The sequence below is a fragment of the Alligator mississippiensis genome, chromosome 9 (assembly GCF_030867095.1).
Source record: "Alligator mississippiensis isolate rAllMis1 chromosome 9, rAllMis1, whole genome shotgun sequence".
Taxonomy (NCBI): domain Eukaryota; kingdom Metazoa; phylum Chordata; order Crocodylia; family Alligatoridae; genus Alligator; species Alligator mississippiensis.
In genome coordinates, this window is record NC_081832.1 from 49,759,657 (window position 1) to 50,675,568 (window position 915,912).

Genomic DNA, 915,912 nt, shown 5'->3' on the forward strand with positions numbered 1-915,912 from the left:
TAATCCAGCAATATTGTCATGTTTAAGGATAGGATACTAATTTACAAGTACTGTGAATCATGCTGTTTGAATTTATATTTCCTCCATTAGGTCAATTCCTCTATACGGGATTTTATAGTTTGGTAGCAATTTTGATGTTGCTGTTTTTAGGCTCAATGTCTAGTTGGTAGCTGAGATCAAGTGGAATGCCCCAGGGGTGAGTCCTGAGGCCAGTTCTGTTCAACACCTTTATTAACAATCTGGAGGATTGGGTCTTTAGTTAGAAGTTGATTGTTAGCTCCATCCTCTTTTGAACCCCTCTTCAGGTAGTTGAAAGCTCCTATTAAATCCCCTCAGTAGATTCTTCTCCAGACTAAATAAGTCCAGTTCCCTCAGTTTTTCCTCACAAGTCATGTGACCCAGACCCCTCACCATTTTTATTACCCTCTGCTGGACTCTCTCCAACTTGTCCATGTCCTTTCTGTAGTGAGGGGCCCAAAACTGAACACAGTACTCCAGATATGGCCTCACCAGTGTGAATAGAGGGGAATAATCACTTTCCTTGACCTACTGGCAACTGACCTACATGCAGCCCAGTTTGCCAGTACCCTTCTTTGCAACAAGAGCACACTGCTGGTTTATTGCCCACTGTAACCCTTTATCAGGGGCCCTTCTTAGGGCCTGTCTACCAATGGCCCTGCCCACCTGTTCTGGGCCAACCGCCCACCTTCTCTCCTGCCATGCCTTGTTGGTATCTAATTAAGTTGTTAATTAGGCAGGAGGCTGCCCATTTTTTGCACCAATGCTAGGAGGCACTATCTGTGGATCTGTTCCTCCCCTACACTGCATCCCAAGCCTCACAGATGGCATCCACTGTTCTCATCATCACTGGCCCCACACTGGGTCTCAGAATCCCCCATTCAGACCCCTACTGGATCCCCCCACTCAGGCAGCCTACTCCACCTTCATTCAGGGCTGCCTAGCTCCTTGATCTTTTCCCCCTTACAGGTGTGGTTCCCCCAGGACCTTTGGCTACACAGGCCCTGGCCTCACCTCCAGGCCAGCTGGAACCCCAGGCTCTGGATGTCCCTTGCAGTGGGCTCCTGGCCCTTTGACTCTTCCAGTCCTGGCCCCAGCATTGACCAGTCAAGAGATTTCAAATCAAGCTTCTGAGTCTATAGCCCTCTCTCTCTCTCAGGTCCACCTTCCTGACCCTTCTATGAGGTGACCACCCGGTTGTGGGAGCTAGGGTTATTAAGGCACCTTGACCTGCCTTTCACCAGCGTGGTAACTGGCCTGGTATTTCCTGGGGGCTCCCACACTACTGAGAGCCCCACCAGGCCACCCACGCCCAGCAGGGTGCAGTTTTAGGTCATGCCCAGGACCAGGAGCCTCCTAGCCATCCCCTACAGCTCCTCCCTTACCTTCAGAATGTTCCAAGCAGCCTTGCAGCCAGGCAATGTTACTGCCTGCCTACCAGCAGTGAGCTGTTCTGTTTATATAGGTAGCCAGAGATCTAAAATGGCTGCCGCAATCAAGTACCTGCTGGCTGCTTGGCTGAGTCCTTAAAGTGGCAGGCACCAACAGTGTCCTGCCACAAACCCTTAGGTCCTTTTCTGCAGAGCTGCTGCCCAGCCATTCAGCCCCCAGCCTGCACTGGTGTATGGGATTGTTCCATCTTAAGTGCAGGACGTTGCACTTGTCCTTGTTGAACCTCATGAGATTCCTTTTGCCTGATCCTTCAATTTGTCTAGGTCACTCTGAATCCTAGCACTATCTTCCAGCATATCTACTACTCCCCCCAGCTTGGTGTCATCTGAAAACTTGCTCAGGGTGCAAGCCTCCCAGCTTTCAACTATCTGAAGAGGGGTTCAAAAGAGGATGGAGCTAGACTATTCTCGGGCATGACAGATAACAGAATAAGGAGCAAGGGAAGTTTAGGTTAGATATTAGGAAAAATGTAATCACTAGGAAGGTAGTAAAACACTGGAACAGGTTACCCAGAGATGGTGAAATCTCCATCCTTGGAGGTTTTTAAGACCTGGCTAGACAAAGCTTTCACTGAGATGATCTAGTTGGAGATGGTCCTGCTTTGAGCAGAGGATTGGACTAGATGACATTCTGAGGTCTCTTCCAACCCCAATTTTCTATGATTCTATATTAATATCAAATGAGTCCCCCATTGGGCATGACTTTTGAAGGACAAGCGTGGGTTAAGCAGAACTGAACACGGATCTTAAGATCTGAATATGGATGCTTAAAAACAACACTTCACAAGATTAACATCTTCGACAGCCCCCTGTGTGAATGCAGTATCCAACAGTCCTTGTCTTCTTGCTCCTATTCTGTGTGCTAGAAAAAAGAAAGGGTCATGTTGTTAACATTAGTGGTACCAAACACATCCACTGCCACTCTCATGAGCATACCAAAAAATAACTATGTGGTTTGAGAGCCAGCAGGTGGTCTTGTGTCACAGTGACAGTCTCAGAATTATGTCCACAGAGAGACATACCATAGTGGTAGGGTTAGGAGTAAAGTACCACCCAGATGAACTGCAGACCTGTTCAGTCCACTGGAGCACAACTACTTTAGGAATACCTCTAGGCATTTAGTATATTACAGCACTCACTTGCGTAAGCCCCAAATTCACTGCTTTTTCATTCTCCTTTTCTTACTTTTCCAGGAAAAAATTGCAAGCTGCATTTATTAATCTTAGAATTATTACTTGCCTTTGTATGGTATCTGGGAAAGTTACTCAATAGAATTTTTATATGTGCACTTGACTTACACATCAATTGAATAAGCGGCATGGCAGATTTTACAAAGTCACTTGTCAAGTGCACATATTTTGAACACTGACAAAAAGAATGCCATTGGCTATCCACTTCTGTGAACCTTTCTGCCCTTAAACACCACTGGCAGCTTTAGCCATTAGGGATCAAAAACATGTTGTTCTGACATGTTGAAATGTCCTAGATTTCACTATGTTTCATGTGTATTTACATCAGGGACCCAGCACATGTATATTATTTTTACTTAGATAACAGAAAGGTGCTTAGGAAACTTTTCTCTCAAGAGTTCTGAAGACAGAGCGTTCACATGAGCAGGGAATATTTATCTGCTCAGTAACAAAACATAACTTCCTACAGTCCAAATTCAAAATTGTCATTCCTTGTGCAAGCCCATGTTATTGGGCTTTGAGCATGGAATCTGCATGAAGAGAAAGGTTTCCTACAATCACAGGTTATGGGGTTGTTGCCTCAAGGGCCCATTGCTATTACGTTCCTCCCATTATCACTGTTATATTGCTCATATATTTAAAAACAAAAGGAAAAAAAACAGTTTGCCAGTATTATTCATGATAAATTGAATGTTTAGTTATCATGACTAGATATTATGAGCTCTTATGAGGTTAAATGAGCTCCTCTGAGGTCTGCAGTCCATCTACTATGTGTACATTGGATGAAGATGGACATTTATAGATTTCATAGACATTAGGGCTGGAAGGGACCTCGTAAGATCATCAAGTCCAGCTCCCCGCCCAAAGGGCAGGAAGTCAGCTGGGGTCATAGGATCCCAGCAAGATAAGAATCCAATTTTCTCTTGAAGGTGTTCAATGTAGATGCTTGAACCACCTCCGATGGCAGGCTATTCCAGACCTTGGGGGCTCGGACAGTAAAGAAATTCTTCCTTATGTTCAGCCTGAAATGGTCTTGCAGTAGCTTATAACCGTTCGACCTCATCATCCCTTGGGGCACTTTGGTGAACAAAGATTCCCCCAGATACTGGTGGTCACCCCGATAAACTTAGAGGTGGCCATCAGATCACCCCTGAGCCTGGGATTTGCTTGAGAAGTATGTATGGATGCAAGACAGGGTTTTGATCGCTTTATAAGCTGCAGCATTGCATTGAAGGCTCATGTTCATCTTGTGGTCAATCATGACCCTCAAGTCTCTTTCTTCTGTAGTGCTAGCCAGCATAGCACTGCCGAGCCTATAAGGATGCTACAGGTTTTTCCTCCCAAGGTGGAGAACCTTGCATTTTTCAGTGTTAAACACCATCAGGTTCTTGTCCGCCCATTTGCTGAGCCTGTCCAGGTCAGCCTGGATCGCCCTCCTGTCTTCAGGTGTGGATGCTTTGCCCCAAAGCTTGGTGTCATCAGTGAACTTGGCCAGTCCGCTTCTGATTCCAATGTCCACATCATTAATGAAGATGTTGAACAATATGGGTCCAAGGACAGAGCCTTGGGTGACCCCACTGGTCACAGGGCACCATGACGATAGACTTCCATCAATTACCATCCTCTGGGTCCAACCACGGAGCTGATTTCCGAGCCAGTGGACCATGGTGGACCGAAGGCCACAATTGGCCAGTTTTGCCAAGAGATGATCATGGGATACCAGATCAAAGGCTTTTTTGAAGTCAAGATATATGACATCAATCTCTTCTCCCTTGTCCAGGTGATAGGACACCTGGTCGTAAAAGGAAATGAGATTGGTCAAGCAAGACCTATCCGTGTGTAGACAGAATGAGGGGCATGTGTGCATGACACTTTAAAGTGGGCTAAAGGCTTTTGCACCACTTTAATGGTGTTAGTGTTTGCATGCCTCAGTGGTATATTGCACATTAATTACAGCCACTGTAGAAAGTTCAGTGGCATAATGAGCCTTAAATGACTTGGGACACAGCAAACTAAAACATCTCTGAGGACTTTTAGTTTGCTGCCTTACCAGTATGGAGCAAAGCACCAGGCTCCATGCAGCTCAGGGGCTCTGCAGGAAGCCCTGCAGGCAGCCTAGCAGCAGCCTGGGAAGGTAGGCTCTGCCTAAGAGAGAGAAAAAAAAAGCAGCGACCCTGATCTTCTACCCACCCCCAGAGCCTGCCTTCCTGCCTGAGCTGTGCAGGGGCCTGGTGCTTCACTCCACAGGTGCGGTGCCCCCCACCCGGACTGCCTGAGCCAGGTGTCTGTGGGTGGGTGCCACCTGGGGAGGGCCACCACTACTATGGAGGGAAGCACCAGCCTCCCCTCACTCCCACAGCCCAAGGACTGCTCCTCCCACCAGCAGCTGACCCTTCCCTCCTTGCTGCCAGAGAGGTAGGTAAGCTGGATGTGTGCATGACATGGGGGTTTAATTGGCCCTAAATTGAAGCGGTGATTTTAAAAACCCACTACTTCAATTTAGGGCCACAGTTTAGTCTATACATGCCCTAAGGTGACATCTAGAAGGTGGCATTTTCAAAGGTGACAGTAGAAGCCAACACTAGAAGCCATGACATAGTTTCTGTTCTAAGGAGGGTAGATGTTTTGGGGCTGTATGTGCAGACTTAATATATAATATATTATCATATTCTTAATTAAGAAGATTGAATCTTGTGTTGTGTTATTTCTCAACCCCAGAGGCATAACTGTAAATTTTAGCATCCTGGGCAAAAATTTGGTGGGGAGGAGGGGGTTGAAACCAAGTGCTCCTTTGTACCATCTGGAGCAGCTTTGTGCTCCAGCCATAGGAGTGAAGCTAGAGAAGCTCAGCATCACTCAGATGTAGGTGCTGGGTACTGGAACACAGCAGCAACAGCCTTGAGCAACCCAGCTTTAGAAACTGAGCTGGAGCAGCCCTATGCCACTTGGCCACAGGAGTGTCTCAGCTGCCCCATGGACTTAAAGGGTAAGTATAGACCGTCAAAAAGCCTGCGGTTGAATCAATTCAGTCTTTGCAGGTTAGTCCCTGCAGGGATTAAATTGAGAAACAACTGGAGAGAGATTCCATTTTGATTCAGGAAATGCAGCCACATGCTGCAGTGGCTCAAGCCAGAAGCCAGGGTGCACTACAGCATGGCTCTCTGGCACATAGTTAGCATGGACTGTGTATTCAGTCCCTCTTCCTGCTGCCCCAGGTCTCTGGGATTTGCAGTCCACAATCACAACAGTAGGACTCTGCAGGATTGCTCATCACTTCTTCCTGCTTCCAGCTGACTTTGGAATTAGTAGTCCAGCTGCAGCCAGCTATAACTTTCAGTAAATTTAGCAGGGCATGGCAGCTCTGTACATGGGGGAAGTAGTCTGATTAACTACATTCAACCAAATTTATCTTAAACCAGTTTAGCCATTTTGAAACTGGCTTGTATGCACTGAATTTCTGTTCTGTTACAAGTTTAAACCAGTTTCTGATGTCTTAAACCAGTTTAGATGTAACTTCTGTCTGTAGTCAAAGACCCCAGCTGTTCCTGCTGCGTACTTGCATCCAGTTCCTGTGGCTGGGAAGTGCAAGGCTGTTCCCATTCTGCTTCTACAACTAAGCAGCTCAAGGCTGCTCCAGCTCAGTTCCTATGGCTATAAAGGGCTGCTCCAGATGCGGCAAAGACTCTGTATGTTTGTGGGGGTAGGGGGCAGCATCATCCAGCACTGCCTCTAAGTTAGCACCCAGGACTGCTGTCCTTCACTCCCCCACCAGTTACGCTACTGCTAAACCCAGAAGAGGTGCATTAGATTGAGTACTCTATGACAGTGTATGCAGGTTTAATTGAAAGTAGGTATTTGCATGTGCTATAAGGAAGAGAGAGGAGTGTCCCCTAGGACTAGATCCCATACCAGCTATTGGGCCTCTGTGATGCTTCTTATTTGAATGGCTAGGTACAATTCTATTCAACCCTGCTTGATTCCTTCATATCCATTTATGCAAAAAGAAAATGGGCCATCCTCCTCCACCCTACGTTTTTTGTGACTTACCGTCACCTGAGCCTTGAGACTAAGTTGCAAAATGGATGCATTAATGATGGCTCAGGGTCTTGAGCGGGGTGAAATAAATGCTTAAATACCATTTATGGTACATCTATGCTGCCCTCCAGGCTCCTAAAATATAAATAACCCCATTTGGTAAACCCAAAAGAGCTGTCTCTAGGGTGCTCGAGCATGGTGCAGGAGGTTTTCTTTGGAACATCCTCACTGCTGCATTCCCAAGTGTAGTGAGTAGGCAGGTCTGCCTTACATACCCTTAGACACCTAACTGATGGAATGGAAGGAATCTGGCCTCTAGTCTATAGGTTGGATGATGGTATGGAACAGAACTGAAGTTTTATTTTTACATTGTTAAAATGATTTAAGAGAAAACATAACTGTGAGTTTACAGATATCTAAGCATTTACTGGCCTTCCTTTAACTAAAAGTATTTTTACTTACTGTTAAATAAAACAGAAAAAAACACATAACATATCTTGATATACAATCAATGGTAAATAGCAAAAAACCTTTTTTGATTTGCTTGCTGTGGTCCTATCCAATAGCTACATGCACAATTTAGAGAATTAAGGACTAAAAAACCCCCCATACAAAACTATTATAACTACTAGGGAATATTAAAGCCTTGGCTTTCAGTGAATTTTGCTCATTACTCACTTAAATTATTAATACTTACTCCATCACATCTAAGATTTGCTTCAATATAAGCTTTTCAATCAATCTGCAAGTGTATGTCCATCTGCATGTAAAAATAATTCACCTAAGGTTCAGTCCTCAATGGCTTTCCTCACCATTGATTCAGTCAGTACAGGGAAGGTTTGCAAGGTTCAAGTTCTCTTTTCTTTTGTTTTTAAATAATTATAATATTCTGCAGGAGAAACTGAGAAACAGTCCTTGGCTTCTTATATTGTAGTGGCTATAACTATCTTACAAATGCAATACTGATCTAGAATGATAGACTTTTTCAATGCCTCACTTGGCTTGACAGCATGTAGTCTTTCATCCCCAGGCATCTGAGAAAAAAAGCAATCTGATTTATAATACATGTATATGAATATCTATTTTTTAAACTATGCATTATAGCTCACCCTCATACTGTGTCAGCTAAAACTGCTTAAGATTCTACAGAAGCCTAGGTTTGGGGTCTCCATAATAATGAACATTTTATATCGTGACTAGTCTATGTAAGGCTTAAAGAAGAATTTTGCCACCCTTTGTAAAATCAATCTATCAACTTCATCATTTGGACTCTATGGCTAGGGAAAGAAGTTACACATAACCTGGTATAAGTGATTGGAAGCCAGCTCAAATCTGTAACACAACAGAAGTTCAGTGCACATAAACTGCTTTCAAAATGGCTGAAACCAGTTTAAGATAAGCTTGGATGGATGTAATATCAGACTTAATGGGTTTAGGTTAAATTGGTTTATTGAACTTCTGTCCCAGATCCCCTCCAGATTCAAGTTAACTCACAGTACCACAGCGTTCCAGAATGCTATGCACTTCTCCTGAAAACCCCCCAGCAGAGGGTGGGTGGGTTAGCCTTGGCCCAAGCTGTTTGCTCCAGCCAAGCAGGGAGGAGTGACTCCCAGGCATCTGGCATGGGCCATTGCAGCATGTGGCTGCATTTCTGGAATCAAAAGTGAATATCTCTTCACTTTCTTATCAGTTCAATCTACATAGCTTAGACAACCTGTGAAGACGGAATCAATTCAGCCTCAGGCTTTTTGACTGTTTGTATTTAGCCTACAAGTTGCAGTTGAGTATTTTGTCTATCAAGCCACCAGTGAATACAATACTTCATTCATAGTGTATGTGGCAGCAGGAATTGAAAACATATTTATTGTCTCAGAATTTGGCAAAAATAAAACCAAAACTTGGTAGCATTTTCCAAATGGTAATAGGACCTCTGAATACATTTGTGGACATGATCATGGATCATTCTAATATGGCATAGAGGGACATAGAGTAATAATGATCTTCATAGGATCTATGGTTTTTAATTAAGTTTTTATGGAAATGTACTTTCTTTTGATAACTGTTGCTAGCTGAGTAAGGGCCCCCCCTCCCCATTATCCTAAAGCCTACAGTATATCAGAAAAAAATCTTATTTAAGACCACCACATATTGATAAAATGGATGAGAATAGAGGCAGATACAAACTTAGATTATCTTTTGCAGTCTCTGGGGGAGTTAGGGAAAACGGTAGTTAAAAAGATAAATTACAAAACACTTGGATTTGAGTGCAGAAATTTTGAGAATCAGAGGATTTGTATACCATCTCGTGCCACACTGAGTCAGAAATGTGTTGCAGAAACCTTACCTTCTGCAGTTTAAGCTTTAAATAGTTAGGCATAGTCTAAATATGTTTTCCTAATGCTGAAAATAATAAAGCCTCACCCTCAAGAAACTTTAACAGGAGTGGGAAGGGCCTCCTGGGCCACTGAATCCAGTTTTGTGAGTTTGCAGGCAATTGGTAAACCAAGAATTGCCAGAATCACCACTCTGACCTTCAGACACAGCTACAACGCACAACACTGGAAACACCAAGAACACCCTACAACGTGCCACAGAGAAGACTAGAGACATCAAGGGCGCTGCCGGTGCTCTGGTACTGCAGTGATATGGACATAGTTAAAACAATATAAGTTAAAAAAAATTCTAGGAAGAGACCCATGCCCAACTCAAGAGAGGAAAGCAAAACCCCGCACTGTCCTTGCAAGAGCGGAAGGGGAAAAGTTATTTCCTGGGCCCAGGTTTGGGAATCCGTGGGTGCATCTACACAAGACATTTACTGCACAGTTTACTAACTGACTGCACAGTAAATGTCTTGGTATCTATATGTGCATGCCTATTAGGGTACACAAAGCTAATAAACTCTGCAGCAAGGTAGTACTTGTAAAATACAAGAACTACCTTGCTATCAAGTTTTTTTGTGTGCAGCAGTGCACATGTAGATGCTGTCTCAACTGGCAGGGACACAGGGTTTTTCAGTGTGGGCCTAGCCAGGAAGCAGCCTTCACACTGAATCACCCTCATGCCTCAGTGAGCTGCACTGCAGCATGTAAAGCTCAGTTGGAGCAGCCCTGGACTGGCAGGCTGACCTCCCAGATCCCCTGCCAGCCCAGGCTGTTCAGACCAGGATCCATGTGCTGCACACAAGTGAACTCCAGAGAAATATGCTCTGGAGATTTTGGTTCCCAGGCATACATTCAAATGGCATGCCCAGGAGCAAAAAACTCCACAGTAATAAGCTCTGAATGTATTCATGCACATTAATCATGCTTGTAAATGTGTCTAGTATGACCCTGACTGGCATAGCAAGACTCCAGGCAGGAAGCTCTGAGGTTTTGGGGTTTTTTTTAAGTACCATCAAAAGCAGCAATATGCTCCAGTCAAAACTCCCAAACCTCAGCTCTGGCCAATTTTCCAGTGCTTGAGAGAAAAGTAAAGAAATAAAAAAGCCCAGGAGCCCTCTTTTGCAGAGGGAGGGGGCAGGAGAGGTTGAATTACTTGCTTGCACATACAGACCACCACCAAAAGCCTGGAAGTTTGGAGATATGTAAAATTTGACAACAAAGCCTGGAAGTCTAGAGATATGTAAAATTTAACAACAACATGGATTTTATGAAGAGAATACTTGCTTTCAATACAGAAACTTTTGACAAATATATTCTCTTCAATTGCAAAAAAATCCATCAATATTAAAATTAACTCAGTTCTTTCCGTGATGTGATGTCATATCACCTCAACCATTAGAAACAACGGTGGGTGCTCATTGTCTATCTTGCTAATACTCTTTGCCAAATCTTGTTTGAGGAGGGCCAGCTTCCAGTACCTGCCAGGTGTTCACTTCAGTTAATCGAATGCTTCTACATCAAGAACTTGGGAGTATTCTACCTGTCCAGACATTGCAAGAGCCTAGTAGTTTTTAGGCTATTAAGTAAGACTTTTTTATTGAATTAAATTGATTATATGTTGCTTGTTTGCAGTAGCTTACAAATGGGTCAAATTTTCTAAATCACTCTGGTCAAGGGCAGGAATAGCAAGCCCTCCCAGGCTCTGAACTCAAAGGTCTGAGAATGGCATCTCCATAGCAGAGGTATTTTCTGGGTCACTGAAGAGTATGGAAGCAACTTGTTCTCTTCTTTCTATGTCCTAAGCCAGATTCTCAAAACTCATTTGACTACTGGGTGGCATCATGGGGAAGTGACTGGTCCTTCCTGTGTTCTGGGGTGGATATATTTCTTTTGTGTCAAGACAGGATGATAAAATGCTTCACAACTATAACGCACAAGTTTGCCCAAGCTGAACTCTCAGGTGGCTGGTTTGGACAAGTTCAGATTCTGTTTTAATTCTTCACTCAGCCTTAGTCCATGCCAAGTCAGACAGTCTCTTCAGGTGCATGAACTCTAGCTCAGACTGGAACTTTATCGTTCACTGCCTGCAGATGGCTTACACAAATTAACTTTTTCCTTTGCTGGCTGGCTTCCTCAGAACCCAAGCTACTTTTCTTGAGCTTTGTGTGCTGCAACCTCACCCTGCCTTAAGGCAGGCTTAGGCCAGTTGTTTATACGTAAACAGATGGCACACTCCACCTGTACAAGTGTTTGTTTTTGCATAGCTAGCAGATAACAGGGTTGTAAATTTTATTGCTAAATATTATAAACATAGGTACAGCATGTTTTTCCTGAGTGTTTATTCTAATCTTGCTTCCACCAGTTTTATATTATGTTACAGTGTTACCTGTGACTTAAAGATAGTTTTAGTTTGATTTGTCTGAATATATATTTAACAAAGAAAGCTTAACTGTATTTTGCTCTCCTAAGAGTAATAATGCAGGATAGGATACACAAAGGACTTAATTAGTCCTTAGTTGTATTCTACTGTCTCAATTAGTGTTGCACCAGAAATTAGTTTGGCCACATTAATTACAAATGTATACTGCTGCAAACATGCCTACTTAGTCCGTGACTATGCATGAGGTAGGGTCACACAGGTCACAGCTTGAATCTCTCTGTTTCTTTCTCATGAATTTGTCTATCTAGACTTCAGTTAGTAATGAACCATCATTCCCCCTGTCCCTTTCCACTTTGCAGAAACTTCAGTCACCACCACGAGGACCTCTCTTTACCGTTCTGGTTGCATGGTCTGTGCTCTGCACAGATTAACCACAGCAAAAAAGCCCAGGACCTGTGTTCTGCTGGATCTGTCTGGTATGTTAAACAGAATGTTTAGAGGTCAATCTGAAATGGCGTATTTGGTTTGAAAGGAGAAAGAATAGTTACAAAATGTTGTTCAGCAATTACTGTCAACACTCTTAACATTACTAAAAATATATTTCAGTACTTTTACTTAACTTGGAGTTCCCGTGAACTGAAGTGTTGCTCACATTAGGCTTCCTAAAATCTGAACATCTTACTTTCAAATAGTATCTGAAAATATAGGTTGATAGTTCTGGGAAGAAACAAAAACCAAGAACTCTTACTTCCAGAGAAAAGCATATCCAGGCTTTCATATATGTATTTTTTTTAGCCTAAAACAGTTAAATATTAATAAATTTTCAGGGTAATTCAGGAAAAATAACACTTGTAGGACAATAAATGGGAAAGTCAAGATGAAGAAATACCTCTGCAATTCAATTGAAACTAGAACCAACACAGGAATTGTGATAGTTATACTACTGCTTTGATTATTATACAACAACCTTCCTAGGTACTTCTCAAATATTATTCTCAATTTAAAAATTCAAGGGTTAAACATTCAAACAGGGCCTCCAAGCTCGTGCCTTTAATTTTCCATGAAAAAGTAATTGAATTCCCATTTATATTTCTCCACCCAAAAAAACATCAACTACACAGAGGTTTATGCAAAAATGTAGATATAGGAGAAAAGTTTGCAAATAGATGATGGTAACTACAAGTTCAAAGGTTTACCTTAAGTCCCCTTAATATTAGGATTTAAATATGCCTTCAAAAGGTAACCACCAAGAAGAAAATATGTATTAGAGAATGATAAATGTTATTTTATTCCTAACAGCAATAGCAATGACTCCATCTTCACTTTTGCTCAATCAGAATTAACCAGATGAACAAAAGTAACCTCTTCCAGAAAACAGGATTACAGATTTATAAAGATCTCTTTATTGTTAAATTATTGCATAACTACAAAGGAAATGTGGATTCTTACATGTATTACTGTAATTTTCCACATTTTAAGATAATTAATATATTCTAATTGACATTTACTGCCCGTGTGTCTTGCTCATTCTCACTAATTTTCTACACCATATGTTTTTAAGTAAATATGTTCATTGCAGTTATGCTTATGATAGTATAAAATATATTTCTATATTGCATTCTATATTCTATATGGAATATAATATATGTATTCTTTACTTTCTTTTTATATTGTCTTTAGTGCTGAGCACAATGAAAAGTGCAATAGAATATTACATTACTTGCCATTCACTCACTACTCATCTACTAACAATGAGAAGTGATTTGTAAAAGAAAGAAAGACTGAAACTGAAGGTATACTAGGTGTTAATGTTACCATCTGTAATAGGTGACTGTCTCTAAAGATTCTTATTGCAGACATTTAAGATCATAGAAAAGTAAGGTTAGAAGCTTCCTCATGAGATGATCTACTTTAGCCCCCTGCTTAAGGCAGGATCACCTGTGATTAAACCATCCCAGCCAGGTGTCTGTCTAACCTACTCTTAAATATTTCCAGGGCTCTCCTAACAGTGTTTAGATATTTACATACTTGTTGGTTTCTAGTGCTACAGTGTCTTTATCCTTTCCAAACTTTTATAGATGTTGAAAATCAAGCGCAGCAGTACTTAAAATAAGGTGATAGGAAATAGCTTAGGCGTAGGAGTCCTATAAAGCCTTCACCCCCAAAGTCAAAACAGTTACAGTATCCTCTACAATTTGTATACGGTCCATTCTACTAGCTGGGCACATACCCACTGAATTTCAAAATCCTCATTCTGAAGCTGGAAAGTCTTTATAGTGAATGAGGGTTCGGTTCTCCAAAATCCTTGAAGGAAAAACCCCATTCACAGGAATGAGCAGTGTTTAAGTATGCTTGTAAACAAGGACTATTCATGCAAACAAGTGCTTGCAGTTTTGGATCCCAGCCCTGGGGTTACTACGAAGCGGAGAGGGACACACAACTTGAAGGACTGTACTAGGGAAATGATTCAATGTTGTACAATAACATTTAAAGTATGCTCAGTTGAAAAAAAGAGCAAAGTAGCTCATCCAATAGTTGCATTATTCCTGATTCTAAAACCAAGATTTCAGTTTAAGTTAGCTGTGTAAAGCTGAACTTCTAAAACCTAACACACAGTACTGCACATTAGTATCTTAGGTTCTCCCTCTTTCTTGTGTCCTCTCCATCAGCTGTTTCTTCTTAGGAAACTGCCATGCAGACTGCTGAATACACTTAACTCCCAGGAGTATGTCAATCATAAATTTATATATTGCAAGGCCAGAAAGAATTAACTTGATCATCTAATAGGATCTCCTGTATAGCATAGATTGTAGAATGCGGTTTAATTCCTGTTTGAAATTAGCATATCTGTGCTGAAAATTTCCATGTCCTTATCAAGTGGTCAAAAAAGTAACTTGCTACATGTTTTCAAAATTTTTGTTGGTTTTTTTAAAGTAGGAGTGCACAGACAGGTCTGTGGAAGGAGGCAGTCTAATGGGATATCTCAGCAGGTGTGGTCCCATGAAAAGAAGCAGGTGTAGGAACTCTGATTTCTATTTATGGCTCTTCCAAGAAGTTGCTTTTGGGTAAATCACTTAATAACTCTGTATTAGTGTGTAAAACATTTAAAAAACAATATCAATAGCTTTTTGTAAATCCTGAGTGGTCAATGTCTTTATATTGCTTGAGGGGCAAGGATTTCTTAGAGTGATATCTTTTACTGGACCAGCTGTATAGTTGGGATAGAGTTAGACAAGCTTTCGAATGCAAGACATTCTTCTTCAGCCACTCTAATAAAATATATCACCATAAGAAATCTTTGCCTTGCGTAATTTCTGGACCATGGCACAAACACCACTCTTTACACTACTTACAAATTATAATGGCAGTATCACATTCACAGATGCATTAAATCTATACAGCTAGAGATCAAAATCTTGCTTTTTGTCGTAACAGGCACATCAATATAGATTTTGAGATACTTTCACTTCCTACATTGATGCCAGCACACCTATATTAACTCCCTAGAAACATTTTGATTGGATTTTAATACTTAGCAGGGATGTCTACAGGTGTAATTATGTCAGCTGAAATTTACTGTGCAGTAAGAATCTACACGTGCAAGTGTTAAAGCACATTGACACTGTGTGGACTGACTTGGGACTAAAGCTAGTCCTAAGTCAGTCCACACATGCAATGTTACTGTGCAGCAATGCATCTACATGTGCGTTACTGTGCAATAATGAACTGGGCAGAAATTGTATCAAATTTACACTGAAGTTGGTATAAGGTGCCATGTTTACTGCCCAGTATGGACATGCACATGTAGATGTGTGTCCATACTGCGCAGTAATTTTGGTTACTGAGCAGTAAATGCACACATGTAGATGTACAGAGTGAGGAATAATTGAAAGTTAGTATTACTTACATTGCATCCCATAGAACTAGATACCTGAATCTAGTTTTATACAATACAATGTTCACAAGACTCAAAACTCTTAATTGATCATCTCATATAGTTGTTTTTGATGTGAACTTAGAGGTTTTACCAAAAAAGGAAGCAAAGCTTAAAGCACAAATACATTCCTTTCAGGATTGATGTCCTTTAGAAAGAGCCTAAACCTATATATTGATTTGTTTTTGTTTTTTTAATGATTTATTGCCAGAGCATATTAGAGAAGTCTGCTGTTTGCAGGTACTAATCAAGCTATGGGCCAGTGTTTCTATGTGGATGTTGGGACATTTGGACAGGAAAATAAATGTAAAATGCAGCTGACTTCATTCATTTTTAATGAACTGAGCATACAATCCCATACTGTCAAACTCTTGTACAAATCCATAGCTTCAACAGCCTCTGCCATAAGAAGTATCACCAACTTTGTAACCTTGGACAAGTCAATTAATCATTATTCAGTGATTTTCAAATCCCCAGCTGAAAGTAACTACATAATTACAACAGGCAGTACCTTTGCAGGACTAGCATCTATGAAATAACTTTTATAAAACATTTTTGCATCACTGATATGTAAATAAATAAATAAGAACTAAAAATATGCAAATAAAATACATGGAGGAAAATAAAACATCCTAGCTTTTGCCAACTTAGATCCAAGTAGTTGTAAGGGTACTTAGTCAAGTTTTGCCAGGAATCCTGCAGATTAATTGATTTTAACTGGGCTGAACTGTCAAGTTTGATTTCTCAGGCTTGCCCAGCTTTTTCAGTCTGCCTCTAGGTTTTTGACTCCAATTGGTAAAACTGGCAGGGGAAGCAGTAAACACTCTTGGTGGGGAGCTCAAGAAAAACATGTTTTTACTTGAGTGGGTACAAAATGCTTATCAGAATTTACTGAGCTAAGAAAAAAAATGGTAAGGGCAAGCAAAAGAAAAAGCTGGCTTATACTTCTGTCACAACCCAAAGTTGTGATTTTTTGTTTGTGTGTGCGCTTCGGCACTGCTAAATTATTTCCCGCCAAATTTGTCGCTTTCTTTGCACAGTAGAGCTCTCTGCTGCTAGAGACAGCTCTGGTGCAACGGGGGATTTCCTGCCAAATTACAGCTTCTTTGCAGTGTGCATCTCTTTTGCATCGTAGTGATACACGCTGTAAAGAAGTTCCCGCCATTTGTATTAGGGTCCACGCCATGTTATTGGCTGACTCCTAATTTAGGCACATGTAGCGGTTAGCGATTGGCTTGCTAGCTGTACATAAGGCTTGTGTGGTTTCCGCCCAAGTTGGAGGACTCCACGAACACTGGAGGAGGGAGGAGAGAGAGAGATTCTGTGTGAAGATCTCCAAGCGCTGTGGACCCTCACTGACCCAGCGCGCCTCCCCTAAGCAGGCAGAGAGAGGCAATAGAACCGAGCCTACGGAGCTTTCGCTTCTTGCCTCCCCCCGTCGCTGAGCGCAATCCTAGACGTATCCCTTTCCTATAATTTCGGACCCCGCGGAGCCTAGCAAACTCCGGGGAAAACATATCGGACCCGCGGAGCCTGAATAACTCCAGGGAAACTTTTCAAACACAACTTAACCGGACCCGCGGAGCCTAGCAAACTGCGTGGGAGCAATCGTTTTGTCAGAGTCATCCAACGAGGGTTCAAGCGGGAGCTGTGCCTGGAAACTTATCCAGCCTACACCGATACCATCTTTGGGTGTAAGTAAATAATCTTTTCAATCAACCGTTACGCCTCCGTGGCTAATTCTAACTCGCGTGCACAAAACCATCCTGTGGTTTCTCCCACCCCGCGTGTCCGGGCTGACGGCCACAGCCCACGTGCACTGGAGACGGGTCCGGTACGACCCTGGTTCGCCCCCGGCTTGCCCATGGCGGCCAGAATGGGATCGGAATCACCGCCGCGCATGGCGACGAGGGCGGGCTCGGGGCCCGGCCCGCACAACTTCATTTAAGATTGACATCTATTGAGGAATTATTTGAATTTATGCATTTAAAGTTTTCTGCTTATTACAGTTTGGGGGATATAAAATTGAGATGGTGCTGTCTTTTCTTCTTGTCAGGATGGAGTATAAAACTGCTTAATTATTCTGAATACATATTAAAAAGACAATTTAGAAAGGTATGTTTAGAAGGATTGTGTCTAGGAACTACCTGAGAAAGAGAGGAGTTGTAGGAAAGAAATAATATTTATGTCTACATACAAGCAGGTATAACTTAATTCCTTTGTTTATAATAATAGAAATCCCTGGCTATCCTGTAACAGTCTCCCAACAAGAAAACCACATTCCATAACAGAAAGAAGTACATTGGGAAGGAAGTAATGTAAGATTTCTTAGCTGTAAGGAGAAGCTTGAAAAGAAGGAGTTTGTTGCCTGAAGAAAAAGAAGTAGTCATGGGGTCAAGTACATACAAATAGCAGTGGTTACCTTGCTTCATTGCTTGTTGTATTAAGCTGTTTTGTAATTAAACAAATGCTGAGGGCTGATATTTGTTCTGGGCACAGGCTACATACACAGTTAGCTGACATTCTACATAATGGAGATTAAGCAGAACCTGGGGCCTTTTGTACCTAAGAATGTGATGTGACCTTTGCCCCTCAGCATATGGCTTTCTGGGGAAAGTAGTCCAAATAGCTGGTGACCATTTAGAAAGTAGATTTCCTTGGCATAGAGTAAATTAAATATGGGTGTTTTGTGGTGGTAGTGATTTGCCTCATTAATTGTACCTTGTGTTAAGGAACCATTATGTGGTAGCAGCTGTTACTGAATAAGAAGGATGTGTCTAGTAATTAGTTTGTGTTGGGTTAAAAACTAGTGGTCATTTGTTCAGGTTCTCTCAGGTAGATGTTCTACAGCTGAGAGAAAGTGTGAAAGCCCTCCAGGAACCATGGGTACTTAGTTGGGTGACTAAAGACCATGCCACTGCATTCTTACTGCACTGTTACCAAGCTAGCTAGTCTACAGCTACCACAGGCATGTCTACCTGAGCTATAATTTCACCTCCCATCACCAATATTGACATTACTTCAGCAGGGTGATACATTGGAATCAGATGGAAGTCTGGTTCCGACAGTAACTTTTGGCCCTTTGTATGAAACCAGCTTGTCCCAGGGGTGCTGGGGTTGCAGGAGAACTCCAACCCAAAATAGAAGGCAGCCCCAACTTACCCTCTGCAGGGGCCGAAGGGAGTAAGAAACCACCTACCTGGCTCGTCAGCTGCGTTCATATTCAGCTGGGGCCAGGTGACGTCAGCTAGAGATGACACTTGGCGGAAACAAAAGGCAGCCCCGGAGGCACAGGAGGGCACCTGGTGAGCGGAGGCTCGGTGGGGAAGCCCACACCCTGGGAGGTGCAGCTGCCGCATCATGCAGCCTGGGACAGCAGGGGTGGAGCCTGTGGAGGCACCGACAGAGAAGCCGGCAGCGGAGCCAGCGGAGGCACCGGCAGCAGAGATGACAGAGATTGGCAGAGGAGCTGACAGCAGAGCCGGTGGAGGCGCTGGCCACGGAGCCGGTAGCAGCACAAGCAGAGGAGCCAGCAGAGCTGGCAGCAGCACCGGCAGCGAGGCCAACAAAGACAGAGGCAGTGAAGCCGGTTGCAGAACTGGCAGAGGCACCAACTGGCAAGCCGGCAGGGAAGCCCTGGAGAGGAGGTAGCAAGGGCCAGGAGATGGGAACCCCAATGGGGATAGCCGCGGGGTGCAGCAGAAGATCCCCAAGCAGGGACGGTTGAGCGGCAGACAGGCCCACAACATACCAAGAACAATCGGTCGGGATGTCATACCCAAGAAGGGCAAGCAACTGGGGCTGGGGCACCTAGGCACAGGGAAAACACCGGGCCCATAGGATTAGGGCACTCCTTGTCCCTTTGTGGCCTCCGGGTCCACTGGCCGCATTGCTTCGGCCGTCACGGTGGTGGGGATCGCACACAACATCACAGGGTGATTGGAGTAGGGCACTAGGGATATGGGCTAGTCGGATCTAGGTCCAAGGCCCTCAAAGCCTTCATGCTCGATCCATGACCCGGGGACACTGGAACTCATGGCTGGAGGACCACGGGAGTCTGGGGAAGAAGCCAAGTTGGACCAGGGACACCAAAGGGCCAGAAGACCTGTAACCCAAGGTGGCGAGTGGCCGGGGTGTAGGGGAGGTCGGAGCCCCATGAGTGCCTGCCGAGAGGCGTGACAACCCTGGAGGCTGCCACGAAGGGGAACCCCTCTGTCATGACAGGGTCCTCCAGGAGGGCCATGATCTCCTTATGGCCCCCTCACCATGCCAAGTCGGCCCAAGGGCACCCTCAAATTCTCACCCGCCACGTCTTTGATGTTGAGGTAAAGTTGGGAGGCTGCCTTACGGCTCCCTGGACACGGTTAGCTGGGACCTCTGTCCCCCTGTGCTTCCAGACCCCCTGGGGTCTCCCGGTATGATGGGTGCTCCCCATGCAACCTAGCCTTATGGGCTATGCATGGCTCCTACCAACCCCTAATACCACGCCCCAAGCCTCTCAGATGTACTGGACGTTGGTTTGTCAAAATACATGCCCGCTCCCCCGGGCCTCCTCTGTAGTCTAGCCCACTTTCGGGCCTTCTCTAATATACGGCCCCTCACGGGGACCCTCGTCGAGCCCACTCTGGGCCTTCTTTAAAATAATCTAGCCCGCTACGGGACTTCCTATCAAGTCTCCGGTCCTTTAGGCCCACCGCACGGCTACCCTCTCTTATCCAGGCTCACCGCGCCACTATCCGCTTTTGCCAGGGACCACCATAGCACCTTGCCTTTCTCCTGGGGTGTTTGTACTGCTAACCCCTTCCATCAGGGTCCCCTGCAGCACCCTGCCCCTATCTGAAGGCTATTGCCATACTAGCCTACAGCTGGGCTCGCTACGCTCGTCTCGGGCTTCTCAATAGTCCCCCTTCTCTGGGACCTTACATGCCTGCGCTGGGCTTCCTGATACTATCACCCCCCTCTCTGGGGCTTGCTGTGTCCCCGCTGGGCTCCTTAATGCCCAGAGCCACCATCCTTCAGTCTGCTCGAGCGGTACTCGCATCCTAGCTACATGAGCTCCTGCCCCTCTGGCTGCTGGCAGGGAACTGCCAGCCTGGCCTCAGCCCTGGGCTTTATGAGGGCCAAGCCCTGCCCCTCCGGTCAGCTGACTTCCTGGTTGCCCCAGGCAACCCGCAGCTGTGCTCGTTATGTCCTGCCAGGGCTCTCTCCCTGGCAGTTTCCACTCTCTAGGAGCAGAGCACCAAGGTGCCCTGTGACACCCTCCACTGAGGTTCCATTTGAAGTTGTGGCAGGTGAGTTAAGGGGATCCCCGGATGTCAGCCAGGATAGCCTTTGGGGTTCACTCGCAAGCCCGGGACAAACAAGATTTATAGTCTGGGCTAAGGCCGCACGAGAACGCCTGGTAGAGCAGAGGCGGGCACACAGCTCCTTACACTGAACGTTTCTATTTTCTATTTGCATTTACATTTACATTGGATATTATATTTATGTTCTGCTATTGTGACCAAATTTTTAATTAGGTTGTAGTTCACTTATTTTTCTCTTATCTGTCCCGTCCCTTCGGTAATATCTCAGTCTCCCACATGTCTCCCCTTTTCAGCGTAGGTTGAATTTTATGGTTACTTTATGTCATCAGAGCAGGCCAAAAGTAGTTAGAGCAGTTTATCTAGTGTTTGTTATTTTATAAAATATCTTTCATATGGAAGTAAAATAAACTATAATTTCTCAAAGCCTTGGCACATCAACTTTGGGAATCATATTTGGATAATTCAAGGCATATTTTAAAAGTATATTTTAACTGCTTCTCTTTTTTATTAAAGCATTTAATTATTTGAAATTATTTAAAATACTTAGATCTTTTTCTTCAAATTTGCGTATTTCAGATATAGGAACTTAATTTTGAATGAATTTATAATATTTTGTATGCAGTCATCTAAACAAATAATAAAATATTTTTTAATCAGTGCTGATTCAGTTTTAGGACTACTTACACAATGTGCCTTATTCAGAAGGAAAAGAATAAAAGGTGAGAATTGTAGTTTTGCATAAGCAGGATTTACTGAAACTTGACATATTAAGAGCTGTCTTCTTGGAAAACCTATTTTGGCCAGCTGTATTTTAGACACAACAAAGAAAGCTGGATTCTGTGCTGTGTTCTTTTAGGCTCATTTAAAGATTTTTGAAAAATGCTCTATAGTTAGACCATGTTTCTGCAGGGTTTCTCTATGGGATTTACATCACAAATGTATATAGAAAGGACTGAGCTAATAACCGTCAAATCTCCATGTAAACTTAATAAATCAGAGTCATAAAGGAGAAAGAAGCAATTGTTATAGCTTTATTTACAAAACACAAATAGGCAGCAGTACAGTACGTGATTAGTAGGCACAATATTAATTGTTAATACATCCTGCAATACAACCTTTCCATGATGTAGGCTTTCCCAAACAGGGAGTAATATTCTCCTTCTCTTGAAAGAGAGGTCAAAGGAGTGCAGTCTTAAATCTAAATATAAAGGCAGCATTGTCAGTGGCAAAAAGCAACGATCACCTGACTACCATTTACTGTTGCTCAAGTTGTCCCAAGCACTGTCATTGAAGCCCAATGGCTCGTTTCCTGGTTAAATCCTCTGCCAAGAAGTCTAACCTTCACTCAACCACCAACTCAGTGAATCAAAGGATTGTGTTCTAATGGGTTTAACAACAGACCTACAAAAATGTTAGATGCACCTATTTCATGCTATCAGTTAGAATAGTAACATTAGGTGTTGTTGTAGTTGCAATTATCCATAAAATATTCAAGAAACAAGGTCTTTTGATGATATACAGTTAGTCCAATAAAAGATATCACCAAAAAAACCTGGCTTATCAGTTAGAATATCAGGCAGACTTGCTAAACAGGGAATGATCCTGCATGGTACTGAACACTTTGAGCTTGATCCAGATAAATATGTGCTGAAGTTCAAGTATAAAATAGTCCCATTATAGTCAATGGATCATAAGGTGTACTTCAATTTAAGTGGCTTACTTGATATGGTTTAAAAGTGGAGCTCAAACCCCAACCATGGACCAACCAAATCCAACCCATGGAGCCATGGTATCTGGCTTGTAGGGATCCTTGTGTGTCAGAAAATTTGGCAGCGAGGAAGTGCTGGAGGTTCTGGATGGCCAGATCTGCCCCATCTAGGCTATTGCCGCAGGGATGGATCTGAGCCAGACTCACCCCATGGATAGCTGGCTTGAGCCAAGCTCCTCCCTGCACCTGCTCCTTCCCCTGCCCCCGCTTCCCTGTGTGTCCGGATTGGAGTTGAGCCTCCCCCGGTCTCCTAAACATCTGCATCAGGGCTGTGCGAAGCTTTGGTCACTGATACCTTTTGGCAGAGATTTGGCCTGATTCGGTGGCTGAATCTCCAAATCCAAATCGAATCAGGAGACGCTTTAATCCTTTAGAATCGGAACCCTCTGAATCGATTCAATGATTCAGACATACATACAGCTTTAAATGTTTTTTTTACATACCTCAAGGTACCAGGTGGCTTGTGAATCCTGAGATGCTGGGGTGGATGAAGCATCCCATGGGAGCATGGGGGAGAGGGGGAGGAGGAACAGCACATTCAGCAGTAGACCCAGAAGTGGACCAGAAGCATTTCTGGACCCTTCCCATGCCCCCCAGCTCAGCAACTGGTGCCTCCTGGGTCTGGGGAGGGGCACCTGAGGTCCTCCCATGGCCAATCACTGAGCTGGGGGGATGTGGGGCGGGGGCACCACCAAGTGTTCAAGGCCTCACCCCCCACTCCTGTGGGACACTCCATCTGCCCCACCATTGCAGTGTTCACGACCCACGCCTGGTACCTCGAGGTATGTAGAAAAAACATTTAAAGCTGTGTCTATGGCTGAATCAAATCACTGTCCCCAATTGAATACAGCCTGTTTCACACACCCCTACACACACACATACATATGTGTGTGTGTGTGTGTGTGTGTGTGTGTGTGTGTGTGTGTGTGTGTGTGTGTGCATCTCACCGACAGGGTGAGAAGGTTGGTCACCACTGGTTTAGAATGCTTGAAAAACTTACCCCATAAATAATGCATATATGCAAGGTTTTGTGTACACAATAAAGATGAACTGGTATGTTTTGCAGGTACAAATACAAAGGCCCACTGAAAACTGACCCTAAATTATTTTATGAATTCTCATAGAAAATGCCCAACAGTTTGCAGGCCCAACTCTACCTAGCTGGTTAATAATAAAGTTACTCAGCTATGCATGTTGATGATTTTGGTAGAAACAACAACAGACAGATTGTATGACATCACTACAGTTCTTGTCCTTACTGGTAATCATGGCAGAGTCAAAAATGTGGATGTGACTATGTAAACCCACTTCTCCTCTCCACTTTCAATGTATGATCTCTCAGTCAGTAAAAAGCACAACAATTCACAAAACCGTACAACAAACTTGGGAAAATACAAAAATTAGATTTTTGTTTGTTTGTTTTCAAAATACAGACAAGATATAGCCCTGACTCTGAATCCCCCCTTTTGGTTCAGGACTATCTCCAGCATGATTGTTTTCCTCTGGATAGTTAAAAGTCTACCCTTAGCTGCTTCACCTGTCCCACGTGGCAACAAGGAAATAATAGCAGGTATTAAAGGATTATTGTAAGCACAACTGAGAGCTCCTCTTTCAAGCACACTTGAGAATTTCCATATAATTACAAGCTGGATTCCTTGCTCTGCCTTTGTTTGGGTGGGCCTGGCCTGTGCTTTCTACAGCCTGAAAAACTGCCTCATTTTCATGCTATCACTTATCATAAACAAGTTTTGCCACAGCCGTGACCTCCTTATTTTTCCCCTGTGGAGGGTAAAGAATGTGAAATAGACTCTGATGCAAAAAGTATGTCCAGATCTCCTGAAGATTGAGGGCTTCAAACATTTAAGGGCTGCCTTAGGAACTTGCCTGGAGCTAAAGGCTATGTCTCATTTGCATATATATTTGCATAAAGACTATCAACCAGAAATACAGGCAGTTATTTTATTTGCTTTCACTTATATATTACATGATAGATAATAGCAATGCCTAAGTACAGTAAAGCTCCGTACTTGATCTGCTTTGTACTTAATTTAATTTGTACAGGGGGGGAAAAAAAACAGTGTCATGCTCTCTGATAGCAAGGGATACTCAATGTACCCCTCTGCTGTAACAACTCTATCACATCTAGTATGTATTGAAATTACTTAAAACACTAAAGACTAATACATGAAATACAATAGAAATGTAAATCAAATCCTTACTGTGCCTCTGTTTAAGGTGAAAGGCTTGATATAATGTAGCTGATTTAGTTGTGTCACATAGGCCAGACAGAAGGAAGGTCTGGCCTGAAGATGTGGGTCCATGATAATAATTAGGGCAGTGCGAAATTTCGCCAAATGTTTCGTTTTGAGCTCGAAACCATGAAATTGAAATGAAACAAAAAGCTTTGAAATTAAATGAGGGCACTCAACATTTTAAAAGTTTCAAAGTGGATCGAGTTTCCAAGCAGCCCAGGGGCGGAAGGTGGGGGAGAGCCAGGGCTGCGCTCCAAGTGATTCCGCAACCCCATGTAGCTTAGCCTGGTGGGGAGCACAGCCCTGGTTCTGCCTGCCTCCCACTGCTGGGCTGCACTCCGTGGCACTGGCAGAGCTGATTGGAGCTCAGTGCCAGCTTGCTGCACTACAATCAGCTCTGCCAGCCCCATGGAGTGCAGCACCGGCTCTGTCCACCTCCCACCACTGTGTTGCACTCCAATCAGCTCCACCAACCCCATGGAACTCAGTCTGGTGGCGACAGGTGGAGTGCAGTGCCAGCTCCGTCCTCCTCTTGCTGCTGGGCTGCACTTCGTGGGGCTGGTAGAGCTGATTGAAGTGCAGCCCTGGTTCTCCTCACCTCCCACCACCGGGCTGCTCTACCAGGCCCATAGAACTCAGCCCAGTTGTGGGAGATGGAGCACAGCACTGGCTCTGTCTGCCTCCCACCACCAGGCTGAGCTCTGTGAGGCTGGCGGAGCTGATTGGAGCGCAGCCCGGCAGCAAGAGGCAGGCAGAGCTGACCTCCCACTGCTGGGCTGAGCTCCATGGAGCCCGGTGCTGGGCATGGGCTGTGCCCACCACCTGTCCTAAGCAGCAGTGGCAACCTCCTGTCATCCAGCAGAGATCTGGGGGCCCACACCCCTGGGAGAAGTCTGGCCCAGCCTCACAGCCCTCCCAGGGGTACAGGTCCCTGGATCTGCGCCTGGATGACAGGAAGTTGCCGCTGCTGCCTGGGGCCAGTGACAGCATCTGTCTTCCCCAGCGTTGAGAGCGGGCTGCGCCCAGTGCCGGTCACAGGTGGCAACGGCACCTTCAAGTCATCCAGAGCAGATCTGGGGGTCCACATCCCTGGGTGGAGTCTGGCACAGCCCTGCAGCCCTCCTGTAGGTGCAACCCCCAGATCTGCATGCTGTAGGCTGCCGCTGCCAACAAATTTTGCTTTCAAGACTTTGAGGTGCAGTTTCTGAGAAACCCCTGCATCTATCTCCTTGAAATTTGGCAGACTTCATGCCCTCAGAAGGGGCTGCCAACCTTGAAATTTGCATCTGAATCAGGCAACAAATGACAATATTTTAGGCATTTTCATGATTCCCCATGATAGCCTATGGGCAAAATGTTGAAACGAGTTGAAACAGCAAAACCGTTTCAACAAAACGAAATGAGACAATGCTTTGAAATGAAATGAAATGAAACACAACACTATCCCTTCAAAATAGTGAAACAGATGTTGAAATGAAATGATGGTGTTTCACATAGTCCTAATAATAATCATATTGACTGTACATATCCCAAATCCTTGCTTAAGGAATTCAGAGATGTCAGCCATAAGAGTCAATTTTTAAATTTGCCATTTTCCCTTCCAAGTGGAGGTGGGCAGGAAGCAGTTTTCTGGCCCCATGAAATTTTCAGGATTTTAGAAATTTTGCAAAGCTGGAACCTTTTGAAGTTTTTTCTGAAAAGCGTGTGGAAACATGAGAGAGAAAAGCACCTCAGAGTAGTATGTAACTCAGCTACAGGGGCTCTCACCTAAGAGTTAGAAGACCAAGATTGAAGTGCCTGTGCCTTGATTCAGATAACTGTTGGTTCATTGTCTATTGTGAAGGTCATGCACTCTTGTTCTTAACCAGATATTCCACCCTGGAACTGTCAACTGAAAGGTTAACTGAAACTGGTACCTTCCCATGAAAAGTTTTGGTTTTCAGAATGTGAAGTTTTCAATAGGAAAAAACAATTCACTGGAAAATTCCTAACCTAGTTCAAACTCTTTCTTCCCTTGGTCGCATCACTCATCTTTCTCAGCATCTCTCAATAGGTTCTCTAAGTCATTCACTAGGTCATAATAGCAGAGAACTCTGAGAAATTAGGAATGCATTCATTTCTTCTACCATGCAATACAGACCAGATAATGTTACCCAGCCTTTAAAGTAAATAGGGTACTATTTTTTATTATTGAACAGAAGCATAATGGGATTCAATTTGCTCAAAAAATAGTACACACACACACACACATACATACACGTGTTCTTGTTGTATATTTTATGTGCCTCAGTCTATCAACATGATAAGGTGTGTGTATGTAAAAATAAACAGGAAATATTTGCAGAACAAGACTAGGAGGCCAGGTGTGTGTCTTCTCTAATGGGAACTGGTCATCTTGAGTTCAGAATTGTGTTCTTTTAATGCATCATGAGCAGATCAAAGGAGGTGATTCTCTCCTTCTATGCGACATTGGTCAGGTTTCAGTTGGAGTACTGTGTCCAGTTCTGGGTGTCGCACTTCAGGAGGGATGTGGCCAGCATGGAGAAGGTCCAGAGGAGGGCCACTTGCATGATTAAGGGGCAGCAAGGCAGGCCCTACGAGGGGAGGCTATGGGACCTAAACCTGTTCAGCCTCCACAAGAGAAGGTTGAGAGGGGATCTGGTGGCTGTCTATAAACTGGCCAAGGGGGACCAGCAGGCAATGGGAGAGTCCCTGTTCCCCCAGCACTACTGGGAGTAAAAATGAATCAAGGCCATAAGTTGACGGAGAGTAGATTCAGGCTACATATCACGAGGCACTACTTCACAGTCAGGGTGGTTAGGATCTGGAACCAACTTCCAAGGGAAGTGGTACTCGCTCCTACCCTGGGGGTCTTCAGAATGAGTCTAGATAGACACCTTGCTGGGGTCGTTTGACCCCAGCATTCTTTCCTGCCATGGCACAGGTTCGGGCTTGATGATCTGCTCACGTCCCTTCTGACCCTACCAACTATGAAACTAGGTAAAGCTTACAAAGACCATGTGATAGTATGGTTTAATAGTAACACTGCCCTTTGATTTTGCCAGCTACCCTCCACCTAACACACTATTCCTTTGTAGTTCATGGCATGGAATTAGACATGTAAATATGCCTATATTTGTGGGGTGAAGGAGGTGAAGATGGAAACTGGGGTAAGAGAAAGGGGAGAAAATAGGAAAAATATTGATAATTTTGATGAGAGGCAACATTTTGAAACAAGTATGACTACAGTTTATGAATGCATATGGTATCTTTAGATAAAAGTGACCTGATATTTAGCAACACTGAAATGGATATGAGCCACTTACAATAACATATAGCTCTTATGAGTATTTAGGTCCCAGTCAAGCTCCTATTAAAATCATGTTGGGTTTATTGTGATGTCCTCAAACCAAATCTTCAGTCTGAAAGCATGAGTAACATACCTCAGCTACAGACACATATAAGAGTATAATACCCGCAGGGGGTCGGACACGATGATCCATTGTAGTCCCCTCTGACTCTACAATTGATGAATCTATGAACCTATGAACCTCCTTAGCCCTGAGAAAATATGTCCAGTTCCAAAATCACTCTCTCTTCATCCATGAGATAACATGCAAAGTAAAGCATGCCGGCCAAGCATAAAGCACAGTTTTATGCCTTGGAAGTTGCCTGAGGGTGTTCTATTCCCTATTCTTTACAGCCTGTAGCATTTATTGTAGAATCAAACTTCAAAGACTTTTTTTAGGTAAAAAAGTCATATTAGGCCATCTGTTAAATGTCTTTCAGGCTCAAGCTCTGGTCTAGTTCAGCCAAGTTTCTCCCTATGAGAAATGTGCATCTTTATACAACAAAATTTCCCTGAGAATGTATGGCATGTGTTTAAGTTTTCTTTAAGTGGCTAGTGCCAAGTTCTTAGGAATATGACAAAGAAGAATGATGTCAGAGTCAGTGTTAGGGCTAGTAAGGAGTTGGTGTATCAGTAGAAATTAATTTGACCTTGAATTCTTTTAACTGGCTGGTATTGATCAGAGGAAAGCTCTTATGTGCGATTATTCATGTGCTGATAAACAACAATGTGGGAAACAGAGGTTTGTGTTTGTAATACAGGGGGCTGTTTCCTGAAAGGGACCAATGGGCTGTATTTTTTTTCAGCCTTGTTTACACAAGTCGCACTGGTTTCACTATAGGTGTGATACAGTATTTGGCATTCTTTACATTACTGATGCCCAATTCATCTGACCCTAAAGGCTGGATGAGTGGCATAGGTTCAATCAGTAGGCCAGACCTGTTGCATAAGGCCAGTCCATGGGCTGAACCCAGCACGGGACTGTACCATGTAGCGTGTGGGATCCCCCAATGGGTTCAAATTTTGTGGCAGGACAAGCAATGACAGTGTTAACTGCTATGGCTCTGGAAGCTGTAACGGTTTAATGCTGCTACCACTCCCCAACTGCCAAAGGACCAATATGGAGTCCCACAGGCCAGACGACATAGCTTTGTGGGCCCAATCTGGATTGTAGATGATACTTTGGTAACTCTTACTTTACATCATGGTAGCACATATTGATCCTGGTCAACCACTAGAACCTGCTGCATTAGGCAGTGTGCATGTAGAAGTGAGACGGCTCCCAACTCTTTTATTGTAAAAGAAGCCAAGAAATTGGTGAACATATGAAAAAAGATGAGGAGCATCAGATAAAAATTTTATAGTAGATTGCCTAAACATTGGTTAAGCCAGTAGCAGTGTATGTAAATCAGGCCTAAATTACTGAGGAACAGGAAACTGTGGGATGATATACCTTGATTACAGTGGTATATTGTCAAAGAGAAGAGTAGTTCATGCTGGCTTTTGGGTGGAGAACTACTTAGCATTTTGTCTGGACTGGAGCTGCTAATTCTATTGCTAACCTGGGGGGAAGAATCAGTAAAACTAGTAAGTGTTATATTAATACCCCTAGCTAGAAAAGCGTACTGGGCATTAGTGACTACACGAGCTTGTAGTCCAGGGTACATAGTTACACCTGAGGCTACAGCTGGTTATTCAGGGGATTGTTTGACAAAAATACACTCTGCATATGTGGTGCACTGACAAGCTTCTACTACATTTAGTCATGATGTGGCCAATTGAAGATTGGCCAAAGCACTATGCAAAGCGGAGCCAAACCATTGGTGTCCAACTCATCCAGCACCATGGAGCCACACACTAGATCTGGTTTGAAGAGCTCCCCACAGGTCTGGAAATTTGGTGGCAGGATGAGTGGTGGCAGTTTGTTGAGCGACAGCAGTTCATTCCAGACTCATGGGAAGTCTCCACAGGCTAGATGACACAGCTCCACAGGTCAGAGCTGGCCCGTGGGCTGTATCTTGGTCACCCCAGTGCTGTATCAGCTTGGAAACTAAAGCTGGGCCTCTATTCAACAACGCAGTTAGGCACATGTTTTAGTCCAGTTAGGTCAGTGGATTTTAGGATACAAACATTTTCCTGAACAAGTGCCCTGCCATTAAATGCGTATCTGCCACAACCCTAGCACTCCAAAAACAGCACTGGATTTCCGAGTAAGCCTAAAAGGCTCCCCCCCCCCCCCCCACCCCATTTGACTCCCTAAATAGTTTGGAAGCTGGTTATTTGAGATCTTTCTCATGCCGTAGTAGACATAGGTGAGACCAGTGCATAAGGTAGAGCCAAATAGAGATGCTGTCCAGTCATCAACAAAAAAAACCCTCTTTGCATCTGGAACTTATTCTCCTCTTTCCCATTCTGAAATCCATATCTGTTAAGATAAGACTACAGTCTGTCCAGAAGTTTTTCTTTAGGGAAAAATGGAGGAACTGAAGGAGAAAGTTCTCTGAGGTAGGAGCACTTCTTATGAGATTTTCTGGGTAGGGGGCATATAAATCTAAATCTAAATAATAAGAATAACAGGAATACCAAATGATAATAGTAGCTAATAATAATAATATGTAATGTATAAAGCATTCTGAATTTCTGTTACTGGGAGAGTTGGGTTTTGGGTGAAAGAAGTTATTTATTATTTATTCTGTTGCACCACAGAAATGAACTCTAAATATTTGTAGCAGCACTTACAAAGCTAATAAATAAATAAATAAATAAATAATCTAAGAGATATCTTAGTGGATCTACGAAACTTCTTTTCAAATATATATTAGTTCAGACAAGGTGACTTTTAGCAAATGCATTCTGAATCCACTTGTAAATCTGATAGGACTAAATGGGGATTAAACTAATTAAGTTATTAAAAATGAAAAACTTCCTATTAATTTTTGAGCACCTCTATATAACTTAACATAAAATGAGATGTATGCTATGGGTTTTGATATGTAAACCATCCTGCAAAATGTTATCCTTGTCTCAATGTAACTGAAATACAACTGAAACCATATCCAGTTGCATTGAGTATTCAGCTCTAGTTTTTATAGTATGTATGTTTGCATTTACCCCCATATTGTAGGAGGGAGATTATGATGCAAGCACATAGGAAATGGAAGGATGGAAATGGGGGCTGGAACAGCATAAAAGGGCCCTTAAGCCTCTGATCTGAGCCAGTTTTCCCAGCACAAGAACCAGAACCTGCCTCATGTAGGCAAAGTACAGGGGCTAGAAATGAGAAAGGATGCCAAATTCTGAGATATGGCAATTCTCAGGGATTACAGGCTTGCAGTTTAGATGAGTGAACTGGGGATGGAGATGATATACATAGAAATAGCTCCCAAAGCAATTTGGTCTATAGCAGAATTCAGAACCAAGCAGGTATAGAAATGACTTAACGCCATTTTGCCCTCCCCATGCCTTCTGTATGGCACCTTTTGGAAGTTGAAAACACAGAGACTTCAGCTTTGAATTTTTTAATTACCCCGAGAATCTGAGCACTGCCACATATCATGCAAGTGAGTCAAATTAAGTTCACAGAAAAATGACAAGAATCCAATAGATGACAAACACTAATCTTACTATGTAATCAATCAAGCCCCAACTTGATGGGGAAAGTGGATTATTGCTCCACCCTTTTGAACTTTTTTCCATGTTTGCATTCATAGGATTCCTTTTACAAATTTAATAGTTGCCCTTTTCAAAGAAAAATGTACTGCTAAAACTCAGATAAATGCTTCCCCACCAACTCATTGGAGGGAAATAGGGTAAATTAAACCTGATTTGCATGTTAGTTTGCATATACAACATTCTTGGCATGAACTAGGGAACAATAAGCTGTTCGTGTCAGAACACACAGTTCAAAGAACAGCGTAAAAGCAGCTGCTAATTTGTTTGGTACTGAAGGAAAATTATCCCAACTTTTTTGCAGAAATGATTAATCCAATTGCTCCCTCATGTGCTACCATGGAGTGTATGACAACTTGTGATAGCAAAACTACATCTTTCTAAAGGCTTGGGGAAGAAATAAGCTTAATACTTTTCCTCACTTTTTGTTCTGTGTTCAAAATTTCTTGGTTTGGGAGTTTGCCTCTATGGCCCATGGATTGCTGAGAGGTAAGGCTGTAGTCATATATGAATCAGTGTACTAAATTAAAACAAGTAAATGTCACAAAGACATTGAGTCGAAAAAAAGTTTTACTGATGGTACACACTGCCTCCTTTACTGTGCTTCCTGAAAGCATGTATCATTTAGTTTATTGGACAGCATATAATTAGCTACCATCAGGGTAAAGTTGCCAGAAAACTGTTGGCATTCCAGTATTGAGCAGATTGCTTTTGCAGCTGGTGGGTTAACTACTGTTTTGACATCCCGTGAACAGGAACAAAATAACTGACTATGTGGGTACTGTGGGTCACCATCCAGATCCTCAAATACAAGGAAAACCTCACAGTCTGGAATGCTGTTGTAGCAGCTGCAGTAACAGCTACACATGAAAAGTACCAGCAATTCCAAATTCTTGCTCTATTTATCTCTTGGAAGAATATACTGAGAGTTTGAACATACATGCTTAGTGCCTTCTCACTCTATAGATCTTTTGGAAGCTGCCAAAGCTTTATTGAACAAATGCAGATTCTTGTCTGTAGGTGATAGCTGCAAGAATACATGGGAGATTTTTGTCTGAGGGAAACTGAGTGAGAATATAAGATTATGATTTGGGGTTGTAACCTTGAGGAGAGTTAGTCAAGTCTCTGCGTTGTTCACTAACCTGCCTGAAAGGATGTCTGATATGACAGTTTTGGAGAGCTGACATGGTTGTACATTTCTGGCCCCATGAGTTCTGCACTCAGTGTAGAATAAAGGAATTAAGTACACCATGAAATTCAGGAGAACTAACTGTTAGAGGAAGCTCTGTCATCCTGGAGCAGAACAGTGCCCTAGAGAGTATCTTTACAACTATTCAAATGTGACTTACAGTTACAGCAGTAGGATTGGCGGAACTACTTCCCAGCTTTTCCTAACTGCTGCAGCACATTGGGAATGAACACTCAAATTGTTCTTATTAGAAATGTTTCTATTTACATTGCATACAAGGTTATTATAAGGTTTATACAAAATGCTTGATTATGAACAGAAAGTACTTGGAGAAATCTTTCATTTACAATGACTCCAAAATACTCCTAAAGGAACTGACACCAAGAATTCTAAAACGAATTGCCTCCTGTATCTTCCTCTAAAGCAATGGTATTCAACCTACATCCCCTGGGCTGAATCGAGCCCACAGGATCATTTCATCCGGCCTGTGGGGCTTCTCCTGGGTCTGGAAATCTGGCAGTGGGGGGCAAGTGTGGTAGCATTAATTGTCATGGCTCCAGAAGTTGCCACCACTCCTCTGCTGCCAAATTTCTGGATTTGAAGGGAGCTTCAAGGGCTGGATGACTTGGTCCCATGTGCTGGGATGTGCCAGCATTCATTGGGTTGGATCCAGTGCACAGTGTGGGGTCACTCCATGGCCAGATCTGGCCTGCAGACCAGCTCTGCATCACTCATCTGTCCACAGGTCTAGAATGTTGAACACCGTCACTCTGTAGCATTTGGCACTGCACAGTATTAGAGAGAGGGTGCCAGGCTAGCTAGAACATTGGTCTATGTTCTAATATTAGGATAGCTAATCCATTCATTTTCATCTCCATCCATCACTGCAATCACATCTAGGGTGAAACACAGCTCTTAAACAGAAAAAAGCAGCTGCATTGTATTTTAGTACAGGAAGTTAAGACTACTGTATCCATTAGAATTGGCAGTTAAAAAAGCGAAAACTTTGTTTACCTAAAATTGTGATTAATAAGTCCACCCTCTGGTTCACAGGATTTATAGCAGACCAGAAGTGGTCAGGAGCTTAGTTTTACAGTCATCTGAGTAATGACACCTTCAGCAGCCAGTATCATTCCCAACATACTGGCACATTGAGCATCACTGTGACTCAGAGGAGGTTTACTGCAGAGCACTATCTTCACTTCCTATAACATCTTTATTTAAGTTTCTCTTATAAGCATGAATCCATAGGTGGCCAGTGAAATTGCCTGTGATCACAGCACATGATGTCATGCCCTCAGGACTCTGAAGCAGGTTGTCAGATGTAAATGCTGCACACTTGCATATTGTTAAAACATTTTGTCAGTATTACTCACTCATAATCACCAATGTTGGCATCTATAGTCACACCTGAGAATCTTGATAGTGAAACTCCCTTTTCAAGATACAGTATGATCAGACTCCTCTGCCATGTGAAGAACAGGAGAACAAACAGCTTAAACTGAAGGTAGGGGTGTTTAGAAACATTAGAAGTAAGTTATGTAGAAATTTCCAAAAGAAATAGGATTCCTATTAGTTTGGATAGGAAGAGGTGAGTAATACTATTAAACACTTACCTTCAAGTAAATTGAGTGTGCTATTTCCAGTCATAAAGATACATTTTTGGGTCTGTATAGCTCCAAGCTGCTTCCATGTGTCCCTGGCAGACATTACATTTATTGTGCAACTACCAACCTGATCCTGCAGAGGCAGCCCTGGGTCACAGATCAGCAAATGAGAGAATATTTTTCTGCAACAGCCGCACATGAAATAGCTTAAGTGTTGCTTTCAGTGAAATAGGTGATGAGCAACATTACAAGGTTCATGTTACAAACCAGGATTAGTTTAATCTAAAGTGGATTAGGGTAAAGGGACTGTGTTCCTGGTTAAAGCAGCAGACAGCATTAAGTATCAAATCGGAAATCTGTATTAGCTGAAAGGTCCAAGAGTTAGAATTGTGCTTTACTGCAAATAGGTTAGACAAGTGTTGCTTTTTTTAAGATTAGTATAAGGAATAAGGTGTCAAGCCACTAATGCAGACATTCTTACATAGTATATAGGACTATAACAAGAATAGGAACCTCCTTTGTTGTTGTTTTGCGGCAGTAATAGGTAGTACCATGTTATTAAATTACCCATGTTATTAAATTAGCTGGGCCATAGACACAGAAGTATTAATGCAAGAGCTCAAAAACACTGTGGAATACTTTAATCAGACAGAATGGGCCAGATTCTGCAACACATGGAGCATTTCCTAAGGGGTTTCACAAGTAGCTCCAGGCCTTCAATATCTTGCATGATTGGACCTGTGGCATGTACAGGAAAAAAAAGGTCTGTCCATGTAGGGGGTGAAGCTCACAGCATTCCAGGTTACTGATGTGTGACGTGCTGGTTGTGATACATTCAGTAGTAGTGCTTCCAGTAATACAGATTCTTTCAGTTATCCAGACTTTAAAAGTGTCTGAGGTCACTAGGAGCATGCCTTTATTTGAATGTGCAGATCCGGATCTTGTGAGATGCCTGTGAAGATGTGTGAAGGCCAGTTCACCCACCTTGAAGTTCCATTTGAAAGCAAGAAGAGCTGTAAACTGCAGACTACAAGCAATACTGCTGACTGACAATGGGAAGAAGTAGAAAGAAGTAAATTGTTTTTGTAACATGGAAATGTTTGTCACATGAAACCACAAAGAAACCATTGAATGAATTTCTAAACAATGGCCAATTCCATAACGTATCCCATCATGAAAAAAAGGCTAAATGCACCACACATTTGGCAGAGCCCCTTGTTGTTTACTGGTGACCTGGGTGTCTGGAGAGCTTTAAAAAACCGATTGTGATCCTTTTCAGATACTTACATAGCACCTCTCCATATATCCTCTTTAAACAAAGAACTCTTAAGCTCCTACCCATTTTATCTAAACTGAAAAACAATGCATTCTGCAGCATATCCCACAGGTAAATGCAAATCTTAAATACACACTTGAGCACTTCACTGAACAGAAATTGGCCTCATTCACTTACATTGGCCTCATTATTTTTTCTTCAGCTGTGTTAGGATGTGATGTTCTTTAACACCTTAGCCTTTCTTTGAAGTACAGATATGGCTAGAACTCAGGTCGTCCCCAGGTGATTTTTCTACCATTTTGAATGTTGTCTCTTATTTGAATAACCATAGCATATCTACCAAATTATTTATTAGCCTTGCAAGACACAGACTGAAGTCGGACAGAAATTTTATGACATCACAAGGATTTGTCAGCAAACTGACTGGCTGAGCCACAAACGTTTTGTTTGAAACATCTTAGATTCAACAACATTTTTCCAATCTATCTTCCCCAGACTGGGGACATTGGAAGCCCTAGGTTTCTGCCCTAGGAAAACTGGCTGAGGCCTGGAGGACAATGAGAGTCCAAGCTCTGGAAGATGTCTGCCATACGCAACATTTAGGCTGTCTGCTATGGAGCTGGGAGCCTGAAAGTCTTGAGAGTCCCTCTTTATGGCTAGGTACAGATGTTCAAAAAGCCTGAAGCTAAATCAATTTAAGTTATGCAGTTTTCTGTAAGAAGCGTAGTTGAGATAGGTGGTGAGTCTGAGTTCCCAGCTCCAAGCCAAGAAAGCGCAAAGAACCATACTTGGAGCCAGAATTCTCAGAGCTTCCAGCCTGCTTGCTGTCAAGCCAGGAAGGTCTCCTAGGGTCTTTGGCACAATGACAGCGTGCTTGGGACCTCACAGAAGCGACACATCTGGGAGCCCCCTGCAGCTGCCCCTTAATATTCTTGTCACTTTCAGCAGTGTCAGTTAGCAGTAAAAGTCTGGACAAGAAACCCTCTTTTCTGCCAGCTCTAACATTGATGCTCTCTTGGGGGAGAAAGGGAGCTTTACTTAAAATGCAAAGAAATTCTTGAATTTCCAAATATGATAATATACTTGGGCAGTCCCAAGGATTTTGCTGTATGCTTCAAAGATGCAGCATGGACTTGCTGTAGTATTGTACTAACTGCAGAGGCACTGCAGACTGAAGGGGTTTTTGGGGGGGGGGTTGGGTTTTTTTGCAAATCTTGATTGAGTAGAAACTGTCAGGCATAAAATTAAAAGGATTTACACTGTTTATGATGGTAGCAGTGCAGGGTGAAGAGATCCACCAAGACCTCTAAATTTTAGGATCTCTGAGATCCCCAACAACTTAAAACTGTTTCTCCATTATTATTGTCAGCTTAATCTGCTTTGTGTTTCAAATCAGTACATTTTTCTTTCATCAAATTGCTTCCTTCTAATTTACTGAAAAATCCAATAGACTCTTTCCCCTTTTCCTCCCAGCCCTATTCTGGGGCGGGGGAGGTGGAATCCTTGATTCCATGTGATAGACTCTCTCTTGCAACCCCTCAAACTGTGAATATTGTGGAGGTGGTTAGTCTTCATTTTGGGGCACCCAAACCAAAAAGGATAAGCTTAGTATGCACTTACGTTGGAAATGCATCAGGGAGAGCTGAAAGTGGAGGAAGAGATATTGATGCTAGAAGACTGAGATTAATACAAATATTAGAGTTGCTGTAAAAAAGCCTAACAGCAGTTACACTCTAAACAAGAAAAACTGCTCAGAGCTTATTCAGCAGATATCCTGCTACAACCGGTGGAAAAGTACATTTTTGCTATGTTTAACTCTTGTTAGCATTGCACAGACAGCACAATTCTCTTCCTTTTCCTGACTCAAATAGATCTGTTTACGTTCCAATTAGTTATGGAAGTCAAATAGTTTGTTCAGGTTTCCAAAGGCTTAATTTAAAGCTCATGGGGTTGCTGAAGTGTAATTGATTGTCCTTTTCAGCTTGCGAAAGATATATTACTGTTGCTGTGGTGGGAGCAGAAAGGTAGCTAACATGTCTGCCAGTGGTATTTGTACCAAAATCCTACTTTTACATGTAAATTTGGAAGAAAATATTGAGAGGCAATAACATAGAATGCCTGAAATATCATGTGTGTAGAGTCACTTTAAAAGTGAAAAACATCCTGGAAGGAGGATCAAATATAGCAAATAAACAAGAACAAAACCAGAGAAACTAAAACTACTGAAAACCTACTCCTAAGGTTTTTGCTAATTACTAGGTCTGTTAGGCCATATGTAGACGAAACAAGGGGCACATGTGCATGATACTTTAAAGCAAATTAAATGCTTTTGCACCACTTTAATGGTGTCAGTGTTTGCACGCATAGGTAGTGTATTGTGCAGTAATTCCAGCCACTGTAGTAAATTCGGCGGCGTAATATGCCTTAAATGACTTGGGGCACAGCAAACTAAAACTCTTCTAAAGTGTTTTAGTTTGCTGCCCTACAGCTGTGGAGTGAAGCACCGGGCTCCATGCAGCTCAGGGGCTCTGCAGAAAGCCCTGCAGCCAGCCTAGCAGCAGCCCGGAAAGGCAGGCTGCACTCCGGAGACTGCCTACCTGCCTGCCTGAGCTGCATTAGGGTCCAGTGCTTCCCTCCATGGTTGTGGTGCCCCCAGGACCACCCAAACTGGGTGCCTGTGGGTAGGTGCCACCTGGTGGGGGGGGGAACCTGCCGCTGCCATGAAGGGACGCACCAGTTCCCCCCCCCCTCCCCCACTCCCAACAGCCCAGGGACCACTCCACCTGCCGGAAGCTCGCCCTCCCCTCCAGCTGCCAAGGAGGCAAGTAAGTTCGGGTGTGTGCATGACACTGAGGTTTAAAGGGCCCTAAACTGAAGCGGTGTTTTTAAAAACTGTCTGCTTTGATTTAGGGCCCCTGTTTTGTCTACACATGCCCTTAGAGTAACAAATAGGGGCGACATCTTAATAGATGGCAATAGTGAGTGAGAGGGACCAGAAGTAGCTATGTGTGTGGAATGATTTGTACAGTTTTTATAGCACCACTTAAAAAAAGCAGCTTTTATTTTGGCAGGTAATAGATTTTTAGGAGCACGCTGAAATACATTAATTGTAAACTTACCAATGGAAGATGTGATGTGTTAACAAACTCTACTATATTTCAGAGCAAATGTTGGGGTAGGATGCAATAAGTAAGCATTTCCCCAGATGTCAAGTCAAGAATGTCATTTCAATGATCCTCTTAATTGAAAAGAACAAATAGCAATTGAGACTGAAGTGTGCTTTTTTTTTTTTATTCAGAGGACAGATACATTTTGAGCAGAAGTGATAGACGCTTCCCCTGTATTCTCTTGTTTCTGTCCTCCCATCTGTTCAGCATACCACAACATCTGAATTGATATTTCTTCAAGCAGGAGGAGTATTAGATAGACTTTAACCTACCAACTTCAGTTACTACCAACAGTGAGGATGTTGCTTGTGATGCATGCCTGTTCATGAAGAACAGGAATACAGAGATAGCTAGCCTTTCATAGGCCAAACAGCTAGGAATAAATAACATCTTAATGCCAGCCTTGGACAGAATTGAATGGGTAGAAGCTAATGGCTCAATATGCCCTTGCTGGATTTTGTTTTTTTTTGGACAAAGTGTTGACTAAAAAAAATGAATTAGTGATGGTTTTTTTAAACTTCCTTGTTGTTTCTGCTTAGAACCATCACTCACCTCTACATGATTTGTAACATCTTTACATATTCACTGTTTAAGACTTAGTATTAACACATCTGCATTTCCCTTTGGGTACTCTACAGGAGTTGATTTCTTCTTATGTCAGTTAAAACCTGAATATGGGCTACAATATAGGTGACTCTATTAAGCACTATCTTTTCTGAACTCATGAATGTGCAAGGTTGACATAAATACATTTTTCAGGCATTGAAAGACTTTCCAGAAAACTACAGGAGGGAGAATATCTGTACCCCTGGGAAATGCTGCCTGCAGTTGTGTTTCAGGGCACATCATTTGCATTGGGTTTAAATGTGCTAATGCTGTATTTAGCTGTGGCTCATTCCATATGATTGTTCACCTGGTGAGCTAAAGCCAGCTAAAACTATTACAAAAATGTGATGAAGTCCTACAGGGCAAAACAGATTATTACAAAGCATGTAATTAAAAAAGTAATTTGGGCCACACTCTGGACAATTTACGGCCTGGCAAAAGTGAGTGTGATTTCCAGAGTTTCAAATCACTAGCACTGTTTAGCTCCAGTACAGAAGCTAAAAGAGTAACTCTCATTTGGTAATAATTCTTGGCATAATATTTGTCTATTCTCTTAGGCATGCAAATTTCAGTTGTTTAGACATAAAACTACTTAAACATCTGATGTTCTTTGGATAAGGTTTACCTTCCTCCAGGTAAACCAAGCAAATTAAAACATCATAAAGCACAATTTTAAGCGTCACAACCAACAGTCAAATGTATTTTTTTTAGTAGTCCATCGCTTGAAATTATAACATGCACACACATGCACTTAAACACAAATGCTTTATTATTAAAAAACACTGCCTTGAATGGCCTGTAACAAAACTGTAACCAAAATACTTTTTAAAAAATTCAAGACACAGCGGTATTTGTCACAATACAATAATCTGCCCCCAGCCACCTTGAAGCGCTTGCCAGAGCACAGTTGTAAATAGACTGTGTCACAGACTGTTCAGTTTTGGATGTTACACTATGTAAATATGGAACTTCATTGAGTCTTTTCGGTGCAAAATCTTTATTTAAACTCTTGTGACTACAGTAGACAAATATTTACAAGATTAGGAGAAATAATGTGCATCTTTCAATGGTATTTACATTTAAACATAACAGTTGTTTAATTGACTTAAAAAAACCCAAGAAAGTACTCCCCATCCCTCCCAGTGACTGCAATTGATGCATGGGGAGATACAGCCTTTGAGGTGAAGTTCAGTGATATTTCAGATAAAGGTATAGATGGTTCTACTGTTTTGTTTAGTGCAAACAATTGTGCTACTCTGAAACAAACATTTTACTGTCAGAAAAGCATGTATGTAAAATACACAGACTATGATCCTATTTTCCTTATGTGGGTTGGCTCAGTGACATTAGTTTGTATATGTGCAGGCAGCAGGACTAGACCCTGTATTTTGAATTGAAAACATTACATTTGATTTTCCTACAAAAGAAACATCCTTAATTTCAGTTATTTTCCAATTCAATTTTTGCATGAAGACTTTTATATTCAGCACCATAAATGTCACTTTCTGCCTCACACCCCTTTGGGCACTATACAAGGTCAGAATTTGGCTGGCACCTTTAGTACGTTTAGAATGAATCCAGGAATGGTGCTTGCCATTAAACTGCTAATGTCACCACAGTAACTAAGTACAGTATTGGCAAATACTGAGGTAACACTTTGATTAAATAGGTCTTATCAACCTTTCTTACTGTAGACACAGCTAACTTAGCTGCAGTCATGTTAGGGTTTTTCTTCTATAAAAATACCATAGCGATATTACCGTACCAACAAAAAATTCTGGTTTAGACCAGAGCTATGTTATGGGCATTTTCTTAAGGACAACCTCTGAGTAGTGCAGGCAGCAGCTGTGTGAGTCATGTCCCACAACTCCCTTGCAATACTTTTGTTTTATAGGCCCTGGCCTTTCACAAATATACTGTCAAACACATGGCTGTTTTTTTAATTTGAGTGAGTCTTCTGTGTAGCAAGTTTGGAGCTTCAAGACACTTCAGGAACTTAAGGTCTGCCCCTGAAGCAGGTTATACTGCAGGTCCCAGAGACAACACACTAACATTAGCCATCTACCTCAGAAGCTTTCCTCTCAAATATCCATCCTTCCCTTCTGTTTCTTGCAGTTCTTTTTTATTTAAACTTCAGTTCCCTCCCTAGGATACAAAGTAGTATTTGTACCAATACCGTTGTAGAAATGTGTGTTAAATTGATTGAGCACTGAATTGCTGTAGCCAAGGTGGCTGGAAGGCACTGAATTGGACCACTCTCCCAGACTATGGCTTGGGATATTAGAAAGTGGAGAGTATGAATTAAAGCCTACCATGTTCTGTCCCATTTTGTCAGAGGGCTCGGTGCTTAGTCCCAGGGGCACAGATCGGCTCACTGAGCTAGAGCCATTAACATACGCTGTCATACTGGAGAGGAAGCTGTTGAGACAGGGGCTGCTAGATGACGGAGGAGGAGATCGTTTCTCAGGTGAACTGTCAGTTCCAGGTGAGGAGCTTTCCAAGACATCTTGGTGCTCTGTAGCCTTTGGGCTGCTACTCAAGGCACTGTCTTCAGATTTCTCAAGTGTGAGAGATGCTGTGCTGGATCCAATGTCAGACTTTCTTTTCCTCTTCCTACGAAAATTTCCATTGTCAAACATCTTCTCACAGTTTGGGTCCAGAGTCCAGTAATTCCCTTTTCCTATTAAGAGAAACAATTGCTTTTAAATATTAAGACCTGTATTTGTATAGTACAGAGCAAATTCCTATGGCTTTATGTCAAGTTCAGTCCGTTTCACAGAAATCTAACATTTGTTCAGCACGCTTTTCAAAAAAGAAAAAAAGAGAAAAGAAAAAGATCCTTCTCACTTAAGCCCAGCAAAGATTAAAAGTTTGGGATGATTTTTGTCTTCCTTGCTCACTGTAGTGAAATCAGTGAAAGTTTGGCTTGAGTAACAGCTTCAAAACACTGTTGATCATTTGAATTTATGGCACAAAGGAATCAAATTCTGCCCTGAGGCCCATTCCCTTTTGGCTTCACTGTGATCATGTGGATTACTAACATGATAGAACAGAATCTGGCTCACAGTTTGGCCAGTTTTAAATGTCTCCCAAGTGATTACTGCTACAGCTGTAACTAAAAAAAAAATAGCAAAGGGACTGGTAACAATGCAGTTCAGATTCTCTTTCTAAACTAAAAGTTGACTATTTAGAACAAGCAAGCAACCCACCTGCTCTGCTCTTGACAATTATTGGTGACTCCATAAAGCCAAAAAATTTCCCCTGATGTATATATCTGTCTCATCCCATTTCTATTAATTATGGATTAAGTTAGCTGTAGTAGCATGCATTGTGCCAAATGGCTTTTGAATATCTCTTTCTCAGCTAGACTGCTCTGTATTTGTTAAACTGTGTATGCACAGCATACTGATTAACACTCAGGAAAACCTAGAGCAGCCAAGAGTTGCCTTCCCTTCAGGGCATGCTTCATTAGAAACATAATGGGCCAGATTCAGATGTCAACCACAAAGGGAGAAACTCCATGAAAATAGGTGGGAGTTAGTTCAGATCTACTCTGAGGTCAGTGAAACAGAATCTGGCTCATTGTCTCTCTCTCTAAAATATGGGGGCAAATTGGGGAAAGAGAAGAAAGTATTAAAAAAAAAAAAAGTACCTGGATCATCTTCATCTCTGGGCACCTTCTTGAAGCAATCATTGAGAGATAAGTTGTGCCGTATGGAGTTCTGCCAGCCTGCTTTGCTTTTATTATAGAAGGGAAAGTTGTCGGCCACATACTGGTAGATCTGGCTGAGTGTCAGTCTTTTTTCAGGTGCTCCATGAATGGCCATGGCAATAAGAGCAGAGTAGGAGTAGGGTGGTCTGACCAACTTCATCAGCTCCTCTTGGGAAGGGAGAGGAAGCCAGCCCAAGTCAGTCCCCCCCAAACCATGCATGTTTGGCAAGAGCTGCCTTTGCATCCCATAGGACTGAGGGATGAAGGGATTGCCATTGGATCCTGGGAGGTATGGTGGCGGAGTAATGGAGGGTCCATTTAGCCAGAGGTATGGGTTGGGAGTGGTATTGTAGTCCACAGCCTCAAAGTTTGTAGGTCGTTGTGGGCTAGGAATATTCTGTGGATGGAAGAAGTTCTCATAGTAGAAGTTCATCTCGGGAGGTTCCTGGCCAATATTTGGAAATTGCGGGCTGCAGCGTGGAGGAGAGTGTGTCTGCGGATCAAATGAGCTCATAATCTATCCCTAACAGTCTACCAAGTTACAACACACCTGTGGTAGTCCTTCCCTGAGACAGGTGCATCACCTGTGCCCTTCCCCAAGTACTTATGCACCTGTAAATGTTTAGGTTTGTGCTCCACGCTCCGCCCAGTCGGCTCTGACTGGTTGGAGATCAGCATGATATCCTTTTTGGAATGTTGGCAGCTCAGGCCAGGGATTGAAGTCACATCAACCCAATTTGTGAGTTACAACTGTTTATCTTTTTAAATGAATGGAGGAATTTTCCACTAATACGATGCACACAAAGAAAGCTTAAGGTGCCTTGAAGTTAAAACTCATAACCAAGGATCCATCTCTTCATACCCTTTTAGAATACAAGGCCAGCCTTCAGTAATTTCTATTTTGAAGTAAAGCAATTATGTACTGCTGTTAGCAGCATTTTGAGATAGAAAAGGCATTCACACTATTCAATCAAACTGTAGGTGTAGCAAAAAAGGCCATACCTTTTTTTTCCCTGGTGCAATTTTAACAGCAGGGTAATATGCACATTCCTCTGAGCACTCAGAAAACTATAACTCAATTCTGCAAATACTTGCTTTCATGAGTTGGTTCATTGATTTAGATGGAATTGCTCACTTAAGTATGGACAACCACTGTGAGAAAAACTTAGTGATCAGTCCTCATCCTTTCCTTATAACTATCCAGTCAATAGTGGTTGGAAATATCCGCTGAATCTTCTTTCCTAATTTTTCTATACCTGATTCTACAGCTGATCAGCTGGAAATAGGGACCTACACAGTTAGGGTCCTCTTTCAGGGTTGGGGCATAAGTTTGCAGAACTTTCCCAACAAAATTTCCAAGGAGGATATTTTCAACAAAACTCCCACTTTAGCTACAGTGTAAGAGTTCTGTTTATACTGCTATAAATATCAGGTAATACTATTAAAAAAAAACCCCAAACCAACCCTAAGTGGCAGCTTATATGTATTTACACATAGAAGGAAGAATAGTATTGCAATCACTTAAATGCCTTTGCCTGTTGTGGATAACCCTTAGACTGTGTGACTTCTTGCATTAGAGACTAAGCTATACTTTCACTTTGGCACTTACACAGAAGCTTTTGATTTTATTCTCTTTCAATATTTTCGTTACCCTAGTACCTGATAGAAATCTACCCCCACGCTTTTAGAATCATATGCCTCATCAGTAATATATTTACTTATTGATTTATTCCAAGATGATGTGTAGATAAATGCTTCCTGATGAAAGAAAGTTTTGAAAGCTCACTCTGTTAAGAAGCCAGTAAGGTCGCAGTAAGGTTATTTGATTTTGCAGAAGTTTTGGCTTTGGCATCTGAATTCAAACCTACTTTCACTTTATGGCTCTGCCACAAACCTACTTTCTAAGTTTGGCCAAATCACTTAATCTTCTGGGCCTCACTTTTTCAGTTCTTCATGAGGTTACTGGGAAGCCCTGCACTACCTGCAGTTTGAAATGCTTGACAGCAGTCAGTAGAAAAGCTCTGCTGAAAAATGCAGAGTAATGCAGGACAAGGCAACTTTCCAGTCCAACAGCACTTCTGCAAGGAATCTTGAATGAGTATATTACTGTAGTTGACTTAAAGCCAGTTTCAGTTAGTGAGAGTGCAGGCAAACAAGTCCACGTTTTAATTTGAACAACTATTCACACTCTTTCAAATAGCTCTTAGTGACAAGAAGGAGGAAGAAGTGCAGGATAAAGAAGTGGTCACATCCTCATGAATGGCATGTAATGAAAAGATAACTTTAAAAGCAGTCCTGTTTCTGTAAGAATCTAACGTGCTTGGAAGTGTGAGCAAAATGGCTTGCAATTTCCTGCTTAACATGATATTGTATGGGTATATTTTAAAGGTCCATATACAACTCTGCTAATCTAATTAAGACTAAGCTGATCTTTAATTACACTAGTCCTACTGAAGTCAGTGAACCTAAGTGCTTGGGTTAGGGACTTTTAGAATTAATCAGTCTTCAATAGGATGAAAAGCAGATCAATGGAAAATTCTAGAACCTACAAGCGAATTGTACTACAACTGAATTTGCTAATTCATTATTACTATGCAGGAATAAAGGGCTTTAAAGAGTTCTGGCATGCTCCTTTTCAGTAAGTAAGGCTAGGGACAGACATTGCATTACACATGAACTGGTTTAAGTAATCAGAAACTGGTTTAAACCTGTAACAGAACAGATGTTCAGTGCACATAAACCAGTTTGAAAATGGCTGAAACTGGTTTGAGATAAACCTGGTTGAATGTAGTATTAGACTTAACTGACTTGGGTCCAACCGGTTTATGCAATGTCTGTCCCAGACCTCTTGCTGGTTTAAGTCAGATTCCCCCAGCATCCCAACATGCTCTCTGGGCTGCGCAAGGCTCTCTGCTCCACAGCAGGGCTGACCCCTCCCCTCTGCTCCCTGGCTACAGCTCCATCAGAGACTTGCAGGCACAACAGGGTCTGTTGGCTTCCCCATGCCCCATGTCCTGCACCTCTCATCACTCGCTGCTTAAGCACAGATCCCTTCCTCCTCTCTCCCAGAGCACGGACCATAGCCAGCATGTGGTATGCTAGTTAATGCTGTGTAAGGCAGGTAGGACAGTGTCCGCTTAGGGCTTTTTAGAGCTAATCAGCAGCTCAGCTGATAATGTCCCTGCATTCCTTTCTTTGGAAAAAAGCTGTGTAAGAAGAGCTTGGACTAATGAGTGAGGCTTTGTTTTCTGATGGGGGGCTAAATGCTGATAACAGAGCTGAAAAATGCCATGCCTCCCTCAGCTCAGCCCTGAGGAAGGGAAAGGAGGGCTGCTCTAGTGCCCCTGGCTTCTAGCATGAGCCATTGCAGGCATGTGCCAGCATTTTTTCAGTCCAGAGGGGATGTCTGTGCAGTTACAAATTGATTTAGCCTAGCCAGGTTAGACTAACCTGCAAAGACTGAATCAATTCAGGCTTAGGCTTTTTGAATGTCTGTCCCTAGCCTAAAAGTCTAGCCTGCTGGAATGTGGGCTTTGGTGAGTAGTCTCTAAGGGCACTTTTACACTTGCTCTGGGGGGTTGGGGGGGAGATGGACGACACAGCGCTTTAATTAGACATACTCCAAGAGCTGCTCTAATTAAAGTGCTGCCACATCTCCTGTATCAGCAAGCATCCTCATGCTTCAAAATGGCAGTGAGGGTGCTTGGACTAAAGCTCATTTGATGAGCTTTAGTTCAAGTTCCCCCACCACCATTTTTAAACATGGGGATGCTGATACATAAGACACAGGAAGCTGCTGGAGTGTGGCAATTGCCACACTCCAGCAGACTTGATTAATTGAGTTTGCTCCAACACACTGGAATTCCAATGCACCAAAACAGCCTCCACGCTAGTGTATTGGTGCCTCAACTGTTTATTCCCTGGGGTGCTATATGCGCTTATCTATAGCTAAAATACACTAAAATGGGTGTTTGGAATAATACACCTTAAAAGAAAGCCAGGCTTTACAATGGAAAAAATAATTTGTGCAGAGACTCAAGGTAGTTGTAAACTTTCTCAAGTGAAGCAAACTTTATAAAGATTCAAATGTAGCATACATCAGCAAGGTCCAATTCTACAGTGTTCTGCAACTGGCCAAGAATGTATATAACTAGGAAGCTTATTTGGCATGATGTTTGAATGAAGAAATTATCACAATCAACCAAAAAAACAAAGAAACCTCAAGAGGCAAGAAGCTGTTCTTTTAGTTATGGTACACTGTGTATGTCTACATGGCACACTGCAGTGCTGTATGCAGCTACCCAAAGTAGCCATGAATGAGCCTAACCCCCTGTTATAGGTCCATTTGTATTAGCCAAACTGAACTTTTACCATAACGTGGTAAGCTGAGAGAAGAGGTAGAATACTTTAACTCATCTTTGCCTGTAAAAGCTGTATTCATGATAGAAGTAGTATACTGGCGAAGCTACACCAGAATAGCTCACCTAGGTATGAGAAAGGCTGATATTTATTTTACAAAAGACAGTACCCAAAGCTTAGCTACAGCTTCACATGTCAAGGATCTCATATTTTCTTACTTTATGACCATGATTGTCCAAACCCTCAATTGATTAGTCATGTTCCTGGAGGGTTGTGCTGTCCGAAGGTTCACTTCAGTAGACATCCCAAGGGCATGTAATAACTTCTGTAGAGTTAATGTTAAACTCCTATAGAGTTGCTAATCTCCATGGGACGGCTGTGCTCCAACCAAACCTGAGTGCTCTAGGGGATAGACTGTATCAGTTCATAGCTTCTTAACAGCCTGTTTTGCTGACTAGCCCTGTAGCTTAACTCCTGGTGAGATATGTAATATTCCCACAGACTTCCTTTAAACTAATGTACAGTTAGTTCCTTTTACCTTCAGGGCAGAAGTGCTGAGTATGTGGGCTCCCCTCTAGAAGAGGGCTGTCACCTGAAATGTGTAAAACTCTTCACATGTCCATTATCTTAATCCCCCTCCCATGACCAAAAATAAAAGTCAGAGCCTATGCTTCAGGGTACTGATAAGTTGCACTTACACAGCTGAAATGCAGGCACTCTTGGGGTGCAGCATCTACATGTAATATGAGCCTCAAACATCAGGAAAAGGCACACAAAAGTTTAGAGCAGGACTCTGAAAACTAACTCAGAAAGGGTCAGGATCTTTATCGTTCATATTCTTGCAGAACAGAGATCTCTGTTTTTAATGTCTGGTCTAAAAGACATCTTCAAACACCATCACTTTGTATTGCATCATGCTACTAGAATATGAGTATTAGAGAATGAGTTAACCCACTTGGATTAGATAGGTGGTTGCAGCAAGTTGAGATGTTTAAACCAAGTGACTGCCTGGTCTAGCACACAAAATGCTCATTTTAAAATTATATAATTTGAAGAACGTCAAGGAAAGGCCCAGTCAGACTCTACCAGGGACCATAATGCAGCTAACTCCATGCATGGTTTATGATCACCACTTAACATTCTACTAAAGAATAAATAAGTCAAGGCTATAAATACCATCATAGAAGAAAGAAGGGGGGAAAGGTATGAAAAGAATGAAAGGGACAGTGACCATCTGTAGTTCAGTGTTCCAGGCAACCCAGCATTTTCCAAATGCATTTAGGAACTCTTTACAGTGTAAAGGCAACTTTTGTAATATGTAATCTCTCTCTATACAATGTCACCACTTGAAGCCAACTCCCTGATTTACAGCTGCACACTAAACCATTTTAAAGGTTTTCTTCCTTGTATTGGAATATTGCTCCAATAATCTTTCATCAAGTGTATACACAAGGGAAATGCACCAAACCATCAGAAGGAAAACCAGCGAGATACAGGTATAGAAAACAATAACCTCAATGTCATTGTGAACCTCAGAGACTGCAGGAATGTAAAATAAAGCATCACAAACAAGAGATCCAAAATGATTATTTCTTCAAAAGTGTGCAGCTGAAAAATCTTTCAACTGGAAATGCAATGTTTGTGACATTAGCACAGCAAAGCTAGAGTGATCTTAGACTCTCTTTTTTTTAAAATCAAAATTCACTCTTTAAAGCCCTTGTATATTAATGGTTTAACTCAAAAAGTTGTCTAACCTTACAACTGATAATGAATGGTCAGTAACTATGAGAGCTGTGGCAGAGATTTTATATCATTGCTTGATGGCATATAATGATCAGCAAGCACCCTAACTCTTCTGTTAATTGATAGTGGCAGTCCTATCACTTCTACAGTGAAAGGGCTTGGATACTCGCAACCCCCATCTGGTCATCTCTGACGCTCATGGAATCTGCTGTTTGGAGAAAGAGCTGTGCTCAGGGCCATGGGAAAAGAGAGCACAAGAGATTCTAAAGCAAGTTACCTTGGGGAGTTTTCCCTCTTCCCTGCGTATAAACTAGTCTCTCTCAACTGGAAGGAATTAATCCACATATTGAATTTCAGTACATCTCACTTGTACAACCTTAGTGCAGCTGTCCTTCACAAACAGAATGCTTGCCTGTTTCAGAATATTGAATCATTCTTGTATGTTTGCCACTCTCAATATTTGTGGATAACACAGACAAACAATGCTAAAATCAAATAAAGCATTTGTCCATTAATTTTATTTATTGAGTAAATTAAATTGTAAGCATGAATGCCACATGCCCTCAGAGGCTGTGGGGGGCATGGCGAGCTCCTGCAGGCAGCCGCAGTGGTGCTGGTGGCAGGGGGTCTTGTGGGGCCGGGGTGAGCACTGACCCGCAGTCGGTGACCACCCACAGACACTGCCAGTGGTGATGGTTGCGGGGGGGTGGCAGCTGCAACCGCCTGCAGGTGCTGCCGGCAGCGGTTTTTGCAGGGGGTGCACCACGAAACTCAGGTGGTGCACATACACCCATGTGCACCCCTATGCATCGCCTATGTTCATACATATCGTCATGCTAGGCCAAAAAAATGATTCAAGTGGCTTAAAATTACTCCCCCTCTTTTTTGTGGCAAGAGCTACAGAAGAAAAAAAATGTATGAGTGCTGTTGCTACAACAGGGTTAGCCTTTCTGTGCTAATCTATTATGTTTACAGATTTTTATCATAAACATATCTGTCCATACAGGTAAATTAAAAAAAATATACAAAAAACTGCAGTGGAGGCCTCTTTCAAAGATACAGTAAAACATTAGTATTATGCATTTAAAAGTAGCAATACAAAAATCAAAACATTTATTTTCCTTTCCTTTTCTTTTCCTTTGTTTTGTCTGCTACTGCACAATATTCAACAAATAATTTTTGACCAGCTTCCTTGAGGATATTCAAAGAAGTTAAAGACACAGCAGGTAGAAGTGTCAAGTTGTTGCACAGAAATTAAAGCGTTAAACCTCCTTGTAGACATGCTCATTTATAAGTAAAATAATCTTGGTTTGCTCTAATTAGAGAATGATTAAGCTACAGCAATCTAATGCCATTTTCTTTCTGAATGAGAGTGTCTGCACAAGGGTTTAATATACTTATGTGCATTAACTTCTCACCTTCAGTTGCTTCATCTTAAAAACCTGCATGTGTCTGCGTGCACAACCTCTTTGTGCTGTGTTTGTTCAACTGTGTGTGCAATACACCAGCCACTTACCTCCCTCTAGTGGTAGCTTTTGAAAATGTACTTAAAAACATTCCTTGGGCCAAATCTTGAACACAACTACAGCATCTCTTCTTTACCTTTTTTCTGATGTTTCTTTCTGTTGGTCTTAGAAACCTCTAATACTAATGTTATATACTTACTGCATGAGGTACTCTAAATAACAGGTGTTACAAAAGCTTTCAAATGAACTCAAGGCTTCAGTCCAGCCAGTACTACTGAATTTGCTAAGACTAATAAAAAAAGTCATATGCAGAAAGCTACTCACATATCTAAACATTTGTAGAATCATGGCACAAAACTGTTTCTTATCTTATTGCATGATAATACAAGTTCATTGGCTGAAAAAAGTGCTTTCTTACTATACATAATATGTAAATAAATTCTGAGATCTTATACAAGACATTTTGAGCAGACCCTTTCTCAAAAGTCTTTCTGTGGCTATACTATGCCTATAGGTGATAGAAATAAGAGGTAGCATTGTCTAGCATGGTTGTGCATCTTATCTAGTATGACGCTAGGATCCCTGGCAGCCTTGGCCAAATCACTTTTCCCTTTGATTGTAAATACAACTTATTTCAGAAGAATAGGCACATTGTTTTCAAATGACAGTTGTCTACCTTGCCCTCTGAACACTGTCAGGCCAGAAAGTAGAATTCCCTGTTTTGGAGTAGATGTTCAATGTCCCCTATTAAAACTATTTATATCTTCACAGATGTTTCTTTGTGTGACAATATGCCACAGCATCTGACGAAGTGAGTGTCTGCTCACAAAAGGTTGTGTTATTTTAACAAAGAGTCTGGTGCCCTCCATTCCTTTAAAAGAGAAGCAGCCCAGAGAGGGAGCACTGCAGGGCAGGCAGGGTGCAGCAGCTGCAGGGCATAGCATAGCAACTAGACAATGGGGTTAATTAGCAGGCACCTGCAGGCAGCCCAGGGTAGTTTCCAGACTGGAAGGGGCAGGGCCCTGGGAGGCCCAGGGCCTGAGCTAGCAAGTTAGTCTAGCCCTGCAAGCTGCAGAGGTAGTATCTCCTGGCCAGCAGAGCTACCATAAAATGCCAGAGGAACTGCTGTGCCACTTTGGATCCCCAGTGCAGTGTGGGGAGCCCACGAGGATCTGGCCCAGGGCTGGGAGGTTATCTTGGCAAGAGGTGAGGGGGAATTTCCCTCTCACAGGGGCAGAGGGATGCTCTCCCTTTGTGCTGATGTTGATGGGTCCATACGAGACTGTTTCTGTTGTAGCCTGGGGGCTTATTGTTTGAGTTGCAGTTTAACACCAGTGGCTTGGGTTGGGAGTGTAAGGGGTGGTATACAGAGGTCCCATTAGTGCCTGAGGGGCACACAATTGCCTTTATCACTGCAATCACCAGGTGCAAGCTCATGGCCTGAACAATGCTGAGCCTGGAGTAGGACAGTGTGTGAAGCCACAGAGTTAGAAGGGGCCAGGGGCCTGGTGCCCAAGAGGGTGCAGCCAGGCAGGGGCTGGGGGCCTGGCACCCAAAAGGGTTAGACCAGTACTGGTGCCTCAAAGCCAAATCCAATACAGTGGGCGTGCCCTAGAAGGCCTAGCTAAGACAAAAGGGGTGGCAGCTAAGGAGGCCGAAGCCCCAACAGAAAAGTAACAATACAGTAAGAACTGTGAGGCTTGGGGTGTGGTGTAGGGGAGGAATGGAGCCATGCAATTAGCCCTTAGGGGTATAGGTGCCCTGTACTGAGAGACTCAGCAAAGGGCCTGGGAATACCAAGGCCCACCAAGTGGCCTGGGAGTAGTGCAATTGAAACCAGTAGGGTGCTGGGGAACCCCAGTCAGGATTCAGCTGAGCTGAGGTCCATGCTAAGGTCTGTGGGCAGCCTCCCTTTCAGTCCTATTATTACATGAAGGCGTGATAGGCAAAACAGAAGGGAAGGCACCCTAGAAGTAGAGCAGGGGACAGCTGCACAGCCATCAGGGGACATCCCGGGCACCTTGATGTGCTACAGCTATATATACGTATCTAGTTTGATTAGTCTTTAAGGTGCAAATCTACCCTGCCTGTGATATGCTAACTAGCTAGGTAAGAGAGTATAAACAGGTGGAGAAGGAACAGGAGCAGTGGTTTCTGGTTGGGAAGTTTTGGAGACTTCTATTCTTCCCACAAGCAAGTAGAACAGCCCTGGGAACAGAACGGTTCTTCAAGGTGGAATTTGCCCATGCACCTTCTTTATATAACCTATGCTGGTCTCCCCCACCCCTTCCTGATCTTCCTTCAAAGAGGTTAAGACAAAGAACCGGCATTTTGTCATCTCTGTTTCCTCCACAATAGAAATTAAACTTCTCCATTGGTCAGAACCTTGATAAAACTGTTTGTACTTCCTGCTTTGACCATAGTGATGTATGAAGGGCTTAGTCAGGAGCAGGGATTAGGGTTTTCAATCCCATGGAAAAATGGAGAAGAACGCAGATTTCCCCCTTTACCAGAGGAAAACATGCATTTCTCATTTTAAGGGAGAAACCCAGGGATTTTGAAAAGAGAGGGAGCAGAAGGAGGGCGGTCAGGCAGGGGATGCCATGTGTATATGCAAATGACCAACAGGCAACTTGGACAGCAGTTTCCACAGGTAAGTGGGGTGGGGGGTGGGATTGAGACCCATAAGGAGGGATGGAGGGATTTGGGCAGGGCTGGGGCTGCTGCCCAGCCAGGAGGTGTGTGGGGCTTGGGCCTGCAGTGCGCGGCTGCAGGGTCCCAGCAGGGAGTAGGATGGGGCCACGAGTAGCTTGTCTGGGGGGTGGGCAGGGTGGGGCCAGCACCCTGCTGTTGTGCACACTCCTGCAGCACAGGTGGGGACCTGGTCACTGCCAGATCTGTGCTTGGGGTGGGCACGGGCTGTCTGCTGTGGGCTCAGACTCTTGCCCAGCTGCCCTTCCCTATGGCCTCCATCCCATGCTTGGCAGCAGAGGGAACAGTGGTGATGGGTTATGCTCCTCATTGCTGCCACATGGGCAGGGGACATCTCACCATGGCAGCATGGAGCTCGCAGTGGCAATGAGCTGCCCTTGCAGCCCTGCTGTTCCCTGCAGCACCGGGTCATACTTGCTGGACTGCAGAAGCCCCATAGGAGGGGGCAACCACAACATACTGCCATGAAGCCTGAGTCACTGCCTGACAGCCTGCACCCACCGTCTGCACAGATCTGCGGGGTACAGCTTTCCCTGCCCCCCAGGAGTGCACACGGTGGTGGGGAGCTGCCCCACCCCAACCTGAGCCTGCAGCAGGGGAAGAGCTGGGCTTCACTCCACTGCAGTAGCCACCACCTTCTGCTGGGGGCAGGGGCCTGTGGACCCAAGTCCCTGGCCCCATAGCCCTGGCATCTGGGAGTCCTTTCTGGCAGGGCTAGAGGAGCAGAGGGCTGTGGATGGGGGCAAGGAGCACCAGCAGTGCTGGGAGGGTTTTGAAGGGGGGAGTGAGGGGAGAATGAGGGACACTGGGAGGGCTGGGGGGCGGGGGGAACGAGGGACCTTTTATTTTAATCATGGATTTTGAGGGGTTTACCAGAGAATCTGTGATTTCTTTAATCAGGTAAAACTAGGATCTCTGGTTCGGAGAGAGCACAAATAATCCTTCCTCTAACACAGCTTCATACTTTAAATGCAAACATTTATTCTGCTGGATATTGGCTTACTGCTTAGGGTCATGAACTTCTTAAAGGAACATAGGCTTCTTACATCTGTCCTTTTGTCCCCATTCTCTTCCTTCTGCTCTCTGAGTCGTACAATGTCACTGCAAGGCATCAGTACCAATGAAAACCTACCATTTGACAAAACTGATATGTTCTCCCTTCCTGTATTTTTCAGGTTTATTTGAAAGCAAATGAGTTATTTATGAATTTGCAGGGCCAGTTAATATCCCACAAGGGAAAACCTTTTTATTGTGTGAATGTTGGATATTGGTGTGCATAAATGTTTGCAGGTACCTGATTTAAAAGCCTAAAGCCTAGGAAACAAAGAAACTGCATTTGTGTAAGCACAGTGAGTTCAGCCTTATATTAACTGTCCAATTCTGTTACAACCCTATACAAAACAACCACTATCATTATGTTCATGGCACAGTGTGGGCTCAGTGCTGTCTACCTCCTCCTTTTCACTTCAGGAATTACAGCATTTATCCAACATTCCTAAGTTTATAAGGACTATGACTTATCTCAGACTTGTTTGCTGAACAGTGATTCATTTAAAATGTTCATCTTTAACACACTCAATATCGTAATGGTAAATCAGAGTTCAATATTATGATACATTGAGTCAACAGAAAAAAGAACAGTCTCTCTTTTATAATATTTTAATATTTTCTTATAAAAAGAGTTACTTTTAGATCTCTGGTTGGTGGTGGGCAGGTTAATAGACTCTCAACTCCAGTAACTTTGCTTAGTGTTCATACTTGTTAAAATATTCAACGTCCTTTCAAGAGAGAACTCAATATTGAAAGGGATACAATAAATATAAATATCTTTGGCCATTTCAAAATTATGATGGTACTGATAAGCTTTCAGTTCACTTCATGGAGGTTGCCATGTTTCTAGGAAGAAAACTTTATATAATGAAATGGAGATACTCACTTTACAACTTTACATTGTGAGTTTTTTCCCTTCCTTCTTCCTCCTTCCTTCTCCCAAAAAAATATTTGAATGTAGGGAGGAGCAAATTGATCTTTGATTTCTGTTATCTGGATTGCATTATTTTCTTTAAGCATAAAAGTGTATTTGTATAAGAAGCTAAATAATCTGGTCTGACTCCAATGGAAGTTTTTCATTCAGTTTAGCAGACATTGGATTAGACAGAGAGAAACTTCCTATGCTTCTTATAGTGTTAAAATATATGCACAGAGAGATGTAGCAAACATAAAGATGCCTCACTGCTTAAATCCCAGAGTGTCTCCAAGTAAATGGGAGAATAGCTGATGACTTTTCTTAAGGGGAGTATGTATGGCATAACTTTGAATTCTAATCATGGATGTCAGGTAACTTAAACCAAAGCTAGTTCAGTTTCAGTCAGTACTTCAGTCCTGTCTCAAACAGCCAAAGTTAAACACCAGCATAGATATTCCTACAGTGCTCAGTGCAACAATGCCTAAATACCCTTAAGAATGAAGGTTTATGTTCTTGACATCTACAATGTTATAATCAATTGTAAGGTGGTGGTACATGCCATTAAGTGATATTGCAGTATCGATTTCAGAAATAATCAGGGATTAATAATTCCATTAACGGTGCATTCACCTAGGGACCTAAATCATAACTAGCATTTGCATAGATGTGTATACAAAATGTTTTCCGTCCAACTATAACACCCTTGCAACGTGTTCTCCTAAAGGATAGCTAAATTTTAGGTTTCAATTTGACTATATCATGGGTCAAAATTTGTATAGGAGCATTAACTCATTCTCTAAAAAGGCTGAACCGAAAGTGGAATGGATTTATGCCCTGCTCTACAACTCTCCCTGCTTCATATCTGTAAAGGTAAAAAACCAAATGATAGCAAGCCAACATAAAAGATGTGGAATCAGATATCACAACAAGAGCCACCTCACAGCTAGTATACCAACAACAGGAGAGGAGAATCAAGACAGCAGCACTCAAAACAACCAGAACAGCATCCCCTATCCCACTCTGAAGTATCTATACCCTCCACAGGCCTGCATTTCTCCCTAGAGAAACAACCTGACAAGACACTAATATATGGAGAATTAAAAGAATTTGCAGACTTTGCCTGAAGGAATGCGTTTGTAACCAAGACAGAAACACCTCTGACAACCTTCATTCCACAGTAGATTTTTTAAAAATGACTGGACACCTGCCAGTGGAAAGAACTTCTCACTGGACTAGTACAAGAACTGTTTCAGGAAGCAAACTGACAGTAAAATCCTCAACAAAGGCCAGGACCACCTTGGAGAGAAAAGATGTACAGTTCCTAAATCTAACAACAAAACAGTAATCAAACCAGCAGACAAAGAAGGAGTTATTGTTGCTCTAACAGTCAAGACTACATCAAGGAGGCCAGAAGACAACTCTCAGACACCAGCTATTGTAAAGGACTTGTAGAAAACTCTACACCAGTATTTACTCATGAACTGGAAAATATTATCAAATCTTTTCCATCCAGACCATTAGTTATTTTTTTTAACAATACTGCACCAAGGACAGACCCCTGGGGAACCCCACTTGATACTTCCTCTCAACTAGATATTGAGCTATTGATGATTACTTGTTGAACATAATGTTCCAACTAGTTATGCACCCACTTTTAGAGTACTTTAATCCATATTTCCTTAGCTTGTTAATAAGAACATTATGGAAAACAATATCAGCAGCCTTGCTAAAATATATTCCATCCACTGCTCTGTCCCCCATTCACAAAGCCTGACATCTTATCACAGAAGGAAGTCAGGTTGGTCAGGCATGACTTGCTCTTGGTGAATCCATACTGACTGGATCATCTTGTCTTCTTTCAGGTGCTTCACAATAGATTTCTTGAAGACCTCTTCATAATCTTTCTGTGTATTGAGATCATGATGACTGGTCTGTAATTCCTTATGTCTTCCTTCTTCCCTTTCCTAAAGATGGGCACTGTATTTACCCTTTCCCAACCATCCAGCACCTCACCTAACTTCCATGGGTGTGTTTAGATGAGCCTGCACGTGCCTCTTGTGTTGCCCTGTGGGGTCAGGCCAACTCTCAGGATCTCAATATTGCACTGTTAGACAGGAGGGTGTGACACAATTGCACATATACAAACACACAAATCAATTAGGTTCGTACATACACACACTACCAGCTCAGGCACATGCACATCCAAACCAGCCTAGGCACATGCATGCTTATCACCAATTCAAGCACATACACTATAGACCCCAAAAGTTAGACACAGACCACTAATTTTTATATAATGCACACAATGCCATATTATATACACACACACCCCCCCACCAGTTCACGTACATACAACACACCTACACATACACACAGATAAGTTCCTAACTTGGATGGTACAGTGTGTATGTGTGTGCTTGGGGTACCTGGGATACTTGGAGGAAGGTTCAGGTGAGAGAGAAAGAGTTAAAGTGTAGGGAGTAAAAGTTGCCAGAACCAGGATTAGAACCGGTGGACTACAGAGAAGCTAGCTGAAGAACTGAGGCTTTGGTTTACTTAAGGTAGACTGGGGCTGGAAACGGAGGCAGACAGCTAAGATATTGTGGGGGGGGCTGGGGCAGATAAGTGGTGGCAAGGAGGAGACAGCCAGGAAAGGAGCTGAGGCAGAAACCTGGTTGCTCAGGGGAAAAGGAAAAGGCAGTGGGGATAATACAGTGGCAAAGAAACAGGGGGTTTGGAGTCAGAGAGGAGCTCAGGACAGGTGTTGGAGGTGGCAGTGAGCCAGAAGCAGGAGAGGGAGAAATGAGACAGAAGTTAGAGGGGTGAGGAGCAGAGATTGGAGCAGGGCCAAACCATAGTAAAGCAAAACCCAACTTAGGGGTCCAAATAACAGTTTTATTAAACAGACAACACTCTACGCAGCCCCATGAAGTTATTGGTTCATACACACACAAGCACTCACAATGGCAGCAGGAGAAGGAGACTCAGTGGAAGGGCTGGAGTCCAGGTAGGGAAGAGAAGCAGAGTCCAAGTCCTTGGTTGAAAAGGGGGTGGGGGGTGATAGCTACCTATCCAGGCTGGAAAGTGGTCCTTGTCCAGTAGGTGTTGTCCAGGGGCGGGGGGGGGGGGGGTTGCCGGCAGGGCCTCTGGGTGGATAGGTGGTGTGGCATGGTGCTGGTCCAGATGGAGAGGGCATCCCACTGGGTCTGTCTTCACTGCCCCTTTTTATAGGGGCAGACCTTGTGTGACCCTAGTGACAGGAGGCATGCCCAGGCAAGGGTCAGCCCCTGGCGTAGTGAGCAAGTATGCTCCATGAAGGGATGTGCAGTTTCAGGTGTCTGTAATGGTGGGGTACAATGGTCGAGTTGCTGGTTCTGCAGGGTCTTTTGTCTTTCAAATGCTGAGTTCTTGTCTCTGTTCCTGGGTGAGGTCCATGGTTCCTGGATGAATCAATGCGAGGTGATGGCCTGGTCGTTATAGGCCATTCAGTAGAGGCCTGCTACCATTGTATTTCAATCATTCCCAATCACTCTTATTCATCTGGGAACCAATTTACATGGGAGGGATATGTGACTCATACAGTTGCAACACAGGGAATGCCGGGATAGAGGACACAAGATGGAGACTTGACATACAAAATGGAAACTTGACATTACTTTGGTTCACTTACAAACACAGGCCTAAACCATACAATCTCCATATGAAACAATAAAAATCAATATGAAAATGATAATAATACAATATACAACAGTAAGAATCAATACAAACCTAATAATAACACAATATAAAATAGTGGATATCCAAAACCAAAAACTTGCTACCAAAATAAAAATGTTAAAGCTTATCCTAAGTCTGAGCTTGCTTATGCTTGTCTATAGGGAATAGAGAGGGAGAGAAAGAAAAGCCAGAAATAATTGGAGAAAGGAAGGGAATGCATATAAAGAAAAACTGGGGGTTTTGCTACACTTGCAGCATCTCAACCCCCTTTGAGATGCTGCATGAGGCATGTGGGGGAACTGGAAAAGGTTCCCCGCGCTGAAAAATCCCCGATAAAAAAAAGTCAAAGTCACTCTGTAAAATACCCTGAAATTCACGTTCCTACACAATTAAAAGACCACTGTATATAAAGCAAGACAGAGTAAGAGACAGAGAGACAGCGATCCATTGGGCAATGTTTGATTGATATATCTACAGTGTTAAAGCAGTTTGGAAGCCAACCAGAATCTCTATGATTATAATAAAGTGAATTTTAAATACCTATATGTTTTTCTGCCCCCACAGGGGCCACAGCCCCCACCCACATAGGCCAAATGGCCCCCGCAGGGGTTACAGTCCCCACACAGGGGTTAAAGCCCCACCAACAGAGGCCAAATGGTCCCCACAGGGGCTACCAACCCCAACCTGCAGGTCCCATTTGCCCCACCCCCGCTTGCTCCCCCAGCCCCCCAGATTGCTGCCTTGCCTGGCTTCATCCCCTGCTGGCTCTTGCAGCCCCCTAAAGGCTGCCCCACCCAGCCCCACCCCCCCAACTCCCCAATGGCTGTCCCAACTGGCCCCACCCCCTGCTTACACCCCTAGCCCCCTGATCGCTGCCCCCCCTCCAGCCTCTGACAGTTAAAAATGAAAACTAAAAAAAGCCTCAAGTTACCGCAGGAGCAGGGGTGTGGGAGCTCTGGGGCCTCCTGGCAGAGCCCCTCCCCCATTTAGCAGGGGGCAGCAGGGCTCAGGCTGGGGCCTCTGGGGCTGTCACCTGGCCCTATGCTGTGTGGGGAGGGGCAGTGACTCCGATGGCAGCTGCTCCTGCCAGTGAGTTGCCGGTAGGGGGGAGGGGTTGTTTGTTTTAATTCCAGGAATGCTGGCCCGGGTGGGGCAGGGATCAGAAGGGCTCGGGGGGTGGGGCCAGGTGGAGCAGGTATCGGGGTGGGGCTGGGTGGGGCAGGGATGGTGGGGGTCCCTCCCATGGTCCTTTCCCCCCTCCTCCAGCCCCTCCCACTTACTTACCTGCACTGGAGCCCGGGTCCAGCTCCCTGAGGCTGGCACCTGGCTGGGCCCAAGTGGAGCATGTATCGGGGTGGGGCTGGGTGGGGCAGGGACGGTGGGGGTCCCTCCCATGGTCCTCTCCCCGCTTCTCCAGCCCCCCCCCACTTACTTACCTGCACTGGAGCCCGGGTCCAGCTCCCTGAGGCTGGCACGCTGCCTGCCCTGCATGGGCAGGCAGTGTGCTTCAGTACCAGGGTGAGGGCCAACCATAGAGATGCTCTGGCTACTACCAGAACATTTCTGTGGAGGACCCAGCCTCTGGTTCCCTCAGGGCACGGTCCAGGACCCTGCCCTACCCTGCTTTTTTTCCTCTGTGGGTTTTTTTGACCCCTGTATATCCAGGGGCCTAATTTTGCCCCAGCGCTGCAAATCTGCAGCATGAAGAACATTTTCTCATTCCTGCACATGCCTCTTGCAGCATCTCAAAGGATTTTGCGACGCTGCAAGAGACGCGTACGGGCTCATCTGGACGTGCCCCATGAGTTCTCAATGAGGGTAGCCAATGGCTCTGCAATTATCTCAGTGGAACTAAGGGAAGCCCCAGTGGCATACACTTACCTAAGCGACAGCTGACTGTCAGCTGGCACAGAGATGGCTGCCCCATAAGTTAACCTCTTTATAAGCCACCTGGTAGAGGTGTTGCCAGAATATTGTATCACCAAATCTGTTCTGTACCTGTACTACATAGATGACATTTGGATCACCTGGACTGAACACCTGGACTTGTTTACTGACTTCCACAACAACTATCACCTTTCAATCAAAGTATCTCTGGAAAACTCCTGCATTACCATCAGCTTTCTAGATACCATGGTCCACAATCCAGGAGGGCACCCCGTAAACCCACAGACCACCATACTTGTGTCCAAACAACCAGCAATCACCTCAAATACACCAAAAGAGTGCTGATCTGCAGTCAGGTCCTCAGCTACTATTGCATCAGCTCTGAGGAGGATATTCTTGGAGACCCATCTTGCCAAACTGAAATCAGCCTTTACTCAGCAATGACACTCCAGCAGAGAAACAGACCATATCTTTGACAGAACCATTAAAATACCCCTCAGCAACTTACTATGATAAATGAGAAAAACCCCGACTGACTGCCTGCCCTTGGTTGTCACCTACCATCCCACACTTAAACCAATAAGAAGTATCCTCAAAAAACTCCAGCGTATACTTGAAAAGGACAAGACCTTGAGAGAAATATGCCCAGCCCCTCTGCCTCATCATCAGACGCAAGCTCCCTGCTGATCAACAGACATCTAATAGGAGTCAGCCCTGCCTGAACAATAAATGCAAGACTTGTCAACTCATCTCTACTACCACAGCAATCAATTCCCCACAACAAAACCATCAGCATCCATGGATCAGGCAGAATCCACAGATCATACATTGAAACTACGTGGGTGAAACCAGACAAAAAATATGCACCAGAATGAATGTTTAATGAAAAGAAAGATATAGGACACTAGAACATTTTTCACAGGAAAATCACATCCTGCTTGGCCTCCCAGTTCTCATACTTAAAGAAAATCTTTGAAAAAAGTCTTTGAAAGATGAGCCTGAAAACAAAAATGCAGTAGCCTGTTGGACACAGTTACCAGGGACGTAACATAGACAATCATTTCATGACCCATTGTTACTTACCTGATTCTAATCTCTGCACTTAACAGGTAATAATGCTCCTTCTGAACAATCTTGTTCTTCCATTATTGAGTTTTTACTGCATTTCTCTTGTTTGTTGGCTACCTTAATTTTCTTAGATCCTGTTTTTATTTACATATGGAATTTTACACAAGCTTTCACCCCATCTGCTGCTAGCTCTCCTGAATCTGTTTCTCTCCCCCAGACTGATACTGTGATACCTGAAAACTTGTCTATTTCTACCCCAACAATGGAGTTCACTTGGTCCAAAAAAAGAAAAGATATCACCCACAAGAATTCTTGTCTCTTGCAAGTCAAGTAAATTATCCTCAAACAAAATGTACTTGAGACTTATTTTGTCTGTGACAAAACAGCACTAATCAGTGCTAATTCATATTTTCAAACAGCTGCTGCCAAACAGCCTCACATACAATTTATGAATTCATGGTGTTGTCTGTTCTTCCTGCCACGTCATTTACTCACATACTAACTGTCACGTATATTCACTGTGTCTGGAAACTTATAGGTGGTTGAAGCATGGTGCTCAGTTACACCATGACTTTACCTTCTGATTTACTTGACCTAATTAATGCCAATCAGTGTTACTTCATTTAACCTGGACTAATTTTGAAACCCTGGGAAAATCCAACAACCAAGAGAAGCTTGGCAGAGGTAGTGGCAATCTACAGTACTGGAAAATCTGGTAAGACTTATTTTTTGTGCCAGCTGGCTAAGTTCTAGTGTAAATCCTAGACCAACCAAGAATCTGAATCTCATACCACTGGCTAAACCTCCATTGGATTCATGTTATTTCTCCCTGGTCATTTGTTTCCAGTGTCCTCCTTTCACCTCCACTGTTCTGCACATTTCTGATATTTCCCTTTTAAGTCACATTGCTTTTATTATAGCCTACCAACTTACTGATTTACTTAGAGCTCTTATAATCAGCTCTTATTTGATGAAAGAGCTTGTCCTTCCAGGATACTGCAACACAGGAGGTCCTTAAAAAACAAATACAGACATACTACAGTACAATAAGGAAAATTGTCCCATTAAGTGCTATTTTTACAGAGAAAAAAAATAGTTTCTCCTTAATATTCTCTGAATAAAGACCAGAACTTTTCTTTTAAAAATGTATTCAACTTTGTGGAAATGACAATAAAATAATACTGCATTTATCTCATCAGGAATCATTTAATGTCTTTGGAAACAGTATCAAACATGAAACCCAGTAATGACCCTGAACCCAGGATGATGTAAAATTATGCATTCTTCTTTTTAACTCCTTTCTATTCATTATCATCAGGCTCTCTCTCTCTCTCTCTCTCTCTCGCTCTCACACTCACTCTTTCTTTGTCATGGACACATGCGCATGCACACACACACACACACCCCTCTTCCCTGCTCATGTCATTGAAATTGTTCTTTCTGGGAAGGTCCTGTTCTGGTTTTTCCTCCTCACTCACAAGCACTGTTGAGTGGTTTAGAAAAGCAAATACAACAAAAACCTACTGCTAATACTCATGCAGAGAATCAATGAATTAGCCACAACTGGGAACCCATTTGACTTTGCAGCTGCAGTAATTTTAGTGAACAAGCTTCTTGCAGGAATATTAATGCAAACAGTAGGTACTAGAGAAATCTCACAGAAAGCAAATGTTACTTATTTTAGTAATGAATTACAGTTGAAAAAAGTGCTGCTCAATGACAACCTGCAAACAGAAATATGCTATACTCAATAAGTAAATTATTCATGATGAATATAATTGGATTTATAAAATAAACAAGTATAAACCAAACTAAAGAAATATTTCCATTGATATGTCCACCTTTTTTACTTTACCTATCCAAACAAAATCAGGTATAATAATTGTACCAGCTGTTTAAACCTTATAATTAGGAACATATTATTTAATAAGCATAGACCTTCCCATATAGTTATAGAGTACAAACAAGGGCCTTGAATGGTCTATCTAACCAGAGTCAGATGGGACCTCCAGGGATCATCTAGCCCAATGCCCTGCATGAGAATACAAGATCTGATATTTCTAAATCATCCCAGCAAAGATGTCCATATCCAGTCTTTTTGGCTAGGGACAGACATTCAAAAAGCCTGAGCCTGAATTGATTCAATCTTTGCAGGTTAGTCAGAGCTGGTTTACAACTGGACAGACATTCTTTCTGGACTGAGGGAATTAAGTCACATGCCGCCAGTGGCTCAAGCTAGATCCTGGGGGGCGCTAGAGCAGACCTCCCTTCCCTTCCACAGGCTGCTGAGCTGAGGGAAGATGTGGCCAGGCCCCAGTTGGACCTCTGATTAGGGAGGTCTGCCTGCACCATCGCAGGCTTTTCACCACTCACTGCTCAAGGGGTGCGAGTGTTGCTAGACCCCAGCCCTCTGCTAGCACTCTGAGGCAAGGGGGTTGTGCAGTGCATGCATCTGTTGATGGAATGGAGCTTCTCAATCTCCCTCTCCCTGCTTCTTTATACTGTCTGCAGTAAACTGAAGGGGAGCAAGCCAGCGGGGACCTGATAACAGTGTTTATCACCTCATCAACAAAACAATAGCCTTTTTCCATTAATTCAAACTCTTCTTAAACAGCTTACCTGCTGACCTGTTGATTAGCTCCAAAAAGTCCTAAGCAGCCACTGTTCTGTCTGCCTGTCCCAGTGAAATTGGAGACACTCACACACAGAGACACCTCTCAGCATTAGCTAGCATACCACATGCCTAGGCTCCGTGGAGCTAGGGTCCATGCTATGGGAGATAAGAAGTGGGGGAGGTAGGGGGAAGCCAGGCAGACCCTGCTATACCTGTGGTCTCTGCCAGAGCTCTGGCCAGGGAGCAGAGGGATGGGGCTAGCCCTGCTGTGGAACAGAGAGCCCCACCCAGCCCAAAGAGTATGCTGGGATGCTGGGGGAGTCTGTTTTATCTTAAACCAGCAAGAGGTCTGGGACAGACATTGCATAAACTGGTTTAAGCCAAATCAGTTAAGTCAGATACTACATTCAACCAGGTTTATCTCAAACTGGTTTCAGCCATTTTCAAACTGGTTTATGTGCACTGAACTTCTGTTGTTACAGGTTTAAACCAGTTTCTGATCACTTAAACCAGTGTATGTGTAATGTCTGTCCCTAGCCTCTGAAAATCTCCAGTGAAGAAGGTTCTCTGACTCCCCTCAGAAGCTTGTTTCATTGCCCTAGGCCTAGTGTTCTTACCATTAAAATGTTGTTTATGATAATCCATTACATGTACTTTGCTGTGGTAACCTAAGGAAGAGCAGTTGTCCTTTCTCTTTTTGGGAAACCTTTGAGCCTAATTTATTTTGTGCTTGAGATGTCATTTCTCTTTAAAAAACAAAACAAAACCAGACAGCTCTAAGAAAAAAGGTAAGATACTGACCTGCACTGCTGTTTAGTTTCACGCCAACAAGGAACTATGTTCAAACTCTATCACGTATCACATAAGCAGAAAATCAATTAAATTTGGAAAGCAAGGGATATGGAGGTGTCAAGTTCCTTTTGTTGTCAGTAAAAAACAATTAACACATATTTCACCATGACATTCCAGTTAAAAAGATTCAAGGCAAATAAAAGAAACATTTAAAATTTTATTGCTGAACTGCAGAGAAAACAGCTTTACTTATACCATACAATCAGATGTGGTATCAACTCTTGTATATACATGTTGGCAAAGGTTTTCAATACAAAGCAGCTACTGCTGTTTTGAGAAGAAAATCAGGCATATGGTGTTACAGTAAAGGGCTGATTCTGCTTCCATGTTAGCTTGGGTATATAAAACTGTAGTAGCAAAATGAGGATCAGTAAAGGCTTCAAAACCTTCTTGGAAGTACATAAGTGACAAACCCACGCGGAGTTCCACAGTGCTATAGCTCCACTGTTGTCAGTAGTTTAAAGTAAGCTCATGTTGGTCTGCAGTCATACTTCTGGAGTGCAGTGGTATAAGTAATAGTGATACCATTTCCATGTGCTTTAATGGGAACAGGAGTAGGACGAATTTTTGAAACCTTCCATTAAACTGTCAAAAGAATAGTCACCAGTGCAGATGACCTAGTGACATCCTTTTTCATTGGAATGAATTACATAAAAAATAAGCATACCATGACTTTTACTTCTCCTGCATTAACAGGATCACTGTATTTTTGCCCCACATCCCTGTTAGCACACCATTTATAATCACTATATACTTTTAGTTTCTCCTAATACATCCATATTATTTTGAAATGCTTATAACAGAATCACAGACATGAATGCTACTTGTATGCATTATCTATCATCCATAAGTTATGTCAATAATGTCTCTACAATTGACCTGCACTAGAATAGTCGCACACTGTTGGTGTGTGGTGGTGGGGTTTGGAGGAGGGCAGCTGGGAAATGATTTATCTTGTAAGCAATGGAATTCACAGATCTTTGGATGAGGGTTCAAAGTTACGCTCTCCAGAGTGTTTCCCATCCTCAGGCAGTTTGGAAATGCGCTGTATAAAGGAAAAACAGAGGATCATATAGTCACAAGTGGGTGTGCCTGGACTCCATTTGTACATATATACAGAAATTAGCTTATGTTTTTAATCTCATTTTTATTACTTCGAAAGGAATATCCCATACTAAACCCAGAATACCTTTAATTCCCATATTCTACAAAACCATAAATACAAACATAACTTCACTTACGTAATCGCAGTGATGTGAAGTTAGATACACACCTACTTAAGTTATCACTTGATGAGGCTCTAAGCTTTTATTCAGTACTTGCTGAACTTGTGGAAATGGAAAGTATGCCTCTCTCATTTCATATGTTAATTATTTTAATCAGTAGAAGAGGCTACATTGTACATACTGATTATACAGCACACAGTCATTCTGAGGCACATTTGAAATAAATAAAACCAAAGTCATGCTGTATTTAGCCAAATTCAAGACAACTCTGAATTTAAAATGACCCCTCCCCCCATAATTCAATTCTATACAAGAAAAATGTAATGATTTGCTATAATTTTCTATGTAGAGAATCTAATTATTGAAGAGTTATCACCTCCCCTTTCCCTCCCCCCACTACTACAGCAGGAAAAGCAGTGGTCAAAGGACAAGTGGGGAGAAAGGGAGCAGTCAGATGGGAGACAGTATGGGGAAGGTGGTGGGTAAGTAGGCAATGGAGAGGTAGATAGGGAGTGGGGGGAGCAGGCAGTGTGGGAGTCAAGCAACCTGATCCCTGCTGTCAGTCCCCCACATCACTTGTCCACCCTGCTGCCTGCCATTCCCTCAGCACCTTCTCCCCTGCTACCTGTCCCCCAATGCCTGCACCCCCCCATCACCTGCCCTTCTCTGGTGTCTGTACCCATTCTCACCCTACCATGTGCTCCCCCTGCTATCTCCCACATACTGCAACCACTGCCTGCCTGCTCCCTGATGCTTACCCTACAGGTCTAGCCCCACTCCAGTCTGGGGCATGAGGCATGTGCTTGTTGCAGCCCCAACATGGCTCGGTAGCAGTGGTAGAGGTGGCAACTCTAGCCCAGGCTCTGGGGCCAGACAGAGCCACTGCCACTACAACAGCAGGGAGCTGGAGACACAATGTGGGGAACGACAGAGGTGGTGGGGGCGGAAGAGAGCAGGCAGGAGCTGTGATTCTGATCCTGACCCTGGGTCAGGTCCAGAGCCAGAGCCACAGCATCCACTTACCCTCCAGGCACTGCATTGTACTCAAATCCTAGATGAGGCGCTTTCCCCTCCTCCTTATTAAATGTGGAAAATCACTTTGTTTTGTATTTGAGTAAGCATGGTAGTTATTTTATTCTCAGTCCTATTAGAAAGATTAAAGCTAGAAAAGCTAGGGAGGAAAAATGTCCAGCACACCTACTGCCTAGGAAATGACCTGCTGGGTGGCACGGAAGTGGAAAGGGATCTTGGAGTCCTAGTAGACTCCAAGATGAACATGAGTCGGCAGTGTGACGAAGCCATCAGAAAAGCCAATGGCACTTTATCATGCATCAGCAGATGCATGACGAATAGATCCAAAGAGGTGATACTTCCCCTCTATCGGGTGCTGGTCAGACCGCAGTTGGAGTACTGCGTGCAATTCTGGACACCGCACTTCAAGAGAGATGCGGATAACCTGGAGAGGGTCCAGAGAAGGGCCACTCGTATGGTTAAGGGCCTGCAGACCAAGCCCTACAACGAGAGACTAGAGAAACTGGACCTTTTCAGCCTCCGCAAGAGAAGGTTGAGAGGCAACCTTGTGGCTGCCTACAAGTTCATCATGAGGGCACAGAAGGGAATTGGTGAGGTTTTATTCACCAAGACGCCCCCGGGGGTTACAAGAAATAATGGCCACAAGCTAGCAGAGAGCAGATTTAGACTAGACATTAGGAAGAACTTCTTCACAGTTCAAGTGGCCAAGGTCTGGAACGGGCTCCCAAGGGAGGTGGTGCTCTCCCCTACCCTGGGGGTCTTCAAGAGGAGGTTGGATTTGCATCTAGCTGGGGTCATCTAGACCCAGCACTCTTTCCTGCCTATGCAGGGGGTCGGACTCGATGATCTATTGAGGTCCCTTCCGACCCTAACATCTATGAATCTATGAACCCTTAGATTTAGGCTTTTTAGAATAGAATGCTGTTTAACTCTTTTAGAGGACAGCAAGTTATGCCTTTTTAAAGTACAAAAGGGCTGAAATGAAATTTATGAAAAAACTGTAATGTCAGCAATACTGGTGATGCATGTAAAATATTATAGATATCATGGTAAGTTCCACCACTGTGAATATCAGCAACTTCTGGCATGTGTATCAAATATAACCTTCCATGACCTGAAGGGAATCCTCTACAATGTATATACCATTTTTAGAGCAATTTTTGGAACTTCTGATCTTAGCATCTGACCTGAAAAACTTTTTTTTGGATCAAGTTCTATGCACTTCAACTGTATAAAACTTTCATTTACAACAACAGGAATTTTGTTTTGTAAATTAGAGGAACACCATCTGGTTTCAGTGAGCTATACTGACTCCAGGCTGAATCAAATACTGACTTCAGTTGGAAATGTATCTGACATCAGAACTGACCCATGCATCTGTATAAGCATATTTTGCACTATACACTATTAGCAACTACTGTGATGCTAGATGCCAGATGCTAGATTAAAAATACAAAAAAATAATTATTTCCTATATTTGCTATTAAAAAGTTGTACAGATCAGGCAAAAGAAAATCAGTTGGTCAAATGAGACCTCTTGTGGCATGGATACAGCACTACATCTCTGAACCTAGTGTATGTGGAGGTATGCAAGATGCAGTACATTATACATCCCTTTGTTCCTAGGAGAGAATATTCATTGCTTCTTAGCTAAAAAAAAAATGTATTGGCACCAGAAATTTAAGTAGAAGATAAGCTTTGCATAGTTTTCTCTGGAAGTCGGGTCCATGACTTCTTAAACGCTTTGCTTCTTTGCACTTCGAAATGTGGACAAATTTAATTACTGGATTTACAAGTCGTTTTTCCTCCTTTCCATAGAGATAGAAACACAACACTTACAATTGTTTTAAAGAACTGGTTCTTTTTCTTCTTTTTCAAGGTTTTCTTGTCTCCCTCCAAGGTAGCAGGAAGAATTTGCTGGCTCAATCTATGTGATCCAATTGTTTCATCAGCTGGTGGGGTACACACAACTGAGAGAGTCAACCCTTCAAATAGATGCAAATGATGGGTTGTAAAAAGAGAGGCATAAAAGTGTAAGGCAAAACAGCACAAAATAAATAATTTTTGCAATTCACAGGGAAAGATGAGATATCCTAATACAATTCTACCTTTTTTAAATGCAGTCTATGGAAAAACTTGCATCCCCTTGGATGGGTTAAGAGTACACTTGGCAGAAATTTTTTTTTTTTTTTTTTTAATTTCAGAGGATAATATCAATGTTTATTTTTAAGAATTTATTTCAATTTTTTATCCATTTAAATTTGCAGGATTGTGCAGTTCAATCACCTGCCACAACAAATATAACTACTGTAGGACTGCCTCCAGCTGAACAGCAAAGCTGCCATCAGTTCCAGCTCTGCTCACCCAGAGATTCCTTGTCCGCTTTTTCACTCCCTCTTTCTTTGTTTCCAGTCTCCTTGGGCTTCTGGGAATTGCCATCAAAACTACAGTCAGCATGCTTCTGTAGGACTGCCCCCCGCCCTCCATACTTACACACTCCATCAGGCATCATTTTTCTTATGCACATTTTTTATACATTTTGATTATTAACAATGGAAATATTTTTTCATTGGCCTGTGAGTGTGAGGTGAAATCAAGGTTTATCATTTACTGATCAAAATTTAATCCTACCAAGCCTAGTTAAGAGTTAGTTACATTTCAACTGTGTAGCGAACAGGAAGGAGGCCTGAGTCTCCTCTCACTGACTCTGGCCTTATATTACTGTAATTCCATTGTGTACGCCAGCGTGACTCCTGATTTGTCCTCATACAAATGAAAGGAGAAAGAGAGCTATAATTTTAGGATACTGGTCTATAAAGAGGGCAAGCTCCACTTAATGGTAAAAGTTTTTGGAAAAAACAAAGCTTTATTTGGGGAACGTATTAAATCTATCAATATCCCAAGGCCAGTCTTTCCAGCAGCTATATTGTTACTTGATCTGTTCCTCTCCCTGTTCTCAAGGGAGAGTTGTTATGTCAATCACAGAGGTTTCCCTAAATCTACATACAAATCTCATCTTGCCTCTACTTGTTAAACTTCCCTGCACTGGTGCTGTAACCCAATGTTGTGGTGCATTTTCCTTCCTAAAGTAAGGGATGAGCAAAGTTTTCTCCTTCTTTTCTTCCCTTTCTGCACTCTGCCTTTGGATCAGAGACCATTGAAGATCTTGCTTCCATAAATAAAGTTCTACAGGGCAGAAAAGACCAATGGACCTTTTCTCTCTGGAAACATATGCAAATTGGATTTTTTGGATTTTTGGTTTTTAATTGTGATGTGGAGCACAGATAAAAACTTGTGCTGGCTGTTCTACAGGCCTTTTTGGATTTTTGCACACAAAGTTTTAGCTGGGTGACATACAGCAGACTCAGCTTTAGGGTAATTCCTAAGAAAGCAATAGCTTACAATGACTTTTTCTACCATAACATGATTTAAGTAAAACAAAGATAACCTGGGAGAATTGCATTAGCAGGGGTTTAATGTTTTGGGGACACTTTCTTTATTTAGATGAAGGTTGGGGCAATGACAATTTTTCAAAGCAATGTTCTATTATAACTTTTTAAGTTCATTTGAAATTTCAACAGTGTAATAAGTGGGTATTGTTCTATAGATTTTTCCAACATGCATTTCAAGGTACGTCACACATTATGTGCTATCCCAGCCAACTCTATTTCAGCCCTAAAGATGGAACTTTAGATTCAGCCTCCATGGAACAAAGGACAAAAAGCTTATTTTTACTTTTGGGTCTATCTTAAACAATTGGTGCAGCATGCAGTCTTACCATAGTTAATTTACCTGGTATAGTTGGCATAGATCGACTGGCAAAGCTCATTTGCTTGAGAACAGATGTTTTCTGAGGTGCTACTGCATGTTCTGAGAGGTTGGTGTCACTCATGAACTCGTATTTCCTTGACAGCTAGTTATATAAAACAAAGTTACCATTAATGGTGAACTAAAATATAACCAATAGCAATACACTAGGCAAAATGAGCAACTTATTTGTTATATGGAAGAAAATAATTCTGCTTTTAGCCCCACTGGGGGCATCAACATGAGATGTTTACTGTGAAGTTGCCTAATTATGTCCACAGTAAGCATCTCAGCATCTACACATGCAGTGCTATTAGGATGGAGTAAACTAATTAACTCTGCCATAGGTTAGTACTTGTAAACACAAGTACTATCCTACAGCAGTTTTTTACTTCTCAGCAACACATGTGTAGATGCTGATGGGGCTGGGTGGTACATGAGGGTGGTTCAGTATGAGGGTTGCCTATTGGTTAGCTCCACACTGGAACATCCTCATGCCCCAGCCAGTCCCTTTGCAGCATGTTGAGCTGGGTCAGAGCAGCCCTAGGCTGGCAGGCTGACCCCCTGGGTCCTCTGCTCTGGCCTGGCTCAACGTGCTGCAGTCTTGGGTGCACATTAAAATGCACATTACGTGCCAGAGTTTATTGCTGTACATTAATTGCATGTGTAGACATGCCCACTGTGCAGTGCTTTATATGAGAATTTGGCCCAAAGAGAACATGAAAGGGTATAATTTTCTATGTAAACTCAAGTAAAAAAAAATATACTTAATCACATTCTGAATATTCTACGAACTAAAGGAAGAAAAATGGACATTAAAGAGTATATAGTCTACCTGATGTGGAATAATCCTGTCAGTAAATTGAGATGGACTATTGGAAAATAAATTGAAGCCCTAAGAAGAAGTTTTTTTTTCACCCCTGGAGCATTAGCATTGCCAGCTTAGATGCTGGAAAAATGCCAACTTCTACAATGAATTGGCAGTGAGTTGTGTGAGTTTCTTTCAGCTTAGATCCAATTTTAGGTGCATATGTGCCTCTTGCAAATGAATGCATCTACTTTTAAAAAAAAACAAAAACAAAAACAAAATAGCGTCTGACAGAGCTGCTCCTACACCTGGTGTCTCCTCATGTTCTTATGCAAGGGCATGAAGCATGGGGCAGACAATTCTCTGTCTCTTCCACATTGCAAAATCTCATAAGAAATGTGTGTGCTACAAAATGAACACAAAGCTGTGAACAAGGACAAAGCCAGGTTAAGCCACCTATGTACAAAAATAAACCAATGTTTTTTTCAGGAATCTCAATAGGTTCTCAGTTTCGTCACAATTTGAATGTCAAAGTCTCTCACTGGGATTATGGAGAGGCAGCAGCAAGGCGCCAGACTTCCATGCGTAGACCCTGAGATGGTGCAGGGTCACTTGGAAGAACTGGATGCCTTTAGTCGGCAGGCCCGGATGAGCTCCATCCGAGGGTGCTGAAGGCACTGGCCAACATCATTGCAGAGCCACTGGTGGGAATATTCGAATGCTCGTGGCGCACGGGCCAAGTCCCGGAGGACTGGAAAAGGGCCAGTGTGGTCCCCATTTTCAAGAAGGGGAGGAAGGAGGACCTGGGCAACTATAGGCCAGTCAGTCTCACCTCCATCCTTGGCAAAGTCTTTGAAAAAATTATCAAGGCTCACATATGCGAGAGCCCGGCAGGACAAATTATGCTGAGGGGAAACCAGCACGGGTTCGTGGCAGGCAGATCGTGCCTGACCAATCTAGTCTCTTTTTATGACCAGGTTACAAAACGCCTGGACACAGGAGAAGGGGTGGATGTCGTATACTTAGACTTCAGGAAGGCCTTCGATATGGTATTCCACCCCATACTGGTGAACAAGTTAAGAGGCTGTGACTTGGATGACTACACAGTCCAGTGGGTGGCAAATTGGCTGGAGGGTTGCACCCAGAGAGTCGTGGTGGATGGGTCGGCTTCGACCTGGAAGGGTGTGGGCAGTGGGGTCTCGCAGGGCTCGGTCCTTGGACCGATACTCTTTAATGTCTTCATCAGCGACTTGGACGAGGGAGTGAGGTGTACTCTGTCCAAGTTTGCAGATGACACAAAGCTATGGGGAGAAGTGGACATGCCGGAGGGCAGGGAACAGCTGCAAGCAGACCTGGACAGGTTGGACAAGTGGGCAGAAAACAACAGAATGCAGTTCAACAAGGAGAAATGCAAAGTGCTGCACCTAGGGAGGAAAAATGTCCAGCACACCTACAGCCTAGGGAATGACCTGCTGGGTGGCACAGAAGTGGAAAGGGATCTTGGAGTCCTAGTGGACTCTAAGATGAACATGAGTCGGCAGTATGACGAAGCCATCAGAAAAGCCAATGGCACTTTATTGTGCATCAGCAGATGCATGACAAATAGGTCCAAGGAGGTGATACTTCCCCTGTATTGGGCACTGGTCAGACCGCAGTTGGAGTACTGCGTGCAATTCTGGGCGCCGCAATTCAAGAGGGATGCGGATAACCTGGAGAGGGTCCAGAGAAGGGCCACTCGTATGGTTAAGGGCCTGCAGACCAAGCCCTACGACGAGAGACTAGAGAAACTGGACCTTTTCAGCTTCCGCAAGAGAAGGTTGAGAAGCGACCTTCTGGCTGCCTATAAGTTCATCACGGGGGCACAGAAGGGAATTGGTGAGTATTTATTCACCAAGGCGCCCCCGGGGGCTACAAGAAATAATGGCCACAAGCTAGCAGAGAGCAGATTTAGATTGGACATTAGGAGGAACTTCTTCACAGTTCGAGTGGCCAAGGTCTGGAACGGGCTCCCAAGGGAGGTGGTGCTCTCCCCTACCCTGGGGGTCTTCAAGAGGAGGTTAGGTAACCATCTAGCTGGGGTCATCTAGACCCAGCACTCTTTCCTGCCTATGCAGGGGGTCGGACTTGATGATCTATTGAGGTCCCTTCCGACCCTAACATCTATGAATCTATGAATCTATGGTAGCTTAGGATACTGGAAAGTGGATATGAAGTGGATTATGAGATTCATATGGACAATAACCTCCCAAGGAGCCAAAATTCATGTAGAGTAAATAATAATGTCGTTCTTCTTCGTGCATGTATCATCTACCTGATGGAGGGATTGGAAAGTTTCAGTTGCACTCACTGAACACTGATTGTAGTACTGCTTTCCTGAGTTTGGCATCTGGCCTATCAGTCAAGTTCAGGGCAAGCATGTGAGAGTGGTCACCAAGTACTTTAAGACAGATTTCTGATGCAGGCACATACTTGAAGAAGAGGATGTTGCTTGCATTCTAAGGGAGTGAGCCTTGAGGTTCAGTGGGAGAAGTACATCAATCATCTGATAATGCAGCTGATAACACCAGCCAGCTATGTTTCCTATGTCAGTAATCATTTTGACCTTTAGAATACTTGACAATGGCTAGAAACAGACAGGGTGACAATCTGGCTTGCTTGAACCTCTTAACGTAACGGGATATAGTCCAACATACATTAAAAACATGCAGTTTCTGTTTTTCCAGGGCTAAGCATGTCTTGAAAAAGAAGACAGGTGGGTGCACTGACCTTTACATGAAGGTCTGAGACAACCTGAGGAATGAGTGTCATGGGATGGGGTCCTGTAGAATGGCCGTGATCTTCCCCAGGCCCCCTTACCATGCCAAGTTGGCCCAATGGTCACCCTTGATTCTCGCCCGCCACATCTTTGATTGAATGATTGATAGGGAGGCTGTCTCTAAGTCCTCTTGGACATGGTCAAGATTGGACCCCAGGACTCCGTGGGTCCCTGGACCCCCGGTGGGTCCCGCTCCAGGATAGATGTCACAATGGATGTTTCAGAGCACCCTCGCCTTATGGGCTACGCATGGCTCCAACCAGCCCTTTATCATGCCCCAAGCCTTGCAGATGGAACTGATGTTCAATCTGGGTCCTGTTATAAATTTGACTCCCGTCTCGCCCTACGCCTCCCTGGTGGTCGGGCTCTGCACGGCCCTGTCTCGCACTGCACCTCCCTGGCGATTGAGCTCCCTGTGGCCCTGCAAAGTGCTGTGCCCTCTCTGGTGCCTGGGCTTTCCACAGGTCTGCAAAGTGTTGTGCCCTCTCTGGCACTGGGGTCAGTGCACCCCCAAATGCTATGCCCTCTCTGGCGCTGGGGTCAGCATGCTGCCATGGGTCCCCTACGAGGCCTCCTCCATCCCCTAATAGCCTCACCCAAACCACCGGTCTTAAACAGCAAACTAAACACAAGCCCCTGGGCTATAACATAAATTCAAGCTGCCCGGCTATAACATCATTCAAGCCACACCAGGGGTGCTCCGTCCCTCAGCAGTATTAGAAGCTGTACCTGCAGTCAAACATCTCTCCTTCAGTTGCCCTGGGAGAGCTACTTCCCCCTTGGCTGCTGGTAGGGAACTGCCATCCTGGCCCCAGCTCTGGGGTTTATATATGAGCCAGGCCTTGCCCCTTCCAGTCAGCTGACCACTGGCAGGTATGGGCCACTAGCTCATTCTAGCTGCCCTGGTAACCAGCAGCTGGGGCTCCCCACTCACTGCTAGAGCTCTCTCCCTAGCAGTTTCCACTCTTGAAAGGAGCAGGGCACTTAAGTGCTCTGTGACAATGAGCTTTGAGGGAGGTCCTGGTAACCTCATGTTGAGGTTCAGCCATAAGTGCCTGAGATGCATTTACTCTTCTGAGGAGAAAACCACTAGAAAGACAGTCTTCAGAAGTAGTGCAAGAAAAGTCTAAGAGAGGTTCAAAGGGAGGCTCTGTGAGCTGCAGAAATAATAGGTTGAAGTCCCAGGAATCAATACTTTCTCTGAGTGGTATGTTAGGGCATCTATATATGTGCTCTGGGATGAGGGCGAGGGGGGGGGTGGTGCTTTTATTAGAGTGGCTCCAAGAGCTGCTCTAATTAAAGCACCTGGGGCATCCTATGTATCTGCATCCCCATGCTTCAAAATGGTGGCAGAACTTTATCTAAAGCTCGTCAAACAAGTTTTAGATAAAGCACCCCTGTCACCATTTTGAAGCATGGGGATACTGATACACCAGACATGGAGGCTGGCTGGAGCATGGTAATTACCACACTCCAGCAGACTTGATTAATCGAGTCTGCTCCACTGCGCTGTAATTACAGTTCATCAGAGCAGCCTCCACACTAGGGTGTATAAGCACCTTAAGTGTATAATGGTCCCCTGTACTGGAGAGCGGAGAGGGAATGACAATGTATCGTACTGCACAGAGTCCAACTGTGCAGGTAAAAGGTCAAATGAGACTGCTATTACTCAAGCACCAAAACCAGAATATTCTATAATGTTATTTCCAAGTACTACAACAAGGCTTGGGGGAGATTTTTAGCTTAGGTACAAGATTTTTTTTCTTCTCCCTGTAAAAAGCTGTAATCATATCTTTGTGCACAGGTGACTTAGCCTGATTTTGTTCAAGTTGAAGGCAGGGTAGATTTTCACTTTATAGACTAACTAAAGTAGATAATATATATAGCACAAGCTTTTGTGAGCTAAAGCTCACTTCATCAGATGCTTCAGCTCATGAAGGCTTATGATGTGTATGTGTATATATATATATATATATTTATATATATATACACACACACACACACACACACACACACACACACATACATACAGTGGATTCCTCTTATTGGAATCACTTTTGGAAACAGTTATTTGATTCTATTAACCAGCTAATTCCATTAAAAGGAGACCCGTTTTTTTTAAGAACACAGGTACTCCTCCCCCACAGCCCCCTGGCCCTGCTCGTGCCTCTCACTTCCCCTCACAGCCCCCTCAGCCCTGCTGATGCCCCTCACCTCCCCCCCCCCCACCACAGCCCCATGCCCCCCAGTACTGCTGGAAGGATCCCTGAGCTGCCAGGGCTATGGCCAGGGACTTGGGTCCGCAGCCCCCTTCCCCCAGCAGGAGGCAGCAGCTGCTGCAGTAGAGCAGAGCCCAGGTTCCCACCTGCTGCTGCCCACTGTGGGCTTGGGTGCAGGGGGAGGCCAGTTCCTTGGTGCAGTGTGCACTCCTGGAGGGGCAGAGGGGGACCTGTGCCCCACAGATCTGTGCATGGTGTGGGGTGGGGGCAGGCATGGGCAGTGAGGTTGTGCCTCTCAAAGCAACCACACAGTCAGGCCAGGGACCCCAGCCCCCACCCCCTGGATGAGCCACCCACAGCTCTGTCCCACTCCCTACTGTGGCTCCAGCCCTGATCAACTTCCTCCCTCCCTTTTGGGGCTCAATTCCCATCCCCGCCCTACCCTTTTAGCTGTGGGAGCTGTTCTCCAGGGTGCTTGGAGCCATGTGCATGTACATGCACATGGTACCCCCTGCCTGACCACCCTCTTCCCACTGCCTCCCAGCCCCCTGCAGACTGGAACTCTGCCAGCCTGCAGAGGGCTTGCTGCAAAATCCCTGGCCTTCTCCAGTAAAATGATTCCAAAAGCCAAAAATTGTGATTCTAATATGAGTGATTTTTGTGTGTAATAATATTCAAATGGTTTTGGTTTTCCCATATTGATTCAAATAAGTATCTGATTCTATTAACCAATGATTCTATAAAGCAGAATCCACTGTATTTTCTTTGTTTATCTATAAGGTGTAAATCTACCCTGCTTTCTACTTGACTTCAGACTAGCATGGCTAACTAAGTCTCTTGGTCCATGTTCACAGCTTTTTATTCTTTGCGAGAAGGATTTGTATTCGAATGAGTGGCCACATAGAGATACTTCATAGTAGGGGGAATTTGGATTATTTTTAGTCAAAGCAAATGAGCAATACCAACCATGTTGGGCTTTGTGCTGCCTGCAAAGCATAGTGTACAATAGGAAACCAAACCATTGCTGAAAAAAGGTTTTTAGTAAACTGTGATACCTGAAATGGTGTTGAAAAAGATTTAAGCAGTGTTGTAAACTAACGCTTTTCCCTCCTTCCTTTTAAGGATGGAGCCAAATGCTGATTTACATATCTTCACCCACCAGCCATATATTATCTCAGGGCTGTCCAACTTCAAAGTAGCCATGGGCCAGATTACTTGCAGGTTGCATGAGTGGATGACGTAGGACCAGAGCCATACTCTGCATGGCCTGCCTGCCCATGCCCTGCTTTTCCCAATGCTGCACCATGTGCCTCACCCTCACCTCCCTAGCTGTGGGCTCCCCTATTGTACCATACTGCTCAGGTGCTCTGGGCAGCAGGCTACACTGGCCTGGGGTGGGGGCAGGAAGGGGAAGTCAAAGTGGGTGCCACCTGCTGGTACAATCAGAGTGACAGGGGGAGCCAGGAGGGAGCCCAGGGGCCACAATTTAAGGCCCCTGGGCTGCACGTGACCTGTGGGCTACCACAGGTATATAATATAGTATAATATGGTTCAAGGGGCGGCTTGTGGTCAGGGGACCTTTTTCTGCACTTGTATCAACTGTATTTCTGTCTAATGAAGATGAGGCCAACGGTCCCATTTTATATCTTATATCCATGGGTAATTCTCCTTTTCATATGCACAGAGAGTGCAAATTATGTCAGTGATGTGCTAAAACAGAACCCTGAATGCAGGTTCCAGCAATGAAAAAAGAAAAAAAAAACAGTTCCAAAAAGCCATTTAATTTGGAACTTCGCTGTTTTATGTTATGGTAGTATTAGAGTGATGTTGTAGTGTTGATGGTCAAGAAATTATGCAAGAAGCAAAGATTTTTTTTTTCTTGGGGTTGGGGGCGAAGTCAGACAAGCTTTCAAATGCAAGGTTTTCTTCTTGAGATCACTCGAAGAGACCTGAAGAAGAATGCCTTTCAGCCTTGCATGTCAATGTGTAATGAACTTTATCCCAACCATACAGTTGGTCTTATAAAAGACATAATTCCAGAAGAAAATCCTGTTTTACGTTCACATGTAAAAGATCACTTCCATCTTTGGTTTAACTTTTTCTTAGTCAAATCAGTTAGAGTACTGATGAATTAGGCCCAGGGTCTTTTAAATAAATGCTGGCTTTATGCCTACATGGAAATAATTCAGCTTGCCTTTAACAATGCATCTGAAAGATTTTGATCAAATGACATATTTCACCTTTCTAATTCAGCTGTGTTACAGGCTTGATATTTAGAAAGCCTTCTCTATCAATAGTAAACCTCTCATAGATTTTGTTTTAATGACTCTTCCTTTTTCACTCACAAGCATTTGTCTACTGAGGGTAAAATTGCAAAAATTGCACAGTGGAAGTTATTCCAATGATCTATTAGTGTTATAAAGACATTTAGATGATATATGGCACTAAAGAGATACCACGACTTAAACACTCTGGCTTGGCACCATTTAAAGAACACAGTTTGCAAACTTGCAATTTCCTAACAGCTGCATGTCCTGTAACAAGGTACAGAATGTACAGGACTCATCACTTTTGAAATAACCCTGACTGGAAGGGGATACCATAAAATGGCAGCAGAGCCAATTGCTTCTCCCCAGGAAACCTAGTTTATCCCTCCCAACCAAGTAGTTCATTTATAGCTGACTAGGCACCAGGAGTCTGGAGCTTATGGGCCAGATTTCCCAGCTGGGGAAGCCAACAGAGATGCATTGATTTATACCAGCTAAGGATCTAGCCCTCAGTCTCTGCAGGTTGCTTTTTGTGATAGAGCAAAGAGTATTTCAGAACAGATTTTAAATGAAAGAAAATCCTCGATTTGGAGAGTGTATAAAAGTGTTCTAGGTTGGTAACATACACATTTCATATCAGAAAGGCAAAGATCAGGTGCTGGTTTTTCATCTGCAAATACCACACTGCTTCTTTTTGTTCTCTTCTTGGACCTTCTCATCTTCACCTCAGGCTGAGTGGTTGTCTGCAGTACATTCTCTTCTGATTTGGTTGGCTTTTGTGGTGCTACTTCCAGTTCAAAACTGTAGCAAATATAAAACAGAAAAAACATGCTAAATTATATTATAAAAAACAGTGGTATTATGACATGATTTCTTATGAAACAGAAATATAGTTGTGATCATTCATAGCGCTGATTTTTCTGTACAGCCTTGCAGGCCAATACAAAATGATAGATATGTGCACAGTACTATGTGCTCTGGTTGACAACTATCTAATAGGAGCCTCATAGGAGACATTAAGCTAGTTTACAGTGTTACAGAGTTTGTTAAATATTAATCTGAAATGCAAGTTTCATCTGTTTTGTAGCCACCACTGCAGATTAGCTCCAAGCTACCTAATTTATATATAGCCAGAGTTATTATGAAGTCACAGTTTTGATATGGATGCTGAAAGCAAACTAGGCTATTTTGCTGGTTGAGCACATTAGGACAGGAGTAATACAATTCCTTTTCATGCCTTGTGATATAATAGGATGAAATTACACATTACACTTAGACCATACTTAGGGCACTTAAAGCATGCACATCTGCACATTAAATTTCATTAACTCGTGCTAAGCACTCTCTGAGAATCTCACAGTTACACCACTTCAGATGAAAGTTAATGCTGGGCCTTGCCACCTAGCTCATTTTAGGGTAACTTCAGTGTGCTCCACAGAGATGAAATGAGCAATCTGTAGGCCCCCAACACCTCAGCCCTAATGGGGGAGCTCCCAACAGTAGGAGCCCTAGTGGCTCCAACCTGTACTTCTCCCACACTTACCCAGACTGGGGATAGAGCCCGGGTTTCTAGCTCCTAGCCATGTCTCTACACACCAACCCTCTAGTTCCAGGTCAGAACAAGCAAGAAACTGTATTAACCCTTGATGTGTGACTGCTCACAGTTCATTCCAACTTTAACACCAATTTATTATGCTCTAAGCATAATGTTAAATTTCACCCTAAGTGAATCCCTTTATAAATTTAGGATTTTTTTTTCAATACTTTGCAAATCATGCACCAACTTGGCAATTAGCTGAATAGATTAGCCAATAATCTTTGGGAAGGAAAACAGTTGCACAAATTGCAACCATTTCCAAAACAAGTTTACAGCTGAAACATGGTTCACTTCTTATCAACAGAAATAGCACATGAAATGAGTATCCTTAACTTGTCTCCTCAGATATAATTAACCCGTTGAACTTTGGTACAAGATGAACCTTGTTCAGACTTAGTATGGGACACTAGAATCAGCACATGCAAGAAAGCAAATAACAGTACTGCTGATCTGGCCACCTCACACATGGTAGTGACTTGCTAGCATTAAAAAACATTATAAGTATATTAAATTATCAATGCTGAAGATGCAAGAACTAAACTTATATTTTAAGCAAATTAATTTCCAAATTGGGACCATATTTCCTAATTGTAGTCTGGTTCTTTGTTTTTAAAAGCTAACATAATCTTCGTTAAAATATGTTTTATAATTGCCTTATGTGTTTAGAAATAACACACCTATCTTATATCTGTGCATCCTAGGGTTGGTGGTTAGACACAGGGTTCCAAAACTGGCAGATAGTTTGTATATGGAAAAAACTCTGATTTTAAATGTGCCAGCATACGCAATCTCCCCAAAGCTTGAGAGAGAAAATATAAAGCAAAGATCTACATTTCACGGAGTATAATGGGTAGAAGCTGTTCTAATCATTTCTTGCTCCTTTCTATATACAAAAAACAATTGGGATGCATAACAGGTAAGCTAAAAATATACAACAAAAATATATCACATTTTCTTGATCTTACAAATGTTATTTTTTAAAAGTATTTGTAATATTTGTTAAATAATATCTGAAAGCCAAATAAGTTATTTTAAAACAGAACAGTCATTCTCCTCTCCCACCTAAAATGAATGTTGAGTGCATTTTGTCTTTCCATAATTAGAGATTGAATATTACATAAAATATTATATCTCAGTGTCTGAAACAGCTCTGGCTTTAATGAAAAGATGATGTTGGCATTGTCCAAAGCGCTCACTATTGTTTTAGCTCTCTTACTGTTTTGCTGTGGTCTTATGTTTGGTTATACAAAACTGGATGAACATAGGATGTGGCAGTGAAAGAACTTATTGAGATATTAATGACCAACCTTTCTGAGACAATTTTGTTTGGAGTGCTGCAGTCTGAATTCATAGAAGCTAGTGAAATAACAGACATCTGACGATAGGATCTCAGCATGGATCTTGGCCGTCCTACTCTCTTGTCATCAAAATCTGGCTACAAGACAGAAAAGAGAAAACTATACTATTAACAAAGTTTGCATGTACTACACTGAATGACTCTTAGCTAGTTTCTGAGGATGATAGAACTATATGTTCTAAGAATGGATTTGCTGGAAATTGTTCATTAACTAAGATGCAGAATTCTAGTACTCTGATTTTGTTTCTGGATATGAACCTAGCCACTGGATTTTCAAACTAAGTGGGAGAATAACATTGCATTTTGGGAAAATATGTAGTTAACATCCTTGCACAGTTTGTTCTATGCTGAGAAAGGCAAGGATACACAACACATGCAAGGAACAAAAAGATACTGGAAGGAAACAGGCATGGCAGGGGGGAAAAGCATACCTGCTTTATAAAATAGCTCTGGCCAATATATGCTACAAACTAGCATCCTTGCTACCTGTCTAATCCTAAATCTTGATGCCGCCTCCTTTCTATAGTCAACCTCCTCTTCCTCTCCCTGGATGTCACTGTGCTGACTGCTTCAAAAAGCTGGCAAAAAAGGTGGCAAAAGATAGGTTGATCAGGTCAGATTGCTCACTCTGGTCATACTGGCTATTCTATCTATTTCTATTCCTTCTAATCATATACTGGCAGGTCTTCAGTATACGCAGGGAAGAAGGGAGATTGACTGCAACCCTCATTCATTAGCCAACAGTGGTCATTGTAGCAGGAAACTGAGCTGGTTATTCATGTGTCTTATTTCTTCTTTCCACCAGTAATAGATGGAAACAGGAGACCATGGCTAGGGACAGACATTACACAGAAACTGGTTTAAGTGATCAGAAACTGGTTTAAACCTGTAACAGAACAGATGTTCAGTGCACATAAACCAGTCTGAAAATGGCTGAAACTGGTTTCCAATATTACTGGTTTGAGACTTAAATGATTTGGGTCAAACTGGTTTATGCACTGTCTGTCTCAGACTCCTTCCTGGTTTAACTTAAACCAGAGTCCCCCATCATCCCAAATGCTTTGCAGCCCTGGGCTGAGCTGTCTGCTCCAGAGCAGGGATGACCCCATCTCTCTACTCCCTGGCTGGAGCTCCGGCAAAGATTGCAGGCACAGCAGTGTCTGACTGGCTTCTCCCTGCCCCTTCCCTGCCCCCCTCCCCCCACACAGTATGGACCATAGCCAGCATGTGGCCTGCTAGTTAATGCTGAGGTGTGTCTGTGTAAGGCAGACAGGACAAAGGCAGACAGAACAGTGTCTGCTTAGGACTTTTTGGAGCTAATCACCAGATCATCTGATAATGTCCTTCCATTCCTTCCTTGGAAAAAGTTGTTTAAGAAGACCTTGAACTAATGAGAGAGGCTTTTGTTTTCTTGATGAGGTGCTAAACATTGTGTTATCAACTCCCTATTGGCTCCCTTGCTGGTCAGGAGCAGTGAGGGTGGAGGGGAACCCCTCCCTAATCAGAGCATCCTGAGGGGGCCTTGCAATGTGTAAGGGAGGGGAGGGCTACTCTAGCACCCCCGGCTTCTAGCCTGAGCCACTGTAGGCATATACCTGCATTTTCTCAGTCCAGAGGGAATGTCTATGCACTTGCAAAGTGATTCAGCCTAGCCAGGTTAGACTAACCTGCAAAGATTGATTCAAATTTAGGTTTAGGCTTTTTGCCCGCAGTCTTTCCTGCCCAGAGCAAGGGGGCTGGACCTGATGATATCACGAGGTCCCTTCCAGCCCTAAACTTCTGTGAATCTGTGAATGTCTGTCCCTAGCCCATGTCTATATCAGTGACTGTAACCCCTGCCTTTCTTATTCTTATGCTGTGTTTTCTCATGCTGGCATGCAGCAGTGAGGTTCAAACTTCTTGGCCAGTTTCCAGCACATATCTCAACATCTGCACTCATATCCATTTTGGGGAAGTGAATTTGGCGATTGCAATTGAACTGTGCATTTAGACTTGTCCTCCTTTTTCTCAATTGATATATTCCCTGAAGAGAATTTTTAAGTGTGAACTTTCCACATTTAGTTCATCATAATTGTATGAAATATTACAGGTCTCAAAGCATTTTTGAACACAGACTTTGTGAACTACTTTCCGTCTTGTTTTAATTTTTCCTTAATAAATGCAAGAATAGTTTTTAAAAAATCCAAGACTCACAATGTTTAATAGTTACACAATAAAGTTCTTATTTTGATGGTTCAGATCATTTGGAATCTGTATGGAAACTGGTATAGAATCTCATATGCTGAACTCCCATGCTGCTAGTTTCTGATGCTGTCACTTTTCACTAAGGCTGTCAAGGCTCAGAAAAACCATGTATAGTTCCAAAGTTTATTTTGAAAATACTTTTTACAGTTTATGTTCACTGATAATTACTTCTCATTCTATGAGCTCCTAGAATATAGTGATAAGACACAATAGGTGCAACTACCCTTTAAATGAAAGAGCTCACACCAGCAGCCAGAAACAGAATGAAGGATGATAAAAAGGAAATGGTGCTGTATTTCAAACTAACTGGCTTCTCTTGAGTATGATAAAATGTCTTAAATACTACTATCTAGCAAGCATATTCATTTATGAGGAATTTCTTGAATAGCGATAAAATAATTCACCCTGTTGCATCATGTATCTTTGAATGTAATTACATTTCTAACAGCATACCCCACTGCTATGTTGAATACTGAACCTCAGAGTGAGTATGAGAGAGATTTGCATCTAAAGAGTTACATTAGACCAGCTTGGACACTGACCATAAATCTCAAGAGATTAAATTAGATAGATAAACCGTCAGGGTTTGTGTTTCAGGCAATACTGTGGACCCTGTTGAAAATGGGAGGCTTAGAAAAAGAGAGCATGTAGTAAAGGAGAGAAATAATATACTCTCTTGTGCCATATATAAAATCATACATAGATCGCTGTTTAGTTTTACAAAAGTTAATACAAACAGGTGTTGAGGGGGGCAGCATACGATAACATTGCAGAGAGCAGGATATATAAAAATACTCAGATAAATGCCTGGAACTTGCATAGTTTGGGGTCCCAGCACAGAATAGCACCAAAAGCATAGGTAAGAAGTTGTCCACTTTAATTTTTTCTCTAATCAAACTTGAATGCAGTACTACATAATTTCCCAAACGAGTATCTAATTCCTGAAACCAACAAACTGTTAAAACAATATTCAGACATTTAAGTGGTTTTATTTGAGAGGTGACTGGAAGACATTGTGATTAGATTTATCCTTTAACTTCCCGCTTCTTACTAGTTTAGGTCACAGCTATTATTTATGATAATATCACACACAATCAGTGTTTGCTTTAAAACAGGTTTAGAATTAGCTAAGTGCAGGGAGCTATGGGCACTAAGTGTAGATCAAAGCTCTAAACCACTAAAAATTACAGAGAGGGGGGAAAAGTATGTCATAACATTTTTTCAGAGTATTTGTTTCTATTTCTTTCTAGTGTCAAAAAGGAATGCAGTTTTAATAGGGAAGGGGAGAGATTACAAATCTCAGAATGAGGGATGTTTGATGCATCAGGGAATTAATTAACTCCTCTGACTAAAATTCAGAGAGGTACTTGGCTGTTTAAAATTCAGGTCACAGTAACTTCAGATCATAGGACAGTCCTTAAGTAACACAAGTGCAGGAGGTGCTTTGCTTATATGAAAAGTACAGGCAATGTTCTAAATAAAGGGAAAGTGTAGGAATGAGGAGGGACATAAAAGAAGAACCTTACCAATTCTCTGACTCCATATTGTTTTTCTACTTTAACCTTTAAGTGCTTGAAACACTCCTCCATACGCTCATGGAAAGGACGAAGGTTTTCAGAAACCCTTCTTTCATGAATCTTAATTCCAGCCCCAAGGAAAGGTAGCTTGAAAAAATAAGAAGTGAGAATGTTACACTGGTGTGACAACCCCTCTCCTTCTATGCACAGAATCTGCCAAGTCAACTACAAAATCTTTACTGCTACTTGTAATATATTTGTCAGCTGGTTTCATTACTCCCCAGAAACTGGTAGAGCTCTGAAAAGCAGGCTTCCTGGGTAAAGTGTTGGAGTTGGCTGGATTAGAGTACTACCTCAGGGTCACTGTTTCACACCCCTATTTATATATTTTAATGTTTGTTCCATTATGTTATGCAATTGAAAAGCCTATGTGGAAGTCTCCAGTAAAACTTGTAGCTCTTCTCAAAGAACAGTGGTGCAAGATGAATCACAAAACCAAACCCCCTTTTGACAAGCCATGCAAGGTCATCCAAGATACTAACTGGGTGCATTTACATGTGTAATTACTCCAACACAATAAATGCCAGCACAGTTTGCACTAGAGTCAGCTGCTCCTGGGTGCAGTGTTTACTTGTGCACCTGGGATCACAGCAATTTGAGTCATGGCAGAGTAGCCCCAGGTTCTGGGTGGCAGCATTGGGTAGCGTTGGGGTTGACTGGGGCACAATGATGTTACAGTGCAGGGCTAGCCAGCAGGCAGCACCCATACTGTAGCTTCTTTGTGTCCTATCCAGCCCCAGGCACCATCTACACGTGTGTTGCAGGAGCCTAAATTCTTCCGCCATAGGATAGTTTCATTGTTTCATAGATGTTAGGGTCGAGAAGGGACCTATTAGATCATCAAGTCCAACCCCCTGCCCTGGGCAGGAATGAGTGCTGGGGTCAGATGACCCCAGCCAGGTGTCTGTCCAATCTCCTTTTAAATCCCTCCAAGTAAGGGGACAGCACCACCTCCCTTGGAAGCTTATTCCATATTTTGGCAACCCTCACTGTAAAGAATTTTTTCCTGGTGTCCAATCTGAATTTGCTCTCTTCCAGTTTGTAGCCATTATTTCTAGTTACCCTGACAGGCACCCTGGTAAACATTGTATCCCCTATTTCTTGCTGGGCCCCCCAAATGAGTTTGTAGGTGGCCACGAGATCACCTCTCAGCCTTCTCTTGCAGAGGCTGAAGAGGTTCAGGTCTCCCAATAGGTCCACATAGGGTTTTTTCTGTAGGCCTCTAACCAGATGAATAGCCCTCCTCTGAACCCTCTCCAGGCCATCCACATCCCTCCTGAAGTGCGGTACCCAAAACTGGACGCAGGACTCCAGCTGCAGCCTGACCAATGCCACATAGAGGGGAAGTATCACCTCCCTAGACCTGTTTGTGATGCACCTGCTTATGCAAGAAAGGGTGTGGTTAGCTTTACTTATTGCCTCATCACACTGGTGACTCATGTTCATTTTGGAGTCGACTGCGACTCCGAGATCCCTTTTTGTAGTTTCCTGGACAGCACTATCCTATGATGGAGTTCATTAATTTACTGCACCCTAATATGGGTGCACACATAGACAGAGATGCTTTGCTGCAGAGCTAATTAGTCAACTTTGCAGTAAAGCGCATGTGTAGATGCACCCATCATCTGCTAATAAAGGTACTTGCCATTTTTTTAATCGCTGAATGAAAAATGCCATTTTTTAATCACTGAATATGGGTGTTTGTGGGGGGTGGGAATCCAAAGGACTGCCCAACTTCAGCTTCAGAGTCCTCATTTCTCTTCAAAATCCAGCAGTACGTGTTTCAAAGCCTGGACAGACAAGGCATTTACATTGGTATAACTTGTACCGGTTCTGTAGTCCAATGTAAACTGTGCTGGAATCTTCAGTGACCAGCGATGCAGATATCCCAGGGTAGCTGGATGGAATAAGCAGCTATTACAGCACTTAGATAACTGCCTCTCTCTCAAGTAGCAGTGTTAGGGTCCCAATGCATGTTATATTTAAGATGTGGTTAACAGATTAATCGTAATTTAAGTAGTAACTGGTCACACATGCACACACTTTTTAAGGTGCAATAATGCAGTAAATTCAGTATCACACTTTAAATTTAACATGTGACTGGGAACTTAGTCTAAAGTCAGTTAGAAAGCAAAGCAGGGTGGTATCTTAAAGACCAACTCGTTCAGACGGGCAAAAGTTTTTAACTGCGGCAGCCTGCTTTGTCAGATGATGTCAACTACGACACCTTATGCCTGTCTGAATGAGTTAGTCTTTACAGTGCCATCCTGCCCTGCCACTTCAGGTGAGGTAAAAACCAGTGACACTTATACTGGTGTATTTTATACTAGTGTAGTTGTAGTGAGGGATCAGTTACACCTCCATAAATGTGTTATCTCTCCAGGTCATTAGCCACCTATCCCAGCATCCATTCCCTCTGTGAAGGAGATTAAAAACTAGGTTAGCAATGGTCCTCTCTGTCCTGGCAAGTGATAATCCTTTCTTCATTGAAGTCTCTCTACTGCTGGGTTACAAGAAATGATGAATTTATTTACAAACACAAATGAGAGTCTCACAGTGAAACAAACCCTTCTTTTTCAGTTCTTCTTGTTTCTATTTTCTCCTGGCTTTGTTACACTCCTGCATGAGCTTCATCTCCAGGATAGAGCTCATGTCTCTATTCTACCTAACATAGGTTCAGGTGTTGTATAAATAATAATAAACAGACATGGCTATGCAGTGAACCTTGAGCCCTTTTCTCTTCACCCTTGAGGGCACCTTGCTCCTGAGTCCTTAAAATTTGAGATTTATTCAATATACTCCTAACTTTATTTCTGCAAGTAACCTTTCTGCTGCATTTCCAAAACCTTTTAATCAGTTCCAAGTAATGTAGGTTTTGTATAGTCCACTTATATTTCCATTTTCCTTTATTGTGTGTTGACTCTGTGAACACTATGAATAGTGTAACTCTCTTTGCCCTCACCACATTTTAGGGAAGTTCATTCATAGTGTGATTCTTAAAAGCATATTACTAAAACACTTCTATTATGGATCTGGTACTGCTCTGTAGTATTAGTAGTAGTAGTAACTGAATGTGTTTGAATTATAGTACTTGTGCTTCAGGGCACATTGTATTCAATCTGAGGTGAAGAACAAAGTTTGCAATTTTTTGGAATCTGGACATCCATGAAGTGTTTTAGGATATGAGCACATGAACAAGCACCACAAAGTAAATTAAATTCATTGTAAAGTAAGCTGCCACAAGTTAGCCTTCATTTACTATGGGGTAAGAATATATACTTGTGCACTTATTACAGTCCAGCTCCTTGCAAATGATTCAGATATTGCAATATTCCTGACTTTTGGTCCTTTGATGTTGTATTTTACAGTAACTTGTGCATGTGTCTGTGCCCTTAGACTGTATCAAGAGGAGAGAATACTGAACAAATGTGGTAAAAATATGAAACTTGGTAACCATTAACCAGCGAGCTCCACAATGGAAACAATGAACATGGAAGGTGCTAGGAGGAAACTTAAAAAAATGTATTTGGAAACTTTATTTCTGGATTGGAGCCTGGAACTGGTACAAAAGTCTTGCTGCTACCCACCTACAAAATAGATATAAACCTTCACTGCCTCACAGGGTGGTGGTGAGTCATAATCAGCGAGACGAAGTATATAATATACAGAGAGAGATGAAAGGTATCACAACAATATTTGTAATAGAATTTCTACTTAATGGATAAGATTTCATAGTATGCACATTAGGGAAAGGAGAAATCTATTAGAAGCCAGACAGTTAAGGGTCACTGGTATATTTTAACACTGGATATGAACTCAGTATAATGACTTTCCTTTCCATAGCAAAGTCAGGATCTCTCATTCATGTTATTTAATTTTTAGATAAAGTGATTTGTTCATAATTAGCAGAGGCTGTATGAACCATATTGGTTGGCAACACAATAAAGACTTCCTATCGTACCGCCAGTCTTTGTCTTAGAAGTAGTTTTGCAGCAGCATTAACTGTTTTGACAGGATTATAAAAATAGAATTGATATTTCCTGAAATAATATTTTTTCTGTTATAACAACAAATGGTTAGGACAATTAAGAGAGTTATTTTTCCTTTGAATCTCATAAAAAATGTTGTGATGCTACCAAGAGTAAATGCATTTTATTCTTTGAGAACAAAGGGACGCTGGAGATTGGTTAACTTATGCATATTTTAAAAATAAGAAAAAAAATAGCATTAGTGTAGCTGATTCAGGTAGAATATTTTGGTCTCCTATTGAGAAATCAGCTTAATAAAAGTATTTACTATTACTCTTTTGTACTGATTGTGGAACAGAGTGCTTCACAAAGAACATGTGGCAGCAACCCTGCAAATAATACTGGGCATGCACTGCAGAGCCCCTAAGCAACATAAAATTGTATTCTTTAGTCTGATACCAAATGAAAATGAATAAAAATGAATTTTCAACAGTGTTAGGAATGAAGGAATATTAGCAAAATTCAAGATACAAAATGTTGCTAAAATTCAAGATCAAAACGTGTAAGAGTTTGTGTGTGAATTTTAGCAAAGCACACCAGTGATGTGTTGTAGGAAATAAAGAATTAAAGCTGTGCTCCAACAGTGCGGGGTTAATATCCCTGATTCTGGTGATATTCTCCCCAACTCTCTCAGAAGGCTACTGAAGAAAAATAAACTTTGTCAGATATTTGTATCATCTGTTGGACCCTTAAGAATGAAACTTACTCCATAAAGGAAACATTTCCTTTATAATGTACCCATCTATGGAAAAATAGCAGTCATTTAACTAGTAGATGAGTGAAATTTCTAGTGCCCTTACAAAGATTAGCCATTCCACTTCATTTCAGAAGAAAGAAACTCAGTGGTGTGATATTTTATGAATAATCTCAGTAAATTCATAAATACAGTGTTTATTTGGCCATCTAAACTCTTGATTTATCCAACCAGCAACTTTGTTTTATTAACTCATAACTGTTGATGTTGCTTAAGAACTTGTTCTCTTTTAAGTTTTGTATATTTAATATCTGTAATGTTAAGTTGGTATGGTTTTACATTATGCATCATGTGTTAGCACGCAGAATTCCTCACAAGATGCTGTAATGTCACATATTCAAATGGATTTTGGCAGGTGGTGTCCAAAGGAGTTTGAATAATTAAGGGTGTACTATACTAGAGCATATACAGGTTTTAAGTAAAATATATTAACAGCTGCCATGTGTTTCTGGCCTCCTCTCATTTTTGCCAAAACAGTATAACAAAATAATATCCCTCATTCCTCTCTATACTCACTCCCATTATAATGAGAAGGTTTATCCACTGGCTAATACCATACATTTTGCAAAAACTTGTTAAAACCACCTGCTATACAGCACATATATGGTCAGATTCTAGTCATAGCTTTGAATTTATTTCTTTTAAAAAGTAAGAGGAGAACATGCAAGAAAATATTTAACACAAGCTTCATAGCAATCTTCCTTGAGTCTGAAAAAGAAGATGCAGCCCGAGCTAAGTTGGTCCAAAAAAAGATATGACCCTCCGAAAATAACCTAGTCTGTCACAGATTTCCTGGACCCTCATGGCTACAACATCACTTCAGCCATAACAGAAATATTTAGGTCATATATGCTCTCCCAGTAAAAACAAGACCAGTAAACAAACAGAAAAAGAATAACTGAGGAAGCCTCAGAAAATTGCTGCCAGTATGGTATTACCTGCCAAGCAATCAGGTCTTTCAGTTTGTTCAGCTTTTCTTGATCCTCTGGGTGGTTTTTGGTGTACTCATCTGTGAAGAAAGCCTGAAAGGGCATACAAATCAATCAGTCCATCTGCTTGACATGAAAAATTAGTCCTTTCTTCAGTGACTGTATCCACAATCATTACAGAACATTAGAATGTTAAGACATCTGACTTCCTGTAGAGATGCAGCTTGTAGAGATACTTCACTATTAACATAACTGAGGATCAATGGATGTATCTTGTTCACAGATCTCCATCTTTATTCAATATACCTGTGGTTCTTAGCCCCCCACCCCTCCAAAGTTAGCTTTTTTTCTGTATTTTGACATATAGGTTATGGCTGCATTTGTATTTTGTGTGCTGTAATTTTATTTTATTTAGCTGTGACTCCCTTTTCTTTGCTTACACAAGACTGCACTTCACACATGACCAGTGAGGTGAGAATTAAGCTTTCTATCTGCCAATACCAAAACAATTCATAACCTGCTACATTATCTATACGTCATACTCCATCCGAAACAGAAAAAGGACAGATAAATAAACCAGGAGCTCTCTTATTACACCATGAGTCACTGCAGGTCTAGGGAAATGTCCTATAGCCAAGTACCTTTTTGAAGTAAGATGAAGACCTTTTAGGAGGATATTTAAAAATCTTACAGAGTCAGAGGGCTTTTTTACATATGCAAGCACCACAGCACCGGGTACTTTGAAAAGCGCACAGTGCTGCAGCGCGTAGTTGTATAAGCAGCAAAATGCACGGCAGTGCAAGTAAAATGGCAATGAAGTGCTTTAGTTCAAAAGCACATTGCCTCCATTTTTTTGGATGCTGACACATTTCACTGCTCATACAACTGCATGAGGCACAGAGCAGTGTACATCAGCTTGCATGCAGAGCAGACTCGATTAATTAAGTCTGCTTTGAAGCAGTGGATCTCCGTTGCATCATGGGACAAAAAGGTACATGTATAAATGCCCAGAGGCTCCAAGGCAGCTGTTTCCAACATGGTGCCCACAGGTACCATGGATAAAACTTGAAAAGAATAGGAAGTAAAGGAAAGCTGCATTTTGAAGTTGCAGATCTAATGCAATTTTAAGTAATGGATTAGATGATTGGATTGATCTAAATTCTGAACTTTAATATTCATATTGGTGCCCTCTTCTTTTTCTTTTAAATTTGAAAGTCCCCTTGGGGACATAAACATTGGGAACCCCTGCTCTAAGGTCTGCATTTATATGTGATTCCTATGTTATGTAGAAGTGGAGGTACTTGGGGATGTATGAATTCAGGAATATCCTCATTGGATCAGACATGAGGTATCTCTAGTACAGTATCCTGTTTCATGAGCTACTTGATAAGTGGAATAAGATAAGTGGATATGCGATAATGCCACTTTAATTCTTATTATAATTTCTAATAATAAAGGATTTACTTATATAGCAAGACTTGAGGTATCAAATCCCTTCCAACATTTTTGTCTTAAAGATATCTTAGAGTCAAGTTTTCCATAGTTCAGTTCCTCCAATCACTAAGATTCTCTAAACTCTGCTCTCCTGCAGAATTCATTTTTTAAAAAAACAACAAAAACTTATTTGCAGAAAGGGTGCAGCTATTGGAAAAAGTCCTTAACTAGCTAAAAGATGACCTGCCTCTAAATCCTCTAGTGTGTGAGAATCATGGAAAATTAGGGTTGGAAGAAATCTCAGGAGGTCATCTAGTCCAACCCCCTGCTCAAAGCAGGACCATCACCCACTATATCATCCCAGCCAAGGCTTTGTCTACCTGGGTCTCAAAAACCCCTAAAAAATGGAGATTCCACAATCTCTTTCTGGGTAACCTCTTTCCAGTGCTTTACTATCCTCTTAGTGAGAAAGTTTTATCTCATATCTAACTTAAACTTCCCCTGCTGTAACTTGAGACCATTGCTCCATGTTCTGTTATCTGCTGCCACTGAAAACAGTCTAGAGCTCCATCCTCTTTGTAACATCTCTTTAAGTAGTTGAAGGCTGCTGTTAAAACTCCCCTTAGTCTTCCATTCTCCAGGCCAAAATAAAACTCAGTTCCCATATGTCCCAGCCCCCTAACCACTTTTGCTGCCCTCCACTGGACTCTCGCTAATTCTTTTGTGTAGTGGGGGGCCCAAAACTGGGAACAGTACTCCATATGCAGCCTCACCAGTGCCAAAGAGGGGAACAATAATTTCTCTTGATCTGCTGGCAACATTCCTACTAATGCAACCCAGTATGCTGTTAGCCTTTTCCACAACAAGGGCATGCTGCTGGCTCATATTCTGCTTACTGCCTACTAACTCCCAGGCTCCTATTCTGCAGGTTATATTCAATCAATTTCAGGGTGGATAAAAATCAACAATTAAAAAAATCTGATTTTATAACATTTAAATCAGATTTTAATTTAATCATATTATTATTTCTTGTTAAGATGCTTTTTAGAAAAATTAACTGATATAAAGATAGTTTTAATATAAGATATGTTAAACATCAAAGACATCATCATGGAATAGGGATTATAACTTCTCATTATATACCATTTGAGACAATATGTTCATGTAACCTTTTTAGAAATTTTTTATAAACAAGTCACAATAGGCCATGGACTATATTAGGGGCCCAATCTTATGGGGTTCCCAGAGGCTCCTCTATAGATTAGTAAAGATTAAAGACAACTATTCTACCCAATGGGTCTCAGTGCTCTGTCTAGAAGATCCCATTAAGCATCTCTGTGATGCTTAGTTTCAGTTCTCAAACTGTGGAGTTGTCTCTCTAGAGATAACATCCTTGTTACCGGCAGTTTATGGAGATGAGAGATATCAGACCTGATTACCTATCCATTAGTCCTCTTGTCTCACTGCAAGTTTGTGTACACAGAGTCAAGCCTTACCTTTCTCTAAAAGCGCAGTTTCAAAAAGTTAAATGAATATAGGATATCAACCAACAAGAATGCACTTTTTCTGGAAAACACTGATTAAAGCGAGGCTTCCTGACCAGTGATTAAAATCATGATTTAAATAGGTCTAATTTAAATCAAATCCACCCTGATCAGTTTACCACAGACCAAGCCTTGCAACAAGAGTAATTGTGCTCTCCCATTTCACGTTTATACGGAAACCTCTACATCTGCAGAAAAAGTAGCGTTCGGTTATACTTCCCATATCTGTTCTGTGTCCATATTTAGTTTACGCTTTTAATTACTCTATGATGGATATAACCAGAATGTGAAGATGGTTAAATTATTGGGGTTCTTTATTTACTTTCCCAACCTACTGCCTGCCATTCTAAATAGTAAGGAAGCAATATAAGTTCACTTTAGAGAAAACAGGAATATGTTTAAAGTTTAAATCCTTTAAAGTTAACTTAAAATCCTTACCTTCTCATATTTTGCAAAGCCACCCATGACTGCTGGGTCAACAATTCCATTCAGAAGCATGGAGAGAGGGTTAATGGGAAGGTTTTCATCACTCTGGTACTGGTTAATCAACATCAGAATCTTCTCATTTGTCATGGACATTGTCTCAATAGCATTCTCTAGAGGACTAATGGTAGTCTACAAAATAAGGGGAAGAACATTTAATGTGTCTACTTTCCTCCCCACCCCACTTTCATTTATTTTAGTGCACTGGCAAAGCTAGAGGAAATTATATGTTCTGCAGAAGCTTTTGTTTTAAAGCTAGTAAATATTCATATTTGCTGCTAAAAAACTATTAATTGGCAACAATTGATTACAAATACTTACCTCAGTTTCAGTATGCTAATTGTTCACAGGTAGATTTTGCTTATTATGATTTGCTGATAACAGAAACAGATATGAGTTTGAGTTGCTCACTAAAAGTGTTTGTTATTTGATATTATTACTGTGTGATTTTTCATCTTAGTTGCATGTTATTGTTTCTACTCCCCGTGTTATAAGAGCTAGTGTATTAAAAAAGGGGAAGCGCAAGGGACTTTGATTCTCTCAGGATTGGGGACCCCCGTCGGTGCGACTGGTCAAAGTGGGGGCACATCCCCCCCCCCGCCCCCAACTAAGGCGGCACCAGTCGCCCATGAACATGGCTCTCAGCCAGTACCATGTTGGGAATTGGTGTATAAATGCCCTGAGTTTTAAGATGAGCCTGGTTGGAAGCAGTATTAGACTTAACTGATTTAAGGTAAATTAGTCATTCAAATCTGTACCCCAGATCCCCTCCCAAGTTACCTCACAGTCTGTTAGCATCCCAGGATGCTTTGCAGCCCTGGGCTGTGCTATCTGCTCCAGTGGAGCAGGGCCAGCCCCACCCCACCCCCAGCTTTCAGATACCTGAGGCAGTAAGAGGCTCTGCTCCCTAGCGTGTGTCCTGTCTGCACCTGTCAGTTGGGCCAGATTGGTGGGCAGGGGAACAGACCACTAGGCCCCCCCAGTCTGGGTCTGCACAGCATGGGAGGGGCTTTTCTCACCGAGCCCAGCAAGCCCCCTAAGCTGCAAAAGACCCAGCCCCACCTCTTCACCAGTTGCCAGCCTCTCTGAGAGGTGGGGTTGGAAATGCCCCCTCTGACCTAGCACCAGCCCCCCCTGCTCTTGGCCCAGCAAACTAGGCTGGGAAAGCCACAGCCCCACTCCCTCACCAATTACTGGTCTCTCTTTGGGGGGTGGGGGGGCAGCTGGTGAGGGAGTGGGGCTGGGGATTTCCAAGTCCAGTTCACTGGGCTGTAGGTGGGGGGAAAAGCCCCCCCCCCCCCCGCCGCCATGGGAGCTTCCACCCCCTTCACCATGCAGACCCTTGCTGGGGGGGCTAGTGCCAGGCCAGGGGACATGTCCCTCCCTCCAGCTCTCAGCGAAGCTGGTGAGGGAGTAGGGCTGGGAAGAGTTTGTCTGATGGCTCTCCCTCTCCCTATGGCTGAGAGCAGGGGTGGAGGCTTTTGTCCAGTAGCCAATCTCGCATGGTCTGCTGATTGGCTGGGTTTGGTGCAGCATCCGGCATGATGGGAGGTGGGCATGAGTGCTCTCAGGCTTCTAGGGTCAGTGCCATAAAACATATTTCTCAACAGTACTGAAGTCAATATCACAGAGGATACTAAAGATAGAAATACCAAAAATTGATCACCAGTAATTGATTTTGATTGGTGTAGATATAGTACTGAAAAACAAAACAAAACAAAGTACTAATTTCTTTGATGAAAGCTGAGTCCACACAATGGCAACTCAAAGGTCCTCTCCTAAAGGGAGATGAGAAACAGTGCTAACAGCTAGCACTGGAGCTGTGCTGCTTTGTTCTATAGATAACAAGGAACGATCCAATGGTATCTGCAATTGAATTTTTAAGATCTGAAAAGTGGTATGAGTTCCTTTCCTTCTGTTAAGTTACTGGGCAAGAAAAACACTTACACAATTTCAGTAGATCATGGACAGAAAACACCCATTAACTGTGAAACTACCCAGAACACCTTGTAAACTCTAAGGTCCAGACACCTCTGAAGGCAATCCACATGGAAGTCCCTTAGCCCTAACCACAATGAGGAAAGCTCAGTTCTTACAGCAAGAGTGAGAAAGCCTGACCACACATTGATGGTTTATTTTCACACTTACAGCAAGGAGTTTCAGTGTGAGTACACTTAGATAAGCTAAGTAAGCAATCACCTAACCACAAGAAATAGCACAGCAATGAAAATATTACCTGGAGCAAAAAAATGTCAGACATGTATCTTAAATCTCAGTAGGAAGAGTCTGTCAAAAACCACTGCATACTGAGGCTCTCATTCCAGGTGGACAGAAATAAATGCTTCCAACTCTGGGATTTGACCATCTGCTTTTTCTGAAGTCAAATGCAAAAAAGCCACTTCTGCTAACCTCTAAAACTTTCCCCAGCTCCTGCTAAACCTATGTCCAGCTGCAATAAACAAAACAAGATGTCTTCAACAGTGTATTCGCCCTTTTTGAGAGGACTTTAAAAATATTAATATGATTAAAATGAACATTGTATATACATGTTCATGTTTGTATAGAGGAGGGATAGAATAGAGCGAAACAAAATGATCCATTCTTGGTGGATCTTTAAGAAAAAAATAATTTAAAAATAACATACTTCAGTATCACTCTCCTGGATTTTTATTAAACCAGTTATCTTCAGGACATCTGAACAGAAGAAGGGCTAGATGGTCTAAAGAACATTTTTACTACTATTGCAGATTCCATCTCTGAATGTATAATCCCTTTATATATGTCTAAATGTCATCACCATCATTAGTGACAAAGTAACCAAGAAATCACAAATGGAAGTGAAGAATAACAGGGAGAGAAGATGAGCTTTAAAGAAACTGAAATGCTGCTTTCAAGTGGTTGTCCTCAGTAACAGATAACAAGGAAAAGACCAGAAATACCTGGGGTGAGGAAATGGGTAACTCTTTAATAATTTCTTGTTCTAGCAGGACATACTTTTGAAATGCAGCCTCCCAACACTCAGTGCCAAATTATGACATGCGGAGGCCCTAAACTGTGTCCAGCTTAAGATATAAGATAAGATAAAAATAATACTTTATTATTTTCACAGAAAGGACACCGAAAATATAAATATGAAAGATTTATATGTGCATAAATACAAAAGCTGAGGCACAAATAAAAAATTATAATCTAACATAAAAGAAATTTATGAACTCAATATGAATAATAATGGGAGCCAGGTATATGTATATTTTTGTCATATTAGAATGAAAATGTCCATATTTAGAGAGTAATTTTCCTATATCTCCTTTATTTACCAACCGATTATTATAAAATTTGATAACAAGTCAGGTTTTTTTCTTATTTAGAGGCCCCTCATATTGTGAGGCCCTAAACTGTAGCTTAAGTAGCTTAAACCTAAATCTGGCACTGCCAACACTGAGAAATGGAAAAGTCAGTGTAGCAATACAGTTTATTATATCAGAAATAAGAACTCTTGTTACATTTGTCAGCCTTCTCTCTTGTTAACTTTCCTTTTTAGATAAAAACACAGTGAGTTTGATGTCTGTTCTGAAGCTAAGGTAACTCCACCAGTTCTCTCAGAACATGCCTGTTTCTATTTGTATTCAAGCAGCAGCAAATTGGATTTTGTTAAAAAAGGAAATAGTAAGAGAACATCCCATATTTGTCTAACTGTTATTTATAGCTAGCAGTGTATTCTGTTCTCTCTTTCTGTTGGAGGCAGGAGGAGAGTGAGAGCTGGCAAGCACAGAAAAGGCAGATACTATGTCAGTGCTCAAGCTGGGAAAGGAGGCAGTGAAACAGTGACAAAAGTCATGCTGCCATTGAAGAAAGAAAGGTCATGTTCTTCTCTGTAAATCTTGTAGAAGACTCTGCTCCACTGTGTGAGAAGGAAGCAGGAAAGGGTTTTGTTACATCAGTAAAAAGGACATTCATCAAACCATCAGCAAGCTGTTAAGGATGCAGAGATTGTATAGACAGTAATAGATATTAAACAGTTATCTAATTTTACAGGTATGAGAGAATAAAGGTATGTCTATACAGGACAAGCCAGAGACCTGCCATGAAAACTCCGAACCAGAAGCAGTGCAGCTGCAATAGAGCAGCATTCTGGTTGGGCCAGTAAACGGAGAGGCACAGCTTAGTAGCCAACATGAAGCACCTCATTAATGAGGCTCCTGCTTCTAGTTCAACTGCAGCATGCACCCTGCCACAAAGACAAAACCCTAGTCTGGATAATGCTCAGGACAAAAAACAGTTTATATGAAGTTAGGGCATGAAGGAACCTCACAGACCCCAGAGTGTTCCCAGATTCTTTCCTGATCCCAACAGTGTTCTCCCAGTGGTAAATCAGAATTTGTGTAACACTTATGAAAGAAATGATGGCTTTCTATTTAATTTAATGAATAATTTTAGCTTATAAAATTAGAGAGACCCGTGCTGCATATAGAATGGTATAGGGCATGCATGACACTTTCCTGGCACTTCTCTCTTGCCTTCTTCCCAAAGAAGCTTGCCATCTTCTGTTAGTGGGAGATGGTAAGAAGGCAGCAAGGAGAAGAGACAGCAGAAAACAAGAGGAAAAGAAATCAGCTTTTGAAAAGCAGCATCACTCCCAGAACTCAGATCAGTTTCTGACTTTCTGCAGTGCTCTTTCTGTTGTTATGATAAGGTTCAAGTCCAGATGACACCTGAGCAGAGACTACTAAGAAAAAGCTAACAAGAAAGTTTTGATAAAGTATATAAAGAGGAAATAAAATCTTGTGCCAAGCACAGGGAGTATTGTTCAAAAAGCACTGATTCTTATAGTTGTAGAAAAGCAGGGTGTTATAGAGAGGAGGAGGGAGAGCATAGAGCCAGAGTAAAGTGTAGCTGGAATGTGAGGAAAATATGAGGACAGGCCAGTTATTGTGGGCCAGCAACACCAGCTGTTTCAAAGTGACATGGGTTTTCAGAGAGACATGGGCCTGTTCAGTCTGAAGAAGAAAAGACTCAGAGGTGACTTGGTGACAGCCTATCAATATATAAAGGCCAGGATAATGATATATCAGGGACTGGGATAACGCCTGTTCACCAGGGCTCTCCAGGGGAAGACAAGGACTAAGGGTCATAAATTGCTAGAAGACCACTTTAGATTAGACATAAGGAAAAATTTCTTTACACCTCGTGTCCAGGGTCTGGAATAGACTCCCCACAGAAGTGGTACAATCACCTACTCCAGATATCTTCAAAAAACGCCTGGATGCTCACCTTGCTGGGGTCATCTGACCCCAGAACCCTTTCCTGCCCAAGCACAGGGAACTGGACCTGATGATCTTGAGAGGTCACTTCCAGCCCCTAACATCTATGAATCTATGAAAATGGGTTTAGTAGAAGGTCTGAACAGAAATAATTTCAGAGCAAAATTAATAAAATAAAGATGTGTACCTGTAACACTACAGCTAAAGCAGACAACCCCCCCCCCCCAAAACAAACAAACAAACCAATCAGCTTATTTTCATTCTCAAAGCTGGGTAACAAGTTAAAAAAACACCCTTAACAGCAACAACTGAAATATATTAAAATGTATTTTTTTTAATAGTGTGTCATTAGTTACATAGATAAAATTCGTTCTTACCACCTTCCTAACTGGACAGTTTCATACTTGCCTCTTCAAATTGGTGTATTTGGTTGTAACTCAGCAAGGATTTTTTTTTTTAAATCAGATTTTACTGCAGGCAAAGCCATTTTTAGGACAGTATATTATAATACTAAAATGATAATAAGTAGATTGTAAATGATTAAACATAACAGGTAGGCAGGAAAATAGATAATGTTTATATCTGGGCTTTAAGACTATACCATTTGCATGTGTAGGTATGTGTACACATGTGCACTTGTGTTTCTGTAAAAGTATATGTACTGAATACAGTCTGTTTAAAATGTAACACTTGGAAACATCTTTCCAAAGTTCCATGAAAATCAGAAGTTTCAATTCAAATGGCTGGTGCCAAACATGTTTGCAGTTTATAAGTATCTGGTACTAAAAATTGCTACGTTTTCTACATTTTTTTCATTTCTGAAGAAAATCCCTTCCATTTGTAGTTATGAGAAAGGAAAAGTTTTGTCTAAAATTGAGTCCCAGTTAGCAAACTTTTTAATGAAACTGTGAAATTTTAGCATGCAGTACTATCACACCACTGAATAAACCTACTTAAAGCTTCTGTTTTAGGCTATAAAAACTATGCTTGGTTAAGCTATGAAATTCCAATTTTTGATTTTCAGAACTACCTGAGCTTTACTTTCCAAGGTTTACAGAACATAAAAGGCAGAGGGATTTTACTTTAATATAGAATAGAGGCCTGAAACAGCAATAAAACCTTACATTCCACTTCTGTAATGCCCAGGGCAGTGTTATGGGGCTTCCATTTGGCATTCAGTAGGAGGAACTACTTTTCTTTCCTGCTAAATCAGGCTCTTAAAGCTTTATCTTTCATACTCTAGGCCTCTTTTACCTGATGCTTGAAATGTTGTCTAGTTTTATAGTCAATGCAATTTCATCAGCTCAAATGAAAAAAAAGCTGATACCAAGCAGATTAGGAAGACAGACTATCTTTTTTTCACTCAATGTTCTTTTTCAGGCTTTGCATCAGATATTGTTTAAAAAAAAGTTTCTTTTGGCACAGTTACATGTGAGTGCATCTTGTGAATATTCGTGAGTTCCTCTAGCTATAGTAAAATAATTCAAAACTTCCATATTAGTTTAGTTTTTTTATTACAAAGCAAAAAATAAGACAGGGACTCAATGGATTGAAATTAGAAAAAACAAACAAACCACAAAAACACTTGGAGGTTTTCATAGTTTAAGGCATAGAAAATAAACATATTTACTCACATAACACATTAATTTCACCAAAGAATTATCCCCTTCAAACTGGGGTGTGCATTTCAAGTGATAATTTCCACACAAGAATGGAGGCATGAGGATTCAGGAATGGCTGTTGAGGGCTGGCTCCCTTGCTATTTGCAGGAAAGGGAGGGCAAGCAATGTTAGCAAGCAGACTCTGTGCCACTCCATGCAGCCAGAATTCAGGCAGGACTCTAGAAAAATCTTTTGTTTTCTTTATTTTGCTTTCCCAAAACAAAGTACATATCTTATTTGGTGATGTGTTGGAAGTGAGAAAATAGGTTTTTTTGAATAAGAAGGGCCCATTTTTTTTTCTTCCTTCTTTACTCCCCCCAGCCTTCTCCCATTTTTTAAAATTAAAAGTGGATAGTGAAGAACTGACTATGTGTGCAGTAAAATAGCAAAAATACTTAAGGTAACTTTTGTATAATTAGAAATATCTAAAAGATTGAGTAAAGACCATTAATTTTTTGTCTTAATTACCCTAGACAAGTTATCATCTTAGCTATAAAATATAAACCTTTGCCCAAATTTTGTGATAAAATAAGAGGGGTAGCTCTCTTTCCCTCTCTGCTCTCACAGACCTTGAGGGTCTATAACTGCCCTAACTAGAGCCTTCCATTTCCTTTTCTTACACAATCTCTTTTCACATTGTTGCCTTTTGGCCTGTCCCTTCCAGATCCATTTTTATGTTCTCTTCCCATCATTGCCTTGGTTCACTTTGAGGTCTGATACCTTCTACCTCAGCTTCCAACATCTGCTTCACGTGCTTCTCTCACTGGTTCTCACAGTATACCACGCCCATTTCATTCTCTGTGCTCTTATCTTGCTCAAGAGATGAGGTCTTTTGTAAAGATCTACAAGCTCTTGATTATATCCTCTCCTTCATATTCCATTTTCTTGTACCACACCAAATATTTCCCTTAGCACTTTGAGTGCCTATACGTGAGCAGGGAGGCTGCTCCGACACACTGCAATTACAGCATGTCGGAGCAGACTCGATTAATCAAGTCTGCTGGAGCATGGTAAATTACCAACTTACAGCAACCTCCCGGGTCTCATGCATCAGCAAAGCTTGTTTGATGAGCTTTAGATAAAGCATCCCTAATGCCATTTTGAAGCATGGAGATGTGGATACACAAGATGCTCTAGGCACTTTAATTAGAATGCCTCTTGGAGCCGCTCTAATTGAAGTGTCCCCTCACACACACTCCTGGATCACATGTATCAATGACCTTTGTTTTCAAACATTTGCAGCACTTTTTCCATTCACCTTTGTCAGCATCCAGGATTGTCATCCATATAAAAGAATAAGCTAAACAATTGTACTATAAAGAAGGAAGATGGTTTCTTGAGTTTTTTCTTTGTGCCACTATTTTATCCAAGCTCAACAGGCATATATTAGCACTGTAAATTCTTACCTTGCTTTCTCCAGTTATTTGATTGTCCTTAGTGATTATTGTTTCTAAATATTGACATTTTTCTACCTTTTGCACACTATCATTCCCTAAACCTATCTTTCTGTGATCTTGATTTATTTCTGGGTGTGATCATATATTTAGTTTTGCTGACACTAATAGCAAGCCCAATGTCTTTGGCATTTGACTCTCTGATCGCTGCGTTCTTTTGTACTGTTTCCATTTCCTCTCCTATGAGGCAGACATTGTTTACATAAGCAAATACCTGATTCAGCCTGTTCAGCTGCAGCTGTTTTCCTTCTTCAGTGGCTTTTACGACCTTCTCAAGTATCAAGCTGAATAATATTGGTGACAGTGCATCCCCTTCTTTGAGCCCACTATTGATTTCCATCAGGTCTGATAACATTCACTCAATTCTCAAGCAACTCCTTGATCCTTCAATGCACATCTTAGGCATACCAGTTGTTGGGAGTTACAAACCCCACAATGACTGACCATAGTGCTATCATAAGATTTGACAAAGTCTATGTAGATATGATGTAGAGCTTTCCTATCTCCAGAACTTTTTAATCATCTTGTGAAGATGGTGCTTTAATGCTCTGAATCCAAATTTTAGGCATTTGGCTAGAAAATTCTATCCCCGGTGCCTTATTATTTCTGATTTTTTTTTTTTTAACCAGGGATCTGTAATTCCTCTAACAAAGGCTCTACTATTTAAGATTCAGCACTTTGATAGTTAACGAATCTGTCTTCATTTTCATACTATGCATTTAGAAATTCTTCAAAATATTCTCTCCAAAACTTCAGGATTCCTTGTTGTGCTATCATCAGATTCCTGTTTTTATCATATACTGCTATCATCCTCTGCTGTTAGCCACTCTTCCATTCATTAACTCCTTTAAACACGTCTCTTATGTTCTTGATTCATCTTTTCCCTCATTTTTTTCTTGATAAATTTCTTCTTCTCTTTGCAGTACTCTCAGAACTAATTTTTTTTACATTAGCATTATTTTATTGGTGAACCCTCATTACAGGTATTTCTTGAAGATTATTTCAAATCATCAGTCTCAATACTTCAAGATGACTGAAAAATATGACTATGAGATCTACTTTTCTGAGATTAAAATGGATGCTGGAACTGGAACAAAGTAAACAGAAGCTTTTATTTATTCTTAGTCATAGAATCATAGAAAATTAAGGTTGGAAAAAACCTCAGAAAGTCATCTAGTCCAACCCCTGCTCAAAGCAGGACCATCCCCAACAAGATCGTTCCAGTGAGAGCTTTGTCGAGCTGGGCCATAAAGTGTCCAAGGATGGAGATTCCACCACTTATCTAGGTAACCCATTTCAGCGTTTTACAACCCTCCTAGTAAGAAAGTTTTTTCCTAATATTCAACCCAAACTTCCTTTGCTGCAACCTGAGACCATTGCTCTCTGTTCTGTCATTTGAAAAGTTTAGCTCTGTCCTCTTTGTAACCACTCTTCAGGCAATTAAAGGCTGCTGTCAACCCCCACCCCCACAATCAGTTTTTTCTTCTCCAGACTAAATAAGCTGAGGAGATGTTGAGGGAATTCGGAAGTCAGGTGCTCCAGCACCCTAACCATTTTTGGTGCCTTCCACTGGACTCCCTCCAACTTATCCACATGCTTTCTGATGTGGCATTACCAATGCTGAATAGAGGGGAATAAATACTTCCCTTGATCTGCTGGCAACATTCCTACTAAGGCAGTCCAGTTTGCTGCTAGCCTTCTTGGCAACAAGGGCACACTGCTGACTCATATTCAACATATTGTCCACTTATAAGCTGTCCAAGTAACCACCAAGTCCTTTTCTGCAGAGCTGCTGCTTGGTCCTAAGCCTATAGCAGTGCATGGGATTCTTCCATCCTAAGTGCAGGACTTTGCACTTGTCATTGTTGAACCTCATGAAGTTTCTTTTGGCCCAATTTGTCTAGGTCACTCTGAATCCTAGTCCTATCACCCAGCGTATCTACTACTCCCCACAGCTTTGTGTCACCCGCAAATTTCCTGAGAGTGCACTCCATTGTATCTTCCAGATTGTTAATGAAGATATTGAACAAAACTGGCCCCAGGACCAACCTCTGGGGCACTCCACTTGATACCAGCTGCCAGCTAAACATTGATCCCTACTCATTGAGCTTGATGATCCAGCCAGCTCTTTATCCAGTTATAGTCCATTAATCCAACCCATACTTCCTTAGCTTGCTTGCAAGAATGTTGTGGCAGACTATATCAAAATCCTTGCTAAAGTCAAGGTACATCATATCCATTGCTCTCTCTGTATTCACAGAGCCAGTCATCTCATGATAGAGGGCAATTAGGTTGATCAGGCATGACTTGCCATTGGTGAATCCATGCTGAGTGTTTCTGATCCCTTTTTTATCCTCCAAATGCTTAGAAATGGACTCCTTGAGGAACTGCTCCATTAACACATGGTAGCAAACTCAAAGTATGGTTGCGTTTTGCCTTAAACACAGTTTTACTGTTTTGAAATGATATATTTCTCATAGTTTCCTTGTAACAGCTAAAATGTAGGTTAGTTTAATCATGAACCGTGGGCTTATGGGATGCACCCAGAGAGTGGTGGTGGATGGATTGGTTTCTACCTGGAGAAATGTGGGCAGCAGAGTCCCCCCCAAGGCTTTGTCCTGGGACTGGTAGTATTCAATATCTTCATTAGTGACTTGGACGAGGGAGTAGAAAGCACCCTGTTCAAGTTTGCTGATGACACCAAACTATGCGGGGAGGTACACAAACTACATAGCAAAGGAGCAAATCCAGGCTGATTTGGACAGGCTGGGGAAATGGGCTGAACAGAATAGGATGCAGTTTAACAAGGATAAGTGTCATGTGTTGCACCTGGGGAGGAAGAATCATCAACACTCCTACAGCCTGGGAGGTACCACTCTAAGTAGCACAACTGCAGAAAGGGATCTCAGAGTCATAGTTGACTCCAAAATGAACATGAGTCACCAGTGTGATGAGGTAATAAGTAAAGGTAACTGAGTCCTTTCTTGCATAAGTAGGTGCATCACAAAGGTCTAGAAAGGTGATACTTCCTCTCTATTCGGCGTTGGTTAGGCCACAGCTGGAGTACTGTGTCCAGGTTTGGGTACCGCACTTCAGGAGGGATGTGGATGGCCTGGAGAGGGTTCAGAGGAGGGCTATTCATCTGGTTAGAGGCCTACAGAAAAAACCCTATGTGGTCCTATTGGGAGACCTGAACCTCTTCAGTCTCTGCAAGAGAAGGCTGAGAGGTGATCTCGTGGCCACCTACAAACACATCGGGGGGCCCAGCAAGAAATAGGGGATACAGTGTTTACCAGGGTGCCTGTCGGGGTAACTAGAAATAATGGCCACAAACTGGAAGAGAGCAAATTCAGATTGGACACCAGGAAAAAATTATTTACAGTGAGGGTTGCCAAAACATGGACTAAGCTTCCAAGGAAGGTGGTGCTGTCCCCTTCCTTGGAGATATTTAAAAGGAGATTGGACAGACACCTGGCTCATTCCTGCCCAGGGCAAGGGGTCAGACTCGATGATCTAATAGGTCCCTTCTGACCCTAACATCTATGAAACTATGAAATGCAAATACACCACTCCCCTCTCCACACCCAAAAGAAAATCCTGAACAGTTCAAACAGTCTGTATTTTGTAATTGACCCAAAGTCTTGGGAAAAGACATACACCCTGACCTGATGGCTAGAAAATGGTATTTTGATATTTGTTTTGGGGAATTGGCTGTAGGTAAAAAATATTTACATTAGAGAAACGGTCCAGGGCAATGCCAAGGGTTAATTGATTTCTAAAGTCCTGGTTGTCAAACAGTTTCACAGCCTTCAAGGTAGAACAGGTATCTAACATAGGCAAACAACAAGGCCAATGGATAGATGCATACAGTGAGAAATTATGGGCATATATCACACTATTCCATAACATGAGATAAGGTGGCACCAGCTCACAAGGCCCAAGAGTGGAGCCCTTGGGATTTCCGGTTTTGGGGGAACAGACCAAATTAGGAGAAGACCGGGAAAACCCAAATTAGAATGTGTGCATGTAATGGGCTTGCACAAAGGAATATGCTGACAGGACAGTGTGTGGACAGTATGACGGCCACAGAAAGACCAATCAGTGATGCCCACGGATCAAGAGTCATCAGGAGGGAGAAAGACTAAAAAAGCAGGGACTTTAGAGCAGAAAAGGGTCCCCGAGGGAGTAACCTGAGGCACAGTGGACAGAAGGCATACCACCAGCCCTTCTCATCCACCCCACTGGGACAAAAGGGTGGGCCTTGGCCTCCAACCTCCAGGCTGCTGACATCTGACATTCAAGAGAGAACCACAGAGTGAAGCCTGTGTCCTGGCCAGTCGTACCTTGACTCTGATGACACTCCTAGGGCTGGTAGGTATACAGAATTATTTGTAGTATTCTTATCTGCTATCTGCTAGAGAATTACTTGTATTATTCTTATCTGCTTATCTACTATGGTCGGTCTGAGGGTTTGGGTCCATCCAGAACAAGGTCATAACTACATTGCCAACATGACCTGACTTTGAAAATATTTTGATAAACAAATAACTTTTTGTACTTGAGTAAAGGTGCACATCTGTCCATGTCTATGTGAAGTCCAAAATTAAAATAATATATACTGGTGAAATTCAAAGGGTTCAGAGTGGTAGTCTTGTATGTATCATTAAAAATAAAACAAGGTGAATACACTGGTAAAAGCAATGTCTTGAATGATTTATCTCAAAATCAATCTGTATAGAAGCTCAATACTGTATTCATATGAACTAATTCATATACCGGAATACTTAGCGTGTTTATACACACCTGTGACATTGAGACAACCTCAAACCAACGCAGAATTCCAGGAAGTTTGTAGGCTGTAACAAATGATGTTCTTTCAATCCACATAGACTATTAGGAAAAAAAGAGAGGGAGGGAGAACATTCAGAATTGAGAATGTAGTCTTCCAGACTAATTAAAATTTGGTTAATATTATCCTATTAAAATAGGCAAAAATATGCACATTTTTTTCCATAAACAGGTGCTGTAAAATGAATCTAGCATGGTAATTTGCATAAATTGTTTATTGATTTCGAAATAAAAGCTCAGTATATGCAAACTAAGGAACAAAATAAATATTGAATCTTCTAACACCCATTCCTAACTATGCCCCAACTGTGTATCTTTGTGGCTAAATCACTTACTCTGGCCTTCTCAGCACTGGACTGCATTTTCTTAAAATTTGTCACCAAAACTAACACTAGCAATAGTGTCATAGAAGGCAGCTAGCATTTTAGCCACATTTTGCTGTTAATGGAATTGGACAACAGAGTGGATTAAAATGTTAACAGACCATGTACCCTATGCTCCTCTTGTTATTGCTAACAGTTGAGCTGAACTAGTTGTAGACAGAGTGGGAATTTTACTAGGTAGAACTGCAAACACAGTTTAACTATCTCAATTCACACATGTCTACAGTACATACTAATATTTACCTTCCTGAAATGTCTGTTTTACAGGGATTAATCAGATATGGTTTGTCAAGTGGTTTCTAGGCAGTATCTGTTACAAACCTCTCCTTTCCACAAAAAGACCCTGTCTGCATTACTGACTTAGCACATTAAAGTTCAAAGCAGAACAAATATTTGAGTTTGTGCCACCTGAGGCCCCTAGCAGACATTACAGTTATGGCTTCATTATTGCATTAACTGCACCATAAATTACAATATGCTACATGTTTAGCCAATTTATGATTCCATTAAATTGGCAAACCAACCACAAAGATATTTCCCATATAACGTAGCACTCCTTTGCTACTGGTACATATAGCATGTGTTGTGTTCCAAAGTGGGACTGCCCAACGCTGTCAAGAATCAACTATCAATTGATTTTTGGCATCAGCCCTGTAAAGCTTCAGGTCTTAAACTGCACCCAAGACTGTTTGGGACTGATGTAATCACCTTCTTGTCAGCACTGGCCTCAGATAGCCCCAGGTTAGAACCAGACCCTGAACTGAGCATAGACAGCGCCAAAAATCAGCCATGTCAGGACCAGCCTGGCACGGTCCCTGGGGACTGGGCTAGGGGTATCTCCGGTTCCTGGTTCCCAATGCCCAATCCTGATATTTCAGTCTCTAGATCTGGGGCAGTGTCATTCCCTGTCCGATCTGCAATAGTGTGACTGGGTTTTGAGGAATTTTATGCCTCATCCCCAACACCGCTCATTTTGCCATGCACATCTGGTATGGTAGAAAGTGTGATTTTTTGGGATGGGGCATAAAATTCCTCGGATCCCAACTGCACCATTATTTTAACATCTGCCAGGGGTCTGGCATTATTTCTAGATTTGGGAAAGTTATACAGATCCCAATCATAACTGGGCTCTCTCAAGCATATTTTAACAACCCTTGCAGCAGCAGGACACTATCTGCCATTTTCCCCCTGTTTTATCTGTGGCAGGTTAGGGTGCTATTCCTTGTGCTTTTATGTCATGGTTGCCTGTGTAAGTTTCATAGTAGTTTAGACAAGGATTTATATGGTTTGGATAGGCATAAGCTGCCCACAGGCAGGGGGTTTGACTAGATGGCCTCTGGAAGTCCCTACTAGCCCTACTTCTCTGTGGCCTTCAGATGTCCCTTCCAGCCTTACTTTTATATGATGCTAGGGTTCATCTTACTGATCATATCACAGGTAAAATTTAAGTGCGTCATAAAAATTTGAAATAAGCTGTTTGGATAAGTCTGGAAAAAATGCTACTCCTACCAGTTTCCTAACTGTATTGGTTTAACATAAAGATTTGACTAGAAAATACAGACTAGAAAGCATAATTTTATGGCATAACCAATAAAACATTATTTATATGGCAAAAGTATGAAAACTTACCTCACTGCTTACATGACACTATAAAATAATAATTTATAGTCACAGAGACCTCACAGTATATTAAAACTATGAAGATTATTTGTAGCTGTAGAATTAAACAGATGATATAAGTAATAATAGTATATGCAGAACTCTAGCTCTGTTAACACTTTAAGTGACTGATGAAAACAGACAATCTACATTCCTTATAATACTGGTACCTTATAAACAGAACCATTACCAAGCACTGGTGGCAACACATTTTATTGCTATTCATTTACATTTTGTCTTGTTTAACATTGAAAAATTGTTGTAGGAGGACTTCATTGTTTGATGTGATCGTATTTAATGTATTTATTTGAAAGTTTTACCTAAACATTCAAATAGTAATGTAAAATGTACAAATGAGAATACAGGGAAAAGTGTATGGTTATATTATAGAAATGGGGAGCCCTTCCCCCCACCATTTTCATTACATTTTTCTTTTAAATTTTATGTAACAAAAATAGGTCTTGTTTCAGATCTGGAAACAAGGGCTTTCATAGCAAGAAGCTGGAAGTGGCTATTGGAGTAGCTAGCTCCTAATTCATTACCACAGCACCTCTAACACATTTTTAAAAGGCACTCCCATTCCAAAGAGTTACTTACAGCAAATTCATTTTCTGGGTCAACAGATCCTTTTCTGACTGGTCTTGAATAGTGAAATCGTTGCACATAGTTGGACTTATAGAAGCTGAAAGATTTATACAAGATTAATGTAAAACAAATTTAGGCATAGCCAGATCCTACCATTGAAGTAGACTTTTTGTTTTATTTCATTTTAATTTTTTAGTTAAAATTGAATTTATTATGCATGAAAAAGGTCTTCATTGACAGCTCAAGAGACAAATTCTTCACCCATACTATGTTCCATCACAGACCTGATCCAGCTGAAGCCTGGAGGGGTCACCTTGTATGTGCAAGCTTTCCAGAATATGCCTATCACATGTACTATTAACAGGGCATCAAGTGGTATTGGAACGGAATAGAAATCATCTTTTCAACTGAAATGTGCAATTTTTCAGCTGCTACCAATGCCAAATCAGTTTATCAATTTTCCATAAAAACTGCTTGCAATGCATAAAAATAACTAGTCATAAACATCAAACCATAAACAGCCATCTCTTATAATGAAAACATGAATTTTGAAATCAACTTTGTAGCATTAGACTTTTAAGACAGAGTGCATAATTGCATCTATTGTATATCTACTGAGCTAAGGAATAATTTTCAATCACTGTTATCTTGCAAGAAGAACATAAATATTCCCTCTAACCACCTTATTATTATTCTAGAGCACTGATTTTTAACTTGATAGAAGAGAAAATGTGTATTCTTGGCCCTTAAGTATTTTTCTCCTCATAGGAAGAGGGAATAATTTTTATTTATAGGAATTTTATTTAAAGCAAAGCCAAATAAAGATTCACTGTACAGAGTAAAATATTATTTCATAACTCCAGGTCCACAACTTACACTTGTACTCTCAGACTGTAGTTCAAAAATAACCAAATAATATTTTGGCAGCCAAGTGATGTAACAAGCCAAGATGGCACCTGAGATGCACTCTGTGGGGCAGCAAGTGGGAGGAGGGAGTGAAGGAGACACATGTTCCCAAGAGTAGGGGCAGAAGGCACTTAGGGTCGGAGAGCAGGAGGGGGACAGTAGCTCTATCTACTCTGGGAACTTCAAAGAAGTCCCAGTGGAGCTGCTGCTGCCTTGCATGCTCTTTTGCTCCTAAAGCAACAGGAACCAAGCAGTTCCCAGCATAGCAGTGCTGCCAGAGTGGGGGTTGGGGGTAATTCCAGAGCCCTTCCTACCTTGGTGCCCAACCCAGGTGTCCTTGTGCCCGCCCCTAATTACACTACTGTGGCAGATTATGGAAACATATTAGTCTGACCACACTTGTTCATGGGAGCTTCTGATTCCTGAACCTGATAAAACCAGTAAAATTAACTTCTTTGGTAAGTGACACTGATTAAAGAGAGAGACTTCTATACCAAGGCAAATCACTTTATATGGCCCCTTGGAGGACATATATTTTGATGTAGTTTAGAAGAACTAATACATTAAAATCAAATAATATAACTAAGAAATATAGTCATAATCAAGTACTCTTCTAAAAAATAAATCTTTCCTAGTGTGTACAGAGAAAATGCAACACAGTCTGACTAGTTCTACAGTTGAGATGCATAATTACAAAGGAAAAAAATGTGTTCTCTGCACAGGGATTTCAATAATCTTTGTCAACCAAGTCATTTTGCACTCTAGTCAAAACAGGACCAGATTCACAGGATGTTTATCAGTCACCAATTTTAAAAACAGGGTGAAATTGGGAAGGCACAGCTTAGATTTCAAAATCTATGCTTATTTTTCTATCGTATTTATTGCACGGGACTCCTACTTCTCCTGGAATGGGTTGCAATTTCTATACTGATACTATAGGGAGAGCTGGTGAGCAGGACCCAGCTATGGAGAGGACAAGCTACTTTCTAGGACTGAAGGCATTCTTCAGGAACAAAAGCCAGAAGTTTTGTAAGCTAGAGAAGGGCTAGTAAGGAGATGGAGAGAGGGTGGGGGGGCAAAGTCAAGTCAGACTTGGAGTGAGAAAGCTGATCTGGAGTAATAGGCACCTTGGGATCTGTACAGCAAAACCAGATGACAGCAGAGTTAAGAAAAGGATGAGTTTTAGGAAAGATTCAGAAAACGGATATTGATAAATACATTAGGAAAATAAGGCAAAATAGGAGAGCATCTTATGGCTACTGAAGGCTAATGAGTACCATGCATAGGCTAGTGAACTATAATTGTTAAGTAATGACAAAAGCTGGCTCAGTAACTGGGGGGGGGGGGGGGGGAGGAGGTGAGTGTTGCAACACTTTCTGGAGGCGAAGAGAACTCCAAAACAGGTACTATAATAATAGACTGGGAGTCTGAAAGAGAATTTGGTGCACAATTACCATGGATGTTCAGTAGAAGTTGGACACTAAACTTTTGCTTCATTATGAAACCACAAAGCACAGGGCAGTGGTTCTAAGCCTCCTTAGACTCTGTGCTCTCTTCATAACTTTTGTGAACTGAGCCAGACCCCATTTAAAAAAAAAGAATTAAATGATTACAGTACTCATGTCCCCACACGGAGGGCTGGGTAGTGGGGGTGGGGGGGAGGAGGGAGAGGCCAGACAGGGACTTCATCATACTCCATAACACACTTCAAAATATCTCATGTCACCCCTGGGTGTCATAACATCCTGTCTGAGAATCACTGCATTGTGCATATGTAAACAAGTCATTATATTACAAATATAATGGAGGTTAGATAGGCATCTGGCTGGGGTCATCTGAACCCAGCACTCTTTCCTGCCTATGCAGGGGGTTGGACTCGATGATCTATTGAGGTCCCTTCTGACCCTAACATCTATGAATCTATGAAAATCATCCTTAAGATCACTATCTACTGTTTGTATTAGAGGCTAAGCTGAAACCCATATTTGCAGCAGGATAAAAAAAGCAAAGTATGCCACAATTCTGCTTTGCCATACAAACTGCAGTCCAACTTGACTTGAAGCAAAAGAATGTTTATACAGATTTTGGCCCTGATACCTTGAGTAAATTGATTTTTTCTTGTAAGTATACAGTCATATGTAAAATAGCTAACATTCTTCTGAGAAATGCCAGGAAAAGAGATCCTTAGTGAGGAAGAAATCTGAATCTCAGTTTACCAAAAAGAGGGCTGTGTTCATAAATTAATAACTTGGCTCCTTGGACTTAGGCTCACACACATTTCACAGCAACATTTATCACACAGACCTAAACATACTTTATAATTTGATCAGGTACTGGTTTATTTTTGAATCTGGGATGCTCCTCCAGAACAGGTTGCACTGTAAAACACTGAATATCTAAAATCACATGGGTTAAGGGTATATCAAGCATGAATCTGAAATGTTCTCAATAGTCTAGGAATCCAATGATATGTTCTAATGAATAACCTTTTTAGGGGGAGGGGCCAGGAAAGGAAATATTTGCCAATTGGTATGAGTATAAATCACTTAATCATAATTCTGACGTGTACACAATATGGCGTGTCACCCGAGTACCATTTAAGCTGGAATTCCTGTGGCTTAATATATTGCATCGAATCAATGTTTTTATTACAGAACAAAGCCACTTTGTAATGAATCAGTTGATGAAAATATTTTTACTACTTATGTTTGACACAAGCATAATTCATGGCATTGATTGGACAAAATGTCACATTGTAAATCTTTAGCCATATTATGTTAGCTCAATTATTTTATGTTTCCTTCCCCTGTGACATTGATTCTTTTAATTATAACATAACATATGCATACCATACTTTTACACAATTCTTAATCAGTTAAAGTCATATTATAACTCCTTTCCCTATGTGTAGAAATAGCCCAGGCTCTGCAGTATTCCTACTGCTTAAGGAATAAATATGACAGCATCTAATCCTTTCAGAAAAAAAAATCAGTCCAGTGGCCCATATCTCCCATTATTGAATGTATTTCCCCTGGGAAGGGGAATACTTCGTGTATTTCCCCTGGGAAGTCTCATCCTTCAGTTCTCATGTACTTCCTCACTTCATTGGACTGTTGTGAGGATAAACTCAAGAATGTGCAGAGGAAAGTCTATTAATACGTACAGTTAAAAAAAAAAATCTAAAAGTAGTCAAGGACACAAACCGAATACCTTATCCTTTGCTTATTACATCTCATTCCACCCTGAATTTGAGGAGTATTGAATCCCAATCCAAAACAATGTTTCAAAGATTCAAATAAGAACATCATGAAACAGAAAATACTTCTATCAATAATGGACATCTCAAACAAGATACATTAAAATCCTTTTTAAACTTGGATAAAGGTGTTTTGAGAAGTATTTTATGTTTGAGACTACCACAACAAAAAACCATGAAGGAAGGTAGATTTATAAGTGAAGTCACCATAAGAAGAATGTTCAAGGTTAATCTTGAATGTGGCTTTTAATGAAGGCCAATGACAATCTAGAATGAAATGCCTTTAAGACCCAGAAATACCAGGTGCCAGGCAATCTGCCAATTTACAGGTCTCCAACACAGAAGCTCACCAATCTTATTACAATTTAAGGTGATAGATAAACTGTGTGCACACCTAAAAACAAGATTAAAATAGATGGCCTGCCCTAGAACTGTTTGAGAGGAGGGCATACACAGTAGGAAGAAGGCTTCAAAGTTTTGCTAACAGGTCATATTAGCAAAACTGGAAATTGAAGTGCCACTTAAATATGCTTTCATCCCTCTTATTAAATGATTGCCCTACACAGCTAAATTCCTTTAGATATTATTGGCAGTGAAGCTAGCTGTCAGCGCAAGAGATTTGACCTCTAGTGAATAGCCTCCTCCAAAGCTTTTAATCTCACTGATGTTTGATCATTAGTTTTGCTTTTCATCAAGAGCTTTTAAAAAAAAGTTCTTTTGCCTATTTGAGTAGCAGCGAAGAGCAAATTTAAAATATTCCTCAATTCATGAATAAAAACCACAACACAAAGATAATTGAAACATTAATGTAAGTAATATAAGTGCATGTGGGGGTTAAGAGGGAGAAGTGGGGAGGTATTGTTCTGCATAGTATCACTGTGCACCAATTTGTTTTTGATAAAACAAATATTTTTAGAAGAGGAGGAAAGTTAGTTAGATAAGGTACAATGTACAAATAAAAATGAAGTGTGTTTGTTTGGTAATTACAGTAGCTTTCCAAAAAATGATGCCCTGCAGATAAGAAGAGCCTGCATGGATTTCAAAAGCTCTCACATATCTATATATTTTTTGAAGCTGTAGAGAACAGGCAGGGCAAAGGGTGAATTAAAAACAATAAGAGCCTCTTGTTTGAAGTGTTTTTCTTTCCCTTGAGTGTCAGGGACTGAGAATCGAACAGATGATATCTTGACAAGCTGTTATATAACATTTCTTTAAAGATATGCATAATGGTTATAAGACTTTATGTCCATGTCAGAATGAGAGTGGGCAATTAAAAATCAAAGTACAAGATGCCATTTAACCAAATAAATAGTGAAACGTTAACACATGACATTTTTACAAAATATTGCCTTTCTTGCAATTCAGAAATATTATAAGAACGAAGGGAACCAAGAAATACTGGAAGAATATAAACAATATCTATAGTGTTCTGGGAAAACTATGAATTAATTGAATGTAACAGTTTAAAAGGTTTGATGTCACAAGCAGAATACACATATTAATTGCATTTAAAAACTTTCAGCGAAAACCATTAAACTGACTCTCTCACAGCACTTAGCAGTAGTTATGGATATGAATATTTGTAGTCCCCTTTTAAGGTAAGAATCCCTACCCACCTCTTACAGGTGAAGAAATGGAGGCACAGAGAAAGGAAACATTTTGCTCAAGATAACATAGTACATCCAATCTAGCCAGGAAAACATCATGTCCCTTGATCTCAGGTCTATGTCCTAATCCCAAGATCACTTACAAATTGATCATTTAGAATTTTAGGAATAATATTATCGATGAGTTGGGGGAATAACAGTTGTGCCCTTTTCTATACTTTCTTAGCTGAGAACATACTATATTTTTATTCCATTTCATCCTCTAACAGCGTTTCTCAACCCGTGGTTTACACCCCAAAAGTGAGTCGCAAGAAAATTGTAAAGGGTCATAGGGAGGTCCCAGGGAATTGAGTGGTTTCCCCATGCAGGCTGCAATGCTGGCAGCCTGCATGGAGCCCACATGCAGTCAGGGGCATGGTGGGCATGCAGCATGTAAGAGCAGCCCCGGGAGCCAGAGGGGGAGTGAGGGGGCTGGATGCAGCACCCAGAGGAGGAGGAGGGGAGAGAGAGAGAGAGAGAGACTGTGTGGGTCGGGGCCAGGGGGTTGTGGGTCACGGCAATCTGATAATTATGCTAATGAGTCCCAGTGTGAAAAAGGTTGAGAACCACTTAATCTCTCACTTCTATGCTTGCATGATCCGCAACTAGAATATTGGTTTGTAGTGTGGTAACTCTCACTTAAACTAGGAGATCATGAGTGGCAGAACTCAAATGTCCTAAATCATGGTAGTTATAGCTTAGAGAGATGGTCTAAAAGCAACAAAATGAAATTAAACACAATGAAAGATACTAAAGAAGAATAATCAAACGCACAGATACAACATGGGAGATAAATGGAACATTAGTTTTGCTGAGAGGGATTTGGGGATTTCAGCAGATCACAGATTCAACATGAGTCAGCAATGTGATGCAGTTGTACAAAAAGCAAATGTAATTTTGGCTGCATCAATATGAGTATTGCGTGTAAAACACAAGAAGTGAATGTACTACTCTATTTAGCACCAGTTAGGCCTCAGCTAGAGTACTGTCTGAGGTTTTGGGCTCCACATTTTCAGGATGTGGAGAAGCTGGAAAGGGTCCAGAAGCACGGAAGAAAAATGAAAAAGGGCAGCAGTGTTGCAATGTTGCTGGGCAACCAGGACACAGGAACAATGGTGACTTCTGGTTGCCATCACACTGCCAAGACAATCATGCACCTCCTGGCAGCTGCTGTTCTTTTCTCCAAAGAAGCACCTGGGGTAGTTGCTCCAGTTACCCCACCTTAATGATGCCACTGATAAAGGGGTTGGAAGGCAAACTGTAGTATGAGGAAAGGCTGAGAGCTGGGTATGTTTAGCTTTGAAGAAAGGAGATTAACAAGGGAATATAAGAGGGCTCCCTCACCCCTGCTACCTCAGAGGTAGGATACCAGTGGCAGGGCAGCAATTAAGTAGGAAGCTAGACAGGAGCCAGCTGCAGAAAGACAAGCAGTTGAGGAAAACCTCTGAGAGTAAAGGGCAGCAGGGAAGGGAGCAGTAGCTGCAGCTCAGTTGCTTAAGCCGTAACACCTGAAGGCAGCAGGGTACTGGGCTATTTAGGAACCCATGGCCAAAGAGAAAATAAAGCAGGTGGAGTCCAGAATCCTAAAAGCCTGGCCACTCAACCAGACCCTCACTCCTGCGAAGAGGGCAGCTCCTGCTGGGCTGGGTGGCAACAAAATGGAACCCAGGCACCACTGGGACCAGAAGAAGCTTTGACAGCCAGCAGCTACTAGATAGGAGTAGATAGGACCATGGCAGACTCTGGAGAGGATTTAAGAGGGCATTGCAGCTAACAGATGTACCGGAGGACCAGATGTGGGTAACAGGGATGAATAGGAAGCCACAGGGGTGCTGCAGGGACACCCAGCATGGGGTCTGGGACCCAGTCATTTATGTGGAGCAGAAGCCTAAACAATTTAGAGGCAGGAAAGAGCAGCCTTGCAGAATCAGGTGTCTTAGGAGGCTGAGCCCAGTTAAAGGTCAGGGTGAAACAGAGCAGCCTTGCCCTGGGTCAGGGATGCTAGAAGCTAGGATGAGGTGCAAGACAAGGCTAAGGGGCCCAAAGATCTGAGATACAGAAAGGGTTGAGGCTGAGTGAGCCAGGCCTGAACCAGTGGGCCAAGGCTGGAAACCTGCAACCAGAATAAAAGGGGGTTAAGGCAGAAGGGCTGAGGCCTCTACAGGAGGACCAAACTGTGGACAGACATGAGCATAGATGTAGGGAAGGGTGGAGTTCAGGAATTTAGCTCTTAAGGTGATTAGGGACAGTGGGGTTGAAGCCCCAAGGCCAAGAGACTGTGGGTGGTGGGGCTAGAACCCAATTAGGTGGGCCAGGTTGAACCCAAGAGACAGCATAGAGAGAGAGCAAGCAACCAGAGATCACCAGCCTCTGAGGACAGCTTCCTGTCATCACAACAAAGGCACGGCACGCAGTGAAGCAGGGTGAGATCCTGGAAGGCTAGAGTGGAAGCCAGGCAGTACGGCTCTGCGAAGCTTTTGTCGCTGATTTAATTTGGCAGAGATCCGGCCCGATTCGATGGCTGAATCGCCAAATCTGAATCAAATCAGGAGACCCTTTAATCTCTCTGAATCAAATTGGAAGCCTCTGAATTGATTCGGAGAGATTTGAGGATTCGGACATAGACACAGCTTTATATGTTGTTTCTACATACCTCAAGGTAACAGGCAGCTCATGAACGCTAAGATGCTGGGGCAGATGTAATGTCCCACGGGAGCGCGGGGGGTTCCACAGCATGCTCGGCGATGGACGAAGCTTCACAGGTTCAGTGCCCTTTTGCCCCAGCTGGTCTCTCTACTACCCAAAGTCATGACCCAAAGCCCAGGGCTGACCCCATGCCCCCTGCCAGCCTGGACCTGCTCTGCCCTGGCTCAAATTGCTGCTGTCCTGGGTGCGCATGTAGATGCTGTGCCTGGAAGCTGTTTACTCCAGCTCCAACTGCTCCAGAGTTCATTGCTTCACATTAATTGCTCATGTAGATATACCCAGTAACTAATAACTTAATTGGCAATGCTGTCAGGCAAGCTTGCTAAAACAAGCCTTTATTTTTCTTCTTTATTCTATAAATTCCCATCTTTAAGGATACATTGACCAGGAGAGTTTTTTACATCATCTCCGGGGGCCGAGGTGGTGTTCATTTTCTCTGCATTTGGGAACTGGCTCATCAGCTGTGCTTGGAAATCCTCTCTCCGCTCATACTCCTTACCCCGATAAATGAAGACTTTGTTCTGCAAAAGATAAATTTTATAATTTTTAGACTCTAAGTTCTTTGGGATAGAGGCCATGTGTGCATGTTGGTTTGTGCAGTGCCTAACACAACATAATTTATGAACCTGGCTGTAGCTTTTGAGTGGTGCTGTAATACAAATATTTAAAAATGTATTATCAATGACAGAAAACACTCTCAGCAGCCAAAGGGAAGTGTCACTGATTCCCCAAAGATAGTACTGCATTCTATGACCCAGAAAGAGAGAAAACACAAGCCTTTAGGGTATGTCATTAAAGCAATAATTAAAAGGAAGAAAATCTGTTTCCTCTTTTAAAAAAATATACATTCCTTTGAAAAAAAACAAACTGGTTCATGTTTCAGTGCTTTATTATATTTGTATAAGACCTCCTCTGCCTCCCTCCCCCACAGTACTGTAAACTGCTCGTATGTACAATATGGTTCATTCCAGAGAAAGCTCTTTTATGGTTTGGATTTACTTGGTGTTAATGACAAACTCACTTTATAGTACCAGAAACAAAAGACACAGATGCCTTCATAATTACACAAAACACACCTACTTATTATTTTTAGCGTGATGGTGGAATTGAATTACAATTAAGTTAAAGGAGGATTAGTAGACAAATACCTTAAACCTTTACTTTGGAGAAAATCTGCTCCTGTTTAGATATCGACTGATAATCAGACAAGATACAATGTCCCCCATGCAACATCCATAGGGTTGAATAGGTGAACATTTTTTGATAGAAATGTTAGATTGCAACCCTTTATGTTGATTACTAGGGCTGTGCGAAGCTTTACTTGCCAATTCAATTCAGAGGAGATTTGGCCTGATTCAGCGGCCGAATCTCCAAATCTGAATCGAATATGGAAACCTATTAAAGGGTCTGAATCAGATCTGAAGCCTCCAAATTGATGTGGAAAAGATTTGGAGATTCGGGTTGGCTGGGGAGAGGCAGGCACAGCTGGGCAGCTGCAGGTTCTCCCATGGCTCCTTCAGCTGTGCCTACCTCTCCCTGGGTGGGGGGAGCTGTGGGAGAAGCCCCCAGGGCTGCCCTGCCTGGCTGCATCCCACGCCTGGCCTCAGCATCCCTGCACTTAAAAAAGCCCCGCACTCACCGGCTGTGGCAGCAGCAATCAGGGCCTCTGAGGGCTCATGGCAGAGCCCTCCCATGCAGCACAGGAGAGTGGGGATCACCACCCCCCCTGCCTGACACCCACATGACAACTGCCCCACAGCGCAGGTGCAGCATGGCTCAGCAGGACACTGTGCACTGTCATGGGGCAGCTGCTGTGTGGGTGCAAGGTAGTGGGCAATTTCCGCTGCCCCCCACTGTCCTGTGCTGCACAGGGGGGCTCTGCCACAAGCACCCAGAGGCCCCAGTCACCACTGCTGCAGCCAGTAAGTATGGGGCTTTTTTTTTTTTTTTTTTTTTTTTTTTTTTTTTTAAGTGCCAGGACTAGGCTGGGGCTGGGTGGGGGATGGGGCCGGGCAGGGCAGCCATAGGGGCTTCTCCTGTGGCTTCCCCCACCCGGGGAGAGGCAGGCACAGCCAGACAAGCCACAGGAGAACCTGCAGCCACGCAGCTGTTCCTGCCTCTCCCTGGCCAATCTGAATCTCCAAATTGGTGCTGAGTCTCCGATTCTGATTTAGCCGATTCAAATGGGTATAGTGATTCGATTTGGTGATTCAATTCAGTGATCACCGAATCGAATCACTGTCCTCTGAATTGGCCGAATCTGAATCCAAATCAAATACTTCCCTATTCACACAGGCCTATCGATTACCTCTGTAAACCAGAATAAATTTATAAGACTAGTGATGGAGTGAAGCAGCATGTTAGAATATTACAAAATATTATACTTAGGCATAGCCAAAACATTATATTGAGGCATAGACAGGAAACATGGTACATATTTCACAGAAAGAACATGGGTAACTAATGGAATGAGTTTAGGAGTTCAGAATAAATCTTAAAACCTGTCTCATTTACACATGCTCTTGAAATTCTTGGTAGGTTTTATTATAAATTGGGAAAAGGTTACATATCTGCTATATCTTAACTACATCAGAAATATACCTATGAGTCTATTACTTTTTTTTAAAACCACACCCACTTATTGATCTACCCTCACTCTTCACATAATCTGTTTACTACCTTAGAAATCAATAACCCCATTAAGGATAAGAACAGATTTCCAGAAGTACCTACAGGATTTAAGCACCAAAGCTCATAGGCTATTCTTAATAGCCCAAGCCATAATTTGCGATCCTCAGTATCAACAGATTTGCCTGGAACCCATGACACTACCACAACAGGTCTTTCTGTACATTTTCAGCATCGCTATTTGGCCAAACAGTGCATTACACTATTTGCCAGAGACAGGGTCTAAGCAAGGATAACCATCACTAGACAATAGATACAGTTGGTTTATGTATAAAGAATAATTTGAGGTAGTTATTAGATTCTTCCTCATGTTTGAGGAACCTTGTAAGACCCTTGTTCACCTATTCAGCCTTATGGATTTTTGCATGGGGGACAATATTATTGTGAAAACTTGTGTCAATGTAGGATTTTTCCAAATACTAACTACATTTTCGCTAATCCACTATACTGCTGTATTTAAGAAGTAGACAGAAAAACAAGGGAAAATATACAGTGTAAACAGACTTACCCTGAGAAATGTAGGGAATCCTTGACCATAGTATCCAACAGCAAAATAGTCTGGTTTAGGCCTCAGTATTTTCATAATGCTTTCATAAAATTTAGCTTGCTGAACCTGAAAGCATATATGGTAATTTCTCATCCCTTTTCTTTCAACATCAGTACTTGAAGGGAAATGTTTTTAATCCTTTTTTTTGTAGAAATGCAGCACAAAGTTTAGTATATAGTCATTCTTTACATTATCTTCTTTAATCATATTATATTAGTTTTATTTTATATGCATATTATACACAAATGAATGTATTTATTTTTTAAATCATTAGACTCTAAAAGTCAGGAATATCCCTAATAGAAGGGTGACCATAATTATATTAGGGAAACCTGGGGGAGTGGGGCACTAGGTGCATGCCCGCAGACACACATATGTGCCATAGCAGTGTGTGGCATGGGGTGGGGTCAGAGCAGGTCTTGGGAGCATGGTGTCTTTGTCACTGGAGCTGGGGCCATGGTTGGGAATGGGGCACTGTTAGGGTGAGCACTTTTTCAAAGTGGAAAGGCAGGACACATGCTTGCCTCTCCCCCTACCCCCTCCACCAGCAGTGTGGCTAGAGCAGAGCCAAGCAGAGCAGGGGCAGATGTAGTCTGCCCAGTGCAAGCTTGGGGCTCCCTGCCTGCTGCCTTTCCCCCAGGAGACCCATGCCAGTCTCATACCCCCTGCCTGCCCAACAGCAGCAGGAGCATGACTCCATACCACTGCCATCCCTGCTGCTGCCAGGCAGGGAGGGGGTGCCTTACCATGGTGACGTGGCTAGCAAGGGGCTCCCAGAGCAAGGGCAGCAGCATGGGGAGCCCTGAGCCCGCTGTGGGTAGTCTGCACCTCCCCCCGTCCCGCACAGAAATCTGGGGGGGGCATGTGGCTCCCATGCCCCATCTGGGGGGGTGCACGCAGCAGCAGGGAGACACACCTTCTCCTAGAAAATCTGCCTGTGGCTCCATCCCACTCCCAGCTGCAGGCCCTATGTAACATCCTGTCTGGGCAGCACCCCAGCCCTCACCCACTCCCTCCCTCACTATGGGTGAGTCAGTCTCCCCCCTATTCTCCTTCCCCACCATAGATTTACCTGCTGGGAGTTTCTCTTTACACTGCCTGGGTGTATTTCCAGCCATGTGTATAGATACACACATGCATGTAGTACCCCCTGTGTCCTGCTCCCAGAAGCCCCAAACAGCTCCTTAAAGGTTGGAACACTGCAAGGGGAACCCCACCATTTCCCATGGTTTTCCACAGTGAACAGAAAACCCAGATCCCTGCATGACACTGAATCCAGGACAAATGCTGTCCCAGAGTCATGCAGCCTGGGCAGGACCAGGACTTGATGTTCCCATCCAGGACTGTCCCACCCAATTAGGGACAGGTGGTCACCCTAGGCACTGGCTAGGTTAAGGGTGCTGCACAGGCTCTGTCTGACTCATGGCTCTAGTCCTGTCCTGGCACCTGCAGCCGCATTCTTGCTGTGTGTCCCCAGGCTGGGAGGGCACAGCCAGGTCAGCCTGGGCTCTCTGCATGGGGACTGTGATGCTGTTAGCCTGGCCTGGCCCAGCCTGGGGGTGCATGGCCAGAATGCAGCTGCAGGTGCTGCGATAGGGCTGGAGTTGTGAGTCAGCTAAGGGCAGTCCATGCAGTGCCCCCAGCACAGCCTGTGTCCTGCTCCTGGCCCCAGGTCAGCCCCAGCTATGGTGAAAAAGGCACTGAGCTCCCCAGCACATCCCAACAGCTGCTCTGGCCCTGCCTGCTGTCACACACACACTCTAGTCTGTGGCTTCCAGAAGCAGAGCCAGGCAGATAGCACAGTGTGCACACACACACTCACACACACACCCTGACTCTGTGGTTCTCAGGCTCCTGACAATCCAGGACTTTTGCTTAACTTTTCTCCATTGCCCAAGACACTGAGATAGCCTATAAAATATGTGACTGTCCCAGCCAACCCAGGAAATATGGTCACATTACCTAATCAGCAAATACACAGACAGATGTCTTGGAATTAAAAGTAGCCACTTCAGCTTCATTGGAAAATGAAAACGTCTCATGCCCTTCATGCTTGACAAGGAGTGGGCCAGCTCATTAGCACAATGATAACTCTAGGGCTTTGGAGGCAGCCTAATCCCATGGTACAATGGGGGAGGGGGGCAACCTTTTGGGCAGGAGTGCCACAAATTAAACACCACACCATCCCCAAGTGCCTCTCAGATTCCTTTTCCCTTTCTCTTCCCCATCTCCTGCTCTGCTTTCTAATCCCTGCCTTGTATTCTTTGCCCTGTCTGCTGCTCCTCTTTCTGCTCCCTGCCCTAACTGCAGCTGTGCCACCTGCACCCTAATCTTCTGTATGTCACTTGTGGCAACACAGACTGGCCACCCCTGAAATAGTGAGGTGAGCGGGAAATTAGAAGACTTAACACCTTCCATCTGAAAGTAAATCAAGTTAAATGTAGATGCTTTATTTATTGGATTTTCTGACTTTTGCTTACCAATTTCAACAGCTGAAACAGTTCTTTGTGTTTTATATTTAAATAGCATCAGCAAAATAATATGAATTGGGTCTACACCTTTTAGTTCATATGCTTACATGTCTTGAGATAGCTTGAAAAAAAAGGTGAGTGAGCAAGTAAGCAAATGAGAGCAACTGGTTTCTCTTTCAGGTTTTTTATTCTTAGACATTTCAAGAATATCAAGTTTTGTCTCTCCTGGAATGGCCTTTCAGAAGTTTCAGGGATGTTTTCTGTGAATTCTAACAGCTTAATTGAAAGAGAGAAAGTGTCAAATCATAAAAAAACAAAACTTTCTTTATTCAATATATAAGTTACTTATTGAAATTAAAAGACTTTAATTAAAGAATTTGATTTAATTGGCCTTGTAAAATTATACCTCACTCATTTCCCAGTTTTTGTAAAAGTATTGATGTCAAAAAACATACACCAGGGAAAAATAATTTCAGGTCTTGGGGTTATTTCTATACCTTGTTTCAAGATCAGAAAGGACCAGATAAAGCCTATTTTAGCCTGTTTGCAGATCACTTTTTAAACCACACATGTCAATTAATACAAGGTAATAACTACAAGAATTTGCTTTGCTTTGTACTAGGACTGCGTGAAGCTTCAGGCCCTGATTTGATTCAGCAGAGATTTGGCCCAATTCAATGGCTGAATCTCTAAATCTGAATTGAATCAGAGGACCCTTTAATCTCGCTGAATTGAATCGGAACTTTCCAAATTGATTCAGAGAAATTCAGAAAGTTTCGAAAATTCAGACATAGAGACAGCTTTAAATGTTTTTTCTATGTACCTCTAGGTAGCAGGGGCTTGTGAATGCTGTGATGCTGGGGCGCATGGAGCATCGCTCCCCAGTGTGCTGAGCAGAAGACCCGGAAGTGGACCAGAAGCACTTCCAGTCCACTTCCAGGTCCACTGGGGAGCACGTTGGGGGCCCCCCACACAGCCCCAACTCGGTGACTGCTGCCTCCTGGGTCTGGGGGGGGAACACCCAGTGTCCCCCTGCAGCTGACTGCCAAGCCGGGGGGGGGGGGGGGGGGGGCAGCATGCTCCCTGGCAGACCCAGAAGTGGACCAGAAGCACTCCTGTAGGATGTTCCATTCTCCCCAGCATTGCAGCGATCACGAGCCGTGCCTACTACCTCAAGGTATGTAGAAAAAACATTTGAAGCTATGTCTATGTCTGAATTGCTGATTCTCCAAATCATCATTGAATCTTCAATCTTGAATCTGAATTGAATAGGACCCGCTTCACACACCCCTACTCTGTACTATTTTATCTCTAGAACACTGCTCTAGAGATAAAATGGCATGAAACAAAGCAAACAAAAATGGTATGAAACCAAGCAAATCGCTCCCGCCCCCCCTTTCTCCCCACACTTCCTTTTCAGGCTATCTCAAGACATATAATCATATACTCAACTAAAAGGTGAAGACACAATTACCATTATTTTTTAATACTCTAGAGGTACTCCTATATACCATGCAAAATCTTTCATACTCTTCTATCTTTTGAGATTTCAAACATAGTCACGCATATTCCAAAAATGCTTTGAAGACCCATATATGTTCTTACCAGATTCTGGCTTAAAAGTTCATAGTCAAAAACTTCCATCTCGTATTGCTCTGCAAGTTCTTTGCATAAAGATATTGCTTCTTCCCACATCTGCAATATAAGCGTATATTTTTAAAGTAATTCCAGCACCAACAAATAAGGTTTTAAGGCATCACTGTTTAACTATAGAGCTATATTGATTATTTAATCTCTAAGTTTCAGTCATTTATTAACTTCCGATATGGAATGAAAGACCCAAGGAAATCATAAACTGGAACACAGCAGATTAATGTGCAGAATAAAACGTTTTACAGTTCATTATAGAAAGACTGAAATAGGCCTGCTTTAGACTTACAAGAACAACACCCAAAATCACTTGATCTTTCAGAAATGCTGAATAACAAAAAATAATTCAGACCAATACATAAAGGTTTGTGTGTCCCTCAAGCAGAAGTGCAGCATCTTCATAGGCTTACTAATGCATGTCCTTGATAGTTTGTTTCCTGATTCTGCAACCTACGCTCCCACAAGTCATCTTTTCTCATGTGAACTGTCAACTCAGAAGTTACAAGCTTGAAACCCAAATTACCACTGTGGTCTGTGAAGCAGCAGCAGCTTATTTCATTCCTCATAAAATAGTATTTTCTTCTGAAGGAACTTTCAGAAGAATGTTAGAGCTGCACTATTAATACTAGGCTAGATTTTTGGTCTGCCAGGCTAGGGGTAGAAGTTGCACATAAACTGGTTTGAATGATCATAAACTGGTTTAAACCTGTAACAGAAAAGAAGTTCAGTGCACATAAACCAGTTTCAAAATGGCTGAAACTGGTTTAAGATAAACCTGGTTGAATGTAGTATCAGACTTAACTGATTTAGGTCAAGCCAGTTTATGGAACTTCTGTCCCAGACCCCTTCCTGGTTCAAGTTAAATCACAGTCCCCCAGCATCCCAGCATGCTTTACTGCCCTGTGCTGTCTGCTTGAGCAGAACATGGTTGGCTCTACCCCTCTGCTCTCTAGCCAGAGCAGTGAGGGCTGGCTGACAAGGGGGTGGGAAACCAGGCTGGGTATGTAGCCCAATCTGCCTGGCAGGTGCAGAGCAGCTCATGCTAGACGTTTCCCTTGCTGCAGTGGAAGTGGTGCAGGTGTGGGCTGGCACACTCAGGCAGACAGAAGGGAGGGGGTTTTAAACCCCCTCCATGGTTCATGGGACCCCAGCCTGGGTCAGGGTGGGAGTGGAGCTGCCACACTTCTGCCCCACCCCCACCACCCTGCTTGAGCAGGGGAGAGGGCAACACAAGCTAGGGTTTTCTCTCTCTCTCTGGACAGCAGGGGACATGGCCATGCCCTGGCCTGAGCTGGCAGGGTGAGGAGGAAAGAGGGAAGGGTTTAAACCCTGCTGGCCCCTGACCCCAGCTGAGGTTTGCCTGTGGGGGAAGCAGTCCCTCCCAGACTTCCCCCACTGCTCCCTGCTTGAGCCGAGAGCAGGGGGCATGGCCACACCCTGGTCAGGGCCAGCAGGGTGAGGCAGGTAGGGTGGTTTAATCCCCCCTCTATCCCCTCTCCCACTGGCACAGGACCCCAGCTGGGGTCTGCCCAACAGGGGTACCTCTGGCAGGCAGACCTTGGCTGTGGTCCTGTGTCGATGGGTGAGGGGAGGGGGGGAGGGAACCCCCCCCGCTTTCCTTCCCCACCTTTCACCTCAGGCTGCCACTGGTGTTGGTATCTAGCTACACCACCCACCGCTAGAGCAGCAAGCAGGGGGAAAATGCCTGGAAGGTGCTGCTTTCCCTTTCCCCCTCCAGGCACTCCCCAACTCAGGATTATGCAGGCCAAGGTGGGGTTTTAAACCCCTCCCCAGCCACACTTAGCAAACTGTTGGGGCCTGGCCCCATCCCCCCAGCCTTCTGGCCACTGCAGAAGGGAAGGGAGGGATCACTCTAGTGCCCCCCAGCTTCTAGCCTGAGCCACTGCAGGCATGTGGCTGCATTTCCAGAATCAAAAGTGAATGTCTATTCTACACAGTTCAATCTACACAGTTTAGACTAACCTACAAAGACTGAATTGATTCAGGCTCGGCCTTTTTGAATGTCTGTACTTAGCCCTAAAGGTACTTTGCAATAAGCAGCACAAAATGGTCAAAAAGTAGCTGCAGACAACAAGTAGAGAAGTCCCCATCCTGAAGAGAATACTTATTGTCAAAGTCAGATGAACTGCATTCTGTACCAGCCAGTCTCTTGTAAGAAAGGAAAGAACGTGCTCATGATACGGGTGACAGGCAGAGAAGGGGAGTATTTTGTTATAATGAAAGACTTTTGAGTCATATGAGTTATGGCTGCTCCTGAGCAACTCTAATGCAGTTAGGCAAGGCAACTCTAAAGCAGAAAACTGTATCAGCTGCTTAGTATAATCTGTCTAGCCCATGCTCAGTTGGTACTAAGAAATTAAGACCATCTTGTGTCTAATATGATGTGCATGCAGCTATTACTAAACCACAAACATTTCAAATGTCAATAGGCAAACTGACAGTGTTAAACAGCAATGTACAGTCATAGGATTGTGCAAAACCATTGGAAGCTTCCTGTCTCAAAGGGTAGGAAGTATAAGTCAGGTATGGTATTTCTCCTATAGTTAAGTATGAGCCACACATAAAGATAAGAAAGGCTTATTATTGTCATAATGTTCACTGTTTGGCACTACAAAATTGTTCCCTACTTTATGTGCTCCAACAACTTGTGCATTCAAGTGTTAAAAGGTTCACTTCTGCTTTTATTACAGTCAAAATAAGCTCTATTTTTAGGTTCTAAAATGTGCAGGAGTATAACTGAAGGCAGTTGATAGTAATCAAGTCTTGACTTGTGAAAAAGAAAATCTTAAGACATTCTGGAAAAAAGAATATCTGTATTTTTGGGGGAGACTTGATAGTGTAATGTTAAAATAGGATCTATGCATTATATCACATTACCTTGGAAAGTTCATTCCATACGTATGATTTAATTTATTTACATGTTATTACTTCCTGACCTAAGCAAATAACTTGACTAGATGACAAACAAAAATACTGAGCTTATTTTTTTCCACATTTTTTCAAAATCTTTAACAATTTTAACTTGATATATCCAGAATGATTTCCACACTTGAAAATCAAACATGTTTTGTTATAACAGAATGATAGTCCAGAACTCTCAAACAAGGCAGTACAGTAGGAATTTTAAAGGCAATTACCTTTCCCTTGTCAAAGTATTCTATAATTTTTTCATACAGATTCTCTTTCAACTGTCGATGGGTCTGTGAACACTGGAATTCTGTTGACATGACTTGAGGTGCGCATTGTTCATCAGACCACTGTGAGAATAAAGCATCAGAAAAGGTATACAGTTGAAGACAGAGGGAAAAAAAAGTGTTGTTACTCTAAATAGCTTCTTCTGTGTGTTCCCTGACTTCTACAGAATGGAAAATGCTTCTGTGAGGGTTAATGGTCATTAACATGCTGCTGAATAACTATTTTATGGTTGTAACTGGAGCTCATCAAAATTATTTGAATAGTTTTCTGTTAAAAAATGAAGTCTTAGTAAAACACATTATTTTTTACAATGTTGCGTGAAAGAATCAGAATATTTTATTTTGGTGGTGTTAATCTTTTGTTTTATTCCTTTTGTTTTATTTTTAAATTTAGTTTTTAATTACTATTTTACAAGTCATAATTAGGATATTTAGTATTTTAATATCGTAAGCATAAAACTGTACAACATCAAAGCAAAAATTTTTGATGACCCTGAATAATTTCTTTTAGAAGTTCAGTTGCACAGAAAGTTAAATTTTTCATCCCAATTTGGAACAAAATATTTTGAAATGTCAGAACTTCCCATGGAATGGAAATACTGGTTCCTGACTAGCTGTACTGATATTCTTATTTGTTAATATTGTAATAAGCTTCCAATTCAGCCGTAATTTTGGAACTGAGAACATAGTACAGATAAAAACAAGTGCAGTCACTACAGAGAGTTAAGCTGCTTCAAAAGCCAGATGACCTGTAAAAGTATTTTGTCATATTTTTAATGACTCGTATATAATTTGAAATAACCTGCTGAGAACATCTTGTGTTTCTTTTGAATCCTGAATTTCCATTAAATGTCACAGTGTTTTTTAAGTAGCAGCAAAGCAGAACGCCACTAAAATAAATAAAATATATTAAGTCAGGGGGCTAAGATACTTGCCATTTTTTTAAATTTCAAAACTGCAACATAGCATTATTTATATTCTACTGAGAGTGGTAATCTAACCTTCAAGAGCCAGGTATGGAGCAGAAGGGTATATGCAGCTTCTGTGTAATTCTCACAATCTAAATGAAGATCTCGCAGTTTATACAAATATCTGTTAAAAGGAAAGAAAATGTCAGAAGTTTCAAATTATGAATGTCCATCTGGCAAAAGGTGTTAGTAGCTGACAGTGACAGATCAGGTGTTACTGATGGATAAACACCCAAAGTGAAAGTTTTCATAGAAACAGTTAAAGATGTCAGGCAGTAACCACTCACAAACTTGTTAAAGTTATTGTGTAGGACAGGTGGTTAAATGCCTTGACCTTTCTGTGCTTCCTTTGCACAGTGAAGTATCTGCATGAAAAAAGGGTTAGTAACCAAGGCACCTTTACTAATACTGTGCCTGTAGATATGTAAGAAAAAGAGGAGCAAAAGTGTTTTCTGCATATTTCTAGCTCTTTAGGCATTCTACAGCTTTGTTCATCCTAAATTATCGTCAGAATATGTACCTTGTGCCCTTTCATTGCAGCTCCTTTCAATGGCTTAAAATTAGCTTTAATATACTATCATTATAAGAAAGGCTATTTTCTTTGCGTTTTTTTTTTTTTTCTCTTCTCTTTTTATGCAAATGCTTACTTTCATCCATGTAAATGCAACTTATCGGACTATTTAAAGCTAGGGAAAAAATACTGGCCCAGATCGTCAGCAATGGTTGAGAAGTGCATAACATACTTAAGTAAGGAGGATATTTGTGGGTGGCTTCCTTCACTGCTAACCTGCAAAAGGTTCAGGCTATGTACAAATATTATTATGTTTCCACCAGGAGAAACTGCTGTTCTCCCAGTAGAAACTAGGAGCGCATAAGCATTCATTCTGTTTCTCCTAGGGAAGAGCATGCTTTGTCTGGGAGAAGATCTTCCAGGCCAGCACCTTAAAAGATCTCCTTTGTGTGTGAATCTGTCTTGTACGAATTAATGCCTGTACATTCCCCTAACCCATCTGCTCTGGGAGGGGAGGAGAGAAGAGCAGTGGGGAAATGTTCCCTTGCTGTTCCCCACAATGTGAACTGCCTGGTTTGGGGAATGGGCTAAGGGATTTGCCCCACTCATCCTTCTGCTTTGCTCCTGGAGACAAGAGGAGGAATGGAGGATGCTGCTTCCTGCTTGTTCCCCAACCAGGTGACTCTGGTCTGGAAAAGGTATTAACTAAGTAAAAGAAGGTCTTATCTAAGTCAGGAAACAGCAAAAAAGCTAGGCTTACATTACAGAATATTTGCTGCTATGGATATAGGGCTCTGTTTGACTTGTAATTTAATGCAGTGCTGCATACTCTGTAGTCTGAGCACATTCTACAAAACCATAAAGGATTCCTCTGTCACTTTCAGTGTCCGATATGCTTTGCTTCAAACTTCAAATCCAACTGTGTTTTCTTTATTAAAAATTGCGAACAATGAATGTGAGCGATTTGGTCAACTAAATTTTATTCTGGGGGAAAAGAGCAGCTGATGAATATGTATGATGGATTTCAGTTTGCTGAAGGCAAAGTCAACAATAGATTAAAAATATAAATGAGTCTAGGGATATCATGAATGATGAGCTATAACTAACCCATATGGTATGCTGAAGATAGTGTGTATGAAATGAATGTTATTGCCCTCTTCACACAAAAATCAATAGAGCAATTACCATACCTTATGTACATTCCTTCACGATTAATGTCTTTGTAGAAATTCTAGAGAGGGAAAAATTATTAAAATGTTATTTTCTAATCCCTTATCTTAAAAACATCTCAGGATCAAATTACTCAGGGTAAGTGGGTTTTTAATGTATTAAACCAGATTTTTCACAAAACAGAATATAATGTTATATTTTGATCCATTTTACCATTAAATTGTAACACTTAAATAATAACTATCAGAATATGTGAAAAGCACAATTTACAAAATATCCTCAGTTAAAATCTGATAATAGATCTGCATCTATATTATTAGAGTCAAGGAACAAGAGAAAATGTAGCTTTCTACTTGCCTTTGGACATCTGAAATTCTGAGATTAAGAGTCCACTTTGGACTCCTGTATAAGTGAAAACAGCCCTTAGGCCTTTTCTAACTTAAGCGCACTCTGTAGTGATCCCAAAGGACTAAACAAGATTCCAGGAACTGTTGTCCATGCCAGCCTCACTCTGTTCACTTCCAACGGAAATGGCATAGGCTCCTTGGCCTTGGGAAATCCAGATGCTAACCATCCTCTGTATGTCAAAAGAACAGCTTAAACCGATTAAGTTGTAGACCATAATGATATTCAAAGAATTAAGTGTGACCACTCCCATAAACAAAGATGATTAGAATCAAACTCTTAGTTTCCTGCTACTGGAACATCATAAAGGCTTTTCTCCCCTCTTTCCTCTAAAAGAGATCATTCAAAAGCAACATTAGTGAGTTGCTAATTGCATCCAATGACAATTCAGGCACAGTATATTATATTCTTCAGCAATTTTGCCTTGTAGAAGTAGTTAAAGAATGGAAAACGTTCTTGTAAATATTTAATTACTTCCCCATGACAGAAAATGAAGTCTGTAAAAAGGTAAAAACTGTTGAGTACTGGAGTTTCTTTTAAAAAGTCAAATAGATAAAACATGGCTCAGCCAAATTAAAGGGTTGAGCTGATGATTACAGATGTGTGTTCTAAATTTGCTGCATGTGTTCTCTTCACTGCTTGACAACTAATGTAGTATATACTATTGTTCTATGCATATTTGAAGGATGAAACACCAGGAAGAGAAATTTATTTCTTTATATATGCAGAAGAACCTTCCTACTAGAATGTTTTCAGGTTTGCATGGGAGAAAAAAGAATGAGAAAAAGGAAATGGTTAAATGTTTGCATAAAAGGTTTCCATTTTCTCACCACTTCTGCCTAACAGTGAGGTTTGGGAAACTACAGTATGTTCCAGAATCCAGTGCAGGCCACCAAAAATGGGTCTTATTGTGTGGAACAGTTTTTGGAGGATTAATTTACTCTGTTGCCAGCCTGAAAAATATCTACATAGAACTTGATGCTAATGCTTTTAGTTTCCAAGCTAGGTCTTTTGAAATGTGGCTTGAATATCTCTACTCTATACTGTTCTCCTCAATGTAGACATATTGTGCTTTAAGCAAAGTGATAGATGGATAAAAATAAATTGGATATCAAATACCATGTAAACCCATCTCTAACTACTGAATATTTTAAATCTTAAATTCTGCATGAACTAACTACTTCAGTCACTCATTTCCCTGAGGAAACTTCTCTCTTATTCTTATAAGGCCCATACCAACAAGTTCACAGTGCAGCTCATGCGGTTATCCTTGCTTTCATCATTCATGACTGCTCGGTAATCCAGAAGCTTTTCCAAAAGGCCTTTCACTAGGCTTACAAAGTTTTCAACTGACTTAGAAATATCAGGATACTGTGAAGTGTATTCCATGAGTCTGTAAATACAGAAGAGAAAATTGCTTTATATCTCTATGAGAACAAGTGCGCTATGAATTGAAACTCCCTTTGGACCTGGAGCAAATACTGCATTATATCATTAAAAGAAGTATAGGATATGTTTGAGATTTCTTTAAAGATGTGTTAATCTAGAAATCTAAAAGTCATCTGGGAAGCAAACATAAACATAGAATTAAAGATTTACTCTTCTTTTCTAAAATACAACTATGGTTTAAAGGATGAGTGTACTCTTCTGTGATTTCCACCATTTCCCCTTCTTTTTTAATTCTCAAAACTTGCAAAATGGTGTTCTCTCTACAGCATTCCAGACATGAGACAGAAGGGGTTGCTGGAGAATGCCATGGCAATCAAACAAAATTAGCAAACTGGAAAGTATAAAAGCAAAATCACAATTCAAGCTCTTTTAACTGTTCTATTAGATTTTCAATCCAACACTCCACTTCAGTCTTTGAAAGAAATTAGGATTGAAACAAAGAATTAGAATTATTCAATCCTGAGATTAAGAAACATGGTACTGAGGTGCCTGAATAGAAATGTATTTTGATCATTTGACTATCTAGTAATTAAGTACATCAATGAGATTCATATAATTTGAAAAATATATTTTGGAGATGTATAACAATATATATTCTCAGTTCTCACTCAGTTCCCCTCTATTAAAGCCATTCTTCTTTTTTCTTTCTTTTTGGCACTAAAGCATAACTTCTGCTTTGGCTAAAGCTCATCTTTCAGAAAAGCATCCCAATGAGATGGAAAATCCACCACTTCCCTTTGTAGTTTGTTCCAGGAGTAAAAAAAAAATAAAAATAAATTGTGCCTTATTTTCAATTTGCATTTGTCTGGCTTCAGTCCTATATATTGGTTTGTGAAATCATATCTCTTATGAGCAGCTCCTTCCTTGAATGTATTTCATATTTATTGCATCCTTCTGCAATTTCACGAACATTTTCTAAAGCTTAATGTATAATTTGTATATGGCTTCTTCAGAAGCATATGCTTCTTCTTCAGATGCACCTTCTATACTTTATTATAGTGTTCTTTAGTATTTAGTATTTTCTTCCCAAGAAGGTACTTATGTACTGTAATCAAATCACCTCTTGATCATTTTTTTTATAAGGTAAAGAGGCTGAATTCTAAGTCTCTAGCCTTCACATTAATTTTTGTGGGTTTTTTTCTGCCCTGTCTTTGTTAACACTTTTGAAAACGTTGATACCAGAACTATATACTGTATTCTACTTTAGATCTTACTAGTATCAAATAGACAAATACAAATCTCACTTATCCTATTTGTAATCTCCCTGCTCCTTAGCTTTTTTTGGTCACAGCATGACACTGGGAGCCCATTTTGAATTGCTTGTCCACTATGAACCCCTAAATCCACTCCAGAGTCACTGCTTTCCAGGGTACCATTACTCATTTCATATATGGTCTACAAAGAGGCAGGCCAAATATGACCCATGGGCCAGATCAGACCTGCAATGTGATTCTATCCAGCCTGAGGCAGGTTCCTCGGCCCTGCCTAGTCCAGATGCAGGGTGCAGCTTGGGCTGTGGTGCCTGTGGCCAGTCCTGCTGCCCCAGCATAGAAGTGTCCCTGGCACAGAGTGCAGCCTACCCTATCCCCACACATGGCTCTTGGGCATGCTGGAAGATGTAGTCTGTGGGGCCAGATGGTGCAGTGGTGGGACAGGGGCAAGGTCAGCTTCCTGGCAGCCCCCATAGTGGTGGCTCACTCTCACCCTCAGACTCTGCCATGACTGCTGGACCTGGATCCATTGCCTGGGCACCTCAGCCTGTCCATCCTGCACCCACTGTTGGGGGTGCCAGATGGAGTGGGTGGGTAGGTTCTCCATGGAAACTAGCTCAGGACCCCCACAGGCAGGGTGCACTCAGCCAGGCAGATGGGATGGGGCCACAGGCAGGCAGGGAGTGGCATCTAGGATGTGCAGGGCTGGGGCCAGAGCCAGGATCATGGGGCAGTGCAGCACGGGGCCAGGGCCCAGGGCAGAGCCTTAATCTGCTCTCCACATGTCCCTGCAATAACCACTGGTTCTGCCCAGCCAAGCACACCCTGCCCATGGGGTTCCAGAGACAGTCTCCATGGAGGCTCCATCTGCCTGTCTGCCTGCCCAGTGCCCCTGGTGGGGGGAGGGATGGTAGGATCAGAGAAGTTAGCAGGTCTGGTGGTGGGGGTTGATGGGATCAGGGGGGCTGGCAGATCCATGGAGGTGGGGGTTAGAGGGCTAAAACTAAAGAAAGCCCAGTCAAGGTAGGATGAGAAGGTAGAAAAGTGCAGCTGCAGTGAGTGCCTGGGCTTTCTCAGCCCTAGGGTTGTACTGTGAGCATGCACAAACATTCCCAGGACCCAGACTACAATCACGCAGCTCACTTTAAGCCATGTGAACATAGATCAAGTCCCACACGTACATATGTTTGCTGATGCTGGGAGTTGCATGAGGAACATGATCTAAGTAAGTTGTCCTGGGGACAGGGGGGTTTAGCAGGTCCACTGTGGGGGCTTGTTAGAGTGATCAGGGTGTAGCTAGCGAGTCCCCAGGGGGGACTAACAGGTCTGCAAGATTGATGGAGGGAGGCTGTACATCCAGGACTGCACTGGTACACATTTTTGGGTTAAATCAGGTACAGGTTAGCCTGATCTATGTAATTCACCTCCTGGGTGAACTAAAGTTAGATTGGGTTGGCCTGATCTAACTTTCCCAAACATCTATACAGATCAGCACTGAGATCAACCTTAGCCTTTTTAGGTCAATCTATGTGTAAGGTCTGTACGTGTGTAAACTAAGATTGGGTGGCCATTTTTTGCCTGATTGTAAAAATATGCTCAAGAGATCCAAGAGGGCACCCTGCTACAGAGGGAGGCAAAAACAGGGGCAATGCGTAGCGGGTGCACCCCCTTAGAGTGCTGGTGCACCCCCTGTCAGGCCGCACTTCCCACTTAGGCAACAGGCGGGGGGGGGGAGGAAGGAGCTCCGGTGCCCCCCCCCCGGTGTCCCTCCTGCATGCACCAGCCGGGGAGTGGGAGTGCTGAATGAAGCGGTGCTCCCAGAAGTGAAGTGTGATCCAGGTGAGTGCAATCATCCGGGGGGGGGGGGGAATCCTCCCCTGGTCAGTGCGATTGGCCATGGGGGGACACCCCTCCCCCGATTGCTGACTGGTCTCTGGGGGGCACCAGTAACCCATGGCAAAAACCCCTGAAGTCAATGGGGTACAATTCCTTCCTAACCCCAAATATGGTGATCAGTCTGACCCTGAGCATATCCTTCCTGAGGTAGGAAGCTAAAGCTTTCCAAGAGCATTGGCACCCCTGTCAAAATCATAGCTTTGGTTGTAACCAACACCCAGAACTTCTGAAGAAAGTGAAATCTGCCTCTCCCCACCACCTCTGCCCCAATGTATATAGCAGCAGGAAGGGAAAGTAATTATTTCCCAGCCCTATGTGGCAAACAGCAAAGCCTAGAAGCGTGGGAAATACCCACAGTAGACCATAGGGGTTATTTTTAGATGCTACTGTGCAGTAGCATTGCTGTCACATTTCATGCCTGGGGACACCATAGTTTCGTAGTTGCTAGGGTCAGAAGGGACCTGAGCAGATCATCAAGTCCGACCCCCTGCCACGGCACTATAGTGCAATAGCAATGAGTTACAGCACAGTAGCTTATTGCCACTGTCACAGCATCTCATGTAAATGTGCCCAGACACAGCTAACTCCTAGATCAGGGGTAGGCAACGTTTTTTGGCTGGAGTGCTGAAAAACACCACAATGCCTACCTCGGAAGGTGCCGGAGTGCCTGCATGGCAGAAAAACAAAATGAGGGCAAGGGGTATATAGCAGGATGCCCTGCTTGTGTCCCTTGCCCCCCACCCAAAGCCCCTGGCCCCCAGCCCTGCCACCCCATGTCCCCCACCCAAAGCCCCTGCCTCCCAGCCCTACTGCCCCTTGCCCCCTACCCAAAGCCTCTGCCCCACAGCCCTACTTCCCCTTGCCCCCAACCCAAAGCCCCTGCCCCACAGCCTGCGCTCTGTGGCTGCCAGCAGCTACCCCAGCTCTGGGTAGCTGCTGGAGCCCAAGCTGCTCCCAGCAGGGCTTGCAGCATCCCAGCTGCCTGCTGGGAGCAGCCTGGGCTCCTGACTGGCAGCAGCTCCCCAGAGCCAGGGCCGGCTGCAGCTGGGAGGCTCCAAACAGCTGTGCCGGGCTCCAGTATGAGCTCCACACCGGCTCATGCAGGCATGCCTCAGAACTAGCAGTGGGGGAGGGGCCTGAGGCAGCACAGCCCTGGTCTCTTCCCCACTCCCAGCACAGAGGTGATGAGCCTGGCACAGCTGTTTGTAGCCAGCCCAGGCTCTGGGCAGCTGCAGCAAGCTGGGCAGGCTACAAACAGCTGTGCCAGGCTCCACAGCTCTGGCATCAGCTCCGTACTGGCAGCGACTGCATAGGCACCTCAGGGCACACAGCGGGGCAGCACAGCCCACCCTGAGGTGCCTGTGCAGTCACCACCAGCCTGGAGCTGATGCTGGAGCTGTAGAGCCCGGTGCAGCTGTTTGGAGCCTGCCTGCTGCTTGCTGCAGCTGCTCACAGCCCAGACTGGCTACAAACAGCTGCGCTGAGCTCATCACCTCCATGCCGGGAGTGGGGGAGAGACCAGGGCTGCACTGCCTCAGGTTCCTCCACCACCGCCCGCTCCAAGGTACACCTGCACACGCTGGTACAGAGCTGATGCTGGAGCCTGGAGCCCGGCATAGCTGTTTGGAGCCTCCTGGCTGCAGCTGGCCCTGGCTCTGGGTAGCTGCTGCCAGCTGGGATCCTGGGCTGCTCCTGGCAGGCAGCTGGGATGCTGCAAGCCCTGCTGGGAGCAGCTCAGGCTCTGTCGCTGGCAGCAGCTACCCAGAGCCGGGGCTGGCCACAGTGTGCCAAGCAAAATGGCCTCGCGTGCCACATTCGGTATGTGTGCCAGGGGTTGCCGACCCCTGTCCTAGATCATCCATGACCAGGGAGGCTCTCCCCAGTCCCAGTTCCTCATCACCTGTGGGAAGTCATCTGTGATTTAAAAGAGATTTAAAATCAGGAGGGGGAAGGAAGTAGGGGCCCTGCCTCTTGACAGACTTCCCCCTTTCCAGGTACAGGAGAAGACTGGCTATCAAGTAATGGGATCCCCTAAAGATGGGTCTGGGAGTAGCCCTCTAGTACCCCCTGGTTGGAGAGCTCTCCTTTGTAGCTCTACAGTCAGGGGCTGGAGTGCATGTTCACTACAACTCCTGGTCTATTTTTCTACTGAATTTCTCTAAAATTCTTACTGGTAGAAATGAACATCTATCCATGTCCTAAATCTCACATGCAAAGTGTAAATAGATTTTGCCCATAACTCATAGTCTAATACTGTGTCAATGTTTAATAACTATTTGTTACAGATGTTATTCATGGATCTTGAATATTTGAAAAATCACATGGTAAATTACTAAGTTACTACTGTTTCTCACCAGAGAATTAAAACACATTGAAATTTGGGCCCAGTGGGCTTAGTTAGTGAAGATACATATCAGAATTCACTGAATTAAAGAAAAGTAGAGGCAACTGTTCTAATGGAAGACCTGAAAACAGGGATACCTATCCAAAACTATGCAAGATCTAGTAGTTTGTTACAATTATGTGCTTCTTAGCATGCTATATAAGGACAATATAGGAGGCAAAGGTCTTAGACAACATATGATCACATGGATAGGGAACTGTTCTACAGGTTGAACGGCTGCTGGCATATGATTCTAAGGAAAGCATTCCATAAAGTATACATTAGGGTACTGAAAATGTTCATGAAGTTGCAGGAGGATACATTAAATATGAAATGCAGAGAAAAAGCTTCTTTTAACAGCTGGGCCTCTAACATGACTTGTAAATAGCAAAGAGCATGGCAATGCAGTAAGAGGGTGTTTAAGTAATTGTCACAAATCCTACCTAGGTTTCAAACAGTATATGAGAAGCTGCAAAGATAAGTTCATACCTATCCCAAACCTGGATGAAGATATTTTTATACTGCTTTAGCGACATTCCCAAGAGGGGCAGTGAAAAGCATACCCTACCCATTTCTATTTTTATTCCCAGTCCATTGCACCAAACCTAGAAAAAAGACAGCAATGCCAGCTTCTCCTCTCAAGATCTGTGTTTCCAGTGTACTTGAGAGTAGTAGTAGGAAACACCTGCAAAGCAGTTTCTAGGTTTGGCATGGTAGTAAAAGGGCAGGGTATTTTTCTTAGCAGTGCTCTCACAAGGGTTGCAGAAGCAACGCTGACATATACACCTGTCCCACTTTAAGTCTGGATGAAAGGCCAACAGTAAAAGAAACAGGACTTTTCAAGCATGGGGAGTTGTTTAACTTTATTTATTAAATTGACAAGACATTGTCATTATATAGATAAGGTCAGAAATACTTAATCTACTTTTTCAGTGCCAGCCTGAATACTAGGAACCATAAGACAGCCTGAGACGCCTTATCTTGCCATGCATGAATAGTGCCCATTCAATATATAGTATCCAATGTAAAATCTGAAATAAGTACAGGCAAGATAATTCAAAGAACACTGAAAATATCCTACTAGGTTTCTGAATATCCTTAGTGGGAAAAGTTATCAAAACCAATGTGGATTAACTAGGAAACATTACCTTGCTTAGTGAAGTGTTTCATGTTTTCTTAAAAATTAAACTGTTGCAAAACATACTGAAAATCAATTAAAAAGCAAAAGCATGTAGGTTATACTAAAACAATTGGACTTTGTTGCAACCTCAACAGAGGGTGATTAAATTCTGTATAATAAGTTTATTTTTAAATGAAGTTGTCTGTTTTTAGGGGACAGAAAGAGAGCTTAAAAAGTGTGTCATTTCCTAGTTTCATCATGATTTCACTACTTACATTGATTCAAACAACTGCATGTACTGCTCATCTCCACGGCCTCCTTCCACCTCATGGTCCAATTTTAAAATGATTTCATTTTCAAACTGTTAAGAGACAAAAAAAAAAAAAAAAAAAAAAAAAAAAAAAAAAAAATCAGAAGACTTAATAATGCAGAATAAATATATAACAAGAAAATGCAATATCACCTCAACACTACCAAGAAAATTCAGGAAATAGAAACTGAAAAGCCTTCAGGGTTAAGTGGATGAATGCGTTCAAGGTAAAGAACACACACTTCAGACTATCTTCAAATAACTTTTCCCTTATACTTACTGATAGGATGCCCCAAAGGATACCTTTGCAATAGCTGCATTATAGGTTTTCATAAAACAGTTCTAGTTGGAGAGAGAGAGGATTTTGAAGTAAAATGGAGCCATTTTATCCCAGATGAATTGTGAATGAATACAATATCTTAATACAATTGGTACATATACATACAGTGAAACATAAAACATTAAACAAATCTACAATGTATATAGGAATAGAAGGAACAGTTGTTGTAGTCAAACATGGTTTGTCCTCTGATCTTAAAAAAAGAATTAAGTTGTAATTGTAGGAATATCTATCCCATTAGTTTATCAGGCCAGGCAGTACTGTACTGAGTTGTGACACTGTTTTGCACACATTCCCTCCTAAACTACAAGTAGTGGAGCACTATGAGTGGGTTCATTAGCTTTGCTTGTAGGTATCCATCTACCCCAAGCTGCCATAGCTTGTGGGTAACTGCACCACTGCTGTTTCTCGGACTCTCACTGAAGCCCTTCCTCCCACTACACTCAGCATATCAGGCTTTTGTCTCTCTTGGTGGGGATTTCCACAGATCACCTTCTTTCATACTATGTACCAGCTGGGGTTTGACTGTTATAGATCTTTATTTCAGCGCTGTGTGTGTGGTAGCATGTTTACAGTTATACAGAAACACCTCTCTACAAAACAAATTTCATATCATAAATATACCAACAGGCTTATTCCCTTTGCCAAGCTTTGCCTGTTTGTTAGAAAGGTCTAGTTTATTTCCTATTTCCAAGTTGGGAACAACATGTACTGCTTATAGCCCACATCCTGTATGTTTGCGCAATTCTGCCCAGTCCCTCAGCCCCTCTGCATGCGCACACCCTGGGTAGGTTCCTGCATCTCATTTAAATCACTTTTATTTTCCATGATTTGGAGGTTTTGGGTTGCCTTTGATCCCAGGTTCAGCCCTTGTGAAAAAGCCCCCAGTCCATCTTGGACAGAGGCAGATATGGAACTTCTCCCTTGCTGATGCCCCTGCTATTGTTTCCTTAAGCACATTGAAACTCAGTAAGTGTGTTTTTTTTATTAACGTCTCACCTTTCCTGCTGACTTCTGTAATAACTGCTTTTACAACCTCCCCTGACTTAACTATGCATTCAAATAGGCATCAGTACATAATTAAGAGGGGGGAAAAAGCAACACAGAATATTGCCAAGATAATACAGGCATGTTTTTAGTTGACCAAATAAGTGAAGTGAGCAGCTAGCTGTGAAATATTATCTTCATGTAAAACTGTAGGGTTAGGAACATTCAACCAGTCTAGCAATTCCAAGAGCAGAACCCTTAAATGCTATAGACTCTTTTCAAAATCACTGGAGCATTTCAAGGTCAAGAATATCTTACTGGAAAAGCAAGCAGCCTTTGGAACGTACTGATTCAGGGAAAGGAAGGGGGGTTTATGATATTTGAGCTTAGTGTTTTGAAGGATCTGTCCTCAATTAAAGTTCAGATGTCTCTTGAAATGACAGCATGGTATTGCAATATGAATACTGGGTTAATTTGTTATTTAAACATTCTTAACATGCTTTGTGTAAAGGAAATTGCTTTGTCATTTTGGAACAGTTAAGTCAAGTTGCCATATTTAAAGTCTTAAGATTTTATAATTAATAATCAGTTTGGTAAGAGCTGTGCAGTACATTATGCAAATTACATTACATTCTGGGAGTAGAAAATTTTGAAATACATTTGGTTTCTTTTATCTCTAAGTGCCCAAAAATGCATTACTATGTATGTATGTATATATATATATACACACATATATATACATAGTAATGTATATATATATATATATATATATATATAGTAATGCATTTTTGGGCACTTAGAGATAAAAGAAACCAAATGAATTTCAATATACAGTATATAGTATATACTATACTATACAGTATATATACTGTATACTATATATAGTATAGTATATATATTCAGCAGCTGATTTTTGATTCTCAACACAAGATGTCTCTAAATAAATACTTACTACAGAAGAATAAAATGATAAATAGCTTTAGTTTAAAGGTACAGAGATCAGCTGACACAAATAGACAAGTAAAAACTTCTAGGATATAAAACAGCAGTCTTTCTGTTGATAGAATCAGAAGTATACCAGTCCCTGCTACCTCACCTAAAGCAGACAAGGCAATATCCAATTGAAACTACAGAGGAAAAATGAACACACTATAATTTTTAATAAAAATGCTGCATTTGAGCAGAAAATGAAGGCTCCTAAGATACATAGTTGTAGTCTTGTTTCAGCCGAAATACCATGGTGCTTTTTTTTAGACCTCCAGACCTTTTTTCCTATGCACTATGAAGGGAAGTATACTATAGTGAATCTCTAATTCTTCTAACTTCATCCAATCATCGTGTCATCTAACTAGTTAAAATAAAAAAATGTTGATACGGCTATGTATATAGTCTTTATTTGCCCAGAAGGTGCAAGATATATATTCTGTATAACATTTTTAATCCTATCTAATATAACTGGAATGTTTTTGTTATTTCAAATCTGCTCATCTTTTTAATTATTCTAAGAAATTATACCTCAATAAAATCTCCTGGCAAGAAGTTTCACAAGTTAGTTATTTCTTTATATAAAAATGTGTATAACCTGGAAAGCCTAAAAGCTCATTGAGTATGTAATAGTAGGTTACTCAGGTGTAAAACAATTATTAAGAAAACTGGGACAAATACAGTTGAAAATCTGTGTTGTTTTACATATGTATGCATATGCTATGCTCAAAGCATATTATAGACAAATTGTACTTACTTTGGCCCCAATCCAGAAAAACATTTAATACCACACACAATTTTTAGCAAATGAATAATCCAATTCCCTTCACAGTTAAGTATGTGCTTTAGGGTCCTGCTTGATCTGGGTCTAGGCATTTCACTGCAGTGACAGAATAATGAAAGCTTCTTTCATTAGAGGCAGTTGATTCCACTAGTTTATGAGGTGATCAATACATAGGGAATCTGCAAAATTTAGTGTCCTGGGGTAAGGTGCCAAACTCAGATCTTCCACATGACACAAAACTAGGCTTTTGTCATTGGACAATAGGGAATGTATACCTATATTGCTGCTTTGGATCATTTTGTAGTGGGATGGAGGGTTGAAAAGCTGGCAATTTTCCAGATAAATCAAGATTCTGTAAGGAGATATTACTCTGTATATTTTCTTTTCCATTATATCATGTTTTCCATTGTATCGTTATCAGAGACAACACATCAGACCTTTTCAGAGACTCAGAAACAATAAATAAATAAATAAATAGTGGACTGATGTCTGATTTTCAAGTAAGCATTAAGGCTTACACATTTAACATGCTTCTCCAGGAAAATCGACCTTGGTTGTTGGGACTCAGGTAAGCAGAGCCAACTGACATTGGAAATGGATAGAAGTCTTTCAGAGCATGAACTCGTGATGAAACCAATCAAGTGGTTTGTCATCTTGGGTCAAAACAAATGAGGAATCCATGCCTATTTCTAAGCTATGTAAAATTTGTAGGAAATCCCCATTTAATAGCCCAAAGATATATCCTTGACAGGAACAAAAGAAAAATCCATGTAGTACTGATTTTCATGGCTGGAACTGAAATAGACAAGCGTCTGATTTTAGGGCTGAGCTGTTCATTGTAAAAGTTCTCAGATTTCCTTTCCTGAAGAGCTCCCTCAGTACCAGTGGACAGACCCCTATAAAGTGTTAGAAGAATACCTGGGATCCAGAACATTAAATAAGGCCGGTACGCCACATTCTGAGGCACGCTTCTCTCATTAAAGTTTCCAAATTTATAGTCTTAATTTAAGGAATGGATCTATAGTGATAATGATACATTCAGTTGGTACATACAGACATTTGGTGAGGTTAGGGAGAGGTTAGATTAAGTTTGGTCCTGGGTAGGACCGTAAACTGCATCCAACTGGAAGGATTGTGGCAATGCGGTAGGGCTACTCATGGCAGGGTAGCTCCTATAAATATCACAATATTACAACCTCCAGAGTAAGGTGAATTTATGGTGCCTCAAAGCCCTAGCCTCCACTAACTTGTGGGTATTCCTTGGTTGGAAAAAGGCTGAGGGACATCACCCTGATAGAAACATGGCCTCACTGAGGCATCAGGCAGTCAAAAATAGCTTTTATCTGTTGCTCTTTGGCAGAAGCTACAACCATCAAGTCACTGAACATTTCAACTTGGCCTGGCCTTTGGATTCTGTCTCAATGGTCTAAAGTGGGGGTGATAGGTCTAAGGCAGCCTCCACTCCTCCATACCCTTGCCTAGGCATATGCACAGAAGGTCTTGGTGTGATTTATACTAGCCAAAATGATGAAGTGACTCACGTGCTGGAATGTTAGGACCCTGACCCCAGGTTCAATTCAGTCTCTGATTTTCAGGAAATGGCACTACTAAACTATGAATTGGTTAGACTCAGAATTGACACTGCTATATTATCAGAAACTCAGCTCTCAGATACAGGTTCTATCCAAGAGAATGATTATAACATATTCTGGCATGGGAAACCCACAGGAGAAAAGAGAGATCAGGGAGTAGGCTTTGCTATTAGAAACAGCTTATTTTCTTTCTCTGAAAGCCCAACTGCTGTATCTATTTGACTCACGACATCAATGTTGGATTTAGGCACAAGCTAATAGGGGTGTGTGAAGTAGGCCCTATTCAATTCAGATTTGGATTCAGCCAAAATCAAGGACAGTGATTCGATCCGTTGATTCGGATCACTGTCCCTGATTCGATTCAGCCAAATCTGAATGTGAAGATTCAATGCTGATTCGGAGAATTAGCGATTCGGACAAAGACACAGCTTTAAATGTTTTTTCTACATACCTCGAGGTACCAGCATGGCTTGTAAACACTGCAATGCTGAGGTGCATGGAGCATCCCACAGAAGCATGTTGGGGGGCCCTCCATGTGCTCAGCAGCAAACCTGGAATTGGATCAGAAATACTTCTGGTTCACTTCTGGGTCCTCTGGGAAGCATGCTGGGGGGGGGGGGGCTTCCAGCCAGGGTCCTTCCTGGCCCAGCCATCAGCTGCAGGGGGACCCTGGGTGTCCCCCTGGACCCAGGAGGCACCAGTCTCTGAGCTGGGGGGGCACAGGGGGCCCCTCAGCATGCTCTCTGGGGGACCCGGAAGTGCTTCTGGTCCACTTCTAGGTCTGCTACCAAGAGCACTGGGGAGCCTCCTGCACTCCTGTGGGATGCTCCATGTGCCTGAGCATCGCGGTGTTCACGAGTCACCTGCTACCTAGAGATATGTAGAAAAACCATTTAAAGCTGTGTCTATGTCTGAATCTTTGAATCTTTCCAAATCTCTCTGAATCAATTTGGAGAGTTATGATTTGATTCAGAGAGATTAAAGGGTCCTCTGATTCAATTTGGATTCAGCGATTCGGCCGCCTAATTGGGCTGAATCTCCGCCCAATCGAATCAGCGACCGAAGCTTCACACAGCCCTACAAGCTAAGTAAATTACAGCTTAGAACCTCACATTATGAGGGGCCTCTAAATACAAAAAAAGCAATACAGTAAACCTCACAAATCTGGCATGCTTGGGACCAAGCATGTGCCAGAAATTTTAAAATTATCTTTTTTTGAAACCGGCGCTGCAGCCAAGTTGTGAAGCTGAAGAGGGGTCGGCGGGTGTAGCAGTGGCCAGTCCTGGAGCACCAGCCACATGCAGAGCAGCAGCACAGGGTGTTTAATGGAGGCAGCAGCAGCAGCCATGTGCAGGCTTCCCTCACCCCCCCACAGCTCCTTCCCAAGCCCCTCCCCCTGAACTGGAAGTCTCTTCTTGCTGCAGCTTTTGGTCTACTCCAGCACCACGTGGCTGCATTGCTAGGCCATGGGAGCATGGGGCATGCTGATACCCTAGGGCCAGGAGTGTGTAAGAGAGAGAGAGAGAGAATGCGTGCGTGCGTGCGTGCGTGTGTGTGTGTGTGTGTGTGTGAGAGAGAGAGAGACAGAAAGTGTGTGCTGATCTGTGTAATTGCTACAAATCATAAAGTATTTTAAACTTGAAAGTATTTCATAATGCAAATAGATTTATTGCAAGATATATGTTTTAGTTAAATTATTAGTTTTTCATTGCATCTTCACCTATTTATATATGCAAATATAAAGCTTTAGTATTTCTATTTTTATTGTCCTTTCTGTTAGAATAATACACTTTTTTTGGTAATGCTATGGGGCCTCTTAAGCTTGACATAGCTTAGGGCCCCAGTATGTCATAATCCAGCCCTGCATGATAATCAAAGTGCATACACAGAATGGCTTCATCATGTTGTTTAGTGTCTAGGTGCCTACCCTTCAAGCTAGTGGCAAAGACAAGAATATTTTCTACCAACAACTTGAAGAAGAGATTGAGAAAGCTCACAAAAATGAGACCATAATAATACTTGGTGACTTCAATGGAAGACCTGGATATAGTTTTAAGAATTGGCCTGGTATTCTGGGCAAACATGGAATTGGTAATATGAATGAAAATGGCCAATGTTAGAACTCAGTGCAAGTCAAAATCTATGTGTTACCAATATCTACTTCACTGGGAAAATCACAAGAAAGACATCATAGAAATATCCAAGATCAGGGCACCAATCTACTGACCAGGCACAACCACTTGAAAGAAATCCTGTATACAAGGTCTTATCTCAAAGCTGCCTGTGACACTGACCATGCCTTAGTCTGATGCAAAGTCAGAATCAACATAAAAAAGATCCACTGTACCAAAACTACCAGTCACTCTCAGAAAGACATCAGCAAAACTAAAAACATTAAAAAAAAAAAATTCAGACTATTCAATGAAGGAGTTGTGAAAGCAGGTTTACCTAACAACACAGCCACCACGGCTTGGGAAAGCTTAAAAACTAAGAGATGAAATGCTGCTATAAGAACATTTGGCAAATAATGCAAGAAAAGTGCAGACTGGTTTGAAGAGAACTCTGAAACTCTTCTATGACTGGTTGAGAACAAAAGGACAGTACATAACATCTATGAGAAATGTCCCAACACCATAACCCTAGAAAATCTGAGAAAGGATCAAAGAGAAATGCAAAAAGAGGTGGACCCAAGATGTTTGGCTGAACCTCTATGATGATATTCAAAACATAGCTGATGTAGGTAATAATTGTGGAATGCACTAAGGGATTAAATGAGCAATTGGTCCAGTCAAGAAGAAAACAGATCTTCTGAAATACTTAAAATGGAAATGTCATTACTGATAAAAACGATTTAAGTGATGGATTGAACGCTATGGAATTATATGTTCCAATGAGACTGAAATCAAACACAAAGAGCTGGAAGGATCACCACAGTTTGAAGTTATGATGCATTAAGACAATGAGCCTACATTAGAAGATTTGCAGAAAGCCATTAAATCGATTCCTGGGAACAAGGCATCTGGCAACAACTGTTTGCCTGTCGAAATCTATAAATATGCTAACAAATTACTTTGAAATCTTCATGAAGTGATACAGTTCTGTTGGAAAAAGGAAGCAGTACCACAAGATTTTAAAGATGCTTGGTTTCTATAATTATATAAAACCAAAGAGGATGGAAGTGACTGTGACAAGTATAGAGATATCTCTCTGTTGAACAACGTCAGAAAAATTGTCACTCCTATCATTCTGCAAACTCTAGGTGAAAGAAACTTCACCGACTTTCAGGAGAGATTTCACACAGGACACTACACCATTGATATATTTTAAGACACGCAAATGCAAGAGAAGTGTAGAGAAAAATGAATACCATTGTACACAACCTTCATTGATACAGTCAACAGAAAGGGCATTTTTACTGTTCTGAAGAACCTGGTCATCTCCCCCAAACTATTGAACATAGTTTGCTCATTGCATGAAGGTATGAAGGCAACTGTAGTATATGAAAAGGAAGAATCAAATGCCTTTGACATTGACTAGATGGAGGCTTGTTCAACATCTCAAGGTTAAAGCAAAAACCAAAGCGAAAGAACTCATTCTGGGAGATTTTCTATTTTTGGATGATGTGGCCTTGATTGCCCACAGTGAATGTTCCCTGCAAAATTTCTTGGACAGATTTTCTGAGTCATGCAAGAGCTTTGGGATGTCAATTAGTCTCAAGAAGACTGTGATCAGGTACTGAGGGGTGGAAGAACAAATACCTGACATGATTCTGGAGGATAAATCTCTTGGTGTTGTTGACAGTTTTTTCTACTTGAGTTCTACTATAGCTGGAATCTTGACCTTCAGACTGAATTGATTAACAGAATCAGAAAAGTGGATAAGAATTCTGGGCTATTACAGAGATGTGGATGGAATAACAGCCAACTATCAGCTAAGGCAGGGGTAGATAATTATTTAGGGTTGCAAGCCACATAGGAATTTTTGGGGAGCTGTTAAAGGCTGGGTCAGCACCCCCTCCCTGTCAGGAACAGCTTACCAAACCTCCTTATGTAGGATGGGGCTCCAGGTGGGCAGAGGGGTGGGGGGCAAGGGAGCTGATGTGGGCACAGGCAGAACCTTAAGCATCTCCAGCCTTGCTTGGGAAGATGCCCTGATCCCCAGTGGGAACCTGACAACTGTGTCCAAAGTTGTTGCTGGTTCCCACCTTGAGCTGCTTCTGGCATGTGGGACAGAAGCTGGTGTGGGGATATACTGTAGGTGTGGGATGGTTCAGGGGGGCAGGGAGAGAGGAAGGAGGAGACACAGAGAAAGAGAGAAGCAGCCCTTCCCACAATGAGCAGCAGTGGCTGTGCTGGGAACTGGAAAAAATCAGGACCTGGTGGTAGGTGTGTTCACCACTGCTGGGGCCCTTCTGGCTGAGGCCATCCAGAGTCTATGCCAGGGCTGTCCTTCAGCTCCTCCCCAATGCCGCCTCTGGGTTGCCCTGCACCACCTCTGAGCTGCCCTGGGTTCCCCATCTGGGAAAGGGGCAAGGGGCTGGAGAGAAGGGCAAGAGGGGGCTAAAAATAATGCAGTGCCTGTGGAGCAGGAGGGAAAAGCACAGCCCTGGGGCTGTACTGGGAACTATACAGAAGTTCAGTTAGATTGGTTTTGTCAGACCCGATCTAAGTTAGACTACCCAGGAGGTGACGTTAGCTTAGTTTGTGTCACCCATTTTTAGACCAATCTAACCTTTATGAACTTCTATACAATTTGCACTTAGATCCCTAGTTAGGTCAACCTAAACATAAGGTCCTTGCCTGAGTGGACTTAGATTGGGTGGCGATTTTTAATGAGATCTGACCTCTCCAAACATTTGTACCTAGGCATTAAGATTAGCAAGTAACATTTTCATGCTCTCAATATAGAATTATTTATTTATGAGCACTTCAAAATCCTCTGAATATGCCACATGGCAGTTGTTTGTGTAACTGTAGTGATGTAGAAGTGTTAAATCTGAACTCTCCATACTATATATGAAAAAGAAGAGAAAGAAGGTTCTGCTGCATAACAGGAAATATTTGAGTGTACTTGGGAGGTCGAACATACTATCCAATATATTTCATAACTACTGAGTAAGAAATAAGAGATTTGGTTAGTTGAAACCCCTGGTGTTGCTAATTCTTCTAGTGAGAGATGACCATGGACAGCATTCAGGAAAATACAAAAAACACTGTTTTGACTATCTGGTAGATTTGTAAGGAATAGCTAATCATTCTGCTGCCCTGCATGAAGTGAGGAAAGGGGAAAGTATTTTCTTATTAATGACAAGATGTTCAGTGAGGCCCCTGACAGACAGAATCACTTAAGATGCAATTTACTGGTTAATTATATGTAAGTACTGACCTGGTCACACATTCAATCAATTAATGGCGTGATAAAATGAGGAATAAACCACAAAGGTATTACACAAAATGGGTGTAATAGTTTTATGGCTGGTTTCTATCATGACTTTAATTGAACATGTGGCCAGTGTCCAACCTCTGGAGCACACAGGAATGGTTCAAGACTCAGCTGATCAGTAGGACTGTGCGAGGCAGCTAGTATTCACTTTGGATTCAAATTCAGGGGGACAGTGATTTGATTTGGTGATTCCAATCACTGTCCTGAATCAATTCAGCTGAATCTGATTCAGAGATTTGGCTGCTGCCAAATCAGCCGAATCACTGAATCACACAGGCCCCATCCCCTGCCTGCTCTCAATGACTGCCCCACCTGACCCCAGCTCCTGGCTCTTTGAAAAAAAAAAAAAGCCCCCTCTCACCAGCTCCTGCCCGGTGGGGGGAGAATCCCACTTCTCCCCACTGCCCCATGCCATATGGGGGGGCTCTGCCATGACCCCCCCAACCCCCAGCCATTGTCCCAGCCTCACCATGGCTGCCCCACCCAGCCAAGCAACCCTTTAAAAAAGAACTCCCCTGCTTGGAATCACTGCCTCCTGACGGTGGGGGGCAGTGATCCCTGCTGCCCACCACTACCCTGCACTGCATGGGGGGCATTCCACAAGCCCCAAGATGCCCAGAGGCTGCTGCAGCAGCTGGTGAGACCAGGGGTTTTTTTTGGTTCTTTTTAAAGGGACAGAACCTGGGGTGGGTCGGTCAGCCACAGCAGGGGCTGGGAGAGCGGGTGGGTGGCTCATGGAAGAGCCCCCCACATAGCATGGTGCAGTGATGGGCAGTGGGGATCACCCCGGACACCTGGCAGAACCCAGTGAGTAGGGGCTTTTTTTAAACAACCGGAAGCTGGGGCCAGACAGGTCAGCCATGGGGGATGGGCTGTAGAAGCAGGCGGAGGACCTTACAGGGGTCCTCCCATGGTCCCCTCCCCTTCCTCCTGTCCCCCCCCCCCTACTTATCAGCATGAAGTCCAGGTCAAGCTCCCTGCTGTACTCAGTGGGGACTGCCTGAACCATCGAAGCTCTCCAAATGTTTTCTGAATGGATTCAGAGAGCTTCGAATCGGTTCAGACCTTTTAATTTGTTCCCTAATTCAATCCGGATTTGGAGATTCAGCCACTGAATCAGGCTGAATCTCCTCCAAATTGAATCAGCACCTGAAGCTTCGCACAGCCCTACTGATCAGGGCTCCCAGATGGGGGACCACAGGGAGAGAAATTTGCTACTTGCTGGTGCAGGGGGAGCCTGGGATCAGGCTTCCCATGCTTGGCAATATGGTGCGATGGGATCCAATGAAGGATCACACAATTGTGCCTCCTTCCATGCATGTGTGGCTTGGCAGGAAGTATGATTGTTGGGATCCCACATTAGATTCCCATTATACCTTTATTTTAAAGTGCCTCAGATATTTAATTCAAAGGGCTATTTTGCAGCTGGTTCAGCGTCTAAACTTAGAGAATGCAGCAGTATCAGCATGTGAGGCACTGTAGCAAAATGGAACATAAGACTTAATTGTAACAATCAATCATTCCAATTCAACTTTGCAGTATTTATTTATTTAGAGCACTAGCACACTTGGAGGATTCTGAAGTACTTCCCAAATAATGAAACTACTACATATGACACACCAACTGGTACACAATTTCAGCTTTAGGGAATCATAAGGGATATCATAAGGGACACAAAAAGGTCATCATAATGCTTTATAAGGAATGTATACATTTGAGGATGAGGCTAATATTGGACTAAAAGTATTGAAAATGAATGTCCTGTTTGGGAAGGCTGGAAGAAAAGATGTTTCTTATTTCTCTTTTAATTTCTTGTACATTATTCCCAATTTAGAGGGGCACATTTCTCTCCAAAACAACTATATACAGTTTGGCTACAAAGGGGTGCCACACAAAGTACTGTAATACAGGGACGGATTTTGTCTTCTATTCCTATATCCGCTGTTGGTTTTTGGTAGTCTTTTTTCCCAGCACAACTCACAGTAATTTGAATACTGATAACTCTAGAGTATTGGCAATGGAACAATAACCTCTATGCGAATATCAGAGAATAAAGCAATTTTGAATCATGAATTAGGACCAAACCAGCTGTCTACTGCAACATGTACAATAGAGATATTGAGTGGAGTGGAGTAGAAAATAATTTTCCGATCAGATACAGGCTATAGCAAATCTTGAGAGTCATAGATGTACACAATTACAGTGTTAGAAAGGCAGAGAACAGTTTCAATATTAAAAAGTATACAAGTATTAAAACAGAGCAGTCCTTTTGACTCATCTTGTAAACCTGTTTCCTGTAGACTGTAATAGTTTCTTAGTTTGATACTGCTGCAATAATATGCAGAACAGTGAGTGTAGCATAAGGTCACCTACTACCTAAAGCAAACGTGTCAGTCAATTAAATCTTCCCTAATAAGTATCTAGCAACTGGTAGGAAATGGATTACTTCTTTAAAGTATCCAATAATTTTGTTTCTGCTTGACCAGACAAGAACCAACTTGAACAAACTGTTTCCTTCAGTTATCAGCAGCTGCTAAAACAGCACGTTGCTGAACTGAAATAAAAGATGCTGGCAAATAAATTATAACAGACATATTTAATATTGAACTTCAGTTGCCATATTTAGCCTTGGTCTCTCCTTCTTCAATGGAACCACGCCTACATGTGATAGACTTCAGTTTAGTGAACTTATGTGAGAACAGCCACACAAAGTCCTTTTCCTCCACTCTGTTTTGAAGTGCTATGCTACATTTTCCATAGGTGAAATGTTCCTTGTTTTTGCTAATGAGGCAGTTCCACACATCTACACAAATCCTTGGGCGTATTGGGATTTCAAGAACTGAGAGTACTACTACTACTATTATATGTGTTTTAATTCGGGCTGTCAAATGATTAAAAAAATTGATTGTGATTAGTTGCACAATTAAAAAAAATTAGTCACAGTTAATCACGATTTTAATTGCACAGCTAAAACCTCAGAATTATGCAGGTACTTTGTATGGTTGGGAGTGGATGTGGGGTGTCTGTGGGGGGGGGAATTTGTGAAGGTGTAGGGGGTTGTTGGGGTGTGTGGGGGGGGGTTTGGAACCTGGAGTGGGGGCCCTGCACACCCTGACAGAATGTGGGGTACTGTGGGTCAGGAATGAGGGGCAGCAGCAGGGCTGAGGGGTCTGTGTCTTGGGATTGAGGGGCAGCCAGAGAGAGGGAGACACACACACAGAAACACACAGACAGATGCATACCCCAGCAGGTAAGTTTGTGGAAAGAAGGTGTGGGAAGGAAGGGGTGGGGGGAAGATCGAGACTCCCACAGTGAGGGTGGAGTAGGGTGGAGGCTTGGGTGAATGGGGCTCTGGGACCAGGGCAGGTGCTGGGACAGAATTGCAGGTGGCTCGTCCAGGGATGCTGGGGGGGGTGGGGGAGGGAGGGGGGTTGGCTCCTTGCTGCTGCGTGCATCCCTGGGGGAGGCATGTGCCCCCTGATTTGTGCACAGGGTGGAGGCAGGCTGCTTGCTATGGGCTGGGCCTCTATGCCCTGCTGCCTTTGGCCTGGGAGCCACACTCTGGCCATGCCATGTGTCTCTCGTACTGCGGTCACGCAGCTCCTGGGGCAAAGGCAGCAGGATGCAAAGCCCCAGCCTGCAGCCCACCTCCATACTGTGCACAAAGTGGGGAGCGGGAGTACATGCCTGCCCTACCTCCCTTGGGGGCATGTACAGTGATGGGAAGCCGCATCCTTGAACAAGCCTCCCACAGCTCTGTCCCATAATCTGTCCTGGCTCCAAGGCTGTATTCACCCCAGCACCTTTCCCTGCCCCTGGCCCACTCCCTCTCTTACTGTGGGGGCCTTGATCTGCCCCCCGCCCCTTACCTCCCCAGATTTACCTGTGCAGTGCTCCTCTGCATGCAGGCTAAGGCTGCTCATGTGTGTCTGTATCTGTGTCTGTGCATGCCCCCCCAATCCTGGTGCAGTCGCTTGGAGCCCACTCCCAGGCTGCCCTGTGGTCCTCTGCACTGAGAACTCTGCCCTGCTGGATGGCCTGGAGGCAGCAGAGCAAAGCCCGGGCATGGGCTCCAAAACCACATGCATTAAAAAATGAATGGAAGAACCAATTAACAAATTAATCCCATGCATTAACTGCAATTAATTGACAGCCCAAATTTTAATGTTTCCTAAACCAAAGTGAAATCTTTAAAATGGGCTTAAATCTATGTACATTTCAATTATGTTTCTATTTACTCAACAAGGTACACTGTTTCCTTTCATTTATTCACTTTTACTAAAAGCTATTTTTGTATCTCTTAATCTAAGGCTTTAGCAATCAGTTATGGCAAATACTAGTGGGTCTCTCTAATAATATTCTTTTCAGTAAAAGTTTCTGCCAGAATATAGAGTTTGATCTTTCAAACAAAGAGAGACTGTAGATACTCCAAACAATAGCACAGATAAAATCACCTCCATGCATGTGCATAATTTCCATTCTGATTACAAAAGATTGCAAGACAATAATTCTACAAATACCTATAGCATACTACCATTTAAAGCCTTGCTAGTCTTTATATCCTTAACTAAATTGAGGGGTTTTTGAAGTACTTAGGTGAGGCAGCCAAAGTTCCATTTTCAAATGTGATTTGTGTACTTACAAATGAAGCCTCTGAATGAAAACCAATGAGCTTTAGCAAGCGCCAGTAAGATTGACCAGTTCTTACAAGCTGCAGTTCTCACAAGAACTTCCGAGCAGCATGGCTCAGCCTACCTGTTCCCATTCTGTATGTGCCCAACCTGGAAGCAGGGTGGTGAAGTTACCCTTGCTCACAAACATATGAAGCAGAGAGTTTGACCGTGGTAGTAGGGACACCCTGAGGCTTCACTTCCTCATTTCTTGGTTTGGCCCCTACAGAGTAGGAGAGAATAGGAAGGGCACTGCTTCCCAGCCATGCTCTCAAACACTATAGAACAAAGCACACATGTCCTAACATACTTCTGAAAATGGACCTAATGGAACTTAAGAGATTTTGAAAATTTCATAGTTGACCTTTGAAAGAAAATAATTAGCTTTACACAAAGTACTGTCTAATTTTAAATGATCCATTAACAACGTGAAAGCTTAATTGCCTGAATATAGTGATAGATTTATTTTATTTTCCATTAATGTTGATTCTTTCACTTTTCTAAGTGAGGAGTTAAAATACTGATTATTCTAGCACGTATATTTTTTCGGAGTTTCTAAAAAATCAAATATGATTCCTTAAATGCTATTCTTAAAATATGCCACTTAAATTATACAGGCTAAGAGAAGAAACATTTTTTCAAAGAAGTGGTTTTAATATTTAAAATCCAAAGGAGCACAACAAAGTGTTAAATTATAATTCTAATAGTGACTGTCTAATAAAAACTATTAAGCAACTATTCTTAAGCTTTACTAAAGTGAATGTCCTTTTCCTTGGCATTTTATACATACATTCATATAAAATCACCTGAAATGTATTCATATCTGCATAAGAATTAGTTTAGGGGTCATCCAAGTACCTGGTATCTCTGAGGCTCGTAAACTACTGCCCTCATTAATCAGTTAGATTGACTGATATATTTTCAGGGGTTTTGTAGGTTTAAGTATCTATCCCAAGGGATACAGTTAAACCAAGAATAGGAAAACATACCTAAGAAAACAGATATAGGACTATTAGGATATAGACAGAACAGGTATACTGATGCAACTGTAGTTTTTAATCTTGGATTTAGGCCAAAAGCTTTGTGTTAACTACTGGCCAAAATGGAAATCTCATCTGCCAGTTTTTTCTAGGTTTTGTTGATATTTTTTTTAAATGTCCTATATGAATTGAAACATAAATATAGACTTAAATGTGTAATATATATACAAACCAAAACCTATTGAGCAAGGCACTATTCTGGCTATTACAGTCTAATAGACAAGGAAGACAGGAGGAAGGAAAAACAAGGGACATAGATTAAGTGACTAGCCTATGGATCTACAGAAGGTCTATAGCAACACCAGGGAATGATGAATCTATATTTGAGTTATCCCTCTCTTCATTCTATAGTACTAACCAGGGAACCTGATAATCCAGCTTGCTGGCTATATATTCACTGAACTCTGCTCATATGGCCACTGTTATCCTTGCAAGAATCCCATAATGTGATTTTAATCCTATTGGTCCAGCACTTCCAATTCCACCTTGGAATGGTTTATTGACAGCCAAGCATAGCAATGCAGTGGTGTTAGGAGATCTGGATTCTAATCCTGAAACCCAGTGCAGCTTCCTATCCCCTGGAATTATAAGAAAGAAGAACTGGAAGGGATCTCAGGAGGTACCATAGTCCAATCCCCTGCACAAGGCAGGATCAGCTCTGACTAAACCATCCCAGACAAGTGTTTGCCCAAATTGCTCTTAAGAAATTCCAACAATGGAGATTCTACAACATCTTTAAGTAGCCTTTTCCACTAGTTGGTGCTTACCCCCATAGAAAAGAAGTTTGTCCTAATGTCCTACCTGAATGTCCACTGCTGAAATGTAATACCCTTGTTCCTTGTCCTGTTGCCTACAACCAAAGGAACAGTCCGTCTCCCCTGCCTCTTTATGACCACACTTAATACATTTGAAGACAGTTACCAAATGACTATTGGCAAGTGACACTGCTGTTAATACAACCCAGTAGAGTATTAGGTTTTGGTTTTTTGGGTTTTTTCCCCTCTTTTTTGGCCACAAGAGCACACTATTGGCTCATATTCAGTTTATGGTCCACTATAGCCCCTAGGTCCTTTTCTGCAGTACTGTAGCTTTTTCATTCATTCCTCAGTCTGTATTTAGGCATGTCATTTTTCCATCCCAAGTGCAGGACTTGACATTAATACTTATTGAATTTAATTTGATTAATTTTGAATCATTTTTTCAGTTTACCAAGGTAATTCTGAATGCTAACTCTACCCTCAAGGGTCTGCAATTCCACTCAACTTGGAGAGAAGCATGCTTGTTTGCTATCTGACAAAAATAAATTACAACAGGTATATATTCTTTTTACTGGAATTTTTGTGTTGGAAACTGGTTTTGGCAAAGTCAATGTTGACAACTGTTTTTATTTTTTCAACTGAAAAAATTGAAAAGAAAACTTCATTCCAAAGAAATATTTTCCATGGATAAAACTTAAACTTCTTACATTTTGTTCTCAATTTTATAGGTTGGAAAACAATTGAAGAACTGAGAAGTCAGTTCTTCATGTTTCTTTCACATACACTTTGACCATTATCTTATTTCATTTACAGCAAATCATTGGTTAATTTTTTAAGGGATTTCTCCCCTCCATTTTTTCCACTAGGCAAAACAATTTGGGATTGCTGACCAACTTGAATAATATTTCATCCTATGCAAACCTTTCACTGTGAAATGATACCTCAGGCATTGTATATTCTACCTTTGCTATTTCTGCTGCATGATTTATGGAATTTTAAATAACTTGGTATTGTTTCTGTCTATTCCTTGAATGATTTAACTTTTTTTATTAATATGAAAAGAGATAAACTAAGTCACTTTGGGTGAACCCCCACAAAATCACACAAGATTTCCTGGGGTTCTCCTACTTTCTGAAAACTCACTGTGCAAATAATTACAAAAAAGAAGATATCTTGCAGTTAAATAAATATTAATGAATGTTCACAGATAACTTTTTGAAACATACACTTAGATTCAATTATAGTCATAAGAATAACATAGCTACTAAAAAGATGCATAATATTTGTTCTGTTACCTTTCTGAATTCTCCTGTCTTTTCATGTTCACACAGCATCATATCAAAGAATATTGGGATTGTGGCTTTTCGTAGCTCAACTTCTGGAATAAGAGTCATCTCCAAGATTGGTCCAACCATCCCCGGAATAAAACAGATTTTATTTTGACCTAGAACAGAGTGGAAAATACAATATTTGAAAAGGAAAGAACCATTACCATTTTGATATTAAATGAACTAGGATTGGCATCCATTAGAATAGTGTGGAAACTATCAGTTTCAGTAATGTTCTTACAATTGGTTATTCATCCTTTTCCAGCCTTTAAAAAAAAAAAAAAAAGAGGCATCTTAAAGGATACAGTCACATTTCAAGGGACTAGGTCTTATGCTACCAGAAAGAAGCATCTAGGACAGCTGAATGAATTTATACTTTAGCATACTTTCAAATATTTTAACTAATCACATCTCAGTGTAAATGCCTGGACTGGAAAGTAATCAAAAAACTCTAAGAATTCCCCCAAAACCAATCAATAGAAGAGATGATTACCACAGCCACATGATATGTTCACTTGTCTAAGTTATAAGAGGGAAAAAAATCATCTAACTTCATTCATGAATGAATAATGCTATCCATTAAAAATCCACACTAAAAATAGTATCTGCACAACTACTTCAAAGCCATGTGAAGTAACCCTGTGGTACAGCAGTCACATTTACTGTCAAAGAACCCCCAGATTGTGCTATAGGAGACATTCGCAATTATAACAGATGATAAAAATGAAGAACTGTTATAGCAAATGTAGTATCTTAAAAATCAGGTACCAAGTATTCCCCAAATGCTGCCTGTTTCATAGGAAAAATAAAAGGATTTCCTGTATGGCTCACACAAGTGGTCTATCAGATCCAATGTCTCTGGCAGTAAATGTCTGGTGCTTCCAAGGAAGATGAAAAATTCTCACCAGCGAATGTGAACCAATACTGCAAACCCTTCTTGCCTTATTTTATTTTGGCTGTAATTTTCCTCTTACGTCAGTTTTAACACTGCTACAACTTGAGTGACTTCAATAGCATTACTACCAGTTTGCACCACTAGAAGCTGGAGAGACAGTGGGTGCATCTACATATGTGCTTTCCTGTGGAGTAGACCAATTAGCTCCACAGGAAGCTCCCTCTACATATGCACCAGTATTAGGGCATGATAAATCAATGAACTCCACTCTAAGAGAATATTGTCGGGGGCAGTATCCGACATTTACTGCACTAAAACATAAGTGTAAATGGTGACTGGGCAAGGAGCCAGACTCCTATCTACTGCCTAGTTACATATTTCTGCATTTTAGCATCTGCATGTCCCAGCCAACTCCCTTACCACCCAATGCTGCCACCTGGAGCCCAGGGCTGACTCCCTGTACCCCCTGCCAACCCTGCTCTGCTCCATCCCAACTCAAATTGCTGCTGTTCCAGGTGCATGTGTAGACATTGCGCCTAAGAGAAGTTTACTGCTCCAGAGTTTATTGCTTCACCTTAATTTCATGTGTAGATGCACCCAATAATACTTCAAATTCTATTGAACTAATTCATATTAGTACTGACAGATTTTAAGATTTTGAAGAGATTATTATGATGGCTGAGTTAGAATTCCTCCATAATAGGTCATGGAACTTCACCATTATATAACAACTCAACCTCCAAGCATCCTTCTCATCTCTGAAAGAACCTCTTATACCCAAACAAGGCAAGGTATAACAACACCACTGGGTAAAGGACCCAACCAAACAAATGAATCTTGCACCTGGTTCTACTTGTACTCTACAATTTCTGTGTTAGAGGAAGAACTGAAACTACCCTTCCCCAGTCATTTATTTGTTTCTGTTTTTGGCATCAAAAGTAGAATTAGTCAACCATAAATGATGAAATGGGCAAAAATGTGCAGAAGCCACAATCTTTTAGCCTGCAGTGTTGGCTGGTGCTTCTTGGGCTATTTACTTCCTATTGCATACAAGATGGGAGGCAAAAACTGCGGCATATTTGAAACTGTGGTTTTTGCCTCCCAGCCATCAGGAGGAAGCGGCAGGGTCGATGGGGCCCCTATGCCAATCAGTGGTGGAGGGCATGTAGGGGCAACTCCAAGATTAAAGGAGCCACTGCACCATGAGCTGGGCCCAAAATTTAAACCAGGCCCTAGGTATAAGTGATCAGAAACTGGTCTATACCCATAACAGAACCAAAGTTCAGCACACATAGACTGGTTTAAAAATGGTGGAACCTGGTCTAAGATTTGCACCCCCCACCAGATGGTGAAAGAGTGGGTTTTTTTGCTACCAATATAAATTACACCACTTACAGAAAACCTAGACTGACCATATGGAAATCCCAGAATTCTGGGACATCATCTGAGAGATCTGGGACACTGCCCCCTACCTCCCCACTGAATGCTTTTACAAGTTGGCGGGGGTGGGGATGCATGCTAGGTAGGTGGCCAGCCTGTCTACCTGCAAGACACTTTGCGCTGCTTCGACTCCCACCCAGACTGCACCCTGTACCCCTGTGTTTTTGGGATGCCTCAGCTGACTGAGACCAGCCTTTGAAATTCAGGACCGTCCTGCCTAAAACTGAGCATATGGTCAACCTAAGAAAACTGCATACCTTAGATTGATTCTGCCTCAGGCTTTTTGAATGTCTGTATCTAGCCAGCATTTCTCTCTTTCTCCCTCTCCAGATATAGACATTGTAGCAGGAACTCAAACACTTACTGGGCAATGCAGCATGTGAGACAAGTCCTCCCAGGCTGCCTGCCCTGGGTTGCAGACTGGGAAGACAGCTGGGTCAGGCTGGAAACAGGAAACAGCTGAAGGAAACACAGCATGCAACAACCCAAGGGAGTCACAGGGAACAGGTGAAACACCCAGATTGGCTGGTGGAGCTGCACGCAGGACACTTGAAGCTTCAGGAGAGGTGTGGGTTGGGTGTAGGGGAGGAGCCCAATGAAGACATCCGGTGAGACTCTACCTAACCCTTGTCACAAGTTACCATGGAGGCAAGGTACATTTCCATTCACCCCATTCTACCACTTAAGACCAAGACCTGGAGGGAAAATCCAGGGGTAACAGGAATGGAGAGTAGGGCCAGTAATTAATAACTCTAGCCCTCCCTTCCAATACAGATATATAGAGATATAGATATAGCACCTTTAACTGAAGGATTTCGAAATATTTAAACTATTGATTAATTAGAGATGATGACACAGTGAAGTGCCTGATGCAGTACTTATTTTATGAATAGGGAAACTGCCACAAGAGTTAAGACCTACCTTTTGAAGTGGTTTTATTTTTGATGGTCCCTAAAAGGCTGTCAGAATTAATGAGTTCAAGTCAGAATTTCCAGGAAAAGGAAATAGGTTGGTAGGTGCTCAAACTTCTAAAAGTCAAATTTTAGACAGGGACAAAGACAGACTCCCATAAGTGATCAAAACTAGCACTTATTCTGAAAATGTGTTTCTGTTCATAAAACTTATGCAATGCCAGTTAATAAATCAAGATTTTCTGACATTTATTTTACCCTAACCAGTACACAACCTAGTGTGTCAAAGAACAGTTTTGTTTTACCGACTATGATCCTTCATTATTTTAAGAAATCATTAACTGGAATAAGCAGTTTCTCATGTGGATTTTCAGGCCTGGAGTCTAATTCTTCTCCAACTAGATATTACCTTATTTAACTGAACAGGATTACAACAATTAAAGACTTTTTGTACAGTGATATATTCATTCAGTACAAAATGAAAGGCTTATAATATTAGGTATAGACATTAGTTTGTTAGATTTTGAATTTTGATTATATGCCTAATACCTCTTGCAATTTGAAGATTATTATTTACTTTATAGGAGGACTATTTAAATTTGTAATGATTTCCTTCTAGTTGTTCAGGTATGTTTTTATTATAACTTTAAACACGTTTTCTCTACAGTCAAATGCAAAGGGAAAGCAAAAAGATACTAAGTGAGGAATACTTCATATTTATTTATTTAATTCCACCCTTCCCAACAAAGAGTAATTTACAATAAGAGGACAGAATAACTTATAAAACAGGCCAATGACAAGAGAACAGAATAACTTAACAGGGAGCTAGAATATCAAAAAAAAATATCTCAGCCTAGCTTTGTTTGCTAAATACCTGCTCAAATAGGAAAGTCTTACATTGCTTCTCAAAGGTGATTAGGCTTGGGCTCCATTGGGCTTCAAGAGAGATGGAGTTCTGAAGCTGAGGTGTATGACCTCCAGAGAATGGCCATCAATGACACTCTGTGTGTTTTCACCAAGCAGACTTGGTATATTGATGTCGCTTTGCAGGAGGTTGCTCTTGGCTGATGTCTGGGATTGAGATGGGGTGTAAGGGAGAAGGTAGTCCCTTAGGTACATAGGACAAGAGATGGATTAGGGCCTTATAGGTCAAGCCAGAACCCTGAATTGCACTCAGAAAGCTGTGGGTGCCAATGCAGATTATGAACCACTGGAGTTGTGGGTTCCTGGCAACCCATCCTCATCAGAAGGTCAGCTACCACATTTTGCACCAGCTTTTTGTTTTTTTTTTTAGCCTATACAATGGTCATAAAACAAGGAAAAACATATTCACAATGTTATGTCCAAATCTGTAGTCATCTGATTGCCTCAGGTGTAGTGTTGCACAAATCCAAGAGTGTTGCATTAAATGCATGGAGAGGGCATTCAGAGGTGACGTGGTTTAAAGTTTGAAAAGGGGTATCACAGCTGTAGTTCGGTGAGTTAGTTCATCCCTATCAATGTAACATAAATCCACATCTTCTGTGTCCTGTCCTGATTCAGTTTAGAGAAGACCAAAGATGTCTAGGGAAATGAAAACCAGCTAGTCCAATGATGGGATTTGTAATAATTCTGTAGTAAGGGGTGAATCAAGCCACTCGTGTCCAGGCATCTTGGATGTTAATTGAGTCTTGCTCAAGTTGAATTGCTGTTCTCCAAATAGGATGTCTAGTTTTTAATCTTGGATGTGCTGGGTTAAAGAGATCTTTGTGTATAGGCAGCTGTGGGTTATTTTTTTAGTCCATAATTTAGTTAAGGCATTTTTTCTTCTTTATGAGGGAGGATGTGTGTTACTAAGAATAGGGAGTCATTGGAGAGGGGTGGATCAGATTGTTTCTGTAATGATTCCCATTGCTTGGTTGAGTTGTACATCAAACTTATCAGTATAAGCACTGTTTAACCAGATTGGGACACAGTATTCTGCTGAAGAGTAGAACAGTGCTAAGCTGTTGTTCTCACTGCATTGGTATCAGCTCCCTGAGAAGTTCCAATGAGTTTCTAAAGCAAATTATTACAGGTTTTTAACTTGGTTACTGTCACAGCTAAGTGATTTTTATAGGACAGTGTTATATTTAGAAGGTTTCCTAAATATTTAGAAGTACCATTATAATATAGGTATATATATATATATACCTATTTATATATATTTATTTATTTATATATATAGTTCTAAAAACTATAATGGGTTGATTAGCTTGTTTATTGTTCAAGCAGATGCTTCCATTTTCCCAGGGTTTGGGTGCAAACAACATTTTTTGAACTAGGTATTGAAAGTATTCAGATCAGATGCAAGTATTATTTCTGCTCTGGAGAAACAAGATCGTTGTATAACCAGGGCTATTTCATCAGCGTATATGCATTTTCTAGAGGAGGTGCCTTGGAGGTCATGGATGTAAAGATGAAACATCAGGGGTGCAATGACTGATCTTTGTGGGAGTCCATTGTTCAATTTATGTGGTCTACTCAATGTTACCAAAAAAATCTGGAACCATATATTGCTAAGTATGTTGTCTAATAAATTAGTAATTTTAAGACAAGGTATAGTGTCCAAAAACTTCAAGATGAGTTCTTATCTCCAGACTGTATCATATGCAGCCGAGAGATCAAGACAGCCACACTTTTTAGTGATATTTCAAAGCCATTTTCTGTAGCCAGACTATTACAGTTCCTGAGTGACTTTAATAGTCTGCACCAGCTGAAGCTTCCAGACAGTCTTTATGGGCACCCCTACATACAGCACATTGCAGTTATCTACCCTTGAAACTAGCAAAGGCATGGATGATGGGGGCCAGATACCAATCTGAAACAAAGGGTCTCAGTTTTCTTACCAAACAAAGCTGGTGAAAGGCACTCCTAGCCATGGCTTCCACCTGAAGATCCAGGTGCAACAAAGGATCCAGGAGCACCTCAAGGCTGTGAATGTGATGACAAGGGGAGGCTGAACCCCATGATACATGTCCCTGTTCCCCACCCACCCACAAGTCAAGTGGTCTGCCTACCACTATCACCTCTGCCTCATCTGGATCCAGTTCCCAAGAGCAACCAGGCACTGGGTAAGGATGCAGGGGTGGGAGCAGTAGTACACAGGGGGAGCATAAGCTGCCAGAGGGTAAGTTGTGGGGAGTATAGCATCTGTGAATCTGACCCTGGGTTTGGGGTTGCAGTCAGTGCTGCAGCCACTACTCCCCCTACCATGACGTGTGCTCAAATTAAGATAAGAAGCCATTTTTCCTATGTTGAATGGGAGAAGTGTGTGGGGAGGGGGGGACCTTACTTTGGATTTGAGCTAAAAAAAATGTAATTATTTAGATTTTGCTAAAAAAGTAATTATTCAAATCATTCAGAAATGCTCTACACTTCCTAGTTGTAATTTTTTGTTCAGAATGAATTATTTCTGCACTCCGACCCCCAACCTAGCTGGGTGTTTGGATTCCCTTTACCTGCACAAATGTGACCCCCAGGGCTGAAACAGAAAGTATGAATTCTTGATACATACATTTTAAAGCAGTCATTACATGTGCAGTAAGCAAAAAGGACACTTGTCATACTTTAGCTCTACCTCTGAGATGCACATGCTAAATGTGAGCTGGCATGTTTCATGTTCTCTTTTCAGAGGCAAGCATAATCTCAAGTAACTAAATATATTTCTTGTTTACATATTTCCTATTCTTGGCTCTATATTGAATATTTACTGAAAGCAAAAAAAAAAAGTTAACATTTGTGATTCAAAGGATGATTTCAAAATAGTGCATCCTACATCACAGTGTTTATCTGTTTCACCTATTGATTCACAGAAACCTGAAAAAGGTAGCTGTATATACAGCACAAAGTACTTTGGTGCTAATCCTGCTGAAGGGAATAGTATCACACATCCCACAATGTGTTCAAGTTTTCATAGGATATCATCCATGTTTTCTTGATTTTGTTTTACTGATATTATGTGGGGGTCTCAACAAATGGGTAGCAGTTAACTGCATTTAGCCATATCATCCTTGTTTTTACGCATTGGGGTATTTGATATAAAATGTATAATAGGAGCAGGATTGTATAATGATAATAGTTTTCCAGTGTCAGTCCCTAAACAGTGAGTTTCTTTTGTGCCTTGGAGAAATGGTTGCAGAGAAGTAATCTCTGAGAATTAGAAACTGACAGTGACATAAACAGACACTTGCAGACATATGGTTTGAAACACATGAGCCAAGCCCTTCCAGAAAATGATGAATTTGCATTTAAAAAAAGAGAGATCCTAGCATGAATATCACCTTGAAACAGGTTATTCAAAGAAGGACATTTCTTTTCACAAGGAAATCAAGTGAAAGACAGTGTCTTAAGGATCTGTTTGAAAGAGTGTAAACATTTCCAGGATTATAACTAGAGAAGGAAAGACTTCTAGTCTGGTGCACAACTATACATTGCGGGGCAGGGATTTACATGCATTGTATGACCTGTAAGAATCCAATTGATAATGTATATAAATAGCCAGATAAGAAACCATCCTTAAGCCTTGCCAAGAGAGCAAGTTGTTGTTTTATCTTTTCTGGGCATAGGGAAATACCTTACTTTGTTACTGATTTCTTGCATTTTCTCTTGTTTTTATAATAAATCTTTTTAACTTTTATAAAGTAACTGTGATTTCAAAGCATTTGACCACACAGGCAGGTCTCTTCTGCAAAAGCAGGGATCCATCTTTTCTGACCAGACAAGGGTTTGATTCTTTTAGCTGGCAAAATCTCCTCTGCTAAGAGCTGGCAAGATCTAGATGAGACAGGTATAGCTGGGCTGCCGTTAAGTCAGGGAGATATCTTTGGAGTATCTCTGTCTGTTCTCAGTGATCAAGCAGCAAATGGCAGAGAGGATCTTGTGGATGAAGGGCACCTACATAGGTGTGATAACACCCCAGGAGTATCTCTCAAAGGCTCACCTGACTGCCTCTGGGATCAGGGTGGATCACACATAGGACAACAGGGTAACCTTGGAGTGAGCAAGGCTGAGCCCTTAGACTGAGATTTTTAAAACTACCTAATTCATTTAGACATCCACGGTGCCACTGTAATTAAAGAGCCTCCCTCCACCACCCCCAAGCACATGTATATATGCCCCCATATCCCCCCCCCCCTTTTTTTATTATAGGAAATCAATATCCAAGGACATGTCTATACCATGGCAGCAGAAAGTGGTGGAGATCCCAAACCCCCTCCCACTTGCTTCAAATCCAGAAATATGATAGTGAAGACACTTTGAGGACATCCCCAGCAGCCTCTTTCAAGCATGTCAAACACCAAGGTTTCAAAACTGCTCAAAGGCGGACATTCTGAAGCATCTTCCTGGTGTATTTCCTGGTTTGAGGCAGGTGAGTGGAAGTAAGTAGATAAGTGGGGCATGCTCAAGGCCAAGATACGCTACTGCTATGCTATAGATAATTTGTATATGACTTTTTACACCTCAGTCTTAGTTTCTATCAATGTATTTGTGCTCGTATGAATTCAGTGCAAGAATATGTTGTTATGATAGGATTTAGAATATGACAAACACAAAAAACAGCCTCATTTAGACTTGGAGTGTTTGGGAAGAAAGGAAGTTCATTTTTTGCTCACATCTACTGACACACCAGTCACTCCACAACTGCACACAGGAGAAAGTCCAGAACAGGTGCATCAATGAGGGAACAAAGAGAGGACAGAATAATAAGATGAATAAAAAGAAAAAATAAAAAAGTTTATCGAATGCTAGGTTACAGCCTCATAATTAACATACTCTGCTAGTTAAATTTTGGTTACAGATACTTAGAAATGCTTGTTTTTACTTTGAAGTTGACAAAACCCAAAGAACTTGCCTATTCAGCTAGTGTTTTCTATGATTAACTATGATACATGACATTGAATTAAGCCTATTACTGCCAAAGGAAAAAATACATTCCACTTCAGTACAACATACATCTATTTGAAATAAGCAGCCCATGATTAAGATAGTAGCATCATTAAAAAGGGCAACTGATGCCATTGACACATATCTCTATTTAAACAAGTTGACTATTAAGGATTAAACTTACACTTATTAAACTAACTCACCAAATGGGCAGGTAGAAGTTAAATATAATATTTATTTTATATACATTTGTCTCCCATAACATTTCATTTTAAATGTTTTGTACCACAATAAAAACATTTCCAATGTTAGTGCATAAAATATTGTACTACAAGAATATCGGTGAACATTTCAAAATATGTCTTAAAAGTACAGTTCTAACTAACGGGTTTCAAGCTGAGGTTCAACATACACAGCAGGATATCCCTAATGGATTCCTGTTTTCTTAAGCATAGCTCCACATGCTCAAGAGGATCAGCAGAAGATATTTTCATTTGTTTTCCTAGATGAAGTGGCTACATTGTAGCTACTTTGAGCCTGTTAGTTTCTGAGCTGAAGTTGAGCCTTTGGCAAATACCATCTCTACTCTAGTTCACTTCAGAAGTAACAGAGAATGTCATATGTGCAGATGAAAAGGGCTGCTTAAACCTTCCTTGAAGACCATCCTGGATTTCAAAATAAGGAAATGGTAACAAAGATGCTAGAAATCAAATAGCCTGTTCAGCTATTCATTAAAAAGATAGCAAGGTGCTATTATGGCTTTTATTGTATGGGTAGTTAAATTCTCTGTTACCTACAGGAAAAGGACATAACCAAGAAGTAATGTTGCAGTCTGAAGCTGGGAGAACTGAAACTAGAAATGAGGCTACAAATTTAACAGTGAGGGTGATTAATCACTTGCAAAAACTACCAGAATAGTGGTAGTTCCTTCATTTCTAGATGTCTTCAAATCCTTTTTGGAAAGCACATTTTAGAAGAATAACTTGTTCAAAGGTGTAATATGGAAAGACAGACACAATAATTTTAAGCTTTCTGAGTTTAAAATCTGTGACACTGATAGAAGAGAGAGGACTTGGTCTTTACCAGTTCTGATAAGATGATAGTTGTGAGAGGGATGATGAAAGGCTTTTTGATGATACAATGTCCTGAATTCCTGACTCCCGTGAATGACTGAACACAGAGATCTCAATTGTTTTTCTACTTACATTCCAAAAAACCAAGAGGATAATTACACAGGACAACATTATAATTTTAGTTTTGATAAATGAATACTGGGAAAGCATGACAGCATATAGGAAATAAAAATAATGGTAGGCCACAAATTAAAATGTGAACTCTAACAGTCCCTAAATTTGGAATCTGAAGTCCTAGATCCAATCTGAGTACAAACCCACAGTGGGAAAAATTAATCTAATTTTCATGTGTGTGGCAGAGAACAGGTTGTGTCTGCCACTTTAAGGGGTTTGAGCAGGTGGCAAGCAGCCTACAGGTGGGAGCAGACCCAGTCAGGTGGTCACACGGTAGTTAGGAGGCCATCTGATTGATGGAGAGCCTGGGAGCCTGGGTATAAAGCTAGGCCTGAGAGTAGAGCTGGCAGTTGCTGCATGGAGCTGAAGGAACAACACTGCCCATCCAGAGACCTGCTGCTCCAGAATAATCTGAAGGTCAAGGGTAGGCACTATGGGGATGGAGGAGGTTTCTCGTCCTGGGGAATGACCTAAAATTACATGCTGCTGGGGTTGGACGGTTTGGTGGGGCTGGTTGTGGCAAGGAATCTCCAGGAAATGCCACCCCTGTGCCTCCCCAGTGAAAGGCAAGGGTGGGGCATCAGAAAGCTTCAGCCCCACTGCCTTGTGGGTGACCCTGTGGAAGAGAGAGGCTAGGGGAGCACACCCTGAGAGAAAAGCACAGAGCCAAGGCCCACTGAGTAGGCCCTTTGGCAGGGTCCAGGCTGAGAGAAGGGGGCCGGAGACTGGGCCCAGGCCCACTAAGTAAGGCCTGAGGCCCAAAGGGCATTAGGCTGAGCACCCCAGTGAAGGGGCCGGGTATTGAGGCTCCAGGGCAGGGGGCATCCCCAGTGAGGAGGCAGGATAGGAGCCCCAGTGAGGGGGTAGCCCCAGGAAGGGAGATGGGTAGAGGCCCCAGTGAAGGGTGTATGTGGCCCAGGTAGGGATGCCTGAGGCCAAGTTTGGGCCAGAGGTCCAGTGCAGTCCAGCTAAGGGTCCGGGGAGTAATAGTGAATGTAGATGCCATCTGCAAGGCGTGGGACATGGTATAAGGGTACGTTCAGAGCCATGTATTTTGTCCTTGGCATCAGGAAAATTAAATGGGCAGCCTCCCACCTAGGCAGCACTGGAATATGACTTCCTAGAGGAAAGAATCTATGGAACAATTTTAGTTATAACCAGGGATCCTGGTTTTCGCTGATATAAAATCACAAATTCTCTGATAAAATAAATCGCAAGTTCTCTCATAAAAATATATATATATATATATATATTAAAACTAAAGGCTCCCCACAGCCCCACCTGGCCCTGCTTGTGCCTCTCATCCCCCCAACCCCGACAGCCTTCCTGGCACCCCTCACCCCCCACCCACAGCCCCTGCTTCCCCAGCCCTGCAGGAGAAGACCCCCAGGTGCCAGGGCTACAGACCTGGGTCTGCAGCCCTCTGCCTCCGTTCCCCCGCTGCCTGCTACAGGGGAGGAGGATGCTGGCTCCCTGCTGCTGAGCATACTTCCAAGAAGGGTAGAGGGAACCCCTGCCCCCAGATCTCTGCATGGGTCAGGCATGGGCAGTCGGCTTGGGCTCCCACCCTGCTGCCCTCCCTTGGGGGCCTCCACAGCCCAGCAGGTGCGAACCAGCATAGCAGGGAGCAGCAGAGCCATGTGGAGAAGCTGCTTGCCACTGAGAGCTCCCCTGAACGTGCTGCTGCTTTGAGAGGCACAACCCTGCACTGCTGTTCTCACTGCAGCCTCGCATCAGCAATCAGCTTCTCTATGTGGCCCTGCTCTTTGCTGCTGCCCTGCTTCCCTCCCAATATGGAGTGCCCCACATGGAGACACTCCATGTCTTTCCCCAACACTTCCCCACTCCCTCAGCCCCCCACCTACACATCTACACCCTGCTCCTCACCTGCTCTGCTGGCTCTTTCCCCAGCCCTGGCAGTCACCCACACCTGCATCTGCCACCCAGGCTTCCCCTGCAGCCCTGCCAGTACCCCTATCCAAGACCCGCAACCCCTCAGTCCTGCCAGAGGGGGCCCCCAGCCCCCTGCAAGCCCCATTTACCTTAGGCTCCAGGAACAAACAGTGAGCCTGAGCCAAGCCTTGGGTGATAGATCCTTAGGCTTCGCCCTTTCCCCCTCTGCCTCCCCCTCCAGACAGGGTTGGGGGTTCCCTGCCCTTTTTGCATTTAGCTCTTGCAGGCTGGAACTCTGCCCATCTGCAGAGCTCTTTACAAAAGTGGGAAGTCTGCAGGTATCTCTGCTAAAAGGGAAAAATCCATTTTTTCTCTAATAAAGTCAAGAAATCCATGGTTTTCTCTGTTTTTCCATGGGAAATGGAAAACCCAGATCCCTGGTTATAACAAAGGTGTGGTAGGTGAGACAGGTGGGCGTACTGCCCCAGACAGGTGGGCAGGCTGATGTAGTGACTGGCCCAGAGATGACCACCTGTTACAATGTGGAATAGGAAAAAAGTTCTGAAATCTTCAGGATATTCAGCCATCTTTGCTTAAATCTCAAAGCAACAACTTGTAAAATAAAAATAAGAGGCTTCAGACAGATAATGTCATTTTGTTGGTGACAGTATCAACCTGAGCTGCAGGAACAGGAATATTTGACAGTGTCAAAATCAGATATACTTCCAAATTTTAAATCATGTCACACATTCTCTTCAAAGAGAAATAGGTATATTATACATTCAGAGGTGTTTGAGATGGTGTATTTACTCACCTAGCTGGTACCATGTGTCACGGATAGCAAAACCAATTAAACGTCTCATATCCCCATATCTAGAGAGAACAGAAAAACACTGGCTTTAACAATACGTTATAAAATTTAAGAAAAATTATATAAGATACTGATATTTTACTTACTTATTCAGGATCTTATTGTACTTTGCATGAGAAAAGTTTTCTAATTGTAGAGAGTCCTGGGTAATAAAAGCCACTGCCAGATGAAAATAGTTGTTCCATAGCTGTAAATTGAATATTCAAAGGTTATAATGGTGTTGAACTAGAATGGGAAGTAGTATTAAACCATGCATAACTCTGAGTAATTTACTAAGGCAAATGATGCAAGCAATACAAGGTTTTAATATTACTATTGTGCAATTATAAAAAATCTCTCATCTTTATGCTAACTACTCGTCTCCATTTGTTCTTAACAACATAGCAGTTGCATAAATAGTACTCAAGAAGATTCATATGAAGTTCATTAGCTAATAACAATAAATCACAAACTCCAGCAGAGCTGGTAAAATACAGAACATCCCAATGAATCATAACTGCCCAGATCCAAAGGCACCTAATGTATTTACACTATACTTGAGAACTTCATCAAAAAGACACACATTCTTCTCCCTGGACCCTATTCTAACCAGATCTGGGGGCAAAAATACAGTTAATTTCAAATGCACATCCTATGTGTGAAACCAGGACATGTAGATAGTATTATTACTGAGTCATATACCTGCATTGAGAGAACAACTCTTGTATTTTAGTGTACAGTCTTTCCTTATTTCTGACATCAGATTACTTTATTCTCTTGCTAATCAAAATAAAACACTGGGAACCTTTCCCATATGCTTAAGCAGTGAATGGAAAACTTTACTACAATGCAGGCAGATATGAACTTTCCCACTGAGTGAATGACTGATCACCCCAGGAATAAAAGTAATCAGTACTTTCAAAGGCTTATAGATAGGAAATATACTTTCAAAAGCATATTTTTACACTGTTTACACCTAAAAAAAAATATGATAATGAATGTTGTAAGAAAGGAAAATGTAAAGGCTTTCATCAATTATTTTAAAGGATTAAACAAACCAGCAAGTGACTGTAACAAAAGTATTACCAACAGAAACAGATAAGGTTAAACATGTGCTAGACTGAGACTTACACAAACTCTTACATACAGCTAATGCACTGCATTAAAAAGTGAGTTTTAACACTGTGACCTGAAGAATTCTCTATACATAAACTAATACTATAGGGAGCAGATATCAACATCTGGTATAGCATATGAACAAAAAGGAAATGTTTTGTATAGTAAATATGTCTTCAAATCCCTTCTACAATATCAAAAAAATGTTGCATTAAGGTTAACATACTTCTCCTTCAGTGGCCCATGGCTTCTCTAATGTTTCCTTTACAGATTTTGCTTACTCAAAAGCCCTGAGGAAGGACTCTACAGCAAAGCTTTTGTTCTTGCTTTAAGTGTTTTAAGTCCATAGATCATATTTATCCCTGGTGTGATTCTATGGACTTCAGTGGAATTAAGGCAGGGATTTATTTAGCCCAGCCTTTTTCATAGAATTCAAAGATAATCTGAATTCACCCAAATTAATAGAATCTTAATAAAAGAAACATTTAGATATTAATTCAACATAGGACTGCAGCTTTTATCTGATATCAGCATTTGAACTACATCAAAATCTAATTTTTTGACAATATACAATGCTACAGAATAACTTAAACCTTTCTCCCCTAAGACAAATGTTTTTCAAGGTCAAAAACTCCAATTTATGTACGATTAATTCAACTCGCTTCAGGGTGTCTAAAAGTTTTCAGGTACATCAGTGTTTCCCAACCAGTATGCTGTGGTGTGCCATGGAATCCTAGGGGGGCGTGGCTCCTGGCAGTCTCCATGCTGATACCCCCCCCCCCGCCCGCCACCCCTCACTCAGCGTTTGGCTGCTCACCACCCTCTCTCCTCCTTGCTCAGCATTTGGCCAGTGTGCCGTGGGGTGGAGAAAGCCAGGTAAGTATGCCATGGTGTGGAAAAGGTTGTGAAATGCTGAGGCATATAGAAAAGATGCATAAAGATGTAGAAAAGTAAGCAAGTATTTCCTGTACCCTTTCCTTCTGTGGAAGGAAAAGGTCCCATTTTACAAATAAAGAAATTGGCAGGGAGAGATTAAGGATTTGTCTAAAACCAGAGCGTCAGAACTGAAATAATTGCTTATAAACTTCCAAAATTCAGGTTGGGCAAATACATTGTGCATTTCAGGCATTACAGTCTCTTCTCTGTATTGATGAACAATTTTTGACATGACATATTTCCATTTGCACCAATGGAACAAATGTGTAGGGTCTATTCCACATGCATCAACAGATACTGACCCAAAGTGTTAAAAGTTTTGAAATGGTTTTAATTAATTGTACTTATTTTTAACCTAGTTTTTATACATGTTGGGTAAAAATTATCGCTTTTTTCTTTATCAGTGTGCAGTAATGGAACACAGAAATCATGACTGACTTAAGGTGCCACAGCAAATTGATGCTGGAATTTGAAAGAGAGCCCAGGTCTTCTAACTTTGTTTTTACACCAAAGCCTTTAAACTACAGCTCTATATTAGGGTCAGGTGGAGTACTATTTATGTACTAAGCATACTTGTCCAAAGGAAAAGGACTAGAACTCACCTATGTTATCTGACATAAACCATAATAACTTCGCCTAATCACATCACTTCTGTTATCCTCTGTAACATGTCTATTTATCACAATCCTGCCATGTCTCTGTCTATCCAAACCCACAGTCCAGCGTGCCTTTCTCCTCCATGAACTACCATCTTCAACTCAAATTTAACATTGTCAACACTGACCCCCTTCCACATCCTTCCAAACATTGCCTGTCTCTTTCTGTTTCCTGTCATTTGTTGACACTTTTTTACCACTCAGAGAAAAAAACTGTGCGCGCCAGGTCTGACCCTGGGTCGCTTTCGTCGCTCTGCACGCGGGCTGTGGCCAGCAGCCCGGGCAGGCCGGATCGGAGAGGGCGGGCGCCGAGCTAGAATTAGGCACAGACACATAACGGTTGATTTTAAGATTATTTTACTTACACCGAGATGGTCGCGGTGCAGGCTGAGAACTTGCTTGAGTTGCGGTTACAACAGAAAACACGAACACACGTGGAGGTTGCAAGGCTCCACGCAGACAGAACACGAACAATCACATGGAGCTTGCTAGGCTCCACGCAGACAAACTCCGGATGTCCAGGACAAGCGCGCATAAAACTGGTCGTTACGTCTTATAGTAGGCTCCGTTCGAAGACGGGAAGAGGTGGAAGGTGGATCAGGCCGCCAAACCCCTCTGAGCGACACACAGGGTTTCTATTACCCTGCCGCGCACACCCAGAGTCCCCACAAGATGGATGCGGAGTCCTCTTCGGCTTGGGCGGAAACTGCTCAAGCCTCTTATATGGCTAGCAGGCCAATCGCTAGCCGCCACGTGTGAATAATTTAGAACTAGCCAATTGCAGGGCACAAATTTGCATACGACGAGCGGGAACTCTTTGCACCGTGCATTTCTGTGTTGCAAAGGAAATGCACCCTGCAAAGATTGCTGCAAAGTGGCGGGAACACTCCCCTGCACGCGGGTTCTCTGCACAGCAGAACTCCTCCGTGCAACGAAGTGGTAAACCCACGGGGATAATTCGAGTGCCGAAGCACACACAAAAAAAATCAGACCTTTGGGTCATGACAAAAACAGTGGCTTATGTTCAGCTGCTTCTCTTCCCTTGCCCTACCCATCCAACCTATGTCCAAATTCTGCTGTTTATTCCTCAATAACACATTCAAAACTTTTGTTTTCTTCATGTTGGGTTGTCATGATCTCAGTTCTTGAATATTTCAATGTCTTTTTCTCTGACTTCCTCAACCCTTCCTGTCAATCCCTGCCTCTGTTCAAATCTGCTGCTATAATCACCTTTTCTGGCTGTCACACTTACTCAGTTTTAAATTCCTCTCCTGGTCCTTTGTTTTGCATTACATCAAATATCAGATTGTTATCCTCTTTTTCAAGGCTCTTAACAGTTCTACTCTACTTATGTTCTTGTCCCTTATATTACCTGGCTGCCCCTTCATTCCACCAAGGATGCCAGCCTTGAGTTTATTAAAATCTGGTTAGTTTCATGGCACAAACAGGCCATATCCTCAAATAAAAGATGCCAACCCCTACAACATATCAGATAAATATCATTCAGTTAATTATTGTACATATACTTTAGCCTTTAAATAAACAAAAAGAACACCAAACATCGCTGCTGCCTGTATTGTTTAATGTTTAAATCCTCTGCGGCAATCCTTCTAATGTCTAGTAGACTTTCATACTCAATAGCTCTATGAAAGAGCTATAAACTAAAGCTATTCTGATGCCTTTGTTTTGATCACGTCTCTCCTGACTCCATAAGCCAGTGGGGGTCCACTTTTAAGAGCATGTGCCATAGATTAGTTCACCCTTCACCCTCCCTAAATGCCACTCTGATCCTCTTCCTGTGCCTAAGCACCTGCTCTGCTTTCTGTTTCTTGCTCTATCTGCTACTGTGCTACCTCTGCCTTCCCTGATATGCCATGTGCCACACACACAGATTGCCTATGTCACATGTGCTGCAGGTTGGCCACGCTAGCATAAGCCATATAGACACCATACCTCCTTATGTAGAAACTTAAGATAAAATCTTGATTAGTTACTAAGTAGTATAACTTATTTTTTACATCCACAAGCAAATAACAGTGCCACTCATTTAATGATATATGATTTGTTTCACAAAGAAACATGCTGAAAGAATGAAGTTCCATTAAATTAGACCACCTATAAATCCCTTACATTAATTTCAACTTAACGTGTGAGCTACAATAAGTAATTACTGGAAACTAGGTTAGATGTCTATGATATATCAAGTACAGGTGTCACAGGGCATTAAGGTGCCTGTTCCTATAAAAGCAGAAACTGCCTAGGGAGAGGGCCCTAAGAGCCAGACAGCAGCCCACAGGTGCAGGTTACAATGGCAACAGGTTAATGAGTAAATTAGCCTGCACCTGCATCTGGCCAGCTGACCAGAAGAGGCAGGGCCCTGGGCAAATCTAAACCCCAAGGCTAGGACCAGAGAGTTATTTCTCTGTCAGCAGCCAAGGGGGAGGGAGTTTTCAGAAAAAACGCTCACCAGAGAGGCTTGGCTGCCTGTTCTACTCTGGGTAAGATTAAGGGGCTCCAGGAGCTCACCAGAGACCCTGATTTATAAGGCACTTAGTGCTGGGGGAAATTTGATGTTTTAAAGGGGCAGAGCATACCCTGAACCATTTATATTACATTAGAGCCCAGGGGCTCAGATTTTAGTTGCTGTTTGACTGGTGGATTGGGCTGAGACTATTGGGGAAGGAGACCTCATTGGGGGCCCACAATGGTGTGGGGACCCCAGCACCAGAGAAGGGCACGGCGATCAGGGGGTGAGCAGACCCCAGTGCAGAGATCCCCCAGTGCAGGGCTGCAGAGATCCCCCCAATTTTGGGGTGCAACAATGGGCAGCCTCCTGCCTTAACTAACAGCATAATTACCAACAAGGAGTGGTGAGAGACTCAGGCGGGTGGCGTGCCCAGAGGCAGGTGGAAAGCTAGCCTTGTGGCTAGCCAGGGACTCCCACTTAGCCACAACAGGGTAATATTTTTCATACAATCCTATCATATGAATATTAATACTGTTGTAAAGTAACCCAAAGAAGGGAAATAATGGTGTATTTAAGGATACAGTTTTAGTTGCGTCTCAGATATTTCTAGATATTTTTTAGCACATCCCTTATCTCTAGAGTAATTTCACCAGCCTGCAATAGACTAACATTATTACCAGTCCCAATACAGCAACAAAGATATAGAAGGAGTTTTAATGAAGGCAAGATTCTCTGCATTATTAAATTGCTGACTATGCATACAGTTACTTTCATATATGCAAAGAGTATGGCATGAAAAGGAACTAAAGTTGAACAAACTGCAGTATGTATCAGTCACAGAAAGTGTATACATTACTTCCTATATAAAATGCTTTTTTTTTTTTGTAGTTAAACAGAGTTTACATGGGTCAAGATAAAGAAATTCAGCCTCTTAAAATCATAACTCACACTCAGAAGCTCTTGAGATCACAGGTTTAATCTTTTGTGGCTGAGTCCTGTAACATGTTATATATACCAGGGCAAGTGCTAAGTGCTTCTAACTTTTATTGAAGCCAATGATGGTAGATAGTACCCAGAATCTTAAAGAAAACTGCAAAACCTTCCATGACTGTTATCAAGCTATTTTCTTTGCTCAAGCTATTGCTGTCTGTAGAGGCAGAACTGAAGTACAAATGGTCATGGCTAATAAAATGTATATAGTAACTTATATTGTGTTTAAAAATAATTAGTCAAATCCAGTTTGTTTAATTAATTTTGAATAGTCAGAGACTTAACCAAGTAGCTCTGTTCTATTCTTTCTTTTCAGTCCTTTGACTTGCTGCCTGCTTCTTGCTCAAGGAACATACATGCTGAAAAAAATAACTTAAAAATACTTCAAGCACAGAGCATAAGGCAAACAAATAGAAGCAAATATAGAACTGATGAAGCCATGATGTCCTAAAATACTAACTTTTGTATAGCTTTTAAATATTTCTACCAAGGTTTAACAGAATGCTAAAGAATAATCTAAAACCTATTAAAAATTATTTCCACTAAAAATATACTGTAATTTTTAAGAGCACAACTACATTTTGACATTAGTTTCTTCCCTGTGAAATGTTATATGAATGTTCTACAATGCACAAAGAAGAAATACATAAATGTATCCCCTTCCATACATGCAAAAGACCTTTTATAGTAAAAGACACAATCCAGTAAAAATAAGAAATGTATAAATATCACTATCCAGAATAATACAGAGTAAACAGAAAACGTTCAGAGAAGTCACAAGGAAGACCTGACAATGCATATCAAATGAACAGTAACATACAAAGACATCTGAATATAAGATCTAAGGAAGAATTAAAATGATGTAGCCTGAAAATATTAAGAATGTATGATATGGTATACACATATATGTTTTCTGGGGTCTCCTCTACACATGCAGGTAAGGCACTGTGGGATACAATGTACAATCCACACAATCGCACCTCGTGCCATGGCACACGTGGAACAGAATCGTGCATTAGATCCCATCTCGCCTTATTGCCAGTGCAACGGGAGCCTGATCCTGGGCTCCCCTTGCACTGGTAAAAAGTAAGCATCCACAGATGGAAGCCCCACCAGTTGAGGGGTTTCCAGCCACAGGGGCACCCACATGTCCGTAGGGCTGGGAGATGATGGCAGTAGTCATCTTCCAGCTTGGGGACATGTGAAACCCCCAGTTCTGGGGGACTGTGGCTCCTGTGACAGCTAATTGTGCAATGCCTCTAATGTGTAGAGGGCCGAATGTATGCTTTTGGCTAGTTTTTCTACCTTTTGTGAGAAGAAAGTGATAATTAACTTCTGTATCATCTATCTTGTAGAGTTTTCTTGTAATGTTTGTCACCATAGCAGATAAGCACCCTATTTCCTATGTATAGCTATAATTTGCTGAAATTGTTTTAGTGGAGGTTTCCAGATATGCAATTTTAGTAAGCTGTGTTGTTATAATATGCTGATGCTGAAGCACAAGGTTTATCAAGTTAGTTCCAATAACTGAGCATGGCAGAGTTAGAAAGATGGAAAAAAGAGAGAGACTGAACATAACACGAGTAATAGTTATATTTTTTTTCCAAGTCAGAACTTGACATTTAGGGGAAGAGGTTTTAAAATAACATCCATTGCATACAAGTAAAATGAAACAATGTGCCAGTAGGGCATGCATTTGTTTTTAAGATCAGATATTTGTCAGAAGTAATTATGTCTGTATTTGGTTTTCTGTTCATATAACATACAGTTTTATTTAAGAGCTTTATCCACCCAAAACCAAATATTATTTTATATTTTCAGATCAAGGAGTAAAACATGCCCAAATGACTTGTAAGTAAAAATGGAATAGTATTAAAAGAAAAATATCCACTTCAAATTCTGCGACATGCATGGGGGGAAAAAAGAGAACAGAAGTGAGAATAGTTATTAAGACATGTTTTACTAATTACATATATTACGCATTTGTTTTATATTACTGAAATGGCAATTTATATTTAAACTCATTAAACATTTTTATGTTCTACCAATGCGTTAAAATATATTTCTACATATACAATTGTGGGGGGCGTTTTTTCCCCCCCCAAAATTCTAGTGGCATCACACATTTCCTTATATTAAAAATCTCTGCCCACAGCAGTTAGACTGAACAGTTGCAAATTAGCTCTAACATTCTATAATGTAAAATAGGAGGCAGTTGTGAACATATGCGCTTTGTTAAATCTATTTATACTGCCTGTTTGGAGATATAGTCCTCCTTTCTTGTGCTTCAACATTAACTCTCATTATCATTAATGGAGGCTATTTTGAGGGATGATTATATCTTTGAAACATAAAAGTCACTATGCACTATGAGAAAACACAAAAATATAGAATTTAATTAAATAAAATCATTATAAAGATAAAAACTGCCATTGAAATTTTTGGAAGTTCAATCTGAAGTGCATAAAACATTCTAAAACTGTTTAATCTACTGGAAATATAGTAAAAAAAGAATTAGATATTATTACAAGTAACTGCACTATGAAATTAGAAAAGAGGATCAAATCCTGTTCTCAGTGTGTTGCCTGAATGGAATAACTGACTATATATAACAGGATTCCAGACAGACCCTGAGTTGACAGAGCCATGAACTGACAACATTATCAGATACAGCCAGTGACAGATTGACATTGTGCGTCCTGCAGCTCCTATCTTAAGACTGGTGAAATTTCTGTGGAAGGGAAGGTTCTGAAAGCTACCCATCTTACCTATTACCATTTCTTCTAGTAAAGGTATGTAACATGGAAATACGCATCGAACCTCTGCAGACCTTAGCTGTGAAACACAAAAGATGCAGAATATCTGCCCTCACTGAAAAATTCCACCACTGTTCAAGGGGACAGTGTACATTTTGCCATGTTTGGGACTATATGTACCTACTAATAGGATTCTCCATTACTAAATAAGACCATGACAATGAATTAGATAGGCAGTCTAACCATCCATGTCTCAAATAGACAAGACCTTCCAAATTAACCCTTGATTCCAAACAGCAAAATTTGCAGGCATTATAATTCCCTCATTCAAAATAAAATGTTTAACAGGTCTGAAATCACTTGCCACAGTGATTTCAGAAGAAATTTCTTTCCTTGACAATTGAGGCTTCAGGACTCATGCTCTAACAGAGAAAAATGAAAATAACAACAAAAATCCTCCTACAACTAAATGACATTTTGCAGCTTCATGGGCACTTGCATACCAAGCTCATGACATTAAGAAATACCTTCTTGATCTCAACTATTTTTCCGGCAGTTCTGAATCTATTTTCTATAGCCCCATATATCTGAAGGAACCCTTGAGTCTTCTTGTGCAAGCACTAACTGCTGAGGCAGCTGTGACATCCCCAAGTGGCTGAACTACATGTCCCACTCAGCTCCTCAAAGCAACCTCCTCAGTCTCGCCTGCCACACCAATACAGAAATTATATTTTACCCTAGGAGACAGTTTTCCAGAGTCCCTAAGTGTGTCCACTGGACCCCCACTTGGCCTAGCTTCACCTGCTTACCAGGACCCCAGTCAAACTTGAGGCAGTAGACCCCAAAGCCGCTCCCATCCTCTGCCCCATGGGCACCTGCATCTTACTAACAGATTGAGCTCTTCTGGCTCTAGGCATGCCCTCAGACACAATGCCCTTTTGGGGCATTAATAGTGGCTCCCTGCATCCTCTACAGTCATGCCCATACCACACAAGACTTGCCCTCAATTCATTCACCAACTTGTCAGACCCCTAGTCCAAGTAAGACTCTATTGACTTCTCGGGGCACTGGCCCAGTCTTGCCTGCAACCCAACTGAAGCTTCAGCCCCACCATTGGGCTAGGGCCATGAGGACGAATGCCTATATCAGGCCCCCTGCCCTTTTCAGAGCTTGAAATTCAGTGCCCCAGGCACCCTGCTGCATGGCCTCCAAGGCACCCCCTGTAGCAAAACCCCCAGTTTTGGTTTTTTTATTAAAAAAAATACACTCCCTCCCCTTCCCCTAACCATTTCTGACTTTCTCTCTGCCCTCTCTAACCTTTATAAGTAACTACAAGTAATATTAGGTAAGCTAATATAAGTTCTAATACTCCCACACAGTAATAAGCCCCTTGTAATATTGTAAATAGTGTTCTATTATGTTTGTGTTGATTTTTACTGTTTTATATTGTATTATATAATGTTCCTATTTTTTTAAAATTAAAAATAGCTCCCTCTGAATAACTGAACCATCAACTCAACGACCCAACCATCACCCTGCATTGATCCTCCCTGGCTCAAGATTTGGAAGACAAAGACTGCTGCAGAAATCAGCCAACTCACCATTACACACACCTGAAACTGCATGTCCTAGCCTGGAATGCACATGCTCAGTACACCAGGGGCTGACCCTTGCCTGGGCATTCCCTTGCCGTTAAGGTCATAGAAGGTCTCCCCCTATAAAAGGGGGCAGTGAAGACAGACCCAGTGGGATGCCCTCTCCATCTGGACCAGCACCATGCCACATCACCTATCCACCCAGAGGCCCTACCGGCGACCCCCCACCCCCACCCCCCAGACAACACCTTTCTGGTGAAGACCCTGACTCTCCATCAAGGATCAACTCACAGCCCAGGATAGGTAGCTATCACCCCCACCCTCTCTTCAACCAATGATTTGGACTCTGTTTCTCTTCCCTACCTGGACTCCAACCCTTCCGCTGAGTCCTTCACCTGCTAACATTGTATGAGTGTGTGTGAGAGTGCTTGTGTGAGTGTGTGTAGGAACCAAGCTGTATAGTACAGTGTTTATTTAAGAAAACTGTTGTTTGGAACCCTTGAGTTGGGTTTTGCTTTACTAGGGTTCCAGCCCTGCTCCAATCTCTGCGCCTCACCCCTCTAACTTCTGTCTCATTTCTCCCTCTCCTGCTTCTGGCTCATCGGCACCTGCAACACCTGTCCCATGCTCCTGTGGCTCCAGCCATCCTGAGCTCCTCTCTGCCAGCAAACCCCTGTTTCTTTGCTATTGCCTTACCCACACAGCCTTTTCTCCTGATCTCTGCCACTGCTGTTGCCTTATCCCCACAGCCTTTTCCCCTGATCTCTGCCACTTGCTCTTTAGTTACCAAGCACCCCAAGCATAGGTACCACAGGCACCAACACACACACACACACACACACACACACACACACACACACACACACACACAGAGTCACCTGAGTCAGTATTTAACCTGTGTGTATATGTGTATGTATATGTGTATTGTATATGATTTCATGTCATTATCATTAGAGCATGTATGTACTTGAATTGGTGATAGGTGTGCATGTGCCTAGGCTGGTAATCTTGGATGTGCATGTGCCTGAGTTGGTTTGTGTGTGTGTGTGTGTGTGTGTGTGTGTGTACGTGCAACTATGTCACACCCTCCTGTCTAACAGCACAATTTTGAGATCCTGAGAGTTGGCCTGACCCCACAGGATAACACCCCCATAACCAGTATATATATATTTTTTACTGATATTTTTAAGATGGAATTATCTGATGATACCAAAATCTGGGGTGAGGTGGGCACGCTAGCAGGGAGGGAAAGACTGTAGAAAGACCTGGATAGGTTGCAAGGGTGGGCTGACAAAAACAGGATGCGTTTCAATACAGACAAGTGCAGGGTGCTGCACTTGGGCAGTAGTAACCGGCAACACACTTATAAGATGGGAAACTCCCTTCTTGAGAGCACGGAGGCAGAAAGGGATCTTGGAGTCATCACTGACTCCAAGATGAACATGGGCCGACAATGCGAGGTCACGGGCGGCAGGGCTAACTGGACCCTATCATGCATCCACAGGTGCATCTCAAGTAGGGCCAAGGAGGTGATCCTCCCCCTCTTCATGACACTGGTCAGGCCACAGCTGGAATACTGTGTCCAGTTCTGGGTGCCCCACTTCAAGAGGGATGTGGACAACATTGAGAGGGTCCAGAGGAGGGCCACCTGCATGATCCGGGGACAGCAGGGCAGACCCTACAATGAGAGGCTACGGGACCTGAACCTGTTCAGCCTTCACAAGAGAAGGCTGAGGGGGGACCTTGTGACTGTCTATAAACTCACTAGGGGGGACCAGAAGGGTTTGGGGGAGACCTTGTTTCCCCCAGCGCCCCCCAGGATAACAAGAGATAACGGCCACAAGTTGTTGGAGAGTAGGTTCAGATTAGACATCCGTAGGAACTACTTCACAGTCAGGGCAGCTAGGATCTGGAACCAACTTCCAAGGGAAGTGGTGCTGGCTCCTACCCTGGGGGTCTTTAAGAAGCGGCTCGATGCCTACATGGGTGGGGTCACTTGAGCCCAGTTTCTCTCCTGCCCAGGCAGGGGGTCGGACTTGAAGATCTACAAAGTCCCTTCCGACCCTACTTCTATGATTCTATGATCTTTCGTCTCTTCCAAGCAAAATATAATGCAAAATACAGGCTGTAGAAGGGAGCAAGGACACACAGTCTATTGATACACTGTGGGTATATCTACACATGAAATTAACACAATGCAATATACTCTGGAGCAGTTTGAATCAGAGTAATCTGCTCCTGGGCACAGTCTACACATGCACATGTGACAGCAGCAGGTTAAGCTGGGTGGAGCAGCCCCAGGCTGGCAATACGCTTGGGCATCTGCCCTAGGGTCCAGGTGGAAGTAGGGCTGGCTAGGGCACAAGAGTGCACAGTGCAGAGCCATGTGGCAGGCAGCCCCCACACTTTTTCACCCTCATGCCCTCGCCAGTCCCTGTCACTGTCTACACGTGCATTTTGTCACACTTAATTACTCCATTGTAAAATAGCGCTGTGAGAGTTAATTTACTGAGCCCTAATACTGGCACATGTGTAGACAGTGACACTTTACTGTGGAGTTGATTAGGCAACTCCACAGTAAAGTGCCTGTGAGATGCAGTCAGTGTATTAAAAAAGATTATTCCTATTTGTTCTATAACCTAAACTGGATATCTGCATGGTGCAATTTCAAACCGTGTTTAAAAGCCCCTGTTACGAAGGGGATGACTTTAGCCCAATGCATCTTACCTAAGAGCTATCATATAAATTAAAGCAAGACTGGAAACACATTACAAGTGGTTACCTTAGGGTTTTTCCTGGCTCTGAGATCCCATAACACAGATTGTCCTTAACAGCTCAGGCCATAATACTATGATTTTGCCTCTTCTGTTCAGAATTTTGGTAATTTGCACTGACAACTGGAGCACAGATTGGATGCAGGGTGATCAAGGATCTATTCCTTGGAAGCAGCTATTTCACTGAAAATCATCTTAGCAAACAACAAATTGTGTGTTATGATTCTTACACTGTACCCTGGGTGACTGCTGCAAGAAACATTAGGGGAAAAAAAGAAAAAGTTTAATGCAGCAAAGTCATTTTAGACTGATTAGAATGTGTTCCTTAGCACTGCAGATCCCACAAGTGTATTTATTTGATTATAGGCTTTCCTCTGGTGTTTTTATGGCCAAAATATTTAAGCACTTCACCAACATTAAAGATTTAGTTCAAATAGAACTATTACTATTCTAATTTTACAGACGGGAACTGAGGAAAAAAATAACCTAATAACATTCCACTTATCTAGTTCAGTGCCATTTATTGAGTCACTAAATGTGACACTAAATTGGCTTAAGCTAAACTACATATTATATGTGCGTACGTGTGTGCGTGCGTGCGTAAGGCATTTCACAAACATGTAAAGGGGTGACACTTAACATATTTAAAACAACTTCCACAAGGTCACAGATACAGTTTGTGGCAGAATTGTGAATTGAATCTACACCCATAAAAGTATAGTTCTAAGTTTCATCTATTCCCTGTGAAAAAAATGGGCGCAAGATAATTAGTCTCTCAGTTGTTGCGCATCTCTGATTTCTTTGCTTATTTGTAATTCTGCTTAAAAAGTCCGCACACTTACAGTTATCTGACCTCCTTCCAGTTCATGGCTGCTGCTTTTTTAGCTTTGTTGCACAGCAACAAAATCTTGCTTTTATTGACCTTTTTTTAAAGGATCTTAAACTATCTTTTTAGGCATTTCTAGCAATGCTCTTGTTGTTTACTCAAAGAAAGCACAGGTCACAAAAAGTAGTATTGAAATTAAAGGCAATACCTTCCCCCACCCCCAAAAAAGGGAAAAACACAGAAAACAAAGACACTGAAAACAGGACCAACTCACAGTTATGCAGTAAGGGATTTTCATTAATACATTCAGAATATGGGAATCCTAAGCAGTTTAAGACACTGAAGAGTAAACATAGTTGCGAGATGTGCTGTTTTATGATTTCAGCCATAACAATTAACTTTAAAATTCCTTTCATATTTTAACGTTCTCCAGGATCCTTCTTTGGTCTTCTTTTTATATGCCTATGATAATCTCTCTAAATCCTGAGTCACTTCGTTTTCCATGGAGCTCTCCCCCCACCCCCTCCAAGTCTCATATTTACTTCTAATACATGAGCCAGAAATGCATATAATTTCCTAAACTGACAGCAGTAATGTCTTACATAGCCCCCATTTCCTACTGGAAATTCATGTTTCAGATTCATTCAAATATTAAATGAAGAGCATTTGTGAATCATCTACAGTCTCCTTCTAGGGCTGTGTGAAACTTTGGTCCCTAATTCTATTCACTGGAGATTCGGACCAATTTGGTGGATAAATCTCTAAATCCAAATCAAATCAGAAGACCCTTTAATCTCTCAGAATTGAATCGGAACCCTCCAAATTGTTTCGGAGAGATTCGGAAAGATTCAGAGATTCGGACATAGATGCAGCTTTAAATGTTTTTTCTACATACCGCTAGGTAGCTGGGACTCGTGAGTGCTGTGATGCTGGGGCACATGGAGCATCCCACAGGAGCATGGGGGTGTTCCTAGCTCTCTCAATCATTGATTCTCTGAATCAGCATTGAATCTTCAGATTTGGATTTGGCTGAATCGAATTGGGGACAGTGATCTGAATCAACAAATCAAATCACTTTCCCTGATTCGGGCTGAAATCTGAATCAAATAGGGTCTGCTTTACACACCCCTATTTCCTCCCTGTTTCCTGTACTGTATTTATTTGTAGGCTGAAAGCCTGGTGCATGTTGCTGATATTACTCATTCATCTCTCTTCACATTTTAAGATCCACTTTATTGGCTTATTTATCTAATCACATTGCATTTGTTTTTCTATATACTGTGTTTGTGATGGGTCTGACAATTTTGGGCTGTCAAAGAATCAGACCTCTGAAGATATAGTCGTCCCCTAATTATTATTTGTAGTTATAGCTATACTTCCTCTTCTCTTATCTTTTGTTGCATTACTTTTACTGCTGCAAGTGGATTGCACACAACTCATCCGGAGCCTATCCTATATTTCAGTGGTAACCCAAATACTTAGTAGTACAAATTACATTTCAGGCTCAGCTCTCCAATTCTCATGAATGTATAACGTTCCAACTCCAGCTGCCATTACATAAAAGACCAGGTTCATTTTTTTTTCCTAAAATTCTCATTTTGCCCCTCAACCCAAATACAGCCCTCAGCAACTTCTCACTGATCTTCATTTGCCAAGAGACTTACATATCATAAATAAGTTACATAGTATAGACTACACAATTCTTCAACATCAAATTGCTATCGGCTCAGATTTAAAGCAGAAAAGTCCTCTGGTCCTTTCCAGAAATGGCTCTGTTATCACAGATTTGGACTACATTTGCACTACATTACCAGAAAAATAACTTGAAAATTCTGACTATAAACAAGTTGAGCTACCAAACAGAATACTTACTACCCTATAGAGTAGTACCCTAAACAGTACTTGAGCGGAACTGCTTTTTTAACTCATCATGATCCACGACCAACAAGATAGGTACCTCTTCCACAGACGGAATGTATGAATTTAAAAGTCTTTCATAGTAGTTAAATTCAAAATAACACACTAGCCATTTTCACTTCTACTTCATCAGTTACAGGTCACCTGAATACTAAGGTGATCTAAAAGAAGGACGCTGCAGGAAAAGGTTTTTCAGGGCCACTGCACTCATAATCATGGGTAATAACCAACAATATTTCAAAGTAATTTGTCCACAAGACAGTGTTCCTCTAAGCCAACTGAAGCTCAGCTGGTTGTAAAACGCTTTTGAAAAGAGACAATCTAAGCAGTCCTTGATATTCCAAGAAAAATGAGACCCAACCAAAAAGGTGCATAATCATCTGCACTCCCTGCTCATGTTGCTTACCTCTAATTGCAGACACAAAACAAGATTCACTCAGGTGTACAATGTTCAAGGTAAGCAAGAGGGGTTCTAATATAAACTCTTATAGTTACTAATTTACTGTGTTACCATGAATAGTTAGTTCCCTTTTACTAACACTCTGTTACCTGTTCAAAAAACAGTTTTAAATATATTTCACTAGTTACATGCTTTTTGAAAGCATAACCACAACAGCTTGATTTGTAGTGTTGACTGCAATCCTGATCATCAAAGAAGTTATGTCTAATACTGCCACATATTGATCTTCCACTGTGATTAATGTCCTTGATTTCTCAAAGTACATAATCAGGTTCTAACTGAAAAAAACTGAAGGTTATCTCACTTGCAGTCAGGGACCTGATAATGCTCTGATAAATGCATAATTTTGCCTCGGGCAGCATTTGAACTAAACAAAAGCCTTGAACTTTTCATACACTGAGTTTTCCTAGGATAAGGAAGAATTACTTTTTCCTCTGATGCTGCATGTTTTTAGTATTTGTTGCACCTCTTTCAAATCACTCTAGGCCCCAGTTGCAACTTTGTGGGCACATCTACACATAATATTAATGTACCTGAATAAACCCTGGCCCGGCTTTTTCTGGAGCCAGCTGCTCCTGGATGTACCATCTTCACATGTATCCAGGACTGCAGAAATTTGAGCCAGGGCAGTTCTAGGTGCACATGAAGAAACTGCACCCAGGAGCAGCTGACCTGAAGCAAGAATTCCCTGGGTTTCAGGTCATGGTGTTGGGTGGCAGAGGGTATGGCTGGACATGAGGATACTGCAGTGCAGGGCTAGGCAGTAGGCAGACCTCGCACTGTAGCACCCTTGTGCCCCAACCAGCCCCAGTCACAGTCTAGACATGAGTTTGAGTGCATGTAAGCACTCTGCTGTACAAAAGTACTTTTGCCAGGCAGTACTATCTTATGGCAGAGTTAATCAGTTTATTGTGCCCTAATACTGGTACAGGTATAGACTGTGACACTTTACTGCAGAGCTAGTTAGTCAACTCCTCAGTGTAACAGGCAGTTTAAGGGGCAGTACCTTCGGAGTGTCCTACATTGGGCTCTGCCTTAATGATTGAGGAAGACCTGTCCCAACAGGGGCACCATATTTGTAGTCCATTATTATTCCCAGCAAGGGGATGCAAAATTTAAAAAGCAGTTAGGGAGCCTGGGAAAATTCCAGCCCAGGGACTGGCTGGGTGGCTCCTCTTCAAACCAGAGTGTCTCCTCACCCCCTGGGGTGCAGAGAGAGTTGTGTTCTGTGTGAAAAGGGCTGGGAAGAGCCTGCAACATGGTCCCACCCCGCAGGTGCCTGCTGGACCCTTCATGGGTGGGCCAGAGGCCAGTGGAGCACCTAAAGGGTCAAGTAAGAGAGAGCAGACCTCTAGGACAAGCATGAGGGGTTTGTGAGTGAGCTGAACAAGTTCCTTAGGGTGGGGACACAGCCCTAGGAAGCCCCCAGGGAGTGGGAAGGTGATTCGCTGCTGGGTTTGGAGACATAGAGGGTCAGTAAGAGTGTGATAACCCCCGCCCCCATGTGACTGATTGGGGAGTGAACTGTGGGACTGAATCAGCTGGGTGGAAAGAGACACCAGCTAGAGAAAGGTCCCAGGATGATAGCGTGGGCTAAGACCCAGGGAAGCATGACCTGAGGGAAAGCCTCAGTGTGCCTGAGTGCCTAGAGGGGGAAGTGAGCCCAGAGGTGCTGCCTGGTTTGCAGCAGCAGTTTGCTCTCCCTCTGTGGCTCAACTGTGTAATAGCTCTGTGGGCTTGGAGAGGCCATGCACAGGCAGAGAGGTGTGTGGCGAAGAATGTGTGTTTTACAGGGGTCTGGAGTGGAAACAGCCTCTGCAGACTGTGAGACACCTAGATCTGCATGGGATAGCCTGAGGCAGCTGGAGCCCACAAGTGTGTGATGAGAAGAGTGGGTGACTGCCTCACCCTCCATCCATTGGGCAATAGTTGGAGTGCCTGGCTATTAGTTGTATATAATCAATTACAGGATTAATACAATGAGTATTTAATATAGTGCATAGGTTATTGGTTTTGTATTTCTTATCATGACCACCCCTTAAGTGTAAATAGTTATCACCTGTTATTTTTTGTATAAACCCATCCTTGTGTATTGTAACTAGAGTACTGTAAAGTGTTGATAGTATTTAATATTTGCTTGCATATAGCAATTATTTTCTGTGTATAATTAAATTCTGTAAATAGTTACTCCTGAGTCTGAAAGGTCTCACCATTGTGAAAGGGAGCCCCTCTTCTCAGGGAGCCTCTGGCTACTCCTACATGAGCTGATCAGGGGTAAAGCTACCTGGAACCCTAGGTCCTGAACACCTGGGCACAGCCAAGGGTAGCATCATGAGCCAAGGGCTACATCAGTAAAGCATGTAGATGTCCCCCATGTCACTCTTAAAGTTCTGCTACATATCAGAATGTAAACAGGTCAGCTTTCTGTACATCATGGTGGCATTCACCTTCAACATAACATTAAACCAACCGCCCTGGGATGATTTCTCTCCAGGACCAGACATAACATGATTTTAGAATCACCAATTTTTCATTTCAGATGTACAATGTTGTACTAAATTGTGGATATGTTCAGAAAATTGCCAGGGGAGGAAACTTTCATCTCAGATCCCACCAGCCAAATCATCAACGCTGATCCCATTCAACTGACATAAATTCAGTGCTGGGACTAATAGCCAATATTTTTCAAGAACAAAAATAGTCTGTATATGAGTTTGTTTTTGAGGTGTTGCTATTCCTCCATTGGTTACAATTATTCCTTTAAATGGGAAAGCAATAGTTAAATAATTCCTTACCCCTCCATTCTATAAGCATATACGCCTGGTACATCAGGTTTTTTACAGATTACAAGGGGAAATTTATGTCAGCAGTATATCATTGCTGCATTATGCATAGTATTCAAGTTTCTCTTTGAAGAGTGTCCTATTTTTAACTTTGTCCTTGTGCCTTTTCATTTTAATCTTAAACTTAAAAGACTGAAATCACTGTTTCTCAGTTAACTAATATATATAACAAGCTAAAAAACAAACAAACGTGGCTCAGAATCAAATAAAAGGCCAGGAGCCTTATTTCCTCCACTTAATGGACTACATCTGTGGAGTAGAATTTCCCCCACTGCAATCATTCAAAACTGAGCATGCCTTTTTTGTTTGCTCAATAATTTCACAGTCCAGTTGTTTTGTTAGATGGTGTACTATAAAATTGTGTCACCACTTTGTTTGAGTGAAAATCTTCAATTTCACTTCATAGTGTTTTAAACTAAGAGGACTGTCCCCAAATTAGCCCTTTTCAAGACTTAACATATCATGTTTTGTACATAGAGACTTCTCCCTGCAAATAGTCTACTGAGTTCAATCTGGTAATTATGTTATTTACAAATACCTAATAGATGCTTCTATAACCAAAACAATAAATTATTGTCATGCATATAAGTAGGGACCTACTGAAATCAGGGCGGCAGATAGCCAATTTCGTGGGTAGATCAAGGAACTAGACACCACTTTCACAGGCTTATTGTGGCAGTCGCCCCCCCCACCCCATGCCTCTGAATGTCCCAGGGGCCAGGGGCCGCACTGTTCACTGAAGATTGGTCAAGAGGGCTGTCCATCATGCGGCCCCACCCCTAAAATTATTGGCCAAGAGGACCACATGATAGGCAGCCCTCTCAGCCAATCAGTGGCAAAGAGTGGGGGTGGCTTTCATCTTGGCTGCTCCCCTTTGTGCCAGCAGCATCCCCCACCCCATGGGTTGTGCAGCTGGACCACAGCTGCCATGAGGACCACTGGCTCCCATTGGAGAGCCAGCATTTTATTATTAGTAAGTTTTTTTCTTGCAGATTTTAAACACGTGGCCTGATTTTACAATTTCCATGAAATTGTGAGTTGAGTTGGTCCCTACATATAAGCATCACCATTTTCTCTTCCAAATATATTCCATTTAGATATTTTTAGTAATCTTTTGTTATGGATATAACAAGATATTGGCTCCCAAAATTCTGTGATCTAACTTAGAGCTCATTCCTATTGCTCAGGGTCACTCCTAAATATACCTTCAATTTGAACTTCTCTCTTTCTTTGAAAACCAACACACACATGCACAAATGTGTGCACAAATATAATAGCATGCTTTGCTGAGAGGTCTTTAGAATGCTAAATCACTGATTCGTGAACAAACAGCATTACGTTTTTTCAAAACAGGAATCCATTTTATTTCCCCAAATCTGAAAGCACCATAGCTTACTTAACTATAGAAAAAGGTTTTTTTGTAGATGTTGCTATTATGTAACATAGTAGCAGTGCTACTTTCTAAGAGGCAGATTAAAGTTAGATGCACAAATGCTATTCCTTATTCAGAACAAGGAAAGCAGCTGAGCATCATTTATAAATGTAGTCCAGGTAACTCGGGTATATACTCCCCTTCTGCAATTGAAGGGGATCATTAGCCGGCAGGTGTTCTGTGGGTGAACTGCAGACTGCTCAGTTTCCCTCCGTCCCTATAGAACCAGGCCAGGATAGTCAGAGGACTTATCTATATACACATTTATTTACATTAATTTATCACAAGGAAAAGAAACATGGAGATAAACATAAGTACTATATATATATATATATAGAGAGAGAGAGAGAGAGAGAGAGATATGCTATCTAAACAAATAACATAAACAATACCCTCTGGGTAAATGCCATAAAACTTTATACCAGTGATCCAGATACAGGTAGGTCACAGGTAAGTATCTGATCTGAAACAGTTAAACCCCAAAATAAACATAGATAGCCAACAGATGAACTATATATAAGTATGGGTGAACAATAAATAGGCCACAAAGAAATGCAAACAAACAACAGGTGAAATAACAGCAACAGGGGGTCCCAGCAGATCCCTAGGACTCTACTCATCTACTAATTTACAACATGAGAGTTCACAAAACATAAGGCATGACGTCACACCACTTATGGTGCAAGAAACCCAAAGATAAACTCAATCCTGAGGGAAAACCCCAATCCCCTTGGGCTTTTCCTAAGCCCTATGAAGAAGCTGGTAACTTCATAGGGGCCCTCCCAGTGGGACCTCCCCTTTCAAGAGCCCTTAACTAACCAGGGCAGGGGACTCCTCCCTCCCCTGCAGGAATCCTCTTTTCCCTGCAACTCACGGCTCCCAGGCCTGGAGGGTGGCCCTCGTCCTCTGCACCAGGCTGCTCTCTCACCTGCAGTGGGCTTCGCGGAGGGTCGCTGTCCCCTGGAACAGGGCTCTGCTATGTAGGGCTTCTGGGGCCCCTGGCCTGGCCCTGTCTGCTGGCTCAGTAACCCGATCACTGTCTGGCTCTCCAGATTCAACCTTTTGCTATGGGTCAGAGGCCTTGGCTGCGTCATGCAGCACCAGGCTCGGTCTGCTCTTGGACCCTCCATGCAGCGCCTCCTGAACCAAGCTCCCAGTCTCATTCTGGGGTTTGAGGACCTGAGCCACCCAAGCACTCCAAAGATCCTACTCTGTGCACCATCCTATGCACTGTGTCTCTGGTCGCATGCCAGAGGTTGCAGACCTGAGCTGCCTCATGCAGCTCCCAGAGTCTGGATGCCACGTGCTGTGCTGCACATCAAGAGCCTAGTTGCTGGAGCTGTCCGCTGTTCCCCACTGATGGAAGTCTTTAGGGGCACTTCTAGGTTACTGCTTCACCTTGCTGAGCACCTCTCCTCAGCTCTTCTAAGCCCTACTTTTCTCTCTTCTCTGTCCCGGATTTGTTCCCCTCATGCTGGGCATGCAGCTCCTTTTATATGCTCCAGGGCTTCACCCCTGAAGTCTTCCAAACCTGAGTGTTGCAGTCTTCAATCAAGTCCGGAGCAGAGGATCTCCACCAATCAAAACAGCAAGATTTCAAGTCTGGGACTGAACCTAAGTGCTAAAAGGCAAACCTGCTACATAAAGTACTTCTCAAAGCAGTCCACTGCAAATATATCTAATATATCCTGAAAGCACTACCTCACCACTAAAGATTAGAATAGTTTTGCACCTCTAAAGTTCACACCATAATCTGAACCCTTGGGGGAGCAGGCTCCTGTGGCAGCGGATCCCCCCAGCGGCGGAGCGTAGGGGCGGAGCTGCTGGCAGGCACTTCCGGGTAGACCGGGGCGCCTGATTGGCCGTTGGAGCGGGGTGGGTAATTCAAACAGCGGGCTTTAAAGCCGCGGGATGACGTAGTTCCCAGCACTCGGGAACCAGCAGCGGGAAGGAGAGGAGGCAGCACACGTGTGTCCTGCACGCACGTGTGCCCTTTTACCAACCGACTGACTGGAGGCGGCAGCGGCAGTAGCAACAGAGGAATCGGCAGCGGGGGCAGCAGCAGCTGATCCCCCGAAGGTAAGTGGGGCGGAGGGACCCGGCACAGCTGAGCCGGATCCGGAGGGGAAGCCCGCCGGGTCCCATATAGCTGAGCCCGTAGGGAGCCGCGCTCCCGAGCCGCGCGGCGCGAACAGAGCACGCAAGCAGGCGCGCTTTGTAAGAGCACGCCGGCGTTTGCGCAGGCGTTCGCGCCAGCGGGCGGGCAGGAAGGGCCAGGAGTGGGACTCCTGTAGGGGTAGGGCGTAGACACCGCGCAGGTCTACAAACAGCAGCTTATAAAATGGTGTCTACGAGGAGTGCTGCTAGGGCCTCTGCCCAGGGGGGCAAGGCTACCCGGGGCAGGTCTGAGGCCTCCACCCAGACCGAGCCCATGGGGGAGCTGATGTCCCCCTACCTCCTGGCCTGTGGGGGATCCCCAGCAGGGCCGGGGGGGGCAGAGATTGGGGGCTCCCACACCTGTCCGGCAGGTGCCCGTCTTAGGGCTCTGGAGGCGCAGGTGAGGGAGCTCCGGGAGGTTAGCAGGCTGAGGGGGATCAGGGAGGCGGAGGAGGAAATTGACAGATATTTCTTTTCCCTGCAGGCCCAGGCACCAAAAGAAGAAGCACCCCGGGGAACACCCTCCACAGCAGAGTGGCAGACAGTCACAGCCAGGACCGGAGCAGCTCGCAGCGAACCGGTACCAGCTTCTCCAGTCCGACTGGTGAACAGGTACGAGGCCCTGGCGACCCTGCAGGAGATGGAAGGGGAGGAGGAAACCCTTGGGCAAGAAGAAACACCATGTTCTTCACATTCCAAACAGAACAAGAGATCCACGAGGACCCAGAGGAGGAGGCGACGAGTGCTCATCATAGACGACTCCATCCTGAGAGGTACGGAAGGACCCATCTGTCGCCAGGACCCCTCGGCACGAGAGGTATGCTGCCTCCCTGGAGCAAAGATTCGGGATGTGACGGAGGTAATACAGGCCAGGATCAAGCCCACCGATTATTACCCCATGGTCCTAGTCCATATGGGTACTAATGATGCGGCCAGGAGAACCCCCGATCACCTGATGGCGGACTACAGTGTTCTGGGTGGCGTGCTGAAGGAGTTCGGTGCACAGGTGGTTTTCTCTTCCATCCTACCAGTGACCGGACGAGGAAGACAGCAGGAGAACTGCATCAGAGAGACCAACTGGTGGCTTTGGCAGTGGTGTCTTGAGGCAGGCTTCGGCTTCCTGGACAATGACCCGCACATCACGACAAGGGACATGCTCAGCTGGGATGGGCTTCACCTGTCCCCCAAAGGTAAGCGTGTGTTTTCTGCTAGGTTGGCGGATCTCTTTCGGCGGGCTTTAAACTAGGCTCGTCGGGGGGAGGGGAGTACGAGGGCAGGGGAAGCTGTGGACCACCAAACCATGTGGCACCCACAAGGACAGCCCAGCCTGAAGAAGGAGAACATTGGGAACCTGAAAGCCATGGGGAGACCAGCACTACAGAACAGGTAAGAAACAATGGGCCCCTTGGGACTCGGAGCGGGAGGGCAGCAAAGGCACCAGTCGCAGGGCTCAAGTGCCTATATACTAATGCTAGGAGCATGGGGAACAAGCAGGATGAATTAGCGCTCCTGCTTGCACAAAACACCTATGACTTAGTGGGGCTAACAGAGACCTGGTGGGATTCATCCCATGACTGGGCGGTACATATTGAGGGTTATAGATTGTATAGAAAGGACAGGTCGGGGAAGAAAGGGGGGGGGGGGTTGCACTTTATGTCAGTGAGCAATATACATCAACCCTCATCAAGACAGAATCCGAGGTTGAGGAAGTAGAAGGATTGTGGGTTAGGCTACATGGGGGGCGAGGAGAAAGGGATTTGGTAGTAGGGGTCTGCTACAGACCCCTACACCAAGGGGAAGAAATAGATGCGGGGCTCCTGAGGCAACTCTCGGAGACCATAAAAGCTAAAGAGGCAGTAGTCATGGGGGACCTAAACTACCCGGACATCTGCTGGGAGACGCAGACAGCAAGGTCCCATCGCTCACGCAGGTTTCTAACCTGTGTACAGGACCTCCACCTGACTCAGGAGGTGTATGGTCCCACTAGGGGGAATGCCATACTGGATCTGGTATTGGCAACAGGAGATGACATGATAGGGGACCTCCTGATCGGTAGCCATTTGGGAGACAGTGATCGCCTTATAATAGAATTCAACATAAGACAGAGAGTGGGTAAGGTAACTAGTAGGGTGAAAGTGCTAGACTTTAGGAAAGCTGATCTCAATGCACTCAGGCGATTAGTCAAGGACGCACTGCAGAGTAGGAGTTTTGAAGGGATGGGAGCCCAAGAAGGGCGGCTGTGCCTAAAGGAAACGATCCTTTGGGCACAAAGCAAGACGATCCCCGAGCGAGGCAAAAAAGGGAAAGGGGCCAGGAGGCTTCCATGGCTGACCAGAGAAATCCAGGGCAGCCTAAGGGCCAAAAGGGGAGCACATAAAAAGTGGAAACGGTGAGATCACTAAAGATGAATATACCTCCTCTGCTCGTGCTTGTAGGGAGGCAGTTAGGCGGGCCAAAGCTACCATGGAGCTGAGGATGGCAACCCAAGTAAAAGACAACAAGAAATTGTTTTTTAGATATATTGGGAGTAAAAGGAAGGCCCAGGGAGGAATAGGACCCCTGCTGAATGGGCAGAAACAATTGGTGACAGACAGGGGGGACAAGGCTGAACTCCTCAACAAGTTCTTTGCCTCAGCGTTCCTAAGTGAGGGGCATGACAAGTCTCTCACTGGGGTTGTAGAGAGGCAGCAGCAAGGCGCCAGACTTCCATACGTAGATCCTGAGGTGGTGCAGAGTCATTTGGAAGAACTGGATGCCTTTAAATCGGCAGGCCTGGATGGGCTCCATCCGAGGGTGCTGAAGGCACTGGCCGACATCATTGCAGAGCCACTGGCGGGAATATTCGAACACTTGTGGCGCACGGGCAAGTCCTGGAGGACTGGAAAAGGGCTAACGTGGTCCCCATTTTCAAGAAGGGGAGGAAGGAGGACCTGGGCAACTATAGGCCAGTCAGTCTCACCTCCATCCTTGGTAAAGTCTTTGAAAAAATTATCAAGGCTCACATTTGTGAGAGCCCGGCAGGGCAAATTATGCTGAGGGGAAACCAGCACGGGTTTGTGGCGGGCAGATCGTGCCTGACCAACCTAGTCTCTTTCTATGACCAGGTTACGAAACGCCTGGACACAGGAGGAGGGGTGGATGTCGTATACTTGGACTTCAGGAAGGCCTTCGATATGGTATCCCACCCCATACTGGTGAACAAGTTAAGAGGCTGTGATGTGGATGACTGCACAGTCCGGTGGGTGGCGAATTGGCTAGACGGTCTCACCCAAAGAGTCGTGGTAGATGGGTCGGTCTCGACCTGGAAGGGTGTGGCCAGTGGGGTCCCGCAGGGCTCGGTCCTTGGACCGATACTCTTTAATGTCTTCATCAGCGACTTGGACGAGGGAGTGAGGTGTACTCTGTCCAAGTTTGCAGATGACACAAAGCTATGGGGAGAAGTGGACACACCGGAGGGCAGGGAACAGCTGCAGGCAGACCTGGATAGGTTGGACAAGTGGGCAGAAAACAACAGGATGCAGATCAACAAGGAGAAATGCAAAGTGCTGCACCTAGGGAGGAAAAATGTCCAGCACACCTACAGCCTAGGGAATGACCTGCTGGGTGGCACAGAGGTGGAAAGGGATCTTGGAGTCCTAGTGGACTCCAAGATAAACATGAGCCGGCAGTGTGACGAAGCCATCAGAAAAGCCAATGGCACTTTATCATGCATCAGCAGATGCATGACGAATAGGTCCAAGGAGGTGATACTTCCCCTCTATAGGGCACTGGTTAGACCGCAGTTGGAGTACTGCGTGCAATTCTGGGCACCACACTTCAAGAGGGATGCGGATAACCTGGAGAGGGTCCAGAGAAGGGCAACTCGTATGGTCAAGGGCCTGCAGACCAAGCCCTACGAGGAGAGACTAGAGAAACTGGACCTTTTCAGCCTCCGCAAGAGAAGGTAGAGAGGCGACCTTGTGGCTGCCTATAAGTTCATCACGGGGGCACAGAAGGGAATTGGTGAGTATTTATTCACCAAGGCGCCCCCGGGGGTTACAAGAAATAATGGCCACAAGCTAGCAGAGAGCAGATTTAGACTGGACATTAGGAAGAACTTCTTCACAGTTCGAGTGGCCAAGGTCTGGAACAGCCGGGCTCCCAAGGGAGGTGGTGCTCTCCCCTACCCTGGGGGTCTTCAAGAGGAGGTTAGATGAGTATCTAGCTGGGGTCATCTAGACCCAGCACTCTTTCCTGCTTATGCAGGGGGTCAGATTCGATGATCTATTGAGGTCCCTTCCGACCCTAACATCTATGAATCTATGAACTGCTAACAAAAACATAGCATCTAAAGTAATATATTTCTGATTATTACCACCAGTACATTTTCTTTCCTTTATAAATACCACCAAAATAACACAAGGGATATTATATGGCCATAACTTTCTTTTATTTCACAACTTATATATACACACTGCATTCACATTTTTTTTTCAGAAATGCATTCCTAGTGCATAATATCTCACACTCATAACACCAAACTTTTCATGACAAATTACTTCTGGATAATGAAACCATGTGAATGTGGTTTTGCTGCTTCTGCTTCGAGAGCTAGTGCATGGAGTACTGGTTCAGGTATAGCTGCAGTATACCTGGCATGAGATGAAGGCTGTGGAGCCATCCATGGGATCAGGGAGGGGAGAGGTTCGCTTTGAAAGGGAGCTGGAGGTAAGAGGGCTGTAGGACAGCACATGGAGGTGGGGCAGAATTAATAATTCACAGCATGAGCTTAAGCAAATTAAGCAGGAGCAGTGGCATCAATGCTACAGTGGAGGATGCATGTTATCCCCAATCCTGAATAGGGTCATCCAAACAAAATAGGAAGGGAACAATCTCTCTCTGCCATCACCATGGCTACACCTCTGGACAGTTTCTCAGGGGGGCAGAGGAGAATATTTGCCATCTGGTCCTTGAGTAAATTGCTATAGTATAATCCAGCTGCCCATTGGCATAAGGTGGACATCCATGGCCTAGACTAAAGCAAATCCTAAAAAAGGTATCAACTTTATTTCAGGGATCCCAACTATAACAAGCCTAATAGCTCCAAGGCAAAAGCAACCCCAATTAGAGTTGTATATTTGACTGGTCAAATAAAGTTCAGTCAACTGACTGGTCAAATATCAGTCAAAAATTATAAAAAGAACTGCCAATAGGTGCAAATAATACACAGAAAAAGCACAAATTTCTCATTAAGAAATGTGTCAAAAACAATTAAAACCATGTCTATGAAGAAAACTACAAAGAAAAGTTTTTTCTTTTGTAAAATTGCTATAAACTCTGACTGGTCAAAAATATGCAGTCAATTGACTGATCAATTGACAATATTTGACCAGTTAGTTGACTGACTTGCTAACCTTCGCCCCATCGCTCACCTTTCCAGTACCATGAGGAAAGTACATCTCACCTTCAGACTAATTTTTCTAGATCCAAACACCAGACCCTTCCACTGACTATCAGCAAAGTCACAAAACCATCGTGTGGTCTTACATTCCTCTTCTACGCAAGCATCCACATAGAGTGATCAAGTGTACTTTCAATGCCTCTTTTGACGATAACAACAAATGAAAACCCTGAAGACTTATATCACAAACTTTAATGTCTAATGCCAGGATCAAATTAGGTTCCCTGCTCCTACTACCACTTTTGGAATGTCATTCTAGAACTGTAGTCCCCTGAAGGCTAAAACTGCCTTTTGATTTCCTGTCTAAATGCAAGAGGCAAGAATTTTTGTGGGTTTATTGGACCAACTGTGTGGTTGAAACAGACTTAGACAAACAATGAATGAAATGAAATGAATGAAAAAAGTTAATATATGCATGATTCATTAACATTCATTTGATTTTGTATTGATATTATCTTTTAAATTTAGAAGTATTTATCTCAAATATCTTTATAAACAAGAATCCTGTTTATTCCAACCTATATTTTGCTAGGCTAAAGAAGCCAAGCTTTTAATTTTCTTCTCGTACAAGTTAGGTTCTCCTTTTCCCTAATTATCACAGTAGTCCCTTCTGCACCTATTGATTTTAAAAGTTAACAGTTAATGTTGTTTGAATATAGGTGACCAAAACTGTACACTAGGCCTGTGTGAAGTGGCTAGTATTTGCTTCGGATTCAGATTTGGCCGATTTGAGGAAAAGTGATTCGATTCGGTGATTCGAATCACTGTCCTGATTTGATTCAGCCAAATCTGATTCGACTGCTGCCGAATCTCTGAAACAGCCAGACCCATCCCCCACACACTCTCCCAGTGCAGCAGTGGCTGCCCTGCCCACCCAAGCTCCCAGCACTTGTTAAAAAAAAAAGCCTAGATACTTGCCAGGTGCGGCCAGGTGGGGAGCGATCCTCGCTGCCCCCCACGTGCACTCTGCATGAGCCCCCCAGCCCCACCTTGCTCCCCCAACCCACCCATGGGTGCTCCACCTGGGACAGCTCTAGCCCTTTAAGAAAAAAAAAAAAACAACTGAAAAAACTGTGGGATTCACCACTGCTCCCGATTGCCCCACACCATGTGGGGGGCTCTGTAGAAGCCCCCTGAAGTGCTGAGGCTGATGCAGGACTGGTGAGTCCTGGGGCTTTTCTTGGCTTTTATTTTTTTAAAGGGCCAGAGCTGGCCCAGGCAGGGCACCCATGGGGATGTCGGGGGGGGTTGGGGCACTTGTGCAGATCCCCCCATGAAGTGGGGGGCAGTGGGGATTGCCCCCCCCACCCAGCAGCATCCAGTGAGTACTGGGCCTTTTTTTTTTAAAGTGTCAAGCTGGGGAAAGCCAGGCAGCCATGGGGGGGGGGGAGGCTGGGGGAGCAGGCAGGGGTCAGGGGGGCTGGCAGGGGGAGCAGGGTGGTTGCAGAGGCTGGCAGGGGTCTGCCCATGGTCTCCTCCCCCAGTCTCCCCTCCCCTGCCCCTAGTACTTAGCAGTTTGGAGTCAGCTGCAGCTCCCTGCTGCAGCCACCAGAGACTATCCAAATCATCAAAGCTCTACAAAACTTTTCCAAAGATTCAGAGAACTTTGAATTGATTCAGACCTTTAAATTGGTCCCCTGATTTGATTTGGAGATTCCGCCACCTAATTAGGCAGAATGTCCTCTGAATCAAACCACCACCCAAAGCTTCGCACAGCCCTACTATCCTAAATAAGATTTTCCCAAGGCCTTAGAAAACAGCATCAATACTTCTTTGTCTACTGAAAACACCTCTCTTAATATATCTCAGAACTGCATTTGCCTCTTTCATGGACATATCATAATTGGGACACCATCACCTTTTCATTGATCAACACATCCATATCCTTCAATTCTTGTCACCTCTAGTTGATGAGCACCCCCACTTATAACAAAAGTTCCTGTTATTCATCCTTAATTGCACAGCTTTGCACCATTTCAGTTACTTGAATACATCTGATTTTCATTCTTCCCATGACATGTTTCATCTAATTTTCCTGCATGGTAATATGGGAAACCCTTCAATATTTGTAGTATTTCCCAACTTTGTCATTCCTAAATATCATTAGCATACATCTAGTTCTTACACTAGGGTCACTAATGAAAATGTTAAGGGAGATTCCTAAAAAGCACCATTAACCCTTCTCTAGCAAATAACTCCTCCTTCAATTTAACCCCTTACAGTCACCCTTTTGAACAGTTCCTTATCCACTATAGAACTCTTATATTAATCCATGTCTTTTCCACCTTAATAATGAATATTTTGATTAAAACTACATATTTAATAAAGTTATCCATTTACTTCCATTTTCTTAATTTTTTAAATCAAAATCTGTTACAAGAATTTGCACAATATTAGGTAAAACTAACAGGCCTGTAACTGCCTGTATCTCTCTCCCTTTTTATTGTTTTTTTAATATAGACACTATGGACACTTATGGAAGTTATAATTTTCTCATGATAAGACCCCTGAAAACACCTTACAACCATAACGTAACAAAAGTTTATAGCTACAGAGTGCTTTTAAAATGGCTTGTAGCATGAAAAATTAACTCTCTTTTAATCAGCTAACAGGTCTACAGCAGAGTGCCTGAGGGAACTTATCTACAGGTTCCCTGTGAGGGTTAATTTTAGGTGATTCCACCCACATTCAATATGCCTCTGTGCGGCTGGGATGGTGTTCATGTGGGTTAGTACCAGCTCAGCCCCACCCCTGGGGCTGCTAGAGAGTCTCCTCCCATTGCAGTGGGGGAAGGGAAGGGAAGAGGGAGAGGGTTGGGGGAAAGTATCCCTGGCAACACACTCTTGTTGGGAGCTGGTGCAGGGGTGGAATCTAAGCCTGCACACCACATTGGCCTGGGCTGGCTACTCCTGGTGGGGGCTTGAGGGGGGTGGAGCTGGCCCAGGCCTGCAAAGTAGACGGGCCCACCCCTCCCACCCTGCACCAGCTCCTGGTGTGAGCATGTAAACCGAAGCTCTGCCCAACTGTAGCACCAGAAACTGGGTGTGTGTGCAGTGCTTGGGGGAATCCAAGGAGTTGGCTCCCCCCTAACACCCCAGTAGGTGGCATGGTGTGGTGGTTTGGTTTCCTCCCCCCAGCTCCAGCATGTGACTGCAGCCCTGCCTGGCTGTGGTGCTGGGAATTGGAGAAGGTGTGGGGGAATCTAAACCCCTACACCACATGGGCCTATCCTGGTGACCCCAGGTGGGATCTTGGGAGGGGAGGGGGGAACCAGCCCAGGCCCACAAGACAGAGGTGCTCCAATTCCCTCTCACCCAAGCTCCTGGTGCTGCAGTGAGGCAGGGCTGACAAAAAAAAGAGGGAAGAGCATCTTTGCAGACAGGTTTGCTAACCCAGTGAGGAGGGCTATAAACAAGGTTCTCAGGGGGATGGCAAACAAATCCCTGAGTTAAGTATGGGACCTGGAGGAAGAGGGGCAACATTGGAGGCCTCCTCATTCTTCCTGATAAAGTAAGGCATTCGGCTAGTTACCTCAGGTGTCTGTACATGAACGCTTAGAACCTGAGAAACAAGCAGGAAGAATTGGAACTCCTAGCAGAGTCAAGGAGCTGCAATGTGACTGGTATAACAGAGACTTGGTGGGATAGCTTACATGACTGGAGCACTGGGTACAAACTGGTCAGAAAGTAAAGGCAGGGGAAAGAGGAGAAGAAGTTGCATTATACGTAAAACAGCTATATGATTGCTCAAGCTCTACTACAAAACTGGAGATAGGCCTGTTGAAAGTCTCTGGGTAAAGATTAAAGAGGGGAGCAACAAGGGTGATGTCATGGTAGGTATCTGTTATAGACCACCAGACCAGGAGGCTGAGGTAGATGGAACTTTCTTCAGACAACTAGCGCAAGTTTCCAGATCACAGGCCCTGGTTCTCATGGGGGACTTTAATCATCCTGATCAGAGGACAATACAGCAGTGCACAGGCAATCTAGGAAAAGTTTGGAGAACATTGGAGAAAACTTCCTGGTGCATGTGCTAGAGCGGCCAGCTAGGGGCCATGCTCTTGACCTGCTGCTCACAAACAGGGAAGAATAGGTGGGAGATGTAGAAATGGACAGCAACTTGTGCGGCAATGACCACAATATGATCAAGTTCAGGATCCTGACAAAAGGAAGAAGGGGGAGCAGCAGGGTATGGACCCTGGACTTCAGAAAAGCAGACTTTGACTCCTGAAGGGAACTAAGCTGCGGGTACCACACTGAATGGGGGAGGCAACCTAGTGACATATGATGAGGAAAAGCTGAAGTACTCAATACCTTTTTTACCTTGGTCTTCATAGGCAAGGGCAGCTCCTAGACTACTGCACCATGCATCACAGTTTTGGGAGAAGGTAAGCAGCCCTCAGCAGTGAAAGAACAGGTTTGGGACTATTTAGGAAATCTGGATGTGTACAAGTCCATGGGGCCAGATGCAATGCATCCAAAGGTGCTGAGACAGTTGGCTGATGTAATTGCAGAGCCTCTGGCCATTATCTTCAAAAACTAATGGTACTCAGCAGAGAAGAAAGTGATCAGGAACAGCCAACATGGATTCACTAAGGGCAAGTCATGCCTGACCAACCTGATTGCCTTCTATGATTGGATAACTGGATATATGGATGCAGGGAAAGCAGTGGACATGATATACCTTGAATTTAGCAACTCTTCTGATACAGTCTCCCACAGCATTCTTGCAAGCAAGCTGGGGAAGTATGGATTGAATGAATGGACTGTAAGGTGGACAGAAGGCTGGCTGGATCATCAGGCTCAACAGATAATAATTAATGGCTCAATGTCTAGCTGGCAGCAGGTATCGAGTGGAGTGCCTCAGGGGTCAGTCCTGGGGCCGGTTTTGTTCAATATCTTCATTAACAGTCTGCAAGAGGGGATGGATTGCACCCTAAGCAAGCTCACAGATGACACCAAGCTGTGGGTAGTAAATATGCTGAAGGTTAGGGCTAGGACTCAGAGTGACCTATACAAATTGGATTATTGGACCAAAAGAAATCTCATGAGGTTCAATAAGGATTGAACAATCCCATGCATCACTACAGGCTTGGGACCACACAGAAAAAACCCACACAGAAAAAAAGTGGGGCACAACCTGAGGCTAGGTCCTCCATAGGGATGCTCTGGCTGCCAGAGTGTATCTATGGTTAGCCCTCACCCTGGTGCTGAAGCACACTCCCTGCCTGTGAGGGCAGGCAGCGTGTCAGCAGCAGGGAGCTGGACTCAGGCTCCACTGCCAGTAAGTAAGGGGTCAGGGGCCTGGAGGAGGGGACCATGGGAAGGACCCCTGCCAGCCCCACCCACTCCCCCAGCCTCACCCCCCTGCCTGCCCCCTGAGACCCCTTGTTCCCTTCCCTGCCTGGCCCAATCTGCTCCATCCTCCTGAGCCCCCCTGATCCCTTCCGTGCCCAGCCCCACCCCATCTGCCCCGATTCCCCTCAATCCCCCCAATCCCTTCCCCACTTAGCCCCACCCCCCAGCCCCCCAGCCCCCAATTCCTTTCCTGCCCAGCCCCACCCCTCTGTTTGCCCCCTGAGCCCCCTGATTCCTGCCCCCCCCAGCATCAGGGGAAAAAACCCCAACCTCCCCAGCACTAACTGGCAGTTTGAGCTGCTGTCCAGGTCACTGCAGCCCTGCCTGCACAGTGCAGGGCAGGGTGACAGCCCCAGTGGCCCTAGCCCAGGCTCTGCTGCCCCTGCTGCCCGGGGGGGGGGCGCTCTGCCAGATGGCCCCAGAGTCCCCACAGCCCCTGCTCAGTAAGTAGATGGTGGAGGAGCAAGAAGGGGTGGGGCAGGGCATGTGGGCTCTGCAGGAGAGGTAGCCCCTATAGGGGGGGTTGTAGTCCCTGTGGGGGAGCTGTAACCCCTCTTGGTGGAGTATAATCCCTTTTGGTTAGGTCATAGCCCCTGTGGGGGGTGGGGCAGCAAAATATATATTAATGAATTCATGAAACATGTTTTTAGAGTTCACTTTATTATTATGATAGAGACACTGGTAGTCTTCCAAACTGCTTTAACACTGTAGATATATCAGTAAAACATAGCCCAACTGATCACTCTGTCTCACTCTCTCTCTCTTTATAGTGGTCTTTTGTTTTGTGGAGGAACATGGATTTTGGGGCATTTTACAGAGTGACTTTGGGACTTTTTTATCAGGGATTTTTCAGTTTTCCAATAGGGAACAACAGAATTTCTGCTAGGGAGGCCAGTGGCAGGACCCTGCCTGCTCAGAGCTGGCACCTTGGACCCAGCTGGCTGTGGCTGACCTCCTGGCTAACTGGGGCTAGGAGGACATGCTATGACATGCTCTGGTTGTATTACAGGACCTTCACCTTATCCAGGAAGTGCACAGCCCCACTAGGGGTAACGCCTTGCTGGACCTGGTCCTGGACACGGGGGATGACCTGGTGAAGGGACTGCAGGTCCTTGACCACCTGGGCAATAGCAATCATCACCTGCTGGATTTCACTATCCAACGCAGGGCATCTAGGGCTCACACCAAGGCTAAAGCCCTTGACTTCAGAAGGGCCAGCTTCAATGACCTTAGGAGACTAGTGGGGGAGGCACTAAGGGCCCAGAAGGTAGAGGAGATGGGAGCCCACGAGGGATGGTCATACCTTAAGGGGGTGATCCTCCAGGCCCAAAGGATAACAGTCCCTGAGAGAAGCAAGGGGTGTAAGAGTGCTCAGAAACCCCCTTGGCTCAGCAAGGGCATTCAGCAATGCCTGAGGACTAAAAGGGGAGTGTACAAGCAGTGGAAGGGAGGAACTATCACCGAGGAGGAGTACTCCTCCTCAGCCCGGGAGTGTAGGAGGGCTATTAGGAAGGCCAAGGCAGAGATGGAACTCAGGCTAGCATCCAGGATTAAGGAAAACAAAAAGTCCTTCAAATACACTGGGAGCAAGAAGAGGACACCAGGCACTGTAGGGCCCCTGCAAGACACAAACGGTAATCTGGTGGCCATGACAGACAAGAAAGCTGGTATTTTTAACAGTTTCTTTGCCTCTGTTTTCCTCAACAGGGACCGGGATATCCCACCTACCAGAGGTAGGGACAATCTTGGGGACAGCTCTATCAAGCCTTTAGTCAGTGCAGATGTAGTTCAGGATCTTCTGGAAGGGCTAGACATTTTTAAATCTGCAGGTGCAGATGCCCTCCACCCAAGGGTGTTGAGGGAGCTGGCAGGGGTCATCGTGGAGCCTTTGGCCCAGCTGTATGAGCATTTGTGGTCATCTGGCCAGGTGCCAGGGGATTGGAAACTGGCTAATGTGGTCCCTATTTTCAAGAAGGGGAGGAAGGAGGACCCAAGTAATTATAGGCCTGTAAGCCTCACCTCGGTGCTCGGGAAGATCTTGGAGAGGATCATCAAGGAGCACATCTGTGGGGGGCCTGCAGGGGAGATCATGCTCAGGGGCAATCAGCATGGCTTCACCAAAGGCAGGTCCTGCCAGACCAACCTGATTGCCTTTTACGACCAAGTAACTAAATCCTTGGATGATGCTGTTGCTGTGGACAAAGTGTTTCTAAACTTTAAGAAGGCCTTTGACACTGTTTCTCACCCCATCCTCATCAATAAATTAAGCGACTGCAGCATTGATGCCTGCACAGTTCAATGGGTCAAAAATTGGCTGATGGGGCGCACCCAGAGAGTAGTGGTGGACGGGCTGTACTCAACCTGGCGAGATGTGAGCAATGGGGTACCCCAGGGCTTGGTCCTCGGGCCCGCACTGTTTAATATCTTCATCAGTGACTTGGATGAGGGGGTGAAAAGCACGCTGTCCAAGTTTGCTGATGACACTAAGATGTGGGGCGAGGTGGACACACTTGATGGGAGAGAGAGGCTGCAACTAGATTTAGACAGACTACAAAAGTGGGCAGACGAGAATAGGATGGGGTTCAACGTAGACAAATGCAAGGTGCTACACCTTGGGAGAAGGAATCCACAGCATACATACAGGCTGGGGAGTTCCCTTCTTGAGAGCACAGAGGCAGAAAGGGATCTCAGAGTTTTTATTGACTCCAAGATGAACATGAGCCGACAATGCCAGACCGCAGCCAGCAAGGCCAACCATGCCTTGTCATGCATCCAAAGGTGCATCTCAAGCCAGTCCAGAGAGGTGATATTCCTCCTCTATGCGACTTTGGTCAGGCCACAGTTGGAGTACTGCATCCAGTACTGGGCACCGCACTTCAAAAGGGATGTGGCCAGCCTGGAGAGGGTTCAGAGGAGGGCCACCCGCTTGGTGAGAGGGCAGCAGGACAGGCCCTACGAGGAGAGACTGAAGGACCTGAACCTGTTCAGCCTTAGCAAGAGGAGGCTGAGGGGGGACCTGGTGGCTTCCTACAAGCTCATTAAGGGGGATCAACAGCAAATAGGCAGAGCCCTTTTCTCCCCAGCACCACCTGGGGTGACGAGGAACAATGGTCATAAGCTGATGGAGAATAGGATTAGGTTGGAGATCAGAGGGCAATATTTTACAGTTAGGGTGGCCAAGATCTGGAACCAACTTCATAGGGAAGTGGTCCTTGCCCCTACCTTGGGAATATTCAAGAGGAGGTTGGATGATCACCTGTCTGGGGTCTTGTGAACCCAGCATTCATTGCTGCCTGTGGCAGGGGTCAGGCTAGATGATCTGTTCAGGTCCCTCCTGACCCTAGCTACTATGAAATTATGACAGTTCAAAGCAGGCCACCACACCCAGAGCATCTTCTGGGCAATAGCTGTCCAGATGGTCAGGCACAGGGCACAAATGGCACCAGTGCCACACAAAGGCCAACTCTGCAGCCACAGCCCACTGACAGCTGGCCCAGAGGGGCAGATCTCATCCTAGTCTGGCAGGTGCGCAGCAGGGCACAGCCAGGCAGCAGCCCCCGCTGCCAGACTGATGCAGTGGGTAAAAGGTGCAGGGAACTCTCAGGGCTACTGCAGCAGTCCAGCTGGCACAAGGGGCAGTGTCCCCAGGTGCCAATTGGCTGGGCCGCAGAAGCTCCTGAGAGCGAGAAACACTGATCTACTTGCCAGGGCAGCTTTTTGTACTGAAAGTGCCAGGACAGGGCACCTTTTTATACTACTGGGGACAGGGCAGGTGCTGGCCTTGGGTTTTAGCTTCCCCTGGCTACAGATCTGGGAGGAGCCAGGCAGGGTTATTTTGCTCCAAGTGGCACAATTTGCTCCACAACAAAGTACATGTCTGAGCACATGCGCTGAGGCAAAAAGCCCCAGCTCAAATTTGCACTGCTTCTATTTGAGCTCCTGAAAGCAATGGAATGGAAAACAGCAGAGCAGAGCAGGGCAAAGCCTCCTGCTTGTTCCTCAAATGGGGCAGGGAACAGCAGCTACATAATTCCATCTTTCAGCTACTAAGCATCTGAGGACCTTGCTTTAAATATTCTATTAAAATTATTTTTTGGTACATTTTATAATATAAAAAATAAGACAAGTTTCTTGCATTTTCATATTCTATTTACTTGTTTGCTTTGAGTTACCCTAATAATGACTTTGGCCATAGTATCCAAACATAAAGTTTTGATTTAGCTCCATGTCAAGAGTCTGGACAAGGTTCATTCAATCCCTTATTACCATGCATTTTCATATATTGTATGCCTTTACAATCCCTTCCTTTTAAACAAATATGATTAAGGGAATTAGTTCTTAGAGACCTACATTCACACACTTCCTAAAAATGACAAGCAGGGTCTCAAGTACATAATACTTACCTATATAAATCACCAACAAGCACAACCTTGTAATAGCCCGTGTCTAACATATACAAAGGAGGCAGCATGAAATTTTGAAAACCAATGAGGAGGCTGGATTCTTTTAACTCTATACATTTTCTATGTATAGACATATTTTTACTTACAACTACAGTTGATATAAAAAGAGAGGAAAGGCAACATATATATAAACCCATTTTCATATTACATATTCTGTTACAGAACTGCTTCTGTCTATAAATCCCAATTGTATTATGCAGTAGTTATCTGTAGATTGGGATTTTTTCATTCTAGTTTAATAATAAGTTAGATTTAAATGTATCCAGAGAAAGCAAGATGAATAATACTATATTATGCATGAAGTAACAAATAAATATTTATTCAGCCTTGTTAATAACACTAGTGTCAAGAGTGACTGCATACTTACGTTGGTTTCTTGACTAACAAAGTGACATTAAGTAAAGGGTACTTTAAAGTAAATTTTGAAAGAAGGGGGAAAAGTTCTAGAACAATGACAAAATGAGACTAGTTTAGGAATCGAGATTTAAAACAATCTTCTTAAATAGTCAAGAGGTCAAAACAAATTTGAACTGATGCCCCAAGTTTATAAAAGCTATAATAATTCTGTTCATTATGCCTCAATGATAGCAGCATTGCATGTGTTCCCTTGTTAAGGAAAAAATACTTTTTCTAACTGCCATCCCTGAAAAGACAACTTGAGAATCATGCTGCAAATTATACTTACTTTCCATGTATCATCATCAATAATGATAAGTTTTCAGGTCAAATTGTGTCTTAGCTAAAGGCTTGATCATGAACCACTGTACTTAATGGGAGTTCTGCCACTATTTTAAATGCTCACAGGAGCCAGCACTTATACCCATGCAACACCAGTACTTTATATTATACACTCAGTTACATTTGTGTAGTGTCCTCCACTGCAAAAATATGTCCCTGTTACACATATATGAACCTTTTTTATACGTTTGCACAATTGTAGCACATGGTTAGTAATTCTATTGACAATGCACAAGAAAGAAAAGAATGACACTAATTCTATCCTGGCTGTGTCAAATCTGTTCTGGTAAAAGCAATACACAAAAACCTTAATACAAGCAATGTATCAGCTGAATAAAACTGAATGCAGGATAGACATGTACCTTACAGAATAAGCTATTAGAGATGCATAAGCTTTCATGAGTAACAGCTGATTTTTATCAGATGCAATGAAAGGACATGTAAAGAGTAAGATGCTTCTACTTCTACATAAACACTTCTTGGACTAGAATCACTTTAAAGAGATCTTGCTGGACAAAAAATAAGCACACAGTAAAAAAAACACAAAAAAACAACAGCTAAGTCTTACCTGTTCTTCAAAATTCATGTTCTCCAGAAATTTCTGATTCATAGTTTCAGCAAATTTATTGATTGCTCTCAAAAACACTCTAAAAGAGAAAACAACAGTATAACTTTATTCTTTGTAAACAACCTATGGAATTCTAACCTAATCATGCCCACTATCAGTGAAAAACTTATTTATTTAAGGTTGACAAAAACCAGAATGAGTAAAAGTATCACATCCAGAAATAGAACAAACATTATTCCATGCCACAGAACACAATTTAAATTATGTTATGCTTTGTGACAGTATTCCGTTCATTATTTGACTGTCAAAAAGTTCCTCAATTATTTTTAATATAAAATGTGGGCAACCTTTTTATTACAACATTACAATGAATTCTTGATAATACATAGATAATACATTTTTCAAATATAATTTACCTTCTATTTGACAAGCATGTTTTGTTTACAGCAGTGTTCTTGCTTTTCTTTCACTGATCTCAGAATCAGAAATACTCAAGCCTTTTACAATTATATTAACTCAGTAGATATAGCAGTTACATTCTGCAATTAAGTGTAAACCATACAGCTTGTCAATTTTCCTACAGTGTTCCAAGTTTGGTTACAATTCCCTTCCTCCTCCAGTTAACTGTAAAACTCACTCAACTGACTTGCATTTTATTTTATTTTATTTTTTTCAAGATATACAAAGGTTGCAATCTATTAGTGGGCACATCATGGGCCAGATGCTAACCTGCCTTCCATGCATTTATGGACTAGGGGAAGCACATAGGAAATTTAGGTGGCAAGTTTATGGGCATGATCCCAATCCCTCCTGGACATCTGTGTACTTGAATTCTAACAATAATCCCTCTTGTACCCCAGAGGCCAATTTCCCCACAGGCAATGTCATACTGATGCAACTGGTGAAAATGTAGGGCATGTGGAAGCCTTTATTTACACACACACACCAACTGTTCTTGGTTTGGTTTGAAACAACTTGCTTACAGGAGCAGTTGTGAATGTCCTACTGAAACCAGTGCTTCATGATTTGTTAGGATAGTGAAGTTTTAATTATTACAGTTGTCACGACCTTGGAATTTAATTCATTTATTAGGATATCATGTTTCTTTTCGACATCTTCCCTAGGAGAATTAACAGAGCTTATTTATACAGAAAAAAACTCAAGGGCACAATTTGATTTGACAGTGTCCCTTAAACACCAACTCGGCTAATCTTGGTATTGCAAGTTAAGGCCTGATTTGGAAAATGCTGTCACCTGTCACCTTTCTTCTCTGATGAACGTTCTGTGGGCTGCGGGGATTGGACCCGCATGCTAAGCCAATGCACTTTTAAATGTTCCTGATTTGGATGGCTTCCAGCACCATCTCTTTGGCTCCTCTGGCAGATGTTTTGGGCTTGGACTCTCTGGTTTCCCTTTTGAAAGTAAGTCACTACAGCCTAGCAACTCTAAGTCACAGAATTTCCCAGTAGCTGAAGCAGAAATACCTGTTCCCAGAGCCCTTTCAAGCACTTTGGGTGAAAGGAGATTCTGTCTGTAACCTATCTGGCCACATAAAGAAGTTTATAGCTGTGATCAAAAATTTCATGGCTACCTACAGCTTCAAAAATGGCTGATTGGGTAAAAGCCTGATCCCTTGTTGAATGAGGTATCAGACAAAAATGTTTCAAAATGTAGCATCTTTTGTAACTTGTGTCTGTGGAGCTCCCAGCCTGTTTTCAGAATGGGAAAGGGAGGAGAGGGAGTTCAGACTGAGGTTCTTTTCAGTCCCTCCTGGAGTGGGGGTGGGGGTGTATTGCCTGCCCTCCCCCGCAGAGGTGGGAGGGCTCCAATTCACCCACCCCATCCTTCAGCAGCAGCTGGGGAGCCCCCAAAATGAGCTCTCTGCTGCTTCTCCCTCCCATTCTGAAAACAGCCCAGCACAGGCAGAGAACCTGGCAGTTGCTGTGAGGACCAGGCTGCAGGCTCCCAGCCAGCAGCCAGGTTCCCCTCCCCCCTGGAACCAACAGTGAACTTCTGTTTGGTCTGAGGTAACCTTGTAACAAGGAACACTTTGCAAGAATAACTTTGCAGAAGTCATTCTGAGTTACACTGGGAGCTGCACTTCTTTCTGCACCCTTAGATTTCTACCTTATCCCTTCAGGGGCATATGATAGGTGAAACAGATACAGACTGTGCAAATAGATTCCTAAAACAATCACAATGCAGAAGATCCAGAGTAAAGCAAACACAAATATGTTCTTCCTTGTTTCCCTTTTCTCAGCACTCTTGAACACCCTTTGGGAGCACTCCTTTAACAATTCCATCCCTGCGCCTCTGTTGGACTGCAGTCCTCTATCTCGGGACTTTTCTTTTCTCTTTCTGTGACCCTTAGAGTCAATGTCCTTGAGCTCCAGCTAGTCAGATAATCCAAAGAAAAGAAAAAAGAAACCCTACTGTTTTAAGTTCCTTCTCAACTTCTCATCCTTTTTGTTTTTAATTCCCTGGTCAATTACCTCTGTATTTGTTCTTTTCAGATAACATCTGTTCAGGTGATAATATCTATAACAAACATCCTATTCAAAAACAGATATATAGGTACTTGCCTTTATCTTTTTAGCACAAGGAGCATGCCAAAGAATACAGTTAAGTGCTGATAGAGGTATAAATATGCAAAATTCATAACCTCTTAGCAAATTAATAAAACATACATAAATAGATCCTTGAGAACATTACACTTACTAACTCAGAGGGAACTACCAGAAAAAAATGGATGAAAACCAATTCAGTCAAATAGTTATTCACCAATTAAAATTACTTAATCATATTAACACTGTTACATGGCCTTCCACTGTATACTCCCACCATTCTTCATCAGCCTACTTCTGTAGGTGCCCCTTCCATGCTCAGGGCTATTTTTGTCAGGCATATTGGAGTGACACATTTGCAGAAAGTATGCAATATCTTTGTGTTGTCAAGTTTCAAGTACTCCTCATGCATTTGTATTTTGCCTAGAGGGTATCTCTATTTCTATTATTGGCAGCCAGTCAGGAGACTTGAATTCTATTCCTAGCTCTGTCAGAAATTTGCTCTATGAACTATGAGAACTCAACTTGTCTGTGCCGCAATTACCCTTTAATAAAAAGGGGTTAAATATTACTTCCCCTGGTGGGATTCAACTGACACGAAACTGAAGCTTGTAGAGTGCTTTGATATTCCTGCACAATAGCAGAAGTATAATTTCTGTTGCTTTTGATAGTGTATGGGTTTTAAGATGTAGTGATACTGCAGTCTAAATAGACCTACCATTAGTCTGAGAGTCAGGGAAAAGAAATTCAGATTCAATTAAAAACTGATCAAACAAAAATATAATTATTTTAAAATGACAGCAATGAGGAAATTTTAGGAGATGCACATTTGTTTCCTCCTACAAAATGTGACCTATGAGATTAACAAAAAATGTATTGGAAAGAATAATGTATAGATAGTTAAGCAGCTGATTGAGTAAAAACCAGATACTGAGATGTCTATTCTGAACGAGTTGAACTGGATCTGCAAGTAACTGCATGCAACACTGCAGGCTTAAGTAAGACCAGACAGAACATTTAGAATTCTCTCATGGAGTAAACTTGATTTCAGACTGTTTCTCTCTTTGACAAAAGTGGAACAGAGGGGCTGAGAGACGATAACGGAATATTTCCCTACATGTAGGCACCACATTGTTAATCAAGGCATGAAAACAAAGCTATTACTAAAAATGATGAACCTCAATTTATCTCAAAATAACTCTATACATTGCTCCACGTTTGAAGTGTAAATAGATTACTATGAACTCAAAGAATACATCTGCAACTTTGAACTATTACTAGCATCAAATTAGTCTCTTATGCTCTGCAGCTTAAAATGGGAAGATGATTGCCACCAGATCAGTGGATTAGAGAGTCAAAGACCAAAAAAAAACCCCAAAAACCTGACTAGTTTTAAGGTCTTGCACTAAAAATATCACACACTGGAAAATCCAATGATTTAAATGGGAAGCTTTTGTAGCAGTAGAGCCATAACCTGCTTTCGTTTGCCTATCTAGAACTTGCTTCTAGTGCACAGAGCTATGGACAAGATCTTTAAAACTGAAGGCTTTATATGCTTTTCAGTCTTTTAAGTCCATATATAGATACCTAGTATGAGGTTTTCTAAAGCAGTGGTTGCCAACTTTTTTTTTTTTTTTACTGAAGCCCAGCAGGAGTGGGACAGAGTGCACAGAGCTGGCTGCCTCCCTCCTGGGGTTCCCCCACCACTCAGCTTTAACCCCAGAAGCTCAGATGTGACCCTGGAACCCGCTCAGCTGGGCAGATGGATGGGGCTCTGGGTGGGGGGCTCGTGCCATGACCCTGCAGCTAACCTGCTGCAGCCTGGTATCAGGCCGTGGCCCAGTGGCTGGGAACCTCGGTTCTAAAGCACTGAGCACCCAGTAACTCTCATATTCACTGGGTGCATCTATATATGCAATTAACACAAAACAATAAACTCCAGTGTAGTTTGTATCGGAGTTTACTGATCCTGGGCATAGTGTTTACATGTGTGCATGGGACCGCAGCAAAGAGAGGATCTGGGAGGTCAATCTCCCAGCCCAGGGCTGCTCTGCCCTGGCTCAATGTGCTGCAGAGGTGCTGGCTGGGGCACAAAGGTGCTACAGTGTGGAGGCAGCCAGCAGGCAGCCCCCACACTGTAGCACCCTCATGCCCCAGTCAGGCCCAGTCACCATCCACATATGTATTTCAGAGCACATTAACTACTCCACTGCAGCTTAATACTTATCTTGGACAGTAGTATCTTCCAGAGGAGTTAATTAATTGAATGTGCCCTAATAATGTTGGCTACAAATGTCCAACTCGGGATCCTTAAAATTCTGGTTTATTAGGCAGAATGAAACACTGTAATGAGTTAAATCATAAACCTTGGGGCTGGTCCTTCCACACACACACACACACACATGCACACACACAGTAGCAAGCTACAAGAGTCAGGTATACCTATCCCACAGGTGCTGGAGTCTGTCATTGAGGCTTCTTTCAGCGTGGTGTTATCTTCCAGAAGGGGGTCGCCGGCTGGTCCTTCTGGCTAGACAGGTCGGGTGCTGGTCAAGTTGGAGATCAAGACGGTGCCACTGAGGGTCACTTTTCACTGCTTTTTATCTGTCCTTGGCAGACTTGGATGACTCCCCAGTTTTCAGGTTTGCCCAATCCAGGGGTTGTTGACCCTCGTGGGACTTTCCCCCTCGGTGGCTACTGGATGGCATCTGTCAGCCCCAGGGGTCATCCGCGTGTATGTGCAGGTTTGGGAGTCCATTGATGAATTTTGAATAGGGCTCTGGGAACGGTCGATTTGGAGATATTCAGCCCAAAAGTTGGTCCCCGGCGTTGATTAACTCAGGCCAGGGCTTCTAGCCCTTGATCAGTGACGTTTAGAGATTTCCCAGTTGTTACATTGTCTTCTATTGAGTTCTTCCATTGGTTGATCTGCAGTTTCCTTAGGTGTTAATTGCTGCCTACTACTGTGTTACACATTCAATCACTGATTCACTCGCTCTTTCAGGGGCCAGCCTGATACAGGGAAGAGGCAGTTTAACTCCTGCCCTTGTTAACATTGCTACTAAACACATTTATAGTTGAAAGTTGAAAGGTGAGGAGTATAAAATATAAGCTACAAATGCCATGGCACACAAATAGATAAAAATACCAAAATACACAGGGAGATACAAAATGCACACGTACAAATTTTAAAACACAATTCCTTATCTTAAAGTGAAAGAAAGAGGAAGGAAGAAAAGGAAAAATATGTTTAAAGAGGGGAGAGCAAATGCAGGCAAGAGGAAAAGGGGGCTTTCTAAGGGGGGGCTTTCTGCTACAATACAGGTATATGTGTAGATGGTGATGCTTTACTGCAGATCTAATTAGTAAGCTCCACAGTAAAACACACATGTAGATTTACCCACTGTGGCTGACAGACAAGAGACTGGAGAGGAGGCAGGGCTAGGATGTTCTTAGCCTGGCGGAGCTACACTGCAGGGGGTGAAGCCCCCACCATGGGAGGTGTTCCCCCCACACACACCAAGCAGACCACAGCTTTTGGGGTTGGGACAGGCAGCTTTATTCCTCCCCGCCCCCCCAGATCACCCTCCCCACAGCTTAGGGGGTGGGGCAGGGGCTGGTGACGGGGGCAGCTGGAGTGCTTGCAGTCCAGCAGAGTTGGGGTGCATGCGTGAGCACCCTCTGCCTTCAGGCCTTGGCCTACCATGGCCAACTGATGAGTGAACACATATTCTGTTCATTATTGCTCCAATCTATGCAGCTTAAAGAAAGCTGCACATGTTGAAATCAATTCTGCCTTAGGCTTTTTGACTCTCTGTACTTATCCTATATAATTATTCTTCTAAATAACATACTCAAATTTAAAACATTAACTTATACTTGTAATAAAAATTGGAAAGTGATTTTTGTCTTTGGCTCTCACTCATCAGGCCTCTGTAAACAAGGCTCCAAGGTCTTCTCCCACTCTACAGCGGATATTTAAAGCGTCTCAAGATTAGAAAAATTATATTAGAAATGGAGACTTGATGATTTAAATTCTGATGTGCAGTCCAGATGCCAAGTCAAAAGCTGAATTAATTCAGTTCATTGTATATTTGAATCAAGGCAGAGGGTTTTTTTGGTTCATCTTACTAAACTTTGTAACTAATGATTCAAAGATCTTTGTAGATATAGCAACAGCTGCAAAGGACTAATCAAATGCAACATCTTCTGGAAATCAAGGATATGGGAAACAATATTCTTTTGTACTATTTGCTTCAAAGACCTATAAAGAAGCTGGAATATATTTATCCATTCATTTGCATTTGAAAATCCACTGAAGACTTGGAAAGCTTTGAAAACACAGGACCCTTTTCTGAAATCCTTACGCACTTCCCCTGGCAATGTCTGACATATATTAATCAGTAAACACATTGGTTTAAATCAGGGGTGGGCAAAATGTTGGATCCGGCTGGCAGCTGAACTCCACCTCCCAGCCTCCCCAGCCAAATCACTGCAGCAGTTTTCCATGCATCAACATGAGCCCTACTGTGCAGTATCTACTGTGCACTTAGTCTAACACCTGTATTTACAGGTACAAGCTAACTGTGTAGTAGACTAATTTACTGCACAGTACTTTATCAGCACAGTTATATGGTGATGCTTTACTGAGCAGTACATTAGTCTATTGTGCAGTACAGCATCTCACATAGACACACCCACAGGGAATCAGTTCCATGAAACCATGATTTTGAATGACCTTCGCTGTCCTGCTTTATGCAGATAATGCATTAATTCTGTCACAATCTCAAATAAGTTTTCAATGATTATTAGATGCCTTTCAGCAATATTGCAACTCAGATAGCACAGAAATCAATACAGCTAAAACCAAAGTAATGGTCTTTGGCAATGAAAGAAGGAAACAGGATTTTTTTTTTTTTTTTTTTTAACAAGGAAAGATATTAGAAGTGATGTCTTCCTTTAAATACCTTGAAATATATCTTAGCAAAAATCAGAGCTGGAATAAGCACACTGAAAATGTAAATGTTAGATCAAAACAAGCTTTGGGTGGAGTTTTTTCTTTCTACATTAAGACAGAAGAGTAGTTCTGGAGCATTAAGTGTCTATAGGTCCAAGGTAGATTCTATTTCATTGTACAGAGCAGAACTCTGGGGTGTTGACCCCTGTGGTCCACCTGAAAATTGAGGAGATTTTTTAAGGATACTTTTATCCTTACCTAATTCTATGTTGGGGGGGGGGGGGGTCATGTGCTCTGAAACTGGACTGATAAATGTAACAATTTGGCCAAATTAAAAACCCTAAATTATTAGATGAAAGTTAGATCTTTTACACTTATCAGTAGGGACACACCAAATTTATGATTTCACAGATTCCATGAATTCCAGCATTGTCCATGAGATCTACAAAAATCCATGAAATCCACAGGAAAAAAAATAGTAGGAAAGAAAATGCTGACTACTCAGAATAAGCCAACAGTCCTCAGTGTGCTGTAGCAGACCAGTGGGGAAGAGAAGCAGGGAAGGGGAACCAGAGGAAATGGGGGGCTGCCCACTCAAAGGGCTTGATGCAAGATGGCTGTCACCCCTGCCCCTCACTGCTGATTGGCTGCAAAGGATACCTGTCATGTAGTAAGGAGCAGGGCTACATGACAGATAGCACTTGCAGCCAATCAGTGGCAAGGGGTGGAGCCACATGACAGTTAGCCCTCCACAACCCATCAGTGAAGGGCAGGGCAAATGAGGCCCCTCAGCCAATTAGAGGCATGTGAAACTTGCTGTGTTCCACCTGCAAAATGACTGCCTAGGTCCATGTTCTCCCCACAAAATTGCGGGGAGGGAGGGCAGCTCCTGCAAGTTAGGTAGGTCCCTACCTATCAGATACCCCAAGAAGTGCATTTTAGAAACCTCTCTTCTCCCAAATAAACCCTGGTGTGGATGGTTAAGAACACTTATACTCTCTTCCAGATAAATGGCCTGGGAAATGTATTGAGAGTAACTGACACAATATATCCCTTGTATTTAAAATGGACATTCATTTAAGAATTAAGGATGCCAGCATGAAGATGGATATGCTCACAGTGAGACTGTCTTGAACTTCTTCTTTTTGAAAGATTAATAAAAACACTCCATTGGCCCAGAAACATATCTATGTGGTACAAAAATGCAAACAATGAGAAGCCATCACTAGATTGAGAGTCACACTAATGATATCTGCAGTTGTCATGGGCAGGTAGTGTTGGAATCCACATTTGGATTAATATGCTCTTGTGGGAAGAATGAGATTGAATACTTAAATCATCATTGGTGGTCTTCTATGTGTTTTGAAGAAATAAGAGGGAAATGCATCTCTCTATTAATGGGAAAAGCTAAATAGTGGGCTAATACAGAAAAAATAACATGGTTGCTTTCTAACACTTTGGAGCCTGCCTTACACACACAAAGAATAAGGACCAAAAAATCAAATAGACTTTTCCTGTCCTGTTTTATTGTTCATTGTTCCATTTTACCTCTTCTTTTACATCCTGATACATTTTATTTTGTTTTAATTTTGTGTAAATTGGCAGAATAGATAAGCTTATTGTATGCTTTTAGTAAAAAAAATATGTTTTATATATGATATTTTAAAATTTTATACATCATTTTTATTGTTCATTTTATTATACTACTTTGGCAGCATTGAATCTTCAGATTTGGATTCAGGCCAATCAAATTGGGACAGTAATGTGAATCAATGAATTGAATCACTGTCCCCCGAAATATGCCAAAAGAAAGATGGGAATGGGTGATTTCTTTGACACAACACAGCAAAAGGCAAAACACTGTGGTTTCTATGAAGGATTTTTTTGATTTACATGTAGTCTGCCACAGTGTAGACTCTAGTATTTACTAAAAGCAAGATTTTCAGCACAGCCTCTACTGTTTTCAAAGTAAATTCTCAAAACTATTTCTTGCATTGGGTGCATACTAGGTGCTGATTTCTTTTGCATATCTATCCCCTATAATGCTAAAAGCTAGGGCTGTGAGAAGCTTTGGTCTCTCATTCAATTCAGCAGCGATTTGACCCGATTCAGCACCTGAATCTCCAAATCCGAATTGAATCAGCAGACCCTTTAATCTCTCTGAATTAAATCAAAACCCTCTGAATCGATTCAGAGAGTCGATGATTCAGACACAGACACAGCTTTAAATGTTTTTTCTGCATGCTGCAAGGTACCAGATGGCTAGTGAATGCTGAGATGGTGGGACAGATGAAACATCCCATGGGTGTGGTGGTGGGGGGGGGTCTACAGCATGCTTGATGGTGGACCTAGAAGTGGACCAGAAGCACTTCTAGTCCACTTTTGGGTCCGCCACGAAGTGCATGGTGGACCCCCCCCCCCGTCACCCTCTGGCTTGATGACTCGTGCCTCCTGGGTCCGAGGAGGTGCACCCGGGGTCCCTCTGTGGCTGATCACTAAGCCAGGCTTGGCACGGTGGGGGGGGTCCACTGACAAGCACATGGCCCCCTGCCCCATACTCCTATGGGACGCTCCCACGCACCCCACCATCTCAGCGTTCACGAGCTGCGTCTGGTATATCGAGGTACATAGAAAAAACATTTAAAATTGTGTCTGATTGAATTGCTGATTCTTCAAATCAGCATTGAATCTTCAGATTTGGATTCAGCCAAATCAAATTGGGACAGTGATGTGAATCAACAAATCGAATTATTGTCCTCCGAAATGGGCTGAAACTGAATCCAAATCAAATACAGCCCATTTTGCACACCCCTACTAGAAACCTGATTAACTGAAAACATAAAAGTTCAAGGAGGCTGTCATAATGAGGTGGTGTGTCTAATTTGATTTGATAGGCATTTTCAATATTTTACCTTTATATTCTGTACCTCCCCATTCTACTCATTCCTCTTTTGTATGTTTCTACTAATTGTTTGAGTGCTAGGAATATCTGAGTGAACTACTTCCTAGAAACCACACAGTGACTCACTGATTATCAAAAGAAATTAGAGAATAACACACAGAAAGCCAGTATGCTAGATGGTCTAAATCAGGATAGATCATTTAATTCAAAAGTATTAGTTAAATATACACCAGTCAAAAAACTGGCCCACACTTTTCAGCTCTGACAAAAATGTAAACTGCTCCTTCTAACAGAAATACTTACAAAGAGACAAACTCAACACGGCTCCCCATTACTTTCTCTGCATTCTCACATGAAAAAGAGAAGATTTTGTCTCACAAAAAAGACAGGATGCTATTCTCTGATGGCTTTTGGATCAATCTATGGCTGATGATGCTGACGTTCATGTTTCAACACCCTCCGCAGTTTATCCCTGCTTCCATATTCACTGGAGGCAACATATTCCAGTGCGACAGGCATCAGCTTATGAGCCAAAAGATCCATATTCTAGTTCTAACCTAATCTGACCTGGCAATGTTACTTATCATAAGGCCTCTGTCTTTCTAATAATAATATTGGAATAGAGATTCTGATTTAATTTATAAAAAAATAATTATATATAGCATTTTGGGCTATTTGAAATTCCCTAAAAATAATTTTATAATGCATCTGGCAACCATTGATCCTTCTGGATCATGGTGTATGCACGAGAGGTCACCCAGACCTTTGATGCATATGCCTAAGCAGGATTTTTCTTTTGGAGCAATGGAGGTTGCCCAGACCTTCCATCCCTACTTTAGGCTACTGAGAAGGAATCCAAAAGCCAGACTGTGTAAAGATCTTTGGAACCTCCATGGCTGTATTTGTATGAGCATCTGGGAATTGAATCGAGGTCTCCTATGTGTGGCAGACAAGGAGTCTACCACTGAACCTAAGGAATCTACAACTGAACCACAAGGGACTTCAATTTCATAATATAATTTCACTTGAAATGTCACCAGAATTAAAATGAGTTGAACAAAAGTAAAACTAATGAGACAAAAATTCACTTAAATCCAGGGGCACAGAAAAATGGAAACATTTTATTCTACCCTGGAAAGCTCACTGCAAGACACTGGGTTTTGTAGTTTCTATTTATGCAGGTATTATTGCTAAAGAGTATAATGGTCCTGCTTTGAGCAGGGGGTTGGACTAGATGACCTCCTGAGATCCCTACCAATCCTAATTTTCTATCATTCTATATAATAAGAAATTAAATGTTCTTTAGTATTAGTTCCACATATTTTGACTAGAAGATTATATAAATACTTTCGTCATATGAAATAAAAAATAAATCCCGAATAGTACTCTAAAGCTAGCTATATGTACTTTGATTTTCAGAGAAAGGTATATAAAGGGTATGTATACAAAAAACCCCCCACAAGAAATGAATTCTATTTAGTATCCTGTTACTTAATTTTTACCCTGAAATATGTTTGAAAGCTACATATTTCTTTCCATTCAGGGAAAGCATTCTCTGTAATGCTACGAGTATAAAAGGTTACAGATGCATACAAATGTTTCTTTCTGTTTCATCTTTCCTCATTTTTGTTCACCTATGGTGCATACTACGAGATCCTTGATATACCTGACTTTGCTAGTTAACAAGAGAAGAAGAAATAAAAAGAATGTGCTGACTTGGCGCATTGGTAGCTTTCATTTTTCACCTTGAAGTACAGAGAGAACTGTGCTTAGGGACTCTATAAGCTTACTACCTCGCAGCATACATTGTAGTAGTACGGAAGAGGTGAGAGTGAATCAGCAAGTTATGCCTCAGTAGAAAGACAAGTATGCATAATAGGTCAAACAATTATACACATGATACCATTTTCTTTGTAAATAAAGATATTGTATGGAAACATAATTGGCATAATTTAGTATCCAAAAGACTGTGAGCACTATTGATATAAATCTGTTTACACAGTTTCTTGGAGACCTCCAAAATACAGTGTATGCATCACTGATCCAAGATACAGCATCAAAAAAGAGGAGCAGTGAAGCAGTTAGCAACTGATTAGATAAAAGTAAGAAAATTGCTTAATGGCATATAAAGCATTTATATGAAAAATAATGATACTGAATTTCTTTATGACAGTTTTGAGTCCTCTATGTAGTGAGGCATTTAGGTACACGTTTCTGTCAGTATAAATTGTTCACTACTATGCATTTATTTTTTAAACTTAAAAAACTGAAAAATAGTGTTTATTTCACTGGTCCTTGGGTACCTTATACCAATTAAAATAGCCAGTACAAAAAAAAAAATGTAATCTTCTAAAAACACCATACTACACTCCAAAGACTGTGTTCCTACTGTTAGAATTACCCAAATGTAAGTCAAAGACCTAGCCAAAATGTCTGCATTCTGTTTTCCAGCTTTCTGAACACAGCAAACTGATAAGCCATTTCCAGCAGTGTTCTCTCTGCAAAGGGAATATTTTTTGTCAGTCCATAATAAGTTGAATCCCAGCAACATATCAAAGTCAAAGAGCAGGATGTTTGTTAGCAGGATCCTGAGGGTTTTAAATTAAAAAACCCAAAATGATAACCATAGAACAGAATAGGCAACCAATGTGAAGACATGGGCATAATATATAACAACTCCTACCATTCTAGAGATGGTCTGCTGCATGCTACTTGGGTTTCTAGTAAATAGATGTTCAAATAACAAAGGGGATTATGGGTGCTGTATAAGATCTGAAAGAAGCTAAGATGGATAGGTGGCAATATTTTATGCTGCTAGGAGGCAAAGACTATTTCTTTGCCTCCTGGCAGCATAGATTGAGTCTGTGTGAAAAAAGAGCCCCAAAACAAATAATGTTGGGAGAAGCATCATGTGCCATAGCTCTGTCCAAGGCCCTGGAGACCCTTCACAGACATTATACTTAAAACATAATTAACTGGTTAATCGTGTCTTAAATAGTGAACTGGCCCCATGTTCAAGCAATTAATTGTGTGATAAAATGAGGAGTAAGCTAGGACTGGCTGGAACCCCAGTCAGCTAATTGGGGCTTCCAGTCAGGGGAGTGCACCAATCAGTTTAGGGGGCCTTGTAAGGCTCACATATGCTCCAGAGATTAGGTACTCGTCACATGTTTGATTAAAGGGATGATAAGAACCAGCCACAATGTTATTATATAAAATGTGTGAAATAACTTTGAAGCTTATTCCTCATTTTATCATGCCATTAATTTATTGAACATGTGGACAGATCACTTGTATCGGTAAAATTGTAATGTTTGTATCTGGCCTTAATGTCTTAAATGTACAGTAACATTCATCAGGAGACCAGGAGCAACAGAACAACAGTCTTAATGGCTAGGGACACAAGTTGCACATCAACTGGTATAAGTGATCAGAAACCAGATCAAATCTCTAACACAACAGAAGTTCAGTGCACATAAGCTGCTTTCAAAATGGCCAAAACCAGTTTATGATAAAGTTGGATGAATGTAGTATCAGACTTAACTGATTTCGTTTAAATTGATTATTGAACTTCCCAGATCTACTCCAGATTCAAGTTAACTCACAGTCCCCAAACATCCCAGGATGCTTTGCACCTGCCCCACAAACCCCTCTTGTAAGGGTGGGCAGGCTAGCCTTGAACTAAATTGTCTGCCCCAGCCAAGCAGGGAGGCATGCTCTCGAGCCCCTCGCCTTCTGGCCTAAGCCACTGCAGGCACGTGGCTACATTTTTAAAAATCAAAAGTGAATGTCTGTTCACTTGCTGATCAGTTCAATCTATGCATTTTAAACTAATCTGTGAAGATTGAATAGATTCAGCCTTGGGCTTTTTGACTGTCTGTACTTAGCCAATGTGACTCACAAGCAATTATACTTGCAAAACCTGGACATAAACCTCCTATAGAATACAGAGGGGGAAAAACCATTCTCAACAATTGATCTCAGTCCCTTTGTCCTCTTCTAAATATTCAGATTTAGAAATTTCTCAATTCAGGGAACCTGGAAGATCAGAGAATAAGCAGTGTCCAGATTCAATGCAAAGGAAACACAGATCTGAATGTCATCTACATATTGATAACACCACGGACCAAAATGTCTCCAGGTGAGTTACAAACATACTTTGAATGGAAGGAGTAATAAGAGAGACTTCTGAAAAATTAGTGACTGTACACAGGTATAGAATGATGTAATATATTTCCAAATTTAGCACTTATCTTCATGTATGTGAAACCATAGAGGCCAAATAACTCCTCAGTTCCACCTCCCAAGTGATGAGCAGTGCTTCCATGAACAGTGTTACCTGCATACTCACAATGAAGACACTGCATATAATACTGATTGTTAGAATGTGTGATGCCATAACTCTCAAAACCGTTCACCAGAGATTGCGTTTCTTGAGACACAACTGGCAAACTTGCAACTTTAGGGCATGAGAGTATGCTCATTAATTTAAAAATATCTGAGGAAATCCTACTCTATTTCTAATTGCATCCAACTTTACAAGATAATTCAACATGACAGTTGAAGCACATTTTCTTAATTAACTAAATTGAGTAATACAAAATCTATGCGAGAATATCTTTCCTTTTTTTCAACATTGTAGAATTAAAGCTTATACACAAAGATGGTTAGAAAAAAAACCTGTTCATAGACAAACTATTATAGAGTTCCCTGTGGACTTCATCACTTGGTTGCCTAGTGCCTTCTCCCAATGCTTAGTGGTAACAAGCATCATCAGAGTGAAATTTACAGAATTCCAATCAGTTTCCTGTCAGTTATTTCCCTCTCATGCTATCAAACATCTTGTTGGTCTGTCTGCTAGCAGTGCTATCTGGAAAAGCTGTGAGTTGCAGATACTGGCACTACATAGGAGAAAGGAAATTAAAAAAAAAAAGACCCATGCAGAAGCAGGGGTAGGGAAATGGCAATACAAACCACTGCCTCTCACATTAGCTAGAAGTCTTTGGAAAAAAAGATTGAAGAATCAGATACTTCCAGAAAACTGGAGGAGGTAGGGAGGAAGAGAACAGGTAGACAACTGCATTGTATGTGGAGCCATTAAGCAGGAGCCAGGGACAGTACTGTGGTAGGAACCCACAAAAATTTAACTTCTCAAGTGCTCCTTAAATGGTGGGTTCTGAGACTTTTCACTACAGTCCTCAGATTTCTTCTGAACTAGACAATTGAGTTCTGTAAGATACCTGCCAAATTTTTCAAGTCCTGAATTCATGCAATCCACCATTTTCACAAGAGGGATGTTCTAGTAGAATAAATGGAATGCAAATTTTGCCCACTTTCTGGAAGGTGTTTAAGAACTACATCATCACCATCACTACTCGGCTCCTGAAAACATTCCCTTCACAATGCTTATAAGCTGTTATCTGTAAGGCCTGCATGAGAAAAAATGACAAAGTGATATGAAATGCATATTCTTTAGTTTTTAAGGCCACTTGCAATAATAGGGCAAAATGGCATTTCAGAAAAAAATTAATTTGTGACACATCTGACGCTGAAATTGTATAAACCCACCTTCAAATAGAAAGGGTTAAGATTATGACTGTACGCAGTGGGAAGTAAGAGTACTTAATAAAATACCTCTGTTTCCTCAATTCTGGGAATGTTTCTTTCACTAGTCATCTGTACCTATTGTTTACGCTGCTTTTTGCAAAATCATTTTGCAAAGTGCTGCAATATGTCATAAGCCATTATATGAAAATGCCTTTTGGACCCCTTGGAAAATTGAAGCACTCCAGAAAAACAATTGGAATTTCTGTCCATTCTGTCTATTTAGAACAGTTAAAGGCTTTTTGTGGAAAATCAGATCATTGGGAAGAAAAAACTATTGAACATTAGCTTAATAATAGAGTATGTGATATGCTGGACTTTACAACTCTGTTTTTGACTACTTTATGTTCAATTTAAAAACTCCTTCAATCACACATTAATCACCTAACTTTAGTTCTATGTTTTTAAATAAATATAAAGTATATCTTCTGCTATTACTATTTATTGCAAAAGCATCAATAAAAGGACAAGGAATAGTGGCAATTTAAAAAAATCCCACTATTTTCACAAGTAAAATCTAAGATTATAGTACCTGAAGGATTAGAAGGCCAAGCAGATTCTTTTCAAGTATGCTTCCATCATGTCTAGCCAGATTCACTATTTCCCCCACATAAGAAGGGTGACCATAATTATTTCAGGAAAATCCTGGATGGAGAGTGGAGGGGAACTGGTGGGGGGGAGGTGGCATACACGCATGTGCCCATGCGTGCACACAGAGATACACACATGTGCTAGGGCAGTAAGTAGCAAAAGGCAGGGCCAGAGCAGGTGCTGGCTTAGTGCACAAGGAGCCTTTGTCATCAGAGCTGGGGCTGCGGGCTTGGACCAAGATGCACTAGCGAGTGCGATGCCTTTTTCACCATGGCTACAGGCTGAGACTGGGACCAGGCCAGCTGCATCACAGCTCTGAAGTAGAGAGCCCTGCCCAGCCTGGCCACACCCCAGCTTTAACCAGGGAGTGGGGTGTAAGGCCAAGGTGGGCTGTGCCCATCTGTCTGAGGGGCACATGGCCAGGATGCAACTCCAGGTGCCAGGATGGGGCCAGAGCCGCAAGTCAGACTCAGCCTGTGCAGCATCCCTCACTTGGCTGGTGCTCTGTCCCTAGCCCCAGCCCACAACCCTGGTGAGAAAGGTATCGTGCTCCCCAGCATGTTCCAGCCCCAGCTCCAGTGACAAAGGCACAATGCTCCTCAGTGTTCCTGATACCTGCACCAGCCCTGCTTGCTGCTGCGGGCACACGCACACACACAGGAACAGCTCCCAGGAACAGGGCTGGAAGAAACACATACATATCCTGACCCTATGGCTCCCAAGTCCTCACCAGTCTGGGACTTCTGCTTAAATTTTCTCCAATGTCCAGGACACTGAGACAGTCCTAGATTTTGTAGGCTATTCTGGCCAATCCAGGACATATAGTTACCCTACACATAAGTCACTTTAATTTGTACATGTCTATATCTTTATTGCACAGAAACTATAACCATCACCCTCTCACATCAGCCTGCCCCACAAAGAAAACTTACTAACGTTATTTCCAGTCTGGATGACAAGCTTTAAGATGCATGCTTAACAGGTGTTTGTGTAGAAAGGTCCACTGATCTGGCTTATGAATGTTGAATACTGAAGAAAAAAAATAAGATGACGACCCAGGAATCAACGTGCATGGGTAAAAGGACCTAAGGACCCAGGAATCAACCTGGAGTGTTGCAAAAAGATTAGGCAACACCATTCTTAGCCACAAATCTTGTAATCTTGTAATAATTGTAGCGATTCATTTTTGTGTAAAATTACATATACTTTGCCTACCTCTAAAACAATGTATATTTCCAAAAATTATAAAGTGCTAGAAATGATGTGTATTTAATAGGATAAAAAGTCTTAGCAAAAATTAAAAATATAAATATCATTTTTCTCATTACATTATAATTATGAAAATCAAGGGCTCTACCCTCCACTGTCTTAGACTTTTTTCACTCTATTACCACTATACAATGTGTTTAAATGACTGCACAGGTTATAAAGAAGTAGAGAATCAAATCCAAGCAGTTTTATAGGGCTATTTTGCTTTGTACATGAAGAATAGGCTATTTGTTAAATGGTTGCTCATAGTTACCAACCCATTTTCTCAGCAGGCTTAATCTGTACAAAAGCATTTAAAAATATATATTTTTCGTACTTTGTGCGAGCTAGAATATTTAAACATTTTATACATGTGCTGCTCACCCTTCAATGCAATGCAAATATGTTGTACAAAAAAGGCTTGGGAAAAATACAATGAAATATAACATTTTCGTGGTTTATTCATTATTTTTTAAACTAAAACTATAACTAAGCACACCTTACAATAAATAAATAAAATTAAGAGCTTCTAATAGGTGTGCAAATTCTTCATTAGTATAATCTTTAAAGCAGCAAACCAGCTTTAACTCTTGGGACCAGATTAACATTCAGTAAAAAACTTCTATAAATATTCTACTACTTTTGTCAATATTATCAAGTAATCTTGTTGATTAACCATCTCAATTTTACCAGGCCTTCTTTTGCCTCCAACCTACAATATTTGGTATAACTACCTGCCATGATAAATAATTTGTGTAGTCAATAACGTTTTATCATTTGTGACTACTAAGACTATTATAAATGAACTAGAACAACAACAGCAACAACCAAATATCTTGTAGATGATACAACTTTCATTTCAGATAAATAAAATAAAAACTATCTATAGGAGTTTATTAAAACTCTTCCACAGATCATGGGAAACATCCCTGAATGCACTGAATCACTGTATGGAAATTATTACCATAAAGCAAATTGAAATATAGTTGTAGACGATAAAAAAAATCACATTAAAGAATTATACATATGCACTTACATGTGCTTACATGAGCATATTTCTATGAATGTACATCATATGTATAGATGGTTCTTGCTTACACACCCTATATACATTACACATAAAGCATGATTAACCAGTCACTTCACTCCTTAAGTTGCGACATAGCTACACGTTCAACCAATTAATGATGTGATAAAACAAGCAATAAAGCTACAAATTTATTCCGCAAAAAATGTGGAATAACTTTGTAGTGTATTCGAATCATGCCCTTAATTAAGCATGTAGCCAAGTGTTCCCCTGTGGCTAGAAGCCCCATCAACACCCTGCTGCCAGCCCCACAGCTGACAATCCTTGCAGTGATGGCAGCATTACAGGAGTTGCAACGCTGCAAGCCTTATCTGGTACAGGACTTGCAGTGCAGAGAACACTGCCCCCCTTTGCAAACTTTGTGGGATGCAAGGTTCACATCATCAGCTGTGGGGCTCACAGCAATTGTAGCTGTACCAGTCTGGTCGCATGTAAGTGCTCTCTAGATGCTTTAGAGCACACACCCGGTGCTGGCTGTAGGGTGTGTTCCTGAGGCCTGGGCATTTGGCCGCATTCACCCCAAGGGAGGCCTCGATACTCACCTGCCATGACTTGATCTTTTTCTTCAGTGGTGGGGCGCCTTCTTGCAGTTCCTCGTGGACCAGGTGCTGCCCTTAGTGGGCATTCTTGGAGCTCCACCTCCCCTATACCCCAGCCATGCACCAGGCCTCAGGATGGCCAGATGATGGATCGCCGGCCTTCCTGTCCCTTGATGTCATCACCTGCCCTTCCATCTCCCTGCCCATCTCTTGGCATCCCTCCACACTGGATGACTACGGGATGTGGGACCGTCCTCATCACTGCATCTAGCCTTCTCTTGAAGCGTAGTGGTCTGCTGCACTGCCTCACCTCTGCTTTGACCCAAGAGGTTTCTTGAAGCCCCTCTCCCTGGTTTGGGGCTCTGTGCAACTTCCAAAACACATATTAAGAAAAAAAGAAGAAAGGAATACTTGGGGCATGAGGCCTCAGCCCACCCCACTCACAGGTCCAGCATCTGCAGCTCTCAGGGTCCCTCGATGCCATCCTCCTTTGGCCGGCTGTCCTGCTGAGATGGAGTGATGCTTCTTTTAATGGAGGCAGGACCCCTCCTGTGGGTCTCTGTCCGGCTCCCTGCCGAGCTGCTGACACGGCCTTATGCAGCCCAGGAAGCAGCCTTGTCTTCTGGCTGCTGTGTTGCTGTTCTCCCCTCCATTTCCTCACTGCCAGCTTTTAAATCAGCCAGGCAGAGATTTTTGATGACGTCATCCACTGATGCTGCTCCCAGCCGGCAATAAAAACGGCTGACAAACCACGCGGGTGGTTCATCTCAGCGCAGCTCGACTGGCTCTGCTTTTCCTGAAAATAGTAAGTATGCCCTGTTTTCAGGGCTTTTCATTTTCTTCTTCAGATGGGTCAGTCCTGCCTCTGGTCCTGCCATAGGAGGGTGCTCCAGGGCCTCTGCTTCAATTCCCCTGGGACAGTAGTGTTCTCCCTATTGTGAGCCTCGTGCTGCATGAGCCTCGCAGAAGTGACAGGATTATCTCCACAACCCCTACTGTCAGCCCTATATCCAAGGAAGATCACACTGGGGGCAGCATTCTTGGCGCTACTCCTGCTGTGAGCCCCCCAACCCATATCAGCTGTGCGGTTCACAATAGGGGCAGCATGGAGAACACTACCCCTGCTATGAGCCCTGTCAGCCTCCTCAATCCTGCCCATCTTCTGCCATGAACATACAAGAAAGCAAAGCACTGGACTGGTGGAAATCACTGACTAACCCCTGAGAACTGGGGTTTGTCCACGTGCTGAGAATAGCTTTTGATAACAACTGTCTTTACTGGTGCTGAGAGAACATGTCCTTCATTTCAGTTTGTTTCAGTAGCTCAGTTCAATTTCAGTTCATTCCCAGTACACAAAAAGATTGAAAAAGCAAGAAAACTTGTTGTCTTCCTCAATCTATGAATAAAACTGAAGTATGAGAGGATGAGATCTAATAATTCCATAATCTTGATAACCAAAAATGATTAGTCTAATTCCCTTACTACAGAGTATGCCCAAACTTTAAATTCCAATCGTTACATACTTTTTCCCTTGTTCAACCAGCACATTTAAAGTAGTTTTACCTAAATAATAAAAAACAATTTTAAATGCTATTTTGGTACATTTTCAGTTGGATTCCAAATCCCACCCAAATCCACAAAAATATTAATAAAAATGCATCATTCACAATTTTAACAGAATAAAAATGTAAAAAATTATATAATTTAAATAAACATGCATAGATATAGTACATTGTTATAATTAGCTAAATATGTGTCAAATTAAGGTCAATACTTTTAAGGATTATCCATCAATATTTCTTTCTGTATGAAAAAAATAAGACGTAAAAATATAAAAAAACAAGATTAAAATTGTTTACATTTTTATTAAAATTTGGGTTTTGGGGTTTTTTTCTTTCCAATTCCCAGACCCATCTACATGACTAAATGTGTAATGTACACTTCCATTCTTCAAACTATTCTTCTGGCTTTCCCATGTTTAATTACTTAAATTAAAACACTTTCCTATTGTTAAAACACTCTTCTTGCAGCTCCTCTTCCATTCTCTCCTCTTTGTCTAATTAATTCAAAGCTTTCATGTATGAAAATATATATTTGCTACTACCTCATGAAAATATACTGCATTCTCTTGATCTTTGTATCTCTATCTAGGATGACAGTGGGAAACCAGTCAAAGGGGCCCACACAACAGGAACAGCTTTTAGCCAGAGGCAGGATCTACTTTGTATAACTGCTTCTATCTTTCCCCCAACTATACACACTCTGATTTTAGGTTCATATGGTGAAATACAAGTTAGAGCACCACAAATATTAGTTCACAGGCAGCTAACACTTTCCCTGTTGGATGAAAAAGAGCAGAGAGAACAAAAAAGCATTCTGCTATTGGCTAGACCAGCATTTCTCAACCAGGGGGTCGCAACTCAAAAGTGGGTCGCAAGAATATTTGAAAGGGTCCCAAGCAGGTCACCAGGAAAAATCATGAAAGCATGGGTTTCCCCTTGCAGGATGAAAGCATTCCAGCCTGCAAGTGGCTACTTGGGATGACTGGAGACAGCAGGTACACATGTTCAAATGCACATGGCCAGCATAGAGTGAGATTGGGTCATGGGAGCATCCCAAGCCACTGGATGCAGATAAGTATGGGGAGCAGGGGATGGGGGTCCAGGGGACTTTCTGAAGGACTAGGGGAGGGGTGGTGCACACACGTGTGTGTGGTGTGTAGTATGTTTGCTCACATACGTATGCTGCCAGTGCTGGACATGTTGGCAGAGCACGGGGCTGCGGCAGGGCAGGGGAAGCAGGTGCCTGGCCCTTCAGTGGGGGAAGGAGACAGGGGTGGTCCTTCACATTGGGGAGCTGTGTGCCTGGACTGTCAGTATGGGGCCAGAGCCCATACATGCAGGGGCCCACATTCACTGCTCATGCTCTGGCCCAAGCAGTACGAAGGCAGATGGGAGCCCCTTCCAGCAGAGCTGGTGTGGGGGAAAGGGGGAGGTGGGGAACTGTGGATTGGGAGTGAGGGGCACCAGCATCGCCCTGGGAGCAGGGGAATGTAGCTTGGAGCTTAGGGGCACCAGCAGGGCTAAGGGGTTGTGGCTGGGGGATAAGGGGAACCAGCAAGGCCAGGAGGGGGGCACAGGGGACTGTGGGCTAGGCACCAGCAGAGCCAGGGGGGTGTGAGTCAGGACAAGCCATTAGTCTTGGCAAATGGGTTCTAATATAAAAAAGGTTGAGAACTACTGGGCTAGACTATTCAATACATTTTTCCTACAGATATACTTGTCTTTTTTGTAAATTCAGAAAAGGGACATGGGTAAAACATCCCCTTGCAGGTTAAAAAAGAGGTATGTAAATAATGTACTGCACGATGTAGTGAGGTTCTGCATCTAAGCCGTCACTGAGCTAAGAGATTTATTTTATTAAAAATTAAAAAGAAAGAGAAAGAAAGCTCTCTCAAAGATTTTCCTTTGCTCTCTCTTTAACTTGGGATAATTTGTATTTTTAAAAGATAGACCAAGAAATGAAATTGACCAATGTTTTCTTAAACTGTAAGAACAGATTAAATAGTTCTAAAATTTAACATAAATTAACAGTTTTAGTTGTGGATACCCCAAACCTTGTAGCACTAAGCATCTGCAAGTGAAACTGACTTTAACTAATTTTCATTAGCCAAGCACAGGGAGTGATAACATACACAAGGAGTCTAAATAGCACCAAGTGAATTTAAATAATTTAAAACATTATTAGTAGCATTAGTAAATGAAAACTGATTTTTAACCTGACCCTTTAAAAAAAAAAAAATTTCATGCTACCAGTTCATGGAAGTGTAACAATGTGTACTAAGCCTTTCTAGATCAAATTGGTCAGCAGAATTATGAGTCATTAGGGGGCATTAGGGAGAAAATGTGTAATATCACAAGTGAATTTCTAATGTCAACAATTGATGCAAAGTAAATATTGGGTGATCTCTAAAGGACTGTGCTCTGAGCAAGGATCGACATAATTGTCATTTCTCTATAGATTTTTTTAAAATGCTGTTTTTATTAAGAATGCAAGCTGACATGGCTTTCTAGCTGTGTGGAGCAGTTTAGATGTGAAAAATTTGACATGCCTGAAAACAAGCAAGGGATCGTTAAACTAGCAACATATTAAAACTACATTATTTCGATTAATCTCCTGTACATAAAAAGCAATTGCTGTAGGAGGAGCATGAGGATACCAACAAACTTTAAACGAAATTAGATATTTTTTTTCTTATGGAATAAAACCTGCCTCAGAAAGCAAAATACCTAGGTAGAAGGAGTTGTACCTGGCATATTACTTGAAATCAACCCTGAAATGATCAGTTAGAACAGGGGTGGGCAAAATGCAGCCCGGGGGCCAGATGCAGCCCGCCAGGCCATTCTATCTGGACCATGGGGCCCCTAAAAAATTTAGAAAATTAATATTTATCTGTCCTGGGCTGCCTGTCATGTGGCCCTCGATGCCTTGCCAAAACTTAGTAAGCGGCCCTCCAACCAAAATAACTGCCCGCCCCTGAGTTAGAACCTTCCTAACCAAGAAATTTGTTCTACCAGTCATGTCAGAAGAGCAGGTTTAGGTGGTTTAGCAGATTTAATGTTTATGTAAACATTAAACCATGTGTGTATGTCCATGTTCTAGGGCTGTATGAAATTTTCATGAGTATTTCGTTTCAAACTGTTTTGAGACATTTCAAGCTCAAAATAACGAAATCGAAACAAAACAAAGGGCTTTGAAACAGCTTCGAAATGAAATGAGGGCACTCAAAATGTTTCGAGAGTTTCAAAGCAACCTGCTGGTGGGAGGCAGGGGAGAACCAGGGATACACTACAAGCAGCTCCGCCAGCCCCACGGAGATCAGCCTGGTGGCAGGAGGCAGGGGAAAGCCAGTGGTGAAACCATTCTGAATGCAGCCTTGGCTCTGACGCAGCCCTGGCCAGTGGCTCTCCCACACCTCCTGCTGCCAGGCAGCTCTGTGGAGCTGCAAAGCCTCCCACCACCAGGCTGTGCTCACCAGGGCTGTGCTCTGACAGGCTCTGCCACTGGTTCTCCTGCCATCTCCCACCACTGGGCTGAGCTCCATGACACTGGCCAAGCTGCTTAGAGTGCAGCCCTGGCTCTGAGCACAGCCCTGGTGAGTACAGCCTGATGGCCGTAGGCTCCGCAGCACCACAGAGCTGAGCCTTGTGGTGGAAGACAGGGGAGAGCCACTGGCCAGGGCTGTGCTCAGAGCTGGGGCTGCACTCTGAGAGGCTCCACCACTGGCTCTCCACTGCCAGGCTCAGTTCTGTGGGGTTGCGGAGCCTCCAGCCACTGGGCTGTGCTTACCAGGGCTGCGCTCTGAGCGGCTCTGCCAGCCCCATGGAGTTCAGCCCAGTGGTGGGAGGTAGAGGGAGAGCCAGTGATGGAGCTGCTCAGAGTGCAGCCCTGGCTAGTGGCTCTCCCCTGCCTCCTGTTGCCAGGCTCAGCTCCATGGGGCTGGCAGAGCTGCTCAGAGTGCAGCCCAGTGGCGGGAGGCAGAGGAGAGCTAGGGCTGTGCTCCAACCAGCTCTGCCAGCCCCATGGAGCTCAACCTGCCCTCCCAGCACTGCCAGACTCCTCCTGGAGTTGCGGGCCCCCAGATCTGCATGTGAGATGACAGGAGTCTGCCACTGCTGTCTGGGGCCAGTGGTAGCACCAGTCTTCCCAGCGCCAGGTGCAGGGTGCACCCAGCACCGGGCCCAGGTGACAGCAGCAGCCTCCTGTCATCCTGAGTGCAGATCCAGGGGCCCACACCTCTGAGAGGAGTCCATCACAACCCCACAGCTCTCTTGGGGGTGCAGGCCCCCAGATCTGCGTGCAGGATGACAGGAAGCTGCCACTGCTGGCAAGTGACATGGGTTTTGCTTGTCAGCACCTTAAGGTTCAGTCTTCCAGAAACTCCTGCACCTAACTCCTTGAAACTTGGCAGGCTTCATGCTCTTAAAAGGGGCTATCATTCCTGCAATTTTCACCCAAGTCAGGCAAGAAATGACAAAGTTATAGACATTTTCATGATTCCCTATTATAGCCTATGGGCAAAACAGTTTTGATGAAATGAAACAGAACAGTGCTTTGAAATGAAACACTGTCCCTTTGAAATGGTGAAACAGAAGTTGAAATGAAATGCTGCTGTTTCGCACGTTCCTTCCATGTTCACACATGAAAGAGAAAGAGAAGCAAGGTCAAGATCTCTCTCGCATCTCACTACCATCACCAGAAACTATCATTGATTACAAAAATGACATAAACAAACCTTTTGCTTGTTTTTGGTCTCACTCCATGACTTATGCTTTTAGCAATCCAGTGGTTCAGCTTCAACAGAAGGGATAGTTTCCCTTACTCAGCCTATTCTGCAGCCTGGTGTTTAAAGCTCTCCCCTGGGAAATGGAGATGTTGGCATTTTTAGACATGCTCTGGGAGGCGTCAGGGGCAGGTGCTTTAATTAGAGAGCACTTTTAATTAACAGCGCTTGAGTGCCATGTGTGTTAGAATCCCTGCACTGAAAAATGGTGGTTGGGTGCTTTGAACTAAAGCTCATAGAACAAGCTTTAGTTCAATGCACCCCAGCCCCATTTTTTGCCACGGGGATGCTAATACATGTGATGCCAGAGTCTGCTGGAGCACATTTATTTCCATGCTGAAGCAGACTTGATTAATCGAATCTGCTCCAATACATTGGATTTCCAGAGCGTCAGAGCTGGCTCCCTGCATGTGTATAGGAGCCTGTTGATTCACATTCCCTCAGGAAAAGCCTAGGAAGTGTCCTGTGCAAGTGCTCCAGCAGTAACCTATTGGAAAATATGATTTTGCAGTATTTAAGCAGTGCCTAGTTACCTCCCAATATCAGTTTGATTTGCAATAGAGCTTAGATTCAATTAAGGTGTGCCTAAGTGTTCTACCTGAATCACTCAAAGAGAAGATCTCTACATTTTGCTAGACTTCAGTCCAGTTATATAATGGAAACATCAAAGACTGCACCAAATATGGAAGATAATAACAGTTTTTCTCTCAACTGTAAGGTAGTGAATGATTATGTTAAAAGATCTTCTAATATATGTTGGAACAAGCTGTCATATGGTTGATGGTGCCTTCAGTGTTTCATCATCATCATTTTCTGTTCTTTGTTCCAGGACTACCCAAAAGCTGATTGAATCCCATCCTAGTTTAGGACACATGCTATAGTAACCCTTATTATAATCAAACATACCACTGCCAGGCAACAGAAGGAGAACATCCATTCACCCATTACTAGATGGAGAAGTTGGTGGATAACATGAGACAAGACAATCTACTGTCTATCCTGAGAAAACCAAGATGAGATTAGGTAGACTACTCCTCCACTGTAAGACAAACACCATCTGTCTTTCATACATCATTCCCCTTCTCACCTAATTTGAGCTCCTGTAAATGCCTTTTTCTAACACTATTACATTTGTAAGCATGCTCTTCTTCACTATATAGGACTGGCAACATGTCTGTGTATGACATCTAGAATAACCGAGAAAAAATTCAGATTTTTTTGTACTTCATAGTCAAGTTTTCTACTTAGGTAGGCTTTCCTGAGCTGCCTGTTACACTTTAAACAGTTGTATTAACTTTGGTGCATGGTGTTTCTTGATGCACTGTTATACCTCTAGTTTCAGCAACAGTCATAATATAGGCCATTTGCAGATGCATAACTGTGAAATCAATACTACTGTAACAATTATAATTTGGGTATGTAAATTATAATAATTTTGAAGGTCTGAGGGCCCAGGCTGCATGTTTAAATAAATGTTATTCACACAAACATTTATTAGAGTGCTATTTCCTAATCCAAGTATATGAAATATTCCAGTAAAAAACCAAGGTAAGTTATGATTTGTTCCAAAAAAAGATTTTTTTTTCCATGAGGTAAATTAATCTGAAAGTAATGAGGCATGTCATGCATTTAATGTTACAAATGTGCACTTTCCTAACACAACTGATTTATTTTTTTACAGCAATTCTATTCACAGTAAGTGCCTATTTGAATGAGAAATAGATGCATGATCAGTCCATTATTCTATATCTAATGCAAGGAGCACAAGAATGAAGGCATCCTATGGAAATATTGCATTTTCCTTCTCCCTTTCCCTCACCCCCCAAAAAACCAAATTAAAATTATCATAAAGTCAGCTTATAGACTGCCTATATGCTCATCCCAGAAAATATGTCAAAGGCCTTACACACCATGAAGCATAAAGGAACACTATTACAGTTGTTCCAAGCCACCAATAAATTGATTGTACATTTAAGGAACCAATATCCTCCAGGTCTTGAGCAAGGAAATTTTAAAGAAACATATCTATTAGCAATGGCATTTATAAAAATTCAGGTATCACCACCAGCTGTCATCCTAATGGTTATTCAACTGAGACATGACAATTATTCCAGCAATTGGCAGGAGGAACTTATCTCTTTTAATGGCATTTTAAATAAAACACTTTTCCAAAGATAAAACAGATACTAGGCTTGTATTTTGTAAGATTAATTTATACCACATGTGATGTACCATTCTTGTGGTGTATATATCCTGTAGCTACTATGCTATGCAGCCTTTTGAAACTCACATTATAAAGTTTGCAATTTAAAATATTAATTATGGAATCCCATAAATAGATAGCTACAATATCATAATGCCAACAAATAATTATTTAGTTAGTTTCCACTGCTCTGTGAAGACATTAAGTCAAGGCTTCTAGGTACAAGCTAGCTCTAGAAAGTAGAACTGCATAGATATTTCAAATATTGCACCTCTATAGACTTTATATTCGCCTCCATTGATTGGTAGAATGGTGGGGGCAGGACAAATCCTTGCAAATATCCTAAAGGGAAAAGTGGGTCATGTAAAGTGGAAAGTTGGTCATATCTATGTTTGTTTTTTTCTTTTTACAGGTGTTACCAACTCCTCCAAAAAAACCTTCCCAAGGGACCAAACAATAAGTGTGTCTGTAGATGTGTGGGAAGGCTGCTCTGACATGCCATAATTACAGCATGTCTGAGCTGACTTGATTAATCGAATCTGCGGGAGTGTGCTAACTAGTGCACCTCCAGCAGCTTCTGCACCTCATGTATCATCTTTCCCACACTTCAAAATGTCAGCAGGGGTGCTTAAACTACAGCTTGCTCAATGACCTTTAGTTAAAGTACTCCTGCCACCATTTTGAAATGTGGGGACACTGATACTTGAGACACTGTGGATGCTTTAATTAGAGTGGCTCTTGGAGCTGCTCTAATTAAAGCACTGCCCCCACCTTTGGACCACGTGTAAACACACCCTAAGTTCCTACTTACACGGACAAGTGACCAGGGGGTTAATTAATGTTGCATTAGAGCAACACTGCATTTCACTTACATGACTAGTTAAGCCTCTTGGCATAACTGCTATTCTCTCAATTTTCAACAAAAGATCCAGTCCTAATCATTAGCCCATCATAGTTACTGAAGGACAGTGGCTGCCTATACAAGTGCTTGGAGATGGGGGGGAGGGGGGAAGGGGAGTTGGAGCATTTTAATTAGAGCAGTTCCTGGGCAGCCGCTCTAATTAAAATGCTTCACTGTCACATGTATTAAGCTCCATGCATTTTAAAATGGCTGTAGTATGCTTTATCTACACCTCATTAAATGAGGTTTAGTTAAAGTGCTCCACAGCCATTTTAAAATGCATGGGGGCTTAACAGACATGATGCTGCAGCAACGCTACAAAGCTGTAATTAGAATGCCAATGAGCAAATATATGGGCAGCCAGTAGTGTGACCAGCTAGTGCCAGCTTCTAAAGGCAATGGGTTGTGTTTTATTAAGGAAAGAAGCACTCCCTTCCTCCTTCAAATAAGTAATATTTCAACCACTGCTGAAGAACTCTACTCTTGATACATTAGATCTAACCAACTACAGTACTCAGTATCAATATCAAGTCTCTCTCACTTGCATTGGTGCACAAGGATCTGTTCTCTTTCTAATCCTATTCAACAGTTGCACATAGCTATTTAGGTTAAGTTGTATGATGACATGAACATAAGTTCCATTATTATATACATGACACAGATCTCTACCAATCTGTTACCACATATGACCCTTCTATGCCAACAGGATGAACTTGTGAGATCAGCTTATAGCTAGAAACCATTGGAGGTTTGGAACTCAACATGAACAAAATGTGATTTGTGCTTATAGGAGCAGAAACCGTTTCAGGAGTTTGCAGCCACAACAGTTTTCCTTTGTTTAAAGCTACTCACACAATATCACTGATTGAATCTGTAGTTTAGAAGTGCTCCTAGATAATGCTAACCCCTTGCACACATCAAACACTATTTTATACTCCAGCTAAGTAGCTTTATCTTTTCTTTAGTTATATAAACCTTCATTTGTTACCAACCTATATTGCAGCTGCAGCATACCTGGACATAAAGCCATCTAATTTTAGGAAACACTTTCTGAGCAACTATGAACATATCAGATCTGTCCTCTGTTCTACACTATCTTCTCACAGAATATCAAATGAAGTTCGGAGTTTCGGTGCTCGGTAGCCTGGGTCTAGCAAATCATAAATACAACCAAGAGCTCTAGGACAGAGACTGTGATTAACAATTCCACACTTCTGGCACAACAAAACTTTCTACCATAAGGTAAATCTTGCTTGCATTTCTCAGAGACAACTTTCTCAAGGACTGGTATACACTATTCTCCTCCAAAGCAGAGGATAGATAAAATAAACCACATAGGATGGGGACACTAATGGAAGGGATATAAAGAAAGAGTGTCACAGAGTGCCCCACAGTGGGGACTTGCTTGGGACAAAGCCATTCAAGATCAGTGATGCTAAAGGTCTATCTTGTCTTTCCTGCACATACCCAGCCCTAGCACTTAACTCTTCAGTCTCTATGCAAAGGCAACATAACATGACACGACATGACATGACAACAACCTAAGCATAGTTCACATTGAAATATCACAATAAAACCCATAATCCATCACAAGGGGTGTATAAGAAACTACACAGATCATACATAGACAATTTCTTTTCATGCACTTGGGTGAGATGGTCTTAGGGGGCCCCGGGGGGGGGGGGGGGGGGGACGGGCATGGAAATCCTAGAGTTCTTTACTATGTTGATCCCTATCTACTAGAAACTCATTTCTTATTGCACTGTTGTTCTCAAAGTGGATTACTAATGCAGACACTATAGCTAGTTTCTATAAATTTTCTATGCATGCCAGTTTTTTTCAGGTGATATCAAGCCTCTTGCTATAGACTAAAATGAAATGATACATTTATCTTATAGAGAAACAGAAAACATTTTTGTGTTAAGACATGAAATAAAGTGCTCAGTTCACTATCACAAAAGAGCTTTTGAAGAGATTGGAATTATTTAAATTGTTTCTATAAAGGTAACTGTTGACTTTTGGACCACATTTACCTGTTCTGCACCATGCTCATTGCCATCCAGTCTGAAGGGTAAACATTCTTTCCTATGAGATCTTTAAACATTATAAATGTTTCCATCAAAAAGTCCTAGAACAACAAAATACAAGACATCTGTGATTTTATATCCTGTAGACTTCATATGCCAAAACTGACACTCTGCTGTGTGTAAAGCACTATGTGAGGGCACCATCCTACTCACAATTACATCAATGGCAAAGTTCCCAATGACATTGAGCGCAGCAAGATTAGAAAGTCCTGTAAAACAGCAGTTGTAGGCTAGAAATTATTGCACACTAAGCTGTCTAATAAAGATAAGCTATAGGTAAATGGGTGAATAAACAAGTAATTGTAAAAACTATACCACATTTACTGAAATACAAGATGAGATTTTCTCCCACATTATACCATATGTAATCAAATATACAATGAGGTTTCTTCCCCAATCAGCATGCAGGGAAAAGCCCTTTATCTTATATTTTCATGCAAGAAAACCTCATTTAATACACTGAATACATTGTCTATCATTAAACTGCTACCAAAAGCATCATGTACTCAGTAATGGAAACCAACTATGAAGCTGATTAAATGCAGCCAACATTAAGTATAACTATAAAATACACAGTCCATACTGGGCAAACATAAGGATAGGAACTTTTTTTTTTTTTTTTTGCTGGTTAAAAAAAACACAGGTAGATGTTCCCTCCACAGGGAACTGAAACCAAGCCTAGAGGTACTGCAATACCAGGAAAGCACCAAAAGGGCCAGGGGTAACCCTGATACCTTCCCCTTGGTGCCAAAAATGCTTAAATCTTAGCAAAAAGAGCAAGATGCTGATGGGAACATTTAAACATTTTTTAAGGAAAGTTTTTCATGTTTTAAGTCAATTCAGCCAAATCAATTCCAAATCCATGAGTCATTCAAGAACCATATGTGGCCCTACTACTGGCAACCATCTTCCACCCCCACCTAGGGCTTCAAATGCTTCCAAATCATTTGGCAGGCATCCTATGTGCACACCCAGGCTTGGGGTTCGCATGCCCCTGAGTTTCACTTGCCTTCAGCCATATGGTCACAGCTAGGGAAAAATTTCCCATTTCCATAAAGTGGGTGTAAAGCCAAGTTCTTCTCACTAGAAATGAAAATGGGAGGTTAACTATACTTTACCTCCGTGGGTATTAACCCTTGCCAGAAAAGTGGTTAGCCCCAGCAACTAGGAAAACCACTTTAGTGGTCATGGTTTTGCCCTGATGACAACATAACACAAGGATAGGTTAGTGCAGGCCCTATGAATAAGATGCTAGTGCCCATTGCACACAGTCTCTCTTAGTGTCAACTTTTTTTCAGGTCATGGTGAGCCACTACACTGCATACATTTTTACTTCCTCTTTACTCCCACAGCTGAGCTGACCCTATCTTTCCCATTTTCAATGATTCCTGTTTCATCACCAGCCTTAAATATCTGATAAGCATGACCAAACACATGGGGGCCCAGGCATTTCAAAATATCTCTGTCACCCCCTCTCTCAGCCTTTCACATACGATTAGTGTGATCCTACTCATCATGAGGTGGAGCTAGACCAGGCTGCCCAGTGCCTTATCTGCATATAAATTTTTGGAGGATCCCAGGACTCATGATAAGAACACCCAGGTACAGTCATAAGTGTGGGGCTAATTAGGATAGAGATCCTTTGTGGGGTTATATGGACTACACACATGCTGAGAAGTGCTGAGCTGTGGGGTCACCATGCTTGAAATTGTGTTGACCATTGGGGCCCAGCTTAATGAACTATATGGTAAATCATAAGCCTTCTGGCTTTGGGTTAATATCATGCATAGTTTGTACTATGAACTGGCAGGGGAAATACTGTGCCATGGAAATACCATGTCCATGAAGGCAGTTTTCCTGAGCTGTACCATGGGAGAACTGCTCTTTTGGCATGGTTCAGTACCTGCCCAGGTATAGTGGCTTTAAGACCAGTTTATGGAAATGGGAGTCTTCTCCCTTGCTTGCTCTGAGGGTCTTATGGCTAATGGCAAACAAAACTTGGGGGCTTCCAAACCCCCAGTCTCCAGGCTTGGGCCTGCAAGTAGGATGCCTGCCAAACAACTGGGAAACATCTGAAGCCGTGGGTGTCAGTGGAGGATGTTTGCTGGTAGTAGGACCACATATGGTTCTGGACTATTGGATTTGGAATTAGTTTTGGCTAATTTGGCCTCAGATACAAAATATTTTTTTTTAAATAAGAAGTTTGTACTGTATAGCCTAGCCTTATGGTGTGTTGAGGGAAATACCGTGACCACTAAGGCAGTTTTCCTAGCTGCTGGGGATAACTGCTTTTCTGGCATGGGGTAGTACCCTTGGAGGTAATGTAAAGTTAACCTCCCACTTTCACTTCCAATGGGAAGATCTTTGCTTTACACCCACTTTATGGAAATGGTAGACTCCTCTCTAGCTTGCTCCTGCGGCCATATAGCTGAAGGCAAGCAAAACTCGGAGGCATCTGAACCCCCAGCCTCCAGTCTTGGGCATGCACATAGGATGCCTGCCAAATGATTTGGAAGATTCTGAAACCCCAGGTGGGGGTGGAGGATTTTTGCCAGTAGTAGGGCCACACGTGATTCTTGAATGACTCATAGATTTGGAATTGATTTGGCTGATTTGACTTGGAACATGAACATTTTTTCTTAAAAAAAAAAAATTGTAGTATTTATAAGTAGGTACAAAAGTTCTGCTTAAAAGGGTGTTCACGAAGTCCACATGCTAAAACTTATAGCAGTTTCCAAATAAATAAAAATACCAATTCTGGCTAAATTAAACCTATGGGTACCTGTAGTAATTCGCTTATACACAAATTTATTTCAAGGTCACTATTTTCACATTTACGTCTCACTTACATGCGGTTAGGGAGAACAGAGTTTGACAGTAATAAGGGGCAGAGAAAGGGGTTACAGGGGAAGAAGTTGGAGGGGGAAGGGCAAGGGGACTATCTGACTGCCCAGATTTATTTTCTCTGATATAGCTGCGGGAGGGGGACAAATTCAAGGCAAACCTCCAACAATTAGATTCTATACCTAGAAAATTATAACAAATCTATAAAACGATATATATAATCTAATTATTGGGAGGGTGTCTTATATTCAGGGTTATCTTGTATTGGAGTAAATACAATATTAAAAAGCCTTCTGGAGTAAAATTCTGGAAAAAAAGTTTTATGGAAAAAAGTTTCTGTTTCCAAATACATGTTTTCAAAAATTGAGAGAAAGCATCTTGAAAATGAATGCTATTGTTTACATTCTATATTGATCTTAATTTAATAAATGTATATAAAATGACTCAGGCCAAAAACTGCATCATAGTTCTCCTCTGAAGGAGATTTACCAACAATATTGAGGAAAATTTGGAAAATTTGGAAAATTAACATTGATATAATTAATCTCTCATTTTGCACCTGCATACATGCAAATCCATCACTAGGGTTTTTCATCATCTGAAACAGGCAGCTAAAAAATTGTGAGGCAAGCTACACAAGCTGCTATTAACACCCACAAATAGCTTACAAGCAAGACTCAGCAACAGACTGTGTTCTGTGTTAATCATCAAAATGGTTAAGGGTAACCAAATAAACAAGGTCTCAGCTTAATATTGAAACAAATCTTTAATACGGAAACAACTTTTTTCCATTGATAAATATGACTTTTAAATAACCGAGAAAAAATAACCATCAACAAATCATTGCACTTAAAAAGCAAAACCACAGATATCATTTTTTACATTTTTGTTTAAATTAAATTCCTCAGGTAAATTGAGGATCACTGCAGAAACTTCAATAAGATTTCTAATATAAGATTGGAGTGAGTACCCAAAGTTTGGGAGCTAGAAATGATTCCATGGTACAAGATAATCTACTTCAGTTGTAAGGACTAGCTGCTGTTGGATATTCTATGATTTTGCCATCTGGCAGTACAAGGGATGGGAAACTAGCTAGCTGTGGGCAAACTGAGAATTTTCCCACTTTGGATGGGCTTTCAGTCAGTGATATGTTACTGTTTTGAGCCACTAACCACACTTGGCCCATGTGTGTTTCAGGAGGAAGGCAAGTAAGGAAAGACATGTGTTCAGAAGATTTTGCAATCATTTAGAAAATGGGGTTAGCTAGTATACACTGGAGTATTCCCTAACAACTGTAACCTATACAGAGTCCAAACCAGATGTACCATGAGTATGTGGCAGCTGTTGCCTTTCTGTATAGGATAATCTGTGCTAGTAACTGATTTCTTAATGGAGATGGAGGGGAGACATGGGCTGATAGCATTCATTCAACAAGGTGTTTTCAACATGTGAAATATAACATCAACCCTTTTATCTTACTCTCCATCATCAAACACACTCACTTAATAGGCAGGGGGAAAAGAACAGTAATACTCATACACAAATGACTATCAGTGTATCCTACTTCATGTTTAAAAATAATTTTAAATGCCTGGTAAAGTCAAATGTTCTTCTGTGTTCTTAAACCAATATGAATACTGGAATCCAGCAGACTGGATATTCCAAAACATAACAGAAGAATGTAAGCTCCGGTAGGACAAGCCACAAACCGCACACTGGAAATGACCAGATAAGTACTAAGGGGTCCACTAAGAATCAGAATACGGGACTACTAAGGGGACCTATCAGGGGCATCGGTGTCTATACTAATGATAGAAGTATGGGAAACAAGCAGGAGGAACTTGCACTCTTGCTTGCAGACAACGACTTCAACCTGGTTGGTCTAACAGAAACCTGATGGGACCCTGCCCATGACTGGGCAGTGGGCATTGAAGGCTGCAGGCTATACAGGCAGGGTAGATTGAGGAAAAAGGTGGTGGGCATTGCTCTATATGTTAGGGAACATTATACATCCTCTGTAATAAAGATGGGAACAGAGGATGGGCAAATCCAAGTCCTATGGGTCAGATTTCAAGGGGGTGGGGGGGGAAAGGGACTTGGTAGTGGGGGTCTACTACAGACCCCCACACCAGGGGAAAGAGTTGGACCTAGAATTCTCAAAACAGCTCTCAAAGGCAGCATGTTCAAAAGACCTAGTTGTCATTGGTGACCTAAATTACCCAGACATCTGCTGGGAGGAGCAGTCGGCCAGGTTTCCCCATTCACGTAGGTTCTTAAACTGCATGCAGGACCTGCACCTAACACAGGAGGTATGCAGTCCCACTAGGGGAGATGCCTTACTTGACTTGGTGCTGGCCTCAGGGGAGGACTTTGTTAGCGGAGCTACAGGTACAAGGTAACCTAGGGGATAGTGACCACCAGTTGATAGGATTCACTATCCGGTGTAAGGTAGGAAAAACAAATAGTAGGGCAGTAGTGCTAGACTTCCAGAAGGCCAACTTTAACAAGCTCAAGAGACTGGTTAGGGTGGGACTGAGGAGTAATCGCATCTGTGAGATGGGGGTCCAAGAAGTGTGGGAGTTCCTCAAGGGACTGATCCTACAGGCACAGAAGGACACCATCCCAGTACATGCAAAGGGAGGCAAAAGAGCCAAACAACCTTCTTGGCTGAGGAAAGAAATCCAGGAGAGTCTTCAGAGGGAAAAAGAGGCCTACAGGTTGTGGAAGCAGGAGGCAGCTTGCGCTTGCAGGAAAGCAGTGAGAAAGGCCAAAGCAGATACAGAACTCGAGTTGGCAACAAAGATTAAGAATAACAAGAAGTCCTTCTTTAAGTACATAGGGAGCAGGAAGAAGGCGCAGGGTAACGTAGAGCCACTACAGAATGGACTAGGGCAACTCATAACTGCCAGGATGGAAAAAGCGGAGCTCTTAAATAATTTCTTTGCTTCTGTTTTCCTGGACATGGATACAAACGTACCTCCCAATGAGTCTTTAGTCTAGAGTGAGCATAATACCAATCCACCAACAGTTAGCACTGACCTAGTGAAGGGGCACTTGGAAGGGTTGGACCTATTTAAGTCAGCAGGCCCCGATGATCTTCACCCAAGGGTACTAAAGGAATTGGCCAGTGACAGCAGAACCACTGGCGCAGCTGCTTGAGTGCTCATGGCACTTGGGACAGGTCCCACAGGACTGGAAAAGGGCCAGCGTGGTTCCTATCTTCAAGAAGGGGAGGAAGGAGGACCCGGGTAATTATAAGCCAGTTAGCCTCACCTCTATTCTCGGCAAGACCTTAGAAAAAATCATAAAGGATCACATTTGCAGGGGGCCAGCAGGTAACACAATGGTAAGCGGCAACCAGCATGGGTTTATAGCAGGCAGATGCTGCCTAGCTAACCTGGTCTCTTTTTATGATCAGGTCACAAATTGCTTAGATGCAGGGGAGGAAGTAGATATTATTTACCTGGATTTAAAAAGGCTTTTGACACAGTGGTGCACCCAATTCTTATGAGCAAACTGAGTAACAGCGAGGTGGATTTTTTCACAATAAGGTGGGTGAAAAACTGGCTTATCAGATGCACCCAGAGAGTGGTGGTGGATGGGTTGGTTTCTCCCTGGAGGGATGTGGGCAGTGGTGTCCCTCAGGGCTCTGTCCTTGGACCACTGCTGTTTAATATCTTCATCAGTGATATGGACGAAGGTGTTGAAAGCACCTTGTCCAAATTCGCAGATGACACTAAACTATGGGGCATAGTAAACACACTGGAGGGCAGGGAGTGAATTCAGGCAGATTTGGACAGACTGGGTAAGTAGGCAGATCAGAATAGGATGCAATTCAACAAGGATAAAGGTGTTGCACGTGGGGAGAAAGAACCTCCAACACACCTATAGACTGGGGGGGTACCATTCTGAGCACCACAGCAGTGGAAAGAGATCTCAGAGTCCTGGTTGACGCAAAAATGAACATAAGTTGCCAGTGTGACGAGGTGATAAGCAAGGCTAACTGCACTCTGTTTCCCATAGTTCTATCTTTAGTATAGCAGGAGTATCACGAGTAGGTCTAGGGAAGTGATGATTCCCCTCTATGTGGCATTGGTCAGGCCGCAGATGGAGTACTGTGTCCAGTTTTGGGTGCTGCATTTCAAGAGGGTTGTGGATAACCTTGAGAGGGTTCAGAGGAGGGCTACTCGTATGGTTGACAGCCTGCAGGATCTGAATCTCTTCAGCCTCTGCAAGAGAAGACTGAGAGGCGATCTTGTGGCTGTCTACAAATTCATGGCAGGGGAGGGGGCAGCAGGGAATAGGGGACACTCTGTTTACCAGGGCATCCCTCGGGGTTACCAGGAATAACGGCCACAAACTGAAGGAGAACAGATTTAGATTGGACATAAAGAAGAAATTCTTTATGGTGAGGGTTGCCAAAATATGGAATGGGCTTCCAAGGTTGGTGGTGCTTTCCCCTACCCTGGAGGTATTCAAGAGGAGATTATACAAGTATCTGGCTGGGGTTACATAACCCCAGTGCTCTTTCCTGCCTGGAGCAGGGGGTTGGACCCGATGATCTACCAGGTTCCTTCTGACTCTAGAAATCTATGAAATATGTTGATAGCTATTTGTTGAGTTGCTTTGTACTCACCACCAGTTCTGAACTTGTCTGAAAGGTTTCAATGTAAAAGGAGTAATGCTGGTTGTCCATTTGGCTTAAGATTGCTGTCATACATGCCACAAAATGACTCTAAAACAGAAAGAAATTAACAATAAGGAAATCAACATCCATACAATAGATGATGTAAACAAAATAATTTAACTTTATTCAGGACCTATCTTAGTACTAGTTTAAGATTCCTAAAGTGAGTGTGATATTTCACAGGATTTTGCCATTACAGATTCAAAGATAATAAAAAATGCTATGAAATTATTTTCAATCATCTTAATTACTTTACCATTGTTACATAATTGTACAGGAAAGAGAAAATGCAAAATAAGGATACTATACTCCTTTAAATTCTTTAGGCTTTTTCAAGTAACTATTATAGAACTTACCACATTTCTTAAAAATCCTATTGCTTTCATCCTTTTAAAATTCTGCATATTTTTTTCCAGAAAGAAACACCATATTCCTCTGGATCTTAACACAGAAATGAAAGCAGTTTATAGTCTTGTCTTCCTTTTCAGTTTACTGATAGTGAAAAATGCTTATCTGTCAAAGCTTATAATGATGAGCTAAATGACTGGAGCTTTCCTTTAAGGAATACAGTATCTCCTCTTAGTAATACTTTTTATCTTTCTAAAGTTGTGATAATCCTTTCTATAATGAAGCAGCTCAAAATACTATGTCAATTTTGCTAAGGGAAAAATATACAAAGCAAAGGCTTGGATGAAAAATAACTTCTCTCCAATGGATTTACTTAAAACTTTTACTAAAACTGATTTATCAGCAATCCAAGTGACTCCCTGATCTTTTCAACCAGAAGTCAATTTTTAACTTGCCATGGGTTTTAGGAATCAGATTTCTGTTTTACTCCTGACTGATTCTATACTTTGTTACAGTCATGAATTCAAGAAAGTCACATATCATTAAAAAGTATCAGCTTCAGTTTGCCGTACCCAACCATTTTGTCTACCACTTACAGAAAAGGAAACCTTTTTTAACTTCAGGTTATGGCCACTAGAGGTCTTTTACTTTCATATGGTAGCTGCTGTTCAGTTTGTACTGCTTTTTTTTATTTATTCCTACGTGAGCAGACCCAGTGTACTTCTTGCATATAAACAGAGAAAATTACAATATTAAGGACTTATTAAACATTCTTTTGGAGTAATATTAGTACTAGTCAGAGCCTTGCCTACTACATAAGGCTAAGAAGATACATTTTCTGCTGGTAATCCCAAAGCTTTCAGGTAAGGATTTTTAATGTTGGTTACTGATGGTCTTCTAAAAGGAAATGCTGATTTTCAATCCTATAGTAGTTTACTTTCACAGGTATTGCTCAAATAAGTCTCTTTGCACTTTTAAATTTACAGCTGGCAGGAATAGTAAGCTATCTATAATGAATGCAGTGTGACACTTTTTGTCTAGTACCTTTATTTTAATTTTGAAAAAAAATGCTAAAACAAGTTAGGGAGTATTACGCAAAAAAAAGCATATCTTGTATTTTCCTCTTTAAAATGCTTTAAAAGATACTACAGAATGATCACCCACTTATTTTAAATTATCATTTGCTGAGATTAACAATGTCTTTTTACAAGTCTCTGACAGACATATAATGTTGCGATTTGGTTTAGATGACTTTAAGAATGTTTGTTTGTTGAAATCGACTTTGGATCTGTGTAGCAGTATCTAGTATTACAGTTCTGCATGAGTACATATTCTTAGTAACTGTGTTTGGAAATTGTGAAAATTAACAGATGACATATTTTGTTTAATAAAAACAGTTCTGCCATCAATAAGTATCATCACAATTTTGCTAGCTAGTTTCTAGGAGCAAACCTGTCATATTTCACAGCAGTGTGACTGACTAATATATGAAATGAAAAGTGACAATTGAGCAAATTTGCTGTCAAGAATCCTACCTCCAACCATGTCACGTTGAGTCAGGACAATATATTAACTTTATTCCGGTTTGATCTTTAATCATCATGTAACAATCTTGGCTATTATCTACTTGTTCTCTTTCTAATTTAAAACTTCTTTCCTTCCCCTCCTCAAAAGCCAGCAATAAACACAGACTTCTCACATACAACCCCTTATTTCACAACTGACCTGATACTCTCAACATCATTATTCTCACAGCTAGAACTTAATATACTTAAAGATGACATAGTTCTGTCAACGAAATCTGGAATTTCAATATGTATGTATGAATATTATCCTACACTCTTTAAATACTTTTAGTACAGGAGGTAAGAAGCATTAACTACCTAAAAATATACTACATGCAAACCATTAATCATTTTTTAAGTTCATGTTGTATATTTACAACCTGGGAATTAGAAATTCAGAGTCAGGCATCTTCTGCAAACATGCTAGTTGCCCAAGAATGAATTATACTAAATTGCTTTTTAAAAGGCATGCAGTATGGAGAAATCAGAATATTTAAATGCCCCCCCCCCCCAAAAGAGGGGAAGGAAAGAGAGTACAACTTGACAAGTCATTTAAACTGTACATGGGCTTGTTAAGATGTATCTAATGAATCACAGCAGACAGATGCATGATTGAAACTAGGTCCAACATGCGTAACAATAAGTGTTATCACTGTAAACACTTGATTGATAAGGGAATATTTAAAAGAGTATTAAACAGAATTCTGTTTGGAATAAAATCCTATTATTAAAAGGTCCAATAAATAATGTGCCTACCTGGACAGAAATATCTTAAAACCTAACTGAGAATATAACCAATAAACAAAACATTGTCAATTACCCAGATGGCTGGCAGTTTTTGGAAAAATCAATTACAGCAGGGTTCGGAGTTAGATGAGGGAATATGAGGTATATGCTAGAATATTGTGCTTATTAGCATTAGCAGGAACACAGAGTAAGTAGGATGTCAAATAAAAGTGAGATACAGATGAGCAAACTCACTCTTCCAGCAAATGCTTGAAACTGCTGACCACTGAAAAAGTGATGATAAATCCATCAAACTTTAAATATTTCTAATATTGTGTCTCCTGGAATTAGTATAAATACTGAAAAATCTCAACCAAAAGGAAATGATAATCTCTAAAGTGTAAATAAAATGTATGAGCAGCCATAACCCATGCAGCCAGAAAAGAAAATAAAGCTTTGTAAAACTTGATAGGGGCAAAAAGGGAGGTATCTACTTGACCTATCCCTAGTAGTCACTGCAATCAAGCTGTGCGCGCAACACTAACGGGAACAGCAGCACAATGAAAATATTAGGGCTGCATGAGAAAGGCAACAAACTTCAGCACCTAGCAACCCAAATCCCAGCTACTTTATAATACCAGATGGTGACAGGTTGCCGTAGTAACTTCAAATAATGTATGAGAACCACAAGAATAAATAACACACATGCATGTACTAGAGAAAGAAATAGTGTTATTATTAACCTGGTATCAGTTAAGTATTCACCTTGTTATACTGGGAGTAATTTTCATGAACACTAAAGGAGTGAACAAAGAAGGTATTTGTTCTGAGTGGTCAACTTACCAATATTATAGCACTGTATAATCTATGCCCCAAATCTAAGTATGCGTAAACCACATACACACTAATACAAGAAAACAAAATAAAATTCAACCATTGATGGAAGCTGATCATTCAAAGGCATTGGAAAGCCAAGAGTTAAAAACACATGTCTGGTATTTTCTACTTTGCTCAATTATTTCATTACGTATGCGCAGCCCTAACCAGTAGACTAAAATTCCAACAACAGTAGTTTCCATTTTTTACGTTTTGTAGATGTATTATAGAGTTTTCCCCAGAGGCAGCAGCATGTCAGTATAGAGTAAAAATATCACATTATACATAGGTTTTGATTCTTGACTCACTTTCACAGTGTAAATCAGAAGTTCTCTAATTTAATGAAGCCAGTAAAAAAACTAATACAAGTATGATCCATAGTTTTCAAGGTTTGAAGAGCTGTTTTAGAGATTCTAGGTTGGAAGTGATATGTGAATAAGGTCATCATTATCATTAAAATACACAAAACCCCCATTTTTTGTACAATATGAATGCTACCCAGAATGTGAGAAATCACTAACACATTAGTAATTTCTATTCTGTGATAACACAATAATACAAAAGAGAACAACCTCCTGGACACGGAGTATTCATGAAATTGATGAATAACCTCACCTTCTTAGGGTCATGAGCACAGGAACAAAATGACAAATATTAGAAATGAAAGCTAAGAAGGGTACTTTATGATACCATTGCAAATGAGAGTGGTTTGAAGGTTTTTTGGCATGAACAGTAAGGTTTACAGTGCCTCAGAAAAACAATGTCTCCTCAGAAATATAGCATCTGTACCTACTGATACAGATGGTAACAGAATAGTTCTTTACCATATTATGCAAAACACTGAACAGCAGCAGTTTGAGCTGAAAAAGGAATAAGCTGAATTTGAAGTGGTTCATCACATATTCTTGTAAAAGTTCTGTCTCTTCCCAGAGGAATACAATTCACCACAAAGATATGCTGTCATGTGTACTGTACTCTGCTTGGGTGTAAACGCCTAAACCAAAAATATAAACACTGTAATTGGCTGTTATGCAACAAGCTGGTGTGTTCATCAACTGTGTACACTGCGCTTGAAATTTAGAATCTGATCCATCCCACATACTGTTGTCATGGCTTGTCAATGAATGTTTCTTACTAATCATTATTTTACAGTAAAAAAGACCTGTCATCTGATACAGTAGTTGTGAGATTTTATTTTTTCATTTATGTTTGATGTTTTATAGTTCACTGGGCTCATCTTTCTGCCTTTCATAGATAATTAAATGGAAGCCTAAAAATTCTATTTGCACAGTTTTAGCTTCTAATTTAAAAAAATCTATGATTGCTTTATTTTTGTTCCTCTATTTTCTTTAAATTGTATGTAATACCTAGTGCTTTCTTCTTTTAGTTAAGCATAACAGGACAACTGTCTAAAAATAGGTTAATTAATAGGAAAACACAGTCATGTGATTTTACAATGGAAATGAAATGAGTGTATAAGCACCCTCTCCAAGATTTAAAAGTACTCTTAAAACTTAAAACGTATACAATTAAATCCTTCTCAGAACTGTTCCCTTTGAAGACTCATGAAGCTAGTGTTACTATGCCATTTTCTCCTAGTTACAGAAGTATTAAGGCACGACACAAGCCTCCTTAAAATTCCTCTTGATGTTTCAGCATATTGTCGGTAAGGTCTAAACTATTATTTGATTCATATTCCCACACACTTTCCACCAAACTCACCTTCATTCCTCCCAATCTATGACTTCTGTGACATGATCAGTGGTGGAATTCTCTTGGACTCAGGGGAACAGACTTCCACCTTCAGCTTCCTCTGTGCAAAAATGAAGTTTATTTTCTATCTAGAGGGACTTTTTACCATCTTTAATTTTCCCTGAGCCTGAGGGAAGGCACGTGTGCCCGAAAGCCTGCAGAAAAAGATATATTTTTTGCAATTTCTTAGTTGGTCTAAGAACAGGTATCATCTCTGAACCAAAAGTTCTAGAGTTTTGCATTTCTTCTTGGGCACATAACATTTTCTCAGATATCTAACAAGAATCAGTGTGCTCTATGATGCATCACTTAAGTATATTCACTAGGCCTGATTCTGTCCTGACTCCTAAAAGTAACATCTGTCACTGAAGTCTCAGGATAACATCTCCTTTGGTCCATTTCCTTAGGAGATGCACACCCATGTAGGCACACACTGCAAATTATGTTATCTACTTTCCAGCAACCTTTCACAATGAGTAATCATTATTTGAAGTTTCACTGCAAGGCTTCCACTTCAGGCAGTTCATATCACAGCAGCAAAAATCAGATGAGATACTGCTTGGGCCATAACTGGTCACAGTTCAAATCTCTCCATTGGTTTCTTTTCATCTGCTACTTCATATTGATGATTTCACTTCAACATTTGATGACAATAACTTCATGCTGGCTTACTGGTCTGCTCCAATTTCTTTCCTCACCACAACCTACTGTGTGCTCCACTACTGTCACTTCCTTCTCCCACACTTGAATTCATCTTCCAGGCTCTCCCACTTCCTGAATGAACTTTAGATCCCAATACACTGGAAAACTTTCTGTTTGACGCTTTTTCAAAATCTGAGAAGCAAGGATTTTCTTGGGTGATGTTTTTAATGGACCCACCACCCAGTTGGGACAGACTTAGGCAAGCTTTCAAATGCAAAGCTATCTTCTTCAGGTCTCAACATCACTTTGACAATTGTAAAATCTCCAAGTTCAGCAGTAAGCTAAGTTCACATGAGCTTTTTGTTCCAAGTTGTGATTCTATACACCTATTTCATATTGCTGAAGACAGGCTGGCATGGACATGGATTATTTTTTTGCCATGACTGCACCCCAACTATACTCACTTCTGAATTAAAGACGGCACATTCTTCAGAAAAAATTAAAAGCTCAAATATAGATCAGGTCTGAAAAGGAACTTCATTAAATGTTCCTAATCCTGGTGTATTTCAGTGCAAATTAAAATAATTTTCCTCTAGCTAAATATGATTAGTCTCTTGTAGGGAAACGGATTGGAAACTGATTTAAGAGTTTGAAGAGGGAAGTAGCAACAACAGTGAGCTGGAACAGATTTTCAGTAATAACGGTAACAGCAGCAGAGAGCCAAGAGGAAACAGCTGACCATCTGGTACAAAGTGAAACAACAGAGGGGGGAAAGGGAAGTCAGCAGCAGAGTCCATGTACAATTGGACAATGTATCTTTGCTTATGTAATACACAGGAATAAAGTTGTGATTACATAAACAAGCTTAAGGTAGCATCTCTGAGTTGCTTTGCAGTTATTATAAGGACCAAAAACTAAAATCAAACAACGTCCTGTATTCCCAAAAGTCATTCACCCTTAAATTGATTATTCTTTTCAAGCTACACACAGTGGTGACAACAGCAGGCAAAATGAAATAAAAAACACTGAGTGCATGCACAGAAACAGACTTACTAAAAAGCTTGACTTGTCCAATCAGTGCATAGGGCTTCCGCTCCCAACTGAATGGGAGCTTCACATTTAAAATGTACTTTTAATGTTCATACAAAGAAAACTGGGCTCAATTAATATTTTTTCCTGGCAATTATGTTATCCACTGCACAACACCAACTGCATTTGGCATAATTTGGAAGGACTTTCTACAGTTATTCCTAAGGAATTTACTGAAGCCTTTTCTATTCTATGACCAAAAGCAGACACTTAGCAGCAGAGCAACTGCACTTATGCTATCAAAAGGTACAGGCATTCTTATCAATGTGCCATGAAAGCTTGCATAACTCACTACAGTTCACAAATTTTCATGACAAAATGCTTGAACTGTCTTCATGGTAGCACCAGTGCAGTTAAATTCCTGATGAAGAAAGGGTAGCATTTCTTCCAGGGCAAGAGACAGACATTAAAAAAGCCAGACCCTGAACTGATTCAATCTTTGCAGGTTAGTCTAACCTGGCTAGATTGAACCAATTTGCAAGTGAACAGACATTCACAAAAAGCAGGCACATGCCTGCAGTGGCTCAGGTCAGGCAACAGGGGGAGCTAGAGCAGCCCCTGGCTACAGGGAAGCTGTACTAGGGGGGACATGGCCAGCCCCAGGCAGTAGCCTGGAGTGAACTGCACAGGGAGGGGGTTTAATTCCCCCCTCCCTGTCCCACCGGCATGAATCAGCCTGGGGTCTGCTGCGTGCTCCCACCACACTGCCACAGCTGGGGGTTGGGGGTGGGGCACGGCAGAGGCATGGCCAAACACCGGCCAGCATGGCCCCTGAGACTGTCGCCACTGCTCACTCCCTGCATGGGGCTAGTGGTGGGATAAGCCCCCTCCTTCCCCCTCTACCAGATGGCAGAGGGAGGGAGGAATAACCACCCTCCCTGCCTAAGGGACCCTTCCAGTCAGCCTGTGACCAGGCTCCTGACCCTGCTGTTGGAGAAGTGAGGGGGCAGGGCCCTGACAGGGCAGCAGCCCCTGCAATGATATCTAGGAAGCATGAGCCTCTTCCTAACAGGGGGACTGTGAGTGTGGTTCAGAGCTGCCATGGACTGCATGGGGCAGATGGCAGCATCTGGGCTCAAAGGGAGCCATAACTCCCAAAACCCCCCAGGGCCACCGCCACCACTGCTCACCTTATGCAGTCTGCAGCAGCATCCCTCACACACAGAGTGCCCTCCCCCCCCCCACCAGGAAGAGGCTCGTGCTCCGGGACACTGTGACAGGGGCTGCATCCCCCATCAGGGTCACTCCCCCCTCGCCGTTCCAGGGGCATGGGTGGGGCCCCTTAGGTGGGGAGCAGGAAAGGGGGGTTATTCTCTTTCTCTCCAGTGTCTGGCAGAGAGGGTAGGAGGGGGTTTATCCTGCTGCTCACTCCCTGCAGGGAGCAGGTGGCAGCGGCAGTGGGAGCAAGCAGACACCACTGCAGTCCCCAGGGCCAGAGGTGGAAATAACCCACATCCCTACCCTTCACCTAAAGGGCCATGCTGGCCATCCCCTGGCCCTGCCCCCACCCCTGAAGCAGTGAGTGGGGAGTGACCCAGGTAGGGGCTTCAGCCCCTGTCACGGTCTCCTGGAGTGTGAGCCTCTTCTTGGCAAAGGGGTCACCCTGCAGGTGGGGAAAGCTGCTGCAGACTGTGTGAGGCAAGCAGCGGTGGCACTAGGACAACTTGGGGGGCTTTGGCCCACTCTGAGCCCTGATGCTGTTAGGCCCAGCTCAAGTCTGGGTTCATGCCCGGTATGCAAAGGCCAATAAAGATACCAGGGGTGAAAGTATAAAGAAGATTTATTGCTAGCAATAAAAGGTGCAAGCGGAATAATTTCACAGAATAAGCACGCTAGATTTCAATTCTAAGCCCCTTTTATACAGGAGTTTTTAAACCTTCATAAGCATTCTTGTTTGCTAATTGACTATAAAGGAGTGACGCAAGGAGTTCTTTACTGAGCATGTCTCTATACCTGTGTTTTAGCTATGTATCTCATTAACATACATGCATGTTTCATTAGCATATCTTTTGCCCACCTAGGGGTGTGATTTTTAGTATTTTAATGAGCTCTTTGACCTAGTACTCTGATTCTGCTTTTGTTTTCAAGCCTCCTTTATCTAAGACTGTCTCCTCCTTATCATTGCAGATGGGCATTCGTCACATAACATTCACTTTTGCTTAGGCTTTGCATAGTAGTTTCTAGGTCAAACCTCACAATGCCACCACCTGCCCCACACAGTCCACGGCAGCTCCAAAGCCAATCAGGACCCCGCACTGTTAAGAGGCTTGCACTCCCTGGACACCAGGAAAGGAGTTGCTGCCCCATTAGTGCCCTGCCCCCTCACTGCTCCAGTGGCAAGAGTGGGATGTGGCCAGAGCCTGGCTGGCAGGGCCCTTTAGGCAGGGGGTGGGAAGGGGGATTATTCCCCCCTACCTCTGGCATCTGGCAGAGGGGGCTTATCTCACTACTCCTCCATGCAGGGAGCGACTGGGCAGTGGCAGTTGGGGTGGGCAGACCCAGCTGCAGTCCCCAAGGAGCAGAGGGGGCAAAGGGGGAAATAATCCCTCCTTCCTACCCCCCCAACTAAGGGGGACAGCCATGCCAGGCGGCACCTGGCTCTGCCCCATCCCTGCCACTGCAGCAGCAAGGGGGAGCAGATCCTGGCTCAGTTCCATGCTGGTGGGATTGGGGGGGGGGGTGGAATTCAACCTCCTCCCTGATCAGTTCACTCCAGGCCTCTGCCCAGGGCTGGCCATGGCCCTGCCGCTGGAGCAGCCAGCAGGTTGTGCTGGTGGGATGGAGCAGGGGTGGGGAAATGAATCTCTTCCTTGCTCCCTTCTGGGGCCAGCATCTGGCTGGCCCCTCTCCCCTGCCTGTCCCTGCTCTGGCTGGGGAGAAGAGGGGTGGAGCCAGTCCTGTTCCACTGTAACAGTGTGTCCAGCTCAGAGAGCAGGACGGGATGCTGGGGGACTCTGATTTAACTTAAACCGGGAAGGAGCCTGGGACTGAAGTTGCATAAACCAGTTTGACCTCAATCAGTTAAGTTTGATACTACTCAACTACTGGCTAGTCCCCACACTAGAGCACCCGCGTGCCCCAACCAGTCCCTCCACATCTTATTGAGCCAGGGGGAGTAACTCTGGGCTGGCACGCTGGCCCGCAGTGCCCCCCTGCCAGCTGGGGCTGCTCTGACCTGGCTCAACATGCTACAGTCCCAGGTGCATGTTCAAATAGTGCTCCTGGGAGGAATGAACTTCAGAGCAATTAGCTCCAGTTTATTGCTTTGCATTAATTCCATGTGTAGATGCACCCCATGTATATGTACTTGTGTTTCGTGTGTCTTTATCTCCTTTGTGAAACTTTGGACAATACTAATTCTGGTGGAAGAGAAAAAAATTGATGATCAGCAGCCAAGGAGAGAAATCAGAAACTGGGAGGAGAGAAGAAAGTGGTTGTGGTTTTGGCCGAATCTGGTTCAAGCTGCTAGAAGGAATGGGCAGGTTCATATCGTGTGTGTGTCCCCTTCTAAAACTTGACATACAGCCAAGCCAATCAAGCTTTTAAGGATAAATATCATGATCAGTAAGGGCTACTGCTATAATGCAAAGCTGAGGTTGATTTTCAATTGCAGAATTATAGACAACATGGGAAAGAGTCTACTACATTGACTCTTGTGTGTTGCTAAGAAAAAGGCCAACCATTTGTTTGTCAGGGCCCTTTTAAAACAATTAAGTTTTTCAAAGCAGATTATTGAGAAAAGTGAACTATGGAATGAAGCCAGTCTCAATTTTCACACACAAATATTTGGCTTTTTTTAATAAGAATTCATTTAAAATATATGTTTAAATATTAAAATGAAATGAACATTTCTGCTTATGATCCTAATTTATTTTAAAATGTCTAATGTAGGCATAAAAATGTAATAACATGTAGATACTCTAAGCGTAGGAGTTATAAAAGTACCAAACATTGACCTAACTGCTCCCACTCTAATCAGAAAAAAAGACTTAAGTGGAAACAGAGGCCAATATAAAATCCCACTTCAAATATCTTGCACACAACACCATGCCTGCCCCTTGGTTTATTAATAATTGAACTCTCGGAGCCTTTACATATTGTTGTAAAGTAATCTCCAAGACTGCACAAATGGTATATGCAGCTCCTGCTTCAGTTGGGCCAATTAGCAGTTTTAATTTTTCCCCAGAAAAACACAACTTCTTTACACAGTGGCCAAAATGGACACACAATTCCACCTCTCATTATAGAAGCACCCCACTACACTCAGCTACATTTACCTCCCACAGCAATCAATGCAAGTCCTCAAATCTCAGCAGTTTGGTGAAGGTTTTGAGGTTCCCCAGAACCACTTGCCCCCTAACAGGCCACATAGGATAATCCCTTCATTTCTATTGAGACCTCAGATTAATGTACAACTATAGTAGTTGCTCAGGGCTGTAGGAACTCTATTCAAGGAAACAGAATATTTATGTACAAGAATGAAGAGCTATATTCTACAGTGCAGTGCTGTTTGGCTTACTCATTGGAACAGAACTTTGCCTATACGGGTTATTTTATTGAAAAGTCATTTCAGGAACAGGTCACCAACCTCTTCCCTTGGATCAGTGAAAGAAGGAAAGTTAGACTCCTAGATAATGCTTGCTGGAAGAAGCAGAGCGAACTGTATTCTGAGCAGAAAGAAACTGAAGCCTTGGATTTTATACATAGTATTAATTAATGATCTGCATCCATCAAAGCAACAAGACAAGAAAACTACAGTATGTTATTTCATTAATATCTTCTGAAAGTCACTCCTAAATTATTTTAAGGTTATATTTAATGTTGGCTATACCAAGTAATAAACCCTGTGCCTAGGCATATCAATATCTTTTCCCCCCAAATCAGGGTGCATGTAGTAAGCTGATTCTATGCCTGGGATAGCAGCACCTTGCTTCACAGTGCAACAGCTGTTGCATTACTTCGCAAGCAGCTGATGGAATCATTATACTTAAAGGCTCATTGTTCTTCACCCCAGAGGTGTTAAGGATCATCTCTCCTTTTAACAGTTTTGATATTCTACTTATCAAGCCAACTTTTCTAAGGGCAGTTTTGTTGTCTTCTAACAGTTCCTGGTCTCTCTCCTCTATTTAACAGCTTTGGAGACTCTATCTCTTCTCAAAATCCACCCATGGAAATCAGTATTCAGATGCAGCTAGGAGTTCAGCTCTAGTTAAGCAGGAAAGGAAGGGTGAGTCACCTACAGATTAGGCTCCATCCTTGCTCTATGCAATGATATCTCTGTGAAAATCTTTTTTTCTTCAAACTTCCTTTCAAAAACAAGGTGCATCTTATATTCAGGGGGTGTTGTATGGGGAAAAAATACAGAATTTTCATCTTACATAGCTGACAACTGAGGCTGGTTATAATTAAGACAATAAATATACTTTTTGCGGTGTATAAAGTCACTAATTACATTTATGCAGTAATGTAATTAGATTTTTAATTGCAGAATTTTAAAACAGCAGTGTTCCATCTATTCATCAGTATTTTATTACCTTGTACTATATGGAATTGTTTATTAAATTGCTCTTTATGTGCAAAATGAAATGTTTATGGTGTCATGTTTATGGTGTCATTTTTTTGTCATTTTAATTTAGCACTACATATGCAATACATTCTTTTTTTTTTTTTACAGAACTATCAAAGCCAGGATGTACATTTGATAGATGCTGTATCATCACATATGCAAAATAAGCAGCATCCTTTTCACAGCATTCTAACAAACAACTTAAATCATAGTATGTGTTTTAGACTCATCCTAATTCTCTTCTTATTTAAAATAGTGCAATTCCTTAGGGCTAGATTAGATCATATTACAGTTTTACAGTGGCAGGGTTTTGTAAACTGTTGTGAGACTTTGGCCATAGTTGGACAAAAATGAAGATGTAATCTGGACCCAAAATTGAACAAAGAAAGTTTGGATTCAAGGATTTGAATTTCAGCACATTCAATGAACTTCAGAAAAGGTTACATTCAAGCTTTTAGTATTGACATTATCAGTTGTAAAGGATTGCTCTTTTGGGGTTTGTATGAAGGAAAGAGTAATTTTATTTGCTCATCTTCTCTTTCAAAGACACTGATAAAACTGTGAGGTCTAAAAAGAGGATTTATAAATCACCCATAATCTTTGTTGGCCCATAGACAACAATGGCAAGCAAATAATGCACCCTGTGAACAGCATAAGAATGTAAGACCTGCCATTTACTGGGTCAGACCATAGGTCCATCTTGTCCAGTATCCTGTGTTACACAGTGGCAGGGAGTGGATGCTGAAAGGGAGAGAGAACTGGATATGACCAGGGTTTCTTCTTCACTATTCTTCTCTCACTTGCAGCCTCCAGCATTTAAGGTGGAAGAAGTTCTGATTCAGAGGCTGTACTCCTAATTCCTCTGCTCAATGGCTAAGGACTCCCCTTTCCTCCAAGAATTTGTCCATCCCCTTTTGTATCTGGCTAAACTGTTAGCTTCCACAACATCTGGAGGCAATAAGTTCCACACTTTAAATGACTTGCTGGCCATGTCTACATGAGATGCTTACTGTGCAGTAGCTTGTACTACTGCACAATAGCATTGTGGGGCACAAACTGCGACGTGATGCTATTGCACATGTAGCAAGCTTGCCTTTTGGAGAATGGGTTGAGTCCCAGGATTGAAATCTTGCTGTTTTGATTGGTGGAGCCCAATCAGGAGGCAGCAAGAGCAGTGAAGTCACACCCCTTTCCCGAGGGGAGAGGGAGAAGAGTTCCCCCCCCCCCCAACCCCAGACCTGATTGAAGACTGCAACACTCAGGTCTGGAAGACTTCAGGGGCAGAGCCCTGGAGAGTATAAAAGGAGCTGTGTGCCCAGCATGAGAACACATCCGGGAGAGAGAAGAGAGAAGAGTGGGGCTTAGAAAAGCTGAGGAGAGCTGCTCAGCAGGGTGAAGCAGTAACCCAGAAGCACCCCTGAAGACTTCCATCAGCGGGGAATGGCGGACAGCTCCAGCAGCTAGGTTCTCAGTGTGCAGCACGGCACATGGCATCCAGATCCTGGGAGCTGCGTGAGGCCACTCAGGTCTGCAACTTCTGGCATACAGCCAGAGACACAGTGCACAGGCCGGTGCACAGAGTAGGACCTTTTAGAGTGCTTGGGCGGCTCAGGTCCTCAACCCCTGGAATGAGGCTGAGAGCTCGGTGCAGAAGGCACTGCACAGAGGGTCTGGGAGCGGACAGAGTCTGGTGTTGCACAAGGCAGCCCAGGCCTCCAACCCATATCAAAAGGTTGAGTCCAGGGAGCCAGATGGTGCTTGGGCTACTGAGCCAGCAGACAGGGCTGAGCCAGAGGCCCCAGAAGCCCTGCATAGAGGAGCCCTGTTGCAGGGGACAGCAACCCCCTGCGAAGCCCACTGCGGGTGAGAGAGCAGCTTGGCGCAGAGGACGAGGGCCACCTTGCAGGCCTGGGAGCCGTGAGTTGAAAAGAGGATTCCCACAGGGGAGGGGGAGTCCCCCCGGTTAGTTAAGGGCTCCTGAAAGTGGAGGTCCCACTGGGAAGGTCCCCCTAAAGTTACCAGCTTCCTTTTAGGGCTTGGGAAAAGCCCAAGGGCATTGGGGTTTCCTCTTGGGATTAAGTTGATCTTTGGGGTTCTTGTGCCATAAGTAGTATGATGGCATGCCTTATATTTTGTGAACTCTCATGGTTCTAAATTAGTAGATAAGTACAGTTCTAGGGCTCTGCTGGGACACCCCCCCCCCCTTGCTGTTATTTCACCTGTTGTTTACTTGTATTTATTTGTGGTTTATTTATTGTTCACCCTTACTTATCTATAGTTTATTTGGTGGCTATCTATGTTTATTTTGGGGTTTATCCATTTCAGATCAGATGCTTACCTGTGACTAACTGTACCTGGAGCACTGGTATAATGTTTTATGTAATTTACCCAGAGGGTATTGTTTATGTTACTGTTTTATATATATATATATATATATATATATATATATATATATAGTACATATGTTTATGTCCATGTTCCATTCCCTTGTGTTAAGTTAATGTAAATAAATTTGTATATAGTTAAGTCCCCTGACTGTCCTGGCCTGGTTCTATAGGGACGGAAGGGAACTGAGTGATCTGCAGTTCCCTGCCCCCATAGCACACCTGCCAGCTAGCAATCGCCTTCAGTTGGAGAATGGGAGTATATACCCAAGTTACCTGGGCTACACACAGTAGTAATGAGCTACTGGGAAGCCAGTATCACCAGGAAGCCATGTAGGGATTCTACTGTGCAATAACACCGGTTACTCTGCAGTCATTTAGTATTTGGGTATGTAAGTACTAAATGACTGCACAGTAATAACTGTGCAGTCAACATCTCATGTAGACGCAGCTGCTGTGTGAAAACAACTTCCTTTTGTTAGTTTTAAACGGGGGTAATGCAAAGGAGATGCATGGGGGTGCACATGCACCCCCTGAGTGTGCCGATGCACCCCATGTCTGGCTGTGCTCCCTGTTTTGCCAGCAGGCAGGGGGCAGACGGAAGTGCCAGTGCCCCCACTGCGAGCACCAGCCATGGAGCGGGGCCACCAGCAAAAGAGGCTGTGCCACTTCTGGAAGTGGCTGTGGGACTTCCAGAAGTGGCACGGCTGCTTTTTCAGTGAGATCGGCCACAGGGGACCCCCTCCAACTCGAGGCATGTGCCCCCCCCCAAATCAAAAGGCACCAGACACCCATGGTTTTAAACTTCCTACCTGCTACTTTCATTTAGTAACAGCTATGTCTTGTATTGTGAAAGAGAGAGTAAATAATAAAGCCCTATTTACTTTCTGTTCACCATTTGGTATTTTGTAAACACTTATGTTTCCCTTCAAGCATCTTTTTTCTGAACTGAATAGGCCTAGCTTCTTTACTATCTTCTCTATACCACTAATCATCCTTGTTGCCATTCTCTGTACCTTCCCTATTTCTTCTATATCCCTTTTGAGGCATGGAGACCAGAACTGGGCACAGCATTTTGTTTACAATTCCCTTCTTAATAATCCCTAATCTTTTGTTTGCTTTTTGCCGGCTGGTGAGCACTGAGCTAACATTTTCATTGAGCTGCCCACAACAACTCCAAATCTCTTTCCTGCATCATAGCAACTACTGTTGCTATCATCATGTAAACTTTATAGTTTAACCCTTCCTGTCAAGGACAGTTTTAAATTTTCTAATGGCAGTGAGTATGGTTATGTGGTCTTACAGGCAACATGTTGCTTTTAGAAGTGGGCTGGGGCATTCTCCACTTCTCTGGTATTACTGTTGTAGAGATTAGTGTTATCGTTATAATAGGGCATGATGGCCCTCACTAACAATTAAGTGAATCACCTGGTCTAATACTGACTTTCAAACAGTTGGGTTTTTCTTTTAATATTTGGAATTCATACTACAATGAAGTACATTTATATGTTGGCCATTTTAGTTATTTGCATTATAACTGATCTTTATTTAACGTCTCTCCAGTTGTATTTACTCTTCCAGTAAATAAAAGGTTTGATTTTGTATATGAATACATATTTTACTTATTTATTTGTTAAATCAGTGCACTCCTACCATTTCAGTGCTAACTTTTTAAAAGACTGTTATGAACTTTCTTCTCATCTTGCATAGATCACTCAGCTTACTTTCTCCCAGGTCTATCACATTCTAAAACTACAATTCCACCATTATTCTTTAGTTTCTAATGGTTTTATAAAAGATATTAATCTCCATTTGATAGCCCCAAGAGCAAATACATTTCACTATTTTTGAAGAAAGGAAACTCGACTTTAAAAATAAATGTATTTATTTAGAAAGAAAAATTAATGTTTTACGCAGGCAAATTAACAACAATAAGCATTTTTGTTTCAAATAATTACTTGGATTTTCTTTCACAATACATATTAAATGGCATTTGCAGGATATTTTGCTTTTTATCTATCTAAAATGTATCTGAATTCTCTAATACTGTAGAGGGATTTCAATTAAAAGAAATGAATCAGACACTTTATACCACCACTGTAATGTAGCAGGATGCTCTTACCACATAAATTATCTTAAAGAACATTTGTGTAAAGGCCTCAATCCAAATTTGTATGGAAGGGTTTGTTTGTGAGCTTGTTTGTGACATCCTAGTCACCTGTTTTGGTTCCAAACTGCAATGGAATCAGAACACAAGTCACTTCCATTTTAGTGGATTGGAAATGCTCATTTCCAGAGTGAAGGAGAAGACTCTAGGGACACTTGATGGGCTAAGGCGGCCTTCAGTATAGTACTGAACACATCAGTACACACATATGGTGAAGATAGTACCATACAACACCTAGTTATTTCAACAGCATGGCTTGCTATGTCTAAAGAAAAATAAATCAAATAGTTGTCTGATTAATCTGTATGTTTTTCTACTTTTCACATACTTTAATACATTAGAGAGGTTTGTAAAAATATCAGCTAAGTATGTTATTCAAATTGTTGCTTCCTCATTTCAGCAGTCAGATCTTTCTGTAGTCAATAAGCAATAAAATAGGTCTCAGATTACTTTTAATCTCTGCTGACTAATACAATGTATAGAGCACAAGCTTTAATGAAACCAAACTCACTTCATCAGATGAAGATTAGTATATATATTACTTAGTTGTCTACAAAGTTACATATCTACCTTGCCTTTTGCCTGACTTTAGACTAACATGGCTAACTAGCACTCTACTTTTATCTCTGACATAAATAAAGCTTACAGTTTACTATGCAGTTCAGTAAGGATATGAAGAGGTATAGGTTATATAGAAAAAAAATAATTCATTTTAAAAGCATCTCTACATGAGATGCTAAATGTGCAGTAGACTAAGTCTACTTCACATTAGTGTGGTGGGCAAAAACTGTGCTAACGTGTAGTAGAATTGATCTATTCTGCATTAGTGTCACAAAAAAGTGTGCACTGGCACTAGTGTGCAGTAGCACCAATTACATCGCATTAAGTTTAGTACCTGTTATTACAGGTACTAAACTTAATGCGCCGTAATTATGGTGCATTAATAAACATGTAGACGTGCCAGTTTGTTCATAAAAACTTTCACAAACACCTGGTTTGTATACAGCACCATGAACAGTGGCGTAATGAAGGGTGGGCAAGCACGGCTCCAACTGCTGGTACCAATTTAGGACGGGTGCTAGAATCGCCCCCATTACTGTTTCTGTAAAAGCAACAGCTGGGGCAGGAGGACCATGTGGCAGCAGCAACAGAAGTAGTAGGCAGGGGCTGTTTTTGAGTCCACAGCATAGGTGAGACTTTTGTTTTCCCAGCCCCTGCTCCTTGTTATACCTTTGCCCCTAAATGCCTAGGCTCAAAATTTGATTTATGGGGCACACGTATAAATTTGGTAAATTTAAACTCATGTGTTGGATTCACAGATTTGAGGTGCCAGAAGAGAGACCATTTAATAATCCAAGCTGACCTTTTTCTATAATAAATAATAGAATTTTACCCAGTTAACCCTGCACTGTATTGAATAAAGCATATCTAATTTGTGTTCCTTAGAAGAAATCTATTTCTTATCTTCCTAGGATGCAAACACAAGGAAAATGAAAAATTCTGGAATAACATACTCAACAATGATAATCATAATACATTAGAAGTATTACATACAAGAAATATCTTTCATGTCATTGAAAGGCATAAGGATTGTGACAGAAAATAAAACAGAAAACATCATTATATAAATTTTATAGTGCAGACTAATTTGCAATGCTGCAGAAATGAAACAGGTTCAGATGACATGAGGAAGAACTTTCATCTGAGAAGAGAGATTAAAAGCTTAAAAACACTTAGAAAGGAGATGAGTAAAAAGGGATATGATAAAATTATGCAAAAAGAATGAATGATATAGAGAAGATATTAGGGGTGTGCACATGCAGTTTGCAGCACTGCATACTGTCTGTGGTGCCACAAACTACACACACTGCACATGTATGCATTCACTGCACTACTAGTTTGCACTGTGGTGGGTTTTTTTGACATTGGGAGATCCCAGTATCAAGAAAACCCAGACCAGAAAAAAGTGGGGCATCACACATGGCGGCATGAATGCTGCATGACCCTGGATGCTAGGGGGGCATGGCAACTGCCCGCAGGCAGTGGCAGTGGTGGCATGGCAGTGGTAAATGGGGAGCTCCCACAGCCAGCTGCAGCAGTGGTGGGCTGAGCATGGAGCTCCCACAGGCTGCCGCAGTAGTGTCAGTGGCACGGCGAGGGTGGCAAGCACTGACCAGCAGTCAGCGGCCACTCACAGATGCCGCCACCAGTATCAGCAATATTTGGGGACAACTCACAGATGCCGCTCACGGTGTTGGCAGCAAGGGGAGTGGGGTGGTGAGTGGCGCCTGCCTGCAGGCACTGCCAGTAGTGTCAGTAGTGCTTTTTGCAGGGGGTGCATAGCCAATCTCAGGTGGTGTACATTCACCTGTGTGCACTGCCCTATGAGTCTCCAATGCATGGTGGCAGTGTGCACTGGCCAAATCTGGAGCCTGGCCAGCGAGAGCCACACACCAACTGCTGCCAGGCTCCATGCATCTGGATTGCCACTGCTGGAGCCCTGGGATACCCCCAGAACCCCAGGTGAAGCTCCTGGGGCCATCCCAGGTTGACAGCAGAGTGCATGTATGGGGCGATCCCTAGGTGTTCCCCAAATATGTGCTGCTGCTACTTGTCCCTGGGGAATGCATATTCCTGCTCATGGGTTTGCTCTAGGAGTTTGTCATAACAAAGGAAAAAGGGGATCCTCAACATAAATGAAAGGTGCATTGAAAGCTGATAAAAGACAATGCTTCACAATATCCAATTAGGCTGTAGAAATCATTGCCAGGGATGCTTCTGAGGCCAAGAACTAAATGAGATTCAAAGTAGGATTGCACATCTATATAATAACACCGTGTTTTTTTTTTAATGGAGTTTGGAAGGACTATAGAATTCTATGCTTCATCTCTTAAACCAGTGTAACTATTTAGGAATTTGAATGAAAAATTTAATTGGTGAAGAGTGTAGGGGCCCAATCATATTTCAGAGTCTCTTACAACTTTCCTTAAAGCATTTGCCACAGGTCACAATAAAAAGATGGTGCAGTGGATGAAACGTACCCACAGTTCTAAGCCACTCTGGTAATTTCTATGTTCTTTTTTCCATGGCTAGAAAATAAATTGGCAGGCTGAATTACTGAGAGTACATCTGCCTGAGAAAATTAATTTTTCCGCCTGTGTATTTGAGCACCCTCCTATATCCCTTAAGCATACACTTTCCAAGTTAATTTTTTTTTAAAGTTTCATGACTGCAAGCAAGAGAAAAGGATCACGTTAGAACTTGCTTTGATAAAGATAAAAGTAATAGGCTAAGGTGTTCTTTTAGATCTACATCATGCTTTAATAAAAGCTTTAAAAACAGATCAAGTCAAGTAATGGTAGGAGTATAAAGCCCCACTAAGTTCAATGGAATTACACAGGTACTAAGGTCCCTGCACACTTTAAACTTTTAAAGTAGAGACTTAAAAAACAATTTCTACAAATTGAATTTAAAACAATGTGCTTTCGGTATTGTTGCTGCAAATAACTGTAGAGGCCAATTTTGTGTATTGGACAGTTATCTGATGAATATATCCAACTTATATGAAGATATCCACCTTGGGAAGAAAAACCCACAGCATCCTTATAGGCTCGGCAGTGCTATGTTGGCTAGCACTATGCAAGAAAGAGACTTGGGGGTCATCATTGACCACAAGATGAACATGAGCCTGCAGTGCGATGCTGCGGCTAGTAAAGCGACCAAAACGCTGGCTTGCATCCATAGATGCTTCTCAAGCAAATCCCGGGATGTCATTCTCCCCTTGTACTCGGCCTTAGTGAGGCCGCAGCTGGAGTACTGCGTCCAGTTTTGGGCTCCACAATTCAAAAAGGATGTGGAGAAGCTTGAGAGAGTCCAGAGAAGAGCCACGTGCATGATCAGAGGTCAGGGAAGCAGACCCTACGATGACAGGCTGAGAGCCCTGGGGCTCTTTAGCCTGGAAAAGCGCAGGCTCAGGGGTGATCTGATGGCCACCTATAAGTTTATCAGGGGTGACCACCAGTATCTGGGGGAACGTTTGTTCACCAGAGCGCCCCTAGGGATGACAACTAGGTCGAATGGTCATAAACTACTACAAGACTGTTTCAGGCTGGACATAAGGAAGAATTTCTTTACTGTCCGAGCCCCCAAGGTCTGGAACAGCCTGCCACCGGAGGTGATTCAAGCACCCACACTGAATACTTTCAAGAGCAAACTGGATGCTCATCTTGCTGGGATCCTATGAACCCGGCTGACTTCCTGCCCTTTGGGCAGGGGGCTGGACTCGATGATCTTCCGAGGTCCCTTCCAGCCCTAATGTCTATGAAATCTATGAAATCTATATGTAATCAAGTAAGTAGGTGTCAAGTAACCATCATCATTTCTGCCTACAGTTAATTGGATCACAGCAATTATTTCTAGGCAAGGATGTTGGTGGCATTTTTTTATAAGTGTCCCCCTCTTTTATTATTTAAAACATATAAACAATAGTAGATAAGTAAACATTAACAACATGCTGTAGAAGATTCAAAGACAAACTCATAATTACCAATGTTATTCTCATATATAAACAGAAAGTACACCTCAAGTCCAATAAATATATACAATATAATAAAAATAAGTATGAAATAGAAGTGCTATTGAAAAAAAAAATCAATCATGAAATTCTAAAACCAAATGTTATATTCTTGGTGTTCAGTGATAAAAGAGGGTTCAATGTCCATCAGCCAAGAGGTAAGGGGGAAATATGATTATAAGCATAAAACTAAGAGTGGCATAACAAAAAAAAGCAAGCAATACCATTAACATGAGTATAACACAGATCAAGGAACATCTGACATTCTGCTTTAGAAAAGAAAAAGAATTGGTAAGAGAAAATAAGTTCATGGTTGAGTTTAGCTGTGGCAGTTATATGATTCTGAATGGTGGGATTTTTGAGACAGCAGAAAGGAAGAGAAATGGGATACCAGGTGCACAAGATTTGGCAGAAGATATAGCAAAAGTAAGGGTAGATTTGCAAGTGGAACATAGCACCAGTTAAAGCAGATTTTGGCTCCCACTGCTGTTTACTCTATCACTTGCAGGCTTCACAGAACACATTGGCTCTTTAATGGTTAATACTATATGTTATACCCTAAGTTAGTCAGTCAAATGAGTGCTCATGTAAAATATATTGTATGTCTTCAAAACATGAGCTCATGGAATGGAATGAGCTGTTCCCACTGAGCAGAAGTGGATCTTACTATCATGAAATATTATAATTAACTTGCCTGCCGGCATATCATGGTGACATGCAAAATATATGTACATGAATTAATAAGATGTAAAAATGTTAATAATTCAGCTAAAGGCAATGATGCACATCTCAACCTTTTGTGATCTGTTTGTCAAATGACTGACTCAAATAAAACAGATGTGACCGTTCAAATGTAAAGCTGAACAAAAAAAATGGAGGGTGTGTGATCACAACGCTCACTGACGCATAACAAGCCTCTTTGTACTGGCACACAGGAGGAGAAAGTTATAACAGAAATTCTCCATGCATAACTCAAAGGACAACCAGACACAACATCTGCACATAGAAGTGTGAAAATTGAATTAAAAACATTGAGCATTGCTTGGTAGGACATTATGGGTTTTTAGTCGGTCAGACAAACATGGAATTCATCAAAAAATGACAAGAACAAGCAACAGTAGGCTCAATTTATGAAAGATGAACAATTAGAGGTTTAAATTCTATATCTCAATATCTGTCAAATTTGTAATGTGGAACAAACCTTTGAGACCTAAACAAGACTCAGAGATATAACATGTCAAAAATCTCATTACAAGCTGCTTCTGTGTGTTATTTTTCAAATTCAACCAACTATTTTATTCATGTGTGGCATCTAGGCCCAAGTCAAAGGTATTTAGGCTTCAAATTCCCATTGGGAGTTATGGCATCAGTGAAAATGAGGCTTAGGTGACAACATTACTTCTTAATATATCTATATTCAGAAATATAATAAACTCGTTCTATAGAGTATATAAAACCAAACAGAATGAGGACTAAATCCCCAAGAATCACTAACTAGTACGATACACAACACCTTAAAACTTGCATTCAACACTTTTAAATTTGTTTTTCTTTCCTAATTTTGTTGCAGCTGATTCTGAATTGTTTCTTCTGTGCACCTTATTAGCAAAAAAATTAAAGCTTTTTGCTTTGGTTATGGATTTGAAGTTTTATGGAGTACCATGAATGAAACCAACAGTGTATTTTATCTACCCAAGCCATGTGCAGATATTCAGTTTCTCCTGGGAAGAGTTACTGCTCTCCCACGAGAAACATGAATGTACAGATGTTCAGGATTTTCCTGGAATAAACATGGCAATTCTGGGAGAAACATAACCTGGTAACAACCAAAGTAATGACTGCCAGGAGAGTTTCTCCTAAGAGTGCGAACATCTGTACATATTCTCTTCTGAAAGAAGCCATACCACAATTCTCCAGCATACCAGGGCATTTTGCTCCTGCCCCTTTCCCCCCCCACTCTCTGAGGTAGTATGTTGCTCAGTGGATTCTTGCTTCTCCAAACATCCAGGCGGCAGAAAAAATCCTCATCACAATCTGAAATTACTCCTCAGGGAGTCACAGATTCTGGGTCAAACAATCAGGGCTGCCTTGGGGACTGCTGCCATTCTGTTGCCAGGAAGAATCTACAGAGCATACTAGGATATGTGCACAGGGTTCCCCTGGCTGTACTATGTCAGCACTGAAAACTACCTGCTCTTTAGGGGTTCAGCATTCAAATGTCTCTTCAGGGGGTCTCTGAATAATTTTTTCTAGCAGGAGAACCAATCTGGGAAAATTCTCCCAGGTTATTTGAATGTGTCTATGCAGCCTCAGTTATTAATGCAAAGGGACACTTTGATTTACCTTACCTCCTAACTGACCCAGTACATGTACCAATAAATTCTATATTGTTACCCCTAATAAACTCATTAATAAACTTAACAATGATTAACAATACAATTCAGAACAATCTTGTGAATGCCACTCATTTTTTAAGTACTGAGGGCAAAGTTATTTTCTACCGAGGCATGGAGAAGGGAAGAACATGTGAAAATGATGATTGAAGTATGTATGATCAAAGTAACAAGCCAAATCAGGAAGTCCAAGCCAGTGAAGTCAGGATGTTGGAAAGATTCCTAACCAAAAGAAGAAAGTTACTATTCATTTAAATTTAAAATAATTTCCCTACCTGCCTGCAGAGCCATCCCTTGGTGGCGGGGTGAATCAGGGCAACTGCCCAGGGCCCCGTGTTTTGGGGAGGCCTGCGGACAGTGCTGCACAGGCCCCACCGGCCGCCACATGCCAGCAGCTCACCATCCTCCCCTACTCTGGCCACTCACCACTCCCTCCCCGCCTGCACAGGTCCCATACAGCCCGATATGCCCCCAGCCCCGCACAGCCCTAGGGTCAGCTCTGCCTGCCTGAAACTTCCAGTAAGGAGTTTTTATTTCCTGTAGCCAAAAAAGGACTTGCTCAGAAGCAAATATTTTAGCAATGCTGTCTTGTCACTAAGGAGATTTTAAACAGCTGTGTGGATTTTCTAGGCCTCTGAAGAAAAAGCTCTGCTCAGAAGTTCTGTTTTATACTGAAGTTTACAGATTTAGTGCATAGACTCATGAAGACTGAATGAAAAAAAAAAATCTACATGGGGTAGCAGTTGGCCCAGTTGTTGATACATGCATGAAATTAAAGCTTGTATTTATATTCAATAGTCCGCAATTTGGTTTGTCATTTATTCCTTTACATTAAGGATCCAAGCTTTCAAATGGACAAGCTACAAAAAACAGAAGGGAAATTAATAGATTAATAGTTATTTTTAAGACAAGGAGGAACCACTGTGATTATTTAGTCTGCACAACATAGAAGAGAGTTCTCCTAACCTCCTCTATCATATCCAAGAACTTGCAGTTGATCTAAAGTCAGTGTTTCTTAAATTGGGATAGGCAGATCCTGAGGGTATACAGCAAACTTCTGGAGGATCCATAAGAAGATGGAATAGAAAAACAGAAAAAAGGAAATTGGAAATAAAAATTAGGATTAGGAATAAAAAAAATGAAGAATTCATCTACAGTATCTCTTAGGCTTTTCAGACAGGTTACTGTGTAGCTGTACTGACAGTGTTATTTCTTTATTATCCATAACACAGAAGTACAGAGATACATTCTAACAGAACAGACTTAAAAGGGGCACATGACTGAAAATAAGTTAGAGAACCACTGAACCAGGGCTTTGTTTAGAAATACATCTTCAGTTTCTCAGATGACAGGAGCAAAACCTAAACTCAAAAGGTGAATTATATTGTAGGCCCCTCATAAAAGGAAAAAAGCAATTTCTACCAGAATATTATATTGTATCTATTCAAGCCAAGAGTCCATTGCCTTCATTACAAATGATGTCAGATGCTACAGTACATCATAAACCTACATAAAAAAGCTGAAACTGCTAGAAGTACAGCTGTTGTTTAAAGGGCACTCACAAATTATGCATTTAATTTAGACTTGATATGAACAAATCCTTAGAATTTGACCTACTTCTAATTTTTGCTTATATTTTTTGTAAATCCTGTAGGATGTTTTAAATGATTCAACAATTTTTATTAAATATTAAAAAGATACATACCAGCATTTTTGCACTCATGAGAGATTATTCAACAATAAGTCTCTGCATCCATGTAATGAAAAATTAATATAAAACTTAGACTATTAAAAATTAGATGCCCATTTTACATTTCTAAATGGATGCTAAGAAGGGCTGTGAAAATATTCTAGCATATGCACAAACAACTTGGACATTCTTCTTTCATTCACCTTACTGTGCTAGAGTAGCATGATGATAAGAATTTTCCATTCACCAGTACAGCCCAACAGATACTCACTACAGTACTGCATTCTTATGTCTTTGATTTTAGTGCCCTGACCCATATGAGGCTGGCTCCACCATACAAAACATTAAGAGTGGGAACCTTTAATGTACCAGATGTTAATTTGATTGTTATTAAACTTTGATATAATAATCTGATAAATTTCTGACTAAACCTAACACACCTGCAAGTTGCAACAGCAGCTACAATTTGAGCCAGGATTGTCTGACCCATAATTACAAAGGTACTGGCTTGTGTTTCACTCTTGATGTCATTGGGACAAGACTTTGCTTTCTATTGCCCAGAGAAGTGACATGTTCATTTCAGTAGGGATCATGAATTTTCGTCCTTTCCTTTAACGATCACAACACCTGGCTGGTGTTCTATCATATTAAAAACACCATAAGGTTATGGCATTGCCTTTCCCAAGAGGACAATGAAATGCTTATCTTTGCTTTTGAGATATCTTGACTAAATTATTGAACTCTTGCATTTGGATATCTTCCAGCAGGGACTAGGCACAGGCTGCAATTGATTCTAAATGCCTCAGTCAGGAGTTTTACACATACTGAAGTGTCTAGTCATATTTTACTGACATTACATTGGCTTTCACTTAAATATCATATTGATTTTGTAATCTTGTGGCATACACTTAAAGCACTTCATGGACTCATTGCACCTTACTTACTAAGCTTAGTAAGTGTTTATTATACAACACTCACTCCATTTTCTGTTTAGATGTTGCTTGCCTGATACTTCCTAGTTTTAAAATATTTTAAAACTGATTTTAAGAAATGGAGAAAAATTTTAATGGAGCAAGCCAAGTCCTGCATTTATTCACAAGAACACGTACAATATAGATAGAAAAACTACAAGTTTTTCCTACATAAGTCTGTTAGTGTGCTTAAATCTGACACATGGGGAAACTACTGCTAAGGGTAATAGGGTACCAACAGGATACTTTAGGGTCTATCCTGACCTGTGATCATCAGGTTCAACAAACAGAAGCATATATAAATGAGAAGAACTAAATAATGAACTTTATCGTAGAGCAGTGGTCAAACTCTACAGACCCTTGGTCCCTCCAACTACCAGCTACACCCTGACTGAGGGACTATCTCCCAATTCCTCTTTCTTCTAAAGTAAAGGGTGTCTCTAACTTATATAACTTCATCTTCCTTCTTAACAATAAATACAAAAATCAAGTAACATAAAAATCAATTGAACACCCATTTTCATAGGAAAGGGTACTAGCACATCATTTTGGACTGAGTCTTTACCACTCATGATTCTATTTCCCCATTTACTGCAGCTCTTTCAACAAGGTTTCACTTTCCTCTCAGACCAACAAAGTGTCAAATCCAGCTTCTGATTTATTTTTGATGTGAAGCTTTTCCTTCAAGTCTTGATAGACTTGAATTCTTATACTGGGATCCAATTCACTTGTACTTTTGGCAGCTGTGCCTCTGCATCTAGCACAAAGTTCATTAGATAGTAGTTGTATCCATGTCTGTAGGATAAATCTGTATTTCTTCGCATATGGACACATTTGCTTCTTGTGATCTGAAACAACTGGTTTCTTCCTATCAAGATTGTCCTAATTTTGAATAGTGATGGCCAAGAGGATCATTAGGAGGCATGAATGTTGTGCCTTCTTGTACTGCAAGCAACAAACTTAACTAGATTCAGTTTCTCACAAGCTGTCAGACCCAAAATCAGTGTCACTCCCCTAGGTACCACAATGAATGGGAGCTTTTATACTTGGTTTTTATGCCGGAAGTTAGTAATGCATCTCCCTTTCACTGGTATATTTGTTCCTGAACAGGCAGTCATTTTGATGCTTGTTGGTTTGAAATTTAATTTTTAATATTTATACTCTGGTAAAATATTAACCTAAGATCCAGAGTCCAATTTAAATGAAATTACTGTGCCTTCCACTTCCACCAGTGAAATCCAGTTCTTCTCACTATTTTCAATCATATCTATATACAATTCTGGTATGTTCTCAGCTGTGCCTGAGGTTCCTCTGGTTGGAATCTGCAATGGTTCCTCTTCTTACAGTTAAAACAGAGCTTTTCAAATGTAGCACAATGTCTGGGACCGTGTTGCCTTCCACACTTTATACACATCGGCTTCTTTGCCATGTATCCCTTTGTGTACTCCTTGCAAATGGAAAATTGCAACTTCTTCTGGCCATATTCTTTCATGCCTACTGCATGAATGATCTATTTTTGCTACATTCAGCTCTTCAGTTTGGGCTTTTGCAGTTTCTGCTGCCCTGCATATTTGGAGAGTCTTTTCTAGAGACAAGTCTCCTTCACACAATAACCTTTCTTGTAACACGGTGTTTGCAATGTCACAAATAATCTCATCTCTAATCAGAGATTCTATCGAGTTCCTAGAAACAGTTCTTTTTTAGTCCCGTCAGATCTGTAACACACTGCACTATACTTTATTCTGTTGTTTGCTTGCACACAGAAAGATCTGTATGTTTCAAAGTTCTCATTCTTTTTTTTTTTTAAATGGTACTTTTGAAATTTGGACAATATTTTACTTTATTTCATATTTTGATTTTTGCAAAGGTAAATGTGTTATAAAACCAGCCAGGACTTCTTCCCCCACAATATGAAAGAAGACTGAGGATGTGACGACCATTTTTCTCTTCTGTTTCTATAGTTGCTGGGCAGAGGCAGGGACAAGGGTGTGCTAATGCACTTGTATCCTTCACCCTGCATCACACTTTGATTCCTGCTGCACCCAAAGTTTAAAATCAACTGCCTGGAAGTGGCAGCTTTTCTGTTCAGGTAGCAGTGAGAGCATCAAATGAAGTCATGGCTCATTAAAATCTACCTAATTCCTTCTAAACACTTCATTCCACCAGTGTTAACGACCCTCTCTCCTTTTTAATCATCTTGATGTTCCACTAATCAAGTTAGCCTTCCTTTATGCAATTCTGCTATCTGTTAGGCACTACCAGGAGCAGCTATTTCACAGCCCTACAGATTGTTTTTAAGTCATTTCAATGAAGTTATATTTGTTTTTGCTTCAATCTTAAACTGAATAATACAGCCCTAGGAACCTGCCATATTAGTAAAGCTTCTAGTTAATTTTTAACTAGAGGAAAATGCTGTTATTTTATATGAGATTATGTACCACATGCATCCCCTTTTCAAAATTCGAGATCAACTCATGCTGCTGGGTACCACTCAAACCTTTGTTTGAACACCTTCCAATTCTCTGTTATATTTCCCAACAATAGAAGGGAAGCTGGAGGTTGCAAAATGTTGCCTTCTATGAACAACCTTCCATGACCAACTGTTCTTTGACAAAAGCTGTGCAAAAAGGTCACTTAGAGGATTTATGTCTTCCACCTGGCTGTGCTGCTCCACGTGACTCAGTTGTCAACTACTTTTTCAGTTTGGCACTCAAATTATTCACTACTTCTGACACCATGTAATGATCAACAGGTTCAATAAACGCAGGCATATGCAAATGAGAGGAACTAAACAATGAACTTTATTGTAGAGCAATAGGAGACCTCTGCAGACCCTTGGTCTCTTACTAACTACCAACTACAACATGACTGAGGGAACATTTCCTAATTCCCAACTCTTCTAAATCAGGGAATATCTCCAAATTATAACTTTTATCACTATACTGGTCTTGAGTTCTTTTCCCAGGTTGCACTTAGTATACACATAGCTCTAAAATTTTGTTTCATTTCCTTTAAAAAATATCAAATGTACAAACATAGATTTATATGAAACAGCCCTACCTAATGATTAGTAATACAGCAATTCTCCTAGCCTGTCTCAGGTCAGCAGTAATCTATTCATAACAGACATCAAAATGCAAGACTGAAAAACAAAATCAAAAAACAAAAAACTTGATAATTCATTTATCCATTTGAACTTCCCTATCCTACCTTTGCAAGCCAAATTCTACTCCCATTTAAAACTTATTTCAAGTGAGAAATAAGTGCTTAGCCATTAATGTTTTTAAAGACAGCTTCATTCCTTAAATACATATCTTTGACCAGAGAATAATCTTCAGCCAGGTTTATGTTCAAATAACTGGGTTCTGATACAATTTTAACTAACTGGAAAAAGATAACTTTTGAAGTTATGGCACTTTCTAGGCTCCAAATAATTCATTGAAACTTTTGTATTGGGGGGGAGGGGAGCAGAGGGAGAGGAGGAGAAACAGAGAATGAGCCCTTTTTTCCAAAGGAATAGGTTTGTTGAGGACAAAACTCTTCTCCAGCTTCAGAAGTTGTATGATGACTTAAGATAGGCTAAGCAATTATACTGTAATTTAAAAAGGTACCTGTCTGCAATAACAATCTAGATATCTCATAGACATTAGAAACATAAAAAGTTAAAATATACAGCAGATAGAATGTTTATAACATAGCAGGATACAAAAGGGTGGCCATTTTAAACTCAAACAAACCCCCACAACTTCCCCAAAGGCCTGCATGTAGCCACGATAACTATTCTGAAGAGACCAAGCACATTCAGTGGTAAAGATGACCATAGAGAATCAGAATTGAAAAATCTGCAGTTTACACAGTATTAGCCACAAGTGTGGAACTGTACAATCCCATGTTACGAACGCAACTAGGGGTTAAGAGCTCCAGGAGCCACCCAAAATAACCCTATAAAAAGGTCTAAGTGATTTGGGATATATCACTGTATCTTTAAATAAGTTTAAATTATTAGAGTCCTCAGAGACAGTTTTTTGTTTTGTTTTTAAGGGCCTAATTTGCCTAGAACTGAAATCTTTCAAACACATCCAATTTAGGTATAGCAGAAACAGAAGAAGTATTAAATGTACAAAACCAATATTTTTTTTTCAGATTGGCTGTGTGTGTGTGGGGGAGGTGGAGCACCTTTGGGGTGCTTGCCATGTGGCAGGGGCTACAGTAGGCTGGGAGAAAACCCCCTGAATGTCATTTTAAGGGGGAAGGTATGTGGCAGAGCACCTTTGGGGTGCTTGCCACTTGAGGGCCCTCACAGTCTCTGAGGGGAACCTCCTTTGGAGGAGAAGCAAAGTAAAACTCCCCCAGGAACTATTTTAAGGGGGAAGGTATGTGGCAGAGCACCTTTGGGGTGCTTGCCACTTGAGGGCCCTCACAGTCTCTGAGGGGAACCTCCTTTGGAGGAGAAGCAAAGTAAACCTCCCCCAGGAACTATTTTAAGGGGGAAGGTATGGCAGGTCACTGTTGGTGCTGTAAAGTAAAATACTGTCCACTTTAAGAGCGGAGCCAAGCAGCCAGCAGGTGCATGATTGCAGTGGCCATTTTAGATCTATGGCTGCCTACATAAACAGGGCAGTTCGCTGCTGGCAGGCCAGGCAGTAACATTGCCTGGCTGCAAGGCTCCACCAATAACCTGGAGGTAAGGGCAGGAGCTGTAGGGGATGGCTTGGAGGCTCCTGGTCCGGGGCATGACCTAAAACTGTACCCTGCTGGGAGTGGGTGGCCTGATGGGGCTCTCAGTGGCATGGGAGCCCCCAGGAAATACCAGGCCAGTTATCACCCCAGTGAAAAGGTGGGTAGGGGCACCTTAACCCTAGCCTTCACCTTCAGGTGGGTTACATAACATTGGAGGTAGTTGTGGCCAGGCATGGCTGCGGCCACCTGAGCCCTGAGGGGTGCAAGACCCTGAGAAGCAAGAGTGGGGGCCAGGCATGGCCATGGCCACCTGAGCCCTGTGGGGTGTAGGACCCTGAGGAAAGGTAGTTGGGGCCAGGCAAGGCTACGGCCACCTGAGCCCACCAGGGGAGAGTAGCCCCAGGGCCCCAAATGAAGGGAGTGGTGTGGAGCCCTGAGTGAAGGGAGTGGTGTGGAGCCCCGCATCAGGGGAACAGGCCTAGGCATGTCTCTGGATGCCTGAGACTGTAGTTTGGGCCAGAGGCCAAGTAAAGGGGGCTCATTCCGAGAGAGAGGGGTAAGTCCTGACCCCGGTAAGTCCTGCACCGCTAGGAGGCCGAGTATGGGTTGAAAGCAAGACCTATAGTGAGCACAATGACCTGCTCCTCTGATGGGGGAGTGAGAGTCCCCGGGAGACCCCAGAACACCATTCATGGTGTGAGTTAAGAACACCCCGGTGAGGGGTGGCCCTACAAAGAGGGCAGAGAGGAAGGACCGACCCCAGTGGGGAAGAAGAACCAGAGGGCTGAGAGTCCAGAGTGTGTGAGTTTATAGAGGTGCCTCAGAAGGGGCCAGTGCAAGTTTAGACCTGGTCAGGTAATTGGCTGGCTACTACCCCGGTAAGGGTCACAGGAGAGGCCCAAAAGATAGTATGTCTGCCACCCTAGGTATGAACTAGTTAAGCCTATTGTGTAAAGGGCCTGCTCCAAGAGGAAGCAAGGTAGCATAACTTGTCAATGCATGAAAGAGACCCTGTGAGAGGGGGTGGAGTGCAAGAGGCTCTCATGAGAGGAGCGTGATGTGAATGTGAGTGTGTCTGAGGTCTAACAACAAGGCCTAAGCTTGGTCTGGCTCTAGGCTGAGAGCATTGTCATCTGGATGCCATCTGCGAGGCTTGGGGTGCGGTGTCGGGGAGGAACGGAGCTGCAGATAGCAACGCTGGCATCAGGGCAAGAATGGGCAGCATCCTGCTTTAATTAACAACTTAATTAATTAGCAACAAGGCATGGCGAGCAAGACAAGTGGGTGGTGTGCCCAAAGACAAGTGGAGGAACTAGTACTGTGGCTAGTCAGGGAGCCCCATTTTTTCACAGTGTGTGTGTGTTTTAAGTTATTTCTACCATGCAGACAGCAGTATAAAATCCAAAAATGAGGAGAGAGAAATGTCTGCAGAATGCTAAAACCTGGGCATGAAATGTAGCTATGTTTTTAAAAGTTCTTCATACAATATTTTCTTTACTGCAGAACATAGAGCAGATTAAGCTACATCAGCCTGTAAGCAGGCACAGATCTTTCCTAGCACTGAGCATTACCATAGGACAATCTTCCAGCTCATAGTCATTAGTCCTTATTGTTAACGTAGGACAAAACAAACCTCGGCCTACATTTTTCCTTTGTGCTTTACAGTCCTACTGCAGGACCTCTATTGCTGTGCCTAGTTTTTTTTTTGGTCTCAAGAGTAACATTCAAACAATTCTTTAATTAAAATTTGGAGATAACAAGGCCCAACCACCACTGTCTGGCAAGTCTGTAACTGCATTTCAGACAAGATATTAACAGCTAACATTAGGGAGCACTGGCACAAGATCCTTGTATTCTTATGTAGAGTTCCTAGAACCTACCATCCTGTTACACAAACTATCTACAAAAAGCCAAAATTACAAGTTTATATATCAAACTATAAAATATTTAACTACATTACCAAGATATATGCCCATGAAAGATCATGCCATTTTGGAGAGAGAGCTTATTTACTTCACTAAGCATTTTCACTTTGAAAACCAGAATTCTGGCATGTGTGTAAGTTCAAACAACTAAGTTTCCTCTGTGTGAATCCATCACATGATCTATCATGTTATGGTATTTTCAAAGCTCATCCTAAAAGTATGATAAATGAAAACAAAATTTTGCAACCACTAGAAACATGTATAGCAGTAGGGAAAAATCTTCTACATAATATAGTGGAAACCCTCCAGCACACTGCACAAATGCTCACTTCAAGGGTATGGTGCTGTCTTCATAACTTTTCATTAATGATCCATGTTGAAACCTAACAATGCATGAAATACTCTTTTGCTATAATTTGAAACTTTCATTTTCAAGAATCCCATTCACATGTATTATAATTCAAGTCTAGCAGATTTCTGCAGTGCATAATGAAGATAAAACAGTTATAGTTATTCCTGTATAAATCTAAATAGAGATTGTTTCCTTTCAAAAGGAAATGTCACTTATAGGAATATACCATAAATCCAAAGAGGCATGGAATAGGTTCTACTTATTTGAACTGGTTTAAATGAAAATAAAGATAAATTTGCTCACCAGCCCTTGAAACAAAACTTAGAATACGCTAGCAAAGTTAGAGTACATGAAAATGTTTCATAACTCTAATCTAAGTCTCTTTTGTTTATCTATTTATTATGCTGGTGTTTGCAAGCCAAATAGTCAACTGAAATTAGGCAAACAACTCCTATCATTTGGGCAGAGTTCTATAAGGACATTAAAATCCATTCATTTGTTGTCTTTGTTGTAGAACTTGATATCCAGTGAAAAAGACTACTGTACTGCATTACAGCACTGCTGTTGAGCATATGCATACAGAAAGAATCAACAGAAATTCTGGTGTTAGTCAACATCGACTAAATGATAAATTGTGAAACAGAATTACTAGCAGTTTGTAAGAACAAAGGCAGTGGGAGTATGTCTTTTTTCTTAACAAAAATCAGCTCTAGAGGTGATGCTGAATGGTAAAATGAGATTAGGTTGCAGTACAGCAAAGATGCATCTTGATATAGCCTTGGTCTGTTCACTTTCTACCTGAGAAAGATGTACTCATATGAAGAGTGCTTCAATTATAGGTAAAAGTCTAGAATAGAAGTTATGAAGAAGAGAGTCAATGTTAATAAAAACTGTGGAAATCAGAGATGAACTAAAGGTATAGAACATGGATTCATGTCTGAAGCTCCCCAGAATTCGGATATCTTTGTCCTCATATTGTTCATGGGTTTGGATTAGGTTCTCAGAGTCTAGCCCTGAGGTTTGGATCTGAATGAAGACCTAAACTCCCAATGTTGGCATCTGGAGTTTTAGTTCAGACCTGTCTCCATGTACAGCTTTTTTGGGAGGCAGGGGATGAAAAAATGCTCAGGGAAAGGGATTTGCAGAAGAAGGCTAAGAGATCTGGGGAATACTCTCAATATGATACAAGGCTGACCAACTTCTGAATGACCAGGGTACAGCAAGCAGGAGCCCCCTCCCCCACCCAGCACTGTGCCAGCACTCTTGAGCACTGAACACTGAAACCCTACCACCATGCTAGATGGTGCCTTCTGGTGCACCATGCTGGTGCTCCTGCATGGCACAGGGGCCCAGGCCCTACCAGTCTCCCTGGCTGTGGGCTCCCCCTGCAGTTCTAAATATTTATATACTAGCCTTATATTCCTTTTACTTCTTTTCATAATAGAGGGATAGAAGAAAAAGTAACAAATATTCACTACAAAAATAGATGTTTAGAATTATGCAGTCAGGGATATTACACAAGATATAAGCTGTGTTTCACAACTTTCACTGTAAAATACAGTATCATAGAGTTCCCTTCAAGATTTAATTTGCTTTTATTAACAGCCAACATTCACATGGAAATTAGTAATTCACCATTTCCATAGCCCCACTCCTTTGGTTTTGAATGTGCATGTTTTGAAATTTTAAACAGGAGGGCTAGACATGTTGAATGGTTAGTTGGTACATCAAAGTACTACAACTGGAAACAGATGCAGAACCATATAAGGAAAAGCAGCAGGCTGTGAGTAAGAGCAAGGTTTTTCTTTGACAGGTGTAACTCATGGGATAGTGTGATCATTTCCCTTTGAAGACTTTTGTTTGTTGATAATTGTATTTTCAAATAAATACTGGTTATGCCTTTATAAAAAATAAGCTAATTTTTAAAAAAAATCTTCAAATGAAATACAGATGAATAACTTTACATTACAGGATCATAGGAAAGTAGAGCTCAAAGGAACCTCACAAGGTCATCTAATCCAGCCATCTACTCAAGGCAGGATTGTTCCTTACTAAACCATCCCAGACAAGTGTTTGTCGAACCTGCTTTTGAAAATGTCCGCAGATGGAGATGCCACTATTTCTCTAGGTAGTCTGTTAGCATATCAGTATGTACATTCAGTGAATGGAAGAACATACTGCAGTGAAAGAATTTCAAGTGGTGTATATGAGCTACAGGAAGAACGAAAAATCATTTTTCAGTTCTGAGGGTCTAGCCCTGATGTTCAGATCTGAATTAAAACCTAAACTGTCAACACTTAAAGCTTTTGACTCTCACAGATAAAAAGCAATGACTTTATGGAATATTCCAAGCCAGTGTCACTTGACTACTTGCAGTGAGAGCTAGAGTCAAGATGCATAAAAGAAAGCTGAGCATCTGCCTTCAGCACAGGCTTCTCTTTCCTGGCCAAAACACTGAGAAATAGGCTTAGCTTAATTTATAATGACTAGTCAATAAGCTAGGAAAACAAAAGAAAATAATACTCATTCTCTCTAATTATACATTATAGGCTCTCTCTCCATGATTGATGACAATAGGAGAAGCTAGCACTCAGCATTTCTGGAAAAAAACAAATGCCTGCTATATTCACATTTCTATTTGTGCAAGATAGAATGTAGTGTGTGTGTGTGTGTGCGCGCGCGCGCACACATACATACGCAGAGTTAGACAAATTATCACAGATACCTCCTCTTATTTGATCAATGAACTAGCAAGCATTAAAGTACTCTGCACATACACTAAAGTGTTTAAAATGTGTGTTATGAACCAGCTATTTGAATGCTTTCCAACTCATCAGATTGTCACATTGGATATCTTTCCATTTCTCTCTAGGCAAGCACTCAACCGTTTCTTCTAAAAATTCTTTTCCCCAGTATGTTTATCTTAAAAAACATCAAACTGACCCTGCAGATACATGTATGCACGCGCGTGCACACACATGATTAAGAATATATACTAAATTTATTTACTTTTTATCAGCAAACTGGGTGTTCCTGACAGCTTGTATCCCAAAGTGATTACAGATCTGGTGGCCAACATTTTTTCTAGCATTTTGCCAACACTGCCTGAGAAGATGAGCTTGCTTTATTAAAAGACCCATTTTTTTTCCTATCCCAACATATGTTACTAGAAGATTGATAGATCTCCTCCCCCTTCCTTTTTAAGTGGAGTAGGCAAATTCTGTCTGTATCATGTTCTGACAAGGAAAGAAAGTTCCCAAGTCCTGCTTCATGGTGTGCTTCCCACATCTCCTTCCTGACAGTAAATGCTTTGTTACCTACTTCTTATCTCTTAAAGAATCTCCAAAAGTTTGTCTAACCTGATCTTGAAAACTTTCAAGGATGGAGATTCCACTATTTTGCTACATAGCTTATTTCAGTGCTTGACTACTCTCAGAGTCAGAAAGTTCCTCCTAATCTCCAGTCTAAATTTCCCCTGCTACAGCTTAAAGCCATTGCTCTAGTCCTGTTCCCTACAACCACAGAGAAAAACCCCATGTCCACCCTTTCTAATTGTCCTTTAGGTATTTAAGACTGTTATAAATTCCCCTAGTCTTATTTTCTCAGATTACATAACCCTAGTTCATTCAATCTTTCCTCATAAATCTAGCCTCCAAGGCCTGTTTTTTTTTTCCACTCTGCACTGGACTCTTTCCAAACTGCACACATCCTTCTTGAAGGGCGGGGCCCCAAACTGGACACACTTTTTCAGATGAGGCCTCAGGAGTGCTGAATGGAGAAGAATGACTTCTCTTGATTTACAAGTGACACTCCTGTTACTACAACCTGTAGAAACCCATATCATGCCATAGAAGTTTAACTTTTTGTGTGCGACTCTTTCCCTGTTGTTTTCTGAAACTGCAAGGATGATTTGGGGCATTCAAAATGGCCTGCAACAATGTTAATAGAAAAATATGGAAATATGGCATTTCTGTGTTTCTGATGTGCATGGTCAGTACCTTTGACTGCTCAGTTTTCTTGCTGAAGAAGTAGCATTTTAAAAGTACTTGCAACAGGAAACCTATGGCTCTGTGGCAGAATGCCACCTCTGTCTCTTCCCAAAAACTGCTATGTGACAATTTGGTTAACATGGTCCCTGCAGAGGGCAGACATCCCTCTCTCAGGTGACACTGAGTTGTAACCTGAGCTGGATACATTCCTGAGGGAGGGGGTAAACTGTTTCCCCTCTGCCTACATGACCGGCATCACATACCTCAATGAGGGGCTTATGCTCCCTATTGTTCTAAGCAATGCCAACCTGACTGGGAGGGGGCTAGAGACCCTGCCAGTCTACTCAGCAACCAGTGATGCATTTCAAATTGGTTGGCTGGCAGCCAACAGGTGCTGGCCTCCATTGGACCAGGTAAATGAGGTCATAAGTTCTATATAAGTTAATGACTGCCCAGGTGGAGGGGCAGTAGCCATGATGAAAACTCAGACAGAGAGAGAGAGAGAGAAGCTGGACCATCTGAAACTTTCTCTCTCTCTTGAAACTCATGATCAATGAACTGCCCGCCTCCAGAGGGAATCTCCAGAGAGAATCATCTCTTTGGATGATGCTTGTGAGTAAGCTACCTGAGATCCAACTAGATGTATAGCTTTCAGTAACTCAGATGCGTGATCAAAGGCTATCCAGCCACCCTGGTTGCTCTATGGGATTTCTCTGATATTGCTCTACCCTGTACCCCATTTCAAACCTACTCTTTGTAACCAATAATGTTCTCCTTTGTATCTAGTATGGGAGACTTACTGGGAGAGGAGCTAGATTATGCTTTGAAGTCCCCTTGGTTCAGCTGACTAAGAGACCACTATTTGTGTTTCTGTCTAAGGGAAGCACCCCAAGTTCTTGAAGTGGGTCAATTACCCTCAAGGGCTACTAGCCCTGTGTTTCCTAGGGGGCACAGTGCCAGGATCAGGCCAGGCCCTGGGTGGTGGTGGTGCTACCCCCAGGCTAGCAGGTGTGCTCCAGGAAGGGGGTCGGCTAGACATGAGGCTTCCCCAGGGAGGCACTCGGAGCCTGAAAGGTGGTTGGGCACAGTGAGGTGGGTGGCTTAGTGCACAAGCACCCCCTACTGGCCAGCCACACATGGTGGTAGTTGTGGAATCCAACAACCTGCTGTATTGAAGGCATGATTTGGGGAAGAGAATAGAGTCTCTGAAAACCCTTGAGCAAACAATTTCTAATTTGGCATTGGATCAACTGGATAGTGTAGATAGCTAGGATGGCTGATGAGTATGACCACATGATGGTGACCGACTTGAAAGAGATGATGAAAGAGAGAAGCCTTCTAGTGAGGAGGGATCAAAAGAGAGAAGACTTGATTAAGATCCTGTGCAATTAATGAACAGGCCACAAGATCACTGCCACACATCCATCCAGAACCCACTGGGGGGCCCCAAGGGGCCATCCTCAGAATGGGGCTTCTGGAAATACCAGCTGCAGCTAGACGCTGAGGAGCGAGAGTGCAAGCTCAAGTATGAGATAAAGCTGAAGCTTATGGAGACGGCAGAGAAGGAGGTGCAGCACTAGCACAAGAAGGAGCAACGCAAGCATGAGGCTAGAGAGGCAAGGCTCAAGTGCAGACATGATCTTGCAGTACTCCAGATGCAGTCCAATGTTGGAGCCACAGGCGCCCAACTGGCACCAGCTGCACCTCCCAGACTAAACACCCCAGTATTCTCTCACTTCAAAGACGGGAATGATCCAGAAGTGTTCCTAAGCAACTTTGAAAACAAAGGGCGCCTATGGAAGTTGCCAAAGGAAGAGATCATGAAATGCATGGCTGCTCTGGTTGAGGGTGACATGTCCATTGTCCTGAACAGCCTGCCCTCAGAATCAGTGGCTAACAACAATTCCTTTAGACAGACAGTGCACGTAAGTTTTAAGTTAGGTCCAGATTACTTCTGAGAAAAATTCTGTAGTGCTAACCCCCAGCTGGAGAAGATCATGCACAAATTTGGGACCCTGCTATGGGATTCATTCCAGAAATGAAAGAAGGGAGCCAAAGCTTCCATCGTGGAGGAGGTGGACATGCTTATGGTGCTGGACCAATTCTATTACAAATGCCTGAGGGAGATTAAAACCCTTGTCAAGGATAGGGGCCCCAAAACAATATGGGAAGCTACAAAAATTGTGGACTAGCTGTTGCTAAATAGACAGGGGCTGAAACAAAAGCCTCCCTACTTTGGGAAGGAACAGAAGGGGCTCCACAAAGGAGGAGAGAGGGCCACCTCCTGCTGAACACAAGGCAGCCTCAGATTCAGACAAACCACCCAATTCAGAAAAGAGGGGTTGCTATAACTGCAGGGAGCCGGGCCACATCAGGCCCAACTGCCCAAAGTTAAGCAACAAACCCAAGCCAATCAGCCATCCAACAGCTGTAAGCAGTGAGGAGGGAGACTCGAGCCACTCTGAGGGGCATACCTATTGCTACAGGATTACAAACCCAAAAGAGGTGATGGCCAACCACCAGACTGAGATGATGGTAAAAGGGAGAACCCTTGTCAGGGAATTGGACACAGGGGCCAGTGTGTCCTTAATCAATGCCAACCTAATTTACCCATTGATATAGTCCCGGGGAGGACTCTTACCATAAAAGGGGTGGGGCCCCAGTCATTCGAGGTACCGGTAACCAGTCTCCCCATTGAGTGGAGAGGCTGCAGGATGTGCATAGAACTGGGAGTGCTGGAAGAGGCTCCTGTCCCCATCTTGGTGGAATGGGATGTTTTAGAAGCTTGAATACCTGCAAAGGGAGGGAGCCCACTTCATAAAGCCCTACCGTGTTAACGTGGTGACTCGTCAGCAGAGCAGAAAGGCTAAGGTGGGAGGAGTGGAGACTTCCCAGGGCCTGGTCACCCAATTGGCTGCTGAGGAGGAGAAAGGAAAGACTCCTCCTGACTGCAACCAGCCACTGAGGAAACTAGCAACCTCAAGGTTGGGTTAAGTGACAGCCCCAGGGAGGCACTCAGAGCCTGAAAGGTAGTCTGGTGCAGTGATGTGGGTGCTCAGCACAGGAGCACCCTGTACTGGCCTGCCACAGGCTCCTGTTACTTGGAGGAAATAGGGGCAAACAGAGCCCAGACAGGCAAAAAGGGGGCTAGCTGTGAAGGGACAGGTAGCCAGGGCCCAGAAATTGGGAGTGCCTATTGATGTGCTACCAGCACAGCAATAGTATAATAGTAGAGTAACCTGGGAAGGCAGCAAGAAATTTACTGCAAACCTAGGTCTGTTACTATAGGCTACCTTTCATAGATTTCATAGACATTAGCGCTGGAAGGGACCTCGGCAGATCATTGAGTCCAGCCCCCTGCCCAAAGGGCAGGAAGTCAGCTGGGGTCATAGGATCCCAGCAAGATAAGCATCCAGTTTGCTCTTGAAGGTGTTCAATGTAGGCGCCTGAACCACCTCCGGTGGCAGGCTGTTCCAGACCTTGGGGGCTCGGACAGTAAAGAAATTCTTCCTTATGTCCAGCCTGAAATGGTCTTGTAGTAGTTTATGATGATTCGACCTAGTTGTCATCCCTTGGGGCGCTCTGGTGAAAAAAACGTTCCCCCAGATACTGGTGGTCACCCCTGGTTAACTTATAGGTGGTCATCAGATCACCCCTGAGCCTGCGCTTTTCCAGGCTAAAGAGCCCCATGGCTCCCAGCCTGTCATCGTAGGGTCTGCTTCCCTGACCTCTGATCATGCGCGTGGCTCTTCTCTAGACTCTCTCAAGCTTCTCCACATCCTTTTTGAATTGTGGAGCCCAAAACTGGACGCAATACTCCAGCTGCGGCCTCACTAAGGCCGAGTACAAGGGGAGAATGACGTCCCGGGATTTGCTTGAGAAGCATCTATGGGTGCAAGCCAGCGTTTTGGTCGCTTTACTAGCCGCAGCATCGCACTGCAGGCTCATGTTCATCTTGTGGTCAATGATGACCCCCCAAGTCTCTTTCTTGCATAGTGCTAGCCAACATAGCACTGCCGAGCCTATAAGGATGCTGCGGGTTTTTCTTCCCAAGGTGGAGAACCTTGCATTTATCGGCGTTGAATACCATCAGATTCTCATCCGCCCACTTGCTGAGCCTGTTCAGGTCAGCCTGGATCACCTGCCTGTCTTCTGGTGTGGATGCTTTGCCCCAAAGTTTGGTGTCATTGGCGAACTTGGCCAGTCCGCTTCTGACTCCACTGTCCACATCATTAATGAAGATGTTTAACAGTATGGGTCCAAGGACAGAGCCTTGGGGGACCCCACTGGTCACAGGACACAACGATGAGTGACTTCCATCAATTACTACCCTCTGGGTCCGACCCCAGAGCCAATTTTCCAGCCAGTGGATCGTGGAGGACCCAAGGCGACAATTGGCCAGTTTCTCCAAGAGGCGATCATGGGAAACCAGATCAAAGGCTTGAGGGCCAATAAGCCAAGCTTTTTAGAGGACACCTGCTCAGGGAGTCACCTGACCGAAAGGAGATGGGGCTCTCAGGGTATAAAAACAAAGGCTAGAGCCTGATCAGGCAGTCTGGCCCTGGAGACTAAGAGGAAAGGAGCTCTACAGTGTGATACCTGCTGATGAGAGACTGAGATTTTGCTATTCCTCTGAGAAGCTAGGAAGGATCTGAAAGAAAACAGGGGTTTAAAACCACAAAGGATGGTGCTTTCATTAGAGGGCCAGAAGGCTTAGAGAATAAAATTACAGACAGGTTTTGATTTAAGTTTGACCGGTAATTTGGAATTGGGACTGTAGGGGTGGTTTGGAGGTTCCATTGGTGCCCAAAGGGCATGTAACTGCTTTGCGCTCTGCCAGGGGCAGGCTCAAGGTACTGACCAGGCCCAGGAACCCAGAGTCCTATCAGGTCAGAGACAGGGGCCAGGGAGCCCAGCATTGCCATAAAGGAGCAAGAACCAGGGTCAGAGACCTACAGTCCACAAAGGGCAAATTCTGGGTTCAGGGGACAGAACAAGAGGCAAAGGGGCAGAGGCCCTAAGAGACTAAAAACTGATAGGAAAAGAGCAGAGATTGGGAAGGCCAAGACCCTGAAAAGTGCGTGAAGTGGCTGGACATTGGGGCCCTTTACCCGCACACCACTTAATTGCGAGTCAGTAACACCTGTGAGGCATAGGCAGGTCTACAGGGGAGGTAGGAGCCCATGATTAGACTGTAAGACAATGGATGCCCTTGGTAGCCACGTACAGGCCAAGGGGGCCCTCACAGCAGGGAAGAATTGATTACGAGCTGCAGAGTTCAAAAGAGATCTACGAGTAAAGAGACTGTGTCTAGCTCTAAGACCCATGGGCAAGTTTGTTTTCCAAATGTTATTAATAAAATCAAGGTGTGGCAGGTGAGAGCAAAGTGAGGGTACCTTAGAGATTGAGCGGAGCTGACATCGGACACATGATGTCTGCCTACAGAGCGCTGGTTTTGTTACAGTATTATATGTGCTGTACCTTAGAAAGACAGGGATAGAACCCTATTGTTTGGAAGCTGTTAATGCCCTGATATCAATGTATAAATCTGATATTAAAATCCTGTTATTTCTGAAAATACCCATTTTAGAATTAAGCCTGAAGCCCCAACATGAATAAACATGCTAACTTTTTAGAATTAGGTTAACTAATGAATTGTGAATGAAAACATTACATCAACATACCAATATTATATTCAGAGCTGCATTCATACAACAGAGGGTACTCTTCAAAGTGTTGTAGTAGCTGCGATGTCCAGTGATAAGACAAGAATGAAAAATGTATAAGAAAGGTAATGCCTTTCATTGGTTCAACTTGTATAGTGGCTTGTGGGCATCAATTGTCCTTTATTAGGTCACAAAAGAAACAGCACAAAGCACATACAAGTTAAAACAATCATTTTAATCCAACCTAATTATGTTAATGAATTTGACCACCTGTATGAGAAGCAGCCACATGTGTAAATATTTGCATTTTATTCAATTTTCCATTTCCATTGTCTTAATTATCCATTCCTTCAGTATTTGTTGCAAAATATTACACAATGCTGATGTCAGACTAATGTACTCATAGTTGTTCTTATCTCTTTTCCCTTTTATATTTAAGTACCATATTTATAACGTATTAATCTCAAACCATAGCCTCATAGATTTATTAACATACTTATAACTACACCCATGATTTGATGTGCCAGTTCTTTCCAAATTCTGGTCCCTTTTCCCCCCATCCCCTCCAACACAAGCACGTTAAGCAGTCTGTTCCACCTATGCCACACAGACCTTCTTTTTATCTTTTCATTTAATAGAAAACTAAATCAGCATGTGACCTTTCATGATTCAGCTTGTGATTGCTTGATCAAAGGTTGATTTTTACACTGGCTCATCTATAGGCTCCTCATTCTTTACTAAAACCAAGAGTAAAATAGCATCACCTCTTGGTTCATTTACTGTTTGGTAAAGAAATCTCTCATTTATTACATCCGGAAATAACTATGACTACCATTATTAATAGCAATTGTTCTCCACATGTACTAATTAAATTCATAAGTGACATGATTCCAGTACTAGATAGCTGCCTAATAAGACTATAGAGCTTTCTGTGTATCCTAAATGACTCTCTGGGTCTAAGATGCCAAGCATTACCATTTTTATCCTTATTCTCTAAAACAGTTCTGACAGATTCAATGTTATTCACATTATGGTTTCTTATTTCTTTACAACCTTAAAATCCATGTGCAACATTACCCTGCTACCATTACCTTTATTTCTGTCTTTGCTAAATAGAACATATCCTTCAATACTTGTATTTCAGTATTGATTGTTACTCCACTATTTTTCTGTTATTCTTATAAGAATCCAATTTCATGTTCTGCATCTGTAGTTTGGATTATTCTGCTCTGACTCCCTGCATTTGCAAATAATATGTTTATATTTCAGTTTGTTCTTACTGACCATACCTTATTTTGTAGCTGGATTAAACACAGCCTTCACACTTACATGGTTCTCTTCAATATTAGTACTTTCTTTCTCCTTGATGTCCATCCTTCTATCCACCAATATTTCTTTTTTTCTTTTCCATATTCTCATTTCCCTTAATTAGACCAAGTACATAGTTGGAAACATTTGTACCCGAAAGCTTGCAAAGAACAATTTTTCCAGCTATTTAGTTGGTCTAATAAAAGATATCACATTTAGCCAAAGAACTTTCTCAGCCTATGTCCTTAGACCAACACGACTACAACCAGCACCCCCCTCACTTGTATGTGCATCATGCACTGTAAGGATGACAGCATGCCCCAGTAGTTATATTACTTGGATTAAGCAAACATATTCTACTCCCTAATCCTCGGATTCTCAAGTAGGGTGGCCCTGGCATGGTGGGGTGCCACCAGGTCCTTTGAAGGCTGCTTTGAGGTATGAGGAGATGAGCAAAGTATGAAGAGATAAGCAGAAAAGTGCGGGCAAATCCCCATTCCCACTGCCTAATCTGTCTGCAGGGAGGTAAGCATTGTAAAATATAAACATATTTTACATATACATATATGTAAAATACAGCAAAAGGAGAATGATAAGGGAAGTAAGAACAAAATGATGGCTTTTCCTAAGCTATGTAAATATATTCTTGCAGACCAATTCAAAGTTAGGATAGTGTCTAAATACCTGAATTCATTCCATTTGAACTACTGTGCTGTTCATAAAAGTGTGCATGAGCTGTTACTAATGGGTAATAAATCATTCCAAACCAAGATAGCTACACTACAATTAATTTTTAGGCTTCACTAAATTGCTTTAACCACTTGTAATTTAATTACTTTAATGTAAAAGATCAAAAATACTTTCCATTTGTCAGATTTGCATTTTCTTGGGCTTTGTTAAACTCTATTTCAATGAGCTACTATGAAAAGTGAGAGTAAAGACAAAGATTTTTTTTTAGAATGACATTTTACTTTGTACTCTAAACACATAAAATGAATTTCTTATAGAAATGATGCTTTCAGTTGTGGTTATATTACTAATAAATTTAACTATTTTGACACAAAGAAAAAGTAAATAAAATATAGGGATACACAAATATTTCTATTATCCCTGCTTAAATTGCTTGCAAAGACTGGTCACTTACTTTTTATTGCCAGTCTAGAATACAAATGAAGTAAAATATGTATAAGCATATATATTTCATAAATTATGAAGTTGTTCCTATAAAAATAAAACCACTAAACACTTTATGACTTTACATTTATTATATTCAAAATAGATGAATTTTGCTTTTATCCAAAACTGAAAATCTACCCTAACTTCAGGCTTCATCTAAAGCCCACTCATTCAATGGAAAATTAACTCATTTGACAAGTTCCTAAGTGTATTTGTAAGAAGAAGGCCAAATTTCAAATCACTAATGTTCCATTTTATTTCTTTGAGCATCACTGACTCAATGGGTGGTCTGGGTATGCAGTCAGTCCAGAATTAAGCTTACCAAAGCTCAGAGTAGAAGAAATACACTTTTCACATTTAATGCCAGGCTGCATTTATACAATATCCACTTTTGAGTCCACAACAGCAACCAGCTACAACCCCCCCAACTCTAAGATGGTGCAAGGAAGATGGTGGATAATACCATCATGTTCCAGAAACTATTAAAATACTTGGAAGCAAATTCTAAAAGAAAAGTAGTTTTATTAAAAATTGTGCTATATTTCTGCTAATTTTATGAGGAAAGCAGCATCCCATTTTCTTTTGACTGCTCATTACTCATGTTTAGAAGAAGAAATTCATGAAAGGGCCAACTGGTAGAACATTGGGGGAGGGGTTGGGGGGTATTCTATTGAAAAAGGGGCATTCCTAATTGATATTTATATGTACCTTCACTGAATGAGAATGAGTAGTTTTAAGCAAAAATATCTGACTTAGCATATTTCCTAGAACACCCATTTTCCCCCTTGTGAAATCACTCTTTAGCATCCTTCCTTTTAAATATAAGTAGCAAATCTACTCAGGATTAATTACTGCACAGTATGGCACATGTAGATGGCGGAGCAGGAGCTAATATGCTCCTGGTCAAGCAGACAGCAGGGGGCAAGATTGTTCCCTGCCCCCAGGAGCTGCCTGATGCTGAGCCAAGGTCCGTTGCCAGAGCCTAGGCAGGGACAACATCCCTCTGCCCCAGTAGAAGGGAGCTCCTTACCCTTGCTCTACAATTGTGGAGCAAGGAGTGGGAGATGATTGTTCCATCCTGTTCCTAGCCCCCACTCTGTGAGATCATGGAGTGGGAGCTGAGAGCTCCCTGCACAGGGAGAGCTCACCATCCAGCCTGGAACTGGCTGGCACATGCACCTGACTGGGACAGTTCCCAGTCAGCTGTGGACTTTGCAGAGAAGTCTGCATGCACAGCCTGGAGGTGGCTGGGGACAGTCCTGTTTTGGGCAGTCCCAAGCCAGCTCTGGGCTGCACTTGGACTTCCCCATGCAGCCCAGGCCTGGCTGGGAATCACCCTGGCCAGGGGCAGGTCCGAGGCCCACGCCTCAGTTGGGTGACTGAAGCACAGGACTTGGAAAGACCTGGAGGGGAGGGGCAGGTCCTAGCCCCCTTCCTTAGTCCACCAGTGGGGCAGCTAGCAGGATTCCCCCCCAGCTGGGGTCTCGCTGCTAGCTGCCCCACTAGTGGATCAATGCTGGGGGCTGGGACCTGCCCCTCCCCTGCAGCTCTTTCCAAGCCCCCTGCTCCCAATCAAGGAGCAGCTCCCTGCTGCTGGGGCAGGGGGAAACATTGTCCCCACCTGGGCTACGGTGATCTAACACCCCAGCAGCAGGCATCTCCCAGGGGTAGAAAGCAATCTCCCAGGCCCCACCAGGAGACAGCTGTCTCCTGGCCCCATGCTCCAGACCAGCCCCTGGGCTAGCACCCAAAGAAAGCCTAGCCCTCCCCCTGGCTGCTGCAGGGGGCTGCTGCAGGGCTGGGAGCAGACTGCTGCTATAAGCAGAAAATTTGCTCCTGCTTCCCCATACATGTCACATGCTTGTTCATAGCTGGCTAGAGCTTTATACTGTATGATGGCTACTTTTCACAATTACCTAGAGACCAGCTACATGTGCAATTAACCATTTAATTGCACACTAACTGTTATATGTAGAGGGCACCTAAAAATGGGAAGTAGGGCAAAGAATGTCTTAAAGAATTACCCTAGGAACTTCAAAACTCAAGGGAAAGGCTTAAGCTGAAGAATGTGTAGGTTCTATTTCATTTGTAAGAGATTCCAAACACAAGGAAGGGAACAAGTTCAGACAAGGGATACGTTCATCTGAGGACAGTGTGAGACCTCAGACCTTTTTTCTCAGCACATTTATATATTTCATACAGAATGTAAATAGAGTACAGCTACATCCCTGAAATTGCAGACAGAAAATAATACCATCAACTTATACAGATTCTGGAATGTTAAATGGTGTCAGTGAAAGTAAACACATTGTTATGCTGATTAACGACATGTCTTTAAAGACCCATAATGCCATAGCCTTAGGAAAAAGAAAAAAAAAGCCTTTTCTACTGAATCAGCACTTCTGGAAGCAGTAATTCTTATGTGAAGGAATAATTTCCTATAAAATATAGCTATCGAAGCTTTGGATGGGCTAAAAGATATCCTGCAACAGAGGCAATATTTGTTTGTTTTTCCTTTTTTTTTTTTGCTTGTTTCTTAGCAAACCAATTAATACACTAAGAATAGATAAATAGAAGATTAAATAGAGCTATACTCTGCTCTGCTTCATTCCTAGATTTGCTATCCATCAGCTATGGCAATAGTCTTCGATAGTAGTTCTCTACCTACACTTATTTATTGTAAAAAGCAAATCAGAGAAAGAAGTTATATAATACTACTTAGCACTTATAATGAAGATGTTTATGGTTAAAGACCTCTTAACATTTAAAATCATTACCTCCTAGTGAACAAAATAAGAAATAGACAGAAGGTAAAATAGGGATGCTTTATATTGCTAATATTTTGTAATACAAAGTATTACTTTATATTTTATATTACTAATGCTTTTCATTAAAATGTGTATTTTTCTATATCACTTCATAATAAGAAAACACCTACTCAAAAGGAGATCATATATGAAATTTAACAACCAAACCAACAGGAGTATTAAGTTGATTTTTCTGCCTAATAATCAATTATTTAGTATTTTCTATTCACTGATGTCTAATGCACCAGAGATAGGATATAATTAATAAAGCCTCTGTACATTAGTTTTTGTAATTAGTTTTCAGAATGTATCCAAATTAGATAGAAAGAACTTTGATCCAGGTAGGTACAGGTATTATCAATACATAGTTATTCCCCCTGAATACAATAAAGAGCAAGAAAGACATCATTTACCCTTGATATGTGTATATGTGCACTAAAACAAAATGAACATATATTTTAGTGGGAGCCTACCTCCAAAATGGGAAGAAAACTGGGTGGAAATAAGATGAGAAACATGTCCTGCTACGCCCCTGAAGGTATTTAAGGACTGATGACATAGTTCTTACACAAGGAAAACTATTATCAGTTAGAACATAGCAAAACAATATCTACAAAAACAAGAAAGCCTTGTCTTTAGCAATAATTTAGTATGAAAAATACCAATGTTAACGAATATTTAATGCTTAGTGGTAACTTCTTAGTACTATCTGCTGATGCTAGGGTTAGGCATTTGACTGGTCAAATAATGTTTGGTCAATTAACAGGTCAAGTATTGTTACCTCTCAGTTCTGTGTTCTTTGGGAATCCTGGCACAGTATGCAGCCTGTCTGACTTTCAAAGGACTCACCCCCCTCCTCACCTCTGCCTGACAATGAAGATTCAGTGGGAGATGCACGTAAAGCCCTCCAGACAAGGGTGATAGGAGTGAAGCAACTCCCCTGGCCTCATTTACAAGAGAGATGAGACAGGAATGCACCTTCATTAGCATTCAGGTTGGAGAACAGAGATTCCAAGGCAAGGACCACACTGAACTCTGGGACCAGAGAAGCAGGGGAGCACTGCATGATGGGGGATCCCTGCTCCAAATGCTAATCAACCCATATCTATACACACCTAGCTCAGCATTTATCAGACCAATTCTAGTAATGACCGCTTTACTGGTACTCAAAACACTGAATTGGCCTGTCTGTATTGTGAGCTCCCTCAAAGTAATGCCACCCATAGCAGGAGTGATCAGTTCCTAATATCCAGCATATGAGCCATTTTTTACCTATAAACAAACCTAGTGTTCTCCCTTCAGCCATTGTTAGTTCTCTACAAAAACCCCTACCCAAGCTCCAGTCTCTGTCCTGGTGCTTGGATCCAAAAGCTGCACCAGTTCCACTCCTCTTCTGCCTGGAATCCCTTCATTGATTGTGCTGAGGGCTCTGCCTGTCTGCAAGCTTCAACAAATACTTGGAAACCTTGACTGGTTCAAGCTTTGCTGAGTGGTGAGGCCCCAACACTTTCTGTCTCTGACTCCAGGAACCTGACATTTCCTCTGTTACTCCAGGCACAGCTTTTTAAACCTGACTTTTGCTAAACAAATTTGAATTAGACTTCCCCAAATACCTAATTGAAACCATGTAATATTGTAACTGTTTTATCTCCCTTGTATGGCTGTTACTACTATCATCATCATAAGTTCATATACCTGGCAATAAATAACTTTTATGGTCAAGCTGGTTGCTATACTCTCTCTCTGAACCTCACTTACTCTTTCTTCCCCCTGACCTCTCCATCTGCTCTGCAGCAACGCTTCTTTTACCTAAGCCAAAGATCCCTGTAATGCCCCAAACTATGGTCAGGTCTGCTCATCAAGGGAGTTACTACTAGGACCATTGTGATGAGAGATCAGGACATGCTGAGTTTTGAGGTGCATGAGGGTATCAGCTGAAAGTGCTGATTGGACCCATTCTGCTCAGACATACTCTGTTAGCGTGTGTGTGCATCTCTAACTGCTTTTATTATTGTCCTGTTTAAATAAGGGATGAACTGAGTTTAAGGCATATGACGGTATCAGCCTGTCAATGCTGAATATCCTGGCCTGACTCAGATGCATTCTGTTAACCCAGGTGTAGGTTGTAGCCATGTTGGTCTAAGGACATAGGCATTACCTGGGAAGTCAGGCAGGTACTTCTCCACAATTCATCCCCCTTCTCTCCCACCCATCCAGCCTGTCTCTCACCCATTGACTCCTCAATCTACATTTTCACTGACTGCCTGTCTTATATGCACACCAGCCCAGCCTCTTGCTTCTTTACTTTTCATTCCATCCAGGAAGAGCGCACACCAACTGCAGAAACTTCCTTAGCCTGATGAAGGGTTTTTGAACCCGAAAGTTTGCTTAAAAATTGTTCTCCAACTATTTAAGTTGGTCTAATTAAAGATATCAGATTCACCCAAAGGACCTTGTCTGCCTTCTGTTAACCCATATACTTGTGTCTGACTGCATTTTATTGTTGCCCTGATGAACTGAGTTCAAGGCATATGAGGGTGTTAGCCTGTCAATGCTGAATAACCTGGCCTGGCTCATGCATGCCCTGTTAGTCTGTGTGTGTATGTGCGTATATGTGTTTGACTTGTTCCGTGGTTGGAGGAACCCAGCGCCATTGAACTCGAGTTCTGCAAGATAGCTCCACTGGGGGTGAGGACTTGCAGAAGCAAGAGATACAGCACCATATAGAAACAAGTAACACAAGCAGCATATTGACAGAATTACAGAGACCCCAGAAACATACCCCTAATAAATGAGTGCACCCCAAAGTGACGGGCAAATCTGGTAACAGTATTGGTCAAAAATTGAACAAAAAATTACTGATAGGTCCAAATAATAAACGGAATCAGCACAAATTTTCCATTATGAAATGTGACAAAAAACAATTAAAAAAAATCATATTTCTATCAAGAGAACTATCAAAAAGTGTAAGGGTTTTTTGTTGTTGTTTTTTGGTTTTGTTTTGAGTTTTGTTTGGGGGATTTTTTTTTGGTAAAAGTGATATAATCTTTGACTGGTCAAACATATGCAGTCCATTAACCAGTAAACTGACAATATTTGATCAGTCAATTGACCCACTTACCAGCCCTAGTTTATACAGAAGTATATTTTGTACAAGTCTACTTAGCTTTTTAATATCAAATCTATTTGAAATGTTCTTTATGCTACAAATTGCTTTCAAAATACATCGGTACAGCATGGCACAATACTTTTATCTGGTTTTGTAAATAAACATGGAAGTGAACATATTTCTTTAACACACACTAAGCCCATTCAAAAAAATTAAAAATAAAACACATACTTAAACTCGTTGAACTAATTACAGAGTTAAAAAGCCTGAGGCTCAACCAATTCAGTCTTTGCAGGTTAGTCTAAACTGAATAGATTAAACTGATAAGCAAGTGAACAGACATTTACTTTTGATTCCAGAATGCAGCCATATGCCTGCAGTGGCCCAGGCCAGAAGCCAGGGGCCAGCAGAGCATGCCTCCCTGCTCGGCTGGACCAGACAGCTTGGACCAAAACTAGCCCGACCACTTTGTGAGGGAGGTGCAAAGCATCCTGGGATGCTGGGGGAACTGTGAATTAACTTGAATTTGGAGTGGGATCTGGGACAGAAGTTCAATAAATTTATTCAACTGAAATCAGTTAAGAACTACATCTATCCAGGGTTATTTTAAAACAGTTTCAGTCATTTTGAAAATGATTTATGTGCACTGAACTTCTGTTGGGTTATACACCTGAACCAGTTTCTGATCATGTATACCAGTTGGTGTGTATTTTCTGTCCCCTAGCGTTGATGTAAACTCAAAGCCATTTATTCCTAGGAAACCAAATCGGCAGGCAGTAGGGGGAAAAAAAAAGAATATGTCATGGCTATTCAAAATGTTAGAATCCCATATCTTTTCAATAGGACTACCCAATACGTGAGTTACTCATGCCATCTATTAGGGCCACGTTAGACCTTATGCTGTAAGCCAAACAAATGTTAATTGGCTTAGTGGTACAGTGGTAAGGTGAAAAACCTGCTCTGATTGTCCTTCACCTGCACAGCTGTGACTTGGCCCTAGAGCAGGGGTAGGAAAAATACAGCCTGAGGGCTAGATGTGGCCCATGAAGGGATTTTGTCCAGCCTGCAATGGGTCTCTTGGCCCTGCCCAGCCCAGGCATGGGGGGCAGCCTGGGCTGTAGCATATGCAGCTCGTTCCACCACCCCTGGGTGCATGGCGGGGCTTGGGTGGCATGGTGGCCAGACTATGCTGCCAGGCAACCCCAGTGGTGATGGTAGTGACTCCCTCCAGCTGTTGCTGCTAGTGTAACCACTGTCACCACCAGTCCCAGTTCCAGGCCACTGCCTGGGCACCACAGCCAGTCTACTCTGCATGCACTGCCAGGGCCACCAGATGGAATGGGCAGGCACGATTTCCATGGAGACTGGCCCAAGACCTGCGCAGACAGGACACACTCTGCCAAGTGGATGGGATGGAGCCACAGCAGGTGGGAAGTGGTGTCTAGGAGCGGGGCAGGTGGCCAGGATCTTAGGTAGGTGACAGCGCTGGGCAGAGCCACAATCTGCTGCCTGCATCTCCCTATGATGGGTGCTGGTTCTGCAGGCAGGGGAATGCCAGGAACAGTTTGTGGCTTTGCCCCAGCCCTGGTCCCATGCTATCAATGCCCACAGCCCCATCCCATCTACCCAGCTGAGTATACCCTGCACTCAGGAGTCCCAGGCCAATCTCCAGGAAGATCCTGGGGCTGCAACTGCCAGACAATGCAGCACAGGGCTGGGACAGAACCACTTAGGGAGTTTTGGTGAGCTGCTGTGACTGAGGGAGGGGGAGTGCTGACCCAGCCTGCAACAGCTCACCAAAACTCCCTAAGTGGCCCTCTTGCCCAGATAGTTGCCCAACCCTGCACTAGGGGCTTCATGAGCAGGGGCAGGACTAGGAACAAGACCTCCTTGATACTCCTGCTGGGTAGAGAACAGGCCCACCACCATGTCAGTTGCAGCAAGACTAAAAGAGACCCAGGGAAGTGGCTTCCCTGGGGCTCTCTTGTCTTGCTGAAACTCATGCAGTACCTCCACGCTGAGAGCAGGGCTGTCAGGCTGAAGCCCTGGCAGCCCTGCTCTCAGTGCAGAGCTGCCACCATTCTTCAATGCCAAGCTGCTTCCCTTGGGCCCTCTGGTCTTGTTGGGCTGCAATGGCTCCATGCTTAAGCCTGGCAGCCTCACTGTCAGGGCAGAGCCACTGTGTCAGTTTCAGTAAGACCATAACGACTCAGGGAAGGAGCTGAAACTGATGCAATGGCCACTGAAGCTTAAGCCTGATGGCCTTGCTCTCAGTGCAGAGCTCTTGAGTCCATTTCAGTGAGACTAGAGCACTCCAGGCCTGCAGCCCTGGGGCTGACTCACTGAGCTCTGAGGGGCTCAACCCTTTTTTCTCTGGAGCTCAGGCAGTGCCTGCTCTCCCACACTGCTGCTATCAGGAGCAGACCCAGTCTGGGCAATGGCAGGAGGACCTGCTGTGCCCTGGCAACCCTAACTGCCCTGAGTCAGGAGGGGCCACTGCATTCTGGGATACTGAAGAAATTCAACTTTGGCAAGCCATCTGTGGAAAGTGGCCACATGGTAATGGAACGGAAATAAAAATCAGGAGTATTGGAGATGATCCTGCCCTGGAGTAGTGTAACTTTAAGATGAATAATAAGTGCCTTACGCCACTTAAAAGGTGTTAACATGCAGCCAATCCAGGGGTTAAGAGCTCCAGAAGACACCTACATTTATCATGTAACAAGGCCATTATTTTAATCAGGACTTTGTTTTTTTCAGAGGCAATATAAAGTGAGGGGAGTGGAGACCAGGAAGAGAGAGAATAAATCATTTTAAAAGTTACCTAGTCAGACTTACGTGTAAATATGATCTAAAGCTTGCCTATATACACTACTTAGCCAACTGTAATACTGAAATATTATGTTTTACACTAACCAAATTTGTATGAAGAAATTGTAGATGATATTAAAAAGAAACAGTGGAGTTAGAAGCTTTGAGATAGTTTGTGTTTGATATAGTACTTGATATAGTAATACTTTCCCACCTTTTTTTCCCTTTTAAAGGAAATAGGATATTAAACTAATGAAAATAGCCCTAACGTTACTGCATTATGAAAGTTGGCAGATGCAGCATACAACAGCCAGGAAATTCAAAAGGTCTCCTTAGTGACTTTTTTATTACTAGGTTTCACAAAGATAACATTCTATTCTTTCCCTTGTTGAATGTAAAACTGAACACTGCTCATTGTTACTGATGAGTATCATAAACCTTAAGAGATCTGTAAGCTGGCAAAAGAGGCATAATGTTTGCATTTCCTGATTTACTCTCACATCTACAATGTTGTATTAATGCACAATATTTTTCTTGTGCAAGTGAGGAAGTAAAAACTGTAAGTGAGTTCTTAGTATATGTTATAATAAGAGGAGACAACATTTGAATTTAGCAAATGTCCAGCTTTGAACATGACACAAAAAAAAGCCTAGAGACAGATTTTAACAGATAATGTAATAAACAATTTTCATCAAAAAATAAGGCAGAACACCAAAAAATGTAAATACTGTGGGAGAATGCCATCTCAGTCTCTCCCCAAACTCTGCTATCAGGCTTATTAACTATCTGACAATTTGGTTACCATGGTCACTGCAGAGTGCAAGCACACCTGCCCCCATCTGCTTCAGGTAACCCTGAGTTGTAACCTGAACTGGATGCATTCCTAGGGGAGGGGGAACCTGCTTGCTCTGCCTACAGGATTGGCTTCACACACCTGGGTGGAGAGGCTTAAATTCCCTATTGTTCTAAGCAATGGCATCATGACTGGGAGGGGGCTAGAGACCCCGCCAGTCTACGCAGCAACCGGTAATGCATTTCAAATTGGTTGGCTGGCAGCCAACAGTTGCTGGCCTTCATTGGATCAGGTAAATGAGGTCATAAGGTCTATATAAGTTAAAGACTACCCAGGAGGAGGAAAAGCCACCATGATGAAGACACTGAGGGTAGATTAATCTCAGCAGCTCTCTCTCTTGAAACACATGGACACCCTAAAATGTACCTGTCTCCAGAGGAAAGTTCTATCAGCCTCTGGAAGATACTTGTGAGTAAATTACTTGAAATCTAACCAGATATATAGCCTGCAGTAACTCAGTTGCGTGATCAAAAGCTACCATGCCACCATTTGCTCTAAGGTATTTCTCTGATATTGCTCTACCCTGTACCCTATTCCGAACCTACTCCATGTAATCAATAACATTCTCCTCTCTACCTAGTGGGGGAGACTAATTGGGAGAGGGTCTAGATTATGCCTTAGAGTCTCCTTGGTCCAGCTGACTAAGGGAAATTACTATTTGTGCTTCAGACTAAGGGAAGCACCCCGAGTTAACACTAATACTTTTGAACCATGTTGCAAATTTCTATTTAATCAAGAAAACAAAGTAAAATAGCATAGCAATGGTAGAATAGCTTGATGAGGCTTTATGTGGCAGCAGACTCAATAATACTTCTTAGTTCTTACTGCTCCTCCAAAAAAGGAAAGGCATGTTCTGCATATAAGCATTTTCTGCTCTTGGCAAAATGCACATTGATAGCTAGGAACCTTAGCATACCACCAGACTCACTATGCCAAGTCTGAACTGTGGAAAATCCAAAGGTAAGGAAGGTTATCCCACTTGGCACTGAAAATCAGGCAGTCCTAAATCTAAATTTTCAGGCTATGGTCATGAATAAGCATTCTGGAGTAAGAAGGGGAATGGATATCTGTTCTTTTTTACCTTGTACCACACCTATTCAGGACAAGTCATAATTTTGCACTAAATTTGCATTTGCAAGTGCTGCCATATTGAAGAAAGGTATACTGCATTTCACTTTAAATGAAAATAGTTCAAAAGGCTGGCAAATGCACCCTGAAATACCAACCTTTAAGCAAAAAAAGAGCAGCATTATTATGATGTTTCTTGAATGAGGGAAAGAGACTGGGTCCTTATTAAAAAAGAACAATATTAATATATAGTGAACTTTATATGAAACCATTAATAGAATGAAAAATTACATACAGATAAAATGACTGAAGGACCAGGGAACATGATGTTATATGGCGAGACCGATGGAAATACTATTTTTTAACAGCTTGGAGAAAAAGTGATAAAGGGGGAAATGAATCACTAAAACTATCAGAGAGATATTAATAGGAGGGAGGGAGAAGAGGACAGATTTCTATACCTGAAGGAAAAGAATAGAAGGATCATGTTTAATGATCTAACATTAAACATGAAATAAAATAAGGTTAGATGTAGGCAAACAATTCTTAAAAGCTATGGAAATTAGTCAACAAAGGAGAGAGAGAGAGAGAGAGAAGTAGCCAATTCTCCATCATTAAAAGTGTTCAAAACCTCTAATATTATAAAAGCCTTAGTCTGTCTGTCTGTCCTTAATGCTTTATTCGTACTCTGATTGGTTGTCTGAAACAATCAGAGTGCTCCAACAGTGTTCTGAACAGGCGGTGGCAGCGGCACAGCAGAGCACCACCATGCTGAAGGGGCGGAGGGGACAGAGTGGACAGAGCAGAGGGGTGAGGCCAGCAGTGCTGGCCTTGGCCGCCTGCCCTGCTCCCTGGACACAGTGGTGATGAAGCAGATAGGTGAGACTGTGGACCTGAAGGGGGATGGGGGGAGCAGGCTCAGCCCCGAAGTGGTGGTGACAGAGTGGGGAGGCGAGATAAGGCCCTGAACCTGAAGGGGGGTGGAGAGTGGGCTCGGTCCTGGCCCTGAAGCGGTGGGGGAAAGGCAGGGAAGCAGGCCCGGCCCCCAAGTGGCAGAGGGCCAGACTTGGGCCTCTGTCCCTGCCTGCCCTCCGCCGCCCCCCCCCCCCGTCACTCTTGACAGGCAATTTGCTAGTGGATGAGATAAAATCCAATGGGAATGCAAGAGGTACATGTTCCTCAAAGTAACAAGATAGTGAGACTGGGAAAAGATAGTTGAGGAAAACCAGGGAGATGGTGCTGAGAAATAATGCTAAAGGCAATGAGGCTGGAAGGTATTATTTTATGGAGAGGTTTGGGTTAAGGTCAGTCTATTTCAATATGAATGAATTAATAGGACTTTACCTTGAGGAGTTTATAATCTAAATTAGTCATGAACCACAACAAAAAATCACCACAAGAAAAGGTGAAGAATATATAGGAAGAAACAAAGTACATGAAGTTTGGACAGACCATAAGAACTGAGGGAGCATGATGTGACTGACAACACCTAAACCCAGAACCATACTGATGGAGCGGGATAACAACATAAATAGAGTGTGCTCTGACATTAGAGACTTCTCAGAGTCCTACTTTATTCATCTGCACAACCCCTCCCCCTCTTTTACCAAAATAAGGGAATTTGGGGAATTTCTTTTTGATGAATCTAAGCAATTCACAACCCACAAATATTTTGAGAGTATATAAAATATTATCTGTCAACTTCATTTAACTTCCATCTAGAAGAAATCAACTGTTTTGACAGAGGGAAACTAAAAAAGGAAATGGAGGCTGAATTTTAAATCACATTTCTTAGTTTGCCTACCTCAGAACTGGAAAATACAATAAACTACCCATGTGAAAAATATATTATGTTGTACTAGAAAGCTAACTTCAGGAATATATCTCCACACCCTGAGAAAAGCATGTTAAGGAGATGATCTACCAGTACTCAATTTCCTTCAAAAGAGAGGCACGTACTGTATATTATATACTACATCAGCAGTACCTGCTAACCAACCAAAATGGCATTAGTATCTGTTGTGAAGGCAGCCATTCACTTTCTTTTCTAACTGGAAAGAAGGTGCCGACAGCTACTGTAACAGAAGACGAAAAATCTCTACAATTGTAAGAGACTATCCATTTTTCCATAATACACAAAATTCATTTAAAACATTACCCTGAGGTTTGCAAAAAAAGTTATCCCAAGCAAGCATATACTATCCAAATAACTGTATTAAACACATTAAGAGCCTATATGTTCCTTCCCCCATTCTCTCCCCTGCCCCTCCCAGAGATTCACCAAAAGACTGCTGATTGTCATGGATGCTGCTGATTTGAATTAGGTGAACATAAGGAAAACTACATCTTTACATGACATAGTTGTGTAGAAATTCCATTGTAAACTCAAATCTCCAGGATGATCATACAGTTCCCTCTACTGCTACTGGAAATCCACAAAGGAGTTATCAGTGCTGGATCAGAGCAGCAGTGAAACTTGTCTAGCTTTCGCTAACAGAGAACAGTTCTAATGTGAAGAGCTGGAGACTCTCTGCACTCAGTGGTCTGGGCTAAGATGAAGAGCTTTATCTACATCTCTGCACTCATGCACAGTACATCTGTTCATGGCAGGGGAAACGCTTGTCTTCTTGGCAGCCAGAGGCTCCTCTGTAGCTATTTTCAGGCAGTAATTCAAGCTTTTGCAGGATCTAGGAATGGCCTGAAACAGCCCCATTTTTTTCTCCAAGTACAGGGTGTATTTATTAGGTTTGCCTCTGCTGACCAACACAAGAAACAAAACAAGCATAGACTGAATTCCTAAATAATAAATTAAAAATTTAAAAAGTAACCAATTTCTCATTGGAGCGAAAAGGGCCAATCATGCATGACAAATGATAGCTATATTGCTTGGTGCCCTGCCAGAAGGTGCTGGGATACTACACTAAGGGCAGCAGTGTAAAGACCTGACTGGAACAAAACAGAACAGAATCCAATAAGGGAGAACTGTCTCATAACTGTCAATGGGACAGTTGCCCATACCCTAATTGACTGGCTTTGAAATCTCAACTAATTATTGATTAATCTTATAGATTTTGCCTTATTTTCACCAACAACTAACTAATAATAAACTATTTTTAATTATGGTTTCTTCACAAGTACTAACTGCTCCCTTCTCACTGTTAGAGAGACTTCCAGCTTCACTGACACCTCTGTTGCTCAGTTAAATCAGTGTAACCCATATTGTCTGTTAACAGCAGACAAAGAAGGAAAATCAGCACTTCTAGATATTTACTGAACATTGATATACGTCCTTCAGATTTTCCCCCTTAGGCTGCAAATTATAACAGTTCAATATAAAGCCCTCTCAGCCCTGGCAGCTTTCCTCTAATATTAAATATTTATTTCTGTCACTTTTCCCCTTAATTCAAAATTATTGACTTAGAAACTCCTAATGTTTGGATCAATTTTATCTATATATCACTGACTTACTATCCCCTCAGAATTTTCAACCCCCCCCCCCCAAGTATCTGATATTTATTATATGAAGTCTCAGATACTGCCCCTTTCACTTTAGTTCTCAAATATTGATATGACATCTCTCAGCCTGTGCCTTGTGCTGATAACTGCATATAGAATAACTCAACAAAGTAAGTTTCCACTTCCATCTTTATCCTTTATCCCAAATTCCCTTTTCCTTAAGTATTGAAAATTGATATCATGTGTCCTCAGATTCTTCTTTTTCATTTATCAAATACTGATAAATCCTCTAGATTCAGGCTTCATTTCACAAGCTTTTAAATTTCATTAACTTTTCTCTTTTGGAGGAGAAACCATTTCCTTGTGTTACTGTCCATACTCAAGGAGAACAGGAGGAAGGGGAGTTAGCTCCCAAATTATCCATGTTTCCCTTCATATTTGTGAATCAAATCATTTCTTCTTTTAAATCCATTAGGACAAACACTCAAAATAAACTGGTAGATACTCGACTATTTAAGATATACAGATCAAGACTGGATGCTTTTTGGGAAGATATGCATTAGCCAAATCTAAGTTATGCCTGAGTCAAGAATGCTAGTTGTGAATACAGGCTTCAATGCATGACATTATATGGCCTACTTTATGCAGGTAGTCAAACTGAAAAACCATTTGGCCCTTAAAATATATGAATCTAAATATTTCAGAGGAAACAACACAATTTTCTGAAGTAGACAGTATATAGCTACACTTATTTTACTGATAACTCCTACTGGAATATTTATTCCTTGCACTGGAGCCATGGGCAACTGGTGCCTCCCAAGTCTGGGGTGGGGGGCGCCAGATCGCCAACTGGGGGGGGGGCACTCCCCCAGCAGCCAATTGCTGAGCCAGCAGCAAAACTGGAAATGCACTTCCAAGGCCAATCTCAGGGGTTGCATGTGCACCACCTACGCGTCACCAATGACTGGAGCCAAAATGTTTAGCAATAGTAGGACAGCCATTTGCTGCACAGCTGCATAGAACGGGTGTATATTTGTGTGTGAAGGGGAGGCGGGGGGAGAAGAGGGTGGCCTTGAGCCCCTGAAGTCTGATCTGGTAATCTAAATGTTTTCAAATGATCCTTGAAAATAGACTTTTCCCCCTTCTGCATGGCTGTCTTGCCCATGTTATAATGTGTTTGATATAGCATGGAAACTGCAACAATATGCTTTAAAATTATCATTTTCTTTTCTGAAGTCCTCAGGCTTTTCTGAAGAAAGAATTGTTTAGGCCCTGAATGTCTTAATAAAGCTATTATTTTACTTTTCAGACTAGGCAGTCTTTAGAGAAAATAGTGTAGCTAGTTAGATACCTGGCAGTACTTCGGAAGCATCCAGGGAAAAACAAGAATCTTGGTGAACATTTATTAAGTCATGTCATTAAATTGCTCTGTACTGCCCTTAAAATGTAAAAATGTGCTAACAAAAAGTAATATATACGTTACAAAAACACCGTGCGAAATACTGGGTCTAGGCAGAAGTTCTAACCTACCCAAGTCAGCAGCATTTCCATGTATGATTCCAAGCTAGAGTTCAGGTTACTCAATTTTAAATGTTTGTTTTGTTTTTACTATACCATATATCATCATACAAGCAAACAACAGGTTTGTGCTTGAGTAGGTGGAAGAGTTTGGAAGGTCATTCATATCAGATATACACATCAGGAGTCTGTTGTCAGAGTACCAGCACGTTAATTCTAGTTCAGGACTGCCTATCTTTGCATTCAGTAGCAGGATCCAGTATTCACAAAATTTGTTCATCTACTGATACAAGGAATGAACTGTGCTGTACATACCTTACTGCATCGGAATTCACTATCACAACCAGTGACTGATTCTTAATATATGTTGCCTCTGAACTGAGGCTCAGGAGGAAATACCTAAATTGGATGATTGGGACAATAAATGAATGATAAATGTGAATGATGGAGAAATCAAACCTTCCAAGGCAGCATACAGCATCATAAAGGAAATCTAATGAAGTAAATAACATTGTAACTAGTCTCTGAGATAATTTGGAGAGGTTTTTCCCATGAACCTGGGAGAAAAACAAAATGATTTCAGAAATAAAAGAGTTCATTTTAATCAGAAAAGATGTTGATTACTGATATTGTAACAGCATGCTTTCCAATTTGCCACAAACCTACGTGGAAGGAAATTACAAGAGGAAAAATGCATTTCGTTCAAATAAGCTATATATAAATAGGCTAGGAAAAATTCAATTTTTTTAAAATAATTTTGAAAGCTAAAATGAAAGTTCATTTTTAAGCATTTACTTTTATTTTTATAAATTTAAATTTGCAGGATTGCCCAAAATTAGGAGTGTGGGGGGCAGGCCATTTAGTAATGACAGTATATTGTTAAAATCTTTATTTAAAAAATCACATATGCCAAAATTCAGAATATAAATATCCATAAATCAATAAACCATGCCTGCTTTAAATCATTCTGTTCATTCATCACCAGGAAAGAGCTGGACAAGTAGGGACCAGAAGAGGAGGGCAACGAACTCCTAGAACTTTGGGACACAGGGAGAGGCAGCGGCAGCAGCCCTCAGCCCATTGTACTTAGATGTCCCAGCCTTGGCAGGACCCTGCTGCTACTAGGCAAGAACCTTTATTATACTACCCTCTGCCCCCTCACTTTGGTTAGGGGGTTATTTAAGTAGCCCGTTATCCCTCTCCAGCCCACTTCCCACACCAGTGAACAAGCAGCTAATCGACGAGTCATTAGTCTGCCCATTGTTTTCCTCTTTAACCCCTCTGCCCTCTATCCCTCCATCTCTTCCTCTACTCTCCAGTAACAGAGGTAAGGGTTCCCTGTTATAGCCCCTTCCTATAAATTTTGATGATTATTAGTGATAGAAATATTTTTTCATCAGTCTATGAGTGAGGTGAAATCACCATTTCTTGATTAAAAATTGAATCCTGCCAAGCATGTGCGCGCATGCACGCACGCACGCACGCACAGCCCCCCCATTTCAATGCAAAAGAGACTGAGAAATTATTCTGAAATGATGGCAAACAGGAATGAGGTTTATGCAAATAGGATTTCAATTTGGTAAAATAAAATAAATTTGTATCTTCACAGAACCCCTCAAAACATTACCTTCATTAGTAGTACTAGTAGTTTTGGAAGCAAGTACCTGGATATACTCCTACATAGAAAACATTGAAGTAATTTTCCTTGACTAACTCCTCTGATACTAGGGTACCCATAAAATAAATACTGCAAGAAAGGTCTTCCTTCTTGCCCTGCTTAATATTGGCAGGACACAGTTTTATTATATCAGAAACAGACACAGACACAATAATGCATATTTTTGTCATCTCCAACCTGACATTGCACTTAGGGAGCAAACTGAAACACACACATGCAAAACACTTGAAGCTGGTTCAGAATGCAGAAATCCATCTGATGACAAAGGGGAGACAAACAGCATGAACTTCTAGTGTCTCTGTTCTTACATTGATTACGCACTGAACATCAGATAAAGCTAAACTGCTGGACTTGATTTGCAAAGTTCTAAATGTAATAAGGCTGCACCAGAGACCAACTTGGACCAAAATATTCATTAACAATATCAGCAAAAACTAAAAAAGAAAAAAGAAAATCCTTGCTGGTGGCTAACCAGAGCTATGGAGCAATATGGAAGAAGCCTGGATGAACAGAATGAAGGTCCCACTTCTTCACAATGGTTGCATCTACATGTTCGTTAATATGCCATAGCTACTGCACATTAAGTTTAGTACTTGTATAACCAAGTACTAAATGAATGCGCAGTAATTGGCGCTACTTCACAGTAGCACTAGTGCACGCCTTTTTAGTGATACTACTACACAGTAGCCTAATAATACTGCACAGTAGCACTGTTTCTGCCATGACGGACTACTGCACAGTATTATTAAGCTACTGCGCATTTAGTGGTAGACATATCCCACAATCACTAATGAACATTAGAAAAAAGTAACTGCTCACTCAGTGGCATTAAAATAACAAAATGTTATTCCTTTAGTTAGATCAGTGAACTGATATTTTTTTTTTTTTAAATCCCACTCCTGCTAAGAAGTAGAATCATAAATACTGTAATATAGTGGTCTGACATTGACATAGAAGGAGCATTGCAAAATAAATTTTGGAATAAAGATGAAAAACCTGATGTTGCCATACCTTCAGTGGAAGCCCTGATATGCTTGGAATTCAGGTAAACAAAAAAGACACCTCCTACTGGAATGCAATGTACACATCCTATAAGATACATTTTATAATACTAAACTGGAATCATCATTCTGTTGTTCTACATGAACCATAAAAGAGATTTTCAATAATTTCAAATGCATAGTTTTAGAACAGGGTGCTTCTCCACATGCACTTTAATAAACAGTAGCCTATTTTACTGTACATTAGAGCATCATGGCAAAAACCATGCCAAGTGCCACTAAAAAAGCATGCACTTTTGCTACTGTGCATTAGGGCAGCCTAATGTGCATTTAGTTAGTACTGTACCACACATTAGAGGTACTAAACTTAATGCACAGCAGCAAAAGCGCATTAATGAACATGTAGACACACCCACCAAGTACCTTTACTGATTTAGACAGCCACACTACTCTCCATTACAAGAAGTTATCTACCAAAATCAATCCATAAGGTACATTTTGATAGTTGCCTATAAATTAGCCAGAAAACCATTTATAAAAGTAAAAGCATTTTTCTTTACTATCTACTGGAACCATTTTATAAATTTCTCCTTGTCCTTTTATTTTATCACAGAATATTGCTTTAGTATAAACATAGTTGATTCAAGGTACGTACAGAATACCTCTTTTTGTTTGTTATGAGGACTGTAAATTGCCTTTTGTTCATACAGAAATAGCACATGTAGTTATTGCGCATTGTATAATAGAGTGATCTACTTTTCATTAACTATATTAATAATATCATACATTTTATTTCTTCCATAGTATATATAAAAACTGTAATTCTTCTCTAAATATTTAAAATTCATTAGATCGTTTCCTAACATTGAATTAAGTTTCCAGAACTCTCTTTGGCAATTAGCCAAATCTCAGGATTCTATTGTTTATTTTGGTTAAGAGAAGAACCTAATTATAGAGAACCTAATTATTATATCAAACAATTCTGATTATTTTTAAGCATATGAAGTCCTCCTCCTTTAAACATAAAACTGCTGAACCCTGCTCTAAGCTCTGCTGCATCATTCTGCCAGTACTCAGCTTAAAAGAAAATCTCTAGGCTTCTCTCAGGGCCATACCCCCTCACATTTGTGTAGTCTCTGGACTTTGTTTTCTGCTCCCTCTCTTTCAAATGTAACCCTTTAGTAAAACAATCCCAGCAAAAGGTCTCCACCCACATAGCTCATATTCTTAAGCAGGTTCACGTGCACCTTTGCTGGGTACCCTTATAGTTTCAGCTACTTGGCTCCACAATTGTTTCTTTTAGTCATCTTAAATGAAGAGTAGCCATTATACCCTCAAGCATAATCTTCGTCATAACGTAAAGAAAAAGTACTCTAGAATAACGATGCTCTTGAAAAACAAAATTTTTTTTGGTCAAGGCCTACTGTTTGCTTCTCCTCAACACATCAGGAACATTACATTCGTATAGCCTTTAAAATTACAGGGATCCCAGGTACTTCATTTTGAAATGTTTAATTCCTTCCCATCCCCAAGGTTGTTAAAGTTTATAAAGTACTTGAGTCCTAGATGGTAAAGTCAGCATAAGAAGGTTTCTTAGGTCCAAGATGGAATGTCTGGTTAATGACTTTTTTACTTTTAAAACCTTTATTATAAGAGAGAGACCCTCCAAAACTCTATAATGGCCAATAGGCTAAAGAGTGTGTCTGTGGGATGTCAGAGGCCCAGGTATGACTAAACCAGAACTGGGATTTCAGTATGTTTCCCACATCCAGTGGAAGCGTTCAAAGCATTCAGCCCCAAATAAGGCCCCAATTTTCTCTCTCAATTACCATGAAAAAATTCTAAGGGTCTAGCTTGTGTGATTAAATACTCAGACTTCCATTCTCACATTTGGGACTGAAAAAGTTTCATTCCAACTTAAATGCTCCGAAACTGACAAAACCTAAGAGATTCTCCATATTTTCTAAAGGTTTGTTAAAACTACTCTTGCAATTATGCAATCAAATTATCAGTGCTGCTATACTACGTAGAAAAATATGTGGAGGAATGCTCACACTGGTTTTAATGTGCTTTGGTAAAGATCCTTAAATAACATAACTGCTCAAAATGTATTTGCAAAGTATATATTCCACTAAATATTAAAAATGGAGACCACTGGTTTGCAGTTTAATTAATCATGCAGGACAGCCAGTCAGCTAATCAAGTTAATTAATTTACTTTGCATTAATTTTAAATCTAGGAATCTTTTGATGATTTAATAAACTGGATCTTGGGTGGTTTCCAATAACAAAGACACCACATAATGAAAAGAATCTATAGATTTATATTCTTCCTAACTTAAGGGGAAAACAAAAGAATTTAAAGCAATTTGCTCCATCATAGTTTACCAGTTTGGCAACTCTGAGGACAAGATAAGCTGCAATATCTCATAATGAAGACTACAGTAACAAAGAAGTAATGCCTACCCCCCTTTGTGTAGTACTTTATTGGGATATCAATCAAGTACAGTAAAACATAGATGCATGTGCTGATCTGGTGTCACCCCTATAGTCTCATGTTTAGGGAAAAGTGGGGAGGTGTCTGAAGCTATAGGAGAAAGTACATTATTTTAGGAAAAGGGTTTCAGACATCTGAAGGAAGGCAAAGTCTCCAGTGGAGACCTAAAATCTTCTTTATCAGTTTATTTTCAGTCTAGAACATGCTTGTTGAGGAATGGTTGGGAATAGACTGTTAGTGGGTATAGGTATACCTAGGCTGGGGACAAACGTTCAAAAAGCCTGAGCTTGAATTGATTCAATCTTTGCAGGTTAGTCTAACATGGCTAGGCTAAATCAGTTTGTAACAGCACAAACATCCCAGACATGCAGGCACATCCCTGCAGTGGCTCAGGCCAGAAGGTGCTAGAGCAGCCCTGCCTTCCCTTCCACACTGCTGAGCTGAGGGGGGCGTGGCCAGGACCCAGCAGGGGATTGATAACACAGTGTTTATCACCCCTAACTCAATGTTTACGACCCCATTAAGAAAACAACAGAGGGCCATTACCAGTTATCTGTTGATTCTGTCTTTGTCCTGTCTGCCACAGTATGGACTGTAGCCTGCATGTGGCCTGCTAGCTAATACACAGACACCTCTCAGCAAGGCGGGGGGGGAGGGATTCCTGCTTAGCAGAGTGGGGGAGCAGCTTGCAGTCTCTGCTTGAGCTACAGCCAGGGAGCAGAGGAGAAGGGCCAGCACTGCTGTATAGCAGAGAGCCCAGCCCAGAGAGCATGCCGGGATGCTGGGGAAATCTGGTTTAACTTAAACCAGCAAGGGGTCTGGGACAGACACTGCATAAACTAGTTTGACCCAAATCAGTTAAGTCTGATACTACATTCAAACAGGTTTATCTCAAACCGGTTTCAGCCATTTTCAAACTGGTTTATGTGCACTGAACATCTGTTTTGTTACAGGTTTAAAGCAGTTTCTGATGACTTAAACCAGTTTGTGTGTAATGCATGTCCCTTGCCCTAGTGAAGGAAATGTATATTCAAAGGTATAACTGACTTACGTTATAGACAGCAATAGGGAAATATGCTATGCAGCCTTATGCATATTAACCTTTGTGCATGCCTTTTACTCTTGCATTACAGAAAACCAAAAAATATTTAAATTCACATGTATCAGCCTTTTCCTACTGTTGAATGAAAATCTTGGGATACAATCTATTCCTTTGAGTTCTATCCAAAAAACAAAAAGAGAGAGAACACAGTTGTATTTTACTGAAGAGCAAACAATAAGTAAAGAAAGTTAAATTGAACTGAAAAGCTGTTAATATTTTAAATCCTGAACTGACTATCTGGCAGTAATGAATTATACTGAAAATGGAGTAGGTCATAAAGTATTTATTATTGCATTTTGCCATATGATATAGTTCAAGATCCACCACCACATTCCCTGGACAAAATAATGACTACCTTGAACTCCCTGAATTATCTATATCATAATATTTATCATTAACAATCTCCAAAAACTTTATTGAATATGGTTTTAGTCACGCTCAAAATAAGATGATTCTTCCTTATGATCAGTAACTCCTTGCAGCTTCTAATCAGATACAGATTTTCATTAGTGCACATTTTGCACCATTATAAATAAAAATGTAAAGTGTTTTTATGTTGTCAGAATCTCATTTTGATAAAAAGTTTTACATTTCGGGGGTAGAGGGGGAGGAAGAGGGAAACAAACAATTCAACATCAATGATTTTATGCCTGTCATTTTTAATTAGCTCTCCTGTTTAATTTTTCCTATCTTAGCTCTTTCCTTATTTTTATATGTCCTTGCAATTGTATAATGCCACAGGAATCTTTACATTCTAGTCAATAAAAATTAAATGAGCCCCAATAAATGATGTGTGTAATTTCCATTTTATTAAGCCAGCATAAAAATCCATTGATGAGGTAGGAAAATCTATTCATTTAGGTAATTGTTTATGTAATGTTCAAATACAGTCTTCAGCTGATCTAATTTTAATATTAAGGGGAGCCTAATATTGAATGGAGATACTATTTTTCTACTGTTAAAGAAAAGTACTATTACACCTGTTTAGAGAAAGAAAAATAAACTGAACTAGTCACAGCTTTCCATAATGGACTTCTGCTGTTGAGTTATGGTCATGAGTGCTGCCAGTCTTAAACCATAAAACTAAAGTATGCTATATTGATTAGATATGTAGAATGCATACAGGTATTACATTTAGATTTACCTAACCAGAGTTATGTTGATCTAAATACCGAATCTTGCAAGTGTACAGAGGACTTAAATTGCCTAGAAAAAACAGCACAGCTAATCTAGAGTCAGTGCACCCAATCTCCTGAATGCCTGCATGTGTTTGCTTCCCAGCCTCAAGGCTGAGAAATCCCAGCCACTCACCCCCAGACCCAGGCCTCTGTTATTCCCCCCACTTTGACCCTAACTGGCTGTTTTTAGCCTCCGAACCCTCCCCAAACTGGGCAACCCATCCACCAATCCACCAATCCCCACCCACAGACCTGCCAGCCTCCTCCCCCAGATCCATCAAATCCCTGGTCCCACTTTCCCCTCTCCACATACCAAGTTACACACCCTTTGTGCCCTTCATGGCTCCTAGGAGTAGCTAATGGTTGCACACTCTGCTCCTGGTCTGCATCCACACAGCTTAAAATAAGGCACATGAACATAGACCAGATGCTGCAAAGCTGGCCCTGGTGCACAAGTTAGCACAGGAGTTTGGGAAGGAGGGTGGTACTTACAGGCCCCCTCCTCCAGCAGGGTTCAGGGCAGGGTCCAGTAGCTGGTACCCTGCAAGTGGCATGGCCTGGTGCGACAAGATCTCATAAGTTGCGTGATCTCATAAGACTTGCTGCGAGCCACAAGATTTAAACTTTAAAGGTGCCAAATGAAGAAAAAAACCTTTAGTTGGGACCAGCTCTCAGATGGAGATGCACCAGTGCAAGCCCATTGTGCCCCCAAGAGCAGAAGACCCCAACAGACCCCTCCAATGGACCCCTGACCTCAATGCCCAGTGCAGAGCTGGGAGTTAAGTGGGGCCCATGGTGGGAGGGCACTAGTTAGGAGCAGGGGCAGCTGAGAGGAGCCGAGGAGGGTCACACCCTCCTGGCTCCCACTAAGCTCAGCCCCCTATGGAGCCACACAAACAGATGTCCTCTGGGCCCTGGTGCATGAGTTAACATGGGAGTTTGCACAGGAAGCTGAGCAGGGGGGGCACAAGGCTCTAGGTGGTAAGCCTGAACCGAAGGGTTGCAACAGCAGTAGCCCATGCTACTACTACCTGTGCAATGGTGGTGCTGTGCCACACCCCAAAGATCCCCTTCGCATTTGGGACCACCCCTTCTGGTACCACTGAGGCCTCCACCCAGATGGAACCCATGGTTCTGGCCTCCACTCAGATGGGGCACCTGGCTCTTGGCTGTGGGGATGCCTGGAAAGACTGCAGGCTCCTGAGGTCAGGAACAATGACATCTCCCCTTGTGAGGTTTGCTCTGTATTCGAGTCTCTGGAGTGCTGGATAAGGGAGCTCCAGGCTGCAATGCAGAGGTTGCATGCTATCAGGGATGGCAAAGAGGAGATTGACTCTTACTGCCAGACTCTTTGCCTGAAGAATGAAGAGGGAAGCACAAGGATGGCTGGCAAGACAAGGGTGGACAAAAGAAGCTCCCATGAAGTCCAGCTAGAGGACACCTGGGCAAAGGTTGTCTCTGGCCCCAAGGTACACTGCACAAGGGTCACCACCCCCTGGACCTTTACAACAGATACAAACTCCTCACAGCACCAGTAGAGCCAGCTGAGCCACTAGCTCCAGCACTTGAGGAAGAAAGGCAACTTACAACTACCCCAAGGAAGAAATGCAGAGTGATCATCATGGGTGACTCCCTCTTGCGGAGGACAGAGGAAGCAATCTGCCACCCCAGCTGCTTAGCATGTGAGGTCTGCTAACTCCCAGGAGCCTGTATCTGGAATGTAGTTGAGAGGATCCCAAAACTCGTCCAGCCCTCCAACCACTACCCCATTCTCCTCATTCATTTGGGCACAAATAACACGGCTCAGAGCAATCCCAGTCAGGATATGAGAGACTACTGGGCTCTGGGGGTGGAGCTCAAAGGGTTGGGGGCATAGGTAGTTTTTTCCTCAATCCTCCCAGTTATGGGTTATGGACAAAGGAGGAAGAGATAAAGAGATAAAGGAGGAAGAGATAAAGTCTACAGAAGACTGCAGCACTGATGCCATCACAAAGGCTTCAGCTTCTTTGACCACAGTTCGCACTTCAGAGGTGGAGGCATCAGTCTGCTGGGAAGCAATAGCCCCCACCTCACTCCAATGGGGTAGAAGCTCTTCTCAGCCAGAATGGGTGACCTACTCAACAGGGCTTTAAACTAAGCTTGCCGAGAGATGGGCAGACAACCACTAGTGCAAGCCCACCACGCATCAGCCACAGAGTCAGTAGGTCTTGCAGCACTAGGAAATTCACTCCTACCCCAGCCCAGGGATTGGACTGTTCTAGGAGTGCTGGGAAGCCTATAGCCCCCGATGGCAAGCTTACCTGCCTGTATACAAATGCCAATAAGCCTCTGAGTTAGATTACGGGGTGAACATGGTGAAGGGGATATAATGGTAGGAGTCTACTACAGATCACCTAATCAAGAAAAAGGTCTTGACCATGCATTTGCTAGGGAAGTGGCAAAAGCTGCACACTCTTGGTGTATAGTTGTCATGGGTGACTACAACTACCCAGGCAAATTATGGGAGGAGCACTCTACCAAATCTGATTGGTTGCATAGCTTTCTCACCTGCATTGATGAACTCTACTTGTCTCAATAAGTCTATGGGCCAACAAGAGGTAAGGTGCTCCTGGATATAGTACTGGATAAAGGAGATGATCTAGTGAGTGACCTGAGAATCGAAGGGAAGCTGGGAGACTGATTACGAGTCTATCCATCGCAAAGCTGGCAAATCAGTCAGCAATGTAGAAATCCTTCATTTCAGGTAACCTGACTTCTATAAGCTCAGCAGGCTGGTTGCTGAGGCCTTGACAAACCATGATCTGATAGAGGGAAGTCCACAATGAGTGGTCAGTCCTTAAGGATGCAATCCTTGAAGCACAAGGGCAATCCATCCCAGCCCATAGGAAAGGTAGCAATAGGGCTGGGCGACCCACGTGAATAAATAGGGGACTCATGGATCTCCTGTATCTGAAAAAAGAAGCCTAAGGGATGGAAGTCAGGTAACATCACTAAGGAGAGTATTCAGCACTGCCCCACACCCATAGGAAGCATACTAGAAAAGCCAAGGCTGAAACTAGACTCTGAAACCAGGCTGAAACTGGCTACAGGAATCAAGGACAACAAAAAGTCCTTCTTCAGATATGTGGGTAGTGGGAAGATAAACAAGGGCAACATTGGACTCTTGATAAACCAAATGGGGCAAACAACAACCGACACCTAGCAAAAAGCTAATTGCCATAATGATTACTTTGCATTGGCCTTCCACCAGCAAAGGGGATCACCCTGCCAAACAAGATGCAGGATTGCTGGGGTATTGGTGAACAGACGCCAGTACTGGGAAGATCTCATGGGGAAACACCTTGAGAGGCTGGACAACCACAAATAAGCTGGCCCAGACAGAATGCACCCAAGAGTGTTAAAGGAACTGGCTGACATCATAGGGCGATCAATGGAGAGGATATTTGAGAACTTGTTGTGCTCAGAAGACTGGAAGAGGGCCAACATGGTGCCTATCTTCAAGAAAGGGAAGGTGGGAGATCCAGGGAACTACAGGCCAATCAGTTTGACTTCAATCTCTGGAAAGATATTAGAAAAAAAAAAAAAATCAAATAAACCATTAACAACAGGGTAATGGAATGTGAAAGTCTGTTTTGGGCTAGACATAACAAAAAATTTCTTTACCAAGTCTCCAGAGCCTGGAATAGACTCCTCACAGAATTGGTGAAAACACCTACTCTGGACACGTTTAAGAAACACTTGGATGCCTAGCTTGCTGGGATCATTTGACCCCAGCTGACTTATTGCCCCTTGGGGCCCCATGATCCAATTTTGAATGTGATGCAGCATAGGGCAACTAGCTAATACATGTGGGAAGAGGTTAAATACTTCCCTGTTTCTACTTTCCCTTACACAACTGCTGAGAAGGGAAGGACACTAAATTTGGATGAAAAGACACAGCCCCTACTTTGAAGGAATTCCAAGCAAATCAAGATAAAATCAAGAGAGATAATGGGAAATCTCAAGTAGGGGGAAAGAATGAGGACAAAGATCTCACAAAAGTGAGGATGAGTGGTTATCTGGGATTCTGGAGTAGACAGTATGACATTTCTCACCAAACAACATTTTTACAAGTATGTATGTCATTAAATTGCAGTAAGACTTAGGATCTGATGCATCAAGGTGACTTTGAAAAAGTGTTTTGAGTTCCTTGGTCACTTAGATGGTTTTGAAAATTGTACCTACTGTGTCTATATGCTTAATTGTATACACATTCAAATATATGCTAATTATTTTAAACGGTTTTTTTTTAATAGAGTTCAAGTGTAAAGAAGTTAGTCTGTTGAAATGAACTGTACAGCAAAATGTTCTGATTGTGTCACAACCTACATGTTAATTCTCATCTCAAATGAAGACATTAAGTTCTCCATTTCAATCCTCTTGTCAACAAAGGCTCACAAGCATCAGTCTAGCATGGCAAGTTCCACCTCCCAGAAGTAAAAATACCATTAGAGAGACTTTCACATTAATTGTTTTGAACTATTCATGATGCTCAGAAAACACAAAACATCTGTGCCCACAACTGTATTTCCAAGCAGAATTTCAGGTTAGCCATAATTCCACTCGAAATAATTTTTTTTCTTTCTTAACCTGTATAAGGACATCCATAAAACATTATATCTCTGTAGGTGCATCTGTTTTTCTGTCATTTTATTACCACTTTAGTGATTACCACATCTTTTCCTTTTATTGTAGAGGCTTTAACAACAGGTAGACACTCTTCAAAGTTATTTCCTTTCTACTTTAACAGAAACAAGTGCTTACATTTTAAATTGAGTAATATACATATACAACTGACACGTTCAGCAAGTTACAGTACATGAAATGCTGAACTTTATATTAAACCAAGTCTGCATATTTTTAAGCCTCCTGGCTGTGGCCTCTTTCATGCAGGAGGTTAGTGGTCTAGCCTTCTACTTCTTGAGAGGTAAATGTTGATACTGTATTGGGTCAAACTGCACTGCAATATGGAAAAAGCTGTACAGGATCTAGGAAACCACACTGTGCTTTCCTTGAAATAATACCTTCAAATTCTTCCATGAAATTAGGACTTGAGTGGAAGTAACAGTGGGTACAGTTCCCAGACCCTCCCCCTAAAAAAAATCCCACACATTGGAGTAAGGCCACACCCTTCCCTGCTGCCCCCTGTATCCCTGTAAAGGTAATGGGTGCTTCCAATGGAAGTTTCTACTACATGCAAGACTGTGCCCAGGAGTTAATACCCTATTAGATGTGTAGAGGGAGGTGCAGTAACTGTGACTGACTCTCCAGCCTATGTAAACAGGTGACTCTCTGGATCCATCAGATCCAAAAAGACAGTCGATTTTGATTTTCAGGAAATAATCGTTTCTGAAACTTATCTGAGGTGGAAATTATCAGGAGCACACAAACAGAACCAGACATAACTATTCTTTGCTCTAGCATAATTGCAAGGACATATCAGGTCAAGGTTGAAATGGGTTGGCAAGGCTGCATGGACAAGCCTATAGCATTTACCTTTATTATGTTTGGCACAAATTGATGGTATTACATTTCACAGGCCCTCAAACCAATAACAATTTTAAAAGGAAAGAATACCTCTCACCCATAACTATGGGACTGATGGAGAACACACTGGGGATCACAAAGGAGGTCCTCTCCTTGGCAAGAAGTCTCTCTTTCCGTTTGATATCCAGAGAGAAAAGGCAATATTTGGCTTTGCATTCTTCCACTCCACTTGTCTGCCTGGTTCGACCTTCTCTCTCTCTTTGATTGCCCCGTTTCTCCTCTTTGTTGTAGCTCTGTTTCTAGGATACTGAGTCTAACAAATCATTTGTTCAGGGATACAGGAAGGAATTTTTCCCTTTGGGCCCACATTTTTAGAGGTCATAGTAAAGACACAATAACATTAGAACTTAAGAAATATAATATAATAAGGACATCTGATCTAGGCAGGGGGTCAGACGCAATGATCTGTTGAGGTCCCTTCCAACCCTAGCATCTATGAATCTATGACTATGCAGTAGTTTAATTGCTTGTTACCAATTGTTTGTTACCACTTATGGCCAGTGGTCAGAACAGATGAAAGTCCAAAAAGTCAGCTCCCCAAAATAAAGAAATCATTGGTAGCCCTTGTCTGTGGGAGAAGGGGAGAGCTAAGGAATTTGTATATTTTAAGGTACCTCTGTTAGTTCTGTCCTACTCCCTCAGGGAAGAATGGGAGGATTCAAAGATTAAGCTGAATGCTACGCATATGCTGAGGAGAGTCTACCCTCAGTTATAAGTTAGAGGAGCCCTAAAAGCCCCACATTGAGCTAACTGGGAAAAATATCTGGTATATAAATATGATTAAGTGGCAAATTTTCACTTCAACTTTATACCTATGTTTGATTTCAGTTACTTGTATGCCTAAATCAAGAAACACAGGTTAAATTCTGCCTTAAGGTATGCAGGACCAAGTTAAATCAAAATCAGTGGAAGCAAATTCTACAATGCTACATTTTTTAAATGATTTTGAATTTCTAAGTGGAAAGCAACAGTTAATCAGAGGCACATTGTTAAATGTGTTTTCTTTAAACTAGTTAAAATACACAGAAATGTAAATATAATATATCACTTGTAAAAATGACAAAAATTGATTTTTAAGTAGCAGGTGCTTATTATGATCTATGATACAAATAAGCAGATGCACAATGATGGTTGATGAAATACATATGAAAATGCTTTCTAAACAGAAGGAATTATTCTAATATTATTGAATCATCAATTTTCCCCTTCAATTTAATAGATAAAACAATATCTCTTGCTGTAATTGCTCCTGTCTATTATGTAATGAGTCTCCTACATGAGTACCAGGACACCAATTCCCTAATAACTATTTTTTGGACTTTAAGTTAGCTCCCTTATTAAATACAACTTGGTCTCTTTTACATATTTTTCCTTAAAAGAAGCAAGTGGTATGGAGTACAGATGCTTGGTTTCTGATCCTGACTCACTGTGTGACCTTGCACAAATCACTTACCCTCAGGGCCTGGTTTTACTTTCTATAACATGGCAATAATCAAAATTTATACAACAGTGTAAAGCATTTTCCCACCCAAAGAGGAAAAATGTAATGTCAGCACAGAGCATTAAAAACCTCAAATCTTTTGTTATAATTCAAATTTCAATATTATACTGCTTATTCAAATAGCAGAATGGGAAATACTAAGGAAATAACTAGTTCACAGCAATTTACCTGAATTGACAGGTAAATGACAAAATTCATGCACATAAAGGAAAATATGACTATTAGAAGAGCTCAATTTGGTGCACAGAAAGATTGGTTTTAGCTTACCATAAGACCTATATAATGTGACAGTTGCTATGATACAGAGAGTATTGCTTTAGTGGAGACCAGACAAAATGCTAACTGGATGCGTGTAAGCACAGCCTGCTCCAGGCTCCCTTATCTTATGTAAACTCCATCTTCAAACATTTTAAGTGAATGTGTATATTTTATAATCAGATTCCTGATTTTCAGTTTTAGCTTTTAAAACATGAGAGAAATTTTGGGCAAGAAAAGCATATTTATGTATTTTAGTCATAAAAATATTAAGCAGCTATGATACAGCACTTGGAGTCCTTAATAATACTGCTGGACTTACCTGTCCCTCTGTTGGTAGCAAGAAATATTGTTTCAAATACAGGGTTTCTATAAATCACTATGCGGAAGTAGCAGTGAAGCTGAAGGCAAGTTTTGCAGAACTTCAGGACTGACATAACCTACATTCCTTTGTGACATTTGGGCTAAATAAAGACAGTCAAAAAACCAGAGGCAGAATCAATCCAACCTGTGCGCATTTCCCTAAGCTGCAAAGATTGGCTTGAGAGCAAAAGAAACTCACATTTGCCCTTTTGGGGGAGGCAGCCAAAATGCCTGCACTGGGCAGGCCAGGAGGTGAAGGGTGCTCCTGCACGCCTCCTGGCACAATGGACATTGGTGAGGGCAGCCCAGCCCAGCCGAATGCAGCCATCCCTGATTGGTTGTCAGACACATGTCCCCAACCTCCTGTCGTCAACACAGACCCTCCCCTGTGCCCAGCTTTAGGCTTCTAGACCTGGTCACCATGGTGGCCCCAGGGAGGGGCAGGAAGGCGGGGGGAAAGCTCCCCACCTTGGCCCCAACCCTCCCAGCTGGGGTCTGCACAGTGCAGGAGGGTGCTTCCTGGTGGGGATTTTCACACCACCACCCTGCCCCCGTGCTAGACCTGGCCTCAGCCACAGAAGGCAGGCAGGGGGAAGGGGGGGCAGGAAGCTGGGCTGCAGAGGGAAGTGGGGGAGGCTGGCTGCAGCCCTGTTCCACCCCTGTCTCCCCCGCCTCCATGGCTGAGAGGCCAGGTCTGGCACAGGGGCAGGGCTGGCGTAATCTCACAGGAGGGAAAGCTGGACTGTGGAGGGAAAACCTCCATCATGGAGGGCCCTCTGCATTGTTCAGAACCTCGCTGAAGGGACTGAGGCAGGGGGCTCTGTTCCCCTACTGCCTGCTCCCCACTCCTGAGAGGCTAGGTCTGGCAGGGGCAGAGCCGAGGCAATGCCAGAATCAAGCTGCAGGAGGGAAAGACCCCAATGCTGGAGGCCCACTGTGCTGCATAGACCCCAGCTGGGGGGGGGGGGGGCAGGGCCGGGATGCAGGGGCTCCATTCTCCCTCTTACCAGGTCCATCTCCCCATGATCCATGCCAGCTGGGCTGGGGAGCAGGACGCTTTGCTGCCTCAGCACTGTGGCAGCCCAGGAAAGGGGCCAGCCCAGCTTGGCTGGAGCAGAGGGTAGCCCACCCACCCTGAAAGGTGGGGTTAGTGGAGGCTGCAAAGCATACTGAGATGCTGGGAGACTGTGACCTGGCTTGAGTCAGGAGGGGCTGTGGAACAGAAGTTCGTTAGGCCACTCTAACCTAAACTGATTCAATACTACATCCCTCCAGGTCTATCTTAAACCAGATTTGGCATTTTGAAACCAGGCTACGTGCACTGAGTTTCTGATGTTACAGGGATAGATTGGTTTCCAATCACTTATACTGGTTTATGTGTAATTTCTGTCCCTAGCCTTGATGTTAGTTGGTAGGGGACAATCTACAGGACAGATCTGACATTCATGGTTGGTCTGGCACATGGGTGCAGCCTCGTGCACCATATTCCACCCATAAACCAGCCCCATACACTGGATTGGGCCACAGACTGACTGTACAAGCCAGATATACACTGGACCAGGCACCCAGGCTGACTGTGTACTGGAACTAGCCTGCAGAGCAGCCCCAAACCACTTATATGGCTCCTGGGGCAACAGTGCTTTAAAGTATGCAGGGCCTTCACTGGTGGTTGGATTATTAAATGCAAAGACTTCAGCTACTTGGTACTAGTAATTAAAAGTAAATTTATTTAAAATGGTCTTTTTCTTACTCCTAACCCATCATTTCCTTTCCTTTGACCAAATATGTATATAGACTTCTACATTAAAAATTGTAATAATTTGTATGGTAGTGAATGAGGCACAAAAACCAGGACAATGACTATAGTATAGGTTTCAAAAAGCAGAAGAGGCAACGTAGGAAACAAAATCAACACAAGTAAATGCACAATCTAAGTATTTTCACAATGAGTGTACTGAGAAAACATCTTATAATGGCTTTAGAGGAATGCTACCTCAGTACTATTTACAAAGATAACAAATCCTTTGCAAATACAACTAATATCAATGGAAAAGAACGAGAATTTAAGTAGAACATACCAGAGTTGCTTTCATCTGAGATGTACAGGGCATGATGTGAGAATGCATGTGTGTATAAGATAACCAATAGAGACTTGCTGTGACGTACATTTTCTTTAGAAATATTCAGACAGACATGGAGCTAGTCTATGTTATTTGATTTGAGAGTGGGTGTTTGTTTTTAAAACAACTGCTATACTTCTATAAGTAGAAAATGCAAAGAAATCTTCCAATTTGATTAAAAGTTTTCAGGGTACTCTTCAACTTTGAGGAAAAGGAAAAATACTTACCTATGTATTGCAACAAAGCATCACAAGAATAAAGTGCAGGACAACCAAGACATTTTGCAGGGTTAGGTACAGAACCCCTTTCCAAACATAAGAATCTGAGAACCAAAACCTGCAAGGGATTACTCAAGTACTCCATCTGTCCTCTACAGTTCTTATTTTCAAATGTCAGCATTTCTCCAATAAGTTAAATCTCATCAACAATCCTGTGTAACTGATCAGAAAAATGGTAGCCATTCAAGCAAAAGCTACAGCAAAGAGCTGAACAGTGTGCCCTCAGTACAGCAACCTAAAGCCATGAGTGAAAAATGAGGGTAGCCCTGCCACATCTACAGCAAAGTTATCATTAGTTTAAGCAACAGTAAACTTCCCATCCTCTGAGGATACACAAATCCACTGAACTACTGATTGGTCTGGATAACCAGGGGTAGTATAGCAAAGAGATGCCATAAAAGTAACAAAAATTAAATCCACAGGGGTTGGTTGTGCTGACTCTTGCGATTCCTACAGCTTTAAGTATTTTGGAATACACTGTCATCTGGCATGCCTCTGTTCATGTATCTCTGATTACTAGCCCAAACCATTATCTCACAGCTGATAAGTCCTGGTTTTACATGGACTGGTTTTACAGTGTAAACCAGAGAAAAGCATAAAGGAGAACTGACTATGTATAGACTGTCCATGTGTCTATTACAGTCATGAGTGGAATGAAAAAGCATATATTCAAGGTCTCAAGCCCATAAGTTTTTAAATATATCCTTAACTGTAAGCATATTCTGAACAAACATACGTTATTCATATAGTTATACCAAAATGTATTTTTGCATTACAGATATATTTGGAGTGGGATTTCTCATTTTACGTGGTTAAGTTACCCTTATTACATTAAAGACATTTATGCCTATAAGCCTGATGTCATTTAAAAATCTATTATTTACTTACATTAACCAAACCACATTATGAGAAACATTGCAATAACAGAGTTATTTAGGTATAAAGATTTCAACTGCTGAAATTGGATAAATGCTGGTAAATGCATTCTTGAATAATTAGTTATTTGAACATCACTATTGATAATAGCTACATTTATACTCAGTAATATATAATCAGGGATCCTAGTTTTCTGCAGGAAAAAAGTAAAAAAAAAACCCCCCACAAAAACCTTTGTTTAAAAACACAAAAATCTGTGTTTTTCTGTGACCTACCAGAAGTTTGGTGGCATTATTTCTGCTCTGTTGTTTTTGCTGTGGTTTTTGCCTCTTGCCTAGTCAGCAGCATGTCCCCACCCTTCCCGAACTCCCCATCTGCTGCTGATTGGCTGAGAGGCAAAAACCACAGTAAAAATAAGTGAGAGAAAATAACGGCACCACTCACCATGGAATACTATTGCAGGTTCTGTGTTTTTCCATAGCAAATGGAAAACTAGGATCCCTGTATACAATGAACAAGAAAATAATAATGCAAGAATAATAGTTGGTACTTGGATTTATCACCGATTAATTATTTTGACTATTCTGTAAACGATGAAGCAGCATTTTGCAAGAAATGTACAGCATACAACCCCCCCCACTATAAAAACATTTAATAGTAACCCCCCCCTTTTTTGTCAGTAATGAAATAATTGACCCATTCATCTAATTAAGTAACTATACAATAATCTATTGTAATACTAAAAGAAAAAAATTAAGACATAAACCTATGACAAGGATAAATTTTTTGTTCAAGTACATTCATGTCAAATGCTTTCACTATATCACCACTCTGTATATTTCTATTTTGATAGAAGGCTGCTATTTACGTAACACTGTCAACCTTAGACTGATTCACATTAGTTTTCATCAACATCACCCACCATCATGGAGTAACTCAGATATGTATTAATTAAGTCTGCACTTCCTAGACAGAGGTTGAATGAAGATTAGCAGCACAAAATAGAATAATTTTATCACAGTATTGTCAGGATTCTGAATGAATTCTCAATTAAGTCATCCCAATCATTTAAAACAGTTTTCAAGCAATTCTTAGAAGCCCCTGTGGAGTTCCTTTAAGTAATAACTGCCTTTAGAAATAACTGGATTGGGCTTTTTAAAGAACCTGAAGGTAATCAGGCACCCAGTTCCTACAGAATTTCAATAATCATAGTCATGTTTTAGAAAATTACCTCCCTCGGACACCTTTGAAAATTATAGCTGTTGTGCAGCAACACCCACTGAAATCAGCCAAATAGTCCTGGAAGATAAGACTGCAAATCGACAATGGATATTTAATTCTAAACAAACCACAAACACTTATTCTAAACCAACACAAGCAAAAGTAAGCCGTTTACTCATCCCCAGTAGCATAAGAATGGATGTAGTGAAGCATTTGCTGTGGACAGTGCCTAAGGGAGGGAAGAAACCAGTATGGAGTAAGGTGCACATCACCCTCCCACCCTCCGCTCTTGCTCCTCTTGCACCTTCTGGGTGTGGCACCACAGCGTTGACAGGGTAGGAGTGTGCGTAAATGAATGAAAACATTCTGGGAAATGTAGTTTCTGCTGCTGGGGAGAGATGTCACCTTACTTTTTTGCCCCTTAAAGTGGTGGGTTTTTTGCCCAATTACTATGCATATCTGCAGCAAAAAAACCAAAGTGACATCTTCAGTCAGCAGCAAACTCCAGCTTTTGCTCCTATACTGCCACCCACTGCTGGAGCCTCCAGAGCCAGAGCCCTGTAAGGAAGGTACAGAGAAAGCTGGAAAGAGGACTGCAGTCTTGGTCTATGTGGGGACTAACGGGACCAGCCTGTCCTATTCTGCAAAACCTGAGGCACTCGCCATGCCCCCCCACCGCCACCGATGTTGCCGACTACTTCTGCAGGCACTCGCCACCCCCTCCTCCTGCTGTCAAGACTACCGCCAACTTCCGTGGGTACTTGCCCACCCCTCCCTCCCCCCACCGCTGACACTTTCTCTGTGTCAGGGGGCCCCAAAACTATAACTTGCAGGGGGCCACAAAAACCTGTGGGCCAACCCTGGGGTCCCTATCCACCACAATGCTGAGGTTTTCCCTTAAGACTCATTCTCAGTCAAGGCTTTCACATGTAACAGACTCTTTCTCCAAACTAAATTCAGGAATGCTACTTTTTACTGCAGTTTACATCTAGTCCTCCTTTCCTTTTACAGTTAACCTTCAGGTTGTGGAAAAGAGAAAGAAATCAGCCTGACATGTTATTTTGAACATGCACCATAATTGTTCTCTAACTTTGAGATCCATTATATTCTACCAACATCATGGATGTGGTTCATTGAATCTTAATCTTGTCCCAAAATGTAGGTACATATGAACATATGCATGCAGAAGAACAGTTTCAAACCTTGGATTTAGATATAATGCACAAAGCAACCTACTAACATTAAAGAACAATATTCCTGTGCACAAGTCTACAAGACACAAGAATGTAATAGTCTGTGATTCATCAGATAGTGCCACGATATCCGAATCACTATGCATCAATATCAAAACATAACAACAGAAAATGTTTTAGTTGCTGGAGATGTTAATCTTCCAAGGGCCCCTCTACACATGCAGGTGAAGGCAAAATAGGATCTAGCACACAATCCACACAACTGCACCTCCTGCCATGCTGCACATGCCTGGCAGAAAACATGATTGTGGGATTGTGCATTAGATCCCATCACTCCTTATCACCAGTGCAGGTGGAGTCTGGGATCATGATCCCAGGCCCTCCTGCGCTGGCTCCTATGGCTGTGAGCCCTGTAGCTGATGGGACTCAATGGCTCACAGCAGGGGCAACATTCTTCTCACTGCTTCCCACTGCAATCCCTGCAGAAGACATGGGCTCTCGGTCTTGCAGCAGGGGCAGCACAGGGAATGCTACCCCATCACAAGCCTCATGAGTTGCAGGGCTCACAGCAGCAGCAGCTTTCCCTGAGCTGCCCCCACTTAGAGTCCAACAGCAGACATCATTGTGGGCCTTACTGGTGGCAGTGGAAAGAACTCTGCTGTTGCTGCAAGCCGCCTGAGGCATGGGGCTTGCAGCAACAGCACCATTCCCTCGTGTTGCTGCCACTGTGACCTCTGCAGAGATCTGGGCTATGGGGCTTACAACAGAGGCAGCATGGGAAACACTGATACCACTGCAAGCTCTGTAGAAGACATTGCCCCTACTGCAGCACTGCAGCCAAGGAGGCTCTCAAAGGGGGCAGTTGACAATGCTGCCATCACTGTGAGTCTACAGGGGAGTGCCTGGCCACACATTCAATTAATGGCATGATTAAAATAAGCTAAAAAGTTATTACACATTTTCTGTGTAATAATGTGTCTTATTATGCCATTAATTGGTTGAACATGTAGATGGGTCACAACTTAAGGCCTGATTAATCATACCTTAAGGTTAACATGTATGATTGGGGGGGTTGGGAGGGGGGCTAAATGAAACAAAACTGAGGCCTTGACCACTCTAACATCACTGAAGAACAAGATTTTTTTTTTTCAGAGGAACATATGCCAAATTCCAGGTTCAGTCGACATATTTTTGCCTTCCAAAATTATCCACTAAATTACAGTAGGATATAAAATCCTGGCTTTGCATTCCAAACTGTGGTATAGTGTTTCTTAAAACAGCTGCTGCTTAAAATACTGAAGTATCTACATTTCAGTGACAGACAAGGTCAATCATATATTCTTTATCTTCTTGGCAGGGAAGGCATGAGGCTTCATTATCAATATTTACATATATGAAAGGAAAACAGTATTCAAAAGCAAATGATTTTTTTGACCATGTCACCATAAAGGAAAAAGAAAGGCCTGGTGTTTAAGCCATAGAACACCAAAGTTAGGGTTTGCATTTTGTACCCCTTCAGTAATAGCTTTTCTGTGATATTAAAAAGGAACATACTCTGTCACAAATTCCACATGTGTCAAATAAGGCCAGTTAGGCATATTACAGCTGGTTGATGCATTTTACAAATTACAGCAAAATATTTGCAAAAAGTTTCATGATGTTTTGAGTAGCTGTAATCCATTTCTTTTCAGAAATGCATTCATTCCCACTTGCAAGTGCAAGAAGTGAGGGGTAGTAGACAGGCCTTAAGTGGGCAAAGTGAGCCTGGTTGCCAGCAGCCTATTTCCAAGTACTTGTTTGGGCATGGCTGCCTGCTTATATACACCAGTCCCTTCAGCACTCAACATGCTACTGAACAGAGCAGATGCCTCTCTGCCTGGCTCCTGACCAGCCAGGGTCCTGACAACAGTCTCCTAACTCCAGTGCAGGTCCTTGCTTCCTGAAAGTCAGCTCCTAACTCCTTGCAATTTAATTACAGCTCTTTGCTCTCTGTTGGCCAGCTCCTTGCTCTTCAGTCCAGTTCAGACTTCCATCTTCTAACAGGCAACTCTGGGGTTTAGTTCAGCGATCACTCACATTGCAGTTCCCTACAGCTATACTGAAGGTTTCCCTCGCTTTACGTGGTAGATGTGTTCCTGACAAGCCGTGCGTGACTCAAATTCACATAAAGGGAACCCACTTTACAAGGTAACAAATAGGGATATGTTCCAAGACCTCAACTGCAACGGCAACAGGTAAGTCTGCGGGGACCGGAGCGGCGCCAGGCTCTTCCCGGCAGGAGACTGGGGTGGACTGCACTCAGGCTGGGTGGCAGTGGTGCTGGGAGGAGGGCTGGGGGTGGGGACTGCAGCTACACCAAAATTCACAATAACACCCCCCCAAACCCACCCCTAGTGCTGCTGCTACCTTCCCTGAGCACAGAGTGGCCCAACCCCCTCTCCCCCCCCCACTGGGAAGATCTGAGCCCCAGGTGAGTGGGGCCTTGATCTGCACCCCCACCAGTGGTGAGGGAGGGACTGGGGTTGGGGCAGAAGCAGGCACTGCATAGCCAGGGTGGGGTGCAGGACAGGGGAGTGTGGCTCTTGTTAATATGGGGCTGCCACTGTGGGCTGGGGCTGGGGGCCATGCCAGGCTCTTCCTGGTGGGGAGTTGGGCCATGCTGTGCTCAGAGCAGGTGGCAGCGGTGCTGGGAAGGAGGTTGGTGGGGTCTATAGCAAATTTTGGGGTGGCCCCCTGTAGCAGCCCACCCCCTGTAGTGCCCCTCCCAGCAGCCTGCCATACTGTCTCAACACCTGCCGGGAAAAGCCCAGTGCAGCCCCTGGCCAAAGCACACTGTGGCATCCCATAGCAGCAGGAGCCATGCCCCCTGTCCTGTGCTCCAACCCAGCCGTGAAGTGCTGCCTCTGCCCCAGCTCCAGCCCCACTCCCTCGCTCACCACTGGTGTGGGCGCAGATTGAGGCCCCACTCACCCCCGCCCCTGCTCCTGCCTGTGCCCCACTCCTTTCCTTACCACTTTGGCTTCAATCTGCCCCCTACCACAGCCCTTTCCCCTCTCCCCACAGACTTACCTACTGCTGATTGTGTAAGAGTAAATTTGCCTTGTATATAACAAATTTTGGGTATAAAAAGGATCACTGCATAAGAGCAAATTCACATATACAGAACAAATTCACATACACGTATATAAAATGAGAGAAACCTGTAGAGCCATCTGCTCTGGACTCCTTTTGCCTCCAATCTGGACTCCTCTTTCTGACTCCTAACCTCATCTGCTCCTAAGTCATGAATCTTTAAGGAAACTGTCCATGTCCTAGTCAACCTGACAAGAAGTGCTTTGAGATCTTTGCTACACAGTGGAAATGCACAATTTACTATTATTTTGATATTGCAAAAAAACTACACATAGGCTTACAAATACCCCACTTCCAGTTGTTGCAAGCTTCTTGTGGCTGTGCATGTACTTTCTTTATCCTGCAGCTCAAAATGTTTTCCCTGCAGTTACTTCAGTCCTTGTTTCAAAATCTGCCTGAAAGGATTGCTTTTCCTTGTGGTTATTTCAATCCTCATTTCAAAATATGCCTGAGAAAATTGCTTTTACACATGGTAAGAAAGTGGTTTTATTAATTTCAACAAAGATTATTTTACATAAAAGAGAAATAAAGCTGAAAATAGGTCAAAGATTTTTTTGTGAAGCAGCCCACTGAACAAGGAAGCAAGTCTCCAACTGCAACCTGCACAATCAATCTGCTGATCTTTTTAAAAAAGTTAAAAGAACAGGCAATAAATCAGGAGCAAAATACATTTGTTACTCTTTTTTTTTTAAGACACCTTGATCTGCAATCTTAGATGATTTTGCCTTGACCTTGCATATACATGTGAAAGACAAAAGACAAAAAGTGCTTTTCTTCTCACTTCTGTCTTCTGATCAAATTTTTTATATTATAGCCATAAACATATCCCATTTTTTATTTTTCTTTCAGCTGAATATAAAGAGTAAAAAATTATCTTTACAGAAAGGAAAAATGCCAAATTTAAATATTTTAAAAGAGCATATATGTATACAAAATATTAGGGGCATGCAGCATGCATGTATTAAGACTTGAATTCAATCTGCTAAATGTAAATCCTTTTTGAAAATAAGAATTGCTCCAGTGATGTTTACCAAAAGAAATGAATGGCATTGGTGAATCTGTAATATTTCTATTGTGAATATGTTAAAAATTCTGCCAGAAAAGCAGATGATGTTTTTAATGACAAGGGCAGAATAATCCAGGTATTAATCACAAGCTTTGGAAGAAAGTAAAGCAGTAGAAAAAATTATTTACAGCAACAGAAAAATAGGCAAAAAAAGAAAAGGAAGAAAAACCTGAGTAGAACCCTAAAGATATATGGGATTTATACATAATATAGTATTTAGTTATATTTAATATTATCTTTCTGAACTGTGTTTTTCCTTAAGATAACTAGCTGTTGTGCATAGAACTGCTCAATTAAGAACAGTACCAGTTTAATGCCAATCATTTCAATTAAGTTACCATTGTGTGATATTTGTAATTCAGTAGTGCTCAGAGGTCCCTATCATTTTGAACCCCACCATACCTATGTTCCAGACAAACAAGTAATAAAACATGGGGCATATGCTGAAGTTATCAACTGCTGATGTTCATCATAAATCTATGATAACCTGCCTACATGTAATTTATGTAACAAAGGTCATGGATTTCCTTTTGACATGAAAATATTTCTTACTGGGTGCATCTACACGTACAATTAATTTAAAGCAATAAACTCCAGAGCAGTTTGAGCTGAAGTAAACTACTTTCAGGCACAGTGTCTACATATATGCCCAGTGTCGGAGGATCACCCTCTGCACCCCAATGACATCCACCTGCCTGTCCCCACAGAAGAAAAGCCCTGGCTGCATCCAAGCACTTAAAAAAAAAAAAAAAAAAAAGCAAGCATCACACTCACTGGCTCCTGTCAGTCATGGGGGCAATCCCTGCAGCCCCCTACTGCCCCATGCTATGTGGGGGTGGGGCTTTGCCAGGAACCCCACAGATACCCCAATGGCCACTGCCAGTGAGTGCAGGGCTTTTTTTGTTTTGTTTTTTTTAAAGTGCCAGAATGCTGGGGTCAGGTGGCGCAGCCATTGATGGGGCTGGGAGAGCAGGCAGGGGTCGGGGGCACTCAGGGGAGCTGGGGGAGCAGACAGGGGATGGGGCCTAGTGAAGGCCCCCCCCCCCAATGGTCCCCTCCACTCTTCTACAGCCTTTCCCCTGCCCCCTACTTACCAGCACAGAGCCTGGATCCAGCTTCCTGTAGTGGTAAGTGGGGACTGCCCAAATTTCTTAATCTCCTCTGAATCTTTTCTGAATTGATTCGGAAGCTTTGAATCAGTTCAGACCTTGTGACTGGTCTCCTGATTTGATTCAGATTTGGAGATTCAGCCACTGAATCGGGCTGAATCTCCTCTGAATCGAATCAGCAACTGAAGCTTTGACAGCCCTAATATCTATATCTATACATCTATATATATATATATATATATACACACACACACACACACACACACAGACAGATGCTATCCAATGATCCTTGAATGTAAGATATCTCAGAAATCCATGGAGCAAGGATCAGATACTAGACATTCCTCCTTCCAGGGAAATTTTCTCATTATTGAGCTACAGTTATATATGCTCTCTTTCACTTGCTTTATGAACCTTAAGTTTCTCTGTGCCCAATGGCACAGCTTGAACATAATTGTGTGTTTAAGGTATACAACTGGGAGGTGGGAGATATGGGTTTAAGCCTTTTAAGAAGGCCTAGAATGTAGGTCTCACTTTCTGGGCATGTGCTTTACCACTTAGGCATTACCTCAGAGATTGGCACACCAGCCTCCCTTTCCTTTTCCACCCCATCACTGTCCATGTCTTTGAAAGTAAATGGCTATGACTGCTGTGGTTTGTGCTGAACCTACCACTGCTGGTGTGTGTTAGGGCATATACTATACTAGTCTCATCAGAAATCATAGCACAGATGCTTGGTTTGCAAATCCTAAATGGTTGCAGTCATGAGACAGGTGTTAGAATGGCAGCATCTCTGGGCATATACAGTAGCAGAACTTTGTGCATCTTAGTAACTTTCTAAGATAAAGCTCTGGTGACTATAGACTCTCAGGTGCTTAATCAATCATTCATGTGTACATTTTATGCATTTCAGCCTTGGACTTAAGGAACTAAATTCCACAGCAGGTACCTAAAGTACTTTCAGCATGTCAGCGCTTCTGCAGTACCTGCTTGTATGCATACTCTTATCAAATGGGAGGCAACTCACTTACCTGCAGAGTGTGCTTCCTCACATTTACTTCAGCATCACAGCAGGCAGTTACTGAGAGAGCTTACATGCTACAAATTCACATTTTAGTTCATCCTGCAGTAACTTGTTTTTTGCCTGTACCTTTGTGCTAGGAGCATCCACCCAAGATGGCAACAGAGGTTGTAGAAAGACAGAGCGAAACAGAAAACCCAGATCCCTGCTTATTAGCATATTTTTTCTGTCTGGAACATGTTTGGATACAACCTTGCTGGATATGCTATGGCCAAGTAAACATATCCTATAAAGGTGTTTAAGACACCTAGAACTGAGTATGTGGTGATGGCATAAGTATCATATCCCTTCTACTTGCCAAAAAAAAAAAAGCATACTTGGTGGTATCAAGCCATCATGTAGGATATTTGCCTACATTACCTGACAGGTTTCTTAGCTGTGATTTTTACAGAACACTGTGCAAGATTTTCATACAGTGCAAACCTTATTGATTTTTCTACACTGTTAAAAAATCTTCTAATAAATTGAGGGTGCTATAAAAGGGCTTGCTATAAAAATATAGGCTGGCTTAAATTAAATGTGAAGCTATTAACATTTGTTATACAACCCATCAAACTGTAATGAGTTCCTTTCTGGCCTTACTGAACTTGAACCTTTGCAGAAAATAGGCTTGTAAACTCCACTGGGGTTTCTTGTGTTATGAAAGTTTAAGTTGATCATTAAAGTCCACCCTAGAATGATCCAAGATTGTCTTTCTGTAGGTTATCTTCAAGAGTAAACTGAACAAAAGAAGTGCTGATAATGACATAATCTTTTGTTAGTTGTAAAATGAATTGTTGCATATTATGCTAATGTTACATTACCATTAAATTGTTAAATTTCTTTATGCTTTTATATTAAAAAAATTACTGCCACTTAGGATATAGTGTTTTTCCGCCCATTTTTGAACACTTTTCATCTCAATAGAAAAATGTGCGACAACTTTGCTAGCATTTTCCCAGCATGAATATTTTATATTACAGAGGAAAAATATATTGGACAAGAAACAAACAATTGTTTCACAGATGAAAATGTGTTTCAGCAGAGTAAATTACTCTGCCACAGTATAGTTCTTGCAGGCAAGCTAAGGAAGTATGGACTGGATGAATAGACAATAAGGTGGATAGAAAACTGGCTGAAGCATTGGGCTCAATGTGTAGTAATCAATGGCTTGATATATAGTAGGCAGCTACTATCAAGTGGAGAGTCCCAGGGGTCAGTCCTGAGGCTGGTTTTGTTCAATGTCTTCATCAACAACCTGGAAGATGGCATAGAGTGTACCCTCACCAAGTTTGCAGATGACCAAGATTGGGGGAGTAGTAGATAAGCTGGAGGGTAGGGCTAGGATTCAGAGTGACCTCAACAAATTGGAGGACTAGGCCAAAAGGAATCTCATGAGGTTCAACAAGGACAAGTGCAAAGTCCTGCACTTAGGACAGAACAATCCCATGCACCAGTACAGGCTGGGGGCCGACTGGCTGGGCAGCAGCTCTGAAAAAAAAGACTTGAGGGTTACAGTAGACAATAAGCTGGATATGAGTCAACAGTGTGCCCTTGTTGCCAAGAAGGCTAAGAGCACACTGGGCTGCATTGGTAGGAGAGTTGCTAGCAGGGAAAGGGGAGTGATTATTTCCTTCTATTTTAGTACTGGTAAGGCCACATCTGGAGTACTGAATTCAGTTTTGGACCCCTCACTACAGGAAGGATGCGGACAAATTGGAGTGCATCCAGCATAAGACAATGAATACAGTGAGGGGGCTGGGGCACATGACTTATGAGGAGACTTTGAGGGAACTGGGCTTATTTAGTCTGCAGAAAAGAAGATTGAGAAGGGATTTCATAGTAGCTTTTAACTACCTGAAGGGAAGTTCAAAAGAGGATGGAGCTAGACTGTTTTCAGTGCTGGCAGATGACAGAACAAGGAGCAATGGTCTCAAGTTGCAGAATAGTTAAATATTAGGTTAAATATTAGGAAGAATTTTCTCACCAGGAGGGCAGTAATACACTGGACCAGGTTACCGGGAGAGGTTCTTGACTCTCCATACTTGGAGGTTTTTAAGACCTGGCTCATGAAGCTAATTAGTCAACTACGATAAAGACCACATGTAGGTAGATGCACCCATTAACCCTTAGAGAAAAGATAAATACTGTTCAACTTATTAGAAATGAAATGCAGAGAGGGATAAAGACAAATGTAGGGTCATTAGGCCAAAAATGTCCTAAAATCCTAACTCAGTTCCTTATTTTTTCTAGGTGTTTCTGTGCCTTTGACCTTATGATAAGAGTACCTCAAAAGTTTTATCAGATGATTCTTATAATATGCCTGATAATTTGGAATGTATCATTCCAATTTTACAAATTAGCATTTGAAGCATGGAGAAATTAAATTACCTGTGCAGGGTCATGCATAGAGTTCATAAGATGGAATCAACACCAGAACTACTTAGATCAGATCAAGAGCAATATCTATATTCCCATTATTAATTTCTATTAAACTGTTTTGTTCTGTTTCATAAAGCTTTGTAAGTATTAGCATTTTCTTTACTGAGAAAGGTCTTAAAGTTTTGGGATTTAGAAATCCTATACAACTAGCCCTGAATTTTACTATTTCATTTTTTAAATTTTCAGATTGCCCTAATCTGGAGTAACAGTATGTCTAGGACTGCGGTACATACTTTAAACTATTTAAATTTAAAACACTGATATATTTTCCAGGTTATCATTATGAAATATGAAGCCTAAAACAAAACATTTTTTTCTGCCAATACAATATAGACATGGATTATAAGCGAATCTAAATGACAACAGCAAGAATATAAATCATGAAGAGGAATAGTAAAAGTTCCCAGTACAAATCATCATATCACAATGGATAACCCGTTACAAGGTAATATTACTTTTGCTTATTCATTCACCTGATTATTTACCTTTTATGGACACATGAAATATGATTTGGATTATACAATTTACCAATAGGCTGCAATGCAGTCTCAGGAGTGTTTCAGTGCCTTTCAGTGTAGAGGTAGGTGATTCTCTCATTCTTAAAATGGCACTTAGACTATAGTAACTTGCGCATCAACTGCTGTTATTATGTAGGTGCAACTGAGTTGACACCTATAGTTTTTTCCTTTAAGAAAGTGTGTCCATATTTGGTAGCTAGCCTTATTACTGTGAAAGTATACTTTAGCTTAGCAGTCAAAATGATTTTTTTTTTAAGCAACAGTCTACGCAAACACATCTGTTTTCCCAAAAGGTCGTGAACTAGGTAAGAGTAACTTTGTGAATCAGGTTCTACTGGAACTCCCTCTCACTATCTTAAAGAGATAGACCTTTTAAAAAACTGCTACAGTTCTTCTGAATTTCTTGTTCTCAGTTCTTTTATCATTGGCATTTCCCCTTAACAATCATCAAGCGTTTGTTGAAAAAACATTCATCTTGATCCAGCCTTCTTCCTCCCCAACTTGGGTTTCCCTTTCAGTCCTCCATTAAATTAAACCAATATATTAATATAATAAACATCTCAAATAGGTAAATATACAATATCGATATAATGTATTACAGAATAACCAACCCATTTCACTTGCATAGAATTAGAGGTGAATAAATAGGTGAAAAAAATGCTGAAAGAGAAGTCAAGGCAGTAGTAATTGGAAACAGTGATTGATTATCTAAATGTAAATTCAGATTTCAATTTGGGTTGTCCCAACTTCCATTTCAAAGATAGAGTATAATTAATGTTGCTTAGTGTCACTGGAAGGCATGCAGATACTACAGTGATGAGCTCAGTACATAAAGTCAGCAAAAGAGATTGCAAACGAGAGACAATGTTAACTCTTTTCTCATAAGGTTACAATGGCACAGTTGTAGTTCCAGAGTAAGGAACAACAAATCAACTACAGAATAGTTTATTTGGGTATATACAAACATTTACCATGCCCCATCCAGCTTTAGGTGGCTTACTTCAAACCATCTAAACCTAGACTGTGATCATCATGTACAAGTGTTTGCTGGTGTTTGGAGTGAAGCAGGAAGCCCAAAGTAAGTAACTCAGGGTATGGGGAGGGGCTGGTACAGGATCAGGAACCAGGTGGTTTGGCTTGGGGTGTGGGAGGGACTGTCAGGTTCAGTGGGCATTGGTGGGCCTGCAGTGGGGGTTGGTAGGCAAAAAAACTGCCCAGGGTTTCACGGGGCGGGGTAGGAGGGGGATGGGAAGGGAAGGGTCGGAACACCACAGGTCTGTGCTTAAAGGCATGCAGGCCTAGATCAGGTTAACCCTTTCTTGATTTAAGTTAGCTCACCTCCTACTATGAACTAAACTTAGATTGGGCACACCATTTTTTTGCCAGTTTAAACCAGGGTTAAGTCAATCTAAATACTATGCCTACACATATATTTTAAGTCCAAAAACTATAAATGGAAGAGAACAAGTATATTTCTCTAGTCCACATAAAAAAAAATGCAGGTCCTGAACTGGGACAGAAGAGTGTTAACCTAATTAGTATTTTCTTAAATTAGCCTCAGCATTGGTAAGATATGTCTGTGAGCTTTTTCCCCATGATTTTGCACAGGGAAAGAATTTTGACATTTAAACCATTCACAATTTTACATGATTATGCTAGCTTACCAGTAAGCACTTTCTCTCTAGTGTGGGGAACTTTCTAACCCATATTTAAGATCCAAAATCAGAGATGAAACAATTTCCAAACTCATCTGCTGTTTATTGTATTTACTTAGTGAAATATTCTTAAACTCAAAAGTTTTTATTAATTCTGGGGTCAAATCAACTCAACATTACAGTTTCTTTAATCTTAGGCAGCATTGGGGGAAATTTCTATGCTCATCCTTCTCAGTTTCTAATTTCAGATGTAGAAGAACCCGTCATTTCAAAGCTCCAGTTGGATTCTTTATCTGCGTTAGGACCAAATGAAAAAAGGACTACATGGCCCCTTTTGATAGTTTTCTTTTAAGTTTGACTGGCAGTGATGTTAGATGTAAAGGAAGTGGTATGCTGGTAAACAGTTAGCACGCATTTAAATTTCAATTCTCAAACTGAAAGAGCCCACTCTTGGAATAGCAGTTAGTTTCTTCCTCACCACATCACCAAACCCTAACCTTTTTGAGCTCCTTGGCTCAGACAGTCCTATGTTAATTCTTAACTAGAAGAATACAAGCATACCTAATCATGTAAAGGAAAATCTGTTTTACACAGGCAGTTCACAGCCATTCATTTAATTGGGACAGGGAATAACAGCAAGTGCCTTGCTAAATATAATACACAATAGAAAATAAACTGTGTTCACATGCAAATTTTGTTTAGATTTATTTCAAGATAAACGTTAGTGGATTCTATTCTGAGTATCGCAAATTGAGGGAGAGGAATTAGGTCAAACCCTTTTTCTAAGGCCATTAAATACAGAAATAATGAGTACACTGTATTTTGTTATATGTAAATTAACTGTCCACTAGCACTTCCATTTAGTAAAATAGGATAAGATGACACAAATATGATTGACAACTGGGGATTCCTCCAGAAATATTCAAATCAGACAACTTAAAGTAACTAAAATGAATGCTGTCATCTAAGAAGATCTTTCTCCAAATTCATTTGTCCCATGGGCATTACAAAAAAAATTATGACCTTTCTCAACATAACAGCATAAGTACTGTACTATCTTGTAAATAAATTCTGCTTGTTCTTTTGAGGTGAATTCAGGCAGAAAAAAATCCATAAAAGGACTAACATCACACAGCATTCCTATCTTTGACTGGATGATATTCAAAGTACTTGTTTTCAGCTGTCTCCTCAGTGCATCAGTTTCTATAATGGCAATCCCTCCAGCCTACTCAGGTCTATAAGCTCAGATCCATGTAGTTTCTTTTAGGGTAACTTTCAGATCAGACTTTACAAACAGAGCTCTTACCTATTTGTGTACGGTCATTAAAAATCTTATAATGTAACCTAGCAGCTTGGCCAACAACTGTCTACTAGCTATCTGTGTAGCTACTTCCAGAAATAGCTGCAACTCAAGGCTCTGAGCAGTATGGCATTTGAAGAGCTATATGCATTTAAGAAATACCAGCTGAACAGGAATTCACAGAATTATTTTCCTAAATGGAAGACCGAAAATGATTGGATGGAATATATGTGGATTATTATAGAAGAGCAAATCACTTACTGTTTGGATTTAGTATGCGTTAAGTGACTGAGGGAAAGAAAGAAGGCAAAAGTTAACACACACACACCCACCCCTGCATGAACAAAAAATGAATTTTAATGAACAGTAATTAACTTGATGTCACTTCATTTTCTATTATTTTCAAACTGAAAATAAATTTATGTTGGAGATCAGGAAAAACCTTCTCATATGAGGGTGACCAAGTAGTGGCACAGGCTACAGAAAGAAGCTCCATGCCTGGAAATTTTCAAGAATGTGTTGAACAGATATTTGATGAAAATGGTTTAGTCAGAGACCATTCAGCCTTGAACAGGGGGGCTATACTAGATGACCTGATGAAGGCCCTTCCAGCCCTACTTTTCTGTGAAAAAGTAAAAAGATTCAAACTCTTCCATTAATATAATGAGAGAAACAAAATTTTACATTTGGTCATTAATATGCATAGAATGTATTGGGAACAGAAAATACTAATATGAAGTGATGCAAAGACAAAAGCATATGGGCGCATCCACACATTCAGGCACCTGCATTTGCAGCAGCTCAAATTGCTGTGGCACATATTTGTGCCAAAGATTTGTGCCTCAGCACATGTGCCTGAACATGCACTCTGGTGTGGGACAAGTTGTGTCACTGAGGCAAACTGATCCTGCCCAGCTCCTCCCGGATCTTTGATCAGGGGGAGCTAGAGGCTGGGGCCAGCACCTGTGCACCAGCAGTATAAGAAGCTGCCCTGGCTAGCAGCTCAGGGAGTTTCTGAGGCCCAGCCAATTGGTATCTGGGGACACTAGCCCCTTGTGCCAGCTGGACTGCTGCAGCAGCCTTAACCTAGAGTGGCCCCTGCACCCTTTACCCACTGCAGCAGTCTGGCAGTGAGGGCTACTGCTTGGTTGTGACCTGCTGCCACCTGCAACAGTATCCACCCCCTTGGACCTGTGGCCCCATTGCTGTGCGCTTGCCTGGGCTGTGGTATGGGCACTGTAGCAGAGCCACCTGCACCTCTGGGATAGCTGCCAGTGGGCCGTGGCTGTACAGTTGGCCTTTGAGTGGCACTGCTGTCATGTCTTCTGGTGCCCCTACTCTGCCATCTGGGCAGCTATTGCCCAGATGTGCTCCTTGCAGTGGCCCACTTTGAACCATTGAAACATGTCCCCCTTGCCCCAAATGGCCAGGAGTTCAGCTACCTCATCTGCCCTCCAACTGGGTCCTTGGTGCTGGCTCTGGGCCGTCACCTCTGCCTGGGTCTTGGCACTTACCTCACCACCAGAGATCCTGGTGTTCCCTGTTTAAAAATTGCAAATTCTTTGATAAGAAACCCAAATTCTCTCATGAAAATACCCCAAATACATGTTCTACCATGATTAAAATGAAATACCACTATATAGAGAGAGACCAGTTGGGCAATGTTTTATTGATATATTTACCATTTTAAAGCAATCTGGAAGCCTACCAGTGCCTCTATCATCATAATAAAATGAATTCTAAATATCTATACACTTTGGCGTTTGCTTTTTTGGGGTTTTTTTATCATAAAAAAAATCAGATCTGCCCCTGCCCACTTCACTCATCAGGAAATTGGACGCTGAGCAGCACTGATATGCTGGTTCCCTCCCCCTGCCCTTGCCCCTCACTGATGAACCACAGCCCCTGCCTGCCCCCATTTGCTCCCCACCCCTGCCTGCAGCTATATCCCTGCACCAGGATACGAGTCCAGCTACAGCTGTATCACCTACTGCTGTGTGGCTCTGAGCAGTGCCAGCCCTTGCTGTTCTACTCCCTGCACCAGTGCCCAGGCCCCAGGATCTCCATGCCATTCCTGGGCAGCCCTTGACAGTATCAGGGACTGGGCTTCCCTCCCCTGCACAGGCTGCTTTAGGGTGAAGGGAGCTCTAAGCCTGGCTTTGGGGGCCTCTCCTACCTGGAGCACTCCCTCACCCTGACTCCTGACCCCCATCTCTCCCTCACACACACACACACACCCCTGCTGCCACAGCTCCTGCCAGCAGGTCCTGTCCCATCCCATCCTGTTTGGTGGCTGGGCATGCAAGGTGTAATTTGTGGGGAAGATGTGGGGGGTATGGGGCTTGTGGATGTGGGGCTTGTGGCTGGGTATGTGGGTGGGGAGTTTATGGAGGTGGTTTCGGGGTGTGGGGTTTGGGTGTATTGTGGAGGGATTGGGGGGGACTGCTCAAAAGGTGTGGGTGCCCTGCCTGCCCCCCTGCATGGTGCACAGCCCCCCACACTCAGCCGACAGCCCTGCCCAGCTTGTCCCACAGCCCTTCCACAGCAGCAGCATCCACCACTACCATCAGGGCATTCAGGGCCTGCTACTGACTGACAGAGCATCCTAGCAGCATGGCACAGCCCTGGCTGTCTGGTGCCAGATTGGTACTGCATGCAGGGGCTGTGAACCCTTGGGCCTGGCTAGTTCCTGCCCTCGTGTGGCCTCAGGGTAAAATCAACCTTAAACTCTTTAGTGTTCCTCCCAAGTGAATTAGTGGCAGATAAAAGATTCCTGAGTAACAACCCAAACGACAGACACTTTTCTTGGTTTTTCTGCCACAATCCCTCGACCCTGTCCTGAAAAAAATGGGTGAGAAGACACTTCAGGTATCTTCAACAGAGAACCATTCTGGAAAGGACAGTATTTCAGGGCAGCCAACGGAGAATCATTTCTGGAAAGGACAGTTTTATGGTTGAAGAAAATGAAGGCCATTCAGGAAACATACTATATTCACACCATCAGACTAAGGGCCTTGTTCATATTACACTGAACACTGCACAAATGTTGACGGTGTTAATGTTAGCTCAAGTTTGGAGCAGTCACACATTCAAGGCCACCAAGGGCTTAGAGAACTGAAAGGTAAGAATCCCACCTCCTCCAATTTGGGGCTTCCACTCCTTCCCCCATGCCCCTTCCCCATCTAGTTGTGGCTGCCTGTGCTGTCTATCCCAAGGGAGCAGACAGGGAAGGGTTAATCTGCCTGTCCAGCCCTCACTATGGACCACTGCTCTTCTCCCGGCTTAGCCCATGCAGAGAGCAAGTGGCAGTGAGGATGGCTAGGCAGGTAGGTTAACCCTTTCTTGGCTGCTCCCCTAAGGCAGACAACAGGAAGCCACAAGTAGATGAGGGAGGAGGGAAGAGAGGCAGTGAGCAGGGATCTGGGGTACTAGAGAGGGTGGGAGGGACATTATGGCTCCAAAGCAGGGCAGTGCGCTGGGGGGGGAAGGGGGGGCAGATAGGGTGTTTACACTAACATGTAGCCTAGAGTTGCTACACCTTAGTGCTCCATGAGCATGGATCAGATATAGAATCATAGAAAATTAGGGTTGGAAGGGACTTCCATCTACTCCAACCCCTCCTCAAAGTAGGATCATCCCCAGCTAGATCATTCCAGCCAGGGCTTTGTCAAGCTGAGCCTTAAAAACCTCCAAGAATGGAGATTCCAATGCCTGTCCAGGTAACCTGCTCCAGTGCCTCACAACCTTCCTAGTGTGTATGTTTTTCCTAATATCCAACTTAAACCTCCCTTGCTGCAACTTGAGAACATTGCTCCTAGTTCTGTTATCTGTCACCACTAAGAACAGTATAGCTCCATTGTCTTTGGAACCACCCTTCAGTGCTGTTAGTTATCAAATCCCCTCTCAGTCATCTCTTCTGTGGACTAAATTCCCTCAGCCCTTCTCTGCCCAGTTCTCTCAGCCCTTCTCATAAGTCATGTAATTCAGACTGCTTCCAGACTACTGTACCATGCAGAGCAGTTTTGGGAGAAGGTGAACACTTCTCAGTGGTGAAAGAACAGGTTAGGGACTCAGCTGCCTAACCATTTTTGTTGCCCTCTGCTGGACTCTCTCCAATTTGTCCACATCTTTATGTATAGCAGGGTCCAAAACTGGACTCAGTACTCCAGACATGGCCTCACCAGTGCAGAATAGAAGGGAACAATTATTTTCCTCTATCTGCGGGCAACACTCCTACTAATGCAGCCCAGCATGCTGTTAGCCTTTCTTCACAACAAGGACGCACTGCTGACTCCTTTTCCAATTATTGTCCACTGGAACCCGCAGGTCCTTTTTCTGCAGAGCTGCTGCTTAACCAGTGGTGGTGCATAGAGTTCTTACACTTGTCATTGTTGAACCTCATGAGATTTCTTTTGGCCTAATTCTCCAACTTGTCTGAATCCTAGTCTTACCCTCCAGAATATCTACTACACCCCATAGCTTGGTGTCATCAACAAATTTACTTAGGGTGCAATCCATCCCATCTTCGAGATCGTTAATGAAAATACTGAACAAAACCAGTCCCAGGACTGACTCTTCAGGCACTCCACTTGATACCCCCTGCCAACTACACACTAAACCTTTGACTACTACCCTCTGAGCCCAATGATCCATCCAGCTTTCTGTCCACCTTACAGTCCATTCATCCAACCCAGACTTCCTCAGTTTGTTTGCAAGAATTCTGTGGGAGATGGTATCAAAAGCCTTGCTAAAGTCAAAATATCTCATGTCTACTGCTTTCCCTGCATCCACAGAGCCAGTCATGTCATCACAGAAGGCAATCAGGTTAGTCAGGCATGACTTGTCCTTGGTGAATCCATGCTGACTGTTCTGAATCACCTCCTCCAAATGCTTAGAAACAGATTGTTTGAGGACCTGCACCATGATATTTCCAGGAACTAAGGTGAGGCCTATAGTTCCCTGGATCCTTCTTCTTCCCTTTCTTAAAGATGAGCACTATATTCACCCTTTTCTAATAGTCTAGGACCTCTCCCAACTGCCAGCAGTTTAAGATAATGGCCAGCAGCTCTGCAATTGCATCAACCAATTCCCTCACCACCTTCAGATGCATTGCATCTGGCCCCATGAACTTGCACACGTCCATCTTTACTAAATAGTCCCTAACCTGTTCTGTCACCACTGAGGACTGCTCACCTTCTCCCAAAACTGTGCTGCCAGGTGCAGACCTTGCCTGTGAAGACCAAGGTAAAGAAGGCATTGAGTACTTCAGCTTTTTCCTCATCATCCCCCATTCAGTAAGGGACCCACACTTTCCCTGATCTTCCTCTTGTTGCTAACATACTTATAGAAACCCTTCTTCTTACCCTTCACATCCCTTGATAACTGCAACTCCAATTGTGCTTTGGCCTTCCTGATTTCAGCCCTTCAAGCCCAAGAATATTCTCATACTCCTCCCTAGTCATCTGTCCAAGCTTACACTTTTTGTAAGCTTCCTTTTTGTATTTAAGCTCACTGAACAGTTCTCTGCTAAGCCAAGCTGGTTGCCTACCATATTTTTTATTCTTCCTGCACATCGGGATCATCTCTTCCTGTGCCCTAAGGTTTCATTAAAATATAACCGCCTCTCCTGGATTCCTTTCCCCCTTCAAATTGGCTTCCCTGGGGACCCTGCCCGTCAGTTCTCTGAGTAGGTCAAGGTCTCCTTTTCTGAAGTCCAGGGTCCATACTCTGTGGTTCTCCTTTCTTCCTTTTGTCAAAGTCCTTAGCTCAATCATTTCATAATCATCTCGTGCCAGATAATCCTACCCTGGAGTAGCATAAGTCTGAGATGCATAACAACTGCTTAAAACCAGTTTTGGGTGTTATTGTATGGAAAATCCAGGGGTTAAAAGCTCCAGAAGGCACCCAGAATTACCATGTAACAGAGCCCTTAGTTAAATGAATTAATCTAAGCAAGATTTTTGAGGATACCTATTTGGAATGGTCTAGACACCTCATTTTCCAATGAAGCTTCTCCAAAAATCCTCTCTGTACATCATTTTCCTCATTTGTGAAAAGGGGAGAATTGCCTACTGCAGGTAGTTTATGTTTATTTTATTGATCTTTTATATGTACTTCAGTACCATTTTTAATATTACACTTTTTTAACCAAGGTTAAAAAACTGCTGAGGCTTCAGAGGCTACCAGGCAGCTTTCTCAGGGAAATAACTTGAATTGTAGATATGAAATGCAAATGGATCTGTAAACTATTTTCCAAGTCAAAGTACTGTTTTTAGCAAAGAATTTATAAGAAATATTGCTCAAATGGATTTTCTATAGAAATAATTCACTGAAAGAATACTACTCTATTGACCCTTTTGAAATTAGAAGAGATACCATATCAGGGAAGGGACTATGGTTTACTATAATAAAAATGAAGTGAAATTCCAAATGAAAAAGCAGGCTCAGATTAGCATCTGTAGATGGTATTTTCTACAATCTACATAAACACACACACACATAAATACTACATATATACTATCAAGTTGGCCTTGTGAATATCAGAAATAAAAGCACAAATCTTCATAAGCCAAATGAAACCTTGCATACACAGAATGTAGCGGGGGAAAATGTTTGCATAAAAAATTGTGCAAAATGCTAGGATGTCTTTTAAGTCCACCTATAAAAAGAGCAGCATGTCCTTTCTCATTAATTTAGGGCATATGGAGACATTTGCAGAAGCTGATCTATGATCATGCAGCTTACTTTAAGCTGAGTGGTTGTACTGGGTTTGCACCGGTGCATATGTTCACCAGTGCCTAGAGCCTTGCCAGGAGCGTGATCTAAATCAGGGTGGAGGGAAGGGCAGGAAAGATGAGTGGGTGAAGAGACTCCATGGGGGGGGGGGGGGGGGGCATTGTCCATCTGCACAGCGGGTGGGGGAGAAGCAGGAATAGTCAGAGGGCTACCAAATACCCTGGTTAGGGTGGCAGGGGAGGGGGAGGAGGGACGAAAAGCATAGCCCTTGGGCTTGGGTGAGGAACTGGTCCTCCCCAGCCCTGGTGCTGCACTCCAAATGTTTACACACATTTGCTTAAATTAGTCATGGGTTAGCCTGATCTACATCTCCTTAAGTGATCTATGTTAAATTGGGCCGGCCATTTTTTGTCCGATCTAAACTCCCCAAGCATATGTACAGTTTCGCACTTAGATTGACCTAACCTTAGTTAGGTCACTCTCAGCGTAATGTCTGCTTGTACACTTCAAGGTTGGGTGTGAGAAATATACTACACTTTGCAAAACTATTATCAGTACAAATGCATATTTTTCTAATATTCATTTTTTAATTATATACTAATTGCTCGATTGTCTCCTGGGATTAGAAGGTAACCAACACTAATACAACTGGAAATTGTGTCTGTGCGTTAAAAATGACTGGAGAATAAAAATCACACAATGTTATGTCTATCTGTATATAATACCACAGAAATCTTGGAAGTTATAACTGTAATGAAGAGTAGCATACAGCTCTTTATCAGTTAATATGAACTAAGGTTAATGCCCATTTCTGGAGAAGTAGTGTAGCAACCATATTAGCCAGCAACCAAGAAATATATCAATAATTTTGATGTTTAATGCAATGAAATAAAAGAAAAAAAAAGGAAACATGTTCCACTATATTTTAATAAACCATTACTTATTTGCCCTCAGGCAGCAACTCATAATAGGCTAAACTGGCACTAAGTTGGTAGCAACTATGGTTTAATAGTATTTAGTAGATAAAATGTGGTTACAAAATAGAAATTACAGATTTACTATAGGTGACTTAAAGGAAGACTAAATGCCATAACAGTACAGTCCTCCATGGGGGAAGAACAAGAATCCTAGGAAAATAGGTTAATTTACCCATGCAGTTTCTCTGTTAATGATGGCAAGCTTCTAAACCAGCTGCACCTATATGTAGGCCTTGTTGTTGCTTTTAAGTTCTCTTTTTCCCTATTCCTACTGTGATAAACAATACTTTCACTGGAGAACACTGTATACATGACTGATTATTACACACACACACACACACACACACACTAACTATAGGGACTGAATTCAGTCAGACTGCTGAAAAATCCCAGTCTGTACATAAGGAGATGAAGCCAGGAACTTGTTCTCAGAGCAAGAATTGTATAATTAAACTCGGAGAGAAGTAAGAGAGTATTACCTGTGGGTATGTGTGTGGCCTCAGATAAACCAGACATAACATGTGGCTATAGCTACTTAAAATCTAGGACTGACTTTAAATTTAAGTACTTTAAAATTTAAGATGATGTGCTGAACAGCATAACCTCCAATTCATGTGACTATACAGCGCACAAAGTTAAACGGTGAAAATATCGAAAGCAATCCCATTCCTGAACTCCTAGATGCATCAGACATACAGTAAAGTTTTTGCTGAAGGCAGAATCAAGCATAAGATAAATTTCAACAATCAATAAATAGGGAATATTTGTAGTTAGCCTGGGAGTGTTTAACCTGAACTGACATTCTCCAGTACCAAGATGATATAAAACATAAGGTTAGAAACAAAAAGGAAGGAAAGAAAAATATGTTGATAAAATACAGCAATATAAATTAGTTTTTATACTCAATAAATCAATGAGAAAGAGAGCATGAAATAAACATCTGTCATTAATATAGAGATCAACAATAACCATTAGCCATCAAACAGGACATTTGCTTCAATGACTACCATTTGAATCCTCTGGAACAGAGCCACTGTGCTCATTAAGCAGTAATGACTGAGGCACACAGCATTTCCTGAGGATTAATGAATGGATGTCCAGGGGAAAATAGAGTGGAGGAGAGTAGATAGCCTGAGGCAAGAGAGAAGGTCATTAACCCCTGGCAGTCATCAATCCCCATTAAATGCACTGTTCCAAAGTCATTATTGTTATTAAACGACGAATGTTAAGAACGGGCCACATGAATATTGCAGTGATCAGGCTTAGGTTGGAACATGCAACTCATTTCTATAGAACTGCCCATCAGAATGCTTCATATCTAGTCAAGACATGCTGAAGATTATACTTTAAATGCTGCATCATGTTATTCATAACTAGTAAGAATAAGAACCATTAAACATCTTGTGCACCTCATCTGCACACACATTTTTTGAGGACCCCAGAATTTGTGAAAAGAACACCTGGCTCCAGTCATGACTGGGGAGTTAATTAGCCCATGGATGCTTTGTGGGGGAGTATCTGGAGTACACATGCATACTAAGCAGTGCTGAGCTGTGGAGTCACCATGGCCTGAAATACTGTTGACACTGCTGGAGCCCAGGCCAATGAACTATATGGTAAATCATGAGCCTTTTGGCTTTGCACTAATGTCATGTATAGTTGTAGGTACAAAAGTGAAGCTTAAAAGGGTGTTTATGGAGTACCTGTGCTAAAACTTGCAGAAGTTTCAAAAGAGGTAAGCTGCATCAGTTTTGGATGAATTAAGCCTATGGGTACCTGTAGTAATATTGCTATATGCAAGTTACTACAGGTATTTTTATTTTTAGGTCAGTGTTTTCAAATTTGCTTCTCACTTTCATGTGCTCAGGGAGAGCAGGGTCTGATAGTAAGGAGAGGGGGAAGGGGCTGCCAAGGGAAAAAGCTGGGGTGAAGCCAAGAGCGAAGGCAATACCTGACCTCCCAGATTTATTTTCCCTGTTGTAGCAATGGGAGGGGAACACATTCAAGGCAAACCTCCAATAATTAGATTCTATACCTGGAAAATTATAGTAAGTTTATAGATTTTCCATATATAGAATATAAATATTGGAGTGTTTCATAGATTCATAGATTATAAGGCCAGAAGGGACATTGGAAGATCATCAGGTCCAGCCCCTTGCACCAAGCAGGAAAGATAACTGGAGGTCAGGTGACCCCAGCAAGGTGACTGTCTAATCTCCTCTTGAAGATTTCCAAGGAAAGTGATTTCACCACCACTGGAGGTAGCTTATTCCAGTCTGGACACCCTAACTGTGAAGAATTTTTTCCTAATTTGAGTCTGAATTGGTCTTCTAGGAGTTTGTGGACATTAGTCCTGGTTTTCCCCTCGGGTGCCCTGGTGAACAGTTTCTCACGAAGCCCTTGATGTATTTCCCTAGTGTAGCAATAAGCTGCTACCAGGTCCTCTCTCAGCCTTCTTATCTTCAGGCTGAAGAGTCCCAGATCGCTCAGACTTTCCTCATATGGCTTTCTGTGTAAGACTCTGATCATATGGGTTGCTCTTCTTTGGACTTTCTCAAGCTTGTCCACATCCTTGATAAAGTGTGGTGCCCAGAACTGGATGTGGTACTCCAGCTGCGGTCTCACCAGTGTTGAGTAGAGCGGAAGAATCACCTCCTTGGTTTTGCTGGAGATGCATCAATTGATGCATACCAGAGTATCATTTGCCCTGCTGGCTACAGCATTGCACTGCCAGCTCATATTCATACTGTGGTCTTTATTACCCCCAGGTACCTTTCATTCATGGAGCTAATCAGTTTGGTGCTGCCGAGCCTGTAGGTGTGTTGGAGGTTGCTCATCCTGAAGTGGAGCACTTTACATTTCTCAATGTTGAACTTCATCAGATTACGATCCACCCAATTTGCTACCCTGCCTAGGTCTGCCTGTACCTGTAGCCTATCTTCAAGCGTAACCACGCTTTCCCAAACTTGGTGTCACCTGTGAACTTGGCCAGTGAGCTCTTCACCCCCACATCCAAATCATTAATAAAGGTGTGGAAAAGTATTGCACCCAAGTACCAACCCCTGCGGGACACCACTGCCCACATCTTGTGTTGTCTTATAGCCAGGGTTTTCTTCCATTTGACACAGTTTACACCCTGTTGCACTCATTCAGCAGTTCTCATGCACTTACACTCAGCAAGTAGACCTCCAGTCTAAATAAGCACTGCATTTAAATTCACACTCTGAAGAACAGAAGAACAGTTTTTACTATAAGTAAAAACATCTGTCTTGAAGGTCAAATGGTGGGGAAGATTCTCATGTTAAGAGATGGCATGTAGTCTGACTAGGTCAAAGGCACACGTTCAATGAAATTTACCACACTGGCATCTACAAAACATATGTGGCAATTCACACAGATATCCAGAAGCTGTTTTCTTTACACATTATGTTTTACCATAAAGGCCATTAAATAAAAATGTATCAAAAGAAGCAAGTATGAGATAAAATCCTACCAGAAACGAGATGACTTCAGTAAGGTTGCATACTACATCATATGCGACTATCCGTCATATGGGATCACAAGATCCCTCAGTAACATATGTTTATACTCTATAGCTCTATATTGTTTTACAAATTGTGTAGACCCATAGCCTAAAAAAAATAATGATTATTTGTAAAATAGTAACTGCAATCAGTTGATATTAAGCACCCACATCTTTCTCATATACTTTATGCTACATTATATAAATATATAAATGTTAACCTCATACTTCTATGCAGGTATTTTTATTTTCATTTTACAGATGTCCAAACCAAAATACAGAACAATTAAAGGCAAAACCTGCATTGGCTTCTTATTTTCAAGCACATTCTGAATATGTATACCTCCAACAAAGAATTATTACCATGAATGAAATGTTGAAGTACAATAGTATGCTTTTTTTAGCACTGCCAGTTTTGAAAGCAATAGCTGTGTCCACAAAAGTACAACTGGGCACTAGCCTTCTTAAAAGTTTCCTTTAAATGAGTTTCTCAGAATATGTTATCACATCTTCTACTAACATTTTAACAGGATATGGAATCATAGGTCGAGGTCAATGCTCATATTTGATTAATATTCATAGCTCATATTGAATACTCATTTGCAGAGAGGTATAGGAACAATTTGAACAGCAACTGGTTGATATTTATCTTCTCATTTGCAGAGAAGAAGAAATAAATTAGCATCTAAAAGAAGAATATAATAAAGCTCTCATGTCAATTGAGCTCTCATGCCTTTGACACTGTTTCTCACCCCATGCTCAAAAAAAAGGCGACTGTAGCATTGATGCCTACACAGTCAGATGGGTAGCAAATTGGCTCGACGGTCGCACAAAGAGTGGTGGTGGATGGGTTGTTTTTGATCTGGAGGGATGCTGGCAGTGGAGTTCCCCAGGGCTCGGTCCTTGGGCCTGTGCTATTCAACATCTTAATCAGTGACTTGGAGGTGGGCATGGAAAGCACGCTATCCAAATTCATTGATGACACAAAGATGTGGAGAGAAGTGGGCACACTGGAGGGGAGGGACAGTATCTAGCTAGATCTAGACAGGTTACAGAGGTGGGCAGGTGAGAATAGAATGGAATTCAACACAGACAAGTGCGAGGTGCTGCATCTAGGGAGAAGGAACCTGCAGCATACGTATAGGCTAGGGAACTCCCTTCTCAACAATACAGTAGCTGAAAGGGACCTTGGAGTCATTGTTGACTCCAAGATGGACATGAGCTGCCAATGCAAGGAAGCAGTCAGCAAGGCTAACCGCACCTTGTCATGCATCTACAGATGCATCACAAGCAGGTGCAGAGAGGTGATCCTTCCCCTCTATGCAATGCTGGTCAGGCCACAATTGGAGTACTGCATCCAGGTGAGGGCACTGCACTTCAAGAGGGATGTGGCTAACCGTGAGAGGGTCCAGAGGAGGGCTACTTGCATGGTCAGGAGGCAGCAGGCCATGCCCTATGAAAATTGACTAAAGGGCCTGAATCTATTCAGCCTCCACAAGAGAAGACTGAGAAGGGATCTGGTGGCTATCTATAAACTCACCAGGGGGGACCAGCAGAAAACAGGTGAGGCTCTATTCCCCCAGGCACCACCTGGGATAACAAGGAATAATAGCCACAAATTGATTGAGAGTAGGTTCAGGCTTGATATCAGGAGGCATTACTTTATGGTTAAGGCTGCCAGGCTCTGGAATGGGCCCCAAGAGAGGTGGTGCTCTCCCCTACCTTGGGGGTTTTCAAGAAGAGGTTGGATAGATATTTGGCTGGGGTATTATGATCCCAGCACTTGTTCCTGCCCAGGGCAGGGGGTTGGACTTGATGATCTGCTCAGGTCCCTTCCGACCCTAGAAACTATGAAACAATCTTCTTGACATCTGAAATTTGCTGACTATGTAGGTGGACAGATACAAAATGAACTGGATGCCAAGATTAAGCACAATACCACTGTCATGAACCCAGTACCCTGCACATGTAATTTCATCTCTGACAGCTTGCATGCCAACATATTTTTAACTGGTCATTGAGAAAAAAAAATCTTATTAGAAAAGGACCATAAAATACGTATTATGTAGTAAATGATAAGAAAATGGTAGTTTTGTGCCAAGCTTACAATGTTGGGCTGGAGGAGTAGGAGAATAGGGAGAACGTTGTTCATGGTTAATTTTTATTATAAAATTGACTACACCTGTCAAAGATGGTTATGCCAACCTTGGAATGTTTTTGATTATTTAACAGAGGTGAGCAATTATGTCAGCTGGTGGGTCACTTAATGATTTTTGGTGTGCTGTCAAGGCCCACACACAAAATCTTTTAGATAATATCATTTTCACAAATTATAGACAAAAAAGTCATATACTAACAATCAAAACACTTGTTATAAGACATTTAAATTTATTTCCAAAAATAATTTTGGTCCCAAATTTTTGAATAATGTATATAGAAGTGATTACATAATAACTCCAAATAAAGACTTACTCTTGTAAATTGTGTGTGGGGGTGTGCATGTGTGTGGGGAGGGCTGACCTTCCACTAGGTCCCAGGAGCTGGCCAAGGGTGGAGGGGGAGGAAGGGGGAGGGTCAGAGTGTGAGCAGCCCACCGCTCACATCCAGCCTACAGCTGCGCCAGTGGTGCGCCACATAGGGCTGGGCACTCCCACACTCCTGCCTGCACCTGCCAGCCCTGGCCCCAGCCAGCGTGCTTCCTGGCAGCGTTCCCTCTAAGCTGCGCAGCTGCACAGGCGTGCTCATGCCGCAGTATCAGGAGTGCCTGCACAGCCACGCACGCTGCGCAGCTTAGAGGGAACACTGCTTCCTGGTGGATCCAATCAACTGGCAGGTGCCTGTTCATGGGCCAAATCCAATCAGCTGGCAGGCTAGATTTGGTCGGTGGGCCATATTTTGCCCGCCCCTGTCCTAGAAAGACAGAATAGACTGCTATTTCTGTTTTTAACATATATACTGTTTTTTGCTGATTACTATTCTGTTGTCCTGATGGTTTTTTCAGAGAAGTCAGTTTCACTGTCTAACCAAAATGTTTTTAAGGGGTTTTTTTAATATTTGGAATATGAGCGATAAACCAGCTTTATACAGAAAGAAGCTTTAGGCAAACTACTTGCAAGGAGCACGTTATAAGCATTCATGAAGACCTAAGATTTTACAGCATGCCAGTGCATAATTTCAGGAGCCCACAGTAATGTAAAATATATTTTATTATTTGACAAACTATTATTTGTCATTTTAAAGAAAAATAGAACATAGGATTGACCCATTCCTACTGGTAGACCCCACAAATCTCACAGATGGTTGCATAGGTGTTTTTGATGATACCTACTGCAAAATAAACATTCATAATTCTATTTGAACCAACTTGCCTAAAGTTCTTACATGTATTAATCAGCTTCTGGCCATTATAAACAAAACCGATTCCAGTACCCATTTACAGCTCTGGAACTGGATTTCTTTGTAGATTCTGGGGTCCTTATTGGATTCAGATCCACACCCAACATTATGTAGTACGACTAAAAGAAACCTCAATTTCCTCGAATTATTATTCTGAAAATATATTTTCTTGTATTACATTCCAAGGAAACATTTATGCACTCCGTATCACAAAATATTATTTTTCAGTTTCCATTTCAGGCATCCTACTATGGGGGGCCCCCAAGCATTGCAAGTGGAAAATATTGAGAGAAAGACAGCAGGAGGGGAAAAGAGTGTTCATTCAAACTGTTCAACTGCAACTGTTGTCTTTTTATTTTCAGAAAAATATCTGCTATTCTGCAAATGCTGACTAGGTGGTCTGGACTACTCCGCTGATGCCAAAGTATTTATAGATTTCACTCAAACAACAGTCCTTCAGACATGCTTAGCCTTGTACTTGGATGAACTAGAAAGTAAGGACCATACATCAATAACTGCTTTCACAGAGTCCTTTTGGATGCTATACTTTTCAGTCACAAGCCACTGATTTTTGTTTGGCTTTTTAAGAAGATTAGTTTCAGCTGCTGAAGTAAAAGGATGGGACAAGAAGAAAAAGCATCTCTGAAAGATTAATTTCAGTTTAATATTAATGGATATGTTCCTACAGGAATATTATGCATCAAAAATGCTAGTACCCAAGCCAGTTATTATATATTCTATAAAAAGAAGAAATATTTAACAGGTCTACGGTTCAACACCGGATTTCTGAAGGGCTAACTGTCAACAAATGGGGCATTAGAAAAGCAGTATTAATATTTATCTTTACATTACATTAGTTAGGAGTAAATATACCTTATTCTACTGTAATTTATACTTTTGTTACATATTAAACAACAATGTTTCAAAATGTAAATACTGAGGTTTCCAAATTATCTCCTTTATAATTTACTCCTTGGATTCAGGATTAAATTATTAGTTCATCTTGTTGTTGTGTCTAGCTAGCTATCTTTCTAATAAAATAATATTTAAAGCTACAAGGGAAAATTGAAAATAATTTCCCAAGCAAAATACACCAGCTAAGAAACACAAATGCTAACAAGCAGCAAAAGGAACACAGTTAAAAAGCAACACTTAAAATTGTCATTTGGATCTGGGGTATAACCACCAGGTGCTTTTGGAATGACCTAATGAAATGGGTCGCAAAGAAACGCGTTACTTGCAGACCTTAAACTGCGATTCAATGGCCCAGCAAAACATAAAAGTACGTCCTGTGCTATTGAAACGGAACAGCCTAGATTCTGTTGATTTCATGAGGCAGCCACACCACCGCAGAATCAAATCTCAGCAAGTTCGATTCCAAGATGATGGTACAAACAAAAAGCCAATGGGTGTCACTGATTTGGACATCGAGCCTCCCAAAGACATAGCATTTGTGACTGGAAAGGCACAAACATCTAGGCACCAGAACTTGCCAAACTACCCCCTTGCTTTTCCAAGGGCTCCAAAGGGGCTTCGGAACATTGCTATTCAGACTTCTCCTAGCCTCAGGAAACACTTCCCAGTTTTTAGGAGGAAAAAACTGACAACAAGCAAGTCTTTAACAGAAATGCCAACTGAGCCTGAAAGTACTGTCCATGTTAATGGCAATCTTTCTGAACAGGATCTCATGTCCTCACACTTTTCTTATTTAAGGATAACTAAACATTTAGAAGATGGATCTAAGAGAGACCAAATAACCAATCAAGTATGTCAAGGAGTGCCTAAAGCACAAAGCAATGGACCCATCCACCTGGACTCAGATGCTTTCTCAGTACTGGAAAAGGCAACTGTTTCTACCCAGGTGCCTGAATACATACATCTGAGTTCTCCACAGGCCAATAATGCTTCCATTTATACTCTGGACATGCCTATGGATTTAAGTGACTCAGCACATTCTTCTACTGCAATGAAACAATTGAATGAAAGTTGTATGCAGCCATCAAATTCAAAAAGATCTTACTCCTGCTTGGTCAATACAAGTAACTGCAATGAAGTTAATGCACAGCCTGATTCTTGTGAAGCAGATAAAAGTGATTCTGAGTTACTTAGATCAAATGAAGACTCCAGCACTACTCCATTATCACCTCCATCGAATCACAGTTCATCATACTGTTTCCCCAGAGACCATCAACAGCTTGCACTGCCTGAAACAGATTCTGACTGTATGACACTGATTAATGATGATCAGGCAGTAATATCATTGTCCAAAAGTAGCATGTCAAAATCTGTTCCTTCATATCAAACTGAAACTGAGAAAAGTTCTACACAGTCAGATGTACCAGAGTATAATGACTGTTTAGGAAGTTTTCACATAAAGTCCTATCTTCCAAGGAGTGAAATAAAACCACAAACTAACAAAGAGATTAGAGAAATAAATCAAATTCACTTGGCACATGGTGAATTATGTGCCCTACAAGGCAGGCTGCAGTCCGTAGAAGAATCTTTGCAGTCAAACCAGGAGAAGATTAAAGTCCTCTTGAATGTAATTCAAGACCTGGAAAAAGCCAGAGCCCTCAGTGAAGGGTATGGTGTATTTTAATATTAAAAAGCTATTTTACTAAGTAATTTATCAAAAGTCAAAAGTAGCTGTTTGCTTTCTTTTAACCTTTGCTATCAAAAATCTCTCTTTGAAATATTTAAAAAAGAGTTTGGAAATCCATATCTTATCTACAATATCTGGTACTTGAGCCATTATAGGCAAAAACAGATGCCTTCCTAGTTCAGCTTTACTTGATACTGAATGTTGGTTGAATTAGGGTTTATATATTTATCAATTCATATCTTGACTCAGGTTATGGTGTCATAAGTATATTAGCACATGACTTTTATAAGCTGGTCTCAATTAAGTTATAGGCTGTCTCACACAAATGCATAAATGTAAAGGCACTAACAGTGGATATCAGACACCATTACAACAGAGCTTTTGTCTCACTACTACAGTCAAGTCTATGGCAGTTTAGCTGTACCAGAATTTTACACTGGCTAAGTGTACCTAATATCAATGCAGTTTATTTTAACAAAAAACGGTTCTGCATTCCAGGCCTTCCTTCCTGAGCAAAATAAGTTATTGGCCAAAGCACTACATCTACATGAGGGATTTCTGCCAGGACAGTTATGTGGGTCACATTTTATTAATCCCATTAACCAAGAAAACAAAAGCAACAAAAACAGTTACCAATTTAAGAGTGGTGACTTAAGAACAAGAAAAAGACATACTGGCAGGACAACAAAGTACATTTCTATCACTTGTAGTCTAAACATTTTCACATTTTGACCAGGTGCCTGAAAATTTAGAACCATGCAAATGCAGTAAAACAACATGTGAAAATTATTAACTAGAAAATGTTTGAGGAACAGCAAGCCAATGTTTTAAAATAACTGTTCTTCATACCGGTATGACCCATATAAAGCAAAAATGTATGGCCTGTAGTAATGCTTCATGTGTTTCAGCAAAATCACTAGCCTCTCTTGCAGCCATGTGATTTATGCATCTAAAATGTGCACTAGACTTTAGAGCTAGGTACAGATATTAAAAAAGCCTGAGGGGAACTGATCTCAGTTATGCAGTTTTCTATAAGTGGCATAGTTTATATTGATATAGTACACACATTCACCCTGTGGTAGGGGGAGCAAATCTGAGATTGGGTTCTGCCATTTTTAAACCAGTCTGTATGTGCTGAACTTCTGTTCTTTTACGAGTATAGACAAATTTCCAATCACTTATACCATTAAAAGTGTAATGTCTGTACCTGGCCCAAATGGCACAGCCTGTCTAAAAGACTTTTAAAAGGCATGCAGAAGTAGGCCCCTTTCCATTATTAGTATCTCAAAGGTGAAATGTGAGAAGCAAGGATGTTTATGGTATGAGAGTGGTTATGAGCCACTTTTTTTCCCCATGATACTTTTTACTGGACCAACTACATAGTTAGGGTAGGGGCTGTGTTAGGCTCCAGGGCCCAAACCCAGTGTGGAATGCCAGATCAGGGTGGCACCAGGCTCCCCAAACCCCATGAGCTGAGGTGGAAGGGGGCACTGCCACACCCCCAAGAACCAGTCCTGGCACACAGAGCTGGGAGGGGGCAGTGCCAGGACCCAGATCCCAGTTCTGGCACGCAGGGCTCAATTTGGCCCACAGGGATAAACACCCCTGCTCAGTGGATGGGCCAGGCTTCCTCATGCAGAAGTCTTCCATTCATAGCTAAAATGCTTAGTCTGAGGGTTGGATTTGCCTTGGTGTATTTCAGCTATTTCTGACAACCAATTTTCAAACCACACTAAATATGTATTGAAACCTTCCCATTCACAATATTAATATGATTTAATTGATGTATTAGGTAAATATATAATAACTTTTTAAAATCATTTAATCATGGATAATTTATTTTAATCATTACAGTCATGTAAATATTTTTGTAAGAAGATACTATGTTCTAACTTATTAATTCCAATGCGCTTTATCAGGTTAGTTTTTTAAATGATAAATTCTTAACTCAAGCACTTCTCCACATTCCATAACTCCAAATTGCTCCTCACTCCCTAATCCTGCACTCAACATGCTTATATATTCCTTATTCATTTTAATTGTTTTTTTCCTGCCTTTCAAAATCATTCCACTGTATAAACCTACTGCCCTTCAACACCATCCTATTTTCTCTAAATGAAAAACAGATGGGTATGAACCTGACATTAAAAAAACAAACATTTATAAACTACAAAAGCAATCTATCCTCAGTTGATAAAAGCCTGAAAATTCAGAAGACTCCATAAAGGTCCGACGATGAAACGTGCTGTATGAACGTGCTGTATGCTAAATACTGACACATAGGGTTAAGGAAGCATCTGCCCAACCTTTCTCATCACACTGAACAGGATTAGAGTGACCATCACTTATGAAAGCAAACTTCCTGGTATTTATAGATCTGAATATTCAAGAGAACAGCAGCACTGTCAGTTAAAACATACATCAAACCATATATCCTTTCTTCACTTTTATTGTTAATGCACTGTTGAAGATTGGGATACTTATGAGTTTCTTAGCTGGCTCTGTTCAAGCTTCAAACCATCTTTCAGAATTCTTTAGTGACTATGATAGTAAAACTGTATGGATGCAAGGTATTTTTTTTTTTTTTAGCAATACAGCTACATGTGTACATGTTTTGAGAACAATGGCAAGGTTTATTTTCCAATACATCCCCACTGAAAAGAATAGTCAGAGATTAGCTCTCAGAAAAGCCATCACAGCATAATTTAGGGCATCTTTTAGGCCTTATTAACTCATTATTCAGTTAAACTGCATTAAACTTAATGGACTGGATCCTCCAGACGTAAATGGCCACTAAACAGGGCTGCCTGCTTCGTGTTACTATATCATTACTAAGATTGAAGTCATTTGTGAAAGAACTCTAGCCTGGCCATGAACATATCCACTGATAGCTAGTCTACAACTATGCCAGTTTGCTCATTTTGTAAGAACAGGTAGAAAAAGATTTGTTTCCTTAATTTAATTTGCAAATATAAAAATTATCACCCAGCAAGAACACGTTGAAATAAGAAACCACAAAATAACTTATTTTTGATGGAAGTAATTATGTTTATTTGCTTTTGTGGGCCAGTTAAAATTTCAGTCTGAAAGGGAAAAAAAAAGAATGCGTGAGAAAAAAATAGCAAAAGGAATAAAGGGAAAGGCAAGTTTCCATATACAGAGAGCATAAACCTTTTAAATGCTTTCAAACGTTTTTACGTAAAGATGCCTTCTTGTAACTAAAGTGTTCTTAGAAGAGTTCATAGCTATATTGAGTAGCCAGCCTTCCAGAGAATCTTATATAATGTAGTCATGACAGTGCAAGTTTAAAGACAAAAGGTTAGGATGAAATATGAATATACTGTATTCTTTGACTGGCTTAAAGTCAGACTCTGGTACAATAGATTTTGCTGCTTAATTTATGTTTAAAATAACAAAAATGCATAGAGGATGGCATGTTGTGATAAGAGTCCTACCTTGTCAGCTTACAGATTTTTATGAATTGAATGAACTATTGTCCATTGCAGGCGCAACTTCTACCGCACTGGCCAAGACCTCAACAACTGCAGCACTTGCCAGAACACTGCATGTATCATTTACAGGTACTTCACTACTTCATGCTACTTGATATAGTATGTGTAAATCTTACAATAGTGTAGCTGTGCTATTGTAAGGCATAGAAAAAATATTTCTCAATTATTTAGAAAGGGTTCACGCTTTTAAGACAATTAAACCAGGCATTTCCATTGACATTATATAGCATCATTTTCACTAACATGCTTTGAAATCCTGTGGAGAATTCTCTATGGATTGGTATTTCCTTTGGGTGTTATTTCTTTAAAGCTTATGTTTTTAAATGAAATTAGTTCTTAGGAAAGATGAATAATCTGCAGAACCAACTTCTCTTCCAGATTTGAGTTATACTTGCTGTTTCATGTGAAAAGTATACAAGTATAGAACACAAATGAAATCACATTTCAGTTCAAGGAATGTTATTTTTTTTGAGAGAGTGCAATTTATTTATTTTAATTAAACCTATAATTAAAATTTAACTTAAATAGTTATTTATAGCCAAATAACTTTGTAGTACTTTTTAAAAGCAGTGAATGTGCAAGTTTAAATCCAACAACTCAGTACAAGCTTGAAAATCTCTCTTGATGCTGGCTGGACTCAAGAACCTATTCATCAAGGAATTTAAATGGCTAATATCCATTGATTTCCCCTTCCTTGCTTTAGAATTGTATTTCAGTTGGCACTAGGAACCTGAATTCACTCAAAATGCTATTAACACTTTTTGTGAAATAAAATCAGCATCAAGGATGTACTCATCTTAAACAAAAGTAAGCAGTTGTACAAGTATGTATTTGCCACAGCTAAGGATCCTGGCTGTAACTTACAGTTTGCAGCAAGCATCATGATTTTTGTAATATATCATTACAGAATTTGACAGTAAGTGACAATTGTAATATGGAATTCATAGAGGGGGGTTTGTGTGTGTGTGTGTGTGTTCAGAATTGGAGATATTAGGATTGGTGTTTTTATTATTTTATTATTATTATTAGCTATTCAATTACTACAATCATTATTAGTTTAATTGAATACAGTTCTAGTTTGGATCTGTTTTCTAGATGTTTCCCACTATTTGAAGAATGTTAGGCTACAAGATATAGTGCTGAGATAGAACTGCTAAATACAGTTGGGTAAAGGGAGGCAGTTTTATCACAAACACAGATAGATTGCTACTTTGGTGCAGCTCTTGGTATAGGATGCAAACATAGCAGCTGGAATGACAGAACAAGGATCAGCTGAGGCTTAGGGTCTAAAGTTATGACAACAGGTTCAAAATAAATGTCACTACCAGATGACATGTACTCTTTTCATATAGATTGTATTTTAGGATTTTTTGTTCTTATCATTGTTCGTGTAAGGGATGACAGTAGCCTCTCCTACACTTTTCTAATGTGCCACTACAAAGCAATGGTTTCAACAGTACTCAGATCCATTCACTGAGTCATAAAAAAGACTTCTCATTCCTATTCAAGGAAGAAAGAAAAATTGACAAAGAAAGTTCTTCATCCGTGTCTTGTATAAAAGATCAAATAACTATCCCCCTCACCATCACCACCCTCCAAAAAAAAACTTCAACATTTTCAACAACTCAGCAAAGCACTGAAAATAAAATAAACTAAAACAAGATTCTACACAGCGCATAATTATTAAGAACACTTACCTAGCTCTTTTTAGTGAAGCTAACAAAAAAAAAAAAAAAGGAAGTGGTTCATAAATACTCTCAGGCAGATGGAAAGGAATAGATTTTTAATACCTTCAGTCCTTGATAGGTATGGCTCTGGGAAAATGCTCACAGCCCTTAGTTGCCAACTACTACTCAAAGGTGAGTAAACAGAATTGTGCTGCTCTATGGCTACAACTCTTACATCTCTTGGTGGTCTGTGGAAATAACTCTGAAGGCAAGATATAAGTTTCTGGTTGCAATTTCTTTGTGCACTGATTTGAAGCCAGAACTGGTGGAAGTCTATGGGATTGTAAAGGTTTGGAGAACAGATAAATAGATGAGTCAAGGTACCAGCCAACTACCTAAACTACAAGCTTACCACCTTCCTTTTCTGAAGAAACAGTACATAATTCATTCATGGTTTTAGTTTACCAAATTAATACAGTTCAATGAAAAATGAATTTGCTATATTACTTACAAAATATTTTTAACAGAATTGCTTGTATTAGCATATATATTTTCTAACAAAAGAGGTACTTTTTGGTTCCATACAGGAAGAATTCTTTGTCTGTTACATAACCTTCTTTCGACATACAGAAATCATGCCAGGACACACTATTATTCTCCTAGTTTGGAAATAATTAACATAACTTCTGTGACTTTCTGCCTTAATGGTCTGATTCTTAACATTTGTTTTGCAAGTTGCCCAAATACAATTGAGGTTTTAGTCACATTTCTTTTCATTATTATTCGAAACGACACTACTTCTTGATACCAACATTTCAGCATTCAAATAATTAAGACAGGAAGGCATTTGTTTTGATGAAAGAAGAATAATATTAAAATAACATTACAAATCAGCTATGGTGAGAACTTAGAACTCTCATTTTACATTTCAAATTACAATAAGGATTATATGATACACTTGTACGTAGATCTAATAAGCTAATGAACAAGTGATAGGAGACTTCCTTCTGCTTAGTTAAACAATCAACAACATTATGACAAACAGTTATGGTGACTTTCATACTGTACAAAGTGTTCAGAAATGTTATTGATTACACAGTTCTATATTCATGTTCTGTAATTCCTAAAACAAAATTACAAGAAGAGTTTCAAATTACTAATTATCCAAGCTAAAATAATTTAAGGTAAGAAATGTTAAGGATTCAGCATTCTAGAACATATAAAAATAAGTTAAATATGGTATATATGTTGAAAACTGGAAGGAAAGTCAAACTACCAGCACACAGATAAAATACCTGTACGTCCTTTATTGGCATGGAGCCAAACAATGCAGCCTCTCTGCCTTCTTAGGTCTTCGCCAAGATTGAGAACTTGAACAGTCTAAACTAGCTGGAGCTCAAGTCAGGCAATACAAGAGAAGTATTTTGAGCATACCAGCTACAAAACAGGTTCACACAATTAAGACAAGATAATGGGCATGTGGGATTAACAAGGTCTCCAACAGCCTAATAATGAGAACCAAAGCCCTAAATAAAGATATGGGCCAAGAATAGATGTTCAGAAAGCCTGAGGCAAAAGCAAAAGTTATATACTTTAAGTGCTCTAGATTAGATAGGTAGTAAACAGAACACAAGTTCATCCTTTGGTTGGGGGAAGGGGGACCACACGCAGGCAGCCTGCACTGGGTGAGGCCAGTTGGGGCCACTTCTGCACACCTCCCAGCAAGCTCCCTGGGTTGCCAGGGCCCACTGAGCGCAGCCGACCAGCTGTGCCACCTCTGATTGGCTGCTGGGCTCAGCTGAGCAGCCCTCTCCTCCCCACCCCCGCAGCATTAGCTTCCCCTGACAGCATTAGCACACAGTGGAAGCAATCCTGCTTGGCCATGCCTGGCAACCCTGGGGGGTCTCTCAAACACCTACACAGGGACCCCTATGTCTCTGCAGGGGGGCACAATCCCAGGGAGCAGGACCAGGCTGCTGGGCACAGCCAAGCACCCCTCCCCACCCAGCTCCCCTGGCAGTGTCAGCCACTGTGCTGACTCAGTTCTGTGAGAGCCAAAGCAGGGCTGGCTGGTCACTCGGCCAGAGCATCCAAGTGCAGGCTGGTTGCTAGCATGCCTCCCTGAAAGGTGAGATTTGCGGGGGACCACAAAGGTGCCTGAGGAGCCAGAGGACAGGGACCTAACAAGTCAGTAAGAGATCTGCTACAGAAGTTAGATAGAGTGATCTAACTTAAATCAAGTAAGTCTGATGCCATATCGATGCAAGTCTATCTTAGATCAGATTCTGTCTTTTTTAAACCACTCTATGTGCATTGAACTTCTGTTCTGGTACAGGTACAGACTGGTTTCCAATCACCTATACCGGTATAAGTATAACATCTATACCTAGTCATGACATCTAACTTCTCTTTCTCAATGCATTGCAATGGCAGGCAAGTTACTTGTAATAACAGTCCCCAAATTTGTTTCTTTTAAGACTAGTAAGTGGTCATGCTCTGGGGACAGGCCACTTCTTATGCTACCCAATGCAGTATTACTATCAGATTTTAGGGCACATAGGAAAGCTAAGGCTTTTCCTGAGAGGACATGGATAAAAGGATTAGTATTTATCTAGGGGGAAGGCCAGCAGAAAGGAATTTTACTCACCCCACATTAGCTTGCATGCTGTGGAGTATTTTCTAATCCTGTAGCTTCACTCATTGACTGTGGCATTAGGTGGTATATTCAAATAATAGTCAAAATATACATATTTTGAAAAGATATTCCTTTTTTCCTTACAGTTTTCACAGAGCTAAACTTTTTTTGCCTTATTTTTAATTAAATTATCTTAGTGAGTTCAAATGCTAATAAGAAAGCATACAAGTGATCTGAGCAAACAATTGTCTCATTTTAATCCAAAGTAGCTAGAAAAAAAAATTATTTGCTTATCAAATCTTGACAGAATGCTCTCTAAGGTATAGACAAGCCAAGATCAAACTTATCTTGTTCAGCCACCTTTCTGCTAAAATCTCATTATGTTCATCTGAAAAACTAATGCAATAAATGAAAAAGGTACCTGAGAGACTATCCTCAGGATTTTCAGTTTTTTTTCTGAGATGTGTTGGAACCAAAATAAATGTAGGTGGCAATATGTTTTAGGTGTCTGTGAATAATTTGTCTCCTTGTAGCCAAAAAAGGAATGTCACAGGAATAAGGTTGTCTTGTTTATATGCCATAACCAACCCTAAAGAGATAGATCTGACAATGTCAACGTTAATATTTGCATTTATGAAAAAAGAAATATTGAGATCAACACAGACTCATTTCCAAGAGGTGTTTATAACCTTAAATATGCCCTGAAATTGAAACTAAAACTTCTGACCTGGCTTATATTGACTTGATCCTGCAAAGTGTATAGCATTCCCAACTGAATTATTGCCATCTATGATCAGATGACTAGCTCTATAGGTGTGGGGCAAGCAGTGGATACGATATACCTTGACTTTAGCAATGCTTTTGATACAGTCTCCCAAAACATTCTTGCAAGCAAGCTAAGGGGTTGGATGAATGAATAGTAAGGTGGATAGAAAACTAGCTGGATAATCAGGCTAAAAGCATAGCAATGAACGGCTTGATAACTAGCTGGTAGCTGGTATCGAGTGGAGGGTGTCGGGAATCAGTCCTGGGGCTGGTTTTGTTCAATATCTTCATCAGCTATTTGGAAGACAGGATGGAGTGCATCTCCAGCAAGTTTACAGAAGACACCAAGCTGGGGAGAGTAGTAGATATGCTGGAGGGTAGGGCTAGGATTCAGAGAGACCTAGAGAAATTGGAGGAGTGGACCAAAGAAATCTCATGACGTTCAATAAAGACAAGTGCAAAGTCCTGCAGTTAAGACAGAAGAATCTCATGCACTACTACAGGCTTGGAACCAGCTAAGCAGCAGCTCTGCAAAAAAGGACTTGGGGTTACAGTGGACAATAAGCTGGATATGAGTCAGCAGTGTCCCCTTGTTGAGAAGGCGGCTAACAGCATACTGGGCTGCATTAGTATGAGCACTGCCAGCAGACTGAGCAAAGTAATTATTCCCCTCTATTCTGCACTGGTGAGACCACGTTTTGAGTAGTGTCCAGTTTTGGGCCCCCCATTACAGAAAAGATGTGGACAAGTTGTAGAGAGTCTAGTGGAGGGCAACAAAAATGGCCAGGGTGCAGGGGTATATAACCAAAGGAACTGGGCTTATTTAGTTTGGAAAGAACAGAGAGGGAATTTAATAAAAGCCTGTAACAACTTGCAGGATGGTTTCAAAGAGGATTTAGGTAGACTGTTCTCAGTGGTGGCAGATGATAGAACAAGGAGAAATGGCCTCAACTTCTGACAAGGTATGTGTAGGTTAGATATGAGGAAAAACTGTCATTAGGAGGGTAGTAAAGCACTGGAACAAGTTACCCAGAGAGGTTGTGGAATTTCCATCATTGGAGGTTTTTAAGGCCTGACTAGAGAAAGCCTTGGCTGGGATTATATTATAGGGGATGGTCCTATTTTGAACAAAGGGTTGGACTAGATGACCTCCTGAGGTCCTTTCCTACCCTAATGTTCTATGATTCAATGAATGCCTAAGATCTTTTGAATTCTGGGAAACAAGAGAAACTGTCACAGATCTAAAATTACAGAAGTGAAGAGAGGTACAGTAAAAACAAGCCAAATAACTTGAAAAAGATATGCACAAATAATTCCTCATCTGACGTTTAAAAACAAAGGAACCATAGCTGCCTTCCCAACAAATATAAAAAAACTCAACTGAAGGAAGAACTGTATCTCCTCACTGGTTTCCACTTTATTTATTTATTTATTTTTATCAAATATAATTAATTACCCAAAGCTATAAGGGAGGATGAATAAAAACAGCCCCCCTGATGTTTGTACCCTGACATAACATGGTGGATAGCAGGGGTGGCCAGTGCACCACAAGTGGCATGGGCAGATGCTGTGTGGTGCACAAGTGCCAGGTGCTCAATAAAGGGAGGTGGCAGAATGGAGACAGGGATCAGATCCCTGGAACAAATCTGGGGCATGACGCTGCTGCAAGAGATGGAATCAGGTATCACAGCCAAGAGCCAAGTTAAATCTTGCATGGCTCTACAACTGCAGTAATTCAGGACTTTGAGCACTCATTGGTTACGTAAAACTGTGATGTTTGCAGAGCCAGGAAAAGGTCAACCTGCCTAATGGTCCTGACACTTCCTCTTGCAGAGCGTCCTGCCTCTGCCCCTGCTTGTGTGGCCACAGCTGGAGCCCTCCTGCCTCCATTGCCCCCTACTCCCCTGTCTCCACTCTGGCATCCCAGGACATAAACTCTATCAGTTATGCTTCTGGGGAGGGGGTAGAAGTAAGAGGGAGGCAGGGAGCTTAACTAGTGGCACACCAGCCAAAAAGTATGGCTTCTACTGGTTTGTGGTCTAAACATGAGACTGAATGACTCCTAAATACAAAATCATACTCTAACCTCTGATTTGCTGTGTCACCTCAATCATAAAATTCTCTCTGCCTCAATTCCCCCCATCATCATAAGGAAGAATCATACTCAGTTACACTTTGTAAAGGAGCCGTCAGGGTACAATGATGTGTGTGTGTGTGTGTGTGCGCGCGCGCGCGCGTGTGTGTGTAAATAACCTGTAAAAGGTATGATCAGTAATAACATAAGCCAAGCAAAAAATAATAATTAAAACAAATGCGACAGCTGACAATTTAGAAAAGGTGCTCTGAGATGCCAAAATCTCCTAACAAACAAAAATTGTGTTTTGCTGATTCTACAGTGTAATTTCTATTTTTAGTTACAGCTAATTAAACCACGGAACAACAAACTGAAACATGCCAACAAACACTTTCTGACATCTCTCTTATGTGTAATGACTCACTAAATGCCAGCTCTAGAATATTAAGTCATTAGTAATGCATTACCCTTGTGCAGAACAATCACAGCTATAGTTCAGTCTCAGCCCAGTTTAGTCCTCTCTCACACAGATTAACCCAGAGGGCTTTAGAGAAAGAAAATTATGGACAGATTAACTTGATTTAAAGATATTGGTCTAAGCCTTAATTAGAGAAGCAAGGATATGCATTACAGCACAAGTTTATAAACGAAGGCGATGACAACCCTGCTATTTTCATCCTTGTCTAATAGACTGCTCTTTTTTGAAGAAGATATAAAGCTTTCATTGAAGAGCTAGTAAAAAGAAAGCTAATTTACTTGAGCCAACTATTACTTCTCCTTCCCCCCCCCATCACAATGAGGTTGATTCTGGACTGTAAATATGGTGCATTTCTGATGTGTTGAAGTTAATTTAAAACTGTTGTAAGCAGTCTCTATACAGTACTGAAGTTTTGCTTTACAATTTATAATTATCTGGTAGTTCAGGATTGTTACAAAATGTGATTTTTCATAACTTTATTTTCAAAGGGTATGTGCAGTGTGTAACATATGACATGATATTCTATAGGACTTTGCAGGATTAATCCAAGAAGTAATAAAATCTAAACATTAAGTCTGCTTGCAGATGTTAAAAATAAAAACAAAATTAAAAATGGTGTTTTACTTTAAGCTTGGCACATTCCTACACCAAGCCCTGCACATTTCCAGAAGAGGCAGTGCCTTAGCTGGACCCAGCTCGCTCAACATCTGTAAAGATCAGGTGCTCTAGTGGGGGGTGGCACTTTTAGCTAACAGGTGATTGAATCAGCTTTAGCTAAAAGTGCCAAAAAGCCCCATTGAAGCACCTGATCTATACAGACACTGTAGAGTCAGATCACAGTAATGTGCTGCTTCTTCCAGTAAAATGAGGTTTGGGGTTTTATTTTCATGTCTGCAAGCAGCCTAAAATGCAATATTACTGGCATATATTTTTTCTAATGAGAATACTTCAAGAATCTTTATATTTTTTGTTTGGGATGTGTAGTATTTACTCCAGTTATAAATGCACAGAACATAAAAATAATTTTAGCTATTTAAGCAAGAGCTAAGCACAAATTTGAAAAGATATTAAATAGTTTAGTATACCTCAACTACATATCACATATACATATATATCTTTATCTTACATTACACAAGTTGTACTGTCTAGTAATCTAACTAGGTGAGTATCTAATTAGGAAGTGCATTTCAAATTAATGAAAATGTACAATGAATTTCCTTTAAGAAAAGAAATGCTCATTACTTATGTATTACTGCAGGCCAAGGAGCACAGAACAAGCTAGTTTTGTTCAGCCATACATAATGGGTACATGGTGCCACCTGGTTCTAACATTAAAAAGTCTGGCAATTCATCACAAGTCGAAATAACTTATCTATATAAATCATCCACTTTTAAAGTAGACAGAGGAAACAAGTAGATTACATCATTCTCTAAATGAAATAACATCTTTACTTATATTCAGGGTCATCTTGTATTCAAGACAACTCCCCAATAATTAAATTTTATATGTGAAAAATTTATAAATTTGCTGTAATTTTCCAGGTACAGAATCTATTTATTGGAGGTTTGCTTTGAATTTGTTCCCCTCCCACTGCTACAGCATGGAAAATAAATCTGGGGGATCAGGTAGCCCCCTTGCCCTATGCCCCCTTAAGGGCTTCAGGGGGAAGAAGTTATCCCCCAATTTACTGAAAGACCATGATCTCCCTGAGCACATAGCAAGTAAGGGGCAAATTTGAAAATACTGACCATGAAATAAACATACCTATAGTAATCTGCATATAGGCAAATTACTACACATACCCAAAGACTTAGTTCAGCCAGAACTGATGCATTTTATGTTTTCTGAAACTGCTGGAAGTTTTAGTACTTTTGTCCTACATTTACTCCAGATACACCCCCACAAAGGATCCATGTGCTAATGACCCCCCAAGTCAAGAGCAGAAGCAGATGTTCTTGAAATGAGCAAGGATCCAGGTTTTCTGTTTCCCACAGAAAAACAGGGAAAACCATTTTTATCAGAGAAAACATGAATTTCTTCTTTTAGCAGAGAAACCTGTTGATTCCCTGCTTTTGCAAAGAGCTCTGCAGGCTGGTTGAACTCCAGCCTGAAAGAGCTGTTTACAAACAGGGTGGGGAAACCCCCAGCTCTGCCCAGAGAGGGGGGGAAAGGAGGAAGGGTGGGGCATGAGACTCTCAGTCAGCCAAGGCTCAGCTGGGCTCAGCTCAGCCTCACTCTTGACTCCTGGAGTCTCTGTGGTAAGTGGAGCTTACATGGGGCTGGGGGCCCCTCTGGCAGGACTGGAGGTTTGCGAGTCATGTCTGGGGGCACCAGCAGGGCTGGGGGGGGGAGAGAGCCAGGAGCCAGCCCCACCCCCACCTGAGCAGGCAGCAGCAGTGGGGGAGCCAGCTCCATGCTGCTTCTGCTGTAGCTGCCTGTTGTTGTGGGGGCAAGTGAGGGGAACCAGCAGGGCTTCAGAGGTTTAGGAGGTGAGTGAGGGACACCAGCAGGGCTAGAGGGGGCTGCAGGGAGCTTTTAATTTTAATTTAATAATGGATTTGGGGGATTTATCAGATAATTGGTGATGTTTTTACCAGAGAAAACCAGGATCCCTGGCCATGAGTCCTTGGATCCTCTAAAAAATTATGTACAGATGAGACTCAGAGCAACCTAGTCTGGCTCCACCTCATGGAGGGTGCAGCACACTAATTATTACAGACTTACCCAAATCATGAGATCTGGCAAACTCCATGAAATCTGTGGGAAAATAAAAACTTACTAAAAATAAATCCTGGCTCCCCAATGGGAACCAGCAGTCCTCCCAACCTCAAAGCCTGCCTGGGAGAAGGGTGGAGAGAGACTACTAGCATGAAGGTGAGCAAGCAAAGTGCCTGTTGCCTCCATCTCTCACAGCTGATTGGCTGAAAGGGCTGCCTCATACAGCCCCACCCCTCTCCAACAATCAGCAGGGAGGGCGGGGCCATATGACAAACACCCCTTAGCCAATCAGCAGTGAGGGATGGAGTTGTACAATGGATAGCCCTCTCCACCAATCAGCTAGAGGCATAGGGAAGCCCAGGCCATGATAAGGCCTTGAAAATGGCAGCCGGCCCTTTGACCTGCCCATGAAATCATCCAGCTGCCTTCTCAAATTGGGTAGACCCCTACTAATCATATATGCCAGGCTAAGAGGGAGCAAACAGGGGGATTTTGGGTGAACTGTTTGCCCACTCCTCCCTTGGAGATGTTTGCCAAACATTTAAGGCTGGTGAAGAAACAGGAATCACTGGAAATGGGAAGACAGACATAACTCACTTGTGGGAGTAAAGAGGAAGTCAATATGTATTCAATGTAGCAGCTCACAATGACTTGGAAAGAATTGATGCTGAGGAGCACTGCACGTAATGGGCACTACCATATATCTTATTCAGATGGGCTGCACTGACCTATCCTTGTTGTAGTTGAGGGTGGAGACCTGTTCTTTGCACTACAGGCAGACCCCCTATGAGAGCCTACTATAGCCTCCCAATGGGAGGATCTCATCTACACACTATTTTATGGAGATTGGGGATTTCTCCCTAGCTTGCTCCTTTGGTCTTTTGCCTATGAGCAAGCAAGACTTGTGGGGTATCCGAACCCCAAAATGTCTGGGTTTGGGACTTGCACATAGGATGCCTGTCACAGATTTGGCAGTATATAAAGTTACCACTGGCAAGTATCTTACCTCCCAGGCTCTTCAGCCTGGTACACCACATGGACATAAATGACTAAACTCTGCTCAGTCAATGGAATTTGGAAATGATTTGGCTAATTTGGCCTGAAACATGAAATAATCATAATAAAAAAAACTAGTATCTTTGCCCAATATAGGCCGTGTGCTTTATAGTTATGCTCGGTGTTGTGTTGGCTGCATTTAAAACAGCTTCATAGTTAGTTTCCATTACTGAGTGCACGCTGCTTTTGGCAATAGTTTAATTACAGAAAATGTATTTAATGAGGTTTCCTTGTATGTAAATATCAGGTGCATGTATGGGGTGGGGGGAGGGTCCCCATGCTGATTGGAGAAAAACCCTTGTCCTCTATTTGAATAAATACCTATCAACATGTAGTTTTAACACCAAGCTTGATTGATGCACAGCACAAAAAATCCCAAACAGTGAGGGCAATTATTGCAGGTACTTTGTTTATTTTAGTGTGTATTGGTTTGACTCCTAAAATTGTAGTAATTGATCAGAGACTGATTTTTGAAATGCTAATGGAAACTTGGAAGCAGAATTATGAAAAATAAAAGATTGAACAAATAAAATGAATTAAACCTAATGGTTTAAAAATACATAGTCATTTGAAAGTTATCCATGATTATTAACTGACTGGGTTAAAAATGCTAGCAAACAAGGCTATCAAAACAAGTGCAGAAGAACAGGAATTATTTGGTACAGGAGATTTCACTTTTTAAAAAATTGTTTTTTTCCTAAGGTGAAATAATAATTACACTGCAAAATACTTGCCAACTCAGTAACATTATTAACATATTAATACATTAATACTATAATAGCTTACATAATCTAGTACACGTCTTGAAGATATCTAATGATATTTATGTCAAATTATACCAGGAACACAAAGGTTCTATAATTTTTTACTGATTTGTTTTAATTTTTAACAAGACCAAAAGGGCTCATCTAATAGCCATAGGTGCCTGTATATATTAAAATATTACACAGAAAATAAAGCCAGTCCAATACAATCTTACAACAAGAGATGCATAATGAACAAATTATTCATACTCCCTCAAATTCCTGCCACAGCACCACCCTTCCCTTAACATACCAGAAAACAGAATAATAATGCACTGAATCCAGTGTGACCACTCCATCCTGAGAGACTGATACTCATGTAAATTCTCCATTACACTGTGGAAGACTTTAAAGGTAAATGTATTACAAGCAAGTTACGTCATGTTTATGTATAGCTACAGCAAACCTTCAGTTCTCTAGGGGCAAATCAGAGAATGCAAATATACTGTGGGAAGTGATGAACTTGCCATCAGTGTGATGACTGAACAGTGAAGATGAAGATCACACTGTATATGTAATGAACATACTGTTAAATTGAAGCATATTCCAAAGGAAACTTTTCTATCACTTAATAGTGTTAAAGCTCTTGGAGGTTGCTTAATAACTGCAAAAACGCTTACGCAATCTACATAAAATGTAATTCTTCCAGCAATATCTAAGATCTATTGACTTATGAATTGGATTTATAAAGTCTACATTGTTTTGCCAGCAATAGACACTAACCTTTGAGGTCAGTTCATGAAGAACTGTCTATTCATAATTATTAAACTATTTTTTTTACTTTAAGAAACATGGGAAATATTAATTTTACATTATAAGAGATTTAATTTTCAAATTATTTTTGGTATGTACTTAAGTTATGATCACCAAAATGCTCTTGCTATGATACTTTCTGGGCAAGCCATATCTATAATACAAATTTCTGCAAATGTCACAACCTTGGCTGAGTATGCAAGAGCATGAAAGAAACCAAACATTTAGAAGGTGGAAGATAGAAAATAGTTATCCTTTCTCAAGAAGTTATGGGTGCTTAAGGAAATCATTCCAGGCAGCTATTGTTCACAGAATCATAGGAAACCAGGGCTGGAAGGGACTTTATAAGGTCATCTAGTCTAGCCCCCTGCTCGCAGCAGGATCATCCCCCACCTAAACCATCACAGCCTGTCTGTCTAAACAGCTTTTCAAAGTTTCCAGGGATGGAGATTCCACAACTTTTCTGGGTTGCCTGTTCCAACGCCTGACCAGCCTCACAGTCTGAAAATTCCTCATCTCCTAACATTAACAGCTTGGAAAGAGTGCAGCAAAGGGCAACACTGATGATCAGGGGCCTGGGAAGCAAGACTTAAGACAAAAGGCTAAAGTAACTAAGGTTTTTTAGTCTGCAGAAGAGAACACTGAGGTGGGAACAAAAAAGAGTCTTCAAATACCTGAAGGAGAGGATGGGGCTGGGCTTTTCTCTGTGACCATAAGAGAGAGAGGTGGAAGCAATGGTCTCCAACCATAGCAAGGGAATTTAGGTTGCAGACTTATGGTCAGAGTCAGCATCAAGGCTTGATTGTGCTATTCAGTTTGGAAAAACAAAGCAGAAAAAACCATTGCTTCCCCCAAAAGTTTATAATCTGAAATAAAGACAAGAAAAAAAACAGATACACATATAAGAAAAACTTTCAATACACATGAAAAGTCATCAGGGCAGTGACAATGCATGGGGGGGGGTGTACGTGCACCTGCTTACAGGCCACACTCCCTGTTTAGACAACAGGCAGGGTGGCTGTGCCGGCCAGAGAGTGCGAGCACCGGATGAAGTGCTGTGGCCAGTTCTTGGAGTGCCATGGCCGCTTCCCAGTCGGTGAGATTGACCATGGGGGTCCCCCCCCACCCCCGGTTGCTAACTGGTTACTGAGGGGGCATGTGCCCCCACTGACTAAGCTGGCACCAGTCGCCCATGCATCAGGGCCAAGGTAATTCATTTAGGCTAAGGATAGAAGATGCACATAAATCAGTTGAAGTGATCAGAAACAAGTTTAAATGTGTAACAGAAAAGAAGTTCAGTATACTTAAACCACTTTCAAAATGGCCAAAACTGATTTAAGATAAACCTGGTTACATGTAATATCAGACTTAACTGATTTAGGTCGAACTGGATTATGGAATTTCTGTCCCAGATCCCTTCCTGGTTCAAATTAAACCACCACCCCCCAGCATCCCAGGATGCTTTGCAGTCCTGGGCTGTGCTGTCTGCTCCCACAGAGCAGGGTTGGCCCCATCCCTCTGCTGTGTAGCCCAAGCACTGTCACTGCTCTGGCTGCCTGTAAAGGGGGCAGGGGTGGGAAACTCAATTGGGGTCCCATGCGGGCAGGGGAGAGAATTTAACCCCCCATCCATCCCCTCTACCTCAGCATACCAGTCACTGGAGCAGCAAGTGGGAAAAAGTCAGGCAGGGGCTGCTGTGCCTCTGTTAGGCAGATCCCAGCTGGGGTCCCATGTGGGTGGGGGAGAGTGTTTAAGCCACCTCCCTCACCACCACCTCAGTGTGCCAGCCGCTGGAATGACAAAAAAGGAAAAGCCAGGCAGGGGCTACTTCACCCCTGCCAGGCAGGCCCCAGCTGAGGTACTATGTGGGCAGGGGAGGGGATTTAAACACCCCATCCCCTTCACTCTGTCTCAGCATGCCCACTTGGACCAGGTCTGACTTATGTCACTGTCCCCCAACTCCAGGGAGAACAGGGGCAAAGTTTGGCAGGGGCTACATCCCCCCTTCCCCGGCACATCCTGGCTGGGATCCATGGAGGGCAGGGTGGGTATTTTAGCACTCAGCAGGCCTGCTGGGGCATGGCCACACCTCCCCACCCCAGTTTGAGCAGGGAGGGCAGAAAAGCCTCAGAGGGATACTCTCCCAGCTTTCCTCCAGCCTTCTGGCCACTGCCAAGGAAGGGAAGGTTTGCTCTAGGCACCCCCAGCTTCTACACTCGGCCACTACGGACATGTGGCTGCATTTCTAGAATCAAAAGTGAATGTCTGTTCACTTGCTTCTCAGTACAGTCTATGCAGTTTAGACTAATCTGAAAAGATTGAATTGATTTAGCCTTGGGCTTTTTGGCTGTCTGTACCTACCCTTAAGGTTAGGTTCCAGGTTTTTCTTTAAATGGTATTATTTAGGTTCCACCCACCTCATCGTTTTTTTCATAATAATTCTTTCAATTTTCATTTTTATCCTACGCACATTTTTGGTTGGAGTTGTTTAGATAAGAAGTACCTCAGACTCCTATTTAGCCTTATTGAAAGTCATGGGGCTCAACATCTATTAAAAAATCTTTATCCACAATCTCATCAATTTGAATAGTCCATGAGAAGTAAGGACCTGATCCTGCAAAGGCTTATACACATGTTTTGGGTGCACGCAGCCATTCACTGCACCCAGTCTATGTTCACATAACTTACTTTAAATCACCTATACAGACTGGAAATGCTGCCAACAGCCATTCATTGCTCCCAGGAGTCATGTGGGGAGCTGATGAAAGTAACTGGGGATGGGGGGAGAGATGGGAGGGATCAGGGGGTTGGCAGGCCTTCAGGGACGAGGTTGCCTGGTCAGAGGAAAGTTTGAGGGGCTAAAAATAGCCCACTCTGGGCCAGCCAAGGTGGGAAAAGTGCAGCCCTGGGGCTGGGATGAGTGGCTGGGCTTTCCAGTCCTGGTGCTGCACTGTGAACAGGTACAGGCATTCTGAATGCTTTCCTAAAGTAGTTAACCCAACCTTATTTTAAGTTAGTGCACCTCAGCAGGTGAACTGACTTAGATTGGGTGCACCATTTTTTGGACAGTTCAAACCCTCTAAAATGCCTGCACAGTCAGGCACTTAGATCAACCCTGGTTAGGTCAATCTAATTTTAACACCTGCAAGTACCCATTGTGAACAGAGAAGTCCCCATCTCAGAGAAACTCCTTATATACATACGTTAAGTATGTGCAAAAGTTTATATAGGATTAGTGACAGACATCTCCACTAACAGATTCTGGCCCTTATATGAAAAACCCTTCCTTTACCCACAATAGTATTTTAATATAATTTAACAGTTATGGCATGGTGGGGAAAATTTGAATATGGTTGGTTTACCAGCAAGTTTTGGTTTTTTTTTAACTTTTGTTTTGGGTCAGGAAAATTGCATTTGTTTCAAATATAACTTATGCAAATGCCTCTTCCACTTAATATAACCTGAAAACAGTCTAGATTTCATACAGAGGAAAGTAACTGATTTCAATTAATTGAACACATCTTTTTCATTTAAAGTAAGCCCCAAACTCAGGAAATCAGATGACATTGGCTTCAGGCCTTTTCTGAGGTAACTTGAAATAGGAGACCGTAATAAGCGTATTTAATGTAATGAATATTGGGTTTATACATAATATTTCTTTATTATATTTTACAGTCAGTACTTAACAGGAGAATGCTACCTTTTTCAGACATATTTATTCCTATTATTTTGGAAAACTGTCTTAATTGGTACAATTTAATGTAACAGAAGCGATACATTTTATATTCAGTGTCAATCTTATTCCTGAGCAAGGACTTAAATGCACTGACGTGTCATGATTTGGGGAACTGGCACTTATTTTTTCAGGCAACTACCCTGTATTCTGAAGGTTATGACAACACAGAAGTTAAAATATATTGCTAAAGAGCCATTAACTGCAATTCAAGCTCTGCTTTGGACTTCTGCCGAATTCTGCCCCTAGTCAATGCAGCTATAAATGGTCATTTGGTTAGGGAAGCCAAAAGCAGACAAGTATAGGGCCATGAGGCTTGGTAGCATCTTTGACCTTAAACCCATGTTCCAAAATTTAAGCTTTCATTTAAAAAAGTGTCTAGCCCTTATCTTTGGGAAGAATCTTCAGAATTGGAACCAAGTGACAAGTCGACAAAGCAATGTCACATGGCGTGAATAATTAAGAGTGGTCAATTCTGCTACTATTCTGAACTGTACAGTCTAATTACATTTAAAATGTCAGTACTGTTAATTAATTCATGTTTAAACTTGGCAAAAGAGAAGAGGAATAAGCATATAAAAATTTACCAGGTGCTGCAATGCTTTGTTTTGGCATGTTATGCAGGAAGAAAATGATCTGTCCTTCAGAGCTTTGGGAACATAATGCTATCTTCCTCACTCAAATCACTCTACAGTTTAGCGGACTAAGAAGTTTGAAACAGAGCAGATGTATTTGTGCTAATTTAAAACAGACCTTATAAAACAAAACTCCAATGGCAAATTATGAATGTTAATGATGACTATACCTGATTTAGTGATAAAAGTCCTACATTCACAGTGCAGTCTTTTATTGCTTATATAAAACACCAACGTTTGCAACAAATCTTGAAGTGGACTTAGCAGTATTTTCTATTTCTTGAAGAAGTTATTCTTATTTGGCACAGGTGAATGAATGTTAGTCAGATCAGCAGAAAACCAGATGAACCAAAATATACTACAGACTACAGAAAAATATTCATGTGGAAAGTTATCAGTTTGTTAACTGCTTCTCAGTTAATGATTCTGCAAATCGTAATTTTGGCATCTTGAGCCACTGTACAAAGTTTTCTGATACTGTACAAACATCAATTTTTGCACTTTATTTTGCAACATCCAGATTATGACTTACCTTAAAATAAGAGAAATTCTCAATGATTTGTGACTGAAGCACTGAATGGTAACAGTAACATTTATTTGGTTTCCTGAAGTACAGCCCAAATTATACATTCACACTTTAGATCAGTGGTCACCAACCAGTGGATCTCGATCCACCAGTAGATCTCAGAATCTCTTGGAGTCGATCCAAGGCTGGGGTAGAGGGCTGAGTGCCCGTGTGCATGCATACATGCATGCACACCAGGCCAGCAGGTCAGTCCATGGGGGAGGGAAGGGGCGGGGGCTAGATTAAGGCCCCCGCGGTGAGGGACAGTGCCGCAGAGGCAGTAGCAGGGGTAAGTTGAGTGGGGCCCCGGCCAAGTTGGACTTACCTGCCGTGGAGGTGTGCCCCCAAATAATTTTTTCTTCCTCTGCCTTGATCTGCTCCCCCTTCCCTCCCCACACACTTACCTGCTGGCCTGGGGGGAGGGAAGGGGAGGAGGGGTAGCAGTGAGGCACAGTAGATCTTAGGTTGCTTTTAAATGCCAAAAGGTGATCTCCTACTTAAAGGATGGAGACCACTGCTTTAGATTAATTGGTTTTGTCTTCTGAAGTTAAATAAAATATATATTTGCTCCTTTGTTTCTTTTCCTGAAGAGATGGCAAGCTAATCCTCCAGTAATTGCAAGTTAAAATAGCTTTCTATCACAATCTCCATGTTTCCTGGCACATCAACTTTATATAGGTGTTTTTTAAAAAATCAACTAGTTAATCATGCCTGTGAAGATTTCAAAAGTTTATATAGGATTCACCTCTTATTAGATTGTCTCTTTCTAACATCAGAATTTTTGTAAGATTTAATTCTCTGATCTATCATCTTTCACAGTTCATACTTAAGGCAGCTGTTTCTTCTTCTCTTTAGCTTTCAGGTCACCAAGACCCTGGGACTCATTCATTTAAAGGCTCAATGGGATCTGATCTCAACAACCATACCTGGTATCAAGCCACACATGCATATCAGGAGGCACAATTCTATGATCAAGAATCAGATCTCAATCATACCCTTTCTGTTTGCCAGTGCAGGGAGAACCTAGGATCATGATTCCAGGCTCCTCTTCCACTAGCAAGTTGAAAGTCAGCTACCTGCAGCCTGCTCTGACCCAAGGCTATCCTGGGTCCTTAGAAGTAATTTATACTAGTTAAACAAAAAGCTACAATAATTAGCTAATAGAAATTGGCATACTTAAATGATCAGAAACTAACTCAGCAGATTATGCTTTCTGAAAACATAGCCAGGTATATTCCACTAACAATGTGCACACAGCTTCAGTTAACATTATCAGGAGTAGTGTGGGGAAAAAAAAGCTTGAAACAGATTAATATATTGTACTTCAGTCCCCAACTACATGTTATACTTAAGACATGGTTAACCAGTTAATCATGTCTTAAGTTGTAACCCAGCCACATGTTTAATCAACTAATGGCTTAATAAAACAAGGAAGAAGCCACAGAGTTATTCCACAAAAAATGTACAATAACTTTGTGGCTCATTCTTATCCAGCAATTAACTGAATGCATGGCCAGCTGCAACAGTGCACTATGCGCTTCCACAGCTGTGAGTCCCATGGCTGACAGGGGTCACAGCAATGGCAATACATGGGGCACCGCCACAGTTGCAAGCCTCATCAGCTGCAGCACTCCCAGATGTGGCAACTTGTAGGGCACTGTCAAGGCCATGAGCCTCATTAGTTGCAGGACTCCCAGGCACGGGAGTTTGCCACTTGCCAGCGCAGGGAGAGTATGAGATCATAAAGCTAAACTCTCCCTGCACCAGCAATAAGGAGTGATTGGATCTTATACTGGAATCCACAGCCACGCCTTCTGCCATGTGCCTGTGGCATGGCAGGAGACAACTGTGTGGATTGTCCATCAGATCCCATCATGCCTCTACCGGATTGTCTAATGAGGCTTTTACATTTGCAAGCTGGCCACAGTTCAAGGAAACAATTTATTTAGAGCCTATTATTTAGAGAACTAAATGCCACGACTGACAGTATGGATCAATTCAAGATGATATTCTGAGCAACAAGCTGAGGAAAACATCAAATGGGAGCTACACATCAAATGAGGAAAGATGTAAATCTTGGTGCCTAAATAGCTGCTCTTACATGCTATACAGGTTGTCACTGTAACAAGAGGTTGGGAAATCCTACACTTTTTTTTGAAGTAATTTTGAATATGTAGTGCAACGTATTTTCCAAACCTATTATTTACAATTAGAATACCTAAAAACAAATGATAAATGGCTTTATTGCTATGTAGAAGAGGGAGCTATTGGAGCACCAAGATTTACATATTTTCTCATTTGATATTTAACTCTCATATATGCTTTAAGAGGTTTAGTTGCTACAAAGTATGTATGCAAAGTTCACTTATTAAAAGAGCAAACAAGTGTAGTAGCATGGGTAATCTTGCCCTCAATCTGTTAATCTGTGCAGTGCAGCTGTTAATAGTCACAGAGATCATTATGTGAAAGAGCAGAAAATTGCAAACCCTTTTTACCATCTTTAGGATCTTTATGCTCATCAGTAAACAAAGAAAAGAGGACACAACTGGAATCACTATTTGTATTTCTACAAAATAAAACATGTTAAACAACACATGTGGTCTAAAATCTGGAAGGCCATAACCTGTTCCATATATATATAATAAGCATCTGAATATGATCCTGTTACAGCCTGATAAGAGTCCCTGAAATGCAGTTGACTCATGTATTCTTGTAATAAGACTTAAAGGTAATTTGAAGGCGTAAGTCATAAAAAGCAATGAGGAAGAGGATGACCCACCCTTCTTCTGCAGTACTGTTTTCAGGGACTCAAGCAGCATTGAACAGGTTTGCACTTATATGCCTAATGGCAAGCAAATGAATAATGGGAAGAAAAGGCACCACAAATTTATAGAAACAACTTTCACTATTGTTACTGTTACTTCTTGCCTCTTAATTTTATCTGCCTGAATTTGTTGTGTTTTGATTTTATATAATGGCAGGAACAGTTATCATTTGATTCAATAAATGCCTACTGCAAGGGAGCATTGACAGAATGTTAGGACTTATTATAATGGAAACAAAATGAAATTATTCCAATTATTTTGAAAAATATTTTGTAGTCAAAATATTTTAATCCATGGCTCTGCCAACTCAGAAATTATTTATTCAAATAAATAAATATAGTAACTGCAAGCAGTTGCATTTTATAGTTAATCTGTTTATTATTAATGCATGCATGTCAACTCTTGACATCTCTCTCGAGCAACAAAGTAGGCTGAAGTAGCCTAATAGAACAGCATCCTTTGACGCAAGTTATTGTCTATTCACAAGATTAAGGACTTACTGCCTATTAAAGAAAAAAAACAATTCATTTACTAACAATGGAGTACAGTCCTTTATGTGACAGATCATTTTACTTTGTAATAAAAAAGGAATCATCAATAGAAGCTTCTTCATCCTGCAAAACATGTGGATTACACTAAACTGAGCATAACTAAAACGTATGGTATAGGTCACATTTTCATTACCAAGAATTTCTAATACTGTAACCAGAAAAACAATGTTATTTAAACATATACATTATATACAGATTATATAAACATAATATTAAAAAACACAAACAAAATGTATCTACCTGTTGATAGATAAGCAAGTTTGCCTTAACTTATATTTGTTTACATCATGTGACAAGGAAGCATATATATAAACTGTCCCTGGAATTAATTAAAATGTTGTCTAATGGTATTAAGCACTGGTTCAGGGTTAGTGTTTTATAGATGTTCCCATCTGTACATTTACTATAGTCCTGCCAAAAACTGATTGGGCCCAATCCCAGAATCCTTCCTTCACGTAAGTAAAGATGTCTTCTTTGAGTAAAGGATGGAGGATAAGACTCTTCTCAAGACATCATAGACTATGATTTCTTGCATTTGAGTCAACTTCCCTAATACAAACTGTCCATTTCAATGACCAAATATTCTTTTTAGTTAAATACAAAAAAGGTTTTCAATATTTCTATCTTTATTATAATTAGTAATTGTACATTTACTAACTTCTTTTCTGCATGTTTTCCATAGTGTAGAATATGACTTCAGGCAACAAGAAGGCAGATTTCATCAGGTTTTGAAAAAACTGGATCAGGTAGAGCAAAGTCCTACCACAGCTCCTCCCCCAAAATTACCAACAGACCATCCAATTCCTGAGAAACAGGAATTAAGAAGAAAAACAAAAAAGGTGAAAAAGAAATGCTTCTGGTGGATTTGAATATCATACGGCTGACATACACAACTCTGAAACTACATTTCAGGAGGCATAAAAAAAAATGTATGTAGAGGTTTGACAGTAGCTTTAAAAGTGTATTAGTGAGAAATAAAGCTGGGAACTAAACATTTAATAACAATTAATATTGAAAGAAAAGCTTAGAATAAATTTTGCTTATTTAATATGTTCAGTGAATAAAAGCATATGAACAGACTATTTTCTAAAAGGGGATGTAATCTTTTTCATTAGTTTCATAAGACATTTTCATAAGTTTTTGTAAATACAAATTTTCTACCTGCAAATAATGTTGGAGATGTGATTTAAACTGATAAAAGCAAAGGCAGTAAAAGTTAAGGAAGTCGCACTAAAAATAGCCATCTCTGGCTTAGTTACAAGAAACACTAGTTATAATCATTTCCTGGTCTAGCCTTCAAAGATACACGAGTTCAGTAGGACAAAAGTTTTCTAGAACATAGGTTCTCATCATTGGTAAAGTTATTACAAAATTATTTTATCTTTCAAGTGAGTTATTTTTATTGCCTTTGTACGAGACTTCAAACAAAAAAGATTTGGGACTGGACACTATTCCTTGTTTTTGTTGGTTTGATCTAGAAACTAACAATTATTTAAAATGCAGTTTTGCATATTTATTAATAGCCTTCCCGAGAGGTCTTTCATAAAGCAATCCTATCTTTGTTTGTACTAAATACACATCTCAAGTTTTTCACGGCATATTAGAATGCCTCAAGACAAGTCTCTTTGACCCAAAATATAGTCAGAGGCTCAGGTGGTGTGAAAGCAGTAGTAAACAATGATGCTCTAATGTCAATGCAGGTAAGTGAACTGAAGGTTAATTTATCCATATGTTAAATAGCTGTGGCAACCGATCAACCGTAGATACTTAAAGGGTATTTTTATGCACTCAAGAAAAGCATTTAGTATGCAAGATGATCAGAATTTATAAATGGAAAAATCTCTACAGAAAAATTAATAACCAAGTCTTAAAGCTCTGAAAAATCACTATATAATAGTATTCAGTGCAGTCCTCCTCTGAGAATTAAGTATAGTTTGTTAAAACGGCATTTCCTTGTCTATTAGATTTATTCCTTGGGTACAAGAATATTTTAATTCTTGTTCTTATGAGCTGTTTCATGTTAGGGAAGACAGCTAGCTTGCTTCTAATCCTTTCTGTACATCAGAAAAATCATTCACTAAATTCCAGTTAAACAGAGATAATCAATTATATCTGTATGAGCACACTAAAGGCCAAAAGATAACAGATATCACCAATGACATGCATAAAATGTGGCTTGTTTAGCTGTAGCTGGTCTTTATTCAGAGCAGCATAGTAAATAGCAGTATGTAATATGACTTGGAGCCTAGGAAAGTCAGCAGGATTGGTAAGTAAAAAAAGCCTTTACAATCATTTAATCCTATTAGTTATGCAAGTCACTGGGAGCAATGAATCCACAACACCATTTACTTGACACTTTTTGGAGGAAAAACCTTATTTTAAATTCTAGTAGTAAAATTCTACCATCTACAAAAATCTCTTTCCTAAGAATTTGGAGTCAGTGTTGACCCTTAGTATGTTAAAGCACATTACCATATGTCACACAAATACCCTCTCTACTTACGTATATATACCTACACATGCAAACTGTGTATAGCAGAGATACAGAAAGGTCATATGTGCCACAGTTTTTCTTCTATTAAAGTATTTTTTGAAAACAATGTCCTTTGTGGTAGGGTACTTCCATGAATAAAATAAAAAAAAGTGATGGTGCTAACTAAGCCCACCGAGTGGCTTAAGATTTATCAGATTTTTAACACCCAATATAAAAAATGTGATATTCAGAGGAGAAAAGCTTTAAAATAATTTGTTTTACATATTTCATAAATGTGACCATAGATTCAAAGTAGTTCAGCTTAGACACGTTTATTCAAAAAGGGAAACCAGAAAGAAGTCTCAGTACTTTGCTTCATTTTGGTTCATCATACCCAACTGAGTTTTCTTGGATACATCAAAAATGAGCACTATCAGTAATAAACTAATTTCATAGGAGGAAAATCAACCCTAGCCAAAGGGTCCACTCAAAGGCCTATGTCTTTCTTGGATCCAACACCCACTGACCTCCCTTGGATTCAAGGGGCACCTTAACCTGTAACATAAGTGAAGCAATAAGACTTCTGCACAAGGCAAAATTTTGCTCCAACAATACAAGATTGAATGTAGAATTTCTTAGCTAGTCAGGTGGCTCCTTGCAGCCTGGCATAATTACAGCTGAAGGAGGATGCACACATATTTTCTTCATCTACAGTTATGTGGTGTGTCTACTCTATAGTCCAAACTCACCGTGTTGCAGAGTTATGGCTTTACTACCACATAAATTTATATCAATGCAATGAATCTTCACTCAAAATCGTCTCTGGGCCTGGTTGTTCCCTACCTAAAGGAATCCTCAAGCCCAAACTAGAGCCTCTCTTTAAAAAAACCTCCACTTCCTTTACCCTTATGCATGGTGTAAACAATCAGCTGAGTCATGAGCAGCCACTTGACCATTTTTATTACAACAAGGATGCATCCAGCCCATTCCTAAGAAACACCGATTCTAAAACCAAATAGCGCATTTGCACCTAGAGATGCAAGTGTGAGAACTGGTGATACTAATTGATTAACTTCTGCTCCAGGCTCTGGCATTTATTAATACAACTTACAGTAAAAGAGGAAAGAAATAGCATAACTATACATGTAAGAAAACAAGCATAATTCAAAACTAAACTTTTTCTTAAGCCAAAAAGTTTAGCAAGCATGATTTCATGCAATACAATTGTACAGTATTACATGAGTAGAGTTACTGTACACAAGTTTCAGCATATTATATCATGTTACAATTTGCTGTAAAATTTATATTCAGCTACTACCATTTATTACATACATTTCACTTACATTAAAAAGGAAAGACTTGAAATTCACCAGCTATATCTAGATTTACATCTGAAGTTATAGAAAAGGAGTTGTAAAGGGATATAAAAGCATGCCTGTATCCTTTTCTATTTAGTTCAGACTTCAAGAGAAATATGTATATTTTGATTAAAAATTAAATATATTACCTAGTTAAAATACCACATGCTAATTGTAGAATGTAAACTACAAGGTGATGAGATGCATGGTTTTTCATTGCAATGCATCAAACAGGAAAAGGAAGTCCTGAAAACACAGGATACACCCTGCTTGGTTGTATGGTTGGACTAATAATAGGAATATATAGACAAAGATAAAACTAAGGCACTGCTGGATAGTGTTACAAACTAGAACCCAATAAGGGTTTTAAATACACACACTTACATTATCTCTAAGGAAACAATCCTGTTTCACAATACAAGTAAGGAAAATATAACAGGCTGCTATGAGAGAGAGAGAGAGAGACTTACATGAGAAATACATTAAATCCTTTGTAGAATACTATACAGAACATGAAATACTCTACTACAATACTTTGTTTTATGGAAAGAGTCTGTTTAATTTTTTAAAACAAAAACTTTACAAATAAAAAATTGAATCTTCTAAGATATATCAAAATATTGATGTAGCTATTTTTTCTGTAACTGAAAAAAGTATAGCTCTACTGACAGTCACAACACTTGATAATTATGCTAGCTCAAATAGAGAACACTTTCTTTAATGAAATGTACTAGTCAAATGTAATGTTTTGTAAATTTCTAGAAATTGTTTTACAAGGATATTATCTTTTGCAATAAACTGACATATTTTCTTAGGTTTTGTGAGTCTTAATAAGAAACATTTTGAGGGTTGAAAAAATAAAATATTGTTTTTGAGAGGAGGAGGAATTGGATTTGCAGGACTGGGTTTGCAGTCATTAGCGTCCCTAAACAAATGAATACTATTTTAATTATGGATTGGGAACTGAGCATAAAAATTGCACCTTTTTGCCATTTCATTTTTTTTTCACCTAAATATATCATACTATTGTTATTCTAATATTGCAAATGGTTGCTCTCATCTTAATTCTTCAACATAGCAATGTGGTATCTCCGGGTGTGAACAAGAGGTCACTGTGCCCAGTCTAGAGGTAGGCGGTTTACTTGAAATGGCCTATACCTAGACTGAGAATGGGTGCATGCAGGTGTTCATTGCTGTCAGGAGCAGTGTGTGCAACCATTCACTGACCCTGGGAGCTGTGCAGGGAGCCAGTATAAGAAACTCAGTGTAGAGGAAGGGCAGGTGGGATTGTGGGAAGCAGTGGATCTGTAGGGAGCAAGGGGAATCAGCAGGATCAGGTGGGCCTAGTGGGTCTTCAGGGGAGGCGGGGATTGAAGGCGCTAAATATAGCCTAATAAGGGAGCCAGGGATGGGGGGTTGGAACAGCATAGTCCTGGGGCTGGGGTAAGTAGCTAGGTTTTCCCAGGCCTGGAGCTACACTCCGAATGTGTACAAGCATTATAGAGATTGGGATAACAATTTTCTAGAAAGTTATGTGTTTATGTTATGCTTATGTTATGTGATTATTTGGAGAGTTATTGCTTACATTCAAAGGAATTAATGGAAAGAGAAGATAAATATTTTTTCTATATTTGTCAAGCTTTCTTAAATTGCTGTCTTTCTCATGATAAATTCATGGATAGCATGGTCTCACAATTCTATGGTCAACATAGAAGGTAGCTCCCATGACTGATGCTGTAGGATTCCCTATTAATGCTGTCTCATAGCAATTTTTTCCACAATAAGTATGTTCATATCAAATCCATTCAAGATTGTATTTAACATAAATATGAAAACCAAGCTGTGCTTTCTGCCCTGGGAATCAGCATCTTACCAAAGATTCTCCTCACAGTTTTGTAAGTCACTTATGGCAGAATAAAATCAAGCTTACTTCAGCAGAACCAGCAGTCATATAAAGAATAAGAAGCTGTCTGTCAGTATAGAAGATTTGACTAAGACACATATGGTGCACGTAAGTTGATTAATACAACTTCCAACAACTTTTCACCTCTATTTTATCAGAAATAGAATCTATTCTACAATTTTAGTCTTGGATCCACAGTCATTTAAAATCACTTCCAGCTTAGATCACAATGTCTCCTATACAGGGGTCTTCTATGAGTTCTGTATTGTACTGCACCAAACACAAGGGTATCTTGGTCCATAGCCATGGCTTTCCAGTACTTCAGTAATACAAATACCAGTAATAAAGAACAACTTCTCTCTTGGAGAAAATGGAAGTGCCCTTATGAAGAGTTCTAGAATCAAAGCAAGGGTTTGTAAAATAGTTTGAGATAACTTGTAAGTAAAATTTATTCTATTTCCATTTTTCTGTTGGCAAATGATTTGACTTTCTTTTAGTTGAACTGTTAATGTAATACACTAACTGTAATATGATGAATTCTCTTTTGTGGTAAGAAATTTTGCTAAATTTTTAGTTAGGTCAGATACTGGAAATAAATTTATAATAATATTTCCACTTATGTCTTCAGTGTACTTGGAAACAGGAGCTGGCTGATAGCTCTGTGGTATAACTATTACCTTATTTTCACATGGTGGGGGATGAGGGGAGAAGATAAACTATGAGACTTCTCATGCAGTGCATAAATTATACCTGTACATCAAAGTAGCTGTAGAAATAACTAAGAAATAGCCAAAACATGTCAAATATGTTTGAGCTCTATAATGTGATTAATTGTATAAGCTGCATCAGAAATTGCCTCTAGAAATCAGAGATTCTGGTTAAGTTAATGTTTCAAACTCCTGATACTGAGTTTTTCCTCAACTGAGAGAGCAGATTCAAGAGCATATTAACCAACTATGACAACAAGAAAATGTAGTACTCCTAACCAAGGATACATTTCAGAGACAGACAGGAATAAAATGCTGAAGGTAAACAAGGCAGCTAGCTTTGTAATGCATCAGAATCAGAGCAGATTATGCTTTTTCTTCCCCCCATGCCCCAACCTCTCCCCTTACTGAATGCAAGTTATTTAAAAACCTAGCCAAATAAAAGTGGATGAAAGAACCAAAGTTTATATCGACTTGTACTCTCCTGCTATCATTTCTAAATGTTATCAAGGTAAATTGGATATCCATAATAACATCTATAGAGGAGTTCATTACTATATATTATGGGTTCATAACAGCAAGTAGGGAGATTCAAAGCATTCATGTTCCAATACAACTAACATATGATGTCCAGAAAATATTTGAACCTTCTGACTTCAACTTACAGGATTTGAACTATCCAGGTTGAAACTGCCTAGTTGAAACTGAATGGTACAACAGTCCAAATGTTAAGTGGTATATGACAAAAATCAGTGACATAAAAGATACCCTCAGGCTGCCATATCCTTATTTGCTAAAAGCAATGAAAAAGTGACTTGGGAAAGCCATCATTATGTAGCTTACAGACGAGTTTAATAATACTTTATACTCTCATTCATTTATCTCAGAGCAATTTATAAAGATAAAAAGTATAACATTATAAAAAGCAATTATTAACACAGTGGTTAAGAGACTTACAGAAGGCCAAAGCAAGCAAATGATAAAGGCAGAAAAGGTTTGAACAGCTAAAACTAAAATATTTTTGCTTACATATTTGCTTTTGTTAAAAAAAGATATAGGTTGGGTAGCCTAGTCTTCAAAACATACACAGACAACTAAGCTATTCACCAAGTAATAGAAAAATGAACTTGTTCAGCTTTCCTGCCCCTCTTTCAACAAACGTGTTTTAAACTATAAGGTGTGTTAGGATTAAAGACCCCAAAGTTTTGCTTTTCACATTGAGCAGTTCAGTGTTCTCAGGTTAAATAGCACAATACTATTTACATACTTCATGTGTTTATTTTTGTCCATCCTTTGTGTCCATGGCTACCGGCCTATTGCTTTTGTCTATTTTGTCTATAGAATGATGCAAGTCTGATGACTCGAACTGAGTTAATGCCTGCTTTCATTGTGTTACATTTCACTGGGTGAACAAGGTGCATTATTAACACAGTTTTCCAGGAAAGGACTTTTATTGAACAAAAGTGTCAAGTGTCTGGATAGTTTTCAATCATAAATTTAAGATTTTTTTTTTTTTTATAATCTTTTTGTGTCTGTCCAGTTTTTAAGCTAAAGTTATTTATGACACTCACAAAACATTGCCAAAAAAAAAGAAAAAGCAGTTTTCTGAAATTATCCCACTGCTCTTCCAGGAAACAAATGATGTTAGATATCTTGGTTTATCCTTGGTTTGTGCCGGCTTTGGGAAGCAGGCCAGCTGCAGGAAAAAAGGAATCTCTTCTCTCTGTTTCCACTAAAGATGTTCTTTGGAACACATGGTTATACGGGCTAAAGTGCCACGAGGGCTGGCTAGCTGTTTGCTTTAATTCAAAGAATGAGAACTGTAAGTATGCAGTATCTGACTCACCTTTTCCCAGGTGTTAGATCAGAAAAGAAACAAAGTTATTTAAAGAAAAATCTGATTGTGAGCTAAACAGTGAGCTATTCATCATCTCTGCATGCACACTGCAAGCTATTTGAGCACTTAAAAGTCTTGGAAAGAAAATGTCATTTTATTCAAGTGAAAAAACAGAATTTAAAAATAAATTGAACTGCTGCTATCATCCCCTTTAAAATTAAATCAAAGGGTCAAACTCATCCCTGGTGGGCTGGATCCCAATGAAAAAAAAGTCTCCATTTTCCACATGTGGTTTACTTTTTGTATTTCAGTAAACATGGATATAGGCAGGAGACAGTGGCTGTTTCTAGTCAGTTTTGTTTCTCCCTTCTTGTAGGATGTATAAGTCTATCATAGCAAGGATCACAATAGCGATGGGCAATTTTTGAACATTACACTAACTATTTTCCATGTATTTAAATTATACCACAATATTCCTGAACCAAATCCTGCATTCTTTGCTAAGGCAAAGGTTTCATTGACCATGTTAGCTGACAGAGTACTAAAAATAATTAGCATTGTCTAATCTTTGATTTTAATTGCTCCTCCTCCTTCAGAGAATTCTAATATTTGAGCATTATCTGAGGGTAAGGACACACGTATATTTGGAATCTTTTCAAAATGGCAGCAGCTGTTATATTCTAACTGTTTCAAACGTAGTAAAACCACTCAAAATTTGTAGATTCATCAAGGGTTAGTTTTGCTACATTTATAGTGCTCCTGGCTTGTCCATATATAGCAATTAAAAGTAAACAGCTGCTGCCTTTTTGAAACATTCCCCATGAGAAATAGATCTAAACGTATGTGTATCCACAGCCTGATAAAGTACCTATAGCTGTGTACAGTTACCAAACTCTATCTCTGAAAGAAATATGTCATTTCTTTAAAATTACATACAATCGTACACATGTGCATGCCCTTCAAGTTCCTGCTGCAGTTCTTTATGTGACATTAATTTCTTGTTACACATATTTTCAGAAAGAGCTGAACTAAGAGCTTTTTAAATGTTTTGTCCTTTTTTCTAAAATTCTCTCTCTCTGAGGTACATTTTTTATAATCACCATAACCAGCCACTAGAAATGACTGAATTTCCTAAAAATTCACATAAAACCATTTCATTGCAATTTTCATTACAATATGAATAGTGGTGCCCCTGCAACTGTGCGTACCTACACACGTGGTCTGTTACATAACACTCACACTGCCTCCCTCTTCTCCCTCATATTCAACATAAACGGCTTGTCCTCACACTCAAAGACTTTCACAGCCTCCCATTTCGTACTGAAAGGTTAAGTCCCACTTCTAATAAACACATCACAATACCTGGTAGATCTTAAAAACAAGCATCAGGGTGCTTCCTCCCATGCTGCCCATATGCTAGAGATAAGCTGCCTGTAAGTATCTGCCAAGCAACCTCATCTTCTGGTTTAAAACATCCCTTTTGTGCAACTGAAACAAAACAAATCCAAACAAAAACAAAAAACTTGGAAATATGTGGCTATCTGGATTTGTATGCAATTTTTATAAAGGAGTAAAGCAAGGAAGCAGTCATCATACTCAAACCATTTCATCAATAATTATAGGTTTATTATTTTATCAATGAAATGTGCTCAATCCCAAAAGCTTGGTGACATGTTACAAAAAAAGTTCAAACAATACCCAACACTGACTGACCAAAATTCACCATGAACCACAAACAATTTCTGATTGCTTCCTTGTAGTCTTACACTCACGATGTAATGGGCTGAATATGGAGAGGACATCTACCTTCTGCTTTTAGAAGGGAAAAATCTAGATTTTAATGGATTAATGAAGAAGTGATTTCTGGAGATTGCAGACTCCTATTGTATCTATAGGAAGTCTCAAAATGTTTGAATCAAATTACTGTTAGAAAAGTTTACCTTTGCAAAATTCAGTCATTATGAGGCTAAAAATAAAGAGGGACTCTCTCTAGTAGCTTGGACCCAGATACTTAAAAAAAAAAAGATACCCCTAATTTCACCTGGAAATAAACAGGAGGATACTGTACACCTTGGAGCCTAAATATTGCATACCTCTATGAGTGACACCTGTATTAAGTGCTGTTCATTACTTTGCAGAAGAATGTAAATATTTAGGAGGCTGGAGATCAATCTAAGTTACGTACAACTAATGTACAAACTAAGGGCCAACTTCTGAAACTTTTACTTAATATACACCCTCAAGACCAGCCCTATTTAATTCAATGGGACTTCTCACAAGACAAATACTTAAATAAGAAAAAGTTGCAGTCTGCCACTGAATCGTAATATGGATCTAGCACTTGCCTAGAGTCACCAAGTCTGACCCCAGGCATGGAGTCCAGTGCCTCCTGCAATGAGATAAATATCCCCAGAGGCAAGAACTCTTGCAGGTTATATCTTTTACTGAACCAATAGCATGGTTATGACAGACAAAGGCAACCTTTTCTCAGACCTCTCTGGAAAGCTCCCTCCTCAGGGAGGCCAGAGGAAGAGTATTGTGACACCCAAAAGCTTGCCTATGTCTCTCCCAACCATGGCATTGGTCCACTAAAGATACCACCCACAAGAATTCTTGCCTTTCACATATTTCCTGGACTACGTGAGAACAATATCACCTCCTCACTAATATTCCTAGCCATTGTGGGCATGTCCAAGTGCAGTTCACCAGATAGGTACTATACTGGAGGAACTGGAACTCTTCATCTTTTTTTAACAGAAACCAAGCCAGAAAAGGCAGTTATTCTATAAAGTCCTAATATTCTGGAAAATAAGATTGATCCAAAACTACCCTGAAGAAAACTGTGCTTGTAGATTAAATTGGGTCTACAATCTGCTCAAGCAACTGATAATTTCACTTTAAACAGGTAGTTTCAATTTGACTGTGTACTTTCAGAACAGAGTCAAAAGAGTTGAAGCGGTCTTCCTTTAATATGGATGAATACAGCAACTGGCTTCAAGGCAAAAGATTAAAAGTACAACAGTAGCAAAAACCCAAATCCTTCTAGCGGTATTCAGGTACACACCCAAGCTAATTGTAAAATATGAAAAAAAACCATAAAAAGAAAGAAGAAAACAAAACAAAAAAAAACTTAATTCAGCTTCTTCATTCAAAAATTGCATATCCAGCTGAAAAGAGAGACCAAAAACAAGGACTGTCGCAAATACAGTATTCATAGAAAAACATAAGAAAGCAGGCCTAAGTGCAACCTAGAGTCTCTGAGGCACGGTGAAGACTTTTAAAAATATTACTCACAATTAAAGGGTCGTCTCGTCCCATTGTAATAACAGTCTTGTTCACGGAGCGTAACAGCTGCTGCATTATTTCTTGAATGTGATGGTAAGTGGACTCCTGTAAAACACAAATAGAAAATATCCATTAGAAAGAAAATATTATTGTTGTTATATATTTTGCAAAAGCAGACAAAATTTAGATTAGCAAACTACTGATATTTTTCATTGTGGAATGGTATTTTGCCCTCACTGGTAACAAGCCCGTTGATTTCAGCGACACTACTCATTTCAGCAGGGGTACTGTGGCAGAGTATTTACAGTATCTTCCTATGGCTCCAGGGATGATTCTGAACCTTGTTAAGGACTTGTGCCTCAAGCTGACCAAGTCTGTAAATAGATACATTTGGTCCTCTGGGCTGTGAAGTGAAAGGCAACTGGATATGATACAAGCCAGATAACACTCTTCTATGCCATCACTCTCTTCTGTTAGGCTTGGGCCTTTGTCTCAGTGAGACAATCACAATTCTCATCTTATCAATATGTAACTACATTTTTGTTTGTTTTGCTTTTATTCTAGCATGGCTTCCCATTGGGTTATCAGTAGGGATCTGGGTTTTCTATTTGCTGTGGAAAATGCAGAAAAATGCATTTTTTCTCCTTTAAAAGAGAAAATCCACATTTTTCTCTGCTAAAGGAGAAAATCATGGATTTCCCCTTTAAAGGGAAAAAACACGGGAAATCATGGGTTCCCTTGCAGGCTGGCAGAGTTACAGCCTGCAAGGGGCTGATCAGGGCTGCAGGGAGCAGAAAGTGGACTAGCAGGCAGGGGGCACCACATGCATGTGCATGCATGCACATAGCAGCCAAACAGCAGTGGAGAGCAACTGCCTCCAGATAGGTCTATGGGGGCAAGGAGGGGACCAGGCCACATGTTGGGTAGGGGTGGGGAGATGAGACCCAGGCCATGCGGGGGAGGGGAGGGGGATGGCGCACAGGTAATGTGGCGAGAGGGGTACACGTGCGTATACAGTGGTGTTTCATTTTAATCATGGGAAAATGTGGATTTGGGGGGTTTTCATGGGAGAATTTGCTTTTTTTTTCTGGATAATTTGTGATTTTTAAACAGAGAAAACAATCAGAATACCATAACATTCTCATGGCAAATCACCCATAAAGGGGAGATGACATGCAGCCTGTTCTGCTATTGCCAATGGGCACTGAGGTTGCCTAAAAGCTCAATAAGATCTTTAAATGTTTTAAGATTAAAAGAAAATTATTATTTCCATCTTGCAGTCAGAACACAATTCATCATCCATTGTGGCAATTGTTACTTGTAAAGCACTTAAAATTATGACAAGTGCAGCATAATACAACTACACCGAAAGATTCTGTTTCATTTGTCTGTGAGATATTTCTACCAGATAACTTTGATTGTATCTACAGCTGCGTTTGTGTATTTTTCCTTCATTTGTTGAAATTATTCTTTCAGAGATCAGAGATCAAAATAGTAAGTCTTTCATTCAACAGCATAAAGCTAGCTGTAGTCTAGCAAAACAAGAAACAAGCAGATTTTTCAGGCTTATAGAGCTGTGATAAGGTCCCCAAGTACATCATCCAAATACAACCTCTATTAAAAAAAAAAAAATGTAAGTCAGCAGTTCTTTTATTTATATTGGATACTGTTTTTCAGTTTCACGTGTCATGATATTCACAAGACTTTACAAACTGAAGGCAATTAGGAGTAGTCTCAAGAGACATTTCCAAGATTCTGTATCTCAAATACATCTCAAATCATAGCAACTTCATAAAACTTATTTACCTGTAAACCTACTCGCCAATTAATGTGTACACACATTTAAAGAATTTTAATTACTTAATTATATATAATTAAATTACGAAGCCTCTGGCTCTTGGCTGCGGGGAGCTGCCAGTCACTTTTTCAGACTCTCGGGGCTAGGAGCATGGCCACCTCCCCTTGTGAGGCCTGCTCCCTACTGGGGTCTCTGGCGCGCCAGCTGGAGGAGCTCCAGGCTGCAGTCCAGAGACTGCGCACCATCAGGGACTGAGAGCAGGAGATTGACTCCTACTGCCAGGCCCTTCTCCCCCGGGAGGCAGAGGGTAGACCACAGTCTCCCTCCAGGACAAAGGAGGACTTGGGGACCTCCCATTCTGTCCAGCCAAGGGGTTGGACCAAGGTGGTCAAGGGCCCCAAGGCCCAACGCACCAAGGCCCCCGACCCACTGGAGGTTTGCAACAGGTACGAACCTCTTGCAGTCCCAGCAGAGCCTGCTAAGTTGCCAGCTCCTGCAGGCAACACAGGAGCTACTGTAGCTACCGCCCCCACTCTCCCCAAGACAAAATGCAAAGTGTTTGTCATGGGAGACTCCATCCTGAGAGGGACTGAGGGAGTAATCTGCTGCCTCAGCTCCTTAGCCTGGGAAGTTTGCTGCTTCTTGGGAGCCTGCATCCGAGACATTGCGGACAAGATCCCTACACTCCTCCAGCCCACTGACCACAATCCCATGCTCCTTATCCATGTAGGCACCAATGACATGGCTCGGAGCACACCCAGCCAGGTCCTGAGGTGCTACAGGGATTTGGGAGTGGGGATTAAGTATCTGGGGGCACAAGTGGTGTTTTCTTCAATCCTCCCTGTCTCGGGCTTTGGGCTGAGGAGGGAGAGGAGGATCCAGGTAGTGAACCAAAGACTGTGGCGCTGGTGTCATCGGGAAGGCTTTGGCTTCCATGACCACAGTCTGCTCTTTGGTGAGCGAGGCAGTGAGCTGCTGGGAAGGGACAGCCTCCACCTCTCTCCACTGGGGAGGAGGCTCTTCTCAACCAGACTAAAGCCTGGTGGAGCACGTCAGCCAAACTAAGCCTCCTGAGGGATGGGGGGACTACTGCCACTGCTGGCCCACTGAACAACCCTTGCAAAGCCAGTAGGCCAAGGCATTTAAGGGAACCCACCCCTGCCCCAGGCCTGGAACAATCTGTAGGCAAGGCAAAGGCCCCCAAGGGGACCCTTGAGTGCCTATACACAAATGCCAGGAGCTTGGGGAATAAACAGGAGAAATTGGTCCTCCTGCTAAACACAAATAACTATGATGTCATAGGGATAACAGACCTGGTGGGATTCCAGGGCCACAGGCATAGATGGCTATACCCTGTACAGGAGAGATAGAGTGGACAAAAGGGGCGGGGGTGTAGCTCTCTATGTCAAGAAAAGCAAGAGTCCCTGCAAGCCGACATTGGCACCCACAGTGGATGACTTGAGACCCTCTGGGTTAAAATCCATGGGGAACACGGCACAGGGAATACTACAGTGGGAGTCTACTACAGACTCCCTATCCAGAGTCAAGACCTTGACCAGGAGTTTTCCAGGGAATTGGCTGAGGCCGCATGGTCCCGGTGCATGGCTGTCATGGAAGACTTTAACTACCCAGACATCTCATGGGAGGAGCGCTCACCCAAATCCAAGCAGTCGCAAAGCTCTCTCTCACACGTGGATGATGCAGGAAGTCTACGGGCTAACAAGAGGTAAAGAGCTGCTCGACTTCGTACTGGCAACTGGAGATGACCTAATCAGCGACCTAATGATTGAAGGAAAGCTGGGTGACAGTGACCACAAGCTGATCTCCTTCACCATCTGCCGTAAAGCTGGCAAGTCAGTCAGTAAAACAGAAATCCTTGACTTCAGGAAAGCTGATTTTGACAATCTAAGGAGGCTTGCCAGTGAGGCCCTAAAGGGCCACAACCCAAAGGGGAGGGGAACCACCACCAAGGAGGAATACTCTGCTCTGTTGCAGACCTGCAGAGAGCAAACCAGGAAAGCCAAAGCTGCGATGGAACTCCAGCTAGCTACAAATATCAAGGATAAAAAAAAAGTCCTTTTTTAGATAGTGGAGACCCAGAGGAAAAGCAAGGGAGACATTGGACCCCTGCTAAATAAGATGGGACAACTGACAACCAATGCCCATGAAAAAGCAAACTTGCTAAAAGGGTACTTTGCATCAGTTTTTCACCAGTCCCATGGGACGCCTCTGCCCACTGTGGGTCAGGGAGACCCGGGTGAGGGAGATTTCTTACCCTTCATCGAAGCTGACCTCATGAAGGAACACCTTGATAGGCTGGACACCTTCAAGTCAGCCGGCCCCGATGGTTTACACCCAAGGGTACTCAAGGAGCTGGCAAGCATCATAGCTCAGCCCCTGGCACAGATCTTTGAGAACTCTTGGCACTGTGGTGAAGTACCTGAAGATTGGAAGAAGGCCAGTGTCATGCCAATCTTCAAGAAAGGGTTGAAAGGAGATTTGGCAAACTATAGGCCCATCAGCCTGACCTCTATCTTGGGGAAGATCTTGGATAAGATTAAAGAGGCCATCCTTAACATAATAGCTGACAGCAATATCCTGAGGGATACTCAGCATGGGTTTGTTGTGGGTAGGTCTTGCTTGACCAATTTCATTTCCTTTTATGACCAGGTGACCCATCACCTGGACAAGGGGGAAGAGATTGATATCATATATCTTGACTTTAAAAAAGCCTTCGATCTGGTATCCCATGATCACCCCTTCGCAAAACTGGCTAACTGCTGCCTCAACCTCACCACGATCCACTGGCTGGGGAATTGGCTCCGTGGTAGGACCCAGAGGGTGGTGGTTGATGGAAGCCAATTGTCTTGGTGCATGGTCACCAGTGGGGTCCCTCAATGCTCTGTCCTAGGGCCCATACTGTTTAACATCTTCATCAATGATGTGGACATTGGTGTCAGAAGCAGACTGGCCAAGTTTGCCAACAACACCAAACACTGGGATAAAGCATCCACCCCTGAGGACAGGAGGGTGCTCCAGGCAGATCTTGACAGGCTCATGAAATAGGTGGATGAAAACCTGATGGTGTTCAACACCGAAAAATGCAAGGTTCTCCACCTTGGGAGGAAAAACCTGCAGCATGCTTATAGGCTTGGCAGTGCTACGCTGATTAGCACTACAGATGAAAGGGATTTGGGGGTCATGATTGACCACAAGATGAACACGAGCCTTCAATGCGACGCTGTGGCTAGTAAAGCGAGCAAAATGCTGGCTTGCATCCATAGATGCTTCTCAAGCAAATCCCGGGACATCATTCTCCCATTGTACTCAGCCTTGGTGAGGCTGCAGCTGGAATACTGCATCCAGTTTTGGGCTTCACAATTCAAAAAGGACATGGAGAAGCTTGAGAGAGTGCAGAGGAGAGCCACGTGCATGATCAGAGGTCAGGAAAACAGACCTTATGATGAGAGGCTGAGAGCCATGGGACTCTTCAGCCTGGAAAAGCAGAGGCTCAGGGGTGATCTGGTGGCCACCTATAAGTTTATCAGAGGTGCTCATCAGGATCTGGGGGAATGTCTGCTCACCAGAGCGCCCCAAGGGAGGACAAGATCGAACAGTCACAAACTCTGCCGCAACCAATTCAGGCTGGACATAAGGAAGAACTTCTTTATTCTCCGAGCCCCCAAGGTATGGAACAGACTGTCACTGGAGGTGGGTCAAGCACCCACTTTGAATGCCTTCAAGACACATTTGGATGTTTATCTTGCTGGGATCCTATGATCCCTGCTGACTTCCTGCCCCTGGGGCAGGAGGCTGGACTCAGTGATCCTCTGGGGTCCCTTCCATCCCGAATATCTATGAAATCTATGAAATATTTGTACACACACACACCATATATCACAATTTTTCCAAAAACAATCTAAAGTGTTCATGTCTTCATTCCAAACTAATTTTTTTTTAACCATAAACCAACCATCTCAGTTCAATTTAGATGGAATGAATAGCACCCTTTACGACTTAGGTTACTTGACACTTCTGACACTTTAAGATAACATTGTCAGTTGCTTATAACTGTTGCAACTTGAACCACTTTAGCTAAAATTTTGAAAGCCTATTTCAGGCTGAAACTTCCTGGAAAGATTCGTTCAAAAGTTTCCAAGATGACAGCTTAGAAAGCAATGTTTTGCCCATGATACAATAATATTAAGCTTTTCTTTGAGAAGCTCAAACATTTCCAACCTTTGAAGCAGGATCTTGAGGTTTGGCAGGAACATTATCTTTGTGTCAGTAATGCACCATGTATGTGAAAACTCTCCCAAGTTTTATAAGGTTTTGAAAATTAAAATGTGCACATGCTAAGGACAGACCAGATTTTTAGCAGTCATATTCTCAAATGATTCCATCTGACTGTCCATGTTCCAGCTCAAAGTTGATCTGCAACTTCCCTATAGCTACAATTCTAGACTGCTACAAGCTGTGTTTATTCTGGGTCCCAGTACCTGAACTGAAAACTGGGAAACTATCTTTCCCATATTCTAAATCACCTATCCAATGCCACAGAGGAAACTGCCTGATTGAAATTATATTGTATTATATTTCTAAGTAACCAGCTAAATTGTGCAAAAGATGCAAGAGGAATTGTTCTATTCCTATACTACAGTACAACCATAAGCATTACAAATGGGATAGACTTATTGTCATAATCAGAATTTAGACAGCACTATTCTCCTTTAAATAAATGTAGACTGCATCACCTCATCACAAACTGAGGTTACAGCAGTAATGACAGTGTGTCCATAGAACTGTTAGCTTCACAATGAAAACATCTGCCTGCTACAGATGCTACTGTTTTCAGCAGTTCCTGTGTTTCTATAGAAGTCATCTTATTTATTCTTTTTACTTCAATGCTTTCCATAATTACTAGCATTATTGTAATGTCAAACCTAATTTCCAGGAGATAATTAGCTTTGATAATCTACCCTCTTTGTAAGTTTTTCATATCTCTAGACCATGATCTTGATGAATGTTGTTTTATTTATACCCCACTCTGATCTTATTTACTTTTACTTAATGTCCTTTCAGTAGATTTTTCTTCCTCTTTCCTACAACACATTCTGATTTCTTTTTTTTTCTGCTCAGATGTAATTAGTCTCCATTGCTGCACAGCAATATGTTCTTATAAAAGAATTATTAGGTTTGGCTTGCAGTGTAGGACAGGAATACTACATACAAAGGGATAATCCTCAAATCATTACTTTTTTTTTAAAGTGGTATTTTCTCTCCTTCTCCAAGAGAGGACAAAGTTCCCTTCACACATTGCAACTGTACAAAGCATATAAAACATTTTCTTTGATAACATACACTGCTATGGCAAATATTACTTGATGTGTTAAGAAAAAGATCAAGTGGAGAACTTGTATTAAAAAAAGGAACACTTGAAAAAGGCTATAATACTTGCAACCTGCAGTTGTCAAATGAAAAATAAAACAAACACGAACTAGGAACAAGAAGCATTTACCCAGAGCATCCTGTGAATTAAAAGCCCATATTAGATTCTCTGGCTTTTCCAAACTTTAGCTTTTATTTACACATCTTGTCTATGCAGCAATTTATGCTACCATTTGAATACTGAACTGCTGCTCACAACTAGCAACAACTGGTCCCCAAGATTTTTGGGCAGGTTTTTTACATTCCCCTGAAGACAGATAGGCAAAGCCACCATCCTTAATACATTAGCCACAAAAAAACAGAGCTCTGATCAGCAGTCTGTTCATTTCCTGGAAAGTAGTTAATGTCATTTCATGAAATTGGCAGAGATTTTTTCTTTTCATCAGAGAACAGTCTCACTGCTGGAACTGCACCGTCTCCCAGTTAGAACTTGTCTCGTGAAATTATAGTGTGTGGCGTTCAAAACTGACAATTCAGCTGGGATTTTTTATCTGCAGTACCACAAGCTGTATTTTATGATTTGGTCTCTGTTAGAATTCAAGATACTTACGTTAATCATAATTCTTCTTGGTGTATCGATTATGAGTACAATTTGAAAAAAAGATTGCAGGCTTTTTTTTACTTAAAAAACTGCCCTCTTGAACTATACCACTTTTATGTTTAAAGAATTACACAATTAAATATTGAGAACTCTGGAATACTAAAATCAAGTGTTGGCACTATTCCTGGAGGCCAAGGAAATACGGGAACACTTAAGTCCACAGCACATCAGCTCCCCGCTCCTTTAATAAATTTTACTGCCGTCACTGCTTCTCAAGGTAAGTGGCAGAAACACATTCAATTTAAAAAAAATAGAATTACACAAGTCCCTAATGCATTTTCTTCTCTAATGTCTGATACTTTTTTATCTCTATTCTAAAGTACCTAAGCATAGGTCTTATTCCTGTAGGAGAATGTCCTATTTTCTGAAAAACACTTAAATAATCATTTTAATCAGGTGATTTCATTTATTACACTATTTCAATTAGACCTGATCATGGGTCACAGCTCTGACTAAAAACATTCATGGTCACAGTTCAGAAAATAGCATTTCTTCAAGAAGCTACAATATTACTGACCTGCTTTTTTAATATGTATGCTATGTTCATCCATTTTTATAGGCGGAGACTGATTTTGAGTAATTGGTCTCAGAATTAACTCTTATGAAGAATTTAAGAGCCCATTTAAAAGGCAAATCTCAAACTTTTTTTGACATTTAATTAGGTATTGCATTGCATTCACTGTGTGTACAGATTTGTACATAAAAAAATTTCCAGGCTGAATTATAACACCTCATTATTAACTTTCTATTGATAGTCTAAAGAACTGGAATACTATAACCTGAAGGCCTCTATTTCATGTCATGAAAATTCATACACTTTTCTTCTTGACCACTGACATCCAAGTACAGTTTTTCCAGTGCTGCTAACAGTGATTCAGCCATTTGGATCCATTTGGATTTAAAGTGGGGGAGAGGGGGTATGCCCCAGAGGTGTTCCTTGTTATATGTAGAATCCCTCTTTGCAACTCACTTGTATTGAACCTTAAGTTGAAGGTGTGGCATGTTACATATCAAATGATATGGCTGTCCTGCAGCATCCCACCATGCACTGCTCCCTACCCACTACCAGGACTGTCAAATACAGCCTGCTTCTGCCTACAAGGAGGACCAGGGCATAAACCACCCCCTGGTTTATGCACTTCCTCACCCCTGCTGGTGAAGTGAGGATGTGCATAAACCCCTGGCTGTTATCACCAGTCCAGTGACATGGTGACTGTAGTCCTGTGCAAGGGGAATGGCCCTTGCAGAGAATCAAACTAACTGGTATATCAGCATGGGAGGGGCCATTCCAACAGAGCTTGACTTCCCAAGTAGGTTTCACCACTGGGATCCCAGGCTGCAGGCAGGCTTCTTAAAGATCCTGGTACCTGTAGAGTTGGATGACAGAATACATGGCAACAGTATCCCAGGAACTTTAGAGAAACTCCAAATCCCAGGCTTCAGGTGCTCATGGAACTTGAAGGATTTACAAGACTATCTGGTAGGGGTGTATGAAGTGGGCTGTATTCAATTCAGATTCGGCCCACTTTGGGGGACAGTGATTCGATTAATTGATTCAGATCGCTGTCCTGATTCGATTCAGCCAAATCCAAATCTGAAGATTCAATGCTGATTCGGAGTATCAGTGATTCGGCCATAGACACAGCTTTATGTTGTTTCTACATACCTCAAGGTGCCTAAGCATAGGTCTTATTCTTGTAGGAGAATGTCCTATTTTCTGAAAGCTCATGAACACTGAGATAGTGGGGCAGATGGAGCGTCTCACAGGAGTGTGGGGGGTCCCTGCATGCTTGGCAGCAGACCCAGAAGTAGATCAGAAGTATTTCCGGGTCTGCCGCCAAGTGTGCGGGAAACACCCTCCTGTGCCCTCTCGGCTCAGTGATTGGCCACAGGGGGACCCCGGCTGCCTACCCAGACCCAGGAGGCACCAGTCACTGAGCTGGGAAGTGGGGGGGGGGGGAGGGCAGGACCCACCACATGCTCTGCGGTGGACCCAGAAGTGGACCAGAAGTGCTTCTGGTCCACTTTCAGGTCTGCCACTGAGCACACTGGGGATCCCCCCGCACTCCTGTGGAACGCTCCATCTGCCCCACCATCTCAGCGTTCATGAGCTGCCTGGTACCTAGAGGTATGTAGAAAAAACATTTAAAACTGTGTCTATGTCTGAATCATCAAATCTCTCTGAATCGATTTGAAGGGTTCTAACTTGATTCAGAGAGACTAAAGGTTCTCCTGATCCGATTTGGATTTGGAGATTTGGCCAGCAAATCAGGCTGAATCTCCACTGAATTGAATCAGTCACCAAAGCTTTGCACAGCTCTACTATCTGGCTCACTAACAGACGCCCCTGGGAACAAGGCAGCTATGGAGCAGCCCTGTGTCACCCAGTATCTGGAGAATATGCCTTTTGTCATGATGCAGTCAGGGGGGCTTTGAATATGCGACTGCCCATGACATTTTGTCATGCTATAAACTTTGTTGGTCAATAAAAATAATGTTTGTCCTCCAAGATCTATAAAAAGTAAAATATGCCCCCTGAGAAACATTAAATAACAGGTGCAATGGGATCTGATGTGGAATCACAACTTCATTTTCTGCCATGCCACCTGTGCATGGCAGGAAACAAAATTGTGGGATCTTGCATCAGATCTCACTGTGTCATATTGTCAGTGAGGGGGCCCAATCCAAGGCCCTCCCTATACCAGCAAATAACAAGCTTAGATCCTAGCCACAAAAGCGGGCTAACCAGTGGCAGATTAAGATTTGTTGAGGTCCTGGGCAAGTAGAAAATTGAAGACCCCCCACACCACAGAAGGGACTCCAGCAGGACGGGCCCCTTCCCCTTATGGTGCTGCCACTGTCAAGGGTGGGGCTGGCCTCCATGCCCCATGGGGGAGACTAGGTGCACCTGGCTGGGTGTGGGAGGTGACATATGCCCACCTCTTGTCCCTGCTCCCTGCCCTCCATCCCCTGCACCATAGCTGGAGCGGAGCAGAGCTGAGTGGGGCAAGGGCAGATGTGTGCTGCCCATTGTGGGCTTGGGGCTCAATGCTCTGCTGCCTTTGCCCCGGGGACCCCACACCAGCTGCATGTCTTCCTTGCCCAGCAGCAGGAGGCACAACTCACTACCTCCACTGCTGCCATGCAGGCAGGGGGCATGTGACTGGCATGGGGCTCCCAAGGGAAAGGCAATAGAATGGAGAGCCCCAAGTTTACAGCTAGCAGCCCACATCCACCCTCTGCACATATCTGGGGGGGCACATGCCTCCCATGGAGGAGTGCAGTAGCAGGGACCCACCCCCCACACACACCCTGGATGAGCTGCCGATGGCTCTGTCCTGCTCCCTGCCCCAGCCACAGAACCCATGCACATGCATCCCCCTGGCTGGGCAGCACCCCCTACTCCCTACCTCCCTCACCACTGGGCTTAGGGGCTTCAATCTGCCCCCATCACACTCCTTCCCCTCCATAGACCTACTTGCAGGGAGCTGCTCTCCATGCTGCCTAACTGCATTCCTGGCTGTGCACATGCACATGGAGCTACCTGCATCCTGCTCTCAGCAGATGTAAGCAGGACCCCTTGCAGGCTGGACTGCTGCCTGCAAGGGGAACTGTACCTGGGGCCTCTGATTGGCAGGGGCCCTTGGGCTCAGATCCTGTGGGCCTGTCCGTTAATCCACCTATAACACCATGTGCTCCTGTGGCTGGGAACCCCATCAGCTCAGAGTTTTCAGTCTTAGGAGTGCACTATGAACTCCCATGGCTGGGAGCCCCAACAACTAATTGAGGTCTCCAGCCAGGGGTGCACAGCATGCAGAATACAGATCAGCAGACAGAGTTCTCAGGTGAGGGACTGCATGGTGTATGTCCGCAGCTGGAAACACCAGTCAGCTACGGGGGTTCCCAGTCATGGAAGTGCATGGTGAGCTCCCTTAGCTGGAAGCCCCAGTCAGCTTTTAAACTATTGTTTTTCATTTTTTAACTCCCATAGCTCCAAATAAGCATTCTGTTTAGATTATACAATCATAGAACCATGGAAAATTAGGGTTGGAAGGGATCTCAGGAGGTCACTTAGTCCAACCCCCTGCTTAAAGCTGGATCATCCCCAACTACAACATCCCAGTCAGGGCTTTGTTGAGCTGGGCCTTAAAAACCATCAAGAATGCAGATTCCACCACCTCTGTGGGTAACCTGTTCCAGTGCTTCACCACCATCCTAGTGAGGGAGTTTTTCCTAATATCCAACCTAAACCTCCCTTGCTGAAACTGAGACCATTGCCTGCTTGTTCTGTTACCTGCCACCACTGAGAACAGTTTAGCTCCATCCTCTTTGGAACCACCCTTCAAATAGTTAAAGGCTGCTATCAAATCCCATCTTTGTCTTCTCTTCTCCAGACTAAATAAGCCCAGTTCCCTCAGCCTCTCTTCATAAGAGCATGTCCCCTGGCCCCCTGACTATTGTCATTGCCCTCTGCTGGACTCTCTCCAATGTGCCCACATCCTTTCTATAGCGGGGTCCCAAAACTGGACACAGTATTCCAGATGTGGCCTCACCACAGCAGTATAGAGCAGAATAATTAATCTCAACATGCTGGCAATGCTCCTACTAATGCAGCCCAGTATGCTGTTAGCCTTCTTCACAAGGGTACACTCTGTTGACTCATATCCAGATTGCTATCCACTGTAATCCCCAAGTCCTTTTCTTCAGAGCTACTGCTTATCCAGTTGCTTCTAAGCCTGTAGCAGTGCATGGGATTGTTCTGTCCTAAGTGCAGGAATTTGCACTTGTCTTTGTCGAACCTCACAAGATTTCTTTTGGCCCAATGATCCAATTCATCTTAGTCACTCTGAATCCTAGCCCTACCCTCTAGCATATCTACTATTTTCCTGAGCCTGGTGTCACCCACAAACTTGCTTAGGGTGCAATCCATCCCATCTTCCAGATCGTTGATAAAGACAGGCCCCAGGACCAACCCCTGGGGCACTCCACTTGCTACCAACTGCCAGATGTAACCTAGTGGATGGACAAGTTTATTTTGTTTTTTTAAACATGCCTGGAAACTAAGAAATTAGCAGGTCACCTCAAGAAATCTATTTAATTAATATTTGCAGTGAAATTAAATAGAACTTGAGACATGGAGAGTAAAAAGAAAGTTAATATTTTACTGTATTTCTAGATGTATCTATATTTCCAGATTATCATTCAATCCTGAAATTGACAAAGATAATAATGAAAAAGATTATGTACATACTAGCCAATTGCCCATCAAGAATTACTGCGGGGGGAGGGTCGGGGACAGAGGCCCATGTCCGGCCCCTGCCCAGCTCCACACTTTGGGTCTGGGCCTGCTCCCCTCTCCCCCCTCCCTTGGGTCCAGGCCCTTTTCCCCCCACGCTCCCCTCCCTCCCAGCTGTTGGCAGGGCCTGGCGGCAGTGGTGGCAGGGCACAATCACTGTGTCCTCCTGCCCCGTCCTTCTAACCCTCCTTCCCGCCCTCACCCTCCCTGCTTTTTTTGGGGCCTGGTGGTAGTGGAACAGTGGTGGTGCACTCCCCACCATCACAGCAGGCAGGGATGGAGTCCTGCATCCAGCCCTGCCCCCGCTTCTCATCCGGTCGGGGCAGGGCGGGGAACGGGCCCACTCCCCGCCTCCCCCCCGCTCCCTCACTGACACACTGCCCCCAGTAACCCCCCCCCTTCCCATTTCCCTTTCTCCCCTCTTCCTCACTGCCTCCCCCTCCCTGATGGCTGTTGTTGGCCTGGCCTTGCCCCACCCCCACTCCATCCCCTTCATCATGGTGGCACTCCAGTCAGCTGTAGCTCTCAAGCTTGAGGGTGCACATTGGTCTCCTCAACTTGGAGCTCCAATCAGCTGACAGGGCTCCTAGCCACAGGAACCCCAGCCACAAGTTAACTTAATGGCATGATAGGAAGCAGCTACAAAGTTATTACACATATTTTGTTCCTCTTTTTATCATACTATTGACTGATTGAATGTGTGGGCAGGAGATTAACTGGTTAATCATGCTGTAAGTTTAATGTGTAGATGGGCCCAAAAAAAGTCAACTAAATAAACTCAAGTATCCCTAGTTCTGTCCCATGAGACAGCATCAACAGATTCCTTTCAACAGGATCATCAAAAGAGGTTACTAACAGAAAATTAAAGTATTGGCCTTTGAGCTCCAACAACATATGTCATCTATTAATGACATGAGCCATTCACAACCACAGCACTGCAGAGAAGTTTCCCGCTAGCTGTACGGAAAACACTTAGAATCCTTTTTCCAGTGCATTATGGACCTCAACATGACACTTACCACTACTATGCTAGATAGAAGAGGTAGGTAGGAAGAAAGGAAAATAGCAATTTAAATTATCTTAAATATGGTGATGATTTGCTATGTATAGTAACTTATCAACTGTTTCATGTTGTAGTTTGTTAATAGAAATCATGATGTATCAAAACCAGAAGATAATTTATCAGAACACACAACTTTTCAAGAATATTTTCCTTTTTCTGTCCACTCATCATAACCTCATAAAAAGTGCTAGTTTTACTAGATATAGAACCTGGACTCACAGCATATTTACAGCACTGCAATCTGCCTTTACACAAGAGTTAATGTAACACTGACAGACGACATATAGCCCTATCCAAAAGTAACTTACTTCATTCTTGCATAGAATTACTGGGAGCAGGGACAGCGTGGGGAGGTTCCAAAGTAACTATTCTGGGAAGCCATTTACTCAAGGCAAACAAACTATTACTTGTTCCTCCATCACCTGGCACTAACATCACCTGCTGTACACAGAAGCATTAGATATCTGCATATCTGCTTCAGATACAGAGGTCAATTTAGATTAATGAACAAAGCTATAAGTTACACTGATGTAAATGTGTCAATTGTTTAGACTCTTAAGAATTTCCTAAGAGAAGGGGAAAAAATTCACAAGCAATTTCTCAAGAACACTGTGGCATGATATTGCCTCAATTGGAAAACTTCCAAATTAAGCGTGTAATCCAGATAAGAAACTGATTTTTCACTAAAATGTATCGCATTTCCTATGTATTTTAAGTAATTGTCTTATGTCTAGTTGATATGAAAAGATAGGGTGTCATATAATTAGTCAAATGTTCTTTATTAGGTTCAGTGTCATTTCACCAACACTATATATTACCCTTGTTTAGCACAGAAAATTTGCTTCGACATGGATGGACATTTGACAACCTCCAATTTGGATTAAAGGAACAAATTACATTCCTTTGAGAAGTTGTTTGATAATTCACAGATTCTGACATTTCACAGCTTAACAAAATCTGTACTGTGTTACCTCTGCAGTCATTGGTAAGGTATATCTATTTTCTTAGCTAGTATAGATTGCTTTGGTTAGCAGACCTAATTACCAATGAGATAGTTCTGCTACAGAGGATCTTTTATTGAGTAAAGCAAGTAAACTTATGCACTGGATAGATGAATGGGCCATAGAGGTTAACATAAAGGCCATACTCCATAAAATTGCCCTTTGTTCCTGATAATTTCCTGGTGTGGTTAGGCTTGGCTTGATTAAGCAATAGAATAATTCTATGGTTACAGACAGAAGTACAGTTTGTGAGTTTGCCCTACAATTGCACTTCACAGGCAATTGAAAGTACATAACTTCCTATTACAAGGCTAGCTCAAGATCTGATTTAATTTAAACAGATGTTCATCTATTAAGGCTGTTTTTACTCAAAGCATGCAGAGAAGACCTTTTCAAAGTTGAACAAAAGGATCTGTAAACTTTGTCTAACTGACTGTCAGCTTAGAAAATGAAGAGTTTTGTCACAGTAAATGCTGTTTTAAGGCTTGCTGTCCATATGTATTCAACTCAGAGTGCATGCAGGCTCACGTGCTGAAGATCAATCTGTTGCCACATGCCCAAATCCTAGATACCCATGTACCCTCAGCATAGCACAGCAGGAGTGACAATCTCACTTCCTTCATCACAGAGACTTCAAGATGGAAAGGGATTCAATAGCAGCATAAAAGGAGATAGAGTTGTAGAATATACCAGCAACAAGAGGAAGATCAGGGAAAGTGTTGGTCCCTTACTAAATGGGGAGGCAACTTAGTGACAGATGATGCAGAAAAGGCTGAAATACTCGATTCCTTTTTTACCTATCTTCACAGTCAAGGTCAGCTTCCAGACTTCTGCACCTGACTGCATACTTTGGGGAAGAGGTGAGCAGCCAGCAGTTGCGAAAGAATAGGTTATGGACTATTTAGAAAAGCTAGACATGTACAAGTCCATGGGGCTGGACACAATGCAACAGAGGGTACTAAGGGAATTGGCCACTATGACTGCAGAGCCACTGACCATTATCACTGAAAAACTTTTGGCAATCAGGAAAGGTCCTGGATGACTGGAAAAGGATAAATATAGTGCCAATCATTACAAAAGGGAAGAAGAAGGATCCAAGGAGATACAGACTGGTCAGCCTCATCTCGGTCCCAGGAAAAATCATGAAGCAAGTCCTCAAGGAATCTATTTCTAAGCACCGGAGGAAAAGAAGGTGGTTAAGAACAGCCAGCATGGATTCACCATGGGCAATTATGCCAGACCAACCTGATTGCCTTCTATGATGAAATGACTGGCTCTGTAGATGCAGGAAGAGCAGTGGATGTGATATACCTTGATTTTAGAAAGGCTTTTGATACCATCTCCACCAACATGCTCACAAGCAAACTAAGGAAGTACAAGCTGGATGAATGGACTGTAAGGTGGATGGAAAAGTGGCTGGATAGTCAGGATCAGAGGGTAGTAATAAATAGCTCAATGTCTTATGAGCAACAGGTATCCAATGGAGTGCCTGAGGGATCTGTCCTGGGGCTGGTTTTGTTTAATATCTTTATAAATGGGATAGGATGGAGTGCACCCTCATCAAGTCTGAAGAAGATACCAAGCTGGGGAGAATAGTAGATACACTGGAGGGCAGGGCTAGGATTCAGAAAGACCTCAATAAATTGGAGGATTAGACCAAAAGAAAATCTCATGAGGTTCAATAGGGAGAAGTGCAAAGTACTGCACTTAGGACAGAACAATCCTACATACCAGTAACTGGCTGGGGACCAACTGGCTAAGCAGCAGCTCTGCAAAAAAAGATCTAGGGAGCACAGTGGACAATAAGCTGAATATGAGCCAACAATGTGACCTTGTGAAGAAAGTTAATAGCATAGTGGCTGCATCAGTAGGAGTGTTGCCAGTAGATCAAGAGAAGTGATTATTCCCCTGTATTCAGCACTGGTGACTACATCTGGAGTACTGTGTTCAGTTTTGGCCCCCCCCCACTACAGAGAGTATGTAGACAAATTGGAGAAAGTCCAGTGACAATGAAAAAGGTTAGGGGGTGCTGATGAATGGGCACATGATTTCTGAGTAGAGACTGAGGGAACTGAGCTTATTTAGTTTAGAGAAGAGAAGACTGAGATGGGATTTAATAGCAGCCTTCCACTACCTGAAGGGTAGTTACGAAGAGGATGGAGCTAGACTATTCTAGCTCCATTGATTCCGTTCATTGCCTATTTTGTCAATGATGGCAAATGATAAAACAAGGAGCAATGGTCTCGAGTTGAAACAAGGGAAGTTTAAGTTAGATATTATGAAAAATTCTCTCAGTAAGAGGGTAGTAAATCACTGGAACAAGCTATCCAGAGAGGCTGTGGAATTTCTATCCTTGGAGGTTTTTCAGATCTGTATAGACAAAGCCTTGGCTGGGACGATATAGTTGGGGGGTAGTCCTGCTTTGAGCAAGGGGTTGTACTAGATGGCCTCCTGAGGTTCCTTCCCAACCCTAATTTTCTGCAATTCTAATGCACAAAGATAACACATTATAAAGACGAATCATTACTGTATGGTAATAATTCTTTCTTTTAATTGCAGGGATTTCATTTTGGTTTACTTTCAAACAATACTACAAAAGTAGAAAGTGTGTTCAAAGTTTAATCAACCATACAAGAATTGGGCGTTGCCAAATGATACAGAAACCTGGAATCAATTTAGGTTTTCTAAGAAGAGTTTTGCCTATTAATAATAATGCAAAGTGACTTGCCTTTGAAGGCTGCAGAACTCTCCCTCTATTGACATTGGGCATAGCTATCAATTATGCAATTTTAAAAAACAAAGGTACTAAAGGAAACATGAAGTCAGTGGTTCAGAAGGGAGCTCCATCAGTCTAACTAATATCACACTGAAAACTCACATTGGAGGGTCTCCATAGTCCAAATTATCTGGACAGCTCAACAAAAGATGTCTCTACATTACTTAGGTTGTATCCAAAGATGCTGTGTTCAGCTAAAGGTGCATCCTATTGCATCGGGAGAGTAAGTTAGAGATGTGGAGCCAGGCAACCTGGCTCACCATGGGTAGCACACTGCCTCCCAGCCTACTCTACCATTACCTCCAGTCTCTTTAAGGAAGCCCTGATGTTCTATCCCCAGGGTTCTGCAAAACACAGCATGAAAACCACTGAGTTTGAGAGATCAGAGGAAAACTTTTGGAGATCCTAAGCAAGAGTTTTTGCAGATGAGAGGAGTAAAACTATCCAAGCAATGCTATCTGATCTTCCATATATGGCGTTAGAATTTGTTGATAAATACATCTCACACCATGCAATTTCCTTTAGATGCATTCCTAATCACATCTAAAGGAGATCCTGAGATCAGATCCTTTCTAGAGCACAAAGTGATGCATTTTATATGGCAACTAAAAACAAAGCTTTATTGATACCATTTTCAAAACATACCTTAAACATCTAAATCTTTGTTGCAAAAAAACCTCTCTATTCAGTCGGCCTCATAAAATGCTTATGAATCTTGCTAGACAAACTGATGTGAAGGTAATTCAGTGTCTGATACATCAAGTTTGATAAGCATATAGTTTTCTGGAAGAGACTCATTTTCTTCCTACTAAATACAACATTGGCTTGACATTGTTTATCATTACTTGATTTGTTTTGGATTAAAGTGAAAAACATTACACAGTCATATTATTTGTCTCCAAAAGCCTCAAGTCCAACTCTGAGACAAATCAGCTTCTACCCAAGGCTGGAGATATCAGTAACTATAGCAAGAAAAAGAATGACACATAATTGCTTACTTAAGTGAGATGTATCCACCAGCTTGGACATGATGAGACCTTTCAGGAATCCATACTAATATTAGGGTTGTACAAAGTGGCTAGTATTCACTTTGGATTTGGACGATTCAGGGGACAGTGATTTGATTCAGTGATTCGAATCACTGTCCCCATTCAATTCAGCCCAATCTGCAAATCAGCCAGGCCAGGTCCATCCCCTGCCCACTCTCCCAGCCTGGCAATGGCTGCCCCACCAGCCCCAGCTCCCTGCACTTGTTTAAAAAAAAAAAAAAGCCCCGGGGCTCACCGGGGCTTGCCCCAGAAGGACCAATCTCTGCTGCCCCCGACAACCCTACGGTGCAAAAAAAACCCCAGAAAAGCCCCGCACTCACTGCTCCGGGGGGTTGTTGGGGAGCTCATGCAGAGTCCCCCATGCAGTGGGGGGCAGCAGGGATCTCCCACTGCCCAGCAGCACCCGCTGAGTCAGGGCTTTTCTTTTAGGCCGGGAGTTGGAGCAGGTGGGGGGCAGCCACAGAGGGGGGGGGGAGCTGGGGAGTTAATGACCCCCCATGGTCCCCTGCCCCTTCCCCCAGCCCCCGCTCTGCCACCCCTAGTACTTACCAACTCAGAGGTGGCTGCAGCTCCCTGCTGCAGCCAACAGGGACTGCCTGAATCAAAGCTCTCAATCTTTTCCAAAGATTTGGAGAGCCTTGAACTGATTCAGACCTTTAAATTGACCCCCTGATTCAATTCAGATTCAGAGATTCGGCCACTGAATCAGGCCAAATCTCATCCGAATTGAATCACCACCCAAAGCTTCACATAACCCTAACTAACATGCCTATATGATGTTTTAGTGGGAAGATGAATATGCTTTAACAAGCTCTGCAAACAATGAAGGTCATTTCTACCATAATAATCAATGAATAAGTTTGTACTTGTCTGACATCTGTTGTGTAAACAATCTTTTATTGAAGCTGTTATTTCAAAGCTGGTGTGGGGTAGATCGGCTGTTACTGTTGTGGGGTCCAGATTGACTTCTGCCTAAGAGAGGTGAACTGCCAAACAGAAAGTAAGAAACAGTGGCACCTTGGGGCACATCCAAATGAGCGTGTTTCCTGGGGACAAATACCACAGCGCATATTTGTTCTGCTGATAGTTGCCCCCAAGGAATGCCCCTGTACACGAGCTCTGACTTGGGGCAAATTGCCCCAGGTAGGGTAGGGGAGGCTGGGGCCAGCACCCGAGTTGGCCCCAGCAGCCTTACCTGGGGTACTGGGGGGGCCTCCTGGGGCTGCAGTGGTGGTGAACCGAGCATGCGGAGGCTCGCCAGCAGCCAGATTGTGGCTCTGGCCAGCCAGGCTCTGGTTTCAGGCCACACACACTGCTGCCATGCGTACCACCCCACTTTTTTTCTGTGTGTGTTTTTTTACACTGGGATTTCCTGTATCTAAATTTGGCTCTGTGCAGCATGGAGAATAAAACCACATACTCAGGCTGAGTTTTGCAGTGCCTCAAAAGCCTTTGAGGCACCGCAAAATGCTGGTGTGTGCTCGTGTGGATGCAGCCTTAGAGATTAACTGGTTCCGAGGTAGACTGGCCGTAGGCAACAATCTACTTTGTCAAATGATATCACAGCATTTTATTTCATAGGATTTCTCTTCCTTTCCCACAGAGGAGCAATAATAAGCTCATTTTTTATCAGCTATGGAGTTAAGAAAAGAAGCTTTTGTTGAATGAGGCACTGCTAGCTACAGGATTTTGACCTCTGGTGCATGGGACCAAGAATGGAATACATTTATAGTCACTCAAAAAAAAGATTCTCAGGTACGATTTGCAGAAGCACTCCTCCGCAGTGGTGTAAGTATTTCATTTGAAATCAATATCTATTACTTTTATGAGCAGAGAGAGGTAGTTAGCAATGTTAGTCTGAAGTCAGGCAAAAGGCAGGACAGAGATGCACTTCTGCAAGCATTGTAGAGTTATGAAAAGAGCAGGGGTGGGCAAAATATGGCCTGTGGGCCAGATGTGGCCCACAAGGCACTTTCATCCGGCCCCCGGTGCCTCCCAACAAACTGTGCCCTGCCCAGCCCTTCCACCCATGAGGGTGGAAGCAAAGCACCTACACCTGCCCTAATATATCTCATTATGCCTCACTCCCACCCTCATAGGCAGAAGGGCCAGCCCAGCTAGCATGAGGTGGGACTGCTCTTGCAGGCTTTCCAGATGTTCCACTCCCTCCAGGCAGCAGGTAGGGAAGTTGGGGGTAGAGTGGGGTTGCAGCTGGGTGGGAGCATGAAGCATGGGGCTGGCTGCAGCACAGAGCCCTCACCCAGGGGGCCGGCAGCAGCATGGAGATCAGCTGGGCAGGGTGTGGGTGTGAGGGGTATGTGGATCCCCCCAAAACTTCCCCCCCATGGCAAGTTGCCATGGCAGGCACTGGGGGCAGCAGCAGAAGGGGTGCTCTGCTTGGTGCTGGTTCCTTGCTCCTGGCTCCAGGCAGCACTGTGAGGAGCACAGCCCCTGCTGGGTTGTTTGTTTCCCCAGTGCTCCATGCACTCATGCGGCAGGCATGGGAGGGTACTGGAGTAGGCTGAGGAAGAGAAAGCAGCTGGCTTCAGTACCTGGGGCTTACCTCCTGTGCCCCACAAGTGCGGGGAGTGCCAGGGAAACAAATAGCCTGGCGGGGGCTGTGCTCCTCACTGCAACATGCAGCACTGGCCAAAGCCAGGCACCAGTGCCCCCACATGCTGCTGCTCCATGGGAGGTAGTGTACCCACGCCCTTCCCACCCTCCATCACACCGCACAGACCAACAACACAGACACAGATACATTCCCCACCCTATATTGCCTGCATTGACCGCAAGAGAGGACAGTCTGTTCCAGAGCCACGCACCCACACCCCACAAATGCCGCACAACCCCACAACCCCCCCAACTTACCCTATGCCCCCTCACACAGTCACATCCCCTCACAAACTCCACCCACATCCCCCTATGCACACCCCCCACCACACACACACAACTTCACCCACCCCACACAAAATAAAAGACTCAGAATTTATTTTTGAGTTATTATGCAATCACCTCTATATATAGTACACAAACACAAATCAAAACAAAAATATTTTTTGTACTAAAATTAAAATACATTATAGTAGGTGTTTGGCTTTTAGTGTATGATTTGTTTTTTTCTGGTTCTAAGATGGCAACTTCCCCCTCCCAAAAGGAGCATTTCCAGGGGACAAAGAGAAGGACTTCTGGTGGCAAAGGTCAGGGGTTATTGAGACTTCTGGCCCCAAGATGGCAACCTGGGTGCAAGGCACTTATCAAGGGGTGAGGCTACCCATGAGGCTTTTGACAGCTCAGCAATACTCGTTAAACAGCCCTCCACCCAAAATAATCACCTGCCTCTAGAATAGAGAGTTATTCAGAAGTTCTCAGCACTGGCCTATCCTATCACTAGAGTTCATTTATTTCTGCAAAATGTCCAGTTTAGAATTTAACACATGCAAAATCCTTCTGTTACTTACTAAGGTGAAAGTGAATAAGTTTCTGTTGACTTAACTCAGAATTTGGATCAAAAAGCAATTTGGGGCTTTAGCCTTTTAATAAAAATTAAGGTTTCCATATTATCATACTGCCAGCTCCAAAAAAGAGGCCATTTACTCTTTTTATAAAAACCCACCTTGATGCAGCACAGGGGTCCAAAAAAGAGGATGTCCAGGAAAACCTGGATGTATGGTATCCCTGCTTTTATACAACTGATATTACATGGTCACTTAGCAAAAAGGCCCTTCTTCCATTTTGCAGTAGACCAACCATTCTGTTTGTAAATTATTTCTTATGTAATTGTACTATTTAACATAGTAACAAGGTTCTTCCTCAATGGAATCCAGAAACATAGATAAAGTAGGCAACTTGACTGCTAATCAAGGAGCTTAAACATATTGCATGCAACAGGCAATATTCTCTAGTCAAAAGGAAACAACCAGTAGCACTGTCAACACCCAGCTCTTCAACTGAATTTCTGTATACTTTGAGCAAATTGCTTTAACTCCTACCATCTGTCCATCTTGTCTCTTTAGAGCATATGTCTTTGCAAGAAGAGACGTTCTTCCTATATATATGTGTGTATACACACACACACACACACACACACACACACACACACACACACACACACAGAACTAACGTGATCCTGTTCAGTATATTTTTTGTGTAAAGTTAAAAGTTGGTGTTGGTCATTTGAAAACATCAGACTACATCTACTGGATATTTGCTTTATAAAAATAGCAGCACCTATTAAGTGCCTTTCCAATAGTAGCATCTGGTTGTTTGGCAGACTTCTAATTAATGCTGGCATACACAAGGTTTCCAGAGTGGCTATCATATGCTAATACTGCTACTGGACTCCAAAGGCTTTAAGAGCCTTTTTCTTCTAACCCTTTAATTCAGAACATGTGTATTTTTACATCAATTTGTGGAAAACTCTTCCCCAAATGCCTCACAGGAGACTTATACTTAGACACTTTACTCTGAATATAATATACACAAAAAAGGGAAAAGTCCCAATCAAGCAGACAAGACACCATATATTTCTAAATTGTATATCTATCTAGCTAACTAGCTAGCTAGGTATCAGCCCTTATAATAAAATTATTTTGCCTTATTTATTCAACTCCAAGATTAGGTTTTTTCCTCGTTCAACTTGGACATTCTAGTACAAGTGAACAGGGAACAGGCAAGAGAACTACAGGAGGAGGTAGTGAGACTCCAAAACATCCTCTGCCATGAGGTGTTCATCGATTCAATGCTGGAGGAGACCTCCAGGACTGTGGAGGAAGAAATGCCACATGCAGTGCTAGAGAAGAAAGGACATGGGCACCCAAGTGGGTGGAAGCTGGAGGCCTGTGACTTTTGGCAGCAAGTAGATATCTTCACTTCCACCTGCAGTCGTTCATCTGGAGAGCAGATACGCAGCGCTAGCAGCAGAGAGGGAGGATCATGTTCCATTGGTGAAAGAAAACAGGCCAGGCCTCACCACGGTGGGAAGGATCAGTATGACTGCCACCAAGAAGAAGCAATAGGTGCTGGTGGTTAGAGACCGCTTTCTGCAGAAGGCAGAGAAAGCCATCTGCTGACATGACCTGTTGTCTCAGGAGGTCTACAGTTTGCCCAGAGCCTGGATCCGAGATGTCATGGAGGGACTAGCAAGGTTCATCCAGCCCTTTGACTACTACCCCATGCTGCTCATCTATGTCGGCATCAGTGATAATGCCAGGGGAGACCCTGGGTATATCAAGAGTGAATACAGGGATCTGGGTGCAAGGGTGAGGGGGTCTGGGGCTCAGGTTGTGCTCTCATTAATCCTTCCAGGCAAGGGAAAGGGTCTGGGCAGGAGCAGGTGCATCCTGCAGATCAACACCTGGCTGCGCAGGTGGTGTCACCAACACAGATTTCCTCCACCATGGGATATTCTTCCAAGAAGAAGGATTTCTGGGAAAAGACAGGATCCACCTGAAGAGAAGGAAGAACATCTTCACAGGTAGGCTTGCTAACCTAGTGAGGAGGGCTTTAAACTAGGTTCACCAGGGGATGGAAACCAAAGCCCTGAGGCAAGTGGGGAAGCAGGAGACCGAGAAGAAAAGCAAGCAGAAGAGGGCAGCAGGGGAGTTGCTCTCATACTTTCTGAGGAATCAAGGCAATCAGCTAGTTACCTCAGGTGCCCGTATACAAATGCACAGAGCCTGGGAAACAAGCAGGAAGAATTGGAAGTCCTTGCACAGTCATGGAACTATGGCATCATTGTAATAACAGAGACTTGGTGGCAGCTTCCATGACTGGAGTACTGTCATGGATGGATACAAACTGTTCAGAAAGGACAGTCAGGGAAGAAGAGAAGGAGTTGTATTTTATGTAAAAGAGCCATACAATTGGTCAGAGCTCCAGTATGAAACTGGAGAGAGTCCTGTTGAGAGTCTCTGGGTTAGGGTCAGAGGGGACAGCAAGAAGGGTGAAGTCGTGGTGGGGGTCTGCTGTAGACCACCAGACCAAGAGGAAGTGGTGGATGAGGCTTTCTTCAAACACCTAGTGGAAGTTTCCTGATTACAGGCCCTGGTTCTCATGGGGGACTTCAGTCACCCTGACATCTGTTGGGAGGGCAATACAGCAGTATGCAGACAATCCAGGAAGTTTTTGGAGAGTGTTGGGGACAACTTCCTGGTGCAAGTGCTGGAGCAACCAACTACAATCCATACTCTTTTTGACTTGCTTCTCACAAACATGGACAAATTGATGGGGAATGTAATAGCGGATGGCAACTTGGGCAACTGTGACCACGAGATGATAGAGTTTAGGATCCTGAGGAATGGATGGGTGGAAAGCAGCAGAGTAAGGACCCTGGACTTCAGAAAAGCAGACTTCAACTCACTCAGGGAAACTCATTGGCAGGATCCTCTGGGAAGCCAGACTGAGGGGGAGAGGAGTCCAGGATAGCTGGCTGTACTTCAAAGAAGCCTTACTGAGAGTGCAGACAAACCATCCCCATGTGCAGGAAGACAAGCAAGTATGGCAGAAGACCAGCTTGGCTTAGCAGGAGACTCTTCAATAGACTAAATCACAAAAAGGAAGATTATAAGAACTGGAAACTTGGACAAATAACTAGGGAAGAATATAAGAGCATTACTTGGGCATGCAGGGATGACGTCAGGAAAGTCGAAGCACAACTGGAGCTGCAGCTAGCAAGGGATGTGAAGGGTAACAAGAAGGGTTTTGACAAGTATGTTAGTAGCAAGAGGAGGATCAGGGAAAGTGTGGGTACCTTACTGAATGGGGGAGGCAACCTTGTGACAGAGGATGTAGAAAAGGCTGAAGTGCTCGATGCCTTTTTTGCTTCCGTCTTCACAGGCAAGGTCAGTTCCCAAACTACTGCAACAGGCAGCACAGTTTGGGGAGGAGGTGAGAAGCCAACAGTGCTGAAAGAACAGGTTAGGGACTACTGATAAAAGCTGGAAGTATACAAGTTGGCTGATATGATTACAGAGATTTTGGCCATCATCTTTGAAAACTCATGGTGACCAGGAGAGGTCCTGGATGATTGGAAAAGGGCAAACATAGTTCCCATATTTAAGAGAGGGAAGGAGGATCCAGGGAACTACAGACCATCTTAAACTTGGCCTGAACCACAGGATGGGGACAGGAGGAAGTTGGTGGCCAATGGAGCCGGACTGATGCCCACAACTTGCTCTCCTGTCCCTTGCCCCCATGCCTGCCCCTTACACCTGATCCCTGACCCACACGGCCATCTATCCCCAGCCCCTCCTGCCAGTTAATTCCCTGCTCATTCCCTCATGCCCATCCTCTCCACTCAACCCTCAAGCATGCTAGCCAAAGCTTTGTCTAGCTGGGTTTTGAAAACTTCCAAGGATGGAGCTTCCATCATGTCTCCGGGTGACCTGCTCCAGTGTTTTACTACCCTCCTACTGAGAAAATTCTTTCTAATATCTGACCTAAACTTCCCTTGCTGCAACTTGAGACCATTGCTCCTTGTTCTGTCATCTGCCACCACTGAAAACAGTCTAGCTCCATTCTCTTTTGAACTCCCCTTCAGGTATTTCAGAGCTGCTGCATTTTTTTAACTAAGATCTACATGGCAGAAACTGACATCTTGTACTTGACATCATCTTTCTGATGCACAGTTAGGTGTGTAAATTGCATCTATAATGTTTTTCAGCCGAGGTATTTTTTAATAATAAACTTGAAAGGAGAGGCTGAGCTCAGTGTGAACTGTCACCCCTTACTTTAACTGGAAATAAAAAATTAGCTAGATAAGAAGCTCCTGGATGCTAATGCACACTATTACAACTGTCAAAATTGCAACTGATCTATGCCACTTTTAGTATGAATATACAATCATAGTAGGAAAATCATCCTCCATCAAAATCTATATTTGGCAAGATGATGTATGCTTTTAAGAGCCGTATGTCCTCAGAGAACCAATACAAGCTGATAACAGTCAACATAAAGGTATTGCTATGGGCAAAGAATATTCATCCAATAATTTCTGTGTTCATGTGTGTGAGAAAGAAAATTCTTTCATGTTATAGTTATGAATTTGTAGGTGCATGGTGCACGGAATTTACAACTCTATTAATAAAATCAAGACAGGTCTTCAAAAAGTAGTGTGAACTTTAGTTGAGTTAAAAATGCTATAATTAATTTATGAGACCAATATAAAATCTCTTAAGTAGGCTACGGGAAAATTATTCCTCTAAGAAAGAAATGAAACAAAATAAAATGTTATTATAAACTGACTCCTGGTGACTGTCCAAATTAAGTTTCATTATTTGCATACAACAGCAAGCAATTGAACAGGAAGAAGATTGCAACATCATTGTAACCCACAAAATAACAAGCCCTGAGCTTTGAAGGGACATTTGGGGAGCATAGCTTGGATTTTTCATTCATCAGTTTCAATGAATCTTTCATGTGCAAAGAGAAACGTTATGTATGTATGTGAATTTAGCTTTATATAAAGAGCGTCAAAGATGCTAAAGGAAAATATATCATTGAATCAAACACTGAAAAGACTGTTAGGGTAAGTACAGACAGACAAACAGCCCACAGTAGAATCGATTCAATCTACTCAGGGTTCTCTATCAGTTGTAGATTCAACTGATACCAAACATAAGAAACATTTATTTTTCAGTTGAAAAAAGCAGATGGAGGCCTGCACTGGCCAAGGCAAAAAGGCGGGAGTGCTAAAACATGCTTCCGAGCCTGCTGGTCAGCCAGGGCATCCCTGATTGACTGGCCAGAACATGCCCCCAACCTCCTGCTGTCACCTATGGAGTGGGGGAGGGGGGAAACAGTGCCCTATCCCCAGGAAGTCCCAAGTGGGCCATCTGCCCACATGGAAGGGGAGCCCAAGGCTTCTGGGTAGTTTCCCTGAGCCCTGGTCTGCCCAGCTGTGGAGAGAGTGGTGATTCCCAACCTCCCAAACTCCCCGCCACCCCCATGGTCAGACTGGCATGTCACTGACATGCAGCAGGGAGAGAAAGCACCCCCTACCCTGGTCTCAGCCCCGAGTTCAGGTCTTCCCATTAGGTGGGGGAGGGGCAGATCCTGGGGGGTTTCCCATAGGCTCTATAGGAAAAAGGATCCGGCCCCACCACCTGGAACAAGCCCCCGGGGCTGCCCACTACAGCCAGCACTGCAAGCCCCAGTGCTGGCTGCCACTGGTGCCGGAATCCAGCAGGAAGTGACAGGCAGCCCACGGGGCTTGCACCAGGCAGCAGAGATAGGAAAACTTCACAGAGGGCAGGATCAGACTCCACTGCCTGGCGTAAGCCCCCGGCCCACCTGGCGCATCCCGCAGGGCCTGGCATCAGCAGCAGCAGCCAACAGGATGCAGTGCACAGGTCTGGGGAGCTTGCACCATGTAGCAGGGCCTGATCTTGCCCTTCATGGAAATGTCCTGACCCTGCCACAGAGCATTAGCTTCTGTGCTCAGACTGCCTGCCCCCTGGCCATGGCACCTTGCATGAGAATCACTGATTGACACAGGTTACACTGATGGCATTAAGAGCAGAGTGCTGTACTTGTTGTAACAAGTCATTAATTTCCTTGATAAAAAATGAAACACTTCAGTATTCCCCCCCTCACCCCCCGAACTGGGCAACATAGCTATGATCCTCAGATTTCTAAAATACAACATCTAAAATCCAGCAGTCCTTAACGGTACACCAGTATCTGAGTGCTTTTGGAACTGAAACTTTTTGAAGTAAAGTCTAAACTCATTCATCCATTAAAAAACAAAACAAAGAAACCTTTATGCTAGCACAGATGGTTTGATGTTCAAAATTCCTCAGTAACACCAGCCATCTTGGTAAATACAATATATAAAAACATTTACAGAAGCAAAAACATTTTTAGGTTTAATCAGCTTTGCAGTTTACTTACTGAGTTTTAGGAGAAGCTATCCATTTAACTTTGGGTAATTTCATGCCTCAGATATTGTATTGTTGCAAAGATGAAAATATACTTATTTTCACATAAAAACATGACCTTTTCAAGATACAAACATTTACAGTATAAGCTAACATTTACAGCATAAGCTAACAGTATACGGAAAGAAACTCCTTTTTTCCTGAAAGGAATTTGAAAACTGTTTAAAATTTTGGCCAGATATTGAAGCTCAGAATACAACCAAGCCAAATGTTAACGTTCTGCCATTCTATATCTATTTCATATATCTTTATTTAAAAAAAAGAAATGAAAGGTTTTTGTATTCACTATATCTTCATCAAAAGGAAAGGCACTTTTGACTTCCCTGTGAAGAATATCAGTTTTAGAAGTGACCCAACATTTCTCATTTCCAAATCTCCTTGAATATGAGCATGTTAGCAGATGTTAAGAATTATTTGCATAATTTTATTCACCTTTACTCATAGCCTCATGCTGAGACTGCAAGTGAATGAACTAGTCTGGATAGAAATTAACAAAAGTATTCAATATATTTGTGCATGTATTATTTGCTCATCCTATTTTCCATTAATGCATTATCCTATACTCTACACAGCAGTGTAATTTGTAATTTAACAGCATATAACATTCCTTTCCTTACTCAATATCTTTTGTAAATCCTCCTTTAATTTCCACTTTTTCCACAATGCATATTAACTATAATTTCCTTTAGCCCCTCAGTGAAGCAAAAATAACATGCAAAATGCTTGCCCTTACAATACAAGCAAACAGAGAACTCAGGAAAGGGATCTAAAAAGTCATTGAAGTTCTCTAAAAACTTCAGCAGCAACCAAAAAAGCCAGTAAAAGGTTGAGTGTCATAAGAAGCTAATTGAACACAAAATGGAGAACATTTTTATTCCATTATACTAATCCATGGTGCGCCCACATCTCAAGTACTGTGTACTGTTATCGTCTCAAAAGGATGTAGTTGAAATAGAAAAGGTACAGAGAAAGACAACTAAAATGATCAAGAGGATGCTGCAGTTACTATACCAGGAGACACTACAAAGTCTATGTCTCTTCAGTTTGGAATGGAGAATGTTGACAGAAATCTGATGCAATACAAATCTATAAAATCATGAAGGTTGTGGACCATGTAACACGGAACTGTTGTTCACCAGTACCAGAATACTAGGACTAGGAGGCACCAACTAAAATGAATAGGTGATAGGTTTAAAAGTAAACAAAAAAGGTACTTTTTCATGCAATCCATATCTAACTTGTTGAATTCATTGCTACAGGAAGTGGTAGAGGCAAATAGCGTAGACTTGTTCAAAACTAGATAGGCAAACTCATGGACTATAGATTTATTAATAGCTGTTGAACAGAATAGTTAGCGATGCTTCCTCTAGCATCTCTAAACCAATAATGATGGATGCCAGTGAGGGTAATGGACAGGGGACAGACTGTTCTATATGTAGTGAAGTCAGGCCAGAATCCTGGACTCAGCTGGTCCCAAACAAGTAGCACCCTGGTGTCAGGTGGGCTGAGTGACACAATTAAGGCAACCAGTCCAGTGAAGGCACAGGCAACAGGCCTGACCCGCTCCAGCCCTTAAAAGCCAGGCCCAGCCTGCTGTCTCCTTGTCTGGGCAAAGCTGGAAGTTCCAGCTCCTGACTTCCTGTGTACCTCCCCTCTCCTAATGTTCTGGTTTTGAATCCTGGCTGACTCTAGCTTCTGACTCCAATAAGACCCTTGGCATCTCCTAATTCTGGTTTGACCTTCAAGTCTGGCTTTTGGCTTCTGAACCCAGTTGAACATTGGCTAACCTTGTCTCCAATTTCAGCTTCTGACCTTGGCTTGTCCTAGCTAAGGCTTCTGAATTCAGTTACAATACCACATCCCTCCAGATCCCAGACCCCTGGGGAATTATTTGGAACTACACATGTGCTTTGGGTAACCCACATCCCAGTGCTTGAAACTAGACTTACGCAGTTCAGTCCTCTCCCCCTAAAACATCCAATTCTGCTGCTGTTGGGGATTGAATACTGGACTAGATGCATCATTGGTCTGACCCAACATAGCACTTCTGATGGTTTTATGTTCTTAAATAGAACAGACAAGAGCATACAGTACTAACCCTGTCACTGACACACAGCCCTATTAAAAATGAAAAGATAAAATGAATTTGACTTCCTTTCCAGTTTGTACATTCTGTCCAATGTTAGTTTAACAGAAAATTACAGCTCTTCAGAATAAAGCATACATACATGGGAAAACCTACTGCATCCCTAATACAAGGGTTTACAAGTACATTCCAGAAGATTCTTCAAAAGCAGCAGCAAAACTCCCACCAGACCTTGCAGAATACTAAAAGGGGATTAATTCGTAAGTGCTCTTACTTAAGGAGAACATACTCAGTCATGTTTTCCACATTACATTTTAACCTGGACCCACTGCTATTCATTCTTCATCCTGAAGCTTGGAGAGGACAGTGGCAAAAACAACTTTGAAGTTAATCATCAGCCAGAAAAAAAGAAAAGGACTTAAAGTAAGATTATAGAAAGCAGAATATTAGAAAATGGGTCCTATGTCAAAGTTAAGTGCTATTATCACAAAGAAATGCATCACTTTCTCCAGTGACACCAAGTTATAGGTCCAAAATAATGCCAGTTAAAACTGATACACCATGTCAAGCTGAATCTCTTCTTTGCAAGCTATTTAGTTAATGTCAGTGTAAAATACATTTTAGATAGTTAAAAGAATTGTAAAGATTTTCTTATAAACAGATATTACTTCAAACTATTTGATTTAGTACAAATATTAGGAAAATGTTATAATCTACTTCAACCCTTAATCATAGTTGAAGTGTAACCATGTAAATAAAAAATGCTGGAGCCTTAGCTGGAAGAAACTGGTGCAACCCCCCTGCCTTCAGTAACACTATATTGATTTACTACACTGACTTTAAGCCACATGAAACAGAAATTGAAAATAAAAAAATATCATTTTTTTTGTATTCCACCCTTGATGCTCTCACTACTGTAGAATTTCATCCTCTGATAAATAGATTAATTTAATTTGCCTCGACTTATATTTAGAAATAAAATGAGATTTATCAGCATCAATATTTTATAATTCAATCACCTCAGCCCATACTACAGGCTGCGGCCATCTACATCATCATCAACATGAATACTTACTGGGTTTTGACAGCTAAGAACCTCTAGGATGCTGTTGAGTAATTCAACACAGTACTTCTTCTTCTCATGGACATGAGCCTGTTGCTCTTCCTTTTGTTCTAGTAATTCCTTCAGTTCTTTTGTAATCACTGGAAGCAAAATGTCTCTGCATTCTGAAAGTAAAATATTTATTTATTAAAAAAAAATATGAATAAATCAGATGTTATTGGCAAACAAATCCTTCTTGAAATACTGAAGTAAAACGCTCTTTCAGCTTTAATACTTGAACCCTCTTTTACCTTGGCATTCTCCATTTCCCTTTCATGCCTCAAGGATTCTCTAACTTCTGATACCCATATGTCTCACCAATCCACTTTACATATAAATTACAAAGTCAAGATAAAATGCTAGATGGTCTTCAGCTAAATTCTGAAGGCTATTTGCTGATGTGGACATTATTGTTGCTGAAAACTTGTTGACTTCATGTATGTACTGCAAAGCATTCTATATATTTCTGAAGTGACATGTGGGTTTCTCTCTCTACATGCTTTGTTTCTTCCTTTTGAAGAATAATTTTGAAAGGTTCACACTTGCACAGATAGTAAAATATCGTTTAAATTAAGTGTATTTCATATTATAATTTTATACCATGCACTACTTAGTGCAAATGCTTCAAAAAGAGAGCCTACCAGGACAAGGAAATAACAGTGCGTATAATGAGAAAGGTCATATTGGTAGCTTCGCCCTGTCTGTTTGGTTTTTTTTAAATTATTCTCTGGAAACATGGGTTGAAACAATACTGTATGTTAATTTAAAATAAGCTATTTAAGAACTATGGTTCAGGGATTAAGGACGAAGGATAAGATTTCCAGAACTGGATAATACCTGCTTTTGAACATTTAACGATCCAGAATATTAAGTATTACTTATATATACTCCATAATAAAGTAAGCAAGTAGGATGTATGGAAACAGTGTGAATGCAGCTGAGGAGAAGCCACTTAAGGAAGGTTTCTTCTCATATGCAGGAAAATAAAATACTTTTATATATTACAGCTGTATGCAGCAGCTTTAGAGGATCCATCTTAAAACAAAAACACTAGCAGATGCCCTAAACTGATGGATTCTTTTTAACGCACCACCAGTATGAAGTTTTGGCCCGTTTGTTTGATTTCTCAAACGTAAGAATGGGAAAGGATAGGGAGGCAGAGAAGGGGATAAACTATGTTTACTCATAATACTTATCCATCTTTCACTCAAAACAGATGTAATTTCTACTTTGAAATTAGCCTAATGTTATCTGAAAACAATATAATGTAGTTATATGTTTCTGTGGGGCAATCATTTGCCTTCAAAAAACTGCTCCAACTATTCTATATATGTAGGTCAGTCTTCCAGGGTGACATCATAAGCTCCAGTTGTTCCAAAAGAGTAGCCATTTTGGGTTCTAACAGATTTCAAGTATTCACAATTAAAGTGAATTCTACAGGTGGGCTACAGGCATGCCCCACTCATAGTATCCCATCCTCCTTACCAGTTGTTATATTTGTCCAGGGCATTTATAAATAAATTATATAAGCTACAAGTGCAGGAAAGAGTGCTGCCAGGTTAGCCAGCATGGATTACATTGTCAAAATAAACCTATACATTCAGTTTCATTAGCAGATTCAACAGAAAGTAACTTAAAATGTATATGTGGAAAGCAAATACACTTAGATATCTCACAGCTACAGCAGCTGTACAGGCTGCAGCAACGTGGCAGGGGCACCAACAAGACCCAGTCCTTTGGTACTGGTGGCAGTGGCAAGAGCACCAGCTGGGAGCCAACTGACTCTCCATCCCCTTCCCTTGGAGAGGGCAGAAAAAAAACAGAGAGGGCTGTGTAATGCAAGAGGGCCAAGAGACCCCCTGCAGTGCTACATGTGTCGCCTGACAAGACACTGTATTACTTAGTAGTTTCTCTTTGAAAGACTAATATTTTTGTGGTGGGTCCACCATTTCTGTGGTGCTATCAATAGCACAAGCATCTGGACACTCACTTTTTGTAGTGTTAAAAGAGTCATTTAACATTAGAAATGTATTAAGTGCACATCGCCTAAGTGTTCTCAACTTGTGACTAAGTTAAATGAGACAGGAAGTATTTAGTACCTAGGAGAATCAATCCCATAGAAATGGCTTTTCTCACTTCTGCATACTACAAACCTGCATAAAATGCATAAGCTACTGTCAACCAGGGGGAATTTGATAGGTCTTCAAATACCTGAAGGGTGATTATAGAGAGGATGGAGATGGGAGGAACTTTCTAACTATGAGGGTGGCCCAGCACTGGAATAGGCTAGCAGGAGATGTTGTGGATTCTCCATGCTTAAAAATTTTCATGAGCAGGTAAAACACAGACACTTGGCTGGGATGGTTTAATCAGGAATGATCCTGCTTTGAACAGGGGGCTGGACAGGATGTGACCTTGTGAAGTCCCTTCCAGCCCTAATTTCCTATGAGGTTCAACAGTGCAATAGCTACTTTGCACAGGGCACTGTAAATAGCTATCCCACATCCTACCTGATTTCATGAACAGCAGTGATTGAAACCACATACTGTAAGGAACTCTTCTAAATAGTCTAATCCCTCTTTTTAAATAGGGATATTTTTTTAAACTCTCTTTAAAAAAAGAAAGTAATTTTTGACAAAAAAATTGAATTCAGTTGAAAATTTGCCTCGGGATAGAAGTTATGGACAAAGGAGTGAACCATAAACCCAAATTTGTTCAAAAGTTAAAATGAATAAAATTGCATTATATTCCTAACTCACTATATTGACAATTGCTGCAAAGTCGATACTTAAGGCCTAGGCATAGGTTACCTGAATAACATCATAAATCTGTGGAATGTTGTGATGTCATAAAGTTACAGACAGCCACAGGTGAAAGCTTCATGTTGTTTCAGACCTGTATGACTGTGACTTCCCACTAGAGGGCTGGCAAGCAGGGGCATAGACAAGAGTAGAGGAAGTGGCATGTAGCCCTGAGGCAGAGAAACCAGCATGGGGTCTCCCCTCCCTCCACATCCAACAGAAGCCCAGCCAAAGCAGAAGGTAGGAGGGGAAAAATCTTGAAAAAATATTTGAAGTGAAGTGGAGAGGAGAGGGGAGTTGGAAATAAAGAAAAAAGAAGTGAAAAAAGATTTAAAGGACTAAAATCTTGTGTGCGCCAATTAATTGGGATTGGGTTGGAAGGGGGATTCAGATTAGGGGAAGCAAGTCATTGCTTGCTGGCAGCAGGGAGCTGTCCTGGCTCCAGTTGCTAGACCCTGGGTGTGACAGGGACCATCTCAAGGCTGGTCACAACATCAGCCCACCCACCTGTCTAGGGCAGTCTGCCCACCTGACTTTCCTGTCATGCCTTTGTTGTAATGAAAAAGTGGTTTCTAGGAAAGAGGCTTCCCTTTTAATGCCCTAATACCCAGGGCATATTACACAGCTCTGATCTCTCCCCTTTACCATGTTTCATAGTTGTTAGGTTCGGAAGGGACCTGAGCAGATCACCAAATCCAATCCCCTGCCACGGGCAGGAAAGAATGCTGGGGTCAAACGACCCTGACTAGGTGTCTATCTAGCCTCCTTTTAAAGCATGCCTCGCAGATGTTACACTGGTATTGTCAACTCTGTGCACCCCCTTGGTGCCAGGCCTTTCTTCCCCTGTATCTCGTGCCCCTCTGGTGACCCGCTCTCAGGTACTAAGCTCTACCCAAATTGTGTGCCCCTATCTTTGGGCACTAATAAGGCTTCCACCTCTCCTACATCCTCCTTCCAAACTATGGGGTAAATAGGAGCACAAACATAGGCACCTAGGTTACAACAACTCCCACAATGAAGGCAACACTCAGCCCCTTTAAGGAGATAACACTGCCATCCCTAGGACAACACATCTCTTAGACCTGGGTGCCTTGGGACTCCTGGAGCCTTACTGTTTTTGTAGGCAGCAAAGTAGGTAGCACAAGGTCTCAGGAAGCTCTCTTATGCAGAAGCTCCTTTCCTTAGCAGCTGCTGGGGAAAGAGTGCCCCTGCTGGCTCCAGCCCTGAGCTTATATGTCCCCAGGGCCCTGCCTCCTTTAGGTGCTGGCAATTACCCCCATTAAGCTGTTGTTCAAGCAACCAGCAGCTGTGGGGCTCTGCCACACCTGCAGTGTTCCCTGGCCAGGGTGCTTCTGTCCTTAAAGGAGCAGGCACAGTTTAGTGCCCTGCTACACTGGGAACAGGGAAAAGATGTTTTCCCCAGCTCCAGGGTCCCACAAGAGTTAGCCAATCTCAGTTGAAACAGTTGCATCAGTTACAGCCAGAGCACAGAGCCCCAGGGAGGCTGCTTCTCCAGGGCTTTGTGCTCTGGCAGAGCAGCTGGGGCCTGGCGAGAGCACACAGCCCCAGAGAAGCAGCCTCCCTGGGGCTCTGTGCTCTGGCTGAGACTGACGTGGCTGCTCTGTGCTGAGAATGGCACCACCACACAAATAGCAGAGCAACAAGGGCTTGGTAGGAGCACAGAAACCCAGGGAAGCATGCTTTCCCAGGGTCCTCTGGTATTACTGAAACTGAGCTTCCCACAGGGACACCATGCAGCTGTGGGGAAACAGGCTTCCCTGGCTCCATGGTCTCTGCAATTAAGCTGAGAACAGTTGCTCTCAGCAGGAAGGTGGGGAAAAGGAATCACTAGAGTTTAGAAGGGCAGAAAAGGACACAGCAGCTGGGACCTGAGCATCTGTAGATACTGGAAGAATGAGAGTAAAGTGTTTTACCTCCCCTGACCATTCAAATACTCTGGAACAGCAAAAGTAAAGAATTTCCCAGATAAACCTCCTTTTCAGTGGCTTATCTTTAATATGTTTAGAGGGTACTTATGGTGGTTTAACACCCATTACCTAATGAATGCTCTCATTTTAAGTGTCTTTATGCTGTTTTTAAGGTAACCTATGCCAAGGGTCTCAGTAAAAGAAGTGGACTATAAAATTGAGTTTTTTCAACATGGATTATTACTGTTATTATAAAGCTTTAGGCAACACAACAATTAAGCACATGGGACATAGACGGGGGGGGGGGGAGAGGGGAGGAGGGGCTCAGCCCTTCCAAATTTAGGGCAGCCCAGCTGCAGGCTTCTGCAGCAGGGGGGCAGTGCACACACTCAGATACCCTGTGTAGCCAAGATCACAGCTGGCCCAGCAGGCAGGTAAGTTTCTTTCAATTTTTCTTTATGACTGCCTGGGCTTGGGAGCAAGGGGAAGCGGCAGATCAAGACCCCCACAGTGCAGGAGGGAGTGGGGTAGGGACAGGGAAGAATCATTCAACCCTGCCCCTGCCATACTCCCTGCTGCACTGTGGGGATTGTCCCATGACCTGGCCTGGCTGGGGCCCCATTCACGGAGGGGAGGGGAAGCTCTTTGTTTTGGATTCAAGTATAAGGTGGGGGGGCTGGGTTAGGGCCAGAGTCAGGGCTGCAGCAGCCCTGCCCCACTGCCTCCACCTGTATCCTCTTCCTCCCTTCCCCACATTGCTTACTATCAGCTCTATTCCTTCCCAGGCACAGAGCACATGCAAGCTCCAGCCACTGCACAGCCATGCAGCACTGGCAGCAGCAGCTCCATCCCTAGGATGTTGCTGCATGGCTGGGCAGGAGCTAGAGCTAGCATGCACTCCATGCCTGGTATGAATTGGGGCTGGAGCCATGCCTGGCAATAAGCAAGCAGTGAGAGATGAGAGTGGGGCAGAGGCTACAGAGGACAACGGCTGTGGGAAACAAGCAGGGATCAGAGACTGCAGGAGGCAGGCAGTGCAGAGGTGACGCATGGTGGGGGGAGGAATCATCTTAAATTCATTTCTCCCCCACACCACCCCTTGCTGCTGCTTTCCCCACTACAGTGGTTGAGGTGGTGGGATGAATTTAAGATGAGCCTCCAATAATTAGATTCTATACCTGGAAAATTATAACACATTTATAAATTTTCCATGTACCAAATCTAATTATTGGAAGATCATCACAAATTTAACTAGTCTTGGATTCATATAAATATGGTAAAAACAACTTTTTTTTTCTTTTCTTTTTTTTTAACAACTATGCTAGACCCAGTGGGTGAAGGGAGAAATCAACATTTATGAATGTAAAGCTCTTGCCATTAAATTTCTCAACTCTTTGGTAACTACCTGAAAACATAAACAGAAAAGGATCAATCAATCAATTTAACGTTTTTTATTTACAACAAATATGCAATCACAGTCTCCCCTGGAGTTCAGCTACCAACAAAAGTTTGCCTATAAATTAAACAGCATTTAATTTGCAAAAGAGCTGACTGTTTATCATCCAGAAAAATGTTGCTTAGTTTGTATCAAATGTGTTGTACTACAGGAGTCTTAGCTATCCTATGTACTCTGTTAAGAATATATGGTGTTCCTGTCATTTGCATAACATTTTAGAAGTTAAGTTTGCTGAATCTCTCCTTACTGTCTTTATCTCTACAGGTTAAAGTTCATCCGTATGTTTAAAGTTATTTTTTGTCTCTTCATATAACTGACCGATTTTTTTAAGTCACTTTTTTCATTTACAGTGTTACAGTGGTCTCTAGAAAAGGTTGGATATTAGGGCCATGTGAAATTTCAGCTGCAGTTTCATTTTGTTTCGGATTTGGACATTTTGACAGCCAAAACACCAAATCTGAAACTAAATGCAAGGCTCCAAAACAGCTCAGAAATTAAATATATCCATCCAAAATGTTTTGGAAACGTTTCGGATGTTTCAGAGGTGGGCTTGCAGGGAAAGAGAAACTAAGAGGGAGGGAGAAGGTGGTGGGGAGGGGGGGGAGAACTGCTGTGACATTAACATCTATAACTGGCCAGTGACAACGATCTGTCCCTGAGGTTCCTTCCAATCCCAGTGCTCTGGGGGAGGGACAGAGAAGCACCATAAAAGGCTGTTTGTGAACTGCTCTCTGCCATTTTGCAGCTCTGCGTGCGTCTGTGTAGCAGCAGGAGGAGCAGCAGCAGAGAGCAGCACCTGTAAGCTTGCAGCTTGATAGTGCCTTCCTACCAAATTGTAGCCAATCTTTTCCTATTTACCCTTGCCTACCCTCCCTATTGTTATCCTTTGTAACTCTTTCTTCCCAATAATCCTGGTATTTGTTCTTTTTTCCCCCACCCCACAAACAAAAAGAAAGCAGTGTTTGCCTGGATAGAGTCTCATCACTGTGCACTGCAGGAAAGCACTACACATACATTACACACACTCACATAGTCGCTTTTTTTTTCAGCACATGAAATATGAAGCATGCTGCAAAGGCAGGTGCCAGGTCCACTGGCAGGGGACCCAGAGGGGGCAGAAGGAGAGCTGTAAGTTCCCCCTTCCCCAACTTAGATGCACCCTCTTTCTTAGCTCTAGAAGGCATAAGGTTTCTGGTGCTAGTGGCAGCAAGGAGGTGGGACCAATGCCTGAATCTGCACCCCCTCCAATAACACCAGCAATAATAATAACCCCCAGCACCAGCAGCATGACAAGCAGCACAAGCATGACAGTCTTCTCCACACCATTTCAGTTCCCAGCCTGAGCCTTCCAAATGTGAGAGGAGCTGAATCTGCAAGCAGGGGACCTGAGCAGCCTAGCAAAAGAAATTCTGGGGACTGAGGAGGAATCTGCGTTTGTGCTCAACTCCCTTCCATGTTCCCCTAGAGCCAGGTCTCCTTCTTTGGAAGGCAGTTCAGAGGGGGTTGATGTTGAGGTTGTAGAGGCAAGTGGCTCAGATGAGTCAGCTCCTCCTGTTGTGCCTCTGCCTGCTGAGAAGGGGATTCAAGCAGGATCCACACCGGCACCCCATAAGTGAGGGGGTAGTGTGGTATGGGATCATTTTGAGGTGGCAGGTGATCCCAAATATGTTAACTGCCTGCACTGCCAATGTAAGACCAGCTGGGGTAAGGAGCTGAAACACTTCAGCACCCTAGGGATTCTGATGCATCTTAGGAAGCACCACCCCTTTGTCCTTGCTTCTCCTCAGCCTGGCACCAGTGGGAATGTGCCCCAAAAGAAGCCCCCCTCTCACTCCAAAGCCCCCATCTCCAAGAAGCAGAGGCAGGACACTGCTCTGGAACACTGGGGCAAAGGCAGACAGAAAGTGGGGGCATGTTGCAAAGGTGAGTGAGATCACCCAGAGCAACAGGGAGATGCTTGCTGTGGATGGCCAGCCCTTCTCACTAGTTGAGCAGCCAGGGTTCAGACAGCTCATGGTGCTCGTGGTCCCATCCTACCAAGTGCCCGCACGCACCACCTTCAGCAGGATGGTGGTGCCCTCCCTGTATGAGGCATGCAGGGAGTACTTGAGGGAGGAGGTGCACAAGGCAGGTCCGCAGGTGGCCTTGCACTTCACCTTGGACATCTGGAGCAGCCAGGGTGGAGATCATGCATACCTCATCCTCACCGGGCACTGGTGCCATCAGTTAGGCTGTCAGTGGGGTCTCCTTCAAGTTGAGGTGATGGATGAGTCCCACATGGCAAGGAAGATCATGGGGGCCATGAACTGCTTGGTGCCAGGGTGGCTCATTCAGCAGGGTGAGCTCACCCAGGGATTCATGGTCACTGACAATGGCACCAACATGGTCACGGTGGTCTGTGATGCCAACTTCGTTGGCATCTGCTGTGTGGCACACAAGTTCCACCTCATAGTTAGGGAGACCTTGGAGGGGGGCAGGGCTGCCAGTGATGGTGCCATCACAAGCAGCCAGCTCATTTTGAAATGCAGGAAGGTAGTAGGCTTCTTCCACTGGAGCATCAAGGGGTGCAAGATGCTGCAGGACAAAGAGGCAGAGCTGAGCATCCCATAGCACAAAATCATCCAGGATGTGGAGACCCAGTGGAACTCCACATACCTCATGCTGGAAAGGCTGGTAGAGCAACAGAAGGCCATCCATGAAATGGCTTTGGTCTGGGAGATTGGGATAAGTGGCCTGCTTAACAAAACAGAGTGGGTTACCATCTCCCAGATCTTGGTGGTCCTCAAGCCATTCCTTGAGACCACTAAGACTGTCAGTGATGGAAATGCTCTCCTTAGACAGGTGATCCACATGGTGAGGGAACTTGAGAACCAAATGGAGATGTTCCTGGCTGGGGCAAGCTGCTGTCACCAGAGGTACAGACACTGGTGAAGCAGCTGAGGGAGGGCATCAAGAAATGGCTGGATCCATTGCAATCTATGTGCTAGTGGCCATGTACGACCCAAGGGTGAAGGGGAGTGTGTGCACCAGCAAAACCCTAGATCACTGGACAGAGGTGCTGGTGAACAGAGTCCAGGAGGAAGAAGGGCACATGAAAGAGGGGGATCCACTTTCCTGTGCCAGCACTCCCAGCGGCTGCCAGTCTCCTCCACAACAGCCACTGCCATTGTGGGCCAAGGGCATGACTGCAATGGTGGGGTTCAGAGGCACCAGACCCCAGCCTTGGGCAGGTAGTGTGGAGGCCTTGGTGGCTACCTGTCTTGGTGAAGATGTGGAGCCGCTGGACTGCAACCCCTTGGCCTATTGGGCCACCCACAGACAGGTGTGGCAGGATCTGGCCACGGTTGCCCAGGAACACATATCCTGTCCACTGACCAGTGTTCCAAGCGAGAGGGTGTTCAACATTGCTGGGGATGTTGTGACATCCCACTGCACCTCCTTGGATCCTGGTTTGGTGGAGCAGCTGGTGTTCTCTAAGGTGAACCTCTCACTGCTGGGCCTCCTTGAGCTCCATGTGCAGACAGAGTGCCACCCTCCTCACTCCATCTGCACCTATTTCCTTTTTTTTTTTTTTAAACCATTTAATGCTCTACTATCAGAGCTGGAGCTGGAACTCACTGCATCAACAGCCAGCAGGGGAAGAACATGTCCCTGATGAGCTCCCGTGCCAGGACAAACTTGGAGGTATGGGCTGGGGTTATGGGAAAGGAGGATGCCCCAGGTCCTGGGCATGACCTTAAAGCACCCTGCCAGGGTTGGGAGGCCTGGTGGGACTGCCAATGGCATGGCAGGCCCCAAGAAATGCCAGGACAACAAACCTCCCTGGTGAAAGGCAGGTAGGAGGCATCTAATAACCTCCAGCCACCACATGCACTTACAGTCCTGGATAGGGAAAGCCCAGACCTGTAAGATTTTTGAGAGGCTTGGGGCTTGCTGGTTGCAGTGGAGTTGTGAGGTCCAGGTAAGCTTAACTCCCTGGGATGCCATCTGTGAGGCATGGGCTTTTGGGTTTAAAACACTTCATCAGGCTGAGGAAGCATCTGCAGTTTCTGCGCATGCTTTTCACAGACAGGCCTAGGAACTTCACTTCATCAACCTCCTAGATACAGAAACTCATGGACTCAATATAGACATTGGATTTATGACACACTACAACCTACCTGACATCTGACTCCCCAGGTAGTAGGTGGTACCTCTCCACTCTTACTTGCTAAATCCCCCTTCCATTCTCCCCCTCCCCCCACCTCTCTCACTCCCTGATGCCTCAGTTCAATTTTTACTGACTGGCTTTCTTGCCTGCATTACACACCAGCCTCTGGCTTCTTTACTATTCCTTCCAACCAGGAAGAGCACATGTAGCAACTGCAGATGCTTCCTCATCCTGACAAAGGGATTTTAAACCCAAAAGCTTGCAAAGAAGAATTTCTCCAACTATTCAGTTTGTCTAATAAAAAATAACAGATTGACCCTTAGAACCTTGTCTGGGCTATGTCCTTAGACCAACACAGCTACAACCTACACTCCTTAACACACAAGAAACGAGTTTTGCTTTAAGCAATTTGAGGCACAGTTTCCCAGAAATCCCTGCACCTATCTCCTTGAAACTTGTCAGAATTAATGGCCTCAGAAGGGGCTACCATCCCTGCAAGTTTCATCCAAATCAGGCAAGAAATTACAAGGCTATAGGCAGTTTTGTGATTCCCCATTATAGCCTGTGGCCAAAACACTGAAACAGCATCAAATTCCAAAACAGTTTTGAAACAGTTTCAGCTGAAATGAAATGGCACAGTGATCTGAAACACCAAAATGAATCACTGTCCCTCCAAAATGCTGAATCCAAACTGAAACAAAACGCAGCCATTTTGCAAAGCCCTATTGGATATTATATTTTTATAACAAGGTAGTCATTTTACTAATAACTTTTGTTTAGGTGCATTTGAAAAGTCCTTTGCACAGCAGTAGAACATGCTGAAAATCATAACTTCGCACAGCTTCATCCTTACTGCAACTTACTTTGTTTTGGCCAGGAAGTAAATCTCAACACTTCCTTGCTTTTAGTCTTTTTTCCTATAGTGAGTGGAGTTAGAGTATGAAAGCAAAGAGGCCCAAGATGTTGGCTTTTGGGAATTGGCTTATAGGTATAGATATATTCATTATAAGGGTTCAAGATGAGCAACAGGGATTAACTGATTTCTAAGGAGCTTGGGTCTCTCACACACAGTTCCATATAGCCCTGGAGGCAAAGAGGCTGTCTAGCACAACAAGGCCAAGGGATACACACACAGTCTAAGAATTGAGGGGTCATGCCATACCACAAGATCACAGCCTTCAAGGCAGACAGGCTGTCTAACACAACAAGGAACACATTGTCTGGGAAAACAAGGCTGGGAACCAAGGAAGTATGTACCATAGTGCTTATAACATGAGATAAGTGACACCAGCTACAAAGACTTAGAGCAGTGGGGTGGGGGCTGAATACTGGTTTTGGGGGAACAGACCAAACTAGAAGAAGGCCTGGAAGGCTATGTGGATGTGTGACCACAGAGTGACAACCAACCCAGAGATGGCCACAGATGAAGAGTCATCAGGAGTCATTAATAGGGAAGAAGAATACAAAAGTAGAAACTTTAGAGTAACGAAACATCCCTCCTTCTCTTCCTTTCAGTCCCTCCCTCTTCTTTCTCATCCCTCCCTTTGTCCTGTCCCTCCTTCTCCTCCTTTCTGTCCTTCCTTCTCTTCCTTTCTGTCCCTCCCTGTCCCCTGACCTGGGTCCCTCCTCCTCCTCCCTGAGAGGGCTCCCCATCCCTGTCCCTGTCCCCCAGGAAGGGTCCCCAAGGCCACCATGGACCGAGGGCATATGACCAGCCCATCTCATGCACCCCAGTTGGAGGGGGATGTGGGCCTCAGTATCCCACCTGCAGACTGCTGACATGCCACGCTGACATCTGACACCTAAGAGAAAGAGCCTCAGAGTGAAGCCTGTATCCTGACCAGATGTACTTTGACTCTGATAACAGCCCTAGGATTTGGTAGATATATAGAGTTGATTGACTGTTTGTATTGCTTTTTTCGTTATCACTGGGTATCGATAAATTTGTCTGTTATCAAATGGAACGGTCATGGTTGGTCTGAGGGTAGATCTCCCACCCCAAACAAGGTATCTGGATCCTAAATCCAGAGCCAACACAACAGACCTGAAAAAAAAACTTTTGAAAGTAAGGAAGATGTCTCTCAAAACCAACATATTACTCAAGGCCAAACTTAATGGGTAGCTGTTGTAAAAACTGAACAATGCACAGACCATTTGCTGAACCTCTGGAACAAGATGAACTCCCCATAAGTGAATCATCTGCAATGTTGTTAGAAGACAGAACAACATGGAGATGTTTTCCAGATAGGTATATTGTAGAAGGCACTCATCCCTGGGGGTGGCGACAACACCCCCTGGTAGCCACTCAGCCTTTACCTCGTCTGTCCATCTTTGGCACCTTTTCCCTTCTCTCGCCCACCATGCCTTGATTTTATTGCTTTTTTTAGAAAAAAGGAAATTGCCCCATGGCTTCCTAAGTCAGATCTCCTCTCATGAACACAGGTGCTCATGCTCATTCCCTTAAGGGCTAATTATGTGGCTCCATCCACCCCTTACACCACACCCAGAGGGTATCAACCAGACCAATCACTCCCTTGTAGGGCTGCTGGCACACTGGACCTCTGCTCCTTTTCTCTCACTGGTCCCTCTAGCCTAGGCTCACTGTGCCAGACCTGGATACTGGGTCCCAGCCCAAGTCTTGCCCTGTCAGGCTATGACTTAGCCCCATTCAGGCTTTGCCCCCCTGGCCCCAAGCTCTTCCCTGCTCTGGGCACTGGGCCCTCTGGTTACATCTTGAGCCTGTCCCTAGCAGGGCTCAAGGTGATCCCCTAGGGCACTACTGGGACCTCCCAAACCACCCCTTACAGTCCCTTCCACAAACAACAAGTTGTAAACTGTAACAACAACTTAACCTGCTCCAAGTAGAGCCAACAACATCAATAGCTAGCTGTCTTGCAGCCAGACATCCCCTTACCCAGGGTTGTGGTCCTTTTGTGAGGCACCAGTATTCAGCTGGCAGTTCTGGGAGGTTCCATAAAGGAGCCTAGAAGTCTCTCTGGCCTAGAGCTCTTTATCCAGCAGTCTGCAGGACTAGACTGTCTGGCCAGCTTAGGCCCTGAGCTTATATGCCTCAAGCCCGGCCCCACTCTGGTCAGGTACCTCTCTAACCTCCTCATTGCCTGACTGGTTGCCATGGCAACCTAGAACTTCTGCTCTACCATCCTCCTGCTGTTTGAATTGGGAGCTGCTCTGTGGGCTTATTGTGGGCTGCCAGGCCTACTATAAGCAGTCATGGCCTCAGGGCTCCAGCTGAGCCCAAGCTCCAGCTTGCACCAAGCTCGATGTAGGCAGGGACAACTTCTTAAATTAACAGGAGCAACCAGCTCTCTGTTAAAAATACCAAATTATTTAAGTGATTCTTTCAGTATTCAATGGTCATAGCAGGCCCTCAACAACAGGGAAATATGGGAAATCATAGAAAAATCTGTAACTGACCCTAACAAGCAATCAGCCTAACTCACAGAAACATGTGAAAATACTAATACAACTAATATTTTCTAACCTAGAAATTATTTCATTTTTGCCTTTATTAATTGTTAGGTAAAAAGTACAGTTCTAAAGATACTGACACAATTCCTTTGAATAGAAGGAAATGAAAGTCATTTGACTTGCTAGTAACATGCATCAGACCTTCACCATCAAACAAAATGGCCATGAAAAGTTTGAATTTTGCCTTAATTTTTCTTTGACCATCCCAGATTCCAACTAAAGCACAATGCGCAAGTCAGGGATAGTATTTTCTTTAGACGATCCATAAGTTACAAAAAGAAGCCAGACCCTCCCTCATGGCAATGCAGAACCAACATGCAAAATACAAGTGACAAACAGTAAAACTTACTGTACAGGTTTTCCTCAATTTATGCAGTACACGCGTAGCTGGAAAATGGCGCATAAATTGAATTTGCATAAAGTGAACCCACTTTATAGTGTAACAAATAGGGATAGATTCCCATGGTGGTGAGGGAGGGAGGGAGGGAGGGAGAGAGTGAGGCTGGGACTAGGGAAGGGACGGGTGGAGGGGTACTAGTCCAGGGGCTGCACAAGGCAGCAAACCAGAGGGAACAGAGCAACACTCACCCCAGCCCATGCTGGAGCAGCTTCAGGAGCGGCCGACTGCCTGTAGCAGCTGGGCTACACCATGTCCATAAATCCCTGGAGCTCTGCCGGTCCCCACTCACCCCAGCCCATGCTGGAGTGGCCCTGAGAGCAGCCAACACCAACTGCCTATACCAGGGCACGGTACAGCCTAGGAGCAGAGGTGAGTGTGGACAAGCAGAGCCCCAGGTGACACAGGGCACGGCACTCACCCCAGAGCCTATGCACAGGAGGGACAAGGGGAGCATGATGCAGCCCAGAGGCTTCAGGCAGCTGGTGCTGGCTGTTCCTGAGGCTGGTGCAGGTGGGGCTTGGGTGAGTGGGGCCATAGGTCTTTCCCTTCCTCCCCACAGACTTACCTGCTTGAGCGGGGAGGGGTGCATATATGCTGAATGCATAAGAGCGAATTCACCTCACATATAATGAATTATGGGTCTAAATATGCTTATTTCATAGGAGTGAATTCACATATAAAGAGCCTACATAAATCGAGGGAAACCTGTAGTCAGAATGCTGTTATCATTGCATATACAATACAACTACTGCCAGTGGTTAAAGAAATGCCTACAAATGTAAATTTTCAAAGAACAATTTCCTCCCCATTAATCAATTTCAAGTAAACTTTGTCTACATTAAAACTCAATGTCTTAATTATGTCTTATAATAATAATGATATTCTGTTATTTTGTACTGAACATAACAATAAAATCTGTGTAAGCATCCTGTAACACTATTCATATATATACATACACACTAGCAATTCATATATATAATATATATTATAGTATGTAGTATATACATATAGTATATACATATATATATACACATTGTGGTGGCGAGGCACCGCCACAGGCTCCCGAGAGGGAGACAGTGAACCCCGTGGGCCCCATACCCTGAGAACAGGCCCCCAGAGGAGCCAACTGACCTCCCACAGGGCAGCCAGAGCAGGAGCCATGCCCGCGGCCGTGGCTGCAGCCACACAAACCAGCATTATGCCGGCTGTTTAATCAGCTGTTTCCAGTGTGGGAAACAGCTGAGCCAATCCCAGCAGCCATACCGGCCACTGTGGGGAAGTTTAAAAGCCCTGCCAGATCTGGGGCGGGGAGAGAGGTGGAGAGAGAGAGTGGGCTGGCAGCTCGTTAGGTGGGCTCCGGCATGGGGAGGAAGCAACCCAGCCTGCGTGGCTCTCGCAGGCAGCACTGGGGAAAGCTTTAAGCCTCCTGTGGGAGGCAAGGCAGGGGCACCTCCACAGACCCCAGAAGAAGCTGAGACCGAGGAGGCAGGGGAACTCCCTGCTTACATCAGGACAGAAGAGGCAGCTGAGATCTCTAGAGGGGGCTGGGATAAGGGAGGTAGCCCTGCAGCCCTCTCCTACTCAGAGGACTATTTTCTTTGAAGTAAAACGATCCCTGAGAGGGGAGAAAGAGCAATGGGAAACCAGTAGACAGGCCCTTGGCTATCCTATGGGGCCAGAGATCATCATCAACACATCACCAACCGGTTAGTGAGTGGACGGGTGTAAGGGAGGCGGAGCCCCATGGAACATCGCGTCCAACAATTGTAAGTACCACCGTCCATCGGGAGGGCCCACCTGGGAAAGATCTCCACTGAAGACCCCTCTTATACTAAATTTAACATCAAAGTCGTGGCAGGTGAGTTGAGGGGAGGGGCCACACCCCAACAGGCTGGGCGGCCAGAAGGGTGCAAGACATCACACACATACGTACACCGCATATATATAAAGTATGTATATACAACATACTATATTGTGTGTGTGTGTGTGTGTGTGTGTGTAATTATATATATGAATTGCTATCGTGTATACAATTGCAATTGTATATACACATACATACATTTAAGCATGTAAAACCCTGATTTAACTAATATACAATCATAAATAATTACAAAACACTTTGGCCTGACTCTGTTTATCAAACTATATGAGCCAACTGCATATATATGATTCTTATAACATTTTTCCCTGGAGTCTTCCATATATAGAAGCATATTGAATAAGCTGATTTCTGGTCTTAAAAATATAAAATGACTTATACAAGTAGTCTATTGCATCAAATAAAAATAGTTTAGTTTGGAAAAAAACAAACCAAAACAATGAAGTAATTGCTTTGCAACTGCTAGAATAGCTTACTACATCTCATTGACCTTCACTAACTGTTCTTCAGTTTTCTCAGACATCTAAACTTTCCTTCGCTCTATGAAAATGAGTACTGAACATTATGCACAGAGAGAAATTTCATACCTGTCTGAGGGGGAATTTTTTAAATCGCTATTTATTGCCCCAAAGAATAAAATACATCTCGCCATTTCAAGTCTCCCCAGTGCTGCCTGAAACCTAGACACTAAAAAATTCTCTTCAAGTATCTTGCAAATGAGAGGATGTAATTGGATAGTAAATCCCAATAAAAAAAATATACTTACAAAACTTTATTTCAAAAATATATCAAGAGACCAAACCAAGCAAAAGCTTTGCACTGGGGATACTTTACCTAAAATATAGTTTAGGTTCAGAGTCAAAAAGAAAAAACTCAAGACTTCAGGCTATGTACTAAATTGTGCATGTTAATGATGAAATTTCATTTAGCAAGTGACAACTACATAGAGATAGAATCACTTATTTACTGTATTTACCTGTGTAACCAATAGTAGGAATGTATGTAGAAGTTTATGATCTGCTCTTTTACTCTGCTTCTTCAACCATAGGTGAGTAAAAGACAACATCACAAAGATCTTCACCACGCTTTTTTCAACCTTTTTGAAAAAGTTAATTCTTTACCATAATTGTTGTTTGCTTTAATCCTTTTTTTTATTTCGACAGTATAAAGCCACTCTAACGTTCCCGAACAGAAAAGAAACAATGCCATATTTTCGCAAATATAAGAGAAGCCTGGATATAAGATGACCCTCGCCCCCTCACCCCCCAATATTTAGATTTTATATGTGGAAAATTTATGAATTGTTTATAATTTTTCATGTATAAAAACTAATTATTGGAAGTCTGTCTTGAATTTTTCTCCCCTCCCACTGCTATATGAGGGAAAATAAATCTGTGGGGGTCAAGTAACGCCCTTTCCTTATACCCTCTGCAGCCTCTTACTCCCCCCTCCTTATTGTCAGACTCTGCTTTCCCTATGCACATGGAAGTGAGGGGCAAATTTGAAAACACTGACCTTGAAATAAACATACCTGTAGTAATTCACATATAGGTAAATTACTACAGGTACTTATAGACTTCATCCAGCTAAAATTCATGCATTTTACTTTTTATGAAACTTTTGGATGTTTTAGCACTGGTACTTCATAAAGACACTTTTAAGCAACACTTTTGTACCTACTTGCATATAATACAAATTGGGTGCATTTACACATGCACTTTACTGTGGAGTCAATTAATTAGCTCTGCATTAAAGCATCACTAGCTACATGTATGCCAGTATTAGGGAGTAGGAAATGAATCAACCTACCCCCCCGCCCCCGACAGAATAGTACTGGCAGAGACAGTACTATCTAATGGCGGAGTAATAGTGTATGCTGAAATGCATGTGTAGACAGTGGACAGGGGCTGGGTGGGGCACAAGGGTCCTAAAGTGTGGGGGCTGCCTGCAGTCTAGCCCCATACTTTAGCACTCTTGTGCCCCAGCCAGCCCCTCTGCCACCTGATGCCAACACCTAGAGCCCAGGACAGACCCTCTATGGCTCCTGCCAGCCCAGACTGCTTTGCCTCGGCTCAAACTGCTGTGGTCTGAAAAGCATGTGAAGATGCTGCACCTGGGAACACCTGAATCCAGCACAAACTGTACCAGTTTATCACGTCACCCTAATGGAATGTATAGATGCACCCACTATGCATGATATTAGTCCAAAGTCAAAAGGCTCAAAATTTACCATATAGCTCACTGGGCTGGGCCCCAGCAGTCAACATCATTTCAAGACATGGTGACCCTACAGCTCAGTATGTGTGTACACTTCAGCTATCCCCCCCAAAGGATAATTGTTCTAATTAGCCCTCTTCCCACTCATGACTGGAAATGGGTGTTCTTGTCATGACTCCTGGGATCCTCCAAAATGTATATGCAGATGAGGTGCAGGGCAACCTGTTCTGGCTCCATCTCATGAAGGGTAGGGCCATACTAATCATATGCAACAGGCTGAGAGAGAGAGCAACACAGGGATTCCGGGTGAAGTGGTTGGCCCTCTGCCCTACACCCTTTCTCCCAGCCCAATTTGGTGATGTTTGCCAGACACTTAAGACTGGTGAAGAAACAGAACTCATTAGAAATGGGAAAGAATGGCATAGCTCAACTGTGGGAGTGAAGTAGTAAAAATATATTCAATATAGTGGCTCGCCATGATTTGAAAGAAGTCAGTGTTGAGGGGGTCTGTGTGCAATAGGTACTATCATGTATCTTATTCAGATGGGCTGCACTAACCTATTCTTGTGATAGGTTCCAATCAACATGTTTGCCTAATATGGGCCATGTGTTTCATAATCACACTCAGTGTTGGCTGCATTTAATCAACTGCATATTCAGTTTCCATTACTGAGCACATGCTACTTTTGACAGCAGTTTAACTATAGACAATGTATTTAATTTGATTTCTTTATATACAAATATAAGATGAGGGGCTTTCCCAGCCGGCATCCTGACCTCATCTTGTTTTAAGAGTAAATGCAATATTTGTCATATGGCCTCTGAGTCATATCCTGCTGAGTTAACTTTAGCAAAAGCTGTGATGGATATGAATCAAACTAACAACGAAACCCATGTTAGTTTAAGCTTACTTAATCCTCAGCTTGTTCCAAGTCAAAATGTTCAATTTTGCCCCAAAATGCAAGTCAAGCCATCTTACTTTCAAAGCATATTTTCCTTCAGCTATAGCTACTCTTCACTAGAGTGTTATTCCAACCAAAACAAACCTCTCATTGTATGAGATAGAAGCATTTAGTGTTTTTATGGGTGTGGCGGCGAAGCGCCCCCACAGGCGAGCGAGGGGGAGCAAAGGGAACCCACAGACCCCAGACCCCAAGAACAAGCCCCCAGAAGGGCATACGCACCGTCAGAGGGGCAGCGGGAGGAAGAGCCACATCCACGGCCGCAGCCGCGCGAGCCGCCATTACGCCGGCTCTGGCAACAACTGTTCCCCGCGCGGCGAACAGCTGAGCCAATCCCAGCGGCCGGAGCGGCCGCGGCGGGAGGATTTAAGAACGCCAGCAGAACAGGGAACGCGCGGGAGCCAGGGAGAGAGAGTACGGGTGTGCTGCCCGTGCCGCAGGCTTTCGCACGGGGCAGCGAGGACCCCATCTGCGGGTCTCAAACAGGCAGCGTAGGCAGGAGCGGGAAGCCTGCCACCGGCAGCCAAGTGAGAGGCAGCCAGAGAGTGCACGCCGAGGGGCACTCTCAGCGTCCTGAAGCGGCAAACGCACAGGAGGCAGGGGAGCACCCTGCGGACGGGAGGAGAGGGGAGACAGCGGAGGACCCGGGAGGGGGCTGGCACCAGGGGAAGCACCCACCAGCTCCCCCTGGTTCGGAGGAGTATTACCTTTAAGGAAGGAGAAACCCCTCTTAGCAGGAGGGAGGACGACCGGAACCGGTCAGGGGCCATCATACTGGGCCTGGCAACATCTGGACAACATCGCCCAGTGGTTGGTGTGTAGACGGGGTGTAGGGGAGGCGGAGCCCCGTGGATCACCGCGTCCCGTAACCGTGAGTAACACCGTCTATCGGGAGGTCCCACCCAGGATAAAGATCTCCACTGGAGACCCCTCTGAACGTAACCGATTACATCCAAGTCGTGGCAGGAGAGTTGAGGGGAGGGGCCACACCCCGATAGGCCAGGCGGAGCGAGGCACGGGCTCCACAATGGGGTTAAATAAGCAAGGGGCTAGTACTTAGCTTCTGACTATCACTACATGTAGAGCAAGGAAAGATGTGCAATGTAGAAAATGATTATTTCACAAGCGACAATTTGGTAATCTTGTGCGGAAAAGGAGTGAGAAGCTGGAAGACCAGACAAGAGATGATTACAGTAAACAGGAAAGAGATAAGATATAGAGGATATTTCTAGGGGTGCACCAATAAAGATTTTTCGGGCTGATACTGATAGCTGATTTTTAAGGAGGCCTATCAGCCAATACTGATCCAATTCCTGATATCAGCCCAGCAGCTTGAAAAGTAGTGTCCAACTGGTCAGTTTGTTGTAGTGGAAGGGGAGAGGGAAGGAGCATCGGGGAGGGCAGATTGAGGCCCATGTAGTGAGTGAGGGACTGGGGCTGGGGGTGGGGCAGAGGTTGGGGTAGGTGCTGCCCAGCTGGGGTGGTGCAACGTGCAGGACAGAGCCACAAGTGTCTTATCTGGGGGTCGGGGGGGGCAGCTCCCACTGCTGCACAAACCCTGGGAGGACATGGGGGGGTATATGCCCCCCAGATCTGCACGAGTTGGAGCAGCTACTGCTGCAGGCTAGGGCAGGGGCAGGAGCTAGGGCCAGGGCTGGGGCTGTGCAGGGCTCTTCCCAGTGGGGGCTGGGCTGGGCTGCACTTGGGGTGGATGGCAGTAGTGCTGGGAGGGAGCTATAGGGGGGGCTGCAGCCACCCCAAAATTCACCATAGCCCCTCCAACCCTCCCTCCCACTCCAAGTGCAGCCCAGTCCAGCTCCCACCAGGAAGAGCCCTGTGCAGCCCTGGCCCCAGCCCATCCCACCCTGCACACAGATCTGGGGCATGCACCCCCACCTCATCCCCACCCACATGAGTGGTGGGAGCAGTGGCAGGAGCCACCAAATGAGCACCTGACAAGCAGCTCCAGGACAAGTGGCATGCAGTGGTGGGAGCTGCCTCCCCTCCTTCCCTGTGCCCCCCCAGACGAGCCGTGGCTCTGTCCTGCACCCACCTTGCCCCGGCTGGGTAGCACCTGCCCCAGCCCCTCTCTCTCCCTCACCATGGAAGTCTTGATCTGCTCCCACCTACACCTCTTTCCCCTCCTCACCCTGTCCACCACAACAGACATATCAGCTGCACACAGCCCTCCAAGCTACTGGTCTGTGCTCCTTGCTGCTTACGTGCTGCTCTGTGGCTGCGTGCATGCACGGGTCATTTATCAGCCAAATTACCAGCCATATCAGGTCAAATTCCAATACAGTAATTTTTTTTTTATATTGGTGCACCTCTAGATATTACAATTGCAAACTGTGCTTAACTCAGTTTCTTTTAGCTGGAAAATGTGAATCCCACAAAAGGATTTATGCAAGCAAAGAAAACAATTTAGAATTAAACCACTACTAGGCTGCTTTTATCCTGGAGAAACAGTCGTATTTCTAGGAAATAGCTTTATTCAAGAGATACATACTTTACATAACCTGGAATACTAGCCATGAAAAAAAAAAGTAATACTTTTTCAAGCTTTGCTTGAGTTTGTTTTGTTCTTAATAGTGGCATTATAAACATTTTTGGGAACAACCTGTATTCAAACACACAAGACTTCAATATGGTAGCTTCAAAAGCTTATTCATCAAGCTTTGTCATAGGAAAGGCACATTCCATTATACTTAAATCATAAAGAAAATTTCCCAAAGGCTTGTAGAGAAAAGTTCCCTGGCATTATCTTTGTAGTTAAAGTCATTTAAATGAAGATACAATCTACATATTCCACCAATGTGACCCAATACAGTAATAAAAAATCATTCCCCCTCCCCTCCTTTTAATTTCTCCACTCTCCTCCAGTGAATTTAGATTCCTAACTGTAATCTGATATTTTTTTATGCGTCATGTAAGTGAAGTCTGAACATTGCTAATGATATTATTATTATTGAATTCAGTATTTTTAAAGTAGAGCTATTTGTGTATCATTCAGGATAAATCATAGGTAGCTTCTTGTCTGAATGCTTCTCATGTACACCCAAAATGGTGATAAAGATTTAACATAATTTCTGTCTCCCTCAGGAAACGCTACTCCTGATTCCCTGGCATGCCTGTGGTCATGCCCATCTGTTAGCATGGCTTCATGCCTACTAACAAACCACTATGCCAGTTTCATAAGGACAAAGGTGTCATCTGAATACAGATTTAGAGCACAGCCTTAAAAATACAATCAACAGATAATGCCTTTTCTATAAGAAGAGGCTTCTAGTGGCAAACTACACCCTGCATTTCTTGATAGAGTGGCATCTATTTACAACTGCCAGCCCTGCTTGTTGCATCATATCAATAGCCTCCCTCCTTGTTCACTTATCCCTATTTAACTCTTCATTCAGAAAAGCTACATCTGAAAAGTGAAAACTTGTACTCTTTCCTCATGAAGAAAATCAGAATCCCAATTTAAACAAAGAACCTATATATTACAGAAGAGGTAACTAGCTTGGCTGGGATCAAACAGGAAGTCTGCAAGAAAATTGGGAACGAAAATGTCATCCCTTCTCTTTTAATTCTGAGACAGAAAAGTATAAGAGCAAAGAGATTGCTAATGCCATGAAGGCAGTGTGTAATACCATGGTCAAGTATCACAGAAGTCTGCCAGCAAAAGAAGTTAAAAGCATAATGTTCATGATATAGACAATCTTGGTACAAACCTAGCCATGACATAACAGAATGCAACAGCAGATGGCAAACTAAATCTGCACAGAAACCAAGTGTTCCCAATCCTTTATAGAAAAAAAAAAACAACTGTCAGAAAAATGTCCAAAAGTCTGTGCCACTGTTGTAGCCAAAGTAACACAGCATGGGATTCTAGTGCCATTTCCCATCTTTTTAGTTGCTTAGAAAAATTCAATACTGGTAGGCTTTGTTAACCTACTATAAATGAACAGTTAATATTCTCTGTCATATTCTTTCTGTCTTGGTCTTGCTAGGTATCAAAACATGAGACTGTAATGTCACCTTGGATACATTCACAGAGCTTGGAATTCATATGCAAAACCAGATTTTACTAAAGGGTTATCTACATTACAAAGCCTCTGACACCATAGCTGTATTATCAGAGCTGTATCAAAAGAACCCCTCAGTGGAGATGCAGCATATTTATGCTAGTAGAGCTTATGTTACAAATCAGCAACCTACAGCCCACAGGCTGGATCTGATCTTCAGAGCCACTGGGTCCAGCCCACAGGTCAGGGACTTCAGTGGCATTCAGTGGGGGTGTCACTCCCACCAGGGCTTGGTAACAGGTCCAGTACTTTGCCAGTACTGTGACTGGCAGAGAGGAGAACATGGTGGTAGTGGTGGCTGGTCCCAGTGCTATCCCACTTCAGACCTGAGCTGGTCAAAGATGTTGCTGACTGCTGGCTTAGGTTACCTGGGAAGGCTGGAGAAGCTAAGCCTAGAAAAAGTCCCCAGATGTCTTTAGTCAATATGGCTATGCCAGCAACATTTTGTCAAGTAGACTGTAAATCACTATCTGATTCATGCTAAGTTTTTGTTTTTATTTGAGCTCTGTTTTCTATTTACAGTTATTTTAAATAAGTAGGTATTGCTTGCTCAATATAAATTATGAACGAAGCATTGTTATCATGTAATTCTGGACAGTTTTTTGCTTTCTTTAAAAAAAAAAAATGCAGAGATTTACTATTTCACATAACCGTATAAACAGGAGAACCCTACAGCTTCAATTTTGTATTTGTTACCACAAAATTATACAGAACACCTAAATACCCGCATACTCAATCTCTATATCAAGCTGTTGCAAAAAACCCCCAAACTGGCAAAGTGACTATCTGGCTATGGATAGACATTACACATACACCTGCTTAAGTGATCAGAAACTGGTTTCTGTAACAGAAAAGATGTTCAGTGCACGTAAACCAGTTTGAAAATGGCTGAAACCAGTTTAAGATAAACCTGGTTGCAATGTAGTATCAGACTTAACTAATTTGGCTCAAACTGGTGTATGAAATGTCTGTCCCAGTCCCCTTGCTGGTTTAAGTTAAACCAGACACCTCCAACATACTCTCCAGGCTGGGCATGGCTCTCTGCTTCACAGAAAAGCTGGCTCCACCTCCCTCATCCCTGGATGCAGCTCCAGCACAGACTTGCAGGCTGCTACCACCACCACCACTCCTGTCCCCTCTGCCTTGCTGAGAGGTATCTGCGTATTAGCTAGAACACCACATGCTAGCTCTGTTCCATGCTGTGACAAAGGCAGAATCAACAGGTAGTTGGTAATGCTCCTCTGTTGTCATCATAGAATCATAGAAGTAGGGTCAGAAGGGGCCTTATTTGATCTTCAAGTCCGACCCCCTGCCTGGGCAGGAGGAAAACTGGGCTCAATTGACCCCAGTCAGGTAGGCATCAAGCCACTTCTTAAAGACCCCCAGGGTAGGAGCCTTCTTAATGGGGTGATAAACACTGTTATCGATTCCCTGCTGGGCTAATCAAAGCGGCCTGTTGGGGCTTGGCCATGAACCTCTCCCACCTCAGCTCAGCACTTTGAAATGAAGGGAGGGCTGCTCTAGTGCCTCCCAGCTTCTAACCTGAGCCATTGCAAGCATGAACACCAGCTGGCAGTGTAATGAGGCCATCAACAAGGCCAACTGTACATTGTCATGCATTAGCAGGTGCATGACTAATAGATCAAAGGAGGTGATGCTCCCCCTCTATGTGGCACTGGTCAGGCCGCAGTTGGAGTACTGTGTCCAGTTTTGGGCACCACACTTCAAGAGGGATGCGGAGAATCTGGAGAGGGTCCAGAGGAGGGCCACTAGCATGATTAGTGGCCTTCAGAAAAGACCCTACAGGGGGAGATTGGGAGAGCTGAATCTCTTCAGCCTTCACAAGAGACGGCTGAGGGGAGATCTTATGGCCACCTAAAATTTAATACGGGAGGTCAATGGGGAATAGGTGACATGCTGTTTACTAGGGTGCCCCAGGGAGTTACTAGAAATAATGGACGTAAACTAGGTGAGAGTGGATTTAGGTTAGATATTAGGAAGACATTTTTCACAGTAAGAGTGGCCAGGATCTGGAATGGGCTTCCAAGAGAGGTGGTGCTTTCACCTAGCTTGGAGGTCTTCAAGAAGAGGCTAGACAGTCACCTGGCTAGGGTCATCTGGCCTCAGTCCTCTTTCCTGCCAGGGGCAGGGGGTTGGACACGATGATCCATCATGGTCCCTTCCGACTCTACAATCTATGAATCTATGTGCCTGCATTTCTGGAACAAAAAAGGAATGTCTATCCACCTTCAAATCAGTTCAAGCTTTGATGGTTAAACTAACCTGCAAAAATTGAATCAATTCATGCTCAGGCTTTTTGACTTTCTGTCCCTAGTCCATGAGACTGAAAGCCTTATATCTTTAAATATAATGCAAATTACAAAGCGAGGTGAGGGGGGAGAAAGAGCACACACAAAGAGAATTGAATCTTTTAGGTGATTCTGTTCAAAGCCAAGAGGAAAATATAACAAATAATTTAGTCTGAGTTGCTCCCCACAGGAAACACCAAAACATTGGCATTTCAATGTAGTCACACAGGTAGCAGTTTGATCTACCTATACAGATTTTTAGATCTTATTCTCTACACACAACTTACCAGGTCCTTTTGAACATGCTCAGAAAGACCTGTTCTGACCACTTATGCTCTGTTGTGGTCCTGTTCTGCTCAGGGAACCACAGATTTTGTGCACATCCCAGAAATGTTAAGGAAACCAGGAAAAATCATAGCTGGCATAGGGAAGGGAATGTGGAAGGAACAGGAGGGCAACGATTAGGGAAGCTCTTCTACCTTCAAGCTCAACAACCTAATGGTTAGGGTGTAACAGGGCACTGATCCTGGGCCCTGATAATAAGCATAGTATATGCCCATTGGGCAGGACACCACATAGAAACTTACCTGGGGAGCTTGGTAATGTGATGCAGATGCAGACAGACTCCCAGGTGTGAGCTGGGACTGGAGAGGTTAACCCAGCAGTCTACAACCACATGCAGCTGAAGCCAGCTCTCACTGGTCCTCAGGAATTCTGCCGGACATTCAAAGGGTACCGGCACTTTTGCTGTATGCCTGGTGAGGAGAAAGTATGGCTAGGCAGAACACCATGCAAGCCACATGGAGAAGCAGAGGTGAGTTGGAATCTGGGACAGAACATTCAATCACCTAGTTGCAGGTGGAGGAATCAGACGGACCCATGAGGAATGGAGCTGGTGAGTGAGAAGAGGTGATCAGAGTGTCCTGAAGAAAGCAGGGCACATGAGGGGGAACTGAACCCAGTAAAGACCGGGTAAGCTTCTCCACAAAGATAATTAAGTTGATATGCCAGCAAGTAATGGAAAAGGTGTAGGGAAGGAGGAGTCCCGTGAAAAGAATCTCCACCATCCAGCTGTACCGCTAATTCTTGGATAACCACTCGTGTCCCTTTTCTTTTCCTATTATCAAAAAATCAAAGTGTAGCAGGAAAAAGAAGAGGAGGCTAGAGGCAGAGAAGTGAGTAGGAGAGATATTTCTGGATGTGCCCGTTCAAATAGAATACTTGCCCAAGTTGATGAATGGAATTCAAGTGCATAGAGACCACATGCTGTCTCTATGGTGGCATTTGAATCAAAAACAATTTTTTATTTCTACCCGATATTAGTTATGTAGTAAGCATTCTGTACTACACAGAATCCTCTGAAAATAGAATGTTTTAAAACCTGCCACTTTCAGTTCCAGCCAGAATATAAAACAATGGCAGATTTTTTGTGAAATCTGCATATAGCATAATAAACAAGGCAAGAGCATCCCTACTAAACCGATTTTAAGAAAACATTTTTGTAGAACTGGAAAAACATTAATGGATACTGAAGAACAAAATATAGCCAAAGGATGACCTCACTGGTTTTAAGGATGCTCTAATTATCACTAGCCTATTTTCTTCACTTCCTTGTCACTTAGATATGTTTCTTAAACATAGATAGCCATGAAGCAATCAAATTTACTTTTTTTCTTGAAGACAAATTTCTAAGTATTAGTTGCAATCCCAAAAAAATCACCACTGCCCTGCAGTGAACCCTTTCAGTGCTATGTAGTACACACAGATTATGGTGAATAGTGATCCCAAACCTTTCAGGTCTCAAAAACCTGGCTATTTGTCATATCTTGCCATAAGATTTTTACACACTGATTTTACTGGGAGCTCAGAAATATACAATATAGTTATATACATCTGTGACAGGCTATTGAGTCTATTGTAGTATTTCTATTAACTGTATTCATGTAAGTGTTGTGTGATTCAGTTTACCTCAGAGTCTTGAATAACTTTGTTGATATCAGGGTTGCCAATACAAGATGTTTTGTTTTTTTTTAACTGAAAACTTTTTACTGATGATCACTTTTTTACTGACACGTTTTTCATGAAATATGTTTTATATATATGTCCCCAACTGCACTTTGTACCATGCTGTCCACCACCCCATGGAGGGCTGGATCATGGCTAAACATGCCCCTCCCCCTGAGTGGCTAGATTGAGGTCAGGCAAGGGAGGTAACCCACCAAGAGGCCTCTTTGGAGTTTCCATTGGAGTGGCTACATTTTTTATTTTAAGTATGCTAATTTGCCATGATAGTTTGTGTTCTCCTTTATGTGGTGAACAGAAAATAATTAATTACCACAATTTAGTGTGATATAAGTACCTATTATCCTATTACACAGTACAGCATGGATGCCCTGACGGAGTTTAGGGCCCAGTTGCATTAAAACCATAGGACACAGGGAGAGACAGATTCTGTTTCTAAGAGTCTAAATAGATGACACAGATGGCCACTGGAAAGGCTGGGAATTGATTCCAGGTCTCTTGGCCCCTAGTCTACGTCCCTGCTCTCATAGATACCCTCAGACCTATGCTTTCAGCACACGTACTGAACTTTTTGCTGATCTTTGGAAGAAATGGCACATGTACTCCCAGTACCATGGGTTTTTCACAAAGGTTGCCAAGATTATTTTGTAGGAACAAATCTTTAAATCATTGTAATTTTTAATGCCATAACTTTGTCTGTAATAGTATTATGTAAGCTAGATATGAGGTACATACAGAGCAACAGGTATCTAAACAAGTAGTGATTACTTTTTACGTTGGGAGAAAAGGCATTTCTCTAAAACTACAAAAACAATTAGAGTACAACAAGCTATGCTTAGCTTAAGTAGTACTGCATCTAGCCTAGCTTCCACTGTATTCTTTTATCTTCTGTAACTCATGTCTTTTACTCTACTGATTATGGTCTACCTGCTTCTTGTATGCAGTAGTGGCACAGTTGAATAATTTCCACATTATGTTCAAAATGTAGTGATTCCTGTATAAGTAGAGATCGATTCTGGTATCTTTAATCAGAGAACAATGTAACCTACTTCTATGCAGTTTTCCAAGGCAAAGAATCTGTATCAGAAGTATTGTTTTTAATGTTATGATCCCAAATGAAAAAAACCATGTAGTGTTAAAAATGCACAATGTTTAATCAGGCAAGTGAAGAAGCTAGTGGGGGATCTGCATTATGTTTCTGGTTGATTGCCATTTGGCTGTCAGCATTACTGGTGTTGCTGCCAGCAGCGTAGTTACTTTAAATCTGTAAATTCATCTTTTCTTGTCATTTATTTGTGTTGCTATAGCCCATGATTATTAATGAGAAGGTTTTTACCTTAAATGTCAATCCTTTTTCATACCAACATATTTTCAACGTTGTAGTGAGGCTTCAATATTTTTACTGAAAATTAAATAAAGTAGATCACCAGTATGATTATATTAATCAAAGAAAGCATCGTTACTTCGTTCCTCTAAATAAATTCTGTAAGTCCTGTATTGATAATTTGGGATTAAGTCACTTGATGCAGTTCTTTTCATCTTATACTGGAATCTGATTTGACAGATATGAACAAGTGCACACCGTCTTGAACATCAATATAGAACACTGAAATAAGCTCTTCAAATGATGTGTCTAACTTGTGAAAACGTCCTTAGCTAAAATCCAGTAAGTTGAACTGTAGACCATAGATAATGTTTCCTTTCTGCAAACCACATATCTTCTACATAATACAACACCCTAATCATATAAATTAAACTAATTAATGCCTAGACAGTGTCACAATTTAAATAGCATTTTCAGTAGTTATAAAAAAGAGAAGGAAAATAGATGGTATTTTGGTGACCTCAAAATGAAAAAGAAGAATTTTAATTCAGAGACTTATTCTCTATGCTGTAGTCCACAAATTAAGGTACTAAATTTTCAGGATGTACCTGAGTTGCAATATGAAATTCTCAGGGAGTTAGTTAAATGGTATTAGTCTAGCACATCATTTATCTGCTGTTTGTGGAATACATTAGCATTTGGTCTTAAAATGTGGATAATTTTAGTCCTGTTACTGTACTGGTAAGGCAAATAAACCAAAAGATTAGCATTGGGTGCACAGTTCTTCTGGATCTCTTGTTTTACTCCATAAGGATACCATAAATTGTGCAATTAAATCAATGTATAGCATAAATAAATAACCACATTCCCATTTAGAGTACATACAGCCATTCAGGGAAGTTAGATCATGTTAAAATGGCAACCTGATCTAACTTAGATTACCCATTTACAAACCTTACGCTTAGATCCCCATTTAGGTTGATCTAAGTCCAAACTGTACATAAATTGGAAGATGGTTAGACTGGTCAAAAATGGCTGACCTGATCTAATTTAACTGCACCACACAGGTGCACTAAGTTAGATCAGGTACAGGTAGACTGATTAAACTGAACATCTGTGCACATTCCAAGCACAGCTCTGGGGCTGCACTCCCCCACCCTGCGGGAGGCTATTTTTAGCTGCCCAGCCCCCACCCCAAGACAGACAAGCATTACCCCCCTCCCCTGGGGCCACAATCCCACAAGGTATACCTGGTGCCAGTTTTACCACTATTCACCACTGCTGGAAGTCAATCAAATTAAGCTGGGGTGTGGAGATGGGTGGGCAGAATGGGGAAGATGCTTTGGCAGGAGGGTTGTTCATCTGGCAGCAGGGGAATAAGGGGGCTAAAAATAGCCCATCGTCAGGAGACAGGGAGTGAAAGTCCCCCCATCCCACCAAACTCACTACTATGGAGCCACCAGCCCTCTTGATCTGTCTGCCCTTCCCCGCTTAGGGCTTGAGGGACTGACTGGGGACAGGAAGAGTGAGCAGAATCCGGGTATGGTCCAGATCAGGAACATAGGACATCAGTTGAAGAACTGGGTCTGGGAACAAGCTGAGTCAGGAAGTCTAATGAGGCAGTCACATGACTGCAGGAGGGCTCCTGGATTGGAGGGTGGGACTTAGCAGCCTCAATATAAACCCAGGCCCTCAGAGTTGAGCTGGCAGTTGCTGGAGGGAACCAGAGAGAGAACATTGCCAGCCAGAGCTGCTACTCTCAGAACACCTGGAGGTCAAGGGTAGGAACTATGGGGATGGAGGAGGTTCTTGGTGCTGAGGAATTACCTAAAACTACACCCTACTAGGGTAGGATGATGTGGTGGGGCTACCTGTGGCAGGGCGGTCCCTAGGAAATGCCAGTAAGTGAAGACTTCCCAAGTGAAAGGTGAGTATGGGACAGGTGACTTATAGCCTCAGCCTCTACGACCTGATGGGTTATCCCATAGATGGGACAGGCAGGGTACAGGCATGTTGATAGACACCTGAGGCCTGAGTGAGCTGTAGGCCAAGATGGGAGCCCAAGTAAGTCGATAGACTCCTGAGCCCCAAGGGGTGTAAGGCCCAGAAGCCCCAGTGAAGGGGCGGAGTAGTGGCTGCAGAGAAAGGGCATGTGAGAAAGCAATGGGCTATGTAGGAGTAAGGTCCATATGTGGGGCCTGTAAGACTGTGCATGGGCTGTGTACAGTAGGGTCTGTGCAGGGCCTGAAGGACTGAGCATAGAACAGTTGAAATGGATTGATCCAGTAAGCCCCAGTGCGGGAGTATGAGTTGAGGTCCCAATGAGGGGTCATGTGGCCCAGGCATGTCTACGGACACCTGAGGCCAAGCCTGAGCCAGAGGCTGACTATGGCCCAGCCTGCAGCCAGGGGAGTTGCAAGTAATTTCTGGATGCCATCTGCAAGGCATGGGACATGGTAAAGGGGAGGTTTGAACTGTGCATCATGCCCTTGGCACTAGGCATTAAATGGGCAACCTCCCACCTTAGAAACAATTCATCAGTTACAGCAAAGGAGTGGCAGGTAAGGCAGGTGGGCGGACTACCCTAGACAGGTGGGCTGACATTTTGAAAGCCCTGAGTTGATACCTTCTTTTCACTAGTTGGTCTGATCAAATTTTCTTACAGTGTTGTAGACAGACCCAGAGGAAAGAGGCGAAGCACTTATGGGAAGGTCTCTATTTTTCTCAGAAAATTTCAGTCTCCTTTGGCTGTTCATTCCCTCCTTCTTAATTTAAACCTTTGCTGGAGGGTTCAGAGTGTCTGTTTCTATTAGCTCTCTCTTCTGTAATTGCTAGATAGGAGCATTATAGGATGCTATCTATGTCTCTTCATTTATTTGGTGCCACAAATGACATTTTGTTCCCCACAGCAAGGCCTAAAAAGTGAAAGCCTGGGGAATTTTATTACTTTTCTCATACCATTGTGAATGCACAGTTCAAGTAATAGGAATCAAGCTTAGAAAATATTAGTACCTTGTGGAAATGTTTTACCTTGTTGCAATTGGTGAAGCCGCCGCTGGAGTACTGCATCCAATTCTGGGCTCCACAATTCAAGAAGGATGCCAAGAAGCTTGAGAGAGTCCAGAAGAGAGCCATGTGCATGATCAGAGGGCAAGAATAGGTCTTATCATAAGAGCCATGGGACTCTTCAGCCTAGAAAAGTGCAGGCTCAGGGGTGACCTGGTGGCTGCCTATAAGTATTTAAGGGGTGTGCATCAGGATCTGGGGGAACGTCTGTTCACCAGAGTGCCCCAAGGGATAACAAGGACCAACAGTCATAAACTCGTTCATGACTGTTTTAAGCTGGACATAAGGAAAAACTTCTTTACCATCTGAGCCCCCAAGGCCTGGACTCCCTCCATAAGTGGTGCAGGCACCTACTCTGGACTAATTCAACAAACGCTTGGATGCTTATCTTGCTGGGATCCTTTGACCCTAGCTGACTTACTGCCCCTAGGGCACAGGGCTGGACTTGATGATCTTCTTCAAGGTCCTTTCCGGCCCTAATGTCTATGAATCTATGAATTTACACCAAGTATCCAGCGCGGCAAAGGGATAAAATTGCTGGATCCTCAGCAAGAGAGACCTAGGATTTTTCACTGTGTTTGCTGGAGGATGGGAGGTGTCCTGACACCTTCCCCTACACAGGTCTTCACTTAGGGTCATCTGTTCTACAGAGGGCATTGCAGAAGTGAAAATATTCACCTGATCTGGCCACAGAAATCAGTTAATAACCATGACCAGACACCAGAGCACAGCTGCAGAACACTTAAAAAATGGCTGATTCAGTGAAAATCTGACCCCTCATTGCATGAGGGATCAGATGAATACTTTCACAATAGAGCATCTTCTGCAAATTGTGTCTGCACTGCCTGCCAGCCTCAAGCTGTTTTCAGAATGGAGGTGGGAAAGAGAGCACAGAGATTTTGGTTTGGGGTTTTTTTCAGGCCCTGCTGAGGTGCTAGTGGACACTGCTAGGGGAAACTGGAATGGCTGGATGGTCAGCTAACCCTTCTCTCCCTCCCATATAAACTCCTGACCTAGAAGAAGTGTCCAGGTAACAGGGCTCAGTCCCTACCAACATGGGTTTGCTCTTCCTTGTGGCTTGTGCCTCTCCCTGCTGACTGCTTGATCTCCTGGTTATCCAACGCAACTTAGCTTCCGACTCTGCACTCAGTCTGATCCTTTGGCCTCTTAACTTGGCTTATCCCTATACCTTGCTCTCATGCTTGATCTCCTGATTACTCATTGTGGCTCAGTCTCTGATTCTGTGCTCTTCCTGGCTCTAGCTCTATTATAACATTAAAATCCCATAGGTCCATATGAAAAAACAGACTAAGATATGATACCTAATGAAAAGCTGTTAAACCATTTTATGAAAGGCAAATAAACCTCAGTTCTTTGCAAAATTTAAAGAAATTTGTCTTATGAAGTAACAGCAATGTAAAAATGTGTTTAAAAAGTTTAAAGGTTTAAATGCAGGTATCATTATGTTGTAGTATTTCCAAACTCAATGTGTATGGAGGTGGTTAGCCATGTTAGTTTGAGGTTAGGCATTCATTGCATCTGAGAAAGTACTTTGTCACCTATGAAAGCTCGTAACTCGAAACCAGTTAGTCTAAAGTGCAACTGTACACTATCTTTTGCCAAACTCAATGTAAAATTACATGTTTATAAGTTTCTTGGGTTAGTATGAACAGTAATACTTCTTTAATATTTTTTATTCCTAAAACTGTTGCTTATATTAAATGTTTGATATCAATTAATTAAACAGAAAAAAAAAATCACACCTAGGAAGCCAGAACCTTTGAAACCTGCATAGATAGGACAATTTCTTCCTTTAACTTTCACCTCTTTGTTTTTTTTAAATAATACAAACATTTTAAAACTAGTGGAATTAGTTATATTGGTACCAGTATATTTATAGTATCAATACAAATCTTAACAAATCTAAAATCCAGACAACTTTGAAAAATTCTGTTAATATTTCTTAATAATATTTCATGGCTAAACATAACAGTGACAATTTCATTTCATAAGCAGATAAATAATCTTCTCACTGCATGCACTCCATCTTAAACACCAGATTTTGAAAAAGGTTTGCATGTACTACTACCACAAATATATACACAAATTAATATTTGCATATGCTGCAACCTGATGTGTACATGACAGCAATTGCATATGCAAATTGCACATGCATAACTGTACCAGACTCACCTGAGTATCCCAAATACTCATGTTAATGTTTCAAATATCAATTACTTGTATAACTTGGTAAAAGAACAATTACATGGATGTAGTGAAATTACTAACAAAAAGTTGTAATTCTAATATTGTGCTACATAAAGAATATTTTACTAGTTTTAATCATAAAATGTTGATTCACTCTGACAGCATGCATTTATTCAGTGTGTATTGCACAGAAGATAAACAAAACAGTTGTGATGACCAATTTTTCATGATTACAGATGGAGAAAGCCAAATTTGGGATCATTGATTGATGAAAATCCACTGCTTACTGTGAAGTGACATATGGTATTTTTCATCAAAGGGAAAACACAGCTCAGTCATGCTACAGTTTCCTCTTCATTGCAATATTATTGTTATTATAGCCTGAGTATGATGTGAGACAGACAAGCACTGTAGCTCTAAATGAACCTTTTCACTACTGCAGAAGTGAGCATGCAACTGTTTAAGTAGCTTGTAACCCAAAAACGTGGGAAAACTACCATGGAGTTTTACCTTTTTCAAACAAAAACTTCTCAGTAGCATGACTTTTTTAAGCACTATGTGCAATACCTGTACAGTCACACACAGTGTCACAGGGCATGGCTCAGTCCTCCAATATCCCAGAATGCTTTGCACTTTTGCCCCCACCACAGCTCCAATGAGTCTGTCTGTGACATGTGCCAAAGTGTACTACCCCAGGAAGGAGGAGCTGAGCACACATGGACATGCTTCTTGGTGAAATCATTGCTCATGAGCAAGATGGAAGCCTTCCCAATTTGCATGGAAGTGAATTTTATGTGGCTCCCAAATTATTTCAAATTTGATTTTGCTCTGGTAATCATTTTGGCTGATTCAAACTGACAGCTCCACTGAAAACCAGTCCTGTGCCATCTTCCAAAAAACACATCATGAATCCAGCTTGTAAAATCTCTTATCATGCATTACAAGTATCTGTGTCACATCAGCATCACTGGCCTTATATACAAGCTCAGCAAGGAACCAAGCAAAAAAAGTCAAAAGTGGGGACTCTAAGGTGAGTTGAACATGGTTCAAGGCTACTTTAGTTGTTAACACGCTATGGCTGGGGCAGAGAGGACTGTTAAGTACCTCTGGCAGCATCAGAGGCCTGTGGGGCATTATTTGCAAGGGCCATGGGGGGGCTCCATTGGGAGATGTGTATGCTTTGTGCAGCACTGCACAGTCATGAGTCACTGAGCAAGCTGTAGCACTGTAGGGCCTGTGAACCCAAGGGATGTTGCCAGCACATGTACCCGCTGCAGTTAAACAGCAAAACTTCTGTAAAGGTCAGCAAGGTCCTCCCCTGAGGCTGAACTCCCATGTTGGTGAGGAGAAGGATGCATAGTGCCTATGTATCTGGATAGCCAGGGATACATCCTACACTGCCTCCCACTGTAGACTTATCCACACTGAACTGGTTGGTGACAGACTACAGCTTTCAAATGGCAATGATTTTTTTTTTTTTGATTTTTTTTTACTGAGGAGTGCTGATGCTCTGTCAGGTACGATTGGGAGCCAGATTGGTAGGTATCTCTGAAGGTGCCTCTGCTTATTCTCCAAGGTCCACAAGATTACCTGCTCCCACAAGACAATATTCATGTTGCATGCACCAGAGCAGCAGTATATGGTCTGTAAGTGGTCCCCAACCAGGCATTGCATCTAGTATGGCATCTCCCTCATTTGCAGACAGGAAGTGAGAGCAGAGCTCAAGGATATCCCACAGCTGAGTCAGCATGGGTAGGTATGGCACTGCTCATCAGCCCAAGCAGATGCTAAATGAGCTTTCTAAAAATAGAGCTGTGGCAGACTTTGGATCTGTGTCAGCAGGACTTCAGCACACATGTGACCTGCCACTGCTGCTGGACCAGGAACCACAGGGCACATAGGAGGCAGGGATCCATTCCAGCGTAGGAGTATAACTGATGAGCTCTTGTGAGTGGAAACTGACCAGGTGAGTTGTGGCTCTGCACTCCCAGTGGGAGGAGATGGAAGAGGGGAAAACAAGTCGTTCAGTCTGCATAGTCTGTAAGTGGTCAGCCAATCAACACTTTCCTCTGGGCTTGATTGACCTCATTAACCTCTGGAAATGGGGGCCCCTACCAAGCACGCTGGGATCTCTCTATGTATGCCAGCCCCCTGGCTACAGAGTGCCAGCGCTACATACTCTGACCATACTTCACAGTGGTCCAGACAACCAGGCCATTGAATGGGTTTATGCTCATCTCATGCTACCTTTTTGAAGCACTGCCAATTTCCCAGAAATTCTTAGCACTTCAAATGAACACATCCATATCCTGTGTAAACTATATCTTTCTTAATCTGTGTTTATAATTATTGGTGACCTTCTTCTAGAAGCACTGGATCATCTTGTTGAGTAAGCTAGTTGAATTATTCAGTGTTATCTGTTGATTCTTTCCTTCACATAAAATAATATGTTAGAAAGTTAATTCTTACCTCAAAAAGAAATCCTGAAAAAATTCGAGTGAATTTAGTACTTGTAAAAGCTGTTGTATTGATAGGCCTGATTAATATATTTCTTTATGCACTGAACATCATAGTATCATAGAAAATTAGGGTAGGAAGGGACCTCAGGAGGTCATTTAGTCCAACCCCCTGCTCAAAGCAGGACCAGCCCCAACTAGATCATCCCAGCCAAGACTTTGTCTGGCCAGGTGTGAAAAACCTCTAAGGATGGAGATTCCACAACCTCTCCAGGGTAGCCTATTTCAATGCTTTACTACCTTCTTAGTGAGAGTTTTTTCTAATATCAAACCTAAAATTCCATTGCTGAAACTTCAGGTAATTGTTCCTTGTCTTATCATCTGCCACCACTGAGAAAAGTCTAGATCCATCCTTTTTGGAACCACCCTTCAAGATCATGGAAGGCTGTTATTAAATACCTCCTCAGCCTTCTTTTCCCACACTAAATAAGCCCAGTTCTCCCAGAATCTCCTCAGAAGACATGCCCCAGCCCCCTAACCATTTTTAGTGCCCTCCGCAACTCTCTCCAATTTGCCTGCATGCTTTCTGTAGCATGGGGCCCAAAACTGGACAGTACTCTAAATGCGGCCTCACCAGTGCCTAACAGAGGGAAGATTCACAACAAGAGCACACAGTTGCCTCACATTCAGCTTACTATCCACTGTAACCCCCAGGTCCTTTTCTGCATAACTGCTGTTTAGCCAGTCAGTCCCCAGTCTGTAGCAGTGCATGGGATTGTTCTGTCCCAAGAGCAGGATTTTGCACTCGCCCTTACTGAACATCATGAGATTTCTTTTGGTCTAATCCTCCAATTTGTTGAGGTCTCTCTGAATCCTAGCTCTATCCTCCAGTGTACCTACTACTCTATTCAGATTGGTGTCATCTGCAAACTTGCTGAAGGAGCTCAATGTTTTAGTAGTTTTAAAAAGAAAAATGTATGAGGAAAGATAAAGAGGCAACTTGCTAATCATGGAGTACTTATGAGTTATCAATGCCATTACATTTCAAATCTGCTATGGAACTGACTACCTCTAAATGCATGCACACATGCACACGCACACACACATGCACACGCACACACTTTTTCTTGCTTCATACCCAGTCTCAGTGAGGTCAGCTATCATTTAACCATGTGAGTTTATTCTGGGGCTGTAGGCAATAAATAAGGGACTAAGGAGAGAAGAGATAAAAAAAATGTAACTGACTTGGTCTTTATGGTAAGGTTTACATAAAAGTGAAATTCTTTTCTTACTGCATAGACTGTGGCATTTTCACTGAACTTTTCAGAGATTTCTAGGATCAGAAGGGACCTGGTAGATGCTCCAGGCAGGAAAGAGTGCTGGGGTTAAGAAATCCTAGCCAGATGCCTCTCTAATCTCTTCTTGAACACCTCCAAGGTAGGGGAAAGCACCACCTCCCTTGGAAACCGATTTCATATTTTGCCAACCCTTACCATAAAGAATTTCTTCCTTATGTCCAATCTAAATCTATTCTCCTTCAGCTTGTAGCCATTATTTCTGGTAACCCCAAGGGGTGCCCTGGTAAACAGTGTCCCCTATTCTCTGCTGACCCCCCTGAGTTTGTAGGCTGCAATTAACTTTCTACATAGCAATTAAAAAATCCATATATAAAATTATAAAGGAAAAATAATATTGTTTTAAGCTGTGTTTATAGGGATGTCGGGTTTTGTTTTTTTAATGTATACATTTTTGGTGGGGGGGGTTGGTTTGGTTTTAGCACTGATGTTTTGAGGTTAGCGAAGAAAGGAAAATTTCATATTGACAGGGTTTTATAATTTATTTATGCTGACATTTATAAAAGTGTGTGAACCCTCTGCCTAAACTATTAGGCACACTTAAAAATAGATTTTCTATCTTATCAGCAGTGTCCAAGAGGACCGTTATTGTTCTAGAAATAGCTTCTCATAATGGAGAAATTTTAGTGACAGGTTTTCTATACTTCTATACCCTAAAGACTTTCAAAGAAAACTAAAAACTGTCCTTCGCAAATGTTAGAGTGACCTGATACCTAACACTTATACATTTCAAGGCAGAAAGCAGTGGTCAAGCTGTATTTACAAACATCAACCCTTTCTGTACATTTAACTGTGAACAAATAAAAGCTTTGTTAATGCACAGTAGTCACTGAGTATTTAGTTTACTACTTGCAGTAGCATGCCAGCAAACAGGTTTTTTGTGATGCTTAGTGTACAGTAGTCTAATTTTACTGTGCAGTAGCATATTAGCATGGTTTTTGCCTGGCATGCTACTGCACAGTGTTATTAGGCTACTGAGCATTAAGTGTCCTGTGTAGACATGCCCAGTAAGTTTTACATCCACAAACACTTGGGTTGCTAATTACTGTCTACAAAGCCTGAAAATCAAGTAGTTTAAAAAGAACTTAAGTGATGACTCACTCTGTGGAGAGCTGTCAAATAACAGTATTTTCTGCTGACATATTAAATTTTAAAGCAATTATCAGACAACTTGGCTCAAGTACAATTTACAAATATATATAATGTATGAACTGCACACAAACGCAGGATAAAGTTAAATTATGTTGCTCAGAACAAAGCCAAAATGTTGTTTTCTATCTGTTTGCCCTTAAGTTGAAGGCATGTATTCAGTCATTTCAAACTGCTGAAACATACACAGCTTTTTTTCAGACAGACTTCACAACCAAGACAGGAAAACAGGATGTTTCATTATTAATAAATAGTGACCTAGACAGCAAGACTCTATTCATACAGAGTATCTAAAGATTTGTGCCAGTTTTGCTATAGGAATGGCTGCTTTCACCAGAGTCAGTCCCAGAGTTTATAAAATCAAGTCTATCCTTTCTGGCTGCTAAAGTACCGCATTTACTTGAATACAAAGCAAGGTTTCCCCCCATTTTCCAATAGAGGGAAGAAGCTTCATCATGGATTTGAATACCAGGGCTGAGGCTAGAGCTGCTGCTTGGCTTGGGATAGTGAGGGGTCAAGGCATATGTGTTGGGGGGAGTGGGAAAAGAGGAGGAGGGGAAAGGGGGGAAAGCATGTGAGAGACCACATGGTGCATAGGGGGGCACAGGATAGAGAGTGTGGTATAGCAGGGGGAGACACAGCAAAGGAAAGACCTAACGGTTGCAAGGGACCTGATGCAGCTCTGGTCCCGATGCAGCAAGAGGGCAAAGCCAGAGTTATCATGGCTACTACCTGGTAAGCAGCAGTGAGTGGTGGGGACAGACAGTAGGGGAGACAAGTGGCAGGTGAGTACGTGGTGGGGCAAGTTGCAGACGTCAGGCCACCTGTCCTTCTGCTACTGCTTTCCCTGCTGCAAGGGTATGGTAGGAAGGACACATTTAAGATGACCTCCTAATTATTAGATTCAATACGTGGAAAATTAAAACAATTGCATAATTTTGTAATGATTCTATGTATAGGAATATAATTATTGGGGGTCATTTTAAACTCAAAGTAATTTTGCATAAAAATGTAAGTAATGCAAATTAGTAAAATAGACTCCTAATGAACCTGAAACCAATATGCAACAATATGAAACAGGGCCAGCAGAAAGGAGGGAACAGTCATTTAAAAAAATTAAAAAACCTGGTAGTTTTCAAGTCCATTGAGGCTCTGATATTCCACCAGTTCTCTCACAAACCAAAGGCTTGGTTCACTAAGGACTCCAAAAAGTGAAGATGCTGGACCAGTACACAGCAGTACACACTGACCATACCACAAAGGACCAGTTACCACAAAATTAAGTCACCCTTGTTTTTTCTTTGATTATGTGTCTGGGCGGTAGCCACAGTAGATGATTAACATGGGGATTCCCTCCCAACATGCTGGGATTGAGACATTCCAACTGATTTAGCTGAACAGTGTCTGTAGTGCTAGATCTTCTTGAATATAGCATCTGACATAGCAGCCAAGTTTAGTGCATAATGTTTGATACAGGTCAGTGATTACTTCACACGAGTGTTCTGCAGATTTTAAGACATGACATATCTGAAGCAGGCTGAAGAGCTTGTCTGTGCTCTGGTGGAGCAAGCCTTAATACTTGGAAAGCAAGGTAGACTGTGACTTGGTAATAAATGCATATGTATTGTGTGTTATATTTTAAAAATGTCTATGAAATGGCTGAGCTTTTTGAATTGCCAACTATCGCTAAAATAAATTTAAAAAGCAATCTAAAATGTTTGGTTCTATCAGAATAAAGATCCCCAAAACATCCTGGGTTTGTAAGTTCTATCTTGGTGCAGAATGAGTATTGAGGGAAACAGGGAAGTTACATCACTGATAAAGATGTACTTTTTAGACCACCTCTAAGATACACTAAGATACTAAAGCAACCAGTGGCTTATATTAAAATTTTACTTGACTGATAATACTGTAAACCAAGTCAACAAAGCCCCTAAAATCACAATTAGACAATTTAAACAGTAACAGAGCTAAGGACACCAAAACTAGTAATACTCTCTAAACAACATTTGATTTAGTTTACTTTTAAAAGCAATTGTCCATTCAAATATCAAGAACAACACTGCTTACAGAAAGAAGTTTTAGCCTAAATCTCATTAGCTTTTTAAGCAGGAACCACAGGAAGAGAATATATTCATAGTGGCACATGAATATTTTGTAATTAGGAATTTTAAATGCAACTTGATGCAATTTGAGAGCAATTGGAATTCAGAAAGTGCAGGAAATATTTTCAGATAATTGAAGGCTAGAATTTGGCTGTGAAGCAAATCAATACATCTAAAATTGACAATAAACATCAGTGTAGACACAGTCCACAATGTCTACAGCAATCTTGAAGTCACCCTCAGTCAGCTTAAACCATACCAGCTCCCCTTCGTTAGCTATCATGCCAACTTTAAATGCTGTCCATTTTGTGTTTTTTTTTTTTCCTTGAGTATGACACTAAGGTGTATGCTAGGTTGCTTGACAGTGACTTTGGGGAAATCCATTGATGGACTAGTTATTTCTCCAAGCTGAGAAAGCTGAGGTGCAAATAAATACATAAATAAATAAAAAAGAAGAAGAAGAGGTAGTTATGAACAGGAAGTCTGTCAGCAGCAATTGCATAAGGCCTCCAACACACCAGTTAGAGACTAGATAGGAAGTGAGCAACCTCAATACCCAGAAGTTCAGCAGAGCTTCCATGGGATTGCTGCCAGGGATTGATTTAGGGGTTCATACTCTAGATGAGGGATGCTTAACCTCCAGCCTGTGTGCCAAATGCAGCCTACAGAGCCATTGCATTTGGCCTGCAGAGCTTTCCATGGGTCAGGAAATTTGACTGCAGGGGAGCAGTAGCCATTAATATGGCCATCCTCCCCCTACCAAATTCCCAAATGTCAAGCTCCACATGGCAGGCCTTCAGAGCCGGCCAACACCACTTTCCTCCCCATGGGGCTAGGCTGGGGCCTAGCCATACCCCCTTAACTCAAAGGGCTGGGCCATGTCCCCCCACCCCTCATGGGCCAGGTTGGGGCCTGGCCACAGCAGCACCCCCCACAACCAAGCGAGCTGGGACATGCCCTCTTCCCTCCCTGCCAGCCATGTTGGGACCTGTCCATGCCACCTCTTTGCCCCCAGGCCAGGCTGCCTTCCCTCTCCAAAGGGTCAAGTCAAGTTCCTTTCCCCTGTAGGGGTGTATTGGGGTTGAACAACACCCACATTACTCCACACAGCCTGACAGTACCCACTGATCCCACCCAGCTGCTGGATAGGGAACACCAGCTGGATCTGACCCATGGATGGACCGGGCACTGCCAATCCAGCCCACCAGGCAAAAAGAACACTACTGTTCTGGATGGTTAGCATATAAAATGGGATTGATGATGACCTCAACTACCTACTGCACCGCTTATGATCACAAAAGCAGATCTCCGTTAACCATGCTGATGCATATAGTTGATATCACTGATATCAATGAGGGTTAGTGTCTCAGAATGAACTACTGGGTTCAGAAGATTCCCTGCGCTTGAACAAAGGACGTATTCAGACGTTCAAGCACTGTAAGGAGCAGCCAAGGGACAGTGCGTCTAGCACCACTCTCCCCCTCAGACTTAAGCTCCTTCTCAACCCACCGTTGCACCTGGGTGGGAGTTACAGGGCACTCCTCCTTACTCCAATAAACAGATGGACTCAATTTACAGAGTGCCTTTGCTACCCCATACCACAACCCGGTATCAGGCCAACCCGGCATCCTTCTTTCCGACCCCTCTCCCTTCCCCTTCCGCAGCCTCTTAAATAGGTCCATGTCAAACGTCAGGGGAATCCCATTCTCACACCAATTGTCTTAGAATGAACTACTGGGTTCAGAAGATTCCTCGTGCTTGAACAAAGGATATACTCACAGTTGTTCTCACCCTTTCAAAGCTTTATTTAAGGATACTCGCAGAGGCAGGAAATAGGACAGAGCAGAGAGGATGGTCACTTCACATTGCTCTGGGTGGCAGCCACCACCCCGCATAGTTCCCCTGGCCCCGGAGTGTCCCGATCCCAGAGATGCAATAGCCTGTGCCGGGGCTCCATGCAAGCCAGAACTCTTGCCAGAGTGGAGGAACTCATCGTAACTTAAGAATGTACAGCTTATATAGTCTGGAGTAAATAACGTTATCTCGAACAAAGGATTTGGTTATCTCAAGCTAAGAATCTGGGAATGAGTTGTGATCCAACACACCTGGTGTTTACCACACTCCACTGTATTACAACATTCTACTATCTAGGTTCATGGTTCGGTCATGCTTACAGAGCAAGAAGCTACGTGCTGTTTCGCTGGCCTACTATGGAGTCAACATACAAAACTCTTGCTATTAGCATTTAGCAAAGCCCTTACTATTACAGTTCGGCAAAAAATACCTTTGAAAATTTGTTTCCTCAGTAATAAACAGATAGTCCAAAAGATTGAGGGCATGACAATTATTAATATATGTGCTGACTAAAAAACCCTAATATTGTTTTGGAAATAAGCAAGGAAGATTTTCTAGTTATACAATACTTCATTACTACCTATTTGGACCAAGAGTTTTCAGGAGTAAAGTAACAGATCCCACATGAAGTATCTTATTATTATCTTGGCATCAACTGCATGTAACATTTTAGCTCTACAACAGTGGAGAATTTCCACCTGTCCAATCCTAATTTTCTATGATTCTAAGTTAGGTTGCTACAATTAAAATCATAGAAGTGGATATTTTACATTTCCAGAGCACAAATGTTCTCTCTTCTTATGTGTGATGGGTCCACATATTCTATAGGAAGAGCTGTTCCCTACCTCTTTCTATCTCTTTATCCTTTTCAAACTTGTTTTTAATGCAACTAGTTGAAACCAAATAATCACCCTTAAAAATGTCTCCTGGTGTCAGCACATGGGACAATATACCTTGCTGTCCGTCTCCTTCACAATCCAAGTTACTATTATCATCAGATTTAATATGTATATTGCTATATAAAATATTCAAAACGTGTAAATGGTGTAGGAGCCCAAATCACATTTGTGGAAGTGATTTAAGAATGTTTTTTAAAGTTATTTTATAACTTGAAAAGGCAGCTACTATAGATGCCTGACAAAGAATATCTTGCATTCAAAAGCTTGTCAAGCTTTATCCCACCTAGTTGGTCCAATAAAAGATAGCATGCTAAGGAATCCCTGCCTCTTATATCAATTCATCTAAACATTCTATTATTAACATAGAACCAGACCCCTATTCTTTACTTAAGTAAAAAATTCACTTCTCTAAAAAAACAGGCTTTCGCAAAATCATCACTTTTTTCCTCAGACCTGATGAAAAATGTCTTGAATTCAGAACTTTGTCTAACTTTATTCTAACCATGCAGTTGGCCCAATAAAAGATGACCCACAAAATTCTTAACCTATTGCAGGCTCTTGCATAATAATTTTTGGTTGGAGAGGTTAACTAAAATATGATTCAATCTGCCTTTAAAGACAGAGGGCATATACAACACATTCATTCTCAAAGTTAAATTCCACTCTATATTCAAGTCACTGCCATTGTCTCACACAATAATTTAAATTCTAAAGGGAATGTAGATGTACCTTGTTTTTTGAAGAGGTTACTGCGTACTATTTCATTCATGGACTGAACTTTCTGCTTCTGTAGTTTTACTGGTGGAATGCAAGTATAAAATTCATATAGTAGTTGGCTGTAGATAAGAAAAAAAAATGTTAGAAATGCAACACAGATTTATTAATCATTTGCTAATCTGACAAATAGTAAAAGCCATCAAAATCACTATTGTCATTTTAAATATATATTTCCTAACATATTGTAGTACATTAAGTAGACAAAAATAGCAGGTGTGGAAAAACTAAAAAAAGGAAAAAATAAGATTGCGACTGTTTGTAAAGGTTAACACTTGATATTACCCTTTTCCTCCATAAAAAACAAGCATTTTTTTTTTTTTATAATTAGGGGGCAATTAAACTTTTCCTCATCAACCAGAAAGAAATTAAGCTAATCTATTGCAGCCAACCAGAAGCATGACCTTTCTTCTCAGTGCCATTTATTTAACAATATGCCTTGCCCTACTTGCTAATTCCACTTACTGAACAAATATGTGAAAATTATGCCTGTTTTTTTTTTTTACTATCGTACAATATGAAAAAGACACCTCACTATTTAGAATAAAATGCTCAGAATTGGAAGCAAAGGCCTAGAGGAATTGGAAGCAAAGGCCTAGAGACTCAAGTAAAAAAAAACTAACACATCTCTATTGACTTAAAATAATCAGTGCCCATACATTGCAACTGAGAATTCTGGTTCATCGTCTGCATTAGATAAAACTGATGTATTCACATTCAGACAGCATCTGATAAACTACAAAAGGTGGTAGAAAATGTTACCTAAGCAACTTGGCATCGAAGACCATTTCAACATCATGGAGGACTGATGGTATGTATTTCAAGGCAGCAACCTGAACCAACAAATGTATGGTGTATTAATTCTGTAAGTATGTATATATATAAGCAGTCTATAGATACTACAGTCTCACAGATAACCCAACTCTATTAAGTCCCTCAAGATACACTTTATATAGTAGCAGCATGCAACTCACAGAACTTCAAAGGTTCTGCCTTCTAGTTATGGTATTCCAAACCTTGATTTCACAGCGCAAATTCACTAGTGGAATTAAAATGCATATAATGATCTGAAATAAATCATGATGATTTTCTTTCTACCTCTTGTCAAGAAGTTACTTTGTTCTATTTTATATGAATTGAACTATGGAGCACAGGACTACAACAAGGCTTTCCATAATATTTATTTTCTCTTTTGGTAGCATATAAATTGACTATAAGTACACCAGCCAGACACTGAGTGGATTTCACACCCATTGGTGACAGTGCTTCCAATACTGGTACAATATAAGTCTATAGAAATAAAGGCTAGACACTTGTCAAAGGAGAAGCCATGTGATCCTCTTTTACTCCAGCCCACCCCACATAAATATACTATGTACATTGCACAAATCGGCTGCAAATATTTATGCTAGTCATAAGCTGTGCAGTAATAGAGTAGCATCACTTTGAAATAACATGTTTACTTATGGAATTCCATTTAATGTCACTTCCCAAACAACCACTTTCCCAGATTTCACCTGTAGGGAGACCCTGACTCAAGATTTTAAATACCAAATTTTCTGGCATATAAAAAACCCCAATTATAATATGCATATAGCAAAATTTCCCCCCCAAAAAGGTTACCTTCATTAGTAGACTTGAAAGACCACTGAAAAGGAGAAATGATTTTTAATACCTGTGAAGTGGAGAACAATGGGCCATTAATGGGCCACTGACTCCCTCAGCTGCCTGACCCGAGCTTAGTGTGGAGTAGGGATAAAAACAGGATGTTTCTACCTGGGCAAAACAAATCAGGTTCCCTGTTTCATGCATGTATCCCAGTTTGGAAAGAAAAAGATGAATGCTGCATGAAATAAAATATTGTAATAGCTGAATGTTTATGTTGTGGATTTCTACTCCAAGCTATTTGACACTATAAAACAGAGGTTTTCAACCTTTTTTGGTCAATGTACCCCCAGTGGCTGGATGCAAAGCAGGATGGGGGGGGGGGGGTGCAGCTGAAAACCTCTGCTATAAGGCAATAATAATTAGTAATAGTTGATCATATATTATTAGAATGATATACATGCTTTTGTCCTGTGTAATCATAAGAACTAAAGTGCCATACTGGGTCAGACAAAAGGTCCATCTAACCTGGTATCCCATCTCTGATAGTGACAGAAGTGGATGCTATAGAGAGAAAAGCACTGAACTAGGTATATCTACAGTGATCTATCCCCTGTTCATTATGCAGCTGAATTATATTTCTTAAACTGATGTCAAATTAATGCATCTATCACATTACATGAAACTGATATTTTTCTACTGACATAGCTACCCAGAAATTTTCCTAATGCTGGAAGAGTCCTTCTCCTGTCAAGAGTTGAATTCACACCGAGGTCTTTCTGGCACAGCTGTCTGTCATGGGACATGATCTTTTTATGCCACTAATCAACATATTGCTGCCAGTTTGTGTAATGTGAACAAAGATTCAGCAACTTGAACTGATACATGATTAGGTTTGCATGGCCATGTTTTAAACTGGCACCTCTTAGCAATTTCTTAAGCCCATATGTCACCATTGATTCAGACTCACTAACGCGCACCTGACATGCTAATTACGTTTGAACACACACAGCTAAAACTTTTTCTCTTTTAAATAAAGAGTATACACAGAAGCCCCAAAAAGTGCTTGAAAGCTCTCTCAGGTGAAGAATGACAGGTGAGGTTTATAGACGTATGGCAGGAAAAGAAGGATAGCACCTCTGAACTCTGCTATCCAGCAATAAATATGGATATACTCAAAACCTGGGAACACCCATATGAAATCTTTCCAGGAAGAAAGAGTGTCCCAGTTGATTTATGCAAGTAATTTTCATCTTGTGTAATTTTAGACCTTTTCACAGAAAACACTAACTTCAGTTTTCTCTTTAGAAAAGCATCCAGGAGCTTCCTTCAAATGAACAATTAGAATAAAATCAACAAGTCACTGAATTCAACCAAATGTGATAAAGTATTTAACGTTGACTCTTAGCATTTGCATTTCCTGGACTTCTATAAATGTAGTTACAAACTAAAGAGAAGAGTTATTTTAACTGACTTATATAACTAGTAGGCCTCTGCGAAGCGGCTAGTATTTGTTTCAGATTCAGAGAGTCAGCTGATTCGGGGGACAGGGATTCGATTCAGTAATTTGAATCACTGTCCCAAATCAATTCAGCTGAATCAGCTTTGGAGATTCAGCTGCTGCTGAATCGGCCAAATCTCTGAACTGCACAGGCCCATCCCCCACCCGGTCTCCCAGCCCCAGCAATGGCTGCCCTGCCTGCTCCAGCTCCTGTCATTTTGAAAAAAAAAAAAAAGGGAAAAAAAAGCCCCAAGTTTCTTGCCCAGCAGGGGGTGATCCCCGCTGCCCCACGCTGCATGGGGGGCTCTGCCACAATTCCCCTGACCTCCCGCACTGTCCTAGCCCCCACTCCATGGCTGCATAAGCCCGCAGAAACCCCAAGGCCACTGCAGGAGCCAGTGAGTCTGGGGATTTTGGGGATATTTTTCTTAAAGGGCCAGAGCTGGGGCGGGTAGGGCAGCGGGAATCATCCCCCCCCCCCCCCGCACTGGGCTGGGGGCTTTTTGTTAAAAGGCTTTTTGGGAACTGGGGCAGATAACCATGGGGAGGGGGCTCAGGGAGTGGGTGGGGGCCAGGGGAGCAAGCAGGGGATAGGGACTAGCTAGGGTCTCCCCCCATGGTCCCCTCCCCCACCCCCTACTTACTAGCTTAGAGTCCGGGTCCAGCTGCCTGCTGCAGTGGCCAGGGTCTGCCCAAATCACCAAAACTCTCTGAATCAATTCCACATAAATTGTGGACTGACAGTTGGACAGCTGTGGTCTTGTGTGGGCCAGGAGCGATCCAGGCCCTTTTGTGCACGCGGGCCGTAGCCAGCAGCCCGGGCACGAGGGGTCGGAGAAGACCGGAGGCGAGCTAGAATTAGTCACGGACGCGTAGTGGTTGATTTAAAGATTGTTTACTTACACCAAAAGTGGTCGTGGTGTAGGCTGGACAGTTTCCAGGTACAGCTCTGCTTAAATCCTCGTTAGAGGACTACGACAAGTTCGTTCTTTCCCACGGAGTTTTGAAGCTCCGTGGGTTCGGTTGTTTCTCGTGCAGGAAGGGATACGTCTAGGAATCTATCGGCGACAGGGAGAGGCCAGAGGCTGGTCAGGCCTGTACTGCCTTTTAAGAAATGCGTTGGGTCCGTAAGGATCCACAGTGCTTAGAGATCTTCACACAGCGTGAAGTCTCCTCCTCCTGGTGTTCGTGGAGTCCTCCAACTTGGGCGGAAACCACACAAGCTTCTTATACGGCTAGCAAGCCAATCACTAGCCGCCACGTGTGCATAATTTAATGTGAACCAGTAATGTGGCTCGAATTTGAATACAAATGGCGGGAACTCTTTGCACCGAGCATTTCTTAGATGCAAAAAGAAATGCACCATGCAAAGAAAGCTACAAATTGGCAGGAAATTCTCCGTTGCACCAGGGTTCTCTTCTGCAGCAGAAAACTCCACCGTGCAAAGCAGCTGCAATTTAGCGGGAAAATAATTTAGCAGTGCCAAAGCACACACAAACAAAAAATCACAACTTTGGGTTGTGACAGGTCTAAGCACAATACCCTTATGTAAAGATACTGTAAATGTGTTAGAGTATATATTTCAAATGTTCATATCTCCCCTAAAGCATCAATATTTCAGTTTTTTCATCACAACAAATGTATGTATTTGAATGATTCAGGAAAACAGTTAAGATAGAGATACTACAATATGATGGTGGTGGATGGGTCAATTTCGACCTGGAAGGATGTGAGCAGTGGGGTCCCCCAGGGCTTGGTCCTCAGACCTGCACTGTTCAACATCTTCATCAGCAACTTGGACGAGAGGGTAAAAAGCACCCTGTTCAAATTTGCTGATGACACTAAGATGGGGGGGATGTGGGCATGCTAGAAGGGAGGAATAGGCTGCAATTGAACCTAGACATGTTACAGGGGTGGGTGGATGAGAACACGATGGGTTTCAACACTGACAAGTGCAAGGTGCTGCATCTGGGGAGGAAGAACCAGCAGCATACCTATAGGCTGGGGAACTCCCTTCGTGTCAGTGCAGAGGCAGAAAAGGATCTTGGAATCATTATTGATGCCAAAATGAACACGGGCTGACAGTGTGGGGACGCGGTCAGGAAGGCCAATCACACCTTGTTATGCATCCACAGATGCATTTCAAGCAGGTCCAAGGAGGTGATCCTCCCCCTCTATACGGCACTGGTCAGGCCACAGTTGGAGTACTACATCCAGTTCTGGGCGCCGCTCTTCAGGAGGAATGTGGACAGCATTGAGAGGGTTCAGAGGAGGACCACCCGCATAATCAGGGGGCAGCAGGACAGGCCCTATGAGGAGAGGCTAAGGGACCTGAACCTTTTCAGCTTCCACAAGAGAAGGCTGAGGGGGGATCTAGTGGCCTGTTACAAACTAGTCAGGGGGGACCAGCAGGCATTGGGGGAGTCCCTGTTCCCCCAAGCACCACCAGGAGCAACTAGAAATTAGGGTCACAAGCTGGCAGAGGGTAGATTCAGACTAGACATCAGGAGGCACTACTTCACTGTCAGGGCAGCTAGGAGCTGGAACCAACTTCCAAGCAAAGTGGTGCTGGCTCCTACCCTGGGGGTCTTCAAGAGGAGGTTAGATGAACACCTTGCTGGGGTCATTTGACCCCAGTACTTTTTCCTGACATGGCAGGGGTTTGGACTTGATGATCTGCTCAGGTCCCTTCTGACCCTACCAACTATGAAACTATGATGTGAGAATGTAGTCAACTTCAGTATTTCTTGGGCATCTGCCTCATACTAGACAACAGATTTGTGCCAAGAGAGGCATCAGATTATTAAACATTTGTGAGTGTGTCTGTGAAGCCAAATTCTTCACAGTCCCTACTGCACTTATTTTCACTTATGTGAAGTTCATATCTAACAGTCCTGAATGTGGTGCAGGGTTCTTCCTGGGGTTTCTTCTTTCTTCTGCATGTTGAAAGCTTTCTTTCTGTGCATAATAGACTGATTCTAAGTGATTCAATCCTCAGCAATCTTCTCCCAGTCTTTGGCTCAATGTTGACTGCCTCCATATCTCTCTTGCAAACATCCTTGAAATGAAGATAAGAATGCCCTTGGTGTGGTCTTTTTCCTGTAAAGAGATCTCCATACTGGGCATACAGATATCCTCAATTCTCCACATATGGCCAAGCCATCAAAGTAGATGCCGACTGAGAAGAGAATGGATGCTCAGAGTGCTGGCACATCCCATGATCTCAGTGGAGGCAACTTTGTCCTACCAGAAAATTCTTAGAATGTGGCAAAGACAACCTAAGTAAAAGGTGTTGAGGCATTTTTCTTGAGTAGAGCATGTGGTCCAGGATTTGCTGCCGTACAAAAGACAGTTGATGATGCAACCATGAAACAATTTGACCTTGGTCTTAATAGACAGTTTGTTGTTGTCCCACACTCATTTTTTCAGCATGCTTATAATACCTGATGCTTTCCCAGTACAAATATTCAGTTCAGCCTCAGGTGACAAACTGCTGGTACCAATGGAGTCAGTATATGTAAATTTACTTACAACATCCACTAGGTTTTCACCCATTGTTTCTGCTGATGAATCAATATTCTCACCCATAATGTTGGTCTTCTTGATGCCGACTATAAAGAGCAAACCTTTGGGAGGCATGAGCAAAGCAATTCATGAAGCTCTGAAGATCATTTTTATGTGAAGTATCAGTGCAGCAGCATCAGTAACAGCAGCTCACAAACCAAAACTTCCCACACTTTAGTCTCTGTTTTAAAGATTGAGGGTTAAACAACTTTCTATCTGAGCATATATGTAAATAAATTCCTTCAATGATGGTCCTAAAAGTGTACATCAGAAGCTAAAAGTAAATCTGAAGCAAGGTTGTAGCAAGGACAAAACCCTGCTTCATTCCACTCCAAATCTCAAATGCCTCAGTTGTTGTTCCATTATAACTGACTGTTCCCTACATTCCATCATGGAAAGAGTGGATTATGCTAAGGAGTTCTGGTGGACAGGCAATCTTGCCAATAATTTGTAGAGGACTTTTCTGCTTACAAGGTTGAAGGCTTTGGTCAGATCAATGAAGGTGATAAAGGGCTCTACTTTGTTCTCTACATTTTTCTTGCATTTATCAGAATTAGAAGAGTATATCTATGGTGAATCTACTACTTCCAAAGCCTCACTACAACTTAGAGTAAATATGGTCACTAAGGATCTGAAGTCTTCTGAGCACCATCTAAGTCATAATCTTTCCTACAATGCTTAATAGCAAAATGCCATTATAGTAGTTGCAGTCACTGTGGTTGCCATTATTCTTCTAGAAAGTGACTATATGGGAATCTTGCATATCTTGCAGCATTCTCCAGCAGTGAGTAAGAATCTCATATAGAGAGGGAAGAAAGGCAACAAATGTATGTATTTGAATGATTTAAGAAGACAGTTACTATGGTGTACAACGCAAGAGGCTAGTTAATAGGGGTATGTGAAGCAGGCCCTATTCAATTTGGATTAGGATTCGGCCCGAGTCAGAGACACTGATTTGATTTGTTGATTTGGATCACTGTCCCCAATTCAATTTGGCCAAATCCAAATCTGAAGATTCAATGCTGATTTGCAGAATCAGCGATTCAGACAGACACAGCTTTAAAAGTTTTTTCTACGTACCTTGAAGTAGCAGGCGCAGCTCGTGATCACTGTTATGCTGGACTGCATGGAGCATCCCACAGGAGTGTGGGGAGGCCCTCCACATGCTCAGCGGTGAACCCAGAAGTGGACCAGAAATATTTCCGATCCACTTCTGTGTTGGCCAGGGAGTGCACTGGGGATCTGTATCCCTCCCCCCCCCCCCCCCCGTGCGCCTTCCCAGCTTGGAGATTGGCCGCAAGGGGACCCTGGGTGCTCCCCCCAGACCCAAGGAGTACCAATCACTGGGCCACTGGGGTGTGTGTGGGGGGGGGGGGCCCAGTGCACTCCCCGGTGGACCAGAAATGCTTCTGGTCCACTTCTGGGTCTTCTGCTGAGTGCGCTGGGGAACCCCCCCATGCTTCTGTGGGACACTCCATACGCCCCAGCATCATAGCACTCACAACCCCCTGCTACCTAAAGGTATGTAGAAAAAACATTTAAAGCTGTCTCTATGTCCAAATCTCTGAATCTTTCTGAATTGATTCAGAGAAATTAAAGGGTCCTCTGATTAGATTCAGAGATTTGGACACTGAATTGGGTCGAGTCTCTGCTGAATCAGATCAGGGATTGAAGCTTCAAACAGTCCTGGTAGTTAACCTCCTTAAGTATGTCTAATGTGTAAAAAGATAGATTAGGCCATCATGGAATGAAGTGCACAAAAACTGCACTTAAAGGAAATATGTTACCAATTTTTCCTCTGTTCCAGGCTCTACAAAGACCTAGGAAGAAAGATGGACCCTTTTGGATTCTTTTTTAAGTATACACTGATGCATTGCCAAGCATTCATTCTGTTGGCACTATGTGACAAACTATTTAATGTTCCCCTGGATCTCTCCCAAACACCATAGTTCTTTAGTTATGAAACATCTCTGTCAAAACACTTTTCCAAGTTTGAAGAAATATTGTTCATTAATAGCAAGCCTTGATACCAAAGTCATCTAAGGTTAGAGTATACCAGTAATCACTTGGAAATTCCTTGTTAATTTTTTTTTTTCCCTTCCAGGAAGCCAAAACCCAAATTCTTTCACTCTGTCACTTAAACTCTCATTTAGTTTATCTAAGATGGTAAAGTTTCCATTTGTGATGGATGCTACCTGCAATATTAGCTACAGCAATTTTTTTTTTTTTTTTTTGAAGAGAAAAATGAGAAGGGAAGTGTTTTACAGTCTTGACTCAAAAGTAAAGAACGTCTACAGGTAATATGGTATAGTACAAGCTGCTCTAGTATATCTTTAAATACCTCTTCCAGGAATAACTCTACCCCTTTGTGTCTCCCATCCCTATACTGGCACATAGTACTGGTAATAGTTAAAGTACTTGGTAGGCAAAGCTGGGACACCCCAAGTAGAATATCTCAAACATCTATAAGGAAAAAAACTGTTCCTTTCACTGCTGGCTCAAAAATACAACCTACCTCAGAAAGGTTGGCAAGAGGAATCTGGAATCATAGTGGGATGATTCATCAGGAAAAAAACCCAGTCATCTGCAGGTGAAACAACCAGACAAACACACACACACCTTCCACTGGGTTTCACTTCAGCAAAAGGTTGTTTCTTGTTCTTTATGCACCATATGCAATACGAAAGAATCATACGGCTAGAGTGAGGTCTAACTAATCTATTTACATATGTAACAACTAATTTATTTATGTATATACCTACTTTATTTACATCCAACTAATTTATTTACATATAAAACATGCATAATCTATCCCCTCCCCACACACGCACCCTGATCCTGTAACATTCTGGGGTCACCTCTGAAAACTTTCAAGAGCAGGTTGGACAGAAATTTGGCTGGGATGGTTTAGTCAGGGATGATCCCGCTTTGAGCAGGTAGCTGGACAGAATGACTTTGCCAAGGCTGTTCCTTCCAGCCCTACTTTCCTTTCCTATGATCCTAGGGGACAATGAGCATGTCTACATGTTCATCAATGCACTGTAATTACAGGAAATTAAGTTTAGCACCTGTAATGACAGATACTAACTTAATGCATCGTAATCAGTGCTACTGGGCATTAGCGCAGATGACCAGCTTTTTGTGATGCTACTGCGCATTAGACTAAATATACTGCACATCAGCATAGGCTTTGCTCAATGCACTAATGCTCAATAGAATGAGTCTGCTACACAGTAAGCATCTTGTGTAGACATGCCCAGTGAGTCCATTAGAAGGCTCCCGAACTGGTTCAAATAATACTATCCAACCCATATACTACTACAAAAATTGTTGAGCCCTGTCATTCCACATATTTGCCTTCCATCGCTTCAGGAGGCATACTTTCAAGTTCTTCAAATCAGCATCTTTACAACTTGGTGGGAATTTAGAACTGGATGATATAGCTGGTGTTACTCAGAGTCCAGAGTCCCAGATTATGTACAGGAGTCAGCAAATCCCCACCATACCCCTTGTAGCTCCAAATTTCTGTTGCATTGTGGCTTCAAAAGATTGATTACAAACAACTGAATTTTCCATCCTCAAAGCAACAATTCAAGCTTTCAAGAAGTAAGTTGGAAGAATTATCCCCTTTAGAGCTTTTTTTTAAAATATTTTCTTGCGTTTAAAGCTGGCTACACAATCCCCTCAATGCTACAGATATTTATTTTATATTTCTACAATTTACTGGTAAATGTTCCTTATAATCTTTTTTTTCTGTAATAAGCTCAGCTTCATTGCAACTCCTCTGCAACCTGACTTTATACATATTAATGAAATCCAAGTACCACAAGATTAAAGACTGTTTTAAGCAGTCACTGGTGCCCTTTTTATTAGTCTAATGTTATCTGCTGTCAAGGCAAGTTTAACAAATTATCATGCCATCATCTATTTCACATTATAAATCAAGGCATTGCAGTTAGCCATTTCCTAGACTTATTCTCCCCCAAACAAATAATTAAGCTTTCTCCACACTATTTAAACATTGAAAATGCCAAGCTGCCATGACAGGAGCCTAGAATGGATGGACCATGAGTGGCAAGAAAGAATTATGTTGACTGGCCGGGCAGCAGCTCTGCAGAAAAGGACCTAGAGCTTACAGCAGACCATAAACTAAATGTGAGCCAGAAGTATGTCCTTGTTGCCAAGAAGGGTAACAAGATACTGGGCTGCATTGGTAGGTATACTGCCAGCAGGTCAATGGAAGTGATTAGGCAGCAAAAGGGCACAGCATTCCCTTTGGTTGTCCAGGGAACTGGCAGACCTCCTGCGTCTTAAAAGGAAGACCTACAAAGGATGGAGGACTGGAACCACCACCAAGGAGGAATACTCTACTCTGGTCTGGACCTCCAGAGAGCAAACCAGGAAGGCTGCAATGGAACTCCAGGTAGTTACAAATATCAAAGTTCTTTTTCAGATATGTGGGGAACCGGAGGAAAAGCAAGGGCAACATTGGACCCCTGCTAAACCAGATGGGACAACTGACAACCGATGCCCAGGAAAAAGCAAACTTGATAAAAGGGTACTTTGCATCAGTTTTTCATCAGTCCCATGGGACACCGCTGCTCACTGTGGGTCAGGGAGGCCTGGGTGAGGGAGATTCCTTACCCTCCATCGAAGCTGACCTCGTGAAGGAACACCTTGACAGGCTGGATATCTTCAAGTCAGCCGGCCCTGACGGTTTACACCCAAGGATACTCAAGGAGATGGCAAGTATCATAGCTCAGCCCCTGGCACAGATCTTTGAGAACTCCTGGTACTCTGGTGAAGTGCCCGAAGATTGGAAGAGGGCCAATGTCATGCCAATCTTCAAGAAAGGTAGGAAAGTAGATCCAGCAAACCACAGTCCCATCAGCCTGACCTCTATCCTGGGGAAGATCTTGGAAAAGATTATCAAAGAGGCCATCATTAACAGAATAGCTGACGGCAATATCCTGAGGGATACCCAGCATGGGTTTCGTTGCGGGTAGGTCTTGCTTGACCAATCTCATTTCCTTTTACAACCAGGTGACCTATCACCTGGAAAAGGGGGAAGAGATTGATGTCATATATCTTTACTTCAAAAAAGCCTTTGATCTGGTATCCCATGATCACCTCTTGGCAAAACTGGCTAACTGCGGCCTCGACCTCACCACGATCCACTGGCTGGGGAATTGGCTCCATGGTAGGACCCAGAGGGTGGTGGTTGATGGAAGCCAATCGTCTTGGTGCGCGGTCACCAGTGGGGTCCCTCAAGGCTCTGTCCTAGGGCCTATACTGTTTAACATCTTCATCAATGATGTGGACACTGGTGTCATAAGTGGACTGGACAAGTTTGCCAATGACACCAAACTCTGGGGCAAAGCATCCACACCTGAAGCCAGGAGTGTGATCCAGGCAGATCTTGACAGGCTCATGAAATGTGCGGATGAGAACCTAATGGTGTTCAACACCAAAAAATGCAAGGTTCTCCACCTTGGGAGGAAAAACCTGCAGCATGATTATAGGCTTGGCACTGCCACGTTGGTTAGCACTACAGATGAAAGGGACTTGGGGGTCATGATTGACCACAGGATGAACATGAGCCTTCAATTTGATGCTGCGGCTAGTAAAGCGAGCAAAACACTGGCTTGCATCCATAGATGCTTCTCAAGCAAATCCGGGGACATCACTCTCCCATTGTACTCGGCCTTGGTGAGGCCGCAGCTGGAGTACTGCATCCAGTTTTGGGCTCCATAATTCAAAAAGGATGTGGAGAAGCTTGAGAGAGTGCAGAGGAGAGCCACGCTCATGACCAGAGGTCAGGAAAATAGACCTTATGATGAGAGGCTGAGAGCCATGGGACTCTTCAGCCTAGAAAAACACAGGTTCAGGGGTGATCTGTTGGCCACCTATAAGTTTATCAGGGGTGCTCATCAGGATCTGGGGGAACATCTGTTCACCAGAGTGCCCCAAGGGACGACAAGATCGTACGGTCACAAACTCCACTGTGACCGATTCAGGCTGGACATGAAGAACTTCTTTACTGTCCAAGGCCTCAAGGTTTGGAATAGACTGCTACTGGAGGCAGCTCAAGCACCCACTTTGAATGCCTCAAGACACATTTGGATACTTATCTTGCTGGGATCCTATGATCCCTGCTGACTTCCTACCCGTGGGGCAGGGAGCTGGACTCGATGATCCTCTGGGGTCCCTTCCAGCCCAAATGTCTATGAAATCTATAAAATTATTCCCCTCTATTCAGCACTGGTGAAGCCATGTCTGGAGTTTATTTTAACTACACAGTTGGGATATCATCCAAAAAATACTTGCCTCTCACACAGTAGCAGCCCAATCAGAGATAGGATAGTTTACCAATGCAAACACAAAACCGAGCATCTTGATCAGCTCCAATGCTCTAACACAACAAGCAACAACCTACCAATTTCTTAGTCGTTCGTTTAGAAGACTGCCACAAAAAATACCTATTGGGAGAAACTTATTATCTGCACCTTCACAATTCAAAGTCTTAATTATCTGCTATTCTAGATCATCATATTTAGTTACTTCATGGCATGATCAGTGTCCCAGATTTCCAAGGTAGATCAATGTCCAACCTACATGTCTGTTTTCAGTAGGAAAAGTTAGGTCAACAAAGACACAAACATACCGTAGTTGTGGCTATATTTCTCTACCCTGAATCTTCAAATCTTCAGAAAAAGTGAAAAGCTTACTACAACAATTCCAGAAGAAATGAAACAACTTTGATTTTGGTTTACATGAAAAGCAAACGGTTACAAATTGACAATTCTCAGCCTTCAGATGTTCAAAACCTGTATAACACTATCGTAATACAGCAACTGGTTTTGCCCTCTTCAAGACTTTGGATACAGCTTAAGCATGAGGTATATTTTTATTTATTTTGATAATAAAAAAGGAAATTATGAAATAAAAGTAAAATAAAAATAAAACTTTAATATTAGATATATTTTTGTTTAAATCAGGACTATTCTTTTTACCATATTATGAGAAAATCTCTACAAGGTAATGTATAAACTACAAACTAGCAGATATAACAGCTACAGATAACACCCTAAAGTCATGGTTCTTGTCACACAAGGTAAGGAGGATCTGTGGGCACTGATGAGGACACTTTCACATACACCAGGAATGATACAATTCCTCTTTTCTTTTAATGCTTTCTGGGGATGCATCTACACAAGCAATTAATGTGAAGCAATAAAGTCTGGAGCTTATTCCTTCAGAGTTTATTGTTCCCAGGTGCACCATTTGAATATGTGCCTGGGACTGCAGCACACTGAGCTGGGTCAGAGCAGCTCTGGCTGGCAGGGAGTTCCTTGTAACTTCCCTTACCAAGGCTGAGTAGACTACACTGATTCTTTCATTGTACCATCAAGTTACTTCTGCAAAACAGAATTATCCTGATGGCTGGTTTCTCCATAGTGAAATCTGATATTTGTATTCTTTTTCAGGGATGGCAAAAAAGTAGCTTGAAATGACCTCCATCGGGTGCTGGAAATTACCATAGCATACATGTAACCTGCATTTTTCAAGTGGTCATTTAATCTAATTTATAGTCAATGTGGATTTCCATTCTTACATCTTTTTACCCCAATATCATTGGTGACTTATCTTTCCAGCTGCAGAAACTTAAGTAAAATATAGCTTTTTGCTTCCTTGTGACTCTTACTGAGGTCTTAAAAATACTAATTCACTGATAATTATTTATTGGTGTCGTGGCGCACCTCGCTGCCCCGCTCCTAGAGAGGGGAAAGCTGCTGGGGAAAAGCCCCAGCAGCCATAATGAGTACAGCTGTGGGTTGCCAGGGCGACTAATAAGAATCAGCTGCCTGTAGGGGGCAGGGCCTGGCTCCTATAAAGCTAAGAGTCAAGGCCAGGCTGGCAGTTGCCTGCCAGCAGCCAGGGAGGCAGGAGCTCTGGGAGTGAGGATGCGGAGAGGAGCCTAGCAGCAAGTACCACTGAGATGGAGCAATGTTGTTGGAGCCATAGGGCTTTGAGTTTAGTTATAGCCAGGCGGCTTGAGTTTGCGTTTGTGTATTTTACGACCGGAGGTTTGGGTGAGGCTTTAGGGGTTGGAGGAGGCCTCATAGGGACCCCATAGGGGTGGGGTGCCCTAGTGCCAGGGAAGGCGCAGCTTGCGCGCCAGTGGAGGCGCAATTGAGTGCAACCAGTGGGTTGCGGGCGGGGAACTGAGACCCCGGGTTGTGTGCGGGGTGCATAGACCCCAGCCCCAGAGAGGGGCATCTTGAGAAGGCCCAGTGTGGGCACAACAGGTCCCAGAGAGAGGGACGATTTTATTAGGAAGCCCAGCGTGGACACAGTGAGCCCCAAAGAGGGGGCGGCGCTACTAGGAAGCCCAAGGCGGGCACAAGGAGCCCAAGAGGGGCAATATGTGAGGAGGCCCAATGGGGTAATATGTGAGAGGCCCAAGAGGGGCCAGATTGAGAAGCCCAGGATGGGCGTAGCGAGCCCAGTAATAAGTTAGCGCTTCAGGGAAAAACCCAGGACAGGGGCAGGGTGCTGCGGTGGACCCAGACAGAAAGGGTTAGCAGCACAGCGCCCCAAGAGAAGGACAGAGTGTTGCGGTGGTCCCCAAGGAAAGGGGATAGCAGCACAGCGTCCTGTAAGAGGGGAAGCAGCGTGGTGGGCCTGAAAGACCAGAGGCTCGAGGTAAGAGTCCCAAAGTGGACAAGGGTCCCTGAGTGGGACAACACTTTTAGAAGAGGCCCCAGAGAAGAGGGGCAGTGTTAGAGAAGGCCCCAGAGAAGGGGGGCAGTATTTTAGGAAGCCCAGGGAGGGCACGGCAAGCCCCGAAGAGGGGAGTGCCTTGTGAAAGAAGATCCCAGAGAGGGGGCAGACTATATAGAGAAGGACACACCAACGTCAGGTACATCTGCGAGGCTTGGTGTGTGGTATTAGGGGCTGGTAGGAGCCATGCATAGCCCACAAGGCTAGGGTGCTTGAGTAGCACCCACCGTATGGGGAGACCTACGAGGGGTCCAGGAGTTTACGTGCCCCAGGAGACGCAAGGCAGCCTCCCTATTACATTTACCTTAAGAGCAAAGATGTGGCGGGTGAGAATGGAGGGTGCCCTTGGGCCGAATTAGCGCGGAGAGAGGGCCTTGAGGAGATCACGGCCCTCCTGAAGGACCCCGCCGTGACAACTGGATTTAAACATATTTAGAGCAAGTCTACCTTCCAGACCACTGTAGTTTGGCAATCATTTCTGGGTCAGTTTTCAATTATGGGTGAAATAATAAAATTATGATGAAATAAGGAGCTGACAAACAGACCTGTCTTCCTCTGCCTGAGCTTAAAATGTAAACAATTATTTTTATTGAGATATTGGAGAGGACAATTACACATTGCTTGCGTACTAAAAGAAACAGTATGTTTTTCAGTTTTTATCTAGCTCATTAGAAAACAGTATTCATCACATTTAAAATATTGTAGATATTTAAACTAAGAACAAAAGGACATTCCACATTTTAGCCACATCTCTCTGATTATTTATTCATGGGGAACATGCATCAGTACATCCTAAAAATCTTCTAGAGGTCCTGAAGGAAAAGACACTTATTTTGATTTCTATTGTCATGTACTTAGTGCTACTGAATGGAATTCACTGTGAATGACAAATTGTTCTGATGTAGATTTAAAGCTCCAATACCATATTGTGTGCAGTTCTGGGTTCTACATTTTAAGAAACCTGTTGAGGAGCTGGAGACCGTTTGGATACAGGAAACAAAAATAATAAAGATAAAAGTAAATTAGGTATGTATAACTTGTAGAAAAGGCAATTAAAGGGGGACTTGACAGTAATCTTTGAATATTTGAAAGGCTACCATAAAGAAGTGATGCATGCAAACTGCAGCAAAGTAGATTTAATATCTATCAGCAAACGTTCTTATTGTTAGAGCCATGAAGCAATGGACTGACTGCTCAGGGAAAGTGTGGAATCTTCTCCATTGGAGAATTTTTTTTTTAAGAAACTGGATAAGCATTGGTCAGGGATAATTTAGGAGTAACATTTCTACATTCAAAAGGTTGGATCCTTGAAGTACCCTCCAGCCCTACGCTCTGTAAAACAGATATCATAGTAATAAAAACAAAAATTAATCTATAAATACAAATGGCAATATTACTGCTTTTCTAAAGTGACTGATGCTCTAAATGATCTAAATCAACTGGTTGCAGAATTAATATATCAGCCTCCATCTCATGTAATCCAATACTGTTCATACTAGTAACAGTTCTTTCTTATAACACTATCTACTAACCATCCAGGTAGAAGATACAAAGACAGCACAAATTGGTAGCTATGCATGTTTCTCCAAGGCTAGTGCAATTTTTTATTTTTGTAATAAGAAAAACAAAACATTTTAAGCAAAATGGCTGTATGCAAATGAAATAACATCAAAACAAAAATTTGCTTAACTTCTTTAGCATCTTTTTCATGGCACCTAGAAATGGCATTGAAACAGTCTATCTGGATTTAGAAAAGATGCGATTTAAATATGTCAAAGTACAGGATTAAGAACCCCACATGAAAACAAGCTCTGTTTATTTTATGGGCAGTCCCAGAAAAGTTTTTGAGCTTTTTCAGTTTAAGCAATGTATCTGTTTTTGTACTTTTACACCCTATCATTCCTGTAGAGTAAGAAATCCTCCAAAATGCAAGCAGCAGAAATAACAGTTATATATTGAAAATACATATGCTATAGTGCTCCAGTGTTCTCAGTTTAACAAGTTAGAACAGCGCACAGCAAATACTAAAGGCTCTGAGAGTCATCCTTTTCGGCTAGGAAATATAAGTATTAAGATGTAATAACAGTAACAATGTGCTTTACACAATGTAGAGGACAACCTATTACACCATTATGGATACTAATTTGTAACAAAGATTTTTTTAGGATCTGGAAAGTATCTTCCCCTTCTGACGTAATATTTTTCAACCGCTCACGGCAAATCTTTTATAAACCTGTCATAAAACCCACAGAATATCCTGAATTATTTTCAAAACGCATTGCAAACTTTACAGAAAGTATGCTATTATTCAGGTAAAGAGATTTATACTTTTGTAGTTCCCTTATAGCTCTCTGTATCATTCTATGCATAATGTCATAGGTATTATAAATCCCAAAAGCATCATTTCAATTATGAATTAATAAAATATGGCAGTGAATTCTCTCTCTCTGCCTCACCTTGTATTTCCACTGCAAATATTATATATGCAAAAATATTAACAAAAAGTTATAAAAACATATTTATATGGAGGGAGAAGGAGGTAGAGAGAGAGAAACCAGCAACAGGAAAACTGGGCATTGAAGAGAGCACAAGATTGCCAATATTACCATTCCTCCTGTAATCAGATAACATCCTCTAATAGAAACGTAACCAAACTTGAAAGATTTCCCTCAATAACAAGGCCATTCCTTATGCATTACTATCAGAGACTAGTACGCGTCTTAGTCAACCCTTCTCTTCCCAGTTTTCCTCAAAGTATCTTATATAAATAAATATAAACCACTATGGATGAATATAACTGACATTTACATGAATGCTAAGTCATTCAAACTAATTAGTACTTAGTATTGTAAAGAAAAAAAAACTGTAACAGTTTTAAATTTTCAGATACTAAAATTACTTGAACAATTCTTGACATACTAGAGCCATTTTAAAGATATCTGACTAGCATTTCTAAATAATCAAAGAATTAGCTGGGGAGCCCAGGACCAGGACTCCTTTGAATTCCATAGAAAGGCAAAATACACCTGTGGTCTAGCTATTTAAGAACAATTTATTTTTGAAAGAGAAAAAAAGATACATCTTACTATGTACTCGGGCTTCAAGGTAAAATAACCGGTCTAACCCAACCCTTTCAGGTAAGAAGGTATACATATATAAAAGGTAAAGGATAAATTACATGAATATATCATCATCCTACCACTTTAATAAGCAAGACAAATTGTTGTTTTCAAGTATACCAACCTGCAACAAAATGGTAATTTTATGTTGGCTTTTCATGAGGTTGTTGATAGATTCAAAGAGTCTTCTCATAGATTCCTCAAATTCTGTCTGTTCTTTGCCTTCATATAACCTGTTGGGAGATGCAGTCTAATCACTACTTGAGAAACAGAAAGTACCATACTTTCAATTGTGACAAACTCAGTGTTCATTTAAAATTAAAATACATAAAAGAAGTTGATGCAGTATTAGGTACACGGATATTTCACTCAGGGGACATATCTGGTATCCATTGTACTAGGGAGAAATTCTTCAACTTGACACAACATAATAAAGGTTTCTAAATTTTTCCTGAAAAAGCCTTTAAGGAATAAAACTTTCCAGGCCTAAAAACATTAATAATCTCACCTGACTGGTGGGGTAGGAGATAAATAATTGTCATTTCACTTTCAAAGTGACTTAAAATGTCAAGGAGAAATTTTGTGATTTTTCTTTTCAATTTAGCTACAGTGTACTGCACCAAGCTAGAAACTGCATTTCCAAGCATCAGTACTGCATCCATGAATTACTGCAGTCCTAATCTTTTTCAAGGTGGCATGGATTTTCTATACCCGTCTTAAATACCACCAGTCACATGTAACACCTTTTATAACCTAACATATAAATTATACTGTTGTAACAAGCTGACAAATATCTGAACCACCCAATGTAAAACTAATCAGCTGCTGCTAGGCAGAATTCAAGGTCATTACCTATTAATCCCTGATACAAATTCAGAAGACCACAACCAGTTTGAAACCATTTCATATTCATCTTGGAAAACTGCTTTTTTGGCCAATCAAGAAAAGGCTTTGCCTTTGTAGCAGAAGTGGTGACTTAAAATATGCTTGCTTCAGATTATCAATCATGAAGACAATTTTCCAAAGTCAGTTCATATTTGTCCATCTCCAAGTAGCATGGCTATCTGGAACCAATGTTTATATCCATCACATCTTACATTTTGGCTTTGGCAGAAAATTCTGTTTACACTACCTTTTCCCATGACTTGCATTACTACTTCCAGCAAAATTTTCATAGAAGTAGAACAAACAAGATCACTAAAGAAATTGTATATTAATTCCCTGAGCTTTCAAAAATATCCAAATAGTATTTCAAACCTAATTCTGTCACCATTTTTCAAGAAAACCTTATCGAAGACCCAAATCATGCACTAGATCCAACATACTTGGGATCCTGTGAGATGCAACCTCAAAAAGTATTTTAGAACGTGAATTTTAAAAAACTGTCTTGTTCATACTCTCTCTGAATGGCCATTTGAGGTAACCTTTGGTCCTGGCTAAATGCAAACAACATCAGTTAAAGCAAAATATGACCCGGGGGCTGGATCTGTCTCACCAATTGATTGTATCTGTCTTGTGGCTGACCCCACAGTGCTCCACATGGGACTAAGACCTGCCAACTCTTGCCTGGGGCATCATGCACCACACTCCCACCTGTACCTGCTAACAGCACCACCCTGGTTCCAGCTCCAACCAGCATGCACAGTGCTGCTGCAGCCACCCAGGTACTGCTCAGATCCCTGTGCCATTGGGTCTTCGTCCTGCTCCTCCCCTGCCCTGATGCACTGCTCTAGGTAGAGGGAAAGCTGCAGCTGAAGGGCTCCTGCCCCAGCGTTCAGGGCTCCAGCTTCAGCTCCTGACCACCTTCCACTCACTCCACCCACCCACCCAGAGTGATGAGAAGCTATGTGTGGGTGGTTCAGTGCATGGAAGGCAGCTGGAGCCTCATGTTCTAGGGCAGGAGCTGCAGCTTCCCACCTGCCTGGAGCAGCACAGCAGGGCAGAAAGGGGAGAAGGAGGAGCTGCAGGGGACAGGGGCAAATGAGCAGCACACGGGAGGCTGTAGCAGCAGCAAGAGCAACCCCACTGGGAATCATGCTGGCTGGGGCCAGAGCCATTGATGGGTGCAGGTGGGAAAGCTGCACAGGCTGCCCCAGGCAGGAACAGGTGGGACTCAGCCCCACGTAAAGCATTATGGGGGCAGCCATGGGCCAGATGGGAGGGCAGAACACACCTGCACCTATACTGCACTGCCCAGGCAAACTCTTCTGCACATGCCCCCTGCCACACCCTTCCTTCCTGCACTTCCAGCCAGCTCCCAGGACTCAGGTAGCATCCCCCACACACATGCACACTCAACACCCCTCACCAACCAGTTATCCCCCCCCCCACACACACACACCCCCCCCGACCCTCCCCACACCCACAATATACAAAAGTAAAATTTTATTTTGACCAACTATGTAATCACTTTTACATACACTACACAAAAAAACATAAATAAGGACAAAAATATTTTTTAAAATAAAACTAAAATATCTTACGTTTGATGTTTGATTTTTAGTATATAATTTATGTTTTTTATGTATATTTTATTAAAATGTCTTCTGAATGATATTGTGTCTGTGGCCCTCAAAAGCTCACCAAAACTCCTTAAGTGGCCCACCAACCAAAATAATTGCTCATCACTGAGCTAAAGATTATAGAAAAAAGGCTTCTCTCGAAGGCAGAGTATTTAAGGCTAAATTTTAGATCAATTTTCATTTTAAGAGGTTTGGCCAAAGCTTGTGCTTCTGTCAAGACACCAATTATTACCATAATTAAGGCAATGCAACAATTTCTTTAGAGAAAGCTGAATAACTCCACTTCCAGCACTCATCACTTCCTCCCAAGGTATTTTAAGCTTCTAAACAAGTTTCAGGCCTAATTTCTATCCAAAATGGACTTTTTTGAGTAGTTTGGTCAAAAGTCAATTGGCCTTCCTTCTATACAAAATCTTACTTTTCTCTTGACAAAAGATTTATTATTTTTAGCATGGAACTGAACACCAAATTTAGGATGTAAGCCTATTGTTACTAACACACAGCCTCAGAAGACAAAACAGGCCAATTTTAAACAAAAGACAATGTAACAAGAAAAAGAATGAACAGTATCTTCAGGGGCTATTTTTTTAATTTTAGTCCTTGAGAAGTATTTGTTAATTTTGTGTTCATAAAATAAAATAAATTATAAAAAGAAGTAGACTTAGACTATTTATTCCATGAGAGAGTCTCTCTTCTGAGGATCTAGCTTCCCTTACACTGAAAAAGACACCTGGCACATCAATAAAAATCATATCACCTATCTTGAAAACATTTAAAAGCATAACCAACCTTCTATTGCATCTGCAACAGAAATATACCTATTATTAAATCAGATTATACTATAATAAATTTACTATTGAATCATGTGATAACTTTCAGTGAAATATATTTCCACTATTAACAAAGTGTTGTAGCTGTGATGGCCCAGCGGGCTTTGTCAGGTTTTCTTGCATTTTAAAGCGTAACTAACTTTAGCCCAGCTACATAGCTGGTCCATTAAAACGCATCACCCTAACAAATCCTTGCCTCTCACTTTATTAACACCCACATTTACTGAAGACAAGTTTTTAAACCCCCAGACAGATATTTACTTAAAGGCATGATGGGATACCAACAACTGTGCCTCCTGCCATGCCACAAATGTGGAATCAGGAACCAGATCAAACCACATCATATCGCCAGCTTGGGGCGGGGGACAGAGGATCATGAACCCAAGCTCCCATGCACCAGCATGTTGGGTGCCTGGCAATCAGTTGATCATTGGCAGAGATCTCAGTATCTACACCATACACACTCAGCAAAGGGAAAATTCTGGGCTGCCATGTCTCTCATAGGCACCTAAAATGATTAGGCAACATAATTCAAGTTGCAGCAAGGGAAGTTTATCTTAGATATTAGGAAAAAAATTCTCACTGTCCCCAGTCCTATCTGTTTCAACCCCCACCTTGCTCCTCTCATGCACTGGGCCCCGGCCCCCTGATCCCAGGCCTCTTTCTTCCAAGGCTTGATTCACCCCTTTCGGGCACTGGGCCGCTGTCCCCTGTTCCCAGTCCTATCTCTTCCAAGGCCTAGTCTCACCTCTCAAGAGCTGCAGTCTTCATTAGCTGGGCTTCAAGCATCCTGGCCCTCCACTATCTACCGCCCCTCTCCAGGCTATGGATTTATCTGCTCCTGTTCTCAGGCCTACCTGTTCCAAGGCCTGGCTTGTTCCTGGGCTCAGTACTGCTTGCCCCAGCACAGCAGCTATCAGAAGCCCAGCTGCTCTTACAGTGGCACTCAGAGTTAGACTGCCTGACCAGCTTAGACCCTAGGCTTATATAGCTCAAGCCGAGCCCCCTCCTTGTCAGCTGACTCCCTGATCAGCCCCCATCACCACCTGCAGGCTGCTTCTCAGGCAATCTCTCCTCTTGAAGTGACAGGCACACCCCAGTACTCTGTCACAGCTGGTATCAGACATTGCCTGTGCGCCACCATAACAATTTTTATGGTGGCACAAAGTGAAAGCAATAGGTGTCTATGACCTTTGTCACACCACAAATGCTTGTGGCTGGTAATAATTTGTGCCACTTTTCTACTGTGGGTGTCCCCTTTATGGCAGGAGTGTGTGGGCATCTCAAAGATGCCCACACTCTCCAGCCACCTCAGGCAGGCAGTACTGGGGTGTAAGGGGATTCCTCACACAGGATCAGGCTCCCAAGCCCTGGGACCATCTGCCCACAACTATCTCTGCTCACAGAATTGCACACAAGAGTCCCAGGAGTTCTCTAAGCAGGAAAAGTTGAGGTTCCTTGCTTACAAAAAACACACTGGCATTCTTCGCTTACATAATGACCTCAGAGATTCCCACAGGTACATCTCTATGCAGGGAATACTGGAGGTACCCAGGAGCATGCCTCTAAGTGGGAACTTGTCGCCTGCTTTCCCACATGATCAAAGTCTGTTTTGATCCACTTCATTTGGTAACATCTAGTTATACTCTTAGAGAAGCCAGATGTTTTCTAGTTGGCAGGGTCAGCATACTCATGGAATTCTGAGGTAATTATACATCTATTGGCTGTTATCTTTGATAATTCATGGAGGCTGGGTGAGGTCCTGTATAACTGGAAAAAGGTAACATATGGTCAATCTTTAAGAAAGGGAAGGAGGATCTGGGGAATTACAGTTGAGGCAGTCTAACCTCTGTACCTGAAAAAATCATGGAGCATGTCCATCAAGTAATCTATTTTTACTTGAAGAGAACAAGGCAGACATGAACAGCCAAAATGGATTCCTTGAGTGCAAGTCATGCCTCACCAAAATTATTCTTTTCTTTGACAAGGCAATGGACTTTCAGGATGAACAAGGAGCAGTTGATATGATCTACTTTGGTCTTAACAAAGCTTTTGACATAGTATCCCATGACATTCACGTTAGTAAGACAAATGTAATCTAGGTAAAGGTACTGTAAGGTGGATGCCTAATGATTGGATCATTGTGTTCAAAAGAGCAGTCATCAATGGCTTGATGTCTAACTGGGAAGAGGTATCAAGTACAGTTCCCCAGGAGTCTTTCCTGGGTCTGATATTGCTTAATATCTTTATTAATTATTTGAGAGAGATGATTAACGATGAGTTAGAAAATATGCTGATGACACCAACCTGGGTCAAGTTACAAACACCCCAGACAATAGAATTAAGATTCAGAATGACCTTGACTACCCATTCAGCACAAATTGCACAAACAAGTACAGACTGGGGAACAACAGCTAGGCTAGGCTGCAAATCTGCAGAAAAAGAGGGCTCAGGTGAGGGCTCCGGTGGACTGTAAGTCAAATGAGCCAACATCATGTTATGTTGCAAAAAATAAAAGCCAACAGCATACTGGGCTAGTGAGAGGATAGTAATAGGAATTTTGCCTACAGGTCAAAGGAAGTGATGGTTTCATTCTATTCATCACATACAATTTTGGGGCCCCACACTTTAGAAAATAATTGACAAGTGTCCAGCAGACAGTAAAAAAAAAAAAGTGCACCTTGCAACCCTTTATTCCCCCTGCCCCCTCATGCTGGACACACCTGATCCCTGCCTCCAGCCTGGCACTGGGTACCAGGCTCAGCCAGCCTGATGACCTTAAACCGGTCCACTCAGCCAATCAGGATGCAGCCACTTCCCCCGCCCCCCACCTTTTCCAAAGGCCACTCCAGCACCACGTGGTTCCTGGCTGCATCGCCAGACCACAGGATGCAGCAGGAGCTGGCCCAGCCTGGCCCCCACGATTCCTGGCTGGCTCTGTGTGGTGCTACCCATGTCAGGACAGCTCCTGCTGTATTCTTCAATCTTGGGTGTACAGCCAGGAACCTGTGGTGCTGGTGTGGTCAGTGACGGGGGGAGGGCAGGAAAGAAGTGATGGCAGTGAGCAGGAAGGTAGGGAAGCAGCAAGAGAAGGGCAGCAGTGGCAGGGGGGTGGGGAGGAGTGGCAATGACTGGGCAAGCAGGAGTGGGGGGCCTGCAATGGTGCCCTGGGGCCAGGGGTGGCAGGAGCACTGAGCCCAGACAGGCAGGAGATCTGCCTGCCAGGGGCTCTGAGCACCACCCCAAGGCCTCACAGTCTAATGCTGCCACTGGTGGCAGGGGCTGTGGGCACCCACATCCCCCATGCCCCCTCACATACGCCAGCCATCCTTCCCCTCCACACATGCCACAACCCTCCTCCTCCCACACACTCACAGGCCCCACAAACCCCTATACCCACCCACTCCCCACACACATACCACATGTTCCCCCAACTCACATACACATACCCACACCCCCCAAACCCCATACACACCCACCCACATACACACATACCCACAGCCCCCACAAGCCTATACCCACCCACCCATACCCCCACACTCCCCCCACAATATACAAGACTCAGACTTCCTTTTAAGCTACTTTACAATCACCTCTATGTACACTACACAAACACAAGTAAATCAGGTCAGAAATGTTTTTTTTTTTAAATTAATGAATGTTGTAGTAGATATTAGATTTTTAGAATCTAATATGGCATTTTTCTGGTTCTGAGATGGCAAACCCCCTTGCCAAAAGGAGTACATGGGGACAAGGGGAGAGACATCTGGTGGCAAAGAGCAAGGGGTTAATACTTATGTACTAAATTAGGCCAGCTTAAAATTGGTTGGGTAACAGCAGAGGAAAAACTCAAAGTAACATTAAGGGAACACTACCAAATTGTTTCTTTAAAAAGGCACCAGTAGCCCAAGACAACAGTCTAAAAATCATATGTAACATGTTTTCAGTCACTCTAATTCCAATCTTCATTAGTCTTTTAAACCCCATATGCTCTGTTTCTCTGCTCTCTCTGGAAATGTTCTTCTTGTCTTTTCCTGCAGATTAATTTAAATTTATTTGCCAGCTCACGAATCTTCTTTGGAAGGCCCATTATGCAGCCTAAGTCCCATCATCATTAAGGGCACCTATACACATAACAGACCTCTGCTCTGACACATGCTAATTAGCATGCATTGGAGCAGACTTGATTAACTGAGTCCACTGGAGTGTGCTAATTACCACACTCCAGCGGACTCCACACCATGTGTATTCAGTGCTGCATTTCAAAATGGCAGCAGGGGCACTTTAACTAAAGCTCTTTGAACGAACTTTAGTTAAAGACCCCCACCATCATTTTGAAGAGTTGAATGCTGAATACATGTGACACTGTGGGACCTTAATTAGACCAGCTGTCAGAGCTGGTCTAATTAAAGCATCTCCCCTACCCCCCATCCTGGAGCACATGTATAGACACCCATATAACATTTATTTTTGTTGGTTCTATAGGCCTTGTATGATCCATCCATTATAGACATGTCATAGAACTTGCCACACCAACTGCTGAAACTTCCTTAGCCTGCCGAAGGGTTTTTGAACCCGAAAACTTGCTTAATAACTATTCTCCAACTATTTGGGTTGTTCTAATAAAAGATATCAAATTCACCCAAGGAACCTTGTCTGCCTATAGAACTTGCCATGCATTTTTTATTTTACACACTGAAGCATTCAATTAAAATGGATTTTTAAGGTAACTGGTAGAGAACAAACATGTCTCACAAATATCTATGAGTGGTTTCTATTACTAAACCCTTCAAGGCGACTACTGGGCTTACTTTACTCCTTACCGAGGGGACAATGCAGAATTGTCCACGTACACAATTTATATTATTTTATATTTTTATGATATTGAATTATAAGCATCCATAGACATAATGAAGGTTCACATAGTACTATTTTCTATGCTAAAATATATTTAATTCAACTTATTTTAAGTATGGGTCTTTTAAAGTCCATTTTAGACAAATTCTTCTATTTTCATCTTTCTCAATTTAGTGCTGAGCAAAAATAAATAGATTTCTTCTCAAAAGATATTCTGCAACCAACCTGCTCCACTCCCTCTAACTTAAGCTTTAACACACTGTGTCATTCTGATGGCAGAAGACAGTGCTCCTCATGTTCCTCTGCTGAAATGGTTGCAGTGGCAGCAAGTATATTCCCATATTGCTATCACAACCAAATGAGAGGGTGAAAGGAAGTTGTCAACTGCAAATAAGGGCTCCACATAATTTATACTGTGCGTCTAAGTGGACAGTTTTGGTGCGTTTTGGATAGAGGTGCTCCAAAACACAAATCATCCCAATGCTCCTTCTACAACCAGGTGACCCATCACCTGGACAAGGGAGAAGAGATTGATGTCATATATCTTGACTTCAAAAAAGCCTTCGATCTAGTATCCCATGATCACCTCTTGGTGAAAGTGGCCAATTGTCGCCTTGAGTCCACCACGATCCACTGGCTGGATCATTGGCTCCAGGGTCGGACCCAGAGGGTAGTAATTGATGGAAGTCACTCATCGTGGTGTCCTGTGACCAGTGGGGTCCCCCAAAGCTCTGTCCTTGGACCCATATTGTTCAAAATATTCATTAATGATGTGGACACTGGAGTCAGAAGCGGACTGGCCAAGTTCGCCGATGACACCAAACTTTGGGGCAAAGCATCCACACCAGAAGACAGGTGAGTGATCCAGGCTGACCTGGACAGGCTCAGCAAGTGGGCGGATGAGAACCTGATGGTGCTCAATGCCAATAACTGCAAGGTGCTCCACCTTGGGAAGAAAAACCCGCAGCATCCTTATAGGCTCGGCAGTGCTACGCTGGCTAGCACTATGGAAGAAAGAGACTTGGGGGTCATGATTGACTGCAAGATGAACATGAGCCTGCAATGCGATGCTGTGGCTAGTAAAGCAACCAAAACGCTGGCTTGCATCCATAGATGCTTCTCAAGCAAATCCCAGGACGTCATTCTCCCCTTGTACTTGGCCTTAGTGAGGCCGCAGCTGGAGTACTGCGTCCAGTTTGGGGCTCCACAATTCAAAAAGGACGTGGAGAAGTTTGAGAGAGTCCAGAAAAGAGCCACGCGCATGATCAGAGGCCAGGGAAGCAGACCCTACGATGACAGGCTGAGAGCCATGGGGCTCTTTAGCCTGGAAAAGCGCAGGCTCAGGGGTGATCTGATGGCCACCTACAAGTTTATCAGGGGTGACCACCAGTATCTGGGGGAACGTTTGCTCACCAGAGCGCCCCAAGGAATGACGACTAGGTTGAACAGTCATAAACTACTACAAGACCGTTTCAGGCTGGACATAAGGAAGAATTTCTTTACTGTCCGAGCCCCCAAGGTATGGAACAGCCTGCCGCCAGAGGTGGTTCAAGCGCCTACATTGAACACCTTCAAGAGCAAACTGGATGCTTATCTTGCTGGGATCCTATGACCCCAGCTGACTTCCTGCCCTTTGGGCAGGGGGCTGGACTCAATGATCTTCCGAGGTCTCTTCCAGCCCTAATGTCTATGAAATCTATGAAATCTGTTGAGGTCCCTTCCGACCCTAGCATCTATGAATCTTTAAGAAGTCAAAAAACCTAACAGGATCCCTGATTTATCAATCTACTCCCCAGATCTACCACTCATTCATTACAGGAAATGATTATGCAATTTGGACATTCTGAGCAAGTTCCAAACCTCTGTACTAAAAATGTCTTGTTACTGTGATGAACCATTTCAAACCCTCATACTCAATTAGCTATTGACCATCTACAGTCAGCACTCAGCAAATAAAAACAGTAGAACCACTGAGGCACATCAGAATTTTATTCCCAACAGTTTTTAACCTGATTTGTCTTTTAACAAGACAGAATAAAATTCAGACTTTGGGTGAAAGAAACAGAAGTGCCTTAGCTTGAGTATGGCACTTTTCTCTGTGACATCACATTTTTTGGAAATAAGACCTCTAAAAATGGAATATCTGGGGATGTTGCTGCAGATTCATCATGCTGACTCATCAGCATAATACCCCAAACTCCAGGAATTTATGTTTTGGGTTTTTTTAGCTGATGCTGCTGAAGAGCCTAATGTATTTAAGTTAATCAAGCAAAGCATCCATAAACCTTTGGAATTAAACCATGTAGTCAGTGATTCATCATATACACTAGTTTCTGAATTCCTGGGAGAAAGCAAAGCACACAAAAAGACCAAGCTGCTGTAATATTTTTTTAAGTTGCTAGTACCAGCCACTAGGGGAATTTATACACATGCTCTGGGAGGGGGGGAGAGAGGGAACTTTAATCAGAATAACTCTGAGAGTCGCTTTAATTAAAGTGCCTGGAATGTCACATGTATCAGGATCCCTGCACTGAAAAATGGTTGTGGAGGCGCTTTATCTAAAGCTCATTAAATGAGCATTAGTTAAAGCAGCTTTGCTGTCGTTTTTCAGTGTGGAGACACTGATACACGCGACATTGGAGTCTGCTGGAGTGAGATAATTGCCACACTCCAACAAACACAATCAAGTCTGCTCCAACACGCTGTAATTACAGCATGTCAGAGGAGCCTCACTATGCATGTGTATAGGCCCCTTAGAGTTGTTACCGGTCTTTTAAGCAGCGCTGTTCATCTAATCAGTAGGGCTGTGCTAAGTTTTGCCAACACAATTTGAAGGTAGATAAAGGTAAAGCAAGATTCTCCAGTATTTGTAAATATCTTGGCAAACCTGGATGAAGTTCCTGAGAATTTTTCCAGGAACAATCTCAAGGAAAAGGAAATTTTATTTATTTTTGATAAATTATATAGTTATATATTATATATTTGTTTTTAAAGTATATTTATAAAAAAATTGCCTTCACTTGAGATTTGTTTCTGGAAAAGTAAAAATTCAAGCCATCACTAATTCATACTTGATGTGGCATTTAGAGCCCTGATCCTCAGTTTGGTAGTGAAATTGATTTTGTTCATCTTTTTTATATATATTTTTATAAGCATAAAAGATGAACAATATCAACTTCCCTACCATTTATTTTTGCAGGAAACATCTACAAATAGCAGTCCTGCAACACAGCATAATAAACAAAATGTGAAGACATGCTATAGAAACTGCCTTAGTCCTGGATGACAACTGAATTCCAAGAGGATAACACCGCTTTCCAGGTCACCACTGTCAAACTATCCTATTTACTTTAATAGCTTTTGTAGTCTGATGTACTGTCCTCCCTGGCTCAGATCATCAAGGTTTGGGTTAATTTGCAAATAAATTTCAGATACATACACGCATTGATACCATTCTTTAAACATATAAATTATGATCCCCAACTTTTTTTTTTTTTTTTAAATGGAACTAAGGTTCCAAGATAGGTTGATAACAGAAATTAAACAGAATGCACAGGCATCTTTGTACAAACATTAGGAAGGATATGCAGATAGAACTACCTGACCTGTAAGATTGCAGCTTATAAGAGATAATCTTTAGGTCTGTTTTACTTTCTGGACTATCAAGAATGGTATCTTCACAGAGATGGGACAAAGAACAATCTGGCTAATGCTTAAAGCAGAAGCTTATAAGGCTTTCAAGGACAAGTAGTACAATTTAATGTAACACTGTACTAGCCACATGTGAAATAAACTTGTCATAAACAAGGTTACTGCAGAATAAGGAAAGACTTTTAACTTAAATCTCGGCAGCTGAAACAAAAATTACAAGTAAATGTTTTTGGGCAGAAGTCAGTTCTTTAGAAGTTTAAGTTAAAGTAAATGAAGACACTTTCACTCATTTAGGAGCTGCTCTTTTCACTTCATCAAGCTGATTGGCTGGTCAAAAACTTCCATTTATGAAGGTGATCTTTGACATCTCAATGTAACATTTACAACTGGAGTATTACAGGAAGCCAGTAAAAAGTTGTCAGTCAGAAAAACTTCAGAGCTGTATGGAGTTTCACATATCAACTCAGATGCAAGTGCTGTAGCTGTTTACAGAACAGAAATGATAACCACCCTATCTAGAGTGGGTTGAATGACAAAATTAGTACATCATGGCTGGAGATGTACATCAAGTAGCTTGATACCAACTTCATAGGTTTCATAGACATTAGGGCTGGAAGGGACCTTGTGAGATCATCAGGTCCAGCATCCTGCCCAAAGGGCAGGAAGTCAGCTGGGGTCATATGACCCCAGCAAGATAATCATCCAAACACTTCTTAAACATGTTCAAAGTAGGTTCTTGCACAACTTCTGTGGGGAATCTATTCCATACTCTGGAGACTCAGACAGTAAAGATGTTTTTCCTTATGTCCAGTCTAAAACAGTCTTTTAGCAGTTTGTGACCATTGGACCTTGTCTTCCTTTGGGAATTTGATCAAAAACTGTTCAAATGCCTTCAATTCAAAAGTTACCCTGACTCAAAACAAAATTAGAAGCAATGCATAAAGAAATCCCTGCTCTTGGTGCAGAAATACATTAAGATACTCAACATAGTTGAAAAACTGTTTCTTATTGTATACAGGTTATAGAAAATATAACACCTAAATTATATCATAAATAACCAAGCCAACCATCAATTTCTCCTTGTTTCCTTTTGCTTTTCTTACCAGTTTTAGTTACTAGAGTTGCTTGCATGGACTATAAGCACAACATTTAAAAACAGACTACAGCTAGTCACATTAGCGTGAGAAGTACCGTCTCAACTAGGTTGAGACTGGCAACAGTATGCGAAGTTTCTACTAGCTCAACAACTGCCATCTTGGCCCACACTAAGGAGTGGATCAAAGACTTCCAGAACTGAATATTGAGCCTCTCTAACAAAAGAGCCAAGACCCCTAGTTGATGGTTATAAATAACTCTTAAACCCAGTTGATGAAGCACATAAGAGATAAATATTAACATACCCCAGCCAGTAAGACAAATACTTTTCATAAAGAAAGCGCTGTTGTAAGCACCAGAATCTCAGAGCAGTTCAAGTTCTGTACTGGCCCCATCAACAGGGAATCTAGAATTTTGTAAAGCAGGGTGTAGTTATGACTGATACCCTTGGCCAAGATGTAGCAGGTGCTTCTGACCGCCTGCACAACTTGGGAAGAGGGATCAGAGAACCCAGCTGGGATCAGACTCACAGCTGAATTGCCAGGCACTGCTGGCTACCTGCTCAACTGATAAGGAGGGGGCCAGGCAGTCCAGTTTTGACAGGATTGGTTCCTCAGCTGCCACAGACAGCAGAACTGGAGGTGTAATTGAACCCCAGTCTGGATCCACCCCTGAGCTCCGCTTCCAAGGCAATCACTACATTGCTAGACACCAGGGTTTGAATGGAATATTTTCAAGAACTATAAATCATAAGCCTTTTTATAGCTTAAGAGCCAGTCTCTTCACATATCAAATGTAACAGGTTCATATAATTTACAGATTGGTCCCGGTGCTGGAGAAAGTATCATGCAATATTTAGTGAACTAGGTTATACAAGCATTTAAAATCCTTAATCTCTTATACAACATCATGCTGATAGTTTATAATCATTGTGTAATTCTATCTATATAAGTAAGCCATCTTCTGGAGATTGCAGTATGTTTCTGAAAAGGTAATTCTACTTTACCTGAGATTTGTCTGTAAACATTTCATGCATTTGCCTTTTACAAAAAAGTGTGTGTGTGTGTGTAATTATGACTACTTAAGGAGCCACCTATACATAGGCACAATACAAAAATTCCTATATTTTAATAATTCTTACAAGAGTTTCCAATCTACACTGCCAGAAGACAGCGAGTCATGCTATTTCAAATAAATACACACATCACTTTACAACCTAGTTTACTGACATATATGGGAGTAATGGGAGATAATCTTCATTCCTATAGAGTTTACTGTAAAAGTTATTTGGATATTCAGGCTAAATTTTACCTCACCTTATTCCTTTGACCATATTTACACCCTCATTCTGAAAATTCTTGTATTTCATTGCTATATCTTTAAAAACTCTTGTAGACATATGTCCCATTTGTTTGTTTGGGTTTTTTTAGCTGAACTATACATATTTAATTCTTTTTAATTTTTCCCTTGTTGTATTAATGCCACAAGCCCTTTACCTGGAAAACTGAAGCTCTTACTCAACTAGATAATTTTACTGGGCATACAGTTTTTGTTGTGCTAAACAGAAATAATTCAAAGACAAACAACTAAACTCTAGGACATCTGTCATATACCATAACTCAAATCAAACCACTAGCAAAACAAAATTTGAGGTCAACAGTAATGACGGGTTGAGAGAGGACATAGGTCTCTGGAATTTGGCCTTGAAAACAAAGTGGATATCTGCTTTTTGTGACTATTATCATTATGAAAAAATATTATCTGGATTCGTTACTAATCCCTAAATTTTAGATCAAGTATTCCATATAATAGCTGAAAAATTGTGCTGGATTTATTGAGATGACAAATTAAGCAGAAAGTTCCTATACACATATAACTGACTTTTCTTCACTGTGACAACACTAATAATAAACCTTTGCAATGCTAATCCATCATGTATTTATAGAACAAGTACTTACTGTGAAAATAATGTCCTGGACCGAACAATGAACTTGAACACATATTCTAATGCTTTCAAAGTTCTTAGTATAGGCTCACATTGTTCCCCTCTGCTGGACGTATCCAAGTAAGTCTTCAGAACAGTCATTAGTTTTCTGAATTAGAGATAGTATTTGCTGAAAACTTCTTATAATAAACATCATCAACAAGATTTGTCAAATTAAACTGCTAATGTTTATTTTGCAATTTAAATATAAGACTATCTAAATTTAAAATATATAGAGATATAAAATAATTTACTACTGTATATTCCAGTTGTAAAAAAACTATTAATAATATACAAATGAAGAGTAAAGAAACAATTGAAAACCAAAATAGTCCCTGGAGCTGCTAAGTTAATAACTTTCAGTAATGGAAATTGCTGCAGCCTCTTAGAAGTCATTTTTTCAAGTGTTAATAAGCCTTGTAATAGGAAATACAGCATTCATACACTGTATAACATGACAAGTGAGTTTTGTCCACCATATACATAGTATATTAGGCCATACTTAAGTTGTCTAATGAAGATATGCATTCTAAATTATTTTAATATCATTCAATACAATTGGTATGGCTCTCCAATAAAAACGGTATCTGTTGAATATATATACGTTTCTTGTTTCCAACTTATGTAATTGAAGGGGATTTTTGTTGCGCTAGTACATCACATATTAACAGGTCATGCAACAGCAAAGTTCCGCTCATCTCACTATAGTTAAACTGAATTTTAAGACTGAATAAGATAAGGGTAGATCAAGCTCTCATTCACAGTTGTTATAATTTCATCATAAATGATCAAAGAGTGTCATCTTAATCTTATGGTGGCTCTTGTTAAAACTGGTTAAAGTCGGTTCTTTTATTATAGCATTTAACAAATCCAAGACATTTAAAGGTTCTTAAAGTTATCTGTGTACTTAAAAAAGAAGGAAGAAAAACAAAAAATAGCCAAAAGAATAACTTACTTGTAAGCCAAAGTGGCACTAAAGTGCTGCTGGATATAAGCTTCCAAAACAGTATTAAAATGTTGAAATTTCCGGTCAGCAATAAGTCCTATTATATAGATCTAAACAGATATTAAGATATTAGTGTTTGTTGTGATTAGACATTTTAAAATAGAAGCATCAGCTTCCTGAAATATCTATAATTCTCAAGCATTTGCTTCTATAAAATTTCATCAGGGCACAAAAGTATGCCCATTTTCAAGAGCTTAGCTATTTAAAAGACATCATCTCAACTATTAACAGGGCAGACATTTAATATATCAATTCCCCAATTCCTTGTGATATACATACACTAGAGAATCTCAACATCGTATTCACGGTGTAACCTGACTAACTCCTTAGTTTCCTTGTGATTCTTACCAATGCATCGAAGACAAGAATGTCATACTCATCACTGTTGGAATGCTCCATCATGATGTTAAACAGGGCATCCAAAGTATCTTGTAGAAACTGTAAAACAGAAGATGAAATGAGACAAAGTGTGTGATAATTAAAATAAAATCACAGCATGCTAGTTCATTTTGGGAGTGTCTACACAAAATGCTTTATTGCACAGTAAAGCATTACCACATACACATGCACAGCATTTACTGTGCAGTAAATTAGTCTACTCCATGGTTAGCTACTACCTGTAGATACAGGCAGTAGATTAACTGAGCAGTAGCTACTGCACAGTAGTGCACATGTAGACAGATGACAGGGAACAAATTGTTCCTGGTCAGCCCAGGCAGCAGGGGGCAGAGGAACTGTCCCCTGCCCCAAGCAACTGTTTCCCACCCCTGCAGAAGATCAGGGTACGTGGCTGGGAGGCAGCTGCTCCAGAGGTGGAACAGCTATCCGCACCCACCAGAGCCCAGGCTTGACCTCAGGGTCCCCTGCCAGCCCAGGGCTGGTGCCTCAGAGAGCCTGGAGCTCCCTTTGGCTGCTGTAAGGTGTCAGAGCAGGGCAGGAGTAGCCCTACAATGAACTGCTCCCATCAGGAGCAAATTTGCTCCTGATGAGAGCACATGTAGATGCGCTCCAGGGGAAAGCTTCCTGTGCAGTAAGTGTACAGTGCATTAATAGCAGGTGTAGACATGACCTCTGTAGACTGCGTTTGGTTCCCTCAAGATAAATTTTGGAGGCTCCCAGTGAAATGCTACAAGACTTTAGGATACATTGCAAAACCTATACTTTTCAGTTGTGGAAATTAAGAATTCATAATACACAGTTATTAATTACTTTGATGCATAGTTAACTAAGAATCCATACTTGTAACACTGATCTATAATAAAAACACATACTATTGTTATCTGTAATTTATGTGCAACTAAAACAAAATTCCCATTTCTTTAGTGATACAGATCGGTATTTATTATTTTCAACCTTAAGTGGTAACTGAAAATTTAGAAGAGAGTTACTCTTCTAGGCCCCCATTTAAAGGAAAAAAATCTCCCATGGTCTTTTAACTACCTTTGGTATACATTCTTAATTTTTATAGTATTTTGAATTTTGTTTAAAATAAAGGAAGGTAGTAACTACAGAATATTTGCTGTTTGCATTTAAATTAGTACCATTAATTTAATTTAACAGATTCCTAATTTGAATGCGTGTTCTTGACATAATCACTATTTTTTTTTTTTATATGTACTGGAATTTCCCAGTATTTTTTCAAAAATCATCTACTGTAAACACTTTAAAACAAAGACCACCATTTTATTAAATTTATTATGCATTCCAAACACTAAAAACTATAAAAACAATATTTTGGGTTCTTACATGTCTATTGACAGCAAAGTAAGAAGCAGCTGAGCAAACATTATATTCTTTAGTATTTTATTAACTATGCTTGGGAGCAAAATTTTATTATTAATGTCCTTAATATCTTGTCAGCTTTTTATGAAGCTGCCACTGTGTAACAAGATGTGCTAAGACTCTTGACAAAGAAGCAGTGCCTTCTAGAGATGTTCTAAAGGCTCAAATCTGTGTTTCTTTGCACAGCATTGAGGCTGCATACACATATTCAAATCATCTGGAGAATTATCCCATCTTTGCGCTCCTGGTAAAGAATTTTACCCTGGCTTCTCTCAGAAGAGAACACAGTCCTCCAGCATCTCTCCTTCTTTCTGCTGCCTGGTCCCCTTGAAACAGCATCTTGCTTGCTGGACTCTGTTGCTCCAGGAAGGAGAAGAACGCATTCCCTTCACAATCCCCACATTGGGCTATAGGGAAACACAGTCTGGCCATGAGCTGGCTGGGCCAGCCAATCAAGACTACCCTACGCACTGCTGGCATCCATTGCAAGACAAAGAGAACCTGCAGAATATGCTGAGGTGTGTGCATAGGTGGCCCTCCTGGCTGCACATCATCAGCATCATAAGCTCTCCACTCATTAGGGTCTCAGAATTTGAATGTCTGTACATGCAGACCATGGCATGTACATATATTCACTTTTCCAGGCCCAAAAGAAACTCTCCTGTGAGTGATTTAACCCTGGCTGTTCTCAGGTTATTTTTCACCTGGAGTGGCCATTTTTACTCCGGGGAAAGAAAACCTGAATGTCTGTACTCTCCTGGTTTTTCTTGGGATAACAACAAATAATACAAACTGTCCCTAGAAGTTTTGACTCCAGTTGATGAAGGAGAAGAATAATGGAACTAACTGATAAACAGTCCACTTAATACCTTCTTTAAAATACTAAAGAATATAATACAACAAAACTCTATAGCAGACTGACTAGTACAGAATAATCAGCCCACAGGAACGCTTGTCACTAATTACTGTAAATAGGCATTGGCTCATTCTTTGAACCATGAGAACCTGTTCTTTTTCCAAAGCCATTACAGAAACTTGTAGGGTGGATTTTGGTTCTGGTATCAAAAATTTAGAACTTGAGGGAAGAAAGAAGTAAAAATTAATCTGACTTGATAGAAATTGCTGTTTTGGGAATATATAATCCAGGAATAGTGTTTTGCTGAGGTGTCTTAAGAGTCCAATCCTTGAGCCACAGATCTATCCACAGAAATTGCAGATCTTTCTGCACATGAGAGTAGGATGGAGGCTTGAATTCCTCTTCTTTTCCTTCCCCCACTCTCTCTGCTCTGCTTCAAAAGCAATATGGTTTACGTCAAAATGGGCTGCTGCTTGGTTAAGGTTGTAACATCACTGGAGTCAGTCAGCAGCCAACTGATCCCAACTCTTGGCCATTTACACACATGCGGGGAGCTTGCTCCAATGCGCTGGAAATCCAGCATGTAAACTGATGTGCTCTGGCAGCCTTGTACGTCATGTGTATCAATGGTGTAGTGAGCCTCAGTGCTGAGCAAAGGGCAGTGGTGCACTTTGAACTTAAACATATTCAATGAGTTCAAAGCACTAGGCTGCCATTTTCTCAGCATGGGGGTGCGCTGCGCTACTGATACACGTGACACAGGTGCTTTTAGTTAGCACAGCTCACTAATTAAAAGCACCCAGCGCTGCATCAGGACCACATGCAAAAATGCCCCTTGATTTTGGCATCTATTTTCTTGACGTCTGCCTTCCACATACGTCCTTGTAGTGTTTCCTTTGGCCATTGTGAGATCTCAGGCCATTACTAAGCTGCGAGTAGAGCACTTGTTTTGGGAGTTGAGAGTCAGGCATTGACACACAATGTCCAGTCCAGCAAAATTGGTGCTTGAGGATCACCAACTCAATGCTGGTATCATTAGCTTCAGCAAGGATGCTGATGTTTGTGCACTGATGTTTGCGCTCTTTGTGTGCAAGAATGGCACAGCCATCAGTGTATTGAAGGTCAAGGATGGCTGTTTTGAGTACTTTTAAGACCAAAGTTCAACAGTGTGCCCCCCCACACCATGGAAGTGCAGCAATATATCCTTACAGAGTGGTATGTGACATTTTTTACCTGCAAGAAGACATACTAAAAAGCATGCTATAAAATAGCATTTTTTTTTTGCATATAGCAAACATTCTGTCAAAACACAGACAGAAAATCTGGCTAGAAAAAACAAGCAAGACTAGAAACCCTATTCAGTATTAAGAAGGAATCTTTTAAAAAAGAGTCATTATAAAGCCCAGTGATGAGGAAAGCTATCAGTTAACACAGACCTCAAACCTGCATATGCCTGACAGAAGAAAGGCTGTTTCATATAATACACTACATTGGAGTGAAAGAACTTCTTTTTTAACACAATTGGGCTTGCAATCTTAGGTCTTTCTTCAGTTCCATAATGTTATCTTTCTGAAGAATCATAATCTTGCTCCAATTGTGACAAAATTAAGTGATAGTGCATCTTTTTCACTCCTCTCAACATTGCCATAGCCATATATTCACAGTTTTGTAACCAGGTTGGAGGTTTTTTTTGAAAACCACCTTGCTTCCCTCATTCCATGCAAATGTTGAGTTCTGAGACAACTTTGAGACCCTTTTTGATGATAAAGCATTCAGCTCCTTCAAGCAGGCAAAGTTTCAAGCCACACAAGTTGCCATTACAAAATGTTCTCATTTACAAACCCCTTTTGGGGTGTATATTAATAATACTACTATTACTATTGTGTACTTGCAATACATTTTAAATGTTTGCAGATCATGTGCCAGAATGTATAGGAAGTGGAAGGGGGGAGGGAGAACTGGATGTATACCCTGCAGCAATAACCGAGCTAGCTTTAAACAAGCTAATCTTAGGTACCAGAAGCAGTCTAACTACAGCAGCAGAAAGCTGAGGGCTGGTTAATATACCTTCCTCAAGTAAATTAAAAACTACCTTCCCTCTCTATAGTCTCTCTGCACCTTGTCTTGTAAACACACACAATTTCTAGGTGCTTCAGCAGTTCTAGCTAAGGTAGTTCTTAGGACCTGAAACAAGCTCTAAGAGTTGTTGTGCTAGCTGACTCCCATAAAAAAGCAGCACAATGTAAGAGGTTACACACTTTACAGTAATTAAAATGTTGTCTCTGAACCCTTTGGAAACACATAGCATTGATAACAAAACATCATGCATCCTTAATAATGTTAACAATGTTAATGGCCAATATTTATGTTTTGTTGCCTTGTCAATTATCTACCATTCATGGGACCAGAACTTGTGTTACTGCAGTTTTTGGTCACAAATACATTTTTCTAAACTTAGAACAGCATCTGTATTTTCAGAAACAGGACAAAAAGGACCACCAATGATTTCCACAAGTGAAGGAAAATATAAAGTGGTATAATTTCAGGAAGCTGACTGAAAGAAAAGTTATGTAAAATGGAGATGCAATTCCTGAGATACAGCCCCTCCTCACAACTGCAGTTAAAAGAGTACAGAGATGTTCTCCATTTGAGCCAAAGAAAATACCACTGTCCAAGCCATCTTTGTATGTGATAAGCAGACATTGCAAAACCTAGCGCATTAAAACCACAGCTGCCTAACAAACAACCCATGATAATTCAATTGCCTCTGAAAGGGAGCAGAATTCAGGGAATGTATGCAATGTATATTCCCTGCAGTATACTCACATAGTATCTCTCCACACTATGTCCCAGTAGGTATATATAATATTAATGGACATGTTTTTCTATCTACTAGACTGCAAATGACAAGTAAAGTGGCTTCAAAAAAACACTGAAGCTCTGAGGCTGTGGTAGTACGTATGCAGTGGCTCTGCAGCATAGGGAGTTGAAAGGATACCTCCCTCAAATATCTAGAGATCTCATCAATAAAAGAATGTGTTTTTTCAAGCAGACCATATATCTTTAGACCTCTGCAATTAATTCAGGACCCTTCTTGATGTTCAGGTAATGGCATGATGGCAGGAGTCATAATTGTTGGATCCAGCATCGGACCTTATCACACATTGTGGCTGATATAAGGATCTCCATCCTAGGCTCCCCCTGAACTGGTAAGTAACAAGCTCCCACAGCTGCAAGTCCCAAGCTGAGGAAGTATATGTTGGTTGGAGGAATGGGTGGATAGACAACTGGCTGGATTATCAGGCTCAATGGGTAGTAATCAATGGCTCAATGTCTAGTTGGCAGTCAGTATCAAGCAGAGTGCCCCAGGGGTTGGTCCTGGGGCCAATTTTGATCAATATTTCATTAACTATCTGCAGGATAGGATGGATTGCACCCTTAGCAAATGTATAGATATTACCAAGCTGGGGGGGGGAGTGGGGGGGGGGTGTACTGGACACGTTGAAGGGTAGGGCTAGGATGCAGAGTGACCTATTGGAGGACTGGGCTAAAAGAAATCTCATGAGGTTCAACAAGGACAAGTGTAAAGTCCTGCACTTAGGACAGAACAGTCCTATGCACCAGTACAGGCTGAGGGCTGGCTGGCTAGGCAGCAGCTCTGCAGAAAAGGGCCTGAGGGTTACTGTGGACAATAAGCTGAATATGAGCCAGCAGTGTGCCCTTGCTGCTAAGAAGGCTAACAACATACTGGGCTACACTGGTAAGTGTTTTACCAGTAGGTCAAGGGAAGTGATTATTTTCCTCTATTCAGCATGGGTGAGGCCACATCTGGAGTTCTGTGTTCAGTTTTAGGCCCCTCACTACAGAAAGGATGTGGACAAATTGGAGAGAGTCCAGTGGAGAGCAAGAAAAATGGTGAGGGGTCTGGGGGACATGACTTATGAGGAAAGACTAAGGGAACTGGGCTTATTTGGTCTAAAGAGAAGATGGGGGGGGGGGGGGGGTGGATTTAATAGCAGCCTTCAACTACCGGAAGGAGGGTTCGAAAGAGGATGGAACTAGGCTGCTCTCAGTGGTGGCAAATGACACATCAAGGAGCAATAGTCTCAAGTTGCAGCAAGGCAAGTTTAGGTTAGATATTAGAAAGAATTTCCTCACTAGGAGGGTAGTAAAGCACTGGAACAGGTAAACCAGAGAGGTGGTAGAAGCTCCATCTTTGGATGTTTTCAAAATCCAGCTAGACAAAGCCTTGGCTGGGATGATCTAGGTGGGGATGGTCATGCTTTGAGCAGGGGGGTGGACTAGATGACCTCCTGAGGTCCCTTCCAACCTTAAATTTCTATGAAATCCTTCAATTCATCCTCATGCACAATAATTTCACTTTCTACAACTACAACTTTCTACCCATAGGTGTTCCCATGGAGAAGGAAGACAGCTCCTCAATATACTAACTTCTTCATAAGCCATCTGAAGGAAAAAACTTCTGGAAAATTGATCAAACTTGCACTGTCCCTGTATTACACAGATTATATTTGGATGCTTATCTTGCTGGGATCCTTTGACCCTAGCTGACTTACTGGCCCTTGGGCAGGGGGCTGGACCTGATGCTCTTATGACATCCCTTTCAGCCATAATGCCTATGAAATCTATGGTATTTTAATCATTCTGAACACCTGGACTTGCTTACGGACTTCTACAACAGGTATAAAAACCCCTTGATCAAACCTTCTCTGCAATACTCCTACACCAATATAAACTTCCTAGATATCACAACAGACATCCAGGGTGACATCCCACAAACCACCACATGCAAAAAACCCATAGACCCCCATATTTATGTCCAAAAAAAACAGCAGTCACCTCAAGCATGCCAAAAAGCTGTCTACAGCCAGGCCCTCAGATACTACGGCATCTCCTCTGATGATACGATGCCCACATTGCCAGGCTAAAATCTGCCTTTATACAACAAAGACACTCCAGTAGAGAAATAGACCATATATTTGAAAGAGCCACCCAAATACCTGTAGTAACCTTTTTCAATACAAAAAGAAACCCTCCACAACCACACACTCCTGGTTGTCACCTGCCATCACACACTAGAACTAAGAAGAATCAAACAGCCACGGCCTATGCCCAGTAAAGATCAGACCTTGAGAAAAATATTCCCAGCCCCTCCACTCCTGGCTTTCAAAGAACCCACATCTTTGCCCATCTCTTTATCAAAAGCAAAGTTCCCACTGTCCAAAAGATGAAGGACACAGCCTTGCTTAGCAAGAAATGTTTAACTTGTCAACACTTCTCCACTGCTACTACAATCAACACACCCACAACAAACCCATCAGAATGCATGATTCCCACACATGTCTGTCTCCAAATGCGACATATGTTTCAATGCACCAAATGCCCTTATGGCAGCTATGTAGATCAAAATAAACAGCAATTACACACTAGAATAAACTTTCACAGAAAAAAATAAAGGCACACACCCCCACACTGCCCCTTAGGAGCGTATTTGTTACAGAACAACACTCCCTTGTTGGTCTCACTATCTTCATGCTCAAGGGAAATCTATCTAACACCTTTAGAAGGTGAAATTAGGAACAAAAATTCATAAGCTGGCTGGACACCAAGAACCAAAGACTTAACACTGATATTGGTTTTATGGTGCCTTACAACCTATCGGATTCCTGCACTCGTTCCACCCATGAAAGGTGAGAATGAGCCTCCTTTTTGACAGGCCTTGATTTCCCAGTAATACGTTTGTTTTCTTCTGCTAGCTATTTATCTGTACACCCATGGGAAATTCTCTCCCTTACCTTTTCCAACTATTTTTTATTCTGCTGTGCTGGCTTTTACTGTTCAGACCTGATAAAGAATATTCTGTATTCAAAAGCTTGTCTAACCCTAGCCCAACTATACAGTTGGTCCAATAACAGATGTCACCCTAAGAAATTATTGCCTCTCAAGAAAGAGATCTTTTTAGTGATCAGAGAAAATTCTCTTGAATCCAATAAAAAAACAACATGTAGCTGACTGGAGCATATATATGTAAGTATGCATTTGAAAAAAAACATAAAAAAGCTAAGATATTAGAATGAGAAGTGAAGATGAAGGATTAATTAAGGCGGGGGGGAGAAACATTAATATGACAGGTAGCTGGAGTGAAGTTGTAGTTATAATGGCTCAAGAAATATGCAACTTTTTGTGAATTCATTTTTCCTCAGATTGCCACAGACCTCTGACCAGATAATAGCTACAGAATAACACCTGCTGCACATACCAAAGCAGCAGCTTTCCTGCCTGTTTACAAGCTGTGCAAACGTATGTCCATACGCTTAAAGCAGCCAGCTTCTCATCAACTTTACCAAAGTTAGTTACTAATAGTGCTGGAATCTTAGGGCCCCTCTGCACATGCAGGTAAAGGCACAATGGGATCTAATGTGTGATCCACACAATTGGACGTCTTGCCATGCCACATACGCCCCATAAACTCCCATGGCTGGGAAACCAGCTGCTGAGAACTCTCAGAAGATGGGGTCCCCCATTTGCCCACAGCTGCTGTAGGGTGTCCTCACAGCCAGGAGATTGCAGTAGGTGGTCTCCCAGCTGCAGGGGTGCATAGTGCCCCTCCCTGCTGAGAGTCCTGTCAGCTGGGAGCTCCCAGCCTCAGGGGATGGATATGGCTCTCCCTCAGCTAGGAGATCCTATCAGTTGACAGGGCTCCCAGCCACAGGAGTCCCTGGCCATGTGTTCAATTAGTGGCATGATAGAAAGCTGCAACAAAAGTTGTATTTTGTGAAATAACTTTGTAGTTTATTTGCCTTTTTATCACTATTAATTGATTGTCTGGTGACTGTTCCTAGATTCATAGATGCTAGGGTCAGGTCTATAAATCTATAGGAAAAAAATAGCAACTATATATGAAAAAGTAAGATATGTACCTTCACAACTTCCTCTCCATCCACAATCTTCAGTTTTTCTAAGTTGTCCTCTAAGTGCTCTGGTTTCATGCGCCACTTCAAAAGACCCAGTAAACCCACTGAAATAAAGGAAAAGGTCCACTCTTGTTAAAAAAAATGATATTTTTCAATAATGTAATAATCCTTTTCGAAAGCTTCAGTGTAATTTAGAAATACATACCATTTTGAGTTACTTTTGTTGAACAAACAAGTGTTGAAATCAAAAAGGTATCTCGTGTGTTTACCGAGAGCCCTCCTACAATGCTAGAACTCCGGCTTAAGGTAGTTCCTTTATTCTCGATTTGTTGACGAGTTGAAGGTAAACTCAAATAAGTACTGGCATCTTCCATTTTCTTACTATCACCCTGAAAGTAATATATTAGTTATTATGTGCTCTTTGTTTTGAAGTACTCCATATACTTTACAATATGAGGAAAACAGACGAAGAATATTCTTCTAGACTATAAAGCTTACAATTTCAGGATAAGGTAGGAGAAAAATGGGTAAAAAGTAAGACAATGCTGTTCAGCTTGATTTATTGTGGCCTCTGCACACCAAAAGCAAAAGTGTTTAGTTGTAATGTTATTGTATGTTTGTGTGCATGCACTTGTGTGTGTGCATACTCAACAGCACAGGAGAGTTTTAAATGAGAGTTGGGAAAATGAGGAGGAGATGTTGAAGAAATGTGGAAGTTGGCAAAAATATCTGAAAATGTGGAAGTGGGCAATAATGGCTGGTACTATTCAAGTGGAATAAAGAGCTGATGTACGGATATAAAGAAAAAAAGGACAATTTGAGAATGACACCCAAGTTATAAAAGACATGGTGTTGCTGACCTGGTTACACCAAGTTTAACTCGATAGCTTTGTGACACACCCAAACACACTTCCAGAATGCTCTCACACTTCCAGGGGTACTTTTTAGTTCCAAACCCTTCTCTGCCATCTGCTGCTTGACCACTGAGAAGAGGATGAGATGCCCCAACGGTTACTTCCCTGACCTGTGGCACCTCAGCTATGCCTGTTTACCAGTGCCTTGCCAGCTTTTAGGATAAAAAATTCTGCCAGCTACAAGAAACATACCCTTGTCAGGTCAGGTGCTCATAAAAAGACATACTCTTCCTTCCTTGGCCTGTGTGGTCAAATGCTCTGAGATCACAGTTATCACTGACGATAATAAGCGAGTTAAAAAGGTAATAAAAGCTTTATTATAAAAACAAGAATCAGCATAAGAAATCAGTAACCACAGGTTGAGATACAAAGATTATGAATAAACAAGTAAATGAAAAGATAAGAGCAATAACATGGTCTTACTCTGCATCTTCAATCTGAGAAGGCAGCTTCTATTCAGCTCAGCAGATTAGAAAGAAATCCCTACCTCTGACCTTACATCAGGGTCTCCTGCAATTTCTTCTGCCAGCTTGCTTTACTCAGGCTGCTGACTGAGGAACTTCAGGGTTTCCCTAAACCCAGGAAAGCCAAAAACCAAACCCTGCACACAGGGCAGGGCTTAAGGCTAAGTACAGACAGGCAAAAAGCTGGAGGCTTTAGTAGACTTAGAAACTGTGTAGATTGAACCAATATGCAAGTGAACAGATGCATTCACTTTTGATTCCAGAAATGCAGCCATGGGCCTGCAGTGGCCCAGACCAGAAGCCAGGGGGCACAAGAACAGTCCTCCCTGCTTATCTGGAGCAGACAGCATCATGGGCCAAGGCTAGCCTACTCCTTTTGGGAGGTGGGGGTTGCCATCTTAGAACCAGAAAAAAAAACAAATCATACACTAAAAGTCAAACACCTATTATAATATATTTTAATTTTATTTCAAAAATATTGTGTTATGATTTGTGTTTGTGTAGTGTATATGGAGGGTATTGCATAATAACTCAAAAATAAATTCCTAATCTTGTTTATTGTGGGGAAAGGGGTATGTGTGTGGCTGGGGGAGCACAGGGTATATTAGGGGGTTGTGCACATGTGGGGAGTTGCGGGGGCAGAATGAGGGAAGGTGGGGGTATGGGAACCACCCACACTCCTCCCCCCCCCCCCAATGGCACAGCAGCAGCAGGCAGGGTTGCTCAAGGTGCTCGTGTCTAGCAGGGTGCAACTCTGGCCAATGCTGCACCTCACAGCAAGGGGTGCAGCCTCTGCCAGGCAATCTCTATCACCAGCTCCCTGCATTTGTCGGGCACAGGAGGGAAGCCCCAGGTGCTGAAGCCAGCTGCTTTCCCCCCAGGAAGTTGCCTGGGGCTTCCCTCCCATGCTGCGCAGCCCCAGCAGGGAAAGTAGCCAGCTTCAGAGTGCGGGGCTTCCCTTTCATGCCGCATAAGTACAGGGGTTGTGCATGTGCAGCAGGGAGTGCTGGCGATACAGAAGGGCTGGTAGAGGCTGTGCCCCTTGCTGCAATGTGCAGTACTGGCTGGAACCATGCCCTGCCAGGCACCTGCATCAGGCACAAGTGCCCCCGCCTGCTGCTACTGCCACTGCCTGCCGGGACTGTGCACCAGAGGAGGGGAGTGTGGGGGGTCCCACACCCCCACTCTCCCTCACACCTACATGCTTCCCACCTGAGCTCCACACTACTGCCACCCCCCTGGGTATGGGCTCTGCACTGCAGCTAGCCCCCTCCATGCTCCCACCTAGCTGAAACTCCACTGCTGCCACTTCATTACCTGTTGCCCAGAATGATCTGGAGGCAGGAGAGCGGATCAGGTCCCTGGAGGCTGCAGCAGCCCTGCCCAGAAGCTGTCTGATGGCCAGGCCGGGCCCTTCTGCCCATGAGGATGGAAGCAAAGTGCAATACGGTATATTTGGGGGGCTGTGTACACATGGGCAACTCACTCCCACCCTCATGGGCAGAATGGCTGGATAGGGCACAATCTGTTGGTGGGCACCATGGGACAAATGAAAGTGCATGGCAGGCCGTATTTTGTCCAGCCCTACTCTGAACAGATACGTGGTATTCTTACAGCCCCTTCTTTTAAAAATATAAAACCACCATTATCTGGTAGGACCAAGGTCACATGCATCAGAACACATCCACAAAGAAGATGAGTAAACAAACTCCTGTCAAATGCTAATTTTTAGCAATTAACTATTCTTCAGCCATTTAGGCTTTGAGCCTCTTCTAGGTGCCAAAGAAGCTCACTGGAAAGTTAATATGGTATTGCACAATCCTGGCCCTATTATAGCATATAAGAAATACATTTTATATTACAGTTCATGCAGACATAATAACAATAAAGTTAAATACAGCTTGGTGCTTCATAGAGACAGTACATGTCAGTATATGTCATACCAATAAAACAAACTCAAGAAAACATGTCTGACACCCCATGAATCTCCCCTTCTCCTCACCCCAAGACTACAGTGGAGTTTGGGATAAGCTGTACAACCTAAAAAATATAATCAGAAAGAGACTGAGACTTTTCATTGGAAGAATAGACAGGGTTAGAATAGACAAGTTAGTCACCAACAAAGGCATAGTTTGATTTTTGACTGTGGATGCAATTGACTATAGGTATGTGGTAAGGGAAAAGAGTGGGAAGGTTATTCCTTTCATTTTGAAGATATTCCAGAAAGTGATTTTTAAGGTGCTGACAGAGGTGTAGTTCCCCACTGTAACTCACATCACTTCACAGAAAGCACCGCGAGTTACAGCGACCCCCTTTCCCCAAGTCGTTCCCTCTTCCTCTGCTCCAACAGACCTTTGCTGTTGGCTCAGGGGAGTGAGAGATTGAGCTCCACTTTGAAGCTGATCCAGAAGGAACTGTGTGTTTGCAGCCTCTCTCCCTAGCCCACTCCACCCATCTCCCCTCCCAGCTCCAGTGCAGTCTGAATGGTGGGATAAGGAGAAGGGAGAGGATGGAGCTCTGGGCTGGGGTTTGCCCGGTCTGTGCTAGAGGAAGAGCGGGTGGACTGGAGCCTTGATCGGACAAAAGTTAATGAAAGTGCTCTGCTTTAGAGCACCTTCATCTCAACCTTCACAAGGCTTAATTTGTTGCATAATCAGGCACTTTTAAAGAGCTCTGCAGCCATACATTTCTGTCAGGGCATAGCTGTAACCAGCTTTTAACAGTCGAATCATGAGACAAATGTCACCTGCCAGTGTCCTCAGAATACAGCAATTGCATGTTTGAGCTTTTACCAGATTCTGTCAATAGAAAAATAAAATTACATTGCAATTTGCCTTTAGATAAAGTAAATCTAAAATATTCTATAAAATCATATTAGGAAGTTTCTTCGCTAAATTTGTGTACTGTAGCATTAGCTAGCAAGGTAAGATGTTGTAAGAGATCATTTGTAATAAAACCCCACTTAAATTAGGACAAGACAGAAATGGGGAATTATGGAAAACTATCATAAATTGACAATTAATTCTGGATCTTAATACATGTACCAACATAGCCAAAGACCTCTAGTGAAAGAAGACTACTGCAATAAATCATTTAAGCCTGACCAAGCTGTGGGGTCAAACAATTCAAGACTTCTTACATTGTTCAAGATGGTGAGGGAGGAAAAGATTTTTTAAAAATCCTATATTACAGGTCTTGGCAGGACAAATTTTTACTGCAAAATTAGTACAATGGTCATTTTCCTTGGAAAGAGTGAGGAGGGGGAACAGCAACAACTTCAGTTAAAACATGTACCAATATTTTCATAGATTCATAAACTGTAAAGGGCTGGAAGGGACCTCTCAAGATCATTGGGTCCAGCCCCCCTGCACTAGGTAGGAAAGACAACTGGGTGACCCCAGCAAAGTGACCATCCACTTTCCTCTTGAAGATTTTCAGGGTAGGTGATTGCACCATCTCTGGAAGGAATTTATTCTACAGTCTAGACATCCTAATTGTGAAGAAGTTTTTCCATTTTTTGCACCTAAATTGCATACCATTTAAGGGATTCAGATTCATGCCTGACCACAGGGGCAGAGTAAAAAGAGCAATCAGGATATACTAATAAATGTAGATCAAGATTTCTGAAGATTGGAGACTTTAGGCTTTGCGCATTCATTGTACCTTCAAAAAACTGTTGGCCTATGAAAATCAAGCCAAGTCCAACCCTTAGACACTAGCAAGGATATAATGCAGGCCCATGAAATTTCATCTGATCTGATTTTCTAGTGAACTTGGTTTCAAGAGACTTTCTATTATTTCATGAAGTTCTCAGATTCTCACATCCCATGAAGAGGGATCCTTTTACTAGTGTCAAGTTCTAGAAAGCAGCTTGTATTTAAATTTAGTTGAGATTCTCAATTTAAAATTTAGTTGAGATTCTCATTCAAAAGCATTGAGCCATCCTATACTGCAATTGCAGAACATAAGCTGCACCAAAGCAAACAAGGGGAAAAACCACAAGAAAAAGTATCATCGAGAGATGTCAATGGACAAAAAGTGACAGATTTTGAAGCTACAACCTAGACACTGGCTAGAAAATGATATTTAGAGGTTTGCTTTTGGGAACTGGCTTGTAGGTAAAGCAGATGTGTTAGAGCAATGGTCCAAGGGAATGGCAAGGGTTAACTGGTATCAAAAAGCCTATTTGTGACAAAAAGTTTCCTTCAAAGCCCACTGTGTCTGAAGCCAACAGACATACAGGCTGGGAAATTGAAGACATGTACCACACTGTTCCATAACATGCACAGTGTACCCCAACAGAGATAAGGGACTCTGCAACATTGGTGCCAGGTCACAGTTCCAAACTACAAAGCCTTTTCTGGCTTTGGTGAACAGACCAAATTAGGAGGACTGTTAAATAACCAAATTAAGATATGTGTGTATGTGATGGGTTTGTGAAACAAAGGAATATGCTGACAGGACACAACTTGAATAGTATGATGACCACAGGGAGATCAATCAATGATGCCAAGGAATGAAGAGTCATCAGACAGGAGAAAGAATACAAAAACGAGGGATTTCAGAGTAGCAAAGGATCTGCAAGAGGAAAACCCAAGGTCACCATGAACAGAGGGTGCACTACCAGCCCATCTCACTTGCCCCACAGAGGAAGGATCCTCAGCTGCTGACATCTGATATTCAAGAGAGAACTTCACGGTGAAGTTTGCGTACTGGCCAAACGTACCTTTCCTCTGTAACAGCTCTAAGAGTGGTAGATATAGAATTGTTTGCATTATTCTTATCTGCTATCACTGTGTCAGTGATAGATATGTGAGATAAAAATTGCCTATTATCAAATGGAGAAGTCATGTTTGGTCTGATGGTTTGGTTACGCTTGGAACAAGGTATCTGGGTCATAAATCCAGTGCCAACAGACATGTGCTGCCAACTTTCATGATTTTATGAGTCTTACAATATTGTTTCATGCAATTACATGACTAAGTGGTTTTTTTAAACAATGCTTTCTAGACTGCTAGACTGTGGGGGGGAAACTTCAAAATATGATCCAATGTTGTAAAAGATACATTAAAAGGCACCAAGAATAAAAAACAAAAAAATACCCCCATGACCTTAAATGCATTTAAAATCTTAAAGGCTCATGATTTTTAGGGCGCTCATTTCTCAGGGGCTAAGTAATGAATTTCTAATTCATAAGGTTGTCAATGCTGTATTTAAATTCCAGAATCAGCAAGCATGTCAGAAATCATCCATCTACCTTCTATCACAGATAAAATGTGACAATTGGCTTTAGCATTTCTTAAATATATGCTTTTGCTGCACCAGAAATTATGGTTTTGATTCAGGAATCACTTAATGATATTTTATGCTCTGCATTATGCAGGCAGTCAAAACGAATAATTATCCCTTCTGGGCAACATATTTATCAATTTTAATAACAACTAAAGTTAGACTAATATCTAAAATTCCATTATTCTTCATTGGAATTATACATAATTTAATATGGTTGTGTTCAGCCCTGGGTGTTAACTTTGTATGAAAATTACAGCAAACTAACATGTTGACCAGAATATAGGCAGAACTAGCTAAAGTAAATGCTTGAGAAAATTCACAGGAAATGGATGACAAATTCCTAATCATCAGCATTGTGTATGGTTAACCCAAATTCAAGAATATCATTAATTCAACTGGGGAACAAAAAAGTCAGTTTCATTATTTGTGTCCAATAAAAACTGATCAATACTGTCAAGATGCCCAGTATCATATGCCAACAAGAAATACTTCATGCATGACACAGGCCAAGGATAAATTGCTGAAATTATCCAACAACTAATCCCAAGTAACTAAGATAAACACAAGTCTTTTACAGTCTTATTCACGTGAGGGTGAGGAAGGATGAAGAGAAACAAAATTTTAATGATCCTCCCCCTCCCCTCCCACAATCACAATGACAGTTTAAGTCTGTTTACTGAACTATTTCAATTTTCTCATGACAACAGAAGCTGAAAGCAGTGGGAAGAATCACCAGCCTATGATGATCTAAATTGATACCCGCCTACTGATAACATGTGTAGTGCTACTGACTGGCCCTAAAGAAAGCTAATATCACGTTGCTCTTGCTCAGAGACAGTGATGTACATCTTTTATGGGTGGTAGAAAGAAAAGAATAACAAAATGTGGGATTTCATGGAAAACAATCCAGTGAAGAAAGTATTCATGAGCAAATCAGAATTCTTCTGATATAAAAACTCTCTTTACTATACCTTCAGGACTACCAAATCATGGGAGCCATCTTGCAGAGTTGTACCATCTTCCTTCATTAGCTTGACATAGGCCATTGCAAAATTCTTTTCACCTTTATCTTTAGCTGTAAAGTACACAATGATGTGTTTAATATATGATATATATCAAGCTAAGCTTATCTGGTGACAAAGGGAAAAAAAAGTCATACTTACACTCTTGAGATGACCTGTGTCTGAACATGAAGCGCAGATGTACGCTTTGCATATCTTCAATGGGAATTGCCACCTTGTATAAATCAGATCATAGTATAGTAAATAAAAATATATTTAAAAAAATCAGTGTTGCGTATAATGCATGTCCACATCTCTGCATGAAGATACAGCATTATTTTAATTGCTGAGCATATTAAAGATACTGTCTGCAATTACTCCTACATGCTGCCTTGCATACACAAGTCAAACAAAGCTGGGTCTAGGTCTGGCCACACTAAAAGACAACATGCAATGTCTATATAATCATATGCTGCTAGTTCCTCAAATTAAAGCAACAGTCAAGTGTAGCAGAACATAAGAACTGTTACAGCCATCAGTTACAGTACTGGTAGATGTTCATGTGCTAAAAATAAATGTACTATACTCTGTTATTATTACCTTTAAACATTAATCAATCATTGTAAAATCCCCTCTAAAGGTAATTATACCCATTTTAGAAATGGATAAACTGAGACAGGGAGAAAAAAGTTTCCTTGAGACTGCAAAGCAAGTGTCAATCATGAATAAAGGAGTCAAGACCATATCTTATTCACACTTTGCATTATAATTTCTAAAAAAGTTGTATGAAATCTCCAAGTATGAAATCAAATATTAGCAGCACTCCACATTTTTTTTTATAATCAAGCATGTCACAAATATTTAAAGTTGTATCATGTTGATATCATCTTTTTTATTCCTCTACTAACAACCCCAGTGGGTTCTTTTATCAAACCTTACCAACTACATAAGAGTATTCAGCCCTATATAAAAGCATCTTAGAATCCCAGCCTTCAAATAATGATTATTGTTAATTGCTCAGAATACAAAAATCTGGTCAAAAGTTACTGCCAAAATTTAGAACTAAAACAATATGACTCAAAATACCAGACTGCCTTCAAGGCACACATACAATTGATCATGTCCAAGTTACCTTTCTACCCTTTCTCTGCCCATTACATTCATAATTTAATTGCAGCCTAGTTAAATACAGATGGGCTATATTACATGAGTAATCTTCAATAATGCTGTCACAAAAAGCATTTTTACTGGAAAGTTCGTCATGCAACCTTGAGCTGTATTTTGTAATTACCACTTTCAGAAACTTCCATTAGATATTAAACACAAATTGCACAGTTGCCTTTCATTTCATCCCTGACAAAAGCAATCCAAGACAATAAAAAATAATAAAAGTTTATGGGAGATTTCTGTTGTTTCTAATCATGCAAGCTCTCTCACTTCCACTGTTTTAAAACAGTACAATGTAATATTTCGTTTTCAATGAGGCATGTTAAGAACATAAGGTAAACTAAAATGATCGCATTTGTTTTGCTACAAGAAATTCCAACATAATTTTTAGGCCAAAACTTTAAGCATCACTAATCACATATCCCTAACCAATAGCTGATATATGACTGATGGTACATGCATTTATTTGTATTCAAGACCCAAAGCTATTTGTTACCAAAAATGTGATCTACACTGCAATACCTTCCTTCTAAACAAGATAGGAACTGACAATTGAAACAGAAAATGTCAGTGAAATATGCTTGCCATACCTTTAGTGTTTCCATCCAGCGTGGCTGTTTGACCTGATAGTAGAGAACTGATCTGTATTCACTCACAGCTTTGTCCCCTGCTCCCAAACAAATTGCATTCTAACAAAAAAAGGGGGGAAAATAAAAAAAGATCACAGCTTATCTTGGTTTTTCATTATTTGCAGAAATTTCTGCAACAGGAGTAAAAAAGCAGAACTCTCCTATATAAGAACACTTTAATTGATACATATCATTTTAAAAATAATATATTTGCAAAATTGACACAAGCAACCAGAAGCAACAACTGCTGTGACACCAACATTATTGTTACTAACATTCTAAAAATCTTCAAAAAAGACATATCACCAACATTTTTTTCTTTTTTTTTACCCATATGTGGCCATCTGTAATATAGTCAATCTAAGGTCTAGCTAGGGTGACCACCCATCCCTAACTGGGTGGGACAGTCCTAGAATGGGAACATCAAGTCCCAGTCCCGGGCTGCATGAGTCCCGGACAACATTTGAGCCAGATTCACAGTATCGTGCAGGGATCGGGAAATGGCAGGTTCCCCCTTGCAGGCTGGCAGCATTCCAGATGGGCTGCAAGGGGCTGCTAGGAACAGGACGCAGGGGGCACCCCGTGCATGTGCGCACCTGAACACATGCACATGGCCAGGAATACAGCCAGGCTGCATGAAGAGCAGCTCACTGAAGATAAGCCTATAGAGGGGAGGGAACATAAGGTGGAAATGGGGGAGTATCAAGAACCCCATGGTGAGGGAGGGAATGGGGCAGTGGCATGGGCTGAGGGGCACTGCCCAGCCAGGGTGGTGCATGGGGCCCAGAGCCAGGGTGAGGAGCGGAATGGAGTATCCAGGGGGTGCAGCTGTTCACTGCTATTCCCTGGCGTGAAGGGGGGAAAATGAAGGGCACATGCTCCCCCAGATTTGTATGAACTGGGTGCAGATGTGGACTACCTGCTGTAGGCTCCGGGCTCCCTGTCCCGCTGCCCTCCCCTGGGAGTCCCATCCTGGCAACACACCCTGTGCCCACCTGACAGCAGTGGAGGCAATAGTATTATGGAGTTGTGCCCCCTACTGATGCTGGGCGGGCAGGGGGCACGCAGCCAGTATGGGGCACCTGAGGGAAAGGCAACAGGGCGTGGAGCCCTGAGCCTGAATCCGCCCCTGCTCCACTTGGCTCTGCCCTGGCCATGCTGCCAGTGGGGGGAAGGGAGGGGGAGAGCCAGGCATGTGTCCCGCCTTTCCATTTTGAAAAGGTGGTCACTCTATGCCTTTTCAACACTTTATTAACAATTATCTTCTTACATGTTCCAAATCATTTCCAATTTTAGCAATCATTTCTGCCTCTTTATATGGTAAGAGTTCAGATCCATCCCAATTTCTGATCAAGGCTCATTTCTGGGGCTTGCAAGAATTCAGGTTAGAGGCTGAGGCTTATTAGTAAGAGGAGTAGAAGCAATAGTCTCAGCCAGCAGCACAGGAAATTTGGGTTGGAGATTAGAAAGAAGTTTCCCACTATTAAAGTGGTTAAGCATTGGAACAGGCTACCAAGGGCAGCTGTGGAATCTCCATCTTTAGAAATATTTAACAGGAGTTTAAACAGACATTTGACACTGCCAATTTATTCAAGGGTGATCCTACCTGGAGTAGGGGGCTAGACTAAATAGCCTCCTGAGATTCCTTCCAGCCCTACTTTTCTATGACAGTCATATAAAAGATATAGAATCAGACTGATAAATATATTTGTTTGGGGCAATAAGAAAACTAGGCTAAAAAATTCCATCCTGCCATGACCTTGGCAAAAAAAGTGGGAATTGATGCTTCCAAATGTTACATTGCTATCAGGCCAGCTAACTTAGAAATTCAATATATTGAATAACACCAATTCATATTACACACCAAGTAAACACAGAGCTAGTATACTATTCACCCATTAGACTTATGTTGAACAATTAATATATTGTCATGGCTAAAGAAATCTTCCAGGCCAAATTCAGTATACATTCATCTCTCTATGAGAGCAATAATGGGAACTTGGAATAACACTAAGCAAATAAGCTGATACTCACTAACTTTAACACTTTTATATAATAGTATTTAATTTATGTCTAATAAATAATTAAAAATTAAATTAGTAGCTGGAAACATATTAGCATCATAAAACATGGACAATTATTAAAAAAGATATTTAGATCTTCTGAACAAATGCAATACACCATGCAAGATTAAAGTACTTTTCAATACACCCTCAAGGAAAGGCAAACCTTAGAAGAAAGTTTACAGAATTTGAGAAAACACTGATTACACCTATGAAACACACAAGACTACTGTCTATGCTACCTAAAACAATTTTGAATTCCCATATAAAAGGAAAAAAACCCATCGTTTCTGGCAAAATGGGGTTTTAGACTCTGAATCAGAAATTACTGAAGACAACCATCTGGACTATGATCTTTACACAAACATTTGCATGGCAAGAAAAGAAAATTGCTTTTTAAATTTTATCAGTGGTGTCTCACCCCACTTAAAATTAAATACATCTATGGTATAGGCAGTGGCAGATCCCAGATTTGGCAAAGGATGGCTTGACCCCCTGCTCCCAGCCTCCTCCCCCATCTCCACCCAGTGTGGGCAGACTGTGCTGTTGGAGATTCTGGGGATAATCCCCACCCCTCTTCCCCTCTATGCACAAATGGCATGTCCTTTCCTCCCTCACTAACCTGCCATTGTTGCTTTCCCTATTGTCCCAGAGGCTGGGGAATTTTCATAGCTGCTCCTGCCTGCTCCAAAGCTGCTAAATATACTTGTGCTATTATTCACAGCAAAAGTCCTTTTCTTGTTTTTGCAGAAGTATATGTACTGTCAATTTTTTCATTTTAAACTAGTTTGATCCCCAAACTCAGTCATAACTCTTCTCTTTAAAGAATGAAATTATGTCTGCATCAATTTTCCTGAAATAATTCAATGAAAATTAACTGATACTACCAATTCCCCAATGAAGACATTCATTTTGATGTTTTTTTATATCTTATATTATTTCTATTATTTTGTTATATCAGTAAACTAGATGAAACAGAATTCAGTCATCTTCCCATTAATTATTATTTGCTTTCAAGATATAAATATAAGTAATCAGATTGGTATTTTGGGGTGACCCCTGGGGCATAACTACAAGGGGGCTCCCAGTGAGGAGAGTGGAAATATAGCAGGGATGAGCAATTATTTGGGCCCAAGGGCCACATAGGCTAGAAACAGACCTTCAAAAACCCTGAGCCTGAATTAATTCAATCTTTGCAGGTTAGTCTAACCTGGTTAGGCTGAACTGGTTTGTAACTGACACAGACATTTCAGACATACAGGCACATGCCTGCAGTGGCTCAGGCTAGAAGCTGAGGGGTGTTAGAGCAGCCCTCCCATCCCTTCCACAGTACTGAGCTGAGGCAGGAAGGATGGAGTGGCCAGACCCCAGCAGAATGCTTTGATTAGCCCAGAAGGGAATTGATAACAGTGTTTATTACCCCTAACTCAGTGTGTATTCACTCCATTAAAAAAACAACAGAGGAACATTACCAGCTATCTGTTGATTCTGCCTGTAGATTCAGCATGGACCATAGCCAGCATGTGGGCTAGCTAATACACAGACACCTCCTCAGCAAGGCAGAGGGGAGGAGGGGAATTCCTGCCTAGCAGGGAGTGGTGAGGGGGTAGAGGCAGCCAAAAGTCTGTGCTGGAGCTGCAGCCAGCGAGCAGAGGGGAGGGGCTAGCCCTGCTATGGAGCAGGGAGCACCCCTCCCCAGCCCAGAGAGCATGCCAGGATGCTGGGGGTATCTAGTTTATCTTAAACCAGCAAGGGGTGTGGGACAGACATTGCATAAACCAGTTTGGCCCAAATCAGTTAAGGCTGATATACATTCAACCAGGTTTATCTCAGACTGGTTTCATCCATTTTCAAACTGGTTTATGTGCACTGAACATCTGTTCTGTTAGCCATAGGGAGTTTGGTGGGCTGTTGCAGGCCAGATTAGCAGCCTGACCCTGCCCACAACAGCGTGCCAAAACTCCTTAAGTGGCTCTGCTCCCCATTCAGCCAGGCAGCTGGGAGGCATGCAGGGCGTGGCATCTGGGAGCGGGTGTGTGGGGCCAGGGCTGAGATCTCAGAACTGGGGCTGGGGAACATGAAGATTGGCTGGGACCTGTGCAGACAGAGTGCACAGACAGGAACATTGGATGACGATGGGGGCGGGATGGGATGGGGCTGCAGACAACCAGGGAGTTGCATCCAGGGCTGGGTCTAGGATCCTGGGGAAGTAGCAGCATGGGGCTGGGGCCTTAGGCAGAGCCATGATCTGCTCCCCATATACCCTTGCCTTGAGAGCCCATGCCTCTTGCAGAGACATGTAGGATCATTATAAAATGTTAAAAATTCAATCTCCCTTATAACACAACAATTACGTTACTCTTCCAGAAATCCCCATGAGGAAGTCCCCAGAGCAAAAGTGGAACCACCTCAGTAACAACAGCTCATTTGGTTATTTACTAGTCAGAACTAAAAAGGTCAGTATTTTTCTCAATTCTGTGTGTTGTATGGGATTATGCAAGTTAATAACAGGGATTTATTTAATACATAACAGTTCTAGCATCATAAGGGGAAAAAAAACAAATCAACAGAAGTGAGGGAGCTTCAGGTTATGACGTATGAGATTCAAGTTAAATCTAAGACTTACTTTCAAATGTACATTACACATGTACATGAGTACCAGAGATGGGAAGACAGAAAAACTTACTGGCATCACTTTTCCTTCTTCATCACAGACACACATGATCACTTCCACATTTCTCTGTGTTGTTTTATTGTACTTATCAAAATCTCCATATAACAATGTAATGTAAATGTCATTTCTTATATCCCCTATAAAAGAAATGCTAATATTATCACTCAGAATAAAACACACTACAAAAATTAAAGGGGGAAAAAACAAGCTTCACTTAAAGTAGATAATAATTGTTATTGCATACTTATCTTACTATACTGAACTGTAATTTAAAAAGTTAATTTCAGATAAAATTAATTGAAATTTTCCATTTGCTACTTCCATCTGCTCAGATTCTGTGGTGTTATGTGGAACTGGCCAAATACATTTCCTAAAAATGAACTCCTCTAATTCTCATCCTGCAGCGACACCTTATGGTGAGGTAAAGATCAGATATTCTTGGTGAATTTGCTAAACAAGCTTCCGGGTTTTTTCACCTCCCACAATAGACTCAGAATACTAAGATGTGGGCATTTTCTCCTTCTTTTCCTCAGGTGAATTAATCAGATGTTACCAAAACCATAATGTCAAAGGACAAATGGAAAACTCTGAAGGTAGCATTTAAAACAGTAATTTTAAACAACAGGAATCTGACTGTAAATCTGTGTTCAATGTGGAGTGACTTCACACGTAGTAAATGGTTCAAAACTGTACTATAAAAGTGAAATAATTATCAATTCAAGTTAAAAGTAAATCTTCATTAACACAGTGGCCAAGAGAACAGTTCAAGAGAAACATACTACTTCACCTTGATTTAAGGCTAAAACATTAAAACAATTATACTTTATATTTTCTAAATAATTATATTTAACGTCTAACCCTGGGAATAAATATGCATCTCCAAGTCAATTATAAATGAGCTTCAGACCTTACACTGATACATCTTCTCTTTGACTTCAGAGTCAATAACAATAACTACATGAAAAAAATCTATTTTCTATAATCAAAATATTGAAAACACTTATTAAGTAAAACAAAATATCATCTCCTACCTGGCATTATTATTTCAGGAAATCCCAGCTTCCTAGCAACAACTGTAGTCCTGTCAACAAGATGAGGGTAGTCTTTCCTAATCTGACTCATGTCTCCAACAAGCATTTTCACAGTTACCCACAGACCTTTAGAAAAATGTAGTGCAAGACTGTATAAATTACTTATTTTGGATTTTCTTCGACATAAGCACCTTTTTTCTTCATTCTAGAGAACTTTTCTCACCTTCCCCATTTTCCCAAGACAAAACAGATGCCATAAACCACAAATGATAAGAGACTCTAATTTCCACACAAAGACTTCAACACAGTCAGAGTCACAGGGCATCTAGCCAAACAAACAACTTAAGTGTGGATACTAATTTAAAACCCAGAGATTTGTTTCACTTGCACCTGCAAAGTCTACTTTACCTTGCCCACCACTGTCTCCTTTTGATGCTGTTGCCTTGGTTAGGAGAGTATGTAAAAAGTCACTCTCCGCCACCACCCTAAGGGGAAAAAAGAAAAAAAGAAATGAAATCCACCAAATTGGTTACTGATGACTGCTAAACAGACTAAATTCATTTTTTCAAACAGCCAAACAACCTCAATTCTCTCTATATACTTTTAAGAATCTCACAAACTTCAAGTCACCCTAAAATATCATTTCATATTTAAAACTAAAAAAATTAGATTTGTCCAGTGAGTCAGAGTTAAGTACTATATTTTCTTTCATATAACCACCCCTCCCCTGCCCCCAGATAAGACATGTACTTTGTTTTGAGAAATCAGAATAAGAATAAAATTTTTTTCTAGTGACCAGATGCTGACTGCAGGAAATCACGACTGCAGCAACAGTAGCTGTTAGAAGCTTAGTGCTGTAGCTTTTATCCTGACGGGTAAATTGTGTCCTTTCTCCACCCAAGGCTGGCAGAGTGAGAAACATGGCAACTATCTTGCAGCCCTGTCTCCCTGCTACTATTCCAGCAAGAAAAATCAGCTTCTGCACTTAAGACATACACTCCAATTTTGGAGGTCAGATTTTTGGAAGAAAAGTGCATGCCGTATGCAAGTATATAGGTATTACACAGCAATGTATTTTGAAACATGTTGACTGAATGTATTCATATAAAACTAAATGGATTTAGCTCTGTAGTGGCAAAACTATATCAGTTTTGATGAGACAAAAATGGAAGCTTTTCCAGTTACGTTCTTAGTCAATGTCACTCCATGAGGTTCTGAAACTGTTTGTAGAGCTATTGGCCACCACCTATGCTCTGGTCCTCCAGAAATGAACAAGAGTCTAAAACCCTATCACAGTGCTGGCTCAACATTTTCCTGAGTGTTAAAAGGAAATTCTAACACCCAGGCAAGTTATTTGTACTCCGAATCAGCTGAAAGCAATACCTAAATTTGCAGTCACCTGAAAGAAGCAAAGCCTTCCTGAAGAACTCTGAGGGGTCCTATTTCAAGGTACAGATGTGCCTTGCTAAAAAATTATATGATTTTGATTCTATAAGTAATCTTAACGTATTCAGCTAGTGCTTATTCCAATACAGCTTTCTTTGTCAGAAGCCAAGGATGCAAACTTAATTCCTCTACTGTTCAGCTAAGAAATGCTTTTTCTTATACGATTTACCAGTTGGTGGCAAGGGCTCAGGCTATATGATGGAGTGCCCTCACAACCAATTAACAATGAGGGACGGGGCCGTATGACAGACAGCCCTAGCAACCAATCAGTGGTGACTGATCATGCAGCCACCAGGGCCCCTTAACCAGAGTGGGGGTGGGAAGGAACCATGATGAACCTGCAAAAATGGTGGCCAGCCCTGTAATCTCCACGTGAAATCAGCCAGCCATCTCCTTAAGTTGGGTAGACCCCTACTCATGGACCTATTGTTTAGAATGGGTTTGTGATCAGAATGCTCTAGCTCTGTTACATAATTCACAGCATTGGATGACTGGGAGTGAATATATCAATATGAAAATAGGTATGTTTTTCTGTTCTCTTTTGGAAAACTTCTGTGGCTTCTCAAATGTCAACAAGCCTGATTTCTGCAGAGCATTAACCAAATATCCCTTTTGTACATATGTATCAGCTCAATTTTGCAAGAAAGAAATCCTTGTATACTACTAACATGTGCAGCAAGGTCTTCATAAAGTTACTTTTTTTTCTTTTTAGCACTTTGGACTACTAATGTTAATTAATAATTTGTATACTTAAAATCACTTTACCTGTCTGAGTTCTGCAATATCCCTTCAAGAGAATTTAAAAAGTACTTTTTTGTATTATAAAAGTAAAATATATTTATAACTGTCTTACGGATGAAAGGGAATGAAATGCTGCTTCTCTTCATCGCTTTCTGATTTTCCTTTTACAATATCTGTAATATCCATAACTAGAAAAGTAAAAAATGTGTAAGGACCTGGAAAACTATCATTCTCTTACTAATACATAGCTTACAAGATTAATACATAATTTTACTTGTGAACAGGTAAAAATGTTAAGATATATTCAATCTTCAGATACCCGGACTTTATTGTTTTTACATGCAAGTATTTAATCGGTTATAATTAGCAAAATAAAATATTTTCCATACAATATATGATTGATCCTAACTTCAAAATTGAATTATATCTAGTTGGAGGTTCTCTGTTTTAGAATTAAATATCCTCTTCAAGACACTGATGCGTTGCAGGCAAGCTACTTAATGGGAATCTCTCACAAATATGGCATTTACTGACAACTGGACTGGGGAAAAAAAAACTGTGTGGGCTCTTCTACTCTACAACACCTCAACAACATAACGACACCGGCAGAACCCTTTAGTAAAAGCACAGCATATCCTCTAGAAGGGGTGTTGTGTTTGATTGTTTTTGTTTTTTTCCTGTCAGCACAATAGCACTCCCTCCCCAGATGACATGAGATAAACACACAAAAGTCATTTTTATTAGTTTGCTGAAATAGCTGTGGGGGAATGACTTGTTTATTATTATTTATTTGTTTGTTTATTTATTTTACACCCCTAGCCAACATAGCCATATTGGAAAATTTTGTAGTCCGAACTGGGCCACAGTGGCATACCATAACAGTACAGCTGACTTGCTGGGTATTGGCCAAACCAGTACATGGTGTGATTGAGCACTGTTCTTTCTGGAACATGCAAACCAGTATTTTTATCTGCAGGGACTTCAGAGGGAAGGACACTAGAAGCTGAGACAAATGTGTGCACATCAGCTGAGAAAAAGTAGACTTTCTCTAGTGCTAGTACAAAAGAAGATAGCAGTCTCTGTACCAAAACCTATATTTTTGCTATTACTCTGCGTGACACAGCACCATTTCATTTCGACCTCCATTTCACCGTTTCAAAGGGACAAGTTTAATTTCACTGTTTCAAAGCACTGTTCTGTTCCATTTCCTTGAACAGATTCACTGTTTCAACATTGTTTTGACATGTTTCGACATTTCACCAATAGGCTATAATGGGGAATCACAAAAATGCCTACAACTTTGTCATTTCTTGCCTGATTCGGATGAAAATTGTAGGGATGGATGGTATCCCCTTCTGAGGGCATGAAGCCTTACAAAGTTTTGAGAAGATAGGTGATGAGGTTTTTTTGAAACTGCACCTCAAACTTCAAAACAAAACTAGTATCACTTGCTGGCAGTGGCAGCATGCTGTCATCCTGCACACAGATCCGGGGGCCTGCTCTCCCCGGGAGGAGTCTGGCACAGCTCCGCTGCCCTCCCAGGGGACATGGATCCCCGGCTCTGCATCTGGGATGACAACATGCTGATGCTGCCAGCACTGGGTTCTTCCTGGTGCTCAGTGTGGGCTGCGCCGTGCAAACTCGGGTGCTGGCACTGGCCCCAGCCGGCAGAGGCAGCATGCTGTCATTCACATGCTCCACAGCTGGTAAGTGTGGAACTTTAAAAAGCCCCACACTCACCGACTCTGGCAATGGCACCACACGGGGCAGTAGGAATCCCCACCCCCAGCCTAGCCTCTGCACAGCAGCTACATCATCACACAGGTTCAGTGTGGTTCAGCAGGGTGCCGTGCAGTGTCCTGGAGCTGAGGCAGCTCCACCTATCAGCCAGAGCTGCCGGTTCAATCCTCAGATCTCTGATCATTCCCCCAGCTCTTCCTGGGGAGCGCAGCCACCAGATCTGCATGCGGGGTTTCAGCAGGTTGCTGCGGCAGACTGGGGAAATAGCCCAGAGCCACCACCATCCCCAGCTGGCGGAAGTAGCCTGCTGTCATCCCGCATCACCCGGGGGCCCGTGCCCACCAGGGAGAGCTGAGGGAAGTGATCAGAGAGTGAGAGAATTGAACCGGGACCTGAGGGAAAGTTCAGGGACCTGAACATTTCCCCTGCTCCTGGTCCAATTCCCCAACCCCTGATTCAATTCCCCCAATTAGATTCCCCAGCTCCAAATTCAATTCCCCCACTCTCTGATCATTCCCTCAGCTCTTCCTGGGGGTCTCCAGATCTATGTGTCTGGTTTCAGCAGGCTGCTGCTGCAGGCTGAGGCCAGTGGCAGCACCGCAGTCTTCCCAGCACTTAGTGCAGGCTGCGCTGAGTGGCTGCTGCTGGACCCATCCTGCAGCAGCAACCTAATGAAACCCCACACAGACCAGGGGCCCGCGCCCCCACAGGAAGAGCTGGGGGAATGATCGGAGAGCTGGGGGAAGTAATCAAAAAGCTGGGGATTCGAACCAGGAGCTAGATGTCAATATCAGAGCAGTCCATCCCCACTCTTCCCCTTCCCTCTCCTTAGTTTCTGTTTAGCTGCAAGTAAGCCAGGCTTCAAAACTTGAAACATTTCAAAAGTTTTGTTGAGTGCCCTCATTTCATTTCAAAGCTGTTTTGAAGCCTTTCATTTTGATTTAGCTGTTTCAAACTCGAAACGCATCAAAACAGCTCTGAAATGAAACACCCGTCGAAATTTCACACAGCCCTAGTAAGTATCTCAGCAACAACAGGGGTCTTAGTTCTTTTCTGGGTTCACTCCTTGTGGTAGCATCAAAACCAAAGGATGCATCATTGGAGCTGGGAACAATGCCAGAGAATGTCTGCTGCACTGCTGGCTGCCCCTTCTCCCTAAGCCTTGCTCTCAGGCAGGGACAAATTCAGTGCCGATACTGGTGCCAGGTTCTTCATTTGTTTGTTTGTTTGTTGCCGTGCTGAACTATGGTATAATTTGTCTGCCAGGTGGGGGCACTGATAAAGTTGATTTGTTTACCACGAGAAGTACAGGAGGATTGATATGGAGTTTTTTGTAAGAAAGAGCTTTGGCTTGTTGTCTTGTGACTTCAGACTCTCCAAGAATGACAAGCAAATCATTTATCTACTAAATATAAAAGAAAGTCTCCCAAAACAAAGAGAGATCTGTTGTGTCCATCCTTCAGGAGGATTATTTCATTAAAAAATGGAGAGAACTTGGCCAGGATTATAGTCTAACAGTTACACAGCCTTGTACAGGGTGCTTATTGATATAGTTCAGACCAGGCAGATGAAAACAAAGTTTGCAGCAGTTGATTTAGAAGATCATAAATAGTTTTTAACTTTTATTTTATTATTATGATATTTTTAGTATTTGTACACATTTAGCTTGAACTAAGACTTAAAAAGTCAGACACATACACATATATATATCATCTCACTGTTAATAGGGTATAAGAAAAAATTGGAATACTCATGGTCACACTGCCTGCCCCTTTTGTCCTTGAAAAGTAGCAAACAAAGGGATAAGATGCATGCACTGCCCTGAGGACTGTGATATTCAAAAAGTCATTGGTCTCTTGTGCAAAACATATACATATTTAGCATGAGTCACATATGCAGACTTAATTATTTGATATATGGGTGTACTCATAGGCCCTGTTAATCCAACCTATTTAAACTGATGGCTATTAACATGTCATTTTTGTTCTGGAGCCTGAACATATTTACAACTGGACACTGCATGCCTGGCATTGAACAGTATGCCACAATATTCATTATGTGTTGGATGAGATCATGCCCAGTTTTAGATGTTTCAGGTTGCACAGCAGTCAGTGTCTGTCACTTTGGATTCCAAATCATTTAATTCTATCAGTAATTATTCATGATCCTTAAAATGATGAACACTTGATCAAACACATGAATAAAGCAAGTAGTAATTGAAACATTTATTTTAAAGGATCATATTAAATATTTTGCTTTTTCAAATTCCTGAGCAAATAAAGAAGAGGATAAATATGAACAATTGTTAAAATATATGAAATATTCATATATACTGAATGAAACATTAGTTACCTGCCACTCCAAATGGCCGCCGCAATCCTTGAGTACATTTCTTAGTATTTGTATCTTTAAGTTCCATTCTTCCAACCCGAACTATTTGACAAACCAAATAAACTTTGTCTCTAAGATCTTTGTTTCCAAGATCCTGAATACATAAAAAAGCAATTTGTAAATTTGATTTAGTGCAAACATTTTTTAGACGTTACATTTTAACAAAGCCTTCAATTAATTAGAACAAGGCTGTCCAACTGGAGGCCTGTAGGTCATGTGGTTTGCAAGGGGTTAGTTTGCAGCTCCTAGGATCTTACTCAAACACTCCCCATTTTACTCTCCCTCCATCCTCCATTGCTGTAGCTGCAGCAGCCAAAGGCTCTGGGTCCCCACTCTCTGGCTTTTGCTTCCTGCCTGGCCCCAGGAGGTGGGGCAAAGCAACATGACACAGCCCATGGTGCTAGGAAAGTTCACGGCACAGGGTGCTAGTGTCAGCACCGTGCAAAGCGGCCCACATCTATGGAGCTAAAGGTGGGGTTGGCTTGCCCTGAGGGGCCCCTGTGTAATTCCCAGCCACTAAAAATTTGGACAGCCCTGAATTGATGTAGATGTGTTTAAAAAAAAAAAAAAATAGATATAGGTAAGATTAGAACGCTGATATTTTAAGGGAGAAAAAAAATATAAGGAAAGAAAGAGACAGAAAGCCAACTCCTCATATGGTTAAGGGCTTGCAGACCAAGCCCTACGAGGAAAGACTAGAGAACCTGGACCTTTTCAGCCTCCACAAGAGAAGGTTGAGAGGCGACCTTGTGGCTGCCTATAAGTTCATCACGGGGGCACAGAAGGGAATTGGTGAGGTTTTATTCACCAAGGCGCCCCCGGGGGTTACAAGAAATAATGGCCACAAGCTAGCAGAGAGCAGATTTAGACTGGACATTAGGAAGAACTTCTTCACAGTTCGAGTGGCCAAGGTCTGGAACGGGCTCCCAAGGGAGGTGGTGCTCTCCCCTACCCTGGGGGTCTTCAAGAGGAGGTTAGACGAGTATCTAGCTGGGGTCATCTAGACCCAGCACTCTTTCCTGCTTATGCAGGGGTCGGACTCGATGACCTATTGAGGTCCCTTCCAACCCTAACATCTATGAATCTATGTATCAAGAGAAAGTTCTCCTACCACAGAACTTCAGTACTAGAAAAGCAAGATGCAATTTCATAACCACTCACTGCAATTAGTATGCCTAAACTCAACATCCCCGCCACCAAAAAATTTAAGCTAACATTCATCTTTCTTAAGATTTCCACTTTGAATCCCTCTTTACAAGCCTGAGCAAAAAGATAGGTTAATAGGAGAATAGAACAATCTCAAATCTCTTAAATTGAAAACTAAGACACTTGAAATTATTCTATTGCAGTGTTAGGAGCTGAAATTAATTCATATTTATTGGAGGTCATTAAGTATGGGCAGCATTCTTCAGTATTGTAAAAGTAGGCCAGATACTTTTGAAATTACAGTACAATTATCCTTGCTTTCTGGATCAAAAAACTCAGTGGGGCTGGGCTTCTAGTGCTCAAAGGCTTTGTTTGAGAAATTTTGTATAATTTAAATTCAGTTAAATCAGTGAGTTACCATCAGTAACAAGAGAAGAACACAAGGATGGGAAAGCTCCCATACTTTAAGAAAATCTTTGCTACATCCAGCAAACTGAAATCATTCATTAAAATAATTAAATTATCCTGTAACTTTTTCTGTTGTCAGGATAGATCAGGCATGATGTAAACAGCAGTACTACTGCCCTTTTAACCCCAACAGTATAGAAGGAGTATCCTCAGGCTTAGATTTACAGCTCAAGTCAGTAGCAGCAGCTCAAGTCACAACTCACTCCTGCATCCTAGTCCCCAGATGAAAAGCCACTCTTCCTCTCAATAAAGTTCCATGATACAACAACTAATTAGGAATATTTAAATATAATTATTGAGGCAAACACAATATATTCCCTTTTCCTCTTTCTTTAAATTAATTGCATATGGGAATACAAAGTAACATCATGCCTTTTCCATAAAAAAGAAAATTAAGGAACTACTGATATTAAGTAACCTATAGTAATATCAGGCCACCTATATTTGATAATATGTACTTACAAAGGTACCCATTTTAAAGTTTAGCAGAGAACCTTGTGACAAAAAAAAAAAAAAATCACATCCATTTTTACTTTATTTTTCCTATATAACTAGATTATATTAATAAGGCAGTCTGGAATATTTCTTGAACTAACTCTAATGAGGCAAGGCTATTGCTAGGGAGATCTCATGATATAATGCAGGCAAACTGCTGAATAGGGCAACAGTCTAAGGGCAAAATAAGAAAATATCCCTAGATCTTATGAATAGGGAACTCCATGATCGCCGTGAAAAAAGGCATTGGCCACAATTTCCCAGGAAATCAACCCCCCCCCAAAAAAAACGTAATAAAAATAAAATGTGGCCTCCCCAGTGGGAGGCAGCAGTTCTTGCAGCTGCTGAAGCTTGGCCTCGCACTTCACCCAGGAGGGGAAGTGCCTTTCCATCAATGAGAGTCAAGAGGTAGTGCCGCACAAAAGGTACCCAGCAGTCAAGATAGTGGCCACCCCCTCGTCCCTACTTCCCCACAGGGCCCCTCTGCCAATCAATGCCGAGAGGCGGGGCTGCCACTAAATGACCACTAAATCAGCTCTTCAAGTGCCAACCAAGACACAAAATTTGCTTTCTCTTGCCACAATTTAGGTAGGTCCCTAGTTATGTAAAATGAAATACTATCAAACAAATGTTTTCAAAGAGGGATGCTAAGAAATGAAGGGCGAATAAGTATTTGGGTTTTTATAAACCTCACCCAGATTAGGATCACAATCTTAAAGTACAGACACAGGGCAACTTTTTCACTTGTGATTTAGGAATGAATAAAACCAAGCATCTTACATATTTTTCTAAAACACCCCACCAATGATGATTTCTAAAACAATGAACAGATAGCATTTCTTTCATACAAGGACCCTTAATATTACTAACACTATCAAAGCTGAAAAGTTTTCTGTTGTGCATATTGCCAAAAAGCTGCCGGTAGAGAATATATCGCTGAGTAAGTAAGGGTTAAGGGCAAAGTATTTTACATGTTTATGAAAAGGGGATGGAGACAATGCAGCTAGAATGGCAAAGGGGATCATTTTTTTACGCTTATTCAGATGAGCTTTGAAGCATAATTAGCTGTATTAAAAGTCAAGTTAAAATTCTGTAGCAGCTTTCTGGATAAACTGGAAATATACATTGAACAAGATCCCAAAATGTTAAAAGCTCAGAATAATGGCATTCTGAAAATACACAGATTTGAGTACAGCCTTCTCCTCAACTACCCAATCACCCACCACTAATTTCAGTTTATGAGTCTCAATGTTATTTACATAGTCAGCATCCTTGCAATATACCAAGAATAAACTATGCCTACATATTTAATCATGTGGAGGGGGGGAACGGTGTTTTATTTATTTATGTATCTATTTTTAGTATTTTGCTAAGCATACATTAAACTTGTTAGGAAAGTTCCCAAATATGAAGGATGCTCTGAGCTTCCCTTTACTGATCCCATTGGTGGTTATATTGTTTTCTTACTAAATATACACAACTCTAATTTACCAATGCTATCTTCTATTTATTTATTTAGGACATGAAGCATTTGTTAATTCTCTACAACAAGAATGTCTGATGGATGCATACATTCTCCTACTTATTATACAACATCTCTCTTCAGGTCTAGTTGCTTGAGAGAGCCCAGAGAAGAGCCACGCGCATGATCAGAGGTCAGGGAAGCAGACCCTACGATGAGAGGCTGAGAGCCCTGGGACTCTTTAGCCTGGAAAAGCACAGGCTCAGGGGTGATCTGATGGCCAACTATAAGTTTATCAGGGGTGACCACCAATATCTGGGGGAACGTTTGCTCACCAGAGCGCCCCAAGGGATGACGACTAGGTCGAATGGTCATAAACTACTACAAGACCGTTTCAGGCTGGACATAAGGAAGAATTTCTTTACTGTCCGAGCCCCCAAGGTCTGGAACAGCCTGCCACCGGAGGTGGTTCGAGCGCCTACACTGAACACCTTCAAGAGCAAACTGGATGCTTATCTTGCTGGGATCCTATGACCCCAGCTGACTTCCTGCCCTTTGGGCAGGGGGCTGGACTTGATGATCTTCCGAGGTCCCTTCCAGCCCTAATGTCTATGAAATCTATGAAATTAATGATGTGCTATTGGATTTTATTATTAGCTTCAGTATCAGAACAAATCACTAACTTCTACCAAACATTATAAGAAACAGAAAACAGGTATATTAATAAATCCCAGTAACAATTTAATTTAAGTCAGTACTTTCTGTCCTATGGCATTTATATAGTCTTTCCCTAGTCTAATCAGTAGTGGAGCACACACCGACACATCCTCTCTCCCCGTTCTGCCCCCACCTCAAAGTTATTACTTTTAAAATATACAAAAATATTACGAAACAGAAGACATTACATGAATTAGACCTAAAGGAAAATTCATTTTAAAATAAGACAGGTTAATCAAACAACCTAACAGGAAATGATTTTGGACCAAACAGGTTTTTGCACATGCTCTTCTCTGGAATTTATTTACTTAAAACTTTAAATTTTCTTTCTAAGCTTATTCAACATGGTTTTTTACCCCTTCGTCACTGCTAAAAAGTACTGGCAATGACTGCAAGCACAAAAACCAAGCAAAACAGATAAATTAAGCTATGAAAAAGGTTTACTTACAGTGAACACCACTTTCAGGTTGTTGAGCATATCAATTTCCTTTGGAAAACCTTTACTTCCCCATCTTACTAGGTAGTTTTCACTGTTTAAGGAAATAAATTATATTTCTGTTCAAGTTATTTAAAAATTTGTCAACATTTGTCAAGAAGTACCATAAAAAATGCAGGATGAATACTGAACAGCACCAAAAGTACTGGTATTTCCCTCCCGTTAGGATAGTCTAAAGAAAATGCTGTGTTGTTTGTATCCAAAAGCAGGACACCAAAATGATTTTAAAAGAGCAAAACAAAAGGAATACACTTCTATTGCTTCTTTTTGAACAAACTTTATTAGTTCAATATATTTTCTCTCTCTTCCCCCCTTCCCCAAATATGGAGGTTAGAGCACATTAAAAATGGCCATCCAATCTAACTTAGTTCACGCAGGTGTGGACCTTATACTAGTTAGGTTGATCTAAATGCAAACTGTATAGAAGTTCAGGACAGTTAGATGGGTCTAAAAAAGGCCGACCTGATCCAAGTTAACCCTACCTCTGAGATACCAATCAACTTAGATTGGTTAGGCCACTTTTAGACCTATCTAACTGTCCCAAACTTCTCTACAGTTCCCAGCACAGCCTCAAGGCTATAAAAAAAGCCTGCTGCTGGCCCCAACCCCAGGACTATGCTTTTCCTACTCTCTCCCTGGCACCAGGCTATTTTTAACCCCCTTGCCTCTCTCCCCAATAAACAACCCGCCAAAGACTAGCCCCCTGGCCCTCCAAACCCTGCAAACTCCTCCTCCCCTTGCATCCCACATGCTGTTTCCAGTGCCATTTTTACCAGCATTTGCTAGTTCCAGGAGCTGTACGAGTTGGGGTAGGGGGAGAGGTGGGTGGGAATCAAGGCAAGTTGGTTCACAGGCTGGGGGGGGGTGGAAACAGGACTGTTCATCTGGGCATTGGGGCTAAAAATAGCCCCTGGTACTGAGGAGTGGGGAAAGAGAGCCCCCTGTCCCCTCAAGCTCCCCCGATCCTATTAAACCCTCCCAGATACCCTAATCCTCCCTGTGGACCCCATCTGCCCCTTAACCCCCTCACAGACCCTGCTTTCCCCCCTAATTCCCTGATTCCCCCCCCCATGAACCCCACCTGACCCCCTTTGAACCTGCTTTTCCCTCAGTCTCCTGCACCTCCCCATCCCAACTTACTTTTGATCAGATGGACATTTTTAACTCAACCTAACCTCCTCTTAACCTCCCTGAGGCCTGTATGTTAGGTGCTCCAACACATACTGCGTGGTGCATGGTGTTGGCTTTGAAATAGCATTTAAAGGTCTGATTTTGGGGGGGAATTGGCTTATAGGTATAGATATATATATATATTAAAAGGGTTCAAGATGTGTAGCAGGAATTAATTGATTTGTAAGCGTCTGGGTTTCACACACACAGTTTCATATAGCCCTGGAGGTAAACAGGCTGTCTAACACAACAAAGCCAATGGATGGACGTGGCCTGAGAATTGAGGGGGCATATACTATACTGTCTAACACAACAAGGTCAACAAGGACACAAAGTCTGGGAACCAAGGGACTATGTACAATACTGCCCATAACATGATAAGTGGCACCAGCTACAAGGCCTCAGAGCAGGGGGGGGATGAGTCCCAGTTTTGGGGGAACAGACCAAATTAGGAGAAGTCCCAGAAAGCTATATGGATGTGAGACCACAGAGGCAACCAACCAGAGATAGCCACAGATGAAGAGTCATCAGGAGTCGGAAGGGAAGGAGAATACAAAGGCAGAGACTTGAGAGTAACAAAAGGGTCCCTCCCTGTCTGTCCTTTCTGTCCCTCCCTGTCCCACCTGGGTTCCTCCTCCTACTCCTCCCTGAGAGGGGTCCCATCCTCATCCCATGGGAAGGGTCCCTGAGGCCACCATGGACTGAGGGCATACCAGCAGCCCATATCATACACCCCACTGGAGGGGGGCTGTGGGCCTCAGCATCCCACCTCCAGCCTACTGACACCTAAGAGAAAAAGCCTCGGAGTGGAGCCTGCATCCTGACCAGATGTACTTTGACTCTGATGACACCTCTAGGATTTGTAGATATAGAATTGTTTGTTTGTATTGTTTTGTGTTTTGTTTTGTTTGTTTTTTTTTGGGGGGGGGGGTTGTTATCACTGTGTATCAATAAATTTGCCTATTATCAAATGGAAAGGTTGTGATCAGTCTGAGGTTTGTGCTTGCCCAGAACAAAGGTATACGGGCTGGGTCCTAAATCCAGCGCCAACACATGGGTCCACTTGGGACCCAGAAGCAGCACCAGAGACTGGATGATGTGGCTCTGTGGGCTCAACGCAACCTGTGACCTTCACCTTGTGCACATAATCCTGCAACAATGGAAGTGAACTAAATTGCCCCAAATTGGACCCTAGATGAAGTAATGTTCATGCTGAAGTTGAATCACTACAGTCTCATACACAGTAACAGTTATAGTGCAAGAGCTACAGCACAGTCCTATGCAGCAGCTCCCCATGCCTTGTAAAATGCTACAAGTGTACAAGGAGAATGTATAGCATTTGAAAACTTGTCTAAGTCTATCTCAACCATGAAACTGGGCCAATCACCCACAGAAATCCTTGCCTCTTACAAGTGTCCAAGTTGGTTCAAACCTTGATTACCTGAGACACAGTACCCACTAATACCTGAACCAGCTTGGAACAAAAACTGCAAATCATTGTACTTATATAGTTTCAACCGGCTAATTGCCTGTCAAGAATGATGAGTGGGTGGTGCGGGCAGGGACAGAGGCCTGTGTCTCGCTACCCCCACCCACCTTCAGGGCCAGGTCCATTCCCCTTTTCCTCCACTCTACCATGGGGCCAGGCCTGGCCTTTCCACCCTTCCCACCACTGTTGCAGGGCTGGGCCCACCGCTTCCCTCCCCTCCCCCACCTCCCCACTGTCATTTCCAGGCCGGGTTGGTCCCAATGTGCACCCCCCCATACCCTCTGTTTTGGGGCCAGGTTGGGCCCAGTGTGCCCCCCACCATTGTTGTGCCGGCACTGGGCCCACCCCCCTACCTTCCTCACTGCTGTTTCAGGGCCAGAGCAGGCCCAGAGCACACCACCCAGTCTCCCTGCCACCATTTCAGGGTCGGGCCCACTCCTCCCATGCTCTCACCCCACCAGCATCGGCCTGGGTCTGCTGCTTTCCACCCCCTACTGCCGTGGCAGGCTGGCTTCTCCCCCCCCCACCTCAGGCTGCTCCTTCCCTCTCCCTGCATTGGGAGGGAGCAGCACATGACAGAGGCACTGCTGGCCTCACCCCCCCGCCCTGTGGTGTCCCAACCCCCCACCCTCCCCCGCGCTACTGCCACCTCCAAGAAGAAAGGAGGTGCCTCGCTGGCCTCACTCCCCCCATTCTGTCCTCTCCATTGCCACTGTGTCCCTACCATCATGGCAATATTCCACCGTGACGCCACCTCCTGTCCAAACGCTGTATTTGCACTCTGATTGGTTGTTTCCATAAGCCAATCAGAGTGTGAATAAAGCATTATGGACAGAGAATGGGGCTTTTATAATATTAAGTGGTTCTTGGTACTCTGGTCATCTCCTCCCTCTTGTGTTTCTACTTCCTGTGGTTTCAAGTGCCTGGCTCAAACTCTTAGTGACAAAGACTGTTCTTTCACTGCCTGAAAATAAACTACCTAACACAATGGCAACCAATCCCAAACTCTGCCCTGGAAGTGCTACCCCATCCCTGTGCTACTAACTTCTGAAAAACTGGAGAGGGTCCTGCTAAGAGAAATTGGAGCATTTGGATACAAATGATGGTGGCAGTGAAGGAAAAAGACGGACACCACAACAAAGCATGCTTCAATTTCCCTACACCAATCTTCAGCCTTGAGGGATTTTCCCCTCTTTTAAGCTACATGTTTATTATCTTCCCATTCTAAAAGGAGGTTTCATGAAATAGCAAAAATTAACAGATTAGAGCAAGTTTTATTAGTTTCATGAAACTTCCCAAAACACATAATTGGTCAAAGAATAATTTCCTTTCTAAATAACGTTGAATCCAGCAGATTCATTTCTGAGAACTTACTATCCAACTCCATTATAAGCTAATATATGAAACGAAAGGGGAGGAGGCGGTAGAGAGACAGAGAGAGACAGATAAGTTGTAGTCTTACTCTAAACATACTTTGAACTCACCCATCTGCTTTTTTCTATGACAGTTTAAGTTCTTCAAAATCAACCACACAATATGCACAGAAAGCCAGGGAAACTATCACAATTAAATTACTTTTAAGCCATTGACAATCAGATGATTGTATTGCCCAATGCCTGTTGTAAAAAGCCCCCGTTTTGACAGTGAGACAAAGGATCATCATTTTCCATAACAAAGTTCTGTATTTATGAAAACTATACCTAAATGCCCTTATATTGTATGCATACCAGTGATAAAAACAAATTTCACAATTATTTTTTTCTAAATATTCTAACAAATGGCTAAACTTCTGTCCCAGCACATTGCTATTGTGATTGAGTGGCTCAGACTGAACTCAGACTAGTCACAGAGAACTGACTAAAGTCTCAGGTCTTAGCTGCTATATCTACTATAAATAATTGTTTCCCTCCAAAGTCTGAAGAAAATCAAAACCAACTGATGATGTAATATTATTAACCTTTGTACAAGTAAACCTAAATGTTGAGGTCATCACTTGGCTTTAATGGAGTACCAGTATTTTTCTTAAGTTTTCAGAGGGTTCTACACAGTTTTTTTTCCCTCAATATATGAACTGGGCAGGAATTCTTTAATAATACATAAAATTAAATTCTACTGAACATGTGCTTTTGCCTTTAACTATTTTCTCTTTTTTCCTCAATAATTTCCTTCTATTCATGCATTTTTGTATTTTGACTCATTACCTTCCTTACCTCATTTATCCAACTCAACTTTAACATTATTTTTTCAGTGGTAATCAGCTTACCTTATAATGGTTTGCTTCTGTGGATCATATAGTGACATGAAGAGTTCTGCATCCTCTCCTATGCGGCATACGAAGTTTCTTACAAAAACATAAAGGCTATGGGTAGGGGATGAGGACCTTCGAGAGTATGCTCCGTAGTCTGATTGATCCTTTGACTACACACAGGAAGAGGAAATTATCAGCCAGACCAAACTAACTAGAATGCTAGCAAGACTTGCAAGTATGCTTCTACTGATCTGCTATATATAAAGTTAGCTTCCAAAAAGATAAATTCTGTTCTCAATTAAAACACTAGTGTAGTGAAGGACTTGCATCAGAAATGTTTATTGATACTCTATAGTCTCCTCAAACTGGTGATAATTGTCCCATATGTTTCTTGATAAAAGTGACTGATTGAGGCATATACATACCCATAGATTATATGAAACCCAGTCTTAAAAGAAGCTTGAAACCCTCAGAAGTTTGAATCTGCATTTAACTGGATAAAGCGTTCACATGGGAGATGGGAGACAAGGATTTAAAGACTCATTCAGAGAAGGGATTTTAACTTAGTTTTCCCACTCAGCATCTTGAGAGCTTCAACCACTGAGCTATAGAATAAAAAGGGGAAAAACCTCTGTCACCTCCTCCTCTGGTTGTTTCTGAAAATAAAACACTGACTGCCCTTACAGTTCTGCAAAGCAGTCCAGCAGACCTGCTATAGATGTCTTTATAGCATGCCTGCCAAATATAGCTTTTTGAGGAAAATAGATAACAAGGACAATTTTGGAATTGTAGGTGGGCTTGTATATGAGCAAGGCACTTAACTCCTCAATCCCATCAAAACAAGAGGTATCTGCAGAATTCAATGTAGCAAAACTTATGTTGAAACCTGAGATGCCTAAAAGAAAGTAGGGGCCTCCAGGGTTATGTATCAGCTAAGCAAGAGTTTTCCAGATTGCATCTTGTATGTATACCTACACTTCATCACAGTCCCACTTCAGCCACTTCTTTCCCTTTTCACCATTCCAACACTTTTTTTTAAAGAAGAAATAGAACAAAACTTCAGCGGAGTTTTGATCTAGTAGGCTAGGGACAGACATTACACAAACTGGTATGTGACTGAAAATGGTTCAGATCTGTAACACAGCAGAAGTTCAGTGCACATAAACTGCTTTTAAATTAAACCGATTTAAGATAAGCCTGGATGGACGTAGTATCAGACTTCATGGATTTAGGTTAAATTGGTTTACTGAACTTCTTTCCCAGATCCCCTTCAGAATCAACTTAACTCACAGTCCCCCAGCATCCCAGGATGCTTTATATTTCCCTGCAAATCTCCCCTTGCAGGGTGGGCAGGCTAGCTTTGGCACAAGCTGAACACTCCAACTGAGCAGGGAGGCATGCTGTAGTGTTCCCTGGCTTCTGGCCTTGGATATTACAGGCATGTGGCTGCATTTGCAGAATCAAAAGTGAATGTCTCAGACAGGCAATAACTCATGCCCCATTCATCAGTATTGTCAAAACTCTGTACTTAGTCAAAGCTTCTAAATCCTAGCTAAGTGACCTGAACTCCACAGGAGCAGTTGTATGTAGCCAGCAGTGACACAGACTCCTTAGCTGCCTAAGAAGGTTTATTTTAAGTGCACAGGTTTGAAATCTTCACATTAATATTAAATTCAGTGCCAACTGTCAGCACTGTCACTACTTGATTCTTATATTATACCAGCATTTGTATTTTACACCTAATTAAAGACATCATACAACTTGCTGAAAAAGAGTTATTAACAAAGAATTTACCAGGAAGTTTGGTAAATCAAGGTAAAACTTTACAGCTAAAATAAAAAACATCCCTACATTTATAAACTGACAAAGGAAAACTATCTTACATTTAAATAAACAACAGAAAATGGTAAAACTCTTTATAACAGGAAGTGCCAGTTTGGCCAATTGTTCATACCATTTCTTCTTTAATTCGCTCTGTGATTTTATTAGTTGCTTCTTCATGTGCATGAAATAGACTAATGACATTGGCTTTATCTGGATCCAAGATATTTCCGTCTTCATCTCTAACTATTAAATCTAGCTCAAGTATCCTGTGGAGATAAAAAGCAGCATATGACACAAAATTATTTTAGTCTGGAAAAACAAATTAAGTTCCATTAACTGCCTTCACAAATACTTAAGGTGTTCAGCAACTGGTTCCATTTATTTAAAAATCTGACTATATATGAAACAAGAGTTTGTGGCAAGTAGTATTTATTTGGCCAAACAACCTCAAAACAAAAACATCTTTCTCCTTATGGTTTGTCAGTATTCACTTCCTCTTAATCATTTTAAGGTTCTGTACTGTCATCTGTTACTGTAAAATTACCATGCTGCTATGAACAGAACATGCATTCACCCTTGCGTGGTGGGATGTTAGCTTAAAAATGGTATTTAAAGTTTTGGTTTTTTGGGAACTGGCTTATAGATATATATATATTAGAAATAGTGTAAGATGGGCAGCAGGGTTTAACTGATTTCTAAAGAGCTTGTGTCTCGCAGTCACATGAGATCACAGCCTTGGAAGCAGACAGGCTGTCTAGCACAACAAGGCCAACGGATACACACATAGTCTGGTAAACAGAGGAAGTATGTACCATACTGCCCATAACATAAGATAAAGTGACACCAGATACAAGACCCCAGAGCAGGAGGGCCTGAGTCCCAGTTTTGGGGGAACAGACCAAATTAGAAGAAGGCCCGGAAGGCAACGTGGACGTGACAACCAACCAGAAACAGGCATGGATGAAGAGTCATCAGAAATCATCAAGAGGGAAGGAGAATACAAAAGCAGAGACTTGAAACTAACAAAGGGTCCCTTCCTTTTCCCTACCCATCCTTCTACCCAAGAGGGTCTCTGTCCTCATCCCCATCCCGTGGGAAGGGTCAACAAATCAGATCCCATTGTGCCTTATTTCCCATGCAGCGGGAGTCCAGGAGCTTGATTCATGCTCCCCCTGCACTAACAAGTGGCAAGTTCCCATGACTAGGAGGCCCCACAGCTGACAGGGTTCCCAGTCGTGGGGGGCACACCACAAGTTTCCACAGGTGGGAGCCTTGTCAGCTGATCCGGGCTTCCAGCAGTCCCCATGCCTGATGCAGGCTTCCAATCATGGTGGTGCTCCAGGTATCCCAGCAGCTGGGAGATGGCAGCCAACATGGGCTTCAAGCCACAGGGTTACTCCTGGTACTGCCTGGCTGGAAGACTGCATCATGTCTGCCAGCCATGGGGGTGCCTGGAAGCCCGTGTCAGCTGGAAGCCTGCCTCAGCTGCAGACTCCCAGCTGCAGGGATGCGTTATCTACATGTCGCACATAAGGCACAATTAACCAGTTAATTGCGTCTTAAGTGTTCACCCAGACACACATTCAGTCAATAAATGGTGTGCTAAATGGAGGAATAAACCACAAAGTTATTTCACAAAATACGTGCAATAATTTTGTGGCTCATTCCTACCATGCCATTAACTGAACATGTGGCCAGAGGCCCCTATCTGCAAGCTGCGTCAGCTGATAGGATCCCCCAGCTGGAGGGACCCATGTGCACCCCTGAGCTTATGAGCTCCCATCTGACAGGATGTCAGCCACGAGGGGTGCTCCATGAATCCCTGCAGCTGAGGCGGGCTCCCAGCTGCAGGGTTGCTTTAGACATCCCCGCACCTGTGAGACCACATGTGACTGGACCTTGAAACTCTGCATAAACTTTGTTCTCTCACCTTCAACAAAAGCTATATCTCACAGGTTTTTATCCCTCAAAACTACTGCTTAATTGGCAGTACTAGACTGTGAACACAAGGTGACCTGTGTGGGTTTAGATCTTTGGAAGGATTATGAAAATGTCTAAAGCTGAATATGTTAAATGGTTATGGAGATAAATTATATGAAATGATCCTCCCAATATCTATATATCTGAATGATTGACAGAGATCTTGTGTACTGAAATGGCTGCAGACAGGTAGTTGGATGATGATGTTTGAAAAACACTCAACGTTGAGTCTGCTACTGCAGCAAGGCTAAGGAAGAGGACTAGTATATAACTAAGATGTATTGTTTAGAGTAACACTTCTCAACCAGGTGCTGCAACATGCTGGGGTGCTATTAGGAGTGCCATGGAAGCAGCAGCCAGGCAAAACTGCCCCACATTTCCCTGCATTAGGCTTCTCTAATCAGCCTAAAGCAGGCAGAAAAGCTGACTCCTGCTGTGCAGCTCTTCCTGGTCCAGTGGCCCTATGGCCTTTTTGGGAACTGTCCCATCCACTTCTCTTGGGGATGAAGGTGTCACGGCGGGGTCCTCGCGGAGGGCCGTGATCTCCTTGAGGCCCTCTCACTGTGCTACTCCGGCCTGAGGGCATCCTCCATTCTCGCCCGCCACGTCTTGATGTAATATGTAATAGGGAGGCTGCCTTGTGTTTCCTCGGGCCTGTCAGCTCCTGGACCTCTCGTGGGTCTCCCCGTACAATGGGCGCTACCCAAGCGCCTTAGCCTTATGGGCTATGCGTAGCTCTTACCTCCCCTGCTACCACGCCCCAAGCCTCGCAGATGTAAAGGACGTTGTTTGGTCTATACGCCCGCTTCCCGGGCCTCCTCTCTCATGTGGCCCACTCTGGGCTCTCTCTCTCGTGCCCAGCCTCTTGCTGGGACTCCCGTCTAGCCCACTCTGGGCCTCCCCTGCTGGTGTGGTTCCGCTCCAGGACTCTCCAGCGGGCCACCGGTCCTATGGGCCAACCGCACGGACACCCTCCCTGACTCTGGCTCCCTGCGCTGCTACTCCCTGTCTTCTCAGGGGCAACCGCAGCGCCCTGCCTTGGTCTGAGGGAGGGATTGCCGCACTGGCCTGCGGCCGGGCTCATTATGCCCGTGCGCCCACACTGGGCTACTCAACAAAGCACGATGGCGTTCCCCTTTCTGGGGCTCGCCGCGCCCACACTGGGCTACTCCATAACATACAAGGGTGTTCCCCCTCTCTGGGGGCTCGCCGCGCCCACACTGGGCTACTCCATAACATACAAGGGTGTTCCCCCTCTCTGGGGGCTCGCCGCACCCACACTGGGCTACTCCATAACATACAAGGGCGTTCCCCCTCTCTGGGGGCTCGCCGCGCCCACACTGGGCTACTCAATAACGTACAAGGGCGTTCCCCCTCTCTGGGGGCTCGCCGCGCCCACACGGGGCTACTCAGTAATACCGCCCCTTTCCTGGGGCCGGGGGGTTATGTTCCCCCCACACGCAATCCGGGGTCTCGGTCCCCGTCCGCAACCTACGGGTTGCACCTGCGACCCACTGGCCGCGCTCCTCGCCGCCAGCTGCTCGGGCAGTGGCGTGCGAGCTGCGCCTTCCCTGGCGCTATGAACAATAATGCGCCCTCCTGGCGCTAGGGCACCCCACACTCTCTGGGGTCCCTGTGATTGAGGCCTCCTCCAACCCCTACAGCCTCACCCAAGCCTCCGGGTGTAATAATACAAACGCAAAGCAAAACCACAAGCCCCTAGGCTGTAACACAAATGCAAGCCGCCTGGCCATAACTCATCATCATAGCTCAAGCCTCCAGGGCTATCATGAGCTGTACTTGCGACTTAGGCTCCTTCCCATATCTCGGCCGAGGGAGCTCCTGCCTCTCCGGCTGCTGGCAGAGAACTGCCAGTCTGGCTTCGGCCCTGGGCTTTATAAGGGCCAGGCCCTGCCCCCTACAGGCAGCTGGCTCCGCTTGGTTGCTCCGGCAACCCACAGCTGCGCTCATTACCTCAGCAAGCCTCAGCTGGGCTTGTTATATCAGGCCAGGGCACGCTCACTCACTCCCTGGCAGTTTCTCCTCTCTTAGGAGCAGGCACCAAGGTGCCCTGCGACAGAAGGTTTACAAAGCAGAAGGCAGCTCCTGCCTGCTTTAGCCTAATAAGAGAGCCCTAATGCAAGAGGAGTGAGTGCTGGTGGCAGAGCCCTTCCTGGCACACTAGGTAGTTTCATCTGGAGGCAGCAGAACCCTGCTGAAAACCACTGAGGTAAGTTGAGGCACCACTAATAGTGTTTCTCAGCTGGTGGTACCATCACATTAAAAAAAGTGGAAGTGGCATGCCATTACCCTGAAAAGGTCAAGAACCACTGATCTAGAGACAAGTACAGAGAAAGAGAATATTTCCAACTGTAAAAAGGAGAAGTCTGGAAATAGAGAAATGTTTCTCAGTACTACTTTACCCCAAATAAAGCTTACCTATTACCATAATCAATTTTGGAAGTGACTTTTTGTTTGAGCTCTTTAAGTTCATCTTTAGGCAGTGTCCCTGAGAGAAGCTGTGATCTCCACTCCATTAAGTCGTACATCATAGATTGCACCTGCTGGAACTGCTCTTTTTTGTTTGCCTAAAACACAAAATATTAGCATAGGTTTCAAGCTTTGTTTCACTTCACGATCCTACATTTCTCTTTGTTGCTGTAGCACATTGGGGTCACAGGGGCAGCCATGACACCCGCTGCTGGCTCCACAACTGTGCCCCACTTTGCCTTCCCTTCTGTCTCACCCACCATGCCTTGATATAATTGTAGGATGAAGAGGGAGGCTGCCCACAGGCCTTAGCATGGGCCTCAATCCAGCCAAATCCCCACTGGGGCTCCCCAGTACCCTGCTGGTCTTAACTACACTACACTCAGGCCTCTTCCCGGGCCTTACTATTCACAGGCCCCTCACTAGATCTTTCTGGCTATGCCACTGCAGGGCACCTATATCTTTAAGGGCAAATTATGTGGCTCTATTCCTCTCCTACACCATGAAGCCTCACAGGTCTTGCTGTATTGTTACTCTCCTGTTGGGGCTTCAGCCTCCTTGGCCACCACCCATTTCCTTTTAGCTAGGCCTTCTAGCCCAGGCCCACTGTACTGGACATGGCTTTGAGGCACCAGCTCTGGTCTACCTTTCTTGGACACCAGGCCCCTGGCCCCTGCCTGACTGCACCTCTCTTAGGTGCTGGGCCCCTTGCCCATCAGGTTGTACCCCTCTTAAGCACCGGGCCCCTGGTTCCTGATCAGCTCCATAGCCTCAGGCTCTGCCCTGCTCTGCTCTGGGCTCAACACTTGTTCAGGCCTTGAGCCTGCCTCAGGCCCCTTAGGCACTAATGGGACCTTTGTATACCACCCCTTACACTCCCAACCCAAGCCACTGGTGCTAAACTGCAACTCAAACAATAAACCCCCAGGCTACAACAGAAACAGTCTCCTATGGGCCCATCAACATCAACACAAAGGGGGAGCAGCCCTCTGTACCTTTAAATGGGAAAACTTCCACTCACTCTTTTCTTGCTGACTTTAGGCTCACCTAGGATTTCTACTTAGGCAAGGCATACCTCCTTGTTCACATTACAGTCAGCTAAGCGCTCCTCTCTTTACTTCTCAAAACAACCCTACAAAATGACTCTCAGATTGAAGCTATACTACCAAGCTCAAGCCAGACAGGCCTTCCCACTCTCCAGTACTCATAAATCAATTTCCCAGGCAATCATGGCTTCATGTTCCTCTCCCAACCTGGGGTCCTACTCAAACTCCCCTGTGTACTGGCCTTCTTACTGTTTAGCCTTTGAATTCCTAAGTATTCAAGCCACACTTGGAAGCTAAGCAGGCAACCACTTCCAGCACCAGTCTTGTCTTTCTCCCCCTCTTAAAGTCTTCCCAGAAGATGTAAAAAGTTGACTTTCCTAACTCCTCCTGAAAGTAAGTCTCAGATAAAATCCCCCTTTGTTCTGCAGGAAGAAAACAAATGTTAATAGCATTGGGGTGGTTGTGGTGGAAAGTTTTTCTCTTCTAAGCATTATGGGTTTTTTTTAAAGGAGTTAATTTTGCAAAAAAAATTCCCAGCATGAGAAATTCTGGCAATGATTTTACCCCTTCATGTGGAAACGTTGATGCTAATATTAAAATACTGCATATAAATTCTGGCATCCACATTTTACAGAAATTATTGAAAAATTGAAGGAAGTACCAAAAATGGTATGGAAACAATTCAAGGGTCTTCCAGTGAATTTTAGAGTATTCAATCTGCATCCAAACTCTGAACTGTGACTTGATTATCAACTACAAATACTTTGATGAAGAGAAAAGCAGAGGCCGCAAAAAGGCATTCATTTCTACTGGTGGAAATTTCTCTTTCCTGGTCCCCAGGAGGAGTCAAGTGGTAGGAAAGTGTACAGGTGTTCATTTGTCCAGGAAAAACTCTCTGGGGGCAATCTATACCATTTTTTGTTTGGGGAAATCTGTAGTTGTCCAGAAAGAGAAAAGTAACACCTGTACATACCCAGAGAGTAATCAACAGTTCTTTAACCTAGCAGAAAGAAGCAAACCAAAAGACAGTGATTGGGAGTCTGAAGCATGAGAAATTCAAATTGGGCATTTTTTGTTTTAAGGAGTAGGGATGGTCAACCATTGGAAGAAGCTGCCATAGACTAGATGCATTTTACTCAAGCAAGTCATTGTACACAATACAGGGGTAATTTAAAAGCTTATAAAACACTACATGATCTAATGATCTATTCAGGTATTAGGATTTTGAATTTTAAACCTCCAGGGGTGTGCCTTTCCCTCCATCCCTACTTTCCATACCAAAACATACCTTGCTGACAATTTTTTGGTCCTCTTGTCCTAGATGCAGTTTTCAGCAGAAATATTTTAATTTTCAGGTGTCACATATTTTGGTTGGATGGCTGGAAGGAACTTTTATGTAAAGCGCGGGCACCTCAAAAATCTAATTTAGAAAAAAATACCTTGATTTGCTATTAAAAATAGTTTTTTTATAGCATATTTTCAGCCAGACCTAACTCCAAAGGGCATTGTTCTGCCCTTTGCTCTTCAAAAGTGGAGTTACAAAGAAGTTCAGATTAAATTTGAAAGTCAGCCTTTTGTTTTGAAACAGGCTTGTTTTTTTCAGAGAAGGTTTTCAGACCAGTTAAACAAACTTAACTTAGTTTAAAAGGTGTCCTTTTACTATTCCTTTACTCACACGATCAGTTTTGTATTTCAGGATTGTATCCATGTGTAGACAAAACAAGAGGCATGTATGCATGACACTTTAAAGTGGGCTAAATGCTTTTGCACTGCTTTAATGGTGTCAGTGTTTGCATGCCTTGGCAACGTATTGTGCATTCATTCCAGCCGCTGTAGGAAAGCTGGCGGTATAATGTGCCTTAAATGACTTTAGGCAGCCCAGAGACCACACTGCCTGCTGGCAGCTTGCCCTCCCCTCCCTGCTGGTGAGGCAGGTAAGTCAGCAGGGTGTGTGCACAACACAGGGGTTTCATCAACCTTAAATTGAAGTTGTGCTTTTTAAAACCCACCAGTTCAATTTAGGGCCCCTGTTTCATCTATACACACCCCTAATTCACTTAAGTGTAAAGTTAATCTCACCCCATGTAAATTGTCAAATGTTCCTAAGAGCAGCATGCTATCAAAGGTCCTGAACAATTTTACTCAAACTTCCTACCAGCACTTTAAAGCATGTTGAAGCACCAGCACTTTGAAGCCTGTGATGGCCACCTTCTTTGAATACACACACATTGTACCAGCTACATATCTTACAGAATATGACCCAGACACGGGAGATTACAGTTTAAATTATTAGCACAAAGATATACTACTTCTAAGCAGTACTTTAAAGCTATGCCTTTTATTGTAAAATAATTAGAGAACACTGTATTGATCCAAATACTTTGATAGAGAATTAAAGTAATTAAATTCTCTCTCACATCCTGTCTTGTACCCTTGAAATAAAATACCAATTACAATGAGCGCTTGATACATATAAATAGGTCTATTTAACATGCATAATGTCGAATTCAAAGTGGCATGAAATATTTTTCCTCCAATTTTCCATCCTATTTTAGTCATGGGGGAAAAAATCTACTTCTCACCACATAGAGTTGTTTCCAGATGTTACCCCATTCCCAGAGTGTAGTGGTAACTTCTTGCACCAATGGAATTTCAGCAGGTATTATATTCTCTTGATTTCTAAGGAAAGGGGAAATAGACTCAAATTAACTGAACCAACATATGAAAAAAAATCAACCTAAGTACTTAACATTCTAAACTTTAATCTGTAGACAGTCATGATCTGTACATTAAGAAAAGGAAATTAAAAAAAAAATACTAATATCCATGTTTCCCCCTCACTAGCTTGTATAATTAAGGCCAACTAAGACTGCATAAAAGGAGTAAAAATACCTTAATTAGTTTGAGAGTGTACATAAAATTCAATTGTTTTCTAACTCCACAAGTGATTAAGAGCCCCCAAAAATATGAAGCCATTTTCCAAGTGGGTTTTTAATTTCATTTTAGACAGAAGTCACCCATTAAAATTAGGCAATAGCTTAAGAGAAAAAAAAAATTAAATACCTTTTCTTTTCTGCTGTAACTTCTTTGATGTGGATAAAGGATTTAGGAAATATTCCCTGTTGGAATCAAACACATTTTTGTTATTTTAAACCAGCTTTTCTTACCTAAAACTTTAACAAAACCATCATGACTTGTTCTTTTAATCAGTGAAGAAACAAATCATTTCTCAAAATGGCTAGTCCAGGTCTGGGTTCACATACCTGGTAGCAGGTTTGTCACCAATCTTTTCAATCATGGGGCACATCCCCACAAGCACACATGTACAGTTTGTGGTGCTGCAAGTCTGTCTGTGTTGCCACAAACCATACATACTGCACATGCAGGCACTCATCACATTGCTAATTTGCAGCGTGGAAGGGTTTTTTTGACACCAGAAAATCCCAGTGTCAAAAAAAAACCCCACAACAAAAAAGTTGGGGTTCGCACATGCCGGCAGCGTGTGCCACCCAAAACCAGAACCTGGCCAGCTAGAGCCACACTACAGCTGCCAGCCTCCCCTATTCCACCCAGGACAACTTGCTGTGCAGCAGAGTGCACAGGTATGGGCATTCCCTGAGGACAACTAGCAGCGGCACAAATATGTGCCGCTGCTAGCTGTCCCCAGGAAACGCACATTCCTGCTCATGGGGACTTGCCCATGTGGTATAAAATACCCACGGGGGGTTATTTTTCTCTTGTGTAAAAGTTATGCATTAAAAATATTATTGAGGTTATATAAATATAATAATGGGACTCTCCCCTTTGAACACTGATTTTTTTCCTTTCTTAGGGTGGATGCATATACTTATCGTTGTGTCCCCAAGGCTTCCTGCCATGGGTGACAAGATAAGCCTATATATAGCTGCTCCTTCTATCTAGCACACTTATATGTTTGGTAATAACGTCAAAACAATATCCTTAGACTTCTAAAAGGCATTTGACTTGATACCAAAAAGCTGTTTTCATTAAAAAAGCAGAATGATACAAACTCAACATGGTACATATTAAATAAATCAATTGCTTGCTAACTCAGCAAGTTCCCAAAATAAAATTGCAACCAGGAAACCATCATTGAGCAGGTTTGTTTTTAGAGTCTGGTTCTAGTAGAGTCTACTATAACATTATCCTCAGTGCCCTGAAAGAAGACAAAATAAATTACTGATCAAGTTCTTAGATGACCAAAAAAAATGAGAAATGAGAGTTAATGAAGAGGGCACACTGACATAGAACAATCTGGGTCACTTGATAAGCCGGAGACAAGTAAGCAATTCATATTATTATTGCCAAATGTAAAGATCTAGAAAAAAGGAGCAAGGAATGTAAGCCATACTTAAAGGGATGGTGCAATATTCCAGGAAGAAGTTATTTTAAAAAGGATTTGGCTAACCATATGAACACAGGCTCCCAAAGAATTGCTTTCGCCAATACAGCTAGTGTGATCCTTGACGAATAAATACAGAAATATCGAAAAAGGATCAAGAGATCATCTGGCATCCATTTTGGTGCTTACATAACCTGTACCAGTGTATAACTACAGTTCTAGTATTCTCTTTTCAAGAAGGCTATTAACTAATTAAGCACTTAATAGGTTTCCTGAATTTTAGCAGTTGGCAGTGGTGGTAGCAATCCCTCACAGTCAAGGATGATCGCTCCCATGGGTCAAGTAAAGGGCTGTAGATGAGTCCATTAATGGCTAATAAGGCTGATCTGGAGCCTGACCTGTAGTTCTAGAACCCCAGCCACAGTTGCTGTCTAGTTATCTCTGCACCCTGCCATCTCTCCCTTGCAGACTTTTCTCTCCATCTCCTCCTGTTCCCCAAAGCCTCTACATTTATACATTTACATTTATAAATTGTCCATGTATATAATCTAATTACTGGGGGGGGGGGGGGGAGCACTGTCTTAAATTCAGGGTCATCTTGGATTCAAGTAAATAGAGTAGTATGTGCTCTTGTAATTTAAAAATGACAGTGACGATATATATGCACAACTGGAGATTGTTAGGCCACTTAATTATAGGAATTACCACTAGCTCTCCTTATGGTAATGAGGAAATACTAATTGTCATATTGGTTCAGACCACTTGTCCAACTAAATTAATAATCTGTCTGAAAGCAGGAGTAACAGATTTTTTTTAGCGGGAAAGAAATTCAGGGCATGTCTATTATAACCTATCCCCTGCTTTATCCTCTGCTTCATCACTGGTTTAGGAATGTCAGAGGATACACCGCTGTTTACATAATCACTATCAATGGATCTTTCCTCCATGTGTTTCTCAACTATCCTTTTGAACCTGGTTACATCGCCTGCCTCTACAACCTCTTGTGGTAAAGAGATACACAAGTTAACCATGAACTGTGTAAAAAGTAGGACTTCCTGGGCATTTATACACATACTTTTTGGTCCTGTGATGCTCTGGAAAGCCAATGCTTTGGAGAAAACTTGATTAATCAAGTCTGCGCTGCATATGAGCCAACATGCACTGTGATGCATTGCATGCCGTTGTATAAGCGGTGAAATGCGTGTCAGCACGCAGAAAATGATGACGGTACACTTTTAAACTAAATCACCTTCTATGTTTTTTAGTTCAAAAGCTGACCACTGTCATTTTTTCAGCACTGATGTGTATTTCGTCACTTATACGACTGCAAGCATTGCAATGCCAGGTGCTTTTCGAAGCGCCCGGCACTGCGGCACCTACATATCTAAAAACGCCCCTGGTTTTTGTTTGTTACTTTCTGTAGATACCATAACTGACGCAACATTATTTCCTTCTTTATTAGATTTATATACCAACTCACATTTTGTATATTAGATATAGTTATTTTAAAGTGCATCTTGTAATGAATACAAGATTCGGCACCATATTTTTTTTTTCCTGGTATGATAACAAGGATATAAATAGAAGTAAAGAAAGTGAGAGATAAAACAAGGTTTCTAATTTTCTTTTAGTAGAATCCCATTAGGAATTATTATTATTGATGCAATACAAAGTATCTTGGGTTAATAGTTCCAATACATCTGCATGCAAAAATTTTAGACAAAAAGTTAGATTACACAATTAACTAATACTGTTTTGTTTTGTTTCTCTAAAGGAAAAAAGGCTTTGCACATTTGGTTTAAATGGCTAAATCCTCATCAGAAGATGAACCCAACAGCAGGACAGCACCCTTAGCTTCAGGAGAAAAAGTGTGACTGGACTTCCACCTCACTCCAGATTAAACATTTTATGGATAATAAGTGGCAACAAGTACTACCATCTGCTCCAATATGTCACTTGTACAGAAAAGCTTCTACTTAACCTGAAAACAGGCCAGTAATGGGAACAGGCCAGTCAGCCATGACTCCCACCACCTGTTATGAATATTATCAATGTTAGAAAGCTCAGACAATAAAAACATTGAGAGCCTTGGAGAAATAAATTATATATATTTTAGAAAGATAAGGTATTTACTTGCACCAACCTTCCCTTACTCTAAAAACAACATCCCTGAGCAATTTAATGAAACAATAAATAAAACACAGAATTACAAAGAAGTAAATAAAATATGAAGATAAGTTATTTACTTATAGCAGTCTTCATTTGCTTAAAATGTTTTCCCAGAGCGGCTGAGTAAACAAATCAAGCATGTAGGACACCAATATATTAATTAAAGATTTTTAACTTGGATATTACCTACCATGCAAGGAGTAACTACCCATTAAATGTCCTCAAAGGTTTTTTTTTAATTAATTATTTAATTTAAATGCTGCCCTTCCCAACAAAGGCTCATAGTTAAGGTTTGTACAATGTAAATAAATGTATGCCTAATGTGTTTAAGCTGGCCAATACTTAGATCAAATGGTGAAGCACATATTTGCCATAAATCAAATTTACCCAGGTATTTCAAGTCACACCTTCATCAGTCCTTTAATCTACAAACAAAGTAATATTTTTAAAAAGTCTAATGGCTTTAGATAATACTATGTCAAGATTTCAGGTCAAATCTTAGTCACCTTACTTAGCTTCACTGAAACAAATGGAATGAGTTGTTAAGTGATCAGCATTTGACCCTTTCATATTCTACTCTGAAGAAGGTATTTGAAATTGGAAAATGTTTACTTTTAGCACTGAAAGGGATCAAAAGTATGACCTTACCTCTGAGCTTTTATGTCTCACTAGATACCCCTTGTACCAATCTAAAATTAAAACACAGAACACTTAGTCAAAACAAAACAAACACTGGCCTTAGTCACACAAAGTCCTCTATTTAGACATTCTGATTACATGCAATAAGAATACGGATATTGGAAAGTTACAGCATAGGATGTCAAAAGATTAAATACAGCAATGGGAAAATATATAGATTTGCATGGCAGAAGACCCCTGTAAAAGAACCTCCACTGGCATGAATCTAGGCCACTGTCTACCAGTCTTAACAGAAGAAATGCATGCTAAATCATTAAATCTAAGTATAAATGGGGACAAATTATCTGTTTATGTAGAAATTGAAACATTAAAAACTTTTAGACACTGATCTCTGTCCCTGAAAGTCTCAATCCCAAAAGTACAGCAATAGTATCATAGTTTTATTAATTAGATATAAAGCTGTGACCACTTGACCAAAAGATTTCACTCCAAAAACAAAACACTACTATGAGTTTTAGCTTGACTGAGAGTAAAAGCTGCTCCTCTTCTCTTGGGAGTGGCCTTTCTGGTAGTCATGTAATAGAAAACCACAGTTCTTACACTCAACAAAAACTGCTAAATATATCAAATGCAAGCTGATAAAAGCTGTTTAGCTAATACTTCATTTGGCCTTTCCACATGTAAAAGATGAAAGGCAAACAGGAAGAGAATCCAAAGGAAGGTAAAGCAGCAAGCAGAGCCTATACACTGTAACCTATCCAGAAAAAGGGTTTTTTTTTAACAGTTAATAATAGGAGCCAGTAGGTATTTAAAATGCATAAAAGCAATAAATATGTAGTGATGCATAAATGGGAGACCTTTATAACACAATATCTTACCATCTATGAGATGACCAGGGATCCTGGTTTTCTCCGATTTAAAACAATCCCCAATTTTTGGTTTAGAAAAAGTAACCCCAAATCCACATTTTTCCATGATTAAAATGAAACACCACTAACATATAGATATTTATATAGTGGTCTATATAAATATAGAGGTTTTTTTTAATCAGAGAAAACCAGGATCCCTGGAGATGACACTAAAATTTCGTATCAGATTTTTACCAAGATTCATTACAAAGAGGAATTTGATAACTTCAGGCCTGACCAGGTAACCTCAGTCTGGTAGGCAATTATAGAAATCTCAGAGGCTTTGATAATTCTATAGAGTATAACTCAAGAAGGTTGCATATGTATAGATCAAAAACTTTTCATCTGCTCCAGCACAGCTTAAAGAGGGGTTTTGAATAGCTTTAGCATGAGCAATAAATTCAGCTTTGTATGGTTGCACTGAATTCTATTTATATGTTCTTCCTTGGCCTCTTCCCATCTTATATAGGTCTAACTACCAACTTTGTCAGGCAGTCTACTCATAATACATTTGTCTGTTTGAAGCAACATATTTGGTGTTAATGATGTGTGACTGCTTTTAATTTGGGCCATCATCGATCAGTGTAAGATCATAGACATTATTTGGCATAGTTAAGTGGGTTGAGGCACATTGATTTCTGGAGTGCTTCCTCCAAAACAACTTGTTCTGTCTTTCTGAAACATTGATTTGACAAATATTGTGTATGATTCAGTTTCATGCAGCAAGTGCTTTCTCTAGCACATTCAGGGCATGTCTACACAAGACGCTTACTGCGCATTAGCCTAATACCACTGCACAGTAGCATGGCAGTTAAAAACCATGCTAATAGCCTACTTTGCAATGTTACTAGACTAATGCATGGTAAGCATCACAAAAAAACATGTGCTGGTGCTACTGTGCAGTAACTCTAGTTACTGTGCATTTAGTTAATACATTATTTAGAAAGTACTAAACTAAATGTGCAGTATCTAAGGTGCAATAATGAATGTGTAGATACAGCCACTGTGACTTAAATGCTGCTTATATACATCATCTAGAAGTGCACTTCTTAGAAGTTAGAAATAGGTCAGTAGTCAGTCTCCAAGACAAGTTTTCTTCCAGCTCATCATAGGATGTCTACATGGGACCAGCTACCTGGATTATTTCTGCCTTGAGTAAGTGCTTTCCAAGAAAATGACATGCCCTTAAACACCTCTGATAAAGTCTCTACAAGAATGACTATATTATAAACCAAAACAAACAAATTTAAATTAACTTTGTGTACAGTGGTATTTAACTCTGTTTTGGCCTTTTGATGCTACATCAACAAAATGAACATTTTATTGGTTAAAAAAGATCTAGAAATATAGGGACAGCACTTGTATCTTGCTGACTTTCAGGACACTCAGAGTTTGATAAACAGCAGTATAAAGGGAAATGACATTACACAATCCTTCTCTCTAGGCCTGGTTAAACTGGTAAGTTTGCAAAGTGAAACTTCTAAGGAGCGAACTAACTTTCTCACCATCTTTCTCTCTCCCTCACCTTACGCATGAGCTATAAATATAGATATGCAGATATCACACGTACACACACACACACACAGGTGATTTAGCCTCAGCTACCTGGTAGGTTTTAGGTAGCATTTGCTTATTCACTCTGCAACTCATATAATAAAGACAAATGTCCAATGAGAGCTCTTTATGTTTGTTCCAAACCTAATGGTCACTGTGTGAGGGTTAACTAGAAAACAGTTTAGTCAAAATGGAGATTTAAGTTATTAACTTAGTGAAATATTTTTAAAGTAATAAAGTTACTTATAAAAATAAACAGGCACTTATTTTTTATGTAACGCAGGCAAAAAGTAAAAAATCCATGATGCTAATAATGATACAAATGTCAAGTATTTATGCAAATTATTAAGTACTTACCATCACAGGACTCCAGTATATGGACCACATCACCAATCTGGAGGGTTAACTGTGGTACTCCTGTACCTTTAAAATTGTATAGGGCTGCAAAGGACAAGCAGTTAAATAATTCAGATAGAGCCAAGCTTTCAATTACATTGAAAAATTATCTGTATTTGTTGTTAAGGCTTTCAAACTGGATGAAAAGACTGACAAAGGAAAAAGAAAAATTATAAGCAGTATGATGGAGTCATGACTCAATGAAAGGATTTTTCATGTTAGCTAAATCTGAATCCAGTCTCAAACAAAAAACACAAAGGTAACAGTAAAAAAACTTCATTCTATACATAATCAAAACATTTTTTGAATAAATAGAATTGAATTCCATAGAAATAGTATTGGGGTTGTGATGAGCCCAATTCAGGCAGACATTTAAGCACTTGAATAACTTCTATCCTTCTGTGCTAGTATTTTTTTTTCCATGCATAAATATAACTATAAATACACTGGCAGACAAGGCTCCTTGTGTAAACGTTATATCTTTTATTAGACCAAATAAATAGTTGGAAAAATTGCTGTTAACAAGCTTTCAGACACAAACACCCTTCTTCAGGCATAGGGAGAGTCTGATGGTTCTCCTGGACAGAATAGAAGCCAATCTACAAATGCAGGTCTGTGAAAATGCAAATGCGAATGCAAATGAGGATCAGAGGCCATGGGAAATGATAGGTGCAAAAGCGGTAGGTGGAGTGGGGTAAAGGAGGGAATGTTGACCTGGTAATAGAATGTGGTTGGTAAAATGTACAGAAGTTACTTGGGGTTATCAGCTGGAGGGTAGGTTATAATGTGCCATAAATCCAATGTCTATATTTAGCCCATGATTTTTTGTATCCAGTAGATTTATGAAGTGAACTTTGTAGACTCATCTACAAGAGGTGTTTTGTACATTTCCTTTGAGGATTAGAATTGAGAGTTTGGACAGAGAGTGGATGTCTTGTGAGAAATGTGCACCCATGGGTAATCGGGTATTTTTGTCTTTGATAGATTTCCAGTGTGTGTTTATTCTGGTATGCAGCTGTTGTTTGGTTTCTCCTACATATTTTCCATCAAGGCATTTAGTGCATTGGATAAGATATATTACATTTCTGGAGGTGCAGGTGTAAGATCCACAAATGGCGACGGTTCTGTTGTGGGGTGTAGCTGTTGTGGGAGTGGTGGAGAAATGTAATACATCTCATCCAATGCACTAAATGCCCTGATAGAAAATACATAAGGGAAACCACAGGGATCAAAGCATTTAGCCTGAGTTTACTAATTCTGCCAACTTCATATTTTTTTCTTAGGTAAGAGGTACGATCTTAAAGCAAGAAGATGTTTAATACAGGATGCAGAACATCTGAATCTGTTTTAGGTTGTGGAATATGATAGCACATGATACATGATTCTAAGAATCATCTAACTAGAAGCAACTTATCTAAACATGGTTCAAAACCAGAGAAAACAAGCTAAGTGGCAGAACATTATTCAAGAAAGTTACAGTACTCTGCTTAAACCACTTGTTCATAGTATTTAAGGGCTGTGAGCAGGCAGGATGTGGGCAGGATAAGCATTTTGTTTTGAAATACACCAATCTTGCTGGGGATGAAAACCACGTGCTAAATACTTTGTAACAAGCTAGTAGTTAACTAACCACCAAACTGTAATATGTTCAATATCTGTAATGTTAAAATTGTATCAACATAAATTCTACATTAAGTGTTTATTCTAGAATTTCTCATCTGCAATTAAGACATACATACACAACTCAACAGATGCTTTCTTGTTCCATTCTCTTCTTCTCCCACCAATAAAACACGAACCCCAGACATTTACTGTGGGGTAACAATGGCCCAGAACGTACTTCCTCTTCAGCATACTTAGCTGCCTTTCCCTCCCATTTTTCTCCTGTTTGAATCCATAGCAGAAAGGAATTGCATGCTTCCGTCCAGTTAACACATAACAATTATGTTGCCACTGGAAAGTATATTCTTTAATAAAAGATGGATTTTTAAAACTAAATTGGATTCTTTTCATTTTTCTGTTGAATGCATTTTCATTTTTTTATAGTTTATTTAAATTTTAAATTATAACCCACAATACTAGCATGTAACTTTAGTATAATCTGTTAATATAATTTACCTTTGAAAAAAATAGCATTCAATTAGTACGTTTATTGGCAATGTTTTAAGAACATAAGTGGGTCACAGCTACGGTCCATCTAGTTCAGTACTGGGCTATGTTGGAGGCACAAGCTTGCAGGTTTTTGAGACTACAGCCCACTTGAAGCAGACAGCATGCAAGTCATTATATGGCAAAGCTCCCTGCAAGCAGCTGGACACCATAGCAGCCCACAACAGTGCACCTATCACGAGTGGTATAAAGAAGTTGCACCACTTTCAGCCTGGCACCATGGTACAAGATCTGGTGCTACCAGAAGTTGACAAAGCTGCTGATCTGCAAGTTGTGCTTCTAGCACATGGTGTGCAAGATCATACAGGACTTCAAGATGGACCTGTACTTCCAGAGCTCAGCCATCATGGCACTGCAGGAGGCCAGTGGAGCCTACTTCATTGGGTTCTTCAAGGACACCATCCTGTGTGCCATCTACACCATGTGTCACCATTATGCCCAAGGGCATCCAGCTGGCCTGCCACAGCCTGGGGAACTGCAGTATCTCCCATCTTGAGCACTAGGAAAGAACTAATTGACCTGTTTCCAACAATGGCCAAAGTGGATGTAGGGACAGCACTGAACCAGGCATCTCAAGAGTGATCTATCCCCTATTCAGTGTCCTCCATGGTAGCCGCCATTTATTACTTTAGAGATGACAGTGGAAACATCTCTAACTATCCTGTTCAATAGCCACTAATAGATGTATTATCCAGTATTTTATTCAGGCCCTTTTTTAACCTAGGTATGCTACACAATGAATTCCACAAGTTAACTATGCATTGCATTAAAAAAGTTCTTTCCCTTGTTAATTTTGAAACCTATCACCTACTAATTTCAACTCACTTATTACAAATATTTCTTTTGTTTAAATAAATGAGATGTTTCCTTTGTTTAATGAGGTCAACGAAAATATTTCCCACCAGATATCTGATAGGTCAAGAATATTTAAGGGAATTCTAGTTTTGTGCATTGCAATCAGGTCCTAATTTTCATCCAAATGCATCTTGACACAATCATTAGTAAGAAATAATCCAGTAAATAAAAAGTATCATTAATTTCATTAAGTAATACAATTTAAAAATTAAAAATAGTTTAAACAAACATATGGATACAGTATATATCTCCAGTTAACAAAAGCTAATAAATGTAAATATATTTAGTTGTAAATCAACACTTTCTAATATCAGCATTTCTTTCAGAAGAAAACTAAACAGTGTAAACACAAACGAGATGTAAATTAAACTGCTGACTTAAAAATAATTTGGATTTAAATCAGCCTATGCTTTTATTTGCAATTGTGTATGTAGACACCCAGGCTCAGGTATCCAATACTTATTCTATGCTATAATCCATTTGATGTCCCCATTTATCACTTCAAGCATGTCTCTCCCTGAAAACTTCTCATTTGTTTCCACATAGTTCTTAGCTTCCAAGATCTGTTAGTTGCAGACATTTCCTAATCTATAGAAAATGACTATATATGTCCAGGCTACTCAACATGAAACTGAAGTTTCTTCCCCAAGTAGCTCAAAAAAGTTACTAATTGCTCCTAGAATGATGCACAATGTATAACAAAAGTATTAAGTGAAAAATCTTTCTGATTTATTTTTAATTGCTTTCTTCTTCTTCCTTTTCTTCTTCTTTTTAACATTGCAGCCCTTAGGATCATCTTACATTTTGGGGCAGGATTAGTAAAATATCTTCTACCTGTGACACTATCAATGCAGGGAAGTATATTGTACAATGAAGTTTCCCAAGAGTAGCATAAACATTTCAACAGATACAAGGCTTCTAGATGGCATAGGTGCTGAGTATGTGGGGCCCTGGCCCCAGTCAGGAAGAGTGCTGTCAGCTGAAAGATGTAAAACTTCCCAGGTGCCCATAATCTTAAGCTCCCCTCCCAGCTAACCGTGGCAAAAATAAAAGTTGGCACCTATGCATAGGTGCCCAGTCTGTCAAAATGTACCCACACTAAGCCTTATGACAAGTTCACTTGTATGAAAATACACAACCTATTTCTCAAACTTCTTCTGGAGCTGAACAGTTATGCCAACACACAGTTAATCAGTCTTTTGTTGATACTGCCATTGCCATACAAACATATTGTATTTGTAACTTGTGAAGCCTAAACAAAACATCAATGATTATGCATACCATATGAACCTGAGGTTTAACTTTTTACTATATTTCTTCTTAGATGTAAAAGCAATTCACTACATCAGTTTTGCTTCTCACCTGACTGTTCTTCCCAACATGAGAAAGAGAAAGAGAAAGAGAAAGAGAAAGAAAGACAGAGAAGGAGAGGGAGAGAGAGAGTGAGAGAGAGAGAGAGGGTACACATGCTGACAAACATTAAAAATTACCATTTGAGAATAAATAAAAAAGGAGAAAATATCAGAATCAGAGATACAAATTATTATAAGGAAAGTAAGAATTAATGAATATTTAGAAAGGAGCAATTAAAATTGTAACACTATATGCACATGTTGATAAACTTTAGATTTATACATAGCTGCTGCTAATGGCAATTTATAGGTTTTATTATAGCCATCTGTTTCCATCAGAATACAAATAGCTAATCTTCATGCAACTTGTACATGAAGTCCTACTCTCCCTCCCTGTCCCTCCATCCTACTAAATAGGTTTGTACTGATCAGGGTATTTTGGCGTCCTCATAACTCACTTGCTATCTTTGATTAGCATATCCTGGACAAATGGAAAGTGGTGGATATCACTTTTTTAGACTTTAAAAAAGCCTTTGACCTCATGTCCCATGATGTCCTCATGGTGAAATTGGAAAACTGAAGCCTTGAATAACTTACAGTCCAATGGCTGGGGAACTGGCTCTGAGGTCAGACGCAAAGAGTTGTAGTTGATGGAACCAAATCACGACTGGTAGTGACCAGTGCCCCGTTCTCGGGCCTATATGTCTTTATAATGTCTGGTGTCAGAAGTGAACTGGCTAAGTTTGCTGATGACACCAAACTATGGGGAAGAGTGTCCACACTTGAGGACAGGCTGATCCAGGCCAATTTAGATAGGCTCGCAAAGTGGGTGGATGAAAACCTGAATGGCATTCAACACAGAAAAATGCAAGGTGCTCCACCTTGGAGAACAAAACCCACATCACTCTTATAGGATCAGCAGTGCTACACTTGCTAGCACTATGACCAAAAGAGACTTGGGGGTCATGACTGACCACAAGATAAACATGATCCACCAATGTGATACCGCAGCTGGCAAAGCAAACAGAACTCTGGCTTGCATCTACTGATGTATGTCAAGCAAGACCCAGGAAGTCTTCTTCCCACTGTACTCAGCCTTGGTGAGGCTGTAGCTAGAGTACTGTGTCCAATTCTGGGCTCCACAATTCAGAAAGGATGTGGAGAAGCTTGAGAGAGTCCAGAGGAGAGCCACGCACATGATCAGAGGGCAAGAGAGCAGGCCTTATGAAGAAAGGCTGAGAGTCATGGGACTCTTCAGCCTGGAGAAGCGTGGGCTCAGGGGTGATTTGATGGATGCCTATAAGTACATAAGGGGTGTGCATCAGAATCTGGGGGAATGTCTGTTTACCAGAGCACCCCAAGGGAAGAAAAGGTCCAACGGTCACAAACTCCTAGAAGAACATTTTAGGCTGGACATAAGGCAAAACTTCTTGACCATCCATGTCCGACCACCCTTCAGAGGTGGTGCAAGCATCTACTCTGGAAACTTTCAAGAAACATTTGGATGTCTATTTTGATGGGATCCTCTGATCCTAGCTGACTTCTTGCCCCTTGGGCAGGGGGCTGGACTGATGATCTTCCGAGGTCCCTTCCAGCCCTAATATCTATGAAATCTATTATTATAATCTCACCTATATTTTCTGTGTCTTATAAACATGAAAAAGAGAGGATCATGTTTTTTAAAAAGATACCTCAGAACTTAAACCATTTCAGTACTCCAAATAAAATGAAATTTCATTCCTACAGTTTTTTTAGTGTTAGAATTTTAATTACTCCTTTCTATTCATTCATTCTTATGTTCCTTATAAATAATGTATCTCTCTACGTCTGATGTTTTCTCCTTTTTCGTTTGTTCTCAAATGGTAATTATTACTGTTTGACAGCATTTCATTACATTTATCATATAGCAGGTCTGTTATACAGTAGTTCCAAAATCTATTGTATTTTGCTTTCTGCGTGCTCCCCAAAAAGTATATTATGCTTTTCTTGATAAAAATAAACCCAGCAATGTTATGGTATGCATTGTTCCTGTATCATATCCAAAGTGCTGCGAACCATGAGATACCAATGCTTGTTTCTGGTCATGTCGCTGCTTTAAAAAATTCGGAGAGAAAAGCTATGGTAAAGAGAAAGGAGGCAAGGGGAGGGGGAGGAAGATTCCAAAGAAGAAGCAATAGAAGACAGGAAGCAGAGTTAAGGTGCAGCTTACAGTGTTATAAACAAAGTTGAAAACTAGACTTGCTAAATACTTCCAAAGGGGACGACTCAGTATATTGTATGCCATTACCTGATGTAAAGCGTAAAATAATCCACATTTATATTCTTGGACATGGATCTTGGCAATTTTGGATGAATAAACTGCTCATGTATTTTTTTTGCTTTTGCCAAAACTATTCATTAAATAAAGTTAATGTTACCGAACAGTTTCAGTGAAAAATATGCTAAATTCACAAAACAGAAGGAGAGAAATACAGTAGCTCATCCATTTTACCCATTAGACTGGGCAGTCATCTAAGATATGGGGGTCCAGGTTCAATTCCCTCTTCTACCTGAGGGTATTCAAAGCCTACTGTCTTCTATAAGACTTTCCTCACTCTCATGTTATAAGGTATTATGGAGAGAGTATTCTTAAATGTCTCTTACTGGCCCATTCCTCTTTACATGTAGTAATCAACTATTCATGGGGGGGGAGGGGGCAGGGGGAGGGTGGAATCTACAGCCTAGCAGTTAGGACATTGACCTTATAGGTAGGAAATCTGCTTTCCAGTTCCTGCTCTGATAAATTTTTAGGTAATCCTTGACAAATGGATTTGTCAACAGAAGTGATTATGAGCATCCTGCCATAGAATAACCTATAATGTCTTTTATATTCTCCTAAAAGGTGACAGCTGCAGGCTCAAATCCTCTCATGCAAAGGAGGGATTTTCACCTTGTTTTCCCTTTCCAGATGAATACCTTCCTTAGTAGGCTATTGGGTAGAAAGTGAACACAGATATAATCAGCTTCTCTTTGGTATTCTGAATGGCTTATATATCTGTCCCTTTTGTGGTTAAAACTGCTGAAATTGTAATTGAACAAATCCTTGCCAGTCAAACCAGAAATTCTGCTCGAATCCAATTAAAAATCAGAAGGGAGCATGTGCACCACATACACCCATGATCATTAAATGCTATATTTTTTGAAATACACAGATATGGTAACATTGAAAACAGTCACTATGAGATAGGATTAATACCAATTACCTTTCACCCTTAACTAAAAATAAATGAATCATCCGTTCATGTTCTGAATAGTGTTGCCTCATTTTAATTGCTTCCTTTAGTACTAGTTAATAACTTAGAACATACTCATCAACTGTCAAAGGAAGTGGCTCAACTTCACAAATGAAAAAAAAAACCCATAACTAAATGAGTAAGTGGAAATCTACAGATAAAACCAATTCCTTTTAAAAGTTTTGATTGTCTTGTTTATGAAGAATTTATACTAAGAGTTTAAAACCTAAATGCACTAGAAGTATTTCATAGTATAAATAGAACTGAACCCCAAGTAAGTTTGCAAAAAGTACAAAATAAATCACTCTGAATGAGGAATGGAAATATAGAGAAAACAATTCTAAATCTCTTACTCAATTTAACAGGTAAATCCAACAATTTAATAAGTTAATAAGCCCAGTTATTCAAGGAGGTACAGTTCAGAGCAACAAGTCAAATGTTAATACACCATACCACTCAGTTTTCCAATTATTAACTAAACAGTAAAGTGTTTATTTAGCTCAGTGATTCTCAAAATCATAGGCTCAAGACACCCCTCAGGAAATGCTAGCTCTTGGTTTGCACTCAATTTTTACTACAGAAACATGATAGAGGAATTATTCTGTTGCAAATGACTCAAAAAGACCAGAACAGGTCAAAATGGTTTTAATATTATTGATTTCTATCTGATATCTCTGGCTTTATCTCGTAAATCACATTTGCACACCTACCAATCCTAACATTGTGTGATACCCCATTGCACCCTCAAATGGACCTTAGGAACTCCAAGGTGCTGCAGCACCCTGACTGAGAATAATTGGTTTAGCTATTTGTACTGGCCATGATAAAGAAGTGAGACCCCTGGTGCTCTTTACTATACAACACAAAGATGATCCTGTCAAAGAGTAGATAAAATAATGCATGTGCCGCCACCATAAAATGTAGGGTGTCAGTGTAAATAACACTAAGTGAACGAGACATGAGCAAGGAAGCATGGTCTAAATATAGGCCACATGTTTAAAAAAGTCATTTTTTAAGTAGGAGCACAGCTACCACCAGTTCCTGAGCCAGTGAAATATGAAAAAAAAACAAAACCCTGCTCTCAAACTCTTCACACCTCATTCTGTCCACTTCTGAAGACTTGTTTCATAATCAGGGTCCCTTGCAGTTCACTAAGTCGTCCGTACTGTGGGAACTGTGTTCCAGAAAGGGGTGTTTTAGCCTTATGAACCTCTTGGCACTCATTCAGGGAGACTACCTAATTAACTCAGTGGCAATTCAGGATCAGTAAAAGGCATCTGTTAGATACCCATGGCTGCTGAAGGTTGAAAGAAACTACTTTATTACTGTAACCTTTTAACAGTGTTCCTCAACCCAAACCTCCAATTTGCACATAGATTAATAAACTCAAATTGTACCAATCTACCATCCAGGGTGGAAGCGGGGGAGGGAGGAAGGTGAGGGGGGAAATCAATCCCACAATTATTCTGTAAGCTGCTAAGTACCCTCAAATGTTTACTGACTTAAATGGGAGTTGAAGGTACATTTTATTACCTCAATCAGGCTGCAAGCCAGTAGTGAACGCCAATTTTAATGCTGACCAACAGAAAGTTCATTCAGTCAGTCAGCAACACAGAAGAAATATATTTAAATTTCTCTAAGAATCTCTTGCTGTAGTTTTTGTTTCTTAAGTCAGTGTCTCCTGCTTTTCAGATCAAGTGTCATCTGTAGTGCCTTCCATTTCATCTAGTCATGTCCTAAATTATTTGTCCCATTTGCTTTTTGCTGGTTTGATTTCTTTGCCCTCCTAACTGCAGAATTACCAAGGTATGATTCAAGCTCAGGATCTCATGCAGTCTGCATTGTATTTACTGCCATGCTCTAATGAATAACTTGAGCAAGAATTGTGTTTGATTTTGCGCTAAAATACTGGTATTGTCTCACAAAACAGTCCTGTTGCGGAAAATGAAACATTAAAAACCTCTTACTAACCTGTATTTTTCAAAAGCCTCAAATGACTAAGCTATCATGTGGGAAGCCTGAAATCTGAACTTGGAAAACTCTGCATTTTGTTATTTACCACTTCTTTCTCATAATATTTATCCAAGCTACTTAAAATGCAGATCTACCCTTAAGAATGCTAATATAAAATTGTACCTTCTAACTTGAGAGGCCACCACCTTACTTACAAGCGTCAATCCTATCTAATCATTAAGGACAAAAACAACATTTGGATCTTTTATTATTGTTTGCCATGTGAAAAGCATGCACTGAATTCTGCTCCCCTCTGCTCACTAGAAAAAGCATTATTAACTCTGATTTATTTAACCATGACTATTACAAAGCATGAAAGACACAACGCCAGCACATGACACTAAAAATGCCTTTGAATAATTCTCTACTCCTGAGCTTTGTTTTTCCACCATAATGGAATTTTATTGAGTTATGTAAGTTATATAACCTGTGCAACTGTGGTGAAAGTATTACGTTTCCAGTATGTTAGAGCTCAATTTGGCCTGTAGTTAGCTGTGTGAAAAAAAGGATAAAGACAGCTTGATTCTCATGTCAGAAGCTATAATTCGAAAGCTATCAGATAAGCAAAACTTTCTCATTTTTAACTGATGGCCTTTTGAAGATATACATGTTAATGTTTAGTCCCATTCTTAGGCAATTCTCAAAGTACAGCCATTTCATTACTGAGTTTTTGTTTGCTTGTTTTTAACAGGGCACTCAAAAATATGAACAAGAGTAATTTGTCAAAATGGAGCTGCAGCAGAACAACCCGATGTTGCACTGGTCTGTGTCAGCTCATAATATAATGCAAGGCAGCTGTTACATGATTTAGGAACCCTAGATGAAGAGGTGAACACAAGAACTTCCATTCAGTCATCAGTTTTATTGATTACTGAGTATAGCAGGACCATTTTCTATGGTCTTCCTTACCAAATAGCATTCTATGTACAAACTACTTATGTAAATACAGAGCACTCATGCAGCAGTGATTTTATTACATGCCCTCAGCTTCAAGGGAAGAACGTTGCCTTTGCCTCTCTTACTTTTACTGTTTTTATATAAATTCTACTTTAACCTGGAAATCCAGGTGAAAAAAAGGCAGCTAAACATTTTCCTCAGACAGGGCTCAATACTACCTCTCAGTTTACCATTAGAACTGTCTTCTACTGGATAAAAGCAAAAGAAACAAGTATAAGTTACAGAAAGAAGTAAACACGTTGCCTACTAATTAATATCTTTATATGTAATCACTTGCCATTGCAACTCCCTAGAGCTAAGTACAGACAGTCAAAAAGCACAAGGCTGAATTGATTCAGTCTTTCAGGTTAGTCTAAACTGCAGAAATTAAACTGAAAAACCACTGGACAGACATTCACTTTTGATTCAAGAAATGCAGCCACAAGCCTGCAGTGGCTCAGGCCAGAAGCTGGGGGATGCTAGAGCTCTCTACTCGGGGGCTCTTTACTCGAGGGCAGGGAATGTTAATCCCCCTCCCTGGCCACAGACCCCAGCTGAGGTTTGAATGAACTCTTTTCTTAGAAAGCACAAAAAATAACTTCCCATCTTCCAGAGCAATTCAGGGTATCATCTCCTACAGGGAGAACTCAGAATCGCCAGTCCAGAATCCTCTAAATTCTTCACCCAAAAGCTCGAATCAATTTCCCTGCCCTTCCCTACCCTACCAATAGCTAAGAATAAAAAGACATTTGCTTGTGTCCACTTCAGACATCCTCATATTAGATTAAAAGACCCTGCAACTAAATGTTCCCACCACCTCTGCACATCTCTTCAATTTAATAGCCTGTCAATATCAGAGAGGCATGGAAAGAAGCATACTGGCCGAGGTGAACAAGTTTGCTAAGACAGACCTTAAGCCAACACTAAAAGTGAGAAATGCTGTTTGTTTTTAACAGGGCACTCAAAAACATGAACAAAGATTTTAAAGGCCTATACAGTCTGAAAGCTGTGGGAAAAGCCCAAAAAGGGCTACTTATCTTACTACAGCAACCTCCAAAATTTCTCTGCATAACTTCTCTAGATCTCTAATTATTTGTGAGCCTGGAATGTCTTTCTAGCTCCAAAACTCCATAATATTCATAGCAGAAAGTTAATTTTTCTTATTTTTCATGGATTATAAAAATGTACTAGAAAAAGGGTCCTATATTTAAGTACTTATATAATTGGTATTTTACTGTTGTTGGGAAATTCCTTTGGGGTGGTGATCTGTAGCTTTTGTAAACTCAAGTTCACTTCACCAGATGCTATCTTATTTAGGTAGTCTATAAAGTGTACATCTACCCTGTCTAACATTAGACTAATATGGCTAACTATACCTCTATCTGTTTTTGCCCTATTTAGAACATTTGATGCGTCTCTGGGTTAAGGCCTATCAATATTTCTGGATCACAGTGTGATAAGGGGTATTAGACAGGAAAGCCATCTGAATTCCATTCCCAGCACTCCTTCTCATCTGCTGTTATGCGTAGAGTAACACTTCCATTTTTTCCATTAGGAATAGTCAGTGTTGTTCAATAACAGTCCTCTAGGCCCATTCTGAAAAGAATGCTTAACATAATTTTCAATTTGAGAAATCCTAGGCTCATTTACATGTGCCATTAGTGTGCAGCAATAAACTCGAGCTCATGGCTCTTCGGTTTATTGCTCCTGGGAAGCACCCAGGCACACAGTTTACATGTGTGCCTAGACCGCAGTACACTGAGCTGGGTTGCAGCAGCCCCAGCTGGCAGGAGGGCCAGGGGCTCAGCCTGCCAGCCTAGGGCTGCTCCAGCCAGGCTCAATGTGCTTCAGAAGGAATGGCTGGGGCACGACGGTTCTTCAGTGCAGGACTAGCCAGCAGGCAGCCCCTGCCTGAAGCACCTTCATACTCCAGGCAGCTGGGTCAGTGTCTACACATGCACTTTTGCATATGAAAAAATTCCACAGCAGGGTACTACATAGTACTTGTACTTACAAGTACTACCCTGTTGCAGGGTTTATTAGTTTCATGTGCCCTAACAGGGTTGCATGTATAGACGCTAAGACATTTACTGCACAGTTAATGAGTCAACTTCACAGTAAAGTCTGATGTAGATGTGCCCACAGTTACCTATGTTAGTCTGAAGTCAAGTAGAAGGCAGCATAGATTTGTACCTTAGAAGCTAACCAAAGACGATATCTATATAACCTTGCCTGAATTCATACAGGGTTTACCAACGTATTGAATTTCAAAGTAGATTGCAACATCTGCTCTTTAGGAAGAATGCTCTGCAGCATTCTCCTGTAGTTCATTGCTCAGTGGGTTAAACCTAAGATTAAGGTTTGACAGGGCATTTCTCTAACAATGGATCTGAACCCATTTGCCATCCAGGTGGGCATGCACAGCTGCATGGTCTTTCTGCTACGCTTTATTATTTTATGCCTTACCTAGAAGGGTCACTGTTTTACCCACACTAATGCAGAAAGGAATACAGCGTTTGCAAATTATCACCAAGGAAAAACACCGAATACCACTTGTTACTGCTGTATTTAATAACTGACTGCTTTATTCATCAAATAAGTATGCTATACCTACCCAAATTGCTGCTTCCAATGGCACAGTGTATTAAAGATGCAGACAGTAGCCCATGCCATTCCTGCCCTCAGATGCTTTATATGTCCTTCATTATTATTCACAGTGCTAGTTTCTCGTAGTCAAAGGCAACAGTTTGCACCTTTGAACAAATCTGAAATATAGTTCAAGTGCTTACTGATTCACTGTATTTCTAATTTAAAGCAGGAAATGGATGTGAGATACTGTGAAGTATTAAATAGCTACTTTCAAAATGTTTTTCTTCTGTTATCATTATCATATTCACGCAATTACAATTACTGCCTTACTGCACACTAAGCTCAACAAATGAATACTTAAAACTATTCTGATATGCCCTCTCCCCACTGCTTAAATTAGGGTTTACTCCAAATAGGCCAAGTCCTGGAACACCTTACACATGATGCAAGTTATCTCATTGATTTGAATGAGGTAACTCACATGACTGCTGCAAATATGATCAGCAGTGTAAGTATCCATTACTCATCTTTCTAGTATGATGGGCTGCTGTTTGAATATCTAACCCAGTCATGAGGCCAAGTTCCAGATTCAAGAAGGAACTAACTGCAATATCTGGGAACAGTGATAAAGTATCAGACAGTGAGTTTCAAAATAGATGAAAGGATTTTCTGTAATTTTTAGAGGCAGTGTTAGTAACTTAAATTGACATGCAATAAAATGTAAATGGTAACTTACACTGTTCTATTACCGCCTGTATTAGAGCTGCCTAACAATTGATTTAGTCAACTTTAAATCATGTACTAAAAAACATAAGTAAAAGCAGAAGACTAAATTAAAAAATACTTAAAGTGTTTCACTTTACCAGGGTATTATTACTAAAACCAGAAGTCCCAGCTAAGTAAATTCTTTTAGGTTTTAAAACAAAATATAGTAAAATTTGGTATGGTATAGTATAGTATAGTATCTTGTAAGTATAGTAATTTGGTAAATTAGTCGTTAAAATCTTAATCAGTGCACTGAACCCCTACCAGACTTTCATTCACTTCGATGCAAAACACTTTGGATAATTCATCATTTGTTAGTATAATCGGTCACTTCCAAATGTACAGTATTACTCAATCACACTGGAATTTACTCTGACCTATGCCCTCCGCAGCACCTGCAAAGCCAGGGGCTGCTTTCTGAGTGTTGGACACTCTTCAGTTTTTCCTGGCTGAATATGGCAGACAGTTCTATACAGTATAATAGTTTATAGTCTATTCTGGGGATGAGTGCATGCATCTCTTTCAAAATCATGTAATTTATATTTAGCAATAAGACATTTTTAATAAGAAATTGTACATCAAACATTTATCCGAATAATACAGTTCTCAGGTAGTGAGTCTGACTGCCTGCAATTGGCACTTGGAATTTTTGTAATATTTTTTCTTCATTATAAATGTTAAAAATAATATTTTATCACTTCTCAATATGACGTAAAGATCACAGCTCATGAAAAATTGAATATGGGTTGCTATTGATAATTAGTCACATATAGCTAGTGAATCATTATTAATAATCAACTTGCAGTAATGTGTTAATTACATTTTACTGTAAGGTTCAAATTGTCAAGTTGTTAGTAATTCTAATGCATTATGAAAAAAATTGCACAGATAAATGGTGTGACATTTTTATGGCTTTATAAGGCACGACTAAGCAGAAAAATGCTACAAATTCTACAAAATATATACATACATTAAAAATTAGTAAAAATATGTCAGAGAAGCATACTTTCTTTTAACTACAATAGATCTGGTAACCTTACTAACCTTTCCTACTGATTCTAAATTATTATACTAACTTGATTAGCCAAGGTGCTGAGATTTTGTACACTGCTTAATGTATATTTATTTAATCAGACAACCTTTGCTGAAGAAAACATTAAATTAGTATTTTTCATGTAAAAATAAACTACTTATTTCCTACACTAAAAATCATGTTTGATACTACTGTTTCTGCTAGAAAAGGGTGCTTACAAATATCAAATGGCTTCTCTAGTACAGCTAGAAAATACCAAGACAACTCTCGTATCTGCTTTCAAAAGCACATTATGGTTTCAAAAGAATTCAAAAACCACATGGGTGAGACATTAAAACTAGACATATTCAAAATTTGGAACAACTTTTTTGTAGTTGTTCAAAAAAACAACAAACTATCAAGAGCAGCAGCAGATTCTCCACCTTCACCAATACCAAATAGGTCTGATAGTTATAGTTTAATCAAACAAGTGACTGGGATCAAAGCGTGGGAAACTTGCTGAAATATATTGAATTGTGTCTTATAGGGGAAGTTAGACTAGATGATCTAAACATCACTACTTTAGCATACAACAATCAAAGAATTAACTGCTTTTATTTACGGTGATGAGAACTACATAGAAAAATCTGAGCATATAGAAACTACAATGTTATCTCAATAAATAAATGCAGACACCTAGATATTTGCTTTAAATAATAATTTTTTTTAAATCACTTATATACACTAGAGTAATTTTAGATCATACAACTGATCAGCAGCATATGAACTGAAATATAACATCTTACACAAAACCAAATGGAACAAGCCAGATAATTTTGAATTTCTGTGTTCTTGCAAACAGCTTAATTGAAACATGTTTCTGCTTTGCAGCCATATAAGACTGAAACAGAAAAAAAAAGTAATCTTAGTTCATTAGTTTTGCAGTGGCTTTGAACTGGTACAGGATACTTAGATTATATAATTTTACCACTTCTGTGCTTGGAAATTGAAAATTATCATTACTGAGAGAAATAATAATTTGTTTTTATTAATTTCCTGAAAGAAATATTAAAGCTTAACCATTTAATTCCATATAATTAAACAGGTCCTATGCTATGAAGCACTTTATGCTTTTTAAATTAAACATTCCTTTTATATTTTAGTGGTAAATTAGGGTTCCTGACTATCAAACAGCAGGCTACATAATGAAATGAGAAAAAAAATCTTGTTAAATGAACGTCCTTAAGTCACTACACATTTTTCAGTGTTCTGTTTCGGTTCCTAAATTTCAACATTCTTGATAGAGCACAGTTTAAGACAATGATGAACATCATGTTCATTCCAGAAAATTGTATAAAGTAGAGTTGGAAGAGATTACCCTTCCAGCCAACACAAGCTTGTAAAGGTATCTTATTTGTTGGAGCTTTTACAGTATCACTATTAACAAATGAGGCAGTTCATTAAGGTTCAAGGAAAAAAAACCCTGTATTTAAACCTTACTCCCAGCCAGTGTCCCAATAGTTATTCTTTACTGAGCGCTGAAATGGAGAGTCACACTGGAGATCCAGCATTTCAGGACTGCCAAGCTGATTCTAGCACTAATGGCAAAGAGTATGATAAAAAAGTTCAACACAACATTAAACTGATACTCAGACGATTCATGTCCTTTTTCCTAGGAATTCATTAGCTGTTCTGTAACAGAAACTACTGTTTTCTCTTAAAGCCATTGCAGTAATGCAGGGGAAGAGGGCTCGTTGCACTACAAAATATGTGCCCACATCCTGCTCTAAAGCTGAGCAGGGATAAAACTCAAATGGCAGCTTCATGTTACGTACCCACACCGCTCTTTTCCTTGTCAGTCTTGCGCCATCGCGCCATTGCATGTGTGCTGGCAGGCTCCAGAGGATGCCAGCTAACAGGAAAGCCACTGGATGGGAGCAGGAAACTGCAGGAGTCGTGTGAGGGAGGCACTTGGAAGCAAGAGCTGATTCCACAGTCACTGATGGAATAGGGGAGGCTGGTTGGTGCAGCTGCTACTGCTGTGTGCTTTGCTGCTGCTGTCAGAGCTTCCTGCCTTCCTTCCTCTTTTTTAAAACTCAAACTGAGAAACTTAGTCAAAAGTGTCATGCCTGCTGTGGGGGAGGGGACATCTGATTTGGGTACTTTCATAACATGACTGCAACAGTGACAATAATACAAGGACTATCAATCACATATAACCAAACCCAAGACTCTCCCTCCCAGAACCCTTCCAACTCAATGACTGGTCCCATATAGGCGAGAACTCTTGAGTGCAAAACCTGGTTAAAATATTAAAGCTGTTAATGATAACCATTTAAAATCTTGTGCTGCAAGATTGAACATTTTCTTCCAAATGTTCCCAAATTGTGTTATAGCCTTAAACTCCTTCAACTGACTGAAAAAGACTTTAATTCTGGCATGTTTGCCTATTCTATAAACTTTTTAAAATTGTATACACATTCCAAGTTTCAAAGTTCCCTCCATTTTGGTTATTAAATGATATGATTTTCATTGTAAAGCTGCAAAACCACAATTCTAGAAGAATGTAGAATACCCCCTGTAGTTACAACATGATTTTACATGACTTGATCTTTAAAACATACATACAATTACATCCCTTATAAAAATGACTCCCTTAAAAAATGCATAAAAACACAATTACATACAAAGACATAATCAAGGTGGTCAAAATGAGTTTGGAGAACAAGAAATTAAGGTTATCATAAGTAGCCTCACCTTAACCCATATCTTGGGATTTTATTTTCTTTTTTAAGGATAACTGAAATTGATTGGAATCCTTTAGATGAAATTCTCCCTCTTTTGCCTTCTCCCTCTCTCAAAGATTTTGATCTTTAGTGTCTGAGGATTACATCAAACTCCTAAACTCCTCCAGTCCACTGACCACTACCCTATGCTCCTTATCCATGTGGGTACCAATGACATAGCTTGGAACCCTCCCAGCCAGGTCATGAAGCACTAGAGGGATTTGGGAGAGGGGCTTAAGAGGTTGGGGATGTAGGGTGTTTTCCTTGATTCTTCTGGTTTGGGGCTATGGGCTGAGGAGGGAGAGGAGGACTGCGGTGCTGGTGTCATCAGGAGGGCTTTCGCTTCCATGACCACAGCCTGCTCTTTGGTGAGAGAGGCAGCGAGCTGCTGGGAAGAAAACAGCCTCCACCTCTCTCTGCTGGGGAGGAGGCTCTTCTCAGCCAGACTGGCTGACCTGCTCCACCGGGCTTTAAACTAAGCCCGCCGGGGGACAGGGGAACTACCACCACTGCTGGCCCGCTGAGCAACCCTTGCAAAGCCAGCAGGCCAAGGCACTCTAGGGAGCCCACCCCTGCCCCAGCTGTGGAACAACCAGTAGGCAAGACAAGGGCCCCCAAGGGGACACTTGCATGCCTGTACATGAATGCCAGGAGCTTGAGGAATAAACAGGAAGAACTTGTCCTCCTGCTCAACACAAACAACTGTGGTGTCATAGGGATAATGGAGACCTGGTAGGACTCCATCCATGACTGGACCACAGGTATAAATGGGGCTATACCCTGTATAGGAGGGAATTGGACAAAAGGGGCTGGCCAAATCCGAACGGACGCAAAGCTTCCTCACATGTGTGGATGAGCTCTATCAGACACAAGAAGTCTATGGGCCAATGAGAGGTAAAGTGCTGCTCAACCTGGTACTGGCAACTGGGAATGACCTAATCAGTGACCTAACGCTCAAAGGGAAGGTGGGTGACAGTGACCACGAGCTGATCACCATCCACTGAAAAGCTGGTAAGTCAGTCAGCAGTACAGAGGACCTCGACTTCAGAGGAGCTGTCTTTGACAAGCTTAGGAGACTTGTCGGTGATGCCCTAAGGGACCATGACCCCAAGGGGAGGGGAGTCCAGGAAGAGTAGTTGCTCCTCAAGTGAGTGATCCTATGTGCACAAGCTAAGGCTATTCCGTCTCAGAGGAAAGGCAGCAAAAGGGCACAGCAGCCCCCTTGGCTCAACAAGGAACTAGCAGACATCCTGCATCCAGAAAGAAAGACCTACAAAGGATGGAGAACAGATCCACCTCCAAGGAGGAATATACTGCAGTGGTCCAGACCTGCAGGGAGCAAACCAGGAAAGCCAAGACTGGGATGGAACTCCAACTGGCTACAAGTATCAAGGACAATAAAAAGTCCTTTTTTAGATATGCGGGGAGCTGGAAAAAAAGCAAGGGCAACATTGGACCCCTGCCAGAAGGGACAACTGACGACCAACGCCCAGGAAAAAGCCAACTTATTAAATGCATACCTTGCATTGGTCTTTCACAAGTCCCATGGGATGCTCCTGCCCATTACAGGACAGGGACATCTGGGTGAGGGAGATTCCTTGCCCTCCATCAATACTGACCTCGTGAAGGAACACCCTGAGAGGCTGGACACCTTCAAGTCAGCCGGCCCTGACAATTTACACCCCAGAGTACTCAAGGAGCTGGCCAGCATCATAGCCCAGCCCCTGGAATGGATCTTTGAGAGCTCCTGGCGCTCTGGTGAAGTGCCTGATGATTGGAAGAAGGCCAATGTGGTGCCTATCTTCAAGAAGGGGAGGAAAGTGGAACCAGCAAACTACAGACCTATCAGCCTGACCTCTATTCTGGGGAAGGTCTTAGAAAAGATTATCACAGAGGCCATTCTTAATGGACTAGCCAATGGCAACATCCTGAGGGATAGCCAGCATGGCTTTGTTGCAGGTAGGTTGTGTTTGACCAATCTCATTTCCTTTTATGACAAGGTGACCTATCACCTGGACAAGGGGGAAGAGATTGATGTCATATATCTTGACTTCAAAAAAGCCTTTGATCTGGTATCCCATGATCACCTCTTGGCAAAACTGGGAAATTGCGGCCTTAGGTCCACCATGATCCGCTGGCTGGGGAATTGGCTCCGTGGTCAGGCCCAGGGGGTGCTGGTTGACGGAAGTCAATCGTCATGGTGCCCTGTGACCAGCGAGATCCCTCAAGGCTCTGTCCTTGGATCTATATTGTTCAACATCTTCATTAATGATGTGGGCATTGGAGTCAGAAATGGACTGGCCAAGTTCACCGATGATACCGAACTTTGGGGTAAAGCATCCACACCTGAGGACAGGGGGGTCATTCAGGTTGACCTTGACAAGATGAGGAGATGGGCGGATGAAAACGTGATGGTGTTTAACATCAAAAAATGCAAGGTTCTCCACTTTGGGAAGAAAAACCTGCAGCATGCTTATAGGCTCAGCAGTCCTATGCTGGTTAGCACTATGGATGAGAGAGACTTGAGGGTCAGGATTGACCACAAGATGAACATGAGCCTTCAATACGATGCTGCAGCTAGTAAAGCAAGCAAACACTGGCTTGCATCCATAGATGCTTCTCAAGGAAATCCCAGGACGTCATTCTCCCATTGTACTCGGCCTTGGTGAGGCTGCAGCTGGGAGTACTGTGTCCAGTTTTGAGCTCTACAATTCAAAAAGGATGTGGAGACACTTGAGAGAGTCTGGAGAAGAGCCACGCACATGATCAGAGGTCAGGAAAACAGACCTTACGACGAGAAAGTGAGAGCTATGGGACTCTTCAGCCTGGAAAAGCGCAGGCTCAGGGGCAATCTGATAGCCACCTATAAGTTTAAGTTTATAACGGGTGCTCACCAGGATCTGGGGGAACATTTGTTCACCAGAGCACCCCAAGGGATGACGAGGTTGAATGGTTATAAACTCCTGCAAGACAGTTTCAGGTTGGACATAAAGAAGAATTTTTTTACTGTCTGATACTCCAAGGTCTGGAATAGCCTCCCACTGGAGGTGGTTCAAGCACCTACTCTGAATGCCTTCAAGAGCAATCTGGATGTTTTTCTTGCTGGGATCCTATGACCACAGCTGACTTCATGCCCCTGGGGAAGGGGGCTGGACTCAATGATCTTCCAAGGTCCCTTCCAGCCCTAATGTCTATGAAATCAATTAGCATGTAACCAATGAAAGACATTTTCCTAAAAAATGGAAAACATCTTATTACAAAAATAAACTAATATATTGCATAGGCCCCCATATAATTGAGGTAAAGTCTTAGTGCAAGATAGTACAAGAGAAGAGAAGGGCGAGATGAGGGAGAAGAAGTGAAGAGTTAAATATTGACAATCCCGGCACCTCAAATCTTCATTTTATTCATGGACCAGATTGCCACTACAAACTAACTTTGCTGCAGGCAATGCGATGTAAACATTAGGGGTGAACCAATAGAGATTTTGGGGGCTGATACGGCTAGCTGATTTTTAAGGAGACACGTTGGCTGATATGGATCTGATTTCTAATACAGCTGCATCTAGCTGTTAAGTCTGTTGTGGTAGGTGAGGTGGGTAGGAAGGGGTGTGGGGGGGGGGGCAGATCAACACCCCTTGGGGTGAGGGAAGGAACCAGGCTGGAGCTGGGACAGGCTCTGCCCAGTCAAGGCAGGGCAGGGTGGGAGTGGGACAGAGCTGTGGTTCATCCAGAGGGCGTGGGGATAGGGAGCAGATCCCACCACTGCGTGCACCCTGGGATGGCACGGGGCGGGGGCGTGTGCCCCCTGGTCTGCGTGAGGTGTGGTGGGCTGCAGTTGTGGGCTGGAGTCGGGGGCTGCACTGGACTCAGGGTGGCGCTGAGAGGGGGACTATGGGGGGGCCACAGAAAAATTTAGGCTGGCTGCAGCCCCCCTGTAGTCCCCCCCAGCACCACCGCTGCCCACCCCAAGCACAGCATGGCCTAGTCCCTGCCAGGAAGAGCTCAGTGCAGCCCCTGGCCCCAGCCCTCAGCTGCTGCCTGCCCTGCCTGACGCAGATCCAGGGCCACATGCTCCCCCTCCCCCATGCCCTCCAAAGGTACATGCAGCAGCGGGAGACACCCCTCCTCCCCCAAACCCCCACAGTGAGCTACAGCTCCGTCCCATGCCCTGCCTTGCTCCAGCTGGGCAACACCTACCCCAGGCCCTGCTCCACTGCCTCCATCCCCACAGGGGACGTTGATCTGCCACGCCCCATCCCTCCCCACTCCCCATCCACCACAAGACTTACTAGCTGCGTGCAGCTCTCCAATAGTGCAGGATTACAGACAAAAGAATCACTTTCTTTGACTTGTATTAATATAGCCCAGCATGCGATTGTTTCTTGGTAAGCAAGAGCATACTGTTGGCACACATTCAGCTTGTGGTCACCATAACCATGATTTGTTTTCTAATGAAAATCAGCCAGTTTTGCATCAATTTATTTTTGCATTTGATGTTCCTATCCTAACCACAAAACTTTGCACTCATCCTAATCAAATTCCATTCAATCAATTTTGAACCATATTTCCAATTTGTCAGGGTCATTTTGAATCCTAATCCAAACCTCCAGAGTGGAGTTGCAGATGCCAACTGTCATGAACAAGTCTTTGGCATCTGTCATAAATATTTGCTTGTGTTTTGTAGTACTGATATGGTATGTTCAGTTTCATTGCAAAGCCCATTTTATGCTGTATCCATTTATGCTGTATCCATTTATGTCACGCGGGAAGTCTGGGTGAGGGTGATCCCCTGCCCTCCATTGATGCTGACTTCCTGAAGGAACATCTTGAGAAGCTGGATACCTTCAAGTCAGCCGGCCCTGACAATCTTCACCCCAGGGTACTCAAGGAGCTGGCGAACATCACAGCCCAGCCTCTAGCACAGATCTTTGAAACCTCTTGGCTCTCTGGTGTAGTGCCCGAAGACTGGAAGAAGGCCAATGTGGTGCCTATCTTCAAGAAAGGAAGAAAAGTGGATCCGGCTAACTATAGGCCCATTAGCCTGGCTTCTATCCCGGGGAAGATCTTGGAAAAGTTTATTAAAGAGGCCATCCTTAATGGACTGGCCAACGCCAGCATCTTAAGGGATAGCCAGCACGGGTTTGTTGCGGGTAGGTCTTGCTTGACCAATCTCATTTCCTGCTACGACCAGGTAACCTATCACCTGGACAAGGGAGAAGAGATTGATGTCATATATCTTGACTTCAAAAAAGCCTTCGATCTGGTTTCCCATGATCGCCTCTTGGAGAAACTGGCCAACTGTTGCCTTGGGTCCACCACGATCCAATGGCTGGAAAATTGGCTCCGGGGTCGGACCCAGAGGGTAGTAATTGATGGAAGTCACTCATCGTGGTGTCCTGTGACCAGTGGAGTCCCCCAAGGCTCTGTCCTTGGACCCATACTGTTCAACATCTTCATTAACGATGCGGACACTGGAGTCAGAAGTGGACTGGCCAAGTTCGCCGATGACACCAAACTTTGGGGCAAAGCATCCACACCAGAAGACAGGCGGGTGATCCAGGCTGACCTGGACAGGCTCAGCAAGTGGGCAGATGAGAATCTGATGGTGTTCAACGCTGATAAATGCAAGGTTCTCTACCTTGGGAAGAAAAACCCGCAGCATCCTTATAGGCTCGGCAGTGCTATGTTGGCTAGCACTATGCAAGAAAGAGACTTGGGGGTCATCATTGACCACAAGATGAACATGAGCCTGCAGTGCGATGCTGCGGCTAGTAAAGCAACCAAAACGCTGGCTTGCATCCATAGATGCTTCTCAAGCAAATCCTGGGACGTCATTCTCCCCCTGTACTCGGCCTTAGTGAGGCCGCAGCTGGAGTACTGCGTCCAGTTTGGGGCTCCACAATTCAAAAAGGATGTGGAGAAGCTTGAGAGAGTCCAGAGAAGAGCCACACGCACGATCAGAGATCAGGGAAGCAGATCCTACAATGACAGGCTGAGAGCCCTGGGGCTCTTTAGCCTGGAAAAGCGCAGGCTCAGGGGTGATCTGATGACCAACTATAAGTTTATCAGGAGTGACCACCAGTATCTGGGGGAACGTTTGTTCACCAGAGCGCCCCAAGGGATGACAACTAGGTCGAATGGTCATAAACTACTACAAGACCGTTTCAGGCTGGACATAAGGAAGAATTTCTTTACTGACCGAGCCCCCAAGGTCTGGAACAGCCTGCCACCGGAGGTGGTTCAAGCGCCTACATTGAACACCTTCAAGAGCAAACTGGATGCTTATCTTGCTGGGATCCTATGACCCCAGCTGACTTCCTGCCCTTTGAGCAGGGGACTGGACTCGATGATCTTCCAAGGTCCCTTCCAGCCCTAATGTCTATGAAATCTATGAATGTCACTTACCACTGTACAGGTTACATTATGCTGGCTGTATATATTTTTATAATTTTGGACAGTTTACAGTTTTCTGTGGCACCAGGGTCCCTGGGCCCTCCTCCAGAAGCATCAAGGTCTGTCCCTAGCGCTTTCAGCCCCTAAGGGCATACCTGCCACCACAAATGAACATAAGAGGTCAGGGTCCACTGATGGGTCCCTGGAATCTTGCCTCCAGGGCCCTTCATCCTGCTTGGGGCTTCTTGGCTCCCTTATGCCTGATAGTTGTCCAGGTGTGGCAGCTCCCTGCTGGGCCCCTGTCAGCTCTCTTGCGAGGCCCTTCTTTGATTCCCACCCCTTCCCACCTTGGCGTGACCCGAGGCTCAGCTGTCTGGGTCCCACCAGCCAGTGCTGCCCATCTCTCTCTCTCCTGCTACTCCATGGCTTCATAGTTGGTAGGGTCAGAAGTGACTAGGTCATCTCAGTAGGGTCAGAAGGGACCTGAGCAGATCATCAAGCCCGAACCCCTGGCATGGCAGGAAAGCGTACTGGGGTCAAACGACCCCAGCAAGGTGTTCATCCAGCCTCCTCTTAAAGACCTCCAGGGTAGGAGCCGTGGCTTGTACAGCAATGCCTCTCTCAAACTGGAATAAACAGCCCCAAACTCTCTCCTAGGCTTTGATGCCTAAGTAATGTCTTGCAAAAATGGGTAAGGAATCCATCAATTTTAGAGAACATGACTAGGATGTCAAAGACCTTGCTTTTGAGGCCCTCCTCCATCTAATAGTTCAAGTCCATATCTCACACTTCTCAAGAGTGACCAGGGAGAGGGCAGTTTGCAAGCAATTTGCCAGGGACAAGAGGAGGAAGAAATAGAAGAGCCAGGCAGCAGGAAGTAGAGCCTGGTCCTGGAAGGTAAGTGAGCTTGGTCTGTTTGGTTGGGTATGTGTTTGTTTGGTTTGATGAGCGTTCAGTTGTTTGGGCCATATGCTCTGAGCAGGTGGTGAGTCCTGCTAGCTAAGCAATTGCTGTCTGTGTCTGATAAAAGCCCTAATAAGGGGGCAGAGCCAATCCAGGCGCAGGAGAGTTCAAAAGGAAATCACCTGACCTATCAGGAGCAAGCCAGACAGTCTGCAAGCACTTCACAGTAGAGTTGTACAAAGCTTCAGTAGCTAATTCGATTCAGAGGAGATCTGGACCAATTCAGGGACCGAATCTCCAAATCTGAATCGACTTGGGAGACCAAATAAAAGCACCAAATCGATTTGAAGAATCCGAATCAATTCGAGAAAGCTTTGGAAAAGATTCGGCCATAGACTAAACAAACAGCTGACACAGCTGCCTCCACCTAGTAAGTCTGCTAGGGTTGGGAGAGGGAAAGGTGGAGCCCAAAACCACTCAGCCCCAGCTCCCAAACCGTGCACAGTGCCCTACTGAGCCACGCGACACCCACGCGATGTGACAAGTGCATGCAAGTACCAAGCAGAGGAGGTGATCCCCACTGTCCCCCACTGCACCATGGGTGGGGGGGGGCTCTGCCACAAGTGTCCAGAGACTGCTGCAGCTGGTGAGTACAGGGCTTTTTTTTTTTTTCTTTTCATAAGTGCTGGGACTGGGCTGGGGCAGGGCAGGGTATGGGGCCAGGCAGCGTAGGGCAGCCAGGGGGGCTTCTCTCATGGCTCTCCCCACCTGGGGAAGATGCAGGCACAGCTGGAGAAGCCGTGGAAGAACCTGCAGCCACCCAGCTGTGCCTGCCTCTCCCTGGTAGATCCGAATCGCCAAATCTCTCCAAAATCAGTGACGAATCTTCCAAAGCCGATTCAGCCAAATAGATTCGGGACAGTGATCCAAATCAAATTGTTGGCTACAAATGTCCAACTCGGGATCCTTAAAATTTTGGTTTATTAGGTGGATTGAAACACTGTAATGAAGTTAAATCATAAACCTTGGGGCTGGTCCCCACACACACACACACTCACAGTAGCAAGCTACAAGAGTCGGGTATACCTATCCTACAAGCGCTGGAGTCTGCCGCTGATGGCCAGTCGAGACTTCTTTCAGCATGGTGTTATCCTCCAGAAGGGGGTCGCTGGCTGGTCCTTCTGGCTGGACAGGTCGGGTGCTGGTCAACTTGGAGTTCAGGAGGGTGCCACTGAGGGTCACTTTTCACTGCTTTTTTATCTGTCCGGTTGCTACATTGTCATCTATTGAGTTCTTCCGTTGGTTGATCTGCAGTTTCCTTAGGTGTTAATTGCTGCCTACTACTGTGTTACACATTCAAGCACTGATTCACTCGCTCTTTCAGGGGCCAGCCTGATACAGGGAAGCGGCAGTTTGACTCCTGCCCTTGTTAACATTGTTACTAAACACATTTATAGTTGAAAGGTGAGACGTATAAAATATAAGCTACAAATGCCATGGCACACAAATAGATAAAAATACCAAAATAGACAGGGAGATACAAAATGCACACGTACAAATTTTAAAACACAATTCCTTATCTTAAAGTGAAAGAGAGAGGAAGGAAGAAAAGGTAGAAAACGAAAAACATATTCAAAGAGGGGAGAGCAAATGCAGATAAGAGGAAAAGGGGGCTTTCTTCTACAAAATCACTGTCCGCTGAATTGGCTGAACCTAAATCCAAATCAAATAACTTCCCTTTTCTCATAGTCCTACTTCACAGGTCCATTTGCCCTCCCCACCAACCCACCCTTTGAAGGGGAGTCTTTAATGTACATTCTTTCTTTAATTAAGAGTAACTAACCTAGATAATTTAACATAAGTAGCTAAAACTCTGCAATTAGATCAATACAGAAGGTCCTTGTTTCATACTTAGCTATAATTAGGGCAGAGTTAAGCTAAACAGAAGGCCAACCCTTACATTCAAATCTTCTAGTCCAAGAGAAACATATAAATCAAGGTTTTTTAAAGGGGAAACTGAGTTTTAATTTTTTTTTTTAAAATATGCAGGTAGAAGTCCAGCAGCAGGGTGAGGGCTACTCAGTTTATCACAATGAGCACAGCAGGTTTTATGCATGTGCACCTGGTGCAAGGAACTTCTGGCTCCAAGAGTGCAAGTACATTCCCTGAGTTAGGGTAGCAGCACTGGAGGTGCTTCAGGAGGCAGAGTTTCATAGAGGACACTTTCCCATCTCCATTGTAGCTGCTCCCATGCTGCTAAGGAAGATGAGAGCCTCAAGGATAGAAGGCATCAAGCTAGAAAGGAGGGAAACTATCCTTTAGAATGGATCCACCCTCCAGTTGATATTGCAGTGTCCTCTGACACCAAGGATACTCCTGCAAGGGAGAGAACCCTACAGGATAGGAGGCAGGTGGTGGTAGTTGGCAATTCAATTATTAGCAGGGATCCTGGTTTTCCATTTCCCATGGAAAAACCCATGGATTCCCTGTTTTTATCCGAAAAAAATGCAGATTTCCCATTTATGCAGAGATTCTCTGCTTTTGCAAAGAGCTCTTGCAGGCTGGCACAGCTCCAGCCTGCAAAAGCCAATTGCAGAAAGGGCGGGAAACCCCCAGCCCTGCCCCGAGGGGGACGGAGAGGGGGAAGGGCAGGGCCTGAGCCTCTGAGTCAGCCAAGGCTGGCCTCAGGCTCATACTCGCCTTTCGCCATTGGAGCCTAGAAGCAAGTGGGGCTTGGGGCTGTTGGGCAGGGCTGGGGAAGATGGTTAGGGGCTGAGGGAGCTGGGGGTGCTGCTGGCCCCAAGCAGCACACCACAGTCAGGAGCAGGGCCAGGGGTGCCCCTCTGCAAGGGTCTTTGTGGACAAGCACGCAGCACAGTGTGGTGGTGCCCGCCATGTGCAGGTTGCCCACATGCCATCCAGCCAGCTACCCAGGGAAGGGGGAGGCTTCCATGTAGCTAGCTGCACAGCTCCGTGGCTGGTTCTGCAGTAGTGGTGAGGGATGGGGGCAGGGATGGGGGCTTGCATGCAGCAGCCACTGCCTCTTACCTGTGGGGCTGTGCCAGGGGTGACACCCACTGCCTACCCCGCACCACTGCAGCAGCAGTGGCAGTGCAGGGAAGTTCTGTATGCAACAGCCGTCACCGCTAGCACGGCCCTACAGGTAAGCAGCAGCACCTGCTACATACAGAACCTCCCTGCGCCGCTGCGGAGCTGTGCAGCCGGCTGCACGGCGACTGCGGCAGTGTGGTGGCAGCCATGGCCGTGGGGGGGCACGGAATGGCGGTGGGGATGGCCGTGTGCTGCCCAGCTGCCACTACAGTGCCGCTGCTGCCCTGCAGCTGGCCGCACAGCTCCAGGAATTGCTCCATGGCAGTACAGGGAGGTTTTGTAAGCAGTGGCTGTCACCATTGGCACCACCCTAAAAGTAAGTGACAGCAGCCACCACATGCAAGCCCCTCCCCCCCCAATCCCTCACCGCCGCTGCCGAGCTGGCCGCATGCAAGCCTTCCCCATCCCCTGGACAGCCGGCTGGGCATGTACGCGGCTCGCACATGGCAGGCACCACCGCACTGTGCCTCCTGTTGCTTGCCTGCAAAGCCCCACGCAGAGAGGCACCCCTGCCCTCACCCCCCGTCCCTGCTCCTGACTGTGGTGTGCCGCCTGGGGCCGGCAGCACCCCCAGCTCCCAACCATCTTCCCCAGCTCTACCCCACAGTCTCCAAGCCCCACTTACCTCTAGGATCCAGGGGCAAAGGGCATGGCTCTGCAGTGGCAGTGCTTGGCCGTATAACTCCCCCCAGCCAGCACTGCTGCAGAGCTGTGCAGCCAGTTGCAAGGCATAAGCAGTGGTGCAGTGGCAGTCGCTGCATGTAAGAGCCCCTTTCCAACCCCTGGCCGGGTGACATGTATGTGGCCCACACAAGGTGGTTGCCACTGCACTGCTGCTGCCACGCCCTGAGCCACTTGCCCACAAAGCTGTGTGGGTGGCTGCGGGATGGTAGCACAGGGTGCAGTGGCAGTTGCAGTGGCAGGCTCCGTGTGCAAACCCTGTCAGGCCGGCCAGCGCATGTGTGGCCCTTAGATTAGAACCCCTGCCCCCATCCCTGGCCCTGCTCCTGGGAGTAGGCACAGAGGAACACCCGCCCCCCCCCCTTGATCTACCCCTGCTGCACCTTCCCTTTCCCTCGCCCTACCCCGCCCCTTCCCCCTACACACACTTACCTGCTGGAGTGGGCATCAGTGTCTGTGTGCACCTCTGTGTCTGCATGTCTGTGCCTGCGTGTCTGTGGGGGGCTGTTGTGAGGGGCATCAGGAAGGCTGTCAAGGCTGTAGGGGTGGGGAATTTTTATCATGGATTTGGGGTTTTTTAAATCAGAGAATTTGCAACTTTTAATCAGAGAAAACCAGGATCCCTGATTATTAGGTATATAGACAGCTGGCTTTTTGACATCTGAGAGGACCACATGGTGACTTTTCCTGCCAAGTGCAAAGGTAGTGGACCACGTGACTCATGAGATGTATAGATAGGCTGCCAGGGAGGGCTGGGGAGGAGCTGGTGGTTGTAGTCCATGTGAATAACAATAACATGGGTAATGGTAGCAGAGATTTTGGAAGCTATAATCTAGGCGGCTAGGTAGGTTGAAGCCCAGGCCTTCCACAGTAGCATTCTCCAAAATGTTTCCAGTGTGGCTTCCTGACAGGCACAAGTCCAGAGTCTCAATTTGTGGCTGAGATGATGACATAGGCAGGAAGGGTTTAAATTTATTAGCAACTGGGGGACCTTTTGTAACAGGGGGAGCCTGTACAGAAGGCTCCACCTGTGCCAAAATGGCACAAAACTGGTACTTAATATTAAAAAGGTGGTACAGCTTCTTTTGAACTAAAAACACAGAGAAGATTACAAGTGCAGAATAGCGCACAGTTCAAATTGACACATCCTATAGGGGTAAAACTATAAAAACCCAGGCATAAGAAACACTGTGAAGATAAGCACAAGCGGATACCTTTAATAAGTAAGAGGTCACACAGAAGTAGCCAACCACGCACCAGTAAGAATTACGCATGCTTTTATACTAATACAAAAAGCTTAAGATCAAAGGTGGTGGAACTTGAATGCTTAGCAGTGAATGGTATAGACAGGAATGATAGCATAGGTAGTACTGGTGGGGGAGTGGTACTCTGCAGAAGAGAGTGCATCAAATCTAATAGGGTATATCAGTAGTCTCCGACCTTTTTAACTAGGAGATCACCTTTGGCATTTAAAAGTAACCCAAGATCTACTGTGCGCCACCCCGTACCCCAACCCAGCAGGTAAGTATGTGGGGAGGGAAAAGGGGGGTACAGATAGAGGCAGAGGGAAAAAAAAAAAAATATTGTGGGCATGCCTCCCCAGCAGGTAAGTCCTTCCCAACCAGGGCCCCACTCAACAATGGACCAGCAGAGGTGAGAGGGAGGGGGCAGTTTCCCCCTGCACCGCCGCTGCTGCTCAGCCTGGAGAGGTGAGCCCAGAACAGGGACAGGGCGCACAGGGTTGGGGCTGTGTGCACTGGTTCCCATGGATACTGCAGAGCTGGGGCCAGAGGCAGTGGCACCCAGAAGGAGCTTCCACAGCCTAAGCTACCTAGAAAGGCAGTTCAGCCATGGAGCCACCCCAGTCCTGCTGCGTGCCCAGGGGGCAGCAGGATGCACCACAACCAGGCGGTGCCTCAGCCAGGCAGGACCAAGGAACCCACTTGCCGCAAGACAATACCCCTCCATGGGCCGGATGCAGCCCGTGAGCTGTATTTTGCCCAACCCTGATCTAACACCAGGCTGGGATGCACAGACCAAATTTCTTAACATTATAAAAGACTGCTTTTTGAAGTAGTTAGTCCTGGAACCTCAACAGGAAAGCCCGTTCTTGAGCTAGTTCCAAGCAGTGAACAGGATTTGGTGCAAAAGGGTCAGTGTTACTGAGCTGTTCAGCAATAATGACCACAATGCAAATGGGTTTGACATTAATAAAGGAGGAGAGACAAGAAAATCTACTACAGTAGCCTTTAATTTTCAAAAGGGAGAATACACCGAAATAAGGAAGCTAATTAGCCAGAAGTTAAAAGGGGCCCCTAAGGAGGTAAGGGACTTGCAAGGAGCAAGGGAATGCTTAAGAGCACCATATTTGAAGCACAAAGCAAATGCATACCACTAATTTTTAAAAAATTCCTAAAGCAGACCAAAAGAGGAAAATAAAAGAAGAACACAAACTCTAGCAAATCAAATGTAAAACTGTAATAAGACCAACCACAGGAGAATGAGAAGAAACTTGCTAAAGGTACAAAAGATAACAATAGAAATTTCTTTAGAGTACATTAGAAGCCAAAGCCATGCCAAGGGGTCCGTTGGGCCTTTGAATGATCAGGGTGCAAAGCAGGCACTAGAGGATGACAAGCCATTGCTGGGAAACAAATGCATTTCTTGCATCTGTTTTTACTGTGGAAGACATTAGGGAATAGTCCATAGCCCACAACATCACTAGATCCACTCCTCTACAGTTTCGGTCAGCTTCACTGACTTGTCCCTAAGGTTTCAACAGATGAGGTTATAGAGGAAATTGATAAACTAAAGAGTAGAAGAATCGCTAGGACCTGATGGTGTTCTGAAGGAGCTCAGAGCTGAAACTGCTGGGCTCTTAACTATAATATATGCAATCCATCACTAAAAACAGCCTTGGTACCAGAGGACTGAGGGGTTGCCACTATGACTCGCATATTTAAAGAGAGGCTGTAGAAGTAACGCAGGGAACTACAAGCTGGTAAGCCCGACTTCAGTTCCTGGAAAACTGGTAGAAACAATAATAAATATAATTGTTCAGCATATAGATTAAAGTGACTTGTCAGGAAGGACTCAACACAGCTTTGTCAAAGGAAAATCATGCCTTACCAACCTACTAGAGTTCCTTGAGGGTGTCAATAAAGTAGATGGATAGGGTATGGTTGGTATAGTATATTTGGACTTCCAAAAAGCCTTTGGCGGGGTCTCCCATGATATTCTTAACTAAGTTAGATAGTGACAGCATTACAGGGAACATCCACTCATGGATTAGAAACTGGCTCAAAGGTAGAAAGCAAAGAGCAGTTAATTTTCAGGATGGAAAGAGGTAAACATCAGGATGCCTCAGGGATCTGTGTTGGGACCAGTGCTCTTTAGCATATGCGTAAGTGCTCTGGCAAAGGGGTGAGTATCAAAGTGGCCAAATTTGTGGATAGCAAAATTATTCAAAGTAGTAAAGATCAAGGCAGACTGTGATGATGTACAGAAGTATTTGGCACTATTGAGTGAATGGGAAACTCAATGGCAAATGAAATTCAAATGTATAAGTGTGAAGTGATGCACCTAGGCAAAAAACAACACAAATTATATGCCTACACTATGATGGGCTCTACATCAGCTGTTACCACACAGAAAAGAGATCTGGGAGTCATTGTGGATAGTTCACTAAAAACCATCAACTTTGTGATCAGAAGCCATCAAACAGGCAAACAAAACGTTAGGGATTATTAAGAAGGGAATTGTAAATGAAATGAAAGGCAGCATCATGCCCCTTTAAAAAATCTGTGATACACTTGCATCTTGAATACTGTGCCCAGTTCTGGTGCCCTCACCTCAAAAAAGAATATAGAAAAACTGAAGGCAGTCCAGAGAAAGACAACAAGGATGATTAGTGGTATGGAGGGGCTTCCATACAAGGACAGACTGAAGAATCTAGGTCTATTCAGTTTAGAAAAGAGACACTTGAGGTGGGGGACATGATAAGGGTTTAACAGAATACTAAACCAAATTCACATATTTGCCTTTTATCAAGTTCAGTTGTATTACAGGTGTTATATTCATGCACATGGAACATTTTTTTGTCCCTGGCAACAGATCCCTAAGAAAAGTAACCTAGCTCAAGACATGCTTATTTTCAAGAGATGCCACTGAAAACAGTGGAAAGCACATATTGTAAGGGAAAATTAATAGTTTTTCTATACTGATGTCACTATCAAAAATTAAAGAACTGGGTAAAGTACAATAGAAGACTACATCAACAGTGTTGCAGTTCTCTACTGCTTGCTAAGACTTACCTTGCATAGTATGTTTAACACTAATTCTAATCAGCATCTTTTCTTGAGAACTGATTTTCTATAGATACTAACATTATTCTAATTTAAGAACCTAATAAATATTTAGAGCTTCAAACTGAAACCTCTTTTTTAAACTGAATGTGGGACTCAGTGTCATGCTTGGAAGGTTCAGATGTTCTGCACCTTTGAAAATTACCAGTTACAACTTCACTTCAAGACTTACCCACGAAAGATTTTTTCAATTGGATAGTTTTTCCAACCAGGAATGCTTCAAGTATGATGCCTATTGGCATGGACCTGTAGAGGCTGACTTGTCACTGAGCAAGCCAGATAGATGATTAGATCTTCAAAGATAAGTCATTTAGACATCTTCACTGGAATCACAAGTCAGCGGGCAGCTTTACTTTAGCCATCTCTATAATTATTCCAAGTACAATACAAGCTGCACACATTTTGTTTTGATTTTAAGATGTTTAACACATGTTGTATTCTACAGACAGCCAAAAAAAGTTATATTAGAAATAGTAAATTTTATTTAATGCGTAGTTAAGTTTTTACACAAGACTAGACTACTTATTACAAAATAACTTAAAATTTTTTAAAAATTTACTACATTTATGATGTTATACACTTTGCATACATTAATTTTGATATAGCATATTCTTTTAAAGTAGGGGTAGGGACACAGCATATTTGAAATACTGAATACTTATAAAATATACCAATAGTTACCAGAAGCCATGGATTGCTCCTTTCTAAAATCCCACAGATGTTCTAAAATGCCAACAGATGTTCCATTTGTTTGCAAAAATCTAACAAACAAAAAGCATGACACTCAGGAATTGCTATACACTGGGGGTAAGGGGGGTGGGGCACTGTTTTGGAATGTGTTCCTTTGAAGTTATAAAAAATAATTTAGGAATGCAAAATTTTCAGAGAAACTACCCATCTTCAATCTAGTAACCAAGCACACCCTGCTCTTAGTTTACATCCACATTGATAATAGCATTGCTACGGCAATTTATAGTCATTCTGAAATGACTTTGTGAAAACGCTAGACCACTATTAACTATAGTCCCAATGAAAATTCAGGCTTCAAAGTTTCAGATCAAGTTACTATGACATTTAAATTTGGTGGCATTTCTGAGCATAAAATAAATATAAACAGCATAAGCCCTAGTTAATATAGCTGTAATTGCTCATGAAATACGAAAGATGCACTGCTTAAATCCAACATGCATGTACAGTAATAATTTACTTGCATCTTGTTTGCTGCACAATACAATCTTTAAGGCACAACATTAAATTATTCAGATTTGTTCTGAAAAAAATGAGTTTTATTGCTGAGGACATTGCATTTCAGAAGTTTCTTTAGAAGACACATATAGCGTAGTGTATGTTTTCTTCCGCATTTTCTTCTCAGACTTGATTGCATTTTCTTTCATGTCTTCATTTTCCACAGTTTCAAGTCTGGATTCAGCTGTTAACCTATAGGCAAAGTAGCCATGCTAAATACATACTGAGTTAATAATAAAAATTAAAAGAAAAAAACACCACCACACACAAGACTGAGACAAGCAGTCTCAATAAGCAGCATCAATAAGCCCACTAGATTATCAAATTATCTATCTGCTAGAGAAAGAATTGGTACTTAAAAAAAAAATTATGATCAAATTTTAAGTTTTGAATTTACATAACACTGTTTCCCATATTTTGCCATTCTCCAAATCTTACTCGTTAGTTCAGGTCTCATATATTCCTTCAGTTTGACCTGCTGTAGAAAATGGAAACTGGTTGTGAACAGCCTTGAAACTATTAGTCATCTTTGCTTATTGCATAGCAGAAATCAAATGGAAAAAAAAAAAAGTTAAGGGAAAGCTAGCTATTAGCTCTTAACCATTATTAGGTTGTGAAGTTTGAAAAGAGCAATACAAGAACACTATTTGTATTGAGAAATTGAGAAAGTATCAAATTCTGTGCAAACAAGCTTCAATTTAGACTCTCTCATTTATAATATGTATGAATTAGACTGACTGTCCCATCAATTTTTATTTACTCAGACTCACTTTTATAATTCGCCAGTCCAATATTTTAAGTCCAGCTGCACTCAAAGCAAGCTGCTGCCTGCAACACCGATGTTCAAAAGCTAAAGCAGAAACGTGAGTTTTCAGACTCTCAAGCAACAACTACATAGATTTTAGACTGCATAATATTAAATCATTAACCTGATGTTTATACAAATGCTCAGGTTGTGACATTGTGTGGGGCAGGTGCTGGGTAAGTGCTATCTATAGAGTTTGCAATAAGCTCCAGAACCTACACTTGCAGTTAATTGACTTGACTTGTACACATCAGTGCAGTCACAAAAATGGTTGTAGGGAGACCAAATAAAAAAAAGGGTCTTCAATTAATGATTCACTTCATACGAATACACCTGGCTCCCCATTAACCCTTCATTACATACCAATTATCAACATCTTTACACAATATAGGCTTCTATCAACTGTTTGGAGAAACCTTACTCCAACTGGTCATTTTCCACGTTACAGCAATTTTCAACAGAAACAGCTTTCCTCACATTCCTTACTCCACACAAACTGAAGCTATGGAAGTTGCCACTAAAACAGTGTCACAGCAAGGGACAATCACCATAGAAGCCATACAGATATGACATTGAATCTGAAGGTTTGGCCAGAGCATAAACCTGATTTCTGGAATACTCATTCTCTGTCCCATCTCTCTATCCCCAGCACCCCACTATATACTGGCATGATGCACATAAACATACCCCCAACCTCAACTAGGATGAGACCTCCCTCTCTGCATACTTGCCTCAAGTCAAAGTTGATCAAGGAGTCAATTATACAGCCAAATTAACCTCAAATCTAAGACCAGGTTTGGGTTTTTTTTTCTTGTAGCCCTATGTGTGACAGCTAAAATTATGTCTGTGGGATACAGGTGCTTGCTGAAGGCCCTATGAAGATTAGACTAAGTGTTTTTCTGTATTTGTTTGGATATTAAGCTATATGTTGTTGCTAAGAGCCTAATTAAAGTTTAAGATGTAGTGAGGCCTCGTATAAAGTAAGGCCTAGTAAATTTAGCAAAGCCTTAAAGTAGTCAGGCCCTGTGGCATAGTTAAAATTATCTTATCAAAGGAATGCAAGGCTTGTACTGCTAACTGGTCAGTCTAAGGACAGTTGAAGTAAAAGGAATCTGAGAGGTTGTACGTTATCAGAACCATTCAGAAGCTTTAAATTGGCTGAAATATCTGGAACCCATTCAGAAGGAAGATGCAGCTCTGTGAAAAGGATTAGTTAGCTGTTGCCTGGATCAGTGGGTCCATGAACCTCGAGGAGCCCAAGGACTGCATTCCAGGGTCCTTTCCAGTACCCCTTTGGACACTGTTGTTCAGGGATGCCTGACTTCACTGAACTTTGTGGAAAGAGAAGCTTGCTGTGTATCAGGCATCAGAGGGGACTGCCAATAAATTGCTGATGCGAATTGCTTTCGTCTGTCATTGCTTGTCTTGTTACTACGCGTAGTTGTGTTTTTGTTAAGTCAATAAATCTTTATTACCTTTCTACCCCCGACCATACTCTCAATCCTGAACCATTCGCAGGCGCTGGGACACTATGGAATAAATATTTTCTTATTGATTAGATTTATATTACTCATTAGCTTTCCCTATTTTCAGTTAATGTCCTGTGGACCATCATTTTTGTAATTATGTCTGGAATAATTAAAAACCAGGAAAAAATGTATATCGTAGATCTATAATGCATATCATAGATATCTTCTATGCCTTAGATCATATATGCACTTTGTTGTGTGTTAAGTTTTTCAACCCAAAATACAGTAGGCTGATTTTGTCAAGGTGGGAATACACACACACACCCCCAAACCCATATACACACCCACATACACATACACCCACATACAGAGTATATCAGCCTACTGTATTTTTGTTTCGGTGAAGAACTTTATCTATCTGTATATAGATATCTATCTATATATAGATATAAATAAATAAAAGCCCAGAAATGTCTTCCTACTAAGTTGATGGGTTTTTTTAATTTAGATCCTCATGTCCTAGGATATAGAAGTTTTAAAATACACTGAAGAACAGCATGAACAGTGATGACAGTTGTCATTTGTCCCCGTAACATATTACGCTGACAGGTACCTAAAATGTCCTAACTAGAAAACTAAGAACAGTTTTTGGTTTTTCAACTATTTTTTCTTCTGGAGTTCCATAAATAAGGCGTCACAAAAGTACAAGTAGGATCATCCAGAAGAACGATCATTCACTGCAGACATTGCTATTCCAAATTATTCACTAGTGTCATCTAAAAAGTTCCAGTTGTTCCAACAAGTGTTGGAATATTACAATATAAAGAAAAAGGAGGGTGATCCAGCAAATCAAGACTGAAGTGATACAGAACTTCAGTTAATACCTAACCTTTGCTTTTTCCTTCATAGAAGTTCCTCTCAGGGGCCCAGTACTATGTTGTGTAACAGTAACAAGCCTACTGGACAGCTTAAATGAACAGGAGCAGAAATATTGCCACAAAAAATCCATACTAGATCAAAAATAAGGAAAGATGATATTCACAAAAGAGTTATTTCTACCTCCAAGTATATTATCAATTTTCTTTTATACGCCAAGAAATATTTCCTTGCTATAAGAGAGATGCAGATAAAAATCACACCTCTACAGGTTTCAGTATAAAATCTGACTGAATTTTGAAAGGTTTTAATGAAAGTCCTAGTTTTGTACTTCATCTTTAAGAACCACAAAGTAAAGGAATTAAGTGGAGTAACAGATTTGCTTAGGATCAAGGTTTGGGAACCTAAAACCTGTGGGGCAGCACACAACACTGAAGGTATCAGTTATATGCCTGACTTAGGGGAAATGTACCCAGCTCTACCCTAGACATTCCCCTTTTCCTGCCCTGAGTTGTGCATTGATGTGCCCCTGAACTGTGATTATTCTCTTTCACCCCAGCTACTGCAGCCACTGCATACTCTCACCCTCAAATTAGACACTGACCATTGCCTCTAGCCATGGTAGTGGGTGTGTGTGTGTGTGTGTGTGTGTGTGTGTGGTGGTGGGGGGGGGCAGTGAAATCAGTAGCACTTGGTGGTGATATTAAAATGGAAGCTACAGTAGGAAGAGACAAGAACAAGGAAAGGCTGGGGTGGCAGCAGGTAATTGTGGCACCTGCAGAGGGGAACACTGCAAAAAACTGAATTGTGCTGCAGCAGACAAAGTAGATCAGTAGGGGGAAGCCTGGCTGGACCTACATATGAAATTTAAATTACTAAATTGTAATAACAGTTGCAGCTAGCACAAGAATGCAAGAAAGATTGTTACTGGGGCCATTTGAAAAAAAGCAATCACAACTGATTTCATCTCCCATGCCGGTTTAGGATACACCCAATGTTTAACTATGATAAACTGTACATGAATAACTGTCCCTCCCTTGGTGATAGTCTCTTCCTTATTGACATGTCCTTCCCTAATCGATTCGTATTTCTCAGAGCACAGAGAATGTCTGTCTAGCATTTTGATCCATCTCAATAGATCCATACCAGTCAAGGATATTTTGGGTTCTGCCCCACATTAAAACAATTCCCTACACAGTGACTTGTGATCAATGTCTCAAGGTGTCTGATGCAGTCAATCAAGTCTCATCTCCGTTGATGAAATTGTAACCTCTGGACTGATCAAGAGTTTGCGAACGCAAGTTTCATAACCAAACAGGATCTGAGGGGCTAACAATTGTAACCTAACTAAAATATGACGGACCCCATCTTATCTGCTTTGTTGGGGCTTTGGGCATCAATCTATCAAGGAAGAATGCTTTGAAGGCATACACCTGAAGGGTATAAGAGAGAAATGGAGCTACTGGCAAAGTGCGCTCCAAGAGAGACAAATCACTCACTGCAACGCCATAATCTATACCTAGCTGATCACCCTCGGCAATGGATCAACACCTAGTGAAGGCTGTAAAGACTGAGACCACTTCCTTGCCTGTATTGGTGAGTGTGCCAAGGGCACAGAACTAGAAAGGGGGGAAGACTTGCCCAGAGGCAAACCCCTGACCGAAGAAGAAGAGGAAAAAAACAACTTACCTGTTTCAGGAGCCGGGAGGAGCAGGGAAACACGCGGCAAGAAACCACCCGTGCAGTTTGTAATCTGCGCCCATATGCAGTTGGGGCTGGGTGACGTCATGGGGAAACACCACCCAGCGGAGATGAAAGGGAGCCACAAAAGTGCGGGAAGGCCAAGGACCGGCAGGGAACCACTGGGCTGAAGGTGTCCAGCCACTGCGGCTGGCAGCGGCGAGGGCAGCAAAGGATCCCCGACCCAGAGAAGACCAGCGGGGATCAAAGGCGCCAGCAGAGAGGCCGGCAAATGCGGCAGCAGCAGCTGCTGCGGTGGAGGAAGCAGCAGGAGCGGCAGAGGCTCCCCGAGCCGTAGAAGATCAGCGGGAATTGGGGATGCTGGCAGAGAGGCCAGCAAAAACAGCAGCAGTGGCTGCTGCGACAGCAAAAACAGCGGGAGCAGCAGAGGATCCCCGAGCCGGGGACTGGTAGGGATCGAAAATGCCGGCAGGAAAAGCGGCAAGGACACCGGCTACAGTAGCGACGGCGACAGGGAACACTGAGCCGGAGTAGCCGGCGTGAGAACCCCAAATAGAGGCAACAGGGCCGCCGCCCCGAACAGAGGCGGGTCCAAGGAGAGAGGAAGTGGGAAACCCCAGCTGGGGGTGAAGTCACGGGTACTGACCCTGAGGGTGCTGTAGCCTAAGGGCGTTGGGAGAGTGAGGGGGTATGGGGATCCTACTGTGGGTATGCCGTTTTCCTTAGGCTTTCTCCTCCCTTCTTTCCTTTAGGTCACATTGCACTTGTAGTCACGGTGGTGGCCTTGTTCCTTTGCTTCACGTCAGGTGTTTTGGGAAAAGGGTATAGGATCTAGGAATTGACAGAGGTTCCCCATTCAGGGCACGCCTATCTCGGTCCCCAGGGAGAAGGCGGATCAACGGAGTCCATAGCACCAAACAAAGGGGTGGCTTGGTCCCCGTATAAGGGGAGAGAGGAACCACACCAGAACGCACTAAGCCTACAACCAGCGGTCCCTAAGGGTGTCAGAGAAGACGAGCCCGAAAGTCGAGGAGTCCCAGACCCTCACCGGAGTCCAACCAGGACCTGGGTGGTCATTGTCGAGAGGCAACGCCGAAGACAGGAAAGATACTAGTGGGGCCAGCCGCAAATAGACTCAGAGGCCCATCTCTAAGGGTGGTGCATGGTAGGGGTGTAGGGGAGGCTGGAGCCCCGTGAACTCCTGCCAAAACGCGTGATGGCTCAGGAGCCACTCAAGGGGTCCACTGAGGAACCATTCAAAGTCGTGGCAAGCAAGTTAGGGGGTCACCCTGAAGACAGCCGAGGAGCCCTCTGGGGCCCAAACATAAGTCCCTGGCAGTCGAGATCAACTGCACGGGCGAAGGCGGCATGAGAACGCATGAGAGAGTGGAGGCGGGCACAGTGAGATACACTACTACAGCTAAAATATACTGGACTTTAATAATAGTTTATTTGAATAATGAGAAAGAGCCTTTCTTTCATTTTGTTTAAAGCTTGTTTTGTGGTATAGTTAAGAAAAAGAACTTTTGCCATTCATTGAATGAGGTGTCATGTCAATCCCTATATGCACTAGAGTCAAAATCCTATTCTTAAATGCAACAGTGCAAGAGTGCTCACTAGGGTTTCATACGAACATTTAGTTTCTTCTGGGACAGCTGCTGCTCCCCCAGAAGAAACTATGAGTGTACAGGTGCTCAGGTCTTTTCTCCCAGAGTAAAAATGGTTGCTCCAAGAGAAAAACAACATGGAAACAACTTCAGTTAAATCACTCCTCGGAGAGCGAATGTCTGTACATGCTGCTCTGAGTAAGTTTTTCTACCAGAACACACCTAGGAGAATTTTTCGCAATTATTTGAATGTGTATACACATGATTTGGGAAATACATCTGCTCAGCATTTAGTTACATCTCTGCACAGCATTGGAGAGGGGAGCCTGGTGGGGAGGGTGGAGGAGGGGCTGGAAATTGGTAGCCTGCAGTAACAGCCAAGTTGCAAGCAGCAGCCCACCACTGGTAAAATGTTGCCTCCCCCTGCCTAATACCAGAGGTATTAGAATAAAGACACTGTCTGTCATCCAAGTGAAGCTGCTTGCATTCAAAATATCTCCTGACCATAGTTCCATTGTACTCGCTTTTAAAGCACAAATGAAGACTACCCTTGGACAGGATAGATTACATTATTTTAACTGTGAGCAGTCTAGGCATTTTATATCAATGGGTTTCATAAGATAATCAAAAGCCAGTAACTCATTGATTCTGAAGAAAGTAACAACTGGCTTCCCTTAATAGGAGGAACTAGCAATGCTCTGATCACCCTTTATCCAAGTTATAAAGATCACAACAGCTAGGCAATCACAGCAATTAAGTCTCAGCCTCTAGCTAGGTTCTCTTATTATGAATCTTTTCTGAACCACATGTCAGGCAGTAAGTTATTACTTCTGACAGTTATGGATTGTACATGTAGCCTTTTTAGTTCTCTGAAAAGTAATGCTATATTGACAGAGGTACAGATGAGAACTGTATTTCTTACAGCTAACAGCTAGTTCAAAAACAAACAAACAAAAACACACCCTTCAGGCTCCAAGGCTGCCTTTTCCATTTTAGTTCAAAAGACCACAATTTTTTTCTTGGATACCTTATTATACACATTTGCTTTTATACACATTACTCTGGTGTTCTTGCTTAAATCACTACTTTTTGTCTTCTTAAGGCAGCTAAAACAAGTTGCAAATCTATTTATTTTGCATAGTTTAAGTACAAGTCTAAGTATAATTTTGCAAGTGCATTAATCTACATTTGTGGGAGTGCTATACTCACTGAAAATTTGCATTTAAGAGACAATCAAGTGTTTTTTGTGAAAAAAATTCAAAGCAGAATGTCAAGTGTCTCTAAAAATAGATCTATTCATAACTGTATGTAAAGCTACAGGCTTTTTGCTTTAGAACACTAGGTTGAACCTTCTTAATCCCAACATGTACCTGCACCTGACAAAATGCACACGTGCTCCATGTGAAGAGCTTCCACCAAAGCATAAGCCTATGAAGTTGTCACTTCCTTTGCAAATGAAAAAGACAACTATATGGCTTCCCTAACTTGGAATAAGGAGCGATGGTGTAAATGACTGTACTTCTTTGGAGTTGCGTCTCCAAAATGAGAGAGATTGGAAGTGATCAATGCAATTATCTAGACTGGACTCCTTTTAGGGTCTCCCCTTACACTTCAAGTCATTTTTGAATTGCACCTTTATTTTTTATTCATTTTTTTTTTAAAGAGGGGTGGGGAAAGGAAAGGAAAAACCCGTACACGTGATGTAACCAACAACCATATTTCATGATTTAAAGGGTCTACAAGAACTATCCCAATGTTTAGCTATGTGTACTCCAACCCCAATGCCTCAATTTATCTAGCTTTGACTAGTTAAATATTTTTCTGCTTGATTGAAGAGCTCTCCACAAAATTGTTGTTACAATCATAGATTCTTACACAGACAGATCACCCCATAATGTTCTCTTGAATAAGTTAAAGAAATCAGAATGGACTTCAAGGACAGAGCAGGGACTTTTCAAGTGGCAAGTCCAACTACTACCCCTACCTACATGTTCAACTACTATTACCCCTACCATGAATCAATTAATCAATAGAGTAGGCAAGCAGCATAGAGAGTAGGGGTAGGGTTAGGAAATAGGAATTACTGCTGTTACTACAAGAGCTTTGGCAAGAGTTGGGGCTTTAGCAGTTCTTCTTGCCCTGCCATCCCTTCAGGTTAGGGGGCTGTTTTGGGCAGCTACAGTTTTTCACCAACTGATCATAAATAGCTTGCCCCCTTCCGCAACACAGGAGACCAGGTTCTCAGTGATCAGGCTCCACTGGGGGCAAGAGGACCCAAAGAACAGTCCCCTACTACCTATGGCTGGAGAGCTTGCCTTTGTTCTAGAAAGTACCTGTTACCATCCCTAATTTTCAGGGCTTCTACAGCAGGACAGACAGCATCTTTGAAAATGAAGGGAGTTAATCAGTTTGGGGCCTGCTAGTGCCATGACACCAACACATCTGCATCCTCAGTGAACCCTGATTTTTTTACATTGGGATAAATGCACAGCCTTGGCACTGAAAAAGGCTACACACTTAGAGTGCATTATATCACCTATCAGTTTTCCACAGTGGGTAAAGGGGGAAAAGAAAACCTTTGGAGTTTATTGCGGTAACTACTTAACAGACACAGGGATGTTTCTCAAAGGATGAAAGTTGAAGAAAACAAGTCAGAAGACTTTTTTCATTATAATTACAAAACTCGGGAGAAGTAACACCCCTAAAATCACTATCTAGTTTCAAAATGTTTTGGAAATTTTAATAATGGAAAAGTTGTCTTATGAAGTCAGTGCTCAACAGTGAAGGAAGGGAAAATGCTTACTTAGAAATTTGCTAAATTTCTTGGCAATTCGTGGAATTTGCTAAAAACAAACATTTTCCTGCCTCCAAATCAGAAAGTTTAAGAAACATTTTTGAACACTGAAGGAAAGTGCAAGTTCTACAAGCTAACCATGAAGAACAAGACTGAAATACATTCAGCATTTAAAAGCAAAGATGAGGAGAAAATGGCAAGATCTGTATTATGCAATGTTCTTAGGAAAAAAGGAGTGAATTGTCAAACAGAGATGAAGAATAAAAACTTAACATTGACTGAAACAAAAACTGTCATAACTAAAGGAAAAGAAAAAGACAAAATACTCCTGTAGACATCAACTTGGGTTACAGGAGCACAGTTCATAGAAGACAAATATCTGCATTTATATATATTTTAAAAGACTAGGGCTGTAAAAGTTAAATTGTCATTTGATAAGTTGTATTTGTTAATAAAAAGGGTTTTATAAACATTAAATAAAGAACACTTTCTTGAATCTGGGAAAAATAGGAATGAGAGCATGCAATCCTCAAATAATAGAGTAACAAAATAAAAATCGTGTTTTAAAATTTTGTCTATTCCTCAAGACCATTTATCCAATATCCTCTCCTCCTTGATCAACCTTTTCTCAAACCTGCCACTTACCTGTCTTAACCCTCCTTTTCACTACTACCAGAAATGCAGCACATTTAAACCACCTTCTATCTGCACTGGAATTAACCATGCTCTGCTCTCCAAAGCTAGCAGTTGAAGCAACCTTCAATATAGCATACACAGTAAGGCCCTGGACAAAGAGCTCCCAGGCATAGGATTTAAAGTCCCCAGGTGGAAAGCTCTGATCCCCTGTCTGCTCCCCTTGGGGCACAGCAAACCCGCCCCCCCCCCCAATCAACTGATGGTCAATCCAGGGACTTGGACCATGAGGAGAGGGGGTGGTTCCAGGTCCTGTGCAAGCCCAGCTCAGAAACTGACTACTGACTGTTAGCCCCAGCCACAAGTTCAAATTTGAGGAACCATATAAACAAGCTATAAAAAAAATACTTTTCATGGCCTCTCACACTTGTAGCTCCCTTCCCATTTATGCCACAAATAACTTATTAATCATGGCATAAAGGTAATATGTAGGGGAGGCCTTAGTCAATACCCTGCACATCCAGTGTTGAAGGCTACCTGTCTGTTCTAGATAGTCAAAGCATTCTCACACAAGAACTGAGAAATAACATCATTAACCAACTGAGTTTACCCTTTCCAATCTTCAGTCTGACACATCTGCTCTTTTCTCTTACCTTTCCCCTAGATTCTGCACATGAGTAAATGTTCTGTCTCTGCTACTCGATTTATATTTCTACAATTATCTTCACAAAAAATTGCTTTAAAGCAGTGGCTCTCAACGTTTTTAGACTCGCCTCCTTGCACTGTGGCACCTTGAAAGAACCTCATGGGGTGGCAGGGTGGGCAGACAGTGTGGCCCTGCATCTACCAAGCCACAGCATACCACACTACTAAGAGCACAGGGACTGGAGGAAAAAGGGGAGGCAACAGAGGTTGCCATCATCCTTGTAAAACTTAAGACTGCCTTGACTTTCTTCAATCACTCATGACTTTCTCCTGCCTGTCACCTACATGCATACCATGCATACCTACATCTCCATTACCATGACTGTAAAGCCAAACACTCAAACACTTCTATATTCAAATCAAATACTTTTCTTAATCAAATACTGATATCCAAGCCTATGTAAATGTCTTCATTTTACCGATAAAAACTGCTCCCAAGACATTTAGTAGCTCTCGGTGTAATGCTAGTCATTAATATTTAAAATTAGATTACAGATCTCCATAGTTATGCATTATATTCATTATAAAACTGCGTATTTTTTTAAACTATGGACACTCCCAGCTTCATCATATTTTCATGAGAGTGGGATAGCCTTTTATTATGTCTATACAAAAGAGACATGAAGACAAAAACAAAGCAATTGTACTTCAATTTCACCCTCAGCTTTCATTCTTTCCACTTAGACATAATGATACTAGTTACATGGAGGCACAAAACTGTCAGGGGTAATTAGTATTAGTATGATCATTAGTCTTATTATATTATCATCATCATATATGAAACTAGTATTATTTTCTATTAGCTGTTAACGTAAAGCCAATAACTATATTACTAGGTGGCTTGAAAAAAGTGGCCAAGTGAAGCTTTAGGAGAATTTTTTTTCATCCATGATAGGCTGGATGAATACCTCAAAGCAAAAAACTTTCTAAAGCAAATTTTCACTGGCTTTTGCAAAACATCGTTCCATCCCTTCTCTCTGGATGTTTAATATTAGAATTGCCTTCATGAAACTGGAAGACAGTTAACCTCTACAATGTGCAGAAACACACCTGAAAACCTACAAATAGCTGTAAGTAGTTTTCTGTTTGTTTTACTTGATTTATTCAGCAAACATATCATAGTGTCATGTCAATATATCCAGGCCTTAAGTGCTTTCCAAATATTTAACACATGCACACTCCTGCAACAAGAAAATGGACAGACAAAACATCAGCAGGTGAGGGAGAGAAAAAGGCGTTCCATTTATCCAGGCAAAAGTTAGAGCTATTTAGAGTATTAAGTTATTTATTTGACCCTCTCTCACATAACTTGCATTTTCACTTAAGAGGTGATAGTTTCATCTTTGTTCAATAAATTCAGTTTGTTTTTCAAAATGTGATGCACACATTTCAAATGTAGCATTGAATCTTATTATATGTTCCAATAAAGGTGTTACCAAAAATCTTAAAAATACATTTGAAAGATAATAGTTTTCTTTTTCTTTCTTTCTTTAAGATACAGGCTTTATTAATCCCAGTGCTAGGTTAAGAATATATTTTAAGCTACTCCTCCAGTGCCTTCTCACAAAAAAACAGCCTTAGGGCTTTTCTACATATGGAAACTAACTGGAATTAAATTAGTGAAAATCTGAAGCAAAACAGCTATTCTAAATTAATTCCCTATGTACGGAAACTTTACTTTGTATGGCAGTCTCAAACTGAATGAATGACAAAAAAAACATTATGAGAAAAAAATGAATTTGAGCAGTCATGATTATATGAATGGTGTGTAAATAACATGCTATTTTAGGTAATGTAGAAATTTAAGTAGTGCAGATGCAGTTCCATGATTCTAAGCATCTTTTTCATTAGCCATCATTTTCATCCTTCTAAACAACTTTGAGAAGTTGAATGTAGGCAGCTGAAATTGAGAAATAACACTGCATGCAACACTGAGAAGATAGATAAAGAAGTGCATAGCATAGTTCATGCAGCGAAAGAAAAAAGATGCAGGTCTGTGCTGATTGCCTCGAGCATACACACAAGATGACACTGACCTGGAAGATGCTGAAGTAAGAGAATTATTTCCTTCTCTTTCATTTGCAGTTTTGGTATCACAATGGTCATCTCTGATTTTAACACTCTTCCTTTCCTTTTCACGTGCAGTCACTTGTGCTGCCGGAAGAAGAACTATATTCACTGGTTCTGTCTCAACAGCATACTTCTTCACAGAACCACTACTTTGTTCAGAGTTCTTGGCACTTAACTTTGTCTCTTCCTTACTTGGAGACCGAATGAAAGCATTTTCCTTTACTGAAGCATTTTTACCATCTAAATATTCACAAGTTGTGCCTACTGGTATCTTCTCTCTCCTTGTTACACTTTTTGGAACTTTTACTAGCTCTAGAAAAGAAAGACATATACTTGTATTTGCATGCAACAAGAAACACTTAGGCTGAGTTCAATTACCAACTTACTCATGTATTTTTAGAAACTAACTAAATAACTTTTTTAATATTTAGGAGAGAACAGGCTTCTCATTTGTGACTTTTTGTTTTTTTATTGCAGACAATATCAGTTCTTCCAAGTTATGCCTAGACTTTTAAGAGAACATATTGAACTGCAAAACACCCTATCAATTTTTCATCCTTCACTGGCTTTTTGGTTTATTGTCTTGACTGCTGGAAAATATAAGGTAGAGCTCTAGCCAGTACCTCAGAAATTGGTTCTTTTCCATAAAATCTTGTCTAAGAGCACTTCTATCTCCTGAGATCCTTTTCCTTTCCTCACAACCTTGCATTTTACCCAGATTTTTCATTAAGAAACTATCTATTATTTTTACAGTATTGTTCTGGTTGCAAGATGAACAAGATGGAGTTACTGTCTTCAGCTAGCAGGACTAAAGTCACCTCTTCCCTTTTGTGACCTACCTGAAGTTTGAAATTTCCAAGTTACGAAGATGTTTAATTGTATTAATCAATCTTTTGGGCATTGATACTTCTAAAATCAGGGGCAGGCAATTATTTCAGGTGGAGGACTGCTTTAAGCGTTTTGGCGAGCTGTCGAGGACTGCAAGGGTAGCCCTGCTACTTAACAGGTGCCCCGCCCTCTGGCTGCCATCTTGGTACCGGAAGTCCCATACCTTAACCCCTGACCTTTGTCACCAGAAGTCCCTGCCCTTGCCCCAGAAGTACTCCTTTTGGGAAGGGGGTTTACCATCTTAGAACCGGGAAAAAAACACAAATTAGATATTAAAAATCTAACAGTAACATATTTTAATTTTATTTTAATAAGATTTTTTTGCCTCGATGTGTGTTTGCATCAAGTATATAAAGGTAATTGCATAATAGCTCAAAATGGAGTCTTACTCTGGTATATTGCGGGAGGGCGTGGAGGAGTGTGGAGGGCTGTGCGGGACAGTGTGGGAGTATGGGTGGATATGGGTGGACATGGGGGTGGGGAATGTTGAGTGTGTGTGGGTGGGCATGGGGTTTGTGGGGTGTATGGAGGGGGAGGGTGCGCATGTGTGTGGTGGGGTGTGTGCAGGTAGTAGTGAAGAGGGCTTTCTCCCCGGAGACCCATGAGTGTGGGGGGCTTCGTTTTTTGTGGGGTGTGTGAGGGATGGTGTGGTTGTGGGGTTTGCAGGGGAGGGAGTTTGTGGGTATGCTGGGGTGTGCATGCAAGTCCCTGCACACGCCCTCCTCAGCCAATCAGCACCCGCCTCTGCCCCGTAACAGCCTGGAGGCCAAGCGGCCGCTGGCACTTCCCCACCACCACCACCAGCATGCAGCCCCAGTGTGCCCTGCACCATATTTTGCCCACCCCTGTATTAGAGTTTTGATCTTTTACCATTCTGGGTTCCTTGTCCCATTTTGGGAGAAGGGAGAAATTCAATATAGTGCCTTAGGCACACAGTGGGGCTAGGACGGCTCCATGCTGGACTGCCTTTGTAGGCAGCTGCTGGTCCCAGCCCTGTGGTACTGGTAGGGACCTGCATACACCCCATCCCCGCCCCATGCCTGCTGCAGACTTGCCTGCTCATGCTGGACAGCAGCAGGAACAGCAGCGCCAGTGAGGCAGAAATGTGCTCAGCATGGTGGGCAGCCCAGAGACAGCAGTGAGTACAGGGCAGCCCAGCACAGCTTCTGTGCGGGTGCTGCAGGAAGTGCTGGGCAGTGCTGAGGGGGAGAAGCTGCTTTTCCCACACACGGAGCACACTTCTGCCTGCCTCATGATCTAGTAAAATTAAATTGAATATATTCATCATTTTAATAATGATTTTACATAACATTCTTGTCCCAGCAATTCATGGTCTATGTTAAAGGGAGATGTTAAACATAATTACCAAGTAGTATGTTTATGATCAGGACAAAGACGTCTCTTGAACTGACTGAATGAAGCTTTTTGTCATGGCAAGAATTGAGGATCAAATATTTATCTGTTCTATTCTGTCTTAGTTATCAGAGACATTTACCTTCAGGTTCATACTTAATTTTCAGCTCATCCAGCAAAACACGCAAGTTCATGTTCTCACTCTGACATATCTGCAAATGCCTCTCATGTGTAAAAAGTTTCCTTTCTACCTCCAGAACTCTCTGGCTCTCATACAAAGCTTTCATCCTTTGCAATGATAGTTCATTTCTTAAAGTTTCTGTCTCCTTACTGGAGTGGGAACAGGGATGGGGAAGAAACAACAACAACACACATACAGTAGTTAGCCTTTCATAAAGTTACGTAAAAGGAATTTAAACTGTTTTTACACATGACCACAGATCTCGGATATTAAAAAGTCCTGACAGAATCCAATAAATTATTAACATAATGCAGATGACTTAATTACCAGATATTTAAAAACTGATTTAAGTTTGTAGTAAAACAGTCCCTTGAAAATTTCCTTAAACATGGACTTGTGTATGGACAAAATTACTTAATTTGGCCACCAAAATCTAGGAAACACTTGAGTTGTGTTTCCTAAGTATGGACTGAAAATATATCATTTGAGCTAAAATGTTGAGAACTCAGGGGCAGATTCCTGACATATAAACCCAGCCCAAAGCTGAGTTTCTTCAGCAAAATGCTGTTCTGTACAAACAAAGATGGATTACAGATCTGAAGAGTTGCTTGTAATTTTAGGTGCCTACAATTTTCTTTTCATTTTGAATTAGTATAACTGTCCTACATGACTCGCAGAGCTGACTGGGAAGGAGCTGCAACTTTAGCATGCACTCTTCACAGCCCTTCATGGTCCAACCCCACGCAGAAAACAGAGGCATGCTGGGCAAGTAGGATTATTCCATACTTCTGTTCTTGGGAGAAGCATGCAGTGTCAGACCACAAAAGGCTGTGGAAAGAGCTTGCACTCCAGCCACAGCCCTTCACACTTTCCAGAAGGGTGGGCTGAAGCAGCCTCTTGTAGCATCTGTTATAGGAGCGAAGTACAAGGACCCCAGGAGCAAGTAAAACCACACTTCTCAACACCCCTGTGGCCCTGGGCAGAGGGGATGGGGTTAAGTGTTGCCTAGGGCACAAAACTCATTTATGCCTCTGCTTCTGCCTGATTTAGGGTTGCCAGATAACCATAAAATAAGCAGAAGTGTTAGGCAGCACCATGGTTGAGAACTAGTGAGGTAAGATGAAGCAGCACAAAAGTAGTTCTCAACCAGGGAACCAAATTCAAAAAAGGTTTTGGAGGAGTGCCCTAAGCCAGCAGTTCTCAACCGTCTAAACCAGAAACAGAAGGCTGCTATCCTTTTTCTTGAACAGGGCTCAAGGGACTAAAAGTAAGTCATCTTTTCTCAGTTGCCAAACTAGTTTGTGCTAGATTTTTGTAGATTAACGTAAACATGGATGGAGCATTTTACTCGTTAGGTGCAGGATGTCCTGCAGCTCATGTACACAGCCTCCTTCTCCTCCTCCTCCTGCAGCAATTCATCTTCATTACACACAAAGCAGCATTTAGAACTTGTTAATTACCTAGTTAAGGAGACATACTAGCAATTAGGTAGTTTGAGGTACGGGTAGTTAGCCGTATTAGTCTGAAGTCAGTCAGAAGGTAGTCAGCCAAATATCAAAAAGTAAAGAAAAAGAAAAAAAAAAAAGCATAGTACAGTCAGTATCTGGGCCTTGAAAGAGAAGATCTTTCATGGACACTTGCATAGATCTGAGATTGCAGAAATGTATAAGGACATCCTGGCTACTGAGAGAGACTGTCATGAGTCATTATGCAGTTAACATTTAGAAGTGCCTAGAACAGGGGTGTCAAACTCATCTTATGCCCCATGCCCCAGGCTGGAACCTCCATGTTCCAAAATGGGGCACATGGCAGTGGTGGCTTCAGTGTAGGGCACCAAAATCAACAGCCAAGGAGAAAGAGCTGCCAGTGGTAGCAATAGGCAAACCACCAGAGGGCGATTGGGGCTATACAAATCCTCACTCCGATCCCATGCCCTTTGGAGCCAAAAGTTCCAAATTACAGGCTACTCAGTGCACCCTATAACTTCCAATTGCCTGTCAAGCCAGACGGAGGAGCTCTGTGAGCCACATCTGGCATTCAGGCCATGTTTGATATCTCTGGCCTAGAGATATCCTAGCAATTCAGAGTATGTAAGGTTCACAGCAGTGCCACACAAAGAAAATGGAAATAATACAACTGCAATACTGCAACACTGACATGGCTCAGAACAGCACTTTGCCTGGGCTGATAACGTAACTGGACTGACTACATTCAGAAACTACATAAACACAGCTAAGCTTGAGGTATCTCTGCATAATGCTCACTTAACCTGCACAGATGTAACCTAACTGCCTCCTTGGAATGCAGGACATCAACTCTGCCCCGTCGGTGTTGAAAATTTAAATTTTAACTAAGTCAAATTACATCTGGTAGTTTACAATTTAGAACTGAGGGGTTGGTAGAATAATATTTCTTATTCAAGTGAGGAAAGAGATCCTCACCCGCTATTTGCATCTGGGGATACACACCAACCTAAAATAATCCCACACAAACCACTGTATAGATATTGTAAGATTGATATCAGCTGTCAGGACATAAGTTTTATCTCTGCATGTGCCTGTAGAGATACAATTATAACAGAACCAGTGCAAAGTTAACCCTATTTCACTCGGGGTCAGTTTTTCTGACTTGTATTGCTACAGGAGCACATGGATAACAAGCACATTATAGCTGCCACATTCTCCTGAGGGACAAGCCCCCCCAAGTTTTATTTCAATTAAAGCTACCTCTATACATAGCCTGCTTAGTCACTACAACTACAACCAGGTACTTAGGACCTATGTAGACATTGCTTCAGTAGGAAATAGTTAGTACTACTTCTCCCCCTCCCCTATTTTTAAGTGGTAAAGGTAAATTGTACAAGGAGTTTGCCATAAATAATTAATATGGCCCATAACAGCCTCATTAACACAAAGTGTCAAAGTAGAGGCATGGGAAGTTTCTGAACATTTGTAAGGAACCTTGTGCCCCTTCAGCCATTATCTTCAGGTATCTGGCTCAACACATCTCCAAAGCCCCCCCACCATCCCACATCTAGGTCACAGTTGTCTTCCACAGGCAAGACAACTTCCTCCATTATTGCCAATCTGCCACGTTAGCTATATTCCATTAAAAAAATTGCATGGGGCTCAGATTATGCTTAAGGTAGACACTTCTAGCATGGAGTAAGGGAGATGGTACCCCTGACTTAGGAGATATGGCACATTAGCGAAGATGCCAAGGACTCCAAAGTACCTACATTCAGCAACACTGAATGGAAGGAGGTGGGAGACAGGGAAACATACTAGAGCTTATGCCTACTCTTCTACCCCTATAAGACCAAGACAGAAATCAAGCTGTGTGTGACTGCAGATACAATTTCCATAAAAAGGTACATTGGAGATCAAGTAGGGTGCTGTCCCTCTAACGATTTTCAATGCCCTCCACTCAACTGTCTCATATTTGTCCACATCCTTTCTGTAGTGGGGGACCCAAAACTGGACACAGTACTCCAGATGTAGCGTCACCAGTGCTGAATAGAGGGGAAGAACCACTTCCCTTGATGTACTGGCAACACCCCTACTAATGCAGCCCAGCATGATGTTAGCCACCTTCACAACATGGGCACACGATTCATTCATATTCAGCTTATTGTGCACTGTAACCCCTGGGTCTTTTCTGCAGAGCTGCTGTTTAGCCAGTCAGACTCCAGTCATACCAGTGCATGGGATTGTTTTGTCCCAAGTGCAGGGCTGCACTTGTCCTTACTGAACTTCATGAGATTTATTTTGGTCCAGTCCTACCAATTTGTCTAACATTTATTGAAACTGCTACCTCACAAGAGCCAATAGACTTAAGCCATTAACATCCCTGGGAAAGAGGGAATGGGACAAAAAAAAAAAAAAAGGAAAGAATGCAACAAGCTGAGAGATTGGTGGGGGGGGGGAAGAGGAGGGACGAGAGAGAGAGAGAGAAAGAGAGAGAGAGAGTGTTAAGACTATCGAAGAGTTTGTGAATAGACCTTAAAGATCTTCAGCTAACGTTACTGTACACACAATTACAGTTAAGAAAAAATGGAGGCATAAAGATGCAGGTATAGAAGAGCTTTATTTATTAGCTGTGGTCTGAAAGAAACTTAGTGGTAGGCTGGGCTGCTCTGTTTTTTGTATTTTCCATACGGGCACACATGGACATGAAAGGTGGTGGGCAGAGCCCCAGATAGACACTCAGAACACAAGCAGGACACATGCACCAAAAATGGAACACACAGCACACAAACAACTAAGAAAATTGAATACTAAGTCTACAACACAATTACAGCCAAACACTAATTTCTAGGCTTCAGACCCCCACCACATACTTACTTTGAGTTCTCAAGCTTCATTTGAAGTAAATCTATGTAACAGCCATCCTCAAATTCTCCACCTTTTGAACTACTACTGGATCTAAATTCCTCTGTCTGATACAAGGAAAGAGTAAAAAAAGTCAGCCAACGCAAATGCACTTGTAGAGTTTTACTTTAGTTCCAATTTTAACATTCAACATTTTCAGGAATTTCCAAGAATGAAGTCAGTAATTTTTTCCTACAGAATTAAGAAGCCTCCTTGCTGATCATACAGCATTTTTATTGTTTTCAAAACAACGGGACCCAGAATTGAACAACTGATCCTGGCCATAAAGGGCCCACTTTCAGGCAGAAAAAGCAGCTCTCAATTCAACTGCCACCTGATCTTCAGGACACACACTTTACTGCTTCAAATCTTACTCTAAAGTTACTTTTCAGCCTCTTCATCATACCTAAAGCCTTACAAGAAAGCCATGTTTCACTTTCAGCAAGTCAAAGGCATGACTTATGAATGTTTTCAAGCAACAAGGATTACTTAGTCCAGACTGATGTAATGTTATGTTTCATTGAGTTCTTAGAAACCTTTTCCAAATACTGGATCTCAACTTGATTTGGGGGCCAATTTAATTTTAATGGAAATTGGACATCTAGACTTCCTAAACAGCTTTAGGAAATATACAGCTAAAAGGATCTTGTGTCTCCTTTGCCAGTGAGCTGCTGAAGTCCATCCCACATGGCAGGCATTTTTAGTGGCAATTTTATTGTTCTTTAGGCTGGTTCCTCATGTACAATGAAGCACAGCATCTGACAAAGTAGGCTGCCACCTACAAAATGTTACACATTTCTATACTAGTTGTCTCTATTGGTCTGAAGTCAGGTAGAAGGCAGGGCAGGGTAGGGTGACACTTTAGAGACCAAGTACCTCTCTCTACTCATGCTTTTAACCTTCCAAAGCTGCCATCTATATATAATGAAAACTATTTAATGGGTAATATGCCATGAGCCATAGATGGAACTTGTTTTATAGTATTTTACACAATATGAGAAATTGAAAGGGAAGACCTACTGTTTCCTTTTAACATACTGAAACACTTGGTCCCACAAGTTCTGTTATCCCAGTACAAATATGGACCTGGAGTTATAAAGCAATAGGGCTGTGCGAAGCTTTGGTAGCCAATTCAATTCGGTAGAGATTTCGCCCAATTCAGGGACTGAATCTCCAAATCCAAATCGAATCAGGAGACCAATTAAGAGCTCCAAATCAATTCAAAGCATCTGAATCAGTTCGGAAAAGCTTCGGCTGCTTCGGTGATTTGGCCATAGACTAAACAGGCAGCAGTCCTCACTACGCTGGACACAGCTGCCTCCAGTTGGTAAGTCTATTGGGGTTGGGGAGGGTGGGGACTGGGACAAGCTGCCGAGCCGGGGCAGGAGACACATTACCGGGGGGGGGGGGGGGGGGGGGGGGGGGGGGGGGGGGGCACTGGGAGCAGGGGCTCTGCCCTGCTGCCGTTTGCCTATTCATTAATGGTTACTTCATTGGTATCTCTCTAATGAAGTAACCATTAAATGGGCTGTGAATGTTTCTAATGGGGTCCAACATTAGGCCGGATGCTAATCAGTTACCTGGAAGTAACCCAAAAAGTGACTGTTGGTAGTTTGTGCAGGGGAAAAAGATTAATGAAAAAGTAAATAATGAGAAATCAGGAGACTCAGAGCACTATTAATTACTTGCTAGGCGGGATCAGGTCTAACAGTCAGCTAAAGCCAAATGCAGGTCATATCTACAGAAAGCAAGGGGAAACATATACAAGGAACTTTATTAACATCGAGTCCCAGTGCTGTGCTGGGACTGGTCAAGGAAAATGCTCCTATAACATGTAATACTGTGAAGCAAAGAAACAATTTTCATATACATCACTGACAACATCCGTTTTCTATTTTTAAGCTAATATTAGAGAAGATTCTGACAAAATCCAGTAAATTATTTGAGGGACAGAAAAGTGTCTTACAACAAGAAGTTAAATAACAGATTGAGTAAATTCTATGCGGTATCTATTTTTGGGGCAGAACCAACATGAGGCAGGCAACATAGCAGTAAATCCCTGTGAAGAGAATACAAGGCAGGGAACAAAGTAGAAGATTGAGCAGGCAGTAAAGGGCAGGAAACAAAGCAGGGCAAATTATTTGGTAAGGGACGGGGGTCAGAGTGACATGTTGAGAGGGTAAAGGGCTTACCTTGCTGTTTGCCTGCCAAAAAGGTTAGTCTCCCCTGAGGTACAGTATCAGAACACTTCATTAATGGATTTCAAGAATAGCACTATTGTTTGACTCTTCAGACTAGTGAAGTGTCCACCAACCCCATACAAAAAGAGAACTATTATCTGAAATAAACTGACTGCACTCCTTGAGACCATTAATAGAGATTAGTTCCACACCAGGAGCCTCTCCCTGTATTTTAGTCATTTGCTTCCCCAATGAGTTTATCGGTTCAATTTGCTACTTACATACCCTGAATTTCTCCAGTTGTCTCACTTTCATTATAAGATTTTCTATTTCACCATTCTTTTGTTCCAACATGGATTGCAAACGTTCCAGCTGCTCAATTTCTGCTTGAGAACCCTTTATCTGTAGCAGCGTAACCATCTGTAGCTAAAATATCAAGCAGAAACACAAAGTAAAGCCAGTCTGAGAATTCTTAGTTAAAAGGGGAATTTAAGGTACCACAGCTGTAGTTAAGCATATTCCAATGTCTACAGTTCTTTAAATTATTCTTTTCTGGAATCGTTCAGCACTGAATACTTATCTTACTCTTCCTATTAAGGATAACAATTTAAGTAACAAGGTCTTTTCATACCTGTTAACTGGTCCAACTCAACTTGGCCTTTAATATACCAGAGATTTTTTGTGCATTACCTAGTAATTCTGCTCTGAGACAACTCCATAGTTGCATAGTTAACAATTACATAGATTGCACATAAGAAAGACTAGAATCAAGTTATATTCTACACTTGGTTATCAGAAGAAACCTTGTGTATTAAAACTGCTTGCCACAAGAGGCAAAAACCTAATGCAGTCAGCAGATCAAAGTAGATGTTTATGCAGTCTTCTTCCTAGAGACAGCTCCTATTGATTAAGACCTCATGCAATGTTCACTACACTTTAAACTATGGTTATCAAGCATATTTTTATTAGATTTAGAAGTAGAATTAAACAGATTTTCAATTTTACTTTAACAAAGCAGAGACCATTTAAATGTCAGTTCAAGTCTATTAGCACATTTACTTTTGCCATCATTTTCAAGTAACATTTACTAAAATAGAAAAGAAAATTTTAAATTTTATTTTATAGCTTGTTTTCTGGTCTGCACCAGCCAAGAAACCCTTTACTACCTTAAGATGCAATGAACTCATTAAATTAAACTGAAGTACATTAAAAGACAACATAACATTAAGCTTAAGTGGTCAGCAATATAAATCTATTTAATAGTGTAACGTCTAAATGAGGCTGCAGCAAAAAAACTGAGTTACAGTTTACTAGCTAAGAAGAAAAACATATGCATTCTCAGTAGCCTTATATTAACTTATATTTACTTAGAACTAAACTGCCATGGGTCTGCTTTCATCTACAGTGAAACAGGAGTTTGCAACTGACCAATCAGAATAGCTGACATTTAAGTCAAACCCTTGTTTATTTGCAAAAAGTTGTTTGCACACTCACATCCTTTACTACTGCTCAAATTCTTATACCATCCATCATCATTATTCATATTGTATTTGATCCAGCTCCAGCTACTGCCCTTGCAATTACAAAATATAATTACAGCCATACCTTCATTCTTTGCAATTCACCTCTAGTGAATGCATGCTGCTTGTGTAGAGACTGGTATTTCACTTTAAAACTGATGAGCTGACGTTCCATTTCTGCCCTACGGTCCTCCACCTACAAAACAAATATGTAATGATTGTAATAAAATTGTTACTCCAAAAGTCAATTTTCAAAATTTTACTTAACCAACAGCAAATTACCAGTGACGTTCTAGAAGCATGGCATTGTTAACAAAAGGAAACTTATGTTCATAAACCTCGAAGATATCTAACCCAGAACATATATTGGCATTCTTCTTAAATCTTCGGTGGAGATTTTACCTTTAATTATAGCATGAAAAGCTTACACTATAAAAGTTTCTTGACTGAATTTGCCTAATGTACACTTCGCCAATTTCGATATCTATATGCAGAAATCTACCAAACTCGAGGAGGCAGCCAGCCAATTTTGCGAGCAGATCCTGGGAATGGCCACCATGTTTGTGTGCCGAATGTAGTGCCCCCCCCCCTCCAATTGGCCAAGAGACCCTGGCAGTCCCACTCCTCCCGGGAAATTGCCACATGGTCCAAAACTGTGGCTTAATTACTCTAATTAAGTGCAGGGAAGCCATTAATCTCTGCATTAAGCATGGATAAAAGGCTTCCCAGACTTAATCAGGGTAATTTAGCCACAATTTCATGCCATTCCCAAACTGGACCATGGGTCCCAGGCATGCTGTGGCAGGCAGCCAGAAGACTGCAAGAAGCTGCACCAATGTTGAAGCCCAAGCATGGCTTATAGCCAGTGGCATGTGCCAATGCACAGTAAGTGCTGGGGCTCCGTGGACCCCAGTACATCCACTTTAGGGCTTCTAGCCACGTGCTTCCAGCTACCTGCCCCAGCCAGCCCACAACCATGGTCCAGCTGCCTGTGCAGCCTCTCCACCACCACTCTCCCTACCCCCGCCCAGCTCCTACCCACACCATGACTGCAGGGCTTCCCACCCTTTTCTCTGCTTGCAGTTAAGTTTTGTTATGCTTTTGTTTTGCAGCAAGCCAGCCATTTTTCACAGAGCCCGATATTTTTCGTGGAGCCTGCCCAAATCTCATGGTTTCCATGAAAATCACACAATCGTGAATTTGGTAGGTCCCTATCTATATGAAGTCCTTTAAATAAAACTGGTTTACAAGAAAGAGTTAAAATTAGAACCAGAACTAGGTGTCCAATTGAAATTTGACCTCAATTACCTGAACCACTTATATTTGTAAACCCCTGCAATTAATAAGATGGATGTATTCAGGCACCTATACTAGGCTATACCCCAAGTCCATACACCTTCCACCCCATCCCAGATTTGTAACACAGAACTACTTAAATCTCCAAACAGAATACACAAAGACAGCCAACTACATAATATTCCTTACCACCTGAACTCGCGATTCTGATGTAGCTTAAGATACCACCCATGTTAGGGGGAGGGGAGGTGGGGAAAATAGTCTCCCTCCTCCCCCCACCATATTTTCTATGCCAAAAAAAGAAATTAAAACCAAGGTGTACTAATCACTCCCCACACACAGTGGAATAGTTATTTTTGGTAAAGAAGAACCATACTTAATTCTTCAGGAACACAACACTTAAAGTGAAAGTACAAGTATTTCTTGTTCTCGTCAATGAATACAACCTGCATTTAATAATGACATAAAAGAATTATTACCTCAGCAAACAGAGAATTGCCCTTACTAGTAGGGTCCAAGGAATCCTGCAGTGCATGATCCAGCTGAACTTGAAGGTCCTGGTTAACTTCATGAGCTTTCTACATTATAACCAGAAGAACAGTGGTCACTGTGTGTCAGTTTATACAGAAAGAGCTAAAGTATGAAAGTAGAAGACAGTACCATAGGACCTATTTTCCATACCTTGAACTTGGGTATTAGTCTTTAGCATAGTGCTTAACTGTGCATGTATTTCCAGCCACAGAAGGTTGATATTTATTGTGTGACACTGGATAAAATTTAGCACAATTTAGCCGATATCAGGATTTAGACTGTTGTTGTCCAAGGAACATGGATTCATACTGTTTAGACTAGTCTATTTAAACTAATTCCAATACTTGATATTTAAGCCCTAATTCCACCCACTGGTCTCCTTCTCGTCCCAACACATTAAGGTTATCTGAGACATTAAACAAAAGCCATAATGAAAATTTGCATTGTACTGGGGTGACCTGATAAATGCTCAGGTTCACGCACTGTTGAAAATTGCTGCCCCGTTATTTCCATACTTTTACCTCCTATCAGAATTTTTCAACAGCTCTAATGGAATATCCCAACATAAGACTATTGAGCAATGAGGGATCTAGATCTAATAAATGCAAAGTACCCTAGGTCTTTTCCTCCTGCTCTCTTCTTTCATCACTAATCAGCTAGTGCCCCCAATTATACAACTCAAAAGGTCCTCTAATATTCTTGCTGGAAGCTCTTAGGCTGAACCAAGCTCCCTAAACAGTTCTTCCAAAACTCCTGCAATCAATTAGCATTGGGACCAATTTGGTAAATTACACCAGCTAAAGGCAAACTCATTTAACTTCTGTTTTAGGAGAAAGTTTTCCATTTGTTAAATTGCAGTTTATCAAGCTTCCAGGATAGGATGAATGAAAGAAGCTGGGAAGATACCTGGCAATCAACTTCTTCTCTTAAGCAGATTTTACCCTAACAGAAGGTAATAAGCAGTGAAATACGACAGTTGGGGTGTGGGGGAAAGAAATACTCCAGGCATTACAGGAAAACATTAAATGGAAGCGGAGATGCCCTCCATACCATCCCAGAGGTTTGTAACACAGAATTATTTGGATGCCAACTTGATAGAACCTCACTATGAAATGATACCTCTACAAACAAATGGAAGCCTACTTTATTAACCTTCCTCATAAGGCTCAGAACACTTTCTGCAATGTCCCTAAGTATCATTTTCTCGCATACAACATATCCTGGTATAAAATATGCACCTTGTTTTCTCACAGGGAGAAAAAAGCAGGGGAAAGTAGCAACAGCTAGGGAGCTGAGCCTGCTCACTGTTCTTCCTACAAACCACATGCAGATTTTACTTTTGCTCAGTACCCAGCAGAAACTGCTCTTACCATACTTCTCGCATATAACATAGATGGCAACTTCCAGAATTTATGGTTTTTGTTTTGTTAGGGGGAAGGGGGGGGGGGAAGACATGCTTGTTGTATCCAACAAAAGACAATACACCTAATAGCTTTTACCCTCTTTAAGAAGTTTTCCAATTGCCTGCCACAAACTGGTAAAATTTTAAACAATTTTTGATCTACAGCAGACTGCAACCTTAATTCTTCAAATAAAATCTTGAAATGAGCACCTGGATGGAATGGGTAGGTGCATGTTTGCATTTCAATACTGTGATGGACATGGCTGTAAAGCACTGACTGTCAAACAGAGTTCCTTGGCAACTTGGGGTGCCTTGAAAGCTTTTCAAAGATGTCTTGGTATGTCATACAATCTTAGTACTGTTAGGTGTGCAAACAGGATTCAAAAGATAAAATCAGATATTTTAAATAGGAATCCATGGTGTTAAAACATGCTGCAGTCTTTGAGTTCTCTACAACAGAAAGACTGCTCTATTATTTTTCTGTAGCAAATAAATAAATAAATAAGTCACCAAAACACCCAAGTGAAAACTAATACCCAGCATTTTCCAAGGAGTGACTTATGCTTAATGTGGGGTGCCTCAAGTCTAAAAAGGCTGAGACACTACTGTAGAGGAATTCCCATTTATGGTCCACTACTTTTGGGCTAAATGCCCAACATTTTCAGGATAACTCTGCCATCCTTGAATGAAGGCAGAGGAATCCTGAGTGAGGACGACTGAAGCAACAGATCCAGGAAACTGTAGTCACTATGCTTTTGGATACCTAATCCAAAGGGAGAACAATTCAGTAGCTACCATTTAGTTCTGAGGCCAGCATTGGATCATGCCTGCATTCCACAGGAGCAATCAGGATCTTATTGGTAATTAATGAGTGAAGAATGTATGCTAAAATACCTGAGCTAAGTTCTTCCTCTTTATTTGAGAACTGTTTACAGCTGATACAAATAAAGGGAAGGCTTACACTTCTGATCATATTGTTTCTATAATGAAGTCTCTGCATTGACTTTATATTCAAATATATAGTTACTGATGAGATCAGAGACATCCAAATTCTCAAATTGCTACACGTCAGATCAGTTTTTTGTTTCAACCCAAAAAATGTAATTGGAATCAGTAAAATATGTGAAGTCTTAATTTGTTGAGCACATTTGTATTTGAATGTCATAGGCATGCATCAGTTGAAAAAGAACAAGAAGCTGTTAGGCACAGGGGTGGGCAATTATTTCAGCTGGAAAGCCACTTAATGAATTTTGGCAAGCTGTTGAGGGCTCAAAGGTAACCCTGCCCCTTGACAGTTGCCCCACTCCCTGGTCACCACCTTGGGACCAGATCTCCCACCTCAAAATCCCTCTCCTTACCTCCCCCCATCTTAAGTACACCTTTTGGGAGGGGACGGTTGCTATCTCAGAACCAGAAGAAAAAATCATATACTGGAAGTCAAATGCCTACTATAACACATTTTAAATTACAAAAAAACATTTTTGTCATGGTTTCTGTTTGCGTAGTATATATAGAGGTGATTGCATAATAACTCAAAAAAAAGTCTTACTCTTGTATAGTGGGGGGGGAGTAAAATGGGCTGTGTGGGGGTATTTACATGTGGGGGGTTGTGGAGGCAGGGTGTGGGTGTGTGGCATTTGTGGTGTGGAAGAGGGTGGGGGACACCCTGCACACTCCCCCCCAACATGGCGCACAGCCCCTGCTGCCAGTGGCAGCAGCAGCAGAACATGGTGGGTGCTTGTGGCCTGCTCAGGCACTGCTGCATGGTGGTGCATGGCTCCAGCCAGCGCTGCACATCGTGGCAAGGAGCACAGGCAGGCCAACCTGCCTGTATCACAAGGGGCTCCGTGCAGTGCACGTGCAGGTCCCAGCACTCATGCACCACCGGTGGAAGCCTCACACAATGGAGAGAGCTCCCTTCCCCACTCCCTGCTTTGCAGGTCTCAGGACTCCTCTGGGAAGCAGGGGGCGAGGCTTCCCCCCACTTCTGCGCAGAGTCCCAGGATCTGCACAGCAGACAGCAGGGAAGGCAGCCAGCTCCATTGTGCAGGGCTTCCCCCAGTGAGGCGCAAGTGCTAGGAGCTGCACGTGCACCATGCAGAATCCCATGCAAGGCAGGCTGGCCTAGCTGCTCTCCTCACCACCACATGCAGCACTGGCTAGAGCCATGCACTGAGAAGCAGTGCCTGAGAAGACCACAAGCACCCTGTGCACCTGCCATGTACTGCAGCCGCTGGCAGCAGGGGCTGTGTGCCATGGCAGGGACTGTGTGGTGGGGTCCCCACACACCCGCTCCCTCCCTCACACCCACACCTACCCACCTGAGCTCCGTGCTCCTGTCGGCCCCCTGGGCACGGGCTCTGCACTGCCACTAGCCCCAGCTGCGGGCTCTGCGCCTATGACCAGCTGCAGCTCCCCCTCTGCCCCACCTGCTGTCTGGAGCGAGCAGGATGCCGGGGAAGCCAAGGAGGTCCCCCGGCAGCTGCAGCAGTGGCAGCAGCAGCAGCCTTGTCTGGAAGCTGCGTGGTGGCTGGGCTAGGCCGGGCCCAGGTCCCTAGCTGGGGGCCCCCTCCAGGAGGGCGGGGAGTGAGGGGCACAATTAGGGGTGGGGGGCAGTGGGTCGGGAGTGAGGGGCAAGGGCATGGTTAGGGTATCAACGTATCAGGGCTGTTCAGCACCACAAAGCAGGGGATGTGGCAGAGACAGCTGCAGCTGGACCTGCGTCCTGGTGAGCAACAGGGACAGGGGGAGGTCTGATTTTCCATGATAAAAAACCCAAAATCAAATGCCAAAATATATAGGTATTTAGAATTCATTTCATCATACTGGTTGAGGCACTCATAGGCTTCCAAATTGCTTTCAAATTGAAAATATATAAATAAAATATTGTGTTCAACTGATACCTACATACATACATACATACATACATATTGTGGCTTTTCATTTTCATCACAAAAAACATGGATTGGAGTTTTTAATCAGAAAATTTGCAATTTTTAAAAACAGAGAAAACCAAGATCCCTGGTATTCATATATGGATTTGAGTGGTGTAAGAGTTTAAGCAGATTACCTCTAATGCACTATAGTAATAAACTATTTCTTTTTCTCTCTCTTCTTTTTCTCCTTGAAGACGTTCCAACTGGTTACGTAAATTGCTATTTGCAAGTTCCAGTTTTTCTTTATTGCATTGCAATTCATTCACCTTTTCTTCAAGATTAGCCTGGCCCAAAAAAACAAAAAAGGTAAATAAAAGGGTAGCCAACAATTAGTTTTTTGGTATTTGTATTTCTGCTTCTCAATAGTAGCTCTGGAGTCCCTTGTGATTCAGTGGTAGAATCTATGTCTTCCACACAGGGTTTGATTCCCGGATACTTATACAAACTACAGCCATGGAGGTACCAAACATCTGGCCTTTGGATTCTGTCTCAATGACCTAAAGGGGAGATGAAAGTTCTGGGCAGCCTCCACTCCTCCACACTTCTCCCTAGGCATATGCGTCAAAGGTCTGGGTGACCTCTCACACATACAGCAAGATCCAGCAACATCAATGGTTGCCATCCACCAATAGCAGCTCTGGCATAGTAAACTGCTTCTTTAGAGTAATATTAACTATGGGTGGAGGGGAACAGTTACTAAAAGGTGAAAGCCTAACCTATCAAGAAGCATCTCATCCATTATTGCTAGACTTTTGCTAGACTTTTATCATCAAGCCAATTTGTCCAAAGAGCAAGGCATAATGATCTGTTTTCTTCAAACTGGTTAAATCAATCAGAAAACTGAAAAGACAAAAATTAGGTCTTGTTCATACCATTGTCTGTTAATTTCCAAGTATTAATCACTTACCTTCATGTTTTCAAGTTCTGTTAATTCAATCTGAAGATTTAACATTTCAGAAGACATAGTTTCATGTACACGTTCAGACATTACACGCAATTCTTCTACTTTAGCAGTTATTATCTCCTTCTGATGTTCTACTTTATGCCTTAGTTGCTTCTCACTTAATCGGGTTTCATCTAGTTCTGCCTTCAGATTCTCCAACTTAAAAAAAAGATTGAACAAGTGATAGCAAACTATCAGTTCCAACTGTACAGTGCTTTTGATTTGAATATAGATGACAGCAGAGTTAGAAATACTCGTTAGCTCCTAGCCATTTAGGGCGTGGACATGTGAAGGGGGACAAACAACCCCCCCCCTCCCCCCCCCCCCCCCCCCCCCCCCCCAAAAAACAGCACTTTCCCGGAAGAGGAAGCACATTAGTTCGACCCAGCTCCCAAGTATCTATAGATAGGGCGCTTCAGCAGGGCTTTTTCGAGCTTTTATCTAAAGTTGATTCAATCAGCTACTATATAAAAGCCCCACTGAAGCACCTGATCTATAAAGACATTAGGCAAGCCAGGTCAAACTAACGCAATGTCTCCTCTGGGCATGTGCTACACTCGACACGGGTACGTGCTGAGCTAAAAGTAAACCACCACCAGTTTTTGGTTTTTTTCCATGTCTCGAAGTAACCTTGAAGTAATTTCTTAAACTGATTCTTAAGCTATCAGAAACTTAGGTTGTTTTGTTTTTTCCTGTGAACAATTAAATCCTCCTGCAATAAAACAAAATTGTATATTACTAAAGAACAGCTAGCTTCATTTAATTGCATAACGTGCACACATATTATCTTAGAAAGCATAGTATCACTTGGTTCCACAGTAATTACAGTTTTAGCCTGTTGTCCATTTAATTTACCAGTTATTATTGCTACAATGCTAGAAAGCTTAAATCTAAAATGAATTGTCAGAAAAACTAATGGTAGCTATATTATTTCAGAAATCAAATCAACTGAATGCAAGTGGAAATAGAAGCGAAAAACGGGAGAAACTTGCCTGCATACTTTAACTGCTCATTTGGTTTGCCTGAATGTTAAGTGTGCAATTCTCTATCTCTGCGCCTGGAAAAAAAACATTCTTTAACACATACATCATTTAAGTTCCAAACCTTGTTCTTGAGGTCACCAATTTCTTGTGCATGAACTCGTTCCAGTTGTTCTCGTTGTTTCTCCAGCTGCATATTTTGCTGCTGCTTAAGAGCTTCACATTCAAAACTCAAACTTTCCAACATTCTGTTCTTGAGTTCAATTTCTCTCTGAAGTGAGAATTTCTCTTGTTCAAATATCTGAAAGAAATAAGTCCACATTTTCTGTTGTTCTTCAGGCATTTTAAAAATATTTTACTGCCTCTGATCTCTTGAGACTCAATACCAATTAATTCCCAGAACCACCGCTTCCCTTTCCTATTTTGTGTCCTTGGGACAAGGTATTTAGCAGAATTCACTGATGTGTTAGAATCTGACAGGGCCGCGCACTGCCATGGCCTCACACTTGCAATCTCTGGGCTGTGAACCACATTCCTAAGCACCCAACACCACCTCAGCCCCCAAACCTGCACTGACAAGTCTTTTGTATCAGCAAAAGTCCTCAGGTGCTCAACTGCTTAATAACAGCCTTATATCATTGTCACAGTTAACAGCCATCCACCCAGGGCTAAAGCTTATTTTGATGAGCAACTTTCATCCACTAATCTAGACAGCCTGCATAGTTTTCCCCAAAATGTTCATGTGACATAATGCTTGGAGTTATCAGTCACAAATCAGGTGACATGACCAGTCATGTTCCCAGTAACATGGGAACCACAAATTCAGCCAAGTGCTTAAGTTCCCCCCACCTCCCTACTTGTGATAGAAACTTGTAAACTTACACACACTTTTAGCCATTAAAGAAATGGAGTTACAAGCATTTATTATAAATTAAATATTTTCAAGACCATTGAATAGTTTGACCTACAAACCTGGAAGACATCCTTCCAGAAAGAAATGAGTAGCAGGCTCATTTTAACCAGCTGCATTTCAAATACTTATTGCATATTTTGTTAACAGTATACAAAACAGAGCCTGATTTTCCTGTGCATTTTAGGCTGCCAGTTTAGGAAAAAAGCAGCTACCTGAAGGCAAAACATAGTATAAATGCATAGATTAGAAGAATCAAATATTACTGCCTTGATGTTGATTACATAAACCTATAAAAAACCTTTTTTTTTGTTTTAGGTTTTTAAGCACTCATCCACTCTAAATTGGTTTGATACTACTCAATTTAAACAAACATCCTACTTCTAGCGTAAATTCTAGATTCCTCTTGATCCTCTGCAAGCCTCTTGTCCTCTAAGGGTGCCTATACACAAGCTGGGAAGCTGCTCGGACGCGTGTCAAAGCAGACTCAGTAAATCAAGTCTGCTAGAGCATGGCAATTACTGTGCTCAAGCAGCCTCTCGCACCTCACGTATTATCAGGCCACTTTGCCCAAAGCTCATTCAACGCTGCCATTTTGAAATGCAGGGACACTGATGCATGAGATGCTCCAGGAGCTTTAATTAGAACAGTTCTTGGAGCCACTCTAATTAAAGCACCTCCCTCTGCTCGCCGCCCCCCCTTCCCAAAGTATACGTATAAACATCCTAAAGCCACATCCAGATGAGCATGGCCATGCAATATGTGGCACCGCAGACACATCTATGGTGCCACATACAGCATGTTCAGTTGGATATCCAGGGGTCAAAATATCTGTGCAGAAAAAAACTGAGTGGTGCATGCATGGGCAGCACACACTGCTCAAAAGCGGAGCTGAACAGCACAGAGCCACGCTGCGGCTGCCAGCCAAGCTCAGTGCAGCAGAATTGCTGCTGGTGCAGCCCCAGGAGGCCCCAAGGTAAGGTTGCTGGGGCCAGCCCAGTGCTGGCCCCAGCATTCCTTACCGCCCCAGGAGTAACTTGCAGTGTGTCAAAGTGCACATGGCAAAGTGTGCCACTGCTAGGTGTCCTCCAAACATCCATACCACATGTGGAAGCGTTCTAAATCTTCAAAGGCAGGACCTATTAGAGGTGCACCAATACATCAGTCCATATGTTATTGGCACCGACAAAAGGAAAATTTACATTATTGGTATTCAGCTGTTTTTAGCTGATGCGGCCAATAAGGTTGCCAATAAATACCGTGTGCATGTATGCAGCCGCAGCATGCACACGGCCAGCCCGGCAGCTTGCAGAGCGGTGTCTGGCTGGTAAGTCTTTTGGTGGGGGGAAAGGAAGAGCCATGGGTAGAGGGCCTAGATTGAGGCCCCTGCAATGAGGGAGGGAGTGGGGCTGGGCATCCAGGGCAGGGTGCAGGATGCAGCTCTGTGCAGGGTAAGGTCAGGCTGCCGCTGCAGGCTAAAGCCAGAGGCAGTGCCAGGGTCAAGGGTGATGTGTAGCGGGTACACATGCACCCGCTGAGAGTGCCAGTGCACCCCCTGTCAGGCCACACTCCTTGTGTAACCGGCAGGTAGGTGGGAGCACCAGTGGCACCCTCGTGAGCGCCAGCAGGGGAGCGCGGCCACCAGCAAAAGCAGCTCTGCCGCTTCCGGAAGTGGCCACCAGAGTTCCAGAAGTGGCGCAACTTTTACTGCGAGTGAGCTCAGTCCCCACCATGCCAGCGGGATCAGCTGCCAGGGGCCCCTCCCAGTCGCTGACTCAAGAGGCACCATCCAGGTTCTTCCTGGCATGGGGATTCGGCTGGGGCTGCGCTTGGAGTGGGCAGTGGCACTACAAGGGGGAGCTATGGCAAATTCTGGGGTGGCTGTAGCCCACCTCATAGTCCCCCCTCACCCTGCTCTGCCGCTGCCCACCCCAAGCACAGCCCCGGCCCAAACCCCTGCTGGGAAGAGCCCAGCGCTGCCCCTGGACCCAGCCTGCAGTGGCACCCCACTCTCACCCCGCACACAGATCTGGGGGCATGTGCCCCCCGCATGGCTCCCCCAGGGGTGCACGTAACAGAAGGATCTGCCATGTCCCCCCTGCCGCACATGAGCCTCTCACAGCTCCGTTCCACACCTCGCCCCGGATGGGTAGTGCCTGACCCCAACCCAGCCCCAACCCCCCTCCCTCTCTCACCTTACATGCCCCACCCCCCACACCTCTTCCCCAACAGACTTATCAGCTGGACCAGGGGCGGGCAGTCCCCAGCAGCAGGTGGGAAGCTGGCTTCAGCCGCATGCTGCTCCAGATGGGACAGGCCCGGCCCAGTCTGCACCCGCCAGCAGAAGCGGCGGTGGAGCCATGTGCTGCTCAGGACTGACCAGTGCAAGCAGGGGGAAATTGCAGCTGAGCCCCTGCTGCTCCAGCTGGGCTTGTCCCATCCCGAGCCTTAAGAATATTTCTCGAGTCTGGTTAGCATATTCATTTCAAGCACAGAGTTTTAAGATTGAGACCATAGATGCTGCATAGTTAGTTACACAAATGAAAATTAAGAGAAGGATTAAAGTCACTATACAAAATATACAATGTGGCATCTGCAGAGTTACAGCTAGTCAAAGACATTTAGAGTTAAAAGTATAAGTAGCACTAAATGGGCAAAAAAGCTAAGCTGACTTGACCTACCCGAAATGGATAAACACTTTGCTTGGGTCAGGTTAGAGTTTGTTATGCACCTATTTTTAATTACGTCACTTGCACTCACAAAATGGAGCTTTTGGCAGGGCAGAAATAGGAGGCATCCTAGTATCATTTATAACACTGGAGTGCTTTTGCAAATGAAAATCTTATGATTTGAATTTTCTCCTCACCTGCTAGGTTACCGGCAGCAATTTACCCAGACTTGGTAAAATACAGAACAAAAACCAGACCTTTTACTTTAATAGCAGAAGTTGCAAACAAGACATCCTGACCCAGCCATAGCAAAAAAAAGTACATTTCCAAGTATTCTGAAGGCTTCTGATGTCTCCACCTACTGTAAAAACTAACGCTTTCATTTCACAAAGGTTGTTTTGGGGCCCCAGAGCGGCAGCTGTCAAAAAACAGGCCCCCGTTGGCATAGCAGGAGGCAAGAACACCTAAAACAAGATAATCAAGATCATACCTACTCAATATCTACTAGTTATACACACAGGTGTAAGTGTATTTACTTCCCCAAGAAGTTTATTTTAGCCCCTCCTAGTAGAAATTTTAGGGTTGGTCTCCATGCCTTAGGTTTTAGTTTATTTGAACAAGTTGAAACCGATTTCTGTTTACACTCAACTAAATATGCTGTAATGTGCAAATCAGATGAAGTCTATGGAGGTTCAAACAACTCTGTGTAAAGCTAATCATCAAGCTATGTTCTATGGTCACCTGCAGCAACATTTAATATAGAATGAAACCAAAAAAACCCCATAAGGGTACGAGCTTAAGAAGTTACTCTAATTTCTGCACTTGCAAATAATGTACTTCAAAAGCTACTTAACAACAGATATTTCAAAGCAGTGAATTAGTAGCTAGAAACTCAGTGTTCTTTAGCATTTTCTATATTCAGATAGAATTTAAAACTTCACCTCAGTTTTTTCAGTCAATTCACTGCGTATTTGATCCAACTGATTCTGAACCTCATTCTGTGATTCCAGTAAATGCAAACCATACTGTGCTGCCTTCCTCCGCTCATTCTCTGCTTCCTTGAGTTGACGACGAAGATTCAAAGTTTCTTCTGTCTCCATTTTCTTTTTTCCTATTTCTTGAATGCAGGTCAGTTGAACAAGCTAAAAGTCAACATGAAACCATAACCTGTTAAATACTAGCTAGACAAAGCCATTCTTTTCTGAAACATAAGATCCCTTAATAAATTAACAACATAAAGGACCAAGATGAACAGAGGAGTGTTAAACTTGTGAGATTTAGTCACTTTACTCCACAGCTGATTACTCATTTTCAATGTAAGGTCTATAATTTATGCCATATATGACTGGACAGGTAAATAACTGCAATAATTCAACTCTGTGGAATGCTACTGAGGAACTGGCCAGATTTCTGATGCTGCCACAGATATTAAGCAACCCATGGAGATCCTGTTTAACACAGGACTTAATGTCCACTTCTACCCTTCAAACCCATAGGTATAAGGCCAAATAAACTCAGTTTAAAAAAAAAATCACCAGATTTGGTATTGGGTTCATTGTGGCCTTTTCCAACTTACATCCACATTCTAATCAGAATACAGATGCCCATGGAGAAAACTCATACTCCAGTTCCTGCAATTTTAAATGCTATATTCAGTAAAATATTATATTGAGGTGCAACCATGTTTGGCCTTATACACAGATGCTGGAAACCCTTCAAGTCTGGGAGCTGCAAACCCTGAAGCTCAATACCACAGCAAATACCAATATGAAATCTGGTCACTGAAGAAAGCTTTTGTGGTAGACTTTAGCTAAAAGAACTAAAGAAGTAGGAAGCTGAAGTTTTCATGTTCACTAGGTCAATTCTTATGCCATTACTGCTTTAGACTGCTTCCTATCTTGGTGACAACCTTCTTTTGAGACTGCATGGCACAGGATAGGAAACTTTGTTACTTTGAATCATACCACTTACCAGACTCCGAACAAAAGATGTCTAGACATCTCAGAACTAGAGACATAGAAGGATTCAAAGCATTACTTGCTATTTTTTTGCATGGGAGGTAAAGTTTTGAGCTGGGAGAAATGACTTAAAGTGAATTTAAATCACAATTTAAACCATCAAGTATAAATCCACGATTATAATCAAGAATGTTCCATTTGTACTTTAATTATTTTCTAAATAAAGATACTATTTTCTTTAACATAACCATTAAATCATGCAGATTTGCAACTAAACATTGTTTATTACTTAGCCATCTATTATAAGGTTTTTCAAATATTTTACAATACACTTTTTGCTTAGAAAACTTAAAGATAGGATGCTGGACTAGATGAACCACTAATCTGCTTGCTTGCAGTTTCCATGTTGTTCCATTTTGCGCAGCGTGCGCAATAATGGTTGGTATGTACATGCATCACTTGGTAAAATTTAAAATAAAAAACTTAGCCATGCAACAGAGTAATCTAAATTTATGAAACAAGAAAACTTTTAGGTAAACAAACTAACCCTTAGCTACCTGAAAAATATATTTGAGTACTATATTCTTTTTTCTGTTTGAGATAACAGAATCTTACTTAGATGTGAAGTATAATTTGATAGCCCTTACTCTATTTCTAAAAATTAATGCTTTGGGGGGGGGGGGGGGGGGAAGTGTTCGCAACTCACCCTCAGGAGTTCATTCAATTACTCAAGATTTTATCTTCATAGTATAATTTTCTTTTAAAGTTTATTTAATCTAAACAAACCGAAAATATCTTCAGAGCTCTTCATATCATGCACCTCTGACAGGGTGTATGTTGCTGCATAGTGATTTGCATTTTTAAAAGCTGAGATTCCATAGAAATGCAAATCCTATTGAAATCCCATCTGAAACAGCTGCCAGCTGGTTCAAAAGCAGCCAATCTATACAAGGCTGCCAAGGAACAGTGAACCAGCAGGAGACTTGGAAGAAAATAAAGGGGGGTTGGGAAGGGGAGGAAGGAGATGTCAGGGCCAGAATCAAAACCACATACACCCCACAATAGGGTCACAACTAGGACCCTCTTGTACTTGTATTAACTGCATTGAAGTGGACTGTTAATTTCAACTCAGTCTCTTCCCCAATTCTCACAACTTCCTCTTCTCAAGCACACAGAGCTATTAAGACGGTTTACTATCTACTTGCTGACCAGAACAGAGAACCAAAGAAAACAGAGGGAAGGAAAGAGAAAGTTCCATAGCATGTCCAACGTAACACTTTAACAACGCCAGTTACCAATTTCATTTAATGATTTTCATTTAATGATTAGATTTTATCCTCAATAAACAATTTAAAAAAAAAGTTTATTTAATCTAAACAAGCAGGAACTACAGAGGTCTTCATATCCTGCACCTCTTGTGGAAGGAAGGATAGTGACATATAGCCACTATGTGGAGCAAGGGGCAGACAAGCAGTTATGTTTAACATCATTTAGATTGGCCCTAATAAAGTACAATCATCCCAGGAACTTTACTCATGAACTACCAACATGGCATTACAAATGAAAAATTCATAGCCTACACTAACTGCAGAATCCTATTTAATTCCAGGTTAAAATAAACTATTTGTGGTGATATTTTAGACATCAGTCACCCAGTAAACAAGCTCAAGGTTCTGAGCATAAGCGACTAGTCTTATCCTCACTCAGCTGCTGCTTGTCAAGATTTTTTTTTTTTTTTGCTGCTGAGAGAGAGAGAGACACAGACAGACAGACAAGCTCTCTTCCTGCACTTCCTGACAACAGGAGTGCGGCCGTAGGTCACTTCTAAACAAAAGTGAGGAATCTGCATCACTTCATGTGAATTGTGATCTAAACAGTCCATATGCGTGACAGCCAGTGATGTAGCTACTTCTTCACACCATCCTCCAAGCACAAACAAACCTTTTCAACCACCAGTGGGAATTTCAAAGGTTATTTACTTTGAAGCATTTAATGCAAGGTTCTTACATGAGATTATTAAAGCCCTGGTACTGGGGGCAGGGTGTTAACACTTGACAGCAGAGCACACCCAAGTCACTCAGCTTGCATCCCCTCCTGTTCAGTCCCTATCCTCAAGCAGCAGACCCTAGCAGGAAGAGTTGAGAGTAAAAGATGGCTTCATTCCACGGAGCCAGGTAGGACTTCTGCCGTCCAGTGTTGCACTCCCCAGCTGCCTCTGGCCACAGAAGAAACCTTTACACTCTTGCAACTATCCCTGATCACGGGTAACAGAGAGGAGGCAGCGAGCCCTGCGATACTGCCTGGACTGAACGCAGCACTCAGTCCTTCGGGAGTCTTGCCAGGTGTATGATTATGAACGTATTTATACACTAATTTCAACCTCTGGATGATATGCACTCAATAACAGGAGAAGTGTTCAACATGTACAACAAATTTGGGGGCAACTAATTGGATGCAGCCTATGCTGAACTCAAGCCACTTTCAGGGAGTCTCAATGAACTTTTAGGCCTGCCGTCAGCACTTTTACCCCTGCTGGCCTCGGAACAGAGAAACGCTTCAACTTGTGATGACCCAGCGAGAGCTCCCTCCCTGGCTCGTTACAATGAGCGATAGAAAGTAAATAAGACGACCGCTTTGAACTTATGTACATCTCTTTCAGGGTAGGATCGTTTTCCAGTAAATACGATTCTTTGGAGGGTCGGATACGATCCGCTCAGGGGCGGGTGCGGCTCCCGTCAAGCCGGACCGGCCCCCGGCCTCCCGCCGCCCCTCGCCCGGGCTGTCCCGGCCGCCTCCCCGCGCGCTGAACACAGGGGCCCCGCGCCCGGCTGCACGAGGGTCGGGTCGGCCCCGCCCCACCTCACCGGCCCCGCTCCGCGCACGTTGGGCTCCGCCGCGGTTCCACAGCGCGTTTAAATTCGGCTCCGGGAGTTGCCGCCAAAAGCTCGCGAGAGCAACATCCCCCCCCCCCCCCCCACGCGCTCGGCTCTCGGCTTGGCTCCCTTCCTCAGCGGGCAGACATGCCGCGCATGCGTAATGAGTGAACCTTCAACCAAGAACTGCGCATGCGCCATCAAGCGGTGTTGGGAGGTGGTGTAGTGCGCGTGTGCGGGGAATTCGCGTTGGTGGCTGCCGCTGTCTTGAGCCCACGCGTCTCGCTGGCGGTGCATGGTCCTGTGTTCATGTCCACGCACACGGGCTCCCCACGCCGCATCCCCCGGGGGCCTTGCCCAGCCCAGAGGAGAGGTGCCGCCGCCCCGCTGCGCCTGTCTCTGCGGCCACCAGCCGCGTCTTGCAACACAGTGAGCCCCGCACAAGGAAGAGCGCCTGGCTGGCAGAAGCTGGTCTCACCATCCCTTGGCCCCGTGAAAGCTCTCCCTACGAAATCCCTGCCTCTCGCTCACTGCTGGGCTGTCACTGCTACACCATCGCTCACACTGCAAAGACACCCCCGTGTTGAAGCAAAGTGGAAAAGCTAAAAGATGCCAGCGATGACATTTGCCTTTTACGTGAAGAAACTGCAAGTCCAAAAGGGAAGCCGGCCCAGCCCGAAACGGCCTGCGGCTGGGGGCGCTCTCCTGCCACCTCAGTCCTGATTTGGCCGAGGACTCTGCTTTTTTACAGCATTTCATACATTCAAAACCCAGTTCCAAAGAAGTGTGGCTCAGCGCTCAGCCTTTCTGCACGCTAGCTCCTGCCAGCTTCTTGCAGACCACGCTGAGGGGGGAAACTAATTGGTGAACTTAAATATATGATCGTGATAGACATGCTGAGCACTGCATCGGCACTTGGCAGAACTGGCAGAATCCCATTCTCCACGGTGTCGTTTAAAAGGTCTAAAACTTGGGAGTTTCTCTTGCTGGAAGGCCTTGCTTCCTTACCTACTCTCCTCCCATGCTAGAGGCCAGCCCCTTTGCTACTACTGCTGCCCCAGTCACAGTGCAAGGGCAAGAAAGGCACCAGCCACAGGTTCTGACTTAGACAGGGCGCCGGGCATCTTTTCCATAGCAGGCAGATAGCTGAGCAAGCACAATGGAGCAGGTGCAGCACCAAGCCCAGCAGTGATTTGGATGGTGAGTGGAGTGTAGTGATGCTCCCCTCCAAGGCTTTGCCATGGGAGGTTCAACCTTAAGCGGGCAAATAGGGCACCAGGAGCCTGTACTACTGTCTGTATCTTGGCTGCAGTATCCCAAGTTCATATTGCTAGGAGACAAGCAGCAGGCTCCTACTCAAGTGAGGAGAGGTGCAGGCAACACTTCCCAAATCTCGCATTGCTGTAAACCGGGTATTAAATAAACAACTGCAGCAGTTATCTGTGATATACTGGGCAAAAATAAAATCCTAATACTGACAGACCACAAACCTGTTTGGAAAACTACTTATATATGGTTAGAAATACTAGGGGGAAAGCCAATAAGCCATGTTCAGCATGTCTGTCATGATCAATTTTTTAGAAAACCAGAACTTAAATGTTTTTCAGTTTGTATAAGGTAACACCGATTTGGTTCTTGTTGGCAGTAATTGGATTCACAAATTAAATTTAGACTGGTTTAGATAAACGTGGTAATCAAGGTGATTAAAATTAGGGGTATGAATCAGGAAATCCTGGATTCTAGTCCTGTTTTTGCTACATGCAATCTGACTACCTACCATGAACACCTTGAGCTCAGCAACATTGTTGTAAAATAAGGTTAACAGTTCTCTAATTATCTGTCAAGGGAATTATAAATATGTGTTGCTGTTGGTACGGCTCAGAAAATATAAAGTAGTTTGTAAATGCTAAATATCACCACTAGCCTCATATATCAACTGTACGCTAAGTGTCTTGTTAAAACATGAAGCATTTAAAATGACTGAGGTAAAAACATATTTCAGCAAGAGCCATTAAAAAGATTTTAAGACCAACCCATTACTTTGAACTTCAGCTAGAACCACAAATCAAATGTATGCAGCTGGAAAACTTTCTCAAAATTATATTTTATGCTGCATGCAATGTCTGAGTAAGCCGCTAAACAAAACCAATTCTTTTTGCCAGTTGCAAGATATATTGGTCACAATTCTTTACCCAATTCTTGATTTCTAAAGCAGGGCTTCTTAACCCCCTGTGGGGCAGATCAGGCCCCTGCAGCCCTGTCATCTGGGGGGCTCCCCATGGGTCTGTGAAAAGCCCCATGGGCCAGAAGCCTGCACATTAGATTGGGCACATCTAATGGGGCTCAATCATATGGGTGCTCAATTAGATGGACTCAATCCTGATGAATGGAGCTGAATTGAGGTGGCAGAGCCCTGATCCAGGGGCATAGGCTGAATGGAGGCAGCATGGGGCCCCAGAACTGGAGCTGGAAAGGGGCAGTGTAGAGCCCTGGGATCTGATCCTGATATCCAGAGTCAGGTGGGAGGAGCGCAAGGCCCTGGCTTTTGATCCTGGTATTCAAGTTGCATATAGGCTGGCTGAGGCCACGTGGGGCCTGGTCCCATGGACCAGCCCTACACCACTCAGCTGGCACAGGCAAAAGTTTGAGCACCACTCTTCTGAAGTATTGACTCTTACTGCAGGCTGGTATTTCACAATGAAAAACATGCTCCCTAATTAGTTCCATGGTGTACTTAATGGAAATATAATATAGATGTGTATGTTAGGTGTGAATGATTACAGGTTTTTCCTTATCAAAAGCAACCACCTCTGGGAATTGCTATAGTTTTCTATCAATGTGATAAGTGAAAAATCTAATAGTTATTAAAAGAAACCATGTTATAACTATATTGAACCTCTCCATTGCAGAAAACCTGAAACTATGATGTCAATAGAAATTAAAAGGTTGGGTTTTGTTTTATTGTTCACAAATAACTTATTTATTATTTAGTGAAACTGTTGAATACTGTGTGTAATGAAAAAAGCATGAATGAAAGTGTAAATCATTCTTTGCAATTTCCTGTGTACAGTAGCCTTCATTCCATGATCAAATTCTTGCTTAAGTTTCAGCAACCTACATTTAATTATCTCTTTTTTTTCCATTTTAAATTGCGCTTCACCTCAGTAGCCTGTGTCTATAACTGAATTAATATCATGGCTCCTGTTAATGCATCCCTGTTTGACCTCTATCACCTCAAGTGTAGTTTGTGTATTTTTCAGTGCAGAGAGAGAGAAATGCTGACTTCAGTTCTGTTCAAGCATGTTGACTAAGTTTTTCTGCTCTTGACCCTCCAGAGAGTGTAAATGCATGCATTTGTCTTGTCCCCTCAGTTTTAGCAGGGTCAATAAGCAAACATTCTTTATCACCAATTATGCTGAGGATTTGCCCTGAAGTAGAGGGATTGTTTCCTTTATGTAGGCCAGGGCTACCCAAGTGGCAGTCCATAGGCCAAAGCCAGCTCATTATGTGGTTGAATCAAGTTTACATAGCACAGCATAGACATATCCAGGGTAGCTTTGCATGTATTAGCTCTGGAAACAGAATAACTGCAGTTGTACTGTGCAGCACCTGAAGAAGTTAACTTCTCTCAGAAGTTTCCAGAAGCAACTAATTGCTAGGTGCTTCAAATATTGTACCAGAGTTAATCCAGTCCTGGTCATTCTGTGTTCTGGAGCATTAAAATTACCAATACTCTTGCTCACAGCATGAGCTATATGCAATAAAGTGATAGATTTAGTAGAAATGTACATTCTTGTACTGACATTGAAGCTTCAGACAAAATCCTGACCCTATGAAAGTCCAAAATCCAGCTTTTGTGTTTACACCAAATATATCAGGGAAGTTCTGCTCCTTACACAAGACAGTTTTAGTTTCATTTAATATGGTTCCAGATACAGTTGTTCGCCACAGTTCTGTCTGAATTCTTTGAGTACTAATATAGTTTCCTCTTAAGGAGTCCAAGTAGTCTAATCTGTAAAGCAACATATTGAAAGCCATAACGATGCTGTTTCTAATCCTTGGTGACCTACCTAGTGACTCCATGACCTTTTCAAAGGCAATGGGCACAGGAACAGAGGAAAAGTTGGCAGCAAACTTATCATAGCATGAATAAGCAGCCTCTGTGTTTGAAGATCCAGGAAATATAGAAGGCTCAACATTTAAGAAAGGTGTTTGAAAATTAAGAATTTATTGCTCATCCATAGGTAAATTTGCCACTGTTGAAGAAATGCTATACTGTTTTCAGCAGTTTTTCTATCTGCAACAACCTGATTTATTCTGGATTAACCTACTCCTACGTCAGTGGATCAGGTTTCAAATCTCACTGCATGTCAGTCATCCCAACATAAAACAGGCAAAATGGAGCTGAAATAAATTTTCAGCAAAAATGATGATCAGCTCTGCAAAATACAGGTAATGTAATATAATATATCAAGTTTTTCTTCCTATTTATTACCTTATAAAAGGACTGTATTAAAATACTTTTTTCTCTAAAAGTACCAATATCCTCACTATTAGGATCTAGCCTCTCCAAAGCAGTTGGACAGCTGGAAAGGGTGTGTATGCGGGGGAGCGGTGACAAGGAAGGTGGAAAGAAGTCATTTTTGGTTATTCTCAAGGGCAACAGTCCCAAACTGTTTCAGACCAAAAGGCAGAAGTTTTACAACAGAGGATCTTCCACTTCAAATATAAAACATAAGCATTCAAATAAGAAAGACAAGCATAATCCAGCATTGGTATTGTCCATACTGTAATTGTGTAATCAGATTGGAGGGATTTTTGTTTTGTTTTTGTTCGATTAAACCAGTTCCATAAACAGCTTGAATGGAATAGAAGGTAAAATATTATCTTATTTAACTTTGCATGGTAACACTGCATCTATAGTAGTACATACAGCAGTACACAATTTTGGAGATTTCAGGGAATAGTTTGAGACTCTGTGGGCGTGTCTACAATACAGGTAGAAAAAAAAAAACAATGCCACATGGGTTTTTTTCCCACACTACTGCACGGTAGCGTCAGCATCACGGTTTGTGCCCACCGATCCTACCTCACCATAGCACCGAGCTACAACAACATAGCTCATTACTATGGCAATGTAGCGTTTCATGTAGATACACCCTGTAACATGTAAATATCGTACGAAAACACCTTACTGTCAGCTGATAATGGTCTATTTGTACTTTGGAAGGGAGTGGTGGAGCTGGTATTTGCATTCTTTATATTATTTTATACGCGCATAAGGGATCCTAATATTACATACACAGACACCAGTGTAATGTGTGTGTGCAGTAAGTGTGGATGCTGTCTTAAAGGTTACCTAACCAAAAGTGTTTTCTCAATTTTGTTTCTGCGTTTTCCTTGCATTCTGAGAAACTGTTAACAAGTATATCTGATACGTTGTTTTATATCACTGATTACTTTATATAACTAATTTGTATATGAACATACAAATCTCATCCTCACAACAAACACACAAAAAAATCAAGCCATGCCCTGCTCCCGATTCTAATAACAAATACAGTTTCCATTAACAAGACTGAATTTCATGCATCCAAAAATCAAGTCCAGGTACCAGGGGTGATGCATAGGGGGTGCATGCCCTGTGTGTGGTGGTGCACCCCCTGCAAAAAGACGCCGCCAACACTCAGCAGTGCCTGCGGGCAGTCCCTGATCACCCCTGGCTGCCACAGCCAGCAACGCCTGCAGGTGGTTGCTGACCTGCTCACCACCCGCCACCAACAGTGCCGGCAGCATCTGCAGGAGCTTGTTGGCTACAAGTGTCCAACTTGGGATCCTTAAAATTCTGGTTTATTAGGCATACTGAAACACTATAATGAAGTCAAATCATAAACCTTGGGGCTGGTCCCCTCAAACACATACACATGCACACACACACACAGTAGCAAGCTACAAATGTTTGGGGATGAGGGGGCACCAGAGTCGAGTATACCTATCCCACAAGTGCTGGAGTCTGCCATCGATGGCCACTCGAGGCTTCTTTCAGCGTGGTGTTATCCTCCAGAAGGGGTCGCTGACTGGTCCTTCTGGCTGGACAGGTCAGGTGCTGGTCAAGTTGGAGATCAAGAGGGTGCCCCTGAGGGTCACTTTTCACTGCTTTTTATCTGTCCTTGGCAGACTTTGGTGACTCCCCAGTTTTCAGGTTTGCCCAATCCAGGGGTCATTGATCCTCGTGGCACTTCCCCCTCAGTGGCTACTGGATGGCCTCTGTCAGCCCCAGGGGTCATCCGCATGTACGTCCAGATTTGGGAGTCCGTTGATGAATTTACTGCTGTCATGAATAGGGCTCTGGGAGCAGTCGATCTGGAGATATTCAGCCCCCAAAGTTGGTCCCCAGCATTGGTTAACTCAGGCCGGGGCTTCTAGCCCTTGAACAGTAAAGTTTAGAGAATTACCAGTTGCTACATTGTGTCCTATTGATTTCTTCCGTTGGTTGATCTACAGTTTCCGCAGGTGTTATTTGCCACTTGTTACTGAAGCCCGCTACTGTGTTACGCATTCAATCACTGATTCACTCACTCTTTCAGGGGCCCGCCTGATACAGGGAAGCGGGGGTTTGATTCCTGTCCTTGTTAACATTGTTACAGTATATAACTTACTTCTAAAACTAAAACACATTTAGTTAAAAGGTGAAGAGTATAAAATATAAGCTACAAGAGTAATGCCATGGCACACAAATAGATAAAAATACCAAAATACAAGGGGAGATACAAAATGCACACATACAAACTTTAAAACACAATTCCTTGTCTTACAGTGAAAGAAAGAGGAAGGAAGAAAAGGTAGAAGAGGAGAAACATATCCAAAGAGGGGAAAGCAAATGCAGGCAAGAGGAAAAGGGGGCTTTCCGATACAAACTCACCACCCCCGGGCTGCTGCCAGGGTCCCACTGCCACCGGCGCAGCCATGCCCTCTCAGCCGCCAGGGTTCATGCCATTCATGCCAGGTACAAACATTATACTTTTACTGATATAAGTGAACAGAAGTTGGGTGCAGACTGGTTTAAAAATGGCAGAACCCAATCTGATGGCAGAACCCAATCTTGCCCCTTCTCCCTCCCCTCTACACACCACAGGGCAAATGCATGTTCTGTTCACTACTGATCTAAACTATACCATTAACAGAAAATTGTGTAACTTACATCAATTGCAACTTGGGCTTATGAATGTCTGCTGTTACCTCTCAGCTCTGTGTTCTTGGAGAACCCTGACACAGGACGCAGTCTGTCTGACTCACAAAAAATTCCCCCTCCCTCTCTATCTAAATGAAACCCTCCAGATAAGGGTGACAAGAGTGAAATAACTGCCCTAGGTCTCATTTGCATCCTAGATGGAACCAGATGACAACTCATTTACATGGGAGATGGAGAACAGAAAGCCTGAAGCAGAGACTGCAGTGAATTCTGGGTTCAGAGAAGCAGGGGAGCACTGCATGATGGGGAATCTGTGCTCCAAATGCTAATCAACCCATGTTTACACACACCCAGCTCAGCATTTATCAGACCAATTCTAATCTGGATTTACAAAGGACTTCCCCCTCCCTCCCCCAACCCCCCCCCCCCCACACACACACACACCTCTAAGTTTAATAGGCATCTCGGGCCATACATTCCCCGGTCCCACTATGGGAGGCCTATTTAAACTTGATTGACTAAAACTTGGTTGCCGGGTTAGGGAATGCTGAGGCAAGAGACCGAGTCAGAGGGGGTATGGGCAACATTTGAATAATGGTAAAGGGGGAATGCGTCCAGCCAGTTGGAGTCCTGACCACAAGTGTTGTCATACTTTTCCCGGGATGACTGGTGGAATTCCTCCCCCCCCAAAGGTTATGAACACTCCAATAATTGCCTTTAGTTTGTTAAAAGACTGTAGTAAGATCTGGAAAAGTCATGCTAAGCTGAGGCTTGTTCACAACAAGTAAAAATCCAAAACCCTGATGCTTCAAGCTATCTATTGTTCTGAAGAAACCATGAGATATCCCATTAGTATATCTGCTATCCATAGGAATTTCAAGCTGGCTCCTAAGTGTCTGGTTACTCCTTAACCTTATGTGTTTCATGATTATCAATCAGTTTCTTGAGATGTTCCAAACCAGATAACCCCTTGTCAATAGAAAAGATAGTGATTTACACTATTAAGAATGCTTTGAAGAAACTGAACTGAGGGAATAAAAATCTGTAAAAAAGCAGTAATGTGTGTGTGTGCTTCAAGAGGAGAACTCTCTCTCACACCACCCCCTGTTGTTCTCGGGATGCTGGAAGAAACAGATTGTCTCCCTTCAAGGATTGTGCTGAGAACTTTACTTGTCAGAAAACAACCCGAGTGCCTTGGACTGGTGAGATCCTAGCGCGCACTCTCTCTCTCTCTCTCTCTCTCTCTCTCTTTTCTCTCTAGGCATACATTTCTGAACCTGAACTGTATTAGTTAAGCTTGAGCTAAGTTTCCCCAAATACTTAGTGAAACCAAGGTAGTATTGTAATTGTTTGTGTTTGTTTTTTCTTTGCATGTCTATTACTACTAGTACCATTATATATTTTATATACTTAGCAATAAATAACTTTTATAGTCAAACTGGTAGTAACTGGGTATATTTTTCCTTCTGTACTTCTCCTTCCCCACTTGCTCTGCAGCAATGCTTCTTTTACCTAAGCTAAAGAAGCCTGTAAAGCCCAAAAATACTGTGGGGTCTGCTTATCAAGAGGCTAAAGATTGGGACGTGCTAAGTTTGAAACACATAAAGGGATCAGTTTGTACAGGCTGATTGACTCAGTTTGACTCAGACGTGCCCTAATGAACTGAATGCTGGCCCATGAGGGTGTCAGCTGGACACCCAGCCAGAGAGGTATTCTGTTCACCTGTGTGCTTGTGTCTGACTGCAATGTATTGTTGCTCTGATGAACTGATTCTTGGCATATGAGGGTGTCAGCCTGTCCATGCTGATCAACCTGGCCAAGTCAGGCGTGTCACGTTAATTTGTGTGTGTTTGTGTGTATGACTGATTTGGTGACTGGAGGAACCCAGCCCCATTGAAACTGAGTCCTGCAAGATAGCTCCATTGGAGGTGAGGACTTGCAGAAGGGAGATATACAGCTCCGTATAGAAACACAAGTAACACAAGCAGCACATTGACAGAATTACCAAGACCCTAGAAACGTATCCCTAATAAATAAGCACACCCCAAAGTGATGGGCAGATCTGGTAACACTGCTCCTAGCCCCAGTCACTTGACAAAAAGATTTTAACACTCTAACTTGTTCCTTTTCATGTTTAATAAATACAACTAATAGATATAACTAGGACAACAAATTAAATTGAGGTCATTGAAAGTGAGGGCTGTAGCAATTTTGCCTCCAAATTATTTACTGAACAAATTTGGCATCTTTAACAGAAATTAAACCATGTCTGGTAGTGCAGAATAGGGCACAGCTTGTTTAAAAGACATCTTTATCCTGAGCTTAGAAATATATGTAAAATAAAGCTGTAGGTTGGCCCTACACATTATTCATTGAAGTGGGCTACTAGATACAGTTATAGTAGTTTTTTAAGAAGTCGGCATTTGTGTTGCATACCAGGAGCAGTAGTTCAATTTAGGCTGAAACCCCATGCATCTAGAATAGGTCATTTTTTTAAATATTTAATAGCTCACCAGTTCTTCTGTAGCCTATTTTGATGATTTATGCTAAAACAGCATGGTTACAATTTGTTTCTATGATGATTTATAATTTTTCTATAATTGTACTCCATGTGTCTACATATGCTCAGATAATTGCAAAAATAAAGTGCTTACCACTGTAATTACACTACTACTACACTGATAATACTCTTAATTAATTAGTTAAATATTTAAGCATTAATCTTGAATTAATAATTAATAAGCCCCTAACAAGCTAGAGCCCAGTTACACAATCCTTATGCTCCATAATCCCTCATGCCTAAATTGCATTGAGTGCAATGGTTACTAGATCACCAAAAATATTTAACTTAAATATATATTTAATATCCACTCCAGTTCCTCATTGACTCTAGTCTGTTTGCTGCCTATCCATATATCAATCCCTTTGTATCAGATTCCCAAGAAATTTCTTAAAATTCAAAAAATGTTCAAAATGGCACTTTGCTATGTCCATATGAGTGCATATTTGTTTCAATACTTCTAGGCTGCTGCTGTTGTGAGTAACATTATTCTGCCTTTAAATGACCAAAAGAGATGGCTACAAGGCCAGTTACCCCATTCCATATGTACAGAGAAGGGAGATAAGTTAAAAGATAGAGCAGTCCCTGGGAAAGTGGAAGCTTATCTCAGGAGAAGAGTGTCAAGACCAAGGAAGGTATTTAAAAGAGAAGTCATTTTAAAAATTACGTAACCCAGAACTCTTGTTAAAGGTGGGGAAGGGAAAGGGTGTGGAAGACTTCCCTTTTTTCTTATGGGCTAAAGCAGATATTAGGTGTTACTAGCTAAACCGTAATCTATAAATTGCAGATACTAAAACTCTGAGTTCATTTTATGTTAATTCTGTTGTAGGGTACTGCTCAAATCTCCTCATATAGGACTAGTAGATAACTGGATACATGGAACAACACATAACTTTTATGAGATCATCTGCTTTGTCCTAGATACTAATTCCAACACCACCCCTTTTGACACAGGCCAAGAAGTCACCTTTCAGGATACTTTTTCATAAAGTACAGTATATGCCACATCCGTATTTGCTAAGGAACTGTTTAATCCACCAAACCACCATTATATCTCAAGATATACTTATATAATTTTTCTAAGGAGTCTGAGTGTCACCTCCACAGGTCATAGTAACCAGTACAAGCATCTGACAGAAATTCACAATCAGGATGGCACACTGGTTGCCTTGAGATCCTTTCAAGAGTGCCACAGAATGCCACTCAAGTTTATCTCTGTTAAGTGTGCAAACATTCACAAAATAAACCCAAAGATAAAAGTATGACAGTATGACACTGGAGAGAGGCCTGTTGAACGTAGGATAGGGTCAGAGGGAAAGGCAACAAGGTTCATGTCGGTGTCTGCTATAAACCACAAGACCAGGAGAATAAGGCAAATGAGGCTTTCTTCAAACAGCTAGCAGAAGTTTTCTGATCACAGGCCCTGGTTCTTATGAGGGACAGCGGTGCACAGGCAATCCAGGAAGTTTTTGGAGTGTTAGGGACAACTTCCTGGTGCAAGTGTTGGAGAGGCCAACTATGGGCCATACTCTTCTTGACCTGGTGCTGACAGACAGGGAAGAATTGGTGGTGAATGTAGAAATAGATGGCAACTTGAGCAGCAGCAACCATGAGGTGACTGAGTTCAGGATGGAGGAAAGGAAGGAAGGAGAGCAGAAGTCCTTTTCTGAAGGACCCTGGACTTCAGAAAAAACAGACTGACTCACACAGGGAACTGATGGGAAGGATCCCCTGAGAAACCAGTCTGAGGGGGAAAGAAGTCCAGGAAAGCTGGCTGTACTTTCAAGAAACCTTACTGAGAGCACAGGAACAAACCATGCCAATGTGCAGGAAAAATAGCAAGCATGGCAGAAGACCAGCTTGGCTTACCAGGGAACACTTCAATGAGCTAAAACACTAAAAGGAAGCTTACAAGAAGTGGAAACTTGGACAAACAACTAGGGAGGAGCGTATGAGTATTTCTTGGACACAGAGAGATGAGATCAGGAAGGTCAAAGCGTAATTGGAGTTACAGCTATCAAGAGAGGAGAAGGGTAACAAGAAGTGTTTCAACAAGTATGTCAGGAGCAAGAGGAAGATCAGGGAAAGTGTGGGTTCCTTACTGAATGTGGGAGGTAACCTAGTGACACATGATCCAGAAGAGGCCAAATACTTAATGCCTTTTTTACCTCAGTATTCACAAGCAAGATCCGCTACCAGACAACTGCACCAGGCAGCTCAGTTTGGAGATAAGGTGAGCAGCCAACAGGGGTGAAAGAACAGGTAAGGCACTACTTAGAAAACCTGGATGTATACAAGTCCATGGGCCAGATGCAATGCCCTCAAGGATGTTGAGGGAGTTGGCTGATGTGATTGCACAGCCACTTAGCCATTACCTTTCAAAACTCATGGCAATCGGGAGAGGATCCATATAATTGGAAAATAGAAAATATAGTACCCATATTTAAGAAAGGGAAGGAGGATCTGGGGAACTACAGACTGGTCACCCTTACCTCAGCCCCTGGTAAAATCATTAGTGGCATTAGTGGCTATGGCATTAGCCCCTCAAGAAATCCATTTCTAAGCACTTGCAGGAAAAGAAGGTGATTAGGAATAGTCCACATGGATTCACCATGGGCAAGTCATGCCCAACCAACCTGCTTGCCTGGCTGTGGATGCAAGGGGAGCAGTGGATGTAATGTACCTTGACTTTAGCAAAGCTTTTGATATGGCCTCCCACAACATTCTCACCAGCAAGTTAAGGTAGTACTGGTTGGATGAATCTTTTTTTTTTCCCCAGCAGAGCTTGCCTGCATCTCCCATGGGGAGGGGGGAGGTAGGGGGCGCAGCAAAATGCCAGCAGGCCCAGTGGCCCCTGAGCTGCAGGGAGGTTCTGCTCCTTCCCTCTGTGGCAGCGGTGCCCCCTCACGGGGCCACCTGGGTGGGATGCTAGCTGGCAGGTGCTGCCCCAGCTTGGATCAGGCTGGGTAGTGCCTCCGAGTTAGGGCAGCACCCACCTGCTAGCCACACATCCAGGTGGCCCCAGAGGGAAGGACTGGGGTCCCCTGCAGCTCAGAGCTCACCGGCAGTTCACCCCTCAGCTGCAGGAGAGGCAAGCAGGCTTCTCAGGGGGGAAAAAAAAGCATCAGGCCCCTCACCACTTTTTTTTTTCTGGCGGAGCTGGCCCGCATGAGCTGCCAGCAGGTCACATAGCCCCTGAGTTACAGGAGGTCCTTGTCTTTCTCTCTCTGATGGCAGCACATCCCAGGGCCACCCAGGTGGGGTGCTAGAGGGCTGGATGCTGCTCTAGCTTGGAAGCAGCTGCCACCAGATCCAACTCTTCCCCGAGCCCACCCCCGTCACATATACAATGCACATGAACTTCAGTCCTGGCTCATGGCAGAACTCACCACAATCCCACATATCACCCTTGGCCCTGGCTCGTGCCACCCTCCAAACTGTTTAACCAATTTAATTAGAGGAGGTTAAATGGGTTATTTTTTAAATGATATTTACATCCCTTTAGTTGACAGTTTGTTATTGTTCCAGGCTCTGTGTTACAAAAATACCAAAGTTCCTGGCTGCTTTGCTGATTCTACTTTGGTACACAACCTGGAACAAAGACAAACTGTCAACTAAAGTGAAAATTCATATTTGAGACATGTTTTATCCACTTTTCTACATGGGCAACCTACATCAAACATACCAAACGACAGCTTTCTTATCAGATGCCTGTGTAAAATTCTTCAAATAAGATGGAAAGACAGGGTGACAAATGTGGAAGTGTTAAATCGTGCTGGTATGTTATTCATGAGAAAGTTGATTAGTAAGAAAAGACTCAGGTGGCTTGGTCATGTCAAGCGAATGCTGGATCACACGATCCCAAAGAATGTGCTGTATTCTAAAACTTACAAAGGGTCTAGAAAGAGAGGCAGACTGTTGTGCAGAATTTGGGATGCTTGCAAAGATGATTTAGCATGCTTTGTAATCTCTGTGTATAGTTGGGAAAGGAATGCAGGATGCCACTCTGGTTAGCACAGTCAGTTTGCTGACGGAGCAAGGCACTGTGAGGTGGACTAGATCAAGTTTTGTGGTGCTTGCATCAGAGGAAGAAAGAAACTGCTGCTCGGATTCAGATCATTGCTAGTGCGTGGTTGTGCCCTACATTTAGGTGGGACCGTCACTCACACATCGGACTTAGCAGCCAAAGAACTCATTGGCACATATACCATGCTCTGTAAAGAACAATGGTGCCAATTGTATTTACTTAAAGTTAATTTTTTACATTGCAGTTTTCAGAAGTTATTGATAGACACTGTGGGCTATGCTGGATGCATTCAGCCAATGAACATTCCAATGATGATTTACTTAAATATGCTGTCAATGTATTTTGGTGACTTTTTAATTGGATTGTTGAAGCAATCTAGAAATGTTCTACTTCATTTTTTTAAACTAATAAATCTGCTCTTAAATAGTTTTTTCTCACTGAAGATGAATACATTAGCTACTTTTCTTTTCTTTTTGAAAGTAAAAAAGGTCATTTTAAAATAGAGTAACAAATCTTAGGCTTTAAGAAATGAAGAAAGATTAATAAACAAAGAAAGTTATAACAAAGCCAGAGACCCTGCCCTTTTAAATAATCTACTTTAGCATGTGGCAAGAAGATAGCAACAATGCCATGACCTCGGAGTGCTAAATGTGGAAAGATTAGATTTTTATATTGCTTTACAAAATGCACAGGGGATTCTGAAGAAATGCAGCATTTGAATTCCAGTAGGTCCTAATCCTATTACTTGGTTGATTAAAGAAGGAAAGCTTAAGAGAGATAGACATGTAATGGTAAAAGTTGAAATGTAAAGCAGAGTGAATTCCAACAGCATAACTTAAAATGCCAGGGAAAGTAATTATTTCTTACTGTGTAATCAAGTATTAGTTTCATCTGGTTTAAATAGGTCATATTAGAAAACCAGATCTGTTTTTCAGCCACATTTTCCCTTCAGCAAATTATGACTGTAAATCACTTAAAAAAAAACAAACACCTTTCTTTCACGTGTTATTTTCAACACCTGTTAAGTTCCCTCATGGTGTTACAAAGTTGTTCCCTTTCAGGCAAGGGTTACCTCCTAACCACATACTAACTTAAATATATATAGGCTTGGCAGAATTCAATGTTATTTTTAAATAATTTTGACAGCTAAAATCAATGTTTATTTTTAAGCATTTATTTTAATCTTTATCAGTTTAAATTTTCAGGATTTCATGAAATTAGGAGTGTGGGGGCAGAGAATTTAGTAATGACCGTATACCACTAAAAGTTTTATAGAAGCACATGTCAAAATATATGTGACAGGTGCAGGAGAGTTGCCGAGCAATGGGGACCTGGAGGCAACACCGGGATCCCCATGACACAGATCTCACCGGTGGCCCTGTGGCACACTGAGCCACGGAAACAGGGAAGCAACAGTGGGACTGCTGCACTGCAGGCCCTGCTGGCAACACTGTGGCATGCCAGGCCACAGGAGCATGGCGGCGGTGGTGGGTTCACCATGTGCAGGACTTGCTGGTGGTGCTACGGCATCCCGAACCATAGCCAACAGGGGCAAGGATTCCTGAAAAAGAAAAAAAGTCGGCACTGCTGTGGTCATGCCTTATAAGCATGTGCCAATGCCGATTCACCAGCAGAGGCAGTGGGGCAGAGCTAAAAGCCCCATGCTCCAGTCTGACAGGGGGACTGGAAGGAAGTTCCCAGCAGCCAAGGGAAGGCTGCAGCTGAGACATAGGTCCCAGGAGGGACAACTGGTGGCAGCCTCCGAATGAGGAGCTGCCCCTACAGGCCAACTCAGAGGAGTCAGATCACTTACCTGGAGAGGTGATGTGGAAGTCCAGCCATGGAGAGTGGAACAAAAACAGTGGCGGACCTACAAAACAAGATGAGAGAGAAGACTGGTAAAAAAAACTGCGTCCATACAACATCAGAGTAACAACAGGTTGGCGCTAGGTGAGGTGTAGAGGAGGCAAAGCCCCAATGTTCTCGAGCTAATGAATAGACCTAGCAAGGTACCACTGAGCCAGAATTAACAACATTCCCCAAGATTAAAATTTCATCAAAGACACGGCAGGAGAGAAGCATCGGTGGTCTTGGTAACTGGTGCCAGGGGTCAAACTGTTGGGCCGCAAGACCGCAGTTGGTTCCGGGTGGCTAAAAAAACCGAAGTGGGGAGCTCAGGACAGGCACAGCAAGTTACAATATACAAAGTTAAATATTAGGACTGTCAATTAATTGTCATTAATGTGTGATTAATGCGTTAATTAGTTCTTGCATTAATTTTTTTAACATGTTAATCATACACATGGTTTTGGAACCCATGCCTGGGCTCCGTTCTGCTGCCTCTAGGCCACGCAGTGGAGGCAGCGCAGAGGCCCACGCAGTGGAGGCAGCTTTCAGGGCAGCCCGGGCGTGGGCTCTGGGTGGCTGTAGCAGGAGGGTGGGGTGTGTACAGAGACACATACAGACACAAACAAGCAGCTGCGGTCTGCACATGGCATGTAGAGCAGCACCACACTGATAAGTCTGTGGAGGGAGGAGGAGAAGCCCTGTGAGGGAAGGAGTAGGGCAGGGCCAGGCGCTGGTATGAATGGGGCTCTGAGGCCAGGGTGGGTTGTGGGATGGAGCCACAGGAAGTTCATTCAGGGGTGCAGGGGGGTGTGGTTCGCCATGGCTCCAGGGAGGCATGGAGGGCATATGCCCCCTGGATTTGTGCGTGGGGCAAAGGCAGGCTCCCACTGTGTGCTTGGGACTCTGTGCTCTGCTGCCTTTGCTCTGGGAGCTGCGTGACACCATATGCCTCCTGCTGCCAGGCAGGCAGGGGATGCATGGCAAGGCCAACATGCGGTTCCCAGGGCAAAGGCAGCAAGGTACAGAGTCCCAGCCTACAGCAGGCAGCATGCCTCTGCCCCATGCATACATCCAAGGTCACGTGCCCCTCATGCCTCCCCTCAGGGTGCATGCACCCCCCCATGTCCCGCGCAACTCCATCCCATAACCCACCCCACCCCAGTGCCCCATTCACCCCAGTGCCTGCCCCTGCCCCACTCCCTTCCTTACCATGGGAACCTCGATCTGACCCCCATCCCTTCCCTCTTCCCACACCCCTCCCCCTCCACAGACTTACCTGTTGGGCACTCTCTGTGAGTGTGTGTCTGTGTCCGCCCCTCACTCCCAAGCCACAGCCCCTCCCCCTGCCCTGCTATGGTCCCCCTCACTCCTGATGCATAGTACCCTGCATCATAGATTCATAGGTGCTAGGGTCAGAAGGGACCTCAATAGATCACTGAGTCTGACTGCTGCCTAGGCAGGAAAGAGTGCTGGGGACCCCAGCTAGGTGTCTATCCAGACTTCTCATAAAGACCCCCAAGGTGGGGGAGAGCACCCCCTCCCTTGGAAGCCCATTCCAAGTTCTGGCCACCCTTACCATGAAGAAGTTTTTCCTGATATCTAGCCTAAATCTGCTCTGTCTGTTTGTGACCATTGTTCCTTTGGCATCCGGCTGGAGCTTGCAGCAACCCTGCCTTCTTGGGCTCCAAACCCCACACACATACCCACAGCCCCCCACACTTTCACAAATCCCCACCATACACATCACATCCACTCCCCAACCATATAAAGTACCTACATAATTTTGCATAATTTTGAGTTTTTCTGCACATAACTATGAGGTTTTTAGTTGTGCAATTAAAATCATGATTAATTGCGACTAATTTTTTTAATTGTGCAACTAAATATGATCATTTTTTTAAATTGTTTGACAGCCCTAGTAAATATCCATAAATCATTACAGCATACCTGCTTTAAATCATTCTGTTATTTTAGTAGTACATTTATACCATGCTGGAGCCTTCCATTTCACAGAGTGGAGCACTGGGCCAGGGGCTAGGCCAGGCTCGGTGGGAATTTGGTGCTCCGCCCTGAGCTCACAGGGGCCAGACTAGGCAAGAGTTTCGCACCCAGTCCCCAGCTGGGACTGTGGCAGAGCAAGTGGCCAGTGACACCAGGCTCCCAGCTGCCAACAGCCCCGCTCCTTTGGTGGCAGGACCGTTCAGCAGCGTCCCCACTTCCAGGCCTTGTTGCTATCAGTGGGCTTCCAACCAGCTACCCCCCCTAGCATAGCCCTCCCAGCACAGCCCCAGCTCCTGCAGTAGCTTCCTGAGCCACTGCCAAAGAAGCAGCATGCAGGCAGCTCAGCCAGGGTTCCCTACACCCCACCTGCAGTGACTGGCATGCGTATGTGTGCACATATGCACAGTGCCCCCTGTTCCATCTTTCCTGACCCCTGTCCTAGATTTTTTTTTTTTACATCTGCTTTCTATAAATTCAATCATTGCTGATGGAAATATTTTTTGTTGGTCTGTGAATGCGAGGTGAATTCAATTATTATCAACATTTAGCGATAAAAATTGAATCCTGCCAAGCCTAAATATATCATAGCATTCCAGTGATTTGCAACTATTGCAAATGAATGAGTGTGTTACAAGGCCCAGTGAGGCAGATTTACTTAATCCTATGAAGTGTCTGAAAATTATTTACACATTTACAAGTCTCAACTGCTTTTGTATGTCAGTCTCCCCCTCTACATAGGGAAGGCATGACTCCAAGTTTGTTGAGTTTAAAGTAAAATGTATTTCTATCTGGTTGATATTCTTAACAATTTCTTCTCATCGCAACCAACTACAATGGCTGGTTCAGGTATACTATATTATGCTGCTGCCTAAAAATGAATCAACAAATGATTAATTGGGAGGAAAACTTCAGCAACTACAGTTTTCTCACACATTATATACATACATATACACATACATACATGTATAATGTGTGAGGAAACTAGTTGCTGAAGTTGTATTTATATATATAGGTACAGATATAGATAGATCTAGATATAACTTCAACAATATATAAGTGAATATATATATTCACATATATACACATACACATATATACACACACACATACATATATATACATATACACACACATACCTTTATGTATACATATTCACTTAGTAGTAAAAAAGGTTTGGACAAATGATCCATAGTATTATGGTGGTGTAAGTCATTCTAGTCTGGAATAAAACTACCGATCAGAAAGTGAGGCTTCACTATACTGGTTAACTAATCTGTTGTCTGGTTGCCTAGTCAATCTATACCAAGACAGTCATTTGCTTAGTGCCAGAAGACTCCCCTGCCACCTAGCAGCCAGGTGCTTTAGTAGTGCCTACTGTGGGCAGCCAGTTTTAAGAAAGAGATAGTTGTGTATCTAATTTTACTATTGACTCAGCCAGAGGCTCAGGCCTCATTAGGGTGACTGGAAAGGGTTACCTGCTAAAATTTCCCTAAAATATAGAAGACCTGGGAGTATCGGGAATTATCCAAATGATTTGAGTGAGCAGAAGGAAAGCATTTTGCTTACAGCAAAATAAGGTATTGCTGCAATGTGCCCATTTCAAGTTCTGTCATGTTCTGTGGTTTGGTGTAGAATAAGACCCCATAGAGATGCATGTGAAATGAGGGTACCAAATCAATAATCAATATCCAATTACACATCTGTGGTTTTGATATAATTGAATCAATATATATACTTCATTTTTGTGTGAAAAATGTTTTGGAATTAGCGTACCTTACCACCAGCAGTTTTATCTAACACTGACTAAAGGCTATTTTGGTAAGTAAGTCACAACTCAAGCTTTGTGTATTCAAACTTAGAGACAGAAGGATGCACATTTACTATGGACTAAATTTATTACAGACGAAAATCTTGGGTAAATTACATGAGTAATCATGTCATGTTTGCATGTATGAACATGCAGCATTTCAAGCTTGACTGATGAAGAAACTAAACAGTTTGAATGTGCACCTGGGAGCAATAAACTCTGGAGTTTACTCAGGCACAGCATGTGGGCCCAAGCAGAGCAGCCCTGGCTGACAAAGAGCCCCGGGTGTCAGCCTGCCAGCCTAGGGCTGGTCCCCCCAGCCCAATGTGCTGTGGAGGACCTGGCTGGGGCACAAGGGAGCTTCAGTATAAGGGCTTGCCAGCAGGTAACCCCCACAATGAAGCACAGCTGTCAGGAGAAAATATTATTTCAGAGGCATGGGGTATGGGAAGAGGTGCAAGGCAGGTGTGGGGGGTGGTGCAAGGCCAACCCTCCCTCCTGCAGGGCCGTTGCAGGGTCAGTGCACAGCAGGGGTGCTGGGTACAGCACTGGGGCAGTGGAGCCACATTTAGGGAAGAGAGGGCTAATCCCTATTAGCCCCAGCCTTTCACCACCTATTCTGAAGCACCCTCATGCCTCATTAAACTGGGCAGCATCTACACGTCTGCTGCTTCAGAGTTTTTTACTCCACAGCCTAATGAACTGCGGAGTTAATTAGTTTACTCCAGCCTAATAATGATGCACATGTAGATTCCAAGATGTTTACTGTGCAGCTAATTAGTCAACTGTGCAGTAAACATCTCGTACATATGCCTACAGGTAACAAAGCTAGCAGAAAAGAAAGCTAAACAGAGCATATGAAACCGCTGGAAAAAAGCCAGAAAAAAGCTAGAGACATTAATCCAAGTCTTATGCAAAAGCAAGGTCAGCTTTTTAAACTTCCTCTCATTTATAAGGCATGATTAAGAAGTTAACCCAGCTCTAGTTTCAAAATTATAGGATTCTTTTACTCATGGGGAATCAATAAGATTGTATCTATTCCTTTTAGTGCTTTAAGTTGCATTTTATACCAAATGGTGTGAATGCCAACAAGTAAAGAATTCAGGAAATCAATGCCACTAAGGACACTAAAATGCTTATTCTACTAAATGAAAAAAGGCTTAGTTCACTTATTTCCATGGCCCTTATTTTCCTGCTCCAAGTAATAGCCACTTAGTCTTAAATTCCTTTTCACAGGGCATGCTCTGTTGAAAATATCCAACTGTTGTGTTTTTTTCATTTGGTTGGCTGTTGTTGGGCTAAATCTTTCAATCTTTACTTGGACAAAAAACATTACTAAATGAACAAATGTGGTCAGATATGAATGTCAGAGGTTTGATTTATTTGTTTCTTTAAAGTTTGGAAGTTTTAGGAGTTTATTTATAAATAATTTCATCCTACAACTTTTTTTATGTTAGTAGCAGTGGATAGAAGCATACCTGACTCATTATCTATTGATACTGATTTAATACTGATTCATTATCTACTGAAGTCAATGAACTTATACGGTTGACTTGTTCAGTTCTGCAGTAGGCTTTGGCCTTCTGTAAGTCAAATACAGGTTTCTCCTGAAAGTCCAGGAGCCCTGTTTAGCAACAAGATGAGCATCTTAGGCCCCTGGCACATGTTCTTTTAAAAGATGCCACAAGATCTGATGCCTGATCCCAACAATCATACCTTCTGCCATACCACACATTCATGGCAGGAGGCACAATTTTCAGATTGGGGATCAGATTCCAAACATTACCCTTCTACTTGCCAATGCAGGGAGAGCCTGGGATCATGACCCCAGGCTCCCCCTGCATTGGCAAGTTGAAAGCAGGTACCTGCAGATCTGGGGTTTGGGCCAGGGCTGGAAATCAGCTGATTGTTGGTCTCAGCCTGGCCCCAGTACAGTCCTGTGGCCAGAGCTGAGAGCTCTTTTTTGGCCTTGGACCATCCACATTTTATGGCTGTTTGCCATTTTATGGTACCTTAATTTCAGTGCACATGTAGGAACCTAGTCATTTATGCCATCCATTAAAAAGTTAATTATGACATAAATTTAATATGTAGAGGGGGCCTTAGACTCCCAATAAATCAATGAATGTATTTACCTAACTAATTAGACTTCTGCTGAGAAACTATCCTCCTTTTCCACATCATTCATGCTCTGTATGTGGCATGCTGAAAAGAGGCAAATGGATATGTCGTAGGCATGTTCCTGAGAGTAGCACTGTATGCCGCTACTTTAATGTCAACTGCACATTTTTTCACTGTGCAGCACATGGAGCAGAAGCTTGTGGTTCAGGTTGCTCACTCAGTGGCAAACCTCAGGAGACGGTAGAGACATAGCCAGAGAGAACATTGTAGATATATCTTTATTGTCAAGAATCTCAGCTCTTTCTAATGAAGTTTTTGGTCACTACTAAGTGATTTTCCACTCAGTACTCTCTTTCTAGCCAGCCAGCGTTAGAAACTTCCCGAATTCCTTTTCCCTTTTTTTGTTGTTGCAGCTAAAGATCACATCATATTCTTATAGGATTTTTTTTTCTGCATAAAGGAACGTCAAATGAAGGAGTGTTCCAAACAAGTTAAAGACTATTGGTTACCCATGGAATGAGTTACTTTATTTGCTTATAGTGTGACTGCTTGTTTTCAATTACAATGTATGCTTTAATGTACATTAATTACTACATGCACATGTTGGTTTACATATCCTAGTAATGTTCTTGTTCACTGTCTTTCCTAAAGATGGGTTTTTAAGGAGATATTAAAAGTATGTCTACATTGATTCTACCCATGCTCTGGCTAAAGAAGAAAAAATTCCCTGCCTACTTGCTCCCATTTCATGTGGGCCAAATGTAAAAAAAAACCCCCAAATAGCTGCTGTTTAATGCATGTCCAAGAAGTGTTTGTCATCACTCAGGTCCTCGGTTTTTGGTCTGCTTACCGGTACATACCTAGTGCCACTCTATCAGAAATTATACTCTGTATTTTAGTATTTGATATGCACATGGGGCAAAAGGAAACGTTTTCATGGAGGTGTCTGCTGCTCACTGTCCCCTTCTCCTCACTGCAACCCATTTCTATCTTTCCCACAGCCAAATTCAGAGTCTTTGGACTCTGCTGCATTCAAAAAAAACACAACACGAAACAGGCAGGGTAGAGGTGAGCAACAGCAGCCATGCTTACATGGTGGAGCCTCCCCACCTGTGACAGAGGTAGATCATCCAGTCCACAAGAAACCCCATGGTCTGGATCTGGTCCATGAAGCCAAATAAGTTGAACAGCCCTACCATAAATGGCTCAGGGAAGTAGTAATAGAATATGAAGCCTTTTAATGCCGGATCTTTCGGTACCTATGCATGAGTGCAGAGTTTGCTCTGACATGCTGGAATTCCACCATTTTTAAGCACAGGGCCACTCTTAAGCACAGGGACATTTTTAAGCACAGGGGCACTACTACATGAGACATAGTGGTCCTTTAATTAGAGCGGCTCTCAGAGCCACTCTAATTAATTAAAGCCCCGCCCCCCAGCCCCTTGAAGAAATGCCCTTTGATTTGATTTTAATCTTGACAAACCTATGTGTATTACTCTATCACTGCTATTATTAGTAACTTTTTGAAAATATCAATTTCACTCTGTCACCTTGATAATTAGAAATCAGCTGGGAGCTCTGTTAGCAGTCTGTCCTTAGTTTGTTAGCCTAAAATTAATAAGGTGAAGAGGTTAACTGAGTCTCTCATCCAAAGGTCAAGTGAAATGGAGAATCATTCAGTTCTGCTGTCCTGTAATTTAAATATGCTGAAGGGAGAGAAAGAGTTCTTAGTTCTTCATTACTATATGTCTATCATTTTTCCTTACGGCCTGTAAAACATACTGGCAGGAAACAAGACTTAAAGACATGCTTTCTTTATGAACTCCTTCATAATGCAGGAAAAATGTAGAAAATTTCAGGGCGTTTTGTTAATATTGCCAATGCGCATCCTATATCAGCTATTCTAAGAGTAAATGTTAAATAAATGCCAAACACACACAGGACTTCTGACCTAAGACATAGACCATCTCACACCTCATCTGTTTATATAATGAGATCTTAAACAGTCACATGCTGAAAGGAGCTTAGACACTTTCTCAGAGTTAAAAGGTGGCTAAACTGAATTGCTGTTGGGTACAGCCTGAGTGATCAGTTTTAAATGTAGCTGAAGTGAAACAAAAAGGTGCTTCCTACAGTACTTATGGGACACTGACAGAAGTGACATACGTTGTGTGATCAGTCCACTGAACGCTTTCTAAAGCTATGGTGTGACAGAAGTGCATGGCTTCTGAGGGCTTTAAAAATGGCCGATCACACAATAAATTAACTTTCATGTAATGAAGGATCAGATGAAGGTGCTCCAAAATGACACCAACCCACCCCTGGTGCTGTCTGCAGGAAAGGAGGGGGGATGAAGGAAGAGGAGTGCACTGTGGGCCCAGCCTGATGTGGGGGAGGAGGGTGGATTGGAGCCTCCCCACATGTGATCCCCCCCCGTGTCCCTCTCCAACTCAAGATGGGCAAACCGCAGCCCGCAACATGCTCCTCCTCCCTCATCCCCCCAACTCCTTTCTTGAAGACAGCACCGGAGCTGGGAAGGGAGGGTGGGACTAGTGGGGAGAGGCTTCAGGAAGACAGCTCTAATGCATGGCGCTTTCTGTGAAGTCTTGGTTTTATAAACTGAGAGTTGTTAAGAGTTGTCTCCAAAGATACTACCTAATGCTTTAAACATTTTAAAGCCATATTTCTAGCAATGGAAAGAAAGGTCTAGAATGCTGCTCTAGAAGAAATGCATGCAACACTAATGGAGAAGTGCTCATTTCAACATTGTCATTACTTTTATTTGAAGCCCTCTTTGTATACGGGCAAGGTTCAAACCTGGCTGCAGTGACGGTTTATGCATTAAAAATGGCAAAGGTCCTACATATAATGTAGAGCATTTATATAGCTGGTTTGTATGGCACCTTAAATAGAGCATGTGGCATGCCCAGGTCTCACAGGCTTAGTATCGCACAGAGGACAATCACTTGTTACTACCATATTTACTAGAATATAACATGCGGTTCCCCAGCCTGGGGAAAAACACCCCTTGTCCTATATTTGCATATGAAGGGTGTCAAGAAGTACATGGATCCACTTGATGTAGCGCATCTTAATGTTCACAAAGTTTACCACATCAAAGGCAAACTCTTAGTGAAATTAGGATGCCATGGAATTAGAGGAGAGGTCTACTTGTGGATCAGCAACTGGCTAAAATACAAGAAACACAGTAAGAATAGCCTGCCAGTTCTCCCAGTAGAGGGAGGTAATTTGGTGGTGTCTCCTAAAAGTTTATGCTGGGGCCTGTGCAATTTTAAACCCCCTCTACATGTTACATTTATTATACAATTACCTAGTTAATAGAACAATTAAGTTAGGACAACTACATGCAAATGATCTATCAAACCTTAAGCTGGTCCAGTCAGCTACACAATTAGAGCTGGAAAATCTGTAATAACTTTAGTTTCTATCCAGCTTTAATTTACATATGTAAGACTGGGTATGCCAGTCCCTGGAGGAAACAGCATGCAAGCAAAATGCATGTTTTATATGGAGGATGTTAATGTCTTAGGAAGAGACAGCATGTTTGTAACAAGGGACCTTCTTGGGGCTGATTTTGCTATGGCCCGCCCACCTGTTTGTGGGCTAATCGCCCCCCTTCTTGCCCGCCATGCCTTGTTAACTGATGTTAATTAAGCAGGAGGCTGCCCATTTCTTGCCCCAATGCCAGGGGGCACTATTTGCAGCTCCATTCCTCCCCTACACTGCAGCCCAAGCTTCACAGATGGCATCCAGCTGTTATCCACATGTGGCCCCACACTGGGCCCCAGAATCCTGCTCTTTGAACCCTACCTGGATCCCTCCATTCAGGCGACCTATTCCACCTTCATTCCAGGCTGCATAGCTTCCTGAGCTGCTTTCCCATTATAGGTGTGTTCCCCCCGGGACCTTTGGCTCTACTGGCCCTGGACCACCTCCAGGCCAGTCGGAACCCCAGGCCCTCAGCTCTGGGCGTCCATCGTGGTGGGTCCCTGGCCCTTCGACCCTTCTAGTCCTGGCCCCAGCATGGACCAGTTGGGGGATGTCAAGACAGGTTTGAGTCTATGGCCTCACTCTCTCGCTGGGGTCCACCTTCTAGACCCTACAAGGGGGTAACCCACACGGTTGTGGGAGCTGGGGTTAAGACACCCCAACCCGCCTTTCACCAGGGTGGTAACTGGCCTGGCATTTCCTGGGGGCTCCCACACCACTGAGAGCCCCACCAGGCCACCCACTCCCAGCAGGGTGAAGTTTTAGTTTATGCCCAGGACCAGGAGCCTCCTGACCATCCCCTACAGCTCCTCCCTTACCTCCAGATGATACCAGCAGCCCTGCAGCCAGGTGATGTTATTGCCTGGCCTTCCAGCAGCAAAGTGCCCTGTTTATATGGGCAGCCCTGAATTCAAAATGGCTGCCCTAATCAGGTACCTGCTGGCTGCTGTCTTCAGGCCCTTAAAGTGGCATGCACAAACAGTGCCCTGCCACAATGTCCCTAAAATGGGTGATAAGACTTACAAATGAATATAAAAATGCATTGGGGGCAAAACTAAATGTACAAAAAAGGAAGTGCCTGGTGGTAGAAAGATGACAGGAATGGGAAACAGTGGTGTCACAGGTCACAATGGGCCAAATCAAGATATTGGGTGTAGAGGTGTATATGCTGCTGACAAGTAAAGTGGCCTGGGAGAAGATGAAAGGGAAGGTGAGACAAAAACTGGGGAGCTGGTACAACTACAAGCTGCCAGTGGCAGCATAGATAAATGTAGTAAAGGAGATGGTATTCTAATCAAATTGTATTTATGCATGGTGTTCCCTGTGTCATGGACTGCTGCGTGTAGCATTCAACAGGAATGGATAATATTCTTCTGAAAAACCAGAAAGGAAAGGCTTAAGAGGATGACACTATACAAAGAGAAAGTGAATGGAGGATGGGGCTTCCCAGATATTCCCAGATATATTATTGTTTGTTTATGCAAAGTATGACAGTCTATGCTGCACAGAAGGGGTGAAAATGGGCACCCAATGGGCTGGGTTTGTTCAGTACTATGCAGGGAAATTATTGCATAAATGTAATGTATGTAAAAGGCAGACAAGGTTCCTTGGGTGAATTTGATATCTTTTATTAGACCAACCCAAATGGTTGGAGAATAGTTATTAAGCAAGCTTTCGGATTCAAAAACCCTTCGTCAGGCTAAGGAAGCTTCAGCAGTTGGTGTGTGCTCTTCCTGGATGGAATGTATGTAAAAGGTCACTCTCATGGCCCTGGGTCTGAATAATGCCACCAATATATGAGAAGATTGTAAAATTTTTGAATGGGTACAGAAGATGGACAATCGCCACATGAGAGTTGGTGGACCATAAAAGAATCAAGGCCTGGGTTAGGTGAAAGGAGACTACATCCCCAGCAGTGAAGCTTACAGGGGAAGAAGCATGGGCAGTTTGGAAGGGGGTGTTTAACAAAAGCTTACAGAAGCAGCACCAGGACTTTGGTTGGCTGCCAACATAGCAGCTGGTGTGGGTACTACATTATAGTCCATGGATCCTTACCCTGAACCCTGAAGTGGGGGAGTTGTGTAGAGTGAGAGCATTTTGCGTTGGCAGATGATCCCAGGTTTGCCATGTGCCAGCACTGCCGAAGGCATGTGAGCCGTGGTGAGGATGTGAGACACTTCCACCACGGCGATGCTGCTGCATCTGAGGAGGCAGCACCCCTTTGCCCGTCTTCCTGCTCAGCCTGGCACCAGTGTGAGCGTGCCGAAAGGGAAGTCCCCCGCTTCCAAAGCCTCCTTCCCCCCAAAGCAGAGGCAGGCCACCCTGGACCAGTCAGGGAAAGGTGGACAGAAAGCAGGGCGCATTCCCAGGCGAGCGAGATCATCCAGAGCACTGGGGAGATGCTTGCTTTGGATAGCCAGCCCCTCTCCCTAGTTGAGTGGCCAGGGTTCAAGCAGTTTGTAGCACTTCTGGCCCCATCTTACAAAGTGCCTGCATGCACCACCTTTAGCAGGATGGTGGTGCCCTCCCTGTATGAGGCATGCAGGGAGTACTTGAGGGAGGAGCTGCACAAAGCAGGACCGCAGGTAGCCTTGCACTTCACCTCCGACATCTGGAGCAGCCAGGGTGGTGATCATGCCTACCTCTCCCTCATGGGGCAATGGTGCACTCAGTCAGGCCGTCAGTGGGCTCTACTGGAAGCCGAGGTGCTGGATGAGTCCCACACGGCAAGGGAAATCATGGTAGCCATGAACTGCATGGTGCAGGGATGGCTCGTTGGGCAGGCCAAGCTCACCACTGGGGTCATGGTCACTGACAACAGGGCCAATTTGGTGAAGGCTGTCCATAATGCCAACTTTGTTGGCATCCGCTGTGTGGCACACAGGCTGCACCTCATAGTGATGGATGCCTTGGAGGGGGACAGGGCTGCCGGTGACGGCGCCGCCACCACTACTGCTACAAGCCAATTGATTTTGAAATGCAGGAAGGTGGCGGGCTACTTACACCGCAGCATCAAGGGTTTGCATTGTAATTTGTTCCCTCTCAAGATAGGGCCTGAGAGGCTGGAGGCAGAGTGTTTTTTTGGTGAGGAATGTGCCCCACAGGTAGTTGGGTTTTGTTGTCTTTGATAGATTCTGGTGTGCAGTTTGCGGGGGTACTGGAGATAGATGGCAGGTTTTGTGTTTTGAGCTGTAGGGATTTGGCTTCAGTGCTGGTGATGAGGTTAGGTGCTTGTTTGAATGTACAAACCACTTTTCAGAGCTGGGCTTATGAACTGCACTTCATCAGCCTCCTGGGTAGTAGATACAGAAACTCATGGACTCAATATACACAGTGGAATTGTGCCTTGCCTCTGGCACACTGCAACCTGCCAGACATCTGACACCCCGGGCACCTCTGCACTTTTACCTGCTACATCTCCCTTTCCCCCCTACCCCCACCCCAGCCTGTCCCTTACCCCCTGACGCCTCCATTTCCATTTTCACTGATTGGCTTTCTTGCCTGCATTGCGGGCCAGGCCAGCCTCTGGCTTCTTCACTATTCCTTCCATCCAGGACCAACTGCAGGTACTTCCTCAGCCTGACAAAAGGGTTTTCAACCCTAAAGCTTCCAAAGATATATTTTTTAAGTACTCCTTTTTTTCATAATAAACATATAGACATAAAAACACAAGATAAGCCATCACACACCATGAGTAACATCATATGTCCAACACAACACAATGTCTTTAATTCTTGCTGTCAATTCCTTGATAAAAAGAAAGGCTCTGTGACAGTTCCATTTGGGTACCTTTGATGCTGCTGCTGATGCTACTGGTGTTGAGCCAGCTAAGTTATTTTATCTGTTGTCATGTAAAGCGGTGGACCGGGCCTGAGGCTGTAGGGGTGGAGGAGACGTCACTGGGGCACACTGCCATGTTGTGCAGAGGCCCCAGCACCAGGAAGGGCGCACCTTAACACACACACAGTATCACCCACCCAGATCACAAGTTTTCCCTGTTAGCAGCCAGAGGTGCAGGGCCCCAGAAGCCAGACTCCCTCAGTGAGACACACACAAAGCTGGCAGGTTTCGTGGCCTGGCAGGGCCCAACACCCAGGCCTGCAGTATATTTCACCCCCTGTGCCCCAAGACAGATGCAGTCACACAAGCACCCACCCACATCACGAGTTTTGCCTGTTAGCAGCCAGAGGTGCAGGGCCCCAGAAGACAGACTCCCTCAGTGAGACACACACACAGCTGGCAGGCTTCGTGGCCTCAGCACACTTGCAGTTTTCATCTCCCTGTGATGTAATACATACATGTGACACAAGTTTTGCTTTCAAGAATTTGGGGTACAATTCCCCCCAATCCCTTGCACCTACCTTCTTGGAAATTGGCAGGCTTTGTGGCCTCACCAGCGGCTACCAACCCTGCAAGTTTCACCCTAATCAGACAAAAAACAACAAAGTTACATATATTTAATTGATCCCCCATTATACCCTACAGCCGGATCTCTGATGCGGCCCTGAAGCTTCGGAGCCGCTTTGGCCGGATCGAAGCGGAAAACTGATCCGCAGCCCTGGATCAGATCGCTGACATCTGAAGTGGCCGGATCCAAAGCCGGATTGAATACTTACCTACTCGCATAGGCCTTGTAGCATCAGTTTGTCAGAATGGTCTGGAGGAAAGCAGAGAAACTCCTACAGTGGCTGGCTGCTAAGAACCAAGTGCCACGGGAAGTTGGGTAGTATTTCATCTTGCAGTTTTGAAATCTTGAAACTAATTCAGCTCCGATTTATGTAAGCAGACATTTCCAATCCAAACCTACCCAATGGGAGTTCAATACTGAATATCAAAGTTTGGAACTTTTATTGTTATCCAAGCCGAAGGGAGGCAGGCTTGTATAAGGGCTACATGTTTTGGCTGACAGGACAAACTAAAACACCCAAACCAGTTTTGTACAGAACTTTACAAGGCAACATAGTGGCTCCCATTTTAAACTGGACATTTAAAAATAACCATAAGTTAGCCATGTAGCCTTGACCCTAGGGAAGTTTACCATTCAAGCTTTTCCAGCTGTGCCTTAGAATCCTAGAAAAGTAGGACTGGAAAGGACTTCAGGAGGTCATATAGTCTAATACACTGCTCAAGGCAGGATCATTCCTAATAAAGCCATCCCACACAAATGTTCTTCAAACCTGCTTCCAAGGAAGATTTTGAAGGATAAAGATTCCACAGCCTTTCTAGGCCATCTGTTCCAATGCTTAACCACCTCAATATTTGGAAAAATACTCTTATTATTCAGCCTACATTTCCCTTGCTACAATTTGAGAGTTGCTCCTTGTCCTGTCCCCTGTGGCCACAACAAATGGTCCATCTCTATCTTCTTTAAACAGAGTCCTTCAGGTATTTGAAGGCTGTTACCAAGTTCCCTGCAGTCTTCTCTTTTCTCCAGACTAAACTTATCTCAGTTCTTCAACCCATCCATAGAAGTCATGTTGCCATAGCACCCTTGTTAAGAATCAGTAGGTTAGTTCTTAACCTCCAGTGTGAAACTTTTCCACTGCCAAACCTTTCCCCTTTTCCAAAAATTGAGTTTTCAAAGTACATGGTTTTACTTAGTTTTCATGGCAGTGAAGTCTTTCAAGAGCTCCAGCAGAGCCATAGATGCCATTGCAAGCTGCAGAGTAGAAACTAATACCCCATGATACAGCTGCATGGAAGATCTGATTTATAGTATAACATGTAGACTTCGTTACTGATTAAAAGAAAACAAGAACACTAGCAGTAGCCAACTAGCAAAAATACCTTGTGGAAATGTGCATGCTTCCACCCATTTTTTTAAAAGGACAAAAATCTTGTTTCACCAGATTCTCTTTCTGAGAAAGGCCTTTATAGCTGGTTTCTATCCAGCTTTTAATTACACCTGTAACAGGGTCTATTCCCCTGCAGCTGGGACTGGGTTTATGCCCATGCACTGCTGCAGCTGGGAGTCCCACAGCTGATGAGACTCCTGACCACAGGAGCACCCTGCAAGCTGCTTTAGGAAAAGGGGCTAGGAATAGATCACTCTACACAGGTCCTACATAAATGCTCTTCCATTAACATCTTCTCTCTAATACTAAGAGATATAGCATGCTGGCCTAGATGGACTTTTTAAAATTCTTCACATGGATGACAAGACGTTTTCCTGGCACCAGTGAAATGGCTGCACCAATTTTCATGATCATCCATCAAAGCAGAGTTTCCAGAAATTGTCAATTCAACTTCTAAAGCTTTTGTGTTATTTATTTATTTATTTATTAATTATGGCCTGTATTTTCTGTTCTCCAAACTTGTTTTCAGAACTGGCTCAATCATTTCAGCTGAAAGTTTCTGACGAGGGGGAAACTTTCTGGCATGAAAAGCTTTATGGCAAATGCTAGAGTTAAAGATACAAAAAAAGCTCAGCAGCTGGGGAGAAGTCTTAAGCAGGAAATGCAAAGTATTATTGCATTTTCAGCTATAGGTGGGACTGTCAGCAATGCTGGTAAATTCATTGACTTCCATGGACTTGCTGCAAATTTCCCTTGGTGTAGCCAGTGCAGAAAGTGGCTGCTGTAATGTTGTAAAACACCCTACAAAACACTAGAAAATCAACACCATCTGAATTCAGGCTGCCAGTGTTTTGTATAAGAACAACAGAAATGGAAGAGCTAGTTGCCAATAATTGTGTTTTGAAGTCCAAGATCAATAAAAATAAACAAAATGCTTATGAGCTAACATCACTGCTGACTATTGTTTTATGTAACCCTGTGTCTCGTATGCTGTAATTTATGCATGGCTTCCATAGTACACATCTTTCAACTTCCCTTTAACTCATAAAAGTGATTTTGGGATCCTGAACTGATTATCATGTTCCTTCAGACTTCTGCAAGTATCCCATCCACAAGAATTAGTTAAAAAAAAAGATGTTTCCACTTAGTTTTAACTTGTTCTTTTAGTATAGGCACCATTTCACATAGACACAAAAATGCCTATCTGACTTAAATTCCCTACAGGAAAAATAAAACATTCATCACAGACTATAAATATATACAGTATCATGGTTCATAAAATAATGGTATGTCAGGCTTTGCGTTAGTAGAGTTCATATTCAGGCATTAATAAGTCACCTGTAAAAACCCTTCCCATGCTGAAAGACAACACAATTTTTAGCTAAAGTTTTACTTATTTTTTAAAAAATACCATCTGTCTGAGTCACAAGTTATGAGTAGAACACTCTTACTATGTCCCCTAAAAAAAAAGAAAACCAATTTGTTCATTGGAGGCTTTTATTCTGCAGTGAATAATAAGGACGTATCTCCTTTACTGTTTGGAATAAATGAAAGGTAGAGCTATGTATGAAGCTGCTTACTTGACATGATCATCAGCTGTGATGAAGAACCGGACTTATTTCATTTTACACTTTTAATAAAGGTAATCAGAGAGAGGCCAGTCAGTTCATTGGTTGGCTGACAATATAGAAAATTCCCACCTGCCTCTCCTTGACAGAGAGGAGTTTGACTCCCAAACAGGATTCCTGCCTTGTGGAAGTCAAGACTCAGTTGCAGGCCACCTCTGAGGCATGAGAATGACTTTGATGATTGACACATCAGCAGCTGCTCTTTCAGGATGTGTTTCCTTAAGATTTTTCCATAGATTTAATTCAGCAGTTGTGGTTATCTTTTATATAATGTTAGAGTTATTAGGGCATTCACCTGAGAATCAGGGCTTTGAGCCCCAAATATATGACTGACTCCCATCAACATGGTAAATTATTGTTCTTTAGGCATTTAAGCATGTGTTGATTTCCAGCTTAAGTCATTGGTCCTACTGGAGGGAATGAAGTTGCACAGTTGGCACTGAGGACTTGCTTTGTCCCGCAGAATCTTTAGTTTCTGTGAGCAGCAACTGTGCAGTGTCATTTCACAATCTGTTTACATAGGAGACAAATGCAATTGTGTATTCATATTGAAAGTAAATAGGTAAGAATTAAACCCAGGAAATTCTGAAAGATCCAAAGGTCTATCTGATCAGTGAGCTCAGGCTAGCAAACCATGAGAGATGTGGTAGCATCACTCTTGTCATCTTTGATGCTTCATCACAAGTGATCATGTACTCATTTACAGCTAGGTCACTGGGTACAGCCTTCTACACAAGCCTGGAACTCACTTTGGGTTCCAAAAGCCAAAGTAGTGCTCTGACTCTTCTTGGGAGTTAAGTGTGAGTGTCTCACAGTCCAGTGTACCACTGTCAACTGAAATACTCAGTGAACTTCATCTCCCATTAAGCTGTTTGGTAAAATTCATCATCTCCCCTTACCAAGAAAGGAAACCATATCACATTGAGGCCTATAAAGAAGAACACCTGAACACCTATGGAAAGCAACCACCCTCAAATTCCCATGACGTACACAGCAGAAGTGATTCCTTCCTGCTGATCTTTTATGACTCTTAGAAATGCCTCATGCAGTGGGTAGGATGCACAGGCTTCACAGATTTACAGGAGCTGTGTCATAAAGGAAGCTGTTGTCTCTAGCACCTCTATTTAATTTGCTGGGAAAACTGGAAGGTGTATACTGAATTAGATAGGAGAATCCAGGAAAAGAGAGTTAGATTTTTCAAACAGTTTAAATCAGTCCTGAAAAATGGGATTCTAACCATGTCTACCAGAATTCTCATGTGAACATCAAGTCTGAAACCTAATTTATTATCACAGGTATAATTTGTATAGTTTGAGTCCCTCATTTGATCAGTCCCCAGCCATTGAACCTGTTACAAACTATTTCAGATTCTTGAAGAATTAAGTGCCTTCACTTTTTGTCTGAAAACCAGTTAATTTTTTTTGTCTTTACATAATACAGGCAGTCCTCAGATTTACAACACAATCAGTTCCTGATAACCCCGTCTTCAGTCGAAACATTGTAACTCAGAACTGATTTTTCCCATAGGAAACAATGTTATAAATGGGGGATTGGTTCCTGAACCAAGGCCCAATACTCTATTTTCACCAAAAAAGACCCAAAATATTGTACTCAATCAATTATAGATGAGTAATATAGCTACATCAATGTATTTATATTGTAAATAGCAATCATATTGATTTGGAAGGACTTCTTTGAGGTGACTTTGCTGTCCTTTTTGAAGGGCTCGGACTTTTTGAAGGGTTCTTGGCTGGAGTCTTCTCCATAGTCTTGGCTGCAAGTTTTTCTGGAGTCTTGTCTGCTTTCTTAAAGAAAGTGTCCAAGGAAGTTTGGACAGATGTTCTCCAGGGAGATGGGTGAGGCAGCGAACTTGTTTGCTGGCTTGGCATTGCATCAGATCAAGCATTGTAAAGTCAAAACTTAGGTCAGAAAGTTGAAACAGGGTGTCAATTTATAAAGGTTGTAAGTGCGAAACGTTATTGCTCAAAATGTTGTAAGTCAAGGATTGCCTATATTGAGTTGCAATAGAATCACTATAACACTGGATGTTAGACTTATCTATGTTTTATATAGGACAGTGAGCTATTTTAATTTAGTTCAAGTTGTATCAGTATTCCTTTTCATGTTGCCATCTAGTGGTTACTGAGATCACAGCAAATAATGTTACAATCATTTGTGTTGTATGTGCACTCTAGATAAAGTATCAATACCAGAGCAAACACTGTTCATGTCATTATTTAATCAAAGAGAAAATGTGGAAAGAGAGCAGCCTACTGAAAATGGAGGTTTTGTAAAATCATTAAAATATAAGACAGTCTTGTTTAAACTACCAGTATAGCAAGGAATTCTGCTCTTGGTTTCAGGCATCGTGCTTAATGAAGTCAAAGGGAATCCATGCACAAAGCAGAGGAAAATATAGGTTTAATAGTGTAAATTTCATAGAACTCATTGTCATTTTATAAATGTAGAAATTGGCTCTTTGTAAAATGTTTATGTACCCCTTGAGGAGCATTTAGGTTCTGCTGGAAATGTAGTATAACAGTTCTCAAATGTGCTATGTGGGCGCATCTACATGAAACTAATTCTACTGCACATTAGCATGGTGGGCAGAGCCCTTGCTGATGCATGGTAGATTTAGTCTGGACAGTAGCATCCAAAAAAACCTGTGCATGTGTGCTAATGCGCAGTAGCGCCAATTACAATGCATTAAGTTAGTAGCTGTCATTACAGGTACTAAACTTAATGGACCCTAATTATGACACATTAATGAACATGTAGACCTGCCCTATATTTATTAGTGCTAATATCTTTCAGCAACAGTTGTTTCATTGCTTACTGTATTTACTAAAATGTAAAGACAACCATGAATATAAGATGACCCACAAATAATTAGATTCTATATGTGGAAGATGTATGAATTGGTTATAATTGTCTAGGTGTAGGATCTAATTATGGAGAGTTGTCTTGAAGTTTCCCTCCCTCTGCTACAGCAGGCAAGGAGAATAGTGGCTAAGGGGGTGCAACAGGGACCCTAGGGCTCCTGTTACTTTAGAGGAGAAACACCAGCAAAGAGATCCTCAAGTGGGGAAGACTACCCATTATGGGCTCAAAAAAAATGGTCCCCAGGTATTTATAGACTAAGAGTGCCTATTACAGAGTGAGCTATGCCACAGCACAATAAAATAGAGCCTGCATGAGCAGCAAAGTGCTTATGGCAGTGCTAGCTGCTCAATAACAGTACTGTATGGCAGAACACAGCATATGAGCAGGGCCTGAGAGCAGGGCCAGACACAGGCATGGGCAAACCAGGCAGCCACTCAGGGTCCAGAAAATGGTCATTTTTTTCCATTGTCCAATTATTATTATCATTATCTCTGGTGAAGTGGGGCCTGATACTAAAAGTTCACCCCAGGCCATCAGGAGTCTAGGTACAGTGCTGCTTGGGAAACATTTAAATAAATGCAGGGCTTAAGCCAGGGTGGGCAGTCAAGCCCCAGAGGTCAAAGAGGAAGAAGCTTTCCTGTGAGATGGCTGGCTGAATGACTGATTGAGACCCTTCCAAGCTTAGGAGCTGGGGGCTCCAAGGGGACTGAGACCCAAAATGAAGAGAGAGTTTAAGAAACTCCAGGGTACTCAAGGAGCTGGCAAGCATCATAGCTCAGCCCCTGGCACGGATCTTCGAGAACTCCTGGCACTCTGGTGAAGTGCCGGATGACTGGACGAAGGCCAACGTAGTGCCTATCTTCAAGAAGGGGAGGAAAGTGGATCTGGCAAACTGCAGGCCCATCAGCCTGACCTCTATTCTGTGGAAGGTCTTAGAAAAGATTATCAAAGAGGCCATTCTTAACAGACTGGCCGATGGCAGCATTCTGAGGGATAGCCAGCACGGTTTTGTTGTGGGTAGGTCTTGCTTGACCAATCTTATCTCCTTTTACGACCAGGTGACCTATCACCTGGACAAGGAAGAGGTGATTGATGTTGTATATCTTGACTTTAAAAAAGCCTTCTATCTGGTATCCCATGATCACCCCTTGGCAAAACTGGCCAACTGAGGCCTCAGCTTCACTACGACCCTCTGGCTGGGGAATTGGCTCTGTGGTCAGACCCAAAGGATGGTGGTTGACGGAAGTTAATCGTCATGGTACCCTGTGACTAGTGGGGTCCCTCAAGGCTCTGTCCTTGAGCCAACACTATTCAACATCTTCATTAATGATGTGGACATCGGTATCAGATGTGGACTGGCCAAGTTCATCGACAACACCAAACTCTGGGGTAAAGCGTCCACACCTGAGGATAGGAGGGCAATCCAGGCTGACCTTGACAGGCTCAGGAAATGGGTGGATGAGAACCTGGTGGTGTTAAACACCGAAAAATGCAAGGTTCTCGACCTTGGGAAGAAAAACCCGCGATATGCTTATAGGCTCGGCAGTGCTACGTTGGCTAGCACTATGGATGAAAAGGAGTTGTGGGTCATGATTGACCACAAGATGAACATGAGCCTTCAATGTGATGCTGTGGCCAGTAAAGCAAGCAAAACACTGGCTTGCATCCATAGATATTTCCAAGCAAATCGCAGGACATCATTCTCCCATTGTACTCGGTCTTGGTGAGGCTGCAGCTGAAGTACTATGTCCAGTTTTGGGCTCTGCAATTCAAAAAGGATGTGGAGAAGCTTGAGAGAGTGCAGAGAAGAGCCACATGCATGACCAGAGGTCAGGAAAACAGACCTTATGATGACAGGCTGAGAGCTATGGGACTCTTCAGCCTGGAAAACCGAAGGCTCAGGGGTGATCTGGTGGCTGCCTATAAGTTTATCAGGGGTGTTCACCAGGATCTGCGGGAATGTCTGTTCACCAGAGCTCCCCAAGGGATGACAAGGTTGAACGGTCATAAACTCCTCCAAGACTGTTTCAGGCTGGACATAAGGAAGAACTTCTTTACAGTCCGAACCCCCAAGGGCTGAAATAGACTGCTGCCGGGGATGGTTCAAGCACCTACTTTGAACACCTTCAAGAAAAAATGGGATGTTTATCTTGCTGAGATCCTATGACCCCAGGTGACTTCCTGCCCCTGGGGCAGGGGGCTGGACTCGATGATCTTCCGAGGTCCCTTCCAGCTCAAATGTCTATGAAATCTATGAAACAGCCGGTGGGTTCAGCGTTTGTGTTGGAGTATGTTTTTGTGTTTGAGTTTTAACTGGCAGCTTGAGTTCATGACTACTAGGGGTGAGAGCAGATCCCAGAGTGCCAATGGAGGCGTGTGAGGCTGGAGCTTTCTGAGCAGGCTGCACGCTGCAGCGTATCCAGAGAGAGTGAGACTCAGGGCTGGGGGCCCAGCAGTAGAGAGATATAAAGATGCAGCTACAGGGCCAAAGGTTCAGCATTGTGGTGAAATGAAGCAAGGGTTGGAGATCTACAGTCTGAACAAAGGCAGAGACAGGGCTAGAGATCCCACAGCTCAGAGGGGCAGAGACTAGGGCCAGGGGCCCACAACACGAAAGGGGAGAGATAAGAGCCTGAGTGGGCAGAGCAGAGGTTGGAGCCCAGAAGCTAAGCTCAGAAAAAAAAATTATTTCACCCTGTAGCAGGGCACTAAGATGTGCCTGCTCCTTTAAGGTTGAAGCAGCCTAGCCATCAGAGCTCCCCAGGTGCGGGTTGCTGCAGTAACAGCATAAGGGTGTGTAGCAGGTTCACCTCTCAGAGCTTAAGTTAAGTCCCAGGCTTGAGATCCTGCTGTTTTGATTGGTGGACCCTATCCACCAGTCAGGAGGCAGCAAGAGAAATAAAGTCACGACCCTTTCCTGAGGGGAGGGGGATAAGAGCTCCCCCAGACCTGATTGAAGACTGTAAACAGTCAGGTCCAGAAGACTTCAGGGGCGGAGCCCTGGAGCATATAAAAGGAGCTACGTGCCTAGCATGAGGGGCAGATGCAATGAGGGACTCAAGAAGAGCAGAGCCAAGAAAAGCTGGGGAGCTCTCCCCCAGTGGGCAATAGGCCCAAGGCTCCTGAAACTGCCACTGGAGGAGCAGCCTTGGGAGCAGTGTGAGACCACTTAGACTGTTGATGGCGCACAGGGACGGTGCACAGAGACTTGGCCCTGGGAGCAGTATGAGACTGCTCAGGACATCACAGTGCACGGTTCGATGCACGGAGTCCAGGCTTTGGGAGCTGCAAGCAGCGGCTCAGTTCTGCAGGCCACACGGTGCACAGGGAGGTACACAAGGGAGCAGAGCCAGGGAGCAGCATGGGCTGTTTGGGTTAGCCACCCAGTATAAGGACAGACAGCCAGAGCCTGAAGGGCCTGGCCTGTGCTAAAAGAGCCCTCAGTGCTGAGTCAGGGCATGGGGAATAGTACTGCTGCAGCATAAGGCCCAGCACCCAGGAGCAAGCAGCAGTGGTGCAGCAGCTGAGAGGAGCTGAGCCCTCAGTGCCCAGAGAGGGGCACAGTGTGAGGAGGAGCCCAGCGGCACAGGAGCGGCCTGGAGAGGCACTCCAGCTGAGGAGACCCCATCGAGCTGTGCCCTGACCACCGCCACCTGAGGGAGCATGAGTCTTTGGGCGCTTGGGTCCCACAGAGGAAAGACATTTGGGGCGGGCAAACCCAGAGAAGGGGCTGGGTGAGCAGCCCCCCACCTAGTCAAGGCCCTAAGGGGAGGGGCCCCTAGTGCTTTCTGGACACCCCCAAGGGACCCCATTGGAAGGAGGACTATCTCTTGCCATGGGTCAGGGACTATATTAAAGAGTAGGTGTTATTCATATTGTTCCTGTTTGCGCCTTATATTTTATAATTTAAATGTTGTATTATGATGTTTTATTGTGTTGATGCTGCTGAAATTGTTTTATTTTGATGGGTAAATAGTGTTGTGTAGGGTTTGACCTTGGTTATTGGTTAATGTTCACTATGTAAATATATATATATATGATGTTTAGTTTTATGGTTATATGTATTATAACTCAATAAATTGTATATAGTTAAGAACTTTGGGCTTGGACTAACTCTATAGAGGAAAGAGAGATTTGCTTGAAATTCTGGCATCCCTCCCACAGCACCCCCTCCTGCCTACCCATCCCATCCAGTTGAGAATAGGGCACACCCTTGGGTGTACCCAAGTTAAAGAGGTAATTGGGTAGCATGTGCAGAAGTCACATGACTTGAAGGAGGCAGGGTTTTGGGACACATAAATTCAGGGCTGGAGATAGCAAGGCACTCTCTTTCTCTGGCAACCACCAGAGAAGGAGCTTCTGCATTTGAAAGCTGCTTTTCTATTTGTGTTACCCAAATGCTATGGGCCCTAAGGTCCCCCTGACTAACTAGTGGCCCCTACGGCATGGGGGCAATGAATGAATAACACAACAAAATGCTTGGGACAATTAAGGCAAAAACAGGGTGGGAGTGTCGTGTGGGTCAAAGGGTCAAAATGCAAAAATAAGCGCGCCTGAGGAGGACACTGAGCAGAGCCCCCCAGGTCACACCCACCAGTCCTCAAAGGCATCCAAGGAGCTGGCAGATGCCACCCACTAGTGCTCTGCCTGGAATCATGGATGAGTGACAAGAAAGTGGTCCCACAGTCCCTGGGCACCTTCCCAGCCAGAGCCTCCTTCCTGGTCATGTACAGGGCCCACTTGGCCAGGAGCAAGAGGAGGTCCTGGGACTTGGTAGGGCTGTGGATGGGCTGCCCAAAAATAAAATGGTGGGGGGTGAAGTTCAACCAGAACCTCATCCTGGGGTCTCCCTCTGCCTGCAGAAGGGGCAGGAGACAGGGGTGTCTGTGAAGCTTGCCACATCCACACCCGTGGTGACGGCTCTATGGAGGAGCTGCCAGCTGAGGTCCCCTGTGGCTCATGGGATGAGGGTGGAGTACAGGCTCAGCCACTGAGGTGCCCAGCTGCACCCTCGCTGAGGCAGTCCCACCACTTAGTATCTGGGTGGGACACGAGGGCAGCATGATGGATCATGTGCCATGTAGAGGTGATGGCAATGGACAGTGGAAAAGTGGATAGTTTGGTATCCTCCAGCTGGCTCTTGAAAACTACTCAAGTGCTGCAAGAATCCAGAAGCCTCTCAGGTACCTATGGCTAGGGGCATGCTGCCTAAAGGTTGGAAGTTAATTCCCTTAAGGGAACATAGCACTGTTGTTACCGATATTTTTAAGTTATAGCCTAGGTGCTTATGCTTGTGTTTTTGTTTATACCAGAGGACCAGGATGAGGCTAAGGGGAGGTTTGGAGGCCTCATTAGTGCCTGGAGAAAAGGTCCCAGAATTTGGGTGGAGTCAGTGACAGGCACACAAAGAGCTAGTTGCCCTAGGAGCACAGCTGTGAGGGTACAGAGTGCCCTAGTGCCAGAGGGGCATGGATACAAGGGTGCAGAGAGCCCTAGCACCTGAGGGGCTTGGATATAGGGATGTAGGGAGCCCTAGAGCCAGCAGAACACATATTAGACTCTCTGTACGAGGGTACAGAGAGTCTAATACCAGCAAGGCATAGATACAGGGGTGTAGAGCCTAGCATCAGAGGGGCTCAGAAGTAATAGATGGTAGTAACACCTGCAAGGCTTGGGACATGATAAAGGAGAGGTTGGAGTTGTGTAAACCCTATATAGCGGGATATTAAATGAGCAGCCTCTCATCTAGAAATAATTTATTCATCACATCAAAGGCATGGCAGGCAAGATAGGTGGGCAGACTGCCCAGACAGGGCCATTGTGATGACCAGCCTTGAGAAACCCATCTGTTACATACCCGCTTCGTCTCTCTTGAACGCTATCCCCCATACACCCCCTCTCCAACCTCCCAAGCTGAACACATACCACATTTTCCAGTCTGTTTTTCCTTTGTGACTTGTAAAGTACCTGTGAGCAGGTCACTTACTCAACTTTCTTATCAAGGCCAGCCAACTCTATGCTTAGGGTTTCCAGTCAATTTATTTCACTGTCTTCACAGTCAACAAAACAAACAACAAAACAAGCAAGCATTAACCCCCCCCCCCCCAACCTGCTATCTTTCTTCAGACTTTGAGGAGATGAGGAAGCAGGGGCAGACTATGCTTCTCCCATGCTACCGCAGCCACCCTCTTCCCATGGGCTCTGTTCCTGGGGCTTTTAAATCTTTGTAGCTCCACCCTCATTCCTGGTCATCGGTTGCAATTAATCACTTGTGGCTGAGTTTTAGCCACTGAAGGCTGAGCACCTCTTTCCAGTATTCTACAGTTATTACTGTTCACTACCAATGTGTAGAAGCAAACTCCAGCGTTTGGCACTTCTGGACACACTGATTTTTTTTTTTTAACAAAACCAAGACAAGGCTACCATGTAACTAGTAATGAACAATTGTTTTTTGTTTGTTTTAGAAGTTATTTAATTGCAGATAAAATCACTTGGGCAGGCAAATTCATGTGCCACTAATGTTTGATATTTTTAACAAGAATGCTAAATAGAAAATAGTAATTTGCCTAACAAATCTTTTCCCAGATCTCTCAATTGACCATAATTTTACTTGGATGAAGAATACTACAAAAAAAGAGACGAAGTGACATTCACAAAGCCAAAGTATTACATTTGAATAATATGATGTTTCTTCCTCTGATTTGGTGTAGCCATATTTAAGAAGCAAATGAACTCTGTCAATTGTCTGTTTAAAATGCAAGGATAAATGAGGTAGGATTTTGGCAGTTGTAACAGGTTCTTTTATGAACATACCTATATAAACATTTTGACTTGGGAGACCTCAAAATCTTTAAGCACACCACCAATAATGCTAGTAATCAAACTTTTTCGGCTTGAGACACCCCTCAGAAAAAGCCAGCTCTTAGTTTTCACTTGTGTTAGACTATGGAAAATGATAGAAAAGTAAATAAGATAATTAGTCATTTGTCACTTACATGTAGTAACTAATATATTCCAAAAATCACAGACAATAACAATCAAGATGTACATGTCTGGGCTGAATAAACACATTGATTCTTATCTTTTGTTTATGCAGTTTCTTTCACTAATGTTAAAATCACATATTAGGAAATGTGTAACTGCCTGAACTATATGAAATGTTTCACACTGGGGCTGTGTACACATGTAATTACGGTACAGGGATAAACTCCAAAGCTTATTGCTCTGGAGTTAATTGCTCCTGGACATGCCATTTAAACATGCACCTGGGAGCAACAAACTCCAGAGCAATAAGTGCAGTGTGTTAAGTCAGGGTGGAGCAGCCCCAGCTGGCAGGGCCCCAGGGGCTCAGGCTACCAGGCCAGGGCTGCTCCCTGCACCACCACATGCTGCAAAGGGGCTGGCTGGGGCACGAGGATGCTTCACTGCAGGGCTAGCTGACAGGCAGCCTCCACACTGAAGCACCCTCATGCCCCTGCCAGCCCTTTCAGTATCTAGACATGCCCTGCTGCAGAGTTTTTAATTCCACAGCAGGATAGTACTTGTATTTACAACTGCAATCCTGCTGGAGAGTAAATTAATCTACTCTGGCCTAATAAACGTGCATGTTTAAATGCCAAGTTGTTTACTGCACAGCTAATTAGTTAACTGTGCAGTAAACATCATGTGTAGATGTGCCCACTGTTCTTTAAAGTTGGTGACATTATGAATGAAAAGTAATGTTCTTTACTCCTAGCCTTATATTGCTCTCCAGAAGGCTTTAAATGTTTAGGAAACGTTATTATTTAAAATGGCCAACCTTAGCTACACAGTGGACAGACCTACACGAGATGCTCCTGTGTGGTAGCTCATTGCTACTGTGCAGTAGCGTTGGTGGGCACTAACCATGACATAGACGCTAGTGTAAAGAAGCTGAGAAAAAAACATGTGGGTGTTGGCACTGGATTTATAACCCAAATACCTTGTTCCAGATGGACCCAAACCCTCAAAATGACCACAACCTTTCCATTCAATAATAGGCAAATTTATTGGTACATAGTGATAGCAGGTAAGAATAATACAAGCAGTTCTATATCTACCAGTCCCAGGGCTGTCATCAGACTCAAGGTAGGATGTTAGCTTCACTCTGAGGATCTCTTGAACGTCATGTATCAGCAGCCTGGAGGTTGGAGGCCGAAGCCTACCTCACCTCCCCCCCACCCTCCAGTGGGGTGGATGAGATTGGCTGGTGGTATGCCCTCTGTCCATGGTGCCTCGGGTTCCCCTCTCAGGGACACTTTGTTGCTCTGAAATCCTTCTTTTGTATTCTTTTCCCCTCCTGATGACTTTTCATCTGTGGGCATCACTGATTGGTCTCTCAGTGGTCATCATACTGTCCACGTTCTGTCCTGTTAGCATATTCCTTTGTTTCACAAGCCCATCACATGCACACATCCTAATTTGGGGTTTCCCAGTGTCCTCCTAATTTGGTCTGTTCTCCCAAACTGGAAAGCCCAAGGGCACTGCAACCTAGTGCCACCTTATCTCATGTTATGGAACAGTGTGGAACGTGCCTACAATACACCAGCCTGTGTATCTGTCCTTGCCTGCCATGAAGGCTGTGAAACTGTGTGACAACCAGACTTAGAAATCAATTAAACCTTGCCGTTGCCCTGGAGCATTTACCTATAAGCCAATTCCCAAAAGCAAACTTCTAAATACCATTTTCTAGCCATCAGTGGGGAGGCTACTACACAGTAACACTGGTTACTCTGCAGTCATTTAGTACTTATGCAAGTACTAAATGACTGCACAGTAACAACTGCGCAGTCTGCTGCTCATGTAGATGTGGCCAGTAATGGATTGTTCAAGGCTACTTTTTCAACAGGATTTAAGTTTCCAAGAGTGTCACATCTTCCCTTGGGCCAGGACTTGCTACAAGGTGGTAGAAAGGCTTGAGTTGAAAGCTTGATTTATATAGCACTGTCTATTCTGGCACTACATTGTACCTTAAATATTATCCAGAGCATTCCATAGGCTTGGTTATTTCAGAGATTCCATAGACATTAAGGCTGGAAGGGACCTTGTAAGATCATCAGGTCCAGCCCCCTGCCTAAGGGACAGGAAGTCAGCTATGATCAAAGGATCCCAGCAAGATAAGCATCCAAATGTTTCTTACAAGTGTCCAGAGTAGGTGATTGCACCACATCTGGGGGGAATCTATTCCAGGCCTTCAGGGCTCAGACAGTGAACAAGTTTTTCCTTACGTCCAGCCTAAAATGGCCTTGCAGGAGTTTGTGACCATTGGACCTGGCCATCTCTTGGGGTGCTCTGGTGAATAGGCATTCCCCCCGATCCTGATGCAAACCTCTTATGTACTTCTAGGCTGCCACCAAGTCACCCCTGAGCCTGCACTTCTCCAGGCTGAAGAGTCCCATGGCTCTCAGCCTCTCTTCATAAAGCCTGTTCTCTTGCCCTCTGATCATGTGTGGCTCTCCTCTGGACTCTTTCAAGCTTCTTCACATCCTTCCTAAATTGTGCAGCCCAGAATTGGATGCAGTAGTCCAGCTGTGGCCTCACTAAGGCCAAGAACAGTGGGAGGATGACATCATGGGTCTTGCTTGAGAAGCATCGGTAGATGCAAGCCAGAGCTTTGTTCACTTTGCCAGCTGCAGTATTGCATTGGTGGCTCATGTTCATCTTGTGGTCACTCATGACCAAGTCTCTTTCATGGTGCTAGTGAGTGTAACATTGCTGAGATAAGTGTAAAGCAGATTCCGCCCCCCCCCCCCCCCCCCAAGGTGGAGCACCTTGCATTTCTCCGTAGTGAATGCCATCAGGTTTTCATCTGCCCACCTTGCAAGCCTATTGAGGTTGGCCTGGATCACCAGCCTATCCTCAAGTGTGGACACTCTTTTCCAAAGTTTGGTGTCATCAGCAAACTTAACCAGTCTGCTTATGACACCCATGCCTAGTTAATTAATGAAGACATTAAAGAGTACAGGTCTGAGAACAGAGCCTTGGGGGACACCACTAGTCACTGCGTGCCATGCTGACTCAGTTCCGTCAACTACCACTCTGTGTCCAACCTCGGAGCCAGTTCCCTAGCCATCAGACTGTGGATTAGTGGAAGCTGCCATTGCCCAATTTTTCCAAAAGGACATCATGTGACACCAGGTCAAAGGCTTTTTTGTCAGATAACTTGATCCTCAAAAGGATCATAAGGCTAAAGTCTTAAGAGGTGTCAAGAGCAGCCTAAAAGCTGCTTAACCTTTATCTTGTCACTAAAACACAAGCTTCAACTATATTCACAGCAGTCAAAACAATAAGATAGGTTTTGTCCATTGTTTACCATTTCTTCTCATATTACGTGGAAACTTATATCCTCCGAGTACCTTTTCAGACACTCCCCAGAGGGCTTCTGTCAGCTAGCCTGAAAGACTCTTCAACTTGCATAAAACATACAGACTTACGTCTTACACTAAGGGATAAAAACCTCATTCTTTCAAATAGTCTCTATCGTATATCTTTAGTCCTTCCCACACAATGCTGTCTTGTCAAGGTAAAATTTCACAGAGGTATCCATAGCACTCTGGGCTCAGCTCTGCAAGGAGGCTATTATCATACTCCTGTTACTTATTTGAAGTCTCCACGGAGTGCACCTGACTGATCATTCTGCCCTTATACTAGAATGTAAACTCCTTTGGGGTTCAGGGTAAGTGTAATATTCCTAGGTGGGAAGATATTTTGCCTCCTTTGTATTTGCATCGTTTTAATCTTTACTCCAAGCATAATTGTTTGCTGGGATGAGACTCTTGGCTATTCTTCTGCGGAACTGGTAAATCACCATCAATATGATGAATTGTGCCAGATGAGCCAGAATATCTAACCATATTTCAATTAGTCTGATGCCACTTTATCCCATTTATAGTACATCCATCAATCTAAATTCCTCCTAACCTTATGCCATGCCGATAAGTGTATTTTGAGCCTAGCAGACTATTTTGCTGCTTATTGAGAATCCAAGCACGAGTATTTGTTAGACACCAAGCCTGCATATGTCATGTTAGGAGCAAACCAATTTATCTACAACCAAGTTACTATTGATTATCTCTGGCTACTTGCCCCTTACTTTGTTTTCCACCTTCTACTGTGGCTTCTTTTTTTCTATGTATTGTTCTCTACACATTGAGTTTTTAATGGCCTTTAATGGAGGTGCACTATAATTAAAAGAAATGGTTGCATAGGTCTGATAGGTGCAGTGCCTCTGGCCCAACGTATCTATGAAGATGGATTTCAATGACTTTACCCCTTCCCTATGTTCCCTTTAACAGGAATTTGTTTGTGCTAGATTTGTAACACCCTGCATGCTAAACAATTCCAAACCTTATCTACTACCTCTGCCCCACTTCTCTTTCTTTCCTTATCCCCTAATCTCTGTATTTTAGAGTGATGAAATCCATTACATCTTAGTTTTGCAGCTGAGCCACAAGAAAGGCAGCATGGCTGCAGAGATAGCATTGCCAGCAGGGCTTTGGCTTCTTCAACCATGGGATGTTTTCCCAAGAAGGATTGCTAGGAAGAAACAGGATCCACCAGACAAAGAGAGGGAAGAACATCTTCACAGACAGGCCCACTAATCTAGTAAGAAGGGCTTTAAACTTGGTTCATCAGGGAATGAAGACCAAAGCCCTGAGGTAAGTGGGGAAGCAGGTGAGAATACAGCACAAGAAGGAAAGGGCAACAGGGCGGCCTTCTCATTCTTCATAAGAAAGTAGGGCAATCGGCTACTTACCTCAGGTGTCTAAACACAAATGCACAGAGCCTAGGAAAAAAGCAGGAAGAACTGGAAGTCCTTGAACAGTCACAGAACTATGATGTGATTAGAATAACAGAGACTGGGTGGGATAGGTTGTATGACTGGAGCACTGTCATAGATGGGTATAGACTGTTCAAGAAGGACCAGCAGGAGAGAAGAGGAAGAGCATTTGTGCTTTACATAAGAGTTGTATGAGTGTTCAGAGCTCCAGTATGAACCTGGATATTTCATAGACATTAGTGCTGGAAGGGACCTCGGAAGATCATCGAGTCCAGCCCCCTGCTCAAAGGGCAGGAAGTCAGCTGGGGTCATAGGATCCCAGCAAGATAAGCATCCAGTTTGCTCTTGAAGGTGTTCAATGTAGGCGCTTGAACCACCTCCAGTGGCAGGCTGTTCCAGACCTTGGGGGCTCGGACAGTAAAGAAATTCTTCCTTATGTCCAGCCTGAAGCGATCTTGTAGTAGTTTATGACCATTCGACCTAGTTGTCATCCCTTGGGGCGCTCTGGTGAACAAACGTTCCCCCAGATACTGGTGGTGACCCCTGATAAATTTATAGGTGGCCATCAGATCACCCCTGAGCCTGCGCTTTTCCAGGCTAAAGAGCCCCAGGGCTCTCAGCCTGTCATCGTAGGGTCTGCTTCCCTGACCTCTGATCATGTGCGTGGCTCTTCTCTGGACTCTCTCAAGCTTCTCCACATCCTTTTTGAATTGTGGAGCCCCAAACTGGACGCAGTACTCCAGCTGCGGCCTCACTAAGGCCAAGTACAAGGGGAGAATGACGTCCTGGGATTTGCTTGAGAAGCATCTATGGATGCAAGCCAGCGTTTTGGTCGCTTTACTAGCCGCAGCATTGCACTGCAGGCTCATGTTCATCTTGTGGTCAATGATGACCCCCAAGTCTCTTTCTTCCATAGTGCTAGCCAACATAGCACTGCCGAGCCTATAAGGATGCTGCAGGTTTTTCTTCCCAAGGTGGAGAACCTTGCATTTATCGGCGTTGAACACCATCAGATTCTCATCCGCCCACTTGCTGAGCCTGTCCAGGTCAGCCTGGATCACCCACCTGTCTTCTGGCATGGATGCTTTGCCCCAAAGTTTGGTGTCATTGGCGAACTTGGCCAGTCCGCTTCTGACTCCAGTGTCCACATCATTAATGAAGATGTTGAACAGTATGGGTCCAAGGACAGAGCCTTGGGGGACCCCACTGGTCACAGGACACCACGATGAGTGACTTCCATCAATTACTACCCTCTGGGTCTGACCCTGGAGCCAATTTTCCAGCCAGTGGATCGTGGTGGTCCCAAGGCAACAATTGGCCAGTTTCTCCAAGAGGCGATCATGGGAAGGCTTTTTTGAAGTCAAGATATATGACATCAATCTCTTCTCCCTTGTCCAGGTGATAGGTCACCTGGTCGTAGAAGGAAATTACATTGGTCAAGCAAGACCTACCCGCAACAAACCCGTGCTGGCTATCCCTTAAGATGTTGGCGTCGGCCAGTCCATTAAGGATGGCCTCTTTAATAAAATAAATATAGGCCTGTCAGAAGTCTCTGGGTCAGAGGGGAAATCAACAAGGGTGAAGTCATGGTGGGTTTCTGTTATAGACCACCAGACCTGGAGGATGAGGCTTTTTTAAAAACAGATAACAGAAGCTTCCTAATCACAGGCCCTGGTTCTCATGGGTTACTTGTCCCAGAAAATGTCAGGGTGACTCAGCAATACAGCAGTGCACAGGCAAGCCAAGAAGTTTTTGGAGAGTGTTGGGACCAACTTCCTGGTGAAAGTGCTGGAGGAGGCAACTGGAGGTCATGCTCTTCTTGACCTGATGCTCACAATTGGGAAAGAATTTGTGGCAAAAGTGGAAGTGGATAGCAACTTGGGCAGCAGGAATCATGAGATGATTGAATTCAGAATCTTGAGGAAAGGAAGGAAGGAAAACAGCATGGTAAGGTCCCTGAACTTCAGAAAAGTAGACTTTGACTCACTCAGGGAACTGTTGGGCAGGATCCCCTGGGAGGTGAGTCTGGGAGAGAAAGGAGTCCAGGAGAACTGGTTGTACTTGAAAGAAACCTTACTGGGGGCTCAGGAATGAACCACCCCAATGCACAGAAATACTAGTAAGTATGGCAGAAGACCAGCTAGGCTTAGTGACAGATGATATGGAAAAGGCTGAAGTACTCAATGCCTTTTTTACCTCAGTCTTCACAGGCAAGGTCACTCCCAGACTACTGCATCTAACAGCACAGTTTGGGGAGGTGAGCAGCTGACAGTGGTGAAAGAACAGGTTAGGGACTGCTTAGAAAAGCTGGACTTATACAAGTCCAAGCTGGATGCAATGCACCTGAGGGTGCAGCAACAGTTGGCCAATGTGATCATGGAGCAGATCCTCAAGGAACCCATTTCTAAGCAGCTGGGGTTCAAGAAGGTGATTAGGAACAGTCAGCATGGATTCACCAAGGGCAAGTCATGCCTAACCAGCCTGATTGCCGCCTTTGATGAGATGACTGGCTCTGTGGATGTGGGGAGAGCAGTAGGTGTGGCATGCCTCAACTTTAGCAAGGTTTTTGATACATTTTCCCACCACATTCTCACAAGCAACTGAAGGTAGTACTGGTTGGATGAGCAGATTGTAAGGTTAGAAGACTGGTTGCATCATTCAGGCTCAAAAGGTCACAATCAATGTCTTATAGTCTAGTTGGCAGCCAGTATCAAATGGAGTGCCCCAGAGGTCAGTCCTGGGGCCAGTTTTGTTTAATTGCTTCATCAATTATCTGGAAGATGAGCTGAAGTGCACCCTCAGCAAATTTGCAGATGACACCAAATTGTGGGGAGTAGTAGATATGCTGGAGGGTAGGAGTAGGATTCAGACAAACCTATACCAACTGCGGTATTAGATAAAAAGAAATCTCATAAGGTTCAATAAGGACAAGCCTAAGTACTGCACTTAAGATAGAACAATCCCATGCACAGGTACAGGCTAGGGACCAAGTCTTCAGAAAAGGACCCTTGGGTTACAGTGGACTGTAAGCTGAATATTAGGCAACAGTGTGCCCTTGTGAAAAAGGCTAATGGCATTCTGGGCTACATTAGGAGGAGTGTTGTCAGCAGATTAAGGGAAGTGATTCTTCTTCTCTACTCCAGATCTGGCCTCACTAGTACTGAATACAGTGGGCATGTCTACATGTGCCCCCCCACAGCACAGTTGTTACTGCACCGTCATTTAGTACTTGCTTTAGGAAGTATTAAATGACAGTGAAGTAAAGCAGTAATAGCTTTGCTGCGCCGTCCCAATGGCACAGTTATTTTTAGGAGCTGTGTCACCATAGTGATGCACTATAACAAGGTAGCTCATCACTATGGCAACGTGGCATCTTGTGTAGACATGCCCAGCGTCCAGCAATTGGGCCCTCCGCTGTAGAAAGTATGTGAACAAATAGAAGAGAGTCTAGCAGACAGCAATGAAAATGTTTAGGAGGCTGGGATTTCTGAGGAGAGGCTGAGGGAACTGGGCATATTCAGTCTAGAGAAGAGAAGACTGAGGGAGGATTTAATAGTAGCTTTTAACTACCTGAAGGTTAGTTCCAAAGAGGATGGAGTTAAACTGTTCTCTGTGGTGGCAGATGACAGAACAAGAAGCAGTGGTCTGAAGGTGCAGAAAGGGAAGTTTAAGTTAGTTATTAGGAAGAACTTTCTCACTAGGAGGCTAGTAAAGCACTGGAACAAGTTACCCAGAATTTTTATGGAATCTCCACTCTTGGAGGTTTTTAAGACCTAGCTAGGCAAAGCCCTATCTAGGATGATATACTTGGAGATGGTCCTGCTTTGAGCCAGGATGTGGACTAGATGACTTTCTGAGGTCCTCCTTGGAAGGAACCTTAATTTTCAATGGTTGTATGACTATATGATCTTTAATTCAGCTCTCAGATATAAAAAGGAAAGAAGTAATAGGCTGGTCACCCCGAAATATCCTACTAATTGGAAATTTCTCCAGACAAAGACTGAGCATTAAACTGACTTTAATATAAGTGAATATGGATTCCTTCCTTATAGACAGGTCATAGGAGAGACATTTAGGTCAAGTGATATCATTTTCTTTGCTTTTTTGGTTTCCACTGGGCCTATTCTTTAAATTAGTTCTCCAGTGCATAAATTTTGAAAGTCAATATTTACGTGAGGGCTAGGGAAGTCTCCTCTTTGTTCTCCTAACTACAATTCTCCACCTATCACTTTTTTGCTCACAACCATGCTTCCCATCCCCTCATTTTGTTGCCCTGTGGGGTCAGGCCAACTCTCAGGATCTCAATATTGCGCTGTTACACAGGAGGGTATGACAATTGCACATATACAAACACATAAATCAATTAGGTGCACACACACACACACACACACACACACACACACACACACTCATCAGTTCATACACATACAACCCACCTACACATACACACAGGTAAATTCCTAACTTGGATGGTACAGTGTGTATGTGTGTGCTTAGGGTACCTGGGATACTTGGGGAAGGTTCAGGTGAGAGAGAGAAAGTTAAAGTGTAGGGAGTGAAAGTTGCCAGAACTGGGATTAGAACCAGTGGACTACAAAGAAGCTTGCTGAGGAACTGAGACTTGGGTTTACTTAAGGAAACTGAGGCGCACAACTGAGATATGGGTGGGGGGCAGATAAGTGGTGGCAAGGAGGAGACAGCCAGGAAAGAAACTGAGGCAGAAACCTGGTTGCTCAGGGGAAAAGGAAAAAGGCTGTGGGCATAAGACAGTGGCAAAGAAACAGGGGGTTTGGAGGTAGAGAGGAGCTCAGGACAGGTGTTGGAGGTGGCAGTGAGCCAGAAGCAGGAGAGGGAGAAATGAGACAGAAGTTAGAGGGGCGAGGAGCAGAAATTGGAGCAGGGCCAAATTATAGTAAAGCAAAACCCAACTTAGGTGTCCAAATAACTTCATAGGGCTGTGTAGTGTGTTGTCTGTTTAATAAAACTGTTATTGGTTCTTACACACACACACACACACACACACACACACACACATCAGCAGGAGAAAGACTCAGTGGAAGGGCTGGAGTCCAGGTAGGGAAGAGAAAGAGTCCAAGTCCTTGGCTGAAGAGGAGATGGGGGGTGATAGCTACCTATCCAGGCGGGAAAGGGGTCCTTGTCCAATAGGTGTTGTCCAGAGGGGGGTTCCCGGCAGGGCCTCTGGGTGGATTGGTGGCATGGTGCTGGTCCAGATGGAGAGGGCGTCCCACTGGGTCCGTCTTCTCTGACCCTTTTTATAGGGGCAGACCTTGTGTGACAGGAGGCATGTTCAGGCAAGGGTCAGCCCCTGGTGTACCGAGCATGTGTGCTCCATGCAGGGATGTGCAGTTTCAGGTGTCTGTAATGGTGGGGTACAATGGTCCAGTTGCTGGTTCTGCAGGGTCTTCTCTTTCAAATGCTGGATTCTTGTCTCTGTTCCTGGGTGAGGTCCATGGTACCTAGATGAATCAGTGCAAGGTGATGGCTTGGTCATTACAGGCCATTCAGTAGAGGCCTGCTACCATTGTATTTCAATCATTCTCAATCACTCATTCATCCAGAAACCAATTTACATGGGAGGGGTACATGAATCATACAGTTGCAACACAGGGGATGCCTGGGCAGAGGACACAAGATGGAGTCTTGACATACAAAAAGGAAACTTGACATGACTTATGCTAACTTACATATATAGGCCTAAAACAGTAAACACACAATATAAAAGCAGTACAAACATAATAATTATCACTTATAAAGCAGTGGGTATCGATATCAAAATAGCAGGGAACTTATTTGCGAAGAGGGGAGAAAAAAAAATAAAACTTACTACCTAAAATAAAATGTTAAAGCTTATCCTATATCTTAGCTTACTTATACTTATCTATAGGGAATAGAGAGGGAGAGAAAAAGTCAGAAATGGTTGGGGAAGGGGAGGAAATGCATTTTAACATAAATTAAAAAAGAAAAAAACTAGGGTCTTTGCTACAATTTCACTCTAATTCATAGTCTGTTTCCTTTTGCAGTGGACAGGGATGACTTTCCACTCTTAACAGGATGGTGCATCCACTGTTAAACTATACTGTTATAAACAATGGACTCTATCTCAGTAAAAGTAGCTACATAGCCATAACTTTAACACTGAATCGTGTGTAGGATGGACTATGTTTGTGTCACTATTGGAGCATAAAGACCTTAGAGTTTAAATTCCTAAGTTTTAACTGGCATAATTCAGCATGGGTATACTTGTTAGATCTGCCCATACCCTTAATTCACTCCACAGCTTCGCAACATCACAACTTTTCTGGCTCTTCCCCAATATCAGTTAAGATTTAGCCTTTCCTTTCAACCCATACAGATAAACTCTCAAACTCCCCTTCTGTCAACTACTGCAGCATCTTTCTCTCCAGGTTTGAAGAAAAGAATTTTATTTTACCTGTAGCCATTTAAAAAAAAAAAAAAAGGTACTGCACAAGTAACTCTCTCAGCCTCTCTTTGCATTAACTCTTATTTTTCTTTGCATTTCTCAAAGAACCTGCATTCCTCAAAGTTACTTGTTCTCTTCCAAGGCTCTTCACTGTTTATTTTTGCATTACCAAAGCTCCTTTAGATGCTACTAAAATGGTGACTCCCTCCTTCAGTATGCCAGTGTTGCTAACCATCATATCCAAGCAGGTTAAATGTTCAGTTGAATCCAATGTTTTGTATTCATTAGTTTATCCACAGGAGGGATTTCAAGAAAAAATAATTCAGACAGCCTATGAAAAGCAGCAGAATGAGGTATTCTTGTAAAAATAGTGGCTTAGTAGACTCAATTCCTCAGTGTTTCTATGTTTGTGTGGATTGGAATGGTAAGTTTTAATAGTGGCCCTTCCTTTATATGTCTCACTATATTCTTTTTAGGCACAGACAGAAGTTACATTTGTTGCACAATCAGCCCCTTGAAAGTGCTCTATGGCCATTCCCAAACAGAAGTGCACAGCTTCAGAGTGGTCTGATAGTGTGACAAATTAACCCTCAATATATGTGGTTTCAAATGAAGGTGCTCCAAAGTCCATTCCACTTAGAGCACCTTCATTAACTTCTGTCTGCTCTGGCAGCTGTGCTGAAGTAGCCAAGCCCTGTCCCTGGTGCTATCTTAGGATGAGAGGGAGAAAAAGCAGGGGAGGGAGGTCCATTCTGGGGTTTGCCTAGCCATGGGTGGCTTGGGCTTCTCTCCCCCCTCCTCCCCGAGGTGAAGGGCTCCAATCCACCTGCCCCCCCAAGCCCCACTCCAGCATGGCTGGGCAAACCCCAGAATGAGACATCCATTCCCTGCTGTCTCCCCTTCCCATCCTGAAACCGCATGGGAGGAGCAAGGGGTAGCCTAAGGGAAAAGGCTGCAGGCAGGCAGCCGCTCTTGCTGGATCAACTCCAAATTGGAGCTCAACATCCAGCCTGGTTAGTCTAACTCGGGCACTTTTTGTGAAGTACCATGAGTTAGACTAGAGAGCTGCACTTCTGACTGTGCCTTTTATGTTAGGCACAATATTTCCGAAGCATAAGAACAAACGAGTTTCCATTTACTGGGTCAGACCACAGGTCCCTCTGGACCATCCTCCTATATCCACCAGGGGGTGCTAGTGAGACCCCTTTCCAGCCCTTGCCCACAGGAATGGGGTGAAGTACTGGTTGCTCAAGGAAGAGGGCTTACACTTCAAGACCTAAGTGCAGACCCTGGCCTAGGCAGTGGGGGCCTCAATTATGGTGGCAGCCTCCAGGTTCCACAGCAAGGGCGTGTTCTTCATTGCCACAGAGACCTCTACTCAAGAGGAAGTGAAGAGACTTATTGTGGGGGCAAAGCACATCCCTATCTAGCTCCTGGAGGAGCTGTGGAACTAGGTGGTCCACAGAGGAGCTCCATCCCGTTGTACTCACCAAACTCAGCCCTCCTTCCCCACTTCCAGATCCTGGGAAGAGTCATCTCCATGGTCACTCTCCTCCCACTGGGCTACTGGGACCTTAGCCTCTGCCACATGTGCTCCTTCAGCTGCCAAGTTATGATCCAGGTGATGGCAGGGGCCAGGGCAGAGGCTGAGGGGAACATCAGTGCCCCCTTCCAGGAGTCCCTGATCAAGATGTATTATATGGTGGGGGAAGTGAGATGCTTCCAATGCCAGATACCAGGGCATGTGTGTCAGGATTACCCTCTCAACCAGCAATGGGGGGGGGAGGGGTACTGCAGGTTCCTGCCAAAGAAAGGGCTGCTCCTGCCACTGGCACCCCTGGCAGCCAAGGCTTTGCATTCAGGCCCCCTGAAAGCTCAGGGGACACCATGCCTCCACCACCAGTGGGGTCCCAGGGTAGGGGGGGAGCAGGTAGAAGAGAGAAGGGAGGTGGATGTCGCTACCCCTGCCATCCCACCACCCTTCTGCCCACTCTCTCTCCCCCACCACAGTCCCACACTGCCCCCTCCCCCTGCCCCACAGCCACTCCACCCACAAACTACCCCATGGCTGAGTTGGTGTTGATCTGCTGTGGGTGGTGCTTTTCTGCCCATGTGAAGTGAAATGCCCAGGGACAGCCTGGGCCCTCCAACATGAATGGAGTCCCTCTCCAGCCAATCAAGAGGGAGGCCTGTGACAGCCAGAACCAAAGAAATTAATAAGCAATAAATATGTGCTTCTTGGAGGCATTTGGAATTTTTGCCTAATATAAAGCTTGTAAGTTTGTAACGTGCAAATGTAACTTGCCTGTCATAAGTTTAACCAAAATGATAAAACTAACCATTTGTGGAATTGACTGAGCCTCAAAGACAAAGCTATAGCTGTATAGCTGACCTAACTGTTTTTAGTCAGAGTTCAGCCTTGATGATAAAAACTGGATTCAACCACCTGGCATACCCTGCACATTCCAGGAAAGTACGTCTCAAGAAAGCATAGTCAGAGAAATCTAAAGGTGTTGGATTTAGGCAGAGCAATGTTAATTTCAAACCTGAAGATGCTGCATTGTAATTTGCTTATTGGATAAACCCGAGTCTGGGTAGTAACCTTTTATGTTCCCCATGCTCCTGGCTTTAGTGTACAGGCACCCAAGTCCTACAAATGAGACCTCAATTTCCTGTTACACCAAGGGAGAACCATTTCCTCAGCTCTTGCAAAAGTGTCTCTCCTAGTGTCCCCAACTACAGAGATTACTTGTGTGCTGGTCCCCGGGCATGCTCCAGTCAGTGTTCCCCCACCCCCTGGCAATCTTAGTTTAAATCCCTATTTAGAAGATCAGCCATCCTGGCTGAGAACAAGAACTTACCACTCTGGATGAGGTGGATACCATCCCTTCTCAGGAGCCTTGTCTCCCAGAAGCGTGCACTGTGGTCAAAGAAACTGAAGCCCTCTCAGTAGCACCACCACTGGAGTTGTTGGTTCACTTCTTTGATGCATCCTTCCCTCCTAGGTCTGTGGCCTGCAACCAGGAGCATACAGAGGAAAAGACTACCTGTACCTTTGACCCCTTGGTTGGTTGGTTTTTGATGTTGCTTGGTTTATAAATCACTTTATTTACAGCTAAGGCATAGTAAAAAAAAAAATCCCATATGGCTAAAAATAATAGGAATCACTTTCCTTAAATGTGTACGTAAATTGTCACCAATTCTGGCTTCTCTAGACTAAATATTGGTAAATTTCAGTAGAATTACCTTATGCTCAGTGTGACAGAGGGCTGCCCTGAGGCTGATCTCTGTGTCAGCCTACCCACCTGTCTTGGGCAGTCCGCCTGTTTCTCTCCTGCCATACCTTGTTAGTAAATAATTAAGTTGTTCTTTAAGTGGGAGGCTGCCCTTCATGTGCCCAGCTATACCAGGCAGTTCATATATGCTCCAACCTTCCCTACATGTGTCCCATGCCTCACAAGTGTTACTATCATCATCATCAACTCTATATGCCCCTGGCATTGAGCCCTCTGGCTCCTGCCTCTGTGCAACCTGCAGGCACTGAATTCTGTAGTGACTGGCTTTCTGCACCTCTCTCTCAGATGCCTGGCTCTGTCTCTCTCTCCTGGGTACCTGACTATGCCCCCTTTGCTGTGCCCCTCTGGCGGTATGGGCACTACGCCCCTCTGACTGCACCCCCCTGGCACTCTGGGCTCTCTGCATCTGACACTGAGCTCTACCAAATTGTATGCCTTCTCTCTCCAGGCACTAATGAGGCTTCCAAACCTCCCCTTCTAGCCTCATCCCTATCCTCCTGGGCAAACAGGAACACAAACACAAGCCCCTAGGCTGTAACTGAAATGCTAGCAACAACAACAGCACTATGCCCCATTAAGGGGCAAACTTCCACTCAGGGTAACATTCCCCTATTCTAGGTATTTTGGAGACTCCCTGTGGTCATGTAGCACCTAAATAACAAAGTAGGCAGTACTGGAAGAGCTAGGCAGGCAACACCACATCTCAAATAGCTTCAGCAGGCAGGAGCTTCTTCCCTGTTAGGGGAGGGAGGGAGCGAGAGTGAGAGTACATGTCTGCTAGCTACCGCCTGGGCTTATATATCCCAGAACCCTGCCTTCTGCAGGTCAGGTGACATTGGCAGGTGTGGTCAATTACTTGGCTGTTACCCCAGTGACCTGCAGCTGGGGAGCTCTACTTAGACTGCTGAGCTCCCTGGACAGGCTTCTTCAGCCTTAAGGAGCAAACATCTTAGCACCCTGCTATACTCAGGAAATGGAAATATTCTTTTATTCCACTTTGTACAGGAGGTTAATGAGCTAAACCCAGAGATTTTGAATAGGAATCCAGTGTCAAAAACCTTCTGACCTGCTGCAGTCCGAGTTCTTTTCAACAGAAGAATTGCTCCATTATTTTTCTATAGTAAAAAAATAAGTAAAATGAATTTTTGAAATGGTGTGCCCCTGAACTCAGAAGTTATGAAGGAATGTTCTGAGTCTGAAAAAGTCAAGGACCACCACTGTAGAAGAATGCAAGGGACACCTTTGCACTATAGGGAAAAGAATACAGACCAGAGGGTAATATTGAAATATCATGACAATTTTATGGATGAAACTGCAGTTAATACTGAATTTGACAAACAAGTTAATAGGAATAAATGAACATAAAATGGGTTTTAAACTACTAGTTCTATGGCTCATTAGCTTTAATACTGTCAAACATAAATGCACAACATGTCATTTACTTTAATTAGAGCACAAACTGTTACTTACCAATGCACTTGTGAGAAAACGAATTGCAATGCATACTTGACTGTCATACAAAACTGCCTTTTGTTAGTCATAAAAAAAAAAAAACATACATAAAAATAGAAGAAATGTATGCATATGCCCCAGGAGGCAGTGGGGGAGGGAACAGAGGGGCAGGGGATGGGGACACTTTAATTAGAGTAGCTTCAAAAGCCACTCTAAGGCACCTGGAGTGTGTCATGTGTATCAGCATCCCACACTTAAAAATGGTAGCAGGGGTGCTTTAGCTAGAGCTTGTCAAACAAGCTTTGGTTAAAGCACCCCCACTGCCATTTTTCAGCATGGGGATGGTGATACATATGACATTGGAGTCTGCTGGAGAGTGGTAATTACCATGCTTCAGCAGATTCAACTAATCAAGTCTGCTCTGACACTGTAGTTACAGATCATGGGAGCAGCCTTAATGCACAAGTATAGGCACCCAAAGATTTTAAGAAGGAACAATTAGAACAGACATGACAAATGGCTCAGCAATTCTTGTGTTTTTGGAGCTGTAACAGATTCTCTGATCAGTGATGGAATCACTTGTGGCATTATAGACAATGGATTAAGAGAGGCTGTGACAGGAGGAAGACCTATCCCTAGAAAAAGAGCTACAGATCTGTAGAGCAGCTGAAACTGTGAAGGCCCAGGCCAAAGAGATGAGTGCAGCTGGAGGTGTTGTCCATGCAATAAGAAGTAAAGACAGACAGAAAAGGCCAATTTAAAAAGGAGGTTTCCCCAGTCACCACAACTATGATTAAGGGGCAGATGGAGTATAGGCAAGCATGCAGCAGGTGTGGAATGCAGCATGGGTCCTAACGATGCGCTGCATTAGGAAAGCTCTGTTTTAATTGTGGTAAGAATAATTATTTTTCCAGATGTTGCAAAGTGCAAGCCCATAAAGTCCAAGTGCATACAGTTGAAGATACTCCAGAGGGAGAGTGTTCTATAGACAGAGTAGAATCAAGCAGAGCTACTGAGAAGAACTAGATCCTACCACTGGAAGTGCATGGGATAATGATTCCATTTAAACTGGATACAGGGGCTCAGGTGAACATTTTACCAGAGCAAGATTATAAAAGGCTGAAAATTAAACCAAAACTGAGGCCAACAAAAGTAACCATAACTGCCTATTCACGAGCAAAGATACCAGTCAAAGGAAAGTAACTTGCCTGCAAACAAAATTGTGGTGTACAATCTTGCATTCATTGTAGTACCTCAGGAGGTGACACCCATTTTGGGCCTAGCAGCTTGTGAAAAGCTCAATTTGGTTAAATGTGTGCTTGCATTAGAACACTCTGGCTTGGGTTATGAGGACCTTACCTTGGAATATCAAGATTTATTATTTCAAGGCTTTGGTTGCTTACCAGGGGAACATACACTTCAGATAAATAAACAGGTGCCTCCAGTTATACACCCATGCAGAAAGGCACCTTTTGCCCTTGTAACAAGACAGTATCCTAGGGGTCACCGTGCCCTCCCGTAACGCCTCCCTTTACCGTGCCAAGTTCGCCAGAAGGGCACCCTCAATTCTTGCCCACCACATCTTTGACGTAAAATGAATATTAGGGAGGCTGCCTTTCCGTCCTCTTGGCCGCGGCTTCCTGCTATACACTGGCCCCGTTCAGTAATGGGCTCTGTGCACCCCAGCCTTATGGGCTATGCATGGCTGCAACCACCCTTCTACCATGCCTCAAGCCTCGCTGATGTAACTGATATTCTTCAGTCTCGCTCTGCACCTCACTGGGCGCTTGGGCTCTCCACGGCCCGGTCTCGCTCTGCACCTCACTGGGCGCTTGGGGTCAGCACACTCCCAAAGCTGCACCCTCTCTGGCGCTCAGGATCGGCACACCCCAATCACTGCCCCCTCACTGGGGCTTCTCCATTGCTGCCCCCTCACTGGGGCCAGGGTCCCCATGCTACCATGAGCCCCCTATGAGGTCTCTTCCATTCCCTTATAGCCTCACCCAAGCCACCAGTCAAAAGAGCAAACAAAACACAAGCCCCTGGGCTATAACATAAATCCTAGCCACCTGGCTGAAACATCATTCAAGCCACCCCAAGGGCGCTCCATCTCTCACCAGTCTCCGGAGCTGCTCGTGCAGTCCAGCCTCTTCTTTACTCACTCAGACAAAACTCCTTCCCCCTTGGCAGCCAGCAGGAAACTCCCCACCTGACCTCAGCCCTGGGGTTTAAATGTGAGCCAGGCCCTGCCCCTCCCAGTCAGCTGACTGCTGGCAGGTGTGGGTCACTAGCTCCCTCTGGTTGCCCTGGTAACTAACACCTGGGTTCTTGTCTCTGTTCTTAGAGTAGCAGGCCCCTTAGTGCCCTGCTACAGCCCTCCATGATAAACTAAAGGCAGAGCTAAAAAGGATAGAGGAAGCCCAGGTAATACAGAAAATTGAGGAGCCAAGAGAATGGGTTAACTTCCTAGTTATTGTGGAGAAGAATAATGGATAGCTGCGGATATGCTTGGATCCAAGGGATCTCAATAAGGACATAGAAAGAGAACATTTTAAGATACCTGTCAGAGACGAGATTATGGCTCAGTTTGCAAATGCACAGTTCTTCAGTAAATTGGATGCTTTTTCAGGATTCTGACAGCTGAAGTTAACAGAGGAAAGTTCTAAATTATGCACATTCAATACTCCATTTGGAAGGTATCAATTTCTGTGTTTACCTTTTGGTATAGCTTTGGAGGAGTATCACAAAATTATACATATGATTTATGAACATCTTCTGCGTCTAGACACCTCTATGGATGATATCATCATCTGGGGCTCCACTAAGGAAGAGCACGATCATAGGATCTGAAAGGTGTTGGAGGAAACTAGGGCTGCAAATTTAGAACTAAATAGACAGAAATGTGTTTTTGGAGCCCAGAATTGATATTTCTAGGAGACATTATTTCTAGAGAAGGGGTGAAACCTGACAAGAAAAAAATACAGGCTATTGAAATGATACCATGCCCTCGGTCAAAAAAAGCCTTGCAATGCTTTTTGGGAATGGTAAATTATCTGAGAAGGTTCATACCAAACCTGTCCACAACAGCAGCACCTCTAAGGATGCTTCTTGAGAGTAAAAATGAACAGTGCTGGATTCCAGAGCAGGAAGAAGCATGGAAGGCATTGAAGCAACAATTAATACAAGAACCTGTATCAAAATTCGATACCCCTGGGAAACCAATACAAAAATCAACAGATGCTGCGCAGTTGGGACTAGGTGCTGTGCTACTGCGGAATTTTGACAACCGATGGCAACCTGTTACTTATGCGTCTAAATCACTGACTGAGGCAGAAAGCAAGTATGCACAGATTGAGAAAGAGTTATTAGGAATTTTGTTTGCATGCCAGAGATTCAATCAATATATTTATGGGCAGAAAGTGGGTGTAGAAACAGACCACAAGCCCTTGATAGCACAGTTTTGCAAGCCTCTGAATGACTAAACCTTAAGGATTCAAAGAATGTTGAAATTGCAGAAATATGATTTATTTGTGAACTACACACATTGCAAGTTTATGTTTACAGCAGATGCACTGTCTAGGACAATAGCCTCTACCATTGAGAAATGCAAGAAGCAAGCAAGAGAGGTGATGTATTGGCCAAGGGTCAAACAGGACATTGCTAATACAGTTGAAAATTGTTTCAACTGCTTGAAATTCAGACACTGCCAGCAGGCAGAACCACTAAAGCCTCACCCTGTTCCACACAGGGCCTATGAGAAAGTGGGCACCGATCTCTTTCCTTGGAACTCCAGGGGATATTTAATAGTTACTGATTATTACTCCTTGTATCTGGAAATTTGTGCACTGCAATGCACCAGCAGTTGCTCAGTGATAGCTTGCTTGAAGGCCATATTTGCAAGGTATGGAATTTCAGATCAAGTATTCAGTGATAATGGGCCACAGTTCTCCAGTACATAGTTTAGGCAATTTGCCATGGACTGGAATTTTTATCACAGCATGTCAAGTCCAAATTATCCCAATCAAATAACCTTGCAGAACGATCCCTTCAGATGGTGAAAAACCTAATGAAAACAGCATTGGACAGTGGAGCATTGGACAGTGTGTTGTGATAGTGCAAGGCTGGTATTGCCATGGAGACTGGCCTCAGCTGCACTAGCAGGGCACACATCAGATCAGGGCTGGGATCTTGCAATGAGAGCAGCTTGGTTGAGGCCAGGGCAGAGCCACAATCTGCAGTCTGCACACTCCAGGCAGGGATGCAAAGACAACAGATCATGGCTGTATCCCTGCTCTGGACCGGGTTGTCACCACTGGAAGATGACAGGGCAGAACTATGATTGGCTGCCTGCACGCACCTGCCCCTAGTGTGCAGGCTGCAGATCACAGCTCTGCCCTGGCCCCGACTAAGTTGCTCCTGCCACAAGGTCCCAGCAACTCCAGAGCAGCCCCTTGTCCTGCCCTGCCATGTGCCCTACCAGCACAGCTGGGGCCAGTCTCCATGGCAACCCCAGCCTTGCACTATCACATCCCAGCTGCGGCTGGGGTCTCCACAGAGACCAGCCCCAGCCATGAGAGCAGGGGATGCTAGGAAGTGAAGTCCACTGCTGGCTGGATCCAGCCAGACTTTGCCTGCCCCTGGTCTATGTCTTCCAGCAGGCTGTTGTTAAAGGAACAGGAGGATGCTTAGGCTACAGCAAGACCTGAACATAGATGAGGTGGCAATTGCTGAAGACAACTGGTCTGATGCCAGAGGTGTGGATTTGGGCAGTGTTCAGCAGGGATCCTGGTTTTCCCTGATGAAAAATTGCAAATTCTCTGCTAAAAAAAAATAAAAAAATCACAAATTCTCTAATAAAACCCCCAAAATCTGTGGTTAAATTTAAAGGCCCCCCACAACCCCCTCCCAGCCCTGCTGGTGCCCCTCACTCCCCACCCACAGCCTTGCTGGTATCTCTCACTCCCCACCCACAGTCCCTGCTCCCCCAGCCCTGCTGGAGTGGGCCCCCAGCTGCCAGGGCTACAGACCTGGGTCCACAGTCCCCTGCCTCTGGTCCCCCCTGCTGCCTGCTGTGGACTTGGGTGGGGTGGCTTCCCACCACCACGCACATTCCCAGGAGGCAGGGCAGACCTGCACCCCCCAGATCTTTACGTAGAGCAGGTGCAGGCTGCAGACTGAGGCTCCTACCCTGTTTCCCTCCCCATGGCCTCTGCAGCCCAGGGGGCATAACCTGGTGCACCAGTGAGCAGCCGGGTTGTGCAGGGATCTCCTCACTGCTGCAAGCTCCACGCTGCCCTGGTGACATGCTTCTTCCTTGTGCCGCTGCTTTGAGGGGCTCAGCCCCGCACACAGGGGGTGTGTCACCAGGGCAGTGCAGAGCTCACAGCAGTGAGCAGCTTCTCTGCATGGCTCCTCATGCCAGGTCACGCCCACCTGGCTGTGGAGGCCCCCAGGAAGGGCAGCAGGGTGACAGGGAGCAGCAGGCTCACACAGAGAAGCTGCTTGCTGTTGTGAGCTCCACCCTCCTTCCCTCCTCTGGGGTTTCCATAGCCTGGCGGGTGCAACCTGGCACAGCAGGGAGCAGAGGAGCCACATGAAGAAGCTGCTCACAGGAGGCATGTCACCAGGGCAGGATGGAGCTCACAGCAGCAAGGAGATCCCCACATGGCCTGGCTGTTCCCTGCCACACTGGCTCGTTCAGCATGGAGATGTAAATCCAGTCCAACAGTGAGTAGCACACCTGCTCCTCCTCCACCCTGACCAAGGAGAAGATGGTGGTGTCTTCAGAGTGGCAGGCGTACCAGACATCCACCAAGGAGTTGTTGGTGATGACCTTCCTGAGGACAACTGTGGTAGCCTGGCTTCACTCCTTGTCTGAGTGGCCCTGTGCCTAGAAGGTGATATTAAAGTCCCAGCCAAGGACCAGGCACCCATGAGGGTTGAGGGTGCCAAAATAGGCATAGATATTCAGTAGGTTCAGGATAAGTCCCTGTATGTGTACAAAGAGATAAGATTTGTAATGAGCTGGTGCTGGGCTGGAGCAGGCAACCCAGCATCACCTCAACAGCCTGGAAGATCTCCAGCTGCAGGCACAGGGAGAACAGGTTGACTACCACACTATAAGCTGCTATGGGCAGATTCTGGGCAGATCACAGGCAGGTATTTTTGGTCATGCTAGTAGAGCTAACCATTTTTTACTTTTGCTGTTGGCTTTGGCTAAGGGCCCACTGTTCAGGGCCCTTGCCTCTGCTGCAGCAAGGCTAGTAGATGACACCCCCAGGCCACCTGGGGCTTGTCAGAAATGCAAAATGAGCAAACAAAGTTAAACAAATGAACTACTACTTAGCTGTCTTCCAGCAGTTCTTCCCAGGCATCACCTTCTGGTTGCCTCTTATCTTTCAGAGGCTTTGCAGGGGCTGCCCGCTTGTGCAAAAAACACAAACAAATGAACAGGCAGAAGCCCTAGTCTCTGCCCCTCGTGGTGGCTGCTTAACCCCTGGTAACCCCAGGCTCCAGCCTGCTCCCTACTAAGTGAAGCCCCTTGAGGCTGCTTTCAGCATCTTTTATCTTTTCTCCTGCTTGCCCATATGGCTAGCTCTTCCGCATTCACCACACCTATGTCAGCTCCCTTGCTGGGAGACTCTCTGCATCCCAGGACCTGGATCCTCAGCCTTCAGTGAGTCCTTCCAGATCTGGGGTGGGCATGAGGAGGTGCTTCCAGGGTGTGAGGCTGTTCATATTCCCCCACACTCAGAGTAACAGGGCCCTGCCCTGTTACACACACATAATGTCTCCATGAGGTGGTTAATGTACACCCTGTTTCCCCACTCCAGCTGCCTTCTTGCTTTGGCAGCCTGAGTTAGAATCATAGAAAATCAGGGTTGGAAGGGACCTCAGGAGGTCATCTAATCCAACCCCCTACTCAAAGCAGGACCATCCCCAACTACATCATCCCAGCCAAGGCTTTTTCTAGTCAGGTCTTAAAAACCTCCAAGGATGGAGATTCCCCAACCTTTCTGGGTAACCTCTTCCAGTGCTTTACTACCCTCCTAGTGAGGAAGTTCTTCCTATTATCTAACCTAAACTTCCTGTGCTTCAACTTGACACCATTGCTCCTTGTTCTGTTATCTGCCACCACTGAGAACAGTCTAACTCCATCCTCTTTTGGAACCACCCCTCAGATAGTTAAAGGCTGCTATTAAATCCCCTCTCAAGTCTTCTCTTCTCTGGAGGAAATAAGCCCAGTTCCCTCAGCCTCTCCTCAGAAGTCATGTGTCCCAGCTCCTCAACCAGTTTTGTTGCCCTCTGCTGGACACTCTCCAATTTGTCCACGCCTTTTTTGGAGGGGAAGGGGGTAAAAAATGGACACAGTACTTCTGATGTGGCCTCATCAGTGCTGAATAGAATGGAATAATCACTTCCCTTGATCTGCTGGCAACACTCCTACAAATGCAGCCCAGTATACTGCTAGCTTTCAGTATACTGTTAGACAACAAGGGCACACTGTTGGCTCATTGTAGCAGGTCCATGGCCCTGGGGGTGGCCGTGTCACCCCCTGATGGCTGTGCAGCTCCTGCCCAGCTCAGGCTTGGCTTCAGCCCTTGCCTTGAATCTCATCTGCCATGTCTTGCTTTTAATGAAGATTATAAAAGGGAGTCCACCTGTGGGCTCTATATGAGCCTGAGCCTCTGCTGGTCCCAGTGGGCCTTTCCTGGGTCCACTTAGTCACCCTCCTACGCCCCCAGGCTAGCAGGCCCTCTCAGACTGTCTGTACCTCTGCTGGCTGATGTCTTGAAAATGGTATTAAAAGGTTTGCTTTTTGGGAATTGGCTTATAGGTATATATGTATATGCATTAGAATGACTCAGGATGGGCAGCCGGGGTTAACTAATTTCTAAAAGCCTGGGTCTCACATACAGTTTTCTTAGCCTTCAGAAGCGGACAGGATGTCTAATCAACAAGGCCAATGGATACACACATAGTCTGGGAAAGTGTGGGCATGTACCACACTGTTCCAAACATGAGACAAGTTGGCACCAGTTCACAAGGTCCAAGAGTGGGGTGCCTGAGAGTTTCAGTTTTGGGGGAGCAGACCAAATTAGGAGAAGACCGAGAAAGCCTAAATTAGGATGTGTGCATGTGATGGGTTGTGAAACAAAGGAATATGCTGACAGTACAGAGCATACACAGTAAAATGACTACAAAAAGACCAATTAGTGATAGCCATGGGTGAAAGGTCATCAGGAGAGGAAAAGAATACAAAAGCAGGGACTTTAGAGCAACAAAGGCTACCTGGGTTCAGGATCCCTGGAAAGGGACCCCGCCCCTGAGAAAAGGGTCCCCATCCCAGAGAAAGGTACCCCATCCTCATCCCTGAGAGGGGTCCACAAGAGGGGAACCCAAGGCCGCCATGGACAGAGTGCATACCACCAGCCCACCTCATCCACCCCTCTGGGGTGGGGCGTGCCTTGGCATCCCACCTCCAGGCTGCTCACATCTGACACCTAAGAGAGATCCTCAGAGTGAAGACTGCATCCTTGCCAGATGTATCTTGACTCTGGTGACAGCCCTAGGATTGGTAGATATATAGAATTGCTTGATTGTTTGTATTGTTTCTTTTCTGTTATCACTGTGTATCAATAAATTTGCCTATTATTGAATGGAAATATCATGGTCAGTCTGATGGTATTCAGTCCCCCCAGAACAAGGCATCTGGGTCCAAAATCCAGTGCCAGCACTGGGCACCTGTCACTTTAAGGACTCTTGGCATGGTTCTGTATCTCCCCTATACCATACCCCAAGCTTCATGGGTATGTTTTGCCTGTGATGTTGCCTAGTTATTCACTCAGCCCTCTTGGGCCTTCAGAGCCTCCCTGTTCCCTTACACAGTCCCTTCTACAAGCTCCCAGTCCCTTGGTCTGTCATGCTGCCCCCTCTCTGGGCTCTTGGACCCCTAATCCGGCATGCCACCCCTTCTTCAGGCTCCTGGACCCCTCTTCTGGCACACCACCCCTCCCCTAAGCTCCAAGAGCCCTGGTCAGGTCTGGCATGCTGTCCCTTCTCTGGGCTCCCAGACCCCTGGTTCAGCATGCTGCTCCTTCTCTGGGCTTCTAGACCCCTGGTCTAGCACACTGTCTTTTCTCCAGGCTCAAGGACCCTCTGATCCAGGTAAGACCATCCCTGGGCACCAGGACCCTCTGTGGGCTCAAAATGAAACAAAGGCCACTTTCCCATAAAACTCAGTGCTTGTCTGCCCAGGAGACTTGCCTCTGCTCTTAGGCCTTGGCTCTGGACTTATATAGCTCTAGCCTGAGTCCTCTTCCAGTCAGGTGAGTTTCTTATTAGCCCCCTGCACCACCTGCAAGCAGCCTCACAGCCTATTAGCTCCCTTAAAGGAGCAGGCATACCCTTTGCTGTGCTACACTCATATTCAACTTATTGTCCACTGTAATCCCCAGGTCCTTTTCTGCAGAGCTGCTGCCTAGCCAGTCAGTCACCAGCCTATACCAGTGCATGGGATTGTTCCATCCTAAGTGCAGGACTTTGCACTAGTCTTTATTGAATCTCATGAGATTTCTTTTGGTCCAATCCTCGAATTTGTCTAGGTCTCCCTGAATCCTAACTCTACCCTCGGGCATATCTACTACTCCCCCCAGATTGGTGTCATCTGCAAATTTGCTGAGTGCACTCTATGCCATCTTCCAGGTCATTGATGAAGATATTGAACAAAACTGGCCCCAGGACTGACCCCTGGGGCACTCCACATCATACCTGCTGCCAACTCGACTGCGAGCCATTGATTGTGACCCTCTGAGCCCAATGCTCCAGCCAGTTTTCTGTCCACCTTATAATCCATTCATCCAGCCCATACTTCCTTAGCTTGCCACTGAGAATGTTGTGGGAGACCATATCAAAAGTCTTGCTACAAGTCAAGATATACCATATCCATTGGTCTCCCCACATCCACAGAGCCAGTTATCTCATCATAGAAGGCAATAAGGTTGGTCAGGCATGACTTGCCCTTGGTGAATCCATGCTGACTGCTCCTAATCACCTTTTTCTCCTCCAGGTGCTTAAAAATGGATTCCTTGAGGACCTGGTGCATGATTTTTCCAGTGACTGAGGTGAGACTGACTGGTCTGTAGTTTCCTGGGTTCTCCTTTTTCCCATTCTTAAATATGAGTGCCTTTTTCCAATCATCCAGGACCTTTCCCAGTCACCATGAATTTTCAAAGATGATGGCCAGTGGCTGTGCAATCACATCAGCCAACTCTCTCAGCACCTTTTGGTGCATCCCACTCAGTCCCATGGACTTGCATATGTTCAGCTTTTCTAAATAATCCCTAACCTATTCTTGTGTCACAGTTGGCCTCTTACATCCTCCCCAAACTGTGCTGCCAGGTGCACAGGAAGCTGATCTTGCCTATGAAGATTAACATGAAAAAGGCATTGAGGCCTTTTCCGCACCCTCTGTCACTATGTTGCCTCTCCCATTCAGTAAGGGACCCACACTTTCTGTGATCCTCCTCTTTTTACTGACATACTTGTAGAAATCCTTCTTGTTACCCTTCACATCCCTTGCTAGTTTATACCCATCTATGACAATGCTCCAGTCATGCAAGGTATCCTACCAAGTCTCTGTTATTCCAAGCATATCATAGTTCCGGGATTGTGCAAGGACTTCCAATTCTTCCTGCTTGTTTTCCATGCATTTGTGTATAAGTAACTAAGGTGACTAGCTGATTGCCCTGATTTCTCATGAAGAATGAGAATTCCTCCCCTGTTGCCGATTCCTGCTGCTCTTCCTCTAGGTCACCCACTTCCTCAGTTAGCTCAGGGCTTTGGTTTCCATCCCCTGACAAACCTAGTATAAAGCCCTCCTCACTAGGTTAGTGAGCCTGTCTGTGAAGATGCTCCCTTCTCTTCCTAGCAATCCTTCCAGATGGATCCCTTCTCTTCCTAGCAATCCTTCTTTTTGGAACATCATCTCATGGTCAAAAACATAAAAGCTACTTGACAGAGTCATATTATATAGGAATGTGCCTTCCTTTCTCCTTAAATGCCTGCCAAGGACTAGATGCAAACTCAGGCAAGCTAGAACATAGGTCTGATTCAATGGCTACTGTACATCCCCCCCAAGCCAGTCTGTTCTGGATTAACCTGTTCCTGATCTAAGCTAGTTCACCTCCTTGGGTGAACTAACTTAAATCAGGCCCACCAGTTTTGGGGTAATTTAAGTCTGCTGAATGGCTGCACAGATGGGCATTCAGATCGACCTGACAAATGAATATATTTTATTGTCTAATGAAGCTATATGTACCTCCGAACACTTCCTTGCTCCCAAAGACTAACTTGCTTCATGAAAAAGATGCATGGTGCTCTGTGGATTCATTAATGCTATGAAGTTCATAAATAATTTTGTTTGTAACATTGCTTCCTGGTTGGCTGAAGCCAGGATGGACATAATGAAGGAGGCAAAGGACATGAAAAGAAGTCTAAGCAGTGGGTGAGAACTTTCTAAAAGGCCTTCAGCATGTTTTTCCATCTTACCTATAATTCATTTCTCTTTTTTTTTTTTTTTTGGCCCTAGTTATATGGGTTGGCACAGCCCAGTTGTCACTTTAGCTTGGATTTAAAATAATCAGTTTTAAAAGAGAACTGTATTTTCAAGCAATACAAAGTAACAAGATGCATATAGCTTCTAACGCGGGCTGTCTAACAAAAGGGAGCAAAATATGCAAGTATATAAAACATTACAGAGTTCTTATGCCACAACTACCATAGAAATGATTTGTTCTACCAAAGAAGGTGCAGATGTGAGGTGCTCTGTACTAAAACATTCCTCACTTCCTGAAGAAAGAAAATGGTTGCTAATTTTTCAAAGCCTTGGAAAAATTTTAAATTTTTAATACAAGAGGCAAGGATTTCTTATGGTAGTATTTTTTATTGGACCAACTGGGTGCGTCTACATAAGATGCTTTACTGCACATTAGATAACCTGATGTACAGTAAAGCAACACCTGTGCGGGGCACTACACGTGCAGGACTTACTGTGCAGTAAATTAGGCTACTGCATGATTAGCTAGTACCTGTAACTAAGTAACCTAGGCTATTTAGGCTTCAGTTGCAGTAACCTATTTAGGCTATTTAGGCTAATGATGCAGTAGCCTAATTTCCTGTGCAGTAAGTCCCGCACATGTGTAGACAGTGACACTAGATACAGGCACTAGATCAACCACACAGTAGCTACTATGCAGTCGCACACATGTAGATGCTGACCAGGAGCAAGTCTGCTCCCAGTCAGCCACACCAGCAGGGAGCCACCCCCACTTGCCACTGGGAGTGTGTGCTGCAGCTGGGAGCCTGCCCCTCCACTGCCCAAGCCCGCAGAAGTCAGGCAGCAGGTGAGGGGAGCTGGCTCTGTGCTCCTTCTCCTGCAGCAGCTGCTGCCTTCTGTCAGGGGCAGGGGGCTGTGGACCTGGGTCCCTGATCCCATAGCCCTGGCAGCTGGTGGCCTGCTCCAGCATGGCTGGGGGGCAGGAGCTGTGAGCGAGGGGCAAGGGGCACCAGAAGGACTGGGGGGCTGTGGGATGAGTGAGGGCCACCAGTAGGGCTGGGGGGCAGTTGCAGGGGAGTGAGGGGCACAAGCAGGGCTAGGGGGCTGTGGGAGGGAGTGAGGGCTACCAGTAGGGCTGAAGGAGCTGGAGGGTGGGGGGTGAGGGGCACCAGGAGGGCTGTGGGGGGCCTTTAATTTTATTTATGGATTCTGGGGTTTTTATCAGAGAATTTGCAATTTTTTATCAGAGAAAACCAGGATCCCTGGTGATCAGCAGTGTCAGGGTGTGGTGGATTAGGCACCTCTCACTGAAACAGCTCATTGCGTTGTGCCCAGGGGACTCTCAGCAGGGGCACACTTGGGGTGCAGAGGCACATGTAGCAGGGGGCTCTGGCTCAGGACACCTCTCTGGAGAGGGTTGCTGAGGGGAGGGGAGGGTGTCACCAGCTCCATGTCCCAGCCAGGCAGGAACCCTTCAGCCTCCAACCCCAGGCACCATGAGCCTGAAGGCATGAGAGGAAATCACCTGGCTTGTAGGGAGAAGGGGGGAATCTGGTCCAGAGCTGCTATGGTAGCTGCTGGCAGGAGCCAACCCTGGCCCAGCCTGATTGGGGGACAGGGAAAGCAGGCTGCCCACCACAGGTGGCCTGCCTCCATGGATGGAGTAGGGACAGAGGGGTCAGCCAGCAGTGGCTTATGGCAGTGCCTGCCTGCCATCTTACCATGGTCCCTGGGCACTTGTGTGCTCACAAGTCCTGATCTGATCCTGGGCAAGGCACAGCCCCTTGGTTATCAAAAGACAGAAGAAAGAACATTACAAAGCATATGAGTCCCTTCCTCTAGTCACTTCTGCATCCACTTAAAATTTTAATTTATACATCGTTAGCATGTGTGGCGGCATAGTAGGGGGCACTACTATGCAGAGCCACCCACCTCACTGTGCCAGGCCCAAAAACCTTGCTTTAGGAGTCTCCCATGGGGAGGCTACAGCCAGTTGTCCCGGTTCCTGGAAAACACCCACAAGCCTGGGGTAATGCTGCCACCACCCAGGCATTGGTCTTGGTTAGGGTTCTGTGCATCCCAGGGTGCACAGACTCTGTGAACCTTGGGGTCCTTTGCCTACGGTAATATTTCTGGGTGCCCAGGTTCTCCCAAGATAACCTCAGGTAAGACTGAGAGAACATAAACAGACAAGATCCACTGGCCAAGCTGAGAACAAACAAAAAAAAAGCTTGTCTCTCCCCCCTCCACAGTCGCACTGTAACCTGATACCTTTATTGATCGGGGGAGGGGAGGGGGAGTAGAACAAGGAAGTCAGAATACACTTTGAGCAAACATAATCAATCAAAGACAGACCTGGACATAATAATCCTTTTGAATGTGTCTGGCCTAGATATAAATCCTAACTCCTGGCTAATTTCCAAGTCTTTATTTACAGATAATCATCCAGCCAAAGTGCCTGGAGGCACTTTGCTTGTGGCTTTTCAAAATGCCCACCAGAGGAAGACAGTGCTCCCCTCTCCCCTCAGGAATTTATCCAGCCAGGTAACCTGGTTGACCAGCCTGAAAAAAGAGAATTAGAGAGAGAGAGAGAGAGAGAGAGAGGGGTTCATTTGGAATGACCCAAGTGAGGGGTAGAGAGAGGGGGATTTCTTCATAGTATGTACGTAACATCCAGCCACCGATCACCCGATCTGCCTTAAAAGAGTCCTTAAATACATCTTTCTTTTTGGTAATCATAATACTAAGATTTTAATCATCTTTTCTATCTATAGGCATGTGAGTTGAAATCCAGTATCTTTAAAATATTAACAGAGTTTTTACATGGATATTTTCTAATTTGATCCATCTGCTTCATGTGATTGCAAAGAACAGTTACCCTGTGGTATGCAGGCAGTCTCTGCAGTGTACACTAATGGTTCCATTATCTGTTTCAAATTAAGCATGTGCTGATTTGATTGAGCAATTACTATCTGGCTTGAGTTGTAGTCATTATATTTAGATGAGTAATGGGGCCTGAACTAAGTATTTTGAGCCACACAGTAAAACAATACAGCTATTAAGTCATGAGCCACTGGATGTCACTGTCATTCTATAGATACAGAGCTCAGTGTTAGCTTTTAGGAAGGTGATTTTGAATATGCCTTTTGGTTAGTTTTATGGCAAAATCAGCTGCAAGAGCTTGCCTTGTAGTTAGCAATGTGGTTGACTGCTATAGCATGACTAGTTAGCATCATGGGTAATTACTATACCTTGGACACATCTATATGTTGCCCCATGAATGATGTGTGCTTCCTGAGGCTGGGGGGGGAGGGGGGAGACACAGCGACCACCCGCAGGTGGCGGCCGTGCTGTCTGCAGTGGGGGCACGGAGGTGACAAGCGGGGACCGCCTGCAGGTGGCTGAGGCAGTGTCAATGGGGGGCGTGGCGAGCTGGGGGCAGCGAGCAGGGACCAGCTGCAGCCACTGGTGGCCATATCAGCAGCAAGGGTTGGGGGGCAGCAACTGCCCACAGAAGCCGGCAGCAGCTTCAGGGGTGGCCAACCTCCGGGGGGGCACATGCCCACCGTGCCTGCCCCCCCATGCGTCACCTATGTGCTGCCCTATGTCACTATAGCAATGCACTACATCGACATATGACACGCTATGGCAATGTTGCAATCATGTGAGTCTACAGGTGATCAGCAGCTGCTTCACTGCAGCAACACACTCCCCCATTTTAATGGGAAAGGGGTGGCTGTATTGTCACAACTTCCCCACAGTCAAATTTCCCAAGCTGCGAGAATCCCCATGGCCATGCTGCCACAGCTCTACAGGCTGTATTTGGCCTGCAGGTCAAGGGTTGAGCACCCTTGATTTACAGGACTGGAGCCTTATATATGTTGAAGCTGTAGCTGCTTCCTTTGCACGTGCCTCCCAGCATCATAATTGGGCTCTTCCTTTGGATCTTCATATGCTTCTAAGCAAACTTGGTCTGGGCTGTGGCTAGACCTTGCTTCTAGCTTTGAGCTTTTAAGCGTGCTTCTGGAAGATCTGCTATCTTGATTGTGATGTGGGCTTTTGCAATTTAGTTGTCTTAGGCTCCTACATATACTGTTACCAAGCTACTCCCAGTTGCAAGTCTGCTCCCTCCAGAGTATATCTCAGTGGGTTTCTCTGGCTTATGTGTCCCCTCTATAGAGGCATGGTAGGTCACGTTAGAGGCACAGGTTTTGCACTTAGGTTTTTAGAACTGCAATGACTTAGTCTCAAAAGACATGAGTTCCTGATGTTTTAGAAGATATTTTAGAACCCCCTCCTTGATAAATCTATATTTGTCATAGATTCGATTCATGTGTTTCAGTTGCCTACATATCTGCAAGCAGCTTCAGAGGCTCATTTGGGTGCTGAAAGTTTGAGTCTCCTTTGAGATGAAATGAGAAGCGCTTTCCTTTTGCCTAGTCATTCCTCTTAGCCAATCCATTTGTCCTTCAGGGGAAGGATTAATCTACAGTGAGTTAAGGCCACTATACTCTTGAAAGAACCTCTACCTCAGAAGAGGAACATACACTTCTGTAGATTAATATGTATGAGCTGAAGGTGTTGCATTGATCCAAACATTCTAAAATTGCATTTGGTCCTAAATGTAGCCAGTGCATTTTGGTCCCAGCTTTTAAATAGTTAAAGAAGATGTAATGGCTACCTGTTACAAGCATGGCATAAGATACAACCCAGAAAAGACCCTGGAAGATCTGACCTTCTGAACTGCTGCCCCAGTTAGCAGAGTTGTGCTTGGCGTAGTCAAGACAGAGTGCTTCGCAGGAATATGCAGTGTATACTAGCCATTTGCCCATCGAGAATGACACACGGGCAGATGGGGAGGGGGCTGGGATGGAGTGCCACCACCTAACGCCCCATGCTGCTGCTGTTCTGCTTCTTGCAGGGAGTGGGGTGAGGGGCACCCTGTCCGGTCCTCGGCACTGCTTTGAAATCATGGCAGAACTCCCCCCCACGCTTAGAGCACTCTGATTGGCTGTTTCCATCAGCCAATCAGAGTGCAAATTAAGCGTTACGGACAGGCAGACAGACTTAGGCTATTATAATATTAGAATTCTGAGGTAAATGTGAGCAATTGCAATCATTGGCAGATGAATGTATTGAGTGTGAGTGAAGATGATTGGCAGATGTTTGGTGGACAGTAATTGACAGGCCCTTTACCCAGAATGACTGGATGTAAGTGGTGTGATTTGGGGGAATAAAAACCTGCTGGCTGAAGCAATCTGTGTGTGAGAGTGTGGTTCGAGTGTGGGCACATGAGTGGGTTTGTCTGAGTACTCATGCCTTTGGTAGTGCTGTTTGGTGATCTGTATCTGTGCTGTTTAGTGTTTGTGGATTGTTATACTTGGCTGTGTCTGAAGCTCCATGGTATGAATAGTATACATGCTTCCCGTGCAGGATTGAGCTGTGGTATTACTGCAAACACCCTGTTCCAGGGGTGACCTCTGATCTAATTGGGTATTCTGTTTGACTCGATTGATTCTGACCTTGGATTGCCACTGTTCAATTTGCTTTGTTCTTCTGGATTTGGATTACTGTTGATCACTGTTCTCTGTTTGCTTTGTTCTGCTGTGTTACATTTGATAACGTATTATCCTGTGCTATATTACTGTGTGTTTCATGTTATTTTCTGCTGTTACCATTGTTTTATTTTTACTTTCCTTTATTCCCTGGTGTCTAATAAATCCTTTCCTATTTGCACCCTCAACCTTGTCTCTGTGTGTCAAATACATTAATGAAACTCAGGCCAGGCATCCACTCAGTAGCACATTGGAGGATACACTGTTGGTCAGCATGATCTGACCCAATCTTCTCTTGTTCCACTACCAAATCAAATTCACTTTTGCATAATCCAGTCTCAAATTCAGCTCTTGCAACACTAACATTGTGCCCAGTCTATATAAGTGTAAGATTACTATAAATCCTAGGGTGCTTAGTCTAGATGACCAAGATAGGCCCTCATCCATATGGTCAGTATTTATGTCATGGTTATTAAAATGTGATATGTCTTTGTGTATGTGCACGTACACACACACACACACACACACACACACACAATCTACTATCATATATATGATGGTAAATTGTGGCTTTCTTTTGGTGGCTGTAATTATAATTTACCACACAGGATACTTTAAATATACTGGAATGTGAACAAACTGGACTTCTATTGTGTAGTGGAATAGTTTACATTTCTGCTTTTCATGGTAGAACAGAACTCACAGAGGCAAAAAGTGAGACATTTATGGGTTGCATGTACACATAAATATATGAAGACTGAGCAGGCCTATAGCATTTTTCTTTTCTGGCGAGGGGACAAAGGGCAATAAGTTAACTTGGTAAGATCTACTGGTTTCAGTTTTATGTTTTTATTTATCACATCGAATTCCTGGTTTAGTTTAATTTTTTTAAAGTAAATGTGTGATCAGCTTTCCAAAAGAATTCAAATAACAAATGATGCCCTTTCATTCCTGTGGTGGAGTACATAAGTAACATGAACTGGAGCAAAAAATATTTAGCCCTTAGTAACTGAGCAGTCAGTTACATCAAGAGCAAAGTAGCCAGAACTGAGGTCAGATGACAGGGGGCTCACAACCAAGGCTCCACAGGATCTGTTCTGGAGCTAGTGTTGTTAATAACTTAGATAGGAACATAGAACGGTGTTGATAGGGCATCTTGGGAGGTCATCTCTTTCAGCCCCCTGCTCAGGGTAGAATCATCCCTGACTGGACCATCCTGGCCAGATGTCTGCCTAGTCTGTTGAAGTCTGGGAATAGATATTCTGTATCTCCTCTGGGTAGCCTGTTCCAATGCTTGACCACCCTCATAATGAAAGTGGCTTTCAAAAATCTGAAAAGCTGCCATAAAGAAAATAAACATTGTCTTCCCTTGCCATTGAAGGAATGGCAGGAAGTAGAAGGTTCAAATTATGGTAAAGCAGATTTAGATCAAATCTTTGGAAAATCCTTCTGTTTTATAAGCTTGTGGGCCAACAGAACAGGCTACCCAGCAGTTATAGAATCTCCTTCACTGAAGCTTCCCTAAACATCTGTCTGGGATGGTTTAGGAACAGTAAATCCTACATCTGGATATGAGGTTGGACTTGATGACTCTGATTTTTGTAGATTAACTGTTTAAAACTATATAAGTAATTAAGCCAGATGAAAGATTTCTTCTAGCAGTCTAAGTGCTTGGGGAAAGTATTAGGTATATTGGGAATGAAATAGTAAGAAGTGGTACCCTAGCAAGCACACTTCCATCAAATCTACAGTGCTCTTAGATACCTAGGGTTTGCCTTCTTGCATCGTGGCTGAATCAGCTCTGTGAGAAGTGGAAGAGCAGCTCAGGGCTGGCCAGCTGCCCAAACCAAAAGCATGAAAGGCCCTGACCTTTTCAGTAGGGACAACTTTTCCATGATTAGTTGCTGAGTTATAGCTCTGCTTTTTTTGTTTGTAAGCTGCTTTTGGCAGTTTGAGGGAGAAAGGAGTATGATTGAGGCAGGGCTTGGCTACAGTCCACTCCTACCCTCCCATCTTTCTAAAGACCTACAGCTTCAAACACCTGACTATCATGGTGTCTGCCACACACTGCTGCTGTTCCCAGAGGCTGGATTGGGCCTGCCTAAAGTCTCCAACAGTGCTTAGACTGTCCTCTCACTGATACCTGAATGGCTGGCTCCTGTCATCTGCCAGCATACTCCTTCCTATACAAGACCAAGGAGAGGAAGTGTCTGGGCAGCAGGGCTCTTCCTGTCCTCAGACCACACCTCTGACAACTCAGCCTGCTTTCTGACTTCTTGGTTTCCTGATTTCACTTTGTTTGATCTCCTGATTTCCTGACTTGGCTTGCTCGTGGACTTTGCTGACCTCTCTATCTCCTAGTTTTCTGACTCAGCTTGTCCTTGGACTCTGCTTGTCCTCTCTGACTCTGACCTGTAACCCCCATCTGGTAACCTTGTTCCCCAAATGCCCTCTGTGACCTGGCTGCCCATATCCTAGCACCAATGCCCCTGTCCAATGTTGGCCCCAGTTTTTGGCCTTGACTTCCCCTGTGGTATTTGCCCAACCCTGTAACCTGTCCAGGTCCTGCTGTAATCTGTTCTTCCCTTCTATCATGCCCACCTCACCCCAGATCTTGGTGTTTTCTGCGAATTTCAACAGGCTGCTCTTCACCCTGTCATCCAAGTCACTAATAAAGAAATTGAACAGTGCAGGCCCAAGGACCAAGCCCTGGAGAACCCCACTGCCCACTTTCCTCCAGGTCAAATATGACCTGTCCACCACCATTCTCTGAGTATGACTCCTCAGCCAATTTGCAATCCATCTGACTGTAGGCATCAATGCCACAGTCACCTAGCTTTTTAATGAGAATGGGGTGGGAGACAGTGTCAAAGGCCTTCCTGAAGTCTAGAAAGACTGCATCCACCATGACACCTGCATCCCATGATTTAGTGACCTGATCATAGAAGACAATCAGGTTGGTCTGACAGGACCTGCCCCTAATGAAAATATGCTGGTTGCCCTTCAGCATCATCCCTGCTGCTGGCCCATCACAGATATGCTACTTGATAAACTTCTCAAAGAACTTCTGCAGGATTAAAGTAAGACTAATGGGCCTATAGTTGCCTGGGTCCACCCTCTTCCCTTTTTTAAAGATGGGGACCACATTGGCCTTCTTCCAGTTGTCCAGCACCTGGCCAGAGCACCACGAGTGCTCATAAAGCCATGTCAGGGGCCCCGCGATAACCCATGTCTAATCCCTCAACACCCTGGGGTGGAGAGCATCTGGACCTGCTGATTTGAACACGTCCAGCCCCTCCAGAAGTTCCCTGACTCAGTCCTCCCTGACCCTAGGCCTGGAGGAGTTTCTCCTGAGTCCATCCTGAATCTCAGTAGGGGAGTCTCTGTACCTGCACAAGAAAATGGAGGCAAAGAAATTGTTAAATTTCTGAGGTGGTTTGATAGCTGATTGATTATAAAGATGACTAGCGAATTGCCCCTCAAGAATGATGGGGAGAGACAGGAAGGGTGGGAATGGAGGGGGGAAACTTGCCTAACCCTAACCCACCACTGCACCTTCTCCCAGGGAGTGGAGGGGCAAGCTTTCCTTGCTGTCCCCTCCGTCCCCCTCCACCAGCACCCCATGCTGCCACTGCCTCCAAGGACCAGGCCCACTTTCTCCCCTCCATTCCTGCCATCATGGCAGCACTCTGCTGCACCACTGCCACTGCCTCCTGCCCATAATGCTCTTGGAGCTCCCTGATTGGTTGTTTCAGTAACCAATCTGAGTGCTCCGAGAGCATTACAGATAGACAGGCAGATGGACTAAGCCCTTTATTATATTAGAACTGATGTATGACTGGCACTGTTCCTGGCCAATTAATTGGACACTCAAGCGATTGGCAGGAGTGATGGGACCACTGAGAAAGAAGGGGTTTGCACATGTGGGTCTGTGTGTGGTATGTGTGTGTTGGGGTTTGCTTGGTGTGTGTCAGTGGAGTATAATTGTGAGGAGCTTCTGTGGATGGAGTTGTCTGAAGTATGGTGAGAGATTGTCTGCCAGCGTGAGGTGATTGAAAGTTGGGGTGTGAGTCTGCCTGGTTGGTTGTTGGATTGATGAACTCTGAGGAGGAAGCCCTTGGGAACTGGATCTTATCCCAAGGAGACCAACCTGCAGGATCACCAGAAGGAGGGTAAAATATTACCCCAGCCTCAGTTGTGGAGAGCCAAGTTCCCTAAAGGGATATGGCTGAGGGAAACTCCACTAGGGGGAAGGAGGAAGCAAGGGCAGCTGTAGTCCACTGACAGACTGAGACAGAGCAAGTGCCGGCCATCTGGCAGAGCACAGGTCAGAGCTATTCTGCTCTCCATGTGTTTGTGTTACTCAGACTGCCTGTATTGTAGTGTCTGTAGACTCTATGTATGTATGTTATTCACCTGTTAACCTGTCAAGTTCATGTGTTCATTTTTGCCATTTGTATTACAATATATTCTTGTTATCTAACTTTACTTAAGTCTCCAGTGCGTGTGTATATGCAATTTCAAGCACTTAGTGGAGTCAGGCTGTAGACTAATACTAGGCGTTATAGCTCCAGAAGTCCCCCATTTTCTGGCTGAGATTCCTAGATTGCCTTATTAAATTAAGAGAATCTTGGTCCCCCTTGCTGGAATCACCTTGAGTGGCTGAGTTTCAGATGTGTTTGGCTAAACAGATGTCTATGTGCAACGCTAAGGTGTAGAATGTTGCTATACACCACAGGGTCACCAGCTTCTCACTTGGCCCCATGAATCAGTATGTGTGTATGCTCTGGGAGACTGCCCAGAGGGGCTAGGGAAGTGCACGGGGTGATCTACGGGGCACAACATTGGGAGGAAGCTTCAGGAAAATGGGGCACGAAGTGGGAAATGGGTAAATGGTGCCTGGTATTTCCTTCTGCACAGATCCAACATATCTGTTGGCCAGTCTGTGGTAGGGTGAGATAGCACATCTTGTAGGCCAAGAACAGTCAAAATGGGAGAGCATCCCTGTTTTTCCCCACTGGAAGGAAATATACCTTTCAGCTTTGAGGAGGTGATCCCATTAGCCTATTCAGAGGCCAGAGGCAGGAATTCTCTGGTTGCTCATAAGGTCTCTGGAAAAGGCATTTTTGTGCCCTGAGTTTGAGGGGCACTTCTGCAAGAAAATACATTGGCTGGGGCATTTCTTCCTGGTATGCCTTTGGGGAAGTGAAGAAGAACTGTACTGTAGGGTTGTGTACAATATATCTTTCCCTCCTTCATCCCTACCTATGCTTTGGCCCCATTTGGGTTGTATGATGGATCACATATAGTTCTGGGCCTGGTTTAAATGATCCCTTAGGTTTGTTGAGGCAATGTATCCAGAGTCTGATCTACAGTCACTTTGTCTACTGTAGCACTATAGAGAGAGTGCTGTGATCTTCCTAGGTCAGGCAAGGATGTGCTCATGGGTACTTGCAAAATATGATAGCCAATGGAGCAAGTGTCCTTTTGCAATCTGTAGCAAGTTACTTGCACCTTGTAGGAGCTGCTAGTGAGGGAGCCTGTTATATTCTGTGTGACTGCCTCCTGTGAGCTTGTGTCACTCACAGCATGCAGCTTTCTGAAGGTGCTGTGAGCACCTTTCTTTCTTTGGTGTTTCTGAGCACACTGAAATACTTAGTGAATGTATACAATCATACCCTTGCTTCTGTGGCAGAAGCTTAAATACAGCAGGATTTGTTCATCTTCAGAGATAAATATTTTTCCCATCTGTAACAGGTCGCCCTCCCCAGTGCCATCTTCCCTGTTAACCTGCGCCTTACGTGGGGTGCCCTTGGACTCTGCTTTGAAACTCTTATGTCCTACCCTCTACTTTCCTGCCACGTCTTGATGGAAATTATTGTTGTTGTTCTTGTGAGTGGGAGACTGCCTATTGTATTTTTGTATGTTGGGATCTTTTGTCCACCCAGGCCTGACCCCTGATTTTCTCTCTGAAAGGGGTGGGGCCTGGCCCACATATAAACACCAGGGCTGAGGCCAGGAGGGAAGTTCCCTACTGGCAGCCAAGGGAGAAGGAGCTCTGCCTGAGTGAGCAAAGGGGAGAGGCCTGATGGCCTGAGCAGGCATGAGCAGCTCCTGATACTGGTGAGAATGAAATAAACAAAGAATAGTAGAACTTGATAAAAGAGGTAACTGCCTTTTCTTATTAGAAGGGAAAAGGATCACAGACAAAATCTGCAAAGATTCTATGCCTGTTTAATTTCCCTGTTAAATATGTTGCTTCTAGGAGTGCCCATGATCAAATGGTTAGGGGACACTGGCCACATCTACAGAAGTACTAAATGACTGCACACTAAGTGGTGTTACTGTGTGTGCGGGCCGGGGGCGAGCCGGGCCTGTCTTTGTGCACGCGGGCTGTGGCCAGCAGCCCGGGCACGCGGGGCCGGAGAAGACCGGGGGGCGAACTAGAATTAGTCAAGGACGCTTAGTCGTTGACTTATTTTACTTACACCGAAGATGGTCGTGGTGCAGGCAGGAAAACTTGCTTGAGTTACAGTTGCAGATAGAAAAGAAGAGAGGCAGACTAGAGTTCCTTCCCGTGAACACTCTTCAGACCCATCCGGTTGGAGGCTCTAAACCACGAGCCCGTCGCACCAACCGAAGAAAGTACTCGAAACAAAGAGCTCTGAATACACTCACACGAAGTTTGCTAGGCTCCGTGGATCCTTTTTGCACGCAGGGAAGAAGGATACGTCGGGATTGCGCTTGGTGACGGGGAGAGGCTAGAGGCTGATCAGACCTCTGTTGCCTGCTTGAAACGCATTGGGTCCGTAAGGATCCGCAGCGCTTAGAGATCTTCACACAGCGTGAAGTCTCCTCCTCCTGGTGTTCGTGGAGTCCTCCAACTTGGGCGCAAACCACTCAAGCTCTTTATACAGCTAGCAAGCCAATCACTAGCCGCCACGTGTGAATAATTTAGAACTAGCCAATGGTGGGGCACAAATTTGAATACGAATGGCGGGAACTCCTTGCAACGAGCATTTCTGTGCTGCAAAGAAGAAATGCACACTGCAAAGAAAGCTACAAAATGGCGGGAACTTCTTTTGCACCCAAGGTTCTCCTCTGCAGCGAAAAACTCCACCGTGCAAAGAAGCTGCAATTTGGCAGGAAATAATTCAGTGGTGCCAAAGCGCACACAAAACAAAAATCACAACTTTGGGTTGTGACACTGTGCAGTAGCATCTTTGCATGGCTTCATGGTGACTCTGATTGTGCAGTAGCTTGTTACTACTGTGCAGTAGTTTTGCATCACAGTTTGTGCTCCACAACACTACTGTGCAGTAGTAATGAGCTATTGCACAGTTGAAAAGGCTGGTTTTAGTCTTTGAGGGGTTGTCATACTTGGGTACTACAGTTGTTCAAGACGTGCTGCTATTCAATAGCATGCATGTTTGCATTTTCTTTAGCTAGTATATCAAGCATGATCTCCAATTTACCACAAAAATCCCATTTTATACAGAATCCTATAAATGCCTCCTGCAGGAAGGTAAATGCTAGCTAGAATGTTAGTATTTGTTTCCCTGTGTAACAGCTGCCATCTGTTCAGTTGTTAATTGGCCCTTTCCATTGTTTTCTTTCACTCACCATGCTGAGATGATGTTGAAACAAACAGGGGGAGGCACATGCCCTATTAATGGGTTGAAATGATGGAAGTTCTCCAAAGATATTTACAGGGCTCCTCCTCCCTACACCCTGGTCCTAGCCAGGGCTAGGGCCAGGGCTGGGGCCAGGGCTGGGGTCTGGGCTGGCAGGAGTGTGGCATGTGCTGCTCCTGCATGGGAGTAGATGGGGCTCAGCACCATGCAGCATGCCATGGGAGCAGCTGTGGACCAGATGGAAGGGCAGACTGCACCTGCACCTGTCCTCTACTCCTTCCCCCTACCCACAACTATGAAGCACAAAACAGTAACACAATACCCTAAAATAAAATTGGTCCATGCTCCCAAACAACCTACTCCTGAAGTTTAAAGAGAAAGGCAAAGGGATGCAGTGAAACACAGGAATACAATGAGACAGGATGGGTTAGGATGCTAAGTAGTAACACTTCATCATATCATCTCTCCCATGAGTCCAGATTGCTTTTTCCTCTAGACCAATATGGCTATAACCTGGATACCTGGCACATAGAACATATCAAATTTTAGCTGATTTTTAAAATGAAATCCTCATATTTTCCCAAGGAGGAAGCAACTAAGACCACCTGAAACCTGAGATACTGCTTCTGCCTTTGTTCAAGCTAATTTGTATCATCACAGAACCTCACAAGAGAGGTGAGAGACTCTTTAATAGCTAAGACCTGCCTGCCCAAAAGAATTGTCCATCTATTGACTCCTCTGTGAAATCCTATGAAATATGAACTTTAATTTCTACCCAGGAGAACTTTTACAATCTTTTCTCCAATGCCTGATGAAGGGTGTTTGTGCTCCAAATCTTGCAATTAAAGAATTTTTTTTTGCAAAAATCTTGGTCTAATAAAAGATATCATCCCTCCCATGAACCCAAGTAGTAATACTGTCATTCTAAGTGTTCTAAGCTCTCAGGACTTAGTGTACAGGCAGCCCCCCCCCACACACTCACACCCCTCCACACCCCACCTCACCTCCCCAGACACTCCACACCTTCATACACATGCCCCACAACCCCCCCGCCACACATATACAATATACAAAAGTAAAAGTTTGTTTCGAGTTAGTATGCCAGACCTTCCAACATCTTGACAGATGAAAGGAGATGTGACAAAGTCAATCAGTTAGTGGTGCTTGGCAGTGGTGTGGGAGAAGAGCCAGATATGCAAGCGGCAAACCTTTCTACAGTGGCTACAGGTCCATTCATCATATGGAGGTTGAAGCACACTCTGCTTCCTGGCTTCCTTGTGGGCCTTAGCCTGGGCTCTCTGATGGCTCTCCACAGAGGCTATACCATCCTTCACCCAGCTTCTCTAGACTGAGTTGTTGTGGGCAGGGTTCTCCCAGTTGTCAGTGGAAATGCTGAATTTTTTGAGACCTTGCTTGACCTTGTCACGGTATCAGAGCTTTGACCTTCCCCTGCATCACAGGCAGTTCTTGAGCTGGCCATAGACCACAGCCTTCAGCAGACAGTCGTCTTGAGACATACATTCCATGTGTCCCAGCCAGTGAAGCCTGCAAGTGCCCAGTGTAGTCTACATAGACTGTAGGCCAGTCCTCTCAAGGATCTTGTTGTTGGTGATCCATTGGTCCCAAGTGACTCCAAGGATTTTTCTGAGATGGTGAATGTGGAAGCTGTTCTATCTCTTCTCCTGCTTGGAGTATATGACCCAGCTTGTGTTCAGGGTTAGCAGCTTGATGTTTAAGACATGTGAGGTAAGTTTGCCAAAAGTGACATAGGTCTTGCCAATTCTCACATCAAGTTTGCTATCGAGGTTAAGTGAGCTGGTAAGGGTTGGGCCAAGATAGGAGAAGTGGTCTACATTATCCAGAGCTTCATTACTGAGGTAGATTTTGGGTGGGATGTTGGTGCCCTGTGACATGACATCTGTTTCCTTGATACTGATTACCATGCTGAACTTGGTACATGTATCAGAGAACTTGTTCATCATTATCCGCAATTCATCAGGTGAGTTAGAGATTAATGCAGCATCTTCTACAAAGGCTTAATTTCCTTCATTTCTGAGCTACTATGCAATTGGCTGTATATATGCGATTGAAAATAAATCAGAACAAAAATTATTTTTTGAAATAAAATCAAATTATGTTATAGTAGATGTTTGATTTTTAGTACATAATTTTTTCTATAATTTCTCTAAATTATATCTGCTAAAAGATTTTGTGTTTGTGGCTCTTGACAGCTCACCAAAACTCGTTAAGTGGCCCTCTAGCCAAAGTAATTGCCCACTCCTGATGTAGACTCTGTTTTTGTCATCCAATCAATGTCAAGTGTTTGAAGGTTTTGGAAACATGTACATTTTGACCTTTGAATCACTGGCTGGAAATCTAATAAAATACCACAAATGGTTATCCCTTTCATTTTGTTACTTATTGTACCTCAGCACATAGGAGTCCTAGTCTTGGATTAGGATTTCATCATGGTAGCTGCTCTAGAAAGGGACTCCTACATGAGTTACTCTACAGAGAAAATAGCAAAATTTTTTTCAAGACACACTGTCCTTCCTAGAATAGGTAAATTAATTCTGTAGTGCTTAGTTTTGTACTGTTGATGTTGGCTTGACTTGTAAGCAGTCTCTCCAGGGACAGAAATGAACCTCGTTTCTCTCTCTTATTTGCAGCATTACATTGGGTCACTTGAAAGGATTGTCAACATTAGATTATGGTGTTTATTTTTATTTTTCAGGATCCATTCCTGAGGGAGTCATTAGGAAAACTTTAATGCAGATACTATAATGTAACTGAACACTATATCACCTGATTCTGCCTTGGTAGCATTTTTTTCTTTCACCAACACTAAGATTTCATATTCTTTTGGCCTCATTACACATATGTAGAAGATTCTGTGTATGTCCTGAGTCTGCTCAGCAATGAAGGTGCCGTGAAATTGACCAATAGTAATTTGTGCTTGACCCTGAGTAATCTGATTTCTGGAACTAATAGTTTTTTTTAGTGATTCTTATTCCTCTCTGAATTTTTATCTTTCTTTCTATATTTCCTAAAATGTTGGTCATCTGGCTGCAAGCAGCTTCACCAGCTCCTGAAATCAGCTAGAGTTAAGTAGACCCATTCAATGCAGGCCTCTACATGAAAGATTTGCAAAAGTACTTTCAAAGTATCCTGGAAAGTTTGGTTTCTATTCCCTGCTCTGCAACTGGTATGCCTTGTGGCCAAGACCACAGGGCCAAGATCCTGCAGCAGTTTTAATTTCTAAGTTGGGTTGAGATATCCTTATGTTCTTGGTCTTGTATTTTGATGGTAAGCTCCTGACCAAGAGATTTTCCCCCCTATTTTGTACAGTTTACAATGGGGGACAAGCTAGTGCTCTTCAGTGATGGGATATTACAAATAATAAGTCAATTCAGTATTACTCTATCTAGATACAATTTCTCAATTTAAGGAGAACAGTTTCCTCCTGAACAACAATTCAGTGTATGTTCCTCTGGGGCAGCTTTGCTTCAACAATTAAGCAATTAAAGGCGATGAGAACATAACACAGTTGTATTTCACATTGAACATTTATGTTTTATGTAAACTGAGAGGAAAGTTTTCAATTATGATTTTGTATTCTACTCAAGCTTCAAGTAAATTTAAGCCACAATAATACAAGGGCAACCCTTTTTCTTATGTGATCTTTATCTGCTGCAAGTCTAAGATGCATGGTAGAATAATTAGCCTGAACATCATGTTGTGTATTTGTGCATTGAAAGGATATGAAAGTGTTTTATGTATACCGAGTAATGTTTTATTCAGGGCAGTATTGCAGAAAATGACTTGATGCTGTTAAATTAAAACTGTTTTATATGAAATAAAAAAAGATTTTTATCAGTTGATGAGATCTGTTTACAACCAGGTTTTTGCCATTCCAATATGCTTGCTCATGCAGTAGAAGAAGAAACAGATGATTGAGAGCTTTGTGTTAAAGAGCCAAAGTTAAACCAGGTTTTATATGAATAACTTTCTCCATAGACCAGGCCCAATTGTTTTCAGACAAACAAACAATCAAACAAAAGCTGTGAAACTTGAGGTTTCAAAGATCTGGAAGAAAATCTTCGATGTTATCTGTGAAGAGCACAGTTCTCTAACTTTAAAACTGGAAGTTGCAAGTTTCTTGGGAACCCACCTTACTAATTACTAATTGCTAGGCATTTTTCCAGTGTCAGTAGTTGCTTGATACAGAAAAGTCAGTTGCATATGCAGGCTTGAGTAGGCAGGGAACCAGGAGAGAAAATGGTTGGGCAGCCTGATGTAGGTCCACTGACTTTTAATGTAGCCCAGCCGGTGCCATTTGAGACATTTTTCTTGAATTGGGCATACTGCACCACATCCCTTTTTGGAACTAAGGAAACCTAGCATATCTATCAGTGACTGATACTGACCTTTTTTGAAGTTGCTGTATATAGTAGTCCATGTTCTTAAATATTCTGGCTGCTGTATGCACTTAGGAAATGGAGGGTTTAACTTTAAATGGCCAGGGACTAATTCCCTTTCCCCCTCACCCCTTGCATTACATCTTGTCATTGTCCTTTGTGGCAATGTGTCCATGTAGGTCGTACAAAAAACTGGCACTAGCTTCCACCATGTCAAATCTTATCAGAACAAAAAATGCTACTGTTTAATTCTATTCCACTTTTTCTGTTGGTTATTCTCACGCTTGCATTTGGGTTTTACCAAAAAAAAAAAAAAAAAAATATGTTTCACAATCTGTATCTATGTTATGGAATTTTAGGTAAAGTGTCTCTTTCATTTTTAAATAAGATAGAAGTTGTTTATTTTCCTCTTTATTTCCATTCCCTCCTTCATTAATTTTTTTCCCCCTTTTTACACTTGATAGAATCATAGAAAATTTGGGTTGGAAGGGACCTTACAAGGTCATTTAATCCAACCCCCTGCTCAAAGCAGAACCATCCCCAAATATATCATCCCAGCCAAGGTTTTGTCTAGCCAGGTCTTAAAAACCTCAGAGGATGAATATTCCACAACTTCTCTGAGTAACCTGTTCCGGACAACTTGAGTTGTCTGTGATCCATATCTGTGGACTTGTCGTCTCCAAAGGACAGTGTGAGTTCGTGCCCGGTGCGCTTTTGCCAATAAACACACAGGGGTGGAGGATCCAACTTAATCTTTATTGTTTCAAGTCTGCGCAGAGAGGGGTGCTTGGCGATCGTTCGCAAAACAAGCACGCTGGTTTCTACCTTTGGGTACCTTTTATACACGTTTGCAAGTGTATCGCTCAGTGATTGGTTACAAGCCACTGACATAAGACGTTCTCTACTGAGCATGTCTCTATACCTATGTTTTAGCCATGTATTTCATTTACATACATATATGTTTCATTAACATACTTTTGCTCTGCCCAGGGGTGTGATTTTTAGCATTATAATGAGACCTTTTTCTGAACTTCTTGCTATCTTACAGGTGTCAGGGAGACATTATACTGCTGGTGTTAGGGAGGCATTCCAGGAATCCTCCGCATCCCACACACTGTGCTCTGCGAGCATCTCTTAACACACACATACCACACCCCTCCCAGCACCAGTAAGTTGCCTTAAGTATTCAGTTAGATATAGTTTGCAAAAGCTAGATATACCATAAAAAAGATTACATAAAAAGATTACATCAGACTTCCATTGGTATTCTTTTCATCAGTCGCTGAACTCACTGAAAATTAGAGAGAGGAATTTGATTGTTCAGGTTTAAGTAGAAATTGTTGTTCAGTTCTATGGCATTTTCATAGCTGTGGACTTGGGACACAAAAAGAAGCTTCAGTTGCATATCCTAAAGTCAGAGGAAGAGATCTCACTTTCAATTAACCGCTCCTTCTGTTGTATCTTATTGCATTTTCCATGCACTGTCCCTTTAAGGCCAAAGTCCTCATTTTCAGTGCTGCAGGGTTCAGTTGTTTTGTAGCAGTTTTGCAGCATGGAGGACTCCCTTATCCCTGCCACAGGGAGCCAGGGAACATATTTTTGTTTCCTCTCACTCACCAGAAGTGGGCTGAGTCAAGGTCAGGGACAGAGCAAGTATGAGTCTTGCATACATACTAGGACAACTGTTAAGATCCACCCTGGATATGATTTCAGAGAGTTATATTAATAAATACTTGTTAGTTCAACACAGGAGTGTCCAGAGTGTTGTTGCTGAACTCACAACATAACACCTTCATTACATTGCTTCATTACGTTACATTGGGCTCTGAAAAGAAACAAGAGGTGCCAAAAACTAGTCCCTCCCCACCCACACACAGTTTCCCACTGCAATATTATTGACATCTTTGGAGCTATGCCAGTTTATACCACCTGAGAACCAGCTCAGAACAGTTGTCTCATGATTTTTTTAGAGATTCTTTCCATATGGATTATATATTATGTGCAATTCATCAGCAAGCAAGTTTTGTTTTTATGCCCATAGCAAAGACTGAAGACCAAGTCAATATCAGATCAGCTACATTTTTTTCTTAACTTAATCTTGAAAACCAATTCTTATGAGCTTCAGTGTACCAGTATAGTAAATTAGCAATCTATAGTATGTTGTTATAGACACCATGCTGTTGTTGATACAGCCAGATCATTTTGCTGCTTGCAATAGTTTCAGATTTAGATAGATGTTTCAGCACGCACTTCAGTGATAAGATGTGTAAAAGCAAATCTGTCAGATCCAATGTTGTACCTTATCTTTTTAAATTTAGAGCAGAAAATTCTTATCTAAGCATCTCACAAAGTATTTAAATCTGCACTTGCCCAAGAATCCAAAGAACTATTGAAGTCCTATGAAACTCAAATACTTTAAGTTGATCACTGAAATTGAAGATATGTATCTTTCAGAGGCTTTGGGGTATTTTTTTGGTTGACATACATAGGAAACTGAAAAGGCCAAGAATTTGTAAGGTGTACGTCCTTGCTAGGGAAGCTAATAGCTTCTCATTATTATCCCCAGAACTATCCAAATAACAGTTAAAATTATGGATATGAGAAACTTTTAACTAGTTTGTTTTTTCTTGCTACCTGCCAATATTTAGTATGGCACAGGAGCCCTTGTTACACAGGATCCTATTATGATAAATACTGCATCAACACAGGGCAAGGAATAGAAGAGTAGAAGGGACTACTTTGGCAATTTGTTCAAGTTCTCTGTTTGCAGGCAATTATTTAGCCAAACAGTCCAAAAAGCATCCCCTCTAAATGCAAACAGGACAACTATGAAGCACAGAACAGTAACACAATACCCTAAAATAAAAGGTAGTCCATGCTCCCAAACAACTTACTCCTGAAGTTTAAGGAGAAAGGCAGAGGGATGTAGGGAAACACAGGAATACAATGGGACAGTATGGGTTAGGATGCTAGGTAGTAACACTGTCATTTGAAGTTAGTAGTTTGTTATCAGTGGTGATGTGTAGGAGGTGCACGGGGGTGCACATGCACCCCCTGAGAACATTGATGCACCCCCTTACAGCCAGCATTCCCCACTTAGGTGATGGGCAGGGGATGCAGGCGGAAGCACTAGTGCCCACCCTGAGAATGCTGGCTGTGGAGTGGGGGCACCAGGAGAAGCACTGCTGACACTTCCGGACCCACCCCTGGCCCTTTTGGGCACCCTGCTGGCACTTCCGGGTCAGCATGCACAACTGACGGGAAGTCACTAACTGTCTGGTGGGGGGCAAGTGCCCCACCCCCCCAACTCAGGAGGCTCCAGTTGCCCATGTTGCTTATGACTTCTGAGGAAAGGCTGTGGGTGCAAACAGAAGTGCAACTCCACAATGTAACTAAGAACAATCTGCAGGAAGTGTTCTGAGTTACAACAGTCTCCTGGACCAAACAGAAGTCCACTGGGGAAGAAGGAGGGGAATCTAGTTGCTGGCTGCCAGCTGGCAGCTGGTGTCCCCTAGCAATGGCCTCTCTCCTCCCTCCCAGCCTCTCCCTGTTTCAGAATGGGAGGGAGGAAAGGAAACAGAGGGAGCTCCTTCTAGGGGTTCCCCAGCTGGTTCTGGAGGGTTGGGTGGGTGAATTGGAACCCCCCCCCCAGCCTTGGGAGGCTCCAATACATCTGCCCCACCCTGCAACCGGGGCTGAAAACCCCCCAGACCAAACTCCCTCTGCTTCCTTCCAAGAGAACAGCTTGAGGCTGGGAGGCAGCACAGACAGAAGTTATAGAAGATGCTCTGTTTTGAAACATCTTCTTTTGACCCCACATGCAATGAGAGCTCAGATTTTCACCCAATTGGCCATTTTCAAAGATGTATGCAGCCATTCACTTGCATTTAGTTGCAGCTGTAAACTGCTTTCTGTGGCCAGTTTGTGCAAAAATTGTCACTTCTGTCTGTGCCCTGTATGAGCTAGAGTTATTTAGTCTAGAGAAGAGAAGGCTGAGGGAGAATTTGTTAACAGTCTTCAAATACTTATAGGATGATTGAGAGAGGATGGAGATGGGTTTATCTCTGTGGTTGTAGGGAACAGGACTAGGATCAATAGCCTTGAGCTTCTGCAAGGAAAATTTAGGATGGAGATTAGGAAGAATTTTCTGATTATGCAGGTGATCATGCATTGGAAAAGGCTACCTAGAGAAGTTGTGGAATCTCCATCCTTGGAGATTCTCAAGAGCAGATTAGATAGACACATGGCTGGGATGATTTTAGTCAGGGGTGATCTTGTCTTGAGCAGCGGGCTGGATTAAATGACCTTGTAAGGTCCTTTCCAGCCTTATTTTCCAAGGATCCCTATGATAATTATGTAGTGGAACATGATGAAGTAAACTTTCTGGTCCTAAAATAGGTCTAATGAAGTTCTGAGCTGCTTCTGTTTCTACTGCTTGAATTGTTAATCTCCACATCCTATCAACACCCGAACTTGGAGGTGCAGCCCTTGAGGGCTATCAAAAGAGCTATGCCGGTGTCATCTCTGATGCCACATACAGCTACCCAGGGATGGAACTGATCCCAGGAGGACACCACAGACTTTATGGTGCTGTGGAGTGAGGCTGAGGTCCTGAGCCAGTTTGCCTGGAGCAGGCACTCTGACACCAACATCTATGAGGGCTTGGTGGGCCACATGCAGGAGCACAGACACAACCAGTTGGTGCCAGTGCCACTGTGGCAGAACACCTGTGGTGTCTGCCACTTGAAGAGCTGGACTAAGAAGCTGGCAGGTGTGGCCCTGGCTCTGATGAGCAGCCATTTTAAGATTCAGGCCAGCAGGGCTGGAGGCAGCAGTTTGCTGCCTGACACCATGGAAACAACATCTCCTGGTGGAGCTGCTGCTCCTACAACAACTCAGAGGTGAGGGAGAGGCTATGGGGAAGGAGGAGGCCTCTTGGTCCTGGGCATGACTTGGAACTGCACCCTGCTGGGGAAGGGTGGCCTGTTGGGGCTCCTAGTGGTGTGGGATCCCCCAGGAAATGCCAGGCCAGTTACCTCCCCAGGGAAAGGCGAGGAGGGTCTTAACCCCAGCCCCTGCCTTCAGGTGGGTTATTTAACAATGGAGGCAGTAGAGGGCCAGCATACCCAGGTGTGGCATCTGAGCATGGTGGGTGTGAGACCCCAGAAAGTGTGTAGTGGGGCCAGGCACGGCTTTGGCCACCTTAGCCCATATGGGGTGCATAGATTCATAGATTCATAGATGTTAGGGTCGGAAGGGACCTCAACAGATCATCGAGTCCGACCCCCTGCATAAGCAGGAAAGAGTGCTGGGTCTAGATGACCCCAGCTAGATACTCATCTAACCTCCTCTTGAAGACCCCCAGGGTAGGGGAGAGCACCACCTCCCTTGGGAGCCCGTTCCAGACCTTGGCGACTCGAACTGTGAAGAAGTTCTTCCTAATGTCCAATCTAAATCTGCTCTCTGCTAGCTTGTGGCCATTATTTCTTGTAACCCCCGGGGGCGCCTTGGTGAATAAATACTCACCAATTCCCTTCTGTGCCCCCGTGATGAACTTATAGGCAGCCACAAGGTCGCCTCTCAACCTTCTCTTGCGGAAGCTGAAAAGGTCCAGTTTCTCTAGTCTCTCCTCATAGGGCTTGGTCTGCAGGCCCTTGACCATACGAGTGGCCCTTCTCTGGACCCTCTCCAGGTTATCCACATCCTTCTTGAAGTGTGGCGCCCAGAATTGCACGCAGTACTCCAACTGCGGTCTGACCAGCGCCCGATAGAGGGGCAGTATCACCTCCTTGGACCTATTCGTCATGCATCTGTTGATGCACAATAAAGTGCCATTGGCTTTTCTGATGGCTTCGTCACACTGCCAGCTCATGTTCATCATGGAGTCCACTAGGACTCCAAGATCCCTTTCCACCTCTGTGCCACCCAGCAGGTCATTCCCTAGGCTGTAGGTGTGCTGGACATTTTTCCTCCCTAGGTGCAGCATTTTGCATTTCTCCTTGTTGAACTGCATCCTGTTGTTTTCTGCCCACTTGTCCAAACTGTCCAGGTCTGCCTGCAGCTGTTCCCTGCCCTCCGGCGTGTTCACTTCTCCCCATAGCTTTGTGTCATCTGCAAACTTGGACAGAATACATTTCACTCCCTCGTCCAAGTCACTGATGAAGACATTAAAGAGTATCAGTCCAAGGACCGAGCCCTGCGGGACCCCACTGCCCACACCCTTCCAGGTCGAGACCGACCCATCCACCACGACTCTCTGGGTGCGACCCTCTAGCCAATTCGCCACCCACCGGACTGTGTAGTCATCCACATCGCAGCCTCTTAACTTGTTCACCAGTATGGGGTGGGATACCATATCGAAGGCCTTCCTGAAGTCTAAGTATACAACATCCACCCCTCCTCCTGTGTCCAGGCGTTTCGTAACCTGGTCATAGAAAGAGACTAGATTGGTCAGGCACGATCTGCCCGCCACAAACCCGTGCTGGTTTCCCCTCAGCATAATTTGCCCTGCTGGGCTCTCACAAATGTGAGCCTTGATAATTTTTTCAAATACCTTATCAAGGATGGAGGTGAGACTGACTGGCCTATAGTTGCCCGGGTCCTCCTTCCTCCCCTTTTTAAAAATGGGGACCACGTTAGCCCTTTTCCAGTCCTCCGGGACTTGGCCCGCGCGCCACGAGCATTCGAATATTCCCGCCAGTGGCTCCGCAATGATGTCGGCCAGTGCCTTCAGCACCCTCGGATGGAGCTCATCCGGGCCTGCCGACTTAAAGGCATCCAGTTCTTCCAAGTGACTCTGCACCACCTCAGGATCTACGTATGGAAGTCTGGCGCCTTGCTGCTGCCTCTCTACAACCCCAGTGAGAGACTTGTTGTGCCCCTCACTTAGGAACACTGAGGCAAAGAACTCGTTGAGGAGTTCAGCCTTGTCCCCCCTGTCTGTCACCAATTGTTTCTGCAAGACCCTGGAGAGTGGGTAGTGGGGCCAGGCATGGCTGTGGCCACCTGAGCCTGTGTGGGGTGCAAGACCTTGGAGAATGAGTGGTGGGTCCAGGTACACCCAGAGGGCACCTGAGTCCCAGTGGGGTGTAGGACCCCGAAGTGTGAGGTGAAACCCTGAGAATAGGGAGGCCAGTCTGAGGTGAAGTCCTGAAAGCAAGGGTCTGCAAGGTCCAGGTAAACCTTTGGGCACCTGAGGCCAAAGGTGGACTGGAGGCCAAGGAGAGGCCCTGAGAGTGAGGGGCATGAGTAGGGGTCCAAGGAAGCGGCATTATGTTTGAGTGTAGGGCCAGGTCTAAAGTAGGCCCATAGTTGAGCAATTGTTCAGTCAATGCACAATGGGGTAGCAAGAGATGCCCAAGAGACTGCACCAGGACTGACTAGAGAGCTAGGCCTGAGGATCTCACAGAGTAGGGCAGGCTGAGTGTGGCCCAAGGGGTCAGTATGCAAGAGACTGGGTGAGAGATGGTGGCATGTAAGAGGGCCTGGTAAGAGAAGGGTGGTATGAGCGTGGCCTGTAACATGGCAGTGTGAGAGAGACATAACTGTGTGTTTGTTGGGCCTGGCCTTGAGCTGGCAACTGAACAGCTTGCCATCTGCAAGGCTTGGGATACAGTATAGGGGTGGTTGGAGCTACATACTTAGGCCCAGGAGAACAGGGCATTCAAAGGGCAACCTCTTGCCTAATTAAGACCATAATTTTTTAACAACAAGGCATGGCAGGGAGGTAGCATGCCCAGAGGCAGGTGGGAGATCAGCACTGGCTGGTCGGGGAGTTCCCACTTTGCCACAGTGACATAAAGGTCAAGGCCCTGTGGGCATAGTGGCTCAGTGTCGCCAGCCACAACTGCTGATTGGGGGCAGTCTGCAGAACCATACCCTTTATGCGGTAGCTGGACCACATCCTTGCAGGAGGTGTTAAACATTATTGAGCAGCCAGTGCTCCCTCAGCTAGGCAGGCACAGGCCTCTCATATGTGGAGAAAGGCATTGATGCCAGCAGTGTTGTTATCCTCAGTTGCTGGGGGCAGGGATGTGTAGCGTAGGCCAGGCAGCGGCAAATGTTTCAGGGAAGCATGGGCTTGGCCACTCCACCACCGAAGCTCAGGGTCCCATGCCAAGTTCTGAGGTGTGCCTGGGGCATCATGACAAGCAGCAGCATGGCATAGTGAGTTGGGCACTGCTTGATTAGCACAAATTGCTCCTCGTGGCATGGCTGAGACACTGTCACCAGGGACATACTCAGGGAGTAGGGCATGTGCAGGGGGGAAGGAGCCCCAGGGTGCCTCTCTGCAAAGGCCTCCTGTGGGGAGGGGAGGGACACCTTCAGCTCCATGTCCCAGTCAGCCAGGAGCCATAAGCCCCCCAATCCTGAGTGTCACAGGCCTGGTGGCAATGGAGGAGACTGTCTGACCTGCAGGAGGAGAAGGGTGGGAGAGTGGGTCTGGCTTAGTGGTAACAGGTGCTGCCAGGATCCAGGTTTGTCCTGGCCTGGGAACAGGGTGGGGAAGACAGGCTGCCTGTGGCGATCACCCAGCAACCCACCTGCCCCTGTGGAGCAAATGGGGATGGGAGACATAGCCAGCAGCTGCCTGTGCCGTGGCCTGCCTGGCTGACTTACCATGATCCCTGGGCACCCATGCATGCACGGCCCCTGATCGGAGGCCAGGCAGTGCCCACCCCCTTGGTATAGTGCATGTTATCTCAGAAATGTTGCAAACTCTCACAAATAGCCTCTTTCTCCTGGCTTTGCAGCTCTAGCAGCTGTACACAGGGGGGGAAGCACCAGCTGCCAGTGAGGATGTGCTGTTAGGGTCTCCACCAGTCTCAACCAGGGCCCTATGTATACACCAGCTCCAGCAGTGACAGATCCAAGACCAGACCCAGCTGCTGGACTGGCTGGTCACCATGGTAGAGGAGTGGCTGGTGGACTCATGGGCCTGGCACACAAAGGACACTGTGCACAAGTGGGAGAGGGCTGCACTCAAGGTGGAGAGTTACTGAGAGAGAGACCAAGCAGATCGGGAATTCCAGGTTAGGCTCCTGGCCCTCAAGAAGAGGCACCTTGCCCTCTTTAAGAGGATAGTGGAGGCTCAGGAACAGCAGACAACCTTGGTGGCCAGGGCACTGGAGGCCATGGAGGAAGACCACTAGGTGCTGGACACCATTCTGGCCCTGGCAGCCATCTTCATACTGCTTGCTGCCCTGCCTCAGGCCCTAGCCTCACCTGCCCCTGGCAGCCACTTGCTGCTCACCTGAAAGCCTCCAGTAGACTCGGGCTGAGTTGCAGCAGCACCTCCACTGGCCAGGTCTCCCAGCCCCAGCACCTGCCCCAGGTCCCCTGAGAGCTGTCCCCCATGCATGGACCCACCCCTGCAACTCACCCTGGCTCCATGTGGTCTGAGAGCAGGAACTGCCCACAGCAGGACCAACACTGCACATGGACTCTTCTGGCCCTGGTTGCAAGAGGGGCATCCACCTGCAGCGGCAAAGCAGCTGACACCCTTGGCCCTGGGTGAGACCACCTACCCTCCAGCCTCACCGCAGTGTGCACACCCATGGTGGTGTGGCCAGATAGCAGTGCTGGGTGCCTGTCCTTAGATTCTGCCCCCTAAGTGCCCCAAGCACACTGCCCCCGTCCGCCCACCTTGGGAGGGCACAGGGAAAAGGGTGTTTTATCAGTAGTGGTTGGGGTGGTTGGTGGAGGGGCTCTGTGGTTCCAGAAAGAGCGGAGATTGAGTCTGTTGGGGATGGAGGGGGGATGGGGTCTGGTGTTGTGGAGGGGAATAAAGTGCTTTTCTGAAAACTGTCTACAGTGAGTGTGGTGCTGGGGGATACATGATGTTGGCACAGGATCTATGACACAGATATCTTGTTCTAGGTGGACCCAAACCCTCAGACCAGCCATGGCCTCTCCATTCAACAATAGGATAACTTTATTGACACACAGTGATAGAAGATAAGAATAATGGAAATTATTCTATATCTACAAGTCCCAGGGCTATCATCAGAGTCGAAGTATATGAACCAGAGTACCAGTATATATATATATTGGGCCAGTATACGAATTTCACCCTGAGGTTCTCTCTTGAAAGTCAGATGTCAGCATTCTGGAGGTTGGAGGCTGAGGCCCACCCAGTGAGATGGGTAAGATGGTCTGGTGGTATGCTCTCTGTCCATTGTGGCCTTGGGTTCTCCTCTCAGGGACCTTTTGTTACTCTGAAATCTTTCTTTTTGTATGACTCTTCATCTTTGGGCATCATTGATTGGCCTCCCTGTTGTTGTCATACTGTCTAAATTCTGTCCTGTTAGCATATTCCTTTGTTTCACAAACCTATCACATGCACACATCCTAATCTGGTCTATCCTGGTCATCTCCTAATTTGATCTGTTCCCTAAAGCTGGAACTCTCAAAGCCTCTCCAGGTGGGCCCTGTGACTTGATGTCACCTTAACTCATGTTATGAATCAGTGCAGTATATGTCTTTAGTTTCCCAGCCTCTGTGTGTGCTTGCTGCTTGCCTGTGTCAGACACAGTGGGCTTTTTAGAAAACAACAAGCAGGCTTTTTAGAGATCAATTAACCCTTGCCATTGCCATTGCCCAGGACCATTGTTCTAATGCATATAAATACTTTACCAAACTTTTAAACATTTTCCAGATGGCCTACAGCAGGGACTGCAGGAGGAGGTGGTCCACCAGCACCTTTCCTGCCTGGTGCCCTGGCCCCCACTGCTAGGTGTGTGGCTCACCCAGGGCCTTGGTGGGGAAGGGCCATTGCTGTCACTGCCTCCACAGCTGGTGATCCCAGTGCCAGGCATCCTCTGCCCACTGCACCTCCTCCACCCAAGCCTTGCAAAAGTTTCCCCCAGGCCTCATAGATGCTTTTACCTTCATCAGCACACAGGCTGCAGCAGTGACCCAGGGGATGCTGGCCTCCATGACTTTGAGGCAGGTAGCGACAATGCACCAGTGTTCCTTTAGGTACCAAAGGCACACTCTACCAGCACATGAGTCCAGCCAAGGCATCTGTTGAAATGTGCTTTGGGGATTGTCCAACTGGCTGGTGTAGGGTTGCATGAGCTAAGGGAGGAGCAGGTAGGTGATATTCCTGATAAGGAGGGGTGGGACTGCCACCTTTCCCAGCTGGAGGTCCAGCACCCCTGGCACATAGTGCCCACTCTCCACCAGAGCTGGCAGGGCAGAGTTCCAGAACACAGGGGCATTGTGGGCATTGCCCATCCAGTTAGTGCTCACATTGGTGAAGGTACTGTGGTGGTCAATGACAGCCTGCAGCATGAGAGAGTGAAAGTCCTGCCAGCTGTAGTAGGGGTGGGTATCATGGAGCGAGCAGGTGATGGGGTGTAGCATTTTGGAGTCCCAGGGGTGGCTGTGATGCCCCCAAGTGGCTCCATGACCATGCCCCACTCTGCCCCAGGGCTCCTTCCCTTCTCACCTGCCATGCCTTGATGTAATAGTAACAGTAGGGAGCCTGACCATGGACCTTCACATGGCCTCAACCTAATTGGACTCCCACTGGCCTCTACTTCTCTCAGGACCCTCACTGGGCCTCTCTATGGCTGTGTCACTGCAAGGCACCTAAAGCCTTAGAGGCCAAGTGTGTCTCTCCAATCCTCCCCTACACCATGCTCCAAGCCTTGTGGGTATTACTGTTGTCTCTCTCTCCTGTTGGGGCTTTGGCCTCCTTGGTCTCTGCCTCTTTCCTGTAGCCTGGGCCCACTGTATTGGACCTGGCTTTGAGGCAGTAGCTCTGGTCTAGCCCTCTCAGGTGCTGGCCCTGGCCCCTTTGTGGCTATGCCTGTCTTGGGCACTGGGCCCCTAGCCCCAATGTGGCTTCACTTTCTGCCCACTCTGGGCTCAACCCTTGCCTAGTCCTTGAGCTGGCGGGGGTCAGGGTGATTGTGTGCCCCATAGGCATTAATGGGATCTCTGTATACCTCCCCTCCAGTTCCAACTCAAACCAGCAGTGTAACTGCAACATAAACAATAAGCCCTTGGGCTATAACATAAACATAAAGGGAAAACAGCCCTCTGCACCTTTAAGAGGAAAAACTTTCCCTTACCCCTCATCTAGGGTATCTTCCCAGCCCTGGATTATGTCTTAGTGAGCTCCCATAGGCTCACTATCTGTATTCAGCACCGCAGTCCCTTCAGAAGCCCTGCTGCTGGGAGCTCTTCACCCTGTAGCAGCCAGGGAGAAACTAAATTACCAGTTCAGGCTCTGGGCTTATATCTTCCCAGGGCCCTGTCCTCTTCCAGTCAGCAGAGTGCTTGGGTTGCCTGCAGGTGCCTGCTAATTGCCTCATTTGCCTGGTTGCTCCAGCAACCTGCAGCTGCTGTGCCCTGTGTGCCTTACAGTGCTCTCTTGCAGGGCTGCTTTTACCTTAAAGGAACAGGGAGCCCCAGACTCTGTTACATGGGGATATGGGTCCTGTCCAGAGCCTTGATGCAGTGAGGGAAGCCCAGGGTACAGAACCCTGCCATCACCTCCAGAGTGATGGCTAGAAAATGATATTTTGAGATTTGCTTATAGGAATTGGCTTATAGGCAAAGTAGATATTGTATTAGAACAATGGTCCAGGGGAACAGCAAGGGTTAATTTGGTTTCTAAAAGCCTGTTTGTGATGGTTTCACAGCCTTCAAGGTAGACACTGTCTGAGGTCAATGGAAAAAGTGAGCATACACATCCTGGGAAATTGAGAACATTCAAACAGTTTTTCATAACAAAGAGGCTTGGCACCAGGTTATAGGGCACCTATATACAAGCAGCAAGGCTGCTCTAATGTGCTGTAATTACAGCTCATCAGAGCAGTCTCACTTAATCGAGTCTGCTGGAATGTGGGAATTACCAAGCCCAAGAGGAGCCTTGATAGACACCCAGCTGAGGTCATCTGACCTCAGTTCTCTTTCCTGCCGGGGGAGGGAGTCAGACACGATGATACTCTGTGGTCCCTTCTGACTCTACAGTCTATGAATCTATGAATCTCCAAGAGCACGTGTATAAATGTCCATTGTGCCCAGCTGCAAAACCCCTGGGATTTCTGGTTTGGAATAAAATGTTAAGGTATGTGCATGTGATGGGGTTTATGGAGATAGAATTTTGACCCTGCCTCGCTGGAGCTCAGCAACAGGTACAAACCTCTTGCAGCCCTAGCAGAGCCTTCTAAGTTGCCAGCTCCTGCAGGCAGCACAGGCTCAACTGTAGCTACCAACCCTGCTCTCCCCAAGACAAAACACAAAGTGTTTGTCATAGGAGACTCCATCCTGAGGGGGACTGAGTGGGTAATCTGCTGCCCCAACGCCTTAGCCCGGGAAGTCTGCTCCTTCCCAGGGGCCCACATCTGAGACATTGCGGAGAAGATCCCAAAGCTCCTTCAGCCCACTGACCACAATCCCATGCTCCTTATCCATGTGGGCACCAATGACATGGCTTGGAGCGCACCCAGACGGGTCCTGAGGCTCTACAGGGATTTGGGAGTGGGGCTTAAGTATCTAGGAGCGCAGGTGGTGTTTTCTTCAATCCTCCCTCTCTTGGGCTTTGGGCTGAGGAGGGAGAGGAGGATCCAGGTAGTTAACCAAAGACTGTGGCGCTGGTGTCATCAGGAGGGCTTTGGCTTCCATGACCACAGCCTACTCTTTGGTGAGAGAGGCAGCGAGCTGCTGGGAAGACATGGCCTCCACCTCTCTCTGCTGGGGAGGAGGCTCTTCTCAGACAGACTGGCTGACCTGCTCCACCGGGCTTTAAACTAAGCCCACTGGGGGATGGGGGGACTACTGCCACTGCTGGCCCACTGAGCAACCCTTGCAAAGCCAGCAGGCCAAGGCACTTAAGGGAGCCCACCCCTGCCCCAGCCCTGGTACAATTTGTGGGCAAGGCAAGAGCCCCCAAAGGGACACTTGCCTGCCTGTACACAAATGCCAGGGGCTTGGGGAATAAGCAGGAGGAACTCGTCCTCCTGCTTAACACAAATAATTATGATGTCATAGGGAAAACAGAAACCTGGTGGGACTCCACCCATGACTGGACCATGGGTATAGATGGCTATACCCTTTACAGGAGAGATCAAGTAGATAAAAGGGGTAGGGGTGTAGCTCTCTGTGTTAAGGAAAGCTACACATCCCTGCAAGCTGATATTGGTGGCCAGAGTGGATGACTGGAGACCCTCTGGGTTAAAACCATGGGGAACACAGTACAGGGGACACAATGGTGGGAGTCTCCTACAGACCTCCCACCCAAAGTCAAGAGCTTGACCAGGAGTTCACCCAGGAACTGGCTGAGCTGCATGCTCCAGGACCATGGTTGCCATGCGTGACTTCAACTACCCAGACATCTCGTGGGAGGATCACTCAGCAAAATCTAAGTGGTTGCAAAGCTTCCTCTCCTGCGTGAATGACCTCTACCCGACCCAAGAAGTCTACAGGCCAGTGAGAGGTAAAGCGTTGCTCAACCTGGTACTGGCAATTGGGGATGACCTAATTGGCGAGCTACTGATTGATGGGAAGCTGGGTGACAGCAACCATGAGCTGATCACCTTCACCATCCGCCGTAAAGCTGGCAAGTCAGTCAGCAACACTGAAGTCCTTGACTTCAGGAAAGCTGACTTTGACAAACTCAGGAGGCTTGTCAGTGAGGGCTGGTCCCCTAAGGGACCAGAACCCCAGGGGGAGGGGAGTTCAGGAAGAGTGGTTGCTCCTCAAGGGAGTGATCCTCAATACACCAGCTAATTCTATTCCATCTCGGAGGAAAGGCAGCAAGAGGACACAGCAGCCCCCCTGGCTCTCCAGGGATCTAGCAGACCTCCTGAGGCTAAAAAGAAAGGCCTACAAAGGATGGAGGATGGGATTCACCTCCAAGGAGGAATATTCTGCACTGGTCTGGTCCTGTAGGGAGAAAACCAGGAAAGCCAAGGCTGTAACTGAACTCCAACTAGGTTTGAGTATCAAGGACAATAAAAAGTCCTTTTTCAGATATGTGGGGAGCCAGAGGAAAAGCAAGGGCAACATTGGACCCCTGCAAAACCAGATGGGGCAACTGACAACTGACGCCCAAGAAAAAGCTAACCTATTAAATGGGTACTTTGCATCAGTCTTTCATCAGTCACATGGGACACCCATGCCCTCTACGGGACAGGGAGGTCCGAGTGAGGGCGATCCCCTGCCCTTCATCAATGCTGACCTTGTGAAGGAACACCTTAAGAGGCTGGATACCTTCAAGTCAGCTGGCCCTGACAATCTACACCTGAGGGTACTCAAGGAGCTGGTGAGCATCATAGCTCAGCCCCTGGCATGGATCTTTGAGAACTCCTAGTGCTCTGGTGTAGCTCCTGAAGACTGGAAGAAGGCCAATGTGGTGCCTATCTTCAAGAAAGGGAGGAAAGTGGATCCAGCAAACTACATCAGCTTGACCACTATCCCAGGGAATGTCTTAGAAAAGTTTATTAAAGAGGCAATCCTTAATGGACTGGCTGACATCAACATCTGGAGGGACAGCCAGCACGGGTTTGTTGCGGGTAGGTCTTGCTTGACCTATTTTATTTCCTTTTATGATGAGGTGACCTGTCACCTGGACAAGGGGGAAGAGATTGATGTCATATACCTTGACTTCAAAAAAGCCTTTTATCTGGTATCCCATGATCACCTCTTGGCGAAACTGTCCAACTGTGGCCTTGGGTCCACCACGATCCACTGGCTGGGAAATTGGCTCCATGGTTGAACCGTCAGAGGGTGGTAATTGATGGAAGTCAATTGTCATGGTACCCTGTGACCAGTGGGGTCCCCAAGGCTCTGTCCTTGGACCCATATTGTTCAACATCTTCATTAATGATGTGGACATTGTCGTCAGAAGTGGACTAGCCTACTTCACCGATGACACCAAATTCTGGGGCAAAGCATCCACACCTGAAGACAGGAGGGTGATTCAGGCTGACCTGGACAGGCTCAGCAAATGGGTGGACAAGAACCTGATAGTGTTTAACACTGAAAAATGCAAGGTTCTCTACCTTGGGAGGAAAAACCTGCAGCATGCTTATAGACTCGGCAGTGCTATGCTGGCTAGCACTGCAGAAGAAAGAGATTTGGGAGTCATGATTGACCACAAGATGAACACAAGCCTTCAATGTGATGCTGTGGCTAGTAAAGCGACCAAAATGCTGGCTTGCATCCATAGATGCTTCTCAAGCAAATCCCGGGACATCATTCTCCCCTTGTACTTGGCCTTGGTGAGGCTGCAGCTGGAGTACTGTGTCCAGTTTTGGGCCCCACAATTCAAAAAGGATGTGGAGAAGCTTGAGAGAGTCCAGAGAAGAGCCATGCACATGATTAGAAGTCAGGAAAACAGACTTTACAGTGACAGGTTGAGAGCTATAGGGCTCTTTAGCCTGGAAAAGCGCAGGCTGAGGAGTGATCTGATGGCCACCTATAAGTTTATCAGAAGTGACCACCAGTATCTGGGGGAACATTTGTTCACCAGAGCGCCCCAAGGGATGACAAGGTTGAATGGTTATAAACTCAGGCTAGACATAAGAAAGAATTTCTTTACTGTCCAACCCCCAAGGTCTGGAATAGCCTGCCATCAAAGGTGGTTCAAGCACCTACTTTGAACACCTTCAAGAGACATTTGGATGCTTATCTTGCTGGGATCCTATGTCCCCAGCTGACTTCCTGCCCCTCGGGCAGGGGGCTGGACTCGATGATCTTCCGAGGTCCCTTCCAGCCCTAATGTCTATGAAATCTATGAAATCTATGACTAACAGAACAAGGACAGCATGATGATCACAAGGAAACCAGTCAATGGTACCTGGAAATCAAGAGTCAGAGGAGAAAGAATATGAAAGGTGGAGTTTTCAGAACCACAAGTTTGCAACAGCCCCTAATCTCCAAGGTTGTCAGACATTCAAGCAAAGAACCACAAGGTAGCACTCACATACTGGCCAGACACACTGCTTGCCTTACTTACACCCTGGTCACTGAGAAATATTCCAGTAGTGTATTCTATAAACATCTTGCTTGCTTTGCCTGCATTATTCTTGTTTCCTATCACTGTATATCAATAAAATTTGTCTATTATCAACTGGCGGGAGTTGTGGTCAGTCTAAAGGTTGGGCTTGCCCAGAACAAGGTACCAGGGCTGGGTTGTAAATCCAGTGCCAACACAGCGGTTCATTCATGTGGAGCATGGTATGCCCCAGTACATCTTGGAGGGCACCACAGACCTCCAGGACAGCCTCCCTGGTGGTTGCCTGGCCCACACTGAAGAGGTAGCCAACATAGTGCAGGCTGGTGGGCATGGCAAGTTTGAGCTGAGTAATGGCCAGCTAGGTCTCTTCAGGAAGGGGTGGCCATATGGTGGTGGCCTGCCATTTTGGGTGCAGGCACTGATTGAAGAGCTCCTGGAAGGTGGCCCAGGTCATCCAAAATGACTCCAGTCAGTGCTCGTCATCCCAGATGTGCTGGACAATGTGCAGCCACCAGTCCTGGCTGCCCAGGCAGACCCACAGATGGTGGGGCTGGAACCCTAGGATTTCATGGACAGCACTGGTTGAAGCATCCTCATGTGCAACAGATGGCTATAAAAGCTTGGCCAGACCTACACATGACATTTAAATTGTTAAATAGCTAAAACAGTATGTTTAGCACAAAAATGTAAGATTTTGCTGGGAACATGTGAAAGAAAGCAATCCCAAATTGATCTCATCTCCTGTGTTAATTGTAAATGTACCCAATGTTTATAATGCTAAATCAGTCTATGTGACTTCATCTAACCTACCTACCTCACACCTATTGTCTCCAGTGGCCTCTGATCCTCACTGCCTCACATTTGCATTCACTAATTAAGGCATATTTCACAAAATAGGCAGTCAATCTCTAAAATATTTATTATGCTAAACCAGTGTATTCTCCTGAAACTCACACCTATTATATCCAATAGCCTCTGATCCTTATGACCTCCATTTACATTTTAACAGACCTGCTTTGGTCTAATAAAAGGTATCCCATGTGTCCAAAGAACCTTGTAATATCTTCCCTTAATCAAGGCATCTGTCTCAAAACAGGCATTCAGTGTCTGTCATATACCTCCATAAACCATTTGATGCAGCTATTTTTATTAGGCTTTATTGTTAAAACATCTACTGAAAGATAGTATTCTGCGATCAACTTCCTAAAGGTACCTCATTCAATCAATACCCAACCCATTTGATTCCAAACTGATCAAAAGCTTGCAGAAATAAAACAAATACACAAACAGGATGCAATTGTAATATGTTAATTTTGTCCTTGCCTGCTTTGTTCAGACTTTGATTAACCAACTATCAAGAAGGAATGCTTTGAAGCTATACAAGTATAAGATGGAAAGAGTTGCCAGCAAAAAGTGGGCATCTTTTTCAGAGGAAAAGGGACATTGCAACCTTCCCCCAGCTGCACTAAGGCGATGGATCCATGGTTTGAAAAAGCTGAAGGGAAACTAAGCCTGCTTCTGGCCTCTATGAGTAAAGAATCTCCTATAGTTAATATGAGGACTGTGTGGTAAGATAGCTCATTTATTAAATATTAAAAAGAGTTTTTTACTTTTATAGTTTGTTGGCAGTTATTAAAGAAAGTCTTTCTGCTATTAATCAACCAAGTGTTGTGTCAATTCTTAAAGCATTAGGTTTAAAAATCCGGTTTCTAAATGCAACAACATTGGCATCCCTGCTGGGGTCCAGATGGTATCCCAGGGGCTGGTTAGCAGCCACATGGTGGCAGGGGGCCTCAGACACCATGGTGAGCCTGGCCACAAAGCACAGGGTGGCAGTCAGGGCCAAGACTGACCTGGGCTAGGTAGCAGTCACCCCAGTAGTGAAGTGTGATGTGCAGGGTGGCAAGTAGGAGCCCAGGGCATGGGTTGTAAGTCCTGCAGCAACCAACATGCGGTTGGCACAGACTCTGACAACAGAGTCAGAGGGGGCTGTGCCAGCATGTTGCAGCCTGCTCCAGGCCAGAAATGCAGGTGGTCATGGAGCAGCACATAGGGCTGGCTTTTAAAGAGATCTCCTGGCCACTGGCAGCTATGGCCGGAGCCTCCAGCTCCCCTGGCTGCTGCAGTGGGCCAGTACAGGGCCAGAGGAGGTCTGAAGCAAGCTAGTCCCATGAGGACCAAATGTGCCCCCAAATGGCCTCACTTCAGGGAGGGTTTACTCCATAGTAAATTACTGTGAAGTAAACCTAATATAGCACAAATTGTATATGTAGATGTGCCCTGTATGTGTATCAAGCCCGAATATTTAAAACTATCAATCTTGGCCATACCAAAACAGCAATTATTTCCATCAAACTGTGAGGTAGAAAGAAAAAATATGCGTTTTTGTCCCCATAAGTATCTGATTCCAGAATAAACAGTTGTTATTTTGTTATTTTTATCAGGCTTTGCTGGGGTCCTCCTCTTAAGTTGTCTGCTTGCCCCATTCTTCCCTACATGGAAGTTGTGTAAAGATAAATTTTATTTTCATCCATTTTTTGTTCATTTTTAACTTTCAGTAGAAGTACTTGGTGGTTTCTGGAAAACTAACTTATTTTAATTCCATCATAATACAGTGGTTTTATTTAAAGGTACATTTGACTAGTACTAAGACATAATAAAAAATTGCTTGTATATATTTCCTAAGAAGCTCTTAATATGTAGTTGCAACAGGGGACAGTCCCAAAGCCCATTACTACATCAGCCCACCGCCCTGTCCTGCGCAATCTACCCACCTACCTCACCTGACACACCTTGTTGTAATTAAATAAATAGTTCTAGGCGAGAGGCTGCCCTCTTAATGCCCTAATACTCAGGGCATACTACATGACTCCAACGTTCCCTTATCATGTCCCAAGCCTCACAGGTATTACTACTGTCATCAATTCTATGCACCCCCTTAGCACTGAGTCCTCTGGCTCCTGTGTCTCTACACCACTCAAGCACCAAGTTCTCTGGCATCTGGCTCTCTGTGCCTCTCTCTCAGGTGCCTGGCTGTCTGTGCCCCTTTGGCTCTAGGGCTCTCTGCACCCCTCTGGATGCACCCTCTGGTGCTAGGGCTCTCTGGCCCTATGCCCTCTCTGGCATCTGGCTCTGCATGCCTCTCCTTGGTGCTTGGCTCTCTGTGCCCCTCTGGCTGCACCCCTCTGGCACTAGAGCTCTCTCTCTCTATGCCTGACACTGGGCTGTACCCCAAGTCATGTGCCCCTTTCTCCAGGCACTGAGGCCTCCAAACCTCCCCTTATAGCTTCATCCTGGTCCTCCAGTGCAATCTGTAACAAAAGCATAAGTCCCTGGGCTATAACTGAAACACTAGCAATGCCAACAATGCTATGCCCCTTTAAATGGGACAAACTTCCACCCTCAGGCAACATGCCAGGTACCTGCGAGACTCTCTGGCGTCTTGCAGCACATGGATAGTAAAGCAAACAGCGCCTGGTCTTAGGTAGCTTCCTCATGCAGGAGTGTCCCTACTCCCTACAGCCTTGGCTTATATGTCCCCAAACCCTACCTCCTTTTGGTTATGTGATATGTACAGGTGCTCCCAATTACCCCTTTAGGCCTGTGTTAGGCTGTTACCCTGGCAGCCTGAAGCTGGGAGCTCTGCTTAGCCCGCAGAGCTCCCTGGCCAGGCCGCTTCAGCCTTAAAGGAACAGGCACATCTTAGTGCCCTGCTACATGTAGAATTTTAACTTTAAAATCCATGAAGTATTTAAAAACAAAAGTTGTTTCTTTAAGGTTTATACAAGGGGTCTTTATAATTATTTGAAAAATGGTATAATTAATAATTAAAGCTTTAAGTAGTAGGAAACAATAAATCATTTGAGACCAACAATGTTAGAGAAAATTGAGTATGGAGAGAACTAAGGCAAAGCTTAATCTTTCAAGGCAAGGTTTTCCTCTGCACTCCACACCTCAGGTTGGAGTAACTATAACTGTATTGGCTATTTTGTTACATACACATTGCCACTTGTGCCCTTCATACATTTTGGGGGAAGGAGATAGAAAAACAACGGGCACAAACTCAGTCTTCTAGAAAAGTGCAGTGTTGTATCAAGGGATGTTCTTTTCTCCAGCTCTGAAACCTTCATATGAAGGAATGCTTGAGTTTGTCAGTAAACAAGATTAAACCTCCTTTCTTGAGATCTTGTATCCAAACTTTTGGTATGTCAATTTTTCACTTTTTCCATCATAACTGTTAGGGTACAGTATATTTGAATGAATGGCTGATGCTTTACTCAAAGAGAATATCTTCACAGACACTACATTAATTGTTTGACCATTATGGAATAGGTTTATAATTAAATTATTTGTTTCAGTTGCTCTGCCTGAGGCTCTGTAGGAGCTTAATACTGAACTCTCATAACATAAAATTCGTAAAATTGTATAGTTTCCTTCAGGTTGCCCTTAGAATATGTAGTAGGTTAAGACAGAAAATTCCCACAAGGGGGAGCCATTTCATTGATCTTCAACTAGTTTTTAGTTCTTTTACAGTATAGACAAAATAAGCTTGCTTCATGCAATATTTTATTAATTGTAATATGTTTTTGTTGTTGTTGATTGTTTTGTTCTTGTTTTTGTGGCTGTGAAAGTTGAAACTAATCTACTGAATTAGTTTTAAGTATTTGTCACTTGTACCTGCCTTTTCCATCAGTTCAGAACTTAGGTCAATGCATTGCTGATAAATTTACTCAGGATGTCTTTTATGCAGACTAAAAAAAATACTTGAACTTTGAGGGATGCATCTAAACTGAAGGGACATCTCAAAAAGTTGATGTGAAGCCTGCCTAAACTGAGTTTATCTTCTATTATTCATGTAAATTCTGCATCAAAGCCCAACAAAATACTAAGGACCCATACATGATTGCTGTGCAGAAATACAGTATAGAAACCACTTCAGTCTCTAAACTGTGTTAAAGCATGACAAGGGCATTTTGAAGAACATTGACAAAGTCTAGATGACACTCTGATGCTTTCTAAATTTTTAAATTGTCACTAGAACTCACCCTGCTGAACTAGCAGGCAGTAAAGGAAGGACTATTACACTGTAGGTTTTGCATTTCTTCCTCTGTAGAGTTCTAGAAACATTGGTGCTTCTGCAACAAAGGGTGCAGACCGAAGTTACACTTGTCATGCAATTGGTCCCCTGAAAGCACTCTACACACTTGGCTGCAGAGCACTTAAAAGTGGCCGTTGACACATTAACCCTCATCAAATGAGGGATCAGATGAAGGTACTCCAGTCCGGAGCGCTATATCGAATTTCTGTTCCCTAGGGTTAATTTGTCACATAAGCGGGGCTGGACTGATGCAGCCCAGCCCCACACCTGCAGCTGTTTGCAGGGAAGGGTGGATGGAAAGCGAAGGAGGAAGGGGAGCTGTGGTCTGAGGGTTGCCCGGCCTGAGCTGGAGGGGGCAGGTGCATTGGACACCCCCCGACTTGCAGCCTCCCCCTTGCCCCACCTCCTTTAGTTCAGGCCAGACAAACCCTAACCCACAACCCGCTCCCCCTCTCCTCTTTCAGTTCCTTCCTGCAGACAGCACCAGAGCTGGAAGTGGGGACGGGGCTGCATTAGCCCAACCCTGATTGTGCAACAGGCAGACAGGCTCATTTCCCTCCCAACCCAACAGGCAAACATCTGTTGGGCCACGGGACTCACTTTTAATCATGGCACTTTATGCAAAGCACCATGAGTTAGAGCAGGGACTTGCATGTTTGTCAGCACCCAAAGTCAAATATTCCTCTTGTGTAGCTTTTGCAGCCATGAATTCTGATAATTTCATTGGAATGGTTCGTGCATGTCTAATGGTTCAGATTGGTAACCAACATATGGCCCTTCATAAAGAGAGACCTACTGAATTCGGGGACCTACCCCCCCCACCAATTTTTCAGGCAGAATGCAGGGCCCAGCAGCCATTTCACAGATGCAGCATCCCCCCATGCCTCTGATTAGTTGTGAAGCCCCAATAGCCCTGTCCCTCACCACTGATTGACTGCCTATTGAGGGCTGCCTGTCATGAGGCCCTGCATCTCAATTGGTAGAGAAGGGTGGGCCTCCATGACAGGCAACCCTTGCAGCCAATCATCAGTGAGGTGTGGGGGTGGTAGTCATTATTTGCTAGAAGCCTTTCAAGTGGGCAGGGCCTCCTTCCACCTCCCCATCCCAGCCCTTCAGACTGATGGCTTCCTCTAGGGAGCCAGCATTTTCTTTTTGGTAAGTTTTTCTTTTTTTCCATTGATTTCATGGGCAACAACAGATTTTGCAGAATCCACGAAATTGCAATTTCAGTAGATCCCTCTTCATAAATGCCTCTTTCCCAGAAACAGCTATGGGAGGGACTAATTTAAGTTATGACATTAAAAAACAAAGAATGAAACTGATGTATTTATGCAATGCTGCCATTACAGGCTTTGCTTTAGTTTGGTATGCCTCATTTATATTATAGCCTCATTTGTATTATAACCATAGTTGTTTAGTATTGTAGGTGTTAGCATGTCCGCGCTGGGTACCGCCTAATCCCCAGATTCTCGACTGCCATGACTTCTATCTTATTAAAGAGATAGGGAGGGGAGAGATGTTACCATGATTAGTAGCCACGGAAGGACCACACTTGGTCTAATTTACAAACCAGGTGCTTTATTCTGTCTTTTACAGAGAACCCAGCAGAATGCAGCAGCTTGTCAGAGTGTCCCTGGGATCACCCCCGTGCTCTGAAGAGGATCCCTGCCAACTCATTTAAAATGGTAAGTGAGGGGTAGCGTCTCAACTTCCCACAGCCAATTAACTCATTAGCGGCTTGTTACGGGTGCTGCCCAGTCTCCTTTGCTGCGCTCTGTGCCAACGCAATTCCGGAATCCTTCCCGCCATTGGGGTCATGGAACTCGGACCCGGCTCCCCTCTCCCTTCCAGCTGTGGGGTGATGGGCAGTGTCCCTTCCGGGGTCTAGCCTTGCGACCCCTTTCACTTTAGCATTACTCAGCCATGCCCTAGCACAGAACTGCGGCTCATCCCCGCTCAGCGTCTCAGCTTTTCCAGACTCACCGCAACTCCTGTAGGGTCCTGGTAAGTAGTATGAGGGATGCTAGCCCCGGGTTCTGGGGTCCCTCGGTCAATGCTTGCCTCATGTCATGGATCCCTTCACCGGATCCTCTCTCTCTCAGGAGTCTTCAGCGGCTCCTCTCCTCTCTGTGGTGCCTGAAGTCACCCTTCCCCAGGCATCCTCCTCTTCATATCCCTAGGCGCTGAGTCCCATTGGCTCTCGGCGGGCGTGGGGCATCTCCTCACCCCACCAGACCATTATCACTTTCAGCTGCAGGATCTCTCAAGTAACAGGGTTTCCATCGGGAACCCTGTTACAGTAGGAATAACATCTCCGAAGTACGGATAGTGCCAGGCTCAGCGGGTACTTAGAAGTGCAGTCAGGCATAGAAATGCATACTATGTTGCTTTGTTTTTTAAACCTCCAAGAGCTATAGGCCTGGATCTTTATAAGTCTCTGTTTAACTAGTCTAGTGTTTACTGAGTATGAGGTATCCAAGTTTATAAAAATCTCAAAGTCTGCTACTTTGTTTTCTACACACATTGTCGGTTTCAGCAGCCTTTAAGGAATAATAAAAATGCTCCTGTTACTGTTCCCTTGCTTGTTTTGCTTTCCTTAAGCAGTAAATGCAGGCTCTTATGATTAGTTAAAGCAATTAAGCAGAACTGTTAATTAAATTTAAATTTGAAATAGTTTTGATTTTTCTCTAGGCTGGAAAAATCTGAGTTCTGTCTGAGGCCTACAGAATGGAAAGAGGAAAAATAACATTTCCTAGTATGTTGTATTAATGTTGGGCCAAGTTTTGTTCAGATTCGTTTTACTGAAATATAGGAATGAACATATTGAAGCTAGTGGTATTATGTGTTTTCAGAAACAATATAGAACATCTATCTTTGTCTGGGGACAAAGATAGTATGTACATTGAGAGCTTCCTGGGAGGGCAGTCTTATCAACCTGTGGTACTTTTCTTTGCAGTTTCTGAAAAGATCCAATACAAAGCTGAGTACCTCATTTCCATTAATATTTATTGTTGTTCAGTGCCATATGGTTATGTCATAAATCTGAATGTATCAACATTCTTATCTCTGATAGAGAAACAGAAATCAAAACTAAGAAATTGAGTCCTACCCCATTTATGAATTGCATCTGATTTGTAACTTGGCAGCTCTCAGCCACGGGAGATTAGACAGCTATTGAAATCTTTTCCAGAAGAGTATTTCTTTTAAATGCTTCTCTTTACTTAAAGGTACCTTTCGGATCAAATGCCATAGAGCCTGGAAAAGCTTGATTAAAACAGGATGCTGCATCACATTCCACTCAGAAGAGTAGTTTTTCTGGAGCCAGTATAACTGAAGGATAGATGTAATTATTTCACACTTTATGTAACATACTGAAATCCTGCCAATATAACAAGTTACATGGGCCAGGATTCCTGAATATCAACATCTACAGTGCAAGCTGACCTGCTGTCAATAACTCAGCTAATGTGCTCAGAAACTCAAGATAAGTAAATTGTTTTTCTGCTTAACTTATGTTCTGCTAGTCAGGCCAGCTGGTGGCCTTCTTTGCCAAACAAGAAGTTTACTAGTTCAACATTTGTATATATGCAGCCAAGACCTGAGGGAGTGCACTGTGGCACCATTAAACTTGTCTGTCTATCCTCACCAAGTAGTTGGTCCAATAAAAGTTATCGCCCACAAAAATCCTGATGTGTTGTCTTTTCTCTAGACCAGGGGTTTTCCACCTTTTTTGGTCAGGGTACCCCTGGCAGGAAGTCCCCCATTAACCGATTGATGAGTGGGGGGAGGGGGGGTGGAATCCCCCAGCAGCCGAACAACACATACCCCCGGTTGAAAACCCCTGCTCTAAGAGCATCACAGCTACAACATCACTGCAACAGTACTACAGCAGACTCTATTTAGTTACTTACAACATTGTGGGTTGGATTCTGCCCCTGTTGGTAATTAGGCTTTGATAGGAATCAGGATATAGCCCTATAGAAAGAACTTGGTTACTAGTACTTGCTTGCTACTACATTTCGCCTAGTGAAAAAAAAATTGAACATGACAAGTATATATAACTTAGACTAATCAACTTGTCTGGCCAGGAAGGTTGGCCTAAGTAGCTGGACATGAGTTAAGCAGAAAAACGATTTACTTACCTTGAGTTTATGAGCTGAATTAAGCTTTTGACAGTAGCCTGTAAATTTTACCATGTACTTTTTTCTAATGCATTCCTTTTATTTTAGATCTTCTAGCAGAAACACTGCTAAAATATACTAAAAATATTAGTATTTTGGCACCTCCTCTCCCCCTGCCAAGTCAGCAGAGCTGCTGCAGGCAGAGGCAGGTCAGTAGAAGCATGAAGTGGAGCTCAGTTCTGTGGGGAGGTGGAGCAGCATGGTGCACTAAGAAGGCAGGTGGGGAGGCACTGCTCCTGCTCCCTGCGTTGCCTGGCCCAGCTCCTCCTGAGCAGCAGCTGGAGGTGGGGGGATGGGTGGGGGATGGTAGGCTGGGCACTGCTCCTCTTACCTGGGGCAGCTGCTGTGAGTATAATCTGCTCACGTGTGTGTGTGTGTGTGTGTGTGTGGCTCCCCCCTGACCATAGCACCCCAGGCTATGTCACCTACTGTCCATGTCACCTACCCTGAAGGTTGACTCTACATTTATTTAAAAACCTTCAATCCAATGCCAAGGACATGAATAAGTGTAATATACTCAAAGTGCATATCTTCAGGAATAAGAAGGCAGAAACTTGTGAAATCAAGGCTGCCTCAGAAATCTTGAAACTGACTGCTTCTCACTTTAGCTAATTATGCAGTTAAATGAGATACAATTAGGTTACAAAGGAAAGAGTGGGGCTGAAAGATGTCATTTATTCATGTAGTTTATGTACTTCACCAATCAGCAGATAATGCACCTCACCATATCTACTGTGTGGAGTATAGGCTGGTCACTTGGGGGATTTTTAGATGCGTTTCTGATGCAGGACCAGGCGCTTTTAATTCGTGAGCCATGCTAATTAAAAGTGTCTGCATGTCATGTGTATCAGCGACGCAGCACACCTCCACACTGAGAAAATGGTGGCAGTGCTTGAAATAAAGCACATCAAACATGTTTTAGTTTGAAGCGCGCCACTGCCATTTTCTCAGCACAGAGGCGTGCTGTGCCACTAATACATGTGACACGCGAAGCTGCCAGAGCATATCAATTTATGTGTTTTAGCAGACTCAGCTAATCAAGTCTGCTCTGACATGCTGGATTTCCAGTGCATCACAGCAGGCTCCCCGCATGTGTGTAAGTGCCCTTAGTTTTAGGAAACAATGCCATTAGTATAGCTTAAACTTAGAGTAATTCTTATCTGCCGATCTCCCATTGAACTTATTTTTCTTTATGATCTGGACTACAGCTAAACACCCTCTCGAAAGATTTTGGATCATGAAACAAAAGTTTATGTCAGTTAAATATGGTACCCGTGTAGAGTTAACAAGGCCTAATAAGATACTAAAACAAAGCCAGACCTAAAGGAAATCTTCTTGCAAGACATGGCTTGCCTCTAAACCTACTGCATTAAAAAAAAACAAAAAAAAAAATCCTGTTGGCATATCTAATGTGTTCAGACATTTGAGTTTTTCTGGCATAAAAGGAAGCATGATATAGTACTGAGATTCAAGGGCCTGAGATTTTTTCCTCCCTTAGCCATATACTTGCTATGTGACCATGGACAAGTTACTTTCTCTCTTTCTCTCTGCCTCTCCTTCTATAATGAGATAATATTTCTCTTCATGGGCTTTTTCAATGTCTTGTGTGTGGTATCCTCATGTGGGAGTGTACACTATTTTTGTTTGTTATTTTTAGTCACCTTGAAGGGAAGTTGAGAGCCAATGAATTTTCCATTGGATCCCAGCTTTCCTCAGTCATTGTCATCCCAAAGCAGTGAGAATGAATACTCTATCATGGTAGAATGCCCTGTTTATCTCAGACAAGTTTTCTCCCCTCCTCCTCCTATTTTGCAGCAGGGTCCCTGTCTTGCACTGTAAGCTGTAATTCCTTTCTAAATCTGGCCATTCCAAGCATGTAGTTCCAGTAGGTAAGCTGGCATAGTATTCATACATCTGTTAACATTTTAACTATAAACAAAGGAGGCATATTCTAGCCCCTCACTGAGAACACACAAATCAAAATGATCTACAAGATTTTTGACTGACATATCATAAGGGAATTTGTAAGCACACAACTGGTATTTAAAACAGAGAGAAAGCGAGGGAGAGGGAGAGGGGGAGAGAGAGGGAGAGAGAGAAAGAGAGATGGGTTTTGTTACATTTGGAGACAAAAAGTGTCATTGGGAAAGGAAAGTAGTGTTTTCTGTTACACCACCCCTCAGATTTCTCTTTGATCCAATGAATTGTTATAGTTTCCAAGTGGAATGTAATTATAAAGAATGTAGACCTCCATGTGGAGTAATCGCAAAATATGTTTAGAAAAATAAATCACTAACAGACAGCTTTTTTTGCTGTTGCTTTGAAATTTTCTAATTGGATTATTAGCAGATGTTGTCATATCTATTGTCTTGGTTTACAGCAATCTTGCCTGCGGAAGGGAACAAAAAGGATGTTTGGTGAATGGGATTGGTGCTTTTCATCTGCTTTTCAACCAATGTAATAGAGTAAGAGGACAGTTACTGAATAAGATCTCTTTCATATGGAATATTCATCGTAACTAAATTAAGAACAATTTAGGATTTACAACGATGGTACTTTAGTTTTGGCGGGGGGGGGGGGGGGGGAGGGGTTACTGCCTGTACTGTCAGTCAGTTATATGCTGAAAGTTGGCTGTATGAGTTAAAACTCATTGAACTGCCTATGTGTTGGAGCATTTTGCCCTGCCCACCTGCTCTTACGCAGCATAGATGAAGTCTCTGGAATGAGACAGCACAGAACAGCATATGCCTGGATGCTTATCTGGACTCTCTGTTTCAGGTATATTTCTCAGTCAGTGGTCAGGACTAAGCTAACTATCCTGCTGAGTTTTGGGTTCTGGTTGGTGCAAAGCAGGAGTAAGCAGGGTGTTCTTTCCACCGTTGGCTCCAGGCACGCGTGTGGACATGGCCTCTAGGTTGATCAAGCCTTGTCTTAAGAAGTCAAGTTTGCTCTGCTTGTTCTGTGTGCTACCTGTCATTTTAATCATCTGTTTTTATTAACTCATCCCTTGGCTCTGCACTATGACACTTTTTTTTAAATATGGTTCCATTGTAGCAGCAATATCATGGCTTGCAGCAGGGGAAAGAATAAAATGTATGCAATCAGTTACCATCACACAACAATAAGTAATGGATTAATAATCTAACCTAGACTGTGCTTCTTATTGTTAGGTTTGGCAGGATCATAGAGAGTCGCAATTAAGTTTCCTTTGACTGCTGACAGATGTTATACTTAAGATGTGATTAACTGGTTAATCATGTCTTGAGCAGTTACCTGGCTATGCATTCATTCAGCTAATGGCATGATAAAATGGCGAATCAGCCACAATGTTGTTACACAAAATATGTTTGACACATTGTTTTATATACATTTCGGGTGTGTCTACACGTGCATTTAAGCGCAACTAAATTTAATGCTAATACGCATTAAGCAATTTTTGCAAGGTATGCAGGGTTAGTCCCAAGTCCCTGGACTTGGCACTAAAGTCAGTCCCAAGTGTCCCAGTGGCCACCAGGGTGAGCTCCAGCCTCCAGCCACATGGTTGCCATTTGCAGCCCCGTTGAAGCCAGAGCCAGCTGCCAGCACCTGGCAGCCAATTGGGAAACTCTGATCCCTGGCCAGTCCCTTCCCTGCCCAGAAGCCATGTGCCCAGCTCAGGGGCAGCACATGACAGCTTCCTCCTTGCCCACCCTGCTTCCCCATGCCAGGACTGGCCCTGCCCCTGCCAGTAACACCCAGCGCCCTGCTGCTCCAATCCAGCCCTTGCAAGTGATGACCAGTGTCCTGTGCTCCTGCTGACCATGGTGCTGGCTTTACTGGCCCCAACAGCCCTGCCCCCCAGACCCCAAGACAGCTACACAACAGCCAGTGGGGGTCAGGACACTGGCTGTGGGAGGCTCTGTCTGATCCCCTCCTCCTGTACTTCCCACCGCAGCCCACCTGCCCACCACCCACACACTCCCTACCCCCTGCTCACACCCAGCACCACTCTCAGGACACATACATGGGTGAAACAAAAAAACTTTATTACCCTCACAACACCCACCCCCATCCCACTCCCCACTCAATGAACAGAACTCTCTTCCTCCTTCTCCCTCAACCAACAGAGCCCCTCCACCACCCTCCCCACCCACCAACAATAAAAAATCCACTTACAAGTAAGAAACTATATACAAGGGGGAAACTATATACAACAAGAAAACTATTTACAATATTTTGGATTTTCAAGCCCAGAGTGGGGAGCTGTAGCGAGGAGGAGGGGTGAGACCTAGGGGGCAGGGCCCCAGGGCAATTGTCCAGCACTCCAACCCCTGAATGTTCCCTGGGGCTGGGCTCAGGCTGACCCCCTAGTGGCAGGGCAGACCTGGCATTAAAGTTAGTGCCAGGTCATGTCTACACATGCATTAATGTGCATTAACTAATCATGCCTAACTTTGATACCTGCATTTGCACGTATCCAATTTTGGCATGGTTAGCCTAAGTTAATGTGCATTAAGGTCATGCACATGTAGATGCTTGCCCATGATGCACATTAACTTAGGCTAATGCACATTAATGTGTCGCATGTAGCTTTGTGGCTGGTTCCTTTCATACCTTTAATTGAATGTGTGGCCAGTGTTCTCAGCCTCCAAGGCACACCAGAGCAATACTATGGCCAATGAAGGGTTGTCTAATTGGAACAGATCCATTGATAAAACATAATTGTAGCTAAGAAAGGTAAGGTCTTTCTGAGTATACTGGGTGGTGAACCAGGGATTGGCTCTGAGAGAAGTAACTTGAGTAATGGCCTGGGAACATGACAGAGTTAGAATGTTATTTCTTTTTTTGAACCCTCTGCATGACTTCACAAGCCTGGGCATGGTTTTTCCATTCACTACACTGATGGTTTTATCTGGCTGTATGGTCTTTAACACTGCCCCATATCCTGCATTAAGAGTTAAACCTTCCAACTAAAGCTATTCCATATCCTTTGTAATGAGTTTTGTTTTTAATTATCAAAACTGTGCTACACCTAGTATTCCTACTCTAATTCTGTGCTATCAGGGAAAAGTTTTGCCACCAAGGTTTACAGGTTTTTTTTCTGTGCTTTGCCAGGACTTCCATTGATAGAGTTTATGCTACTAACTTTTTAGGTAAGGACTAAGTCATTTTTAAGGAAGATACAATGTCACATACACGACAGAGGGGCATGACTGGTAGGCAGTGCTGCTACTGAGTACCCTGTCTGGGTAAATGAGGGTGATTGGCATCCGAACAGGAGATAAACAATTACAGAAAAGTGCCACCTACTGGAAGGAGTGCATAACCTAACACATTTTAGTACCTAACATCTACTGTGCTGTAGACCTGAATTATTTTAATTGAAGTATCACAAGGTCCCCAGCACCATTGTACTGGACGATGTACTAGGTTAATTTTCCTGACCTTGGTTTCTTCAAATTTTAGACCCTTCCTCAGACCAGTAGATCTAAAACAATACATCTACAATTCTCATCTGCTGTGTGCTTTATTGTTGTGAAGCTCAGTACAGTTTCTCCAGGCAATGATGAAATAAAGATATTCTAAATGTTGATCTATTTTTTTGGAACATTCTCCAAAACTATATCCAAGTAACTACTAGTTTGGGGGGCCATCTGCATTATTTTTCCGCTCTATGGATAGGATGTTTGTTCATCTCTGGCATTTGAAAATTCATAAGGCCTCTTGACTCATCGTCTGACTGTGTTTTGGCACTGAGAAGCAAAGGAAACAAAGGCAACAGTTTTAGATTATCAGATATAGTAATATCTAAACTTTATCATGAACAGACTGTCTCACTAGGAAATTCTCCCACGTGGAATTAAGAAACAAACGAGTATCCTATTGCAGCCTGTTTTTTCCATTACAGCTGCTTTAATACACAGGGTGGTCTGGCTCCAGCAATTCACTTATAGTCAAAAACTCTGACTTCTCTGGAGCTGGATGCCATGGAAGAGCCATTTCCCACCATGTGACGTAGTGCAAGGGTAGCTCCACTAGTATTAACAAAAGTGGCAGTGTTGACAATATAGTGTATCACTTATCTATTCTGGCTCATAATCTATATGCTCTGGCTCATAAATCTATATGCTCTTTAGCACCACATGGCTAGGCACATAATCCTCCTTCTACTGCTATTATGGGAGAAAGCCATACCATTGCTCAGCAGAATTGGTGGGAAGGTCTCATATTTTCATGGTAAAGAGAACTATTCTGACTGAATGCAAAAGCAAGCTGCAAAGACACAGGAGCATTGGAAACTATAATGCTTCCACCTGCTGTACTAAAAGGCTCAAAACTAAAGACTTTTGCTAAGGCAGCTAAGAACCAAGAGCAAAACAAAATGAAAAAAAAAAGTTAAAACAATTGGTCTGCCATCAATTGATTTCCATGGCCCAAGGCACTAGCTCAGGGCTAGATGCTAGCTTTAAGAACACATTTAAGTTACATATACAGAGACACTGGAATCTCTGGTGGCTCAACCTACCTGGAACAGAGAAGTAAAATGCGTAGATTCAAGATAGGAATGGTGGGGGAGTAGCTGTTACATCTGTCTGTGAGATTACATTTTGACACAAGCAAGACAGTTTTCCTTTGGCACACAAAAAATACCTTTCCTCCTTGGCTCCACCTCTTCTGTGGGTTTGGACAGAACAACTACAGCCTCCTTACTGTAGACAACCTGGCAGGTATGGGTGCTAGAAAAAAGTAAGGTTTGAGATTTATATGTAGTTAGAAACCTAGCTGGAAGCTTTCTAGTCAGGAATATACATTTTTTTCTGATCTACCTCCTACACAGATGAGATCCAATTGCAAGAATGTATTATGTGGACATCACAGATAATGAAAAATGTGCTTAATTCTCCTCTGAGCACAAAATCCTAGAGCTGGTTTTATGTAGATATGTGTGGAAGAAATGCTATCCAAAACCTCAAAACAAAGGAGTAAAAACCAGAAGTCCAAGACTAAACACTAGGGGTGTGCAAAATGGAGCGTATTCATAGATTCATAGATTCATAGATGCTAGGGTTGGAAGGGACCTCAATAGATCATCGAATCCGACCCCCTGCATAAGCAGGAAAGAGTGCTGGGTCTAGATGACCCCAGCTAGATGCCTATCTAACCTCCTCTTGAAGACCCCCAGGGTAGGGGAGAGCACCACCTCCCTTGGGAGCCCATTCCAGACCTTGGCCACTCTAATCAATTAAGATTCAGCCCAAATTAGGAACAATGATTTGATTCGTTGATTTGGATCACTGTCCCAGATTCAATTCGGCCAAATCTGAATCTGAAAATTCGATGCTGATTCAGAGAATCAGTGATTCGGCCATAGGCACAGCTCAGCTTTAAATGTTTTTTTCTACATATCTCAAGCTACCAGGCAGGGATCATGAATGCTGTGATGCTGGGGTGGATGGAGCATCCCACAGGAGCGTGGGGGGCCCCCAGCATGCTTGGTGGTGAACCCGGAAGTGCTTCAACTCCTGCCCTCCTTCACTTCCGGATCCACCAGGGAGCACACTAGAGGGCCCCCTCACAGCTCCCTGGCTCAGTGATCAGCCACAGGGGGACCCCAGACCCAAGACGCACCAGTCACCAAGCTGGGAGAGGGCACAGGGGGCCCCCCTGCGTGCTCCCCTGCCAACCTGGAAGTGGACCAGAAGTGTTTCTGGTCCACTTCTGGGTCTGCTGCCAAGTGTGCTGGGGAGCCCCCTGAACTCCTGTGGGACACTCCATCTGCCCCACCATCACAGCATTAATGAGATGCCTGGTACCTTGAGTTATGTAGAAAAAACATTTAAAGCTGTGTCTATCTCTGAATCGCCAAATCTTTCCAAATATCTCAGAATTGATTCAGAGGGTTCCGATTTGATTCGGAGAGATTAAAGGGTCTCCTGATTTGATTGGATTTGGAGATTTGGACACTGAATTGGGCCGAATCTCCGCTGAATTGAATCAGGGTCTGAAGCTTCTCATAGCACTACTAAACACAGGCATCTGCTCCATTGAGCAGCTTGCTGGGTACTGAAAGGGCTCCTGTTTATAAGGAGCCAGCCATATCCATGCAGGCAACTAATCCATCTGGAAATAGCTAGGCTACTGTCACCTAAAACACAGTTTACCTGGGCACTAGGTTCATTAATTTGGTGTAACATGGGACACCAGCAGCTCAGAGGCCATTCTGAACTTCAATATGTAGTGTGGTTATTGGGACACAGAAGTAATTGAATCCAGGATAGCAGATTCTGCATAGGCAGAACTGAAACATTACATAATCTAGACTCATTCCCAACATTTATTTATAAGAAGCTAACTGCCTCTGACATGGCAGATGGGAAAAGAGCACAATCACAAGGTTAAACTAAAAACCTTTAATTTATTGGCAGCTAGCAGTCGTGGCCAGTGTTAGAAGCACTTGATTTGTTCCCATGCTCAGCTCTGAGCATTTGACCCAAGGATACAGTTGACAGAAATCAGCTAAAGCTCTTTTGTTATGTAAATACATAAATTAAGTTTTTTTCTAGGTTTACATTTAGTTGTTTATTTTAGATTTTGCAACAAGCCCATTTTGTGTGTGTTAGTGCCACTTATGTAAACCAGCTCTCAACCATACAGTAAGAGCCATTACTTTTGAGTGTACTGCAAATCTAAGCATTTGGGCTAAAGGAAATTATTCACTTCATAATAAATTCAGGCTTTTGATCTATCTTGATTAATGTTTCTTTTCCCTTTAATAGACAGTAGAACACAGGGGACCACTAGATTTACCCCAGATTTAAGCCTATACTGCATAGCTTTCTCAGATTTTCCAGTTAGACATTGACTTCTTTTACTTGGCTTATGTTGGGTTACCACGCATAAATGATTGCAATATGGTAGCATCAATATTGTGAGATTAAGCCTAATATTCATAGTTTCAAGAATCTCTCCCTGTCACTTCACTCATCCCAGCAGGGACTTGAACTCATATCTCCCACATGGTGTGTAGAAATTCTATTACCCAGCCACCAGTTTTAGACTATGCTAACATTTAACTAATTATTTGCTTTTGTTAACAGATTGCTTAGTATGTCTTCATTTCTTGTCTGTGAGATCTCCGATTGCAGATCACAGTATTCTGTCTTCAGTTTTATTTGCTTTACTGGAAGTGTGTTATAACAAAGAGTGGACAGTAGAGAAATTGCATGGTAGGAGTACATACAAGCGTTGCATTTAGATTGCACAAACTGCTCACATTGATGTTACAACCCTCCACCCCTAGCCACTCACCACCACCCCAGCGCTCTGCTATTCCTACCACCCCAACTCAGCTATTTCCTGCCTTCCCTGCCCCAACCTAGCACCTCGCCTCCAAATCCTACCAGCCCCCACTTCCCCCACTCCCAAGTTTACCTTGGGCTGCCCACACTACTCCCAGTGTTGGCAAATGCTTGCACATGCTGGTCCTGGTTTAGGATTAAGTGGTTTAAGAGAATGTGCCTAAACTTAAACTGGGTCCTACAAATGCTTATTCACACCCTAAAAATACCTAAATTCTCCAGTGCACCTGCATTTGTCATTTAGACATTGCATAAAAACATGTCAAACTTTGAAATACAAGGAGTGCACAATTAGGAGGGGAGAACAAACAAAAGGAAAATTCATGGTAATGAGACTACTCACCATGAATAGCTGGCAGGATGTGCACTGCCTAACCACTTTTGAAGGCAAAAGATGAATTTGAAGAGCAATATGATAGCTTTGTGAACTTAGAGTACCTTCCACACTTAAGGGAGGGCAGAAGTTGAAGCACAAGGGTATTTACTAGAAATTCTGCCAGTTCTGCAATCTAGAGAAGTGTGTGTATGTTGACCCCACATGAGAGGTAAACATCTAGGATAGGGACAGAAGTTACACATAAACCAGTTTAAGTGATCAGAAACTGGTTTAAACCTGTAACAGAACAAAAGTTCAGTGCACATAAATCAGTTTGAAAATGGCCAAAACTGGTTTAAGATAAACCTGGTTGAATGTAGTATCAGACTTAATTGATTTGGGTCAAACTGGATTATGGAACTTCTGTCCCAGATTCCTTCCTGGTTTAAGTTAAATCAGAGTCCTCCAGCATACCGTGTAGCCCTGGGCTGGGCTGTGATCTCTGCTACAGAAAGTACGCTGGCCCCACCCCTCTGCTCTCTAGCCTGAGCAGGGCCAGGGGTGTAGCCAGATGATAGCAGGCATGGCCCCCTGATGTGAAGGAAGCAGGGAGGGAGTTTATTCCCCCTCCCCCAGGGGATGCCAGCCAGGGTCTGTCTGGCTAGAGGCCAGGGCTGGCAGACCTCGGCTGCACTCCTCTGGTGGGAGATGGGAGGGTGGGACGGAGGAACAAAGTCCTTCACCTTAAGGGAGCCATGCTGGCTGATGTATGGCCACATCCTGGGGGTGGCAGGAGCAGGGATGCCATAGCTGCACCATGGCCTAGTGTACCAGGATCAGGGTGCTACCCCTATGGCTTCCCTGCTGCTGTCTGTCCACCTGGTGGCTGACCACAATTCGGCAGCACAGGCAGCACCTACCAGTATAGCCAGGGTGGGCCCCCTGATGGCAGTGGCTGTGGGGAAGGCACAGGGGTAGCTCCCTGTGCCTGGTGCCTGATACATGGGGCTGTGCTATGTATGTCACTGCTGCTGCACTGGGGTACAGTGAGCAGGGCATCCCCAGTTCAGTGCCTGGTGGCCCGGGACACACAGGTAATAGGGCTTGGGGCTGAGAGGGTGAGCCCACACCATGCACTCCGCTGTCGGGGCCAGGGCCATCCCAGACCCTGATTGCTAGTGGGTATAAGGGGCCACTAGGTGGGAACTTTCCTTTATGGACCTTTGCTCCTGGGCCCCTCCCTCCCCCAATTGGGCCTTTGCTCTTGAGCTGCCCCAAGCAAAACTCAGCCCCAGCAGTTGGGAAGACACAGCAGGATCACCTGCTAGTTGGGAGAGGGGCTCTGGGGTTACTAGGCCATGCTGAGCCACAAACAGGGGGAAAAAGCTAGGCAGACCCTGGATGGAGTCCCTGCAGGCCAGGGTGGGGGTTTAAACCCCTCCCCAGTCATATTCAGCCTGCTGGGGCCTGGGCATGCCAGGTCCCAGGCTTCCCTATAGCCTGAAGGGAAGGCTCACTCTAACGCCCCCAGCTTCTAGCCTGAGCCACTGCAGGCATGTGTGTGCATTTCCGGAATCAAAAGTGAATGTTTATTCACTTGCAAATCAGTTCAATATACACAGGTTAGACTAACCTACAAAGACTAAATCAATTCAGGCTCTGGCTTTTTGAATATCTATCCATAGCCCTAAACACTTAGTTGAGTCTGATGAGATAGCCCATGGGGAGCCTTTAAAAAGTGAGTAAAAATGTGGTTTGATGAATTAGAGAAGGGAAAGGGATGGAGGGCTTATGCTGTCTAGTCAAATCAAGAAAACAATATTCCTGTGGTATATTTAAATGAGGCAAATTAACTTTTCCTGGTGCATGAAGTTGTATTAACACAGATGAGGGGCTGAATGCATTTTAACATCAAGACAAGTGGTTGTGTATTTGGGTGTAGTTTAGCTGGAAACAAAAATTGGGCCTCAGCAAATAAAATGGTGACTAAACTAAAGAAGGGGGAAAACTTAAGATTTTTTTTTGTAAGTGAGCTTAAGGTGGTCATTTCTGATATGCATAATAATGTAAAAATTTTAGGTTAGGATGTTTGGTTAGACTCTAGGAGCAGAGGAGTCAACCAATGACAATCTTGGCTATATCTTGCTAGAGCACCCAGGGATGTGCACTGATAAGAGCCTGTGCAGTAATGAGACTCTTGGTGGTCAAACAGCAATTGAAACTATAGGATTGGCATTTCTTAGCTTTGGAATTTCATGCTGATTTACAGCACTCATCTTTGGCAGGGACTAAAAGGGAAGCACTCATCATTAATGTTGGCCTATCAATGTATCTATTTTTGTGGGGGATAGTTGTTGAATTTAGGTCAGCTTTATTTTGTGGATGTAGACACTGTACACAAACCAAAGGACATAGTATTGGTGTGCTCTGTTAAATTCTAAAGCCTGGTTATTTGAGCAGTCCAAGGATGCTGGTTCCATTCCTGCTTTATTGACTCTTTAATTTTAATGCCCATTACCTTTAAAGGAAATAGAATTTTTACAAAAGCCCTGCAAAAAGTTTGGTTGCATCTTTCTCAAAGCACATTTGTATTTTAACTATTTAAAATAATCTGCTTTTTGTTATGAGCTAGGGTACAATGAATCCTCTGCCTAATTGGACTACTGCCATGGACAAGGGTCAGATCTGCAGATTCAAGAACTGGTTTAAAACCAAAGAGTTATCTTGGTATTTGGTGTTTTCCCTATGCTTGACAGGAGCATATCTTTCCATATTAATTGTGATCCACTCATGTTTCAGATTTAAAACATGAGCATAGCTTAGTAAAGTCGGATACAAGTGTACTGTTTAATACTGGTATTTGAAATGTCTGTGCTATGACTAAGGACACAATAGTGTTTTACCTTGATCCATAATCATAGCAGAGGAATTTCTAGGGTCAAATAACAAATCTGGTTTCTCAAACTGAGTTATCTTAAAAGACAATTTTGAATCTTGACACTGCTTTGGCATTATTTCAAAATTTTTATTGCCCTACACTCCTTGTGTAGTTTTAAGTATAATGGAAACTTGCATGACTTGGTGATTTGTTTGGAAATGATTAATTCACTAACATATATAAGCAATGACTGGGCACAGGCTTTCTGTGCATTTACATTTTAATTCAGCTTCATGTTGGTTCCTATTATACTAATTTCTATATTAATTTGCAGTGCTGAACGTTTAGAAATTGTTGAACATCTATTTAAAATGCCACTGAATATCAGCACTTCATTTAAGTGGCATTACTTAGTCTATTTTAATGTATGAGTATGCATACAGTATAATTTTACAACTACTAGTATAGTTACTATTGTGGTGGTCTGTCTCAGAGGATTTTATGCTAAGTAATTTCTCTGCTGTAGGTCTTCCTTACTGAATAGTATTATTTTCACTTCCTTAAAGGCTCAAGGGGTTCAGAATGAAGGCATTAAAATTAAAGTTTAGCTCAGTAAGTTACCCATTGTCTGAAAAATAGTCTTTGGGTTTAGCAGTCTGGCTTTGTGAGCTGTCATGCTGTTCCTTTTATTCATATTTAAACTGAAGTCTATAGATTTAGGTCAGGAGTGCTCAACTCCCAGCCCACAGGCCAGATCCAGTTCACAGAGCCATGTCATCTGGCCCATGGGACTCCCCACAGCTCTCAAAACTTGGCAGCAGGAAAGGGATGGTAGGATTACATGGCCCTGCATGCTAGATAAGCAGGGCTGGACCAGCACAGTGCCTGATCTGGCTGCTTCAGAGGGCCAGAAGTCTGCTTTAGGTGGTCTGAGAGATTGTTTTAAGTGCTCTGACCAAGCTGTTTAAATTAAGGTAATTAAATATTAACTTAGGAAGAGATATTAGTGTAAATTCAAACTTTTTAATAGCCTCTTCCCATAAATTATCCAATAATTGTGCCAGATTCATGATCCTCTGAGACAAACCTGACTTAAGTAGATATAAATCTATTCTCTATACTATAAGTAGGATTTGTTCTATCTAGTTAATTATCTCTTTTTAGAAGAAATCAACATCTAGTCTGTCTTATTATGGAGGCATCTTTTGGAAACTGATAAATTAGCTAAAGTAGCTTCCACATTTGAATGTTTGGATGTAGATTTCTGTTCTTGGGCAAGTTCAACATTGTTGTTTTTTATTAAATTAGAAGTCCATCAGCATTTTTCTGTCATCAGTCCAGAGCAGCAGGGAGAGGCTGTAACACAGCCATGAAGTCTAACTTAGTTTAGCTGACAAAATGTTTCAGTTGGAGAAATCATCTATATTTTTAAATAAGCAGGGTGTCCATTTAAAATGCAGTAAAACAAGTATTGTTTTGAAATTCTTAACTATGCTTGCTGTAGGAAAAGTCCCTTGCTTTGAACAGTGCTGAAAATGTTTTACTGGACCATTAAATAAAGTTTCTTTTTCCTTTGTTTTGAAATACAATTGCTGACATTTTAGTTGGAAAAAATGTATCCAACCACAAATATAGGGCATGGTCCTCGTGAGTATAATTCATCTGACAAACTTTTGTTTTTATGGTCTGTCTTATTTCACTCTCCATATCAACCATACTGTTCTTCAAGCCATTATTTGGTGGACTGAAAGCTTTTTAAGCAGACTTTTATACTTGCTGTCAGGTATGTGTTGAAGGAAATAAGTGGCCATTGTGTGGTATGGCTTAATATCCAGGAATGTTAGAGGCATTCAGAAACAGTGTTAAACTTATTATACCTATGTTGTATACTCTCGTTCCCTTTGTTGTACACAATACAGCAGGGGAGGTCAAGGATTCTAATCTTAAATTTTTGGAGGGTTAAAACTACCAAAAATATTCATCTTCAGTTAAGTAAACCATACAGCAAAGGTTTATTTAGGGTGCGGTACTGAACAGACCGAGGTGAATCACCAAAGACTTGTTTATCCTAATGTGTCTATCACAGATTTCTTGCTCAAATTGTGTCTGGACCCTGGCCTTTAAAATTGATTTCAGCTGGCTTCTGGCCTGTCTGACCACTGGAACAGCCAACTGATTTTCTGTAAGCATCAGTGAAAACATGAAACCCATATGGTAAATGTTTAGGCAGTTCATTTAAACAGATAAATATCCAGTGATATTATTTGTTACATCTAACAGTATCAGTTTCCATGGTATGAACCAGGAACTTTGCCCCACCCCATAAGCCCCAGTGATATATATACTGAATATTTATCTAATTGTATGTATGTATACATACATATCTACAGCTGGGTCAATGAGGGGGTTAGTCAACTTCTACCAGATGATAGAACTCACAACCGTACTGTAAGGTCTTTGCCAGCAAATGTCTCTAGTGTAGACTGAGCTTTATAATAATGCCAATCAGGGATATGCTTTTTTTTTTATTATACCTTCTATGTCAGCAAAAGCCATAGCATCTATACATAGTTCTGATAACACACATGCCTGTTGGTACCCAAGGGGTCACTTCTGTTTTTCCTTTCTCAGCTCTTCCTCCAATCCTTTCCCCTTACTTCTGTCCTCTGAACTAGTTCAGAATGTAGTGCCTGTAAGGAAATTCTTCAGAGAGATTAGACTGACTCCTGCTTATCTCAGCCTTCAAGTGTATTCTCTCACGTTCCTGTCAGGCTAACTTTATTTTACCTGGGAATACCCTTTTTCTCCATCAACTGGCATTTCAGCCCAGCCATCTTCAGCTCATTCTTCCAGTTACTGGGCCCTTCACTCAGACTGCCTTCCAGTCTACTGCATCTGACTACTTGTCTGGCCCTTTGTCTATAGTTCTAGTAGGACTTGAGTCCTGGCTGGGAAGTGGCCAGCTGCCCAGCTAAACATTTCCTTTTTGGTCCTAGCCAAAGTTGATATGCTTCATCACATTCTATATGACCCTGGAATCACCACAAGCGGTATTTGTGCTGCATGGAATAAAACGTTTACTGAATGCTTATTAATTTCCTTTGATTTCATGAATGCAGATCCCTACTTATTTTAACTAATGAAACTTTGCCATCTGGCTGTGAAATCGTCATAATTACTTTAGGGCAGAAGGACAACCAACAGTCAGCAACAGCAAAGTTGTAAATGATATTCTGAGCTGCAGTCTCTGAAAGACTAGGAACACAGTTAACAAATGGTAACTGGTTAACTGGTCTGAACCTGAACTGAAGATAAAAATGATCCAAAAATTTGGTATTGGGGAGCAGTAGCAGTAAATTGCCACTCCCCTGCTGCCAAATTTCCAGACCCAGGGGGAGTCACATAGGAGAGAAAGCATGGGCTTGTGCACTAGAGTGGGGTGCTGATCCAGGCATGTGGGGATGTTGCGGGGCTCAATAGTTTGAGCATCATTGGTTTATACCATGGAAACTTATACTGTTAGATGCAACAAGTAATTTGCTGTTTCCCAAAGTCAGTGTTAGACCACCCATAGTTGTTAAAAGGGCACTTCCAGCAACATAAACTTTTTCTGAGAAATGTTCTTGCTTTTCTGATTGTACTTCAATGAGCATCTGATTGCACATGATTCCATGTAATGGTAGCAATCCTTCTATAATAAGGAAAGGATGAGTGGGATGTGTGACCTAAACTTTGAACTTAGGGGAAAACCCATTACATAGAAATATTCTTGCTTCCAAAACTTCATGCCTGTTCTCCTAAAAATAGGAACCAGACTAAATCTGTTCTGTACCATGCTGGCTTTTAGAGCAAGGTAGTGATGTAGGCTGCTGACAGACGTGAAACCCCCCCCCCAAAATGTGCTTTACTGGAAGAAGCAGTGCATTAGTTCAACCCAGCTTTGCAGCATCTGTATAGATTGGGTGCTTCAGTGGGGCTTTTGGGGGCTTTTATCTAAGAGCTGATTCATTCAGCTAAAGCACCCAATCTATATAGACATTGGGTGAGCTGGGTCCAACTAACAAGCTGCCTCTTCTGGGCATGTGCTGGGCTCAGTGTGGGAGCATGCGGAGTTGAAAGTAAAGTGCCATTTGGGGGGTGTTTATGTCTGTAAGCAGTTTTAATGCCTAGGGCAGTGGTTCTCAACCTTATTAGACTCAAGGCACCCTGTGTTAGACTTAGCACCCCTCAGAAAATTCCAGCTTAGTTTTTGCTACTATTTTTTACTATAGAAATATAGTAGAGCAATTTTTCTGTTGCAAAAACTCAGAAAGATGACAGCAGGGCAGAATGTTTTAACACTATGAATTCCTTTTTGAAATCTCTGGGTTTATCTTGTAAGTCATGTTTCTGCATGTAATAGTGCTAACATTGCATGACAGCCTGTGACAACCTTGAAAGGATCTCAAGGCATCCTGGTTGAGAATCACTAGCCTAGCATCATAATCTCCTGCTCCAGGGACCGAGTATTCAAGCCTTGCCTTACCTAGGTGAGATGTTTACTGCTCAGGATTGCCTGGGATGATGACAGATGACCCAGACTTGAGCACAGGGCTGCACTAGATGACTTCTTGACATCCCTTCCAGTCTTGTGACTCTGCCATGAATGCACACCTCTTCTGACTCTCTCTCTCTGTGGATTATAATTCCTTTTCATAAAAAACTTGCACAACTGTAGCATAATAGCCACAACTTGAGTAAGTGCATGCTACCTTGCTGTTCTTGACGCTTTCTGTTTGAAACAGTCCTATTGATGTCGTGGGTTCTGTTTTTAAATGAGCTACTTAAGTAAGATATGAACAAATAAGATGAGACAGAAATATGCCCTTAATAGGAACTAATAAGTTCTAGGGAATGAATAGGTTTGGAGGTTTGCTTGTTACAGGGGATTTGTTATCCAGTTTAATCTCAAAACTTCTGCCCCTTTTTCTTGATGCTACCTGATAGTGTTCTCTGCATCTCAGATCTAGAAGCAGTCTTACAATTTCTTAAGTTTGTTTTCAGTTGGCTATTCTTCATGTTTGGATCTCTTAATTTTTTTGCTTTAAGTTCTCTAGCATACTAAGACAATACACATCTTTTAGTGCAAGGAGAAGTTCAGATGTTTTGTTTTGGGTTGTTACCCAGAACCAGTAGGGAACTTGTTTTGTTTGAAATGAATTCGGTGTGTGTGTGTGTGTGTGGGTGTGTGTACATGGTATGATTTAAACCTTGGAATCAATAGGACCATTTGCAGCAGTTAAGTAAATCCCATGTCTAAATGTTTTCAGGATCACAGTTTATGGGTTCCTACATAGACATAAGATTCTCTAAAATAATGACTGTGTGTGTTTGATAGAGCTTGTCTAACAACAGCATAGAATCATTGAAAGTCAGGGTTGGAAGGAAGGTCGTCTAGTCTAACCCCCTCCTCAAAGTAGGACCAGTCCCAATTAGATCATCCCAGCCAAAGCTTTATCTATGCAGTACATTGGTCCACATTCCAGTCCTGCAAATGCCTATGCATATGCATGCTCTTAAAAGTGTTCTTTTTTTGTCTTGCTCAAAACTTTCTAGTGTTTAGCTTGAGTACAAACCTTTCAGAATTTTTTGTCTGTAAAATAAAGCAATTCTCTGGCAGCTCAATGGAAAACGAGTACTAATGTTAAGGTCATCTCTGCTGGTTACATGCTTTTATGAGTTTATGCCAAGATTTTTACCATGTTTACCCAATTAAGTGAAATGGGTGATTGCACTGTATGTGAAACCCTTTTTCCTCTTAAATTTAAAAAAAAACTTCTAAAAAGTGACATGAGGAAGGATATGAAAGCTTGTCTAACTCTATTCCAGCTATGTAGTTGGTCCAGTAAAAGATATCATCCTAAGAAATTCTTGCATTTTGCATAATTCCCACACTATCTTGTGTAACAAGGGCTAGCCCGATACTGAGTGGGTCAGGCAGTTTTCTGGGTAATAGCTACAGGAGAGAGCAAAATGCAGACTGTAGGGAGGAATGGCAGACTGCTCAATCAAGCCTGTGAAGGGGATAATAGGAAACCCTTGTGCCTACTGCTAAGAAGTAGAACTGCAGGGGCAAACACAGGCTGCAAAGTAAATCTGTTGATAGACACAGCAGCATCTGGTCCCTATTGAAATGGGAGCAGGGGCCAGGTGACCAGAGGGAGGATGAGTCAGGACCCTGCCTCCAGAGTTGGAAAGTCAGTTTAGCCTTGATCTCTGCAGAGAGAACAACTCACAGAAATCTGTTGCAGTGGGTCTTGTGAGTATCCCAGAGAGCAATTGAGGTTGTGGAAACAGGTAGAAGTGGAGAGAAGCCACATAACTAGCGAGGACAGTTTAGAGTAGCACAAACCCAGGCTTCAGCTGGAGTGAGACAGCCACAACTCAATCTGAGAATGTGGAAGGTGTGGAGGCCATTGGGAGGAGGGGCAGGGAAAGGTGCCTGAGGAACTCTCTGAATTTAGAAACCCATAGGGCCTTGTTATACCTTATACTCTAAGCAACACAAACATTGATCAGCTTAATGCTAGCTTGGATTTTACAGCAGTCACACCTAAAGCTAAAAAGTCTCCTGACTGTCCCTCACCTGCACAGCCGTGACTTGCCCCTAGAGGCTTGGTGAGCAGGGGCAGGACTAGGAGCTACAGCTGTGAGTGGCCACTACAGGGCTGATGAGCCAGGACAAGCTTCTATCCTTGCTGTACGGGCATGGAGGAGGGAGAGGGGTCATGAAAGAGAGGTTGTGGGGGAACAGAAACATGTGACTGAGAAGCAGAGCTGACCCTAGTGGGGTGCGGGGCCTGGGGCAAATCAGCTTGTGTGAGGCCCCCTTAACACTGCGCAGGGCCATGGTAGCCCCGCAAATAGCCGGTGCGGGGGGGGTCTCCATGCTTCTTCCATGGTGTAGGGCTGAGCCTCCACTCCAGGCAGGCCCTACAGGTGAGGGCACAGCTGCTCTGCCTGGCTCTGCAGGGGCCCTCCAAAGCTCAGGGCTTGGGGCAGTTGCTCTGATTTGCCAAACCATACGGATGGCTCTGCTGGGAGGCACAGAGTTAATGGGAGATGGAAAGAAAATAGGGTGAAATAGAGGTGGAGGAAGGGTGAAATGCATGAAGTTAGCCACTGTTAAGGATACAATTAAAAATAATAGGAAAAAGAATTAGAAATAAAGGGGAAGTAAATTAAAGGTCTCATGAGCTGGTTCAGGATGGTGCATCCCTGCAGTGAAGTTGCTGGGTAGACCTCAGGGGAATGGGCTAGTGGGACTGAGGTCCCTGGAGGGGCAGCAACCAGCCCCCAGGAGCAAGGAGTGGGGCACACAGCAAAGGAAGGGAAATGGAAATGGTCCCCTACACACATCCCAGTTTGGAGGTGGTACCCCTGAGGCCACATAAACTGGGCTGAAGTTGCCTTGATAACCCTACGCAATGCCATGACCCAATGTGCACAGGGGGAAATTGCCGGCTATGGGGGAAACCACAGACTCAGGGCAGAAGGGAGAAGCTGGGAACCCCCTTCCCTCCCTGCAGCCCTGGACCATCTGGGATGCACCCCCAGCTCCTGAAACACCTCCCACCTTAGGGACCTTTTTCTGCCCAAATCTGGGCCAGCTGCAATGGGACAGTCCCTCCCCAGTGCATCTGAGACATCTGCTCCAGGGATAATGGAGTGCCTAGGGGCCACATGGTGCCTGGGCCCTTACCTGAGGGAATGGATTGCTTGGCATGGGGCACTGCAGAGCCCACATATAGCAGGAGGGGATGGAGGGAGGGATCCTCTGAGCAGGAGTGTGGGAGGGGGCACATGCTGGGGACTGGGCCCTAGAGCCCACCAGATCTCCCAGAGACTTCCCACCAGGCTCTGGCTGAGATCCCAGTACAGGGAGAAGGCTGCACTCCCTGCATGTTCTGTCCAGCACTGGGAACCGTGGCATTCAGGCACCTCCAGTAATACCATAACTGCCCCCCTGCTACTCCTCCCCCTTGGCTGGGCACCCCTAGAAAAGCACCCCTCTCTACAATAGGCCCTTCTGGAGGCATGATCCTTCCTGCTAGGTCAGGGGATAGGGCCTGGCCTGACCCTGCTGCCAGGTGCACTCCAGTCCCACAGCTTCCAAAGAACCTCCCCACCTTGATCCAGTCCATAAGTCACTTAGGGAAGATGTAGGGAGCAGCAGATGCTGTTGCTGGGATGATACAGTGACAGGCTGCACAGGAAGCTCTGGGCATGTATGCAGGGGACTGCAGGTCAGGGCTGGGGTTGGGGCAGGGAGATGCAGGTTGGGAGTGAGGGGCACTGGTGGGGCTGGGGGTGGGCAGGGGGCTATGGATCAGGAATGAGGGGCACTGACAGGGCTGGGAGGGCAGGGGATTGCAGGTCTCTCCTGTAGCAAGGAGAGGGCACCTGCACCCTCTGGATACCAGATGAGTTGGCTGCAAGTGGCACCTTTGTGGACTCCATCCCTGCTGGAAAATGATGCCCCTTCCTCTTCCCCTGACAGCTGCCCCAAGCCAAGCAGGGACAGGTATAGCCTGGACACTCCAACTGATTTCCAGTTTAATAAATAAATAAATACAATATATAGATACAGATTATATATATAAAAATAATGTGTTGATACATTGGGGTGGGAGTGCCAGGAGTGCTAGTCATGTTTCCAGGGGAGGCTGGGAGACATGATGGAGGCATTTTTGGGGGAGTTACTGCCTCTGCCCCTACTCTTCTGTGATAGAAGATGCCATCTCTATAGCCGTGGCCAAAGCAGTAGCTTCCACGGCTACAGCATTAGTCATCTCTAGAGCCATGGCCATGGCAGTAATGGCCCCCTTCCATGCAGTGGAAAAGACTGCCTTGGGAAGTTGTGGACTCTCCATCACTGAAGGTGTTCAAGAAGAGGCTGGACACTGGTTGGGGATGATCTAGGCATACCTATGGGTATTTTCTATCATGGGTATTTCCCATGCTTCTGAGGTTTGCTGATTGCTCCCCCTTCCCCCCCACCCCTTTTCCCTGCTATGTGTCAAAGTGTTTTTAAGCCTCCCCAGAGGCATTGGATTTTGGCTATAGCTGAGGCTGGGGACTTCAACTGGAGTGTGCTGATTCTCCTGCTAGGAGTAAAGCCAGCAGTTCCTGGCTAGAGGGTCTTATTCCTCTGCTCAGGGTCAGATTGATCACCATATTTGGGGTCAGGAAGGAATTTTACCCCATAGTCAGATTGGTATGGACTATGGGGTTTTTTGCCTTCCTCTGTAGTGGAGGACATAACCTTGTACCCAGGACCTCTTGAGCATATATTGCTGGGACCTCTTGAGCATATATTGACAACATTTTATAGAAACAGAACATTGGCCATGGTCTTTCTGCTCTACCTGTGGCAGGTTAGGGTGTTAGGTCTATGCTGTGTCAGGGTTGAGGGTAGTCTTATGTAGTTTACCTTATGGTTGTATGGAGTGGTTTGGATAGGAATGATCCTGCTTCAGGCAGGGGGTTGATCTAGATGACATTGTTGTCATCAGTCCCTCAAAATCAAGGATGACATCTGTCAGGCTTGATGGGTCCTTAAGAAGCTCAATTCTAGATGCACATGTTCTTTGGCAATGTGGGCATGTTGTTACATGGGGGAATGGGATTCCCAGCCCTGGGTCGATCTCTTTCTCCTTCCTCTGCCACTGCCATTGCATCTCAGTGTCAAGTCATTGGGTCTTGAAGTTGCATGTGCCTTGGTGGACCACGTGATGCCATGCCTAATGGTCAGCAGCTTGCTTCTCCCAGACATTGGTGTTGATGCCTCTGTGCTCAAGGGCGACCATAAGCATGTCTTTGTACCATTTCCTTTGGCTGCCCTTTGAGTGTTGGCCAACAGAGAGCTGGGAGAAGAGAATCTGGCAAGGGAAGCGGTCCTCAGATATCCAGATGCAGGAGCCCATCCATCAGAGTTGATTTCTCAAGAGTGAGGCTTCGATGCTGGTGAGCACAGCTTCATGGAGGACACTTGCCCTGGTCTGGCAGTCCTCCCATTTGATCCCCAGGATTCAACACAAGTATCGCTGGTGATAGCTCTCAAGGGTCTTAATGTGGCATCGGTAGACGGTCCAGGCTTCACTGCAGTAGAGGAGGGTGGTCAGCACAATAGCCTTATAAACCAGGACCTTTGTCAACTTCTGAAGATTTCTATTTTCAAAGACACATTGTCACAGCTTGAAGAAGGTGGCACTGGCACAGTTGACCCGGTGCTGGACTTCTTCATCGATGGTAGCCCGTTGAGCGAAGTGGCTAATGAAATACGGAAAGTGCTCTACATACTCCAGAGCTTCCCTGTCTACGTAGGTAGTGTGAAGGATGTTCAGCTGCCTAAAGTTACTGTGAAACAAGGCTGTTAGGGGGCAAGTGTTCAAGGTGGACAGAAGCTGACAGAGGGGCTGAGGTCAAAATAGAGCCTTGAACAGGTCTCTAACTCAGCTGGACTCATGGGCTGTAGCTCAAAGGCAACAGACTGGCATCAGTTGGGAACCCACAGTCGTTTTGAAACAGGGAGGTGCTGAGGTCAGAATAGTGTCTTGCATGGATTTAAGACCTAGTAAACTGTGTGATTATAGGCTTGAAGGCAACTGCCCAGCACAGGTCAAGGATCTATGGGGCTGAAACCAAGGTAGAGTTTCACATGGGTCTGGGAACCAGCAGACGGCAAAGCTGATTAGTTTCAGGCTGAAGGCAACAGCCCAACATGGTTTGGAGACCCTCTGGGGCTGAAAGAAAGGAGCTTGAGGCCAAGATAGCCTTGCACAGGTCCAGGATGAGTAATTGTAAGTTGGAAGTGTGGGCCAAAGATGAGTAATTGGAAACTGGAGACATCAGCCTGGGGTGAGTCAGGCACCCAGGGGCTAAAATAAATCATTTGTTGGACCATCCAGCCTAACACTGAGTGCAATATGCAAGGCATGGGTATGGCTGTGGGGGGGCAGCTGGAGGCCACAATTATTGCTCTCAAGACAATCAGGACTTGCAGGGCCATGATTAAGAGTGGTCAGGCCCAGTTTCTGAAAACAGGAGTCCAGAGGAACACACAGAAAAGTGGTAGTTCGGGGCAGCACTGGTAGAATAGCTCCAGGCCTCGGGGTTTGGGGGAGCAGAGGCAGTCTCCCAACATAACAGAACATTGACATCAAGGCATAACAGGTGAGGCACCAAAGAACTGGATTGGGGCAGGATTAAGGTGACCACTAGGGAGCATCACAGGCTCCCTCAGGGGCTGATCCTGTCACGCACAGGTACAACATGACTAACACTACCAACTGTGTCAGGACACTTGGGATGCCTGCCACTTTAAGAGGTCAGGTAGTTTGCAAAGCCACCAGCAGGTGATGGATAGGGCTAATTGAGAGTCAACTGACCCAGGGAGATGGCAGGTGAGGCTAGGCTGGGTAGAAGGGGCCACCTAACTCAGGAGGAGAACTGGGCTTAGAGCAGAGAGAAGCCCAGCAGTAACATCTTGGATCCTGCTGAAACGAAACCACCTTAGTGGGATGGCTGCAGCTGCAGAAGGCCAACATGGAGGGTAGCACCTAAAGCAGTCTGGAGGTTGGGGAGGAACTAAGGGGAGGAGGAAGTTCCTAGGGTCCAGAGCCCAGATTAAAGGGGCTGAGAGCGTGGGACCAGAGAAGGCCCAGGAGTCCCTGAGGAAGGGCTAAGTAAAAAGAGAAAATCAATGAGGATGCCATCTGTAAGGCATGCAACTAGCCCATAAGGTAGTGACCACGGACAGGCCTCCGTGCCTAACTTCTCTTCTGTAAAATGGGGCATAATGCACAGGGCCATGCTTTAAGCTTATTATAAGTTGGTGTGGCTCTAGTGACTTCAGTGGAACTTTATTGATTTATACCAGCTAATAATTTGGTCTATGAACTTCCTTAGTTTTTGTATCTTCTTTTAAAACTTATTTCATAAATTGAGGATCTTATTTGTATTGCTTGATCAAAAGGTGATAGGACCTCTTGTCGACTGTTCTGACTCCATTCCTCTAATCCTCCTGTTTCAGTATTTCCTATTGAAGCCTATCTTCCACTTGAAAACCACTTAAGAAACACTGGACTGCCATCTATTAGGATCTGGTATCTGTGCAGGTCTGGCAAAGCCCAAAGATCTTAGCTGAAAAGGGACAGGCTGTTAAAACTTGAATAAAATTACATGTGCACTTCAATAGTACTGATTTAATCCGGTACTTCTGTGACCAAAGTGTTAACAGATCTCAAGTCTGGAAGCTTTTTTTTTTTAACTTCTTACAAGCTAGTAATTTTGTTAATGGAGCCAGTAGCATGAGCTTCAATGTAAAAGAAATAATGGACAGTTTTCAAATGTATAGAATATGCTATACAAGTGTTTTGCTGAAAATAAATCAGCTACTTTGTCAACTTGGCTTGACAGGCAATTACCATTGTTAGTAATTTCTTCCAGTGTCACATGCAAAACTCTGGCTTTGTGCTCATCATTTTGTTGACTGAAATAAATTACTCTTGGCTGGTGGTGTCTTACTGGCCACTATTCACATTTATAGGAGTTAGTGTTCCAAAGCTCCTTGATAATCAAAAGGGGAAAAAATGTTTTGTTTTGTTTTGGGGTTTTTTGTGCTCCTCATACTATTAATCCATGAAGAACTGCTACGTCTTGTAAAAGCTAAGCAAAGAAAATCACAGGTGTTTTATTTTCCTGAATCTATTTCCATCTATCTGCTTTGTAATCTTATCTCCTTATTTCTGGGTAACCTTTCAGGTACACTGAGTTCTTACAGGGGGAAAATAGGATATAAACATTTCTCAGGAGGAAGATAGGAGACTATTACCAAAATCCATTTTAAAGATTTCCTCATCTAATTACCTATCACTTGCTGTTCATCCATTCAAATGCTTCTGCTCCCCATAACCTAAATGTTTTAAGCAGGTCAATTAACCCATGAAAACTCTCTTAGTAAAACCATTATGAACGATAATTATAAATGAGAGTCCTTGCAGTGGAACAGGCTCCAAGTTACAAATCTATATAAGCCTTTAAACCATGTGCTTCCCAAACTTTTCCTCGGTATGACCCCATTTATGGCCCCATTTCTGCAGCATGGCGCCTCACTCCCGACCCACAGTCCCTCACCCCCACACTCCCATCCACTGATTTTGTGACCGCGTTTGGGAACTGCTGCTTTAGACTCTGTTCTGATCAGCTGTGTGATGGGTGCTGGTTATCATTAAGGTAAAGGTTGTCCATAAATGATTTAGGTTACTTTTTTGCTGCTATAATTAATGTTATGTTTGTTTTTGGTTGCCTTGGAATAATAGTCTTGAATTCAAGAGGAGAAGAAGGTTGGATTTGACTTGTTTCCTGTGTGTTAAAAAAAAAAAAGCAAAAAACTTGTATAGAGCAATATTTGTTTGATGTTATTTAGTGACTTATTAGCAGTTGGTATTGCTTCCTTGTGGATAAGAACTTAGGTATGCAGGCTTGAAATTATATTTGCCAAAATATTCAGGCTATAATAAATTCATATTAAATCATTTCCTAGCACATCCAGTAGGAATAGTGCCTGCAAAAATCTGCTTTTGAAGATGACTTAAGAAAGCTATGGAAGGTAGTCTGCTATGGCACAGGATTGGACTCAACTGGGCACGTCTACATGAGACACTAACTGCGCAGAAGCATATCACAGCACGGACAGTGCTAATAAACTACTGCATTAAGCTACTGCACAGTAGTGGCACTAAAAAGGCATTTGCCAGCACTACTGCACAGTAACCCTGGTTACTGCGCATTTATTTTGTACTTGGTTACACGAGTATTAAATTAAATGTGTAGTAACCACTGTGCATTAATGAACATGTAGACGCACCCACTGATTCTCAAGTTCCATTCTAGTCCCATGTTCCTCCCTGAACAAGTGTTTGATAATTCATTACTCATGAAATGGTCAACTTTGGACTCTCCAGAAGGTATTCTTTGTGAAAGAGACTATAACGGGCAACACCTCCAGACGTGCCGTGAAACCCCTAGAGTCCTTGTCTGCCGGGCCCCTGGCCCCTGTCTCCACCCTGATCTGGGCTCTGCACTCACCCTACCTTGAGCCTGCCCCCAACAGGGTTCAAGGCAATTATGCATTCCTAGGGCACTAATGGGACCTCCAAAGACCACCTCTTAAAGTCCCAACCTAAACCACCAGTATAAATTGAAACCAAAAGGTAAGCCACCTGGCTATAACAGACTCTCCTTTCTGGGCCCACCAGCATCAACAAAAGGGAAAACAGCACATTTCCCTTTAAAAAGGAAAAACCCTCCCACCTCTGGTACCAACACCCCCCCCCCCCCGGCTCTGGGTTATGTTTCTATAATTTAGATTGGACATTAGGAAGAACTTCTTCACAGTTCGAGTGGCCAAGGTCTGGAACGGGCTCCCAAGGGAGGTGGTGCTCTCCCCTACCCTGGGGGTCTTCAAGAGGAGGTTAGATGAGTATCTAGCTGGGGTCATCTAGACCCAGCACTCTTTCCTGCTTATGCAGGGGGTCAGACTCGATGATCTGTTGAGGTCCCTTCCGACCCTAACATCTATGAATCTATGAAGCTCCTAGAGCCTCACTGATAATCTTGGGGCAGCTCAGCAGTTCATTAGACTCCCCCTTAAAGCTTCCCTAACAAGGATCTTCTTCCTCTGGAGCTTGCAGAGCATGGCTGCTTTGCTTTGGTTCTGGTCAGGGCTTATATGCCTAGTCTTGCTCCCTTCCAGTCAGGTGATTCCACCAGGTTGGCTGCAGGTGACCTCTATTTAGATTCACTGCCTGGTCTCGATGGCAGCTCACCTGTAGCAGTGCCTAGCTCCAGCCTGCAGGCCTAATGTGGATCACCTAGCATTGCAATAGGCTTCATACTAGTATGCATGCAGGCATGTTCCTATTGTGCCACTGCAGAGCTCTGCAGCAAGCACTCATTCTTCCTGTTTACTCAGACCAGCTCTCCTGCAATCTCCTCCACCTGGGGGCTCTCCCTAAGTCTTTTCTCCCTTGAAGTATCAGAGAGTCCTGGGCTCTCTGTTATGCAGGCATCACTGCACAGTTTGTGTTTTGAATAGTTTTATTGCATGTGAAAAAACTACAAGCTTGTATGTATGGGAAGCAAATATTTACATTTGAGTAGTCTTGGAAGATGTGGTGACTCAGAGGCCAAACTCCTTTGGATCCGAGTAACATGAATGTTTTGTTAGTGGAACAGTATTTTATACATGACCAAGTGGGGAAAGACATGACCAAAAGAATGAAAAGTTGCAAGGCATTTGTGCCCAAATTTAATTTGAAGAATGTGTAGAACCCCTCTGACTCCTATGGCTCACCTTTTCTGTAGGTGTGCCCCCACACTCTCCCCAGGGCTACTCTTACCATTCCCCTGCCCATTCTGTTGTTTTTCTCCCAGCTCTATCTGTCACTCCTTCCCTAATCTGTCACATTACTTACACACACACACACACACACACACACACACACACACACACACACACACACACACACACAGAGGCTACCTGTGACACTTGTGGCCAAACTGCTCCATACATGCCACTTCTGGACTAAGGCAGGCAAGGTTCTTTGAGTAGATGTGATATCTTTTATGAGACCAACTGAGTAGTGGTGAGGGGGGGCAGGAATTGGCAAGGTTTCAAGTGCAGTCGCCCTTCGTCAAGCGTGGGGAGTCTATGATGTCCTGAAACTCCAAGAAATGAAAGAAGCTAAAAGCGTGGCAGGATATCAGCAAAAATGTTAATAGGTAGAATTAGAAAGAAAAAACAAAAACCCAGCACTTCTGGACTAAATCTATTTTCCAAGACTTCATTTCTTGATATGCACAGAAAAGGGTATGTACTTTATTTTGAATTAATCCTTTCACCTGTACTATTTAATCTCTAGTAGGAAGGTCCATAGACAGGAGGATTCTTGTATTGCTGGTGGCCATTAAGAATCAACTGAAAGCAGTGGCACTGTCCTAAAATTAAAAGCATTAAGATCAGTCAAAGGCTTAGATTTTAAGTATGTAAGGTTGTATGGCTTGACCTATATATTTACAATATACAGCATTTGGAGTGTAGTGTTGTACCTCACCTCTTCTGTACACTAGCACTACTCTTATGCCGGCTGAAGTACTTTTTCTGACAGTCTCCAAATACTTGTGAATGGGGTATTAAAGTAAATGGTTCCCAGCTGTAGAACTAGCATATGTTAAGCTGCTGAATTCGTGATTTCACCCATTAAAGCAGAGGTGATCAATGCCTGGCCTGCAGGCCAGATAGGGCCCATGGAACCATTTTATCCATCTTGTGGGGCTCTCCAAAGTCTGAAAATGTGGTGGTCTGAAAATTGCTACTCTCCTGCTCCCAAATTTCTGGACCCTTGGGGAGCCCCAAAGAACAGATAGCATGACATTGGGTGTGGGGGGTCTAAACCAACCTACAGACTGGCTCTGTGCCACTTATGTTACCCAATTTGCCCATCGCTTTGGGGTGCACTCATTTATTAGGGGTATGTTTCTGGAGTCTTTGTAATTCTATCAATGTGCTGCTTGTGTTACTTGTGTTTCTATATGGTGCTGTATCTCTCCTTTCTGCAAGTCCTCACCCCCAGTGGAGCTATCTTGTAGGACTCGGTTTCAATGGGGCTGGGTTCCTCCAGCCACTGAATCAGTCAAGCACATATATGCACATACACACACAGATTAACAGGGCATGCCTGAGCCAAGCTGGGTTATTCAGCATTGACAGGCTAACACACTCATATGCCTTGAACTAAGTTCATCAAGGCAACAATAAAATGCAGTCAGACACAAGCACATGGGTTAACAGAGCACATCTGAGTCAGACTGGGTTATTCAGCATTGACAGGCTGACACCCTCAGCCTGTGCCCTGAACTCAGTTCATCCCTTATTTCAGCAGAACAATAATAAATGCAGTTAGACACATACACACATGCTAACAGGATATGTCTGAGCAGGCTGGATCTGACCAGCACTTTCAGCTGATACTGTCATGAGACTCAAAACTCAGCACATCCCGATCTCTAGTCACAGGGGGGTTGAGTCCTTTGTGAGTCAGAAGGCTGCCTACTATGCTAGGGTTCCCCAAGAACACAGAGCTAAGAGGTAACACTTATGTGGTTCACTGGGCCAAAAGTTAGAGTACCACTGCTCTAGAACCTTGTGTAAAGCTGATCTGTTGGCTTCTCTACTTATGTTAGTAGATATGGCTGCTTCAAGTAATGCATGGTGAGGTTTCTAGATGTATATCTTGTTGCTGCTTGCTTAAAGCATGAAAAGGAGAGAGACCATTGATCATGAAGATGTAACAGAGTATAAGTCCAGAGATGGCAGTTTGTCACAGTTTCCTTATTATAAGGGGGATTTGCTTCTGTGATGGGGGTGAGCATTAGGCCTGTGCGAAGCAGCTAGTATTCGCTTTGGATTCAGATTCGTCTGATTCAGGGGACAGTGACTTGATTTGGTGATTTGAATCACTGTCCTGAATCAATTTGTCTGAATCTGATTCATAGATTTGGCTGCTGCTGAATCTCCGAATCACACAGGCCCTTCCCCTACCTGTTCTCCCAGTCCCAGCAATGGCTACCCTGCTTGGCCCAGCTCCCGGCACTTTGACAAAAAAAAAACACCCACTCACCGGGTGCTGCTAGGCTGGGGGCAATCCCCACTGCCCCCGCTACTCCACACTGTATGGGGGGCTCTGCAGCGGGAGGGCTGGCAATGCCCTGGATGTGGAAGGAGAAGTGGTGGCACAAACAGGTAAAGACACCTGTTCAGGCCTCTAAGTTATCTGGCATATTTTGTTACCCAGCACCCCCTATTCCCTATGGGCGCCAGATAACAAAGCTTTTACTGTATAAACAAGCTGTGTTAAGTTTTTCACTACCTTTATAAATGCTGAACCCTCAGCACTGAGAAGACTCGTATTGAAATTCACTCTTGTATCAGAGGATGTAGCACCTCATGTTCTCATAAATTATCTGATGTGAAAGCAATAGCAAAGGATCGAATATTTCTGAAACAGTCCCATTGTAGTTTGAGTAATGATCTCTGAGGGAAGGATGTATTTCTGGATTGTCAACCTGGCAGTGGTTTATTCAATCAGTAACCAGTCTTCCAGATGACTCAAGGTAACAGGGTTGGCACTGGCATTTGTCATGAAGTGTTACTTGTAACGTCTGATCAACTGAAGCTCAAAACTGAGCCTGGCACAGCTGACATTAACTATAATAGGTACATAGGGTCTGAGATTCATCATGAGGAGATAAGGAACTGATGCCAGTAGCCTTTGGGAATGATGTTGGTGCATATCTGCTTTCCAATTAGTACTAAAATCAGAAGCACCCCAGAAATTCAGTGCTTAAGACTGATGTGTTAGTGAAGTCAACGGGGTTGGTCTATGCTTTGACTTATGCTAGAAGATTAGGTATTTGGTTTAGAGGTCCTGGGAAGATCTTCTATGACCATACATGTTCCACTTTTTTATGTGACTGTACAAGTTCTTTACCAGATAGACCAGTGTAGCCAGGTGAAGCTCTTCTTTGAAGTTGCATTGCAGGAGGCAATTTTTGGAGCATGTAGAGTTAATGAACAGGTTGCTGGCAAGAGAAGGGTTAATCACACTGTAGATCTGTGAGGTCCATAACCCTGCCTGCATTATTGATTATCCTGAGCCTCATGCTATCTAACATAGATAAGGAAAATCAAGGCAAATTCCTTGTGTAAGACAGTGAAGTATGGATTTTTCTCAGTAGGGTTATTAAAGATTCATATGGCTGTCTGGGAATCAGTCCTTTATAATGAAAGGAAATACCTCAAAATAGCAATTAATATCAACTCTGAAAAAAAGAGTTCTAAATGGCTGATTTCCCAACATGTAAATTTTATTACTACTAAGCTGGGATTTGGAAAATAACAGCTGCAACTCTCCTTAGGTTAGAAGTTTGGGGTAAGGCAATTGGGTATTGGCATTCAAAAGCATAGAGGATGTATGGAAGTCTCTGGCTAAGAATCAAGTCTGGCAGGATGATTAATTGTATTAACAATCCAATTTCAGGAGCAAGCAAACAGGAAAGCAAGACAGTGTGACCTTGTAGACAGTGTATTATGCATTCAGTTAGAAGGCATGTAGCCTGCTAACCTGGTGGACAACAGCTTGGCTGCTTCCAGTTGAGTAGGGGCATGCGTTTGCAGCAGCACAAATAGTAACGGCATAAATTTGTGCTGCTGCTTTGTACCTCAGCATACACCGCTGCACATGCACTTTGTTATCCTGCTGTGGGCAAACTGCCCTTGCCCAGCTCCTCCCAGCTCCCAGCATCCTAGAGCATAGAGCATCTCACTAGAGGACCAAGCCTCTGTTTGTTCTGGTGCATGATATTGTAGTGTGCTCTGTGCTCCTTTTTTTTCCCAGTGCTTTTTTTGCTACCAGGGCTTGTTTTAACATTCCACGTGTGTGGTTTGTGGCTCCACAAGCCCACACCCCTGCATGTTATCAGCTCAGAATTGTTGATGGAAAAGCATAGGCTGGGGACCAGCCAGTGTTCGTCTATTCTTTGGCAGACGGAGACTAGCTATCAGACCTTAAAAGAATTGCGTTAAGAGGATTTGTTTCATAATCAGGTGGCTCTCAGACCTATTCATCAGAGGTGACTTTCTCAATTGCTATAGCAGAAGTTACGATGGGGAGCTGCCTGGCCTTCATGAACTGGCAAAGCCAGAAAGTAGATAAATTGGAGCTGGCTACCAGGGAAGAGAAGTATATCAGAAAACACTCAATTTGGTAGTAGAACCCCCAGAGATGATTAGGGATTCTGAGCAAGAAAAGGCTATTGTTTTGGTTTTTTGGGGGCATCCCCTAAAGAACCTGAGAGAGAGGACTCCTAATAGCTGTAGTAGAAAGATGATTCTTTTACTGAAGCCTCCTTAACCCTCAGAAGGAAGAGCAGTGCAGTCCTAGGTTCAGATGGGAAGTAAAGTGCTGATGGAAGCCTTCATGTATGTTGGAACATTTTACAGAAGGACTTATGACCTGAACTGTGAGACCCATTTCTAGATAGGACTTAGTGGCAGCTTTGTGTCCTATATGGCTGCTTGCATGGATGCACCAATGGCACTGGTAGAAACTAGAGGAAGCAAAACAAACATCTGCTACAGCCAGATTATCACCATTATGACCTGAAGAATGTCATTCTTTGCCTGAAAGCTAATTAGATACACCCTCAGACTTTTCTTACCTTACCTGAGACTGAAATTAAATGCTTCCCTTGGGCTAATAGGGTTACTTTGAAAGGCCTACTGCCTTACTTCAGATCAAACTACCTCACTTATTCATATGCAATTGGGAAGACCAGGAAAAGAACAATCAACACAAGTCCTTTGGGCTTTAGCATATAGAAGAAAACTCAACAACAGTGAGCAGTGGTAGAGGTAGGGTGTGTGTGTGTGTAATGGTATTTCAGACACTATGTTGTTCCAACTTTCATGTGTTTACAAACACTGCAACAGGCAGCAGGTGTGCCATGGTAGTTGGTGTGGATGAAAAACCCTATGAAAGTCTTGTATCAGTTCTGCTACTCTTGTAAGAGACTGCTTGTGTAGGCATCTAACGGTGATACCTGACAATTGACAAACTCTCTTGGACCCAACCAAATTTAAATTAGCATTTGTCTGAAGTGAAAGAGTAAAAGGGGTATAATAAAATATCTTTGAACTTTTGTGAGATGTATTTGCCCTCACTAACTTCTATACACCTAAGCATGTGAGGACTAGAAGCAGATGTCTCTGGTTTATGCAACTTAATCTAGTTGCAGTAAGCAAACATGATAGATGCATTTCAAAGTATGTATTAGTTCCTTTGTCTTTCCTTTAGGGTCAGCAGCAGTAACTAGGTCTCAAAGTTGCAGGGAAGTCACTATGAATAGAGGTCTACTAAAATCAAGGTGGCTGCGAGCTGATTTTGTGGGCCGATCACAGGGTTGACAGCCATTTTCATGAATAGAACACAGCAGGCCTCCCACACTTGATTAACCAAGGGGCCCCAGTGGCCCTTCCCCTCACTGCTGATTGGCAGTGAGGACTGTCTGTCATTCAGCTCCAACCCTCACTGCTGATTGGTGGAGGGGGCACAGCTGTATGATAGACAGCCCTCACAGGTAATTAGCAACGAGGGGCAAGAGTGGCAGCCATCTTGCCATGCTGGCAGCCCCTCACCTCCTCTGGCAGACTGCATGGATGGGTCAAAATATGGAGGTGGACAAAACATGGCAAGAAGGTGGAAAACTAAGCTATTTAACATCTTCACCACCTTGAAAGCATGGACCATCTGACAGCTCCCAGATATGTTAAACCTCAATATTTAAATAACATAAAATGACTGAAAGCGATTGGCTCACCTTTTGCCAGACCTTCCCCTCAGTTCTGCTAACTGCCCACTCCAACCACTTCCCTGACTCTTTCCCTGAAATGTGGCTTCTGCACTGTCATTTTGTCATGCTAACTTATTTCCTTTATACTAACTTATGCCCGTATTCCCCATTCTACCTTTTCCAGTCTACAGAGTCTGAGTGTTGGAAGCTGCTCATATCATTGGTGGAAAGTACCCTTCTCAGGTCCTTTGCAGGTCTATAAAGTGTGGGTTTTGGAAGCTGTTCATGATCAATCATGGAATGTAGGCCTCCTTAGAGGGACTGATCACCAATGGCAGTTCTCACATGGAGGGGCAGGAAGGGTTGAGGCAGTATAGTCAGGAGACCTAACTTTATTTCATAGCTTTCCTGCCTTAAACTTTTTCTCTTCACTCACTTAAATATGGATATGGCCTCCTATATCAGGAGTGGGCAAAATACAGCTTCATCCAGCCTGCCAGGCCATTCTATCTGGCCCACAGAGCCCCTAAAAAAAGTATTAAATTAATATTTATTTGCCCTGGCTCCTTGTCAAAGCTGGCTAGAGACAGGAGCAGTAGGACCCAGAGGGAGCCCTCAGCAGTTTTGCAGGCTTGAGCAGCCCAGCTCCACTCACCCTCAGCCAGTTCCCTGCTTTCCTGCCCCTGCCCTGCTCCAGCACCACCTGGCTGTGGCTCCCAGCTGCATCCCCAGTCCGCGGAGCACGGGACCTCACTGGTAGGGGTGTGTATATTCATTCATGTGTGTGTCAGCAGGCACAGGGGCAGAGTGTGTGTGTGTGTGTGTGTGTGCGTGCGTGCGTGCGTGTGCGCAGGCACAGGGCCAGAGTGTGTGTCTGTGTGTGTTCATAGGGTGCGTTCCACATGCACGCCCCTCCTTATACATGCACCTACACCTGCCCTTGCACTGCCATACACAAACCCCAGCTACCCTCCCCCCTTACCCACCTATACCCCACATACCCACACCCCCACAGCCCCCACAAACCTATACCCACCCCCACAATATACAAGAATAAGACTTCATTTTAAGCTATTGTGCAGTCACCTCTGTGTACACTACACAAATGCATGTAAATCAGGACAAAAATATATTTTTTAATCAAATTAATAAATGCTCCAGATGTTCACTTTTTAGAATATAATTTGGTATTTTTCTGGTTCTGGGATGATAAAACCCCTTGCTGAAAGGAGTACTTCTGGGGGCAAGGGGAAGGACGTCTGGTGGCAAAGGTCAAGGGTTAGGGGGTGGGACTTCTGGTCACAAGATAGTGACCAGGGGGAAGGGCACCTGTCAAGGGGCAGGGCTACCCTATTAGTCTCAGTTTTTTATAAATATCTTAAATGATAAACAAGTAACTGCAGATATTTTCTGTAAAAATAAATTTACCATACTATTTAAAAAATATATAAATGGGGGGAGCATGTAACTGCAAAATTAATAAGAATAGCATGGCATATCAAGTCAATCAACATGTATTCACCAGGGGTAAGTCATGCCTGACCAACCTGATTGCCTTCTATGACATGAATGCCATCTGCCCCTGGAGGCTGCGGGGGCATGGCTGTGTCAGTGGTGGGGGTGTGGCAGTAGCAAGCGGGGAGCTCCTGCAGACAGCTACGGTGGTGTTGGCGGTAGGGGGTGGTGGTGGTGAGTGCTGACCAGTGGTCAGTGCCCACCTGGAGATGGTGGCAGCAGCTAGTGGTGATTGGGGACCACCCACAGACACCATGGGCAGTGTCAGCAGTGGGGGGGGGGTGGCAAGAGGTGACCGCTCACAGGCACTGCCAGCAGCGGTGGTGCTTTTCATATGGGGTGCACTGCCAATCTCAGGGGGTGCATGTGCACCCACATGCACCCCCTACACATCACCAATGTTCTATGATGAGGTGATTGGCTCTGTGGATGAGGTGAGATGAGTCAATGTGGTGTACCTTGATTTTTAGCAAGGCTTTTAATACCGTCTCCCACAGCATACTTGCAGGCAAGCTAAGGAAGCATGGGTTAGATAAATGTACTGTAAAGTAGATAGAAAACTGGCTGAAGCACCAGGGTCAAAAAGTAGTAATCAATGGCTCAATGTCTAGTTGGCAGCCGCTATCAAGTGAAGTGCCCCAGGGGTCATTCCTGGGGCTGGTTTTGTTCAATGCTTTCATTAATGACCTGGAAGATGGCATACGGTGCACCCTCAGCAAGTTTGCAGATGACACCAAGCTGGGGGTGGGGAGTAGTAGATATGCTGGAGGGTAGGGCTAGGATTCAGTGTGACCTAGAGAAATAGAAAGATTGGGCCAAAAGGAATCACATGAGGTTTAGTAAGGACAAGTGCAAAGTCCTGCACTTAGGACGGAACAATCCCATGCACCAGTACAGGCTGGGGGCTGACTGGCTGGGCAGCAGCTCTGCAGAAAAGGACTTGGGGGTTACAGTGGACAATAAACTGAATATGAACCAACAGTGTGCCCTTGTTGCCAAGAAGACCAACAGCAGCCTGATCTGCATTGGTAGGTGTGTTGCCAGTAGGTCAAGGGAAGTGATTATTCCCCTCTATTCAACACTGGTAAGGCCACATGTGGAGTACGGTGTTCAGTTTTGAGCCCCCCCACTACAGCAAGGATGTGGAGAAATTGGAGAGAGTCTAGAGTAGGGCAGCAAAAATAGTCAGGGGGCTGGAGGACATGACTTATGAGGAAAGACTGAGAGAACTGGGCATATTTAGTCTAGAGAAGAGAAAACTGAGCAGGTAACTTTAATAGCAGCCTTCAAGTACCAGGGGGTGTTGAAAGAGGATGGAGCTAGACTATTCTTAGTGGTGGTAGATGACAGAAAAAGAAGCAACAGTCTCAAGTTGCAGCAAGGGAAGTTTAGGTTAGATATTAGGAAGAATTTTCTCACTAGGAGGGTAGCAAAACACTGGAACAGGTTACCCAGAGAGGAAGTGGAAGCTTCATCCTTGGAGGTTTTCAAAACTCAGACAAAGCTTTGGCTGGGATGATCTACTTGGGGATGGTCCTGTTTTGAGCAGGGGTTTGGATTAAATAACCTTCTGAGGTCCTTTCCAACCTTAAATTTCTCTGATAAGCTAAGAACAGAAGTTTAAACTAACCAATTAGTTTGAGATATGCAGCAGCTTACACTGTGGAGCCCTAAATTGAGGAAAATGTAATGAATATGTGTAATAACAAAGAGTATGACATCAAAGTTAGCATGTCACTGCCATTTGGAGGGAAACTTGGATGAGTGGCAGTCAAGTGCCACCTGGCTTAACTATCTGACCTGCTTCAGGATTTGCTTGGAATGAACCAAAGTGATTTAAAGTCCACTATATGATAAAAGAAGCAATATGCTTCTCATTCAGTTTGTAGTAGTGGCATTTTTATTCTTATTTTAATAACTATTTGCATGTAGGTTTTTTATCCTTGTAGTGCATGCCCTTCTTCTTTAGCCTCAAACTATAATAAAATTAGATTAATTTACACAAAATTCACATATCGAGTTCCCAATGAAGACTTTACAGCAAAAAAAGGCTAATTGAGTATTGTGTGTGAGGACTGGATTTTGACAATGGAATTTTGTCAGTCAAAAAAAAACTGAAATGGAAACATGCCTATGACATTTCAGTTAAGAGTAGCTTAGAGTCTATACTCTGAATTCTTCAGGTTTGTGTTCCCTTGATTAGAATTTAAATCTAATCAAGGTTAGTTTACTCAGCTTTTAGTAAGGCTATTTTTGGATAAAACTTGAAGTTAGACACCTAAAGACAACAAGAATCTAACCTTCACTATATAAAAAGCAAGATGAAACAGTGAAGTCATCTTGTTTCTTAGCAATGTTTTCTTGCATTTCTATCTCCCTTCAGCATATATCCAATTACTTTTTTCTCCATCAGATTTTGTAACCTTGATACAAAGTTATACAGTACAGTGAGCTGTTAGTATATTGAAGCCAAAGCAAATGGTTATGTGTAAAAGTTCCTTTCATCAGTGCAAGAGTGGAAGCCAAACCCTATGCCCTTCCTTGATGTGTCAAATTGAAGATAAACACAACTAGGGAGAAAAACGTCTGGGAAACCAACACAAACAGAGGTTGGTCATTGGAAACATTGTAAGTTTACAAATAGTTTCCAAGCTTTAAGGCTGCAAACTTAAACAAACACAAGTCTCCCCAGACACTTGAAAGCACTTCCTAGTAATTGAAGAATGGCCTGTGAGAGTACAAAGAGGAGCAATAATTAAGCTGTAAAATAAAACAAAAGATATGAAACTGAAATAAGCAGTGATTTGTTTCCTTTCAGTTTCTGTACCCTATGCTTCAAAACTTGATTTTCCTTGGTCAACATCCCTGTCCTGGCATTTAGGGGGTCTCTTATTTTTGATGTTTCAATACTGTGATATTTAGCACTGTTGAGATTTGTGCAAGAATCCTCTCAAATCTCTGAAGCCTTGGTCCAACATGGTCAGCAATACCAAAAGGTAGACCATAAGGCATTTTTTACTTCCTCCATTTACTCAAAACAGTACAATAAAAAGCACCAGGTCAGTCTGAGCACATACAGTGGTTAAGGACTTGAGCTACAGAAATCAAAACCAGACTTGATGTTATGTTGTAACTATGTTCCAGTACAGTGATTTTTCAAATGCTTTCATGTTGCTTTTTGCACCACAGACCCCCTTCATCTTTCCTCAAGACTGACGCGGAACCGGATGACCCAGCCCCACAATGGTGGCACACTGCTTCCTGGCCCACTCTGCCATTAAGTGCAAACTTTTTGCTGAACCCTTAGGCCAAGTACACATAGTCAAAAAGCCCAAGGCTGAATTGATTCAGTCTTTACAGGTTAGTCTAAGCTGCAGAGATTAAATTGAAACAGAAGTGGACAAACATTTACCTTTGATTTGGGTAATGCAGCCACATGCCTGCAGTGACTCAGGCCAGAAACCAGGAGGTGCTAGAGCATGGCTCTGGTACACAGCCAGCATGGGCTGCATGTTTGCTTCCTCTTCCTGCTCCCCCCACCCCGAGGTTTTGGATTTGCAGTTCAAAATCAGAGTAGCAGGACTCTGCATGGTTGCTTTATCACTTCCTCTTCCTGTCTCCAGGTGCCTCTGGGATTTGTCTACAGTCACAGCCCGCAGTAAGTTTGAGCAGGGAAAGGAGTGTTCAATCCCCCCCTCCCTGGCCCCAACCTCCAGCCCAGGTTTGCCTGAGTTCCCCCTCCCACACAGACTGGGCTGCATCCCCAGCCAGGCTTGCCCCCCACCACACCCCCTTGTTAGCAGAGGTGTGGGCCAGCCCTACTCTCTGAAGCAGGCAGCCCAGCCCAGCCCAGCCCAGGGCTGCAAAATGCTGGTGCTGGGGGACTCCAATTTAACCAGGAAGCGGTCTGGAACAGAAGTTTCATAAACTAGTTTGGCCTAAATCAGTTAAGTCAGAGTTATGGATCAAAAGAATTTGTAGCACTTTCAAAACTTAAGTTTAAATAACTGCAGCCCCTAGGTCCTGACTTTACACAGTATGATTAAAATTATATAATAAACAATGAAATAAACCACAAAAAAAATTCACATATATGTTTAGTTTATATAAATCAAAGTATTCAAAATAAGTACATTATATAGAATAAAAGCAGTTCATTTCAAGCATTTTTATCAAATTGATCCTCTAAATGGAGGACTAGGAAAGTTCCAGTTACAAACAATTAATCTGTTAAAGACAATTTTATCTTTCTACAACAGCAGTTTAATAAATCATGCACTTGTTTGTAGGGTTACTACATCAAGGTTTCAAATCTTAAGTTATGACTAGCTTTCTTATGAAGCAATTATATTAATAAATCAGGTTGTTAAATACAGTTGAAGTCTAGTGCTTGTAAACAAAAATAATAGGTTTGTACGGACCATCAAGGGCAAATTGATCCTAAACCCTCCATTGTGTTCCAAACATTAGAAGCCTTTTCAGTAAAGCTCTCTGCTTCAGAGTATATGGAGCTGAAATGATAATTAAAGTTTTTTCCACTTGGCCTTAGTGGGTGTGAACCATACAGAGGTCTGGCTCTATTATAGCTCTGTCATGAGACTTGGAAGACTAGAGCATCATTGCCAACTTGGAGTACCTGTTGGCTGTTTTTTAGCTGCTGAAATCAAGAGTTGCTAGAGCAATATTGCAAGATGAGGAAGGAAAAGAAAGCCTGTTATGGTCCATTTCCTGTATTTGAACTTACTGATGTCACTGAACTAGTGTCTTTTAGGGCTGTGTGAGTCTTTGGTAGCTGATTCTATTTGGAGGAGATTCGGGCCAATTTGGCAGCCAAATCTCCTAATCTGAATCTCATTGAAAGACCAATTAAAAGGTCTGAATCAAATTGGAAGCCTCCAAAATGACTTGGAAAAAGATTCAGCGCCGCTTCAGAGATTTGGCCATAGACTAAACAGGCAGCAGTCCTCACCACGCTGGAAACAGCTGCCTCCAACTGGTAAGTCTGTTGTGGTGGGCAGAGGTGGGAGGGAAGATGCATGGGGGAGGGAGGGATTGGGGCTGGGTCTGGGACAAGCTGCCGAGCTAGGGTGTGGGGTGTGGGATGCGGGAGCTGCCACCACTTGTCCAGCCGGGGCACGGGATGTGGGCGCTGCCACTGCTTGTCCAGCCGGGTGCCAGGAGCACATGGGATGCAGGTATGGCAGCACTGGGAGCAGGGGCTATGCCCTGCTGCTGCTTGCCCCCTTCCATCTGCAGCGAGGTGTGTCTGCATTGGGCCCCCCCACCCCCGGCTGGGCAGGCAGCAGCAGGGCATAGCCCCCCTCCCAGCACTGCTGCGCCCACATCCCGCACCTCCCCACCCCCCTCCCCAAGTCCTGTGCCCTCCTGCCCCAGCTGGGCAGCTTGTCCCAGCCTCAATCCCTCCCTCCCCCATGCCCTACCCTCCCCACTCCACCCACCACAACAGACTTATCAGCTGGAGGCAGCTGTGTTCAGCGTGGCGAGGACTGCTGGCTGTCTAGTTTATGGCCGAATCTCCCAAGTGGCACCGATCTTTAGATCTGATTCAGCCAAATCAAATTGGGACAGTGGTTCAAATCTCTGAATCGAATCGCTGCCCTTCCAAATCAGTCAAATCCAAAGCAAATACCTCCCTCTTCGCACAGGTCTAGTGTCTTTATAGTACACTATATAACTTTGCCAAAGGATTATGTATTTAAGAATACTTGGTGGCAGGGGAGGTGTGAAAAGTTTCCTAATAGTAGATCCTAAGCCAAGTACACTTGCATCTATGATTTGAACAGGACACAAAATTCCATAGCCCATCCAGATCTTTGAGTTTGGGAGAAATAAAGCTATTTACTTTAAGTAGCTTTCCAGGGAGCTAATAAATTTACATCAAAGTCCTGGTGTCTTTGTTTAAACTGCTTTTGCTATGGTGTAACACAATTGATTTATTAATTCTGACATACTAACAAAGGAGGGAAATCAGACATTAAATACCTATTTTTCTTTTTTTCCATCATTGCATTAGATAGCATATAGCATATTGGAACTGGTACAAAGCTGTAAGGTTGTGCTATGTCTCTTTTGGCCTAAAAGCCAGTCCTATTTTATTTCATAGATCGTGAGCTGATACTTAATACTAAAGAGAGAAATATAGTTAGTCATATTACTCTGAAGTCAAGTGGAAGCCAGGGTAGATTTGCACTTATGCTGTGTTGACACATGCAGGCATGTGGGCTTCAGGCAGCTCAAATAGCAGCGGAATTTGTGCTGGAGATTTGTGCGTCAGCACATGTGTCTGCATATACACTTTGTGGGGCAAATTGTGTCACTTGGGGCAAACTAACCCTTCTCAGTTCCTCCTGGATCTGCAGCTAGGAGCAGCTGAAGGCTGTGGCCAGGACCTCTGCTGGCCCCAGCAGAATAAAAAGCTGCCCTGTTGAGCAGCTCCAAGCTACTTGTCCTCAGGAACTTCTGAGGCCTGGACAGTGCCAGCTAGACTGCTGCAGGAGCCCTGCCTAGAGTTGCTTCTGCACCCTCTACCCACTGCACCTGTCTGGCAATGGGGGCTGCTGCCTGGTTGTGACTAGCAACAGCACCCAGCCCCTTAGACCTGCAGCCCCATGTCTGCACACCTGTCAGACCTGGATGGGGACTGCATGGCTGCCTGGGCAGTGAAGTGGGCACTTCAGCAGAGCCACCTGCATCCCTGGGCCATCTTCCAGTGAGCTGTGGCTGCACAGTTGGCATTCATGTGGCAGTACTGCCATATGTCCCCCAGGCCTGCCATCTGGGCAGCTATCACCTCGAGATGTGCTCATTGTGGTGGCCTGCTTTGAACTGTTGAAGCATGTCCTTCTGGCCTCAAATGGCCATGAGGTCAGCCACCTTTTTTGCCCTCCAACTGAGTCTCCAGTGCCAGTCCTGGGCAGGCTTCTCTGCCTGGGTCCCAGCACTTGCCCCACTAGCAGGAATCCTGGTGTTCCCTGTTTAAAAATAGCAAATTCTCTGATTAAAAAATCCCATATTCACTCATTTAAAATACCCCCAAATCCATGTTCTTCCATGATTAAAATGAAACTCCGTTAAATTCTAAATATCTATATGCTTTAGTGTTTGGTTTTGGTTTTTTTACCATAAAGTCAGAGCTCCCCCTGACCCCTTCACTAACAAGGATGTGGGGGACTGCTGCCCCTGCAGTCACTGCTCCTGCTAGCAGGTCCCATCCTGCCTGGTGGCTGGGTATGCAGGGTGTGAGCTGTGGGGGGGAAGTGGGTTTTGCAGGAGGGGAATGGGATATGGGGGCATGGAGGTTTGCAGGAGGGGCTTGAGGGGAGGGTCACCATATGCCTGCCCCCCCCCCTCCCTTCAGTGCACAGCCCCTGGCATTGGCAGTAGCAGCCAACCAGGCTGTTGGGGTGCTTATGACCCCCTGCAGGCATAACCCCATGGCAGCGTGGTACCGCCTGAGACCGGGGGGCTGCACATGGTGAATGGAGCTGGCCTGGTCTGGCCCGCTGGTACATGCCTTCAGACAGGATCAGGTCAGCTCCTGCCACCTCCTGCGGCTCCTGTGTCCAGTGCTGGGAGCTGCAGGTGGTGGCAGAAGCTGTCCCAGTCCTGCCCAGAGGTACATGGTAGTGGCCCAGGCCAGGCCAGGCTGGCTCCATTCACCATGTACAGCTCCTGGGTTTTGGGCAATGCTGTGCCACTGTGAAACTGTGCCTGCAGAGGGCCATGCGTGCCCTGACAGCCCATCTGGCTGCTGCTGCCAGCACCAGGGACTATGCACTACAGGGGGGTTTGGGGGCAGCCATGTGGCAGCCCTGTAATCAAACTCCTTTCCACAACCCCCCCCCCCCCGAAACCCCACAATCACCCCCACATCCCTGCTTACCAGGGGCAGAGCCTGGATCCAGCTGCTGCTGCAGCTTTGCCCTGCTTCTATTTCATCCATCATGCTTAGCCAGTGTGTTGGAGCTGCAGGGGCATGCGGCAGCCATAGAGATGCTCTGGTGGGGCTCCCTCTCCCCCCTAACCCCCCATTCCAAAGATGGCGTGGGGAGCAGGGCTCCACTATGTCAGCCGAGGCCTGCTCCCAGCCATGCTGACAACTGTGAATGAAGGCACTCCACTTCGGAGCACTTTCATCTGAACCCTCATATGATGAGGTTTCTGATTCTCACACAATTGGCTATTTTTAAAGTGCTCTGCAGCTGTGCGCTTCTGTTAGTGCATGGCTGTAGAGAGCTTTCAGTGGCCAATCACACAACAGACTGTCACCTTTCAGTGCCCGTAGACTAACCAAAGTAGATATAGCACAAACTATAGCGCAGATGCTGTGAAAGGAAGTGTGTAAAGCTATGCATAAGAACTAGAGATAAATTTGAATACAAGAACAGAAAGGAGGGACAGGAACGGGGGCAGTTCTGTGGAGACAAAGATGCAAGCAATAAACCCATAGGAACAAAAGGATCACAAAGTCTAATCCAGGCAATGGAATAAGATCCCACAGTCTCTTTTTAAACCATACTTGACACAACCCATTTAGGATGATTTCTTGTTCTTCTGTATCTTGTTCAAATCGGTTTTAAAGGTTAGCTGCCTGAGAACAGCCACCCCGAGGCCAGTGATGACACGTCCAGGGAAGTTAGTGTTCTTTCTTTCACAGGCTTATGTCTCTTTCTGCAACTGGTGTCAGACTGTTGTTCATTCATTGCCACATAAGAATTACCCCATTTGTCCAATGTAGACAGCAGAAAGCACTGTGAGCAGGCAATGGCTTATATGACATAGGCAGTCTATGTTCTTTTCACTGTCTTTGTATTTGGGCAGCAAAAAGGGAACAAATAACCTGCAGTCATCTTTTGGGGATTTGCTGAGCCTAGTAGAGTCCACAGAGTGTGAAGAGCTCTTCCAGAGCTTGTGGGGTTTGTTTTGTTTTGTTTTGTTTTTTGGCTTGCTTTTTTCCCCTGGTTTGTATCTTCTGGCTTATATCCCCTTCTCCCTCTTCCCCACTTCCCCCTCCTTCCCCGCAGCCATTAGTGCTCATTTCTAGGAGGGGTTGAAAGCCAGTTATTGGAGTGAAGGACACAAGAAAAAATCAGTCACTTACTTAAATAAGAACAGTCCACAGCCTGCTTATCAGGCAGGCAGTTTGGGAGCTCTCATTGGATGTTTTATTCTCTCTTATCCAGGGCTTCCTTGATGGCTATTTGGTTGAGGGCATGTGCCCTTTTGTCAGGGACTCCACTGAATTTGGGCAGTATGAAAGGGGCTTCTTTCTTGCTTTATATGGGGTTTGCATGTTATGGCCAAAAAGCAGTAATGCCAGAGCTAGAACTGCTCTCTGCTTTTCCTGGCAATGCTGTGGGTTCAGTGAGGAAGTGACAGGAGATGAAATCCCACAGGTGCTTACTAATGGGAAGGGAATAGTCAAGGCCATTTATCTCTTGAAAGTCTGTAAATGTATCTACTGTTTTTTTTTTCCAAATATTCCTCCCCCCACCTCTTACCATAACATGTAAAAGAGATTTCCTGTTGGTTTTCACTACAGTGTCAAACATATATCTTCATGTCATGCTCCAGTAATTTGATTCTTAGTCCTGCAAGAAACAAATGTATCTGATGTAAATGCAGTTCTACCAAGTAAACTGCTTATTTGTTTTTTATAATTGAATAATGTAAAGACCTTGTTACACATTACTGTGAGCCACTCAAATGTTGATCGGTGTTAGTGCTAGCTCAAGTTGGGAGCAGTCACTCATTTAAGCCAGCAAGGGCCTTGAGGACTAAAAGGTAAGAATCTCTCCTGCCCCTTCCCTTCCCCCCCACCCCCATGTACCTGTGGCTGCCTGCACAGTCTGTCCCTGGGGGAACAAGAACAGAAGGGTTAACCTGCCTGCCCAACACATGGCCACAGCAGCTACCTGGCTGCTGCTCTTCTCTGGGCTGTTCCTGGCCCTAAGAGCATCAGCAACTGGGCAGACAGATTAACCCTTCCCTGCCTGCTCCCCCTGGACAGACAGCATGGGCAGCCTCAAGAAGCGGGAGGGCAGGGTGGCAGTGAGCAGGGGTCTAAGATGCTGGGGAGGGTGGTGGGGGACAAGAGTGGGCCTGATCTTGACTGAGAGGCATGGTGGGGTTGAGGGGAGGGGAGGAGTGGGGGGTGTTTCCACTGCAGTCTACAGTGGCTACCTGTTAGTGTAACATGGGCTGGGGAACACAGATCAGAGAGAAACCGAGGATGGAGTGGCTTAATTGTGAGTGCTTAAAGAGTGCGTAAAACTAGTTTAGGTGTTTAATGTATGGACAATCCAGGGGTTAAGAGCTTCAGGAGCCACTTAAAACTAACATGTAACAAGGCCCTAAGCCAGTGTAACATGCTTTGAAAAGCAGCGTGATATGTGTTTGTTAACACAAACTGAACTGACAAAATGTAAACCAATCTTTAGCCTCCATCCAGGGCCTTGCATAAGTTTAATTGGAACTGATTTTTAAACACTACTTAAGTGGATGTAGTTTCTTGGTGGTAAATTACATCCGAGCCCTTACAATAGATTATAACTACAAAACAAAATCAGTACCTTTTGTGTATAACCCAGGATGTTTTCTTATTGTGTTGGTTCCAATGCTGACAAAAAGTGCAGGTGGCCAAAATGTGTTCTTTTATCCACAGAACAGGTTCAAATGTTGGGAGCAGGTAGAGATGGACAGAAACTTGTGGAAAAATCTTTGCTCACTTACAAACAATGAATTTTGTTCTGGACGCACAAGGAATCCATTCTAAATAATGGAAATGACAAGGGCAGGTTCCAAATGATATGCTAAAAACTAAAACTTCATTCCTTGATTGACATTTTTCTAGTCCTAGTTGCATTAGTATTAAGTTTAAGAAATAACTATGGTTACTCTGTTCCTGTGGGAATTGGTGAAAAACCTGATTTCTTTAATTAAATGGAGGTAAACCACAAATGCGTCTGACACACTGATGTTAAAGGGACCATAGTACCTGATCTTAAACAAGAATTCATTAAGATTTTTAAGACTGCCTTTTAAACAAATGTTTTTTCATTGTCTTAAAATTGCAGGAAAAACTGAACTAAAATTCATAGAATATTTCTGGCTGATCCTGACATACCTTTTAACCAGATTAGCAATAGGATAACAGTAGAATAATTAATGGTATTAATACTGATTGTCTTCAGTAAAAGTAAAGACAAGCCTGGAACATCAATGCGTAAGGTAGGATTACAGGCGAGATTTACATTTTCTATGTGAAAAGATTATTAATTCTACCAATAATTACCATCATAAACTTCTCTAAGTAGAATAACTTTCAGAAGTAGAACTACTAATTAATAGATATGACTAATGTCATATTGTCAGTTAAGCAACTGAAAAGCCTATGTCAAGTTCACCCTATGTTATCTTGAAAAAAAAAGCCTTTATAGCTTTATAGTAAGTCGCAGGCTCATAATAACTTTTTTTAAGTATTTAGGAATTGATTTTACTACCTGAAAATTCTTTCAGTGGTGGCACACTGACTGACTAGTTTGATGCTACTTCTGTTTTAAATGCATATCAGATGAAAAACTATGAAGTACTAGTTATTAAACTATTAAAATGTAATTAGAAGACTTCACTAATAAAATGTTAAGAAATGTGTAAACACTATAAATTCAAGGTTGAATATTAGTAAAATTCAAAATTGCAAAGCACATATTATGCCTTTCGCCTGCTGGGGTATGTCTACACATGCAATTAATGCAAAGCAATAAAGTCCAGAGCTTATTGCTTTGGTGTCTGTTGTTCTTGGGCATGCCATTTGAATGTGCAACTGGGACCATAGCATATTGATCTGGGTTGGAGCAGCCCCAGCTGGCAGGAGGCCCTGGAGGACAGCCTGCAAGACCAGGGCTGTTCCCCACCTGGTTCTAAGTGGTAGCCAGCAGGCTGCTCCCACACAGAAGCACCCTTGTGCCCCAGCCAACTGGGGAAGCATCTACACATGTGCTACCACAAAGTAAAATACTCTGCAGCAGGACAGTAGTTGTATTTATATTTTATAAGTATTTACAAGTACTATCTTGCTGCAGAGTTAATTAGTTTGAAACCTGGCCTGTCCTTGAATGTTGCCAAGATGAAGGTTCTCCACCAACCCTCCCCAGGCCAGCTGAACATCCCTCGCTCTATCTACATAGATGGGGAGGTTCTGGAGTACATGGAGCACTTTCTGTATCTTGGCAGCCACCTCTCTCAATGAGCTATCATCGATGAAGAAGTACAGCACCGGGTCAGCTGCGCCAGTGCCACCACCTTCAAGCTGTAATGCTGTCTTCAAAAATAAAGACCTTTGGAAGCCGCTGAAGGTCCTGGTTTAAAAGGCTGTAGTGCTGACCATCCTCCTCTACTGCAGTGAAACCTGGACTGTCTACCAACAGCACATTAAGACCCTCAAGACTGTTCACCAGTGGTGCTTGCGTTGAATCCTGGGGATCAAATGGGAGGTCCTCCATAAAGCTGTGTTCATCAGCATTGAAGCCTTGCTTTGAGAAATCAACTCTGATGGACAGACCACTGTGTCTGGATATCAGAGAACCACCTCCCTCACCAGATTCTCTTTTCCCAGCTCTCCGTTGACCAATGTTCAAAGGGCAGCCAAAGGAAATGGTACAACGACACACTCAAGGTCACCCTCAAGCACAGAGACATCAATACCAATGGCTGGGATGAGCAATCTGCTGACCGTTCAGTGTGGCACCATCTGGTCCACCAAGGCACGTACCACTTTGAGGCCCAACTCAATACTGAGGCAGAACAGCAGCAGTGGAGGAAGGAGAAGGAGACCAACCTAGGGCTGCAAATCCCATTCCCCCATGCAACAACATGCCTCCCTTGCCAAAGAACATGTGTATCCAGAATTGGGCTGCTCAGTCACCTGAGGACCCATCAAGCCTGACAGATATAATCTTTGACTCTGAGGGACTGCCAACAACAGCTTGCTGCAGAGTTAATTAGTTTACTCAGCCTAATAGGGGTGCACGTGTAGCTGTGCAACAGTTACTGCAAAGCTAATTAGTCTACTCCATAGTAAATGTCTCATGTAGATGCACCCCAAGTAAACTACAAACTTACAAAGAACCAAGGATCATCCTGGAAATAAACCTTTACTATAGAGAGAGAGAGGTGGATATTCCAGTTGAAATATCTACTACTGAATATTACAGAAATGTGATGGGTACACATCTTAACAGTACCTGTATCCAGATGGATTGCTATTTTAATGGAAGTTATCTTAATTCCCCAAACCAGAAGTTGGCAATGTTTTGGAACTTTAGGGTACATGTACACACCACAATATTTACCCTTTCATGCACTGTAACTACATGTCTATTTGCACGAGCAGGATTTCCCAACATTTTTAAAGACTTAAATGAAGGAAAAAAAAAAAAGCGTTGAAGTAAAACTGCTTGGACGTAGTTTAGTTTGGCTCACTGCGAATTAAAGCGTTGCGTCTATGGATTTGATGTGTACAAACACAAAGGCACTCAGAGGCATGTAATTGCCCTCTTTTGCCACCAGGTAGAGCTGTGCTGTTCATTACATGCCACTTTGGATTACTGCTGGTATGCTTCTTGGCCCCTGCTCATCCCACTGTCCTGCTCCCAGAGCTACGTGCAGACAGGGCATGGTGTGGGGATCCCTGGCTAGGCAGCATGGGGAAGCTGATCACTGTCCTGCACTGCAGGCAGTATGGGCAGGTATGGGGAGGTATGGTATGGGGGGGCAGTATGGGGGGTATGGTATGGGGGGGGTCCACTGGGCAGGGGGGGACAAACAGCTCATCCCATTATTCTTGGTGGGTTTTGGATGGGGCGCTTGGGGTGGCTGGTCAGTCTTTCTTGCAAAGCTCCCCAAAGGTGCTTCCCCCTCAAGTCTGGTTTGCCAGGATCCCTGTATGTTAGCACTGAGGGTGCCACAAGCATGGCACCTGTGTCACAGAGCACTTAGGTGCCCTGCTCCTATAAAGAGTGGAAACTGCTAGGGAAAGAGCCCTAGCAGTGACTGGGGAGCCCAGCTGCTGGTTACCAGGGCAACCAGAGGGGGCTAGTGGCCTACACCTGCCAGAGGTCAGCTGACCGGAAGGGGCAGGGCCTGGCCCACATATAAACCCCAGGGCTGAGGCCAGGATGGCAGTTCTCTGCCAGCAGCCAAGGGGGAGAGAGGTCTCCCAGAGCAAGCAAAGGGGGAGATGTCTGTCTGCAGGTATAGCCTCTGATACTGGTGAGGGATGGAGCACCCCTGTAGTGGCTTGAATTTATGTTATAGCCCAGGGGCTTGTTAGGTGGGTGGCTTGAATTTATGTTATAGTCCAGGGGCTTGTGTTTTGTTTGCTATTTAAGACTGGTGGTTTGGGTGAGGCTATTAGGGGAAGGAGGAAGCCTCATAGGGGACCCACAGCAGTGTGGGGATCCCGGTGCCAGAAAGGGCGCAGCATTTGGGGGGTGTACCGACCCTGGCACCAGAGAGGGCACAGCATTTTGCAGGGCCGCAGAGAGCTCGAGCTCCAGAGAGGGGCACTGTATGAGACAGGGCCGCGGAGAGCTTGGGGAGGACTAGGGAGCCACATTATAACAAGGCCCAGACCAAACTATGTCAGTTCCATCTGCGAGGCTTGGGGTGTGGTAAAGGGGTGGCTGGAGCCACGCATAGTCCATAAGGCTAAGGTGCCCTGAAACATCTATTGCAGAACGGGACCCACAAGGGTTCCAGAAGCCCACGGGGTCAGAGTACAGCAAAACTGTGTCCAAGAAGACATAAAGGCAGCCTCCCTACTATATATTCACCTTCAAAGATGTGGCGGGCTAGAATCAAGGGTGCCCTTTGGGCCAACTTGGCATGGGAAGGGGGCCTTGGGGAGATCACAGCCATCCTGCAGGACCCCACGCTGTGACAACCTCCCATTTTTCCCCCCCCCCCACATCAACTAAGCACCTCTCAAAGCTACCCAAAGGTGCTGTTCCCTCTTTTTGCACATTTTTGGGGGTGGGAGGGCAGCTGTCCTGGGCACAGTTTAGGTGGGGGCCACAGTAAGATGAGAATCCCAGGGCCCAAGGAATCTTGAGCTGCCTCTTCCCCTCCCCTGTACCCTTACCCAATCTTCCATGCTGTTGCTGATCAGCTTGGGCACTCCCAGGTGTTTGACCTTCTCTGCTATTTCATGTGAGCGTACAAAAGACGGGGCAGATCATTTATTCTCTTTTATAGAAAAAAAATCCCTTAACGTTTTATTCACCCATTTATTTTTTTCATTAGTAATAGTAAACACACGAGTGACAATTACATTTGTAGAAATCCAAGCACTCGCAGAACGGCACAAGCAGTATTTGACATACGGATAACTAAAATTTCTTTAAATCAAAATATTATTCTACGTTGACATTTACATAATTGAATAGCTTTAGTCACAACTAGCATGGGATAGTTATAATATTTTTAACTTGAGCAACAAAGACTTCTTTTTTGTAATTGAAATTTTAAAATGTATGGTGGTCAAATGCTTGGTAGTCAGTTTTTTACTTTTAAGTCACCAGTATTTTTATGGTGTGTTGCACTGTAATTTCTGTATTTGCTTGGTTTTGTTTTTGTCTGACTTGCTGTCTTGCATTTCTGTTCCACACATCGTGATCAAGCACTAGTTGTTGTTTTTTGGGGTTTTTTTTCAATAGCACCTTCACACTGCAAGTATTTCCCCATGCAATTTTGTATTACTCTGATTATTTCTGATTTATTACATTGAAAACACAGCAGGCAGTAGGAAGTATGCCAGTTGCCTCCCTGCCCCCCCTCCCTGGGTGCTGACACCCAGGAGGCAGTAGGAAATATGCCAGTCACCCACCGCCCAGGCACTAACACCCAGCAGGCAGTGGGAAAGAGGGCACCCGACCGGGCGCTGATTTACTCTGATTATTTCTGAGTGTTACAATTACTCTCGTTGTTTCTGATTATTACATTGAACACCCAGCAGGCAGTAGGAAATAATGCCAATTGCCCACCCCCCTGGGGCACTGACATCCAGCAGGTAGTAGAAAAGGGGAGGGCACTTGCCCCCTTCCCCCCCCCCCCAGGTCTGTATAGTTTTGTGAATGCTTATTTATAGCAATAGTCACATGATCAGAATATATGAGAAGGTGGGTGCTCTACATTGACTTGTGGGAACACACATTGCTTGTGACACACTCCCAAGATGGGAAGGAAAGAGGGCATTCGCCGCCACCCCCCCCCCCCGCCCCTGGGCAGTGACACCCAGCAGGCAGTAGGAAAGAGGGCATTCTACACTCCCACCCCCAGGTGCTGATTACTCCAGTTATTTCAGATTATTATGATTACTCTGATTATTTCTAATTATTACAGTAAACACCCAGCAGGGAGTAGGAAGGAGGGCACCCACCCACCCCTTGGGGTGCTGACAACAAGCAGGCAATAGGAAAGAGGAGGGCACTCGTCCACCCCCCCCCCCGGGTTTGTATGATTTTGTGAATGCTTATTTGTAGCAATAGTTGCTTGATCAGAACATATGAATAGGTGCTCTGCATTGACTTGTGGCAATGCACATTGTTTGTGGCATGCACCCAAGGAAGGCAGGAAGAATGGAAGGAAGGAAAAAGGTCACTTCCCCCCCCCCCACCCTCCCCCTGGGGCACTGACACCCAGCAGGCAGTAGGGAAGAGGGTAACTCCCCTGGGCAGTGATTACCCTGATTATTTCTGATTATTACATTGAACACCCAGCAGGTAGTAAGAATGGGGGCACTTGCCCATCCCCTCCACCCCCCGGGTACTGACACCGAGCAGGCAGTTAGGAAAGAGGAGGGCACTGGTCCCTCCTCTCCCACCCCTGGTTTTGTGAATGCTTATTTATAACAATAGTCACTTGATTTGGAATGTACGAAAAGGTGCTGTTCATTGACTTGTGGCAATGCACATTGCTTGTGGGAAGGAAGGAAGAAAGGTGTTAAACCCCAGACTTAATCGGTGCCTAATTAGCAGTGCTGAATCAGTGGTTGTCCCCTAGCCCAGATCAATGTGTGGGTGGGTTTTGGCCCCAGGCCCAGTTAACAGACTAACCAGGGTGTATCTATCACCATCCAATCAGCCTGGGCAATGTATTGGGAAGTGACTAATTAAAACCAATCACTCATAGTTTACAGTGAAACTAATTAATGGTTTATTATAATAATATAACAACAAACAAGCAAAACAGGCAATCAGGTAAGTCACAAAATGCTTAGACACAGGATTAGAGGTGGATGTCATTTTCTTGGACTTTAGCAAGGCCTTCAATACAGTATCTCATCCTAGTCTCATAAATAAATTAAGAGACTATGACATAGATGTTTGTGAAGCTTGGTGGGTGGCAAATTGGCTTAGAGGTCATACCCAGAGAGTGGTAGTAGATGGGTCAGTATCGACCTGGAAGGATGTGGGTAGTGGGGTCCCATAGGGTTCAGTCCTTGAACCTGTACTCTCCAATATCTTCATCAGTGATTTGAATGAAGTTGTGAAGTGTACTCTGTCCAGGTTTGCAGATGAAACTAAATTGTGGGGTGAAGTGCACACTCCAGAGGGTAGGGGATGATTGCAGGCACACCTGGACAAGTTAGAAAAGTGGGCAGTACACAATAGGATGCAGTACAACAAGGACAAGTACAGAGTGCTGCACCTAGGGTGCAAAAATATCCAGCACTTCTACTGGCTGGGATGTGACCCTCTCAGCAGCACAGAAGCAGACTAGATCCAAGGGAGTGATACTACCCCTCTATGCGGCATTGGTCAGACTGCAGTTGGAGTACTGCATCCAGTTTTGGGTGCTGTACTTCAAGAAGGGTGTTGATAGACTTGAGAGGGTCAAGAGGAGGGCCACTTGTATGGTTAGGGGCTTACAGGATAAGCCCTATGAAAAGAGACTGAGGGACCTGGACCTCTTCAGCCTCAGAAGCCGGAAAATCTCTGAAGTCCATATGGCTATGTATGATGAAGATCTCTTGAAAAACCCTTTTTATCTGGCCCTTCAGAAACGTCGTCCTGACCTCTGTAGCAAAGGTGCGGAATTCCATGGTATTGTATTAGTACCATGCAAAGGAAGCCTCTCAAGCAACAACCTGCCCAGCTGTCAGTTTGACTCCTATGTTCTAAAGCCAGTGGAAGAACATTTTCAGACCTTAAATGGAAAGGAAATCTTTATTCAAAGCAACCTAATTATTTTAGGAACGGGCTTTAATCATAGCCTGTCAGTACCAATTCTCTTTGAAGAAACCTTTTATAATGAAAAAGAAGAGAGCTTCAGCACACTGTATAGCTCATCCATTGGAAGAAACTGAAAGCAAGAGAAGGCTGAGAGGTGATCTTGTGACCACCTACAAATTAATTAGGGGGATGCAGCAAGGGATTGGAGATGCTCTGTTCACCAGAGCACCTCTTGGGGTAACAAGGAACAATGGTCACAAACTGACAGACAGCAGATTTAGGTTAGATATCAGGAAAAACTTCATGCTAAGGGTGGCCAAAATTTGGAATGGGCTTCCCAGGGAGGTGGTGATCTCCCCTACCTTGGGGGTCTTTAAGAGAAGGCTGGATAGGCATCTGGCTGGGGTCATCTGACTCCAGCACTGTTTCCTGCCCAGGCGGGGGGTCAGACTCGATGATCTGTTGAGGTCCCTTCTGACCCTAGCATCTATGAATTAGGGAGCCAGATGCAAAAAGCCAGGGTAACATGAGGCTTATTGTAAGGAACACCAAAACAAGTAGTGTTGAAGCCATCAGTTACTTGGGCTTCCTTGCCTTTAACCCCCACCCACCCATAACCAGCTCTGGCTCCCTGAACAACAGTGGTGCCCACCTGGCCCTGATGGCACTAGTGCACCCCTCGGCTGAGTCCACTGTGGTTCAGGGAACAGGCTCAGCTGTAATGCTCTTGGCTATCTCCTGAACGGAGGGAAGCTGAGTAGAACTTCATAGTTTCATAGTAGCTAGGGTCAGGAGGGACCTGAACAGATCATCTAGCCTGACCCCCTGCCACAGGCAGGAATGAATGCTGGGTTCACAAGGCCCCAGACAGGTGATCATCCAACCTCCTCTTGAATATGCCCAAGGTAGGGGCAAGAACCACTTCCCTGGGAAGTTGGTTCCAGATTTTGGCCACCCTAACTGTAAAATATTGCCTTCTGATCTCTAACCAAAACCTATGCTCAATCAGTTTATTACCATTGTTCCTTGTCACCCCAGGTGGTGCTGAGGAGAAAAGGCCTCTGCCTATTTGCTGTTGATACCCCCTTGATGAGCTTGTAGGCAGCCACCAGGTCCCTCCTCAGCCTCCTCTTGCTGAGGCTGAACAAGTTCAGGTCCTTCAGTCTCTCCTTGTAGGGCCTGTCCTGCTGCCCTCTCACCAAGTGGGTGGCTCTCCTCTGAACCCTCTCCAAACTGGCCACATACTTTTTGAAGTGCAGTGCCCAGAACGGGACGCAGTACTCCAACTGCGGCCTGACCAGAGTCGCATAGAGGGGGAGTATCACCTCTCTGGACTGGCTTGAGATGCACCTTTGTATGCATGACAAAGTGTGGCTGGCCTTGCTGCCTGCGGTCTGGCATTGGCAGCTTATGTTCATCTTGGAGTCAATAACGACTCCAAGATCCCTTTCTGCCTCTGTGCTTTCAAGAGGGGAACTCCCCAGCCTGCATGTATGCTGTGGATTCTTTCTCCCAAGGTGCAGCACCCTGCATTTGTCTACATTGAACCCCATCCTATTCTCATCTGCCCACTTTTGTAGTCTGTCTAAATCTAGTTGCAGCCTCTCTCTCCTTTCAAGTGTGTCCACCTCGCTCCCCATCTTAGTGTCATCAGCAAACTTGGACAGCGTGCTTTCCACCCCCTCGTCCAAGTCACTGATGAAGATGTTAAACAGTGCGGGCCCGAGGACCGAGCCCTGGGGTACCCCACTGCTCACATCTCACCAGGTTGAGTACAACTCGTCCACCACTACTGTCTGGGTGTGCCCCATCAGCCAATTTTTTTACCCGTCCAACTGTGTAGGCATCAATGCCACAGTCACTTAATTTATTGATGAGGATGGGGTGAGAGATGGTGTCAAAGGCCTTCTTAAAGTCAAGAAAGACTACGTCCACAGCAACACCATCATCCAAGCATTTAGCTACTTGGTCATAAAAGGCAATCAGGTTGGTCAGACAGGACCTGACTTTGAACCCATGCTGATTGCCCCTGAGCATGATCTCCCCTGCAGGCCCCCCACAGATGTGCTCTTTGATGATTCTCTCCAAGATCTTTCTGAGCACTGAGGTGAGGCTTATAGGCCACCTACTTTACTGTTTTTGGGGTGGCACCTCTTTTTGATGCTGTGCTTCTGCACGCACTGCAGGACATCCTTTATCAACTTGCATGTCTTGTGGGTATTGATACAGCAGTGTGTGGCCATGTGCAGAAACTGCCCTGTGCAGTCTAGCAGCTACTTCCAAAAGTCAATTGTGTTGTACACAATTCAGTTCTCCCAGTCCTCATTGCACTGAAGTGACTCCCAGACTTCATCTCACCAGCCATCTGCAGCTGACACTCGGGTTTGTGCTGCCTCGACTAAAGCCTCCATCATGCTCTCTCAGGACTATGGCTGCCTGCAGCATATATACCTCTAGCGCCCTGCTGTAGTGCAAGCTGGGGTCTAAGGTTCAGAGGCATGTGCCCAACCAGCATCAGGTGTCCAAGGAAGGCAGGAAGGAAAAAATGTTCCTGGTTTGGTCACATTTCCTTCCCCCACCCTCCAAGCATTCAAGAGGACGCTGATGAACCTCTACCACCCCACAACCCCACCATGAAGGAACTGCCCGCAGGCTCCAAAACAAAGCCTGGAAGAGTGGCACACATGGAAACCACTTTTAAGTTTACATGATATGCCTGACTTTTTTTTTTTTCTGAGAGGACATTGTTGTTTGGTTTTTTTTTAGCCAGGAGTGTTATTGCAGGTCAGGACTTTTTTGGATGAGATCAGTAACCAGAGTGAGGAGGCACACCTGACAACTATGCTCCATGTTCTGGGTAGATTGTTTCTGGGTGTGGTTATCCATTGATATGGTATAAGCAGTTACCATGGTGAACAATGGCAGCCTGGCTTCAGGATAAATACCAACACCCTGTACCAAACACTGTAATGGGGAAAGGCTCTGCTGCGACAATGCCCAGTCCGCAGGGGTTACTTGTTGAAATACAGATAAGAGGTCACTTGCAATGGCAATCAATTGAATGCAGCTCCTTAGACAGAGTTCTAGGCCACATTCCCTTCTGCTTGGTAGTGGTGCTATGATCTGAGAAGCTGCTCTGCTGCATACATTCAATCAACCTTGTTTGAGAGAATCCATACGGGATGATGGAGGAGGACCAAATGGAAGTCCAGGAAGAAATGCATGAGGACTGGGAAGTGAAGAATGATGAAGAACTGAGTAAAGAGTCCAAAATGGAGAATCTGGATGACATGGGTGAGGAGAAGGAGGAAGAACTCTTGCTAATTACCTTGCTGCTGGCCTTGGACTTAATACAAAACGTACAGGTGCAGCTAATGATAGCAGCATATGCACTGATCCTCTCTCTCAATGCTTGTGATGAACAGATGTCTGCACGTAGACGGATCTCAAAAAAAAAAAAAAAAGGCACTTATATATGTGGTGGAGTGGGATAGCAAAAATGCATGTGAAGAAGTGGAAGCTGACAGGGCTCTGTGGATGAACTTCAGGAGCAGCAACTGTAGAGTCTGGGCCCATGAAAGGAGCTCAGATTTGTGGCAGCAAATTGTGCTGACCACTTGGAACAATCAAAAGTGACTGGAGATGTTCTGAATGACCAGGGAGATGTTTAATCTTGATGCTAGGGCCACAGATGGCCTGATGCATGTTAGTGTCCTGCCTTACCATGTCCATCATAAAAATGGCCACCCCATTCAGCTTCCACTACATCATGAACCAGTTTGGTGTGGCTCCCTGCATGGCTGGGCTGGTGACTCATGAAGTATTCCAGCTGCTGTAGGACATCATGGCAAACAACTTTTATTTGTCTCGGGAATCTTCAGGAACTCATAGATGGCTTCAATGCCATGGGGTCCCCTAACTGTGTGGGGGTTTTAGACAGCACTAACATCCCAGCGTAATCCCTTTTGTGGTGGGGCAGCCATTCACAAACAGGAAAGGATTTGCCTCCATGATCCTGCAAGCCATGGTAGACGACCAGGGCTGGTTCATGAACACTTATACCGGGTGGGCCAGCAGCACGCATGATGTGCATGTGTTCAGAAACTCTCTGATGCCTGGCGTCATGGAGAAAGGATGCTATGCACCTGGAGTCCCCAAAATAGTGATCCATGGTGTTGCTATTCCCCCACTTATAATAGCAAAAGCTGCTTACCTCCTCAAGCCCTGGCTCATGAAGCGCTATGGAGGGCATGTTATGGACCTGCAGAAGCTGTTTTTCAACTACCATCTTAGCAAATGCAGGGTGGCTGTTGAATGTGCCTCTGGCTGACTGAAAGCGTGCTGGAGGGCACTTAACTGCAGGCTTGAACTGAAGCCATTATAAAGACCATGATATTTTCTGGCAGCCTGTGTGCTGCACAACATCTGTGAGACCCACAGAGAGGATTTCAGCCAGTCATGGGCTGACAAAGTATAAGGGGAGGTAGACTTGGGTATACTGGGGTAGGGTGTGGCCTGGGGTAGGGGGTTATTGTTTGCAGACTGGCATTGGTTTGAGGGGGGAGGGGGCACAACTCATACAACACTACCTAGACAGACTGAATCAGCCCTGTAAAGGGTTAATTAAAACTCTTGTTGTCCAGCTGGGGGGCAGGCAGGGGTAGGATGGAGAGTGAGTGGTATGACCAGCCTGCAGGAGTCCAGTTTTGGATTGGGTGGGCAGCAGGCAGGGGTGGGGGAGATGGGGTTCGCCTGCGTAGCTTGTTTGGAGGACCAAAATCCTCCTACAGATGCCTGGTCTGTCCAGCCGCTTCTTGCCCAACTTCTGTGTCAAACTGCAAAGAACACTTTTTGGAGTAAAGAAATGATCTTCATTCACTACACCCTTATTGTTCATCGAGGTGCTGTGATGCTGACATGGAAAGATTGGGGGGGAGATACGGGGGTGGGGCAAGCAGTCCATATTCAACCCCAACACCACACCTTTTCACCAACATTTCACAAACACTCAAACATTTCACAATACCCCAACATTTCACAAAGCTGTATGCCATGCAAAACACACACTGCCTTAGGTATTCACAGCATTACAGTGTCACTGGGCAGAGAAAGGGGAGGGGTGGAAGCAGCTCTTGTCAGGGGTCCCCATGGAAACTGTTCCAAGCCTGTACAGATGGGGAATGCTGGAAGATGTAGTCCTAAAACATGGGAAACTAACAACTGTCTGACAGAGCTGTGGATTTGCTTCCCCCCCCCCCCCCCCACTGTACTATTACTACACTGTTAAGTTTTGTAATAAGTGTTCATGGCACACATCTAGCATATGTCATAAGCAACACACCACCATCCACCCTGCCACTACCACCAACAGCTGCAATTGCCAGCAGTGATGTGGAGGAGGATGAGGAGCTGGGGCAGCACCTGCTCCTCTCACCACATAGAAATGTATATTTCTTATATGATATATATCATTTAAAAAAAATCATATATACATTTACATTACTTTCTAACATGGGGAGGTGGGAGGGGATGATGCACACGGCTTGGCATTGGGATCCTCACCACAAGGTTACCTGCTCAAGACCAGATGGAGCCTAAGGGGGTGCAAGTGGAAAGGTTTTGGGGTGACTGTGGCTTGTCAGTGGTGGGGTGGGGGGAACTGAGCGTGAGGCTCCCAGCAGGGGGCAGAGACTGTGGAGGGAGGGGATTAGTAATACTGGGGCATTACTTACTGGTGCTGATGAACTTGCACTTCCTGCTGTAATTCATTAGGAAAGACAGCGCTGGCGTAGATTGGTATGTGGCTTTCCCTGCTGGAATTTACAGGGAATTACACACCAGCCTTAATTTGTTCAAAAGCCCTGTACATGCAAACACAAACCCAGTGCGCCAAAATAAGCAAGTTAAAAATTTTTAATCCCTGTTAAATTCATGAGGATTAAATGCCATGGTGTGGATAAGTGTCCATAGACTGGAATAACCCTGCTCAGGTCCAAAGCAATCCATACTTTTGACCTGGCCACTCCTCTGCAGCTGCCACTGCTTTTCCTTGAAGTTACTTCACTCTGTCCCTCACTGGCCTTGTGGGTGCAGCTCTCCACTTCTCAGCCCTGGTACAGTCCTTGCCACCTTGCCCCGGCACAGACATGGGCAAAGCCCTCCCCAGCTTTGCAAGCTGAACCTGGCCTTCAAGCCATATGTTGCAAACCCCTGCACTAGGCTGGCTTGAAAATGCTAGAGAATGTATCTTTTTATTCTTTAGTTCTAAGAATCAGTTTCAGGAACAGTGTTTAGTACACTAATGGGGAGAGAAAATGGTTGCTGGGGGAGCTGTTTGCTGAAGATTAGATATGATTTTTTTTCAAGTGAGAATAGAGATGATGATGAATTTTGAGTGCGGTGGGTGGAGAAACAGTGATGTAAAAACTTTCCTCGTTTAACATGTCAGTTAAGATATAGAATTCTGGGAACAGTCAAGATGGAAGAGCTGCATGATTCCATTACAATGTCTCCTAAAAAGCATTGAGAGAAACCTTAAAATTGCATGCCTTTTAAACTCTGAGAACTCTGTTTTGGAAATAAACCTGATAAATAAGCCTTAATGATCACTCCTAAAACCCCAAATATGAAGGCTATGACCTATATTTGGATCCTTTGCCAAGTATTATGGTTTGAATCCATTTCTAGTTCCTACCAGTGCTGAGTTAGGTCATATGCTTCACTAAATTCTCACAACCTGCTGTGGTGCTCAGAGGGCAGAAATTAAGTCTTCTGAAATGTTCTTTGTAGCTGGTTACCTTATTTTGTGCTCAAACCTCCTGATCCAGCAAGACCAGCTGCCTGAATTCCCACAGCCAGATTTCTCTAGCAGAGCCATCTGTGTTACAGCCTCTGTAGCTGCACTGGGCTTTCAGCCTGTCTCCCCTCTGCTACAGTACATACAAGATGCAGACAGAAGTGACAATTTTCACCTGATCTGGCCCCTAACAACACTCTACAGTTATGACCAAACACAAGTGCACGGCGGCAAAGCGCTTTAAAAGGACCTGATCCTGCAACAATCTGAGCCCTCATTGCATGAGGGTTTAGATGAAGATGCTCCAAAATGGAGCATCAGTAACTTGTCTCCATGCAGTGGGAGCAGGGATGGGTTGACACAGATCAGTCCTGCTTACAGCTCTGTCTTTAGAATGTGGGGGGCGGGGGAAGGGAGCAGAAGGATTTCAGTCTGGGGTTTTTTTTTGCCAACACTGCAGGGTGGGATAGATGTACTAGATCCCTGACACCCCCGCCCCCCAGTGCTGGCTTAAAAAACCTCAGATCGAACTCCCTCCACTGCCTTCCCCCACCTCCCATTCTGAAGACAGAGCTGGGAGCAGGGCTGATCTGCATCAGCCCATCCCTGCTCCGAGTGTAACCAGACACAAGTTACTGAGTGGGCTCCATTTTGGAGCATCTTCATCTAAACCCTCATGCAATGAGACAACCCCCAGAACAAGCTTCCCCCCAGCCCATTCTGAAAATAGCATCAGGGCTGAGAGGGAAGAGGGGCGTTGCGAGGGGAGAGTGGCTGTAGGCTTGCAGCCACTCTAAACAGCATCTCAATTCCTTTACCTCTGGGACCCAACAGTGAATGTCTGTCGGGTACATGGGAATCATTGTAACTCATGGGGCTTCCTGAAAAGCACCATGAGTTACAGCGGGAAGCTGTTCTTCTATCTGTGTCTACAGTCTCTCCTTGACTGTCTGCATTCTGGCAGTTTGGGGGTCTCTCCCCTCTCCCCCACTGTCCCAAGGTATCAGGCCCAGTTCTCACACCATATGGCATGAGGAAGACTGAGACGCATACAGTTGTAGTGTCGATTGTAATCTGTCTCCTTCCCATGACTGTCCAACTTTGATTACAGTATCCCTCATACTGCCTGTTTAGTGGCTGTTGAGGATGACAACTCTGTGATCACTCCACAAATTTTAATTCCTTCCAGGGCTGCTAAACTTTCAAACTTTCTTTATCTTTCTAGAAAAGCCCTGTTGGTGCTGTCATACTTAATGAAGGAGATCACAAAAGTTGCTAAATGGTAACTGATTCATCTTTTGGTTTGGCAGATAATTTAATCTGATACCTTTAAAACAAATTATTTAATGTTTACTTGTTGCTATTTTTATCTATTAGTTGTTATGTGTTGTATTGGTAAGTCTTCATGCAAACAGTACTTGGCTTCAGAACAGATAGAAGTAAGGCATGACCAGAGCTAGGCAGGACTTTCAAAGTCAGTACATCTTCCAAAAGTGTAATAAAGTCCTGGCAAGGAAAACATCCGTTACATGTTATAAATTCCATATGTCTAAAAACTGGTGACATAGAAAAAATGTTTGTGTTAAAATAATTGAATAGAATAGTGAAAGTTGCACAACAATATAGAAAGTTCCTATTGGCTTGAATAAAAATTAGAGTGTACTTTTGGAGACAGTTGCGATTGCGAAGTAACAAATTAATTGTTGAAATATGCTCAATCTTATCATTCTTCTTAATTGTGTGCATATTCCTCAAGGGTTTGCAGTATGATATTATATTAACCTTGCATCTACATTTAGTATTTGTTGAATATGGAACTATTGTTAACTGATTAACTAACAATCCTGCATACTGAGTACTTGGCCTGTGTAGCAAGTTCAGCATGGGCACTAGCCACAATAGCTTAGTCATTTTGATTCACTAATTTTGTTCTGAGGATATCTCTACAAGAAGACTAGGGCATTTAGCCTGACCTGTAATCTCTGAGAAGTCCTGGAATGTTTTTGACTTCTGCCAGCTGTAAGTTAAGGTGGATGCTACAATACTAATATGCGATGCACCTCTTTTATTAGATACCAGGCCAAAACAATTGTTCTGACAGACTGCATTCTGACAAGTCATTCTCAAAATGGTTCCTATATAGTGCATGTGTTCATGTGAGAGTGGTGAGAGAGGGAAGTAATGGGGAATGAGGATATAGAACACCCCCCCCAAAAAAAAAAAAAAAGTCCATGTAGTTCGTTATATCAATAAATAAAGGTTGGTCATAGCTGCATCTGTAACTTCATATGGCACAAGAAAAGTAACATTCCCCTTGACCTGAGGGACCCAATTATGCAGGCCTTACTCAAGTAAAAAGGCAGAACAGAATGGCACTGGACTTCTGCCTGATTTCAACCTAACATGGCTAGCTACCCCCCTCCTATAAAAGTATAGTTCATGCATAAGCAGTGGTGGCCTTAAGGTTGTTGGGGCCTGAGGCAAGGACCCCTTTGAGGTATGTACTCAAGTAAATATACACCCACCACAGTTGTATCATGGATCTTTTTAATATTCTTTGAAGGAATTAGCTAAACAGTCAAGTGGTAAAACTCAAATAGAGTCACTTCCTTGTGAAAACTTTACACCCAAAAAAATTTGGGCCCCCTAAAGTGTGGGGCCCCAGGTGATCACCCGGTTTGCTCTCCCCTAGAAGTTAGATTTCTAGAAGTTAGATTTCAGACTTTAATAGAAACTGTGACTGCTGACTATTTGGAAATCTTTGAACTAGCTGAGAACTCTAGTTCACATTGACTTAAGGTGGGAGGTCATTATTCTACACTTCAGAAAATCAAGCTCCAGATGTTGCAGGTGAGACACTCAAATAGAGGTACTCAAAATTAGCCTACACAGTTCATTTCTTCTGCATTTCCTGATGCTTTAAATAAGTACACTCCCTCTGTGTGCAATTTGGAAGTTAGTTAACAGTGAATTACACTGTAGCCAATTACCGGTGTTGCCTCCACCACTCTTTCATGGTAACCAAGCAACTGTGCCCTAAGAAGCTCTGACTTAGACCCCCATTAGACATTATACTTACTATTTAATTAACATAAATTGCAATATGACACATGGTCAAGAAATTCATCATACAATAAAATGGAATATCTTCGCGATTGGAGGTATGGCATGGAGGTCCCCAGTCCTCAGTAGCCCTTGCCGTGGCATGTGCACAGCCAGCTGCATGCATGTCATTGACAGGTCCATGGTGCAGGAAAATGGGGATCCAGGAACTCCCTGATCCACAGCTGCCTGCAACCTAGTGCACAGGCAGCATGCTATATAGGTGTGCCTTTCAAAGGCACACCAAGGCTGCAGGTACAGCTTTTAAATATCTGAGCACCTGAGGAGTCCAGGGGGGCCAGGTCTGTGATGGCAAGCTCCTTGCATACTGAGAGCTTAAAGACATGCTTGCAGCTGGGCTGCAGGTGCACCTTTTGAAATGCCAAGGCACCTAGGGAGCCCAGGCCTAGAAAAGACACACAAGCAGTGGGGAGCTGTTAGTCAGCTGTCATGTGCTTGGGATCTGATGATTATATCTCCAACCCCACAAAATAATGTGTCCTGCTCTATATGTCAGGCAGGGCAGGATGCAAGATTTTTGGGATCTGGGATAAAGTTTGTCAGATCAGTTGTGCAACTATATTAATGTCTGGCAAGGCTGTTAGCATTCTGTAAAACTGGTGACCTCTGGAGTTCTCTGTTATGCTGAGGGGTTTTTGATTGTTTGTTTTTTAAAGTATCTTCCCTTATTTGTTACATTGCATTGAAGATTTTCTCTTAGGTTAAAAGTCTATAAAACATGGATTATCAAACAAAATAGCATACTCTATTGGTTTGCTAAAATACATTTTGCAGGTAATTCCTCAGATCTATATTTAATGATGATAACATTTACAGTCTGTTAAACTACTGTCTGTTGCTTTACTTTTCATGTAGTAAAGCAACGAAGCATCTTAAAATTTGCCAATATTTTCATACGAAGTGACATGAGGAAGATAAGACAAAACGTTAATTTTAATTTAGGATGAAGTGATGTCAAACTAAGTTTTTTGTTTATATTTAAAAAAAACCTGAAACATGTTGGAGAAAAACACTGAACAGAGAGAAAAACATGCTTCATTTTAAAAATGGGATTAATGTACTGTCTCTATCTTAGATTTAGTCATGACAGTTGCAGAATGTTCCTCGTTTAGTAATACAGTAGATGGATTGGATATGACATTCAAACACCTCTTTTGTTCCTGACGGTACCTTTCAATATCTATGACAGTTTTGTGAGGTCTGACTTTCTTTTGAACCAATAGAGAGAAACATCCATTTGTAAGACTGACTCAGCATCTTAGTCACCCTCCAAGGATTTTTAGTCTTCCATCAGTATTTTGAGATCCTCCAAAACTATCTGGAGACAAAATAAAATGCTTGATTGAATTGCACGCTATTAAAGGAAAGAAAGTTTGCCAACTAGAATTTTAGAAAATGGTAAATAAAAGTAGATTTTTTAAAATGAAGACAAAATAATTGAATTGGGCAATGATGCCCTGCACAAGTAGAAGAGAAGACCACCAGCAAATACTTAGTCATCCAAAAACTATATGAAGACCCTAATCTACTAGTGAACTACACCCCTGCCAGATCCAGTGTTGAAATGCCATGACTGGCCTAATCTCAATGGTATTAAGCTTCAGGTACAATCAATTTAGACTTTCTGATACACTAACTTTAACTTAGCTTTAATTTGTGTTGACAGGGCCCTATTTTCCATCCAAGCCTTTATCTTAATTGTTTTTATCATCACTATAAGAGATATAAGGGGGAAAAAACTAGCTATCTGTAAGAGGCCAACAAATGAGAGTTTTTTCTATTTAAAATGTAAATAGCTATATAACTATCTTTTTGCCTTACAGCTTTCTTTATATATATTAAAAGTACACTGGGGCCCCACTGGGTTCTGCACATGGCACGCTTTTGCACACTAGACACTCTTTTCCAGCATCTTCTGAGCTGAACTGAGCATGCTCCCAAGTAGAAGGTCATCTGAAGTTCAACCCACAACCTACTTAGGCTATGCATCTGTGCATACCACCTGCTCTCAAAAACAGCTACACAGGTCAGACTGAGTGACAGTTCCATGGACTCAGACCCAACCTCGTCTCCAACATAGATTCAACAGATATTAGACCTGTGCGAGTAGGCAGCTATTTAATCTGGCTTTGGATCTTCCCGCTTCAGATGCCAGCAATCTGATCTGGGCCCTGGACTGGGTTCCTGCTTTGATCCAGCCAAAGCGACTCCAAAGCTTCATAGCCGCCTTGGAGATCTGGCCACAGGGTATAATGGGGAATCAATGAAACATCTATAACTTTGTTGTTTTTTGTCTGATTTGGATGAAACTTGCAGGGGCGGTAGCCTCTGCTGAGAGCATGAAGTCTGCCAAGTTTCAGGAATATTGGTGCAGGGGTTTGGGGGACCTGTACCCCAAATTCCTGAAAACAAAACTCATGTCACTTGTATGTATTACACCACAGAGGAGTGAAAACTGCAGGGGTGGCAGCCCCTGATGAGGCCACAAAGGCTGCCAAGTTTCAAGGAGATAAGTGCAGGGGTTTGGGGAAAACTGTGCCTCAAGCTGTGGACAAGCAAAACTCATGACATGGGTGACCCTGTGTGTGTTAAGGCGCAGCAGGGTGACAGCTGCAGGGATGGTGGCCCCTGCTGTGGCCATGGCACCTGCCAGCTGGGTGCAGGTGCAGGGGTTCTGGGTTCTGGGCCCCTGCACCTCTAGTTGCAACACTCATGACATGGGTGCTTGTGCAATGGACTGTGTCTGTCTTGGGGCAGTTTTCATAGATTTCATAGACATTAGGGCTGGAAGGGACCTCGGAAGATCATCAAGTCCAGCCCCCCGCCCAAAGGGCAGGACGTCAGCTGGGGTCATAGGATCCCAGCAAGATAAGCATCCAGTTTCATCTTGAAGGTGTTCAATGAAGGCGCTTGAACAACCTCCGGCGGCAGGCTGTTCCAGACCTTGGGGGCTCGGACACTAAAGAAATTCTTTCTTATGTCCAGCCTGAAACGATCTTGTAGTAGTTTGTGACCATTCGTCCTCGTCATCCCTTGGGGCGCTCTGGTGAACAAACGTTCCCCTAGATACTGGTGGTCACCCCTGATAAACTTGTAGGTGGCCATCAGATCACCCCTGAGCCTGCGCTTTTCCAGGCTAAAGAGCCCCAGGGCTCTCAGCCTGTCATCGTAGGGTCTGCTTCCCTGACCTCTGATCATGCGCGTGGCTCTTCTCTGGACTCTCTCAAGCTTCTCCACATCCTTTTTGAATTGTGGAGCCCAAAACTGGACGCAGTACTCCAGCTGCGGCCTCACTAAGGCCGAGTACAGGGGGAGAATGACGTCCCGGGATTTGCTTGAGAAGCATCTATGGATCCAAGCCAGCGTTTTGGTCGCTTTACTAGCCGCAGCATCGCATTGCAGGCTCATGTTCATCTTGTGGTCAATGTTGACCCCCAAGTCTCTTTCTTCCATAGTGCTAACCAACATAGCACTGCCGAGCCTATAAGGATGCTGCGGGTTTTTCTTCCCAAGGTGGAGAACCTTGCATTTATCGGCATTGAACACCATCAGATTCTCATCCGCCCACTTGCTGAGCCTGTCCAGGTCAGCCTGGATCACCCGCCTGTCTTCTGGCGTGGATGCTTTGCCCCGAAGTTTGGTGTCATCGGCGAACTTGGCCAGTCCGCTTCTGACTCCAGTGTCCACATCGTTAATGAAGATGTTGAACAGTATGGGTCCAAGGACAGAGCCCTGGGGGACCCCACTGATCACAGGACACCACGATGAGTGACTTCCATCAATTACTACCCTCTGGGTCCAACCCCGGAGCCAATTTTCCAGCCAGTGGATCGTGGGGGACCCAAGGCGACAATTGGCCAGTTTCTCCAAGAGACGATCATGGGACACCAGATCGAAGGCTTTTTTGAAGTCAAGATATATGACATCAATCTCATCTCCCTTGTCCAGGTGATAGGTCACCTGGTCGTAGAAGGAAATGAGATTGGTCAAGCAAGACCTACCCGCAACAAACCCGTGCTGGCTATCCCTTAAGATATTGGCGTCGGCCAGTCCATTAAGGATGGCCTCCTTAATAAACTTTTCTAAGATCTTCCCCAGGATAGAAGTCAGGCTGATGGGCCTATAGTTAGCCGGATCCACTTTCCTCCCTTTCTTGAAGATAGGCACCACGTTGGCCTTCTTCCAGTCTTCGGGCACTACACCAGAGCGCCAAGAGTTTTCAAAGATCCGCGCTAGAGGCGGGGCTATGATGCTCGCCAGCTCCTTGAGTACCCTGGGGTGAAGATTGTCAGGGCCAGCTGACTTGAAGGTATCCAGCTTCTCAAGATGTTCCTTCACAAAGTCAGCATTAATGGAGGGCAGGGGATCACCCTCACCCGGACTTCCCGGCCCTGTAGCAGGCACGGGCGTCCCATGGGGCTGATGAAAGACCAACGCAAAGTACCTATTTAATAGGTTGGCTTTTTCCTGGGCGTCAGTTGTCAGTTGCCCCATCTGGTTCAGCAGGGGTCCAACGTTGCCCCTGCTTTTCCTCCGGCTCCCCACATATCTGAAAAAGGACTTTTTATTGTCCTTGATGCTCAAAGCTAGCTGGAGTTCAGTTGCAGCCTTGGCTTTCCTGGTCTGCTCCCTACAGGACCGGACCAGTGCAGAATAATCCTCCTTGGAGGTGACTCCCATCCTCCATCCTTTGTAGGCCTTTCTTTTTAGCCTCAGGAGGTCTGCTAGGTCCCTGGAGAGCCAGGGGGGCTGCTGTGCCCTCTTGCTGCCTTTCCTTCGAGATGGAATAGACTTAGTTTGTGCATTGAGGATCGCTCCCTTGAGGAGCAACCACTCTTCTTGAACTCCCCTCTCCCTGAGGTCACAGTCCCTTAGGGCCTCACTGACAAGCCTCCTGAGCTTGTCAAAGTCGGCTTTCCTGAAGTCAAGGACTTGCGTGTTGCTGACCGACTTGCCAGCTTTTCGGCAGATGGTGAAGGTGATCAGCTCGTGGTCGCTGTCACCCAGCTTCCCATCGATCACTAGGTCACCGACTAGGTCCTCCCCAGTAGCCAGCACCAGGTCGAGCAGCGCTTTGCCTCTCGTTGGCCCATAGACTTCTTGAGTCAGGTAGAGGTCATCCACGCACGAGAGGAAGCTCTGCGACCGCTCAGAATTTGCTGAGCGATCCTCCCATGAGATGTCTGGGTAATTGAAGTCACCCATGACAACCATGGTCCTGGAGCAAGCTGCCTCAGCCAGTTCCTGGGCAAACTCCTGGTCTAGCTCAGGACTTTGGGTGGGAGGTCTGTAATAGACTCCCACCATTGTGTCCCCTGTGCCGTGTTCCCCACGGATTTTAACCCAGAGGGTCTCCAGCCGTCCACCCTGGTCGCCAATATCGGCTTGCAGGGACGCGTAGCTTTCCTTAACATAGAGAGCTACACCCCCGCCCCTTTTCTCTACACGATCCCTCCTGTACAGGGTATAGCCATCTATCCCCATGGTCCAGTCATGGGTGGAGTCCCACCAGGTCTCTGTGATCCCTATGACATCGTAATTGTTTGCACTGAGCAGGAGGATGAGCTCCTCCTGCTTATTCCCCAAGCTCCTGGCATTTGTGTACAGGCAGGCAAGCGCCCCCTGGGGGGCTCCTTCCTTGCCCACAGATTTTACCAGGGCTGGGGCTGGGGCGGGCTCCCTTGAGTGCCATGATCCGCTGGCTTTGCAAGATTTGCTCAGCGGGCCAGCAGTGGCGGTCGTGCCCCCGTCCCCCAGCGGGCTTAGTTTAAAGCCCGGTGGAGCAGGTCAGCCAGTCTGGCTGAGAAGAGCCTCTTCCCTAGGGGAGAGAGGTGGAGACCATCTCTTCCCAGCAGCTCGCTGCCTCTCTCGCCAAAGAGCGGGCTGTGGTCATGAAAGCCAAAGCCTTCCTGACGACACCAGCACCGCAGTCTTTGGTTGACCACATAGATCCTCCTGTCCCTTCTCAGCCCATAGCCTGAGACTGGGAGGATCGACGAGAACACCACCTGTGCCCCCAGACCCTTAAGCCCCGCTCCCAAATCCCTGTAGCGCCTCATGACCCGGCTGGGAGTGCTCCGAGCCGTGTCATTGGTGCCCACATGAATAAGGAGCATGGGATAGCGGTCTGTGGGTTTGAGGAGCTTGGGGATCCTCTCCGCAATGTCCCGGATGCGGGCCCCTGGGAAGCAGCAGACTTGCCGGGCTAAGGGGTCAGGGTGGCAGATTGGCCCCTCCATCCCCCTCAGGAGGGAGTCTCCCACAACAACCACCTTACGTTTTGTCTTGGGGAGAGCAGGGGTGGGAGTTGCAGTTGGGCCCATGTTGCCTGTGGGGGCCGGCAACTCAGCAGGTTCTGCTGGGGCAGCAAGAGGCGCATACCTGTTGCTCAGTTGTGGCGGGGGTGGGGCCTTGGTGCGGCGGGCCTTAGGGCCCTTGACCACCTTGGTCCATGCCCTGGCTGGACACAGCAGGAGGTCCCAGAGTCCTCCTCTGGCCTGGAGGGAGACTGTGATCTACCCTCTGCCTCCCGGGGGAGAAGGGCCTGGCAGTAGGAGTCTATCTCCTGCTTGCAGTCCCTGATGGCCCGCAGTCTGTGGACTGTGGCCTGGAGCTCCTCCAGCTGGCATGCCAGAGACCCCAAAAGGGAGCAGACCCCGCAAGGGGAGGTCGCCATGCTCCCAGGCCCCAGAGCCTGAAAAAGGGACAGGCAGCCCCCGCAGCCGAGAGCCAGGGGCTCCGTCTGCGTGGAGCCCGGAACCAGGGGCTCCGTCTGGGTGGCTGTCTCTGAGGTGCCAGAGGGGGGGGCCGCGGAGCCCGAGGGGACCCTCGGGGTGCGGCACGTGCCCATCCGTGTCATGCCTCTGGTAGGCTGGCTACAGCTGGGACTGTCTACCCTGGGGGGTGCAAGGCAGGGTCTGGCATCACTAAGGGCCGGAGCAGGTAGCCACCAGGTGTCTGATTGCAGTGGCCATTTTCAAACAGGCCAGAAAGGGAACAGTCTGAGTGAGCAGCCAAGGAGGCAACATTAGACTGAGTTTCTCCTGGAGCACTTGGAGGTAAAGTGTGAGGCTTTGGGGAAGGAGGAGGCCTCATTTGTCCTGGGTAAGACATGATACTGCACCCTGCTGGGGGCTGGCAGGACTCCTAGTGGTGTGGGATCCCCCAGGAAATGCCAGACCAGTCACCACCCTGGTGAAAGGTGTGTGTGGGATGCCTCATAACCCCAGACTCCACATCCTTGGTGGGTTCAATCTGCACATGGGGGAGCCCAGGCTAACAGGAGCCCTGAGGCATGGCCCAGGTTGGTGGAGGGACTTGGAGCAGTGCCCAAGCTCTTTGTGAGCCCTGTGGTCACTGAGGCCCTGAGAGGGGTCCAGACACAGCTGCAGCCACCTGAGCCTCACATGGTTCAAGACCCAAGGGTAGAGGGTCAGGCAGCACTACAGCCACCTGAGCTGGATGGAGTGGTAGACCCCAGAGGAGCCCCAGTGAGGGGTGGTGTGTGCAGCCCCAGCAAGGGGACAGTGTGGGGGTGTAAGACCTTAGGGCCAGGCATGGCTGTGGTCACCTGAGCCCCAAGGGGTGTATGATGCCAGTAGAGCCCCAGTGAGGGGGCCAAGTGCTTGAAGCCCAGTATGTGTCTGTCTGTGTATGTGTTTGTGTGTATAAAGAAAGAAGCAGTGCAAACCACTGGCAGAGACATCTGTGAGGCATGGGACACAAGGGATGGTTGGAGCATGTAAACATTGTCCTGTTAAAACTCAGGCAATTCAAAGGGCAGTACTTAACAGGGATAGAAGAAAATATTTTCAAGACATCTAAAGGTTTCAATCTCCATGTACTTAAACAACATAGTATTGGAAGAGATATTCAGGGTCACCTGGTCCAAACACATGCTAATCATAACCCTCCCAGACAAATCCAGCCTCTTAACTTCCAATGAAAGAGATTACACAGTTGCCTTCAGGTATTTGTCCTGTTGTTCTGTGGTCCTAGAGTTAGTATTTTTTTTTCCTGAGATCTAAAGTAAAACTGCTTTGCTGCAGTTTAAACCTATTACTTGTGTTCTACCCTTTTCAGTGAGAACAGTTACCCCATTTCTTTATGGCAGCTTTGCTAACATTTTAAAACTGCTATCCTGTTTCCCCACACTCTTATCCTTTTTTTCCCTGCCAAAAAAGCATGCCTAGCTTGCATTGTTTCCTCATTCTGCTTGCATTCCAACCCCTTTATTGTTGTGGCTCACTTCTCGATTGTTCTGGTTTCTCTAGTTTCTGTTTTAAAATGCAGCGTTCAGAACTGGACACAATACTGAATATTAGACGTAATCAGCACTGAGTTAAGGTAAGATCCAGGAGATGATGATACAGTACTTTTGATAATGTGGCCCAAAATTGCATTCCTTTTTTATTTATTTGTCTGCAAGTCATGTTCAGTTTGTGATCCACAATAGTCCCCAAATACTTCTCAATAGTGCTACTGTCTATCTAGTTTACACTATTCTGTATGCAAGCATTCTGTGCTTCCTTAAGTGTATCTGCTTCCATTTGTCTTTGTTGAATTTAATTTCTGCTGTAGCCAACTTTTCTAATTTAATTTATCAAGATACTTTTGAATTATAGTTTTATCCTCCAAAGTGTTTGCAAACCCTCCCAGTTCTGTTTTATCTGCCAACTTGATAAATAAGCGTTCTTTCTGAATACAAGACATTTAATGATGTTTAAAAGCCTAGGCCTAGAACAAACACTAATCACTAGTTTTCAAATCTGAAATTTATTTTAAACCTACACTGTTAACATAGCCTTTTTTCCAAACGGTTAAAATAAAATACCCTGCTGGACCCACCTTTGCGTTGAAGACTAATATTAAGGTATAATTTCTTATCTCTATAGGAGCTGTAGCTCTTAAGTGATACTGTTTCAAATCTGCTTTTCACAACTTTCACATGCCTATAGGATGTGTCAAGTTTTTACATAGAGTAGTCAGATGTATAATAACTTATACTGCTTCCATTGCACATGCAAAAATGTTGCTACTGCTGTGTTTAGTAATAAGCAGCTCAAGGCAGTTTCCCATATGCCATGGGCTAACACTTGGTTTAAAGTCCCAAATTTGGCTGTGGTCTCCAGATGCTAATGCAGCACAAGCATAGAGGGTTACATGGCTTATTCACTCTATCTTGAGGCAGAGTAATGATTGGAACTAGTCCGAAAATCAACATCATGGAAAAAAAATCCAGATCTAAACATACTTACTTACCAAGAAAAATTGACTCTGCATAAACTTATAGCCAATCAGAAGATGCAAATGGCTACATAGTGACTGTTTCCTTTCAGCCAGACCTTTTCTAATTGGTCTTTTATATTTACTTTTCAATGATTATGGAAGAAAAAAAAAATTAAACATTAATGTAATAAAACCCTTCCTCAGACATATGCTGTTTTGTTTCAGTCACTCTATCATGTCAGAATACAGGTTTTCCCTCGCTTTATGTGGGTTCTGTATGTGCAAATTTGCTCTTAAGCAATGACCCTTTTAATACCAAAAATTCGTATATGCGAGGTAAATTCACTCTTATGCAATCAGTGTGGTGGAAGCCCGCAGTCAGCTCCTTTGTGTGGTGCATTGTGGGAGTGATTCACATGAAAATATAGTCTCTTATGTGGATCTGTGCTCCTCACTTGTTGTCTGCAATGTGTTTCTGTAGTTTCTATCCCCATTTTGATAACATTCACCACCACCACCCTGTACTTGTGTACTGTCTGCTGTTGGTGAGCGTCAAAGTTGTCTTGTAAAAGTGTTGGAAATGTGTCTGGGGGTCAGTACAGTTGAGGTCTTGGAACATATCCCTATTTGATACATAGTAAAGTGGGTTCTCTTTATGTGAATTCAAGTTATGCACCGTTTTCCAGGAACGCATGTACAGCATAAAATGAGGGAAACCTGTAGTCTGTTAGTATTTATTGTGAAGGAGCCTCCTTCATCTTCTGTGATCAGTTCATAAATTTGTATGTTATGTGGAGTAGCATTGATGTTTAACTTAGCCCTAGTGTTTCTTTTTCAGGTAAGTGCAGGCAGTCAAAAAGTCTCAGGCAGAATCAATTCAATCTAGGCAGCTTCCTCTATGCTGCATAGGTTGAGCTGATAACCAAGTGAACTGATGTTCACTTTTCAATTGGGAGGGCAGGGAAAAGCCTGCACTGACCCAGGCCAGGAGGTAAGGGGTGCTAGAGCAAATCTGCCAGGCTGCTGGCAATTGCCAGCCCAGCCAAGTATCCCCAACCCCCTGCTGTCCCCCCACAAGTGTTTAAGGAGCCCCTTGTTTGGGTGCTGGCCCACTTTGGGGGAGGTTTCCCCCAAAGCAGCTTTGGGTTTTGGGAGCAAAAGGCTTCCCTTCAGCTCCCTGAGGCTGCTCCAGGCTGGGAGATCCTGGGCTGGGGTGGGGGAAGTCCCCAAGGCAGGGGCTTCCCAATGCCCCCATGCTGGGCTGCATGTGCAGGCACCTGGCCAAGACGACTCCTCCCTCCCTCCTGTAGCAGCAGTTGGGAAAGGGAAAGGGGAGCAGGGAGGGCTGAAAATTGCCAACCACAGGGGCTTTCCCTCCCTCCACATGCTATGTAGACCCTGGCTACGGGGGGTCTGTTCCCCTGCCCCTCCTGTCCCTGTGGGCTGACAGACACAGACTAAGGAGCAGAGGGGTGAGGCAGTCCCTGCTCCACTAGAGCAAGCAGCATAGCGAAGGGCTGCAAAGCATCCTGGGATGCTGGGAGATTGTGAATTAAGGGAAAGGGATCTGGGACAGAAATTCCATAAACCAGTTTGACCTAAATTGGTTACGTATGATACTACATCCATCCAGGTTTATCTTAAACTGGTTTTGACTATTTTGAAAGCAGTTTATGTGCATTGAACTCTTGTTCTGTTACAGGTTTAAACTAGTTTCCGAACACTTAATGGTTTACGTGTAACTTCTGTCCCTGGCCTAAAATCAGTTCATCATTTTGACTTCATATGTGAAACACTTGACAAGACCGTTCATGTTAAATATTGTTAAAATCAGGGAATGTATGCAAACATTGGTGGCTTTTATTGGTTAAATTGGTTATAATTCCCTTTCTTCTGGTGAAGTTACTGTGTTATATTAAATGGAGATAACTGGATTCTACAGTCTAAGCTTACATGAGCCTAGACTTTTCTTCAGTCATCCAGACTCCACCCTTTATCTGCTTAAATCTTAAGATCTCAGCCAAGAGATCCATCACTGGAAGTTTTTCCAGTTGCACACCTGACAGAACTTCCAGGCCAGTTCTATAAGAGCAAATCATTGAACAAATCTTCAGCCAAAACTTCATGTGACATGCCCTAGATGTGGCCTGGGTGTACCTCTGAAACTTATTCCTCATGCTCCTTTCATCCCTTCAGGTTTGCCTTCTGCCCCAAACCTTTTCCTGCCATCTGTTGCTTGATCCCTCAGAACCAGCTAAGATGTGCCAGGGGCCAACTCCTTGGCCTGTAGCATCTCAGCCTTACCCCAGTTTCACCCAGTTCTTGCCAGCTTTTAGCAGAGGGGATTGTCCCAGCTAGAAGAAGCACACCATTGTCTTGTTATGCACTCAGAAAAGATAAATCTCTCTCCCCCACCCCCTTCCATGGAAGAGGCTTTCCTGTATGGTCAAATGCTCTTGACTCACTAACAAAAAATGGGTTAAAAGATAACAAAAAGATGTATTATCTAAAAAACACAAGCATAAGAAATCAGTACCCATATAATAAAAGAACAAACAAACAAAAGATGATATCAGAACAATAACCTGTCCTTGCCTTGCATTTTAAATCCTAGAGCACAGTTTTGATGCAGCACCCTAGTGGATATACTCCAGTATTTCTCTATGCCCCAAGAAAAAAAAATGAAGACCCTTTTCCTCCCTCCTGGCCCTCTTCCACCAAACTGTCCACCTCTGTGATTAAGGCAGAATTTAAGTACACTTTTTTTTTTTTTTTAATCTGGACACTTGCATACTTTTCCCACTGCATTCTTGGATGGTCCCCACTATGCACATAAACTTCCTGCTCACCAAAAGGTGCATGTTTACCAGACTAAGGGTTTTTTTCCTGATCTAATTAAGACCAGGATAAGAGCATCCTTTCAGATGTAAAGAATAGTAATCCAATATACTGTCTCTCTTCTCCCCAGTCTTCTGAATAGCTGCATGTTACTCTTGCTATCCCCTTATTTTAAAATGCAAATTCATCATGGCCTAGAAGAGCCTGGTTCCTGTGCCTCAGAGCACATCAGCAAGGGAGATGAGTAAACACTTCATCATGTGTTTAATTCTTAAATGATTCTCTCTTCCAAGAGTGAATAGATGAGGAATACTGAAGTTAATCACTACCCCACTAAAAGTTTTGGCTAGAATATGAAGATGTATCAAAATAACTTTTATATCAAATATTGCAATGCATATGAACGTGAGTGAAAATGCTGAGCATAACTTGAGGTTACCTATCTGCAAAGACTACACATGACACATCAGTGACACATCCTCAAGAAATCACATGGCAGCCTCACAAATCCATCAGACTATAATGGAATTTGTGACACTTCTTATGCACTTCGGTGTGTATTTCTCCAGCTTCAGTGTCCAAGGAGCCTCTATTTCATTTATCATGTATGCATATGGTGTATACTTAGGATTTGTTGAACGAAAATTGAAATCTAAAATAAAATGTTATTAAAGAATAACCAAAATCACCTACAACTGATAGCAAAGCCAGGTCCTGTTTACAGGAGAATAGATGTTTTCTTATTTACCCTAATTTCTATTTTTAGTAGAGTACATCTTCAGAAACAGGGTGCCAGGGTGGGGCTATACGTCTAAGGCATTTGTTATGTGCCATGGTTGAAAAATTGCTTTGAAACTGTGCCAGGAAAATATAAACCTAGTATGTGGAACACATGGGTTCCATAGGTAAAACCTCAAGGGCAGCTACAGTTTTGGAATTTTTTTTGTGCAGCTTCAACTCAACATGTTCAATTTGCATAAATATACACATTGCCACTTGGGAGGTCTGCTTCCATGTTGTATGTATGAGCATTTAAAGGCAATGTTTTCAATATCTGAAGTAAATGTAAACACACAAACTTCTAAGAAGTACCTGCATATGTAAAAGACTGGCCAGTTTGTGTCTTTTTTTCATATTTTATTCTAGGTTACTCATGTATTCCTTACAATGCTGACTCTGGAGAAGAGAGGCTGAGAAGGGGGAAAAATAAATAATTACATTATTAATAGTTAATTCATGATAGATTTGTTTCCACTATATAGTTTGTATTTGTTTTTTAAGAAGCTGGCTAAGTGAAAATGAGATCAGTGGATTTGTTGTAGTTAATCTGACCAGTAAATCAAGCACTCATCAGATATGAAAATTTTGTAGAATTTAAGTTAAAAAAAACATAATTCACCAGGCTCAATTTCCTCTAGTATCATATTGTCCTAATTAAGAAATATCTTCAATGCTGAAGCTAACTTAATAAATGCTTATACAGTAGGAAACCAGTTAAAGACTTCTATAATAGTATAAATGATTGCCTCAAAATGAGTTACTTGATACTGGTCACAATATCATGCAACTTTTTCAGACTTAGTAGCATGTTAAGTGAGTTCAATATTAAGAAACTAACTCGATTTTTATTATCACATTAGCATTACAGCACTGCTTTCATGACATAACAAAATTTGTCACTAAGTTGTGTTGTAGGCGTACTATTTCATTATCTCTGATGGGAAACCATTATCTCTGATTTTTCACTGAAGTTAGCAAATAAGATGAGAGCAATGTCAAACCCCCCCCCCCCCCCCCCCCCAATCTGTCACATTTGGGAAAGTAATGTTGTTTTCCTGCGGTCTTTTTTTTTACCAAACCCTGGAAATTTTATCACATTTACTATATTTTAATTTTTTGTGATCTATTCAGTTGTGCAGTCACATCAGGAATGGGAATTAGTATCCAGTGAGTTTCCAAAACAGTAGCAAATGCAGGTTTTTAAATATATTTTATTCCTGTCAGGCTGGTTAGGAAAGGACCTTTTTCCTTCATGGTTTTTCAATTACAATTTGTCAACCCAATGCACTAAGCTGTAGTTTAGAGTGTGTGTGTATATATATATATATATATATATATATATATATTAAACTTTTTATACATCATGTCATCTATTGATGGTTAGGTTAATTTAAGGTGCATTGAGGCATTTCAGCACAGCAGGTCAGCCTACTTACAGCCCATTGCTAACATGCCTATGCTGGTTCTGATGCTCCATTCTTTAACTTGGAAGCAGTATCTCCCCTGTCTGCCCAGGGACAGCTCCTGTGGGATCAAGTATGCAGAGAGACTAGGAGTATGCAACAGGATTACTGCTGCATGCCCAGAGACAGTTTCATAGAGCCTCAATCTTGCATCCAAATGGCAGCAGAAGCACAATCTGATCCCAGAACATGCATTGAAAGCACTATGCTTTAGGGAGTCGCACAAACCAGCCATGCTTTATCTAAAGCAGGGGCCTCAGTAACCTAGGGCCCACAGGCCAGATACTAGCCCATGGATGCATGGTTTCAACAACATTCAGTAGCTTTGACTGTGGGCTGGGCTCACCACGCTGTCGCAGGGCTAAGTACCAGCCCTAACTTGGGATGGCTCGTTCTAGCCTGCATCTGGGAAAAGTTGCCTACCCCTGGCCTTAAGGGATTTGGAATGTGCATGTACACATACCGCATAATACAGGAAGACACAGAAAATGTAACCTACAATGGTTCATAGTTTACTTAACTTAGCTGTTGGGAACTGAAGTTGATGGACAGACTGGGGATTTTGCCAATGTTTGCATGTCTGTTGTGCAGTGACTTTTTTGCACAGCTGCTTGTACAAATAGGGAACAGTTTAGTTATGTTTACTTTTAGCTAATTCATGAATTTATTAAAACTGGATTTTCAGTTAATTTTGGGCTTAAATCCCCAGAGCTGAGAAATCAATTAATTATCACTTATTAATATATTTCTTCAACTGAGAGTTTAGCTAAGCTTATTCAGACCCCTCAGATCTTCCCTCATAAGGCAATCACTCTTTCAGATCACTTTTTAAAGGCAATTCATGTTTTAATATGACTTTCATTTAGTTTGCTAATATTGTTTTACTAGTACTGCAGTTCTCTGAACTGACCATCACATTTCCAGTTGTTTCACCAGGACTGTAGTGAGAGACTAACCTTTGTTACACGTGGAGAGGTACGTCCTACCTGCAGCCCAGATCAACTCTTGTCTTTTTGTCATCCCTTGGAAGTTGATATTTTAAATTGCTCTCCACTTCTTCTACAAACTCTTAAACTGATTCATCTTACCCCTAAAAAACTAAGGGATGGTTGCATTTTGATTTCTAGTAATAAAACAACCCATATTGACTGAACCTGGTTTCATGTGGTTAGCAAACTACTTATATTCCCTTCCTTCCTCAAACCCCTATGAGTATTCATTCCTTCCCTAAAATTCAAGGTATAAATAACATGTCAATATAAGCATACTCAGGGAAGACTAAAGCTGCTAGGATTGCTAAAACTTCATTTTCAAAAGGGACTGGAGTGGTGGGGACCATTAGTGCTATCCTCTTGGGTAAGGATGTAGCATCTGAAATGGCCTCAGCACAGTTAGTAGAGTAAGGAAATTGCTTCCTGGCATGAATACAAACGACTTCAGGCTACATATTTGCCTTTATTTGAGACTGATGCAATTTAAACAGCAGTTGGCTACTTTGCCACCATCCTTGTGTAGGAGAGAAAGATTCAGATTTCAAGCTAAATGATTGTCTCTTCTGTTTCTGCTGTTCATCCAAGAAAGCTTAGTCAAATGCATTTAATGGAGGTAAGTGACATTTGTTCTTACATTGCAGGTAAAAGTTTATACCATACAGTCCAGGAACTGACAGGGTTGGAAAAACAACTCTTGCTTGGTACATTTGTCAGTCTCTGTCACTTACTTTTGAATAAAGAGGTAAAAACCAAGAGGAAGAATATCCTAGAAAGCTATATTTGTGCAGAAGGGAAGCTCCTTCCTGATTCTAGACACTTTTTTCAGTCATTATAAATGAGTATCATAACACTGCCATGGGTCACTATTTTAAATCGATCGCCTTCCCAGGAACTACACACCTATATTGTGGTTATAACTCTGCCATAATGCATCTCAAACCTGCGTGAAGAAAGGTTGAGAACGAGCCAGTCACTCATTCTCATATAACTTTCTTGTTTCTATATGGGCATAATACTAGGGAAGCCATGAACAGGGAGAGTGCAGAGATCTCTCTCTCTTGGGGCAAGTTCTAAACTACAGAAAAAAGTTGTACATAGACTAAGAAGGATGGTAAGCCTGAGACCTGGAACTTTCTCTCAAGAAGAAAACAGAGATGACTGATTCTTCACAGGTTGTACAAAACTTCTAGACATGCTCAATTTAGCAGTGAGATGAGAAGGCATGCTAGAAGTGAATGAAACCAGGTAGACAGGAACAACAGGTTGGTGAGGAGAATTTATATCAGAAACTGTAAACAGAAGCAGTAATATAATGGAAGCAAATACATGAAAAATCAAAGGACCACACCCACAGTTGGTGAATTCCTTGTAAAAATTCTCCCATGCCTTGACCTGAACACAGAACCATTCATTATGAAAGAAATTAAAGCAATGAAAGAGCTAGGGATAGGAAATTATCTGACATGGACAATGCATGTGCTCTCACAATGAAAGCTGGAGCTAAAGAACTGACTGGCTACTGAACATTAGCACCAGCATGTGGGAAGACTTAGCAACTAGAATAAGGGTTAAATCTAACTGCAAAAGAAAGGAGATCTGACGGGTGGTAGCAAATATCACAGGGCAGTATAACAGTTGGTACCAGGAAAAAAAAAAGTTTATAGCATGATGGTATTCGTGCAGATGAAATCAGAGATAGGCAAGTAGCTCAGAAAGAAGCAAACAGGCTTCAGATAAAGTATATAATGTACTGGACAAAAATCAGTTTTGTGAAATACTCTAGAAGAGGCATGAGGATACAAAATGTCATTCATCCTTACCCTTACTAATCCTAAAAAACCCTTTGACTGAGATAGTTTATGGAAGGTGACAGTTAACTTTACTTCAATGTTATTTTGTGGTGTTTTAATAACAATCTTTATGAAAAGAGTGAACGTTCTATGAAAATTCACCAAAAAACCAAGGCAGTTGAAGATGGTCACAGTACTCAGCAAAGGATATGTCCTAGTGCCTTAGCTGCTGGTTGTGTGGTTTGTTTGTTTCATTTTTAGTTTTGGACTGGTTAAAAGAAAAAAGGTTGAAGGGGCAGATAATATGTTATTCCTTGGATTAACAATAGGGGCACATTCCTACAAGTGTGCATGTAGGGTTTGCAGCACTGTAAGCCTGTGTAGCACTGCAAACTACACATGCACATGTTTTTTGACCCCAAGAGATCACAGTGTCGAAAAAACCACCCCAAAAAAAGGCAGGGTGGCGCACACAGCTATGGCATTCATTACCCAAGACTGGAGCTTCACTGGCCAGAGCCATGATCCAGCTGCCAGCCAAGCTCTGTGCACCTGGATTGCTGCTGCTGCAGCCCTGGGAGGCCCCCAGGACTCCAGGTAAGGCTGCTGGAGCCAGCCTACCCTAACCCCACCCAGGACAATTTGCTGCATGCCACTGCCACAAATGCGCCACTGCTAGTTGTCCACAGGAAAATGCATATTCCCACTTGTGGGGATGCGCCCTAGGATACTTAATACCTACATTTTCACAGATGGCATTCAAGTAAAATCCAAAAGCCAGCAGATGAGGGGCGAAGGGGGAGGGGGCATGTAACATAGAAATTCATTAAAAAATTACAGAGCTATGAGCAAAGAATAAACCCAATCTGTTGGTCAGGAACTAATGCAATAATGGTGAATTCAGTTTGAGTAGTGGTATTGTATTAGCTGTCAAATCCATGGGAGCAGAAACCAAAGAAAAGAATATATGAACAGATTATGGAGAATCTTGAATAAGCATATTATCATTATAAACTTAGAACATAAAAAAGTAATATCCTTGCTATTATATGGAGCAGAAGCATGAACAATGCAAACTCTTCTTGTAAAATGAGTTGCTTCTAACTTGGTGTCTACAAAGAATACTAAGAATTTAAATGACATAAAAAAACTAAACTCTTGGTTCCAAAATCATACTTTTTATTAGACCAGCTGGAAAATGGCAAGAAAATTGTCCTTTTCTGCAAGCTTTTGGGATCAAAGTCCCTTTGTCAGGCTCTGGGAAAAGTGTAGATGGTAAAAGATGGTAATTAGTCCCCATAGGTAGGAAATAAACTTCATTTTTGCACAGAGGGAGCTGAAGATGGAAGGCTGTCCATCTGGGTCCATGAGAGGGACTTTGTGAGCTGTGTTGAGTAGCTCTTTGATGTGTTGAGCAGGTAGAATTCCTTCCCTGGAGGTGTCAGATGGCAGGCAGGGAGGTAAAAAAAAACAAAAACAAAAAAACTAACTTGTTGTTCTGCAATGAAGTTTAAAATAAAAAAATCGGCTAAAATTCAGCATCTTCCAGGTTTCAGGGGTGTACTTAGCAGCTGTGTTGGTCTGAGACAAAAAGACATACAAAAAAACAAGAGTTCATTTTTTAAAACAGTTCCTTTTTGGTAACTTGAATCACACTATTATTATCTAAATGCAGTGCTTCATGACAAAGTTTTGTTTTAAGACAGCAAATCTAAATAGATGATTTAATGAAAATAATTGGTTTTGTTTTACCAGCAGGGAAACATTTATGGAGGAAACAATTTGAGGGCCCATTTCACTTTTAAGGGTGGAAGGTATAGGCAGGGACTGATTTGCTGGCTTTAAGTGGAGGTGTAAGTAACTTGTTGAGTATACTACTTTAAATTATTTGAGTCTCTTGGGAGACAAATGCATTAAAGCAACTAGTAGAAATCTTTTGACTTGAAGATGCTAAACTTTTTGTTCATAGGCAATTATTTGCAAAGGACTTAACATACTACAAGTAACTATTCTGGACAGACAAAAGTAGTGGTTTCATTTCAAAAGGAAATTGAATAGCTTGAATTCAGGATTAACACACCACAATTAAATTGACATCACTACCGCAATGGACGTAAAAATGTAGTTAGGGACACGTTTCTGGGTAGTTCAAGCTTCTCCACGGTCATGGTAGCAGATGGTGCTGATTCTGTCAGTGCCATATATACAATATGCAAGCCTTCTGCAAGGCACCTGTTAGCAGCAACAAGGGCCAGGTTCAAATTTCAGGGTACCCAATACGTTTTCACTGTGGCTCAAGCCGTCACCCAGAAATCTGGGCTCACTGAGTTTGGCTGGGGTGTCCCACATAAACAAAACCTCCTCCTTGCAAGCAGTGTAAACACAAAGGACAGACTTATTACAGAAAACAAAGGCAAGGAAAACACTCATGCCCCAGCAGTCTGGTACTTGGGGGTTCCCTCAAAGGGTAGTTCTGAGGGCCTACCCCACTATATATTCCCTTCAGCAATAGGCTGGAGAGAGGCCTACACCAGAGAGTCCTGAGTGCTGCTTCTTGGGTTTGTTTCACCATGGGAAACTGCTAGGGAGCTGTGGCGGGGCACTGTGTGTGCCTGCCACTTTAAGGGCCTGGAGCTGGCAGCTGCCAGGTGCCTGATGAGGGCAGCCATTTTGAATCTGGGGCTGCCCATATAGTTTCATAGTAGTTAGGTGTCAGAAGGGACCTGAACAGATCATCTAGTCTGACCCCTCACCACTGGCAGGCAGACACGCTGGGATCACACGACCCCAGACAGGTGTTCATCCAACTTCTTTTTGAATTTACCCAAGGTAGGAGCGAGGACCACTTCCCTAGGAAGTTGGTTTCAGATCCTAGCCACCCTAACAGTGAAATAGTGCCTCCTAATCTCTAACCTGAACCTACTCTTCTGGCCAGCAGCTTCTGGCCATTGTTCCTCGTCACCCCAGGTGCTGCTGGGGGGAATAGGGCCCTTCCTATTTGCTGCTGATCTCCCCTAATGAGTTTGTGGTCAACCACCAAATCCCCCCTCAGCCTCTGCTTGCTGAGGCTGAACAGGTTCAGGTCCCTCAGCCTCTCCTCATTGGGCCTGCCCTGTTGCCCTCGAACCAAGCGGGTGGCACTCCTCTGAACCCTCTCAAGGCAGGCCACATCCTTCTTAAAGTGCGGTGCCTAGAACTGGACACACTACTCCAGTTGAGGCCGGGCCAATGTCGCATAGAGGGGGAGCATCACCTCTCTGGACCAGCTTGATGCATCTTTAGATACACGACAAGGTGCAGTTGGCTTTGCTGGCTGCGGTCTGGCATTGACGGCTCATGTTCATCTTGGAGTCAATAATAACTCCGAGATCCCTTTCCGCCTCTGTGCTCACAAGGGGGGAGCTCTCCAGCTTGTATGTACGCTGTAGATTCCTTCTCCACAGGTGCAGCACCCTGCATTTATCTACACTGAAGCCCATCCTATTACCATCCACCCACTTCTGTAGTCTAAGTCTAATTGCAGCCTGTCTCTCCCTTTGAGCGTGCTTACCTCTCCCCACATCTTGGTGTCATCGGCAAACTTGGACAATGTGTTTTCCACCCCCTCATCCAAGTCCCTGATGAAGATGTTGAACAGTGTAGGCCCCAGGACTGAGCCCTGGGGGACCCCACTTCACATCCCACCAGGTCAAGTACAACTCGTCCACCACCACTCTCTGGGTGTGCCCCATCAGCCAATTTCTGATCCATCCAACTGTGTAGGCATTAATGCCACAGTCGCTCAATTTATTAATAAGGATGGGGTGGGAGACAGTGTCAAAGGCCTTCTTAAAGTCCAGAAAGACTACGTCCATGGCGGCACCGTCTTCCAGGGATTTAGTTACCTGGTCATAAAAGGCCATCAGGTTGGTCTGGCAGGACCTGCCTTTGATGAACCCATGTTTATTTCCCCTGGGCATGATTTCCCCTGCTGGCCCCTCACAGATGTTATCCTTGATAATTATTTCAAGGATTTTCCCCAAGACTGATGTGAGGCTTATGGGCCTATAGTTTCCTGGGTCCTCCTTTCTCCCTTTCTTATAAATGGGGACCACATTAGCTAGCTTCCAATCTCCAGGCACCTGGCCCGTGGATCACGATTGCTCATACAGGTGGGCCAAGGGCACAGCAATGACCCCCACCAGCTCTCTCAACACCTGTGGGTAGAGGGCATCAGGGCCTGCAGATTTAAAAACATCCAGCCCTTCCAGAAGATCCCTAACTATATCAGCACAAACCTGAGGCCTGGCAGTGCTATCCCCAAGATTGCCCCTACCTGTGGTGGGAGCGCTGTCCTGGTCCCTGTTCAAGAAGACAGAGGCAAAGAACTTGTTAAAAATTTTGGGTTTCTCATCTGCCATAGCCACAAGATTACCATTTGAGTCTAGCAGGGGCCCTACATTACCTGATGCCCTCTTCTTACTCCCAATGTATTTGAAGAAGGACTTTTTGTTGTCCTTAATCCTAGTCACTAGCCTGAGCTCCACCCCCACCTTGGCCTTCCTAATAGTCATAGATTCATAGATGTTAGGGTCGGAAGGGACCTCAATAGATCATCGAGTCCGACCCCCTGCATAAGCAGGAAAGAGTGCTGGGTCTAGATGACCCCAGTTAGATGCATATCCAACCTCCTCTTGAAGACCCCCAGGGTAGGGGAGAGCACCACCTCCCTCGGGAGCCCATTCCAGACCTTGGCCACTCGAACTGTGAAGAAGTTCTTCCTAATGTCCAGTCTAAATCTGCTCTCTGCTAGCTTGTGGCCATTATTTCTTGTAACCCCTGGGAGCGCCTTGGTGAATAAATCCTCACCAATTCCATTCTGTGCCCCCGTGATGAACTTATAGGCAGCCACAAGGTTGCCTCTCAACCTTCTCTTGTGGAGGTTGAAAAGGTCCAGGTTCTTTAGTCTCTCCTTGTAGGGCTTGGTCTGCAAGCCCTTAACCACACGAGTGGCCCTTCTCTGGACCCTCTCCAGGTTATTCGCATCCCTCTTGAAGTGCGGTGCCCAGAATTGCACGTAGTACTCCAACTGCGGTCTGATCAGCGCCCGATAGAGGGGAAGTATCACCTCTTTGGATCTATTCGTCTTGCATCTGCTGATGCATGATAAAGTGCCATTAGCTTTTCTGATGGCTTCGTCACACTGCTGACTCATATTCATCTTGGAGTCCACTAGGACTCCAAGATCCCTTTCCACTTCCATGCCACCCAGCTGGTCATTTCCTAGGCAGTAGGTATGCTGGACATTTTTCCTCCCTAGGTGCAGTACTTTGCATTTCTCCTTGTTGAACTGCATTCTGTTGTTTTCTGCCCACTTGTCCAACCTGTCCAGGTCTGCTTGCAGCTGTTCCCTGCCCTCCGGCGTGTCCACGTCTTCCCATAGCTTTGTGTCATCCGCAAACTTGGACAGAGTACTCTTCACTCCCTCATCCAAGTTGCTGATGAAGACATTAAAGAGTATCGGTCCAAGGACTGAGCCCTGCGGGACCCCACTGCCCCACACCCTTCCAGGTCGAAACCGACCCATCCACCACGACTCTCCTACACTCCTACACCACGAGTCCTCCTACACTCATGGGCCAAGGAGAAGTATTTCTCCTTGGTAATAGCCCCTCCCTTCCACTGGGTGTACACCTCCCTTTTGGCCCTCAGGCAGAGCCATGGGGGTTTCAGAGCACTCTTACCCCCCTTCTTTCTCTCAGGGACTGTCACACTCTGACCCTGGAGGATCGTCCCCTTAAGGTACAACCATCTCTCATTGACTCCCATATCCTCTACCTTTTGGGACCTCAGCGCCTTCCCCACTAATCTCCTAAATTCATTGAAGTTGGCCCTTCTGAAGTCAGGGGCTTGAGCCCTCAACACCCTGTGCTGGATGGTGAATTCCAACAGGCAATGATCATTGTCACCCAGGTGGTCAAGAACCTGCAGTCCCCTCACCAGGTCATCCCCAGTGGCCAAGACCAGGTCCAGCAAGGCATCTCCCCTAGTGGGGCTGTGCACCTCCTGCATAAGGTGGAGATCCTGTATTTCAGGTAGGAACCTACGCAAACGATCAGACCTGGCTGACTGCTCCTCCCACCAGATGTCTGGGTAGTTAGGTCCTCCATGACAATGACATCCCTAGACCTGACGGCCTCCATAAACTGTACTGAGAAATCTTGGTCCAGCTCAACCCCTTGGCAGGGTGGTCTGCAGTAGACACCCACTGTAAGATCCCTTTTGCCTTGCCCCCCTTGAAGTTTGATCCACAGTGCCTCTGCCTGACCTTCCTCAGCCCCAAATCGAATTCTTGATGATACGAGTTGCTCTTTGACATAGAGGGTGACCCCCCCCCACCTTTCCTCCCAGACCTGTCCCTTCTATATAGTGTGTATCCCTGAATGTCCACTGCCCAGTAGTGGGTAGGATCCCACCAGGTTTCTGTGAGCCCCACTAAGTCTGGATTCTTCCCTGCTATATAAACAGGGCAGTTTGGCTGCTGGAGGCCAGGCAACAACACCGCCTGGCTGGAGGGCTGCCGTTATCATCTAGAGGTAAGGGAGGAGCTGTAGGGGATGGTAAGGAGGCTCCTGGTCCTGGGCATGACCTAAAACTGCACCCTGCCAGGAGTGGGTGGCCTGGTGGGGCTCCCAGTGGTGCGGGAGCCCCCAGGAAATGTCAAGCCAGTTACCACCCCAGTGAAAGGCGGGTTGGGGTACCTTAACCCCTAGCCCCCACGACTGGGTGGGTTACCCCTTGTTTTGGAGAGCCCAGAGAGTGGACCCTCAGAGAGAAAAAGGGCCATAGACTCAATGCCTGTCTGAACATCCCCTGACTGGTCCATGCTGGGGCCAGGACCAGAATGGTCAAAGGGCCAGGGGCCCACCGCAAGGAATGTCCAAGAGTTGAGGGCCTGGGGTTCCGACTGGCCTGGAGGTGGGCCAGGGCTAGAGAGCTGAAGGTCCCGGTGGGGGGATTACATCTGGAAGGGGAAGCAGTTCAGGGAGCTATGCTGCCTAATATGAAGGTGGATGAGATCACCTGATGAGAGGATTCCAGGTTGGGATTCAATCAGGAGGTTTCTGGGGCCCAGTGTGGGGCTGGTGATGATGAGAACAGCTAGATGCCATCAGCGAGGCTTGGGCTGCAGTGTAGGGGAGGAATGGAGCCTCAGATATCAGTTCCTGGCATCAGGGCAGGAAATGGGCAGCTTCCTGCTTAGTAACATCTATTAATTAATTACCAACAAGGCGTGGTGGGTGAGAAGGCAGGTGGTTAGCCCAGAAACAGGTGGGCAAGCCACAAGGAGTTTGGCCCCAAGATGGCCCCCTTTTACAGGAGCATAGGTCCTTCTACATTGCAAAGGGCCCCTCATTGCTCCCTGGAAAACTGTAGGGTGCCGATCTCCATTTCCACGTGGTGAATTTGAGAGGTTAACTGTGACTTCCATCAGCATACTGAACTCCAAAATGCCTAGTCCCAATCCCCAGTTCTGCTGGGGCAGAAAACTGCAGAAGAACTCAAAGAAGGACTAGGTCTTTCTTCGCTGGGCCTGGACAAGGTCGTTTTGTGCTGAGGCCTGGACCAAAGTGTGCCAGACTCTTTAACCTAACCCAAAATGAGCCAGGTCTCGCCCTAGCCCCAAACTGTCACAGGCCTTTAATCCTGGCCAAAAACCACAAGCAAAACTGCCAAGCTCCAACCCTGGTCATCATGCTTCGGGGATTAATTCCCCCAGGATATTCTCCCACTTAAAACCCAGGAAAAACAAAGGGAACATACATCGAGTCCATAGGTGACTAGTATAGGAGGCATATGGGGGTGCACATTCCCCCCCTGAAGGGGCTGGTGCCCCTCCTGATAGCCAACACTGATGTTGTCAGTAGGGCTAGTGCCACCCCACCACCAATAGTGCTACCGCTGGTGGCTGCTTCTGCAGGTGCCCTCCAGATTCAGGAGGCACCAGTCACTCTTGAGCAAGGCTCAGCTACACAGCTATGTTGCGGCAAAAGAAGCTGCAACAGAACTAAGTGTGCCTTGCCCTCAGCATTGCCCAGATGTGCTAGGTCTCACCCTGGCCCAATGCATGCCAGCAAAACTGTCAGGCTCTAACCATGTTCAGCATGCTCCAAGGATGAATACCCCCATGGTATTATTCCACTTAAGGCCTTAAGCCTGGCCCAAATTTGACAGGCCTTTAATCTTGGCCAAAACTGCAAGCAAACTGCCAGGCTCCATCCCTGGTTAATCTGCTCCAGGGATTAATATCCCCACAGTATTATCCCACTCAAAACCCAGGAAAACAAAAGTGGGGAAAAAAAGGGAGGGAATAGGGATCTGAAACCCTGAGATCAGCTTTCTGTCTCTCTACCTGAGGCATAGCTTCAGTTGGCTTCTCCAGTGAGGGAGAAGGAGGGGGAGGGGGAGGATTACCATATTTCCAGTATCAAAAGAGAGGACACTTGTGAGGGGGAGGGGAGAGGGGGTGGAGGAGTGGAGGGAGGAGCATATGCTTGGGGTGGGGCAGTGATACGTCTGTGCCCTGCCTAATTCCCTCATTCCTAAGCCCGCACCCCCAGGCCTGACAGCCTTCCCCTCACTCACAGCGCCCTGGCCTCCAGCACTGCTGGTGCCCCTCACTCCAACCGTGCAGCCTTCTGCCCCCCAGTGCTGCCAGTGCCTGTCATTCCTGACCCACATCCCCCTTCCCTGAAACCTGCCGGTGCCCCACTCTGGACCCGCAAACCCCAGCGCAGCTGGGGCCCCTCACTCCTGACCCGCAGCACCCTGCCTGCCCCCCGCCCAGCCTTGCTGCCCAAGCAACTCCCACAACTCCCAACTCCCACACACAGTGTCTCTTTACCTGGGAGTGGCTTGCCAGGGCCTAGGCAGAAAGCATGTGACTGACAGCCAATCACCTTGCCCAATGCTCCCAGCCCCAAGCAGCCAGCCTGGGAAAGCAGAGGAAGAGCAAAAAACCCAGACATTTGCTCACAGTTTAAAAACTCATCCAGACATGAGGACAGGGGGCAAAAAAAAGAGAGTACATATTTGGGAAAACCCAGATGTATGGTAGCCCTAGGGAGGAAGATGGGCTGGTGGGGGCAGGGAGGGGAGGGGAGGAGAGGGGGCAAGACCCCCCCCCCCATGAGGAACAGTTTCTCCCTCTCCCAATTCAGCTTTTTATCTCTCAGCAGCCCCAGGAGGAAAAGAAAAGAATGAGGCTTAGTTGAGTTGCTTCTATATACCTGGTGTGAAGTCAAAGCTTTTCTAATCAGGGCTTTTTTAGGCCTTCAGTTTTTCTTTCTAGACACTTTAATTTTTTTTTTTTAATTACACTTCCCCATTCAGCCAATTAGGCTAGGGGTCTGATCTCCCCCTGCTTAAGTGACAAGAAGCCAGGTGTCCTCTTTGCAGTAAGCAGCAGGGGGTGAGCTCTAAACAAAAGCCCAAACAAAAGGGCCTATTTGCCTCGGGTATCAGGGCACAGCAGGGAGGCTGTTCTGTCTACATGCAGATAGCCCTGCGTCTTTTCAGATCACAAGCAGAGATGAGACAAAATTGCGTCTGCTCTATCGTATATGGTACATACAAAACAATCATATTTAAACTAAAGACATGCTTTGCAGTACAAAATGGATTGGACATTTTGTGTGGTTTACAAGTACGATTAGTAGCAAATGTAATGCAATTGAGAATTTTTAAAACTGAAGGTCTTCACTTTGCACACAAAATGAAGTGTTCTTCATAAACATACTTTTACACCAGCAAAATAAATACCCAGTTATGGAAACATGTGTCCCCTGACAGAATAGTGTGCATCTTTATGGGTAGCCAATAGTTTTACTAGGTGAGTAATATATATAAATCTGTAAGCTGTTGCACTGCTATATTTGGTTCTTTATAACTAAAGCCAACAACTCTATAGCGGTCTTGCTGAATAGAAGCTTTTTTGTTTTTTCATAAGCAAATCTCTCAGAACTTCAACAACAGGTTTGGAAGGTTTTTTGTCTGTTTCCATTTAGCTAGTATTTCACAATGTGCTGAAATTAATAATTCAGGAATTGATCTTGGACTTAGCCACTCCTTAGTTGATGTTTCCTGGAAAATGAGTTGGAAGTGGTGCAACACTTAGTCTTGATTGTTTAAAACAAGTTTATTCAGTTATGTTTTTCATGGGAAATTAGTTTGGTCTTTAAACTGTCACTGATGTTGGTTTGTTCAACATGCAGTAAAGGAAGTAAACATTTGTATTATGAAATAGCCATCAAGAGGCTGCAAATGCCATCTAATTCTGAGGAACATGGGGTAATGCTTCAAAAACAAATAATAATTTCTAAATGTGTAACACTTTACACCATGTGAACATAAGTGTCTATATAGTGATGAGTATCTTTAAATGGAAGTAAGTGTATGAATTAGCACAGAGGTTTACTTGTTACAAGTAGTTTGGTCTCACTAGCAATAAAAACACAATGTACAGATTTAAAACTTTTTTTTAACCTCTGCTAGAGAACTGTATTTATTTTAAGACAGCAAAAGTTAACTTTTCATCTAGCAGCTTCAAGGTTTTTCATAATTACTAACAAACCACTTGATGCACCAATTGCCAGTTTATATACTATCCACATTAAAACGTTTGAAAAACAAAAACAAACTGATAGCAGAGTGTAAAAAAAAATGAGGTGTCAAACTTGAGCGAGCTCCACATTAGCAGAACCTCATGTTCTACTATTTTGTCTACATTGATTTTGAAATCTTGCAAAATGAGAAAAATTCATTAATTCTGCCATTAATTGGACAGAGCCAGGGTAATGAAGCATGATAACCTTATTTGTGGCAATAGTGCCTGTTATTTCTGGACTTCTGCTAGACAGAATTCTCCTTCCTTGTAATGAAATGAATCCATTAACTACCAAGGCAATTTATTACCCCAAACTCCGTAAGGCCTGAATTCTAGACAGTTGTAGTTAAAATAGAATTTCATTACAAACAGAAACATAAGGTTGCAGTAATACATTTCTACATTACCATTAAAGCTGAGGCCATTGAAGTCACAAAGTAACCGGCCCATAAGGAGTAAAGATCCAGCCTCACACGTAACCAGTTCAGCCCTTCCTTTCTTAGTTGGGCATAATTAGTGGAGCTATCTAATAGCTCATTTAGTTAAATCTGTTCAGTAATGAAAGCAAAAAAAAAAAAAACTTGAGAGAGACTAGGTTGATGGCTTGTTGTTTGCTGCTTTGAAACAGGAGGAACAAGGATAGTGTTCAAGATACTTTGAGGAGTGAAGAAAAACAGCATAAGTAAGCACACAAATGATGGGTGCTTTGTCCTGTAAAGCCTGTGGGTAGATGAGTGAATAGCCCCTATGGAGGCAGACTTCCATTTTGTTGGAGCTAGTAGGGGCATAAGAGAAAATTGAGAAGAGGTAGGGATTCTCAGGTTAAAACTCCTGACTATTCTTCAGACCTTAAGGGCAGTAAAGCAACTGCCCTGGTATCCTCTAGGCCATAGGTGGGTATGGGTTTTCCTAGCAGGCTAAAGGGTCCAGATCCAGTACATACAGTCCATTTCTGAATGAATGTAGGAACTGGTTAAGAGTCATATTCTGTGTATGGAAGGGGATATGCTGAGTACTATGGCTGGTAACAGTCTTGGTCTTTAGACTGTGATATGTAGGAATGGTTTCATACAGATGCCTTGGGGGTTAAGTAAGGAAATTTGGGCAATAAATGTTGCCTCATGTGAATCTACAGAAGCCTCCAAAATACAGGCAACATCCATAAGGTTACTGCCCATAGTAAAGTACATTTGTTAGAGGGTACACTTGAATAAATACTAGAGTACGGTACACTTGGATATTGCCAGACTCATTAGTCAAGAGACCCTTACCTGCCATCCATGTAGACATGGTACAGAGAGAAAATCTGTTGATAAGACTGGAATACAGAAAGGGGAGAGGTGTTTGGATGGAAACTCAGTTCCTTTCCCTGTCTGACAGAAGATAAATCCAGTCCAGGAGCTGCTGCTAATAAATAACAGCTTTTCATATGATAGGTTATAGATGGATTGTAACAAACCAGGTTGTGTCTATGGTACTGTCTTCAGCTCCAAATCTCTCTCCACTGTTCTCTTGCGTATCCACTTCTTATGCCCTCAAACCTTAGCCTGGTTTGTCCCAACCCAGGCCTTGAAGCTCCAATAGATGAAGTATTAAATAAAACGAAGTCAATCCTGCTTTTGCATGGGTTCATGACATGAATACTAGGCTAGGAGTTAACTTAGCATTGCTGTGTGTATCCAAAACCCTGTAACAACCATTTCCTTCTTCCCACCCTGCCCAGGATTACTGAGTTAAACACAGGTGACAAATTTTGCTTTCAGATGCAAATACATGCACTTCTCAGGTAAGAATAATATGAATGTTTAATTTTGCTTTTTATGCAGCTTTTGGCAGCAGGGGAATGAGCCATGGGAGCTGGTGTTTGGAACAGTGAGCACAATATTGTACAGTAAGTTTACAGATTTCCATCTGGACCCCGGAGGTTCACAGCTGGGCCTATGTGGTGAAGTAAGTGAGCTGTCATGGCAACAGGGGCATGCCCTGGAACCAGTTGATGCTAATCTTGAGCTTCACCAACCATTAAGCAGCAACATGAAATGATTATTATTTTCTTGAGTGAAAGCAATTTGAAATTTTTAAGAAACTGACTTTAATGTGAAGGCACAGACATGTAGGGGAAGCCTAATCATCTTACTGGGATGACTGTAAATTGGTGTGAAATACTGCATTGGAAGCTCTGTATATGCACAGGCAAGGCTAGAAGATGTATGGATTATCAAGAATGGAGAACCTTGATAATTACCCCCTCCTGGAAATAGTATAATTATGTAACAGCTGCAAAGGCTCATTTGTCTGCAAGCTAAGCGTGAGTCGTCCCAGGAGAAGCTGATTCCCCACCTGGGTCAGAGGTGTGCAATCAGGGACACAGGTACCCAGAGAAAGAGTGGACAGGGATTGGTAAACTGCCTGGGAGCTAGGAGAAGTTGCCTGGTCAGAGATCTGTGCAGGGAAGTCCTTTGTTTGAGCTGGAAAACCTCATACTGCAGGAACAGAAACCTGAAGAGGGAATCCACTCTCTGCATGTGGAGGTGTTGGGGGAGAGCCCAGACAGGGAGCCTGCTGTGAGAATCCCAAACCTGCATGGGTGTGTGAAGGGGCACTTACACCTCCTGCAAACACTAAGAGTTATTTTTCAGAAGAAAACTAAAGAAAAAAAAAAGAAGCCTATTCTAAAAGAAACCCTGGGGCTCTTTAGCCTGGAAAAGTGCAGGCTCAGGGGTGATCTGATGGCCACCTACAAGTTTATCAGGGGTGACCACCAGTATCTGGGGGAACGTTTGTTCACCAGAGCGCCCCAAGGGATGACAAGGTCGAATGGTCACAAACTACTACAAGATTGTTTCAGGCTGGACATAAGGAAGAATTTCTTTACTGTCTGAGCCCCCAAGGTCTGGAACAGCCTGCCACCAGAGGTCGTTCAAGCGCCTTCATTGAACACCTTCAAGATGAAACTGGATGCTTATCTTGCTGGGATCCTATGGCCCCAGCTGACTTCCTGCCCTTTGGGCGGGGGGCTGGACTCGATGATCTTCCGAGGTCCCTTCCAGCCCTAATGTCTATGAAATCTATTACCTGCAGTAACTGATTAGAGACTTGTTCTTTGCTGAATTACCAAGGAAGATCAAAGAGTCCACTTTCCCTGGAGCAGCAGAAGCCTTATCTCTGCCATCTAGCGGTGGATCATAGGTAAAGCTGTGTTGCCATTTATTGTTATGGGAAGGGGATTCTGACACAGAGGGAAATCAACCTAGGTTATGGGAGGAAACTGTTTTAAAGGGTTATCACTAGGGTGTATGTAATTATTGAGGTTGTTTGATGCAAGTAGGACCACCCAGTGTGTTGGAATTATTCACCTAATGTTGCAGTTGTGAATTTTATTCAAATTGTTAGTTTTATTATTAACTATTGATATTATGTATATATTTCTTCTTTTGATTAATCATTTATTTTCTGTATATAGTTGTATATACTAAAGAACCCAATGCGCTTATTGGGCATGAACCAAATTCTTGGGTGGTGAGAGAGGCACCTATCCATGGGTCACCTCAGTCAGCAGACCTGCCTGAGGGGGCTTCCCAGGGCTACTGGCATCCTGAGGACCCAGAATCCGGCACATTGCCCAGCCTAGCATGCCGGCATAGGTTACAATTATTACTTGAGTTCAGGATCAGCACAGTACATCTCTTCAACTAACAAGGAAATATATTTTGACTATAAACAATGAGATTTTGCCCAGCCAACTTTACAGTCTTCCTCTGAAGGAGTAACTTGTGCTATATTCCTGCCACAAGGAAGTCAGTGCATGTGTGTGTGCATGTGTGTACTGATATGTATCTTGCTGAGGTTGGGAGATGCCTCTCAGCTGGCCCCATAAATCTTGTGATATAAATACAGTGTAGGTATAAACCAGATGTAGACTGGGCAAAGGCATCTATTTGAAAAAAAATCTAGGGGAGGGGGTTGATATAACAGAGCAAGAAGGCGTGTGCACTCTCTTATTTAACTTTCTTGAGGGAAGAAGAGTGGGGTCCCAGCAGTCAGTAAGGACTGATTACCACCCTCCACCAGGTGGAAACAGTGGAGGAGAGAGTTGTGACCTATACAGAGAGTTATTTCCAGGCATGGAGTTAATAAAGTTGCAGACAGAAACCACATCCCTTGCATTCTTGTCTGCCTGCCTGCCTGTCCAGCATAGCTTTTCTATCAGAATTGCTATGCTGATGTGCATGAATGTAAATAACTTTCATTCCAGTTTTTATGTTAAAGAAATGTTCTGGCTGGCAAGCAGTTTTGACTACAAAACAAATTCCGAACAAAATTCCTCTGGCTAGGGAAAGCTCTTAGATATCGCCAAAGTGTAGAGCTTTTGCCTTCAACTTCTTTTCAGTCATGCACAGTCTGTGTATGCTTTTTTTTCAAAGCCTTTCATTTTCCCATTTGTTTTGGGTTTGTTTTTTCCTAGCTGTACCTGAAACTAATTTTGACTGTGCTTTCCTTCACTGCCAAAGTTAACTGAAGAGATCTAGCTTGTACAGGTCTCTTTTCGAAAAGCCCAGGTTTCAATCCTTCCCTACAACTGAGCTTGTATTAATTTGTTTCCCCCATACTTATTGTGAATGATGGGTTTTTTCAAAATTCGAAGATTTAGCAGAAAAATGTTGGTTTTACTACCTATTACCAATTAATGTGGTAGCAGATAAAGGGGCATGGGGCAAGTACTCAGATGTTGCAGATAGGAACTGGGAATTCAGGCTTGGTCATTCTCTGTGTACAAAATGAGGGAGCAAGCAGAGGGAGGTCACTTACTCATAAGTGTCAAAACCCTTGAGGTGCCTCATCATCATTTATTTGTCAGAACAGCCCAGCATGAGAGCCTGACAATCCTTGATCAGGCTTCAAAAATCTAATTTTCCCAGTGACTTGAAGTCTTCGTTAGTGCATTATGAATACGGGATGAATGCCACACTTGTAGGGGAAGAAAAAATGTGGAAGAGAACTATCAAGTAAAATCTAGCTGAATTCAAAAGTATAAAGAATATGATATAATTTGTATAAAACATTTCCAAATTAAATGCAATGAATTGCTTTTTAGAGACACCTGTAACTTGTGAGCTAGTTGATTTTTTTGGCATACTGGATTATTGTGAAAAATGACTTGAGTTTTTTTCGTCGATGAAGAAGCCCAAGCCACTACTTGACATAAAACCTTGAAATAGCTAAATAGAATAACTTAGTCTCAGGGCATTTTCTAAATATATCTAAGGTAACATTACAGGCTGTGTCCTGTTCATTTTAATTCTTGGAACTCTGTAGCACTGAAAAGTTATTTTGGCTACTTTCTGGATGATAGCTTTGAGTATTAGAAAAGGACACTGAGGCAGTGTGGCAACCAAACCTAAAATATCCTAGTTATTACCAGGGATCCTGGTTTTTATCTCTAAAAATCACAAATTCTCTGATTAAAAAACCCAAATCCACGTTTTTTCACAACTAAAATGAAACATATATATAGGTATCAGTTGAACACAATGTTTTATTGATATATTTACAATTTTAAAGCTATTTGGAAGCCTACCAGTGTGTCAATTATTATAATAAAATACAGTCTAAATACCTATAAATTTTGGCTTTTGATTTTTAGGTTTTTTATCATGGAAAATCAGAGTTCCCCCTGCCCCCTTCACTCACCAGGATGAGGGTCCAGCTGCAGCTGTCCCTCCTGCCCCACCCACAACTACTTTGTGGCACTGAGCATCCCTGATATGCCAGTGTCCTGCCCATGCCATTGCCCCTCACTCCCAAACCACAGCCCCTCAGGCAGGTTGGTGACCCTCACACCTGATCCACAGCTCCCCGGCCCTACTGGTGCTCCTCACTTCCCACCTACAGCCCCCTGGGCCCTGCAGGTACCCCTCATACCCTGCCAGTGCCCCTCACTCCCCACCCACAGCCCCCTGAGCTCTGCTGTTGCCTCTCACTCCTCACTAACAGCCCCCCAGCCCTGCCAGAGGGGGTCCCCAGCTGCCAGGACTATGGGGCCAGGGATCTGGGTCCACAGCCCCCTAACCCCCACCCCTAGCAGTGCCCGAGCCCTGGTTACTACCTGTGGGAAGCAGTGGTTGCTGCAGCAGAGTGGAGCTCAGAACCCAGCTCCCTCTCCTCCATGGACAGCACAGCCAGAGCAGAGCCCATGGGGGCACCACTCAGCCCTGCCCAGCTCCCTCCCTCACTATGGGGGTTTCGATGCCCTACCCGACTTACCTGTGGGGAGCTGTGGAAACTGCTGTCATGCTGCCTGGCTGCCACATGCATGTGTACCGCACACATGCGCATGTCACCTCTTGCCTGATCTCCCTCCTCCCACTCCCCCCAGTCCCTTGCGGCTGGAACTCTGCCAGCCTGCTAGGGGAAACCTGCTATTTTCCATGTTTTTCTCCTTAACAAGAGAAAAACTTGGTTTCTCTTCTTAAACTGAGAAAAATCTATGTTTTACTTTGCTTTTCCATGGCAAATGGAAAACCCGGATTCCTGGTTATTACACATCCACTGATATGTAGTAGAACACTTCTTTAAAGAAGTAAGAACTTGAAAGGTATAAGAAACTAATGTGGACATCCTGTATGCATTAAATCCTACAGATTTCCTAATTTAGCTAAAACTAGCATGGGTCTGAAGATAAGACTATACTAGGAGGAGAGGTGTGGGAAACAAGACTTCAAATAATGCCACTAATATTGTTCAAATTGGCTACATATGCTACATTAAGCCATTTATAGAGTAATAATATATCATGTTCTGAAAAAAAAACTTATGCTAAATACTGGTATTAGAATGAATAAACTGTACCTCATCTTTGGCACAGTTTAATAATGCAACTGTAGGAATAAAGTCATGATCTTACAAAGCAAAGTTAAAAGAAAAAGTTGCAAGCGTATACTGCAGGTTTTATGGTTAAACTTGCTAGCTAAAAACAGATGTCACCTTTGTGCCACCATAAAAAATATTATGGCAGTACAAAGACCAAGCAAATAGATGTCAGTAACTCTTGTCATACCACAAATGCCCAAAATTTGTGGGTATGATGAAGACACTGACATTTCTGAGACTTTATTATAGCTGACATCTGCTTGCTTTATGGTGCCGTATGCTGGCAACCTAGAGCTGTCCATGCTCTCCAGTCTTCCCAGGCAGGCACTTCTGGTGCTTGAGGGGCCAGTCCTGTGTTCCTTGAGAATTCCCATACAGGATCAAGCCCCTCAAGTGCCTTCCTGCTCAGCTTCCGTGCCCCGCCCCGCCCAAGCAATCTCCTGGGCATGTCTTTAAGTGAGGAACTCTCACTTTCCTTACTTATAGAGATGAACTTTGGAGATTCCTTGGGGCATGTCATTGTAAAAAGAGAAAGATAAGTGTTCCTGCTTGCAAAGAGGCAATCTCTGGGGCACATCTCTAAGAAGGGAATTCCAGCTTTCCCCTCTTACAGAGACATGCCTCTGAGATTGCCCAGGATGAGTCTCTGCAAATAGGAAATCCTGTCTTTCTCCTCTTACAGTGATGTGCCTTAGGGAATCTCTGAGGTATGTCTCTGTAAGCAGGGAACATGTCACCTGTTGTCCTGCATGATTGGTCCTGTGCCTAGTGTGGGACAATGGGTGACATACATTTCACCCAATGAAGCAGTTCAGGACATCTTTTTCATTTCATAGATTTCATAGACATTAGGGCTGAAAGGGACCTCCGAAGATCTTTGAGTCCAGCCCCCCGCCCCAGCAGGGGTCATAGGATCCCAGCAAGAAAAACATCCAAATGTCTCTTGAAGGTGTTCAAAGTAGGTGCTTGAACCACCTCTGGTAACAGTCTATTCCAGCCAGACTGCAGTTGGAGTACTGCGTGCAATTCTGGGCGCCACACTTCAAGAAGGATGCGGAAAACCTGGAGAGGGTCCAGAGAAGGGCCACTCGTATGGTCAAGGGCCTGCAGACCAAGCCCTATGAGGAGAGACTAGAGAAACTGGACCTTTTCGGCCTCCGCAAGAGAAGGTTGAGAGGCGACCTTGTGGCTGCCTTTAAGTTCATCACGGGGGCACAGAAGGGAATTGGTGAGTATTTATTCACCAAGGCGCCCCCGGGGGTTACAAGAAACAATGGCCACAAGCTAGCAGAGAGCAGATTTAGATTGGACATTAGGAAGAACTTCTTCACAGTTCGAGTGGCCAAGGTCTGGAACAGGCTCCCAAGGGAGGTGGTGCTCTCCCCTACCCTGGGGGTCTTCAAGAGGAGGTTAGATGAGTATCTAGCTGGGGTCATCTAGACCCAGCACTCTTTCCTGCTTATGCAGGGGGTCGGACTCGATGATCTATTGAGGTCCCTTCCGACCCTAACATCTATGAATCTAAAATGACAGAAGGTTTATGATCGAGTTGGAGGTTTTGAAGTTAGCTTCGTTTGTCGAGGAACCTGTTGGTAACAGCAGGAATAGAGCGACGACCCTGCTTGCGACATATGAGCAGGCGGCCATTGTGGCATTGACCCGAGTGTGTTGTAGGTTGGTGTTTGGTGATTTTTGTAATCGGGCAGTCACAGATTGCTTCTTTATCACCGCTGGGCCTGTAAGGGAACAAAATAAATGAACAGACAAACAAACAAAGAAAACTAAAAAACAATAAAATTGTCTTTTGTATATCTACGAGCATAATGTCGTAGTGGTTGGAATAGTTTATGGATGCCCCCTTCGAGTAGTTGTTTGTTGGGGCAGGCTGCGGTGTTATCCGGAATGCGCTGTTAGGCGTGGGTGCCTCCAGGGCCCGGACCAGTTGGCGGGATCGGTCAAGGTTGGTAGCCTAGTATATGTGTCAGTTGTTGTCCCGCATCTCCTAGGACGTGTAGCCGTTGTTTGGTAAGCATCAAGTAGTTTAGGAGGAACCCAAACATGTTTTTTTTTTTCCGGTGTCCTCTGGGGTGGCAGTCTTGATTCCTTTCGTGAATTGAATTGGGAATGTCTTGGCCTTTGGTATTCGATTGGATATGTAGTAAGATAGCTTACGGCCACGGCTGAGTTTGCAGTTGCTGACTTCACAAGGACTTGTAGTCGTGGAAGTTGACTTAAAAGATTCTCTGCTGGCTGAGTAACGAGCAGGTTGAGGAGAAGGCAAAGGGTGATGGTGTCCTCTCCTCCATAAATCTCCATGCATGTTTTGATGACGTTAAGGGTGGTGGTGGTGGTTGCACCCTCTGGGTTGGTTATTTGCTTGGTTATTGTTACAGGATGAGCGGCAGCTGTAGTTGTTACTGTGTCTGGTGGGAGGATCGGATTCTCGCTCGTTGCCCCCTCCCTGTGGTATGGAGGTGGGGCCGTTGGGAACGACGTCATCTCAGGGGGCGGGCTTGCTGGGTGGAGTCCCACCTGTTCTTTTGTGGCTCCGCCCTTCTTTTTCAGGTCCTCCGGGCAGCTCATATTTTTTGGGTGCCATTTTCTGGTGGCAACGGAGGGTTTTGGCACATTGACATCTCCGCAGCAGCTTTGCTGACTGTAGCTAGCTGGGTTTTTAAGTTTGTATTTTCACGCAGCAGGAGTGACACTGCGCAGAGCGGCATGTTAATCATCTTCCCTTTGTCCCACTCGGAGCCTCCCCGCTCCTTTTCAACTCCTTCCTCTCCTCTCAGCAAGAAGTAGCTGCTGACGCACCCTGTCTCCGCTCTGCTCGCTTGGTGATAAGCGATGTGGGCCCATAATTCATCCGCGTTATCTATGCGGCGCCCCCCACTACACCAGGGGCAGTTCTTAATTAATTCCCACTCCATCACATTTCCCCTTAATCCTGTTCGTGACGCCATGTCGGGACCCAGGGCAGCTGGCCAGCAGCTCTCCCTGACTCCCACCCGGGCAGATAAGGGTCCGGGGCCTTAGAAGGCCGTCAGGCGGGTATTTGTGATGCTTGGAGTGGAATTAATTAGGCGGACACTTATCGGTTGTAAAGCAAGATTATTTACTCACGCCATTAAGGTGGTGAATAGCGGAGGTCAGAGTTATTTGGTTAGTTATAGCTTAAGGTTCGTGGGTCATAGGTCAGTCTGTATAAGAGTTCGTTGGTCGGGCAGATAAATGGAGAAAAAAAAGTCGGGCCGGCAGGTCGTTGATTTATGTCTGATAAGGTCGAGACGGGGGAGATTGACAAGTGATTAATTTGTCAGTTATTTTTATGCATACATTTAGAGGTTTTTTAGGTGTGTGCGCGGAGGTTTCCCGTTCTTCACGGAAGTGAAGACGGGTTTTATTTGTGTAATAGCCAATTGCTTTTCGCCACGTCATAAATTTAATTAGAATCGCCAATTATCTAGCGGTCTTTGCTAGGGTGTTATCATAGGGTTACTCCCTGGCTTTTTTGACCAGTTATAATGATTTATGTATAGCACAGAAGGCTAAGTTTTATTTTATGTTAGTGTCACAGTTATAAATTTCTTTTTGACATGCGCAGCAAAAAAAAAAAGCGGTTATTATCATTATTGTTAACCCTTAGTTAACCTAGTGTAGAAAAAAACTGTTTTGAATGATTTTATTTGTTTGTGACATGGGCATTACTTAATTTGGTTGTGACACTAAGTAATACAGTGAATATGGCAAAATCTAGTCCTTCATTATGCATATTTCATTCAGTCTGTTACTCTAATGCAGGATTACTCTTTAATAAAAACAGTCTATTGATTCCACCCCTCCCCGACCTTCCTCCAAGACAAACAAACAGGCTGTGAACTTTCTTCAATATTTTCATATTAGGAATCAATTGATGCTTTGATGGTTACAATCCTTAAACAATTTGCATATTTAGCTTTAAAATAAAGCACGTGCATATGTATGTATGTGTGTGTGTATATGTATACATATATATGTATATCTGTATATAGATATATATATAATGAGTTTTGGTTACTACCTAAACACAGTCTATCTTGGGAAGATTCAAATAACTAAATTAGTGGGTTTTTTATATTATTCCTAACACATTTCAAAAGCAATAAAAAGAACTGAAAACATGCACAGATAAAAGCAGTATCCTCCAGCCTCAACTCCCTCCTTCATTTGAACAGTTAAGACAATAAGGATAAACGTTTCATACTAAATTTACTAGTTTGTAGGCTAATGCTTTCACTTGAATCAATGTTTTTGAGGGTTGACATTTTAGAGTGTAGGGACTCAATGTCTGATGTACACAAAAAGGTCAAAATGATTCTAACATGATTGTACTTTTATCAAGGAAGGATTTTAGTGAACTCAGTTCTTCCTGTCAATGTATATTTTCTGTCTACTCCATGGGGATGTTTCTGGAATGCTTCCCACTCTTGTCTTCTTAGTTATGTCTCCATGCTGTCAGTAGGAATAGATTCATACTTCATTTGTGTTGTTAAGTCTTCTCAGAGTTGCAGATCATGCTCGGATTATGCCAAATGTCAATTAATGCCTATGAAAACACTTCATGTCTGAAAATATATGAGAAGTGACAAGTGTGGAAGACCATGGTGCACAGTAATGAAAAGGTTTACATAAGCTGCCAGCTGTAGGTTGTACCCTGGAATGTAACAGCAAATTAACAGGTCCTTGTTTTGATGGCTGGAATAGGTATGGGTGGATCCCATATACAATAGGTCTGTGCGAAGCGGCTAGTATTTTATTCGGATTCCGATTCAGGCAATTTGAGGAACAGTGATTCAATTCAGTGGTTCGAATCACTGTCCCAAATCAATTTAACCAAATCTAATTCGGAGATTTGGCTGCTGCTGAATCTCTGAATCATGCAGGCCCCATCCCCAGCCCGCTCTCTCAGCCCAGCAATGGCTGCTCCCCAGCTCTGGCCCTTTAAGGAACACCCCCCCCCCCAAAAGGCCCAGGCTCACTGGGTGCTGCCTGGTGAGGGGTGTAGTCCGCAGGTTTGTCATTGCCCTGAAATAGAATAGTTTTCTGAAAGCATACTGTTAGGTTTACAATAATTTGGATTTTTAAGAAGTATTAGCTTTACAGCTGAATACAAGGCATGACCTGTGGCCTAGTAATGCAGCTGACCACAAGGCAGAATGATAGCTAGGCCTTTGCTTGTGTCAAGTAATCATTTTAACTGCACCAAGCATTTTCTGAGTTAAAAAGTAAATCTGTGTCTGTGTGCTAAAAAAAATCAGCTACAGCTAGAAGTAAGATAAGACAGAGAAACCATTGTTTGAGCTTACTGGTTGTGTCCTTGAGAAGTATCTTCTACTGTGTAAGGTTTTGCTAACATAATGTTACTGTTACTTAACTTTTAGCTTTTAAAAAAAAGTGCTAGTTCAGCTTAATAGAAATATGCTGTTACAAAGATTTGTAGAGCACCGCCCCAAGTATTGCTTTTTGTTAACCATATAGTCTTGCTTTGTTGTAAGAAGTATAAAAGATCGCCTCACCCTTGAGGGGGGGCCATTTTGCCTTTTGCTGGCTTTATGGTCTTTGCTCGAGCAAATAAACAGCTGTCTTTCTTTACCCGCGTTGTCTGTCAATCAAATTACAGCTAGACAACGGACCTTAGGGAGGTTTCTCCCACCACAATTTGGCACCAGATGGGACCCGTCTAGCTTGACGCCTTTGGAGACCTCCATCCCCCGACACCCCAGCGCGCACCAGGTGAGTTCACCTATTGGGTTAGTCTCGGGAGGTGGACGGTCCCCTCAGGACCAATAAGGCGGGATCCTCAAGTCGGGTAAATGAACGGTACCGGCGAGTACCTCAGGTCAGGTATGTTTTTGGTTTCTATCTGGTTTCTGGTTTTCTGGTTTTACCTCTAGAGGTCTCTGGAAGCAGTCTTTGAGGGTATCTGTCTGCTGATCTAAACGCTGATAGAGCCAGCAGCCTCGCCGAAAGGCAAAAGACACAGATATAAGGTAGAAATGCTGTTATAACGGCCAATGACTAGGGTCTCGGACTCAAGACGCCCCTCCTCACGGAGAAAGCCTGTGGGGTCCGAGAACACCGGTTGTTGTATGTGGACGAAACAGCTTCTAGGCAGGTAGAACTTAGGGAAATAAGACTGCTTGTGCTTGGATATAATCATGGGTTCCGGTCTAGGGAAAGTTATTCCTGATTCACCCCTTGATTTTATGATTAAGAATTGGAAACATTTGGAGGGACGGGCGGAACTGTCCAAGTCTCATATGGCAGAACTCTGTTTAACTAATTGGACCTTATACGTCCCAGTTAGATTTGGGAAGACAATGGCCAGAAAATGGATCATTTGACCTAAATCGTCTGGCTGCCTTACGAAAGATCTTGGAGGACCTCCGCCCTGGTCAAATTAGTTATTGGTTGTTATGGGACAACGTTGCTAGCAAGCAATTAAAACCTTTAGCTTCCCAGACCCCTGCACCTTTTCCAAATCTGTTAGCTCCCCTTCTATATCCAAAACCTGCTGCACCACCGTCATATTCAGAAGATGATTACAGACCCATGCCTAGGCCCCCTAACCTACCATTGATACCACCCCAAATGTTTGAACCCCAAAATATTGCCCCTGGGCCGGCCGAGGGACTGGGAAGTCTTCAGGAGGCATCACCTCGATTGTCTCTCTCGGAATCCCCGAGTCCCGGATCTGGAGATGGGTCCAGAGATCCCTCTCCAGATTCCAGTTCCACTCCGATTTCAAATCGCACTCATCAAAAATTGTCTAAGCCTGAACTTCAGTTACCTCTAAGAGAATACCCTGTGCCTGGCGAGGGTGGAGAAGTTATCAGTCACTGGACACATGCTCCGTTCTCCACCACAGACCTCTTAAACTGGCAAGAAAACACCCCCAGGCTCAGAGATGATCCTGAAGTAGTTCTAAGATGCTTCAAAACCATTTTCATGACTCATAACCCCTCCTGGTCAGATGTCATGCAGCTTCTCGAAAGCCTCTTAACTATGGACGAGAAGACTCAAGTACTACGCCATGCTGACCAATTTCTAGCCGATCAGCCCCATGAAAACCACCCCATGCCTAATGGCGTGCCCAGGCAAAATCCGAATTGGAATTACAATCAGGAAAGGGGGCAAAATTCAATACAAATGCTGAAAGACAGCATTTTAGAAGGATTAAAAAAAGCAGGAGATAAAACTACAAACTGGTCCAAAGTGACAGCTACTGTTCAGGGTCCTGAAGAACACCCTTCAGACTATTTTGAAAGACTCTGTAAAGCTATACGTCAGTATGGAAACATGGACCTCGAGACACCTGCCACTTTGCCTGTGTTAAGACTTGTGTTCATAAGTCAGGCTAGCGAAGATATTAGAAAAAAGCTTCAACATAACACTGAGGGTGTTGAGGGCAAATCCATGGCAGAAATCTTAGCCATTGCTACTAAAACTTTTAATGGAAGGGAAGAAAAAAAGAAGAAAGAAAAACAAAAAGAAGATCAGTCCAACATTCGCATGTTGGCAGCAGTAATACAGCCCACAAATGCCTATAGAACCAATCTGCCCCGTGGCCCGAGGCCCTTTGTGCCTAGGCAACCGGGCCGTACCTACCAACCGTATGGGCCCAATGTATGTCATTACTGTAAACAGGAAGGACACTGGAAAAGAGAGTGCAAGTTAAGACCAAAAAGATCCCCAAGTGATAACCCTGAAAATCAAAAATTCAAGAACCCTCAGTTCACTACTGTTACCCCAGATCTTGCTCAAAACCAATGTGACGACTGACGTGATGAAGGAGATTCTACATGCCACTTTCTGCAACTATCCTCTGTCCAACCTAAAGAAGTCACCCTAAACTGCAGTGCTCAAGATCCCCTAATACCCTTAAAGATAGGAGAACATGTCTACGAGTGCCTGCTAGACACAGGGGCAACATTTTCCAGTATTTCCAAAGGACATCTTTCACCAAGTGAAAAATAAGTCACTGTTATAGGAATTGAGGGAAAACCCTTCCGTTGCTCATTTTCACAACCCACGAATGTAAAAATTGGCCCCCTCTCAGCAGAACACTCTTTTCTTCTAGCAACTGGCCCTGTTAACCTTCTTGGACGGGATCTTCTTTGCAAACTACAAGCCACCATACAGTGCTCACCTGACGGAATTATTCTAACGTTTCCGTCCTCCCTGGTCCCAATGATAGCCACAGTGCTTGCAGTTACAGAAGACTTGAGCTTGCAGTCTCTTCCCCTTGTTCTAAAAGAAAGGGTACCCCCAGAGCTTTGGGGCCTCACCTCCAGCTCGGTGGGACTCCTAAAATCTGCAGATCCTGTCAAAATTCTAATTCGTACCAATCTTGAGCCACCTAAAGTACCCCAGTATCCTTTGAAAGCAGAAGCTATTGAGGGACTCAAGCCTTTAATTGAAGATTTTTCTAAACAAGGAATTTTAATTCCCTGTCAGTCCCCCTGTAACACACCTATACTTCCAGTAAAGAAACCCAAGCCTGGTCCAGACGGGAAACCTGTGTATCGTCTGGTTCAAGATCTCAGAAAAATTAATAAGTATGTCATTCCTCGACACCTGGTTGTTCCTAACCCCAATACTATTTTAACTGCAATACCCCCTGACACTGCTTTTTATACCGTAATAGACCTCTGTTCTGCTTTCTTCAGCATCCCCATCCACCCTGAATCCCAATATCTTTTTGCCTTCACCTGGGGTTCTTCTCAACTGACCTGGACAAGGTTACCCCAAGGATATGTAGAATCTCCCAGCATTTTTTCTCAAATTCTTCACAAAGATTTGCAAGATGTTACTTTTCCTAACTCCTCATCCCTTCTAATATACGTGGATGATTTACTCCTATGCTCTGCCTCATCAGAAGCATGTATTCAGGACACCATCATTTTACTCACTGCACTAGCCGCCAAAGGCCACAAGGTATCACCAAATAAGCTTCAGTTTTGTAAATCCACTGTTAAATACTTGGGCCACATTTTGGAGCCTGGCCAAAGACTCCTGAGTGATGACAGAATCCAAGCTATCCTAAATATTCCCAAGCCTATAACAAAGCGTCAAGTTCGGGGTCTGCTGGGAATGGTGGGGTTCTGTTGCTCCTGGATTCCAGCCTTCGGAGAGTTAACCAAACCACTTGTACAGCTTACTACAAAAGAGGCAGAAGAGCCAGTGTTTTGGGATCATGAAGCTGCCCGTAGTTTCAATAATATAAAATCTGCTTTAACTTCTGCCCCTGCCCTAGGGCTACCAGATTATCGAAAACCTTTCACCCTCTTTGTCCATGAGCTACTAGGAGTAGCCTCTGGGGTACTTACTCAACCCTTAGGCAACACCCAATGCCCGGTAGCTTACTTCTCTGCACAATTAGATCCAGTGGCAAAGGGGGGAGTAGGCTGCCTTCGTGCAGTGGCAGCAGCTGCAATTATAGTCGAGAAAGCCCAGGAATTAGTCCTCGGATATCCCCTTATCCTCAAGGCTCCACATGCAGTTGCCCTACTTCTACTCCAGAAAAATACTCAACATTTTTCTCATCAGAGAATGAACAAGTATGAAACCACACTTTTAATGGCTACAAACCTGGTCATAGAGAGATGTAATACCCTGAATCCAGCTACTCTATTACCTCTACCCAGCGACGGGGAACCAGACTCCCACAATTGCCTTCAAGTTGCAGCATTTTCAGACAAACCCAGGGTAGATCTTAGTGACCTACCCTTAGACAACCCTGACTTGATTTTTTTTGTAGATGGCTCTTCAAAATTAGTAAATGGGGTTAGAAAAACGGGTTATGCAGTAGTAACTCCATTTGAAGTACTTGAAGCTGAACCACTGCCTGGGCAGTTGAGCTCGCAGGCGGCTGAACTTACTGCCCTTACACGAGCTTGTCAATTAGCATCGGGCCACTCTGTAAATATTTGGACTGATTCTAAGTATGCCTTTGGAATCTGTCATGCCACTGGACAATTGTGGAAACAGAGAGGATTTATGACAGCTTCTGGAACTAAAATATCAAATGCTAAACAAGTCAATGATCTCCTACAAGCTATAATGTTGCCAAAAACATTAGCGGTAATGCATTGCCCAGCTCATACCAAAAAGGGAGATCAAGTCTCAAAAGGCAATGCCCTGGCCGATGCTGCAGCTCAAACAGCAGCCTTACAACCACTATCCGCCCCTAGCCTTCCAAGCTCAAATTCCCCAGTCAAAGGCATATTTGGGAATATTGCTAGAGCCAAAAATGTACGAGTCTGCACCACCTTTAGAACAACAGAGATGGAAAGCGGCAGGAGCCACCAGTGAAAAAGATGGAATATGGCGATTGCCAGATGAAAGGATAGTGTTACCTAAAGCAGCTCTTAGACCCTATCTGCAACAACTCCATCAAAGCGAGCATTTAGGTTGTGAAAAACTTGCCACTATCACTAACAGGCTGTTCTACGCACCCGGAGTCTACCAGGAAGCAAAAAGGCTTTTAGAACACTGCAGTATATGCAAAAGGTTTAATATCAAGGGAGAAAAATCAGGACCCCCTGGGGCCCGCCCCTGGGCTTATACTCCCTTTGAAAGACTACAAATAGATTTTGCTGATATGCCTAAAGACAATGGGTACAAAAACCTCCTAGTAATTGTTGACCAACTCACGGGGTGGGTAGAAGCTTTCCCCACCAGAAGAGCTACAGCACAACAAGTAGTAAAAATACTCCTTAATGAAATTATACCCAGGTTTGGTCCTCCACGTATCATTGAAAACGATCAAGGACCGCATTTTACTGCTGACATAAACAAAACACTGGCCAGCTGCCTAGGAATAGAATGGAAATTCCATACCCCTTGGCACCCAGAAAGCTCGGGACAAGTAGAGAGAATGAATCAGACCCTGAAACAAAAAATTGGAAAGCTATGTGCTGAGAGCGGGTTAAAATGGACTAAGATTCTCCCACTGGCCCTTATGTCCATCAGAACTACCCCCAGGAGAAAACTAAAGCTCAGCCCTTACGAGCTGCTGTTTGGACACCCTGTTCCCCAACATTTCCCCTTATTACCGGCTCACACTTCTTCTCTTTTAGGCGATGAAGGACTCACCTCCTATATTTTATCTCTACAGTCTCAGTTAAAATCTCTCCATAGGTATGCTGCTTTAAGCCAACCCCTCCCTGCCGATGTCCCAGCACATCGCATCCAGCCTGGAGACTGGGTGTATGTAAAAACTTGGAAATGGTCTCCCCTTGAACCTAGGTGGCAAGGACCATATCAAGTCCTCCTCACCTCCCACACCTCCGTAAAAATAGCAGAGAAGGACAACTGGATTCATTATACTCGTACAAAGAAGACAGAAGTTTCACCCGAGCTCAGGATCGGCTCCAACGTGAGCTTCCCTGACCTGGAAAAGGGGAAGCCAGAAGAAGATGACTGCGGACTTCGTGGGAGCACCGCACGCCCACCTAACCACAACAAGGGTGAGCCAGAAGCAGATGAAAAAATAAAAACAAACACCTCCTGGACCTGCAGCCCATTAGATAATATAAAACTCAAACTAACCAAGGTCCACTAATGAACTGTCACCCTTTTGGGGTCCTGCCCAGCCCAGAAAGCACCAAACTCCAAGTACTGCATCCTCTAGACACTTTTGGATCAGCTGAAACCGAGCACTTTGAGACTGTAACATGTCCCAGAAGATCAGTTATTGGAGCTGCAGGGTTGTGCATACTGTTTGTGCTGATTTTGGTTATAAAAGGGTTTTTATAACTATGTTATTTCTAATCTTTCTCTTTGCTGGAGAAATAAGTCTCTCACAGGGGTCGGCTATAGCTGCCAGTTGCTGCAGATGTGCTAATCCTGGTGCCCGAGGTTTTCCTGTCTGGATAAGCGATTCAGTCGAACTCTCTGATATAGACGGGAAGGTCAACATTGCCCGTTGGTATCCTCCCTCACATTGCTGTAGTTCAGCAGAAGTTCAGGTATTTACTTATGGAACAGAATATTGTGTGAAGCCTAGCCACCCAGTTTTCAGACAATTTGCAGAGTCTCCTCAGGCTAAGACTACTCTTAAACCTAATGTTGCCCACATCTCTGATAATAATATGTACCTCCAATACGTTGAGAGAGCCGCTAAAGCAGAAAACCAAAGTGATTGTTGGGTGTGCAGTCATTTTCCTCTCCACACTCAAGGAGGCATTCCTATGACTCCCATCCCCTTGGGCCCCATCGAGTCACTTTTAAACCCCTCTAATAACCAAGCTTGGGACCAAAGTCAACAGGAGTTCCTTTTAGTAAAGCCTGTTGTTGGAGATTGGTGTTTCTATGTAAACTGGTCAGTATCAGACTGCATTAATTTAGGCACAAGCATATGTCACCACTATTTTACTAGTTCTAGTGGAGGAGACTGGCGTAATAATAACACAGCAACTCCTACCTATTGCAGCTCTTACAATGATTTCTACAGCAGCAAAAATTTAACCAAGGGCACTAATCCTATCTGCACCCCCATCTCCTCTTTAAATAATACCTTGTGGTATTGTTTGTACACTGATACCTCCCGGGGACAATGCTTCTTCAATGGAACTGCAAATCCTTCCTTTAAATCAAAGGGTGAACGCGGGGTGCTAGGGTTAGGAAACGGGGGCCGAATACCTCCTAAGTATTCAAACCTCACTGCTTTAAAAGGACAATACTGGGTCTGTGGCTCCCACGCCTACCATAAAATCCCTGCCAAAGGAAAAGGTATCTGCTATCCGGTGATGCTAAAACCCTCTACGTCCTTTGCCATGCACCTTCCACGGGGCAGGTGGCGAAACAAGAGGGATTTGCAAGAAAGCCGTGATATAGTAGATAAATATCAAAAAACTCCGCTTACCAAAGGAGTGTTAGTCGGGTGTTCTTTAGCAGGTATACTCCCAGGAGTAGGCACTGCTTGTCTTGGAAGATTTACACTACGCCTACAAGCTGTGATAGAAATCATGGCTCATGAATTCAGTGAAGGTCACAAGGAACTCTCGAAGGCCGTTGCTGCCTTGGCTGACACCCAAGAAGAACTCAGACAAATGGTAATTCAAAACCGTATAGCCCTTGATTTTCTCCTCGCTGCTCAAGGGGGAGCTTGCGCAGTTATCGGACCAGAATGTTGCATTTGGGTTAACAGTTCTTTTACAATAGTACAAACCCACCTCAATGATGCAGCTGTCCATAACCAAAAAGCCAAAGATATAGCAAAAATCCCCAAAGATACATCTCTTAGCTGGCTCACAAATTGGTTACCTTCCCTTACAGGATGGCTTAGACCTTTTGTATTAAGCTTAATTGGAATTGTTATAACTATAATCTGCCTGTTGTGCTGTTTTCAGTGTCTATGCTCTCTAGGACAACAGTTTATGCAAAGGCAAGTAAAAATGTATGGTCAGTTTGTACAAATATCCAGCCTCAATCATCAAAACCTAACCCCACAAGAAGTTGAATACCTAAAAGTGTGTTCCAAAATTTCCTCTGAAATATTGGAACAAAGTGGGGAGTTGTAGTCCGCAGGTTTGTCATTGCCCTGAAATAGAATAGTTTTCTGAAAGCATACTGTTAGGTTTACAATAATTTGGATTTTTAAGAAGTATTAGCTTTACAGCTGAATACAAGGCATGACCTGTGGCCTAGTAATGCAGCTGACCACAAGGCAGAATGATAGCTAGGCCTTTGCTTGTGTCAAGTAATCATTTTAACTGCACCAAGCATTTTCTGAGTTAAAAAGTAAATCTGTGTCTGTGTGCTATCTTACTTCTAGCTGTAGCTGATTTTTTTTAAGACAGAGAAACCATTGTTTGAGCTTACTGGTTGTGTCCTTGAGAAGTATCTTCTACTGTGTAAGGTTTTGCTAACATAATGTTACTGTTACTTAACTTTTAGCTTTTAAAAAAAAGTGCTAGTTCAGCTTAATAGAAATATGCTGTTACAAAGATTTGTAGAGCACCGCCCCAAGTATTGCTTTTTGTTAACCATATAGTCTTGCTTTGTTGTAAGAAGTATAAAAGATCGCCTCACCCTTGAGGGGGGGCCATTTTGCCTTTTGCTGGCTTTATGGTCTTTGCTCGAGCAAATAAACAGCTGTCTTTCTTTACCCGCGTTGTCTGTCAATCAAATTACAGCTAGACAACGGACCTTAGGGAGGTTTCTCCCACCACAGGGGCAATCCCCACTACCCCATGCCATGGGGGGGGGGGGCAGGCTCTGCCACAAGCCCCCTGAAGCCTGGAGGCCACTGAAGGAGCTGGTGAGTCTCCTGAGTTGTTTTTTTTCTTACAGGGCCGGAGCTGGGGTGGGCAGGGCAGCCATGGTGGGGTGGGGGGCTTGTAACAGCCCCCCATGCAGCATGGGGCAGTGGGGATCATCTGGCAGCACCCAGTAAGTTGGGCCTTTTTTTTAAAGCACCAGGAGCTGGGGCAGGCAGGGCAGCCATGGGGGGGGGGGGGCTAGGGAAGTAGACAAGGGGGCTGGGGGAGCAGGCAGGGGATGGTGCCTGGCAGGGGTCCCCCCATGGTCCCCTTTGCCTGCAACCAGTCCCCGCTCCCCTGCCCCCTACTTACCAGCTCCGAGTCTGGCTCCAGCTCCCTGATGCAGTGGGCAGGGAATGCCTGAATTGTTGAAGCTCTCTGGATCTTTTCCAAAGCTTTGGAGAGCTTTGAATTGATTCAGAACTTCTTACTGGTCCCCTGATTCAATTCAGATTTGGAGATTCAGCCACCGAATTGGGCTGAATCTCCTCCGAATTGAATCGGCACCCGAAGCTTAACACAGCCCTAATATACAGCTGTAGCTGAGGTCTGAATTGAATTCTCATTAGTAGCAAGGCTTTGGACTAGGAGTTAAGACAATTCTTTGCCCTATTATCATTGTGACGTTCAATTTGTGCATTCTTAAAAGACAGTCAAAGATGACTGATCAGTAGTTCCAAGTGCATTGAGAAGTATGATTTGGATGTCCATGTAAATACAAATGCTTTTACTTAGTGCAGCTGTACTTGGTGAATCAAAAAGGAGTATTCTCCCTTGCAGTTGATCTAAGCTTGTCACTGACATGAGAGTTGGCAATGGGTCAGTGCTGAGTTCGCACCAGCCATCATTACCTGGTCCACACCAGGGATACTAATGAGCTGCCTAGTGAACTGAATTCGGTGAACTTTCCAAGAAATCCCGGTGTCATTGCCATTGAGCACCCAGTGCCATCAGGGTTTTTTCCTTTTTCTATTTGTGTAATATTAATCATCATTTTTTAATAATCTGTGTTTTGTGTTGCCACAACTTGAAGTTCTGAAGTCACAGAAGGAAAACTGAACAAAGAGAGGATCATATGTGCTGTGAAATTAATTGCCCTCTTTTTAAATATCAAGATTGTGGAATAAATATCTGAAGATAGAAATAAGTTCTCCTTTTTACACTGGAATACATGCTTTGTGGACTGGATTGGAAGATTTGTTAGTTTAGGTGGTTTTAGGGATTGTTATACTGCAAGAGCTTTCAACAAGTGCTTGTGAAAAACATATGTAATAGGAGAAAAAGTACACTGTTTTTGGCTATTGCAGTGTTTCACTGATCAAGCAATGAGATCTGTTTGTATCTTTGCGTAAGTACAGCTATGAACCTGAAAGCTTAAGTGATTAGTCCATTTTGAACATAATTTAAGAAGTCTAGAATGATAATGGTTGTTGTGATAGTCCCTGGTCCTTTCTCCTCTCCTCTCCTCTCCTCTCCTCTCCTCTCCATGCTATTGAATACAAGACAAGCTTACAGGATAGGCAAGAAATCAACTAGCATCCATTTTTTGTTCATGAGGCACAGTATCTTGCATTACATGTCCTTAGATATTAAGAGTCTGCAAGGTCTATAATAATAGAGTAAAAGGTGGAAGAAGGAGGGAACTTTACCAAGGCGCAGAATTACTGCAGAGTTGCTTACTTCAGAAAAATTGCAATCAACACTTTAATGCTTATTCTTTCATACTGAAATGTTTCCAGATCCACTTCAGCAAGCTGGCTTAACACTGTGGAACACCCATGTTGAAAATTATAAAACAGGTGTTCAGGAGCACATAATTCTGCCACATAACTTAATTTCATTAAGAATTCATTCCTGTCTGAATTTTATTGTTTTTGCACAATGCAATGTACATAGCACGGATTGTGTGGATTTAAAAAAAAATTTAACATAAAGTGTAACATGTAACTAGAGCTTAGTAGCACTGCTATGTAGTTAAGAAATTGTCTGTCTGTGATTGGAAGAAGGGGCTCTGTGGCAATGGAAGGTGAAGGCTCTATGGCATGCATGCTATCTATCTACTATAGGACCAGATTTGTAGAGATGTTCTACAATAATCCCAGGTCTTTCAGTATTGCCTTACAGTATGATCTTAAAACACAGTGGTATCTGAGTAGCTGTTATGACACCTCAATGGGCTGTCTTCCTCATTCACGCCATGGTGAGCACCAAGGGACAGGTTCCATGGCTAATATCACATGATACTACTAGCAATCTCAAGCTTGCTTTTTCTGCTGTGGAATTAAAATTTTACAATTTTATTTGGTCTAATTCCAGTTAGAACTTCTGATGGCAAAGAAACTGCTAAATCAGGGAGCAGAGTTCTAGACACTTGTCTTTTTTTGTATTTGACTGGGTGCTTTTCTTTTTTGAATCAGCCATTAGTGCTTAGATTTATTATGTCTCTTAAAAGTAATGCATCTTAACTTGACAGGTGTATAAATAGACTCTTACACATCTAACAATTGCAAGATATAGTACCTCTGTTACCCAAAAGTTTCCATCAACTTTTCTGCCAAATATAACTTCATAAATGAAGGTAAGCTGAACAATCAACTGTTCATCTTGATACAGTTTGCCATATAAGGATAAATAAATAAACCTTAAGATGTGAGACACTGGGTTCAGAGACCTGGGTGAATTATAAATGCATAGCACATATCTAATCAATTTTGAGTTAAGTATTTTGTAAGAAAATACTTTACCATAACAATTTTTTCAAGAGCAATTACATCACAGTGGTGTTCAGCCAACATAAATGTTCTCCTTTAAAATGTCATCAACATAATTTATTTTGCTAGAGCCATCATTCAAAAAGGTGTGACATTTCTTCATAATTTTAGTTTTAGTCTGTGCTGGCCATGACCATATTTAAGACTAAGCCTGTCAATAAGCAGTGATGTGTTCTTAGCTAACAAAGCTTTAGGCCTCCCTGGATGTCTTCACTTTATATGATTGTTGTTTTAACACTGAAAAAATATGCCATCTGATAATCTATTGGGAATTTGTGCGTACCAAGTAAGAAAACACCAGTAAAAGTGATTTTACAATTTCATGGAACATGCCTTGGTATAATACTGTTGCTAGAGTTTGAAACATCAGTCAAGCAACTATTTAAGTCTAAATTAGTATGGTAGTGTTGAACCATGGGCAGAAATAAAATTCTATTTCCTTTTTGTTAGTCTAAAATACAATATATAGTTCGGAAAGACTCGCTACAGCCTAGTCTATAGATTTTTTTTTTTTTTTTGACCAGACAAAACTATTCACATAGGAGCACAGTTTTTAAATTATTTTCATTTTGTCAAAGCAATTGCATTGTTTTAAGCTTTCTAGTGTGGACCCTATTACACTAGTGTACAGTTGTCCCATGCTACTACAGTTCATTTGGTATATATACCAGTTACTGTATGCCTAAACAGATATAACACCATACGTTTATAGGGATGTAATTCCTCTGCTATAATTATAATGGTAGAACATTTGGTGTAGACAAGGGCTTTAGCCTATAGCAGCTCACAAACTCCACTTAATCCTTTTGAGTTACTGTCTTAGCTAGAAGTGCGCATTGTTTCTGTAACTTGAAGATTTCAAGTTATTTCGGCCTTAAGTAAGAGTATTTGGGAGCATGTTATTAGGTTTTTTTTCTTCTAAGTAATTTATCATGTTAAGAATGGATTTGTGTAAATTAAACTTACATTTAGTGCATGAATCAGTCTTGAACAGCTTTGGTTCCGTATCTGGTTTAATGCCAGCATGGCTGTACAACCACTGCAACAGTTGAGCCTTTTACTAACATGGCATGGTGCTCCACTGGCCTCAGTCTCAAAGAGTACTTGGTTGTGCAACATGCTGCGAATGGACGTGTAAATGCATTCCACTGTTTTACAACTGGAAGTTTAGAGCAGCTTTCATGCATGTGGAACAAATCTACAATACTTAAACTGAGCATGGAGAATGTCCAGTGAACTGTGAGGCTAGTGATCATAAAACTACAGTATTCAACTGACAAGTATAAACAAAGAAGGTGCTACAGTCCATTATAATGCCAGCAGTTCTACTTCAATTCTTCATTCTAACCACAAAGCTGAAGAAACAACAAGCTGTCAGTCATGGGGATCATCCTTTACTGCCTAAGCCTGATGCTAAGTGATCCCATTAGCTCTTTTGGAAGGTAATAAGTAACTTGCCACTGCCAGCGATTCTTTCCTGGAGGACATGATGACTACTGGCAGTAGCTGTTAGTAGCTTGCTTTATGCATCTGGGAAAGAGCTGTTCTGCTTTACTGACTCCTTACTGGCAGGGCTCTAATAACGGACTTCCTTGTCTTGTACTGGTTGCCTATTAATTTTTCAGGTTGACTTATAAAGAGATTCTCACCACTAGTGTCCTAAATGTTTTGGGACCTGCCAGATTGAGAAACCATGTTTCCTATGAAGATGTCGTCTGAGCTGGCCTAGATATATTCATAACTTTTCAGTGTATGCCTCTATTGCTTCCATCATGTGCCCCGGACTATTGCTTTCAAATATGTTCTGCACATCTATTCCTGTTCTGTGACACCAAGATTAGAAATAAGGCAACAAATCTCATTTTGGGTGCCCCCTGCATCCCCTCTCAAACTTGTTAGAGAAATATCTTGAAAGCAGAGGTGAAGAACTTAATTGCTTCATTGTCTGGTATAAGGCAAACAGGCAGGGTGTGCTTATAATGAGGCTGAAATGGGATAGACATACCCAAGGACTCTGTTAGCACTAATATAGTTATGATTGGCTGGTATTCACAAGGCTTTAAAATAGTTGCTTTAAGGACTGAATGGCATTAATATATTCAATATAAGAATCCGGTAATAGCAGGTGTCACAAGTGAAGATCTATTGATCTTTGGAGTGATGTGGTTTGCAAACTAGACAAGGGATTTTCTTTTGGTCCCTAGGTCACTGTTCCAAAGGCTAGTATGGAGGGAACAATTTAATAATTGTATTTCATAAAGAACACATGCATTTCATAATGAACTTGTCAGCATCTTAGATGATATCTCTTCTCATACTTTGCAGTGTACAAGGATAAAATAGCCGTGTTGCTAAATTGTATTTGATTTCTTGAAAGCAGCCTCACAACACTTTACTACAGGGGTATTCAGTCCCTGGCCTGCAGGATAAATCTGGCCTGTGGAGCCATGTCATCTGATCTGCAAGGCTCCCCATGGATCCAAAATTTGGTGGTGGGGAAGCAGTGGCAACTCCCGGGCTGCCATATTTCCAGACTTGTGGGGAGCCCCATGGGCTAGATAGCATGGCCCTGTGTATAAGATCAGGTGTGCGGGGCTCAATCCTTGTGTATGATAAGGGTGTATTGGGCCAGGTGGAGATGGCTTAAGACCCATCCAGACACACATGGATCCAGCCTGTGGACTGGCCCCTCACCACTCATCTGGCCCACAGGGCCCAAACATTGAGCACTACTGCATTACTATGTTATGTAAAAAGCTGCATCGCTGCTGAAATATCTGTTTCTGTTTGTGTGTGCAAACATTTGAATGCAGACCCTAGGATTTAAAACTCAGTCCTTTTCACAAGCATGAATGTAGCTCAATACACCAAATATTGTACTCCAGACATGTTTTTGTTATGCATTCTTTGGATAGCAATGTGTAGCAATGAATCTGATTTGACAGCATAATGATTAACTAATGCAAAATGTTCTAGTATGAAAAAGCGTACATTCTGAACTGTTCTTTTGAAAGCATTAATGTGGGAAAAGGTAGTCTTAGTGGACAGGAGTGATGGGAATTTTAATATTCACACTTAGAAAAGAAGTTTAAAGAATCTGAACTGTTCTTTCAAAAACATTAAGGTGTGGAAAGCTGGTCCAGCAGACAGGAGTGATGGGAATGTTAATGTTCACACTTAAAAATAAAGTAAACTATACAAGAGCTGAAAAAAAATCTCAAGTAAGAAATAGAATAGAGTTAGAGATCAGCTTTGCAAAATTAGCGGAAAATGAAATGGCTGAGGTTTGGTTGTGCTGCAAGTAGGAGTCTGGCTGGGTCACTCAGACAAACAGTCTCTCAACATTTTAAGTGATGCTTACAGGAAAGCCCTACTGAGTGCAATCTTTAAAAGAAAAGACCCAACCCCTTTTTCCCCCATACACACACAAGCCTTCTACAATATTTTTAGACAAGTCTATCAACGGTAAAGAAGTGTGTGCAATAATTCTATTGGGCCAGTCAGCCTACAGAGAGCTTATTTTTCTAATAAGTTATGTAGCTTTAAATGTGTGGAATTAAAATGTGTGGAATTCTATCATTATGGTCAGGTGTTGTGTAAATATATCTGCTGTGTGGTGTGATAGCACTTATAAAGAGATGAATGCAATTGATGTTATAACAGCTTTTATTTTATTCATTTGTCATTTGAGCCAGTTTCCTTTTTGGATAGTGTAATAAAGTGCAAACCCTTGAGTACCATTGTGTTGGTGCTGGTTTAACTTGAAAATTAGTTTGAGGTGCAATTATATATAACCATGTTTCCTCCTTAGATCAAATTAGAGGTCCTTCCAAAAGATAAAAAAGTTTATGCTCATAGAACTGCTTTCTTTGAATTATCAGACTTATTTGGATATTAGGTACCAAAATATCATGTTTAAATTAAAATAAATTTTATTTGTCATGATTCAAGGTAATTATTAATGAGCTGTGCAATTGGGATTACAGTACCCAAGCAGATGGTTTTAACGTTAAAATGGGAATACACAGGAGCCATACATTTTTATTTTTTTTTTCAAAAGGTGGTGTCTTTGGCATTGATTGAGGAATTAAGAGCCTTCTGATTTGACTATCAGTTCTGCCCTATCTTGATGAATGTTTCAAAATGTCACCATACCAATCCAGTTTTATGATTCAGTATAACAATGTTTATAATTGAACAAAACTGTATTTAATGTGTTTCCTATATTTGGTCATGATTAAATGCTGGTTGTATTCAATAAGTGTACAGCGTATTCCATTTAGACACATATCAAATAACTACATAACTGTGCCAGTCTCATTATTTTTATGTATTGCTTATGTTGTAGCAAACATTGGTTATCTGCATGTTATGAAAGTGTATACCATCCTTTGGCCCAACAGTCCATGTTGTAATGTAATTATTTACTTGAAACAGAATACAATTAGCAAAACTGATTAGAAGCAATTTCAAGGATTCTGAAGTAGCCTTGAACTGTCTTGGTCCTGTCCAAAAGTAATGCCCACAACCTAATAAATAATGCATTGGAAAGGTTATCACTTCAGCAGGTTAACTGATGAAATCTCCACATGTGACTGTATTTTTTAGACATGACAAGCAGGACAGTGTTATGAGGATTCAAAACCATAACTCGTGGAAGAGCTTTTTAGCTTTTGCACATCAATCTCGGTTTGAATAATACTTTTTTGTCAGTTACTTTATCTAGAATACCGGTAAAATACCATGCTAAATTACAGAGGTTGTGATAGCCCTTATGCTTAAAACCAAAATAGAAAATGGACATTTCTACCTCATACTGTGGTTAGGGATATTGCTTCCCTGAGGGTTGGATACATTTTTTCCCTAATCTGCAAAGGCAGAACAGGAATATTCATTGTTCTTCACGGTCTGTATGTTAAGGGCTTGAAAGTTTTATAGATACTTGAGATGGGCGTCTGCTATAGACCATCAAACCAGGAGGAAGAGGCTAGTTAGGATTTTCTTAAACAACTAACAGGAGTTTCCAAATAGTAAAAGCTGATCATCATGACTTCAGTTCCTGTGACACATGCTGGAAGGGTAACAGCAGTACACAGGCAGTTCACTAAATGCATGGATTATATTGGGGATAACTTGCTTTTGTACAGGTGTTGGAGAACCTAGTCAAGGGAGCTTCTTCTCTATTTGCAGTTCACAAAGCACATCCTAAGGAAAAGGAAGGTGCGCAACAGACTAAAGACAGTGGACTTCAGAGAAACAGACTTATTTGTAAACTCTGTCAACTAGTAGGCAGGATCTCTTTCTAGCAAGTCTGAGGGGGGAAAAGAGCCCAAGAGAGTTGGCTGTATTTTAAAGGGGCCTTTTACAGGTACAGGAACAAAGTAAAGAAAGAATAGGTCCCAATGTAAAGAAAGAATAGGAAGTATAGTAGGAGACTGGGCTGGCCTGGCCTGGCTAAACAGCGAACTCTTGCATTTCAATTCACTAAAAAGAATCTTACAAAAAGTGGAAACAGACATATTAATAGGGAAAAGTATAAAAGTATCACAGGCAGGGAGAAAACTAGGAGGTCAAGGTATGATTTTACCTCCATGCCTGGTAAGAGCACAGGGCAAGTCCTCAAGGAATCTATTTCTAGGCATCTGAAAGAGAAAAATGAGATCAAGAACAGCTAGCATGGATTCACAAAGACCAAATCATGCCTGACCAACCTGATTTCCTTCTATGATAAGGTGATATGTTCTGAGGATGTGTGGAGAGCAGTGGATGTGATTATACCTTGACATAGTCTCCCACAACATTCTCATTAATAAGCACATTCTGGATGAAAGTAGTCTACATAACTGGTTTGATCATCAGGCTCAATGACTGGTCATCAGTGGCTCAATGTCTAGTTAGGAGGAGGTATTGAGTGGAGTTCCCAAGGGGTCTGTCCTGAGTCTCATATTGTTTAATATCTTTATTAATGATTTGGAGGGTGGGATTAAGTGCATGCTTAGCAAATTTGTGGATGACACCAATGGGGTGGAGCTGCAGACCCTGGAGTTGGAGTGCAGCACTAGGATTAGGAATGACATGGAAAAATGGTCTGAAGTCAATCAAATGAAACTCAACAGGGAAACGTGCAAAGCCTAACAATTGTATGTACAAATACAGACTTGGGAAGGACTGGCTAGGCTGCAAAATGCCTTAGGGGTCACAGTGGACTAGAAGATGAAGGAAGGCCAGCATTATGCTCTTGCTGCAAAAAAGGGCAGTGATATATTGTATTAATAAAAATGTCACATGTAAATCAAGGAGAATAATTTTCTCACTACATTTGACACGTGAGTATTGTGTCAAGTTCTGGATCCCTTATTTCAAGAAATGTGGACAGATCAGAAAATCCAGTGGAGAGCAACAAAGACTATTATTTACCCTGAACAAGAAAAGACTAAGGGTGGGGGGGGAATTTGATAATATTATTCAAGTATCTGAAGCATAGGGAGGACAGAGATGGACTATTCTCTTTAGTGGTACAATGCACACAAAATATACAAGTCCTTTTGTACGGCAAAGTTGTTCTGGTTTCATGTTGTTACAGTGGCTACAGGAGATAAGGCATGGGCTGGACTCCATATCCCAGCAGGTCCTGCCCATGTGTCTGGGGCTGGTTTCCATGGAGACCCCAGCAACAGCCATGCTGTGATAGTGCAAGGCCAGAGTTTCCATGGATTCCAGCCCCAGCAGCGCTGGCAGCAGGGCATAGAGCTGCTCTGGAGCCCAGCCGGGATCGTGAGAAGGTGACAGCATGGTCTGGAGCCAGGGCAGAGCTGCAATCTGCCTGGGAGCATGCAGGCTGCAGATTGCAGCTGTGCCCTGACTCTGGCACACCTCTTGTCACCACCACAAAATCCCAGCCAGGCTCTGGCGCCACTGATGCCTGCCAGTGCTGCCGGGACTGGTCTCCATGGAAACCCTAGCCCCATACCATCACAGCTTGGCTGCTGCTGGGGTCTCCATGGAAACTGGCCCCAGCCATGCGGGCAGGGGCTGCTCAGAAATGGAGTCCACTGCTGGCTGGATCCAGCCCATGGGCCAGACGTTTCCTGCCCGTGGTTTAAACAGAGATGATCCTGCTATGAGGAGGGAACTGGACTAGAGAATCTCCTGAGGTCTCTTCCAGCCCTGTGGTTCTTTGAGGTTTTAAAAATTCTTGCACCTGAATAGGAGTTGGCAAGTTCTGGTTTCTCCATATTCTGTATTCTAGCATTGTTCACAAGTCTTGCATTGGCTAGTTCATACTCACTTCATCACTTGTCCACTGTTCCCTGTTCTGCTTTATTCGTAGGAAAGAAAATAAAACAGGAAATCTCATGTTAGACATTTGAGGGAATGTAATTACTTCAGGAAGGTGATCGTTTCCAGGAACTTGGCTGGAAATAAAAATGACACATGCACATGTTCTTCATACACAGCAGATCACTTACCACAGATTGCAAGTAAGTGTGTAAAATGTTTGGACCCTTTTTTTGGCAGAGACAGCTTCTGTTGTCATGGCTTGCTTCCACCATTTTTCCTTTTTCTTCATGTGAACATGGTCTTGCTCAACTTTTGTTGACATCATTTTGTCTGTTTGATGCTGTCATAACAGTTTCTGCGAGCTTGCATTAGTGTGATTTTTTTTTTTTGTTCGTGTTATCATACATGTGTGAGTAGGCAGTTTTCTTGTCTTAAAACAGAGGAATTTGACTTGTTCTTGCCACCTGTATCTTAATTTCATTTTTCTGTTGCTAGTTGCCTTCTCATTCTCAAAGCCTTTCCCATTAAAATAGATGGCTGCATCTACACATGCAATTAATGTGCATGAATAAACAGTAGAGCAAATTGCTCAACATTAAACTATTCCAGGGCCAGGAGCACATTGAGCCAGCAAGGAACAGTTTAGACAAAGGATCCTCCTGCCCTGCTCTGCCCCCCCTGTAGGGGGGAGCTTCAGGGGCCAGTACCTACATAAAATTGACACCACTGGGCTGATGCTGGGGCTATGTTTATATGATACACTTCTGCTATGTTGGTCAGGCATGTGTTAGGTGAGAGTGCTGACCAACATAATGATGTTGGCCAGAAATTACTAAAGTAAATGCAGTTATACCAGTTGTACCACTTCCTACAGGTGTAGCTTGTTTTACTTGGTGAGCATTGATTTTGTTCCACTGACACAAAGCATCATTTTGCTGAACTAGCTGCATCTGTGTTCCGTCTAGCACAGTTTGAGCAGCAAAGTGAAGCTAGGAATGTGTGTGGCTGGTTCAGGCTAAAAATTGGTATGCTTGCAGGAGCTCCTTTAAAAGGGGAGAGAGGTTGCTGCAGCGTGTAAGGACGCCATTCAGAAGGTGCTCTAAAATTCTCAGGGACAGGAAGACCAGCTTGAAAACTGATACCTTCCATTGGAATCTGGTTTAGAGAGTTGGGTGCCAGCCCCACTCCATAAAAGGCTGCCCCGTGCTTTGGTCCCCAGCCATATGTTTCTGTAGCACTAAGCAGTTTTCATCCTGCTGACACAGGCCTTCAGGATGCTGTCCTGGGAGTCTGTCTGCAAAGCACTCACTGACCACCTCCTCCTGCACCCCCCACAGTAGAGCACCTGGGCGACTGCCCATAGTGCAACCGCAAGCACATGCACACTACAGAGAGCCTGCAGCAAACCCCAACCTTTATTCCCCTCCACAACACAACAACAGACCCACCTCACAACAACAGACCCCATCTTTCCCTACCGCCTAACAGCAGATTCCCCCCCCCAAGCCCCAACACACACCACCAAAAAAGCATCCTCAGCCTGTAAAACTATGTACAGTGTCTATTTCCAACTGTCAGGTGGGAACAGTGGGGAGGAGGTGCCTAGGGCATAGAGCCCAGAGGGAGGCACCTGGCACCCTGGCCTCCACTGACATCACCTCCAGTCTGGATGCTGCAGTAAGGCCAGTGGGCTGGGAGCTGGGCTGGGAGTCCAGTCCACTCAACCCACTCCCCCTCCTCCTCCATGGGACTGGGGCTAGCAGGGCCCACATGGGGAGCCAGCCCTTCCATGGACACCTCCCACTTAGAGGTTGCATGGAGCCAGGGTGAGTGGTGGACAGTGGGTGAAGCAGGTAGTCTGGGTACCAGACAGCCAGAATCTGGAGCAGGGGCTAGGGCCCCTACTCACTGTATGTGGTGCTGAACCTCCTGCCACAACCATGGGGGGGCACTGAGGCAGGCCCACTGGTGGCTGCCAGGGGTCAGGTGGGGCTAGGGCTGGGACCAGGGTCTGGATTCTGGGCATGGTGACAGACACTGCCAGGGCCAGCACTGTGTCAGCATGATAGTTCTCCAAGCTGGTAGCCACTGCCCAGCACACCACCTCATGCTGTTTCTCCTAGGCCTCCACCAGCCTTTGCAGGAGGGCATGGTGAACCATGTGGTCCTTGTGGTCCTCCCATTACAATGCCTCCCACATCCTGTGGTACTGATGGTGCCAGGTATGACTATCTTCAAGCTGCTATTTGGAGAGGGTGACCAACCACTGGAAGAGAGCTGCCTGATCCTGGCTCTGGTGCTGATGGAGCCAGTGCATACAGCCCACATCTGCAGAGGCTGGAGCCATCCTTGGGGTTCCATTGCCACTAGTGTTAAGTGCCTCTCCTTTGCAGCTAGTTTTGCAGAGCAAGGGCAGAGAGGCTCACTGTGAGTTTACAACATTTCAGAGATAACATGCAGTGTACAGAGGGGATGTGCACTAGCCAGCCTCAGTTCAGGGGTTGTGTGTGCACAAGCACCCTGGGACTAAGTTAAGTTGTCCAAGTGGCTTGTTCCACAAGTAGCTGCCAGACAAGCCTTCCCTCCCCATTTCCACAATGGTGGTAGGTGGGCTTGCCACAGGCACACTGCCTTCCCCATACCCTACCCAGACTAGGCCATGCCTGTTCTGCTCCTAGCATCTGCTATGGTGGCTCCAGAGCAACTCCCATCCTTCACCTCCTGACAGGCCAGGCATTTTGCTCCTGTGACTCCAAGCCTGTGGCACCTAGGTTCTGCAGATCAAGGGCTCCCAGCCAACTGGCACAGGGACCTGGTGACACCTTCCTATCCCCACAGCGGGCCTTTCTGGGGAGGTGGCCTGGGCCAGGGCCCCTGCCACACGTGGGCTATGCCTCAAGCATGCAACTGGTCAGAATCACTTGGGTGCACAACAATTTTCTGTTTGAGTGCTCCAAGAGCTGCTTAACCCACTATGCCCTGCTGCTGCTTATTGCAGTGGTTCCCCAGATGCAGCTGAGAACCTAGGGCAGCGCCCTAAGCTTTGAAGGCACCCCAGGCAAGCCTGTGCTTCCCTGCAACATGTGCTGCCACCTGGAGGGGTATCTCTGCCTATACGATGAGTGCCTGACCCCTGCCACCAAGGAGAAGATCGGCACTACCATCAACAAGTTTCTCTGCATGTAATAGGCCCCTGGCTGCCTATCTGGGAGCCCACTAAGCACTCAATAAAGCCTTGAACTGCCTCCTGCTTCCCTGCATGTTGAGGAGGAAACACTGGTGGATATTGTAGAGAGCTCAGCCAGTCAGGGCAAGGAGTGGAGGGGAGGATCCCCAACACCTCTGTGCAGGGCCTCTGGCTCTAGGCACACGGCTCAGAAGTGGGCAGGTGAGCTGGCATGGGTGGCCACAGTGTTATACAAACTATTTTATCTTTTTACTTTGTTATTTATCCTATTATATCATCTTTTATTTATTTATTTATTTAATTACTCTGTATTTCTGTCTACATGTTTGTCTGTATGCTTATGTGTGTTTGTTTATATACCTAGTGTGTCTAAACTTGTTTTTGTATTTTACAATCAATAAATGAGGCATTTTGCCTTATCCCCCTTATAAGGTTTTGTTGTTTACACAAATAGTTAAATTTCTTCCTTTGCTTTCATGCAAAAATTCCCATTCTTTCACCATTTACACTCTCATACATACTCTTATGTATACAGGGCATATAAAGTTCATTTACTCATGTCAAGCATGGAACAAGCACAAAATGGAGTTTTAGTTGTTCATAAAAGACAAAAATAAAGCTAATATAATCATAGAAGTTTATTAATTTAATACTATTATCTTTTAAGCATAATTTAAACATTTAAACTAATATATAAAATCAACTAATATGTAAAAACTCATACGACAACAGCACCTCCTACTCCCCAGCGCTTTAACCTGTGTGGGGCTTAGCAGGTGTGTGTGGCAGCCACTCCTGGCAGTCAGATACTGCCCCTGCCGCTGGAGGTGATATCTGGCTGGGCAATGCATCCTGGGGTAGCAAGGCACAGCATGCGGTTGGTAAGGCAGTGGACCCCTCTTCCAACAAACTCGAGCTGGTATCTACAAGGGACATAGCTGCCCTGTCCTTCTCTCTGGTGAACTGCTGCCACAGTAGCTGCGGTGGGTGGTTGCCTGGGTTGCCCAAGCTGCTGGGTGAGGCCAAGGGCAGGAAGCATGCCAGAACAAGCCCTGAGGTGCCCTCTGGAAAGTTTTCCTGGCCCACAGCCCCTGGCTCTGGCTTCTGCAGTCCATCTGTGCTACTGAAGATGTGCAGGGCCTTGCCAGGATCCACAAGGGCCAGGATCCTGTATAGCTTCCAGATTAAGGCCATGGTTCTGGGGGTGACCCCAAACTGTCTGTTGTGGTCCCTGTCATGGGACAGGGTCCTTAAAGAAGGCTGTGATCTACCAAGGCTCCTTGTCCATGCCAATTCAGCCCTGATGGACACCCTCAGTTTTCTCCTGCCACATTTTTGATGGAAAATATAAAGTAGGGAGGCCGCCTTTAAGTCCTTTTGGACACGGTTTGCTGGGCTCTCTGACCCCGTGGGCTCCTGGACTCCTTTTGGGTCCCATTTTACAATGGCTGTTTCAGGGCACCCTAGCCTTATGGGCTATATGCGTGGCTCCAACCGCCCCTTTACCACACCCCAAGCCTTGCTGATGGCACTGATGTTGTTTGGTTTGGGCCTTGTTATAATTTGGCCTCCTTGTCTTCCCTGGACCCTCCGCAGCCCTGTCTCACTCCGCGCCTCACAGGCACTTGGGCTCTCCACAGCCCTGTCGCTCCGCGCCTCACTGTCGCTTGGGCTCTTTGCAGTTCTGTCTTGCTCTGCGCCTCACAGGCGCTTGGGCTTTCTGCAGCCCTGTCATGCTCTGTGCTTCACTGGTGCTTAGGCTTTTTGCAGCCCTGTCTCACTCTGCACCTCGGAGCCCCACAAAGTGCTGTGTGCTCTCTGGTGTTGGGGTCGGTGCAAATGCTGCGCCCTCTCTGGTGCTTGGGTCCCCACACTGACGTGGGTCCCCTATGAGGCCTCCTCCATCCCCTAATTGCCTCACCCAAACCACCAGTCTTATGCAACAATAAACAAAACACAAGCCCCTGGCTGTAACATAAATTCAAGCCACCCATCTATAACATCATTCAAACCCTACTGGGGAATGATCCATCCCTCAGCAATATCAGAAGCTGTTCCTGTAGTCAGGCCTCTACACTTTGCTTGCTCTGGGGGAGTTCCTTCCCCCTTGGCTGCTGGCAGGGAACTGCTTTCCTGGCCTCAGCCCTGAGGTTTATCTATGAGCTAGGCCCTGCCCCTTCTGGTCAGCTGACTGCTGGCAGATGTGGGTCACTAGCTTGTTCTGGCTGCCCTGGTAGCCCACAGCTGGGGCTTCTAACTCACTGCTAGGGCTCTTCCCTTAGCAGTTTCAGCTCTTTAAAGGAGCAGGGCACCCTAGTGCCCTTTGACAGTCCCAGATGCAGACCCGTTGCACTCTCAGAGCCTTGGCCTTCACATAGTACTGGTAGCCAGTCTGCTGGCATCTGTGCTCCTGCATCTGCTGGCTCATGATATCATAAATGTGGGTACTGATTTGCATGGCATGGGAGAACTCCCAGTCTGTTGAGAGCAAATTACAGTGCTCATGGCTGGCTCATATTAAGTTATGGGACCAAGACAGTTCAAGTTGGTAAGGTTATTCACAGATGAGACTGTAAGTAGGACAAATGATGTCATTCTGGTCCTCAGTTTTGTAATTTTCCATATGACACCCTTAGGTATAATGGATAGAGTGCAGCATGCACATTTTGGGCATGAGTGCATCATCCAAGGGGCTATGTGCACCAGCCCTTTAAAAGGTTTATGTGAGGGAGGGGCTTGAGCATCTGGTATGTATGTAAGTGTGGCTGGTGTTCTGTGTGCGAGGTGGCAAGGGTACACTTGTGAGAGGGATTGTATAGGAATGCCTGAGGGCCTGTAAGAACTGATTGATAGAGAGACAGTGATTGAGGGGACTGAGAGTGATAGCGTGTGTGAGGGGGTATAGATCTTCTGCAGAATCTGGGTCCTCTGAGAGGAGTGAGAATCCCTGGAGCAGTCGGAGACTACTCCTCAGCACACTGCTATACTCAGTCAGAGGTTGACTCCCTGACATTTTTCCTGTCAGGTGCATAAGGGCTTTGGTAGCGGCCTCACTGAGTAGTCGGTGAGTATCCCCCCCATACCTTGGGAAGGGATACTTTAGTGGGCTATCCTTTCTGTTGTATACCCTTGTAAAAGACGAGCGACTGGTAAAAGGGAAGGTAAGCCCTGGCACTGGGTCTGAAGAAGCAGACAGAGCCACCAACGGCAGTGGTCCAATAAACCTCTCTCATGATTGCTGTCACTTTGTTCTGGTTATAGGATTTATAAGTGTCACAGGGAAAAGCAGGAGGGAGGACCCCAAAATGCAAAGGGGGAACCCCAGGGACAGGAACCTACCAATGAAAAAGAAGGAAAAGTCAAGGGTAAAGGGAAACACTTACCCACAGCAGGACCTGCGGTGAAACCAGAACCTGAAGAAAGACTCGCATGGATCATAAGCCACGCCTTTATACAGTTGCGGCTGGTCAGTGATGTCATCAGCAATCACCAGCTGGCAGGAATAAAGTAGACCACTGGCGAAGACAACGGGAGAGGGAGATCGGTGCCAGCAGGAGATACCAGCAGGAGATGCCTTTCCAAAGCTCCCATGGGAGTGAGAAGAGTTGGGGAGCCGAGAGCTGGTGGCGGCTCCCAACGATAGGGAACGCGGGCATAGGAGCAAAGGGGTGCAGAAAGACCCTGACGCCAGTGGCTTCAACAGGGGGGGCCAGAGAAGCCGATACAACTCCCCACACCAGTCCAGGTGGGACCGTTGAGGGCACCAGGAAAGCTGAAGAGGTGCACCAGGTGGGAGAAGGGAGGCAAGGGCAGCCAGCATGAGGGACTGTGAAGCATGGCCACCAGCAGCGGGGTGCCAATCCTGTGAGCAACGGGGGGACAGGCATCCACCGGAGGACTACAGGTGGTCCAAAGAAGCAAAAGGCTGGGTGACGGGGGAGAAGAGCAGTGGTGGAGTCCGCAGGCTAACCCGGCTATATACAGGGCCTAACCCAGACCCGAAGTGCCAAAGGGCGGGTGGTCAGCAACTAGGCAGAGGGGTTCCAGCAAGGGAACAGTTGGGTCCCTCAGAGCGTAATAGTGGTTTTCTTTATGTTTTATGTGTCCCCCTTTTGGAGGGGTTGAGGGGCAGAGCTCTTTTTAAGCTTTATTGTTGCTTAAGACCTGGGTTGTATTGCTAGCCTTAAGGAAAAGGTGGCAGCCTTGCATCCCGGGCAGGACACCTCAGCCTACTTAGTTTTAGCGGGGAGGGTCACTCCCGATGGAAGTAATCAGGGACTGAACGGTTGGGAGCTTGGCCGTGAGGACAACACTGACCCGTCAAGGCTTGGTGTAAGGGTGAGGTACAGGGGAGGTGGAGCCTCACAGAAGACCGCCAGATACACGTTCCACCACCAGGAGACCCCAAGTGGTCGGACCCACCACTGAAAGAATATTCAAAGTTGTGGCAGGTGAGATTGGGGAAGACCACACCGGGAGTAAACACCTTCCTGACGGTCCACAGGGGATGGTAGGGAGAACACCACCAGCCATCCGGGCCAGAGTCACACGTGACCAGATGTTCGAGGCCAGGCGGGCACAATAAGACTTGGGAATACTTAGTGTGATTGTTACTGTTGTCCTTTATATCTGTTTTATGTTTCTTTCATTCATGTACCACAAGCCTTCCTCTTACTGATTTTTAATTAAACCGGTGACAGATATGGACAGGGCCAAGATCCACTTTACCTTTTGTGGAGAGATCTGAGGAGAAGCGGTTGTTTAGGCCAGCTTCAAGATTTGGTTTAAAAAGTGTGATTTTTTTTTCCCCCAATGAGTGGACCTCCATGCCCCACCATGGCCCAACTGGACCTACAAGGAGATGCCCCTGGGCTGGTAGAGGGCTCTGGGGTCAGCCCCAGGCTCCATCTGGAGGCAGAGGAGCTGACTCATGCTCCAGCATCAGCCATGGGGTTTAGATGATGGCAGCCACATGGCCTGGACTCTAGGGACAGCTCCAGGATGGCACAGGGCTCTGTGCTCAGTCCTGGGCTCTGGATGGTGGTAGCCATGAGGCCCAGGCTCCAAGGACAGCCCCAGGCTGTCAGGAAGTGTGGGGGGTGCGGGGTGGGAATCAGTTGTGGGATCTGGGTGGCTCCTTTGCGCAGTGGAGGAGCTGGCTCAGCCACAATGCTCCTGCAGCTGCTAAGCCATGTGGCTCAGCAGCAGGCAGGAGCATGGTGCCTAGATCAGTGTCTAAATGTGCTTTTCTGTACAGTAAAGTACTCTGGAGCAGGATAGTATTTTATTTACAAGTACTATCCTGCTGCAGAGTTAATCTACTGTGGCCAAATAGGGCCGCACATATAGATGCTAAGACATTTACTGTGCAGCTAATTAGTCTACTGCACAGTAAACTTCTCATGTTCGTGCACCCGATGAGTAGTAATTTGCTTTAGCCTCAGTACACGAGGCCTAGAATCTTTTATTATTTTAGTGGGAAATATTATGGTGGTCATAATATGATTTCTGAAATTCTCTGCTTTTGTGCCTTGATGTGCTCTAATATCACTTGGCTTCAGTTTGTGGACTAGTAAAATCTCTTTTCTTTCCTTCATGCCCACTCTTGAATTGCCAGACATCTATCTTTATTTTCTGTTAATTACCTAAGACTTATACAGAGGAGCAATGGTAAATGTACACTGTTTCAGCTTTCTGAAGTATTTGCATAATTACTTTTTTAAAAGACGTGTATAAAATAACTTTACTCCACCCAGAAAATAAATAAAAATTAAAAGGCGATGTTTGGCTCCTGGAGCCAAAAAAGAGCAACTCTACAAGCCAAGACCTATCTAATTTCTTCCAGATTCATAGCCTTACCTTTACAATTAATTTCCTTCCCTCCCTCTCTCCCTCCTCACCCTACTTCCCCCAACAGTTTCACATCACAGAAATATGCAGCAACTTTGACACATGACTTCTTGACTGTTAAAAATATAAATACATACCCATGAAAGACTTCCAGTGAATTTTCAGGATGCAAACAAAAACCATGCAGTTCAAACTGCCAGTGTCCAGACATACAAGCCGTATTAGAATATTTAGAACTCCTGAACTGTTTCAAAAAATGCCTGTGGAGAATTGAGTATTACTTTAAACTGGTTCTCTATGAGACACTTTAGTGTTATGTGTGGGCACCCAGTTTTCTGTACGTTGTTTTTGGTTGGTCCTCCAAGCAACTGGATGCTTTGGTATGCAGCCAGAACTCTACTGCCCTAATCTCTGTTGCCTCAGCAACCTCAGTGTTCCCAGGTGGCTACAGCTCTCTGCTGCTCTGAAAGAGCTGGTCAATTTCCTTCCCTTGGTGGCAGTGGAGCCTTTATCCCCAAATCAGTCTGGGATGCACTGAACCCTGGTCAAGTTCCAGAAATGTAAGTGAATTGATGAAATGCTTGGGGAAAAATGCTCTTTAAAAGCAACTAAAGCCCTGGCAGTTCTGGGATCCAAGTAGCACCCAGCCCTATACACATCTGAGTACTCTCAGTCAGGTTACCAGCACACTGATTTCAGTACAATTCAAGAATGGGTTTGCACTGAGTTCAGTGTTACTGTGAAGGCAGGACAGAAAATTGCAATTGGGCTGATTACTTCCTACTACCCCCTGGTTGTGGTTTCACAGCACTGCAGTGCTTACAAAAGGTTCTCCTTGGAACGCTTAGTATAGGGGCGGGCAATTATTTTGGGTGGAGGGCTGCTTACTGAGTTTTGGCAAGCTGTCAAGGACTGGATTGGTAGTCCTGCCCCTTAACAGGTGCCCCACCCCCTGGTTGCCATCTTGTGACCAGAAGTCCTGTCTCCTATCCCACAACCTTTTCCAAAAGAAGTTTCTCCCCTTGCTCCCAGAAATGCTCCTTTCAGCAAGGGGCTTTGCCATCTCAGAACCAGAAACATACCAAATTATATTCTAAAAATCAACCATCTACAACATTCATTAATTTGATTTCAAAAAATATTTTTGCCCTGATTTACATGCGTTTGTGTAGTATACACAGAGATGATTGCACAATACCTTAAAATGAAGTTTTACTCTTGTATATTGTGGGGGATGGAGGGCATGTAGGGTGTGGGGGAGGGGGAGGGGAAGGGTATGAGTGTGGGGTGAGGGAGCATATGGAGGTGTGTGTGGATATGTGGGGTCTGGCTGGGTATGGGAGTCTGCATGTATGGCAGTGTGAGGGGGTTTTGATATATATGTATGGTGGGGTGCGCTTGTGGGACTCGACCTATGACCACACACATGCACACAGTCTCTCCTCTTTTCTAGGAAGGCTATAAGGTCCTCTCTTCTAGGAGGCTATCAGCTTGTCATATAGCCATGCACACAAGTTGTACAAATTAGTTTCAGAAGTGCAGTCCTTATTATGCCTTTGTTTTTAATATGACTCATTATATTCAATTAATTTTTTTCCATTTAGATCACAATTGGCAAAATATGGAGATGAGTCAGATGGCATAACATTAAAAGCCTTGCCTGTAGGTCAGATTTAAAAAATTCCAGCTGCAATATGCTAGATTGCCCAAGAAAAACTGGCTGTCAAGTATACAGAAGTGACTTCAGGACAGTGTTGTTCACACATTCTTGGCTAGAATTAAACATCTGAAATATTTAGTAAACTAGTGGCATGCTTGCAGAGGCAGTGCACCCAGTGCAAAAAGAATCAGACATTCAGAAGACCTTACTTGTATTCCTATTGTTGTTGCTTGACTTTAGGCGGGTTGTTTAACTTCTTTGTGCTTATTTCCGCAAAAAGGGTTTAAACACCATTTTTTATTTGAGATGGTAGCCTTTTAACACAGGACCTTTCATTTCCGTTTTTGGAATACTTTATTATTCATTAGGAAGTCCTGTTTGGGGAATGGCCCCCATGCTTTGTACTGTAAACAAGGCAACAAAATTGACCTGAAGAGTTCATGTTAAATACTTGGGTATAATTGCCTGTCTGTAAAAGGTGATACTAAAATGTGGAGATGTCAAGGTGGCAGGCCTGCATTCACAGTGCTGCCACTGGCCTGTCCTTCCCTAAGTGTGCTGCACCAGGGTCTACTTGCCTGCCATGACTTACCGTTACCTAAGTTTTCACCGGGAGATGTTGTTCAGTGTTTCTTGACAACCCTGGGAGCTTTAAATGCTGCTTCTTCTGTGGGGCTCCTTACCTCCCCTTTACCCCACCACTTTCCACTTAGGTGATCTGGTTTGGGTCCCAGCAGGATCTGAGTATACTGCAGACACCATCCATTCCTCCTGGGAAAGCTCTCTCTGTGCCTCTTAACAGGCCAGTAGTCCAGGCATCTCCAGTTGAAAAACTTGCAACTCAACAATACACGAACTGAAATTCTTTCTGGGATGTGAGCGAGCATGGCAATGATGATTGCTGTGTCTGGTGGCTCTTTCTGGTGCTCCCACCTATGTGTGGTGTGCCTTGTATGGCCACTGTGTAATTTCCATGCCAGGGTTATACCCCCAAGAGTACTGGGCTCTGAATAGGTTGGCACCCGGTCACATCTTATAATGTCCAGTAGGGCATTCTCTCATGCCCTTGTGACCCCTAGGGGCCTGACACAGGCCAACCATGGATTTCAGTGTCCAAGGCCAAATCAGTGTGGCAGGCTGTGCCACCATGCTCCCCTGGTGGGTCCTGCCAATGCCTTCTGGGCTGCCTCCATCCCACCCTGGCTACCCTGCATGTACCTGCTGGCCATGTCTGGTGTGGGTGGGGTCTTGGTGGGACCTAAGTCCCTGGTTCCATCAGGGGCTGGTCCTCTTCTGGGGCCCAGGCTCTTTTTCCCAGGTGTCTGGTCTTCATCAACAGTGTCTGGTTTATTAGGGCTCCTTGCCCCTGGTGAGTGAGGGCTCAGATGCTGTCAGTAGATCCCTGCCTGGTCTGAGTGGCTGTACTGCCCAGTGGTCTGCCTGCTTGCAACCCCACTAGCCTGTGCTGGCTAGAAGACTTCCAGAAGCACAGCAGGTGCTCCCTCCTTCTAACTTTCCCTGGGACACTGCTACCAAGCTCCACTTGTCCTTGGAGCTTTGGGAGGCCTAACCAATCCATGGTCCCTCTTCCGGCCACCTAGTGCTGGCCAGGCTGCTCACAGACCAGCCACTTGGATATCGGCAGCTTGGTGAGTGGGCCCTAGCCTGCCACAGTCATCTTGGTGGTGGGTTAGAATTAAAACTAGTTCTTTCAAATCAGTCCTAAAAATGTCAGCCTAACATACTTAAAGGTAGACACCTGAATACATACATTGAAATTTTCAAATTCAGTAAAACCTTTAGACACCAACTGAAGGTGGTCATGTTGTACAGCTGTACCCTTACTCAGGATATGCCTTTGCAAATGAGGAAGTGTGGCCTGGGAGGCCCCTGGCAGGGGAATCCTAGAGCACATGTATCATACTGCTGTGCCCCAGTGCAGGACATGCATCTGCAAATGGGAAACTGGGATGCCCTGGTTGCAGTGGTCCCACAGGATTAGGCTCCTGAAGCCTTGGGAGCAACAGGAACCTGGCACTGCAGGTCAGTAGGTGGCATCTGTTACCTCATCCAATAAAGCTGATAAGCTGTAGGGGTGTGTAAAGTAGGCCGTATTTGATTCAGATTTGGCCCGAATCAAGGACAGTGATTTGATTCATTGATTCGGATCATTGTCCCCGATTTGATTTGGCCGAATCCAAATCTGAAGGTTCAATGCTGATTTGGAGAATCAGCGATTCGGATACAGACACAGCCTTGAAAGTTTTTTCTACATACCTTGAGGTAGCAGGCATGGCTCATGAACGCTGCAATGCTGAGGTGCATGGAGCATCCCACAGGAGTGCAGAGGGGCCCTCCACGTGCTTGACGGTAAACCCAGAAGTGGAGAGGAAGTACTTCCAGGTCTGCTGCCAAGCATGCTGGGGAGCCCCCTGCACTTCTGTGGGATGCTCCATGTGTCCCAGCATTGAAGCATTCACAAGCCCCTACTACCTAGAGGTATGTAGAGAAAACATTTAAAGCTGTCTCTATGTCTGAATCTCTGAATTGATTCAGAGGGTTCGAATTCAATTTGGAGAGATTAAAGGGTTCTCTGATTTGATTCAAATTTGGAGATTTGGCCACCGAATTGGGACGAATCTCCTCCAAATCAAATCAGGAACTGAAGCTTTGCACAGCCCTAATAAGCTATGCTGGGACACATCCTAGCACAGCTAATCCAGCCATTGCTATAATTTCATCCAGATAGTGTTGAAACTTAATGTGTCTAACCTAAAGCTTCATTTTGAAATTAGTATTTAATTTGTGTATTTGTAGTTGTGACATTGTTGGTTGAAACTAGAAGAATATCAGTGTCTGCAACACTACATACATTGAGATAATGTTAAGTTTCAGTAATGGCTGGCAAAGGATATCTGGGGAATAAAGTGCATAACAATTGGGGTTCATGCTTCTTGGCCTATAACATAGCCAAAAAACTGTACTGTAAAAAAACAGTGGGACAAGCTTATTGCCACAGGGGCAACTGTGACACCCCCTAGTGGCCTTCCTGCTCCTGCCTGGCTCAAACTCTAATCCCACTCTCCTTAGTTACTCATCTGCCATGCCTTGATCTTAAATATTATAGGTTGATGTGGAGAGGCTGCCAACAGGCCTTAGAGTGAGCCCTAGTCTCAATAAGTTCCCACTGGGTCTCTCATGAGATCCCATTGGCCTTGAGCCAACCCTCAAGCTTGGTAAGTCCCTCTTAGTCTGACTAGGCCACTGTATGGCACCAAAAGCCTTAGAGGCAGCTTGCACGGCTCTATCACCTTCCCTATACCATACCCCAAGCCTCACAGATGTTCTCTCTAGTTGATGTAAATTAAACTATTTACACACTTGGCCCCCTTCAGCCTTGGGACCTCCTGGTGCCACATGCAGCCCCTCCTCTGAGTCCTCGGACCCCCTGGTCCTGTATGCAGCCCCTCTTCAGGCTCTTGGACCCCCTGATCCCGCACACAGCCCCTCCTCCAGGCCCTTGGAGATTTTAGTCCAGCTTGGCCTGTTCTGGATTCAGGGACCTTCTGGCCCAGCTCAACCTTTCCCTGGGCTCTTGGACCTCCTGGTTTGGGGTTTCAGCCTTTTTCCAGGCTCCTGGGCTCCTCACTGGGCCCCATCCTCAGTCTGTGGGCTCCTGGGTTATTGGTTCTCTAAGTAGGCCTTGAGCCTGCCCCAGCAGGGCTCAAGGCTAAACTACCAGTCTAACTCAAATGAATGAGAAGCATCATTGCCCTCTGGCAGACATCTCAAACCCTCTAGGGGCTTAATGTAAACAAAGGCCACTTGCCTGTAGCCCAGTCTTTCTCAGTCCAAGAAACTTGCCTCTGTTCCCAGGCCTGCAGAATTGTTCAGAGAAAATCCGGGTCACTTCAGGAGCCCTGTAGCCAGGAGCTCCTCACTTCTTGGTTGCTGGGGAGAGACAACCTGACCAATGCAGGCTCCTGGGCTTATATAGCTCCAGCCTGAGCCCTCTTCTAGTCAGGTGAGTCCATTGTTAGCTCCCCTCTGCCACTTGCAAGCAGCATTTCAGGGTGCTTGCTCATCCCAGTGCCCTGCTACAAACAGGCCTGAGGTGTAAATGTCTAATCATGTCACAACCAAAGTTTCTCTTAGACAATGAAACATTCCAGTACGCTACTTAATTTAAAAAAAATGACTTCTGCTCAATGAGTTTGGCAAAACAAATACGACAGGACAAGGGCTGAGTACTGTGCTGGAAAACTTTCTGCACTAAAAAGCTGGGTCAAAAAGTCTAATGCTTTTTACCCAAAGGGAAAAAGTTTAGGAGAAAGGCACACTGTCATAAATGAGCTTGGAATTCAGGAATCAAAGCACAGTAGTAATCTGCTTTTATAACTGGGTAAAACCACCAGTCAGCTATATTAGCTATTAAATACTGATGCCATTAATTGCCTTTTCAAAAATTAAAGGCAGTGCAAGTATGCCTAAATTGCACTTAATGGGTGTACAGTTGCTTGGGTAAGATGTGTGTATGCTCAGAAGACAAAATTCCACTCTCAATTTTCAAGCTTGTTTGTTCATAGAGAATACCTTTCCATTCTTTAGATACAATTAAGATATCTCCCAGCTAGATAGAGACTGGGGATAAAAAACTTGAATACAAAATTGAATTTGTAAAGAAAAGGGAAGAATGCCATTTTTTTTTTTTTTGTATTAGCCACTCTTCTTTATTTTGTAGGCTTAGCCTGTATAGTATTGTGGAGGTAGTTCAGAATCTTGACACTTGACAGGACTAAAATGGTCTCGTAGGCCTAGAGTTGCCTTGACATAAGTAGGCTAAGAGTACATTCATGGAGTTACGCAATTGTATGACCTGCTCTCTACAGAGAAAAGGGTTTGATGCGGCTTGTTTTTCTGCAAGAGTCTAATGATAAAAATGCTTGTTATGGATAAAAGGGTTCATTAAGGTGCATTCCACCCATACCTGAAGCAAATGGTCTCTGTTACCAAGAAGAGAGAAACAACAATAAAGTGAAGACAAACCCCAAGTTGTTGATGAAAAACAGAAAACTGGCTTAATTGGTAGCTACATGACTAAAGGACTATAAATATTAACAGCCCTTCCGCCCCTTTTCCCTTCCTCTCTCTCTCTCCTTCTCTTTCCCTTTTCCTTCCTGTCCCCTCCCCCACTTCCCTTCTCCTCACCCTAATGATGCCTGAGAACTGAAGACATCTTTTTTCCCTTCAAGGAACCTTGGCCACTCTGGAAGCCTGGCCAACTCCCAGGTCAAGTATTATTAGGACTGGTAATATACAATTACTTGCTTGCTAAGATCATATCTTGCTAAGATTACTGAAACTGCTAAGATTATATCTATATGCATGCTTGGAGTTAATACTTTATAATGTTCAATAAAAGTGATTTTTTAAAGAAATAATTGGGTTCTTGTTTAGAGAAGGTAAATAGATAACTGGGTTCTCATTTGGAGGAGATAACTGGGTTCTTGTTTGGAAAAGATAAATAGGTAACTGGATTCTCATTTGGAGAAAAGAAATAGGTTCTGGTTTGGAGAAGACTGAAGCATACTTTAAGGCAATATCGATCCTGCTGTTTGCTCTCTCTCTCTGGCAGGAGAACCAGATACCCCCCTGGTTCTTAGGTCAACAGTATCTTCAACTCTTGTAATAGGATCGTTTTCTGATTTGCCATTTTTGTGGTTCTAAAACTCTAGCTGTTACATGTATTATGATATTCACTACAAAAACAATAGCCTTCTCACAAGTAAAGGCAGTGCAAGTATGAAATCTATGACCTCTAAGTAATGTAACAGGGGGTGGATGAGTAGACCCTCAGAATGGTGTCCACCCCCAGGTAGTCCATGCCATGAGAATATCAGCTGACTGCAGGGGCACTGTTCTACTGCTGTTGCAGCAGCAGCCACAGCCAGAGCAGGCTGACTATAGTACAGTAGCAGCAGCAGGGGATTCTGAGACCCTGGGCCAGGTAAGACTTCCTTTTTCTCCTGCTGCCCCTATTCATTGGCAGGGTTTTGCTTAGGGTGCAAACCTTGCCATTTTTGCCTCTGCTTCTCACTCACCTCTAGCTATAATTCCTTTAGTTCTTCAATTTATCTAGAACCTCTTCAGTTACATGTGTTGCATTTTGATTTATTCCTCCTGGTTCAGTGTACTAAAGGTAGTTAATTGTAGACTTAGAGAAATTGAGCCAGATGTACTGCTGTGCTCAGTACCCATGAGGCTCATCTACATGTATCCCTATGGCACTGTTGTTACCGTGCCATCATTTAGTACTTCCTTTTGGAAGTATTAAATGATGCTGCAGTAACCTCCAATACTGCACTGTGCTGCTGGCACAGGTTGATTTATAGGTCGCTATTGTAGCGCACTATAGTGAGGGAGTGTGTTGCTGTGGCAACATAGCTATGGTGTCACATTTTGTGCCCGCCAATGCTGCATTGCCATAGCACATTGCTATGGCAATGTAGCATCTCATGTAGATGCACCCACTAATGAGCAAATGTCGGGTGGTGTAAAGGGCTCCACTGGGGTGCCCTGTCCTGGAGTTGCCCCAACATAAGATTACTTAGCGACACAGTGCATAGATGCTATATCATGCCAAGCAGCACTCCTAAAAGGACAAGTCAGGCATGGCTGTACATAGGACAAATATGCAGCACACCTTGTAATGAGACTGGTACAAAAAGCCAGTCTGAGCTAAAAATATAAGTTGAAAGCTACCCTTGCTATGGGACTACCTGCTGACTAGTGTCTGACAGAGTTAAGGGAATGAAAAGATCTGACTTTTGTCAGATACTCAGCACATCACTTAAAAGAATGGAAAGTGAGATCTACTACTGATCAGCAGTGATTTCATACACAACTCTGAGGAGCCTGGGAAACAAGAAGGAAGAATTGGAAGTCCTCTCACTGTCAAGGAACTATGACATGATTGGAAAAACAGACTTGGTGGGATAGCCTGCATGACTGGAGCACTGTCATGGTTGGGTAGAAACTGTTCTGGAAGGGCAGGCAGGGAAGAAGGGGAGAAGGAGTTGAGCTGTATGTAAAAGAGCTGTATTATTGCTGAGCTCCAGTATGAAACTGGAGATAGGACTGTTGAAAGTTTCATAGTTTTATAGTTGTTAGGGTCAGAAGGGACCTCAATAGATCATTGAGTCTGATGCTCTGCCCTGGGCAGGAAAGAGTGCTGGGGTCATATGACACCAGCAGGTACTTGTCCAGTCTCCTCTTAAAGACCCCCAAGGTAGGGGAGAGCACCACCTGCCTTGGAAGCCCATTCCAGATTCTGGCAACCCTTACTGTAAAGAAGTTCTTCCTGATGGCCAACCTAAATCTGCTCTCTGTCAGTTTGTGGCCGTTGTTCCTGGTTATTCCAAGGGGTGCCCTGGTAAACAGAACATCTCCAATTTCCTGCTGTCCACCCCCACCCGATGAATTCATAAATGGCCACAAGATCCCCTCTCAGCCTTCTCTTGTTGAGGCTGAAGAGATTCAGGTCCCCCAGTCTCTCCTTATAGGGCCTTACCTGCAGGCCTCTAACATATGAGTGGCTCTCCTCTGGATGAGTTAGCTTTACTAATTACTTTGTCACATTGATGGCTTATATTCTTCTTGGAATCAACTATGAGTCTTTGAGTTAAAGTTAGTCTTTGAGTAAAAGTCTTCAAGTTAAAGTTAGAGGGGAGAGCAACAAGAGTGATGTTGTGGTGCATGTATGCTATAGACCACCAGACCAGGAGGATGAGGTAGATGAGGCTTTCTTCAGACAACTAACAGAAGTTTCCAGATCACAGGCCTTGGTTCTCATGGGGGACTTCAATCACTCTGACATCTTCTGGGAGGGCAATATAGCAGTGCACAGGCAATCTAGGAAGTTTTTCTAGGAAGTTGGAGAGCATTGGCATTAATTTCCTGATGCAAGTATGGGAAAGACCAACTAGAGGCCATGTTCTTCTTGACCTGCTGCTCACAAACAGGAAGAATTGGTGGGGAATGTAGAAGTGGAAAGCAATTTGGGCAGCAGTGACCATGAGATGATAGAATTCAGGATCCTGAGGAAAGGAAGAAAGGAGAGCAGCAGAGTATGAATCCTGGACTTCAGAAAAGTGGACTTTGACTCTCTTGGGGAACTGATGGGCAGGATCCCCTGGGAGACCAGCCTGAGGTGGAAAGGAATCCAGGAGAGCTAACTGTATTTTAAAGAAACCTTATTGAGGGTGCAGAAACAAACCATCCTGATGTGCAGGAAGAATAGCAAATATGGCAAGCGACCAGCTTGGCTTAGCAGAGAACTCTTCAATGAGCTTAAACACAAAAAGGAAGCTTACAAGAAGTGAAAGCTTGGACAGATGACTAAGAAGGAATATAAGAATATTGCTTGGCCATGCAGGGATAAAATCAGGAAAGCCCAAGCACAGTTGCAGTTGCAGCAAGCAACGGACATGAAGGGTAACAAGAAGGGTTTCTACAACTATGTCAGCAACAAGAGGAAGATTAGGAAAAGTGTGGGTCCCTTAGTGTATGGGGGAGGCAACCTAGTGACAAATGAGGAGGGAAATGATGAAGTAGTCAATGCCTCTTTTATCTCAGTCTTCACAGGCAAGGTCAGCTCCCAGACTACTGCACCAGCCAGCACAGTTTGGGGAGGATGTGAGCAGCATTCAATGGTAAAAGAACAAGTTAGAGACTATTTAGAAAAGCTGAATGTGTACAAATCCATGGGGCCAGATGCAATGCATACGAGGGTGCTGAGACAGTTGGCTGATAAAAATGCAAAGAAGCTGGTTATTATCTTTGAAAACTTGTGGTGATCAGGGGAGGTCCTGGACAACTGGAAAAGGGCACATATAGTACCTATATTTAAGAAAAGAAAGGAGGAGCCAGGGAACTACAGACCTGTCAGTCTTTCCTCAGTCCCTGGAAAAATCATGGAGCAGGTTCTCAAGGAATCCATTTCCAAGCACTTGGAGGACAAGAGGGTGATTAGGAATAGTCAGCATGGATTCACCAAGGGCAAGTCATGCCTGACCAATCTGAACACTTTCTATGATGAGATGACTGGCTTTGTGGATGCGGTGATAGCAGTGGACATGATATACCTTGACTTTAGCAAGGCTTTTGATTCAGTCTTCCACAACATTCTTGCAAGCAAGCTCAAAGTATGGGTTGGATGAATGGACTGTAAGGTGGACAGAAAGCTGCCTGGATCATCGGGCTCAACAGGTACTGATCCATGGCTTGATGTCTAGTTGGCAGCTGGTATCAAGTGGAGTGCCCCAGGGCTTAATCCTGGAGTTCTGTTCAATATCTTCAGTAATGATCTGAAAGATGAGATGGAGTACACCCTCAGTAAGTTCATGGATGACACCAAGCCGAGGGTAGAAGTTGAAATGCTGTGGGGTAGTGCTAGGTTTCAATGTGATCTAGATAAATTGAAAGATTGGGCCAAAAGAAAGCTCATAAGGTTCAGCAAGGACACATGAAAAGTCCTGCACTTAGCCCCAAGCCTGTAGTGGCACACCGGATTCTTCTATCTGGCTAAGCAGCAGCTCTGCAGAAAAGGACCTGCAGGTTACAGTGAACAATAAGCTCAATATGAGTCAACGGTGTGCTCTTGTTGCCAGAAAGGCTAACAGCAAACTGGGCTGCATTATTAGGAGTTTTGCCAGCAAATGAAGAGAAGTAATTATTCCCTTCTATTCAGCACTGGTGATGACACATTTGGAGTACTGTGTCCAGTTTTGTCCCCCCCCCCCCTTACAGGAAGGGTGTGGACAAGCTGGAGAGAGTCCAGTGGAGGGCAACAAAAATGGTGATGGGGCTGGGGCACATAATTTATAAGAAGCATCTAAGGGAACTGGGTTTATTTCGTCTGGAAAAGATAATACTGAGAGGAGATTTGATAGCAGCCTTTAACTATCTGGAAGGTGGTTCCAAAGAGAATAGAGTTAGACTGTTCTCAGTGGTGGCAGATGACAGAACAGGGAGCAATGTTCTCAAATTGCAGCAAAGGAGGTTTAGGTTGGATATTAGGAAAAACTCTCTCACTAGCAGAGTGGTGAAGCACTGGAATGGGTTGCCTAGAGAGGTGGTGGAATCTTTATCCTTTGAGGTTTTTAAAAAGGCCTGGCTCGACAAAGCCCTGGATGGAATGATCTAGTTGCGTATAGTCCTGCTTTGTACAGGGTTTGAACTAAATGAGCTCCTGAGGTGCCTTACAGTCCTAATTTTCTATGATTTTGTGATATGATTGCCCTTTTTCTAGCATGCTTCTGTAGTTTCCATATATATATATATATATATATATATAATCAATTCTGTCATGAAACCAGAAAAGTGAAGAGGGCAAAGGGATGAATTTTCATAAAAGAAAGAAATGAATATACAAACAATTTCATACCATCTTGGTAAAGACTTTTAAACAACTATTTGCATTAGACATAGCTTAATATTTATTCTGTATGTGTCATGAGAGTCTGTTTACATCCCATAAAAACCCTGATTTCTATATCAGTCTTAATGAAGAAGGCCTCTTGTGAGTCTACAGAATAGCATAATTTCAGTGTTGGCACTATCAGATGTAACTGCACAGAATTTGGGTGACTTAGGGCTATCTAACTCTTTGATTTCTGCTTTCTTCTTCAGCTGAGTAGAAATGAGTTCAACTTAAAATGAGCTATTAATTCTGATGTTGTATAGTGCATTACCTAACTTATATATCCTTTGCAGTTCTTAAACTCCAAATCTCATATTTGGCCTTCAGTGAAAATGAAAGCTTGACCTTTACTAATATTATTTCCTGTCTCACTCTTCGTTGTGGGGATGTTATGTTGGAAGATGCATCCTTTTCCTCAGTCAGTCTTGGAAAAATAGATCCATCTGTGGTGTGCTTTCCCTGATGTTTATAAGGCACGATATCAAACATGACATGTAGTGAAAGAGGCACAGGGTCTAGTAGAGGTCACTGTAAAGGAAAAAAAAATATTTACAAGCCTTAAGTGTCAGAGAAGCAATTGGTAATTCAATAGGGCAACCTAAAGAAGTAAGAGCTGCTCTAAAGTCACTTTCAACCTCTCCACACCGTTCTCAGGCCTAAGAAATCTCAAGTACAGGCACCACTTCACTTATAGGCTAAGTGTAGACAATTGAAAAGCCTAAGGCTGAATTGATTAGTCAGTGCTGCTTAGATTGAATCAATTAGCAAGTGAACAGACATTCAGATTGATTCTGGAAATGTAGCCACATGCCTGCAGTGGCCTAAGCCAGAAGCTGGGGGGCTCTAGAGCATACCTCCCTGCTTGGCTGAACCAGACAGCTTGAGCCCAGGCTAGCTTGCCCATCCTGCAAGGGGGTTTGCAGGGGAGGTGCAAAGTATCTTGGGATGCTGGGGGACTGTGAATTAATCAGAAGGGGCTCTGGGACAGAAATTCAATAAACCAATTTTACCTAAATCAATTAAGTCTGATACTACATCCATCCAGGTTCACCTTAAACCAGTTTGGCCATTTTGAAATCAGTTTTTGTGCACTGAAGTTTTGTAGTGTTATAGATTTGAACCAGCTTCCAATCACTTATATTGATTTGTGTGTCATTTCTAGCCATAGACCATTCCTGAAGTCACAGATCTTTTCTTTACATGGCTTAAAGGAGATGAAGACTATCTCAAAAAGGACTTTATGCAGCTTGTGAAGTTTTGCCATTAAAGTATCAAAACATTCACTACTCCAAACGATGGAGAAAAAGCTAAATAACTTAGGGCTGTTGTAATTTGGCAGGCTTACCCTAATCAAAAAGTGGTTTCTAAAGATCTGTGGGTACAGATTCATGAAGTGTCATAATAGAAAAATGAAAGAAACCAATTTAATCCAAAAAAAGTTGTACTTTTACAATTAGAGTACTGTGCAGAAATCATGCCTGCTAAACAGGACCAAAACTGGAACATAATGGATGATACAAATTGGTGTGTTGGAATTTAAGCCTCCTTGGTGGCCTAAGTAATGAGGAGATGATCTATTACAGGGGTAGCGAGCCTGTGGCACAAGTGGTGCTGGAAACCTCTGTGTGTAGCATGCAGCAGATTGGGGAACACAGGGTGCATCTACACATGAAATTAAGGTTAAGCAATAAACTCCAGAGGTTTTTGAGCCAGAGTATACTGCTTCTGGGCACAGCGTCTACACATGCACCCGAGATAGCAGTGATTTGAATTGGAACAGAGAAGGCCTGTGTTGCCTGGAGGCACAGGGGGTCAGCTTTAGACTCCAGGTGGCAGCATTGGCTGATGGAGGGGCTAGCTAGGGCACGAGGGGAAGGAACCTGCAGTTATGTAGCTAGGCAGCAGCCCGGAGTCTGGCTCCCATCCAATAACCATCTATACTTACATTTCAATGCAGTTAATTACTCCACTGTAAGATAGTACTATCCCCAACAGTTCTATCTTACAGTGGAGTTAATTAGTTTACTGCACCCTAATACCGTTGCATGTGTAGACGGGGATGTTGTACTATGGAGCTAATTAGTTTACTCCACAGTAAAGCACATGTATAGATGTACCCACAGTGGCAAGGAGCAGAAAGCAGGGCAACAGATCAGGCAGTAGGAAAAGGGCGAGGAGAAGGGTTTAGAGTGGCAGTCAGGGAGGATGTAAGGTTTCTTTGTGGCATGCCTACCAAAAAAGGTTCCCCCTTCCCAAACTGCCCCTGAGAGCTGTTTGATCCAGGCCCCAGGAGGATCAAATAGCATGAGGGACAGGGAGACTGCTAGGAGCATATCTTATTATCATGGCTGCTGTTCCTTCTTTCTATGATCCATTATGATGTCACTGGGACTTGATTTTCCTGACTAGAATAGGCTAGAACAGGGGTGGACAAAATATGGTCCACAGGCCAGATCCGGCCCACAGAGGGGCTTTGTCCAGCCCATTGCAGGTCCCTTGTTCCCACCTGGCTGAGGTGCTGCCTGGTCCTGGGGTGTCCTGCCACCCCCTGGACATGCAGTGGGACTGGGGCAACTCTGCAGCTGAACTGTCTTTCTAGGCAGCCCAGGTGGCAGCAGCTCCTTCTGGCTGCTGCTGCTGCTGCTGGCCCGTGGTAGTGGCAGGGACCAGCATGTGCAACCCTGACCCTGTGCACCCTGCATCTGCTCTGGGCTCACCCATCCAGGCTGAGCAGCGGCAGCATAGGACAGAAACTGCTGCTCAGCGCGGGGCCCCTCCCTCTTGCCACAGCCAGTGCTTTGTGGTATAGTTGTCTGGAGCCTGTGTGGGGCTTCTCTGCATCTGCACTGCATCACCGCTGCCTCTGGGCTGCCCAGTGGGGCAGCAGTGACAGTGCAAAGCAGATGCAGGGCAGGCCCGTGCAGGTTTGGATGGCTACACCAGGAAGTGCGGATAGTGATGAGGGGAAGGGGCCACTTTTACCCTGTGCTGAGCAGCAGTTTCTGTCCTGCGCCGCCACTGCTGAGCCTGCGCTCCAGCACCTGCTCCAGGCTCACCCATCAGGGCTGAGCAGTAGCAGCTGCTGCGGCAGCCAGGCAGAACCTGTTGCTTAGCATGGGGGGGTGGGAAGTGGCCCCTCCTCCTTGCCACTGCTGGACAGCTCTTTGTGCAGCCACCCAGACCCTGCACCGCACCAGGGTACCCTGTGTCTCTGTTACCACCACCTCTGGCCTGTCTAGTGTGGCAGTGGTGACAGTGCAGAGCTGCTGCAGGGCAGCCCAGAGGCAGCAGTGCAGGAGACACAGGGCAGCCCAGCATGTCACGGGCTTCAGGTACCTGCACCAAGAACTGCCTGGCAGTTGCAAGGGAAAGAGGCCATTTTCCCCCTGCACTAAGCAACAGTTTCTGCCTGGTCACCACAGTTGCTGCTGCTGCTCAGCCTCAGTGGGTGCTTCTGGAGCAGGTAAGGAGGAGGGGATGAACCACCCCAGCTCCACTGCATGCCCAGAGGCAGCAGGACATGCCATGGCTGGGAGATGCAGAGTGGGCTCGGGATGCACTGGGGCTGCACACTGTTGGTGGTGGCAGGGAGGCATCACAGGGTGAGTGGGTTCTGGGCTGTTGGGGGGGGGGGGGCAGGTTCTGACCAGCTCAGGTGGGCATGAGCGGGGCTCCCATACACACCCCACCATACCCACAAACCCTCTCCCACAAACCCCACAACCACACCCTCCCCTGCACACAATCACACACCTCACAAACACTATACCCACCCACACCTTTCCCCACACACCCCCACTCACACCTGTGCATCTTTGGGGGTAGCCCCTCTCACTGCTACATGGACACATCCCACCACACACGCACACCCACCCCAAGCTACCCTCCTCTTCCACACACCCCACATCATTCCACAAACCCCATATCCACACACACACCCACTCATTCCCACAAATCCCCCATACCCACCCACCCCATCCACACATATCCCCACAGCATCCCCCACACCCCACATACATGCCCACAGCCCCCTCAAACCCCATGCCTTCCTGCCCATACCACCCCCCATATGCAAGAGTAAGACTTCAGTTTGAGCTAGTATGGAATCACTCCTATATATACAGTGCAAATGCACACAAATCAGGACAAAATATATATTTAAAATACAATTAAAATATGTTATTATGGATGTTCAATTTTTAGTATATAATTTCTTCGTTTTTTTTCTGGTTCCAAGACGGCAAACCCCCTTCCCAAAAGGAGTACTTCCAAGGGTAAGGGGCAGGACTTTCAATATCAAAGGTCAGTGGCTAGGGGCTGGACTTCTGGTTCCAAGACGGAGATAAGGGGGTGGGGTGTTTGTTAAGGGGTGTGGTCACCCTTGCAGCCTTCAACAGCTTGCCAAAATTCATTAAGTGGCCCTCCAGCTGAAATAGCTGCCTGCCCTTGAGCTAGAGAGAGGTAACTGATGACGTTGCCGTCTCTCTCAGTTTCAAATAGAACTTGAATTACAATTGAGACCCTGCCTTACTTTCCTCTTGTTTTCTGTGTAAAAAGTTTTGGCTTACTCAGAGAAGACACGCACAAAAAATGATAAAAAACATCATGTACTGTTTGTGCTTGTCCATGAGTCAGGTTGCAATTACAAGTCAGCACCAGAAAAAGAAGCTATGTTTTCTATATTTTGTTTTTCCTTTTCACCTGTATGTGTCCAATGGAAGCAAGATCACATTTTCATACCACTCCTGACTCTTTGAACTAACTTCTCTCTTTTTTCCTGAAAAAAGCAGGTTTTTACTATCTAAAAGATAGTCAAGCAGTATGTGTTCCTCAGAAAAACTCTCTACATTTAGGTGGAATAGAAATATGATGAAGTTTGCACTGAAAGCCTTAATCCCTCTACTTTTTAAAAAGCTTTAATCATTTTTCTATATGTTTAATTATAAATTAACTTTTTCCCTAGTGGCTGTTACCAAGGCTCTAAGCAGACAATGCTCTTTGTACTAAGATTCCTGAACCATGTTTAACTACCGTACAGTGACACTCCAATGTATGCCACACCCCTGACTCTCACTGCAACCAATTTCCTCAGTGTCCACTATCTAACTTGCCCCGGGAGGTTACTAACACACACCCGGGGCCTCCTTCTAGGCCTTTGCCCCATTTCTCATCTAGTTATCTCTGGTGCTGAGGAGGCTTCCTGCTTCCTTATCTCTGTCTCCTGTCTGCCACTGGGACAGGCTTTGCTTTTGCTTGAGGCTTAGTGGCTTTGCCTTGGGATTGACTTTTGGGATTGGCTAGCGGCTTTGCCTTGGGATTCTGCCTTTTTGGTCTCCTTAGGTATCTGTTCCCCAGTTCCAATCTTTGGGTCTCTAATCTCCTTTTCTGCTGCTACTTCCTCTGCCACCTCCTTCCTGTGATCTTTATTTGCTGTATACTGTATCTGGGTTCAACCTGCCATTGTTCTCTGGTCTCTTGGCCTTGAGCATTTCACCCTCTGAGTGCCACCTTGGCAGGGCCAGTCACGGGTCCTGTTTTGTGTTCTAGACTGTTCTCTCCTCTGCTTAGCAGCCGTGTCTACCCATTTCCTTTCCAATTGCCCCAGATGGTCTGTCACTGTCAATATTCTGGCCTCATGCCTGTTGGTGAGTTCTTCCAGCTTTCTTAGTATATTTTTCATTACCACCTGGTGCTTGCTCATCCATTTGTCCCATTTCTGGTCCAGGCGCTTCACCTGCTGGGTTGGTCCGGTCTCACCTCCTGGTTTTGAGCATATAGATTGATCTCTACTCTCTTGGAACTGCAGGACTTCCAGTTTCATGGCCTCGATATGTTTTTCAGCCTTGGTCAAAACTTCTATCCCCCAAAAGTGAACCTAACACTCAGTTCTGGCTCCTGCTATGTGTTCTGTTAACTGTATTTCCAGCAAAGCCACCTTTCCTCTCAGCTGATATGTAGCTTGCAGCTCCCCCCACAAGGTCTCTCTCACTTCTTCCAGACACTGTGTCCAGCTGTGAGCCCTTTGAAGTTCTTCTCCAGCCACTGCCATTCTGGCTTCCAATCGCTGTTCCTTTTCTCCTAAGGTCTCCTGCAGTTGTGTGATCTCCCTTTCCAGTGTCAGTACCTGATTTACTTTGGCTTGCACACATACCTGTAGTTGATCCCTCTCCACACATATAGCCCCCTCTCTGGCCATGCCTGCTTTCAGGAGGTACTCAAGGACTGTATCATTCCTTCAAGTTGGTCCTTTTCCACCTCCGTCTTTTGTACCTGGGCCTTCAACCTGTCACCCACCTCTACTCTGCCTCTCAACTCTGCCTCAAAGATCGTCATGTCCTGAAGCATTTTGATCTCTTCCACCCATTCATTGGCTGCCACTATCTCTGTTGACATCACTCTTTCTTCAGTCTCTTCTTATTGAAGTACTTCTGTTGCCAGCTTTCTAACTCCTCTTACATCTCTTCTACTTGGTCTTCCCAATGCTGCAGTTGCTTTTCTACGGACCCTATGAGATGTTTTGATTCTTCAGTGCATTGTATGCACTCCACCTTTTCTGCCATCTGGGCTACACTGGTTTTGGTTGGCTTTGGGATCAACACCACCATCTCTTTCTGCATTTTGTGTAACTTCTCCTCCCACTTTCTATTCTCTTCCACTTTGCTCAGGATGAGTCATTCTAGCACTCAAGTTTTCTCAGTCTCTACTGCAGTCAGGTGCCTGACTTCTTTGGACCCTTCTTCCTTCTTCCCGGATTGCAAACACAGCTCCAATGCAGCCACTTTCAGGTTGGCCTGCTCATTTTTGGACTTTACTATTTCTAATTCCCATTGTAAATGGGCTGCTCTTTCCTCAACCTCATCTACCCACAACTGCCAGGTAAGGTCCTCTTGCTTCTAGTCTTCCATGGTCTCTGTCTCTGCTGTGGTTATCTCCCAGCCTTACTCTTTCCTGGCCTGGACCTGAAGTCTTCCCTCCTTCAGTCTCCTGCTGTGGTATTTTCTGTTCTCAGCTCTTTCTCCTGAGCTCTGGCACCACTATCTTATGATAAACCTCTCAAGGATTCTATTCTGGCCCAAGGTTTTGTTCCCCTTCTAAGGGACATGGGATTCTTCCCTGTGCATGGCTGGTTCCTGGCAACCAGCCATGCCAGGAACCAGCACAGTGTGGGGTCCCCAGGGATGGCCATGATGCCCCTGGGGTTCTGTGACCATGCCAGCTCTGCCCTGAGGGCACCTTCTAATCTCACTTGCCATGTCTTGTTGGAAAAGTAATAAGTAGGGAGTCTGCCCACGACTTTCTGTGCAGCCATGGGCCTGTGGAACCCTCCTAGACTCTACTGGTCTTTGGGTCCCTCACCAGGTCCCTCTCCAAGTTGGTGCCTCACAGGATACCTTAAGCCTTATGGGCTAATTGCATGGCTCCAAACCTTCCCTGTGCCAAGCCCCATGCCTCACAGGTGTTATACAACTGTTGTCACCTCTGTTGGGGCCTTGGCCTACTTGACCACTGCCCCATTAATGTGGTTAGGCCTTCTAGTGTAGGCCCACAGTGTTGGACCTGGATTTGAGGCACTAGCTCCACTCCCTCCTTTCCTATTACTGGGCCCCTGACCCCTGTCTTCTGTGCACCTGTGGCACTGGGCTCTCTGGCCCCTGTGTTACTGCACCCCTCTGGCACTGGGCTCTCTAGCCTATAAGTATCTGAACCTCTCTGGTGCCAGGTCTTCTGGCTCTCAAGTGCTGCATCCTTTGACTGGTGCACTCCTCTGGCACTGGGCCATCTGAATGATGGTCATGCTTGGAAGTTTAACCACCTTTACAAAGTTTAGCCTGTTTCTTGCATGTAGACTACTGCATATTATAACTCTTTATGAGGTAGTAAATGGAAGCACAAAGGTTGTGACTTGAATTAAGTCAGACCCCAGAAGGAATAAAAGACAGATTTCCTGGCTCCTGCTGTATTGAAAGGGATATTTCAGTTTAAGGTGATGATCTAATAAATAGCGTAAAATGATCTAATAAGAACTTCATGACTTCAGGTAAGTGAACAGAGAAGACATTTTACGCTATTTATCACAAAGCTTTTCCTTCAAAAATCACTCTGAGTCAAAGTCTGAAAACTCTAACACCACCCACATGTTAAATGTAATTATGCTCTTTTTGCTACCTTTCATAAGAAAAAATGCAGAAAGCTATATATATCTGAGCAGAATAAACAAATTCATGCACTGAACTGCAAAACCAACCACAGTTCAGGTAATTAAACGTTTCATATTAATTTAACACTATTCACTGTAATTTGCAGAAATAGCAAGCTTAACCTAAGCAAAAGCATTTACTGGCTTTTTCCAGCAAAGTGGGTGGGGTGTAAGAGAAGAGCAGCCCCAAAGAAGGGACTTCAACAGAGCCACATCTGGACTCTTCCCTTACACCCCACCCCTTTCCACTGAGGTGTTATGATCAGCCCTGGTGGCATCATGGCATGATGACAGGGCCTTTCTTTCTACACTGGGTTCCTGGTGAGAATAGAAAATGTGAGGATCCTGCTGCTACTTTGTAGTTCATCAAAATCACAATTAAACCAGTAAACTAACTTAAATAGCTCAGACTGGGCGGTGGATAGAGCAATGATGCCTCCTCAACGAACAATCCCTTTCTTGGATGTGGGTTGATTCAGTGCCTAGCACAACCTCCACTCACCCATCTTTGGGCCCGTTAGGCTTCTTGGGGGCAGCCTTTCTGGCCATGGGTTCCTCCCATTCTGGCACTGGGCCAGGTATGACACTGCCTCACAGTAGCCACTGCCATGCTTATCCAAGGTTCGCAGTTACACCAGCCTTCTGCTGGTGTGCTCCAAACCCATGGACATGCCAGCTGGACATGTGGTGTTGGTAAGTCCCCAAGCTGGGGTTTCTCCCTGATTGGCCCCTGCAGGTCCCACTGGGATGCCCTCTCCCAGCCCCATTTGACCTGGGTTCTTCTGAGCTGGCATATGCGCATGAATTGGGGTCCTGTCATGCCTAGGATGAGCTTCTCACTGGCCACATTGGGAGAGCTAGCTAGGATAGAAGTCTTAAATGTTAATACATTTAAAGCATTGGAGCGGGCTACCCAGAGAGGTTGTGGAATCTTTGTCCTTAGAGGTTTTTAAGACCTGAGTAGACAAAGGGTTGTTTGGGATGGTATAGCTGGGGCTGGTTCTGCATTAAGGAGGGGGTTGGACTAGATGACCTCCTGATGTCTCTTTCAACCCTAATTTTGTATGGTTCTATGATTTTTAGATTTTTCTTTGAAAATGTGTGGGATAATGCTTAATCTCTGCTTTGGTATAATTACAAGTATAAGATAAACTAGATAGCTCAATATGTAACATGGGCTCCTTAGCTAAATTTTGGCTTGACTTCTCTCCCTCATTGGCTGGAGAAGGAGAGCCTGCAATTACTACCTATAACATCTGCATATTGCTTCTGGCATAAACTAGTGGAACCTGAGATATCCTAAATACTTTAAATTATGGTGACAGTTTTCTCTGACCAAAGGGCTAGCTTCTATCTCAAAGTAAGAAGCTGTTGGTCCATGGCTTCCTATTAATAAGGTCAAAAAGGAAACTTTAACTTCCTGCCTATGCTTCTGGATATTGTTTTGAATTTTCTGCTTCAGGCCTGTGAAACTTAGTCATCAATTAGCTGTGAAACTTGTTTTTTGAACCACATGTTACTCCTTGTATAGTTTTTCTATTAATCTTTCCAAGATCTGACTGCCTCAGCCCTTCCATACTAGCTTATTTATGGGGGAAATGGAAATGATAAACATGACATTGTTCAGAACCAGTGAAATCCTTAACAAAACTTTTTCTTTTTCTTTTTTTGTGGAATAAGTGGAAATGGCTTTTTCATTGAAGACATTATCATCAGCTTTATTTTTACAGGACATATTGTTTTAGATACCCTCACTTCAGATTAAACTGAGGGTCAAAACACTTCCAGCTAACACATCAAACACATACTTACCTTAGGAGTTTGATCATCTTGCTCCAGTGTAATAGCTAATGAAATGTATAGTGAATTCTCCATTACTTGGAAATTTTAGATATGAGTTTTATTCTTTGAGGCATAGGTTGCCAAACCACAAACAAGAAAGATGTCTGTTGATCCAGTAGAAAATAGTTTCATGTCAAAATAGTTGTGAAAACGTAAAGCTTGGGGTGGGGGACAGGGATGGACATACCCCTAACTTAAAATGGATCAGCTGTTGCAAGACATCAGGAGAACAATGGCTAAGAATTTAGGCTACCAGTAGAAGCAATTACTAAAATGTTGCTATGTGCCACATAATGAATTTGTTTTTTTAATCTAATTTTAGGACTGGATCACTTTATTGTTTTTTATTTTGTACAAATACTTATTTTTAACACAAATGCTTCCCTTGTGACTTCAGTATCTTGTGTAGTGGCAGCAAAAAGAAAAACCTCCTTAGTCTTTTGTTTTCCACAAATACCTTTTAAAAACAATTTAGATTTTCTGTCTATTTCAATACCCTATCTCAAAAGCCTAGATGGTCTTGCAAACAGACAGCAAGGTATAATTAACACTACCCAATATGCAGGACCTGTGCACACTGATAGCGTAATTTGTTGATTTTGGATTAAAATGTGTTTATAAAGCTTACAGTAGAAACAGGACTCATTTGGCAATTTCTCACTTAAATTAGTATAATATAAACATTAAACATTAGCATTGCTTAATACTGTGTGTAGACACGATGAAAAGCCACAGAGAACCAACTTTGGAAGAGACACAAGACATGAATAACTAAATAAATAGTTTACAGCATAAACACTCCATGGGTCACAAAACATGTTGTATCTTATATGACTCATAACCATGTGTTAAAGAAATGTGTCCAGAGGGCTACCAGGGTGGAACAAATCTAATACAATAGAACTTGTTTGCATTTGCAATGCTTTAGTAAAACTGCATGTTCTCAGTTTCTTCAAGGGCAATTACTTAAAGATTTACCACATTCAAAATACTTTCAGTCAGAGTAGTGGGCATGGCCCATTGTGGATTTTAGTCTGTTAGCCCTTTCTTTTGGACTTGAAACATTTATGCAATATTATGTAAAAGAAACAGGAATGAGAAATGGGGTTAACTTTCAACTGTTGATAAGAAATGAACTGATAGGAAAAGGTTGATTCCCTTTTTCATGGAGAGCTACATGGTTTGTATCCCATTTAAAAAAAAGCTACAGGGGCTTTTAACATAGCTGTAATTCTTAAGGTGTTCCTGAGGGAAGGCCCAATCTTGTTGGCCTACAAAGAAATCCTGGTAAATTTTGTAGGGGTTTAGGTTGTAGCCATGTTGGTCTAAGGATATAGGCAAACAAGGTTCCTTGGGTGAATGTGATATCTTTTATTAAACCAACCCAAATGCTTGGAGAATAGTTATTAAGCAAGCTTTCGGGTTCAAAAACCCTTCATCAGGCTAGGGAAGCTGCAGCAGTAAATTTTGTAGCACTTTTCCCTCACATGTACACTGTGTTTCTGCTGGTACTCTATTTGACACTGGCTCTTTTTTTAAATACATGAAATGATCTTTGATTTCCCTGACATCTCAACATTTAAATGCACTAATGCAAAGTCATCCATTTGTTAACTACATATTTTTGTTTTATGGTTTGTAGGACAGTGTAGCATGAACTGAACTAATGTAGCTGATGTTAACATAGAGTGTAATAATAGTGAAATATAACCATGTTAGTCTTGTCCTGTAAGCAACTTGAAAACTCCATTTCGTATCCTTCTGCTTGACATAAGTGAATGAACTCTGCATAGCCTTTATGTATGAGTGTATGTAAAAGGGTGAATGGTGAGAGAATGGCATAGGGATGGGAAAAGAAGATTTAACTGTTTATGTAAGCAACAAGGTGCCAAATGTAAGTTACCAGTCAGTAAACTAATTAATAAATGGCTGAAGAATCCTTTTTAGACCTAGGGCACAAAGAAGATGGGTTTCAACACTGTCAAGTGTAAGGTACTGCACCTAGGGAGGAAGAACCAGCAGCATACCTACAGGCTGGGGAACTCCCTTCTCATCAGCACAGAGGCAGAAAAGGATCTTGGAGTAACTCTTGATTCCAAGATGAACGTGGGCCGCCAGTGTGACAACGCGGTCAGGAAGGCTAACCACACTTTGTCATGCATCCACAGATGCATCACGAGCAGGTCCAAGGAGGTGATCCTCCCCCTCTATATGACATTGGTCAGGCCGCAGTTGGAGTACTGTGTCCAGTTCTGCGTGACGCACTTCAAGAGGGATGTGGACAGCATTGAGAGGGTCCAAAGGAGGGCCACTAACATGATCAGGGGGCAGCAGGGCAGGCCCTACGAGGAGAGGCTATGGGACTTGAATCTGTTTAGCCTCCACAAGAGAAGGCTAAGAGGGGATCTGGTGGCCATCTATAAACTTGCCAAGGCGGGCCAGCAGGCAATGGGAGAGTCCCTGTTCCCCCGAGCACTACCGGGAGTAACAAGGAATAATGGCCATAAGTTGACTGAGAATAGATTCAGGCTAGACATCAGGAGGCACTACTTCACAGTCAGGGCGGCTAGGATCTGGAACCAATTTCCAAGGGAAGTGGTGCTCACTCCTGCCCTGGGGTCTTCAAAACGAGGCTAGATAATCACCTAGCCAGGGTCGTTTGACCCCAGCATTCTTTCCTGCCCATGGCAGGGGGTGGGACTTCATGATCTGCTCAGGTCCCTTCCGACCCTACCAACTATGAAACTATGAAGATAACAGAAGAAGAAATGTTGCCATGTGGGCAGCAAAAACACCCCAAGGCTAAAATAAGTTGAAGACAAAAGAAGAACAAGTGCAAAAACAGAAACTGGGTATGGAAAAAACCCCAAAGCACTGAAACAAAGGATGCCAATCCCTATAAAAGAACACTTTGAAAATGCCAAGTTAGGTGAGTGCTCTATTGCTGTTTCATCAGAGCACATACATATCTCTTCACCCCGCTTCAGCTGTTATCTTCAAATCTACTATCTTCAAATCATCATCATCTACTCAATAAGCCCAGGTTGGCCACCCTGGGCTGATATTGAGCAACTATTGCTGGTAACTGTATCTGATGTATCTGTGGATGAAATGGTTTCATGTATGTGTATGCCTGTGTGTAATGATATGTATGATAATTTGTGTGTGTTTGTATGAATGGTATGCCCGAACCTCTATATCTAACTCAATAAATGCAGCATCTTGCCTTATCTCCCTTCATAAAATCTTGCTCATGATTTGAGCAATTGGCAATTTGAGTAACAACAGCATATGGAAATAAAATGTGTGTGTGTGTATGATTGATAATCAAGGATCCTGGTTTTCTCTGATAAAACAATCCCCAATTTTTGGATTAAAAAAGTAACCAAACATACACATTTTTCCATTATTAAAAGGAAACACTACTATGTGTATATCAATATATTAGTGGTGTTTCATTTTAATCATGGGATAATGTTAATTTTGGGTTACTTTTTTAATCCAAAAATTGGGGATATTTTTTATCAGAGAAAACCAGGATCCCTGGTCATAATCTTCTTAAACTATTGTTCAATGTCAAATAGCTTCTGTTGATAAGCAAGGACCAGACTTTTGCACAGCTTCTTGAACTGATTTTTCAATAATACAGTTATCTTTTTCATCTTACAAAAGCTTAGCATTTAAAGGCAAGTTAATAACATATAGGGCTGTGCGAAATTTCACCACCCATTTTGTTTCAATGCTGTTTCAAGCCATTTCAACCTCAAAACAGCAAAGTCAAAACAGAACAGGCAGGCTCAAAACAGAGTCAAAACAAAACAGAGCAGGTCGAAACATTTCAAAAAATTCAAAACGTTTTGAGTTTTGACCAGGAAGCTGGGCTATGGGCTTGCCTTCAATGGCTTGGCTTGCTTCCCTGCAGGGAAAGAGAAAGTAAAGTAAGGGGAGGGAGGAGGAGGAGAGGGGAAGGTGTGGGGGGAAGGAGCGCTCTCATTATTGACATGTGTAGCTAGCCAGTGACTGTCACCCTTCCCTGAGGTCCCTTCCAACCCCAGTGCTCTGGGGGAGGGACAGAAAAACTGCATAAAAGCCAGCATTTTTTGAACTGCCCTTGCTTTCTGCCTTGGGTGACTTACTGAGCTGTCTATTCTAGCAGCTCACCGTCAGACCACCATGGCTAGCAGCACTGATTTTCTAAAGGATTCCCTGCTTGTTAACCTAGCAAGAGGGATTTCAGAATACCTTTTTCTTGTAGGTTCTTTTATTTTATTATTATATTCATTGACTTATTCTTTTGAATTTTATCCTTATATTGCATAGGTTTACTATAGAATTTACTCTATATAGGAATTTACTATATATATTTGTTTTTATACATTCATTCTTTGCACCACACCAATGCTATTGAATTTATATACACGGACAGATATATTTCTATCTTGTTCATAAATCCCTTCACTGCACCAGACCTAGCTTGGAGTTTATATACACAGACACATATATTTCTATTGTGTTCATAAATCTCTTCACTGCACCAGAACTAGCTTGGAGTTTATATACACAGACATGTATATTTCTATTTCATTCATAAATCTTTTCACTGCACCAGACCTACAGTTTTGAGTTTATATAGGAACACAAATACATTTATATATTTCTTGAAAAGGAAGACATGAAACACCTCATGAAACGTGGTGAAAAGGCAGGTGGCCACACTGGCCAGCATTCAGGGAGGGGTGGAAGACGGGGTAGAGGGAGAGCTGTAAGTCCCGCCCCCACCAAACTGAGACACAGCCTCTTTCTTCCAGCTAAAAGGGAAGAAACAGCAAGGAGAGGGGAGCAGTGTCACTGCCACTACCTGTGCCTGAGACTGCATCCCCTCCACACTCAGTAGCCATAACGCCCCCCACCCCCACCATGATGACAACCACAACCAACAGCACCAGCACCAGCACAGCAGCCTACTCCACCCCATGTCACTTCTCATACTGAGGCTTCCACTGCCAGAAGAAGAGC

General features: G+C 43.2%; 4 protein-coding genes and 1 long non-coding RNA gene across 8 annotated transcripts; 1 reads left to right on the plus strand and 4 right to left on the minus strand.

Moving 5' to 3' along the window:
• Positions 1-40,344: 40,344 nt before the first annotated feature.
• On the minus strand, positions 40,345-43,840 carry FOXI1 (forkhead box I1). Its single transcript, XM_006271966.3, has 2 exons — positions 43,231-43,840; positions 40,345-42,258 (listed from the first exon to the last, which is right to left on the minus strand). The coding sequence occupies exons 1-2, from the start codon at positions 43,802-43,804 to the stop codon at positions 41,705-41,707; spliced, it is 1,128 nt and encodes a 375-aa protein (XP_006272028.1). The 5' UTR covers positions 43,805-43,840; the 3' UTR covers positions 40,345-41,704.
• A 21,973-nt stretch (positions 43,841-65,813) lies between these two features.
• Positions 65,814-586,166, minus strand: DOCK2 (dedicator of cytokinesis 2). Its single transcript, XM_019487133.2, has 52 exons — positions 585,970-586,166; positions 569,133-569,216; positions 566,323-566,363; positions 562,206-562,261; positions 561,725-561,821; positions 558,046-558,194; positions 553,757-553,892; positions 551,818-551,972; positions 546,848-546,929; positions 542,073-542,205; positions 538,093-538,168; positions 536,202-536,278; positions 535,794-535,919; positions 534,775-534,899; positions 529,987-530,085; positions 528,392-528,464; positions 528,200-528,303; positions 520,764-520,947; positions 520,565-520,662; positions 511,334-511,423; positions 510,935-511,035; positions 509,954-510,088; positions 495,165-495,273; positions 477,230-477,300; positions 476,423-476,529; positions 431,556-431,707; positions 399,434-399,529; positions 251,217-251,315; positions 243,683-243,777; positions 212,711-212,789; positions 173,327-173,427; positions 173,184-173,242; positions 160,047-160,195; positions 142,120-142,205; positions 135,022-135,178; positions 133,401-133,441; positions 131,733-131,823; positions 130,675-130,794; positions 127,472-127,561; positions 123,357-123,461; positions 120,540-120,681; positions 114,867-114,948; positions 111,659-111,743; positions 108,975-109,061; positions 95,751-95,927; positions 92,344-92,427; positions 86,573-86,710; positions 82,753-82,880; positions 80,475-80,649; positions 71,725-71,845; positions 69,772-69,917; positions 65,814-66,719 (listed from the first exon to the last, which is right to left on the minus strand). The coding sequence occupies exons 1-52, from the start codon at positions 586,010-586,012 to the stop codon at positions 66,645-66,647; spliced, it is 5,511 nt and encodes a 1,836-aa protein (XP_019342678.1). The 5' UTR covers positions 586,013-586,166; the 3' UTR covers positions 65,814-66,644.
• Positions 252,267-392,506, plus strand: INSYN2B (inhibitory synaptic factor family member 2B). The gene is made up of 5 exons (XM_019487134.2): positions 252,267-252,478; positions 342,718-342,829; positions 360,851-363,071; positions 366,597-366,671; positions 388,544-392,506. Exons 3-5 carry the CDS (start codon positions 361,702-361,704, stop codon positions 388,728-388,730), a joined length of 1,632 nt encoding a protein of 543 aa, XP_019342679.1. The 5' UTR covers positions 252,267-252,478; positions 342,718-342,829; positions 360,851-361,701; the 3' UTR covers positions 388,731-392,506.
• A 16,667-nt stretch (positions 586,167-602,833) lies between the features above and the next one.
• On the minus strand, positions 602,834-643,365 carry SPDL1 (spindle apparatus coiled-coil protein 1). Of its 4 annotated transcripts, none has more exons than XM_019487138.2 (12): positions 643,261-643,365; positions 639,380-639,580; positions 634,984-635,160; positions 633,844-634,038; positions 633,071-633,220; positions 628,547-628,645; positions 626,857-626,967; positions 625,537-625,677; positions 623,045-623,139; positions 618,663-618,850; positions 616,246-616,363; positions 602,834-603,811 (listed from the first exon to the last, which is right to left on the minus strand). In XM_019487138.2, exons 2-12 carry the CDS (start codon positions 639,536-639,538, stop codon positions 603,661-603,663), a joined length of 1,584 nt encoding a protein of 527 aa, XP_019342683.2. In that variant the 5' UTR covers positions 639,539-639,580; positions 643,261-643,365; the 3' UTR covers positions 602,834-603,660. The 4 variants fall into 4 exon arrangements, with proteins under 4 accessions (XP_019342683.2, XP_019342681.2, XP_019342682.2 ...); XM_019487136.2 differs by having other exon boundaries at positions 616,246-616,591; XM_019487137.2 differs by having other exon boundaries at positions 616,246-616,591; positions 643,256-643,364.
• A 14,862-nt stretch (positions 643,366-658,227) lies between these two features.
• LOC132243396 (uncharacterized) lies at positions 658,228-669,238 on the minus strand. Its single transcript, XR_009454929.1, has 3 exons — positions 669,154-669,238; positions 658,862-658,918; positions 658,228-658,609 (listed from the first exon to the last, which is right to left on the minus strand). It is a non-coding gene; the product is annotated as an uncharacterized LOC132243396 (long non-coding RNA).
• Positions 669,239-915,912: the final 246,674 nt, after the last annotated feature.

Excerpts from the sequence above, each read along its gene's own strand:
- FOXI1 (XM_006271966.3), bottom strand. The coding sequence starts at position 43,804 with ATGAGCTCATTTGATCCGCAGACACACTCTCCTCCACGCTGCAGCCCG. Across the intron at positions 42,259-43,230 it reads CAGAGATGAAGATGATCCAG|GAAAAGGGAATTACTGGACT; the intron begins GTACTTTTTTTT and ends TTCTCTTAATAG.
- INSYN2B (XM_019487134.2), top strand. The coding sequence starts at position 361,702 with ATGGGTCGCAAAGAAACGCGTTACTTGCAGACCTTAAACTGCGATTCA. Across the intron at positions 363,072-366,596 it reads GCCAGAGCCCTCAGTGAAGG|GCGCAACTTCTACCGCACTG; the intron begins GTATGGTGTATT and ends TGTCCATTGCAG. Across the intron at positions 366,672-388,543 it reads ACTGCATGTATCATTTACAG|TGTAGAATATGACTTCAGGC; the intron begins GTACTTCACTAC and ends TGTTTTCCATAG.
- DOCK2 (XM_019487133.2), bottom strand. The coding sequence starts at position 586,012 with ATGGCGCGATGGCGCAAGACTGACAAGGAAAAGAGCGGTGTGG. Across the intron at positions 553,893-558,045 it reads AAAATTGATTATGGTAATAG|GATACTTGAGCTAGATTTAA; the intron begins GTAAGCTTTATT and ends TTATCTCCACAG. Across the intron at positions 133,442-135,021 it reads GCTGCACTGTGAACTTGTTG|AATTTCTACAAAGACATTAA; the intron begins GTATGGGCCTTA and ends TTCCCTCTCTAG.
- SPDL1 (XM_019487136.2), bottom strand. The coding sequence starts at position 639,538 with ATGGAGACAGAAGAAACTTTGAATCTTCGTCGTCAACTCAAGGAAGCA. Across the intron at positions 628,646-633,070 it reads ATTACTATAGTGCATTAGAG|AAAGCTCATGAAGTTAACCA; the intron begins GTAATCTGCTTA and ends GTTATAATGTAG. Across the intron at positions 623,140-625,536 it reads GACAACTGGAGAAATTCAGG|ACAGAGGAATTTAGATCCAG; the intron begins GTATGTAAGTAG and ends TCCTTGTATCAG.